The sequence below is a fragment of the Corvus hawaiiensis genome, chromosome 1, assembly GCF_020740725.1.
Source record: "Corvus hawaiiensis isolate bCorHaw1 chromosome 1, bCorHaw1.pri.cur, whole genome shotgun sequence".
Lineage (NCBI taxonomy): Eukaryota > Metazoa > Chordata > Aves > Passeriformes > Corvidae > Corvus > Corvus hawaiiensis.
Window position 1 is genome coordinate 25,670,623 of NC_063213.1, and position 1,015,832 is coordinate 26,686,454.

General features: G+C 39.2%; 8 protein-coding genes and 2 long non-coding RNA genes across 36 annotated transcripts in view; 6 read left to right on the top strand and 4 right to left on the bottom strand.

Annotated features, from left to right (window-relative positions):
• The window catches only part of POU6F2 (POU class 6 homeobox 2), a 331,080-nt gene extending 271,758 nt beyond the window's left edge, over nt 1-59,322 (top strand). For 2 of the 3 annotated variants that reach the window (XM_048297089.1, XM_048297101.1), the window contains exons 7-10: nt 29,567-29,773; nt 42,324-42,492; nt 50,867-51,035; nt 54,257-59,322. In XM_048297089.1, coding sequence (XP_048153046.1) covers nt 29,567-29,773; nt 42,324-42,492; nt 50,867-51,035; nt 54,257-54,761 — 1,050 coding nt within the window. In that variant the 3' untranslated portion in view covers nt 54,762-59,322. The remainder of the gene's footprint in view (nt 1-29,566; nt 29,774-42,323; nt 42,493-50,866; nt 51,036-54,256) is intronic. The other variant, XM_048297109.1, reaches the window with a different exon arrangement.
• A 45,890-nt stretch (nt 59,323-105,212) lies between these two features.
• Nucleotides 105,213-120,077, bottom strand: LOC125322889. Its single transcript, XR_007202268.1, has 3 exons — nt 119,749-120,077; nt 109,286-109,361; nt 105,213-107,853 (listed from the first exon to the last, which is right to left on the bottom strand). It is a non-coding gene; the product is annotated as an uncharacterized LOC125322889 (long non-coding RNA).
• Nucleotides 120,078-120,174: 97 nt separating this feature from the next.
• On the top strand, nt 120,175-152,083 carry YAE1 (YAE1 maturation factor of ABCE1). Of its 11 annotated transcripts, XR_007202254.1 has the most exons (11): nt 120,175-120,281; nt 121,127-121,432; nt 123,061-123,182; nt 123,649-123,911; nt 125,237-125,293; nt 130,223-130,260; nt 144,414-144,547; nt 145,925-146,118; nt 146,954-146,988; nt 149,893-150,969; nt 151,720-152,083. XR_007202254.1 is itself a non-coding variant. In XM_048297163.1 (6 exons), exons 2-6 carry the CDS (start codon nt 121,316-121,318, stop codon nt 136,449-136,451), a joined length of 597 nt encoding a protein of 198 aa, XP_048153120.1. In that variant the 5' UTR covers nt 120,175-120,281; nt 121,127-121,315; the 3' UTR covers nt 136,452-139,819. The 11 variants fall into 11 exon arrangements, 8 of the variants coding, with proteins under 8 accessions (XP_048153120.1, XP_048153129.1, XP_048153158.1 ...); XR_007202255.1 differs by lacking the exons at nt 125,237-125,293; nt 146,954-146,988; nt 149,893-150,969; nt 151,720-152,083 and having other exon boundaries at nt 123,649-123,916; nt 145,925-146,079; XR_007202267.1 differs by lacking the exons at nt 125,237-125,293; nt 146,954-146,988; nt 149,893-150,969; nt 151,720-152,083 and having other exon boundaries at nt 145,925-146,079.
• Nucleotides 126,325-152,605, bottom strand: LOC125322849 (mediator of RNA polymerase II transcription subunit 1-like). Of its 2 annotated transcripts, XM_048297123.1 has the most exons (17): nt 152,379-152,605; nt 139,784-139,887; nt 138,570-138,654; nt 138,153-138,207; nt 137,599-137,731; nt 136,474-136,502; nt 134,234-134,305; nt 134,066-134,140; nt 132,832-132,902; nt 132,430-132,495; nt 131,917-132,025; nt 131,091-131,215; nt 130,611-130,723; nt 128,727-128,922; nt 128,322-128,417; nt 127,776-127,884; nt 126,325-126,722 (listed from the first exon to the last, which is right to left on the bottom strand). In XM_048297123.1, the coding sequence occupies exons 1-17, from the start codon at nt 152,443-152,445 to the stop codon at nt 126,401-126,403; spliced, it is 1,827 nt and encodes a 608-aa protein (XP_048153080.1). In that variant the 5' UTR covers nt 152,446-152,605; the 3' UTR covers nt 126,325-126,400. The 2 variants fall into 2 exon arrangements, with proteins under 2 accessions (XP_048153080.1, XP_048153089.1); XM_048297132.1 differs by lacking the exon at nt 139,784-139,887 and having other exon boundaries at nt 152,379-152,462.
• A 300-nt stretch (nt 152,606-152,905) lies between these two features.
• On the top strand, nt 152,906-182,646 carry RALA (RAS like proto-oncogene A). 7 transcript variants are annotated; one of them, XM_048297272.1, is made up of 7 exons: nt 152,912-152,991; nt 161,797-161,883; nt 169,024-169,167; nt 171,775-171,931; nt 172,751-172,959; nt 176,788-176,962; nt 180,708-182,646. In XM_048297272.1, the coding sequence occupies exons 4-7, from the start codon at nt 171,818-171,820 to the stop codon at nt 180,828-180,830; spliced, it is 621 nt and encodes a 206-aa protein (XP_048153229.1). In that variant the 5' UTR covers nt 152,912-152,991; nt 161,797-161,883; nt 169,024-169,167; nt 171,775-171,817; the 3' UTR covers nt 180,831-182,646. The 7 variants fall into 7 exon arrangements, with proteins under 7 accessions (XP_048153218.1, XP_048153229.1, XP_048153189.1 ...); XM_048297232.1 differs by having other exon boundaries at nt 169,024-169,164; XM_048297280.1 differs by having other exon boundaries at nt 169,024-169,161.
• Nucleotides 182,647-200,738: 18,092 nt separating this feature from the next.
• Nucleotides 200,739-251,660, top strand: CDK13 (cyclin dependent kinase 13). Of its 4 annotated transcripts, none has more exons than XM_048297300.1 (14): nt 200,739-201,949; nt 214,259-214,864; nt 218,125-218,292; nt 218,565-218,704; nt 220,587-220,757; nt 229,215-229,404; nt 233,173-233,229; nt 235,883-235,984; nt 236,102-236,179; nt 238,274-238,390; nt 239,355-239,486; nt 241,812-242,017; nt 244,946-245,506; nt 246,581-251,660. In XM_048297300.1, exons 1-14 carry the CDS (start codon nt 200,739-200,741, stop codon nt 247,435-247,437), a joined length of 4,596 nt encoding a protein of 1,531 aa, XP_048153257.1. In that variant the 3' UTR covers nt 247,438-251,660. The 4 variants fall into 4 exon arrangements, with proteins under 4 accessions (XP_048153257.1, XP_048153282.1, XP_048153267.1 ...); XM_048297325.1 differs by having other exon boundaries at nt 245,126-245,506; XM_048297310.1 differs by having other exon boundaries at nt 241,812-241,963.
• Nucleotides 247,531-272,540, bottom strand: LOC125322926 (M-phase specific PLK1 interacting protein). Of its 2 annotated transcripts, XR_007202295.1 has the most exons (3): nt 271,883-272,332; nt 263,099-266,995; nt 247,531-259,036 (listed from the first exon to the last, which is right to left on the bottom strand). XR_007202295.1 is itself a non-coding variant. In XM_048297338.1 (2 exons), the coding sequence occupies exons 1-2, from the start codon at nt 272,234-272,236 to the stop codon at nt 266,792-266,794; spliced, it is 558 nt and encodes a 185-aa protein (XP_048153295.1). In that variant the 5' UTR covers nt 272,237-272,540; the 3' UTR covers nt 247,531-266,791. The 2 variants fall into 2 exon arrangements, 1 of the variants encoding a protein (XP_048153295.1); XM_048297338.1 differs by having other exon boundaries at nt 247,531-266,995; nt 271,883-272,540.
• A 2,425-nt stretch (nt 272,541-274,965) lies between these two features.
• Nucleotides 274,966-623,825, top strand: SUGCT (succinyl-CoA:glutarate-CoA transferase). Of its 4 annotated transcripts, none has more exons than XM_048297381.1 (14): nt 274,968-275,166; nt 278,815-278,866; nt 278,963-279,036; nt 283,088-283,173; nt 283,958-284,008; nt 288,519-288,639; nt 315,677-315,768; nt 323,595-323,738; nt 343,794-343,889; nt 408,651-408,722; nt 413,506-413,603; nt 424,856-424,958; nt 573,487-573,550; nt 585,839-585,966. In XM_048297381.1, the coding sequence occupies exons 1-14, from the start codon at nt 275,007-275,009 to the stop codon at nt 585,901-585,903; spliced, it is 1,278 nt and encodes a 425-aa protein (XP_048153338.1). In that variant the 5' UTR covers nt 274,968-275,006; the 3' UTR covers nt 585,904-585,966. The 4 variants fall into 4 exon arrangements, with proteins under 4 accessions (XP_048153356.1, XP_048153338.1, XP_048153346.1 ...); XM_048297372.1 differs by lacking the exon at nt 585,839-585,966 and adding an exon at nt 623,437-623,825 and having other exon boundaries at nt 274,969-275,166; XM_048297399.1 differs by lacking the exons at nt 573,487-573,550; nt 585,839-585,966 and adding an exon at nt 421,872-421,989 and having other exon boundaries at nt 274,966-275,166; nt 424,856-424,943.
• Nucleotides 623,826-884,138: 260,313 nt separating this feature from the next.
• Nucleotides 884,139-901,691, bottom strand: INHBA (inhibin subunit beta A). Its single transcript, XM_048297408.1, has 2 exons — nt 901,127-901,691; nt 884,139-890,105 (listed from the first exon to the last, which is right to left on the bottom strand). Exons 1-2 carry the CDS (start codon nt 901,512-901,514, stop codon nt 889,219-889,221), a joined length of 1,275 nt encoding a protein of 424 aa, XP_048153365.1. The 5' UTR covers nt 901,515-901,691; the 3' UTR covers nt 884,139-889,218.
• Nucleotides 901,692-1,009,678: 107,987 nt separating this feature from the next.
• Nucleotides 1,009,679-1,014,826, top strand: LOC125316826. Its single transcript, XR_007200586.1, has 3 exons — nt 1,009,679-1,009,873; nt 1,011,344-1,011,588; nt 1,014,665-1,014,826. It is a non-coding gene; the product is annotated as an uncharacterized LOC125316826 (long non-coding RNA).
• Nucleotides 1,014,827-1,015,832: the final 1,006 nt, after the last annotated feature.

Sequence of the window (1,015,832 nt, forward strand, 5' to 3'; positions counted from 1 at the left end):
ATTTTTGAGTGCTGTAGTCCACAAGTAGCTCAGGAAACTAAACGGAGAGAGAGGCATTGTTGATCCAGTTAGATAATAGGAGTACTTTGGTTCTCATTATTCTGATGAGAGGGTACACATTTGCTCTTTGAGCTTCTTGATGGTAAACGGTGCTAATGAGGCCTGATGGATTCCCTGCTCCTAACAAGCCTCTCAGCAGTGCAAGTGATTACAATGGAGATAGATTTGATGGGATGCACTCCCTTTTGTAGTGTCTCAGCTGCTGACACTCTGCGACATAATCAGGTCACAGAGCCGGTCACAGCCATCAGCAAAAGCCATAGCTCTATTCCTCATTATTAAAGTGCATTATTCAGTTCCAGGCCTTCACAATACTGCCAAAGGCCTTTTTTTCCTCTCCTTTTTTTGTTAAGCATCAGTTCTCAAATACAAGAGTTAATAAAATCATCAGCTAAAGAACTAGTAAATTAAAGAAATGGAAATAAAGTGCTCCCTTTCAAATTCATTGAAGGATCACAATTAAATAAGCAGAGAATTTCTCATCACCACACACTGTACAGTACAATGTAATATGTCATGTGCAATAACAACAGGGATAGGATTTTAAAAAATAACGTTGTCCTCATTTTGGACTGGCTTGGAAAGTGCTAAAGTATCTTTTATGGTGAAGGAAATTTCGGTCTTCTCAAATATTACATGTGTACCTGTAGGTACTATTATTTTCACTGTTTTCTGTAACTACATTTTTTCTGAAGTGAGAACAGTTATTTGCAAACTAAGTTTATGATTCTAAGCAGAACAGCTGTCTTGTCTAAGTTTAAGTGGCCAAGGCCACAATCTGGAAAATATACAATAGGCCACAGTACTAGGACCTCTTTGTTCCCATAGACAACGCCATTACCTTCTTTTGGAGAGTGAGGTAATTATAAAATGGTGTGGAAAGAGGTGTTTTAGCATTTTCTTTCTATTCTGATGATGTTCAGTTGGGGCTATCCCCATTCCAAAATAAAATCTCTTTTAAAATCTAAGGCAGATTTTAATGTAGGTTAGTTAAACAGGTGAGAAAAAAAAATAGTGGAAAGCCTGCATTTATTAGTTAATTAGTTATTAGCTTTTTGTTTCAGTTTTGTTTCAGGTAAATAAAAATAAGATATTCTAATACTGAAATGTATACCTTTACAGGGATTTAAACCATTTCTGTTAAATCCCTTTAGTATGTATTAAGTGACAACAGTATAATTTTGTGCATAGATAAAACCAAAGAGATTAATACATTGCAGGGCAGGGGGGTGGGGAGGGGTTGTTGGTGTTTGGGGGTTTTTTGTTTGGTTTTTTGGGCTTTTGGGGGGTTTTTTTGCTGTGGGTCTTGTTCAACTCCACAATTTTTCCTCCTTTTTCTTTCTGGTAGAGTATGCTATGGTAGCAAATGAGTATGTATACACAAAGTTGCTTATAAGTCTTTCAATTCTCTAGAACCACAGACGTAAGAACTTTTCAATATCCACAGGTTAAAGTTCAGAGTTAGTACTGTGGAATTAGCAGTCATCTCCAAGAAATGTGTAGAGACTGCTATGTGACCTAGTTTTCTTTTTAATACTAGCCAGGAAAATTGGTGGCTACCACTGGGAATGCAAGTTGTGACCACTCATACACTTTAAAGGAGGATGTTGATTGTTTGTTGGGGAATTTTTGTTGTTCACAGTTTTTTAGTTCTTCCAGAAGTTCTAGGAGGCTCAAAATCCTATAATGTGTAAGACTATTAGAGTCCTTCTGAATATGTGCAATTCATACTGTTCTTCAGGTGTTCAGTGTCCATTAGCCTTATCTCTTAACTTACTTTTCTCTTTCTTGTTATCATTTCTACATCTCTTTCAGCTATGCAGCTTTAATACATGGTAACCGCTAATATTTTATCCCTCACAACATCTGTATGTTCACAAAATTCTTAACAATAATTGCTTAAGTAGTGACTGCTAACAATATCTTCCTAGGGCTGAGACCTACAGAAATCTGAGTTGGTGGTATCAGAATGGCATATATTAAGGATATTTCATTAAAAGCCTGGAAAATTAAAAGGGACACATTTTGAGAGACAAGAGAGAGCGAGGGATTGTAACAGTCTAATACTACTAGCATTTAAGAACATTCCTTGGAAAACCCTTTACCAGGAGAATCTGTTTTGATAGGCCTTCATATTAATATATTGAATTTCTGCTGGGTGAAGTCTGACTCTCTATTTTCCCCCTCAAAATTTCACTGTGCTGAATACATGTGGTTTTGCCGTTTGCAGGAAGAAAAGGGAAAAGAAAAAAGATCAGTTGTAAGGGAAGATTTTTTTTTCCATTGGTTTCCCTCCCCACAGCTATACATGGAGGAGGGTGTTTGTCTAATTACCTCCCATGTGAATTTGAATCAAAAGACAAATAATTCTTTTAACATATTTTTGCTGACTGTGTCTTTATTTTGCTGCATTATTTATCTAATATCAGTTGTATCCACAGTGGCATAAATGTAAAAATGCATGGACCAAGCTGTTCGGTCATGCAGATTGGTAGTTTCATGAAGCAGAAATGGACTGAGGCAGAATGAGTCTAACTTAAACCAAGAGCTGACTAGTCTGTTTTGTCTATTTTAGGCAGTGATCACTGCAAAATGGAAAGGATAATTGTGTAATGAAACTTCTATCAGGCTTGGAAATGATCCGCATCTATCCAGAAAAGCCACTGAAATTTCTTTTATCTAACTTGCAGCAAATCTTACTTTTGGTACTAAACTTCACACTTCAGACTGTAGCCTCTTGCCTGGGTTTCTGCCTAAGGTACTGCGTCTTGGACATAGATCTTTTCAGAGGTGCCCAAGTCTTATTTTCAAAAGCAACTTTCATACCTGTAAAAGTCTGAGTTTCCTTCAATCAGAGTTACGAGTCTGAGTGCTTGAAGGCATGTCTATGCACTGTAACAGAGCATTGCAAGCAAATTGCCAGAGACAGTTCATTTATATGTCTCAGTGCTGTACTAGCACGGATTGATGAAGCCAAAACTCTCGGTAGTATGCTATTATGGCTGGACTAATTAATTCTGCTTCTCAACAAGGTGACACAGGATCTAGTTCATTAGTTATTAGCTCTGGGGTCTTGCTAACACACTGTATTATGTGGAGTAAATATACTTTGAAGAGACCCGTAAAAGCCTGAAGCATTTAGGCACTTTTGAAAATGTTACTATTCCACGTTAATTATTTCAAGTCAAAAGTACTGGAAATATCTGTCCTTTTGTCATTGCATTCTTAATCACTTTTGCAAAGAGGAGAAAACCAAACTTACTACTAGTTCAACCTTAATACCATTTTCATGAAAGCTAACCAATAACAAAAAGAAGAGCCTACCACTCCTATAATCTGTTCGTTTTAGCATGAGGTGGTTATAAGCATGAAAAATTTTCGTTGTTATCACCAGTGACATACATCACAGTCAATGAAATCTTTCTGCTCTACAGAGGTTCTTACACTGCTCTCCTTATCATCATATCTTATCACCTTCCAGTAAAGCATTAAGAAACATGACTAGTGATAGTCACAAATTGGTCTTCCTCTCAGCAGAAACTTTGTAGAATAGCGCATCGCGTGTTTGATAAGGGCATTTAGCTTTGTCTGTCTTTGTTACAAATTTTTTTGTTTGCTTGACTTCAAGTTTTGGTTTTGTTTGGATTTTAAAATCTTTATGAAGGGGTTTCTTAGAAATGCATATTGCTTATATTTGCATCAGAGAAAGGCAGACAACAGAAATGTATTAGCTTTTGAAGCAGAATGTGGTGAAGCCAAAGATGATAAACCCATGAATGTTCCTCAATTGCTGTTGGAATCCATTCCAAGTCCTTGACCTTCCCCTTAAAGCAAACTTTGCTGTGCACAGAGAAGGTTTGACTGTTTTTATCCTGGAAGACTGAATTTGGTAATTATAAATTTCATCCACGAGCTTTAGCTAGCCATTTAGATTCCTGGAAAGCAAACCACAGAAGAACTTGAAGGCAAAGACCGAAATTTTCCTAAGTACATTGAAAATTCTTTAAGATGACATAAGCAAAGCAATGGAGAGAGTTGATGCATGTAGGTGGTACCAGGAAAAGGGCTTTCTATGTTACTGATGTTTCCCAAACAGTGGAAATGTCATGCTCGGGAATTTGCATCACTTCAGGAGCTGACAAAGCTGAGAAAAATTTGAGGCCACATCATTGTCTGAACAGAGATGATGGAAATCCTCCTGTATGAGACTTGCATCAGAATGGAATCTAAGAGTACTCTTAATTTCGGACTTCTTCTTATGAGGTGTAGTGCTTTGGTCTAAAATACTCATTACTGCTTATCTTCTGTGAGATAAGAATTAGGAGAAACACAAAGCAGGCACCAAACTTGAAAGAATGTAAAGAAGTTTATTAACAGACCTAAAAGAAGAAAAAAAAAATATACCACACCTTCAGAACTCTTCTCCTCCCCCCACCTTTCTCCCTTCTCCCACTGACAATGTAAAAAGACAGCCCTTCAGATGTTCAGTCTGTTTACCACTTCCATAATAACCTTGTTCAGTCCATTTAGGAAGAGGAGTCTCTCTTGTCCATGCTATGAAAACATTATCACAATGAGACAGCTGCCTGGGTTGGTTCTCTGCTCATATGTGAGTCCCTTCCCCAACTTGCAGCTTTTCCCACAGCTGCTTTCGAGCGTCCACTCTTGAAGGTTTTTGGGGTACAATTTTAAGGTTGAGCTGTTCAGAAACAAAAGTTCTCTTCACCCATCTCTGGGAGCATTTCATCTCTAAGAACAGAGGCCCTTCTCCTTCCCTGGGAGCAAAGGGTCTTCCTCATCTTCATCTTTAGGACTATCTCTGGGAGCATCTGTAGGAACTGAAGTTTTCTCCTTTCCCATTTGGAGCAAAAGTCCTCATCGCTTCCATCTCCTCCCTGTTCAAACTTCTCATGAAATTACAGCTGCATCAGCATCTGCCTATTTCACGCAGGTGCTTTTGCTCACAAGTACAAGTTGAACACGCCACCCCCCATGCCTTCATGAACTTACAACGGGTACTCTGATATATCATAGCTTCACAACAGAATTTCAGCTTTAAGCATCTCCTCTTTCTTCTCCCTCAGGTTTTCAGCTCTTCATAGCACTAAAAAGGTTAATCTCACCTAGGCCTTGCAGCTGGAATGAAGCTTATCACTGTTGGTCACATGATCTCTGCCGGACAGCAGTGCAGCTTTAGCTGAAATCTTGGCCAAACTGGAGAGGGGGAGGAGCTGAGCCGCTCTGGCTGCCCACAGCCCTGCTGGGGGGAGGGGGGGCAGATCCGCGGGTGGAACGGAGCCCATCGGCTCCAGGATGGCCATGGCCCCACCTGGTCTGGCCCGAGCAGGGCCTGGGCCAGGCTCGCTGGCCCCCACATGGGGCCCGCAGCCACCAGAAATGAGACAGAGAGACTCTGCCTCAGGATTTTCTATTCTTAAGTGTGGATCACAGAGGCAGTCACAACTGTAAGTGGCTTAAAGAATTGTCCATATTCAAACTGGCCAGCTGATAGGTTCTGTGAGGTCATAGAGGAAGCTGTAAGCACCCCTTTGCAAGAACATAACTTCCGGGTCTATGCTTGCTAACCCATGACATGAGGGAATATGCACGGTGGATTATAGAGAGGCTGTAGGAAAGCGGAGGCAATAGTGGACTAAGTCTGAGAATTTGTTGTCGTTCTAAATGTGCCTCATAATTTCTGAAAAAACTCAGATCATTGTTCTTTGTGTAACATGGTGCTTAGTCTTATTTAGATTTTATCTAAATTATCCTGTATATAATATGTGCTTTATCCTAGTGTCAGAATTTTACAATCTGCTCAATTGGCATTGATCATCAAAATAAACAAAACCAAAAGTGCTTGTTTGGGCAAAGGGGAAAAGAAGCCAGATCGCTCTGTCAAAAGTGCAATTTAACGTCAAATGCTAGATCTTTTTGGTCCTTGATTCACTGATAGAGCGCTCCTGCTATTTTGGTGAGGTTTGGAATTTCTTAAAAGTTACAAGTCTTCATGCATAAATGAAGGCCATTGTCTCTTATTGAGCTACAGTCTCGACATTTGTATGTGTATGTCTTAGAGATACAGGTGAGGAAAGATTTGGCATTCCCATGTTTGTGGTGTAATCAGTATTTGTTTGGAATCTGAAAGGATGAGGAGTCCAGATAGTTTACCAATATCTTCTGAAGAATTTGAATATGAAGAAATATGTCTTCCCCAAGCAGTGTTCACATAATGAGGAGAAAATTGCAGAAACACTTGGTTGATTCATTTGGTAGTAACCTAACCACTGAAATATGTTCATGCAGCATTCATAGTAGTAACCAGCTAGATGCAGACCCATAGCTTCTGCATGTAGATCCACAAGCTTCCAAATAGCACACTGAACTGGAATGTCCTTTAAGAGGAAGGATTCTCTGTCTTCTGATTTGAATCTAAAGTATTGCAAAGAATTTTGTTATATCTTCTCATATATGTTGATCTGTGAACAGTGACAGCAAAAGTTCAAGCAGAAAAAAATCACAGTCTTAACCATGCATGGACACTTGATCTATTTTTCCCAAAGTATATCTCAGTTTGTCATTTTTTTCAGAGGTTGACAGTGGTAGGCTTCAGTGTGTATGTATGCAAATGGCCCAGATATCAAAAAGAAAAAAGGACTTTGAAATATCTATGCCAGTGTATTAAATATATATGATTTTAAAAGTACCTTTTCCACTTAAACTTCCTTCTTTGTACATTAATTAAATATTATCTCTAGGATAAGTATCTCTCATAGAAGATTAATGTATTATTGTCACATAATAATGGAAGAGAATGACAGAATCTCTTTCCTTAAGCGCAAAGATTAATTTATTAATATAAAGAAAACACGCATGGCCCTTTAGCAACTCTGTTTCTCCTTCATAGAGAACCTCTTCTAGGCTCCTGTCATGTCTAGCTTCGTGATGGAGATTCAAGGAAGCAATACATATATCCTGCCAGTTTAAAAATCAGTCTTCTTTTCAGGGGATAATTTAATATCAAGACATGATGTACTCAATATCCAAATATACATTCATTTTCATGTTTGACGCATCAAATGCTCTGACATAGCCAAGTTTCAAAATAAATGGTTTGTTTTAGAGGTTGGATATGTCATATTAGCATTCACCCAGCAGATAGAGAGATAGATCAGAGAGTGATCAGGACATAAGGGAGACAGTTTAGAGAGAGATGAGAGAGGCCAGGTACACCTTGTAATGTTAAAAAAAGCTAGCTAGCTAGCAAGAAAGAAATTGTATAAATAGGTCACTGCAGCCCAACTGAAAAAGAAGTGTAATTTTAACTTGTTAGTCATCATCTCCAGGGGCCTAATCCATTCCCTTCTTTGAGGGCTGTTCATTTGGCTGAGATATGTCTTATTTGATAGCACAAATACACAGCCTCAAAGAAAAAACATATCAGACTCATGCAGTGTACTAGCATTAAGGGGGAATCAGCACCACATGCCATGCTAAAATTTCCCTCTTCTTTCCTTCTCAATTCTTCCTATTAGCCTTAATTTGTTCTCATTTGTTCTGGTTTTGCTCTTTTGGTTTCTTCCATAAGTGGAAGCATAAACCCATGTGGAAACAAGAGTACAGGTGAACAGGTATCTGGTGCCAATGTCAGTGACACATCCTCAGACGCTCCAAAGTATTCAACTCTCTAGTTTCAGTTCTACTTCCCCTGTCTCTACCATTTTCTTCTCCTGACAGTTGTTCTTGGCCTCACTCTGTATCTGGGATTCAGTTAGTTAAACATAGGTCTTTTGTCCCATTTCGGACATGGCAAAATACTCCTTTAGGCATCCCATGGCCAATCCAGAAAAACGTTCTTTCCTCTGTGTCTTATTGCCATATTCTGACAAAATCCTAAAACAGTTCAAATAGAGCAGATACCCACATTCTTTTCAGCTGAATTGCTTCCCACTGATGTGAACACATGCATGTGTGCATGTATACACATACTTAGGTGAATGTATGCTTACCTGGAAATCCGTGTTCATCTCCTCAGAAGAGATACAAGTACCCACAGGGAAATGAAATAATAAATATTTTAACTACCCCTTGAGTCATAATTCTGTCTTTGGGGTCAGTTGAATCTTTATTCTGGTGACAAATGAAAATAAACTAAACCTTCTCATCTTGGCATGGAAGATGATGTGCTGCTCTGTTTCAGCTCAGATCTGTCTCGAGCATAATTTTAGATGTGTGTAATCATGACTGTGCACAGGCCATAACTGTCTGCCTTCTATTAATTAAATCCGCATATTAATATGAGGAATAAAACTAGGTCCGTATTTTTCTAGGGGTTTGATTTCCCACAAAAAATATAAGTACTATTGAATGACTGCAAAATGAGAGTTAAAAGATATCGGATGTTAACATGCTACCCTTTCACTACTAGCAGGTACTATGTAGACTGGTACTATTGCTAGCTCTGCACAAGAGATCAGAATGAAGTAATTAGAAGTTCAAGAAAATTGAGGTTTGTTAGTAGAACTGCGGGGAAAATATTTCCCAACATGTGCCCACAGGATGGCATGGTCTGTGTGTTGTGATAGACATTGGACATGTCTGTTATGTTGATGATCACCTCCACAGACCCCTCCAAAGTGCTGGGAGGTGGCTTCCATTTTTAGGTATTTAAATAACACCTTTTGGAATCTGCACTATAGTTCTCTTAATTTTAATCGTACAGACACTGATGTATGGGTTTTGTATTTACAGTCTCTTACAATTATTATTAGCAAATAGAGTGCACCACTCTGTACGCTTAAATCCATATGTTGCTCTCCTGGATAGTCTATTTATACCCAGGAGAATGTCTCTCATTTCTCTGATGCACCAAAATGTCCCAGCTGTCATACCTATTGTTCAGGTACAGACACCTGTAGGAGACAGTGACCTATCTTTGATGTCAAGTAGACACATGAATTTGAAAACAGTTGTTGTTTATGTTCATTGTTGAAAGATACTCCTTTACCTAAAGCAGAAAGTTTAAGAACCAATGCACACAGAGGTTAGATAAATTATAAAGTCAACACCTTTGAATAACGTTAGCATGTAATTGATATTAGCAAAAAGTACCACATTCTTCTCTACCACAGATGAGAATTTTTGCCACAACAGCCAAGACAAAAATCCGCCCAGAGATCGAGATGAAATTTAATGACTGCTTGGAAAAAATAAGAGTTTGAATTTAAATTTTTGTTCATGAAGGTCCAAAGAGAGTAAAACTACCTGATTCTCCGTTCACCAGATACAGAAAGGCATAGGAAGCCCTGATTCTCATCTGCAAAGTCTAAGAGCTGATTGAATATGTTCTGAAATTGCAGTCACAAACTGTGTTTTTATAAGAGTATAAGGGGGATATTGGAAATGAGTATAGAACAAAATCTTGACTAGCTTTTTACCAGCTTCTCAGGGTAATTATTTACAATCTTAACATTAGACTACTGACCTATAAATACTGTTAGTAATATACAGAAGCATTTGTCTGTTCAGATAGGGTCATGCTTCTGTATATACAGTGATGGATAATTAGACCTTTGCTTACATGGAAGTCCTTAAACAACAATGTATTACACCCCATATATTGAGAACAAAATGTCACAAGTAAGTATGCTGCAACAAAAGGCTTCTTTTCTGAATACAAATAAAAATATATATGTTAAATATTACTGAGCCGAGCTCAAATTCTCATAACCTGATCCATCAATGGAAAGGGCCCCTCCTAAGAAGCACTTACTGAGGCAAGTTGTACCCTTGGCTCTCTCTTGCCTTTTATTTCTCCTTAAAATCATATGCAGTGAAAAGAGGGAACAAACATGAATGATGCATTCCTGATTCACTAAATCACTGTGGTCTCTGGCAACAGCACAAATGTAAAAATGTTTAAATCGGCCTCATACTAGCCAACAAATGATGCAAAAGGAGACCTCAAAGAACACAGAGTGGGGGGAGATAAATGAGTACCATGTCAAGAAAGCAATTTCTCACTGAGTTTGCACAGAATGGAAATTTTACTTCCAAGGGATGGTTAGGGAATCTTTCTAATAAATCTTTAGTCCATAGTCATTGCTGTGTCCTTTTCTTAAACTTACTTTTTAAGAGCTGTGTAAGTTATACCCTCCCCAGTGAAATGTGTCAAGATATTACCAGTCAAGTTGAAGGAATTTAAGTGAATAATCTCTATCTCTGTGTTTATATTTGTAATAGACAAGGATGGTCAAATAGATTTCATTTTGTGCATGTGTTGCACATCTTTTCAAACAGCGAGGTCTTCTCAAAGCCTTGTTTTATTTTAATAGTAACTCACAAAAGAAAATATAAAGAAAAGTTCAGTGTCATTCCCAGAAAAAGTTTGTGTGATTTTATTTTAGTTTTTAGGGTGTTTTCAAAATTATTTTACCCTCCTTTTATGTACCGCTGAGATTCAGATGGTCAGTAAAAAGGGAACTTGTTTTTCCGAATGACCTAGAGACTGTAGGTCAATATTAGAATTGACTGCTCAGCAGAGTCCTACGTCTCTTTAGACTCCTGATTTGAATTCCTTTTCCCTAATTTTAACTACATGAAAGGCAACTTAGGCTGCATCCAATCTAAGCTAGTTGTAATTGTTTCCTGTCATCACTGAAACAAATAGACACTCTTAAAAAATAAAACATAGGACTGATCTAAGGCAGGCATTTTAAGCTTCGATAAATTATCTTGCAGAGATTTTTTACTCTCTACATTGAATAGAGAGAGTTTTGAATGGCAGTCTACGACTGGATTTCTAATGCTAGGTGTCTAACATTAAATTAAATCAATTCCATGCTTACAATACCACACAGTGGTTCTTTTTAATGATACTTGAGTCCTTTTGGTAATGTTGTCCTTAAGCTCACCATGGCAGTCACAGTAGTTTTAACTCAGTTCCTGGTAGCAGCTGAGGAAGGACATGCAGAACTTATCACTGGCTGACCTGCCTTATTTTTTGAATGAGTCTAGAGGCATTCTTCATTTTTTTTTGGTGAAAATTGTGTTCCTGTTTTGCTTGCTTGCTTCTTTGTGTTTCCCAAATAAATAGACACCAAGGTAATAGTATCTATCTGAATTATTTAAAGTGTACTTAACTTTACTGATAATACAACTAAGTGATGGTTTGCAATGTGAAGGGGAGGGTCTTTTCTATTGAGTGTCTTTTCTTTCAAGTAAGATTAAGTATTCCATCTGCAGGATGATGTTATTTAAAAATCTCTTGTGCATAATTGAAGACTTTACATCTCTGAGGTTCTCCTGGTTTAAAAAAACCTTTTGAACCTGTAGAAGGGGGGAAAATGTCTCTCCTTTTGACAGATTGCTTTTTACATTTCTCTGGCCATTTACCCTGTTGTTTTGGTTAGAACAGAAAAGGGATACACTAATTCTTCAGACCACAGATCAACATAAATGTATTTCCAGCACAGCTCCAACCATCAGATGTCACAAATGTAATGAAAGAGTCTTATAATGTAAGAATTTCTGTCCTGTACACCATCATAATTATTGTCACTTTTACCAAATATTTGTTTTTACTCCTAGATATTATGTATGCTTAGAAGGGGAGGCATATCTTCTAATTTGATTTCAAATGTTCTGCATTTGTTTAGAAATGAACCTTGAATGTTGTTCATGGAATTCTCCTGTTTTCTTACCATCAAAGAGTGTGCCCTATTCTGTATTGTGGATGGGGTCATACTATCAAAGAAACCCCATAAGAAAAAAGTGTCCTTTCTACCTGGGGCTTGACCCACTGGACTTCAACATCTCCCGCAGGATTTACACTGAGCCTATAGGATACAACATAAAGTTTTCTCTACAATAGTTAATAGCAACTCAGAGAAAGAAGTTGCCATCTTCACTTTCCACCTCTCCAGCCACTGTTTTGCATGACAGATGTACCATCTTGTCAATTAACTCTCTTAATTAGTTTCTGTTTCATCTCTAACTATGACCTTTTGGCCTTACCTGATGCACAGCATTGTTGATTCAAAGCATTTGGTTTATATGAACTTTCTATCAAAATCATCCCCTTGGAAGGGAAGATATGTGATAAGGAGTTTCAATACTTGTGCTTTTTTTTCTATGTTATCTCTTGTGGCTCACAGTAGAACCTGAATCATCATAAAATTGCACCAAAAGTTTGTGTTTTGTATGATGAACTTTAAAAGAAGAAAAAAAGACAGACCACTGTCAGATACTTGACTGTTTCTTTAAAAAAAAGAAAACAAACCAAAAAAAACCCCCAACAACCCAAACCCCATGATTATCATGGATAAGAACAAACTGTTCATCTCAAAAAAAAAAAAAAAAGGTGGTGCAAAATTTTAGGTATAAACTCATAAACATAATTCTAAAGCATTATGGTCTTTGTTGTTAGAAATGAGAAATCCTGTGGTCTCCCCCTAAAGAACATTAAAAAAACATTACTGACAGGAAATTGAAAAAGTAATATATGTCTGAGTGAATATGACAACTTTTTTCTGATAGAGCAGATAGATAAATGTCACATACAAGTTTCAAAATACATTTAATTTTGCCACCACAATGGATATTCTCTTCATAAAATATATATGAATAAGGTTTGAATCATAAAACTTGACTGTGATAAACAAATGCATATTTGATAACTTTCTTCTTTTTTTTTTTTTTTTTTTTTTTGAGATGCTAATTCCTTTTTTGAGGTTATTTGTTGTTTACACTTCTTTACATTTTCATTTCTGAGTGAAGCAGCCTGGGTGACAAATCTTGCACACATTTAGCCGGGATAAACTTTATTTTAATCTGAGAAACGGATTTTGGGTTTGGTTTTTGGTTTTGTTTGGAAGGGAGGAATGGGGTTTGTTTGGTTGGATTTGGGTTTTTTGCTGTGGGGTGGGGTTCTTTTGGTTGGTTTTTTGTTGTTGCTATGATTTGGTTTGTTTTGGTTTGGTTTTTTTGTGAGGTGATGGCAGAGGGGTGAAAATGAGGGAAAAAGGAGAAGCTGGTAGACTCACCAATTCAATTATCATCACAGAATCAGAGAATATGCTGAGTTGGGTGGGACCCACAAGGATCATCAACTCCAAGTCCTGGCCCTGTACAGGACAGCTCCAAGACTTACACCATGTTCCCAAGAGCATTGTCCAAATGCTTCTTGTACTCTGTCAGGCTTGGTGCTGTGACAGCTTCCGTGGGCAGCCTGTTCCAGTGCCCAACCACCCTCTGGGGGAAGAACCTTTTTCTAATATGTAACCTAAACCTCCCCTTACACAGCTTCAGGCCATTCCCTCGGATTCTGTCACTGGTCACCACAGAGAAGAGATCAGTGCCTGCCCCTCCTCATGAGGAAGTTGTAACTGCAATGAGGTCTCCCCTCAGTCTCCTCCAGGCTGAAAAGACAAGTGACCTCAGCCACTCCTCGTTCAGCTTCCCCTCCAGCCCCTTCACCATCTTGGTTGCCCTTCTTTAGATGTTTTCTAACAGCTTTGTATCTTTCTTATATTGTGGCACCCAAACTGCACACAGGACTCGAGGTAAGGCTGCACCAGTGCAGAGCAGAGCAGGACAATCCCCTTCCTTGCCTGGCTGCCGATGCTGTGCCTGATGCACCCAGGACACGGGTGGTCCTTGTGGCTGCCAGGGCACTGCATATATCCAACTTGCCATTGACCAGGAACCCCAGGTCCCTTTCCATGGCATTGCTTTCCAGCATCTCATTTCCCAGTATCGTGCTAGACATCACTGAGGGTTTTGAGCATCATTCAGGATAAGGTGATGAATGAGAAATCCATGCAAGTCTTTTCAGAACATGGACTGGAGGAAGAATGACAGTAGACAGGGCACTGTCTTTTACATTTTCCCCCACTGTGCAGCAACTCAACCTAGAGGCCAGATTGCCCATGTCCCAAGATGTTAAAAAAAGGCTTCCTGTTAAAAGCTACAGAATAAATGGAAGTTTTATGCTCTCAACAAATGTATATAGTTTGGGGAGAGAGAGAGTTAAGAAAGGAGTGTTCCTTTCTTTTTTTCAGGCACATATTCACTGGGAATGCAGGACTTTATTCTGTTCCATTGGAATATGGCAGCACATTACCTGTCCTGACAGCAAAAGGGCTTTCTCTGCCTTTTAAAAACAGGGTCTACTTCAACCTTTACTTTCTCCAGTACATAGCACACCAGGTTTCAACCCCATAGCTGAGGTCCTGGAGTCTTCCCTAGTGCAAGTGCTCTTGGAGACCTTATCAGCAGTGAAATCAGTGAGCTTTGAGGAAATCTATTATGTATCTAGAACCACCCCTCAGAATTCTAGTGTGACATTCGAATTTATGTTAAAGACTGAATTATAATTACATTTTACAACCTCATTTAACTATCTTTTACTATAAACTCCTGCAGCACTATGAGCAGAACTGAATGACATTTTTTTCATCACTGACTTCTGATGGAAAAATGGCATTGAATCTAAATATAAAATGTGTCATTTTGACAAATTTGTTCAGTAAAAATTTAAAGTACAGTGTCTGGATAAGATTTAAGTGTGTTATTTTTACATTTTCTGTTTGACAATTTAGTGGTGCTTTTTTCTGGTTTAACCTAGAAAGGTTAAAAAGAATATTAAAGATTTCAGATTAGAGCAGAATGGCTCCATCTACCCTGAACATTTTTTTCAGACTTTTATTTAATTTTAAATTGAAATTTAGTTTAAGTACCATTTTGAAGTGAAAACAAAAATGGACATCATTTCTCGCTTTCCTTTCAAAATTACTCATGTGTCATCCACTTGGTTTGCTTGGGGCTCCACTAGGCAAAAATGTGTGAAGGTTCTCGACCCCCACATGTCCTCCCCAGATGGGGGAGAAAGTCCTTGCCAGGAATAAGAGACAAACGGGTCTTTTGGATTTCCCCGTCTTCAGATTGTTTATTATATCATACCAGTAATTTACATGCCGATAGCATAGCATGAAGCAGGGCAAATACAAACGGCAAATGCAGGAAAACTCAGGGCTTTTTAAAGGTAAACTAACCAGTGGTCACAAAAAGCATACATTATTTTTACTTTTCTACCAATGCCTAATGAACTATCTATTCACGTAGCCTATACTGCGGCATTTTCTAACATATCATTCTGTACTACTAACACTGCAGAAAATGGAGTAGGTCAAGAAGAAGGAAGAGACCTGAAAAAACTACAAGGATCCTCCATCTTGCTTTCATCTACTTACTATACTAATAAACCTAAAAACTCTAAATTTTTCACTCTGTAACAAACTATATATTATACTACCACCTAACTCACACCCTTGTAGATTTTAATTCATCCCAGAGCCTTGGCAGCTTTCTCTATGGATGAAGGTCAAAAGCAGTGTTTTCCAGGCAGGATGGGTCCTTCAGAACAGGCAGAGAAACATTCTCTGCACTTTGGGTTCCAACAAAAATGGATTCTATATGAGCAGTGAAAAGGAGGAAGAACCCCTACAGTTTTCTAGTTTCAGCTGAAACCAAAGCTTGAGATAACCAGTCAAGGCCAGACCTAAGCTGCTCAGGGTACAAGTTAGCCTGACGCAATTCATAATTTTAAAAGAACTACAGGCTTCATCTGGACCCAGACACCAGTCTGTTCCATGTTTAAGTCCTGGGGGCCATTGCATTCAGGTCAGTGGATTACTTTTGATTTTTATAGGCAAAAGTCAAGTCAGAGCCTGATAGTGTTATGCAAACATAGCTCCAAACTAAAATGGAGTCCAGAGGTAATTGGCATCATCAATAAACAAGAAGTCAATAGATTAAATCTTCCTAGAAAATATCACCTGGCAATTGGCAGCAGAGCCATGGCAAACCATTGAGTGCAGCCGAACCACTGGACTATTGAAAGAAGCTCAATGGCTCTTGTAAATGACTTCTGGGATTCTGGTTATTCAGTCTGCTCCTGGCTCATAAGATCTACACTGTGATATAATCCAGATGCTTTTCTTTCCCTAATATTGGGGGCTAAAATGATAGAGCTATCGTGTATGTCAAGATCAAATCTGTTTTCATACTAATGACTTCACCTGAATGAAGTGGAGAAAAAAGGGGATAGAACTATGAACAATAAGTATTGCTGTAGTCCTTAGTACACTCAGTGCCACTATTTTGGGACATTGTGCTATCTTAGCAAACAATATTTCTTTTCTGTCTAGCCTCTTCCTCAAAATGTATTGGCACTGTTCTGGTATCTTTAAGCATGCAAGAGGATCAAAGAGCTTTCATCTTTTAGTGCATTTTACTATGCTGTGCTCTGCTCAGGAAGAAATATTGATATTGTTTCAAGGGCAGTTATTATACTCAATTCTGTCTCAGAAATGAGCACAATTCCTTGACTTAGAAATTTGAAAATCTGCCATTACCTGCAATTAAAATATTCCATATAGAATTATACTATGGCATTTGCACTTCACTCTTCTCTTCATTCTTCTGCTGTAATTCCCATATGCCAGGAAATCTTTTCCACTATTGCTCCAAGATTAAATAAGAAGTGCTTTTGGAGGTTTCATATTACTGAGACTGAGTTGGTTTTTTAAAAAATGTATTACAAGAACGTTTTTAACTACAATATGCATTTTGACAATATCTAAAACTAAATATTTTTTTGTGATTGCTTTTTTCTCCTGTTCACATCTGCTTTGTTCTCCTTATAGAAGATTCCACCATTTTTCATTCTATTTAATATCTTGCTCTTTGGGTTGTTAACAGGGAGAACTTAAATTAAGGTAAAGCCTGAGTGAAAGAAGCAACATCTGATGATCCTTACACTTTCATATGTTAAACATATCTGTGGCTAGATTCTCTGGTTCTTGAAAGCACTGAGGATATTACATCACTCCATGAGGAATCTTCTTGTTTCATTTCAATCTTTTCCACACTTAGGCATTACATACCAGGAGAGAGAGGTTGAATTAGGCTGGTGGACTTGGCAGTGTTAGGTTTATGGCTAGATTTGATGATCTCAAAGGTCTTTTCCAACCAGCATGATTCTGTGACTTTTAAGTGTGGATTGGCAAAGCTGAGCTGTGTAAGTGCTCTGAATGATAATGTGGAGGAACATCTGGGGTTCCTTACAAGAGGGCTGTAGCTGTAACTGTGAATTATGTCTTCTGAACTTCGTAAGGACCACTTTATTTAGTGCAAGTCATTGAGGTCCACTGACACCTCAGCTGCCATAGCTGCAGGAGTAATGTAGAAAACAATAGCTCTAGGGAAACATTTGAAATAAATTGTAAGCATAAGAGTCAGTTCTAGACTACCACTGCATTTTTTCCCCCAACTGTTTGCTATGATTTTCAACATTTTACACCATGTTTAAAATGGTATTAATGTGTTTTTCTTTGGTAAAGGAAACATTTCAGTACTGATGAAGGTAAAGTAGCGCCCCCTTTGTTCTTCCCTCAGGAGCCTGTAAACCAGTAAAAATTATCAGAAAGTGCAGCAGTAGCATCCCACTTGAAAGTCTTGATAGAGTGCATCACAGTCGTCAGTCATCTTAACTAAGGAAATGTGAGACTATTACGTAATATAACAATTTAATTCTTTAATGAAAAATAGGATTGTTGTTATTTATTTTCTACCGCAGCCCCATAATCATTAATGGAATGCATAATCACAGCGGAACACAGTGCTAAGGTCTTATTCTAACATATCAAAAAAACAACGGCTTGCGCAAAGTAACTGAAAATGTAAGTGTAAGACAAATGACAACTACACAGATGGAGAAGGGATTCTGGAAACAGCTGATTTTCTGCTCTTATCCTTCCCTTTCTTTAGAGTCAAAAAAGTAATGGAGCTCCTCACCTTTGGTGCTCTGCAGATAACAGTTGGAAAGGAAATCCTTTTAGGACTGCTACAGAGACAGTATGCAAGAGTAGAACATTGTCTGTGATCTGCCTTCCACAGAACAGACCTCATGGATATGGGCTCTGCTGACAGCAGAGTAGTTTGAATAAAGTAGTTTGAATTCATATAAAAATATATAAACAAATTTCAATTTGCCTGTCTGTATCAGGAACATGTTGCTTCCACACAGTAGCAATGTAGGTGTTGAAGACGGGATTACCTCAGGGCCACTGCTGCTTTAAATAAGAAAATCATAGTTATTTAACTCCTTTAAGCAGACCTATGGACCAGGCCTGAATGAAACTGGTAATTAAGCTGTATGTTCTCATCACAGGTTCATAAACACAGTCTCTTCCTATGTCTTCCCTACATTTGAGAATCATTTAGTTAGATTTAACTGTAATTTTTAAGTATTTGTTTCAGTAGGACCATCTTGAATGTACAAAAGTTAGTTGGTAGCTCTGAGAAGGACTCAAATGGCCAATGGAAAGCGAGCAATGACTGAATTCTGGATATTCATCTCCAGACCCACAGGCAGCTACCTCCTGAGTTAAGTGCCATTGCATCAGGAGAATGTTTTGTTCTGAGACAGATGTTAAGACTAGTCATTCGTGGTAGATACTAAGTTCTGTATTACAGAACTTAAAACCGTAATTCCTATAGGGTGGTGTTCAAAGTGGACAAATTTAAGCCAAGCTGTAAGATGTGAGCAGAGCAGCTTTCTTTCCCTTCCGACTGTCAGGTCAGGTGAAGTACATTAATGATGCATTTGATAATATGAGATAATGTGGTCACTATGCTTTCGAGCACTGAAGCATACAGTCCCGCTACTAATATTCAAGAAGAAAACCAGATGAGTGTATTTTCACCTTCAACATAAAAATACCCTACTTTTTTTGATATCTCTTCTTCATAACTCTTGGGTAGCCTTATGGAAATTACTTAATGCCTGTACAAGTACTGGTGGGGAGATAAATAGTATTTATACAGTACGTATTACAGGTGATTGAATGGAGGCCTGTAATTTAACAAACTTTTCAAAGGTGAGCTGATTGGCAGAGCAGTGTGCTGAACCAGGAGCCAGAACAAATTTCACAAGGTAAGAAGGACTAAGGTCTGGCTTGTATTTGGCTGGCAAATTTTCAATGGTACTTAAAAGAGTAATCACCTCTGTGATGAATGGATGACAAAAGGAAGCTATATGTGATCTCAGGAAGGATTTTTATTCCTAGACATTCAGATCTAGAAACTTGGAGTCATGACTATTTTCCATTCAAGAATTTACATGCGATCTATCTAAGTTTCTTCACCTTCTTTCGGTGAAATCAGTTTTTTCTTCTTGTCTTTAACTCCGACATAATTGTGGTGCATTATAGCAAAATTCCACTTTATAGGCTGGAACATTTGTTTCCACAGTGATATCCACTATAGTAGAGAGGTAATCCAGGATGGTTTGTTCCACCATAGTCATGCTGTGATAAGCATTGTGCCTTGTTCTCAGTAGTCAGAAAGCCACTTGTGGAAGAAATGCATGTCCTGCAAAACTGAAAAGTGTTTCAGTTGCACATTTGTGTACTACTGCACAGTTACTCATCTCAGCCTTGCCCTGAGCTTTCATACGCTATCACAGTAAAAGTTACAAGTCTTAATTAATAAGACCAACAGTTCTATATTTTATTTAGCTAAAGTCTAGGTCATCTAAAATTGTAGAAACCTCATCTGAAGTAGGGCATGACTTTGTATTTAGACAAATATTGTCTTGTACAGTGCTATGTTGAAGTTATGGGTTGAGAGACAACTACCGTATCATTCACAGTCATGGCATCTGTGCAGCAAGCTCAAGATCTATAACAGTATTTGGAGAAATGTGATTGTCTAACAACAGTGCTGAGTATCATTGATACTGGTTGATTACAATATATATTAACTTTCTTGCAATGAATTTTGGCTAAATCTGAAATGATTGAGTAAATCAGCATATGCAATTAATTTCACCCTTAAGAATTACAGACTGAGAAATCCAATGATCTCTGATAAATATTTTATATAGTGTAGGTAATTTTATAGTCAGAAGATGAGAGTAGATTGTTCAAGAATATATTGATGGCCTAGAACTTCTTTGACCTGTAATCTAGTTAAAGAACTCTGGTCCTAAAGATTACATCTGAAGATTATTTAATGGTTAGTGATTTCAGTCCAGTTTCTCCTGGAGTACCTAAGAAAACATCCATTGGTATTCTAAACAGATAAGTCAAGGATAGAATAAAACATCATTAGGCCTTCAAAGCCATTTTCCCAAAATATACTTCTGTTTCCTCAGAAAATTTCATCAATGAAAATGAAAAAGAAATCTAAGTCTTTGAGGTTGCCAAATTTAGCATACATTTGCAAGACCATAGCACTTCTAGTAGAATAACTTTTCAGGGATGGCATCACAAGATAAACCAGTGACAGTGGTGACCACCCACTCAAGGCAGTGAAGAGCATGCCATCTCCTTAATTGTCTATGTAAAACAAGTTGAAAGGAGCAATCAAGGGAAAGAAATAAAAATATAACACCAGAAATAATCCTCCTCATCCAGACACAGACGTTGCCAGTAGTGTGCCACAGCCCTTTTAAAAAAGGGTAATATTACATTTTGAAAAATTAAACCCACACTATTTCAGTGAGAACTGTTTGGCAGTAGAGGACATTATCTCATTCATATCTGTGCAGGGCTATGTCTCAACAGCAGTTCTTATGTAAAAACCACAGGATCACAGAGCAATCACTAAACCCTGCCTCACTCTGGCTCCTCACATCTCCATAGCATCTCTGCAGCAGGCCAGTACAGTGCAGTACAGCAAAGGTAGTTCCAAACAAGATGGTAATGTCACCATAGCGTGGAAGCAACCTAATCACATTGTACACATTGTGCTGGGCCTAGTTAGGCTTGCTAAGAAATGGGAATTTGTTCCCCAAGCTATCCTTGAATGGCTCAGCATGGCACGTATCACAAATTGTAGAGATGCCTACATTGTGATGTGTGTCCAGTATGTTAGATTCTGATATGTCTGGAAGCAAGTCCGCTCTTTATGCTCTGAGAGACAAGTAGCAGGAAGTAATGTTATCACTCAAAAGAGACAATCCTTGTTCTAAAGGAATCTAAATCCAGTTTTTATTCTAAAGACAGAAATTAATGGTTGGCTTAGGAGTTGCAGCCCAGATACAAAGCTTGAAAAGTTGAGAAATTTTGTTTCAGAGCAGGGATTTCTTGCCTCTCAAACTTTGATACTTAGTTGATATTGGAATCTTCAGAGAAGCCAAACAGCAATGATACTTCTGTAGGCAACTATGAAAATTACAGCCTCATGAAAAGGAAGTAGGGATGAATGAATATTTACCAAAATATTTTCATTGTATTTTATTCTAGAAATTCACACTGCTGGTCCAGTTGCTGTGTATTTAATTACTGAGAAAATGAATACCATTATTTTTGTCAAGAGGATTTACCAAAAAAAACCACAAAAAACAAAACCACACATACAAAAGTGTGTTTGCTTGTACACACCCTAGAAGGATCTGCACAGCAGTCAGGAAAGCTATTTGTGGCTTGAGAGACAAGCAGTAAAATACTAAAAACAGTTAGTTGTGAAATCTTTTTGTGATAATCAAATATTATTAGAAATTATGACTGTTTTGTCATAACAAATATTATAGTATTGGCTGTTCTGTCATAACATATCGTGGATCTCTTGTCAAAACAAACAAAAATATTGTTAAAATATTTTATACTATACATCCATCAAATAATTTTAAATAATAAATATTTTCATAAGAATCTCACTAGCTTATTTTCAGAAATGCTTAGGACCTGCAAATCTAATTAAAAACAACAGCTGCTTTGCTATACTCAGAAAACTATGACCTCTAAGGATCCTGATGCCTGATTTAATTCTTGTTTTTTAAAGGAAGTTAAATCTGATAAGCATATTGCTTAGAAGGAACAATTCAGCAGACACTCAACATAATTTTTAATCTTTAATTTGATAATTATATATCTTTAGATTTTTCTGAGAAAATATTGTGTTATTCAGAATGTTTGATAAAAAAGACATCCTTATTTATGACAGTACACATGCTCCTACTACCAGAACATAATAGTATTTGCTTACGAAAGGTTTCACCATGTAATTCCTACAGTGTTGACAGATAAACTCCTGTATGGTTTGATGTTAATACACAAACATTATTTTCGAAAAATAAAGCACTGAGAGAATCAGGCAGAATGTTGGACTCAATATTCCATTATGATACTTACAATCAATTATCTATCCAATACATTGAACAATATATGAACAATACTTAACCTTGAAAATTACAATTCCTTACATTAAATGGTGACCCAGGAGTACAGTTTCATAGGTGCCTGTTTCTAGTATCACTATTTGATACCTTTTTCTCCTAAAAGCATTTTGTTGTGCCATTTTTTTGAGTTGTCATTAGGAAATAAAATGCAGCAAAGGAAATTTTCAAGCTTTGCATGAATTAATACCACTTCTAATTTGAAAGACACAGTCAGCCTTACTCTCATCCTGTATGGGGTTCAACAATCATATTGTCATTACTCCAAAGAATGAGATGGAATAGCATTTTTTTCAAAAGAAGTCTGCAAATTGTATTCCTTGTATTCATGATTCCAATTTTTCAGTTTGTAGATTGGCAGCAGATTGCATATATGCAGTATAGTGCATATAACTAGCTGGGTTTATTGATATTGGTAGATAATAAATCATATGTACTTTTAAAAATATCTGTGTCTATGTGTTTATAATTTATATAGATACTGTATATATATACATATACATGTATGTGATTAAGAAAGGGGCAGAGAAATCTGCGCAGAGGCTAAAGAATCCTGTACAGATTCACATTAGTATATCTTTTCCTCAGTCATTTTCTCCTTAGATTATCTGCTTAAAGTAACTCATGCTGATAGTGACCATGCAACATGTCTGAACAGAAGCAGCTCCTGAATAAAGTTAGCAAAACTGTAGAAAATCATGGAATCATAGCATGATTTGGGTTGGAAGAGACCTTAAAGATATCTAGTTCCAACCCCCTGCCATGGCAGAGTCAGCTCTCACTAGACCGGGTTGCTCGAAGCCCCATTCAGCTGGCCTTGAACACTTTGAGGGATGGGGCATCCACAACTTCCCTGGGCAACTTACTCTCACCACGCTCACAGTGAAAAATTTCTTCCTAACATCTCATCTAAACCTCCCCTCCCTACTTTGAAGCCATTACCTCTTGTCCTATCATGGATCCCTTGTCCTACATGCCCTTGTAAAACAGTCCCTGGCCAGTGTTTAGGCCACCTTTATGTACTGGGAGGCTGCTGTAAATTGTCCCCAGAACTTTCTGTTCCTGAGACTGAACAGCCCCAACTCTCTCAGTGTGCCTTCATAGGAGAGATGCTCCAGCCCTCTGATCATCCTTGTGGCCTCATCTGGACCTGCTCGGTCCCTGTCTTTCTTGTGCTGAAGACTACAGAGCTGGAGTCAGCACTCCATGTGGGCTTGATGAGGGCAGAGTAGAGGGAGACAAACACTTTCCCCAAACTCTTCTGATACAGCTCAGGATGCAACTGCCTTTGGGGCTACAAGAACATGTTGCCAGGTCATCTGCTTATCCACCAACACCCTCATTTGTCTATGTGTATGTGATGGTTTGTCTCATTTGGCTGAACAATTTTTATGTTGCTTCTTACACTTTTCCCCTGTTTTTCTGTTTTCTTTTTATGTTGTTGTTCTGTTGTTCAAAACTGACTAATTAACCTTCAATATGTAAAGAGTTGTAACATTGATCAAATTGAAGAGATGTTCATTTTGATGGTACTACTAAAAATATTTAATATTTCCTTTTTACAGTTAAAGACATTTTTCAGATGAAATGTCACCATTTGCTTTATGTCAGCCCTGGCTGACAGTAAAACAAACTAGTGTAGTTGGTCTTTGATTTTACTTATACTTCAGAGCAGAAACAAAGGCAGCTGTTGAACCATCGATTTGGCTACAGTTTGTAATATTCCTTTGGTTGTGCTAGGAAAACAATGAAGCAGGGCACCATCCCTGTTTCTGATGAGCGGAGAGGGAGAAGAACTTAATACAAAACAGCGTTATGCTTCATTTTAGAGTATCATGGCAGCTTCACCTAATGTCAAGACACAGTAGGTTTATTAGGAGCCGCAAGGAAAGACTCACTACTAGGAAATCATCTATTAGTCTGTCACAGAGTTATGCAAAATCTGGTTTTGTATCTGCAGTGCTGCAGTTAGACATTTATCCCCAGAAGTTATGAGCAATCACTCATTTCTCCATGGTTTCAGCCTGTGTGTTACAGCAAAGTAAACCACAAAGGCAATTAAATATGAAGGAAGGATAAGAATGGATTTTTTTTTATGTTATTAATTCTTAAGAATCATTTGCTCAAAGGATCAGATTTTTAAGAGATCAGATATTTCTATTTCATTTTTAAGAGGAAATCTTTATTGAGCAAGGCCGAAATCTATTTAAAGGTACAATACTGACTAAACTTCAGTTAATCAGTGTTAGGACATTACTCTGCCATTGGGGGTAATATTCACAGAAATTATTGATATACTGAGGATTTGGGGGTTTTCCCCTCCATACACAGCTCCATTGCTCGGGATTTTACCTTCACTTTAATTGTGTGCTATTTCTTCATTGCAGATAAATTTACAGTTTGCAGGACTATGGAGGCAAAGACTACCGAGCCCATACCTGGTATGTAGGTGTAGGTCAACAAATTAATTTCATGTGCAAGCCAATCCTTACAACTTTATTGCAGACATCATCTTGGCAATGGTAGGTTCAAGTTGTAAGATCTGAGAGATCTGATGTCAGGTATCTTGAAACCCTAGGGTGCTAAAATCACACTAATAGATTAATCAGTAGAAAATATTCAGATGCTGTTAAAAATCACCCCAAATTTCTTTTGAAGTTAGAAACAAACAACTGACTTTTAAAATTTAGTTAAATTTGGGAAGCAGAAAAATACTAAGTTAAGTTCTGTATAAGCTGCTCTCTAAGCAGCTCAACACAATTGATGTATCCATTTATCCATGAACAAAAAGGAAAGAAACATACTGAATACTTGAAGTGATAATCTAAGTCCACCAAGGATTCTGGCAACACTGTCAATTGAACAGGGCCAGAATTGCAGTCTTTCTTTGTGCTTAGTAGAGGAGGACCAAAGCCCTGTCTCTATAAAGAAAGTTGAAGTCTGAATTTACATTAAATATCTCAGTACAGTTTCCACCTGCACTGCATTTTGTACCTATATGAGGAACCTGTACCTCAGATAGATACAACCTGGTGTAATTTATTTTAATCAACAGTGCTATGCAGATTACTGTGTCTGACTCCCTTAGAGAAGCATTGACAAGGGAGTCCCTTGAGTTAACCCTTGGGCTTTCAAAACTGGTTGTTGTTTTGCATACAACACCTGTTTTGCAGCTCCTTTTGAACAGTGCTTGCTTTCTGTTGTATGATGTATAAAAAGGACTTGTGAAAGACACACAAAAAACCCCAGAACTTTTAAGATTGTATTTTTGTAGCATGAGAACTTTTAGAGATTTGGGGGCTTTTTTCCTCAAGTACATCTTTGACAAGCAGGATTGTTTAGGAATTTGAGTCCAAACACTAGCAGAGTAAGAAGCCTATTCTGCTGTGTCTCAGAGAAGACATAGCATTGTGGATGTCTCACTGTGGAAGTGTTCAAGGCCAGGTTGGATGGGGCTTTAAGCAACATGGTCTAGTGAAATATATCACTGCTCACGGCTGAGGAGTTGAACTAGATGGTCTTTAAGAGGCCTTTTCCAACTCGTACTTTCTGTACGACTCTGTAAGTATTTTGTGGGATGAGTCCCTGTCACATGTTATTCTTGAACCATCTTTGAATGTAATCTGAAGTAGCAGCATTTCCTAGAAAGGAGCAATGCCTCCCGACTGGGGAAATCACTGGCAATTAAATAGTCTCTACTGTGGCATGCCAGTGCTTCAAGCCTGTGGCATGGCCTTGTTTTATTTCTTGACAAAATTCAAATGTATCAAACCCTTAATTGTCTTCAAATTTTACGATAATTTAAGAGGACAGATTAGCAAGACCCAGGGTGAAATTTCATACCAAAATTAGAAGAAAGAGGGATCTGGCTCAGCATCACGACAGTCACACGAGGTTTAAGGAAGGAATCCAGTTGTAGCACTTCTTATGTGTGAATCAGTGAGCAATTAAGATATTTAGGAGAGGGTACTTGGACAAGGGGGAACTTGAAAGGGGAAACCTGATTCTGATTTAGCCATACCAAAGCTGCATGCAATAAAGAGTAGCCTTGTTTTTTAAATAGAGACAAGTGGATATCTTTTTCTTAACCAGACAAGAATTTATTTTGGTAAAAAAGAAAATAAAATCTTCTGAAATCTCAGTAAGTTTCTGTTTCCCATTAAGATTTACCCTTGGGTCCTATGTTAACCCCCCTGAGGGCATTTGTTCATTTGTCCTTCTGGAACACTTCTCCCATCTGTGTTTTCCCTGCTCCATTTCTGGCTGTGTGCATGTACAGCACGCCATGTACAGTATGGTGTGTGACACACATTAATACATATAGATAGCCTTCTGCTTCTGACCTTACAAACTGTCCACTTCAGCATTGTTATTCTGTGAAATGTCCAACTGCAGTCCAAGAAATGCATTTTAAATGTGAATGCAAACATTTCTATTACTGATAACACCAACGCAGCATTTTTTGCTTTGCTGGGATTAGGACCTTGATAGTTAAAGTTACATTGGAGCAATGACAGTCCAAGGTTGTGTCCTTTACAGACATGGCAAAGGGAGGGGAGGCCTTTGATATGTCTCTGCTGATAAAATTAAGAAGGATTATTTCTTGTGTTAGGTGAGATTATATTAAAAGTGAAAGAATATATTTGTTACCTATAAATATGTTAGGTCACAGAAACTGGGAGATATTTACATGTTGCACTGCATTGCAGTTGTATTTCATTCATGTTGAAAGTCTGATTTTAGAAAACAATTTGAAATCTGATAATGATGAAAATAAATGCCTGTCTCCTCAGTGAACAGCCATCTTCTCACATGAACAGGAAAACAGTTGCCATTCAGCTAGGGATACCTTAAAAAAACCACAAAAAATAAAAGCGTTGTGATCTGCCAAGAGAACCTCTCAGGAAATTTCAGCTTAGAAGGCTAACTCTGAATATGCTTCACTGTGCTTCACTTTCATGCTCTGTAAAATGGGGGTAATAATCTTCATTGATCTGTCTACCTTTTAGCAATGCATTAAGAACTTAAATTGTATCTTTACAGTCTTTTGAACAGTCTTGATATATGCAGCTCTTACAATACAGCTTAGTAGCTAGGCTTGCCTTTTTATCAGGTTCTCCCACAGGAGAGCTGTCCTGCTTTCCTTTACCGTTCTCTGGCCTTCCCATGCTAAGTCCCTTCTAACTGGGCAAGTTTGGTAAATCAATGATAACTTCAGCACCTACCACTTGTTACCTGAGCTGCCATAGCTAACCAAGTGCACTCTTCTTGCTCCAGGAGTCAGTTTAGGTTGCCACCCAGTACTTCATGGTTGAGCTTACCTCGAGGCACATCATTGGGTGTGACTGCTGAAGGAGCAGTCACTCATTAGGACCCTGTCACTCAATAGAGTCATATCTTAGCCTAATAATGGAGAGGGTGACAACAGCCACCTGCCCCTCCACCTATGCCTGAATTATTTGGATATCTTTGCATGATGCTTTTTTAAGAATTAATTTTCTGGGGTTGTTGTGTATCACCTCTGATGATTTCAGTAGGCAGATATCTTCACATATCTCTGTTACTCTTCACCACACACTTCACACCTGTGTTCATTTTATATCCATAGCAAGAGATTCAGTGTTGTTCTACTTCGCACTTGCACAAAGCAACTTAGTCATCTGCCCAAAAAGCTAACTGATGTTTTCACTAAACAATTATTTTAGAGCTATTTTTACACTGTATTGTATGGGTTCCATTGATATAATATAAATTAATTGTTGAAATCAATAGAAATGTTACGTGTTTTGTTTTATAAGTTTGTTTGGGGAACAAACTTGCTTTTGAGTTTCAAATAGGAACACTTCAGCCTATTTTCATGAGGAAACTAGTCTGTGACTAGTACTATGTATACTTCTCTTTCTCTTTCCATCCATCCAGCCCTCCATACCTACTTAATGTCTTTGAATCAGCTGATTAATTTCTATAAAATTTTTCAGAAACAAAGAGGTCTAAAAAAAATAAGCTCCTAAATTGAATGAGAACCAGCAGACAGACTAAGGAAAACTACCCTGTTTCTATCTCCACTGAGGAAAAAGAAGGAAAACTCAGTCATAATCCACCCTCTGTCTCAGCAGCCCAGTAGGTCAATATGTGGTCGGGTACACAGGACAATTGGGATCATACTGATGGGAGTCAAAAGGGACAATGCAGTGGGGTGAATGCTGAGGATAAAGAGGAAGAAGCAAGGTTTCTGGAAAGGGAAGACGGGAAGTCTTATAATAGGGTAGATATTTTCTGGGAGGCTGTGATAAAGAGAGGGGAGATACGGTAAAGGAAATAGAGATGTGCTATGCTTTTTTTTATTTTTATTTTTCCTGTTGCAGCAGTCCTATGACTCCAGCTTCGTATGTTGCCGTTTGGAAAAAAAAGAAAAAGTTTGGGTTTAGGCCCAAGTTTCATCAGAAGTTTATTTCAGATTCTCTAATACTTGTAAAAAGAATCTTGCAACAGCATAACTTTTTTCAGCCTAGCAGCTTGTTGACTGACAAGCTTTCTTACGACATCTGTTTGACATTCATCCTAATATTAGTTTTACAGGCACATTCACACTCTAGGAAATCACTGTATTCTCAAGTCTGAGATGTCACAAGTGTCTCTTTCTGAAACTACTTGCCCCAGAAATGTTAGCTAATATATTTTATCTAACATCAGCCCCCTGTTGTGTCGTACTTCATAGCTGTCACCCAAAACCAGCTGCATTTTTATGGGCGTATCTTAATAAGACATTCCCTGAAAGGTACCAGTATCCCTTTGTATCTTCCTGAGATCTTATGGGAGTAATAGGTGGTCATCTAGAGTACCAGGTATCAGAAGATCAAGTAAAATTACACGAGCACCCCTAGTAACATTATATATGGATGATGTAGAAATCAAGACAAAAACACTGATACTTTATCTATTTCACGGTGTGTTAAAATGAATAGTGGAAACAAACTGTGATCCACGGCCCAGAGTGTGGCCCAGCACTTGTTTCATACGCTCTTAAGCCACAGCAGATTTGTTGCAGATGACAGTGGACAGTGGTAAAATGTACAGGTGATATGTGACATGGCAAATGAATTGGAAAGTCCTCATCACCCCAGTAGAGGAATTACTGTTTCCCACCCTCAGCCTGTCTTACCAGTCTCTCTGTGCTATTTTTACCTAAGTTTGATTCAACATGCAGCATACAAGGCAAGTATATGTGGCGTGCATGCATTCTCCCTGTGTTGTTTCTTCCAGATTATTGGAACAATCCCACTGATGCCTAATCCAGTCCCGTCCAACCAGGCGGCAGGTGGAGCTCAGGGACTTCAGGTGCAGCCGATCACTCCACAGTTATTGACCAATGCCCAGGGTCAGATCATCGCCACTGTCATCGGCAACCAGATACTCCCAGTGATCAATACCCAGGGAATAACACTATCGCCGCTCAAACCAGGCCAGCAGGTAAAGTGTCTGTAGCCTGAATGATTATCAAAACAGATACACAGAAATTTTCTGCTCCTCACAGACACTCTCATGGCCTCTCTAAATACCCCCACTTCTTTACCATTTTTAATAACAAAAATTAACTCAGTCCTGCCTGGTGTATTACTGCATACAATATATGTAGTAATTAATAATGTTGTATTACATAATTTATTTATACATTCAAGGATTATCCAGTTATTCTTTTTCTTTTCTTTTCAAGGTCAGTATAAGACCAACTGAGATGTTTTCTGCAGTCAAAATGCGATAGGAATATGAGCCAGAGGAGACCCATCTGGCCTATGTTCAGTCCCTTAGTGGTCACCTAGTGAACTGGGGCTTGAAATTATTTGGAACATGCAGGGAAAACAAGGAAAAATAGAAAATCCTATTAGATTTCCTCACTGGAAAAGCAGATATGATTGTGTATAATTGGGTAGACAGAAGGTATTCTGGGGAAATTATTACTCCGTATAAGGTAGCAGGTAGCTGACAGACTTAAGGATGGATCCAGTGAGGTCCAAAAACACTTCTGTAGTTCTTGTTATACTACTCTAGAGCCAAATCCATTAGTTTTGCCTACATCTGTAGAGCAAGAAACTGTAGTCCCACCTTTTTTCTCTGAAAGAGGGGAAACTGAGGGCAGAAAATACATCAAATGTGATTACCAAAGAGGTACTTACAAAAATGTCCCTCACTTAAATATTCGGCTTAGCATTCCTTCTGCTGGTAGTGTTTGTTTGACATTCCTGCTGACTCCTCCAGGCACAGGGAGCAGCTTCTTGTATGCTGCTGAGAATCCCAGGCCACCTGAACTCCAAACCAATGATTTTATCTTTTTTTTTTCTTCTTCTTACTTGGAAGTAGAAAATCAATGGATCTCTAAGGTCACTTTTTTTGTTTGTTCTGAAAACATTTCACATCCCATTGGTTACCTACTTTTTTCCCATCCTATCCTCTGTGGTATCTAGCATAGGCATTTTCCAAAGCACTTGTCATTTATCTAACTCTCTTTTCTTTAGTGGGAGTGTACTTGCACTACTGGCAAATGCTTTTGCAATGGTTGCATAAACGTGGTTTCAACAAAGCTGGATGGATCTGAGGGCAGGCTTCATGTTCTCCACCACAGGAAAGCCTCTCAATGGAATATGAAACTCAGCAGTTTACTTTTGGTTTCCTGGGGGTGTGTGGGATGGTGTATTTTTTTGCGCCAGTCCCCTGAAGGGATGGGACCTTTTCCTCCATTATGGGGGAAGCACTCAAAAATCATAGCAACCCTGAGATCCCATTTGAAACTCAAGAAATTTAGACGTAAAGAGGAGGATAAGGGACCTGTATTATTGCCTGAGACATTCTCACATGCAGAGCGACACACCTTCTGTGTTCAAAGCAACCTCTTCCAGGCAATGTCTGCCAGTAGTGTTAGTGGGCAGAGAGGGCACAGAGGTGTAACATTTTCTGCACAGCTCATGGCACTGGGGTCACATAAAGGGACAAACTCTGAAACCTGCAGTTTGCTGAATGAGCAGGGGTGCAAAGCAGAAAGCACTGTTTAGCCACATTGTACTTGTTCACCCAACTTGTGTGCTCATGTGCAGCAATCAGCTGGCAGAAATATCAGTCTGCAGAGAACTGGTTATGTCCAAGACCCAAAGATGCTCCTCATTAAGCTTGTCTGCCCAGCAGTGCTATGGAGGTAGAAAACATTATTTTGCCAATACTATTTTCACAGGGTTCAGCCTCTGCCTCTTTCTTACACAGAATCCGGAGGTCCTGGGGGTTGCAAGAAGGGCCACCAAACAACACAGTCTTCTTACCTTGGATCAGCCTTTCTTGAAGTTTAATCAAGACAGTATTTTTGATCGGAGGGGGGAAAAATGTAGTGCAAATACTATATGAAAAAATAGTACATTTTTATAGCAGCCACAGAAAATTATTTCTATGTATTTGTGCTCCCTCTACTGGCTCTTCTGGTTTTACTGAAAGAAGTCAGAGACAATTTTGCCATGAATTTCAGTGGGAGAACAAAAGGTATATGAGACCTAGATTCTTCATAGGAATAATGCTGATGGACCGTGAAAAACAATTGATCTAGTACTATACAAACTGTTGTATCATTTGAAAATTGAGAAGATTTGCTCGAAGTTTAAGGAGATCCCGGGTTTATTTTATTGCCTGGATAGAGACTTAGACTAACTGTAGCATTTGGCTAATGATAGCATATTAAGTTATATGGTTAAAAATATCATTTTCAACAGAACTGAGTGAGTGCTTCAAATCAGAGGGCTCAGCAGGAATTCAAAATGTTTTTTACAATAGTGTCACACAGCATTTGGTGTCTTGTAACTTGATGAAAGAAGCTTCAGCAGGGGGAAAGATTACAACACAAGTTATGGGAAAGATTTTAGCATGACATGAAGAAATAAATGCAGGAAATAAATAATGTAGCAAAAATGTTCCAGTTACAGATAATCCTAGTTTGACTTTCAATTTGTCACTCCCTTGGAAACTAAGTACTTCAGGAGTAAAAGAGGTGATTACAAGCAATGATAGTGAGCTGCTGCTTGTTAGCTGAGTCACAATAATTGAACCTTTGTAAACTGCTCCAGTTGCTAAGTAATGCATGCAAGTGCTTACTTTCTCCCAGATGACTGAAGACTTAAATGCCTCAGATATTGTTTTTAGTCAGCTTTACTTATGTAGACTACATGCGTTATTTATTCAAACAACTTTTTCAGATTTGGAAGACTAAAACCTCAATGTTTCCTCATGAAAATGAGTTCATAGAATACTTTCATGTAGTGTAAAACAGTGCTTCTTTTTCTGCGCTGTAAATAGGTTGCTTTGCAATGTACACAAGTGAGTCTGATGTAGTCCTGTTCTTCCTGTATTTAAGTATAAATAGATGGGTTTTTTATGTTCTTTAAACTACCCACAGGAGGGATTGTTCCTCTCCATATTGAACCAAGTAGGTAAAACTTCAGGTATTTTACTATTTTCCAAGATTTTGCTAATCTAAGCAGCATCTGTGCACACACCAAGAATTCTCCTAGAAATTGCAATGGCTTTCTAAAGCAGGCAGCTGTTTGCACTCCTGTTTTTGTCTGCGTCCATTTTATCTCTGCTCATAAAGAAGTTTTTCTTTGCCATTAATAACTTTTGCCATTCATCTCCCAGCCATTTTCACACTAATCTCTTCAAGATTTTTTGATCAGAACTGAATGCCATGGTCACAGTGAGGATGTATCCCTGTTTTACATAACATTATAATATTTTCAGCATTATTTTCTTTCTTTGTCTCAAAACAGCCTAACAGCCTTCTTTTTCTATCTCTGCTCATTGAACAGTTTTACTTAATAAGCAGATGTATCCACCATAATACATCTTTGCTTCCCTGATTATTATTATTATGTGTGTCACTAAAATGGTTCCTTTTGATGTGAATCACTTTGCACTGATCTACTACCTGTCATAATACTCCCCTGGCAGGTTCTAAACAGGATTTGTAAGTTTTTCATGCTATTCTGTACTAACTGAAGAAATTCATGTGTTCTTCCTGCAGATTCCACTTTGCCATTATTCACCCTATTTCCTTGCTGGTTGCTAAAATCATTCAAAAATTTGGTATAAATCCTTTGTTCTCTACCTGTAGTCTCCTTTCTTGAAAAAGAAATAATAAAATTGTTCTCTAATTTAGTGTTTCTTGCTTTATAAGCTCTTTGTGTCCCATAATAGAAGAGTACCTTGTAACTTTAACTTCTGCACTTCCTCCATGCCTCTCAAGAGGAATTTTGTCAAAATGTAGGTTGCATGGTTAAAGGGACATTGTTTTTGAGAACAGATGAATTTGTTGTAAAAGCTTGTTAGCATTATCATTTACTATCAGATTTGAAAAATTTGTTTCAAGGTGTTCTTTCATATCACTAACAACACAACCTTAACACCAGCACAGCTGACAGAAGATCTTGAACCGTGAACTGCAGTCTTACGAAATTTAGGAAAGGGTTCACCTTGCTTAAATTAGTCATAGGGGAGTTAGGTATCCGGTATCACAGAGGAGCTAGTTAACTGGATTTCCTGTATAGACATAGACAAGGAGACATATGCATGTCCAGTGGAAAACTCAAGATGTCAAAATAGAAAAAATTTTGGATAGGTTGATCTCTGGTAGGTATCTTAACATATCTATTGTTTCCACTGACATGAGAGAGGGCTAGGATAGCTATTTTAGAATTGTCAATTTGTTCTAAGGTGAGCGAAATTGACCAAGAAGAGTCCAGCTGCCAGTGATGACTGGGGTTCGAACACATTCTTCTTTATGAATTCCCTAAACAGCTTTCCTAATAATTGGTGTTTTCATAACTATTTTCTTGTCCATACAGTAGCAACTTCTGGACATTCTATTGTTCTCTGGCATACCTCATAAAGCAGGTTCCCTTCTCAGTCTTTCCTGGCTCTCTTTCTACATACTAGCTTCATTAAATCGGGACTGTAGTCCCAGTTGTCCTTAGTCTTATTTTATCTACAATGCCTGCCAGAACTTTTCATACTTCATCATGTCATCGAGCACTACCAGCTTTGGGCTTCTGCCAATTCTAACAGAGTAAAATGAGCTACTAGGCAGCATTTTACTACATTTTCAGTTCCCCATCTTTGTTGTCATTGGCTATCATGCTCCAGATTAACTGTTGAAAAGACATAGATAGCTCTCAGATGAGTCTGTGGTGATTCTTGTATATCTGCTTGCCAAATTTCTTGTTAGATGTTCTCTTTCTTCAATCTCAACCTGCCACAAACATCTGTCAGAGACTGAAATATTATGTTTTATGACTTAAACATTTTCTTAAAGGACTTTTTAAACTTTTTAAACTGTATTCCAAAAGCTGCAGAGAAGACTACCGCACCCTGAATGGGGCCCTGACTGAGGCCTTACACTGCTCCCTGATGAACATAAGATAAAGTAACAACTCAGGGCTGGGGACATTCACAAAGCACAGGCTTAACACCTCCAGGGTGGAGACCACAGCCCCAGGGCTATCAGCTGCCAGGCTCGAACACACCCTCCACCAAAGGGTGGGAGGGAGGAGAGGCTTTGGGTGTGTGTTGGAAACGCTTCTGGTGAGAGGTGCAGAGACTGTCCATCCTCCCCTGTGCAGAGGAGCCCAGCTGAGGGGTCCTCACCAGGGGGGAGGAAGTTTATCCACAGCAGAAGGGGGTGACATGGCCCATCACAGGGCCCCCCTCAAAGCGGTCCCCAGACCCTGCACCAGAGATGATGCAACAGACCCTCAGTGTTGCAAGGGACAGTGTCAAGCTGGCCCCTGCAAGAAAGACACGTGGGCATTCCCACCTGGCCCAAAGTGTATATTAATCCACGGAGTTCTGTACTCTTTGGCGTGTGGCGGTGTGTGGTGTGGCAGCATGTAGCGGCGTGGCCACAGTGGTGATGGGGGACCCTCACCACCAGAAGACCAGATGGAAGGGAGCAACGAGACGTCGTTGGGACCCTTGGATGGGTGATATGCTTCCACCTAACCCCTGTCACCTCTCCCTCTTCCCCCACCCCCCACCCACACTTCTTTTTTCTGTTTCTTTCTCTCTTTTCTCTTCCCTTCTCTTTACCTCTCTACTATTAAATAAAATACATCAATTTTTGGCAACAACATCTAACCTCGTTTGGTTTTAATCTTGTTTCTGGGGATATTTTGAACCTTCTAAGTTCTTTCCAGTTTATGCTCAGAGACTTAGCTTGCTTTGCTTTTCTGGGTTTAAATCGAATCGTAACAACACCCTACCATCTTGTTATCACAACTCCTTTGTTATTCTCTCCCATTAAAATCTAACCAGCTCTCAATCATTTCCTCTCTGCAATACTCCTATAGCTTTGATGATGTCTTGCTTTATGAAAAATGCACTCTTCTTTCTCTATGTTTCAATATAGTCACTAAACTGTGTTGTCTCAATCCAACTTTGTTTTTCTTTTGCTTTTTATATGACTTTCAGTGATGAGGGTGACAATTTTTCTCGCTTCTGTCTCTTTTCCTTTACCATCATCATTGCATAATTCTATGTCATCTATGGATAAATTACTAGATCTTTGAAAGTCAAGATTACTAGACTATTTACTAGTACAAGGGACTACATCAGACTTTCCATGCCACAGCACAACACTTGACTTGTAACTTCTGTCTCTTCCTGACCAGTTTTCTTTGTGGCATCAGCACTTGTAGGAGAAGGATATCTTTAAAAAAGTCCATATAACTGCACCAAACCTTTGGGAATAGGAAGACATTGCTACATTACCTGTGTCATTCTAAGCAACTGAGGCATAGGAAGCATAAAATGCTGTTCACTGTAGGAATATGCGGGTTACCTTTGAATTATGCACTTACACATTTAAAACTGTTACTATAATACTCTTGTAATATTTACATTATTAATAATATTAATTGATAAATAATTTATAATTAGTCATTAATGTATTGTCAATAATACTGTTCTTATATTGACATTATATCCTTCCTGAAAGGGGTAAAAAAAATTACTTCTGTGCCTGATTTGCATATAAAATTATATCTTTTACATAAGTCTAGCTATATTCTCAACCTCATTTAGCAAGTTTAAAGACCTTCAACTACAGTGTGTTTTGAAAGTAGCTGTGGTTCTATAGAAAGGCTTTGAAAGAACTTCAGCAGATGCTGTCAAAGTCCTGCCCCCAGTTATGTCCACAGTACACTCGTCATTTTGGGCGGAGTATGCGCACAGCCAGTGTGAATCTAAGGACCTTTTATATTAGTTTCCAAATGTACCTATTCTGTCAGTCTAAGCAGTGTGTATAGACATATTTTATACTATATGTACTATACTATATTGTACTATACTGAGAAAGAGGATGCTTATTAAGTATCAAATACCTTCCATATTTAGATTCATATATGCACTTACTTGAATTTATTTGAGTAATCTAAATTAGGGTGATGGGATGCAGTATTTGTGAAATACTCTGGCAGAGCTGACTGTGAAAGGGATTTGGCAAGAATGATGGGGATATGTGTATTAACTTGTTCTTTCCACTTGTTAGAAGATTTAAGGAAACCCGTTCGAAGCCCATGCCTGCTTGTGCAGTGTGAGTAGGTTTGAAAACAGACTTCATCTGCCATGGTGCTCTTGAATCCTGCAGTGTCCTCAGCACACCATTACTCTTTCTCAAAATCAAATGTATTCTAGGAAACATTTTAGGGAACGTATACAGAGCAGAGGACTCCATTCGCAGGAAAAATAGAAGAATGAAACACTTAAACTACTACTACATTGTCATGGAATTTCAAAGTGTTTGGGAGTGTCATTTTATATCAAGATATTTGTTTTTCAGACCTTCCATGGACTTTAATCTTTACTACAGTTAATGTCCGTATTTGCCAGGATGAACTAGGTGACATCAGAAAAAATTGAAAATCTTTATTTATAATATAAAGGGGGTTGCTTAAAATGTATTTCTTGCTCTTTGTACCATTCCTCTTAGTTTCATCTCTTCTGCCCTTTTTGTTATACTTGTCTTTTTCACCTCTGTCTTCTCTAATTTGTTGTGTTTCCTCATTTCTCAGATTTCCTTTTCACTGAATCATAGAAAAATAGGACTGGAAAGGACCTGAAGAGGTCATGTAGTCCATCTCCTCCCCCTAGGCAGGATCAGCTGTCCCTATATCATTCTTGACAGATGTTTGTCTAGCTTGTTCTTAAAAATCTTCCGTGATGGAGGTTCCCTGACATCCCTAGGCAACCTAGGCCCCTTTCCTTAGCATTCAAAAGGTCTTCCTGATGCCTGACCCTAGCTTCCCTTACTGCAATCTAAGCTCATTATTTTCTTCTCCTTTCCATTAAGTCCATATTTTCCCCTTGCTGTTTGTCCAGACTCTCTGTAAAACCAAGTAGCAGCTCTGTTATGATACAGGGCAATATTCTGTCAAAAGTTTTCTAGATTTCCTGTTAGTTTCTTCCTCTTCCCTATTTTATGCAAAATACTGTGTTACACTATCACTAATGCACAGCTTTCTGGATGCAGAGAACATCATCTCTGATCTCTTTAATACAGAACTCCAGTCAACCATCCCAGGCATAGGAATATCCTACATGTATAATTTAAGAAGAAAATTCAGTCTTACAGACCTAATTCATTCTTTACCTCTGCAATTATCAGTTAATACTACCTTCACCATTGACAGCAACATGTAAATCTCATGTAAAAGAAATATGAATAAGGCCCTTTGCAGTTTTCAGTTTATTCTTATAAAGTATTATGATGCACTTTCCACTTCTCATGTTCACTTCATTCCTCTAACTGCAGCGTGCATACACGTATTGCTGCCAGATACTGATCACTGTTGCATACAGTCATCATTCTGGCATTTCTACTATATCCACCTACACAGAATGGCACTTACAGCAACTGCTTCTGTAATTTCTGTGCCTCCTTCTGTCTTTAAATGGAAAATGCACAACAGTCATAAATATAATTCATATCATATATATGTGTCCAAAATTGGGAAAAGTCTGCTATTGCAAGTTCAAATTGATTCTGTCATCTAGAATCTAATTCATAATCTAATCGTTGCCTCTCCTCAAGGCTATTTCTGGAGTAGAAATTATAGTGGATGAAAAGAGAGAGTATTTTGATGCAATTTCATGCCATAGATAACTATAATTGTCTTTTAAGCAGGACATTTACAGCTCAACCATCATGTCTGTAAAGCAGAGGTGGTGCTGGAAATTACGTAGGGAGTTAAAGATGGAATCCTCCCTCAGTCTCTGGTCAGGCCTTAAGGTGACTCTTCTGCCTCTTCAACCCCATTGCTCGCTTATCCCTCACAAGCAGCGAGTTAGAAACCAACCTGTAAATATCCCTTATATGTTGCTGTCACATCTAGGGCTACTGTGAATCCAAACTTCACTAGCCATTTTCCTTCTGCCCAGCTAAATTTTGAGATTTCTTGTATTTGTTTAAATATTTCTGGACCTTCAGCAACAAAGTTGCCAAGCTTCTGGGTATTCCAGTTATTTTAAAAATACATGCATTGTACAAAACATGTGCAGAGACTCAAACACTTCCTAGACCCAACCATCATATTGTGCACGTGATCTGTTGTGCTGACTGAGTGCATGCCTTGCATGCAGAGCTGAAAAATGCAGTGTCTTCTCATTCTAGAGCTTCATGGAGGCTTTTGATTTATTGTGCACATGCTCAATAGTTGAAATGTTCAGTGACTGTATGTGTAACATAGCTGGAAAATGTTGTATTTGCTATCTCCCTGAGAAATGCTGATGGGAAATGGTGTAGAATCATAAAAAAAATTATGTGTGGAAGGTCAAGGTTCAAGAGATTATCCAGTCTAATCTGTTGGAGTATCTATTCCAGTTTTTAGCTAATTTGGTCCTGACCACACTGTCATAGAAACCCACAGATTCCACCAGTAATCTATGCCAGTGTTTCACTGCCATGTTAGATAGCTTTTCCCAACATCTAATTTGAACCTTCCAGATAACTAGGCCTCATTCTCTCCATTATAAAATGTAAGACAAAATAATTATCTCCTCTTTTCATTAGCTATGTCTGTATTCAAAGCAGGCATCACATCCCTCTTGGTCATCCCTCCTTTAGATTAAACATGACCAGTTCATTACAGGTGTCATCACAAGCCTCAGTTAACTCCCAAGCCTTCAGCCATTCTAATTATTTAACTCTACTTAGTTAAATAGATTTTTCTGAAGTCTGGAACCTAGCTGTGGACATGGCATCCCCCTCTGCAGAGGTCTTTCCAAGGCTCAGTAGAAAAGAAGGTGCACTTCACATGCACTACCAACATCTACTCCCACTCACATGGCTTGGCATGGGAACTGCCTTTACTTTTGCAACACCACAGGATTGCAGACAGCATGTTCAAATGCACAGAAACATTTTGATTCCTAATCCTGTAGTCCAAAACCTGTCAAAATTTCCTCCCAGCGTGTCATCAGCGCGTAAATTTAGTATTCTCTGTTCAATCAACCATGTCTTTAAGAAAATATTGAGTAGTGCAGAATGAGGACAGACTTCTGTGAAGCACCATGCATGCACACTTCTGTTTCCACAGATATCTCATCCTCAGTTTTGTTCTCCAAATACTTCGGCATTCATTCTGCAGCAATTTCACCTAAACTATGCTTCCTTAGGTTATAAAGAATGTCACATGAGGGAGTGTCGAGACACTTGTAAAGTCAAACCACCTACTGCTTTTTCCCTGTCTGCAAGGCCAATTACCCTGTCTTAGAGGGAGATCAGATTGGTTTGACACAGTTTGTTCCTAACAATCCATGTTGTCTGTTGCTACCTTGTTTTCTTGCGGGTGCTTACAAATTGTTTGATTATTTTCTTCAGTACTTTTCCATGGTTGAAGTTCAGTTGACTGGACTATAATTTTGCAGATCTTTCTCTTTAAAGATAGCTGCTGTATTTGCTCCTCCATCCTCACAGATAAGCTCTAACATCTCTTAGACTGTTCCAGATAGAGTGAAAGCATCTAACTGATCTAAATACAGTACTTATCTTCCCTTGCCTGTGCTGAAATCTTTAGTTTCACCAGAGATTCCCTCAGAAAACAGACCCAGACCCCAAACACCTGCTTGTTTCTGAAAGCTGCAGTCTGGATGTGATATGAGTATAATGGATGGGTAGGCAGTCCACTTCTGCAGTGCTCAGAAGAGGCCAACCATCACAGTGGGATGTTTCCCTAGGAGAAGATACTATAAAAGTAGACATTCTGGGTTGGGAATTCTCTGTCGATAAAATTCAGCCCTTAGAGAATTTTTTTAAAGATTCTCACTGCTTGCATGAGTCTGAAAACTGGAAGCCTTTTAATCAGCTTCTCAACTGTTATCCCCTTGATAAAGTGGCATGTTGTATTTTTTAAAATGTACTTGATAAAAAAAATCCTTGATATAAAAAGATGCTTTTTTTTATTAATCCACAAGGAAGTCAGAATACACTAAAAGTGGTCAGATAAATAATTATCATTATTATTATTACAGGTTAAATCAAAGTTTCTTCCTTCATTTTCTGTTATATTATGCCATGTAGAAGGTGGAAAAAGAAGTTGAAATTTTTTCCATTCTTAAACAGGCTCTAAAAGGAATATTGTCATTAAAATAGTTCATACATATTCCACAGAAAGTGTCATCTTGAATCTGAACAGATACCTTTATCTATAGTGTTATACAATTTGTTGTCTACTTAGCATCAGACATTTCTGTGTGTGCTGGGAGGATAATGCATATAATTTGAGTGTTACTAATGAATGTAGCTCCTTTTCGAAAGTAGTTTTTTCAGTTAGATATCAAAAGAGAAAAATTCATACTCCTTAGCAATCAAGAAGTAGATTTTAATTACCGACTTCAAGCAAGGCCAAATAGGTCTTTATCTTTTCCCCTTGTAGAAAATGCAGATAACAGCTGCAGTGAGGTGAAGCCTTTTTAGAATATTTATACTATCTTTTTTGATCAGTATCAAGAATCAACATAAAATAAAGGTATAATAAGCAGCAGTCACCAGAGTGTATCGGTACTGTATTATTGTATTCTTACGCTCTGAAAAGGCTGTACTGGATTACTAGAACACAATTCAAAACTGTAAAGTCCATTGTGTGCCTTCATTCTGTAGAGAGACTGCCCTTTGAATTTTCTGAGTTTTATGTGAAAATCAGTACCAAAGAATGTTCCTAGATTTCAACCCCACATGAAATCATACCATAGGCAGAATGGATTCATGGTTCTTTCCACTCCCCTAGTGAAAAAACAAAGAATACACTCTTGTAATATTTGTTTAAAAAACTTTTAGAAAGTCAGATTCATGTATCACAGTGTATCATTTGCATCTACCATACTCACTAGACTTTTTAGACGTGTCTTACTGGATACAATCCTGATGTGAATGGGGCCCAGAAGTTTCCCTGTGTGTTTTAGTATTGGATGACTTATCCGTTTGCATGATTCTTGTTTGTTTGCTAGATCTTCATAAAACAAATCATTGCTTCCTGTAGGAAAGGGATTTTGGCTCGGTTTATGTCCTTTTCCCCATTCCCACTCTTCCTGGCCCTGGTCCTGCAGTATGAAAGGATCTCTGTGAAACAATCCTGATTTCTATGAGAATCCATGTAGGGAATAAAAGTCTGGTTTCATGAGTCAGAAAACAGGTAAGGATATGTATTTACTAAATCAGAATCTTGCTGTGAATGTCATAGGTCTCTTATCACCCATTTCAAAAAAAGTATTTAGCTTCTAATTAGATTAAGTATCCAGTTAAACCAGGTAAAACTGGAAAGAAAATACTCAAAACAGCTCAGATTCCTCCTACTGTAACACTGTAACATGAACAAAGCCCATGGTGTTTAATGCTCCTATGTGATTTGTTCCCCAGAAGTAGATGGGTGAGATGGTGCATTGAAAGTTTTCTATTACTGCTTCACTTTCTAAATACCTATTTTTACATTTTAACATATAGCTCCATCAGCCCTCCCAGACGCAAGTGGGACAAGCAGCCTCACAATCCAATCTCCTGCATTTGGCTCACAGTCAAGCATCTATGTCTCAAAGCCCAGTGCGTCAGGCTTCCTCTTCTTCCTCCTCATCCTCCTCCTCTTCAGCTTTGAGTGTTGGCCAGTTAGTCAGCAGTAAGTATTGCTCCCTGGCTCTCCTTAGTTCTCCCCTCTGTTTGTTCTCCTCACTGCTGAGTTTCCCAATCTGCTCTCCCTCCTTTTGTTTTTTTTATTTATAGTAGATTGTATATTGCTAAATAGACTGACTCTCACCAGTGAGAATTACTAAGTGCTGTCATGGATGGGGCTTAAGGTAAACATGCCTTTAAAAATCTTAATCGATGCTGAAAATGGTCATTAAAATGCCATTAATTGACTCATGAGGGCAATTATTGTAACTGAAATGTAGTTTACATTTTTTGGAAATTACACATGTTTGAATCAGTCAGTATAATGAATTACATTTCTCAGAATTTGGTGGGCAAACAGGTACTCCTACTTTTGGTCAAGCTGCTTGTTTGTTTGCTTGGTTGATATAGCAAACCATTTTACAAACCCTAATACTATGCAAATCTAGAGTGAGAGACTTTTCTTGCCAGAAAAAGCTTGCAACATTTAAACAAGAATGAACTGGAACACGTAGGGGAGAAGAGAGAAGCACACTGCAGTGAAATAACTGAGTTCCAGTGTTAGGAATATAACAGCTGACCTGAACAGCCCTTTATCCAGATCTCACTGTTCAGAGTCTTTGCTATTACCTTTTCAGCACTAACTTGGTGTTCACATAGCAAAAACCACAGGCTGACAGTATACATAAGAAGCATTAACAGTTTTTGCACATCTGCAAAAATCCAAGTGATTTGGATGATCTTGTTCTATGATACTCCATGTATATATTCTAAGTAAACAAACACTATAGCTTATGCCATACTGGTAATGTAAAATATGCAACTGATGCAAGCTTATGAAGGGCTTAGAGAAACTGTCATGCAAGGAGAGATGTGAAAAAATCTTGGTTAGATTTTTTCAGAGATCTTTTACATGGGGAAATTACTAGTAGGGCTATAGTGGTAAAATTATGCTGATATAACTCCCAGCGGGAATACTTTTATTCTGGAATGAAAATATCTGCATATAGATACAGATATAATTATAGTGATATAAATATACTGCTATTGCTCTGTCAGTAGTAAATTTTCTCATGTAGACATGCTTGTAGGAGGAAGACAAAGAAGAGGTTTTACATTACAAATACATAAAATTTATCCTAGCCCATGTGGGAAAATTGGGTAACATAGCTGGTGCAGAATGAGTTATTTTTCAATAGCTAGTCCAGAACAGCTCCTCTTGTGGACATTCTAATTTAAAATAAATGCAACATAGAGGAAGCCCTTTTAAGTTTACAGGATAAATCCATCAAAAGTTAGGAGATGCTCGAAAAATAGTTATTTGTTCAACTGTATGCAATTCCTATTAGAACGTGTATTTCATTATACCAATATATTGTTGTGCGTAAAATCAAGCAATCATGATTTTTTTGCTCATCCTTCTTTAAATGCATTCCCAGTGTAATTGTCCTAGGGATGTATCAGAATTACTAGTGCAACAGGTGGGCTTTTGTCCCAGGGTTTATCTGATTCACTAATCTGTTCCCCAGTTTGCATAACATTTCAGGTAGGAAGCTGTAGAGGAGTGAAGGATGGTCTTGCCTGAGGCAATGGAGGACTGAGGAGCTGAAGCCTTCTGTCTGCTATGTAATTCCAGTGCAACAGCGGGCAAATCACTTAAAAGAGATTTTTCACAAGTGCTCCCTCAATATTCAGCTTGAGAATCTGGACTTTAATTTACAGAAGAATCTGGTAGTCACAGTTGCAATTTTAAGTGCACTTTCATTGTGGAACTGTATCAAGAACCATTTGAAGACACAGTCTAAAAAATCATTTCCTACTTGACCTAGACTGGGTAACCCAAAAATGCTTCTTCCCTTAATATCTGTCTACTTCTCTGTGAATGAGAAGGGGAATACCCTCATCTTGTAGAAACACAAGAAAATAAATTAAGGTTTTTAAAAAAACAGAAGAGCTCAAGAGGAGATGTCTTTAGTGAAGAACTTTAATAGAGGTCTGGGGCCACACACTGAACAAGTAAAAAGGCAATACATCAATCAGTTTGTCTGCAATGAAGGACAGTTCATCCTGTTCACTGAACAAGGCACATGAAAAAGAAATGATAATCCACGGCTCAAAGACTATGCTACACTGTGTTGTGGGCTGCTGTAATTCCAGCATTTTGTAGCTTCTGAGTGTTAATTTTTGCAGCTCTAAGGATGTTCTTTTAGCCCCTTTTTTTGCTTGGATAAATTTCAAGGTTTTTACAAAAGCAGAACAGTAATGTACATCAGTCATATGGTGAGATAATATTTATGTTCATAGCTGGAAATAGAATATGTGTTGAATGGATGGAAAAGCTGATAGTTCTGTTATCATCTTGTTGGTTCTGCTCTAAAATAAACATGCTGTGCTTATGGATTTGGCTGAGAGCAGAGCAGTATGAGGCACAGGAATATCAATTTGGGCACAACTGGGAGATACATTAACGAACATACGACTTTTATTTGATCCTCTCAGGCTTGACTCCATCCACTACTTGTCTTGTTCTAGTGCCATTAATTCTTCACACTGTTCTCCACGCAATCCGCTCTCCCTTTGCCTCCATGCTTTTGTTCCTTTAGTTTTCTCCCTTCAGTCCTTTCCTCACAGTCCATCATTACCCAACTTCTCTTTCCATTTCAGTTCTCACTCAGTCACTGTCTCCAGACCATATCTGTACTCTTTTACCAGCCTTTTTATTAGGTAGCTTCTATCCTCCTTTATCCTGTTTTATCACTAGTGCCACCTCTTCTTCCCTATTTTCTTTCCTCTACCACAGTGAGTGGTACTACTCTGCACAGTCAGGCCCTCTCTCCCTCCACTCCAAACTCTGATCCCTGCTCTTTAATAGTCTTCCAGTTTGGTTTTTTCCTTCTATCATCTTTTTCTTAAGACTCAAGATTAATTTTTGCCCCCTCTGAATCCAAATCCTGCTGACGCCACTCCCATGCTTCCCAGAAGCCATCAGAGGAGTGTGAAAAATAATCACAAAGAAGAGCGTCAAGTCAGTCTCCCTGTCCTTACTGCAGTTCTATCATAAAGCAGGCCAGAGCTACAGGCATAGGAAACTTTTCATACAGTCAGACCGACAAAGGAGTTGTACTAGGAAATTAACTCACTGGAATTCAGATCTTAAGAGTATTCCAAAAGAAAATGTTATTGATAGGATTTTCCTGGAAAAAATTACATGTTAAACATAGTTACACATAAATAAAAACTTGTGGAGTTGTTTTGAGTTTATGCTTCTAGCTTCATCCAGTGTCTGCTATTCAAGACTAACAGAATGAGTAGCGTGAGGAGCAGATCAACTCACTTCTGCCATTCATATAGCAACCTTACACAGATAGAAGCAAACCGATCATCTCAATTATCCTTAAAGATTGTCCAGCATGCTTCTGAGAGCATGTAGCCAACCATAAACTGGAGTTAATACTGCATGCCTAAGCCTGCTTGAGCTGCCACATCAGGGACGATGTTGCAGGGCACAAGAGAGCTACCTTCTGTTTTCTATTAATGTGGAAAGAGCCTACAAGAAAGAGGAAAATATGGGCAGTTCAGTAAGGAAAGATCAAACCACCTGTGTAATGAAACATGAAAATCAGACAAGATCCTTTATAGCTTTTCCTTCTCGGCAATACTGTTTCACCAAATAGTATTAAATGACCTTCATGAGTTTGACAATTGTTTCATGTGACTGAAAAGCCATTTGCACAAAACTGTGGCTGCACATGAGGATATAGACAGAAAGTCATCCTTGTTTTGCTTCTTTACAGAACATGTTCAGTTTCTAGATGCAGATCCCTGAAGGGCAGGAGCGCATCTTTGTCAAGCCTGTGGCCTTCTTAACATCCCAGCTCCCACACTGGCTGCAGAACTTTGTATGAAAAGCCTACAATTGAAATCCAGTGTCTGAAAGTCCATTTAAAGTCTTTCAGTGGGATGAGGCGGGAAATGGGTTAGTGTTTCTGAGAGAAATCCTGAGGCACGAGGGCAGCATGAAACAATTTGTGGCCTCCTGAACCTATCTTTGATTTTTTTATCCCTCCTGAGGTAGGAATATTCTTTCCTTTTCCTCATTCCTTACAAAGGAAGTCCAGACCTCTGGCAGAGGTTCTGGAGTTGAGTACCTTGGCAGAGATTTGCTATATTCCAGAAATAATTGCTAAATATAGCAAAGTTCATGTAAAACTAGTCAGACTTTTTCAGTTAATCAAATTGCATAGAGCATCCTAACTTCAGCAAATAATTATTTGGGGCAAGGTTCTGCACACTGGCTGCAAAGAGACTAACTCTTTTACAAGACATTGCCTCACATCAGAGAAATTATTAAAGTACAATGAGAATGTCATAGGAACTCTCTTTGTTAACTTTAGTGTTCCATGTTCCTTGGGTTTATTCCTTTTACTTTTCATTGTAGTAATATTTTCTGTCTGATTTTGCTTTTTTTTCTTTAATGTGTTTCTTAATTTCAAAAAAGTGCATTTCCTTACTTTTTAATTTCTCTTTCTTTTTTTTAATTTCCTGTCCTTTTTTTTCCTTTAGGTTATTGTCTTCTTTATAACTTTTCCCTTTTCTGTCATAATCACCCCTTCATCCCTAACCAGCAACAAGTGCTAATTATTTTAAAGACAAAATGTAACAGCTATTGCCAAATAAAAGATATTTTAAAGTAAGTTCTGTCTAAGCAAGGACTGCAAGATTCATCTCTATTCTTCCTGTCCCTTCTGTATGATTCCTTTGTATTGTCCAATCCTATTTGTATTCTCTTTTGTCTTCGTTTTCTCTTCATTCAATTCTACATCATTATTCCTCCCTTTTTCCATTTCATTTTCCTCTTCTGTAATGCATCGCTCTGCTCATTTCTTTAACTTTTCCGCCATATGTTCTCTTTGTGGAAATCACTGGCTTCCCCTTGTGCTCTGAGACTTGTGTCCCCATGAAGTTCCTTTCTTCCTTCCAAACTCATTTTACTTTCATCTGATACTATAAAATTAAAATGCCTCCCATAAACAAATTATTCTTCTTTTTTTTCCCACTGAGCTCCACTCCATTTTCCATTATCAATGTTTTGTCCTGCCTTTCTTATCCAATTTACTTTCCATTGGACTTCCTCAGCCAGCTATTTCTCCTCCTGTCTGACTGGGGAAATCATCCCCCTGTAATCCCTCCCGTGGCAGAACTCTGTGCAACAGAAATTTGGTTTCTCCTTCAGGGTGCACTGATTTCTCTGCAGCAGCTCTTTCCCCTAACTATTAAAACCACAGCATATTTTCACTCAACAACAAACTCACACAGGATTTTCAGAAGAGTTCAAAAGTGGGAGAAGTATTCCCTTCAGTAGGAAAAAACAGATTTCAATGCAGGAGAGCTTGTGGATTTAATTTCTTCCATACTGCTCATCTACCTTCAACATCCACCAGGACAGCTGATGGAATTTTAGCTGTCTTCCTTTTTGTTACATGTACCCATATCCTCTGAAATGGTCCCAGAAAACCCTCTTACCTTTCTCCAGTAGTTTCATAGACAGCCATTGTTTTCTCATGCAATAATATAAACTTGGAGTCTTGAAATGCTGTTACTGTAGATCCCAAATACTCAATGGGTTTGATATTCTCTATTTTCCTGTTTGCACTGGGTGGCCTTCCCTGGGATAGCCACTTAATTTAAAAAGCATAAGCTACTCTTCCTAAAATGTGAAATGCACTATATGTTCAACTGTTCTGAGAGCCCAGAACTTGTTAAAACAAAGTCCATAATCTATTTGAATATGTTTATGTGTGTGCATATATTAGACCACACAGTCTAAGACTGTACAGATGGCATTTTAATGCGGTAGAGTAAAACAGACCAATGATGATATCAATAGAGTGGTCTTCATAGCACTATTTGTGTTTTAGGGAGGTGACAGAAAACAAGATCTGTGGATTTCAAAGGGCTTTGAATCACACCCAAAGTAGAAGTGGTTCCAATTTTGTACAAATGCTATTTTCCCTAGAGTTCAAGATAAAACACTTCAGTGTTTCAGTCCATCTGTTAGTACTTTCCTGTTGCCAAAGAAGCTATGAAAGAATGAAGCCTTTTTCTCAACAGATATTCCACTATATACTACATTCTACTCCTGTATTACTGAAGAGCATCACAGTTTTTTCTCATCTCAAGTAGATAGAGCTCAGCCTAATATTTCCCTCATCCAAGTGCCACAGGCAGGAAAGGTCTTTCCATGGCGTTAACTGTTGCAACAGTGCCAGATCATTCTAGATCCAGCAGAACTTGACAGAATTTCTCTATAATCTCTCTAAGATCTCTGCAATTAGTTTTCTTACTTCTCTTTTTATTCCTAACAGGAGTTGGGGAGTATTACAGGTGCCAGGTGCCATAGTTTGCTACTTTTCGAGTTCTCTAGGAACACCTGAATTGTCCTTTGTCACATACCTAACAGCCTTAGTCAGAGGACTTAAAGTAACAGAAGGAAAGAGGTGAGGAAGGCCACAGTTTTAGTGCACTTCACTCAGGGGATTTTTTGAGGCCAGTATCATTTATGATATTTAGTACAGAGACGTAAAGAGTAGATAAGTCTTCAGCTCCCTTCTGTGTCTCCGAAATTCAGAACTGGTATGCTAGATAGACTATATGGCATAAGCAGGAAAATTACATGTTTCTAAAGACAATTACCTTATAAACCTGAGTGGCCACTGTCACAGCACTTAGTCCTAAAGCACACAATATGCACCCTAGCTTTGTACTGGATGAGTGCATAGGTGTACAGATGACCACAAGTACAGCAGTGAGAACAGCAGAGATGATTCTGAGTGTGAAGTATTGTTGAAACAAGTGCATGTTTATCTGTGCATAGTTCATGTGGTCCCTGGTTGCATACACACAAATTTTAAAAATATTACTGCCATGTGTGTTTCTTACACTCAAGCAACAGATAGATATAGGCTAAATTTATATATCAGAAAACCCTTTTCCCTCTGTCTATTATTGGACAAAAAGATTTTTTCATAGGATATTTCCATGATAAGGAAATTTTAAACCAGGCTTATAAACCCCTGAAAATAAAAGCTTTGCTACTGTAATGCTGATAAGCCCTCACTATAGCCATACTAGCAGGAGCCATTCTAATACAGGGTTCAGAATTGTAATGTAGTCTAGCATTGTCCTTGGACAACTGCTTGCATTTACAGAAATTGAGGGGTTATTGTGCTGCAAACTTTTCACCTCAGCGTCTGAGGAATGAGGTGAAGAACAATAGAGATGTCTCACTGGGAGAACGGCTTCACTACATGCAGGATTGCACAACACTTTGAAATCTTCTACCATCCCAGTCCCATGCTGTCTCTGACTTGGCAAACACTTTCATTTAGTCAGGGATCAGTAGCTTGGGAGGGGGGAAAGTTCCATTCTCCAGCTGTTGTGTCATTTCCCTTGATAAGTCCTAAATTGACCAAGTTATCCAGCTCCAAAGGAGCTTTTCTGTGGTAGACATGCTTTATTATGTGCCCTTTCAGGGACAAAGGCTTCTGTGTCAGTAAACTGCTATAGAGAGGAAGGACAAATTTATTCTCACAGCATCATAAGCATTATCTTCTGAGGGGCTAATGTAGAAGTAAAATAACTGTGCAGCATTACCATCCAAAATCAGTGTTGTTGCTCCTTGATTATCGACCTGATGGGAGGCAGAATAAAAAGCTTGAAAGGCTGCTTCTCAGAAGGGAATATTTTAAAAGATTATTTTTAAATTAAGGAGGTTTTAAAGGCAGAAATTTTTTTAGGCCTGTTCATTTGCTGGGTTATTTTGGACATTCATGTGTCAGTTTAAATTGGGTATTGTGTAAAAGGGAAGAAATAGTTGTGAATCTCCTTATTTGGCATTACCTTTAGATAAAGCAGAAAGACTTGATTTCAAGCTAAAAATCCAAGCAGCTCATACATATATATAGCCCTCCCCACAGGCTGGATATAAATATAGTAACACCAACCTTCTTTCGCTGCGTGATAAGAAGGGAAAACAGGGAACAAGACTTCTCAACCCAGAGAAGACTTTGCAAGGCATAAATGGCAGTGAGGAGCCCAGTCACACCCTCCCTCTGAGGTGAGCTGGCCTTTTTCAGGAGTTCAGCAACAGCATATCTTTGAAAATCTTCCACCAGCACCTGCAGCCCAGTCAGGATCTTAGCAATCTGAACATGCTTCATAACACACCTGACAAGGCCAGTCTGTTTCTGTTTGGGGAAGAAGAGAAAGGGATCAGTATTAAAAAAATTGAACTTGAAAGCCTTGACACTGAAAACAGCTGTAAGCCTGTCCCACCGATACGTGATGCAAAGAACTGACATGTTTAAAAAATATCTCAACAGATCCTCAGACAGCCTCTGGGGAGGTGGATGGGGTAAATCTGGAAGAAATACGAGAATTTGCCAAAGCTTTTAAAATCCGACGCCTGTCCCTTGGCCTGACACAGACTCAAGTTGGCCAAGCCCTAAGCGCCACCGAAGGCCCAGCCTATAGCCAGTCTGCCATCTGCAGGTAACAAGTTACATCATAAACTCTCCTCTTCTCTCTTTGTTCTTCATAATGATCCAGTTTGTTGTGATGAGCATGCTTGTGTTTGAGTCTCATGACTTTAGAGTATATTATTTAAACTGATGTTTAAATTAGCCAATAATGTTGTTACCTAACATATAAATTGTTTTTATTGTGTATATTTAGAGTGATTTTGGTCTCTTTTTTTTCCCCTCCTTTTTTAAACAAGTGAGAAACAATGTTCCTAGCATAGAGGCTTAATTCCATAGATGAGTGCGAAATCCCATACTGGATGAGCACCAGCTGACCCTCTTCATACTGTGCCATTTTCTACAGATAGGGTTACTGAACAAGTATTTCATGGCTGCATCCCTGCTAAGTTAAAACCTGTATTACTGTGGTTAGCACTTCACATAGAGGATGTTAATGATGATTTACCTAGGCAACACAGAAGGGAAAAAAATAGCCTTCCTGCTATCTTGCAAACCAGCAGCTATTCATCTTTTATCACCCAAATATTTACTGAAAAAAACTGGCAAATCCATGTGTGCAAAGCAGCAGCACTCTGTCCTAATCATAAGAAATAATAGTACAGTCTTGACAGAGTTAAAGTATAAGCAAACACCTTATATGCATGTATGTGTGTTACAGTAATCCCATGTTTATGCATGAGGTAACAAACACACTTAGGTAACAGCTTTTTCCTCTTGGGCAATGCCTTATAGTCCTTCTCCATCAGTGAAAGCCAAGAAACCAGCTCTAAGCTCATTTAAGTGGATTTTGGTTTTGGTGATCCATGAAATGCTCTGTCTTTTTATCTGCTCTTTATACTTTTAATGTATTCCCCATAGAACGGAAGTGTACTTTTCCTGCAGTTAAAGACTAAGGTTATAAATAACATCAGTATGGGGTAGTGTGCTTGCAGCTCACATTTTGCTCAATGATTTTCCATAAAACCCATTGATTGTTGTTAAATACAAAAAGCTCCATAGGATCCTCTCACTTCTATGGTCTCCCCTACTGTTTTTTTCTTATAAGATACCTCCCTGTAGAAAATAACCTTTATTCAGTCTATACAAGGATACTACTGCTGGGAAATTTGTTTCAAGACTTGTATGTCGTTATACCAAACATGTCCTGCAGTAACAACACTTAACAAGCAATGCCAACGATATGAATGCTATTGCTCCCTATTGCTAAGGATTAATTTTGATTTTGTATTTTTTTTTAATTTCTTTGTGGTCAGTTGGTAAAGAATGCCTAAAATGGGTGGAGTTTTTTAGCAACTGACAATTTTTTGTAGCCTTAAGTTACTGTTTATCATACTATACTTTAAAGGGACACTTTGCAGTTTCCTTTACTTTTGTCTCATTTGCTGTCTTCTCATTTCCTCCATCTTCCTCACACTTTGAGAAAGCGCTGGGGATGGTGAGACCTTTTACAGAGGGCTCCTTGGAGGGGCAAGTTGCTCAGAACATGAGATTGGGTGCAAGAGCTGGTCCCAAATACTTGCAAGGTTACAGTTTTTTTAGTTTTCTTTGCCCGCCTCAGACAGACACAATTTTGGGCTGTAATTACATGCTATGACTGTGCATGTTTTGTTAAGCACCAAGACAAGCTGCTTCAGTGGCAGCATGTGTTCCTCAGAAATAGTAGATTTAACTTTCTTTTAATTGTAACAAATTTCAGCATGAACTCCAGGTCAATGGAAGGGGCAGTAAGGCAAGCAATTTGAGCAACCAACTTGAAGACAAATGTAGAATCTCCTGATGGCCTGTGCAGGTCATATGAGCAATATACCACCTTGATATGTTCTGCATGCAAATAGCAGTATTTTCTTTAACTTGACACAATACGTTCTAAAACATATCCTTCAGTCTGAAATATCACTGGACACCAAGGAATGACACCTTGCAGTCAATACCACGTTAAGATGTCAGGCACCAGTTACAAATTCTTTGGAGTATTATTATCTGAAATTATTCTTCGTCTTATTCTTTGTTTGTGAGAAGTGCTTTGTTTCTTGCTGGAATATTTTTTGCTGCCTCCACATGCTGAATAGAGACACTAAAAATGGCCAGCTACGGTCACCAAGTTTCTTTGCATAAAGGCATTGATTCAGTCGGTCTCATCTCCAGAGCACTCTGCGATTAGTGGTGGTGGTGCTGCTTCAGCAGCACCTGGGCTGGAGAGCATAGCAGCGACATCCAATAATTGTTGCCTTTCTGCAGCATTAACTACCACAACATGCAGAGTGGACAGAGCAAAGTGGGAAAATACAAATGGGTGGCACCAGAGATTTGGGTTAAGATTTTTTAATGTGTAGCAAAACAGGATGAACTCAGTAAATGAAAAAAACAATTACTTATAAAACTTGAAACGTGAACTCAGCTCTTCTGCTTGTTTTTGAAACTATTAAAGCTTTGTGTGGCTGCTTTTCCAGATGTTTTATAATACTTGTAAAATCTGGTTTGGCAAAAGATTTTTGATGGCAAAATGATATATAGAAGACCTCATTTACAGGAAATGATATTCTGGTACAGTTTACAGAAATACCACAATAAACTCAGCTTGGTGCCACAGCATATTAGTAGACTGTTATGCTGGTTTTCATCTGGAAAACACGAGTCTGTCTTTGCACATTGTGGGGACAGCAAGATAATTGCAAAGTGTCCAGCTGTTTCAGCTGAACACCGCTGTGGCTATGGGAATTTTTTTTCCAACCCAGAAAAGTGATATAGCATTAACTTACAAACAGTGAAGATTGCTGAAAAATGGAAAGGAAACCTGATATTCAGAGACTAGTGTTTGCCATTGGTTTTTATTATTAAAGCTGTGGTGTTTGGATTGGGAGGGATAACAAAAGGAATAAGCACAAAGACAAGATGATAAAAGCAATTGCCTTGATATCATTTCCTGTAATTAGACTTAGTCTCAAGGGTTTTGAAGATCATCAGAAATATGAAAATGCGATTCTTAACCTGTATTATTTAGTGTACTTAGAATTTTGTTGTAGTGCTCATTTTGTGTTAGCTTAAATATCTAGCTATATATAAATATATATATATCTATATCTATGTATAGATATACTTATAGATATACCTATTTGACAGTTTTCATAATCTATTGTAAATTATCTCTGCCAGTCAATTAGTCAGGCAGGCAGGAAGTCCCACCCTGGCAGAGCATCAGTGTAAGACTCTTCTTTCTCAATTTTCCCTCAGACACACCATCCTGAGAAGCCACTTTTTCCTACCACAGGAAGCCCAAGAGAACACTATAGCTAGCAGTCTGACAGCCAAACTGAACCCTGGCCTTTTGTATCCTGCCAGGTTTGAAAAGCTGGACATCACCCCTAAAAGTGCCCAGAAGATAAAGCCGGTGCTTGAGCGGTGGATGGCTGAGGCTGAGGCCCGCCATCGAGCAGGGATGCAGAACCTTACCGAGTTTATTGGGAGCGAACCATCCAAAAAGCGCAAGAGGCGTACCTCGTTCACGCCACAAGCCCTTGAAATCTTGAATGCCCACTTTGAGAAGAACACGCATCCCTCTGGGCAAGAAATGACAGAGATTGCAGAGAAACTGAACTATGACCGGGAAGTAGTTAGAGTTTGGTTCTGCAATAAGAGGCAAGCACTGAAGAACACAATTAAACGTTTGAAACAACACGAGCCCGCAACGGCAGTTCCTATGGAGCCTTTAACAGACTCTCTGGAAGAAAACTCCTAAAAACAAAACCAAACCAAACCAAACCAAATCACACAGGAAAAAACCCCACACCAACTGAAACGTGTCCATTTGAACTCTGTGAAAATAACTATTCATCACCCTTGTAAGTAAAAGACTGAGAAAACTACAAGAAGGACAGAACAGTTTATAATTGTCCGTGGGTTTTCCTATTTAAAAAAAAAAACAAAAAAAAACCAAAAAAAAACCAAAACCAAAAAAAAAAATACACAACACTTAGTGTGTGTGCGGTAGAATTAGTTCCCAAAAAACCCGAAAAAGCCAGTTTTTTTAAATGGACTTCAAGTAAACCAAATAACGGCTTAATTTTTTCTGTATATTATGAAAATATGAACACATTTTAAGGAAAAACAAAACAAACAAAAAAAAGAAAGGAAAAAAGAAAAAAACTTTTATCTGTTTGAAAGAGAATACAAGCCTGCCACCTGGAGGAGTGATTGTAGCCTTTCAGGTATCAAGTGCTGATTCACTATGAAAACTATTAACCAAAGTCAGAAACATGGCATTGCAAACTAGATTGTTAGTCTACTCTTTTATGAGTGTAAAATTGTGTTACAAATTTTTACATTTGTATTTTGCAAAGAGGAAAACAACAGGATTAATTTCTCTCATCCTTGTTTTCACCCCCTGCAGGTGTGTACAAAGTCATTCCGTAGTTGTCACCTCATTTTCTTTTCTTTTCTTTAACAGTTTTGCAATCTCTTGGCGTTTGGATGCCAAAAATAATTACTTTTTATTGTGATTTGTGGGGTTTGTTATTTCTCTTCTAAGCGTGTAAGTCTTGGTTGCATTTCTTTTTCTGTTTTTTTTTCTGATTCTATTTGCTGCATCCTCCCTTCCAGCTCATTCTCCACCCCTTCCCCAACCCCCCCCCAAACCCAGTACTGTTTAAAGAATTTTAAAAAGAAAGGTGAAATATTTTATGTTGATATGCTGAAATACAATAGAGAACAAAGAAGGATTAGGATTATGTCTGATGGACTGTCAAGCCCACACTGAACATTGTGCTTTTTGTCAAATGTGTAGCTTGAGATTTCTCTGTCCTTTGGCCTGGCGAGGTTACCAAAATTCATTTTGTAGTATAAATATAAACTGCACACTTGGTACAGTGCTGCATCTATATTTTGGTTCCATTTGAAGCAATTTCTCTCCAAAGTCTGCTAGCCAAAGAAATTTCTTGAGGTTTTGATGAAAACAAATGGACAGGCTGAGAAGTTATGAGGTTGTTTTGATCATCACATCACTATGGACAGGCTGAGACGTTATGAGGATGTTTTGATCATTACATCACTATGGACAATTTTGATGGTAGTGCTCTGTTCCTTCTGGCTTTTTTTATGCCATATTGATGCTTGCCTTGTTGACTTCTTCAGTAGGAGGATGTGCTTCTGCAGGTGTTTGCTGCAGCCACTGTCTAGACTAAGCAATTGGGACATAGGAAAAACCACAGAATATCCCTTGATTATATAAGGTAGGTCACCTGCAATATGATTCAGGTGAACTGATTTTTCTTTAAAGACAGTATATCTCTGTGGCTTCCATTCTGATTGGACAAGCATCTGCTAAAATACTATGGTCATTGGACCTACAAGCATACCAAGGCTCAGAGGGAAAGAAAGGTGTTGCAAGTTCTTGATGGGGTGTGGGCTGACCTGTGAAGGTCATCTGCAATCTTCATCTTCTGCTCAGTTATGCTCAAGCCTTTGGGATTCTGCCCACTGTTAGGGTAGAAGCTGCATCTTGATCAGGTCTTCCCAAAAGATAACATCAGATATTTGGTTCAGCTCACTGTAGAGATGGTAGAGTAAAATTCTGCTGGTGTAACTCCTGATTGCATGCCTTGACCTAAGGATGGTTGTGCTGGATTTTTGGTGATCTACTTAAGATGTGGAAGGAAGTTCCTAACGTGCTGGTGTCTTCAAACAACACCTCTCTTATTAAAAAGTTTTCAAGAACTCCAGGAGATATCCAAAACTTAGTGAAGAAACAGGCTTTCATTGATTTCAGTAGGCTTTGAATCTGGCCCTCAGTATTTTATTAATGGGATTTGCCTTGTAAAGTGGGGTATTTATTGCACGATTAGTGGAGCTTTAAGATTTCAGAGACCATCATCTGGGCCAGAAGCTGCTTCTAAATGTGAGCACTCTCAAAGGTCAGTGTTGGAGCACACTGAGGATCCAGTACTCCAGGATGGGCTCATGTCCAGCAAATGCATTTTAGACTTAAAGCTTCAGCAGGGTATGTTTAAGGATATTTTCAGTATTCCTTTATGAGCATGAGAGTGACAATTGTTATTGACTCTTTTTCTGCTGTTGATATATAAATAACTGCTGATGGGAACAAACGCCTCAGTAACCACAGGCAAATTGTGAGGCACAAAAAGATGTTTTATCCAAGTTGAGCATGTGAAATAGAGAGTCTCACAGTAACATCTGCCCCTCTGGGTTTTCTTTTTACCCTCTCTCTCCAGAGATACCTATATCCACAAAAATATCTATGTTGTATATAACGAACAGCCCTAAAGTTGTGGCCACAGTTCAGTGTACGTAACGATCAGACCACCTTCCAGAAGCCAACAGGAAAGCAAGGATGAACAAATCATATTTGGAAGCAGTCATTCCTGAAATCCTACCCATGTCTCCAGAACACTCCTAATTGCCCAGTCATTAATGCCACATACACAATTACACGTTCAGTCATCCTTAAGGCCATACCTTCCCCCACTCCATCCCCACCATTAACAGCCTGGGAACAAAACCATCAACCATTCTTTGCCGAAAAACTAAATTTCCAGTTCTCCCAGGGACTGCTCTAAATTCTGTGAAGAAAAATCCCCCAAGAAGAAAAGTTAACTAAACACTGTATGAAAGATACTAAATGTTTAAAAATATGCTGGCAGCAGTTATATAAGCTCTTTTCTGTTCCAAGTACATATCAGAAGGATATAACTAGGACAGTGAAAATGTAAAATGAATATAAATTGCCAGCATGGAAGAAAAAATAATGTTCATCCCACAGTCTTAAAACCAGTCAAGTGCAGTGGTTTTTTTTACAGTTTTCTAATTTTGTATTATGTTTTGTAAATTATTTATAAAGTGTTGTAATGCTTCTCATATTAATTTTTTTATACACAAATCTTTGCTATGAGGCATAAATGGTGCCTGAACAGATTCTTAGGAAGATAAATTATGTGTGAGTAGTACATCTTTGGGGGGGGCATAAATATTTGGTTTTATTTTGTTACTGGCAACATTTCTGGTTCCCATTTGTAAACAATTTTCATGTATTGATAACATTTGAATACCTTTTAATTTTGCATGTGACTAAAAGATAGATTGCTACCAGCAAATGAAACAAAAGTCTCTTCGGTCATATGTGAAGGTTTAATGGTTTTCCAATTTGTTGATAATTGATTTTTAAAAAAAAAAAATATATAAAATATTATTTGAATAATGAACCAAGGGGTTCACTAACTGTTCTGATTTTGTCTTTTTATGTTTTTCACTAAAAAACTATTTTGGACAGTTGAAGAAATCAAATTAATTCAAAGGGTTCCAATTTCTTTACATTATTACTGGAAAAAAAAAAAGAAAAAAAAAAAAAAAGAAAAAAAAGAAAAAAAGAGGGAGAACAAGGAAGCAAAAAGGAGCTAGGAAGGAACAAGTAGAGGCGTATCAAAGAACTCAAGCTATAACCAAAAAGAAGTATGTAAAATGCCTTTGCTCGTCTTCTCAATGCTGGACCAAAGCTCAATGTATGTAGGTATATGCACATTGTATAGATATGGCTAAATGTTGCTGACAATCTCGCAATACTAAACTGTTACTATTAAAAAAATACAAAAATAAAACTGTTCATCAGTGTTTTACCTCAGCACTCTACTTGTACCCAGTTATTGACAAACATTCAAATAAGAAGATAAGAGAGGAAATTGATTTCCATGTCAATGTTTGACTGTAAAATCTGTTTGGAAAACATTTTGTAATGAGCTTTATGTCACGTGGTTTGCTTGTTTCCAACTTGAGACTATGTGGGGCACATTTGTTTATTTATCGTTAAAAAGTGATATTATTACTATTATTATTATTATTAATTATTATTATTACTATTATTATTATTATTATTTTTGTCCTATGTGCTATAATCTACAGAATGGTCACCAGGGTCACTTATGAAGCACTGCAAAGAGATCTGTTTTTCCATGCATGGAGCATGCAGGGGGAAAGATGGCAGTACAAAATGGACTGTATTGTGTTGTTAAAAAATATGAATAAATAAAAAAGGAGTGGATATGGTGGACTTGTGACCAAGAAAACAAAGTGGATATTTAAAAGCTCCTTACTACTCTGACTTTGAAACCAAAGCTGATTTATCTGCACAGGTTGCTTAACATGAAAAAAATAAAAAAACTGACAAAAACTGTACTTAATCTAGAGCAATATCTGTATGGTCAGTAAAGCTGCACTTTGTGTATTTCTTAACAGCTTCAGATCTGTCACTTTTAATTTGTACCATAAAAAATAAAGAATTGTTTGACATGAAACATAAGCTCCTTTCATGTGTTTGTCTTAAATCTCATGCATTATTCACATTATTCAAGCTCATGTAATTTCACATCAGTTCAATACAAAACCAGTTAAATTCTTGAAAAAAGGAAGAGAGAAAATCCATTTGCACTGTGGAGCATAACTTTATCTGCAAAACTAAACACTGTTTCTGTACCGAGAATGGGTGCATGCATTGGCGATGTCTTATTTTCTCTACAGGTATTGCAGAGTAGAGGATCTCCCTCAGGAGTACTCTGGAAGGCCCCAGGTGAGTGTGTGTTGTCCCCCAGGCCAGATGGAGCAAAGCACAGATGGACATGAAGGCCAGTGTATCCCCCCGTGCTTCCAACCACAGTCCCATAACAAAGCCCTGGTAAGTGATAGGAGTGTGTTAGAGAGGCTGGGCCAGCCATTTAAATTATTTCTCTTGCATTTTTGCAGAGCTCATGGGGTTCATTATTCAATTCTTCCTGTAATTATGATATTAGGTCACAGAAATGCCTGTTTTTCAGGCCACTTCTCTTGAGTCATATTGAGTTCTGTCAAAATACAGGATTCTGAAATATCAGCATATTTTAGAAATTAATTAGCTGTATTATAAAGGGGTTTTTTTGAAAAAAACAGCCTAGAAATAAAAGCTCTGACAATCTTAGAATACTGTGTTTGAGACTTGGGAGCAAAATTTTTACAAATACCTTTTTCTTTGATTTTGTTTAATATTGTTTTACTTTTCCAATATCATGTATTAAATAATCAAAACTAAAACAAAGTATTTATTTGCATGGAAAAGCAGAGACCATTTGGAATATTTATTTATTGTGATTTTTTTTCATGTCAGAATTTCCCTTTTATATGCAATTTTTCTGTATTTTATGAGGTACATAAGAAAGAGAACAAAAAAGGTAGCTTTTTTGTAGACATAATGATAGAAGCTTCATAAACAAGGCAAAGATTGCATCTTGTCCTCTAGGCACCATGTCTCCATACCATGGTCTAACAGCCACCTCAAGCACGTCATTCATCTACTTATACAATACAAGGGTGTGGAGAATGACCCTTTGTGCTGTCATATCAACTACTAAAAGGTGAACACATATTTTTTCATTCCATTGTGATAAAGCAGCAAGCAAACATTGATTAGTCTTTTTCCCCAAGTCTATTTAAAAAAGCAATATTTCCTCTTTTCATCATACTATATGTATTTTAGCTGCCTCATAGGCACATGACCCTACCTAGCCATTACATATCTAAATAACCTGGATCTATTAAGTTGCAAGAAATTCTGACTTTGCAAATTGAATCAATTAAGTTCCTATTGATCACTGAAATCTCAAAATAGATCCTACCTTAGAGCTACTGAATACTAACTATAAGACTTCACACTCCTTACTGACTGCTTAAAAATCAAGTTTCTACAAATTAACTATAACAGGACTTCAGAGCTCCTTAAGTGCATCATAAAGGACAAGGAGTTTTAGAAGCACATTGCTTTCCATGCCTCTCTTTTGTACTTCCAGAAAAAAAAGAGAAAAAACCACAAAACCCCTAAAACACAAAAACCCAAACATATTTGCGGTACTCTTCGTAAGCAATGAACTCGGTCTGTGTCCTGTCCCTCCCTTAAGACAGGTATCATGGGAGGAAAGCTGGCACTAAGGTCAGAGAACTACGCAGAAGTTGTAGAATACGTCTTTATGCAGTCTCTTCTCCTGTGTAGCTGCTTTAGGACTGATCACTGCCTAATCTATACCTGTTAAAAAACCTTTAAGTACTAGCAGGGCTTTGATAAGCAAAGATTCTCTTCTACTGGCTTAAATTTCAATCAAACCAGCACTAAGAAGCAAAACAGACTTGCCAAGAGGGAAGGTTCCAAGAGGGTTTGTTTTTTAATCTGAGAATCCAGATTTAATATTAATCAGTCCCACAGGAGATTGTGAAGTTCTTGAAAATATTTGATAACTAAAGACTTGAAAGATTTTTTTTTTCCTTCTCTCTCCATCTTCCCTACAGACCTGTAGGTGTGGTTTTTATTTCACTCACAGTCCTTTACTGCTGCACTTTGCCACACTATGGACAGACAACAGTGGTCAGGACTGAGACTGGTAGCCCACCAGCCATTACTGTGGTTTTCAATCCAGACCCCAATTGCCCTGGTTTCTCTAAAATGCCAGCAACAGCCTTGTATAATCCACCACAGCAGCTGCAGGGAGGGCATGTTGCAGCTCAAGTAATAACGAGCCTTTCATTTTATTGGACACTGAACTTCTTCTATAATCAGTGGCCTCATGTCAAAACATTTCTCAGCCCAAGAGCTGTGTGTGTGATCACAGGCACACTCAGTGTGGGTGGGTTGTGGGTCAGGCCACAAACTCATACACAAATCTAGGGACAGCAAAAAATGGATTTCTTTGGTGGTAATAAAACTGTGGTAGGGACTACCTGAATGGGCCAGTCCTAAAAGAACACAAGATTCTGGTTTTGTGGTGTGGCTTAAAATCCAGCCTCCACATCACAGCATCAACCAGCTTGTCAGGGATGGAGTCACTCCCTTCTTTTCAGACATCACATAATGTTGGTGTTCAGCTAATGAGATCCTGGCTTTCAATGAAGAAAAATCCATGCTCCATCCAATTTATCCATCAGTACCACCAACAGGAAGATATCCCACCCTGTATGTTCTCTGTCATTGGTGGCCCCAGAAGAGTTCTTCAAATGGTCCCAGAATACTCAAGGTCTTAGAAGACAGTAAGATGGTGACATTTACAAATCTGAATTGTGTGACAATTTGCAGTTGATCCTGGCAGAGCCAGAATTGTCCCAGAAGCATGGATTTCCTGGAGGCAGTGTGCAACCTCTGCCTCACTTATTTTTAAAATTCACTGAAGAATTGTGCTTACATTCAGTCATTTTGGTTAGTTTTTAGTCATAGAATCATAGAATGGTTTGCATTGGAAGAGACCTTAAAGATATCTAGTTCCAACCCCTTGCCATGGGAAGGATACCTATCGCTAGACCAAATTGCTCGGAGCCTCATCCAACCTGGGTCTTTTACACTTCCAGGGATGTGGCATCCACAGCTTGTCTGGGCTATTTGTTCCAGTGCCTCACCACCTTCACAATAAAGAGTTTCTTCCTAATATCTAATCTAACCCTACTCTCTTTCAATTTAAATCCATTGTCCCCCGTCCTGTAACCACATGCTCTTGTAAAAGGTCCCTCTCCATCTCTCTTTTAGGCTCACTTCAAATACTGGATGGGAGCAATTAAGTCACTCAAAAGCCTTCTCTTCTCCAGGCTAAACAACCCCAGTTGTCTCAGCCTTTCCCCATAGGAGAGGAGCTCCAACACTCTGACCAACTTGTTGGCCTCCTCTGCTCCAACAGGTTGATGTCCTTCCCGTGCTGGGGACATCAGAGCTGGATGCAGCACTCCAGGTGGGGTCTCACTAGAGAAGAGCAGAGGGACAGAACTGCCTCCCTTGACCTGCTGACAATGCTGTTTTTATGGTTGGCTCTCCGGGCTGTGAGTGCACATTGCTGGGTCATGTCCAGCCTCTCATCCACCAGCATCTCCAAGTCCTTCTCAGCAGGGCTGCTCTCAATCTGTTAATCCCTCAGCCTGTGTTGGTACTGGAGGTTGCCCCAACCCAGGTACAGCAACTGACACTTGGTCTTGTTAAACTTTATAAGATTCCCATGGGCCCACCTGAGCTTGCCCGGGTCCCTCTGGATGGCATTCCATCCTTCAGGTGTGGCAACTGCACCACTCAGCTTGATGTCATTGGCAAATTGCTGAGGGTGCACTTGATCCCTTTGTCTGTGTCATTAATGAAGGTATCAAATAACATTGGTCCCAATACCTACTAAAGGACACCACTTGTCACTGATGTCCATTGGGACTCTGAGCCATTGACCACTATCCTCTGGATGTGATCATCCAAGCAATTTCTTATTCATATAATAGTCCATTCATCAAACCACCTTTCTCCGGTTTAGAGAAAAGGATGTTGTGGCAGTGTCAGAGGCCTTACACAAGTCCAGATAGTTGACATCTGTAACCCTTCCCTTGTCCACTGATGCAGTCACTCCACCATGGAAGGTCACAAGGTTGGTCAGGCAGGACGTGCCCTTGGTGAAGCCATGCTGGCTGTCCTGAATCACCTCCCTGTCCTTCATGTGCCTTAACGCAGCTTCCAGGAGGATGTATTCCATGATCTTCCCAGGCACAGAGGTGAGGCTGACAGGTCAGTAGTTACCAGTGTTATCCTTTCTAACCTTTTTAAAGATGGGTACAATGTTTCCTCTTTTCTAGTCACCTGGGACTTCACCTGACTGCCACGACTATTCAAATGTCACGGAGAATGGCTTGGGAGCTACATCAGCCCGTTCCAAGTAATGCTATTAATTTTTAACACCCTGTGTCTTCATGAACTGTTGATACTTTTCTCTAAAATGTATTAACTTGTCTTTTAACTATTAACTGAAATGAAAAGAACACAAAACTCTCAAGATGCTTTAATTTATTTTTGCAAAGAAGGCACTATGGTGTTTTTTACCATTTTGCCTCTGTCCTTTTGACATTTTCAGCTCAATTATGTGTTCTTAAGCAGAGGAGCCTGAAAACTTTCTCCAAAATTACCGTTCAATTCATTCAGGTTGAAAGCAGCTGTAGAGAAGTGGCTATCTCTTGAACAGCAGCAGCTATTTTCAGTTGTGGAATCTAAAGAGACTGATCCTGAGAGAGTTCATGATGTGCATAACTTTGTTTGCCCAGCTAGTGTTACTGATACTTTGATGCTACCTTCATAGATACATTTAGTGACATGTGTAAGTCTTCACAGGATTGGACCTACCCTCGGCATTTGGGAATCAATACTCTTATTTATCACTTTTTCTGGCTCATTCATCAGTAAATCTTGATGTGCCCTTTATTATTTTGGAAACACAAACAACTCAGAAGGGACTGTATCTCAACAGGAAAGGTATGTGCGTGTTTCTTCTAAAATTAACACATCTGTTTCTGGCTCAGCAATTGACTGCCAAAAACACTGTCGAAGATAATCTGGAGGGGAACTTACTTACAAATACTTACTGCAGCCTTTTTCTCACCTGGGAGTCTGATCTACCTCTTTTTTCTCTAGGCTATTTTCATTAAACCCGTAGTTATCTATCTCCCTTATGTCAGATTTGTTTGAAACTGGCCAATCTTTTAAAGCATTGAGGTTAAAATTGTGTGAAATCTAAGTAGGTAAAGAAAGAAGCATGCAATGAGTTGTTTCTTTATGATATCAAGCTAACATGGCTATGTAAACATTTAAATACCTACGGGTTGCTTACCTGAGACATGATTGGACTAAACAGGAGATGCTTGCTTTGCATATAGGCACATTCATTTTTACATATTAAATAATTACATATAATTAAAATAGAAAAAACTAAATCTGCTCACAAACAATAAATAACTACATTATGTGATTCTTTGAAAATGGACATTACCTTCCTGCTCTCTAAAAACCATGAATGATTGCATATAAAATAATATTTAAATTAGATTTAAGGAAATTATTCCCCTTACTCCAGTAAAACAATCTCAATATTTATCTTTTAAAAAGTGTTAACTTGTTTAGAACAGTCAGGTTTCAATTTTAGTGTGAGATTCAACCCATTTCCAGATATAAATGTAACTTGTCATATTCTGATCTTCAGCTGATATCTAGGGCCACACATGTGTTTTTGATATCACACCTTTAGCCACAGCAGAGGAAAGTGTGTTGTAAATAATACAGACTTCTCAGAACCTTGATGTACAGTGAGTGTATGCTCAGCTGATACCAAGCAATTGATAGGCTTTTACTGCCATGTATGGCTGTTCCAACATATCTTAGGAAGAGACATGGACTGTCAGTTCTGCCTTTTTTCCTTTCCTTTTTTTTTTTTTTTTTTTTTTTTTTTAACAAATGAATTAGTGTTTTTTCCTTTTCAGATCTGGTCTTTATTACATATTGCCTGATGAATAATTTCTTTGAAGGTATCATGACCTGAAAAGTGCATATGCCAATGTGGATTTTGGATCCCTGCTCTTTGTGTTCCTCACTCTGGATGTATAGACCACCAGGTGAGTTTTGATCCCCAGATGAGCTGATTAAGTCTTAGGGTCAGGTTGCTGATGCACATGCTTAGGATTAGTTATACTTGTGCTGATGTTTCTCCTTATTAATGGTCAGTATGGAAATTTGTTAGGGCACCTACAGAAGGAAGGATCTTAAATGAAGTGAAACAATAGAGAGTATTTCGAAAATAACTAATGTCTCATGCTCTTGCACTTATTCCTCTCAATGTTCCCCTCAATGTTTCCCTCAGTGTTCCCCTCCAGATTATCTTCGACAGTGTTTTTGGCAGTCAATTGCTGAGCCAGAAACAGATGTGTTAATTTTAGAAGAAACACGCACATACCTTTCCTGTTGAGATACAGTCCCTTCTGAGTTGTTTGTGTTTCCAAAATAATAAAGGGCATATCAAGATTTACTGATGAATGAGCCAGAAAAAGTGATAAATAAGAGTATTGATTCCCAAATGCCGAGGGTAGGTCCAATCCTGTGAAGACTTACACATGTCACTAAATGTATCTATGAAGGTAGCATCAAAGTATCAGTAACACTAGCTGGGCAAACAAAGTTATGCACATTATGAACTTGAGTAAGTAACCCTTACTCCACACCAGAGAGAATCGACTTAGACAAGGAGAAAGATAGTCCTTCTAAAAACCCAGCTAGAGGAAGAAATATCACTGAGCTCACAAGCCACCAGGAGATGCATATCCTAGGAAACCAGATTTCATTTGTCTTGGTGCTCAAAGTTCTTCATAATTTTCATATGATTCACAAGAACAGCCACTGACGTCTTGGAACAGGCATACCAGAAAGTACCAGTGTTGGTCTCACATCCTTCCTTTCACAAAGCACACTCCTAAATTTTTCAGAGAAGTTAATTTTGCAGGGGTGCATTTAAATTACAATAAATGGGTACAAAGCTTTTCCCAGCACAACAGGTATATAGGCTGTGACTTCCTGTAAAACTGTTCCTTACTGTGGAGAGGTACTGTCTTTAAAAGAAAGCAGTCTGTCACTTCAATTTCAAATACAGCAGATATATTATTATAATTCAGGATGAAGAAAATATCTAGCTGAAAAAAGCCCTCCATTCCTCTTGCACTGGGAAGGTGATTAAAAGGAAGGGGGAGAGGATAATAGCATCTCTGTAGATACTGGTTATGAAGTATTGTATTACAAATTCTATTACTGTGGTTCAGGGTTTAACACAATAAAATAGGCTACTTTTGAACACAGGAGTGAAATAAACACAAGTTTTCACTCATTACTCTAACAAAATCTGTAGCAGGTTTAAGTATATTTGTGTTTCCTACCGTCATCAAGCAGCCTATTTAAACTGGGGGAGATGTGCAAGTGTACAAGAGTATAGGTTTACCTTAAGTAGCTTTGTTGCTTACCTGCTGGAGTGTCAATTCCAGAAGTGTAAAGGATTTGGACATTTTTTTTAAAAGTTTTCTGCTTTTTCAAATGCTTATCTGCTTTCAAAGGATCTCTGACGCTCACTGCACCACCTGTGCCATTAAATGGGTTAGAGGAGTCCAGAAAAGACTGGATCCAATTCAGTTTGTTGGAATGAAGGTTGATCGTGCTTGGCAATGAGGCTTATTTCTCTCTGAAAACACCCCTCCAAAGAGAAAAAGACATGTCCTACTACAAAACACTGTGCAAGCCAGAAGTTCTGCAAGGCTAAACCACACCAAGCTTAGAGCCATCTCTCTGCACTGGGGGTGCATCTTCAGGGGCTGTCTGGTGATAAATCCTGTGACTGGATAGGACTCCCTGCAATGCACACACCTGAAGCACGTGGTGCCTGTCTCCTGAGGCCTAAGGACATTTCAGGATGCCACCATGGGAGATATGAATAAGGAAGCAAGATCATTGCTCAGCCACAGACACTGAGGAACTGGAAAGTGCTGCAGAGGTGACCTACCAGTCTCCAAAATGGAAAATCTGATGAAAGAGTGGATTTAGCAATACAGCTAATTGGGCAAAAATGTAATCCTGAAGACCTTTTCTTACATAAAACAATTTTTAAGTATAGTCCAGATAATCAACATGTATTTTTTTCCCCCTCTCTTTAGTCAGTCCTAGTGACTTTCCTTCAGGCTTTCCAGTGTTTCAACCATTGCTTTTCTTTGCCTTTGATGTTTACAGCACAATCTGAACAGAGTCAAAGACTATAAATATAACTGTCAAGTGCAATTTACAGTCTTCCCCAAAATCCTCATACCCAGATCCACTAGGCAGCAAATTTCAGAAGATGATCATCCATAATTTTCTCTTGGCATAGGCAAATGTGCTCAGCAAACAGCAGGATGACCTGCTATGCCCCTTTTTCATCCCTACCCCCAAGGACTGAAAACTGTCTCTTTGTATCTTCCAGCAGATAATCTCTTCTTATAATTCATTATCTTATTATAGTTGGGACAACCTCAAGAAACACATAGTTTTCAAACTTTTTAAATCAACTCACTTCTCTATGCTGCAACTGGTTAAAAGGCAATCACACAAGCTGCTCCAATGGCAAAGGTGGAAGAAGAATGGAATAAGGAAAGGACTGAGCACAGAAATACTGTGCGTGAGCACAGGTGTATCCAAAACCCCTCCACATCCACAAAAAGCAGGTAATTTTTCCACTGCCTCAGAATTTCATCAGGTCCTTTAGAGAGATTTATACCACCTTATGATTGTGCTTTGAATTTTCTGCTTGCTCACACCATCCCAGTAATATTTAATCTTTTTTTTTCCTCCTTTAGCAACATGAAGAATATACTGTATCTGTTTGGAAGGAAAACTATTTGTTTGAGGACTGACTTGCTGGAAATATCTGTATTTTTGTTAATGAAACTCAGAGAATTTCCCTTAAATAAGGAATTCTGCAAGGAAAAAGGAACTGAAATGTGCTCTTTTTTTCATATCATTATTGAAGTAGTTTAGGCTTTTTCTTTGTTTTTTTTTAACATTATGACATGATCAAATCCCTTCTTTGCCTCTCTTAAATTCCAATTTAAGCTGCTGTTGTGATTAAGAAGAAAAATTACAATTAATTATTCTTATTTCATAAGGTAAGGTAGTGCTAGACGAAAGCATGCCTGAGTAAAGAACCAAGTGCTGACTTCCTAGTATACTCCCTGCTACCATGCTGGGAAGAGGTTTATTGCGTGTGAGAAGTATCAGGCTGGTGGAAAAAACCTAGACTCATCTTTCTCATTGATGCAGTGTAGCACATACAACAAGAGAGAAAAAAAAATAATCAAGCTCTATACCCCTACATAGACCTTGTCCTTCCTCTTGAGACTCCTGACAGTCAGGACAGAGTGCAAGCTACTACTGATGTAACAACAATTTTCCTGTTACAGATACCACTCTGCTTTGAGCCTGATTCATCATCAAAAATTCACCTCACATAGGACACCAAATGGCGTCCCTCATGTGAAAACAACTTGTAAACTAATAATAAGAGGAAGAGATATTTAATAATTGATAATGAAATGGAGTAAAATCAGTGACCTTGGCAAGGAAACATTCTATGTCTTATTAGCAATTGCAAGAGCCAGTCATCCATCCCCCTTAAATCCATTTCCTGAATGTATTGCATCTCTTGAATTTATACTGCTCTGGCATGAAACCATGAACATCACATTTCTGCAGTTCACTGTCTTGCAGTCTAAACCCAGCAGATTTTGCTCCTCCTACCAACAACAGCCTCTTTGTCTATTTTTCCTACATATAGATATGTATGCTTCTCTAACTTTTCACAGAACTATAGCTATAGAAAAATTTGTGGGTTCAATGATTTTATTGATCTTGGTAGCCTCAGGTTGCACAGTGCCTTAGCACAACTGGAGTTTATAGACTACTGGCATGAGGTATATATTTTAGAGTTCTCCTTAGAAGCTTGAGAAAAAATGAGGGCCATATTATTCCTTCTACAGGTTTTATGGTAGAAAAAAGTGCATTGTAGACAATGGTTACACAGTACGTTGTGCAAAAATCATTGCCAGGCACCAAAAAATCACCTCCTATACAGTGTTGTTGGCAGCACAACAAACATTCTACACCAGGCTTTTTATAAGCAATATTAATCTTTCCTGCTGGAGTTACCCACTGTTAATGAATGTACTGTCATAGTAAGGTTGTATGTTTAAGTCATTCAGAAGTCCTCATTTTTTAAATAAACTATTTTTCAAGTATATTCGGACCAAAAAAAATGCAAGTACATCTCCTTTCTGCATCTTCTAGAGCTTTCTTCAGCCTTTTGGAAGAGGTTCAAGATTAACCACATTTACCATGTATGTCCATGTGAATACACAGTCACACACAAATGCAAATGTTTATGTGATACATGTATTTCTGTATTTATATATGCACACACAAATGTGCCATAGATATGGATACATATGCATAAAACATTTCAGCTGTGGCTATTGTAGAGACATTTGAAGCCATTGCTGAATGAATGGTTGACCGATTTAATCTTCGTCTAAAGAAATGCCTTGCTATGTTATTTTTGGCTTCAGTTGCATTTTAAAGCACTCACTCCTAAATTAGAACTGGGGAGGTTTCAGGCTTCAGAAAAAGGCTAGCATTTACTTGTCTCCAGAACAAGAGCAGCCTGTTCTCCAAAATAAACCGTCCTAACTATTTCTTAATGCGTCTGGGTATTTTAAGGGCTCAGCAGCAGCAGTAGCAGCAGCAGCAGCTAGAGAAAAAGTCAAGTATTTTTGATGATTCCATTCCTTATACCACACAGCTAATTATTTTGGAAGAGGTTTTTTTCTTTTCATCTTTTCATTCCGCACAAATATGGATTGATTTTTTTTTTTCTCCTGCCATTGCCTGCAGCAAAGTGAAATGCACACATAAAATAACCATATAAAAGTCTAACAACTTTTTTCAAAGTGTTTTCTTACACATCCTCCTGGAAGAAAAATCACAGAGATTTGTTGTCAGGGGTGTGCAGGATGTTGAAAGAGGAGAGGAGATAGGATATTTGTACACCTGCCTAGATTCAGAAGAGTTTTAAATTAATAAATCTTCTTATATTCAGTGAGAATAGATTATAAGTAGATTCAATGGTAGGAAACAATGAGTGGGACTTGAATGAAAACTAAGAAAAAGTATTTCTTCGCGTATGTGTTGGAACTCATTCGTGAATTTTGTTTAGTGACCTTTCTATGTTTGCTTTCTAAAGACATTTGGGGATTTTTGCTGCAGTGCCATCTTTATTATCCAAGTCTAAAACTCAATCACTTACACTATCTTCAGTGGCAGATGCACTATCTTCACTAGCTGCTTTGAGTATTATGTTACATAAAGCACAAATAAGATAATTAGTGGAAGCATCTTTCTGGGATGTAAAAGAAGCCAGCTGCATATTCAGACTTTGAATTCGGAGGGGTCTGGGTTCCTTTCAGCTGTAGTGTGGAAATCTGCGCTGGTTCTGAGTGATACAGACCAATGGCTATTCTCCACTACCCAATACCATCTAAAATAATAGAGCTATTTACATGAAAGTACATAAATTACTTAGCTCTAGGAACACTGACATTTTTCATCATTTGGAAGGTTGTACAGAAGCATTAAAACTCTTTCTGTTTGCATTTTGGCAGGGTAACCCTGGAGATAAGCCCAGGTACCTGCTCTGCCTTTGCTTCCTAGAAGGGCAGATTGCCCTGTTATCCTTCCTCGAAAGCCTTTACAACAGCTTCCTTGCCACCTCTCTGAAAAGGCCAGTACAGGGCACACCTCTGCAGCACTCACACACCAACCTCCACCCAGAGCACCAGTGACTGCAGCCCCTTCAGATCATATTGAGGCATTTACAGTTTCCCCCCTCTCTTCCCAAGGGCAGAAGTCACTATAATATTGGGCCAGATGGCTCCTCTTGGCACCATGAATAACATTCAGATGAACACAAAGTGAGCTGGAACAGGTCTTCAGGGGCTGAACGTCTGACAAAACAAAGCATGCATCTACTGATTGTCTTTGTCAGCTCTCAGTAGACAATGTTTTAACATTTACAGGTAACTGAACGCTGCCATTTCCAATACATTTACAGCAAGAATCTCTCTCATCATTAATTCTACAGACTTCTATAGATGTTAAAATGGTGCTGACATTTAAAGCATGTCAACTCTAATATATGCAACCAACATAGATGTCTACATAGTAGAAAATTAAGTTCCACGCTGCTGACAATTACTCTGATATCTTGCAATTAGCATTTGCCTTGGTAAGTAACATGTATGTGTGCACACAGAAAACTGAAGAACCAATTTTAAAGTCACTTTGCCGCAATTTCTGAGTAACAAAGTGCTTTGAAAACCAGTAGCTGTCTCAGGAGGCATAGGTAGAGCAAGGAAGGACCATCCTGGAGAAAACCTATGGGGTTGTCAAAACGGCAGGGGGGTTTAGGCATCGCTGGGCTTTTTCCCTTCAAGGGGGAAAAATTCTTCTCAGCATTTTCAGGGTTTATCAGTTTGATTTGGGGGTTATTTTCTCAAGGATGTGGACTTGTGCAAAGACCAGTATAGTCAACGCCCCAACAGCACCAACAGACCTTACCATCCCTGCCCCTGCCTTCAAGAAGTCCATTTCAGCCCAGCTTGGACCATCAGTCCTTGTCTCAGGAGTGCTGACATCCAGCTCCCCACAGTCCTGCCCTGGCACTGAGCTGGGCAGTGTCCTGGCATGGCCTTATATCTCTTATCATCCTGAACCTGCCAGACAATCTGGTATGAACCCAACTTCCCAGCCTCCCCAAGCCCACCCTGCTCACACCTCCCAGGGATGGTGGGACCAGCTCCTGGCCAGAAAATTCCCCTTCCGATCTCTTAAGAACATGCTATTGCTGTCCCCTGACAGGTGCTATGCAATGTTAGCTTTGCTTTGGGAACCTTGATTTTTCTCTCCCTTGGAGAGAAGCAGTCTCCAAATATTTCACCTGGATCTTAGACACTGGAACAACCTGAATGCTGAGGTACTCATTCTACAGTCAGAACAAGAAAACTTTGCTTTCACAGGCTTGTCATGGCTGTATACTCAGACATACCTGTATTTTTATACCCAGAAACAGGCTTAATAATGGACCACATGCTGACAGAAGGGTAACTTTGGAGTCCATATTCCCAGTCTACTGCAAATATGAAATCAAGATGAGTAGCACAGCCCTCTGTTGTGGAGGTCATGGGCAGACCTCCAGCAGAAGGAATTGCAGCAGCTTAAGATCTTGATTGCCCAAGAGCTGATTCATACCACCTTTTGCTTGCTTTCTCTTTTGTGTTGCACTCACCACACCACCACCAAAGGAAAGAAAAAAGTGTTTCAGCAGTCAAATAGCCCATGACTTTCTCTAAGGCAATAGAAGCTGAGCACCTCTGAGAGCTTACAGCTTATAAAAAGGGCTCATTTCTGCTCCCACCTCTACTGCCTCCAGTACCTTTCCCTGGCTGTTCAGTCCTTCACTCTGTTACCAGCTCTGATGCTCATCTAACTGCACTCCAAACTCACCCAGCTCACTGATACAGGAGAAAATACAATGGATCGAGGGTACCTCAGTCAGTTTTCTGCTGAATTAGTAAATTGAATTTGGCTAACCATGCTACCAGAGAAGTATCACAGACAAAGCAAAGCACAAAGGAAATGGGACTAGTCTCTTTTTGTAACTTCTAGATAAGCTGCGATACATTGTCTAATTACACATAAAGGTGCCAGACCTACCACTGGTATGACTAAGGGGTAAGTTCATATTATATACTTGTAAGACATAGGAGATGGAAAATAGGCAGCTTGGTGCAATTAACTATTAAAATACCCCAACTGGCTTAATGGGATTTCAGCATACTGTGACCTTTCAATCATGCTAGGATGAAGCTAGTGTATTTTATTCCACCTTTGCTACAAAGTCAGGCCCAAGTCAGCAGTGCTGATGACATACAAGGATTTGTACCTGCATTCCTGAGCCACAGCTGTGGTGTATTGAGTAAAGATAAGCAATAGTTCTTACTCTGCAGAAAGAAGTCCTCAAGACAAGGGTATGACAGTGGACTGGGTTAATAAAAGAATGAAATGTGAGGTAAAAAGAGAATAGCAGGAGATATGAGAAGGGAGAGTAAATATTTGTAGCTATTTGGCAACATATTTTTGAAATTCTTTGTTTTGCTTACACTGTGAGGACTTACAGATTAGTAACGTTAATTAGCAATCAGAGTTACTAATAAGTTATCTTGAATTACTGGAGTGTGTATGAGTTAGGATAAATTGTAAGGTAATTGTAGACTTATGCCTTTACTAAACTGGCCATGACCACTTCATCTTTCCACAATATTTTCTTTAAATGTATCATGTCAATAATTATTCCATTGTGACTATTTCTTTCAGATAGGATGGCATGCCACAATACTCCAGCAATACTAGAACACCACAGTGCAATTCAGACTGCCTTTTAGCTGCAAGGTGATCTAAACTCATTAAATAGATATTCTTCTAAATAAATTACTCACCTTCAGTGTGACGCAAAGCAAGAAAAGAAAATTGAAAGGATGCACACAAAAAAGTGTACACTATTTTTTAATCTTTTCTTTTCCCTAACTGCCTACTGCATGGGATATGCCACATGGTATATGCTGTGCTCTTTGTATCCTTATGTAGAAGTGATTGATAATAAATTAATAATATAGTTTATCAAGTAGATCATCTGAAATTAAGCTCTGAAGTCCAAATGCAGATGTCTTACTGTGGCTTCTATGTGAAAGTGGAAAACACTTGGTCCTTCACTACTCATTTCAAAAGGAGTTTTTGGGGACTCAACCTGCTTTTAAAATTAGTTTAAAGCAACGGTCCTAAATGTGATTTAATTTTTTAGAAACACCTTGCTCCCCTTATCATAAAATTGCTGCCAGTTGAACATTCTAGGAGCTGTGCACAATACCCTGAATAAACACGTCTGCTTGAGATAAAGAATATTAGACTACTGACGCTGAGGTGTCAGAACTTTTTCAAAAGTGTCTGTACTCTGCACAGATACATTTCTACTTTTAGATCTGAAAACAAGTAAGAACTCTTCACATAATAGCTAATCGTGCCCACACTTCAAAGTGCAGCAGCAGGAGGCTAAGAAATTTACAGAGCTAGTCATTCTGTTGAAAAAGAAATAAACTTTTCACATTAAGCTCTATTTTAAATAGTTAGAGAAGATTTTGCTTTCTAGCTATTGATGGTATAGAGGTCAAGAAATTAGTAGTATTAGTCATATTTTGAGAATTGGGAGACTTCAGTTTTGATATTAGCTCTGCCTATAGCTGCAGCATCTCTTCTCTGTCAGCGACATAGACCCTCCTACTGTTGCTTCCAAGTTTATCTGGAGGAGACTTTGTCCACATGGAAGTATCATACACCATCAAGGCCATAGTACAGGCCTACTGTGGAAATTACATTAGGGGCTCATGTATAGCATGTTACTCTATGAAGGCTTCCAGCACTATTGCTACCCTTGTCAGTCAAAGCAAGACAATAACTAGCATATGCTGGTACCACATGGCTGGAGTCCTGACTCAGGCCTCTAGGCAAATGATAATACAAATAAATAATAATGCATGGGCAGCTTCTGAAAAAGCAGACTCACCCTTTAAGGGACAAGAAACCTGTAGAAAACAGGACGTCAAGTCCTGGAGAGATATTTAAAATTTTATTAGTATTTTTATGGTTGGGGATATGATTGATTTTTTATTTTATTTGTCCTCTTTCCATTAGCTTTTTATCAAAATGAAATCTAATCACAGTCAGTTACAAGAGCTTGGCTGACAGATGGTAACTTGTTAAGGCATGGTTGTGTGATTGTGTTCATCATTTGCCCCAGTCTGTACCAGAGCCAGTAGCCCTCATCTGGTCTCAAAAGCTTTATTAATGTAACTCAATTTGTCTCAGAAATCACTCTAGCCACTTCTTTACTCCCACTGCAAGACATCATCTTCTTTCAGGTTAAGTTAATAACTGACCAACTAAATATAGGACACTCCTCAAGCCATTTAAGTTTTGTCTTGAAGGATGAAAGATAAATTAGTTTAGAAATAGTTTTGTTACACCGACACTAAGCAAATCACTACACTTATCTGTGTATATAAAGTTTAAATACATTTGAAGAACTGTCAAGTTACAGTAGTTCAAAATTGTATTGTCCTTCTATCAAGCCACAGCAACAGGCTGAGTGCATGCTCCTGTAAAGTAAAACACAACAGCTTAAATCTCCCTTTGCTACTTAACCTTCAGATTAAACTGTTTCATTAAAATGTAAACCACTACGTGTTTCCTTGAAGTCAGACTGACCTGACTGTGGTCAGTTGGCACTTCTTAGCTGATGGGTATAATTGGTTAAACCCCTCACTGTTTCAAAGTGGCTTCACATGCTAAGTGCATTAACCATTTCCATATTTTAACCACTTGAAGGTTGAAAGGCATTTCAATTTGAAAATTTCTCATGGCTCTAATAAGCTTGATTCTTTTGCAGTCTGTCTAAAAGCACTAGAATTCACCTTTTGGAACAGATGCACAAATGGATGTGTCTTTGATGTGTTTAGAGCTACAAAAGTTTGATGTTTTCAATTAAAACAAGTGCTATTTACTTCTATACTTATGGGTAACAGAGCACTTTTGACTTTTACAAAGTGCGTGTTATTAAAGCACTTTGCTAATGTACAAAGGCACTTTCATAAAACAAGGAAGAAAAGAAGCAGTCCTCTTTCAAAATGTCTCTGGAAAATGAGAGGAAAGTAGAAAAAAACTTGCAAGAAAAGAGTTCTTTAACAATGAGAGAGCTATCTTCAACTGTTCCTGTGTATGATTTCAGTCATCATCTTTATGCCTAGAAGCACTTTTATAAACATTTGTAACAATTTAAACATATTCTATCACTGAAAACTTTTCACACAAGGGTTCTTCACCCTAACCTTTTTGATGAGGCCAGAAAACACTTACCTTGTGGTTTCCAAGGTATTCCTGAAATAGTACAATGGAGAAATAATATGTTATTGTTAGTGTTCAGGAACAACTATTACTGATTTGTTACTTAATGTCATTATTGAAACTGTATGTGGAGCTCTTATTTCTGTGTACCTCAGTTTATTTATTTTCAGCAAACATTTCCTGTATTATGCTCTGGAATTCCAGTTTTCAGGAATTTAGGTCCTGATTCAGCCAGGCACAGTCTCTTCCAAAGACATATTCCTCTTCTACACTTTTTGTCCTCTTTTGAATTAAGAACTGACAATGACAGAGATCCATCAATCATAAATTTGCGCAGTCAGATCTGAAACAGATTACTATCTGGAATTAAATGTCTAAAAATGCAATTATTATATTATGGTATTGGTAGCCAAACTGAAGGAAGTGTGTTTTTTCCAAACCTTTTCCTGTTAGGCCAAGAAACGTTTTTATATTTCTTCTATTCAAAGTAAAGCTGAAAGGCTATTTTATAGAGGGCAAAAATTATTTCCCACAAAATACCAATTGTGATTGTCTCTGAAATGGCAAAGAATAAAAAAGTATTATTCTTCAGGTCATATAGTAATGTTTTCATTAATGAAGCATTTCTAATGGAGAAATCATCATCAGAGATGTTGTTATTCTTCTGTAAAGATCTTTGTGCAAGATGCTTAAAATCTCTCCCATTTCAGTTTCAGAATAAGGCAAAAGGATGGGCACCTTACCCACTATCTCTTGAATATATGTATTACTTCTCATCTCAAAGAAGTTTTACCCTGGGAATGATGATTACACTGCATTATTTCACTTCTGCAGTGGTACCTTCAAAAACAAAAATGGCCCATCTTAGTTTTCTGTTAAAAAACAGCATCTTATGGCTTCTTCACCTCTTGTCCCATCAATCCTCCTGTCTCTAAATGATTTCTCACTTTTCACTGGGTTGTGTATTATCGTTTAATAATGATAGATTTTTCATTTTTTCTTGTTGGTGTAAGTAGTCAAATAAATAGAACAAACAGCTAGAACAGAATTTAGTACAGAGCATTTAGAGAAGCAGTTACAAAGAAGTTTGTCTTGTAGGAGAACTAAAAACCAAAGCCTAGCTATTGGCAACTGGATTTCTGAGGCCAGAGTCAAAAAACATCTTTTTAGTAAAAGATGCATTTTTATGATTCTATGTGTGCAATATTTATTTTTTTATTTTTTGTAGAGTAAAATGCTCATAAAAGCATCAGGTGCAATGAGAGATGCTATTATAGTTTTTCTGTTATTAGTATCCAAGAGTGCTGGGGGTGAGAAAAAGGTGCAAGAGCAGCAGGGGACTGTTGCCATAAACAGGATTTCACAGAGTCATGAGTCTTTCAGAGACATCTCCACTTACATTACTTCTAAAGTTAGCATTATTTCTCCATTTGAAATAATCAGAAATAAAACATCAGACAGTAAACACTCCCCCAGTGACTAACTGTGTTGTTTGGGTCTTTTTTTTCCCCCACTCCTCACTCCCCCCACCCTCCACTACTTTGCAGAAAGAAAAGACACTAAAAGTTCCTTCTGTGAGTTGCCAAGGTGCTCCCATCCCATTGTGCAGAATCATTGTCAGATTAAATTAGGGAGTACAGACTCCATGAGTGTAAAAAAATCAATACGTGATGGAAGATTGCTCCCCGGAAAATCTGTTTTGATTCCAGGATTAATTCGTGACCAAAGGCTTCTGCAAAATGACATGCCATTAGTCAGAAAATGAACACATTCTACCCTTGAAATTGGATGGAAATATGTCAGGTGATTGACCCATTCATTCTCTTCGCTCTCTGGGCAGAGAGAGTAGGTGTGGTAGCTGTGAATTAGGCCCCCAAACCAGGTCCATTTTCCAAGCAGTAAAAAAAAAAAGAGAAAAAACAGTCCAATGTGAATTGCAAGTATTCTCTAGGCCATTGTTGTAAAGCTATTGCAAATGCATTCCGTCAAGGTAAATGCATTTGTCTGGAAGGCCTGACTCTCTTGTGTTTTCTAAATCTCAGAATAAACCATACTAAAAATCTTAAAATAAAGCAGGGATTTTTTTCTTCTGAAATAAAGGCTTGCAATATTAATGACAGTGCAAATTGTTTGCCATATAGAAAGTAACATTCCACCCCCCTTCCTTTGCTTACCAGTTTCTTCCACAAAAACTTTCATGAGGCAAACCCAGTGCTTGAGCCATGCTGGCTAATCTGTGTTCAGGCCTCCTTAACAGTCTCAGTGGCAATCGCAGTGTTCAGCCAGGAGCCATGGAAGTGGCCCCTGCACTGGCTTCCCGGTGCTGTGCAGCCAGTGTGGTTCCTTGTCTCACAAGGTGCCACACTCTAGGACAAAAGGGCATTTTAATCTTTGTATTTATACATTCTAAGCCTGAACTATGTCTGCTTATGCTGTTAAAACATGCTGAATATGTGGAACAGAAAAGTCATGACATGAGATATTTGTATTTATTTATCTGGTGCAGAGTTGCCAAGGTGAATCTAACCTCTTGATAGACAGGGATAGTTTCCAGTGGAGAGAGAAGTTATGGCTAGCATCATTAGACCTTGTACTTGGAGCATGGGGAGGTGCTATATCACTCTTGGTGACCTGACTGGAGTACACTGAGATTGGAGAAGTTGCTCCCAAACACATTAATGAATGCAAAATTGCCATGGAGATGCAGCTGTTTTAGAAAGAAGTCACCACCAAAGTTTTATTTTTGTAACCACTCTAACAAACATCACCAGTATGTACATTGTACTAGGATTCAAGTGATCTGGAGCTTTGCTTGAAAATCTAGAAAACCATTTATCAGGAGGAAGTGCATGCCGGGATAGAATGGAAGCAACAAACAAAATCACCAAAAGATATGTTATCACTGACTGAATATTCATGAGCAGCCTAATCCATCAAACTTCCAACTGCTGACATACCAGAGAGCTCATTCTCTAAAATATGGACCCTCTATGTAATCTCCCACCAAAAATGGCTCTAAAGTAACTTTTGAGAATTTTTTACTTGAAATTCTGCACCTACGATCTTCCATTTTAATTGTGAATCAGTATCTCTTGACTTTCGCATAAAGATCTCACAATAAGGGTTGAACTTACAAAAAGCTGTAATTTTTCTGTCTAGTTCTGGTGTTTCTTTTGTTCAAACCTTGAATATAACATATGTTATGTGTATATATAGTAAGACGTTGATGGTCCATGTGTGATTACCCAGGCTGGAGTTAGTGAGTAGGTAATTCTTCTACATGAGGCCAATCTAAGCTTTTCAACATGACCATAACCATTAATATCTACAGGGGAAAAAATGCCTTTCCAAGCAGTATAGCAGGAGTGGCTAGGGATGATGATACCTGGAATGCCCAACTAATCCTTATTTCTCTAATGATTTCACAGTCTAAGCGTCTTCCAAGAAAACCATTTAGAATGCCAACACTGAGTTTAAAATCAGGAGGAGACATTTCTCTTCCCAGATTACCACGATCCTCACTGAAGACTGCCACATTTCTATTATAAATGTGCACCAGACCAATACTGTAACCTTCTGGGCAAGCATAGAGGATCCTATCAGGCATGTTACACAGAATTAACAGTTATTTCTACTTGGTGGGAACTCTGGAGATCTAAAAACATCAAAACAGCAAAAGAGAATGATGTCTTATGTTAATATTACAGAATAAGACCAATTGTTCCCTCCAGAATCTGTGTCCCAACCACACAAGCAGTCTTGTCTTTAATACAAAAGTCCATGTAGACACCACTTCATTTGAAGAAATAATATAATCTGTTTCTTCTGCCTTTTTGTCATTTAAAAGCAATGTGTCATGTTTCCTTCTCTCAGAAAGATAGTAACCTTGCTGAAAGAGTCATACCATGCTAAGACAGGAACAATGAACTGTTTTCCAAAGTTGCCTTCCCCTGCCTATTAGTTTCAGGAGGGGTCTTACAAGATTATCTCAGACTAGATGCCAAAGTGTTACTATTAGATAAAATTAATCCCATTCTTCAAGCCCATATCCACACACCTGCAGAAGAAATATAAAAATGACAATCTCTCAGATAAGACATTGAGAGGTTTTCCTAACTAAAGACAGTGTCCTGTTCTTAGATATAAGAGAAAATGAAAGAGAGTCAAAAGAGCCAAAATTCTGACTTCAGTGGAAACAGGAATGATCCATTAAGTGCTTTGAGCCCAGTGGATGTTAAACATGATGCAGGTAAAAAATGCCTCAGAGGAAATTTGATCACAGGTTTAACCTGCAGCAAACAGGTTAGATTGGATGTTCTGGGAAAAAAACTTTCAGGGCAAAGCATGTGGATATCTGTACATAAGAGCCTACCTAAGCAATCAGGAATGATTTCAATGCAAATGATTTTGTTTCCAAACAAGAACTGAATTTTTATAATTGTCACAGTTTTGCTACTCTCTCTTGCTCAATGTGGGAGTTGGGGTGTCATCTAGAAATTTACCATTGCAGAAGATATATCATTACAGGCATAGAAGGTGCACAAGATGATTACGAGTTTCAGTCGTACAAGCTGCAGATGTTATGAAGGTATCATAACTTTTGGGATGTTACTACATTGTGGGTGCACGTTTCCAAACATCTGCTTATACTCCAGGCTCTTAATTACTGTGCTCTTCTTCTCTCTAAAGCCATTTTTGCTTTCTCACTCATTTCCTGCTCTCAGTTCTCTCATCTGTATTGCTGGAATGTTTTACCCATTTGGTATTTTGGACACTTTGGGCATCTAGTCTCAACTCTAAGGACATCTGATATAGGCTGATAATCAACTAGTCTTCATGAACTATTATGTGAATAAAAGGTTGCAGGAATGAGGGGCTTTGCCCAAACATTTTCAAGTTCTTTTGAACTGTTCTTCAGTGAACAAAACATAATTCGAGTCCAATGAACTAAGGTTTTCATTTTTTCTTATGAGAAGGGGACCATGACTAGGTTGTATATGAAATAAAAAGGGAATAAAAGATTTTCATATGCAGTTCTGTGTCTGCCTGTATTCATCTCCCATGTTAATGTGCCAGTAGAGCAGCTCCTCCTATTTTCAATAGTTAGCCAAGTTTCACACTTAATGGATCTAGAACTTGAGATAAGTTGACAAGTTATTCTAAGACTGTTGGTTGAGTTTGTCCTTCAAACTGAAAATAAAAATTGCTCCTGACATCATGGAAAAACACATTCAAATTATGAGTCTAAACTGGCCTTGATTGATTATTTGATTAATACAGCAAATTCTGTAAATAAAGCCCTGTAGGTCTCCTAGACCTACAATATGTAAGTACGTACTCTAAAGAACTCTGCACTACCTCATTTTCCTGTGCACCCTAAATTTTGGTAATGGCTTGTGGTCCATCTTTTGATCATTCCTATACGTGGCCACAGCTATATACTCGTGTGGTCATCAACCCAAATTTTGTGATGTATTGTCATGCTTTAGGAATGGTACTCCCCAATTTAGTGCTCATACTGAGACTCTTCAAACCATGTGCCTCTCACTCACTTCCCTTCCCTCCCTTGCTGAGGGCTGGAGAGGAGAATTGGAGGCACAAGAGCTGAAAAATGATGGACTGAGGTAAGAACAGTTTACTGGAAACAGCACCACTCCACCACTCCCTCTACCAAGCTACCCCGACCAGAAGGAACCCCTTCTCCCTGGAAGAGACTCCCTTCCTCCCATCCTGGCAATGACATGAGGTGGTATAGAATAACCTTTGTGTCCTAGCCAGGCCTGTCCTGGCTAGTGCAAAAATTAACCCTGTCCTGGCCAGAACCAAGATATGTACAAATTCAAATAAACACTCCTGTTCTTCCACTGTGAACACCTTTGCTTCTTGTTCTCATATGGATCTGGCATCTTTTCCATAACACAGGAATAACCTTCCCTTAGGATTATTCCTGTCCATATTAGAGATGTGGTAACCACCTGCGTTTAGTCCTAAATACAAACTCGTCCCCACCAGGCACAATGAGCGGCCCTTCCATCTTCCTCAGCCCGTGTGTCTGCCTTGTGCCTGATCATGAAGTCTTGACTTCTCTGGACAACTACAGGTGAATATGTGACAGAATGAAATGTCAATCACAGGAAATTTAAGGGGGAAAAATTTAGCTTTTCTAATGAATAGGACTAAAAAGGGAGGTACAGTGCGATTGAGCCTGTCTAGGTATCACCTTATTAAAATACTGTTAAAGATGCAGACATTTTTTCCAAAAGACTGAAAATAGACCTTGATTCCAGTGATCAACAGAAGAGCAAAAATTCTGTAAAGCCAGAAAATTGACTGTATGGTGCAATCAAGGTTCTTTGTGAAGTTCTAAATGCTTTCTTAGAAAAACCCCTATATATTGGTGACTTAACAAGAAAACCTAGAGGAAGTTGAACTCTTGGTATGGCTTCCAATCACAGTTTGCACATATAGTTCATAATAGCTAATGACATTTTTCTTCTCTTCAATTTCACATAAGATGATAAAAAGGAAAACTGTGAGAATTTGTCTATAGCATGATGACTGTGGTCAATATCTTGCTATTTGCTCTGTCAATGCCATCAAAATATTGTTTAATAATTTAGAAGCAACCATGTAATTTTCTTCCCCAGTAGTAGCAAATTAGGCACTTACTAAATAATTGACAAAAATACTTAATTCTAGGGATGCTTTGAGGAACATACTACTAGCTGACAGTTTTTAACACTTTTCTTTGCATTAGTAATAGTATTTTTAAATTATTTTCATGTCAATTCTTACCCTTGTAGGAAACAGCAGAGCTGGATAGTTCAACCTTCTCATTTTTAATAGCTAAGAATATTCACTGACAAAAATAGAGAGGGAATCATGCAGAGGATTAATGACATGGGTGTAGAATTCACATAGGTGGGGGTATGTACTCTCAGGCTTCATATCACAATGTATTAAGTTTACATGTCTATTTCTATGAAGATATTTCAAAAATTAGAATTTCAAGGAGAAATTACAACAGTTTAAAATAACGACAAGTACAGTTTTCCAAGCAGCTTGAAAAAGACACTTTTAAATAAGGAAGCAAATGGTACTATTAAAAATCTTTGTAAGAAAAGCACATTCATAGTTTCATAGAGCTGCCTTCTTCAAAGAAGCTGAAATACTGGTATCAAAATGCCTTAAAAACACCTGTAACATGGAAATGTAAATTCCACATTTTGAAAAAACCAAAGGACAAATTCCATTATGAAGCAGTATCTGATAATTAAGTGAGAGTGGTTCACGTGGCATTCTTCTTTCAGGAAAGAAAAACATAACATTTAGCTGAATTCAGCTGTGTCCCACCAACAATACTGAAGAATTACCACCTCCTTCCAGTTTGGGTGACTGTTCATTCCGAGCAAACAGCAAGGGAAACTGTATACCATTGTCTTAATTGCACCAATGGTAGGCGTTTCAGTGAAAAGACTTGTGTAAATGAGTTAGGAAGAATTGCTCAGAAGTAGAAGGCTCATCAGTTATGTTGGACGAATATTTGATATTTTGCCCTTACTTATTTTGCAAAAACCTCTAGGAAGACAACTGGAGTAGAGCCTATGAACACTTTAACCGATATCTCTGTAACTGAGCTGATGATTCCCAGTAAGTCCATATTTCTTCCTTCAGGGAAAGAGATGTTGCTGAAGTATTTATTATATGGGCTCTAAGGATTGCCAAGAAGAGCAGCTGCGGTGCTGGCACAATCTGAAATGAAACACTCTAGTGTGGTGCACAGTTTGGGCGGTTTCCCAAACTGGGGAAAACTCGAGAGAGGATGAGAGAGCCACCAGGAGCCCACAGCATGCATGACAGCAACAGAAATTACCTGAGTGGGGCCAGGAGCAATGGCAGCCAAGCCTCCACACAGCTAAACCTGGCAGCCCTGCTATCCACCCAGCAGAAAGCCATGGTCTCTCTAAGCTCAGCACCCACCACAGCTGACCCAGCTTCCCAGACAGACCTCAGTGAGAACATGCTGCGACCCAAGTGTCAGCTGCTCTGACAGCAGTACTCTCCAGTAGCAGTGGGCACCTCTGTGGGAGGTGCACCCAGGTAGCGGGACTCCTGCACTTAGTGCAAGAGCTCTGAGAGGAAGTCAGTAAGTTGAGGAGTACCCGGGAACAATAGAGAGACAGATCACTGGAATCACACCCTACCTTCCCTGAGACAGGCTTGACAGCAGACAGGATGCATGACACAGAGGATTCCCTGTCCTCTTTCCACCCGGCCAAACACAGTGACTGAAGCTATAGGGGCAATGGCAACAAGCTCCTGCCCAGCACAGCAGGCACACCTCCTCTGACTGCCCTGGCATTACAGGCAAGAGGCTCTGCAAGTGCAACCAAACAATAATGAGGACAATGATTCACCAGGCATGGAGGTGTCGCTGAGGTTAAACTGGACTACATCCTGCATCAAGCTTGCTTCTGTAAAGAAAAACAGCTGGGTCATAGTCATAGAAGGCTCCCTTCTGAAGGGAAGAGAATGCCCAACATGCAGAGCGACTCACTTCTTAGGGGAGTCTGTTGCCTCCCCAGGGACCCAAGGTTAAAGATGAAAAGAGAAAGTTCCGCACCTTGGTACGGCACTCAGGTCATTACTGACTTTTCAGGTAGGCAGCAATGAAATTGCAGCAAGAAGCCCAAGGGAAATCAAGAGAGGCTTCAGGGCCTTGGGACATCTGGTTAAGGGATCAGGAACACAGGTAACATTCTCGGTTTCAGGGTATGATGAGGGAAGGAATAGGATGATCCAGCAGATCAATGCCTGGCTCTGAGCCTGGTGTCTCCGACAGAATTCTGGGGTTTTAGATCATGGGTCAGTCTACACAACATCAGGGCCTGCTGATGACACGTGGATCTCAATGGGGAAACACATCTTTGTGGAGGAGTTAGCAGAGCTCATTGAAAGAGCTTTTAACTGGGTCTGAAGGGGGAGAGGGATAAACCCAGGCTCACTAGAGATAAGCCTGGGGGCAGCACACCAAAGTTTGAGGGACAGTATGCTAGCAAGGTCCTTCAGTCTGCTGTCTCAGCGGAGGTAGGGTATGGTGATTCATGTAATAGCAAATTCACAAGGGTCACTGATGTATTCAAAACCACAGAAACACATGATAATTGTCACACAGGAATTAGAGTTTCTCCCACAAAAAAGGCAGCTAGCTCAATAGCCGAACTGGACTGCATCTACAACAATGCATGGATCATGGGCAAAAACCAGGAGCTGAAAGTGCAGCAGGAAAACTATGCAGGGAAGTGGTTGATTCACCATCTGTGGAGGTATTTAAAAGATGTGTGGGTGGTGCTTAGAGACATGTCTTAGTGGTGGACTTGGAAGTGCTGGGTTAATGGCTGGACCCCATGATCTTAAAGGTTTTGTCCTACCTAAATGATTCTATGATTCTATAACTGAACTATTCGCTTGGAAATTATTCATTTTCATTCTCATCATTCCATCATTCTGTTTCATTTTGTTTAGTGCATGTAGAATATTTTTTTTTTCTGGTCAACGAATATGTTTTATTAGAAACTGGTCAGTAGATAAGAAATTAATGTCATAGCTAAAGCCCTACAGTCTCTAGCTTCAAGTTCAAACACTGAAAAATATTTGAGGCAACTTTCTTCATAAAACTTGGCATCCAAGTGCCTTTGAGGATATTGACTGGGTACACTAATTATTTTTCCTAGTGATTATTTCTAAGCAATCTCTGAAAAGAACTGGTTATCTACTCTGCAGAGACACTAATAGGAAACCCAAAGAATTAGTGCTTGCTCAGAGTGGGAAAGAAACAGAGCAAGAACTCAGTTCCTTCCTGCTTTCAATTTCACCAGATTTTTTTCCAGTGTAATGCAACTGATTTTAATTCCACAGTCTTGTGGTTTAACTACAGCCAGCAGCCAAGCCCCACACTGCCACTCACTCACTTCCCACTGTTAGGATAAGGGAGAGAATTGGAAGGGTAAAAGCTGGAAAACTCACAAGCTGAGATAAAGACAGTTTAATAGGGAAATCAAAAGCCATGCACACAAACAAAGTGAAACAAGGAATTAATTCACTGCAGGCAGGTGTTCAGTCATGTCCAGGAGAGCAGGACCCCATCACATGCAACAGCTACTTTGGAAGACAAATGCAATCACTCCAAAGATTCCTCCCTCTTCCTTCTTCCTCCCAGTTTATATACTGAGCACAATGTCATATGGTCTGGAATACCCCTTTGGTCATTTGTGGTCACCTGTCCTGGCTGTGTCTCTTCCCAGCCTCCTATAGACCCCCAACTTCCTCACCAGTGTGGCAGTAAGAGAATCAGAAAAGGCCATGGCTCTGTGTAAGCCCTGCCCAGCAATAACAAAAACATCTCTGTATTATCAACCTTGTGTTCAGCACAAATCCAAAACACAGTGTCACACTAGCCACTGTGAAGAAAATTAACTCTACCCCAGCCCCAACCAGTACACACAGTACTGAAATTACTTCTCTACTCATGTCACAGAGCTGAGAGTCCTGCCTTACATACAGTATGAAACCCAGCTAACCTGTGAAACTCTATTGTTGAAAGCTCAGATATTTGTATTTCTTCTGTTCATGGCTTTAGCTGTTCTGACCAACTGTCATAGAAGTGAAGATGTGTTAGCTGTTACTACATTTTTTAAAAAGAAATTCCCTAGGCTTAAAACAATAGTATCTAAGTGGTACAAACTACCAGCCTTGCCATTCACACCTTACTGAGGTAATGAAGTGGAACCAGGGTAAGTTGCCTTCTGCTACAGTTTGGCTCTAGACAGTTTTCTGCAGGACTAAGTTAACTGGTCAGCAGCACACCTGTTTTTCTTGTGATCTATGATGCCTGTAATTGCCCACTGCAAAAATATAAAAGCATTATTTTAAGATGACAATTGAGAATTTTCAGCAGATTACTGGAGTCAGCGAAAGCTGGCAGGTCATCTCTGAGACAACAATTTCCAAGGCTTCCTTATATTCCACTTCTGATTGGTATCTTGGAAGAACCGAGTGTCCATGTTTCAGTAAGACATTGTGGTCTCAGCCTTATAGGCTGGAGAAAGAAAATTTGTAGTGATTCTACAGCTTAACAGGGATAAGACAGAGGCAGTATTTCTTAGGTTTGTGGTTTTCCAATAGGCTAATTAAAGTGCTGATGTTTGTCACAGCAGAGTTCAGTTTTAGCAGTGCGCTCATAGCAACTTATTATCATAAAACACTCTCAGGAAGAAGTCAGCACTATTTCTAAGATTTAGAAATCTAAGCAGAGTCAGAAGAAATTTTGATTCATCTGCTTTTAATGGTTTTTTTTAAGAAAAGGCTGTACCTTATTAATAAGGCATATTTTCATGTAATGTTTCAAAACCCATCCCTGCTGTAAAAAATTTCTACAGTTATAATAGGGAACTCATTTTGATATAGGATTGGGTTTGGGGGGAATATTTGCTTTTGTTTGCTGGTTTTGCCAGTATGGATCCTGGCAGGGGGAAAATACAGAAAATGAGAGGTTTAAAGTAGTGAATTTGCAGGGGTTTATGAGGTCCTCCTAGAGGAGAGATATTACCTTTCACACTTCCAGAATTTTTTTTCCAAAGGTAGGAAATGATCTTTCTCTTCAAAGACAAAATGTGTTTCCAGGAATCTCAGCAATGGCCTAATTTGAACAGGTAAAGCTGAAACTATAAGAAAATTTATACACATTGACAACACAACTTTGCCCTTGTCATCTACATATGTTAGGCGTCCACTTTTAGCAAAAAAATAAGTTGGACAAAAGCTGAGAATGAATTATTTCAGTATGGCTGTGTTACTAAAGAAAACATCATATAATAAATAAAATATCTGGTCTTACTCACTGCAAAAAGTATATGCTATATTATTCAGGTATCTGTGACTAATCCCCCTCTCTCAGACAAATATATAAGCAATGTTTGTCTTATTCACTGTAACAACTGAGAACCAAGTAAGTTTGAAAATGGAAATAACTATAACCATTCCCTTAGATGTGTTTCTTATAGGAAAGTAAAATGGGTAGCATATAAGTTTGACTTTCATGTACATGCATGAAAATTGCTATGGGAAGTTAAACTGAGGGGATCAAACCATAGTCATTTTTTATGTCTGCTTTAGACTGGTTTTCACAGGGTAGGTCCAGATAAGGTGTAAATTTCATCTGTCTCATAACTGGTGGAAATCAGAAATGACAGGTCATTGTCAGTCTGGGAAGCAGTGGATCTGTAAGGAGGCCTTTCTTAGAACACTGGGTTGAATAAGAAGGTAAAGCATGTGCTAAGTAAAAATTTTCTCAGTCAAATAAATTATTTAAGAAACTAGTAAAACACTTTTAAAAGACTTTCCATTAAAGTGCCAGTGAAAAGACTTTTCTAAAAAAGTGGGTTTCTTTTGACTTTTTAGAACAATAGCATACCTTTGGAATGAGGTAATCTGGTTCAATCACCCTGCACATCCCCAAAGCAAGGACAGCTTCTAACTTTAAGAAGCAAAATACACACCATTTTGTGGCATTTTTAGAAGTACATACATGTTGGGGAATAATTTTTGTCTGTAATTTATTATTGTACTGTCTGGTTCTCTTTTTGTCTCCATCCTCCTGACTTCAGTAGTAAAAAAAAAAAAAATGCAGAAAGGGAAAATCTAAGACTCTTCTCATTATAGTAACTGTAAAATTATACTTTTATTATTGTAGCATATACTTTTTATTTCATATTTTTGTTTTCCTCTGACTTTCTCTATCCCGAGGTTTTGTAGATAACTGAGATAGTGGTGGTTTCAGCTGTTACAGTGCATGGGCTGTAGGTCAAATTATATTGACCATATTGTCACTCCTTGTTTCCATCACTACATTCTCTCACCCCAAAAAATGGTAATAAACAAGATAGAAAAAAATTAAGTCTCCAACCTTTTAGGAATATAGCATGTAGCTTGTTAATTGCAGGGAAGTTATTTCAGAACAGAAGGCTAGAAGGCCTCAGAAGTTCTTCATGATAATAAATCCAGGAAAAGATAAGACCAGTGGCAAAGTCTTCAGGGACACTTGTAACAGGTAAGAGAGATGTAGCAGACAGTGAGAGAGACCTTACAAGTATGGTGGAAATAGCTAGATGAATATTATGACACACCAGAAGAAAACCCCAGTAATCTCTACCAAAAGCGGCCAAAATATTTTAGAAGAAAAGATAGACAAAAAGTTTTGGCATTTGGCCACGAGGAAGACCTGAGTGACCATTAGCAAGAACTAGCTCCTATTGGGTGCTGGACTCACAATTTAAAAGACAGCAGTGAGACAAAAAACAGGAAAAATATCAAGGATTTAAGTGACTGATTAAAGAGGAAGGGTTGTCTGAACAAGGCTTGCAAAAACATTGTATACTTTCAGGAAGGTAAAAACACGCATTTGTGAGATAGTTTCCGTACCAGAGTTGCCAAACCAGCATTCTTATTTTCCAGCACTAGCTTCCATGGCTCAATGAAAGTAGAGCTTGCAGGACAGGAATTGAATAGAAACCACTAGTTAAAGCAGACGTTAAATGACAAGGGAACAAAAAACTTCTGAGGATTATTTTAAACTTATGTAGAACATACACTGTATCATATATTTTGCAAATAGGCTTGCATGAGTACCACAGAAGGATTTGTCTGACCACAAAAGGGAGAAACAGCACACCCAATTTCTAAGCAGACACTGGTAGCATCAGAAGCCACACAGACTACATCATCTCGTTACAATATAAATCTTTGCCCCCCACCCGCTGATGCTCCTTGTTCCAGTAATCATTTGTAGTGAAATTCCAGGGAGAACAACTAATAGAGTCACAGCAGTACACCTGCATTATAACAGGAGGGGACTGTGATTACTGGAGGAGAATTTAAACAACTCAGGATTATGTGATGTCCTAGCTGTTCTAGTTCACAGAAAGACCTCAGTGGACTTAGGTAATTCTTTCAAAATCACCCACCACCCACAGCAGTCTTCAGTTCTCTGTGTGGAATAATGCACTGTTGGCTCATAAAAAAAAGGAAAAGGACTGGTACTGTCCCAATTAGAGGGTCTCGCTGTCAGTTTTGCCATCCACTGATATCCAGTATGACAAGAATATCAATATGACTTCAATTGAACTATCACACTGTGTATCTGGGCACATTAAGAAGTAATAAGAAGCAGACTGGATGACATCAGGTAGGGTTTGTTCTGCCTATGCTTTGGAATATTGGAAGGGGGCAGCTGTTCAATCAATACTTGTTCTTTGCAGAACCCGTTGATCGGGAACGTTGCAAGGGGGATTTATAAAGATATAAAATGTAAGGGCACAAGTGTCTACGCTTGCTACTCTTAATGCCGTGTTATCCATAGTGAAATTTGGACTACTAATGCTGCATATAAATGGATGTTTCCACCTCTTCTCATGAATGTAAACATAGGCTATCTCAGTAGGCTACAACTAAAAATTCCCCTTTTCACCTCTTACAAAAAAAACCCAAAACACCTCATTGGAATAGAAGATGAGTTGACTAATGTACCTAGCATGAAGACAGACATTAATAGGATTGTTCTCAGTACACTTCCCACAAGATCTGTTGAAATTTTTGTGAAAAACAGAAAATTTAAAAAATATTGCAGATATTCTTTTGAACTGAAACACTATCACCTGCTAATATGAGGTAAAATTGACATATTTATACTCTTGGCTGATTTTATATTTCAGCTTTATTCTTGAGTTCTTGAGTGTATATTAATGGAAAGATCATGACCTAATGCTGATCAATATATATAAAAATTGATTCATGTCTAATGTAAGTCTAGTGCAGTCTAAAAATCAAAGCTGGAGGGCAGAAAAGGGGGTTTTTTTAGGGGCAGAATGCAGAAGTTTAAATTTGTCATAGATAGAGCAAAGTTGTTTGAAAAATGTACCTATAAAGCAATGCGGGCAGAACAATGAGATAGAATTCAGAACAGGCAATACAAGCATACCTTTATTTTCCTTTTAAATTTGATATTGAAATGAATGTACAGCATAATAAGCAAATTCTTGTCATGTCTGACTAGATATACAGCTGTGCCATGCAAATTTTCCTACCAAGTTCTTATCCTGAGTAAGGCAAAGCTGGATTTCTGGCTGCTCGTTTGGTAGCTGTGAAAGGCCTTGACAGATTCCAGCTCCTTCCGAGGCAGTTTTCTGCCAAAAAACTGACAAAGGAAACAAAAGACAACTGATCCAACTTGCCAAGCCTCATAATTTCTCCATACATGTAAGACTTTCCAATTCAATGGCTTTATAATTTCTACAATGTCAGGGACATATCAGCACACTGTCTATACCCTGGAATTTTCTTCCTCCTCAGTAGCTTATCAAGAGCTACTGAAAGATCAATGAAACATTTCTGTGTAGAGCTAAGAATAAAATATGTATATAGAGGTGCCATGGCTTTCCAAATTCTCCAGTCTTTCTGTAGGGCTGTCAGATGAAAGGAGATTTGAAATCACTCCCCTTTAGATCCTTTTTCAAAACATACTTCTTGTTATTATTACTGAATTCTTAGAGATTTCCTGCCATTCCCAAAATTTAACATTGTAGTTTCTTAAGTAATACTGTTTTCAGCAGAGATTTGGACCCAAAGGAAAACAGAAGCAAAAATAATACCAATGTTTTCTTCAGGTCAGTCTACTCATAGCTGATCAAAGGAAATTATTATGTGATATACAAGCAGACAAGCCACCATGCAAGAAGAGACTCTTTGGCAGCTCAGGACTGAACTAGATGTTTATGGTTATACAGAGGTTGAAAAAAACCATCCTGGAACTGTTCCCTAGCCATTTTTCTACCCTTTCTCCTCTGTTTCTGTTTATGAAGTTAGGTGTTAGCATTATACATATTAAATGTGCTTTAGTTTGCTATTGACATGATGACAACTGAGAGCTCTTCTCTGATTAGCAAGATGGATTGGGAATGCACTCATGTGGCTGCTCTGTGCTGAAAGTGATAATCTCATTTTGCAAGATCTATTTCTGCGCTGCTGCTGACTTAATTTTTCCAACCCCTACTTAGGGCTCTATGTGTATCGTGCAGATTAGAGGCAATTCTCCCTCCATAATTCAGCATTTCAAGGAATATTTGTAACTTCTTATTTATCTCTCAGAGAGATGTTAGTGATACCTTCAGCTTCATTGTGATCTACATGTACATTTCTTCCACTGTCCAGGATTTAAGTTTTCTTTAGTTTAGTTCTGATTCTCTCTGTGCCTCCAGCTATGTTCAGCTAGTGTTTTTTCCCAGATCAAAACGTCATTCCATTAAACCTTCATGCCTTCCATCCCATCAAAATATTGATGAATTTTCCCAGAAAACACCCTAGGAGCCAAATACATGCCAGTTCTGCTTGCTGTTTTTGCTGGACTGAAACTTTGAGCTCTGCATGACTTTCTGCCTCAGGTAGCTCTTAGTGGTTTGGATTTTGTTATGTCTTCAAGTTCAGAGCACTGACCATCCTCCACAGTATTACTGTGGACTGGTTGATTTTCTTTGCCTGGTGAACTCAAAATGTTTCGTGAGGATTTAATTCTGATTTTTTCTGTAGTAGCTCCCAGAATTTTTTATTCTGCTCGCACACTTACCTCCAGCTGGGAACACATCTAGTCCTTAAAAATTGCTCTTAGGTCTCAGTTCTGTCACAGACTACTCTCTGGTTTCATCTTCAGTTTGTATTTTTCATTGTTTGCAGCTATGTGGTTACCATACTCTTCAAATTTCCTTATAACACTTGCAGCATTTCTTTCCTTTTGTCTGAATTACATCGAAATTATTAGGCACATAGAGCACTTCAAAGACAACTGTTCTAGAAATAGGGCAACATTCTAAATTATTTCCTCTGTTGCTGGCATCCTAATACAGATGCTTGCAAGCACAGCGTGACAGGCTATTTAAAACTTCCTGTGAGCTTTCCAAATCTCCAGAGAGTTTTGCCTCCAATGAAGCTTTTAGTTACTTTATTCTTTCACTCCAGCTCTTTACTTGTTCCATTTTACAAAGACCAGGAGGTGATCAGCAGTCATTCAGAGCCTACCACTCCCACTAGAATTCTGCTTTATTTGATTGTTCTTGCCAGCTGCTTTGTGCACAGTCAGAGGGAGCAAAGAAGCAAGTACTCTTACCATATGCCATGAAGGAACACACAATTGCTGGCATGAAGGAAGAGGTGCCAAAAAGTTACTGCAAACTCTGAAAGGAAGCAAGCAAGGAATGGCAGCTCCCAGTGGGCAATGGAGAGGGCAGGTGCTCAGCTCTGGCTCTGACACGTGCCCTCAAATCACTAAAGCACACAGATCTTGGTGTCTCTTGTTTCATGTACATCAGATCATTCCTTATTTGAAAGACACAAGATCTGCAGTTCATGCTCTCGTCAATCCCAAAAGAGCCAGACATTCAGCTGGCACCATGATGGTCCTGTGGGCTCTAATAGCCCTGATCAGCTACTCCCCACACCCTTTGACCACTGGTCCAGAAGCCTTAGTTCAGTTCGGCTCAGCACACTCACTTCTTGCTTAGACTGACTCACAGGAGTGCCTGTCTCTACTCTTGACTCTGGCTTTGTTTCCTGGATGAAGCTAGGATGTGTGTTGTGGGTAGCTGCCATCTAGCCCCATGTTCTGGATGGACCTGGGACCCTCAGTGCAGCCTTGTTTACAGCCCTATCTACAGTCAGACCCTGGACATGGCTGGTTTCCTCAGTATCCCAGAGGCTGTTGATAGACCCTGTTTCAAATCTCCAGCTTTGCTCCTTTAGTTTGAGCCCTGTGGGATGGTAGCTTGTCAGTGAGATGCTGCCCTACTCTGGGATCAGCCATTGCTCCTCGCTTGGCTCCTGTCATGGTGTAGCCCTGTTCATGTTGTTCCCCGACAGCTACAATCTCTTCTCTCCCTGCAAAGAAGAGCAACCTTACAACATGAAGGCTCCTCATGAAACAGGCTTAAGTTGTACAGGTAAGTCAATGCAAGGAGTTTTATCTCTTATTACATGACTTTATTTGTCCTGGATCTATGCAGGTGCCATTTCATGCAAATTTCATCTGTGCTTTTTCAATAAAAAGATCTAAACTTGCCACATTAAGTGACCCAGAGCCAGACTGGCTGGTCTGTACTTTCTGACAATTATATTGGAGGGGAATAGGTTCTAAACATGTTCAGCTCAAACACTTCCCAGATGATGTGTACTGAGCTGAGATATAACAAAAATCAAATTAGCAGAGGGCTTATTCAAGGGAATCAGGAAGGCAGGAGGAATTCTTTGACAATTTTCTCAAATCCAAAACTTTAGTCTGAAGTCCCTAGAGAAGACTGTCAAATCTCACTCCACAATCACGGAAAGGGAAGAAAGCAAGCTGTTGTCCCTAATGTAACAGCATCTGCAGAAGCCATGCTAACAGGTGAGAACAGTTGAGAGGAAAGACACATAATACATAATAGGTTCTTCTAAATGTAGTGGGGAACGACTGTAGTCTGCATAGTTGCAGTATACAGACTTCACCTGTAACAGTGTCGTGCGTAAGGCTCCTGCTGGGATGGGTGTTTGCCCAGCAGGGAGAAGTCACAAGCAGTTAAACAGCTGTACAGAAAGCAAGAAAATTATACTTCTCATTTCAAATATCACATCTGAACATTTAGTTACAGAGCTACCAGAAATAACAGCACACGTAGTAGCAGTGGAATTCTGCATTTAAACACATAATTTTCTGCTAATAGGGGTCTACAAGGAAGTTTCCTATGACATGTAATTAAAAGCAGTCAGCCAGATAGACTGCTCTTCCAATTAAGAAATCTTACATGAGGTTTACCTCAAAGCCATGTGAAAAACTTCAATGAATGCCAAAGGAATCCATAAAGATTTCCAGTTTCTAATGTAGGAATGTATTTGACTGATTACCTACAATATCATTGCATCAACATAGGGCACAGGAATTTTCATCTGATGATAAAATCTGTTAATATTTCTCTAAATCATTGGTTGATCCAGCCTTTTATCATAAACAACAAAACTTGATCAAAGAATGATATTGGTAGGGTTTTTTTGTGATATTTCTCTGTGCGTTTGTTCTCTAGTTGAGTGAGAAGTTTGTGAAATTCGAACTTTTCTGTTTCCTCTCTAAGGTAGTACTCATCTGAAAGAAACTCTTAATTCTGAGTTTGGAAAATAGACATTGAAATTTCTGTGCATGATTTCATTTAAGAACAGAATTATAAACAGTCATGTCTTAGGGCAAAAGCAGTGAAAATTTTGCTGTACCTGTTTTGATTTACTTTTTCAATACAGATAAAACCAGACAAAAAACACCCCAGCCACCACTAAAATAACTCATGGATTACTTTTTTTAGAGTCTACAGATATTAAATAACTGTAATCTATTAACACTGTTAATAGATGGGTCTGTGTTTTACAGTTCTGTTCTTATAGGGAAATAAATGGAAGACAAAGCAGTGTAACTGTTGCACTAACTGAATGCACTTCTGCATTATTCAAGTTGAGTGTGAGGTTTCATGCCTTTCCTTGTCACTGCTTATGCCAATGATCTATTGGGTGCTGCTAGCAAAAGAGGAAAACTATTGACTTTTAATAGATTTATTTATTGTAAGTTACTACAAAATAGCACTGGCTGATTGGGTGGTTTTGTCCCCTCCACTGCTTGCCCTCATAAAGACTCTCATCCTAATATTTTGGGTATAAATACACCAATTTTAGTATATAAAAGTATTTTTATGCATGTCTAAATGGTATTACATCTTTGGCAGTTACTAAAAGCTGCATTTTTTGTTACTGGGGTTTTTCTACACTGTAGTCCACAGAAATAATCTCTGCCTCCTAAAATGTAACACAACATTATTTCACCCCATGTAAAGGCTGAGGGCTAGCTTCATTCCATGGGAACTCAGTGAGGAGCTTGACATATGGTCCTCTGAAGTGCAAATGAAAACCTGATTTTTAATGTGGTCACACAAATTAAAAATCAAAGTATTACATTGTTTTGTGAAACTGAGTAAAGTGCAAAATTACACTTTGTATTACACTGGAAATCAGGTGCCTGAAGAGACAGCAAATAAGCTTCGTGCCAACAGTGGTGAAACAGCAATACTTTTTATGCCTGATTTGTTATTCTCCTATGTACCATGGATATAGACAGAAGAACATAAGAGTTAGTGCAGGAGACAGGGAGATCAAAATCCCGGTTGTTTTACACCAGATTTTAAGGCAAGAAACCTCTAATTCTTGTCCACTTCTTTAAGTTTCGATTTCCTAAGTAGAGTTCAGTGATTTTTTTTTTGTTTGCTTGTTTGTTTTATTTCTTTTTTTTTTTGCAGGTTAAAATTCACCTCACGACTGAGATTACTATTAGCCTCGGAATATCTCCGAGGTGAAATTTTAACACAAGCCCAAAATCAGGAAACAGAGGGATCTTCTCTGAATTGGTCTGACCCTGTTACCACATTTTTCTGGGGTATTAAATAGACCCATAAATTACTGGTTTAAAACAGCTTAGTATTTCTTCTGGTCTCTGAGTGCAACAATTTCAGTCATAGTCTCTCTATAATCTGAAATTATAGACCTTTCTTATGGAGATAAGAGGAAAAGCTCAGCATGTTTTCCTCACTCTTCAGCAGCAACTGTAGAGAACTGGAGTCAGGAGAGAACTTAATCCCAAGTCTTACAGCATCACCTGCTGTTCAAAAAATATATATCAAAAAAATAAATTCTGTTTAGTTTAGTAGGGGGAAAAGCCCATAGTCAAGGCCTATATGAACAGGAGCCTGCATTATTGAGAGGCTGGAGTGCACAAAGTTCAACACTATTGATAGTCCAGGGTTTTGCTCCTTAGGCCAGCCTTTAAGCCATGGTTTGGGTAAGGCTAATGCACTGTGTAAACAAAATTTCTTCATCCCTGAGCTGAAGGAACTGTAGCATCTGGTCTGTTCTCTGCCTCCTCCATCATGTTATTGTGAGGGATGATCGCACTGGGACCTTTCTGTCCATAAAGAAGTATTCAGTGGGACAAGCACTAGTCTAAGTATCAAAGTCTTGAGGTGGATTCTACTTGCTGTGGCTGACTGTCCTCTTGACCCAGACAAAAATCTTTGTTTCTTTTTTTTTTTTTTTTTTGGTGTTAATTCTCTCCTCTGTAAAATGTAAAGTAGGCAATGCTTGGACTTGGAAGATCTAAAGTTCCTAGCTCTGTCAGTTACCAGCTGCTTAATTTTGGGCACTGTCTAGTTCCCCAGTTTCCCTACCTGTAAGAAATGACCAACAGCTCCTAGTTTGCTACGAATAATTCAGCTATGCATTGGCCCTTTGCGAACTCTCTAGAAGATATGAGATGTCAAAAAGACCGAGATGCTCAGGTAGCCAGGTCCTGGAGAAATCTACCTGCATTTGATAGAAGAATCTATACAGTTGGTTGGTTGCCTTTCAGCTTTGCCCTCCCTATGCCCAGGATACATGAAAGACCCCAGACTACATTATGATCAGTGGCAGTCAAGGACAATGAACCCATGAGATGGGTGGGAAAGATCTGACCTAATGAACAGTGTTATATGTCACTATAGAGATTCTGTGGAAAATGTTAAATGCAATGGTTCTTATAATGTAATGAATTAATGTGTGTACTTAAGTGAATTTTCTCTTTTTAAGAGACATATAGGATAGATTTAGACAAATAAGAAATGCTATTTTTTCTGCTTTCAAAGGCTTTCTTTGCCCCATGTTACATGAATTATTGTATTTCATTAGGTTTCATTTCTTCATGGCATATTGTCAATGAGATCTTCCCATTAGTATCCCTGTTCAGTGTTTTTTAAAAAGAAAATAAGAGTCTTTGCATTTGTTGTTGTTGTTGTTATGCCACTAACTAGTGGTTAAACTACAAAATTAAATATTCTTGCTGGATCCTGCAAGTTAGTATCAAAAGACCTTAATGTTTTTAGTCTGTAGGTGCTACTTGATGTCAGTACTCTGTAGTCAATGCCCTTGAACAGTTGTACAGAATCAAAATGATTATGTCATCCATTTCCTTATGATGTCAGCAGTGCTGCTATTAGCTACAGTAAGAACTGCTGGAATGATCTTTGTGTAAGAAAGAAACTGTGAAGTCATTGTCTCTAATATGGCATACTTTCATTCTATACCAGTGTTGGAGGTCAGGTAAATGGTTGCAGAACAACATACTGCATTACTGATTTGAGGAGATGGGACCAAGACAACCTAAGCTACCAAACATCAGACCTTTATGGGGCATAAAAAAAAGACTAACCAATGATAGATTAAAGCATCTTATTTATCTTGGTGACCTTTATTTCTGAAACAGTATTCTGCTTTCATGAACACTGAAGGTATCGAATAAGACTATAATTTAGTCATGGCTACTTTAGTCAAAGGGGATTCACTTGAAAAGCTTCCTCACATTGCTTTTTCTTAAGGCCAGCTTATGAAATCCTACTGTTGGGTTGTTTGGGGGGTTTTTTGTTGACCCCCTTAAATTTTCACCTTAATACTGCATTTGCTACCATACAAATACAGTTATATAAATCTTTTCTTGGGTCTCTAAGTCCTGCATGGTACACTTGCATAGTCAAAGAGTTTAGCATTCTGTCATTGTCCCAAGTCCTTGTTTCTTGATTATCCTTAGTGCACTTGTGTTACATTGTTAAAACACAGGGCAGTCACTACTTCAGGTATATTGAAGGGGTGGGGAAAAAGAAAAAATTATTTTTAATAATCTTACAGCAAATATATTGGGACTCATGACAAACACTATGTATTGTGGCTGTTCTGCTGGGAAAAGGGACCCCTTGAGTAATGTTGATTCAGGCCACTCTCCTCTGCATGGCAGGCCAGGGATAGACCCCTGAGGCCAGGGCCCTGGGCAATGTAAAGCCACAGAGCTGCAGGTCCCTCTAGGCTACACGGATGAGCCCCATTTAGATACTCTGGGGAGATCGAACTCCTGACATTTGGTGACCTGCAACCAGAGGTCAGCCATTGTCTTAATGTCAGTCTAGTCCATTTTTGTGAGATTTAACCGGAACCATGAAAACACACTTCATTTCTTGCAGCTTCACAGGCTCCCTGGCATTGTGCCCATGTACCTATTACTATTTTCTAAGTCATTAAAGCAATCTTTGTTTCCTAAATGACAGCAGACTGATTCTCTCCTTCCACCTGTGCACATAAAAGAACACAAAATAGGCATGATTCTCTTCTTCTCTTGAAAATCATTATCTACAGACAATCACTCTTCAGTCATTCCCCACTCTTAATACAGCACTTGTCTTTATACAATTCAGCACCTGACCCCCAGCAGTACAGGATGCAATTTCATATTCCACACAGATTTCTTCTACTCTGCAAGTACATGTGCAGCACACACATGTGGTTCACTGGTGGTTTTGCATCAGGAATCTTCTCTTTTTTCAGCAGAAATGGGTTCAAGCAAGCTCCCAGATCCAAATAACACAAGGTTCTCCTTTTGTCCTCATGAATTTCACCTAGTGTGTTGTTGATTGGAACTTGAATAAAGAAACAGGGAAAACAGAGCCACACACCACCATAATTAAAACAGGCCTGTCCTTTTGCACCTAAAGCAACAAAACTTTATTAGGAATCTGTCAGATATAGACAGACAGATTCAGGAGACAACAGCTTCATAGGTCAGCAGGAGGGAGCAACATTAATAAAGAAGACAGACGACCTGTGGTACTCCTGATAGCCGCTGCTATATCAATAGAGGTGCAAGTCTTTGTACCACATCTGGACAGCTGATAACATTGTTCTGAAGGTGTTGCCTGAATGATGAGTGACACCACCCTAGACAATGCACTGTTGGGGTCCCTTCCCCCTGCCATGGAGCCCTGGGAGATGGACCTTGGGGGAGAGACACGGGGTTTCCCTGCCCCTGGTCACCTTTGTTTCCCATTGGTTGGTTTGTGTTCCCCGGGGTGGCCAAGGACCCTCGGGTCCCGTGACTGCAGAGTTCCTGAGCTGAGCCCCGGCCATGCGGCTGGAGAAATAAACATCTCTGAAACATCTACCACGAATCTGTCCATATATACTTCGTTTCCACGGGACTCCTGGTTTGAAATATACTTGTTGCAGTAATCCCCGCTGCAACAAACTGGTGGAGGAATGCGAGCAAGATACCAATCCCTGAGGAAAATTCGTGAGTAAAATAACCACTCTAGACCTCTCTCTTCTCATCTTGGTTTGGATATTCTCTCTGGACTATGGAAGAATCGTGGGAAATAGGGCTCTCTGAGCCACAGAAAGAAATGTACCTAGAAGTTAAAGGAATCCTTGAACAACAAAACAAAAAAGTTATGGAACCGGGAGATCTAGAACTTTTTTTTAACTGGCTTTTCAAAAATTTCTCCTATATTTCTCAAGAGTTACTTTTTGATATTGAACCTCCTGGATCTTGTCAGGGGTGTTTTTGGGACGAGATCTTGTGGGAGATGAAAGATCAAACAGAACATGTATTAGTGATTGAACCCTTGCGTAGATCCATGGTAGTCAGTGGAGCTATTCAAGAGCATTTATATGGTCCTATTAAAGCAAAGGATGGCCACAGTCCCGCGGCCGAGGCCGCGCGGCCGCCATCCCTGTGGCACATGCCAGCGGAGGTGCCTGCGCTGGATGTGCCCGGCCCCCTCGGGAGTGCGCGCCTTATCGCGGACCCCATCCCTGTCTTGGGGTCCCCGGCCACACGGCCGCGAGTGCGGGAGCAATGCCGCAGGCGCTGCGGGTGCCGTGGGCCACGAGCAGCCAGGAACCGGGCATCGGCGTGGCAGCCCGCTCTGAGCGACTGGCTCGGAGAGCCCTGTGGAGGGAGAAGCGGCGGTTTCCACAATGACACGAGAAGCCGCGCAGCGCAGCGCCGAGCCGAAACGGGGCCACTCTCAAAGCAGCGTGGAGTTTGCGGAGCGGAACCGCTCACAGGCCACAGAGCCAGCGGCGATGGCAACGCGGGGCCGTGCAGAGCCCAGACATGCACCAGAGCAGCGCCCCTCGGAGGGCGAGGAGCAGCCGCAACACGGGGGCCCAGCCGAGACGTCGGAGTCAGCGAGGCGGCGGCCACACAGGACCGGCAGCCACAACGAACACGCAAGCACGTGATAGGACAAGTTATAGCAACGAAAATCACAGGAACTGTGAAATGGTACAATGTAAAAAACAACTATGGATTTATAACATGAGATGATACAGGGGAAGATCTATTCATCCATAGAACTGCCATTAAAAGGAATAACCCTAAAAATTACCTGCAAAGTGCAGGAGATGGAGAAGTTGTACAATTTGATATAGTACAAGGAAAGAAGGGCTTACAAGCAGCAAATGTTACTGGGCCTGGGGGTATTCCAGTCAAAGGCAGCCGTTATGCACAAAATTATAAATAATATCCATCCCAGCAACTTCCCTACTCACAGCCTACTTCCCCCTTTTATCCTATACCCAATATGAACCCTTTCCTAAGTTTACCCTATCCCCAGTTTATTCCTAATTCGTTTTTCACCCCATGGCTTCCCTATACAATTCCATTTCCCTACAATTCCTCTCCGATGCCTAGGGGGGGATGAAAAGGGGGAGGGAAGAAATTAAACCCTCTCCTGCCTCAGTTTCCCCACAAAACATGCCCGGAGAGCTCTGTCTCCCTTCTGTCAGCCCTAAGACGTTCCACAGAATCTGATTGGACATTTAAAGACTCAGGAGGGTGGCTTGTTTTGTCTTGAAACTGTTCTTGTTATGTTTATCCAGTTGTTTTCATTCTCCTTTTATTAAAATAAAACGGGTGAGATGTTGGGGTCCCTCCCCCCTGCCATGGAGCCCTGGGAGATGGGCCCTGGGGGGGAGACACAGGGTTTCCCTGCCCCCGGTCAGCTTCATTCCCCATTGGTTGGTTTGTGTTCCCCGGGGTGGCCAAGGACCCTCGGGTCCCGTGACTGCAGAGTTCCTGAGCTGAGCCCCAGCCATGCGGCTGGAGAAATAAACATCTCTGAAACATCTACCACGAATCTGTCCATATATACTTCGTTTCCACGGGACTCCTGGTTTGAAATATACTTGTTGCAGTAATCCCCGCTGCAACAATGCATTGTGGGGCGTAGGTGGAGACAAATGTTCCCCCTAAAGTCTCTCTGTAATACACAGTGCTGCCTCATCCTTTGTGGTCCAGCAGGGACCTTTTTGCTGCTATAACCCTACATGTAAAAAAACATGTTACAGCAAACAATATGCAGTCACTTACTGGTAAGACTGGTCTCTTTCATGCTCAGTTAGAACACTTTTGTTATGCCAAGAGTTCTGAGAGACACACTGTAATCAAAGAGACTTGCAGGAAACTTCTCCTTTAATAATGATCTTGCTTCCTTTTTTCTGCTCTCCTACGATGAAAGAAGTGACATTTTTCCCTAATAAGGAGGACTGGAAGCACTGAACACCACAGTATGCTGCTGCTGTTTCAGTGTAAGCTTTGTCTCATTGACAGTTGCTGTCACAAGCATCAATAATTTAAAGCCACAGAAACTGTGAAGTTGTAAATAATTTAAAAAATGTAATTCATGTCCATCCTTATTGCTGCAGCTCAGTCAAGATCCAAATATTTTTATACCTGTATTTATACTAAGGAGCACACAGAATAGCCAGCTCACAGCAGCTCCCTCATAACAGCTCCTATTATTTTTATTTAGTTAACATTACAATATTATATACTTGAGAGCAGAAGCTCTGACATACCGTAGCACATTGAAACAGCAGATTCCCCAGAAGAATGGGAATATCACTAACTCATAGAAAACCCTTAAATAAATAATAATTTTACACACACATGCCAAAAACCCCACAATAAAAGCAAGCAAGAAAACAAACAAACAAAAAACCAAACCCAGAGTTCTCATTGCTTGCCAGAATGTGATACAAAAATATAACAAGTCAAAGGATGATTGAGATGTGCTGCAACTAATAATTCTTCCTCAAAGAAACATTAAAATAAACAAAACCCAGAAAAACTACCCAAAAAACCCCAACCCACAAACAACAACAACAAAAATCATTCTAAAGTTACCTGGGACTTGAAAGAGCTATACAGGCTTTTTTTCCTCTTCATAGAATTGAGAAATATTGGTTGCAAAGACACTTTGTAAAATTTTGCTTAAGGAAAACTTCTTGACAAGGACTCTTTTGAACAAATTCAGATTCCTTTCCTGATATGAAGTGTTAATAAATTAGATTCTATTTACTTATCAGAGTTAAAAGTGATGGGATTAGGCAAGTCGAAGTGACATGTGCCTCTGAACCACAGGCATTAAAGTATTATTGAGATATATTGAGGGGTTACTTCTTATTTTTAAAAGGAAACATCAGGAATAAGTGCAGTTATACTCATGAGAATAGTCCTGTCACCAATGTAATTTATATGCATTAATACTTTTGCCCATACAGGTAAAGTTACTGAGTAAGGCTGTGAACTTGTTCCTGATACATTTTTTTCTGAAGAAGATGATGGAAGTCTTATAATGTTAACCTCATATAGGGTTGGGGAAGGTTTTTCTTGTTTATTTTTTGTTTATTGTTTTCCTTGCCTTTAATAAAAGGAAGAAAAAGTTATGAATTTGTCTAAACATTGATACTATTGCTTTAATAAACTATCCTGGGGGCTGGGAAACCTTGTCTCTGTCAGAAAGTCTTTGGTGCATCTCTTTTTAGTTGTGATAGTTAAGTTTCTGTATCTCCAAAAGAAATAGTGACTTGTGTGCTGACTAGCTATAAAAAAGGTAAACTAAAGCAGTTACAAGGGCACAAGAAATCCCTAGATTCAGAAAGAAAGAAAAAAAATCTTCAAGGTTTCTAAAGAAGAAAAAAAAATTCAAGCTTTATTTTCTACAAGCTTTTTCCAAGCTCTTTTCATTCCACTTGTTCTCCCAGCACCTTGTGAAGAAAGCCTTCCCTTTTCACAAGTAACATCTCAATCCTAAAGAAGAATTTCCGTAAACCCCACTTAGTAGGATCTAATTAGATGATGGGGATGTTTTTCATCCTGATATAAATGATTGGTTTTGTTACATTTTTTAAGTAATCTGTCCTTGGTTGCTCTTACTGCAATTTAATCCGTTACCTGGCCTACTCTAACAAGGCTGTTGTAATTCTTGCAGAAGTCAGTTACACTTTTAAGTACACAAACATACAGTAAGATTCCCATCATCCAACTTTATTTTTTTATGCATTCAGACTTCCCTGAAGTAACTGTTCCTAGTTCTTTCATTGCTTGTGCTCAGACTTTTCCGTTCGGTTTATGTGAGCAAATGCAGGTTTACCTGTGAGTTAATAGTCTTGAGCACCTTTAGAGTCATGGAGGAAAAACAGACAAAATTTTGAAACAAATATCTGTGTCAAAAATCATGCCTTTAAATTGTCTTATTTATACCCAATATCTATAAGGGGAGCAGAGTATGACTTCTTCAGATGTGTAAATATCTATACAAAAGAAACATAAAGTTGTATGAAGTGAGCCGTATCGTGTCCCTGTCACTCTGAAAAACATGGAGATCTTCCGAAGGGCAGAATAAGAAACATGCCTTAGATGTAGCCTTCAAACATAGGCAGAGCATACTATGATTCCTAATGCCACTCACACTTCTAGTTTAGCCAGAGTGAAACTTTGCATAACAAAGTCAAACACACTTCTACAGCAGATGGACAGGCAGGACCTCTTTATTCAGCCAATATTAGTTTGAGCAATAAGAAAAATAAAACTCTCTACAAAACTCAGACTTGTGTATATCAGAACAATTTGCGAGCTTTGTGGGTATATCCAGAACTAACCCCAGATTTCCAAAACTTAAACTAATATTCTTTCCATTGTAAATGATGGGTAGTAGCCTTATGTCCCGCTCTTTCACAATTAAATAGCTGACTTTGAGCACCTTTACCTTCAACAGCAATTCAAGCACGGTGCCAGTGGCAAGGTACACAGTAAGTTTCAGCACCACTTTCTTACCAGACTGCCCACCAACAGACTGAAATAAGAGACCACAAGGCAACCCCCCTTCCAGTTTCCTCCTAATAGCATATAGTGTCTGGCAGACATATCTAGTGTCTGGGATGGAGGTGTCTTAGAAAACAAGCAAAACTCTCATAATCTCCCAGCACATGGTGCTCTATGTGTTAGAGCTGATTAATGGGTAACAGTCAGGAGTAAAGTGCATGGTGAAGTGGGGTCCCATGAGGGCAGAGTAGAGGGGGACAATCAACTACCTTGATTTGCTGGCCACCCCTCTTTTGATAATGCCCAGGATACCATTGGCCTTCTGGGCTGCAAGTGGATTCCTTGGCTTGTGTCCAGCTTTTCATCCACCAGAACCTCCAAGTCCTCAGCAGGGCTGCTCTCAGCAAGTTCTTCTCCCAGTCTGGACTCTTGTCTGGGATTGCCCCAACCCAGGGGCAGCACTTTGTACCTGGATTTGTTGAACTTAATGGGATTTCTATGGGCCCACTTATCAAGTTTGTCCATGTCCCATGGATGCCCATCTTTCTATTGTGCCAACTGCACTGCTCAGGTTCACAGATCTCTAAACTTGCTGAGGGTGCACTTGATCTCACTATTTCATTGATAAAGAGCACCATCCCAAGACAGAGCCCTGAGGGACACCACTGATCACTGACCTCTACCTGGACATAGAGCCATTGACCACAACTTTCTGGCTACGTCCATCCAGCCAATTCCTTATCCACTGGAGAGTCCATCCATCAAATCCATGTCCCTCCAATTTGGAGATAAGGATATCTTGTGGTACCATGTCAAAGGCCTTACAGAAGTCTTGATAGATGACATCTGTCGGTCTTCCATTGCTGTTGCCATCACTCCATCATGGAATTGGTCCTGACCACCATACTGGCCAGGCAGCTTTCCCAAGCATTCACTGGTGCTTCATCCTGTGGCTTTATTACACCTACAGTCCAACACTCTACTCCTAGCATAGGAACATGCTGCTCTTTAATATTTTCAGTCACTTCTCTGGGTCTTATCTGAGTTAGATATTAAGAAGCAAGGGTGAAAGGAAAAATGGACAAAGAGCGGGATCAAGACAGGCAAGTTCAGAGCTGGAGGCATCAAGTTAAGAATTTTGAGAAAAATGGTTTTTTACCCAAGAAACATGAGAACCTTCATCTTCGTAGATAGAGAATGTGCAGTGAAATCCATATATTGTCTACATACTAGAGTTGTTTCTCCACTTACAAAGTTTCAATAAATAACAGTGCTTATCTAACAACAACATTGCTTTTCAGAAAGTTATTTCATGTAAGTAGACTAATATTTATCTATTTCATCCATATTCTGACTATGACACCTACAGGCCAGAGGAGAGCTGTGCAAAAGAGTGAAGGTTATTTTTAGGAGAAAAAAAATTGTTGCCCACTCCAACACAAGAAAATATATTTATGACAAAGTATATACCACTCCTGTTATTGAGATAATAACAGTGCTGAATTCACGTCCTTTTCTTTATTTCTTTTAATTTGAAGTGGAGCAAACAATTGCTTTCCTAAATCTCTCCAAGGATACCTTTAATAGCAGAGCTGTAGATTAGTGAGAAAGAACTTTACAAAAGGATTGTGTAATTCCCCAAAAGTCTACGTTGTTCCATATAAGAAAGCACAGAACTTTAAATATAGTGCTTTTCACCAATGGCTATTGAAAAGTTACTGCCTGAAGAGAACTGTGACAGCTTTTATCTTCTTCAAACTGAAAGAGGTCAGGAAAAAAGGAGTGTTTTCAACAGGGTCAGGGATGCTGTAAATTATGTTTGCCACTGGGTCCCACGAAACAATGAATTTGAGTTGCCTTGGGCTGGTGAGGCATGGTGTTCAACCCAGCTGTGATTACAGCTTTGGTAGTAACTCTACAAAATCAAAATTCGTTCAGGAGAACTTGACCACATGGGGAGGCAAGCTGTCAATATAGAATAAAGAAATAGAAAAGGTATGATAAAATTTTTATCTGCTGAAGGACAGAAAGGTCACTAGTCTTTTTTTTCCTGTGGTCTCCTTAAACATGTGTCACATTATTGGGGAAACTGCTTGAATAACACATTACATGCAAAAGATCAACTTAACACCAGTCACTAATATATGGTTATCAGCTCTTTATAATGTACAGTATAGACATACAACAGCCTTAATCAGGCATCAGAGCTGCTGCCCAACCCTTTTGCTCTTTTTGTTGTGCATGGCAAATATCTGGTGTCTGTTTTCAGGGTTTCCAAATCTTCCAGTCTTTGCTTTGTCCTCCCTTCTTCCTTTCATAGAACAATTTCTGATCCTTCTTCAGTACCCCTAAATACTTCCCAATGGTAAGAGCCATATTCTGGGTGAGAAAATAAGAAGTTTATTTCAATCTACTCTGTGAAAGAAGTGAAGACTACAGTCAAAACTCTGTTTATTACAGTGAGAGACTTCTAAACATGATTGCTGTTAATATTGCCATTACCAAAAGACAGATTTAATTATTGGATATCTTTCACCACCAACTTCATCTACCATCTTCTCTGGTCACTCTGGATTTAATTTGGTTTACCAGAAAACAATTTTCCTCTTCTAGTCTACACCAAGTAATTGGTATCACAGCCTCCTTTTATTCACTGTTAAACTTTAACAAATTGCTATATATATAGATATAACTAATTCCTGTTCACATTGTGTCTTTTTGAGACAATGGTCTATGGTCTCAAACTCAATTTATTTTAGCTTTCCTCGCGCATCTTGTCTTGAGATTTACTGATTCACAGTTGAAGGAAAATAATTCAGTTAGCTTTAAGACAGAAACAAAGGACTTTTGGAGCTTGTATTTTTGTGTCCCGGGTTTATCTAAGGCTATTATTTGCTTTTATGCTCACTATATATATTTATGGAACTGTGTTCACTATATTTGGTTGACTTTGCATGAAGAGCATATCTCTGACTATTAGCTAAATTTTGCAAGATTAACAGACCCAGGAGTTTTCATGCCAGTTTCTATGTCTGTCCATGGAAGGATTATCACTTCTAGCAAGGTGTCCTTTTGCTGGAAATTTGCCAAAAGCTCTTCCAGTATCCTCTGTGGGAAAAATCTTTTTGAGGACATATGACCTAGCTTCTCTTCATAAAGCTTCAGCCATTAAAGACTGGAAAAGACTATTCCATTATCTGAATTGATGAAAGATTTCTCATGGATTCCAAAATTTTTGTGTGTCCTTGCTATTTCAGGAAGGGATTGGGAAAGGAAGGGGGAGGGGGTGGGGAGGAAAGATCAATATTGCCAAAGGAAACCATACTATAGACATCAGTGTCCCCTCCTGCAAATGAAGGGGTGGAATTTGTTTCCCATACAAGAAGCCCCCTTGCCTCAACCAGTCCTCACCTCAACAGTGAGCACCGAACCTTGGCTCAGTGGATCTGATACAAACCAGTCTACTCTTCTGAGGTGGAGAGACTGAAAGGGTTAGGCAGATATTGGTTCTTATACAGCTCCTGTATTATGCTTATAATCCAGTGTTAGGCACATAGGGCTTCTCTGTGTAAATGTCTTGGGCAATGAGATTTTAAAGGCTTGTGAAGAAGAAAAAAAGTTGTGCTACTAAAAAAAAATCTTAGAAAAGGATCTACTTTAGCTTTTTTTAACTTTAAATCCCCAAATTCAACACTAGGAACACCCTAAGATATACATTTTGCTTGAGAATCTTATCCCTAGAGCCAAAATACAGATCAGTTCAGGCTTTTCTCTTACACTATTATTTGTAATCATAATGTGCTTTCTTTACCCTTATCAATCTCATCTGTGATGTTCAATATCGCTCAGTTTCTTCTTTCACATCTTCATCATGCAGACACTCAAATCTGAGATAGAAAACAAAATCCTAAGAAATACTATGACAAATAAAGACCATCTGGTAGGCATAAACATAAAAGGAGATGCAAACCAAAAATATCAATAAACATTGAATCAATCCAATATACATGCAAAGTTCAAAACAACAGAATTATTTTGCAGTGAGTAATGCGTACCAGTTGGATACTATGCACAGTGTGATTAATTTTCACAGCCCAATGAATTCCCCCACCAAAAAAAAAACCAGTTCAAATTTATTTTGCAGTATCAGTCTTAAATTTCATTCGTTCATTTATTCTAAAGTACATTTGTTCTGATTTTTATTAATGACACTATACTAGGGAACATGTTTCATAAGCCTAAACATATTCTCATTATTTTAGGTTCAGAATCTGAAAAGCTCCTTGCTTTCTGTTAGAGTGGGAAAATGCATACAGCAAGAGGACAGTGATATATTTAAGGTCAGGCCACTACTTCTGACCCAGCAAAGAAGGAGTAACACATCAATTACCCATAAAAATTTGATGGAAGGGTTTTTTTTGTTGCAGACATAAAATGCTACTGAGCAATCTCCACCTTAACATCGAGGACTACCCCATGTCCAGCACTTGACTGGGTCACATGGGTTGAAATCCCACCTACTGAGTTAGTGTTCAATCAACATCAGCAAAGTTGCATCCAAAGCCCATGTCTCCCTACTACACCTTGCAGCTCAAAAACAGGGCAGGAGAGCTAGTGAAGGGATGACTGGACTTTTTGCAAGTCTGCTAACAGCTAGGTGAAGAGAGGACCTCATGTCACCCTCATGTGTACTCTTCTCTCAGAAATAAGATTTAGAAACCAGCAGCTAATCTGTCAAAGAAAGAGTTTATTCTCACTTTTAAAAATCTTTCTGGTTTCCATTCCTGATAATCATGTCAAATTATGGTCCATCCACTGATCTTCCATTTTCTCTTAAAGTTAATCAGCGCTAAGAAAAATTTTTACATCAAGAGTTTAAACCAAAGAAAGCCTATAAAACTATCCTTACAGGTGTATACAACAACAACAACAAAAAAAAAAAAACAAAAAAAAAACAAAAAACAACCAAACCAAAAAACAGGGGAATGGATATAATTTCAGGAGCATGCCAAATTGCAAAAAACTTTAAATTATTTCTTGATATTTAATGAATGAGTGATACACACTATTATATAATTTAGTAGCAGAGTGTTCTTTTGCACAGCTTTAGATTCTGTAGATATTTTCACCTAGTACCTCTACTTACTTTTTCCCCCCTCGAATACTTAGGAAATGTCCACTGAATGGAGTAGAAACAGAACATCTACGATATCCCTCACTTTTTTGATTGGGTTCAGCTACTTCGAATCTACTGACTTCTAGCCATATGGCAACATGGGATCCAAGTCCACAGTGGTGATTGAGACTGTTTTTCCTCTCAGCCAGTGGTAATGTGGGGAATTAGGCGTTTTCTAAGTTCTCAGCTACAGAAGTCACAATAAACGTTTTATCTTACAAATGGTTCTGCTCTCACCAGAAGTCCCCATGCTCTATAGCATCTGTCAAAGCCACATCATATGTGGCATCTGCTGTGAAAACCTGCTGGCAGAATCCCCTAGCTTTTACCACATTTTTGATGCATTTTAGAAATGTGGTAAGCTGCAACTGTGGAATAAATTACCGGTTTCTTAGTGTTTATCCTAGAGTTCATAATCATCTTATTCCACAATACCATCCGTACCTCAGCTGAGCTCTAAGGCTATGTGGTCCCCACAAGTAACAATTACTATCTTATAAATACCACAGATAGCTAAAGAAGAGGATGTGTCCTGTGAACAGGAGAGAGATACCAAAATGCCAGGTTTTGGGGGACCATTTTCCCACACAGTCTGCACTATGCTAAAAAGAGCCTTCCGTTGTGTATTCAATATTAAAAAATGCTGCCTGTACTACAGAAAAATGTTACCACATCCTTCTCCTAACACTTTTCCCCATAAAATTGCATTCATCTGGTGGCTACATTCCATGTTCCATGTGCCCTCCCATGCAATTCTTCATAATCTCTACAGGTAATATTTGCTGTTATTTCCCCAAGTGAAGCAAGATTTTTCCCAATCTGCCCTCTTTCTCTCTTTATTTTATGCCACACCAGCTCTTCTGTATTAATTTCAAACACTTTTTGGTCCCCATTCTTATGCAAGGACCAGTGGGTACCAGTGGCCCTTCATCATTTTCCTCTCATTGTTTCCCAGTCTCTGGTTAGAGCTCATTGCATCATTCTTGCAAATTATGCATTACAGGAATTCTCAGCCTTTAGTACTAAAATAAATTATTCATGTCCTCTATAAAAAGAGCATTTGTATTCCTGCTGATTAAATAATACACCAAAAATACATAATTTGCAATATTTTTTGCCCATCAATCATTCCATGAATTATTAAGAAATATTTGTATTAGGGTGTCTCTGGCACTGGTTCTTTGGGGTCAGAAAGAAAGATAAATATCCTCTTAACATAGAGTCTTGGACTGGGAGATGTGGGAGGTGGTGTTGGTTGCTTGCTGTAAGTATTACTGGAAATAACTAAGAGATAAAAAAAAGTAAAAGATGCTTTTCTTGTAATTACAGGGTGATTTCTTCTTTCCCCTTCCTTTTAGAGAGGGAAGGTGCTGCAGTTCAGTAATGAATTTGTAGTACACTGATATCACAGTGTCCCACAGTGATAGGGAGAAGAGACATCCAACAGGCAGGAATTGTGCAGCAAGATCCCTTTATTTAATTATTTTACAAACTCTTTTATAGACTTTTTTCTTCATAGTCTAATTGGTCAAAGGATCAGCCACCCCTTGGGGTGATTGGCTGAAATCCTAAAACATCCATTGTCAAAATATTTTTCTACTGTACCATTAACAAAGCTTTGCAAGGTCGCAGGTGTTCATAGCTTATAGAATTCTGCTAATATCTTCTATGAGAGAGAAAAATATCTCATGGGACTGCAAAGAAGCAGGAGAAATTCTTGCTAGCTGGCATATTGTATCCACACACTGAAACCAGACCGAATCTCCAGGAGAGGGAGACAATGAATAGGCCAGTAGAAAGGATTGAATGCTGATGTCAATTACACTGAAACCATGAAATAAATGAGGGGCTTCAGTAGTTGTTCTTCATAGCCACTTCAGTTTGTATGCAAGGGAATGCTTCTGTTTTATTGCAGTAGTAAATTTCAGAGCCCAGAGAAAGAGAGAATATTGGCGTTTCAATCAAGGCAGCTTCACACACATGCAGCCCACTCAACTCAATGTTGAAAGCTTTATGAAGGCAAGCCTGTAGGACATCCAAGAGATTACTTACAAGATTCTAAAGGACGGATTTTTACGAAATCCTTATAACAGTGCCTGGTGCCCTTGTTGAAGTGAATTTGAAATACACTTGTGAGCTCCTCAGAGTCTGCTGATATCAGTGTGTAGATGCCTACCTACATTTAACACAACAAACAGACAAATGCTTGTTTCAAATACAAAGATGAGGTGCTAGTATTTGAGGAGTTTTTTAAAAAAATCAATGGTGTTTGTAAGGCCTACTAATAATTTTCAGTACCCCATCAGTCAATCAGGACGCAAGCTTTGTCTCTGTTGTTTTAGCTTCTGAAAGGAAGCTGGAAGCATTGCACAGGAATATAGGAGTAGGAATGACAAACAAGACAAGGTTTTATGGTCTCAAGTAATCACAGCTATACCATCTTATGTCTTAATATATTCTGAGAACTTTCTTGAGAAGCTAATATTGCATGAGGATACAATGTAACTCTCAGCACTACGTACTCTCGCTTGCTAGGAAAAAAAAGGGAACTATTCCACCTGTGCTAAGATGTTTCTCAGAAGACCTGTAGATTTTCCTTGGCCAAATTACTAAATAACAATCTCTTTAATAAACTGAAATTTACTTTGCCAAACATTGTGATAAAGGGTGCTTCTCAATGGCATCCAGTAATACACAAAAAAAAAGTTCTAATTAGTAACTTTACTCAGAAAAATATTCTAAATGTGCAATTTTTATAGAGTTCTGGGAACAGAGCTGACAGTTAATTTAGGCTTATACCATGTTTATAAATAACAGGAATGGACCTTGATATTAGTGTTCCACAGACAGGTAATACTTTAAAGCCTTACAATACACAATGTGATCAGTTTGCAATTGCTATATAATTAAAATTATAACACAGTTCCCGTTTTGAGATGCATTTTTCACCTGAGTTGACGTATTTGAACAAAGTTTCTCAGAGAAATTGACGTCTGTATGTGAGTTAGAAAGAGAAATGACTGGAATCTGGGTTGAGGAAGAAATAAAATTTCTATAGAGGGCTTTTTGCCATCTCTGTGTACAAATTGCCTCAAATCAGTTTCCCTTACATTTCATCTCCTGTTACTCGGAGTTCCTGTCATGTTACAATGGAATTTGATTACTTGCCTTCACGTGGTGCTGAATTCATACTGGTTTTGCTTATGTAATGGCTGCATTACTTGTAAAATTGTTTAGTTGCAATTAGTCAATTGATGCATTGAGGCAGTAGTAAAATACAATACATAGTTTTGCAGATGTGACCTCATTTATTTCACAAAGGGTAAGTATAGTTCCTAATTCTTTTTTATAGTTCTTTGAAGAACTTTGAAGCTCTTTATTGCTATTTAAAATATGATCCAAGCCTGCATGGCATACCTCACTGACCCACTCATTGCTGCTTTTGCATGAGCAAAAAAAAGGCAGCTTCAGGCTTTGAATGTATCATACATTTACTCTAAACTCGGGCCCGAGCTTGCAACATGAGCACTGACATTTCAGTTTTCTTAAAGAGCTATCAAGTCTGCTGGTAGCTCTGTATTTGATGAGAAAGTTCACCTTCTCTGTGATTCTGCACACTAAGAACTCTTTTTGTTACCCTGAGTGCAAACCCACAGAAATCAGCAACTACCTCCCTAGCCTCAATAGTTCTTCTCATTGTAAGTCAGGGTGACAGACAGTGACTACAACAATTCAATGAAAAAAAGTACCAAATTTTATTTGTTTACATGGCAGTTGATTGTTGGGTCAAATTAACTGCACTTGTTTGTTCTTGAACAAGAGACTGTGGCAACGTTTAGGCACATAACTGCATGTAAATTCATATAGTTAAGTCCTGTGAAATAAATTTGGAGTAGCTGTGAGAAACCTTGCTCAGTCTCTTCCAGATTAGTGAGTAATGATCTTGTTTAATGACAAAGTCCCTGTCCAGTTGGCTGCATGGCACCTGCACTTGCTCTTCAAGATAGCACCTTCCACTGACACCAATGATAAGAGCATACCTGTACTTGCAGGTCTGAGAAAATAACCCACAGAAGTGGTAAAATCACATTCAAGGGAAGGTAGAAGAGTAAATCCCTGACTGTTTAGCTACTATTGGAATGCTATCACCTTCAGGTAGTTGAGCACAAGCCATAAGCATACTTGCTCTTCCAGCACTGGTTAAGACGATAGGACTAAGAATAGGAGAAGAAAAGGAGCTAGGAGAAGGAAAAAGTCACTGCCCAACTGCCCTGCCAGGGATGGTGCAGTAATGTCTAACATGCCACTTGGCTGCTGCAGCAGTTTTAAGGTAAAAATGGGCAAAAGGGGCATAAACATTTTCCATGCCCAGTATTATACTGTCCTGGACAATTGTTTTGTCTCAGCTAGCAGGGCTGCCCTCTGGGAGCTTAGGTAGCCATTTACAGGTGACAATGGCTCTGAAGGAAGCTGTAGCTCCTTGTGGAAGGGAGTCCCAAGAGGCCCAGCAATGCCAGCTCCCTTTTTTCCTCAGCTGAGAATATGAGTTGCCCAGCAGCCTTTGTGCAAGCACAGTCAGCTAACCAATTATACGCTGCAGATATGGCATACATGCTGTACTGGAATTGTTCACAATCCACATGTAACTCAAAAGCCACCATTTAACCACCCTTGTCATAACCTCAACCTTCCTGAAACTGTGCATTGCCACTGAAACAATTGTTTTCTCCTGGCTTCAGGGACCAAGAAAATCAGTGCACTCCACAAGTTCCATGCCTTCCAGCAGTTCTATTCACTTCAGACAATTGGATCAGCATTGTGCAGCTGCTATTTCCGCAGTTTGTCAGCATTTGCCTGAGTTTATACGAGGGATAACACAGAGAGAGCAATTCGTCTCTTTGCCAAAAGAAAAAAGCTGGCATTTCTCTCCTGTGGAAGAAATGCAAGTGTGATAAAAAGTCTGTAATTTGAATAGAGATGCAATTCGCTGGGGAAATCCATAAGCAGAATACAGCATTTTCCTTGGATCAATTTCATTTACAGTAAACATTTGCATATTATGATCAAGTATTACACAAACAAAAAAGGCAGCTCTGCATCAAAAAAATCTTATTTAAGCATATCTGAGTCAGAAAGCTTTGACGTCCTGATTTATTGATGATACAAACCCAGTGAGATTCATCTCTAATATTACAATTTCAGTAGACACATGATTCAGTTACACAACTAAAATGTAGAACTTATTACATTTTCTTGCCCTTATTGACATAACCTCTTTTTGTTCACATGGAATTTCACACTGTAAAAAGCTCATTGTCAACAGATTGAAGACAATCAGGAATATTCCTTCCTTGTTTCTCTGTTGTATATTCTAAAAATAGTAGTGTAGTCTCATACTACATTCTGTTCTGTCAACATTAATTTTGAGCTGGGATGTGTATGCAGCTCATTTTGATCTCAGCCATACCATCTTTTTTGTAATGTTAGAGTTGTTATCAAAGCTCCAGAATGAAAATATAGGTTACTTCTAGGGACAACAAATCCTTCTTATTTGCGGAGCAAACTAAAGAAAATGACAGAAGAGAATTGTTTTGGTGTTAATAAAGTGTACCTTTTGCTCTTAGTATGCAGCAGTGCAGAGTACAGTTTTCCAGACTGGAAGCCCTGAGGACATTCAAAGAAAGCCTGAGGAAAGCTGGGGGAAAAAATATTATTCCTTTGCTTAGCCACTTCCACTTACAATTCAGTTTAAGCCCAACTGCTGGCAGTTCATGAAATAGGAAAGGTTTCTTTGCCAGGGTCTGAAATGGTAATGATTCTGCAAATAAGAAAACTGTCCTGTTGTAATATTTAACCATCAAAGTTCTGTGCTTTGGTTATACGGGTGAAGGAAGAGGGAGAAAAAAGTATCCTCTGCCTTGAAAACACTTGTGTAAGAAGTAATGGCAAAAAGGCTATTAAGACTCCTGTGGTGCTTGGAAGTGAATGTTAGACATTTACCCTTAATATATTCATCAATTTCTAGCTCTTTTTCATATTCTTCCATTTTCTTCTCAGATTAAATGCGACATTTTGACCCAAAAAGTTGTTGTTGCAATATTGTTGTATGTTAAGAGAGAAATGAATTCACAAAAGCAGGGAAGTAATTCATATGTATTAGTTACCTTCATCAGAAGAGGGTGACAGGGCTTCACTAGTAAATTGTCTTAAAACCCTGTATGACAGATATTATAGGAAAATACAGAAATGTGTGTTTATTACCATGCCCTGGTAATAATCATTGATTCTAGAAGTCTATTTTAACTCTCTTGTTCAATTTAGGGTCATTATATTCTCCTGTGCTGTGAGCTGCAATATTTAAAACCTCATTAAGCCTATGACCTTGCACTTAACCTGTTTGCTCACTGTTTCCTTCTCTGTGGTAGCAAAGGATTTATGCACTGGAGGTCACTGTATTATTATTGAAATTCAGCCAGCAGTACACAACCCCGCCACCCTGTGCATGAGGAAAAGATACACAGATTGAAGATCAGGACAGAGACGTCAACTGCATGTGAGTATGTCTTTCTTGATGCTGTTTTAGGCAGTCCTAGCAATGCCCTGTTATTCATGATATTCATGGAAAACAGCCTGGAATCTGACCAGGCAGTAGAGCCACATGTCTTGAAAAACCTACAGACCTGACCATAGAATATGTACATATTTTGGGAGAGACTATGGTTTAAGGCTCTTTGGAAACACTGCACGATATTTGGTGACAATGCATATACCATCTTTATTAAACACTGATGGTTTCCATTCTCCTCACATTTTGATAGCTTGCTCTTTTTCATTATGTTTTTCTCTTGTTTACTATAGAAGACACGTAAACAGTGATTTAAATGTTGAAATTTATCCAAATACCATTTAAGAGCTGTGATCTCTTAAAAGGACTATATTACTCCCCAAGCTGGAGTCAATGAAACACAGTTTTGTCAGTCCATAAGCATTGCATGACTGGAGAACAACTTACAGTGTAAATAGTCCTCTGCCCTGGGTCTTTCACAAGGCTTAACTCAACTCTGCCAGAGACAACAGCACACAGCAACAGAAATTGCTGTAGTGAGAACGAAAGGAACCTGCCCCACAGAGTGGCCCATATACAAGTCCTGGCCATGGTAATCAACCACCCTTCAAAAAAGCTTGAAATCTTGAGGTGTCTGCATTATGACAAAATCCATTGGATGCTCCCATCCATTTTTGTTTGAGAGACAAAGTTGTGTTACAATGATCTGAATAGGAACAATGCTTTATCTGAAGCATTATATGTAGTAAAAATGGTCCCTATGACACTATGCTCATATATTAACTTTTGGAGATCACTCATGGCTGATTGCTTAATGGCAAACCTTACTGCTAAGATGAAGCTGACAGAATTCCTTTGTAATGATCTCCCAAAACTTGGGAGTACTTGGTAGTACTAAGCTCTGACTGTGTACCGACCCCTCTAGAACCTCTCCCCAGTACACCAGGAAAGCAGGGAGTAGCTGCTGAGATACGTATGTTCATGTTCCAGAAGTACCTTTGGTATATCAGATACCCTAAGCCTAAAATTAGCCCGGTTTTAAACTTAGATACGGCATTGGCAAACTTTACAACAGGTCACAAGTCAACTACTTTGTTTTTAACAATTTCAGGTAACTTTATTGTGCAAAAATATCAGAACTGTTTTTTAGCCAGTGAAATATTGCTCTCCTGTTTTGATCTTCTGGTATGTATCTTGACAGAGTGTCACTGTAATACACAGACACTGCCCCATTTAGAACACATGTAAGTGTGGAAAACATCCACACCCCGAAGCACCACACCCTCAATCCCAGCACTCCTGTCCAGGCCATCAACATAGAATCAACTTGTCTTCAAGTTGCAACTGTACTTCATATCCCAACAATGTTGCTCTATGTATACAATATGATTCACCTAGTTATCCACCCACAACTAAAAAGAGAAAGGGGTGGGAATATAAGATTTCTTCATTTTTTCTCAACATTATAAGGACTCATTCTTAAACATCTGTGTGGGATGATCAACTTTGTTTAATTTAAGACATTTAAACTGAGATAGTATGAATCTGGGAAACTCACAGCTTCCCTGAGCCATGACCTGTGTATCTTTTCCAGAAGAGCAAGAGGCTGAGGAGACAGAGTGGAAGTTGATAAGCAAAGGGTTAACCCAAGTTTAATAGTGTTGTTGCCAGATGAAGAATTGTTTGCACCTGGTGAATTTTTGCTAAGTGTCATTATGACCAGTTAAATTTTCTGTTGCCAGAAGGGTTTTTCATGACTGTGCATTTGTGCATGCAGGCTATATTCAGTATTGTTATCAGTTTTTGAAAAATGGCAGAGCTAGATTCTGCCAGACCAGAGTTGGAAGTGATAGAAGTGGGCTAGGAAATCAGCAGTCATTGACATGTATAGTAACCGCTGAGGAACAGATATGCAGTGGCCATCCAGAGGCATCAGTGTCATTTTGACCCCTGACACATGAATTTCTAGACAGATTTGTGTTACCTGGCTACTTGTACCTCTGCATTCAACCATCAGCGAGAATCCAAGATCGGCCAGAAACAGGACAGGCTGTCTGCAGAGCAGAAGGGAGGAGGGAAAGGGAGCTCAGTGGCTGCACAATTTGCAGCACACGCTCGTTCATCTCCTGGTACCTGCAGAGTACAGACAGGCTCTGCTGCTGCCCGTGCAGTGTCCCAAGCCCTGCTGTGAGGAATGTCACCCCTGGTACCGGAGACGGGACACCCGGCAGTGGCTGGGGGGACCATGTTCCGGCTGCCAGGGGCCCGCAGGGCACTCATCACACGGGGGCGTTTACTGTACAGGCTCTGGCAATTCTGAGAAACATGCAGCTTGAATTCAAGCTTGATGTATTGTGTGTTCATGAAGATTAATCAGCCTTAAATTTATGCCCATAAGCCAAATGCAGCATGCACCAACACTGTTGTATTTATGTCAGCAGGATATCCCTGTTTTCTCTAGTCAAAGTCAGCAATGAAACACTTGACTCCCACTGGCACCTTTCATATTAAAAAGGATTTATCATTGTAATACCTGGGTCTTGTAGAGGATAGCTTAAGGGCACGCTTCACATAAAGTGCTTGACGATTCTGAAGTCAACAAGGCAGAATTTTTTTTTTTTAATTCCACCGTTTATGACTGAAAAGAGGATGAAACCTTCGTGCCCCGAGGAACGCGTTTTCCCTGGGGTTGTCCTGAGGTCACTGCGTGAACCCGAGGCAGCCACATTCCACTACCTCCTGAGAAAGGGCGCGGGGATGACGAGACGAGGGGATCACGACTGCAGCAGCAGCTCCCGCCCCATTGGCGCCCGGCGTCCCCAGGGCGGGGCCGGGCCGCCCCTGGAGGGGGCTGCGCCCTCACTCAAGATGGCGCCTCCAGTGTCTCCGACGGGCTATGACGTCAGAGCGCTGCTGGTCAGGATGGCGGCTGTTTACCTGCGGAACTTGCCCTTGTCCAACATGGCTGCTGTTCCCCAAGCGCTTCCGCCGGCAGCGGCGTCTGTTTGCCCTCAGTGAAGATGGCCGAGCGCAGTGCGGAGAGGGCGCGGTGTGCCGGTGGCTGCGGTGAGGATCAGTGTGCGGGGCCGGGCTGGCGGCGGGGCTGTGCGAGCAGCGCGGAAAGGCGAGGCGAAGGGAGGCTGCGACCGTTGCCGGGCGGGGGAGAGGGAAGGCTCCTTCTGGGGGACTGGGCACGTGCGCGGCCGTGAAGTGGCGGGTCGGGGCCTGGCCGCTGCCTGCGGCCCGGGCCGGCTGTGGGGCCGGGGGATGTCCCGCTTGCCCGCCGCAGGTTGCAGGACCCCAGCCGGTTGCGTCTTAGCACCCTGGGTTCCCTGAGAGCCGCCAGTGCCTTCGCAAGGAACAGTGTCTGTGGGTTCTAACAGTTTACAGTGATGTAAACGAATTAGTTGTAAGATGCTTCTCAGAGTTTTCGTCATAGGAAAAGATTAAATAATCCGAAAATTTCTCCTTTCCACTGCACCAGCGCTTGTAATACTTTATTCAAATTACAATGGACTGTTTCTGTTGTATAAGATTCTTAAGTATTTGCCATAACCAGAAAATTGGAAGTCAAAGGTGAAAGTACTTTCCAGTAGTTAACTCTGCAGGTGTTAACCTGTGTGTAGTAAATTGTGTATATACAAATATACAAAATTGTGTGTATACATATAACCTGTGTGTATAACTTAGGGCACCGCATGGAGGCTGTGTGGGACTATTTGTCAGCTGCTGTTGGAATCAAGTCATAAAGTTGTTTCTGTCAGCTGTCCTTACAAGCAGTATTCAGAAGTGCTGCGTTGGCATCCATATGTGTGTCAGTGCCATAAGATGGGAAAGAGCTATCATAAATTGCCCTAATATATCTCAGAAGTTACTGTAAGAATGATGATCTGACTGCCTTTTCTTGACAGATGCACCCCAATGGCGAACAGCACCAAGTTCCCATGTACAGCTTGAATAATCAGCTCCATATCTGGCTTCTCTTCAGAACTCATGGTTTTTTGCCAATACTTCTAATCTTGACACTTCACCAGAGAAGAGTTTGAGAGTTTCTCAGTGTTTTTTTACCACGTGAACAGGGGTCATAGGCCACTGCTATTATGTCCTGGGTACAAGTTGCAGTCAGCCAATCCAGTGAGGATATATTTGATGAAGATGCAGATGAGATGTATCTATTAAAGAAGGAATGGAACAACACCATGAAAAAGAGATTGAAGGTATTTATATAAAAATGATTTAATACTCTTTTTAGCCATTTTAGATTTACTGACACATAGCTTGATATACATGTGAATGATTTATAGGGAAAAGTAAAAGTAGCTGCTTAAAAGTTATTGTGGTGTACTTTCTTCTGAATATCAGGAAAATGTGGCAGAAATTTACATAAACGTTTCTTAGTAGTCACCAGAGCAAACTACTGTTTTACCAAAAGACATTGGCTCCTTCTGCACAACCATGTGCATTTATAAAAGGTAGTGCTGAGTTGTGATGCAAATTACTTGCTATGTACTTGTAGGTGTACCCCTAGTAAATGTAGGGCAACAGAGCTGAACACTGCTAATAAAGAAATGTGAGCTGTTTGGGGTTTTGAATAGAGTTAATAGTCAGATTATAAGATGTGTGACTGAATGTGCAACCACAACTGGGCGTTGTGGTCTGTGTAGGTCTTTGGTTGGTTTATTCTCCTAGTGAAAAATATATTTTATGAAAGCTGCTTTCCACAGCCTTTGCCTCTCTGCAGTTCTACAGGGAACAAAACAAGTTCATAAACAGGTTAGTTTGACAGATACCATGTCAGAATGGGGCCGGTAGGGCTTGTCTGCTCACAGTTGAGCAGCTTTTGGCTGAAGAATGTGAATGGAAACTGATGTGTAGGCAGTTGACGAGGAAGGGTATTACAGCAGACCTGGTGTAGTTTCCTTCATCTGAGTTTCGTGAAAGGACTGGTTTTCTTAAGGAACTGTTTAGTGGTCTTACACAAATCCCTCTGATATTTATGAGTAGATACTGCAAAATTATGAAGTGTTATTGAAGTTAGAGTTGTATATTGGGCAAAATAAATATTTGTGTTCCAGACTATTTTTCTAGCAAGGCCACCCTGAGCAAATAGGAGTTTTCACTTTCACAACTTGAAATTTTGATGTGAAAAAAGTTAAGAATTATTCCACGTAATCTTTTAATGTGGTTATAATATAAAGAAAGTAATTTGCATTACAATCATTAGCTGTTTCTTAAAGAAAGCAGCCCCAATGTTAAGTGTATTTATATGTGACTCAGTCAATTACAGTCTCTTTTTCTGGTATAACTCTTGAATGGAGTGAGGTCCAGCAAATAAAGGAGGAATACTCAGCAGTTAGTTTTGTGAAAATAAAAAGATTCCATGTAGATGGATTACAGATAGGAGAGTACCTCTCCTAAAGGGGAAGCTTGGAAGCCTGCATATCTTTTTAGATAGAAATAAGAAGTCTATATGTGATATTCCTAAATCCATTTCTCACAAAGGAGTTGGTAATCATTAAAGGAAACACGCTTTCCTGCGTATTTGTCTTACTTTTTTGATCTTTCTAAAAGTAGTTTCCCTATTTTCTGACTTTCTGGGGATCCGTTTGGGAAAAGTAAAAAACTGCATCTTACAGGTCAGTAAATCATAATACACTGCAGCAAGCATGTTTTGGTTTGGCAGCGGGGGTGTAGCTGTGAAGGATGTTCAGATATAGAAGCTGTAACTTAAGAGATTGAGTACTTGTGATACTTGTTTAAACTTCTTTTTTTATTGTTGTTATGCATTTGTCATAGGTCCACTTTGTCATCTTGTGAACAACCTGTTTCACTGCTCTTGTTACAGGAAGGCTATAGGGATGGAATTGAGGCCGGAAAAGAACTTGCACTCCAGACAGGCTTTAATCAAGGTTACAGACATGGTGCCGAGCTGATGATTACATGTGGCCAGTTCAAAGGAACCCTGAAGTAGGTTACAAACTCCTTAGGGTCAAGTGTATGTGGAGGGTGTGTAACAAGGGAACATGCATGAAGTTTTTTGTTTGTTTTAATTAAAAAAACAACCAACCAAAAAACCCCAAAAACTACCAAAAAAACCCCCACAACCCCCCCCCCCCCCACCACCTTGTAAAACTGTACAAAGTGAGCAACCTGAGAATTCCCAGATCTTGAAAACAGGGAATGTCTATGTGGGTGTAGAAGTTAAAAAAAAATCTCTTTCAGTTGCTCTTCCAAAATTGTCTGAATCTACATCTTTAAGCTTAGTATTTAGTTCCACTGCCTGAATTTTCCATAAAACGTGAATGATACATAAATGATTCATATGTTTCATATGATTCATATGATTCATAGGTACCTTGTCACATTGCTATCTACCTCCACCAACTGGAGATGTAGATGCATATAATCACTTTTGTTGTTGTTCACTTTTCAGTGCTCTCTTATCCTGGTGTCATTTTAATGGACATGATTCTGCTTTAAGTACGATAAATAATCTTCTTGATGTGGTTGGAAAGTATGAAGATGATGTGCTTAAGTATCTGAATTCTACTGAAGAACAGCCACATCTTGGACACATTTTAGACTCTGTTCAGGACATGGACCTTAATCACACAGCTGGGACAGAGTACAAGGAAGTTAAAGATGGAAAACACGAAGACTGTGGCAGCTCCAGTGAAAACATTTGTAGGAATAATGGTGAGGTGGGTTCCTTGCAGTCTGAGTGCAGGAAGGCAAACCTCTGCACAGATCCTGAAAAGTCAACCCTTGCTTGGGTTAAAAGGCAGACTATTTGGTTAGTAGAACAACTGGGTTTATCACTGGATATACTCTATCATGTCCAGCAACTGGAACATTAGTTTTTCTGTCTCAGAGTGCTTAAAACTATCACAGCTGGTTTTGATTCTTAGTTTGTGGGCCATGTACAGGCTGATGCATCACTTTTCTTTTAGGAAAATCTGATTTTGATGCTTTACAGGAGAAGTAATTTTTGTAAATCTTCACCATGATTTTGGCTCATGGCAAAACCCCTCACTTTCAGTCTTTAAGGTAACATTCACAGAAAGGGGCAATGACCAAAGCTCTACAAAGAGTTACTAAACATGTTTCTGTTTTGTGTCAGGAGCTCCCATTCCACCCTCATTTTTTTCTTGGCAGCAGTCTGGAAATGAAGTGGGTCCCTCTAAATTGGTCCCATCTAATATCTAAAGAATAAATGCTCAGTGCTATGGAAATGGTCAGTGTTTTTGCAGAATAAGCTGCTGTTGATGATATGCTGTGTGTAAAATAGAACATGATTTGCTCCTGATTCCTAGAGTGCTGTGACTAGTCACCTTTTGTCAGATTCTTCATCTTATCTTTTGTAACCATGATGCAATGCACTTTCACTGTTAAAAGCTAATTTTTGCCTCCTTATATAGTTCTATTTGTCAATTTTGCTGAAAACACATAATTTTCCTCAAATGCAGAATTGCTGACAATTCCATTGGTTTACTTTTAGACATCTACTCTTACCATGTCAGACCACACTAGACATGTTTCCAGTCTAATGAACATCCTTGTGTTATTTTTGTACTTACTTTGGCAGTCCCTCTAGCCTGAATTCTTTCCCACATTCCAGTAATGTTTTTCTCAAACTCTTCAAGTAAACCAAGCTTATTCACCACCTCTTAGAAACACATCAGCCACACATGCCTATTTCTGATTACTTTGTATTTCTGTGCCAATATTCTATATTTGACTTGTTTTCTTGTAGCTTCCCTTAACTGTAGCTGTAAATTGCTCTGTTCACAAAGTTTGTTCTTTGTGAGTGCCTCTGTTTTACATTAATTAAACTGATTTATAGTAAGTTAGCAGTTTACTTGTTTGAAGTTTCTCCTAACTCCTTTATATTGGAGACAAAGGGAGTCTAGACATAGTAAGATTTTGAACAGTCAACTATAATTTAAAAAAAAAAAAATCACAAAACCTTTTCATACTTGGAGGCCAGAAAAAATCTAAGGCAAAAATTCCTTGTTTTTCAGAGCCTGAGTTTACCACATTCTTACTAAAGACTGTTGTCCTGTCAGAGTTGGCAGACTGTAAGTTTGGTTTCCTTTCAGTAGCATTTCTGCTTTAGGAGTAAGCAGTCTTGCAGTTCAGAGTCTTGCATTGAACATATTTATGAAATAGTGGACAAAGAGGGGTGTCTGCATTTATTGTGTATATACAAAAGTCATTCAAGGAGCTTTTTCTCAATTTAGTTCGCATAATGTTAACATGGATAAACAGTAATTTTCTTCAAATGCCTGTGTTCTGTTATAGACTGTATCATGTATGTTAGACACAGATTTTCTCTGTATGCTGGTAGAATATGGGGCAGACAGTGTTGGAAGTCATTTAACTTTCCTAACTAATTTTTAATTAGTTGTTTTAACTAATTGTAAGCACCACCCACTTTTAGCCAGCACTAGTTAAGTTTCTTCACAGACTACTTTGATTATTAAATCACTGAAACCTTAAGTTTGTTAAAATTAAGCCTGACAATCTTCACTAAACAAAGCCAAAGGGATTTGAAGGTTGGGCATCTGGGATCTTAAATTTATGGCCATTCAAGGATGCTGGAGTAACCAGAAGATATAGAGGAGATTAAGGCCTGGAAAGTTGGAGACTCTCTGTTTGAGAAAAAGATAAAAAAAGGAATAAAGGATGTGGACCAGATTAGCATGAAGAGAAAGAAGTCAATAACGAAAAGGAGATCGAACACTAATTAATGAAGAGAATTATGTAACTTAAAACCAATGAACATGAATGTCTTTGTTTGCAAAAACTGCATAAATAAGTTAAAAAGTTCTGTATCGGGGTCAGCATTGAGGCTGGAACTTTGTCAGCCACACACATCTCTTGAACAAAGTGATGTGTGTGGCTGACAAAGTAATGGCTTATCTTCTAACAATAAAAAGACAGTGTTAGAGGGAATCTTATTTGCCCCAATGATTTTGGAGGTTTTCAGTAACAAGACAAAATAAAGGTTAATAGAATACTGTTAGACTTTCCAGATTAGGATGTTTAAAAATGCAGATTCAAGTGAATTACTTTTCCATATTTAAAAGTCTGCAAAGAGGAGACACCATTCACAAATTACTAAGTAGACTTTATTTTTGCTTATAAAACCATCAGGTTTTTTGTCTATCATATCAGCTTCTATACTAACTATGGAATTGTCTTCCTCCACAAAGTTTCGGTGCATAGTGAGGGGTTACTTTTTTTTCCCTGTTATCACCCAGAGCTTCCAGTTTGGCTGTAGAGAGATTTTCTTTTGTGCTGTCTGTATTATTTGGCTTATCTGTCACTACCCAGTCTTGCTGACCAGCCCCAGAAAGGCTTTCTTTGAGACTGTTAGAATCTGTAGTTTGCTCCAGTTGTGGTTCAGGTTGTTGTTCCATGTCCATGTCTTGTGTTTCACTGTCAGCTTTCACCTTGGCAGCGTTCCTGAAAACAGCTCTCATGACAACTGGGACTGACATGCAACTGAAGAAAGAAATGACACATTAGTCACTACTACAGACTTTACCCGTTCTTTAAAGTACTTCTGTTTTTCAAACTGTGGCTGACACCTGAATGAAAACCAGCATTACCTCTTTATGTTTTTGTCTGGTACAACCTGGTGTTACATTGTAACCACAGTATAAACTACATGTGCTGTACCAGAAACATACATTGATACACTGAAATGTAGTGCTGAATCTTTGAACTTGGGTGTGCAAAGAAGCTTTGACTGAAAGTGTGGGAGGGTCTGGTCAAAAAAAAAATAGTCATAAGGGTGCTTCTAGTGAAAACCAAAACTAAGAATATTGAAATATATTCTTGTTGAGTTTTATAATTGTAACCTTCATGTTTTGTACAGGTACAGATCATATCTTTTCTAAAACACTATCTGTACTGGAGGAGTTTTTTTCCCACTCTTAACCTGGTTCCAAAAATAGTACCTACTTTGAAATCAGGTTCAAAATCCAACCTACGTTGATTTTGTTGTCCTCAAACAGCTAATAGTTGTATAATAGCTTATACCAAACCAATTAGTGCTCTCAGACTATGCTCTGAATCAGTTTGTCTAGCCTATGTTCATGTATTGCAACAACTTGCTCTCTTGGAATTTGTTCAGAAAACAAGCCAGAGACAGTTTTGGAGACATGCCATATACACCTCACTTTCTGAAGAGAAGCACAGATTACTATTAGGTAGATGTGTAAAAAAAGACCTTTCCATGCTATTCTAAGTTATGCTAGACATGAGACTGTCATCAGCTAGAGTCTTCAGAAAAACATCTTTTTATAAAAGGTAAAACTCTTCATTCAGTAGTCTTTCCCTGCTTCCACATGCTCTTCATCACTATTAATGTTTAAAATTTTTGAAAGACATACTTAATACACTGAAGTAACTTATTCCCACTATTGTATTACAGCATTTTACTAGGGTGAAGTTTTCCAGTTGCTGAGTTTACGGCATTATGAATGCACGTGATATTTCCATTAAATGGACATCTGATGTTTATTCCAACTGTTACAAAATAAAACTACTTACCGTTTCACAGCTCTTGCTATGAAGTCATCACTAGAATTTAGAGTTGGATCTTGAGGATTTAAATGAAGGTGACATTGGACTTCTCTAGAGGTTATAACATCAATTACCACTAAGAAGGAACGGAACAGAAAAATGTTTGTTATGAAATACTTACAAACACTGAAAACCATCCTTTCATTTTAATGCTTGAAGAGATGTAAAACTGAAGTCAGTGGAAAGAGGTTTGCAGCAATATATTTGCATGACTTGGTTTTTCTTAATATACTTAAATCAGAAATTGTAACTACTTCTATTTATTAATTAAATGCAGGGCAAGACAGAACAGGACTTGAATATTTGCATTTACTTTCTGTATTACTCTGCATACAAAACACATTTTAGTAAGTAGTTTATACACAATTGTTACTTCTGTGTTTTTCATGGGCTGCTTGCTGTTGAGTGGCCCGTAGAATGTTTGTAACTGAGAAGCATAGTGGAAGAGCCTAGATAGAACCAAGTCCCTTGTCAGCTCAGTAAAGAGGACAGTAGCAATTGTTCCAGACATACCACAGGCTAAATTCTCTTTCACAGGATGAAGGAAAAAGACAGAAAAGCTGCTGTTCTTGTGTGGTACCACTTCAAAGTAAAGCAGTTCGGAATCATCTAGAAATAAAATTACTGTTTAGTGATATCCACCATTGAAGTTGGACTCTGGCTGAATTACATGCCAGAATTTTTTAAATACTGATATGACAGTCTAATTATTCATTGCTTTGACAACTTAGTTTATGCTTATAGAAATGCCAGGCCTAGGAGATGTTAAAAAAAAATTCAATACAGTGTTAAGAATCTTTTATGATACTCCACAAGTAATGACAGTTTTGGCAAGGGAGCAATAAAATCTGTTAACACCCAACTTAGAAACTAGTTTGTCTCTAATACTTTGCCATCACTTCCAACCACACAATTTACCTTCATTTATATGCTTCTCAGAGACACAGCTGCTAATAAGAGTGTTATATGCCACTTGATGTCGAAGAATCTCTATTACGTCAGGCACGCACTTTGGGTGATTAAATGGGATTTTACTGACCAAGGCTCCTGCTAAATCAGATTTTTCTGAGCCCTTGTTTATGAAGTAACAGTGCTTTGGGCAATCTGGAAGAGACTAAGCAACAAATTCGGTGATATTTCAAGGACTGAAAACAGGAAAGTAAAGATTGATGTTATCAGGCAATTGTACAATCTGACAACAAAAATAATTTTGAAAGATGCATTTCTAGCATGTCCATCATATCTCTGCATTTCTAGTAGAAACATAATCCTTAGAGGAAGCTAAATGAGATCCACTCTCCCTCCCAAATGCATCCAAATTAGGCAAATATACCCAGAGCCACATGGTCAGGAGTTCAAGTATCACCAATTCTTCCAAATACTTTTAAGAGCCCTACAGGCTATAGAAATGTTAGTGACCAAGATAATAATATCATAGTAATGCTGCTTGACAGTTGCACAGACAGGATAGCAGTTTTGCCAGAAATCCCTTCTGGACATCAGATCACTACTACTTTCTTTGGAGAGGTATGTTTGGCTAGAGTATCTCCTGATGATTCACTTGAAGAGGAGGAGGAAATAGTAAGAAAAAGTTATCACCTGTCCATGGTGACAGTGAATCTGTGACAAAATTAGAAGTGCACTATTGTGTTATCTACTTCAGGATGCCAAATGGGAACTGTCCCCTTAAGAACAGGGCAGGGCAGTTAATTAGGAGGGTCTACATTAACAAAAGCTGGATAGCTTTTTCTTGCGTGTTCATGAACCAAAAGGATTTTCCCTACATTTATTTCAAGGTTAGAATGCAATTTAGTAATTCTAGAAGTAAAACCTTTAAACTCAGAAGTAAAACCTTTTCCCACCAAGTACAAATATTTTAGGGAATTGTTGAAAAATTACAGAGCCTTTCATGTGCATCTAATAGAACTGACAGTTTAATTCCATTTTACAGAAGAGCTTTGCCAAACATTATTTTAGCATGGTCTTAATTTACTACTACCTTCTGTACCACCACCTCAAGGACCAAGAACTAAGCAGGCAATGGGCTCTACAAACACTGATAGTAGAACAGAAAAAAGTGCCCTCTTCTTTTGCTGCCATGAATTGCAAAATTAATGTTTCCTACCAAAAACAAGTAGATCTTTGAAGCTTGTCTTGTAGTTGTCCTGTGCATAAGTCTGGCAGAAAGCATCTTAGCTACAATTTTATATTCTAAAACTTTACATCTAATGCAGGCTAAGTAACTGTATTTCAATAATGTGGTTATTAAAAGGAAAGCCTTCTTCAGTTAAACAACCTTGTCTCTAGATAGCAATTGGCATCACTGTTGTAACACTTTTTTTCCTGCCAGTCCCTTTGAAAGGAGTCAATAATCTCAGTGTTACCTAATTAAGAAATCTCTTTTGTTAAAACAGTGTGACATGCAGCATGATGAAGATCTTCAAAAATCTAGGTAAGTACCTTCTTGGGACTTGCTCCTCACACCAGTCATTAAGTTTCCTTCTTTTTGAGGCATTAATGGTAAAGTTCTGAGCAGTTTTTGGAAGAGTAAATATTTGTGTTACATACAGACCAATTAGTATGACTTCAGCAGCCAAGCACAGTGTTTCATTAATGAGGATGAGAAGCTCACTTACTTGAAAGGATCTAATAGTGCTTCGTAAATTGAACTATTTCCTAAAGAGCACTTAAATATTGTTGGGATTCTGGGAAACCTACATTGCTTGCTTATGGGGAAATGGTAATTCAGTATATATATCTTGCGCAACAGCATGGTGTGTGTCAAATGCACGCTATACTTACCACAAGGAAACAAGATTTATTTGTAGACAAGTCTTCACTGCATTTTTCTTTAAGAGTAGACTGAACAATTAGCTCATACAGTGGAGCTAGTTTCAAGCCAGAAATCTGAATTCCTGAAACCAGGTCATTATTTTTATTAGCACATTTTTATTAGCAATTCGGTTATGACAGTAGGTTATGAAAGCTACTATTAAACCCAGTGTTTCGAAAAGACAAAAATACTGATTTTCTTTCTTATTCCCCTTTTTTGCTATTGAGAATTTGAGGTAGAGTGTTTAACTTTGCCTGTAATTGTCATATCTTCTTAGAACTTTTGTTTTGCACTGGTTGTTAAATGTTACACTTGGACTGATAGAACAGAATTATGTTCTGCCCAGAAACAACTTTTTCCTCTTGCAACATTAACACTGGGAAGTAAAAAGCAAATAAGCAATGCATAATCACACAAGTACTTAGTCTTAAAAAACAATTATAACATGCCTGTGAGCCTCTGTATCTCTTCAATACTGGATAAGGACATTGGAACAGGCTTATGAAACTTCAGAACAAAAAGAGCTGGCAAATCCATGCTGAGTTCATCAGTCAGTTGCAAAAAAGCAGGATTGCTAGGAAAAAAAATTGTCAGAATGAAACCTTTTTACAGAAATTGCCATAACAAGGACTCTTAGTGCAAGGACACTATCAGGTCCCTAGCAGTTTATTATGTTCCATACATTTTCCGACTTGAAAAATTTTTTGCTTTATAAATGCAACTTTAACAGTTTAAAACATGGTTAATGTGAAAACTGACAGAAAGGAAAAGTGAGACGCAGAAACTGAGTGATGTTTTTTACAAATAATTCTAAAGTATTTTATTTTGGAAAGTTACTTCAGGCTTTCCCTCCAGACAGCACTGAGGTAGAGAGAGATGAGGTGTCAGTACCCATAGTAGGATGACAAACTATTTTGTGTATTTTAGGTGTAATATCTTTCAGTATATGCTTTCTTTACTGTGAATCTATGAAGGACTTGTTTGTTGAATACTAGGAAGTTACGTAATATTGTTCCAGTGGCTCTTTCTGGCTTCAAATCTATTAATAAATTCATAGTTCAATGCAACTGACACATTTAAATATGAACACAGTACCTTTGAAGTCCATTTGGGAAAACCATAAAAGCCAGAGATTATAGAGGGTGCAGCTATGGAGCATAAAGGCATAAATAAAACAGAGGTTCCTGTTGCAGCAGAGGCTAAATATGTTATGCTGAAGTTAGTGCCAGTGTTTTGTAAATTCATTTCTGTATTGACAAGTATCCAGAGCCTCACCTGTCCTCTCCAGCTCGAGGATCTACAATTAATGGAGAAAGAGGGAGTTTGTGGAGTGCATCTGTGCTTTCAATAGTTACAACTGTTTTTGTTCCACATACCTGGGAACCTGAGGGAGAATGAGAATGGCATTATTTTCCTTGTTTTAGTGTATATTAATCCATGCATGCAAAACATACAGTGGTAAGGACTTGGAAGGTCAGGTCCAACTGACAGCCACAGTGGTGTGGGCAGTGAGGAGAAGCTTGCACTGACCACATCCAAAATGCCAAAGTTGCCCAAAGATTATAGCAACAATAGCTGAATCAACAACAAAGAAATGGAAAGTAGTTTCCTGATGGACATTAAAACTGTGCTAAAGTGCATCACATAAACTGTTCTACTAAACTAGAATTTTAAACTTTATTTCTGAGCTTTCATTCATTAACTTTGCTTAATGAAATGGGTACTATTGAAAAACTTTTCATGTTAGTTATTTCTGCTGAAATAGCAGAATAGCTGAAATAGCTTTACCGTGATTTAGTTCTGCTTCCAAAACTTGATAGGGAGAAATGTAAAATTCAATGTTCATTGGGGTGCCTGAGGAATAAAAAAAATAATGGTTACTACACAGGTCAATAGAGGAAATATGTTGGGTACCCTGACACAAAGGTGAAAAAACCAACACTGTAGATGGGCAGAGGGGATTCCTTGTAAGAGTACATCTCTACTTACAATACATGTTCAATATATGTTTTGTATGTCTGTATGTTATCTGAGAATACAGGCAGAGTAAGTCCCTACAGCAGGTTTTATTTATAGTAGAGGATCTTTCCTGTACACAAAGATCAACTCAGTAGTGTTTTTTGATTACAATTCTTTGAATTCAGAAAAGGGAAAAGAAAAAAAAAGGGAGAAAAAGAAAAAAAAAATCACCTCCAGTTCTTGGCACCAGGTGTCCTACTTTTCCATTAAGTACTTCAGTAACTCTGTTTAGATCCTGTGTTCTAGTTCAAAACACATCTTAATTAGTGTTTCCTGCATTGCAGTGCTGGCTAGGCTAATGTAATTTGTAATTTTTATCCTTAATCAAAAGGAGACAATGCTTTCTTGGAAGTAGATTGTATGTCCAGTTTCCAAAACACCACAACTTCCACATGTGCATTACTCCTAGGACTTGGGTTTCCACTTCCCCTGTATCTGAGCTGTTTCATGTTGCATTTTGGTGTGCTATTTACCAGAAATTAAGGGGATCAAAAATATTAGAGTGGCAACTGGTTGTGCAAAGAATGAGGACGTAACCTGGATATACTAACTCGAACAGAACCAGTCTCTGACCTCAAATGTGTTCATAGCTGATTACATACAGCCATACATTTACATAGCTGTGTACTAACTCTGCAGTGCATTAACTTACAGCATAGATGGGACATATAATCTATTTAACTTATAAATAATATTTACTGATATATCAGTGACCAGCCAGGATACAGCATATTAGCTCATAGTGTTATTATGCTTCATAAGGGAAAACTGCAAAAATAATCCAAGAGTGTGTTTCAAGTTACAGAAGGCCATACCTGCCAAGGTATGTGTATGTAACTTAACAGGCATAATATCAGAGAAGATATTTCAAAAATCCAGAAGGAAAGCACTACCCTCAACTCTGATTTTCTGAAAATAATGAAAATCCTTGTACAATTACCAGAAGGTTTAGCAAACTCTGTTCCCCATCCGTTATCCTACTCTTTGAAAGGAGAAATGAGAAAAGGAAGGAGGAGAGCTGGCATCTACTACTCCTGATCTAAAACTTCAGGACAAAATGAGATACCTGAACAATAGAACCCCAAAAGTCTATTTTACTTCTGCCACAGGGAGATCTAAACATGACTGCTGACTTTCAGATGCACTGTTTGCTCCCAGTGGGTGGTCCTATGCACACACTCCCAAGCTCTCTAACCAACCAGTTTCCCAGGAAGTCCCTTAGATAAAGCACAGGAGGTCAGTAGATCGTCTCGTTTGGTATGTCTGGGGTTGACAAAGGCTTCAAGCTTCCCAGTGGGAGAAAACTTATTAGCCTTCCACATCCTGCTCTATAATTAGATCTGGTTTTTAGTGAAATGAAGGGGTGTGGGTAGAGGTAAAGGGACAAAGACATAGACTATGTTACCTGTCTAGAAGAGACATTGAATAAAGGTCTTTTTCAAGGGCCTGCAAAGCAAGATATCCCTTAGCTTTCATTTTGCTGGGAGAGAGAAGAGACAATTTGTTATTTTTGTAAGTGAACAAAAGTTAGGCTATGGATTTCAAAAGTTTTTCAGTAAAAAATAACTGCAACCTGTTTCCTGGAATTCGATACATATTTGAAAGGTCTTCTAGAATCTTTCCAAAGGCATCATAGTTCTTCATCCTAGCAAAAAGAAATAATGACTATCACACTACTAAATGAGATAGAAAATAACTCTTTTATATGTAACTTGCTAGAAAAGACACCATTTCAGAGTGACAGACGCCCCCTCCTTATCAGATCAAGTAGCAGTACTGATTTTAAATTTTCTTAGAAGATACCAAAAAATGTGAACCTTTGGTTTTGTTTCAAGAAGCACTGTAATTATAGCTGAAATTGGCACTGAAGTAGGCACTACTGAAAGCAATAAATGTACATGAAACACAAATTTGACAGCTCATCAGCTGCAAAATGCTTTTCTGGATGTTCCAATAAAGCTAGTCATATAGTACTACTTCCCTAATACCATCCATGTGTACATTGCTCTTTTCATTAAAATATCAAAACTGTATTAATGCTGCACTTCACAGCACCATGTGAGAGAGACAGACCTTAAATACAACTGATAGATACATCAATTAAAAAAAAAAAGAATGGTGGCTTGGTTTGTAAAGGAATGGTTCAGACTGCTCAAACCCCAGAATTCCTGTGGATTCTAACTTGCTGTGACAGCCTGGACCTCTGTTCAGACTAACCCACCAGGTATTTACTCACCTGCTTAAGTAGATTTTACATGAGGTTTACAAGTCTTACTAGACTCTGTGGTGCTGCAGTCACACAGACAAGACCTTCCTTCCCTTCCTATGCAGATGTGGCTGCAATGTGGATCAGCAGAGACAAAATAAGCCTGCCTGGACTTTGACATTGGGACAAACCCTTTCAAAACTGGAACGTAAACAAGTCACTCAGCTCTCCACTGTCTCTTTCCAGCTAGACTAGTGGGGAAGCAGGGAAAAAGGAGGGAAGCAGGCATGCATGGTGCAGAAACAGACACAGCACCAGCCTATGCATTAGCTGGCTGGTTCATCTTGATTTTATAGTTACTTTGAGACTCATGGGAAACATTACACATATAACAAACTGCCTTACAACCAAATAAAATACTACACCAAGAGGTGTAGAAGGGATACTTGTGCTTTGTGACAAATCTTAACAAAACCAGAAAAGCAGAGAAGTAGCACCCACAGTACCAATGGTAACTATATGCCAATGTTCAGAGCCAAACTGCTGGCATTAACATCACTGGAAGTCAAAAATATAGGAAAATACAAGTTCAAGCTTTAAGACATAGATGTTTACACCCATAAAGCTAATATAGCTTCCTTTCTGAGGAAAAAGGGCTGGAAAAACTGATGATGAATAATATAAAAGAGAGGTGAAACACTCAAGGTCAATGATTATTGTTTCTCTTTTTACCTTCCCTTTCTACTATTTTGCCACAGTATTTAAGTAAGAATCCAATTTCCTAAATACACTCATTATTATTAAAACCTGGAACCTTGATCATATTCACTGAAGAACTTCTAAATAGACTTTTAAAGTGATGGCCTGACCTGGAACAGCAACTATTCAGACAGAACAAAACATGGTAATAAATAAATAAATAAATAAATAAATAGTGCCCTACTGCTACGTGAGAAAATTGGGGTCACATCTCTCCCTATATATTTGCAAAGAAACTCAGGCCATGTGACACCACCTTGCTTTCACTGTTGTGAGAGAAGCCTGAAGGACATGTAGTTAAAGTATTTGCATAAGGACAGTACAAAGACTGTTTAGTATTTGATGGAAGGAGGAGAGGAAAAGTAATACCTAGTTCATATCTGTAAATCTGCCAGTTCTGAATTATCATCATCAGTCCATTACCAAAACTATGGGTCCAAGTAGTTCTATAATTCTTGCAATTAAGACAAAGGCCAGTATTACAAGGCTGTGTTTGGCAACTAGAGCCAGTGTATTGGGGATTACTCTCTACGGTTGCTCCACTGAAGCAGATGATTCAGTGGAATGACTTGAGAAATAAATAATCCTGGAGTATCTTTTCAAAATTATATTTGCTACAGTTTTAGCCTTGAATTTACAACTTGGAAGCAGGTAATAATAGTTACAACTTCCCACATGTAATGGAATCCAAAAAGGTGTCAATTCTTCTGTTTTCTGGATTCATATTATTTTTCCTGATTCTCTTTCCTTCTTTTTTTTTTTTTTCCTCTTCAGTTTTTACACTGGAATGGTTCTAGCATCAGGAATTCCTTTCCATTCAAAATGAAACCCTACACATGATTCTTTACCTTAGAAGCTGCACCAAGTCATCACAAACCTACAGGAATAAGAGACAGGAGTTTCATCTTTCTTGCCACCCTTTGTGACACATCTTTTATAAGCATTTCATTAGTAATGGTAAGCTTGATCCCCATTACTTTTAAGTAGCTGAATGGTTAGCATAAAAAACCCCCCAACACTCAAAAACAAGACTAACAGTGCAATAGTTAAAAAAAATATTACTATAATAATTGGAAGAACAAAGGCTCTGTGAAAGAGGATAAAATTAACAGAAATAGTTTGTTTTATAACAGTAACAATATAAAATAACAGAAATACTCTTTCCAGAAAAAAAAATTTGCATCTTGGCCAGTTTTCCTTTTGTTGGTAGTGCTAGAATTCTCTGAATATGCATTTCCATTCTAATGATATTTCCCAGCACTCACTGATCAACAGACCTGTGCTGGTTAGATGAACAATTTGAAATTCCAGGGTTGACTTCAGCTAAAAATAATGGACAAAATTAACTCCAAGGTAATGTAGTAATTTGGATACTTACTGATAAAAAACAGAGTTTATGTTCCCCAACCCCCCACAACAGCTTGTTGTTATATCTTTGATCTGAAGGATTGTCTGTAACCCTGTAACAACTGCAGAACATGATATGTGAACTTCAGGGTGATATTGTGTAAATAATTTAATATAAATTTTGCTAGGAAAACATCCCCACTAGTAGAAATACATATACTCCTAAAGAAGTCAGAAGAAAAAACAGAATAGCTCCAAGACATCCATTGAGAATATATATTGCACTACACCTTGGTAGGAAAATATTTTAAGCCCCTGTTATTTACTATATACTGGTAACATTGAAGTATGAAAATAAAAAATATTTATGCATGATACCACAACATACTTGGAAGGTGGGCCTGTCAGCTGACTTTTACTGTAATACTTAGCACTAGAGTATTTAGTACCTGTAACTGAGTTGTAAGTTTAGGTGAGAGATTCAGATGCCTAAAGAGGTAGCTAGTGTCATGCACAGGCTTGCAAGTGTGACAAGACCAAAAGGAAGTCAAATCCTTTCTGACATGGCAGCTGGAAGCCAGGTGGGAGACCGCAGGGTGGTGAGAGACAGAGAAAAATAATTTTACCACAGGAGCTTCTTCAAAGTGAGCCAACTTTACATCCATCACATCTCCATCTTTCTCCAGCTGAATTTCTACATAAAACATCATTGATGTTATGTAGCAGGCAGTCCCACTGGGGCTAACATGAACAGTAAGTCTGAGGAGAAAAAGGAAAAAAAAAAAGAAGCTTGTATATATAAAAATCCTGTCACTTAAGAAAGGAAATGAGTATAGTTCACTTGGTCGTGGGAAGAGACACCAGGGATGCTTCAAAAATAACTCTTCCTTGGCTCAGATTCTGAAAACTATCCAACTGGGCATGTATTTGTGCTCTGCTCTTTGCATTATCATGTTGGTCTGCTCAAAACTATTAACCTCAGCCTGCAGCTTTGGGATGTAGGCATTTATGCCCTCTCTTTACCCAACAACCTCCTCCACAAAGGGCTAATCAAAATAGGCAAATACACTCCATTAGAACACTGAGCTAAAAAATAACATTCTTGACAAGCCATCCAGGTATTCCTCTCTGGACTTGAGGCCATGCTTGCTCATTTGCATTTATACATAAACAAACTTACCCTTTTTGTCTGGATAAAAGTTCCAGTGTGTCCATCACAGAAAACATGGATTTAGCTGCAAAAAACAGAAATGCAATTTAATGAAACTGCAATGATCAAGAAGTAGAACCAGTATTATCTTGCTTTAAAGGATATGATTTACGTAATGAGAAAATAGTATCTCTTGAATGACTTGTTATTAATGACAACTATTAGTCTATGATTAATAAGTGCTGTTCTGGGTAGAGAATATTCTCAGGCTCTAAGAACAGCTATAGCCTGAAGGCTTAGCCCAAAGACAAGTCGCAAGTCTCTTGTCTCTTGTCCACCTCGGTGTTTGTACATTTGACCTCTTTGTGAAGAACATCAATAGAGAAGGATTGGTAGATTCCACAGAATATTAAAAAATATACTTTCAGTTATCCAACAGATCATTACCATTTAATGTCTTCTCTATCTTCTCCATGCAAGAAAGCAATGGACCATCTGGAGCATTACTGACAGGCCTCCGAAGTGGGTTATCCTAGCACATTTGTGAAAACAAGAGACAGAGAAGGATTCCTTAAATTACTAGCTAAGAGACACAGCACACAGGTGCCCTGTACAACAAAACACTGGCTATTTGTTTTTCTCAAACACAGAGGTCACCTACGATTGGAGCTATCTCTGAAATGGCAGCACTGAATGGATTTGTGAAGATGCTGTTGTGCAGTAATTACATACCAGATGCCTTTGGAGCAAGGAGCAGCTTTCCATTCCCTTTCCTTTTGAGCTGATCACTAAATGTGTCAGCTAATTTCACTGTGCAGCTAGAGATAAGCTAAGAAAATACTCGTGTTTTTATTTTAGAAAAAGTCTGCCTGAGCAAATAGATCAGTAAGTGCCACAGGAGTACTTTGTTAGATTGGGATACAAGTTTCAGCTGAAGATATTCACTTCAGTAGCAAGCCAACTCTCCCAGTTTCTCTTCAAGCTCTTGTCTGAAAACTTCTCATACTTCACACTTCAATTAATAAAGAACACTTACTGCTGAAGAGTTTTCACTTCGTTCAAATTCAGGACATTGTTTTCAAAGTAAGGCTTCAGTTAAGCATTAATAAAAAGAAGCATGAAAACAAATGGGAATTTTTATACTGAGCTCACAGCAGTTGTGCTAATCTACTCTTTACAAAGATGATTGTTAAATTAGCTACTGGAAGGGCAGGAAGCATGGTATATCACAGCAGCAGAAAGTCTAGATAGCAGATTTCAGACCAGTTTCTAAAAAACAGTGTTTTCACCCAGTCCTATAGGCAATAAGTTGTCTTTACATATCATGAATATGGTAACGATAATGAATGGAAGGTAACCTAAACTAGTAGACAATCAGTACTAACTCCTGAATAGTTAAAATAATGCATGAAACAACCCCTAAAGTGTTAAAATTAGGCAGGAAATTTCTAAAATACATTGTCCTAAGAAAAATGGGGAGCCAGGCTACACTAGACACCAAGTTTTGCTTGGGGTTATCTTTTGTTTGGTTTTGGATTGCATAGGGGTTTTTGTTTGGTTGGTTTCGCTTGTTGTTTTTGAAAGTCAAACAATTTTTTAACTATCTTGGAAACATACTCTTATACTACATATCCTTCTCTCACCTAACCTGTGATTCTTACCATGCAAAAATAAACAAGTTTCAGAGTTTCAGTCCATGGCCTTTGTTGGTATTTTAAACGTAACTGTTCCATTAAAGCATTTGTAGAAATAGCTGTCACAACACCTGAAAAACATGTCAAAATGTTCTAAATATAATGGCAGTTATTTACACTGGCAACAAGAAATGTTGGAAGAAGACAAATGTAAAACTTTGCTAAGGTCATAGATGTTATGCTTCAAAGAAGGAAGTAATGAAAAAATGTTTTACTTGAATTTTGCACATACAGACATCTAATTTTTGTAAGATTTGGACAGAAAAAGGGTAGGGGGAGATTTTTATAGGCAAGTATTCTCAATATTAAATACAGATATGCAGCCCGATCTTCAGTTTGTTAAACAATTAGGCTTTCTTTACCAATGCACAATTTCATATGTGTATTCTTAATAAATACCAAGGCTTTGCCATGGACTTAAGATATCCAGATACACCCACCCAGAGTTCATTAAAGTTCACTTTAGTTAGAGATAAAAAATTAGAGATCAATTTTTATGATGAGGGTGTTGAGACATTGGAACAAGTTGCTCAAAGAAGTGGTAGATGCCCCATCCCTACAAACATTCAAGGTCATGTTGGACAGGGCTCTGAACAACCTGATCTAGTTGAAGATGTCCCTGCTTATTGCAAGAAGGTTGGAGTAGATGGTCTTTAAGGATCCCTTCCAACCCAAACTATCCTGTGATTTTGCAGAGGATAATCTCAGTGCAGGGGTTTTTTGGTTTTTTGGTCATTGGGATGGCAAGGAATGAGAATGGGGCTGGGACAAGGAATACATTCAGTTCATCATCTGTCTCCTTATAAATATTCTTTCTGGCCTTACACAGAATCCAGATGTACAAAGAAAGTTTTTTGCTGACATGTGATACTTCCATCATCATTACTTCCATCAGGAAAAAAACAGGAGTGAATTTCCTAATACATCAGTCTGAGATGGGTAGGAAGACTCCAAAGTTATTAATGAGAAGAAATTGAGTCCCACAACATGCCACCCACTTTGCTCTGCCCCAGAAGCAGAAGAAATATTACAAAGGGCTTCTTTGACTTAGTGGGCACAACAGCCACAGAGATGTGTCCCCTTTGAGCCAGAGGCACTGCACGGGGAAAGAGAGATGGACTAGGAGAGGGACATCTATACCCTTTGCATACACCCAGGAGGTATAGTGAGTAGGAGCTGGCAGCAACTTCCTCCTGCAGGGAGGATGACAGAGCAGCAACCACAGTCCCCTATAGATCAGGCCACTTCAGCCAGCTGGAGGAAGGGGAAGCAGTGGACCCCAACCAGCTCTTGCAAGCACACTTGCTGGGAACATGCCCCGACTCACCCATGCCTTCATGCTGATAGAAGGACTGCAACCCACCCTGTATCTCCATTCACACTGCAAGAAACCAAGGCTCCTTTTGTAGCACCTGCAACACAGCACCCATATGTGCTGTGCAAGGCAAAAGTCTTGCTCCTTCAAAAAACTGGTCCCCAGGGGTTAGTATTTGAACTTGAGGCACAGCAACATCATCTCTGCTACTTTTTCCAAGGGGTACCCTGTTGGCCATGTTCTTCCACATCTAAGTCCTAAGGAGAAGGCATAATGTCTATCCCTATCTTTTCAAATGGTCTAGTATTCTGAGACTGAATTTAACTGGGGGACAAAGGCAGCGGGAAGTATGATAGCAACAATCACTCAGCAAAACAGGAAAGCACTCCAAAAGGGACTTTTTAGTGGTGCTTTTTAGTGTGGGGAATTAAAAAAAAGGTATCTATAATGTTTGCATTGTATATGTGCATCCTTTTGTGGCCACCTTAGGTTGCAGTCTGCTTGTACATAGGAATCAGTGCACAATGGCAGTGTGAGGTTCAAGGGTTAATCCTGAACCTTTGTACAGGCACTAGCTCAAAATGTGGTTACTGGGGAATGTCAAGGTCTACAGCAAGAAGAGCACATCTCCTACATAAACCCTGGGTGGCACTGTTTCAGGACACCTTACAGCAAACTTTCTGCTTTCAGCTGTTATCTGTCATGCTGTAGTACCTGAAAGTCTCATAGCATATAAAATAGATTATTTTTGACTTGTTTGTAGAAACCTGAGTAGAAACTAAATAGTTCATTGGCCTCACTAAGATTACAGAAAAAAACTAAGCATGGGCTTAGGAATCCCAGGAGAAGTGTATGTCAAGCATACTAGTTAGAGAAAGCCACTGCAGCTGAATGAGTTAAATATATTTGCATTTCAGCTTTTACAAAGGAGGTGAACTGTGATTTCAAAAGTAAATTGATGATGTAATTCAAGACTTGTGGCAGATCACATTTCTGTAAAATTATTAGTTTGGTATATGCTATTAAATATTAATTTGCTTTTTAACCTGACATTAGCAGCGACCATAGCTATAATCATGAGCTTTACCTGTGAATTGGTGCATGAATTTAAAACATGTTTTCAGCATTTCTAGGGGATCATTTTAGCTTAGGTTTGTTTTAATAATCTATCAAAATGTTTTCTGCTGAGCAAGAACATGTACTATGGCCCATGTAAAATAGGTTGCCTCAGGCCAGATCATAGGAACGGGTATGTGCAAATATGACGTACCACAGCTTGGTAGTGCTTAGTATTTTTGTGGCATTTTTCATAAATGTTTGTGCAGAGCTCTTTGGAGTCTCTGTGATCTTGATACTAACTCCAGTGGTTTGATCATGCCCTGAATAAGCAGAAAAGTAAATTATTTGCTGACTGTCTTGAAGAGAACACTTCCAAAACAATGGAAGAAAACATGCCACAGCGTACCTTGTCTGCATAATAGCTGTTCTGCAAATAAACAGAGGACTTCAAGTTTAATTAGTCACAGTACAGTATGGCTGATAAGCCTAAAATACAAAAAAATTAAAAAAGCCTTTTTCATTGTGCTCAAACATATGTATTTAGGTAAATGAATTTGCATCATTTTTCCAGGATAGAGACTGTGCCAAATTTTCATAACAACACAAATATTTCAAGACAATTATTAGCCTTCACTTAAAATTGCAGGATTGGCAAAAATCACATATAAGAAACAGAAGCTTAAGCATTATCAGAAAGTTCCTCAGAATAAGGTGCTGTTCCACTATTCAGAACTGTCGTATCAAATTACTGCACTCAAGAGATGAGTTAAGAGTAATGAATAATTAAAAATGTTCTAATTATAGCTTCTCAGGCATATTAAATAAACAAATGTTTAACTGGGTCAGTTCATGGGGAAAAAAAAAACCAAAACAACAAAACAACTGGACATGCATTATCATGAGTATAGAAAATAATCAGAATTAACGCATGAATCCTGCATGCCCATCCGCTCTGGATTAATCTCTCTTTGACTGTTCACCAAAAACTGCTGCTGAAAGAATCCTTCATGTGCCCAGTTACTAAATAAGTTGTCCCCAGAGTAAATCCTCTTTGGCTCTCAAATAATTGCAGGTTATCTTATTCCCTTTTAAAGGGCATGCTTCTTAAGGCACCTTTTGAGAAATTATTACTACTTGGTTTATTTTTGTCATGGTTGTCTGCATCTTGCTAAATTCCTGACTCTGTAATATGCTTCACAATGCATGGCCTGGGCACATGGTGTTTCATATGAAAATAACATTTTGTAATTTCATAGTTCTAACATTTCTGATGATTTTTCCATTTCATTGAATGGTAATTTGTTTTTCTGAGAAAGAGTCTGTTGGGGAAGATGAAACAGGAAAGCCTTATAAATATGATTGCCTGACAAAAGATTTTGGGAATATGAAAACTACAGGCAACATCAAAATGAAAGCCACTTTTGAAATACCAAGTCTTAGTTACTGAACAACTGGAAAACAATGGTATGGCCGACTGAAGGTAATCCCCTCTTGATGGAACAATACCCTCTGCTTGCAAGCAGGTCCAAGGGTCAGAGCAGACCCTACTAGCTCAGCAGAAGGGGTCCAAAGAGTAGTTTTTAGAAGTTAAGATGTAACACTCTATGGTAATATAAGAACTCTTATAGGCTGTATGTAAATGCTATAGGATTTGTATCTTGTATTAGATTGGTTAGTGACAATTAGAATATTCAGTACAGAAGATGATTTATTGTATTGTAACCAGGACTTCAGACACTCTTACTACACTCTCTCACAGACACTCTTATTCCTCTCTCTCTCTCTCTTTCTTTACTTACCCGCTTGCTCTCTTGGGCCTGCTCCAAGCTGCGTCTAGCAGCTCTGAGCAGTGCCCCTATACCCACGCCCTTTGCAATAAACCGCATGTTCCAAGATCTGACTTCAGAGATCTCTCGTCTCCGTCCGTCCCGACCGTCCGACCCACCCAAAGCTCCCGCAAGAGTCAACATATTTCTCATTCATATTATTGCATGAATTCAATTATTTTTTTCAGTGAAGATACTCTAGATTTATTATAGAACATAAGAAACCTTGGCTTACTGTTGATACATTTTAGTGACAGCATTTCAGAAAATATTCCAGGTATTTCATGATCAGTGCAACATTGGTAGGTTTTTTTTGTTTCTGGTTTCTTTTGGCATACTGAGGGTTGCTTTTTTTCTATTAATCCTATATCTAGTCTTGATTCTTTTTCATCTACAGAATAAAATCAAAATAAATCACCAGCAATATATCTTTACTGGCCTGCATCCAGCACTTTATTGGAATTGCATCTTTCCAGAAGCCCTCAGCTGAACTGCTGACCAGAGAAAACAGTGGCTACATAACAGCCCACAGTAAGTCTAAATACAGAATTGGGGCCTGGGGCAGTCTCTGAAAACCAGTGGTTCCAGCTAGAACTGCAGGATGTGTAAGAGATGTTGCTGTAAATATGAGGTCAGAGCTAAAAGTGTGTTCTTTCACAAAGTGCCATGGGATTTTAGAGTGATCAGCAGTGACAGAACTATAAAATGGGCACATAACTGGAACATGAATTGATGTTCACAAAAAATGATGAGCATTCAAACAATTCCTTTATCTATCCTAGGTGCTCTTCCATCTAAGGCAGAATAAACCCAGTGCTGCTTAACTTTTATCACCTATAGCTTAGTCTGATAGGGTCTATAGTTTATGGCTTTACAACCCATAAAAACTACAGTATGCTTTGTTATCTTTCCTTCAGTCTCTACATCATGTCCACAGTTACAGAGTGTGAATATTTAGCTCCTGAGAGTAACATCAGAATGTTGATGGGTGCATTTTATTTCACTACAGCCATATAGACTGAGCAAGTTTTACTTCACTACTTACTGAATAGCACTTCTGGCACTTAGTCTGAGACGCTTAGCATTGGCAGCTTTGACTATTTCCTCCTCCTTCACTGAAAGTGATTAAGATCCTTCAAAGCCAAAGGCTGTATAGACAAACATCAGAAAAATAGGTTCATAGCAAATGCCCATGGATGTAGAAACACATTGACACAGACAGGGCATATCTTTTCCTCATAGTCAAGATATGACTAACATTTGATTTCTGCTTGACATTAGCAATATAATCTCCAAGTAGTTCTTGTCTAAATATTTTCCCAAAGGCCCTGGATCCATGTGACCACAATTTAAATAACCTCATGAACAAACATGTGAGGGCTGCCTTCACGTGTGTGCATTTTCTCTTTAGACAGTTTCATAGGACACCATGATTGCTATTCATAACTGAACATTTGTTTCTTTTTCTACATCTCTTATCTTCCTAAGTGTCTTCTGATCATTTTTGTAACTAAAATCAGGTGTTGCACCATCCTTCATGTTCTTCACTGACATCAGTCAGCATGAAATCAATGGAACCCATCACTTGAGAGCTGCCACAGCTCTCCTTCAAGAGAGAGATAAAGTGAATGTAGCTGACACATAATCTGCACAACAGGGCAAAATTATGCTGAAGGTCTACATTGAAAATGTTACTGGTAGAAGATGGGGGGTGGAGGAGGAGGGAGGGAGAAAGGGGAGCTAAGAATTAGTTGAGGAGCTGAAAATAATGATAAGCACTGAGGAGATCACTGTTGTAGTGAAGAGGTGTAATACAGAAAGAGAATAATTGTGCTTAAAGGAGCTCTCCACCAGTATGTCTCAAAGCTAACCACACAGGAGCCAGCTTTAATTATCTTGTTTTTCCAGACTGGGATGCAGAGAGATGGGGAGAGAAAGTGACTCCTGAAAGGCTGGCCACAGAACTAGGAACCAGACTGCAATTTACCTGACTCTACTCTAGCACATCCCCATTAGAAGTAAGAATGAAACCAGCAATGAAAGAAAGAGGTGGAGAAAGTGACTAGAAAATCACAAGAAAAAGACATGGAAAAAAATGCGATGTAAGTATGAAACCGTATCAAATATGAAAAACAGAAGTAACAGAAAAAGAAGAACATGAAGAGCAGAAAATACATAAAAAGGAAAAGATTCAATAATTACATAGACAACACTAAAATTTGAAAATGATACAAAATTTTGTGTTATTTTAATAACAGAAAAATGAGATGAGTTTAGGTCTACTTGGAGCTATTTTAAACCAATATTGGTTTGGAGATGATTGTTCAGCTTAAGTGTTCTGGTTGAATATATATCAGGATATGGATTATATAACATGCAGAATAAAAAAAGAAACAGCACTCAGTGGCAAGTACTGATTTCAATAAAATAGCATGTGGAAAGGACACATTTTTCAGGAAAGGCAGTACCAAAGCTCAATCCCAACAAATGCCAGTTAAAGATATTACACCAGTGCCATGCAGATAGGTACTCCACATAAAGTACACATTTTACATCACTCTATGTTGGTTAAACAATTTGACACTGCTTTTCATATCTTATGTTTTAAAACTGAAGCTAATTTAACAATGAAGACTTGTTATAAATATATGCAATACACATTCAATTATACATTTTAATGCTTTTATATTTTTAGACACTTGGTAATTCCTTAATTCTGTTCTTAAAAATTTTTAAATGTTCTTAAATCTTTTTGTCCATTCTTATATATTATGAACCAACTTCGCTGTAACCCTCAACTTTCAGATTTTCAGGTTCCTAGTCACCTACTAGAATGATATAATTTGTCCTATTGAATGACAAGATGAATGACTGCAAACTCATCATTACTCATGAATTCCTTGTTATTCAAGTCACTTAACCTTACTTTCTTTATAGGGATGATGCATTTGGGGATGAATCTCTTCAAACTGGTAAGAAAGCTGTAAGTGTTAAGAACCATGACTAGCTCAGATGGAATACTGAGAATATTGTCATTTGGACAGCTAAAAGAGCTAAGGAAATTCAAGTATCTCATTACCCAACATCTTATTACAGTCATCCCACTATGGGTTTTTTAGAGTGTATGTGTTTGTTTGCAAGTGTAGGGATACACAGGTGACAGGTTTGCAGGCAGTCACAAATGATGTGAAGCTTCTGGGAAGCTGACAGATTAAGATGTCCTTGCACTGAACAAGAGTAGAAGGAACAACTGTCCACACAACCTTTGTGTGTGTTTGTTGATTTGTAGCGTTCAGAATCTGTACTGAATTGCATATTTATTTATCTGTGCACGTCACAAAAACATTCCCCAGGTTGTATGTGCTGAAAAAGCATAGAGAAAGAAAGACTGTGCCTACAGAGCTTAACCTTTAATTGTAAAAGGGAGATAAAAGCTGGGATGGGAAATGGAGGGACTGGCCAAGATCAGAGCAAATTAGTGACACTGTGAGGTTATTATGTAGTTCAACCCCAGCTGGCAACTAAGTACCTTGCAGCCCCTCACTTACTCCCTTGCAGTAGGGTGGGGGGGAGGGAGGGAGAACCAGAAGGTGAAAAGGCTCAAGGGTTGAGATAAAGACAGTTTAATAGGGAAAGCAAGAGCCACGCGTGCAAGCAAAGGAAAACAAGGAATTAATTCACCACTTCCCATGGGCAGGCAGGTGTTCAGCCACCTCCAGAACAGCAGAGCTCCACCATGTGTTACTTGGGAAGAAAAACGCCATCACTCCAAATGTCCCCACTCTTCCTTTTGCTTCTCCCACTTTTTATTGCTGAGCATGACACCGTATGGTATGGGTCATACAGCACATCCCTTTGGTCGGTTGTGGCCAGCTGTCCCAGCTGTGTCCTCTCCCAACTTCTTGTGCACCCCCAGTCTCCTCCCTGGTGAGGCAGTGTGAGAAGAGAAAAGGCCTTGAGGCTGTACAAGCGCTGCTCAGCAATAACTAAAACATTCCTGTGTTATCAACAGTGTTTCCAGCATAAATCCCAAGCATAGCCCCACACTATCTATTGTGAAGAAAATCAACTCTACCCCAGCCAATACCAGCACAGAGTAGAACTAAGATTACATGAATTCCAATCCAGTTGTCTGTCACCTAAGGCCTGGAGTTGTACTGCCTAACAGCAGGCACCAAAATAAGCTTTGTCACATCAGATTTTCCTGCTAGTTTTCAGAGAGAAACAGGCACACTTAGAAGGAGATCTGACCACCCCCCACGAGTAGATACATCACTGTCTCAAGGCAGCCATCACTCTTGGTTGTGTGAAGTGGGAGCTACATCCCAAGTCTGCTCTTGGGCATGCCAGTTATTTATCTCAAGAGTAGGATGTCCTTAAAACCTTACTATCCCTTACACAAAAGCACAGAAAAGCACACAAAGTTAAACTTGAGGAGTAGGAGTATGTTAATAATTAGCCAAGTAATTCTTCATTGTTACTTAGGTTTTCTCACAACTGGTACAAACTGAAGGTGGATAAAAGCTTCTAGCTCTTTCCTTTCATTGGGGGGTGATTCTCCTCAGAATACATGTGAATTTGGGCAGGGTAATTTCTTTTCAACTGTCCTGCTACTTAGGAACTCTATTAAATCACAAATACATTTTATGCATCCTTATGCATTGGTAATAAAATGTTGTCTAAAGAGTTTTAATACAGTTGTGCCACCAGCCTAAAAGAGAAGAAATTAACCATAATACCATGAAATCCTACTTCCATGTATCGGTTTCAGTTCAGCAATACTTCACAACACAAAGGCCCACACACCCACAGACCCAGCAGACAGCAGGGTAATCAATTCTGGGCTGAAATAGGAGGGTGCCCTCAAGAACCAGTAAGTGGTTTTGTTCCTCGTCTCTTTTGTCCCTTCGAAAAATTAAGTCTCTCTCACCCTGAAAGATTTATTGAGCACTTAAAGGAAGAATGGATGTTTTATGCATGATGAGATGGTTTTCCAAAGAATGTGGTTCATTTATTCATGTCAACAGAAATCTAAGATAAAATTACAGTGTTAAATTATGCATACTTTAAATATAAATTGTGTGCTACTAAATGTGTGCTAAAGTAGAGAGAACAAGTATTTTTTGTTCTGTGGGAATGAAAGTTGCACATCAATGTTTTTCCCAAAGATTCGGACATGTTTTGTCTGACATGTCCACTGTATCTTTAGCTTTTTAAAATAAATGAAATCTTTGTCAGTTGATTTCTTAGTTGTATTAAGGTACATAATGCAAGTACTACTAGCACACAATTAATTACATCTCTGCTTCATTATTCTACATAATTTTTCCCTTGAAGTATTTATTTGCAGAGCTGTACTGGCACATATGTTAATACATAACAAAGGACATTCATTACCTACACCCTTTGTAACCGCATTGCAAATGTCTACTACACTGCCTGTATGGTTTTAGGTACCTGTTGTAGCATTTAAACACCAGAGAGCAATTCAAACCTCTTGCTGCCTTGGGCTGTGAACCCTAAGTTTGTATACAGTCAATGGAGTGAAGTAGTTGCTCTCCTCTGACCAGGTGTGCTCTCACACTGAGGAGACAGAATCATGCCCTAAAATATTCCAGGTAATCCAGAGGTGCTCTCACTATGGTCACATGTTAGCAATTGAATAGGAATTATTAATGTAGTGCATTTTCATGGAAATACTTCTTTTAGTTTTGGGTTAAAGAGTTCATTTTTTTTCCACTAGGTTTAGGTAAGGTGCCAGGGGACACATCCAAGATAAAAATGAAGGGTATACTATAAACTGTTTTTAATTGCATTATAACATGCAGTTTGGACCACGAAACAAAAATTCAAAATAATTTTTTTTTTGTCTTAAGATAGCGCTAAAGAGAGATCAAAAGGACAAAGATCACGTTCATTAACAAGCAGCATGGTGCAAAATGGGGATGAAGCCCCTCCCACTGTAAGTGAAGAGCAGGTTCAAGACCATCTGATGAAACTGAATGGCCACAAGTCCATGGGGCCTGATGAGATGCATCCCAGGGTCCTGAGGGAACTGACTGATGTTGTTGCCAAGCTACTCTACACCGTATTTGGAAAGCCCTGGCAGTCAGGTGAAGTCCTCAGTGACTGGAAAAAGGGAAACATCATTCCTATTTTTAAAAAGGGGAGAAAGGAAGACCTAGGGAACTACATACCAGAGACCTTCCCTTGCCTGGGAAGACTGTGGAGCAGATACTCATGGAAACAATGTTAAGCCCATATAAGAGGATGAGATGATCCAAGACAGCCAGCATGGCTTCACTAAGGGCATATCATGCCTGACCAATCTGGTGGCCTTCCACGATGGAGTGACAGCAACAGTTGACAAGGGAAGACTAGGAAGTTGACAGATGTCAACTACCTAGACTTCTGTAAGTCCTTCGGTAAGGCAGTCCCACATGACATCCTTATCTCCAAATTGAAAAGACATGGATTTGATGGATGGACTATTCAGTGGATAAGGAATTGGCTGGATGGATGCAGCCAGAGTTGTGGTCAGTGCTCTTATGTCCAGGTGGAGGCTGGTGACAAGTTGTGTCCCTCAGGGGTCCATCTTGGTACCAGGGCTGTTTAATACCTTTATCAATGACACGTCAGTGGGATCGAGTGCACCTTCAACAAGTTTGCAGATCCATGAAGCTGAGTGGTGCAGTTGGCACAACAGAAGGAAGAGATCCTATCCAGGGGGACATGGACAAACTTGAGAAGTGGGCCCATAGGAACCTCAAGTTCAATAAATCCAGGTGCAAAGTGCTGCACCTGGGTTGGAGCAATGCCAGACATGAGTCCAGACTGGGAGAAGAACTTGCTGAGAGCAACTGTGCTGAGAAGGACTTGGACAGTTCACTTGCAGCCCAGAAGGCCAATGGTATCCTGGGCATTATCAAAAGAGGGGTGTCCAGCAAATCAAGGTAGGTGATTGTCCTCCTCTACTCTGCCCTCATGAGACCCCATGTGAAGTGCTGTGTCCTTAGCATAAGAAAGACGTGCACCTGTTAGAGAGAGCCCAGAAGAGGCCACAAAAATGGTCAGAAGACTGAAGCATCTCTCCCACAAAGACAGGCTGAGAGAGCTCAGGTTGTTCAGCCTGGAGAAGAGAAGGTTCTGGCAAGAGCTCATTGAGGCCTTGCAGTACCTAAAGGGTAAAAAGAGCAATGTCTTATATGGGCAGATTAGGGACAGGACAAGGGGAAAATGGTTATAAACTAAAAAATTAGATTTAGATTAGATCTTAGGAAGAAATTCTTTATTTTGAAGGTGGTGAGGCACTGGAACAGGTTGCCTAGAGATGTTGTGGATGCCCCATCCCTGGAAGTGTTCAAAGCCAGGTTGGATGGGGCTCTTAGCAACCTGGTCTAGTGGGTGTCATCCTTGCCCATGACAGGGGGGTTGGAACTAGACAATCTTTAAGGTCTCTTCCAACCCAAATCCCCCCCCGCACCATTTAACAGAATCCAACATTTCTTTGTGTAAATGGACGTATTTTGATATTTTAATCAGAATGAATTGCATCTGGATTGCTATCAGTTTCTCACACTCTATGGAATTTACAAAAACTAGCTCGTACTGGAATGTAAGGCCAACAAAATTAAATTCTAGAGGGATATGTATTAAACACTGGCTAAATGATGTCAAAAATGTCAAGATGTCAAAAATTTCAGAGAACAGAGCACAGAGAATAACAATGAAAATTTTAAAGTGCACCTGCTTTGCAAGCGAAGTGGAATGGCTCCATGAAGTGAACACCGATGTGAAAGTTTTTCATCTGAGGTGATGAAATCTGGAATTTGCAGACTTGGAAACTACCTTTGGCCAAGCAATATGTGGAAGAGGGGATCCTTCAAAACCATTTGTATTGTCTGTGAATGGTTACAGTGTGAAAAACAAAGATGCACACTGAGCAGTCAATTTTGATATTATGCTTAGGTTTCATTACATCACTTAGATAATGAGTTTAAATCATGTTTTGTTTGCAAAAGCTCCCCTTTATGTCCACAATGTAGCAGTAAAAGATACAGTTGTTAAGGCACTGTTGCTATTATTATTTGAATGATTGTAATTAACATGGAAACTCTCCTATCTCCCTGTTTGGCATCTATAAAATCCTCCATGCATGGAGTGGTCCATTACTATAAAAAAAAAACCCAACAAAACTCTTAAGAGTCTCACTGCTTCATGTTCCTTTCTGCCAGTGATAATTTTCCCTAAATTCAGTATATCAAATGCTTTCTCAGATTATACTTGTGGCCTAAGGAAAGCTCCACTGAAAATAATTGTGTTTATAAACCTAGCGACAGATGTCGGGAATTTATCTCCTTACCATGGCAGGACACGCCTCCTCTATTCTCCAGATCGGGGATTAGCTGGGGGAAAGGAGGGACGGACATCGAGCTACAATGTTTTCTCACCGTCTCCCTTAAGAGTTTCGCCTGAAACAAAGGAGGAGAAGCAGGAAAGGAAAGCAGGTGCCATTTGAGGCTCGGAATTACGGTGCCGTGGGACAAGCGGGACACGGCCCCACACCGGGACGACCCGCCCGGGGAAGGCGCCGACCCCACCCTGCCCATTACCCGCCCCCGCCGCGCCCCGCCTGGCCCGGCCCCGCACGCGCGTCAGGCGGAAGCAACCGCCCCCTTCCGGGACCGGCCCCTGCCGCGCCGCACCGCCCCGCTCAGCCTCGGCCGGCACTGCGCCGGCGCGCCTCGGCGCCTGACACCGCCCCCCGGTGACGGCACTCTGACCCCTGCGGCGGCGCTCCCCGCCCCGCCCCGCCCCGCCCCGCGCCAGCCGGGCCCGCCCTCCGCCCCGGGCCGCGCGCGCCGCCGGCCGTGCGCGCGGGGGCGGTGCCAGGGCCTCACCTCGCGCGCCCCGCCCCTCCCCGCGCGCTCCTCGGGCGGGCAGCGGAGCGCGCGCCGCCGGTACCGCCGCGGCAGGTGAGCCGGGGGCGCGCGGGCTGGGCCGGGGTGAGGCCGCCGCCGCTGCTGGGGCTGGGGCCGGAGGGAGCGTAGGGAACCGGCCTGGCCCGCGCCGGGGGAGCTCTCCGGTGTGGGGGAGGGTGGCGTGCGGGCGGGGGCTTCCGGCGGCTCCGCGCCCGCCGCTCTGCGCCGCCCGGGGACTGGTGTCGGGGTGCGGCTGCCGTCCCGCCGCCCCCGGCCGGCGGTGTGCGCCTGCCGGCCCCACCCCGGGGTGTGGGGACAAACGGGCGGCGCCCCGAACGTCCTGCGGGGGCCCGGCGGCCGCTCCCTGAAGGTTACGGGCGTCGACCTTGGCGACCTCCGGCCGCAGCCCGCCCGGGCGCGGGGAACAGCGGGGAGGGGGCAGTGGGGCCGCGGCGGGATCTGGCCGCCTGTTGCGGCGGGGGGCGGGTGCGGGTCCCCGAGGCGGCGGGGCGGCGGCCGGCGCCTCCCGTACCTGCGGAGGGCGGGGCGCAGCAGCGGCGGCACCCCGAACAAAGGGGCCGCGCCCCGGGGCTGGCGGGGAAGGGGGTCGGGGCGCTCATCCGCTGGCTCGGCGGGACCGAGCGGCGGCGGCTGCGGCGGCGACTCCTGCCCCGGCTGGGTGCCGGAGACCCTGTGCGTGTATGTGGGCGCTGCGGTTCTAGGGTGAGTAAGAGCAGGGTTTCTGTAACATTTAATTGCTGCCTGCTTCCCTGTGCTGGGCTTTTCTGTAGTTAGCAGTAACTAGAGCTTGTGTTTGCTTGTAACACAAGGGAGAAGTACGAAGTATGCTATTAATTTCCCCAAATAAAAAAAGAGCCTTTCGATGCTCACCTGTTTGGTTAGGTAAGCAATTTGGTGTTTGCTTTTGGGTTTCTTTTAAATGGAAGTTAATAGCTTCAGCTCCTTCGCCTTAATTGAGTCCTTAAAATGAAAATCTTAAGTGGGCCATACGTATCCCAAGAGTCACCTGAAGGGCGCTATGTGTGTTTGTTTTGTAGCACCCCCAAACCGTCCTGGCAGAAAGATTGCCAAAATGTATATTTTCAGGCTCAAAATGACCCTAATGTTTTGTTTCACGCTTGTATTTTCAGTTCTTGTTGGAAAGAGACTTGCCTTCTGCACTGCAAAACATTACACTTCCACAAGTGTAAGATACGTGCCTCTGCTGGCTTTTCAGTGTCTGGAGATAGTTTTACGCTCAGATCTCTCCATAACCTATCAGTTGTTCTTTGTCTTTTCCACTAAAAGTTAAACTGAAAAGAGAGGAGCTCCTGAGAGGGGGCTGGACTGGGAGAAGATACTGCTATTCTGCTAGTTTTCAGGATAATTAATAGTTATTATAACTGGATTCTTAATTAAAAATCCTCTTCTTTTCAGCTGATTTATTAATCTAATAGCATGTGCCTAAACATTTGAGTCCGGGGAAACTGTGATTCCTAATAGAATGAAGAACAACTGTTTGATATGTCAATATCTAATGTAGATTTAAATCTTTCAGGCTGTGCTTGCACAACAGTTTGTCAAACACTTGTAGTGGAAGCCTCTAAATGGTAGAAATTTTAGGGATTGATAGTGCTAGTCATGTTTACCCTTTATTCTTTTCTGTAGAAATACGAGAATATGATGTAGTGTTGCATAAAAAGATCAAAAAAAAGCCTTCAGTCCACTGCATGAGAGGTCAGCTGTAAGCTTAAATAAGCTGTGATGCTGAATAGTAAAAGTACTCCTTCACTTTTGCAAATTCCTTGATCTCAGTCTTCACTTTTTAGTGCTCTTCTGAATTTGAGGAAGGGAAAGATTACAAATTTTAAAGTGAAGGATTTTAGGTTGTGTGTTTTTTGATAATGTTGTAATAATGTTGTCTTTATGTTTTCTGGACCTTAAGGAGAGGATCTTTAGCCATGAAAGTGAAAACTGGAATGTGTCCTAGCTGTGCATTTGTCGTAATCTTGTCACCTGTGGTCATGTACCCTTTAGATAAATAACCCATGGAAATAGTAGGCTATTGAGGGGAAGGTATGGGCGTGGGGAAATGGGGCAGGGAGAGATGTGACTGTGAGGATAAGGCAGTGCTGGATAAAGGCAACCGAGGAGGAGCACAAGACTGTTAAATAAGTGTAGTTGGAGACATTGCAGTGGTCCATGTGTCTTCTGTATTCAGACTGACTTCTAGTTTCCGTAAGAACAGTTGTGTTCTTAACCTCAGATACTAAGTCACACACTGACATCCCTGTATCTACTTTTTTGAGGGATTACCCTGAAACAGAGGTGTTCCATCTAAGAAGTGGTTTTGCTCCTATTAAATTTCAAGTGTATCTCACTTGGAAAAAGACAACTGCTGAGGCAAAAGATGTTGCTGTCTTTGAAACTGATATATGGCAGTCTCCGATATCAAAGGATACTGTAGATATTGTGTCTTATGTAAAAAGTTGTTTAGGCATTGCATTTCAGCCAACTGACAATAGCATTATTTTTGCTGCAGTTTTACAACTGAAGAACAAATAATTATATGAGAAAAATCTTTTAACTTTTCTGATTAGATTTGGTTACTTTGCCACCCTAGTGAGTGCTATAGGATATAGTGGTCCTAGGAATCAGTGGTTGATAACATGTCTTCTAGACAGGGAACTCCCTGCCCCCTTGAGTGCTTATAGCCAGCTTCCTGTAAACTTCTAATGGCTCCAAGCTATTGAAATTACTTTGCCTCTAAATTGAAATCTATTTTATGTGAGCAAGGTAGTTTGGTAGGCTAGTGACAGCATTCTTGTGAACATATTGTAGCCTGCCTGCCTCAAACACGCAATTACAGGACAACTGTGTTAAGCCTCCATTCTACCTTAAAAAGAATTTATGTGAGGAACCAAGTAAATAGAACAGTTGGTATTATGTATGTCCACTAAATGTTCTGCAAAATATTTTACATTTTATAAATTGTTAAGTAGGGAAGAAATGGTTATATTTTATTAGTCCATTACAGTACTTAAAATCAGCTGTCAGAATAGTTATTAAAATGTTATTTTTAAGTCTTACTGTCTGCAGAATCTGAAATTGGTTATAGTCCTTGTGGATATAAATAACTTACAGTCACTTCATAGCAAATGTACCTTGCAGACCAGGGGATTATTAAATCCTGTTTTGCTTCTCATTCTGTTTTCTTAACTATAGTGAGTCAGAGTCAGCACCTAAGGCCGAAGGATTTATCAGTGGTTACAGCTGCTTGTTGAATGTTGAATTATGGGTTGTTGTGCAAGCCATAACCATCAGATTAGGCTTATGCTCTGGAGCCTTAGGAACTACTTACAGAAGAAAAAAAAAATCTGAAATTCCCACAGAAAAAACAGTATTGGATTGAAAGGTAGGAAAAAGTTGGAAAGGAATCTAGTATAGATTAAGTAATGCAGCCTTAGAATGCACCAATGAGAGAATTCATTGCCTTTGCCCAGAGGGGGGCTTAGTATTTACTAGTCATATTTTTTTTTAGAATTCGATTTGTCTCTATCAAAATTCCCAACACCTTTGGGAGAATAGATTGGTAACACTGAAGTACCCAGGCTTTGCACAGAAGGGGAATAATGGAGAAAGGTGTGCTGAAGGTGTTAGATGACATAGAGAGTTACTATAGAGAATTTGAAGTAAGCTATGCTGTAATCAGTTTATAATGGAGAGGAGCCAAGAATGCAAAGAAGGCAGAACAAGAGATGTAGAGTTGGTTGCACAGTAACTCTGCAATTGTTACTTTAGTGGAATTGATGATGCTTGTTTTGTGATACTGGCTCCTTAGTTGAAGTAATTATAATGTATGTTGAATTCCTACCAGTAAAGTTCGTTTAATGCATTGTATTTTTCTCTGTAACAGTAAGTTTACTACATCATTTGATACAAGAGTGTGCGAATGTCTGGTGCAGTGGCCCACAAGGTTTTATTAAAAATTGGCATGTGAATATACTGTATGACCAAACAAGTATTTCTGCAAATTATGGAAAATGCTATTTACGAAGGTGCTTTGCGCCTGTGCTTAGTAGGTGGGTAGCCATACATTCAGGCCTTGGTACCTGTTTCATCTTAGTCTCTGAAATACTAATTTAATAGCCTTCTGTGTTACTATTAGACTTGATCTTTAACTCTGATCCTTGTTTTGGGAGTCTGAGAATGCTCTACATATAGCACCCACATACAGACAGGCAGAAATGTTTCTGTCAACATTAAACAGATTGCAGTAAACATGGAAGTCTTGCAAAAATGAAACATCTGTGAAGAAAAAGAAAGCGAACTATGTGTGGTACAGTCCTTCTCTTTGCTAGTACTCCCATTCAAGCCTGTCAGACAGTGCAGAGTAAAGGAAGTCTGTCATTTCAAGATGTAGCAGTGTAGTCCTGTTGGTATAGCTTGTTGTTTCCTGACAAGGCTTTTAACATGGAAGTAGTTAATACCAGCAGCACTTTGCCCAGTGGGATTTATTTCAGACTTCAAAATAAAAGAAATTATACAGACAGGAAAACAGTGTTAGTGTGACAGATGTCTGCAGGCATGCTGTGTCGGTCACAAAACCCACAGGCAGTGTGTGAGGTCACACAATGGAAGATGCTTGAGTAGATGGACCCGAAGGCCCTACTCAAGGCAAGGCTGGTAGCAGCTCATCATCAGCCATCTGCCACTGTTACCCATGGAGATCAAAGTATGCAAAATCAGATACCGAATCCAAGTGACTGTTGTGTAGAAGAGCTATTTTGGAATGACACCACTTAATCATAAAGTTCTTGCACACTTTAACACCTAAATTAATTTCACTTATGTAGTGTAACATGCAAATAAGCTTCATTCCAATCCTCAGAACACTTATATTTTAAGAAATAACACTGCACACTCATAAGAACTGATTTTTGTAAGGTCAAAATTTATATTGTCCAAATTAATAGTTCACTGCAATGCTTCAGTGACTGATCCAGTAGAGTAATGACTGGTAGCTCAGTGCACCTTATCACAACTTGAATTCTGTGATTTCTAATAGGTTTACATTTTTGAAGTTGATTTGAAAATGAAAGTGAAATTTGTTTTACACTGATAGAGTTAATGGAAGTCAATGATACAGCACAGGCCTGTATGAGTATGATTTTTAAAGTGTCTTTCTTTACTGGTCCAGATTATGTATTTTTTGTCCGCTGCTGATTAGACTTGATGGCTTTGAGGTTCCAGTTAACCCATATTCAGTGCAAATAAAGTATGTAATAAACCAGGAAAGCTTAACCTAGAAAGGAAACTGGACTCCTTCTCTATACAGTCCAGCATTGTCATTCAGAATTTAAGGAGCAAATGCATTAGACTAAATGTCAGAAACTGCTTTCACAGCAAGTTTGCCATCTAAAATGTTATTAAATGGTTAGTGTCATAAGGAAGAAAATATAGTTACAGGTAACATTCATAATTAATTCCAGTTATTCTGCAACATCTCGGAGTACCCTGTAGGAAGAGACCCACTAAATTGAGATGTGTGAAATTCCAGTACTTGATTGTTTTTCCCTGTTTAATGAAGACTGTGATAAGAACAATAATGAGAAGTTAAGGTAATGATAAAGAACAAGAAGGCTGCTCATCTGACTTAATTTGGTTTGCATCAGTACTCGTTTTAGTGTATAGTGTAACATAAAGGACTGTTTTTAGAAAAAATAACTGAAGAAATACAGATGCATTTGTTTCAGAAATATTAAAGAGACTTAACCAAGTGTTCTTCTGGGTGCAGCATTCTTTCTGTGAGGAACTTGTCTCAGGTGTGGTTTTATAATTAAGCAGGAGGTGTTGCTGCCGTTTGGACTTAAAGGAGTTAAATTCTAAATCTTAATCCAAAATATGCCACTGTCCTCTTTCTCGCATCTTGTTTTGATAATAACTTGGATCTTAAGTCATGATTTCAACTTTTTACCCTTCTGCTTTTAGGGGAAAATACTCACTTTTGACCAATATATATTCCACATCTTAAATGCCTTTGTGCTTTGTTAAGAAATCCCATTGCAGGCATTGCCAGCTGGTTTTTGTTGTGTTGAGAGCGTGGGAGGTTATAATTTGTAGATTGATGGGGTTGAAGAGGCCAGTAGCTGATCCACAAAATATTTTAGGAAAGTCTGTATGTGTACACCCATGCAGCTGTCTCCCTGTCGATCACTAATTTTGGGCACATAGTTACTAGTTTACTGATAGGCTTACAGTTACAATTAAAGATTGTATAGTGCAGCTGCTCAAGAAAATGCTGGAGTTTCTCAGTTCGTCTTTGCCCAAGAACCAGAATGAGATATGAAATGTTTCGGTTTGGAATAATTCTGAAACCTTAGGAGGTCCTGATTTTTGAGAAACTAATGTCATGCCTCTTTAATGTTTTTCATTGGATCTTAATGAAAAAGTTGTTTCTTTTTGGGTAACTTGGTTTAGCACATGTTGAACTTTAGTAGAAGAGCATCTTTTTCTAAACCTTAAGTGACAGTTAAGCTATATCTGTTGCATTTTATGTCTTGCAGAGGTTGAATTTTATAGCCCTTGCAGTCAAAGCAGATAGAGGAATGAAGTAAACTAAGAAAAATATTCTCTGCAAGATGCACGAGTTAAAACTGAGACCATGTTTGTAACATGCAGAGTTTGTGAGTTTCTTCAGACTGGAGTATTTTGAAGAGCATTGCAAAAGCAGTCTTAAGGTCTAGTGATCTTAAGAGTAGTTTGGATAATTTGAGGAAAACAGTCTGTTGTTTGAGTAGTGAAGTTTTATATTATAATCTTTCTAGTAAGATTTACTACAGTTTTAGGAGAGAAGACTTTTTTTACAAATATGGGGGGAAATACATTTATCTGAGGGAAAACTGAAACAGAAACAATCTTGTAGTCAAGTACTAGGATTTAAGATAGTATGAACAATGAAATACAATATGATAAAGTAGTGAAACGGTCATAACTAGCCCACTCAGAATGGCATAGTTAGATAGTCAGGGGTTTGAAGGAGATATTTTCAGGAATGTAATTCTTGTTTTACAGCAAACTGAGACTGGTCATGCTATCATCTATCAGCAACAGGAATGGGTTTTAATAACACTAACTTTTCCATACTTTATGCAGGACTCTGACTGCATTAAGGTAAAAGAAATAAACCCCTCGAGGAGAAAAGCAGTAAAATTAGCTTCTGACTCTGTGGTGAACTGATGGTAATAGAAGTACTGCCACTGAATTGAAAGCTTGCAAGTGACCAGCTGAAAAGAAAATGTTTTCTTAAGTCAGAGGTAATGACGGTTTCTTAGGCCAGAGAAAACCATGCAACATTGTAAAGGTATTAGGTCACATACTTCTCACTGGAATTTAAAAGGTTGTGTGTACAGAAAGGAAAACAGCTCACACTTGGTACTGTTTAGTATTGCAATGTGTGTAGAATTGAATCAGTTAAATGTTGATAAAGATATTGGATTTCACCATAGACAGACTTCTGTAGTAGTTTTTCCATGGGGAGACTGGCCTTTAAAATAAACTGAGTTTGGTCTGTGACCACTGGTGGAATGCCTTTAGCTTTTGCATTGCGGGTCAGGTCAGAGGAAGAGAGACACACTTGCAACCCATCTAGTGATGTGCAATAGTACACCATCCTTAACGGTGCCTTTTCCAAGAGTTTTTGCCTTTGGAGTATGATTTAAAAATTAATTTTTAGGTTTTTTATCAGAAGTTTTTGATAACTGCTTCACTTGGTTCCCCAGATAGCCAGAAATTAATGTTATGCTTGCTTCTGTGTTCTGAAATTGATCTATGATTTTAACATAGGTTGCTTTGCAAAGAACTTTTCTTAGATAGTCTGTTCTGTTAAAACTTGGAACTTACACACTTACATTCTTGTAAAGTCATTTAACAGTTCCGAGTTACTTTGTGCATTGTAAGAGTTGTAAGAATTGAAACGAGCAAAAAGCAATTTTTAAAAGTTACTACTCTACAGTTTGAGAACATTCAATTTGAAAATGCCTTCTGTGGTACTTCAGGAAAAGTGTGATCAGTATTTTAAATAGGACAAGATGAAAACGACCTTTGACTGGCACTTACTGTGAAAATTGATGAATTTGTGTGAATATTAATAATTTCATATTAATTTAATGAACTGAATGCCCTCTGTTTCTAGCCATTGCAAGTTTAGTGCCCATTATATGTGAAACAGCCATGAAAGTCTATCATGTATCATATGATTGGCAAGCATATATTGAACTAAAAGACAATTCATTGCCTGATTGGGTCTTTTAGGTCTATTAGATTAACTCTATCAATTTTTCAAATCATATATCTAACAGTTTTAGAATAAATGGCATCTAAGAATGGGGAGGGATCCGCCTAACAGTGTTTCAGCTTTATGAGTCCTGTATTACTATGCAACATCGGGTCTATAACCACTTGTGTTCTTGAATCACCAATTCAAAAGATTTTTGTGTATTTGCAAACCAGTGTCATTCATTGAGTCGTGCATATGAAATCCATGTTCCCTAAATAAAACAGAAAAATTATTATGATTTTAGGAGAAGAAATTTGCACTGTATAGAATATAAACTGAAGGAGACATTACCAGAACAAAATATGGCTACAAAAGTAATGCTCTTGCAATAACACTACAAAAAAGTACTTGTGCATTTCTAATTAGGTGGTAAAACAGATGGCAAAGTCATAAAATGTATGAAGTAACTTACTTTGCCAAGTCAGATTTCACTAAAGAAATTTGCTGCAGCTGCATGATTCCTTAGAGGAATAAAAGGAACTTTTTGAAATGCAAAATCCAACATGCTCATATTTCATTAGGTTCCATTTGGCTGGTGTATTGATGCAGTCTGCCTGTGGGGAGAGAGAACGCTTGCCTGTGTTTGTGAAGAGGAGACGGAGAACTTGGTACCTGCTTCTTGGTATCTCTTGTTAAAGCCCTGCATTCAGTCCTGTGTGCTTGCATCATTTGTGCTGTGGCCTTTGATGTAAATGTGCTTGCAACTGCTGGAGAACTCGTTTCCTGCATCCTTCATTGTTAGAAGTCGTTTTATTAGCATGAGATGTGAAGGATAATGTATTGTGGTATTCCTGCTCTGCTTTTGCTGAAACTTCATTCAGCTAGGCACTGACTTTTGGAAGGAGGCAGTGCCTCCCTCAAAAATGCTTTATTTGAAAGCTTAGACTTTGTCAATAATTTCATAGGAGTGTTACTTAAACAAGGCTCCTGTGTTCATTCTGTCTGTACTAATGCTTGAAAGAATTTAAGGGTGTTCATGTGAGTTTTCACCATAGTACTATTATGACTGGCTAACAGGGAAAAATAGTTGTTTTGAGCAGGATAAATTCCGTGAGCTATCAGCATCAGAACTTGTGTGACAAGAGGTGCCTGCAAAACAGCAAGACTGCTTCTACCAGGCAGAGCCCTAAGCTATAGAAGAGATGCTGTCTGTATCCCTTCTATAAATTCCATAAGACTGTTGGGTGCAGCCTGCCATGAGTGTGATAACTGTTTTGCTTTGCAGATACCATTTATTTCTAGATTTCTCTGTCACAAGTTAACTTTCCTGCCTGTAGAGCAGTGAAACTATCTGGGTGCAGTTTTGGGTTTAGTCAATGTGGATCTTGATTGTCATTCTTTCTGGCTGTAAAAATGACCATGCAAATATTTGTGGCTTTTAGAAAACACACATCTGACATTCTGAACTTCTAAAGGAAGACTAGGGTTTTTAACAATTAAAAAGATATCTGTGTTAGAGGACAATCTATATTTTTTCAAGTATGTCTTTTGGAAGCCACCTTCAGACTTTGCTCAAAGAATTTACTTCATCAAGCCAAGTCAACATGCTTACATTTAAATCTTCCTGAAAGTTCTGTGGTGTATATTGAAGTTTTGAATGCAGTGCTCTTGAACTGCTTTTGAAAGTGCACTACTGAAGCTCATACTGCAAGCTGTGGCATAGTGCCTTCAAGAGAACTCCATTCTTGTTGCTTTCTAGAACAGCTGGAAGCAGCAGCTGTGTGCAAGTGTCAGTGAAGCCTAGCTTATCGTCAATCAAAAGTTAGCTTCCAGATGTGCTTTCTTGTACTTGAAACACAGGATAAAAATGGCTGTGTCTCGTATGTCTTAGGTGACACTAACTTAAATGTGTTCTTGAAATGTTTCAGTGAGTTCTTAGTAGAATAGCACTAGTTAAGACTCTGAGCTGTTGATTCTGCATTATTAAAATTCATCTTTGTAGGCTGTATGTTGACTCTTATATTTTTGGGGGAATGGGGGTTGGGAGACTGTCTTTGTTCTATACCAAATGCATCTCCCATGAATGTAACTTGACTTTTGATTATGGGTAACTGATGTGGGACGCTCTTCCACAGATATCCCCCTCATCTGTTTCAGCCTTTCATTAGTTTTGCTTATGGTAGAAAATCAGCTGTAGTACCATAGTACCTGTTTGTCTGCCTTCCCTCTGAATCCATGCAAGTCTGTGGATAGCTTTGACAGGCTAGTGGCATGTAATTGTAATTGTTCATTATTCTGTCGTGTCTGCTGTGACTGTTAATTCTCTCTTCATGATGTATAATCTTAAATCAATACAAAATGAATGCCTTCTGTAATATGCTAGATTACAGATCTTCATGTTTACTAATTGAATATGAAAGAAGACGTGACCCTTACACTTTGTGTTAAAGCACTTCAGCACCATCAGCCTCAGAAAGCTAAGTTCCCTCAATGATTAGAATAGACTGAGAGAGGGCACCAGCCATGTATTGAACTTGTAGAAGCAGGAACAGTATTCTAGACTCTCACGTAAATGTGTATATTACTAAAATTATTATACAGTGTAACTTTAGTCCATTGAACTATGAAAGCAAGCTTTAACCTTGTGTTAACCTTGGTGGTGGGCTTGAGGTGCTGCTCTTCCCACCGATCTCTGGATCGGTCCAGGTAAACCATTGCAAGTCTCTAGCATTCTTACCGATGTTTTGTAATAGCCATCACATAACTTGCAAAAAGTGAGGAATCTTCAACAGGTGTCAGATTACGGTTTAGAAACCCTAAAACACTTGCATTGTTTTGCCACAGTGTTTATAGGCTGGAAGTGCTGTAGTTTTGCTTTCCCCATGCTCAGCTCTGTGTTGTTCTGGGCTGTCTTTGGTACCAGCAGACTTGTGTAGGTAACTAATCTGTTCAAAAAACAATATAGGTTAATTTTTGTCCAGAGCAACTTCTTAAGTGCTTTGCCACATAATTGTTGCAAACACCAGTACTATTGGGAGAAAGGATATGGGGATATCAGACTGTTGCAGGTTCAGTTTATATCGGCCTTGCAGACACACACAGTTGGGCTCAAGCGTGTGTTTTGTCAGCCATTTATGTGGACAGTGATGTAGCTGTTTTGTTTTCTTTTCAGTACACTACAGGGTTTGAAATCTTAAGACCTTGATTTTGTTCTAGACTGTTTCTGTTGTTCAGTTTGTCAGGGTTTTCATGTGCTGTTCCATGTGGGTTTCAAGAAATTTCCTTATGGAAGTGCCTCTCCAGAAGTCATCTTGCAGGATGCCAAAGAGGCCTTTTGGTAAGAAAATGCTGAAATGATGACTTAAAACATATGAAATACGTATCTGTTCTCACTTCAGAAGGTGCTGTCTAGTTCATGGCCATGCCCAGCAGTTGGCACTAAGGTCTTGTGGAGCCTCTGGGAGACTGCTAGAACTCTGTGAACTTGTTTCCCTTGTTTTAGTGACTTCTTGTTGGAGGCATCTCAATTCTTCTGATGCTGTCTTAAGAGTATAAAGCTGTGGGCATGTGGGAACCACTATTCTTTATAACAACACAATGTAATTTACGGGGTGGATGGGCCTCTTACTGGGTGAAGAGTTCACTGGTTGACTTTTCCAGTTCAAGTGCCTAGATATGGTTTTGATTTGAAGTACTTGTCTCAAGGGGCTGGGAAATGTAGGTCTTTTGCCTGAGGAGATTTGCTTCTGTTGAGAGATAGAACTGAAGTCAGTCTTCTACCCTTTACTTTTGTTAGTATATGTGTAGTCAGTCACTGTAGTAAATTTGTTTTGTGGGTGTGGGAGGCACAAGCACCTTCTAAGGTGTGCCCTAGAAAGCTTTGGAAAGAAGGGTTCTTATGAAACCTTGAATGTAATTTAACTGCTTGTTAAACTCATGGGAAGCTCCAAATCCTAATTTGTAGTTAAACATGTTTGTCTCAAACGATTATTTTCAGGACATAGGGAAATACTTGCTGTGAAAGTTTCTAACTTGTTATGAGGCTGAGTTTCAGGAGGCATGTTTCATTATCTAATGAAATTAGTCATTTCTAAGATAGGTTTGAACATTTGGGTTCATTCTTCTCTTTCTCTAGTTTACTACTTAAAGTTTCTGGTGATTATTTAACATTTGAAATACTTGTTCTACCTTAATAAAATACTGATGTTACTTTGTGCAGTTCGGCAGATGTTGTGTATTTAAACTGTAATAAAACACCAGTCAAACTCAATGACACAACAATAATGCTGATCTAAGTTTTAAAACTTCCTTATTCTCCAGTTCTTAAAACAGCTGGTATCATGTCCCATGCTGTGTCCTCCTGTATCCTATCAATTTCTGGTCATGGGGTGTTTCTGCTGATCTGGTTTGAATGTTGTAATTGGAACCAGATGATGGGAGGGTTAGATTCTGCTTGCCTGGAGTTGCCTCCCTCCTTTTCCAGGAATGCTTTTATTGCAGAAATACCTGAATCATTTGTGAGGTGTCTTCCAGATGTTTGGCGCCTAGTATGCTAGTGCTATTTTCAAACAATACATTCTCAAGTATACTTTTGCTCTTGTTAACCAAACTGAAACTATGGGACTCGATAAACAATTAAGTAACTGGTTGAATCTGTGATGTTTTCATAACAGATAAGATTATATTGCTTCATGGTCCTTGGGGATGTGAAATATGTTGCCATTTTTCAAATTCTTGTTCCCATACTTTTTCTTAGAAAATTGAACTTGTAATTTGTAGGTCATGTGAGGCAACGGAGTTTTGATTCACTTTGGGGAATTACGAAACTTTGGAGAGTTTTTAAACTCACTTTAGAAAATACTGTCAAATAATTACCATACATTTTCACTTCAGCATGAAATAAGTTGTGGCTAATGTTTCTGGAGGTGATAGATTGTACTAAGTGTAAAGTGCAGAGTAGTGCAGGCATTAATTTCTTCAGGTAAAAAAAGGTTATTTGTTTAGAGCAATATGAGTTTCCATTGCTAAGTTTCCTTTAATTGTCCAGTAAGTGATAATTTTGCCTCTCTGGAAGTATTTTGGTCAAAGCATACTACCTAGTTCTTGATATTGTGCAGGCAGCTCACATACTGCAGTTAAATTATTCGTGTTCCTTCAAATGTATCAAGTTCTAGCTCTCTTAAACAGAGTAAAGGTGGGTGCTGTAATGTGTAAGCTAGCAGTTGTAATTGATGCTTATTATATAAAACAGTCTTCAGGGGAGGAAGTTACTCATCATAAAAGTGAGTGGGTAATGAGGTTAATATGACAAGACTTTCAAATCTTTATGTAATCTTCTCTTAAAGGAAAGGAAACAAAAGAACGAGGATTCAGTTTTGATGTATTAGTTTTATGTAGGCTATAAAATTGACAATAAAAAATTGTCTTGCAAATTGAAGAAGGGTACCACTATCTCTACTTATTAACTAGAATCAACTATACTAACTGTACCAGCTATCTGTAAATAAAAAATGTTGTTTAAACTAAACTAGTCCCTTTCAAACAAATGTCTTCAGCAAATCAAAGTCCTCCTGTTAAGGACAACTGCATATTCACAAGGCCTGCATTCAGCTTTATGTATAGTAGTGCAGAAAATGCCAGCTGAATTTTTGCTTGTAATGATGTGACTTTGGTGTAATGTTTTTTTTCTTCCTGGTTCTCATTTGTGTTGCATTTATGAGACTCTAAAGAATTAAAATGGGCGGAATAGCTTCTTGACTTCTTTTGGTCACCTTCTCTAAGAAAATGAGGGGCTGATCATATACTCTGTTCTTTGTTAGTTTTTGGCCAGCTTTGGGTACATTTTGACAGAGATGTAGATGTCAGATATGATTGTTTCTATAAATTTCTTCAATATTTGCTGCTGGCTAAATATGGGGAAGTCTGTACCCTGTGATCCACAGTGTTCCCTGTGAAGGCAAAGAAGTAATCTAAATTGGGTGTCTCTTGCCCTCTTTGGATGGTACACAGCTATTCTGTTGGCCACTTTTTTTGCTCTCCCTTAATGTATGAACCTTAGGATTATTGCATTGGGGAGGGATGTAGAAGGAAGAATGCTTTGATTGGTTTGGAGCAAGTTACTCTGTAAGAAAAAGCCAACTGAGGAACAGGACAGCTTAAGAAGAGTCATCTCAGTTTAATCAGGAGGATAAAATAAAGACTAATAAAGGGAGATCAAAGATTCCTGCTTTTTGTTTTTTTCTTTCCTAAGTTGTATTTGCAAAGATTTCTCCCTGGAAATATTGTCCCTGAAGATGAAAACTACTTTTTGTGCTGGCACTTGATTATCTGTCTTACTCTTCTGGATCTGGAGATAACCATTCTGTTATCAGACTTTATGCGGATGTTAACATGATACTGTGTCCAAGTTGTGTTACAGAAGCACTGTCCAGCTCACCCCTGTAGTGGGTGGAGTTGCATGTTATGTGTAAATCCACGGGGGACTAAAGGTAACATTGTAATTTTTGTGCAGATGACATATGCAGGCTGTAATGTGTGAAACTAATGATAAGTTTTGATACAGGTAGAAGCCAGTCACTCAAGACGAGCAACAGCTTTACAACTCCAGATAGAAGTTTCATGATGATCTTAACTTTTATGTTATTTTAACATTATTATTTAGCTACCTACTCTTCTTTGATCAGATTTCTAGATTGTTGGACAAGATGCTATTACTGATGCTAACTTGAATTATAATTCCTACCCCTGCAGTTATTAGTTAATCTAATTGCTCCCTAGCCTAGCTCAAAAAAAAGAAAAAGATCCTAGCTCCAACTGGAAGCCTGCCATTAAATGGAGCACAGAATCATGGGTGTGTTTATCTACAAGCAGGCACTAAAACAGCTGTAGGAGCTTTGAGAACTGCTTACTTTGTCTGAGCACTCAGAGATTCATTTGTTTGTGTCTTTATCTGCTCAAATATGTTGGAAAAGGGCAGCTTCTTAGGAGTTTATCTGCAGTGGAGGTGATGACTGATCTGTAGCATGGTGGTTAGACAATGCTCTTGCCCTTCTGAGTGAAGATACTGCAGTACATTGCTGAGCCAGTTAAGCTTTTCCTTCCCTTCCAGCTTGTTGAACTACATGAAAAACTGTTTAAGAATAAACTTCTGTATGTGTCGACAGCTGAATTGATGCTATGGGATTTCCAAATGGTGTGGTAAAAAGCTGACCTGTATAAATGGATGATATAGATATTGACAACACTGTGCTTGACTCTTTGTGAACATCTTTCTGCTGTAGGTGACGTCGGATTTGACTGTAGGGTAATCCAGTGTTTCTCTTCTGACCTGCAAATAATTTTGCACTGGGAAGATTAAAATAATAATAATAAATCCCATGGTATGCATAATAAGGAAGTATGCTTTTTGAGCTTCATACAACAGGGTTCTTGTCATATTCTCTGTCTGTTTTATCATAATTATGAAGTAGGACAGTTCAGTAACTAGATATGACCCAAATTAATACTTCTCATGAAACAGGCTACATAAATTACAGGCAGAAAGACTTTGCATGAGACTTCATCTCAGGTGCTTTACTGTTAAAATTGGAATCTAGGTTCCTCTTTGTTTTTCAAAACATACTGAAACAGGTAGGATTGTGGCAGTAGCTTAGAACTTACCACTTTCAAGGTCTGTCTTCTCTCTGGCAGAGTATTTGCTCTGAAGCAGTCTCTTTGGAATAAGTGTTGTTGGCACAGTATCATAATTGTATTGTACTTGCATTGTTAGTAACTTATTTCTCTCTCTTTCCACATTGTCTACTACTCAGCAGGCCTGAGTTTTGCCAGCATTATATCTTTATTGGATTGTGAAGAACTTGGGAGCAAACTGACATCCCTGAGCCGCCCTCCTCCTACAAAATGTGGCATAGTGTTTATGACAAGCTTATCTTGAAGATTTGAAGTCTGTGGTAGTATGAAGTTTTGCTGTTTTCAGTATCTTAATGGAATGTTGTTTACTGACAATTATTTGTCGGGATCAAATTGGAAATGTGTTGGGTTTTTTTATGGGTCAGCTGCTTCAGAGAGTACAAAAAGTGGCAACTTGTTTGTCACACTGGGACACTACTTTTTGAATTGCAAGTTGAAGTAAAATTTGAATTTTCACATTGCTCAATCTACTTAAAGACTGGAGATTAATTTACAACAAATATTACAGTGAAATACTGCTACTGTGTATTGAATTTTTTCATATTGTAGTATTGTTAGCCCAAACTCACCTGAGTGAGGTTCTGCTGAATTCATTTGGACTTGTATTGAAGTACTTACAGAAGAATAGTCTGTTTTCTTGCTCAGTAATCTTAGAGTAGGCCATATCCAGGTAGATGCTGTAATCTAAGCTTTGCAGACTGAGCTGTTGTCAATTGATAATGGAATTCAGATGAATTTTCTTTCTTACTTGTCTGACATACATACTAAGAAGCATGACTTTCAGTATATGTTTTTCCTTTAAGAGGAAAGTGTTCATAGACAAAACAGTGTAGTAGGTTGAAAGCATGCACATAGCTTGGAACTATTTTCATGTTCTCGTACTCCCTCTTGAGTAAAAAGAAAGCAGTGGTTCTTTTTAAGCCAAAACAGAAATGTGTGTTTGCTCTTTTCCATCTCATTTTTAAAATAACTTGTAGCATGATATTAGTTATATTTGTCTGTTATATCTCTGTAATGAGTGTAGCAGCTTACTTATGCTTATTTTGCTTAGATAATCTTTCTGGGGAAAATAATTTGACTTAATTTTCAGTTGCATTTTCAGAATTCTTTGACGGCAGAATGGGTAGTGGTGCTGATGTGATCTCAAGAGCTTTTCACATAAGTTGTGGGTTGATCTTGGTAGGCAGCTAAGTACCACTGCTTGCTTGCTCCCCCTGCCACTGGTGGGAGGGGGGAGAGAATTGAAAGGGTAAAATTAAGAAAAATTGTGGGTTGAGATAATGATAACTTCATAAGTCTTTTTTAAAAACTAAAGCAAACCCAAGAAGAGCGATTAAAAGAAAATTTGCTCACTGCTAGCTGACCAATGCCCAGCCAGTTCCTGAGCAATGGCAGTGCTGACAAATTTCAAACCTCTCTGCCAACATTTATTGCTAAACTATGGCATGGTGTTATCCCTTTGGTCAGCTGGTCCGGCTGCGTCTCTCCTAGCTGCTTGCTCATCCCCAGCCTGCTTGCTGGCATGGCAGTGTGAGAACCTTGATGGCATGTATTTATTTATTTTTACTTCTAGGAAAGATTGGCTTAATCTCCAATGAAGCTTTAGTCATTGTGCTTTTATACTACCTGCATCATTGCTAACAAATCCTTAGTGCATGGCCTCAACTGGGGATTTTGATACAAGTTTTAAGGAAGTTGTCATGCTTCACATTCTGCTTGTTTAATCTGCACAGAAGGATGATTCATTATGCAGTAGGGTGTAATTTTATTGTGACATTGTCAAATAATCATGATGGCTAAAGGTAATGAGGTAATCATGCCAAGTTACTATACTGTGTTATTATCTGATAGTTCTGTATATAACTGAGCTGTGCTGCCATGTGAACGTGCTCTTTTTGAGTTTTCTAATAAAAAAGATCTAAGTTACATTTGGTTTTTAATTGCTACCATAAATCTTTATTTATATATATAATGTAGATGTCACTGTCTCTTTTGGAGTTCAGACCTTGTTTTGACCTTAAGTCTCTGGAGGAGAGCGCATTCTGTCACTGTACAGGGACTTTCCTGTGTTTTAAGAATGGTGCAAGCATTCACAAATACAGTTTTATTACTATTGGGATAGGTAGGGAATGAAACAAAGGTGTGGGAAAATAGAGATCCACTAAAACTGTAGCATGGATGATTTTTTTTTAAAGTTAATGGAATTGTTACTTTTTGTGCTTGTGCACATGTTATAGAGGCCTTTGGTGTTGGTGAGATGCAGAGATTTGTGTTTAAACAAGCAGTCACAGGACTGAGACAAATACTCCAAATATACAAAATAAATACATTTGTAGGCAAGTTGAATCTTTCTACTCTGTGTAAACTAGATGGTTATTTTGGTTTCTGACTTACTGAAACTGGATATTTTTAGATGTTAAGTTTGCTTGCTTTTCCTGTAAAAGTACTCTAGCTAATCCTTGCTGCTGTGTCTTAGTGCATGCCATTTAAACTCGAAATCCCTTCAAAAGTTTGTTTTCTTCCCCTGCAGCTGTCATATCGTGTTTTCTTATATAGTGTTGACTCACTGTGGCTTCCTTTTTCAATTCTTGTGTAGTAAACAAGAAATCTTGACACCTACTGGGCCACTAAAAGAAAATACTACATACCAAAATGCTGTTTCCATATGGTGAAGGATTTCTTTGCTTAATTAAAAAAAAAGATGAGCTCAATATAATTTGTGGAATGATTTCCAGTGAAAGAGCAGCTAGATTTCACTAAAGCAGAACTGAAATTAAGTCATTAAATATGTAGAGATTTGAAAAAAATCTACTTTATCAGTTCATATGGGAGAAGGAAAAGAAACTAATGAAGAAATATTTTTCTTCTAGATTTTTTTTCATTTGATACCTGTGAATTTTCTGCAGTCCAAAGATGGCAGCAAATAAACCTAAAGGACAGAATTCATTGGCTTTACACAAAGTCATCATGGTGGGAAGCGGTGGTGTAGGAAAATCTGCTTTAACACTACAGTTTATGTATGATGAGGTAAGAGTCTGTAGTGGAAAGTATCTCAGGAGGTGCCTGCTACATGGTGTTGTTTAAGTTACATTTGTACAATTATTTTCTGAAAGGGTCAAAGTGTATGTGATGTGGTATGAAATTCAGCAGTTAAGTGGAACAAAAAAAATGTTTTGAGATTACTGATTTTCCCTTTAGAGGTACCTGTGAAGAGAATATTTGACCTTTTTCAGACTTCTCAGCTGTTAGATACTCTGTCATATTACTGGAATATTTTTTCATTGCTCACTAGACCTATCGGAACTTGGTTATAGCTCAAAGCTTCTTCACTTAGTTGAGTTGCATTATGCCTGAAACAATCAATTCCTTCCATGGTTTTTTTTTTGCCGCTGTTGAAGAGAGGAAAGAAAATCAGTTTCTCTTTTTGTGTTTTTTTTCCAGTGGAAGTCATCCTTTTTTATTAAAAGTCAGAAGTTAAGCATTCAGTGTACTTTAAAAGTTGATACCAAATATATCCAAAGTCAGGACTACCTGATTTCTTAATGGAACACAGCCAGATGTTGTGCTTGAACCAGAAGTAGAGGTTTGGGTAGTGCACAGACACTGATGTTTTGAAATTACCTCTATGTTTCCTTATAATGGCTGAGGAAAGCAAAAACCTGAAAACTGTTTGGGCTGATGAAGTCTGCTTTAACTACGAGTTGTTTGTGTACTTCACAGGGCCTAAATGCATAATGCTTTGTTATTAATTACAGTACCCATTTAAGATGTTTGCTATATCCTTATGTGCAAACAGAAGCCATTGCCTTGTACAGGCATTTTACATCATGAAGGTTTTTTTTCTAGTTTGTTGAAGACTATGAGCCCACCAAAGCAGATAGCTACAGGAAAAAGGTGGTTCTGGATGGGGAAGAAGTCCAAATTGATATATTGGATACAGCAGGGCAGGAGGACTATGCTGCAATTAGAGACAACTACTTCCGAAGTGGAGAAGGTTTTCTTTGTGTCTTCTCTATTACAGAGCTGGAATCCTTTGCAGCAACTGCAGACTTCAGGTAAGTTACAAGGCAAGATAATCATTCTAATTACACTGAGATGATTGAAAGTGATTTTTTTTGTGTGTGTTTTGTAATATCCTTTTGATGGTCCAGATTGGATGGCAGCTCTTACTGTTGTCACGTAATGTTTTGAACAGATGCCTAGCCAGGCCTTTGCTATCTGTACCACTTCAGATGTCTTAGCTGCTGTGTTTCTCTGAATACCAGAAAGGCTATTGCCACAGAGCAGATACACAGCAACATTCAGAAGACAGCTGGCTCACCACAGTCTCAATCACAGACTGAGTCATATTAAAACTCTTATGATAGTAATAGAATATTATACAGGCGGCAGCATATTATAGGTGTTTAATTTCAGTTGGGAGAGAAAACATTTAAATCACTCATTACTGTATTTTTAGAAAAAGACAAAAGATATCAGAAAACAGTTTTACCAGTTCAAAGTGTAGTGAAATAGGAAAGGCCGTAATATTTGAAAGAAAATTAAGTAAACAAATATAAGAAGGAGTTACCTGCATCCCATTGAAATTAGTCTTTTTGGAGATGCTGTCACAATTCAACTTAAATAGCACTAAGTAGAAGAATATGTTTAATATCTCTAAGGGAGAAGGAAGAGGTATGGAGAGGGGAGAAAGTGAATTTTTTATCTTCTGGTGGTTTTTTAAAAATTTATTTGTGTCTCTATATGTCTGTGTTTATATATTTTGAGAGAGGGAGGAGCAGGCCTTGTTTGTTTGCACGCTTATGCTGGGTACTGTCAATCATGGAGGACAGTTTAGTATAGTTCAGCTCCCCTGAACTGTAACTTTAGTATAGTTTGCTCCCAGTGCAAAATTACCTATTCAGATCTGTTTGAAATCATGCCATTGCTTCAAAGTACATGATCTTTGGCCTTAGAAAAAGTCCTACCTTCCAATAAAGATGTAAGTTAACAGTATACATGTTGATACAGGAAAAATGAAAGAAAAAATCCCTTCAAGTAAAGATATTAAAATTCTCCCCAATCCAAATATGAAAGTGAACCATAGAGGACTAAATGCTGAAATGTAACTCAGAAAAATATATTTTTCTGCTCTGTGTAAAAGTAATCTGGATCTCTTGAAGGTACAGTTAAAGTACCTTTATCACTGTTGAGTAGTCTAAGGGCATACTACTTAAGAGCCAAATATTAAAGAAAGTGAGAAGAAGAACTTGGATGTTTGTTTTCGTGGAGTTTCGTTCTGCTGGCATGGCAGACCTCCAATAGGAGCGCTCTTTACTGCTATTCAATGGGCTTCCTGGTATACTCTGAAATGCCATTGCTCCAAGTAATTTTTTTCAATAGCATACAGACCTGCAATGACTATCGGTAGTTTGATAAAATCTGGCCTTGCTTTGAGTAGAATTGGTCTGGCTCTCATGGCGTGGGGTTTTTTTAAGTTCTACATTTCAAGCTGGCACATCATTTCTTGTTTAGTCTTCAGAAGGGGCTCAAAGGAGAATATGAGTATCGTCATCTGGATTACTGTCAGATTAACTTTTTACATGGTGAAATTGTTTGGCATCTGTGGTGGTTTGATCTGGCATTTATCCCAGGTACCCATCAAAGCCCCTGTATCTCTTCCCTCCTCAGCTGGACAGGGAAGAGAAAATACAATGAAAGGCTGAGGAGTTTAGGACAAGAAAAGATCACTTACTGATTACCATCACAGGCAAAACAGACACAACTTGGGGAAACGAATTGAATTTATTGCCAATCAAAATCAGAGCAGGATAATGAGAAGTAAAACTAGCCTTAAAAATACCTTCCACCTCACCCCTCCCTACTTCCCAGGCTCTAACTTCTCCCTCCCAGTAGTGCAGGGAGACAGGGAATGGGGATTACAGTCAGTTCATCATTGTTCCTGCTGTTGCACCTTCCTCAGGGAGATGAGTCCTTCCCCTGCTCCACTGGGGAGTCCCTCCCATGGGAGACAGTTATCCATGAACTTTTCCAGTGTGAGTCCTTCCCACAAGCTGCAGCTCACTAACTGCTCAAGCATAGGTCCCTTTCCATGGGCTGCAGTCCTTCAGGAACAGACTGCTCCAGTATAGGTCCCCCACAGGGTCACAATTCCTGCCAGTAAACCTACTTTAGCATGGACCTGTCTCTCTAGTGTCCCACAGTTCCCTGCCAGGAGTGTACCCCAGCATGGGGTGTCCTCCATGGACTGAAGGGGAATCCCAGCTCTGGTGCCTGGAGCACTTCCTCCCCCTTCTTCACTGACCTTAGTACTATGTATATAGTTGTTCCTCTCACATATTCTCACTCCTTTCCTTTTTGAGTGCAATTGTATCTGTGCAGTAACTTCTTTCCTTTTTAAATAAGTTTTCACAGAGGTGTTACTACCATTGGCTTGGCCTTGGCCAGTGGTGGGTCTGTCCCAGAGCCGGCTGGCATTGGCTCTGCCAGTAACGGACATTGGAGATCTCCTGGCAGCTTCTCACAGAAGCCACACCTATAGACCCACCACAAACAAAGCCTTGTCACACTAACCCAGTATAGCATTGCCTGGATAACTAGTGTTGAAAACTACTAGTTTTTACCAGAAGTCTTATTTACACAGGTAGTTATTTACAGGTACTGCCATGATGCACTGAGTTTTCTTCTGGCCACCTTCCTAATCCCCTGGCTATTCAAACTACTTTTACTCTTTTAAAACATTTGCACTGATATTTGTGTGGAAGAGGAGAAATGTTGCTTTTTAATTCTACCTCCTACATAAATGTGGTGTCACAGTCTGCCTCAAATGTACAGTTTTTAAAAAAATTATGGACTATCTGCAGTTTCTCAGCTCTGTGAGTAGGCCTCCTCCAAAGACTACATGCTATTCAGAGCTTTTTATAATGTGAGCATCCTGCCATATACCAAATCAAGGCCCTTAAGAATAGCAATTACTTAACTGTCTTCAGCTTCTCTCCCTTCAACTTTAAATTTGGTTTCACCTCAGCCAGCAAAAGAAATCTATTTCTCTGTGCTTTTTGTCAATCTTTCAGAAATTGCTCCATGATAAAGAGCTACATTTCACAACTAACTTTATACTCACTTTTTCATAGACAAAATACAGAATAATCTTTCTGAGACAACTCTTCTTCCTGATAGTATTAATGCATTTTCAATTAGAAGAAAACTTCCATTATTTTTTAAAGTGTCGAGGACTTACATACCAAACTATTTGTAGTATTGAGTTTTATTTATAGTTTTAAACCTTTCATCCTAGGAGTAAGTACAGTAGAAGGGTCTATCCTTAAAAATCTGATGCATATACAGCTTGTGTCTGTATACTGACTTATAATTGAAGGAAGATCTCTGGAAAGACTGAATATAATTGACTTGAGAAAGATTCCTGAAAGGAAGAGATTTTCTCTTGATATGCTATGGACCATTTTATCAGCTTTAAATGGCACATTTTGTTAGGAAAGAATCAGCTGTAAAACTGAAGCTTGAATAACTTAAAAATGGCCATCAAAAATAGTAATGTAAAGACAAAGGTAAATGCTCTCAAGTAACACTGTTAAAGGGAATGAATTATTAATATAAATTCTCACCTAAACCAATCCTGTTCTATTTTTTTCATTTCTTACTGACTCAGCTCCTTCCTTCCTGGAGGACTAGTTGTCTGTCTCTGTCTTCATTCTGTATAATGTCATAATTAAGTTTAAGAATTTCCTGTTATATAAACTACATAAAAGAAATAAGTGGCTTTTCACTGGAAGATGTAAAAGTATTTCGTCTGAGTTCTTCTTTCTGTGTTCTAAGAATGGTACTCTATGCAAAGCTGCCCTTTTTTTTTTTTTCTTCTCCAGGGAACAAATCTTAAGAGTAAAAGAAGATGAGAATGTTCCTTTTTTGCTAGTTGGTAATAAATCAGATTTGGAAGATAAAAGGCAAGTTTCTGTAGAGGAAGCAAAAAACAGAGCTGATCAGTGGAATGTTAATTATGTGGAAACCTCTGCAAAAACACGAGCTAATGTTGACAAGGTAATAACTGGCCTCTTAAACAATCTGTCCATCAGTTTTTACTTTATCCCTCTTTTTCATGGGTCATACTCCTTATGTTCTTAATTTTAGCATTAATTTTGTGGAATTTTAATCAAATATTTTTCTTCCTTAGCTTGCAAGGAGTACATGACTTGGTGACTCCTTGTAGAACAGTGAAAATGTTAGGCATAACACATTTATTCCATTCTAAACTTCAAGGAATCATTATTATTATCCAAGACATGACACAAGACCTGATAAAATTTTCTTGGGTCAGCTTTTTTGGCCTGGACTTCATACTGCATTTTCTGTAACTAGAGGACAGTCTGCTTCTGAACAGTGAAGAATACTTTCTGATCCTCAGTCAGAATAAATCACCTTATAAAAGCAAATAAGGGAGAGATTTGAGCCTTCCCTACCCTCGTTTAACTATCTGCCTCTTTGTATGTTGTCTCAATGAAGAGTGGATGAACCCAAAAAGCCATGAAAAGCCTAGAAGTGCCTCATGAGTTTTCAGAGATAAGACCTGGTTCAGAAGCTCATAAGATAAAGAGAATATTTGTCTTCAAGAAAAGAAAATGCTGATTAGTTGTAAGTGCTTCAGCAAGAATGCGAGTTCTTGCAATTCAGAATAACTGTCAGCCTGGTAGACTGTAAGAGTAACAGATGTGTGGCAAAAGAAATAAGTAGGTTTAGTGCAACGTGCCAACCTTTCAGAGCTGTTGACAAAGTTGATCCCATATTGAATCACTGGTCTGAGTTGAAAGAGACTTTAAGGATCATCTAGTTCCAACCCCCGTGCCATGGGCAAGGATACTCACTACTCAGTCAGGTTGCTCAGGGCCCCATCCAACCAGGCTTTGAACACATCCAGAGCTCAGGCATCCACAACATCTCTGGAAGGGGCAGCCCTTTCCAGTGCCTCACTGCCTTCACAATAAAGAATTTTTTTACAGTTAATCATTTAAATCTCTCCCCTTTTAGATCAAAATTGTTACCCCAAGAACAATCACAAGCTGCCCATGTAAAAAGATGTATTTTTCTGTCTTTATTTTTTTATAAGCCTCCTTTAAAAACTGAAAGGCTGCAATAAGATCTCCCCGGAGCATTCTCCTCTTTAGTATGAATAATCCCAGCTTTCTTAGTTTGTCTTCATAGCAGAGCTGCTCCAGCCCACTGAGCATCTTTGTGGCATCCTCTGGACCCACTCCAAAAGGTCCGTGTTTTTTCTTGTGCTGAGGACCCCACACCTGGGCACAGCACTGCAGATGGGGTCTCATGTGATCAGGGTAGAAGGGGACAATCACCTACCTTGACCTGTTAGCCAATCTTCTTTTGCTGCAGCCCAGGATACTATTGGCCTTCTGGGCTGTGAGTGCACACTGCCAGGTCATGTCCAGCTTTTCACCCATGAAAGCCCCCAAGTCCTTGTCTACAGGGCTGTTCTCAACAAGTTCATCTCCCCGTCTGTACTCATGTCCGGGGTTGCCCTGATCCAGATGCTGCACCTGCACTTGGTGAAAAATTTTCTAATGTGAATCTGTATGTATGAGCTGTCAATTGCAGTATGAGAGCTGTAATGCAAGTTCTCTTCTGCAACAACTTAAACTCAACTGTTGGTTGAATCCTGTCAGTTATCTTACTGAAGAAACTGATGGTTCAGTACTACAGTAATTTACCCTACAGAACAGCACTGAGTTCTTAAGTCAGTCAAATACAGCAGAACTTATCCTCATTGTTGAATATAGCTCTGATTTTTTTGTTGTTGTAAGAACTAACACATCTTTTAGTTTTGGTTAGTAATTGCAGTTAACAGCTATCTATTATAGTTGTAAAAATTTGCAGCTCTTCAAATCCACTTCATTATTGTTTAGAAGCTGGGGAAAAAAGTGCATGTAATATATTTTTTCAATAGCTCTTGGGTCAATAGCCTTTGCACATACATGGTAAGCTACCAGAGAGCTCCAGGTTTCTTTTCGGAGCTGATGGCATAATGGATCCAGATTTGCATGTGTTGTATAGATTTAAGGTTTGACAGCCCATAAATGAGGCCTTGTTGGCACAAGTGAATACTGGGTATTCTTAGTTACTTGAAGCATATGAAGTTTTGGAGTTTGTTACACAAATTTGGGTTGCTATTGTATAAGAAATCTGGCCTCTCTGAATTCCAGAATAGTGATTTTACTCACTTGAGAAAACACAGCCAGCCTCCACTCAATTTGGCAGCAATGACCCACTAAACATTTTCTCAGAAGGTTATGTATCCCAGACAGCTACCGTTGTACCGTATCAGTTATAGCTGATATAACTTAAGCAAGTTGACAGTTGCATCTTGCCATTAGCACAGATTTAAATACAAGAAACTTAGCACACATTTAAAAATCTAGAGGCAAGTTCATTTCTTGATGGAAATGTTTAGTTCCATTGATTTTCTTTGGATTTCATGTGATGAAGGTTGATACTTTTCGTACAGTCAATATGAGATTAATGTCATAAAAACCTACTGAGCTCTGCAGAGGAGCTTTTCAGCCCCTGCACTGTCCATGTTTCACACAAATGGATCAAGTCCCTTGACATAGAGGTATTGCTTAGTTCAAATTTCAAAGTATCACAGAATATTCTGAGTTGGAAGGGACCCACAAGGATCATTGAGTGCAACTCTTAAGTGAATGGCCCATATAGGGATCAAACCCATGACCTTGGCATTATCAGCACCATGCTCTGACCAGCTGAGCTCATCTCAGGGCTGAAAAAAGAAGCCTAAAGCACCTGATATTCCCAGGGAGTCTCCCATTCAAAATTCAAGTACTAACCACGTGTGATCCTGCTTAGCTTCTGAGAGACTGGGCGTTCTCAGGGTGGTAGGGTATCTAGAGACTCTCTCCTGAGGGAGAAGTTATAGAATTGCTCAGCTGATTTCATACAGTAAAATTATAAAGATGTATATATATTATTTGCTGTAACCTTCTGTAAGTCAAGTCAAAATCTGCTGTTCAAATTAGTAAAGTAGCTTTAAGCAGTCCAATCATAAAGCCTTAACTGTCAGTACGATTGTCTCACGTAAGTCAGTGGTGTATCTCCAACTTTGTCACATTCGTTTCCTACTAAACCATTTGATGAAAGTGAACTTCATGTGTACTTTAAGATTGTAATATGGCAGCTGCAGCCAAGATTACCTGATATAAGGAATGGCTTATGTAGTTGTATGATTGAGAACTTGGCTTTAAAGGAAATGCTGGGTTGTTTTTTTTTCCTAGTCACTTTGTGCTTAGACTTGCATCATGCAGCATACGATACATACATTTCAGTGTATTGCTACTGCTCCATTAGTATGTTTCTAAAATTGGATGTTGCACTTCTTCAACCTTTGCAGTTCATCACTTAAAGTACTCAAGAGGTAAACTGATTTCCTTAAGTCTCCTCAGTAGTATGTACATACAACATCTGAAAATCTTTGCTGGTGATGAGACCCTTGTTTCAATTCTTGTTTAAAATTGTCTGACAGGATTCATAAGCAAATATCAGAAGACAGGGGAATGTTATGGTGCCATGAAACAAGCAGGATTGCATCATATCAACTTGGCCTTCAAAACCAGTGTCAGATTTGTTGGATTAATATTTGTTTGCTCAAACTGGTTGCATATAATTGATTCTATTCTAAACAACTGAAGTGGGTACCAGTAATAGCTTAAATTAACTCATGTCTGTGATTGTTTTTGCATTTATCTTCTTACATCTTTTTTAGGTGTTTTTTGATTTAATGAGAGAAATTAGAGCCAGAAAAATGGAAGACAGCAAAGAAAAGAATGGGAAGAAGAAAAGAAAAAGCCTAGCTAAGAGGATCAGAGAAAGATGTTGCATTTTATAAACAAAAGCTTGGATTCCTTTCCTACCCTGACCATACTAATAAAAACCATAATTTATAAGCATGCCATTGAAGGCTGAAGTGACTGAAATTACCCTAACATGTTGGAAAATGTAATGTACCACTAAAAGCATGATTTGGAGCTGCCCTGAAAGTCAAATTCACTGAAAACAAATTACGTGGCTTCAAGAGAAGCAAAGTTGAGTCCATTTCATAATTGCCTACCTTCTCACATTTCTTCTGAATGTAGTGTTTCATAGGTAGTCTTTTCTTTAATAGTGAACAGAGGAGCAAAGTATTACTTTGTGGATTCTTATAAAGCATACTTTTTTATCACTGGTATTTGTCAATTCATCTTGTCTTCTGTTGCCTTGAAAATTACAATTGTGAACACAATACCTAACAAAGCAGTACGCAGCTGTTTTGCCATGGAGTTATGCAAATTAGAAAAGAATAATGTATATGCGAACAGCTATGTTGAGGAAAACTATATGTGGTTCTGCATTACCTGATTAACTTAGAAGAGCGATGTAATCTTTTACATTGAAACATTTGAATATGCCTTAATTTTAAAACCCAAACATAGTAGGTTGCTTAATCAAGGGTGTATTTTCAACTCTGTTGCATGGAGACTGTCCCTGCGCATCAGTGCGAGACTGCCCTCTCTGTGGAGTGCAGTTACATGGATGATTTCACTCACTAGCTGTCTGCTAGCAGTGTCTGTTCTTTAAATGTGTGCCATACTCTGGTATTGTGAATGATACAGAGCATATTCTGTCATGTATAACTTGGTAGACAATATGGTATCTTGAAACTAGAAGGTCAGAACACACATTAAGACTGAAGTCATAAGCCTATGGCACATCTAAGCCTGGAATGGTTGTTTAAAATTTAACGTGCTGGTACCTTGAAACTTTTGCGCATAGATTTTTGTCTAGATGTTCCTTGGGTTTTAACTCCCTGGAATTGGGTGGAGTGGGGCTGATCTAGTAGCGCTTATGTGTTTTAAGATGTTGTCTGGGAAATTCTGGTTAATTTATTTTGTGTTCCTAATACTTAGCTATGGGAACATGGTGTTATGCTGAAGCTCTTTGCAGGTTTTGTATTGTTTAGTCTATGTTGATTTTCAAATGGGGAACAGTGTAGCTACTTTTTCTAGTTAAAGTTGATATCAAACAATCAAATGTGCTTTGCAATACAGAAACCTTTAACATGCACATCCAAAATCCCCAAACAAAGCATACTGCCTCAGTTGCTTCAGAACAACAAGAATACCTAGCACATGGTTAGTGTGCTACATCTTAACTAAAAATATACCAGAATGTTTGAGGGTTTTGGACTCCTCTGGGGTGAGACAGGCTAGATCAATTCCACAAAGTGTTACACTTTTTATACATGTATAAGCCTATAACTGACAATTTAAAATGTGCTCAAGCAAACTAGGTAACAAATACTTAACTTTCATGCTACCAGACATTTTAGGGACTCAAATCTTAGGAGTTGTATTTGTCATGTTAAATATTTATCAGTAGGAATTTTGTATGTGCATTTAGTACACTGCCAAGGGCAGAATAAAAGTTACTCATGTAACTGGCAAATATAAGCCAGTCTTCATCTTACTGTGTACTCATTTGGGTCTATTTAGCCAGGGAGTCTAACCACTAACATTGTGACTTTGCTTTGGAACCTGCATACTGGGAACCGAGGTGTTATGAAGCCACTGGACACACAAAACTTGTCTTGGCTGATGCCTTATCCTGTCCTTTTATTTGCTATTTGAGCCATTGAAAGATGAATAAACTTCCATTTTTCTAAAATACTTGTGCAGTGTTAATTGATAACAGCATTATTCATAAACATTGCTGATGCCAATTGTCTAGCAGTTAAACCTAAGTACTCTAGAAGGCTGGTTTGTGTGCATGAAGAAAATTGTACATTAAACACAATTAGTCTGATAAAAAGCCACTTTGTAAAAGCTGAGATTATGTATGTGCTACTTTTTATCCACTGGTAATGTGCTTAGTTGCTACAAGACTACCTCAAAACAAGCAATAAACTGAGGTAAGCTTGTTCCAGAATTATTTTTCCATAACAATGGAAAGTGAGATTTAAAAAACAAACAGATGAGCAACAACTAAAAACTCCAAACAAACAAAACCCCAAACCAAAGAAAGGACAAGCTACATAAGTTTTAATAAAATAAAAATACATTCTAAGTAATTTTCTGTTGGCACACTCAAGGAGAACCTAAGTGTGCTTCCTCAATCTGCAGGGAATATAGCTTGCATCATGTATTATAGGATTTGGGTATATCTTGAGTCATCCAAAGTGCATGTTACATTTGGATCATAGAGGAGTTTTTTGTTTAGCATACTTGAATATCTGAAATTCCTAGGTCTAGCTGCTCAGAATGCCTCTGTGCCTGAGGGCACTTTTTATCCCCTGTTTCTTCAAGAAGCTGGAGATACTCTCTTCACTGGCAAGATCAAAGCCTTCCATGGTAGTTCCCTCCAGGTTAGCCTAATGCTGGCAGTAGTGTTGCTCCCTTTTGTGAAATGCAATATATGGTAAAACTGCTGACCAGAGAGAGATACCTTAATTTGTAAAAAGCTATAAAGTTGAGTCTTCTGTCATGTATGAAACCAATGTTGAATTTCTGTTGAATTTTTATGCTAACTTCATTTTATTCTGCAGCTTTTCATAGCTTTAAAAACTCAGTTGACTTTCAACAATGTTGGCTAAAAAATCTGTGGTGTATTTGGTAGCCTCCTGGTGAATATACAGTAGCTTAACACTAGTGGTGTCTAGCAGTTCTCTGACTATTCCGCAACAGCATGACATTCCCAGTATGCAGGAAGTCTTTTCCCGTGCATAGAGACCTTGTTAACATCACAGTAGCATGCATAATGACCCTTCTGGCAATTCCAGTGGCAACCATGATGCAGTAAAATACACTCCATATCTGAGACTTATGCTCACTATATTAATAGGTAGGAGCCAAATATTTTATCTATTTATATGTGAAATGGGCTTGCTGAAAATCCTGGGCTCCATTTTGGGACACCAAAGGTTCGCAGTGCCTCTATGAAACTACGGAATCAGAATATCCTGAGTTGGACAGGACCCACAAGGATCATCGACTCCAACTCCTGGCCCTGCACAGGACATCCCAAGTCACACCATGTGCCTGAGAGCATTGTCCAAATACTTCTTGAACTCTGCTGGGCTTGGTGCTGTGACCACTTCCCTGGGGAGCCTGTTCCAGTGCCCAGCCACCTGGGCAGATTCTTCTGGGTGAAGAATCTTTTTCTAATGTCCAACCTCTGCCTCCCTGACACAACTTCATGCCATTTGCTTGGGTCCTGTCACTGATCATGAGAGAAGAACCAGTACCTCCCCTGCTTTCCCTCGTGAGGATGTTGAACAGTGCAATGAGGTCTTTAGAGGAGAGGTGTCTTCTACTTGATCATAGTTCAATGCAAACTGTGGAGCAGCAGAGCAATGGCCAGTATCACATGAGTGCATACAATACATTTAGCTGTGTCAGAACTGGATCAGAAGGTAAGACTGAGCCTATGATAACTGAGAATTGAAGAGGAAAAACTAATAACTCGCCTTAATTTCTAAACTTTCTCATTGCTGTTAGACATGTTGGCAGCCATGTGGATGCACAGTCAGTCACGTACATAAAATATTTCTATCCAGATTCACTCCTACCAATTTTTGGCTTTAACTGATTTAAATAAATGGGTATGTTTTTAAGAACTGAATCATGAAAGAAACTTCTCCTTGTATATTTTTGTGGTAACTTCAGCTTGTTACTAAAATTGAGTGGTAGGAAATGTGCCAGTGTTGCTATTACTGGAGCATAAGTTAATCTCTGATCTAAATACATTGACCAGACTGGAATATTTTGGTTGAAGCTTCATTGTCAAAGAAATGCTAAAATGCATACCGCTTGAGATCTGCCTGGGATTGGACATATGCCAAGGCTCTTCTCATTTTCGAAAGACCCTGAGTAGATCTAACCATCTGTTTAACTGGTACAATCCGTTTCGGATATAATTTGGTTTGTGTGTGCTAAGGTATTTTCTTTTTTTTACCTGGGCAACCCAAAAAATGTGTATTGTATTCCATTTTTCCTCTACATCAATCCATGCAGTTTGTGTTAATGTCCCTTTAAGACCTGGGGGCCAGAAGTGGACCTGGAGTGTTTTACCCTGGAGGGGTAGGTTCCTGTGGAGGAAGGAGGTTCAGAGGATCCCTTTAAGAGACAGGGAACATGCACACAGAGTCGTCTTTCTTGTTTCTTGCTGAGATGCCAAGGAAGTTGTTGAGCACAGGTCTCCAAGAAACTGCGTTTTTTCAATCCAAAAACTGTTTCAATGTACAGCCACAGCGCTGAGCTGGAGCTGTTGGGGCCAGGGCTGTGGGTTTCGGTGCCCAGCGAGTCGGTTTTCTTTCCCCACAAAGCAGCAGCAACTCAGAACTGCAGTGCCCAAAGCAACTGGGTCCAGCCAGCCAAAGAGAAGCAGAGGAATTGACACCGCAGGTTGGGAGCTGCCCCAGGCAGTGCCAGTCCCAGGGAACTGACACTTGGCTGAGCCAAGTGGGGCGTCTCCACCATCCTGTCTTTGTCCCCTGGGCCACGTGGTCTTCTTTGGAGGCTTCCATATTGGGATGGGGCTTCTCCACCATCTTGTTTTCTTTGTTCCTGGGGAGTCCACAGGATTCAGTACCTTTGTACCTTGTGCTTACTACTCTTATCTTGGTTGTGGCTATTGTATTTTTTAGTAAACTGTTATTTTTTCACTTATACCTTCTTGCATTCACCTCTCCTTATTGGTGAAAGGCAAGTGGTTAAAACTAAAAGGGAGGGAGCTCATTTCTCAGGCTCCACCCCATAATTTATCTTAAACTAAGACACATGCTGTGCAGAATGTTGATTTAAAAATACGTATTGATTCACACTTAATGAGCTTGGAAGCAATTACATTTTGTTCCTAGTCCATTCCTATTTGATTTGGCCATATTTATGGCAGAAGAGCAAGGGAGAGCTGGGGAAGCTGATATCTGCACCACCTGAGGGCAAGTGGCCATCATCCATGGGCAGATGTGGAAGCACAGAGTGGGCAAAGGGAGAAATCAAGAAGTGTCCAGCTCAGAGGAAAGCTCAGTGGGTCTTTACAATGCTTTGGGAGGTAAGATGAGGATCAGGAACTAAAACTCTGCGTACCAGGGAGAGGCACAAAGCACTGGCATGCTCCTGGTGCCAAAAGCAAGGTGGGACAAACAGCCAGTGAGGCCCATGAGGCTGACAGTTCCAAACTGCAAGCCAGATACATGCTTTCTCTTTGTTTCCTCTTCCTGGCAGTATTGGTACTGATTTTCAGGTATTTTTTTGCTATCTGAGTAACAGGTGAGATACCACCTGCAGCAGTGTTGGACCTACATTTGCTCCGCTCCTCTGCTGTCCTCTTCACAGACCACACTCTCATTCCTCTCTGAAAGGGAGTAGGCAATAAATGGTTACAGAGTGTTAGCCACTGATCTGGTTAATGTTGCCTCCCGTACTTGTGCTGTGAACATAGAGTAAAAGGAGGTTGGAGGCAGGTAGGAAGAAGCCTCATCCACAGACCACTGCAGCCATGACCACAGTTGTGACAGCAGTCTTGCACTCTTTTTTCCATGGCAAGTCTGAAGGAGGATCTGGGATTTTGAGGTAGCGTAGTGTTACTCTTCTCTCTGTGCTTCTTATGGGTTGTCCATTTTCCACCCTTTTGTTCTTGATTGGTGCTGTGACAGATTACTGTTTGTCAGTATCCTAGGCATGAAGGAGAGGATCTGGTAAGATTGAGCTTGTGCTTCGTGGATGTCCTTGCTAAGAGTGAAGGCATGATGATAATCAGCAGTTTAAATGCTGTATTTTAAACACTGGATGAGGTCCTGAAAGCAGTGAGTTGAGGTTTACTTTCAACTGAGCTCAGCATGCTTGGTATGTTTCTGTAAGAGTTAGTTTTGCGTTTTTGCTTCTTTTATGAAGGAAAACTTATAAGATAGGGTTGGGGTTTTTTTAGTGCAACAAAGCAGACCTATTAGCTAAAATGCTGCCAGACTAATGTGTTAAATATTAGTCATCTCTAAAGAATGAGTCTAGAACAATAATCCTTCTGTTTTATCTGATAACTGCCAAAATGCCTACTGAAATAGACCAGGGAAGTGTCAAAACAGGGGTTAAAAATAACGTACTGTGTCTATAGATAACACTTTGCTGTGGGTTATAACTCCTGTGAGTGTCAGAGCTGGCTTGAGGAGGTAGCTGCTAGATAGTGTGTAGTTGAGGAGCACAGCCTGCACCAGACTGAAGGCTTGATCTTTGAGCCTTGATAATGTTAGAGGTGTGGGGGTTTGTTGTCCTGTGGAAACCCAGCGAAACTGGATAAACCCAGCAAAATTTCAAAAAACACTTTTTGCAAATTAGTGCAGATGGTTCCATTATCTTGAGATGATCCACAGCTCTTCTTCCCCTCAGAAGGTACATGTCTTCTTCCCACAAGGTGACACAGCCAATGCCTAGGCTGGGAGATGGTTTTGGGTATTTAGTGCCTTCTGCTAGTCCAGTGCTGGGAAGAAATGTCATCAGAGGCAATCTCTCAGTGTGTACTGGTGTTCAATTTCTTCATGTGGTGGCCTTCCAAAAGTTTCCCAAAGAAGACCAGTGGAGCACCAGAAGCAACACATAGAAATTAAAAGACAGAAAAATTAAAACACAGAGAAAAGACCCTTTTGTTTCAGTAGACATCAGATGTGGGAGCCCAGGAGTCACAGAGGTCCAGCCAGGGACCTACAATGGTAGAGTCAAAAAGCACTGATAAACCCACAAAGGTGGGAATAGGCATTTCCCTTTCTCTGGGAAACACAGTCTACAAGGAATTGTTCATGGCCCAGAAGAGACAGCTAGTGCTGGCATTGGTGATGAGCTTGCTCTGGTGTCTCATCCCCGTGGGGAATAATGCCCTTGGAGACCCCAGCATGTGCACAGAAGAGTGCCCTGGTGCCAAGTGACAGAACTTGCTGGGGGGGCCCTGGGGAGCTGCCACAGAGTTCTTTCTAAACCCTGCACAGCACCATCCCTGGCCATCCCTTGCTATTGAGCTGGACTGATTTAGGACAGTGTTGAGAGTTGGGAAAGATGGGCAAGGTAGACTGGTACCGCCACTTTTGGGGCCCACCCAGGAAGTCTGGGAAGCCTCTTCCCTCCAGATGTGGGCCACAAGGGCCACCTTGTGGAGCATGAACAGCAGTATCTGGCCAAAATGGCCCAAAGGAGCCCTGACAACAGGTCATGCTCAGTGCTGTAGAGGAAGGTAAAAAAACACCTGAGGACACTTGATAGTCCACCATGGGGGAAAAAAAAAGCGATTCTCCCTCAAGCTGCAGGGTGTGAGAGGCCATCTTCATGGGGCATGAGCAGCAGGCAGCAACCCAGCCAAAAGAGACTGAAGAAGCCCTAAGCAGTGGTCAGGCTCAGTGCAGCAGAGGGAGGTAAAATAACCCTGGGTCCCATTACCAATCTGTCCCAGGAGAAAATTCCTTCCTGACCTCAGTGCTGGTGACCAGCTATTCCCTGAGCACTTGAGTGAGACCTTTCACTTCCTTGTCTCATAGGCTGGTAAACCATCCTGGAGATGTCCATATTCTGACTCAACATAGAGGCATCTCAGGGGCTTGTGAGAGTAGCTACAGGCCCCCAGCCTAACAGACCTTGCACACAACATTCCTTCCCATGTCTGGCAGGACACCACTGGGTGCTCCAAAGCACTGGAATCTCTTGTGGCATCTCTGCACCCTGTATTTTACAGCTGCTGCCCCATCTCTGCAGAGCATGAGAGCAGAAAGCTCTGCAATGCTCCTCCTGAAGGGATCCCTGTGGTCTTGCCAGTGCTCTTCAGCAGATAAGGGCTGAGAGCCTTGGGCGCCTTCAGATGTTCTAGATCTTTGCATCACCATCAGCCCTGTTCACCCCCCCATCTTCCCTTCCCTTCCCTTCCCTTCCCTTCCCTTCCCTTCCCTTCCCTTCCCTTCCCTTCCCTTCCCTTCCCTTCCCTTCCCTTCCCTTCCCTTCCCTTCCCTTCCCTTCCCTTCCCTTCCCTTCCCTTCCCCCAAATCCTGTTACTCCAAGTCTTGTCTCTGGCTCAGATGTCCCTGCTCATTTTCTGTGCCTCCCTGGCAGCCCTTCGGGGAGCGAGGGTGCGCTGGCTAACGTCGAGAAAGCAGAGCAGAAAGTGACGGTCGGTGGACAGGGAGGAGAACTGGGTGCAGGCTGAGGCCATCGTTCCTCTAATAAACCAGCGGTCCCTGCTGCCCCCTCTGCCCTCAGCTGCAGCGGGATTTCTTGGAGGAGAAGATGGCGCGGATATGGCCTTGCGACTCCAGAGGCCCATGGCCGTGCCCAAAAGCCCAAAACAAGGCAGTTACCACCCACAGTGGGGCGTGAGGGGAGAGGAAAAAGACACCAGGAGAAGGGGGAGAAAGTAACCCTCAGAGACTGTGTCAAAAAAACAACAATTTATTTCCTTCTTCTACAAACAAGGGTTCTTGGCTTGTGCCACCGCCGGCGGGACGGCCTCTTTGGGGGCTGGGGAGAGTCGTGAGGGCCAGAAGCCCTCCTCTTTGCAGTCCTGTCCCGGCCAGGAGAGGGAGGGCTGCGGCTGCAGCCCTGGGCAGAGGGGCCTGCTACTGCTGCTGCCCCGCCCGGCTCCTCCTGGGGCTGCTCCCGCTCTGCGGGGTCAGGCGCGGATGGAGAGCGGACGGGCCCCCCGTGGAGAGTGGCTTCCAACGTGCCGCTGTCCGCTTCCACGTTGGAGACTGCAGGGCTGCAGGAGGAGGCCAGCAGGATGGGGGTGGGAGTCCCCTGGCGGGAGGCAGAGGGACCAGGGATGGCTGTGCGACCCTCCTCTTCTCCCTCCTCCTCCTCCTCCTCCTCCTCATCAGCATGGGAGTTCAGGAGGTTCATCTGCCGCAGGATCACATCACTGCACCGGTCAGCGGCAATGTCGATGAGCCGGCGCACAAATGCCACCGTCTCCTCCTGCAGCAAGGGGTGCAGCTCCCGGACCAAGGCCTCCTCACTCAGCCCATAGCGGCATAAATTTACTACGACGGCGCTCTGGGCCAGAGCCACCTCCCACCAGCTGGCTCTGAACAGCTCCGATATTTCCTGGTTCAGCCAGGGCAGCAGGGGCTCGAGGATTTCTGAGCAGTCCTGGAAAAAGCCTGCCCAGACCTCAGGTGGGAAGCCAGCTACATAAGTCCTGGGCATCAGCTCCACAGCCCCATGCTCATCCTGGTGGCCAGCAGCTGATGAATCCGAGGGGCTTGGAAGAACTATCTCCAGAAAGTCTTCCTCTGACCGAACAGAGTAGATGATGCTGTTGATAGCCTGCCTGCACAGGGGGCACGATGGTTTCCTCTTGGCCCACCGCACAATGCAGCCCAGGCAGAACATATGGACACAGGGCGTTACAGAAGCGATTTCACCTTGAATGTCACGGCAGATGGGGCAGTTCCACTCTGTCTCCGTAGCCATGTTTGCGTGTTGCAGCAGAGCTGGGGACAGCAGCTGCTCCCTCTTGCTGGCGTGACACGCTGCAAAATGGTCACTTGCTGTCCCGGGGAGATGGGCGGGTAGAAGAAATGCCTAGGCCCCTCAAGAAGGACACACTCACAGCTCCCCAAATGCCATCGCCCACCCCAGGGCCGCCCCATGGGCACATTTCCTGCACTGCTCACCTGTGCTGCTGCAAGCACCACCCACAGTACTTGGCTTCCTGAACCAGGTAGGGTTGAGGAAACAGGCAACGTCTCGCAAATGAGAACTGAGAATTGCTGACAGCAGCTCCCAACAACCTTGCAGGAGTCCAGTCGTCCCAGGCACGCTTGCCAGAGGTCCAGGCGCGAGTGAGTCGGGGCCAGGCTCTGCCCATGCCCAAACATAAGCAGTGAGGGATGTGAGGTCACAGTGCATTGCTCACCGAGGTTGCCATCCATGGAGTCTTTGGACTGCTGATGTCACAGTCCGCTGTTCTGTGCAGACAGCCTTGACTGCCTTCCAAACCTGCCATAGCAGGCCTTTCTCCCCTGCAGGTACACGGCATCGGGAGAAAAAATGGGGTGCGTGGGCCATGCTGTGCCATCATTTGTTCATGCCTCTGGCTTTTATAATAATTTCAAGTCATTAGTCCAAGCACTTCTTCTTTAGAAACACGTTATCTGTTAGTTTTACACTTTTGTGACGGGAGGGTGCTGTGTACATCGGGCACATGGGTTGGCCTTTTTAAATCTTGTGAGATGACAGCCCATATTCTCTATTCACAGTACTGCTTGTCTCCACCACTGGCAGAGGCAAGCACAACCTGACATTTCATGCCAGTCTCCACAAACTTCTTGCATGGTTGTTTTTAAATTCAGATTTTTTTTCCTCCCTACAGCCCACTGGATTGTGGTTGATGGGCACAATGGTGTGGTCATTAGCTCAGTGACCATTAAAACCCTCTGTTGCTCTCATCCCATTCAAAAATGAAGTTGAAAATGGGCAGGTAACTGAAAAATAAGCATCAAGCACAATTTTGGGCAAACCAGTCAAAAATGTAGAGAAAATCTATACTGAGTTTTAATCTCTCCCCCTTGTGGTAGTGCTTGCCACAGATTGGGCCACCCAAGCAAGGGCAGGTCTGTCTGTTCTTGCTGTGCTTCCCAAGCTGCTTCGCCTGCAGCTTTCAGGGAGCTGTAAGTCACTCCAGCCAGCCTTGCAGCTGGGCATTTTCTGCCTCCTTAGGATGTTTTACTAAAACTAGTGGGAAGTGATCAAGTGAGTTACAGCTTAAAACCAGCCTGGGAAAGAAGGGGATTTTTAGAAGAGTTTTCCTGCCTCATCTTTACCATCTTCTCAGGAGTATCTTCTAGGGAAAAAGCCCTAGGCACAACACAGGATCCTCCCTACCTTCTTGAACCCTAAAAATACATAACCTCGATCAGTGCCAGCTGAGCAGGAATTTCGTTCCTGTTCAGTGTGAAGTGAAACTTCTACAAGCCAAGTTCCTGCTGCCTGGATGAATGAGGCCAGTATCCACGGTTCTCTGTTGGGGGAAGGTAGATGTGTGTGTTGGTCTGACCTTTTTCTTGGTTCTTTCCCTGCACTGACCCCCTTCAGTGCTGAGGACAGCACCAAACTGTCCCCTGGCCCCTCCCTGGGCCCAGGCCATTGTCATTTTTAAGGGCAGGATCTTTTAAGGATCCCTAGAAGAGTTCTGGTTTATTATGAGAGGGAAAGGTTAAAAAAACCCAACCAATCATCCATCTCTTTGGATCAGGGACTTACCTGAGCATCCTTGGAGACTCTATCTATTGTACCACTGGCAGTTGGCCTGGCTGACCCTGGGTTGTCCTGTCCAGGTGTCTCTGGTTAGCAAGCAGGATGGGATGTGGTTCTCTAAGGAGATTTGTGTTTCCACTGGGTCCGTTAATTACAGAGCCCATGCTCAGGATGGCCAATCAGTAGCACTGGGGTCAGGAAGGAATTTTTCCCCAGGGCAGATTGGCACTTCCTGGGGAGTTTTGCCTTCCTCTGCAGCACTGAGCATGACCCCTGTTCACAGCTCCTTCAGGCCCTTCTGGCTGGGTTGCTGCCTGCTGCTCATGCCCCATGAAGCTAGCCTTTCATGCCCTGCACTGGGCAGGAAGCTTTCCAGACTCCCAGGGTGGGCCCCAAGGGTGGCCTGGGGGTTGCTTCTTGTCCTCCATAGCACTGGGCACAGCCCCTTGTCAGGGCTCCTCTGGGCCCCTGCGGCTCCGTTCTTGCCTGCTGCCCTCACACCTCCAAGGCGCCAGTCATGCCCTGGCTCTCTCTGGCTCTCTTGCCCACTGCAAGTTTGGAGCGGGGCTGAGCTCTGCTCTTCCCTTGGCTCCATTTCCTATGGGGTTCTTGCATCCATCCAGAGCTGCCTTTTTCTGTTCTCCTGCCTGCAACACAAGCACAGGACAGACATGAGAGTGCTTTTCATGCATCCCTGGCCTGGGAGCACAGCAATGAAGCAAATCTTGGAAGGCAAAAAGTGTGTTTGTAATTGATATGTGTTACACTTTGGAACATGCCCATGGTAGTACACACCTTTTGTGTTGTTGCTTCTGATTCTCATTCTTCATGCTCTCACCCTCCAGGAGACAGGACCTGCTGGGCCTGTATTCCTGCTGCTGCATTCCGTAGCTCTGTCACTTGCCTTTTCCAGACTACAAAGGATTTTTCAAGCTAAACTGAAGAACACACCAGCCTGCTCCTGGCTACACATGCACATTGTGGTAGTGGTTGTGAGCATCAGTTCTGAAACTGATTCAGAAAAACAAACATTAAAATAATATCCTATTTCCAGTTGTAAACTGTTGTGCCGGTTTGGAGAAATTTGGAGGAAAATATCCTCTTATAGAAGGCAGGTTACAACCAGCCCTCCCCCACCAGGTTCAGGAAAAAAAGAAATTTTCTTTGAAGGAAAGTGAAAGAGATAAAAACTATTTATTTAACAAACACACAGGAAGAGGATAATAATGCTAAATAATAAAATCTCTCGCTGTGGAGAGAAACCTGGGAAAATTTCAGAGTCCTTCCGTAGTCTCTCTCCCCCTCCTTGGAGCTGGGTCATGGTGGGCCCACCTCCGGGCCTCGGTGGAGAACTCTCCTGATGTGTTCTGATGTTGAAACAGTCCGAAAAAGAGGAAGGGAAAAAACCAAAGTCCCAGGAAAAACAAAGTTCAACTCTCCGTCTCTCTCCGGAGGAAAAGGGCCGAAAGCTGGCTGAAAAGCAAGCCAGCTGCTTCCTCCGCTCTTGCTGCTGTTAGAAGAACGCAGAGGAGTGTGTATGTGTGTCCTTGAGCAACCGCTTGAAAAGTCTGCTCGGTTTTTTTTTTCCTCTCCCCCCTCTCAGGCTCAGTTTAAAGGCACAGAAAGGCACAAAATTAATTTCTGGGCATAGAGCAGTGATTGGGGATACACATCATAAAGTCACCCCAAGACACCTGTGTATCATGTGTTCTTGAATGTGTTTTTGGATCAAAAACTCCCTGGAACTTCACACAAATAGCAGACTCATCATTATTTGGCTCATGGTGAGTGCAGGGAATAGAATAGAACAGAGCAGTTATGCCGTGTTAAACCCAGAGCGTTGCACGACAAGGTTCGACCCAGGTCTGAGGGCTCCACCCCAGAGAGCAGCTCTGCAGTGCAGGTCCCAGGCCCACCCAGGAGAACGGAACAGAGATGGGCACACCTACAGCAGGGCTCAGGCAGAGACTGAAGGTCCCAGGCAGAGCTGGGACACCTCCCCTGGGCCCTTGGCAGGAGATGGTGGGGATGTGGGTCCCAGGAGAGGCCAGTCCCAGCCACTGAGGCCTGTGAGCACCCCCACGTCCTGGCAGGACTAGACTTCAGTGCTCATGTGCTCTTCTTCCGACACTGGTGGTTGGACACTTTGGAGACAGACTATTGGGCCAGATGGACCTTCCCTCTGAGGGAGCACTGCTGTTCTCAGGCTCTTGTGTTTTAGTATGTTCTTCCATAGAAAACAGACCAGACATTTCTAAAAGTGAGCACAAGAAGCAAAAAAGAATATTAATGGGGAAATGAACAGGTATTGCTCACTTCCAAATGGTTTGCAACCATTTAGATGAGAAGCACATCCTTCACCCAACTGAAGGCTTGATCTTTGAGCCTTGCTAGTGTCATTGATGTGGTGTTTTGCCATCCTGTGAAAACCTATCTTAGCTGAACACTGATGAGTTTAAAAAAAACACATCACACTGTGTTGTGTGCATCATCTTGAGATGATCCACAGCTCTGGCCCCCCTCAGACAGTACACACCTCCTTCCCACAAGGTGACAGAGCCAGTGCCTAGGCTGGGAGAGGTTTCTGGATATTCAGTGCCTTCTGCTAGTGCAGGGCTGGGAAGAATTGTCTTCAGAGATTTCCCCAGTGTGCAGTGGTAGGGAAAGAGGAAGAGAAAAGCAAAGAGGAAGAGAAAATGAAAGGGAGGGAAGGGAAGGGAAGGGAAGGGAAGGGAAGGGAAGGGAAGGGAAGGGAAGGGAAGGGAAGGGAAGGGAAGGGAAGGGAAGGGAAGGGAAGGGAAGGGAAGGGAAGGGAAGGGGTGTTGTTTTGTTGTTTGTTTTCTTTAATGGCTCTTGCTCATGTGAAACATTACATTGTTTCATGCACTTACTGGAAAAGCAGAGATAAAGCAGTGAGACAGTCTGTTGTACCTCATACAGGCTGTCTGCTGTTTGACACTTCTGAGAAGTTAACCCCCACAATTTCTGAGACAGAATTCTCTACTTGAGGTCTAGGGTTATTGTATCATCTTCCCAGGCAGTATCAAGTTGATAAAAATGTTAGCTTTCACCCCAAAGTTTGAGTGGGCAATGGCATGAATGATTTTAGTTTACTTTTAAAATTAAAAACTGCCCCAAGAGCAGCAGCTCGGAAGTAATGTCTGTGAGGGCAGCTGGGGGATGACAGATTTCTTGCAGCAGAAGCAGTGTGAATTTAGTTTCTGGTTTCTTCTTTGGTATGCTGACCTCTAGGGAAACTTTTCCTCAAAACGGTTTGCCAGAGCATTTGTGTAGGGAGCTACTGTGGCTTCAAACAAGTCACATACCTTTTTCTAGGGACAAGGCATTTGGTGGCAAATCCAAAGCAGGCCCTCACATGAAGCTGCTCCCTCAGGTGGTTCCAGCATGCTTGTGTGAGTAAAGGTCTTGGTACATTTAAGCAGGGCTCGGTCAGCAGAAGAAATGCATACTGAGTTGAGAAACAAGATGATTGTTCTGAATATTTGTGAACTTGGTAGTTAAAAATCTGGAAAGTCCTCTGTGCTCTGAGTTTGTGGAGGGCAGCATATACCTTTCCATCCGTGGCTAAAACTGCTTGAGTAATGGATGAAATTGCTAAGCAATTCAACCAGTTAAATTCTAGCCTGATGGCTTTGGGAAGCATAAATAGCCTTCCCAAAGGAGCTGGGGTGAGTGGCAACTGTCTCTCATCAATGGGCAATAAATCTGTTTCAGATTGGGCTTAAAAGCCATAAAGCTGTGCTTTGACTGTTTGTTTGTAACTGCCTGCACTAACTCTGTCTCTTAGGGCAAATATTCCTTCCTTCTAGGTGTTCATCTCCTTTCATAGAATCACAGAATGGCCTGGCTTGGAAGGGACCTTAAAGATCATGTAGTTCCAGCACCTCCACCATGGGCAGGGACACCTTTCCTACCCTCAAACTAAATTTACAGAACACTGTGATTTCCTGCCTTTGTCACGCTAGACAAATCACGCTCTGCCAGTCTCCTCTGAAACTGAGATTTCAGTTCACTGATGACCTTCATAGCCTTTTCTGCTCCTGTTGTGAATTCATTTTTCTCTGAATAAGAATGATCAGAACAGTGACCTAACAGTGACTTAAAGACAGCATTAATCTTTCTCAGCTCTTCAAGTGTATGGGTTGTATAAGTCCACTTGTGTCCTGATCAGCCAATACACAGGTCTTTATCCTTCTCTGTTTTTTCCAATAGCTGAGTTCCCAGATCATTGCAACATTCTTCTTGTTGAGAAAAACAAACATGAATATAGTTAATCTAGTCAGTTTTTCCACAGGGCCTTGGGACACATGAATTACTGCACTCTAGTCGATAAACAATCTTAGGGCAAGATACAAATACAATTGCAGCAAAGAAACAGAGGTAGTAACAAAAACTACAGTATATGTAGACATCAGACTATTTTTTGTAAAATGGTTAGAAGATATGTGAAAACCTACAGTACATCAGAGAGTAAAAATGTCTTCTAAGACTTCCATGTTTATTTAAAAAACCAACCAAACAACAGCAAAAAAAAAAAAAAAAACCCAAGCAAGCTAGAAATTTGAATTCCTCTGTGTGCTTGGGGAAAGTTGTTCTTTTAGGAGAAAAAACAGGTTGATGCTGGAAGATTGAAAACAAAACTTCAAAGAACTCTAGGTACATGTTACTGCTGAGGAGAAAGAGAAAACCAGACACCTCCCCCCCCGCCACTCCCCAAAAAAAAGGAACCCCAACCAACTAAAACCATCCTTAAGGAAAAATGCCTACCAAGTCAACAAACAAGCCCTGAGGAATTCTGCTGAAAAATAAAGATCCTCAAACTACGGAAGACTTTACCTATCTCTTTTTATCTTGGTAGATTGACAGTTTGTTCTGCACCAGAAGGTTGTTGCTAAGGTCTTTTTACACATGGTGGCAAAGACAGGACACAGAAACGTTAAAAAAAGGGAAGAAAGTACAAAAGCCTTAACAAAAAAAGAAGTGGTAACGTTGCCCATGACATGTAGCACAGCCTCCTCCTTACCCATGACCAGTTGCTCAGAACAGACTTAATGTGCCTAATGTGCAGATACAACAAAATATTTGAATAAAAAACAGCATATGAGTTGAGGGGTTTTTTTTCTTAAATAAAATTAAATTATGTAAGTCCAAGTTTCCTCCATGGGATGGTTGGTAGGGAAGTGCTTTTCCAAGGGCTCAGTTTCTAGAGCTGGCATGAAAATACTTTTGGAAATGATAGCATTTTGGCTGCAACTTTCTAGGTGTGTTTTTCTGTGTTTACTACTGTTTTCATGTGCTGACCATACAGTAATACCTTGCAAGATATGTGACACCTGCAACCAACATTCCTATAGCACAAGGTTTCAGCTTGTTGTGGAACAACCATCTTTACAGAGTAATGGTTCTCACACCACAGCAGGTGCCACTGCCAAAACCGAATCTGGTACTCCTCTCCCTGCTATTTGCTCTTCCAGACTAAGCCTTGTGGAAACAAGCTGTAATGCATCTTGAGTTTTCTGGCTTTTTGTGAATCCAAGAGTTGGCACCATGCCATCAATGTCTTCAATGCTTCTGAAGGATTTTATTCTCTGTAAGGAATCTGTTTCAGGTCTGCTTTGTTATGTCAGGAATCTATGGATAGGTTTCCACTGTCAAATCCTATGCTGCCATCACCTGTCAGCTGACATGATTGGTACTGGCATATCCCCCTACAACCTGGTGCAGCTCGTTTCCAGAGTAAACTTGCTGTCATTAGCAGCTTAGCTTCTAGTTAAGCTTCTTTGACAAGTCATGAGGCTCGCTCCAGATGCAGAAACACCAGCACTCCACTGCTAACGATGCAACTCTTTCAAATAACATATCCCTCCTCCAGAAATGCCAGGTAATGCTTGGGAGTAAATTAGAAGTTGCAGTCTGTGTTGCTTTGTCCAGATCTGCCCTGTATAATTAAACATGGTCTCTACAACTGCCTCTGTGATGTAGAGTTGTTGTCTTTCTGGGTTTTGTTTCTATTCTTTTTCCAATGTGCGAGATGCCTGATGGTGCACTGGCTTTGCTGAGTGTGCTGCCACAACCGTGGAGAACCTCTTCATAGTTGCTGAATATTCACATACAAGGTAAGCCACAAAGGATGTCAGCAAAGCCAAGAGCAGCCTCCAGACCACCATGGAAAGAAAAGCTATTCAGAATAGCAGGGAGATGCACAATATTTCCATAAGGCACAGCATGCTGATAAAAACCCACAATTTCACAAAGTATGAATGCAATCACTGCCTAGGTTAGAGTAATCCTTCTTGGACAGGGACCTTCGCTCCTGAAATGGCAGGTGGGCCAGCACATCAGGCTTCTTCCTTCACCATCCTATGGCACATTGTTAGAGAATACAAAAATAGTGACTTGGTTGTTCTCCAAGAAACTCACACCATAAGAGGAAGCCTGAAGGAAAGTGCACATGCCTCTGTGTGTGTGTACAACTAGAGAAATACGTAATGAATGCTTTGATGACAATGTTTAGAAGAAATGTGAGTTGGGTGAAGTACTGGAACACACTTGTGAAAGGAGATTTGCTGGATAGCAGATGACACACAGGACCTGGACAGGAGGAATATTTTTGCTTGGGTTTAGAAAAGGAGAGAAAACAATTAGAGTAATTCAAATAGCTGAAATACAACAGTGAAAAACAGGTGGGGTCCTTGGTTTTTTATTTTCGCATTGTGTTTTACAAAATAATGTAAACACTAGATAAGCTAGCTAACAACAATTAGATAGCAAGGTGGCCAGAAAACTATCAAATCCCTACGGAAAGACAATAGATCCTGTTTTTAAAGCCCTCACAACATTCAAGATGGTATAGCAGATGTACCTAATGGAAGATACTCAGCCCAAGAAGCCGAGATGAGGCACAGTCAGCAGTTGCAGCTCCAGTCATGAAATTCAATAAAACCATGAAAAGGCAAAAGGACAGAGTAGGCAGAAAAAGGAAAAAAAGAGCTTGAGTCTTTCATTAGAGTATGAAATCAGAAATCAGTAAGTTTGGAAGGAAACGTAAAATATCCTAAGTCGTACTTAGTTTCAGTAGTGTAAGACAGAAAAAAAAAAACAAAAAAAACTTTTCATGAAGCAGTGAAGTGGCTTCACTTCACTGTTTCAGAGTAACTCACGTGTTTTAACTGAAGCGGTTTTCTCTCAGGCCCCCCAGTCAGTAACCACGGCCTACGTACAATAAAAACAGGGAAAACCACCTGAGGACCGGCGGGCTTCCTACACCACTTCCCAGAGCCTGACGCGACGCCCGCATTGCTCCAGCTCCCAGAATGGGTGAGGTGCGCAGGGACCGCAGTGGGTCATCTGGTCCAACCTCCCTGCTCAAGCGGGGTCATCCTAGAGCACATTGCACAGGATTGCGTCCAGATAGTTCCGGAGCATCTCCAGTGAGGGACACTCCACACCCTCTCTGGGCAGCCTATTTTGCTGCTCGGTCACCCACACAGTAAAAAAGTTCTTCCGCGTATTCACGTGGAACTTCCTGTACCTCGGTTTCTGCCCGTTGCCTCCAGAGAGCGCTGGGCGAGAGACAAGGAGAGCGGCCGGCGAGCCAAGCACCTCTAGCTCGGGCCTCGTTCACGTTCCCCGCCTCTCGCCGAGCGCCGTCTTTGCTGCCCCCGCCCAGAACCGCCCCCTCCCGCCGGCCGCGGGGCCTCCGGCGCAGTTACCGCGAGAAGCGCAGTACCGCGAGAGCCGCCGCGGACGGGGGGAGGTAGAGAGGGGTGAAGTCCCGCGAGAGCAGGGCGGCTCTCGGGCATGCGGGCGAAGGCGGCGGCGCCGAGCCCGGTTGGCGGGGCGCGTCCTCCCTCCCCCCCCCCCCCCCCCCCCGCTTCCGGCGTCGCGCATGCGCCGCGCGCCGCCGGGCCGCGTCCGTGTCCCCCCCAGTGCGTGTGTCACCCGCGCGCGGCGGCGCTGAGGCCGCGAGAGCACTCCCGGGTACCGGTGGCGCGGGAGCGGCCCCGACACGTGCGGCCCCCGCCGGGCAGGAGAACAGGGATCGGAGCCGCGCAGGGCTCCGGACACCTCGCCCGGGGGCGGCCCGGCCTGGCCTGACCCAGCCGCCCTGCCGGGAGTGGCTGAAGAAAGAGGTGGAAGAGGCCCGTTCCCGGTGTCTGTGTCCCTGCGCGGCGGTGGCCGCGGCCCAGAATGAAGTGAGGAGGAGCCGCCGCCGGCGGGAGACACTTCCGTGTTGCGGGAGAGGCCGCGCCGGCCTGCAGGACGCTGCCGGTGCCGCTCCGCCGCCGCCGCCGCATCGGGCAGCGCGCCCAGCCCCGGCCCCAGCCCGACCCCGTATGTATCGGTGCGGCCCCATGTGAGGCGGGCGGGCGGTGCGGGAGCGAGCGAGGACCCGGCGCGGCCCGCGGGTGTCCGTCCCGGTGCGTGTGCACGGCGCCGCCGGGTCCCCATGGCGCCCTGAGCGCGGCGGTGGTGGCGGGTTCCCTGGGCCGCGCCCTCGGCCGTGAGCGAGCTCGATGCCGAGCACCTCGGACGCGGCGGCCGGCGGGAGCGGGGGCAGCCGGGGCTGGGGCAGCGGCGGCGGCGGCGGCGGCAGCGCGGCGGTGGAAGCGGCGGCCGACAAGAAGCGGCTGCACCACCGGAGACGGAAGCGCTTCGCGGCCCAGCCGCAGCCGCCCCCGCCGCCGCCGGCCCCGCACCCGCTGCTGTTCCCGCTGCTGCAGCCACCGCTCCTGCAGCCCCCGCTGCTGCAGCCGCCGCTGCCGCCACAGTCCCTGCTCTTCCTGGCGGCCACCGGCGCCTCCTCCTGTTGCGGGGACGGCGGGGAGCGGAAGCGACCGCGAGGCAAGCGGCGCTCAGGCTCCCGGCACAAGCGGCGGCGGGGCCGCGGCGGCGGCGGCGGGGGCACGCAGGAGGCGGAGAAGCGGCGCGGCAGCGGCGGGTTGAGCACGCTGGTGGAGGAGTACGACGACGTGAGCTCCCAGTCCGAGGGACTGTTGGGCGGCGGCGCGGCCGGCGGGGGCAGCGGGGGAGGCAGCCCGGGCTCCTCCTCGGGCGGTGGGACCCAGCGGCAGCGGGGCGAGGCGGAGCGAAGCGGCCGGTCCCGTCGGGAGCACCGCAGCAGCAGCGGGCGCTCCAAGGAGCGGCACCGAGAGCATCGCCGGCGGGGAGAGGAAAAGGCGCAGCAGGAGGGGGCGGCGGCACCGGGCCGCGGGGCATCCGAGCCCTCCTCGTCCTCCAAATCCCGCAGCCGCCACAACCACACTGGGAGCCAAGACCGGGAGGGACTGAAGAGCAGTAGCAGCAGCGGCGGTGGCAGCGATGGCCGTAGGAAGGGCTCCCTCGCCTCGCCCAGCAGCGGCAGAAAAGACCGGGAGAGCAAATCACACCGGAGCCGGACTAAAGCGGCCAAAGAGCCGCCGTCGGCTTATAAGGACCCTCCGAAAGCTTACCGGGACGACAAACCCGAGCCCAAGGCGTACCGGCGGCAGCGCTCGTCGCCCAGCCCCGGCCGGGATGACAGCCCTCCTCTGCACCGCTCCTCGCAGAGCCAGCGCAGCCGCAAGTCGCTCAGCCCGGTGGGTGCCCGCTCGCCACTCAGCCCGTACAGCCGCCGCCGATCCCCCAGCTACAGCCGGCACAGCTCGTACGAGCGCGGCGGGGATGTGTCGCCTAGCCCCTACAGCAGCTGGCGCCGGTCGCGGAGCCCCTACAGCCCCGTTATCCGGTGAGTCTGGGCCCGGGGCGAAGGTGGGATGGGGAGGGGGCATGGTGTGTGGAGGAGGGGGGTAATGGCTGGGGCAGGAAGGCAGGAGAGGCCGTAGAGGTTTGCATCCAGCAGCAATTCCTCCCTCTTGCTGTTTTGCTGCCAGAAGGCTTGGGGGTGGGGGGGAAGGGGAGAGGGACAAGTACAAAGATCTTCCTGCCCTGTCTCTATTTCCCTGGGGGGTAGAAAGGGAGGCAGAAAGGGAGGCGCGGGTGTTTAACACTTCTGCAGCTAGTTTTTCTCCGTGGGAGACCACCTGGCTGGAAAAAGGCCTTTAAATAGGCACGAGAACATTTTCAGATGAGAGTGACTGAAGGAGGATGCTCCTTGGAGGACAGATTTTCTGAAGGACCAATTTTGATTTTTAAATCTTTGCTTACAAAGTACAGACGTTCTGTGATAGATTTCTATGTATCCTGTTCCCGGGTAAAATAGGATGCATATTGAATATATTTGGGTTTGGTTTAACTTGTGCTAATCTAAAGAGAAAACAAGCTGGCAGGCAATTTGTGTTTGCAAATGTTTTCTTTTTAAAGGTGTATAGAAGGACTTGGGCTTTCTATTATCCTAGAAAATTGAGTCAGTGTCAAGTTTTGATACATTGTCTTGTGCTTTACATAACCTATTAAAAAGCATAGGCTCTTTTCCTAGTAAAGTTGTGCACGTGTATATAGTTAATGTGTGCTTGCAGATAATTTTTTTTCAGTGTTAGTGGGAGTGCAGGGTGTAAAGGTCAGCACTGTGTGACATTTTGCATTTTATATGGAGAGGAAGTGTGGGCTGTATCTTTCTAATCAGGCGCAAACCGTGTTGTGGAATTAAAGCTCTTCAGAATATTTTAATCTATGGAAAAGTACACTGGAAATTTAAATGTATTTGCTTAGTATGTGTTTATAACTGAAGATTTTTATTTTCTGTATTGGAATCTTACTATTGCCTCATTGTTTATAGACCTGCCTAAGTTCATGTCGGACTTTAATTTCAACTGTATCTAGCAATGTGCTGTTCCACTGGCAAGAATTTTGTGTACAAGGCATTAGCTGGTGGGTTGCCTGAGAACTATTCTCTGGTGTTTTTAATAAGCACTTTGTGTTGATCACCCTTTGGGATGTGCTGTAGCGTATCCAGGGAACATGATGAAGCTGTTCTGTGTGTCACTGGCTCTTGGTAGAGTCCGCTCTCCTGGGTGTGCATCAAATGCTGTTTAAAGAGGAAAGTAACAAAGCTGTGTCCTACTTTGTGCGGAGAGATAAAGCCAAAGTGCCTTGGGATAAAAATAGTGATTGTCTAGAGGTGTGGTTGTATGGAATAATTTTGTAAGCAGTAGGGTGTTTCAAGAGGAAAACACTGTAATTGCTCTGAAAACATCAAGCTGTTCTTCTGTGAGAGTCTGTTATAAGTGGTTAAAATATACTTTCAAAATTATTTGAATAATAGCATAGCAGGAATTATTATGTGCACAGTTTGATTTAAATGCCCTAGGAATCAGATTATTTTCTGTAGTGGCTTTTATCCTGGGATAAGAAAGCTAGTAATGATGCATAGAATTACGTATGTGAGGTTTGCAATTAGGAATAACTCAGTGTTTAGGAATAGTCAGATTGACAGCCCTGTTCAGGGTTCTGTCTTATGCACTGACTGATTGGGCTGTAGTAGAGTTTTGTAGGAGTGGGTTTTTTTTCTGTTGGTAGTGGACCTGTGATGTGAAGCATAAGAGTTTAAATCTCCTGATTTTGATATTCTCTCTGTGATAAGTCTTTCTTGAGCCTACTGGTCTGTTTCTAGGAGTTAGCTTTGTGACTCCCTGCCTTTCTTCCTCCCTACAGTTTAATTGTAATTTGCATTCAGTTTTTAACTGCTTACAGACAAATAAATGCAGACTATCAGGTTTACAGGAGGGGGATTGGAATGGCCGAGTGAAAAGGAGAGGTTTCTATAAGTAGAAAGAAGGGTCTGTCCTAATGGGACATTCATTGCAAAAATGCCACTTTCTTAGAAAACAAAAGAAACCTAAAGTGTGAAGATAAAATCAGTTGTTCATAATGTTTACCTGTTGTGGAGAAATGAAAGCCAGTGGTTTTTTCCTTCCATACAGCTGTTGATAATAATGTGTATTGCAATGGCAGTGGGGAAGTAGAAAGGGGTTTATACTTTTTTTTTTAACAATTCAAAACTATTTCATAATAACTTTTTGCTTGACTTTGTAGTACTGCAACCAAAATGTTGAACGTTTTTGCTGTCCTGTTTGATAATGATACAGTGGCCTTAGACTTGATAGACTATTACAGTTTCATGAAGGCAACAGCTTCTTACAGCACCTGTATTCTTCATCTGGATGATTTAAAGGCTTAATTCTGGGCTTATATCCAGCTGTAATGATGTTCAGACAGTAGGAACTTTGTATGTGACTGAGTATTTCAGCCTGCAGGTCTTTTTGCTCTTTTTGTTTTATGTCTCATATATATGTCTTCTGTAATGTTATGTGAATTACCCAGTTATTTGGGTATGTAGAAAATTATTACGAAGCAGTTCTAGCATGATTGGAAAGCCCATGTGTTTAGTGGTGATTTTTTAATCTAGGTGTCTGAGCTACTTAGGGAGAAACTTCTCGTAAGCAGCTGAAGAGAAACAAGTGAAGTCAGCTTTGCTCGTCTGAAGCAGCAACAGTGCACTGCTGTGAGATTTGAACTGCAGTACTGACTTTGCTGTTTTTAGGTGATGTTGTTTGGCTGTGGGTTCTGAGGGGAAGCAAAGACACTGGATATGTGTTCCATAGTTGGTGATTTCTCTTTGAATGGTAGACTAATTGCCTTTTCCATTATAATAGCAGGAAAAATTTGTGTTTTGGATAAACTGATTGAGCTGTATTCACTTGTTGGACAAATCATCTTCACTTGCTGCTGGTGGATTTGTATTACTCTATTTTCTTGTGTATAGGGTAACACAGCTGTTCCAAAGTAGTACATGCATATTTTAAAAATGGAAATTCTTCCAAAAGTACGAGGTATTTATTTCTCTACTGGTAAAATGACTGGATTAAAAAAAAAATTTCTCAACCAAACCCCATGGTTGACAAAATAAGCAGACACAGTCTCTTGCTTCCTACAATTTCATGCTAAACTAGTTTCCAGAGAACTATTTTTTGTAACTTGAATCAGGTCATATGTTATGTGATCACACATTTAATTCAGTTAGCAGTATAGATGAGTAATTGCATTTTTCCAAATATGGATACACCTACCCATCTGCTCATATAAAAGTGGGTAGGGCACTACTAGCATAGTACTACTATGTGCATGGATGTTGCTTATAGGAAAGATACAAGATTTCTTTTTTTTTGGTACTGTAGAGTCATCTCAGTCTGTATTGGCAGCTAGTCTGTATTAGTGAGGCTCTGCAAAATACAGATAATTTGTGTGCAAAATCACAACAAGCATAGGAAAACGGTAAAATATATATTCAGCTAGTAAATAGAGAAAGTACGGTACCATCAACTGATACGAAAAGAACTTTGATTCCAGTAATTCTACTGCTTTTGAATTTAAAGGATTAAGAGAGAGTTTGACTTTGCCCCCCATCCTGATTAGTGAAAATAGATTTTTTTTTTTTTTAAATTTAAAGCTCTCTAATTTTGTTTAGTAAAACTGTATTTTGTAGAATTTTAAGTGGACCACTCTAGGTTTTCATTGTTTGGAGTAGCTAATTTTTCCAGTGCACATTGCTGGCCTTTGTGTTTTGCTCATGTACCTTTCCCTTTCCTTGTTGCTGCTGCTCCTTTCCTTATTTGAAAAAGGAAATTTCATTTGAAAAAATTAACTTCAAATGTGTTAAGAATATGGATTTTGAGTTGACTTGACCTTTTGCTGGTTGATTTCTTTGTAGGCCAAGTTCTCATTTGAAAATAGAGGGTTATAAAGCAGGTTCAAGAAACAGATAAAAGCCAAGCTCAGAGCTTTCCAGTATGTATTTGAGATCCTTTTAAAGATTTGCAGTTTGAATCAGTAAGGCAGGTTATGTAGTTTTCATATACAAAGCAGCTGAGTAGGTGGTTGGTTGCAGAGTTGTGTAGAATGTAACCTTGAACTAGGGGCTAGAGGAAATAAATGAAATTAATGAATAAGGTATCAAGTGAAAGAGTACTACTACTGTAATGGCTTAAAGAAATGAACTATATGTTTGCCTGCTAGAGCAACATGGAAAAGCTGTACTATGAACGAAAATGTTTTGTCAAGGTGGTTTATGTTAGCAAGGGATTGTAACTGTCTTGGAAGGTTTGCAGTGAAGCCAGTTGATTCAATTTAGGTCTCTCTTTTCAAATACACTATGACCTTGCTGTGCAGGGAAGGATGTCAGTGCTTAGTCAGTAGTCCAGCATTACCTGCCAGTTAAAGAAAGAGCTGGGCTACAGTGTTTGTTTTAACCTCCTTTGGAGTGTTAGGTTTCTTGGTTTTGCCTTCGTGTTCTCTTTAATCTCTTTGTGTTATGCCTTATCAAAAAGTTACTGACAAAGTTTGCTTGTTCAGCTCACAGACACTTATGTATTTCAACTGTAAAATTGTTTACAGTTAGGTAATGTGTAGCTGGCCACCATCATGATGGATTTAGCTTGCTCTTAAAGCAGTTAAGAAGAAAAGAGGTTTTCAAGTTTAGAAACACGAGAAGGTAACACATGATCATTCTGGTTTGTCAATAGAATGTACCTTTTTTTTTGTATTAAGTGGGTATTGAAAGGGGACAGAAAGAAACACCTAGAAAAGTAGCATGGCAAGAAAAACTGTGTAAACTGAATGGAACATATTCCTGGAAATCTGACATGGGTAACAGTTTTCTTTCCTCTCTGGTTTCAAGTATCAAGGTAGTAAACGATAGCACTCTAAGCTACTATTTGAAGTTCTTCCATTCTCTGATCGAAAATGTAAGTGGTATTATATCAGTAGACTTTTTTCTTTGTTAAATAAATAAGTAAATTTACTGTTTGGTAATATATTAGTGAGCCATTGAAGTGCTGTAGAATGTTGCCTATCAGGAAGGAGAAATATTGTAACAGTTTTGAAACCTGTAATTCATAACATTTTGATCTCTTAAGTAGTTTTTTATAAAGTGACTAAGTACGTTGTATGAAGCAGAGAAACAATGTGTTGCAGTGGGGATCCTGCAACATGCATATACCAAACCAGGAGTCCCGTGGAAAGGAAATATATACGGACAGACAGATTCTTGATAGCTGTTTCAGAGATGTTTATTTCTCCAGCCGCATGGCCGGAGCTCTGCTCAGGAACTGTTCCAGTCACGGGACCAAGGGTCCTTCTGCCCGCGCAGGGAACACAAACCAACCAATGGGAACGAGGCTGAGCAGGGGCAGGAAACCCCGTGCCTGTGCCCTCAGGGCCCCTCTCCCAGGGCTACACGGCAGGGGAGGGACCCCAACACCTCACCCGTTTTATTTTAATAAAAGGAGAATGAAAACAACTGGATAAACATAACAAGAACAGTTTCAAAACAAAACAAGCCACCCTCCTGAGTCTTTAAATGTCCAAACAGATTCTGTGGAACATCTTAGGGCTGACAGAAGGGAGACAGAACTCTCTGAGCATGCTTTGTGGGGAAACTGAGGCAGGAGAGGGTTTAACTTCTTCCCTCCCCCTTTTCATCCCCCACTCGGCATTGGAAAGGGATTTTTGGGGAAATAATTGGCAAAAGCATGGTTTTGTGAGGGAAACCATGGGTGAAAAACGGATTGGGAATACACTGGGGGTAACAGGATATAGGGTAAAAGGGAACGGTGGGATTAGGAAAGGGAGACTGTAGGGAGGGCTTACAATGTCTAACATGACTACGATTTTTTGCATATATACTGCCTTTTACAGGAACACCATCAGGCCCAGTGACCTGCGATGCTTGTAACCCTTTTCTACCTAGCACAATTTTGAATTCCACCACCTCTCCATCTCCCAAGCTTGGGATGCATTTTTCAGGGTTATTCTTTTTAATAGCAGTTCTATGCACGAATATGTCTTGCTGGTTGTCACGCCTTGTTATAAAACCATAATTTTGCTTAACATTATACCATTTTACTATCCCTAAGGTCTTATGTACAGTGATTTTTTCCTTTTTTCGAGTGGCTGCTGTTTTCTGTCTCGCTGCGTCTTTGCTCTCTCCTTTGGTCGCTCCCGTGTTGGAATTGTCGGGGCTGCTCGTGCCTGCGCGCTCTTCCCGGGGTCGCGTTCGGGGCTGCGTGGGCCGGGCCGGGCCGGGCCGCGCCGCTCAGTTCTCCGTGCGTCGCCTCCTCTGGTCACAGCTTCGCTGCCGCTGCCAGGCGCTGTACCCACGTCTCGGCCGGGCCCCCGAGCGATGACCCCCCCATGCCCTGCTCCAGCGCGTGTTTCGGTTCGGCGCGGCTCCGTTCCACCGCCACTGCCGCCAGCCGCCGCCCGCGCACCACCCCTCTCAGTCGGGCGTTCACGGGGCTCGCTCCACCACGCGCTGCGTGGGGCCGGGTGGGCACCGCCGGGTCCCGCCGCTCCCGCCGCGCCTCGCTCCGCCACCGACACTGCGGCTCACGTGGCTCCGCCCGCGCGCGGGAGCTGCCTCGCTGCTGCTCGCAGAGCGCTCGGTGCACGTGGCCTGGGCCGCACGGTCCCTGCGCCAGGCTTCCCTTCGCCAGGACACAGCTGACATTGCTCAACAGTCTCGGTAACTAAATAATATTCACGAAAATATTCTTCCATCGACATATATTTTGACTCCAGTATTAACTGTGTCCAAACGGTTTTCCAAAAGCCCTTGGTAAGAATTAAATCCCAAGAAACATAGAAAAAGTTCTTAAACAACCATGCCAGGAAGTGTTTCAGTTCTTTTTGAGCTTGAATCAAGCTAAAATTTACAAATCGTTGTTCAAGAATCTTTTCAAGTTTAAGATAAATGTCCATATGCGGCTTTGAGAGCCAAGAGTCTTCCCACGGTTCCTCCATAGTTTAGATATGGAATAGCAAAGCAAAACCAAGAAGAGGCACCCAAAGTTTCCAGGGTTTACTCACACAAATCAGTCGCTTAGGGATCGGGGATCGTTCTGCTCACAATTCTCTACCATTATGTTGCAGTGGGGATACTGCAACATGCATATATCAAACCAGGAGTCCCGTGGAAAGGAAATATTTAGGACAGACAGGTTCTTGCTAGATGTTTCAGAGATGTTTATTTCTCCAGCCGCATGGCCGGAGCTCTGCTCAGGAACTGTTCCAGTCACGGGACCAAGGGTCCTTCTGCCCGCGCAGGGAACACAAACCAACCAATGGGAACGAGGCTGAGCAGGGGCAGGGAAACCCCGTGTCTGTGCCCTCAGGGCCCCTCTCCCAGGGCTACACGGCGGGGAGAGGAGACCCCAACAACAGTGAATACCTGTTTGTTTTAAGAAATGTTGGGTACTAGGCAAAACCAAAAAATGAAAAAGAAAGAACAGTGATGCCTAAACCAACTTTTTTTTTCTGTGCTCGAAGGGTGAAAAAAAAGGCATTATTTTTCTTGTTCTGAAAAGTAGAGTTTTGGTTTGGAAGGGTGACTTTCTTACTAGTGTTTTCTTCTTCTATCACCTTCTTTAAATCTGTCTACATGGTTTGTAGATAATGTCTTAACGGTTTGGGGTTTTTTTGCTTTTATTTTATACCTCTAGCTAAATTGTAATTTCTTCCATGTCCCTTTGCAGCTAATCTAGTTGTGCTCCCAGGCTTCTTTGTTGCCATATCTAGGGAAGAAACAAAGCAGCTTTAGAACTTATCCTGCTGATACTTACGGTCTTCAGGCACGTTAGTTTTCTTTTTTCTCCTCTCTGTATATAAAAACATACTGAAATCTGTATATGGCTCAGAAGGGATTTTAGAAGTATCATGAAGTGTGGCAGTTGTCCTCTCTGTAGGGATCTACACTTCTGTGAATTGAATTCAAGATGCTGATAGAAGACTCTTACTGCATTTAGTGGCAAAGGTGCTCATAAATGGGGCAGAACTTCAGGATGCAAACAGGGAAAAGAAGCATAGAAGGAAAGTTACCTTCTTAGTAACTTAGGCTTCTTAGTAGCCTCTCCCCTTGTGTGTTACCAGCACATGCTGGTGCTTTTGTTTAAGAGAGTGAAATGTGGCCTTTAGGTTTAGTAAACTTCCTGATCTTGCCTTACTTCAGGAAGAGAAATTTGAATTGCATTGTTCAGTGCATTTGCTGTTTGCAGTGCAGGTCTGTACAGTTGCAGCCACTGTTCTTTTGTTCCTTTTTACTGTGTTAAAAACAAGGTGCTGACTACATCTGAAATAGGTGTCAAATGTCAGATAATGTCACATTTTATATATATGTGTATGCATGCACACACATTTACTAGAGTCCTGCTGGAAGATTTAGACTGTGCACTTCAGATGTCTCTCCTGGTGTTTTTTCAGGTTCTCACTAAGTGGTCAGTGTCCTGTTAACTGGCAGACACTGGCTGTTGTGTGAGCCCATTTCTGTGCTGCTGTGACTTCATCTTTTATGTCAAATGTTAGGTCTGAACAGAGTGAGCTGGCTGGTTTTATTATGTATAAGGCAATTATTCTCCACTCTGAGTGCTGTATAAGCTTTTGAGGGAAAGCTTGTAAATGTCTCCATATTTTTGGGTTTGTGCTATTTTTATACGTGAAAACTTGTACATAAGTTGTCTGGTCTGTTGGGACTTCTGAACTACACAGATGAAAGAAAGGGATAGTTGAGTGTTTGAAAGGATTATTAGGCTGATGAAAACAGCAGATTTTATCATTGTAACTTGAATAACTAGCACTTCAACAAATCTGCTTTTTACTTAAAATTCAGGATTTGTCTGTTTAGCTGAAAATGTTAATGTTTTTGCTGTATTCTCTAGAGTCTAGCTCAGTGGTTCAGGTACAGCAAGGAATTCTTGCTAAGGCTTTTGGGATGCTAGAGGTACTATATATAGGTAATAGAATAGTTTTTTCTGACATATATAATGAAAAATTCCTGGAAAAATTAAACCAGTGCAGAGATTATAATCAGTCAATGTATTTCATAACTAGACTGCTATCATTTTGACCTGCTACTAGGGGCCGTAATAGATACTGGGACTGAAATATTTGCGTGCATGCGTATCTGCTGTCTCCCACATGAAAAAGTTATGCAGTTGTCATGTGGAGTATGAAACCCAGGATGGATGATGGTTGGGTTTGGGGTTTTTTTAGCTGAGCTTGCATAAATTCATGTTCATGTCCCAGACTCTCTTGACTGGTATTGGTAAAGTACAGACATCAATCCACTGTCAATTCTTGTTTGTTTCTGAAGAAAGTATAGAAAACTTTCTATAGGTTTTCAAAACTAGGTTTTCAAAACTACCTCTTCCTTACCTAGTTATGGCTGCTGATCAGATGATCAAATTTGCTGTCACTGACTTGAACAGATTTTTTTCATTTTATCCTTAGTAGTGAGCTAAATGAAGCTGTTTTATTTTGTACCAAAATGGAACAGAACCAGTCTTAAAATCAGGCCTGGTGTCTCACCAACTGTGTTGTTTTAAGCTGCTGCTTCTCTTTTGTAGTGCATCTGAAATTATGTCTGTATTTCTGTTAGTTATATGCTTACTGTCTTTGTTAGGTACTGATGAAAACAAACAAGAAACCCCAAATCATACTTATGAAAGAAACAGGGCTCATTTTGAGACCTTTAGGACATGTTTTAAGTTTAGTACCGGTTGCAGTGAAGTACTTGGGATGGAGGTTGTGTTCTACAGGTAATCGGAGGGAGTGTCAGTCTGAAATAGCTGATTTATGAACAAGATGTGCAAGGAAATTTTTTCCAAGACAGGTCAGTGACATCCTTGCAAATGATGCACCGTTTATAGAAGTCAGTTTAGGACTAATGGGGACTATTAGCTTCTGCCTGATGCTGGAGAAATGTCATTATACTGATTCCAGAGTGGGTGCAGATCTGCAGCAGTAACACCTCTGGTTTGAGATAGTAATTCCTCTCCGAAAGTGAGACAGCAGTGTGAGGAGAGCTCTAGTCTAGCATTTAAACTGTGTATTTTCTAGGTTTTTTCCCTTCCTGCTACTCCATCTTAACTCTGTATAATGGAACTTTGAACCTTTTTATTTTTACTCCTGTTTGGCCAAACCTCTGAAAAATTTCTGTGGGATTTAGTACTTAGATTTTCAAAATAATAATGGCAAAAGTTACTTCAGCAACAGGATTCATAGTGGAGCAGAAGTAAGTTTTTAATGCAGTTTTTGTGCCCAATATTATTTTATTTGGTGTTTACTAGACATGAGCATTCACTCTTTGCTGAGTGAACCAAACATTAGATTTCAGTTGAAAATTGTTAGAATTGTGAGGCTTTTTTTAAAATTAAAGGCTTTTGATTAAAGTGTAAAAAACTTTTAGGATTATTATTTTATTGTTGTTATTACTGTTACTGTCATTGTTACCCTGCTGTGCCAGAAAATCCTATAAAATCTGCTTCCTGGCATAGAATTGAACTGTGCTAGTTTCCAAGAGTTATCTTCATCTGAGATTTGATTTTTTTTTTTTTTTAATTTCATGAGTCTCTAGCCGTTTGGATCAATTTCACCTGTAGAATTTTGAAGCTTGTGCTGTACTATACAGTGTGCATACACATTGTTTTCAGCCACTTTTTGATTGACCTCAGTGACTTTTTATCGGGTAAGAGTTCCTGCATTATAAAAAGAAAAGAGTGTGAATTTAGAAATTAATCAATATTGCACGCAAAAGAAACGCTGTTGTACTAGATTAAATATTTGTTCAGTTGAAGCATTGAGATGTAATTTCTTGTGTTGATAATTAAAACTGAATTGATTTAATTGTCAGTAAAATTAAATTTGATGTGGGATGGGTAGTCCGATCATAGGGATTGTAGCTGGCATTCTTTTTGTCTGTTTATTGGGATTAGTTTTTTTTGTTGGTTTGGTCTGGGTTTTTTGTTTCTTTTGGTTTTGGCAACCTCTATACACTGTGTTATCTTTTGAACTCTGAAATTCTTGTATCTTCAGGAAGTCTTACGTTGGCTATTGCTTGATACAATTTTCTTTGTCCAGCTGATGAATACTGCGTGTTTTTAATCCTGAGTATGCTTTTCCTCCCCTTCAAACAATAAGCAAAATAGATTTTCATCAAATTTTAATCAAGAAAATACTTGTAAATCTGATGAATACCTTTGTTATTCTTGGTATGGTAAAATGGATTAAAACCCCTACATTTAATTTAATTTATTTCATAACATTACTATGTGGTAGCAGTGGATTAGGCTACTTTACTTACTCCATGCCTTTCAGCTCAATTAGTTTTTTTCCCTTCTTATTGAAGAACTGACTCAAAACTAGTACTAGGCAAATTAGAATATCCCTTTGAAATTTTGAATGAAAAGTCATTCATATTAAATGGTATTGTTGTACAGTAGTTGTTTAAGATTGCCCCTCCCCATCCTCATTCTAAGGTAATTTTCTTGATGTCATTTTGTAGATGGCTTAGATTTTTTCTTTTTCTTTCTATTAATGTTTGCATTCAGATGTAGTTATAGCATAGGCCCATTTGTGGGTTATGTTTGTCAATAGCTGTAACAAATACTGGGTACTTGGGCTATTTGGGAGGGGGGGAGGTTGTTTGTTTTGGATTTTTTTGAAGTTGTACAATTGGATTTCAAAAAAGGAAAGCTGTCTTTCAGCTGGCTACATTGCAGTCTTTATTATTCCCTTTTTTCTCAATTAACTTAATGATATTTATGAAAGTGAAAATTCAGAAGTTCCTACAATTAATGCTTCAGTGTTGTTTAGATTTCTCTTGTCTCTCTTGTAATTTTAATTTCATTTTGTTGAATTCTGACTATGTAGTCAATTGAGTTTTTCTCAAATACTGTACACGCTAAAGATGTTTGTACAAGTTGCATACGTTGAGATTTTCTTTTAAAGAGAAAAATCTCTTAAGTAGTGAGGAAAGCAGAACATTTCTTGCCTTATGTAAGTATTGTATTTTGCAGTTCTGTGAGATGAGAAACTACACCTAAGAGTTTTCATGTTTTCTAACAAAAAGGTGTAGAATCTTGATTGATTAATTGTAGATTTTTATGTTTTTAATGCAGGGTCTCTCCTATTTCATAGACTTCTGTTTATTCTGTGAGCATGGTGATAATAGTTGGTTTAAAATATGTAGTTTGTCAAAAAAGTAGATATGCCAGGAAAGCAACTAGAATTAATTTAACCTGGGTAAATCTTTACTTTTTTGAAACAGGAGATCAGCAAAATCTCGAAGCAGAAGTCCATATTCATCGAGGCACTCCAGGTCTCGTAGCAGACACAGATTGTCTAGATCCAGAAGTCGTCATTCAAGTATTTCTCCTAGTACATTGACTCTGAAGAGTAGCCTGGCTGCTGAGCTGAACAAAAACAAAAAGGCAAGAGCTGCTGAGGCAGCGAAAGCCAGTGCAAAAGCTTCCAATACTTCAACACCTACTAAGGGAAACACTGACACTGCTGTAAGCGCACCTCAAGTGAACAATGTTAAGGACCTGAAGAAAATCAAAACTGAGCATACACCTTCTCCTACCAGCAGTGCAAATCTGAAAAACGACAAGGCAAAAGCAAAGGTCTCGCTTCCTGAAACAAAAGCCGAAAATAATTTAATTGCAGACAAAATTACTAAACAGAAGCCTGCAGCAGTGAAAGAGAATAAATTGGCTGTTGTGAAACAGCCACCAGTCCCTGTAAAAGAGAAAAGCAAACCGAATACACCAAGTGTAGTAGCCAAGGAGAAAGATCGAATTGTTGCACTACCGACCTCCACACTGCCACCCTTGCCTTTGCCTCCCACACTGCCTGAAGATAAAGAAACTGATAGGTGAGTTGTGATGGAGATTTGCTTTTGGGGTTGTTTGTTCCTTTTTATATAGTGGTTGTTGTTATTTCCTTCGGAAAATAAATATAAAACTATATGCTGGATCAGGCCTATGCATTATTTAATTTGTTATTGCTCTTCAGTTGTTTAACTGGTGGTTATTAGTGAAGGAATTTGATCTTAAAAATAATTTAATTAGTTCTTGAAAAAAGAAGAATTTGGTCTAAGAGGAATCTTTCAATAAAAAGTCTACTAAAGAAATATTTTAAAAATTGCTGGGATATGATAGCTTTGGGACTAACGAAAGAATGCATTCAAGAATTCAAGATTTCAAGTTCGGTGTGAACATGTACTTCTGGGGAAAAGTTGAATTCAGTAGCAATATGTAAAAATTCTTTATTTAGCTGGGTTTTGAAGTAAAGATTCTCTTCTCTTTGAAAGGCAATTGTTTTATAGCTGGGCATTATTTTAGTGTATTTTATTTCAAAGATAAGTATTATTTTGAATATGTATGGTAGAAGTGAGGTTTATGGCTTGTCATTTGTATTAATTTTGAAGTGTAAAAATTGGTCTGTAGTGAAATTAATTTCTGTGTTCCAAGTGTCATCTGAATTTAGACTATGTTAAGTCTGTTCGTAGTCCTAGCAGAGAATATGTGCTGTGATTTGTATTGGAAAATGATGCTGTTAGAGAAATTGTTTTTTTGTTTTACTGACGGTGTTGCATGCCTCTCACATGTATGCAAGAAATCACCTCGCACGTAAGCCAGAAATTTTTAGCTAGAGGTGTAAACATTTCTCTTGTGTTTGCTAGTAATTTAAGTTTGTATTAGACATTGAGGGTGCATAGGAGGCCTTGGGAAATAAATACAACCTAACATAGTATTAGACAGTTACATTTTTTTTTTTTTTTACTAGTAAAAAAGAAATCATTTCTTGCCCTTCAGCATTAAACTCTAGCAAATGTAATAATGGTGTAGCAAAGGTATGATTGCATTTATGTTTGTGACAAAGCCATCTTCTCTAGGTAAATGAGAATCCTGATGCTGTGAACAAGATTTACTGTTTTAACTAAAAACTAGTCTTAACTAGTTTAACTAAATATGACTGGCATTGCAGTATTAATTGCAACAATATGAAGTGAGATTTCATATTGAAGCTGGCTGATTGCTTCTGATTATTATTATTATTATATTTTAATGGATCACATGTTTTAAGTTAGGTAAACTGAGGAGTTAAGCTACAATTAAGTTGTGGTTCTTTCAGCACTGGGCTCATTCTCCTTTCAAAACAAAATAACTACTGCTTGCAAACAGCTGCATTAGAAAGGTTAATGAGAAGTAATATAATGTCTTTCATGCTTTGCTTAGTTTTGCCTATAGGATGTTATAAACTTCGGATCAGAAAATACAAGTCATGATAAAGCTTAAGTCATCAAAGGAAGAAGATCAATGTTTTTAAGGGCAGAGGAGGGCAAAGGTATTTACCTTGGGCTCAGAGTTACTATGGGGAAATTTTGTCAACAAAGAAGGCTTGAGCTTGATGCTGTGCAGAACTCTCTGGTTCCTTCAGTAAGAATCTCATAAACCCACAAATAACCAACCTAAGGGAACATCAATGTTGCAACCTCACAGTATAGGTTAGCTGAAAGGGAAAATTGTCCTGGTTGTCAATGATGTGTGATTTAGCAGACCTGAAAAAAGAAGGCTGCTCTTGGCTGCCTCTATTTTCTTTTAAATCTGTTTCAGAACCTTTCATATGTTATGCTTTCATTCATATTGAAAATTTTGGGGAAAAATTATGAGAGAAATAATATGAACTTCAAAATAAGAGTTTCTTATTGCCATGACAGTTACATCCACTGCACGAAGGTGGCTTATTCTTTTTAGCATGTTAACCATTATGTTTGTGATGAGGGCAGTCTATGCTTCCTTGTGATGCTTCTTTAAAATGGGGCAGTGGCAGTTTGGGAAGTGGTAAAAGACATAAAAGTGTTCAGTTTTCACAGAGAAGCATAAACATAAGCAAAACTGGAATGCTTTGCATATGTAAGGATTACTAATTGCAAGAAAAGTAAGAAAAAAATGTATGCATTCTCCATTATGGGAGTTGGCAATATCTTTCCATTTAGAGAAGTTCCTGCTTTATCTATGAAACTAAGCGGGTAAGAAGTTGTAGAAAAACCTTCACAGAGAAGGATGAATAGTGTGATTTGGCAAATGCAGCTAACTTGGAAAATGTCCCCTCAAAGCATGACTTAAGTTTTATTGATACAGTGACAGAAATTAAGAGTGAATTCTGTATGAGAGTGCTGTAGGGGAGAAACAATTATGTAATTATATAAAGTTTAGAGATGGTCGTGGCTTTAAAATTAATGCAGTAGCTGAACAAATCTAGCTAAACTAAAGGAAGATCTGATAAAATGGAACCATGTACTTAAGAAAAAAAATCCTGCAGCAGTTATGCTTCCCCATTAGAATGGGAAGAGCATCTCTAAGATCATTGTGTAATTGTTGAAAGAATACATTGCTGTACATGTGTTTGGAGATTTTTCTCAAGACAGAGATGGACGGTTAGTATCTGTTACCTAATTATGGTTGGTTAAAAATCAGGTATCAGTAACCTGTGTCAGAAAAACATTGTCATTTTTTCATCTGATTTTTTTTTTCCCACTTGATATGCATGCTGATCACTAGAAATGTGTTGAATCTGGAGTGTTTCAACAGAAGTATGCAATTAGAATTTGTAAATGAGGTGATGTGGACAGCCTTGTAATGCCCTGCAGTGTTAATGTAAGCATGAAGCTCATTATCTACGGAGACCAGTTTTGGAGAGAACTGGATTAGTTAGATCTTCTCTCTTATATGAGAAGTCAGAGTACAGGTTTTACCACTATACTTCTGATATCTGGCAGCACCTGAGCTCTAAATGTTTTTAATAGTCTAGGCCATAAGCTTGGAAAGAAGCTTCTGTGGCAGAAGTCTGGCCTGGTAAGGCTCCCTGTGTCATCTGAGCTCAGCTTTCACCAAAAAGGTCTGATTTCACGGTTCTGTAGAATTGTGGTAGTTAACTGTGCATCTTCCAAAGAGCTATTTGTGAGTCATTTATCCAAGTCCTGCAAATTTTAAGTGGAGAGATTTCAAATGTTGGTGCATTGACAGTCTAGAATGTATTTTTTTAAAAAAATAATTCTGATAAGTTTTCCTTTTATGCTAATATTCCACTATCTTCAACTTACTAGCAAATTGTGGTTTTTTTAAATAGTTTGAGAGAGAATCTTTCAGTGAAGTCAGTTAAAGAAACGGAGAAGAAACTTCGCCATCTGCTTGCAGACTTGCCACTTCCACCTGAGTTGCCTGGAGGAGCTGAGGTACCCAAAAGTCCTGAAGAAAAGAAACCAGCAGTTCAGTTACATAGCAAGAGAAGACCAAAGTATGTTTATTAAACTTTTTTTAAAGCTTATCAAGCAAGTAGGAATGATAATAGTTTCTTTAAAATATATTCTTGTCAAAAGAGTTCTACTTTTTAATGATATTTTTAATATTTATGTGGCTTGACTCAAACGGCATGGTTTATTGCCACTTAATGGTAATAAGACATTTAACTAATAATGTCTCAAATAGTTAGTGTTGAGGGTGTCTTCAGAGTTAAGAAAATGCCTAGATATACTAGCTGTATTCTTAAAAATGTTTGTTGCTTTCTAGAATATGTGGACCACGACATGGTGAAACAAAAGAAAAAGAAATAGACTGGGGAAAGCGCTGTGTGGATAAATTTGATATCATTGGTATTATTGGTGAAGGCACTTATGGGCAAGTTTACAAAGCCAGAGATAAAGATACAGGTAAGTTCAAAAAAAGTAAATGTAATCCTGCAATTTTACATTACCAGGATGGTTTTGGTTTTTGTTTGAGTAAAATCTGTGGTATTCTGCCCTCTCATGTTTGGAAGGATTTTAGTTGTTGGTGTGTTTAGTTTTAAGTCTATCATTTGTCTAAATCAGAAATTACTGTTTGCTGCATTGGAAAATCGTTTATCTGTAAAGCTGTGGCTGAAATCAATCCAAGTAGTCTTAAATTCTAATTCTTATTTCTTGAGTTTTGATGCTCTGTATAAAGTTGAACTAGTAAAGAAGAGAGGCTAAATATCCTAGGGAAACTAAATGTCACCCTAGACAGGATGGCAAACAGTAATGAAGCTTGTAAAGGGATGTAACTGTGAAAGAAGCTATGCATAAAACTTGGTTGTTGTTTGTACTCCAGTAGTCAGTAGTTCATAGTACGAGGAGAATCTGCTGCTGTACAACACAGCCCTGAAGAGTTGCATGTGGGGGGTTCTTGCAGTATAACTGGCTTTACAACAGTGACATCATTTTTTAATTTCTTGTGAAACTACTGCTGAAATGAGCAAGCAGTCACCACTAGCATACATAGTATTGTCACTACATCTAAATAGATGATCCAAATTCTTTATATATGCAGTATGCTGTGTGATTGTTTTATGCTCAGTTAGTAGTTCTTTCTATGACTGCTTGCCCTTCTGACTTATTTGTGCATGCTTTGAATGCTGGACAGTTTTCTACTTCAGCAGTAACTGAATCCCATAGGACCACATACCAACCTCAGTTCCTTCTTTCTGATCTCCAGAAGAATAAGCAGTGTCATTATAATTCCTTCTTCATTCTTTACCTGTCTTTGTCTCAGTTTGCAAACTTTAGTTCTAGTTGAACTGTCACAGGTTTTTACCTCTACCTTGAGAACCTTTGCAAATCATTGTTAGGATCTCCTGGGATTCTCTTCTTTGCACATTTGCATTTTAATCCTGCCATAACCATATTGCCTCTTTGGCAAACTTCAGGTTATTTGTGCGTCACAGTCATCTCTTAACCTCCCACAGAAGTTGTTGCTTTCTGCATTGACTGGGTCTGTACAGATACAGCAAGCAAATCTGTTAGCTTTAGATTCAAATCCTGTGTGGAGAGTGGCGTTATGTCCTTTGAGATACCTTAGAAGAAGCTGTGTAATAGACTTTCAGAGCAAGTGGTTGTGTGTGCTGGAATGTGATCTACTGTGAGTGTATCATGTAAGTTAGTGTAGGGTAAGTAGTTTTGAGGACTAACAAAGATATCTGGGCTGTCAATAAACTTCCCAGACACACCAATAAACTTCCAAGAACAAAATGATTGAACTAGCATATATAATCTGTAGACATCCTCCATCATGCATAGATCATTTTCGTGCTGTTTTGTAGAATCCAGTTTGATACAGACCACCCTGCAGTAAAATAATAAGGGAAAAATCTCCTCACTGTAAAAATGGCAGTGCCACTTATGCTTGTAGAAGGTATGCTAATTAATTTGAGAACTCTTTAGTGATCTGCCTCATATCTTGAACTGCGTAGTATTTCTGGCTAGATATATGCGTTCTGATCTGTGCTGATGTAGTATTAAGAAATCCAGAGCAGTCACAGGCCTCTGCTGATGATCGCTCTTTACTGGTAGACATGGTGTAGAATGTCGGGATATGTGAGTTGTGCAGGAGGAAGAAGGATATAGTGTGTAGCTGAAAATTCTCATTTGTAGTTTTGCTTCTCTCTGTGGTGCTGATTTCTGTTCAGCATAGTGCTTGGTGCAAGCATCAGGGTTTTAAAAAACAAACATACAAGTCAATACTAAATCCCACGTTTTGGTTGCTAATCTTAATGGGTATATTTACATTTTCTCTTAGGGGAAATGGTAGCACTGAAGAAAGTACGTCTGGATAATGAAAAGGAAGGGTTTCCAATTACAGCTATTCGAGAGATTAAGATTCTTCGACAGCTTAATCATCAAAGCATTATCAACATGAAGGAAATAGTGACAGATAAGGAAGATGCTTTGGACTTCAAGAAGGACAAAGGTATGTATGCTAACAGGGTGGCTCTTTCTGGACTGTTTGTAATGTGATAGTCTGCTATGCTGGATTTGAAGTTACGCTTCATTAAAAAATACGTTTGCAAGTTGTGATGATGAGGGATTTTAATTTTGATTTAAATACTATAAGAAGTTGCTTATTTAACTCAGCTATGCCTTTTGCTTATAGAAACATTCTGTGCAAATATTTTGTGGGATAAAAAATGTATTGCTTGATTCTGGTTTTGCTGTAGAGGAACAGATGTTTGACTCCTTGACACCCATGGATTAGGGAGGTCAGCAATAATAGGAAGCTCTTAATTGTGAGCTTTGTTTAACCTTTTTTTTTTTTAGTACTTTCTCATACCATTTAGAGTATAATAGGCTGAATGCTGAAGAGATGTTTTTCATTTTAGGCCTTGGTTTTATTTGGATTGTTCTTCAGTTACTTTTTTAATGATTGAGCATGTGTGTTTTGAGGGCTAAGAGAAGAGTAAATTAAAAGAATGAAAAGCAAGACTTGTATAGTGGTAGTGTTCTTCCCCAAGTAGAAGACATGCAGACTTCTCTTCTGGTTCCTTCAGTTTTAAGTCTGTCTTGTTTGAATTGCTTCAACCTTCTTAGTCCAGAGAATCAAGCAGAGTGAAAATCGTGCTGTGTTGTTGCTTGGTACTTTTGATATTGGAATGGTATCTTGCCACTGGAGGCATTTCATTTTAGGTCTAGGTGTTGAAAACCTATCATTTTGGGGGTATTTTTGTGTGCTGTGGGCAGTTTGTTACATAGTTTGGCTTAGGAGAGTGCTTGGAATGTGGTACCTGTCCTTCTTCCCTGCTCTCCCTCCCTGAGTTTCTATACAGCATGCCCAGCAGCAGTGCAGGTAGAAAAGGCTGTATGTACTGCATGGCCAGCTGAAACACCAGGTGATGTGATGATTCAGAAGGTGGATATCAAGCAGGAATTAGTTTGGATTTTTTTCGTATCATCTTTAGAGAGTATAGTACTCAAGGGGTATACAGCACTGCCATGCTTTTTTTAAATTGTGTTTAAAAGTGGGAAGTATCTAGCAAGAGTTTCTTGAGAGTTATGCAGGTTCAGTGGTCAGGCCCCACTCAAAATCCTGGCAGTCTGCAACAGCCAGTTTAGTCTTTGTATGTGAACCTTGCACTAAGTTTTAATTAGGTCTAACCTACTTGGCTAATGAGACCACACTGAGTCTTGACTTAATACTTAATGACTCATTAATGAATTTTCTTTCTTTCTGTTTAGTGCCATGTTTAGAATTGAATAGTAAATTACTTTTTTTGTACTTCAAACTGTGTCTAATTTCAAATGGGGTTTTTTTGTCCAAGTCTGTATTTGTGCTTTTGATATTACTTTTGATTCAATTTCTTGTTCTTATTTAACAGCATATTAAAATAACTACATTTTCTGAAAATTTACAAGGGCACGGGCTTCTCTGGAGGTGCTAGAATAGAACTAATTTTTGATAGTTGAGTAAGTTCTGATAGTTTCTTGAAAACATTTGCGGGACAATGAGACTGCTGTTATATCTTGTCTGTGTAAAGATGGAAGTTGTGGGTTTTTTTAGGCACTGTATTCTGTATTTCTCTAATGAGTAGTTCATTGTGGGATAGGGATTTATAGCTGAGTTGCGGCCAAATGTAGTCTGTGCAGGGAACGAATGCAAGTGGGAGGATATTCAGTCATTTCCACAGTAAAGTGTTGCAAATGCAAAAGTAGGATGCTTAACAAGGAAGGGTTAGAAAAGTGGTAGTGATATCTTACAACGGGCAGAGCTTAAAAGCAGGGTGTTTTGCCCATATGATGGACATGCTTATGTTTAATATATGTTACATTCTTAGCATAGCTTTGAAATATGACTTGGAAAACCTTGCTGATATCCCACTTGTAAGAGTAGGGAATGAGAACATTTTTGCTATCACATGTTTTTCTAGTTAGTATGAATGAAGTTAATTTTGTTTCTAAGGCGGTGTATCATATCCTGACATAGTACTCATCTGCTTTTTCACTTAAGACAGTGTGGGGGTTTTTTTTTGGTTGGATCTCAGTAGTTTAATATACAGTACATTCATTTTTCTGACAGTAATGTAAGTGTTGGGCCCACTTTACAGCGCTTGATTTAAGGATGCTTTTTAAGATAGTAACATTGGACTGTAAGCCAGCAATGGCGTGGTTTGTGTGACTTTGTCCCAATATTTTGAGCTGCATTACATGTTTTTAAGTGACATACTCAAAAGTTTGGAAAAGAGAGGATTACTGGTTCCCCATGTTAAAGTCTGTCTCAGTATTTTCAACATCTTTTTATTTTCAAAGAAAATGGAAGAAATTATATCTGTGTTTTATCCTGGCCAGCTTGGACTATATATTTAAAGACAGGAACAGCTTTGATAGATAGTATTGGTTTTCTTCTTTCTGTACTAACCATTAGAAAAAGAAGTGTCACACACTGGAGCAGTGTTGCTACAAATTTTCTACGTGCATTTCTCTCCATCAGTGGAAGTCGGCACCTTAGGCAGCATAATCGTATGGGTTGGGCATATACAAAGCAGAGTGGGTGATACGTGGGTCTGTATACTGAAGATCAGAAGTTTTTAACTTTGCAATCTTCATTATGCATGAGACATGCTTGATGATAGTTGGAGAATGGCATTACTGATTACTAATTGGTAATGTAACATCTTGATTCTCAGGCACAATACTGACAGGCAAAACGTGTATGTTGGGTGTGGCCACAAGAGATATATCCATTTTATATGTTTCTTGTGTAGGCTTTTCTCACCTACCTATCATTCAGAAGGAGATAAGTGAACACACAAACTTAGGAATGGGAACTCATGACTCCGAGGTTGTATTCAGTCTTTCATGTGTTGAGCCACTTTATTAGTTATAAAATGAGTTACTGGGAAAACACCCTTCTCAATTTGGGCTGTTGTCAGTTCTGGCTTTTTTTGCTTAGTGAGTGTATCATTTATATGACTTTGGCGTATATCTTTTTACTTTGGGTACTTGAGATGGTTCTTCAGTTCTCAATTGCCTCTAACAGCTGTAAAATGTTTTGCAAGTGCTAAACAGTCTAGCTATGGGATTGACATGATCTCTTTTTACTAAACAAATGGAAAATGCCTTAGCTTTTGTTGCTGTGAATGTAAATACAGTAAGTGTACTGCCTGACATCCCTTCCTCCTTTTGATTGGGATAGGCACTTTTTGCTAACCTGAGGGAGGATGTAAAACTTGACATGGAGACCAGTAATAAAAGATCTGGTTAACATTGCAGCGTGGGTTTTTTTCTGAGTTTTGTGTGTGTGAATTACTTTTTATGTATGTGTATTTCTGTAATTAAATTTAAGATTTAAGTTTGCTTTAGATGAAATTTTGAATTGATTTGCAGTACAAATGAGCAAACTTTTTTAGGCATGAAGTTGGTATTTATATTGACAGTACTGTAGTACAGGAGAACACTGACTGTAGTACACAGTAACCTGTACATAGTAACATTCTCACAGCCATCAGGCAGTACTTATTCCAAAATCTTGTGGTTTGGAAGGAGCCTGTGACAGAAGTCATGTAGTCAGCATTACATGGTAGCTAGTTTTGTCTGTGTTTCCTAGGAAGTTGAGTAAAAGCAGAGATCCATATTTCAGAAACCTCTAATGCTCTACGATTTGCCTTGCTGCTCCCAAAATAGCTGATAGAAACTTACCCAAATAGTTTTCATGCTAGAGCTAAGTTACCAGCAATAGTATGTCTGCTTGAGTGGTGCTTCCCATTTATGTGTGCTGTACTGGACTTTGGTCTGGAATGAGTGCAGACCTAATTGTGTGGCTTTTCAACTTGATATATGTCAAAATGAGAACAATCTCTGATTATTAATCAAAGATTTTTGTTTGCTTTAAGTTTTTGTTTTTGGTTTAGTTGTTCGGGGGTTTTTTTCTTATTTCCCTATATTATGTGAGGAAACAAGGACACTATTTACTCCCAGGGATTCTGTATGCCCTTGGCTTGTATCCCTGCTTCAGAATATATGTGGAGTTCCTGCAAGAGGAAAATGCAGTTGAACTTGAAAGGGGAGAATAACATTGTCATTAAATAGAAACTTAATATTGGGTGAAAATGTAAAAAAATAGTATAGCAGCAATCTTTTCTTTAGTCTTAAGGTGATTAATTCAGTAGCTATGGCTGTATTTGTTGTTCTGGAAATTAGAAAATGGATTAATAAAACCTGAGTCAAAAGAAAAGGCAAATGTCTATTGAAGGAACTTTAAGGAACTTCAAGGAATTGGTGGACAATTTCTTCTTTAGTTTTCAAGTTGTGGTTGATAAAATCCTGCTTAAAACTCTTGAAATAGTATATTGTGAGTACTGGAAGAGAAATGTTAAGGAAATAGAAGAGTAAATGTAATCTCATTATATTTAATCAATCAAGGGGAAGAATAATCTATGTATTGCATAGAAGAAGCTGGGGGAGGCTTATTAGGAAAATGAAAATCTGATGGGGTCTCATTTTGAAAACTGAGTACAGAACAAATGTTGGAAACCTGTTTCACAACTCAGCATTGTATGTACTATGCACTGAATGAGGCAGGGATAGTGGGGTTTGTTTAAAGCATTTCTGTATTTCAAGATACTATTGTAATGAATTTATACCAGAATTGAATTTAAATTTGCATGTAATAAGGCATTTCTGGTCTCCTGGTTCCTCTAATCTCTATCTAATCAGATATTTTGAGAAACACTGAACACTTTTCCTATTAATTACATTTGGAAAACTTGCTTAAAAGCCATCATCTATGGAGGCTTTTGGATCATTTTTCCCTGCACCACCACCCTCCCCTTCCAGTCTGAAGCACTTTATCTGTGGGAACAAGTGATACCCTGTTTTGTTGGGTCTGTGTGATTTGAAGACAGTCCAAAGAAATCCAGAGCCTGCCTGTGTCACAAAAACGCGAAGTATGTTTTGTTAGGATTTTTTGGCCTCTCAGAAAATCCACTGTTTATTGCAGATCATTAGTGCCATGTGTTGTTGAGTTACCACTCTTGTATGCATACCTTTACTGCATTATACCCCAGCTCATTTTGTGTTAAGAAACTGCTTCTGTTAGAGCTCCATGACTTGAAACATATGACCAAGAGGAGCAGGTGTGTTAATCCTTTAATTATTCTAAATTGGTACCTCACTTGCTGAACCCCATCAGTCTTAACTGACAAAATGGTCAGAAAGGTGGATTTTTCTAAGTGCAAACAAAAGGAGTAAGGTGAAGGTTATTTCCATCCATGTGAATCTCCTTTATTTATTGTGTACCTCCCTAACAGATTCAGCTGCTCTCTCTTATCCCATATTCAGAAATAGGCAGTGTTCCTATTTTTCAACTGTTCCAGCTGCTGCTCTGTCAACATGTAGTGGCATTAAGGTTTCTGATTATCTCAGTAGATGAAGGAAAGTAGATGAGCTGTGTGGTGTTAGTAAAGGAAATGAGGCACCTAGGACACAACCCCTCTGTTAGTGCTTTGTTGCAGCATGTGGAAATGGACTGTAGGCTTTCTCCCACCCCACAGGTGGGAAGTGCAGGTCTTTAACACAACAGCAGTAAGATGAGGAACTTTAAAGTCAAGTAAGTAATTCTGAGTTCATTTGAATTGCATGTACTTTTCTGTGAGAGAGCTTTAGGTGTTTTTATGACACTACTTCCCAGAATGGGGACTGGGCAAAGCTAGCATCAAGCAAAATGTGATTTTAAAATGTAACCTCCAAGTTATGAAATGTTTTGCCCTCATAAAAGAAGAAACTGTTATTTTTTCTGTTATGTTCTCCTTTTTTGAGATACGGATATTTGTGCAGCACTTGTTTTGATAGAACTAAAGTATGGTGTAAACTTGAACTCATACTAAGCTGTAGTAAGCACACTTCTGCCTGTGCACAGTTCATTTGTGATGTCTTCCGTGACTGTTTTCTTCTTCCTGAATGACTAGCTGCTTTCCCTTTTATGGAGGATTAAATCCCCCAACGTGATGAAAAGAGATGAAGATCTGAAATTAGCAGGTGGAATAACGTAACCATTTTGTTGGTGGAAACAACAGATTTCTGTCAGAAAAGGGCAACATGTTTGTCTAGGAATAAATTAACAGGAGTTCCACTTCAGTTTGCTTGATAACTTTTTTGCAGGTACAGTCACTTCCAAATATAGCTTGAGTAATACTGAAAATCAGGTTTGAATGGTAAGATTGCCAAGGTTATTAGACTAATTTTCATAGTTTCTTGTAATGGATGAAGAAGACTGCCAGTTTTACTTAAAAAAAAAAAATTAATAACGTAGTTAGGAAATAGGCAAGAATGCACAAGTGTAACGAATCTGTGCATTTGCTCTTGATCTCATAAGGAAGGAATATTTAGCATTTATACTGTTTCAGTGTATGTTTCTTAATAAGAGTTGCAGAGAATGTAAATAATCAGATGTCACCTCCCAGGTGGTAGTCTACTTTGTTTATGAGTCTAGTCTATTGCTGTCAGCTTTCCTTCTTGCATAAGGGTACCAATTGTGATTGCTGGTTATAAATAGCAGTGAAAAAATCCTGGGAGTTAGTGACAGAGCAGGAAATTGCTCAAGGCACAGATCCTGCTTTGCATATAAACAAGAGGTCTCTGTTCAGCTGTTCTCACTAAACAGTTCTACAGTCAGTCTTTCTCCTTGTCATGTACACACATGCAGCCGGCTGCCATGACAGAGTTAACTTTCTCTTATACTCCGTAGCAAGAAGGTACCAAGATTCACTGGTATTCATTCAGTTTTGTTGAACTGACATCCTCTGAAGGATTATTCTGACGCTGCAGCATTAATATCAGGTGTTTTGTTTCGAGGCATTTTAAAATATGTCATGGTTCATACTTCAGCAGTCGTCGTTGAAGTAGATCTAACAACAGATTGCCAGCTATCTAGTTTGAAAAGACCAAGATTAGGAGCCTCTGTGCTGTTCTGTGTTGAATGGGTAAACTGGATTGGTGAACTCAGTTATGCAAATAGTAACACAGCAGACTTTTGATTATTCATAGCTCTTAATACTTCTTCTCTCCTTGTGAAGTGATGGGATTGTGTTGTACCTGCTTGATTCACCTCCTATTTCACCCCCTCTGTACACAACAGCAGCGCTATTCTATGATAAGTATTTTGCTTTCTCTGTATAACATACAACAGGACAAAAGGACCTAAATCAAAAACAGTGAGCTTCTTGCATGTCTTATGCAATGGCCTGTGGTTTAGCTGATGTATGCTGATCGTTGTTACAAGTTTAACACATACTGTATGAGTGATCTTATTCCTCAATAGCAGATGGACCTAGCATTCTTTTTTCCCTTTTCAGCTACTAAACAAGAAAAGGAGTCAGTTCATCCGAATGCGGCCATATGTGTATGACTTCTGTCAAGCTGGCTTCTCTTTATTGCTCCAAGACTTTGACTAGTTTCTGAGTTGAAACTTATTTAGGAGCAAGAACATGTAATGAGTTCTTGTTGGGCAGAAGCTATTTCTAGTGGTGGGTTTAAGGAAGTGCTTTTGGAAATGCAAGGTAGACAGACCCACTTGAATGTGGTTTCTGCATTGCTCCTTTCGCTCTGCAGGGGCTGCATTGTTCTGTGTGTCCCAGGGTGAAGAAAGGAAAGAATGAAGTATTAAAAAGTAGATTGTACTGGGAATGGTTGTTTTGGAGATTGGTTATTGCTGCTTCTGAAGCACTCAGCACTTTTCCTCTTTAAGAGTGCTTATATGTATCAAAGAGCCTTGGCTTTAATAGCTTTATTGGTAAAATTATACAGGCTAACATGAGATAACACCACATTCTCTTGTGCTTAATGTATGCATGTGGCAACTTAAAATATGAAGTCTGTCTTTGCAGAGCTGCTGTTACTAGTAGGTTAGTTCTGCTTTCTCATTTTGTCCTGTCTTACAGGTATTTTTAGTCTGAGAAGGGCAGTCCTATTTCTGACCCAGTTGCACAGAAATCTTAAAAAAAATTAATCACTGAGTCATGACAGATGAACAATAATGCACAATAATTCTTGTACATATTTTGTTTCTAGATTTCTCTCAAAACTTTACATAGGTAATATTAGCACAGTTAATTTTTTGTGAAATAAAATGGATGGAGATTGAGGGCTGTAGGGAGAATACATGTTTGTCTAGACTAAAGCACTGTGTGGTAACATTATACTTCTTTTCACAAACATTTGACTAGTATAATTGTTTATATGGAACAGCAATTTATTAAAACTTTTTACTGTACTATATTACATTTGACATGAGATACAGCTATAAATACTGCAGAAAATGTAAGCAGTTGTATGAAAAATGCTTCTGATTTTAAAAAGTAGGCAACAGCAATGCTTTGGACTGCTGTTAAATCAGTTTTTCTCTCTGTGTTTCTCCTACCTTTTCCTTTTCTTTTTGTAGGTGCATTTTACCTGGTATTTGAATATATGGACCATGACTTGATGGGACTGCTGGAATCTGGTTTGGTTCATTTTAATGAAAATCATATTAAATCTTTTATGAGACAGCTGATGGAGGGCTTGGCCTATTGCCACAAGAAGAACTTTTTGCACAGAGATATCAAATGTTCCAATATTCTACTAAATAACAGGTATGGATATTACTTAAAAGTACATAACAAAAATTGTATGTTAACATCTTTATATCATTCTTTTACTCTTCACAGTTCACCTGACTAGAGTCATTAGCAAAACTTACTTTTTAAATTGTCTAGTTTCTTTAAAATCAATTGCAAAATAATGTTCCTGCTTAACACTGGAGCCTGCAGCTGTGTGTTAAACTTAATCTGTGTTAAAAGAGAAGACTCAAGTTTAATCCTGTTAAGTCAGAGTATTGGGGGAAAATTATCTGCGTTCAAATATATTAAAATGGAATTGTAGGATGTAAGTGTTTGATGTGTATTCTTTCTGCCATCTCATTTCAAGATCGAAGTGTGGCTAGACTGTTTCTTCGTGACAGTTCTGAGGTCCTTGTTGTCATCAGTCAGGATAATGCTTTAAAAGAGTATTTGATCAGGCATGTTCAAACATGCCTTAACTTACAGTTATTGCTATAATCAAAGGGGGAGAATAATTTGTTTCTTACTACTTTAACGCATGGTAATTACAAATTTTATTAGTAAGTGTGGTGTTTTGGTGTGCAGCAGCAAATAAAAAGCCGGTGTGAAGATAGTGGATGACTTCATTACCAGCAGTTGTGCATCATAACCTGGAGTACTAAATCCAGGGAGCAACTGTAAGAGTAAGGTTTATAACAGCAAAAAAGGGTTTAGTTAAAAAAAAGAGCAGGTAGTCAGCTCCTGGGATTTGTTGCCACAGGAGATTTTCCGGGTAGTGTCAGGAGTTTCAAAAAAGATGAGACACATTAAAGGATAGGATCATTAACACCTGCTAATGGGAGTGGATGTTTTAGCATCCTAAACACAGTGTTTGTGGGTTGTGGTTTAGCATGAGGAAGATGGGCCCTAAAGGGAGTGGGTTCACATGTTCTCCCTAGAAATCTACTGCTGCTGTTGGAGAGCAAATACTGGGCAAAATGGATCAAGGGTCTATTTTGATAGGCCAAGCTTTCTCCAAATTAAATTTTCTGCTACCTCCTCCTTTTTCCTTTAGAGCAAACTAACACTAGACTGTTTTCATCTCTGTATCTTAACTGCAGCCTTGCCAGATTATGATATGGACTCCTAAACAGATGTACATGTTTCTCCCCATTACTCTCTGTGCCCACACACCTAATCTTATTGCCTGCTAATCTCCAGGGTTAGTGTTTCCCTGTGCACCTTTAGGAACTCAGAAGCTGGATGTAACCTGACAATGGAGAAGAGTGCATTATGGTGGAGGAGGAGCTTGTTATTTTACTGTGCTCTCCAATCCAGGTTACAGAGTTGGATATTCTCCCCATAGGATAGTGTCTGAGCATCCTTAGATTTTTCTACCAGTAGCAGAAAAACATGATAGTAGATCTGAATAATTTTAAGCCAGTGTTTCAAAAATCCTATTACCAGTTACAGCCTGAAGCCAAACACATGGATTACGTATCTTTTACATGGGCCACTTCAATGAATTTTGAGCAAATACATTGTAGCGGGTTGAGTTTGAAACCAGGCGGAAACACCAATTGAATGTAGTGGTTTTGATTCAAAATATTCATTACTTACTTATTTTCCTTCTGTGAGATAAGAATTAGGAGAAAAGCAAAGCAGGCACAAACCTTAAACAGTTGCAGTACAATGAAAGAGTTTTATTACTAATAGAATTAAAAGTAAAGATAAAATAACAAAACAAAATTAAAGCAAATCCCCCCCCCAGCACTTCTCTCCTTTTACCCAGCTCACACAAGGGATAACAGAACATGGGATGTTAGTCAGTGTTCCAGTTCTTGAAAAGTCTCTCTCTTATGCTTAAGGAAAAAAGGGTTTTCCTTCAGTTGCACGTGGTTCCCAAACTGCTACTAACAGCAGACCCGCCCGGAAACAAACAGTCTGCTGTGTGTAGAACATCTCTCCCATGAAAAATCTCACAGTTCCTTCACACTACAAAACATAGGCCATCACATGGGGTTATTAATCTTTTTAAGGATAAGTTATTTTGGCCTGCACACAAAGGCTTTTCTTCGCCACAAGTCTCTAACAGCCTCTTACTACTTCTATATAGCCTGGCATAGGCACTCTTCACAATCTTCACAGGCTCACGAAGATACTCCATCCCCCCATGTTCTTCAAATGGATTAAAGAGACAGTCTGTGGTATTACAGTTTCTTACCACGGCATGCAAGGAGGTTTTTAAGCTACGCGCCAGAATCGCGGCACCGCCCTCTTTTCTCCTGTCGCCATGCTCAGCTCCGTTCCACGTGACTCACTTCTCTTTCTCTCTGACTCTGACGCCGCCATGTTGAAGGGTGTTCTTGTTCAGGCTCTACGGTGGGGAAAGCCTCGCTCCCTCTGTGCTGCTGGCTGCATGGTGTCTTCTTCAGTTCAGCACGAAGTGTGCTGGCTGCAGACAGGAGGCTCTGCCGGCTCCCGTTGACTCCGCTGGCTCCGCATGGAGAGGAGAGGGACCCGCCTGTCCCCAGGAGCCACGCTGGATGGGTTTAGCTGTGAGCAGTCCATGGCTGGTTTTAGCTGCCTGCGGCTCTGGGACAGTCCCCCCCCAGCGACCCAGGGTCCGTGCCGCAGCGTTGGGAAAGGGGGAAAGGGGCAGTGGCCCCAGCCCGGCCCAGCGGGGCCGGGAGGCTCCGAGCCCCCCCCCACCTCCCAGCAGGCGACCTCCGACAAAAAAGGGGAAGTCCCGCCTTTCTGTGCGGTTTAAATATGTAAATTGTGAGAAGCGTAATTGGTCTTAAAGACTGTCCATCAACTCAGGATCAACCCAACACATATATTTATTTTCTAAATACCTTCTCAGAAATAAGCATGTAAATTTGAGGGGAACATTTCTTTGTTTATGCGCGTTCTCCAAGAAATCAGAGTAAAGGTCTGAGGAGAAAAGTGGATGGAAACTATGACCAGCATATTTGGTCATCACAAAATGGTCACGTATGTGCTATTACCACAAAATGGTCATGCTAGCAGCAAATCTTGCCATAATTTGAGAACATAACATTATTGGAAAGTGATGGGAGTTACAAAAGTTTATCAGTACAGAAAAGGAAAACCACATATAACAGTCCAACATTAATTTCGTGTGTTAGAAAAGCTTGCAGATAGCTTTCTGTTTGAATCATCCAGACTTTACAGATAGATAGAGATTCTAGTCATTGAGCAGTGCCTTTTAGCTGTGGGAACTGCCAGGCAAGAGCTCTGTATCTTCTACTCTTCCCCTTGTGTCTGGGAAAACTCAGGAATGAGTTAGGGGTTATGTCATTCAGCAAGTTGGCTGCTGACAAAACTGAAGCCCTTATCTGGTTGATCACCCTGATTTAAAGGCTGTATTTAAACTGTACAATAGCACAACGGGACTTTGATGGTTTCCTAGAAGGAAGTATGACTGCTGATAGTTGTTTGCTGTACAAATGCTCATGCTGGCAGCAAGGCCTGAGAAAATAGCAGTTTCTTCCCTCATTTTTTTCCTGCAGAGTTACTGACTTGAATATTTTATGGTATAGACTAAATTTGACTAACATCCAGTGATATAAATGCCATTGGATAAGCATACCTAATTTTGCTTACTTGTCTTTGCTATTTTGTTAAGTTAGCATACTGTTTACTGAAGTGATGCAGAGATAGCAAAGCATTGCCTCTTCATTAATGTAGTTTGGTGAAGATCAGTTGCAGCTGTTTCAGTCTTAAACTTTACCTGATTTTGGGGGAGGAAGGTTTAACAGGATTAACCACTAAATAATTCTTTGCTTTTTCCACCAGAGGGCAGATAAAGCTCGCAGATTTTGGGCTTGCTCGGCTGTACAACTCGGAAGAAAGGTAAGATTCAATTATACTATGAAAAATCATTCAGAAGTTTAATCTTGTTGCATAACTATTATGAGGGCCAGAAGACTACTGTTTAGAGGAAATGTTACTTTAATGTAATACAAGTAATTGCTTAGGAAATTGAGAGAAATACATGTTGTCTTACACTGCATAAAACCACAAAAGTCTGTGCAAGTGTATTGCTTTTCCAGGTGTTCTGGATAAATAATGATAGAGACTGGCTATATAGTGATGGGAAATTAAGTTACAGTCCTAAGTTTCTGATCCTGTAAACCTAAGGTATATTTCTTCTCTTGGTATACCGAAGACTTTAGGGAAAGCAATTTTTTTTTTTTTTCCTGACACAAAGTAGCATACAGTTTCTATTCAATAAGCATTACTTTTGTGTAAGATTTAACCTTACATTTCAAGAGGTTCGTTGTATTCTTTAGGCAGTCAGTGCTGTTGAATCTGCTGGAAACAGAGATACATGTTTAAATAAAAGTTATTCTGAAACTTCTTGTGACTTGTGCTTCTGTTGTTCTTGGCTTCATTATGCTCATACTCCAGGAAACAGGTGCACAGTTTTTTTACGATTAAGAACTTCAGTATTTACTTTGTAATGTTGTATTTGTCATGTGGAACTGACTTTTCAAAATTCAGGCTGAATGTTCACTTACAGTAGTATGTCCATGAGGTGGTTGGATACAGAGATGGTTGGATACCTGAGCTTACTTTGATTTCTGCATGTCTGTTTTGGGAAATAATATCCATAATGTTAGTTTTATGAGTTTATTGTTTTCTACAGAGCTCTTAGGTTGTTGATAAATGTGTTAGCATTAGTTTCACTGAGCTGTTGCCTCTGAACTGTTATTTCAGGTAAATATGTTCAGGTACAGTTATGAAAACTGCTGGGTATAATAGCAAAGTGAGATAATCTGAAGTAGCTGCTAGCTAATTACTTTTTGGTTTGGAAGTACTTAATAATAAAAGGATGTTATCCTACCTTCTTGTTTTTAAGAGTACCAAACTAGCCTAATGTTGTTTGGTTTTTTTTTCCTCTGGTTTACTGTGTTTTGCTTGGGGTTTTTTTAATGTCTGTTTTTAAATTAATTTAAATTTTGTTTGTAAAACTCACTGTTCATTAAGGATTAGAAGTTCAGCGTCCTTATAATGCCAGTAGGAGATTTTACTGTACATCAAACAGCAACATTATTATGCCATTATGCATAAATGAACCCAAGATTAAGATAGCTGATAGAATTGCCAGTTGAACATGGGAGAATAATTAGAATCTCAGTAGATTTTTGATAATTCTTTTTCTCATTCATTTTCCTTCCGACCTGCAGTAACAGGTGTAGTTAATGTATATCAACAAGTGTATAATAGCTGCTGTTTTAATTCATGTACTTTGCATGTGGTTTACTGTTGTTTAGAGTTTAATACTGTTTGAAAGGGTACACAATTTAGTAGGGGCATACGGGGGAGGAAATAAAAATTTAAGCAAATTCCCAGTAGTTGTTGTAGTTGTGCTCCTTTAAATGTTGTTCTGGTGGATTTAATATGTTTGGAGTAGGAGATATGACAGATTGCATGACAAGACAACTGTTCAAATAAAAACCACCATATCCTAATATATATGAGCAATGTATATGTAGAGGTACCCTTGCTTCAGAGATAAATAAGATAAATGATGGGATTGTTTCCAAAAACATACTACTTTTTAAAAATGAATCGGGGTTATGTGCGTTAATGAAAGAAAGACTCAGATGATTACAGTAATGATACCTGTATTACTGAGAATGCTATAAGAGCTTGTTAGGCTTTATTCTATGGTTAGTCATACTTAATGTTACTCTTTCTGTTCAGAGTTACCTAGTGTTGATAACAGTGAAAAATTGAAAAAAACCTGAAAGAATTCTGGGATCACTTTTAAAACATCCTGGTTGAAACAAAACCAAAATCGAACATATCTTTTCTGCTTTCCCATCTGAACTGTTGATGCTGTAGTTTAGCTTGTGCACAAGTAAAGTGTGTCTGCATTAGTAGAAATCTTTCCTTCAGTGGGAGGATGGAAAGGATTATTCACAGTGACCAAAATTTCTGGTTAGAGCTGTGGAGAATTAAAGATGTTGTGAAATATAGGAAGATACTAGAAGCATTCCAGGCTTTGGAATCAAAATTGTTGAACAATATAATTCCAGAAAAAGGCTTTTATCTCTTTTGCTCATACTTAAAGAGGGAAGAGTGACTTTTTTTCTTCTTTTTAAAATGCTTGTAGAGGTCCTGTATTCAGTATGGTAATAACCAACAGTTGCATGGAATTTACTAGTTTTATCTAAGCAGGTCCTGCTCCGGAAATTACTAGCAATGTAATAAATATACAGTATTGCTTTCTGAATGATAGTGGAGATACAGAATTCACGTAGCATCAAGGTGGCTGTGTGATTATTATCTATATGTTCAGTCTGACCTTTTGTAGCCTTCATCAGACAATTGCATTTGTTTTTGTGCAGTTACAGCTTTGCAGGGCTAAAATGAAAAGAGAGTGGGAGATTGTACTGTTCTTAAACAGTATCACAGAAGTAAAGTCCTTAAGGTATCATTTTGTCAGAGGTGTGATCATACCCAAATGATAGTCCTCTCTTCTTCCTCCTCCTAACAGCCGACCATATACGAACAAAGTTATTACGTTATGGTATCGGCCTCCTGAACTGCTGCTTGGGGAAGAAAGATACACACCAGCTATTGATGTCTGGAGCTGTGGGTAAGAGTTTGGACAGAAGCGTAGCAAGGATAAAAACAATCCAAAAATAAATCTGAAAGTTTCTATCAATCTGTAATGAAAGCCATAATGATGGAATTATGCAAAACTGTTTTACAGCTGTATCCTGGGTGAACTTTTTACAAAAAAGCCAATATTTCAAGCAAATCAAGAACTTGCTCAACTGGAACTCATAAGGTAACTTGCAAGCATTTCTACATAGTAGGTGCCTCATAAACAGATTTCTTAGTGTTAAAATCTGAGATAATGCACTGCAAACACCTGCAAGTGCTCAGTTTTTGCTCTAAGTGAGATGTTAGAGGTTTTGAGGGGCAAGTAACAAGTGACTTTGGCACCGACATGAAGGTTTTTTTGTGAATGTTCTGTATTCCTAGCAATGTACAGTTGATCAGTAAGATGGGTTTTTGTAGAGTAGGTGGAGTTGCCTGTTACTGAAATTGTAAAGAGAGCGTAATCAAAATGCCTGTAATTTTTAAGATGATGTTGCAAATTGCTTGCAGCAAATCAAAGTGAGAACATGGAAAATAGTAAGGACAAGTGGGATTTGGGTGGAATAGGTATTTGGGATGCTGCTGGCCATGAGTTCTTGTTTCAAACCTACAATGTACACACTTGGGCTTTATTACTTTTGCGGGAATATTTCTGTTCCCTTACAAACTGCCAGACATTTGATGGAGATAAAAATTCTTATTTCTTTCCTTGTTCTCAATAAATCATAGAATGAGAAGTATTTAATTCAGTAGTACCAGAGCATCTTTTTCTTTCTCTTTATTCAGTGAGCAAAATTTGCTCTTGATTCTGATGTCATAATTGACATTGTAAAGGAGGAGGGGTGCTCTTCCTAGAAACAAGGGGAAAAGAGGGTGGGTCCTACAGAACTTACAGAATGTGAACAGTAAATGGTCAAATTAACTTAATAAAAAATGTTATGAAGTTACATATTGAGATGTTTTTCAAAACAGATTGAACAGTAGCATGTTCCTGTGTAATGTGTTATTAGCTGGCCTGAAAAATTGAAGGGTTTAGGAGGTGCAAAGTGTATCAGTGGTTGTTTTTGGCATAAGAAGAGTTTTAACTCATGGGTTTGGGAATTCTTGGTTTTGAGCACTAGATGGCATGAATGCACATGAGAATGCAAAGTTATTCTTTCTTTGTGTTGTACCTCTGGTACAAAACCCTAAAAATTTGTGGTTTCCTTCTGCTGGAAGCTTCTGTTTGTAGCTCATTTTTCCTCTACACTGATGCTATGCATTTTTTGCTGTTTGAGCATAATAAATCAGTTCTGTTAACATCTCTGCTGTGATCATGTTGCAGTCAACAATTCTACATTTATCTTTTCAAACTTCATCAAAGATAAAGCTGAAGTAAATTCTGATAGTAAGAGATTTATTATTTTTATTCTCCCTCCTGAAAATACCCCAACTGGCATAAAGTCAGATTGGTTTGCATAGCACCTGGGCCATAACTAATAGATCATTAGGTCTCTTACACTAACCATTTAAATCTAATAAAAAGGAGGGCTGAACTAGGGAGAAATGTATTTGCAAAATGTCCTTTTATGACTGCCTGCATCAGAATTTGAAACTTTGCATATATGGAAATACGTTATTAGTTCTTCTGCTTAAAGTGTGGTGTTGATCTACCTGTGCTTAGCCGTCCTTGGTTGGAAAAAAGGATGGGGATGGAATGTGAGGCATAAGAGTGTGGGCAACTCCATTTGTGGAGATAGATGAGGCTTGAGACATGAAACTCATAACTGAAGTAAAAAATACAGAGGTTTTCTAGTGGTTTCTGCCTTTAGGACTTACTGAATTGTTTGGTGTTTTTCCCTTATGTCTTCAGTGTTAAATAAATTCTCAGTGAAAAGTGCTTTTTCAGCTATTTGGTATATCTTTCTTCAATGGCGTTGGGAGCTAAGGCCATAAAAGTTACTCTGAATGTGGGCTATCCAGTTCATCTAGTCAGATACCTGGAGTACTCTTCAGACATAGTCGGTTAAGTTTTTCAAAACATTTCTGTAGAGGATGTGTGGGCTGGGCTGAGGCAGAAACAGTAAGTTTGGTCTCTGTGGTGATTAGCCTTTGTAGACAATTCACCATTATGTAATGGTGTTGGACATTTTGACAGTGGAGAAATTTTAGCTAAAAATAACCCGAACATTAAAATTGAAAATTATTTTTGTTTTCACTGTACTTGCAAGAGTAAAAATGACAGCTGTGCTCGCTTGTGGTTTTGGAACTCATACCCTTTTTTCCCTTCTTTTTGGTGCAGCCGAATTTGCGGAAGTCCTTGTCCAGCAGTGTGGCCTGATGTTATAAAATTAGCTTATTTCAACACAATGAAACCAAAGAAGCAGTATCGTCGAAAACTGAGAGAAGAGTTTGCTTTGTAAGGATGAAGAATTAGTTTAGTCAACTGTAGTAGCATTAAGTTTTCTTGGAGATTTTATGAACTTCAGTATTTTTTGGAGAATGAACACAGATCGAGTGTAAAGAAAAATGGCTTTAGGTTCTTGCTCTTCCCATGATACCCACAGAGCTTGTATTAACCCTTATTTAATAGAAGTGTCAGGCAGAGGAAAGAAGGCTCTAAAATTTCAGCCACCTGTCAGCTTTCACCTAAGGAAACTATTTGTTTGGTATACCTGCTTGTTGCCCTGTCCAAAAAACAGGTCAGAGTATTTAATTGTTTTTTTATTAGTAAAACTGGCTACAGCTAAATACGTAGTCTGGTTGACATTACAGTCTTTTGGGTCATAAACTCATTCAACACAGAGGAGTTACGTGAACCGTATGTCTTAAAGTACTACCATTGGACTAGTTTTGTGCATATATCACAAGTGAAAGGTGTGGAAAACAGCTGTAAGTTTATTTTAAAGGGGTTGTTCCTCTCGTTCAGGTACAGTTCAGGTACAGTTCATTTCAAGAGAAATGCATCGTTCTGTTCATAGTAATGAGACTAATATCTTTGAAGCAATAGAATTATTTTCCATAAATCAATCAAAAGCCCAACTCCCTGGTGGTAAATTCCAAAATGTAAAGTAACAATATAGTCTTGACTTAAAAATGTGGGTGTGGGTTTTTTTAAGGACAAGGTTTCAAGCAATGAAGCAACACAAGGCAAAGAAAGCTTGGGTTTTTAATAGCACAGGTAGTAAAAGGTGAAGTTTATCTCTTCCTCTTGCTATCAAGCTCAGGTTGTGGGTGCGTTTTGTTAGTGTGTAAGTTACCTCAGGACTTAATGATCAGTCTCGGACTTAAAGTCTTGGAAGGAATGTGTTCATTAAAATTTTGTGCAGAAGTGTGTTACAAAATAAAGATATGACATTTCCCTCTATTTTGCACTTTTGTAGCATCCCACCAGCTGCTTTAGATTTATTCGATTATATGCTTGCCCTGGATCCCAGCAAGCGCTGCACAGCTGAACAAGCTCTTCAGTGCGAGTTTCTGCGAGACGTGGAACCATCTAAAATGCCTCCTCCAGAGTAAGTAATTTCCACTGGTAATGCTACCGACCTCTAGGAAGTGTGAACATGCACTGATTTCATTAAATTCATTGTGGTTCGGTAAAGGAGATGGTGGCAGAAATGTTGACGTACACAGTTGTTGAAAGGTGATTCTGCAGTAAAGTGCTTGTGTAGCTAAGATAACAGTGGTTATGAGGATCTGAGAATTGATTCATCATTCCTAGGACTAGTTATTGCATTACTACCTTTAAAGAAAATATTATTCTATGAATGTTACTAATATTTAAAAAACATAATTTCCCTTTTATCTCAGTTTACTAGTGTCTGCTTTTTCCAAGGATTTTGAGGTCCTCCATTAATCTGAATTGCCTTCTTTGATTATAGAATGACACTGGGTATAGAATTCTGCACAGGTACTTGAGAGTTAAAGTGAAATACAGTAAATTGTTTCATGAGCCAGATGAGAGTCTTGGTTTTACAGGCAGGAAAAGTGAAATTGTGCAGGGTTGTTCCTGTAAGTTTCTCTAGAGGAAATGTCCTGTCGGATTTTTGCAGTGACTTTACAGTCATTTTAATCAGTACAAATCATATTGGAGCATGTCCTGAGGAAAAGAGTGAAAAGGTACCAGAGAATCTGCAGGTCTCATTCTTTCCTCAGTGTAGCTGTCAGAACATAGAACCTATGATATTGTTTGAGTAAACTGAACCTTCAAGGCAGCCTGTACTGACTTATTTTAGTTAGTTACCAGCTGGGAAAAGTGTTTGAGTTTTATGTAAAGATTTTATTAAAATTCTTTCTAGACTTACCTGTTACATACACCAGGTTGTTACACAGAATCACAGAATCGATGAGGTTGGCAGGCACCACAGTGGGTCATATGGTCCAACCTCCCTGCTCAAGTAGGGTTTTCCCAGAGCACATGGTGCAAGATTGTGTCCAGATGGTTCTTGAGTATCTCCAGTGAGGGAGATGCCACATCCTCTCTGGGCAGACATTACTAATGTTCCTGAAACATGAGGTAAAGAGGTTTCATTGCCTGAATATGACTATATCACTGTGTGAAAATCAGAAATCAGCAATCTCAGGCTGTTTGCTGAAGTCTCAGAACCACTTTTGTACAGCATGTTGCTTATGTGCATTTTAAAGTAAGTGAATGGGAAGATCATCTTTTCTTCAAGGATGTGGTAATGCATCCATTCTAGAAGTTGATACATGGAAATCCAAAACAAACTAGTGATTGGTGTCCTTTTAAAAATTAAGAGGAACCACACTCACTTCCGGCGCAGCACAGGAAAGTGTCAACTGTTCTCTTCAAAGACTGAAGTTCTGTTTTGGGAAGGAGCAGCTGTTCATTAAAAAAAAGTGACATGCTGATTGCAAGAACCATGGGATACTTCTCACAATGAGTTCTTGCTTCCAGTTGTTTTTCAGAAAGTACTTGGCAGGTGGAGGGAGAGAATAAAGGAAACAGTTGTCATAATTGCATTTCCAGTGTCTCTTGTCATCTATCAGCTAATTTTATCATGTGCCTGGGTGACAGAACTGCTAAGACAGTTAATTTGTAATAGGAAAGTATAAACCACTATTTTTACTGCCCATCTCAGTATTTCTGTTATCTATGGATGGGTCTTTGTGTTGCTCAGGAAATCAGAATTGAGATGCCTGCAGGGAACTGTAATGGAAGGACAGAATTAGTGGCTGATAAGTTTCTTAAAAGAATTTTGCCTCTGCATTCATATGTTTCAAAGGATATTCCCTTGTTCTTCCTGGTATCCCAGCTTTGCTAGTGTCAAGTGCTATTTATTCATGTAACTTACTTCTGCAGCTTTTTCCTTTTTTCCCTCAGACTTTTTTGGTTGCCTGATCTGTACACTATAAATACTAGATAGCCATGTCTGTTACTGTGGACAAATATGTGACCTAATGACTCAACAGTACTTTTATAAGAGACAGAAGGACTGTGAAAAAACCACTTTCATATTGATAACTTAGTTATCTGGTAGTATGCAAGTTGTATTTCATAGCAACTGTGCAGCATTGATTTTGAAGTTTGAAGTACACAAATAATTCAGAAAATAATTCTCATTTTAAGATACTTTTTCCTCTTTTCTGCCAGAAGGACCTGTGCTTCTGAAAGAGGCACTCAGTAAAGAGATTTCAGCCAGAAAAAAGCAGGTCTGAGATTTTGCTGGCTTTTGAATGTTTCCTGATGTATTGCCGAGTTCTAGTCGGTTCACCTTTCAAAAGTTACATTAGGTATAATTTAAGTGTTTATTTTACCAGTATGGTTAAAAAAAATAAAAATAGGGATAAAACTGATTATCTCCAATCATTCTTTGCAGCCTTCCTTTGTGGCAGGATTGCCATGAGCTGTGGAGTAAGAAACGCAGAAGACAGAAGCAGATGGGCATGACTGATGACTCTACAGCAGCTAAAGTCCCTAGGAAGGATCTGTCTCTAGGCATGGATGAGAGCAGAACCAACACCCCACAAGGCATGCAAACTTCTTCCCAACTCAAAACTCAGGGCAGCTCTAGTGTAGCACTTGGTCAGTAATATTTTCAGTTCTTATGATTACCTACTACTTGGATTGCGCCTCTAGAAATTTTAGATGTTACTTGTAGAGTATTGACGTCTCCTGGATTCTTGAGGGAGGAACAATATTGTAAGTTTAATCTTTGTTACAAAAGATTTGCCTTTGCTTTTGGAAACATAAGTGTTCCTCTCCAATTTTACCAAACTTTTCAGCCTGGTCAGAGCAACTACCTTGCTTGCTCTGTATTTTGAGGGGATTTTAGCTCTTGCTCATCTATAATTCTTTTGTAATTTCACAAGCCAGTGACTGTTCAAAGTTTCTCACAATCTCCGTAGATTGGATAAGCTTTATTGGTATTGATAAACTGATCAGAAAGGCAGAGTTTAGAACAATCATCATTTCAAATGGAACAGATTCCGTCTTCATGTTACGGTAGTCTTCAGCTTTCCAGGTTGTTGGGGCTAAATCAAGTCGTAAAAAAAAAAAAAAAAAAAAAAACCAAAAAAACCAAAACACCAAAACCATCCCTCCCCCGCCCCCCAGAAGCTGGTATAACATGAAGTAGCTACCTCTGTGAATTGCACTGCCACTAATTCTGAAACTTAACAAAAGTATCTTGCTTCAGACAAGTTTTACAAATATAACAAAAGAAGTAATGGTTCTGATATGGAGACCATTTGAGATACTCAGCAGTTAAGTGACAGTTCTCAAAATGTAGAAATATAGAGAGTTACAACACCAGATGGATACCTGTACGTTTAATGTAAGACCATTTTTGATTGTGCGAAGTGACCATAAATCCTATGGCACTGATAGAAGAGTTCAGCTGAAAAACACAGTTTATGCATTCATAGTAGCTGACAATTCTTTAACACTAACCATCTTGAATCAACCCTTAATTTAACAGTAGAGCAGAGCTCCAAATATTCTCTGCGAAGATACACAGAAAATAGTTATTTTGATCATATTTTATTGCAATTTATTGCCTCTTGCTCCATTCATCTGGTTTCTCATTGTAAACCAGCTGTGAGATTCTGCTAATCTGTATGTTTAGGCTAAAGTTTTGGCAGCATTTTCAAGAACGACTTTCTGTAACTCTTTTTCCCCTATCAATGAAACTGTATTAGAAGTTTTTTAAAGAGTCCAAAGGATATCTTCTTTGTGCTTTTATAGCATAACAGCCTGATGACTACTGTTAGTCATTAATACTGACTATGCAAAATAAACTAAGCAAATAGAGAAGGAATCATTCAGACCTATATTTCTGTTTACCCATATGTATACAGAAAAATATGTCTAGATAGAAAAGAAGACAATTTAATTTTCAGTGAAACATAGAGGCATTTCCTGTATTAAACAAAGCACTTCCGGAAGCCGTAATGCACCTTAGATAATACTATTAATAAGACACATTATGTAACTCCATGACCAAATGCATGCTTTAGCCAAAACTCTTGCATTTGTTTCTAATTTCTCCTTTTCTCCCCAAAAGGAGAGGTTAAAAAGACAATTGCTAATGTTCTGATTCATGAATGGGACCCCTGGTTATTGCATTTTGCAATTTAACAGGAGCTGTTCAGAGCTCAATAATTTTGTTATGACAGATTTCCCAGAATACAGTTTCCTGTTAGAATGAACTTAAAGCTAGCCAAAGGGTATGGAATAGGTAGATTAGTTTCCGTTTGGCATTTTTCTGATGAATTTCCACTGAGAGTCTGAGAGAAGTTTTAATGTTGAGTATACCATCCTCATATGTGACAAAATCTTCTGTTAATTGCAGCATCTGAGTGAGAGTCAGCAGTACAAGGCATAAGAAATTGTGATTTATTTTTTTGTATTACCAGAGAGAAGGTGGTTTATATTCATATAAAAATATAAAAATTTTGAAATCCCTGGATCCCGCTTAAGTAGGTTCCAAGTGCTTGTATCCTGGTGCACATCCACAAGTAGAGTTGTGGGTTGTGGATTTTGCAGCACTTTGCAGATGTGCTACTCTTAAAACTTGAAAGGCAAATACTTAATATTTTTGTGTGTCATGCATAGCTTTTAATCTGCTATGAATTAATATATCGGTAAGATAGCACAATGGCAAGAATAGAAGAGGACTGAATGTGTTTTTGCTGACCTGGGTTAGAAAAAATTCAGAGTTCTGCCAGCTTGCTCACACACTCATTTTCTAATTTTTAACTGCTTTCTTCTCTAAGTCATGTACTCATGGGGCATGTTGCAACCCATGCTGCTTCACTTTCAAAATAAATCACCACAATGGGTGTTGGAAGCTAAGAAACTACTTTGATATTCAAACTTCCTTATTCATATATTCCCCTGCATCATCATAATCTGCTCTTATTTGTGGCAAGCTCCATTTAATTGAATTAACTGTATATCATCACATATTTCCTGCTACTGAGTGGTTGACTTCTTGTCCCTCAAAGTCAGCACTTCCTTTTGCATTTATACTGTGAGCTCCTGGGCTACCTAGAGCCAAGTCACTTGGGCAGGTGTTAAAACCCAGATGCTGAATTAGAATGGGCTGGAATATGACTGGAAATGGATTTTGCAGATGGCTACATTTTAACAAAGGGTCGTGATATGTCAAAGATAGGAAATTGGATTGGAAATCTTACAGCTGCCTAAAGCAGGGGGCCTTAAGCCCCAGCTTAGTTATATTGTGGAAAATTGAGCTCTAGCTTGGTGTTTTTCCATCTGTCCAAGTGCGTGTGTGCACCTCATGGAAGTCACTTTGGCTATATTGGATCTTACTGTTCCATTTCCTATAGATACTCTCCAAAGACAGTTAATATGTAACAGCGTTCCATTTCTGTGTTGTCCAAACCCATGCTTTGCCAGTCATGTCAACCATGCTAGATTAGTCTTCTTTTGAGTTTCTGAAATATGCCAGTTCTAAATAATACTTAAAACCACCTTTTTTGTCTTTAGCAAAAACAAGCACTGGACAGCAGTTAAACCAGAATGAAGTGGCAATCCTGCTAAACCTGCTACAGTCTAAAACAAGTGTTAGTTTGGCACAGTTTGCCCAAGTATTGAATATTAAAGTAAACCCAGAGACTCAGCAGCAACTAAATAAAATAAATCTTCCTGCTGGAATTTTGTCAGCAGGTGAAAAACAGTCAGAACAGCAGCAGCAGCCGCCGCCACCTCCGCCACCACCTCCAGAGCAGGAGTCTCTAAAACAGCCAACGGTCACGCAGCCCCCTGTGCCATCTGCTCAGCTGGGTCAGCCTAAAGTTGAGACTGATGCTGCCCAGGCAGCTGTGCAGAGTGCATTTGCTGTTCTGTTGTCTCAGTTAATAAAGGCTCAGCAAACAAAACAAAAAGATTTTGTGTTGGAGGAGAAGGAAAATGGATCAGGAAATGAAATGTCATTACAACTCAGGCAGCCTCCAGAGCCCACCACTCCTGTGTCTGTCAGCCGGGACGACGTGGAATCTCCAGCACCTGGCTACCCACATCTGATCAAGTCATTATACATGTCTGCAGGTACTGAAGGCCTTTATTGCTAACCAGCAAATACCTGGAGTACTGGAGATGTAATAGTTTGGGAGTAGAGAATTAACATGTTTGCCATATGAATCTGTGTGAGTATAGGAGATTAAACTGATTTGGTCACGTTTTATGTCTGTATCAGAGAATTTGTCTATTAGTGTAACAGGTGCTGTGCAGACAGAGTAAACAATGATACCCAGCCTAAGAGGCACACAAGTGTTACTGATGAAATATTGATCATTATTCGGGGGGGGGGCAGTTTCTTAATGGTGACTGTGGTGGAGAATGGTGGAGAAGACAGTTTTTTCTAGCAGATGCAGAGATGTAATTTGCCAGTTTTGACTGTGTGTTTAGGTAAAGCTTATTTTGGGTTTTAATGCTGACTAGAGCAGTTCCTTAGTGTCAAATTCAGTGGTGACTGGTAACTGTCACACACATGGTTAAAGGTTTCCATTGGGGTGTAGTAGTGGCTTCTGTTGTCTTCCCACAGTTTAAAGCTCTGTTCATCTTTTTGGATTGCAAATTCAGATTTATTGTGGTGGTTCATGTATTGTTTTGTGGTGTTTGCAGCTGTTGAAAGAAATATTCTGAAATGTTTTGGAGGGTTTTGGGGGTTTTTTGACAGGTGTGCTTTTTTGTTCATGTTTATTTTAAACCTTGAGTTTTGCTGTTCTTTGATAGGGTGGCCTTTTGTCCCTCGAGACTTCTATCCCTATCTACTAATCTTTCCTGATCCTTCTGTGAACTTCTAGTGTTTGTGTTGCTCGAGTTTTGTTCTGGTTGTTTGGTTTTGGTGGGGTTTTTTTTAAGGAGCTTGTACTGTTTTTCTTTAACTGACTGTCGTAATCTTACTTTAATGAGTAACCTGCATTATGCTCCTGAGGCAAATGAGCTGTTGCCAGATTTTGTCCAAAATAATCTATATAATTACTGATAAATTTAACTAATAAATTCATGAGAATTGAAGTTAACAAACCTCAGTGTTTTTCCAGGAGGGAGTCCTTTTCTTTCTGGTCCTGTTATTTGTATATTTTTATTCCAAAGGGGTTTTTTTTTTCATCTTCTTAGGTCAAGAGGATTTGGCTAGGCAGTCTGAGATGAGACTTCTGAACCGAACACCTGAGCAGGAGCGCCCTCGGATCTTGCCTCCAGACCAGCGTCCCCCCGAGCCACCGGAGCCTCCGCCGCTCACTGATGAAGACCTTGATTATCGGACAGAGAATCAGCATTTGCCTATAGGTAACTCTTCAGGAACAGATCCTCACGCAGGAGTGAAAGCAGCTCTTCTGCAGCTGCTGGCTCAGCATCAAGCTCAGGCGACAACAGAGGAGCCAGTACAAACGAGTGTGGATTATCAGGCTAGAGATTCCTATGTAACAGGCCCAGACTACAAGGATAACTTTGGATCATCGTCCTTCTCATCTGCCTGTTACAGCACTAGCGATGGAATAGGAAGCAGATCATCAGGAGTATTAGAAAGGAGGAGTTTCCTTGGAAACTCAGATATTCAGTCTTTGGATAACTACAGTACTGCTTCATCTCACTCTGGTGCTGCCCCTCCTCCATCAGCCTTTCCAGAATCCTTTCCCAGCTCAGTAACTGGTTATGGAGACATTTACCTCAACGCTGGCCCCATGCTGTTCAGTGGAGATAAAGACCATAGGTTTGAATACAGCCATGGCCCAATCCCAGTTTTGGGGAGCAGCAGTGATGCTTCCACAGGGCCAGAGAGTACGCACTCTTTGCCCACAAAGATGCACAACTATAGCTATGGAAGTAATTTACAGGAAAATCCCACTGGCATCAGCCACATGCATGGACAAACTTGGACTTCTCCTGCCCAAGGACCTGGCTATTCCCAAGGATACAGGGGACACATTAGCACATCTGCAGTGAGAGGGCGAGGCAGAGGATTACCATATTGAGTATCTGTTTTTCCTCAGGCACATCATTTTTATCTGGAAAAACTTTTTTCCCCCCCTAGCTGCAATTTAAAGCAGCAATTCAACAGACTTGAATAATGTTAATTCAACAGCTTTATTTTTATGTGGAAAAGGGTCTTGCATACAGTAGGAAAAATTAAAAAATGCTTACAACTCATGCTGTCTAAAAACTAGATGACTTGATTGTACATGTTCACAAACTCTAGTTCTGACTTTTATTTTGTATTTTGGCAGTTTTAAGTGGATGCTAAATTTAGGGACATCAGCTTTTTATGACAGTCTTTCAGATCTTCTGAACTATGCACATTTGTGCTTTTTTTGTAAGTTTGGACCAACTTTTATGTAAAAAAGAAATTTTACAACAATCAAAGCAGGGCACTGATTTATTTGGTATTTTTCTTTTACAAAACTACCTTTAGTCAAAGGTCACTGTCAGTCTTTGCACTGCTTTCAGTGTTATTGTGGAAGGTGTACTTCGTGCTCATTTCAGATAATAAAACACAACCTTTCTCTTGATGCAAAATTTTATAAATATTTGGTCAACGTTTTTTTTTTCTTTCAAGAAAAAAAAAAAAGGGTGTTCTGGTCAAATGTTCTCTCCATCTCCCACGCTTGTTTATATAAAAACTGTTTTACTTGAATGGTAAGTGCCTTAACATGTAAGCTTAAGGTCTGCAAAAATTTGGAAGTACTTCATAGATTGCTATGAACATGATGCCTAAACCTAGGTAATTAACAAGAGAATTCAGATAATAATAAGAAACTCGAACAGGTCATAACCTTGTGCTGTTTGCTTCACATGGGCCAGTTACTTAGAGACCTGATTTTACCTAGATAAAATTGTAATTTCCAAACTGAACTTCATGAGAAATGTTGAAAGTGAGGAGAAGAATGAAGAGTGTAGTTTTTCCTCAGCTCCCTGTTGGACTTGTAGTAAGTGTTTTAGTTCCTCTGCCAAATAAACTATACTTATTATGTCCTTACCAAGTGATGACATAGTTTTTTTTCTCTTAAATGTCAACAGCAGTAATTTCTTTACTTTGTGTGAAAAGCTGACACTGTTGTCTTTTTACCCCAAGTACTGCATTGTAGGAAGTAACCAAAGGAAAAAAGACCAGTGTTTAAAGCAATGGCAAAACGTTTGACACTAGTTGTAATTCGCTCTAAACTTGTGATTGTGCCAATTAATTGATTTTATATCTGCTATTCCACAGAACATTTTAATATTGGAATTGAGTGTCTCGGAACAGCTAAAATTTTTATAGTTAAAACTCTTACAAAGAGCCACTCCTCATACTAATTACAACTTCCAGCATGGTTTCTTTTTTGTTTCCTCTGATAACAAGTGGTCTCTCTCCTGCAGAGAGGAGGTATGGTTATATTTTGCCTGTACGTAATAGGATGTCTTGAAGCCCATATTGGAAACAATTTTCCAACTGATTATCCAGTTGACAAATCGGTACCTTATGTAACTGAGTGTTTAAGTACTACTTTTTAAAAAGTAAAATTTCTACTTACACTATTACAAATGTCTTGTCAATGACTTTTGGGATTTTCAGAATAGAAGCCAAAGCTGTTAGTGTTTTGTTTTAATTGAAAATCCTGGTTCATATATGGCTAATTCCCACACTGTAGAGCATGGCGAAACTCCCTTCGCTAACTGCGGAGTGTTTGAGGATCTGGCAGATGAGGAATGGAGAGTGTCCTGCTGCTTATGCTGTCCCCAAGTCTGGCAGTTGCCTTCACTAGACACAGCAGAAAATCCTGCTATCTGAAAATGAAAGTGGCCACGTCAGTAAAATACTTACAACCTGAATAGGCCGTGCTTAAGAAAGGCAAAAGCTTCACATGAATTACAGTTCACTGGACTGTTTTTCCCTTGAGTAAGGACACCCCTGTAGCATTTTTCTGCTAGTAAAATTATAAAGACAAAAATCATTAGTGTCATTTAGATATGGGCAATGCTGGCTAAAGCTCTTTGTTTACTATTCTTTAAAAAACCCAGACCCACAAATATACACACACATTGCTTTGTTTTTTTGTTTTTTTAGAATCAGGCAAAAGACTTTCAAAGCTTATATGCGCTTACTTTCACTAAAGATGTGCAGTCTGGGGTTACTCACCTGCACTTGAAGTGAAATTGCAAACAATAGTGGTCTAAAAACACAGGTAAGTTCAAATGGAAAGTAGATCTCGGAGGACTAAATTAATTGACTTCCAGTACAAAATGCAAGGAAAAAGTTGAGTCTCCTACATTCCCTTTTAGACATAAATTTTCAAGTCATTTAGTTCACTTCATTCAGTGCAGAGAAGTCAGTCCCCTCTGCATGTGTAAATGAATGTGCAGTTTCCTCATGGGCTGGCAGCACTCTCATACATTTTTCTACCAAAATGGATTTCAGTCCTTTGCCATGAAAAAAACTCCAGTAGCCCCAGCACAAGTAATCCTGACTGTGAGGAGAGCGGAGGTGCAATAAACAAGTTATTTCCAGATGAATCAGAAACAAGACTGTGGCATGCTGTAGCAGATGAATACTGTACAATGACTTTTCCCCAGCTTAAAGATTACTAGCCTGTGACTTTGAACACTGTATTTGCCTGGCACAGCAGTGTTGGGATAATTTGGAGGGAAAGTTAGTGTATTTCCGTATGTGATAACTCTGAAAAGATTGCCTTCTCTGCAACCCAGGGAATCTTCTTGGCTCTTTTGCTGACACCTTTCCTCCTGGGCTGGTGGGGGCTGGGTACAGGTGAGGAGCTCTGCCCTTGAGGGTGTGGCAGGAGGGTTACAGCCACACTCCCCTGGCCTGGAATTGTGTCTGGGCAGGTTAGCAGCCAGGGAACTGCCCGGATCTAAGGTCCACATTCATTTTTACTGGACCTGTGTATTACCTGTCAGCATTTCTTTTGAATTAAATCACATGACTAGGTGCTTATGGCAGCATTTTACCCTTATGAGTGAACTCCACTCAGCAGAGGCTGTACTAGTTTGGCATTTTATATCACGTGGCTCTTGCATTTTTGATGCAGTAGTAGGCATTCTGAAAACAGCATTATTTTTCTGTGGAGCTGTGGCTTTTGTTACTTTCTCCGTCATACCTTTGGGTTTATGTTTTCTGTGCTGCAATTCCAAAGTGAGCTACAGAGACCTGGATACTACATCGAAAAGTAAGTGTTGTGTGTTTGTGTTTCTAAATAAACGTAGTGAAATACTGTAATAATGGACTATCACATAGCAAGTAAATTATTTATATTAAGTGGTCTTTAGCCATACCAAGAGGAAGAAAGCAAGCACAACTGGACTGCTTATGACCATGACTTAAAACACAGACTATTAAAATGCTAAATTCAGCCAAAGGAAAAGGAAACCGCTTTTATGGATTGCTAGTTGTTGTTATCCTGAACAGAATGAACAGTGCTAGGGAAGAGGTATAAAAATACATGTATCCTTAAATGTTAATATAATTTCTTGGATAAATTTTAAATGGCAAACTTCTGTATTTTCTTATGCTTCCATAAAATGGGGTCTCTTACTAAAATTTCTCCATCCCACAGTAGTGTCAGGTGCTTTCTAGAAGCAGAGGCAGTAAGTGTCACGTTTTAAGTTCTTATGGGTTTGAGTGCTCTTCTCCTTTTGCTTGGTGTAGGACGCAGTTTCAGTTTTGGTGGAGTTTACAGTTGGATAGGTTTGATAATTGTGTGGTAAAAACTGAAGTACTGAAGTAACACAGGATACCTCTTGTCTGCAGGCAAATTAGGTCTTGGACCATGAATTCTGTTTCCGAGAGACGAAAATGTCAGATGTACTACTTGCATTCTTCTTTTCATTAATAAAACACTCAAGTGTTTTACATACAACATTTCTCCAGTCTGTTCTGTTATAGTGTTTTTTACATGAGGAAATTTTGGTTATTACCCTTCTTGAGAGTTTTGGGATGTTCTATATTTACAGAAGTGTGTCATGAAATTAAGGAATCGCCAGACAATTTATTTGAATTCTGTATTTAAAAATAAAATGACCTTGGGTTGACTTAAAATCAAATTAACTTGCTTATCAGGGTGAAGAAACTTTATTGCAGGAGTTCTTTCGAGACAACTTAATTTAAAATAAATTGTTATGCTTTAGCTTGCTTACTCTGTTATTTTAAGCCATTTGTATATAAAATGTATTGTGCAGCCTGTAAATAAAATACATGAAAATTGAAGTCTTTCGTTGTTTTCCCTCTCTGCTTGTCAAATAGCATTTCAAAAGAACATTGGGTTAAACTAAGAATGTTTTTAGTGTATTGAAATTCTGCAAGTTATTAATAAAACCCCTTTACTGCTCCAGTCCTGTTTCAAAGGAGCCCTCCAGGGACTGGCAGTGTGAGGCTTTGCTGGCAGAGTGGGTGATGCAGGAGCCAAGGTGCAGCAGAGCATCCCTTCGAGCACTGATGGTGCCCTGAGACCAGGCAGAGTGCTGGGAGGTGGGTGTGGGACAGGGGCTGAGAAGCTGCTGCTTCAGCACCTGTGAGCTGCTCAGGATGGTGGGCTATGGACAGCATCACATTTTTTCTTTGCAGTGTCCAAGCAGAGGTGTAGTTAATATTCCCCACCATTGTCTCTTTAAAGAGGATGGTGTGTGTGTTAGAAGCAATGGGAAATCAAACCCAAAGAGCCAGGTATTTTCAGTGTCTGGTGAGACACTGTGAATTGAGCCTGGCTTAAGCAACTGTGCTTTGAATGCCTGAGGCTTTTCTTGTCTTTTTCCTACTGTATTAGTTAATCTAATGAAACCTTTTGAATCTTTCAATAAATGCTATACCTCCATCCAAAAATATGTCACTTGCTGTTATCTTCAGTCCTCTTGAGGTTGGGCAGAGTGCTGCTTCATCACTTGCCATTGATAAAGCCAATAGATGGGCAGTGAAAATGCAGTTGGAAGTTACAGGGGCCAGCAGCAGTTACAGAGGTGTTGTTTGACATTAGGTTGACAAGATGTGTATCTGCAGCCCAAAACATCTCACTTTGGAAACAATACTTTGGTGACGGCTACAATTAAAGCCTGACCTTCAGTTCTGGCGACAAGCTCAGAGTGTATTTCATAGGGTGTTGACTTGCATGTAGCAGATCTGGCAGTTGTGTGTAACCAATTCCAGTTGTCTCCTGAGTTTTTTCTCGTGAAAGCTGCTATTGCAACTCATAACAAATGTTGGCTCTGATTATATTGCAGCACGAACCTGAAATGGTTTGAGAAGGGTGGTCATCCCTTTCACTGAGCTCTTACTGCCATAGGGGTAGCCAGCTGTGCAGTAGGGTACCAGTAATAATTCCGGTGGGATCTGTGTGTCAGTTGATATCCTCAGCTGCACGTAAAATAGCATCAAGTGAAAGAGGAGATACACGAATAACTGCAGAACAGCCTGTATCAACACAGAGCAAGGAATGGGTCTATGAAATCGGTGGCAAGAGAGGAAACCAGTCCGTTCATGTCAAAGCCACGAATTAATGCCTGTTAGCTTTGAAAGAACAATGCAGTTTTGCAGAATTTTCTTTTGAATTACCTGAACCAGGATTAGGTTGCTTCTATTTTTAAGGGATGCCTATAAAACCTGACAGGTCATCTGGATGAACAGGTTTAGAGCTACCAAACTCCCCCACCATATGGAAGAAAATGAAAGTTGGAGCACTTTGCAGTTGCAGTAAACATGGGCAGAAAGAACTTGGTTTGACAAATAAGGGCAACTGTTGCTTTTCCCAGTCAACTGCATTCATGTTGATGGACCTTGAGGGTTTTGCTTTTAAAGTCGTTTACGTGCTATGGCCGCTTATTTTGGCCTTTTTTTATTGCCTGTGGAGAGAAGGCACAGTCAGAGGAACTTTGAACCTTATGGTAATGCTTTTTCTTCATTTAGAGCAGCCCTCACCAATAGGCAGTACTCAGATCACGCAGCACAGCTTCAATTCTTCTTCAGCAGTTCCTCTGGGGGCACTTTGGGCATACTATTGATATGGCAAATTCTCGTAACACAGTGAATGTACCTTTAATAGGACTTTTTGCAAAGAGGCTTTGTGAAGATTTTTTTTCAGTATTAGAAAATACAGTGTAGAGGAGACATAGCTGGTTAGAAAAGGGAATACTCAAGGGTAAGCATTACAGAAACCAGTCTGGGAGCTTCTGGTACTCGCAAGAAGATCTGACAGCTGTTTGCCACCTGTAAGGGAACCTAGGGGAATAAGTGGTTACTATTTGACTTGTGCATCTGCTCAAGTCTCTCTGCTGTACTCCCTCCTGTGTGCTAGGGTGTGGTTGGTATTAGTTGCTAGAGGACATAGCTGGAAGCAAGTGTTCAGCGTGCAGCAACGCCGAACACAGGTCCCTTTTTACTTTCCTCCTGCACAAATGTGTAAAGCATGTCAACAGGTTCCACCATGGTGAACAGCACACTCCTCTACTGCCTTTCGAGGATCTTGGTTCTGCCCAGGTGGCAGTGGTTGGAGAGCACCGATGTCTGCTTGCCCTGCCTTTGGGCACCTCTCTGAGCATCAATGCCCTAGTGCTACTTTCTCTCACTGCTTTCTCCCCAGGTCACCCTGAGCAAAGAATGGGGCGTACAGAGAACTGAACAGGAGCCTGACTTTAGGAGGCAATTTTTCCCAAACAAGGAGCAAGGAAGAGATCATTACTTATTTTCATTCTCCTTCATCCTTACCACCTGCAGAAATGATCTGCAGGAATGATTTCAAAGCAGGAACTGGTTTGGTGGTGTTCTTTTGTTTTGGTTTGGTTTTTTAAATTTTCTGTTTTTCTTTACTGGTATTGCCCTTCAGAGAGCAGCATTTGGATGTTAGAAACCGCCTGCAAATCAATGTAGGATTGATGGATTGGGACTTCTGCTTTGCAGCTAACCCGGTGGCAAAAAATACATGGAAGTTACAGAAGAGGAGCAGGCCATTCCCTGCCTTCCTGCACTAGAGTTAAAATTAAAACACATCCCCACACTGGAAAATGAAGATGTGCACAGCAAACAAAAACAGCAGCCAAAGTTATCCATGTGCAGTCCTGTAACCTTTTCTGCCCCACAAATACTCTTGAAAGCTCGTGTCATCCCTGGGCTGGCATCCTTGCCCTCAAGACAAGGAAGGCCTTGGACCTTCTGACTGCTTTCTTTGCAGAACAAAGATTAATTGTGACCATTTTTAAATCCCTTTTTTTCTAAAAATTGTTCATGAGGGGGAGGGGGTAGGGAATGGAGTAAGAACTACAGATGACATGGGAAATGAAAAGGAATCTACTAATGCTGTATATGAGAATTGAAGTAGTAAATAATAGTTAAAAACTTACCTGCAGATGGTTTGGCAATTCCACATCAGGAAAGTATTACTCTAAACCTGGCAGATTTTAGAAGCTCTGTACATTTTTCCCCTCAGACTGCTTTGTGTTATGGATTGCAGATCCTGCTGTGAGACTTCCAAGCAAGCACATACGTTTATGCAGGACAGTGAAAGAAGACATGCAGGTAGTAATGATTTTTATTTGCAAACTGTACTTGCCATTACAATGTTGCCTTTTGGGAATTATGATAAAACAGCCAAAAAATTCCAGAGAACTTTGCAGACCTGTTCTATCAGAAATTCAAACCTATTTCAGCTTTTAGCATCAGGTGAATTGGAGATGACCTTCTCTTTCCACTGATCTCCTGGGAAGCTCCAGTTCAGTTTGAGTTTGGGTATTTCTTGTTAGTCTCAGCCATTAGAATGCAAATTGTTTCTTCACATCCAGGGAAACATTCTGCACACTTTATGTGAGTGCCTGTCATTTGTTGCTACCTTGCAGCCTCCTCCACTGCTTTTTTTTTTTTGTTTTTTCTTTTTCATTCCTCAGTCCTGTATTAAGGTTTCAGCATTATGGAGCTTTTGTAATGTAAAAACTATTAACAATGCCCTTCATTATGGGAAGCTGTAAATCAAAGCACCATCAAAGGACTGAAAAAGTATTTCCATCAAGTTCTAAAAATATTGGATTGTTTGAGATGCAGTCCCAATATGAGGCTTCCTCCTGTCTTGGCTAAAGTATGTTTCTGTCTAAATATTTAATCCATGTGACATGTTCGTGGTGGCAAGAGCAGAAGGGGAGTAAGGAGCATCTAACAGAACTAAATATGGTCACTGTGGTCCATAACAAAATAAGGAAGCTGGTAGTTTAAATTTAGGTGAGATCATCAATTTCCTTTACAGAATTGGGAAGAAAAATGCTATGAGAATGAGAGGGATCAGTTATATTGACTAAATAAAAATAAAAATGTTTAAAACCTTCTTTTGACAACAAAAGAGGCTGCAGTTAACAGGAAAAAGTCAGGATTTCATATGCAGAATAGAAAGAACATCAAATATAGATGCTTCACTGATGCTCAATTTGAGGGAATATATTTCTTCTAAGTGTGATTGATATTTAAAACAGCTCCTGCTATAGGAAATGGTGATAACTGACCAAACTTCTACACAATGCAGAGACAACAGTTTGACAAGACAAAATCAACATGAAAAACATACAGGCACTTGCTTTGCTGTGCAGTGTTTAATAGGACACGGGCTCTGCCCTTTCCAAGAGAGCACCATTTGGTTGTGTAACGCCTTGACGAGTCATGTAACTCTGTTGAAGGATTTCACAGGACAGGAGAGAGAACACATCCACAGCAGCATTATTAAATTCATCAGCACATAAACAGACCCAACAAATGGGATTAGATTTCTTATTGGTAGGATGCTCCGAAGTGCACCAGGGAAGCTGGCAGCTCCTACTGTTTTTCAGAACCGTTCTAAAACTGTTCCTAAATGGGAAGGCAAAAGCTGCCTCAAGTTGTTGTTAAACACTCTGTAGGTAGTCATAAAAAGCAAGGAATCAGGTTTGTAACACATGTATTGTATACCCTGTGTTTTGCAAAACATCATCTACACCATGTGAAGTATTACATATTGCTGGAATATAAATTCAACATTTGCACAGCTTGACCACTACCAGGAATGCATTAACATTTTTAGGCTTGATTTACTGTAGCTTTTAAAAAATAAAATGCATAAAAACCCCTTATAATTATGGTGACAGTTCTATGCTTTAGAAAGTGATTGTGTCACTTAAAGGTTCTGTCCAAAAAGAGTCCCCAACCAAAGAACAGTTCAGGATCTGAAATCTCAACTCTGGAAATCAATTTGTGGATTATTTTTCTGTTTTGAAGCATGGAAAGTTTATTACAATATTACATTTTACAATACTGTCACAATTGGCTTTCTGACTCATTAATCTGAAAAGCTGAACCACAGGAGATGAGAGAGCAGGTGCTGCACCAGATCAGGCATCAATCAGTTATGAAGATACTGGTCATTTAAAAAAAAAAAAAAAAAAAAAAAAATCTTGTTAAATTAATGCCTAGTGAGCTAAAGACTGGTTTGCTCCGTGACAATTGCTTGAGAATCTTCCACTGGAAGGCGCTAGGCTTCTGATTACAGCATAAATCATGTCCACATGCAGTGAAATTCAACAGTGCAAGTACTCCTTTTCTAAGGAGACTGTGACCTCCATTGCTATGGTGTTATGAATGAAAACTTAAAACTATTATCTTAGGTTGAAATTGTTCCTGCTGTCACTGTCACTGCAGATTTTAGTTCCGGCAAAGGGCGAAAACCAAAACCCCTGTTAACTTCAGCAGGGATTTCCATTTAATTCTCCAGTGTCAGAAGTTTCCTTTTGAATAGAATGTTGGTGTTTTTTAATAAAACCACCTTCCATTAGAAAAATCATGTATAATTTTGCATACATATTTGGCCACAGAAGACTCTCCTGGAGAGCTGTGAAACACACAAACCTGTAGATTATCAAAGAAATCATGGAAATTCTAATTTATTCAAAGTCCTTGAATGCTCATTCTTTTGTTAAGAGCAATGTTTCTGAGTCTATGGGTATTCTCTACACTAGATTTGAAAGGTGCTTGAGGAAATTAAGGGGTTCTTTTCAGAACTCTATCAGAATCTGGAACATGTAATGAACAGTTACAGCAGAGTGTGAGAGAGATGCTCACAGAATTAAACAGCTACCACGTATCATTAGCATGTGTTGGAAAGCATGGCTGACTTCCTGCTGGCATTCCTCCTCCCAGGAAGGCAATGCATTTGTAACTTGATCTGAAAGTGTTATTGATTACCCAGTTTCAGGGAATGTAATAGGGAGAGCAGAAATCTTTTTTTGTTAGATAGCAACTCTAGTTTAACAATCTTCTTACCATAAGTCTACTGTACTACGCAATTTCCCTTACACACTTTAGGTATATAAAAGGCGGACAATTTTGCCCATTTTCAGTATGAAAAATAAATTTGGTTTGATACTATTTTCAGATAGAACAAGCTGTATTATTAACTTCAAAGTTTATAGCCAGAATGTCCATGAAACAGATGTATGAGCCCCAGCACTTCATCTGCCTTTTTACTGGATAAAGGCATGGAGGGCTGGTGGCTGAAAGTGGCCTGGTCTGGAACTCTCTCTGGGATTCTTTCTATTCTTATGAATTTAAAGGAATTATGAAGTGACAGCAAGCAGATGTCTGTGTTTACACGACTCCAGAACAGTCCTCTCTGGAGAGGAGAGGGAAATTCCAAGAAAAAGCTGTGAACTGTTTTAACTCTTTCTGATTGGGATACCACAAAGGCAAATCTTTGAATATTAAGTGTCTTTGTTGTGGTTTAAACAAAACTGGTGGTTTTATGTGGGAGTTGCCAGGTGAGGTTCAGACATAACATTGTGCTGGATTTCATAAGATGTGCTTCTCTCTACCACCAAGTGATGGACAGTGAGATTTGGGATTTGACAAAATCTATGTAGCATTTCTTAGTAAAAAGAATATTTAACGTAATGCTTTAGTTTATGGCTACTGAAAAGGTCTGTATCCCGTACCTCTTCACAACTAGAATCATCAAAGTTATTAATTTTACTCACTCTATACACATGTATAGATATTACTTGGAATTTTAAAACCAATTTTTCTTTACCATTGTGAAAGATCCTTAAAACTTGCAACTAGTAAAAAGAAACAATAATAACCAAAGCACATTCAACAGGACCTCAGGACAAAAATAATTAAGCAGGAGTGTGAAAACTGCAGGCAGATGATTGCAACAACATTATTATTATAAAAAAGATGGTCACTGGCAGCTCCCATCCTGAGATTGACTGTCGGAAAAGCTCAATGGAATTAACTTTCTTGTTTCAGCCATCAGCAAGCTTAGTTTGAAACACATTTGAACTATGCAATCTTAACCTGTCTGATTTGAAAACATTTGTTTCTGCTTTGTCAGAACTAGGAAAGTGATAGTTCAGAATGGAAAAATCTTTTTGTGATACAGATAGCTCTGAATAATACATTGTTTATTTTATAATAAAATAAATAGATTAAAAAAAAATTATGGGTGGCTTAAGTCACAAAAGAGTGGAAGCCTTTTAAGAGAGAAATATCTAGTTCAAATGAAGTGTCAACCATAGAAAGTATATGGGAATAGCTGGTGGAAAGTGACTCCAGAGCAAATGCAAGGCTTCGTCACAAGGTTGTGGAACCTGTGAAGAAACAGAGTAAGGGAATGAATACAGGTCTTACCTTTCTTCAGCTTTCTACTCTTTTGTGTCCCTTATGGGGACACTTGTTACACGTTCTGGACTCCTGCCCATGGTCTGTGCTGATGCTTTGTGATATTACAAATGACTGAGAAAGACGCGTGCAAATGGTGTTTTTGAAGGTGCAGACCCTTTCACTAGATTGTCTCCTTGCCATGAGGTGCTGGAGGGGCAAGGCAGCTGTATTGATGACCCTCACCAGGCCCTAAATTGGATTATTTATTTTGGGATGCTTGCCTAGAAACACTGTTGCTGTTAAAGCCTTGACTAGATGTGTTTCTGCTGCTTTTCTCTGATACATCAATACAGCTAGAATGACACCAGAACCTTGCTTTTTCCTTCTGCTCATTGAAAGGTTTCAAGACGGAAAGCAGTTGTTCTGTAGCAGATCTTCTGGCTGTTTAAAAGCTTCTGAAGTAGGATTTAGCACTGAAGTAACTGGCACTAGACTGAAGTTGAACTACCTTTTTTAACTGGCAGTAAAAATTAAGCATATTGAATGAAAAAGATTCCTAGGCAGACAACCTTTTTATTTCTGCTGCTCACCAAACTCACTTCTCTCAGAATGCACATCTGCTTTCTTGTCATTCATGGATTTAAAAACAATAATACATCCTGTGGCTGCTGGAGCAAGAATACTTGATTTTATGCTTTCATGAGGTAGTTCTCCATCCAATTTGGTGTACTATCAACAAGGATCTCCTCAGTGGAAATCTAAGTATTTAAGAGATGGTTGTGTTGGGAAGCTACCAGAAAGAACTGGGATCAATGCAACCCTTTCCCTGTGCCTTCTTCTTACACACTTTTTCTGTTGTCTTTTTCGAGTGACTTTGCCTGGGGTTCTTCTTGCCTGTTGCTGAATTTGCAACGTTTAACACAGATCTGAGCACCACTTGTCTGCATGTTCAGTAGTGGCCTTTTTTTATTAATCTGTGCAGGGTGGCCACTATGGCAAGGGCATGTCTGTGTTGTACAGTATTCACTACACATCTGACAACAAAGTCCACCACTAAACCACTGCAGGCTCATTTAGATGAGTCGGGGGGATCTGTGTGACTTTACTTGTTGTCACAGTTTTGTCATCTCCAGCAATGTAAACTAACAGGACCTGTAGTGACTGTGGTGGGTGGTTGGATGACACCGATTCCATCAAACCCTCCAGCAGAGTCCTGCAGGGTGGAGTGAGCCTATTTCAACGGAAAGGGCAGTAAAGGTATGTTTATTTCCATGGAAAACCAATGCAGAAGAGCCTTAACTTACGGCTGCTGTATGGACAGTACTGAAAAAAAAACAGAGGGGGGAAAAAGAGACAGCAGAAAACTCTCTGGAGAGGAAAAATTTGGTTAAGACTGCCTAAGTTATCTTCTCTGGATAGAGTTGGGTGGGGGTGTGTGTGTTAAAGAAACACAACCCACTTTTGGTAGGTCCCTTTAAACTGTTTGCTTGAAATATAAAGTACACAAAGCCTTAGTAATGCACTAGAATCTACTTTTCAGGCTGTAAGAGGATAGAGACTTGGTTAATGTGTACTGGGATGATCTAATAGCAGAGATAAACTAAACTGGGCTACTACCAGTTATACATTCACAAAGTAGAGACAGTAACTATTTCTTCCTCACATCACAGCCCTGAGGATGACAGGCTACAGAGAGCCAATGTATAAAACATGCAGCAACTGTTGTGAGAGGAAATCAGTGTCAGAAAATGCAACCAGATGCAATAGACACCTTGAAAACAGGGATTCAAAGGTTCTTTGCACAAGCTTTCTGCATGCTTGGAATTTTATTTTAGAAGCTATTCTAAGTACAGGAACACTGCTGGTAGTGTAAGCTGCCTTCAGTTCCAACAGGGACACAATTTGGCAGTTCATTCATTTGCAAACAGACATCACAGTTTCTCAACCTGTTGCCCATAGTGCACAAACAGCTTTCTAACATCTGAAAATCAGAAACCCAGTAATTTTCCTTGGTGTAATTTGATTGCCACAGCAACCAGGAGGCTATTAAAAATTTACAGGCAAGGGCAACAGCCTTAGGAAAGTGCAATGGCAAGTAATCAATAGATTCTCAGTGCCTTCTTATACTTACTAACTCAAGTTGTACACTTGGACCATTTGCAGATGTGAATTCTCCCTTTTATCTTTGTGAAAATCCCTGAAATTTTCAAATCCTATTTTTTCTTAGCTTAAAAAAAAAAAAAAGGGACAAAGAAACTAGACTTCACAGACAAGTGGTGAAGACTGTCTCTTCTGCAAACTCAAACGTAGGAATAGTAACATGTTAGTTTCCAACATCTGTTACAGGAATACAGCTCAAAGCTTTCTTTTAAATTAAAAAAATCTTCATAAAGACACAGGAGACGGTAGTTTAAGAACACTGCAATTGCTACTTACAATTATCAATGATACTACTCCCTAGCTGGCAATTGGTACTTTTAAAAACCTGTGTTAGCTCTGTTATTTGTGCTTTATGCTGTGCAGTCATCCACAGAAGCTGTCAATTAGCTTGATTCCTCTTCCCTTAACATTAGCTCTGTGATGCTTGAAAAGAGAATGATTTGAATCAGAGTGAAAGAGGTTTTGTTCTTCCTTTTACTGGTATTTATACTAACAGTTGCATCAACATGTTCAGCAGTTTGAACTCATAGGAATTTCCTCATGCACGCAACAAAGATTTAAACCCATTGACTCTACACTAACAGCTTTTAACTACCTTGAATACACAGCAATTAGACTGTGGCAAAATACATACGGATACCAGAAGGTTTAAGTGTAGTTTAATACAGCATCAAACAGCATGATTACTGCTACACAGAAGCAGGGTAGTACATGCAGATTTTTGGTGCAGATTATAATAGCAGGAGTGTCAGCAGCATTAAAAATTTCACTCTGGAACTGTACTGGTATGACCCCTTTTAACTGCAGGAGTTACATTCTTGTATACAAATGTTTACATGAACAGTTCAGAACAGCAATGTGCAACAGCCACAGATCAGGGAACAAAGGGCAGTGGAATTCACCTGTGATTTTACTGCAGAAGATGCTGATGAAATTTAAAATCCCAGATGTGCACTAACCAACCCTGATAGAGTTTGAACCCCACACAGAGCTGGCGAAGCAAAGTGGATTACTATTTGTCTCAAAATACCTCCTGGGTCCTGCTGCACTGGAATGGCAAGTCTAGGGGTAACCTCTAGGACTGGAAGGGTAGCCACACACCAAATATCTGCCCAGCTGTCTATAGCCCAGGACGCAAAGGTTTCTTAGTGTCATCAACGAAGCAATGGGGATGAGATTCAAAAAGCCTTTTTTGCCAGATCTAAAATAGTTTAAAGGGGAGGCCTAGATTTGAGGTCTAACACTCAAGAGCTATTAATTTTGTAAAAGTAAATTCAGAAGTCCAAGTTGAGAAATTATTGTTAAATTTTAGGTCAACAAAGCACACATTTAAGTGAAAATGTCAGGAAATTAAACTGAATCAGTTTGTGCCTTGTGAGACATACAGACCAGAAGTTACTTTAGGCAAAAAAAATTTGGTTGTGAATTAATTACTGAATGCTGTATTACTGTCGAGTGTAAACACAACTTGATTTCTTTCATTTCTTGTGCTGTAAAAAGTTGTTTGAGCCATCTCAAATGATAAAGTTTATCTAGTTACCTATGTCAATTGGTAAGCAAGTTTCTGAAAGCTTGAGACATGAAAATCATTACATGACTCTTCACCAATCAGTGTGGGCAATCCTCCCTTTTCTCTATCGGTTCCAAGAAGATAGAAGGAAGGCAAACACCAAGATTTGGGGAAATGAGAACAAAGTCTTTACTCTTGAGGATTTTGGAAAATATTCTAAAAACTAATTTAATTCATTACGAGACAGTCGTATAAAAGCACTTGTATGAATTTGGATTCAGAACAATTGCTAGGCAGAGGAGTTAACTGCAGTGCTGGTAAAAAGCACTGACAGATAAATGCATGATAAAATTTTCAAGCTGTAACATTATATACTTACACATCCCAATTGGATGAGCAAATCCTCTGACTTCAGTGAGGTTACTCAGAAGGGCAGCTTGAAAACCAAACATACTATGAAAAACTTTTCTTTAGAAGGAAGGTGAACAGCTACTTGTAGAATTTCCATATCATGCATTTTTCAAATGCTCCCCCATCTGAAGTCTAATGAAATAATTTATATAAAGTTAAGAACACATAAAGAGATCCTTAAAAAGAAAAGCAACCTGACTGCAAAAGTAGTTATCCATTCTGCTGACCAGACACATTTTACCTAGTAAGTGTTCCCAGCTTTGACATTAGGGAAATACTACATCTCAATGCATTACTTCTAATTCTAAAGAGGAGGAGTTTGACATTAACTTTTAAAATTCCATTTTAATTAAAATTTTAATATTCTAACTTATTTAACAATTTCAGAGTGTGTACTGAGTGCCACAGAAGAATGAATATTCCACATTATAAAGCTGGAATGAAAACCCAAAAGTTTGAACTATTACAGTGCACATCTTGGGGTAACTACCCACCCAGTGTGTTGCTGCATTACACATGTACTCAGCTGATTTAAGTTCAGTTACTGTCACATCAGCAAAATTTAGTAAGTGATGCAGTTCACTCTTAAAGACAGAAGCAAACAGCAACAAATGAATTAATTTTTTGCTGGAAGAGTTAGTTACAAGTTATACTTCTTTACAACAACTAAAGAGAAAGTCAAATGGACTTCATAGACAAACACAAGGCAAACAAAACAGAACGGAAAAGTGTATGAACACAAACTTCTGAAAAATAAGCTAACTTACCTTAAAATTTAAGAAGTCTGTTGAAGAAAGAGCAATGCCCATATACTGTGTTCATTACAAAAGAATCTCTTCATTAACACAACAAGCACTACTTTGTTTCATGGGCTCATGAAGAAAGGATGTATTTTGTGCTCTATATTTTATCATCCAGAGTCATACTGTTACTATGAAGTGGCTTCATTAACAAATGAGGAAGTGATATATCCTCTCTCCATCAGAAACATGTGGGGAAAACAATGTTTGCCATATGGTAAAAAGAAAAAAAAACTGGTGAGGAGTTAAGTGTTTAAGCTTCCGGGATATCATGGCAAAAAAGGCAAAGCTTAAATTGGCTTTAAGTACATTATATTTATAGTTCTGAACATGTGTTCATGCACTTTACAACTCTTCAAGGACATATTTAAAAAATTACCATAATTGTAGAATTTCCCCCAGAAGCCAGAAAGGTGAATCATTTTTAAGTTTTTGGTGCTGATTCTTGACCAAATGATTAGAGTCTTTAGTAGTATAATGTACTTAAAATTGTTGGGTCATATCCTGAAGTGCACTGGAGCAGCAGCTTAACAGATGGCATTGTGGAAGGTCTGCATGGATTAAACACTGCTTCAAGATTATTTCCTCAGTTCTCTTTCTGGAACATTTACCTTCACTGATGTCTGACACCTGGTTCCAAGAGTTAAGAGTTATTACCAGAGGAGTCTGGCTTTGATGCCTGGGTCAACTGCAATCCCAAAGTGGAAAAATCCATCTTTGCAATGCGCAAGGGCAGCTCATACTGGCTACTGTGTAAGAAGTCCCACGTCTAACAGTCTCTTTTCTCTCAGGAATCCCTTACCTTTCCTTTCTCCCTTCCAAACCCAGACTCTTCTCATGTCCAGTTGAGAACACATCATGCCTTCACTCTCTTAAATAAAATCATATGTTTCCCCAAGATCACCAAATATTGCAAAAAAGAAATTGCATTCAATCACATAGGAAATGGCAACAAAAAAGGTGACTTGGTTAAGCACACAACAACTTTTTTTTTTTTTTTGTGAGCTTTACAGCACCTGGCAAGGTTTAAAAAAAAGGAAAGAAAATTTTACACTTCACTTTTCACAATGACATTGATTAACTTATGTATAAATTCTAAAGACTACAACTTGTCAAGTCATCTCAATTTTGCTGGTACCTATTGCAGATAACAATACTGATAGCTGCCATTTAAGGCACAGTTCTTTTGATTCTGGGATGAAGAGTTAACCATTCTTGATATCCAGCAGGCATTGTGTTCTCAGTTCTCTGCAGCAGCCTTTTTAGATGTAATACTAAAATAACAGGGTCAACTGAGGGAAGAGAGAAGTGACATACTTCAGATTCTGGTCCTAAGAGTACAAGAGACTTAGCACATTTCGACATATTAACCTCCCCTTACAGTTTGAAGTTGTTGCTGAAGGCAGTATTAACCTAACACATCTTATGCTGAAACAGATAGAGAGTACAGAGGACTATTCTACCTCAGCAGAAAACATGTTACTAAGAACAGTTTAATGGGATTCCCTGTGCTTTTCTACCTAACCATGCCTCAGGACTACAAAAATATGTTTTGAGTATGTAAGAAGCTTAAAAGAATACATGGATTTTGAAAATTCAACTAATGGCTTTATTTAACAAAGTTTTTACACTCTACCTTGGCTTAAAAGCCAAAATCAACAAACAAATAATGGTACGTTCAACAAAAATTTATCTACTGCTGCAGGTTTAACATGGCAAGTTAAGAACATGCCCTGCAGCTGGAACTAGTTCTTTTTTATTCTAGATTATGATATTCACTACTGGATTTAAGCATGGATCTTCCATGTAAAGACAAGCTCTAAAAAAACCCAACTCATTACTTTCCTCTTCAGTACAAAAATATAGCATGTACACACACAAAACAATTCTCCTGGCAAGAATGCCTGCTGTAAGTAAAAATAAAAAATAATTGAAAAATACAGAACAGATTAAAAAAAAGATGCTATGCATGTACTAATGTCAACTGTATAACAAAAACTGTCATTCATTCTGTACTATTCTAGGAGGTGGATCCAGAAAGAACATTTGCATTTATTTAAGCTTGATGTTTTATGTGCTCTTTAGACTTAAATTGCCATTGAACAGACTTGTTACTATAATCCAGAAATTTCTAATATTGATCCAAATATATCGATTCTAAACACAAAAGCAAATGACTTCAGAATTAAGTTTGTGACTCAAGAGTCGGTTCCACAAATTAGATTTTCCAAAACCAATACACTTGTTTCCTGAGATGCCTAAAAGTCATGTTTCAACTTCACATTACACTGCGATTAACAAAAATTACTATGCACAAAACCAGACATCAACTACAGCATACAAGCACATTTACAGAAGTCACCTAATTTCACTGTTACGAACTACTGTGTTAATGTGTACACCTTAACAAGCTCCTAAAATATTCTTTATACATTACAAAACAAGGATTTACAAAACTTTATTTTATTTCCAAGTTATTTCATTCTAAAAATGTTGAAACATAAAAAATACTTCCTAAGAGACCTTACAATAAGAGGCTAACAATCTGGCATGGGAGAGGTAATTATATGAAAACTTGTTTTAACAGTCACAAATCAGTCGCTGGTGATTAAAGAACATTTTGTTCTTCAGAGCTGGCAGGCACTTCCACATAGCCAGAAATATAAGTTTTTCTACCACTCCTTTTGCCTCCCATACATAAAAATATCCAATGCAATAAAAAAAAGGTAGGATAAAAGGGTGGACATGTGATGAAATAAAAGTATTATCTAAGGTCTTGATTACTGTTCATCTTGTTTAAGTGTAAAGATTCTGTCCCAAAGGTTTCCTGACAAGATGGAGTTATTTGGCATTTAAAAGTGTTAGCTGAAATACCTCCCTTTTTTACCAGTACATGTTGTTTGCTCACTGCTGTATTGCTGGTTTATGTCTGTAACAGAAACTGGCTCTAGGCCAGCCCATGGGTCCTCAAGCATTGAAGGTCTGTAATAGTTTTCCACATCATTAGACACTCTTTTCTCTCTGCCATGCGCTGTACCAAATGGAGTAGATGTCCTGGGTGATCCCTTTGGAAGAAAACCATCAGGTAAAGAAACATTTAATAGTCTAATTCAAACTAAAAAAAAAAAAAAAAAAAGAAAAAAAAATTTAAATCTTTCATTTTACTGTAGTAGAGCTCTGAAGCTGATTATTAATTGTAATTACTACACCTTGCTTGCATTTTCCCCAGGAAATATTAACTTTAATGTATTTTACTTATGAGTGATGATTTACCAGGATAAGAAAAAAGCACCACCACAGTCTTCTCCAAAATACTTGCTTACATCACTCTGGCACATAGGTGCAGAAAAGCAGCTCATACTATTTTTCATAATCTGTCACCATGTCTAACAAAAGCTGAACAACAAAACAGGGAGTTAGAGACTGAGGAAGAGCTGACAATATTAACAAGAGCAGAAGTCAAATATTAAGTACTTACAGATTGAACACAGTATTGTATAACTGAAATAGCTACAAAGAATTCACTGAAAAAAAATCCTCTTTCAACCAAACTAGTGTTCCGTGAAATTTGAGAACAGATGACTTTATTTTATACACAATCTCAATGGTAATCAGTGATTTAGTAGGTACTGACTTTTGCAGGGAGCTTTTCATATTTTTTTTTAAGATCAGGGATCACAACAATTGCTTCTGTAAAGCTGCTACGAGTCTGCAGCTTAAAGAGGGCTGTGACATAAAGGAACTCCTATAATAATTTTCTCCTGTTAGCATCATCCATTGTTCTCCTCAGATTCACTCCTCTAAAAAGTGAGGTTTTGTCTAAAGCTGTATTTATTTAAATTAATTTGTTTTAACCAAAGGTAAACAACCCATACTACAGATAGACAATAATCTCCAAGCATGTCCACTGCATGGTTAGAAGAACAGGATGCCTTGAGGCTGGTTATCAGATTTTGTAAAGCAGGGTAAAAGCACTTGATTAATGGCTGCTTTCCCTCACAACCTCAGATGAATTTTTGCATCAGCAGTGATGGTATTTGAATTTGACTAGTAAGCCCTAACAGCATCTATGTAAATAGATCACATGAAACAATTTCTGAGCAAAACTGAGAAATGATGCCATAAAGTGAAAGACCCAATGTTTAGCCAGAAGAGTAGATTTCACTCACACAGCTTGAACCTATTTCTGCTAATGTGCGGTGGCAGGAACATGTTGATGTGTTTCCAGCAAGAACTTTCCAGGAACTCCTAAAGTTTGATGATAATGGATACATGATCAAATGTGGGAACATCCATGTCTTATTTATAGGGCACTTGTTTCTAATGATTCTTGGCAGTTAGGTAATGTAGCTAAGACGATTTCAAAACAGAAGAATTTCTAAAAGGTGGTGATTTACTATACTGTATCAAACCCCATGAGTGTCAGAGAATCACCTCAGAATACATCTAAAAACTTTCTAAGAGACATGGAGTTTCCTAGAGTAAGCTGACATTCTCTAGCAAAAGTGACATTTATGTTAAGCACTCACATTTAGTAGTGAAACAGCAGTTCACAGTGCATTCTGTCCTAAATAAACACAAATCCCCACCATCTCTAAACCACTACATTTAATGAACACCTTTTAATGTTGACATTGTAAAATCGATTGAATGTGGAGCTTATTTATTGCTGTGTTTAATCTGCAGAGGGCAAAAGAAACCTGAGCTGATATAATGATCTGCAGTATTCAGTGAAGCAGCAAAATAATTCAATGGGAAGGCTCATTTGTACGGATTTATTTAATAACCTTAAATTTCACTACAATATGATGCAGGTCATCAGTCACACTGACATTTTAGCTTTTTTGAAACCTAGGAAATTTATTAGTATGTAATACTAGACTGACAGCCTTCAGTACATGTTAAATTTAAGCATGTAGATTATTTAAGTTTAGAATACTAGTCATCGTATGCTTTTTCCCCTCTGAATTTTTTTTAGGGAAGAAAATCAAAATGTGATTATTCACATTATAGGCAGGTGGAAAAGGAAAACAGCCCTACCTGTATAAGAGAAACCATTCAGTGCAAGAGGCACTATTTGGTACCAAAGATGCTTAAAAAAACCTTCTATTATTTGTCACTAATGTCAACAGGCTTTTTCAATGAATGTTGCTTAAAAAACCAGTCAATCTATTCTCAGTACTTTTTCCTCCAGATAACAAATCTCTCCTTAGAGTAAAAAACAACATCTTTTGGTGCTATTCATTAACATGTTACTGAGTGGAGTAATACTGCCTTGAAACTAGGAACAGTCACTCCCTTTATCAGCTTGCTTCACCTGATGTAATTATACCTGCTGGCATATTCACAAAACACAAAAATCACAACTGTACCATTTCAAAAGGGTGGTGTTTCTTTTACTTTCTGTAATAATTTTTGATCCACACCACTACACACCTGCTGCTTGTAGCTAGTTCATTAATTCCTGCTGAGTGTAGGAAACAAAACATTACCACTAAATGAATTCTAAGTGGAGATAAGAAACACAACAAAGATGAATCACAGAATGGTTTGGTTTGGAAGGAACCTTAAAGATATCTAGTTCCAACCTTCCTCCCAAAGGCATGGACACCTTCCACTAGTCCGGGCTGCTTAAAGCCTCATCCAGCCTGGCCTTGAACAATGTGGATGGTGCATCCACAACTTCTCTGGGCAACCTGTTCCAGTGCCTCACCACCCTCACAGTACAGAACTTCTCCCTTATATCCAATGTAAATTTACTCTCTTACAGTTTAAAGGCATTCTCCCTTGTCCTGTCACTACACACCCTTGTTTCCACAAACATGTTTTCATAAAATATAAAGCAGAAGCACCTCTGTGGAAAAACCAGAAAGTGCTGTTAACTACTGGCCACATAAACGCCAAGTTAGCCATTTCAGAAAAAACAAGCTCTGTATGCTTTTCTTCAAGTTTTCTGTTTGTTTCAAAGAACGAAAGTCTGCGAGCACAAAATGAGTACAGAATGCTAATGGCATGACATTAATAGAACACTAAAGTAAACAAACTGTCTTTTGGATTTTCCAATGCAAATTTTAAAAGGCCACTTAAGACTTTCATCTCAAAAGTGACTGTAGCGTCATAAATGTCAGAGGCATTGTAGTTCACTTAAGAGGATCTACAGAGGAGAGGGGACAATGCACATGCATCACAAGAAATCTGATGCTCAGAAAACGCATAAAGGCTTTCTACTTGAGTCTATTTACGGCCTCACAGGCAGAGATCCTTGTCCACACCAAAGCAAATGAGGACTCATGGTTTATCAGACTAACTCCCTCTGTGATTGCCTCTACTGCCCTCCCAGGCAGAACAGCTCATGTGTACCCATGTAAAAGCACAGACTCATGCATTTCTTCAGTCCTGGGCAAAGCTACAGAAATTCAACATCCTTTGAGTCTCTGAAGGAATTGCCATCAGGCCAGTGCTCCTAAACTACTCAAAAGGTCTAAAGAAGGAAATGGGAGAAGGGAAGATGTTGTGACAGTCTGAGACTGGATTCAAACTTGTGTATTCTTTACGTCATGTTTCTTACCTCAGAATGCAACCTGACTTTATGGCAGGTTTCTTACATCAAGAATGGAACCTACGAACCTATAGGTGGGTTCCTGTCCTCAGGTCCTGACATGAAACAGTTCTGACTAAAACTAAAGACAAAAGGATTCCTGCATACTCTTCTGCTCAAATAATTCTAAGGCAGGCTTTGAAAAAAAAGCTTAAAGAGTGATCTTTTGAAGGGAAATTAGACATCGATGACATAAATTATCCCTCCAGATTCTGCAGCAGAAATGCCACAAGCTTGGCTTTTTCAAAAGGCACTGAGGTTAAGCAATCTGTTGGCTTCCACACCAGGAGAGTCTCTGCTGTTGTGCTGAAGAAAATGTATAAATTTTATAATGATTCCCTTCCAGCAACTATGAGACTCCTGAGTTAACTGCATCATAAGAAAAGAACAAAATACTAGTTTTCAATGGACATATGACAATGCAGCGCAGGCACATTAAGATTTTACTAATCTCTATTAACATGTGACTTCATTATACTTCAAGCCCTATCAATAAGAGCACAAAAAAATTTTATCATTGTACTGCACGTGTCATTTGTTACACTTTGAAGGTTTCTCTAATATTGCATAAAGCCAGTCATATACATAAAGTTGTTATTCTGAAAACTGACGTCCCTGTGTGCATTGCCAGTCACATGTTACAAGTAACACAGCTAAAAAAAAGCTTAACTCACAGAACCTGTTGTTGATGGCTTTCAGGAAAACTATACAAACAGAAGCTTTCAGTGCAATGCAAAGACTTTAAAATGAGAGTCTATTATCGCAACAGATGCCCTCGGTTCTGCTTAAAGGATCCTCAGCTTAATTCTCTTTAACAGAACACTCCTTTTCTCCGTCCGTGTCCCTGAAAACTCCGAGTGTGGATAAGGCAGCTCCCATGATGGGAGGACAACACGGGCAAAGTAAAAACACACCGCGCTTCACCTCTGCATTAAAGAAAACTGACCAAAGGGAGGCACGTACAGGACAAAGAGGTTTCTGCTGCCGTTTTGGGCGATGCTTAATTCTCTACCTTCACACGGCAGAATATGAAAAAGAAAGCTGCAAAAAGAAAAAGCAAAAGAAAAGCTGCAAAAGAAAGCTCTTGTGTCTTCGCAACCCGTCAGGCCTGGGGCCCTCTTCCCTATCCTCATCTCACAGCTGCCTGTGCTCTGTCCGTCCTCTCCACCGCGGGGGAACAGGCGGCGGAAAAACTAACGTTGCTCAGTGCGGCTCAAGCCTCGCTCTCCCCCGAAAATCCTGCTGGCGGGTGGATGCTGCGCTGGCACAAGCCCTCTGCGGGCTACGGGCCCCGCTGTGAAGCAGAAACAGCACCTCCCTCCCTCCCCGTGTCCCTCTCCGCCTTCCCCCATACCTGGAAGTGCCTCTGGAAGCCGCCGGGCGAGCGCTTGTGCGGCGGCGGCGGGTGCAGAGGCGCTCCGGCCGGGGACGCGCCGCCGTACGGAGCCGGGTACCGGGGACTGACGCTCTGCGGCCTGCGCGGGGTCTGTGCCCCCGGCGAGGGGCTCCCGAAGCGCCCGTAGAACCCGGGGCCTCGGGGCGAGAGGCCGCTGCCGTACGGCCCGGGCCGGTGGCCGTAGGGCGGCGTGTGGTGGGGGCTTCCGTAGCCCCGCGGAGAGGGCGGCAGGGCCCCTCCGGCGGAGGGAGGGCTCCGGACGCCGCCGCCCGCGCAGGGAGGTGTCGGTGCGCGGAATCCCTGCCGGTACATGGCCGGGACAGGCCGGAAATGGCGGCGGGAGCGGGACCTGTGCAATGGCGGCGCCGCCGCGTCTTCTCTTTTCTCTTCCCCCGCCTCTTCCTCGCCAGGCGGCCGGCACGTTCCGGCCTCTAAACGTTCCGTGGCGGGGAGGGCGAGGCGCCGTCCATCCCGCCTGGAAGCGGGAGGGCGGGGAAGAGAGCCCGTCAGCTTCACACAGCGACCTGTGCGCCGACCCCCAGGGATTCTGCGCGTTTTTGAGCTGAAGGGGAGTAATCTGGAGTGAGAGTCTCCGAAGATGCCTGGTAACTGAGACGATGAGGCTCACGGCGTTCGTGGGCTCGGCGCGGCTGTCAGCGAATGCCCGCGGTTCTACAGCTGCTAAAAAACAACGAAATGAACTCCTGTAAAGCAAAGCGAGTGTTTACCTTACATTTCATGTCACTTCAGATAGGCTTATTGTGCGCCTTTGTTCTGGAGTCTTTTAAATGTCTGAGCCTGCAAATGCTACGTGTTACGGCAGTCCCGATTGAAAACACACAGTGACTTTTAAGGAGCACTTTAATGGACAGGGTTTTCGTCAAAATCAGTTTGAACTGTCAGCAATTAAGTAAGTGGTAGCTCAGGCAAAGACTTACTCATACAAACTCGTGGCAAAATGCTCTTTTGTAGGAGAACTTCATACTTAGCGCGAAGTAAATTTAAGAATGCTATTTATTACCATTCCTGCTCTGTTCTCGAGTACATATTAATGCAAATCCTCAAAAATTCTGTAAAAAATACTAAAGGGGTTTTTATTATTATTTATTTCTCTCTGTACAACAAAGCACTACTCGGTTTTAGGACATTGCAACATAGGAAAATTTAAAAGGGCTTTCAGAACAGCAGTGAACAAAACTTAACTATTAAAATAAACAGAATGTTTCTATGCTTTATACACCAGTTTTGCTTTTCTTTGGCTTTAAACAGGTTTTGGTTTGTTTTTTTTTTCAATGGCAACAACTAACTTTATATTCTCAGGGAATTCAGCTCCTCACTATGTTATACAATCTCTCTGTAAAAAAATGAGGCAATATCTTTTAAATTCTAAAACGGAAAGAGGCTAAACCTGGCCATTAAAATTTTTTGATAATCCTTTAGTCTGGAAGACTATCTGTTTTTATTGTGCACACAAGGAATGGCATGTCTACACAAGACAGTTTATCAATGTAAATAACCAAATGATCTGATCTATCTCATTCCAAAAAAGCACAGTTTAATTTAAACCCTTTTCACACCAAATGAATTAGAAATACATATTGTTGTGCACATGTTGAGTTATACTAGGGTAATTTTGCTGATAAATTTCTTCTTGTTCACAAATCTTTAAGCATCCATGTAATACTTTTGATTACACACAGCATGTCCAGTCAACAAATACGTCATGTAGGTTTTCTCTGTGTTCTTCCTCAGCATTCAGGGAGACTGACATGTGACATTTCTTAAGTCCGTGCTATTCGCAATGCTCGTTTTCAAGCAGTCAGAAGTTTCGGCTGCTTTTGAGATACAGCAGTTGTCTTATCGTCACATATTTCTCATGAATAAATGCCAAACCTCTGTGCAGGCTTTTTCATCCTATTAGAGAGGCAAGAGGACACCATGGTGTTCCTGTAACAAGCCTTCTGCTCTGTCCTGACACAGACTAAAAATAGTCTGAGGGTACTTCATTCAGCGAAGAGTTGCTCAAAGGTCAGTTCAAGCTAACCCTTCCATAGCTATGCCCAACTGAAAATACAGCTTACAGTGTAGGTAATATTGCACCTTCAGTGACGGAGAACTGAGGTGAAGGATCTACCTCATGCTGCTGAGCAGATGTACTGGCATCCAGTGCGGCTGCCCACCTTGGTAAGTGTGGAAAGCTCTTCGGGGTGGTGGTGGTGGGGGGGTGATATTCTACTTTTATTCCACCTTGGCAGTGTTGTATGTCACGGTCTGTACACCGAACTGGCAGTACAAATTTCCAGCCATCAAACAGCGGAATTCCTGCTGCAAACATCTTGTGAAAAACGAGGTTCACTCTTAGTAAAGTTTTAAGGAAAGTTTAATAAAAGGGACAATTAGGAGACAATAGCAAAAAAGGGTATTATGGCCGGGTGCTTTGGCAGAGCCAAAGGCACACCTCTACATCCAAAAGATGTTCTTTAAAAGTACATCACTTATTGCATATTCATCACAATCATGCATGATTCATAAATTCTTTGGAGTTTCTGTGTATCATCTCGTCAGCCTTACCTTCCTCCTTGGCTCCATTCCCTCTCTGCTCCCTCCTTAAATTCTTCTCTCTGGTTTTGGGTCTTCTTCTTCTCTGATAAGATACTCCAGGAATGTGAAGGCTTTCTCTGCCTATCTTTTCTAAATTGACTACAGAAACAATAGACATTCTGTATCATGTATTACATTACAGAACCTAGATAAAGTTTTCCTAACATTAAGGAACATGAAAAAAAGCCAACATCACAATACATTCATAACAATCTCCTGCTTTATGAAGTCCAGCCAGGAGTTCTTCATAGGACACGAGAGGCGCACCGTCCCGCCGCTGCCGCGGAGGGGGAACACGGCAGTCAGCCGGGACCGGGACCGGGACCGGGACCAGGACCGGGCTCGGGCTCGGGCTCGGGGCCGTCCGCGCGTGCGCGCCCCCCGTCCCGAGAGATCCAAGGCTGTCCCGGGAGCGCGAGGGGAAGGGGGCGGTGGCGGCGGCGCCTGCGCGGAGCGCTCGGTGCTGTCTCAAGTGGCGGGGATGCTGCGTGCCGGGCTGGGTAGAAGAAGCCGGTGTTGCGGAGGGCTCTGGAGGAGCCCCGCAGCTGCCGGCGGCAGCGCCAGAGCCCTGAGCGCTGCCTCCGCCTCCCCCTCCTCAGGCAGGGGCGGCGGGGCGCGGAGCGGAGGCGCTCCCCCGGCAGGTACCGAGCCGTGCCGCGCCCTCCTCTTCCTCCTCCTCTTCCTCCTCCTCCTCCTCCTCCTCCTTCTCCTCCTTCCCCCCCCCCTCCCCCCCCCCCCGGCCGCGTCGGGCCCCTCTGTCCTTGTGATCCCGCCGGGCTCGGAGTTGGTGCGGCTGGGGCGGGGGTCGGAGCCGCTTCGCTGGGGGGCGGGCGTGAAACACCTGCGGGAGGTTCCTGCGAGGGGGTGGCGAAGGGGTCCCTGCGCGGCCGTTCTGTGCGGAGCGCAGCCCCTGGGCAGCCTCGGGGGCCTCGGACTTTGCACCGCGGCCGTGCGCGCTGCCCGCGGGACCGCGTCGCTTGTGACACGGAGCGTGTCGGCACTCCAGGCAGCCTTGGCTAATGGCATGCCCTGTTCCTGGCCTGATTTTTTTTTAAGGTTACCAAAGTGTAACTGCGTACAGTTGTGCTTTTAAATTTTTTTTTAAAAATTGAAATTAAATAAACCCAAGCTGCAACAAAATGATCGTTCTCTGGTTTCAAGTTTCTCTGTTATTAAATAACAGAAAAATAGTAACAGTAGCGTTACTAGCGTCACTAGAATCGGAGGGAGTTTGCAGTTCTGCCTCCCGCTATGAACATACCAAGTGTGTCCTGGGCTGGAGTGTACCGACTGATTGTGAATTAGTCCGCGGTACTGATGGACTTGATTATAACTTACTGCATGGATAAAGTAAAAAAACTGTGCAAAGTAGAGACAACAGACTTGAGCAGTCATGTCTTCTGGAATTAAAAGTAATTGGAATGGGATCTGTTAATTTGCGTTGTTGCAAAAGTTAATTTGCTCTCTTCCAGGTGTCCTCTTCTGTCACTTACAAGTATAAAGGAAATATTTTTGGAATATGACACAAGAATTAATTTTTGTTTTGTGGAACAGAAATTCATATGGTTATTCATATGGTTAGGCTAGGTCAACCTTGGGACAAGCTATTGAACTTAACTAAAGTATGTAAATCATATTGAGAGTGACTGGGTCTATTTATTCTTAATCGAGTTATTTATGAAAGATACATATGACAGTCTAATTCACAATAAATTCAAGCATCATGGCAATTGAGAGTTTACACAGAGGATGTAGTCAGAGCTGGGAGAGTGATTTTTCATTCAGTCATCAAGTTACTGGTATAAATAAAAGCAAAAATACAAGAGAAAATGTGAGTTTGCATGTTAGAAAATTTAGACTGTTGAGTCAGAATTCTAACAAAGTCTAACTTTGGGTATGTGCCTGCTTAGGAAGCTAGTGATGAAAGGAAAAAACCCGGGAGATGTTTCTAGTTAATGCTGATCAATTCTGATCTCTTGTGTTTGTTTATGATGTGGTTTTGTTTCTTTTTGTTCCTACAATAGATAGCACTGCCTTATTCAGGGTTCATGTACTAGAACTGCTGTTTCTCTGATATCAAAAGGCTTTCTACTGCAGTTTTTTCAGCAAATTAGTGTTGCACTGGAATACAAATCTAGCTCCTACTTTTTTTTTTTTTATTGTGAATATCTGTGTTCTTCTATTCTGAAGAGACAAATAGGACTATTCATTTCCTCAATTTTCAAAAGCAAACTCTTGATCTCTCTTCTTTCTTGCATTTCTTCATCATTGTGGACATCTGTTATTGACTAGCATTAAAAGAACAAAAATCACAATGGTCTGTTTGTCTTCAGAGAAGCTGTTATGCTCTCCTATTCTGTTCCAGCTGTGGAGGAGTCCTAATCCCTGAATGGAGTTTTAGATGATACCATAATGTGAGTGATATGATAATTAGTAAGAGTTCATCAGTTTTAGTTATGCATAAATACATATTTACAGCCTAATCTTAACATTTTATAGGCTTTTTTGGGAAATATCTTTATGGATTCCTACAACTTGGCTGCAGGTAGAGAACCTGTTGGCTCTGAAAAGTTCCTAGTGTTCTGGTAGTGTATCTGTGAGTAGCCCTAAATATTGACTCAGGATGAGAATGGATGAGCTATTAAATAATAAAGTGCTCTAAAAGGTGTGGAAATAATAGAGAAAGGTGGGCATTTTTAAACTGAAATTATGTCTTTATAATTTTGGGGGAGCTTCAGTAAAGCTTTTTACATATTTTTGGTAAAAAGAGTAATGTTTTTGTGGAGCAAATGATGCACCCAGCTTGATAAGACTAAAGTTACACTGGAGGGTCTGTGGTGTTTTCCTGGCACGACATCTGGAACTAACGGAGGTGTGGAGCACTGAAGAGAAGTAGCAGCCTGAGATTTTCCTAAAGGCTTTGAAAGTGCAAAACACATGGCCATTCTCATTGTGCACGTTTTCAACATGCTGCTCGATCTCCATATTGTATTAAAGCCCAAAACCTGTTAAATGGAAATCTCCCTGGAGTATTTGGTAACAACGGAGGAAAATTTCTTAAAGATGAACAATGGGATGCAAGTGTCCTCATTGAGAGCAGTACAGTTAATGAAAATATTTTAGCAGAAGCCTTGAATTTCCAATTCTGCTTCAGTTCTCTGTAGGTTTTTTAAAACTCTCTCTTGATATACATCTCCTTCTTCCCATATGTAGGAAGGAGAGTTATGAAGGTGACTGAAGGGTGGTTCAGGTCTAATGGAGGGAACAAGGAGCAGGTGATACAGCCATGCACTGCTGCATGACATGGGAGATGCACCACACTGCCCTGCAGGCTTTGAATGAATGTGGTTTGTTTGATTCCCACCCTCTCACCCCCACCATGTTTTACATCTTTCTCTTACTGGGACAAGCGCCAAAAAGAGATGCTTGCCACAAGTTCGTATGTGTAATTTTAGTGGTGTTACTGGCCAGGTGCTTTTGTTTTGTGTGTGATATGAGACCACCTTCCAAATAGTAACCAAATGACAGTCCACACTGAGTGATGAAGTGTTTCTGTCTCCAGCCTACAATTAAAGACTGAGTGAGAGGAAGGTAACCCAAGGCCACCAAAGAAACAGTTGGGCAACCTGTGGTCTAGACTGCGAGATTACTTGCTCTGTCTGTGATGTTTATTGCCATTACTATTGTTTCTTAGACCTGGTCAGGTTGGAAAGGGTGAGGGAAAGGAAGAAAGCATTGTGATTTCCTAATAATTATCTTGCATGTGCAGCTGCCATTGAAAGAGTATTTCCTTGGCTTGTATATTCTGCCTTAAGTTTTGTAATGGGGATATTCCTTTTGTGCGTGTGTGATGCAAATGGATAGGTCTACACAGGTCAAAACACTTTGTGAGTTCTACTATGCTTCCCATTGGTCCACTATACTTACTTTTAGTTTGTGTCATTCTGATGTTGCTTGCTAAAACACTTTTGTTGTATCTTTCATCAGATTAGTCTTTAAAAACTGTTTGAGTGTTTGTGGAAGGCACATCTAAAGTATTGCTATAAAGTAGCCTTATTGTAGAATTGCTGGGGAGTTAGAATAGGTTGTGAAATGTCATCCATAAAGTTTTCCAACTTTGAAAGACTTTACTAATGTAGTATACTCCTGATAACCAGCTTGTTCAGAAAGCTTTATTATCATTTATTGGGGGAGGGAGATGAGGGAGGATGATGAGAGAGTGTCATAAAGACAATGTGTTTTGTTTTTTTTTTTTAAGATCTAAGTCACTGTTTTTTGTTTCCTGTCAGGTGCTAGTAATGTAAAGCCATTGGATGGTGTGAAAATTCTTGATTTAACAAGGTTTGTGTTTTGCCTGTCATTTGTAACAGCGTGTCTAAATGCAAATATTTTGACTTGAAAAACTAAGAAAACAATTTTTTTTTTTAAATATTAAAGGGTTCTTGCAGGGCCATTTGCCACAATGAATTTGGGAGATCTAGGGGCTGAAGTTATCAAAGTGGAAAGACCAGGTAAAATTTTTATTTGTTTATTCTAGATATAATAAAAACTAGGTATTATGTGTATGTGTGTGTATATATATGTATATAAAGTAAGGACTTTGGGTAATTAGCTTCTAATTTAATTTTGTGTATTTTTATCTTAACACAATGGTTTTCTTCTTCCACTCAGCACATGCGCTTCTTATCCAAATAGTTGCTAAGGATTGGGTAATGGTAAAAAATGCTTCATTCTTATGGTATATCTACACTTTTTAGTTTGTAAGACCATATAAGAAGAATAACAAATTGCATGGCATTTGGGTCTTTTTTAGAAATAGTCCCCTCACTTGCCTCTCAGTTTTATGCATCATTATGCATTTGAGGTGTGTAATTATGCCGTGGCAGCTGTGCATTATGTAATGTATTTTTTTCCTTTAAGTTTCTATATTTTAAGTTTCCCTCTTTTGGTATTACTAGTTTTGAAACTAGTTGGTGAAAATAATTGAGATACTAAACAATATTACACTCCCTATATTTTATAACATAACAGTCTATAATAATTTATAACATAAATTGAGATACTAAACATACTACATTCTCTATATTTTATTCATAATAGGAAATATTGAATGATTGAACATTTAATGAAACACTGAATGTCTGACAAAGGTTTTGCTATATCAATCTATAAGTCATCCTTATTTACTGACCATTATTATTAAGGTTTTCACTTTTGTGACCAGGCAAAGGTACATCAATTCTGTAATGTCAGATTAGACCGACACCGGTTGTATTCCAAACATCTAGGTAGTAAGAATGGAGCAACGCCAGCAATTAAGTATGAAGCAATGGGTTTGGAGCTTTGCATTTTTTGTGATCGAAGGAGAAGGGCAGCTTCAGAATTCTAAATGTCAAACATTTTAGAATGTGAGTAATCCTCTCTTTCTGTGCGAGGATGTCAACTTTCACAGGAGTATTCATCCAAACAGAACAGTAGCCCCACTAGAGACTGGGTTAGGGATTGGGTTAGGGCTGGGGTTAGGTGTAAGGTGTTGGGGTTGGGGTTGGGATTGGGTTAGGGTTAGGGGGTTAGGGTTAGGTTAGGGTCAGGGTTAGGATTAGAGTTACATTTTAGGTTGTGGTTTAGGGTTAGGGTCAGGGTTAGTGTTAGGGTCAGAGCCAGGGTCATGGTTATGGCCAGGGGTTAGGGTTCTGGTTAGGGTTAGGGTTCTGGTTAGGGTTTGGGTGTGTTTGGATTAGGGTTAGGATTAGGGTTAGGGTTATGGTTAGGGTTAGGGTTTAGGTTTAGGGTTTTGGTTAGGGTTGGGATTAGGGTTGGGGTTAGGGTTTTGGCTAGGGTTTGTGTTAGTGTCAGGGTCGGGGTTTCGATTACGGGTAGTGTTTGGGTTAGGGTTAGGGATTAGTGTTTAATATTAGGGGGTTTTTTGGGTTAGGATTACAGGTATGGGTTGTGTTAGTGTTAGGGTAAGGTTTAGCTAGAGTTAGGGTTATTGTTAGTGATAGGGCTTGGCCTGGATTTCTAGTTTGTGTTAAGTTTATACTTGGGGTTAGTCGTAGTTAAGGTTAGTATTAGGGTTAGGGTTTGGATTCGCGTTACGGTTGGAGTAAGGGTGAAGGTTATGGTTTGGGGTTTGAGTAAAGGTTAGGGTTAGGGATAGTTTTAGGGTTAGGGTTAAGGTATGGTTAGGGTTTGGGCTAGGGTTAGGGTTGGACTAGCCTGAGGGTTGGGGTTAGGATGAGGGGTTAGGTTTAGTGTAAGGTTTAAGGTTGTTAGAGTTATTGTTGGGGTTAGGGTTACGGGTAGGGTTTGGGTTAGAGTTAGGGTTTGGGTTTAGGGTTAGCATTAGGGTTAGGGTTACGGTTGGGTTAGGGTTAGGGTTTGGGTTACGGTTAGGTTTAGTGTCATGGTTGAGGTTTTGATTTCGGGTAGGGTTAGGGGTTAGGGTTAGGGGTTAGCGTTAGGGTTAAGGGATAGGGTTAGGTTTAGGGGTTAAGGTTAGGCTTAGGGTTAGGGTTAGGGCTAGGTTTATAGTTCGGGTTTGGGTTGGGTTAGTGCTCGGTTTAATTTTTTTGTTGGGTTACGCTTAGGGTTATTTTTAGTGTTAGGGTTAGGTTTGGGATTGAGTTTTGGTTAGGGTTGGGTTTTGCGTTAAGTTTAGTGTTAAGGTTGTTTTAGGGGCTGGGTTAATGTTAGGTTTAGGACTTGGATTATTTTTAGGTTTGAGGTTTTTTTAGGGGTAGGTTTAGGGTTAGGGGTTAGTGTTAGGGTTTGGGTTTGGATATGGTTAGGGTCAGGTTTGGGGTTAGGGTTATGGGTAGGGTTTGGGTTAGGGTTAGTGTTAGGGTTAGGTTTAGGGATTAGGGTTAGAGTAGTATTAGGGTTAGTTTTGTGTGTGAGGGTTAGGTTTTGTCTTAATGTAACTGTCTGGGTTTGGGTTTGGTTAGGGTAAGGATTAAGTTTAGTGTTTACGTTTAGGTTTAAGGTTAGGATTGGTGTTAGGTTTAGGTGTTAGGGTTAGTGTTAGTTTTGTTAGTTTTGGCTGAGCCTATTGGTCAGGTTTATGGTTTGGATGTTAGGGGGAGGCTTATGCTTAGGATTAGTGTGAGGTTTAGGGTGAGGGTTAGGGTATGGTGACTGGTAGGTTTAGGATTATGGTTTACCTTAGGGTTTCGGTTAGGATTATCGTTTGGGTGTTAGGGTTTGGGTTTACTGTTAGGGTTTGGTTTAGGGGTAGTGTTTGCAGTTAGTGTTAGGGTCAGGGTTAGCATTTGGTTCAGGGTGGGTTAGGATTTGGGCTGGGGTATCGTTTGTGGTATGGTTAAGGTTTGGGTTGAATTAGGGTTAGGGTTATGTTTAGGTTTATGGTTACAGTTAGGATTTTTAGTTAGGGTCCGGGATTTGGTACAGTTCTACCTAGAAATTATTACTGAAATGGTTTCTTTGAATCACTTATGGTACTCGCACCGAGAGGAAGTTACCTCTGCCCCCCTAAGGACCCTGCTTGAATCAAAATTGTGTTTTGAGATATTCAAGAGTACAAATGTTGATAAGTAATTTATATGTTTGCATAACTTCTGTCACTGTAGATCTTTAATGGGTTAGACTTTTTTTGTTACTATAGTGTATAGCATAATTATGGTAGCCGCTACGTCATATAACACTTAAGGTCCTTCAGCTTGTTTCTGTATCTCTGCCAGTATCAGTCTTTTGTGTTGCCTCACTAAAGAATGTTTTCAGTTATGTGAAGTTAACAAGTAGACAAAGTCTAGATATTGAAATAGATATAGGAATGCGCATGCTTCCTAACACTCAAGACAGTCATTGTATCTGAATTTGAATTTAGATTTAATTCTATTTCTAATAGATTGCTAGTTCTCATGATGTTTAAGAAAAGGTAAAAATTGGAAATTAAGCATAAATGATACAGTGCTATCAGTGTCTGCAGCCCATTTAAGGCAGGATTTCTGGAAGAGCTGGAGGTGGGACACTGCACCAGCTATAGTAAGTTCTTTTTGTTGGTATTGTGCAGCATGCAACTTAATCAGTTGTTGCCTATCAGTGGTATCTTGATGTTGTGTCTGGAGTGTTTTTGGAATAGCTTGGTGCAGGCAAGAGCCTCTACTAAATTCTTCTGGATTGACTAAAAGAATTGCATTGTATCTCTACTTTAAGTTAAAACAAATAAACTACCAAAAAAACCTCCAACTCCCCTTTCCCCAGCCTCCCCAACAAAACAACCAAAATTCCAACCCACAAGTAAAAAACAACCAAAAAACCCTGCAAATACGCTAGTCGTGTGTGGCTGTATTAGTATTTTAAAGACTAAATGGAATCCCAGTGCTAGTGAAAACTTTGTTCACTTATGCTTAACTGCATTCACTTTTAGGTGGTTTTTGATATAAATATCCTAAAATATATGTGTTAAACTAATATTTGTCCCGCCTGCCAGATGAAGCTTAGGTGACTTAAATGTGATATTGGAGGAAAGCCTTTTATTCTTTTTATTTGTTTGCTGTGTGATATTGGACAACTATGAATATGTGATGGTATTTCTTTCAGGAGCTGGTGATGACACAAGAGCCTGGGGTCCACCTTTTGCTGGGACAGAAAGTGTTTATTTTCTCAGTGTCAATAGAAATAAAAAGGTAAATGGGGTGTGAAACTGAACATGTTTTCTGTAATTACAACTGAATATATAACACTTCTTAGTTTGATTCTTAACATATATAATGGAGCAATACTTACATTGACCTAAAGTTATGATGAATACATTTCAGGAGAAAACCCATAAGTTTTTAGAACAAAAAAGGGTTGCAAATCTCTGGTATGGTGCTGTAGGCAGCTGAGGCAAAATGGAAAAGCGAGAGTGCTCCTGCTGGTCTTCAGTTGCTGGCGCAAATTAACTGAAAATGAAACCTGCTGAAAGTAAGGGTTATTTTATTTGAGTGATCAGGTTTTTTAGGTGCATCAGCTCAGTTGACCTGTGTCAGCTGGCAGCTGGAGCTGGAAGAGTGCTGCCATTATACCACAGTGAGGTTGGCTAAATCTAGCTTGTGAAACTTTGGGATTAATGTGAAGTTTCATGACATGCTTGAATTGTTTAATGGCTTGTTACCATTGAAAGAAATGCTTGTGGTGTTCCCCTGTGTACTTGCAGTAGTGGGTCCTGTGTAAATATATAGTGAACAGGCTGCACATCTGTCAGACTGGTTTTGGTGCTTGTCTGATCCATTAATGAGATATAGTTCAGCTTGCTTTCCTGAGAGAATTTTTTTTTTTTGCAGGAGGAGGTGGGCTATGTGTTAAAATTTATTTATCCAAATTAGCTCTAGTGTGAAATTTGACTGTTGGTTATGTTTAGAAGAGGCTGGTAATCCCTTTCACATGATTTTTCACATAAATTACTGTTGTATTTTTTTTAATCGCCAGAGTATAGCTATCAACATGAAGGATTCAAAAGGAGTAAAGCTCGTCAAAGAGGTAGGTTTTGATAACATGCGAGGTGTGCCATTTTGTATTGTTGTGATCCTGAGTAATAAGGATTAAACTCTGCATTTCAAATATTAATTTGATAATTTAAAAGATCTATGTATGCAGTACATTTTGTAAATTACAGTATATAGCTTCTGTACTCCATGCTTTTGGACTCAATGTTCAGTGTAACTTCTAATATAAATGTTCAGTGTAACTTTATATTTAAATTTACATGAAAATGTCATAAAAATCTTCAAATGAAATATTGTGAGGAAAAGCCTATTCCTTTCTTGTTATTGCTGCTGTGTTTGATCTTGCTGCACTACTGCATTAGAAAGATTTGAGATGGACTTATCTGTTGAAGTCAGTGAGCAGTTTAGAGGAGATGCAGTGCTCCAGTAAGTGCAGTTTTTTGAATGTTACAGTGTATTCATGACTTCAGTTGCTGTATATCTTTCTTAAAAACATTGTCCTGTAGGTGAAACTTAGTATTTGTTTCTTTTTCAGTATTTGACTTCAGGGTCTTTTAAGGTGATCCATTTCTCTATTTAAAAATAATAAAAGCATCAAATTTCACATTTTGTGAAACTTGTGTTTTCTTATCCCTTTATTTATTGCTTGTTGAGAAATGCAAGATCTGTTACTTGTGAGTGCTGCATTTTAAGCCCTGCAGTAGTAGCAGCTGACTTCTGTTACTCTTTGTTTCAATATCAGTTCTAGTCCCTTTTTCACAGTGAGACCGTGTATCATGCAGTAGGTGGGATTTGTCTGCGGTATTTTTTTTCTGGGAATATTGCATAAATTAAGTTTTATGATGCTTTTGATTTGTTAACTATGCAAAGGTACTTCATATGGAAATCTTTGGAGATTATAAGCCAAAGATTCTACAGTGCCTTTTCCTTTTGCAGAACAGAGCCATTTATTGTTGATTTGTTATGGAGCTGTATGTTTATCTTCTAAAAACTTTGGAAGCAGAAATTTTCATTTGGAAAAATTTTGCATGATATAACACAGACATCTTTTTGGATAAACTAGTCATGTTCTAATTAAGTGCTATAAAAATTTTTCCTCTCATGGAAGAAGACTAATTTGTTATTTGACCTTTAAAAATGGTGAAAGAAAAACTACTCAAAGTGTCCACTCATTCCACATGTGTGGGCTGAAGGTGTTTGAAGAGTTAAAGACAGCTGGGCCTATGAGTCAAGATGAGGTGGAGGAAAAAATGGCATCACCTGTTAAGTGTTTACCACACTAGCTGTAAAAATGAGGATACTTTCTGTGACAAAGTAATTTCTTATATTTTCTATCCTTTTTTAAAGTTGCTTTAATAGCTTTCTGTTCCTTAAATCGATGCCATCCCTATCTGTGATATAACAACACTGAAAACTGATGAGGCTCTGTTTGTCATGCTATTTGTAGAGTTGTTCATCATTCTGCTTGATATTGAGTGATGTATTTTGAAAGCATTTGGTGCAGAGGTCTTGACATTCCATTATTCATCTCAAATGGAACTTCTGTTTGGAGTTTTGTCAAAAAGTATGTGTAAAGGGAAGTTATTTATAACAGGCTTTTGTTTTCAGTTGTCTCATGCTATCATCTGGACAGATGTGTATAGGATTGAGCATTGTTCAGCATTGTATTTGTTACTATGATAAGTAGTGTCCATGTCTTTAAAGCAGCTGATGACAAGTATAATTGGTGTTTCTGACATTGCTTACTCATACATAAATACGAGTTGTGTTGCCAGCGTAAATGCTACAAAGAAATGTAATAAGGTTATAATTTTTTTACCTTTATTAACAAAGGTATTATGGTTAGAATAGATTTTATTTCCTCACATATATTGTATAGGTGGAAGAGGGCAAATCTCAGTTTAGAATCATGTTAAAAACAGGAGTAGAGTGTCTTCATGTATATGACAAAAGCACAGACTTGATAATTAGTCAGTAGTATCAACTAAGCTGAAGAAATCTGTTAGTCCGGAGTCCCAGCTGCTTTTCATCCTTTGGCACAGCACTACAAAATATTTTTTCAAGGGTCTATTCTTTCATACATGTTTACTTGATTTCCACAGAATTATTCTTGTGTCTTCTTTATTTCTTTATTCTATGTCACTAGTAGCTCTTTCTTCCCTTTTAATGTTTTTGTCTGACTGTTAACTACTTTCCAAATATTTGTCTGTCTTCCTGAATGAAAATTAATTTTTTCTCTTCAGTGATTGTATATGTGCCAGTCCCATGCTCTGACATCTTTTTGTAGTATCTCTTTAGAACATTATTTATCAGTTATTGTCAGAAACTCATTTTAAGAACCTTGAGCATACCTCTCTCCTGTGAATTACTCAGCCTTAACTAATGAACTTTTTTTTTTTTTTTATTCATGAAGAACTTGGGACTTTAATTGGCTGGGAGCTAATGGCACTTCTTCTCTTCCACTGTTTTTAGCTGATAGGTCAATGTGTCCCATGCATTGCTCTTTTACTTGATAAAGCAAACTACTCACATATATATACACACATATATATATATATTTGTTTATATGTATGTGTATGCAGATTCTCCTCTGTAGAGTTCTTGTAAAAACCAAAACACACAAAACAGAAAAAAATACCCAAACAAACAACAGCAAACCAAAAAAACACCAACCAAAACTTCCAAAAGGTATGCGTGGTTTCCTTTATGAAGTTATTAGCATCGTTATTTGTTATTCAATTTAATGACTACTTTGGCATGAACTGTGCTGTTTTTTATTTCCTGAGGCATAGATATTGAGCCTATCAGTGTCCTTTCTGGAATAGATAGTACTCCAACTCAGGTCTGTGTTGTATAGCTCTGTTAGATGTTAAAATACAGGCCATGTTTAGAGGAACTTTAGAGCATGAAGTATGAAATTTTAGTTGACAGTGGACTTAAAACCCCACTGAGGCTGAAAATCTCTGTGAGTTTTAAGAACATCTAGTTTATTTGGATCATACTCTGTATCTAGTTTTCCACAATGGCAGAACTGTTGTTCAGTGAGCATCAGTGCTATATATAGACTGCTGCCTTTATGCATTCAAAACTATTTCCAGTGAAAACTTTAGATGCAGAGCTAGCACAGCACTTGTAAGGTGTCTTGAAAACTCCTTTTTCTGAGAGTATATACCCTGCTAAACTGGGCCCAACTCATTATATTCTCACTTAGCACTGCTGTCATTCCACATGCATTGCCCAGTCCAGAAGTATGGTGCTTTTCATGTTACCGTACTGTGTGTCATGCTTTCGTCCTCAGTGGCTTGTAGGAGATGATAGCTCTTCAATATAACATGGACAGCAACTTTCAATTGTTTTAGCCCATCCAATCACTGTAATTTTCATAGATTATGAAATCACAGTGAAAGCAATACACAAGTTGTAACCAATTTCATCTCTTGCATGAATTAGGCTAAAGCTGTAGCATTACCAGTTTGAAAAGTATTTATGTATGAACTGTGATGGATCTAAATAGAAAATAAAACCTCCTTAACTTTATTTTTCATAAGGGCATTGTGGTTTCTGTTATGATGACACTAGTTTGTAGAAGCTTGGCTAATACACTCCATACTTAATTGGCTGCAAATAGCATTAAGCAATTAATATATCAGTTATGCTTAAAAATGGGTGCACAAATGTGTGTACCTGTCAGGGAACATTTCCTAGATTCCTGTGCACTCACACACACACCCCACACAATTTACCAGGCAAAAAGCCTACAAGTCCCTCAAGGCATACCTCTTTTTTTTTAACATGTAGTTCTCGTGCTTCAGGAGTTAACTTGTGTTAGTCTTATTGAAATTTGCATATGTATATCTGCTTATAACTTTTATAAGAGAGGATGGAATTTAAAGCTGCTCAAGGTTATATGTTAGTCAACATCAGGAGATTTTTGAACAAGGTCATTCATTTGAAAGCAGTGAAAAAAGTCATATTGCTGAGCTTGACAGCATGATTGTATTTGATGTGACTTTAAGATCTTAGTTTTAATTTTAACTTTTTAATTTTAAGTGTTGTTGGGCTCCCTATTCTAGTTCTACATGTAGGAAGTTGGATATATGGCCTTGTTATGGTAATTGTAGTAAATGATTTGAAAATGAAAAGCAATTGAAAAAATTATTTCTAATGTGGGGAAAATGTGAATGATGGAGATATATCACTTTCCTTGAGTAAAAGGAGGTAGAAAGAATGTATGTGAAGATTGTTCTGTAAACTATTGTCAAGCCTTAGGAAATTGATGTGATACTGATAATATCACAGTTTTGTCTAATCACTTTAGGATTTTGACAGTCTTCTTTCTAGATATGCAGCATCTCTAATATGTAGTTTGAAGAAGTGCACAGTCTAACAGGCGAAAAAATATCCCTATAGGCTTGTCAATTTTCTTTTATCAGGAAGATTGGAGCCATTTTGATTAGCAAGATTTTAAAATTAAGTTACATGGGAATTTATTCTACTTTTGGGAGCTAATTAACAGATTTTATTCATTCTTTTCTTTTCTAAAGCTTGCAGCAGCATCTGATGTTTTTGTGGAAAACTTTGTCCCTGGGAAGCTGGCTGAAATGGGTCTAGGTTATGAAGACATTAAAAAGATTGCTCCTCATATAGTGTACTGTTCAATAACAGGTACTTTATTTTCAATTCTTTTTGTTCATTATTTCCTTTATTTCAGTCAAAGTGTCATAAAAGTCATTTATCTGTCAGTTCAGATAAATTGAAAGTTTAAGTGAGTTCAATTCAAAAACAGGTATAGAAAAGCTGTGAGGAAGCAACCATGTCAACAGCTTAGTAGCTGTTCAGTGTCATTACCATGCCAGCCTGACATGTTCCTACTGATTTCAAAGGAGCCAGGGTGGGCTGGCCTCCTTGCATTCTGCTTTAAACTAGCTGAAAACTGAGATTTCTTTTTTTTTTCTCTCCCAGCAGTTTTACTGAATCAATTTACATATTGTGTGTTTTAAACCTAGTAATCTCAGTGTTTTTTAGTGCCCTGAAGTACCTCTCTCTTCAGAATTGTGCAGTTACCTGTTCATGGAAGCTTTATGTGACTTCTTTACAGTCTACTGCTTGGTAACTGAAACAGTAGAAGAGTTGTATGTACTTTATAAAAGCAGGGAAGAATGAAAAGAAAGTAGACATATGTGTGCAGCTCCTGATATTCATATAAATATAATTTTAAGTCTGAAAAACTGCTTAAAAAAATTCAAACAAAAAACCACCCCCCAAAATCTTAATCAAGCACTAAAATGAAAAGTCTAATATTAATATGCAATTAAATTACAGCAGAAGTTACAGATATTTTTAGTTGGGTTTAAAATCTTAGTTACAAACCTGTTTTGCCTCTAAATTTCTGAAGAATAAATGGCTTTGGCTTTTTAGTTACTGGGTATGGGCATCATTTAATAGAAATCAAATAGCTTTTTAGTCTCTTGTGATGTATTTATCATATTTGTGTGGCAAATGTCTGAAAATGTCAAGAGCAGAAAGACAATTCTATTCAGGACTTGCTGGGAATCTTTGTTTAAATACCTATTTAGGTTGGTCAGTGGCTAGTTACTACAATGTTTTTTACATTTGCTTGTGCATGTAATCTCACAACTGGAATTTGTCAAGTGGGTTTGCATTTTTTTTGTTTGCTTTTTTGTTTAGTTGCTGTACCCATAATGATAAAAAAATAATTAAAATTACATCCAAACAATCTGTGTGAGATACAACTCCCTCTCATTATGTGTCAGATGCTTTGGTCTCTTAATCAACTTTGTGACTCTGTGCTTGCCTCAATAAGTTCATGTCTGCCTTGTACTGGGTAGCCCAGAGCTGGGCACAGGACTACAGACATGGCCTCAACAGTGCTGAGAAGAGGGGAAGGATCTACCCCGTTGGCCTGCTTGACACTCTTCCCAGTGCACAACAAAATACTGTTGTCCTCTGCTAAAAGGATGCATGATTTTATATGTTTTAAGTGCTCCCTCAACTGAGTGTAACTCTTCCTTGCTGCAGACTTTCCCTCTAGTCTCAGGGACCTAGGACTCCTGAGAGCCATATTTTTTTGGTAAATACTGAGGCAAAAAACCATTAAATGCATCCACCTTCATGGCCTTTGTTCATTTTGCCGTAGGTTCATGTCTTCCCTAGTCTTCCTTCTGCTGCTCATTTGCTTGCAGAATCCTTTCGTGTTGCCTTTCGTGTCTTTTGCCAAATTCAACTCCAGGTCAGCCTGTGCTTTTCTAACCATATTCTTGTATGATCAAACAGCACCTCTATACTTCTAGGTCACTTGCCTCTGCTTTCACTGCTTGGAAGACAAGTTGGACAAAAATCACATAATCTTGCTGTTGAGAGCTTTGTGTAAACTTATAGTTATGTTCTATAATGGAAAACACATAAGCATTATTCATGGACTATGACAACTTGAAGTTGAAATTGTTTGGGATGTAAGGGCTAAGTGATGTTTGTCAGCCATCCATAAAGCAACTTGGAATCTTTAATTATGATTGTTTAAGTCGTGGATACTCAATAGGTGATAAGCAATATCTATTTAAGGATGATGCATCTTTTAGGAATAAAGACGTGAGCGCCAGTGCCCTTAAAAAAAAAGTCAGCTCATAAATCCATTGAGTTAAGACAGGAAATACTAAAGCCTCAATCTAAGCATATTAAAAGAAGCAACCAGACTAGGACCAAATATACGTCTGTGACAAAGGGAGCTTGATGGTGGTACACAAGAAGGGTTTTTTGACACTATCAGGCAGAAAACCAATTTAAGAAGAATTCCTGATTGATTTCTAAAATTTCTGTGATGTGCTTCTAGAGATTACAATTCCTAACTATTTTGTGCTCTGGTTGACTTTGCTGCATTCAAGCATGCTTGGGGACTTTTTGGTTTTTTTTTTTTTTTGGAAGAGAGATGGGAATAGGTATGAGGCTCTGGGACTCCAGGGTCAGGCAAATGATAATGAAGGTGAAGGTCTATCCAAGGCAAGTCAGTCAGCCAGACACATTACAACTACAGCTGTAAATAAAGGACAGGTGATTGTTGTAGGTGACTCCCTTCTGAGGGGAACTGAGGGTCCTGTATACTGACTGGCCCCATCCCACAGGGAAATCTGCTGCCTCCTTGGGACCTAAGTAAGAGAGATATTACTAGAAGCCTCCTTGGACTGATTCAGCCCTCTGATTATTACCTAATTCTGGGTGTGAAGGTCAGCAGTGACAACTCCTAGGGCAATCAAAAAGGACTTCGGGGCACTGGGATGACTGGTTGAAGTGACAAGGGCACAGGTGGTGTTTCGCGCAATGCTTTTGGTAGCAGGGAAGAATGATGAAAGAAACAGGAGAACCCTGATCAACACATGGGTTAAAGGCTGGTGCCATTGGTGCAATTTTGGCTTTTTCCATTATGGGATAGTTTATACAGCACTAGGCTGGCTGCAGGCAAATAAGGCTTGCCTGTCTAAAAGGGTGAAAAGGATTCTAGGCCCATGAGTTGGCAGGGATGATTGAGAGGGCTTTAAACTTGGTTGGAAGGGGGAAGCAGGTAAGACCAGACTTGCTAGACATAAGCCTGGGGGGGCATGCCTGTGTCGGGGGTGAAATTGATAGCCGAACTAAAGTGCATCTATATCAGTATCAGTAACAAGCAGGAGGAGCTGGAGGCCATTGTGCAGCAGGAAAGCTATGATATTGTTGCCATCATGGAAATGAAATGGGATGAGGCATGTAAGTGGAGTGCTGCAATAGGTGGCTACAAGCACTTCAGGAGGGACAAGTGAGGAGGGAGAGGTGATGGGGGGGCTCTGTACATTAGGGAGTGTTTCAACTGTGTAGAGCTCAAGGATAATGATGACAAGGTTGAGTATTACGGGTAAGAATCAGGGGGAAGGCCAACAAGGCAGACATCCTGATGAGAGTCCGTTATAGACAGCCCAACCAGGATGAAGGGATGGATGAACTATTCTGTAAGCACTTGGCTGATGTTTCACAATTGCTAGCCCTTGTTCTTGTGGGAGACATTAACTTGTGGGATGTCTGCCGGAAACTCAACACAGTGGAGAGGAGGCTGTCTAGGAGGTCCCTGGAGTGTGTGGAAGACAACTTTCTGACACAGCTGGTAAGTGAGCTTAACAAGGGGGGTGCCCTGCTGGACCTGCTGTTTACAGAGAAGGGCTGGTGGGAAATGTGGTGGTCAGATGACATCTTTGGCACAGTGACCATGAAATGATAGAGTAATCAATTCTTGGTGAAGTAAGGAAGGGGTAAGGAAAACCTCTGCCTTCGACTTTGGGAGGATGGACTTTGGCCTACTCAGGACACTTGTTCCGAGAGTTCCTTGGGAAACAGCCCTTAGAAACAAAGGGGTCCAGAAAGGCTGGACATACTTCAAGAAGGAAATCATAAAGGCACAGGAGCAGGCTGTCCTTATGTGCCAAAAGATGAGCTGGCAGGGAAGAAGACTGGCCTGACTGAATAAGGAGCTTTTGCTGGAACTTGGGGAAAAAAAGAGAGTTTAGGAAGAAGTGGCAGGCAACTCAGGAAGAGTACAAGGGTGTCATTAGGTCACATAGAAAGAAAATTAGAAAGACAAAAGCTCTTCTAGAACTCAATCTGGCCACCTCTGTGAAAGATAATAGAAAGTGTTTTTATAAATACATTAACAACAGAAGAATGGCTAAGGAAAATTTCCAACCTTTATTGTATGCAAAGGGGAACATTGTAACCAAGGATAAGGCTGAGCAGTTAATGCCTCTTTTGCCTCAGTCTTCAACAAGAAAAATGGGTTATCAACCAGCTCCCTGAGCTGGTAGACAGGGACAGGGAGCAGAATAGAACCCCTGTAATCCAGGAGTAATTAGTTTGTAACCTGCTGTTCCAGTTAGACACTCACAAGTCCATGGGGTGAGATGGGATTCACCCAAGGGTATTGAGAGAGCTGACAGAAGAGCTTGCCAAGCTGCTCTCCATCATTTATCATCAATCCTGGCTAACTGGGGAGGTCTCAGGTAAACAGGTTGATCGATGTGACGCCCATTCACAAGAAGGGCCAGCAGGAGGATTCAGAGAACTACAGGCCTGTCAGCCTGACCTTGGTGCCCAGGGAAGTTGTGGAACGCATTATCTTGAGTGCATTACATTACATGTACAGGATAGCCAGAGGATCAGGCCCAGCCAGCCCAGTTTGTGAAAGACAGGTCCTGTTTGACCAACCTGATCTCCTTTTATGACCAGGTGGCCCACCTAGTGGATGGGGGAAAGGCTGTGGATGTGTCTACCTGGACTTCAGCAAAGCCTTTGACACTGTCTCCCTCAGCATTCTCCCAGAGAAGCTGGCAGCCCACAACTTGGACAGATGCACACTTTCCTGGGTGAGGAACTGGCTGGACGTCTGGGCCCAGAGAGTGGTGGTGGATGGTGCCACATCCATTTTGTGGCTGGTTATAAGTGGGGCTCCCTAGGGCTCAATATTGGGGCCAGTCCTGTTTAATAAAGTTATTGATGATGTGGACAAGGGGATCAGGTGCACCTTCAGTAAGTTCGAGGATGACACCGAGTTGGGAGGGAGTGTTGGTCTGCTGGAGGGTAGAAATCTCTGCAGAGGGTTCTGGCCAGGCTGGATAGATGGGCCAAGGCCAGTGGTGCGAGGTTCAGTAAGGTGAAGTGCCAGGTTCTGCACTTAGGTTGCAACAACCCCCTGCAGCACTACAGGCTGGAGGAAGTGGCTGGAAAGCTGCACAGCAGAAAGGGAGCAGGGCATGCTGATTGACAGCAGCTGAACACAAGCCAGCAGTGTGCCCAGGTAGCCAAGAAGGCCAATAGCATCCTGGCCTGTATCAAAAAATAGTGATTGTTCCTCTGTACTCAGCGCTGACTGGTTCAGCACCTGCTGGCATTTTGTGTTTGTGGTTACAGTGATAGTAGCCATGGATCCTTGTCATGGATTAGGTTATTTGCCAGATCCTTGAAGTGGTTCAGATGCTGGAGGGCTGCACTCCTTGTGACACTGTTTTTGTGTATCCTGTTATATAGGAATTGCTATTTTGTACTGCTTGATGTGAGCCAGATCAGGCTGGGCTTGTCTTCAGAATATATCACATTGGTCATGTGCCATGAATGGTTCATATGTGCTGTCTGTAATATAACAACACTTGTATGTATTTCATTACTTCTCTTTCTGGATAGTACATAAATTATCATAGAGATGTTATCAGCTTACTTTTCATTTATTATTTACTTTGCCCTCCATGCTCTAAGCTATGGTATCACTGTGAAGTCTAATCAATCCCAGTTCTAGTAGTATATGTTCCTTCTGTCCTCCTTTTCTCATCAATTCTGATGGCCTACAAATAACAACACTAAGAAAAAGCAGAGCCATGATAAAAAGGTCTCTCACTCTTTCAAGTCTTCATTTAAAAGAACAGAAGTTCTTGGTGTTTTAAGAAAGAAACTGTAATTTGTAGTTTTTTTAATGTAGCAAAACAAACCTGCTTCCTTTTTTGGTTTTGTGTTTAAGAACAGCTGAAACATTCTGTGAGAAATTTTGAAAGCACTCAAACTTCTCATTCTTATGCAACTTAAAATTCAAGATTTGACTCCATTACATAAAGTACTTTTTGTTAATGAAACATATATGGAGGTGACTGGTTCAGGTGAAGAGTCACATATTGTAGCAGAATATAAAATCTAAGAGACACATCTCTTAAAATCAGAAAATATGCTACTTTATAACTTAAACAGTATTGAGCCATTTTTCTTTAATACAGGAATAATTTCTGTGTGTAGTTGCCTCTCTAAATTTTGGACAATTGAATATAGTACAATGATATACAGCGATAGTAAAATGAAATATAGTATAATTTTCTCAGAAAGTCCAGGGTCATATGTAGGTGAAGAGTTTAGACATAGGTAATGCCAGATGCTATCTTTTTTATGTCATTTTGGAAGCTGTGATTAGCAAACTGAGTTTCTTATCCAAACAGCTCTGATTGAATCTATACAGCTCTGCAGTGAGTGCTGCAGGGTTTTGAGGATTTCTGGGACATTTCCCAATGTTCCTGCTGCTTTGAGTGCACTTGAGCTCCAAATTGCCTGTTCTCACTCACAAGCTGGCTTTGCTTGGCTAGAACTAGTTTAAATATAATATATTTTGATAGTTCTGTGGTTGAGATTGGTTTAAGTTCTGGAAAATTGGATGGTTAAAGAAAATAATGTACAGGTCACAAGGGAGTGACCATTTCAACATGATCTGCGTAACGCTCTCACTAGGAAAGTCACAGTTTATTCCTGAACGGGAGGGGGCACTGTTTGAAAGGACAACATGGTTTCCAAACTAGAACACTTTTAGAATTTTTTCTTAAAGCCTCTGAAGGTAATATGTTTTCAAAGAATTTTGCAGTTTTTTTATAAATGGTGACTCCTCTCAGGTTCTCTACCCCAGCCCTTTGCTTTGCTAATCTACATGAATTGTGATTACTCTTCTATTTGTGCAGGTTTTTTTTACTCCTCCTTTTCTAGGAAGTATTACTTTATATCATACGCAGATTGTTTTGTATGTCACTGGTGGTATTAAAAAAATCTTGGTTTAGTATTTTATGTAATTTTATTTCTTAGAGTATAAATGTGATGCTAGTTTTCTGCCTTTTAAGGAAATCTGACTTCTGTAAAGACTTATTAGTGTATTTATGGATGAAAGAAATTGGATACAGAATTACAGAATCATAGAGTAAGTAAGGTTGAAAGTGTGTCATATGGTCCAATCTCCCTGCTCAAGAAGGGTCATCCTAGAGCGCATGGCACAGGATTGTGTCCAGATGGCTCTTGAATATCTCCAGTGAGGGAGACATGACAATCTCTCTGGGCAATCTGTTCCAGTGCTTGGTCACTTGGTGGATCTTCCAGTGCATCAGTCTCTGCCCATTGCTTCTTGTCCTATTCCTTTGCATCACTGAGAAGAGCCTGGCTCCATCCTCTCAGCAACCCCCATTAGATATTTATACACATTAATGAGGTCTCCACTCAGTTGTCTCTTCTCAAGGCTGAACAGACCCAGCTCTCCCAGCCTGTCCTCATAAAGGAGATGTTCCAGTCCCTTATTCCTCTCCATGGACCTCCAATGGGCCCACTCCAGGAGCTCCATGTCACTCTTTTGCTGAGGAGCCCAGAACTGGACACAGCACTCCAGATGTGGCCTCACCAGGGCTGAGTAGAGGGGCAGGATCACCTCTCTCCATGTGCTGGCAATGCTCTTCCTAAAGCACCTGAGGATACCATTGGCCTTCTTGGCCACAAGGGCTCACTGCTGGCTCATGGGCAGCTTGCTGTCCACCAGGACCCACAGGTCCTTCCCCACAGAGCTGCTTTCCAGCAGTTTGGCCTCCAGCCTGTACTGGTGCAGGGGATTATTCTTCCCCAGGCACAGGGCCCTGCAATTGCCTTTGTTGAACTTCAGGCAATGCTTTCTGCCCATCTCTCAGTCTTCCAGTTCTTCTCTCCCATCTCTCTCAAGGCCCTTTTGGAGACCATTTTGAAGGCCTCGGGGGTATCAGCCACTACTCCCAGCTTTGTGTCACCGGTGAACTTGCTGAGGAGGCATCTGCCCCTTCACCCAAGTCACTGATGAACAAGTTAAATGATACTGGGCCAAGTACTGAACCTTGGGGATACCACAAGTGACAGGCCTCCAGCTAGACCCTGTGCCACTGATCATGACTCTTTGGGATCTGTCACTACACATAGCCATGATGTAGAAAATCTGCCATGAAAACATATTTAATTTCAACCAAAAGTAACTATGAAGATAAGGTTTTGGAACTGGTATTTTTATTAACTTTGTGTTACTGTAACAGTTTATATTTCTTGGAGATTTGCACTTTCTACTCCACAAATCTTAGTCTTAACTCTGAATTGACATACACTTTGACTACACTAAACTGTTTGTTTGTTGGCAAACAGTATGTTGCTAAAAAGGCAAAAATTAGGTGGAAAGAGTAACAGAAGTTTTACAGGAGTGCTGTGGGTCACCTGAGTTTTCCATGGGTCTGAATCTGGAATTTTTGTATGTTTTGTATGTTTATTTAACGCACGTAAATTTGTAAAGATACATAAATGAGCACATTTCAAAACAGTAAGTCCTCTGTGTTTCTTGAGTGATCCTGCTTAACCTATGAGAAGGAAAATAGTTCTTCACTCCACCCACTTACATAAGGTTTTAGTAATAACAAGAATTTTGTACTTCTCAGTATCTTGTTTTCTACAGATAATTTGTAGTGGTTTCTCATGAGAAGATGTAATGTTACAGTTTTGATGCATATCCTACTTTGTCTCTAGTATTTTCACAACAGGAAAGAAAAGCCAACTGCAATGTGTTTTGCTGGGCAAAAGCTAGCCAAAGTGTTCTTCAGATCCTCTAATTTGTGAACTGTGGTAAGATGTGGAATTATCTTGGATTAGGTACAGTTTTTAGACTCCCTCTTACCAAATGTTTCTGGCCCATAAAATTACATATCACTTTGAATGTCTGTGTATTCATGCCCACACATTCTCATGATGATTGATGTTTCTGTGACTTTTATATGGTTTAAGTGGATATAGTTACCTGATACAAACTGATTGATTACCTGCCAAAAAAATTATAGCTCCAGTTTAAAAAAATCATTGGGCAAAACAGTTTCTTGATGGTGTAAATTATTTGTTGATAGCATACTTGTAAAAAATCAAGTTGTATTCAGAAGCTGACTCATGCAATGGTTGTAGTTGTAACTAAATAATAGCAGCTATATAAATGGTCTTGATCATTAATCTGTTCAACAGTTATTAAAATTTGTGATCCAAAATTGCTAAAAAAAAGTTTCGTGGGTTTTTTCTTTTTTTTTGTAATTGCAAGAAGGAAAACTGACCATAAAACTAGGGACAACAATTTGGGGGAAAGAAAAGAAAAAAATGAAAAAGAAGGTTAAAAAACCACCTGTATTGCAAAATGTCTGGTTGAGTCAAATAGCCAATTCAAGCAGAATGATGTACAGAATGAATTAGAAATTAGGACAATTAACCAATAATTACAGTTATAACTGACTTTAAAGTATATTAAAAGGAGCAAAAATTTGTAGAATGTGTTAATTAAGGAATTTGGAAAGCGCAAAAATGAGTATTGTGGTACCACTATTCAGTAAAAGATGTTCATGGAGAATTTTTCAATAAATATTGTTTTCTACTAATGGAAAATAATGCATGTGCAAAAGAGGCATTGTCAGAACAAACTAGGTATCATGCTTCCAGTAGTTCTTAATGTGTTTTAAGAATAAGGAGGGAGATCTGGAAATTTATGAACATTATACAGCTCTTAAGCAAACACAAAAATCACAGGTTTGCAATCCTTGAGGTATGAACTTAAGTGTTCACAATGATTGAATAAAGCATTTGGAGGGGAAAAATATGAAGCTCCTACCTGAGATTGATTTGATAAAAATAGAGCCTTCCAGCATTGGAAAGGAAAATCAAGCTCCTCTAGTCTGTTAGTTTTTGCATTATGTAGTTGGAAGATGCATGGATTAAAGAGTTAATCTGCCATTTTTTTGATAGCTTGAAGTTATCTGTGTGGGCAGTTAAGAGAAGTTAATCAGGGTCTAGAGATAAAATAATCTGAGACCATTTGTTAATTAGCAGATACACAAATTATTTTTAAGACAAGATAATCCATTGTCTGTATAATAGTAATAAAACTTGTGCTACATATTTTGACTGTAGTAAAGTTTTTGATGCTTTTGAGTAATGCTTTCATAGAAAAGCTAGGAAAATGTGATGTACAAGAAATAAAAAAAACTTGGTACAAGAGGGATCAGAAGCTCCCTCACAGTCTACTATAGATACTTCATGATTGAATGGAAGAAAATGCTTCAGACCTGATGTTGCTGGATATTTATTTTTTCGCTTAATGTAGGTAATGGATTACGATGTGGATGAGCCCAAAATTCTGATGCCATCATGTGCTACTGGGGGCTTGTGTGGTTTAGATTTGAGGGGCAGGAAGAACTTGGAGTTGATTTACAGGTAGAAAGCATCACTTACAGCCTCATACTGTCCTTTAGAATATCTTCTGGGTGTCTGGATAAATCTCAGAAGAGTCATGGAGGACTGGCCTCAGGAATTCTGCTCAGTTTTTCTTACTGAAGCCTGGAATTGGAACCCTTCCTAACAGTCTGTGTCAACACAGCCCCATGGACAGTCATGTGATGAAGTCCTAATGTAAAAGGTCCATTTTTAGTGGCCTGAGAGCTCTATGCAGCTCTGAAAGCTCACAAAGCTGAAGGGAGTCAACTTATACAGCAGGATTAGAATTAAAAATTACCTTGACCAAACCTTTTACATAAATGAAAGAGGAAGGGTAGATTTAAAGATTGGAACAAATACAATGTATTGTGCTTAATCAAAAATAGTAAAGTAATTTTAATACTAAATATGTATGTATGTATGGGGAACACTGGGTTAGAAAAGGGTTCTCAGAAGACTTGGTTGTAATGATGGGGAATGATCAAAGTTGAATGAGTCAGTGATGATATCATTAGATGAAGGACTAGTGTTATACTGGATTATATAAAGATGAATATGGCCCAAAGGACTGTTTCTCTACCCTGCTCCACACTGGTAAGGTTGAAAGGTGAAGTCTACTTCTGGGTACCACATTTCAAAAACTATGTGGAAAACCGAAAAGAGTTGAGAGAAGAACAATCTATAAGTAAAAACCATTGTATATGAAAGGTAGCTTGGAACATCAGGTTTTTTCTTTAAAAAAGACGCTGCTGTGATCAGAAGGAAGTACTGTGGTTGGCCATCTAACCATCTCTTCCTAAAGCATTCTGTACATTTTCACACAGCAGTTCTTAAATGAAGATTCTTATAGTATGTGAAAGCATGAAAAAACCTTTGTTTAATGCATAGAATTAGCCAAAATGCTACTTGGAATTCAAAGAATGGGTGTGTTAAGAAAAGAAAATCTCAAGAAAAATTTTGGGAGATAGAATTAAAATAAAAGTTCAGACCTAACAGTTGGAGAAGTAGATTGTGTCTGTTTTCAGAGATTTAAGTAATTGGGACTACAAGTGCGGCATACAAAATGAAAAACAGATATTTAATACTTTGGTGCTTTTCTGCCCTGCACCAATATGCTGCTTTGTAATTCTCAGTGTAAACTGCATATTTGTGCAGATTGGTAACTGGTTCCTTGTGCAGTAAAGAACTGGCTTTATGGCATACAGCAGGAGCTCTAAGAGTTTATTATGCATCTCGTGTGTAATTACCCTGATACCTGAGGTGGCTATCAATATATGAGCAAATAGACTGAAGCTTTTAAGACTATATTAATTCTAAATAGGAATTTCTGCAAGAATTGGGAACAGTTTTAACTTATATAGCACAAGTGTTAAATATTGTAACGCCATAGCCTCATAAAGAAGTTAATTGTCATGACAAAGTTTGCTTGATGTAAATCAAAGCCAAGGAGCTGGTTCCCCTATGCTTCCAGGCAGTAGAACAGTTGTTCAAACTATCATTCCTTTCTTCCCACCTTCACCATATGAATAAAGCAACTAAAGAAACTGATGAGACAATTTTAATCTCTATTTGTATTATACAGTGTTTGCAAGCAGAATTCCTACAATTTAATATTTAAAAAAAACCTTAATGTGGAAGAGGTAGAGTTTTGTATTTTCTCATAAGTTCAAGATGCCTGATTTCTTGGTAGACATCTAAATAGATTTGTGCCTTGGTCTGAAAAACTAGTCCCATGCCATTTGAGTATTTAAATTGTGTCAATTTTTCCCTTTGGCTGAGCCATCAAACTAGAAAACTTCAGTGTGAAGAGGCAAAGTGATTGCTTATGGGTGGAAATTAATTGGCAGAAATGTATATATCCAAATACCACTTCAATGATGTCAAAAAAGTACTTTTTCACTACAACTTAGAAAAAAAAGAAGTCACTTGTTCCTGTGAATGAAGAAACAATTTTTGTTTCTAAGAAAGGAATCAATCACCACAGCAGTGTATTGGTGTATCGGTGTAGGTTTTAGGTGGTACATAGTTCTGCTGGTAAATTCCCTGAGAGAACTGCATTGATCTGTTTATGTAGCTTCTTTCCTCTAAAAAAGACAACCTTTGAGGCCAGTCAGACTACATTTGCATCACTTAATAGTGTTGTGGAGAAAGAAAAACAAGAGCTCTCTAAACCAGCCTGGTAAATTGGACCTCAAGTATTATAGCTGCATTGCTTTTGTGGCCTAACTGGTTGAGCCATTTATCATGATATAGTAGTATGTACTGTTGATTTCTTCTCACTACTTTTTTAGGATCAAAAGATAACTTGTGAACCTGCAAAACATTAGGAAGGAAATTCTGGAAATAGATATCCATTGATTTAAAGTGCAGTGGTACTATAGCTGATGCTTCTGAAAATTGCCCTTAAGTATCATAGTTTAAGGACTTGCCTCATTTTGGCAGTAAGTGTTTAGATAGTTTTGTGTCCCTCCTTTACTCTGTCTTGTAGAAAGTAACCTGTGAAGTCCCAAACCTTGTGCTTGGCACAAGACCCATTCCAAAATAGTCTGCAGGTTTAGGATTGGTACTTTGTGGCCAGTATTTCTTCCCAGGATGAAGTACTTAGTATATGGAGTATAAACTGCAATCCTAAACACATGAAACTTAATTGTTGTAATGTTATTGATATATAAAATAAAGCAAATATTGTTATAACCTTCCACAGTGTACTAGTTTGAAAACAAACCAGTGGAAGGCACCAAGTCAGAATAACAATTTAATGGGGAAATTAAAGAAAAGGAAAAACTAAAAGAAAACACTGGTTCAAACTGACAGAGTCAAGATACAACCTGACACCCTGTTAGTCAGGGTGGTGGTAATAGTCTGGTAGAATGGTGGCTGCAGTCCTCTGAAGTGGTGATCCTGTAGAAAAAGGGTCTGCTCTTCCTCAGAAAGTCCAGTGGTGGCTGTGTAGCTCCTGTCCTCTGGAAATCCAGTGGAAGGGTAGTTTCTGGTGTTCAGAATCTCAGATTATATCCAGGATGGAATGCTTGGTTCCTCCCTCTGGGTGGAGCATCTCACAGTGGGGTAATAAGTCATGAGGCCAAGTGTTGATTAGGCTCATTAACAGAAGATAGTCCGGAGGGAGTTATCTCTGAGTCATGCGGCATGGCATTGATGGGCCATTAACAGAAAGATAGTCTGGAGGGAGGAGGCAAGGAAACACTGCCCCACCTGATTTTAACAGCTCATGAGGATGGTAATGGAATACACTGCAACCCAGGACACAGAGTTGACTGCTTTATTCAGAATTGAATGAGGAGGACCAATGGGAGCTTTTAATTTTTATTCTTAGCTCATGGCGCCAATTACTATTCTACTGAAACACAGCAACACAAACACCTTCTGATGGTGTATAAAGAATTTGTTCTTAATTTCTGCTGCTTTTGAAGATCTCCTAAATCTTTCCAGTTGTCTGTTTTGTATCAAAGGTGGTCCATCTGCAAGGAGGTGTTTACCTCATGCTTTTCTAGACAAAACCGAAAAGCATTAAATAGGTCTATTAGACCCAGGGTTATTTTTTCTCTTTACTGGGATTAGTAACGTATTTGGTGTTTTTTCTTAAAAAAGAGTTGGGTTATTTTGTGTTGATTTCTACTTCTACTGAAAAAAAAATCCCAATGATTCTGATGAAAACTGGGAAACAATGACTCTACTGCTAATCAGACTTCCAAACAGATGACAAATAATGGGACTACTTTGAATTACTTCTACTTTTATTGTTCACATATTTTTCATACTTTTATTAAGAACCATATGTTTTAAAAGCTTGATTCATAGGATTTGAATTTTTTGGCACTGTGTTTTAAAAGTATTGTAATGTTTTTTAAAATATTCAGGGTTTTTTTTGGTTTATTTTTTTGCTTATGTTGTGATTAGGTAAGTTTGAAGTGTCTGCTTACCTAAAATGCCTGAAAATGGTAAAGGTTTTCTGTGTATCTTACCCCTAAGAAGTTGATTTGGGAAATTTTGATTAACTTTATCTACTTAATCAGGAAGACTATCAGCTGCAAACTATTGGCATCTGGGGTAGTACTCAAGAGTAGTATTAAGCTTATCCTCTTCATATTGTCATCTATCTTTCTTTGTTTCTGGACACAGAATATGCAGCTAGCTGGTCTGTGAGTCTCCATTTGTTTTCATATTTCTCTGCTGCTCTATGCTTAAACCCCTTTAAATATGTTTTTACAGCCCCTTTGGACAACATGAGTTGCCAGGGGATTTCAGAGCAAAATGTGAACAAGCAAGTTTTGACTGAGGTGTGTTGCAGAGCAATTAAGCTTCATAGCTCTTATTGGAGGAAAACAAAATGGACTTGTGTTTGGAGTTTACGCTTTTCTAGTGGTGATGGCAACAATGTTTTTTAACCTGTATTATACACAAAAATGGGTATTCAGTTCCAGAGTGACTGAAATATAAGTATTACAAAGCTGCATTTTTAGGGTGTTTTACCATAAAACCAAACTTCAAGATACCTCATTCTACAGGATTAATGTAGTTGTGCTGTGTCAAGATGCAGAACCAAAGGTTAATTTTCCTACTTAAAGCACATTCCTGTTGCTGGTTGGTTTATATATTTTTCTCTACTGCTTCTGTCAGTACAGCTGTGCTGGACAAGATTGTGAAGAGGTGCTAACACTGACTGGTTTAGTTGTTTTGGCAGAAGCCATTAGCAAATACATTATTATATTGACAAAGCTTTTCTTTTTCTGGTAAAATTGTTCTGCTTGGAGACGTTTCTCTGTAAATGGTTTTGCATTTTAGTATGAAGTACAAGTTGGTCTGGAAAGGTGCATTTGCCCTATATTTGCAGGGTTTTGCCAGTACTTCTAAAATACTAAAGGGCTCTGGCATTGACACAGACCAAACTTTCAAAGTGTATCAGTAACACAAACAAGTATGAAAAGGATGGAGGCTGAGAGGTGGCACGTTGAAAAAAGGGTTACTGGGAAACATATGGGAGCTGAGAGAATCCCTTTTCTGTTGGATTGATATCCTTGCAGGAATCAGATCTGCTGGATACCTTCAGGAAGGTGGGCGTTTTAGCTGAGTGACACTAAGTCTTTGACTTTTTGCTGCTTCTGTCATCAACACACCAGCAGCAGCTAGAGTGCATAAATTTTTTTCCTGTAAATGGTTGAGCTACCCTTTTGCACTGACATTTAGCATAGCTGGAGGGCTTAGCTGTTTTTTCCACTATTATTTTTTCAGTCACACATAGCCTGAATGTCCAAAGTACTGTGAGTTTAGGAACAAGAAACAGTTGAAAATGAGTGCTATTCTGAAACACTGTGTTCCCATTCTTTGTTCAATATGAAGCATATACAAAGTTTAATGAACCAGTCATAATCCCTCCTTGCTTTAAAATTAAGTATTGACTTTCAGCAGTGCATGAAAGTAATGTTTTTCTTATGCCTTCTCACTCTATTTCTTGTTCTTCCATCTAAGTAGCAGTATTTTGTATAAAATAGAAAACTTCAGAATTTTGGACTGTCCTAATGAAGAATACCATATCAGACAGAGAGCCTGGGAGTTTAAGATTTAACATTGGGTTCATTTACAGTGAATGAAACCATATTAGACACTAAAAATCCTGGATATGAACAGCACAGTACAACTGTGAAGACACTTACTGATGGTTTAAAGTTTATTTTTCAGTAGCTATAATGCTTGGACTGGTGCCTAGCTAAGTTAACAGAAGTAAAGCTGGAAGACTTTAGGCATCTTCAGAAGCCATGCAGCACGCTTTTGTATAGCAGTATTTATTGTGTTTGAGTTGTAATAGTTTAAAAAGAAGACACAAGAAAAGATCATGCAATATTTTGTTTGTTATTACTAAAGATTTCTCTGCTTGTTTCCAAATGAATTATGTTTTGGGGAATCTCCTGTCTAATAGCATTCTTATTTGCTTTATCTTGTTTCATTAATCTTTTTTCCTTGCCTGATGGATTTCATGAAGGTTGCAGGAGTTTTTCTTTGTTTGGTTTGTTTCATTGCTTCAAATGGTGAGGTTTTGTGATTTCACCAAAGAAACAAGTATAACTAATTAAAATGGTGAAAAGATCCAGTGTCTTTGTTGTTCCCTTTCACAGTACTGTCTGTGGGTGTTGTTAGATTTTTAGGAAGACTGTAAGTAGCTGCTGTTGACCTGAAAATGTTTCCCAGTAAGCATATGGTTTTCATTACTTGTGTTTTTAGAATACCGTTACAAAATAAAACACTGTCAGTAGCTAGCAAACAGAAAGAAAACAGTTTTGGGCGTAGAAGACAAACTATTGAAAAATAGCCTGGTTTTTGTCATTTTTAGAAACCAAAATGGTGGCAGTATCTGACACTTTTCCATGTACCTGATCGTTAAAAGCATTCTGTATGCCAGTGTTTATGCTAACAGCTGAAACCCATTGATTTGCAAGTTGTCTTGCAGAGAAAACTTTGACATAGGAAGTAGTGAACGTTACTGTGAAGTAAGGGTGTAATGAGAATAGGTTTGTGGATAACTGTCTTCTTGTAAGTAAAAGGTCTTGTAAAGAGAAAAGAATAATCTGTTATACATAGGAAAAGAAGCAACTATTTATATTTCTGCAAAAAAAGATTCCTATTAAACACTTAGAAAAGCTTTCTAACAGAGAGGATAGCTTTCTTTTCCAGGAGTAGAGTTCTTGTGGGTATCGCAAAGTCAGGATGGGGTAATTAGTACCATTGTGATCATGTCTTACAGTGACCTGACCACCATTTCAAGAGGAAGATAGGAGGCCAAAATTTTGTAGCCTCTTTTACAAGACTACATCTTTCAAAATTATTTTATGGAACTGCAACTTAAGGTGCTTATTCATATAAAACTACATTCTTTGTACAATAATAAGGGGTGCTATATATAATGTACCTGCTCAGAACATATAGTATATGATTGTCAGTTTCTTTTATTTCTGTCAAATTAACGATCTTAAAATATATGGGAATTAATTTGTTAATGAATTGAACTTAAGATTAAAACTGAAAAGTGTAAATATCTTTACTTCCAGACCATGTATCTTATCATATCTCTTCTGTTTACGTATTTTGTGTGTATAGACTAAAGAAAACTAAAATCAGGCTCAAAAATTATCACTGAAGTTATTGAAAGGGTTGAAATGACAGCCTGGAATTCTAAGAATATGTTGCATTCCATATGACTTAATCCTCTTTGGGAATTAAACTTTATAGGTTTGTTTTGAAAATGTTTGAGAAATGTTTGGAAAGTTTAAAAAACAATTACATACTGATTTTGAGTTTATTTGATATGCTTTTCCAACTTCTGCCCGAGGGACTATGTATTTTATCTTAGAGGGAGAAGTCAGGGTCATAGTATGCATTCTCAGCCACGGACCTGCAACCCCGAGGGGAAGTGCTTGGTCAAGGTCAGCTCCTTCACTGGACACTGCTGCACATATTTGTCTGTCAATGTAACTATGTATAGTCGCAAAAAATGGATGTTTGTTTAGGTAATATTGACTTTAGAATGCACATCATCTGTTTCAGATGAGAAATAATTATGTAATTAAGTAATTACTTAACATTTCTGTCATGGGGTCATAGATAATCATGTCCTTTTCAGAAGAATTCTCTGAGGCTATCCTGGCACGACACTGCTTGGCCATAGTACCATAAATATTAATAGAAAATACATTTTGCATGTACTTCTTAATTTTACATGATTTTTTTCACTATTAGAAGTAGCAAGATTATTAATATCTGTTGAGCTGAAGTCTGGTGTCTTTCTGTTGACTCTTGACTGATTTCCAGATTAGCCAGATATTTCTCACAAATATTTGCTCCCTTACCTTAGTAGTAATAGTGTGGCAGAGTTGGATTGGTAGAACAATTCTAGCAAAGTAGATGAGGACACACAGAGGGTAGGATAGACAGCTTGCCTCAGTATTTAACTAATTTCTGTGCAAGTTTTGCAGCCTGGATGTTCTGGGGAAATGCCATTGCTACACTGCTGTGAGTAATTGACTTCACTATTTTAGTATTAGCTTTCACTATATAAATATTTGTAGTCCTAAGATCAGCTGTATCTGTACCAAGCATGGAACAAGGAGTGAGTCGTTATTTTTAAGAGTGTTCAGCTGGAAATATTTGTGTAAACCCAAAACAGCGATGGGGAATTTGGGTATTTATCAGCCTCCTTTAAGGTGGGGAATAAAGTTTGAGTACCTAATCTCAGTGTCATCTAAAAGCTTTTAATTGATTTTTTTTTTTTTTTTTGGAAAATGGTTGCCATGACACATTTCATTTCTTAGATCATGTAGAAGAGTGACCCCACTTAGACTGGGAAGCTGCTTCTGCCTTGAAATTCAGAGAGTGACAAGTTAAACTTTTGCTGATTTTGCAAAAGAAAGTGATAGCAACTTCTCCTGAGTAATTACAGTTTGAGCTATGGAGGGAAGGACTGCTTTCTTGTAACTTATATTTGTCATGTTATAAAGCTAGAAAATATGGCCTAGAAGTTTGCAGGCCTGATTAAAAGCCTTTTGAAAACCAAGCTTGTGTTGTTTGAAATGGTCTGTGGCTGTGTCCTAGAAATGTGGTTGGTGCTTTAAGAGTAGTTGTGTGAGGCTGGGTACCCAGATCACATGGAAATTGAATGGAGCTGCACAACTGGCAGAGGCTATTGTTTGTCCTCTTCTAGTCTTTCAGCAGCTAAACCTTAGCATAGAATTTTGTATTTGATTTAACAATTTTGTTTTATCTTTGCTTTCCACCTTATAACACCTGATTTTGTTCAAAAGACAGGGTTAGAATGTCTAAATCGACATGTGTAAAAGCAATAAATATTGTACACATTTGAAATCATCAATTGGGAAATGAAATGTTTTTATCAGATTGGTCAGATTTTATGCTTGCTGACCTAAGGCTTATTTTTTTTTTAATATCCTTTCATCTCTCTTGACAGTTTGCTCTGACTTCACCTTTCTTGTATCTGTTCTGATCTCCTGTAAGCCTGCCTATTCAGGAAGTTGTACTTCCTTTCCTTCTGACCAACACATGGCAAGCATTTTCCAAAAGTCATTACTCGTTTTGCTAACACATTTGGCAGCTCTGACACTGCAAAGTTTCATATAATGCGTCTGTTAGACTTTGGCTTTTGTCATCGCAGAGAATTGCTTGTGTTCTTCTGCTTGTTTCATTAATCTTTATTAAGTAAAGATGTAAGCTGTCTTTAATTGAATATTTTCTTTTGGCACTAGAACAAGCTAAAAGGTGTTTTTCATTAATTTGTTATTCAGCAGGGATAGCCATCTATCTCTGGATTGAATTTGTGACAATGTTTAGTTCGTATTTGTAGAAATGTCTATGTTGAACATATTTTTCTATGTTTTGCTCAGAATATCCTATACAGCCTGACTTTGTAATGTCATTTGTCATGTGGGAATTGAACTACAGGGAATTGGTCTGTGTTGACAACATGTCTCCATGTTGGTTTTTCCTGTCCTTTCAGTATAATGTGTTTTATATTTGACCTTATAAAGTTTTATCATGCTATCAAATCATGAAGAAGTGCAGAAATTATGGCTTTTGGTTTTCTCTAGCATGTGATACAAATATTTTGAACACAGGTCATAATGAGAAATGCTGACCTTTCTTTTTATGACACAGAAAGTCATACTCAGGCTGTCCTGTAGATTTAATTATGAGGCCATCATTAACTTGAAAGTACACTGTATTGAAAAAGCGAGAGTAGCAATTTCAGGCGTTGAATGAATTTTCATTCCATCTTTCCAGTTTCTGTACTTTTAGTAATTTTGTGAGATTTACTTCTTTCTCAGTTGTTTTTTTGAAGGTGCAAACTGTTTGTGACATACTATCCTGGGCTGTTAAATTTCATGAAATACAAATCAAATGTACAACAAGCTGAGAAATGTAGAAACATTTTTGTTAATCTTCATAAAAATCCCAAATGAATCTAAACTAACTTACGTAAAAATACTTCTTTTAGATTAATTGTCCTTAAAGTGATGGTATTGCAACATATTAGTGCCTGTTTATCCCAGATGCTTTCAGGCAGCTCCTAGCCAAAATGAGTTGTTTTTTATACACGTTAGGAATTCTGTTGTCATATCATCAGTAACTCCTAGGCAAGGAAATGGGGTGTCTAAATGTGTGTTCAGTATACATCTTGGAATAGCATAGAATCTACAGACACATGAAACTTTGTCTGGGACAAAGTTGTTTACTTGGTTTGTCTGCTTTCTTAAAATTTATGAAGAATGTCTGACATAAATGTATCTAAAAATCCCACTGTCATCTGGCAAAAATGAAATAAAGCTATGTTGTAGCTGACATGGTATTAGAAAGCTAAACCAGTAAGGCCACATTAGTCTGTTTTTCTAACAGACTTCTTTCTGGAAACAGATTTGGGTTGAGGTTTTCTTTACTAGCATTTTTAAATTTAGTTTGACATTTTTGAGCATTTGGAAGTTTGGGTAATAACACTTTTGTGCAGTCCAGCAACTTTTACTGCTATTACTTTCTTCGTAATCTTCAGCCTGACCTTTCTTACTTCATAATATTTATTTTCTGTGTCTCAGAACAGAATCACTTAGAGCGGATTGTAAAGCAAATTATGACTCTCTTATGTGATAAATATATTGACCATTTTAAAGTGGATAAACTGCCAGTAGTTTGTTATGACATGTTATTTTTTTCCCCAAACTTTTGTCCCATATGATGCCTGAAAATATTATAATTTTTCCTGTGCTATTTTCCAAACCTTGAGTGCCATCACATGGCTCCTGCACACTAAGCCCAGAACTATAAGATTTGTTGTGTTAGAAGTAACTTCCATGTTTCAGAAGAATTAGCCCCCTTTTGTCACGGAGGAATGTCACACCAACCCTAGAGAAGCAGCTAAGATTTATTTCCCATTGAAGAATGTCTTTTTGCTTTTTTTGGTTTTTTTTGTGTGTCTTATTTAACTAGAAAAATCTGGGAGAAATACTTCTAGTCTTTCCACTTGTCAGGAATTGTGGTGTATTAATACCAATATAATTTAATCAGATAATAGCAGCACTCTTAGATTTAATTGGAATGTGTATATATTGCCAATATTCACAGGAAGTTTATATGCTCCAATTCATTTTACCAAATGGATCTTCAGTCAGCTGCAATTAGTGTCTTGCAGAAAGTTACTTCTGTAATGCCCCCAGCCAGTAATGAGTATCTTAGTGCTATTATAATTTACTGTTTATCTTGACATGATTATTTTTCAGGTTTACTAGATAAGTATTTTTAGGTACCTTAAGTCTTCTCTTGTTGCTCCATATCAAAGGTTTGGCCATCAAACAGCTGGAGACTTTTTAGAACAGATGTGAGCTGCATTGTTACATATTAGCCACCTTATTTTATAAAACTTTAATTGTCATATTTATCCAAATATTTGAAGAACAGTGGATGCAGGAACAGAGAGATATCAATTTTTTTGTCACATTAAGCATGTCTCATTTTGAATATTCATACATTCTGTTATGCTGCAGAATAACAAAGAGTGATTGTGGAGATCTTGGTTAAGAAAATTCTTTAAAACTTTTCAGATGCAAGTTTATCTTTATTGGCTCATTTATCATCCTCTGTTTTTCAGAACTTTCCAAGTGGCTAAAGTCTCTTTCTTCATTCTTATTTGAGCTAAGGATGCAGGATTGCTGGTGGAAAGCTGTGGCATTTGCTTTGTAAATGCCTTCAATAAAGGCCCATGTTTCCCTTAAGCTGACAGAAAGTAGCCAGGGCCAGTTCTTTCATACTTCTCATACCTGGTTAATTTTTCTTGCTCACAAAAAGCTTCAAAGAGTAAAGGTTTCTACACTTTCTTATATAGAAGATAGACTTGGCTGCAGGGTCAGAACAGGAAGATTTAGGTGTGACTGTGCTGAATAAGCAAATAGTCCTTTAGTGGTTGTAATCAGTGGCACAGGGCTAGCTGGAGGCCTGTCACTTGTGGTGTCCCCAAAGTTCAGTACTTGGCCCAGTATCATTTAACTTGTTCATCAGTGACTTGGGTGAAGGGGCAGATGCCTCCTCAGCAAGTTCACCGGTGACACAAAGCTGGGAGTAGTGGCTGATACCCCCGAGGCCTTCAAAATGGTCTTCAAAAGGGCCTTGAGAGAGATGGGAGAGAAGAACTGGAAGACTGAGAGATGGGCAGAAAGCATTGCCTGAAGTTCAACAAAGGCAATTGCAGGGCCCTGTGCCTGGGGAAGAATAATCCCCTGCACCAGTACAGGCTGGAGGCCAAACTGCTGGAAAGCAGCTCTGTGGGGAAGGACCTGTGGGTCCTGGTGGACAGCAAGCTGCCCATGAGCCAGCAGTGAGCCCTTGTGGCCAAGAAGGCCAATGGTATCCTCAGGTGCTTTAGGAAGAGCATTGCCAGCACATGGAGAGAGGTGATCCTGCCCCTCTACTCAGCCCTGGTGAGGCCACATCTGGAGTGCTGTGTCCAGTTCTGGGCTCCTCAGCAAAAGAGTGACATGGAGCTCCTGGAGTGGGCCCATTGGATGGCTATGGAGGTGATTAAAGGACTGGAACCTCTCTCTTACGAGGACAGGCTGAGAGAGCTGGGCCTGTTCAGCCTGGAGAAGAGACAACTGAGAGGGGACTTCATCAATGTCTCTAAGCACCTGAAGGGGGTGCCGAGAAGATGGAGCCAGGCTCTTGATGGTGCCAAGCAACAGGGCAAGAGGCAATGGGAAGAAATTGATACACAGGCAGTTCCCTCTGAATATGAGGAACAAGTTCTTTACTGTGCTGGTAACCAAGCACTGGAAAAAATTGCCCAGAAAGGGTGTTGAGTCTCCCTCACTGCAGATATTCAAGAGCCATCTGGACACAATCCTGTGCCACATGCTGTTGGATGACCCTGCTTAAGCAGGGACGTTGAACAAGATGACCCACTGTGGTCCCATCCAACCCCACCCATTCTATGATTCTGTGTTATTCTCTGTTTCTGGCAATTTCAAAAGCTTGCTCCGCAGATTAAATAATGGTTTGACAATGACAATTTTTAGGAAGCACTTGGAGACCTAACTGGGGGTTATTGTCTTGTACTCAGTTTGATTGTACATTTTGCGGTAGAGAACACCGGCTCATACTGCAATGATTTTGAATTCTAGACACATGAGGTTGTGACAGGTATCAGAAGAAACCATGTCTTCCTACTGCAAGGTATAGAATGGGGATTTTGGGAGTTGAATAAGGGTTTAGTGTGGTGCAACTTTCTTTTGTTCCCTGCAGATTCTGTTTTACACAAATCTAAAGCTTTACATAAGATTTAGAATCTAGGCAGCTGCCTGTCAAGCTGAAATGATTTATAAAACACTTAGTTTTATTAAATTAAATTTAAAATTCTTTTGTCTCTCTGAAATATATTCCCCAAAATAAAAATACATTCATTGGACTTAAGGATCTAAAATAAATTCTTTACTGGTAGAGACTATTTGAATATTGACTGTAGGTTGTGGTGATAAACTCCACTAAAGGGGAGCAGGAGTGTGTGTAATCAGTTGCCTTATCTTACCTTCTGAGACCATCACTGTTAAATCTATTCTCTCTCTATTCAGACGGGATTATCTTTTTACCCTAAAGTATTTTCCATTGTATCTGAACTTTAAACCACTAACTACATTTTGTTTAATGGGAACCTATATTTAGGTTTGAGGGTGTAATTGCAAATCTACACTTTTCATACTGAATTATGAGAGAACACAGGGTATTTGGACAAACATAAGCTTTAGGTGGCATTTTTATCTTTAAGGAGTTATTTTATATATTTATATATGTATGTACATATGTATGTATGTGTATATATTACAGTTACTGTAAAATCTGGGTATCAGGCTGAATATTTTCTGAATGTAATTTTGGACTCTTCTTCAAGCTTTTTGTGTTTATGTTCATCGTTATTTCTAAAACATCTGCACTGGGTTGCTCCATTGACCTGTGTTGTTTACCAGAATAATAATGTTCAGCCTTTGATTTTTGTCTGGATTATGAGATCTTTCATTTTTAGCAATAGCTATTTCTCGCTTAACTCTACTTTTTCCTGTAGGAATCTTGTATATCCATAGTTTCTGGGGCAAACCATTTCCAGTGACAACAGATTTTGTCCCCACACTAGCGTTGTCCACCTAGAATTCAGATCCAAAGCAGAATTATGTATTTTTTTCTTTTTAATCTATTGTGAACTATGAAGACTAATTAAACACTCCATAGAAGTTCTAATTTTAACCAGAAAGCCATTAAATAATAGCTTTTATTTTGAAACCTGGCTGTTATAATGTGTGAAAAGGAGTTAAAAATTTTTTTTTTGGAAACTCCTCTAGAAAAATGAAGGTTTGATTGCTTGTCACCTTTCCTGAGTTCAGTGTTTGAGGGATGGATGCTTGTCCTTACCAGAAGAGCATTGCAAAGCATTGTATAGTCATTCTGTCTACATACGAAATGTTTAACTTTTAGATGTTTGCTGTTTATGAAAACATTTGTGTGAGTAGATATGTTGAGATGTCTTTTCTTTGTTAATAATTGAGGCCAGTACGTAGTTTCTCACTTATTTCAATATGCTTTTCACTATTCAATTAAAGTTGTTTTGAGTACTTTTTTTATTGAGCAAGATTTTGTTTTTGAAGTGGCCTCACACACTTAACTGGTTTTAATTCTACAGTTCATTCCAATGAGATAATGGTATATGCCTAGTTAGAGCTCTTTGGAACATTTTTGGGTGGATCCAGCATATTTTATTTGCTAGTCCTCTCATATTTGAATACACTGTTCTTTGCTGCAAACTTAAGAGTGTAAATGTGAAAGGAAATGCCACAAGTTTCTTTGGGACCTCAAAGTCAGCTGCTGTCAGATTTTGAGTAAAGCTGGGTAAACTGGTAGATTTTTTCATCTCTTGTGAGTAGTGACACAAATTTGATCATAAGAAAAGTGTTGACATTTTTCTTGGAAAAGGTTTGTTTTGAGGCTACATTGATAAAGTCATTGGGTTGGCTGTAGTATTCTGATATTCTCTGTGACACTGAGTGTAGAAGTTGAGTTCCCCCATAGCTTTTCACAACGTGGATCTCATGTTGCCAGAAAAAGATCAGGCAATTGAGATAGTTTGTGGTATAATGAGGAAATCTGTGTGGTAAGTGGATATTGTTTTGCTTGGTATGAATTATCAATTGGAGTAACAATGTGCTTTAACTCCAGTTTGCAGTGATCATAATTCTCTTGCACTATACATTGAGAGTAATTTATGGATTATGCACCTAACAGCATCAGTCCAAGTGGAGGAACTGAGGTAGATTACCTTAATGAAAAATGATTTTTAATTGTCCGCTTTAATTCACAAAGCCAATGTTTATACTGCCATGTCTACTGAATATAGACAGTATAGGACTGTCTGTATATAGAGAAGATTATTCCAGGAGAATAACAAAAAGAAATCTAGGAGATTCTAGGAATCTAGGAATTGTTATCTTGCAGTATATGTTGATATAATGTAATTCTAATACTGTCCTCACAGGTAAGAATAAAACATAAATGTTGCTTTAAAACTACAGTTAAATTAGGAATCTTGTCTGTGAAAAGTATCTCCCAATTGCTCCTGTAATCAAGGGATTTCTCTTAGAGATATCTGAAAAGAAAGCACGAGAATAGCTTAGAATGTGCTTCCTCTTTGAGAAGGACAAGTGCTTAAATCTGAATTTTGAGGAGTCTGCCATCGTTAGAACTAATAGAAACCATCAATCAAATATGTTGCTCCTTCCCTGTTGACTTCTACCCTCTGTGATGGTGGTCACTGGTTCCAGTGACCTCCACAGCTGCTGGTGCAAGACCTCCTCAATTGGAAAATTTTGTGGTTGTTGTTAGAAGAACATGATGACTATAGCAAAGAAAAGTAAGACAGCATCCTTCTGGCTACAGCTGTTTATTTTAAGTTAATTCTATGAATGAACAAAACTGTATTTACGTAGTTCTGTAAAAATTCTCAGTATGTTGAATTTCATTGGTGGTAACTCTTGGCAAACAGATTGTACATACTTGCTAAAGCCTTGCCATCTCTTGTAAACAATGTTTTGTTTTGAAGGTAGCTCTGTTAGATGTGGAATAAAGTAACAGAAATGAGGGGGGAACAACTCAAGTGTCTAAACCATAGTGTCATGATTTTAGTATTGTTTGGGTATTCAAGGTATCCTCATGGCAGAGTGGAGATAACACAGGCAAGATGGGCTCTGTTGGACAGCAATTGTAGGACTGTAGAGATACCATAGATTCTCTGAGATAACATCTGAGTCCAACCTCAGCTGACACAGTGAATTAAAAAGGCAATTTTATCTGAAAGGAATGAAACATAGCAGGGTACAAATCTGTCTAGAATTAAGATCAAACACATCCTCAACCCACAGAGTCTAAATCCAACTTTACTCTTAAAAATGTGCAGGAATAAATAGAATTCAATAGCATTCATTGGCTGGAAAACCTGGACAGCTTGTTAACCAAAACTGAGGAGAAATAACAGTTTATATTGTCATTGATTGAATTACTAATTGTTCTGTTTCTCTTTTAGGTTATGGTCAGACTGGTCCAGTCGTTCAGAGAGGTGGATATGACTCCATTGCAGCTGCTGTTTCTGGTCTCATGCATATCACAGGGCATGAGGTATAGTGCACAACTTACAAATTTCATAGACTCTTTGTGCCATATATCAAAACTGGCTGCTGCATGGAACAAGTCAGCCTATGCTAACATATCTGTTATACAAACCCTCCTGAGTCCAATAAGAGGTCTTATCTCTGGGAATCTAAGAAAATAATAGTGCTTATATACTTCAGGTATCTCACTCCAGGTAAAGAAAAATGCTCAAGAAACAGAAAATTAAAGAAAAAAAGAAAGATCCTAAATCTCCAGTGAATAAATTGACAATGTATGCTAACCTGTTAACAGCCACCTGCAGTCACTTCAAGAGCTGTAGTAGACACATTTTTGACAGCTGGATGATGGAACCATACCTATGTGTGTAAAGTCTCACTGATGTTTGGATATTGATATTCCCTTTTTAAAAGAGGGAGTTGTGAAGCTATCTAGATAACTCTGACCAAAGCTGGGTGTTTTTCAATCATTCTGCCTGCAAATAGGCAGAGAAATGCCATGCATTTCTAGAAAAGCTTTGTGTGCTGCTATTCCCACTGATGCCCAAGATCTGTGGTAGTTGTGGCAGTGCAGGAAGCATAACAGTAGTTTAGTATCTGGATTCTAGAGGTACACAGAACGTGTGTCTTCACCTCAGAAAAATGCTGGTCAAATAAGCATTTAATCAAGCTGTCTTGAATCACCTACAGATGCAGGGAATCTGGTCCCCAAATGTCCCTTCTTAAGTGAGGTAGTGTTGCAAGTCTGTTCTATGCATTATAAATGCTAGATACTGTTCTGTGGTGGTGCTCCTGATACTCTGGAAGCAGTGCTGCAGATCTTGCGAGTACGATACTTGCATGCTCTGGATAAACAAGGAATTAATAAAGTTTCTGTACTTAGTGCCAGATATTCATGTTTGAGTAGGTTGCTGAAAGCTAACCACACATGATCTGGACACAACTCTATTGTAGGGTTGATATTCTGCCAATAGACTTGTTTTCTATTGAAAACAATGGCAAACATCAGAAGTTTGTACTTCTGGCAGCTATTGTTACCAGAGTTGTCCTTTTTATTAGTGAGAAAAAACAAAATCAAGCATTTTTTGACTGAGTAAGCAGAAACATCTTGTGCCTAGTGTCCTGAGACTGTCAATTTCTTTTTTGTTTTTGGTACATACTTACAGTATGTCACATCTCAGAACATGAGAAGACATGGAATTGAGTGCAGTCTGTACAGGCACTTCCCTTCAAATACATAATGCACATATGTTCTAAGCAATGACTGGTCATAGTAACTACAGTCTAAGTAAATCTTGCATTGTGTCTTGTCATGTAGAATGGAGGTTAACACTTCCAATACAATGCCAGAAACTTCACGCACACCTCAAAATATACCAAACAAAATTAAAAGGGTATAAAGACTGTTAGAAAGGGGCAAATGTTGTTAGTACAACATGAATAAAGGAAAGTATATTGAAAAATTGAAAAATGCTGGACTCTTGTACAGCTTTTCAGTGATATGTGAATGCCAGAATAAATAACAGTTACAGTGAATAATTGCATGCAAGTTATATTATGAAAGTAATAGTTCTCAATGGCTGCTATGAAGATGGATTTTATTAAAAGATTGTGTTAAGATCTACCCTGGAAAACCAGATGTTCACATCACCTTACCAAGACTTGAAGCAATGTAATCATAGAAATAATTTAGTCATTGTGAGTAACAGCTTTGTCTGTAGGGGCTTCTAACAATTCATTCAAACTTAGTCACTCTTTTGCATGATCAAAATAAACATGCTAAAATTTGCTTATTTTTCTTTATTTGAAGTTGTTTATATAGTATTTCCTCAGTTTCTCAAAACCATTTTTTGATGTATAGAGGGACAGTTTTGTTTCAAAGACTTAAGTAGTCAATGACTCCAAAGAAACAAATGTGCTTTTTGTTGTTGTAGTGAAAACTTACCCAAGTGGCTGTAAAATCATATAATATGCTTGTTTGAAAGTTACTTTAAAATAGCAAAGTATTATTAATAGTAAAATCTTCCATGTTTTTCTTACATTTATGTTTGTGTGACTGAATTGTGTTTAAAATTTCACAAAACTAAGTCTGAACAAAAGTAGAAAACCTTGTTTCAGTCAACATGTAGAAAAGTGGCTAAAGAAGAAAAAAGAATCTTACTCTTTCATGCTGTTTTTTTTAAAATAAAGCTTAAATTATTTATTGACCAGATAACATGGAATTAATGTGCTAAAAGTAATAATTTGAATGGGTAGACTAGGGTCTGATTTATTTTTTAGAATAAAATAAAAAAGGCCACTCTTATGAACTGGAAATGAAAAAAAAAAAAAAAGGAAAAGTTATAACAGGTGGTGTTGGTTTTATATTTAATTGCAGTAGCTATAGATAAATCAGCATAACATCAGTGCAACAGTGCTCTTTGGAAACGTCCCTTTGGTAAACAAACCATTGAATGTTCTTGCAGGATGATCTTAGAGGCATCAGCTGATGCAGCAGACAAATTATAATGAATCTGTGCAGCAGCAACAAAGCATCTACATACCTGACTGAGGTGCTTAATGTTGAGGTATACATATTTATATCGAGGCATACATATTTACAGCTCCTTAGAAAGCATTTTAATAATAGGGTGAAATTTTGTCCTGTATCTGACATACTCAAAAATGTATAGATCCAAAAGCAGTATATATTTCTGCCTATAAAAAAAAAAAAAAAAGAACAGCTTTCTTTTTACTTTCTTTTTTCCTGGTATCACTTAATGGTAATAACTTTGAAATGCTTCTGAGTGATAGTCTGAACCTTGAAATCAAGCTACAACTTCTGCAATATTGCAAAATTATTGGCACAAACAACTGCATTTGTGCTAGTGTTGTTTTTGCTGATTGTACAAACCCAAACACAGTAGAATAGTGTCTTTAAATCATCTTTTTGTGTAAAGAAACCTGCATGGAATTCAAGCTCTTACACATGTACTTGATTACTTCTGTATTAGAAGTGTATCACACCTGTGGAATTTGAAATTCTAATGTGTTTATGAGGGTAATCTGTTTTGTGTAAATTGCTAACACAAACCCATTTTGAATTAAAGTAGTTGCTTCAGGACACATTCAGGTTTTCTTTATATAAATTAAAATATGCTAAAGGACAAAGTTTGCACTGATGACACGTTTATTGTCCTGGATGACATAATTTATAGATATTTCCTGGTTAAACATCACTTTCAACTTTCATATTTGATGAACAGAAAGCTCTTACTTAATATATTCAGATATATCAGTGCCAGATGAATATCCCTTTGATGAAAATTTCTGACTCATCAAGGCAATAACTTGAAATTAGTTAAATAAACCCCAGTTTAGTTACAAATCCCCTTCCATCTCCTAGTGGATTATTACATGTGGTCTTCAGTATTTGAAGTACCTTTATGGTGGTGTATTCTTTCTTGCGGAAAAACCATTTTGTTTTACTGAATATGAGACAGCATTTAATCTGCAATCCAGAGAGGCCATTCTTTGGTTTAAAACAAAACAAACTGTAACAAAAGAATACACATGGTATATATAGTTTAGAGCTATTGAAAAATACCAGCCATTGCTGGTTCATATTAGCTTCAGCAATTATTTCACATCTGTAAAGACTACTGGACTTAGAATGGTTTTATTAAGCATGTTATTTCAAAACAATTTTCATTTTAAAGGGATGAATTTTGTATTATTGATGTAAGTTTGGGAAGAGAAATTATGTCAAAGGGCAAAAAAAAAAGACCCAGGCAAAGAATCTTCTAAAACATGTTTTGGCTATATCCGGGCCAGAATAAGTCGTCGAATCTTAAGGAATTTGGCAAACAGCAAAAATTAGGAATAAAAGTGTGAAGTATAAGATTGAGCAATAGCAAAGCACAGTGATTTAAGAACAAAAGGTCTGCTCTACTGGTATGAATCTTTATCCTTTCAAATGAGGAAAAGGCAGGTCCTGATCCTGCACCTAATTTAGGGCTCAAGCCAGCCCCTGGGACTGGATGGCAGCTTTGTTTGCTTAAGGCATGTTCTCCCTGGCTATGGCTGCATTTGATCTTCCTACCAGAACAATAATATCATTTTTGTCTGGCAGGGGTGGTGGTGTTTGTCACTTTTGAAATAATTTGATTGAATAAAAGATACTGTATAGATCTTTACTTTGCCCAGGTAACTGGTATAATGTTAGCTACACAAAAGTACTGCTGTGCTGTCAGAAGCTCTGTCTAAAGGAAGGTACTTCTGTGTGTGTTTAGCTTTATCCTTCATGTAAAGCAGCTTCATGTCCCTTGTTCTGCAGGATAGTGACAAAAGCCTGAATGAATCCATTTCACAGTACTTACACCTGTGCATCCTGCCACAGAAAGACTGGTTTATTGCACAGGAGCTGATTGAAGCTGATTAAATGGTGAGGCATGGCAGCTAGTCATGAGTCTTGATAGAAAGACCAAGGAAGGCTAGAAATTGTGTGGACTGGTTCAGAATTATAGATTATGGAGTTTTAGGATAAAGCAAAGCCAACATGTTAAAAATAGCACAGCAGTATAGTGCTAGTAGTTTGTAGGAGTGTTCTGTAAGGGGAAATTGTGGAAGTTTTTTTAGAAATAAAGGTGAACTTTTTACTGAGGCAAAGGAAGTGTTTGCTTTTAAACATTAGGTAGTTTAGTACTTGATGAGGAAGGTTCTGGAATTCATATGTAATCACTTATTAAAATAATCCCAATTTCTCCATCTTCGAAATGTAGTGTTCTCCTTCAAGGGTGAAATTAATGACACTCTGAAAACAGTGGAAAGTGTTTTCAAACTAAGAATGTTGCAGCACATCCGTTTGGAAAATCTAAAGTCTTTTTGGTCTCTTCTCAACCCAGTGAATGTAATGAAGTGGCTATAATAAAGAAAGAACAATTCAACAAACTGATTGCTTGCAACAGATAGTATGGGTTAATTTCTTTTTGTTTTTGGTTGAGTTTTTTTGTGTCTGGGGGAGAGTGGTTTGCTTTTGGTTTTGTTTGTTTGTGGGTTTTTTTTGTTTGTTTTGTTTTTTCTTTTATTTCTCTGTGGTAGCTCTGAGGAGCAAAACCATTCTCGTGGGCTAATTAGTTTTCTCAGTAGGCCTGTGCGTATAAAAGTGAAGAATGAAATTTCCTGGTTTTCCCCAGAGCTGGGTACAATGAGAGTTGTAAATAGCTGAAACCTTCGAACTGCGTTTTCTATAGGGAGGCTGAAGTAGCTTAGTGTAGAGTCTGGAGAAGGAAGAAATAAGAGATTCTTCAAAAAAGTAGTACTTCCTAAAGCAGTCTTCACCTTAATATTTTGTAGTTTATATATCATCCTATAGATATCTAGGCTATAGATAGTCAAAGACTAATCCTTAATGCAGTTTGAAAGAGAGTAGCTAAGAATTTTTTTTTAAACTTTGTTATATTTTATACAGATTTTATAATTTTTAGTCAATTGCATGATATGAATAAAATAGCAGCCCTTTCCATCTTATGTAGAAAATATTGTCCTACTGTCTTTTATTTCAGAATTGCTCTATTAATGTAATTGATAATAAAATAAAAAAATTTAAAGAAAAATATAACTTATATATGACTTGATATCAGACTTACGTAAATCCTGTTGGAGTGCAAAAGAAAAATGATGGTGAAGATTAATTTTCTTACATGAAGCCAAGACACTTTTTTTTAATAATTATTAGTAAACAATTCTTGCATCTTATTTAGAAGATTATTATTACAATAATTATACTTAGGAGTTTAGACATGGCTAATTAAAATAATTCTGTAAATTCAATTTTATTGAATTTATGCTGCATTAGTTCAAATACATTTATGGTAACTTGACAAACAGTTATTATTTATCAATTATACTGATTTTAACTTGTCCTATGGTAGGCTTACTTGGGTGCCAGAGCTCTGGAGCAGTCTCATTAGCTTTGCACTGCTATTTTTCTTCAAAACTTGAAAACTTAAAAAAAAAAAGAATCAACAAAGAATAAGACTTCAAAATAAGGAACTGCTGTGACAATCTGATCACCTGACCTCCAACTTTTCAGAGTAGGAAATGGGAGAATATTTCAGAAGAAGCACTTCAAAGATCCTATGATAAAAGCCTAGCTGGGCTGAAATTATAAGTTCATTTTGCCATTGATTTCAGAGGGGACGTATATCATGCCAATGATTACAGAAGTTCTGAAACACATGATGTAAAATGAAGATTCTTCCCTTGATGCCAGAAAAGGGATGACATACAGAGAAAGGATATTTGAACAAACAACTTTTCAGTGACTTCAGTTAAAAGGTCATGAATTTGCATGTATTTGCATGTGTAATATTTACATGTGTAAACAAAAAGTTGTTTTTTGTTTTCTTATTAGAAGCCTGGAATGTGTATATTGGAAAATATAAAACTGAACTTTGGCTCGGGGAGGGACTGAAGAGGAGGGAGAAAAAGGAAGTGAGAAGAATGAAGCAATATGGTTCTGCATTTTAAACAGATAGGCACCTGTGTCAGCATACTGTGGAAGTTGTTTAGGCCTTTGGCTTCTAGACATAATAAAATTCAGTCTTCACTAGCTTCTCCTGTCTCTAATATTACCTCTTTTCTTTTTGCACTGGTGAGTTGAAGCATTATGTTATTAGGGACAAAAAGTTGCATAATAAATCCTTCATGATTTGCAGTATGCGACATCACAAAGTGGCAGTGTTGTGTACATGCTGCAAGAATATCTGTTTTTTAGTGGTGGTTTTCATACATCAGTTCACTCAAAGATACTGATTTCTTGCACTAACTGCAATTGAGTGCAACCATCCAACCAATTCCTTATCTACCAAGTGGCCGGTTTAGAGACAAGCATGTCGTGTGGGACAGTGTGAAATGCTTTGCACAAGTCCAAGTAGATGGCATCAGTCACTCTTCCCAGATCTGCTACTGCTGTAACCCCATCATAGAAGACCACTAAATTTGTCAGGCACAATTTGCCCATAGTGAAGCCATGTTGGCTGTCACAAATCACCTGCTTATTTTCCATGTGCCTCCATGTGCATAGCTTCCAGGAGAATCTGCTCCATAATCCTGCTGGATAGGAAGAGGAGACCAGGAGACTGGTGGGCCCATAGTTCCCTGGGTCTTCTTTTTTACCCTTTTAAAATATGGGGGTTATGTTTCCCTTTTTCCAGTCAGTGGGAACTTCTTTGGACTACCATGACTTCTCAAATAAGGTGGATAGTGGCTTAGCCATTCCCACTGCCAAATCCCTTGGGTCCTGCAGATGTATGTCATCAGGTCCAATGGATTATGCACCTTCAGGTTCCTTAGATGGTCTTAAACCTGATCTTTTCCTACAGCGTGTGGTTCTATGTTGTTGCCTCTCCAACAGATATTGGGATGGTTGAAGCCCCCCATGAGGACCAGGGCTTGTGAATGCGAGGCCACTGCAATCTGTCTATAGAGGGCCCCATCCACTCCATCTCCCTGGATGGGCACGTGCATCAGGACTGAAACGTTACCTGCAATTGCCCTCTCCGTGCTCTCATTCAGCCCTTCATCCATCCCCAGTGAAACTGTATGTGCTCCAGCTGGTCACTGACATAGAGGGAAACACTGCCTCCTGGTCTCCTCTGCCTGTCCTTCCTAAAGAGCCTATACACCTCCATTCCAACACTCCAGTCACAGGAGTCATTCCACCATGTCTCTGTCAAGCCAATAAGATCCCAGCCCTGCACAATCATATTGTCTCTGCTTGTTTTCCTGCTTTTAATTTTTTCTTTGTTTATTGTTTTGTCTTGTTTCATTTTGGGGTGTTTTCTTTTTCTTTAGGATGGTGAGCCAGTTAGACCAGGAGTAGCAATGACAGACCTTGCTACTGGGTTGTACACATATGGAGCAATTATGGCTGGTTTACTTCAGAGGTATAAGACGGGAAAAGGACTACACATTGACTGCAATCTCTTGTCAACTCAGGTAAGGGTTGTAAAAAAATTGCTTTTTGTTGTGTAGATGTTTGAACCTAATACTATTTGGTTATAAACTAATGTGCATTAGTTAATATAACTAATGACAACAATAATGACAGTAATGACATTAGTGATCATTCTCTTAACCTGCCACCCTGGTAGTGACCATTTTATATGACATGGTTATTGTTACTACTGCACTAAGTTTGGTTTTCGCTTTTTACAAAGGACTGCCATGCTCTTTCAAAGCACGGGTTAATCGAGGTTTATAATATCTCTGAGATTGTAACAGTTGTAGTGAGTAATTTGAGACAGACAAGCCTAAAGTGGTGAAACCAATGTTGAAAGGAAGGCTTTGGCACTGGGTAATGTTACTTTTAGAGCGACTGAATAACTTGTGCAAAATCACCCAGAGTAATAAAGTATCACCCAAGTTTCAAAGTAATGTAATCTGGGGGGAGCTGCCTTGTGGCTCTGGGAGTTAAAGAATGAGGTAGATTAGAAGATGCAGCATTTTTCCTAGACGTTAAAGGCAAAGTTGTTTTGATCATGAAAGATATACCATATACTACAAACAATGAGAATTTTAACTCTTCTTTGAATATTTAAACATCACTGGTGCAATGATTTATAATTTCTAAAAAGCAAGTGACATCGGTATGAGGTGCATATGATCAGATGGTATGTTGTCTTGCTGATGTAGGTACTTGCTGATATCAACTGGGTATATGATACAGAGGAATTTTTGTTTATGTTTTAAAATGTACGTAAAAATTGTATGCAGTCCTAATTAAAGTGACTACAGTGCTCCATTGTTTTCATCTTTATTCAATTGTATTTTTCTTCACATAATACCTGTCAGTACAGTTGAGAAATGACAGTGCCCATTGTGCTAAAAGTTGGCCCAGGTGTGAGCAAGAGGTTGGACACCTATACTCTTGTATTATAACAATGATTGAGACTAATGATTGAGGTTGCTCTTGTTTTAGTGCCTACTGCTTTTGTCTGAATAACTACTGAAATCAGAAAGGAGGGGAAATCCTTGCTTAAATAAATAAAGAACTTTTCATTTGTTTCAGAACAAGTGTTTGTAAGAACTGAAATTAATTATACTTAAATATATTCATAAATGTATCTGTATTGGAATAATATTTAGAAAAAAAGCAGTTTAGAAAAATATTTTAAATGTGTATTAAATGCTTATTAAGTATTTTATATATATATGGATGTAGTGGGGTTTTATGTTTAAGGTATTGTAGTGTTATATATTATGGCAACTGCTCCTTGATCTTTTAATTTCTAATTTTATTAAAAATACTTCTGAAAATTTTTATTAATTTCCAGAGTAATCTGGGGGGAGGAAGGGGGGTGTTTAACTCCTTGTTCCACTGGTTTTTGGCTTTTTTTTAAATGTAGTTTTCTTGATTATTATTAGGTATTTTATCAAATGCTGAAAGCAAGAAGAGTTGAAGTTAGGTGTTTCTGTAGCTCTCTTATTTCAGCCTGTTTTGTTACCTCATTTGCCTTCATAATCTTTTTCCTTAATTAGGGTAGATTTGTCTATGCACAGAACTGTTCTTATATTGCAAAATTTCCATCTGAACTTCCACATCATCGTCCTTTAGGCCGCTCACTGGCATAAACAAGAAAGAGATTGAAGACTTGGATAGATGTTAGTGAACAAAGCATGTGACATGGTGTTTGTCTTCTACATGATTCGTTGAAGCAGTGCTAAATGGTCAAGGAAAAGCTCAGTAGTTTTTCGGGTTTTTTTAAACATAAACCGCTTCCCTGCTTGTTATCAAAGTACAGTTATCTAAAAGTTATTAAGACGTAATTCCATAAATGCACACTCTCATTGAAAAATAAATGTTTTTATTTACTTCATTGTGGGGTAAATGAAATTCAAATAAGTTGGTATATTGGAACAGAGTATGGGTAAAAGATGTTATTCAGAAAAGAGCTCTTTTAGGGGTTTAGATAATCTGATTGCCTCAGTCCAAATTAATTTTAGGGTGTTGGCCCAAGACTGTAATGAGAACATCTATTAAATTGGAAGAAGTGTTTATGGATGAGGTTCTAAAGTACAAAAAATAAAAGCATGTGATCAATCCCATTAAAAAAATGTGTTAAAATGAATGAAGAAAAACCTAAGTTGCAGCTGAGTCTGTCTCAGACAGAACATGTAGTTTGTTGGTTCATTTTCTTTCCTTTTGTAAAACTGGTGGTTACTTTTAAGTTTTTAAGGATCAGTGCCTCTACTAAGAAACAGTAGTACAAAGCTGAAAATTAATGTAAATAAATAAATTATTCTTGCAATACTTCTGATGGTAGTGAGTTTTTTTAAACGAGTTTAGACAATTACTGTGATATGATCAGGGTCTTTAAAGATACATGTTTCCAAAGAGATTTTGGTTTTATGTCCCAACTAAATATCTAAAGCTAGCTTTTCCTCATGTGATGAATGTTCAAAAAGAAGACCTTTTGAAGTTTCTCATGGATGCTGCCAAAAAAATAAGGAACCTAAAGTTTTAGACTTTCAGTTTATTAGGTTCTTGTTGCTGTTGGTTAATGGTAGGATCTAGAGGTCAAACAGAGACATCGTGAAAACTTTTCCTTCAGCTTGAGATTCACTGAAGTGTAGTCATTTTTCATGAGAAAAAAAGGAATCTTCTATGTGTGCTGAACCATCCTATTTATAGTGTTGTGACAGCAGGGTCTTGTATGAAACTTCTTGGTTTTGCCAGCATTTCATGCACTGAGCTAATACAGCAGTGTGCTTGGACCTTTTGTCCATCCCTTCCTCTGAACGGAAAATTGCAAACCTGGCCAATACACGTCTTCATTGTTCAGTGTTGATGACTTTGACTATGTCAGAAAGGAATGAAAACTCCAGGGGTTAAGTCACTCAGGTAATTAGAAAATCTTGAAAACTGCTTGGTTTGTTTTATAGCAGAAAGCCCAGCATTTTAACGTCCATCTGTGTCCGTACTATCACTTTTCTGCATGCCTTGTAGAGGATTTAAATTTTTTTTTGCAGAGGGGAGGGCTGGAGAATGCTTTTGATACTAATTTCCTGCACAGACATGCAAATAACAAAGAGCATTGAAATGAATTCAACTGCCAACAAAACTGATCTGAAGCTTTTTAAAGAACTAACCCACTGACTGGCAAGTTAGTTTCGTATTTGTGATATGTGTAGAACCAAATTATAAGTGAGATCCTGTTCTCTGAAGAAATATTTTTTTGTGTTTTAAACACTTACTACTACCAAAGAAGATTTCTTTCCCCACAACAAAATAGGATTCTAGGATTTTTTTGAACAAGCAATATGGTAACTCTTAGGATGTGGTTTTGCAGTGAGCAGAAACTTTTTTATCTCTCATCTATAAACTTTTAACCCATGTCATATGATTCCTTTGAAATTTTTGACTTTTAGATGATTCACAGTTGTCAGCTCCAGACCTTTCAGCATCTAAATAGTGTCCTTTAGATGATACTGGTAAATAAGAAGGAAGTGGGGTTTGGATTTGGTTCCAATTACGCAATTGTGCCTTTTCTTCTGTTGTGGCTTAAAAAAATCTCTTGGAAGTTTTAGTATCCTTCCTGTATTTAATTACAACCAGGCTCCAACAAATACTGTAATAGGCTTGTTTCGTTTGGATTAAAAATCTGCAAGAAATGTTTTGCATTTAACATTTATGCAATTTTGAAGTATATTTTTTCCCAGATTCCATAGACAGAATAATGTGGTTAATATTGTTTGTATAACATGATTGTTCATCAGACACTTCTCTGCTTCTAATTACTATGTTTTAGTTTGTGTTTGCTGTAGCAAACACTTAATCTTCTGAAAATATTGAACTGACTCTAGAAAAACCTAGAAAATTGGTATAAATTATTTTTATTATTTCATTTTTGTGCTTAATTTAACTGTTAATTTACTGAGGGAATGATGAGGGTAAGAAGCTATTAGTTTTTGTTTCTGCATCACATTTTCCCAAGATCATTCTGTTTAAGGCTTATCTATTTAAGGTGCTTTCAGTGCTATCTATTCAGGGCTTTCATGGCATGTCTTTTAGCAATTATTGAGTATAGGTGAAACTGGTAGCCGTTGCATACTGCCTCTAGGACATACATGACATGATAGAATCCCTGAGCAGTAAGTTGTGTGGAAATATCAATCTTGGAACTTAAATACTGCTCAGGTGTCTTGACTGTATCTTGTTGCCTCTCCGCTTGCTGAGAGTCATGAGTTGACTGAATACCAAAAGAAAATCGTCTTTTTTAGAGGTTATTGCTTCTGGTGATTTTGGAGGCCAGCTATGAGGACTGTTACACAGTTGTCTTGTTTTTGGGTATGGTTTGAATAAGTGGGTTTTTTACAAGCTTATAAAGCATCATCTTTGAAAAACATTGTATTCTTAATCTCCATCATAATAAAAAATTGAGCATGTGATGTATAGAGATGTCATCTTTTTCACTGTATAGCTCTCATATGGAAAAATAACAAAATCTGAATTAAAGTGAACATTTCTTTAAACATATACTGCACTTTAAACACTTCTTGGCCTGTATTCTTGACAATTTCCATTGCGGACAGCCATATAACTAAGAACAGAACTTATCCCTCTGGGTTTTAAGCAGCCAAAATTTGATTGAATAGACCAGAAGACCATACTAACATGACAGTAACTCAATTTAATATTGGCCTCTGTGGAATGTGTGTTATAATTTCTAATGATTAGTTATGCAGTCATTGGTACAACATCCTCCAACTGGATCTTGGTTTTATTTAGTGGCTTTCTTTACTCTGTAAATAGAGTACATATTCAAATTGCAAGGGCATTTCTTCTTTCTGCTACCTGACTGTAAATTCTGTCTTTTTGTCTTTGTTACCATTGCTTGTGTGCTAAAGAAACCAAGCCTGAATGAGTTGCAGCTTCATTTTCCTGTGTTGATCTGCCTCTGTCATTAATTAGAGAAAGACTAGAAAGGAGATAGAAAAAATATGCCCTTTATTACTAAAAAAAACCAAAAATGGCTGCCTAGAGCGGGTAGGGGAGAGAGTTTGAAGACTAAGGAAGACATTTCTTTTAATGAGTTTTTAATTTAGATGACCTTTAAATAAGGGTATAATCTTGGAAATGGAATCAAGATGTTTATTACTAGCAGATCAGATTTCAGAATCATGCTGAGTACTAGGAGAAGGATAACCTGAGTAACTGAAAAGAAAGGGGAAAGATTTAAGCAACTGGTAGCAGAACAAATACATTTAGTGTACCCTAAAATCTCACCTGAATCTCACTTTCTAAACTCATAGAAGCTTTCAGAACTCATTCTATAAGTTCATCAAATTAGGATAGAGCCTTTCAACACATTATGCTCCATTTATTTATGTAAACAACAAGTAAAAGGGTTGTAACTTGATGGAAGAGGTTTCAATTTTATGTCATGGAAAATCTTATGTTAGCAAGACAGCGGATTTTTATGTGCTGTTGAACCTCTGGAAATCTAATAAACCTTAACAAGCGTGGCATTTTTGGGTATGCTGATAGAACTCTAACTAAGGTTTCAACACTGCTTAGTTTGATTACTTCTGATAACTCTCATTAAATTTTCTCCGTAGATTATAATTTATAAAAAAAAGGTGAAGTAAAGGATGATGCTAGAACACATTTGAAATAATGACTTCCTTTGGTCTGACAAGGTCCTGCTGCCAGAATTTCTCTTTGTATTCAGCACAGTATTGTTTCTGTATTCAGTATTGGTTTTGGCTAATCAGTTAGATTGCAAACTCTTTAGAGAAGTGACATGTGATCAGGCCAAAAGTAATAATTTATTACTTATTATGTTATAGTGAAAGCTATAAAAAATGTGTTCAGGCTCTAGTTTAGGACTTCAAAAACAGGTATCCATTAAACTGCTGGAAAATCATAGAACTATCAAGGTTGAAAGAGACCCTTAAGATCATGAAGTCCAGTTGTCAACCCAGAACTGCCACTGTAACTGCTAAACCCCTGAACCACATCACCCAGATCCAGACACCTCTTAGATGTCTCCAGGGATGGTGACTCCACCCTGGACAACTTATCTGAATGCCTACCCTGACCACCCTAATGCTAATTTTTTTTCCTAGTATCTTATCTGAATCTCCCTGTCTCAGCTTAAGGCCATTTCCTCTGGTCCGCTCACTGCAGGCACAGCAGAAGAGACCAGTCCCCACCTCACTACAGCCTCCTTTCAGGTAGTTGTAGAGGGCAATGAGGTCCCTCCTGAGCCTGCTCTTCTGGAGCATAAACAACCCCAGCCCCCTCAGCCATTCCTCATAAAACATGTGTTCCAGACCTTTCACAAGCCTTGTTGCCCTTCCTTGGACGTGCTCCAGCACCTCAATGTCCTTTCTAGAGTGAAAGGCCCAGAAAGGAGCACACTCAAGGTGTGGCCTCACCAGTGCCGAGTACACGAGGGTGATCACTGCCCTGGTGCTGCTGGCTGCACTGTTCTTCACAGAGGCCAGGATGCCATTGATCTTCTTGGCCACCTGGGCACACTGCTGGCTCATGTTGAGCCAACTGTTAACCAGAACCCCCAGGTCCCCTTCTGCTGAACAGCTCTTGAGCCTCTCCTCCCCAAGCTTGTAGGGCTGCATGGGGTTGCTGGGACCCGAGTGCAGGACCCTGCACTTCCCCTTTGTCCTCATGCTGTTGTCCTCAGCACATCAATCAAGCCTGCCCAGGTTTCTCTGCAAAGCCTTCCTACTCTTGAGCAGATCAATACTCCCACCCAGCTTAATGTCTTCTGTAAATTTACTGAGGGTGCCCTGAATCCCCAGGTCCGGATCACTAATAAAGATATCAAACAGGGACCAACCCCAAAACTGAGCCCCGGGGAACACTGCTAGTGACCCACCACCAGGTGGATTTAGTTCCATTCACCACAACTCTCTGGGCCTGGCCATCCAGCCAGGTTTCTACCTGCCGAAGAGTCCGCCCATCCAAGCCGTGAGCAGCCAGTTTTTCTAAGAAGATGCTGTGGGAGACTCTGTCAAATGCATTACTGAAGTCTAGCAAGAGTATATGCACAGCCTTTCCCTCATCTAGTAAGTGGGTCACTTGGTCATAGAAGATGAGATTGGTCAAGCAGGACTTGCCTTTCATAATGCATGTTGGCTGGGCTTGATCCCCTGATTGTCCTTCATGTGCCATGTAATGGCACTCAGGGTGATCTCTTCCATAACGTTGATTGGAACTGAGGTCAGGCTGACAGACCTGTAGTTCCCTAAATCATACTTCAGATGCTTCTTGTAGATTGGCTTTACATTTGCTAATGTTTACATTTGCTAATCAATGCAACCATCGATGTGAGTGTCTAGTCAGAGTTATTTTCAGTATATATTTATATATATATATATATATGCGTATTCAGTAAAAATGCCTTGCTTTGCTTTGAATGAATTTTGTAGTACTAGATTTCCCTGATAAATATATTTGAAGTTACTTTTATTCTAGTGTCCTCTGTGATAAAACACTTTGGGGCTTTTTTGGCACTACTTAAATATTTTTGTAGATTGATTAAAGAATAATTACCTTCTCCAGGGTATCATTTACAATGTTGCCACTATTTAAAAAGCATTATGTAGAAGTGCCAGATTTTGACTCCAGACTCACTGGTAATACTCAAGTGAAATAAAACTTTGGACCACTTTTCTCTGACTTGCATGCTGTGTAACAGCTTAGTAGATGAACTACATCTGCAATGTGGACAGCATTAAAGTACTCAAAAGAGCGTTATGGGCATTGCTTAATGCTGCAGAGGCACAGAAATTATAATCTTGAAACATCCTATTTCAAACATTTCATTCAATTGAATGGATTTATTTCTTGTGTCATCCCTGTAGTGCATTAGCACCTAATGGGTGGTGAATGGAGATTGTCAGTGTTAGAACTAAAGCCATTGTTGTTCTGCCAAGCCAATACTGTAATGAATGGGAGATTTTGCTGTGATAATGAGATAATATTTGCACATTTCTCACACAACCAAACAGACATGAGTTGTTTCTGTATGTGCTTCCCTATGTATCAAATAAAAAGTCTAAAAATCTACCTGTTTGCGCTGCTGCAGCACAAGCTGTTGAAATTACTATTATATTTTATTTTTGTATTTGTTCACTACAGATAAGATGAAAATGACATTGTCAGTAGACAAATACACCTAAAATTCTTTTTTCCATGCAAGTATTAATGCTGACAAATGTGGAGACAAAAAAGATGAGTGCTGTAAATGGTTAGACGTATGCATATTTTCATTGTAAATGGCGCTGTTCCTAATCCTAAGATCAAAAGTTAAAAGTGCCTTAATACAGCTTGTTTTGGATGTTGACAGCTTTCCATGACAAGTCCTTATTACTGATAAAATAAAAAAATAGTATCCTTCACAAAGTGTATGTAGCATCCAATTTGGAGTCTCTGGATACTACACTATTGCAAACAAGAAAAATTACTGTAGTTATTCTGATGGCTGTCTTCACAGGTAATTAAATTTTATATGAGCAAAATCTGTTTGTCTTTATCGTATTTTTATGCCTTCTTGTTTCCATTCTCAGCTGTCAAATATAGCTACTATTTTTAGAGCAGAAAAGAATCATTTAGGTTGGAAAAGAACTTTCAGATCATCAAGTAACTCAGCACTGCCAAGTCCACCACTAAAGCATGCCCCTAAGTGCCACATCTTCTAAATACCTCCAGATAGTGACTCCACCACTTCCCTGGGCAGCCTGGGTCAGTGGCTGACTGCCCTTTCTGTGAAAAAATGTTTCCTAGTATCTAATCTAAACCTCCTGGGTTTAGAGGTCTTTTTCTCTTTTCCTATCACTTGTTGCCTGGGAGAAGAGACTGGCCCCCTACTTCACTATAGCCTCCTTTCAGGAAGTTGTAGAGACCAATAAGGGTCATCTCTGAGCCTCCTTTTTTCCAGTCTGAGCAATGCAAGCTCCCACAGCTGCTTCTCATAAGACTCGTGCTCCAGATCTTTCACCAGCTTCATTGCCCTTCTCTGGATGCGCTTCAGCACGTCAATGTCTTTCTCGTAGTGAGGGACCCAAAACCGAACATAGGATTTGAGGCCGCACCAGTTCTGATTATAAAGCACTGCCCTGGTCCTGCTGGCCACACTATTCTTGATACAGGCCAGGATGCCATGGACCTTCTTGGCTGCCTGGGCACACACCGGCTCATGTTCAGCTGCTGTCAACTAAGGAGTTTTTGCAGCTTAGGATAAGGTGAAGGGGGTTTTCCCCTCGTGTGCTGAAAAAAGGAAGCCTGGAGGTCAAAGCTGCAACCACTCTTGGAAGGCAGCAATCCCTGCTGAGATACACAAAAAGAAGGGGTAGAGCTCCTCACCCAAGGGAGCTTTCCTCCTGTTGCTGGAATGAAGGCACGAAGGCAAAGGCAAAGAAGAAAGAGAGGAGACTCTCCGTATGTGTTCCACACAGGCTTATTGCGGTGGAAAGACAGGGATGAAAAGCCCAATTTTTCACAGGGTCCAGGGATTTTATACTGACTACAGAATAGGTGGGGAAAGGGATCTCAGCCAGTGGGGTAAACACAAGCAGTTGGGGTTGACAGCAAGGGAACCAAGGGGGACAACACATAGGAGGGACTTAGGGAAGGATCCAATGGGGCGTGGAGGAACAAAGAACTTTCTAGAACTGATACATATTAAACAAGGGATATGAATATGCACAACTTCATACATAAAACAGGGAGGGGAAAACCTTAACCAATCAGGGGAAAACATGCAAACAGCAGAACAAAGGAATTTTGGGTTCTCACCGTGACTGCAAAGTTATATACTAAACTTGGGTTGCTGACCACCACAGCTTCTTGTCTGAATTCTCCTCAGGAGGCAGTGGCTGGAGCCACTTGCACCACCACAATTGGCCAACACCCCCAGTTACTCTTCCACTGGACAGCTTTCCAGCCATTGTGCCCCCATCCTGTAGTGCTGCCTGAGGCTGTTTTGGCCCAAGTGCAGGATCCATCAGTTCTTGTTGAACATCATGCCAGCAGCTTTGGCCCATTGATCCAGCCTGTCCAGGTATCGCTGCAAAGCCTTCCTGCCCTCCAGAAGATCATCACTGCTGGTCAACTTGGTGTCACCTGAAAACTGACTGAGGGTGATTCAGTCACCTTGTCCAGTGTATTGCTAAGATGTTAAACAGAACTGGCCCAAATACTGAGCCCTGGGGAACTAGTGACTGGCTGGATGTAGCGCCATTCACCACTACTCTCTCGGCCCAGCCATCCAGCCAGTTTTTTTTCCAGTGAAGAGCGCGCCCATCGGAGCCATGAGCACAAGAAGGGTGTGCGAAAATGTCAAAGGCTTTACTAAAGTCCAGGTAGATAACATCCATAGCCTTTCCCTCATCCACTAAGTGAGTTGCCTTGCCATAGAAGATCAGGTTGGTCAAGTAGGACCTGCCTTTCATAAATCTATACTAGCTGGGCCTGATCCCCTGGTTGTCAGGCATGTGCGGCATGATGATCCTATGCCTGAACCTTTAGGTGCTCCTTCCTGTAGAATATACAGCCTTCCTAGACTCCTTTGTCCTACAGGACTTCTTCCCAAGGGAGTCTCTCAACCAGTCTCCTAAACAGGCCAAAGTCTGCCCTCTGGAATTCCAAGGTAACAGTTCTCCTGACTGCCCTCTCCTTCTGTCTGCAAGAATTAAAAATTCTATCATTTCATGATTGCTATGCTCAAGACAGCCTTCCACCCCCACACAGAAGTCCTTCTCTGTTCACAAACAACGGGTCCAGAGGACCCTTTCCCTAGTTGGCTCTCACCAAGTGCATCAGGAAGTCATCTTCCATACACTCCAGAGACCTCCTAGACTATTTCCTCTTTGTTGTGTTGTATTTTCAAGACATCTATTTAGTATGTTGAAGTCCCTCATGGGAACAAGGGATGGCAATTGTGAGACTACTCGCAGCTGCTCATAGAATATTCCATCTGCCTTTTATCCTGGTTGGTTGATGTCTGCCCTGTTGGCCTTGATTCTTACCCTTGAGTACTCAACCTTATCTTCACTATAATTCAGCTCTAGAAAATCAAGACACAAAATGTGTTATAGTGTTAGAGGAACCTGTATACGATGTAGCAGAATAAACTTTTTGTAAGTTGAATTTTGCCTGGACTTAGTAAAGCTGTACGAAATACAGAACACAATGCATTTAATATTTCAATGCATATATAGTCTTTCTTCAGAGATGTAGTGAGTTCAATCTTTAACCAGGCGAAAACACCAATTAAGTGTAGTGGTTTGGTTCAAAATATCCATTAATTAATTATTTTCCTTCTGTGAGATAAGAATTAGGAGAAAGCAAAGCAGGCACAAAACTTAAAAGAATATGAAGAAGTTTAACAGATCTAAAAGAAAGAAAAAAAAGTCAGACTAAACCTTCAGAACACTTCTCTTCACCCCACCTTTCTCCCTTCTCCCACTGACAACGTAAAAAAGACAACCCTTGAGATTTTCGGTTTACCACCTCTATAATAATCTTTTCCAGTTCACTTAGGGAGAGGAGTCTCTCTTGCTCATGCTATGGAGACATCTCCACAAGAAACAATTCTCTCATGGCTTCAATGTCACAGCATGACAGCTGCCCGGGTTGGTTCTCTGCTTGCATGTGAAGGACCCTTCCCTCGACTTACAGCTTTCCCCACAACTGTTTTTGAGGGTCCAATCTTGAGCTAATGAGGTACCATTTTAAGGTTGAGCTGTTCAGAAACAAAGGTTCTCTTCACCTATCTCTGGGAGCATCTTCAGCTCCAGGAACAGAGGCCCTCCTCCTCCCCTGGGAGCAAGGGTCTTCATCACTTTCATCTCTCTCTGTTCAAGCTTCTCATCAAATCACAGCTACTTCAACATTTGCTTATTTCAGCACAAGTACTTTTGCTCATCATTGCAGTTTGAACACTCCACCCCCCATGCTTCATGAAATTACAATGGCTACTCTGATGTATCATAGTCCATCACCATAGCTTTACAACAGAATTTCAGCTTCTAGACTTGAAGCATCTCCTCTTTCTCCTCTTTCGGGATTTCAGCTCTTCCTTCTTCACTGACTTTGGTGTCTTTATGGTGTTTTCTTCACATGCCTTCACCTTTCCCTTTCCTTTGACTTGGGAGGGGATTGATGTCTGCAGGCTTCATCTGCTCTGGAGGAATCTTATAGCACTAAAAGGGTTAATCTCCCCTGGGCCCCGCAGCTGGAATTCGCTTATCGCTTATCTTTGCTGAGTGGTGGCCTGAGATGAATTTTTGGCCGCACTGGAGGGGGGCGGCCGGCCTGGCCAAGCCACCCCGCAGGGCCGCCTGCATGGACCAGGGCTGCGGGTGGAACAGGCCCACACAGCCCTGGGGGCGGCCACCTTCCAGCCAGCCCAGCCCGCACTGAGTGGGCCGTGCCGGGTGTCCAGCCGCAGAAGCACCACGCGTCCCCAGTTACCTGTCCAAAAGCCAGAAGCAAGAGAAAGCTTTCCCAGGGCTTGTTGGTTCTTAAATGTGGATCACAGAGGAGTGTCAAGCTTCTTAAGTGGCTTAAAAAAGTTGCCAATATTCAAACTAACCAGTTGATTGGTTCTGTTGGGTCATAGAGGAAGCTGTAAGCACCTGTTTGCAAGAGAATCACTTCTGTGGCTGAAGCTCTCTTTACTAAAAACCCAAACTATGCTAAATCATGACAAGAGAGAATAAAGTCTTAAGGGAATAATTGTAGAAGTTTATGGCTAAAGTTGTCTTACATGTCTGTTATTGACGTGTGATTTCATTTGTTAGAACACTGCCAAAGTTTTAATTGTTTTGGCTGAATTATCCTTGTCATGGAAAAGGGATTGTTTTCAAAGTTACTTTTAAAATGATTCATCTGTTTCCAGGATCATGTTATGGGAAAACACACTGATAGGCTTTTAAATTTATTTATTTATTTTCTTCCTGAGAAACCCAGTGCCTTCAGTTTTTGAATTTTGCACAGGGTATACAGACTAACTTTGGAGTTCTTTGTATTTTTAGTGCTAATATTCTCCTTAGTAGTTTTTTTTTTTAAGTAAGAGGTTCCTTAGAGATATTCCTGTGTAATTATGAAGCTGAAACAAGATTTTTCAGTGATTTTCAGAAAAAAACAACCTAGTATTTTATTGCAATCAAGAAAATGAAATTTTTTCTTCCTTTTAGAATGTGTCTTTCTTCAACTGGGGTTCATTTAAAAGAATTTTTTTGTTTGTTTCCTTTTCCTCTTTAATGCTAGTGCTGTCTAATAGCTTCAATGGTCACGATTTTTATTTCTGATCCTCCGCCTAAAATTCATCTGAGTGTGTAGAAGTTTATTTGTTGTTTGTTTGTTTGCCAGTTTAATTGGGGACTGAGGAGAGATAGGAATCCATTTAATGTGTACTTACTCTTGAAACTGTGTGCTGAATAGTACATACTTTTAAAATTACAAGTCCTACTTCTGTTAGTTGTATCAATCTTTGCTATTGTTAATACTAATTGTATCTTAATCAGGAGCAGATCTCCATGCTGCGGGAAGCACAGAAGCATTCATTCTGGTGTTTTATAAGCTCTAAATATCTCATGAAAAATAATTCGTAGATCAGTTGTATTTTGTTGTTGCATTTCACTGAACGTAGCAGTTCTCTGTGATGCAAATGCATTGTGTTTTTGAAGATGCCTCAGTTTCTCTATTTATGTAGTCTAAACTTTTTTTTAATAAAGCAAAAGGTGTTATCAGCCATCATTTTCAGGCAAAAAAAGTATTTACACAACTGTGTACCTTAAAGTCTGTTTTGCTCTTGTTATCTGCCTTAACCTCTGAGAATTCATGTTCTAGGTAAGGTTTTCAAATACATTACGTTTTATTTTCTTATTGCATGGTTTGTGTTTTTTTATTGTTTCAATTAACATCTCCTAGCACATCTTCTGTGTGACTGTGATTTGCTGTGTGCTATTGGTCAGGTGGCTAACTCGAATCAGCAAATCCCCCATGCTGCATGTCTTTGCTGGCACGGATTTGGGTACCTGCCTGTGTCTGGTTGGAAGGCACTAAAACTATAGGAGACCTGTTTTAAAATTGTAGTTATTTGTCATTAAAGATTTGGCTATATCTTAACAAGATTGTACTTGTGGCTAGGATTATGCCATTTACTGATACTTCAGTGCCAGGAGTTTTCTTTTGTGAAGGGTGAATTCATGATAATTTCCTGGAGGTTTGCATTAAAAGAAACTGGTGTCACTGAGTAGAAAACACTTTTTAGCTGGAGCACAGTGTTCATAACATGACCACAGACATTCTTCTGAAATTGTCTTTAATAGTAAGCCTTGGCCTATGTGATAGTAGTCTTACTTTTTTTAGTTAAATTTGCAGGCCAGACCTGCTGCCTTGATGTAGGGACACTGATGAAGTAGTAAAATCTTTCTCCTTTGTGGGCAGTGGCTTTGCTGTGTATTTGTAGGTGGGAATGTCTGCCCTGCCTAGAGGTGTATGTCACTGTTGAACTGATTTTTAGCTTCTGCAGATCTCTCGGCTTCGGGCTAGATGGGTGGCCCTTACAAGCCTGAATAAGGTGATGTTTGTTGAGAGCTCCTGGGAATGCTGTGGTTTCCTGCTGGACCCTGTGTGATGGGCTGCCTTGAGTTGTGGCAGCTCTCTTGCCTCTGCACAAGACTGTGGTTCCTGCTGCCCAGTTCATTCTTGCAGGAGTTTGAAACACAATTCCCTGTCAAAAAACAGATAGAACACCATTGTTCACTGTGGTACAGTGCCACATCCTGAAACAGTTGGGTCAATGTTTAGGAATTGCATAATTATCTGGAAGAGTGGGGGTTTCCTTGTAGAGATAGGAGTTTTGGGTTTTGATGTGGATTTTTGGGTTTTTTTGGATAAGGCAAAAATGGCTCAAGGAGCAAGAGCTGAGTCACTTCATGCACATGTCCATGGAAGCAGCTTCAATAAGGGCAACAGGGAATAATTGCAAAAGTGAAATTAGTCAAACTTAAATGTTTGCAGTATCAAAATATTTGTTGCAGCATGGAAAAGGGAAAACATAAACCAGTAAAATCAGTCATTAGGTAAATACTAGCATAGGATCCATGATTTTAAGAGAGCTTTTTTACTGGGCACCAAATGTGGATTTTGATCTTATGTTCACATTTTTCTCATGTAAAGATTTTTTTAACATGTCACCAGAAGTATGGAAAAGGTGTAAGTGGAAGATTATTGGCCTCTGCACAACAGAAGGCAATGGAATTTTCTAGAATGATTTTTTCCTACAAAGCTGTAAATTAATAATTGTGTTATTACTTCTGTAGTATGGCATAAAATAAGTTACCTATGCCATTGTAAATTGCTTGAGTCTCAAAGTTCGTAAGAGTCTACACGCCTGCTTTAAGAAAAAGGAAACAAAGAACGAGACAGAAATAAATTAACTTGGCTTAGAGTCAAAGCATTGTTAATACATGTGGCAGGATAGCAGACACAAAATTGGAGGGAGAAGAAAAAAAGAATATAATTAAAATGTTATTTTCTCCTCTTTCCAGTTACCTGTCTTCTTTTGTTATTCATATACACTTGTTGAAATTGCACGTGAATGATTGATTGACTCAGCGACTTCATTGTAATAAATTATGTTTGATGTGCTCTCTTGAAAAAAATCTTTTGAAATTCTGTCTCTTTTCTTTGTCTGCTGACCTTGTGGCTTTTAATATCTTGTTTCCCATCTGCCTGATTCCGTCATAATCTGAGCATAACTTTTCAGACCTTAATGCAGCTCTCTTTTTGTTCTGATTTAAGTAAGTCTGTAACACAAGTATGGGATTTGGCCATCAACAGTAATATTAGAAAGGAATGTTGAAATGTGTGTTCCCTTTAATGATGTGAAATAAAGAAATGCTTATCTGTAGATATTTGATAATACATATTTACAGTGCATAGATCTGTCTCTACAAGCAAATGAATACAGAGATGTCTGTATCATTGTATTATATCTGCTTTAATGTTACAAGTTCAAAGGTTACTTTTAAGGATTATTTCTTAATTAAAGGAGAAAAGAAATGGGTCTATAAGGTTTCAGGAAAGCAGTTTAAAATCTAGATTTAAAATTACTTAGCTGAATATGTCATATGGATGTACCCAAACTCCAGTTTGAGAGATTTATTTTATTACAGATATTTCTACTGCAAGAAGTGTCTCTAGCAATGAGGCCCTGTGTCTTGAATTACAGGGGAATTTGGAGAAATCGATTTACATTGTTACAAACATTTTTTTTCTAAGGGATATAATGTCTGTAAAATGTTCATTTGGGATATCTTTTTTTTGCCAATAGTTCAGCAGTTTGCTTAACAGCTGTAAGATATAGGTAAATAAATTCTTTGTGTTCTTTATTAATGACATAAAGTGTATATGCCAAAAAGTTTTTTTGCACAGTGCCTTTTTAGGGGGATTAAATCTTCAGAGAAACTAAAGAGAATGAACTGAGCCAGGAAGAGAGGAAAGGGAAAAGTGTGGTAGTCCTGGGAAGTCTATGACGGTTTCATGGGACAGTAGAAACAGAATCATCTTCTAAGTTTGCTGAACTCATCAGAGAGTTATTATGAATGTGGCAAAAGGCCACAGAGTTCACTCAACTGTGTATTTTTACACAAAACACAAAACACTGATGTATTTACTTTGATGTAACCTATATAAGTTTATTTGTTTGGTGATGATACTACGGTTACTGCTAGTAATTCATTTTGTCTGGCTAATTCGTCTATGAATAAGGTACCTAAATCAGAGAAGGAAGTCAAAGAAAGCCAAAAGCTTTTTACCTTCATGATTTGTTGAAAAAACAGTAATAAGCAAACCAGTTTTGTAGGTTACATAGGCATATGCATTCAAGCAAGTGATCAGTACATTGACTGAAATGGAATTATTCTTCATACTAAGTATGAAGTATGAAGAGACCTTGATATAGTCTGCGCAACTGTTAGTTCCAACATTGCCATCTTTACTAAGCTCTGACTTCCCTGGCTTTTTCAGTCTCTTGCTACTGAAACAAGTCAGAAGCAGATGCCTTAGTGGTGAAATTTCAATATCTAGCAAGCATTATGTTTTAATCCCTTTTTCCCTAGTGTACTGTGAACAAGTGCTTTGGAGAAATCTAGATGTGTGGTTTTTTCTATTACTGAAAATACTACATTCTTCTTATCAGGGAAGCTGAAGCAATTTGCAACACTGTGTTAGGAAGATATATTTTTAGGGATAAAAGTTTTTTGTGAAGAATTTTGCTTATGAAACTCCAACCCCTATTTCTATAGCATAAAATGTAGAAACAAATGGATGGAATGAAATCTTGGCTTGATTACATTCAATATCAATATTTTGGGATTTCTGTCTCACTAGGTTTTAATTCACTGTGTGTAGGTTAAGGGGGTTCTGGGGTCCTGTCGGGACGGCCGGACGTAGACGGTGACGGATGGAGACGAGAGATCTCTATAGGCAGGTCTTGGGACACAGTCTGTTTATTGTAAAAGGCGTGGGTATTGGGGCACTGCTCAGAGCTGGTCGACTCAGCTCTGAGCAGGCCCAAGAGAGCAAGAGAGTAAACAGGTGAGAGTGTAAGAGCAAGAGTAAGAGCAAGAGTAGAAGTGGAAGAGAGAGAATGAATAGAAGAGAGAGAATGTCTGAAATCCTGGTTACAATACAATAAATCATCTTCTGTACTGAATATTCTAATTGTCACTAACCAATCTAATACAAGATACAAATCCTATAGCATTTACATACAGCCTATAAGAGTTCTTATATTACCATAGAGTGTTACATCTTAACTTCTAAAAACTACTCTTTGGACCCCTTCTGCTGAGCTAGTAGGGTCTGCTCTGACCCTTGGACCTGTTTGCAAGCAGAGGGTATTGTTCCATCAAGAGGGGATTACTTCAGTGGCCATACCATTGTTTTCTAGTTGTTCAGTAACTAAGACCTGGTATTTCAAAAGTGGCTTTCATTTCGATGTTGCCTGTAGTTTTCATATTCCCAAAATCTTTTGTCAGGCAATCATATTTCCAAGGCTTTCCTGTTTCATCTTCCCCAACAACTGTGTCCTTCCCAGGGTTAAGTTTGATATAGCATTTCCTGTACAGAAAATGGGGAAAGTTAAATGTATATTCATGGTCTTTAGAAGTAAAAGCTGGTTGTAATGGATGCATCTCACCTGTCGGTGAAATTTGTGTGTAGTGTGGCAGCTGTGTAGGGTTGCATACAAATACAGAAGAATATCTAATGAATAATATTTCATCATCACTGCAGAGCCATTTGGGGTGGTTGTGAGTGTGACCCCAAACTGAAAAATGGCAGGAATGATGGGTCAAGGCTATGTGTTACTAATAAATGACACACTCTTGTAACTCATTAACTCTCTCTCTCTAATCATGTTGTGTTTCATTCTATATTGCTGAGGGAAGTTGCAAACTAGGGAAAAAAAGTTCTTTCTACATACTCCTAGTTCCATTTCCTTAACTGCTGAGATTTTCCTGGGGACCAAAGGACAGACGTGATTCAATATTTTAGCCAAATTAAGTGACACTGGGCTATAGAAAGCTGGAGCTGAAATCCAGCTACAAAATGCTTTACAACAGTACTCAGGAATAAGGAATTTTATTTGTAGTTCGTATATACAAATATCATTTTTGTCAGTTAGTTAGACTCTTATTTGCTGTATATTTTCTTAGGTTTCCTGCTGTACTAAATCACTGCATCCATGATTTACAGTTAAATATTTTCTTTAAATGTTACAGTGACACATTCACATTGTCTTTTCAGAATATATGGAGAAAGAAGAAGAAAATGAAATTACTTTTGTTTCCTGGGAATTCTGATATAATTCACATATTGGAATATGAATGGTGGACTCTAAATTAATTGCGTGTTTTGTTGTAGATTAGTCTGATTAGTAGGTACAAAATAGTATACACTCTTTGATCATCAAAGCAAATTTCTTTCATCTAATGGGTGAAATATGGAGAAAATAATATTTTTGGAAAAAAATGTTCACATGGTCTACTGTTTAGGCAAGCACTTGCATCTTACTGGTGCAGCTAGTTAACAGAATAAAAGAAAAGTCTTGTGTCTGATGAAGTAGTGATAACCTTCCATGGTAATATAACGCTTGTTATATTGGTGTTACTTGGCTTCAGATATTGTCACACAGTGTATTATCTCAAAGAACTAAGAATAAAGAATCTGCCATAGATTATAACAGAACCACTGATTTCCATGCATTACTGCATCACAAATGTTCTTTTTGCTAAGATATAATCATACTTACAAAATATATATTAAGACTCTTACATTCTGGTTCCTAAGTTAGCATGCTGTATTTTCCTCAAAGTTAATATTTTTCCAGTTCTGTCTGACTAATAACTTGCTAAATCTCTCCTTATCTTCTAAAGACAGGTGATTTATCAAGGCCCACCACTTAATTAATATTACAGAACATGTGGGGAGCTGAAGAATTCAGAAATATTTTTCATAGCTTGGACATGTAAAATGAGAAGCATAGGAGAAAACAAAAAGATAATCTTGTAACTGAGAAAAAGTCTGTGATTTAAGCATGGAAATGAGGTTCAGGAAATGGTGAGTTCTCTCCCACAAATCCATCATGCTTCCCACTAGGCTTCAGACAAGACACTTCTGCTGCTAACCATTCTGCAAAATATTTAGGGTGACTCTCTCTTATCTCTCAGGGTAGTTTAATGCTACACGTGTCCAGCATTACTGGTGTTATGGGGAATGTATTAATTTTTGAGTTTATTGAGTTGTACTTAAATGAGCACTTCTGTGATATAGCTGTAGCTTGAGTTTTTCTCATAGTAACAAGTATACAAAACATATAATAACTAAAGGATACTTTTGTGACATAAATTTGTGAACTTATGTGTCTGAAGCACATAGAAAGAAATCTCAGAGAAGTTGTCAGTGAAGTTTCAGCTTTCCTCAATACTATACTTTTTTTCCATTTTCAGGTTGCATGTCTCACTCATGTAGCAGCTAATTACCTTAATTGCAAAATTGAAGCAAAACGCTGGGGTACTGCTCATGGGAGTATTGTTCCATATCAGGTAAGCAGAAAGCATTAGGGTTTTTTTCCCTTAGAATTAATTATTTTATGTATTATGAGATTGAGAACTGACTTTTCCCATGACCTGTAGTCTGTAATGTGTCTGTGTCTAGGTATGACAAGGTTCTGTTGTTCATTGTCATTTCTGCATTTTGCATATTTCTTCGTCAGCAGTAGATTAGTAACAGAACACTGAAATAGATCAAAGGTGTTTGCTGAAACTGGATGACTTTAAAGCTAGCATGATGACTTGATTAGTTTTCACCCAACAGAGAAACCTTTTTTTTTAAGGGTTACCTGACTTCCATTCCGTACCAGTTATAAACTGAGATATTTCAATCTTTTCCCTCTGAATTTTGGTGGTTTTGTCTTGTGGGTCTACAAGAGCAGCCTAAATGGCCAAGATAATCTGACAGTGCTACATATTTGTAATTGTCTATTGATTTTGCTACAAATCACTTCCTCAGTGAGACAACAGGTCGACAAAAGGAATTAACCAGAACTCAGATTTCCTCAGCAGAATTCATACTCTGCTACATCTAATGAAGGGTTGACATTCCTTAAAATAACATGACCTTCATCATATAAACAAGCACAGGAAAAAAAATCTCACTTCAAGTTTTATCTTACTTTTGACCAGTGTGGTAAACTCTTCTAGTAAACAAAAAATTTGTTCTTTTCTAGCTGTTCATTTTGTGTTCTTTGATGGAGGTCATGCCTTTATGGAGACTTGAGCATATATTTAAATTTTAAAAAATCTATTCTTTATTTCATATTTTTTGGCATTTCTTATCAAATAGTCATGTTTGAACCTAGCTAGGCAGAGCCTGTATTTCTTAATTTATGTCCAGAGTCCTTTGAGTCTTGAAAGAGACAGTTTCCAGAATTTGTCTGGGAGAACTGCACCTAAACATTGCTGAGTTTCTTTATTCTCTCCTTTTTTAGAGAAAAAGAGGGAAATTTAGTGTACAGTCTTTCCAGTGGTGACGATTGTGGTGATCATAATTGAAAGATTTTCTGCTTGTGACCATAAAATCTGAAGCAAAAATTTTCCACTATTATGCAGAACTCTCTCACTACCTAGTGACAACCAGGCCTCCTCAGGTCTAAAACCAAAATGAGTTGGTTTTGTAAGGACTAAGTCTACTTGATCTAGGAGACTTTTTCCAATACTCGTACTGCATCATCAACTGTCTTGTTACAAATTAGCTACAACAAATGGCAAATTGTCTCAGATCAATGGGGAGGTGTTGTGGCTCTTTCAGCAAGAATGGGTTTAGTCCTGCAGTATTCTTGTCTCCAGTGCTACTGGTGTAGCAATATGGGTGTGTTTTCTAGAACCAGCTCTGCATGACCCCAGTGTAACCAAGCATCCATTACACAAGTATTTACATTCTGCTGTGTTTCTGTGATACGACCTTTGGGTGCAAGCCTTTTTGAACTTTAGTACTTTGAAAGTGTAAAACAGATCTGAAGTATCTGAAGTTTGTATAAGCAAACCCAAAAACCTTACTAAACAAAATGTTTTATCTTCACCATACGGCATTTGGCTGAATAACTGAAACTTGCATTCTTTTATGTCCTTTTGGCCTTTGTTTTTCCACAGTCAAAATGAAAAGCATACATTGAGTATCCTTTGTTTCTTTTTTCATAGACAGCTATTTAGGTCTAGGAGATTGTTTTGGGTGTTTTTTTATTTACTCTAGATTAGTCATTATGAAAATAACTATTTTTTGGAAAAAAATCCTAATAAAACTATGGTTCCTGTGTTTCTGTATGCTGTTTCTGTAGTAGGTATTAGAAATATTACCTCAATATTATAAATGATTTTAATCTCAATTTTCTTGTTCATAAACCAATAATTAGGCTGGACTTTTTATGGGTGGAGTTGTGTGTGTATGTATTTATGGCTTAACATTGCATCAGCTTGCATGGTTGCAATTCTGATTGTAACCGTAAGAATATTTTGGGTTTTAGAGTTTTTTTTTCCTTTACTAACCTATACTTAGATTGAAAAGCTCTTCATAAACTTGAATTAACCCTCACTATTGCTATTGTACTAGTTTTACAGTTTCTCCCACAGCTCATTTGTAATATAGTAATTTGTAATATAGAACAGATCTCTGAAACCTGAACTTCATTCCTCATTCTAATATTGAATATACTGCCTTTTGCTTACTAAGCTAATGACTGTCACAACACTGATTTTTATAAATTTTTTTTTTTGTTTCAAGATATTTCATGCAAGTGAACTGCAGTTTGTTCAAATAATGAAAAACACATTTCAGAAAACTGAATTTCTATAAATTTCACAACAATTAGGTGGTAGCAAACTATTGGTTGTTTTTTCACATGTCCTTTCTTTTCTTTTCTTTTCTTTTCCTGTATTTTGAGTGTTTATACAGGTAATAAATTATGAAGTGATACAGAGTATACAATTCTGTAAAAAGTGTCAGATTATGTTAAATCATGGAAGATTGGGTAGACATGAGATCATCATATAGATATTAAAAAGGCAAAATCAAAATAACTTACATCATCGTTCAGTGTGAGAGATGTCTGATCAGAGTCACAATAGAGCACTGACCAAAACAATAAAAACCCTGTTAAAAGCATCGTAAATATGTACATAAAAAGTACTTTTTTTTACTTACAATTGTTACAATAAGTGTTCTGTATTGAATGCTATGGTAGCTTTTATTTCACTGAGCTTCAGCTGAATGAGTTTGTTCAAAATATCTTTGCAAATGGCTCTATTCTATTTACAAGGTCAAATTTACCTTTGACTGTATCTCTGTTATTTCACTGAATTTCCCTATTGCTTCTTGACTGAAAAACTAGCAACATAATTTGTCCCTGAATGTGTTCTCTAGATTGACCTTTATTACTTTTCTTTGTATTTTAGAACATAAAAATTAAGCATTAATGGGAAGATGGGTTTTCTCCTTCCTGAAACAATTAACATCATTGAAAATCTATTTATGGTTCGATCTGAGGTGTTACGTTTGGTATGCAAGGGCTTTCATATTCTTAAGGTTTTTCTCCTTTTCTGACAATGTGCTGACTTTGTGACATGATCATCTGAAATGTCTGAGTTTTCAGTTCTGTGCATTCATTACCAGAACCCAGAGGAAAGGATTCGAACGTCTTTTGAGTATGCAATGTCTCCCAGGGTTCCTGTAAAACTAACTGTAAAGATTTACCATGGATTTTTAATAGAGGTGAAATTTGCAATGTGCTACAGAGATGAAGTACTCTAGATTCTTATCAGCCTGTCCTGGGGTGACTTTATGATGCTGTGTCCCCTATAACCTGCTCTATGCCAGACATGAATCCTGTGCCTTCCTGTGTCTTTAAGCTGGGTCCAGGAGAGGGGGAGAGAAGAAGCCAAGTGAATTCTTCAGGACGATTTTGTGCTCAAGGACACATACACTCCCCTGTGTTCTTACAGCTGCGGAGCTGAGGAAGCACCTTCGTGCTTTTACCCAGTTTTCAGATCTGTTTCTCAGGAGAGAGACGGAGAGTTAAAATTCTTTGCTTTTTAGTTAGCCTGCTAGCTGAGGCAAGAAAGTTTTTTCCCTGGGAGTTTGGCTTCTTCTTCTTTTCTTCTGGACTGTTCAGCAACACCAGAACATCACCAGGAGGCCCTACACCACGGCCCAGGGAGGCAGGGGGCGCCAAGCTGCAGCCCAGCTCCAGAGAGAGCAAAGCCACACCCACAGAAAGGACTCAGGTTTTCTCCACAGTGAGAGGTTTTATTATTTGACATTATTCATTCTTTTTTTTTGGTGCCTGCATGCACTCTGCTTGTTAAATAAATAGGTTTTTTTCACTTTCCTCCTAGGAATTTCTTTCTGAACCTGGTGGGGGAGGGGCTGCTGAAATCTGCCTTCTATTAGAGGATACGTTCATTTCGAAGGTTTCCTCCAAATTTGTCTCAAACTGGGACACAGCCAAAATCAGAAATAGTTTTTTGAGTCCTGAAACCTTCATAAGAAATTACGTACTTTGAGCATATCTGCTGTTTAATCAGAGCAATGTAGCTTGAATAGGTCACTCCTGTGATAGTTCATGTAATCAAATCCCAATTTGTTTGGTTTCAAGTGTTAAAACACAAACCTCGAGTTCTGGGCTGTATCTCAAAAATAATTAGTACAATTTTTTAAAAACAGTTTCTATAATGAGACACCTTGTTTAGCAACAGCTGCTCCATGATTATCCAGAGGAAATCAGGGCTTAAAAGCATCCGGTTTACATAATTGTGCTGAAAAGTAAAGTTCTTACTGTCTTCCACTTGGGGTGATAAGGTCTTTCCTCATTCTAGAGGTTTCAGCAATGTAGCGCTCTTGCCTGTACCTTGCATGAGATCAGGACATTCACATTTTCATCTTTCAATTGGCCCACTTGGAATTCATTGTCCCAAGAAAGTCTATCTAATTGGAATGTTTACAGGATGTTTCCTGTGGCAGCTTATCACCCTTGCCATCAGACACCCTGGGCAACTAGACAGTACTTTCAGAGGCAAACTTTCAGAAAAAGGTATAGGGCTGTTTCCTCTCAGGCCATAATGACTGAAGCCTATTTAGAAAACTGAGAAACCATGTTCTTGCAGATATCTAATGAATATTATAGTATTTTTGTTACAGATTTGTTCCTAAGACTCACAGGGTTTTCTGAAGTATAGTTCACTATATTTTCAGAATGTGAAAAGGGCACAGCCATTCTGAATGGAAGTTGAAAACATGAGACAGAAAAGAAATTACTATTTTAACCAATTACCTTTTCTGTTGTCTGAACTATACATTGTAACAACTCATCAGACCCAACACTAATGGTTTTTTGTGTTAGAGCATCACTTAGATGCTTTAAGCATCAACTTCTGTTTGTGCTAGGCATAAGATTTCCTTCATATGAAGAAAATATCTCAGTGTCAAAGTCAATTGAAATGTGTTAGGAAAATCAAAGTATAAACTCACAAGGAAGTTAAAGGTATGAGGTATTAGGAAGATGAGTACAGTCTTAGATAAAATATCTCTGCATTATTTTTATCATCTGCATCTCATACTTTTTGGTCATAGAATTTCATACTGTCCAGGAGTCTTACAAAGAAAATTCCACACGTGTCACTTGTGTCTCATCACAGGAACAAAGAAATTCAGGTTTTGACCTGATTCATCTGTCAGAGATGCTTTTCACACGAAGGCACAATGTGCACCAATTTTTCTAAATCAGCTCTAGAGAATCTCTCAGAATTTCAGTCTCTTTTTTTTTTCTTTCAGTAGAGAGGACAGCAGAATAATGTCAATCATTTAGAAATTTCAAACTGCTTATTCCATGCAAAAATGGTGATATGTACTAATTTTCTTGTCTATCTTTATGTGGTTTTGTTGGATACTTCTGCAGTTAATGAATCTTGGAACCAAAAGCAACAAAGAACAGAACTTTGATTATTTGCAAAGTTTTGTTTTGTACATGAGACTGTCCTTAAATAAATTCAAAATGGAAAAAAATCTTTCTGCTCTATGTTAGCCCAGTCTAGGAGAACATGGAACTTATGCACAGGAAAGAAGTAAAATACAGATTTTTTAGGGGGGAGAGGGAAGTTTTAAATTCAGGCAAGGCAAGATGACCCTTCTTACTCTGTGAACATTATCTACATAACACTCACCTGGACTATTTAGACTGCCTTGGGGGCCCATTTTCCTATATTTTTCTTCTAGGCAATGAAGCATATATACCACTTAACATGAAAATTAAATGTATTCCCAGATCAACTGAATAGAAACTTTGTGTTCTCAAGCAGCAAAGCGTGTTCTCTCACACTATGTCGATAATATTTCCAAAGAACAGTTTGGTCATCCTCACGATAAATGTCTTTAATCATATGATGAATACCCAGTACTTTAGTAGCCTTGATCTACTTACCTATAGGTTTGTTTTTTAACTATCTGCTTCCTTTACGTCTTTATCTTACAAGGCACAAGAAAGAGTGAAACCAGAAAAGCATGTGTCATAATGGATTCTGTAAAACAAGAAAACAAGAATATCATTTGCAGGACTTTTTCCCTTTCTTTCTTTTTGAACAAGTTTATATTTGTAGATTTCCTTACTAGATTTTTTTCAGAAGTTTTCTACTATGGTATGATTAGATTAACCACTGGCTGCACAAATGTTTTGGTTTTGTTGTGATTATAGAGGACTAGAATTGTCACTCTGCTTGGTAAGAAGTGCTGGAGTACAGATGCTTTTCCTTGCCATTTTAGTAATTGAAAAAGTATAGTAATTGTCTGTGGCAATCTCTGTAGAAAGCTGCTCATTTATGAGCAATTAATTCTAGTTATTCAAACCTGACAACATTATCCTGATAATTTTGTGGGGATTGTCCTTCAGTGGATTGTCAAGCCTCTTTCCTGGCAGAGCAGCTGTCTGGAAACCAGTTCGGTAGGTTTGCCTTGGGCAGTTTTAGATATGCTCTCAGTATATGATACAAGATGTAGTTACAAATTCATTCATATATATCCTCTCCTGTCAGAGACAGCACATTAAAGAAACTGACCTTGTATGCACACAGACAGCTTCTACCTGTACACAGGGAATTTTCAGATTGAAATAAAATGCATTTTTAATTGAAAACCTGACACAGTTTTATTTCCTGAAGGAAATCCTCCTGCACTTCTCATTTTAAGCAATGCCTGCAAGATATTTTTTAATGTCTCTTATACTTTGAATTTTCAAAACAGGTATGGATAATCACAATTATTGTTAAGGAATGATAGTTGACAAATGAGATGGTCTCATTTTTGATCTCCTCCTGGGAAATGTCACAGACTATTCTTGTATATGCACTTGTATATTTGTTTGTACTGACATATTTATTTATACTTATTTAAAATGAATGTACATTAAGATGATTCATCTGTCACTTGTCTGTGGACACATGAGAAAAACTAATTAAACTAGGATAGGAATACAGGTGTACTGATGTTCAGTGTCATTTAGTGGATGTTTGTCTTTTATGTCTATGTCAATTGTTTCCTCCACATTTGCCCATTCCTGGGGGGAGGGATCTAGTTGGTATTATTTACAGCAAACAAGTTACAAGGTTACTGAATATTACAGATTTGCATATTCATGTCAAAGTTAGTTCTTAGGAAGAGCAGTTTAACAGAGCCCTGATCAGTAGAGGGCTCTTCAAATTGTAGCTGGTTGGAAAGTGATGAAAGTAGGATCTGTGGGATTGTAGAGGAGATATTGACTGCAGCTGGATCACTGCTTTCTTCTAATCTGCTTATTGTATCCAAGGCAGAAGAGTAAACTTTACTTTTCCTTTTCTGAACATATGTTTCATAGCCATTGTATTACTATACTGTGCAGCCACTCTTAAGCTGCAACATGTTTAAACAGTCTGAAAGAGAACTCAGAAATCTGTGTGCGGCAGGATTGCTAAATGACTCCTGTCATAATAACCTGCATATATATATATGTACATAAGCAGGGGCTTGTTCTTGCTGTGTGAAGCGTGTGTCAGTTTTGGTTGGGAGCAGTTGATATGAAAGGGTATGTCCACTAGATGTCATTCATGTAATCTAGTTTTTGTTGCAGCATTTATTTCTGAAGAGCCTTGTAGGATGGTGGATACAAATTACCAGCATTATTAGCTGTTTTTCTATATGCTGTGCTTTTGACTTTATATATGCGTGGCATGTTACAAAATAGTATTACAATTGTCTCTGTGATGGGTTTGGTGCACCACTTAGTCTAGAACTCCTGTCTTTGCCTATTTTTGCTTACAATAGCATTCACTGTTGCATGAGTAGATGTGTTATATAAGAGCACCCAGGTGAGCTGCATGTAGTTGGTAGCTCTCTGCAAGGAGAGGTATGAGTATAGAGGTCAAGGCATTATGCCCCAAAGGAAAACAAAAATATAATGTGATTAATAAAATTCCATCTCAAATGTGATCTTTTCTAAGCTCTTTGTAACTAAAAGAGCAGTCCTTTAGAAAAGTGTGTGTCTAATTAGGAAAGGGAACTCAAATTTCAGAAACTTACATAAGTGGATTTATATACTGACATATCTTTGCCATAAAACTATGCTTAAATATCTGAGGGACTTAAATTAGAATCACTTTAACCTATCTTAAATAAAATACCCTGTATGTGGACAAATCAGAAGTGCATCTGAGCATTCAGATGGATGGGCTGATACAATCTGTACTGACTGATATTAGCAAAGAGCTGTTTCACCCCCTGCCTCCCTCCACCCAGCTTTTGTAGTATGGCATGTGCTAGTAACTGCTAGCCAGCTTCTGGGAAGACATATCCATACTCTCATTGAAGAGCAACTGCTGCAGCATTGGCCTGTGCTATTTCCCACTTTCAGCTTGGAGCAGCTACAGTGAAAATGGAAGCTGGAGATCACAGCTTCCTCCAACCTCCCTTTCCCCTTCCATATGGAATAAAGAATTTCTCTGCCCTGTGTAGTCAGCCAGAGGGCAGGATGGGGAAGTGATAATCCTCTTGGAATGAGCACTTGCATGAAAAATGATAAATGCTATATTGCATGGGGATTAACACTTGCTTATGAACTTGCTTTCAATGGAGTGATGCTTCTCTTTCAGCAATGTGAAGGTTCATTGTACTCATAGACCTGATTAAGAACCTTTACCACCATTCAACCAAAAGGGAACCATCTGCCACCAGAGACATAAAGCTGTTCAAAGCTGTTTCACTCTTTTGCATATTGTCCTCAAGTGTGTAAACCACTTACTTTCACATAGCATTTACTTGCCTAAAGAAATGCTTGTTCCCCACATCTCATCACAACATTCTTCTTTATTCTTCTTTCTCCCAGCATGAGAACTGCATTTCTGCTCACATTTAATGCATATGTTTGAAGTCTGTACTTTATCTCCATGAAACTCTGGAACAGGACTACCCAGAGCTAGCTTAATGAATGGAGTGGCTATATAAATCACATCTATTTTAATTTCTTTGATGGGAGAGTTTGCAGTGAGGATGTTCACAGAGTGGGTCAATCCGTGAGTGGAGTTTGTGAAGCTTGTTTGGTATCTCTAGATATATTTGATATTAAGCACTGCTTCATAAAGATTTGATGCACAAACTGATTGCTGCTTTGCAGGATGACCCCTTCATGTCATCAAACCTGGTCATTAAGCTAATTTCCAAGCACTGATGTCTGTTAATAAATTTGGTATGGGCTATATTGTTTTCTCAAAAAATATTGCCTTACTGCTACAATAAGTTGAGCTCCACTGGAATCAAAACTGTGATACTCCAGTACACTCCTGAGAATTTAATGGGAAGGGTAGTGAGAGGGCTTTTGTTCCATTTTCAAAAATGACTTATGAAGTATCACTCCTGTTGTCTTTCTAAAGTATTGAAGATTTAAACGCTAAATCTACTTATGAACATAAGCTTTACCTATGCAGTGCTTTTTAATGTTTCTCATGCCCTTTGCTACATTCAGATATAATGTTGCACGATGCTAAACCAGGTATTTTTTACTAATGCTTTCACAAATAAAATTTGATGGCAAAAAAGTTTAAAAATTGTAATCTAAGGCTTTGTCTATTATTAAACCACTATTATTACCAAAATTCTTTTGTTTTCCTTACTTTTTAATAAGTAGTAATTCATTTGTATTGAGAGGGATAAGGGTCAAGGTGTGAGAAAAATTTTTTAAAAGTAGTTCTCTGTTTTGACAAAATCATACTTCCTGACCATCACCTAAAACACGCAATACTTGCTGTTGGAATCTGCTCTTCTAATACAAATTAAGCTAGAGAAATTGATCTACATCTGTATCCCCAAGGGAACCTCAACCAGTTTTATCCAGTCTACACCTTCACCTTTGTTCACTTATATCTAGGATAGTTTTGACTGATGTTTTTTCCAATTTCTATTCACCAGAAGTTTTGCAATACTTGCTACAGTCTTTATGTAGTTTTCCATGCCCTCTGAGAGGACTAAAATAAATAATTCTATTTTCGATAAGGAAGATCGAACCTGGATTTAGGGATAGCTTTTTGGTTATATAGTTAGTGATATGTTATAGCAGTTGATCACCATGTTGCATCTAGCAAGCTTTTACATATGTAAATAAATACATGTATAGCTCATCTACAATGCTCTTTTTCCTGGATTACATGAAGTCAGTTCATTCATGTTTCCCCCGAGGTTATATTTTTTAAACTTCTTTTATCTTTTTGATTTTATCTCTGGTATGATTTCCACTTCAAGTAGTTTGTCCAGATCTAGCCAGTGTCTTAAGTGGATTCTTCATGTTTCTGAGTAACATGAAGAGCTTTCATATGCATTTAAGGCACCTGAGAATAACTTGCTTTAGCTTTTTAACAGCAACACATTGCTGTGTCTCCTTCATCTCAGGTATTCTGTTGCCAGGGTAGAAGAACAGCATATAGTTCTATGCCTAAACTTTGCTGATTACTTACCAGCTGCAGCTTTCTTTTGATTTATTGTTAAAAGGTTCTTGTTCTTCCTTTGTCTCTGTTCCATGATTTTTGTTTTGTTTCACTATGGCTCATTTTGCACAATAGTTGTTAGTCATCCGTTACACTGATGACTCCAAATCCAGGGAAGCCTGCAGAAGTGAGGTCAATGCTGGAGTGACCTCTAAGTCTGAGGTAGCAGAAACCAAAGCAATTGTCTATGATCTTGGTTTATGTCAGCTATAGCAAGTTGAAGGTACTCAGATTTTGAATGAGGATGTCTCTGTGTGGTTTGATGAACTTTTTAATTTTTGTCATGTTAGTTTTACATCATTAGTCATCTGTCTGCTCCTGGGTGTTTCTAGGTAGACGAAGCTAGAGATTTCAAAAAGTTGCAACAATATGGAAGATCCAACTTGTGTTTCATATTTTGTAATTTATATTTTCTATATTTTATGCTTTTGAAAGCTACCAGGGTAAAGAGTGGAAGTTAAATTATCTTAGTGGAAAGGCCATTCTTTTCTAGATAAAATAAAAAGCAGATAAAAGGTTATCCTTTAATTTGCTGTCAGTTAATATTAGTTGTGCTTCATGTGGAATGGCCATAATAATAAACAAATAGGAAGTTGATGTGACTTCAAGTAGAGAAACAGTAGCTGAATCTATGTAACAGTTAAATCCTAACATAAAGACAAGGAATATAAAATACTACAAATACCGATGTTAGTCTGTATGATCATGTCTCTTCTAATCAGAGACAAGTTTTTAACCTTGTCAAATTTATCTTTGGCATATGTGGTTATGGTAGTGTCTAGTGAGTTTTGACCATGAATAATAGTTGTAACAATGCAACAAAGGCTTTTGTAGTATACTCAAGTTATTAACTTAGCTCATTGGGGCAGAGACTGAATTTTAATTTGGCTTGAGGCTTAGAACAATGGACCCTGAGTCTTATTTTAGTGCTTCCACAAAACCAAGAATAATTTTTTCCTCTTTTGTATACAAGCTTACAGTATTTTATTTAAGGATTTTAAATACAGGACTGAATGTCTTGAAGTAATTCTATGATATCACTTTTTTTTTCACGATGGTACCCATTTTTACATACCCAGTTGACATTCAGCACTTCGTCAAAGTTGGGACATAAATCGGAAATGTAAATGACCATCACATGACTGCTGAAATTAGGAAACAATATGAGATTTATTTAATACCTGCAGTGTTTAGTGATGTATTTAATCCATGAATGATGAGGAGGACCATGGGCAGGAATAGTATGTATATTTGTATTAAGAGTCTGATCAGGTAGCTCATTTAAGAGAATGTTATTAGTGAAACCTCTTAGCACTCCCGCATAATTATGCTATCTTTTCACTGTTACCTTTTCCAACTCCTTGGAGATTCTTAAGTAATTTATTTCCTGCCATTTAACAGTTTTGAGTAATAATGATGATGAGAAAACAGTTAAATAGTTTCTTTTTTCAAGTACCAGGTGCTGAAAGCAACTGAGAATGCCAGTGGTTTCCTGTACATCTTGTGCAAGCTTCTTCAAACTTGAGTTGTATAAGCCTTTTTCAGATTAAAAAAGATAAAATAAATGATTTGTAGTCGAGACATTGGACTGAAACAAAGAAATGTAGTTCTATGTTTGCTTGCAGAATAGCTGTGTTATTTCTGGTTGGGGTGTTAGTTGCAACCTCATTTAATGTGACACTGATTTTTAGGTGAGTGCTCCCAGTCCATTTTTAATACAAGGTAAAAAAGTTGACCTATTCCTTCTACTTTTCTCCTGTTTGGTCTCTATTTAAATAGTAGGCTGTTCATAAGATGTTGATTATTTGTGTCTTGCAGGCTGTGACTGCATGGCATTGAACAGTGCAATGTACAGGAGCTAGTTTCAATGCTGCAAGCAGGGAACAATCATAAACAGTCCTGGATGGGGCTATCCCTTCTCTATGTAAGATCATCTTTAACAATATTGCTTTACACAGATATTTGCCTGACTTGTTCTGGGACTCCACAACCGCTCAGGCAGTTCATTCTAGTGCTTCGCTATTCATTATCTCAGTGGCACACAAGGCAATATGTTAGGAATATTCAGATCAGACATTAAGAAAAGCTCTCTAATAGAGAAGACAGATTCCATCCTCTTTTTAGTAGTCTTTTATGATCTTATGGGCTTGTATGTCTCAGACTTCTCTAGGCTAAACGTTCTCAGCTTGCTTAGTCTTTCCCCTGAGATCGCACTTTCTAGAACTTACTGTTATTCTCTTTACTTTCCCTTTGGAACACATTATTTTTGTGACATCCAGAACTGAATGCATTACATTACTCCAGTTCCAGTTTTATCAGCTTGAAGTACAACAGAAAGAATATTTTGTGAATCTTCTGGGTTCTGCTGATGATCTAAAATGCCACTTTAATACTACCTTGCTGTTGCAAAGGAGTCTTTGTTTAATTCATATTCTGTTTGTGAAATGTAAATTCTGGATCCTTTTCTCTTGCATGCAAATTATTCATGTCAGTGAATTACTCATGCCTAATTGTAGAACCTCCCAGCTGTTTTTCATTGTAGAATTTTATGCTCTGCTTTCAGATTTCATCTCCCAGTTAGCTACAAACATTTTCAGTTCTATTTAGTCTGCCCAGTACTTGCAATTCCTTCTAGTTTTCTTGATCTTCAACTTTGATGTATGTCCTTTCCTCTCTCAATATCTGAGTTTTTAATGAGAATATTGAAATGATCTGTGAATAGTTGATAGTATTTTTTCACATTGACAAATAGTTCATAACCCATTTGGGTGATATCCAGCCAGTTGATAACTTGTTTTCTCCTGTGGTCTTACTTAAATTATACTGCCCTTCCCTGTAGTCTGGTGTGCAGAGACAGACACCTAAATCAATGTATTTGAACTTTGGAAGACAATATTGGCTGTTAGCCTTCCTCTGGTTGTTTGGTGGGGAATGTATGTGTGTCCTTCTGGGAAGGAAGTGCTGACATATAATTTGCTTGATTTTATTATTTTTTTAAAATCAATCACTGTGTTTGCATGTTTCTGATCTCTAGTATCTCACTTCTGTCCCCAAGATGCTAATGTGTAGCTTCCTCAGACTCTACTGCAAGGATTCTAGAAAAAATCCTAGCAGATAGTGACACTTGGAAACACTGTTTTCAGAAGAATGCTGTCAACACAGCTTTTTCATAATCTAGCTCAAGTTTCATTGTATGTTGCCATGTTGGTGTGCTACTGTGCCTTTTCTAATGAATTCACTGAGTATAGATTGTGTAGTGCAGAAAAGTCAGTAGGCATTCTTTTAATGCAAATACCAAGCACCTAAAATAGTTACATGTTACATACTGTAAACAGGAGGCAGATGGGTTGCTCTTGGAGATTGTGAATGTTCATAGGATTCAAGAGGATCATGAGTTAGTTTCAGATGGCATTGATTACTGTGCTGAGCATGTTAGACACCCAAACTTAGACACCCAAATTGATTACTGTGCCCAGCATGTTAGACACCCAGACTTTGTCACCCAAATCCAACTGAATCCTTTGAAAGTGCAAGTTTAGTATGGCTTCAAGGACATGTAAGACCTGTTGATTAATTTCTGTGTTATGGTTTATGAATTTCACTTGGAAACAGAAGTTAAAACAATATCCTCTTGAGGAATGTGCCAATTCCAGGTTTTATGTAAAATCCCAATCCATTATGTGAAGAATTTATGTAAAGAAACACTGGATAGACAGCAAGTTTACTATGAAATAAAACTTTGTGAAAATGAGGTTCCAAATATTTAAATATTGACAGATGTGCTGATTTTCTCCTTGTCTGGCATTAAATTAGTGTACCAGGCCCTGACAATTATGAGTGGCATAATAATAATAATAATGAAATTTGTAAAGAAATTATGTCTTCTATATTCATCTACAAGTCTTTTGATTCCACCCCTCCCTTTTTTAAAACCCCCTGTGTTATGAGTTCCAAAAACTGCTTTGGTGGAAAAAGAAGGAAGGCAGCTGACTCCTTCCCATAATTACCCAAGCTGACTTGGCAGCATGCTAGACTTGTCTGTCCTCCATTTCAATAAAAGCTTACTCAGTTATTTGGTTTTTGCATCTTTGATTTCAGTTCCTTGAGGAAATCAAGACCCTGTTCTTGAGGTAGCGAGACTTTAATGTCCAGATGTAAATGGTATTTTTTGGTAATGTGTATCAGACTCACCAGACTCATCAGTAATGTATCAACTCATCAGGACTTGGACAGAAAGGCAGCTTCTCCCTGAAGCTCCAGAAATACTGAAAGCAAAAAATGCTGATAGTTTTTGGTTTAGACCATCTCATGGCTTTTAAGCCAGCTTTATGATTTTTGGGAGATCTGAGTGATTCTGAATATGTGGCTTGGCATAATGTAATCATTCACTCTACCATCTGCTGTAATTCCATCAAGAGACACTCCCCTTGACATCCCTACCCCAAAACATTGATAACATTGCTTCCAAGCTCAGCACCCATGTTTTCTACTGGATAAACAGACCTTTAACATCTGAAAGGCTGCTAAGAGACAAACCTAGTAAATTTAAAATGCTGTTCAAATCCATTGTAGTTGTTCTGATGTCACACTCCAAGAATGTCTGAAATCATATATGTAAAAGAGTTGTAATGAGAATTAGAAATGCCACAGACTGAATGCCTCTGGAACCATTGTGAAAGTGGCTGCAGTGGAACTGGCAGCAGTTGGTGATTGAGTAATGGTGTGATGGCAGTTTCAGCTCAGGCAGGGAAGAGGCTGTGTTTACCGCATGTGAATTAATATAGTGCTGCTTTTTTACTGTTGAGGGATTAGCACAGCATTTTTAAAAACATTTGAAGTATAACAGAATAGGGGAATAGCTGAGCCCATATTGCAGACAGCTGCTTTTTTGATCCGATGAGCTAAGTATCTGCTATAGCTGGGAAGCATCAAATCAGAAATTAAATCACTGCCCATCCATATGATAGGACTTTTAAAATACCAGGTAAGAGCTATGCTCTTCAAGCAAGTAACCAGAAGAAGGATGAGAGACAAGGATATCTGCATGCCATTTGGACTAGGCTTTCCTGCTTGGCAGCAATTTGTATCATAGCCATTATTTTCAATATATTTCTGGGTCCATACTTTATGAATATCAGCCAGCAATAGAAAATAAAATTGGGAAAATGTATTAGAGAAAAAGGGCTGTGATAATTTGAGTTGTAAATGTTAAGAATTTATTTTTCATCATTCTAGTTCTCTGTTTTCTTTTAATATGAGTACTAAAAACTATGAATAAACTCAGACAAGCTAGATATTTTTTCTTTAATTTTGTAACATCCACGAGTCCAATATTTGATATTCACTTACAGAACATATCTTGCTGCAAATGCAGGTTAAGCATTAAAAACTAGTGGAATGATTGTAAAAGACTCTTCTCACTATGTAGAAAATTTACTTTACAAGAAATCAAGTTCTTGGTCATTGTTCATGTATCTACATATAACTGGGATTTAATCAATTGTTATCATACTGCATTGAGCTGTATCACATTAAATCACATATAATTAGTAAGGGAAACATTATAAGGCCAGTATTGCCCTTTCAGATTAATCTGTCAATAAAATTAAGAATACCAAGTTCCTAGAATGAGAAGGATTACATGGACTGCAGCATCATGCTCAGTTCCCTTGGAAATCAAGTGTGTGGAGAAGCAACCATAAAAATTTGCCAAGCTAGGACGTAACTCAAGCACATTGAGGCTACAGTGATTAGAAAAGGAATATTGTGTGGCTATAATCTATTGTTTGACATCCAGCGCCTGCTCCTGTGTAATTTACTTGCCTCTTTTGGTCACCTGACTGAAGACATTAACTGGGCCACAGGGTAAGCCAGGAAATTCAGCTCTTGGCTTTCCAAGTCCGCAGCTCAGTTGTTTCCCCTTTCCCCTTCCCCCTCTCTCTTTCTTCACAGCTGGTCAGCACATGCACAGTAATTGCTTAGGCCAGGTAGGGCAGATTTGGAAAGATACATATGGAGCACATGCAAATCTGCACAAAATTTTTGGAATGCAGCAACAGGGTGAAGTTAATGTAAAGCAAGATTTCTTTTATATTTAAAGTTTCTAAAACTTATAAAAAAGAGAGACAACAAATTCACTTAATAACCTTTCCTTTTCTCTACTACTACTAACTGAGAGGGTCTGGGACTTTGCCAAAATATTACACATTTCTCAAGAAGATTACAAAGAAATCCCAGACATGCACTGGAGAGTTATTAAATTTAATGTTTCTAAAAGATATTTTCAACAGCTAAATACTTGTTAGAGCATTGTTTTCCTCAACTTTCAAAAGTTGCCACAACTCAGTCACAGATAAGAACTTCCAGCTTTTTAATTGATATATAAATTGAGTTTAAAACCAAATCCACTACATTTCCTGTGGTAAAGGAAACACAGACTCTTCAGTTTGGTTTGTCCCTAATTTGAAAATCATGTTCTCAGGAAATCCTGCATTATTTTTTTACATAAACAGGAAAAGTATTTATTTGCTTGGGGCTCTGTTTGTGTGGGCATGGGGGTGAGCAGAAATAGTGTAGATTCTGGAACTCATGTATTAATGAATATATTTCAGAATAAAGAAAAATATATTCCAAATAAGGTGATTTTCTCTCTGATCATGGATAGGCTAGTAGGAAGGGGTTTAAAATGCTTTATTGTCTCCTTTACATGTTCTTACTGTTTCTCTGAATTTCAGTAATGAGGGCAATTAAAAATGAGAAGATAACGAATTTGTAGGGAAGGTGTCTTTTTATTCCTCTTCAGGTGTTCTTGCCTTGTCTGCAAAGTTGTTTTTTGTCATCTGGAAATGAATGATTTGTAAAAAGCAGTTGTAAAATTGCTGCAGGATTTCAGCCTTCACATCCTTCTCTGCTCTCACCCCCTCAAGGCCCTAAATTTACTTTTGCCGTTTGTAGCAGTTCAGTTGAGGGTTGAACTTCCCCTCCTGCTTCTTGTGAGCTTTCCTGATTTCACTTACTGTTTGAACAAGATATATTGGATTTTATTTTCTCTAGGTTAGTATGAACTCTACACTTCACACAATTGATTTTGTTTTCAGTTAGAAAATACTGTTATGCATTTTGAGTATAAATTGTGCAGTAAGTAGGCTGCTTTTTTTTTTGTGTGGGTGGAAACAATCTGTAGAGTTATTGTGGGAGCTGAACCCTGTTTAGTTATAAAACTTTTGAAAGAAAAGGCCAGAGATTTTTAAGGAACTATTTGTGGATTTTTTTTTTTAAACCAGGATGCGATTCAAGCTATTATTTAACAGGACTCAACAACCTCACCAAATGCAGAGAAAAATTAAGTATGGGAGCAGGTGCATGCTTGTTTTATTTGGATTTGTTTGTGGCATTTTCTTAAAAGTTTAAAGTTCAGTATATCACTCTAACAAACGGTGGTCATGAACAGTCATAGCTTCAGGGGAAAATTTGAAGCAGTGATAGTCTTAGCAGAAATTTTAACACTAAAGTTGCTCAGAGAACATAGTTTAAAGTGGAAAATCAGGTTAGTTTCCTTTTTTGTTTTCTCAAGGGTAAACTGTGAGTTAATGTAGGAACAATAAAATGATAGGTATTTCTTTATAGGTTTTTTTAATTCAGCGAAACAAACAGATTTTTCCAGTACTCATTCTAAGAGGTATTTTAAGAATGTTAACCCAAAATGGTAATTATTAAGTGACCGTATGTTGCCATGAGAAATACTTTGTGTGTTATGTTGCTGCACATAGCAGGACTTGCTGTGGAAGGGAATTCTCAGGAGCATTGAACAGAGTTTGCCATGTCCACTTGGTGAAGTCATACTTGTGCTAGATGAATTACAAACATACTTACCTCTTCTAGGCAATCTTGGAGGGGTAAGCAGGTTAAGCTACTACAGATTAGTTCTCCACCACACCTTTTTTTTCCCTGTTGTATTCATCTTATAAATACATGAATCTGAAAACTTTTACTGCATGTTCCCATTTCTCCTGTGTGACCCAGGAACAGGCCTTGAATTCTGATTGTGAATTCTTGAGACACCAGTTTGAAGGAAGTCACAGTCATTCCTTTTCATATATATGGGCAGTGCCAGGTTGCCTTTTTTTTCTCTTTCAAACAAATTTTTAAATGCTCCATAGTGTGATTTTTTGTAGCTATTTCTATTATTTTTGAAGTTGATAGTTATTTTCATGGATAATCTTGGTGGGAGCAGGATGCATGGTTTATATACAAATATGAATTTTATTCAGAACCCTTGGATATAAATCTGAAAGTAGAACTAGTTACCTTCTGCATGTATTTCACTTGTTTTTAAGCCTTGTGGGCAAATGTGGGCTATATCCATGTTGTCTTTATATAAAGAAATGTTAGGACTTGCAGGGAGAAAAGGAAAAAGCATATGTCCAAATAATTTGTTATGAAGAATTGAAAAGCCCTTATGATTCCTTTTATCAAAAATGTCAGAAGAGGGAAGAAACTTTCAGGCTACTGCTGCCATATGTGTTTGTAGTTTACAGGTGTGAGTCTAGTCTAGGTGTTATTAAAGGAAGTTTTCCAGAAAATAAGGGATATGATTCCCTCAAACTCTTCTCAGTTTAACCTTTTTAGTTTATACTTTGTGGGCATTTTTAACAACTTATCTATGCAGTTCTTTATCACCAACAGTATTGCTCTGCCAATAAAATCTGCTGTAGCGGGTTTGGTTTGTAACCAGGCAGAAACACCAATTTAGTGTAGTGGTTTGGCCCAAAATATTCATTACTGTTTACCTTCTGTGAGATAAGAATTAGGAGAAACGCAAAGCAGGCACTAAAAGAAGAAAAAAAAAAAAATCATGCCACACCTTCAGAACACTTCTCCTTCTCCCCCCACCCCTTCTCCCTTCTCCCGCTGACAATGTAAAAAGACAACCCTTGAGATGTTCAGCCTGTTTACCACTTCCATAATAACCTTGTTCAGTCCATTTAGGAAGAGGAGTCTCTCTTGTCCATGCTATGAAAACATTGAGACAGCTGCCTGGGTTGGTTCTCTGCTCACATGTGAGTCCCTTCCCTGACTTGCAGCTTTTCCCACAACTGCTTTCGAGGCTCCACTCTTGAATTACTGGGGTATAAATTTAAGGTTGAGCCATTCAGAAACAAAAGTTCTCTTCACCAATCTCTGGGAGCATTTCATCTCTAAGAACAGAGGCCCTTCTCCTTCCCTGGGAGCAAAGGGTCCTCCTCATCATCTCTAGGACTATCTCTGGGAGCATCTCTAGGAACTGAGGTTTTCTCCTTTCCCATTTGGAGCAAAAGTCCTCATCACTTCCATCTCTCCCTGTTCAAACTTCTCATGAAATTACAGCTGCATCAGCATCTGCCTATCTCAGCACAGGTGCTTTTGCTCGCAAGTACAAGTTGAACGCTCCACCCCCCATGCCTTCATGAACTTACAACGGGTACTCTGATATATCATAGCTTCACAACAGAATTTCAGCTTTAAGCATCTCCTCTCTCTTCTCCCTCAGGTTTTCAGCTCTTCACAGCACTAAAAGGGTTAATCTCACTTAAGCCTTGCAGCTGGAATTTCACTTATCGCTGTTGGTCACATGATATTTTGTCAGACAGCAGGGCAGCTTCAGCTGAATCTTGGCCGCACTGGAGAGGGGGAGCTGAGCCGCTCCATCTGCACAGAGCAGGGCTGTGGGGGGCTGTTCCGTGGGTGGAACAGGGCCCATCAGCTCCAGGATGGCCGTGGCCTGGCCCGGCCTGGCCCGAGCAGGGCCTGGGCTGGGCCCGCTGGCCCGCAGCCACCTGTCCCAGCACCGGAAACGAGACAGACCCTCTGCGTCAGGGTTTCTATTCTTAAGTGTGGATCACAGAGGCAGTCAGAACTTTAAGTGGCTTAAAGAATTGTCCATGTTCAAACTGGCCAGCTGATAGGTTCTGTCAGGTCACAGAGGAAGCTGTAAGCACCCCTTTGCAAGAACATCACTTCCGGGACTATGCTTGCTAGCCCATGACATCTGCTATTGGCAAATTTTTGAATACTGACTTTTTAGGCGGGATAACAAGCTGTGTTTGCTTCTCACCTTTTGGCCACTGATAATTATGTCTTTCTTGTGCAAATTAGTTAAGCTGTAGCCACAGAATAGCAGCCGTTTTCTGACTTAGCCTTAGATAGGGCAGGAAGTCTGTGAATTGTGGTCTTATAAACTGTTTAGAGTTGCTGTGTTTTTAATAGTATGTTTATAAAAGTCTTAATAGATCTAAAGAACATACTTTACAAGGATTTAATTCTCTTTATACATATATTTCTTTTTTTATATTCCTTCACCTTCACTTTTATTTCTAATCCTATCTTTTAGGAACCATTAAAAAATAATGACTTTTAGCAGATATTGCCAAGTATGTGGGCTCTTTTTTGAAACAAAGGGAAGATGATTGTTTGTGAGAAGTAAAAGTTTAATCCACCACTCAAAATTTGATGTAAATCTTCCCTTAGACTTCATGGGGTGCTGCAGTAAGACCACAACCGTTATTCTTTCAAGAACTGCAGAGCTTCCTATCTTGGGAAACTTCTGAAGTGAAACTCCTCTTTGTATTCATTTCATTCATCATCATGCTCTTCAGTTTATGACTCTGGCCAATGAATTCAATATTGTTGGAACCCAGAGTGCAGGGAATGTTTCTCTGCCTGTCCTGGGGGGATGGGCCCCTCAGGACAGGCAGAGAAACATTCCCTGCACTCTGGGTTCCAACACAGTATCAACTACTTGAACTAGCAAGTCTCCCATGTCCTTTTCAAGATTTATACTTCATACTTCAGCAGATTTTTTTTTCTAGAAATTAATAGAAGAGAAACCAAATCCTCATATTTATTTTACATTTAAAATGCCATTTTCTTTGTTGTATCTACTTTGATGACCTCTTTACCTAGAACCATGGTGGAAAAACAGACTTAAAAGAAAAAAATGTTAAATAAAATTAATTTCTTCAGTGATAAAAGCATTATAGTATCACATTTTCATTGGCAGAACTCTGGGGTTTTATTTGCAGCAAAATTGGCAGAAACAACTGCACACAATTACAGGCTTCTATTCATCAAGGTACCTAAGCATATGTCTAACTTTAATTGAGTGAATAGTCATTTGACTTCAGGGGATTATTCATGTTCATAAAATTAGACATATGCTTAAGTAACTTGGTGAATCAAGGCAATAGTGACTTAATAGAATAGTGAAGACAGAACAAGCAACTGTAACCTGCACTGTAGATGTTCTTTGCTCTGGTTGTTCAATAATAGTTCTTAGTGGGTGTATTTTTTGTTCCTTAGTAAATTATCCAGGCTTAGTAACTGTATAGTTTTGTGTTCATCTTCAATGGACTTTATACCTAAAGAGCAAACAGACTCTTACAAAAAAGTGAATTGAATCTGTGGAAGGCTGTTATGACTGCTCTCATGTATGTTAAATATATTTAATAAATCACTGTTTTATCTTACAGGACAGCAGCCCAGGGGCAAGAGTACTGTGCATTTCCTGCCAACTGTTGTTTGTTAAATTTGCTAATTTGATTTAGAGGCATGGTACATACCATGACCAGTTTGCATCAAGAGATGTACTGATTTTTCATCTAAAGAGTTTTCTTTGCTATGTGTTCTTGTAAGTGATTTTGTGTTTTAAGGATGCATTGCGTTAGATAATTCTGCCTCAGACTCTCCTTCAAGTGTTTTATGAGAAGGCTTAACAGACTTGTTTTTGAGGGACAATGTGCTGATATTCAACGTGTTGACCAGAAAGAAACATAGGGACATGCAGTGGAGAGCAACTGAGATTTGTCAACTCAGATTACTTGTGGTTTAAAAGAGGAACATCATTTTAGGCAATGGTTTGCAGTATGGACATTTATGTAGATCAAAAACCTAGGCTTTCATTTTGATGTGCAAGAAGGATGTAATTTTGCTTAATCAACTTTGTTGATACCAAATAAAAGAACTGATAAAGAAAAAACCTAAATTTAACTAACTGACGTAATCATTGATGCTGCACTGTTGAAGCAGAAGCACCTTTTGTCCTACAAAGAGAGCTGTGTACTCCTATATATAGTCAAAACAGAAGTGTTTTCAAAACTTTGATCAAATTAGCCCTTTTTTCATTCAAATTTGACTTATTCTCTTGTTTCTTTGTTTAGTACATTCTTTTTCCTCAATAAAATTGCAACCAAATATCTGGTATTAGTGCAGTTTATCAGTATAACTAAAAAGAATACCTAAACCACTTCAACTTGTATTTATTTTGTTACTTAAGGAACTGAATTGCAGGCTAGTGCTAGGAAACTTGTTCTTTGTTATGGGATTCTAGCATCTGGACTTACAAGTCAGTTCCTTTTTCTCCTCTTGTCAGACTAAAATACCTTCTCAGGCATTTGACTAAGTGCATGATTCCTTTTATCATTATGGGTAAGTTTTAAAGTAGGAAATTGTATTGCTGTGATTTGCCAGGTTTCTATGGCATTCTGCAAAAATCTGTGTATTTATAAAAACTAGGAAAACAGAGGAATTATGATTAATGCTTTTGAGAGCTTGCAGTAGTATTAATTAAATAAAACAGGCTTACGAAACAATGAAGATTGGCTATGGGAAAGGGACTTTTTGTTCTTCTAAAAAGTGCAAGCAGAAAGCAAGAAATATCTGTAAGTGGAAGGAAGTATATACAGCTTGTCAAATGACCTTTGATGAGCTCATCAAACTGAAGAATTTGGCACTTTCATTTCTGTTTATTGGATAATGGGAACATATAAAAATGATAATGAAGGTCATGTGATCCAGGTGTACAGGAAGGAGCAAATGAATAGAAAAAGGATGAGATTTACATATCTGATGTAGATAAAGTATGTATGATACCTCTTATTGCCTTGGTTCCTTTCACTTATCACATCTTGCTGTCATTCCAAAAAAAACCAACTGGACAGAGTGCTACGGAGGTCCATAATGGACATAAAATTAAGCAGCTGCAGTTTTTTGTGAGAAATAAAATCAAACAAAAGACATAATTTTATTGGTTAGAGCAAGCTTAAAATATTTATACTCTTTTAGGTATTGCCAAAATATTTTCTCCAAAGCCTCTGCATAATTAGGACAAATAGAAGTAACTGCTTGATTGGGAATTATTTTCTTATCCCACTGACATACCAGGACACGAATAAGAAGTGGTTAGTGAACATTTGATATGTAGCCTATTGGAACCTTGAAGCAGGTATGTGATTCTAAATACGTTTTTAAAACTGCTGCTTGCATGTATGGAAGAGACTGAAAAAATTTCTTCTTCCCCTGTGTCTCGGTTTTGAAAGACAGGTGTCTGCTAAGGAAGGCAGAAGTCCCTCCCTTGAAGTGGCAGATATAACCCCTTTTCCCTCTAAGTTATTATATTTTGAAATCAAGGGCCTTTAGGCAAAGATGTGGGAAATAGGAATAACAGTTCTTTACTATATATATATATGTATATAACCAGTCAAACAAAACAACAACAACTATGGCAGTAACAGCAAACAATCACAAACCCAGTCCCAGCCTTCTCGGCTGTCGGGCCCTTTCCCCTTGGGTGCAGTTCCGCTCGCAGCCGGCAGGGGCGCTGGCGGCTCCCGGTGAGCAGGGCAGGTGCGATGGTTCCCCCGCGGCTGCAAGGGGCGCTCCGGAGCGAGCTCGGGGAGCACGCGGCACCGGTGCCCTGGGATCCCGGGAGGGATGGAACAAAGGCTTCACAAACCGCTGGGCAGCCGATCCCGGACTCTCAGGAACAGCAGGCTGGAATGGCAGGCTGGAACGGCAGGCTGGAACGGCAGGCTAGAACGGCAGGGACGAACGCAAATCCCGGGTGGCAGGCGAGATGTATCCAGATGGGAGAACCCCACGGAGGCCCAGGCAGGCAGGGCGAGCAGGGCTACAGCGTAGCAAAAGCTCAAAGCAGCAGCAGGGCAGGGCAGCCACAGCCCGGTCGCCAGCAGGGCAGGGAAAGCGGCTTTTTGGGTCCCGGCGTTGTTTCCAGCAGGAAGAATGAACGGCCAAAAAGAAAGAAGCAGCAGCTCCTTTCTCTGCAGCTTCTCTCTCCGGACGCTCAGAACGAACTGACCCCACACCCAGGTGCAGACAAAGGAGTAGCCAGGCCCGCCCCACCCCCCTTTTTGTCTTTCTTAAGTACAGCTATTTGTCCCCTAGCAACATGCATATGGGAGAAAATTCCTTTAACAGAAAAAAAAAACTAAGACTAAACTGAAACCCCAACACCCTGCCGTACCTTATCCAATACCTTGTTCCATTTCAGATGAGGTGTTGCTGTCTCTCTGCTTTTGAAGTTCTTTTGCTTTAGTAAAGTGAAGGTTATGTAATATATCCTGTTACACTACTAATTTAAGATATTGAGGGATACATTGCAAGGCCAATAGTGCCTTGTTAAAAAAAGAACTGGGAAATTAGGCTCGCAAGTTGCGCTTTGAAGGATACTTGTGAAACCATATTGTTGACTATTTATAGTCATATCTAAACCAGAATTGCATGTAAAGAAAATTTTGCTGGAAAGTATCTTCGCTTTGTCAGCTCCTTGAGGAGCAAGGCTAAGTCAGGCTCATTTCTCCTCAAGTAGTATACGTGACAGCTGATGGAGATGAAGTCTTTCTTATATTCATAAATCCAGACCTGAACTGGGGCAAGCCTAGTTGGAATGATGTACTGAAATAACAAGCAAAATTATAGAAAGTGTAAGTGAGTTCTTACTCACTGGAGAAAGACTTAAAGGCTCTTCTGGAAGACATGAGCAAATAAATAACTTTCTCTGTTTTTAAATGTATTTTGTAACACAGTTATTTTTTGGATAAACAGAGAATGAAGAAAAAAACAACAAAAAGAAAGAAAGAATAGGCAAATCTGAATTACAAGAGTGCCATTTTTAACAGTATAATCAGAAAAGCAAACCCTCTGTACACAGAAAAAGAATTCCTTTATACATGAAGGGTCTCTTGAATCATTTATGGTTTTGCTATGTCTTTCATTATTTAACTTTCTATTGCTCTTGCAAGTAGTAATTTAAATGGTTCTAAATTATAATGTGTATCCCAGTGGGAAGAGAGCTGGGACTATGGAAGTGCCACAAATACTCAAGCTTTTTCTTTAAATGCTAGGAATCAAAAACTAGTATATTAGATAAATCCCATTGGAAACAGGTGCTTCCTCAAGTTTTATTAACTATATATGTAAAAGTAAAAAGAGCAGTTGAAGTTAAGCAGTACTGATAGATTCTCAACCATGAGAGATTTTTGAAGGAAAAGATTGTTTCTTTACGATATATAGTACATACTAATTTTTTTAACTGGCCAAAGAAGGAGGCTCATTGGTTAATGCTTTAGAGCATGATAGCATCTGCCAACTGGAGCATTCCACACAGTAATCCTGGGGTGCTTAGTCAGAACTGTGTGTCAAGTACAGAATAATGACTTTCGTAACTTCAGGTAAGATTCTTGAATTACATAAGAGTCGTAAGAAAATTCTCTGTCTAGGTGGAGCGGGACTGCAAGTTGTAAAGACTTTGATTCCTTAACAAAAAGTAAGTCTTGTGTGGCTTTAAGTTTTTTCTTAAGGCTTCAAAACTCATTTTTCATTATATCTCAGAGTAAAATAATGGTTTCAGACACTATGAATTTCTATGTTGGACTTGCTGACTGACCACATACAATATGGCAGAGGGATATGTGGATGTGATGTCAGGACAGAAACAACTGCTGTCTATTTAAATTGGAGTAGAAAATGGAGGCGACTGCTGAGATAAAGAGAAGTACATAGCTGGAGAAAATCAGAAATGTTGTTGGAATAATGTATCTATACACACTGAACCATTTCGGACATCTTTATAGAAGAGTAGCGGTTATATATCATGTATTTTCAACAGTATTAGTTTTTTAATCAACAAATATGTGTAGACTGAATTTGTCATTGATTTCTGTAGAATGGTTTCATTTCACAGATAGAGCTTGAGGTGTAAATTAACCAAGCACTTCACATTAAATTTTGTTCTATGCATTCACAAGTCAAATAGAATAGGGAAATTCAAAGCTATTTTTGAGAAACAAGAATATTTTTCTGAAAAGAAAAAACACAGAGCTTTTGGTTGTCAATTTTTCAACTTGAAAATTTAAAATTTAAACCAAATTAAACTGAAAGAAGGGTTGTGGACTAAAACTTCTGCATGTGGGGTGTCAGACCAGAGCCTACTTTTTCATGGTTGGATTACAGACTTCAGAAAAATGAGTTTTGAAGTAAGGTTACTGAAGTCCTTCAAGGCAGTGATAGTACAGTTTTTTATAAGACATGGTATCTGCTTGTGTGTATGGCTAATAAAAAAATAAGTATTGTATGGAACTGGTATTTATCAAAAGTTATTTGAAAACCATAAAATTCCTAAATTTATGATTAATGCTTTATATATTTTTTTTATTTAAAATCAATTTTCAAGTCTAATTTCTTTTTCTTAAACAGTGCTAACCAAAAGTTCTTTGGTCCTTGATTGTTTAGATACTGCTTGGTTCTTAAGCCAGGCTGAATTTGTTCAAAGTAGTGCAAACTTTTCTGGAAGTCCTTTACCCATGTTCTGGATGTCTGGTTGGTGCTGTCAGCCCTGGAAGTGTGCATACATCAGTTGTGGCAGTATTCATATTCTTATGCTTGCAGTTGTGGTGTACTGCCCTAATACTAGGAAGTTTTAACATGTGGCTAAGGTTATCCATATGTATGTTTGCTTGAATTACCAAAAGTTGAGTGTAACACTGACAGAGATGTGCTTTTTCTTCCACTGGAGTTAGTTTGTGCACTTGTATGAGCAATTCTAAGAGTGCTACTCTTATTTCAAGCACTACAAATTTTGGCCATGTGACCCTGAAAGTGAGTAACTGGAAAAAAATGGTTTAGTTTATTAAGTTTATGAACAGAAAGAAATTGCTTCTGGCCTCTTTTCCTAAGTATAAGGACTGTATCCCCTGCACTCAGTGCATAGAGACGTTACAAAAACTGATGGTGTAAAGATATAAAGGAAGATGTTTTTGCAATACGTTGGTGGTTGAAAAGGTACAATCAACAGTGATTTAAAAAAGCGTCCTTATGCATCTAAACTTTTGGACATACTTAAATTGATTCACATAAATTCTTACTGAAGAAAATGAGACAGAGTAATTTCAGCTGGAAGAGACCTACTTTGGTTTAAGTATTGCACAGAACAGAAATAGGTCTAAGAGTTCATTTAAGTGCTTTTTTTACTCTAGGTGGTGGGGTGGGATTCACACTCGTTAAGACAGATAACATACATGAGAATTCAGCAAAGATCTAAAGAATTGTTTTTGTAGGAATTCTTAAAGGCAAAGAAATCACATTTTGTTGTAAACACAATGTGAATACTCAAAATATAAGCCAGTTAGATGGTGTCGAACTAAATTAATCACAAGTTTGGAAAGCTCTAGAAACTGTTCACATGGATTCACCGGAAAATATTCCAATATCAGAAAACAGATATGAACGAAAAATCTATGTTAAGTTAAATAGTACTTATCAGCAAAGAAATAACTCTTGTTTATAAGGCCAAAGACATTTTCCTTTCCATGGGATCATTGTACTGACTATTTTTGGATTTTAAGACAGGTTGCTCCAATTTTTGGTATTGCTGTGTTACTAGGGAATGTTTCCGTAGTGGCAGCTAGACTACAGTCAGTACTTGTCCTGAAATCCATCTCAGGGTCTCTGTATTTAATCTCCAGTTTGTTCTGTAACTGCAATATCTTTCAATTCTCGTGGTTATAGTTCTTTAATTACAGGGAAAAGGACAAAATAAATTTAGACCTTAATAAGTGGAGGTTCACATTTTGCTGTGGTAACCATAATACACCTGCTTGCTCCCAAGAAACACTTGTCACAAGCTGTTCTAATTTTCCTTCTGTATCATTCTTCTTAGCTGATGTATATTCATCTCTTGTAGAAAGTTGATCTGATCATATGATACATTGTTCAGATTCTTATCTCAACTAGAACATAGTTTATGCTGGAGTTTTTGGAGTAGTTAGAATTACACAGTGGTGTTTGGAGAGTTCTCAGGAAGGATGACTCAGCTTCATTTACAACCTGGTCAACATCTCTTTGTTTTACTGTGTCATTTGCTTAGATATATGAAAAGTGTCACATCGTATTTAGATATGGTATCTCTAGTTTAAGTTTGGCATAGACCCAAAATGGCAACCTAATGACTGACAAAAGTTATTGTGAATTTTGCTTAAATATGGCATTTACAAGCTTAAAAAAAAAAAAAAAAAGAAAAAGGACAAATAAGACTATTCTAGATTACACTTACCACTTGTTTTTTATATAGATGGGATTAATTGCTGTACAATGTCTCTGAAGTTGAAAGCAAGTGCATTTCTGTAGTTCATTTTGTGCTGGAGAGACATAAATGGTTGTTAGTACCCTGTATTTATCTTTATTACCTAATACTGGATTGGAATCTGCTGTTGTACATATCATACTCAATCATGTCTACATCTCACAAAGTGGTACATAGGCAGCAGAACCAGAATAACCTGTGCATTTGAACACTAGAAGAAACAAAGGTGTATGTGGCATACTATGATATTTTGAGTACACTGGCAGGATACTTCAGTCTAGAGAGCTTCCTTTAAATCAACAACTTTTAACTCTTTTTTTTTAGCCTCTTTTGGTAACATCTGTGTTTAAAAACTGGAATTGTTCTTATGAAGTCGTTTTTGCAGAGTTCTCTGGAAGAGTGACTTGGCATCATTCACATCCTGGTCAGCATCTTTTTCCCGGCTATGACATTTGCCTAAGTGTGTGAAAAATTTCCCACTTTATTTGGTTGCATAACATGAGTCCTAATTTAGTGCTGACTTGAACTTTCTATGCATATGCCCTTTTGAGCTTGTTTTTCTTCCTGGAAAGCTAAAGCTTGGGCAAGGTATACCAGTCTTACAGTCTTTTGCAGCAACTCTTGCTCTAATATGTCGGTGCCAGTATAATTAAGTGCAGGTCACTCTTCTCTAGGCAATGGAAGCATTTTCCTTTGACACACGTACATCTTCCTCACTGCACCCTTAAAATGACCCACTTCCATCCTGTCAGGGAAGAGCTGCCTGCCTTGAAGATCTTTCTAGCATTTCATGTCTTCCATTGAATGGTCTTATGATCCACAAAAGATGCAGTGAATGAGTTAAGTCCAAAGACCATATTCATGTATGTATGTTTTTCACCTTGCTGTGGTTTTAAGGAATATGTTTCTACAAATGATGATTAGTCAAGAAAGTCTTTTGCCTTGTTTTTTTCATGGAGTGTCAGTTTGGATTGAGGATTTTCATAGGGAATTGATGGATAAGTAGAAATTAAGTGGGGCTCACAATTTTGCTATTTTGCATAGCCCCAGTTGAATGTAAATGAAATATTTATTGGGACCACTGAGCAACCCACAGATGCTTTTCAATCTTACTCTCATGAAATAAGGTATATACCTGGTATTGATCCACCCAGTCCATATGGGACATGTAAATTCGAGTAGGATTTGGTTCTTTTGCTTATTTTGTCACATTAAGGATGGGATTGTTTTTTAGTTATCATTTAGACATGTGATTTGTATTTGTTATCCTTTAAAGACAAAGAATTTTCTCATGATGGTTTTTATTATTTAGAGTAAGCAAATACAGTAAATTTGGCCTTGAAGTACATATTGCATTCTTTTGATGCTAAGAGTCTTTGGCTGCTTTTATTATAGAAGAGATTCCATTAAAATATATTTCTACAGTTTTTAAATTTATGAGTTCTAAGGTCACTTGCAGGCAAATGACAAAATTATTACAATGAGAAAATTCCATTCTTTTTATTTGTTTTGTAATCTCAGAAACACCCATGAGATGTATGAAAAGACATGATTTTTAATCCTTGTTAAAACTAGTGTTCACTGTGGAAAAATTACAACTGTGAACTCCAGACAAATAGTGACACACAACGAAAGTGCTGTAGGGTGACACTGAAAGCAGATTGTGGTTCTTGTAAACCTCTTTTTTTCATTTTTCCCCCCTCTATTTTCTTTCTCTCTTTTGTATAACCTGTCATCTTTATTTATACGAAGAAATGAGGGATATTTTTATCTCCCTAATAAAAAGTGTGTTATTGCTACACTGTTGAGATAAAATTCTTAGTGCAGGATGGTATATTATATTCTGCACCAAGACAGCACAGAGTGTGCAAGGGACACACTGCAAAGAATGTTCCATTTTACGATGTACACAGTGATGCTCTCAGTTGCTTGATTTTTTCAGGGCATAGTGTTGTAAATGTCAAGAGCCTTTGAAACATTTGAAGCAGATGTTCTACTGCCAAAGTGTAGCATTTGAACACAAAATGAAACAGTTCCCTTAAACCTTGACATTAAGTCTTAACAGTTTTACTTCCCAATTGGATGTGGTATGAAGAAGATAAATAATAGAACTGTAGAAAAATATTTCTTCTCCCATGAGATGGGGAAGAAAAACATGTTTAGCATTTACTTTGCAATTTTATTTGTTCTGGCTCATTTCCCTCTTATACTCACATATATACATTTCCAGGCACATGTTAAAAGCAGTAACTAGGGCTTGGCTCAGGCCCAGTGTCCTTCCTTTCCCCTTCCCTTTCAGTCTGAGTTTCTCTCACAGCTTCCCTTAAACTGCCTCTTTGTCCCCATGTTCCTTCTGGGAAGCATTCATCAAAATGTTTTCACTTGTCCAAACTCTGTTATGCTTAATCAAACTGATCAATTTCTATGGAAGGCAGTGTCAGCCTTTTCAAATAGGAGTGCCATATTTAAACACTCCAATAAAAAAGGCTTGAATTTCCCAGGTTCTCAGTACCTGCTGCTCCCACTGTCATTGGAAAGAGTGTGGGTGAGAAGAGGTGACTGCAATGAAAACATTTTAATTAGGTGTCCACCTTCACTTTGGAAATGTCAGTCTCAATTTTTTGTCTTGTGAACATATTCTCAGGATGAAAGTTTCTGTCTGACATGTTAGTTATTCTACCGGCTTAATCCGCATATCTCATCCTATTTACATTCGTGTTGTGTGCTTTGCTGCCTGACTGACAGCATCATGTTATACATACTCAGAAGCACATAACAAACTTTTTAGGTCCTGTCACTCATCCTCCTATTATGAAACTTATGGCACTAGTTTTGTGCCCTTCTCCACACACTGTACTCCTACTGCATTCTGTGCTTTCTGATCAGAGATGCTTTTTTCCCATGCCTCCCTCAAAGTGAGTCTATCCACAAATCCTATCTGCTTGAGCAATGTTGGAGGAAGATCTAGAACTGGGCTGCAATGCCTTTTCCCTAAGCTAACAGCAGTCATCCCTCCTGTGGCCACTTCTCTTTTTCTGTGAATCCATACAATGGGGAAGCATAGTGGCTTGCAAGAGTAGAAGGGAAATTTAGTGGATAGTGGGGTTTTTTGTTTTCTTTCAGTACTCAGAAAAAGTGGCATGGACAATGAGGATATTATTATTTCTGTAGTGATGAAGAAATAACCTCTAAGAAAAAAGTCGAATTTTGGTCAATAAGCACATTCTTACACACGCACACACACACACACACACACACACATATATATAAAATTTTAAATCTACACTGATAGATAAATTGATAAATTATCTGTTCTTACTAAACTTTCCCTGTCATTCCAATTAGACAGCAGAAAATACTCCTTGACTCTCTTGAGGAAGAGGTTGATAAAAGATACCAATTAAAGCATCCAATTTATTGTGTAAAGTAATGGTTAAAAGGGCGATCACTCTGTAAGCTTTATACAGATATGTGTGCTTGAAAGCAATGTGTACTCTTCTAAAGAAAACTTGTTATGAACATCATTAGTGTGGTACAGCATGTCTAATATTTGCTGATTATGGGTGTGATGTTTTTGTTCTATAATAGGTCTGTGTAGCAAAGTTGGCAAGAAATCTGTACCATGTACTTGGGTATATCTTGGAGCTGGAATGCACAAGTGCACTTTCAGTGGTAACCTTATAAAGCAATGCTTTTAAGTGAGGAGCAGTACTTAACATGGCCTCTATTAACAACTTGTACAGTGATTCTGTATTGCTTGTTGAATTAGGGTTTTGTCTGCACTGTTCTGACTTTTAATAATCTGTCTGCTTTCTTTGGCTTCCTACTGTAACCTTGTTTAGGAAGCAAATGATTTCTGTAGAAGCTGCAAAGTAACAAATGTTTTCTTCAGTTCATCCTCTGTTTAGCCCCTTATAGAATAAAATGCTTTATCTGTCACCCTTCTAAAGGCTTAGTTTGCTAAGCCTTTGCGATATTTCACAATCTGTCTAGGAAGGTCTTCCAAGGGGGTAAAAGATTATTCAACATACACATTATTCAACATACATAGGGATGGAGTAGTGCTGTGGAATTCTGATTAAACATCTTGGTTTCTATATTTTCAGTGGCCTTGGAAACAAAATAATAACAAGAATTATAGATCTTTTTTTTCCCCTGAGGGTGTAGAATGTAAAGAAATTTGATTTGTCTTATGGAAGGGCAACTTTGTTCTTAGGACCATCATAGTTTAAAGTTAAGTGAGGAGATGCATATGCACACACAAAGCAGAGTAATTTTTATGTAGTTTTTTATATATTTATGTATATGTATTTGTACATGCATACATAAATATATATATAACCTTGTACATTTGTAGGATTTAGATATTACCTATCTGGATGAGGTTAATTCAGAGGCAGTTACTGATAGGGTGGTTATAGCTATGCTAGGAGCTACATGTGTATGTATATAAATGTACATACACACACATATATATGTATAGTTTCATATTTTGCTTTAACAATAGTAATTATATCAGTATTGTAACTATCATTATCAAAGTTACCCTTTTTTCTATCACTTTCTATCTACATCAAAAGGTTCTACAGAATAAGTAGATCTCATTATATATTCTATGTAAATGAGGAAGCTGAGACAGAAGTTAAGTAACTTGTCCAAAGTCAGTCATCAGGTAACAAAAGTCCAGTTAGAAGTACCCTAAAAGTCACCAGTTTACTTTGTTTTTCTCCATTAAGCAGCACTGCATCTCATTTGGTAAGGTCAATATTTAAATAATAATTTTATATTCCTTATGCTTATTATGGGGATTGCTTAGCCTAAAAGTATGTTCCAGTAGGAGGATATTCAAATACAATCATATTTTCACTATGAGAATGGTCAGTGAAACAAGTTGTCTGGAGAAGTGTTGCAGGCTCCATCCTTGCAGTCTTCCAAAAATCCCCAAGCAACCCATTCTGATCTCATAGGTGTCCCTGCAGGAGGATAGGCTGGAGACTTTCTGAAGTTTCTTCTAGCCTGCCTTATCCAATGATCCTATGATCAGAGGTTTATATAAATACAGTGTTCCCCTCTCTTCAGTTCCGTTGGTCAGTTGGAACAGCAGGAGAAGGTAAAATCACTGCAGAGTTTCCCTGGTCATACCATTTCATACGGAAGGCAATGCCAGCAGCAGTGGCTGATTACAATAATGTTTTGCAAATTGGTGCTGAGTGGCAAAGGCAGCAAAATTACGTGCACCACCAAAGAGTTAGGAGTGAGGAGCAGGCAGGAATACTGAACAAATGGGGAAAAAGAAGGAGAAAGACCACAGTCTCCCCACCCTTCTTAGTATAAAGAGGGTCACCATTCATGTTTTTCTCTTGAAACAGTGATGTCTGCTATGGCTCTGCCTGAAAACATATAGCAGCTGTGGTCTGAGAAAAACTGCCCAAAACTCTTCAAGATTGTTTTTAAAGTAAAGTTTTAGCCTTTACTGTTTCCATGACAATGCTTCAGTCATACATTTTTGAATGGAGAATTTATAAGGAGCAAATGGGAAATAAGAATGTGGCTCCAGCCCTTTGGAAAAAATGGGACAATAAAGATCAGGAGTTACTTGAGGTGGGAGCCAAACCCCTGCACCAGCATAGTTGTGATTTAGTTGTGCATCTTGGCTCAGTGTACAATGGTGTGAAAGCCATTAGTGTAGCAGAGGTGAATGCTGCAGGCCTCCTGTGCTTCAGCTCTGCAGTGAGAAAAGGCTGCATGGTGTAATGCTGTAGGTTGTATGGGACAGAGCTCTACAGCTTTAAACAGCAAGTAGGGGAGCATGGTGGAGCAGAGATAAGAGAATTGCAACCCTATTTTTCACAAGCTAAAACTACTGAAGTAATATTTCTCTTTGATTCCACTTTTTCCATTACTTAGCACATTTTGCCATATGAATAAAATTGAAATGGTAGTTTGTTTCAAAAGGAAAACATTAACTCTGAAAAATTAAAAATCACAAATGTTTTAAATTACTGCAACTTTTGTCTAAAATGTATCGTATTCTTTGAGATTGTGTGTTATAGTGAGTGTTGCTGTTGACAAATAAACATTTTCTGCACTGAAAAGGATTTAGTCCTAGAAGTATCCTGATGGGTCTGCCTTTGAGTATATGTATCAGATGGCACCTAAGCATAGGTATCTGCTGTACCCCGAAGCATAGGTGCAGAAATAGAGAATAAACTAGGATTAGCAGAAAAAACCCTACCCAACTCAATCAACGTAACTCCTGATAGTGATGTTAAAAAAAAAAAAGCAAAAGTCAGCTGCTTTTCAGCCATTGCTGCACTTTTCTCTCAGCTTGATATATTATATGTTCAAATGTATTTTTTTTCTTTTCAGTTTAATTACTATTTTACAAGTGCAACCAACTTATCTACTATAGCTTAGTGTATTTCAAACAGAGTAACTATAGAACTATAGTAGTATAGATCCAGTTTCTGAATACTTATGGTAAACAGTTATGCAAAAGAAGGAAGGTAGAGTTTGAAAGCATAAGTACATTTTTTAAAAAAACCCTGACAGCTTTTAGGACTTGTCTAGAAGTTGTTGATTCACTGGAGCTCAATAGGATGCACCCATGTTGGGGCAGCAGGAAGTTCAGTTCCCAAACAGCTTAAGTCCTAGACTTCCCTGAACAGGAATGTCCAATTTTCTGAACTGTATATGTTTCTAATGTTGAGGACTACTATCCTTTAGGGACTGAGGTGAGAACACCACAAGCTTTCCTCTGGAGACATCAGATTGGACAGCAACTTTTCAATCTGTTAGGTGTGACTGTGTCCAGTTGCAACCTAAGCAATTACTGTTCTCAAAGCAGTTATCTTTTCTTTTTGTGTAGCTTGTTCAATTTTTTCCCAATATGCTTTATGATTTCCAGTAGACTTTGTGCTCTTGTTTCTCATAGCCTGCCCCTTTTCTTACATGCATTTTCCTACTTTTTTTGTCCTGTTTGGACTCCATTGTGTTTTGAAATATATTTAAGACACATTAATTTTCTCTTTGCTGTCATTTTCTGTAATTTTATTAGATTTTTGTACAAAAATTCAAGGCCTTCAGCTGCTGACTTGGTGGAAAATGCAGAGATGTGGAAGATCCAAACATTATTAAAGTCCTTCTGCCTCAAATTAAACAGCTACATGCAAGTTTTGTACTTTCATAAATAAAGACCTGTCAATTTGAAAAAAAAAAGCATATAGACTTCATCCAGACTGTGCAGCCTGGTGCAATTTATTAATGATACTGTATTGCAAGATGAAATAAAATGTGAACCTGAACTCTGAATTCATCTGACAGAGTTGTATGACCCAGGTGTTTTAGGAACAGCTAAATTTGTTAACAGTGAAGTCAGCAATGATGTCTAGTGACATCTGTGTAATTACAACAGAAAACAGAATGAAATTAAAAAGCACAGAAATGTTGGACGCTTGGGTATGAAAATGTTAAACCAGAATATTTATTGAAGAGTATAGAAACTATACTGTTTAAACAGGAAGGGAAGAGAGCCCAGGACAGATATTTATCAGGCTCTTCAGAGAGTAATATTTTGTGGGAGAACATTATATAACTGCATTGTAAAATCCTAAGGACTGCAGAGGGCTTGTCCAGGTCCTTGGAACTGGTTCCACATAATATCATAGCATAATTCTGTACGCTGAAAATGCTGCTAAGTCCTTTCTCTGCAATTCTAACAGAAAACAGTGAGGTTCACAGTTTTGGTAGTGGGTAGGAGTGACTGTTGCACTAGATTTTCAATTACTTTTGTAAGAGAGTACGCTTTTCTTGAAATACATCTTGTTACATATTTGTATTCTCAATAGCCAGGTAAACCTCTAAATACAACTCATAAACAATTCATTTCACCTGAAGTAGGAATTCCATTGTCACAGTCCTGATTGAATTGATTTAGACAGGCAATCAAGTCTGACTTTTTAATCTCAGCTTTATGTTCTACCAGGAGGGAAGTGTACAGTGGTGAAATCATTAATGATAACTCTTTTGAGCCTCATGGGAAGAGTATGTATTACTGTATCCCACAGCCATACGGAGGAGAGGAGAGAGATCCAACAGGCAGGAATTGTGCAGCAAGATTGATTTATTGAATTATTTTACAAACTCTTTTATAGACTTTTTTCTTCATAGTCTAATTGGACAAAGGATCAGCCGCCCCCCTGGGGTGATTGGCTAGAATCCTAAAACATCCATTGTCAAAATATTTTTCTACTGTACCATAAACATAGTTCTACAAGGTCGCAGGTGTTCATAATTTATAGAAGTTCTGCAAATATCTTCGTGAGAGAGAAAAGTATCTCACGGGCTTAGAAAGAAGCAAGAAAAATTCTTGCTAGCAGCAATATTTGTATCCACATTTCCCCCTTTTTGTTTGATATCAATTCTACTATTAATCCTAAACAGAAATTTACATCAGTTATTAATTCTAAATATATCCTTAAGGCTTTAACTATCTGACTCCATAACAAGAAATTTAAAGTTCAGTCTCTGCTTGTGGAAGGACCATCTGCCTGATGGTTGACATCCTGGTCATCATCAGAAGCATCGTTAGGCTGATGATCTACATTCTGGTCACCATTTGGATGGTTGGCATTCTGGTCACCATTTGGAGGTTGCCTGTTCTGCTTCTGGTGCCGTAGGTCAGGGCGAACACATTTTGCAGGTAGCCACCGTACCCCAGTATCTGTGGAAACGCAAGCATACTCATGACCCCAAATAATAAGCTCATGCGGGCCTTCCCAATGGTTAGTGAGTAAATTCCGTACCCAGACTTTTGCCCAGGGCAGTTGTGTCTTGCCTGAAGACTGCAATGAGAGAAAATGATTCAGAATGACAGGATTATTTGAATTTTGTAGTACTGTAAGGTGATTGATTGTATACAAAGCTTTTGCTAGTTGGCTCTGTGGGGTTTCTCCATGCATTCCCCCTTTTTTGTTTTTCCAAAACACGCTTCAAGGTACCATGAATGCTTTCAACAATGGCTTGGCCAGTAGGAGAATGTGGGATACCAAAGGTATGGTCTACACCCCATAGGTGTAAAAACTGCCGCGTCTTCTCCGAGGCGTAGGCAGGACCGTTATCGGTTTTCACAGAAGCTGGCATGCCCAGGACTGAGAAAGCCAATTTCCAATGGGCAATGACATCACGGCCCTTCTCTCCAGTGTGAGCAGAAGCCCACATAGCTGAGGAGAAAGTGTCAGTAGACACGTGCACATATTTCAGCCAGCCAAATTCAGGGAGTTACATCCGTTTGCCAGATCTGCAAGGCTTTTAGCCCTCTGGGGTTTACCCCCAGTGGCAAAGGTGCAGCGAGTCCGTGACAGTCGGCACAAGCACTGACAATGTCACGCACTTCGGTTGGCGTTAAATGAAACTGCTTCTGCAGGGTATGTGCACTTTGATGGAAGAAACCGTGTGATGCCTTGGCTTGTGCAATTTTGTCAGGCTGAGGCCTTACCCATGCAGGGTTGGCCAGCATGTCATCCCTGGCATTGCCTTCTGTTAGAAAACCTGGTAAATCAATGTGGCTTAGAATGTGCAGAATGTAATACGGGTGCACTCAAACCTGAATTGCAGACCACAAGGTTTGCAACAGTGAAAACAGACCCGCATTGTTCATCTCCTTCAGAAATGAACAATCTAAGCATTGGGTTATATCTGCTACGTAAGCAGAGTCAGTAACCAAATTCAAAGGTTCTTGTGAGAATCATTGAAAAGCCATGGTAACAGCCCTTAACTAACTGAGCAGAGCCTGACTCATGGCCCTTCAGCACCTGCCATTCAGATCCCTCCTTCCAGGATACTGTGTGCCCTTAAGAACAGTGACCCCTATTAAAAATTTGTCCCAATCCGTACCCCCCAAGCTGCCAACACATCCCGTCCCCAAAGGTTAAGGGAAGTGGTAGTAACATAAGGCCTAATTGTAGCTGTGTGTCCCTCTGGGTCCCTCACCACCACAGGCCGTTCGCTTAAATAGCTCTGTGTGGTTCCTCCTAATCCTGCGATGGCCGATCCCACAGGGGCTAAAGGCCATGAGGGAGGCCACGCAGAGAAGGAGATGATAGTTACATCAGCACCCGTATCAATCAAACCTTGAAGCAGAGTCCGGGATGAAGGGGTGTTCGGCGGGATCAGGGTACATGTGTGGCCTTTGGTCAGAGATGTCTGCAGTCCAGAAGGCCTGCAGAAGTCCTGTAGATCCACTGCCATTATCTCTGTGAGTTTGTTGTTCTATCCTGGGGACACAAGACTTAAAAGGCACTAATTTAGCAAGGCAGGTCTTTTCAGGAATAGTGACGGGGGTTTTTGTGTGGAGACCATAGCATGAATCTGACCTGTAAAGTCAGTGTCAATAACTCCTGAGTGCACTAAGATTCCTTGATGGGCAACATCAGGTTTTCCCACCAGCATCGCACTGGATCCCTGGGCTAAGGGTCCATATGCATCCAAGGGAACCTTATAAATACCTCTAGAGTTTAAGACGACTGCGGCTGCGGTGTGGACATCAAACCCGTCTGATCCCTGGGTGCCGTCTCCAGCGTGGCTGGGTAGGCCTGTGCCTGTACCTGTGCCACTCTCTGGGGGAGCGACTGCATTGGAGAGCAATTCCCTCTCCTTGCACCCCGGTGGAAGTTTCCTGACAAAGGCTGACCATCGGCATGAGTCAGAGATCTACAGTAGTCTGAGCAATGCCCTGGCCTGCCACACCTCTTGCACTGGGGGAACGCTGTGTTTTCTTTCTGGCTCGGCTTAGGCCGTTTCAGTTTTTTCGCGTGTTTGGGTTGCTTTGGTTCATGACCAGAAGATGTGTGAACAGGCTGCAGAAGTGCAGCCAAAGCAGACTTTTCTGGTTCTCAGATCCCACCTCAGAGCAGGCCTCAACCATGTCTGTGATTTCAGGTTCTCCTGGTAAGGTATCTGTGATTTTTCTGCACTCCTCGTTCGTGTTATCTCTCACTAACTGCTTTAACAACATCTGCCTTAACCTGTTATCGTCAACCTGCTTCTCGAGAGAAGCAGCACCTTTCTCTATGAAAGAGAGGTATGACTCTGATCTCCCTTGAATTATTTCAGTATATTGCTTTCTAGGCGCAGATATCTCTATGGTTTTCAACAGGGCCGCCATGACAACCTGTTGAGCTTGCTGCCGGACGCTAGAGGGAAGGGTACCCTGGTGATTGGGATCAAAGAAGGGACCAGTCCCCATAAGAGCATCCGTCTCCACTGCACGTCTAGCACTGCAGCAGGGAGCTGCATATTCCCTAATTATCTTGGTTTGAAAGACAGGTGTCTGCTAAGGAAGACAGGAGCCTCCCTTGGAATGGCAGATGCAACCCCCCCTTCCCTCTGAGTTATTATAATTTTTGAAATCAAGGGGCTTTTAGGCAAAGGTATGGGAAATAGGAATAACAGTTCTTTACTATTGTATATCTATATGTATATAACAAGTCAAGCAAACAACAATAACTATGGCAGTAACAGCAAACAATCACAAACCCAGTGCCAGCCTTCTCGGCTGTCAGGCCCTTTCCCCTCGGGTGCAGTTCCGCTCGCACCCGGCAGGGGCGCTGGCGGCTCCCGGTGAGCAGGGCAGGTGCGATGGTTCCCCCGCGGCTGCAGGGGGCGCTCCGGAGCGAGCTCGGGGAGCACGCGGCACTGGTGGCCTGGGATCCCGGGGAAGGGATGGGACAAAGGCTTCACAAACCGCTGGGCAGCTGATCCCAGTGTCCGGCTGGACCCTTGGGAACATCAGGCTGGAACAGTAGGGACAAGCACAAATCCCGGGTGGCAGACAAGATGTATCAAACTCAGGAGTTGCGGTGGGAACCCCCTGGAGGGCAGGCAGGATGCAACGGGGCTACAGAGTAGCAAAGGCTCAAAGCAACAGTGGGGGCAGAGTGGCTGCAGCCCGGCTCCCAATGGGGCAGGGAAAGCAGGCTTGGGATCCCGGGGTTTCTTCAGTTGAAGGAAGGCAGCCGAAGAAGCAGCCTCTCTCTCTGTCTAAATGCCGGGGACTGACTGCCCACAAACCTAGGTGAAAGAGATGCACCCTCCCTTTGTGGCCAGGTCCTTTGTTTTCCTTAAGAACCCAGTAATTAGTCCCCCTGGCAACATGTATGGGGAAAATTAAGAGAAAAAGAAAAACAGGAGGAGAACTAAAACCCCAACACTAATGCAGCCTTATCAGCCAGCTTTCTCCAGGTATTCTTGAAAACTACACATTGTACAGGTTGAAATAGGATTTGACCTAAGTGTCTGATATCAAATGGAGCAAGCAAATCTATATTTATCTCCCTTATTATTTGCATAACCTCAGCAAAACCGAGCCCATGTTGTGCAACCTTGGATTGCAGATCCTGTGCAACCTTCCAGGCAATTACCTCATGCTTATCATTCTGGCCTGAATTTGGGAGAGCCTTATACACTGGGAAAGCTTGGATCTCCCCTTTGAGGGAGTCACTGCCATCCTGAACCACTGGCACAGCCTGTGGATGCAGTGTAACAGCTTCCTGATTACTCTCAGAATCCTCAACTCTGCTTGGCATCCCCAGTGTTTCCAATAAATCCCAATCGCCTTCCTCCAGAGCCCGCATCTTAAGTGACTCCCAGAAACAGTTGTAGTGTCTTGGACACACTGTCACAGTGCAGTCCAGGAAGGTCCAGGGGTGAGACTGGAGCGGCCTTTTCTTTCGCCTCCCGGCTACAGCGGCTTTATGCCCTGGGGCCGAAGCCTCCTCTGCCTCACTGCCCAACGATGAATCATTGGTTAAAGGCAACTTTGAGGTGCCGTGAATAAACAAAGGTAGGCGAGGAGGATTGGACTGACCAGAAGAGAAACTGACAGCACAAGCTGCAGTTGGCTGTGCTGTGGTTTGAACTGCAGCCTCTTTCCGGGATGCGACCTCGGCCGGTTTCGACTGATCTGGCGCTGGAGCTGCTGCTGCCATCTCCGGTGCTGCTGTCATGCCTGGAGCCACTGCTGTCTCCTGTACTGCGGCAGCGCCCAGTACCGCCGCCGGCTGGGGCGCGGCTGCTGCGTCCGCTGCTTCTGTCACTGGTCTTGGCTCCATTGGCGGCTGGAGCACCGGTGCTGTGCCGGTGGATAATGCCAGAACTGCCACCACCGCTGCCGCGGGTTCTGGGTTTGGAGCTGCTGGCCGCGCCACTTCCGTGTTCGCCGTATCTCTCGCAGGGGGCGCGGGCGGTGCGGAAGGCGCAGGCGCAGTGCGGCCTGCATGGAGGGGCACCTCTGGCCTCTGCAACAGCTGCTTTTGCGAGCTGAGCAGCTCCTCCAGCTGCCGTGATATGTTCGGCAGCTCTGTTAGCAAAGGCAGATGCTGTATTAGAAGGTCGATTGCTTGGTTCTGCTTTTCCACAGCGGTGTCCGGCGCTGTGCCAGCCAAAGGCGTCCATCCGGGCATTCTCGACGTGGCAGGCACCTGAACAGACCGGCTAGGAGCGGCCATGGGCATCCAAGATGTGAGCCCACTAGACCATGGCCCTGAAAAAGCGGTGGCCGCCGCTGAGCCAAACGCTGCTGCATGCCCTCCTGCTGCCCCGACATCCCCACCAGTTTCTCTGCCAGCCCGGGGTCCTTGGGGGACACGGTGTAGGCTCCGGAGCATGCTCTGCCCATGGAGCCGGGATGGATTTTTCGGATCTCTCTCCTCCACATTCCACTTAGGCAGATGACCCAGATTTACTGCTACAGTCAAGGTCTATCAGCAGATTAACCAAGGACCACCAAGTGCGTAATAATTCTAGCACTGCTGAATCCCCAGATGGGAGCTTGTGTTGGATAGCACAGCCCAGCTCCTGCCACAGCCCAAAATCCAGGGCGGTGTCTGCATTTGGGGAGACGCCATGCAAATCACCTCAGTCTAACAATTCAGAGAGCGATTCCTCAGAGATGGAGGCATTCATTGAACTGATAACACCTTTCCAGACTGATAGCACAGCGTCACTTTTTAAACTGCTGTTCACCGTTTTCTCAGTCCCGGCGGACATCCCAGTCTGGGGGGGAAAGGGAGCAGCGTACCTCTAGAGAAATTCAGATTGGCTCGCAGTGTGCAGGACACATTTCAGGATGCAGATCACGTTGGCATGCACCAAATATTACTGTATCCCGCAGCCGAAGGGAGGAGAGGAGAGAGATCCAGCAGGCAGGAATTGTGCAGCAAGATTGATTTATTGAATTATTTTACAAACTCTTTTATAGACTTTTTTCTTCATAGTCTAATTGGACAAAGGATCAGCCGCCCCCCTGGGGTGATTGGCTAGAATCCTAAAACATCCATTGTCAAAATATTTTTCTACTGTACCATAAACATAGTTCTACAAGGTCGCAGGTGTTCATAGTTTATAGAACTTCTGCTAATATCTTCCGTGAGAGAGAAAAGTATCTCACAGGCTTAGAAAGAAGCAAGAAAAATTCTTGCTAGCAGCAATATTTGTATCCACAAGTACGCACATATATTTCCAGTCCATGATGAAGTTACAGTCATAAATAGTGTTTCATGATACACAAAAGAGTTCATAAAATGATGTTGATGTTTTTGTGATTGATGAAAAGTATGTATCAAAGCTAGTTCATTTTTAAATGTGACATGTAAACTTCTGTTAAGGTGGTGAGTATATAAATGTCATAATTTGATCCAGTAGCCTAATTAAATTTCAAAAAGCATTTGAGTCTTCACAAAAGTTTTGATAGCTGTACAAAAATCACTGTCATGGATGTACGTATCATCAAGATTTGATGATAACCTACAAATCTGAAGATAACTTGGGACATGAGATGTCTTGGCTTCTGTGGCAGTTCTGGGTCTTGCTTATGGGTCGTATCATGTGCTGATTGTGTGAGTTACTGGTCATCTGACCCATAGTGAATGAACTAACTTGTTTTTCAGAGCAAATAACGAGAAAAGAATGTGTAAAGGGTGTTTCAAATTCCAATTTGTATGTCTAGGCTTTTGTTTATTTAAGAACTGTAATATTTTACTTTGACAGATTTCATTTGATTCAATTAACTGCTGGCTTTTCTCCAGTGATACAAGAGCTAGCCTAAAAGAAGATCTGCCTTTGTCTTGAAATACAGTCATGAGACTATTTTGTAACAATGTTACTGGGAGCCATGGAAGCAGTATGTGTGAATAGAATTATGCAGAGGAAAGACTCATGCACATAGGTAAATTTTGCTACTCACTTTTGCTCGTCTGTGACTTTCTGTATTCAGAATCAGATAATCACAGAATCAACAAGGTTGGAAAAGACCTCTGAGATTGAGTCCAACCTTTGACCAAACACCACCTTGTCAACTAGACCATGGCACTAAGTGCCACATTCAGTTTTTTCTTAAACACCTCCAGGGATGGTGACTCCACCATCTCCCTGGGCAGCCCCTTCCAATGCCCAATCACTGCTTCTGTAAAGAAATTCCTCCTCATGTCCCTTGGCACAGCTTGAGACTATGTCTTCTCGTCTTACTCATTGCAGACTGCAGCTCCATAGAGCTCTTATTCTATGTCAAGCAACTGACACTTCCTCCATATCCTCCATATCTTCCATATCCTTTTCCTAGGAGAAAAAACCATTCAGTACGTTTTTCCATCAAGGTTGGTGTGTGTGTAAAATTTAGCGACCTCAAAGCTGGCTGGTACATCCGTCATGAATAAAGAGGATCAGAAAATCCTGCTCCAAGTCTCATCCCTTACTTTTTAAATTTTTGACTGTAGATCAAATTGATAAGCCTTTTGAATTCTGAAGGGTAGTTATTATATGAGAACAAAGTGTAATGGAAAACAGTCAAATGTAGCAGAATGAAGCTCTTAATTTACTAAGATTAAAACTGTCCCAATATGAAACACACATACACAAATGTGTTGTAAATTCAGGATAACTTGCATTATGAAATTAATCCAAGCCAGGAACAGTTGACTCAAATGTTTCTTGTAATTAATGCAAGCAAGACACTGGTAATTACAAAAAACTACTGCCCACCCCCTAATCCTCCTTCATATGATGAAAATGCAGCAACATTTTCCTTTGACTATTGTTCTGTGTATCTTTTGTGGTGTTTTCCTCCAGTTGACAAACAGGGCATTTGGGTTGATAGATTTTTAATAACTTTTCTCTCTCACACAAAATCAGATCACATGGAGACATGGAAAAAGATGATCTTTGCAATTGCTTCACGTGCTTAGCTTGGCTATACTTTAAAGTGCTGATGGCAGGATCCTATTGGTTAGATATGTGGGAAAACCAGTTCAACTGACACAGCCACACTGGCAGAAGCTGCACTGGAAACAGTTGTACTGGAAGTGGGGTTGCTTTTCTGGCATACAGCTATCTCAGGAACTCAAATAAACAATACCAGCAAAATAACTTTTCTTACACTGTAGCCTCTTGCTCCATCAGAAAAGTTGCTTGCATAGATCTACTGTAGCTCCACTGCCTGGAATGTCTTGGACTTGTTTCTTAAGCTGTTGATAGAAATAAAGTGTTAGGATATAGATAGCTTCTTTACCTTCTGAGGAAAAACAAACAAAGAAAAACAAAGGAAAACAAGAGAGTGATCAGGTGTGTTCTCAGTGGTACTGCTTGTTTATAATGTGGCAGTGCCAGAGGCTCCTTCTTTATATGGATAACAATACCTACCCCAAAGGAACAGAGATTCAAAGTTTAAACAAGAACAAGATATTATTTTCAAGAAAGTAACATTAAGTCTAATGAGACCTTTAATTAATTAGTACAACTCTAGGTATACGGTTAATTTCTTTAAATAATTATAGAAGTCTCCCTTTAACTAAGATGTATATTCTTGTACAAAATCTAAAAACATTAGCAGAAACAGATTTTAAAAGAATTTTGAAAGGAGCTTTCCTCTAGATTTTTCTTGTCTTCTTGACCACCAAGGGTTTGTAGCTCCATTTATCTTAATAAAAAGAAATAACTCTAGATTTTCTGCCAATTTGGATTGCCACATAAACTGTTGGTTGTGCTTGTTTAAAAAAAATGACTGTAAAAACTTAATCCTGACGCAGATGAGAGAAGCTGTGTTAGATTTTTTTTTGCATAGCTGTTCATCAGCCATTTGTTTAAACATCTTTTGTTTAACATAGCTTGAAAGGGTGATAAAAAATTTGTTTGTTTGTTTGCTTGTTTTTCCAGGAAGATTCCTAAATAGTGAGATTACATGAATCTCTAGGACTTCTGATATCCTCCATCCTGGAAATATAGTATCTCCAGAGCTGGGTTGACTCTACCAAGTCTGTGGGGCCTTGTCTTCTGAAGGCCTTATGTTACACTTCTGTAGAGAGAAAGCACACTTTAATGTTAATGCTAGATTTAGCTTCCTACATAAATAATTACTTAAAGAAATAGAAAGATTGTGTTTCACATTGCACAATAATGCATGCATTAAGAAAAGCAAATCTGTATTATTGTGTTCTTCTGTGTACTGAAAAGCAAGGTGCAGTCTCAAATTCATTAGTCTGTTTTTCCATGAAGAATGCAAATACAGTAGAACTTGCTTATGTGGATAACTTTATACCTTAGCCTATTCCTCCTGCATTATTAATTTACAGCAATTATATATTTAAAGCCAGCATATATGATCTATGCAGTAATAATCTATTCTTTCTTTGCTGTTTCCTCTGTTGGCTGTTTAGCCTTTTGTTTTAAACATTTATGATCAAGAGTAATATATTCAGAGCAATAAATAAAAATTAGAGAAGATGGAAAAAATCTAAAAAGCAAAAAATCTTCCAGGTCCTAATTTTTTTTTTAAATTATTTAAAGTTTAGACATCTTATTTTGCCATCTTATTTTTTAATATTTTGAAAAACTTTATGTCTGATTATTCCGGTAGTAGGATTATGCAAGATTATGGCATCTGTTTGGACCCTACACATGGTCAGACAACATTAATGGAACCAAGCAAAAGCCAAGCATGGCAAAAACAAGAGACAAGGTAGTCCTCTGCAGTGACAATGAATTTGATTTTGAGAGTCGCACAAAAAATGGAACATGGATTTATGGATTGTGTCTGGTCTGAATGCCAATCCAATGTTACTCTTATGCATGCAGATCACAGTGGAGCCTTCTCCTCCTGAAAGGGGAGAACAGAAAACACACACTGTAACTCACCTCCTTTTTGTGAAGACTAACACTGTGGGCACCTCTAGCATATGACAGGTTTTGTGTTCCTTGGGTAAAAATACTATTGTATTTCTCTGTGCATGCCATAGAAACAAGTTTAAGAAATGGGCACCTCCATTTTCTGCTTAAAAATGTAGGAATGTGTGTTGGAAACAACACACTCCAGAGATTTGCCTGTCTGCAAAACAAAGGAATGACAATCTAAGCAAAGAGTCTGGTTGTGCTGTTCTTAGTTATATTATAGAATGTATAATCTTAAATGAAATTTTGAAGGTTAAAGTACTACTCTATACTGTGGTTTCAGAACTGATCGAAAGCTATTTTAACCTGGCTTTCTGCAGTGGGTGCTTTTTTAGCTATCAGTAAAGTTTTAGCTGGAAAATAGAATAGAGAGAGAGCATGCTTTGAACAGCACCAGCATCACAGTTTTGAATCTGTAAGATTGAGTGGCATTGACGAAATTGAGGAAGTTTAATCCCTATGTAATGTACTTATATTTAATGTAGAATGAGGATCAGAAACAATTTATCTAATAGGAAGGTGAAACATTAGGTAAATATTTATACTTTTGAACAGTATGTTAACATTTACAACATAATGTTATGTTTTTAGAAGCCTGTTCCTTTGACTATCTGAGAGGAAAGGAGGTATGCTTGAAGAAGGGAGTAGTGTTGGTTTTCCTGCCCAATCAGCAAGAGAAGTCCCCCTTCTATGTTGCTCAATAAAAGCCAATAGTTTTGTTCAAGTTCCTCTGGAAAATGTGACATTCTAAACCATTTTTTTATTATAGCCTTTTTCACTAGTAACAGATGAGTTTAACTTTCTTCATCATCTTCTTTTTTATGCACCTATATTTTCTTCTTTATGCACCTATATTTTGCATGGCCAGTGTTGTAATAAAAAAGAAAATATTAGATTAAGGAGACAATTAGCTTGTGCAAATTGGTTTTATTTAATGAAATGATGTCTTGTTATTATTTGTTGACTGTAGTAAAGTCAAACCAGTTTTCAACGACTGAAGAGAATCTAGTGCAGAATTCCAGTCATGTAGTCTTTATAATATAAAAAGAACAAAGAGACTCGGTAATGTTGCTAAAGGTTCTTCCCAGATATCTTTTTCTTTTTCCATTTGAAAATAATTTAGAATAAGTTTGGTGAATCACAATATTACAGCCTTTAATCATAAGCATGCTGTCTGATGCAGACATGGGTGAATGACAATAAAAAAAAATCACTTCTTTGTAACGAATCCATTATCATTCCATGGGGAAAAAGACAAAGATTCGTTCAACTTTGAATGATATCATAGCATCTGTGGTAAACAGCTAGATTTGGATGATGTGTTACTTTGTGGCATCACTCAGGGCTGTATCATTGTACGTAAACACTTGCAAGAAGAGACCAAGAAAATTACAAAAGGCAAGATTAAAACACAGCCATTGTTCTCTGGCTTAAGATCATAAAAGGAAGGAAATTCATAGCTAAGGATCCAAACCTCAAGTATCTGGGCACAGTGCAGTGCCAGCCTTAATTTTACGTAACCGTACCCTGTTATGAGTAGACATTGGTGGTTTGATCCTGAATGATGAGTTATATTGCTCTTAGCAGGCTGAAACCAGAACAATAATTTTATTTTAATGCTTGGCTTTGTTCAGTGAATAGACCTGAATCAGTTATAATTGTTTTCTTTATATTTTCTTGCCAATTGAAATAAAACAAATCCCAATAAATAGTTTTTTTTTTTTCAAAAGTTATCCTTAAAACTCTGCTACATAACATTTTGCTAAAATGGAAATGTGAAATTGTGAAGAAAAGCCAGTATCACACTTGGATTTTAGGAATGTTGAAACTTTTGTGGCAAGTTATAATGTCTATAATCCTGCAGAAGCTCGATTAAAAAAAAAATCCCCAAACACTTAACTGATGAAGGAAGTAGTTGATAGTACTGTTAGCACAGAATAATGAAAGTAGTACAGAGTTTTAAAAGTATCTGCAATTAATTGGACTTCTGTCCTACTTCTCTCAAAAAGTTCTACTCCACCCTGGTTCTCAGAAATTGTAATGAGGGTAGCAGAAACTCCTTTAATGGATGTCAGACTGTGGATGAAAAATGGAGAGGAGAATAGGCAATAACACAAAATCTTACCTTGACATTTTAGCCTAAGGACATTGCTTCAAGGATACCAAAGGGGAAGACTAGAAATTTCCAGTCAAGACAGGGAAAGACCTTCAGCACTTCAAAAGCCGGAAGTGACCTGCCAAACAGTTAAAAAATAAAAGCTGGTATCTGACAAGGTGAGACTAACTTGAAAGAGGATGGTTGTAGTTTTCTCAGTCATTTTAGTTCTGTCACTGTAGCAAGAAACCTCAACAGTATTTAGGTGACTTGCACCCTTTCTGACTTTGTTTCAGATTTGGAGGGATTCATTGGAGAAGAGCTGGGAGTTGAAGAGCCAAAAGCTTAAAATACTGTAGCTTTCTTTCTCTAGTCAGTTTTGACTTCTCTTGAGTAGAAATTACTAAAGGTATGGGAAATTCACATAGCAGATAAACTAGTCTCTTGAGTGTTTCAGTGAAATGGAAACGGCCCTGATCCAGAGTCTGAAAAGTTACAGCCCATGAGATGAGAGAGCTGAAGTGTTCCGTGAGAAATCTTTTGCTCATCAGTATAACTGTGGATATTGCTAAAAAAGATTTACACATGAAAAAGAAAAGTATGGAGACAGAGGGATAAAGAAGACTGCTTTGTGAATATGAATGACAGTGCTGCACTGAACAGCATGGATAATAGCTATGTAGAATGATACTACCATGGTAGACCCACAGTGCAGTTCAACCATCAAAATGTTGCCTCAGAGAATTGCTGAATATTGGAATTTCATGTCTGGGATTTAGTAGTCCCTTCTCTCTTCTAGTTCTGTAATCTGTTTAATGCTGCATTGATTGGGATTGTCTCATATTGAAGGGAAACTTTTTCATCTCAATGCCCATCCTTGGATTCTTCAAATACTCTCTGACACATACATGTGATGCTTTATGAGAATGTCTCTGAGTTGCAGTACTGGGGATTTCCCTCTGATTTCTTGATGCAATCTCTTTCATTCATATTATTCTTTTTTCTGTTGTTGTGACAGACCTGTGCATTATGGAATCTCTTTCTCAGCTGCTCTCGCTGTTGGTTTTGTTTTGGTTTTTTTGGGGGTGGTGGAGGTTGGTTTTGTATTTTTTTGGCATAGTTACTGTAAGGTGCTTTTACCATGAAGCACCTGCTTGTAAATCCACGTGCATGTCAGACCAGAGTCCTGTGTCTACACTGGCACTGGGCTACACACATAAAGCTCTAAAGGTACTTCACTAAGATACGTCACCGTATTAATTTTTCTTCAGTGTAATGTGGGCAAACTTTTTATCCACAGGCCACTATACAAAAATGCTTTTAACTTAACTAATTAAACCACGTTCAAGGTTTTTGTAAAGGCAGTAGCAAGGCATGGATCCAAGTTTAGATGATGATGTTTTCCATCTGTTAGCATGAATGCAACTCTCATTTTAGGAAGAGCACATAATTCAGGGCATGACATGCAGTGAAAAAGCACTTTAAGAGTAGTCCATTACCTTTAGAAGTCAGCAGCATGTTTTTCCAGGTCTCTTGTGTAGATAACGGAGACGGTTGATGCTCCATATGATGAGTAGCTTCAGAATCCTTATGCATCTTCTTGCAGATCTGGCATGGCTTCTTCTCCAGCATGGAGGACATGCTCTTAGACCTTTGTAAAGAGCTTTGTGTGCCTGTGCATAACTAGGATATACAGATGAAGGGGGTACCTTCAATACCTAAACTTGCTGTGATGCTTTACTGCTGCTTTACTGTTACTTGTTTTTTGGGCAGTTATTTGCTGATACCCACAGTGTGTAATTATGTATTTCAGTGACTTCTTCTAAGACAGAGGGCTGAAAAATCTTGATTTCTCTGAAATTACGTCTGGTTTTTTAAGAGGAAGTGTGAGAGTTCTGTTGAAGCCACAGTTTTGCCCAGCCTTCATCCAGAAAGGATACTATTTGCCTGTTAGTCAAGTTGAGGTTATCCGGATGAAAGACCCCTGGATGGGAGTATGGGGGAAGAATGTGTGACAGAGAGATAATCTGGAGATCCCATATTTTCTATTATTTTTAAATTTACTAGCAGCTTACTTTATTTCTGCCTCACATGCAGAGTCACTAAGTCCATTTAGTTGTTTAATGGACCAGCAATTCTCAGCCACCCTGCCTCAAAAAAAAGCAAAATGTGAGAACACCTGGCAGCAGAAAACTTTTTGTGTTCTTAGCAGTATATAATTACGTGCTGTTGGTATGACTTGGCCAACTGAGGCAAAATGGCATGGTCAACCAATTTAATTGGCAATGAAGTTCCTGTGTGTCTGCTCACTTTAGACACATACTAGCTTTCTGACATACCTGAGGGGGAGCAAGGATGGATTTCATTAGGCGTAGGTTTGTGCCTGTAATCTGGCTACAGGCTGTTTATGACTCTGTCCATACTAAAAAATAAGCAGTTTTAGAGCTTGTATTTTTTTTCCATCTAAATTCCAGCTGGGCCAGGAAAACAAACTGATGTCCTGAACATTATTGTAACTTCTTATCCAAGTTTGTGTTTAGAGCCACATTTATCTCTGAATTGATGACACTTTTTCCTGTGCTCTTGTTTGGTTCTTGACACTCCTATGCTAATCTAGACAACAAAGACACTTGTAATCAAATTCTCCCCCAAAAGGTCAATATCCAGATCTAACTCTTAAATTAGCTGTCAGTTTTAGTATAAGTACATCATTTTTGAATCAGATGTTTGCTTATTTCTGTGTACCTAACAAAGTTTAGGAACTCCTGTGTCTGTCATTATTCAAGTTGATGCTGGTCTGTATCCACCAAATTCTTCCCTGCCAAACCTCTGTCTTGGACATCTGGCTGTGGACAATTGTGTGGAAGGTGCAGTTTGCAGAGCAGTTAGCAGAATGACTGACAGCTTGTTAGGGTTTGCAGAATTTCCATTCCAGAATTCCTGTGTCCTTCATTCCCTTTCCTATGCGAAGAGGCATTTTGTGTGGGAATGTTGTCCAGAAAAATGTTCCAGCCTTCTCACTTTTACGATTCACTGCTTCTGTTGTTGTCTGGATGGGAGCAAAGATGATCCCAAGTACATGATAATAATGCTTTTACTTTCCTTCTCCTGACATGTCTGTGCCTTCTACCACCTCATATGTGATTTGTGTTTTAACGCACTTTTGTGATGTAACTTCTTTGTGATGTCTAAGTTTACATTCTGCTAATTGACATGAGAAGAGAAAGGGAAAACTTAACTGTGCCCTCCAAAGGAAGCTGTCTGTTTCTGCAAACCGTTTCTTGGAGGTGGCATTTTAACAGTGTAAATGTACTAATGATCGGTGGAAATGTTCATTCCCTTCTCATTGCTGTTTAAGTTCATGATTCTTGATGTCAACAGCAGACTAGCAGCAGGATGTTTTCAGAAACATCCAAGTAGGAGATGAGCACTGCTGTTCAAAGTTGCATAGGTATTATTGAAATACCTGTGCATAGGTATTATTGAAATGCCCTTAGGTCCCAGCTTGCATACTATTAGCAGTGTATTCATTCTGGATTGCATTTTACAAGTACTTGTAGCAGCTCAAGAAGCTCAGGAAGATTCTTAGGGTTCACATTCGGTTCACATTCTGCAATCTGGTGAAAACCAGGACAAATGTGAAGTTATCATAGAATCATATAATGGCTTGTGTTGGAAGGAACCTTAAAGATCTTTAAGTTCCAACCCCTCTGCCATGGGCAGGGACACCTTCCACTAGAAGTGGAAGTTATCCTTATTCTGAGGTACTTCTGCAGAGTTTCTTATAAAGGAACAGAAATTGTCTCGTCTAAACCTTGAAATGCCCAAACTCTCAGGGCAGGCAATCATATGCCACCATAGACTTACTGTTATTTATTCTGTTTCATCAGGTTTTAAGTCCTAAAAGATTTTTAGTAGTTTTTAAACTTCTGTAAGGAAAGGCTGCCCTCCTGTTTTATACATTTGAAACCCAAAGTTTTCTTTGGAATACAAATCAAATCTTACTGTATAGGATCTTCATTTTCATTTGGAAGCTGAAGTCCAGTGCACAACCATATGCATCACTCATTTCAATTATTTTGGATTCTTTATGGCAGCCTAAGGTTGCTTTGATTGCTTACTTGGTGTATTTTGTTTTAACTTGTGCAGATTTTGAAAAGAAAAAGACAGATCAAGTAGCTGGAGAAACACATTCTTTGTCTACAAAATCTTATGCTTCAGTACATAACTTGATGTGAAAATTGGTATGCCTCCCTGCATAATTTTCTCTAGCAGCCATCCTTCCCACTTACAAGCACAGCTTTGTCAATGTCTATTAAAATGCCCAAGCTTTGTACCTGTGAAAGGAAATGTATATTGGAAGGAAATTAAATATACCAGAATCCCACTGTTACTGAAACTGTCTCTGTACTAATTAGTATAACCATTTAAATTCATTTTGTTACTCTTCTCTATGTTGTTATTTTTTGGTACTGTTGAAAGGAAGGTCTAAAACATCCCTATGCTTTCATCAGCCCCCCGTGGGGAAGAAGAGTGCCCTTATAAACCTATGCACCTCTTCTTACCAGCTTCTTCTTCCCCCTCCCCAAGTGAGGAAATCAGATATCAGCTTCATATAATTGAGGGACAAGAACCTTTTTTCTGTGAAAGGTCATTTCATAGCCAACTCCAGGGAAAAGTGGGCAGGCAGCACTTCAGGCTGTCATCAGGGGTGCAAGAACAGGCCAAGCTTCTGCCAGCAGCCCATTTTAGTCCTTCCCAGCACAATGGCAGGCCTGTGTGCTGGGCTTGATGCTGCCCATTTGATGCCAACCCCAGTGTCACCAGAAGGCCGTGTGGATCATTAGGAAGCCAGTCCTTTGACTTCGCCAACACAGCAAAGAGGGAGGCGAAAGCATGATGAAGGTCAGGTGCCAGGCTGCTCCTCCAGACTTTCTGGCACCATCCCTTCGCCATAGCCAGACTGGGGCCCTTGGGAGCTGGGATCATTTCTGTGACAAGACTCATTCACTCTTTAAGAGATGTTCACTCTTACAGGAGATCTTTGCTGTTTGCATGTAGACTGTAACATGACTGTGCTGTGGTGTATGGATTGCAGTGGCTGGATAGTGTTAAAGTTATTTGGCTGCACGTGACTAATTAATTAAACTAATTTAACATTATGCTATGTATATTTGCTGCGGGTTACTTTCTCTAAATAATTTATTACGAAAATATGTGAAACAATGGTGCTTTTTGCTAAAGACTCCAGCAGAAGCAGTGTGTGTTCACGCTCCTTGTCAGTTGATTGAGGTGCAGTGATGCTGTTACAGTGTCCTGTCCTGCTATAAAGAAGGCTCTTCAAAACACTGAGTGGAATAATAATTTGTGAGTTTCTTGACAGCCAGTCAACAGAGAAGAGCAAGGAATCAAATTAGCACTGATGCTGATGAAAATCAGCAGAAACATCAATGAGGACATAACAAATAAAAAGGGTGCAGAATTGGCTGTATAAAATTTAATGCTTTCATAACTTAAACAGTTTATGGCAATTATCTGGGGCAAAAAATGCAGTAATTTTGCATTTTTCCTGATGTCACAGTGTTTGGCAGAGGCACATATAGTCCTTAACCTTTGAATTCACCACTTTGGTTTACAATTGGGCTTTTCTTTAAGAAAGTGATAAGTAAATTTGCTGGTCATGCCAAGAAATTAAAACTTGTACTGGGTGGTCTTCAGAGTCAGAATCCTGCCCTAAATAAGCTCAGACTCCTATGAATCTCCCATGATTAAATCAAGATTGTCCTTTGGATGTTCATACCATCATGTATGGGAAGCAGGCTGCCCCTCAGCCATCCAGAGCAAAAAAAAGTGTTATGGCTGCCTAAGGCAAGATGAAACCTCAGTATAAGCCTAGCAATTCATAAGAATGAAGAGTTTGTTAAAGAGTAACATGAGTACCTGTGAGTGAAAACTTAAGGGTTTTTTCCTTTCAAGTCTGAAGGGGAAAAATGTGGGATCAATTTTGAAAACTGGAATTTTCGACTTCTCCTTTTGCCTCCTCCGATTGTCTTTTCTCACAGTTTTACTGGTATACCTATGTCCATCAGATTTTGGGGCTGCAAGGAGATGATTTTTTACAAAGGTGGATGTAGATTTTAGGGTGTGATAACGAAAGCACACTTATACTGCGTTAATTCTCCAGGACATGTTCTTTTGTAAAGGATAGTTATGTCTGTTATGCTAAAGTCCTCTTCAAGCCATAGACATGGAGATCTATGATAAAAACCAATATAGTAGCTACCACTATGCAGATTTCCTCAGCTCTTCATTGGTAGATAATTCGACAGATAGGTAATAAAATGAAAAATTGGTTAAATATTGGCCAGCAAGATAGTAAGTTGACAAAAGGCATAATATTTTGGTTTCTAATTATAGTGATTTTCAAACTTTAACAATTTAAATAATGCTAAATTTTAGGAAGATAGAATTTTAATTCCATTAATGTGATATTAAATTTTAATATTTCTCAGAATAAAGGAGATGGTTAAAAAAATACTGGAGAAAAACAGAAGTCTAAATTTTATAGTTTTAAGGAAACCTAATAGAAATTTACAGGAAAATTAAGAGGAAGTGTGGTTCTGACCTTTTTTTAGACATAAGTAAGCATTCCACTCATCAATTTTTTAATCTTTTTTTTTTTAATAGATCTCATCAGCACTATTCTTATGGCCTGGCAATGATTTTTTGGCATACATTCAGAACTTTAAATAACATGCATCCTAGATGTCTGGCCAGTTCAATATTTAAATCCTTGATTAGAGATAAATTAGTGTTTTAAACTAAAACAGACTACATGCAATGAACCTTAATGAGTCTGACTTGAAACCACAAATCAAGGATACTGAAGAGTAAAGGTTGAAATATTTGAAATCCATCCTTAGTTCACTATACGGTGTTTACTGAGGAGTAGGTGGGATCACACAATGTTTGAGAGACATATTCATTAAAAAAGTCTAAAATAGGGCAAAAGCACATTAGCAGAATGTAGTGTAATTTTGCTTTCTGCAGAAAAATGGCAATTTTCAAACATGACTGCTGTTTATTTTAAGTTATGGAAGTGCCAAATTGTGAAACCTGGCCAATTTTGCAGTGCTGTAATTGTCATCATTGGTGTTTTTTTTGATTGTCACCAGCATCATTGCTAATTTGATTCCTTGTTCTTCTCTATTGACTGGTTGTTGAGAAACAAATTATTCCACTCAGTTTTTTGAAGGGCCTTCCTTATAGCAGGACACAAAGTTATTGAGACCTTTAAGTTCATAGCACTGCCTGCCCAGTCTGAGTTCTAGTTTACTTGCACTGGGTCATCTGTCTGCAACTTGAAATCCCAGACTGATTGTAGGACTCAGTATGATCCCAGACTCATACTGAGTTACCAAAAAGGTAGTCAGTATTACAAAACTCATCTTTGGAAACTGTACCACTAAAAGACTTAATGTCAAAGAGTAGAGAGGGAAAAGGGACAGAAATAGTGACACAAATCCTGCTCTGATGATTTCTACTAAAAACAGAAATAAGACCTCATTTAGAATTACATTCTAAATAGTATTTTTAAAACCTCATATTTGAGTACTCAGATTTTCCAGACAGCTGTATCTTATGATTATTGGAAGGTGTAAGAAATATTTGTCATTTCTGCATCACTAAATCAGGATCAAACTGTGGTAATGTGTGTTGTTTTTCAAAAGAAATGTTTTCATTGCATTCTTTTCCTTTAAAAGTGAAACAAAAATAAAATGCTTACAATCCCAAAACTGCAAGAAATTGTGTGAACTATTGTGTGAGAAGGAAAAAGAATAAGGAAACATATCTTGGATCCAGGCTTTTGAGACATTATTATAAATGTTGAGAAAAATATTGTTTAAAAAATGGCTCTGCAGTGCTCTTTAAAATCAGTAAACGTCTATTTTAATTCCCATATAAGTAGTAACTGGCTGCTGTCTGTATATATACTCAAATGTTGCTTGCTGTATAAGACCTCGTTTGCTTAATTTCAACCTAACTGAATTTTTGTGGCTGTGCTATAAACCTCTTGAAAATAGTGGCTTAAATGGAAATGCTGACACAACACTAATTACACTGGCTCCAGTGTGATACTGTGATTAAAGTTTATTTATTTTGTGTGTGTGTCTGTGTGTGTGTAATTTCATTGTTGAAAAACTAATGGAAAACTAATGTGGCAATGGAGAATGTGATTCTGTGCCTGATATTTTTCAACAGCAAGAAACAGTTTAAATGCCAGTTTACAGTACCAGATAATTTATTTTTAATTGAGGTATAGTTTAGGTATTTAAATTTTTAGAAATTTGGGAAAGTGACAAGTTTCCCACTTTAAAGCTGTTCACTGTTCTTCCATGAGTTTTTAAATGTCTTTTTGGGTGGTGAAGCTAAATGTATATTGCATTAGAAAATGAAGAAAATAGTTTAATTTCCTTGGTAGCGTATGTTCTTTGAGATATTCTGGAAAAAAGCGTTGTCTTAAAGTATGAGGGTATGCAATCCAAAGTTAACATTCATTGCACTATTGAATATGAAGTAACAACTGTAAAAGTCTATTTGGTTAATAGTTTGCCCAACCGGTACTTTTAGATTACAGATCTATGTGTGGCATCTAGTCAATTGGGAAATGAACAGTGCAAATACTGTATGGCCAGATGAAGAGTAAGTGAGAGAGAGAGAGACAGAGATCCTGTCTCCAACCTGTTTCTTAAGGACAGTGAGCTGGGATTGGAGAAGCCTTGGATTCAGTCTGTTTCCAGCAGTTTATAATTCTCACATTAGGCAAGAACTAGATAAAAACATGCCATGGTCTGGAGAGCAGTTCTAAGCTGTTCTTTTTCCTGAAGGAGTGTTGAGAATAATACACTATAATGCCAAATACAAATATCCTTGTTTGATGCTGTGATTTTGTGTAAACTTTGCTGCCCCTTTCAGGAAGGGGCATTCAGAGCACTTTTAATGGTTAATCAGCTTTGATCATGGATCAGTTAGGCAACATCACTTTTTTTCTGGATTCACACATATACAGAACTTGAAGGCTGATCAGAAAAATTGTCTAATGAGTTGTAGGTTCTGTAGAAGGGAATCATATCCCTGGCTGGTAGTCTGTGGTGTGCCTTCCTTGACATCAGGGTCAGTGTTCTGCCTCATCTCAGAGGCCAAAGTAATCATTCCCACTCTTGCCATAAACACCTTTCCTAGAAACTCATGGCATCCAGTCAAACTTTTTTTTTTTCCCCAAGAGAATTATAGCTGATATAGTTAATGCTAATCTGTCTGGCAGACTGACAGCTGTGAAGTTGCAAGATAGCATGTCCTGCAACATAGTAGGGCAGCGAGACACAAGTAGTGTAGGTGGAAAAGATCAGAGAGGAAAAATGAAATCTTGGTGTGGAATGCCCTTCTCCAGTTTGCTCGGTGAGAACATTCAGCATTCATTAATCCAGTCCATGAAATTTACATTTTTTTATTTTTACTGTTTGCTTTCACTAAAAGAGAGTGCAAAGTAGGCAAATAGTTTCAAAGTGTGTGGTCTTTATGGTTTATGTGTATTGCTCAGAACTACCACTGACCAAACTTCTTGGTCTTGTTCCCATTTGTTACAGTAATTAAATATTAAGTTGTTATGAAAGGATTGTGCCGTTCCCTTGAAAGAAAAAAGAATATGACTCCTCCATGGTTCTGTGGCACAGCTGATGTTTTATTCAAACTAGTATGTAAAGTTAGAGAAATTATGTGCGAAGTTTATCCCATCTGGAAGGAATGTAATGATTCTGGATCTGAAGCAAAACTGAGGATCTCCTACACTGTAGTTCATTAGATCAGTTTGGAGAGAGAAAAATCAACATATACTGTAGATACACATGGTTGGAAGGACAAGGGAGCCTGTACATATCAGTCAAATCATGAATACATCACCTTCTTAATTGTAGCCTTTAATCTACATTAAGACTAGATGATGCTTGTCCTTAAATGACCTTTGCATGGAATTGAATATTGCACTGGAAAACTTCAAAGTCTAATTGAAGAAAAATTATGCAATAAAACTCTGTGGTTCCAAGCCTGCAAGAGATCAGCTCTTCTGTTTGACTACACCCATTAATAGCAAGGAAGTACTTCAAGCAAACAAAGACCTGTGTAGGGTCATCTCGTATCTCACTGATTCTGTAAATGAGAAAATGAAGGGGAGAGGAAGGAGTGACACTCGAAAAGCAATCTCTTAAAAAATTTTTGGTGATATGTTTCCAAGGTTTGTTTGAAAATACTGGTTTGGCTTTTCCTGGTGTTATGTTTAAGACTTCACAAGAAGGTGTCTTTGTTCTGCACTGATCCCAGCTGGTCCCAAGTTTCATTCAGCCTCCACATGAAGCTGCTTTCTCCTACTCCAGCCTTTGGAGGGAGACCAGAGGAGTGTTCTGCCATAATGCCATCTGAGAGAGCTGCCTGTTGTGCTGACAAACACAGAAATGTACAGAAATATTGTATCTAGCTTTTATATGAGGATAGCGTCATTCCAAAATCTTAAGCAAGCTGTTTGATGATGCCAGTTGAAGCAATCAGCCTCATGGCCTGTAAGACCAAGAGCAGTTAGAAGGCATGCAAAAATTTAAGTCCCTTTAAATCCTGCTCCAAAATTCACCAATACATACTGACTCTCCTAAAACCTTCAACTGTTCCCCTCATGATTCGTAGCTGGATGCTTTTAGGAATGCTACTATTCAAGTTTATGAATCAAAAGGCAGTGCTGTCTTGAAAGATACTTCAAATCCAAGGGTATCTAACATCAGGTATTCACAATGAAAAAGGATTTTAAGTATCTATACAGATCCTAATTGTTATTCACACAGGAACATGAGATAAGAAAACTCATAAATATGAGTAATACATCATTTTTACCATATCTGATGTAGTAGAATGTTCCTCCTAGAGGAGGTCTGGAAACTTTCAAATATTTCTACCATTGACTGCCATTATCAGTAAACAGGCCAATATGGTAACTGGTAATGAAAATAATCATATGTTCAGATAATTAACCTCTCCTTTTAACCTCTCCTAAATATGGAATAATCCTAAAATTTGAAAAACCCAATGCTTTGTTCTGTTGGTCTCTCCAAGTATTGTTTGGCCTCCAAAATCTGTGGAATGTACAAAATGGAGAATCATGGTTGATAGATGATCTACCAAGATATACACCACCAAGAATGTGGTTGTGCTGCCATTCAGAGGGATTGTGACAGGCTGGAGAGTCAGGCCATCAAGAACCTAATGGAATTCAACAAAGGGAAGTATGAAGTCCTGTACATGATAGGAAATAATCCCATGCATCAGTACAGACTGAGGCTGACCTGATGGAAAGCAGCTTTGCAGAAAAAGACATGGAGGTCTTGGTGAACAAAAAATGGAACATGAGCCAGCAATGTGCCCCTGTGAGAAAGAGATCGTTCTGGTCTGTATTAGGAGGAAAATTGCCAACAGGTCAAAAGAGGTGATCTTTCCCTCTGCTCAGCATCACTGAGGATGAATAACCACTCAATCCAGTTATGGTTCGACAACAGAGTCTAATTCTGGGGGTTTTGGGACAAGGACATGCTCATAGTGAATCAGGTCCAGTGAAGGGCCAAGCAAATAATTAAGGGCTTGAAGCATCTTTCATATAAGGAGAAATCTGTGACTGTTTAGCCTAAAGAGGCAGAGAGGAGGCTCAAGGAGATCTTATGAATGTGTATAAATACCTGATGAAGGGGAGTAGACCATTACCATACACAACTGCAAATGTTCTTGTTGTTTTGATTTCTGTGTTTTGGGCTCAAATATGGAAAACTCACCTAGACTTACAATCATTTTATTGGAATTGCCATATCTCTTGACTGGTCCCTTATATTTTAGTTTTTGTTTGTGGAATCAACATGCAAATTGAAACACATGCAAATATGTTTGTGTATGATTGATGATTGCCATGGCACATGCAGACTTAAAAATTCATAAAGCAGGCAATAAATACAAAGATTAATGGTCTTTCTTTAATGCCTTCAAAGCTGGCAAATCTTGAAAGGCTACTGACTTAGAGCAGTGGAAAAAAAGTCTCTTTAGGCCTCATTATCTCAGCAAGACTTTTCTTGCTCTGGTAATAACTTAGGTTAAGTTTGGCCTACGTCTTTATGGTGTAGTCTATGTAGCATATTTGGAGAATACTTGTAAACCACACAGAACATTCCTGAAGGTGGATAGAGTTTATATGCCATGTGTTTAGGGAGATTAAAATATTTCAATACACCAAGTATCTCAGGTATACACTGTGCTCTAGGATCAAAGCTGGAAAAGTGCTGAGTCTTAACGAGGTCCTGTAACATCCATTTGACAGTGTGAGGTGGTGATGCATGCACACTGGACCTTGAGATCTGCCTTTGAACATGCATGTGTTGATGTCATGTACTAGACATCATTCAATGTGAATTTACAGATTATTTTCTTAGAAACCCTCAAGTTTTTGCACCACACTGAAAAAGCTACACCTTTGAATGCTCACAATCTTTCTCTGCCTTTTCTATGAATAAGATGTCAAATAATTTTTTGCTTGGTATTTGTTTCTTGTCTTCACCAAATGATGTGCTGTTGCTCAGGATACCTCGTGGGAGTAGCAGGTTAACTCATGCCTGTGCTCTGAAGAATCTTATCAGAAGGCCTCATTCTTCAGAAAAAAGGGAAGGGAAAAAGGACTTTTGCCTTGTGTGTAGTGCCTTTTATTGCGCTAATGTGAAATGATTCGATGTGATGGACAGCAGTTTATCAAAACAAAATCTCATTAAAATCTGTCTGCACTTTGCCCTTACTCTCCTTTGTATAATAAGATTGTGAAGCTTTCTGTGACCAGACGGTAACCTGTGGTAACCTGTAGTGTGTGTACATTTATGGGTGATGAATAAAACCATTGTCACCCTTAAATGTTGGCATCAGTATTGTGCTAGTAACATTTGGAAGTTTCTGCTTTATCAGCAACAATGACTGGCAAATAATCAGCTGTTTTGTAATGGAAAGCTTAAAATAGCAGCTGAAGACATTTGAGTTAGCCTTCATGGAAAAAGACACTGCTGCATTTATTATGATACCATTTTTGTTGTGTAAGGATGACATGATTGTTATTTTAGCTTTTTAGACATACAGTGCAATTAAGAATAATCAGTTTTCCCACACATTCCACAAAGCAACTGAAGCACACATGCTAATAACCAGGCTCTTAAATTTAGAGTGACTTACGCTGTTGCATGGGCAGCCAGTGGGTACAGATGCATGTTTCACAGTGTATGCAGCTATTGTGTGATTGCAGCCTTCTTACAGAGATGTGTCTCAAAAGAAGTTGCTGATAAATAATAAACTCTCTAAGAGTTGCCCATACTACCAATATAAATACATTTTGAAGTGCTGAGGAAGGGGATCTGCACATACAACATTTGCTGTAAGCTTTGTAATCTGTACCAGGCATCCCGACTAGAAGTTTAAAAGAATGTACAAAAGAATTCTAATTTGTGTTTACAGGAAGTAGAAGGTGGTTGCACCAATAAAAATTATACTGTATTATATATGCACCCTGATACATAGAGTGTTTGACCCACAATTTGTGTGACATGCATGAGGCTGGTTTTAGAACTCTGAATATCAGCAAAGATAAATCAGGATTGGGGCAGGGTGTTCAGAAAACAGATTTTGCCTGTAACTAAAGGTAGTAAGTTTATACTGACAGTTTTAATTCATAACTATTCCCACTAAAAGCCATTTACTGGGAGGGAAAATCTTACATATTCTTTTACTAGGGTCTGCCATTATTTTTTTAGACAGAGGTCTTTTTGAACAGATTTATCTAAGGAATGTTTATGTGTTCACATACAAATCTTTTTTTGTATTCTTTTATCCAATTTTTTTCTGTGCTTACTGCTCTTCTCAGCCTGAGTATGTAGTACCTTTACGTTATGTATGTTACTAAATTTTCACTGTATGGGGGCCAAGTCAGTGGTACTTTATTGCATGCTTGGGACTAATTGTTTGCTGATTTTTATCTTTGCTTGCTAAGAATCTTAGACTGAAGTACGTAATTAAATGTGTGAAAAATAAATTGCTAAACTTTATAACTGGCCAATACTATTCACCATGAAATGAAATATAGAAAGAGCAAATGGGTGATATTATAACTACGATGTACAGTTACTTGCATTTCAGTGGACATGATTGTCCACATACAATTTTAAAACTTTGACTATACCAGATGGTAAAAGAGTCTTAGTGAACATATTTGTGTCTGTATGAAAGATTGGAAGTTGAGATGCTACTCTCAACATATTGCTCTCTGTGAAGAAGAATAAGCCACTGTGGCATGAGAAGAATTTTGATTATTAAAGTGTTTCCATTCCAGGACTTATATCTGTGTGTAAGTTTACCAAAATTTATTGTGTGAATTCCCACCTTTAAATCAGGACATGATAGCTTATCAAAAAAAAAGAAAAAAAAAAAAAAAAGGGTTTATAGGAATGGAAGATGAGTTTTGCTCTCCGCAAGAAAGTGTTGCAAGACCTTGCCACCATTAGTGCACCAGCCTATGCCGGCTTCTTACACTGAAGTCAAATTCATAGTGAAAGAATTTTTTCCCAAATGTTTGCAAAAATTGGGCTGGTAATATGTATGACTGAAACTGCACTTATACACTATGAGAAAGAGGTGTGGAGAAAAGAAGAATCTGTTCACATTATCCAGTTTTAGAGGACGCCCTAACACAATGGTAAAAATTGTTGCCAATTACAGATTTTCTTTTTTCCAGTGAAAGTCTAAGTGAGATGGTTTAGACTAAAATGAAAGCTGTTATGGTCTGCCCAGTTCGATGTTGTGTTCACCATGAAATGTGCCATTAAGGCCACTGTAATGAAGTAAAAAGTAAAAAATAAATCTTAAAAGCTGGAGAAGTCCCTTTTCCTCCAGGAGATCTGTCTTGAGACCAATGACCAAGGGGATAGCTTAATGTCCAGCAGCAGAGCTGTGAAGATGCAGTCTATCCCTTTCATTCCCATGGGAGTTCCTAATTTGTAGTTGCTATTTGGCAATTTTTTTGGTGTATTTGGTCAGGATCTGTTACATTTCAGTGCAGCTGTCTGCTCTGAGTCAAGCTAAGAGTGAAGCTGAATAAATACCTCCTGGAAAGTAAACATTATCATGGTAATCCTCAGTCCTGTGAATGTGGGACACATTAAGTTTCAGGGTGGCTCATGACACACTTTCAGTAAATAAACTATTAACCAAGATAACTTCTCAACTCTAGAAAAAAAATCAAAAGTGCCTTATCCATCTTTGAGGATGGATGACTTTGAGCTGCTTTTATAGAACTAGAGATTGGATCTGAATGGAAATGTTTAAGGATGTCATTTGAATGTTATTTACAAAGTTTCACTTCAAAGATGTGCTAATATGTTATAATTTAGTTTCAGCTTATCACCTGTCTTTGTTCTTCTAGGCGTTTAAGACCAAGGATGGCTACATCGTGGTGGGAGCTGGAAATGATCATCAGTTTGTCACTGTGTGCAAGGTGTGTTAGGCGAGAGTACAGAAATGTGTAACAGTTTCCATTCTCACTAGGAAAATTAAGATGCCGATTGCTTCTTTATTCTCCTTTTTTTTTTTTCTTTTTTGGTATGGGAATAAGTGGTGAGTATAAATTCTAATCCTGCAGCTCTGGCTGATCATCTAGGGGACTGATACGGGGTCTGTGTTTTGGCCCTGAATTCAGAACACACCAGTTCTGAAACTTGAAGTACTTTGCCCTTTTGCCCCTGTGCACATCTGATCAACTAAAAAAAAAAAAATGAACAACCTAACAACCTTCTGATTTTGGAAGAATGAATGTCATGTAAGTCACACTGGTGTCTCTTTCAGAAAGAAATGTGACACTGTTTCTCCATAAAATACATGATAAAGTATTAACAAGGCAACATTAGGGGACGGGTTGTTCTTGTGCTGCTTGAATCAGTACCCGAGCACATTGCCCTTTCGAGCACTACCATGTGCTGATCTGTGCTCACTGAGAAACTTGTGGACTTCTTAGAAAAGAACTGTTACAGGACTGTGGACTGATTTTGGAGTGGTGCAGAGATATGATGTTGAAGAACAATCTTTTTTAAAAAAAAAAGTTCTACATAAAATATGTCAACATTCCAAACAAACCACCCCAGTAACATATAAACTGGGACAAAAGAATTTTTGCATATAGCATTAGACAACATTTTTAAAAATTACAGGTCTACCTTTTTTGGCCATTGTGTTTTTTCTCTAGGAACTTGGATATTTAACATAAATTAATGACACTCAGGAAATTGAGCATTATTTTCCTCCATTTGTTCATGTCAGACATTTCACATTTCTGTGGAAGTTCACCACTAATAACTGGAATACATAGTAAGTGAACAGTGCTGTTTTGATTCTCTTTTAGTACAGTTTGGGGTATGTATCCCCACCTCACTATCTCGAGGGGTTCTCCTTTCACTTACTTGAGCTGGCTCTTAACCTCTTCAAAATTTGCTCAGTGGGTTTTCTTTGTAAAGGTGTCTGCCCACTACAGTGGTCATTATCTTCACATGAATGAAGACTAATAGCTGAGTAAGTGTCTACTTGCCACAACTCAATTTTATCAAAGACTCATTATCTCATAAAGGAAATCTTTCCAGAGTGTCCCAGGACATAGCTGTCTTCTTGGTGCTTTGTCATCTAAAATGAAGAATTATGTAGCAAATGCTTGTCATCCTGCCATCCTTGAGCAAGACAGAGCTGAAGATCCATCTCAGTAGGTTCTGACATCTTGATACGGGCACTAGTGGGCACTAAAATTTTAGACCATGCACTTTACCTGACTTTAGGGTGCAGCTGAGAGAATTATGGTGTGCCTTGTTCCTACATATTCCCTCTGTAATCATTAAGGGGTGAATGGAACCCCAGAAGATAAAGCAAGATTTTCATGGTTTGTGTTACCCCAGAATGTATAGGACAAAAATTAGGTGAGACGAATATTAGCCCTGGTCTGCAGGCTGATGGTTTTTTGTTTAATCATTATAAATGTGTACCCTTATCAAGATAATGTAGGTATGGATTTGGACTATTGTAGAGGGATTCCTTGTGGAACAGGGGCCTATGATACCCCAGGACAGTCTGGGCACCCCAGGGCTGTTGCTAGGGAAGAACCCCTGAAGGGGCCTCAGGCTGCAGACAGGCTTGAAAGGCACCTGGCAGCAGGCAGCCTTGAAAATCCTGACAAAGTTATACACTGGTCGGCTCCCCCGCTACTTAGGGGCTGTCTTGTGGGAATAGGGCGTGAATCTTTGCAAAGTAGATATAAGTTGGTGTAAGGAAAATTAAAGCGGAGCACGATGCTCAAATCGTATCGGTGTTTGTATCGTGACTCCAGTCGGCTCCCCTGCACTCGGAACCGGCCCCCCCCTGCTAAAGACTATTAAATTGCCCAGAAATGAAATGATGAGGAAGTCAGTGGAATGCTGGAATGAATACTCATTAGAGATATGGTCTGTACTAAGTCAAAGGTGATTTGGAATTTAAAACACTGTGAAGAGGGAAAGCCAATAAAGGAAAAGAACTTTATTACAGGAAGGCCTGCAACACCCTAGTGAACTTTAGGAAATACAGAGACAACTAATTCAAACATTGGAATTGCTTTTAGAGAATCTTTCTCAGCTGAGTTGGTGCTGAAAATACAGACTGTATGGAAGCTGTTGCCCCGAAGACACATGGTCTAGAGATGTAACAGCTGGATTAAGCTGTAAACAATTGCAAACATTCTGCTTCAACTGTATCTTTTTGGGCAAGCAGAAAGAAAAATCTGGAATAATTCACTGTGATATTTTCAAAATCAATGACAACTAACTGTAGCTTGTTTGAGGACTTGGATAATTGCAAAAAAACTTTGTAACACTGCTGGCTGGAATGCATTTCATTGTGGTCAAGTGTTACAACAGCACATCCTGACCTGTGGCTGATTTGGTCTGATTAGGAAGACTGAGCAAGAGTCTTCAGAAGACTGAAGTTTTGTGTACAGCAAAGGAGAGTACTTTGCTAGTGTTGCAGGACAAAACACAGAGAGCATAAGCTCTGAGTGTGCATCTTAGAGCTTGAACAAGGCTTCAAACAGAGAACACCATTTTCATTCCAAATGTTCACAGTAAAATAAAGAAAATAACATTGTCAATGTGATGCAGAAAGATGAATGGTACATTAATGAATAACTTCTCAAGTGTGAATTTTTTAGTCACAAAAAAACCTGAGAACATATATAGACATGCATCTTTATAACAGATGGATATTAAGTTAAAGCTGAAATCAGTAACATTAATTAAAACAGTAGAGTGAGCAACTCCATATGACCGTTTTTCATATAACTCATCAAATGGAACCATAGTTTTCTGATTAATTTCTTGTTTTTTTAAGCTCATGTAAGCATTCACTATCATTTGCTTAGAACAACCCTACAGGATTTTTTTCTAAAGTAGTGATGTGTAACTCCAAAATAACAGTACTAAAAAAAGGAAGTAATTTTAAGGGGTACCAATAGTATTGATAAATGTCCAGATAGGAAAATTTAGCTATTTTCTAACGCTAAATTATGATATATTGTGATTTCCATCAACTAGATGATATAAATGCAGAAGGAAAAGAAAATATGCTGTGAATTAAGTATTGATGGAAGATGCTAGATTGATATTTTATGTTACCTTGCAGATAAAAATCTGCAGAAGAGTTATGTAACATCACCATTGTTCTAGCATAACTTGCAGATACCTTGTTTCCAAGGTTTAGTTTTGTCACTCTAGGTGAAAATTATGTCAAAGATGACTATCTGTTTTGAGTATCTCTAAATAGCTGTTGAAAGAATATCTGTTTTGCTAATGGTTTTATGTCATCAGCTGCTATTCACTTGGAAAGGAAGCTGTATCCTTATTCACTCTAGCAAAGTCAGGAGTCATTAAATGATGACTTCATCTAAACCAGTGTCAGAGAAAATTAGTAGAATGTTATGCTTGAAGCAAGTATCAGAGAGATTGACACCAACTTATGTATCACTTAAATGTGGTAGTACATAGGCATATGGTTTCAAGAAGTGACTGAACATGTTAATAAAACATAAATCCATTGACTATTGCTAAATATATAGAAAATACATTCACTTCAGAAATGTCCTAATCAAAAGAGAACTGGAGTTTGGATGAAGATTAAGGAAGTGTTGTGTGTAGTGGCCCTGTTCTTAAACTCTGTTTGAGCATCAGCACTTAGACACAGCCAGAGATAGAATGATGGGCTATAGGAACTTCAGGTTTGAAGCACTGTGGTTTTTTTGTAAGCCATCTTAGAAATAGCCCTATATAAAATGTAGCATGATTAGAATGATTATAAGACTCATCATAAGAAAAATTGGTCTTTAGTATGTGTTACTGAGTAAAAATACATAAAGAATATGTGACAGCCTCTTTTTTTATAAGATTCTATGCTGCCTTTCTCTGCAGCTGATGTAATTGGGGTATTTTTAGAAATCACATTTAATTATGATTATTTATGTTCTATAGAAAGTCATTGTGGCACAAATAGGTAAATTATATTGATTTTCCACACAGCTGCTTTTTCTAATGAATGCCACTACAAAATTCTAAGACTCATTCTGCATATTTAATTTCCTTTATAGTGTAATACACATTGTCTTCACACATTGTTTAAATTTCTAATGTGGCAGGTGGGAGTTACACATCGAAGTTATATTTCTCCTTTCTTAGAGGTTATACTACCACTTTTCTTTATTAATTCTTTTGGAAAAAAATAGTAAAGAAAACCAATGATGTTTCAATAGAAAAAGACTTTTTTTTTTTCTTTTTGACAGAGATTACTGAAGTGGAAAGAAATAATCTTAGACATATTTTTTCTCAGTCTAGCATATGAAGTACAGACATACTTCTTATTCTGTGACATATAAGTTAGTGCAGAATAATCCCACAGATCTATCCAACCCCATGGTAATAACTTACTTTTTTAGTGTTCTATGCTAAGAATTTCTCCTGACTAGTCCTGAAAGTGTCAGCTAAGATATGGATCATCATATGGATTTCTCTCTTTTTCCTTTACTCGTTATGTAACATTAACCAGAAGGCTTTTTAAAAAAAGAAGTAATAATTAAGTTTTCGTTTATCTATATTAAATGATTGATGATAAGTAGCGATTATTGGAAATCAGTGATTTTTTAAAATCAGTAATTATTTTGTTAGCTATATATATAAAACTCCTGTCAAGCACATTTCTTACTTATCTTTAATTTTACTTAGATCCTGAATTTGCCTGAAGTTAGTAAAGATTCCAGATACAAAACTAATACACTCAGAGTCCAGAACAGAAAAGAGCTCATTGACATATTGTCAACCCGGTAAGTTAATTAAAAGGGAAGAATCTATATTTAATCTGTTAATGCAAATAATAATGTATAGCAAGCTCTCATCATGGGAAAATTCTATTTTATTCTTTTGAGATACTCTAGTTTTTAAAACAAGTACCACAAAAGCTTACTGATGTTAAATATTCTGCCTTTTGCACACAGACTGTAGTGTGGACTAAAGAAGCCAGACCACAGATCTAAGTTTTCAGAAGCTGTTTTAGCTTCTTTTTAACATTAACTTGAATTTTAGTGAAACCAGTGCTTTCTGCTTTCCTGGATGAATGTAGCACCTGGAAAAAAAATGCTTGAAGCACCATTTGCTTTTTCTGTGGGATTTTAAAGTTTTCTCTGAGTGTTTCTGTATCCAAGGGAGTTCCACTTGCTGCTACTCCCTTACTGCTGGTTCTGTATTGTGGTACTCGGTGCCACAAATTCTCCCTGGGCCATTCCTTTTGAAATCAAAAGGATATGTGTTTAGTTTTCTGTTTTGGAATCATCCTATTAAATACTTAATTAAAATTTCTTTTTAAGAGAAAGCTCAAAAAACCTTTTATTTGAGAGATTAAAATATCTTAGTCATCTTCCTCATTCTGTTTGAGAAGGCCTTATATCTGTGGAGTACTCTTCTGTTTAATGGAGAGGATGATAAATTGGTGTAATGGAAGAAAAACTAATCTGTGTAAACCTTCCCAAAGGTGGCTTCAGCAGCACCTCATAATTTGGGAGATGAGCAGAAGAGATGGCATATTTACTGTTGTCAATGATTCAAGAAAAGTCATACTGTCATGTTGACACTTGGTCAGTATTAGTCTTTGTCAACAAATGTGTAACAAATGAGGCAATTTTAATGGGGGGGTTTAGAAGCATTAAGTCAGATGCCTCTCTTTTCCATTCCACCCAAGAAAAAGAGTTTCAGTAGCACATCCACACCCCCCACTCTCAACCCCCCACATTTTTTGGATATTGAGAACCAGAATCATGAGTCATTAAAGAGTGTAGAGAGAGTTATTTTGCCTCTTCCAGTTGCACTTGTACTTTTGTCTCTCTCTTACCTGTCCATTTTCAGATATCCTGCCCCTGCTGAAAAACAGAAGTACCAAGTGACTGCATTTTTGAATAATTATGGTGCAACTGTCCTTGATTAACATTTGGAACTCTTCTTTTGCCTTCCTATAACAAATGGATTGTGATAGCACAGATGAGGCCACTCTTGCTATATGTTTTGAGCCCCTGAAAGGCCATAACTTATCTTTTGACCTACTTTTGAGCTCCTACACTCTTGATGCATAGTCTTAGTTTTGAAGTTGGGTCATGTTGACTTATTACTTGGACTTCATTTAGTATGGCATTTATCTGATGTACTCTGGTACCTTGTGAGAAGGCTGTTTTGCCATCCATAGATCAGTTATTTAATAGCTCGTTGCTTCTGGTTAATTTTGGATGTAGTAATATTTTTTTCCTATGGGCAATTTCTGAACAAGAAGATAAAGTTCAAGGAACAGCTGTTCTTTGGATTGCCAGAATTACAATTTGTTTTTATATCTGTAGCTATTAGTTAATCAGATTACATTATTGCTCTTCTAATTACTGCTTTATGTCTTCTTTTTTCTTTTTAGCTTGTGTTCTGTTTTATTGTTATAATTTAGGCTGAATTTCTGCACATTATGTGCAAATATGTAAATGTATACACATTTTTGGAGAAGACATTTCTAATGTATTCTGTTATATTATAGTGAGTTCATCTGGCAGTCAGTTATAAAACACAGATTTAACAAACACCTTCTTTATTCTAATTGAAGCTGAATATGTTTCCACACACATTCTATGGTAACTTTGCTTTTATTCACTAATGCACAGTTTTTTGTAAAATTATATGTGGTTTATTTTTGAAGTTACTTAGAGAGTTAAATTAATAGTTTCTCAGTGCTGAAAAATGTCAACCCTTGAGAAATGAAGGGAAATGACAAAATAGTAATGACAGAATTTCACTGAAAAATACCTTAATTTAATCACTGATTGCTTGATAGTATTACAGCTTCCAGCACATGGAAAATATAAACCTAAGGTGCATTACTTGGAAAAAACCACCTGCAGACCCTTCCATTCACTCACTGTATGTGTATTGCTGCCCACCTTAAAAAGAATTTGTGGAGATATGAGCTGGAGCAGCTTGGAAGACATATTCTTAGACACAGCTTTTCTCAGCCTAGCATATGAAGTACAGTTGTGTGAAGTACAGTACTTTTGTTAAGATGAGCCACTCCTTTTTTCCCCAAACTCTTCTGCTGCCATTTTCAGTTTATACATCCTTCCTGTTCCTCTAAGTCATTGGTATTTTAAGCAGATGCAGTATGGCAGATGCTTGGTACTCTGCAGTCACTTGCATATAGAACTGCTGTTGCACAGTAGATATAGGCATACATTTTTTTTTCAAGCCTTTGATGCTGTTATAATTCTAATAAACCAAGGTTCCACCAGAGCCTAGAGCAGGTTTCCATTGACCTATCTACCCTGTCCCCTTGCTCTTATCCCTTTTGAACTGTTTCTGGAGCTATGTTTCACCTTTTATTTTCCAACTTTTCTTAATTTTTGAAATGAACTACCTGCAATTAATTTCTAACTTCTGAGCATTTAGTAAGTGCAAAAAGAAGGATTTTTTACTTCCTCCTCTTAAGAAAAAGGGTTTGCTAGGCTTTTTATAGGAATAGAAGGAGGTGTTCAGACCTGCTCAAAGGGTCAATAAGTCCCTGAAGTCTTGAGCATTTAATTCACTTCATGTGTGGAGCTGAAATTTTTGAAAGCATCTGAACTCTGAGTACCAAGGAGACACTTGATGACTTTCTTTAGCTAGAGTAAAAAATTGAGCAACTGAGACTCTTTGGTCACAGTTTTATTCTAGATGTGTGAACAAAGGAAACATTGGGACAATTTGTCAATATTAAGGAATGCTGTTTTTTTTTTTAAAAAAGGCCCTGTCTTGGGAATTCTTGACTCAAGTGACCTCTAATTTAGATCAATAATTCTACTCACCACCTGATAATCATGCCAGATTTCAAGGCAGTTAGGTAACCATGGGGATCATGCAGCACTTAGAAGAAATTGACCTTTAAACAGAAGACTTCTCAGAAAGGTGTGAAATGATGTATTCATCAAAGTCAGACGTACTGAACTGAGTGAGATTACAAGATGGGGATGAATATGGCTTCAGACATATATGTAACTTGAAACAACTCTGAAAAGTGTGAATTGCACCATTCATTTCAGGAAGAATTTTCTCATCCTCTTTCTTCTATGACAGAAATGAAGAGTGAAGCATGCCTGTCCTTATCTCTTCAATCCAACTTGCTCTCTATACATCTCAATTCCCTCTGTAGGGCACAAATGAAAGGTAGAGAGGGACAGCAAGTAAGGAAGTTCACATATCTGCAGAGATTGTTGGATCCCAATAAAAGCGACTGGAAGTGGTGTGGAGTGGTGTGCTGCTTCTAAGACAGCCTGCTCTCACTCATACTGAAGCAAGAGGAGGGAATTACAGAAAACAGTTCCATATTGAGACATGGAGTGTTTTTCAGTTCCATAGTCTACGGGGAAATGAGTAAAATGCTACAAGGATCACTGGTTCATAGGATATTCACAGTGAAGAAGAATATAGATCTGTGGGGTATTTTGTATTTGTTTTGCTACTGGTGGTGTTGTCCCTTTCCCATCTCTACTCCTCTTTCTTCTATACTGGTTTTTTCATATCCCCATCATCTTCCTCCACTTCCCACAGGCCCTATTCCTCCTCTTTGTCTTATTTCCTCTTTCTCCTCCCACTGCTAACATTTACACATCTAGTCTTTGCTTAAAAAAAAAAAAAATTGTTGCCTTCTGTGTCTTCCTCTCTATTTAGGTTACATTTTCCCCAAATGACAAGAAAGCAGAACTCTGATACAAGCGAATTACCTCTGCCTTCCTTTCTTGTGTATGTGCCATCAATTTAAAATGACCCTGCCTGGGTGGAGGCCAGGTTCAATGGCTACCACTGAGGCCCCTGAGACTCACAGCTCATGTGAGAACTGACAGACTACAGAGCACTCTGTTTTTAAAGTTTCCAGTGGAAACCTCTGGTTTGTGAGTTAGATGTACATCTAACTCACAAACAGAAGAACCAAGTTTTAATTGTTGCTCTGTTCCCTCTTTACCTCCCTTCCACTTTTACTTCTGCTTCCACTAGAACACAATAGTATCAGACACAATGCAGATGATTTTGTATGTGTGTATATATGCATGCATATGTCAAGATACACATATATAGTGTGCACATGAAATTTGAGATGCATCTGTGCAAAAGCTAGCACAATACCAGTTTTAAAAGAAGCTGCTTTGAGAAAGGGGGCTTAATCTCTTGACCTTCTTCTTCAAATTACTCCATATTACCCATTAATCCTACTATGCACCTCAGTAATGTAGAGGCATTTTAAGACAGGACAGCTAAATGTGTACTCCAAGGTTTGGGAAATTAACCTGTAAATGGAACAGTGTGTGGGGGTGTATGAGTGTAGGGGGAAGGCCCTCAGCCCTTAAATTGAAGCAGTTCCACATAAAGAACACATAAATTCAGCATGATTAGTGCTCCTGCAGCTCTAACTAAATTATTGTAGACTCAGAGGTGTTAGGGCTGGAAATGATTCAGAGTAGAACTTCTATTCCTAGCGCTTACATTTTAAACCCCTTATTCTTGACTGTACACTACAGCTGCATGCTGCGCATATAAGTGTGAGGGGAAAAGGAATGAGCAGGAAGGAAACACAGAGGAACTTGATCCTCAGTTAATAAAGTCGTTGCTAAATTGTTTCTACCTAGTAACAGAAGAGGAGGGCTCCTAAAGGGGAAAGAGTACTGTAAGATGTTTAATTTGCTGGATCAGGAGCATTGTTAAATTCACCCTTGTTGAGACACACCCAGTCTCTGTAAATCTCCTTCCCTATCCCCACCATTTCCTTTTCTAAACCAAGGGCCTTGCTGACTGAAGTCACTGTTGATAACATTACAGGAATGAGGGTCTGGTTGTTTACAGCTTCAGCAAGACAGGTGTCTGAAGTTTGAAAGACAATTGACTTCAGTGTGGCACTGCTCGTAAGGTTTACTCTCCCCAGTCATCTACCTCACCATCAGTACGTAGAGGGTTGAGCTGTATGGATATCAGCTACCAAACTGCCACCGTTTGCTTTAAAATGCTTTGTTTTAAATTGTTATTAGTTTTATGCTGACTTCTGTGCATACAAATGAGAGAGATCCAAAATGTTTCAAGCATCTGATTTTTGGACCGGGTAAGCTAACGTGTGTTTTTTCTGTTCTTTTCTCACTGTTTAATAAACTTCTAAGCTTTTCATACCCTTGTGAAGTTCAACATCCTTTCTGAAAAGGAACTTGCCATCTTTTTTCTGATGATATACATTTCTAACTTCAGGCTGCTGAAATCAAGGCAGGTCTTTTTATTGATTTTAAATGAACTTTTTGACCTGGCCCTTGTTAGCTCTTTAATCCCCTTGAGTGAAAAGAAAAACAGCAACAAAATCAATGCAACTTTTCATCATTCTCAATGTGCTTTTACTGATACGTGTTTACCTAGCTGATTTCCAGTTAATTTGCAATTCTTTTGTCATAACTATAAAAGTTACATTCCTCTTTTATACTTGAGTAAAACAGAGGAAGGTTGGGAAAAAGTAGTATATTTCTAATGTGGATAGCTTATTATCTGACTACAAAAAGAACTAGTTCTGTTACATGCTGGATTAAGTCAGTAGCCGTAAGAAATACATTTTACAAGACAGATGTGTTTCCCTCTGTCTGGTATGCCATTCCTTAAAAATCATGTATGGTTTTAAGGCAGCATGCAACTCTTGATAGAGAAACGAGAAAGTCCATTAATCTCTAGCAGAAATTTTGTGCATAAAGATGAAGGTTTATTAACAGTTCTGTTAAACTGGTAGCAATATTTACAGTATGCAGAAGTATAAAAGAATTTTCAGGGTGGATTTGTGGTACCTACAAATCTCTGGATAGTATTTTATGTAGCTACCACTTAAAATCTACTGTATGTGGCATCTTTTAAAGTAGTTGAAATATCTGTCAGCAAAACCTGTCAGTACAATCATGTTGATCCCAAATATTTTAATATTCTGTCTGTTTTGGTTTTCCCAGTGATTCATCAGTAAGAGGAGACTAGATGCTAACAGAAATATATACAGACTATTGAGTAAATACTGCAGTATTCACTTTGAAAACACTAATTCTATATTCACTGTACACTAAAGGATAATGATCCATTCCTTGAATTTTCCAAACAAATATTTTCTAGAACGTTTATTTTGTATAGTGTCTTCCATAGATACTACTCTAAGAAACTACAAACTCTCTTAGTCATTTAACTACCATTAAAGAGGTGTTTGGCAGTGAAAAGAGAAAATATTGTAGATATTTGGGAGGGAAGAGACTGTTGATAGAACAAAATGAAGCAAAAACCATAATGCAGATTTGGGTTGTACTAGAAAACACAGGAAGGCTATTGTGGACTTTAGCAAGAACAGAGGAACTTTTTGTGATTGACCGCATGTAAAAAGCTCTTACTAATCCTAGATGTTGCTGTTCCATCTGTATTTGGTAGCTGTCCAAATTACTTCTCTAAATTAATTGCCATAAGTTTCCTATAGAAAAGAGCAGTATTTTGCTTCAGTAGTTCTTCTAAACTTACTTTGTGTGGAATTGGATGGTTTTATTCATTAGAGAAACATGGTTGCCCTTCCACATGGGATGTAGAGAGGATTGAAGGTTTCCTAGGAAACATAGAAAATGGAATACACAAAAAGTGGATTCATTCATGCTTTTGAAGTCTTTGTTTCATTGAAAGATAAAATATTGCTAAAAAAAAAGAAACAAATTTTACATTAATAATTATCAGGATGAGAAACTTAGAAACACACCCAAGTGCTGTTAAAATATACTAACTGATTAAAGCCATTTCATCTAACTTGCACAAGTCAAGCAGACTTTTTTTTCTGTTTTGTATGTAAAGATCCATTCATTTCTTCTTCTTTTTTTTTTTTTTTTTAAATTAGAATTTGTTAGAAAGCAGAAGGGAATGTATATCCTGCTTTTTAAGAAGTAAAACTACTCTTGTAGTTTATGTAAGAAAACGAGGTGCAAAACTTTTTTTATTTTATATTTAATTTTTTGCCTTTTGGAGGTTTTGTCTTATATTGTGCTGTAATGTTTTTTGATGAATTTGCTGAGTGTATAGTTTAAATTTAGATGTTTTCATTTAATGATGCCTGCTAGATTTACTAATTGAAGAAAAATATATTTAGTTGGATTTCTTCCAATTTCAATTAGTTCAGGTTATGCCACACTTTCTATTCTTAAAATATTTTAAAGCATGAGATGTATTTAATGTTAAATGTTCTGGAATCTGATGCCTCATTTCAATACTGCAACTTCAGTATCTTTGTGAGTGCTGTGTAATTCAGTGCAGAGGAGGCTTAGAGTACTGTTTAAAATGCAAATAAGACATCACGGAGACTTTGATTTCTTCAGGAAGTAAGCCTCAGTTCAGACTTTGCAGTAAATATCCTAGCAATGGCTTTGTTCTTCATTGGGGTACGTATCCTTCCTTTCTCAGAGGTGTTTTCAGAAAGAGCCTGCAACTGAGCTTCATACCACAAAGTAGTACAGTAAAAAGCAAATCCTTTTGAACTTCTAAAATTCTGGTAATAATTGCAGAAAGCTAAGCTACAGGTTTAAAACATTTCTACAAATAAATCATAGGTAATTTAGATGGCATTTATGTGATATTTTAAATATATATATGAATATAGCAGATGGAACATTTTATAGGAAAAGGGACTCATCTGAAAATATATGAAGCTGTAGTGTGAATTGCAGTGTTGAGCTCTCCTGAAATCACTGAGTAAAAGCAAGGTAAAGATTCTCTTGCAAGTGTCATGTTTCAGAGTTCGGATGCTCTACAGTCTTGGATTCCTAGCTCAGGTTTGGAAGATGGACCATTGTTTAGCCTTGTATGTGTTTCCATCAGTGGTTTTTTTTATGTATGTGTATATATAAAGAAAGTAAATTTTTTTTTCTTAACTGAAAAATATAAAAAGTAGGATATTTATTAAAAAACAATGAAAAAGCACAGAAATACATTTTGAAATGTGTTAAGAGAAAAAGGATTGCCCAGACCTTCTAAATTCCTGCTCACAGAGCTTTCATTTTCAGGAGAGAATGTCAGTCTTCTACTTCTTGGAAGTTTTTGTTGAGGGTCTTCTCTTGTTACTTTGGAGTGCTGAGCATGTTATTAATGGATACTTAGCAACCTGAATATCAGCCCTTCACTGTAAGTAAAGGTATTTATTTGTGTAAGTATTATCAAAAATTGTATTTAGTTGAGGGAATAATACATACAGGTTGATAAAAAAAAATCAACAGCTGACATCAGAGGGAAAAATGAACATTTTTTATCCAGGCCTTATCTTTTATCAGATTTTGAAACAGTATTTCTCCCTTAATGATGTACAGCAGATGCTTCAATATATAAAACATAGTTGAATTAGCAAAATAGTTGCATGCTGTTCCTCTCAAAATCTGAATACTAGACCTTTATTGTCAGTGGTGATGTTCTGTTTTGGTTTTAAACAGTTTAACAATATGCTCTCAACAGCCTCCCTTTAACACAAATAAAGGAAGCCATTCTACATCAGAGTTAGATACAGAGTTTCAATTTCAAGAGGAAAGTCTGTGTGTGTCCCTGAGGATAATAGAATGTGGGATCTTACCTCTTTGGGTTGAAAGCTTTTAGGAATTACCTCCAGCCATCAACAAATAAATTAACAAGTAAGATTAAGACAAATGTTAGATCCATTCAAAAGAGGTACTTTCAAAACCAGACAATCTCTTGTTTTCTACAAAATTGTGGCATGTTTTTTCTGTTACATAGGAAGGAAAACCTAAGCACAAGCTAAAATTGTAGAAATTAATATAGAATCACAGAAATTTTGCTTAACATACACATACGTTCTGCAACATACATATACAACTCCACTGTATATTGAGTCACTCACAATGATGTAACTGAAGAAGAATGTATGTCTTGAAAATTATTCAGATTTATCACAACACCAGGAAGCAGCATACTGGTTCTGCAGATATAGATTATAAACACTCCTGTTGAAAAGACTTCATTTTCAGGCTATTCTTTAAATGCAAAATTTTGGTTTTTTAGAGTCAGGAAGATATTTATAAACTCTTTCTTAAAAAGAAGTGCAGGGACATAACATAGCAAGACTTATTCATTAGCAACAGATCAATTGAATGCTGATACATACATTAAGAATTAAATAATTTCTTAGTGATGGTCTTCAGCACCATGGTTATAAAGTTGAGTCCAAGATTCCTCTTGCAGCTGTCCTGTCTTGTTAGAAATGAGATAGTAGAATTTGAGGTGTCAAAAAGTAGTAGCTGAAAAAAGCTTTCCATTTATAACAAGGGAGTTAGTGGGCCATGGAATATGAACCATCTCCGTTGCTAGCAGGGAACAGCAGAGTTTTATATAAACAGCGTCTATAACTGAAGTGAAACAGTTTTTCATGTGAATCTCATTTATATTACGCAGTAGTTTGAGCCCCAAACCTTAATAATAGAAGGCTATGAATAACAAGAATATATTGATTATGAGAATTGTTTTCAAACTGTACTTTAAACTAAAATCATGGCTTCTTAATAGCTCCAGTCACTGAGGAAGGAAGGTTATCTGCCTCTCTAGAGTTACCTTTTTCCCTAGTTTCAATGCAATGTACCTGGTTCTAGGTAAATTGGATGGACCCTAGATGTGTCCAACAGCAGCACTATCTTTATGGCTGGCTACATCTTCACAATGAAATAATTTTAATATTCACTGAAGTACATTACATATAATTAGACGTTGCAATATTCTTGTATCTGTTTTCTTTAGAAGCTATGCTGCATTATGCTTCATTTCTTATGAGTCATTCTTCATTTTATAATACATTTTGCACTTCTAAGGCCTTTTATTTTGATTTTTCTTTTTTATTGCTCCTTCCATTTCTTCTAGAATTATTTTTTTACTTCAGGAATAAAGCTTCTAGCTCTGAGGAAGGACCATCCATAACTTGTGCTAGAAGTAAAGCTGAATGTTACTGATATTGTTCCAAATTACACATAAGGAACAGCAAACTGGTAGCTATTGAGTACCAGTAATTGAGTGTCCCTTTCAAAGGTTTCTATTAATTTCATTTCGATCAGGTCTTTAAATTACATCTAATTTCTTTTTGGTGTTGGGTGTATCATGAAGTCAATCTTTGATTTCTAATAAGCTGGTACACCTCTGTGGTATTTATCTTCCTGAAATTTCAAATACTATATCCAAGAAAGTTCACCTTTGATTTGGGATCCCAGATGACTGCAGAAAATACCATCTCTCAGTGAATGACATTGTTTCAACAGTGTGTTTTCTTCATGTATGCAACTCTACTAGTCAGATTAGGAAAGAAAAACTATCTAGAAACACAGGGGAAATAGAATGGTGTTATCAGTTATGTAACTGAATGCTTAGAAAGAAATAAGATGAGCTTTTTGCATGTGATACAAAGACCTGCAGCAATGTGTTCACTAGCATATAGGCGCTGTGTATACATGCTGAACTGAATGTCCTTAGGATAGGTTTTGCGACCATACAACAAATAAATATGTAATCAGTCTTGTTATCTGACCTAAAAATGTGGTTTTTAATCCTGATGTATGTTTTTGATGGTGTTTTAGATCAGCTTTTAATGAGCAGTATTGTATGGTACTTGTACTCACACTGTATCTTTTTGTTGTTAAATATGTACATGATGGAAAACAGGTGTGAAACACATTAGTATAATTAAGAAATGGAGGAAACCCATTGATCCTTGTTTGAAACTGATGATAAATTTATGATGTATTCAATACATCATTCCTGGATTGCTTCAGATGATCGGATAGAAATAGAAGTCAGTTCAGAGGTGTTCTATCCCCAATGTCTTTGGGTTTTGCATTTCTGAAGAACATAGGTAGTACATTTTTGTTACTTTATTCACTGACTGGGAAGAAGTCAGTGAAGAGGAGTACAGAAGCAATGAGAGAGGGAGGAGACATGGTATACATTTCTTAGAATCTGAAAGTACAGCGTGGAAACCACATTCATTCTTATTTGCTCTCAGGTTTTCAGAAAAAGCGACGACTGAATGGTTGCAGCTCTTTGAAGGGCGTGGGGTTCCATACGGCCCAATCAACAACATGCAGCAAGTGTTCTCGGATCCTCAGGTTGGTCCTCACCAAGCCTCTTCTGTACATTATTACATGTGTTTTATGAGTGCTGAGTAATGATCACTTTGCCTGCCACTCAGACCTGATTTTGGCTACTTTAAAATGGGATTTGAGAGATTTATGATAGATTGAGTTTAAGCCAATAGTATGTCATATTAGGAAATAAATACAGATCCTTAAATGAATTATATGCTTGGGAACTCAGATTTTGTCATAACAAATTAAACCATAGGTATTCCACGTCTCACGTAGAGAGTCTATGTTTCAAAACTGGCTGGTAAAACAGAGAAAGAAACCATAGCATAGTATGTAACTGCATTTTATCACATAAATACACAGAAAAGTACCTTCTTGATGCCCCAAAAGAACTAATTTTCTGTATGGAGTATGGATAACCAAAATCAATTCTGTTTGAAAAAATGGACAACATTTTGACTGAAAAAAGAAAACTGAAGCACAAAATTTATATAAAGAAAGAATCGTAACCTTTTCTTGGCCTGGTAGTTTCACTGGCTGAAAACAGTTCATCTATGTATCTATTTTAAATGTTAAATATTACACTGAATTACACCTATGCTTAATTAAAAACAATATTTTTGTTTTTTAGTATCTGTAGAGTTATCTTATTTGCATATTCCCTGAAACCTCCCCTACTTTTTACCCTCTGGTTTAGGATGGGTTAAAAGGCCCAAGATAAACTGAATTATACTGTCTTGAGTACTGTGACTGAGCATTTTAAGGCTATTCTAATGTGTGATGAATCTCCTCTAAGTTGATTTTTACTAAAGAGAATCACAAGAAAAAATGATTGATCATTGACTATTTTTGTTTTTTCTTCCAGTTTTGTACATGTCCATGTCTGCTGTCTGAAGTGTTTGTCATGGTCGTGATTGTAGTGTTGGGAAAATAAGAGCAGGCAAAGAAATCTCTGTCATAAAAGAATATGTTTATAACAAATATGTTTGTTATAAATATTATTATATGTCAGAGGCATAAAATAATATTTGTAAGGTGACTGCAGGGAAAGAATCTTTTTTATTAAATAAATATGCTCTTTCTCCTTAAAATGATGTAGTATCATGCCGTAAAGTATGCATGGGCCAAATTTTTCACTTCATAACTTTCACAGGGATTAAGGTTGGGCTTTGAAGAACATACAGCAAGAATATTTTACTCAGACTTGGCTCTACTTGGGGCAACATTGGAAAAATATTCTGTGCTTTTTTTTGATGCTTTTTTGATGCTGTGAATTTTAAGAAGTTGAGTCTACTCTGAAAGAGACTGCCTTTAAAACATTATATGTCATGGGCTACTACCTCCCAAATTGAAAAGAGGTTATCTTGGCTGCCTTGCACTTGTTAGAATTCACCTAAATAATATTTCCACATACATTTTATTATAATTATATATATATGTCAGGTTATTACTTGACATAGTTAGCTTATCTATAAAAGGTATCATGGTGCTTTGCAGTTAGATATGGCATGTGTTTCAAAATATCTTCCTGTAAAGCAGCATGCTAATCTCTTCCTCATGAAACTGCTTGAAAAGCTTTATCTTTTCCACACCCTTCTCTGAAATACATGGCACCCAGACATTGCTATCGGAAATTAAACGCCAATATTTGTGCAGAGCTGCATGTTACACATTTATTTAATTTCTGAAAGAAGCATTTTCTCACAGGCATTTTCAGTTCAAAGGAAGCAGGGAAAAAAAGAAGACTGAGACTGTCTGACTGGCGAAGAAGTTTATCACCTGAGAGACTGTATTCTAGGCATCCTCTGTACTATGAAATCCAAGTTATAATAGGGGAAAACTGTTGCAGTGGGGATCCTGCAACATGCATATACCAAACCAGGCGTCCCGTGGAAAAGAAATATATATGGACAGACAGATTCTTGCTAGATGTTTCAGAGATGTTTATTTCTCCAGCCGCATGGCCGGAGCTCTGCCGAGGAACTGTTCCAGTCACGGGACCAAGGGTCCTTCTGCCCGCGCAGGGAACACAAACCAACCAATGGGAACGAGGCTGAGCAGGGACAGGGAAACCCCGTGTCTGTGCCCTCAGGGCCCCTCTCCCAGGGCTACACGGCAGGGGAGGGACCCCAACACCTCACCCGTTTTATTTTAATAAAAGGAGAATGAAAACAACTGGATAAACATAACAAGAACAGTTTCAAGACAAAACAAGCCACCCTCCTGAGTCTTTAAATGTCCAATCAGATTCTGTGGAACATCTTAGGGCTGACAGAAGGGAGACAGAACTCTCTGAGCATGCTTTGTGGGGAAACTGAGGCAGGAGAGGGTTTAACTTCTTCCCTCCCCCTTTTCATCCCCCACTCGGCATTGGAAAGGGATTTTTGGGGAAACAATTGGCAAAAGCATGGTTTTGTGAGGGAAACCATGGGTGAAAAAACGGATTGGGAATACACTGGGGGTAATAGGATATAGGGTAAAAGGGAAAGGTGGGATTAGGAAAGGGAGACTGTAGGGGGGGTTTACAAGGGAGATATTGTCTACCATGACTACGATTTTTAGCATATATACTGCCTTTCACAGAAACACCATCAGGCCCAGTGACCTGCGATGCTTGTAACCCTTTTCTCCCTAGTACAATTTTGAATTCCACCGCCTCTCCATCTCCCAAGCTTGGGATGCATTTTTCAGGGTTATTCTTTTTAATAGCAGTTCTATGCACGAATATGTCTTGCTGGTTGTCACACCTTGTTATAAAACCATAATTTTGCTTAACATTATACCATTTTACTATCCCTAAGGTCTTAGTTACTATGATCTTTTCCTTTTTCCGAGTGGCTGCTGTTTTCTGTCTCGCTGCATCTTTGCTCTCTCCTTCGGTCGCTCCCGTGTTGGAATTGTCGGGGCTGCTGGTGCCTGCGCGCTCTTCCCGGGGTCGTGTTCGGGGCTGCGCGGGCCGGGCCGGGCCGCGCCGCTCAGTTCTCCGTGCGTCGCCTCCTCTGGTCGCAGCTTCGCTGCTGCTGCCAGGCGCTGTACCCACATCTCGGCCGGGCCCCCGAGCGATGACCCCCCCGCGCTCCGCTCCAGCGCGCGTCTCGGCCGGGCGTGGCTCTGTTCTACCGCCACCGCCGCCAGGCACCGCCCGCGCGCCGCCCTTCTCGGTCGGGCGTTCCCGGGGCTCGCTCCACCATGCGCTGTGCGGGGCCGTGCGGGCACCGCCGGGTCCCGCCGCTCCCGCCGCGCCTCGCTCCGCCACCGACACTGCGGCTCGCGTGGCTCCGCCCGCGCACGGGAACTGCCTCGCTGCTGCTCGCAGAGCGCTCGGTGCACGTGGCCTGGGCCGAACGGTCCCTGCGCCAGGCTTCCCTTCGCCAGGACACAGCTGACATTGCTCAACAGTCTCGGTAACTAAATAATATTCACGAAAATATTCTTCCATCGGCATATATTTTGACTCCAGTATTAACTGTGTCCAAACGGTTTTCCAAAAGCCCTTGGTAAGAATTAAATCCCAAGAAACATAGAAAAAGTTCTTAAACAACCATGCCAGGAAGTGTTTCAGTTCTTTTTGAGCTTGAATCAAGCTAAAATTTACAAATCGTTGTTCAAGAATCATTTTAAGTTTAAGATAAATGTCCATATGCGGCTCTGAGAGCCAAGAGTCTTCCCACGGTTCCTCCATAGTTTAGATATGGAATAGCAAAGCAAAACCAAGAAGAGGAATCCAAAGTTTCCAGGGTTTACTCACACAAATCAGTCGCTTAGGGATCGGGGATCGTTCTGCTCACAATTCTCCACCATTATGTTGCAGTGGGGATACTGCAACACGCATACATCAAACCAGGAGTCCCGTGGAAAGGAAATACATATGGACAGACAGATTCTTGATAGCTGTTTCAGAGATGTTTATTTCTCCAGCCGCATGGCCGGAGCTCTGCCCAGGAACTGTTCCAGTCACGGGACCAAGGGTCCTTCTGCCCGCGCAGGGAACACAAACCAACCAATGGGAACGAGGCTGAGCAGGGGCAGGGAAACCCCGTGTCTGTGCCCTCAGGGCCCCTCTCCCAGGGCTACACGGCGGGGGAGGAGACCCCAACAGAAAACCAGCACCCACCAACAAGAACATACTCTAATCACAGCAAGATTTTTCATAGAATCATAGAATATTTTGAGTTGGAAAGGACCTTTCCAAGGTCATCTACTACAACAACCCTGCCATCTTCAGGTGTATCTTCAACAAGATCAGGTTGCTCAGGAGCCCCATGCAGCTTGATTTTGAATATTTTCAGGGATGGGGCATCTACCACCTATCTGGGCAATCTGTTCCAGTATTTTCCAAGCCTCATTGTAAAAAATTTTACTATAGTTAATCTAAATTGACCTTTTTCCCATTTAGAATCATTAACCCTTGTAGTATCACAACAGGTCCCGCCAACAATTTTCATAGTCCCATTTCAAGTACTGAAAGGCCACAACAGGGAATCCACAGAGCCTTCTCTTTTCTCGGATGAGCATTCCCAGTTCTCTCAGCCTTTCCTCATTGGAGAGGTGCTTCATCCAGCCCTCTGATCATCTTCACAGAACTCCTCTGGACTCCTCCAACTCACTCCTTCCTATACTGTGGACCCCAGAGCTGGACACAATACTCCAGGTGGGGTCTTATGAGAGCAGAGTAGGGGAGGATCTCTCTCTTGACAGGCTGGGCACACTTCCTTTGATGCAGCCTAGGACATGTTTCACTTTCTGGAATGCAATCACACACTTCTCATGTGTGATTGCATTCCAGATGAGAGGCAGGAATTGATGGATGAGAGGCTCCACCAATTCCCTGTATTTGTTCTTGGCAGGGCAGGGCTGCTCTCAATCTTCTCATGCCCCAGCCCATATTAATCCTGAGGGTTGCCTTAATCCAGGTATAGAACTTTGGACTTGGCTTTGTTGAACCTTGTGATGTTTCCGTGGGCCCACTTCTCGAGCTTGTGTGAGTCCCTCTGGATGGCATCCCATATTTCAGGTGTGTCAACTGTACCACTCAGCTTGGTATCATCTGTAAACTTGCTGAGGGTGCACTTGATCCCTTTGATGAAGATGTTAAATAGCACTGGTCCCAGTAAGTGCCCCTGAGGGTATGATACCACTTGTCACCAATATATTGTCTCACTGAGACATTGGGCCATACCTTCTGGATGTAACTATCCAATCAATTCTTCATCCACTTATTCATCAATCCACCCATTTTCTTATGTGTAAACCTGAACCCAGTCATCACATATGAAAACTTCATAATAATTCTTCCCAGTGCTCCCATTATAAGGTGGTTTTCTCAGACTCAGTTTAGATCAGAAAATAAAATTCTAAGAAAGATGTCACTCAACTTGCATTTGATAACCATGCATACTGGTACTGTATAACAACATGTTCAAACAGTGTTATGTAAAATTAAAGAGTTTATCATAACACAGTAATCTGCTTCTCATCACCATTTGCTTTCAACTGTTGCGAAGACTCCAGAAAAACATCAAACCCAATGATACTTCAATTTAGCCCAACTCTTATCTAATAGATAATACAGAGGCTTTGCTAACATCTTCCGTTTTGTGTGTTACCATCAGGATTGGATCTAAACATTTTATTTACTTCATTTATTGTCATTATCTTCCTCTTTGATCTTTGGATTTTTATATCCATAATGCAAACACCTTTCACAGTAAGTGTAGTCTTGCACCATTAGTGACCAAGATGCACTGCATGGATGTCAGCTCAGCTGTCAGTAATGCTCTAAAGGGTGCTCTAGGCTGGTACCAGATGAAGACAGAAATCCTGGAAGGGGGCTGGACTAATGCTAGGGATGGCTACAAGCACGTGTGAGGAAGCAGGGGGAAAGACAACTATAGGAGATGACTGAAATAGTCTAATGGAACTCAATTGGCTACAGGTGGGTTGTGTTTTCAAATTTTATTTTAACTGAAAGGACCACAGAGCACTGAAGGCTGAGAGTGGCTTGTATAACTCCTTCTATAAACTGAGATAAAACAACATATTTTTTGATCCCAGGACATTTTGTTAATATCATTAACAGTTTCAATTGTACTCCGTGAGCTGCCAAAAACCAGGAAATTTCTTACTAAGTTGGAGTGCCAGGTGATACTGTTTTTCCATGGATGGAGTGAAATGTCCACTTTTTCCACTGATTATAATCTTTTATTCATTTGTAAAGTTAAAATGAATACCACAGGCATTTGTACTGCTAAGTCAATCAGTCTGTGGATAGACATATGTGTGTACTTGTGCATATATGGATAAAACAGCTGAGAGAAAAAGGAGATTGACTAGTTAAGGGAACAAATTTCTTAAAAATGTGAGGGAGAAAGGAATGTTTGTGAAAGTTCTTACAAATGCTTGATAGTACAGTATAGACTATTTTAATGAAAATTTATATAGTGTAACTTTAAAAAACTATTAAAAAAAATGTGCTCTTTTAACCAGGCCAAGATAGTACAAACATTAAAAGAATTCTTAAAACATTTAAAAATCTTATGAGTGATCTCAGTATGGTCCCATTTAACATACCCTGGGGAATATGTGTATGAAATACAATGTGGTTTGAAGCTTTCCAAACAAAACAAACTTAAAAGAGAATACCATTTTTAATAGAAACTATTCAAATTCTCCCATAAGATAAAACAAAACAAAACCAGGTACGCACTGTACTGGAGCTAAGTATGCAAGAAAAAAGATCTTTGCTGATTAAGTGAGGCGACTGAAGGTTGGGTTTTTTTCTTTAGAACATTGCCCTCCCTTTTTTGCACTGTAATTTCTTTCAACATACTTTTTATACAGTGTTCTTACTTTAATTAAGCATATACAGGAAGCAACAAAACAACCCAGAAAAAATGGGCAGTTTAATAAATTGTAATCTGGTGTTTTACTATATTAAATCCATTCATGTTGATGAGTTTTACTATGTGAATGTTGTCAGCTGAAAATAAAATGAAAACCATGCAGTGGCACTTCCCCCATGCCCCCCCCAACAGTTACACTCATACCACACAAGTTGAGTACATCAGGTGTAAGACATCATCCTGATGCATCACTTCTGAGAAATATGGGGAGGGAAATATCAGAGCTGAAATATCACAGCTGGCCCTGATTTCAGCTCCTGCCAAACACCTGCAGACTCTAAAAGGATACCATAACAAAACTCCACCCTGTGGCAAGAGGCCATCCCTTAACAACCCTTCCCTGACTTTGCATCACTATAAAAATTAATTTAACATTTTTTACAGAAACCTTAGTCTTCCTGTCCCAGAAGGCCATTACAGTCCCTTTAGCCATTTCTCTGAATATGCCTCAGAAAAAAAAGTCATAATAAGTTGAGTATTGAAATATCTGATAGCTGGCAATTATTTGATGTTTTAAGTTTATTATTTGTGGAAACTTATGAAGGTGGTAGTTTGTTTGTTTTTTCATTAACCTTCAAGTTTTCTCTTATTTTGGAAGTCATTTCATATGTATCCTGGCAAAAATTTCCTAGCATCTGGTTAAAGCTTCTACGTTTGGTGTTGTGAACATATTAAACATCAGAAGTTATAAAATGTGCAGGGTGTTTTTGTTTTGGTGGTGGTTTTTTGTTGTGTTTTGGTTGGGTTTTTTTAATTTTGTGGGTTTTGGTGCAGGTTTGGGTTTGATTATGGTTGAGGGTTATTTTTGTTTGCTGTTGGGTTTGGTTTTTTAATATGACCATATTTTAGTTGTTATACTTTGTAGAAATAGACTTTTGTGGCATATTGAGGGCTGTCCCAAGACAAATGAAATTATATTCATGTCCATAATACTATAGGGAAGCTTTTTACATGTAGAAGTTTCTGCAGCTGAAAAGCAGCTGATTGAAGGCCTGAGGTAATATGGTACGTCTGGAAGTATCTCCTAACAGACAAAAGGAGGAATTAAATTTTGCATGTGTCTATTAAATAAGTACTAAAACTGGTTGGAAATCTTACGATGGAATGTTTTTACATTTAAAAATGCCAATTCATTGAAAGTGAAACATCTGGATGAACACGTCTAAAATTAAACTGTACTTTGAATCAGAAATTCAGCTGTATTCATGCCTCTCTTGCTAACTTGAAAACGTGCAATGCCTGGCTTTGGTGTTTCAAGACAAATCTTTACTTCAATTTTTAAGTTCTGTGCAATGGAAAAACACCACACCACCAGCCATACCCAACCCTTTAATTTTTTCAAGAGTAGCTCTTTTAAACTAAATTACAAATGTTTCCAAGCTTTTGGCCTGTAGGTATTTTATATAAGTAGATTCTGTTCTAAAGGGGAATGGATTAAGAAATAGAATGTATTTTGAAGAAGTAAAATGGAAAATCCAATTCCAATACTGTTTGTAGTATGTGATTTTCACATATACACAATTATGCAATATACATGCAGTATGAGAGAGTTCTATATTCTGATGTTATAGGAAAGTCTCAAAATGAAACAGCACTTGTATTTTGGTATGACGACTATTGTAATAGGAAATGTGTTTTAAATTTTGGCTGTAGTGAAATCTGGTCCGTGACTGTGCCATGTTTGTGCATGGCCTGCCTCTGTTACAATGACTCATGGAGAGCTTATAGTGGAGAAGTCTTGAAGAAAACCTGTATGTTTATGTTAATGACAAGATTTTGTCTGTACACTTATTTAATACACAACTACTGTCTAGATAAGAAAAATAATAGTGAAAGGATGTGGTGACTGATTGCACGGACTCAGGTTGGTGAAGATACTGAGACTTTTATTGAGAAAAGCAAACTGTTTTTATATACTTTTTCAAGACATGGTATTTCTTTCTTTGTATGGTATTTTTCAGTAAACGACCTATGACACATTGCCACGTCAGCAACACACTTTAATGTCCTTGTATGGGGGGTGATCACATGCAGTTCACTCCTCCAGCAGGCTTCTCTCCATAGGGCATCTGCCACGTGGCATTTTTTTCCCCCCAAGGTCAGGCAGAGACAAGCTTCTCTGTGCTGCCATGGTGTTCTGCAGGCACATCCCACAGCCTGTAGCTCAATTTCATTTTATCTCCCTCTACAAAGGGGTAGCTCAACAATTTCTGTTATGAGGTTTTGTTTTTGCTTGCCTTTAGCTGTACAGAATTTCCAGTGCTGGTTGTCTGCTTAAATCTCAAGTACATTGGAAACATTTCTGGTAAAATGACCCACTAATGGGGGATAACAAGCTTCCAGAAATATGGGTATTTTTACTATATCAACATATTCTGACAGCTAGTTTTTGCCTGGGAGCTCTTCTGCTCCATTTTAGAGAATTAGTTGTTTCTCCAAGAAACTTGAGCAGAAAGTCGATGGCAGTGTCATAGACATGCCCTTTTGTGTTCTGTGTTTTTAAGGTTAGTGGAAAGAAGCTGGCTATTAGTATAGAGGGCTGGAGTCCCACACAGTGCATGCTTTCACCTGCTGCCACATGTTCCACATGTCCTTTATGAATTTCTTGAGCCGAAAGGTGCCAGTTTTGCTTGAGACCTAGATAAGAAATTGTCTAACTACAATAGATCAAATGTTTAGGGTTTTTCCGTGCTTGAATTTTGATTTCTAAAAAATGCTACAATAAATAACACCAACATGAGAATTCACCACCAACTTTACAGTAGAACCTCTAATTCATACACATAGTGGTATTTTTAAAACAGGTAATGTCTTTCTGCTATACCGTCTTCCTGAAGCATGCAGGATGGACTTGACTGATCATTGACTGATTAGGAGGGCATTTAGTCTGCCTTCTGAACCAAGTTGTTGTCTGTCAAATTCTTAATTCATTTGATTCAGAGTATAAAAAGAAGTGAAAGAGGTAGGAAGTTGCACAAATATAGCTTCCTTTTTATAGAAGTTGAATGCCAGACAGGAATCTCTTCCTGCATCTGCCACACAGTTCCCATATGGTTTTGGGTTTTTGATAAGTCACTTCAATCAAAATATTAAAAGGTCATTTCATGTGTGTGCCTCATGTTTTGAGTACCTACCTTGTGATGCTGTATGCAAAATACGTAGCAGTTCTGAGTCCTCACAGATGTAAATGAAACTGTTTAAAGTATTTTTTGAGCGCCTGAAAAATGTCATATTGTTAAAATAGCTGAAAAACCTGACATGGTGGGTTATCCTTAATTTTCTATATTTTGGCTTCTTGGCCATGACATTGGAACTCTGAGAAGCAGAGTTAAGACGCAATAGTTATGCTTCTGGAAAGTATAACTTCTCATGTGAGAGTACCAGAGAAGTTGGCAAATTAAATTCTTTATCATGTGATTTAACTGATGTATATTAAAATAAGACCTTCTGAGAAATAAAACCACTTTTGAACATCTTTACTGATTGATGGAGGAGCCTGACGGGAAGTAAGTTGAGCATGCACTTAGATTGCACTGCATTTTCTCTGCGCAAGCAAGCAAGTAATGCTTAGGAGCAATGCTTTTACAGTGCCCTTTTAAGTGTGTATATATATGAATGGTATGTCTTTAGCTAATACTATTTTCACTGAGAAAAGCGTGATCTATGTTTGTTATGGAGAATATTAAGTTCTCAAAAAAGAGATTTACTCTCATAAAATACTCAGTTGTGTTTAAAAATTACATTGCAGTCATGGCTGTTCAAGGACATGAAGAGTCACCTAGCCTTTCTGGGCATTTCCTTCTAGAAGGACACCTGTCAAAAAGCCATGCTTGGGTATGAAGCAAAGAGCCTATTTTTGAAACCTCACAGTCTTTGTTAGGCCTCAGTGTTAGGAGCCTATAACATGTCCCTCGTGCCTCAAACTCTTGGATTAGTTTCTGTACTTGCAGGAGTTACACATTGGTTCCCTAATCTTGCAGCTCATCAAAGTGGCATCAGTTGGTTTCAAAGAATTTGTATTTGGTGTCTCACACTATTAAAAAATGCCCTAGGGTATATTACTGTGTCCCACAGCGGTAGGGAGGAGGAGAGAAGATCCAGGAGGCAGGACCTGTGCAGCAAGATTGATTTATTTAATTATTTTACAAACTCTTTTATAGACTTTTTTCTTCATAGTCTAATTGGACAAGGATCAGCCACCCCTTGGGGGTGATTGGCTAAAATCCTAAAACATCCATTATCAAAATATTTTTCTACTGTACCATAAACAAGGCTTCTCAAGGTTGCAGGTGTTTGGTTGTTTACAGAACTCTGCTACCTCTTCTGTGAGAGAGAAAAGTCTCTCATGGACTTAGAAAATAGCAAGAAAATCCTTGCTAGCAGCATTTTTGTATCCACATCACACTACCAGAGTATGCTCAGGATAAGGCCATCAAACTTTGATACACTGAGCTAGATGATGCATAAGTTCTAAGAAGTCCCCTACAGAGTGTAAGGCCAGCCCTCATTTCTGTTTGTATAAACTGTAACTGTGGGGTCAAAAAAGAATTTTTAATTAACCCAGTTTTTGCATTTATGTGAAGCTTGATGAGCGTTAAGACTGTTACATGTTTGGGAAAGAAGGGAATAGAAGTATATGTCTATCTCATCAAGTCTCTCAGTCTGAAGTCAGTTTATATGCTGAAGTAATTGATTCTTTAGAAGTTGATTTTACTTTTTTTTTAATCTGAGCATTCACTGAATCATCATCACAAAATAGTACTGAGTTTAAACAGGTGTTCTTTGCTTTCCCCACAGTATAGAAATTGTGAGACTATCTATGGCTATTGGTTGCCTGACTCAAATAAGTATATCAAATCAAGAAAGAAAACACCATTTTTTGTTTTAAAAATTTTTTCTTAAGTAGATGTGACTTCATTTACTAAGCAATTTTTTAGTAGAATCAATATTAAACACTGGGATTTCAGACTAAATTTTAGACATGCTTCAGTATAACTCCCTTGAACAAAGGGTTGTTTTTAATGTTTCTTATGGTATTTTTATTTTTTCAAAGTAAATGCCACCAAGTTTTCTTGGAGTTCATTTGAACACAGCCTGGAGATTTTTTTTGTCTCTCTCAGAGACCATAAGGGCTAGATTTTATCCTTGGTCTTTATTACTTAATTGTTTAAAAACTAATCTATTTATAAGTAGCATGGTGAAGCTTTGTAGCGTGAGTTAAGTTTTGTAGGCATGAAAATACTAATGATATTCTGGAGAATACATATTCCAGAATTATTCCTGTCTCTGTCTGGCTCTGTAGGGTACACGCATGCACGCACAAACGCACGGATAGCTTCAGTAATATTGTCGGCGGCAAAGAGGCAGGAAGGTTCTTTGCATGGTGTTCCACAGGAGCAGTTTGTTGCTTCACACTGTGAAAGATTCCAGAGGCAAGGACCAAAACAATGCTGAACTCAGGATTTTATCCGGGGGTGGGGAAAAGGCGGGACTAGGGAACGAGGACCAATGGGGAAGCTCTGGGGGAGTGACGAGGGGCAAGGAGTAACATCCAACCACGAACACAGAACTGGGATAGATTACCATAACAGAACATGGCATTCTGGGAGAGGCGTCTTTCCTTCCCTAGGACCGCTAAGTCTCTGCCACCAGAGACTGTCTTACCAAGAGCTCTCTCTGTCCCTTGTGCCACAGGCTAACCGGCCACCACACAGAATCTCTCAAATGGTAGTAGCTACAGATGATGATATATGTGTTCCAGCAAGGAAGAAAATAAAATGGAAAAGCCAATGACAACAACAAAAACTGTGCTGAAACTGCAGAAACTCTGCAAATCAGGCTTTACTTATCATTTGGTCTGCAGTTGCTTAACCTGAGTGCTCAACTGGATTTAAAAATCTTAGTTCAAGCTATGACCTGTCATACTGAAATTACAAGATTTCCTGCACTCATTAGCCTAAGTTCATCTTGGAGTCCCACTAATTGCTGAAAAAAAGGTGGTATTTTCAGATGAGATGCTGACATGTTTGTTTTACATTGTATTTATGCAATGACATTTAAAGAAAATGTACTGTTTAGTTTTATGCCTCTTACTAACAAGGAGAAATATCTGAGCCATGAGAAGACCAGTATATAGGCTGAGTAGGAGTGAGTAGTTGAAGATACAGAGTTCCAACCACCACAGAAAGGCATTAATCAGTCAGGTAAGCTTTCTCTGTCATTGCCATTTTCTCACTCATCTCTGAGTGGTTTCATGTAGGTTTCTAGTATGATTCAAGTAGACAGTTGATGAGGAAGCAGGAACTGTTTCCTCACTGTGCATGGCCAGCGAGGCCAGGAACATAACCATTGATTTAAAGAATTCATTCTAAGTTTAAAACTGCCTATAGCATTCAGATCTCAACACTCAGAGCAGCCAGCCACATGCTGAAATTTTCTTCACACAATTTTATTTGGCGAGTTAGCAGCCTTAGCATTTAATTATAACAATTTAAATAAAAAATGGTGTAATTTTGTAGTATATGTTTTAAGGGTAAAACTCCTGTTAAATTACATATAAATCTTGATTAATGTTGTTGAACTGGGATGATGATCTTCAAAACTTTTTTTAAGTCCTGAAAAACAATCCAGGTTTATTGTTAATTGAAAAACCCCAAACAACAACAAGCTAGATCTTGATCAGATTTACAGACAGAACTTTGGGATGATCCAGCTGAATTTTAATTGTTTATGGAGACACCTGAAACTCCTCATAGCTTACAGAATAAGAACATTAAAATGAAATGACATGAAAGGTCAGCGCAATGTGAAGGTAGTGTATTAAAGGTGATTAATGGTAGTATTCAATATGAGTTCCTGATTCACATGTGAGAGAAGACAGAAATCAGTAATTTGAAACCAAGTTTACAAATGATAAGAGAAAGACAAAAGAATAAATTGAGATGCCAAGAAGATGGTATTTACACTATGGATCCCAGTTTAATTTCTAAGAAAAAACAGTAAGTAAAAAAAATCCTCTTTAAAAACAAAAACTGCTAAGTTTCTCTCTTGTATTTGTCTACCAGTGTTGCAAACACCATATGCATCTGTGATCAACTGTATAGATTGATGATCAGAGAGTTTCAAGAGTCAGGCTGACAACCTGCGAGGGCCGTTTTGAGGGGTTGCTATGTGTTTCCATGAGCTGGGTTTTGAAGAGAACCTTCTCTTAAATGTAGTCTGATGCTCTCTTGGCATAGAACAGGAAATTGTAACGAATTTTCCTGCAGTCCTCAAGTCACACCCAAAGCAGACATGAGCAGAAATGCCATTTTTTATCTGCAAATCTTGTTCTTCCAGATACTGTATTTGCACAGGTTCACAAATGAGGAAGAGAAGTTGAGATTTTTCTACTCCTTCCTGTGATGCTCAATACACCTATTTCTCTAAAACAGTTGGTCTCTGTGCCAGTCATCAAGATACAGGCTTTGAGTTTGAGAAACTCTTTAAATCAGTTATGTAATAACAGATTTTGTGAAAATCTCCCTCTTTTTCCTGATTCCCCTGAAAAATTGTGAAGTGAGAAGAATATTTACTGACAATTTGAGTGTGCAAACATTACCTCCCTTTTCTCCCCCGCAATTCCTATGTTGTTATTGTCCCTTATGATTTAAAAGACTTAGGAATCCCCCATCTTTCCATGACTTTACTGAACTGGTTTTGGATATGTGATTTCTTTCATGTTGAAAACTAGAGTAGAAAATTGCACTGCCCATTTTTGATTCTTCTGTATACCCTGATACCAAGACATGTTAACAGAATACAGATACTTTCCTACTACTTTCATGGCATTGCTTTTCATCTTTAGGTATTTTTCTAACTATTGACTCTTTGTTTTTAACATTTCCCTTGTGAACTTAATACTAAATCTGAAACTTATGTTTAACTGTCTGTATAATATGTATTTTCTGGATGTAGCATTTATACCCAACTTACCCTATTGCATGGTATATCCTAGATGGAACTTAAGTTCTGTTGATATAGTATTCTGTATTGCTTACGCTCCACCATAAACTGTAATATTTGAAAAGAGTTATACTTTGCATGGCCAGCCCTATTGATTGTAAGAACCTGTTGGATTTTTCAGTGTTAAACATTCTTATTTTTAGGGTGTAAGAATATGCATTTAATAGGAGTGCATACTTGAGGATTTCTAAGGATTTGAAACACAATATATATTCTTGATATAGGCTGATATTTCTTTAATTGCCTTTTCTTTGTCTTAAGGCCTAACTTCAGTAAATACACTGCTAAAACTAGTGTCATTTATAAATACGTGTTATTAAAAGAAGGTGACATTTAGTGTCTCCACAGTGAAATTTCAAAATATTTGGAAATTTCTGTAACATGCTTTCACGTCTTTATCCTCTGAATATGCCCTTTCAGAATCTAAAAAATGACAATGATTCTCAGCCAAACAGCTATTGTAATTAAAATTAAAGGCACAGCAAGACTAGGGCAATTGCTAATCAAGTAGATATCTGACTTTATCGGAAGCAGGTTTATAAAAATAAAAGCAAATTATATGTTCTTGTGACATGTTTGGTCTTCTACAAGACTTTTCAATCCATGCATATTTCCTATTTTAGAGCAAAATGCAAATGCATTCATTCTCACTGTGTATGTTTTCCTTCACTTTTTAGATGAGTGATGGAAAAATAAGCATGAAATGAAAGCACATAGAGATAGTTTATATCTTCGCAAGTCATCTAAGAGAGGGTGTAGTAAGAACTGTCACTGTGATTTCACAATACAAAACAGTTTTTCCAAACTTCTTGGCAGTTGTAAGTGAATTTTTGTTTTGAACACACCAAATTCTGTGGATACTAGCCTTCTGCTGCTTCAAAAGCAACACATGCACTCCTCACACTGTAGTTGTACTCTCTTTGAGATTGTTGGCTTTGCATCAGTTTGGCCTTTGTCAAATCAAAGGAGCAAAAGCCAGTGCTGCAATCTTAATCAATGTAGCTGTCTAACTGACCATCTAAATAACCTCAGAACTCGGTGGGGTGATAGGTGAAACTGAAAAAGTGTTTACTTAAGTGTAACTATGGGTTGTATTTGGCTATGTTCTTAACTGAAAATTAATATGCTAGCCATGTGGATGTTAAAAAGACAGATTACATTAGATAGCCAGTGAGTTTGGTTTGTTAATTCACTGTTTCCTTTATTCTGATGAAAGTGCCAGTAGGTAGCAACCTTTGGGTGGTTGGAAAGAAACCTCAACATGAGTATTTAACATTAAATCACAAATTCATTTATAGAGGCTATTATTTTACTAGAGGGCATGTGGAGAATTTAGTGTTAATTACTCAGTCTTGACAAATCAGCAGGTCACAAGAGAAGTAACAGTATTCTTAGATAGATTTTAGGTTTTTGTAATAAAGGTGTTTTTTCTAGATTTGTGTCAGGAATGTTTTTTACTGCTTCTCATACACATTTTCCAATTAAATGAGAAGAAGTAGATGTTATACCAAAGTATAAAATCTATGCATAGCAATTAAAGGCATGAAATTTATATGTATATAGTGTAATTAAGAATTATTTTACCAATTCTAGAATAAGAGAACATAGTCCTGCTGCAGAGGACTCTTGCCTGCTGCTCTGTGTGGTTACTTAAAAAGACATCACATTTGCCTGAAGTTTTGAGTCAAAAATTGCATGTAAAATACATTGCAACTTGATTTAACTGGATTAGAAATGATGAAAGAGGATAATGTGAGATTTGTTCTTAGAAAACCTCCATCTTCTTATTTATGCTTATGAAGTAAATTATGATCTCCTCAAGGGTACTGTGCCCCAAATTCCTGTTTCATGTTTAATTTTAGGATTTGCTCAAAGTCTCCAGAGAGGTTACAGAAAGTAATAAAAGTGTGTAGGGAGATTGCAGTAGCTGATAATATATCCATCATGTTTTCTCTGTTTAGTGCCTGCATGTTTTAGTTGGAGGAGATAAACAGTGAAGTTCTCCCTTCTCAGTCCCCTATATTGTAGTCATTGCAGCTGTTCTCAGGAGAATAAAAGACTAAGCATATTTGCTGACCTAACAATGTTTTCTGTTACCAAAGAAAAGGATTTTTCCAAATGTGTGTAGCCTCGTGCTGATATGTACTTTTCCTAGTGGAGAAGTATTTGACAGGTAAACATTTCTTTACTGTTTTCTTAAAAAACTGATGTTATGGCCCGACTCTTGCTCCTGTTAGGAAAACATAGCTTAAAAGCAGGCTGTTGGGTTCCCCCTGCCCTTTTTTTTTTTTTTTTTTTTAATATTCTCTGTCTTAGGCTTTTGCTTCTTCAGGCAACAATTATACTAAATACAATGGAACTAACTTTTTTAGTGAATTAATCACTAGAAGTATGGTTCTGGGAGAGATAAAATTATTTGTAATTTATATCAAATTAATGAAATAATTTAAAATATTGTCAAAAGTTTAAATGTGAATAAAGTAGCAACGGGACAATCAAGCCTTTTTTAAAAATTTTTTTATTTTAATATACTGTATCCTGGATCAAAAGTGAGATCTTAAGAAATGTTTCTCTTCACTCAGAAGAATTCTCACTAGCATAAATGTTGTAATACTCTATTATGATTGTGGTACTATTAAGATGGGATTTTTTTTTCCCTTAAAGGGGAATGATGTCAGTACTGAGGTTAAATTAATCCTAGTCATCTATTTTTCTGATCCAGTGAGCTGCCTACCAAACAGCTGAAAACTGCAAGATCCCCAGCAGCTACTTTGGACAAGTGTAGCAGGAAGAAGGTCTGTCAAAGGAGTCTGGAAGTAGTTCATAGCAGAGATATATAAATGGTTGTGTTTAGTTCAATTAAAACATTTGCATCTCGTACAAACTAGATCTTTTTCTTCATACTGAGGAGATCTGAGGTTGGTTATCAATTATTCACCTGGCTTTGGTATTTAGAAACTTTAAAAATAACTTCATGCCAAATATAAAGTTCATCTTTTTAATAAAGTCTTGCTCACTTAGTGCCCCAAATATATTTATGAGCATTCTGACTTTCCATATTCCAGAAGGTTTATGCTAAATTCTAGATTTTTGGTAAAATGTTACTTTGAAAACACAAATTTGTAAGGAAATTTTGAGTTTTGGCTGGAAAACCCAACTTCACAGTCCCCTTTTTGTATTGTGGAAGTAATACATGCTTTTGGAACAGCTGAATTTTTTTTTTCTTTTAAAGCTGACTTAAACTCAGTTAAATGTATTATGCATTTGAAAACAGTTCTTTATTTTTTTTTTTAATTGGTACTGTTTTATACTGCCTTAAATCAAGATAAACATAATGATGAGTAACAGCAGAAGGAGGAATAGGAAAACTTTTATTTCATTTATATTCATTTTTAGGCAGAAACTTCTTAATAGATTGGGTGAAATTGGTTGTCTCCAGTAAGCTGACTATTTAAAGCTCCAGTTGAAAATGTGGCTAACTTCACAGGTTTGCATACAGTGGCAACAGATGAGTGTTGATCTGTGCATTTTCTTGCTTTTAAACACCTGAGAACCAGATATTTCTGCAAGGAGTGTTCTATGAGCAGTTTAGCATAGCAGGGCTTTGGAATATATTTTGTTGTTGCTAAGTAGATAAATACCAAGAAAAAGATAGTTACGTTAGAAACAGTTTATTTTTTCAGATGGAATCTTCACCTGCTTTCACTTACTTTGGCCTTTTTCTAAACTCAAACAGCTCCAGGGAGTTGAATCTGAAAGATGCTGAGCATTTTTGACCCCAATCCATCAACCAGCATGCTTCTCATGCAGTGTTGCATTCACAACAGTGTGATTATTCATGCCTTTTTTTTTTTACATCTTACTAGTTTACCCTTTACAATGTTTAACAGTTTCCATTTCATTATTGAATTTCATATATTCTTCCCCTGTAAAAGATTTTCTTTTAATATTTTTGTTTCTGTTGTGACTTCGTGACTCAAATGGTTTGCTTGTGTTCTGCATGGATGAAAAGCTAGGTGGTGTTGCTGGGTTGCCTTTATTTTGGAATTGTTTGCTATGATGTTCATCCCTATATGCCTAGTCTGTTTCCCTCTGCTGGAAATACTGTCTGTTCCTCTTGCTGCTCTTTGCAATGCAAATTCATTGGGCCTTTTTATATACATGTGTGTGTCTATAAGTATATATATTGCCTATTTTTTTTCCGGAAAATTGCAGTTTTAATATCTAGATGCACTCATTTAATTCTCTGATGTGATGGCTGATACACTGTCATTTTTTTCTAGTATATTTTTTTGAGATTTAAAAAATTCTTTGGATCAAGGAGTGTGCTTCCACCATTCATTTACATGCCACATTTTTCTGTAGCACTGAATACCTAGGAACAATACCAGCAATGTTAATTAAAGGATATGCATCAATGCAAAAATGCGTAAATGCCCTTATAATACAGTAAAAATTCTAGCCATTGTACTATGTTGACTAGTACAAAATTATTTGTCCAATTTAGTGAATTTACATATTTTTATTAATTGGAAACTTCTTTTATTTCATGCAGTGTTGCGTGGATCATACAATGTAATTTGTGAGTTCAGCCTTTGTATACCCAGTGGTATGTCAAATACTGTCTGTTTCCATGGGGTCCCTACTGGGGCCAATATTGTTTAAACTCATTAATGACTTGGATGGGGGACTGAGTGAACCTCAGTATGTTTGCAAGTGACACCAAACTGGGGAGAGAAGTTGATATGTTGGAGTGTAACTGCTGTTCAGAGGGACTTTCACAGGCTGGACAAGCGGTCTAGCAGGAACCTCATGAAGTCCAAGAAAAGCAAATATGGTGTCCTGCACCTGAGACTGAAAAGCCTCAAGCAGCATTACAGCTTAGGGATTGACTGGATAGAATGCAGATTTACACATAAAGACCCAAAGATCTTCATGGACAGCAGGCTGAACAAGAGTCAGCAGTGTGTCCTTGTGAGAAATACTAATTCCATGTTGCACTAAATAAGTCCATAGCACCAGAAGTCCATGTCGACATGATAACAGGCAATGGGCATAAGTTGCAGCAAAGAAAATTCTGATTAGCTATAAGGAAAAAAAGCTTTGCCGTGGTTTTAGTTAGTTTTAGATCAGACATGCTGTGAAATCCTCATCCTTAGAGACAGTCAATATGTGCCTGAACAAGACCCTGAAAACAGCCTCTGCTTTACAGGAAATTTGGACCAGAAGACTACCAGAGCTCTGCAATGATCTACTAATGATGTATTTACAGTATGATTGCATTCATTGTTTCAAAGACACAAGCAGTGGCCTCTGAGTAGGCATGAAAGCTAAATTGTATGACTATGCAAATGTTTCTTAACAGACGATTGTTAGAGTGCAAGCAACAGTTAAAATGGAGAAGGAGAAGACTGTCAATATTTCAGTAGTTTAGAGCAAAATTTCAGCAGGCCTGCTTTTAATTTTTTCTTTTTACTGGTATCACTTCTGCCTTTTTCTGCAGTGGATGATTTTTTTTTCTCTAAGAAATTGGATCAGTTTGCCAGCACCTGCAGAATAAGGAGAAAGAGATTTCCCTGCCCAAGAGATATATTTCTGAATAACTATTTTTTTCTTAAGTCTGAAGAAAAAAAAAAAAAAAGGAGGGAGGAAGTGATTTTAGGGTCCACTGTATTAGGGGAAAAAAGTTAAAGGGAAAAAAAAGGGTGCATAAACCAGACGGTTTTATTTAAAGCATCCAGAGCTGATAAGGGAAAAAAATGGAGATACAACACACAGGCTGCAAATGCAGTTCTCATGATTTAAATCTGGAAGGCTGTACAGTACATCTGTTTAACATCTTGCATTTTCAAGTACTGTGCCTCGAAAACCTTCTGTCACAGTGACACATGAAATAAAAGGTTATGTTATGACTTTCAGATGCAAACCTGTAAAAGTTTTATCTAATAGCATACCATCTTTTATTAACCCATTGCTGCTGCTCACCTATAATTCTCTTTTGCCAGTGATGTTGTGAGAGTTTCTATTGTATAATAAATGTTAACTCTGACTGCAACAGTAGTTTTGTAATTGCATTAAATTACTTATTTGCTGTATGTAAATGAAAAATTTACATCTCCGTATACCTTCTCATCTATTTTCCCTATTGCTCATATTATTCAGCTATATAATTTTTTTGATTAAAGAAATGGAAAAAATTATTCTATTTCTGTCATAACCTTTGAGAACAATCAGAGTGGCTCAGAATAATTTAAAGTTTCAAGATTTGTGATACCAAAAGGGATAAAATACTGGAGTGGCTTAAAGATAGTATTCTTTATTCAGAGCTCTGATTTTAAGGCTACAAAGTTAAAATAAATAAGAGTATAATGGTTGCCTGTCATTCATTTTTGGTACTTCTGCATCTCAGAATTTGAAAAAAAATATCAATCTCTGCTCACAGGACAAAGGTATTGCATAAAAGTGGTGCTGTCAAAATCTTGACAGAGCTGTGCTAGGAGGTGTTTATCAGGCTAGGCTGAAGTTTGCTTAGCTATAGAAAATGTGATTAGCACATGAGGGGTTCTTCGGTGTTCTACACAGCAATTACTCAGGAGCTGAAGGAGTGTTATGATACATTTACTGGAAAAATTCTTTTAACCTCTTAATATGGAATCTGGAGCAAATTGCTCTGGCTTGCCCACTCCTGGCATATTAGTACCAATATTGCACATTGAGTCAAAGAGAAAGGAGGGGCTTTATCCCTCAGAAATGCTTCATACCTTGCCAGATCAGATCTAAACACAATGAATGAAGTCTGGTGGTTCCAAAAGTAGAGCCTGGAGGTTGATCATAATGTTTGTCAGTTCCGTGTTTTTTCAGAGTGACCTTGGTTCAGTTATTCAGCTAGGCAGTGCTGTGTTTTCCATACTTACAAAATATGGAGAGTAATATTTACCTTGCTGAAACATGCTTTATTCACTGTCTGCCAAGCACTTTAGAGGTCTTTGGCTGAAATCTCAATGAGTGCTGCTATTTAATATGTTGAAGTGTGATTTGTTGGTTTTCTTTACAAGGCACAGATGGTCCCCCAGAAACAATGGTAATTTCTTTACCTCAAGGAGCTGATGCCATGCATACAGCAGAAACATCACAACAGTGAGCTCTGCTGTATGACCTACAGTGAGTGGGTGTGTGAAAGAGAGAGAGATAGCATTTCCTTCATAGACATACACACCCTCTGACCCAGACTAGGGAAGAATCTGCTTTGCAGAAGGTTTGCTTCAAGGGATTTTCCACATGTATTTTATTATGTTAAAGCTGATAGTGGTGACAAGTTGCACATTAAGTAACTGTTTCTTCAAAAATGTCCTGTTTATATTCTCTTTAGGAAAAGTGATGTAATACCGAGTTTCTCAGATAAACAAAGTAATTCGGTTATAGAGTATGTTACTATTGCATATGAACCTTGCTCTCATCTGCCCCGTACCTATTCATTTTAGGCCTCTGGCTTTATACGATGATTACTTGCATGTTTAGGGACAAATGTATTCATATTCACTAAGTTAGTAGCCAGGTTTTCACCAGGGAAATAAGTTTAGTTTGCTGTTAGTAATTTGGTTTCAAAAATATCGGCAAGGACTTCGACATAAGAGTCAGTGAAACATGTGGTCCTAATCATTCCTTAAGAAGGAGACATGGTCTATTTTCCATTAGCAATGGTGCTTACAGAAAATGAGTAAATAAGAATGAAATTTACACATGTATTATAACTTTAGTGTGTGTATATGCATTCAAACATGCATGTGCATGTGTATTCTTAGGCATACTCCCAGTGAGTATAACATGATGACTGCTGTAACAGACCCAGCCTTGGAGAACAAGGTGGTTGGTATGAATTGGAAAAATGCAGCTGTTTACAAATTAATTTTTCCTCCCCTTCCCAAGGCAGCAAAGTTCAAAATGTATGTTTGCATCAAGTACCTGGCATGAAAGAGCTACAGTCAAATTTCTTGTAGTGGTGTTAGTCTTTTAATATAGCCCTTACTCAGAATTCATAATGGCAGAATTGTAGCCCCCACCCCTTGCAACATGCTGTTCCAGTACACAGAGACCAGCCTTAGCTGGACTGGTCATATAGAGTATGGCACTGGGAAACTGAAGTATAGAGAACCATAGTTGGTAGGAGCTGTTTTATCCCATTGAATCATGAGGGCACCAAGAGTCTTTCTGTTGCTGCATTACCCACTTCCCTCTTAGAAGAATTGCCATAGGAGGATATATTGACTGTCAAAAATTAAGTCCTGTTTCTCCTTTGCCTTCTTGCAACCTTCCCACTGTTGTACCTGGAGCCTTCCAATGGCAGAGCAGCAAAGGAGAGCCCTATTCTGCGCTCCTCATTGTTAGGTTCCTGTGGGACATTGGAGCTGTGGCCTGGATATTATTTCCACTTTCTCTGGTTTTGGCTAACTTTGTCATGCTTGATGCTCTATAATGCACAAGATAAAAACCACGTGAGAAAGCAGTGCTTGGTTCTGCCTTGAGCATATTTTGAGTAGGCCAGGTGTGAAGCAGAATGTGAACTACAACTTTTTTAGTGAAGCATTCTGCCTCAGCTTTCTCCCCTAAATTTGCTTCTGAGGTAGCCTGTTGAAAGCTGACTGAAAATATTCCTCTTCCGATGCTGCTATGAGCAGCATATAACCTACAGTTGTATGTTGGGATATACAATAGATAGGGATGACAAAATAATTGGGATGACAAAATGCCTACGAAAGGACACAACACTCCATGATTTTCTTCTAGGCTTGGTAATGTCTGTGTTGTTACATCAATCTTGGTCATTTCTTTGTTTTTTAATTTGTATAGACCACTACATATGATCTTGCTAATTGCTAACTGGGAACTATCTTAATAGTATATTTCAAAGATAAGAATGCTAAAAGTTCATTCACAGAATTTTGGAAGTTTTTGAATAAAGGAAGCTTCCTTTCTTTCACAAGCACTGAAGCTGCTTCATATTTGACTAAAAGTAAATTCAAGAACTGAATTTACTTATTGTTTAATTTATTATTTTCATACACTGTTGTTTGGAGTTTTGTTTGGTTTTGGTTGGTTTTTTTTTTTTTGTGGTTGGAATAAAGAGTCAGGGGAAAACCTGTGCTTTTCTTTTTTCCTTTTTTTTCCCTTTTTTTTTTTAGAAATACAAGCTAACTAAAATTAAATTATGGTTTTCAAGAAGAGATCAATTTTTCAGGTACCACTGTAGATTTTTGTCATTTTCTCCTCTCTTGTGAGTTTTTTATTGGAGATTTAATGGCATGCTCAATCTGGTATCCTCAGAATGGGCAGGTTCAAGGCTGCAATAGAAAAAAATTTAGGTTCCACTGCTTAGGCAGTGACTCCCCACCTCAAATAGAGTTTTGTGGCACAGATTCCAAGCCATGTAATGGGCCTTGTTTTGCTGTGGCCTTTTCCCTTTCCTTCACGCATGTTATATTTTGCCTAAAGGGCAACTCAAGCATTTTTCACATTGAACTTGTTACTTGTGAATCTTTATTGCTGCAGTGTAGTGCATTTTAAATGTGAAAGGTGTTGCTCTGATAATAGGTCCTTACATTGGTGGCATATATAATACAGTCCCACAGCTGTCAACTCAATGTTTACCCCCTCCTCAATACTTGGGTTTCAGCTTCAAGGAAGCAATTTTAATGTACATCAGTTCCTATCTTAAATCAAACAAATTGTAGAGGCACCGTACACCCTGACCAGGTACTATGTGTGCCTGAGATAGTTTAAAGGTGAGATACGTTTAGCTGCACTGGGAGCTTCACTGTGGACATGCACTCCCTGTGTCACATTTTGGAGGCTGAAGTCATCAGTACCTTAAACATTCTATAATTTCTGTTGCATTTATGTAAAGTCCTGCATCTGTCACTTTTAGCACTGGTTAGAGTTATGCAGGTTTTCCTGCAGATTATCAAGATAAATCTCTCCCTTTTCCTCTTACACTTGCTGTATTGTCATCACTGATCCTTAGTCTTGTGTGTTATTCATGTTTTCAGATGAGGGAGAACATTAATTCACAATAAATGTGTTCATATAAGCTTCACTCAAGTCAACGTTTTCCTTTTATGAAAACTGCTGGGCAAGTCTGTAACTTCAACAGGACTTTGAGCATGTATTTAAAATACTTAAATATTTAACTGGAGAGGGATGGACAAAGTCTTTCCTGAATCAGAGCCATAATTTCTGAAGTGTCAGTTACACAACCTATTGCAGAATATGCTTTGACAGATGGATGTAGGTAATGTGAAAGCCATAGAAAGGCATCTTTGTGTGGAAGTTGTTATTTCTTCTTATATTTCATTTTTTTCCCCCATGTTCATCCTGGGAATAGCAATTACTCCTGCTTACTTTTTAAATATATTATGTGTACATATATATGTGTATGTATATGTCTACTTATCTGTGTATATATATATATATATAAAAATAAAAGTAGATTTCTCTATTTGCCTTTTGTTATTAGGACCTATTGTTGATAGGTGCTATAGCAGAATTTTTTTCCTTTGCTGCTGAGGATAAGAATGTACAATGTGTTAATGAAGCCATAATGTTTTTTAAAAATAAATTGCTATTGCATCGTCTTTCCAGAAAGAGTAAGACTTGATGTAGAAGCCTTACATGTTGGCCTACACAGCTGAACATTGATGCTAGTGTCTCATTTGAGTATCTGTCCAAGGTTATACTATCTGTCTCTGGACAAACTGGAGAAAAGGATCAATAAAAAGTTAAGGTATACAGGAGGAAATGTGAACTGTTATCAGTCCTAGGCACTTGGTAGAAATACCTCTTCATATATATTTGTCCCTGAAGTTTAGAAGATTCAGGTGGTAGGCAGTCTGTGGAAGAGCAAAAAGTTTTGCAGTCTTCATCTAAATATCCACTTGGTTAAGGTAGTTCAAAGGCATCTGAAAGAAGCTGAGTACTTTGCTTTCAGAGATGAGCTTTAGAAGGAAAGGTGATAGTTTTATTAGATGAACTAATAAAATTAGTTTGAGGAAAAAATACATTGGCAGTCCCTGCTAAAGTCAGTAGGAGCTGCCAACATTCTGTTTCTCAAAACTAGACCAGAGTGCTGGAGATTAAAAGAGAGACACATTCAGAGAACAGATGCTTTGGGGCAAATGCTCCCTGTGGGCAACTTGTTGCCCTTAAGATCCTTGCTATTGGTAACAAAAAATTTAAAAAGAGAGAAATGCTTATAGTAAAGTATATTACTCTTGTAATAAGACATATTTTATCCATGGTTCCAAAAAGATGCAGTTCCCTCCACCATTTCTCTGCTTTTGACATGTGGACAGTAAGCAATATTTCAATTTACTTTTTCTAGTTGATATTCAGATTACAGTTATTAAAGAGCATCAAAAGACAAGCGAATTTCTGATGTTGATCAGTGCCATTGGATAACACTTACCACATGGGAAGTGCAGCTGTCCCAGCTGGTGGTGAGAGCAGAACACGTGTTTGTACTCAGTGCCTCACTTTCCCCTCTGAGGAGTTTGACACTGACTGTTTTCTTGTATCTAGAATGGTATGTACAAAAGTCACAAAAAGAAGGAAAGATTACTTTGTACTGCAATTGCGTCAATCTTAAGTTTAAGAACACCTTTTTCTTGGTCATGGGTGTGAACTCAGAAACCAAATTTTTAAAGCTTCCAAGATGAAGTCATATCTAGAAGTCATACAGGATTGCTAAAGAACCAAAAATATGGTCAGTTACCGTAGACAATTTCAAGGATGAAGCTGAAAGTACATAGTGTACTAATTTTACTAGTGATCAAATGTTTTTCACAGTTTCCCACTTGACTGTTTTTATGCCTCTGTTTGATATAAGTATATACTTCAAAATGAAATAACCAACTCTGTAATTTATCCACTCCCTAGCATTTCTTATATGTGCATCTCAAAGGTTTTTTGCTGAAGAGATAAGTAAGTGTCAGTATCCCTATGTAACAGGAAATGGAAGCACTGGGGCACTGAACTGGCTTTACATCAATTGTATGGTAGTCAGAATAAGAGATGATATCTCTTGTGTTACAGGAAAATGTTACTTAATTTTTTCTGCAGTTTAAAGATAATGGGAGGATACAGGATATTTCAAAATTTTCTTTGCTGGTGTTGGTTTTTTGTTTTTGTTTGGTTGTGGTTTGTGAGATGTTTGTTTTTTTTCTACAATCTGACCGGTATTTAAACCAGCAAGCTTAAACTGCTGTGAACTAGAATTGTGCCAAGTATCACTGATTGATTGTTAATGTAGTAAAACATAGTGATTTCAAATTGGGGCTTACCATTTATTTTTAAGTTTTCTTGCATCTGAAGCTTGAAGTAAAACAAGAGAGTATAAAAAAATTGGCAGAAAGAGTGATTGGGGAATAAAAATACCCAAGCCTCACTCAACTTTATAGTATACCTTTCTGTTGGATAAAGAAAATGCAATCACTGTGCAAGTGAATCAAAACTATTCAGCAGAGAATTGTGTTCTTGGTTCATGTCATTAAGGAAATGAAGAGAGAGCGTGTGTTGTGATAACTCTGTCAAGCAGTGATTGATTTTGAACTGGTTTTTTACATTTTGTTTTATTCTTTTACTGTATTTGAATTTAGACTTTCAAATCTACTTTCCTATGAAAACCACTTTCTCAAACAGTGGAGTTGACTGTCTAACTCTGGACTGAAATGAGAAACCTCTGCTTGGCTTTTCACTAATACATCACACAGTGCAGAGATGACGCTCCTATCCAGCTGGAAGTATTCAGTTCATTGTTCATCCTTCGCGATCAGGATGTGTCATGGGGGTTGCCCTGTTTGTTCTATTTTTGTTTTGCTCCTTTTGCCTGCATGGTTTAATAATTTTAAATGCATAAATGGTAACCGGGACTTCATCCTAATACATACGTCTGTGCAATGTTTTTATCAGTAACACTCTTTTGGGACGAGGAGAGGAGAATGTACCTCATTTTGAATCACAGTCCAGCTTCCACTGGGTTTGCATCCTGCTCCCTTTTCTTCTCCCAGCCATATTTTTTTCCTTTCTTCAGGGGTTTATTTTCCAGCTTAACCCTGCAGACAGATCTTTACTGCATACTGTGTAGGGGACTGTGGTATCTGAGGGATTAAGCATAAATCTGTCCGGGAATATTATGGGTTCCAGTTCGGTTTTGAGGGTGATGTACTGTTTGGCTTTAGGAAATTCACTTAATAGTGCATCCCAAAAGGTAAAAAGGTGTGTCAGCTAACATAAGAAAGAACATATTGAAGTTAATGTATGATGAGATGCTAATTGAGGGTTTAGAAATTTTTGTCTTGTGATGGGAGGAAATGTAAAATAAATGCTAGGCATGATTCTAGTGTTGGCTCATATCATTAACCATGTACCACTGGTAGAAGATTCTTAGTCTTCACTGTGTTTTTTCCATGTTATGAGCAACTGGAATGCAATAACATTATTCTTTGTGATGAACAACTTCTGTGAAATACAGTTTTCTCTTTGGAAAATAGTTACAGTACTTCATGTTTATGTTATGTTTTTAGAATTTATACTTACATATTTATTCATATGTGTATATAATATTATAGTATTATATAAAATTTGTGTCAAAGAAGAAGATACTACTTTCTTGATGTTAAGGCCTCTCAAATTCACTAGAAATGGGATTAGTTGGTGTGGCTTTTTTTTTTTTTTCCAGGAATAGATATCTTTGTCTCATTTTCCTTATAATTTTTTTTTCATTTTAATGAAGTAAACACATTTTTAGGAAGTATGAAAAGGATTACTTTTCTTTTTATGCAAAAGCAGACGGATCAGAGAGCATGGAATGGTCTTACATAATTTGATTCCCAAATTTATTTCCTCTGCAAAGTACTGATGGGAAAAAAGAAAATTTATAACCAAAGTAAATGAGCAATTTCCTCTACAATGGATGTCTGTGATAAATACTGGCTTTTGGAAGGTACTCTATGAGATTTTGATATTAACAGTTTTAACAACGTCTTGCATGTGTTCACTAGTTGGATAATAGAAAAGAAAGGAAGCAGTGCACAGTTGCCTACTGAGTAAGAAAATAGAGGGAAAGAAAACTGCGCAAATTACAAATGTGTGGCTTGTGCCCATTTTTTTTATGAGAGTTTAAATGTATTATTGATCACTAGCACAGATTTATAACTTAGTTGCCAAACATTATATAGAATAATTATGTTAGCAAAAGTGCAAATTATTTAATGTTTCTAGCAATTTGTAGATATAGCACTTAAAAAACTTCAGCGGTAATCTTTTTGACCTTTTACTTTACTAATTGCTTTAAACCTTTAGACTGAGATTTGATGTACTTTCCTTGTGTTTTTGGAAGAGGAGCTTAATATACTGCCCTGGAGCACTTAATTAGTAGCAAATCAGCTTTTGTTATGCTTTGTAATATTACATAGAAATCCAACTGAAAGACGAGGGAGATTGTGGGTAAACATGAATAAATAAGGAAGTGATTAGATTATATGAAAATTGTTTAGATTCTGGTGGAAGTTTCTTTAATCTGCTAATAGCAGTAAGTACACTTTAATTACTAATGCCAAAAAAGGAGGCTGAACATGGAAGGGAGAGAATTTTTTGACTTGTTACCACTTACAATTTTCCAAAAGCTATCCATATGGGTCTACTTGGTCTGGACTTATAGGCGAGTTGGTCTCTAGCCAGATACTCCATCTCCTTGAGCTTGCACTTCTCTATAGAGCTCTAATGTTCCCCCGAAGAGTACTTTCTTTTTTTAAACTCTAATTTAGATTTGGCAGTTGAAGCATGATGGCTATTGAATGTTTTGGGAATGAGCAATAAATAAAGCTTTTAAACTTCCATTGTTTTGTCTCTCAGTTGCTCAGTGCTATGCAGTTGCATAAGCATCCGTAGGCTAATGTAGTGGAAATCAGATTGAATTGCATCTGCTAAGGTCACATTTTGGTTAAGATTTCTTTCCTTTCCCCCTCCTCCCCTCAAAATCTCCAACTATCCTCATTTGTATCATAAATCGAGAAATATAAAGGAGAAGTGCTTTATTTTATGAGCCAGTGTTCAACAAGAAATTAGTTGAATGAAGAAGGTAGATTGGCTAATTGGGACAACATACTTGTAATGAAACATGGTTTCCCCACTCTGTTCCCTCCTCCATATGAATATAGTGTAATCCTCCTCTCTTCCTGCAACATGGTAACCTGTTGCTGTGCCTCTGCCTGTTCACTGTTTTTTATACACATCAGATGGCTCTTCCAAGCTATGCAACCCCAATAAATCTCACAGATCTGTGCATTTTTATCAAACCAGTCTGACAAGGCAAAAAGCTACTATCTTGTGGAAAACACATCTCCAAGGTGATAGTGTGCTCTCCTGTGATGCTTTGAAGGCAGCAAAGGAGAGCGTGTGGGGGTTTTTTGACTGTATGGAGTAAAGGTAGTTGTATCACAGGCTCACACCCAATAGCCTGGTCCTGATACTGGGATTGTAACAATGACAGGAGTTTGCAGAGTATAGAGCCAGGGCTGAGAGAAATCAAACATAGATCACTGTACAGGATGTTGACTTTAAATGTCAACATGAAAAACTGGAAGTTTTGTGGTTTGTCTTCCATTCTCTTGTGCAGTGTAATTTTTTTATGTAGATATCCAAAACCTGAAAAATGCTGAAATGACATTAAATGTGCAAAGCAATACACACAAAACAGTGTTCAACGAAAATAAGATCACGAAATTGGGCACATGTAAAATAATTGATACTCTGCCAAGTAATCTCTAAACTGTTTATCTGTAGATCCACCTGAAGAAACCCAGAAATACCCCTTAAAATGTAAAAATACATTTTATCTGATTCAGACTCAAGATCAGAACTGGTAATCACCAGCTTCTATCTTTAATGTTCTCTGGAATACTCTAGTGTACTTATTCAACCCCCAAAAGAGGGTTAAGTATTGTTATTTTATTATTATTAAAGTTTGGATTATGTTACAAAATGTTTGGATTCTACAAAGTTTGTAAAATCATACTGGAAATTTCATAACATACTCTCTTGTAAATCATCTGACCTTTTCTTCTTCTGATTGTGCTGTAACAACCGTTCTTACAGTATTCTGGGAATGATCCTTGTTTTATTTAGAAGCAGGAAATGCATCTAATTTTGAAGGGGTAATGATTACATTTTTTGAAGTTTCAGAAACAGTCCAAATTAAGGTTTGACTGAGAATTTTTCTTTCTTTTTTTCTTCTTTTCAGGACTGTAGTTCATTGGAAACACAGTTTGTAGTTGTAACAAATTATGGCAGCAGAGGCATACAAACTGTCCTGCAATAGAGGGAGGATAGGTCAAATACATGCTACTGCATTCCCTCACATATTGTGCAGGCAAATGCAGCCTTCATCCTTCCCTATCTCTCAACAGATACTACCCAAGGGCAGCGTGTTTTCGATGCTTTGCTGTGTTTCTTTTTCAGCCAGCATTGCCTGTGCTTTCATGGCTGTGTTCTTCTAGAATATATTTGTAATTTGATTGTGGCATCTCTTCTGCTTTTAGTCACTGTGGACCGCAGAGTGTTCTGAGCCTCTTGAGGTTAATTAGATGTACAGTTACAAATCCTGCTAGGGACTAAAATTGCTTTAAGTTAAAAAATTTTGAATTTCTTTTTTTTTTCTGACAAAAAAAGCCACTGGCAAAAGAAGTGTCAGTAAAACTTTGTAAGTATTTCATTCTAGCATGCAATGTGGATGCTATTATTCTCAAAGGCAGCCATTTTGTGATTTTCCTTTCAAAGGGACTAAGTGGAACAATATAAAGATGTACTCTTTGAAGTAAGTGGAGGGAGCTACTGGTCAACAACTGCTTTTGGGTATTTTGCCACTTGCTGACCTTATTCCTCACGCCCTAAATCTTTGATAGCATACCATGCTCCATCTTTGTTCAGGAGAAATTTTCATTTCTTATTTCTATGTCATGGTATAGATTTGACCTCAGAAGGTTTTGCCACCTATGGGCTTCACTTGTGTTTCATTAGCACTATCGACTGGTACTGACCAAGTGGGTTGGGTGAAGGCTCCAGCTATCTCAGTGAAGGACATCTGATCACCTACATGTCACAAAAGTGTGTTTAGTCTTATTGCTGAAATAGTAGAGGTGAGGTGTAGGGCAGGAAAACAGGATTGGTAAGTGTGAAACATCTGCTATGCTGTCAGGTTGAATTGATTTTTCCTTTATTTCAAGACTAAAGGAAAATGGTATCCCCCGTAATTTTATCTTCTTTGTGCTTGATTATGTATTTAAGGAACGAATACCTCATTTTCCTAATAATTTCCACTGATTTTATATTCTTGTCTGTATGTGGAAGGACCTGTGATAAATCAAGAGACCAATTAATTTTCACTTTGTCGTTTTAAAATTGCTTAGGAAAGATGGATTGATGGATATAGGTGATCACTGTTGAACAGATGAGAAAAAAAGCCACATTTAAAAGTGATCCAAGGACTCAGAAGAGCTCCGGCTTTACTGTCTAAGCTCTGTGCACATATATAAGCTTTTGTTAAAGCTCCAAGGATGCTAGGCAAAAACTGAAAATCCTGATAGAATGGTTATATAGTTCTCAGAATAGATGACTATAGACTTGGAGCTGAAACATTTTATCAGTCCATTAGCCATGTTATTTTTCAGAGGAAAAGCAAGTAAGTGACAAAAAATGTGCTATGAATATTTCTTTAAATGTAAGAGGTTTTTTTTCACACTATGGCAATGGCTTTGAAGAATGCTAGTATCAGGTCTTACTTTATGGGTTGCCAGACTCTATACTATCCTCACAGGATTTTATTTTTTCATTACTGTATGTAAAATCTTCTACCTTCTTTTTTCTTAACTGAGAACCTCCCAGTCCAACATTAAGCAAAGTGATTAGCATACTTCACAAGTTTTTCATCCTTTATCTTCTGTTGAGGAAGTGATGGGTGCCTTAAGAATAATTTTTGATTTTGGATGTGTTTATTTTACTTTAGCTGTATCTTGGGACAGTAAGGACAAAGAATTTTGTTTCACATGCATTAGAAAGTGGTGAAAAGTGTTGAGTTCTGTGGGGTCACTAGCTTCCGTCAACTGACACTCTTGAAAACTTCAGGTTGTAACTCTAATTCTTCATGTCTTCTGTCCCTTTTAGTTTAGGGTCAAATAGTGCTGAATGCTGCTTCAATGCAAGAAATTTGTAGATCTTGGTGTAGACCTTGGGACAATCTAGAGCAATGGCTTTTGTGTTACAGATCCAAGTGAAAAATGTGGCATAAATAAAGTTCAAAATCTCATTTAGATGCTGCTTTAGGCTTATAGTTGTGGAGCTGACTTAACATCCAGTTGCTTGGAGGTGGTTCTGCTTCTCTAAACACCAATGCAGTTTTTTTAGCAAGCTTTACATAACAAGTGCCATGGGATTCTTCCAAGAAGGTCCCCAAAGAGGACAAAGTTGGTTCTCCTGTAGTCTGGGGTTGCACTTTTACTCATTACCCTGCTTCCTCCTTGCCGGATGCTGGACACCATGACCTCATAGTCACTGCAGCCAAGGCTGCCCCCTCGCTTCACATCTCCAACCAGGCCTTCCTTTTCCGTTTGAGCTGCACATCATCCCTTGATTCTTTTACCACCTGTATCAGAAAGCTATTAGGAGTGCTTTCCAGGAACCTCCTGGAGTGTTTGTACTTTGCTGTGTGGCTTCTCCAGCAGATGCCAGGGTGGCTGAAGTCCCCCATAAGAACCAGGGCCTGTATCTGAGGCTGCTTCCAGCTGTCTGTAAAAGGCCTTATCCACTTCCTGCTCAGGTGGCTTGTATACCCACTGTGTCACCCTCAATAGTCTGCACTTTTATGCTAATCCAGAAACTCTTGAGTAGTTCATTATCCTCCCCAAGGTGAAGCTCCATGCATTCCAGGATTTCCTTTATGGAAAGGGCAGCCCCACCACCATGTATTTCTGTCCTGTCTTTCCTAAAATCATGTAGCCTTTCATGACAACATTACAATCACACAAGCTGTCCCACCATGTCTTTGTAAATGTGATGAGATGAAGCCCTGTGGCTGCACACAGACCTCCAAATCTTCCTGTTTGTTTCCCATGCTGTGTGCACTGGTACACAGGCACTTCTGAGAGGTGTTCAAGCACGTTCATTTCCCAGGAGAGGTGCACAACTATTGTATAAGATGTTTCTTTGCAAACTGGGAGTGGATCATGGAGCTATTTGTTTCCCCTGAATTCCCACCGCCCTACTGGCTATTGCCAGAATCTTTTTAGTTCAGTGCTAGTATAGGATTCTAAATGGATTATTTTCAGTGATGGATTTGTACAGAAAATGGGGATGATCAGACCTTTCCCCCAATATGTTCCTGTGATATGAAGGTGTTATTTTCTTCAACACAAAACAGGAGGGTGAAGCTAAGCAATAGCAAAATTTTTCCTAAAAAAATGTGTATTTTCCAAGTATCTATGGATATGCAGCTTCATTTAACATAAGTTAACATCTTTGAGGTACAGGAACTGAAACCAGTAGATTTCAGGCTGTTGTTTTGCAAAGGTAAAGTTGGATCTAATTCAGATAGAGTCTGCTTTTAATTCTGTTTCAGTTTTGACTGAAACAAATTTTGTCAGTGAAAACTATATTTTTGATAATTTTTTAATTTTTCTAATGGAAAACATCTTTGATATGAGAAACTTCAGCCAGAAGTATGTAAGTTCCCCTGCTCTCTTTCCCAGTAAATTTTGGAACTTGGAAATTAAAAAACTTCCCCCAAAATCTGAGAATCAAAAGAGTCATCTATCCAAGATTATAGATTCTAATGCTCCACTCCCTCAGGTATGATAAACAAAGCATTCCTTCAGACAGTCATGATAAATCTGTATATCACCCTGCTATACAAGCCAACATCAGTGAAAGGTGATGGGATATTATTGTGTCCCACTTCATTCAAGTCAATGTTAAAGATTCAGTTGATCTATTTATGCTTTTTTGTGCCTTAAACTATGTTTCTATATCTGTTGCCCTCTGAAGAGTGAAGAATTTATGAAATAAATTTAGGGATAAAATAAAATCTAATCAACATTTTATTCAACACTATTAGCTAAGGGACAGAGTGCTAACAGTGGTCTTAAGTAGCTTTATTTAATGCCCCAGCAATACCAAGTGTAGCTTGGCTGGCAGGTGTGATACCACACCTCATGCTATGTATGATATTAAAAACTAGAAAATGCCTTTTAACAGATAAGGGGTTGGCCCTTCATGGTCATCTTAAACAACTCGATTTCAGAGGACCTGCCTCTGGTTTATATTGTATACTGTAAATATTTTGTAGATATTGTAAAATATGTTTATATTGTGGTCCAGAAATTTTTTTTTCTGAAATTCCCTATATCACTTCTCCAAATTCATCTCATAAAATACTGATCATCATCTCTATTTTATGTAAGCCCTTTTCAGCCTTGACTTCATTCTATTTTTGATAAATTACAGTAGTTAATCAGAGTTGGCATGACAGGCGGTGGGTTAGGAGCTGAGAATGAAATAGCATTCAAAACAAAGAGATTAAAGGGGAGAGTCAGGAGAATGGGGGAAGACATGTTCCTTACTAACTTTGTTGGCTATTTTGTAATATTGTGTTGGTGTAATAAAAATGGCTTCTGTGGATTTAAGAGTGGATCTTAAACCAACATGTACTCCTAGAGGAGAGGTGGATACTGTGAAATTTTGCCCTAAATTACTTGCAACTCAAGAATAAATATGAAGTGACCTATAAAGCTAAAAGTTTCTGTCTTACTTCTTTAAAGTGCTATACTGTTGCCAGTCAACCAGATTTATACTGTTGGAAACTACAGCTGTTCTGTTCTATTACTTCCATAACTGAAATTTGTTTATTTTAATCATAGTTTCAGTTAAACTGAGATTGTTTTTTGATAATATTAATGCATAAAGGTAAATAATTACCTTATTTTTTAAATAATAAAAAAATAATTTTCCTTCCTGTCCCCTGTGACCTGGAGGCAGGAGCAAAAGAATTTAAAAATCTTTTAGTTAAGTAGCAGAGAGACGGAACTTTGTTTACCTGCTTTTTTTAAACGTTAATTTTGCAGGCATTATGGCTATATCTGCGAACTGTACATGTTTGCCTTTTCAGAATGTGATTATTGCTCATAAAAGCAGTTTTAATTGAATACTTATGTCATTAATGGCTTGTAGCATGCTTAAAACTACATGCCTCTATTTATACAACTATAGTTTATTTTTTAGAGCTCCCTGTATAACAATACTGGGAAATTACTAAAGGATTTTTGCTATTCAGCTGGGTGATTTTAAAAGATATTGCAGTTATACTGGACTATTGACATTGTTACTTAGGAATAAAAAGTTAAGAAAACTATCCCTTCCCCCTTTCAAACAAAGCTGCATCTAAAAGGTCACAAAAGGAAACACACAATTCAAACCTCCTTGCTGTATCTGAGATTAACTTGGACACAGATGTTTCAATTTATAGTTTGATCTGGTATAATATACACATTTAACAAAATCCTGTTTTGTATTGCTTCTATAAACACTAACGTCTGATAAAAGCATGCTGGCCATCAACTTGAATCAGAAACCTCTGAGCCAGTGCTTAGAAAGCAGGAGTCTGATATTCAGAGACCTAAGTTAACTCTTTTAGCCTTTGGCTGCAACGTTTCGTAGCCTTTTCCCAGACTTTCAAAAGGCAAATCCATTTGTGGTTTTCTCAATTTAAGCTGCTGTGGATAATTATTAGGCTTTGTTCTTGCTACATTTAAAGATGAATTGATTCAATGCTGTTCATTACAACTCATTTCCGGGCCACACTGTAGTCATTAAATTTCTGAGATACTATCTGAGAAATCACTGACATTGTTCATATACCAAAACTAAAATGCTTCCCTCCCTCCCTGCTGTTCGCCGGGCGTTAGCCCACCTGTCTGTAAAGGCAAATGGCTTTGGCATGATCAGGATCTTTATGGAAGGTCATGAACAAGCAATCTTTGTCCTTTCTTTGTGGAAAGTTTCCCCTTCATACGCAAATAGCACTATCTAAAAAATTAATTGCTTCCCCAGAATCACAGATTTCACTCAGAGATCAGCTGACTTTTATATTCCACAGGTGGAGTTTTCTCACTGCTGATCATGTATTTCTCAGAAAATTCTGATCACAAGAAATGATATTGCATTTAGTTTGGAAAATAGTAAGTGTATTCTTTACTATTTTCAGTCAATTATCCTAAAGAAGCCGGGCACAATAACCAGAATACCTGACGGATACTCAGTGATTTCTGAGAATGTGGAGGATCATACCCAATGTCTTGAATTTATCTTCACAGTTTAGTTGGCACTGGTAATAAGGAGGTAAATAGTGCTGTACAAGGAGGTTTTTATATGTTTTGGTAAATATATGCCTGTCTGTGAACTGGCTTCTGTTATTTCCAAAGTTGGAGGATTTAATTTTTGCAAGCTTCTTACTCTTTGTAAGTCAGTTCACCTTGGTAATTATTACATGGGTAGTAAGTACAGAATTGCTCTTATATTCCCTCAGCTAGGGTATGACCATGGCATTTATGAAAATTTGAACAACAGTCATAGCTCTGAAGGGAAATGAAGGAAACAACAAATGAGTAACTAATGAAAGAATTATCATGGACTTAACTCAAAGATTAAAAGCTTGAATCTGTAAGTGACAGATTCATGGAGTGATATAATACCATGCTTGCTTAGATATACTTCTGGGGGGGCAGGGTGGGGAGTAAAAGAAGGAAAAACTCTTCCCATGCTTGGCAAAATGTAGAAGTGCTACTTTTAGTGCTACTCCATTACATTTCTATGAAGCTTGGTTGAAAGGCAAAACTAAAGGTAAAAAGTCCCATGACTTACTCCTGTATTGATAAGGCATGAGTTGAGTGAGATTTGCCCAGCTGGTTGAAGCATGGTGCTTATCACACCAAGGTTGTGTGATGTGGGTTCCACCCCTCTATTGGCCAGTCACTTAAGAGTTGGACTTGTGGGTCCTTTCAACTCAGAATATTCTGTGATTCTGCAAGTTCACTGTCTGTCCTCCTTTAAAACTCCATTTTAAGGATGAGCCTTCCAAATTTCCCACCCTCACACAGGCAGGGGTAGTGCAGGCAGCAGCCCAGGCCCCCTCAGTTCAAGGTTTTGAAGAAAGGTAGATGTTGGTAGTCTGCTATGTTGCTTGGAGGGCTTGGAATTATTCCATCTGTTCACCTGCCTCATCTGTTTGCTCTGCCAAAGTCCAGATCCAGCTGTGGATATGCACAACTGGTGTGGTTGGTCCAGGCCCTGCATATGAAGAGCTAAATTAACAGATATGCAGACAGCCATCAGCATGCCTGGCAAGCTGACCATGAGGAGGAAGGTCTTTGGAAGCTGAGGCTGGAGAAGATGGTCTAAGAATTCCAGGAGAGAATTTATTTTTTATTAATAAATTTTGCTGATTTTTCTATGTAGCCTTTGAAAAATGAGGGTGGCCTTATATCTGAAGTCACCTTATATTTGGATTAGTATGGTAGTTCTGGCTAGATCCATGAGAACGGGCAGAGTCTATAAGGATAAACCACAGTGAGGTGGAGAAGAAAGCATTCAAAATTTGTTTTGGCAGAAATTAGTTAATTAAGTCTGTTTAGCATTACACAAGACCTTAGCTTGGCTAACTTGCTATCTTTGTTATATATGTAGCTTCCCAGGAGTAAATCTGGATGAAATGTCATAGTATTGTGTAACTAATTTTTTCATAGTGAAAACACAAAAATTGTGCAACTGCATATGTTGGACTGAAGAAATATATAAGTTTGCATTTTCCCATGAAACTCTCTTTTCCAAAAAGAAGAAAATCTACAGATAGAGTTATAGGTTTTAGGTCCTATATTGAGGGAAATTGAACTACTTTCTTTGTTAGGCCCTGCCACTCCCAAAACTGGAACACAGATTCAAACAGGAAAATCTGAGAGTGATATATTAATGACAGTGTTTTATGAACATTGGTACAACAAGAACAGCAAGTCAAGGCCTGTTGGAGGTTAGGATTTTTCCTTTGTTTTTTTCTTTCTTGGAATTTTTTCCCATTTGTTGCCCAAGAGATGGGAATGACTGATACTTAAGAGACAAAGGATGTGGCTGGGAGGAGAAGGAGGGGAAAGGGTGCAGTTGGCTACCCTCTTAGCTGGGGGACTTTCTCTTGGGAAGTGCAGAGATACTGTGAGATTTTGGCTGGGGGCTCAGAGGGCTGGGCTCAGCTGCTCACTCTCTCTTGCTCTCAGGACCAGAGAGGAACAGTCGAGTTGCTGCTCCTGCGGAGTCCAGCCCTTTAGTGCTTCTCCTACCGTGGGTGAGCCTTTGCTTGTAAGAGTGGCCATTGAACTGGGACCTTTTTTTTGAACACCCGATCTCACTGGAATGGACCCTCACCATCTACTCGTGTGCTCCAGGAGAAAATCTGGGATCCCAACCCACTCCCCCCCAACTCTGAGGGAGCGTCTCCTGGCTGGTTGCGGGAGACCGGCTACCCCTGTCCAGCCCTGCTGTTTTTCTGCCACTGCTTCGGGGTTTTTGCTATACTTTAACCCAACACCCTATGCCCTCCGGGACACCCTGCGGCTCCTGTTATGGCTGCAGAGTTTCTGCTACATTTTGTTTGCCACCCTGGGGGGTGTGCTCACCTCTGCTGTTCCAGCTTGCTGCTCCGAGGTTCCAGCTACAGCCCATTTCACCATCCAGAGGGGCACTGGACCGGCTGCCCCCCGTGAGTTTGCAAAGGAAGAAGCCCCTTTTCAATCTCTGGTGCCGGCTGCGCCGCCATTACCCGTGTGGAGAGGTGGCTGAGCTCGCGCCACAGCGCCCCCTGCAGCCGCGGGGGAATCACCGCACCTGCCCTGCCCGGCCGGGAGCCACCAGCGCCCCTGCCGACTGTGGCCGTGACTGCAGCAAAGGGGAAAGGGCCTGACAGCCGAGAGAAGGCTGGTACTGGGTTTCTGGTTTCGTTCGTTGTTGCTGCTGTTATTGTTTGTTTGCCTTGTTATACATATATACAGACTAGTAAAGAACAGTTACTCCTTTTCCCATATCTTTGCGTGAAAGCCCCATTATTTCAAAGTTATAATACTTTGGAGGGAAGTGGGTTATATTTTCCATTCCATTCAAACCAAGACAAGGCCCTCTCCAGTGTCTCCAACAGATTACTTGTTGCAAATAGCCCACATATTCTTCCAACTGTAGCAGCTGTTGCTAGATTTACATTAACTAATATCTCTTCGGGCATGAGTTAGATGATAGAAATACACGTATAGAGGTTCATGGCAGTATTTTCTGTCTGTAAAAAGTCTTTCATGGGGAAGAATATGATTCTGAGCAGCCAAATGGGCTAAAAGTGTATATGGAAAACCTCAAAGATATAGGAGATTACAGGCTTAGAGATTTGACAATTTTCTTTTCATTAGTATATTTAATAGCTTAGCTTTGACACACAGTAGACTTAAATAGGTTCGAGGTCTATTCTTCCCAAATATAGGACTGAATCAATGAAAGCATAGAAATAATTTAAAGAAAGTTAATGGTACAAGGGGAAATTAACAGCAATTCTCTGTCTCAACACACAGTTCTAGAGGTAGTTTACCAAAATCATTCGGTCAACTCAGTTCATTTTTTAATGATGTCTGTTAAAAATAGAGATGCACTCTGTGACTAAAAAAAATAGAAAAAGTGGTTTTCAAGTAGTCTATGGGCTTTTCAAGGTAGAGAGTGTAATTAAGAGGTTATCAGAAAGTAATTCATTAGTTATTCAATTTAAAAGACATAACTAGGGTGTAATTCCTCTGGCCTGTCTTGTTACTGTAGCTATGTTGAGAAAACAAAGAGCTGTCCCTTGTCATAGATTTTTGTGGTATAAAGGAAAGTATTGTGTGGTAAAATTTTCAATTTCCAGGTCTATGGCAGTCAAGTGTTTTTCTGTTATTTTTCTAATGGACTTCTATACCTGCCCCCCACCCTCTCACACCCACTACCCATTGCACTGTGAACTTGTAAAGCTTAAACTTTGGATATGATTTTTACAAGCAGAAGCTGAGAAAGAAAGCAGTGCTGCTGATCAGCATTGTAAAGCTTTTAGCATTACCTTTTACAGTGAGTAGAAATTCAAGTAGCTGTGTAGTTTTGTATGTATTGTACATAGGCATCAATTATCAATCCACTGCTATCTTGCTATAAAGCTGACCAAAGTCTTCACCTAGATTATGCATGATTGACTCAGGTTTTTATAAAAAATGCTCAGTGTATTATAAAACACTTTCAGTAAAACTGAATGCAGTGATATAAGCATAGAATTCCTTGTACAAATGAACAAACTGTTCTGGCAATATTCACTCTTGGTTGCAAATGTAAAGGTAATGAATGGCCACCATAGTCTATTTCCCATCTGGTGTTAACAGTCTGTTTCTTCTTTATTTTCTAAAATGGGCCTCTATTTAGCAAGTTTTTACTTTGGTAATTAATGAAGAACTATCATTTCCTAGTATACATCTGTGGACCTTTTGGATTGTTATTGTGTCGCCATGCTTAGGACAGCATCTTGAGTCAAAGCCAAAGATAGCTTTGAATCATTTGGTATCAAGGTACTAATGAGCTCTGCAGACATTTCAGAAAAGTTTTTCCATTTTCAGCCAGGTGTGGCTTAATCCACTCTATTTTTCCCATAAGCAATATGATGTCCAGTACATAACTTTTTCCTCATACTCCAAAAAATGTTTCCAAAAGGCTAAAATCATGCTTTTTGCAATGTGGAAGAGACTTTGCTGACTTCTCTTTTCCTAATGTTAGATTACTGTCCATTTCCACCCTGAAATTTGATGGCCTGAGAATATTTTTTCCTCAAAATCTCAAATAATGAATTGTACTAGTTTGTAATTTGGATTTATGTGTATGTTTACTACCCTTAAAAACTGTTTATGAATCAAAGTAACAAAGCTATTTCTAGAACGTTAATACTCACGGATAATTTTTCTAAATTCTAGCTGCAACTGTGAACAAGTTACATTCAGATACCAAGGAAAGAAATTACAGATTTAATACCATAGGGAAAGCATTGAAGTAATTGTAAATGAATTTATCCGGAATTAATTCCTCTTGATTGATGTGGTAAATGGAAGTATGTAGGACATTAAAAAGGTCTTGTATAGATCTTGAAAGTATTTGATGCTGCTTCTTAAGAGAATGTGTACATGTTCTGCTATTGATTTGTTTGCAGCCAGATGTATTTAAACTGTAAATTTTCTGTCTGCTAACATCTCTGTGCACATATGTTGGGGTTTTAGTTTAGTCCTAGTTTGTTTTTCCTGTTAAAGGAATTTTTTCCCATATGCATGTTGCTAGGGGACAAATGGCTGTACTTAAGAGAAGACAAAAGGGCCTGGCTACTCTTTTGTTTCACCTGGGTGTGGGGTCAGTTCGCTCTTGGCATTCGGAGAGTGAAGCTGCAGAGAAAGGAGCTGCTGGTTCTTTTTTCTTCAGCCATTTTTCTTTCTGCTGGAAACAACGCCGGGATCCCAAAGCTGTTTTCCCTGCCCTACCCATTGCTGTGGCCGCCCTGCCCCGCTGCTGCTGCTCCAAGCCTTTGCTACACTGTAGCCGTGCTTGCCCTGCTGCCCGACCTCCGGGGGGTTCCCCGTTTGGATACGTCTCATCTCCTCTGGGATCCGTGCTCGTCCCTGCTGTTCCAGCCTGCTGCTCCAGCCTGCTGCTCCAGCCTGCTGTTCCCGAGAGTCCGGCCAGACACCGAGGCCAGCTGCCCAGGGGTTTGTGAAGCCCTTGTTCCATCCTTCCCCGGGATCCCAGGCCACCGGTGCCGCGTGCTCCCCGAGCTCGCTCCGGAGCGCCCCCTGCAGCCGCGGGGGAACCATCGCACCTGCCCTGCTCACCGGGAGCCGCCAGCGCCCCTGCCGGCTGCGAGCGGAACTGCACCCAAGGGGAAAGGGCCTGACAGCCGAGAAGGCTGGGACTGGGTTTGTGATTGTTTGCTGTTACTGCCATAGTTATTGTTGTTTGTTTGACTGGTTATATATATAGAATAGTAAAGAACAGTTATTCCTATTTTCCCACATCTTTGCCTAAAAGCCCTTGATTTCAAAATGATAATAACTCGGAGGGAAAGGGGTCACATCTGCCATTCCAAGGGAGGCTTCTGCCTTCCTTGGCAGACACCTGTCTTTCAGAACCAAGACAACATATCACAAAAGTTCTGTTCTTTGCCTCAGCACCAGGTGAGGAGCTTTTGCCTCAATATTTTTGACTCATTCCAAGAAACATTATTTTGTCAACCCCAATTGCCAGAAAGTGTTGGCTTTGCTATTTAAAGCAGTTAGCATGTTTTTTTCAAAATTGGTATATAGTCAGTATCTTCTATTAGTTCAGCATGCCCTTTGTAGCCAATCCATTTTCTTCAGAAAACATTTAAGCTACAGGTTTGCTTCCCTAAGATGTCACCCAAACTCATTCATGGGTTTTATTTCCTATGTGACAATTCTATGACATTCATCATGGTCATCAGTCCAAAGGCGATGAAATTTAGGATTCCATTTTTCTCTTGTGGAAGTCCATTGGTGTTGCTTCAGATCAAAATTGTGAGCCTCCACATGTCCTCTTGGTATAAACAGATAATCCCACAAAGCACCTGCATCTGCTAAAAATACCTCATTGAAGCAATCAAGACAACAAATCTTTTGATAATGCAGTAAAGAGGATGGCTGTCCCTTGGATATTTCCTTGCAGATGTTTCCTTTAGTGCAGTCATTAGAAGGATTAAATGTAACGGAGCAGTTTCTTTCATTCCTTTACTATCAGCCAAGATGTCTATCCAAAATGACAAATGCCCCATTAAAAGGACTGGTATCTTATCTACAGGTATCTTAAGGATACTTGAGAATCTTCTTAAGTACCTCCATATATCAAGAAATATATATTTTTTAAATCAACTACCTGTCTTGAATGAAAGGAATTCCCACCCAAGAAAAAATAACCTCACATGTTGATGATTTTCTGTTTCTGCCATCATTCATGGGGTTTTTCCCATAGATAAAAGGCACGCATATTGCAATTCAAGGTGACATGTTTTTCTATCTTTCTGGTTCCTATTATCAGTGATAATTCCACTGATAACAGAATAATATACTGTTTCTTTGGGTTTGGTTTTGTTTGGTTAACAGAAGCACAAGAAACTAAACCACAAAATCTAAAAAGGGAAGTTTAAATGTATTTTTTATAGGAGCGGATCTGTAATAAAAACAATAAAACCCAGTGTTTAAGCTTTATAGAAATAATTTAATGACCAGCTGCAGCAATAAACACCTTTCCGTTTTGATTGGGTCTTAACTCCACCATCCAGTGATTAATTGCTCCATGAAAGACAAACACATTACATTATACCTTAAGTGTAACATCCTGTTTTAAAGATTCCACTAGTGCAGTTTAAATGTTTTTGATCCTGTTCAGACTTTAAAAGGATATTTTGAGGATCCTCCATTTATTATTACTCCTTGCATATAATCATGACCAAGGCAATAACTGGCCAGTATTTTGTTTCTCATATACAACTTTGGCCTTACTTGCGTTTGTATTTGTCTTAGGTAGAGAGTAATATTGTGGCGCCACAACTTGTTTTTGTTTGAAACACCATGGAAACTAAAGGATGAAGATTGCATTTTATTTAAATTGAGGGGAAAATTAGAACTTCTTAATAAAGTTATGTCACTGGTTCCCATGCACGATGGAGCATGCATTAATGCACTATTATTAAAGCCATACTCATTACAGATAGCAAAAGAACCACTATCACAGTGATTTTAAAATGTTTTGGATGTAAGCTAGATTTTAGCTGATGATCTAAGAGGGAAATAATGATCAAATCTCTAATTTATCTACTCCCTTTCTTACACAATTAGGCTTCCTTTCCTGAGGAAGCATAAAAAAGGGACTGTGTGACACTAGCAGCAAGAACTCTGGAGTACATTTGCTGCAGCAGAGGTTGTGTCTGTATCAGAAATAAGAACTTCATTTGGGTTTTTTTGAATGGCATTTTATTTCATTTTGTTTTGCCACTTGCATTTGAGAGCATTAACTTGAAATCCTTTACAGAATCACAGAAGGGTTGATGTTGGAAAAGACTTTCTGAGGTCCTCTGGTCCAATTCCTGTGCTAAAGAAGGGTCACCTAGAGTCAGTTTCCCTGCAAAATGTCTTGGTGGATTTGAATCTATCCATCAGAGGTGGCAGATTCCATATCGTGTTTCAATGCTCAGTCACTGTCACAGTAAAAAAGTGTTTCTTGATGTTCAGACAGCACATCCTCTTTGTACCTGTTGCCTCTTTTCCTCTCACTGGGCACCACTGAAAAGAGCCCGTCATCCTCTTTACACCCTTCCTTCAGGGATTTATATCCACTCATAAAATTCACCCTGATATGACTCCCCTCCAGACTAAACAACAGCAACACTCTCAACCTCCCCTCATATGAGGGGTACTCCAGTCCCTTAATCATCATAGTGGTCCTTTGCTGGACCTGGTCTCAAATAGCTCCATATCAACCTTTATTTTATTTTATTACATTTTGCATTAAAACATTTGTTCTGGGATAGATATTTTATGAAAAATCAGCACAATCTAGCAATTATTCCTTTAATGGTTTCTCTGATGAGCCCATCCAGAGAAACAATAGATTCTTGAGTGGGAACAGGGTAGAGGCAAGTCTGGGGATCATTTCTTCCTTTTCATTTCCCAATGTGTTACCATAAAACAGCCTGGGTTGGAAGGGACCCTAAAGATCATCTAATTACAACCCCCCTGCTGTGCACAGGGATACCTTGCACTAGACCAACTTGATCTGAGCTCCATCCAGCCCGGTCTTGAACACCTCCAGGGATGGGCCATCATCAGCTTCTCCGGGCAACCTGTTTCAGTGCCTCACCACCCACACAGTAAAGAATTTTTTCCTAATATCTAACATGAACCTCAGTTTTAAGCCATTCTTCCTTGTTCTGTCACTATATGCTCTTGTGAAAAGTTCCTCTCCATCTTTTTTGTAGGTACTGGAAGGCAACATTTGCACGCAGAAGCTGCCTTCTCTTCTCCAGGCTGAACAAACCCAATTCTCTCAGCCTTTCCTCATAGGAGAGGTGCTCCAACGCTCTAATCATCTTGGTGATCCTCCTCTGGACTTGCTCCAACAGGTCAATGTCCTTCCTGTGCTGGGGACCCCAAAACTGGACCCAACACTCTGGGTGGGGTCTCACCAGAGAGGAGCAGAGAGGTAGAATCCCCTCCCTCACCCTGCTGGCCACACTGCTTCGGATACAGGCCAGGATATGTTTGGCTCTCTGGGCTGTGAGTGCACAGTGCTGGGTCATGTCCAGCCTCTCATCCACCAGCAGCCCCAGGTCTTTCTCAGCAGGGCTGCTCTCGATCTGTTCATCCCTTAGCCTGTGTTGGTACTGGGGATTGCCCCAACCCAGGTGCAGCACCTTGTACTTGGTCTTGTTAAACCTTATAAGATTCCCATGGGCCCACCTGAGCCCAGGTCCTTCTGAATGGCATCCCATCCTTCAGGTGTGGCAACTGCACCACTCAGCTTGGTGTCATTGGCAAATTTGCTGAGGGTGTACTCAATCCCTTTGTCTGTGTCATTAATGAAGATATCAAATAACACAGGTCCCAATGCCTGCTGAAGGACATCACTTGTCACTGATGTCCATTGGGACTCTGAGCCATTGACCACTACCCTCTGGATGTGACTGTTTCAAGTAAGTGACATGTCAATCATTAATGCACATTCCTTTGCTAAGCCAGTAGTCTCATTGCTTGCTGGGTTTTCTGATATCCACCCCAGAACCCAGAGTGAGTGGAACTTGGAATAAATGTTTATGAACTCAGAGAAATGAGGCACTACTATCAAGATCCATAGCAGCTGGCTGCCAGCATCCTGCTGGAAGCAAAAGGTGCCAGCTGTAAATCTCTATAGAAATCTAGAGCTTAAGGGTAGTGTTTAGTAACCATCCAGTTAAAAGATGGATATAGTTACTTTGGCCACTGGGAGAAATAGGTTAGGTTGAGATAAATCTTTCTACTCATTTAATGATCTAAAAGGAAAGACCTGACCAATCTAATTTAAATTGCAACTAGGTGAAATTTAAGGCTTGTGTAGTCTATAGTGAAGGTTATGTTATGTAAAGTAAAAACCAGATTCTTTATGCCTTGAGGTACAAGATTTTTAGAGCCAAAATCAAAAATTAGGTTGAATAATCTTTACTATTGGGCTTTAGAAATTGTAAATTTACAGTTGTTAGCACCTACTGACATAGGTATTGTGGTTTGTCTGCTTTATCCAGAAGAGCCAATTAGGCAATACAAACATGAATTGAGATGTTTAATTAGACTGTTCCTCTATGTATTCAAATAGGAAAGCCTCAATCAAGCATTTGAATGATGTTAAAGATAATGGGTCAAACTATTTCATGTCATTCTCTTGTACTTGGTGACAAATCTGGCTGCATTTGAGTCGAGTACAATAGTGAACTACTCAGCTTTAGTACTTCTCAAGGGAATAGCTGTCAGATATTTAGCTACTTCTTAAAAGCACAAACTCCTTGTTGTTAACAGCTGTTTATTGGTTCCCATCACAAGTGCAACATTATTTGACATTTCTAAAAAGGGGAGCAACCTGAAACTTCCAGTTACAACAGTGGAAAAGTGTAGTTTAAATATGCATACAAGAAGATAGAAAACAACCAAAAATACAATAAAAGTGATAAAAATTGAATAGAAAAATACTTGAAGTCAAACAAAAATAATTTGAAGTCAGGATATCAGGTAAAAAATTAATTCTTTCAAACTTTGTGTGGTAGAGGTTTGTTCAAATATTATTTAGATAAAATTTTTGCACAATTTCGTGGATGATATATAAAAATATGGTATCTCTTTGTGGTGGTAAAGACAGATTTTTTTTTAAAACTTGTGTCTTCCATTCCTTATGTGATAGTTTGTAGGTATCTTTATTTGTACTTCTCTATTTTCTGTAGACATCAAAGCAGTGAAACCAACCTAAAACTGTGTATGTGCAATCTTATCATATTATGAACTTTATAATCTGAATCCATGTAGTTAGAAATCAGCAAGAAATGCATGGGACAGCATGTATAGCAAGTGGGACTCCATGTGTTTCATTCTCTGATCACCTAATTTAGCTCTTGGTGTTCTAGGTATGAAAGTGTGTCTGTGCAGACAGTATACTGTTAGGAAACCAATTCACTGAGATTTGATATAAATTTGTATTACAAACATAAATGATCCTGCAGGATACATTGTCCTCTGTCAAAGAAGGGTTAAAATAGGTTTTTCATGCTCAGTTTTCATCATGTTATGTGTTAGATCCTAGACCTTTGGAAATACAACTTTTCAGAATTTTCCCTGAAAGTGTTCTGTTTCAGTCTGTTTGGTTTTTTATGTCTTTCCCATTTCAATGGAGTTATAATGTTAAAAATCAGCTGGTTTCAAATCAACAAAAAACATGAGGCCTATGTTAGAATTTGAACCATTACAGAGAAGACTTTAGATTTAAGATATGTTCATGTTTACATACACCATTAATATCTTGATCCTTGTTATTATTCTTTTCTTGGCTGTTAGTCATTTTTTTGCCTTATATATTTTGCACAGGATATTAAGGGCAATATACTGTTGATAAAGTGGTTTTTAAGTTCAAGTATTTCAGTAGTTCTTATTACCATAGACATGCCTGAACTTGTATCTATTGATTATTCCTGTGCAAGGTCATGGCAGAATCCTCCATTTAATAGTATGCAATGAGAGCAGTGCAAAAACAGTTGTAGCTTTTGAACTGATATGGAAGAACTGCTAAAATAAATGCTTATCACATCAAGAATTCTTTTAAGTAGTGTACAGAGAAGTTGAAAATATAAATTGACAACAATCAATTCAGAGAGCTTTCAGGATAACTTCCATTTGTCCATTTTAATATCAGCAACCACAGTGTATAGTGTGACAGGGCTGCATGTGAGCCGTCTTGTTGCCTGCCCCCAAAGCAACTGGTGAAGGACTGGCCCAGTCCCCTGAGGCTTTCCTGGGAATCCTCAGGAAGCGAGGAGGAAAAAAAACATCGCATCATCTTGCAGTTCCCAGCTTCCAGGGAAGTGGGGGCAGAAAAACAACACAACAAATGCCTGAAGATTTCTGACTTTGTCCAGGACTGTGGGTGTCCTTTTCCCTCCACTATTTATTTACATTCAGTAAAACTCAGATGTAGCCTAGGAAGTGGGCCAGTTACTGCTGTATTGAAGAATATTATTAGTCCATCTGATGGTTTGGAGGCAGACAACCCCCTCTACTCCTTCATTCTGTTCATAATGCACCTGGCCAGTTGTGCAATGCTAACCAATGAACAGCTGCTAACAATGAGGAAATTGTGCTCATAAGAAGTAGCACAGGATCTGATGGTTGTTATCTGGGGAGAAGTTGAAGCACTAGGGACTTTTTTCTTGCCAGGATTTTTTTTTTCCCCAATTGAAAAAGTTGACTCTGTGCTGAATTAAACACTTTTTATCTTCTCTGTTTTTGACTTTGTGGAACTGGTTTCTTTGGAGGTACTCCATTTCCCCATCATTTCCTCTTCCCTTTCCCCTTTTCCCTCTTCCCCTGCTCCCTCCTTCATAATCCATCTGGGAGGATTAAGGATTTTACAACTGAAAAATATCTATGAATAGGTATTTATAGTATGATGGGTGACTTTTCCTAGCAGTAATATTTGTCTGCATTAATGTTACCCACATATGTGTACATGAGTATATGGATGAGAATTAGCATTTGGAGTACATTTTATAGAGAGTGTGTGTATGTAACAAGTGTCTCATATAGCCTCTCAAGGCATTCCCATTTACTGAATGTCCATCCTACAAACATCTTGTAGTACTTTAAAAAAAAACCAAAAACCAAGAAACAAAAAACCACAAGAAAACCCAACACAAAATCAAAATGGAGAGGCAAGACTTTAGGAATTATTGAAGTTTATCTAATAACATAAACATTCTATTTATGAAAGGTAGTCAGTTCTTTGGGCTTGAAAAAATTAACAGAAACTTCTAAACTCTGCTGTTCTAATTAGAAAGTCTGCTATTTTTCACAGACTTCACATCTTTCACAGAGGCATATGCCTCTGGAAGAGCAGTCAAAAGAATCAATATAAATAATGAACATAGTGAATAATTTTCTTTGGTATCTATGAAATTCGTACGTTGAGTCATGTCTTCAGTCTGGTAGAGTCCTTTAAGTAGAAACAAATTCAATTCAGAGTGGCTAGGCAGGAGTTTTGGAAGTAACTAGCAGTAGTTTTACCACTGTATGTGAAAGTTGCTGGTTTTTTTCTTTAACAGCTTCAATTGATTTAGATGCTATCAAGGGACATATAGCAATCACTATTAATTTATAAACTCATTATTTTAGTACATATTTCTCTATCGGCCTTCCTGTTTCATATGAAAATGATCCAACTGGAATACTCTGTCACAGTTTTACTTTTCACATTGAAATAATTCTTACCAACTGACTACACTTCTATACTGGCATAAGAAAGTTAAAGCTGTTTCTGGCTTGGTAGTATGTCTGTTACAATACAAACAAGTGTGTGTGGTGGTCTGTATGGAAATATGCAGAAAGAGATTATCTCATAAAATCTGCTATAGCTGAAAGAGTTTTCAGGAATGGACTGAAAACAAGTGATCAGTAGCAGGCATGATTCATCATCTATTTAGCAATGGTCATGGTAAAAAAAATCAACTAGAATCACTTTAAACACAACTCATTTTCTCAGTTCATCTTGAACTAGCCTACAGACCCCTGGAAAGACAACAGAAAGCTGGAAAAAAATACAATGAAATTACCTCTCTTCTCACTCCTTTCTGCAATGAGGAAGAAAGGAGAGTACTTGTGATGTTCTGAAGCCAGTGGCTGGGGCACCACTGAATGGATGGATGTCAAGCATGTGGGCAGTCTTTTGTTGAAGATCTTGACATTGTGCTTACAGGCTGAATTTCAGTGAATTGGTTTGTTCTTGTGACTCGTGAACCTGAATGTGGCCAGTCCTGAAATAACTATGAACACTTGGAAATTTGCACTGAATCTGACATTTTTAGTCATAATTATGTCTGCTAGATCACTATATCTGAAAGTGTTCCTTACAAAAAGCAGACTTCCTTGGAATACCTCCAGATGCTTTAAAAATTGGAATTTCTGATCAGATCAGCAGAATCGAGGAGTATCCTCGATTAATCGAGCTGTGACCAAGGAAGCAAGAACTAAAACCTGAAACCAAGCATCCCAAGCCTTTCTCTGTTGACGTGATTTGGCCCAGTCACAGAGAAAGCATTTGAAGCCTTGAGGAAGTTCTGGCTTACCACACAGCTGATGAAAAGTAATGAGACCATCTGGCCTTCATAATAACTGAAATCATCTATGCCAGCTTCAGAGAAGACAGCATTCCATCATTCCTAAGCATGACTAGCTAATTTTGGAGAAGTCTACATTCCATGCCAATGCCCTCATAAATTGTACCTGTGCTTTTTCCTATCTAATCTCATGTTCTGTCTCTTTGTTTTAGTAAGATTGCAGAGGATTTGATGGGAAGTCATTCTCTGTAATATCCTGATTCTCTTAGAACATGTATACCATGAGGTGAAAAAAATTATGTAAGCTCCAGGTGAAATAACAAATGTTCAACATCTTGTTGTTAATGTCACTTCAGCCTTTGACAGTGTATGTACAGCCTATGCAAGGTAGAAATACAGTGTACATTCACTCTTCTAGGAGGTATAATGTAGCATTTCGAAGGCTATGCCCTTCACCTCACCTGGTTATCTTTATTCCTCTTTATTATCCAGGATTTCTGAGAACAGTTGAACTCCACAGAAGTGATGCTGTACAATTCAAGCTTGCAGTGGGACTTAAATGCAATGTGTTTTCCTTAAAATATTATTAATTAATGCTAATATGTTTGAATTTTAATTATTTCAAGATATGGAATTCCAGACTAGATTATTCCATTTGTTGTAATGGTGCATGCCTCGTCTAACTCCACTGAGATGGGTAGAAATACTTCGGAATTCTTCAGTCAGAATCCTATTTGCAAATACCACTAGCTGCTGAGGGAAATGCAGCTGTTATTTTTATCTGCATTCTGATAGAGATAGATAGATTTGGGTTTTTTTCTGAACAATGTTTATTTTGCTTACCAAAAATTGGAAGAGGCTTTTTTTTCTGTCACAGCAGAGCAAAACATATTTTAAGGAAAAGGGAGAAGGTTGCTATGAAAGACTTTAGCAGAACAGAGTTTTGGTTTTGCAAACAAACTGCTGCTTAAACAATTTTTAGGCACTTGTCAAGGCATGACATGGTCAGCATCCATGCTGAAGGATTAATCTCAAGATGGTAATTCTGTGATAAACATATGTCAATTTCCAAAGTTTCTTGCATGGAGAATGGAAATAATTTAGCCTTATCAAATAACAGCTTGTCCTCCCTTTGCATAAGTAATGATTTTCATGTTGATGTGGTGTTTTTCAAACATGAATCATTATTTTCTTTTGAGCATTCCTACCTAAAAATTTTTCTACTTCATGGTTCATTCCTATTGCTCTTAAGATTCTGTACCAGCCTTTCTGGTCTTAATTTCCTCAAGGACTCTTGTTAAGTATGTATTAGGGCTGCGCATATTTTATTATGTCTTTTAGAGGCACCTTTACATATGCAAGCTTACAAGCCATTGTTGCTCATGCAGTTAGACCCACTGCAGTCAAGAAGAACATTTGTCTGAATAGAGGCATGCAAAATGAACTCCCAAACAACCCAAGGTATGAAATTTAATCTTGTTAGCACAAATCTGGTTTGGGACTGTATGAGGGAACCTAAGTGCATCTGTTTAATCCCTGGAGTTTTTACATCATTTCTCTGAATTAAGTTAATATGATCCACACTTTCCCCCTCCCCCCTGTTTCTTTTGAATCATGGGAAAGTTTAAGGTTTTACTTGTGATAAATTTAAAAGATCAATCCACAGCAAGTCTTCTGAATGAAGTACATTGTACAGTATACTTCAGAACATAAATAATAACAATAAAAAAATAAATGAAAATAAATAATACAAACAAATCTATTCAAGTATGAGGAAAATACACAAAGCTATTCAAGTATCATTATTAGAACAACCTTATGTCATGGTCTCTTCAAAAAAATTGATGATTTTCAAAAAGTGAGAAGAACGAGTCTGGTAGGCCAGGAACCTGGTAGGACTACCCATCCCTTTCTTTCTTTGAAACTTTTTGGTATTAAAAATAATTCTTAATGAGATGTAACAGTCAGGAAGACAGAGCTCTAGCTGTGCAGTCTGTTGACTTCAGAATTATTCTAACAATGTATCCTTGATGGTCCTTTGTGTGTATTCAATCCCAGATTGCAAGGCTACAAAATTCCTTTTGCAAGGAAGCAGTTGAGGTGCCTCCCAGTGTGTACTGGTGGCACCTCACACACACACACACACACACACACACACACACACACACACACACGCAGCTGCCTAGGGGACCTCCCTGCCTCTTCTCCTTTCCACTCCCGGCTTTGTCCATCTGATCTGGCTGATGCCTGGAAACAAGCTGAATTCTCCCTATGAGGGGCAACAGCGAAGGAGAGGTACGAGATTAGATTTCAACAGGCTCCCTTGTGCTGCCCCCAGTATCTCCCTGCTCTCTTTAGAGCTGCTTTGGCCTCAGGGTCGTGATTTTGAAGGCAGCTCTGAGTAGCTGAGTAATGTGAATTGAATTCTACCCCTACCTTTCCCTTTGTAGCATGATCATCAAGCTAAAAGCAATGAATAATTTAAATTCTTCTGAGAGTCAATCTTTAAAATCACAGTTCTCACTCCTCCCTGATGTGTTCCTTCAAGAAAGAGAGCATAGGGAATTATACCTAAGAGGGAAAATTTAGATTTTATTTCATTACTTGTTACTTAGAAGTAATAGCACAGGCAGTGACATTCTGTTCAGTAGCTCAGAATGTTTTTGACACTTTTATTTCAAGCAAGACTGCAGAAAAAGTAAAGCATCATGCAAATCATTCAACACTATGAATTTGTAACAAAATTCAGAATGACATCTTATTCTTTATAGGCTTCCTTTTTATAATTTTTAGGATTCAGTATTGTGATATTTAAAAAGCATTTAAATACACAGAGAAGCATTTGTTTTGGCATGAGAGGACAATAAAAATGGTAATATATTGGCAAATAGATGAATACTAAATTACATAGAGACAAGAATTTGCCATTCAAAGGCAAATTTTTAAAATTAATTTTTAAAATTAATCACAGGATCACAGAATCACAGAATGAGTCAAGTTGGAAGGGACCACACTTGGTCATCTGGTCCAACCTCCCTGCTTAAGCAAGGTCATCCCAGAGGACATGGCACAGAAATGTGTCCAGACCATTCTCGAGTATCTCCAGTGAGGGAGACTCCACAATCTCTCTGGGCAATCTGTTCTAGTGCTCAGTCACCTGCACAGTGACATGGTTTAGAATAGTTTGGGTTTTTAGTTAAAGAGGGCTCCATCAGCCACGGAAGTGATTCTCTTGCAAAGAGGTGCTTACGGCTTCCTCTATGACCTGACAGAACCAATCAACTGGCTAGTTTGAATATTGGCAACTTTTTTAAGCCACTTAAGAAGCTTGACACTCCTCTGTGATCCACATTTAAGAACGAACAAAACCCGGGAAAGCTCTCTTGCTTCCAGCTTTTGGACAGGTAACTGGGAGGCCTGCGGCACAGCCCAGCCGGGCCGGGCCCTGCTTGGTGCAGCCGGGTTGGGCCTGCCACAGTGCAGCTTGGCTGAGATCTCAGTCTCTTCTGCTCGCTGGACACCTGGCGCAGCCCCCCTAGTGCAGGCCGGGCCGGCCGGGTGACAGCCACCCCAGAGCCGTGCGGCCCCGTTCCATCCACAGCCCTGCTCCGTGCAGGTGGCCTGGCGGCATGGCTCAGCCAGGCTGGCCCTCACCTAATGCGGCCGAAATTCATCTGAGGCCGCTGCCCGGCAAAGATCATGTGACCAACAGCGATAAGCAAATTCCAGCTGCAAGGCCCAGGTGACATTAACCCTTTTAGTGTTGTAAGATTCCTCCAGAGCAGATGAAGCCTGCAAACATCAATCCTCTCCCAAGTCAAAAGAAAAGGAAGGGTGAGGGCACGTGAAGAGAACACCATGAAGACACCAAAGTCAGTGAAGAAGGAAGAGCTGAAATCCCGAAAGAGGAGTAAGAGGAGATGCTTCAAGCCTAGAAGCTGAAATTCTGTTGTAAAGCTATGGTGATGGACTATGATACATCAGAGTACCCATTGTAATTTCATGAAGCATGGGGGGTGGAGTGTTCAAACTGCAATGGTGAGCAAAAGTACTTGTGCTGAAATAAGCAAATGTTGAAGTAGCTGTGATTTGATGAGAAGCTTGAACAGAGAGAGATGAAAGTGATGAAGACCCTTGCTCCCAGGGAAGAAGAAGACCTTTGTTCCTGGAGCTGAAGATGCTCCCAGAGATAGGTGAAGAGAACCTTTGCTTCTGAACAGCTCATCCTTAAAATGGTACCTCATTAGCTCAAGATTGAACCCTCAAAAACAGTTGTGGGGAAAGCTGTAAGTCGAGGGAAGGGACTTTCACATGCAAGCAGAGAACCAACCTGGGCAGCTGTCATGCTGTGACATTGAAGCCATGAGAGAATTGTTTCTTGTGGAGATGTCTCCATAGCATGAGCAAGAGAGACTCCTCTCCCTAAGTGAACTGGAAAAGATTATTATAGAGGTGGTAAACTGACTGAAAATCTCAAGGGTTGTCTTTTTACGTTGTCAGTGGGAGAAGGGAGAAAGGTGGGGTGAAGAGAAGTGTTCTGAAGGTTTAGTCTGACTTTTTTTTCTTTCTTTTAGATCTGTTAAACTTCTTTATATTCTTTTAAGTTTTGTGCCTGCTTTGCTTTCTCCTAATTCTTATCTCACAGAAGGAAAATAATTAATTAATGGATATTTTGAACCAAACCACTACACACAGTAAAGAAATTCTTCCTCATGTTCAGGTGGAATTTCCTATGCCTCAGTCTCTGCCTGTTGCCTCTTGTCTTGTTTCTTGGTACCATCAAGAAGAGCCTGGTTCCATCCTCTTGACATCTTCCCTTCAGGTGCTTATAGACATTAATGAGGTCCTGTTTCAGTTGTCTCTTCTCCAGGCTGAGAAGGCCTGGGTCCCTCATCCTGTCCTTGTTAGAGAGATGCTCCAGTCCCTCATTCATCTTTGTCGCTCTCCAATGGACCCACTCCAGGAGCTCCATGTCACTCTTTTGCTGAGGAGCCCAGAACTGGACACAGCACTCCAGATGTGGCCTCACCAGGGCTGAGTAGAGGGGCAGGATCACCTCTCTCCATGTGCTGGCAATGCTCTTCCTAAAGCACCTGAGGATACCATTGGCCTTCTTGGCCACAAGGGCTCACTGCTGGCTCATGGGCAGCTTGCTGTCCACCAGGACCCACAGGTCCTTCCCCACAGAGCTGCTTTCCAGCAGTTTGGCCCCCAGCCTGTACTGGTGCAGGGGATTATTATTCCCCAGGCACAGGGCCCTGCAATTACCTTTGTTGAATTCCAGGGAGAGAAGACAATTTACCAGTAGGTGTTCTATTACTGAGACTTCAAATTGTGGCAGTCTATCTCTTTACATTGTAATATAGGTCTGAATTGAAAATTATAGTCTTTAAAATAAAATTTGGTCTGCTTCAGCCTCTTAATTATCAGCTTATTTGTGATAACATACTTTTTTAATGTGTGGTCATCCCGAAGTTTTATACGCAGAATAGTTTTAGAACTCTGTGTGCTCATCTTTCAATGTATGTATGTATTTCATTTATTGAATCATATTCTGTCATACTGGAAGTGCCCGGAATTGTAGAACTATGGCAGCTTGAGGCTTGGCCCTTTATATTGTCTCTAACAGGCCACCCACTGAAAACCCACTGTCACACTGTATAAGTGTGACAATATAAAAAACATCAAACATTTATTTCCTGTCTGGTTTTTTCAGGGGCCAAGTATATAAATGTAGCTACAGCACTTTTTCCTGAGGTCAGTTATTGGATAGTCTTTAGTGACTCCAAGAAATGGCTGATGTTTTTTAAGATGAGTTTTAAATATCACTACTTGCTGCTATGAAAGACTTAATAATACACTCATCACTGCATTATTCTATGGGGAACTATGTATACAGAGGTTATTTGAGCAGTGTCAAATTTTCATGGATAATCCATGTATTCATTTTGAAGAGAAGATGCTCTCAGGCACAATTCTAAGGCATGAAGTATGTCAAAACAGACTTCATTTATTTGCTGAGTACCCAGAATCAGTGTTTAGAAGTATGGTTTCGTTACTCTCTTGTACATTGCATGGTCTTGCAGTCCTTGACTGGGTAAAAATATCAGTGAAGGCTCAAGATGTACAAACTTCAGGATATCATCAAAACCTGGAGGCAACCAAACATGTTCAAACAAGAAGAGTTTTACTGTGGACAAAATTCAAATGCTACATCAGCTGTAACGCTCTTGAGGCCAATAAATGTCATTTAAAAGTGAATTGGTATCTGATACTTTGGAGAGTTGTCCTGTCTCTCAGTATGTTCCTGTGCGGTGTGACCGTTTAGGGCTGTTCCCATGTATTAGTACTTGGCATTTGAATACATAGCTTTTATATTTGTATGAGTATTCACTAGATGTTCTTTTTCACATTATGAGATTCATACCTGATCTTAAATTGGCAAGCCATCTTAGGTGATTTTTTCAAACTGAGTTGCAAAACATCTACAAATGTTGCTTTTTCACATTCTTACCCAGGGCACAGATCATTCCTGTCACCATATCTTTTGACAGAAAAGGAAGCCACTTGCTCATGTTGTGAGAAAAGAACAGTTGTAGCATTTCCTTTGTTGCTGAAAGAAATAAATCCTCTCGTTTCATGAAATTGGACTGCTTCTGCAACTTTAAAATTTACAAAAAAAAAAATGCCTCTGGAGTTTTTCAGAGCAAAACAGTGATTTAGGTGGGATTTTGGAAGGATGCAGTAGTTTGTTTAACTCTCACAAGAAGTTCACATGCCTTTGTCCTGTAAGTCAAAAAAACTTCTCTCCAATCACTGCAGTAGCTTTGCCAGATGAAGTCTTCATTGACCAACACTGCTGGAAATGGGAATGAGGCTCATCTGCATAAAAAGTCAGAAGCTCAGTTTCATTTAGTTATTTCAGAAAGGTCTTTTCTCTTTTACCATCTCTTTTGGTTCCATTCTTGAATGTATTTCTTTTTCCCCAGCAATATTGCCTCCCTGTGGTTTCTCTGCTGAGTTTCTTTTCCACTGGATTTTAAGGTCCTAGTCTGCAGATTGATGATCCATGATGAAATGGATTTGTGGTTGTGAATCGTCTAATGCCCTAGCTTTTCTTTCATAAAAAAAAAAAGTAACTAGTTGTATTACAGGCTACAGTTTCATTGTATATTTTCCAAAATTTTGATTGCTAAGAATATAGCTAGGTAGTGTAGTACAGATGCAAGATGAAAAGTTTAAGAGTGAGGGGAGTTCTATAAAATGATCCATGAGATCAATACCACCTATTACCTGCTCTGCTGCTCTCCATATATTAGTGCATGTGACAGTGGTCTGGCTGGTCTGATTGTACAACATTTTCCTGATTTTGGTCCCATCTCCCAAGAGTGATGGGTCCTGCTCCTTTTCCTCTCTCTTCTCCATATGTTGCCTAAACAGTAATTGCTCTTCTTATATGCACCACTAGCTACATGAACTATTAGCTTTTTCTTGTTTAAAGCAATGGTGGCCATTCTTGCTCTGAAGTGACATCTCAGCATGCTCCTTCTCTGCTCTTTTCAGTCTGCTTGAAATGTTTTGTGTGTCTTGTGTGAAGTCAAACAATTCTTTTGATACTTGACCCCACAGATTACTGACAGCCCAGTTCTCCTTTACTTTCTGATGCTGTGTAAGACTATACTGCTCAAAAAAATTCTATTTAAAATAACATGATCCAGAAATTTAGCAAGAATCCTGCAACTCATAGCCATGCTAAGTAGTATTTTGTTTCACAAGTGGTCCCTTTGAAGTTGGTTGAGTGACACATGCTTACATCATGTCTGAACTTGCTCCACCGTGTTTACAACATGCGTATTTGATATTGCACAGTGGGTGTACATAACTTAAAAAATAATAAAACTTTTATTACTTTGCGTAGTGTGCACATTAAAGAACAGATTTTCATTTGCATCAAGGCTCTTTGTGCTTCTTTGGCTATGCAAAAACCCTTAAATCTGGCATAAATTCCATTAAAGACCAGTTGAAAAATCCCTTTTCACAGCCAACGCTGTGAAAATGGTGCTGCATGTAAACCAAAATGGAGCCCTTCCCAAAGGAGATTTTTTAATTTCAAGGGAATATTTTCACTTTTTTGTTCTATTTTCCTGTAATAAAAATATAATGGAATTAATCACTGCAACTTCTTTTTTGCTTATTTTTAGTGTACCATCTTGTAGTAAACCTTCTATGATTAGCAATTGACCTTTTATATCCTTCTGAGTTTCAATCAAATGTTAGCACTTTTTCTATTTACCTGCAATCAATGTTCATATAAACAGTAAAAAGGCTGCTTATTTCTTGAATTACCTCAAAGAAGTAAAACCAAAAAGGATTAATTCAAAAACATTATGTCAACTGGAATCTGATTTTTTTTTACTTTTATTTTTTATTTCTGGTTCCCAACTTGGAAAAGGAAGGAAATTCATAAAAACATGTTTTTGAAGAATGTTGAGATGGACTTTTATGTCTACACCTTCTCAAATCTATGCTTTGCTTTTAAGCTCCAGTTCTGGTCCATATGTATAAAATAAGCATTTAAGCAGCTACAAAAATAATCAACTGAAACTTCAGGAATCTAGACAGTCTGTGTTGTTGGGCCAAGGCTCAACAAGGTGAAGGGCCTTAGGTCACAACAACCTCTCATAGAGCTCCAGACTGGGAGAAGAGTGCCTGGAAAAGCTACCCAGTGGAAAAGGACCTGGTGGTTCTGGTTGACAGCAGCTGAACATGAGCCAGCTGTGCCCAGGTAGCCAAGAAGGTCAATGGCATCCTGGCCATCAGGAGTAGTGTGGCCAGCAGGACCAGGAAAGTGATTGTCCCCCTGTACTCAGTACTGGTGGGGCTGCACCTCAAATCCTGTGTTCAGTTTTGGGCCCCTCATTGCAAGAAAGACATGGAGGTGCCAGAGAAAGTCCAGAGAAGGGCAATGGAGGTGGGGAAGGGTCTGAAGCACAAGTCTGATGAGGAGTGGCTGGGGGAGCTGGTGTTTAGCCTGGAGAAAAGGAGACTGAAGGGGCACCTTACTGCTCTCTGCAACTACCTGAAAGGAGGTTCTAGTGAGGTGGGGGTCAACCACTTCTGCCAGGTAACAAGTGCCAGGATGAGAGAAAATGGTCTTAAATTGAACTAGGGAAGGTTTGGATTGGGTATTAGGAATAATTTCTTCACTGAATGGGTGTTCAGGTATTGGAACCGGCTTCCCAGAGAAGTGGTGGAAACACTGTCCCTGGAAGTGTTCAAAAAACATGTAGATGTGGTACTTGGGGATATGGTTTAGTGGTGAACCTGGTGGTGCTGGGATCAAGATTGGACTCAGTGATTTAAAGGTCTTTTCCAACCTTAACAACTCTATGATTCAGCTTCTGCAGAAAAAGTAATAAACAGCTAGAAGCAGTGCAAGTATATTAGTTGTTACCTTGTAAAGAAGTATCGCTTCTTGAAGATGACATTGTATTTGAAACACTAGACAAGAACTTGTGGTATCTGGATCCATTTCTTGACTGCAGAACATGCGTTGTTTGACTCTTGGTAATTCATTTCGTCTCTATTCACCTCTCTCTTGGTCTGTCAGCCTGCCTGTCCACTTGTCTGTTTATCTGCTGCCTTGTAGAGGTGATGTAAGGATAATGACAGTTAGGCTTTGTGTGCAGGATTCTACCTAATACCTGTAGGGAAATGCTGGAGTGGGAAAAAATACTTTCTGCTATTGTCAGTCTTCCTTGACTTTTCATGTTATTCTCCTCATCAGAGAAAAACAAAATGGCTGTTGCAAATCGCAGAGGAGAACCCATGCATGTGAAATCAGTATATATCTGTACAACCATGTTTGAAGACCTTTTAGTAGGGAGATTTCCTGTCTTGACATAGAATATTTTGTTTTTGCTGTATAGAATGTTAATCTATACACAGCTAGTTTACAGCTTTCCTATATGGTTCGCGAATGCATCCTTCTCATCTTCCTTTTTCTTTTTTTACTGGGAAATAAACAGTGTATTGGAAATTTTTCTTTATGTGTTGTAGGCTACACTTAAACATTGAGGTCTCAGTAATTCATGTTTTTAATGGATAGGGGTTTTTCCTTTTGGGTCATTTTCACAGAGAAACTTAGGTTGTCCAAACATATTCTGAAATACGTTGGGGGATTATGGTTTCAACACATGCATGCCTAGGGCCAAAGTATGAGTAACATGAAATTTTTGTTCCATTCCATGAACAAACCACTGTTTTGTGGTGTAATACAAAACATATCTAAGCAGTTTAGATCACTATCAGGCATTACAACGTTAGGTTTTCTATTTATGTAACTACCCAAAGCTCATTAGAAACTCATTTTGTAGCTCTAGGGAAGTAAGAATAAAAAGCAGTGAAAAATAGTACATTGTATTCTGTTCTAATTATACTCTATTTACTGTACTTACTAATACATATCAAGTGTATAATTTTATAGTTGCAGAGCCCAACTTCCAAAACTTGTGAAGTCCAGGATTGTTCATAAAACTGTTGTGCATGCAGCTTAACTGTGCAACTTTGATTAGACAAACTAGCTTTTTGTGCATGCAGGCAGACAATTAGTTGCTGGTGTCTTCATGTAATATGAATGTCCTTGAAGTGCAGTGTTCTCCAGTTCCTCCTCCTCACCTGCTCTTAGGGGCAGAAGAAAGCTGGTGGTTACCAGGCCCAAAGGGATCATCAAGAGTGGACAGATGTGAAATATAAGAAAACATTTGCAAATATAAGAGATCAGATTCTGGGTGTGGATTTTCACTATTCAGCTCTACACTCTGACTGCTGGTGTGAGTCTCTTTATAAAAATCACATCAGTGCTCTCCTTAGTCATGCAGGCAGAGGTTTTCCGTCTCCATCCGACTAAGCTTGTGCATGTGGGAGGAATCTGATATGTTGACATAAGATATTAATGTATGAGAATGTGATAGACAGTAGAGCAAGGAAGGGGGGCAGGACATCTCCTTTGTAAGGGACAGTATTTTTAATTGCTTCTTCTTGTATTGTCAAGTTTTTCTTTTAAACTACAGTTCTGTGCCCCCTCTGCCATATTAATCTCACCTTTTAATGAAAGGATAAATGCAGAATACAGCACAGACAAGTACTAAAGATTCCCCAGTTAAGGGCAGAGAGAGGGAAAATAAATCCACTAGCCAATAGAAAAAAACCAAGGTTTTGGGCAACCTAGTTAAAACCCAGTTATAATCTTCATGTTACCATGCTGTTGCCCCTCACCAGCAATGACTTTTTGTAATAAGAAGATAATCTGCATAAATCCAACCAAAAATGAGTGTTTACTTTTTTTTTTTAATGTAAAATGAACCATTCCCCGATAGTAAAAAGCTTATCCATATGTGCATTAGTGGATTAGAAGCACACTTCACAGGTGGTGTAATACACAGGTCTGAAGTACACTCAAGCATACACTGAATCCTAGTGAGGCACACTCAGTCATGGCTTATATTATAAGAGCATATTTAACAACATCCCAGGTTATATAACACTTGGTTTAAAATAAGACGTGTAAGCTTGTTGTTCTAACAGAACATGTGTTTTAAAAGGAAAGCTGTGCATGAAAATATTCCCTAAAATTTAGATAGCAGAATCCTTTCTTCATGCTCTCAGTGTAATATATTACAGCAATAAATGGAAAGGATGATGCTGTAGACTGAAAACAATATGCCTGCTACACAAAATGAACGCCTGTTTATTAGTCTGTCTTCTTGTGTATTTCAGTGCCCATACACCCGCTCATATAGCGAGAAGATGTCACTAAATTAAACCACAGATATTTGTCCCCAGATTAAGGTCACTTTCACTTCTAGGCCCTTTTCTTATTTTAATTAATGAAAGCTCTGTTCTTCTTCATCTTTAGCCTTCTTTCAGGCTTGCTGTTATGCACCTTGTTATAAATTCCTTGGCTTCCAATCAGGGTTTTATGAGCATGGAGGACTGTATTTAAAAATATTGATTCTGAACACCCATATGTTTTGAGGTACAATTCCTTTCCTCAGAGGGTATGTAAAACATAAACCAAAAAAGCCTATTTTATTATGGAAATCTGAAAACAATCAGTGAGCCTCTTGTTCAAAGTAACACCAGGTTTGCTTTAATTTTCAACAAATTCAATTTTCTTTAAAGTGCCATTTATGTGCCCATGTTGAATTATAATAGTTAGTAGTAATTTATTTGGGATATTATTCCAGGAATTTTTCTATCTTCTGCCTTTGACCCTAGGGATGCGATAGTGGAGTATAAAGAATGTATGGTGTAGTATGACACAATATATAGTGCAGGAGAAGGAGCATTACAGCAGAAAGCTTGTTTAGAAAAGACACACTGATTGCAGTATTTCAAGTTAAACAAACAAATCACTTTCATAGTGTTTATACATTATGAGGCTGCTATCTACTATTGATTGTTTTCTTTTCTTTCGTATTAAACTGTCTTCACAGCCAATGCATTTTCTTGTATGATTCTAGAAGAGAGTCATTGTAGCACAAACGTTAAGCACAGTTCGTCCCAACTCAAAGCTAGTGGTAATGAGTACAAAGTGTCTGCTGTGAGTTTTGGATGAAGGCAAGAATATTGTTCTTCTGCTAGTTTCTCTGTATAAACTAAAGGTTTTGTGACAGGGTTTGGGATTTTCTTAATGTTACTTGAATCTTGAACTCTTTTAAACTTGTCAAGCAGACACTTGTGATTATTTTCTTGCAAACTTTCTGTTTAAATATTGCAAGATACTGTTAATGTTTTCACAGAAACAGAATCCACTAATAGCAATTTCTAAGACTAAAAGTGTGAAAAGATTTTATTGGGGCTGTACTTTTTTTCTCTTGGGTTTTTTTGTTTGTTTGTTTGGTTTTTTGTAGTTGCCTCTTGTAGTATGAGCTCTGATTTAGAACTGCTGGGAAACTGGTATTTACAAACCATTTTGCATGCTTTATACCTGGCATCAGGACTTTGCCCCATTTCTTTGTAGGAAGTCTCAAGAGACCATTTGAATGAAGAAATAATGCATCGTCCTTCCCTAGCCTTCATCATGTGACTGGGATTGAGGCTGTTCAATTCTGCGAAGCTGAAATCTCATTCCTTGAGTTAATCTTGGTCCTTATGTAAGCAAGACTGACCAGGCAGAGCTATTTTTGCTCTTGTTTGGGGGATTTCTTTGCTCCTGATGATAGATTGCATTGATATTTGATGAACATGTTACCATACTAAATAGGGTTATTTGAGATCTGAGAAATATTTTAAAAACACTGAAAGTAACAAATTGTAGGATTTATACTAAAATGTTCTTTAGCTTCCTGCAGGGGTTCAGGGGATAATATATAATGTTTCCGGCTCTTATTCCCTCTTTACAAAGCACTGTTGTAGAAAAGGCCAGAAGCTCTAGGAGATAAGATTCTATTTTCTGTGGCCTCACAAAAATTTGATTATTCAACTTCTCTTTTGTCTCTCCTCAACTAGGAGACCCTTTGCCTAACCTATATCTTTGGGCAAGTAAGACTTGCCATTTTTGGTTGCCAGAAACAGTAGTGCCAATGCAGCTGATTTAGCAGTGTCATTCCTTCTAGGCCACCCAAAAGAGCAGCGAGTTGGCTGTTAGCCGGTAGTCAGGTGTGCTCTGCTTGTAGATGTGCTCTTCCTATACTGCTGCCATCTTTCTAGTAACACATCATCACTTCTGCACTGTTTTGATGATATAGCATGTTTACAGATTGCTGGAGCAGCAGCACTCTTTGACAATGTGTTATTGCAATACATCGTGAGAGACAGCTATTCTCAGTGTGATTTACTCCAAAGGTGCTTTATTCTCAAGCAGTACAGCTAATCTCAGGACTGCCTTTGGAAAATGTTGAGACAAATAAAACTCCATGTTTCATATTGACCCATAAATGATAGAAGTGTGAAGGTGCAATGTCTGAGTCACAGAGGACCTTGCAGTGACTCTGTCTTTAATGGGATTTTTTGTGCAGCGCTCTCATATCCTCCAGAATTCCTGAGCAACAGTAATTTGTGTTGTTTCTTATTTTACAGTATAACTAAAATATCACTGTTTGGTGAGAAGTATTCTTGTTTTGTTTTAATCGTTAGGTGGCTTTTAAGATGTGGGCAGAAGCAGGCATGGAAACAAAGGGCGTCTGAGCTCCGAAGACAGGGAGCATGGTAGCAAAGAATAGCACCTTGGCACAGCACATGGTGGTGCAGGATAACACTTTATGTAACAGGATACAGACCACACGGCAGGCAATTGGCACTGCAGGAGAACACTTTATGTAACAGGAGAGATAATCAGCATGTGGCTGGCATCATGGCTTAGTAACACATACAGTGAGATGGGGAACAGTTACATTCGCTCCCTCTCTCTCTCTCTCCAAGAGTTTACTGAGGGGAAATCCCTTCTTCCCACTCTGAATAGGCATGTGATATTAGATATATTTACCAGGAGAAGACAGGGATCCAATTCAATTGTGCTAAGCTTTTTATTTGTCTTAATTTATTTTTTAAAAACATGCCCTTTGCTCACTTGCTACTGTTGGGGGGACAGACTAAACAATTCAAAGCTTTTCTAAGAAAAAGAGTAACTTTTTAATCACTGCAGTGAGCAGTAATTTTTGGCAACACTACTATGCTACCAAGAGGCAATTTTAATAAAACAGTCCAGTGCTTCAGAAGCTTCTGAAGTAGTAGCAATTTTAAGGAAATATGAGGATATATTTCTTTCACTGCTTCCCTTTTTAAACCTTTAAAAGAAAACCACAGTGCCTCTTTGGTGCCTCTTAACTGGACACAACTGTTGATTTAAAAGAAAGATGAGCTGGTCTTTATGGTTAAGCATTTCAGTCCAACACCCTCTTTTAAAAAGCTAAGTACTTTAAGGTTTTGTTTAAGGTTGCTCACTCAAATCCAGAGGGACTGTAAAAGGTTGGCTGTGGAAAGCCAATTTCCCCACACCAAAGTTTCTTTGGTAGGACTCCAGGAAGGCTTTGGGGCATCCTGATTCCTGTCCACTCTTTGGCTTATAGTATTTCCTCCTTGTCTAGTGAATAGATGAACTATTTTCACTTGCTTATAAGCAAATGGCCTGACATATGTTTTGGAATAGTTTTTATGCTGGTGTAAATTCATGTATCCCACTGTCAGGGAAAGCAGAGCGAATTACACTGCAATATCCATAGTTTCTTATCACACTAATTATCTGTCTTATTTGGTATCATGTTCTGATGGAGTCTCATAATTCAGTGTGCCAGAACCTTTCAGATTAAGTTGCACTCTGTGTAGTATTGAAGATTGAAGGGGTAGTGTAGAAACAGGGAATAATTTGTAATTATCTCTGGTAGTTTGATGGCTGTCACTTGATTACCTGTTGGAACACATGATTTGTATACCTCATTTCCAAAATCTGGAACCTGTGCCTCTGCAGTTTTACACAGGCAGATACTTAAACATGTGCTTTTCTAAATTTACCAACTGATCATAAAATTGAGTGATTCCTGTAATTACAGCATTAAGAATATTGGTTAAAATATGTAAGTATACAGTGCAATACCTCAGTAATTCACAGAATTGCAGAATCACAATGGCTAAGGTTGGAAGGGTCCACAGGAGGTCATGTAGTCCAACCTATCTGCTCAAGCAAGTATCTAATGCTGATTCTAGTGAAAGAAATGTGTGAATGCCTGCTTGCAGCACTGTTCCTACTATTCATTGTAAAAATGAGTGCAAAAAAGTATTACAGTCAAAATTTAAATCAATAAAAGTTAGTAATGTAAGTGTATATTACATGCATGTAACATAATACTAATACACAGATGCAGCTGAAATCAGTCTTAAGATGGACTTAAATGTGGCCAATTGTAACAAGTACATGTGCTTAGAGATTGGTATCTGTAGCTCATTTTGGGTAGAATGCAACTTCTCTTAAAATCAAAGTGAAGATTGAATCAAATGTAGGTTGTACTCTAGGACTGAAATCCTTTCTTATCCCCTTCCTTGCAATCCATTTTTTGAGTCTCTATGCCCACAAATGTCCTCCAAACACAGTATGTACACATGCATATAATTTACCACATACAATTGACACATTCATTTCAAAGTTCTTTGTCAAAAAGTAGCCTCCATATGAGGAGGCTCATTGCCTTTTAAAGGCTACTTTGGTGAAAAAAAACCAACCTTATTCTTAATGACATGTATCCAGCTGACAGTTCTAAAAAGCTTGACAGTAAAATTTTTCCCTGTTCATAATGAGATCTGGTTTAGCCTCCTCAAAAATTGACCTACAGATGATGTCATTGCCCTAATAGATGAACTATCCTGGTTTTAAATCCAGCTATGTTTCTTGAACTATTCACCAGAGACAGAAATAGTAGGGAAAATATATATTATAAGTTTATTACACTTCAGTTACTTATGGCAATATCCCGTCTGTTCCTTTACTGGGAAGGGAAATTCCATCTCCTGCTTTAGGCTTCTGTCAGAGGTCTGATTAGGAAGTGGTCAGATGGATGGACTTTGCTGAGAGGGTTACAGAGAATAGAACCATTGTAGCAGAATGTTTTTGCACTAAGGATTTGTTCTATTTTTTTGCAAGGTACACAGTATTTTCTTCTCCTTCAGTCAAAAAAACTTCTAAATTAATAGATTTTCTGCATAAAATAGCAGTAGACAAGAATAGACAGTTCATTCACAGTTTTCAGTAATATAGCTCTTCTACCCCATATGCCTTGCTTCCATCTTGCTCTTCCTTTTCTTATTTGTTTTCCTGATTTTTTAAAACACATTAACATTTAGAACACATTTTCTTGACTTCATAGAGATCTTTATGGGAGTCAGCAAGTACTGCAAGTTACCATATTTACTTTTGAGCTCTGTTCTGCTTTAAATTAGGTTTTTTTCCCTAAATTCAGAAAAAATACTTTCATTTCATATTTTCTGTCTATTCTAATGGTGCAATGTCTGTAGATTGAAACCACAAAGAAGACAGGCATAAAGGACCATATATGGAAAGCATTTTCCAGTTTAAGAAATAGATATGTCCATGTACATTTTGTTTGGAGTTAAGCATGAGATTTATTTTAATTTCAATAGTTAAAACAACCTAAGTTGTTTGCAAATGTAATAAAGACAGCACTAGGCAGGCCTTGGGCTACTCAAGGCAACTATTCAGGGTTATTTCTGAGCAAAGTATTGTCTTCCACCTAGACTTAATATATCAGCTAATGCATAGGAAGTTCTCCCTCTTGAAGTGTGCAATAAAGAGGACCTTTTATACCTTTCTTTTTTAAAAAACAAAGCTTTGAGGTTTCAGGGAAAGTTGGGTTCCCTTTTACATGGTGAAAAATGCCCACTAGTGTATAGCTCCAAGGACCCTGGTGCTGATTCAGAAATGAAAATATTCCAAGATGAAGGAGAGACAGTGAAGCTTAAAAGAACAGTGATCAAGAGAGCTTTTTCTTAAAAAACCTAGTGAATGTTGTCTTCAAGTTGGATGTGTTGTTGAAATGTACTTGAAAATTTTCCCAGTTGTTTAGTTGTGTAGGAGATTGCAACTTCATAAACACTACAAGCAAAACATTTTAAGTGAAAAGGTTTTTTTTCAAGTTGCTAGCTTGTCCTACATTTTATTTCCAACTGTACCAATAGTATGGATCTAACTTGAAAATATAAAAAAATGCATTAAAACAGATTATGAAATTTATTTTTATTATGACATATATTTACAAGTAAAGGCAGGGGGTTTTTTTTCTCTTGAAATACTATTCGAAAACAGGATCTAATGGCAAATGATATTCTCTTCTATTGCTTCTTAACAGCTAAGGATTTCACTCAAGTCCTGCCCTCAACTGCACTTTTGCAGTCCTGCTCTTTATGGTGTATTTAAATGAGAGCACTGATTTTTTTATTTGTCAGTTAATTCTGTTATTGGAATTATCAAAATTTTGTTGATTGGAAGTTTCAGAATACACCTTTCACAGCCTATTGTTAGAGTCCTACACCTTAATTTAAAGGCATGTGGTTCCAAGTGAAGTAGTTAAGCTTAGATATCGAAGCCCTTGATGGAGGCTGTGACAAAAAGTTACGCTTAATAAACTTGTCTGTGAAAAACTAACAACAGTGAAATACAGTAAAAGCTAGTTTCTTACAAATCGATTTATTGCCAGTTATAAGGGATGATTAGCATTAACCAAGAAAGTAGGTCTTTTGAACTGGAATTGTCATCTCTTTGACTAATGAAGAGCCACATTTCTCACCTTGCAGTGAGGCAGAATTTCTTGTTATTTCTTTTTCATTTTCAAGTGAAGAAGGAAGTGTTAGTGCCAGCAGGATGAAAAGGTGTCTTAGTGTTAAGTTTGCTTAGAAGCATAATGGACAACACTTGCATTTTAGGTTTTGGAGCCCTGTTTTTTTATCTAAGAACCACCATGAAATTTAAGAGGTTTTTAAATTTTTTGAGTCCTTCAACATTGTATAGTGATTAAGTGTTTTTAAGGGGCTTTCTCCTTTTAATCTATTGCATTTATTTTGTTTTTTAAAACTTCTCTTTAGTCTGGATGTAATTTTTTGTAGAAAACTCCTAAAATTCCATTGGCAGATAAAACTTCTGTGAATTTGTTTTTTGTCTAACTTATGAGAATGATTAAGGTTTTAAGTGTGTAGAAGCATAGTCACCCAAAAGCTTAGGACAAAAAGAGCAAAACACTTTTCCTCTTCTGGGTCTGTTTGGTTTATGTCTCGCTTGGTGGAGAATATTGCATCTGACCAAAGGCTGTTAAAACACTTTTCTTTTAACCTGAATTCATCACTTATGCAAACACTTGATCAACCTGATGAATATTTATAGTAAGCACTTTAAAACTAGAAATACGTAATTTTAAATTGTTTTTATTATTTCTGTCAAATACGTTTTTGTATTAGAGTGACTAACTCCAAAGAAGTGTTTACAGTGTAAAAGACATGCTGGGGCTTCTTTCCTTTATTGTTGGAACTCCAAAGCACAGCACAAATTTTCTTGCTATCCATGTTTATGTGATTTCCTGTTTTTAACTCCTTCACTGTAGCACTGAAAAAGAAATCCCTTTGTTTTTCCTAACAGAAACTATTACTTCAGCATCATGACAACACTTTTATTTACAGTGACTCTAAGAAATACGAAATTTGTGGCAAAGCATCTTAAATAGTATATGGAAGGCACTCATCTTTCTTAAGTGACCTTCAGGCAAATCTGTTTATTCGATCAAACTTTACTTGTCCTTCCACAGCCAGTGCAACTTCTTTATTATGACAGGAGCTAGTTTGAAAAAAACCAAAAAAGCTTGTGCTTAGGCCTGATCTCGTTTCTGGTGTTTTTCTGGGTTTTAGGTTTTTTTGATGACCTAGTACTAATGAACATAGAGCTCTGAGTTTCATTCTCTCTGTGTAAAATGGGATAATCCTATGTTCCCTTTTCACTACTTATCCATTTTATCTACTGACATGGAGAGCTTTTTGGAGCAGTTATTTGTCTTATATTTGTATTTTAACTGTACCAAGCTCAAATATACTCCTGGCAGAAACCACCAGATACAGTGAAAATTATTTAAAAAACAAGAAGCAATATAGAGTCCACATAGCAGTGGAGCAGATTTGTACTGCTTAACCTCATATTATTTCCCCAAAAGATGCTGGGTTGTGTCTGTATAGTGCCTCAGATTTCCATGACATTAGGAGGAGGTTTCTGCCTAAGCTGACACTTGTAATGTTTAGATATTTCTTGGAGAAAAAAAATAGCAGTCACAGAAAAAGGAAATTGTGTTTCATCCTTACAAATACATCATGAAGACTGCATTGTGGGTCTATTCCACTGGTACTTACACTGCTGTGTCAATAATAATGCATTTTTATTGAATGATGATTGCCCCTCTTTTCCTATTCCACATTTAATATGCAAGGTCAGGGACCAGGTTGCACAAATCACTTTTTAAAAAATCTTTGATTTTCAAGCTTTTGAAATTTGGATACTGGTTGGGTGGAACTAGGCAGATATGAAAGCTCTGCAAACGATAGCAGTGTTTTCTCCTGCAAGGTCAGCTAGCCAGAGTCAGGAGTCCCACACCTGCAGAATTCCAAGAGCCCTGGATATTTGGTGCCCTTTGAACCTTACCTTTTGTTTTTTTCCTTTAGCTGTTTTAGTTCAACTGAATGTACAACCACAATCTGTGGAAATGGACAGATGCTGCATGTCTGACAATATGCTGCCAGAAATAGAAAAAAGACAAGAAAGGGCAGCCTTCGATGTTGTATCCAGCTGGCTGCTGTGATTTTTTCACTGAAGCACTAGAGGGATTAACCAAATGCATTGCCAGCTTTACATGATCTGAAACAGGCTTTAAAATCGATAGTTTTGCATTCTTCTGTCTCCATGCTCTCTTCCTTCCCCCTTTTTGGCATCCACTTCTATCAATGACGATGAAATAGCTAATTTCAGGTTTGTTGTTACTGTCTTTTAGGTGAAGCTAGAGGGAAAGAATCTCATAAATGAAAAACATTGGTTTCATTTATCCTTGTAATGCTTGTGTTCATTAACAACTGTACAAAATGACTTGGCTAGCAGGAATATTTATTCTAACAGTGAACATTAAGAGAATAAACTTGTGAAAACCAGAGAGATCTAGTTGTTAGTGCGACTATGGGTACAAGCTGAGGAGTGCAGTAGATGTGTGATACACTTCCAAATTAGTTTCACTAGTCCGTGTGTTAATTCAGGGGGTAAATAGGATCTGGACCTAATTTCTCCTTCTGATATGTAGGGTTGGGAAGAAATAAATGGGCTCCACATTTCTGAGAACAAGTTATTGTGAGCAGCATTTATACAGCTATATGGAGAGGGAGAAGACTTTTGCTTACCTTGCAGTGATCTAGTGACAGCTTAGAAACATGTCTGTAAGAGAGTGTCTCTGGATCATGAAGCCTGAAGAAATAAATGTCTTTTTGTGTGTGAGGCAGTGAGAATTATGCCCTTCAAATCAGGGAACTGACATATAATGCAATATTTGTGTCTGGTGTCAAATCACTAGACCATCTCAAGCACCAATGTTAGATTTGCTGTTTTTCCTTCAAGATGATTCCATAATTTCTGAAATGCTTACAGAAATTATTCAGTGAGGGATTGTAGAATCCTAAATAACCTGCATATAGTTACCAGACACTGAACAGTAAAGGAGTCTACTCTCAAATTTTTGTTCAGGGTTTATTTGATTCATTTACCATGCTAAGGGGGGGAGTGAGGGTGGTGAAAAGGAATTGATAGAGAAAGAGCAACCAAATCTGAAATTAAAAGTTTAGACAAAAATTGGTAAAGTGCTAAGTACGCACCATGAAATTGTGCTGTTTCTCCATGCTGAGGTTTTCCTTATGCGATTGCCCTTTTGAGATCCTCCTTGAGGCAGATCAGATCCTGAAGCACAACGCAGTGAGCATCAGCCTAATTGCCAAGGACCTTAGCAGGTCATTGAAGTGTCTTTGTATTAGAGAAGTTAATTGTATCCAACACTTGTTATAGGATGAAATTTTGTATGTGCCTTGCCGAATGTGAATGCAGCTGTCTGAGAAACAGAGGGTAGAAGCATGTAAGCTCCAGTGAGTGAAGACTGGGTATTTGAAGGTTTGTGCAATATGTAATCTCCTTTTCCCTTATATCCCATGCTTTTCTGCCTGGCTCTACCACCGTCCTTCAGAGAACACAGAGAGCAAGTGTCTTTTTGAAAATCTTATCAAATTTTTGCTTGGATGCAATAATATATAAAATCTTCCTGAATTCCAGTGCTTTGCTTTGAGTATAACATGAACAGTTCTTTTAAATTCCTCTTCTGTATTGTTAATAATTGCGCTATTGATTATCTATTTAGATTTTATACCAGTTGTATTGATACTATCATGTAGGATACGGTAAGAATAATTTGAGATTTTTTTTATTATTACCTGTCTCTCAGGGTAGTGCAAAAATATGATTTATATCAGACAAACCTAGGTAAAACTAAAGTTAATATTCTATTTTCATGAATGATCAGTGGGAGATTGCTTAGACATAAAGTAAAAGTGACTGGTACAGAGAGAACGGAACCAAGACATGGTTATGCTTTGAGACTTTTTATGTGGGGAATTTGGGAGGTGTCGCGGGTTCGGTTTGTAACCGGGCAGAAACACCAATTTAGTGTAGTGGTTTGGTCCAAAATACTCATTACTGTTTATCTGCTGTGAGATAAGAATTAGGAGAAATGCAAAACAGGCACCAAACTTGAAAGAATATAAAGAAGTTTATTAACAGACCTAAAAGAAGAAAAAAAATTATACCACCTTCAGAACTCTCCTCCTCCTCCCACCTTCCTCCCTTCTCCCACTGACAATGTGAAAAGACAACCCTTAAGATGTTCAGTCTGTTTACCACTTCCATAATAACCTTGTTCAGTCCATTTAGAAAGAGAAGTCTCTTCTTGCTCATGCTATGAAAACATTATCACAACGAGACAGCCGCCCACTTCCAAATATCGTTCAGTCCATTCAGGAAGAGGAGTCTCTCTGCCTGCATGTGAGTCCTTTCCCCTGACTTGCAGCTTTTCCCGCAACTGCTTTCGAGGGTCCACTCTTGAAGTTTTTTGGGGTATAATTTTAAGGTTGAGCCATTCAGAAACAAAAACAGAGGCCCTTCTCCTTCCCTGGGAGCAAAGGGTCTTCATCATCTTCATCTTTAGGACTATCTCTGGGAGCATCTCTAGGAACTGAGGTTTTCTCCTTTCCCATTTGGAGCAAAAGTCCTCATCTGGTTCATCTCTACGGACTGAGGTTTTCTCCTTTCCCGTTTGGAGCAAAAGTCCTCATCTGGTTCATCTCTCCCTGTCCAAACTTCTCATGAAATTACAGCTGCGTCAGCATCTGCCTATCTCAGCACAGGTGCTTTTGCTCACGAGTTGAACACTCCACCCCCCATATCTTCATGAAATTACAACGGGATACTCTGATATATCATAGCTTCACAACAAAATTTCCGCTTTAAACATCTCCTCTCTCTCTTCCCTCAGGTTTTCAGCTCTTCAGAGCAATAAAAGGGTTAATCTCACCTCAGCCTTGCAGCTTTGCAGCTGGAATGTTGAATTTTTCTTATCGCAGTGGAGAGGGGGGAGAGCCGAGCCGCTCCGGCTGCCCACGGCAAGGCAGTGGGGGGGGTTCCATGGCTGGAACAGGTCCATCGGCTCCAGGATGGCCGTGGCCTGGCCCGGCCTGGCCCAAGCAGGGCCTGGCCGGGCCCGCTGGCCCCCACACGGGGCCCGCAGCCACCTGTCCCAGCGCCGGAAACGAGAGAGAGCTTGGAGGGGAGTTTGCCTATTCTTAAATGTGGATAACAGAGGTGATCACAACTTTAAGTGGCTTAGAGAATTGTCCATATTCAAACTGGCCAGCTGATAGGTTCTATGAGTTCCCAGAGGAAACTGTAAGCACCCCTTAGCAAGGACATCCCTTCCGGGACTATGCTTGCTAACCTATGACAGGAGGGCAAGAGTACAAGTTAAAAAGTGTTCCCTGTCGGCTTACAATAAAATCTTTACTGGTGTTTGTCACTGCAGAACTAGTGGCAGAATCTTGGAACCTTGGGTAAGGCATGCTTGGTTCTAGCTTTGGGAAATCAGGCCATTTTTTGAAAACCACGTAAATTTGGAAGTATTGAGCTGGTGACCATTGCTGGTAGTCTCCCATTAGACATCTGCATAATAAACACATTTGTTTTGCTGTTAAAAGAAAGAAAAAGGGTTATTTGGCTAGTTTTGAAGGCTGAGTACTCTGCTTTTGGCTGACAGATTCTTCCATGTCATATCTGAAGCTTAGGGGCAAGAGAAAATAGTAAGTTAAGCTCTCCTTGCTGATATTTTGGGATGAACAGAAGTTTTCAGATTTTAGGGCTGTCAGGCTAATACTGTAATGAGAACTGGCTTGAAACAAAGGGAATTGAGAATAAAATCATGTTTCATTTTGCCAGCCTAACAATATTTGGGTTTTGTATTTTTTTTTTATTTTTTATTTTTGAACAACTTAAGTCCTGTGGAAATATGAGGCAAGAACAGATTGTTACAGATTGTTACAGCTGTTGAGCTTATTTTTTTTTTTCTCTTACTATATTTCCAACAGAAAGAAGAAGGAAATTTAAACTTTGTGTACAGACAAAAATTTATTCAAATGTCAGAGGGGATCAGAAATTAGGGAGGTCTTTGTTCTTCACCTTCTTTTGAACTACAAGCTGTCAACCATTGCTAAAGCTAAAGCTGGTACAGCAGATATATAAGAACTTGATGTATGTGGTAAGGTCTATGTACTTCATACTGTGAAGGTAGACAAGATGTACATGTTGGTGTAATATCTAGCCTATGTTTCTTCTGAGGTGCATCCCTGCCACACTAGAGCAGCAAGGACTTACTCTGCTTTTACTGTCCAGCTCCTTAGAGACATAGAAGAATACTACATGCCTCTGTCAGGCTAGCTGTTAGAGTGCATGGTGCACTGTTGATCCCCTAGATGGTGTGGCTAGTAATACTCTGAGTTCTGCAGAGTTATTTAGGAAAGATGGAGTAAAAGAGTAAAGTGCAGGAGATGTAAATATCAAAAATATGTCAAATTTTGTAGTGTATACCTCTCCTTTAAAGAAATAAACAATAGAAGAGCTATTACCTGGAATAACCATGTACTAGCCCTCCCAGCAGCTTCTAATATTTCTTAGCGATCATGATTACAAGGCTTATGCAAGATAAATTTTGACTTGTTCTGCTCAAATGAAGTAATTTTGATTTTTTCTTTTTTTCCTCAGTTTTGTATCCATTCTGCCCTTTTACTAAGTTAAAACTGATACAAGTAAGAATTAAGACAAGGTCTTTGCCATGATAGATTTGCTGGTATGTTTCTGGGCTGTTTCATCATACTACTGGGAGGGAATATGTGTGACTGGTTCTGTCAATACTGAAAAATATATTCAGCTTGCTTGGGCTTTTCTGTGCAAGTCAGATGAGAGGAAACTGTTGCTTTTGGATCTTATGAGTTTTGCTCTTAGTGCTACATCTTATGTTGTCAGACAATGAACACAGGATTATTTTGTGGTCAGAAAGAAAGGGAAATGGTTGGGGGTTTCTGCATGCGACCGTGTATAATAACTCCTGGAGCAATGATTATGGTACTTAAGAGATACTTAACATAAAAGAAGTTGGTTTCATTTAATCACCGGTATGGTAAAAAAGGAATTTCTGAACTGGAAAAGTACATCTGGACCAAGAAGGTTCTTCTTTAAGTTTATTATATCCCCTTCTGTCTGATTTATATCTATTGTATCCTTCAATACCCTTTTCTCTTGCTCACCATAAAAATGTCCAAGTGTTTTTAGGTTCATTTATATCATTTACTTTGATGAATAAACTTGTCAGCTCTCTCCATGTGCTCAGTACTTGTGGAGTGATATATTGTGTTGGAATTCTAACTGAATTCCCTTTTTATTCCTCTAGTCCTTTACTTATTTGCATTCCAGCCTGTCCCAGACAGCTTATTTCTTTTTACCTTATCAGGCTTTTAAGGAATTTTAAATAAGACTGACACTGTGTTACCTTGAGCCATGTCCTTGTTATTTACTTTTGTCTTATGTGTGTCAATTCCCTCAATTTGGAATTTTGCTTTATTTTATTTCACTTCCGAAGAAAAAACTCTGATGATTTCTAGAAGGAGTGCAATGAATTCACCTCTTGTCCTGTTGCTGTCAGAGGTCAGAATCATCTACATTCAGATCACATGCTTGTGGCCATTGTTTTTCTTTCCTTTTCTCCCCTGCGAATACCTACAGACTCATTGAGCTTGTGTACCTTCTTTTAACAGTATCTGCTACATTTCACACATACTTGCTAATAAAGGATTATTGTACATTTTGGTGTTTCCAAATACAGGTCTTGTTCCTTTCCCTAAAATATCACCCAGATGTAGCTTCTCCTCTTGCTCCTAGCAGGTTATCTACACTTGGCTAATCTGGAAGCCCTCATTCAGTTCCATCCCATGATTTTTCTTACTTTTTTGTTTTTGTCTTCCTTTGATTCATGTGGTGTTGCCTCCTGACGACAACCATGTGGTTAGTGCCCACTCCCATTATCCAGCTGTTAGTGGGATCCTCAATAACATATTCCCACTAGCACTTCTGAATGTGATGTGCGACAAGTGAAACCTTCAGCAGAACCTTTTGCGAAGGTACTGCTTCCTATTTTCCCCACTCCTGCACTCAGATATACTACTTCAGATAGTACAACAACCCTATGAATATTTGAAAAGCAGTAGATGCAACAGACCATATTCTGAGTTGATGAAGATGGACACAACCATAGAGGAGTAGCATTCCAGAAAAGCCCAAGAATAATATATGTAATAGACTCATTTTCTGCTTTTTTCTAATTATGTCACTCTATTTTGAAAGTGGATACTAGAATCTAGCTTACCTCACTTTCAATCTAGCCATAGCTGACTGAAATATTGTGAGTGAAAATGGAACTTTTAGAAAATGGATTGAAAAAGACAGTGGAAGCACATGTTCCATTTTCACATTGAGGTAAAAATACTAAGAAGTGTCACATGGTGATTGTGAAATCATATCTATATACATATAGGTATACATTAATATGCAGTCCTACTTTGCTTGTATCTTTGTGTCTTGGTTTGAAATACAGGTGTCTGCCAAGCAAGGTGAGAACCTCCCTTGGAATGGAGAATAGCATCCCCTTCCCTCCAAATTATTGTAGCTTTGAAATTAAGGGGCTCTCAGGCAAAGATATGGGAAAAGGAATAACTATTCTTTACTAATATGTGTATGTATAACAAGGCAAACAAATAACAACAATGGTAACAACATCAAACAAGAACAGAAAACCCAATAAACAGTCTCTTCCCGCTCTTTAAGCTCTTTCCTCTTTGCTGCAGTCACGGCCACAGCCGGCAGGGGCGCTGGTGGCTCCCGGCCGGGCAGGGCAGGTGCGATGATTCCCCCGCGGCTGCAGGGGGCGCTGTGGCGTGAGCGCAGTTGTGTCTCCTTCACGTGGTAATGGCGGACAGGCTGGATGGCAAAAATGGGCTGCAGCAGGAACCTCAGAGCAGCGGCTGGAAGGCAGGGCTCACCTGGGGCAGCAAGCAAGAGGCAGCAGAAACTGGGCAGCTGTGGCAGGAGCCGCGGGGTGTCCCGGCTGGCAGGGGGTGTGTGGCTACAGTGTAGCAAAAAACCCGGAGCAGTGGCAGAGAAACGGCCGGGCTGGGCAGCGGCAGCCCGGCTCCTGAACACGGCCAGGAGAGACTCCCTTGGAGGGGGAAGGGGCTCGGGGTCCCGGCGTTTTCACTGAGGCAAGATGGTGAAGGGTCCTTTTTTAGTGAGGTAGGGTGTCAATAAGGTTCCACTGCAACGGCCACTCCCACAAGCAGAGCTTCACTCTCTGTAGGAGAAGGCAATAGGAAATGGAGCCTTGCAGTGGTGGCAAACTCTCCCCACAGTGACCACAGACTGTTTCCCCCACCAATGCCGACAATGAGAGAGAGCTAGAAGCTATGCCCAGCCCATTCCCCCAGCCCAAATCTTGCAGTATCTCTGCCCCTCCAAGAGAAACCCCTTCAGCTAAGAGAGTAGCCAGGCTCACTCTTTCCCTGAACCATGGCAACTTCCTTTGTCTCTGTTAAGTACTGGTTGTTATTGTCTCTTAGCAACATATGGGAGAAAATTCAATGAGAGAAAGAAAACAGAAGGAGCAATCCTAACGTCCAGCACTTTGTCAAGCCTAATACATATTCAGCTTTAACTAATCACTTAGAATTGTCAATATGTATACAAACATAATTTCCCATTGTCATTAGCCTCTTTTTCTTCCATACTTCTCATCTGCTGAATACATGTGCTATTTTTTAAATTTCCCCTTCTGCTAACACTCTGCATTCCATTCCTTCATCTGTGTATTTTGGGTTTATGGTTAGGTTGATTTTTTTTCCCACAGTTCGTTTGATGCTGCAACACTAACAGTCTTTTTAAATGTCTTTTAAAGACAGTAACAACTAGAGTGGATGTTTTCATTTAATTCCTATCTCTGGTCTAGACAGAAGACATGTATTTTGACTTACTGCAGTTTATAGATAATTACTAAAAATATGGTTTGAAGGTAAGACAGACCTGTGAACACCAGTTTGTAACACAGGAGTCTAATAAATTCTGGAATGGTAGGGTGCACACCCTCAGAAAATGGTTGTGCACTTGTGCAGCAGGGTGCACTGGTGACAGTAAAAGCAGTTGTTTCTTCTTTGTGTTAAGAACACTGACTCCCAGAGCAAGGACAGTAAGAGTTTTCCATTCTTGACACATTTTATGTTTTTCCTTTATATTGCTGCTCAGTTAAGTCTGATTTAAGTCAAGGCTCAGATATAAGTTACACTAAAATACCACTAGAAACTAACAATAAAACTATTAAGCAGGTTACTTTGTCTCAGATTTGTATTAATGCTTCTGCATACACTAAGGGTCATTGGCAAACTGAAGAAGACATAAATTTTACTTTTTAAAGGATAGAAATCCCTAAGTATTTCTGAAAATATGTAGTTATTAAGGAGTTTCTCATGCTTTTCATAAAAACACAGGGTGATAGAATCTAACTTTTCTTTGCCACTGTAACTGTTGGATACGGGCTTCCCAGCAGAAAGGCCAGTGAAGTGCACAATATTCCCTTTTATCTGCCCTTAGGCTTTGACATAGGTTATATTCTCTTTTCACTTGTACATAGCCAAGTATAATGATACTGTAGGTATGATATGGTCACTGGAGCATTGCACAAATACATCTGCTGCAGGTTGTATTATGAGGTTCAGCTGCACATGTTCAGTTTCTGATGCTTCTCTACAAAGGTCTGGTTACAAAATTGTGCAAGTTAATTTCCTCTTTGCATATATTTTCTTACTGTCTGTTAGGGAATGAAGCAACTATGTTCTCTTCCTGTTCTCTTTAAATGATGTAGTGAAAATATAAGAATTTCTATTGAATTTTCACAGGTTCTCTGTGGACATCCAAACACCTCCTGTTATAGAAAGTTGATAAGATAGGAGGTTTTGTAGCTAAACTAGTTATTCTGTAAGAGGTTTTTCAGGAAAATGCTCAAAAATAATGTACATATTTTGCCTTTTGATATTGAGTTATGATCTTAGATATTTTGCTGTTTCATCTATCTTTTGTAGAAGCATTCAAATCAAATCATATTCCACATCTGTTTATTTTTGGCTTTGGAAAATCACCCGAGAAAGCTATCAATACTAAATTCTCCTTTATGAAATATTTAGAATAACCTAATTTTCTTTTAGGAGACCATTAAGTTGATTTTGATACTAGAATTGAGAATCAAAAGTTCTTTCTCTCCCCTTGTTCTATCTTTTGCAAGTCTCTAAGCCGTTAGTCTACTTAGCCTTCTAAACATTTCAGAAAAAGCTGTGTTCCTTCTTTTAAAGTGAAGTCACAGAGGAAGTTCAGTCTGGATCCACAGTGTTGTTTGGGCGCATGATTGGCTTTGAACAAAAGAAAAACTGTTTTCCCATGTAGTTAGTAAGTTTGGGTGGAAGTGACCTGTCCACAGCAGCCAGTGACAGCTCACAGTCATATATGCACATCTATCAGCTTCCAGGCTTCAACCAATCTACTCTTTACCCCACATACCATCTCCTAGCTGCTAGAACTTCATGTGTTTTCGCCTGAATTTCCTGCAGCATTGGGACCCAGTCCAGTGACCACTGAGACATACTTTCAGTAACTGAGGTTGCCTTGGTTTGAAAGACAGGTGTCTGCCAAGGAAGGCAGGAGTCTCCTTTGAAACAAAAAAAAAAAGAATGCAACCCCCTTCCCTCCGAATTATTATAATTTTGAAATTAGGGGGCTTTCAGGCAAAGATATGAGGAATAGGAATAACAGTTCTTTACTATTATATATTTATATGTGTATAACAAGGCAAACAAACAACAATAACTATGGCAGTAACAGAAAACAGAACCAGTAACCCAGTCCCGGCCTTCTCGGATGTCAGGCCCTTTCCCCTCGGGTGCAGTTCTGCTCGCAGCCAGCAGGGGCGCTGGCGGCTCCCGGTGAGCAGGGCAGGTGCGATGGTTCCCCCGCGGCTGCAGGGGGCGCTCCGGAGCGAGCTCGGGGAGCACGCGGCACTGATGCCCTGGGATCCCGGGAAGGGATGGGACAAAGGCTTCACAAACCCCTGGGCAGCCGATCCCGGTGTCCGGCCGGACCCTCGAGAACAGCAGGGACAAGCACAAATCCCGGGTGGCAGACGAGATGTATCAAACTCCGGAGCTGGGGTGGGACCCCCAGGAGGTCTCAGCAGGCAGGATGTGCAGGGATACAGAGTAGTGAATGCTCAAAGAAATGGCAGGGGCAGGGCGGCTGCAGCCCGGCTCCCAGCGGGGCAGGGAAGGCGGGCTTGGGAATCTTGGGGTTTCTCTGATAGAAGGAAGGAAGCCGAAAAAGCAGAAGCCTGCTGTGCTGACCAATTCTTTCCAGCCTCTCTCTCTGTCCAAATGCCGGGAACTAACAGCCCACAAGCCCAGGTGAAAGAGAGTAGCCAGATGGACCCCTCCCTCTGTGGCCAGGTCTTTTGTTTTTCTTAAGCACCCAGTAATTTGTCCCCTGGCAACATGTATGGGGGAAGTTCTTTAAGAGAAAAAGAAAACAGAAGGAGAACTAAAACCCCAACAGAGGTCAGGAGTTAGGTGGTTATCACTTAGTAGTCCAAGTGCTGAATTCACCACAGTGGTCCAAAGGAAGGACAAGCACTGGAGTTAAGTGTATTATTATGCCTCTTAACTGAATGTTATGAGACAAAACCAAGTGGAAATAAGTCATGGAAGAATGGCCATTTTTATAGAAATACACTATATAGAATGCCAAAAATATTATGCTTTTAGCAAAAAAAGTGACTATATTTTTATGATCTGCTGCATCTATGAGTTCATTTTCAAACTCGAAATCCATTTATTTAGGCATTGAATTCTGTCAGTACTGCTTTTGTACCTGCTGTTATCTAGATGGAATTTTCTTTCATGAGACTTTTGAATTATGATATCTGTTAAAAGATGTTATTTTAATGTGTATATTGCACTAGTTTTTACAGAACAGTAATATATAGGAATAAGGAATGAATGTGCCCAAGGATGCCAGATAAAAATGCTCTTATATGAACTGTTAGTATGTTGCTATGTGTTACTTAGAATTTTTGAAACTAGTTCCAGGCATTTTGATCAGAACAGAAAGATAAAACAAAGGTCTTCATTGCTCAGTGCTGTTTCCAGTGACATGAGTTCCAATAATTCTAATCTGACTGTTCTTTGTCCTGCAGAATCTGAAAAGTCCATAATTTTCCTAATGTTCACAACACTGCATATCCCATTACAGTAGTTTTTACAGAACTCAAAGAAACTGATTAAACTTTGGTTTTGTTTTTTGTTTGTTTCCTCTGGGCCAGCCTGAGGCCATCATTCAGCTGCACTAATTCTGTAAAGAGGTACTGAATAAAGGCTTATATTTTCTGTGCCATCGGTGCAGAAGTTGCCTCACTAACTTTCTGGTTTTACATAAAAGCATTTATATGTAGCCATGAAAGATGAAACTTTTTATTATGGTTGGCTTTATCACAAATGGAAAACATCCTTCTATATGTAACTGTTAGCTGTTAGATTCTAGTGAGGTTTATGTTGTGCTGGCTGCCTTTCCAAAGAGAAAAACATAGCATAATTTCTGTGTTGATATATTTACAGAGCTTAAAAATGATTTCTGTTTACACAGTCAGTGCCCACATAGTCTGTTTTAACTTCCTGTCATATGAAAGAAGAAACAAACCATTTTAAAATAATCTTTTTTTTTGGTACCTGAAAGAAAGAAACAGAACAAATAGAACCCTTTTCCTCTCAGCTTGAAATAGTTGTCTGAGTTGGTAAACATTATGGTTATCTTGAATTATTAGGTGGACCAAATCTGCATGCTGGATGTTTCACCTATAGATGTTATTTGGTTCTTGTTTCCAGGATATTGTATGGGTACTAGTACAACATTTGATAGTTCTAAAATATCCAAAACCTCTTGGTAACTGGAATTGATAGAAAAATTAGTCACTTTTTTATAATATGCACTTTTTTCTTACAATTCTTGTAACACTTTCCGGAAACATGTCTTTCAAGTTTCAATAAAATTCTGAAAGAATTGGAAAATTGGTCATACATAGCTATTTTTAAGTGAGACAAATTTATCTTTTGCCTACATGGACATTTAGTCCTTTTTTATATTCAGTTTTTTACCTTCCATCCTTCTTCCATTTCTCATATAATCTTCCACATGTAGACTTTCCTTTTTCAGTAGCAGTAACCTAACCAAGTGTTTATCTACACTGCTGCTACCATGCAATAAGAAGAAGCTAAACTTGCTTACATATCAGGAGAAAGAGCAACATGTCTTCAATAGCATGATAACTGGTACACCCAATTTCTACGTTTTACATTGTCAGCACATTGTTAAGGTCATTAAAGTTTGTGGGAATCTTTCACCTGCTTTCAGTAGTCTTAAATCAGATCATACCCTAATCCTAACTCTTTCCCAAACCATGTTTTTTCTGTAATCTTCAGATTGTTTCAGAAGCAGAACAACACAAAAACTGAAACCAAATTTTGAGCAATGGCTCTCTAAAACACTGTGTAGTTGCCCATTGGAAACAACAGATTATTATCTCCCTGTAATACTGATGATAACCAATCCATTTAACAGTATTCAGAAATAATGAACATTTTGGCAGCCAAGCAAGGAAATAAGGTATGCTGAATTGCAGAGGTGAAAGAAAACATTTATATGAGGTCTCTATTCTGTGTAAACTGTAGTACATTTTGAAAGAGAATAGAAATTGTAACAATTTCTTTTTACAAATAGAATTGTAACAATTTTTGACTATGTATAGTTTCCATCTGTTCAATGAACTTCCACCATTGCTGAGCAGAGATCTGTAATGAATTCTTGTTCTTGGTGACCAAAATTGCAATTAGCAGATTTTTCATGTGCATTTCATTGTGTGATTTGTTTCATGGTATACCACCTGCATATTTTGGTTTTAAAATCTATTTGTCTTAAGACAAACAGTTCATGACCGGAGGCTCTTGTTTGTAGTTCTGTCCAATAAGAAATTAGTTACTCCTTCAGTCTGCAAAGCAGGAGCTCAGTACTGAAGACCCTAGAGAGCACTGTGCAAAGTGGTGTGCTTGTTTAGATCCTGTTTTCCAGTTGAAAAGATTGGGTTCGACTGACATTTTGGCTTTTTCACAGAAACAAAATGTAGGTTCTAGGCTTGTGCAGAGGCTTTTAATGCACCATTCCAGTAAAGAAAATCTCCAAATCTTAAGGTGATACAGATCTTCCTGATTAATGATAGCCAGAGTATACCTTGGAGGTATGCATGGAGCATGGCCAGACCTGTGCCGGTATTCATTAATTTCTCAAAATTTTCCATTCTGAAGAGCAGCAATTCTCATTGACATGAGAGCTCTGAGATTCCTCTTAGGTACCCTTAGACCCCGAATCACTTCCAGCCATTGCTAGCATAGACAAATGCAAAGTCACTTGAATTGCCTTCCCTCCTTGGTGGTTATGTTTGCTGCATTTTATTTCTGCATATTTGTGACCTGTGCCTAGTTTGCTTTATGAGGTGCTATGAGATGCCATTCTGAGTTTTCAGGTGTGAAATACCCACACTCTACAGTTAAAAGTATTTCCCTTGTATATGCTTTTCACTGGTCTTATCTAACGTGTTTTTAAACTTGGGCTCTAGATACTTAGGCCATCTTTCAGCATCATATGAAAATGTTTGCCTAAGTACAGGTATGGAAGTACTTGCACTCAAGTTTCAGAAAGTACCAATTATTGTCATGTAGAAGTACAATGTGGAGACCTTGCAGTGTCTCCCAGCACAGGCTGTTTGGGCAACACATACACAAAACCCGTTCAGGTCTGGTGGTTAATGCAAAATGATGACTTATGAGGTGCAGCACAGCACTGGATTTTTTGGGTTTGGGCCAATTCCTGAAAAAATTCCCAAGGGCAGCTCTGCAACACATTTACCTTCAATACAGCAAATAGTCCTATTAGGATGTACATATCAGGTCTGTAATACTCATATCTGGACTCTGCATCTAGTCTAACGTGAAATGCAGGGCAAGAGGAAATGAGTCCAGGGCAGGTCAATATGCAGAAGAGCTAGAGCTTATAGGCTGAGATAAACCTATCCTGATGCAGTGTAGGAGCACAGGGGAGCAGTTGTAGCGAATTTCCTTGCGCTCTGGTTCTGAGGAAATGCTGCAGAAACATTTGGATTATGTATGCATGGAGCCAGATTTGGGTTGGCAGGTTATTGGTTTTGAGCTGGAACACAAATGATTGTACTCCTCTTGGAGCCAGCTTCGGATGAAACTAAGTAAGATTTGTTTGGAGTCCCACACCTAATAGGCTCTTTCAGCTTCTAGGTTTCTTGCATCCAGGTTTGGATAAGGTACCCATCCTAATGTGAAAGGTGAACAACCAGAAATGTTGGGAGAGCACGTGCATTCACGGCCAATAGCATTCAATAAATGAATGAACTAGTCAACGTGTATATTTTTTTCATCCAGAATGCTATCTCCACTCAACTGCTACTGCTGTAATAATGAAACTTAACAACATACTACTGATTTATATGAATTTTAGGATTTTTTCCTAGCACCTTCCTTCATTTCACATATATTATGTGGCCATAGAAACAAAGACTCAATTGAAATGAATATACACAATGGGATAGAGCTAAGGTTGCTGTGGGAATGTCAGCTCTGAATTTCCCACTTTTGTTGTGATCAAACTATGGAATGAAATCTTTCATTAATATTAGGTTTTAAACATTCTTTAACATAATTAAAATAATTTTTTAGACTTAACCCGTTAGATACAGGTGCCCTGTAACAGTCAACTTTTACATGTGCACAGTAGTATAAAGGGTTTTCTTCCTAACTAACTGTTCATAATAATATCATACTGAGCTCTAACTGAACCTGGACCCAAGAAATAGATTGTTACTTTTGCTGGAGAAAATCAATGGTCAGCTGTAACAGAATTTATGAATGCTTATGGACTATAAATATTTGCAATTTAAAATTACAGAGTGAAAAGATTATGAGTTGTTGTGAGAAACTTGTTTGGTTGGTTGGTTGTTGTTGTTTTGTTTTTTGTGGGTTTTTTTTGTTTTTGTTTTTTTTTGTATGGTACTGGTATTTCCTTGCCTGAAATACAAAAAGTGTGAAAATTGTCCAGCAAAGACCATATCAATTTCTTTGGATGTTGTAATTTTTTTGTTTCTATAGTGCCTTGCTGTACAGCAGGGTTCTGATGTGACTGATAAAATAGGTAATATAAATATTTATGGGCAATGCAACATTCCTCTTTAGTACTAATATAGTTTCTATTAAATTCTGTGGATCTTTCTTAGCCCTAATGAAATGTGTACATTGATGGCGTTTAGGACAAGAGATGTGCATCACATTCCATCAGAATGTAGAGGGAACAACAGTTTTCATGTATTAAATAGATGTCACTGGAAACATAGAGTTAAAACAGACAAAGCCAAAACTATCCCAAAGCAAAGCAAAGGGCCTATTTATTTAATGCAGACTGTATTATTTGTCTGTTGTTCTGTTTGGGCTCATATCTCCAGGTATTCAGGGTAGATTTTGGGCAATTTTGGCTCCTCCAAATACCAAGGATAAGATCTGGCCTCAGGAAAGTAGTCAGTAGTGACAGACTTTGGTAGGACTAAGGGTTTTACCCAAAACAGTTATTTTGAAAATCAGGTAGTGTGATTTTTGTATCAGTTATTATATATATAATATATAGTATCAGATATAATACATGAGTGTGCAGGTTTTGGCCCACAATAAATGAAATAAGAATAGTTACCAGTGAGTATTTTTTCAAGTTTCTCAATTGCTTTTATACTTTCATTTCTCACATAAGGAAATTTGACCCTGACTTGTGGAAGCAGGTTAACTTATCTGGCATAACCCCTTTTTTTGAAAAAGGGTAGTGAGTCTTCATATCGGAAAGGTAAGCTTCTGGTTCAAATCAGTTTAACAGTGCCTCTTCTGGAGAGCGATTGGTCTGCTCTCATTTGGTTGTATTTACGGCTGAAAGGGAGCCAAGTCCCAGCGTAGAGAGAGGCTCTGTCAGAGTGTGCAGTTACTGAAACTTTCCTTGAAACTGCTTCTACACTCACATCTTTCCACTATGTACAAAAGGTGTAGTGACCCCATGGAGAGTTGCTTGAGATCACATAATGGCTGAAGTTTTAAGTTTCTGGCCAACAAGGGAATACATTTAATTTTTGTCTCAGGGCAGTTAACAGCATTCATTTTTGCCTTTAAGTTTGGGAGATTGTGTGTTCTTCTTACCTTGAGATAAGACCTGAGCTGGTCTTGTTCACACACATGTACATTGGAAAGAATTTCTGGTTTTAATTCAGGAATGAATGCTAGCCCTGGCTTTGTGGACATCTATTGAAATCATCAAGTGTTTAATACTTTAGCTTTTATTTATGTATTTATTTATTTCCATCTCAGACACTTTTGTGTGTGCAGGTATGTGTCCTCTAGATCCTTCCCTTTGTAGGAGGTTCTATGTAGTGAATTACTAAAGGACAAATTTCAATTTCTCTGAAATACATACTGCTTGCATTTTGCGTCACATGGAGCCATGTTGGCAGCTGGCAAAACTGTGTGCGCTCAGGAACATGTTTTCAAAGATAATCTGCTTTCTTTGTTCAGTGGAAAGGGGTTAAAAGAGTTCTGTGTTGCACTGTCGGTGCTCATGACTTCTGCCTGTAGAGGAGGTGAGAAGCAGAACCCCAGGTTAAGTAGCATCTGTGGTTTCAGCTCATCTCCAAATAGCAGGACAAAATTTCAGGGGTAAGAAATGTTTTCTTTATCAGAATGTCTTTTTATCTGTACAGTCACATTTCTGAAAGTATTTGCAGGTTGGTTACTCAAGGCGAATGTACCATGTTATGTACAAAACACTTGTGCAATGGTTGAAACAGCCTGAGATCTAAGGCAGAACCTTCACCAGCCAAAGGGGATCACAGTAGAGTAGTGGGAAATATTCTTTTCCCTCACACAGTGAGAAAGGAGTCCTACTTCTTCTCACCTCTCTATATATAAACTGTGGTTATGCTCTGTCATAGTCACCTCATCCATGTAAGATCAGTTAAGAGCAGTTTGGTAGCTCATAACTCTGCATGGACTTTTAAGTATAAGGGACTGAATATTCTGTAGGTAAACTTCCCCTAAAGGAGCATAACCATTATAGTAACAGCCTGGGTGTAGCTAACAAGAGTGAAGCTGCGCTACAGAAGTTGCATACCAAATAATAGAAAGAACATTTTTTTCATACCCAAAATGATGGTCACACTTTCAGCTGTGGAAACCAGCAGAGATGGGGGTTGGACATATTATTTACGCATACTATGAGGAAGATATTTCCTTTGTACTGATATTTTATTTACTGTTCAATCAATTGCCTTGCATTTGGGAAGGCAACTAATACACACATATTTGTGTGACAGTTTCCTACGATGCAGAGTTCCAGCAGTTTGGACTGCTTTCAAGAGCATTTTGGGAGCTGGAATCTACTTTCAGGACTTGACTAAGACATCCTTCACTAGCCTTGTCTCTTGCATACAGGGCATTATATCATGATCAAGCTGTCTGTCCACCTGTCTATCTGTCTACCTGTCTAAATCAAATGTCTGCAAATGTAAATGTAGACCTAGCTGGGAAAACATCTTGCTTTCTTGGACAAAACCTTCAGGTTTGATTGGCTGCTGTATCAGTAGACTGGAATACTTACAGCTGTCCTTGGAGGCCTTCTATAAAACTGCAGGTGTTCAGCTTTAGCAAATAGTTCTTATTATATGGATAGACTTTTGGCAGCTAGTAATGATGTTTCCTGAAAATGAAAAATTATTTTCTACCTTACACGCTGGTTTTACATTACTGGAATGTTGGAGGGGAAACCAAATACCTCTCATCGAGTAGCATTGAGACTGTTTTTGTTAGGTGTATATATTTTCTGATTTGTATATTTTATACTGGAGTGCAAGTTTTTTCCTTGTCTGTTGTGGTCAGATTTGAAATCAGCAAAAATAAAATTTTGAGGAATTAAGGAAGTGTCTGTCAACAGAAGGTTTATCCTCCTTTATACAGAAGTAGCAACTGGGTTGCAATCAGTGTACCACCAACCCTGAGGTGAGGAGGCACTGTAAAGCATTTAAAAATATTGAACATTATAATAGAATACTTTTAGAAGCTTTCTTTTCCTTTTTATATCGCTGAGTGTTGGGGTCCCTTCCTCCCGCCATGTAGCCCTCAGAGAGGGGTCCTGGCGGGGGAGACATGGGGTTTCCCTAGCTCCTGGTCAGCCTCGTTCCCCATTGTTTGTTTTGTGTTCCCCTGCACGCACAAGGACCCTCGGTCCCGTGATTGCAGCAGTTCCTCGGCAAACCTCCGGCCATGTGGCTGGAGAAAATAAACATCTCTCTGAAACATCTATCAAGAATCGGTCCATATATATTTCTTTTCCACGGCCCTCCTTGTTTGATATGGGTGTTACAGTATCCACACTGTAACAAATGGTAGAGAAATGCTGGCAAGACATCGATCCCTAAGGACAGAAAATTTGTGAGTAAAAACCACTCTAGATCTCTCTATTCTCACCTTGGTTTGGATATTCTCTCTGGACTATGGAAGAATAGTGGGAAATGTGGCTCTCCGAGTCACAGAAAGAAATGTATCTAGAAATTAAAGGAATCCTTGAACAACAAAACAAGAAAGTATTTGTTCCGGGAGATCTAGAACATTTTTTTAACTGGCTTTTCAAAAATTTCTTTTATATTTCTTGAGACTTACTTTTTGATATTGATCCTCCTGGAACTAGTCTTGAATGTTTTTGGTCTGAGATCAAACAGAACATGCACTAGTGATCGAACCCCTCTGTGGATCCCTTGTAATCACTGAAGCTCTTCAGGAGCATTTCTATGGTCCCATTACCCCTAGAGCAGAGGATGGCCATAATCCCGTGGCCGAGACCGCGCGGCAGCCATCCCAGGAGCGCGTGACTGCGGCTGTGCCGGTGGAGGTGCCTGCGCTGGATGCGCCCGGCCCCCTCAGGGGCATGCGCCTTATTGTGGACCCATCCCTCTCTTGGGGGTCCCCGGCCGCTCGACCGCGAGTGAGGGAGCGCTGCTGCAGGCGCCGCAGGTGCTGTGGGCCACGAGCAGCCAGGAACTGGGGGTCGGTGTGGAAGCCCGCTCTGAGCACACGGCTCGGAGAGCCCTGTGGAGGGAGAAGTGGCGGTTTCCATAGCGACATGAGAAGCCGCGCAGTGCAGCGCCGAGCCGAAACGGGGCCGCTCTCAAAGCAGCGTGGAGTTGGCGGAGCGGAACCACTCACAGGGCACGGGGCCGGCGGCGATGGCAACGCGGGGGTGTGCAAAGCCCAAACGCGCTGAAGCAGAGCCGCTAGGAGGGCGCGGAGCAGCTGCAACGTAGGGGCCCAGCCGAGACATTGGAGTTGGCGAGGCAGCAACCACACGGGCCAAGCAGCCAAGACAAACACGCAAGCATGTGATAGGAGAAATTGTAGCAACGAAAATCACAGGAACTGTGAAATGGTACAATGTAAAAAACAACTATGGATTTATAACACGAGGTGATACAGGGGAAGATCGATTCATCCATAGAACTGCCATTAAAAGGCATAACCCTAAAAATTACCTGTGAAGTGTAGGAGATGGGGAAGTTGTACAATTTGATATAGTGCAAGGAAAGAAGGGTTTATAAAGAGCAAATGTTACAGGGCCTGGATGTATTCTAGTCAAAGGCAGCCATTATGCACAAAATTATAAACAATATCCATCCCAGCAACTTCCCTACCCACAGCCTACTTTCCCCTTTTACCCTATACCCGATATGAACCCTTTCCAAATTTACCCCATCCCCAGTTTATTCCTAATCCGTTTCTCACCCCATGGCTTCCCTATACAATTCCCTTTCCCTACAACTCCTCTCTGATGCCAAGGGGGGGATGAAAAGGGGGAGGGAAGAAATTAAACCCTCTCCTGCCTCAGTTTCCCCACAAAGCATGCCCGGAGAATCCTGTCTCCCTTCTGTCAGCCTTAAGATGTTCCAGAGAATCTGTTTGGACATTTAAAGACTCAGGAGGGTGGCTTGTATTGTTTTGAAACTGTTCTTGTCATGTTTATCCAGTTGTTCTCAATGTTAAGTTTAAAATCTCTTTTTGTTAAAAATAAATGGGTGAAATGTCGGGGTCCCTTTCCCCCTGCCATGTGGTCCTGGGAGAGGGACCCTGGGGGGGAGACGCAGGGTTTCCCTAGCCCCTGGTCAGCCTCGTTCCCCATTGGTTGTTTTGTGTTCCCCTGTGCGGGCAAGGACCCTCGGGTCCCGTGATTGCGACAGTTCCTTGGCAGAGCTCCAGCCATGCGGCTGGGAAAATAAACATCTCTCTGAAACATCTATCAAGAATCGGTCCATATAGATTTCTTTTTCACGGCCCTCCTTGTTTGATACATTGTGTTACAGTATCCACACTGTAACACTGAGTAAGACCTATACAAAGATTTTATGACTACGTATTTAACCCATTCTGTACCACAATCATATAGTGCTGGAAAAAAATGATGGATCATTGTGTTACAATCACTCTTTCAGACAGTGAGATTGATGGCATGCAATATGACACTTCTGGGGAACTCTAGTTTAATTGCAGGGAGTTAAACAACCTATTAGAATTGTATTTGTATTGTATTTAGTTTTCCAAATGCTTGACTGGATAACTTGGTGCTCGTGTTTTCTTTAATAAGCCTACTTGATGTTTACAGTGCTGAATCAGTATCTGAAGCCTGGTGGCTCAAGATTCTCCTCTCCTAATTTTTATATATTTCCAAAATAATACCTTGTTGAAGTAGGGTTGAGTGTTTTAAGTGTACAATATTGAGTCTCAATGTACAAAATTGAGTTCTTCTTGACACTGTAGGTATGCCTCAAGTCTATTAAATCAGAATTCTTCCTCAGGAAAAGCAATTGATCCTTTAAAAAGGAGTGCTGGGAGGTTGTCAGAATCCTCTCAAGGGTTTTGAGGACCCTAACCGTCACTGTCAGTTCTGTATGGATATCTTTGGATGTTATGTGAATTCTTATAATGAGGTTCTGAAACTATAGAACAGTTGGGCAGCAGTTCCTATTTTTTTTTTTTTAATATTATTTTTTGTATATATATATATAAATATATATATATATATATATATATATATATATATATATATATATTTTTTTTTTTTCTTTGGTAAAAATGCCCAAACTGAATACAAAGTAAATGAGAATTTCTGACTTCAATAAATAGGGGCTGTGCAAGCCAACTCAGTATGTCCAGGAGACCATCCAAGTTTTGGAAGGGAATACAAGGACTGAAGGTGCTTTTAATTAATTTTGTTTATTTTTATTGATTTGCTCAATCTTTGAATACATGGTTATTTTTTTTTATGAAAAAAACTCTGTGCTTTGCCTGCTGTATATTTGAAACCTTTACAGAAAGAAGACACCAGGTGTAGCTATTAAGTGTAAACCTCAAACTCTAATGTCATTTTATCTGATGCTAAGCCATGCTGCTACAGACATGAGTTACTGCTGATGGCACAAATATGGCCATATTTATCATGAAGGCTCCTCTTTGTCTCCTTACCTGCATTCCCTCTCATGTTTCTCACACCCATTTGCTCAGAGTTCTCCAGGTTTTTTTCATCATATGAAAGTATCATTTTCAAAGGTTTTTTCTTCTTGCATCCATGTCAGCATTGCAGATTAGAATGTGGCAGGGAATACATGGTTGCATACTTCCTTTAAACCTGAGCCACTAGCACTGCAAAATGTTAGGGAGAGTACCCTTTCATCTCACACCTTCCACCACTTAAAAGTGAAAGGTTTGTTGATGTAATCCTATTTTCAATCTGTAGAGGTCACCTGTAATGCACTGCTCTGCGGATAAATGCCCCAGTACTCTTTGATGTTAGAGGTTTCTCTTTTTTTAAGACATGTTTAATGATATTTTGTTTTGCCAGGATACTGTGTTGAAAATTTTGAAGACTTCAGCTGGTTTTAAACTGTTATTAACTTTTCATTCAATTGTTAACAATCCTTTCCAAACTGATATTTTCATTATTTCAATATGTTTCAAATTTTTTTTTTTTAAGAATTGAAAACTTTGAGGTAATCTATGATGCAAGATGGAGTAACTATCTGCTAGGTGAAAGTACACTAAACCAAATACATATTCCCTAGGTAATCAGTGACAAAGATATTACTGATTTCACTTGGAGAAGGATTGCATCCTGCCAGTACATCACAGAGGAATGAAATGGAAACCTTGTAGTTCTTAACCAGTTATGAAACTCACATTCAAGATCTCTTTTTTATCTCTTTAAATACACTACTGGTATGTATAGGCCATACAATTTTTCCCCAGTAAAAGGGTAGAATCATATTTCATAGATTAGCTGCACCTATTTTCACTAGGATGGGCTTTTTTCTTCATGATCCTGACTGATATCAGTAGATGCAGGTTGGCAAAGGCTTGCTGTAGCCCAGATGGGCTTTTGGGTATGCCTGTGGATTTGGCACATTATAGCAGGAATTTCTTATCTATAAGTCTGTCTGTTTTGGTAGCAGAATAAACCACTCCACCTGTAAATTGTTCAGCAGACAACTTTCACAGTGCTAGAGCTGCACATGAACGTTCAGCACTTTGGTGCACTTTTCAGAACTGGGCTCCCTGCTTGCCTAGTGTGCAGCAGTGGTTCTTTGCTTGTAATTGCTCTGTTTCCTGACCAAGTAGTCATGTGGGGAGTTCAAGTTAGGTTAACAAGAGCAGGCTGACATAGAAAAGACTTAATTTCACTAGATTCTACACTGAATCCTGTCTTTTTATTGTTAATGCCCTTTTGTTAATTTTTGTTTCTTTGTTTCATCTGCCAGAGAGTTCAGCTGGCAGCAGGGAAAGTTTCCTGAGCTGACTTGGCCTGGTAAAGGGTTTTTAAAGGCTGTTGCTGCCTCAGGAGGAACCCACTTTCCAGGGCTCTGTCACTTTCCTTCTCTTGATTTTTGTGTTCAGTCCCTTCCTTACCATTCCCCACGTATGGTACGCACAGTTGCAATGACTTGCATCTGTCCAGAAGTGTGACTTTCTTAGAGCTGATTTTCCTGTTCCTTTGTGCATGAGCCAAAAAAGGACTGTGTTTTACACAAGGCTGCCAGCACCCTTCTCCCAAGAGAACATGTGTGGTCCCTCACATTCATCTGAATTCCCACTAACCTCAAAGATCACGAATGTTTAGACTTCCTCCTGTCTCTGGTGGCCACCATTATCAAAATGACTTTGTCTGCCCAGAAAGTTAAAACTCGCTACTATTACACTTCCAGTTCTATCAATGATAAACTGTGGAAAACATCAGTGTCATATATTGTATTTAACATGAGAAGCTGTTTGACACAGTGTATCCTTGAAATGTTTATAGTGAGTAAGCAAAACGTTGAATTCATTTAATAAAACCTCCCTTTAACCTCAGAAATGGAGCCTGTACAATGAAGTTTTATCTCTCTCGATGTTCACTCATATTTGATGGGCCAAGCACTACATAATAAATGTAGGCAAGGGGACTCTCTGTATTTTATTATATCCTTTCATAGAATTCCCATAACATTGAGGTCAGTTGGTATTCCTGCCCTCTATGTTTCACTCCCAATGGCTCCTGTCTCTAAGGAGAGTACTGGGGACAGGAAGAAGAAAGTAGACTATATTGCAAACTGATTTTCCTTAGGAGGTGGTTTATTACCTGCTTAATTGCCATCCTAGTTGGCTATTCATGTTGTTTCTTTGAGAAAGAACTCTTATTTGATAGATCTTAACAATTCTCTTCTCTGTGAGCATCTTGAAGCTTGTTTAAAACACAAAGCAGTATAGGAGACAATGGGATGTGATGTCTTTGTGACTTGGAGACTGTGAGAAGGAGAGCTGCTCAGCAGCTCTGGAGGGAACTACTAGTTTGTTATGAGGGGAGCCAAAATGGTTTTAAGAGAATGTGGCAAAGCAGAACTTTCTTAGTCCTAATTTCACCTTACTGATACATGTCATTATATAACCTCCCTGAGCTTGTGCTAAAAGGGGAGGTGGGCCACTCGATGGCCAAAATTTCTATGACAAACATCCTTAGATGCAGCTGAAGTGATATTAGTAGTAGTTGCTTCAGTGCTCCTTTAAGCCTGCATTCCAACCGCAGGAAAAATAGCTTTAAATTAAATACTACTCAGAAACTCATAATTTTGATGTTTAGCAGTTCTCTATAATAATAGCTTAACAAAGCATGCCAAAGAACATTAAAAGACCTTAAAAGAGGTCCCTAATGTTCTCTAATAGGGAACATTAATGGACCTCTTCCTCTCACTTTATCCCAAGCCACCAGGAGAGGCAGCAAAGGAATACTTTAGCATGCTTTTGCATGGGGGTGTTACATGAAGTGGGTTTGGTTCACTTGCACTGAAGAAGTTCCAGATGGAAGTTGCAGGCTGAAAATTGGCATAAGAATATGCTGGAAAAGTATCTCCACATATTTGTCCTCTGTACAGCCAGATATTCTTCCACTGGCCACTGAACTGCGTGGACTTTTGATTTGACTTGGTCCAGCCATTCCTAGTTCTTAACATGCACTACATGTGAAAAAAGAAATGGGTCACTGAATAAGACACACAGCCTTGTCTTAGGTGAAAATTTGTTCTTCAGTTTAAACAAATTCGCTTGTGCCTTCCTCAAATTTTAGCCAGATAGGAGACTTTTTAGTGGAATCTTCTATGTAACACATGTATGATTTCATTTGCTCCTTACAGGCCTCCTCTCAGGCCATAATTCTTGATTTCTCCTAATTAGTTGCTGTGGAAATGATTATGTCATAAACACAAACAATGGGAATATAAGGAGCAGATGAATTCTTAAGAAGCAAAGATTTGTTTTCCTGTAAATGATGAAAAAAACTCCCAAAAACTAACAAGACAAAGGAGAGGCATCGTAATACTTTCTGCATTGTCTTTCATCTCAGGATTTTACAGTACTTCTCAAGTATTAATACATTAAAGACTTTTGAAAAGCTGCTGCAGAAATACTGTTGAAACCTTACATCTTAGTTGTCCTTGGTAACTCATGATCAAATCACTTTTGCAAACTGAGCCTTTGCTCTGAGAGCTGACCGGGTTCTTCCCAATGAAGAAGTTATCACTAGTTATAGAGATTCTGTTGACCAAGTTATTTACACCTGTGCAGTCCAATTTGCTTCAAGGCTCGTTTTATCCCTCTGCATTCAGATTCTTTCTCTTTGAGATTTGTAGGCAGTTCCAAGACTTTCAGTAGTGTTTCCTTACTGTTGCTGTGAAAGACCAGTAAATAATTGTATCAAAGGAGTACAGGGTGGAATGGAATCTGCAGCTGTATCAATCTCAGCTACGTTCTACATGACTATTGGGTTAAATATCAATAAAAATATATATTTTTTTGCCACTAAAGTCAGCACATATGGCTATGTTTCCTCTGGGGAATGAAATCCATCACTCTACTCAAGCCCGCTGTATGGCGATGTTCTCATTAAATGCTCAAAATGGGGCTTGTGTAGCGTGTAGGCCATGTGAATTCACATGTGGATTTCACCAAGGGAGAAGCTTGTTGAGTCAGAAGATGCCTTTTTGCATAGTCACTTTTCAGAGTTGTGCTATATTTTTGGCATTCACAACACCTCTGGTGCCTTTTAAAGATGGAAAATCCAAGGCACAGAGATATTATATGACTTGTCTAAAAGAGCACAGTTGGTTAATGGCAGAGTGAACACAGAACTCAGGATTTCCGACTTTGTCTCCTAGACTCCACAAAACATTTCTAGAGCAATATTGAAGTGATGTAATGTGTAAAAAGCATTGTTTCCAAACAAAAATATCTGTCAGGTTACGTTAAATATCTGCAACAGCTCTTTAAACATGAAAGAACAGATTGATTTTAAATGTATGTAGTCTTTAGTGACGAGAAGGAAGACATGCTTAAGTGTTAAAATATTTAGATGTCCCATTGATAAAAAAAAATGTAGATATTATCTTGCTCTCAACTGTGGAATAGGGAATCTACGTGGCTCTTAGGCTTCCAGCTAAAAAGTTTTTTGAAACTGAAGCTGTAAGCGCAAGTTAGTAAGTGGGACATTCTTGTCAGCTGGCAGCATCTGTTATTGGAACTATACACTAGTACATTTCCAGCATTGCCTTACAATATGCCAATGGCAACTTTATAGAACTCAAACATGCACAAGAAAGATATGTGAAGAAGGGCAAAATGCTTTTGCATAGTTTTTATATTATTCACACAACTGGAATGTGTACAGCATAGTACAGAGTGTAACAAGAGCAAATGCTGAACCACATCAAGCTGTTCCCTTGTTGTGCATGTCATTTAAATATCAAATCTATAAGGGCGTTTGCTGTGTCTTCACATACAGAAAGACCACAACTAAGTGACTTAAAAGTATCCCATGAGTTTTTAAAAATGCGGACAAACAACTCTCTTCTTTTTGATAATTGCAAATACATTGTTCTACTCTGTTGGTTCTGCAACATCTGGTGTTTTATAAAGCATTTTAAAATGTCATCTCCCTTCCCCATTTGCCCACACCCTTCCCACTGCACCTTAACCCCAGCATAACAAGAAACTTTAATTTGTAAGGAAATCTGTGGAAAATCTTGCAAAACAGAGTTAAGGAATTGTGTCTCTATAGATTTGAGCTATTCCTTGAATTAACAAGGAAGCTGAGTCAGCTATATTACTGTATAGAAAGATTTCCATGAGGAAGAGGAACAAGATTCTGGGCTGATTCAGTGGAAAGTTGTTATTAAATGACTCTTGGAGAAAAGATTACTTAGAACATTTTGCTTGGTAGTGTTAACTTGATAGTCTTGGCATTAAATCTTCATAAAAAGATCACAAGGCAGTTTCTCAAGAATGAAAGACTGTAATCCCCCTCATCAGTCCTGGTATGTGTCCAATGTTTGACTTGTAAATTGAGTGTAGTTGCTTCACAGTTAGCAAGTTAGTGAACTTTGTAGTTTGTGCTTCAGGATGAGCTAACAGGTTAAGGAATCAAAGTGGATGAATGATAAGGCCATTACTGTGTACCATTTGTCCATAATCAGAGTGTTTTAACATTTTTCATAGGCATTCTTGTCAGTCCATTACAGCATACAGTGAATAGAATATTTTGAGAAGTAGGATATGAATAAATGTACAAATCTAATAATATAGAAATAACTGCAGAAAAATCCCTAAGCAAGGCATCCCTATAAATGTCATGAGTTGTGGGAGGTCATCTTGCCTAGTTTTAGCTCTCAGTTAGGCGTATGGTCTCAGCAGGTTGTATAGCCCCCATTTTCAGTGAAGAGAAAAGGAGTGGGAACACCTCTAGATGGCAGTTCATCCCACATGTCTAGGTGAGACTGTATGCTTACTTTCAATCTGACTAAATTTGGATGAGTTGAATCTCACCTTTATTACTCAGCACAGAGGAAGATGCTTTACAATCCCATGCACTTAAGGTAAAACTTATTTCCTTAGCTCTTGAAGTCCATGGAGGAGAATATTTTTTCTGTATATAAATCATGAGGGTTGAAGAAGAGTGCTGTGAACAGTTTTCTCAGTGAAGTTGCCTTTTTCATAAATGCACTGTAAATGTGTGTCAAATCCTAAAATAAATTATATCTAGCTACAGTCAGAAGGCTATGTAAAGTGATTTGTGTTAGTTTCTTTTTACATAGCTGGAAAAAATTGGCAAAATTCTATTCATAGTGACAAAATATCATGTTAAAGTATGTTTTTAAAAGGAGACTGAAACACTATACAGATGATTTCTGATCATGTTCTTGGTGATTAGGGTATTCAGTGTTCTTGTCCTTGTGGCCACACTGGCACAGCACTTCTCCACCTACTGTAGATTAAAATTACTGAGTACTACTAGTGCCCTAGAAAAAAATTTCTTAAGAAGCTGAATAAAAGTGAAGTGTCTGAGAAATCTTATTCCAAGTTCTGTGTTGCCTTAGCTAGAATGTTACTAGTAGCCAAGGAGATGCACTGGGACCTTGTATCATTGAACTTTTTCATGTCTCTTTTGCCAGAGCTTGTGACTGTCAGATAAGTAGGGATGTCTGTACCTGCTTTTTTCTCACTTAAGCAAGTAATAAGCAATGAAAGTACAATACAGTAGCACTGTTTTCAGCATGGATTAGAAACCAGAACATCTGTTTTAAGCTCACAAATAAGCTTGTACCTGTGTGCTGTCATCTGCTCTCCTTTCTGTTACAGTTAATTCCTTAAGATTTTCCAGTTTGTACTGCATTCAGGCTTTCATTTTCCTAGCAACATATACTCTTTATAAACAGCACTTCTTGTTTAAATTAACAAAACAGAAATGAGAGGGATTGCTTTTACTCCCTGCAAATAAAATAAAGGGGAAAGTTTCAGACTGGAAGATGCATTTTTGTGAATAAAGGCATAGTAAAACTGTTCATGAGTATATTTATGCTGAAAGTTAGCGAGTGAGGTAGAACATTTCCATAGGGGTAGTGGACACAAGCATTCTGGCTACAACTGAGACTGATAGCTTTAAAAATGGGTTTATGGGAAAGTTATGGTCTTGAAGTACAAAGGCCCGGATATAGACACTAAGGTAGAAAAGAACATAGTGATTTTTTCTTCTGAGTAGCCTTGGTCTTCTAAATTCTTGGGTAAATCATGCTTTTTTTATAGTTTGGGGCTATAAACTTTGCTTGCTGCAGTCTTTAAGAACCTGACAGTTTCTACTCTTTAACCTTTATTCTTGTTTTTTGTGTTCTCTTCTCCACTGTGATGAGCCACTCAGGTGGTTGTGATACCAGCAGTGTACCATCAGTATTGTGAACTCAAATCCCATTACTGTGCAAACACTACTGCTGGAGCCCTAGAAGTTTGAGAAATAAAGGCAAATGGTGTTTCCCTTTCAACCATTAGCCACACGACCTTTTCTCCTCACATGGTTTAGTCCCTCTTCTGTACATGACTTCCACTTGGGACTTTTTTGGCTTTTTTCCATTTTATTTCATTTATTTCACACATCATTATTAGAAGCACTGGTTATGAAGATACGCAGCTCTTATCATAACAGACGTATTTTGTATGCACCTGCAATTTGGCATTTGTGTTTGGGGAATATTGCAGAGTGAATAAAAAGACTGAGATAATTTAGGGGATTTTGGTTCCACCTGCTATGGAATTGTATTTTTGGAGGAAGGACATTGAGGTGTTTTTTTGTTTGCTTGGTTTTTTAGAGGTTTACTTTTTGGTGATTTTCTTTTCCCAAAGAACAATCTGAAGGTGTGTTTATGGTGTTAGGGAAAAGGTACATTGTAGGTTACAATGCTATAAGCAGAGAAGAAAGGAAAATCTGTAAGACAGATGACTACTAACATGATGTAAACACCCTATTTTTAAGTGTAAGGGGAAAAAGGTGTTCCATTTATAGTCTTCAAGCTGGAAGATTCATGTTTGTGGTAGTACCATGGCAATGTAGAAGTATTAATCACTTCCTGTTTTCTATTTGTAACAGCAACCTCAAAAAACTCCTGTTCTCAAGAAGCTTTATATTCTTGTTACTTTTGATCCTCTTTCTTCAGATGCACCTATTCAGATACACTGAATTCCTTAAGCCCAACCTAGCCACCTTTGCTATGTGCATACAATTAAAAGGACCTGTAACCTGCTTATACATGACCCCTCAGAATCCCCCTGGTGCATGAAGCTGTTTGCCACTGTGCCCAGTTGTCCCACCACCCCTTCATCACATACTGGAAGCAAGAAAGGGGAGAGTGTCAGGGTGTGCTGCAGCTGTGTTTTGCTAGGTCTCAACCAGGTGCTCAAAGAATTAGGGAGCTATAAATGGCTTCCTGATAGTATTCCCCAGTCTGCCTTCTCTGAGTGAAACTGCACAGGAGAGTGTCTGGTCTGATAGCACTCAAAAAACAACACATTTGGCATGGAAACTCTTCTTGCTGCTCATTGCAGGCAAGTGGCTTTAGAATGAGAATGAGCTAATACTTTAGCAACTGCAGTGAAATTAAGAGTTCAGTCTCATGTATCCATGTTAAGCGGAAAGACAAACAATTTGAGTTATGTTAACAATGCCTCCATAATGGAAAATGTTGATACTTATGCTGATGGGAATTTTCTCTAATTGATCTTCTGCATCAAGGAACTGTTATTGGAAACTGATATTTCACACTTTCATACCATAGTGACTATTACTTATTAAGTGCTTTTATATCGTGATGTCTGGGAGTAAAGGGTTCCCAAATACATGTTAATGTTAATCCAACTTGTCAAATTTTTTCATTATGTGGTGTGACTGGAAAATGATTTGTTGTGAGCTTCGCTTTATAGTTTAATTCAAGGGAAATTTAAAAATTAGTTTCAATATTCCTTTTTATTAGTTTTACCATTTCATTCAGAGATTCTGATTTTTTGGGGGGAAGGGAAGGAGGTTGTTTTTGGGAGGAGGCTTGCTTGGCAAGTAGTCATGGTCTATTTTAGTTGAAAACTGAGTGTTGAGACAGGACTCAAGTTGCAGTAAAGTAGCTTATGGTACAAGGTAAACTGTATGTTTCCATGGAATATATCCTGTGATGAAAGCTTCTTTCTTAAGTAGTCCCTCTATAAATAATGCATTCTTTCCAGAAACTGTTGCTATTTTGTTCTTTGTCAGGTAATTACAAACTTGCTCCTCAGAAAGGAAAAAATTAAAGGAAAATAAGAAAAGAAAAAAAAGCCATACACCTACAGGAAGGCTTTTAAAATGTAGGTCCTGCTTAATCTGGTTTAATTTTGCATATATAAATTCATATATGTTTTGAGAGCTTGTTTTTCAAATTTGAAGCACCCTTCTGTATTTATTTCTCTGAAACTTTTTGCATCTCTTGTATTATGAGAACAAAACAATGCTGGCAGTGAATTTGTGTATATAAGTTAAAGACTTTTTGAAAAGCATGATTTTTTGCCAACTGTGGTTCCTGGTTTTAACTGACAAGCTATTACCACCCTCATAGAACAGTGCCCTGAAAAACCTAACAAGTTTGCAAATTATATTTGTAAATTCATTCCTGAGTTTGAATATAATGCTTTATCTCCAAATGTGCAGTTACAGAACAATGTAATTTTTCATGTACCATCCTTATTGCACAAGAGAGTTGTGAAACAGAAAAGGAGAGAAAGGAAGGGAAGATTTAGGGAGAGGATGTGACTCAGGGATTCAGGATCCTACCAGATCGATAGAGCAGCCCCAGAAAGAGAATGACATCCAGCTGCTGCAAGTGGGCAGATGGAGAAGAGGCCTAGGATGAAGAAAAAGAGTGAGCAGAGGAATAAATGTGGTCCAAGGTGGAGGGCAGAGTTAGTCCTTTATGCATTTCAAAAAAAGGAGAGACACAGTTGGATTTGGGAATGAGTAAGATCCTAGTGAAGGCAGATGAGGATTGCTTCCCAGAGTGAGAGGATTGTTTGCTGGGCCTGATTTTTTCATTTATTTTCAGTGAAAATACAATCCTTTTCTTTTGGTGATATGAAATGGTTTCCTGCAGTCAGATATGTTTATTGCTGTCACCCCAAATAATTTTTTAAAATGAGTTTTAAAATACTTTTAAAATTCCTTCATTCTCTTTAAAGGTGAATTTCAAAATGGAAATGTAATTTGGAAGCATCCACTCTGGAATTTGTCTAAGTGATATGTGTTAGGTTTTGTGGGATTTTTTCAGTCAAATATTGCTGATTTCAACCTGAAATCATTTTCAGGTGGGCTGAAAACCAATACATTACTCACTGAAAGCGCTACCCAGCTGTATAAATCGTGAAATACCTTGGGTCTTTTCTCAGAAGGAAAAGCTGTGTGCATTGCATAAATGCTTTCAAATCCTGTAGATACTGCCTAATCCAAGTGGTCTTGAATCCAAGCTGCAGTTCTCAGCCCCTAATTGCATGTCAAATAACTGTGTCATTTGAGAGTTCAGATTATTTGTTCATAGTCAAGAAAAGAGTGCCAGCTCATGCTGTGTCAAAGAGCATGGATTTTTTGATGTTTCCTTCTTCCGGAGTCAATTCTATTTGTTGTAAGTTCTGGGTCATATACCCTTTATTTGTTGTAAGTGCTGTTATAAGTAAGGTTCTTTGTAAAATGAGGCTCTTTAAAATGGAAGCATTCCTAGTTATTTATGAAAAATGTCTAAATTTCTTTGGCTTGATCACAGTGAGAAAATAGAAATAATCCTTTTGTTTTTTCTGTTTGTTTTGCTTAAAATCATGAAAGAAAATGAGTCTTCTAAACAAAAACAAAAAAAGAAGGTTTATTTTAGTGATAAACTGCATTCTGCTGACTGAGTGCTAGTAGCATCCTTCTCTGTTCTTATAATTGTCTCTTGGCACATTCATCACTGTGTGCTACTTAGAGGCCTGTCTGATAATCTTTAGCTAGTTTTAAATCATGAATTTCTCCATATGCAGGCCACATGTTACAGAAGATACTGAAAGTTCATGTGTCCACACACACTCTCAAAGGCTTTAAAACATCCGCAGGTATCCTTAAAAGGCACATGGTAAGAGAAAAAGTTAATAGGGTGTGATACAGGAAGGAGTGTCAGAGCAAAACCAAGTTGTCAGATATTCATAAAGGTTGTACAAAGTTAGGAGAGAATTCTGATTTCTCTATGGTGCGTTTCTTTGCCAAGACCATGTTGTCATTCAAAGGCAAATTGGAGCCACTTAGGAAAGAATGTTTGTCACTAAGACTATTGCCTGTAGGAATTATGGGAGGATATTTGTGATAGTTGTTGGAGTAGGACAAGTTTTTGGTGATATAGTGTGGAAGGTATCTTTTCAGCTTTATACCGGCTAGCGCTTGTATTTCAATGCCTTAGAAAGCCTCGAGCAGCCTTGAGAGGTAGCAAGGGCGATCTAGCACTTTAGTAGCTCTAGAATCGGTACCTGAATCAGCTGCAGAGCAAATACCATCAGCAGAAGCAAAGAGGGAGAAATATAGCTCCCTGCCCGCTCAATTCCCTGCAGTTGGAAGCTTTCAAATGAGACAAACAACCAGAGATGTTCACAGGAAAGTAGCTGAGCTGAGAGAGAGGGCGGAGCCTCCCCTCGACCATCTTTTATTAGGAGAAGGGGAAAGGGGAGGACTGGGGGCGGACCCGGGGTGAGTGGCCAATCAGACACTGCTGAAGAGTCTGAGTTACATTTGGCTTTGCCCGCGCTTGGAACAAAGGAGCTCGGAGCACCTGTCTTTGGGAGGGGGGAGGGGAAGCTCGGAACAGGCAGCAACAATATAGCATTGTATTTGCATTAAAATTTTGTGGCTACCTTGGACTTAATTCCTGTAATCTGAGAATGAAGAATCTGGTGTGAGTGAATGCCAGTGCTACTGAACACAGCAAGTTCTTTCCTGGATTCTCCACTGACTATCCTTGCTATGTCACATCACTTCTGAGGATTGCCATGGTATGAAACAGAGTAAAATTGGGTGGAAGTTGTGTTACTTGTGTGCACATATGCATGGTGTACTCACATGCACTGTGGACACTCTTACCAAATTTCAAGGTTTGCTTCCAGTTAAAATTTGAAGATGAATATAGAACCTGTTCTCCTGCTTCTGTGCTGGTGAAATAACTTATCCAAAATGTAGGCTTTTACCTGAACATAAAGTTTGTGTTTCTTTTGAAGCAGCCTTCAGGTAAAAATAAATTCTTGTGAAAATAATGAACTTTGATTCACATACTCACTCACTTACTAGTTAGCAGCATTAAAAAATTAAATTGAATTTACCTCAAGTAGGCAAACAAATCCGTAGCTTTTCAGTGACTAGAACAAGAACTATGTTATGGGTAAGTTTCTTCTAAACAACCTTATCTCTGACTTCAAACGATTTTTGTCTAGAAAATCTGACTCTGCAGAAGGGCTATGTTAGCATTTTGCAATTTTGTCGTCTTGCATTACTCAGGTAGTGAGGAAAATAAAAACCCTCACTATGTTTACAGTAGATTTTTCACCAACTGAAATAAAAGAGAATACTTGTGAGTTTATGTGATATTGTTCAGGTGTTTGGTATATCTTGCTCTTCTGTTGTCTCTGTAACACTCATTCAATGTGGTGATAGTGGGGCATGTGTCTCTGCTGTCCTTGTCCCAAGAACAAAAGATATATGAAAGGTTCAGCAACACCCTCTTGTTCAAAGGGAAAGCAAGAGTTAATTTTGGATACAGGGTGATGTCACATCCTTGGAATAAGTTGTTACTTTGTTATGATTGACCTAAAGATTTAAACCACCGGTTAGTCATGCAGGTTTGTTGGGGAGTTTTCTTTTCTTTTTTTTTTTTCATTATCGATCAGAAATAGATCTGAGTTTAAACAGGGGATTACTACATATAATGAAGGCAAGAAGTCCACTGTTGCTGAAATGAGCACGGCCATTATAAAATTATATGCTTTAAAATTTCTAACATCTTAAAATTGAGGAGGAAGAGTTTTCCCTTTCAGCTTTTGTTGGTCCTCTTCTGTGTGTAGGGAATGGGTTTGGTTCTTGTTACAGTAGGCTATAGTGACTCTGATCCAAGACTCCACTGATCATCAGCAGCATTAAATGTGGTGAGAAAGAAGTGATTGCAGGACCAAGTTTTAGTTTTTTGTATAACTGACAAAGCAGCGATGTCTTTTTACAGCATCCCTATGACTTTACTATAACTCTTAAGCACAGTCAGGACTCTCTATGAGCACAAGATGAAGGCATGACCTCACTCTAGATATATGAAGTATACTTGAGTGTTTGTAGTTTAGATGTGTAAAACTGTATCTGCTAAGGGATAACTGGGGGCAAACTGACCTATTCCAGGAAGAGATTTGGCAAGGAAAGATTTATCAACACCATCTTCACACTCAAGAAAAAGATGGGTTACATACTTACTGATGTATTATTTGTGTTGTGCACTGTGGATGGCACAAAGAAATTATATTTTAAACTGATTTCATATATTCTTCCAGTGAAGAGAGTCCATATGTTGGTGGATGTTCATGGGTATTCATTAATATACTTAGTCATCAGGAATTATGTCATGATGATCTTTTATAAAATACATAAACCAGCTTGTTTAGGAAAAGAAAATGTTGGATGGCTGAAAGATTATAACTGGCAGGCAGAGAAATGACGGATCACCATAGGAAGTTCTTACTGATGGAAGTGGGCACAATGAACAGCATTGGCATTGAATATGTTTGCCATAAGCCATTTTGGGAACATTCGTTTTCCATGCCGTTGGCTATTCCTGACTGCTAACAAAGATTTTGGTCACATTCCAATGTTTTTTTCATAGTAAAGGTCTCACAGTAGCAATAATTTCAAGTCTTCTGTGTATTAAACTGCAAAAAAACCCCACATAAAAATAGTCAATCTTTCAAATCCAATAAAGTGGAAAAGAACAGAAATGTAGTTGTTGCCTCCACAGAAGCTGTTGGCATTTTTGGTAGCTAGAAAAGTGGCCAGTGTGAACAGACCGATTTGTATTTGAAATGCAGATTTACAGTGTCAGATGGTATCTCATTCTGAGCAACCTTGTCAACACATCAGGGAACAACATATTCTGCCTGAAGTAATGTGTGGATTGAAAACGATACATTATCTCAAAAAGACCACACCCCTTTTTCTATTATTAACTTACTCAAATCTAATTTTTAAGTAATTATATTAGCAAGTACTTTCTGGAATGCCAAAGGTATAAAGTCCTAGGAATCCTACAGAGAAGGGTTTTGGTAAGAGGCCAGATATTCTGAGGACCTTGAATGTGTTTGTGTGTGTTTATATATGTATCTGTATATATATATATATATATATATATATAAAAATATGAGAAGGAAAAGGATCTACATCTGAATTAGACTGTTGCATCAAAACACATGATACTGCCAATGCAAGGCAACAACAGAGCAGGGCATAAGAGCTTAGCTAACAGGAAAAACAAAAGTTTTCTCTGAATCTCGGGATGTTTTTCATCTATTTTTTTCAGAGAACTATGTGACAGCTCTGTTCAGTTCCTCACCCAGTGGAAAAGTCTTGTCATTTAGTCGGATGTAAAAAGGAAAAGCCTTTAAAGAGATAGCCTGTCCTTAAAGTAGCCCAATACAGATATGGGCAGGGTTTGGACTTTTGACATCAGCTTTCTCATTTCTCCTCTTGACAGATAAATCAAGTAAATAATGTTTATTAACTTGGCATGGAGTTTATAAAAATAATTAAGAATCTTCATTTGCTCCCAGGGATTCTTAAATTTTAACTTATCTTTTAAAAGTTCTCATTGTAAGATTGTCATGTAAACAGAATATTTTCTGTCTTTACTTGGCAAGAGAATGATGATTTTTAATATGGAAGCAAATGGGGTCTTTAAAATAGAGGGGTTCAGTCCTTTGGTAGCCTTTTTCAGCCTCATGAATCGCTCATTTCACCAAATGAAATATGATCTATTTTTTTCATATGATAGAAGTATTGACTTCATTAACTGCTTTAAATCCTAACTTTAAGGGACCTGGGTAGAAACAGATATTTAGAAGATGTTTAACATAGATAAGCAAGGAAAAATTCCCCAGGCCCCAGGGTCAAAATTTTAGAGCCATGTTATTGAACAGTCAGTGTATTTCTGACATGATAGATGAGACAAAAGTTCTTTGAAAAAAGCTGCCATGAACAATTCAGCATGAACAATAGTAATGTTAAAATGTATTTTTTTTATATAGGATTTGTTTTATTCACATTTGGCAACCAGAAGGCCAAAAAAAAAAAAAAAAAAAGCTATTTTTATTCCATGATGCTGAGACCAAAATTCAAGTTTTCTTTAAAACTCATTGTAAATGGGGTATTTGGTAGCGGCCATGAACTACTTTAATACATATTCCATCATTCTGGGCTGTATTTTTTCCCTTGTTTTTATTCACTTTAGCATACTGAGTGATTGAAAATCCAGCTACAGCTAGCATAGGCTTCATTGTTGGAGCTGAAGCCTTAGATGTGCACTGAATGGCAAGTGGTGAACCCAGAAAACTTAATGCTGTCTAAAGGAAGAGAAGGGCCAGGGTAGTTGGATGAATACTTAATTCCTTATATCTGTTTTATGTCTCTAGTCAGCCTGGAAACACAAATTTCCGAGTGAAAGAGTTACATGGTCTTTCCAAGAACTCTGCTTTCTTGCAAAAGAAAAGTTTGGCTTCTATGAAAAGTGTCAGAAATGAAGGAAAAGTAGGAAATAAGAAAAAAGATATTGTGTAGGATTCTCAGCAGAAGAACTGCTTTTAAAAAATAACATTCTTACTGGCACAACCTCCTGGCCTATAATAAAGATTAAATCCTCAAATGACAGAACACTTAATTCCCTCGTGTTAGAAAAAGGGCACTGTCTAGAAAAGACTTTCAGTTGCCCAAAGCAGTAATTACGAGCACTCTGGAATGAGTCAAGAAATTCTTCCCTTCTCTTTGATAAATTCTGTGACAAGAATTTAGTATCCTTCACTAAAATCTTACATGACATGCCTGTGGAACTGTAAGAAAAAAACAAATCTAACCCTTCCCCAAAGAAATAAGCCTTTACAATTTTTGGATTAAATTTGCAGATTCTGTCAGTTTTTTTCCATCTGTCATTTATTGTATCCATATCTTTCCATATTTAAAAAATAGTCACTATAATTTACCACTTTACAGTAATAGTTGCTTTTGTCAGCAATCAAAATTTTTCCAATGAGAGAAGGAAATGAATCTTTTGCTTTATGTTTTCAAGAATTAATACATATGGTCACCATGTTAAATGACAGTTCCAATGTTTAATATTTTATTTAAATGTTTAATGAATAACTTTGTACTTCTGCTCATTTGGGATAGCTGTGGAAAAAGAAAAGAAACATTTTATTTGATCCGTTTGTGTTGAGGGATGGAAAGGCAAAAGCACCATAGCTTGGCATGGAAACCCATCTGGTTAATACAGTGGAATAATTTTCCCTTTTGGTCATCATTCTAATTATAATATTAAAACATATTGTGTTTCTTTTTCCAGTCTGGCCTCTTGTACATTCACAAAGATGCAACTGAAAAATTGAAAGATTCCGCTTAGGAAGAATTTGACCTCTTTCTACCAGTTTCTTTAGTCCTGGAGTTTAATATGGATTTTTCACACAGAAATATAAAAGTTTATTTGCTAATGCGTCTCCCCTCATTCTTCATTGTCTCTCTTCCTTGATCACATTTTTCATGTCTTTTCCTTATGTTACCAAAGTATTTTTATTAATGCAGCACACTTTTTATATGTGTTATAATGGAGCAGGCTATGCGCATTTGTCCTTGTGGAGAGGAGACCCGCATTGCTTTGACAAAAATGTCTCCCTTGTGTATGGGAGTTTATGCTCAAATTTAAGCTTTATGTTTTTTTGTAATTTATTTAGTACTTGAGAATTACCATGTCAGAGCTGTACTCTATACAAAAACATATGGCCATCCATAGCAGAAGACGTAGATCCAACCAGGTGAAGTTATAAACAATGCAGCTTTGTGAATCTCAAGCTGGCTATCATTTTTTTTTCCTGTTACAGTTTCCTCAGCAATGTCATTATAGATGAAAATGAACATGTAAATTATGTAGATTATGCAAATGTAAATTATTGTCAGAATAATAATTTAATATCTTTTAGAAGAGTTCCAAGCATAAACAGACACAATCTTTTATGTCTGCACTACATTATAGGTCCCATTTTAACTGGAACACTAAAGCTGGTCCTTTTGATTCTCAGTTTTGTCAGTCAGTCAAACCTTTTTACCTTAATTAATGTTTTGGGATTAAAAATTGTTTTAAATAAGGCAGAAGGGGAGTTTGAATCTGGATCTTTTGACATTACAACTTCATTATCAACATAAAAAAAATGCTTTACAACAGCCACTCCGAGACAACACAAAGAGAACATATATTTTCTTTTTTTTTTCATGATAAAGCTCAAATTTCAGTCAGACTGGGATCACAATATAGTTTTGACAAAAAAACACAAAAGATTTTGTACTCATTATAGTACAGAATAAAAGAATTTAATGAAACCTCAAAATTTACCATGAAATGGAGCTGTTGTCTTCACCGTTGTTACTTATGATCCTTCTAATCAGTTTTTCCCATTGACTTCAGGATAATATGGTAAAGGTCTATCATCAGTAGATTCATTCCATCCTCTTGACTTACATACCACACTACAGCATGAACAATATTTGACTATTCTTGGCTTTTATCTTTGGTGGTGGTAGACTTGCTACCCCTACAAAAATATTTGTATTAAAATATTGATGCCTTTAACTCTTGTGAACTTTGGTTGTATCTAGTATAAATAAACTGAGAATTAAACGAAAACCTTCCATTTTTAGGTAAGTTCAGCCATGTTATTTTTTTGAGGCACATGTCTTACACAACAGTTACGGTCTAAGAAAAGCTGGTAGCTCTCTGCTTTTTCCTAATTAACAGATATGAGATCAGAGCTGAGGCCTAGACGGACTGATGGCTTAATGTATTCAGGTTGTAAGAAATAAGATATTTTCACTTTGCTCAGATATTCGTATATAAAATCCTCCTTACTTATATGAAGGGTTAATGAAGATTGGGTTTCAGCAGGAAGAAGGAAGCCTTTCCATATAACACTAACAAGATTTTCTTTTGATACAAATACATTTAATCACCCAACATACAACAAGTATAAGCATTCAAATTAACGGTGTTCAGCCAAATGTAACATCACAAACACTGAAAGGCTTGAGTTACACATTCTTTCAGAAAGGATAAAACCATTTTTTTTGCTAACTTTACAATTGAAAATTGTTAGTGTCTGTGTTTAGGTGCCAACAAGTGCACTTGGGCGCCTCTTGTCTGATCAAGACTGTTGCCTTCTGTGTCCTTCAGGAAAAGAGAACCGCCAAACACCACAAAAGGTGACATTTGAGCAGACAGGGTGCTGAGCTGAGCCCATTAATCTCTTATTAATCACTCTGACATTTTAAAGGATGATTTTCTTGAGCAGGGGGAAAAGAAAAATTCTCCCAATAGCTTACTAGGTATTGTGAGGACTGGAAACAGGATGGGTAGTCAGAGGCCATTGATAGATTGAATTTTCTGTTACCCAGGAATACAATAAACAAATGTGTTTCATCCTGGGAATGTCTACCTGGAGAAGAGTTCCCAAGACCCAGTCATTCACTACGCCCTTTGGCTTCTTTGGATTGGGATCAAGCTCCCAAGATAATTCCAAATTTTGGACAGCTATCTGAACCATATTTCCTTATCACTTTTTGGTACATGCACTTTTTCTCATCACTAAGCTTTTTTAAATATGTCTGGACATATTGGTTAACTGTTTGCTCCTGCATTTCACATCAGCTTTAAGTTTATCGACCAAAACTGTTTATTGCTTGAATCTGTTGTGTAACCAGCCATTATTACTGTTTGACAATATTTTCTCATTATATTTACATTCACTTGCATTCACACCTGCACAGAATACATTCAGGTACACTTTCAGAAGTGATCATGATAGGGTGTTCCTGTGGGAGGAAGGTAGTACTGTCTTAACTGTCATCACATTTGTTCCTCAGGTACATTTATTTGTTGGCTTTTGTGTTTGGCACAGGAACAGGACTGCGACCTTACTGATCAGGAATCACATAAAACTTCTTTGTATCAATGCTTGGGAAGTAAATACATTAGTTCTGTCATAATTTTTTTTCTCTAGCTTACTTTTGAAAATTCTGTTTCTCCTAGTCACAGTCAAAATCACGTCAAAAGCTCCTCTTTTTTTTCTTCTTGTCTGTCACTACATAGCACCCTAAAAAAGGGTGTTTTACCACTTTGCTCTGCTGACAACAAATTGTATGGGGCCTAAGACAGAATTTAAACATGGACACTGGTGGATATAATCATTACAGACATCTCTGTAAATGTTTTCTGTGATTCTAATGGCTGTAAGGCAATCTTTTCTAGAGGCAATGGCAGGATTGTTTGATTAATTTAAAAATTATTATTATTATTATTTTATTTTCTGTAAGTCTTGAGCATTTACTTTTACTTCTAGCAACTATTGGAGCGATCCATAAATTGCTGATTTTAACAATATGATGATTTAAAGCCTTTTCTTTCCTTCCTTTGCAGTTCCAGAGAACTACAAACAAATAGTATCACATGTAAGATTACCTTTCTACCAGCCCTCAGGATTCATGCAGCTCTGCTATACTCATGATGTCTGCATCATTAGATATATATATATAGATATATATATATAATGTATAGGATAAGTTCTCCAGTAATTCCCAAATTCCCATACAAGTTCATCCAGTCCTGACAGCATTGCAGCTCCTCCTGTCAGGTTTTGTTCTCGGGAGGTGTTTCCAGATGTTACAAAATTCCAGTATAAATTCTTTATGTGTAGAAGTCATCTTTACAAAAAAAAAAAAAACCAAACAAATCAACAAACAAAAAACCCCCCCAAAAACCAACTTAAATATTTTCTCTAGCAGAGCAAAGAAAGTTTACATTTTGTCTGAGTCTACCTGATGTGTTTTGGAGTGTTCTTACAGTAGACACGTGTATGTAATGTTAAAAAAAATTCAACCACAAAAATGTTAATGTTTATGATATTTATTAATTTTTCTTTCCAGTATCTTCTGAAAATATAACCCATAGCAATTTAAAGCAAAGTGATTTGCTTAACATTTCAGATTCAAACAATATAAGGACTACGTAGACTCTGTAATGTTAGGAGGTTTTATCGCCAATAGTTTTGAATATTGTTATTGCTCTAAGTATCATATATCATATTAAGAGCTCTAAATATTTTGCATCATTTTGCCTTTCATCAACAACTGTTCCAAATTGGTCAGTTGAAGTTCATATTGTGTAACTCAGATGTTCCATATCTGTTGCCCATATTCCTTAGTTTTGTGGTATGTATTTGAAAAGGACAAACAATTCCTCACTCTGATTGCTGTATCTTCATGGTCATCCAGTCCCAAAGAAATTTAGTTTAGAAATGAGCTTTTAAATTTCCTGCAAATAATTGGTGAAGAAATTTTACAAATCTAGACATAATTAAGAGTTTTAAAAATTCTCAGGTTTATTCAAAAGTCAGCTGAAAAATACATGGTATTATCTTCCTTGGAAATAGCAGTGTGATTCTTTTCTAAACTAAGTATTAAATACAGAGTAAAGAAATGCATGTAAATTAGTGGATCAAAACTGAAATGAAATTTTACAACACAGTAGTAAAAACGCTTCTACTATACTATTGATAAAGATCCTGTCACTGCCTGTGTTCTCTTTTACAGTTTTTTTTCTTCACCTTCATGGATTCTTTGCACTACAGATCAGTACCTATGGTATCTAAACATCATTGTCATCATCATAATTATTATTATTATTATTAGTGAGAACAAAATTTGTATAATTGTGTTTTTTAATATATATACATATGTATATATATATATATATACATATATATGTAATAGATGTACATTCTTGTAAAGAAAGTGCTGAAGCAACTCAGGCCATAAAATGCCTTGAATATAAAACTGCAACCTGAACATGATTTGAAATGAAATGGAATCTACTGTAGCAGCTGTGATTCTAGGGAATATGCCACGTTCTACATCAGTCAGGATTCTTGAGTCTCTGAAATATCCATGTCTGGATAGATTGTCTTGCAGCTGGTTGAGTGAGGAGTTAAAGGGCCATTACATTGTTAGTTATTATAGAGCAGTCTTGTACCTTGTCCAGGCTGACAGAAGATTTATGGAGATTCTGGTCAAAACAGAGATGAGTTTAACAATGTATACTGTTCTAGTACTCACTGACTAACCCTTGACATGCAAAGAAGTGGTAAAGTGGCTTACAGGCTCCTGAATCTTTTTTCTCTATCTTTCTTTCAGTGTAGTTGGCTGTTGCTCATGCTGCTCTGTTGTGGCAGTGGTTATATGAGTGATATGGGGGGTTACTGATAAAGTTCTTTACTGTCTACATATTGCTGGGACTTGATTTAGCACTGTTTCAGCTTGTCGTTCTATGTAGATATTGAAAATAAACTGAGGAGAAATTAATAGTTTTTAAGCCCCACAAATAGCATTGTTATTAAGAGTATTTTTTAGGTTATGCAAAGGACTGCCACCAAAGTCCTTGTTTGTGCTAGATGCTGGATAAACAAAGAGGTGTCAATCATCAGTAGCCAAGGAGCTCACAATCCAAATAAAGCAGGGGTAGGGTGGGGTAGAGGTATGAGACAAAAGCTGTGTGAACAATGTGATATTTGGGATAAATGTCATTTCCACAGTTCTTGGCTTCTGTGACTGCCCACACAGTTTGAGGAGTCCATTGGTGGAGGTAGTTTCCTGTTGCTACTTACTGGGTGTACCTCTTCAGGAAGGACTCGTAATTTTAGAGGTCTACTCTCACTGCAGAGGTCCAAGACGTTGGGAACGGATATCAGTCCTTTGCCCACTGATGGGTGGAGGATATTCATCAGTCTCCTAGGTGGTGTCATTTGTGTGTCCTGGCTTGACTCCAGACTATGCTGTGCCTAAAAGGTTAATTTCTACCAGATGAGAATGTCCTTGGCCTTTGACTAGCTTCTCCGTGGACTTGCTCGTGGGAAATTTGATACTGGGCGGTAGTTGGCTAGAATCAACTTATCCAGGGTGGGTTTCCTTTCTGTGGATAAACAGAGCATGTGTATATCCAGGAATAGGAGCTTGGCATCTTCTGCCAGTGTTCAATTAACTTAGGGTGATCAAAGGTGATTTTTTTCATTACAGAGGTTCAGTACTCTACATAAGCAATATTTGTATTTTCCAGCCTATCAGTAACTAATGCATACCTTTGGCTGCAGTATTTCAGCTGACTTATCTAGTTGACTGTTTATATGAATTTGTACTATTCATTTTTCTATCAAGAAGCATGGGTTAAAGTGTTATGCAACCTATTTCTGCACCCTGCTTTGATCCTGCAATATCTGTGTATGATGAATTTAAGTTCATGAACGCTGATACTTCTACTGCAGTTGTACCTCTTTCAGTATCAGTGAAATCTCTTTTGTCTTCACTCATTCTCTTGTTGTAGAAGAATCTTTAGTTTTGTTTAACAAGTGTATTTGACAGTATATGCAGCTAAAATGCAGGTTCTGATTGGTTTTTTGTAACTGTTAAGGATGAGAATACCTGATCGCTGCTTCAGCCTGTTGACAACTGTACTTGCAGAATTGACTTAGTGTTAAGGATGCGGTTTAGTTTATCTATATGCTTGATTCATGTACATACTAATACCAAGAATTATAGAATTTTGGCTCTTAAAATGAGTTTCACTTAACTGTGATGAACAGTGAGTCTTGAACTTAGATTAAGTTTTCAGCACTAGCTTTCCCTAAACAATGGAACAGTTGAAACACAGGAAGCTGTACTGAAGGGACCACTACTGTACTAGTATAGTAATCTTGCTCTCACATCTTATATGTGTCAAAGCAAATTGAGCTGCTAAAAGCTGTAGCCTTTTATAGGCTTTCAACTTATAGCTTCTTATAGCTTCTTGTACTAGTGGTGCTTTACATCTGGCAATCCCCATTGTGAAAGATGATTATCTAGTATAAAGTTTACACTTCACTAGTCCTGCTGCTCTATACCAATCCTATACAGGGAGGTTTGGTAACATAAAGAGTTGATAACTCAAGGCAGAGAATTTATGTCTAGTGTTATCTATATTTTTATGGCCACAGATGTTTTAGTTGATAGTACCATTAGTTATGATGGTAAAATGTTATTTCTGTGCTACTATTATTGCACTATTGAATAACCTATTTAAGGGTAAATCAAAGAAACCATATTAAATTTTTCCAGCATTATAGAAGATTATCTTATCTCTCTGTGAAAAAGACTCATCATATATTAAAATTGTACTTTAAATGCTATTATATTTGAAAATTGAAAGGATCGAGATTCAAATAATGTTTTTTCATTACCCTGAGTCTGGAATTCTGAATCGTTTTTCCAAAAGGTTAGATCTGAGGTCAGTACCTGAGTTTTGTTCCCACATATGCTTTCTATTTGCTTTCAGTGGACATTTGCTTGAATAAGAAGTAAAAGCTGTGAACAGAGTTTAGTGGATATTGTCCACCACAACTCAATAGAAAATGTCTTATTTCTTTCTGAGATTTGAATCTCCTAAATACTTGTTAGAGCGCATGCTGCTAGGAGTCTTTTTTGTTTGCTTTCTCATAAACATGCTTTAAGGAATGGATTATTGTTGGAGTGTAAATTTCTGATTTACCAAAATATCAATTCTTATGTCCATCCTTCAAAAAGGATCCAAGTTTGAAGGATTCATACTTTTGCTTGCTTCCACTTTAATATTCATTATTATAACACTCCCTGTTTGACATACACTTTACATTATTTTAATCTTCACACTTGTGGTAGTTTCATTGTAAAAAAGAAGTTCCTAATGTCCCCCAAACATTTTTCAAACATTACCACCATAATGACAAACAAAACAAAACAACCTTTAAGCATTCTTTTGGTGCAGACACAGCCGTTCTGCCTATTACTTTTATTTCAGCCTCTAGGTAAATGTTGGCTTTAAAATCTATCATAGTCTGATTGATCACTTTCCAGGAAAACAGGATTCAAGTAATTTTTAAAGTAGATTCATAATGGATTAACCAGAGTTGCCACATAAAGAAGAAAGGTTTTATTCCTTTTTAATGTCAGAGGAGCTGATATGCTCTGTTTAGCAGCAAAACCTCCTGAATAGCTCAAGCATTCCCTAACTACACAATCACAAAAACTAGATGTAAAACAGAAAGGACAATTTCAGTCCAAGATGTAGTAATCTTTTGTTCTAAACTGCTGGATTAATACAAGTGAAATATTTTTAAAAACTAGGTCTCAGTAGACATCAGAAGTACAATCCTCTAGAAATGCAGCACGTAATATTAAGTAAAAATGAAGGTGAAAACCTGACTTCATTGAAGTCAGTGGAGATTTCACTGTTGACTTCCAGGGTCCGAAATATTGCACAGTTTTAGAAGTGTAATTTTTTGAGGTTACAGTTTAACCGAAGTGGGATTGATTCAATAGTTGGCAAGAAGATACCCTGATTTGGTGTTGAGGATTTTTTTTAACATCTAGAAAAAATAAATCTTGTCTGTCCTAAAAATAGTGTTGAAGACCATCAGTTTAGATATCTTGGTATTTATTTAATGTTTTTCCCTTAAAAAATGGCTGAATGTGGTTACTTCAGAACCATATGCTGTGAATCGTATGTATGTTTTCCTCTATAATTGCATCCTGCTAAGTGGTATCATAAATGTAAAGGAATTAATACTCTCAATAAATAAAAATAATGCTTTGAAAAAAGAAAGAAATGAAAGTATGACAACGTATGTTACTCCTGTTAAAAATACTAAGAAAATGCTAAGGAACTGCTTTCTGGAAAATGGTCCCCTTTATGGCACCTCATTTTGGATATCTCAGCTCTATAAGTAATATTTGAAAATGTTCTCCAATAACTTTTAATAAAACACTGAACTAAATCAGTTTGCAAAGAACCACTCAAACATTGAAGTTAACTTACAGAAAATAGTATTTTCTAGTAATGTCTACTGGTATTCCCATTGTACATTAAAGGGAAAGAGAGTTAATATTTTCTTTTAAGCCCCATGTATTTAGCCATTCTTCAAATAATTTAGAGTCTAAGATGCAGTGAGTGCTTGGTAAAAAGGCCCTGTTTGCATATAATATGATGTAGCGGCCAAATAAATGAGACAAACTTTTTCAGTGAGACTTGCTTCCAGAAGGAGTAAAGCCCATCTCAAGGACAACGTTATTCTCAGGAACCTAGCATCTCTGCTGTGACAGCTTACTGTACCAGTTTCTTAGTATGGCCTGTTTTCCTGAAGTTCATTGACATTGTTGGTAATTAATTGGAGACCAGTGTTTTTTCCAGGGATGAGATAGACACTTTCTGCTCCTTCACCTCAGCCTTACATTATAACCACATTTTAGCTTAAAATTAGCAGCTCCTCTTTGCTATTCAAAGTAGGATAACTCCTCTTATTATTCTATGTAAGTCTGCAATGTAAGAGTAAATTATTCTGCAAGTAATTCAATGGGATGTGTGGAGATACGTGCTGTCATCAGCTGAGGTAGGAGTGATTCCATCACTGCTTCAGTGACAACCTAGTGTCAGATAACTGTGCTGTAGGTTGACTTCCAGAAAAAAAAACCATTGATGTAGACAGATTTTGAAGATATTATCATATTCTTTTGCCAGGTTACTGTGCTCTGCAATTTAAATGTTGTATTTAGCCTTTAAAGAAAATACAGTATAAATAAATGATGTAGAGTCAGATAATGAAAACAGTTTATTGAAGCTCTATATGCTTTTGCAATATTACAATGCAGCAATATTCATATTTTGCAATGGTGCATTGCCATTATGTATCACTTACACTAATGTAGACAGTTGTAATTCCTTTTCTTTAGAACAAATATGAAAACAGAGCAGATGAATGACACTATATTTGTTCTTACCATTGTTGGATAGCCATCATTATAATCTTTAAAGTTATGATGTGGTTCTAAAAGTCAAAGAAAAATAGAGGTTATGACAATAGTTACATCTGATAATCTGAACACTTTTGTGCCTGCCACAAGTTAGGATTCCTATGCATTTACAGTTTGACTTCATTTTCTGTTTCATGAAGGAAATTATTTTAGTTGTGGATTTGCTGTTTCAACTTTTTGCTCAGGGTGTTCATAAGATAAAATAGAAATCTTCTATATGTTTAAGGTTTGTCATAAGAATGAAAACATTGTGGTGTTCTGGAGATTTGCAGTTGTGCACAAATTAAAATATGTTTCTCAACCTTTTCTGGTACTCAATGAAACCATGAATTTATTTTTTTTTTGGTGTGCTGTAAGGATTGTTTCTAAAAACTTGTTTTATAGGGACCCATAGTATCATCTGCCTGTTCAAAAGATAAAATCAAAAAGCTTATTCACAGTATTTTCCATGATCTGTTTCCCAGCCTTCAGTTTACGAAGAGAATTTCCTTTAAAAAATACTTTTCTGTCTTGCAGTTCAATTTCCTGTAGTACTGATCATGTTGAGAATCACAAGCAACGTATTCTCTGAAAGTTTGTGGATCGTGATATGCAACCTAAGCTGGGAGGGGTAGAGGAAAAGGAGGGAGGGTGAAGGTTCCTTCCGTTCCTAAAAGTAATTGTCCTGATGTGATGGAAATTGCAGTCACCTGCCTAGAAGTGGAAAATCTTGAGCTATAAGGAAATTCACAGCAGCATCACTTCATTATAGTTCCTAGCAACCTCATGCTGGACAGCAGCTTTGATGGGATTGATAAACACAGGGTTATTGAAACAACAGACGTGCTTGGGGGACCATAGTTACAAACTTTAAAGAGCTTCTTGGTAAAGCTACTGCATAAAAAATGTATGTTCTTTCAAATTGTACTTGGAGCAGAATTTTGGGACTTAGGAACATGTAGCTGTAAATTTTTTCAGAGATATCAAATGAGTTATTCTAGTGCTGTGTGAGTAGAAATGAGATCAGATTTCAACCCTGTGTTTTATTAAATTTTTATTTTCAATTTACCAAAAAATTTGTGTTAATCACTGCTGTTCTTGTGGTTACCATGGCTGAATATTTAAAGCAACTGGTCTTCATTACTCAGCACATTTCAAACTGAGCCATTAACTTGCCTCCATCTTAATTGCCCATTTAAAAAATTACTTGCCTTATAGTGCTGCAGTTCTACAGTTATTTTTATATGTTTTATCTGGGTCTCCTACATTCTTTTCCCTAAAATTGTATACATTATGCTGCAAATACAGTCTTTTGGTTTTTAAATGTAAAGAAGAATTCTTCTTACCATGTAAACATTCAAAATACCAGACAAGCAAAAATGATGGGTGTTTCTTTTTACCGATATCAGTGCATCTCTCTCCTTTGTTCTCCTAATTATTTCTCAGAAACATCTGGTAACTTTCTGCCTTACTGTCAAATTTCTATTTCTGTTTTATTAGCTGAACACCTGCATGCCAGCTGAGTATGTACAGACATTCCTGAATATCAGGAGTGTTATTGCCTGCCTGTCTTGTAACAAGCTTGCAGTATGATAGCAGAGTAAGATTATCATTACTCCCATGTTATTAATTTACAGATAAAAAAAAAAATCTCATAAATCCTACTACTTAAGGAACTAGCTTATTAAATCACTAGTTTATTAAATCCCTGATACTTTAGTGCACTACAAGTAAAATATGGTATTTACACTGATAAGTACAGCGTGTTCCTGCTTATCTTCTTTATTCTCTTAATATCACTTTGTGAAAAGCTATTTTGGCTGTTTTTCTGGATGATTAGGAGCCCAGGATAAGCTTCAGTCAAAAGCTGGCAATTTAAAGTGAGCTGAAAAATCCATATAGAAATAGAAAACTTAGTTCAAAATCATGTCCGGCCAGTGGCTTAAGATTTAGCCACAATGTGAACTAAAATCTACAAAGAGGATGAGTCAAACAACACTTTTATCAAGTTATGTACCATTTTAAAAATAATAACCGTAACACTAGAAAGAACTTTGTGCTAAAATGTTCATAAACCAATTTAAAAAGAGGTAGTAATTAAAAAAAAAATACTAGAAAAGGCCTTGTGTGCTTGTGAGATTTTGTGTTCTAGCTGTATCGGTTGAGCTAATAAAAGATATTGCCTCTCTTTCTGATTCCTGCTGCATGCAGTAATTACTGTTCCATGTTTTACATTGTTATTCTAAGAGCACCTAATAATGGAAGGCCTTTGAATCTCACTAGAATAATAGAAATCTCTTTTGTTACAGTCCTCTGGTTCGTCAAATGGGATTGATAGCATTTCCAGTTGAGCTTTACCTGGCTGACTGTTTCACGTGTGTGCTCAGTGAAAGTTTTTTATCATGCCACAGTCCTGCTATTTGACAGCAATCATCCAAGCTATTGCCTGCTCTCTCTGTTAGCTCTACCTTACATACCTCCTTCTGCATCTCTCGTGTCCCAGTTGCCTTTCTTCAAAATTCACAACCCATTCCCACACCTCTGACTATTTTCCTTTTTAATCACCTGTTGGTGATTAATCTGAACTGGGTTATTTATGGATGTGAATTCTGGCAGTCCCCTCTTGGCTGTCTTTGCTAATTCTAGTCTGAAATCTGAGTTCTGATTGTCAATGGGGGGGTTTCTCTCCCTTGATGTCATCTGAAGTCACCCAGCTAGAAGCTCTCTAGTGCCTTATTTGTCTTTTGTGTTTAATAATTTGCCTTTTGTGTCTTTTCTTTGTCTTACTTTCTCCTGCATTATTTGTCATCTTGGATTGCATGACTAGGGATGTTACAGAGTACAGCAAAACTCATTGGGCAGAAGCAGCCTAAGTGAGATGGGACATGGTCAAGTCATGGGTGATGAAGTAGGGTTTTTAAAGGGAGAATGTAAACCAAACAGCAAGAGAAGAGCTGCTGAATATCAGTCATTACCCTGCAGATGAAACCATAGGAGATTCAAATGAGACTGGAAAACTTCAGCATGAACATCTCTGTAAGAAAGAGGTGGGCCTAAGTAAGAGAATGGCCTTGATGGCTGACCAGATTTTTAATGTTTCTCATTCTTCTGATTCCAAGACACAGTGATGAAGAGGAAGGTGATAAGCCAGAAGGGCTGTTTTGTGCAGGGAATGAATGATAGAAAATACAGAACACTCAGCTGCTCAGAGTAATCAGAAACTCATATTGGAAAAATCTTATACACCAGAGGGTTAAGTCTGAGACTATAATTCTTAGAAAACATGTTAGAATTCATATGAAAAAGCTTTAAGGACTTCATTTTAATTGACCTTGGATACACACCAGGTCATGGCCTTTTAGGGAGTTAGAACCAGAGTGTTCATCAGGGAACAATACAAGTTTAGAAGGTCAAGAACTTATTCCTAACCATAAGTGCAAATGTTCTTGTGCATGTTTAATGTGAACCGGGAAATACTTTGCAACATGTTGGTCTGGAAGAAATTGGAGCAGAAGCTTTAATATGTATTTTTTATATTAAATATGATATTTTGAATATATTGTTTAGTACCTTTTAAAGTCATGAGAAAAAGTATAAAGTGCCAAACATAGCTATAACCACATGCTTTTCGTAATAATGAGATCAATAAAGAGCTGAGGCAAAGCCCTTCCTGATGTGTTGTTGAAAATTTAATTGTGAAGACATTGGTTCTAACTAACTTGTTTTACCAAAACAGGAAAGGGGAGTGGGTGCAAAGAGTTTCCCACGTTAAATTTAGGAACAGTCAAAATAAAACAAATGCTAAAATTATCCAATTTACTCCAGGCTTTGTTAGGAAGAATGGGCAAGTAATTGTCAATTATGGAGTGGGATTGGAATGCAGGTTGTAGAGCGATAATTAATTGAGAGATATTTCATTTTGATTAGCGTGGCTTGAAAAATTGCCATCTGAAGTGGTTTCAGGCCTGTAGGGCGGTCTGCTGATGAAGGACAAGGGACTGGCATGCAGCACTTTAATGGGCTTATGATGGAATTAGAATCTATTACTGAAAATAAAATAAAGGATTGAGGAGAAAGAAAGTATAGGTTTATGATCAAGAGTTAGAGCTCTTTACTGGGAAACCTGGGATTGTTCCCAGCTTGTGTCATGTAGTTCCTGTGTGGCCTCTGGCATGGAGTTGAGGGCTGGATTGCACTACATTACAGGGACGTTCTTGAAGAGTATAAAGCAGCTCCCCTACCAGGATGATTATATTAGTGTTCCCTTCATCACTGGTCCAGGTTGGCCATCGGGGGAAAGGGGTAGACAAGAGCATTAGTGGGTTTGCTGTTGGTACTTCTCTTTCAATTTCAGTAGGTGGAGTTGAGCTGGGAAGTGCTCAGGCTCATCTTTGCTGAGTTTTTCCATCCTGCATGCTGACCCCCACCTCAGTTAAAGGGCTGCCAGGAGGAGCTGTGATTCAGCTAGTGCTATAGCTCTTTTTCAGGTTTTCTGTAAAGCAGCACACATGGCAGTGCATTCTTCTGTTTCATATCCCTTCCTTTCACTGTCTTTTCATAACCCAATAGAATATTTGGAAAAGGTAATACTTAACATCATCTGAGGCTTGTTATCTAGTGCAAAAAATATTGAGATCTTTGGGAAAGAAAGACAAAGTATTATTAGTTTGCTTAAAATAAGCAATTACTAATTTAGCTGAGAGAGCCACTTTCATCTTGTTTTCATTTTGGTAAATAAATGAATTTGGGAACTGAGGCTTTGAGGAGAGGATATACCCTCTTTCCCCTATGTTCTCCCAGTGGAGGCTTCAGGATGACTTAGAGCAGGGCTCCAAAATGGAAAATGTGGTTGCTGTGAAGAGGCATCATTGGTGCAGTATGTGGAAGCCGGCTGCCTACCTTCCTGCACGAACCATTTTACCACAAACAGATTCTTGTTCTGACACACAGCTTTCAGCAAAATCAGCCAACAACTGTTAGCCAGACATGAACGTCTTTGGCATTCAGCAAATTACTTGCACATCAGACAGTGCTGATTACAACCAGAAAACAGTATAAATATCACATTTTATATTACACTTGTAAAATTGATTCTTTCCTCTTTGAGTTAGTATGCCAAAAAAATTGTTTATTGTGTATGGAGTTCAAGGGGATAATTCTGGTTTCAGAATTATAAATAAACAAATTAATACATGCGTCAGTATCATGTTCTTTGGCTGATGCCATTTTCACTTATCACCTGTTTGCATTGTACAACTCCTTTGTTCAAATAGAGTTTTAACTTCTGCTGGATTATGACATATGTATTGATTAAATATGAATAAAATTTTACATTTGTGTGTATTTTACATTTCTATAGCCTTTCATAGCCTTTCTAAAGACATCAATATATTTCTTGATCAAATGACATTAAGTCCCTAATCTTTATAAAGTATTTCATTTGAATAGTGCTTACAAGGAAAATCCTTTGAAAAGTTCAAATCAATACTTGATTTGCCTAGGTGATGGTATTTTTCAACCTGAACTGTTTGGTAAATCTTTAAATAAATTAATCTGAAAAAGAAGAATGAGGCACAGTATTGCTTTGCAGCCACTTGGAATAGGATGGTTTAGAACTTTTTTATCTTTAATTTCAAATAATGTTTTGAGATGAAATTCACATACATTATCAGAACATGAATACCAGTACTTAGTTTCCAATTGAACAACCACGTTTGACCTCAGAATTCCTTCTTTTTATCCTTTTGGCTTGAACCGTGGTTTGAAAAAGGAACTATTTGCAAAAGGACAATGTCAAAAACTCTTCCTTTCTTCTAGATGACTTCAAAATCTCCACAATATCTCATTAGAAAAAATAGAATTTAACTCTACTGATTTTAAAATTTCTGTTATGAAAATACAAACTCAGTTGCAATTGCACATGTGATTAGCATAACTAGTTTGAGTTTCCAGGAACATTGTGTATGGATAAAACTACTACGTTGTTAGTAGTGTTTGAATGGTTAAGTCTGTTAAGTTTTTGCATCTAGTTGGAATGGCAACACAGGTTTTGTGGCTGCACAGTGCCTGAAACAACATACTCTCTAAGCACAACTGTACAAAGTATCATTTATCGTTTTTATTTAAAATGCTTAGGAGCTAAATTTAGTTCAAAACAACATCAACAAATAAAACAAGGGAAGATAAATCTTGATGCTTCTTGTGTTCTTTTCCTCATAGCTACTACTTTTGCTGGATTGAGGCTTCTGAAAGTTCTTGAAGGTCAAAAAAGTAGAAAGAAAAGGAGGAACAGCCACTTTGATAAGTAAAGTAGCTTTCAGAAATGACCATTATTGATAATTTTTTTTCTGATCCCAGAACAGAAGGAAAAGCTTGAAAATTAAGAAAATTAAATGTAAACCGCATCAATTTATACATTCCATCCTTCCTGTTTTCCTTAGCAATTGTAGAGCTATTGGGAAAATTCACACTTTTTCAAAGGGCTGAGAGTTATGTAAATTAGCATATGAATAATCAGGTGAAAGATAATTGCAGCTGACAAGATCAACATCCTGCCATAGATTTTTTCATGCCTGTAGTTGAAAACACGAGAAATGGGAAAGTACATCTACCGCTTCAAAAGTCAAGACATCCTTTAAAGCTCTTCTCTGCCTTTGAAAGGAAAATCTTCTGAATTCCTGAAGTAAGACACGTCTTAAACCATATGAACCACTTTCCGTGCTGACAGAATTTAGTTAAAGCTCATTATGTAAAAAGGTGCTATAAGGAAACTTTATAGAGTGAATGCTCTTTATGAACTGGAAGCTAAGGTTCAGCCAGTTTTCATTTAATCTCCAATATTGCCTGCAGCAGTCAAGTAAATTTCATAACAGTCTCCCTCCACCCCAAATGAAAACCATGTGCCTGCTTCATTTTTTACTCCTTTCCTAGTCCTTCCATTCAAATCTCTCCTCAGTGCTTTAGAAAACCTTGCAAGTGTTGATGGAATCGAGATAGTAGAGTCAACTCTGGTTTTTGTTAATTAGGCCCCATTAGCACAAGTACTGTCCTTCATAAAGAAGTTGAATTGCAGTCAAATTGTCATGAGTGTATGGCAATGAGATGTTGGGGTCCCTCCCCTGCCGTGTAGCCCTGGCAGAGGGGCCCTGAGGGCACAGACACGGGGCTTCCCTGCCCCTGCTCAGCCTCGTTCCCATTGGTTGGTTTGTGTTCCCTGCGCGGGCAGAAGGACCCTTGGTCCCGTGACTGGAACAGTTCCTCGGCAGAGCTCCGGCCATGCGGCTGGAGAAATAAACATCTCTGAAACATCTAGCAAGAATCTGTCTGTCCATATATATTTCCTTTCCACGGGACTCCTGGTTTGATATATGCGTGTTGCAGGATCCCCACTGCAACAAATGGTGGAGATTTGTGAGCAGAACGATCCCCGATCCCTAAGCGACTGATTTGTGTGAGTAAACCCTGGAAACTTTGGATTCCTCTTCTTGGTTTTGCTTTGCTATTCCATATCTAAACTATGGAGGAACCGTGGGAAGACTCTTGGCTCTCAGAGCCGCATATGGACATTTATCTTAAACTTAAAATGATTCTTGAACAACGATTTGTAAATTTTAGCTTGATTCAAGCTCAAAAAGAACTGAAACACTTCCTGGCATGGTTGTTTAAGAACTTTTTCTATGTTTCTTGGGATTTAATTCTTACCAAGGGCTTTTGGAAAACCGTTTGGACACAGTTAATACTGGAGTCAAAATATATGCCGATGGAAGAATATTTTCGTGAATATTATTTAGTTACCGAGACTGTTGAGCAATGTCAGCTGTGTCCTGGCGAAGGGAAGCCTGGCGCAGGGACCGTGCGGCCCAGGCCACGTGCACCGAGCGCTCTGAGAGCAGCAGCGAGGCAGTTCCCGTGCGCGGGCGGAGCCACGCGAGCCGCAGTGTCAGTGGCGGAGCGGGGAGCGGCGGGAGCGGCGGGACCCGGCAGTGCCCGCCCGGTCCTGTGCAGCGCGTGGTGGAGCGAGCCCCGGGAACGCCCGACCAAGAGGGGCGGCACGCGGGCAGCGGCTGGTGGCAATGGCGGTGGAACGGAGCCGTGCCCAGCCGAGACGCGCGCTGGAGCAGGGCGCGGGGGGGTCGTCGCTCGGGGGCCCGGCCGAGACGTGGGTGCAGCGCCCGGCAGCGGCAGCGAAGCTGTGACCAGGGGAGGCGACACACGGAGAACTGAGCGGCGTGGCCCGGCCCGGCCCGCGCAGCCCCGAACGCGACCCCGGGAAGAGCGCGCAGGCACCAGCAGCCCCGACAATTCCAACACGGGAGCGACCGAAGGAGAGAGCAAAGACGCAGCGAGACAGAAAACAGCAGCCACTCGGAAAAAGGAAAAGATCATAGTAACTAAGACCTTAGGGATAGTAAAATGGTATAATGTTAAGCAAAATTATGGTTTTATAACAAGGTGTGACAACCAGCAAGACATATTCGTGCATAGAACTGCTATTAAAAAGAATAACCCTGAAAAATGCATCCCAAGCTTGGGAGATGGAGAGGTGGTGGAATTTAATATTGTACTAGGGAGAAAAGGGTTACAAGCATCGCAGGTCACTGGGCCTGATGGTGTTTCTGTAAAAGGCAGTATATATGCAAAAAATCGTAGTCATGTTAGACAGTATCTCCATTGTAAGCCCCCCCTACAGTCTCCCTTTCCTAATCCCACCTTTCCCTTTTACCCTATATCCTGTTACCCCCAGTGTATTCCCAATCCGTTTTTTCATCCATGGTTTCCCTCACAAAACCATGCTTTTGCCAATTGTGTCCCCAAAAATCCCTTTCCAATGCCGAGTGGGGGATGAAAAGGGGGAGGGAAGAAGTTAAACCCTCTCCTGCCTCAGTTTCCCCACAAAGCATGCTTGGAGAGTTCTGTCTCCCTTCTGTCAGCCCTAAGATGTTCCACAGAATCTGTTTGGACATTTAAAGACTCAGGAGGGTGGCTTGTTTTGTTTTGAAACTGTTCTTGTTATGTTTATCCAGTTGTTTTCATTCTCCTTTTATTAAAATAAAACGGGTGAGGTGTTGGGGTCCCTCCCCCGCTGTGTAGCCCTGGGAGAGGGGCCCTGAAGGCACAGACACGGGGCTTCCCTGCCCCTGCTCAGCCTCGTTCCCATTGGTTGGTTTGTGTTCCCTGCGCGGGCAGAAGGACCCTTGGTCCCGTGACTGGAACAGTTCCTCGGCAGAGCTCCGGCCATGCGGCTGGAGAAATAAACATCTCTGAAACATCTAGCAAGAATCTGTCTGTCCATATATATTTCCTTTCCACGGGACTCCTGGTTTGATATATGCGTGTTGCAGGATCCCCACTGCAACAATGAGAAGTGTTAAAAAGCATGTATGTACATTGTCTGTTCAGAAGTTTCCAAAATTAGGATTTTTATTCTCCATAGTGAAATTAACTTAAGCAGCAAAGCAAATAGGCAAAGCACTGTGATGTGATAAATACTTATTTTATTGAAATTGATCTTTTTCTCATAGAATATTTGAATGTCAACACATTTAGAAATAATGTATTCATTGCTTATTGTTCAAGTAATTTCATATTATTTTCCTCCTGATTTACGTCATTTGAGACTTCTCTTCTAAGAGGAAAGCATTTCCTGAACAACCATAGACTTTCTACATGACCTTATCATGTTAGCACATAAAACTATCAGCAGGCATAAGCATAATCAGAAGTTATGGGGATGTCTGCCCTTCTTCTAGATCCTCGTTCTGTCCCTCAGAGAGTGCCACCTTAGTTAGAATCATAGAATAACTTGAGTTGGAAGAGACCCACAAGGATCATCAAACTCCAAGTCCTGGCTCTGCACAGGACATCCCAAGAGTCACACCATGTGCCCAAGAGCATTGTCCAAACACTTCTTGAACTCTGTAAAGTTTGGTGCTCCCTGGGGAGCCTGTTCCAGTGCCCAACCACCCTCTGGGTGAAAAACCTTTTCCTAATATCCAACCTACACCTCCCTGACAAAACTTCTTGCCATTTCTTTGGGTTCACTACAGGTGCCTGCCTCTCTGCTTCTCCTCATGAGAAAGCTGTAGATTGCTATAAAGTCTCCCTTCAGCCTCCTCTTCTCCAAATTAAAAAGTATAAATGACCTCAGAAGCTCCTTTTATGGTTTTATGGTTTCCCCACTACACCATCCCCTATCTTCATATCCTCCTTTGGATACTCTCTAACAGCTTTGTATCTTTCTTATATTGTGGCACCCAAAACTCCCTCTAGCACTCAAGGTGAGGCTGCCCCAGTGCAGAGGAGAGCAGGACAAGCCCCTCCCTTTCCCAACTGGCAATACTGTGCCTGATGCACTCCAGGACAAAGATGGCTCTCCTGGCTGCCAGGCACTGCTGACTCATAACCAATTTGCCATCAACCAGGACCCCAGGTCCCTTTCCTTGGGGCCTCTCATTCCTCCCTTTCCTCTAGCCTCTCATTTCCCAGTCTGTCCATACATTCAGGGTTGCCCCATCTGAGGTGCAGAATCCAGCACTTGTGTTTGTTCATATGGTTGCAGTTTCCCAGCCCTCTAATTTGTCCAGGTCTCTCTTCAGGGTCAATAGCTCCTCCCAATTTAATATCATCAGCCAACTTACTTAGTATCCTTTCTAGTCCTGTGTCTGGGTCATTTATGAAGATGTTGAAGAGCACAGGGCCAAGGATGGAGCCCCACTAGTGGCAGGTCTCCAGTCTCATGTCACCCCATTCACTGTAACCCTTCGTGCCTGACCCATGAGCCAGCTGCTCACACACCGCATGTCATGGCCAACCACTGGCAGCGGACCTCATCATTTCAGTGCTGCAGAAGGACACAGATCTTTTATTGACTTTTCCAATTGCTGAGGGAACAAATACTGAGAATGATGGCTCCACTAATCCTTTTTTAAGGCTGAAATGCAACTTTAAAGCGCATTGTACATAAAACTACGTATCTGAAACACTGCATACAAGGATACACAGTTAGCTATATATAAAATCTCAAGTATATAAGAGAAAAAATATCAAGAAATTTTTAAGAGTATTCCAGAAACAATTTTATGTCTGCTAGGATCCATTAATCAACCAGTGTATTTAGAAATGGTGGAGTTGAACTCTTCCACTCAGATTGCCAACATCTTGATGAGAAAACAACATACATATTTGCCTTTCATTATGACCAGAGTTTAAAACAAGACACCAAAAAGCACTTCGTGCCATGAGGACCATGCACCTAATGCTATGTCTGCTGTCATATCTCTAGTGATGGGAGGAGGATTCTTCCATCATCATCAAGTAAAACTAAAAAGAATTCTTACTTTGAGATACCAGTGCATAGAAGCAGAAGATAGGATTGTGAAGCATTTAGGGTTTCTTTAGTGATATTCAAAGATTAAGAAAAATGTTAAAAATAGAAGCTCCTATTCTGAAGCTTCCATTCAGTATCACAATAAAGGGAAGTTAAAGTTAATAGGGATAATTTTTTAAAATTAGAATTATTTTTCTTAAGTGTTAAGTGTGAATTATGCTATTGCTTTTTGAGTTGAAGCTTGAGTACTTTTTTTTTTATCGCTTTTCTTCCTTGGTAGCATTATCGATAGTAATTTTAATTGCCGATTTCTAGACTTCTGTCTTTACATGTGATAGATGGTTTTGTTAATCCTTGTGATGATTTTGGGAAACACTTTGGAGACATATTTATGAAGTTAAAGGGAAAGCTAACTGATCTCTATTGTCATTTGATCACAAGCATCGAATTTTAACATACGGTTCTCCTGTTCTCAAATTAATTTGCGAATCTTGGCATTAAAGAGCAAAAGAAAAATACACTTCTAAAGTCATCTCAGTACTGCACAGTAGCATGAGGTTGCTGAACTATTGTGTGTTGTGTGTTTTACTCATAAATACCTGATTTCGAAATATAGCAATAACATTTTTCTGGACCATAATCCATCAAAACCAATAGTGTTTTGTAAATTTGTAAAATAAAACTGTCCATTTATACTGGTATAAAAAGAAGACTTTTATTGCTGTCGAGTTCCTTCAAGTAATTTACTATGAGAACAAGAACTGGACTAAGAAGAAGTTCTGGAGGGGTTTCTGTGTTCACTCTATTTGCATCTCGATTCTGTGGTTACACATATTTTCTAAGATACAATAGATGGTTTTAAAGCACTAAATATTTTCAAGCCTGTTATTTTATTTCAAATTTGAACTATCAGTTGTTTCTGAACTTAAAACCAGTTTCAAACTCTGACAGCTTTTGCAAACAGAAAAGTTTCAGGAGAAAGATTCAGGCAGCTAGCTTCCATGACTAAATCATATTGGTTCAACATCACTAGCATAGCAGTGCAAAGAACACATTCTACATGTCTAAAGGATGCATTTAGCCTGTCACTTAGAACTTACACCTAACTAGATGAATGATAATGAGATAAATGTATTTACTACTCCAATTTTGCAAGAGACAACTATAAATGTCCATCTGTTATTTGTCATTAACAGGCTAAAATGCAAAACCTGACTGAACAGTCTCCCAACATGTTTCAGGCTTTGCTGTGACTGCTGTCTGCATCAGTAGAAGCAGAATCTGTTTTCTTGCTATCTAATCAACATACAACCACAAGTAATGTTACACAGCTCCTTGCAAAGATCACCAGTAACACAGATCTCCTTGTAAAATTATACCTACTTACAGTAGGAATTAAGCATTTTAGGTCTTTAAAAGCCAATCTCCATTGACTATGCTGTGGTTCACAATGTGCAGCTAACTCAGAGAAAGCAGGCTAGATTTTAACTAATTTACTTTTTTTTCCTTAAAAGACTGCAATCAAAATTAAACACCTACAATTTAATAATCAAATACAAGGTAAGTATAACCTAAATATCTTGTACATTTGAGTGCCAGTTACATATATGCGACATTTCTAAATAATTTTTTGTAGTGGTACCATATTTCTTAAGTTTGAAAATGGTCCTAGCTTAGCATGATTTAGCTTCATGAAGTTCAGCCAAGACATCATTGCCTTGAATATCTCAGCAATAATAATAACAAAAAAGCAAGCATCAGATTTATGACAGCTCTGTTTTCTTTGATGTCTTCTTGAGTGATGTGTTTATGTAAGATGAATAAGTAAACTATATCTCCATGAGACCTACTTGAAAAAACTCCAGATTTCTTCTGGAGATGGAGTATCTCTTTTCTCTTCAAGTATGTGTTGATGGATTAAGGGAGAATGCAGGCAAGCCCCAACTGTAAACTGCCTGTAAGCAGAGCTTGACTGAAGATTGAGCATTTGTCAGTGCTGAAAGGGAAAACTGGATTGTACACACATCTGATCTGTCCTTTAACACTTTAGACACTTACCACTTACTCAGAGCACATTTTCTGAATGCATTACTGCTTTTTCCTTTAACCCACAGAGTATTGACTCTAAGCCTGTGAATATTCTACTATATGTAAAAAGGAAACAACTGATAAGGAACATCTGTCAGTGGTAGCAGTGACAGTGAATCCCAGAAATACTGAGGATTTTATTATATAGTGAGAATTCATTTTGGCAGCCTGTTCCACCTCTGCTGCTGTAAATCAGAAGGCAGATGACTAATGCCCACTGAACTGAAACCAGCCCAACATTGTATCCTTTCTGTATCCATTTGAGTCCTGTGTGTCTTTTATTCTCCTGAAAAATTGTGGAAATATTATTTTCTACATTTTGCAGGTGAAGAATCGATAAACACAATCCTGGATACATCTCAGTACGAAACCAAGCATTTACATGAGATATTTGAGGTAGTTACATTTTTATTGTAAGATCACTCCATTATTAATGGAGTCATGTCATAATTATGGTAATGATAATTGCAGTCAATTATCAGAGTCATAATCACCCTCTGGATGTGTCTTTCTCTGTTGCCTATATGAGGGAAATGTGTTTACCATCTTGCAATCCTCAGTCAAGTGTTTAATGGTAGGTGAATTGAATAGGGCTCATATGGTTCATTTCCAAAATCATCTTATACATGCGTAGCAGAGAAGAAATCCCACAATGTGAGTTCCTTTTTTAATGAGAAATCCTTCCTTTTACTGTCTTTGCTAATTCACCAGGCTACATATTCCATTGCAGTCCATATCAGTAGTAACTGTCAATTAATTTTATATGGCAACTGTGTTTTGATAATTTCTGGTTTTCTGTAATTGGAGGATGGGCTGAGTCAGGTCAACAGTAATCATCTTTCAAAACCAGCTTTCTGTTGAATACTGGCAGCTGTATTCAGGAAACTAAGGAATACACGAACAAAAGCCCAGAACTTTTAGTTTTTTCCAAAAGAATATTTCTTCAGATATACAATTGAAGTAAAGGATAAAAACATGTTGGAATAATTTTTTTCTTCTGTTTATCTAAACAAAATGGTGGTATTGGATGAGTGAGAAAATGTTTGCAGGTATACAGATCCAGTTCTGTAGAAAAAAGAAAAGTTTCTCTAAGTAAATCCAGTTTATTTATGTTTATGAAGAAATTATGCTACAAGTTTTATGGGAATGGATTTCCAGTAGGTCTCTGACATTATTGGGTCCTCAAGCGAAATGCTATGATATTGGGCTTTTACATAATCTCAGAACCTAGATACTAGAGGTGGATCATGCCACTGAAGAATTCTTCTGTACTGTGATAAGACAAAGTTGTTCTATGAAGTGCATTTTCTAATTTTTTATTTAGTTTTAGTCTTAAAATTTCTGTCCATCTAAAAACACAGGTAGATCTTAGCAGCAGAAAATTAAAATAGTTTTTGCTATTTAAATTTCATGGGTTTACATAACAGTGCATCTCCATAACTTATTGTTCCTTATCTCCAATTACTATTACTACTGCTTAAATATTTTAAATATTTAAATGTCTCTTCTGTGACTCTAATACATCCAGAGAAGGGCACTGATACTGGTAGGTATGTCCTCTGAGGAGCTGCTGAGGGCACTGGGCTTGTCTGGTCTGGAGAGGATGAGGCTGAGGGGTGACCTCACTGCTCCCTACAGCTTCCTGAGGAGGAGAAGTAGAGAGGGATGTGCTGAGCCCTTCCCTTCTCTCAGTGCCAGGTCACATGGGGAATGGCTCAAAGTTGCACCCATCAGGGGAGGTTTGGACTTGATATGAGGAAACACTTCTTTACCCAGTGTTGGGGTCCCTCCCCCGCCGTGTAGCCCTGGGAGAGGGGCCCTGAGGGCACAGGCACGGGGTTTCCTGCCCCTGCTCAGCCTCGTTCCCATTGGTTGGTTTGTGTTCCCTGCGCGGGCAGAAGGACCCTTGGTCCCGTGACTGGAACAGTTCCTCGGCAGAGCCCCGGCCATGCGGCTGGAGAAATAAACATCTCTCTGAAACAGCTAGCAAGAATCTGTCTGTCCGTATATATATATTTCCTTTCCACGGGACTCCTGGTTTGATATATGCGTGTTGCAGGATCCCCACTGCAACAAATGGTGGAGATTTGTGAGCAGAACGATCCCCGATCCCTAAGCGACTGATTTGTGTGAGTAAACCCTGGAAACTTTGGATTCCTCTTCTTGGTTTTGCTTTGCTATTCCATATCTAAACTATGGAGGAACCGTGGGAAGACTCTTGGCTCTCAGAGCCGCATATGGACATTTATCTTAAACTTAAAATGATTCTTGAACAACGATTTGTAAATTTTAGCTTGATTCAAGCTCAAAAAGAACTGAAACACTTCCTGGCATGGTTGTTTAAGAACTTTTTCTATGTTTCTTGGGATTTAATTCTTACCAAGGGCTTTTGGAAAACCGTTTGGACACAGTTAATATTGGAGTCAAAATATATGCCGATGGAAGAATATTTTCGTGAATATTATTTAGTTACTGAGACTGTTGAGCAATGTCAGCTGTGTCCTGGTGAAGGGAAGCGTGGCGCAGGGACCGTGCGGCCCAGGCCACGTGCACCGAGCGCCCTGCGAGCAGCAGCGAGGCAGTTCCCGCGCGCGGGCGGAGCCACGCAAGCCGCAGTGTCCGCAGCAGAGCGAGGAGCAGCGGGACCCGGCGGTGCCCGAATGGTCCCGTGCAGCGCGTGGTGGAGCGAGCCCCGTGAACGCCCGGCCGAGAGGGGCGGCACGCGGGCGGCGGCTGGCGGCGATGGCGGTGGAACGGAGCCGCGCCCAGCCGAGACGCGCGCTGGAGCAGGGCGCGGGGGAGTCATCGCTCGGGGGCCCGGCCGAGATGTGGGTGCAGCGCCCGGCATCGGCAGCGAAGCTGCGACCAGAGGAGGCGACGCACGGAGAACTGAGCGGCGTGGCCCGGCCCGGCCCGCACGGCCCCGAACGCGACCCCGGGAAGAGCGCGCAGGCACCAGCAGCCCCGACAATTCCAACACGGGAGCGACCGAAAGAGACAGCAAAGACGCAGCGAGACAGAAAACAGCAGCCACTCGGAAAAAGGAAAAGATCATAGCAACTAAGACCTTAGGGATAGTAAAATGGTATAATGTTAAGCAAAATTATGGTTTTATAACAAGGTGTGACAACCAGCAAGACATATTCGTGCATAGAACTGCTATTAAAAAGAATAACCCTGAAAAATGCATCCCAAGCTTGGGAGATGGAGAGGTGGTGGAATTTAATATTGTACTAGGGAGAAAAGGGTTACAAGCATCGCAGGTCACTGGGCCTGATGGTGTTCCTGTAAAAGGCAGTATATATGCAAAAAATCGTAGTCATGTTAGACAGTATCTCTATTGTAAGCCCCCCCTACAGTTTCCCTTTCCTAATCCCACCTTTCCCTTTTACTCTATGTCCTATTACCCCCAGTGTATTCCCAATCCGTTTTTTCATCCATGGTTTCCCTCACAAAACCATGCTTTTGCCAATTGTTTCCCCAAAAATCCCTTTCCAATGCCGAGTGGGGGATGAAAAGGGGGAGGGAAGAAGTTAAACCCTCTCCTGCCTCAGTTTCCCCACAAAGCATGCTCAGAGAATTCTGTCTCCCTTCTGTCAGCCCTAAGATGTTCCAGAGAATCTGTTTGGACATTTAAAGACTCAGGAGGGTGGCTTGTTTTGTTTTGAAACTGTTCTTGTTATGTTTATCCAGTTGTTTTCATTCTCCTTTTATTAAAATAAAACGGGTGAGGTGTTGGGGTCCCTCCCCCGCCGTGTAGCCCTGGGAGAGGGGCCCTGAGGGCACAGACACGGGGCTACCCTGCCCCTGCTCAGCCTCGTTCCCATTGGTTGGTTTGTGTTCCCTGCGCGGGCAGACGGACCCTTGGTCCGGTGACTGGAACAGTTCCTGGGCAGAGCTCCGGCCATGCGGCTGGAGAAATAAACATCTCTCTGAAACAGCTATCAAGAATCTGTCTGTCCGTATATATTTCCTTTCCACGGGACTCCTGGTTTGATATATGCGTGTTGCAGGATCCCCACTGCAACAACCCAGAGGGTGGCCAAAACCTGGAATAGGCTTCCTGGAGAGGTGGCTGATGCCTCCCCTGTCTATGCCCAGCCCCTGTCAGTCCTGAAGAGGCATTTGGACAGTACCCTTAAAGCCATGCTTTAACTTTGGTCAGCCCTGAAATGGTCAAGTTTGGTGGCCGGTGAGCATACATTAAAAGGAACAGAGAGTTCTCAGTAAGGCAAGTCCCTAGTACCACAGGAACCACTTCATGTTAGGGTGACCAAAAAGGCTTCTCCTGCGATGCATGTTTTGTTATGTTAATCTACCCCAGTTTGAATTCCCCGGCTGGCTGTCAGCCTCTACCCCTTGTCACTCCCCCAGAGCTTCCCCATTGGTCCCCGTTCCCTAGTCCTGCCTTTTCCCTGCCCAGGGATAAAACTGTGGGCTTTGGGATCGTGTTGGTATTTACCTCTGCAACCTTCGACAGTGTAGCAGCAGTAAATGCTCCTGCTGGAACGCACGCAAATGCCCTTCTTGACTGTTTGCTACCGACTATAATAGTGAACCCACCCGTGCATCTGTGGGTGCACGTGGGACCCCACGGAGCCGGGCAGGGACAGTATTAGTCAGGCAGTGGGACTTGGATGATCATTGTAGGTCTCTTCCAGCTGTTCTGTTCTGTTCTATCCTTACCGGTTGTATGGCTCTTATTTAGCATAGGTAGAAGTAGTCACCTCCTTTGATCTTCCCTTTAATGTAAGTCAATTTTTGTGACTTCTGATCCACATTCTTTGTTTGCTGCTTTGTTTTCTGGTTGGCACAAAACCAAATACTGCAAAATTGGAACTCACAATATTAAAGAAACACTTCTAACAGTTACTTAGACTCTTCTAGGTTTGGGACTTACAGCCTACATCAGTTATTATTTTTATCTCAACATTCATGTGCCTCAGTTAAGGAATAAAAAGCCTTTTATCACCTGCCTTTTAAATATCTCTTTTAAGCTCGGCATTTGGTTGACTTCAGATAAGCAGATTAGTGGGGGAAAAAACCTTCAGACTAATTAAATACCTGAGCAAACATGTGTTTCGAGCAATTAATTACAACAAAAAGAAACTCTAGTATTATGCACTCCTCTGTATGTAATGTTTAGATATATATAAATGAGATACAGAGAAATAATGCTTTCTTTTTTTTTAAAGTATCCTGTGATGTTCACCTAAAATATATGACTTACAGTTATGTGACACTTGATTTGTTGTACAATACTGTTTTCAAACTAGCTTAAAATATCAAACATTACGCTACTTTCTGTTTTGTTCTGAAACATTAAGCATTTTTCAATGTTAATCTCTCCCAACCATTTTCTTGAACAGCAGGTGATCAACTGGAAAAATGACAATAACTTCAGGATATCTCACACGGTGATAGTAATGGGCTGGTTTCATTCACCAGCAAAATTGTATTTAATTTTGTTGCTACAGGATTATTCAATGAATTTTTTTTTTTTCTGGAAAGTATGGAAGATACTTGCTTTGATACTCAAGTGGGATTATCTACACAAACTTCTTGTGACCTTCATGGAATAGTATGGTCTTGAAGACATTTGGTGTCCAAAAGTAGTTCTGGAAGAAGAGCCCTTTTGCAGGACTGGAGTTTATTAAATAATTTTTTCATTTGTAGGAAATACATACTGTATAATAAGCTAGTAGCATTTTAATCAGAAGAGTCAAAAAATAAAATTTTGATGCTTTTGTATTATACTTAAATTTAACCAAGCTTGGAGCTAGTCTCACAAAGCAGCTACAAGCTGATGAAAATTCCTTTTATTAAAATATTTTTATTTCATTTTATTAGATGTCACCCCTCTGTACATTTTTATAGTTTGATTGCCCTTCATTCTAATTGTCTGCTTGAATAGCCTTAGATAGAATATGAAGTCATATAAAGCAAATTTTCAGAATAGTGCTTATGGCTTGCCATGAGAGAGTTCTTCTGGTTGTTCAACTAAACTCAGATACAGTGACGTGTTGCAAATTGATGGTATTATGAAGGCCCTGAAATGGTTCAGAATGTAGACATGTATAAAATGCTTTTCCAATTACATTGCTCATCTGCTTACATTTGCATGTTTAGGAAAATGCTCTTCCCTCATTACTGTCAGTGCCACTTCTAATGCTTTCACATCCTAGCCTTATGTAATATTATGCAACAGGTGTCACTGCTGAGGTAGAGAAGAAATCCTCAACACAACGCTGAAGAGACAAAGTTGAATATAACTTCCAAAATATATTACAATGTTTGAAGATACAAATTTACCCAGGTGAACTATTTAGTGCCTGTGTTTGTGCAAATTTGTGTCAGATTTTAAGTGGAAAAATCTGTCCTTGGTATCGTCCTTTTTCCCTTTCCATCCTTGGTCCCTCAGCTTCTCTAGCAACTTGTATTGCGAAGTTCGTTGGAAGCATCATATTTTAAAACTAGAGTTGTATTTTTGCTCACAGTTGTACATATAGTATTCACACACTAATTGCTTTCCACGCTAAATTCTTACAGAGCATCTAATGCACATCAATGACTAAATAACTGTGAAATGTAGTATTTTCTAAACTATGTTTTGGTTTTTTTTTTAACGAGGATTGTTTCTGAAAGAAATCACCTCTTTTGGGTGAACACTCATAGCCCTGAAATATCTTCCTGGCTTTGCTTTCTTTTTGCTTTACTACAGCTTGGAGAGAAATATTATGGTTGTGTAATAAAATTCATAACTAAATGCTAATGATGGAAAAGTGGATAACAGTAGTTAAGCACTGAACTGCTGGAAAGGAGTTGAAGATACTGATATGAAGTGGGAACTTACTCTTCACCTTCTCCATATACATCTTGCATCTAGCACTCTTGAATCCCAATTTCTTGGTGTAGGCACAGTTAGTTTTCTATCTTAAATGGGTTTGTTGCAAAGGCTAATATTAACAGGGCAGAGTATAAATCAGGAAAAATCTCAATGTGCCAGAGTTTCTGTTGATGAAAGTTTCTTTGACTGCCCAGGACATCTAGCAACACTCAACAGCATCTATACAGTTTGTCAGTGTTTTCTGCACATGTTGCTATACAGAATTCCTTTGACTTAATTCAAAATGCTGTGTTTCAAACCATAGTCACAGTTCCTTTTCTAAAGGGCTACAAAGGTCAGTGCAAGAGTATGCAAGGAAAAACCACTTAGGAGAGGTGTGGTGAATTGCTGCCTGCAGTAGACTGAAGGTCTGCAGGGAGATGGTCTCATCTGAATGTACTTTACTATACCAATCAGGTGCCAATGTTAAGTGGCATTCCTCTGCAGATGAGCAAGTTTTGCAGTCCTGGGAAGGGTTAAGTACTCTGAGCTGACAGACCAGCTCTAATGAAACAATGATGTATAAATAAACCATAACACTTACATGGCAGGGGAAAGATGGATGGAGTACTTAAAAGAAGGCTCTTGGAAACTTAGTGTGGTGTGCAAGGTTAGAATATATATACTGATTATGTACATCGTATTTGGTGAAACAAGTGAGACTCCCAAAGACCATCAGAAATAAAGTGATATTTTAGCGTAGTGTACGATGCTGTTTTTTAATGGTTCCTATGCTCACTATTAGCCTGATATAAAATTTGTGAAGCTTTGAGGCCTTCTGACTATTGAGGTATCTTTTCTGTCTGTAAGTGTATTCTTGCCATAACATGCATACCTATCTGTGAAAACACATTATTTCTGTAACACCTCTTAGTAGTGTTCACTGTGCAGTTTGGTTGAAAATTGTACATTTTACAATAACAGTTCCCTTACATGATGGACAAACATCTCTGTCATTTTTCAATCCAGAGTTGCATTTGCATGTGACTTATTTCAATACCACACGGCAAAAAGTGACTTCTGAAAAATCTAAGTTGTCCAGTGCCCTATCAGAATTTTCTCTTCATCATCTCCAGCTCCATAGACAGGTCTGTATATGATCCCTGATGACGTAACAAACATCCTCAGAGTTGTTATGAAAACAATGGCAGTGGAAAGGTTCTTGGTATTTTTACCCCACCAGTCTCCCATTTATGGCACCCAGTGCTTGAAGGCTTGGCAGTCCTAGATTATTAACACTGTAATAAGTTAGGAAATACACTTGCATTTCATTAACAAGTCAGTTTCCACAAAGAAAACATCTGGAAACTTATTTTGTTGTTGTTTGATATAAGAGATAAATCACAACGAAATAAAATAGAATTAAAGCCATTAATGTGACATTGTGGACACCAAAATAATACAACCTATGTACAATCCAGAATACTCTTCTTAATTTTTACATTCAATTCAATCTTTTAAAATTATTTGTAATTAGGTTTGCTCATGCTTTTTGTTCAGAGAAACTACAAACATAATATTTAAATGTTGAATATAGTATTTGTAAAAATCCAAAGTAGAAAAATATTATCAAAAGCCAGTGATTTGTAACACTATTGCTGGCAGAAAATTACTGGCCATTCTGACTGAAAGAAGGAAAAAAACCAGTCAGTATTTCAGGCTGTTGCAATAATAAAATCAATCTGTTTCTGTAGCACCAGGTGATCAGCAAGGAGTTATCAGTGTTAGGAAAGCTATGCAGCAGCTGGAGACAGACTCTTTGATCCCAGAGCCAATGCTTTGAATACAGCCACACCCCATCTTGCTACCATCATGAGCCAGGTCTTGTATCCAAATAGCAGTACAGCCAACCATCTTTGCTAAAATATTTCTGTGAGTTTACACATTCAAACCCACCAAAATATGGTTTTACAATCACATCAGTTCTCGGGGAAAAAGCACAGCTGAAAAATATATGTATTTTTTACAAATTAGGACAGATTCTTTCCTCTGCCACGTCTCCAGACTGATGGTGCAAGAAGTTGTCAGGGAACTATAGTTCTGAGGGAAGCAACTTGATTTTTAAACACCCAGACAGCCTCTTGAAATCAAGGTCAGGTCTGCAACCTTGAAAATCAGAGTATTTATGAGATTAAATACAGACTTGTATCCATGCATTTTTGTATATTTTGGCCTGAGTTATAAATATTCTCTTAATCTCCATGCTATTCGTTACAAGTATTAAACATATCATATGCTAATAAACCCTTTGGGAATACTTCCTTATCCAAAAGAGTTAAAAACCTGATTCTTTACTGTAATATGGTCTGCTATTAGAAGAAAAGTACCTTCTTTTACTCTCATTAATTTTCAATACATCTGATGAAAACATAGGAGATTTATATAGACTTATTTAGCAGCTGTCTCATATTTACTTAGAATGTGAGGTATAAATCAAATTTAGTATTTTTTCTCAGAAATAAGTATGTGTTGATGATAAGACAATGGCAAAGGTGTTTCTGCTCTGTCAGAAATGGTTTTCATTGTTTAATACTTTTTGGATTGTTTAATGTCTCTTTTGTGCATTATACTGTGGCTGATTTAGCACTAAGGACTTTTTAATTTTGTAGCAGGAGGTGCTAGGGGAAGTAAAACATTAATATGAGAACTATTCTCAATATCAAGGTCATATCTTACTTTGATTATGAATTTGAAAGATGATTTAGGAAATTGAATTACTAAAAACATTAATTGCCTGGTCATATTGCCCCCAGAAACAGTCTACTGAGTAGATTCTCAGGTGGAAGAAGGTGAGTCTGTGAAGAACAGACTTTCATAGGGTGCCTGAGAAGAGGTCACTGTTATGGGTATATTCTGTGCCAGTATTACTAACCACTAAAAAATCCTGGAAACTTATCCAATTTCACCAACTTTATGCTCCCTTCTGAACTGAGGTCTAATTTTAGTGTAATGTGCAGGTGTCAAAATTTCAGACTTTTGGTATTTCAGTTAATGGATGACAAGTAGGATCTCCACTGGGATACTTACACAGAGCTTTGCAGAGAAAGAACCTCAGTGGAAGGAGTTGTCTAGAACAGTAGTAAGAATACATTGCTGGTGCAGGAAACTAATGAGTGTGGTCTCATGGAGGAGTTGAGAAAAAGCTGATATATGAGGGCTCACACCATTTTAAGACATCTGTTAGTGATGTTAGTCATACAAAAGGTGTAAAGGACAAGAATCAAATGTGCAGGAAAACTGAAAGAGGAGAAAATCTGGAAAGGTAATACAGTGTCAAATTTTAAAGTTAAATAAAAAATGACATGGCCAACTCTCTGCTTCCCCAAATGTATACAAAACCTGTACATATCTCTATACCAACATGAGCTGTGTAAGATTAAAAAAGGTTGCTTGAAATTCTTGGCAAAGAAGAAGGATCTTGACATAATAGCCATTACTGAAGAACGTTGGAATGACAAAAATCAATAGGAAAGTGTAGTACTTGCTATAAACTGAACAGGAAGGACAAATTAGGTCATAGAGCTGGGGCAACTATATTAGGGCTACACTGTTGAGCCTTCTGATCAGGAAACAGATATTGAGTCCAAAATGTTGAAGGAGATAAAAGAATCCTCTCAGCCTAATGAGGTAGCAATAATGGGTGAATTCAACTGCCTTCAGGCGGTCAAATGTCACATTGGGTTAGAGCATAAGCGGAGCAATTTCTTGTCACTCTCAGTGATTGCCTTTTGAAACACTTAGTTCTAGAGCATGCAAATGGAAATTCTTTACTTAAGTGACATAGCGGAATGCAGGTAAGAAGCTCTTAACTCCTGTGTCAGAATGCACCTTTTTGGATTAAAGTCATGGCTACTGTAAAACTTAAATTCAATGTTGAAGATCCAATAGCTAGTTTGTAGAACCAGTATTAGGCTAGAGGATATAAAAACTCTTTGGATAAAAGATAAAAAAGTAAGGAAAATAAATTCTGAGAATCAAGAGGGAATCTAGGTGAGGTGTTCTGTAGCAGAACAAGAGACGAAGCAGAAAAGCATGAAGTATTTGAATAATGTGACATGGATTAGGATAAAGATATATGCTTCAGGCCTCAAAACCCCATCCCCAGCGATGTCAATAAAAAGTAATTTTGTCTACAGCATACAGTAGCAAATAGCTATGTAGCTGTGACATAAGAAGGACTTTGTCAAAGCCATCAACTCACATGCACAAAAAAAAGAACAAGTTTGGTAAAGGAAACAGTCTGTAAGACACTGGCCTAGAAGAAAGCAGCAGCAGAGAATAGGGACATTCCAATGAACTGTGGTTTTCCTGTGTATATTCATACAGTATCACAGATGTGGTGCTAGGGACCTAAGAGAGTATAACATACAGCGTTCACTGTGTCAGAATAAGAGACTGGGAGAAAAGAGGCACATTTATAGGCAATCAGAAACACCAAAGCCAGATTTTATTCATTCAAAAATTTGTAACGAGAGCAACTTTTCTTTAAATTATGTCCTGTCTCATGAAATGGTGAGAAACTTCAAATATGAGAGGTAGATGCAGGTAAGTGGAGATATATGTGATTCATTAATGCAATACTTAGATACAGTAGAGAGCTAATGCCTTCTCCAAGTGATGCCTGCATATTATAAACTGTGTTTGGAAAGAAGAATAGTAAAATTATTAGTGATAAAAGACAAACTTTGCAACAGAACTTGAAAATATTGGGATTACTGCATTGGAGAAAAGGTGGAGGGGAAACATGCTGACAGGCAAACCATTCTGTTGTGCAACAACATTCTAGAAATACAAGACCAAGCAGAACCAGGCATCAGATGGGTATATGTTTAATATCTTTTCCAAATTTCAAATGACTTTACCCCTTTTCAAATAAAAATATGTTCTTTTAGGATGTGGGATGCAATTCCAATATGGCATTTTCTTCACAACAAGTGCTGTTACTTCTTCAGGGGGTGATTATGGCCTTTGCTCTATGTTCAGCATGTACAGGGAAAACTATTACTACTTTTCTGTGGTTTGGAGGCATGAGTAGTAATTACATTTACCAACAGCCAGCTGTCTTGTGGCTACAAAAATATGGAGAAAATGGTTACATCATTTCCTTTTTGGCCCTAAAAATCCTTTTCACTAATCTTTAGATCAATCTGCGAAAGAGTGGTACCTGTAAAAACGCAAATTTTGAGTGCATAGCTCCACATTAAATAGAACTTTTAAAATATGGATCAGGGAAGGAGGGAGGTGGGAGGTTTGATATGTTTCTGATTCCAGCATCTGCTTTGATAGGGATTGTCCCAGTTTGAGAAGCTTAGCTTGGGTAAAATGGACTTGAAACCTTGCTGGCAGTTCTACAGGCAACTGTATTGTCATGGGTGGTTAGTTACACGTGTCATCACAGTTGAAATTATGTCTGTATTTGGAATAAAATAAAATGGTATCACAGAATCAATCAATTAGGTTGGGAAAGACCTCTGAGATCATAAGTCCAATCTATGACTGAAGACCGCCATGTCAACTAGATCAGGTTCAGCCTTTCCTTACGCACCTCCAGGGACAGTGACTCCATCACCTCCCTGGGTAGCCCATTCCAATATCTAATCACCCTTTCTTTGAAGAAATTCCTCCTAATGTAAAACCTAAACCTCCACTGGAGCATCTCGAGACTGTCCTCTTTTCCTGTCACTGGTTGCCTGGGAGAAGAGGCCAACCCTCATCTGGCTGCAGCCTCCTTTCAGGCGGTTGTAGAGAATGACAAGGTCTCCCCTGAGCCTCCTTTTCTCCAGGGTTAACAACCTCAGCTCCCTCAGCTGCTCCTCACAAGGCTTGTGCTCCAGATCATTCACCAGCCTTGTTGCCCTTCTCTAGACTCATTCCAGTAACTCAATGTCCTTCCTAAATTGAGGGGCCCAGAACTGGACACAGTACTCAAGGTTTGACTTCACCAGTGCTGAGTACAGAGGAAGAATCACTTCCCTGGTCCTGCTGGCCACACTGTTCCTGATACATATTAAAAGATTTTTACTGAAAGACTGAAGACTGTGCTTCTGATTTTTTACAGTGATCTCACTGTAAAATTCCTCTCAAACATTATTTGATACAGAAAATCTCAAATGGTAACAGATAATATAATATTTCTACCCTGAAAAATAAGCCATATGGAAAAAAACCTAAAAATTTTATCTACTGATAGCCATCATCTTTTACACGATTCTCTTGGGTCATCAGTTCCTTATTATGAGCTCAGGTCAATACAGATGAAATAGACGGCTCTACCACATCAGAAAGATCATGACCATTTCAGGAGTACAAGACAATGGAGGAGAAAGCCTTTGAGTCATGTCTTAAATTTTCCTCTGATTTTCCTTGTCTTTGATGATAAAGGATGTGAATGTAGCATTCTCCCAAGGCTAGAATGCAGTAATCTTATATGTTTTCTTCATGGTTTTTAAGAATGCGCGTAAGAAATTGGTGAAGTTTTTTTTTTTCAATTTCTTTTTGGGAATCCTTTGGGAATGCATGGAATGGGAAATTTCACAGTTATTTTAAACAGTGTTGCTGATGCAGGGGAAAAAAAATCCACAGTTGTTGACCAGTCATTGCTTGGTAATTGTTTTCTTCAAAAGAAAAGTTAGAACTGAATATATCAATATAGTCTTAATTGCTGTAGAAAGTAAAAATAATAGATATTTGAGTGTTTTTGAGTAAAGAATACATCTGAGAGTTAAATTCAACTCTGTACAATAATGAAAATAGTAATGAAGCTTGACTGCATCTTAAGCAATTCTTTTAAAAGGAGTAGCAATGATCCTCAAACATATTTTGGGGGTTTTGTAGTTCATTCTGTAAAGAAAAGGGACCTGGAATTTGAGTCTAACAAAAAAAGATTTAAAAAAAAAAAATCTTTTAAAAGCAATTTAGGTCTGTCTTATGAGAATAAGAATTCAGAGACCCAGAACTGAGAAAAACATGATTTTTGTGGAGCCCTGAGTAGCTGCTAGATAATTTGTATGTTTTTCTTTAACCAAGTGGAGCCACTTTTAGGTACATCCTTTAATTTGCCGTCTAAAGAACTGCTTATTCACCTGAGCATGCTGTGGATTTCAAGTTCGAATTAGTGTGTTTTCTTGCATTCAGGCCTCAAATAACCAATTAAATGCATAAAGCAAGCTCGTGTAAGTTGTGGAGAAAGGAAACTTTCAATGCTGTTTGCCTAAGGGCATGGCTGGAAAGGTTCTAAATATGAACTAAAACAAGCAATTATATTTTCTAATTCTGTTATTTGGAAAAAAATTCTGGATGTCTCACTTGAAAGTCTACCAAAATTGCCTTTAACCTTCTGAAAGAGAAATAGAACTAATGACTTGGTATACTGCCAAACAATTAGACCAGTGAACAGACATTGTTCCACCAGCATCTATTATCGGAAGTATCTGGATTTCTAAATGTCAGCTAAATAGGTTTACCCCACAAGCTAAGAGCTGACCTTTTGACACCACCTGTTCAGGAATGGGAATTTTTAAAGCAGGCTATTCTACACAGATAAAGGGTTCACAAAATTTGACCTGGAAAGATTGGTTAAAGGAATTAGTTTTGTTTAGTCTAGAAAAGAGGAGACTGAGGGAGGATGTGATTACAATCTTCCAGTACATAAAAGAATGTTATAAAGATGCTAGTGATTGGTTTTCTGTGTCCAGTTGGGGAAAAGACAAGAATAAAGATGTTAAATAGACAGATACTTAGATTGTGTATCAGGAGAAAAATTTCTAATAATAAAAATAGAGAATAAGGTGCAGACTACATAAGAAAATTCTCATCTCATTAACTGGAAGTTTTAAAGATTAATTGGACCAACACTTGTCATTAATAGTCAAGGTTGCTAGTGTTGTTCGTGGTGTGAGGTGACTAGGTAGATGTATTACATGATCACTTAAAAGGCTTTTCCCGTGTTTCATTTTCTATAGCTGATACATTGGATACAAGACATTCTAGACTTGTTACATTGGATATGAAAATAATTGCCTAGTGGGTGGTTATTCTTTTTTTTTTTTTAATTCTGATTATATGATTAAAGTAACAGTGTTACAAGGATGGAAGAATAATAGGTAAGGAAATTACAAATATTGTTTATTGGCTTTGGGTGAAGAATTATGTAAACAAGAGCAGTGAGTTTGCTAGTATGAATATCTTTTTCTCTGTTACTTGACAATTTTCATATCGCACATTGTTTTCTGGCTGAGGTTAATAACAAGGACCTGAAAATTGTGATGAATAATCATCCCATATAGATATACACAGGGCTGAAGCATGGCATACCTGCTGAAAAGAACAGAAAAAACATCAAAATTATTTAATCTTTCCAAAATGTTTGTAAAAGCTCTTAAGACAGTATTGTCCAGTATGATCTGTTGCAAGCTCAATACTAACTAACAGAACAAACAAGAGAACATAGTTTATGTGTAGGCCTTTAGTACATATTGCAGGTTAATATGAAAGGGTGTGAAGGTTTTAATAGTCATTCTGTGTTGGTACCAGTTCTCTGTTGGTGGTTGAAAGTGTAACTTGCTTGCAGCTCAGTTTCTTATGTTTGATGACGACTATAAGAGCTTAAAGATATGTTAGGCATGTGCAGTCTTAGTGAAGCATTTATTTAGCTGCATAAATAAAAAGTAGTGTCAAACATCAGAGTTTTCATTTTACACATTAAGCAAACTACTTGTGTTGTAGCTCCTTGTATTTTCAGAGAATCTGTCAAAGAGCATGATAATGTTTATCTCTTTTTTTCCTCATGAGTTTAGGAACTGATTGTATTTTATATTACATGCATGGTTTGTTTTGTTTTGTTTTGTTTTCCTAGGTACTGCACAATGGACTTGTGATGGAAATGAATCATCCAACAGCTGGGAGAATAGCTGTTCCAGGTTAGATATTTAATCCTTTTTGCTAAATTAAATGCTACATGACATCCTGAGTGGTTCCGGAACTCAGCTGAGGACATGACACATCTTCACATTTCACTCAAATGAATAAAAGTTTAACCAGGCCGACATTTGTGCTTGTAGTGATTACAGTAGCAGAAAAATGGGTTAAAGCATGTGTCAGAATATCTTCTGGTTCCCATCGGTCAGTTGTCACAAAACATGAACCTGGATTTGATAATAGTTGCAAACTCCCACTGCTAGAAATGTTACTGCTGAATCATCTACATGAATATGTGAATCTGTTTTTGATTTCGTTCAATTTTGCAAGTTACCCAGGCTTCTTTTAGAGACATTTCTGTTTTAAAAACAAAAAAAATTCAAAAACTAAAAAAACCAAAACAAACAAAAAAAAAAGAAGACAAGAGAGGAAGGAAATTTGTACTGAAGACTTAATGAAGCTCTGCAATAATGAAGTCTTAAATAGATATTTTGTACTTCCAAAGAACACAGAAGTATATACAGAAGTAATAAACTAGTCTCTCCTCTTTAAAGCTCTGAATGGATCAGGAACTGGTGTAGCTTTCCTTCCATCAGAGTTAGTTATGTAATTGGGTTAGGTTCAACCAGAGCCATTATGAACATACAGATCCTTGCAGTTGTCTTGGTTTTGATAATTGATCCTTATCTGATAATCTATTAGCTATTGGGTCAATTTTTCTACTTCTCTCTGCTTATCTCTCTCCCAAGCCACAGTGAGAATTGCTTCCTCCTTCATTCAAAGTACTAAGTCCTGTCTATTTTTATAAGAACTTCTCCTTACATTGTCATTTTCTTTGCCAGTTCCACCCTCTGACACAGCATCCAGTTGTCATCAATTTTGGTCGCCTTGAGCATATGTAGTGTTAAGAAGAATTTGACCCATAAAATTTTTCTTAATTTGCACATCCCGGAATCACACTGGGATGCAAAAAGAATTATTTGAAAGAAACCAATCCTGTATTAGATCATGTTTTCTTCATGAACAGAGGGGGTTTTTGTGTGTGTGGATGTGTATGCTCCATATTTGCTCTTTATCACAGTTTGCGTTCCACATTTGGTCTCACTAGACTTGGATCTTTGGTTGACTGTATTAAAAAATGCATCTCTAATTTAGAGGCTCATATCTGGAAACAGCAATCCTTTTTTTTTTTTTTTTTTTTTTTTTTAAATTTTCTTAGAGAAAAGTAATCCTGGTTAATTTACCCAAAATGAAAATAAAAATAAAAGGTTTTGACTTATTTCTTTTTTAAGAAGTAGAAATAAAAGCCTTACAGATGGTAGAGGAAGTGTGTAAGGTTTTCATGTTGCATACAATTTATAATCTATCTTAGAGAAAGCAAATACTCCTTAAGGGGATAGCTTAAACTGCAAGAAGAGGAAAGAGATGAAAGGAATGTTCTAATGTCTGTCAGCAGCGATAGAATGTATTGGCAAGAGAGTGAGTTTTTACATAGGTAAGCCATAGTACTTCCCAAATCCTTAGTTATTTTTTATTTTATTAAACTAGTGACACTGCACTAAACTAAAATAAATCATCTTAGTCTCTAATGGTTTGCCATTTAGATGGACTTCTATGAAGAGTTTCTTGTATTGAAACAGATGGCTGAAATGATTATTGGATATTTGAGCAGGAAAAGTAGAATTCCTTCCTTTCCTGGCATGGAAGGATAAGGAGGGGAGAGACAGGGGAGGAAAGGGGGAAGAACACTCATTCACTGTGAGCAGAATGGACCTATTGATATCACTGGAAAGACAGTGCATTACTCTGTCCCAAAACTAAAGCGTGTTTGGCCACTGTTGATGATAGGTAACAGAAGTACCCTGGATTTGTCCTGCTCAATACTATATCTGAAGAGTAGAGGGAAGAGTGTGCAAAGAAAGCCTACAGTAGACAACTTCCTCTCAATGAAAGTTAAAAATAGAAGTTTGGGGTTTTTTTCCAATGTGGTTATATTTAGTATCTTGTATTTGGTAGAGAACAAGTTTACTAAGCTCTCAGTTTCTGTCTCAGGATTGCTTATTAGGAAAATTAAGGAAAATTAAGTTATTAATGTGAATGTTGAAACTGAATAGACTGAAAATGTTTTTCTTTAAAGAGACTGGGGAGATTCTGATCCCAAAATAAAAATAGGTTGCTGTTGTTTCTTAAGCATATAAGCCAGATTTTAATGTGTCCTTTAGTAATTGAATTGGACATCACACTTGAGGCTCTTGACAGAGGTGCAACTTTTGCGGCCAAGTAAAGCTGTGAGTGCAGTGATATGCATTTATTAAGTGAAGCATACTGGCAGATTTTAGCTCCAAGTATCACAGGTGGCCTCTGTGTCTAGCATATTGATTCGCAGTAGTCCTTCTCCATGCTTGTCCTCAGTTTGAGAGTTGGTTCAAATCTGTGTATGAATCCTCCATTGTAGATCTTGTAACTTGAAATTCTGAGAGATTTTGCCATTGACATTAGTGTAGGCTACATTTTTAATGTTGGACTTGGTAACTCATACTCCTCCTTTGCTTAAATATCTTTTGTTATGGTTATTGAATTTGGTTCTTTCCTCACCTAGTCAATGTTTCTCCCTTGCCATTTTTGTGATTTCCAGCCTAAGGTATACTGTGTGCTGATAAGTGTATTATAGGGCGGTGGTGAAAAGGGAGTGGGAGAAGTACTACAAAAAACATATTTCTAGTAATTTTTCTTTTCAGAATATATCTTTATGGTACAAAAGAAAGAGATCTTGCATTTTGATATCTCTTGTTTCAAGTATTCATGAAAAATGTCTATGCACATATACATTACACTGTTGTTACTAGTATCAAGATATCTCAGATTCAAGAACAGAGGTGAAAAAGAGAATTCATTGTGTCTGACTTAGAGTGACTCTATAAAAGATTGTGAGAACGTTCTGAAAAAAAAAGTGGTTCTGTGGTAGTTCAGTAGTTTCATTAGGATAATGTTTCACAAGATAATTCTGTATATTCATGTCATGATGTTATTCTAGAACTGACATACACATACACTTGACGTATCCTATATAGAATGTGCAACACTGTGAGAGAGCCCTGCTTGAGTCATTCTTGCCAGAACTGGTTCATCTGATTGTAGGGCTGAACTAATGAATCTCTTCTGTTTCTATACCTGAAGGCAACTCAATCATCTTTAGTTTAGGGCAGTGCTCCAAAGATGATCAGGAGCTGGAGCACCTCAGCTGGAGAGGTAGAGCCAGGGGAAAAGGCAGTCTTAGGGGGGGCCTGTCAGAAGCTCTCCAGCACCTATAGGAAGGTTATCAATGTGAAGAGCTGGGCTCTTCACAGCAGTGCATGGTGGGAGGATGACAGACAAGAGAAATTCAGCCTGTATATCACAAAAATCTTTTTCATCATGACAACAGCCAGGTGGTGGAGCAGGTTGCCCAGAGAGGTCATGCATACTCTGTTCTTAGAAGTTTTCAGAGAACAGCCAGCTAAAGCCAGGGACAACCTGATTTGACCTAAGACATGACTCTGATCCGACCCAAATAAGAGTGGAGTCCTCCTGAAGTCCTTTCCAACTTGGATTGTGCTCTAATTCTGTGATTAACATCAGTATCTCTTCCTCAGCTCTGTTGTGCTTAGCCATCCCCACAAAGATCTGAAGAAGATATGACACAATTTAATCAAATGGGAAATGTAGAGCACAGAAAGTACACTTGGGGACAAAAAAATCATGTTTTATACAGTGCCATATTGCAGATGGCACTGGATGGCACAGAGACGCTACAGGTAAGTGAAGGGACAAAATTTTGAGAAGTTTTAGCATCTGGGTTAGTCTTGAACTACTTTGCCAACGAGTAATGGACTTTTACAAGGCATGTGGGTTTCTGGAAGCCACTGAGTATTCTGAGTGCCAATATGGAGCATAATGGATGCTCCCAACCCACACTGATCACAAAGGAAAAAATAATGGATGCAATACAATCTTTCCCAAATCTTTTCAAACCTTTCAAACTTATATGGTTTAGGAAACTCAGATAATAATACGCCCAACTTCTGCATTATCTAGTCTCTAATGTTGACTTTTAAAGGCTGCCAGTTGTTTTTTAAAGTCAAAATGGTGTTTGTAATATTATTTTTATAATGAAGAGAACATGATGTGTTCAGCTGTCCCAAACAAACTAACGTTTTTAGAATTTATTAACTAGCAGGAACCTTTGTGAACTAAATTTAATTTCTGACCCCTTCTAAGCCTTAGTAAACTGGGGATTTGGATATAAGCCTAGACTCTGGAACCATCTCTGATCAAACAGGAAACAATATAACTGTAGAAATTGTGTAAATCACCTCTTTTGGACAAAACAACTATTCTTAGTTTTGATAATGTTTATGTTGTATGTTCTTCTCATCCCCATTTCCTGAGTTGATAAACACTATGTCTGTCCTTTGGTCCATGATCTGCATCAAGGATGACTTTATTGCTCAGAAAGGCCAATTTCATACCTGGCTTCATAATTTCCTTCTGTGGTCTTGAGATAAAGTGTTTGGGGGACTATTCCAAGCTCAGTTAGGAAAAATAGTGCAGGATTCCTCCTTGACATAGATTTCTTGGACTGAATTCAGGCAACTTATGTTAATTAATCAACCCACTCAGCAGAAATATCCCTTTTTCCGGTCTTCTCCTGTCACTGTGAATTACGAATATACTACTGAAACAGGAAAGAATTTTTTTTTCAGAGGTAGGCTTTTCCTGTTGTATGATTCATTAAATGGTGTCATGGTTCCATGGAGACTAATTGCTATCAATCTCTTAGAAGAAGAGGCAAAAAGTCTAATAGGACTTCCTTATTATGCCACAGATTTCTTCCTTAACCTTGGACAAACCACTTTGTGTCTTACCAAACTAATTGTTTGCAGTTTTTCAGATCTCTGTTAATAGCTGAAAACTACTTTGATTCCTCAGGGAAGGAATTTCTTGGGAAATTTGTTAATTTAAATATTTATTTCTATTTGTTATGCATGTATTTATACCTGTTTTCTTCATGTATGTGGAAGACTAGTTATAGTTAAGGAAACAATACTGGTGTGTCCATGTATTTGATCAGTGCATTTCAATACAGGGAGCAAATATGGCTGTTAGTGATACATACTATCTTTTTTTGACCATTTAATGTAAGTGTAGTAGAGGAAGTTTCAGTAGGACTAGATATAAAGCAGGGAATAGTGACTTCCACATGGAGGAAGTTTGCAGGAAATGAAGGAAGTCTGTACTCCAATCCATTGTTTCCTGCAGCTAGGAGATCCTTCAATATAAGAACAACAACAACATAAAAAATCCCAAAAATTTTTTCAAGATCCTTTGCTTGAACTTCTGATCCTGCCTGCTTCTCTTTGGGTGTTTTTTTAATATGTGTCTATGTGTGTCTGTATGTGTGTGTGCATGCATGCATGTGCATAACCAATGTTGATTGAAAAATTTTAATTTCACTTCACTACTTATGGTACATTGGAGACAAACAGCTTCACTAGCATTACCGTTACCTCATTCACCTTTTTTAGTCATCAGGGCTGACTGTTTATGTCTTTTACATTCACAGAGCTGATTTCAGTTTTGAGGTGTCCATGACCATTACAGGAACTTACACAAATAATGTATGACAGCTCACCTAGCTATCCTCAAAATAATTTAAAAAAAAATTAATAAATATACAAACAGTATATTCATACTGATTGCAAAAACAGAAAAGAGATGGTGGGAATGGCAAGGAATATGTTATTGGCTTCAGGATTAGGTAGAAAGGCGAGTACATCTTTTTAATGAATGATGCTTTAATTTGGAATCTTTCAAGATTCCTTTTAAAGTAAAACATAAATAAAAATTTTTAATATTTTTACTCCTCTGTCATATGTTTCCACAGTATTTCTCTACCACAGATTTTAAAATTTGTTATACCTCCCAGAATGATCTAAGTGCCACAGTTAATACTTTTAAAGTTGTTTCTAGAAAGAAAAGGCTGCTGTTTCTTACCTAGTTCTGGGACTTCAGTTGTTGAAGGGAATTAAGAAATAGTGGAAGTCTCAAACTAACTGAGTAGCAGTACTGACTGTCACTCAAGCAATGGCTCTCCAGGACTGCTGTTCAAAGTCTCTGAGCCAGACTCTTCTCTCATCAGACCCTAGGTTTCTCTGTCGGTCCTTAGGATCTGGCAATCAAAGTTGTTTTTCTTGCATCACGTATTTTTTCCCAGAATCTGGAACTTCCATATAGGGAGGAAAAATGAATATTTTTCAGAGGACAAGTGGGGCGATTTTCCTGCTCTGTACATAATAAGTCAAGTAAAGTTGTGATTGAAGTATTGCTGAATGTTGGTTGGTAAATATACTTCTAGTTACAGGAGAATATTTTCTTTATATTTTCCTCCATGTGTCCTAAGCTGTACTAGGATTTTCTTTTAACTGGACATAGTTGTGATGGAGAATTAACTCAAGAGTATCACCTTGCTGTCACATGATGGGGGGAGGGAGGGGGAGAAAGCTGCAGTATTGACTGAATAACCAAATAAACTAATGAGTTTCTCACCAATGTTATTGTGCTAGAATTCAACTTTGTTTAAAATGATGTGGTATTTTCTTCTGTTTGAATGTGTTTATCACTTCTTTCTTTATAAATAACAATAACTTTGAAAGTAGTTTCTTAACCCTCACTCTGTAACAAGCACAGCCAGGTGCTCACACAGTTCAAGGTGTGAGATTATAAAGATGAACTGTGAGATTATAAAGATACGTCTGCATGCCTCGGGTGTGTTGTAAAACAGCCAACTTACTCCAACGCCCATAAATTTTTCATATAACTTTATGATCTTTTATAGTTATTGGATAAGAAAAGGAATCTACTGTCAGTTAAAAAAATTTTGGTTTCATTAAATGTAAAAATATGTTTTAAACATTTAGACAATTTTACTTAATCCCTAGGACACTGAGTAGACTAATCCTCATTTGTGTTTCCTCCATATTGTCTTGACCCAAGCCCTACCTTCCCATCAACAGTAAGAGTGATTGGACTTATGCTGTTTTCTGTGAACCTAGAATGAACAATTTTGTGGTCAGCACTGGCCATTGAGTCATGTGCTTTGCCTTTTTATCACATTGACCATAGAATGTCATCAATTTAACTCTTTCACGTATGTTTGACTGTCGTTTTTCTTTTTCAAAAATCCTCAAGAGATGGAAAATTCCTCAAATATCCACATCTGTCTTTAAAGGCCTGATCAATTTAATTGTTAAAAAACTCATGGTCTCCAATTTAACAGAGAACCTTTTTTTTGTGTGTCTTTCATGAGGTTTAAGTACTTTTTGTGCCCATGAAAGTACTTACCTGACCAAAATTTCATCTAGATAACTTTTTGACAAACTATGTAGGGTGAATTGCCCAGATCTTTTCAGGTCCTTTGTGTAAGTACAGTGCAGTACAGTTTTGTAACTCTGTCTTTTTCATTGCAGTCTGTGTACTGTATGTATACAGGAAAAACTGGAGTTGAATAGAGTGCATCACAAACTTCCTGCCTGACACTGGGCAAGTCTCTTAGCCCACGAAGTTACATTTCTCACTTCTTCATGCAATAGATTGAGAAAATAGAACTCACAATTAGCTACATGTTTTTGCAAATAATGATTATAATAGGTGAAATTTGATGATATTTTTCCTTGTAGTTTATGAAAAGAATCATTGGATAGAAATAAGGGGCAAAATAGGGCTTATATAGTTAACTTATTTGTTCATTTGATTAAGAGCCAACCACCAGTAGATAGCATGCACCTGTTGTAGGCTAGTAAATTTATCTATAACTCCTGAAGTAGAGAATATTTAAGTTCTTTTAGTCACTGTGAACTTGAAATTATTTTTGTCCCTCTTTCTTGTACTTACCACTCTTTCTAGCAAAGCCCAGCCAAGAAAGTAATGCCATGTTGCATCAGAATCAAAAACCAGAATGGTGATTTTGACCCGAGTCTTGAATATTCTAAATGATGCCTTAATAATTGGGGCTATCAAAAATAAAGCATTGCTGCCACCTCTTTTGCCCTCTGCCATTTTGCTAACTATTCTAGAGCTCTTTTGTGATTCTGGGCAAGAAGGAAATTCCCAAGAATTTTTCCAAATGTTTTGTGACTAGACGTTCCTTTTATTCTTTTACCAGATTTTATTTATCTGCTATTGCTCACCAAATTTGATCCAAATGTTGAAATTTCTTTTGTTAAACATAAACTTCTTTTTAGGCAAGTAAAACTAGCTTGTTCATCCTAACACTGTGCAAAAGGTATAAAACAAGACAGAATAGATGTGAACTAGTTTAATCCAGGGTCTGTTGAAACATTAGGCATTGGGTCAAGACCTGATCAGAAAAATCCTCCTGATACAGAGTCTGTTAAGGTACAGAACAGAATTCCCTAAGAAAACACAGAATCCCTGTTTCTTTGGTTCTCTGAAACTAGACTGAACATAGAAAATTAAAGCAGGTTACCTGTATAAAAAGCAAATAAATGCTCTATTAAATGGAATTGATAATGAATTTTAAAATGTAATGTGAGTTCATTGCTTTAAATTAGTAATTTAGAGATTGTGCCTCTGGCAGGACAATAAAAAAAGTATTTTGATTTGTGTGTAAGTGCAGTGCTCCTCCTGGGTTTTGAAATAGATGCAGAGATGAAATGAGGCAGAAGTTCGCAGATTAGAAAAAGCTTTTTAATATTCTTTGCAGGCTGTTTTTAGAAACATCACAAGGAACAGAAAATCAGGCCCATTTGTGAAGAGAGGCAGTACAATCTATAAACGTGTAAGGCAAACAAAATTTTAAAGCTGATGATGCACAAATACCAAATTCCAGTCATCCAGTTTATACATATTGAAAGCACAACTTCATGCACACATCTGCTATTTCAAGCCCAGGAACACAGACATACAAGCTTGTACAGACTCATAGCAATTTAATAGTATTCTAAAGAAATCACAAGGTTAGTGCTAAAAAATTAAAGCTGCAGTGCTTTGATTATGAGATTTAGATCCCTATATGAGTGAATCTATGACAAAAACTCTCCTGTAATTTGAAACATTCTAGTTTTCACATTTGTTCATACAGAAGGGGGATAGAAAAGATAAAAAAAGGCCATAGATCTTTGTGTTGGTAGTATTTACCTTTGGTACCTTAAAAGGCTGGAATAAGGACTTGTGTTGTAGTTCCTGAGAGGGAAGTTTTACTTTCTGACTTCCTCACTACTCATAAATCAATATCCCCACTCTATGATTTAGTAGTTGTTGTATCTCAAAACTGAATGTCGAGTTTAATAGCTTACTTTTCTGCTCCTCATTTTTGCTTGGATTTCCTGAGAAAAAAACCCCATCAGAAAATGCTGACCTGTGCTTCTGCTTCTTTTAGATTCAGGTACCATGCTCTAGCTTTTACTGCCTCTAAAAGTGTTGTGAGAATACATGGGTAAAATGTAGATTTGATGTGGCTGCATGGCAATGTTAGATTGCAAGAGGACACTTTAACATATCCTTTAAGCACTTTTGTAAGAATGACAGTGTAGAGAAATCTACTGGAGGAAAACAAGATAAATTGGGGGAGTAGCTTAGAATTTAAAAGAAAACCCTTGGTGTCTTCCAGTTAAGCCATTCACTTTCTAAGGGTTATTATTCTGACAGATTTTAAGCTTTTCAACATGTTAGCTAGCGTGGTGATACCTTGGAATCTTCCTTTCAGTTGACTTCAAGAAAGAAAGCAATACCTTGTTTACTACTTTAATAAGTCTTTCAGATTCTCACTGCTAGAAAGCTCACCACTCAAAGCAACATCACCCATCAACAATGTCCATGAGGTGATGCTACCATTTCCACGAATTTGCCTTTACTTTTTTTACTTTTACATTTTTAATGTTTGTTGTTTTGGTTTTGGGTTTTTTTAATGTAGGAAATTTTCACTCAGTTGCTATATTTTGAGGCATAGCATATACAGGTATTTTCATAGATTGATATTCTTTTTCCCAAGCATACACAGACATGAATCAAGATCCTTCATTGATTGTGTTTAGAAGCTATAGATCTAAAATCTTATCTTACTCTTGGAATTTAATCTTGTACTGGGCACCAGTTACAATAAAATATAATCATATACTTCAATAACATAATTATCCATTACACTTGTATATCACATGTGACTATGTTATAAACTCTTCTACACTTGACAACCCAAGGAGGTTGTTTGGTGTTAATCTGTAGAGAGAGAAGGATTAGGTAATTATGGTGCATATAATTTATAAGTAGAGGTGATTCAGAAAATTCAGAAATATTTTTTTTGGATATAAATGTTTTTCTTTTTCCTTTTTTTTTTTTTAAACAAAATCTCGTGTAAGGAAAATTATTGTAATTGAAAACCAAGTTAATCCCTGATATCATACTGAATTTTTACCTGCTTGTCTTTGAACAGTATTAATGTGTAATTTCACTAATCTTTGATATCCAAGAAAAATAATTTAAAAGCCAGGAAAAAAAATTATTTATTTATAAACCAGATTTCAAATATTGGGTACACTCAGGGAATTTACATACCCTGATGATTTACTGTGAATTCACTGTTGATGTTAAATGCCTTAGTAAATTGTGGATAATTTTTAAACTCAGGATGAATGAATTAAACAAATGTTGTCTTATTTACAGTAAAACATGTCCTCAGTAAAGTTCTCTGCTATTTTTTGAAGACTCTATTTGGAGCTTTGCCATATGATTTTTTAAAACTTACTTTAAGTAGTCAACTAAAATGTTTTGTAAAATATGGAACCTAATATATGCAAAACAAAGCATTCCAATCCACAATACACTTTGTAATATACTGACTGATAATTACACAGAAATATTAAAAGGATCCATCTGTAGAGGCTCTTTAAAAAACCAAGAGACAAGATTGAAAGCTCAATCATAATTTAGTAAATCTGTGTCTTCTAGTGCTTAATGTCTTTACCAGAAGAGTTTTTAGTAGTTCAAGATTTAGTTTTATATTTGAATAATGTAACCATTACCAGAGCTTCTTCGGCCTCATTACCAGACCTCTTCTGGCCTGAAAGCCAGAATATGATATGGACAATGAAACCTACACTTCTTCATGGTTTTCTGCAATCTAAATTCAAAAGCTCTGACCGTGAACTTCCCCGTTTCCTACATTTGATGACAGCAAAGCAAGAAAGGTGGAGCCTAAGAGATGTTTTAATGAGGCTTCTACCCATCAGTAGCTTGCTGGAGTCAGCTCCAAGCAGTCACAACCAGCAGACCCAGCCCTCCACTAGACAGCTAAAGTGGTGAGGTGAGGCAGTTAGACTAGATGATACCTATAGGTCCCTTCCAACTCAATTATCCCGTTTTTTTCTATTCTGTTTTTAAAACCTCTTCATTTACATCTTCCTTAGATCTTCTGTCCCCCTGTGTGTCTACCCACCTCCCTCAAAACTTATTTTCTAGCAAGAAAGACCTTTTTATTTCATCAATTTAATTTTACCGTTCCCTTTCAGTCTAGCATTAGTATTATGGATCTGTTCCACAGGCCATATTAGATGGGCACCTGACAACAAGACAGCCTTTATGATGTTTCTGTTGTATATTTGTTCTCTGATGTACACTGGGAATGTCTCCCTGAATTATGGAAGGATCTATTCCAGGTTTTTTCATAGACAAAAAATGCATTATTCTCTCTCACAGTCACAGTGTGTCCAAGACCATCAGAGGTTAAGAAACTGGGTTTGTTTGGCAGATGTTTCTTGTTATTCTGCCAATTAAGTCAACAATAGGTATTCATAATCCTGGGGAGACTTGGAGGTCATAGAAATTACAGGGCAGGCAGAATAGCTCATGCACAAATAGCTAAAAAAGAAAGCGATCTTTTGGGGATTCCCACCCACCCCTTTCATTCTGCTTGTCCTAGGGGTGGTCATCAGTCAGTGACATTGTGCATTGGCTTCAACCCTTGGTTCTGGCTGAAGTGTTCAAGGTCCTGAATGGCACGATCTCTGTTTTATTCTTTCAAGGGATATATTCTTCTACACTCGGCTTCAGTGCTTTGTCTAAGTATTTAAATGTTCTTCTCAGCAACTAGTTTAAAATAAGTTGTTGGAATACTTGTTAAGAGAGAATGGGCAGCCGCCACGGAATAGATAGCAGTTATTGTGAGGCACCATGTAGTGTAGAGCAGTCATCTCTTACTTTACCAGTATAGAGAAACTCATTAGATTCTTATTTTCTAGTCTTCTCAAAAGTTTATCCTTGCCAAACAAGACATGGAGCTGGTGGAGAGAAGCACCGACCTTAAGAGGAAAAACGGATATGGAGAAGTCACCAGAGAGCTAGTTTGTGTGCTTTGTGGCTGGGATGTTAATGGCAATTGAATGATCTCTGCAGGTAATTTAATAGAGTATACTGGACTTTTCAGATGTGGGGCACTCTCTGCCCGCCTTATGCAGTAAAGAACAGTGTGATACAACAGTCAGTCAGGTGAGACTAACAAGAATAAAGCATTACTGAAAGACAAAGCAAGAGCTTTAAAGAGAGAAAAGAAGCAGCCATGAGGCAATGAACAGTCATGAGATTTCAAGTCCACTAACAAAGCTGAATTCCCATATAAAAAATCCTTACTTAAGCATAAAAGTACTAATACATAGTGAATAAAGCATTGGCTGGGGAGTGTAATGATGAGAAAAGTGTAATAAAACATTTATACTATCACTTATGGTGAAAAGAGAAGTGAAGGAGACAGAGTTGGTACAAATAATACCTAAAATATTGTAGCAGCAGCTAATTAAAGTGTTTGATATACTGTGACCCTAGAAGGAATGTGACTGTGTTTTTATCTGAACCCAAGAAACAGAAGGGCCAATATATGCCTGTCTCACAGTCACATAATCTGGCATCCACATGTACTTTTGGAGATATAAAAGATTATTTAATGAGAGACAGAAACATATATGGGGCAAATGATTCCAGCATATAGGAGATGATGCTGAAAGAAACAGAGAAATTTCTTCAAATGGCAAGGGCAGCTGAAGTGTCTAGCAAAATTACCAAAACAGTGTTATCAGTGCAGAACAGGGACAAATTAAAGGAAATTGGGAATCAGGATAAAGACAGACTGGATGGGAATGAAAGTGTTGTGTCGCACGGCATGTATTGAGTGAAACAATATGCAAGACACTAAAACCCTGTCTGGTTCCCAGCAAAAACATGTAAAAAAGTAGAGAGCATAACAAGACTTTCTGTCCAGTGTGTTGTGGCTCAGGAAATAGAGAAAGCGGTAAGATGTATGGAGGACATAGAGATTACAGTTAAAAGAAAGGTGTCCTCTGGTTGTCTTCCATAAGTCCAGATAAATCTGTTGCACAGAAGGATACAGAAGAACAATGTCAGCCTGTTTATTTTCAGAACTGTTCTTTCAGGTCTTAATCAGTTGACTCCAATTGGATAGTGAAGCCATCAGCAGCCTAATCCTACCAAGATGGTTAGTGACAACTTTAATCTGGAGAATTAGAATTCATGATGCAGGTATTTGAAGCCAAAGAGCAAATGCAGCCTGTGGAGAAGAAGTTTGACAATCAAGAGATGTTACATACACAAGGTATTAATTTCCTGAGCATGGTAGAGGAGAGAGTGTTCTCTGTGTGCGTTCTCCTTTTCAGAAAATGTAAGATCATACTTTAGGGAAGGAGACACACAAAAATGAAGTGGAAGTCAGAAATCAGCCTCAATACAGTGAGATGACTAAAATTCAGTTTTTCATAATGGCAGAGTAATAACAAATAGTTGATAACTCTACAAGAAATGACATTATTATGTCTATTGAATCTTTCAGAGAATGACTCAGATGCCTAATTGTTCCTGAGGAAAATTTGGAATAAACTGAGGATCTTCATTTAGCCAAACCTCAGAACATATTGTATATATGTATGTCAGCACTAATAGACAATAAATAGATTGTATAAACTATCATCGGTTTAACACCTCTGTTTGTCAGGCTAAGACTTTTACCACTCTGTGATTTGAGCCATGTGACAACAGCGTCTACACCTTTTCGAAGATAATGGCCTGGTGTAAATGCTTTTGACCTGCACCCAACTTCTAAGGTGTTGCAATGTAAAATGAAGCTGGGAAGGATTCCCAGACATGTGGCTTGAAGCTGATGACAGAACTATTAAAAGTTAATGGTCTGACAAAAGAGACAGTCAATGTCACTATGTAATAAGCAAAATATGAAGTTGAATGTAGACATGTAGAACTTGAGTAAAACTATGTTTTCTCTGTTAGTTGACATCTGGAGAGATGTCAGCAAGACCCTGGAAAAGTCAGTGCAATTAGGAAAGCACTCAAAATGAAAGCAGTCCAATGTCTATTAGACGTGGTGATTTTTTTCTGGAATTACCCAAGGTACTTAAAACAATGAGGAGATACTGCTCCTAAGATTCTATAGGGTAGCTAAAACAAAATTATTTTGTTCTGAAGAAGGTTAGGAGCAGTGCTAATGCACACCAAGCAGCCCAGAACATTTACTTAAAGACAGGAAATAAAAGGAAACAGAGCCGTGCTTTCTGAAATGCAGTTCCCTTAATTCACCTTTCAGCACTAGCTCAAAATCTGCTATACGGAACTCGGAAAAAACTGTGGGTTTGTACTGGGGTTTTTTCTTTGCAAAATTTTAGCAGTATAATATGAAAATAAGGTACTTCCCAAGAAAATCCCTGTATATGGTAGATGCACTTGACAGGACATGCTGTCCAGAATACTAGACATGATTTTATAAGACAAAAACTGCATCTCCAGTGGTGGGCTTCACACAGACCCCTGAAGAGTAGGCAGTAGTAAATCAGCTTTTGTACCAACCATGGCAGACTGAAGGGCCACTTACCACAGGAAGTTACCCTGTTTTAGTCTGTGAGAGATGAACTGTACATGCAAAATACTTTTTTTTGAAGGAGACCTAACAGCAGTCCTAGAAGACTTAGAAGGTGCCTACAGTGTGCCTGAAATATACTTCAGACCTACTGATATAGATCTGAATGAAATGTCAACCAAGAATGTGTGCCCAAATAGGAGCAAAGAAATAGCAATCTGAGGTGCTCCGACTTCTGACTGATTAGAGGAGATTGCAAAGCTTCATGAAATATCAGCCCTGGTAAAAATCCAAAGAAGAAAACAAAGAAAAATAAAAGAATAAAACCAATAGACAAGTTTTCTGCTGCAGCTGCTGTAAGGCTTGTTGGAGGACATGTGAACAAAGACGGTAACAGGAGCTAGGGCATATCTGAAAGCATATTTTGCAAAGTCTGAAGTACCAGAGTGTCTGAAAACTTAAGATGCCTAGCAGTAGACTTCAAACTTAGCACAAAATATGTCACGTTATCCTGGATGCTCAAAGGGCAACAGGAGAGTCAATCTGGCAATGAAGAGCTTGTAAACAAGAACAGTACTGGTGAGTTCTCACTTTGCATTGTTCAGTTTTCACATTCCTACCTCTCTTTCCCTTCCTTCTACCTTCTCCCTTTCTAATTTTTACCTTGACACAGATAAACCAAGTCTTCCTTGCAAAAAAGGAAACAATATACAGTGAAATGAACTAGTAAAAAATCAGTAAAAAAGTCGATGATTTGATACCATCATGTAGATGAACAGGTCTGGTTCAGCCATCAAAAATCCACTTGCAGCAGTAATAGAAACTAAGGGCTGATGTTACTAGCAGAGGGAAATCTGAAGATAGTACCCACACAAAATCAAAATCCAAATAAAAGTAAATAAGCATTATAAAGGGAAGTAAAAAAAAGAAGTTAGTATAAACTTGATGCCAACAGAAGCTCAAAATCTCATTTCTTTCAAAAATTGTTACAGTTTGCTTGAAGGAAAAGTAAAATAAAATTACATATGGCCATGGCAATGGCAGTATTGAGTTAGACTCTTGATTCATTGAGTTTCAGCAGAACTGTTCTGCAGGCTATTCTGAAGGTGTTCTGTGGTCAGAACTGGTGACTGTACAGCTGTAGCTGCATGAGAATGCAGCACTGGTGTAGGTGTTCCCACCATTCCATTACAGTGTACCTGTAAGCTGTTTATAGAGTCTTACATAACACTGCGAAAAAAATCTTTAAAAACACTGCAGATTTGTTTCTGCTTATCCCCTGTACCGTTTGCAACATCAGGATAAAACCCAAAAAGTGAAAAACATTGCTCCCTTTTGATGTCAAATCCTGGGGTTGAGAGAGGAGATGCAGCCTTCCAGGAAGGTGTCTGACCTGGCAGGTTTGTTCTGTTGCTCCTCAGTGCTCTGAGAAAGTGTGTGGTATGTGCTCTAGACAGGTTAAGTAAAGTTTTGTGTTCTGAACCTCACTCTGGAGAAAGAAGCATTTCATTAGGCAGCTGCCTGGAAACAACTCAATATGGAAAAGTGAGAAAGCTTGAGAGATTTTAGAGTCTCTGAGTACATAATTTCTTGCTGTTTCACACAGTTACACTTATGCAGAAATAAACTTTCCTGAAATTTCAGGCTACATTTTAACTTGCATATGTTTCTTGGAATGACAACTTTACCATGGCTAAAATCCTTCTCCCAGAGAAGAGAAACCATCCTTGCAAACCTTGCTAGAGAGTGGTTTAGTCACAGTCATCTCAGGACTGAAACTCCTTGTTGAACAAAGGCCTCGAAGTGTCATGGCTGTTAGTCCACTCTGGATTTAATAGTAGTTTTGGATACCTTTGGATATGTCATGGAGAATTTTTACTCTAGATCTGTCTGCCAGTGTGTGGGTTCAGCCCCAGAAGTGAGTTTGCACAGCACTCTCCTGCACTCAGGGTGATTTCCTCAGCTCTCCAGACCCTTTGCTGCCTTGTCAAATGGTAGGTAATGCAACATCTCACTAACAGCACCACAGCTGTACACTGACAAGAAGAGTGACATCAGACCTCTTGGGAGGCTGTTGGTGTGTATTCTTTTCCTATGCAACTTCACAAGACTTGTGGGACCTTTTATCTTCATCTGTACTTTATGTAGACTGCTTGTGTATTCATATTGTGTTAGACGTTGTATTTGGATATGAATGTTTAACTACATATATAACATATTGTTAGATGTGAAGAAATTGGCAGATGATACACAAAGTATGTGCAGATTAAATTATATTTAAAATATTCTGAAAATTGGAATAAAAAAAAAATTGAACTAGTCAAGCAGTCTGCAAGGGAGTGTGGGAAAACTATTGTTTGGGACTTGGAAGAATAGACTGGACAAAGCATTAACAATCAAATTTTTTTAAAAAAGGAATAACAATTGGAAGTAATTTTCAGTGGTGGGAGAGCGGAACATAAATGATTTCTTAGACTTTTTTTTTTAAACTTTATTATCTTAAATAATTTCTTTGAAAGGTTTTCTCCCTGCTCTAATGTAATGAATTCCATAGCAATGATGATTAAGTATTTAGGGGCTTTTACCGAGGATTCTTTAGAAGAGATGATGAATGATTATTGGCTACAGTTGCTGATTGACACAATAATCCATGCCAAGGGATTCCTCTCTAGTTTTGAAACTATATTTTAAAAAGAAAAGAGAATTGATTTTTTAGATAACACAGTGATGTTGAGATTAATTGAAGCATAATGGAGACTCATGCCTCTCATTTTTTCTTAAGTAATGGTATAATTCTTGTCTTTATGTGTTTGCTTCTTGTAATTTGTGATAAAAAAGATGTGCAATTTTACCTTACAACCTATGACAGTAACTTTAAGTTGGAGCTTCAGTATGCCAAAAAAGAGGAAGCTACAGAAATAGTACTATAGATAGTTTGAATGTGTTTATTTTTCTTAAAAAGGAGAAAATGCACAAATAGAACAGGTTTGCCCAGCTACCTTTTCTATAGAATCACTAATTTTCACCCTGAAGAGGTCAGGCAGATTTATGGAATAAAACAGGGCCTCAAGCCATGTAACATGATTGTGAGCTAGTCAACCACTCATTTGTGCCAAGTAAATTTTGGAAATGATTCTCCTTTGCTGACAGTACCCTCATTACCGATTGTGTAGAGTAATTTATCAGGCATTTCTTAAAATAAACCGTTCATTTATGCTAATAGGACTTGGCAGGGAGGAAAAACTGGCAGGACTTGAAGTTCCTAGTGTTTTCTTTTTTCAAACAAAAACTGCAAAGTCCTTAGTATTTTGAGCAACCGTTATCACAGCCATGCATATAGTTTATTAAAGTGACAACTAATTGCATAATAAATTTTCACAATGGGAGAAAATTATTCCTATGTTAAGTTTACAAAAGCAAATAGTTTGGTAGTATTGTAAAAGCACAGTCATTAGTTTCATACTTGTACATTCCTTATTGGCTAAGCTTCTGTTATTAATGAATCACTTACCATCTTTTCCATGACTCATCTATTCTCAGTGCAGTACCTCATCTTGAAATCTCTCTTTGTTCCTTATCCCTCATGTATTTTCTGTTTGGTAGCTCCCTCCAAGGAGATGTTTTCTTTCTGCTTTGTAGTGGGGCTTTGAGCCTGCAAACAGCCACACACATCAGTAACTCCTGAAGTGAGTAGTCTCACTGAACCTATGGGACTGGTCAATAGGTACAGTTAATAATTTCTACGTGTTTGTAGGACCCTACTGCAGCTACTGTACAGTTTAGCTGCTAATCTTTGCAGCTGAACTAACTTATATTTAGTTCAATACATTTCACATTCATTTGTCTTCTAAAAATAAATACATGAGTTCCTGAAAAAGCCATCCTTCCTAGCCCACAAGAAAACATCCAAAGCTCAAAATAAGAAAAAAGCATGCACTGAAACACACAAATAAGGTCCGCAACAACACTGATAAAATGACAGCTGTAGCAAATTGTGACTCACCAAAAAACAATGCTTTAATCCAATGCCTGCTGAAATGTAAGGGGAAGTCTTCTGTTAACTTCACTAGTGGTTAGATCTGGTCCTCATTTAATAAGACAAAGCTAGATGCATCTCCAATTGTACATAAATTATGTGATAAGGGTTTTTATTGTGTGTTCAGTTTCTCAGCAAATGGCAAAATCCGTTTCATCGTCGAGTAAAACTAAACAGTGATGTGGTTTTTGTTATTGCCTTTTAATGAAAGTAAATAAATATGGAAGTGAGTAAATGCAATTAGTGCAGAATATACTGTGCTTCTTATAACTACAAATTAAGCATGACACATTGACCCCATATTTTGATCATGCCTCAGACTTTAACTGCAGATGCCAGAAACTGAGACTGTTTTTTCAAAGACAAACAACTTAAACCAGCCAAGAGCACCTTAAATTGGAGACTAAATCCTAGATGTTTTTTTAATAATCAGACTTTCATGGAAGCTGTGTGATGATACAACTTAGATTATGGCTTTAAACTTTTACTGTCTCATGCTATTGTACTTTGTGGTTTGCAGAACTGAAGGGATCCATATTTAGTAAAATGAAGAACAAAGGTTCTCTAACATTTTGCAAGTCTTCAGCTTTTTAGACTTCAAACTTAAAATACAAAGGTCATTCCACAAACCCTTACTGTACCTGGCCATTTCTTCTACATGTCTATTACTCACCATCATAATTAGAAAGTCCTTGCAATGGGTCTAAATGTTTCTGCTGATGTTTTCCACTTCTGTCTGCATTCTTTTCATATTGTTTCCTGCCATTAATGCAATAAAAATGTCAACCACAAATACCAGATTCCTAATGGAAAAGCAAAACAAACTAAAACCACAGCCAGCACCACAGCTGAGAAATATTATTTTTCCTTCATATTCCAAATTTTTACTAGGCAAACAATTAATTGAGGTTGCATATAACAATATGGATTGTTAACTAAGTTACATACATTGTTCATACATGGAAATCAGAATTACTGACACTCTCTGTAACGGTTACAGAGTGGTTCCATGCATACATTTGGGTTGTCTGATCAGAGGAAGATGGTATCTTGTTTAAATGAGAGGACCATAATTGGTACTTTTGGCTTCTCCTGCTCTTGGAAAAACACCATAATATTTAGTTCAAGGTATAATGGGGCAAGCATTACTTCTTTAATGTACTGCAATGCATAGATGTTTAATGAATTTATACTTTTAATTTGCTATGAGTTCCTAAAAGGTAGAAGGCTCAGAAGAGAAGATCTAAGTATCTATTGTTAATGCAAAATAGATGGTTCTTGTAATGTGTCCGCTTATTTGTACAATGCAATAAGTAGCCTCTCTGATTATTTTTGGTCATTACTTAAACCCTTCAAAGTTTCTGGCTTTTCTTAAATACAATTAGATGAAACCTTTCTGTTTAATTTATTGATGTGAAATTGGTGAGGAAGTTAACATAGAAATCGGAATTCTGTATAGAACAAATTAGTGGTGGTAGTGAAGTTCCTAATCTATTTACTATAACATACATGTTTGGAGAACAGATCCCCATATGTGCTGTTCCCTCAGCATACATAAAATAAAATGAAAAAGTGGCCTCTTCCCCATGAAGTCTGTAATCTCAAATGAATGATCATGAAGAAATGTTGAAACAGTACAAGTCAGCATGCAGGAAAAGGTTGCAGCTGTTATGAACATTTTAGTTCCTCACTGAAGATTAGTTTTTTGAGAAACTCTTGAGTTGCTTCTGGTATTGAAGGTAAAAGGTACAGGAGAGATTACCTCATGGGTGATTTGACGATATATTTTTCTCCCATAAAACTATCTCCTAAAGAACAGTGTGAAGTGCAAAAGAGCATGTTGTCTGCTAGGAGTTTAACATAAACCTTGGATTATGCAGAAAACCTGAGCATTTTCTATCTATTTATTTCACCTTTCATTTTAATACATGTATTTTGATATCTCTTGCCATATTTTTGAGACTCTACTGCTGCCCAGTTCAGTAGTGTATGTTCCGTCTGCAAACTCTTTGGATTAAGGGTAGTTTTCTCCAATTGTCTGCACACTTCTTGGTTCAGCTGTGCCTCTGTCTAGTTTAAAAACAATAGCAATAACTCAAAATAAGTATGTACTCTGAAGATGCCTTCAAATGTTCCATTTTTTTAATGAGAAAGTGATGGAAAATGGCAGGAGGTTTAGAATACAATGGATCCACTATGCTTCCCTTATTTAACTTTTCTTCTTCCTGAACCCCTTGGTGGTGATTCTGGAAGCATTGCAGCATAGGAATAGACCGCTACTGGAGAGTAGCCCTGTTTGTTCATTAGAAGGGCTCCACTGCCTGTGGGGAAGCTTTGCAGAGACATGCTATGCAGTGGCTGGATTTCACCCAATGTAAGTGTCAGGTCAAAATGCAGGATTTTAAAAACAATTATAATTGTACAAACAGGTAGCTGAAATATCTCTCTGCCTTGTGCTCTCTGAGAAGAGCTATATGTGCAGGACCAACATGAGGAATGGTCTTTTGCCTAGTCCTAGCTGCCAGCTCCTCTCCACATGCCTCTGTACTGTCATTGCAGTCACTGAGACTGCAAAGGTACTTGGTGCACACAGTAGGACAGAAGTGAGACTGTAGAGGAAAATTTCAGAGTTACAGATTTACCTTTTTCCCACCAATCCCTCGTAAAAAAAAAAAACAACAACAACAAACAAACCAAAACAGAACAAAAACACCCCAAAACCTGCGAAGATGCTTTCTCAAGAGTCTGCTTAACAAGTTTTTGCACAGTGGTGTATAATTTGACATCACATGATTAAAAAAAATTAAGTGCCACTGAACGCTGTTTTAAAAGGCCCTGCATAGGCATTCCAACTACAGCAATACTTCAGTAGTTCCATCTGGATTCAGTCTCAGCACATCAGCAATAGCACTGAAACTTATTAACACTCGTGAAATTCCGTGTTCAAGACCTTTCATTTGAAAATATAAATGCAATGCCAAGCAAAGTAAAACTTGAAAAGGTTATCCTTTATCTTCTTAAACTAATGGCAAAAAAATCCAAATCTAATTTAGTTTGTATGAATGTATCATATTTTTTGGCCTCCCTAGAAAATGACTGTTCCTCATTTTTCTCCAGCTGTAAATAACATGACTTAAATAGCTCAGTGAAGCAGCTCTATTATTTACTGGTCAAAAACCATTACAAATGATTGAAGGGTTTTTATGAAAGAGGTGGCTGAGAATTGTTCTTCCAATTGAAATTTTAATGCTTGCGGCATATTGCAGGGTCAATGTATATCCATAGGCAGAGAGAAAATCTGAAAAAATATCATTTTTTAAGGGTTATGTGTTTCTGTTTTCTCTGGTTTGCAAGTATTTAGTATATATAAAACACGTGAGTTTTTAATAAGTGATTTTTGCATGCCATGGTTGAGGTGCTTCTAAGAAGTGTATTGATGTTTAGACGTTGCTTACTGGCCTGATTAAAACCAAGTCTGTTGGAGCAGGCCTAAACCATACAATGAAGGATGAGACAGGGACACCAAGGAGGTCTTCAGAATCACAGAGTTTGCTGCTAACAAGATGCTTCACCCACTCTGATTTCCCCCATGCAAAAGGTAAAGGACTGCAGGCCATAAGCCTTCTGAGATTCAATATACCAGCTTTGCGTGACACCTTGAAAAACCTTAAGCCATATTTCACATTTTCCCGCAGTGAAAGCAGGAAGAGCCTTATGAGAGATTTGATTGAAAAAATCAATTTGAAGCCTAGTCAGTTAATCTCATACATTGCAGGTTGTTGTGGTTTAGGAATGGTGCTTTAGTACTCCCACTAAAACCATGCTCTCTCCTTCCAATTTGAGGCACAAAAGGTAAAGACCACAGGTTGAGATTTAGAACAATTTTACTGGAAACAATGAGGTAAGAAAATGAACACTAACAGCAACAATAATAATGGCAGAGGGTATAAGAAAAGAAATTATTCACATATAAAAACCCCCCAATAATAGACAATACCAGACCGCTCCCTCTGCCACATTCTCTGACCTGGAAGGAACCCCTTCTCCCTGGAATATAGTCCCTTTCTCCTGCCCCTGGCAATGGCCTGAGGTGGTACAGAATAACCTCCAGGTCCTAGCCATGCCCTCTCCAGGCTACTGCAAAAATTAATTCTGTCCTGGCCAGAACCAGGACACAGATAGAACTGAATCTTATTAAAATGATGTAACACCATTTAAAAAATCTTTTATGTGAAAGACAAGTTCAGTACAGAGCAATACAGAAGACAACATTGATGGAGGCTACTTGTGATATTCCTACTATATTTTGGTCAGATTTATCATTTCCTTGTGTCAGATACTGAGTTTACCACTCTCATTCCCTCATCAGATGAAGGTGTTCAAATACCAGGTTTACCTCTGCATGTTCTTTAATCTTATTTGCTCAAGTGAATCATGAACACCCTACTTAACTAGGGGCCTATTACCAAGATGGACTGCCAGGAGATAAATACTGAAATTGTTCATACTGGATGTTCCCCATCCCAAAATCCTGCTGAACAGAGCAGGCTAAGTGCTGAATTCAGACCAGGTTGCTTGGGGTTTTGTCTGTTGAGCCTTGAAAACCTTGAGGATGGAGATTCCACAGTCCCATCTGAAAACTTTTGTGAAACCTGCTTTCTGGAGGCAGTTCATGTTGGAGCAGTAGGGAATAAATCCCTTGTTCTCTTTTAGTTATAGAATTGCCAAGTGTTATCTGACACAATAGTATTGAAAAAAATAAGAGATCTAGCATTATTTAAAACTTTACAGTATCACCTTAAAATGATTATGTTCTAAATGTTTATATGAGTACTGTAGAACAGTAACACATGCACATGCTCTTCCAGCTGGACTGTAAAATTTATGAACTTCACACTTCTGGCACCATTGGTATCACTGTAAGGACAATACTTTTTCAAGAACAGTATTTGTATTGTGGTAATTTGTGGTTCTATTATTAGAAGGGCAAGAAGACATGGAGTTTGTTTGGGGTTTTTTTTGAAACAGTACAAGCTTTTATTTTAACTTCATCTTTTTGTTTTTAGGCAAATAAGATCATACATACATACATACGATTTTTAAATGTTCCTAAAAGATATATATATTTTTCTGTATGCAGCTTTATCTTTAAGACAAATTCATTGCTAAAAGAACTTCTTGGACTACTGCAGAAGTTGAGAATGTATCTTGAAGTTGCTTTCCTTTTCTTTCTGTGTGAAGCTTAAGCCCATGCAGTTGACTTTTTTCAGACACAATCCATTCAAATTAGTTTTTTTCTTTTTGCTGTCTTTTGTCAAATCAGTTGGCCTCTACTACACCGTCCCTTAGCTCAGTTATTTCATTCCTGTTCCTAACTGCATTATTCACCGAGCCAACCACAGTTGGCTGAGCACATTATGAAAAATTCTTGTGATCATAAGAACTTCCTCAACTGCAGGTAATGACTCTGATTCATATCTCCTATCTTCTTGCTCCAGTATTTTTTCTGAATCTCAATGGTAAGCATCTCAGTTATATTTTCATAACTTTTAACATCAAACTCTCCTCTCCTCCTTCTGCTCTCTCTCATATTTTGGGCCCTAAATACTTCACTCCTTTTATTTTTTTTTTGTTTGCTCCATAGCTGTGTACTCTCTCCCCTTTTTGTGATTCCTTCCTCTATTTTATCTTCTTCTTCATAATTTTTCTAATCTGTAGCTCTTCCAAGATCAATTTTACAAATGGTTCATGCATACTCAAGAACTGGAGTTCTCAGTCTATGGCAGATGGAAGGTCTGCGTCTTGTCTTGTCTCTGACAATGACCAAAATTTTGGCTACCTTGTCAGAAAAAAAAAATAAAAAAAACCCCAAACAACCCCGAAGTTTTCTTTTCTGATTATTTCTGTCATCAGTTAAGTTCAAGGCTCCTTCAACACATCTTCAGAGCAACTACCTGAAGCTCCTCTTTTTGGTCCCCGTCTTTTTTTTCAGGAAAAAGCATCACAGAATCCTTGATGGTTAAACTTTGGGTTGCACTCTGTTCTTTCCAGAAGTATCAGAGGCTGCCCCTCCAGAAATGCATCATTCCTTGAGTTGAGGTATGGACCCTTGATGGTGTCAGGATTTTTTGTCCCTGCGATAACATATGACTTTTAGGTTTATGTTTTGGGAGCAAATATAAATGAAGAAGGTCCTCTTAGAAATAACATGAATTGAATTAAACGCCCCCTTTTAAAGGGCTGCAAACTCAAATTCTGCCCTTATGATGCACTATTGCATTTTTTTTTCTCTGAGTGACCCAGCTGGAGTTGTGCCTTTTCCTCACTACTTTGCCAAGGAACCTTTGTGCTGAATCACTGACTATTTCTACTGTGATTGGCTTGGACTTCTAGGGTGAGGATTTTACTGAATATGTCTCCTTTTTTTGCCCACTAATTGTTTTCTATGCCTCATGGGGCATTATCTTCAGTTTTCAGTGCTTCTGTAATATTTAATTTGGAGTTGGATGTGTAACAAAATGAAAATTATTTCACTTTGATTGATTCCTTAAATGTTGCTTGTCAATTTAAGAAATGTTGAGCAGTTTTTCTTCTTGCTGAAGAGGGAGTTTTAGACTATCTTAAGACTTCCTGAAGGTAACCGTCAAAAAAAACCTCAACCATTCTTTTACAGTTATTCCAGCCAAGATTTGTGTTTATCCCTTTATTGGTCCTTTCAGAATAAACAAGAAATAATGGAGTAGTTGTGCTTACAATGCCCTATTCCCCACTTCCCAGGCAAATCAAGGGTGTCTCTCAGCAGCAGAAGGATAAGGTAGAGTCGCGACTAGAGCCATTATATGGGGTAGCAGGAAGATGATACAAACTAGTGTGCTTTTTCCTGAAGAGCTGTATTTCAGACTGCTCTTTCTGTAGCAAAAAATCAGTTTTTTAGCAGATGGATCAATGCTATATTATACTTTGATTTCCGTTGTGTTGGCATTGTTTCCACAACATTACTTGACATCACATCGCTGTAGGCCTATGTGTGTGCCAACTAAAATTACAGAAGCCAAAGGATGGGGTCAGAGGCAGAGGTGCAGGCCTAGCTGCAGAAGACAAGCACGTAAGCATGGTTGTTCTCTGAATAGGGCAACACATTCTGTTACAGATGGAGTGGTGGGCATCACCCACATTTTGGAGAGGACTAGGAACAGGAAATATTAGGAGCCTATGTGACCTCACTGGCTCATCAACACTGAAAAATCAATCTATGCATGATTTCTAGCAACAAAAAAAAAGTCAAATCTTGTAGAGAGATAGAAGCATAAAAAGTTGCACTGAAATGCTTTCTGTGAGAGGGTTAGAAAGACTCCCTTGGTTGTCGGTCCCATCAGGTTTGGCTTCAGTTCTCTCACCAGTTGTACTGCCTTTAAAGTGTAGAACACCTCCTTCTTAGTCAAGTTTTACCTGTTTCCTTAGGAGTGTATCTTGTGAAAATATATCTGAGAACATCCAATTGTTTCAAAGTGTATTTCCTTGAAAAGAACTCACATAGGTAAAAAACCCAAAACAAACAAAAAGTCTTGTCTGATAAAGGAAATCCTTCACTATTCATAAAATATTTGGGTTATTTGGGAAAAGAGGAAATTGCTAAGGATTAGGTTTACCGCACATGAGCATGTCTCAGAAGTGCTACTCTGTAAAGCTTGTCAAGAAAAAAAAGCAAATAAATCCCAGTAGGCTTCCAGAGTTTTGCATCCTGTCATTTATTACATTTGTCAGTAAAAGCAGCAAGGATTATGGAAGTAGATTTATTAATTTTATGAAACCCTGGCACGAAGGATTGGTGGCCCTCTGATAGAAAATTAAGTGGAACTATTTTGTGAAAGAAAAACATTGTGTACTTGTAGTGAAAAGTTATTATCGCAGCAAACCTGTTGCAAATAAATCGCTCTAGCAAATCCCTTGGAAGTGACTTGCCTTAAAGTCTATGGGATTATGTTTTATGTCTCCTTGTGTAAAGGAAGATCCTTGGTTTCAATGGGTGTTCAAATTCCTGGGGTCGGTATACAGAATTAAAACAGCTAATCATAACCAGTTTGGAAAAGTTTCCTGTTGCTGTTTTAGCCTTTGTTATTAATGCCTTAAAGGCACACTGCTAAAATGAAGGTTCATTTTCTTTACTTTCAGTATCTCATCCTTTGTACAAGGGTGTCCTTTGGAAGACTTCGTAATATTTGATCCTTTCCAGAATCTGTCATCTGTATGTTGAGAGGAAACTGAGACAAGGACAGTGAGAGGTGTTAATTGAAACATGATGATTAGACCATTTTCATGTATGACAAAAATATGGCCATTGAGATCTGAATTGCTAAAAGCCTTTTCTCAAAGTTATTAAATAATATCCATCTAAAAGCAGTTGTAAGCTACTTGCATAAAATCACTCAAGGACTCCGTTCTAGTCTAGACAGCTGGTAGTAGGCAGGTTCCTGACTAGATACCTGCATCAAAAAGATAGCAGTTTCACTTGTCTCTAAATAATTTGGCACTTTCCATCAGTATTGGTAATAAAGATCTGTTTTTTCTTAGAACTGGTTCTCCACAGGAGAAGGCTAATGCCTGGGCATGAATGCTGAAAGCAATCTTGCTTTTCTCTTTGAAATAAGGAAGGAAGTGTCCATTCTGGTATTGCAGTATGCCCTTAGTAATCACAGCAGTCTATTTCATTTTTGTCACAAGTAGTTAATTACTTTTACTCATACAAAATTTAAAAATAAGTTTGGCTTTTCATTTGTACCAATGTTAACCTTTTTTTGCACAAACTTAATTGGAAAATACAGCTCCATTTTGCCTAAGATACTTTAATGCATCTATTATCATTGCATCAAAGCAATGGATAAAATCATAAACCTCATCTTGGGAACCACTTAAGAACAGTTATCCCCATTTCACAGGGACAAAGAGCAATTTCCCTAAGGTCACAATAAATGAGTTTCTTGTCCTTGAACAGCTACTCATCACTGAGCCATTCTTTCCTCACTGCAGAGGAGGAATGACATGTTAAAGGCTCTGGTCTATTGCTGCCTCTTCTCCTTCTTCTTCATGGCTGATCTCTAAGAGTCTGTTCTCTGCAACCCAGGGACATTCACAGCTTACAGATGCAGCTGGCTGAACAACCCCATTCTCTGTTGATCTGCACTCTCATTGTTCCTTGCTCTCACCTGCCCTAGTTTCTTTCGGAACAAAAAGAGGATATACCAGTGCAAATAAGACAATGGCATGCCTAGGCAGACAGTGGACAGTATGGAGATTAGAGCTAAGTGGGACATACACCTTGGAGGGAAGGTGCTCACTAAGTATAAAGTTCTAAAGCCTGTTGCAGCCAGGCAGATTGGCACAGATCATAGAAAAAGTTTATTGTGGTTCTAAGGAAAGTTTATTGGTCATAGTGCTTACAATGCTGTAGCTGCTCTAAAAACTTCCCCTCTCCATGCAAGTGTTACTGAGATCTTCACAATAACTGAAGAGTTAAGTCAGCAAATAGCATCATCACTCATTGCAGCTGAAAAGGACAGGTCATTTAAGCACATGCTGAAATGGTTTGCTGGATCACAACCACACAGAGTAACTACTTTATGTAAAGCTGTATAGCAAGTGAGCGCAAGTGCTAGAATTTTATGTTTCTATCCAGTAGTTGCTCCCCATCAGATTTGTACTGGGAATGTCAAAGATGTCATTTGATAAGGATCAGACTATTTTGAGAATGAAGCAATCTGAAACCATGCACGTCCTGTTGCTGGTAATATCCTCCATGTGGACAGTAAGCACCTGAAAATCTCAGCGTCTTAGCAATGGAAGTGACTGTATGTTTTTTGTGTAAGTATATATATACCCATATATATATATCTTGTAATCATCTTATTGTATGAATGCAAGTGTGCATGCATCTATATAATACCAGTACATCTGTGTATGTAAATAGGATGCTTATCTGCATGTGACCAGCTGAAATGGAAATCTAGATGTTCTGGTATGGAATTTATTTCTTCTCCAAACTCTTTATACCACTAATTAATGTAAATTACTCACAATTATACTGGAGTGTAAGATCAAGAACTTATACTGAATTCATCACATGAGGAACACTGGGTTTTTTTACGTGTATTCATTCTTATGCATAATGTATTACAACTCTACAGAGTTTCCCACCCTTTTTTACCTCTTTTTTAACAGTTCTGAAGAGCTTTTTCCTATATCACAGCCAGTATTTGCACTTAAGGGAAACACCACACTTTGTAGGTCAGTCTGCTAATAAACCTCAGACCTTCACTGTTTCTACCACTTAATTTAAAATTTCCAAATCTTGGAAAGATGTTGATTTCAATGTATTCCCATTCCTATGCTACAGTGCTATAGTGCAATCAAGGAATTTTTCCACATGGTCATGTTACTATTATTACCATTGATTTTGACATATCTGGATAAGGATTCAGATGTGAATGAACACAAGCAGTTCTCCTAAATCATAATAGCATTTTCTTCTATTATTTTCCCACATTCACGGTTGCTTTCTCTTTTCCCCCCTTCTTTTTCCTTCCTTTCTTAAGAACTTTCCTTTAACTGTAGTTTCTCCCTGAAAGGTTATTTGCAACTTGGTATTAGTTTGTAATGAAAATAGCATATTATTTGTATGTCTTCATTATAATTTTTTATCCAGAAATAACAAAATAAAGGATTTTAAGTCATCAGTGATTTACCTTCCGTACATTATCAGTTTGTGGCCTCTCAAAAAGGGATCTTATTTCTGTGCTCAGAAAATCTGAAAGACAGCCCAGATTTACCAAAAGTGGGTTGGTTCCTAAGTTATTTTTTACAATCCTTTCAACTGCCTTTACACCATACTTAAAAGACTAAATATTTCTTGAATCTTGGTTCTAAATATTTTTTTTCAAAGCATCACTATTTATGGTCTTTAAATGTGGTGGATAGTGAGAGTCAAAGCTTAATTTAAAACCTCAGATCTGAACACTATTAAAAACTGTTCAAGTTGTAAAATATAATTTAGTATGAGTGGGATTAAGGAAATCATCACTGCTTTCATTAAAAATAATGAAAAAAAATCAGGATATTCCTTTATGTCTTTCTCAGTCTAAAAACATCCACTGTGAGTAACTTCTGTGAAACTTGTGGGTTTGCTTGTATACAGGTTATTTGCATGCTATTATTTGCCATAGATTTCAACAGCAGTTTCCACATGTCATGGGAAGTATGCCATATAAATCAGATGTGTTCTCCATGTGTGTGGCACATACAGGTCTGTGTCTATAAACCAAGCAGAACATAGTTATTTTAATAGAATTTGGACTGATATTGTATAATATTTTCAAAAGGATTCATAACTCATTACAAAAGAGGACAGCTAGAGCACAAAAATACTAATTGAAACAAACTTTTCAGAGTTGATAAATGATTTGGTTTTTTGATTTTGGTTACCCAGCTGAAGCTATATTAAGGACTGAGCTTCAGAGAGTGCACTTTCTTTCAATTAGGGTTACCACAAGCAGCTCATATCTAATAGTAAAAGCATCTCTAGCTCCTACACAGTCGTTTATGAAAACTGTGGTCTTATTTCTCTCTAGTCATGTTATGAGTCAAAGCTAGTTGAGAATAAAGATGGAGAGGAAGCATTTGCTGTCCTGGATTAGCCTGTTGCAGTGCCATGCTTATGAAGTTGAGTATCTAGACTTTTTACATAAAAGAGTCCATTCCTGTTGGTTGACCTTGGAGAGTGACTAAAGATGTGATGGCCATGTCCTTCCTTTGAGTCGCTCAAGAAAACAGCATTTGGATTTCCCTGACAAGAAAGGCTGTTTCTCATATCTGATAGAGAAGTTTGTGGTATCCTAAGATTGCTGTTGCACGTACATAAATGATATAGTTTCCCTTAAAGTTCTAAATAATATAAAATGAAACAAGTCCACCCTATTTGATTTCTTGATCTGATTCTGGTTTAGTTTGGTTTGTGGTTGGCCTCTAAAGAAGACAGGATGACCCAGAGAGAATTACAAAAATTCTCTCTATGTATTAAATTGGCATTACATCTTTCAGCATGAATTGAGGTTCTGTTAGCACTTTTAGGAGTCAGTGTATTGCTGAATTTTCCCACAGCTGCTTAAAACATGTTGGTGCAGTGCATGCTGCAAAGTGGGGTTACTTGGCTTATCATTAAGGATAAATCCCAGCTGCAGAGATCTAACAAATCCAGAAGAAGAATTCAACAAATATGGTCATTTAGTCAGAAACACTTGCTAATCTTTCTGTATTAAGCATTGCTTTCACTGTACAATGTGCAACTGGTCAGCTTTATGGAATAGGTGAGGGAGTACATTGATTAATGAAGAAACTGGAAAAATGTAAATAGTGAGGAATATCAAGCATTCAGAGTATTCTATATTTAAGGTCAGTAGAACGTTTTGGAGAAGGAGTGGGAAAAGGAGTGAGTGAGAATAAGGTTTAGGCTTCAGTGGAAAATGCCGTGGGGAGCTGTGGGCTTTGGGAACAAAAAAGAGCATTAAAAGTTGATGAGGAATTGAGCTATGTGGGATAGATTATCTCATGATGTATTAAGTTCCTTGTGTTGATTAACCTCACGATGTTTAAGTAGGCGTTGGTTAATAGGAGACTAGGGAGAGGGATTTGGGAAGAACAGGGCAGTATGCATAAGAAGAGGGTGGGATACTGGAGCTAGATGGTGAATTGCTAGAGGCTGTAAAAATATCATGGGGAAATATCGGATGTTCCTCCTGTATTCTCATACATCTTCAAGAGCATCTACTTTTAACCATTGTCAGAGAGTGGTCTCATGTACTGAGCTACTATGAATGTTTTTCTGCTTTTATGTTAGCTTTTATGGTCTGTGAAAAGGGTGGAGGTTTGTCCACACGTGGTTATAGCTGTCAAATGAAGCCCAAAAGTAGTGCCAAGCAGAGAAAAACAGAAATGGCTTAGCTGGAAAGGCAGACCTCTCTGTAGTAACAGGTGATTGGTTAGGCCATCTTAGGATAAGGGCAAAGAGGAATTAGAAGATGTTGGGATTAGAAGCTAAGGATGGGAGTCATTACCTTCTCCTCTAGACCTCTTAATCCTATTCTCTAGAAGAATTGGGTTTTCCCAAACACAAATCTGTTTTGATGATCTCCTGAGCATAAAGAACATTTCTTGTCACAGCCCACTGCATACCTCATCCTACTCCATTCACCCACTTCACCCAGCTAACTTTGCTATTAAGTTTCCTAATGCTTTCTGGCAGGAGGATTGGCTTCAGTATCGCAAAATAGAGTAGAGAACTCTTGACTGAGTGAAACTACTTGTGTTGGCACTGCAACCACAACCATAAAAATTAGATTGAAACAATAAGTAACTTCATCAAACAATCTAGTTTTTTTGAAAAGTGTGGTGGCCTCCAGCATTTTCAGTACATTTTAACAATATGGGAATTTTAGTATTTTGTTAGCAAGATGTCTTTTGACTGGAGAGCTCTAAGAAGATGAGATGTACGCAGAGTGATTTCTGAAATATTTCCTCCACATTTCTGTTTGGCAGTCTGATATCTGCCTGCTGTACATACCCATGGGAAGAAAAGATGTTGGGGGCCAGCTGTTTCTAGAAGCTTGCCAGTGGGGTCTGTGTCATATCAGCAGTGTCAGTCATTCACCTTTGAGAATAGGATATAATGTGTACATCCACAGAAATGAGAAATATTACAGGAAAATATTATATGCAAAGATACACTTTAGATTTAAAAAAATTTTAATCTCTCTGTCTTTGTAAAGTTAAACTGATCCTAGGATATTTAGGAGAAATCACAGTTAATTTTTCAGCTCTAAGTTTGTGTGCTACTTATTTGAAGGAGGTGCAGAATTCATTACATTCAGCACAATTGCCTCTGCCTTCAAAGAGTAACTAAACCAGGCTAAGCTGTACTGGAGCCACTAAAATACTTTCTGATAGCTAGTTATTATTTAATTTTAATTGCATTATATTGCACAGACATAGTTCAATAGAGTACCTAAATATCCCAGTCAAGATCAGGGCTGTGATGTTCAAGAGTTTGCAGACAGAGGCCAACGTGTTTTCTACCACGTTATGGGAAACTGTTTCCATCCAAGAGTTAGCTAAGAGTTTAATCCTGCAATTAGTATGCTCTCTGCCCAGAAACTATCACTTGCAGCACGGCAAGACAGATGTATTTTGGATTAGAAAGAAATCTTTCCCACCACAGAGTCATGCACAATTTATCAGATATAACTTGTGACAGTGGTTCATACTGCTCTGAAGCATCTCATGGAGACAGAATATCAGAAAATTGTTATTTGTATTTCATTCAAATACAAAGTGGGGCCCATTCTGTCAGTCACTGTATAAACAAATAGTGAGCAGTGACCGGAGTTCCTAACATTTCATAATCTAAATAGACAAGTCTAACACAACTGTACAGGAAATACAGAGATATGACAATGAAACATGATTTGCCTGTGATCACAAAGTTGATTGGTTAAAATCCAATTGTTTGAATTCCCAGCTCAACAGTCTGTACTACGGTTGACCTTACTGTTAGATGACGATTAGTTTCTTCTGATGAGTTTCATATATTTTCATCCTTTTCCTTTGTATTTGGTGTTGTTTCTTTATCAAAATTGCTCTACAGAGAATAAGCTCTGGGAGGAGCAGGAAGCTAGTTGTACTACTTATGTGAAAAAGAACAAAGATGTAATAGATCTATAATCAAGGTAGATTTAAATCTTTGTATCTCATAGCAAGCAGTTCTTGTTACTGGAATGTAATACATGTATAGTATATATGTTTAAAAAGTGTGCCATGAAGGATTACTTTAAACAAAAATAGCATCTGGCTTTGAAATTAATAAATATAATCTGTAACAGGTACATGTATAAAGCATGAAGTAATTCCTGGCATTCTTCTGTTGATAGAGTATCTGAAAGTTGGGGAGAAAACATTAGAATCCAAGAAACCTACACAGATTATTTGATTTTATGATTGTTTTTCCCTGCAAGTAGATGAACAAGCATGACAAACATGCTCTACACCTGTAAGATCTAGTTATATGGCAGGTAACTAGGGAATTACTCTGGTTTAAAGTGAAATCTGCACATTGAATCAGTCTGCAAACAGCTGGCTTAAAAATCAGCCTGAGAATCAGAATAATCTATGAAAGGTATTTCTGTTAGCATTAAACATTTTTGTATGCTCAGTGCAGAAGATAGCCTCTGAGCTTTTTGGATTAAGGAAGTGGCGGCTATGGCTTTCTGAAATTGGGCTGCTTGTTAAGAATGGAGAGCTCAGTCAAAATTTAATAATGAGAAAGCTGTGTGAGCCCTTGTAATTTACTGCTGAACAATGCAAATTCATATTTTAAAAGGCAGAGTTTTCAGATTCATGTCAAAGTTATTAGCAAATAAGTTTCTGGTCGTTTCTACAGCATGTAATTTCTTTTTGGGCAAGAGCTATATACTGATATGTATCTGATAGACAATAGAAAGGCAAATGAAAAAAAAGAAACTGTAGAGTCAAATAAAAATACAATTGGAAGACTAACTAAAACACAAACTTTGGAAAGGTATTTCTGGATAAAAGGAATCAGTTCCTTATACTGGAATAGTAATCTGATGATTAGACGGATGATTAGACTTTGTTAAATTGTTCTGTGTTCAGGAGCAATCTACCAGCACCATGGCAGAGGAGGCATTCACTTACTTCAGCATCTCTAGTTCTAATGTTAGTATATGAATCCCATTTATTCAACAAACTGCCATTGACACAGCCACTTTTAATCCATGCTATTAAATATTGCAACCTGAGTATGGATGCTTTTTCCTTGGATCTTCCTTGAGATTAGGCCTTTTAAAAAATAATCTACATTACCTCAAGAAAAGTAAATTATAAGAGCAAATTGACTAAACGAAAATCAATCAAAAAGCTAAAATTAAACGGTAACTAAACCTGTTAGAATGGAACAAATGTGCCCACACACGGACTTGCTCAAAATAATTGTATGAAGTAAACCCAACTGTTATTTTGGTTCAGGTTGATTTTTTTGTTGGTCTTTTTGTTTCTTAGTTTGCTGGTTTTTTGGGTTTGGGGTTTTTGTGTTGGTTTTTTTTTTTTTTTTTTTTTTGTGTGGCTTGTGTGTGTGTGTGTGCAGAAAAGCCGTAGGACCTCTGGCAATTAAAATGTAATTGTTCCTGTGGTGCAAATATTTACAACCAATCTAAGGCCCTTTCAAATTGCCACTGCAGTGTAAAGGAGACAGCACTGCTGAAAATGCAGTCAGCGATAGCAAGACCAGGGGCAGCAAGGCCCTTCTTATTTTATATGGATTCTTAGGAGACAGCACTTGCCAATCGTATGAGGTAAAATAAAGAAGAGTGGTTGAAGGGTTTGCAGTGAAAAAGCAGATTGCCGAAAGAAGAAGAAATACATTAAATGAAAATCCACAAAAACAAATGGCAAAGGATAAAAGGTGAGACGCTGTGTAGGAGGGAGGTGCAACTGATGATCCCAGACATTTGGGGACTGAAAAATTCCGTTAAAACTAAGCATCTGCTGCTTAAGATTTGGGTTTCAAAATTACAAACCATGTCAGTAAAAGCATTTTCCTTTGCAGTTCAAGGGACAACTGAAGGAAATAGTCAAAGTAGTAAGAGAAGGAAAAGGAGAGAACGGGCAAATATTTTATGAGACTGATCTGCGCACATTTAAGGTGGGGTATTGGTTAGGCATGACTGGTTTCAATTTGATTTTAATTTTTATTCCCCAGCTTTTCAGTTGTCTTCTTGAGCACAAAGAGACTTTAGTTCAATTTAGTTTAGTAAGGGGGTAGGCAACCATTCTTTGGATGGCTTCCTAACCTTGTGCCTCATTCCTCTTCGTGGGTGTGTCTGATTTAAATTTCTGGTTGTTAATCCTACTCTAGTTTTTGCGGGGGAGGAGAGATGATTTCTGACTCTTTTCCCCACTGTAGGGTAGAACACAAAACTGAAATCCTTCTGATGGAGTAAAGGCTGGCAAACATTAGAAACCACAAGAACTTTGATAGAGAACCAGCCTATACTTTAGTGACATTCACATGCTCGCACTGGCACGCCCGCAGAACCAAAAACCATACTGAAGGCTGTTCGGTTTGACATGGTTGTTTCTCCTGCCCATACTCCTTTGATATTTGCAAGAAGATGAGTTGAATATCACATGTCAGGGATTGGCAGCAGACAATGGAAAGCAAGAAAAAGTGTTCCAAGCCCTCATCACTGAGACAGAATTGATCAAGTTGTCACTCACAAATTACAAATCAATGGAAAAACCCAGCATAATCTGCAGTGTGCTCTCTCTCTAGCCCCACTTACAGACTCCAATTTAAGCACACTGCTTCCCTTTAAAGAACTTAAGATTAACCTGATTATTTCTTTTAAATATGAAATTGCAAAAAAAAAAAAAAAAAAGAAATGGCTGAAAGGAGTTATATGTCTAGAGTTTTACTTTCTTCTGCTCAATGAAGGATACTCTCTCTTCTTGTCTACTTTGAATACCAGATGTCTCTGCACAGTCAAATTGAGGCATCCTGAAAGGGAAAGATTTTCAAATGTCCTCAGCTTTAATGAAAACTGGGCCCTTTTAAAGATGTCTCGAGTATGACGCTCGAAGAGTCATCTCAGATTGCAGAGAGCTTTTCAAAACTCAGCCAGCATTTTTAGTAGCCTATGCCTCAAAGAGTCTGGGCACCTTACCCAAAAAGAGCTAAAAATGCAATTTGCAGTTCTTCAAGTAATCCAAAACAAAGTATCAAATCCCTTCCCATCTTCCTTTGCCAGGGAAAGTCCCTGTGCACTAGAACTGGCCTCATTCTGCTACACAGGGGACAGCTGAAGTAAATGGAGGGTGGCGTGGGAGAGCTTTTGGAAGAGTGATCAGGCTGTGTAGAGTGCTCAGCCCTACTTAATCACAGATGCTTTGCTTGAAAATTGAGTTCCAAATATTTCCATGGTGCTCAAACACAGAGTTACCTGGCTCTTCTCTGTGCTGAAGAATTTCAACCAACAGAATTTCCTTGGCTGTGCTGCAGCTGATGGCTTTTCCCATTGTTTTAATACTCATTCTGAAGATACTTATTCTGTGTGGGTCACCAACCAGGCAAGAAAGTATCGACCGCCTGTTGAATTTTCTAAATGTGGAGGTTTATATGCCTATGTGTGGTGGCCACAGAGGAAAAATCTGAAGACATTTAGAATAAAGGAGCATGGCAATAACCATACAGCACATGACAGACACGCGATTTGACATCTAACTAAATGTCTAATCTTTGCTTTTTTAAAATAATATACTCCTTCTGAGAGTTAATCCTTTGGCTAAAACAAGGGATTGTTGAGGAAAAATTAATCAATGTAAAAGTCTTGAAGAATGCCTGAAAATAGTTCTGCTACAGATGGACTGAAGAAGGCTTTCATTGCTCAGTTTCTTTTGCTTGACAGGCTAAGATGGATGTTATAAGACATTAATCATCCTATATTAACGAATAAGTAGTCTGTACTAATATACAAGTGGGTTGTGGTGAGGTTAGGGAATTCAAACAAAGCAATTTGGTAGACTGCTCCTGCCACAAACCATTTGCCACCCAGTTCTCTTTCTATTCTGGCTACCAACCACTGCTGTTAAAGGAACTGTTACTGTGGGGTTTAATACTATCAGACAGGAATGCCAGAATAGACCTGTGGCACAAATACCTCTGGTTTTGAAAAGAGACTTAAAGAAGCATGATGGGAGCCATCAAAAATTATCATCTTAACATAAATTCCCGTTACAAGGTGTACTGAAGAGAGCTCGTCTTTTAGAGGCATAAAAAGAGGACATAGGAAAGTGATTTATTTTCTGTGCAATAATCTGTGCTGTGTTCACACACTGGCTTACAGAAGGATACAGAAATAACTAGAGAAATACTTAAAGGACAGGCCACAGAAAAATGTTCCCTAGGAGCTGTAAGATCAGGCTTGTGAACCTTGTCAGGGCGTTTGGGAGCAATAAATGCATTTTCAAAAGTTGCTTAGGAGAGCTTTTTGAGTATTCTTTTGAATTTGTGTTAATGAAAGGCCCAAATGTTTTTAATTTTTAGTCATTTTCACCAGTTGTTTGGAGAAAGCTTAAAGCCTCCTATCCTGAAAAAGTGCCCCTTGAGTAAGCAAGACAAAATATACCCAGACTTTGGATTAGGCTGTGCTTGTCCTTCAGTGTGCATTGTCTTGCATCCCTGAATTATCAACTTCATGTATCTGGGTTTCAGCTGGTTGCCTAAGGAAAAGCTCATCTGCAAGGAAGAGCTCATCTACTCCCACTCTTGATGATGCACAGCTGGCCAAGAGGATTACTTTTTGGGTCTCTGAAGAGCCAAAGAATCTAACTTACAGCTGGAGACAGGACACAGGAAAGGACAAATTGGTATACTGAGGAGATACAGACACTTTCTGGGTTGGCTGGCGTGTCTTACTCCAACATGCAGGCTCACACTAACCACAAGGCATGGGACTTGGAAATAGTTTTTACCAGGCTCAGTAGGAGAGCCTCCAGGAGCTGCTTGCCTTCCTGTTCAGCTGGGGGCATGATTCACCTTCCAGATCATGTGAGTGTGTTGCAACTAGGCAATGCTCTGTCCTTACAAGAAGCTCATTTCAGGTAGCATTTTGATTTTTCTTGTTCCATGCTGTAAGCATACTTCTCACTAATTACTCTCCATAAGATACAGTAGTTAAAGCCTTTGGGCTTACAGTAAAGATGCAACATGAAACAATATGTGGCTTGACCTTCTAAGTATCACAGGAGATTCAGATAGGCCATATTAATGTCAGCCCTGCTGTGTGGAAACAGTTTTGCTTATGGGCATTTCAGAAATTCATGTTTTTTGCTCGGAAATAACCGCTGTGATCATATTATTATCTGACCTCCTGTGTAGTACAAGTTCAGCCTCACTCTGTAATTTCTGCATTAGGTACACAACCTGTAGTTAACCAGCATCCTGTGGTGGGACCATGTATTGAGTTTTGTATTGATTAGGTGATGACTTGAGACAAATTATTTTTTTAGCTTGGATTTTCAGTAGTTTAGGCTTGTGCCTGCAGGATTTTCCTTTTAGAGTTTTGCAGGGATTCTCCCAGCAACTTGTCTTTGCCATGTAGTTCTTCAGCTCCTTCCTCCAAGAACAATGAAAAACCTCTAGAACACACCTTCTAGAAGACACAGACAGAACTGTAGAAAAATGTGGAGATACGTTCAGCTTTTTACCGGCTAGGCTCGTAGTTCAATGCCTTAGAAAGCCTCGGGCAGCCTAGAGAAGTAGCATGGGCAATCCAGCATTTCAGTAGCTCTAAAAGCAGCAAATAGCAGCTGCAAAACTGATACCACCAGTAGAAGCAAAGAGGGAGAAATATAGTCTTCAGCTTGCCTAATTCCCGCAATTAGAAGCTTTCAAACAGAGACAGAAACACACAGATGTTCGCAGAAGGATTGCAAAGCCAAAGAGCGTGGGCCCCCTCTCGGGCCCTTTCTTTTATTCAGAGAAGGGGAAAGGGGAGGACTGGGGGCGGACCCGGGGTGACTGGCCAATCAGACACTGCTAAAGAGTTTGAGTTATATTTGGTTTTTCCGAGGCTTGGAACAAAGGAGTTCAAAGCATATGGCAGAGGCAAGTGTCTTGGGGAGGGGGAAGGGAAGCTCGGAACAGGCAGCAACAGAAAAGATGCTTAGAAGAAGTTCTGTAACTAAATATTGTTTTCCTTCAGACTTATATCCTTGATAAACTCTATGTGTAATCCTTATGATGACCTGAACTATCCTCATGTCCTTTAAGCCTCATGTCCCCAGAGGAGCACAGTATGTGCTAGATGCATCTGAAAGAGCTGTATCTGTACTTACTGGTAAGCCATTTTCAGCCAAACAGAGTATTTAACGGCTGCATTCTTTGGGGGGTTTTTTGAATGTCATCAGGGCAGTAATTTGGGCACCTGTCCTTCAGCAGTTGCCATTTTTCACAACACTGTTAAGAACTTTATTTTCCTTGGGATTTCTGCAATTTTGTCAAGATTGAAGATTCAGAAGTTACTGTGTGTGATGGGGACAAGGCAGACAAACAGACGATTAGAAAGACAGCACAGACACATAAACTTGTTTCCTTAGGAAATGGAGTTACAGATTATTACCTAGGGAATTTATGGTTCTTTAAAATTGCTACCTCTGGGTATTCTTACTAGTCATCTTCCTTCCTGTCTTTCTTTGAATCTTCTCCTAAGGTGTTTGGGGGTTTCAGGAAGGAGTGGGACCATGCGAGTCTATACAAAAAGTTAGGCCAAATTTTCAGCATTGCGAGGCGATACATGTGGGAAGAAGTAGACACCACTGTACTGCAACTTGTTTTAAAGCTTTTTGGTGCCAAGAGTCTGTACTAGTTTGAAAACAAACCAGTGGGAGACACCAAGTCAGAATAACAATTTAATGGAAATTAAAGGAAAAAAAACGGTAAAAGAAAACACTGTCAAACTGACAGAGTCAAGGTACAACCTGACACCCTGTTAGGCAGGGTGGTGGTAGCAGTCTGGTAGAATGGTGGCTGCAGTCCTCTGAAGCAGTGATCCTGTAGTAAAACAGTCTGCTCTTCCTCAGGAAGTCCAGTGGTGGCTGTGTAGGTCCTGTCCTCTGGAAATTCAGTGGGAAGCCAGTGTCTCTGATGTTCAGCCTCAGATTATATCCACGATGGGATGCTTGGTTCCTCCCTCTGGGTGGAGCATCTCACAATGGGGTAATGAGTCATGAGGCAAAGTGTTGATTAGGCTCATTAACAGAAGATAGTCCGGAGGGAGTTATCTCTGAGTCAGGCGGCAGGACAATGATGGGCAATTAACAGAAAGATAGTCTGGGGGGAGGAGGCAAGGAAACACTGCCCCACCTGGTTTCAACAGCTCATGAGGATGGTAACAGAATACACTGCAACCCAGGACAGAGTCCTCTCACAAAATTGTGTTACTCGATAGCACAATTATGTGGGATTACTCTCAAATATGCAACCAGAGTGACTGATAAATTATTTCCTTTACTCTAGCAGTCATGTAATATTAATTAGGTACAATTAGTATTGTGACTCTTTGAAAATGTAAAGAGTTATATAAATTTTGGTTGGTATTTTCACTGTTTATATCCAGGATGTTGGTTGATAGGAAATACATAAAATGTTTTTTAATGCATTTCTTTACATGCAGCTTCAGGTGAGAAAGCACTTTTATAAATGTACTTGGCAGAGGGTTTTCAGAATTGTGTAGGGGATGCTTTGAATGCCTAAGTGTTGGTTTAATAGTGGTCTCATTTTTAAACACCCATCATGGCTATCACAGATAATATATGTGATAATACACTCTGCCTGTCAAGTCATTCTTCTCACAATGCTTCTGTTTTCACACTCTTGACTTTTGTGAAGTTGGACTGTCCTCATAGCTCTCCCACAGAAGTCAGAATTGTCAAAATGAGAAAAGGTGGCTTCTAGATATTTCTAGTACTGATGCTATTTACTGCCATACCAATTTTACTGTTTAATCAGTATTTACTGATTATTTATGTGTGTTTGTATGGCACCTAGAACAAGGTTTACTTTTTTTTACCATTTGTAAAAGTTTGTTCACCCTCTCCACTCTCAGTTACTGATTCCTACTAATCCTGCCAAAGTTTTCCACCCTCTCAGCTGTGCTGGGTGCCAAGTGAACACTTTGTGTGACTGTGCTCTAAGTGGGGGAGGAAGTGGAAGCAGCAATAAGGGAGGAGGAGCAAGATTTTGAATATTATTTCCTTAATTGCTTTTTTTCCAATCTATTATAATAAAGTTGTTCTTAAAAGGTAGATCACCTGCTCTACTGTAATGCAAAAAAAAATTTTTCCCAGCAATTAAATAGATTCCCAAAAAGTCTCCCAAGCTCCTAAACTTTCAGAGCTATGGTAAAAAAAAAAAAAAAGGGAATTTCCCAGTTAAGATGGAGCAGGTCATTAATTCTGGAGATTACTTTAAAGCCTATGTGCACTACTCATACTAGCAAGTACTTTTTAATGAGCTTTTTTGTGTACTTTTCTGCTTTGAGTTTCATCAAGGGGAAGAAGCCTGGTGTAAAGTGGTGTAGCCAAGCTGTGCTGTGTGCTTGGGTGTACCATCTTCTCAGCTGGGAATAACAGATTGACAGAAGTCATGGCTGGGACCAATGGGAAGAAACCATACACTCAAAATGCAGTTTCCCTGGTCTGCTCCTCATATCATATCCCTGCACACATCATTTCCAACACCCATATATTCTTCATAGTAGCCATGAAGCCCCCCTCATGGACTTATTTTGTCTCGCTTTCCTTTTCATTGCCTTAAAAGTCACTGCTTCTTTCCTGCTGATCTCCTTCAGGCCAGTTTCATAACCAGCTGATTGCATGCTCCAAACACTTGACCTGTAGCATATAAGGGATCTGCATGCAAATGTATTGGCTCTGGGCCATCATTCTTAACTGTTGATGATATTTCATTGGAATTGCAAAACTGTTGTGTAGCAACACCATGTTATTGAAAGAGGCATACATGTTTGGTTTGTGTGGTGGGTTGACCCTGGCTGCAACACCAGCTGCCCACCAAAGCTGCTCTAGCACTCACCTCCTCTGCTGGTCAGGGAAAGGGGTTGAGATGAGGACACAATAAAATCAGTGTCATGAGCAAAACAAACTCAACTTGGGGAATAATTAATCTATTTTATTTTCAATCAAGTCACACAGTAGGATAATGAGAAATAAAACTATACCTTAAGAGCACCTTCTTCCTACCCTTCCCTTCTTCCTGGCCTTAACTTCTCACCTTGTCTCCCACAGTGGTGCAGGGTGTGGGGAATGGGGGGTTGTGAACAGTTCATTACAAATTTCTGCTTCTCCTTCCTCCTTAGGGGGAGGACTCCTCACACTCTTCCCTGCTCCAGTGTGGGATTCTTCTCATGGGATACAGTCCTCTATGAACTTCTCCAACATGAGTCCTTCCCAGAGGCTGTAGTTCCTCATGAGCTACTCCAGGGTGGGTCCCTTCCATGGTTTACAGTCCTTCAAACAGTCTGCTACAGTGCGGATGTCCACAGGGTCACAGGTCCTGCCAGCAAACCTACGCCAGCATGGGCTCCTCTCTCCACCGGTCCACAGGTCCCACTGCGAGCTTGCTCCAGTGTGGGTTTCTGTAGGATATAAGAAGTCCTGTTCAGTTCTGTTCACTCTTGCTCAACAGAAAGCACTCTTGAGGAAGGTTCGGCTAACAGCGAGGTAAAAACAGGTCATATGACCAGAGATCGAGCTGTGTGGCTGGGGTGTGCTCACCTCGTGCGTGAGGCAGTGACTGGTTGGGGAGACGTGTGGACACCACATGACCAGAGAGCTGATGGGGTAAAAGGATGCGTGAACAGCGACACCGCAGTGGCAGGCTGCCAATGCGTGCTTTTTTTGGTTAAGTTTAGAACATAAAAAGGCTCAGTTTGTTACAATAAATGATCTTCTTCGGAGCAAGCAAGGAGGTCCATGTGTTTTGTTCCCCATTGCTATGGGTTTCCAATGGGGTCACAACCTCCTTCAGGCATCCACTTGCTCTGGCTTGGGGTCCTCCAGAGGCTGCAGGTTGGTCTCTGCTCCACCGTGGACCCCCATGGGCTGCAGGGGCACAGCTGCCTCACCATGGTCTTCACTACGGCCTGCAGGGGAATCTCTGCTCTGACACCTGGAGCACCTCCTCCCCCTCCTTCCTCAGTGACCTTGGCATCTGCAGAGCTATTTCTCTCACACATTATCACTTCTATCTTCTGCTTACTCTTCTGCAGGTTTTTTCCCCTTCTTAAATATGTAGCCCCAGAGTTGCTACTGCTGCCCCTGATTGGCTTGGCCTTGTTCAGTAGTGAGTCTATCTTGGAGCCGGCTGGCACTGGCTTCATCGGACATCGGGAAAATTTCTGGCAGCTGCCAGAAATTTTTGGCCCCTGTAGCCAAAACCTTGCAATGCAAACCAAATGCAGTTTGTTTTCATGTGATTCCTACATCTGTATAAAATACACTGTAAGCTAGGGTAGCACTAACAAGTGGTGCTGGGTTTCTCATTGCTCTTTTTTTGCAAAGGTAGATATGGTTCAAGCAGAATGTGTACACATCCATTAGCTCAAATTTTCCCTCTCTTTCTCTTGTCCCACTTGAATAATAACAAATAATCATGACTTTTCTCCTGAGCTTGGCTGTCCCCAGGCCTGATTCCATCTACATAGTTTGAGAGTTAGATTGCTTCAATATGCTCTGTGCTGTAGAAAATGTGTTATCCGGTGACTGCTGCACAATGCTGCAGGACTGCTATTTTTCAGGACAAAGCAAAGATTATTACCTTTATCCACTTTTATATGCTATGCTTTGCACATTTAATATAGTTCAAATTCAACTTTAATTTCTGCTACTTGTAGAGTGAAACTGACTTTGCTTCTGCAGCCACAGATCTCAGCAATGCCCAGAGAAACATTCCAAAGACTGCTGTGTGTTTCACCTGTTTAGTGTGAATTTTCAAAGGCATCTCATTCTTGAAGGATCCTTCCTCTGGACCTGTTTCGGTGGTTTTATCTCATTTTTCTCTTTTGTTTTAATGTGTTTGGTATGTCTTAAACTAGTAGCTCAGTATGATGCTTAGCAGTGCCGTACTAGATAGGCTCTAAAGAAAAAGAATTTATTATGATGAGGCTCAGTTCAAGTACTCAAGATGTCTTGGTACAATTGTCATTGTGGTTGCAACTGCTAAAAATTTTGATTTATTGTTGCACTATTAACTCTTGTAGGTTACGTGGTGTGCACAGCATGTATTTTAGCAATGTGTCAAAATCAAAATGATGGTAATAATAATAAAAGATTAGCCTAGAATTTAAATGTGGTGAAAGAGCTCTTGGTTTTACTGGCAGTGATAATCATAGCAAAAAGAGAAAGAGACTCCTTTTAATTTAATAGGACAAAGGTAAATTACAGCTGCCACTCATTCTTTCATTGTTTTTCTCAGGTGACAATATGTGCCCCCTTAACTTCATGCTTGAATGGCATATAGTGTCCTGCTGACAGCCAGGATGCACAGGTGACTACCGCCTTACACCCTCTCACCAGTCAGTCACCCTGCTTCTACCCCAGCAAAGGCCTGTTTTCATCTGCAAGGCTCCCTGTAACTCACCCACATGCAAATGCTTTTGACCTTAATTAAAGCAGTTCACCTCTCTCTGCCTCTAGGGATGGTTTCCTCATAAGGCAGTTGTGTTTAATTAGCATTTGCATAGCATTCTGCTGGTTGCTTTCCTGGAGCGTTGTTCAGTAGGAGCGTGGGATTGCTGAAGTCTGACTGGCAAGCTTTGCACCCTCCTAATTGACACAGAAGCCAAGTAAAAGTTACACAAGGAAAGAACAGAGAATCGTTAATGATGGATCATTAGCAAGTAGCTCCTTTGAATGAATGTAGATAACTTTATAACTCTATCAAAGTGAAAAGTAGCGTGATGAATTATGCATCAAACAATAAAAGCTCAAGGAAGACACCAGTTTTATAATTGCTGTGCAATTTTCTAGCATGCTCTAGTTTGTAAGATTAATTTTCTTTGGGAAGCATGAAGCATTCTGTCTGTTGCACACAATGTCAGTTTTGGTTTTCTCTCTGTAGAGATTTTATTCTGTGTCTTTCGATATCTCTGCAAAAACTCCCAGGGGTTGAGATCCAGAATTTCTATGCTAGCAAAAATTTGCGCAAGCAAATGAAAAGTCTATAGCTACTAAACCAGTTTCTTTAAGGGTTTGCTATTTCTCAGTGTAAAGAGTTCTCTGATACACACACCTGAAATAAGATTGCTTTGTATCTGTTTTTAAAAATAGAAATTGCATTGTAGTTTTGTGGCTATATTGAATTTCTAGACTAATAAATCTCTAAAGGGCATTTTCACTTTGAAATTATTGTCACAAGCATTTCAGTTGGCACAGAGATCATTCCTGTGGCTTGCACTAGTGCCAGTTCTGCCCTTCTAGGGCTCCTACTCACTCCTAAGAAAAGGAATTAATACAAATATTGTCTAGTGATGTCACCTTTCCCTTTAAAATGTACTTATCTCTCACTTGAGGTTTCCTCTGAAAAGTGTGAGCAAGTGTTTGAAGTGAGTAGAATTGGAGGAGTAAGTTAAGAGAAAACTTATCCCTGATGTGAGCTGTTTCTTAGCTTTCATATTATAGTGGATGAAAGGGACATATATTAGTGGGTGAAAGAGTCTGTGAGAGATCTAATCCATCAGAAAGCCCCAGGGATCAGCTGTGGGCTCAACTATCCTGGAATAAATCTCCTTCCTAAAGGCTGGATTGATATGAACTCCACAGCCTCCTCACATGGCTTGTTTCAGTATTTTGCTACCCCTACCATTAAAAAAGTTTATTATTTGTTTCCTACAGTTTCCTTTGTTGCAATTTATGTCAAATAGTTCTCATCATGGACATGAAAAAGGATTTCTTTCCTCCATCCAGGAAGTTGGCATGGATTTTGGGGGGGTTAGGGTTTATTTTAGTGGTGGTGGTGGTTATTTACATTTTTTGAAAACAGTTTTGAAGTTGTTTTTCTCTAGCCTTTCTCTTTAGGTCCATGATCCTACTTGGTTCAATCTGTCATGTCTCCTGTGAAAATTTCAGCTGCTGTCTTGTGGAAGCTCTCAGGTGTTTCAGATGGCTGTGCAGTGGGGGCCCCACACCAGACACTGCTCCAGCTGTGACTTGCCAGCTCTAGAGCAAAAAGATTATTTCATGTGTCCTGCAGGCATCTCTCTTGTTTGTACATCCCTGTATGATACTTACCTTTTTCGCAACAGCATGATGTTGTTGACTCATCTTCACTTCGTGATCTAGAATAACCCCTAACTATTCCTACTTTCCTGTTTGTCCCCTGCCCTGCATTTATGTAATGAAATGTAGTTCCTTCCCCTTGACAGTATTGAATTTCCCCCTCTTCTATCAGACCTTCTCTCCAGTGTAGCTAGGTCATTGTAAAATGTGCTTTACAGGAAGTTTTAGCTTTTGAAGTCCTCAGAAAGCTGAGCAGGTAAGATATGAGTTCCATCAGCCATCCAGGTAAAAATAAACTGATAAGTGCTTCATGCTGAACAGATTCCTCTGGAGCTCACTTGAAATATCCTGTTTTAGAAGATCCCAAGAAGCAATTCTCTGAATATGATTTCCCTCTCAGTATTGCACCTGGCTTTGGGTTTATCTAGACCTTGTTTCTTTACTCAGTTTATGGAAAATAACAGAGAATTTTCTTTTTGAAAGTCAAATTTTGATTTGGCATCCTACTGGTTGAAGGGTGTGCTGGTCTTGCCTGGGGTAGAGGCAATTTTCTTCACAGTGGCTGGTATGGGGCTGTGTTTCAGATTTGTGCTGAACACAGGGTTGATATTAAGGAGATTTTTTTTTATTGTTGAGCAGGGCTTTCAGAAAGCCTTCCCTGCTTCTCATATTGCCACATTGGTAAGACAGGTGGCACATGGGAAATTGAGAGGAGAAACAACAAGGACCGGTGACCCCAACTGACCAAAGGGACATTCCCGATTGTATGACATCAAGCTCAGTATGTAAAGTGGGGTAAAGAAGGAGGAAGGAGGGGAACTTCTGGAGTGTTGGCATTTGTCTTCCCAAGTCACTGTTATGTAGCCCTGCTCCAGTGGAGGTGGCTGAACACCTGCCTGCCCATAGGAAGTAGTGAATTCCTGTTGTTTGTGTGCAAGGCTTTTGCTTTTCTCATTAAACTATCTTTATCTCAGCCTGAGAGTTTTCTACCTTTACCTGTTCTGGTTGTCCCTCTGATTCCACTGGTGGGGGAGTGAGCAAGTGGCTGTGTGGGGCTTGACTGCTGGCCGGAGTTAAACCATGACAGAGGATCATCTCACCTGACTTGATGTCTGGGTGGTAAAGCTCCCCATCTAAGACACTTGTCTACCCTTTCCTTTATGGAGAAACACAGGTGATCACAATTCGTCTGACCAGGTTTACTGATTTACCAGTGTCTTAGAAGACACTGTAAGTGTGTACTTTCCTCTTCAGTGTCTCTAAAAAGTGTCTAAGGACCTAAACTTCTATATGTAGATTTTTGATGGGATGTATCTCACTTCCAGTCCATTTCCTGCTAGAAAGACAAGAGATCACATACACTAATTTTTCTTAAGAGGTACATACTGTCTGTTACTCATCTCCTGAGTATTTTCATTGTGATTAATTTTCCAATATTGAATGGAACTTGGAGTTAAATGATTTGCTCTGCAGTTCCCCAATTCTAACTCCTTCCCTTTTTAAACTCAGAAACCATACATAGAATCCTAGAATCATCTGTGTTGGAAAAGTCCTTTAAGATCATCAAGTCCAACTATTACTTCTTCCAGGAGCATACTTGTCAGAAATGTACCAAACCAGCTTGAAAAAACAGTTTTTCTAGGCACCTTTTATCTTATTTTGTTCTTCTTGAAAGTGGATACTTTACCGTATTAAACATTTGATTATAGTTCATGAAGACTGGCAAAAAGATTTAAAAATGGCATTTTTTGGCATCCTGAATGACCTTTGTCAGCATCTCTCCTCAAATAAGTAGTAGCTTTACATAGTAAATTTACCAATTCATGCTGTGGTTCAATTCCCTTGGTGGTCAATATTCTATTTCTTCAGAAATAAAACAAACACTGTTCTGGCTATTGAAATGCTCTTTATGTTTCTTTGCATTTTGAAGTAAAGCTGTAGTTTTGTAGACAAAGATATAATGAAATATAACCTTTTTTGTAAATTCTTTTTAATGATGTAATAAAAGCCATTACTGTGAATAGAGGAATCCTTTTGCCGATTGTATCAAAGGCTTTTCAGTTTTGTATTAAAGAAGAGTTTTCAATTAACAGTTAAGGAAACCATTGTCCTCTCTTTCTCCATGAAGCAGGTAATCTTTCTATGCATGTTCTGAGTGCATACCTCACTTCTGATCCCAGAGTAAACTTGTGGCTCATTCTCCTTTCTGAATCTGGTAGTAAGAGTGTAGCTACTTTTCTGCAGGAAACTACACTGAAATCTGTTCTTTTCACTACAGAGTATCACTAAAACTTGAGATCTGACTACCTGCAACAGAAGAAGACAGAGGAGTCTTCATATCATTTCCAGCTTCCAAATTTTCACCTTTGAAATTATTCCTGCAGGAACAAATAAATCATTGTTGATTTTCTTACTGCTACTGCTACCTGTATTTTTAATTAAAAATGTAAACCAAGCTGGGGAATATAATGTGCATGCTGTCAATTCTATGTCACTGCAGGATAATGGAGCACACTGCAGAGGTACTTGAGCTGCTGCCAACTGGAGATGGTGCTTCCCATTGTCCGTGCACTGCTCTGACATCAGTAAAAGTGTGTTAACATGACATTTCATTGTGCTTGTGCTGCCTCCTGTTGTAGAAATGTGGGGATTTCTGCACCACATCTTGAGCGGGCTGGACCTTGCTGTTCAGGTAGCAGAGAGTGGCAGACCTGTGACATAATATGACTCAAAGCATCCTGATATACATATCACTGGGAAAAATGGGAAGACAAGATTGGGAGAATATCCAGCAATTCTGCATTTGAGTGAACTATTTTAAATTGGCTTATTGGTATATTATTGCAAACTGGAATATTTTTTAGTCTGTAATTTCAGAATATAACATTTCTAGGGTAAGGACTGTGATTAGAACTGGTGTGAAAATCAGTTGCCTTTAAACTAACGTAGACACTTCAATATAAATATGGGTAGTAACTCTAAAAATTTCCCTCCTATGTGCTTTTTTTTTTTTACAGGACCAGGTGTCAGATACAGTGAATTTGCTGTGTCACATCCAAAACCACCTCCACTTGTTGGACAACACACAGTGGAGATACTGAAGAGCATGCTGGGGTATGAGGATGATGCTATAGAAGAACTGCTTCGCACTGGTGCTGTGGCTCAGCATGAGGTCAGATAAGGAACATTAGCTACATTCCTTCACACTGAGTTCACATTACTTTGTCCTCTTTTTGCTCCCTTCAGTTTCCCTAATGGGACTCAAAGAGAAGACATAATTTAATTCCTAATTTTCTTCCACGTGTGTTTGCATGATTTTAACACTGATGTATCAAATAAACAATCTCATGCTGTCTGAGTGAAAGATTTTCTTGGGGGGGTTGGGAATAAATGTAATTATACAGTCCTGTGTGACTACTCATTTTCTGTACTTCACATGGAAAATGGAGCCCTTATCATAATTACAGTAATTGCCTAAACATTTGTTCTCAGAAAGACGTGATGTTAGTGAAAAGAAGCAGAACCTTTAAAACCTGTATACTAGACTCTCCACTCACAGAAAGCTGCTTTGTATTTTAATAGAAAGTAATTTATTTACAAATTGGTGGTTGATCTGATTGATTTTGAACAGAATTATCCATCCTGAACACTTTGTTCTCTCTGTCTTAGATCAAGAGTAAAGTAACCATTACAAAGTTTGCTTCTATTCCCTGGTATTCCAAATTACTAATATGTTTTTGTATTACGTTGCATAGTCATGACAATCCCAACATGTTAGCAAAAAGAAGCTGAAATTGGCACAGTTCTTCAGTTATCAAAAAAACCTATTCCAAGACTAGTTGAGAGACCAACTGTCCCTGAATAGCCTTCTGTAATTTTATTCAGAAAGGCCCAGGGTACTCTTCATTAAACACTGATCCACAGAAAACCATATGCTGAATGTCAAATACCAAAACTTGCCAGATGTCCCAGTCTGGTTCTGTGGGTAGGTACTGATCCCTGTTTCTGACTCTAGTTGCCATCCAAACCACCTTCATTATGGAGAAAACACAGGTTGAAATCTGTACCAAACTTTTGACTAAGTCCTACCCCCATGATTAGAACATGGTGAGAGTTCACAGATCTTCCTCAAATTTCATAATACCATGTCATTCAGTAGACTTGCTCTTAAGAGTAAGGCACCATGCAGTGGAAGAAGGTGGAAGAATTCGATCCATGAGAAATAGTAAGGGAAAGATTAAAGGAGAGCCATTTCTTCTCTACAAACCAATTTGGCAGTTCTTCACTTCCAGAAGACATCCCAGGCTCCTCTGTGATAGTATATAATTTACAGCTAAAGTAAACTCAGGTGTATGGGAAGGGTTTAACCTTTGTTGTGTGCACACTGAGAGTGAGGCAAAGCCTTTCTATTCCTAGAACTGAATAAAACTAACTCAAATCGACACTCAACATACAATGTCCATGTTTCTCTCAAAGCATCAGAAACAGGACTGGCATTATAAATAGCTTGTCACTTTGTTTCCACTCTAACAAACAAGATCGTCTGTATTACATTTGAACTTCACAACTCTGCGTTACCTTCTGGGGGAAGAAAAGAGGTTATTACATAATCAAATTGCAGTGGAACCCCACTGTGGTTGCTCATTTTTGAAGCACAGTGTTTTGGTTCGTTTGTTTGCTTGTTTTCTCTGGTTTTTGTGCTCTAATTTTTTTTTCCTGCACTGCATTCCTGGCACCAAACACCATACTCTATCCATGTGCTAAAGACATCATGAGATCCTGGAAGCGTGGCTTCTAAAATAAATATAGAAATAAATCTGAACTGAGAATTGGGACACCATAGGGGAAGAATTGAAACTGGATTGGAAGAGGTTTTGATATAGTCCACCTTCCTTTTAATCTAAGGGGAACATCCTTTTTTAATGAGAAAAGCAGAAATTTGAATTCAGCTTCATATTAAATGGATAATCTGATATTGAACTAAAATTTGTTTACTAATGAAAAGCACTGTCAGATAACACTCAGAAACAAATTTTCCGGGTTTACTTTCTCAAGGGTTCTTTTCTTCACATTTCTAAGAATCACATACATAGGGTATAGTAAAATATTGCTCCGTTTTGTTCAAGGATTTCTGAAAAAATCAGGTTTTTTTCCTGTGCTTTTCCAAACAACGGAAATAGCTAATCACCACATCCTTAGCTACAGTAAATTGGCAGAGCTGCTTTGACTTTAACATAGTAATGCTGGTTTAAATAAGCTGAGTATTGGGCTTTAAACTCCATAAAGTATTTTGTGCAGAGTTCACACGCAAACAGTGTTTCCCTTTCTTTTTCTTTTTTTCATTAGTGTTTTTCCTTTTCAGTTTGCTGTGTCGACAGTCAAATGCTTAAAGGGATAATCAGAGACATTGTTTTGTCTCACCTCCAGTAGTTACTGCAACAGGAGAAATCCAGATACCATTTCTCAGTGTTTAAGTCAAACACTCACCCACAGACTGATGCTTACTCTTTAAGTCAGAAATAAATGGAAGCCTTTAAATAAGTGGGCATCTGGAAGCTAAAATGTCCTTTAGCTTCCAACATCTGATCATGAAGTTTTGCCCTTTTGTAAGGTTTGGTCTTTTGGTTTAGGATGATTTGGAAGACACTTAAATATTTACCATTATATTTAAGCTGTTATAATACCCTTTTCCTTTAAAAAAGAAAAAATAAATACAGAAAAAGAGTATTTAAAAAATTTATAGCAGTCTTCCCAAGAATCTTCAGGAATAGGTGTCTCTAGAGTTCGATTGCATTTTGACAATATTGTAATTTCAAAATGGTTTTCTCTTGTACCCCAAAACTTGAAATCAACCATCACATGGGATTCTGGAACTCATAAATGGAGATCCCTCTACTTTTGAGGTAGAAATGTAGTTTGTGATGACTGTATACAGCTGCCTCTGGCAATGAATATTTGTTTTTCTGTGCTTGCATTGGAAAAGAATCTTCTGGTGCTGCCATGATGTGAAAGTGTGTGTGGTATTTGCTTAAACTTGAATTGATTTACACATCACTATGTTAAAAAAACCCAAAGAAAAACCCCAAAAAGCAAAAGAGTGATACAGGACACACCTGTTGTCTAATTCCAAACTGAACCCACTTATAGCTGTTTGCCAGGAAGCTTTAGCTGCCATTGGAAAAGGAGATTTCCATTTTGGCATCTGTTCTTGATCCATGGCCCCTTTGGTTCCATTGTCTGCAGTGGGGGATCCCATTGTTCTTGTATTATCTTCATTATTAAAAATGTTTCCTCATCCCTCCTCGTGTAACTGTATTCCTTCCTTTTCCATGCAAGCTAGTAAAGCTCTACACCAAGTATAAATCACCCAGAAAACTGCAAAACTTGTCAGAGTCAGGAGGATTTTGCATAGCCTGAGGATCTCACTGAGGGATATTTTAATGCATGAAAAGAAAATTCCAATCAAACAGCAGTCAAATGGACAGTAATAGATTTTTCTTTCTCCTGAATGAATCTTGTTCCTGGCAACTCCTCCCCAGAATCTTCCTATGTACTTGGGAACTGCTGGCCCTGGAACTGGCATACAAAAGTAGGTCTTTTTTGATTAGTGGCCAGGAGAAGCAAGTTGCTAACTATCAAAAGCTCACCAGCCTCAGCAGTGATCCAGCTGATGTGCAATGGACAGGGAAGCCATATTGATGTGAAGAATGGTCTGTTAAAGAGGATCACTTAACTGTGATGAAGGGAAATACTCTTTTTCTTCTCAGGTGTATAAAATCAAAATAAAAATGTTATTTTGTCATTTTTACATCTTTTGATATAAAAAAAACCCCAAAACAGAGAAAGGGAAAATATCACTATTCTTGACTTGCATGCAAAATATGAAAATCCTCTTTTTAAAGTTCCTTGAAATAGATTGATTCCTGATGATATTAATCAGAGTTTTGGTCTTGCTTCTTCAGAGATTAAAGCTTGTCCCAGACATGTCTATTGAAAATATGTTGAGGTTAAAATAGCAGTCAGAAATAGTTCTTCCAGGGAGTATGCATGTGTACTCAAAATCTGGGGAGAGCAATTTCATTAAATTGCCATATAGCTCTGCCACTCACAGAGCACTGTAAATCCTCAGCCCTGGTGCATCTCTGTGATTAAAATGGTCTTGATTTCTTTTATTATCCAGATGACAAGACACAGTTAATCCTTTGACCTTCCTAACATTATAGCACTGTACTAAAATGTATTTATTTCCCCAAAACATATTAAAATGTATTTAATTTCCAAAAGACAGAGGAAAGGTAAAGTACTTTCAGAGTTCAAGAATGCTGGCACAGCTGCTCACATTTCATGTCAGTGACATTAAACAGTGCCAGATACAGTACTTTTCCTAACTGCTTGTACATTGAGTTTAATGTGGCCTGATGAAATGCTAAACACTATTAGCTGGTGAAAATAACCCAACCAACCTTAGAGCAGTTCCTTAGGATCAAGTAACTTCCCTGGACAGAGGCCTCTGTGATACTGGCCAATGTGATAAAAACACACTGATAAACAGTGATACAGTCACCGTTTTAAAGCTGACAACCAATCAATTCAATTACTGTATGTTTCTCTTGTGACTGGAATTTGGATCAGACATGAGAAAAATGCCTGGGAACACATATGCCAAGGGCCCATGAAACTTTTGTAAGAAGATGTCTTTTTTTGGCTCAGACTGTGTCAAACAATGAACAGGGATCAGGCAAGGGTTAAGGTGAAGACAAGATATTGACTTTCAGGTTTTTTTCTATTCCCTAGAGCTACAGATAAAAGTGAATTTGTAAGTATCAATTACTCCTTAGTTAGCAAAAAATTCTTAAAAATCATAGGGTGAAGAGTATACTAAACTGCTTGCCTTAAAAAACTTCAACATGGTTTAATTTATAGTGAGCAGCGTCACACTGCTTATTTACAAGGTACTCAGGGAAGCAGTCTGGGGAGGAGCTCACTTCATTGCAATTGCTTTTGTGCTTCAGCTATTTCAATATTTTTCTAATAACTACCCCAAACTAGCCAGAAGACCTTTAAAGTACAAAAAAAGATTTGAAGATATGTAACCTGGTAGAGGAATGCATATGTAGCTCCCATCCTTGGAGATCCATATTAGGAGAAGGTAAAGTTACACGTTAAAAAGTTGTGTATAAAAATGCAGAGTAGTGTGTACATTTCCCACTGGGACTCTCTTCTCCTGGTGGATTGAGCCTTTACTAAAGCAAACATGTGAGAAAAGTGACAGTTCTCTGGTAAATTTTTTTGGGTTTTTTCATCAAAACCTTCTCTCTCCCAAAGCCAACAGCAAGGACTTTTAGCAGAAAGACAGGAGTACTGATTCAAGAAAGTCACTGCAGAGTTTTCTACAAGTCACAGTTTAAGTGTCTCATGTCCCTTTCATCTTCAGGCCAGGTGGCCTTGGGACACCTGTGATATATGACGTGCTCCTCCTGTGAGTATACTGTGATGCTTACACCGTTTAGTCAGAGAAAAACCAGGGAAATACAGTTTAGTCAGAGAAAAATGGGATAATGAAGCAGTCACTCTACAAACCTTTATGGTGTTACTAGGGTACCATTTTTCTGAATTCTTCTGGAACAAACCCCGTTGTCCAACTGCCTGTACTCTCAGGCAGTTCTGCCCACTCATTGTATCATGTCCACTCTACCTCAACCTGTTCCCCATCAAATACGCATGGAGAGTTTATAGAGAAAGAACCTTATGAATAACGAAGATCAAAGGGAGAAAACACTGCTTGAGACTTAGTTGCATCCATGTTGACAGAAAACTCCAGATTCTGTTGTGTGGTAGTAGGGCTGATGCCCTTGAGTGCAGCCCAAGTCTCCCTGTACCTCTGTAGAACAGTTCTGGTTGTAACAGATCTGACAAAAGTTTACATGACCAAACTGAATGGACACAGATCCTGGTTGCAAAAAAATATTAACTACCTGAAGTTCATCTGAAGACCTGGTGAGGCCTGTTACTTTTAGTCAATGATGTTAAATTTGTAGAAGTATTAATTTGTTAACAAATTTGCAATTGTTAGTCCTTTTGAAGAGTCTGTCCTGCTTGCTGACTCATTTTGTGTGGTTTTATGGACTTGCTTTCTTCAAATTTCTCCTAATGCACTGTTTGTCCTCTCTCCTTTGCATTTACATCTGCTTTTGTGAAGTTTTAGAGCACAGATTTCAAAACATTGTACCTCTGACCATTGAATTCATTCTCCTAAAGTATGAAAATTGTTAGAATACATTACAGATCTATTTTGTGCCATAAATATTGGACAATTAAAAAACATAATCCACTGTCCTTTAAAGGCAATGAAGGGGCATTCACATTGATTTCAGTAGGGTTGGAACCTGAACCTCAGTACCATGAGCTTGTACATGCCAGGTACGCAAAGCCTCATTGCTTAAACTTCCTATGGGAAAAGCTCTCAGCATTTTCTGTGCTCTTGTCCAGAAGACTTAAATAATTCGGGTTTTTATTCCTTTGGTAGGGTCATTGCACTTTCACTTTAAATTATGGTATAAAAATTGAGCTGTTTCTTACCTCAAATGCCACATAAGGCTTTATATGGTATTTGTACTTGCCTTAATGACCATGCTATTAGCAATGTTAGTGACATCAGTTTACTGAACTGTTTGGAGAAGAGAGGAACACTGACCATTTCTTGTGTAGCTTTTTGTGAGAACTGTTGACTATTGCCAGCCTTAAATACTCAAAAAACTCCAGAATCAAACCTAAAATAATCAAGAACATAGTAAAAATTCAGGAGAGAATATTATGATAGAACAATATACCTAGATGAGATTTGAAAAGAAGCTAGAGCAAGATTTTTGCTAAAGAGCTGGCAACATCTGTTGTATGTATTTGTCCATGGAACAAAATGCAGGTCATTGCTAGCTCCCTTGCAGGCCTGGAATTTGTCCAGCTTGGTTCTCCTAGCTTTAGGGAGCTGATATTTTTAGAATTTATTTCTAAGGAAACATTGAAAGTGAATTATAATCATGATTTTGAAATATCTAGTTGTTGATAGCACCAGCTGGATGCTGGGATCAAGCTGATGTTATTAGCTAAGTTGAAACAGGTTATCTTTCATGTTATGCAGCATGTATTTGAATAGGTTGGCTGTGAACATTTGCAGTGGTACGAAAATAAGCATTGTTTGACTGCAAACAGTTTGAACTGGTCCAGTGCGTTCCCCACCTCTTTCTAAGAGTAAAATCAAAGGCAGTTCTTCAAATTCTTCACAGAAGAAGGAGATAGAAACAAAACTCTTAAGGGAGGATGAAGATTAGTATTAGCAGATATTGAAGTACCTCTTGAAAGGATGAAACTTATCATAGCTCTTTCAGCTCCCAAAGCTTTTAAGAATTTATTCTCACATGAAGAGGACTGGTCCAGTGGTTTTTGGACAAACTGAGGGCTATCAGAAAATCTGCACGCCACAGATTTCCTGTTTGATGCTGGGCAAGTCCCATTCCCTTCCTTTAAGTTATCTGTATGTAGTTTGGTACTTTCCATTCAGAAGGACAAAGTAAAGATTGCAAGCTGACCTGATAGCAGAGGCCATCTCTGTTTAGACAGATGGAATCCATTGTCTGTCTTGCAGAGCCATTGTGTTGATTTAAAAATGCATGTGTTGCAGCATAGCAGAGGAGTTGAATTCTTTTGCAAAGTGAGGACATTCTATTTTTCCCATAAAACCAATATGAACAACCGCAGTTTCCCAATCTCCCGTTACTGAAACAGAGAGAAGCCTCCCCAAAGGGCTTGTGAAAGACCTCCACAGATCATTTGGGTATAAACAGATAGTATCTTTGTACCTAGTGGTTGCTTACGTATAAAAATGAGATCACAAGCTTTTAGACTTTGGCCTTTCTGGCAGCAACTGCAAAAAGTTCAGGAAGTTAATCTCATTTTCTGACTGGGATAGTGAATTTAAGGTTAAGGAGATTAGGTGCAACATATATCCCCAGGAAGAACTACTGACATCTCTAGTAGAAGCTGAAAAGAAGAAGGTTATATATCTAAGGCAGAGAAAAAATAGAAGAAAGACAAGGCAAAAAAAACGAAAAAGAAAATAAAGAGAAGAGGGAAAAGAGAAAAGAAAAAAAGAAAGGAAAAGGAAGAAACAAGAAAATAAAGGAAAGATAGAAGAGAGAAGAACGGTAAAAGAGATGATAAAATAAAACATATGAGAAATTAGAAGAAATTAAAGTGGGAAAGGGATAGAATGGGAAGGAAAGGAATGGCCTTGGTATACCGAGGAAAATCTGTCACATACATGTTGCTGCGGTTGATCCTTGTGGTAGCTCGAATAGTGATACACAGCTTTAAAGGTGTGGTGAATGATCCCAGCCATGAAAAGGCAGAGAGCACTAGCCGTGACCTGGGCTAGACTAGTGGAGCAATTTTAGTAGGGTTGTAGGAAGGCCTTAGGTACTGCATGGTTTGGTCACTGGAGTGTGCCTGGTGGTTACCAAGCAGAGGGGTGAAATTACACAGGGGAGGAGAGACACATGGACAGACCACCAAGCATAGCTACCTCTACAACCAGGGCAGGGAGGAACCCAGGGACAACTAACTGTGAATGAAGCTCTTTGAATCTTGGAAAATTGCTCAAATTACCTAGGCAATTATTCCAGATCAGTTCTCTGATCTGGAGGTATGTGCTGACTGCTTTCTTGGTTAGAGAACTTCCTAGAAGGGTGGACAAGAGACTTTGCTTTTAAAAAGCAGAAGGTAATACTGTGTTCTTTTCCATATTCCTCACTCTACAAAATTTTAAATGAAGGGCCTGATCCCATGCCAAGTGGAGCACATGGAATTACTTCCTTTGCCTTTGATACATTCTGGCTCAGCATTTAATTAATAGTCCTGATTTTATAAAGTTTTTGGTTTTGAACTTTTCACTCCACCTTTCCCAGATAGAAGGATGGGACTCACACTTACCTCATTAATTTCAGATGGTTTGTTTCTGCTTTCAAGGTGTGCATGTGGAGCCCTCTGAACTTCCTGGACACAAATGAACATTAAATCTGCCTCCACTTAAAAGTAGGTCTCAATAATGCCAAACTTTTTGAAAGTGAGTTTCAATCTGATTGTATTTGTAATGCTCATATGCATTCCAGGAAATACTGACATATTTGAACTCCAGAAGAACAGAGAGCAATGAAAAGTGGATTGAAATTTTGCACTTTCAAATACAGAAGAAATTTAAAACTGCCGAAAATGTGCTAAGCCTGTCATTTGAGCCTTGCTGATTAGTTACTGAAATCAGCCATGCAGAACAAAACAAAACAAAAAGTCCATCTGATTTCAGCAAATATCCAGTTTTGCAATCTGCACTCAAAGTGGAAAATGAAGAGAAACTAAATGACCTACACAGTCACGTCAAACCATACAGTTTAAATGTTCGGCTTCCATGCAAGTCAAGGTGGAAGTGCAACGGCTTCCAAAGAAATAAAAATCAGGAACTCAGGGTGTTGTTCAAATTTAATGTCAATAACTTTAAGCCTGCTATGCTCAAATCTTAATTTTTCCCACTTAAAGTCCTAAAGAGACTTAAATATGTAAAAATGTATTTGGGCTCAAAAGCTACTTATTTTAGACATCACCATCTGAAAAATGTCCTTGCTTTTACATCTCCAGACTACGCTGCCAATGCAAAGGGGATTTGCTCGGGAAGAGCAGCTACCTGTGGGTGCACCAGCAATGGACTTGCAGTTTGACTCTTTTGAGAGCAACCCCAAAACAGAGCATTAAGACAGAGGTGAGGGGTATCTGTGGTGTCCTCCCCTCTCCTGCAAGGAAGGCGGTGGTGGGCACTGCAGGGGGGAGTGGCATACAGCAGGGTGTGTTGGGAGCCAGCTGGGGTCCCAGAGCTTACCCCTGGTGAGAAGTAGGTCTGCAGGGAGGATTCAGTGCAGGCCTGGGGTGGAGGAACAACAGTTTGGGGGACCCAATGGAGGGAGGCCTTGTAGAGTATTTGGAAATTGAAATTTGGGGTTCTCCCTCCCTTGGAAAAAAGAAGACTCCAATGTAGCCAAGATGCCTTTTAAAGCCAAGCAGGGAGGAAGGAAGGCTTCTAGGCTGCAAAGCAGGGTGGGTCCTGCTGGCTGTCAGCTGTATGATTTGGATCACTCTATCATGCCAAATCTGTGAGAGCCTGCCTATGGAAAAGAAAGCCAGCAAAAGTGCCAGAGCATTAACACCACTGCAGGTCTGTAAGTGTAAAAAGACCAGGGTGCAATGACATGTCTCACCTGACACTAATGCTCAGAAATTTATGGCAGGTAGTCTGAGGGCATAAAAGGGCATTTTATGCCCGGAGCTCTTTGCTGACTGGCTTCATCCAGGATTTCTCTTTATTACACTTCCTCCTCTTGTTCTCTGGTTGCTTTGCAATGTCTGGGCAAGGACTGCCCTTGAACAGACGTTCCTGGCTGTTTGATCAGAATAATGAGGTACTGATTTTACTTGGATGTTACAGTTATATGAATAACTAATCTTTTCTCACAGCTATAAATTCTGAGGAAAGTAGCTGTCTTTATTTTTGTGCTTTTGGAATTTGTCACCATGAAAGTATCTGATTTCTTCTATCACTCTGGGTTTGGGCTGCACTCAAAAGGCCTGGCTTTTCTTTATCTTTTTTTTTTTTTTTTTAGTTTGTTCCTATTTCAGATCATCAGCTCTTAAAACTGCCTTACATTTATCCCTTAGATTTCAGACTTTTCCCCCACCCCATGAATGTTTTCAGTTGTCAAAAGAAGAAATGTGATAATTTGGAAGGTTCACAGAAAGCATGTTTTTGTGATTATTGTTCTTGCGATCTGTCCAATGTAAACTGCTTTAGAAAAGCTCAGTTCCAGCCACTCTAATTCACTTTTTCAGAATACTGGATTTGAAGTTGGCTACAGAGAAGGACTTTTCTTTTAATGGGTACTCAGAGAGGAATGCAGCTTAACCGTTTGGTTTCTGTCCTGACTTTTAGCTCTGCCTCGTGGTGCTTGGAGGGAGTCCTATATGGTTAACTATAAACTAACCTTCCTTTGACTCTCTTTTACTGTTGAAAAGGAGCAAATATGCCCCTTCCAGTGCTTCAAGTGTTATGGTAGGGCAGTTTGGGGGTTCTCTATCTAAGTCTAGTTTCTCATCCCTAGTGCGATCTAGAGAAGTGACAAAGAATTGTGTGTCCTGCAGCTGCTGCAGTTGGGGAACCACTGCCTATGCAGGTTTGAGAGGGAGATTCTCACAGAGCCTCTGCATGCAGTTGTGTTGTAAAGCCCTGGAAGCACTGGTGGTACCTGGGAGCACCGTCCCAAGCTGAACCACGCAGCTCGGTGGAATGACACCAGTACACACCAGCTGGGAACACAGCCCAGTTTCATGTTCCGGCTCACTTCAGAGCCCTTACTCTCAGGGTTTACAAGGTACTGATGCTTGAAAAGGCAAGACTAGGTTCCCACAGCTGACTTTTTCTCACTGATCCTGGAGAACTGCTGAACAATCTCTGGGGTGTCTGCCAACTTGATAGGAAAGAATTGCCCTGACTCTCTCTCTTTCTGTTTGCTCTGTTGCTGTGGTCCCTCTGGCAGCCAGCATTCCAGGAATTAACTTTTCTAAAATAACGGGACATTTGTTTTCTCTAATCCTCTAATTTCTTTAACTTTTGCCAAATCAGAGCAGAGGTGGTGGGGAACTTAACAAAGTCTAGTTCTTCAAACTGATCACTGCAGTAGCTGGACTTGTGCTTTCCATTTTCTCCCCCAGGAAACTGCAGCGACCATGCTCACTTGGCACTTCCACTGTGTGTGAGGAACCAGGCTCACAGAGGGCCCATACACGGTACTGATGGGAGTGTGAAGCAGGGCATTTCTGTGCAGACAAATGATGACTAGAGAGCTACAAGTCATAGTTTGGTACCTGCAATGGCAGCACTCACCACTAGACAGTAATGTCCTACCTTTCAATACTGCCTCCTAGGTGTTGAAGGATGTAAACTTAATCTCTGTGTGAAACACAACCAAAGCCATATTGTTTAAGACCACACGTAGTCCCAATGTGGTGGAGCTTGGAGTGTGATCTCAACCACCATTCTTTCCACTCTAGTGTCATTGCTAGACAAGTATCCATCCACATCAGCGGGACACGGCTGGTGTAACAGTGATGCTAGAGTCGTGCTATTTCTCTTACTGTAGGACATACATTTCTGCTCTGAAAACAGATTCCTGGAAGATATCTAAAGATAAGCTGCTGTAACCTGTAGTGAACTTAAATCATGATGTTTACTCTTCTGAGTTTGATGTAGATGGCAGGAGTTTTCCTCAAAATGAGCGCTGGTTTTCTTTGGTTGCATGGCAGCTAACGGTGGTTTAACATAGCAATCAACCTTGAAAACCTTTCTGATTCAGTTCAGTTTCTTGTTACTCTCTCTGATGCATCTGTTAACCTTCAGTTAGCTACGTGGGTGTTTAGAAGAATAAGGTGCTCTACATTAAACACATTCTTTATCTGCCTCAGATAAAGAATGGATTTTGGCAAGACTTAGAGAGGCAGGAAAAAAAAATTGCATGCTAAAATAGGGGGTTGGTGTTTCCTGACCTTTCTCTGTAAAAAGCAGAAGAAAGACTTGGGGTTTTTGTGTTGGTTTTTTTGCTTTTCTTTGGTTTTTTGTTTTTTTTTTTTAATAATACTACTCAATGCATGTGGTGTAGTTGCCTTTTCAAACAAAATTTTTTTTTGGAAGAAAATGCTAATGCTTGAAGGAACTAAATTTGTATTTGTGGATTCTGGTGACACAAAAAATTCTTGAAACTAATTTCTTGTGGAAAAATCAAGAATTATCTTTTAAATCCATTTCTAAACATGATAGTTCTCTTCTTTCTCTTGTTTTTACTCAGAAATTGGATATAGATTTGGATGCTGTGACTTGACTCGTTTTTTCTTCTTTTTTTTCTTGTCATATGCTGTTATTCAAACATTTTGGTGCATGCAATTAATCTAGTTCTTCAAGATGAATAGTGGACTCTTGCTGACTTGAAAATTCTGGAGCTCAGGTTGACATTTAAGCTCTCTTCATTGATTATATAAGTATTATATCAGTAATTAACCTTCAATTTTTACTTACACATGTGGATTCCATATGCCCATTAATTTTAACTTGTTCTTTTTCATGGTATGTGATACATCAGGTATTCCTTTTATGTAGTGCAGGCTTTAGTATTTCCATCAATAAAAAGCTCTGGTCAAAGTTCTGCTCCTGTTTTGCAGATAGCTGGGCCTCACAGCTCTGACTGGGACTCAAATATATTTTATTCTGATCTGCATTTAACTAACATGTCTCTTTGTTTCACTGAAGCATTCTGAGTATCGACTCAATTTGTGATGTCTTTCTGCCATTAGTGTCCTTGGTGGGGCACTGTTGAGACCAAAGGTCACGTGTGGAGCAAGTGACTTATGTGCTATGATGCTCTGGGCTACAGAATGTAAGAAGAAGGTATGGGGTGTATCTAGACTGTAGGTACCTGACCTAAAAAGGTTAGATAAATCAACAGCTTTTTTGTTTGAATGCAGAGATGAGGCCTTTTTGCCAATGAAAAGCCATTAGGTGAAAACTTGGAGTGCTTAAAGGGTAAGTTATGTTCTTGCTGTGAATGTATAAAATCCATCTGAATGACTGAATTAACACATGAATGCTATTTCTCTTCTAATTTAATTACGTAGCACTTAAACATCACTGGTACTTGACATTTCAGTCCCAGTTTGTAGCAGCATCTGCTGTTAGGTTTGGGAATCTCAGAAGCTCTGAGTAGCTTATGGCCTGATTTTTATATATATCTTTAAATAAAAAAAAATATATAAAAGTGTACATGTGCACACATATAGAATATATATATATGTACGTACATACATACATATGTATATACATATATATGTTCTTAGGTATTTGTTTCCATAACTGTAAATATCAGCTTTACTCTAACTGGCCATCCAGAATTATCAGTCGCTTTTAGGAAAACACGGATTTGGGTCTCTGGCCCCGTCGCTCCCTGTCCGTGTGCACTGGAGAACTGCCCTGTAAACCGGCCCCGCAGTTGATTGTTCTGTCTCCATTTATGCCAGGTATGTAAGCACAAGCCTCTTGTTAAGCATGTTTAAGAGATCTTGTTGATTACAACGGGAGTGCTCCCACAGCTTATAGCTGTGCAAATGTTTACATACCTGGCCTTCTCTGGTCCTATATAAAGATCTGTCTCCTTTTCCCTGCAAAGCCTTTTCTGTCTTCTGCTTTGAAATTTCCCATGCTTCGCGCTTTCCCCTAGTTGGAGGGAGGCTGCCCAGATCCTTACTAGGAGAAGTCCTTGTGTTGGAGGTTTGAAGTCTGCAGCTCGCTGGGAATTTAAAGGCTGATTGAAACAACAATCCATGCCTCAGTAAACAAGCACATGCTGGTAATGAGCTTCATGTTACTGGAGAGGCTTTTGCCAGTGTCAAATCTGTCAGGGTTCCCCAAACTTCTTTTTTGAGTTTGTCCCTTTTTTCCCTGCTGTCCCAGAGAACAGCCTCACATATGGATCCGTTCCAGCTCCTGAATATTCTGTGATTATTTAATCACAGTAACTACATACTTAAAAAAGAAGACACAGACTTTCTGTGCATCACTGTGGTTCACGGAGAAGGTTGAATGTTGGGGTCATATGTATAAACACCTCCACTTGCAATGGACATTCATATATGTGAATATGAATATGAATGTATTGTGTATATATATAAAATGAATGTACGCATACAAAGGTATCATCCTTTCAAATAGGTTTTCTTTCCAGAAGCTATACTGACAGGAAGACCATGGAAAAGAATAACTTGCTGTTAGTTCCAGGGTGTGAATGCTTTTACATTGGTGAAAAACAAGCCCAGCCTTCAGTCAGTCATTTCTTCACTTGTTGTGTTTGCTTGATGATTACATTGTTTCTCCATAGAAGGAAAAATAACCTCTGAAAAGAGTATTTTCTGGGCTCAAAAGATTTATGCTCTGCTTTGTTGGTGTTTTCCACTAGCACTTATATCAGTCCTCTTCTTAGAGTGTGGTAATGGTCGTTTGATACATCTTAAAGTGACTTTTGTTAGCTCAGACTTCAAAAAAAAGAAGTACATATGTAATAGCTGTACAGGCTTAAAAAAAGTAACTTGCTTTTAATGTTCTGTAACAGAATGTTTGTATGCAGCCAGTGTTTACTTTCTATCAAGCAAATTTGGTGTGCAATAGACTTTTATGAACTCAAGCCTCATTTTAATGCCTGTGATACTGCCCGTGTGTATGATGAAGACCCTGATTCTGCTAAGCAGCTAGACAAGTGCTCACTTTGGCTCTTTAGTGCTTGTCAGAGTACTGAAATGCCAAGAGCTTGCACTCAGTGATTTTATGTCCCAGAATATATGTGGAAGTGGCAGACATATCCTTATTTCCAGAGTTCCCCTTGAAATATATTGTTGGGACTATATCTATTCTGGAAATGTCAGTGATAGTGGCTGCAAGCAGTGGTGTGATGGAAAGAAGATCCTGAGGATGATGCCAGGTGAGACCACGCATCCACAATGGATAATCAGGCCTTCCAGAGTGCCATGATTACTGTTAAGGATGTTCAGAGCTTTACCTTGTGCTTAATTAATGTTCATGTGGTGTTGTATTCTCCAAATCCCCAGTGCACTACTGAGAATGGTGGCTTCAGTAGTACAGGATTTCCTTAAAGGATTTGTATCACTGCAGCTATGTCAGCTGCCCTGGTGGATAGTTTTCCCTTCTATACACAGTAACTAGTCTGTGCTGGGAATTGAACTGTCTCTCAATTTATTTGTAAAATTACACTGGGTTCATGGTTAAAGGAATATCCATAGGCATTTAATGCAATTCTTATGCTTGCAATGGAAAACTGGCACCCTGGGTTTTGTGGTGGGAGACTGCTGTGGAGGATCTATCTTTTGAAGTGTTAGAAACACTTCCAGCATACAGGCGTGACTCAGCTTCACTGGGACCTAATGCTTTGGAGTAAGCCTGGGGCTGCACATGCATAGGGCTAACAGACAAACGCAAGTGAGCGTTACATGAACACCTAGTGACAGCTTCATTCTCTTTCAAAGGATGACACCAATCCTGTTGGTAGACAGCTACAGCAGCATCTAACCGGTCAGAGCTAAAAAAAAAAAATATAGTGCAGCTGTACTACAGGTATCCTATATGACCTTGAGCAAGCTTAAGTCACTCCCTGATTTGGGTCTGTATTACTAGAAGCAAGAAAAATATCTCCTGTATCTCCTATGTTTATATGGTGAGTGATTCGAGGTGGAACGCTCTCACTGTACCACTGTGCAGCACATAACACAGGGGAGTTTTAAGCAACTAATATAAATAATAGAAGTTCTTCTTCCAGCTCAAGGGATAACAAAACCTTTCGAAATCTAGCTTGTTTAAATGAAGATAAACAGATTTGATTTTGTATGATAACTATTGGTGTGGCAACTATCTGTCACTACTGCTGCAAAGCAGAGTCTTTCATCTGCGTGGAAAAACATAGAAATAAAGGGTTATTAAGAATATTAGTCAAGCCTTAGACTGCTTCTTTGGTATATTTCTTTTAAACCAGCAGCCATACCCTTTGACATACTATACAACCTTCTTGCCCCTTGCAAGACAAAGAACACTAGGAAATTGAGCCCACTTACAGTAAATTGGGCATCCCAAGAATCCCTGGTGGCTCCCTTCCCTTCCTGCTTTTGGCTTGTTCTATTGAGAAAAGGAACACCAATATTGTTTTATGAACTGTTATCAGACATGTACACTTACTTAAAAGGCATGGTCAATTTTTACTGAGCCTGTATTTATCATCTGAGCACATTTAGGTTCTTTATCGTAATGTCTTTTAAAACAAAATACATCCTCATAACAAAACACAACTTAGAAGCTTTCAATACAAAAACCAATTATGGTAGAATGGTTTGGGTTGGCAGGGACCTTTAAATGTCATCTAGTCCAACCCTCTCACAATGGGCAGAGGCATCCTTAACCTGATGAGGTTGCTCTGTCCAACCTGACCTTTGGTGTTTCCAGGGATGGGTTATCTACCATCTCTCTGGGCAATAGATGATGCAGTTGAAAGCATTTCTAACCACCTAGGAAGTTTGGGTCTTTTAACTATAACCTTGGTGCTGCAAAAACTCCACACTTCGTAGCAGTGAGCTGTGCCATAACTACCATTTTTGAGTTGCAATTGTGCTTTGGTAGAGGAGGAAGAAGTTGGGAAAGCTGTTTGGTGAGTCACAATAAGATAGAGTTGAACAAGTCCCAGAAATCAGATTAGCTCAGAATCTGAACCTTCTTCAGCAAGCACACTAAAATACTTCAGTAGAATTTTTATCTCTTAACAAAAATTTTATAAAGCTTGGCTGAGTATCAGTGGCAACTGCTTAGAGTGATTTAGAATCAGGACTTTTTGGCTTGTTGGTGTTTGTTGTTGTTGTTGTTTAGTATGGGGTTTTTTTATTATTTTGTTTGTTTGTTTTTGAGGGGAGGATGGTGTCCCCCTAAGATGAGAGAGGAAAGTTGAAGGACATCACAGTTGAAGTCTCACACAGGCCTTTTACTTTCACTGTCTAATCCAGGAAGGGTAAAGCATATATTCTCAGACACTTGACAATAAAAGACCCTAAAATCTTTTATTTTATTAACCCTAAGGAGATGAAAAAGCAAATAACTCTTTTTCCCAGATGGAAATATACGCTTCAAGCCATGATGGTAGGCAAGTTGCAGGTTTTTTGGGGTTTCTTTCATAAGGTTTTGTTTTCATGAATAAAGACTGTGCAAGAGATTCTCAGACTTTTTTTTTAAGAAGGATGAGTAAAAAAAAGGATGAATGAAAAAAATACCAATGTATACATTTTGAATTCTTGGATCTTATGACTTTAATCTTTTCTCAGGATTTTGTGGAAATTTCTCGTGTTGGAATGTTGAGTTTCCAAATTTTTATGAGTATTTTTTCAGAGGTTCTTTACAAGAGAACTGAGCATCCAGATTTGAAAGTATCTTTGAAATATCCATTCCTTCAGCATTTCTGGAGTGTTTCAACTTTCAATGTAGATGACTGCCAAGTATTTATGTTGTTAGAGAGTATCTTCAAAGAAATATCAGCTGCTGCTGGGACAATATAAAGTGAAATTCATGCGACTCAACTAACATTTCCCCAAATTTACTGAAACCAATAAAACAAGCAAGCAAACAAACAAAAACTCAAACCCTCCAAAAAGCTACACAGGGCATTTTAAGTAAAAAGGAGAATCTGTAAATTTGATATGCTGACTGTTTCTGAGAGAAGTTCTTATAGTGAAGATCACCTCTGGTTCAAGATTATGAGTTCTAATTTCATCCAAATCTGGGATGTTAACCATCTTATTTTACTGAAAGGTAAGAGTGGAAGCCCACCACATTTTAATTTTATTTAGTAACAGAATAAATATTCTCAGAAGTAGTGAGGAGGTTGAGCTATTTGACCTGAAAGGGCCCAAACAGGAGTTCTTAAATAAAGGTATCCTTTTCTATCACTACAAACTATTGGTCATTAAATTGAATTGTAAGGTTTCTGTTCACTACATATAAAAAAATACATGTAGATGAGCAGTTGTATGTAATCACTAAAAACATATCAAACAGTAATATTTTAGTGTACATATTGTATTTAGAAGATGGGAAAGCTGGTTGCTACCCTCAGCATCCATCCTGTGTGCAGCAGTTCTGCGTGCTGTGTTGTTATGAGAGCTACCAGATTAATATTTTCATTAATAATTTGTTGTTGCTGTTCTGTTGGTCACTGCTCTCTTAGGTGCTGTGTTCATGTGTATTTGTATGATATTGAGCCACCTTCTAGTGCTGTGGAAGTGCAAAGTTCCTGATAAGCTGCACTTACCGTCTACTGCTACCATCTACCACTTCCTTGAATGGATGAGTGAATCTAGGACGTGAACTTCAAGATGAACGATATCTGACATATATTGTTGGTGATTTGGTGATGCAGCAGCAAATTCTGTATTTCTTGTGTGATGGTTTCAAGTGTACTTTTCTTTTAAGAATAAAAAATTGGAAAGTTAAATATTTGCACTACTCAGTGACGTGTGGCTAAAATACTAAAGGAATATTGTAATTGAAAGTCAGACTAACACTTCAAAGAAGTCCAAGCATGTAAAGGTAGCAACAAGACAACCAAGGCCCAAATGGTGTTTTTAGCTCTACTTTAACCTGATATATTAATTTTTGTGCCATTATAATAGCTATAAATATCTGTTCTGCAGGCCACTGACAGTTCTTCTGGTACTATGAATTTGGCAATGTGAGAAACTGAGTGGGAATGTATGGGTTTGGGTTATTAAAATATTCAAATGCTTTCCAAATCTTAAGGACAGAGAGATGTGTTATGCTTTGAGGAAGTGACCTGTATATGTGAGTGAGGATGGTGACGTGCTTGTACAGGTAATTCAGTGGGAAGGACAAGGAAGGATTTTTGACTTGTAAACCCAGTCTAGCTCCAGCTGGTAGTACAGTATCCCTTTTTTTAGGGTAATGTGAGGATTGCACCCTTCATGAAAGGGAAAGGAAGGTGCTTCAGTACTTCTATAGCTCTTTCTCCTAAATCTGTGCCCAGCAAAAAGTAAGGATAATGATGGATGGGCATCTATGGAAAACTCAGAGCACAAATGTGGCAGAAGCCACAACTGCTTTCAGGGCAGGTGTCAAGGCAATATATGTGAGTTGAAATAGAGAGAAGGGAAAATGCACCACAGGTAGTTAGATCACATCAAGTAATGCTGATAACTTTTAACTTACAGTGCCTTACTACTGCTTGTTGTTGTGTTATCTCATCTACTCTTAGCTGTTTAATTTATCTATTCTCTTAGCACTGCAAGCTGATGTCATCTTATTGCCTAATGTATCCCCTGGTGAGCTCCTTAAGAAGCATCCTTGGTTGGCAGCGCAGGAAAAACAACAGTAAGAAGAAAAATCTTGAGGATGTTATTAATACATTTGTATTCTTAAAACATGTTCTGTAAAGGTTAGTGGCTGAGGATTCTTGAAGAAATACTAATTCAGGCTAAATGCTCATCATAGCTGTAGTGTGTGGGCAGCTACACTTTGTCACCAAGAGATTACCTCTTTGGGCAATGGCTTCAGGACTACTTCTGGAGAGGGGAAAGATAAAATTAAGAGCAAGACAAAATGCTTCAGGGCCTTGAGGAGCAGAGAGGAGAGAGGGGTGCACCCATCAATAGCACTCAGATTTATCCTGCTGCTGTAGCACTGCCATGTATGTGCACATGTTACCTGCTGCTCCACTCCTACTGCATGGCTGTCACAGCTGGTGAGAGCAACACAAGCAACACAATGCTGCCTACTGCTCTGGGATTTCTGTTCCATTTGACTGATTTTTATTTTGGCACAGAGTGGCTGAGAGTGAACGAGAATGGCTGTAGCTCAGCTGTGGTTTGAAGGGAAGCATTCTGGAAGGCTGGGCAGAACTAGTGCAGCCTTGGAAATATTGGTGTGACAGCAAAAGGTTCACCAGACTCCAGTCATGCTCTGCCGTGCAGGGGCAGCAGTGGTAGGAGGAGAGAGTGGGCCGAACTATTCCTGTCTAAATCTGTGGATGTGGATGGATACATCAAGACTAATATCTGCAGGCAGCTTTGTATTTCTCTGGTTTCAAAGTGTAAGCAGATGCCTGAACAGAGAGCCTCTTCCAGTTAGGGCTGGGGGAGGCTGGGGGAGGAGAAAAGAACAACCGTGGTGGAGCATCTCACTTTCTTGTTTCTTAATGGTCAGCATTCACCTTAAAAATGAGACATTGCACGCATGCCAGTGAAAATTCCCTCTTTAACCTATTAGGAAATTGGAGTGCTGAGGATTGGAAAGACCCCCTTAACTTAATGCTTACCTAACTGTGCTACTACTGTGTGCGGCTGAGTTTTGGACTACAACTTCATGGTTAACTCTGTCCATCCTATTCTAACTAGTGACATGATGATGATGTGACAGAGGTGAAACTGCAGAGAAGTTGAATATGTCAGGCAAGGCACTGGTACCCTTGTACAGGACACTGGAAAGCATGTTTAGAATATTGCATACTTACTTTAAAATAACTGTGTTAAAGTTGAAATAAAACTAGAACATATGGAAAGTCTAGTGTGGATATTAAAAGATTGAAAAGCCTATCTTATGGGAAGGAACTAGACGAGATTGGCTTGTTTAGTTTAGCAAAATAGAGTTGAGAGACTATTTGACAGCACTCTATAAATACATCCAGGGCTAAATGCCAGAGAGGGAAAAAGCTATTTAAACCCAAGAGCAATATTTGCATAAGAACAAGTGGGCATAAACTTGGCCCTGAGTAGGATTAAAATGGAAATCAGATGATTTCTACTCCTCAGTATAGTGAGGTCATAAAACTGCCTCCCAGTAGGAGCAACAAGGGCAAGCAGTACTTTTTGTATACAAAGAGATGGACTATGTTCTACTGTGCCCACAGGGACCCAAACTTCATGGCTACAGAGTTTCATTCTGGTCCTCTGTTCCTAAGCACTTGCACTAGTACAACAGTAACAGACACATTCTGCCATTGGTGATCATCCTCTGACATGAGAAGAACCTTCTCCTCCTGAAAATGAAGCACTGGTGACAAATTATAGCTATCTTAATAGTGTCTTTTTTAATGGTCTGGGGAAGTTTCCTGCACCTTTTGCACCTGTGCTTATAACTCTGTTTATGCCAAAATGCCTACTTATATCTTAGGAACTTCCATATCAATAAGATTCCTCCTGTAAGGAAGGGATGCAGGATTAGGCTTTTAATTGTGTAACCCTAAGGAGGAAAAGTAGCTTCCCTGACTGAAAATAACAGAAGTATCTGAAAAGTAACCCTACAGAAAAGCGTTTTTTGTTATAACTAAAATGACTGTTTTTCTTGTTGCTAAAAAATCATATGACCTTTAAAGCTGATGCTCACGATTAAACATTTCTTTCTATGCTATAGTTAGACTAACACTATAGTACACACATAACAGATGAAGAAACCAGAGCACAGAAGATTTTGGGATTTAGAGGTTGGCATGATGATGTCAAGATGCCAGGCTTTTGGTTTCAATTTCAGGGTCTGCCTTTTGCACCGTTCATCCTCTTGAATGACAGCACCCATGAAACTTAACTGTCTTTCTGTTTTTACCCACTATTTTCTGTCACTAATTTCATTTGGAATCTTAGGCTTTTGAGCTGAAATTTTCCAGGCTTGTTCCTTTATTTGTCAGTGATATTTTAGGCACTTCTCTCTTTCCTCAAACTCAAAAAGTAAATGCCTGCAACCTTGGTGGTGGACCTTTCTATTGCAGAAAGAGCTGAGGAGAAAAAGTTGAAGCAGGCACACAAATAGCCTCCTGGGAAGCAGATTGACACATAGTACTTTGGTAGCTTTGACTTGAGTCAGATGTAACTTGCTGAAATTTGTACTCTGTGCACAAAGGTACTTTCTGTACTGGGAGTTAATCTGGTAAAATGCATAGCTAAAGGCAACCTTAAAAAAGATCGCAGTGGTACTCAGTCAGCGGTGTGTCAATTATAGTAATTTTCCCTGGGCTTTTATTGCTTTTCCTTGCACATCATATATTTCTTCAATGTAGGATAGGGAATGTATCTTGTCTTCACATTGTCCATGGTGTGCTACTGTGTTGTGCCATCGATGGACCTCAGTAGGGAAAAGGTACAACCTTTCTGCTGGAGAACATTGCCCTGACAGAGTAAAAAAAATCATTTCTTGTACTGACCTTCATCATTAACCTTGCTTTTCATGCATTTCCCCCACAGCATGGTGTTAAGAAAAAGGGAAGCTGGAGCCAAATATTGTGCTCTTGAATGCTCCTTAGGAATCTGTGATGAAGGCTTTTCTACGTATATAAGGTTTTCCCAAAAATTAGTTTTGGAAGGTTTTAAGACTTCACATATTGGGCTGAATGCCAGTTGGGTTTTAATTAAAGAAAGAGAATTGAGTAAGCCTCTTTCAACATGTTTTAAATAAAAAGTGTTACTTGGGAAATGCAGAATTCCTTCAACATTTTTGAAAAATATTTTCTTATGCTTTGTTTAAAACAAGACTGTTAAAAAAAGAAACAGCAAACAAAACTCTGACAGACACATCTTAAATAACCAAAATAGTTTAAAAAGAAAAATAAATCCAAGTAAAACGGAATTACATTTGGGAGGAGAGGTATCAAACTAGTTTGAGAGGTGGTATCAACTTTTTTTTTTTAGTTAAGAAAGGCTGTTATTTGTCCAGCACTACTGCTTGATGATTCAGCTTCTATCATTCAGAGCAATCCATTTTCCTTCTTAGGACTTTAAATGATGTAAAATTACATGTATCCACACATTGACATTACAGCTGTCACCATGCTTTCTTGTCAGCATCATTTAGCATATTTGGAGGAGGAAAGGGAGTTTTTTTGTTTATGATTTCAGCAGAAAAGTATTTTGGCTTATGCCAAAATTCCAGGAAAGAAAAAAAGCCACAGAACCTTTAAATTCTTTCTGATGTTTAAAGAATCAAAAAGCTGTATCTTGGGAGAGTACAAACATACTTAATTTCCATTTTCCATTGGACCTATGTCTGATTCACAGCACCTAAATTCTTACAGTAATCCAACTTCCAAGTGGTTTTTTTCCCTATATAAGAACAGAAAACGAAATGAGATAAATTGCAGATTAGCAGATGGCAAATACTATGTGAAATAATTTTTTTGGTGTTAGTCCAGTTCCAGGCGGATGGATGTCCTCATCCCCAAACCTGCCATAACAAATTGCTAAGAAAGCTGAATACTGACTCATTTACCACCTACTTTGGGGAGTTGTTCCCAAAGTCAGAGATAAGAAAAGTTTTGGAGGGGTAGTCTGCGGATGTCCACAGACATCTTCGTTACCCATGTTTTCCCTTTCTGTAAATAAACAGAAGCCTGCGGTCTCTATGGCTGTCAGTGTAGCACCCCTCACAAGCCTAAAAATTCATCTTAAATAAAAATAAAATGCTACTATGTAGGCACAAAAAAATTTACTATAAACGGGTCTTAAGTACATAATTACATGATGGACCCAAATGGCTCCAAAAGAGTTGCTCCAGGCTATTGTGTAAGCAATACTCCTTTGAGAAATATATAAATACATGTAATTCAGTATATAATACACATGTTAAAAAACTACCTAATTACGTATTTTCCCAGGAGAATGAAAAGGCTCCAAAAGAGCTACTCCAGCCTCTCCAGTACACAATGTGTGTTTTATAACCTTTCATGAATCTCTTCCATTCTTTTTCCGTTAGGAGGGGAAAAAAACAGTAAGGAAATTAAGTACAAAACACCTACTGTACATTTAATTTAGAGGACAAAATGCAATGTTGAAATAACATTAAGGGTGTGACGCAAACCAAGGAAAGCCAGGAAATTGAGTGTAAAGGCTGTTACTCTATCCTTAACTCACGTCACTTATATAATGTTTCAGGCCACAGTTCTGTAATGGCAGATTTTAAATTTCATCACTTAGACCAGGGTTGTAGCCTATCTACACTTAGAGCCAATTAGGTGGTTTATACTGCTGGAATACCTGCCTACTCCTAATGTATTTATTTAGGTTCAGGCATGTACACATATGCTTTTAGGGCCTTTTTTTTCAAACCATCCTCTTTCTTTCCTTGTGCTGAAATTGCTGTGGCACTTTCATTTGCCTGAGAATATGTTAATGTCTACCAATGTGATGAAGGGAAAGAAAGAAATGAGTTTTGCCTTTGACTGGTGGTGGTGAGATGTGTGGTTATTCCGGGGATCTGTGCTGAAGTCTGAATCCAGTTTTGGAGGAAATCCTGCTGCCCAGATTTACAAGCTCCCTTTACTGGCTGGCAGTTTTGTTAGTGCAGGGGAGTGGATGTCCTGGAGAGAGAGACCACATCTCAAGTGCAATGCTGGGATCCCTATGGGGATGGTGAGAGCCTGCTGTGCAGGCTCTGAGCTGCATGCTGCCTCTGCAAAGAGGCAGCCTGGAGAGGGTAGTGGTGGTCTGATGTGTTCGTAGCAACCTGGGTTGCTAAGAAGATTATTATAAACACTGTTTTCCTTTAGAGCAAAAAATATAATTTGTTCCTTCTCTTTTGCGCCATTTCCGGAAAACAAACAAAATAGTACACACACATTTTATCATTAGAAGGACATGCTACATGCAAATGTATTTCATGGTATTGTATATTAATTTCACCACAGAACCTAATAGAATATGCTGCCATTTTCTTCATCTGTTCTGGATTTGTGAATACTGTTTGTAAAAATCATACTGTGGGATATCTATGTTTATCCCAACTGCTGGCCCAGGCAGAACAACAGGATTACAGAAGACAGATCAGTTTTCCATTCTTATTAAAACCTTCAGAGGTTTGTTTGTTTGTTGTTTCATTTGTTTGTTTATTTGTTTGGGGTTTTTTTTTGTTTTATTGTATTAAACAGATATTCTCTTCATGGGAGTGAATCCAAGGCCTTTCCAAACCACCTTTATTTATTTATTTATTTGTTTATTTATTTTTCCTACAAAGAGCAAGACAGTAGTCTCCTACTATAGATGTGGGGCTTTCACCTGGGTTGCAGGAGGCCCAGTGAGTGTGTTTGATTAGCAAAGCACCAGAGTTCCCATAGGACTAAGACAGAGAGTCTTGCCTGAGTATAGACAGGTGTCCAGACTAAGTGCTTGGTGTATAAAATCTGCCAGTATGTCTGTGGCCTGAAGGAGGCAAACAAGGCTTAGGCCAGGTCCCTGGTATCCCCATGAAGGGCTGTTTGGGGAGTCTGTAAAGTTAGTTTCTGATCAAAACCAGGAAGATTTCTGCTTAATCCAAAGCTGCCATTTTCCCATGTATTCTTGCTGATCCAGCAAATCAGTACAGTTTCTTGAAAACCTGTTTTACCAAATGCTCCCAATTAGCTCTAAACTTTCCTCAGATTTTTGACAAGTGACATACATAAAAAATAGTTATAGAAAACTTGATATTTCAGGTTCATGGGGATTTTTTAGGAGAAACTCTGAAAAGTTTCTTAGGTGTTTTTTTTCTAGCAGATCTGACCGTGGGACTGCCTTTGTGTTCATGAATCATGTTCCTTTGGATGGCAAGAAAAGGTGATTTTTAATAAAAGGGAATTTTGGTTTTCAGGGGTCACAAAATTGGATGGGCTCAGAGGAAGCTGCTGTATTATGCAAAACAGAAGGTGAGGTAAAAGAACATGAAAAAGCACCTACAGAGTGTAGTCTTTACACTACTGTGTCAATCTGCATCTGAAACTGGATTTAACAGTGTTTTCCAGCTGAGTGATGCAGTTGGTCATTAGGAGCCATTAGACTTGGAAATGCTTCTTATACATCAACAGACTCAGAGAATTAACTAGTTGGTATTTGCTTAATAGCTATACAGATGACAGAGGGAAATGACAGATAATGTCTCTTTCCTCCACTTTCCCTGATGGATATCCAGTGTTTGCACATTGGGTGTTTTTGTTTGGTTTGGCAGCAGGCATTTGTGTTAGAGAAGCACTGGCTTGCTGCTAGCACCGGGACTGCTGGTCTTGTTTGCAGGCACCTGAAAATGTTTGCATCCCAAGAAGGAAGCTGGAGCACAGTGATGGGGTCTGCTTAATGCAGCATAGAACACCAGCAGCCTGCATTAGCAGGGAACTTGCATGCTGGAGTGCAAGAGAGAGACAAGGAGAGAGCACTGTGGGAAAACATAGTAACCTGGCACAAACAGCAAGTAAGTTGGCATTGGGCACCTCGGTGAATTACTGGGTGCTGGCCACTCTGCAGTATCCCCCTGCCTGTGGTTTCCTACCCTGCAATCCCCTTGATCTGCCTCTCCTCTTCTGCTCCTAATGGCAGGGTGAAAGCACCCAGCATGGGCTCTCCAGTTCAGGTCTTGCTCTGACTGTGAGGTTTCCTGGTTTGGCATTGAAATGGAGCTGGCCTCAGGTTCTAAGTACACACACTTTGAAATCTGGATCTAAGCATTGGGATAGTGTGGATCCTTATTCCTATCATGTTTCACTTGCACCAGCAAGGGAATGATGAAGTCGATAACCACCTATAGCACACACAGTGGATGATTTTTTAGCTCTGGGCTTTGCCTGGCTCTAATTTTAATAAAAATGTATGTGCAAGTGAAAACTAGACGCTGTGCTGCCATCAGGCAATTTATAATTAGAGAGGCAGACAGTAATAGGACTAGAGTGGTTTTAGACTAAAAGATGAGAGATTTAGATTAGATGTTAGGAAGAAATCCTTTTCTCAGAGGGTGGCAAGGCACTGGAACAGAGAGCCTAGAGAAGCTGTGGACACCCCCTGGAAATGTTCAAGGCCAGGTTGAATGGGGCACAGAGCAATCTGATCTGGTGGGAAATGTCCCTGCCCATGGCAAGGCATGTTGGAACTAGATGATTTTTAAGGTCACTTCCAACCCAAACCATTTTATGATTCTATGATTTTATGATAATTAGTGAATTTTACCTTCATTTCCATAATGATATCTTAAGATGCAGCAAACAAGACTATGAACTGGGTTCTGGTTCCGGTTCTGCTTATAGAGCCCCAAAATATCTCCATTCATTTGTGCCAGCCTCATTATTCAGTTGTTAGAGCGGCTAACTGAGGATTTCATCTGGCTTTCCTGACTCCTTTTAAGAGGCAATAAGGGAAAAAGACCATGGTAAGGAAAAAACAACTGGAATTCTGACCCAAAATTCTAACTAGGCGAATAGAAAACTAGTTGTTTCAGAAGATGAGATATCCCCAGGTTGCTGTTAAGTGAGTTAGTGTCAAAATTTATAGTACACTGGTTAATCCTTGATAATTTTTTGTGTGCTTACTGTTTCAGAGCAGAAAATTTGAAGTATATTCCTATTCAGTAAAAAGTGCAGACAGTCTTACAGGGCTCTATAGGAAAGATGAATTTAATAAATGAATTTGCAGACATAGTATCTACCTTGCCCTATTTGAACTTATTCTGCCTTTTAGGGTTAGACCAGAAACCTCTGGCCCCACAATTCATAAGAGACCACAGTACTGTATGTGCAATCAGGAATGTTTGTGTTGAATACCAGAGTGCTCTTTGTTGCACTCAGAATAAAGCCCCACTTTGAAAGATCATATTCTACTCGTATGGCTGGTAAGCAAATCTGCTGGGACTGTCTCCTGAAGTAAATGCTTGAGTTTCATTGAACTTGAGGAGACGAAGAAGGTTCAATTGACAGGGCACTGGCCTTGGACAGGGGTGACAGAGGTTCAGGCTTCCAGACAACCACCTGAGCAGTGATCCTTGCATCGCTCCAACTACCTCACTCTGAAATAGGGTTTAAAAGCATGGAAAATTAATGCATCTGAGGTGTTAGGTCTGTGAGAGGAGATACATGAGTACTGCAGAAGAGCTGGAGTGCTATGGGCTGAAAAATGCATGTGAATATGACCTTGGAGACAACACTGGTCCTGAGCAAAGAGAACGAGAGCAAGAACGTGCAGAAGAGAAGTGTCTCCCAGTGCGGCGCTTGTTAAGGTTGCAGTCATGACAGGCACACTGCCAGTGCATGCAGTTGTCATCATGCTAGGGAAGCAAATAAGATGGCTTGCTCCAAATCTTATTACAGACTGGTAGCTTCTGCTGCCCCTCTTGTCAAATTACTTGCTTTCTTTGAGAGAAAAACCTCATTCATCCCCATGTGACTTGAGTCACTTAGGGAGAACAACATGGAAAGTCACTTCTGCCAATTCACTTGTATGTAAACAGTCATGGCTGCAAAATTGTTACCAAGAGTTATTTGGGACCACCGGGTTTCTTTGATGTCTCTGTGTGTTACAGTCACAAGGGAATATGTTCATTTTCTAAAAATAGGGTGCTGTCTGCATTTTTAGGTTTTCATTTTATTTTGCATTTTGCCCTCAAACTGCCTTCACAGTTCTTTAGCATCCTACTTCTTGGCCCATATTCACATCACTGTTTAGTTAACAGGGCTAGGAGCTAGAGAATTCACTATACAAACTCATCCATTTTAAAGATGCTGGCGAGTAGCTCTAAAATGTCAGGATACTTAGATTTTTCCTATCTGATAGCAGTCTAGCTGGATTGAGCCACCTCTAAAACACCGTGTCCTGTGCAAACATACATTTCTTTTTAGAAAGCTCCAAATGTCCTCTTCCCAATTTTATCTTTTCTCCTGGATTATCACCACCCTCTAACTTTGGCTCCAAGAGCTAGAGATTAAAAGAAAAGAGAAGGGTTGCATCCATGTAAGTTGTATTTGCCCTGTTCCTTCTCATCTGCCATGCCTGGGTCCCTGAAAAAGACTCATCTCCAGGCTCTCCTGGTGTGACCCAGCCACACCCTCACTTGGAATAGGGTAGCAGTGCTACACTGGTGTACTGGAGCAGCAGCAATTTATTTCAGTTAAGGACTGAGTTCTCTCCAGCACAGCAGAATTCATGCAAGTCCCTGAATTCAACTGGTTTTAGCCTTGCTGAATAAAGTTTGTTTTGTAAAGTGAGACCACTAATCCTTGCTGTGATAGGAGGAATTTTGGAACCATCCTACCCTGCACATACTCCTGAGTGAATGTGATGTATACGAGATCATACCAAAACTCAGAAGTACACCATGAATGTTCACTGTGACTTAATTCCCCATTAGTTCTAGTTATGCAATGACTATTTTTTTCATCCCTTTAAAAACACTCTTCCTCCTGACTGCATTCCAAGGTAGGTGTGAGATAACTGACTATACCACCATTTAATTTATAACTTTGTCAGTCATTCAGTGAGTCATGACTTTATTGTTGGAGGAATGCAACCCACAAACAGATTTTCCCCTCTGTCTCCTACCCCCCAGTTCAGTTTGTTTGGTCCCAAAGAAAGCCTTGGTGCCACATTGCCCAACAGACAATTACAGACCATGTTTCCACCCAGGGCTTCTGTTGCTGCACTCTCTGCCTCATGGGTTTTTTGTTTGGGGTTCCCCTCCCTTCCCTCCCCCTCCACCTCTTGCTTAATTTTCCTTTCCTCTCTTAGTGTACAAGTAGCTTCTCTGAGTTTTTTTTTTTGTATTCTGGTGCTTGCAGCCTGAGCATGCAGAGGCACCTTGGAATTAAGTGTTTCAAACCTACACCTGATCCGTGTTTTTGCTTTCAACCATTGTTTATGCAGCAGTCAAAAGACACAAAACGGTGTGAGCACAATCAGCAAGAGCACACTGGAAATTGCTCTTCCTCCTCTCTTCTTCCAGTCAAAACCAACAGTTTTTGTAACCAGAGAAAGCCTTATGCAACACAGAAGCATCTCAAGTATGGTAAATGACTTCCAATTATTCCATGTGTTTAAGTAATTCCTGGTTCCCCGCTTCTGATATATTTGGTAATTTTTATTAAAACAATCTTTTATTCCTATTCTATTAGTGTCTGGATGTTTTGTGTGGACAGTGTCTAGCACACTGCGGACACTTCCTCTATCCTGAAAACTTTTCAGCCTCTTTCAGTATTTAAAAATAAGAACACATGACGAAATTAGGGATGGGATATATGAGAAGTCCCAAAGGGGAAATAAATGTATTTGTTCTATATGTTTCCAGTCAGCAATATTGGGTGGGTTGCTGCACTGCAACAGGTTTCTGATGTTCAGTGTCTCCTGACTAACGAAAATCTTTCAAAAGGAAGCTCCTCTTCCATTTGGAGTTTTGTTGAGAAAGTACAAATCATGCCGTTGGAAGGACTTTTTTTTCAAGAAGTTGGATGAACCTTCCAGTCTGTCTGGAAGACCTCAAAGCACCTCTGGATGGACAGCCCACTTTGCAGGCTAAGATCTGGAGCCAGGTTTTACAAGAATTGACAGGTAATTTTGAAGTCCTTATTTAGGTCCTGAATCGGAGGCACTTGGATTTTGAGAGAAACATATTATTTAAGCACGTATTTTTGGGAAAAGTCTTCTCACCTCCCTGTTCAGAATTTAAAAAACCCAACCAAACAAGAAGCAACTACTTCTTCTGTTAATTTCTAAAATCTTAGACTTGAATGCTCCTATTTTTAATGAAATTAGATGTATATTAAAGCAGTGTCCATCTACTTATTTTTCATCACGTCCCCTGAATTTGCCCTTTTCTCTCATTTTTGTGTAGAAAAGACTTCTAGAAAAACTAATAAAGATAGACTTTTAAAATTTCTGACATAAGATAGTTTATTGGAGATTTGTTTATTTACTCATTCAGGTGACTGGATGGCTAGGGCTTTTCTTCTGCTAAAACCTGAATTGGTTTTCAATAGATCCTATGCTTTACACCACAGATGTGATGGCAGTATCACTGGGATATGTTTCAGGATCATGTGCTAAGATCTGTATTTTACTGCTTGTGATTAACCCATGTGCAGTGCAGTCAAGTCATCAATTTGCTGTCATAAACGTGTCTGTCAAAGCTTGGACGTCATGTATGTTACTTAGGATATAGGAAGGAAAATGGTCATGGGTCACTGTGGAAAGGCAGGAAAATAAAAGCATGAGCACCAAAGTATCTGTAGTTGACACATGGAATTGAGAGAACAAAGACTGGGACATGGGACATAGGGTTATATTAGAAGCACAAGACGACTTTCAGCCTATACTTACAAGGAGAACAAAATAGATTACCTACAGATATATAAAAGAAAGCTGTCTGACTGTTGAGAAGTCTCATTTTGCAAACCATTGACTGTCATTCAAGAAAGAATTGCTTATGACCTTATTCTGTCAAAGAATTATTGAAGCAAAAGTTTGCACGGGAGAGTCTGTAGAGCAGAGGAAGGAAAATCTTCAGGATCAGGATTACACTTTATGGCTTAAATAGGTGACAGTGGTGGACTCATCAGGCTGCCCCTTTGATAAGATACTGAAAAGTCAGAGAATTTTCTGCAGTAATATCAGCACGAAGAGTAAAAAACATCGCCAAGCCTGCAGATCTTGAAATGAGAAAATGCCAAAAGAAACAGAGGTTTTATTTCCTCAGCTGTTATCATGAGATCGCAATCCTGTTGAGCAGTAAAGCAATGCTGTTTTCTAAAATGAGCCGCAAATTAAGTGATCAGAGGCAAAATTTTTTCTGTTTTTTTATTTTCCTAATTTTTTTAAAGTGACTATTTGACCCTTGGTGTCATATCCCCGTTTTGGGGTTTCTAGTAAGATGCACATGCACTGGGTCTGATTTTTTTTCAGAATGTATTGGACACGTCCAATCCTTCCACCAAAGCCATACTTTGGGTTGTGTAAAAGCATCAGAAGTTCTATAGGGATTTCTTCTGGAGCTAATATACAAACAGCAGTCTGAGGGCTCCAGCACTTAAAAGTATAGAGAACCTTAAATGGATGGGCTGGGATAACTGGGATGGAAAGAGAGACATCTGTTGAGTTGCTGAAAAGACAAATGCTCCCAGCACTTCCTTTGTCATGCATTTTGGAAATCTTTTCTCTCTGAGTTTATTGCTAATATTTAATTTAAAACCAGATTTGGATTGTTGACAAAATTATAGCTTGTAAATGGACACTTCTCCCCTCCTCCTTCCCTGTTTTGTCTGGGCAGTGCTTGCTCCCCCATTTCCTCCTCCTGCTGGTCCCAGCCCATGTACCCTGGTTGTGCTGGAGATAGGGGGACCTCACCTTGGCTTTGGCCTTATGTGAGAGGACAAGGCTGGCAGGAGAGTAGGAAGGGGCAGTTTGCAAGTTGGTAACATCTTGCTCCTACTGTTCTCCTTCAGGATTGTAATCACATTTACATTGAATGGAAAACGTGACTTTATTTGTGTGTGTGTGTTTGTGTATGAGCACTTAATGACATTTCAAGGCATCCGACAAAAGTTTAATTCCTTGGATTGGTTTTGTCAAATAATAAAATGACTTGACATAAGTATAATTGAAAGCAGATGTGGAAATATGGACTTTTAGCAGTCATTCTGCCCCCACTCACTCCCCGCCTTTTTTCTCTTAACTCTCTGTTCATGCCAGAAATATTTTCATTTTTGTTTCCTACTTCCTATCTGCAGAACAAAGCCTGGGAAGGGTGAGTTCTGAGGCAAAGAACCAAAGAGTATTCATTTCGCATTTTAGTGTCTCCTTGTAAAATTTCCACCTTTTCTGAGTTCATTTTCCATTATGAAGGAAAGTTCCTCTCCCCTCATCCTGGACTCATCTGCTCTGTTATATAATCATTCCTGTCCACAATGGGTGTTTACTGCTATTGCTTGAATCTGAAATTGTACATCATGTGTTGGGCTCAGCTAAGCAAGCAGCCTCCATTATGTTTTCACCCCTCCCCCCTGGCTAGACTAAGTGTTTGGTGGAAGAAATTGTAAAGACGCAGAAATTAAATTGTAAAATTTGCACATGGGAAAAAGGTGGAAGGACTCCTTCCCCGAGTTTTACACTATAAAATATATAGTCTTTATGGCTACTCCATAGCCTGAAAGGAAGCAGATAAAAACATCAGTGGTAATCGTAGAATCATTGAATGCTTTGGGTTTGAAGTGACCTTAAAGACCAATCCCCTACGTTGCAGGGACACCATCCAGGTTGTTCAAAGCCCCATCCAACCTGGCATTAAACACTTCCAGGAATGAGGCATCCACAACTTTTCTGGGCAACCTGTTCCGGTGCCTCACAGTAAAGAATTCCTTCCTAATATCTAATCTGAATTTCTCCTCCTTCAGCTTAAAGCCATTACCCTTTTCCTATCACTACATGCCTTTGTAGAAAACGTCCTTGTCCAGCCTTCTTGTAATCCCCCTTTGGGTACTGGAAGGCTGCTGTAAGGTGTCCCCAGAGCCTGCTAAACAACCACCCCAACTCTCTCAGCCTGTCAGAAGCAAAAGTATTATAAGTATTATTATAAGAACAAAAGTATTATCAGCTGCTTAAATGTCAGCAGTGGCTTTGTCAGTGGAACAGCTCTTCCCAATGTATCAAACCAGTGTGACTGGAAAAATTAAGGGCTTGGAGTAACAACAATGGCAGTTTAAAGTTAACATTGATTTTCTTGAATCTTCAGCCATGCCAGCATCACGGTATCATTGTTCACACTGTTTTGGGAAGAAATGAGACTTATAAAAACTATTATCATCTTTGATTTTGTCACCTTTTGAAAAAGGGGCTTGTGTACTTTAGGAGAGTAAGATACTCTGTTCACATTTCAGTGGGATTCAAGCATAATATCCTGTCAAAATCCCAGCCTGGAGCTTTAACTGAGGTCTTTTAGTATCAAGATATTTGTGTCTGTCTATCTTCCCTGTGATTTTTGAACTTTTTGACCATTGGGGAAAAAGACAAATATAACCAAGATGGCTGAAAGTCTCTAAGTTGTTTATGGTGCCAAAAATTACATGCAAATGCGTGGTCAGTTAATGGAAAACCTAAGAGAGATGCATTGCATTACTGGCAGTAATAACATAGAGTCTGCCAGCACACAAAATGTTGCCATCTGAACTTGTCCTATCCTAGAATCCAAAGCGAGTCCCATGTCCACCAGAACTGAGGGTCAGTGCTTCCAGCTGCCATTGAGATTGCGATTTGATGCTTCCTTCCTTCAAAGCTGAGGTGAGTGGTCTATGTGTGAAGAGGACTCAAGTCTGCTTTTTGAATTCTGAACATTACTTTTACTTCTTCATCTGGGTCAGGGTGGGCCTGGTTCCCAAGAGCACTGAGACTACAGAGCTCCAACTGCAGGCACCAGTAGTCTCCATTAATAAGTTGTATTAGTAATACAATGCCAAGTTTAAAAGCAGCAGATAGTGAGATGAGATCCTCATTTGAATTATGGAAAGTGAAATACATGGGCTGAAGTGCTCAAAAATTAGTCTGACTGCAGGAAAACACCTGAATGTATTCAGAGTTTAGAAAAAAGAGATGGGGAAGGATGGTTGGTAAAGCCAGCCAAAAGAGGAACTGCCAGGAATATGTCAGGAGTATAATCTGACAAAAAGAGTTCAGCAGAGGTGTTAGTCCTGAAGAAAAGTGATGAAGAGGAGAGTGTAAGTTAAACAGCCTGCTCCTTTAGTGCACACTTGCATGTGACAGGCACACCTACCACTCCCAAAAAACACCCTTCTGTTTCAAACAGGACTGCAGCATGGAAAGAAAATCTAGTATTAGACCAAACACATTGAAAGCATTCTTCTAGCCCATCTTTTGCTGCCCTGTGAATCTTAGGGCTCCTCCAGGCTGCTGGCCAACCTGAAATAGGAGTGCTGAGGAGACATCAGAGTTTCTCTGTGTTGGGCATCTGTTGTGTCAGGTGTCTTGAGTTTACACAGGTTAGCATAAACCTCCTTGCAATGTACTGCACAGCTGGAATTACCAGTTTGAGTAATGGAGACAGTGTAAGTTCCAGAGAGCTGAAATCAAGAGTGTGCTTGGCAAGTGTAACCCCATGCTCAGTTTAGAATACTCATTTCAAGAAAGGAGATCTTCTCGTGAGTGTTTGTAGTATCTTAGAAGAGGTTAATGCTTCATTAAATGATCACTTATTTTTTAAAATTAGCAATAGTAATTTGTTAAATGATAGAAATAAAAATTTCTGAGCTACTGACTTTATTGCTGCTTATTCAGGTAAGTTTCATACTATCATTTTCAATACCAGTAGTGCTAAAGAGACAGATCTTACAGTCCTTCAGCATACTGCAACAGGATGTGAGTATTTATAAAGTTAATAATTATGCTTACCTGTGTAACCACAAAACATCTTGGGATTGGCCTAGAGAGACAAAAGTTTAAATCCCATGTCTCAAATTTATCTTCCAAATATGTCAGTAAAACCATCCACTTGTGAAACTCTGATTGCATGGTTCAGCTTGCAGCATTGCAATTTCTTTGCTGTGCACAAACTTATCAGATTTGTGTGGACAAAACAGAGATTTGCATGGTATTTATGGAAAGTTCATCTTTTTTTCCATATCAAAATGTCAAGAATGTCCATCAGCTTTTCACATGTACACACTCTTCTAAGGTTTGAAAACATAATCAGTGGAGGTATGTAGTCATCAGATCCATCAGTGTGTTTCATCTTCTGTGGGCTTCTCTGTAGTGCAGACCTTAGGAAAATTTTCTTCAAAGCATTGGTTAGACATGCAAAAGTCAAGTATGTGGCTCTGTTTCCTACACTGGGCTAATTTGGTATCCTAGACTAAATGTGTATTGTCAAACTGAATGTTGTCTCCTGCTAGGGAGTAAAAGAATGTTGGCCACAAATATTCTTGGTTCTTTGCTGAAGGTGGTAAGCTTATGGCTGAGAAGAAATTTATCCCACTGTTGAAAGAATCGTGCAAAGTCAAAACTCTCTGGATCAGGCTAAGTGTGGTTTAGCTGGAGTGACAATGGGAAAAAAAACCACCATGAACTGAAATGCTAGGTAGGTCTTCATATGATGCTTACTCTTTTTTTCCTTGCAAATAACATGAAAGTATAATTGTGTCCCTAAACTATTAATACTGGCCCTTGCTTCCAACATTTGACTGTCAAGTCCTCTAAGCTGTCAGTTTTGACCTGACTTTTGAATAAAGATTTCAGAACTCCTTACAGTATGTGTTTGTGTTATTTCCATTTTTACCTCCAGGTCTGGAGACTTTAATCCCAGAGTTACTCTTCTCTCCTAATCCTCCCCCACACTTCCCTTTTCCAGGTCTTTCCATCTCCGTTACATTACTAATCATGCTTCCATAGAGAGGTACGTACAGTGGGTGCTCATTCTACTACTTGTCTCCCACAGCCTCTTCCTGTGAAGGCCTTCATTTGTGTCTCTTCCCTTCCACATCCTTCCTCCCATTATTTGGGAAAGTATTTGTTGGGGGACTGCATAATAAGCTCCATTGGAAAGAATGGATGGAAAGAGTGGAGGGAGTGATACTGTTATTTCAGAAAGCATTAATGAATGTTGTCAGCCAAACCTTTGACCTGAGAGGGAGTGGTGGAAGCACAAAGCAGATGACGAAGGTTCTTTGTGTTCCCCACTACTGTGCTGGTTTTCCTTGGCTGGGAGCATCTGGAATAGTCTCTAACATTTTTAATTGAGCAAATGCAGCATTCCCAAGCTGTCGTGTGACAGACAAACAGACAGACAAACCTACAAAGAAACGCCATAAATTTGAGTGTGTGGGTTCACAAGACTGGTCAATTATTCACAACTAGAAAAATAAGGTTACATAAATGGTCAAGATTTTTTGGGAGTGACTAATTGTTTTAGATGTCTTATGCTTTGGATGATCCATTAAAAATACCTTAAAAGGGCTTGTGCTTTGGCAAACAAGTTTCCATAATTTAAAAATTGAGGGTCCTTACAGATATGATGGACAACAAGAAAACCCAGAGATTATCAAAATCAGCGTTCATCTAAAAGTGTTGACAACAAAGTTATGCATAGGAGCATTGTTTTCTGGTTTATATCAGTCTGTGAATCCTCTTCACATGTTTGTATACAGACTTTACAAGTAAATGTTAACAGTATGTTTTATAAGTGATGTTGTATGTGAAAGCACTTTACTAGAAGCAGACACAGTTGTAATGGTCTGAAAGGTTGGGAAAGGAGGCTTAGAAACAGCTCATCTGTTAGGTCTTGAATGCAGAGCTGTTTACTCCCCGGACACAAAGTATTTTAAGAGGGAATGGGACATTGCTGGTGTCTGAAGCATGGGAAAAGCTGGGTGGTGCAGGCCCTAGTAGGCCTTTTTAAGGGTAACTATAGAACAGGGGTTTCCTGAGGTAGGCAGGATTTCTGTGGACACAGCCACAAACTGGTCACTTGCAGCACCCTGGGAAGAGGCTGAAGAAAAGCAGCCGAAAGGTCACACAATCCAGCCAGCTAAACAGTCCTGGTGGGTGGCAGTCTGAAATAATTCCTGAGCTATTAATTAGGAAGATGCTCTTCCAGGTTCCGGCCGAAGTCATAAGACATGCTGAGGCAAGGAGCCAAAAGATCAAAAGGACACTAAATATTTTTTTTTTTTTTAAACCGTTCTGTGGAGAGAGAGAGGAGAGAGCTGTCCAGATCTGGTTCACACAGGACGTGCTGATGGGGCTGGGCTTTGGTGTAGGATGTGGGAAGGCAGAGTCTGCCTGGCCCTGCTCTCCTTGGTTTTCACCTAAATAAGACTGTGGATTCTTTTTTTTTTTTGACTTTATCTTTTGTCTTAGCTTCTCTTATAAAACTTTCATGCTGATAGTATTTTTTTCTCTCAGTGTTAGGGTAGACCAGTGTCTTGATTTGAAAAGGCTGTGTGATTACCTGTGTTAGCCATTTGTTACAAGCCCTTGATAAGGAGTATTACAAGTGTCGATTTAAGCAAATTCCTAGTCAAGCATACATAAGCCCACCCCATTTTTACTTGAGACTCACCTTTAACAGCACACAAAATATTGAGTTAATCCAAGAAAAGAGAAAGCAGTGATGCCCAGTGCTAAAGAACAGGGAAGGATCTACATTGCTTATATGGAAACAAGGGCCAGGTCAAATCCATGTTTCATAATACAAGTAGTTAATGAATAGCACAACCCAGAGACTCTTGCTTAGTACAGACTTCTCTCTAAAGGACTTCTCCTCTTGCTCTTCTCATTTCCGTGAGTCTACCCTTCATATACTATAATGTGTGGTAAAGGTATGTGCTGCAACCTTTACCACATGGACTCCACATGCCAGTTTTTACTCATCCCACTCACATCATTCTGTCATACCTGGCTGAAAATGAGCACAGAAGTTGAAATTCATTGGGAGGAAACTGATATGAAAAAATGACTGTTTGACAATCTTGAATCCTTATTACCAAGGGAACTTGTCTAAACAGGGTAAATTTGGGAAACTGAAAGAAGCATGGAATTGATTTTTGCAGCAGCAGACTGGTAGGAAGGACACCAAAGCATCTAAACTTGCTCTGAGTACATGGATTTGTTTCTTTTTTTCCCCACTTCAAAAAGCAAGGTAGGTCTTTAATGTGGAAGTAGAAGTTGGTCACTTTTTGCAGAAAAACAGAAAGCCAAAATTTTGCAACCCAAACAGGAAACATGACGGTAGGTCCTGATTGTACAAAATCTTTCTTCTGACATTGCTCTTGTGGTTGCACAAGGGAAAACCCCTTTTAGTGGAATGTTTTTGTAGGGTCCAAACTGAGATTCCAGTGGGGACTCTGTTGCAATTTTACACTTGGAGCAGTTGCCATCCCTCCTTAATTACATGAGTGACATTTTGATATAACAGAGCAAGTTCTCATAACTTTGGTGGAACTCACATAGTCATATAATACGAGACTAATCTTTTCTTTAAATGTCATGATTTTTTTTTACATAAGATCACTTTTTTTTTCAAATAGCATTGCAGAAAAGAGAGGTCAGAACAATAGATTGCAGTATGCCTCACCTGAAATTTTTGTGCCTATTTCTGATTGTATATGCATTTATACAAATATTGAGGAAAATAACCTTTTACAGTAAAATATTATTGAAAGGTTCATTAGCTCTTTTTTTTTTTCATGTACTTTAAGAGGAAAACACATAAAAAAGCAAACCTGCCAATTATTTAATGACATTTCTGCTAGTGAAAATGCACTTCTTTAAGATCTGGAAGAAACTAGTCTGTTTACACTTTTCAAAACCACCTGAAGGCCTTAGGAGGGCATGACTTCTTAATATGATTCAGATAAATGAAATCTGAGCTTCTAAATGACTCTGAGATTTGGAAATACCACTGGTTACTTTTTATGATGGGTAATGATATTAGATTCCTATAATGAACCAAATCATCTAGGATGGTATTAACTTTCAGTAAATATAAACTTTTATTCAGATTCAAAGAAGTGACAAGAGTCTTTCCCCTACAGTAATCAAACATTATTTACATTTCCACTGAACTTGCTGGAATTGCACGTGTAAGTAAAGCTGATTATATGTCTAATGCAGGATCTGTAGAATACCAGAAAGGAAAGGTCACAGTATCAAGCCATTTATTCTTCTCAGTAATTGACAGATGTGAAACTAGTCCTCTTAACATGAAATCTCATTTTTATAATTGATTTAACCACAGCCCTATCAGAAATATCCCAAAGTTAATATTTTTAAAATTTGATACAACCATCCTTTTCTTCACATAACTAAAACCACCATTTGTGTTTGGTGTTTGAATATTATGCTTTATTTCTCTAAGCAAGAAGTCTAAGTTCTGCTCCAGCAATTTTCTTCTACCTATGATGCTTAGCTGATAATATTTCCTTCATAAATTAATCATATTCTCCTATTGTTTCAGTTCTTATAAAAATGAAATTAGTCAAAATCAAAGGTGTACACCCTTTACTGAGCTGAGGGAGAGCTTGTTATTAATTTTCCATTCTCCATACAAATGCTGCCTTATAAGATGCCTGAGTGTGAGAAATTTATAGCATTGCTCTGCAAAATGATAAAATTTGGCACAATAGACGGACTCTGTAGTTCCTGAGATAGCAAAGAGGAGCAGCCCTTCCTTTTCCACTACTCAAACTCCTGATAGCTGTACATTTATAACATATTAAAGAAAAACATTTCCCTCCCACAGCAATAACAAATTGCAGAGCGTCTACCAAAGCATAAAGGACAGCACTCAAAAAGTGCCAAGGAAAAGAAAACATGTTTGGAGTCATTTTGTTTCATAGGTGTGGAATTGAGCCTGTTGCCTGTAGTTTCCAGGCATATGTGCAGTAGCTTGTTATAAAGATTGAACTTGATCCTCATTGACAGCTATAAGACTGAAAAATATATTGGGGCAGGATATAAATCTGTACAAATGTTGGAGATACAGCAATGAAAAAAAAGAAATCTTCCCACAGCAGCAGTGAGGAGGAAATACGTATTTTGAACTGAAAGGTTAATCTTGAGGATAAGCTCTTCATGGTGCTGTCATGAGGCATTGACAGAAATAAGTGCCAACCTGAAATTGCTTGGTGAGAGATACTCTATGGCCTTCGTGGAAACTGCAAGTCTAGATCACAGAATGAATGAAACTTTGTCAAATATGGGCTGGACAGTGGTAACCACGCAGCACAAATCCCACAGAAAGCCCACCCTTGTGACCTAAAGTGAGATTACCATTCAGAGCAACCTGGAGAGTGCAGATGACACCTGAAAACTTGTATTCCTGTGTGCGGGGGCAGACTGTGAGCTTCCAAACTTTCATGTGTCTTGAGTTGCAATGTGTCCAAACCACAGCTGTGCAGACTGAGTATCAGTGTGGTGCAGGGATTCTCTAGTGATTGTTTCTTTGCCAATGGAAGACCTTCATAAAGGTCTTGGGCTGGATAACGGGTTACAAGGCCAGATCTCTGTCACTGACATTGATAATATAAGGCTTGCCCTGCCATGGATTCCTTGCCCGTTTGGGGTTTAGAGGGGAAAGGTGATTCCATGGGGGGTTATTTGTACAGCTAAAAGCTGCTGTTTCATTGTTCTGTAGGCTGTCTTCCTCTGCCTGACACTGATGTGGCAGTATTCTTGATGCCCAGGAAGATTAAGTCACATTACTGTGTGATTTTTAGCAGACCAACCAATGTAGGTGTATCTGAGAGCAGATTTTTGTATTCTGTGTGCCAACTTTGTTGATGAAGCAGTCCCAGTTCCTTAGAGTCTGGGGTCTCAGTGCAAGCTAGGCTGCCCTCTCCCACTGAAGGGGAAGGGTAGCCATTGCATGATAAAGGTCAAGTGACAGGAATACCTCTCCCACTTATTTTTAGGTTTTTGCACTGTAATCTCCCAGATATAGGAAGGAGAACTTTTATCTCCCTGAATATTAATGAAAAGGAAAAAAAAAATTTCCTTGGCACCTCTTCTGTCTTTTCCTCTGAACTTCAGTTTCTCATATGCCTTTATACCCAACATCTGTTTGCTGGATCTGATTGTGAGCACATACTGGATGCCTTGTTATGGATAGATTGTAATCTCTCTGTACATAAATTAATCATTTTACCAGTCTGGCTTTGTTGTCAACTTGTTATGTTGGTGGCCTTTGAGATTTTATTTCATACTCTGTTGATGAAATAGAGAAAGATTTGCATTAGAAATTATAAACTCCAGAGCCAAGGGGAGGTACAAAGTATGTTTAAAGAGGTTATTTCAAAGTCTTACAGGAGAGAGGACAAGAAGAGCAGGTGACCAGAAGCTCTTCTGTCCCAGAGTCTGGTGGCAGTGAACAGAGAATATTTTGAAAAATAGATAAGGGGAGAGAAGTGTTTCCTGACATCCCTCTTGCTTCTGGCAAATTTTAGGAATGAGCTGAAGAATGTCCCCGAACCATTGTATTTAATAGCTAATGACTTTTGGTTAAAGAAATGTGATCCTCCCTTTGGTCAGTAATATGTGCTGAATAGTGTCTTCAGATTCCTGCCAGCCATGTCTTCCATGAACCTTTGAAGATCTGTGGAAATTTGTTTGGCTTATTTTTCAGTTTCTTGTTTTTCAGATCCGCAGAGCTGCTCCTGCTGAGGCCATCTAAGGATGTGACCTTTGGATTCATGTCTGCATTAGTGTGCTCTCTGCCATGGCTGTGGTAGCATTTTGCCGCTCTCCTTACTGTGAATAATTGAGTAACATAAAGAGTCTGTCTGTCTGACCAGCAAAATAAAAAGAAGCAGGAAGGGAGGGCTGTTTCTTCTTTCTGCATGGCCTTTGGGACTGAAAAGGCTTTTCATTAGTTGTTAGGTGTGTATATATATGTCTGTATATTTGAGGAATAATTTTCCAAAATTTTACGGTCTCATAAACACGCTGGGTTTCATCTTTTAAAAGCACGGCCCTGGTACATGATAGGAAAAAAGAGCTTTTGTTCTGAAAGAGTTTTCTCAGTCATAAACCATGCATTTAGCTACTGAAGTTGCCCACATTTTGTTACTGTTTTCCCTCCAAGTATACAATACAGTGTCAGATTAGACATTCTACAGTGTATTACAAGTCTTCCTTTTAGTTTCACATAAACAAAACTGATAAATATTGTCAGTCAGAGTTACTATTTTTTAACTGCATATGGTGAAGCTGTGGTTATGAGCAGTGTAAGCCCAGGCAGATTTTGTAGCTCCCTTTGCTGACACTAAAGGTTTTGTAATTTTCTCATTAATTTCATTGAACTATAGAAGGAACGTGCTGCAAAGCTTTATTCCCAATGACAGAATATACAAGTCCATATGCCTGAGTTTTGGCTCAGAATTGTCCAGATAGAGATGTTTGTAATTTTTTCATGAGCTATTGATGATTCGAGGGTTAGATAAATTTACTGTAGTGGGAGGTATTGGCAGAAGTAATACTTGTATAAACATGATCCTTTTAGTTATAAAACAAAAACTACCACTAAATCACTTTGCTCCCAGTTGCACACACCCAGAAGTTCTTTCTCGTCCCCTGGGACCAGATTTGGTAAGTCCTTTCTGGTTGTGGTTTGCTTTCAGAGGATAATTTAAAGTGTAGATAATGCTGTTGTATTCTGTTAGGAAGTGGGTTAGCAAACCAAATTAAACAGTATATTTTCATCCTGCTTCTTGGTGTCAAGAAGTGTAATGGAGATTTACAATGACGTTTGCTTTGGTTTCATATGTTAAGGTGGTCAATGGGTCACTTTCTGGTAGCTGGTATGTGGTGTATGTCCATGCCCATCCTTGCAAAGTTGGTAAACCCATATATAATAGTTGTCCGTTATTGACACTAAGGCTGCTGATTCATTTCCAGATGTAGTTCCCTGCCTGTAAGGTTTTCTGCAGTACAACACAAAAACCTTAATTGGAGTATTTTTTTGGTGTTTGTTTTCAATCTAGTTGCCCACTGATTTGGAAACTTCCTTCTGTGAATTGTGCTTAACTGTGTTATTCTAGCATCAAATTTTCGTGGCAGAGACAGAATTACTGCTTAATGCAGCATTTGTTAGGGTCCCCCAAATTCAGATCCAACTTGAACGTAGAATGAAAGATAATAATGCCTTTTAGTAACTGGGAATGACCTTGTAGGTCACTTGCTGGATTTTTTGATTCAGTGAATGCTTGACTTGTAACTTTTTTTATGTCCTACCATGAAAACCTTTGTAGGCCCACATGGTAAGGATTTTTCATAAAAGAGAAATGTTCAGTTGGCCATTTACATAAGTTTTTACTTTGTGTTGGTTTGACAAAAGTAAAAGATGCTAACTAGAGCTCCCAACTACAGAGCTGGAAGCACAACTTTAAGAACTATTTAAGAACTATGTACACCTAAATGCTACTTTGTATTATTATAGGTGTCTGTGGAAGAACATGTGGGTACTTGCGTATTTACTGATGAAAATGTGTATCTGTATGTATACATGCATGTACAACATCTGATATATGATATGCAGGCACATACAAAATACGAGAAAATAGCAATGCTTTGATTGAATTCAGGCTATGTTTTAACAGTTTCCTGCTGGGAAGGCAATACTATTGGTGGTGTCCTGGGAAATGCTTGCCACTTTCTTCAATGCATCTTTATCAATCTTCACATGATTCAATACATCTGGAGGCCCAACCATCACAGGACATATCAGAAAATTGCAGTGTTGAGATTATGGTACTTTGGGGTGATGGTCGCTGTCAGCCAAAGTAGCAATCCTGAAGAGTCAGCAAGAATTACTTGGTATTTCACAGCATGGGGTGCTCTGTTCTCTTAGGCCTGATGATTATATTTGGGGAAAGTTTGAGTTGAAAGGCATTATTTTATTGGATTGACTTCAAGAAGTATTATACAATTACGCACACAGCTTTCTCTGTATGATTTTGGAGTGTGGTTTTTCTAACTATGAAACGTGGTGTTATCTACAGCCCAGAAAGGTTTTGTTTGACAGTTCTGGTAATCCCTTATGAACATCACCAGATTACAATTGTGATTTTTCTCTTTAAGTTTTTTATCCCCACATCTGGCCACACATTTGTATATACTCTATATGTATACACAGTCAAACTGTTCGGTTATAGTGCCATGACTTACAAAAGACAACTTCAGGAAGAAACTGTAAGCAAAGTTTATTTGGAGAAGCAGTGGATGGCACTGTTGGATTATAATTATAAGGCAATAAAACATGCAAAACATAAATTGCAATATTTTTTGAAAATACATGAGCTACATGTAATGTAATATAATTCCTTGAAATGTATGAATTGAAGTTAAACCTCAATAGAACGCAATATTCAGGTGAGCGTTCTTGCTCTGTGGTGTATTATACAAATCATTGGGGTCAGTTGAAGGGAGACCAATCCAGTTTGGGTTCCAACATATTGTGGTGTTTCCCTCTTCCCAGAACTGCTGCTTATAGAGAACATTTTTTTCCTCAAGGACTCCAGCTCCTGAGGGGGAAGGAGCGCTCTGGTGGCAGCAAGAAGCTGGGTTAGAATGCTGGAGCAGAGCTGTTGCTTCAGCCTGTTTAGCTGAGCTCACATTTGCTCTCAGGAGTTGACAAGTCCTGGAGGGCACCAGCAGCCTGCAAATATTTAATGTAGAAATCAGGGGTATCTAGTCCCATGTGGTACAAAAACCTGTGTACACCTTGAATCACATGGATCTTGACCTATGCTAAGAAAAGCATAAATTTTGAAATAATTTTGTTCTGATTATATGTAGAGAGTTGAATTTTACCCTGCCTTAATATTCCTTTCTTGACATACTTGTTGTTTTCTGCTTTATTTGGTATGGGTTGTGAAGGGACATTTGTAACATAGTGGGCCTGGCTTTTCCCTTGTATTGTAAACATTTATTTCCTTTTTCACCACACTACTTCCAAGGATAGATTTGTGGAGTTGTGGATTACAAGGAACAAACATTTTCAAGTGTTTGTTCCTTTGCAGCAATCAAAATATCTCCCATTATTAATTACCACAACCAAATTGAAAAGAAAGCAACAGAAAAAAATAGGTGAGCTTATGTTAAACCACAGTCTGATGAAAAATCTCCATTTTTTTCTTTGCAGTCAGGCAGATGTTATGTTTTGGTTTTTTTTTTTTTAGGTCCTTCTTAGGTGCAGGTTCCTCCTTCACCTCTTATGCTCGGTGTGTTTCTATGTAATGTCAATGTTTCTATTTTGTGTCAATCTCTGGACACTGCCTGTTCACTTCTACTTTATACCATGTGCTTTTCTGGAAGAGAAAATACCTCTCCACTACGTTTATGATTGCCAGACTGCACAAAAGGGTGCTACAGACTGGGGGCCAGGGAAATACCCTTAGAGGTGATTTCTCTCTTCTTTTGGGGAGTGCCAGCCCACACAGGAGTGCGGTGGAAGCTGTTTAATCTGCAGCATAGAGTGTTCAAACCTTAAGTGTTTTTATGCCAGAGTCAGGCTGTCCCACTTCATTGTGCTAGTTCCTGGTGCCAGCCAAGTAAAGGGAAAGAAGTAAAGGAAGTTTAAAATAAAATCTAATATGGTATTAGAAAAATACCTGCTGAACTAGCCCTGAAAGGAAGCACGTACTTTCAGCCAACTGCTCAAAAAAGGGAAGAAATCTAGAGGTCCTGAAGAGAGGGAGAGTGGTAGGGAGGAGGGATTGAGAAGAGAGTAGCAGTTGAGACGATGGGATGGAGCATTGTGGGATCACTGACTACCTTCCCCTTAGCTACTGCCCTTACCACAGGTGTGGTGCACCCTCCTAGCTTTGCCAAAATGGGAACCCAGGCGGTATGCCTTATGGAGGGAGGGAGGGGGGAGAATAGAACCAGATGTCAGATGGGACAGGGGGAGGAGGAGGTTTGTTAGAAATACAAAGTACTGGGGGTTTGGGTTTTTCTTTTTTTGCTGTTGTTTTGGTTTGGATTTTTTTTTGGCTTGGTTTTTTTTTTTGGTTTTGTTTTGTTTTGGTTTTGTAAAATAAAAAATAGTAGGAAGTCTGATGAAGGAAGCTGAGTGTAGGTGGAGAGGAGTGCAGGAGGAAGAGAAAAGGAAAAGAAGAGGGAGAGGAGAGATCTGAGGAGAGGTGAAGGGGAGATCAGGGCAGTGCTCTCTCCTTTTACTTAGTGTACCATTTGAAATGGCTATATATAGTTAAGAAATGCTAACATATGGCACTCATATAGCATATGGCACTCAAAATAGTTAAGAAATACACTTGTCTTGCAGCCAAATGCTGCTTTCATTTGCATGGGTGTAAGTGAGGATAGGATTTATTTCATACAAGAATGTTTCTCAGATTCCTCTGACTGTTAAAATGAAGTGATGGGAGGGAGCTTCCCTTCTATTTTATCCTAAACCCTCTTTCCTTTGTGTGCAGAAACTGAATCCCAGGGCAGAGCTAGATATGTGTACAAAACAGGTTACCCCCAACTTCCCAGTCTCTCTCTCTCTGGCTTTGAGTCCATAAAGGTTCTTGCTGAGGGTTCACAGAAGTCGCTGGAGAGGCTTACATTCATTTCAACAGCCATTTAGTAGGCTCACAGTATCCACAAACTTGAGACAGTTTTATAGGTTTTATTTTTATTTTCTTGGTTGAACTTTGTCAAAATGCCTTTTTTTTTTATTATTTGGAGATTAAAGAATATGCTCAAAGCTGTACTGCCAAAAGACATCTTGCTCCTTTCCTTGGAAAGTGTATGAATCTGTGAATTAAATGAGAGTGGAAAATCCCAATTTCTGTTTCTCATTCTGTCCTGACTGGCCTTAGTAATCATTTGCATCTGCAGAGCAGCTCTAAAATTTCCTGTTGCTTAGTTGTATATAGAATTGGAGGTACTATTCGAAATGGGAGACACACTATGAGGGATGTTGCACACATATGTGGAAAAGAGTAGTCCCTCTTCTTTCAGAGTTTATAATACAAATAGACAAGAGACAATGGGGAGTGAATGGAAGGATTATCATCCCAGATGAAAAGCTAATTTTTTCTGTATGGATGAAGCACTTAAACACTTTGCTGCTTAAAGAAGTCCTTCCACTGGCATCTGAGCACTTATAAAAAAATCCAATGTTTTGCACCAGTAAATGAGAAAATAATATTTATCCTGTCCAAGGAAGGAGGTTTGTTTTCCTGCTGTTGTTTTGACTGAGTGACGTGACCCCGAGAATCCTCAGCTACTGCTCTCCTGTTCAACAACATGGTCAAAATAAGAATTACAGCTCCTCATATCAGGTCTCCCAATCCTGAGTCCTGAGCTGTGTGGTTTTAGATCACAGGGGCTTCTTCAGTCTAGCTGATTAACTTTTCTTTGCTCACTTAGACATGGCAATGGATATTTTTTGCCTGATTCTCAGTCCTGACTCCTGCTGTTCTACAGGGGTTAGTTGAGGCTATCTTTCAAAACATGTTCATTACTGAAGGGGTTAGTTGAGGCTATCCTTTAAAACATACTCATTACTTCCATCCCTCAATAAAAGGAACACTTTAAGTAGGCTTAAAAATTAAGGAGAAATGCAAATGTGAGACATCATACTCAGTTGTGCCAATTTCATGCTTGGCACAGATGATGAATTCGTGTACTAATAATTGCACAGTGACATTGGTGAGGAATGATAGATTAGGAATAACTTGCAGGAGGGAACCCACTTTTCTCAGCCTGAATTTTTTTTGTGACTCCCCAAACTCATGTCTCAAGTGGTACCTTTGCTATGTCTACAGGAAGCAAAGAGTACATCATCATCATCATCATTAGTAATAATAATAATAATAATAATAATAATAATAAACAACCCTCCTCATTCAACTAGCCAGTGGAGTTCTTAAAATGCTATTTGAAGTGCAATGTAATTTGGTTTACAAGATCACCTTTAGGCAATGTTTTGCACTGTTGTGTAAAGCCTAGGTCTGGTCCTTTCAAAATAAATGGACACATGAAAGAGAGTTCCAGTAATGATGGAGGTGTCAGGAAAATAATGTCCCCTTTCTAATGCATTTTCCTGCACAAAAGTATGCCATGAGAAAAAGTTGGGGGTCTGTGTTCCTGTTTCAGAGTCAGTCTTGGCTGTAAACCACTGAAATTATAGTCTTCATCTCCCTGTTGTATTAGGTTTAAACACACTGTAGACAAAGAACCATATGTATTACACATCCTATCAGTTTGGTTGAGATGAATGAAGAAATGCTATGGTAAATCCATAACTAAAAGCATATTTAGTTTGGTACTGAACTCATATAAACCGTGAGGACAATTGCCTTAGTGCAAGCCATCCCTTCAGATTCATAAATCAAGCACAACAGCCTGAAACATGAGCACACCATGTATTATCTCCCCCAGATCTGCCATGTCTTGTGAGAGTTCTGAATTTTATTGAAGTCTGCTATCCCTTCAGAGTATGTGAACTTCTTGCCTCTCTAGGACAGCAATGCATCATACAACCCAATTAGATTTATATCACCATCACTCCCTATCATTCTACTCCTGAACTTTTAGTGCTTCCTCCGCCTGCACATCCTTTGTTACCTTTGTAGTTTTCATGGAGATTTCCAAAGTGTGAGCCTACACACCACGAGCTGACCTGAAAAGCCATGCCATACAAAGTGCTTAGTGATGTGCATGTTAGTCATCGGCCTAACTAGAAGTTACACTTACGCCAATTGCTTGCAGATACCCCAAGATGCTCTTTTGCTTACTATAATTTCTCATTTAGAGCTCTTAGTCATTTCTTAGTCAGACCACCCCCAAGGGAAAAACTCTCCCTCAGATTTCTCATCTTTTTATATTTTTCTTCCTTTTTGTGTTTTTTTTGTTGTTGGTGGTGGTTTTTTAATGCAACCTCCAGAGTAAGCAGATTTCTTGAATGCACCTTGCAGCTTTAGATTAGTCAGAATTCTCTAATAAGACATGTCATGTTCCTTGCTCTCCCTAGCCTTGGAGCCAGTGGGAAGGGCTAAAGCATCAATTTTCAGTGTCAGCTTCTAGACAAAGAAAATGAACATTATTGAATTCTGCTAAGGAATTAGAAATGAATCTCCTTTGTTTGTGAAAATCCTTAGAGAAAGGAGATGAAAATGAATCTGTGATTAACAACTGATTGCCTCTTTTTTCTATTGAAAACATTCTTTTAAAGCAGCTATTTCAATAATATTAACATGCCTTCACTTTAAGACATGTAGCTCATCAAGCTTTTGATATCTTTTTCCCCCCAGTATGCAGACTAATTTTGCTGCAGGTCACCCTTCCCTTGCTCTGTTCTCAGCTTTGTGACAGCTGGTTCCCCTCTTGCCTCTCTCTGTGACACAGCCAGGCACTAATAGATCTGTCACTGAGTCATTACTGCCTTCTCCACCACTGCCTGTCTCCCATTACAGTCTTCCTTCTCTGAGTCTGTTATATCAGTTACATTAAAGAAACTGGAAATAAACGTGTGCCCACTCCAGAGCCTTAAACCTACACCACAGGGAGATTTTTCCTTTCAAGAAGAGGAAAGAATCTGAATAGCTTCTCCCATGAATATCTCACAGTCTTTATGTAACTTTTCTAAAATTAAATTCATCCATGTTATGTCTATTCCTTTCCAATGTTTTCCTGATCACATGATGCGATTCTTCCAGTGAAGACAACTGGTTTATATTCCCTTGTGAGCAAAGTGGAAACTTGTTAATGAAAATGTCATCACAGCAAATGCTTTTAATTCTCTCATAACCACAGGCAGCAGTATGTATAACATTCACTTGCCAGTCCCCTGTATGCATGTCCATTGCAGCTACTGCTAGCTCTGGGGCAACTGTGTGGTTCTCTCTCTACAGATGCTAGCAGAGGTTTTGGCTTCAAGGAAGTGTATTAATTTCATTGGCTAAATTTTGACCTGAAGGAAACTGTTTTCAGAATGGTACCCAGCCAAAGCCCTGGTTGCTTCTGATACCTGAGAGTAACTCCTTGAAGTTCCACAGGTGATATAAAAAATGAAAAATCTTAATTAGTAGGGTTTCTCTGTCCACATATTCTATTGAAATTATGTAAGTATTTAGATATGTTCCTACCCTTAAGAATTTGGGTCTACCTACCATACTTACAAATATCTGTATGACTCATCTCTGGGCCTGAAACACTGTTCATCAAAACTTAGAAGCACCTGACCAAGACGAAGTCATGCTTAACTCAGTCCCAGTGCCAGAGGAGACAGATTAATGCACAAAAGGTAGACACCAAGGTTGTCATAAGAACAGCATACATACATAGTTCCATGGCATGTACAGATTCCATATCTACCTGGTTTTGTGTGTGTGCGTTTGCTTATTTGTGTATCTACCCACATAGTTCCTCTTCAGGCAGAAGCCTGCTGGCCAGAAAACAGTTCTTTAACTGGCCTGGGAACAGAAAGAGAGTAGAAAGGCTAAAGAGGGTTGTTTACAAAAAAACCCCAACAAATCAACAAACCCAAGTAGAGCTCTAAGCAGCAAATGGAAATACTATACCAATATTTTTGTGCTCAGTAGGTTGTTGAAGGTGCAGCTGCCAGATTTTCACCTCATCATTTAGGTATTCTGCTGTTCAAATCTTTTTCCCAAGGCATGTACCTTGTGTTTACCACCAGATTAACCCCCGTCCTCCTGGTATGATATGGTGGCTGTTTTCTGGCAAACACAGTTTGAGTTGCCTTTTTCAATAATTCACACCTCATTTTACACCCTCATATAGATTGGTACCTTTTCAGTCCAGATACCATTTTTAGTAGAAAATGTTTTCCCTTATGGAGCCAAGGAGATGCGAAGCAACAGTATTTGCTAAAAAATCCATCTGTCCTTTCTTCCCCTCCTGAATTTTATCAACTTTTTTTCATGTGCCTTAATATAATCTTCCTACACACATATTCCTGCCTGTCACCATTCTCCTGATAACTCATATAATCAGTGCCTTAGAAGACCTGTTAGGGTACAGAGCAGCACTGGTTCTGTGAAGGTGAACAAACTAGGGCTTCAACACAGTCAGAGAAACTGGGGAAACCACCTTCAATGGGTTGACCAAAGCTGTGTACTTTGTATTGCATGGGAGACAGCCTGACAACACCATCTACACAGGATTGCAGTTAAACCATCTTTTATTCTTTTTGTTTTCAGGTGGTTGTTCAGCAGCTGCAGCAGCAGTCCAGCTTAGCACTGTATCATTCACCAAGGGCATGGACCTGAAAGGATTGTTCCAAATATGTTGCCATATCCTTAAGCTAAGGATAGAGAAGTGCATTAACTACTGAGGCACTACTGAAAGTGTTTTAAGTACTTTTCATTATTATGCAGAAGATATTTTGTGGCTGAAAAGGGGTTAGTGGTTTTTTTGAGACTGCTTTTATTTCATCAACTCTATCTGTTGTCTTGGAAGGACAACTCAAGTTTATATATAGGTATAAATGTTAACAGGATTGTGAACACTAAAACCTATACTTACAGATTTTCTTGCCCTTGTGACTGGATTAAGATCTAAGACAAATGTGTGTACTGTTGGTACATGGCAGATAGAAAAGCTCCATATGCAGTATGTGCTACTGATGAGTTCAATTACTATGTACATTACCAAGTGCAATCTGAGCACAATGATAACTGGAAAATTAGTTAGATTAAATACGTAGGAAAAACATACAGAAGGAGAAATTGCTCTGTATAGTTTAAGAGTCTCCAACACCCTATGTTTGAGCCAAGCTGCTTGTTTTCAGATCTATAGAGGTGTAATTCTTAGTATAAAGTGTTTAATAAGCAAATTTTGATTGCTTCTCATGTGGACTATCTGAGTACCTTCCAGACAATAACAGATTATTCTCAACTATCCTTAAGAACTTTTTAAAAACTCCTTTTTGCTGTATATATATCATCAGGGATGTCTAAATCCACATAGCTGCCAGGGTTTAACTGTACTTCTGAGTGCTATGAGCTAAAACCATCAAGGGACCTTTAATTTTTAGGCACCTTGGTACTATTGACTCACCCTAGAGTTAGGAGTCAAGGCTGTATGCACAATTAGTGGGAGCTATCCTCAAAGTGGGATTCACAACAGCTATGTTCAATGACACGGCAGTAAATAAAAAGGGAAAAAAATTATATGTTTTGTGACTGGAAGTGGGCTGATATTCATGTATGAGGGGAGCTGGTAAACTCAGCTTGTGTGAATTTATTCCTAGGTACAAGTGCAGCTTGAAGCTAACTGACTGGAGATAATGTGAACTGTCCCTCTTCAGGCTTTAATTAGGGGCTTCAATTTTGGTTTGTAATGAGGTACCTCCTTCCCTTTGGTTTTGAAGATATCTTAAGATCTTTTGGTGTTGGATACAGGCAAAGATCAGAATACAGCCTCCTGTGAATAGATGGAGTCTCCATTTCTTTATCAAGGTGGAAAGTGAATTAACTTGGATCTTCCCTATGCCCATTAGTTTCTTACTAGTTTCTGGTGCACAAAAGACAGTATTAGCAGAAAGAGTATCTTAAGAAATAAGGGAGTATGACAGGACTCAGGCTTGTGAGCAAAGAATCTACATCATGTGAAGTCAGAAAAATTTAAAAACTGTTCCCATTATTTAGCATTTCCCACTGATTAACATACTGGTAGCTTTTGCTGGCCATGGCTAGATCTCTTCCCAGCACTGACCTCACAAAGTGAACAAAGGACTTTTAATTAAAAAATACTTTAACTAACCAAAACTAAAAAATCAACCCTGAATTTGATTTTGATTGAAATAAAAGCCTTTTTTTTTTTTTTTTAATTAGAAAGAGAATAAAGTAATAATACCAGACAGAACAGAAAATTTTAAAAGTCTGTGCACCTCTCCTCTGAACAATGTCTTGCCAGGTTGATTGTTGCTTCTAGCCAACATGGTGATTTTCCTAGTAGCGGCAAGTGTTAGGTGGTCACAAGAAGGTACTTCTTCACACCTTGAGCCTGGTGTATCTCTCTCATCCTAAAGGCTCCCATGTCATTTGAGACCTTCTTGCTTGCTTATGCACTTCGCAGTCTCAGTGCCTTTCCAGGTAGGTCTTTACACTCCCCTTTATAAAGGCATATGCAACAAATAGCTGTCACAGCTAATTTTGGTGGCTTTTTTCTTACCATGCGGATTATGGTACCTGACACAAGTCTCTCCATCCATAAAATAGGAAGTTCAGGCAACTAACGGAGAGCTGCAGTTTGGATTGGATTGTGAGGGTCAGGTGCCTGAAATTAGGCTTCAGCTGTGCTCAGCATAGGGTTGTGCACTTAAGAGCTGGGGGACTAACCTACAGGAGACCCAGAAAAGGACTTTTTTATTTTTCATAAGACCAAGAGGAGATTTTCCACAGGCAGCCTGCCCTCCATTTCGAATTCAGCTTAGATACAAGCATTATTTTTACTGGAGAAGGTTACTAAAACCAGGTATGCTTTGAAACCAACTACATAAAAGAAATACAAGTATCAAAATGTAAGAAGAGTTGCAGAACTTTCACTAAGCTGCTTTTCTGTCTGTCAGAGAAAAAGAAGTTAAAGGGTGGTAGGAGAGAGCAGGCTAAGAGGAACTTGACTTTTCTCAAGTGTAGGAATATTGAAAAGTTGTATACCATAATTCTGATAGCACTAGTGCATATGATTTTGAAAGAGAGCAAACTCAATTTAAAATAACTGCTTGTAAGAAAATCTTTAGGTTCCTCTGAAAAGTTCAGTTATAACTAGGATATTCAGTAGAACATATTTGGGCTAGCTGAAAAATATTAGGCCTTTCCCATGAGAAGAAAACCCCCCACATTTTCTGTCTAATTTGACAGTAGTCTAGCGCCTTTTCTTTCCCTTCTTCTGTGAGCAGACTTAAAGTAAGGATGTGTGTGTGGAAGCAGGACAGGAGGAAGGGCTCCTGCTTCAAAGGCAAAGGAAGAGTCTTTCGGTTGTGAAGTAAAAGGGAGGGTAAAATCCCACTAATAGTAACCACATTCCTGGTATTGAGGTTAACATTACATTTTTTACACTGCCGTCTCTGTGACTACCACCCCCTGCAAGGGTCAGTGCAAAGGCAGGCATGTTTTGGGTTAGAGCTTTGGTGGTCCATTCAGACAACATGCAAGTAAGGGCCCTGAGTTTCCTGTGCTATGTTCTTAAGCCACGGCACATAAATAGGCACTTGGAGTGTGGGTGTGTAGTTGGCAGCCTAAGGAAGGATTTTAATGAGAAAGAGTCCCATTCCTCCTTCTCTTTCTCTCATTTTCCCCTTTTTAGAAGGAAATTAGAAGGACCTTCATTAGGGCGCAGCTGGGAAAAGCAGTTTCTTCATTTATCAGTCTTTGCTACTTCTCCAGTGTTTTTTGTTATCATGCACTCAACCTGTACCCTTGCTGGATTCCCTGCAACACAGCAGTGCTTCTCCAGTAGTGCCACACCCAGGGTAAGGTCATCAGCCACCATCAGCCAAACCCTATCTCCCCTTCAGATTACAACACTGCTTTTTAACTCACAATCACATTCCTTCTTTCCCCTTTCTCCCCATGGAAACATTCCATAGGTTGGAAAGTTGTCATGAATTGCCCCCAGCAGGACCTTGTATCTCCTGTTTTAAGCCAGCATGCTCTAGGAGCTCTGGCATTTCCAGACATTCCCTTGTGGCAGTAAATGGTACTTTACACTGTAGCTAAGGAAGCTTTCTTTTTTCCTGTGTAGCTGAGAGTGTTGTCGATAAGACTCAGTTCTCTAATGTTGTGGGACCATCTGTTACTGGAAGAGAAGAATACTTTGCATTTTTGAGCATAATTTGTTCTATGAGAAAAGGCAACTGCTGAAATGCATTGATGGTTCAGTCCTGTAAAAGCGACTTTAATGATAAGCTCTGTTACAACATTTAGTATTAAATGGCATTAAATGCCATGATAGTGAGAGTCACAATGACAAGGTCCAGGACTGAGTAGGCAGGGATCCCTTTTTTTGATTTGGTGAATTTTCTAGTAGCAAAAGGTCATTTGAGAACATGTATTTAATGGATTAGAGAAGCCTCTTAGGCATCAGTCCTGGGACTCACAACATTTTTGAGGCGGGTGCCAAAGTGTTGCCAGTTGACACACTGCTGTGGTTTATTTCTTTTTTTTTCCATCCACAGGGAGGGGTGTGAAGGTCAGCGCAGAACTACATCTGTGAGATCCTGTTAGAAAGCTTGCACTACCTGTTCTTGAATGGAATTAGCTCTGGAATCAACCAAGAACTGTGCTTTTCATACAAGCCCTGACGTTGTCAAGAACTGTCAAATGAAGAGGGGAAAAACTGGTACAGAGTTGGTAAATATTTAACTCCAAAGGCGGCTCTTCTTTTCCTATGGATGCTTGTGCAGTGTTTAGGCTTGCTGTCAATTCCAGTCACTGATGGAAAAAGCCCACCTCACAGAACTGCACAGAGGGAGGTGCTGAACTGAGGGAGGAACTGGCAAGTTAAGCAAGAACGGCAAGCAAAGATGACTTGTCCAAGTTAATTTGGTTTTGAATCAAAAGAGGAACTGAGGCTCCCAGTCTCTTAAAAAGCTGTATTTGTTAAACCAGCAATTTCCAAACACGGCCACCAGGGACTTCATGTGCAACCACCTTTAAAAGCTCACTTTTTATAACTCTGTTGTGTGTCTGGCAACCGTGACCACTGTGAATTTGCTGTGGCAAATGTGTGACCACAGCACAAATTAATATGAGAGCTCTTGAGTCAAAGGCTGTTTTCCTACCACTCTCCTTTGGAACTACTGTAGTTTATCATGTGCTGATGTGATCGAAGGTATTTTAAAGCACTACTGCTAAACAACAATTTTTGAAAGCTCAAAATTATATTGTAGCAGACCATATTGTAGCCCGATCCTTTGTCACATTTAGGATTATACTTGGAAATTGCCTGCAGTAACAGGTGGTTAAAGCCAATATTATAGGGACTCATTTTTAGCTGTTGTTCCTAAAGCTTTCTGTTTAAATAGCTGGCAGGAGAGGTTTTCTGTGAGTAAATGGAGCATTTATACATGCTTTTGGGTTACAGGCTTAAATTTCCATGGCTAGTCCAAAGGAAAATACCAACAGCTGAGCTGTAAGTACTGGAAATATGACATCTATAATAGGCATATTGATGCAGTCTTAACTGTGGTAAGCAACAGGGAGGGAGCTGTATTAGCACATTCTACAGGAATAGGAGCCAATGAGAATTAAACTTTCCTGTTTAAAAATCTTCTAATAAGTGAATTCCTGAAGATTCTGTTTTCCAACTTATCTTTAATGTTATTAACAGAAGTTCTTTGTGGTAGTGCTAGAAGGCAAAACACAGAGGCACATTCAAGATGAAAGGTTCTTTTATTGCTGTGATCTGTCTTTAAAAACTTAAGGTTTGGGATAGGTTGGGTATTCTGCTTAAGGTGAGGCTTACGGTACCTGCCAGTTCTGCGAAAGTCCTACAGGTAAAGAGTATTCAAACCTCTTTTACCAAGAACATTGTTGTGTATTCTAGTGCCTTTCAACATTTTTGGATTTTAACATTTTTCAGAACACTGTAATTACTATACAACATCGAACCACATTACCACCATATTATCTTTGATAGGAGCCACGAAGATTTAAGAAACCACACAGCTGATGCCACAGGTAACCAATAAAATAAAGTAGTGAGTTTTCTTTATCCCACTTGGAGTGGGCCAAGAAGATAATACTCCCATGAGTAGCTAAGAAGAGGGGCTAGTTGAGTGTGCACACATAAAACTATTAATACTAAATTTCTTTTTTCTTGAATCAAATTTGAACTTTTGCTTTCTCTTATTGATTTAAAATCTGTTAGTTGTGTTTTCCAAATAGAGAAGGCTTCCATAGGATAACAGACTACCACATACCCAGTGTGTAACTGCCCCTCTGTAAGTGATTGTGAGGTAATTCAAGGCTGAGGTGCTTACTACTAAGGGAAAGAAGAATATACTATAACACATCTATAAAGTGTTGATAGTGTTCTTGGGGGTGGTTACTAAGGAGAAGCTGACTGGAGATAATTTGGTTTTGCATCCATAATCCCTATCAGGATAATGCTAACAAAAGCATGTACAGTGCTAGTCTCCAGGATTTGACAGTGAGCATATGCTATACTGTCTTTCCCTAAATGAATCCTGAGAATTAGCATGATTGTCTTAGACTTGGTGCTGTTTGGATCTGGGTAGCTAAAGAAAGCAGAACATTTTAGCAGCCTCTCCTGCCCTTATTTGTCCCCATGTACACCACGAATCTACACAGGCTCTGACTCTGTGATCACATGCCACATGTTTCCTCCCACATTTCTGCCTTGTTTAGTGCAAGTGATTAGCTTGGAAAATTATATGACACTGGAAATATGATAGAAGGAAGTGTGCAGCATTTAAGGCTGTATAAGAGGCATACATTTCAGTATTCTTGTAAAATGCCAATGTTGAATTCCCAGTTATGGTGTAAGAAACACCACGGGCAATGGATATAAAGGAAAGAGTAGCGCTGCGCCTGCAGGTCATCATCTACGGCTTTAAAGGAAGATAAAATGTGATTTATTTGATCTGGTAGCAGTTTTCTACATGCTAAGTGTAGTAGCATGTTGGTAGCATGGTTTGCTACCTTTTATTTTGTACAGGACCTTTGGCAAACTACAGCGCTCTCTTACATAAGTTGGAATGAAAGACAATTGCTGATCTAGTCAGGAAAGAGAAAAGATTTGGTACAGGAGAGGATAAAAGAAACTAAATTAGAAGTACAGGCAAGGCTTTGAGTAGAAGCTAGCACAGCATCTGCTTCTACTATATTGACTTTAGTCAGTGATATCAGATTTTTCTCCTCATTGCTTCCATGAGAACTGAATTAATACACAAAAGTTAGAAGAAAAATGATAGGGGAATCTGTAGACATTGTCCCTGGGTATAACTAGTGTTAATAATCTATAAATTCAATAAGCATCAGATTTAATCCTGTATCTTCTCAGAAAGCAATGAGGGAAATATGATATGGGAGAGGGTCAGCTGATGTTTCATTTTGAAATGAGCTAGCAGCAGTAGAAAATCCCCTTCATCTCCAAGTGTTTCCAAGAGTTTTGAATTCAGGATAATAATATTTTTTGGGAAAAAAAGAAAAATATATACCTTGTGCAGTATGCTCTCAGTATCACTGATCAAAAATACTGTGTTATGGAGTCTACTTAATATATGCTCTACCCAATATAGCTGCTGTAAAACACAACGCTATGAATTTGAGAATGTTTTGAGAGTAATCCAGAATAGATAATTTAAAATAAAGACTGTAAATGTTTGAATATATTTAATTGTATGCAGTTGACTGCAGTAATAATACTGGATCTGACAGAACGATTCCTGGTGAATGATTTATTCTTTTATTTTACCAATACTCCTGCTGCAGAGCAGCCCTGACCAAAAGCAAACAAAGCACCTTTTTGACACAAATGCAGTATTTTCCATTCTCAGAGCACTGAAAAAATAATAATTACATTTCATTAAATTGTTGTTATAGATATGGTACAGTAGTACTGACTGAGATTGGAAGTTTTATTGTACCTGGCAACATACTTTGAGATACCAAGTCTCTGAAGAATTTATAAATGGACCAAACAGATAAAGGTCATCGATAAGATGTCTCAATCAGTGCTGGCTTGGAGAAGAGCTTCTCTCATGTATTTTACAGAGGGAGTCAAACTAGAGTGAAACATAATGTGCCTTGCCAAAGGTAGCGCAGAGTATTTAGTGGTATAGTTATGCTTTGCCGCTAACCATGGACTGAATGAGAGATATTCTGCTTCAAAATGAAAAAAATTGATATATAGCTAATTTTTAACAAGTTAGAAGAAATCTAAGACAGCATTTTAAATCTCAAAAGAAATGATGTTCAGATAATGTGTCTGTTATCAGAAAAATGACATAGCCTGCGAGCAGTCTAATATTTTACATATTAAATATACCTCTCTAAATAAGCATGACTTACATGGGCTGTTTCCAGGCTGATACACCTCCCAGAAGTAAGAGTGAGAAGGGGATAACCATTTGGTGCTTGGATAGATGGGAAACAGGTCCATATTGTCAAGAAGACTTTGACGGCAGGAACAATGTGTGAAAGACACCAGAAGGATCTTGGAGAGCAGTTTTAGGCAAGTGGGCAGGGAAAGCAAACACAGGAGAAGAGGGATATAGGAAGAAAATCAGATTATCATGGAAGTGTGAGAAAATACCTCAGAGTATAGAAAAACCGAAAGCAGAATTTGAAGAGAAGAATGTGATTAGACGGGTGGGGAAGGAATTTTTTTTTAGCAGCATAATTGGTACTATTGAATGAGAAGGAAGGAAGACAATAGTAGTTAATCGATTCTTGGCAGAATATATTACAGGAAATGACAGTAATTTGGAAAGAAAATGTTTAGAGGAAGGAGGATTTTTTGGACCTAAACAAACATCAAGGGAAGAACCCAAAATTTACAGGTGCTCCCAAATCTGCAAATCACAGATATTTCCTTTAAAACTTGCTGTACGGTAACAAAAATTGTAGAAAATAATCAGACTAAAAATTTTGAGCAGCTACTGAGTGATCAGCAGGATCTTCATGTTCTAAGGTCTGCTGCCATTTGTCCAGAGATCAAAATGGGAATAGCAAATGAATAGTTCAGCTGCCTTTCCTATTGAAGAATATAATTTACATTTGCTTAATAGTTTCTGAGTACCTTAGCAAGATTTATAGCCAAAGTATTGAGTCTTTGCTAGAAGGAGGTTGTGTTGCTCTTGTGAGTTAGCTAGCGGCATGTGGAACAGTCAGACCATGTTCTGTGGGTGTATCTGTTTAGAAGTTGCTAACCTAGGCATATAGCTGGCTCTCCATAGCCAGTCAATTCTCTGTGTTTTTTTAAGCAGGAACAAGGAGAAACGTGTCATTTAAAACACGTAGGCAAAAATCTCTGGCATATTGTACTGAGAATATCCATGCTATGTGTAGACCCCTGAACTGCTGCACCTGCATTTGACTGGTGGATGCTGCGGCGTCCAAGTACAACCCACAGGAACCTTACACCAACACACAGAGAGAGAACCACAAAACCATGGCGTGGTGCAGCTTGTAAAGGGATCTCTCAGCAGTCATCACCTGACAAGGGCTGCAGTTTGAGATTAGTGGGGTCACTCGGGTGGGGTGGGCTTTAGTAGTGCAACAGCCTTGAAACACATTTGTACAGTTAAAACAGCACCTCAGTGACAATGCACATAAATTTTAATCAGCTCACTTCATCTGAGCAATGGACAAAGATAATATGCTGGAAGGAGAGGGAGAGTGAGACAGAGGGGGCAAGGGAGCAAGAACTCTGCTGGAATAGATATTAAATTTCAAGTCTTAAGAGGGAAGTGTGAAAACTAAGAAAACATAGTATAAGGAGTCACAAAGGGTATGCCCTGGCAGTAAATCATCCCTAAATGACGAGTGCACACAGGGAGGTATTCTTTAATCATGTCCTTTAGCAGGCTGGCACCCTTACTAATTTGTGTTAGGGTGGGGGGCAGGGGGGGCAGGGGGGCCAGGCCCTGGCTGGGCCAGCAGAGCCTGGCTGCACACAGCACAGCTGCGTTTTCTCAAGGTTCTTGAGAACCGGAAAATGTCCTTTTGAGCCCTGGGCTGATATGTTGTACCATCTTTTGTGCAGCTGTAATTTTGACAGGGGGAGCCAATTTGAACTTCTGTAATCCTCAGCCCCAGACACCTCCAACGCCTGAGACTGTGTGTGTGTTTTTTTTTTCAAAGGTTTTTCAGCTGTGCTCTTGAGAAAGTCATTCCATCCAAAGAAAGGGAGGGAGGGGGGGAGAAAAAAACATCTGTCTGACTTTGTCCAGGAGATTGTTTCTATAGCTGTAACATTTTGAAAAGCAGGGGGGAAAAAAAGTTATTTTTCCAAGCCTGACTACCCATATTTTTCATTTTTTATATCCTCTGTGATGGACATCATTTCCTGCCCCTCCTTTCTTTCAACCACTGTTGAAAAAAAAATAAAAAGAAGGGGAAAAATAAACCCAAGAAACTGATTGAAACTTGACTTAAAATTGCACAATGATATTAAATTTTCCCAAGACTTATATTTTGGGAAGGAGCTGTTTTATGAATGGATATAAGGCTGACACATGAAACGCGTGGGATCTGTCTGAGTGCCTTGTCTGGGTCAGCTGTGACATCTGGCTCTTATGAATCTGGCGTATTGTGACTCACTAATACACAAATAGTAATCCTTGATAGTATCCACTTGTGATGCTTTGCGGGTGTTGTCACAAACAACATTGAATGCCAGAGAAGGGCCTTAATTCTGGCCTCCACCGCAGCTCCAGGCTGAGACGGCTGTGTGGGTTAAGTGCTGGGTGGGGTATCAGCAGGCTCACCCCATTCCCTCAGCAGCCTGGTGGGTCCCTGTGGTTCTGTTGGGCATGTGGGTGATCTCAACTCACCAGTCAAAGAATCACAGACTCATAGAACATACTGAGTGGGAAGGAACCCATCAGGATCATCGAGTCCAACTCCTTGCCCTGCACAGGATAGCCCAAAAATTACACTATGTGTCTGAGAGATTCATTCTGTAATAAGCAAGTAAACCTTAATGACCGAAGAAGATTCAGTCTCTGCATTCTCCTTTGTGTTTGCTACAGGGAAGAGCCTGCACTGGTGCAAGTCTGGTGGGTGCTGCTGTTGATGGAGAGCTGCTGTTGATGGTTTGTGATACAGGTCCTCTCTGATGTTCATTGTCGCCAAGGCTGTAAGGACAGAAAACCAACACTGATCAGCTGTAATGAGGTTTGGTATCAAAGGGAATTTTGTACCAAGACCTTGATCTGTGTATGGTATTGCTGCAACATGGTCATAGTCATGGTAGGGGAAAGGGTGCAGATTAATGTTCCCTTCCTGCCTGTGAAATTGCCTAGACCAACTTAAAGAATTTCTTATGGTGTGATAAGGCACTCAATGTTGTGACATGGTTCAGGATAAAGCACATCCAGAAATGCAGGAGTGAGTTGACGAGAGGAGAGCTTGCCTCATTTAACAGCTGCTTTTTTTCTAACGTGTTCCTGAAACTAAGGGACTCATGAATTCAGGGTAGTTCAAAAGGTGAGGCAAAAGCATGTATAAAGTCTGGCTTGTGTTTCCTGCACCTCTTCTAGCTGGAGAGACTCTTTAGGATGGGCTAGGTGTGAGCTCTGGTCTTATAGCTTTGGATGTTTGGCTGTGGAAAGCTTGATAACTGGTTTTCTGAAGTGCTGCATAACTAATTGATTAATTTTTGAAATTTGCTATCTTGAAGGGGGGCTAACTAGATGCAGAGCAGTGACCATGGCGAGGGCAAGTGGCAATGTGACAAGAGACCATTACAACCCCGGCTTCTACTGGATGACAGGAATATCATGTACAAGGTCAGAGGATAGGCACAACAAGATCATTTAATCCCTAGTGGCAGAAATATAGAGATGAGCATTACCTCTAGTTTTACATAGGGATGAATTTCAAGAGGTTAGGACTAAGGATCAGGGGTGTCAGGTCCTCCCTTCCCACATTTATTGTGGGAGTAATATATGCATTATGAAGTCAGACATCCTAATTTTTTAAGGTATTTTAGTGTCACTGCTTGTGCTTGCTGATCTGTCTCCCTGAACATTGACCTGAACTTGTGGAAGATGAGGAATTTCTGCCCGCTCTGGACACTGCAGTACCATACTTTAATGGTCCCAAGTGTAATCCCAGATTTGACTGGGCTCCTCAGAGGCTGCATTTTCATTCTCTCCTTAGTGGTGACCTGAACCTACATAAAAACCTGAGATCTGTGGGGAGCTCTGAGCTCCACATAGCTGCCTGGAGCCCCCATATCCTCTCCTTCCCTCACCTCTCCAGTACACTGTGAGGTAAAGGAGTCAGCTGTGTTGCAACAGTGAATATTTTTTCTGTCATTTTTGTTGTAGCAAGTGAGGATTATTTGTGGATTATAGCTATCTGGGGAAAACTCTGCTCTAAGTCATTTTTATATGAGGAGGGATAGGGAGTTGGGGGTTTTTTGCCTGTGGCTGGAGTTCACACATTGTCTCTGTAAAGTTTTAGAGTGGAGAGAAGGCAGTGATTTATTAGTGGTTTTGTATTATAGCAGTACCTAAGATGCCTAGTGATAGGTGAAGGCTCCTGCAGCCCTGCATGTTAATTGTGCTAAGCAGCCTTCAGACACATAACAACATGCAGCACAGAAAAACTGATCGTTCCAGTGCAAGACAAGTCATGTGCTTCAACGGGATGAGTGATAAATCTTGAAACAGGAGAAGAAATTAATTTCAGAAGCTTTTTTGTTGTTGTTTTGTTTCCTTGAAATTTCCCCACACTTGAACAAAAGCAAATCTAGAAGAGCCAAGAAACCTGTAATGGATGAAATGTTTTACACATATGTGATGGAAAACTCTACTCTGTTAAGTCAAAAAGCAGCTTCTGAAAAACTTAATGTGGCTAGAAAGTCACAGGTGCCTGACCCTTCTGGCCCTGTTACCTCACTGTTGCATATGCTTGGACTTCTTTCACCACTTTTTCAAACCTGCCATATGGGGAGATCATATTCTGCTAACCCGAATCTTCCAGAACACTTTGCAGGACCTTGTGCCAGAGAAGATTCCCCACATCTCACCCTTTTATCCTCACACAGGAGCATTAGCAAACTAAATAGCTCTCATTTCAACTTCCTCCCAGCCCCACTTTTTTGGCTCGTGGATCATATCTCTTTTCAGCAGCTGTTTTTCAGCTGACATTTAAACTAAGTTCATATCCTTAAGGTTGATTTTTTAATGTTTCCTTGGGAAGAAAAAAAAAGAACCTGCACACACACATATACAGACACACATCCTTACCATATGAATTCTTTGTTGAACCCAAATAATTCTGAGTACTTGGTAATACCTGCTTCTGGAGACTGCTGGCATCTGAAGCTCATCTTTATGGTGGGGAACCAACTGTTCACCAGAGCAATACCTAGCTCAAGGGACCAATAATGGGCTGTACTTGAGGCTTTTGCACCTCTAAGATGCTGGTTCAATTCCAGCTCAGGTCTGTTGTGATTGTAAAAGTTTACTACCATGAGATAGCTGTTTGGTGGTCCTCAACCAGCAAACAGGTGTCCAGCTTATAAAAGGGAGCAGAGGAAGAGCGCTGTGGTTACTGCACTGGACTGAAGCACCAGATTTCTTGGTCTCCTTCCCAGGTCTGCCACAGATTGTATAGCCACAGCCAAGGCCCCTGTAAATGGTGATAATATCCAGGCTCGTCACGGGAATGTTGTGAGGATATGTTCATTAATATCACTGAGATGCTCAAATGCATTGGGAACGAGGAGCTTGGTAGAACTAGAAAAGCAGCTATTGTGTATTGGCAACGCCAGGAAGAGGCTGTGAGATGGATGGGTGTAATAAATGGTCTGCAAATGAGCTGTATGCTCATAAATGACCTGTACCCTCTCAGTGCCTGTTCATAGCATCTCTAAATGGGAGATGAATTACTACCCCTGTATGACTTTTCCCATGGATATACAAATAGGAAACTGATGGTAGATGTTATCTGCATTTTTTAAATGAAGGTAATGCTTGGTACAAGTACTCTGAGTTCCCTGGCCAGCTGTAAGCAGAATGTATCAGCCTTCAACCCTGTCATTTTGGTATACCTCTGCAAATGACAGTCTAGGCTGCTGCTTGGTCCTCTGTAAGGAGTAAGCTTCAGTGTTACGGGTTACAGGGTACCCAAGGTGCTGCCTGGAGAAGATCTTGCTCCAGGTTTTTTTGACTAAACATTTGCTTTCACCCCAGCTCTGCATAAGGAGAAGTAGAATGGGACTTACCTACTCAGGAGCTACCTGAGTCACATTTCTTCTGCTTTCCCCAGGCTGGAGTGAGGGGACAGCGTTTACAATTTTCTGGGCACCACAATGTTCCTGCTCTTCAAGCCATTAGAGCAGGAGGGAGTAGAAGCCAGTATTACTTCTCCCTTTGCAAACTGATGCTTACCCCCCTGCCTGTCCAGGCCCCCTGTTAGAATACAAACACACTTGTGTTAAGAAGGAGTAAGAGGGATTAGGCTTCTGCTGCCAGGAAGGCTCCTGCCTCCAGGAAATTTTCAGTGGAAGAGATTTGCTCCACAGAGGATGGGTTATTGGGGTTGGCCTTACAGCTCTTGAGGGATGTAGGAGGTATTTTTTGAAGCGTAAAGTATTTTTGCTAGGTCCTTAAATCCCAAACTTCAGTTGTTTTGTAATAGCCCACCCCTGCTAACTTCTGAGCACCTGGGAACCAGTTTGTTTCTGCTGATAGTTTTGTTGAAATTAATGGAGAGATCTGTGTGAGTAAAAAGTAGGTATGTTTACAGAATTGGGCTCTGAGCTCATTCTGCTGCCTCTTACAGTGGTTTTGAAGCTCTTTCTTATCTTGTTTTATCTTAAAGTATTTTGCAAAAGGTACATTAAATGGTTGGGAGGGTTGTTTTTCTTTTTTGGTGGCAACAGAAGCAGAAGAGCAAATGTTGTGGTTTGACATTTGAGAGAAAAGGAGTTAATTATTGTTACCCAAATTAGCTTTGGTCAGGAGTAAACTTAAAACGTGGACCCACACGGAGAAGCATTTCATTTATGTTAGGGAGCAGTTACGGAAGTTGTTCCATTGATTCACCGGGGCGGCTCCAGCGAGCGCGATCGCATCTGCGTGAGCAAGCTCAGCGCAACCTGATCCTTCCAACTGAAAATCCTCCTGCTATGCCTGCATTTCAGACAGGCATGCTGAACTACTTCTATGCTCTCCCCAGCTTCTCAGAGTGCTTGCTTCACAGTATTTGCAAAGCCTCTAACTGGCACAGCTACACCTCTGTGGATAACGTATTTTCCAGTGAACTGGAGGTCTGACTGTAAATGTACTCCTTCTCTTTAGGCAATGTTTAGTTGCTTTAGGTTGGGGAGTATATTTTACATCAGAAACTCAGGACATGGGTTCACATTTATTAATTAATAGCAAAGTAAAAAGGAAACTGCTGATATGTTCCTAAAAGAAACAACCATAGATTGAATCAGAGTGTGATTCAGAGAGTCTCTCTTGATCTTTTGGCAAAATGCTGAGTGCTCCATGCTCTTGAGAATATGAGCTCACTATTATTTGAATATTGTGCCAGCTTAACAATTCTTAGTGTCCCTTGCATGAATAAGTAAAATTACTATATGTCATCTTGGATTTCCTTAAACTGTAAAAATTAATCATGGCATTAAGTGTTTTCAGGACTTGAACTTTTAATATTATTTCCAGTGATCGTAGCACTGGGGGAGAGGCAGGGAAGGAGTGAGACAGAGAACTGAAAAATCATATGTTGAAAATTTTATTATTTGACAGGAAAGTATCAGGTAAAACTGTTGCTGGAAAAGACCTGGTGGAAAAATGTGTTGAGATGTGGGTAAGTGCTGCCAACCTCCTGTTCCAAATTCTGCTTCTGTGCTGTCTAGCCTTGGTTTGGCCCTACAGAAGTCTGCGATTACACCAGCCTTGTGTTGCATTTCTGGAACAGAGATATATGCCTTCACTATTCTCAAACAAATGTTTCCTTTACCAAATAACCATAATTTTTGTCCCTTTCTGAACTTTTCCATGTTACAAGGTTTGAATTGAGCCATGACAGTAAGCAGCTAAGTATATATTTCCTGCAAAGTTTGAGGTGCTTTGGAAGTAAGATTTTCATTCAGTCTGTTCTCTAAATATGAACTTAATGTAACTAAGGGATTGAGAATTCTCCTATCGTTCTCCAAAAATGCTACGGAATGTTGGTAGAGAATGGAAGTGATGGAGCAGGAGAAGGAAAAAAAAAGAAAACCATATTCGATCTTGATCTTTACAGCCTTTGCAGAGAATTATATTTTAAGGGGTTGACCGATTCTGTGTTCTTGTTCCTGATCTGTGTTCTTTCTTGAAATAATTATGTTTATTACGCAATTTCTTTTTATATAATAAAGCCCATGAAGTTCCTGGGCAGTATCCAATAGCCATGACAGTTACTGCTTTTTGGAGTTCCTTCCTTTTCTCTTGTTTAGCTTTGACCAAGAAGGCTCATCCATTGTACCAACAGTGACCTCAGCACAGTGTCAACCAGGGGAGGGCTAATATCACTGAAGCACCATAACATTATTTATTTTGATCTATAAAGTTAATGACATGCCTGGTTGCTTTCTCATCCAAAATATTGAGCGTGATCTAAGCCAAATAGATAGGAAATAAATGAGAGACAGAAAGCCATCCAAAAGCCATTTGCAGACATAACAAAGTCACGCTGGCTCTCCAGCTGGCTAGGGTAATGTGGGAAATATATCTGTTTAGAACGCCGCTTCAATTTTTTTAAAAATCCAAATGTAGGGGTATAGAAGGCATTCAGTAGTTCTGTGTTATCTTGTCCACTGGATATATATAAAGTCTTGAAAGCTGTTTATTCATAAACTGATTCTGATCCTAACCTCCCCCACCATGGCAAATATACTAGTAGAAATCACTGACATATGTAAATGTCATGTACTATGTTTGTTGTGGCACTAACTTAAAATTTTGGTGAGTGATCTGCAAGGTTGCTGAAATTATAAATGTTGTAAGTTCTTCCAATTTTATAACTGCTAATTTTTGGACTCATGGGATAATAAGAAACCTCTGAAAAGAGGACAATATCTCACCTGTAAAGGAAAGAAAAGCTTGAAAACCTAAATCTTAATAAAAAGGCAAAAGGTGAAAGCTCTCAGCTCTCCATTATTGATGATTAGTTAGTTTTTCTGCATGTACAGAATTCAATAAGCTTTGTTCTTTCACACATACTATTTTCAGGATAGTAAAAATCCTAAAGTAGTGTAGTATTTTTTTCTGTTAAAATATGGGGCTTGTGTTAATAAATAGGAACTGAAATAAAGGGATGGCATGAAGAGACATGGTGCTCTCTGCTGCTTGGCTGTCTGCATGCCTGTCCCAGGACCACAGCTGAAGTTGTAAAGCCACTGGAATAGATCCATATTATGTTCTCCTGTGGCTCAAAATATGGAAAAGGATGCTAGAGAGGGTCCATACATCTGTGGTACTGTGATGATCAGCTTGGAAGTCAGTTGGGAAGATGTCAAGTGAGATGAAACCAATGTTTCAGCAATGGGCCTGACTTGATGCATGGAAGACCTTAAAGTGTCCCTTTACCACCCTCCATCATATTTCCCATCTCAAGAACCTTTTCCTCTTAGCCAGAGTACAACAGCTACCATAGGTAAACACTGACCAAAGAATTTCACATGAAAAAATGTGACAGCAGCAGGCATACATTAGAAAGGTTGAATGATTTTGATACATGAGCTTAACATTAACCATCCTCTCATTATCGATTTTGACAAGTTAAAACATAAAACCAACAAGTCACACATGATAATGATTAATATTAATCTGTGCACATTGTGAACATTAATTCATTAAAGCTTTAGTTGACTGGTTAACATTTAATTCTATGAGAGAGATAGGAAAATATGGGGTGAAAAATTCAAGTAGGATGTGACAGATATTCATTATGTACAGTGAGTGTGTGAGAATTAGAATACTGGAGCTCGTTATTACTACTTTTTTTTCCTGTCTGAAGTGATTCAGTGACCTAATACTGACCACAAGAATGCTTTTCCAATTTGCCAAATATCTGGGAGAAATTCTCTGACTTGAGCAAGATTATTGTGTTTGACAGAGAAATTTCTGAAGATGGTTTTAAGTTCTGTTACACAGGATTGGAAACCAGACTGACTGATCACACTTGCTGCTTCTGATCTGAAAATACACAGCCTTTCAAGAAATAGCCAAATGAATTCCTTCTTAGAGATGAAGAGAAAAATAATCTGATTAAAGGAATATTGCTGGCTGAATACATTTAGAGATACTTGCAATATTTTCATAAAAGCAGCTCTTGCACAAACCAGAATGTCAGTGAACTTCTGGTGCAAATAATTTAAGTTGTTAAAATGGTCTAATTTGGAAAACCCTGTATTTCTACAGGGCAAAAAGGGTTTTATGGGTGAGTTACTTTCAGGGCTCAGAAGTTGTAAAATTTTTTTTGTTTTTACAAAGTTCATTGAGGAGAAGTACCAGGGAGCTAACAGTGCAGATAAGATAGTGGGGGGGTGACACACACCTGATGCTCCTACCCTGCTCCTAGAGAACCCTGTAGCCATCCTATATACCCATGGCCTCTGCTTTCAGTTTATTAATTTCATCTGGAAGCTATTTCAGACTAGGTCTGCCTTCCTGTGCGTAATCTGAACGGGCTGTAATCTCAGGTGCACCTTGTAGGCACTGATACTTCAGCAGTTCTGAGGTTTTTGAGGGTTTTTTTGAGGGCTATTAGATGGTCTAATCTGACAATATATTCACACTGGCCATAGCATTTTGGAATGCCTTCAGGAAAGATACTCTTGGATGAAGAGCAGCTGGCTCAAGTTGAATGCAGGCTAGACCAAAGCAATTCTAGTCAGAAAGGGAGAATGCTTTGAAGAGTGGGCCAAGGCACTGTCTCCACCTTCCATTCATTGAAGACATATGGCCTCTATTTATCAAAGTTGTGCAAAGCCTGTGGGTCCTGCTTCTGGCTTCGATGGCCAGGTAGCTTTGCTTTCTAAAGATTTCACATTTACCTGGGAAAAGTCCCTTCCTTCCTCCCAGGCAATGATAACCTGAGGGCAGGAGTACACAGCCCTGAATTACTGGAACCTATTTGATCTGGATGTGTTTTATCTGACAAATGACACTTACACTGAGGATCAGGTTAATGTGACTACCTAGTGGTATATTTAATGTTTGTAGATGTTGCTGCCTCTTTCTGTGGTGCATGCTACCCTGGACATTCAAGTCCTCTCCTGATGCTTGGTGAGCTTCTGATGTAACCTTCAGTACTGAGAGTGGTGAGTGAATCAACACCAGCTAATCAAATCCAAATTTGGATGTGTGAACCACCATGAGAATTGTACTCCTACTAACTGAAGCAGAACACCGCCCAGAAGAAAGTATGTGAGAACCAGATGCAAGACTTTCTGAATTGGAGAATGTGGAATTGTCTTGCAGAGAAGATCAGACAAACCCTCAGTCTGACTGATCATCAGGAAAGAGGCTGTCTTTTTTTCCATCATATTTCATAGTTCAAACAGCTCTTAATTCCTTAACTTTGATATTTTTACTGCTCTAAGGTTCTTTTGCAATTTTGCATAACATTCTAAGATGAAAATTAGATTGAATTGAAAACCATGAACAATAATACTGGAAGCTTCTACTACTTTAAAAGTATCAATTCTCAAATAATAATACTAACAACAAGAAATTATCAAACTGTGTTTGATATTAAAAACTTCTGTGTATTTCTATGTAGCAAGGGGGAAAATGTTACTCGTGAAATAGAATGGCAACTTTAAATGCCTTTGTAAAGCATGCTGAATACAACAAAGAAGGTATAAGGCTTGTGATTGTCTTCCCCTAAATAATGGAACCATAAAATATTTAGGTTGGAAAAGACCTCTGAAATCATCAAGTCCAGCTGCAAATCTGACATGGCCAAGTTCACCAGTAAGCCATATCTTTAAATACCACATCTGCATGTCTTTTAAATCCCTCCAAGGATGGTGACTCAATTCCTTCTCTGGGCAGCCTGTACCACTCCTTGACAACACTTTCAGTGAAGAAATTTTTCCAAATATTGATTCTAAACTTTCCCTGGCACAACTTGAAGCCTTTTTCTCTTGTCCTAATACTTGTTACTTGGAAAAATGACCCCCACCTTGGTCCCTTCAGGTAGTCGTAGAAAGTGAAAAGAACTCCCCATGACTGTCTTTTGTCCAGACTAAACAATCTCAGTTCCCTCGGACAATTCTTGGAGTGCGGGGCCTAAAACTGAACACAATATTCAAGGTGTGGCCTCCCCAGTGCTCAGCACAGAGGTTCAATCAGTTTCCTGGTCCTACTGGCCACACTATTGCTGATACAGGCCAGAATGCCATTGACCTTCTTGGCCATCTGGGCACACACTGGCTCATGTTCAGCTGCTTTCAACCAGCATCCCCAGGTCATTTTCCACTGGGAAGATTACCAGCCACTCTGCCCCCAGCCTGTAAATCTATATGGGCTTGTTGTGGCCCAGGTGCACGACAGGGCCTTTCACCTTGTTAACCTTATACACTTGGCTTCAGCCTGTTGATCCAGCCCTGGCATATCCCTCTGTGAAGCCTTCCTACCTTCCAGCAGATCAACACTCCCACCAAGACTGGTGTTATCTGCAAACTGACTGAGGGTTACCCTCTACCCACTCATTGATATCACTAATAAAGATATTAAACAAGACTGGTCCCAATACTGAGCCCTGGGGATACCACAAGTGACCAGCCACCAGTTGGTTGTAACTCCATTCACCACCACTCTCTGGCGAACAGAGTGATGGATGGTCAGTGGGGAAAAGGGGCCAGCCAGCCAGTGTTCTACGCAGTGAAGGGAACACAATCCAAGCCATGAACAGTCAATTTCTCCAAGAGAATGCTGTGGGAAAGTGTGTCAAAGGCTTAACTAAAATCCAGGTAGACAGCATCCACAGCCTTCCTTCATCTACTAGGTGGGTGACCTTGCCATAGGAGACTAGGATGATCAAACAGGACCTGCCTTTCATAAACCTGTGCTAGCTGGGCCTGATCTCGTGGTTATCGTGCAAGTGCTGTGTGATGGCACTCAAGATGATCTGTTCCATAACCTTCCCTGGCAGTGAGGTCAGGCTGACAGGCCTATAGTTCCCCAAATGCTCCTTCTGGCCCTTCTTGTAGATGGGCAGTACATCTGCTAACTTCACTCAGCTGGGACCTTCCCAGTTAGTCAGAATTGCTGATAAATGATGGAACATATCTCAGTGAGCATGTCTGCCAATTTGCTTGGTACCCTTGGGTACCCAGCCAGACCCATAGACTTGTATGTGTCTAAGTGGTACAGCAAGTCACTGACTGTTTCATCCTGAGTTATGTGGGCTTCATTCTGCTCCACATCTCTCTCTTCCAGCTCAGGGGTCTGAGAACACCTGGTCTTGCTGAGGCAAAGAAGGTATTAAGTACCTCAGTCTTTTCCTCATTCTTTGTCACTATGTATCACCCTGCATCCAGTAAAGGATGGAGATTCTCCTTAGCGCTCCTTGTGTTGCTGATGTAATTGTAGAAAGATTTTTGTCTTTCATGGCAGAAGCCAGATTAAGTTCTAGTTGGGCTCTAGCCCTTGTAATTTTCTCCTTGCCTAATGTCAAAACATCGTTGTAGTCCTCCTGAGTTGCCTGCCCCTTCTTCCAAAGATCTTAAACTAAATAAAAGCAAATCAGTTTTTCCTTCAATTTTAGTAATATGCAATGAATTTGAATGAATTACTTGTATTAAAAGAGAGAATGTGATACATCATAATCAAGATTGTCCAGATTGGATTAGATTTATGATATTTTTTCAGATGCACATTTTTCCTGCGGGCTGTAACTGTCCCTCATCTATTCTGCTCATTGGTAAGACAGATCTTTAAGGTTCTGTTATGAGGAATGTGGAGTGAATTGAATACAAGAAGAAAGAATTTAGAATTATTCTGGTATCTCCAGCATGTCAGGTAAAAAGCTGAAAGTGTTAATATTAAAATAGGCATCTTGGTTTCCAAAATTTATTGGAGACCTGGCAACTGTGAAGTATTTCAGATTTTACAAGTACATTGGTTGTCCTCAAGCTGAATTGCTCCAAACCAAGTTAAAGACAGAGGCAAGCCCTCCTCTTTTCCTATATCCTGCATAAATACCAAGGCATTATGGTTTTGCTGTATACTTCTTCCAAAAATTCCTTTAATTGATGAGACAAGCTGTGCAAATGTTGGAGTTGAGGGCATGGCCGGATTAGACCTAAAGACCAGTAATTCTTTGTTCCAACAACATCCCACATGGGCAAATGATATAATGACATACAGAAATTAGGAGTATTTTGAGCCCTGAATCAGGCAAACTCCTAAATTGCTTCCTCACAGAGAAGGAATAAGTACTTTTTTTTCTGCCTTCCTACCCATCACTGTTATTATTCTCACTGTTATGAAGAATATCTGGATCAATTTTTCAGCTATAGCAGCAGTGGAAATGCATAACAGCAATATATAAGAGTCAGCTTTCCTTTGCCTCATCACTGGTTACTTTGGGCAATTTCCCCAATGATGCCAAGAGTATGGCAAAGAGCAACCATATTTCTTTCTATCTGACAAACTCTTGAGCTGTGAGAAGCATTTATTTGAAAATTGAAAAGAAATGTATCCATAAAAGAAAAAAATTAAGACTATGTATTGGAGCTCCAGTGATATGTTGGGGTTTTTTTTCAGTTGGGTTTCAGGATATGAAAAGCCTCCTGTCTCCTAGGTGCAGGGTCAGCAGGGGGTGCCCTGCTTCTTCAGGAGATGGGTGAGGATTTCCTGCCCTAGAGAGACAGAAGGGTTTGGTACATATGCTGAGGCACCACCCTCACTGACTTGTACTTGTGGGAGAGAATTAATCACCGTAGGCCACATCCTTTTCTCCTTACTGAGGTTTTGTTCAGTCCTCTTCTATCTAAGCAAGGACCAAGGAATAAAGTGAGTCAGGGCTGGTTGGTCTTTTCCTTGTATCTGAGTAACACCGAGTCTGATCACTCCATTAGGGAGGAGGTGTTGTTTTGGAAGAGGTATTGGTGAAATGAAGTTATGGATAGGACCAGCTTCCTAGCTTTGCTTCTCTCAACAAGGACAGGTGCCCCAGCAACAGGAATGGAGTTTTGTGTTACACAAGGCGGACAATCTTTGTGATTGCATCCTCATAAGACAGAGCTCTATGTGAAAGGCGTATGCAGCTGCGCTGGGGACATATTCCACTTCAACACAGGAAACCGTCTCTCCCCATTGTTAGGCAGGACACAAAGACAGAAATAGGATCCTGCTCCTTTTTCAGGCTATCTAGTCTTCATCAACATTGCATCGTAGCACAGAAAATAGCCATTCAATCACCAGAAAATAGCACATACACAGCAATATGCTATTAGGAAATTATTTCTCTTCATTTGCAGATGACTGGAGAAGGGAGCTAGGACTTTATTCTGCTTTTCTGTGGTCTCTTACAATCCATGGGAAAGTCCTTCATTTAAGACTCAATTTCCAAAGAACAGCTCTAAGTATCAGGAAATTCTTGTTAGATGATGTTCCTGAGAGTAGTTTAGCGATGGTCCATCCACTGGTTCCTTTCCCTGGCTCACTGCATTCTATGGAGACCATGAGAGGGATGTGGTATAGAACTGGTTCTATGTATGCTAGCTGTAACCTGCAGTGTAGCAGATGGTGCAGCCACTGAGGTGTTGGAGCAAAATGGGTACATAAAAGGTTTTTCAGGTTGATTTGCATTTCTGGAGTGGAGCAGAGGCATTAAAAGCAAGAAAAGGCTGTAGCCCACTAATCTAGCCTCAGAGCTGGATTCAGTGTGTACTCTTGCTTTCACATCTAGGCATCTGGGGGTGCACCTGCAAGTTCCAGGTTCTGGCATCATTTTGGTGTGAGGTAATTGAGCAGGAAGATTGGATGTGTGAGCAAGTAACAAAGAAAGGAACTGACCCTTGCCGTGTAGATCTCGAAAGCCTCCAGAGTATGGAGTTTGGCTCATGATGACTCAGATGTTATACTAAGGGATTAAGAAGTTTTTCTTCTTCCTGAAACAGTTACAAATACAAGCAGACATTTGACAAAATAAGCTGTCAATATCTGTCTTAGAGAAACACTTGTAGACAACTTTTGCCATAATGGAAAATCCATATATCAGAACATAGAGGTACTTCATCAGTTTTTGTTGTTGTCATTGTTATGGATTGCTACATTGTGACTCTTAAGTCGTCCTTGATCTATTCCAAATTCTAAGAGGGGAAGAAAAAACCTATAAAACATATTGGCCCTTTAAACAATTTTAAAAAAGAGTTCCTATGGTGCAGCTGAGGTCAGGAAGTAGCTGATCATAGCAGGAGTCTGGATCCATGCCCTACTATGTCTGAAACAAGTCTGGTTAGAGAGAGGGAGAGGATGTTTCCTCTGGACTGGAGTAATTGACACCTGAGCCATATAGGAGGATTTTTATTCTAGTCCAGGGAAGAATACTAGGAAAGCAACATCTTCACAGGAGAGGAACTGAGTGAATTCCTATGCCAAATGGAATAGTAAAAATTCACACTGAAAATGGAGGGACAGTTTTGCTGAACTATGAATTGCTGTTCCCTGCAATAAAACCATTTGACATGATCTTCCATTAATACATGAAAAATCATAAGAGAAGGAGGAAACAGCTCAGCAAACTTAACAAATTTCCATTTTGAAGAAATGGAGCAGCCTATGACCTGGCAGGGTGCCACAGTATGACGCAGGGCTTTGTGGAAATCAAGTTGCAACAGTGAACGACTTGAAACAGAGTGCTGAGCTGTCAGATAAGTCACAGTTGGTGAACGTTAACTTCTATTTGTTATGTTTGGAAGACAAATACCATACCCACGTACCAGACAGGGCAGGGTTAGACTGCGGGGGTGAAGAAGGGAGGAAGGCAGACCAGAGGAAGGAAGATATCTTCTGTAAATAAATAGAAATGTCAGTCTTCCCCGTTTACTTAGGCTGCATTGCTCATGACCCTGTTGTACCAGCAGCTAGCAGGGTGAGTTAGTGAAGGACCATTTCTGTCCTTCCAGAAGTAGGACAGAGGGTGCAAGTCATGTTAAATGGGACTTCCATTTTAATATATTTATTGACAAAACTTACAGTCTCAGTCAACCCTATCCATGAAAAATCCATGAAAAACATTTGGTCTTATCCTGTTACTTATTCTTTGCAGATACTATATAAAAATATACATAGCATCTCTGCAAATGACAACAATTGCCCATTACTAATTAATTATAGTTAATGTTCACGTTACAGTGGTGCACAAAGTTTTCAGTCAGAAAACTTTTTTTGTGATTAATATGTATAATAACAAACAGGAAAGGAACCTGTGGAATTATAATATAGGGCTCCATTTATATTTAGGTGCACTGGGAATACTGTGGTGATTACTGTGATATAAATAAAACAAGTATTTGGACATTTTACTCAGTACAGTTTGTCAGAGTAATTTTGTCTACATTTCCAATGGAAAGTAGTAATTGCTGCTGAGAATGATGCCCACCAATCTCTAAGCACATAAAAGACAAGAGGTTTTAAAATGTTTGAAGAGATGACTAAAAGTAATTAATAACATATTTGCAGTTAAAAAATAATATTTTTACAAAAACCTTTGTGTTTTCCTACTTTCACTTTTTTGACTGTGCTAGTGAAAATAGAGGAAAAAGAACAAGTCACCTCCTCTGTTTATTTTATTCTTGAAGGTTTTATCTAACAAGGCTTAAATTGCAAATAGGGGCATAATTAAGGCAACACAGGAGTATTTTACAGATGTGCAGTTATAGAAGTGAGGCAGAAAAAAAGCTTATTTCTAGGCATTGGCTGGTGTAGTCTGCCACAAGCAGTAGCGTACTCTATGCTCTCAGATGGTGTTCCAAAAGGTCCTAATACACCGTGTCAGGAAAAAGGGATACAATTGGGCCAGCAGTGTTACAGCTCCTTTCTTGTTTCTCTGGCAAATAAAAAGTTTTGCTAGGACTCGAATCTGATTCTGAGCCATTGGTCTTCCAGCCAACTGTCTAAGTAGCTTCTGAACAAGTTGAAGGCACCTGGCTTTGATGTTCAGTGGGATACAGAGCAGTGTCCCTTGCAAGTCTGCTAGGCAGGGATGACCCGTCACATGTCAGGGGATAGTCCCGAATTTTCTTCAGGTGAGGTATCCTCAAATGTTCTCCCCCTACTCTGTAATGTACTTTGTGCTGTTCAGCAAGATGGGGTTATTTGCTAGGGAGCAAAGACAGTATGGCCCTCCCCACCATAGACAATTTTCTGTTCCCATGAGCAAGCGGTGGAAGGGCTTCTGTTTAATTGTGTGCAGGAAAGTTAGCCAATGCATTTGAACATGTTACACGGTGTGCGTTTATCTTGTATTGCTCATTCACACTGAGTTGATATTGCCTGGTACAACCGACAGAGAAGCTCACTGGTTTTGGGCCCTCAAACAGAACCAAGTGCTTCACTTCCAACAGCAGCACCCTCTTGCTTGGTCCCATTGGGTTCTTTGTTCTTGTACAGTTAAACAAATCCTGTGGCCGAGTGCCAAGGACTTGAGCTGTCAGCAAGTAAGTTCCTGATTTGGCCAGACTAGCCAACTTTCTTCTCTTCCCAAGGGCAGTCAGAAGCTTCTCTTGCTCATCTCTCCTTTTTACAGCCAAGCAGACAAAGATGACAGTAATAAGAGCTTCTTATCTCCTTCCCTGGTCAACCCAAGGGGTAAGCTAATAGTTGATGCATAAATAACAGTGGTGTTGGTAAGGTCCTGTGAAGTGCTTGTTCTATTAGTTAACAGGGCTGTTCTCACTTTTCAGTGTTGCTATTTCAGCCCATCTGCAGATTTAGTCAGGCTTGTTACATTGGTTATATCTGACCAAGTTTTCAAAATTTTCTCTTTAATCAGCATAGGCTTGAAGTCCAGGTGCTTTAGTGCGTTTTTGTTTGATCACTAAATTTTTTATTTTGTTTTAGTAGAAGTTGAATATCCAATGTCTTCAAGTGTCTTTGAGTGTGACAACCATAGGCACAGATTTGTGATTCTTTTATCTCACCCTTATCATACCCATAAATTGATAAAGAAATTGCCTGCAGTCCATGGTTTTATTTCAGAGTGGAGTTGACAATACGCAGTAGAGATTCACAATCAAAGCCTAACTGTGAAGTATCAGAGGGAGCTAAGATGGCCTGGTGCTTTCTAGATGTGTCAAACGTGCTCTGTTTACCACCATTCTGCCTGCCACACTTATGCTAGTTTATGCCTGTTAATGAATGAGCTGCTTGGACATGGTCTATATCCTCTTGAGCAATTATTTTAGCCTTTGCTACTGCAGTCACAATTTGGCTAGAAATAACTATAGCTTCCTTCTCTAAAGTTAGTTCTGGTTCAAGCAGTAATTGCTCACATAGCCGTGGTATGGCTATTCTGTCCACAGGCTCCACAGAAATATCACTATGCTAGTAAATTGTGGGAGTCAGCATCATTAGTATTGGGTTTGTTCATTTTATGAAAATGATGGAATATATTAAGGACGAGTTCTTCATATTCAGTTGTAATAACTAGCTAAAGGCAGCAGAAAAAGTCAAAAGAATAAGAAATAGTCAAAAAACAGCAGACATTAGTAGAGACGCTTCCTTCCCAATATTTGGACATTTGTTCTCTTTAGTAGCAAGACTATATTTCTGGGAAATTAAAAAGAAATTTTTAATACTTTGTAGTTAAAGCATCATTTTTAATAATATGTCTGTGTTTAGAGTCCTAAACAGGTTCAGAATCCTGTAGTGATAAGGACAGGAGAAACACACAAAAGACCCTGGATCAAATGCAAGGCATCAAAAAGGCCTGATTAAACAGGTTATTGGAAAAAAAACCAAACAAACTAGAAGTAACAAAAGCTCTATGAGGTTAAGCAGAGACTAGCTACATGCCAAATTTATAGGAGTCAGATGGGGTAGTTTCTGTAGTTCCACTATTCTCATCTTCCTCAGAGGAAGAACACAGAAACAAGTGTTATGGAAGAGAGCCAGAGCGTATGTTTTATGGCAAAGTTTAGGACTACAATACAGGCTGCATTACTCTAGGACCTTCTGGCTAACAGCTAAGGTTTTATCTCAAAAATGCAAATAAGCAAGTTGTGGTGCCAGTTAACAAATGGTTGAGGTAACACTTCACCTAACATGATGGGAGGAAGCTGGGGACCTTCTGGGAGGGCTGACTAGAAACAGAGTGCCATGTAACAGAGACTTTGGAAAAAGTGTACTAGTGAGTGTCAAACAGTTGATATATATTCAAAAAGGTGTCCAGAAATCTGGGTGGTTATCTGAGCTAAACTGAACCCATCATTATTAAGTTCATTCCCAGGATTAATGGCCATGCAGTACAGTACGTGCGTGTTTAGTGAAGCCACAAATAAATTATGAAGGTTAATAAGTGTTTCTCTGCATAAGGAGAATTATTCCTTAGGGAACCGTAAAATATGCTATTAAGGCCTTAACAAAATAGGCGGCCTCTACCATTTTGAGATTGTGGCTTGTTTTGTTAAATAAGGCAGTAATTGTTTTTGTTTTAATGGTGTGACTGGCCAGGTATTCCTGCTTGAGCTCTTTCACTGTTTCTCAGGGTGAGAAGGTCAGATCCAACCCTTTAAAATTTGATTTGGAAAATAGAACCAAGGGGGGAAAAAGTCAAACAGAACGGGGTTATGTGTGTAGTTACCAGTCTATGGGAACACTCACTAACCAGATCCCGCTGCCCAAGCCAGCAACAGTCTTCTCCAGGGTGCCAGACTTCTCTGCCCTTCACATATACATGAATGCATGAATGAATCAATGCTGTGGATTTTCCATTCAAATGGATGGGGATTACCATCACATAACTACTAGGTGGGATGACACTACAGGAGCTCTTGTTTGAAATATATAAGGTGACGTTGCAACGTAACAGCCTTTGAGCACCATGTGCACATGAACTGACAAGTGGTGTCACTGGGAGGACAGTGCTGTCTTTGATTAGCACTGTGACACAGGGAGAAAGATTGATCAGAGAGTAAGGAGAACAGAAATTAGTAGATACTGAGAGTGACAAGGAAATAAGAACAACAAGGAATTAGCAAAAAATATATTGGTCACTACTTTGGTGCTTCTGGGAGACCTTTGGGATCATCTTGAGGATATATAGGCAGCAGTAATAAACTGGACATGCCAGCTGAGTTCTGGGCCCTCGCAGTAAGCTTCAGAGTTTCACTGGTTCCAATTTGAAATGTTTTTGGAAGGACACATGGGCTCTTTTACAGTAGTGACCACTGATTTTCAGAGACCCACAAATCAACATTGCTGTAAATGCTACTCTCTCAGTCTGGGCTAAGCTGCACAGTTAAGAGGAACTTCTCAGAGCTTCTGTTGTCCAATCTCAGATGGCATGAAGCTTTTATGATTCCAGCTTCTTAGAACACAACAGAAAAGAAAGCCCAACCCACCAATCTTTGGTTAGTGTAATGAATTTCAGACAAGCTGATCCAAAAATGGACCCTGTGGTCATCATGCAAAAGTCAATGCTTTCCAAGGGTGAAGACATTTTGTTATCATAATATTTCCTTAGGGTTAAAAGAGGAAATAAATGCTCCATCTCAGATACCACTGTGTGATAGCTGTTGGCAGGTATTCACCAATGTAAGTAGTTCCTGATGTTAGATAATTTGGTCCTGAAGCTAGGTGAAAGGAGCTCAGTTTTGCTGCAGATTTCTGGTTCTAAACCTAGCAATAAACCTCAAGGCATGAAAATGAAAGCATAATGACCTCATTCCAATTCAGATGCTGTACATGAACATTCTGTGGGCAGAATTTGAAATTTCTTTCTTGATCTGGGTCCAAATGCTGAAGCAAGAATAGCCTAATCAAATCAAAGAAGAAGCTTGCATGAATGCCTTGAAACAGAACCTGCCAATTTCTGTAGAGCTGTGCTCACAAGCAGTTATTTCTCTGGTGTTAATATCATTAGAGGAAAGTATTGGAACAAGAAAATAAACAAAAAGACACATTGATTTGAGGTTAACTGCAAGAATGAGGATAGCTGAAACTCAGTGAGAGTTTTGCCATGGATTTTACTGAATCCCAGGACTTCATGCATTCTGTTTTTCTGTAAATGTTTGAAGAGAATTGAGATGCTGAATATTGAAACCAATATCCAGGTGACAGTTCGTGTCAAGAAAATGTGTGTGTATGTCTGCAAGTGAGTGTGCACACATGTGCTTCATATTACGATATCCTTTCGCTGTTTCAAATTTAACTTCAAAACTATTTTTTAACATGTGGCACTGTCAGAAACACAGGGGCAGATCGATGCAAGCTGCCCTGAGCCAGTTTCAGTCTGACTGAAAACTAGCTTGCATTTTGCCCTTGGTTTACTCACAAATACTAGGGTCTGATCATGGCAAATCCACAGGTGTTACTTCGTCATGCTTTCGCATAGAGATCACCTTCCTCATTTCCCTTCAATAGGAAACTGTAATGAATTATTGTAGCTAGTAATGAAAGATTTAATGTACATATTTACTTAATTTCACAAAGGGAAATTGGCTTTTATTTTTAGAGAGAGCTGAATTTCAACTGTATCAATTTTGACTTCTCTTCCTAGGCAGAAGCAACAAGCAATGCATACAGTAAGGAATCAGGTATTGCAATGGATGATAAGAGAAGTTTTTGAAGAGGATAAAAATCAATTGCTCACCCTGTCAAATTTTTTGAGGGAAAAAATTCAAGAGGAGACTAGTGGGGAAAAAGACAACTTGTGAAAGTGATGGTTGTTGGTGGTAGAAGTTCAGAGAAGTCAACTAAAGACTGATTCTTGAAGAGATCTGTGGCATTTCTTAGTAGAAGCAAGCCAGAAAAAATAGTGGAATATAAAAAAGTCCCAGGGAAGAGTGACACTCAATGTTTTGAGTTGATGAGTAAAACATTCTTTTTGATACTTTCTAAGTTTGTGGCACTGGGAAGAAGTTGACTATAGGTTGCTTTTGTACTGTAATCTGGTGAGATGTATAGGTGCTTCCTATGTAAGGTCAGAGAAGTGTGGAGGACTCAGTGAACTTAGACAGATGCTTGTAAGCCTAATGGGAGGTCCAGGTGATCCTTAGTGACTTGGAAAAGTTGGCTAAACTTTTTCAAACGTCTTGCAAGGGCTAGTGTCAGCTTCTTAGCTCACCATCCAGCTTCTTAATTTCCTTCTATCCAAAAGCAATTGCGTGTCTGGCTTGAAGATACTTCAACTGTGAGAGTTTCAGTGATTACCAGTATATTTCCTCTTTCTAACTCACTGTTTGGTTTGTCTTCAGCAAATACCATCACTTCTGTTTAGAAGGAAGCATTGGTACAGAACTTATAAACAAACAGTATAGAAGGGAGTAATAGATAATTACTTTGACAAAGTAAACTACAATCTAGTCAGGATGGAAAATCCTCTTCTGGCCACTGTTGTAGTGAATGATGACATTCAGAACAGAAAACCCCATAATGGAGACTGCTCAGAATTTATTTCAGATGGCAAGCACTTGCCTAAAGGTAACAATGAGTAAACAAAGTAATTTGTTGAGACTTGACTCTGTGTTAATGGTATGCCATAGTGTAGCAGGTGTCTATGAATATAATGGTTTGTTTAATCTGTGTTTCTGAGTTCCTCTGAGTCTGCCAAGAGCAAATATTTAGTACTGGAAATTTAATCTTAAGAGATAATTTGGAAAACGCAATTAGCTGGTAGGCCTTGATGAGTTATAAAGAGTGGTTTGTGAGAATCTTCCTAAGTGAGAAGGTTCTCAGTCGAGGCCCAGGTGATCAAGAACTGTCATGGTTGTCCTGCTTATACCCACACACTGCAGACTTGATTTCAGTGAAGGAGAAGAGCTCCAGCTTTTCATGTGAAGTTATATATTTTATAAAGTGTAAATTTTCCCTTCTATTGTCTAAATATGCTTCTATTGTCTTCAGACTTGATGGCTTTTAAAGGTACAAGTTAGTTTAAGACACTCAAAAGAAGAATGTCTAAAATACATTCAAAGGGAGCTATTCCTAGCCTCACTCAGTGTGCTTCTGTGAGAATATGTATGTTTGTTCTCTGAAGGATCTGTTTATCCTTCTCTTTGAAACAGCCTTGTAGAGTCTAGACACAAACTGAATGAAATGAAGATTAAATGAAGACGGTAAAAAAATAAAGGAGATAATAAAGGTGGAATGATAATGAAGCATTTACTAAGGTCGCTTTTGTCTCTTGTTTCAGAGAAGGCTTTACTATTTATAGCTTTCTCTATTCCTCTGTGATACTTCCATGCCAGTTATTCGTGGGATTGGATTAATATATGAAATCATGTAGATAACCCAAAATTATACAAATTCTACTCTATACAGAGAAAATTATGAATACATTTAGATTACAATATTTTCTCTGTGGGACAATTTTCTTAATTAAGTGGCATAAGGCATTTTATTCTGCAAAGACATCAGTAAAAAATTGTATGGATCTCTTCAATGACTTAAAGATCTGATTTTTTTTTATGCTGGGTGTAGAATGTCATCATCATCTTCTTTTGATAGTACTTTACATGCGCATAAGTTGTCATTTGATGGGTAAAAGTGGAAAATTGAGTTTTGGTTGCATTTCTTACATATTTCAATTTTATCTTTCTTAGGATGTTTTCTTTCAAGGATGTCTTACTATAGTAGTGGTTTGTAAATAGGCACTGTTTAGGGAAGATAAAATAGTTCTAATAGTACACAATACAGTGAAAATACATCAATTCCAATTTAGCTTTACACAGAGAAGCATCAGTGAAATGAAAGTGCAGTCTTATAAATGTAGGAGATAAATCTTTGTCTTCACTTTGGAAAAGGAAGAACCACATCCTGTGAGGTGCTTAGCATCTGCTGTCCTAATCAATACAGCTGAGAGTTGGCTTTTCTTGATAGGTTTGTATTTCTAGCCAGCAACTGTCCAGCTATAAGAAAGCATCATTGTTTGGCGTGAGGAGGAAAAAAGAATTATATCTTTTATGGGAGATCTAAATCATCTTGTCATCATATAACTCAAAGATGGCCAAGCATGTTTTCCCTCAAATTTGTTTAAACAAACAAATGTAATTCTTAGGTTTGTGCCATGGAAGCCAAGTTTCCGTCCAGCATGAATTTAGGACATAAAGATTTGTTTGTGATGGAAACAATGCCAGACACTTTTGCATAGCAGCGTAATGGAGCGCCTCTAGAATGTAGCTTATAAAACCGGATTCGGGAAAACAGAGCTGCTCTGTCTAATTTGGCCTGCACTTTGTGATTACAATAGCATAATTGTGCAGCTTGGAAGCCTTTCCCTCTCTGCTGAAACGATGCAGTATTCAAACACGTGTGAGAGTGTTTCTTCGACAAAAGGGCAGAGCTGAAGCCTCTGCGTATCCCCAAGCCCTCCTCCGGGATTGGTCCTCCTCATGCCGCATGACTTCCTGTGATGACTCTGTGCTGTCACCTGCATGTGTCTCTCAGGGCATCCCAGTCTCCTAGTACAACCATACCATCTTGTTAGGGCATCTCATTTTTCCAGCAGTTTGTGGAGTAAATTGAAAAACTGAATGGGAGTGCTTACTCTTCTCCTTATGTTAGATAGTTGTACTTGGTCAGTGAAGATTATTTGTGTCAGGCTGTGTGGATACTTGGGACATGCATGAGGGGTGCTTACTGAGTGGAAAGCACTCACAATTTGAATTCTTGTGAAGCCTAGTCCAAAGTTTCATGGAAAGGATTTATAATATATGAAAAGGACTGAGTTCCATTTCCTAGACAAGGTGTGACTATACAACAATCTTTTTCCTACAGAAATACTATGAAAGGCAAGAAGGAAAAACAACATTTCAGTATCACAATATTTATCCCTTCACATTCATAGAGTCATGGAGTCACAGAATATCATGATTTGGAAGGGACTCACAAGGGTCCTCAAGCCCAACTCCTTACAACCCCAATGCTTCCTGAACTCTGTCAGGGTTGGTGCTGTGAGCACTTCCCTGGGGAGCCTGTTCCAGTGTCCAACCACCCTCTGGGGGAAGAACCTTTTCATAATATCCAACCTAAATCTCCCATAACACAGCTTCATGCTGCTCCCTTGGTCACCACACAGAAGAGATCAGGCCCCTCCACTTCCCTCATGTTCAGTGCTTCTGAATGTTTCTTCTGCATCTGTGCTAAGTAGTGCAGCCCTTTGTACATCACCAACAAAGAAATACACACCACATTTTGGTTAAAAAAGAAGAATTTCATTTGGAGGGGCGTGGGGGGGGAGTCCCGGCTGCAGGATAACCAGCCAGAGTCACGACATGAACACTGATACGATTTGAGCATCGTGCTCCAGTTTTATTGTTTACCTACACCAAGTTATACTTTACAAAGTTCATGCCCCTTTCCCACAAGAAAGCCTCTAAGCAGCGGGGGAGCTGACCAGTGTATACCTTTTCCCAAGGCTGTTCAAGGCTGCCAGCTAGCAGGTGCCTTGCAAGCCTATCTTCAGCCCGAGGCTCCGTCAGGGGTACTTCTGCAACAACCCTGGGATGCCCAAGCTCTCCTGGGGTATCCTATGCCCCCGCTCCACAAGGAATTCCTCTACAATTTCACTGAGCATTTCCTGTGAGAGAGAGTATAATGATTTTCCAACAATATATCATTTGGAAGAAAAAAGTTATAATACTTTTCTTGTGAAATCAAAATGATCTCCTTAAAATACTTAATTTTAGGTATTGAAATTTGAAAAAAACCAAAATATTAATTGAGGGTCAAAATATTCCTCTGCTTCATCCCAGATCAAAGTTTCCTTTCCTATTTGCTTGGGGAAAATATGAGGAAACTAATAATTTATTCTTTTATTGATGATACACGAGATGATGCAAACGAAATGTATTAAAATGTATTTGTACATACAGTTATATAGAACTCACATTAGCTATGACTTCCAGAAGCCAGCACATGCACCTAAATACCGAAATAGTAACTTTGGGTTATCTTTTGGTTCTTGGTTTCAAAATAACAGCTCCAGAGAAAACTTAATGAAATGTTTCTCAGGTACTTATGTGAGAGACTTCTCTGAACCCTCTTGTAACCTCAAGTTATTTGTGCTAAATATCTTTTTTCTTTCTTTTTTTTTTTTTTTTAAGAGGAGCTCTGAGGGCTTTTTTTCTCCTGAAAAACAGACATTTGATCTACTTTTAGAATATTTTGAGAGAGATCAGTTCAGTATCTTTTGATCCTGATAGCATTCAGGTCATGGCAGTCAGAGCAAAGGTTTTGGCCTGACACTGAAGTCCAGATCTTGCTCTACGTTCAGATATGGTTTTTTTAATTAGAAACGATTAATGAAATGTTAAGCCACTTGCAATTACAGCCTCTGGTCAAGAAAAAAGTTGGAAATACAGAAATCATGGGTGTTTTTTTTCAAATGGCAACTGGGGAGAGTAGAATTGGTGGTAGAACCTCATGGCTCATCCCTTGTCAAATTTTGAAGGTCAAAATAAAGCTCAAATAGATAAATAGATTTCAGATGCCTCATTGCCAGACTCTGTAGTGGGGTATAAAGTTTATGCCTCCACTCCAGGAATCATCCATCAGTCACAAAAAGAAGAGAAATTTTAATTCTGTGGCATGTGGTTAATTTGCTTTTAATGGTAGTGAGATCTGAAGAGAGACATGTGAGTTTATTCTTAGTCATTTCTACTGACCGCATTTAGCATACCCCTCCATGGGAGTTACTTCTGACTCATGACTAAGACCTACTGAATATCCTGCTGACAGACCTTCTCAAGACGCTGTAGAATTTACATTTTAAATTCTCTACTTGGTGAATCTTTTTGGGCACGAATCACCTTGGCCCTCCCATTCCAGGGGGTAACATTGTCTCCTGAGGAAAGGTAGACTAAATATTCCTCTGTCTGTGTCCGTGCACTTGTTTTTAATGAGTCCCATACTAATGTCACTACTGAGTGCTACTGTCAGCAACGGCAGCTCCTGGCTTTGGCATGGCTTGCACACTGGTGTGATCTGTATCACAGTTTGGAAGCTCAGGAATGATTGTATATTTCTTAGAGACACATCTAAGTCATGTTCAAACACAGAAAAGGACGAAGGAGTAGTTGCTCCAGTGGTGACAAGCTTTTCTTGTTAAATGTTTGTACATATTTCCAGTTTAAATTTCTTAAATTTCATCTTTTGACCATCTCCCTTCTTCTCTTCCCTTCCGAATTGAAAATTACTAAAATGAAGCTTGCTCTTATGCAAACTGTGAAGATACTTCTTTGAGTGATTTTAGGGCAAGAAAGGAAATAAGATCAGAAACCATAGACTAGTCTTGTCACCACATTTAGCCAGTGCCAAATGGAAATTGAACCACAGGTCTCAAATTATGCTTTTAAGTCCTAAAATGTGTTCTGCTCAGAAGAGCTATGCTGACTTTGGTGAAGCCAAGGCAGACGTACAAGCCTTCCTGAGAAAAGATTTTTGATTTCACAACAGAACTTAAAACCCACAGATTTCAAGGGGCACCCAAATATGGTAAAATAAGCAGAGAAATACTTCCCTTTTCATCATCTGAGAGCTATCATTCACAACACTAACATGAAGCTTTTAGTAAATTCTGGGAAGTTTCTTACTACTTGGAGGAAGGGAAAAATCCAGCATAATAAGGGTTGTAGCTGTCTTTTGTGTCTGCTGTTTCTACCCTGGAGGTAAACAGGAAAAGGATCTGATATACTTAAAATAACCAAGTTGGTTTAAAGAGGGAATGTGTTATCCTTGCTTCCTGTGTGTGAGACAGAGTTAATCACTGTCAGTAGCCAGCAGCATGGGTTTTCTTCCAGAGAAATCCCCCTGTGTCATTTCACAGTATGTACTTTGGTGGCTGTCTTGCTTCAATGACACAAGAGGTAGTTTCCTTTCTTCATCATCCAGGGATGTAATGGGGTTTTCTTGCCCTCTAAGAAGAAATTTTTTTTCAATTCCCCTTAGCAACAATGACTAGATAATGAAGCCAAACAAGGAGATACCCTGCAGTTCCTGTGATGACACACCTCCCTGCTGCTGACTCACCTGGTGATATAAGACTTTCTGTAGGTATTTCTATAAATGACAAAAATAAACATCTGCTAAGAAAATTACCTCATTTGTTATATGTGACTTGTGTGTTGAGCTCTTTTAAGAGCTCCAATTACTTAGTGTTAGGAAATAATACACCAGGGTTAGAGCTGCTCTGCACTGTGTTGAAAGAGTACAGTTTACCTGTTGCCTTTGTTTGCATTAAGGGTTTTTTAGAGTGAGTTAATGTGAGCCAAAGTGTTTAAATTCTGTTCTGGATCTGACTCCAGATTTCAGCAAGCTGAGGAATGCATATTTGCCATAGCAATTCAAGATCTGTCTTTGAAATGGGTAAAAGGAGAAAACTTATCATCAGGAGTTATAGTCACTAACAGTCCAAAACCCTCATTTATTTGTTTCATTTTGTTTGTGCCTTAATGTATCATCCTAGAGTATCTACGTAAATATGCCTAAGCCTGATGTGAATTAGAGTAGAAACAAGCCTGAATAATACTGTATTTTAGAGGTCTAAGAGAACAGGAATTAGTGATTACAAAACAACTGCTAGCATTTGTGTTCCTATCTAATGGACGACACAGTGGAGGTATAAGCATTTGGACCTCGTGAAAATCAGGCCAGATACCAGGAAGGATAAGTGAAATCTCTTAGATATAAATCTGTTAGATTTAAATTAATGTAAGCCTAGGTGTTCTTGTGAGAGCTTTTCTTTGTCTTCACTTGTTTTTCTGTTTTGCCAATGTGCACCCCAGTGTTCCACCTCAGATATCCAGATGATCTAAGTTGCCTTCTCTTTCCCAGGTAACTTCAGTCTCATTACTATGAGATATATCATTGGCAGCTAAGTGTGGGCCTTTCCAGTACAATTCCTGGATGTGGATATTCAGGGGCAGACTCCTCTACATGTAAAACCAGAGAATATAACTCTGAGTTTTCACAGTAAGAATCAACAGCAGTGATCCTAAATATGAGTATTATTTAGAAGAAATTTAGTTCCCTTGCCTGGTGTAAAGCTGCCCAAGTTTCTCTGGCACTGGTCAGTGCCTATCCACCTTTAGAAATCTTTAGTTACTCTTGACTCCCTATTGACTCCTTTAACATTCTATACAGAAAATAACTACAGAGACATTCAACATTTGCATAGATATTAGGATTTGGAACCTAAAGATGCATGAAAAGGAGTTCTTGTTTTCTCCATTTTCTAAGGACTAATAGAATTATACTGCTCTAGACTAAGGATTGATTAGATCTGATGCTCAGCTCTGAGATTTTAAACAACTGTATGGATTTTTTGTGCCTTTTCAAGATGAAACAATTAATTTATTGGCTTTGAGGTGACAGAGGCTGGGCAGTCCTGCAATCGCACGGTTGGCAGCAGCCCTCTGGGGAGGAAACAATACAGGCCAGGGTACAGGGATGGACCATTGCCAACTAGTAATGGTTAGTATATGCTCATAATCTATGGACCCTGATACATATATATATATTCCTTTATATATTTTTATATTTTTAAATATATATGTATGCCTTGCCTACATGCCTGGCTATGCCCTTAGTAGATGTAGATGGTCTTGCAGCTTAGACATGATGTTCTTGCGACCAGATGGCACATGTTCATGCTTCTTGCTTGTAAGCTGAATGAGCTCAGTATCACACAACCTCATGACACTGTTGTGTTGCTCTTTCTCCATGTGTCTTCTCTAGCACAAGGAGCCTGAGTTGTTTCTCTTTGCAAAAATGATGATCTTGTCATTTGAGTGGGAAAACATGCCACCAAAAGAAATACATATTCTAAATTGTATTTTTAAATCCCTAGAAAACATCTGGATAGTAAACACTAAAGACTCAATTCTCAACTACATTGGTCATAGAGATAAAGAAATTTGAGGAAAAAATCACTGTCACTGTGTCACAGTAGAAATCCTGGGTTCTTGGATTAGACTCCCAAAGGAGCAGATGTGGGATAAGGGTGGCTTGTTATGGCCTCCATCTAAGTTTCCAGGTCTTGTGATGATTACAGCGAAGTTGGCCAGTGCAAGTCTGCAGCTAAGTCTGCAGCTAAGATGTAGATCCATTAACAGAAATGTCAGTTTACTATAAAGAAGGCTCTTGTGAAATTTCCCACTGAATACAGGGAGGTGACAAAAACACAGTGAAACATTTTGAGATTCCCTATCTATTTTTGCAATTTCAGGAGGTTTGAACAACAGCTAGAAACCAAAGCCTTTAACTGAGCCAAAGCAAATAAATATTTTTGAAGTTCTTCTCCTATTAGTTACAAAGACACTTAAAACCTTTCAGGGACAGATGTGCTGCTGCTGGAAAAATAGAAAAGCAAAAGCCAACTTAAAAGAACTAAGGGGCTGGATTATTTTAGTTATTAGAATAGGTGGTTTGTCCAGAAGTTTTAAAGCAGAAAGGATAAGATGTAGATGACAAAAATTAGACAGAATTACAAGTGAATCATTAAAAAGACAATATTAGCCCAAGACTACAGCCTTACCTCATTACTTTGTACTGACAACTCTTTTGAACAAAGCTCATAATTAAACTAATAACTATGAAACCAAAACTTACTGTTCAGCCATGAGTTGTTATTAACACTTTTTATCAGAATGTTTCACAGTCATGTCATTTATACTGGGCAAAAACATGGTCATGGTAACTTTTCCTACATGTTTACTATTACTGGCATCTTGGTTAAACAGAAACATTATTTTAAATATTACAGAAATGTGGCACTTTGCTCAAAGAATGCATCTGTTCCAGGAAAATGTTATGTTTTGAACATTAAAAAGAAATTTTCTGGTTTCAAAGAAAGCATGTGGACATCAAGATGAGTCAGTTGGTTTGAGCGGTTACTGTACGTGAAATTTTATTGAATTGTGTAAATATTAAATATACTTTGAAATAAATTGATTTCCAGAAATATTAATTTAATTTATGTCTTTGCCTTTGTTTTACATTTATCTTTCCATTTTACCAACCACTCGGCAAGGGAGAATATAGCAAACTTTTATGACTGAAAAAGACCAGGAGATTACAAATGTAGTCGTGCAGTTTTGGGATTCTGAATGGAGAGTACAGATGAAACATTAGCTGCAACTGAATTCCCCTTAGAGTGTTAAGATATGCCAGTTAAAAGTTTAGGTTTTGTGTAAACACTAGGATTATATCTATGGCCTTGATAATTTGACAATTCTTAAAATAAGGGGAACTCAGGGGATATTCAAAACCTTATAAAATAGATCTTTCTGAGCAGTCATACTCCCAAAAGCTGTCTAGAACAAAATATGAGACAATGACAGCTGAAGGGGTATTTAATTCCAAGGAGCTTTGAAGACTCTTGTAAGACTTTCCAGGGAGGCAGGGATGTATTTGTCAATTTGCCTAAACATCTTCACTCCATATGTTCGCACATTTTGCTCCTAAGCTTTTAATGCATTTTACATTAAACAGTCATTGAATAAAAAGAAAATTGTCCTGGGAATAATTTCCAAAAGCAGTTTCCTTCCTCCCAGTGGTGTGTTCTGCCCATCAGGCTACAGATCTGGTGTCTTCCCTGATGTTGACCGGGCTGGGAGAGCCGTGACTTCCTGCTCACCTGTGGGAAATGTCCTTCCGGGGACAGAGTGGAATAACCCAAAGATTAGGGCATCCTAGAGCAAAAAAGGCAGAGGGTTTAGCTCTTTCATGCTGAGAGAAGACAACATTTAGGTCCAGGACTTCTGAGAGATGTGCTGGAGCTTTTGATATTCAAGGAGCTCTGCAGCACAAGCAGAGGAGCCTTCCTCAATGGCAGGAGCACCTGAAATCTCAGGGTATCCTCAAAGCACACAGGTCCCACAGGTGGGATTGCCCTGCAGACACAACTATCCCTGGCATGATTGGGTTTTACCCCAATGGATATTAATAAAACTTTATTTGGAGAAACTGTGCTTCAACATCTGTGAAGGAAATAGCTTTTTGGAGAGTGGGTTTACAATTACAGTTGTGGCACTCCAAAATCACTCAGTTGCCTACCCTGGTGGTAAGGTCCTGTCTGCCAGCGAAATGTGAGTTTGTAGTGTTACGGCTTTTCAGAGCATTCGGGTCTTTAACATCAGTGTTACTCTGATGCTGTTATGTGTGGACACCTGTGTATGCTTAAGCAGCTGACTCAATGGATGTTGATGAGGTACAGGAGAGAGAAAAGGCCAGATTTTTTGGTCTGAGTTTCTCAACTGCAAGAGGAAGCTGGAGGAGAAATTTTTGAAGAGGGGATAAAAAAAAAGAGTGTGGGAGCTGTTGATCCCTACTGTATGTGTGGATATGCTATGGATTGGAATGAAATGGGACAGTGATCCTCTTACAGGCTAAAAGAAAAGAAATTAAAATGGAAAAAACGTTCCCTGCCCAGTTCAGATTAATTCTAGAAAGTATTGTTTTGGCAGAAAAGTTACAGACCTCATCTAGAAACTAAAATAAGAGGACTCTGAAGCTAAGGCCTCTTACAAGGGTACATTCTGACATTCGTCCCATCTTTCCCTTCATCCTTAATGCCTGCAATGCTGAAAACTGTTTACGAAGGAAGAGATTTGCCCAGGTGCAACAGCAAGAAAACAGAAGCTATGTGCTCCTCTGGCAGGGAGGTCCAGAGCCTGCTGTAGAGAAGCTCTTATTCTCTGTGAAAGCTGTCCTCACGTGCTCTGGGAACACTGAAGACTCCTTGCCTGACTTTTATGTATCTATAAACACAATAAAAAAGGTAAAAAACACCCACAATCAAGACAGTTTAGCAGTGGCTAGTATGAATATGGCACATGACTACTGGGCAGAAAGATCCTGCTCCTTGCTGCTCTAGACAAAGTGATGCAGCAATGGCTGCTGTCCACTATGGCTGATGTCAGGCACTGCCATTCAGCTTCTGCCCACTTTTCTTCAACTCCTGAGCCGTTGATTGCCTTCTCCAACTGCTCCTGCCTGCACTCCAGCCAGCAAAAAAGGGTGAAACCCTTTGTAATCTAGTGAGACCAAAATACTGATGCACTGGCTTAAAGCTGAGCTTCTGAAGACTTTTGGAAGCTGTGAAATCTGGTCTGGAAATGTCACAATAAGATACTGAACACTCCTGATTAGTTCATGAGCACTCTAAAAAGTGGTTGGGAAATTCCCTTATTTAAGAAAATGTTGTAAAATTGAATTGAAAACTTCATGCAAAATGAATAGTCTGAGAAAAAAGAATGCATTTCCAGGATGCTTTAAATGTTTTCTATAAACAATTAAATCTGTTTTGACTTTCAAAATTAATTCTGTCTATTTGCATTCTATATATGTAGCATTTACATGGAAGTCAAAATGCAATATTTCCCCATAAATTTTTGGGTTTGGAGTTGATGCAATTCTGTAAAATGGCTTGCTTTTGGAAAACCAGATTTTTTTCTGATGGGAAATATTAATAATGACAATTTAATTAGCTTTATACAGAGTGTATTACCTCCTACTGTTTTGATACCTTCTCTTCTAAAACTGACATAAACCAGAACCCCCAGAATTACACAGAAAACATGAAAGCAATGCTCAGTTTGTTGATTTGAAAGTACGGTGGTGAAATCTTCATGGTACCCCATGGTATTTTATTCATTTTCCCTTCTATGGAAATTGTTGGTATATTTTCCTGAAGGCTGGTTTTGTCATACTGTTGTATCCCAGATGATTTTGGACACCACAGAAAAATCATGGTTAGAGGGAGTGTGCGAATTGTCTGGGCCTCTGAAAGGTTCAAGCATGCAATGAATGTACTTCATTATCCCAAATGTAGGATGCCTTCTGCATTCATAAAGCAGTACTTTTTTCAGTAGATGAGTTCTGGGAAAATAGCTAATGATTCATGAAAAAAATCCTACTTGCACACAGTTGGATGATCATCTTACTGCTACTTGCTTTTTTTCTAAGCACGAGTTTGGATGTGGGTGCACAGTGGCATGTGGATGGGGAAGGGGGGGACTGTGTGTGCATGTGAGTTTATATATGGAATTAATATATGGATTGGGATATTCTTTTAAAGTCTGTAAAGTGTGCGTGCTGCTTTTATTCATTAGCACCTACAAAGGACTAATTGCCATCAGGCATGTAGGTGGAATTTTTGGCAGTGAGCAAGAAACGCAATAGGTTTGATGACAACCAATGATCTGCCAAAGCCTTTTCAGAAGAAGAAGCTAGTTTTGCTGTCACTCACCCACCCTGTTAAATTCAAATGCAGATGCTTCCAGGGGGTGTGTGGCACCCATCCAAGTCAGCACTTGAAATGGAGGGCTCCTAACACTGTGTGTGCAGACCATGCTGTAGCTGTGACTGCTGCCTAATGCATGAGGTGAGAGGGACATGTGAAAGCTGAAATGGAGATGGGAGAATACAAGATGCTCTGGCCTTTCTGCCATAGTGACAAGAAGGTAACAAGGACCCTGCTTGGTGCAGGTGGTGGCTGCCCTGCCATGTCCAGTGGGACCTCTCAGTGGGGAAGCCAAGGACAAAAGCTGGCTTTAGGCTTGTAAACCCCATGAGAGCTGTCATGGGAAATTCAGGATTTACAAGGATGATTTTGCAGTGCCATAGTCGATTGTGCCAGGGTGGTACCCTCATGGCTAGGCGATGGCAGCAGATTTCTGGCATCACCAGTATCAGGTTCATGTCCGCTGCTGAAGGAGCAGAGAATGCTGACACCCCAGGAGGTCAGATAGGACTCGTCTGACATTTGGCCTGACTTCATAGGTGATGCTTTTGCCCTCTTTTCCACTCTTTCTTTCTTCAGAAATTAAATCTCTGATAGGAATTCTCAGAGAAGTGCAGCATAACAAAAATTATGCGGCCAGAAACTGCCAGTATGTTAAGTACTTGTACTCTTGTGAACAACACATCAGCTGAAAATTTGCCTACCCTATATGGAACCTGCAGAATGGATATCTGTCATGTGGTAAAGCACTACTGAATGCTGGTATAAGAAATATTACATAAACAATTAAAATTTTCATATTCCATCAAAATTAAGCAAGTTAAATGATTTGAAAAGAAAACTAAAAAAAAAGCTAAGACTATATTTGCTCTCAGCCTATGTTTTTGCAGTAATAAACTCTAAGAATATATTGCAGAGCAGCTATTAACTCCCTCTAAGAGGGCCTACGCGGTGGTTTGGTTGGTGGTTTGAGGTGATTGAGATGGGTCTCTTGAGTGTGGTTCAAGTTCCTTTTATACCCTTGAGTCGAGGGGGTTTCTGATTGCATTCCTCTCCTGTCACCTCAGATGACCTCCTTCTCTGCTCCCTTCCCCCACAGAAGGAGCAAGAGGTTCTAATTCTGCAGGAACATGGCATTTATCACCTACTGTTTTCCAGGGAGATTAGTAGGGTTGCTACTTCATACTGTGTTTGTTTCTATATGGGCCATACTCTTTGTTTCATACCCATAAACTTTTGTTCAGTTTGGAGTTAGCTGTAATAAGTCAGTACAGAAATACATGGACTCTGTGTAGTTGATCATGTAAAATAAATAAAAATCACTCCCAGAAAGGGAGAGTGAAGTGAAAAACAAAAATAATTTTACATATTGTACAGAAGTTCACACATTGGACAAGCTGTGACAGTGTAAAATTCTTTCCATAAAATAATATTTTATCTGAAGTGTTTCATAGGGCTGTTATGAGACTAATACATGCTTGCTAATCACTTTGACAGCTTCAAAAAAAGTGCTATGAAAGTAATAGTTATTTCTGTTCTGCTTTTTTCTGTATTTTCCATATTACAATTGTGATCAGGAATTGGAACATCTACTTTTATCAAATGGTGGGTGGTATCTACTTCTGTACTTATGCCTATTTCTCCAAGTCATAAACTGACATCAGAATAACAAATAAAGAGGAAACGTAATTGTGTGGTCCTATATTTCATTTCTCATAATGTCACAAAGAGAACTCATTCAAATAAAAATAATGCCTCATTTACTGCACATGTAATTAGTATGCTTAGGCAGCAAGTTCTTCAAGTTAGTGAGACAGTTGCTTCAGGGCCAAATTCTGCCACACTTTATCACATCTCATGTAACTCCTTGCCAAATAATTTAGTACTGGCCTTTCTACTGATGAATGCTATTCACTGTATCAGAAGTTACATGGTAAATTTATTTCAGAAGTGGATCCCTGATTTGTTGGGGTCTGATGGTCTGTGGAGCCTTGAAAAAGGTAGTTCATGCCTTCATAAACACTGCTTTCCTTATTTTCATTCTTTGAATTTCTTTGAAATTTCAGCTTTACAAACACAAGTCTAGTTGCTTCTGCTTTATATTTCATTGAACCTATTTATTATTTGTTACACAAGTGTTGCATTTTGTTTTTCAAGTCCAGGGTGACTACATTATCTTGTGATGCTTGTGAATGTTAAGCCACTGATGCTTGTAGGTGGAATTAAGATTGCCTTAGATATAAAGGCAAGGTTTCAGCCTGAGCATGGTACTGCTGAGGGATGGAGATATGTAACCCTTTTTATCCTTGGGGCGAACTACAGTGCTTCAGATGATTGTAATCCATATGACAATTAATAATTCATCAAATAATACTTTTTATGCAAATACTGGCCCATGATCCCAGGAGTTCGGGGCTCTCCATACAATTGCTCTGTTTCCCTGGTAATTTTCCTCTGAAGAACTTGGGAGATGTTGCTTTTGGTGAAGTAACCTTTACTACAGCTCCCTTTACTTTTGCTTTACTTTTTTTGGCTAGTGGGTTTGCATGATCAGGCCTGGTCTTGGCTTCTTTTTCTCCCTCAAAAGAGAGGCTCACTTGAGCAGTAGGATCAGTGTAACACAGAATTTCTTCTTGAAATTTCAGTAGCTCTTGTCCTTCTCTTCTTGGAATTGGAAATGTAGTAATTTGACCTGAGGTAATCCCTGCAGTGCTCATGAAGCATGGTCTGTGGCAGGATGTGTCTAACATAAAAAAAAAATATACACTGTTGCTTGGAATCAACATTTCTGGATCAGGTTATAAAAATTCCCAATAAATAATATTTTACAGCCCCTTTAGGTAGCTTTTCCAGTGCTTCATAACCATTATAAATAGATATTTAGAGAAAACTTGCTGCAAATTAAGCCCCATTTTCTCAAGTTACTTCGAGTGCATATGGAAAACCTCAGTCACCATCATCTCTGTAACTGCTTCTTTCTTATTTGCAGGCTGTCATCATGCTTTTGCTTCCCTGTATCCCCCTGAGTAAAAACAACCAATTCCTTCATCTTTTTCTCATGCTAGCCATTTTTCTGGTCTCACAAATTTGCCTTGATTGATCCTATGGCATGAGACTGAAAACCTGTCTCAATTCTCTGTTTTAGGCCTCACCAGAAACAAGTAGAGCAGCACAATTACTCTTGAAGCAAAAATAGTTGAACCAAAGCCAGTTTAAATAAACATTAATGTTTAGCTCAAAGAAATTATGAAGTATGGCTATATGGGTCTTTCAGAGGTCGAATGAAACAGGAGGATGTACTGTGTTTCCAAAGACAGGGGTACAAGAATGCAATTTCCTAATAGAGAGTTATACATTCCTAACGGAACTGGACTCCACAAGTTGCTGTGTTCTCTGTTTGGTGTTTGTTATAAACAGACCTTGCAATTTGCTAGACATTAAATACATCTAAGCATACCCACAAGCTAATTTGATGAAACATCTGTGTGCATATGTGTATAACAAACTATGAAAGGAATTTTTACTGTAAAAGATAAGAGCAACTCTGTAGGTTATTTTTTAAATCTTTTTTTTCAAAGTTATTGAAGTGTTTATGAAAGAAAAAAAGAGTAACAGAAGTGAAATAGATGATTATTTTTTAGACTGTTTAATAAAAAAGTAGGATTTTCCAGTTCTGCAAAGCACACCTTGATGAAAAGCCTGTCTGTTGGTCACCTAATTTAATGTCAGCGTCAACATTAGTTTACATTATTATTTAAGTGGAAATGATTTACAGCATGATGTCAAGTTTCTGTTCTTCTTTGAAAGTGGAGGGACACATTTTCAAACTTCAACGATAAAATTTATGCTTCTAAACCTAAGTTTGGCATTCTTAAATCTTGAGGGGTAAGGGCGTTTGGGGCTTGGTGTTTGTTGTGGGTATTTGGATTTTGAATTTTTAGGTTTTGTTTGGTGGTTTGTTTTGGGGTTTTTTGTTTGTTTGTTTGTTTGGGGTTTCCTTGGCAAGCTGAGACATCCAGTGACTTGGGTGTGGATGTTAGTGGAGCCTGTATGTTCTTTTTATGTCATTACACAAGGCCCCTTTTAAAGTGCATGAGGGTGGATTTTGGTCTGACAGACTTAAAACCTGAGTGCTAAGCTACAAAATAATAGGACCTGTTTTAAAAACCTCATTTACATGTAAAATTATTGTTGTGGCAAGTTCAACATCTTCACGAAGCAAAGGATTCAACATAGCATCTCAATCTTAACATCATCACATTTCAGGGAAGTGAGGTAGTATGTACCATCAGGCAAACACTAACACAAGTGTCTCTCCTGGGAAGGGATCCTCTCCTGAATTCAGGCCTAAAAAAAAAACTTTAGTAAATAAATAAAGCATACTTTAGAAAGGTCACCACCATTTTATGTTCAGTTGCTTCTATTTACATGAAACAGTGTGTTGCAAGGAGTTGATCCATTTTGCTTAAGCTTTTGAGTAGTGTGACATCAATCAGTGTGAAGCCGACCTGATGGAAATATCATCAGTATGTTTGTGACAAGTGACTTTAGGTGGAACTGGGGCGCCACAAAAGGGTGTGGGCCTTAGGTTTATCATCCCACAAAACACATGCAAACCCCAACATGTTATCCTGCTGTATCTCTGTATCACCTGTTGCTCATTAAAATCACCTTCTAGTGCTTTGATAACTCATTGAACACCAAGCCCCCCTTTTGTGAGTGTCATAGAGTTTAGAAGTGTAATACTGTCACCAGCCTACAGTCTTAATCTGTCCATCAGGAACAGCATGAAGGATGTTCTTCGGTACTGATTTCTTAATACTGAAATATTTTTGAGGAGCAACATAGGGTTTCTACTTTTTTTCCCACTCATGAGAAAAAGGTGAAGCCAAGAGATTTTTGGCACCTGATTTATTATCTCAGTGTGACAGGGGAAAAAAGTTTTATTGTTGCTTTTATTTTGTGATCATGGAGAAGTTTCATTCAGGAATGGAAAAGAGATTCTATGCAACTCTTGACCTTATACAGTTTTAAAAATGGTGCTGCAGAGGTACCAAGTGGATCTCTTTAGCTGCATAAATAACTGGGAATGGAAAAAAGAGGAATAACTGGGAATGGAAACAAGAGGAGAGGAGAGAGGGGAGGGGAGGGGAGGGGAATTTGGCAATTTGGACCTGTTGCAAAGGGGCCTGTACAAAGAAATTGGCTTTATGTTCATCATTTAGATGGCAACAATATCCTGATAGGCTGTGTATACAGTACTGATTCCAGCATTAGGAATGAATGCTGATGAGGATACTTGTGCTCCGGTTGGCCTCCTCCTGATGCTCTTTGTAATTAAAAGCACAGTGAGCTGTATAGAAGATGAATTTTTGAGAATTCTATTGACAACATATGAGCTGTCCCACCTAAATAGGAAAGCCACCCACCACCCTTAGCCAAAATTCAGGCTCCCTTGATCTATCTGAGGTCAGCATCAAAAGATCATTGAAAATTGCTTTTGAAAAATCTGAACTTAAGTGTGCTTGGCAGTTTCATCTTCTCAGTCAGAAGGACACAGGCCAGAACCAGAAATATCTTCCTTTTTAAGCATCAGGTAAAAAGGACAGAAAGTCTTTCTGTAGAACATCCTTTGGATCTTTCCTGAAAGAAAAGTCAGTCTCAGTTAAAAAGCTTATTTGTCCACATGCAATTTTCCATACCCCTCCTCTTCTCTTTCCCATGCACTATATTTACAAAATTCCTGGTATTTACAGTATTATCTAGAAATGCACACCTTTTGGTTTGCATAACAACAAAAATTAATATTGTGACAGTTGGTCTCTCTTTTTTCGTTTTTCTTTAAAGCCATTCCAGCACAATATTGCCGTCTCTTTGGGGAATGCCTCACCAGTGGTGAGTTTCTCTCTCAGGTTAGGCACTTGTGAAGGGGATTTGGCATGCATGGCATCAATTTGGTTCCCTAAATTACTCTTTGCTCATGAATTGGCTGCTAATGGCATTATGCACACATCACATAGCAGCATCTAGCCTCTCTGCTTTTATTTCTAGTGTAAATGCACATGTACACAGTGCCATTGCTTCCACCTCTTATATGGGCTAGAAGGAGGGATGTAGCAAAAAGATGTGCAGTCCTAATTCTGAAACATTTAAAATTTGGAGAAAAGTGACTAGCTGTATCTATTCTGTGTGTGCCCCTAATTTAGAAAGGCCATGAAATGCAAGATAATATATACATGCAAAATAATAAATACATTTATGTCATTATGAAGGTCATACAATTTTTTTTCTTCAAGAAGATAGATGCATGTAAAACATTGTGAGTTGATTGTGCTGGTTTAGTATCTGACATGTCATTTTCTATATCAGGAAATTTTTCCTCCTAGTCACTTGAAGCTAGACTATGGAGGTTGGAGGCCTCCTCTCCTGCAGCAGTTCTTCTTGCCTTGACCCTCACTGCTTTCAAGGAAGCAATAACAATTTAGAGCAACCAGGGATCTTCTTGCAGGGATGCAGAAGATGTCCTGCAAAAGCAGCACTGCCCAGCTCTCGCTACTAGTCCTAGATGCATCAGGCATATCCCAAAAAGCCATGGTCTGCAGGGAATAATGTGACTTCTGGCCACAGGAGAGGCACGTGCATCATGAATACCATATAACATAGCAAAGAGCTAATCCAAACTTCAGAAAGGCGCCCCTGGAGTGCCTATCTGGAGACTCTGTCAAGTTGTAGGTTCTGCTGCTTTAAACCATGTAGGCAAAAGTCAGGTTTTAAACCTATGGACTCTCCAAAGACAACCCCAGCTTTTGATTATCAAAGATCCTTATTCAAATATCTCCACCATGCTTTCTCAGTACATGATTTGTTCTTCATTGAGCTAGATTTGTCCTGACTTCCTATTATGGTATCCCACAGTGGATACAGGAGAGGAGAGGAGACCATGGCTGACAGCCCAGTTATATTCTATACCAAAGAACGTGTACGTGTTGAATGGATCTCTTTGTTTTGCATTTATCCTTAGAAATTGTTATTATTCCACGTCTCTGTTTCTATGAATCATTCAGAAATGTTAAACAAATTCCCAAAAGTGAGCAAATATTAGTCACCTATTTCCTGACTGATACAGGTAGCTGCGTGGGTGGACAGGTGGAGGCAGGTTAGACTGTAGCTATTGCTATACTTTCAATATATCCTTTTTTCCTAACTGAAGTTTTCTTTCTAATCCCTTGAACAGATCAACTGCATGGAGACAGGGGTAGAAGCATTATCCAGGCATTTACCATATGACTCAACATTAGCATTAATAATAATAATAATAGGAAAAATATCCTAATCATAATAGGCAACTTTTTTTGCATGGGGTAGTACACATTTCACATGAATAACTTACCTGGGTATAGGTTTACATTATTTCATTGAATTTCTCATGCTTCACATAATAGAATAAATGCATCAAAACTGAAAAGGTGTTTTCCTTCCCTCACCTCCAAAATGAAAAGTATTACTGTGCTTGTTTTAGCAAACAATATTAAAACCACTAGTAGTTTAGAGGTGCTGTGTCCATCCAGAAAATGGATCATCTTTGAATAAGAAGGAAGCCAGACCATATGTCATCCTTCACTCGTGATGCAACTCTCCTAAAATCCCAGCCTATTGTTAATATTCTGTCACATTAGGTCTGCCTTGCCCTCCAATTGCTGTTCTGTTCTCCATGAAAGTTATTTTCAACAAATCCGGTCCTGTGGTGTGGACTCTCTTAGTCAAATTCTCTTCTATGCTTAAAAATGTTTGTCCTTTCCCTGCCACTTCTGTTTCGTGTGGCTTTGTGCCATATTTCTCTATTGTAATGCTGGAACATCTAATTAACATAGCTTGAATAGCTACTTGAACAAAAATTTCATGAACTTTTATCATAGAGTGGTTTGGGTTTGGAGAGACCTTAAAGATCATCAGGTTCCAGCTCCCTGCCATGTGCAGACCAGGTTGCTCAAAGCCCAGTCGTGCCTGGCCTCAAATTCTTCTGGGGATGAGGTATCCACAGCTTCTTTTGGCAACCTGTTCCAGTGTCTCAACACCCTCACACTAAAGAATTTCTTCCTAATGTCTGAAGGGAATCTATCCTCTTTCAGTTTAGAGCCATTCCTTGTTGTTCTAGCTCTACATGCCCTTGTATAAAGTCCCTCTCCAGCTTTTTTTTAAGTTCCCTTTAGGTACTGAAAGGCTGCTAAAAGGGGAGCCTTCTCTTCTCCAGGATGAACAACCCCAGCTTTCTTGTCTTGTCCTCATGGGAGAGGTACTTCAGCCTTTAAGCATCTTTGTGGCCCTCCTCTGGACCCACTCCAGCAGCTTCACATCCTTCTTATGTTGGGGAACCCACAACTGGATGCCAGACTCCAGGTGGGGGTCTCACCAGAGCAGAGCAGAGGTGGATCATCACCTCTCTTTCCCTGCAAGCCACACTGCTTTTGATGTGGGCCAGGACACTGTTGGCTTTCTGGGCTGCCAGTGCACACTGGCAGGTCACATCCTGCTTTTTGTCAACCACTGTTCCCAAGTCCTTTTCCTCAGGGTTGCTCCCAAAACATTCTTCAACCATCCTATATTCATGTGTGGGATTAACTTGAGCCATGTGCAAGACCTTGTGCTTTGCTTTGTTGAACTTCATGAGGTCTCTGTTGGCTCACCACTCAAACCTGTCAATGACCCTCTGGATGGCATTTTCCCTTCCTCCAGTGTGCTGACCGCACCACACAGCCTGGTGTGGTCAGCACACCTGCTGAGGGTGCAATCAATCCCACTATCCATGTCACTGAGAGAGCTGTTAAATAGCACTGGTCTCAGTGTCAACCCCTCAACAACACTATTCAACCTATGTTTTGAGAGCATTCAGTGTGAAGTCCTCACTGTTTTAGGAGATTTCAGCTCTGTCAATTCAGCCTTCCAAAATTATCAAACCCAGTAGCAAAAATTAGACTTGGGTTTATGCTCTTGCTTCAAACATGAGATGTCAGGACTATAAAGATATATTAATTAGCCTAATACACACTCCTTAAGTGAAGACAGAACAGAAACAGAGGGTCATTTGCATTATGGGAGTGTATAGTTTGGCAAAACTAGCCTGACATCTCCCCCCTGAACATTCTCTTGGAAAGAATTTTTGGGTGCTTTTATGTGAGATGTGCTACAGTTTAACTAGCATTTACTAGCATGTCTAATAAACAAACTGTTATCAAATACTCTTTGGAGAACATTTGTTATAGTGGTTCTGCAGAACCCTTCTGTGTTTGCATTAGCTTCTTTCTTTAGGCCACCTGACAAAATCTGTTATAACTTACAGTCAGAATCAGTGTAAGACTTTAGTACCTCTTTAGATGGTACTTTTTAGCTTCAGCCTTTGGTTGAGATCTGTTGCACATCAGATCTGAGAAACAGACCTGTCTTGCTTCACAGTTCACACATAACCTGTTAACCCCACACTAACCACGAATAAAAACCATAACTGGCTGAAGTCAATACCTCCTATTTAAAAATTAATGGTAAGATGATGAAGCTCCATATTTCTTAGAGCTGCACTTTTGGGGAGCAAATTGTACATAAATCACATGAGAGTTCTTAGGCTATCCCTCTTTGCTTTTATAAATGTAGTTGATATTACATAAATGGACTCAGCAATTTATGTCAAATCACTGCGTCAAAACAATGTCAGTGTTGCCAATTCTTGACATATTAGACGACAATGCTTTCTTTACAAAGACACTCGTATAACAATCCCAAAAGGAAAGGGTAACAGAGCAATCCTAAAAATCCTAAATTTTGACTGTTTTATAAACTATAAATACATATATAAAAATACATAGACTACCTTAAGTTAATCATTAAGTCATTCATAACTTAAATGATTTGCAATTCATTAGGAGATGGGATGGGGAGAAAAGCATGTGAAAGATGGCTCTTGATTATTTTCCTTTTATATATAGCACAGTTCTCGTCAGTAATGAATACATTAGCCAAACAAATGAAACCCTGATTACTCTCTGAAGAATTCTGACACCATACTTCATGAATCCTGCTGTGGGGAAAGTAGCCACTCAACCACCAACCAGCCTTTTTGTGTGTGCCTTACTTTGGTTTTGTTTTAAGTACATCTTGGCTGGTATTAAAATTTAATATAGTTTACACAATTAAAAACTTGTGCAGTTTTTTACAATATGGTACAACTTTGATTGCATTTCATGTGGTTTAACATATTTAGAGAATTATTTTAAGAAGTTTTACCATTGTAATTAAATGCAGACATTTATAAATGTTTCGTGTCTGAAAGTTGTGTTTGGCTGATGGAAGATCTCAAGTTAATCAGCCTGACTATGCCATAGTAAAAAATAAAATTTCCTATTTATAGTATTCTACTTTTTTTTTTTTGTAAGGTCTTATCACTCAGTGATAGGGAGTATGTTCTCCTTGATGCCTGTAGTGATTATAGCTGCCAGCTGTAGCCCACCTCTTCCTGGAGAGTCATGAAATGAGCTGTTGCAGCATGAAAATTCAGCCTCTCTGTTGGAGAAACCTCATTGTGAGCTGTTCAGAGTCATTCTTCCTGGCACGGCTGCCTCAGCACTACTGTCTGCGTGGCTCATAGAGGAGCCAGATGGGTCGGCTCTCATTTCTGGCTGTTAGCCTTATGGAAAATTGAGGAGAAATCTATGACCTTTAAGGTGTCTCTTACGTACAGCAGAGGCCAGCAGCAGTTTTGCCTGATTTAACCGGCACAGTGAAACATGAGGAACAGTCTAGTGGACGTAGAAATAGTGACAATGGAGGTCACTCCTAGAAAGTTTTGTGATCCTCTGCTATGTGGTTGCTGGAGGAGTTTTTGTTGTCTTTAGAACCAGAAGTAGGTTTTAAAACCAGTTCAAGAATTGTTTCTGTTCCTTCTCTGGGGGTCCCTGAGTACCAACCTGTTGGGAAACCTATAGGAAATCCCAAGAAATTCTGATGTGCAGCGTAGACAGTGCTCCAGGAGGACTCTTACTCATAAGAAAGATGTTCTGTCTGTCTCTGATGGTTACACGAGGAAAAGGTGAAGACTACAGCTCTGAGAGGCCAGGGAAATGTGGAGGACAGGGTAGGGTATGTGATAATTTCTGAATCTGCCTTTGTAAATTTCATAACTTTGTAATAAGCAGAGATATCCCCAAAGCAAACAGCAGTTCTGAGTTGCAACTCCATGAGTTTGCAGGACGTTTTGTTTTGGGTGTTTTTAAAGAAAAAGAAAAGAAAGTTGTCAGATAATTGAAGGCATTTTCAGCAGTTGGTACATCACAGAATAACAGAATGGGTAAGGTTGGAAGAGAGGACAGCGGGTCATCTGGTTCAATGATGATTATTTTACTTTGAACAGTAGGGGGTAGGGAAAGAGTGTGTGAGGAAGCCTCTGGGATTGATTGGAGTTTTCATTGAAAAGGCAGAGAAAACACTTTCACATCCTCTTTTTTTTTTCCATTTTCTTTTTGAATTTTTATTCTTTCCTGAATGTACTGGGAACTTGCCATGTTCTGGGTCAGGAAAAAGACCACAGCCAGTTTGTTATTATTTTTCCTTTTAATGAAGCTGATTTCTTTTCCCAGTATGTGCACTTTGCAGTCCACTGGTTTGGACAGGAAAATCTGCCCTTGTTAAGAAAAATACTGAATAAAACAGAGCTGTTAGCCCATATCCAAAAATATTCTATGTTTTTGTTTTGGGTTCTGCTGGAAACGCTACATTAACTTTGCCTCAGGACACTAATTAACAAACTGGCCATTAATTGCTGGTAATAAGGAACTTGTCAGCAGTCATTGTTCCCTTAAACTGCCTAAATTTAAGAGGACAAGTTTGGAAGAAAGTACCCCTCTGAAAGATCCCTGTCTTTTCTCTCAAATGAGAGAAACTCTCAGTAAGTGAATGAAAAGGACGTTGGGACCTCAGATAATGTTATTTTCTGAAGTAACAGTGATTTGTCTAGAAATGGCCAGTAATGTGATGATAGAATAAGTTATTTCCTTGATAATGCTTCTTGCCTTTGATTGGAAACAAGCTTCACTAAAAATAGTCATGACAGAAACTGATTTCATTCTCAAGGATTGAAGTGGTAGTCATGTATGTATGTCTTGCCTGTCTTCACTTCTCTTGTTGGTATAAATAATGAAATGGTGACAGATACATGTGGTGACATTACAGTCAGTAATAACAATTGCTGCCATTTACTCTACAGGTGAAAAGTTGGCCTGAAATTGGAACAGGTATCTTGGGCCCCAGGGCATTAGGAAAGGGGTTATAGTGTTTGGAGTTAGGGATGGAAAAGCATTACATTAAACACAATTAATCATAATGTTCAGGGAATTCTCAGGCAGCTTCTGACTTTTTGTATTCCAGGGGATAAAATGCTTCTATTTTCATGGTTTCTGATTTTCAAAGAAGATGTGAAAAAGGACATAAAACCAGATAAAATTCTGATTCAGAGGAATTAGCAGTGGGCTCTTTGTTCTGTCAGGTATGAGAACACATGTCAAAAAAACCCCACACCCACAGAAGAAAAAACAACAAAACCGAAAACCAAAAAAAACCTAACCAAAAAAACCCAGATATTTTTATTTAGAACTCCAGAAATTTATTTAGAAATCCAGAACTCTTGATAGTAAGAGTTTATTGCTCTGCTAACGTTTGGCTTTTCTTTTCTGAGCTAAGGAGACCAGTTTCTCTGTGGACGAAACATGACAAAAGTTGCCATTCCTTTTTTTCCTCCATCATGTAACCTTTTTTTTCTTTCCCTAACTTTTTAAATAACCTTTTAAAAATCTGGTATTCAAGGAATTTTACCTTGAAATTACTGTGAGAAGGGGTAGATTTAGACTATCTACTATAGTATCTTTGTCTTTATTTTAATATCTCATCTTATTGTGGGAATGTTGAGGTTACTTCAATATACATTTGTGTTTGGATTATAAAAACTTGTCAGATAAACTTTGATGATTGCAAAATGGATCAATGGAGGAATAAAATTTTCTAACATTTGAAATTCAAATGTATGAATGAATAGAGGAGTGTTGTTTCATATCCCAACTGAAAAGGTTTTTTGAAGATTCATAGATCTTAATTCAAGAAAATAAATATCAGAATTAGATGCCACCCCTCTCTACTTTCTTCTATCTCCAATAACCTTGCAAAACTTGGGGAAAAGAATTTTAATTTCTGATAAGAAAAGAAAACATATAAATGCACATACCTTTGCCCCAAATCATTGTTAGTTTACTTATGCTTTTAGTTTGCATATAATTTTATGAGGCATTTTGGTATTGTGGAGAAGTTTGGGGGTTGAGAGCTTGAATAGATTTTTGATTAATTTCTGAATATTTTTGATTAATTTTGGCCTTTATTAAAGATATACAGTGGAAAGAAGTGTAGAAAAACAAGGTTTCCCAAACCCAGACATATATAAAAGAAAATACAAACAACAGGAAACAGAAGTTTAATGAGACTTCAAACCAAAAAAGATTTAGTGACCTTATCATGCCAAAATCAAGATCTATTAAACCTGAGAGACTTTTTTTTTTTTTTTAATGACTGTCTTCATCCCTATTAAGCCAGATTTGTTTAAATGAGTGTGTTTGGTTGGCCTTGGCTGGTTGCCGGATCTTCACCAAAGTCTCTCTATCACTCTGCTCTGCAGCTGGTCACGGGAGATAAACTATAACAAAGGTATGAGTCTTACCAAGGTTCAGCATAACAACAGGGCAAAATTGACTCGACTGGAGAAAATTAAGGAAATTTATTCAATTTATTGCCAATCAAAATCAGAGTAAGGTAATGAAAAATAAACTCAAATCTTAAAATCACTTCCCCCCATCCCCCCCTTATTTCTGGGCTCAGCTTTACTCCTGGTTTCACTGCCTCTTTCCTACCAGTAGCACAGTGGGATGGGGAATCAGGGTCACATTCAGTTCATCACACCTTGTCTCTGTCATTCTTTCATTCTCACTCACTTCCCCATGGAATTCCTCTCAAAGAAGACAGTCCTCCATGAACTTCTCCAGCATGAGTCCTTCCCATAGGCTACTGTTTTTCCCAAACTGCTCCAGCATATATCCTTTCCATGGGGTCACAAGTTCTGGCAGCAAATCTGCTGCAACATGGGCTCCTCTCTTCATGTGTCCACAGGTCCTGCCAACAAACCCACTTCAGTACAGGCTTCCCACAGGGCCACAGCCTCTCTCAGGCATCCACCTACTCCAACGTGAGGTCCTCCAGGGGCTACAGGTGGATATCTGCTCTCTGTGGTCCTCCATGGGCTGCAGGCACACAGCTTCTTCGCCACAGTCTGCACAACAGACTGCAGAGGAATCTCTGCTGTGATGCCTGGAGCACTTCTTTCCCCTCTTTCCTCATTGAACTTGGAGTCTGCCGAGCTGCTTCTCTCACATATCATCATTCCTCTCTTCCAGGTGCTGTAGGGCTGCAGTATTTTTCTCCTTCTCAAATATGTTGTCCCAGAGGCTCTACCTCTGTTGCTCATGGGCCCAGCCGTGCGCAGGGGCATTGGCTCCATTGGCTGTGGCCAGTAGCATTGGCTCCATTTTGGATGTAGAGAAAGCTTCTGGCAGCACCCTGTAGGATCCTATAGGCAACAGTCAGATGACTTCAGGCATTCCGAGTGGTGGACTATTGCCTTAATTTGGGCTTGTTTAATCTAAAGTAGAGAGGATGGCGTAAAAGTATGATGAAAGTCTTCAAATATTTAGAAGACTGATGCAAACTGCAAGGAATTCTTTTTTTAGCATGCCCATGTAGCAGAAATGAGAAATAAATATTGCACAGACGAGATGTTAGGAAAACTTTTCTAACAGTAAAGATACTGGTGAGTTTCTGTGGACTGCTGGAAAATCTGTGCTGTTCATTAGGCACTTTGGATGAGTTTTCACAGCTATGCTGGATGAACATCTGTCAATACGGATGTAACAATGGACTTTTGGAACTACTGTGGATTATTGGGTGTATTGTGGACTGGATCAGGGACTAGGGGAGCCCTTGGGATCATTTGCAGGCCTATGGTGGTTCTGTGCAGTTAAACGCCTTGCAGAGCCCAGTCAGCTGGGAGGAAAATTATTTCTCTATCAGCAGATGAAAAGATTTAAGAACAAGCAAACAAAAACCAAAACACCTATCAGTGAGATGAGGAGTCCATGAGAACGCATTTAAAGGCAGCAAAGAGAAGTACTAAGATTTGGTTATAATGGCATCATTTATTGTTTTTTTAAAATACATATTATTTATTTATAATAGGACAGTAACTTGTGGAGAACAAAGTAAGGGTTTATGTTGTAGGAGCACCCTTGACCCCCTTTCTGGAGCTGGGATTCTCATAGAGATAATACCAAGATATTGAAAAGAGCTTACTGTGTTTCCAGAAGATTAAAACCTAGATGAATTACAAGAAACAACATGTGGATGAAGAAATTGGTAGAGTTGGATAGTGGGAGGATGAGCTCATCTACAGAAGAATAGCTATCAACCAATGAATCTATCTTCTTGGCTGCGCGTTACTGTCTGGCAGTGTTTGGTAGGCCTTGTCGCAGAAGCAAGCCTTAAGATGGGATGAAATCCAAATTTAATAGCTCTATGAGTTAAACAGACTCTAATCTCAATAAATGCTTAGGGAAATTTCAGGGAATTTTAGAGGGAGAGGTGAAGGAGCAACGGGTAAGGCTCAGTAGCTGGATGAGTTTCTGCAGAAACCTGTTTCTACTGCAGAAAAGGAAGTGAGAGGTGGAGAGCAAATTCCTCCTTGTGCTGGCTGCAATGGTGGCACCCTTGTGTTGGTCAGTGAGAGGCTTAGATGTGCCCATGCAGTGTGTGTCCTCCTTGGGCATCCAGGGTGTTTAGAGAGGGAGGCTGGGGTGTGCACTGGTCAAGGTTAATCCACCGCCTTTCTCATGCACAATGAAAGAACCCAATGACTTCAGTGCTGGAGATGACTCTCAGAACCCTTGGGTTTCAGAACTGATTCTCACTGATTTCAAGTTCAGCCACAATGAAGTAGTTCACTGTATTATTTTTTTTTCTTTTTATCTTTCTAAAATAAAATTTTTTTGCTTATTACAGAAAGATTTTGAGGATTGGTGAATTACATGTAGGGTTTGGAAATTAAGTGCTGGTCACTGTTGTCAATAAAACTATGAAAACCTATATCTAAGTATTATAGAACAAACACTAATTTGGTGAAATATTTCAGGAATGTATGTGGGGAACAGTATTTTTCTTTCTACTTTTAGAATTTGCTTTATTTGCATTTCATTTTATTTGTGTTTTTCTTTGGGCTATTTAAAAATCATTGGGAGTTAAACATGACAGGTTGTATGTGTGCATTGGAATATGATTTACCACATTTTTCCCATGCCATGGGTATATGAATTCCTGCTTACATAAGAAAATATTTGAACATAAAAAGCAATAATTTGGAATCAGATTGTGCAGGATGAATCATGAGACAAAATCTCCTTAGAGATCCAAAAACATATTCTGGCATTCCTGCCAGAGTGTTTTCATAAAACATTTTTTTCTTAAAAGGAACTGCTCAGAAGGTAATAAATAAAAATCATAATAATAAAAGGAAACCAAAAGTTGCAACTTGATTTTGCAAAATGTATATGTTATATGTGTTTGCCTTTGCCTTCATATAGATTACTCTTCCAAGGCTCCTTCTGAATCACAGTTAAAGAAACAACTTCTATTTTGGTGTCTCACTTCTTTTGTTGATTTAATATAAATAGAATTATTGGATAGTGGAATAAAGTAATCTACAGTCTTCATGCTGATTTTTTTTTCTTTTTTTTTAAAGCCAAAGCTATGCAAATTCCCAGGTCCCCTATGGTCAGCGTGAACATCATGGGCTGCAAGTTATCAGCTTGTTTTCTTTGTTATGTTGTGCTCCTGTGCTAAAAGCATCAGCCTGTCTTCACCTGTCAGGCAGTTTCTGTGGGAAATGCTGCTTGAAGGTTCTGCTCCCACGTTAGTCTTACCAGGATCACAAGGGAGGTAAAGGATAATGAGTCTATCATGCGCCTCCAGGAAAACACAGCAGAAGAACCCCCATAAGGGTCTGAAGGGACTCTTGCTAAAACTGAGATGTGCTAAAAATGAATGTGGCTATTTTTCTGAGAAAAGAGAATACTTCTTTCTTTTCCTATCCCTTCAGAATGAGGTAAAGGATGCCACATTTAAAATGTGTTTTATGTACAAGATACAAGAAATGATTGCTGCTTTAAAAATTGTGCAAGATTGAAATATAAAATAGTAAGTCTGTGGCAGTTTTGAGTTGATAGAAGCATGATAGAAATGGTAACTCCAAAATTTCATGGGATTTGCCTTTGAAGTTATCTGAAAGAGTAGTTCTCTGTAACTGGACCTGTATTAGAGCCTCAATTTATGTATAAGATTTGATAAATATTCCAGTTAAAAAAATTGCCAAAACATTCAAATTTACATTTTAAAATCAGCTTTTAAAATTTAAAGCTATTATCCATGTGACACTGTTGGACAATTCATATTTTAAAAGAAAAAAATAATCTCAGAGTTGAGTATTTATTTTTAAAAATTGATAGTCCCAGTTAGGATACACAGGGTTATTTCTTGCTTATGGGAAAAGCTTTAATGCTTCAATTTTTCAGTTCAACTTTTTGAGATCGTAAACATTTTAGAAACACAGGAAATCTGTTTTCCACTCCTGCGTGCAGAGGCACAAACCTGTGGCCACACAACACATTATTTGTTAGAAAAAAAAAGGCACTATATTAGTATAGTATTGTTTTACCAATGTATGTGCAAATAGCTTCATGATATTAGGGAGTTAACTGTTAGTATGTAAGGGTTAGGAGCAAAGAAAAAGCTACTTAGCAAACATGCTGGGTTGTCAACTTAAATGGCAGTCCCTGTTGTTCACCTTCTTGTAGGGGTGCTACATATGGAGCACATGGGAAAGTTCTTAAACCTAATTGAGCTCAAAAGTCCTTTCAATTCCTCTTGCATGGTTTGTTTGTGTAGGTATTTTGGGTGGGGGTTGGAGGGTGGTGTCATGCAATAATTATATTGATCTTCAGCTCTATTATTTTCATTGCACTGTCCATGACCATATGTCCTTGTGTATTTCCCCCATACAAGTTTGGATCTACTGGCTTACTTCAGGTAAGTTTGATAGAGTAGTTAGGTAGCAGAAAGAGCAGAGATCTTGTCAATGTCCCCACACAGGAGAGGGCACTGGTGTGAGCTTTCCCATTGTACACATCAGAAAATTCACAGCGTACAGAAGCCACCAGAATCACTAAAACTGCAGGGAAAAGAAGGAAATGGAGTTAACATCTTCCTAAGCCACTATTTGAAATTTACACAAGAAAAAAAAATGTGTAGAAATTATCTCATAGCACTCACAAGCTACTTGTTTCAACCAACCCTTACTTCTTCTCATTTTTTTTTCTCCCCACTCCAATCTCCTGTAAGTATAAAACCTGTTTGCAAGCAAGCTGATTCCAAAGTAAAATGTTCCATTGACCTGGAAAGAACTGGGATGCCACATAGGGAATATAGTGGAAAAACTGATGTAGCAAAGTGCTGTGTGGTGGGAAGGTGGCTGCTTGGAGAGCACAGCAGAGGGCTGGCCATCATTCAGCGTTGCAGACTGCCCTGGGACACTGAGCTGGCTACAAGTGCCTTCATGCCAGCAGGCAGCCTAGAGCTGAATAAGTGGCCTGGGAATGGCTGTATCCGCTTTTAGGTACGTTTTCTTCATTTCAGAGATTGTATTATGAAGCCAGAGGGAGTGCTTCAGGCAGAATATATAAATTAACTGGTTACTGAACTGTGTAGGAGGGACTGAAGTCCTGAAAAGGGAAGCTTACAATAAAACCTCTGTCTGTGCGCTGCAGAAAGGCGTTCAAGTTGCCCAGGTCAAACCTCACACACGATTTCCAGCAGACGAAAGTGGTGGCCTAGAACAGCTCAGGAGACTGAGCTGGTGAAAACAGAATCTTGGCTCACCACACCGTTTTTCAACAATTGCGTTAATGTAAGATTTCCAGCAGACATGGGTGGAAGATTCAGGATGTGAATCAAAAGACAAACTATCCCAGAGTTTGGAAGTGGAGTTTGGCTAAAAGTCCATTATAAAAAAGCAATTTTGTAGAACTCAAATCCTGTTCAAGCTATCAAGTGTCCTCCAAAATTCAGAGGTATCTGGATCAAGCATTCTTATTATGGTCCATCTCTAATTTTCATCAAATATTCCTGAGTTCTAAATTCCCTTTCTGTCATACTTTTCTTTCCTGACTGTATTTTGACTCTATTTCATTTCTTATTCTTGTCTGTTTAAAAACGTCAGTTGGGGTTTTACCAGGGTGTTTTACTACTTTGGAATGCATTAAGTTTTGTTTATCTCTGGTCTTCTTTCTCCATGCCCCTTCCCCACCTTCCCCTCCCAACTTCTCCCTCCCTTCCCAATCTGTTCAACAAATTTATTTTGTTCTTCAATTGCAGTTCCAAGGAATAAGAGCAGTAGCTCATTACACTGTCTGCTCATAACTAGATACAGTGAAATACAGTTCGTGCTCTACACTACCAAGGAGTTTGGGTGTTTTTTAATATCCAAACACATAAGTGCATTCACGTTGCAGTTGAAGTAATTTTGAACTGTTTCTCTAGTTATTTTTTTAGTTCCAATTACAATATGGAATTATATATGGATATACATGGATGATGGAAAAAATACTATGACAAAAATATTCTAAAGCAGAATCCATGGCAAATGGCATTTTCAACAGTATTTAGTAGCTCACTTATGTGTGTGTACAGAACGTGTGTTTATAATGGAGCTTAGTTCATTAATTGATGATTTTATTATCTATAAAAGCAATGAGTCACCTCATCTGCGTGTTAGAAAAATACTAATTTATTTGATCCAGCACATAATTTTTAGCAGCAGTCTAAGCAGTGTGAAGGCACAGGTCAATAGGAATGTCAGGTGATATATTTTTACACTTTTACACAATGGCTCTGAACACAAAAAGCAATAGAGGAACATGTATAGCCTCTTTCAGACTTATCTACAGGTAACAAAAGGGGTTTCTGAACAACCCCAACTTCATGGGCACAACCGTAACAGTATAGAAGTAAAACTAGTTTGAAGTTGCTTTTATTTAGCCATACAACAGTGACAAATTCAATATTAATATGTTATTGTATATCTGTATGTGGAATGGACTCTTTCTCCTGGAAGAAGGTAAAAAACCTAGAGTACGTTTTGCCAAGATATTGAGATAGATATATTTATTTATTTAATTTAAAATTTAAATTTAAATTTAAATACACCTTCTTTTACTCTAGGTGCCAGAAAAAAGTTGAAAGTACGTTGATAGTATGTTCTTTGTCACAAATAAAGTGGTCACTGTTTAAACATAAAGAAATGAAAAATTGAAAAAAAAAGTCAGAGAAGGTGAAGAATGAAGAAAAATATGTATCTTTGTGGTCTTAGTATCACCTTTTTGCTTGCAATAGCATTTATCAGTACCAGGCCCTATTAGCATAGAGATTTTGATTATGCTTGTACAGTGCTTAACACAGTCATCCAAATTTGCTTGGGATCTTCCAAGTTCAGCAGCGTAAAGTATGTGCATAAAGCTTTCCTCTGCTTTCAGACGATTTTAGTAAGTTTGCATATTCAATTGCTCAAGTGGTAGAAAGTTGCATTCTGTAAGGCTGTCAGCATGAACTTGGGTCAGTGCCTTATCCATCTGTATTGAGAAAGGTTTACTCAATTACACAGTCCTGTGTTTCTCTTTTTCTGGATAAACTTTTCCGTATTTATTGATAGATACTATTCTTGGAGCTTCCAATTAATCACAATTAATACTTTTTGTTGTTGTTCAAAGTAATTTCATGTATTCAGACTGTGCTTCAAATATTGTTAATTTCCTCAAAAATGCATTTTTAAAAAATAATTCTTATCAGTGCATTTTCAAACTGTGTCAAGGATTCTTTCCTCACCATACCAGTAAAACAAAGGAAGTGTTTACATCCTGGAAACCAATGTGCAGAGAGATTAAGCTAAATGTATCCATTCATTTTTGGGAAATCTGAGATGTCTAGGACCTGATTTCTTTTCCAATACTATGAATTAGCTTGATCTATGCAACACAGAATGGCTGCAGTCACATGTGACCAGCACTTACATAATTCAAAAATGAGCTTTCAAAGTAGGCATCCAGAAAATGAGTTAAACAGAACTTGTGACTATCTCTGATCGGTTACATATAAAAAGCTTACATGATAATTCGAAGGCCATAATTTGAGTGTCTGTTCATGGAGATCAGAAAGCCTTGGAGCTATAGAAAGAAAGGTTACTAAATCTGTACCTTGTGAAACATGACTTAAACAATTTATTTCTGCTTCCCCCTAAAAATTGCAGTCTTGGAAATAGTCAAACCCATTTTATTGAAATTAGGGATAATATATAATCCAGTCCACAAAATAAAACAGTAAACAACTCAAGCAATAATAATTTATCAGTGTCAGAAGTGAAGAAAAGTGGGATTGTGCAAAAGGCTTCAGTGAACAGTTGTTAACAGAAGGGGAGCTGATTGCAATGCCTGCAATAATAGACATCTTGGAACTCACCTAACTCAATAGCAATAATGAGAGTAAAAAGACCAGTAAATTATGCTGCAAACACAAAAAGAAATAGAAGGGATGCTATACTTCTTTCTCTCCCCTGTGTTCAGATGGGAATGACTAGATTGACTATTGAGAAAGGTCCTGCATTTTTGTGTAGGCCTGTAAAGCTTCTCTGCCAGTGGATAATTGATCTGCTCACAGGGATTATAGGCACAGAGCCATTTGGGGATGGCAGGTCAGCAAGTTGATTCCTTGATGGCTACTCAAACTAAAAGTTTGCTTCAGGTCTGAGAAGATTGCTAGGAGGAAAATATCATGGCAAAACACTACATTTATTTGCTTCCTTTTATATAACATAGTCTTCATTCCTAAATATAGTTGCATTGAGCTTCAAGGGTTGGCAAATAGAAACAAAATGCCAAACTCCAAATAAAGCTGTCTTCTTTCCTCTTCATATCTCACCTGGCATTGACAAGAGTTCCTCAGGCTGACTCACACTTGTACAGAGTCTGTGCTTGAGAGGATGCACAAGGACATGCTATGGAAAGGTGGGTAGTAAATCCAGTTGTGGGTAGGAAGATTCAAATGTGTTTTATCCTCCCTTTCCTGCTTAGAAATTTGGGGAGGCAAAAGCAATGAAAACAATGTTAACTCAGGTTTGCTCTTCCATCTGCTGTCAAAGCTCACCCGTGAAGTGGACCTGATGCTTCTTTAATTCTTGGGCTTAAGTAATTTAATTGACCATTACAGAAAACTGGAAGGGGGAAGGGAGGCATTCCTGTTGCCTAGACTTTTGTTTCAGTGGAGAAATTGGGCTGATAAGCTTGCTGGTTTCCCTTTTCACACCCCTTGGCAGACATTCAAACAGCAAGGACACAGTTGGGTCTGTTTTGGCAATGTTCTCCATGTCTCCGTGTGTTTAGTTACAAACTTCACCGAAAACCTGCTGTCAACAGTAGTTTACCACACAACACTGAATTTCTAATGCAAAGACAGCTTTGGAAGAAAAATCACATTTTTCTTCTATGGACAAGGTACCCTTTGGGGAGAAATAAATGGATTCTAAAAGGCTAGGATTTGAGAATAATGACATCCTTAGAAAAGACTATCTAGGAACAAACTAATGTATGCTCCTGATCCAAAGGGGAAAAAAATGTAACTAAAAAGTCATTTGAAGAAAATACAGTGTTGGCTTGCTGAGGAGACAGATCTAAGAGTCAGATTGTTTCATTTAAAAGAGGTAGCTTGAAGGTAGGATTACTTTTGTTGTCTAAAGTCCTGAACTAGAAAGCCTTTAACAATATGAAGAACTTCAAGCATGTAATGTCAAGGTTCTAATTGCCTCTTACAAATTAAACTAAATTCCCCAGGCAAATGAGTAAAAAAGAAAACAAATCCCACAAAAGAGAATAACCTTTCTTTCTTTTCTTTTTTCTTGGTCTTTTTTAAATCCAGTGTGAACTTGTCTGTTATCATGACTTTGCATTCATGACAAAATTCATTACAAATTTTGAAAGTATTTTCCTAGAAGTCTCACAAATTATGATAATGCCATGGTATTAGAATTCTTGGAGTTGCTTAAATTCCTCTGGTCCCTAATTTTTTAAAGGGGTATTTAATGTGAAAGGAGACACAAGGAGAGCATCCCGTTCCAAGTATTGAAGAAAGACAGAACAGCAGTTCTCTTTGCTACAGGTATCTCATACAAGTAGCACCCTGTTGTTACACAGTGACAACCCAAATTAACACAGCTGAAAGTTGCCTTCCTGCACATTCTGTTACGTGGGACACTTTGTACAGCATATAGTTACAGAGGTGGACCCTTCAGACTCAGCGTTACCATCAACAGCTTGGTTCTGTGGTGCTAGACAGCAGTTTGCTAGAGCCTGTCAGAAAATGAAAAAGCTCTATTTAATTCAGTTTAAGTCCACCAAGTCATCCCTGGATATTTCTAGGCTTACACACCCAGGAGGCTGTAGTAACTGCCTGGAGTTTCTCAACAGCAGCTAACACACTCTGCCTCCAAAGTTGTACAGTAAGGTTTTTATCCTCTAAAAAGTGTTTGATCTTAGCTTCTATGAAGCTAAGACATAATTTCTGAGTTGAGGTATCATAACATAACTCACCCCAGCCAGGTTTGAGGTTCAGCTGCAGGTATAGGTGTGGGATGTATTTGGCAAGTGTGGCTACTGTGAAGGTCTGAATTTATAATGGACTTGAAGATAAATTTTTCTTTCTAAATTAAATGTATACTTTCTTCATATAGAGCAAATGCAACAACCTAAGATTAATGAGCAGCTTTTCACAAGAAGTAATATAATTCTGAAATTCTAACCATTAAGTATAATCATGAAGGAATGTCTGACTAAATAAACAAATAACATCTATGATTTTATATGCCTGACTCTGCATGTGGGTTTTGGCAGGTGTAGGATTACCTGTGACCATGATAAATGCTGATCAAAAAATAATTAGAAATTAATAAAAGTAAGTAGGGCATGTGGACATTATGTCACCTTCATTCAGTGCTCTCAGGAAAGACAAAAGTATGTCCAGCTTCTGGGGACTTTGTAAAATCTCTTTTCAACTCTGTCATGAAACACAGGAAGTTAAAATGTAGGGGAAAAACCCCATAGAATGTGAGATTTATTTGAAAACCTTATCACAAAGTCAACCTGAAATCTGGAGGTTTTCTTCCCAACACAAGATTTACATTATTGATGTCATTTTTATCTATATTCACTTCTATTGCTTTTTAATACACAGTCACTATAGTTGGCTGCTACAGGTTTGATCCTGCTGTGCATGCTACTGGATGTGTTTATTTACTATGAGAAGCAAACCTAAAAAGCTGTCAGGACACTGATTTATGGTAGTGATCAGCTTGATATTTTCATTTTCTTCGCACATGAGGAGGCACTGCCTGCACAACATCAGCTGCTTAAAAATTAATTCCTGCCTGCACCCTTTTGCCTAGGGCATAACTATTCCCTCCCACCCCTAACCTCAACCTAAAAGATTTCTTGTAAAGAGGGTTCAATTGCAGTGTGACTCCTGCTTCTCCAGTCCCACTTCAGTCATCTGAGAATCAGGGAGTGAGAGGACACGCTGTTAGAGAAGAGAAGAAAATAGATTCATCTGCCCTGACAGCAGATGAGTTGTGTGAGCTTTTGAAAAACATGTCAACTACTTGTGCTTCCCAAAGCTTGAGGGGAGAGTGAATTTGCAGCATTCAAAATACATATGCTGAACCCAAAGTTGGCTGTTTAGGAAAAGAAGTTGAGAAGTTGTACAAAACCAGCAAAATGAAGTTATTTTCCCCTTGGAAACATTTTTTACACTTGGAATAGAAGGTTATTGGGCATTTTAGATGGCTAAGAGCCTAGGCTTATAGGGTGTTCTTCTAACGTGTGCGTTTGTAGTTTTTGATTCATGTTTTGTGAATAGAAGTTGGTTTAGATAGAGACTCCAGAATATTTAACTGGCAAAAGAAGTTATACTTGCAAAGTTGCTTAGGGCTGTTGCCCGATCAGTTCAGGATGGATCTGATTCACCGTAAGTGGAAGAAGAACTGGTAAAAAGAGTTCAGGTTTCCTCAGTACTCTCATAAATGAAAGACTATTGGGTTGGTGAAGGGCTGTGTGAGGACCAAGGAAATAGTTCCTCATAACAGAGATGAGGAAAAATAATCAATTCCTTCTATTCATAGCTTTTCCCTTGAACTTTTAATGGTGTAGTTAAAGTGAGAACCTGTATTCATCAACTCTTCAAGAAAAAGCACACAGTCTCTTTCAATCATTCCTTAACTGTTTCACTGTTCTATACTTTAAGTCTCTGTAAGAAATTATTTGGTTTCCATTTGTGCTCCATCATAACTCATAGTTCAAGGTTTTTAAAAATAATTCTCCTGGCCAAGTGCAGGTTGTAAACTGTTACGTAATGCTCCAGTGACGTAGTAGTGGGATTTTTCCAGCATTGCTGAATGGGTCATTGTTAACATCTGGGGGGGCAATTTGCAGCAATTCTTGAATAGATGGGTTATAATATTGGCAAGACTACTTCAGTATGCCACCTTGATATTTCATGAGTTCAGCTGATTTTTTAAGTTGAATATCTTCTCTAGCCAGGTTATAAGTTTCTCCTTCATAATTTTCATTCCATGAATCACTGAAACAAGCCCTAACTCGGTATGAATGTTCTACCTGCCACTTGCTTACAAAGACATCATTGGCACTGTTTCAGCAGTTAAGCTCAAGGGTTTAGCTGGAACATTTCACCACACTCAACAAAACCCACCTGGCTTCCAAGTTTCAAAACTTGTTAGCCAGTGATTTTGGAAGGTCCTGAGTAAATGAGAATTCACTACAGCCTCTAACGATTCCTTGATCTGCCAGCTATAGCAGTCTGTATAAGTTTCTGGACTTTCCAGTTTTCTTTATGAAAATTTTACTCTTAAGTTAGGGGATCTTCAGCTTGACTTTATAAAAATGTCCTAGTTCAATTAAGATTTGTTTTACCTGTCATAACTGGTATCTCAGTTTACAACTTCTATCCTAACTCAGAAGATCTTTGACTAATCATTTTAATTCTCAATTCTTTCACTTCTCTTCTGTGGGTACTTTTTAAATTAGGTGGAAATAAAGTGAAAGTAAAATTTTTCACTCTGCTTCAAATCCATCTTTTTTTCCTGCAAGGGACTTATCCACCTGCAGACTTTCCTTTTACATTCAGAAAAACAAATGTAAGATGAACGAAGGACCACATGGATTGTAGCTGCGAAAATCTCAGCAGTGAAAGTCAAGCCAAATTATTACATTCTCTACTTGTTTGAACAACCATGGTTTGCCTACAGTGGACTACTTTTCTTTTTTCACTAATTGCCTTCAATTACCTGAATGCCAATTTACTCAAGGCAATTAACACATGTCTAAAACTAAGTTTGGGTAGATATATTTCAGCATAAGAATTCTTGTGTTCCAACTCAGTGAGGTCCAAGAAAAAAAAACATGAGTGTCTTGGAAATATCTAGTCTAGCTTAAAAATAAATTATTTTTTTATAAAGGAGTTGATAGTCAGTAGATTAAAACCTCCGCGAAGAAAAATAGGTTAAAGAAACCCCAAAGGTCAGCCCCTAGAGCATGTCTCATTTTAGACAAAGGGTTCATAGTTGGAGTGGGGGAGAAAGAAAGCCCAAAATTAATAAAAGTCACTGAAATGTAGCTGTAGTTAGATATAAAAACCTGGTTATATTCAGTATAGCATTGTGTAGGCTTATGAAGTGGGACCATGATTGGTGCATACAAAGGTTGTTGATATCAAAATTTATGAAAGGAGATCTGCCTGTTTGCTGGGGCTAGAGTCTGTCCTGTGCAGTGCAAGCCCAAAACAGTTTGTGAAGCAGGGCAAGAGATAAAAATGTTTGGTTTTTTTTAAATACAATTGGCAAGGTAAGGTTATTCCATACAGAAGGAACATGTTTCATATTTAAAGAAGTTGGAGAGTGACAATTTAAGGCTGAACTATGGAACTGAACTTTCCTTTACAAAAGCAGATTAAAAGTAGCAAACGGCTTAGTCAGCAAACCACAGTTACTTGTTCCACAAAGGGGAGCTGAGTATAATTTAGGCAAGTTAACCACAGCCTTGGACACCTCATCATAGGAGTCCAGCAACTGTAAAAATCACTGTTCCAAAACAGAATCATCAAGTTGTGATCACTGGAGCACTCTTCAAACCCTGTCTGATCTATCCCTGAAAATTCTAGCTGAAACAATGTCCTCTTATATTTTCAAACAGAGAAATTGAAGATACACTGTAGAGGACAGGCCTATAGGCAGTTTTTTGTGTCCTTTAGAGGAAGTATGCCTGCAATTTCTTTGCTCTGGATATCAGTTAACACAAGTATGTTAAAGGCTTTTTGGACTTCTGTTTCTTTTATGGTGCCTAAATTTCTGTGATTTTCTTTTTCCTTGGGCTATGGGTATTTTGCTTTATATCATTAAATTATGCAATCAGTAGGCAGGTTTCTCAGAAGGATGTCACAACACTTTCATTAAGCTCAATATGAGGCAGTTTAGACTTCAAGAATATCTGCTTCTCTCTGGGTCAGTTATGGATCTGGATATATCAATGTAGGTCTTGTGCCAGGTCCTTTGTACCTGATCTTGTAAAGTCAGAGGTAGATTTTCTTCTTAAGATTTCAGGGAAATTCCTGCCTTAAATCTACAGCATAAAAAAGTCAGAGCTCTAATAAAGTTGCTTCCTTCCCTCACCCCTCCATCTTTCCCCCCCTAATGGAAAGAAAGCATCCTTCTGCTGCTTGATTGACGTTGCAGCTCTGGAGGGCAGCCCACACTGCTTGAACATGATCCTCACAGTGCGGGGATACAGGCTAGATTTCTTCCCAGTTATGCAACATACTGACTGTGTACCAAAGCTGAATAATTGTCATTCACAGGGCCACAGAGGAAAACTGTGAAGTGTGAGGACTAATCTGGGGGCCACAGGGAGGCTAATTCAAGGCAGACACTAGGCCTCTGTGGAACACCCAGAAGGTGCCCAGGGAGACTAACAGAGACACCAGCTGAGTTCAGCCCTTCTTGTTTCTTTCCACAGGGTTTCCTTTTTCTCTGCTCTCCTCTCCTTGAAATGGGTGAAAATGATTTTACAGGTTAGACACCAAAGGTCATTTTGTTTGCATTCAGTCGTACTTTCTACAGCCTGTTCAGGCTCCTGTAAGGTGCTACTCATAGGGTGGTTTGTTTTCTTTCTTGAACCATTAACTGACTAATGACTTTATAGGTATTACATATAAGAACCATAAATACATCACTAAAATGATCAACATGTTTAGCATCATGTAAGAATTGAAGTGCAACTTACAGAAGGGTGGAATGATTTCTCCCTCTCATCAACCCTCCAGTGACAGACCCTGATTGAAAGCTCACTGAAGCCAAAAGAGGCTGTCCTCTCAGAAGTTGGGGATAGTCGCTCTGGACTACCAGGGTGATACAGGGGCAGATTGCTCTTGATCTGAAGGATGTATAACAGTTGTCATTCAGAAATCACTTAGATGCATTCTGCTCAGAAAAAAATTACACCCATCAGGCTAAAGTCCTTCAACAGATCTGGACCTTTTGCTGTAGACAAAGGAAGAAAGGGTCTTAAAAGCAACTGCAGACGTCTAGCACATCATTGAAGAACTCTTTACTGGCACACACATGTTGGCTCCCAGCACTGCATGTCTTGCCTCTCTTTCCAAACCCTCATCACCAGAGGGTGTATGCACTTGAGAAATTCAGCAGCTCCCAGGAAGACTTCATTATTTATGCCACTGTTTGAAAAAGTGCTAGGATAATAATAATAAGGATAAAAACATTCATAAAATTAGATAAGGAAGATATTTTTTATTTTCCATGTACGTAATGTAGAGATAAAAGAATACTTATGAGAAACCAAAAAAATAAAGAGTAGAAACTAACCTTTTGAAAAAAGGCTCAAAATAAATTCTCAAATGAACATTTGTAGCTGGAGAAAACATCATATTTCATTATTACTGGGATTTTGTGGGGTCTTTTCTCCTGCAGAAGGAGGAGGAGGAAGGCTAGAGTTATTTAAATACCCAAATGAAAGCACTAAATTGAATGTATCTCTCTTAGTATCAACTTTCTTGTGCCCCAGATCATGTCACTGATACCACCATTAATCCCCTCATCTGGTGATTTTTTGTTGGAATATGTCAAATGTCTGCATTATTTTATTGGTAAATGTCATGGGATTAGAACAAATTATGTAAGTCACCAGCTTTCTTAAAGATTCATTTTTGCCGATCTTCTTTGGTCACAAAATGAATTGAGTTACACTTTCTCTAAGACAAAACCTAGGATCTTTCTTTCAAACACAAAAAAGGGAATTACATTTTACTTACAGCATTCATTATGAGTAAGGCCACGGGGTGTTTCTCTATGAAACCAAGGGTAAAATTAGTTACCTCCTTTCCTGTATTCATTTGGGTTGACTACATATATCTGTGACAATATGTGAAGACAGGTTTTTTGACCTGCATATGAAAGACAAACACGAATTTACCTGAGGGAAACTCACAACTGTTTCCTCTGCAACCCCTTACCTATTAGGTCATTAGCAAGTTCTGACATCCCAGCTGCTCTTTGATACCATAGTTTGCTCTAGCTGGTCTAGCACCATGCTATTACCTTTGGCTGTGGGTGTGTCCCCACTCACATCCTGACCCTGAAAAGAGATTAATATTGTCAGCTCCTTCAGCTTTCTTGGTTTTGAGACTGTCTCAGCAAATTTATGCTGTCAGCTTGGTCACTTGCTTGTTGTGAGGCATGCTCTTTAAAGAGCAGGACAACATAATGCAATCGGAAAAGGAAAAGTATCTTATGGGATTTTTGACAATTGGCTATTGTTCTTTTAGAAATCAGAGAAGTACTTTAATTATTTTCATCACATATCCTACACGTCATATCTCAACTGAGGAATGAGAAAGCTTTTATTTTTTACAGGTCTCTCTCAAGAAAATGTCTTTTTTCATCTTTTGGTTTTCCTAATGAGATGGTATCAAAAACAAGTTATTTTTGGTCTGTGAATTCTTGGAGATGATAGAAATACACTTTCTGTTTCAGGAGCAGAATTCAGCACCTACATATTGATATGTTCTTCTTGCTTATCTGGCCTGTCCAGAGATAGATGCTCTGGGTTTTCCTCTGCTTTTCTGGAATTTGCCTCATTGCTAAGAAAGATGAGGTTCACTTAAGATGGCCTGCAAGACCAGGGAAGTTTACATTCTTTTCTCACAAAGTTACCAGAGGGAAATCATAAAAGTGTAAACATTCAAATTTTTGTGAAACTGTGCATTTATTTTCCACAGAAAGGGAAATTTCCAAGCAATTGTCCCTGATTTATTTCTGCCTCAATTTCTATTGAATTTTGGCCTAAGTCAAAGAACTTACTTTTGTTCCCTTGATGTTATCCAGCCATGGACATCCTCAACAGCCACCAAGAGAACTGATGATGTCCATTTCATGGCAATTTGTTCCCATTGAAGATATATTGCTGTTTTTGTTTTGCTAAGGAGGTAGTGCCTCTTCTTGTGTTCTCACATACTGGCTGATGCAAATTACAGTAACCAAAGGAAGAATCCTGCTGTCCATGTTCAATACATGGATAAGATGCTGCGTTTCACGCTCAAGAGTTTTGTAGGGAATAAAGATAAGTTGTCACCAGTTGAAATGAGTTGATGCACATTTGTCTTCTGTACCCTGACAGCATGAGGAATTCACTGTGCCTTGGCAGTAATCAGGCCCAAAAAAATAAAGTTATACTTGCTGGATTGTTTTTGACCCTGTCCAATTGTACTTTTGCTCCAGGAACTTCAGTGGTATTGTTCTACCCATTGTTTTTTTTTCCATCTGACAACTTTGTGCAGTTGGAAGATAGCATTACTCAGATTGGAAAGAAACGTATTTTAATTCCTGCATTTCTACAGGAAAAGAAAAATAGCCTATTCTGACTGTGAGGTGCAGGGGGTTGGATGAGCACATTCAGTCAGTTCCCAAACTCAGCTGGAGGCAACCCTAGTAATCCAAACTTTCTGGGATGCATGAACACTCTCCTCTGCAGTAACCCTTCATTTTACCTTCCCATCTTTTTGGCCCATCTGTCTTTGAAAAGCTCCTGGACTCCTTGTTCATTTTCTGTGCTACTCAGTTTTTAAACTTGCACATTTTTCTTCATGTTCTTTCCTCCTTACTTGTTCTCAGAGTCCCATCTGTGGAAGGGAAACTGTGCACAGTCCACTCTGTCCTCCCTGCTGAACTGCCTGGTGTCTTCTCGTGAGTGAAAGACGAGCTTTTGTTTCCTAAGCTTTATGCTGATGGATTCATGCCACTGCACAGAAATGAAATGCCATTCTTGTCGTCTCTGTTCTTTTACCCAAATTTAAATAGGATGTATTTCTTTCTTCACTGTCTAATGACGAATTCTTCACACTCCTTGCTTGCTTCATGCAGAGAGTAGAGAAGATCTCTCACTTTGTTCCTCTTTTCAGAACCCCAAGGTTTATTGGAAGGTTTCAATCTTCTGGTTCAAGTCTCTGCTTTCTTACACACTGTGATGAATATCTCCATGTATTGTAAGGTTTTTGCTTGCTTTATCTTAGGGAAGTTATCTGTCTAAGGCTTTCTGATTGCTGATTTCTTTTGAAAAATAATGGAAAGAAATTGTTACTTTCTCTTGAACTGTAACGAGCACTCTTTCTTAGTTCTTATTTCATGGATCCTTTATGCACAACTGAATGATTCCAAACTTCTGTCCAGAGACGTAAAGCAATTACAAATACAGTGCCATGCCCTCTTACTGATTTTTCCTGTGCATGTTACAGTTTCCTCTCTTGAACCCATACCATATAACAGACCAGAAATGAAGAATCTTTCTCATAGAGCTCAAGGATTCATTCCTCCTCTTCTTATCACTGTTTCAGTTAGCATTAGCAACTGTTGTAAAAGGTTAAAGGTGGGGGTTTTTATGTTTTCTTTGCCTGTTTTTAAAACATTTTACTGTGCATACTGTTTGCTTTTCCACATTGTGGAAAACACTGTGATGTTCCAGTTTTGACCTACAAGGGTGATCTTGTGCTATAGTTTCAGATGCCTTGCATACAAGCTGAAAAAAATAGACCATTTTAGGTTCATCTCTGTAACAGAGCAGACAGTGCAAATGTGGGGTGTGGTGTGGTGTTTTGGTTTAGTGTTTGGGGTGAGTTTCTTGGTGAAGAATTTGTATGTATGAGAAAGTAAAATTGTGGTAAGGTAGAAAATGCCACTGTGGTAGTGTATCTGTATCTAGCTTGGCAGAAAAAAAGTATTATCTCAGTATTGCTGTGACACTGGGGCAAAGCTATTGCAGGATAAAGTTTGAATTATTCTGGGGAGTGTAAAAACAGCTGGCAAGATATCCAAAGTTAATATCTTTATATAAATAACTGCTCTGACAGAGTAAGACTTTCAATAATGTTAAACATAAGCCCTTGGGAAATGAGACACTGAATTTCAAAGCAGGTGAAAAATTTAAAAATGCCTTTTGTTACATTCATTGCTATATTTATATGAACTACTCAAATGGCCATGACTGACACAACTGCCTCCTACTTTCCAAAAACCACTTGAACTTGTTTATTGCTGTCTGGCTGAACAAGGAAATAAAGATTATGTTGGGAAAGATAGAGAAAATCCACTCCATTTGTTTAATTTTTCCTGAATCTATTGAAATAAATAGTACTTGCTGACCCAAGCATTTCTTCCAGATCTGTACATGTGAATCCTGTCAGAGATGATAGTTATGGTAAAGTGAAGGAATAGAGTTTTTAATATGTCTTTGATTGCTACATTTTCTGACAAGTCAACTTTACATCTATGATGGTATTCCTTTCTTGACACGTAGTGTTTATAGGTAGTTTTGATTGGTAATTCCACTTCCACGGCCTTCTTGAGATAAGTTGGTTCTAAGCTACTTTGGCCAAGTTGCTGTTTTCATATGGTTTAGGGCCTGGGAGCAGAATATCCAGCACCAATTTAGATCCAGACAAGGTGGTAGCAGATTAACCTATTGTTTCAGAGACACTTAACATTATTTCCTGCCCAAATACATAATTCAGGTAAGCCCTGTCACAAGCAGCCTTTAATATTTTTTCTTTGATTGCAATAAAAAACTAACGTTTCTATTCCAAGCAGCTACCTAGCTGTGAAAAGAAAAACCTTCTGGCGGTGACTCTCTGGGGCATAAGGATTCCCAGAAGCTGTTTTATCCACAGCAGACCTCCTCTTGATGTATATGTTCAGAGTCACAGAATTATGTGAGTCAGCAGTCACACTCCTCAGAACTGTCCAGCCAGGTTTTGGATATTTCTACAGACGGAGACTCAATCTGGGCAGCCTGGACCAGTGCTCCATCACTCCCCTTACAGTGAAAAAGTGGTTCCTGATGTTCAGACAGTCTCCCATGTTTCAGTTTGTGCATGTTGTCTCTTCTTCCGTCATGGAACGCCACTGAAAAAAGCCTCACTCTGTCTTCTGAGGTACACTGCTTGCTACTGACCTCCAGCCACACTTCACACCACTGATCACCACCCTTTGGTTCAGCGAGTTCTGAGCCCAGTTTATTGTCTGCTCATCCGGACTATTCTTCATGAGTTTCCATATGAAGATCTTATGGGATATTATGTCAAAAGGCTCTCCTGACAGATTGACAATGTCTACTGCTCTCCCCTCAACTACCAACCTATTCAGTTTATTGGAGAAGGTTATCAGGTTGGTCAAATATGATTTCCCCTTTGTAAATCTGTGCTGACTACTCCCAATCGCCTTCTTGTTCTCCATATGCCTGAAAAGCATTTCCAGCATTCATTGTTCCATGACCTTACCAGGGATTGAGGTGAGGCTGAACAGCCTGTAGTTCCCTGGGTCTCCCTTCTTGTCCTTTTTAAAAATAGGACTGACATTTTCTTTCCACCAGTCACCAGGCACTTTTCTCAGTTGCCATATTGCTCAAAGGTAATCAGGAGCATCCTTAAATCTCATGACAAAAGATGTCATTACATCCACCAGCTCCCTCAGCACTTGTGGGTGCATCACATTGAGGCCCATGGATTTACATATGTCCAATATGCTTAACTGTTCTCCGACCCGATCTTCATCCACCAATAGTACATCTTCCTTGCTCCAGACTTTCTCCCTGTTTTCTGGGGCCTGGGATCCCTGACTGCAAAGTCTTTGATGAAGACTAAGGCAAAGGTGGCATTCAGTACCTCAATTTTTTCTAAGTCCTGTGTCTCTTTCCCATTCAGCATCAGGTCCGTATTCTCCCTAACCTTTTGCTGTTTGTGGACTTAAGAGAAGCAAGGGGTTTGTTTTAACATCCCCTGTCCACTTCAGGTGGGCTCTGGCTTTCCTAACACTGTCTCTGCATGATTGGATACTGTCTCTATGTCGTCTCAGGTGGCTTGTCTCTACTTCCACCCTTTGTATACTTCCTTTTTATATCTGATCTTTGCCAAGAACATCTTGTTCATCCATGCAGGTGTTCTGGCATTTCTGCCAGGTTTGCTGCATGTTCAGATAGACCACTCTTGAGCTTGAAAAGGGTGATCCTTCAATATCAGTGTTTGCTTGGATCTGTCTCCCCTCCAGAGCCTTATGTGAAGAGGTCAAAGACTACTCTTTTCTTGACGCACTACATGATCCCTAAGACACAGTATATGCGAGTGGGTCTCAGAGTTGTCTCTCATTTTGGTTCTCCCAAGGCTGATCCAGCATGGTGTGAAGCCAGAATCTAAGACTTCTACCTTTCTGCCTTGAAAAGATGGGCCTGATACACCATGAGGTTGTCAGCCTTGCTGTCTCTTCTGATGCTGCTCAGGTCAAACAAGGACATGGGGTCACACAAGGATGTTGGGAGTTATTAAAGGATCAGGGACATGGATCATTCATAGAATTATGGGATCAATAAAAGAACTGTAGCAAGAGCCTGAAAGCAAAAGGCCTGTGTGAGAACGACTCTCCATGAGAAAATTCTTGTGTGAGAACCAAGCCTGAGAAACAAAGAGGGAGTTCTGAAACGATGCAGCTGTACTGATAAGATTGCTAACCGGGAGAGAAGGGAGGTGGACTCTGAATTCTTTTAATCATAACATAACTGTAGAAGCTTGCCAATGTAAGTCCAATTATGCAGAAGTAGAAATGTGCTTTGATAAGCTTTAAGCCACTTAAGAGTTAACAAGCTGGTATACTATATAAGTGCCTTTGGATTGCTAATAAACGGAGTCGTGCTCTTATCAACCACATTGGTTTGGACTGCAAGTTTCCTCCCTCCGCCGGAGTCCCCAGGCCTCTCTTCTTTTTACAATTCCAACACAAGGACACTGATTTGAATAGATCCATGCCTCCATGAACTAACCAGCTGTGTGGGCTGACCTGTATGAGCTGGATGAAGGGAAGGAGAAGAAAGGGGAAAGAGGAAATGAGCAGTAGAATGGTGGTATAAGTAATCCCTTACACGGGTATTGGCATTCCCAAAGTCAAATAAAAAACAACTGTTATCTTAAAGTTGGAGTATTTGGTGCCTTTTTTTTTTTCTTTTCTTTTTTCTTCCCTCCTTCTTTTAATTGGCTTGACTACTCACATTCATTTTTAAGTACCACCCCTTTCTTTTTGGAACCACCCTGCTAAAACTTTTTAATTTGTCAAAAGTCTGTCTGGACTTTGCTCACAAATCAGAATCACAATGTTTTTCTTTTCATTTTTTTCTGACTATTTTCTGAACCAGAACTAATGAAAGTCATCTTATGTGATCTGTTTTTCTGGAACTTTAACAGTTGGACAGAAATAGCTAAAAACTGAGAAGAAAATTTTCATAAGTACTAGCCCATATATAAAGATACATAATTTATGTTAGAAAATACACTAAACAAAGGTACTAGGACTCCTGCTATCCTGACTCATTCGATTTCTTGTAATGGCTCTCAATGACAGGATTCAGATTTTAGATCTAAAAGCAAAGTTTAGCTCAAAGATTCTAAAGAGCATAATTTTAGAAACTTCAGGGAAAACTCTGAATTCTTTCTTTGACTTAAAGGACTTACTTGATTTGAATAATATTCCTATTGTCATCTAAACAGTTGTAGGCTTACCTGAATCTAGCATCTGTCCCTTCAATGTTCATAGCAGAGCTGGAAAATAATGGCTCTTTCTATTGGAAATGTCTACAGTATTAACAACAGCGTAGGTTTATGCTTATTTAAATCTATTCAGTGTTAAATTTGGATTTTTTTCCTTTAGTGATTTAACACACATGAATTCTGCCTGATTTGGAAAGAAAATTGTCATTGAATTAAATTAAATTACCCAGATAATTAATTTTTAGGGAAAAGAATAGGATTTTATTAGTGTGAGACATTCCAGTGCTTTGAAACTGTTGGTGAAAATTTTGTTTCAACTCGACAGTGTACATTAGTTGGGTTCTAAGTGCTTACTAACATACATTCAAAACAAATTTTAATGATTTCAATGGATAGGTACTCAAAAAACAACTTCCTGCTCCACAGAGTAGGGACTGTCACAGAGCGCTCTGTTGTTAATGGTTAATAAAGGAGAGGCTGGAAGTACTGAATTCAGACCTCCTCCAAGACATCTTGCTTTGCTTAGATTTGACCTGCTTTGGTCAAATCTAAGCTTCCCTTGAATGAAGACTGTGTCAAGCAAGTAGAACCAAAGTTTTCCTCTTTGGCCTACTGTCCTTTAACAACCTACAAGAGCGGACACTGTCTAACTCAATTATGTGTGACCTGGGACTGCTTTAATTCAATTCCACAATGGCAGAGAACCAAGTGTTGGACACCAGCAAACCATTATTCCCACTGAAAAAATACCCTTGTGTGGTATTATTAGTTGAGGAAGAGCAGCATCTGATTTTGTGCTTATGTAGCAAAGTCTGGCATGAATTTGGTCTGGATTCATCCAATCAATGACGTTGGCAAACTACAGAAGTTGTTGCCATTTGAGTCTTATGAAGTGAAATGTAAAGGGTAGTTAGTTTTGTATACAGGACTCAAAATCTTCTTTGTTCTCTTTTAAGGATGCACATGGGTTGTTCCAGGGTAAAGAGAATTTCTTCCTGAGAGTGGCATAGATAAATAATGTATTGATAGTGGAAAAACAGTAACAGTAAAAATTTAATGGATTTTATGCACTGTATCATCTAACTGTGGGAGAAATTTTGCACCAAATGAAAATGGAATTACATTAGGAAAAAATAACACAGAACATGCTTACTGCAATAAACTTGCCATTGATTATTACAGCATGTTTCATTTTAAATAGGAAGTGGCATGGGAGAAGTAAAACAAAGCAGTGGGAACACATCTAAGCCATAAATTTTTTAATCAGTGGCTGGTCAGATTATATAGTGGCTAGTCAAATTCATGAAAAATTGTGGATGATCAAACATCAGGTGTGTTTGCATTACTAAATTCAAAATCGTAGATATACTAATGCAAATTTTTAACATCTACTTAACAAATGAAAAGGAGAGGAAGGTTCACAGTCTTTTTAAAAGTGTTTGTACTTTCCTGGTTTTTTGTGCATTTTGGTGAAAAACTTTGAACAACTTCTTGATGCTGTTTGCTTGAGATTGAAAACTAATGCAGAGTTAAGTAGTAGAGGCTGTTAGTCTTGGAGGTTCCCTCAGCTAAGGAGAAAGTGGTAGGTATATGTGATACAGGGCAGGCCTCCTGGGGGGAACATTGCTGTGCCCAAGACTTCCAGTTCTACAATACAACAATCTGAGCACAATCCTAGATCTGCTCACTCAGAAAAGCATTTTAAGGATGTTCTGTCATTGATTTTGTATATGGAGTTGGATGTTTTATCAAGTACAAGCAGACTGAAACAGAGCTCAGGATTTTATCCTGCATTCATTGAAATAATCACTACTTCTCCTGAATTCATTTGTGCACAAGCTAGTTCTAAAATATGTATTGAGGGAATGAATGCATTTATAATCTTTATTTAAGAAAAGGAAAAAAACCAAACCAGATAAAAATTATTTTCTAGGGTTTCTTTCAAGCTACTTCTGCAAAGTGCTTCTCCAAGATGCTACTCTTTCTATACATGAGCTTAAACCAGTGGTTAACCCTCAACATTTGAACACTGAAATGTGAGTATTAAGGGCTGATAAATGTGACTTTCATCATTCATTGCTTTGCACTTTCTCCTTGCGTAACATTTTGAGAAGTTCTGAATTATCCAGTGACTTATTCTTTGGCTGAACAAGACCACCCACTACTGTGATATGATAGCTTCAAAGAGATTTAGTGGAAGTTGCTGCACACCAGTGAAAAGTAAATGAAATATCGATGTCGCCTAAAGAAACAATGCATTTAATTTGTGAAATACTTTCATCACTATGATAATAGTAAATAAATAGTAAGTGATAATAGTAAAAATAATGAACTTTAGAAATATTAGATTCTTAAATAATCAATCCCACTACATTGGGCAGTGTGAGAGTTAGTGGTTATGTGGTTTGATCCTCATATGGTACATCAATCATGGCAATGCTCTTTCCCTTTGCGTCCAAGTAAAACCACTACCTCCCACGCAACATGTCATTACCATCACAATAGGATCTGCTTGGTAATAGCATTTGGAAGGGATCCTTCACTTTAAAGCACTGTTTGAAATCAAAGCTCCCTTCCTGTTGCAACTTAGCTTTAAAACAGACTTCTAGTGATCCTGGCAAATACAATGCTCTTTTTCTTTACCCTCCTCAGTTCTGATTCCATTCATTGCCTTTTGGCTATTTTTTTTTAATGGAAAACCAGAAAAGAGGTTTTCCAGATCTTGAAATGGTATTAAATTCTAAATTTTTGAGGGGGAAAAAAGAAAAATTTTCCAGTTGACATTTGCCTATGTAATTTTGAAACCTCCATAGTATGTCCTTTAATTGAAACCATCCAACAAACTGCAGAAATCTCCAACCTTTTCTTCAATTGACTAACTCTAAAAAGAATTAAACTGCAAAATTCTACTTTAATACAGTTGCATTAAACAGAAGTAAGCTGCAAAAAGGAAAAATCCAGAAAACACACTAACTCCACCTGTTGTGGTAAACAGTAGCAAATGGTATTCACTTACAGCCTTCACTGTTTGCCAACAAATTGTGCAAGAATTCCATCTCTTTTCCTTAATTTTAAATACTGAGTCATTAGCTGCTAAGATTTTTACCCTCTCACATATTCAAGGGCTAATGTTGCAAAAGAAGATAGTTTGCTATTATGTTTTGATCTTTCAGTACACATGGCTGCTGTTTTTTGACTATTATCTAACCAAGAGTATTAGAAGTGAACCCAGCACTACGCTATGTGGGAGGTCCACAAACATAATGGAAATAGTTATCTTTCTTAATTAAAAAGGATAAATATTTTCCTCCTTTCTCATGTTACAGCTGTTCTCCTAAATAGGATAAAATCCCAACTGGGCTTTTGGGACAACCTAGCTGGAGGGAATCATTTGTCTCTTTGGAGAGAGAGACCCTGCCTGAGGACATTCACTTTATGCCGTGTCTTAAAGCTGTGTCAATCTGATTCCCAGCTGGAGTTGGATGCTACAGGTCAGTGACCTCTTCTGAGGATATCCAACCACTGTGCATTCACATAAAGCTTCCCCACGAACTTAGCTGCTGGTCAGGGAAGAGAGAAATGGCTTAGGATAGTAGGAGCTGCTATAATTTTCACAGCTACGTATTAGAACTCCACAGTCAGCTTGCAAATGGAATTTGAATTTGTCTGGTCCCCTGCCACTGGCCTGTCTTCTCCACTTGGTGACTACTGAATTTTCATGGTTTTGTGTGTTTTATTTTTGTTGTGGGTGCCATTTTTTTGTTTGAGTCCTTTACATCGTTACCCAGGTAAGTGGGTGCTGCAGTAGGCTAATAAAGTAGGTGAAAGAACATACTTCTATACCTAGACCAATAACAGACAAATTTGTGCACCAGGACAAGAGTCTGTACCTACAGACTGAAAGGGATACAAGCACAAAAGTCATATCAAGTTGTGTTTAGTGCTACAGTCATAACTACTGCTGCTTCCGTAACTACATGTTAATGGGCCTGTCTTCATGATGGGGTATTTTGAGGGTATTTTTTGTTTATTTGTTTGGTTTTTTTCTTGTTAGGTCTTTATGGACAGCAGAACATGTCTGCATGTGACATGTCTAAGGACTGAAGAGAAGGCAACAACTGTCTATCACCAAAAAACTGTGAATGGAACAACTGCATTACTGCATTCTCATATTTGTAATCGTATTAAAAACAATGGTTTTCTATAGATTCTAATAAAGAGAAATGCCATATATTTCCTGATTATTATCCAAAATTACTTGGACTCTTTGAGGTAATTATTTCCTCTAACAAAGGAATGAAAGGGAAGCTTACTTAGGAATTTGTTTTTAGCTATGAGTGTCTTTTCTATGACAGAAAACCTTTCTATGAATACTTAACATGAGCCTAAGAATAGGGGAGCACTGCCTGGCTAGTGGGTGCTGATGGAGAGTGCACTTACCAGACTCTTAGGAAACATGGTATAAACCAATATTGGTGGAGGACTTGACCCTCAGAGGAGCTGGTCTAAGGGATATACTCATAGAGAGTTCAGGAGCAAAGCACTCTCTCTGTAAAACTGTGTGAGGGCATAGCACCTGGGAAAAAAGGATGTGCTGTTAGGGACATTAGACTAATCTGCCCATTCATTGCAGTCTTGGATAGGAAATAGTGAGTGCTGCAACTGGACAGGGAGTTATTTCAGCAGTTTTAGCATAGATGCTATTACTGGCATATTCTGGGGAAAAGGCAGTATTGCCTATGGGATTGTTTAGGTTTTCCTAATCCATTTCAAAAATGCTTTGTTCCTCTTCCAGTGCACTTCTCCTTATTTAAACCTATTTATTTGACTTGCTGCTTATAAATGGGGAAGTATGGCTCATTGAGTACCTTAGCAATATAATTTGATTGCCAGACTGCTGGATAATGGCTTGAGTGTTTTATTTTGCACCTTTCAAAACTCTGTTGCTTTTGCCTTAGCCCTGCTGCTTGCTGATCAGTGTCTGGCTGAAAGGTTAGGTTTGTGAAAAGAGAGGTCAACAGTGAAGAGTGAATTGGGTAGTTTGCACCTCTTGTGGTTTTTCATGAAATTTGCCTTGTGTGGATGACTTGGCAGGGAAAAATTAACTGACCTGAAACAGGGGTGAGCAGGGAGATGATAGGCTGCTGACAGTTAATTGGGGTATGCAGGGCAAGGCTGACAGAAGAATTTCAGAAGGATCCAACAATACTGAATGACTGGTCAATAAAACGGCAGATTAAATTCAGTGTGGACAGAAATAAAGTGATTCACAGAGCAGAGAAAAAATAATCCTCTCTCTACCTCAATTTAAGGACACTGTCAGAAGAAGGACACTGGCCTAGTCAGATCTTTGCTCCAACCTAGTCAATCTTCTCTGTTTTTCCTTTTCCTGGCAAGAGTAGGTCTACAAAGACTGCCCCTTTTTACTCTGTAAACTGTGGGAACTCACAGTAATTTAAAAAAGTAAAAAAGGAAGGAAAAATAAAGTTCCTGGTCCTGGGTCCATAAAGAGTCTTGCAGGCTTCAGTTAAAATTCACAGAAAAACTTGCGCAAATCAATTTCTTCTTGCATAACCTTTACTTTTCTCTTCTTTGTGTGCATCTTTGTGGAAGAGGGAAAGTGGAGCAGAGGGTGGCTTTTCTATGTCATGTATCTCAGCATCTGACTCTAGGAATTTATATCATTCTTTCTCCTCTATTCAGAGGAGAGGAGAAAGAAGGGAGTGTTTAAACCACAATGACATCCTCTGGTATACAGACTAGCTAATTGTCTTCGGGTCTTTGTTTGAAAGCAAGAGTACTCGTGTACAACTGGAGTAGGGATAGAGTGATGTCTACAAGAACAGGCAAGGCAAAAACTATGTCAGCCCAAAGAGCATGCAGTGCTCTTGGTTTAGGAGGTTTATAAGCTGAGAGTCAGAATACATTAGCTAACCCAGAGAGTACCATTTACACTGGCTTGTCTGGCCTGCTCAAAGAGGAGTTTGTACAGTCTGTGATTCTCTGTGCTTATATTTTAGGACTCTGAGTTTAGTCTGGGTTGGAAAACTTGGGCTGGACTCTGAACTCTCAAAAACAGAACTCCAAACATTTCAAATGTTCAATCTTGAGTGTCATTTCCTTTCTCTAGAGAATGTGGTTTTCCTAGATACAAAGTTTAGCATGAGCCTCATTGAGGCAGACCACTAAGGTTAGGATCATGACTTTTATCTTTAAAAAACCATTTTATAGCATTCTTAGCAGCAATCAATGCTACAGGACAGCATGCTTTATGATTTATTGCAGTCACGAAGTACTTACATGCAAGAGACTGAGTACACCCTCAGTCGGTTTGCAGATGACACCAAGCTCGGTGGGAGTGTTGATCTGCTGGAGGGTAGGAGGGCTCTGCAGAGGGATCTGGACAGGTTGATTGATGGGCTGAGGGCAATTGGATGAGATTCAACAAGACCAATTGCCAAGTCCTGCACTTGGGTCACAACACCATGCAGAGCTACAGGCTTGGGACAGAGTAGCTAGAAAGGTGACTGGTGGAAAAGAGCTGGGGATGCTGGTCAAGAGCAGCTGAACATGAGCCACCAGTGTGCCCAGGTGGCCAAGAAGGCCAATGGCATCCTGGCCTGTATCAGCAACAGCACAGCCAGGAAGTCCGGGGTACTTATCATCCCTCTGTACTTGATGCTGATGAGGCCACACCTTGAATCCTGTGTTCAGTTTTTACCCCGTACTTCAAAAAGCATCTGAGGGAGTTGGGATTGTATAGTCTGGAGAAAAGGTGTCTCATGGGAGACCTTATCACTCTCTACAACTACCTGAAAGGAGGGTATAGCCAGTGGGGTTCAGTCACTTCTCCCAAGCAACAAGTAATAGGACAGGAGGAAACATCCTCAAATTGTACCAGATGAAGTTTAGATTGGATATTAGCAAAAAATCCTTCATTGAAAAGGTTTTCAAACAGTGGAATAGGCTGCTTAGGGAAATGATTGAGTCACTGTCCCTAGAGGTATCTAAAAGATGTGTAGATGTGTCACTGAGGGACTTGATCCAGTGGTGGACTTGGCAGTGATGGATTAACAGTTGGACTCAATGACCTTAAAGGCCTTTTTCAACATAAAACAATTCTATGATTCTAACTTAATGTACGACAGAATTTCCCAGTCACTTTTGTGTAGGGCTCCAAAGCATAACAACCATTAGTAGGATATGCTAATTTGCTTCACAGTTCTCTTAAATAGGTATGATTTTTTTTTTTTACATTCACCTACTGGTTTTTTTTTCGAGGGGAGTGTGGGAATTGTTTTATGCAGAGAACCAAAATTAATTTAATATTTAATCGAAAGTAGTTGTTGTTCCTTTGTAATATAAGTTTTCATTGATGTGTTCATAATAGATATACTAGATAACCAATATATATCTGATGTAGACAAATAGAAAAAAATGATGACAAGTGGAAGTGTGTTTCTAATTGTAGCGGGAGTTTGAATTGGCTTCAAGTTCTAATGTTTATGCAATATAAATTATTAGAGAGGCTAAAGCATTGCCAGTAGCTGAACTTTCTATTATTGGATAGAGAGTTAGCTATAGCACAGGCCAAGTTGAGTCTTTTCTGTGTGCTCACACACACGTACACACAGAACTACTGGCATAAAGTAGTCTCTGAACCTAAAAAGTTAGTCCAGATACTGTTAAAGAGGTGTTGGAGTAAGTGGCACTTGAGAAGTTCATACTTTTTGTGGTTCATTTCTACCTCTTCACGGAAGTACTCTGCCTCTCAAGTTGCATCAATTCATGTGCTTGGTTTTTAACTTGAAAATTTTCGGTGATCCATATTCAGGCCAGTCCCACATTCTCCCTCACTTTAGTGAGCTTTGGATGTAAGCAAGATAAGGAAAAAATAGAGTCAGTGATTTGTGTGGTATATCACAGGCAATAAAGTTATGCACAAATTTTTCCTGAACTGAGTACTATGACAACAAGAGAATACTGGTACTAAATCACCTGTGAATGTTAGACTCTATTCTAAGAGTTTTGGTACACTATAGAAACGTTTCAGGCTGTGAAAGGACAGTTTTGTACATAGAGTATATAGGACCTATGCTCTGAAGGGCATTCAATGTTACCCTGAAGAGCCTGTCTAATTTCTGAGTGAAAATCAGGTCTGGGAACATTAATTTCAGAGAGATGTTGTAAGGTCTAATATTACTTTCTGTAGAATCCTTTCCTGTTTGTTGCTGAGGGCATACCTGGTGGGAAACTAATTGATTTTTAAATGCATAACATTTGCCTTAAGTCATAAATCCATCCCCTACAGATACTGGTTTCTCAGATACTTGATCAGAGAAACAAAATAAGCTTTACTCAAAGGGTTTTTATTGATCAATTTGAAGAATAATTGGGTTTTAAAAGTTACCATTAATTAAAATCTGCTAGACCAGTTTATTGTATTGCATTTCTTTGTAAATATATCCATATGCTTTCTAGTTTGTACGTACTTATACTTATTTCCTATGATTTTGCATTTAAGACAACTTAAACAACTTTTTCTTATGCCTTCTGAGAAGAGACTACATTTTGAAACAGTTCCTGTATAGAAATGGAGAAATAGTGGTTGAATTTAAACACCAGTTGTGGTTTTAAGGTCTTATACTGTCTAAGACATGCTGCTGCTGAAAAAATTCCAATTACAAACTTAACTGCACTTACTATGTTGGTGTTGCTAACATATTGCTATTCTGTGCAAAACTAGCAGGGAAAAAAAAAGAAATTGTCCTAAGATTTTGATTTTGAAATTTGACTGTGAAGAAAGAACAGGTGGTTGAATTCTTCTCTTAGTGGCAACAAATCAGTTAGAAATAGCAGTTGAAAAGGAAAAATGAAAGTCTGAAAAAGAAATATATCCAGTAAGCTAAAAAGTCTTTGGTGTACTGTAATGAATATGTGTGCCATCATACATATGCTTCGTGAGTATCAATGTTTGCAGTGTGTCAGCCCAGTATAGCAGACAAGCCTGAAGGAAGAGAACCAGTTTTCCATAAGGCTCTTTCAGATATGTTACTGTATAGACATTGAATTGCCCAGCTGTGCAGAGCTCCCTGTGCACTGCTCAGTTTAACCTGTGTAGCTCTTGTCATAGGTGATGGCAATATACTCCATTCCCTTCAAGAGCTAAGAATTTAGACAGACTTGGAAGAAACTAGAGTTTTTAACTAATTGCTATGTTGAATGTTCATTAGGAATTCTCCATTAAGAACAGGTAATACCTAAATACCAGTTTCTCATTCTTGCACATAATCACAAATAAGAAAAATTATTAACCCTTAATCGTAACTTACTGCTATAGGAATGCTAGAGGCAAAGCAAACCTTTGTTGTTTCATATCAAGGAGTCGAGGAAGTACTGTAAAAAAAAATTAAACAAAACCCTGAAACTATTGTAATGAATGTTGTTATACTCTCATGTGCTAACATGGTGATATCATTTATACACATTTAATTGTGTGAGTTGTTTTAAAGAGAGAAATACTGAGAAAGTACTTTTAGGATTGACTGTTAGGATTTTAATGCATTACCCATTAAAATTTGGGTTTGTTTTTACTTCTGCCACTCTTAAATTGGGTAACTCGGTGCAAATCAGGGCGTCACTTGGAATCTGAGATTTCCCGTTGGACAATGGAGATAACCTTGCTTACTCCTACCTTTCTTCTATTTTCTTCTGACCTTTTTGTTAATGTTTTGCTTTCACTAGCCTCTTATGGGACGTATTTTCTTGCACTGTGAATATGTAGAACTTGCACAGAGGTTCTAATGAAGACTGACACTTCTAAGTATTAATGCAGTGTTAAAAACAAACACTAATTATTTGGATCTTTCACATCTCGTTTCTACTCCAGTGGATCTTTTCTTTAGTAGGCTTGTTTGCAATCTAAAGGGTTAAGTAACGTAACAGAGTTTTGCCTTCTGCGGTTTGGTTTTCTCTACTGTGTTTCTTGCTGTGGTGTTAAGGGAGCTGGTCAAGAGAACATAGAGCAAAACAGTAGATACTTATACATATATTGAAGACTTTCAGGATGGTATTCAGGTCCCTTTGAACTCAGTGAGAATTCAATGGCAATGCTCTCTCTCTCTGTTTAAATGGAGTAAGGATTTCGTCTTCTTTATGGTCTTACAGAAAAGTTCTGGATTTCAGAAAAGAGCAATACTTCTGTTAAATGTTTCAGCAATGTTTCTCTCAATCCAGCTGCACTCGAAGCCTTAATTTTTCGGTTTGATGTGAGGTTGAGTAAATGCTCAGAAAAGAATAAAAGTTTAACTTTCCAGCTCAACTGTGACAAGGAAAGCCATTTAAAAAATCATTCAGGAATGAGGGGGAAGGGGAATTTCACATGCATTTTTTCTTAATTTATAACAAGCGACAATATTTTTACATTTTAAATATTTTTTTCCTTGTTCAGGAACACTTAGTAAGAATATGTGCAGTTTTTGGCTGCGTTTTGAGAGATAATTCACTGAGATGAGCTATTGTTGTGTAGTGTAGTGAGATAACTGCTGATAAGATAGGGGATTAATATCTATTATCTAGCCCTAATCAGGGTTTTATGTATGTTCCCTTGTTTGAAGGGAGTGGGGGTGGGACTTTCTGCCTCTGTAGCACTTCCAGAGCAGTGTGCTCTTCATGAAACAGCAGGCAGCAGGTACACCCACAAGAACCATTAAACACAGTTAGCCCAAAACTATCAAGTTTGTCCTGTGTTCTTCACCATGGTGTTAAAAATCGGTCATTAAATGGACATCCAGAGAACACAAGGATCATCTGAACAGATGTTGCATTCTCTTTTCAACTCAGTAACCCAAGGGATCTCCTGTCTCCATACTTGACTTGCCACTTATTATTGCCAAGGCATGAGCAGAGATCTTTGTAGCATATAGAAAGAGGTCAATATATCCTTTGGACTAAGACAAGGTGTATTATTATCATAACATCTCATATAGGGTTATATCCTATACATACATACGTACACATGAATAAATCCCCAGAAGTTCACATAGTCACAGATACTTTTGCTACCTCTTTATTGTGTATAGCTTTAGTTTTAATACAGCAAACATTTGATATCTAGTATTCCAGAGAATTTCTACCATAAAGTGTGGGGGGTGTGGGGTGGAACTTTAGTTCTAACAGCAAGTAACAGCTAAATTCATATCTGAATTCAGTTTCAAGCTTAGAAAAAAAGTAGAGAGAATCAAGGATGTTTTCATGTGTGTCAGACTTTTAAGCTAAAGTCTCCTACACTTTCTTTATGCAAGTACTAAATAACTCTGTATTTTATAAATTAAGTAGGTGGACATGATGTTAAGAAATTATTAACTGGCAGTTGGCAGGTGTACCTTAAAAAGATGATGGAGAAGTACAGTCAATATAAGGCTTCTGCTGAATTTCACAACTCAAGCACGTAGGTGTGCATATGAACAAAATTAGTTGTTGAGTAGAAAAGTAGTAAGAAATTATAACGTTATAAAATATGTTGACTGCTTAACTTGTTTCCCATTCCTTTTTATTCTCTGGGTTGCAAAGCAAAAATTTGCCCACACTTTAAGAAGTTAATGATCACTGAATGACACAAACAATATAAGTGGGACAAGGGCAAAAGTGCAGTTAAGATTTTTTTCAGTACTTGATCAATTATGTGTTGCTTGATGGGATAATTCATGGTGACAAAACACAAGCAACACGTTAGCTTTTAGGCAGCTGGAAAACAGCATGAGATGGTGCCCTTCTTGCAGTGCAACTAGCATGGAAAAAAGGTTAGAGATGCAAGAAAAATACAAATGACTACTCCAAGAGTTTTTCCTGCTTTCTTGCTTTTCTTGCCCAAAAAGAAGGAAGGAAGGAAGGAAGGAAGGAAGGAAGGAAGGACAGAAGGGAGGAAGAAAAGAAAGAAAGAAAGAAAAGAAAGAAAGAAAGAAAGAAAGAAAGAAAGAAAGAAAGAAAAGAAAGAAAGAAAGAAAGAAAGAAAGAAAGAAAGAAAGAAAGAAAGTAAGTTTTTAATAATTAGTTTTTAAATTTTTACCTTGTATTTGATTTATTTGATGCAGTTCTGTCTTGTTTTCAGTTTTTTAGCCAAACTGGGGAAATGTTTTGTTTCAAACTAATTTGGGTGGACTTTTTTCTAAATTGTGGAAGAAGAATCAGGGAGGCAAGGAAGAACCAAAACTTTTTATCTGCTCAGGCCTTTAAAATATTTTTTTTTATTTGAACATTGGCAATTTTCTAAACAAAGTTGTCACTTCAAAATAAAAACAAATGATTTCTTTTAGAAAAAAAGTTTAAACTTTTCTGAAATTAAAAAATCCACAAAAAGAAATTTACTACAACCACAATAAAACTTGTCTAATGATAAAACCTCTTTTATTTTTATTTTAATTTTTTTCTTCTTTAGCAAAACATATAATAAAGCCCTCAAAAACTGCTCCTCTTCTGTTAGGTTTTAGTTTCAACTCCTGGCTGACAACGTCTTTTTTGCTAACCTTACTGTTGTTAGAAGTTTCCTTGTCTTTTTCTTTCCCCCCTTTCACCTTTCTTTCCTCTTTAACCTTTTTCCATGCTGCTTCTTATACATGCAAGTTCTCAAAGAAAAATTAATGAAGACATCAAAGAAGCCACAGAAGGTCTGTCAACACTGTAGAGCAGCACAACAGACATGGCTCTGTGTTAGGTTTTTCCTTCAGCTCGACTCATCCATTAGCTGCAGTAAGAAGAATATGGTGACTCAGAAAGGACTCCTGGAGGGCTGCTTGCAGGATAAACCAAAGGGGAAAGCTAGTGAGCAAGTAATATCTTTATTGAAATGTTCTCAGTCACATTGTTTCCATTGTATTCAGCAGAGTACTGTCGTCTTTGTCTTCTGTACAATATCACATTGTCCTTTCACACCATATCAGGTTTACACCCTGCCAGGCAGCACAGAGCTGTCATCCATCCTCTTCCTGCATAAGCAAAAGAGGCTTTAAATTTGGAAATATTGCTGTACTACAGTATCTGTTATTTTGAGAAAATCCAAATATAACTGATTCTAAGAGAGGACCCCTCATAACAGTCTGTTTTCCCCACATTTTCTCTTGAGCTGCACTACTCTGTAGCTCAGGTCTTTGCTGGGCTGCATTCCTACAGCTCATTAAACCTGAGTCTAGCAAGGGGTTCCTGTGAGGCTTGATGTGTCCAAGAATGTCACATGGAAATAAATGGAGTTCAGGTATGGTGTTTAGAAGAGCTTCAGTGCAAAGCCAAAGCAACAGACTTCAGAGCAAGATTATCCCTCACTGCCTTTTCATTTTATTTTTTTTTTCCACTCCCTCCTTGGTACAATGACCTAATTCAGATGCTAGACACATTACAGTAGAGACGTCATAAACTACAGAAATCTCACCTCTCATTTCCTGTCCTTTTTCAAGCTTGCAGAAAGTCTGTAAATTATGGCAACATCTATGAAAAATAAAGATGTTTTCAATATTAAAAGAAATTTAATATTAAAATTCAAGATACCGTTATTCATTTTGGTTTTGCAGTAAAGATTGTGTAAAATGGGGGTGCAACATTATTGTTTCCTTTTAAAATTTATCATAACCCACCCAGCAAGTTCAATTCAATTTGGGATCTATTTATGTATTTACCAGTTTTGGACTTCTTGGCTGTCCAAATGGAGTTTCAGGAGCCTACACTTAAGCTTCTGTTCATTTATAGCTTGGTCTTAATTACAGTATTATTGAATTGTTGCAATCAAAAACTCCATTGTTATGACTAGGATGGAGGTGGGGATCAAAAAGCAACCTTAGGAAAGAAACTAGAGAGTTTGCTGTTTAACGTCATAAACTGAAGGCTGGGGGAAAATGTGTAATGGACCTGTATAAAAGCATGGCAGCGATGAATTCTAGGGTCAGAGAAGGCATGCTTAAGCTCAAGGACAGTGTTGGCCCAGAAAAAAAAAGATATTAACTGCCTAAATTTAGGCTGGAAAATGTTCCTCTGATGGTAAGAATATTCTGCTAATAGTGTTCTGGAATTGTCTTTTAATGTTAGCAGCAAGACTCAAGCCAAACCCAACTCATTAGTTTGAATTGCCTTCTGAATGGGATTAAACAATCAGCTTGCAATAGCAGAGGTCTTCTTTGGAGGCATTTTCTTTTCCTGTATTCAATTTAGTTATTTTTTTATAACAAAAATTGTAAAAGTTTTTAAATGGAGAGCTTAAAACATTTTTCTTTAAGACACAGTATTCAGAGATTTATGTAAGAGTAATGTGAATGAAATAATTTGCTGAAAGAATGCATGATTGTTTGGAGTTTGTTTCTGGCATTATATAAAATAAATTTTGATTGTATGATATACTTTGTATCACTACATTCTTGTGGCATTGCTCTAGATATAACTGGTAAGCCACTGAAAGACATACTTGGAAAATACAAAGGACATTTATGCTCCTTTCAATACATCATGTACTTAATTCAAAAATAGACTCTTGCTATGACACAATCTCCTAGATGTGCTGTGGTTTGTGGTCACAGTTTAGTAGCTTTGGATTGCAGCCCAAGGTGCATTGAAACAGTTTAGGTGTCACAAATGCTACCCTGTTTCCAAATAAAGATCAGCTTCCCTGTGCTTCTCACCTTGAAACCTTCCGAGATGTGACCTTTTTGAACCTGTTTGTGTACAAGGATGATTTTTCTGGTACACCACATAATTTAACATAGGACTTGCTTTTTGATTTTAACTAGTAAAGTCTGAAATACCCTATGCATTGCTTGACAGTCCATTATTCCTGAGTGAAACATTTGGTTTTCTCTGGACTTTGTTGTGCCTTTTTCCAGGTTCTGATATGTAACAGTTCACTTTTGGAGGTCTTTGTTGTATGCAAAGCTTGCTTAGACTGGGGTAAAACTTCCTTTCTTGTGGTTTTTTGGGGTTTTTTTGCTACTCCTTTATCTCAACTGAAGTGGCAATATTTTATGTAAACTGCAATATGTGGCCTGCAAAACTCCATGAATATATGTGGAAAGTCAGGTTTTCTGAATTTGGAAGAACCGATGAGAACCAGCACTTGAAAGCCCAAAGATATTGAAAAGAAGCATTTGTGCCTGGGTCAGGGGAGAATTTTAGTAATGTACAGATGGTAGCTATGGAAACAATATCTGAGTTTGCCTAGATGGACATGAGAAATGTAAATAATGAACAAACCATACCAAATAAATGTACATGCTGTGCTGAACGGAGGTAAAACAAATTCACTAAGAAATCATAGAACTGGCAGCTGCACATTTATTTCTGTTCAGTGTGTGTGCAGTGAATAAAATCTTAGCCAAGGGCTGGGTTGCACATCTGCCCTGACCCTAATGCTACAGGCTCCAATATAAACATTAAAAAAAAATTAAAACCTATTTCATGTCTTCCAGCATAGTACACAAAGACCATTGCTCTCTGGAGTGATTTTAGTGAGTACAACTGTCCTTGCTTACAATGTTTTCAGCTTTTAGTTTTCAATGGCTCAACTCTGACCTAGCAGATAAAAGCAATTTTGTATGTGTGTTTTTAGGTAAATGGAGCTAGATCAAAAGATTTTCAGGCTGGTCCCTCTTTATTTGTCTGCTTCATGTTACTTTCACAGGAAGATGTCTGCTGAGAAATCCCACTGCAAACTCTGCCTCATCCTACCAGCAGAGGTGTCCAGACTCAATGACTTTCAAGGGCTAAGTCAGTGCAAAGTATAAAGTAACAGGCAAGACCATTACTGCAACCTTTCATCTTTTCAGTTTAGCTTTGGTTGGACAAAAATAACTAGGTTTCTATATTAAGCTTTTCACTGTCTGTTTTTGAACTGCTTTTTCCATTATTGCATATTCAGGCATGGAGAGATTGATCTGTATTCTGTAAATAATCTCATTGCCATACCTTATTTGATCAACTACATGATCAAAATAGTTGATAAACTATTTCAAAGGCTTTAATTTGGGGGGTTAAGGGTGTATTTGTCTCACTGAGCAGAAAATAAAGAAGATGTTCAGCAAGTGTTAACAAAAATGTGTTGCTTGTAAAATAAAGTGTTTTCTTTCCACATATGCAAATTATTCAAAAATATAGAGAAGCAAAAAATAAAAAAATTTAAAGTTGGGACACTTTACTCAGGAAGTGGCATCACATGAGTTACTGTGTCTAGTCTGTTTTTTATGCATATGTACATATTCCTACAATGTGCAAAGGGATGAATAAAGGAGATTGAAGCACCCATGTAACACTAGAATATCCAGATAGCTGTGCTGGAGATGGTGGCCTCATGTGTCATTTGGCAAACAAAAACTGCTTGTATTTCATTGTAGGTGACTGCGTTAAACCACTTTCCTCCATTTTAAAACAGCCAAATCAAACTTATTTCTGAACAAATCTTTCCTAGTTTGGCTTGAATTTGTAAAAGTTTCAAGCTGAAACTTTTATGAAATGTTTTATGGAAATTTTGTCATTTGTAAGTTTTTCCCAGCTCTCATCTGTGTCCAGGTCAAAGCACACCTTAATATTCTTGACTCAAGCATTATCCTGCACACGTAAGTATAAAGAATTGTCTTTTTAATACGGGTGGACAAGTCAGCCTCTAAAAAATGTTCTATGTGCAGTCATTCTCTAACACTAATATTTCCTGGATGATCTCTGACAAAATAGAAATCTGTGGAGAGAAAATTTTATAGTTCACTGGTAATCATAATAGCAGGGCTCTTGTTCCAAGAATGGGGACCTAATTATCTTCTGAAAGTCAAAAAAATCAGACTGACTATAGTATATTTTACATCATGTGCTAAAGTTATTTTAAGATATGAGCAATTACAATCTTTTTTTAATAAAAGCTTTTTGCATGGCACTTTAGCAAATCTGTGTATAAGTGGGTTTCCAGAATCACTTACTTTCTTGGCATTTATTCAGGAAGATTCAAGTTCTGTTAACTGGCAGCTATATATAGATGTCATAAATGCACAGACATAATTTAATTAACTGTTGGGTTGTGGTTTTTTTCTTTTTAGAAACATCTTTAAAATAAACTAAAATTCTGTGCATCATCTTTGAGGTAATTTTAAATAAAGGTAACTTACAATTCCTGGGAAAATGCCTGCCTAGACCGGCCTTTAAAAGTTTGATCCGTATGAATTATTGTTCTCTATTTAACAACAAAATCAATCAAAAAAAAATACATCCTTAATTTTTGTTCCTTTCACTCATGAGAACATTGAGAAATAATTAACAGAATGGTAGTGCTGGAGACACTAAAAAAAAGTCAGAATAAATAATTGAATACTGCAATAATTTTCACTGCTTGCAATGCTTCAAAAACAATTGCTTTCTCAACGGTCTGATCCTGGTCCCTTTCAAGCTAATGGAATTTCTTCAATTAATTAAATGAAAAACAGTTCAGACACAAAGTTAAAATGAACTTGTTAGCTGGAGCGTCACTGCATATTCTGCCTCTGCAGAGCTTAAATTTGTTGCCTACCAAAGGAAATCCTCTTAATTTGCTTGCGACATTTTAACTGCAAAGTATGTGAAAAGCAGTATTTTATGTTTTAGTGAGAAACATCCTAGTCTTGTGCTTACTTGGGTTTAATCTTCATATCTCTGTGCCACTGTGGGAGGTAAACTCACAGGTTTTCCAGATGAATTCAGTCTCTTACCTGTGACTTGCTGCTAACTATTAAGCTTTGGGTCACCAGACTTCTGGCTTGTCTAAAGTCACTATCTCCATCATACTACATAGGTTGCATGCTTTCTGAACATTTTGGCTTTAATTTTCTAGTGTTCAGCACACCTTTAAAAAGACAGCTATCAAATATCTTATAGTGACGCAGTGTAGAAATGGATTTAAGACCATTCCAGGCAGTGCAAGTACACAGCATTTCTCAGTGTGGTGGGCTGCCTGCTAGAGGCTCACCCAGCTGCGCTCCCACTCCTCCTCTTCCACCGGATGGAAGGGACAGTAAAATGAGAGGGGGAAAAAAAAGAGCTTGAGGGTGAAGATAAAGACAGGGAGATCATTTACCGAGGGGTGTAGGGGCTGGGGTGCTGCGGGCAGTCCGTACCATCCCCTCTAGGCCGCTCCTGCTCTCTCTCGCTGTTCCCCTGCGCTGGCGGGGATTCTCCAGGGGAATCTGGCCGCCGGAGCCCCTCCTGTTCCTCCTCTTGCTCTCCCTTCGGGGCTGGCGGGACCTTTCCTCTCCCTTTTCCCCTCACGCCTCCCATCTTGGCTGTGGCCGGCACGGGGCAGCCCGGCCTCACGTCACCCCGTGGACACCCCTACGGCCCCCGCCAGCACCTGGACACTTGCACCTCACACACTCATCGAGAGACGCGCAGGAGACACCCTGCAGACGCGGCAGAAAGCCGTGCTGCTGCTCAGGTAATTTCCTTCTGATGGAGGAGCACAGCGGCCTCGGCAGCTCTGAATGCTGCACGCACGAGGCGCAGCGTTGTAATTGATTTGTGACAAAAGTGACACGGTGAAATGTCGATTTACAGAGGTAACTGCACGCTGTAAATAGTCCAAAGATTTTTAATAACCGTGACGATTACCACAAGGAAAAGCTAAACAAATGTTAGCAGTTGGAAAAGTAAACCTGTGGGCGCCGCTGGGTTGTGAAGAGGCATTTGGGAAGAGGGGGTCACCTGTCCATGGTAGCAGCGTGCCCCTGGTGCCAGCACCTGGGCCCACGGACTTCGGTGTTTGTCAGTGGAAATGTGCTGCTGCTTCCCGAAATGCAGCATGGCAGCAAAGTTGCGTGTGGGCGGTGGCACAGAGTAAGTACTGTGGAGCCATAGAAATATTAAGTATATATTAAAACACTCCGGTGTAGAGGCAGGCTAGCAGTGGTAAATTATAGGGATTTATAGTTAGGTGGTGCTTGTTGTGGTGAAGGAAATCTTATATATTTCAATATTTTTATAAAATTTATCGAAGGTTTCTGTCTTTATAGCCGTGATACAGAGATCTGTGCCCGTGGCTGTGTACAATGCTGACTTATGCAGTGTAAGGTTTTGGGGGCCAAAGAGGCTTTGCTAATGATCTTGTTTAAGGTGTGGGGAAGAAAATGCTTTGACCTTAATGATATTAATCCAAGGGATTAGCACAACGAAGTCCTGAAGTTTGTTAAGATACCTACTATGCTACATATTGAAGAACAAGAGATAAATAATGGGGGATAATGGGGGACAGGACAGGATACAACAAAACCTACATGTAAACAAATTCCATTAGGACTTTCAAAAAGCCTTTAAAAACATGCCTCCTTCCCTCAGAAGCACAGAGAAGCCAAGTAGCCCTGCTATGGAAAACAAAATGTTATTTTTGAATCTGCAAATGATTAGGTCAAATAACAAAAAAATGAAGTGATCAGTGTTTATCCCACTAAAAAGCTACTATCAGAAGTACACAACTTACCCTAGAACTATTATACTTTGTTCCAGATTTTATTTTTATGCAGAGAAAACAGAACTAAGCAAGAGTTCATATGAAAAAATTTCCAAAAGTTATGAAAGATCTGTCTGTGTCTACACTAAAATGTAAATGTTGAAGTACCTGAGTTAGCTTAAAATAAGCACTGGAACACTTCAGTGGTGATAAAATGGCAGCTTACCAACAACAGTGAGTTTTCCTTCCCATGTTTCTCAGTCAGAAACAACCAGGGATGGTAGATGAGTATGGGCTTCAGAGTAGAACAGCTGAGACCTTTGCTCTGAATATCTTGGCTCTGAGTATCTTGAAAGAAGCTGGGATGTCTCCCTACTTCAGTGAAAATTGCAGCAATTTAGTGGGTACCATGGCTTGGAAAATAAAGCAATAAAACAGCCAAATAGGAAAAGAAAACCCCAAAGAACCAGACCAAACCAAACCAAACCCCCCCAACCCAAAAACACACGCAGCCCCCACCCCCAAACTCCACTGTTTGCAACATTTGTACATTTAAAAGATGACAATCCAAAACGCATGAGCTATTTATGTGCTTTGCGAGAGTATATAAAGTTGCAATAATAAGTTAGAAAAACAGTTTTGAAAGGGATCCTTATCGCTGTATCAGTTGTGTTTAGAGGATAAGCCAGTCTTTACTGTCTGAGGTCACGAGGAAGCTTTTCATGTTGTGGCAGCTCTTCCTATGACCACCTACTGAGTAGACTTTGCTGCACCTCTTACTAAGTCAGCTGGGACTGCCCACAGTTGAAGAGAGGATACCAGGGTATATGAACCACTGGTACCTATTAGTATGGGAGCTTTTTTCCCATAAAGCTCAACCAGGGAAACAGAAAGAAGTGTGGTTTGGGGAGCTCAAGTTGAGGTAAGAGACAAGGTTGGTACTGCAGAGGGATTCTTCCATCGCATCAGCTTCTGGATCGAAAATGTCTGCTAAGATGTTGGGGTTTGTTTGGTTTTTGTTTGGGATTTCTGTTTGTTCAGTTTTTTTTCAGTTGGGTTTGGTTTTTAAAATCTTTTCCTGTATGTTACTGTCTCTTTGCTACCTATATCTTTTATTTATTTTTTAAAATTTTTATAATAAAGAATCTTTTTATTAGTAGATTGCTGTGCCAACTACAGAATTTTAATATGCCTTCAAGATAAGGCCCTGACAAGGTCCTATGTAAATCAAATACAGCTGTTTCCTAAATCCAGTCATTCCTGCCTTGTTGTTTTCTAGTAATTACCTCATCTACGAGAAATACTGTATTCCTGTATTGTGCCCTTGAGTATACTAAATCTTTCTATTAGCTTGCCTGCTGCTGAGACATCTCAGAGTTTTTGGTGTGGGATTGTTTTTTTTTTTTTTTAATAATATATTTTGTTCATCTAAGTCATATGGGTGTTGTGCTTTGCATCACCAGTATTCCCACTGGTTTAAGAAAGGTTTTGGTGTACGCACTCCTTGCCTCCCTTGAGGTCTGCCTCTGGATATTTGAGATTAGGGCTTGCTTGCATACTCTGGAGTTTTATCAGTCATAAGATGAGATGCCCAAAGTTGGCATTCTGGCTGATTGTAATTTTTTCACAGCATTTCCTGGGAGATGTATATCTATTTCTGTCATTTAGTCCCTGGATTTTCAAGCAATTACTCTAAGAATTAATGAAATGTCAGCAAATTACCCCAGTCTCTCTTGGAGGCCTTTTTGCTTCCAGCTGCAACATAGTTCCAGAGGGTTTTTTAAAATGTCCCCGTCTCTGAAGATGTGGGGCTTGATTTTTTGTATTTGTTCTATGTCAGTTAAGTATGTTATAATTTTCAGGGTCATCTTGTCCTATTTGTGCCCCCGCTACAAAAAACTCCTAAGCATTCATTTATCTTTAGGTATTTAAGTATTTCTATTGTCTTTCACATTGTTTTGATGCCTTCACATGAAAAGGAATCTACTTCCTGGATAAAATCTGGTTTATTTCTCAGATTCAGTGATATGCTGCCTTCCCCTTGCAAATATAGGGTCTTTGTCATGCTTTAAGGAAAACAAAGTTAAATACATTTTCTGTAAAAACTCGTTTTGACATGGTTTGCTTTCTTCTCTGAGTAGAACAGATCAAACCATGCAGAAATCAGATTGAAAGCCTGATGGGACATACTTCTGCTTGCAGTAGTAGTAACCTCTTGTCCCATCAGCCACTTAGTTCTTTCACACTGTGCACTCCATGTCCTTCTGTTCATTTGGGATAACTTCTTTTTCTTCTCTTTTTCCTTGTAAATATTTCATCCCAAGGATAACATTGGCATAATATTGAAAGTGAGAGATACTGTGCAATTTCAGATGTGTAATGTCACCTAAATTTTTCAGGTTTTATATCATAGCTTTCCCTTGACTTTACTCATATTCACAGTCAGTCCTATATGAGACTTCTTGAATGAAAAATTTTTTGAAAGAAAAATTCCTGATTCTATTCCTGATCCTTTTCCAAACCTTTTGGCATGCAGTGATTGCTGCTTTCCATACTGCAGGGGTGAAAAAGCAGCTTCTGTGCACTGTCTTCTACCAATTTTTCATTGCAAAGATGACTAAAGAAATGCCAAATATTGTAAGAGTAATTAGTTTTAAAAGCCCAACAACCTCTGTGTCAATTAAATATTAGTTTTTCACCAAGTATGTTATAGTTCAAAGACTTATATACGTCTCTCTATCTTGTATTTCTAAAATGGTGAAGCATGAAACAACCCATTCTGAATGAAGGTGGATGACAAAATACCATTTGCATTTATAGCATGACTATTTTTACGATTTCCTATTAGCTTATGGGTTTTAATTTTTCTTTAAAAGCCTGTGAAAGATACATTGCCAGCTACATTACTTTCCAGCTAAGCAAAAATGTAAATGTGGGATATCCTCTGGACAGCTAGATTAAGATCTCTGTTAGTCTTCTACTTTTCAATATAGGCATTTTTAGTTCTGCTGTTCATTTCTGCTAGCGCTGGAGGTAGCTGTTCCAAAGCTGTAAAAGTCTAAAGAAAGTGCAAGGAAAGAAGAAACTGGTTCCAGAAAGGGAAGAAAAGAATGTGGCAGAATTTTTTTTCATGATATTACTCTGTTTGAATAATAGCATTGCTTCATTGCAGTAATTTGAAATTTAAAAGTTCATTACAAGAAATAAATGTTTTGATACTGCAGCATTATGTGCTCTGATGACATAATGATTGCTAGCAATTCCTAATAGAGTGACTTGTTCCTAACATATTGACCCTTTATACCTCTTTTGAAAACAGGTTAATGGGATACCAGCTGTATTTGTGAACCTCTTAGAAAAATTGAGATTAACCCACAGTAAACACAGCTTCTATCATAGCATTTGAACATCTGTCAGGGGTTCTGGTTGGAAGTCACACACAAAAATACTCCATATTGACTCATGAACATTTCCACAATCCAGGACACTGTAAGAATGTTGTGTCACTTGGAGTGATAAAGAATGCCAACTGTATTTATTTTCTGAGGGCACTCCTTGCCAGACTGTGAGTAATGCCTTGTTATACATTCTGCATTTTGTGTTCCAAAGTCCACATGGTGTTCCTTGTTCCAAGTCCTGAATCCTGGACATGTTGCAGGCAGAACAAATTTTTATTACCCCTTGGTGTGATCCTTAGCTAAAAGAACAGGGTAGTTTAGATGACAGAGACAACCACTTCAGTGCAATTGAAAAGGAAATTGTGTTTCTTTGTGTTTCTTTGCCTGTTTCATAATTCAGTCTTTGTTTCTGGTGCAGGATAAAGGTGAGCCTTTAACATCTTTGAATGAACATCAGTGCAAAGCTTATCATAAAATCTGACCTGAGTATAGCTCTGATAAGACACCATCTGATCTTCAGTAAACACCCAAGTGTAAGTAGCATAAATTAGTCTTTGAAGTTTCTAAAGTAATTTCCTTCATCTTCTTCTTAAATAACTTGGCTGTGGATGGCCCATCAGTTTAAATGATAGAACAAAAGATCCTACAGCTACAAAACAAACTATTTTGGCTTGCTTCTTGGGTGGTTGCTTATTGTTTTAAAAGACAATGGGAATTGTCATAGTGTTTTGGATTATTTTCATAAATTTATTGAATATTTATTGTCAGGAATACTTCAGTTTTTTATTTTGCAGTTTGATACTAACATTTTAAAGAAATCCTCTGGTACTTTCCCAATTTTCCGTGACTTTTTCTAACCGCTTGCTCTCAAAATCGTTTTAATTTTTATTTGTGAACTGAGTAAACAATCTGGAAGTCATTGATAGACAATAAAAATGGCACCCCACAATACTATTAAAAAAAAAAAAAAAGGGCGACAGACACTATTATCTTGTCTATGTTTGACATACTTTCCTAAAATTTCCCACAATTACTGGCTCAATTTCAGCTCCACTGGTGGTAAAAAATGTAGAAATGTTAGTATACACAGGGCACTGATGTGAGGTGGTGTTTCGGATCATCCATTGTTATTTATTGCTATTTATTACTTCTGTATTACAGTTTCTGGGTTCTAGCCTCATGGATCAAGTATTCCATTGAGCTTGGCACCAGGCCAGCTCTAGAGAGCAAGACTGTCCCTGCCACATTAGGTTAAAACACCGTAGTTAAACTGCTGGTGAGCCGTGCATGTCGAAATATCTCCTTGGTTAGCAGAAATGCAGAGGCAGACCAACACAGCTCCCAGGAAATTACAATACTAGTTTGTGCTTTCACAACAACAACTTCCATGTGGAGGTTATGCATTCTTTACCACTGTATGATCAAGGCACTTATGGATATTTGATTCTACTCAATACTACAGTATAAGTATTTTAGGAATAAACATAAAAATTGTGGTGGGGGATGAAGGACACTTACCATGAAAGACTTAGTAGTATTAGGTTTTATTCCCTACTGGCAGATGCAGCAATAACTTGTCTTTCCTGTATGTTTATGTAGGTAGCTGGAGAGCAGGGGAAAATAAATTTCAAATAGGTTCTATCTTTCTTGTGAAAATTGCTCTTAGACAAATATATCACTGTATACACTGCTATAGTCTCTGATTTGGCAGGTCAAGTTCACCCCTAAGCAGAGGCGACCAGATTCAGTAGACACATAACATGTAAGGACCTGTGGAAGTAATTTTTTAAACTATACGTGTTACTATGTTCACAGTAGCATAGAGTCTGCTATTACTGGAGAACTGAACATATTTTGACTGATCTGAGATCAAGTTGTAGACTTAAAACCTCTTTCTTGTTCTGATTAGTTTTGACCAGAGGAAGTTTATTTCATTTATTTGTTTAAATGAGCCTTTCTTTCAGAGGAAGGTGTTTCATTACCCTTTGAGAACAGGCACATGTGCCAGAATAAATATGTTTTCACCTCTGTAGATTTTTCCTAGGGGGGAAAGGTACTGTCTTTTCTTTGTTTTTGGGAATAGATGAGATTTCCATAACTGTAAGAAGACAATAATTTGTGGACACCTTGAACTACTGGTTTGTCTATAAACTTAGCTGGTAAAAAACTGGAGTGGCATACTGAATTAAGTTAGTACAGTATAACATATTAGCCTGGAGCATTTTTACTTACCCTGAATTACATTAGTTCTTGATAATGATTGGATTGTTTCTTCTTCAGCACCAAATGCAGCATTGCTGGGAATTCACCATGTTGTGTAACGAGATTAACATTTATTTATGGATTTCATTCATCAGTACTGAAGTAATTTCCCAAAGGCATTTTTGAATGCTTTATTATTATTATTGTATCAACTTTCCATTGTATCATCATGATATTTTTGGTAGGGAGGTGGCAAGTATGCAGGCATTTCAAAAGAATGCAGGAACTTGGAGCCCCACTGGAAGGCTTTCATTTGTCATTTTTTAAAATTTCCAGTCTGCTCTAGGTATTAATATTTCTTGTTATCAATTATAATGGGTAAATAAACTGCTTTTAATTAATTTCTAATTGTTTCATAGTTTAGACAAAAGAGAGAAAGGGCTCTTTCTGGATTTCTTGAGAGTAGGACAATGATTGGGATCTTCATATGATCTCTATAGCAGTAACATTTATAAATTCTAAACTGGTAGAGGTTACAGGGGTGTACATTCCCTGCCCTAAAGTCCTTTGTGGATCTTTAAGATTTAGGCAAGCTCCCCCCCCCGTCCTTAAGAAACATTCCCCCTTTGTTTTCTCTTGTGCTATCCAGAAATAAAAGCCAACTTGCCTTTTATTTATTTATTTATTTAAATGTCTCTGGAAGGTTTATTCTCTGAGATCACAGTTCTCTGGAACACCTCCCATGGAGAGAGGAAGATACTTCTTTTGCTTCTTTACAAAGCACTTTGATGTAATATTTCCATTGTGTAGCTTATTTAGCATGTTTCTGGCTACATATTTACTTTGCTATAGCCTTCTGAGAATATCATTATTAAAACCTCACATATCATACTATGAGAAGCATTGATTTATAGTAATCTTACTGGGATTATTTTTGGGTTGGCTAAAAGATCACTGGGTAAGGCTATCACTATAGATGCTAAAATTGGACCTGAGACCACTAGGTAAAGACCTACTTTTCTCCCTCACAAATCCAACCTGTTGAAGATGCACAGCTATCAAGTCTTTGAGATCATTTTTTCCACTTAAAACTTTGCAGTACAACAGGAAAAGAGCTGTGCAGCTGCGTGCCCCATCTAATCCATGTAACGAATGTAAGAGATCACAGAAATAAAGCCTAGCTCAATCAAGTGACATCACATTAGGAATTGCAAAGAAAAGACTTAAGAGTTTAGTAATCCACTGATGGAGGTGTTTAATATTTCTTGTCTAGAAGTTAGACCTTTTTAAGAGCTATAGGGAATGAGCGTTAACCCTGCTTTAAAACAAATAGAAAGAAACCTAATATGAAAACATTTTGAAACAGTTCCAGGAAGTCAAGTGTCATTATCCTTGCCTGTAGTGATGAAGCATTTTAGAGACAGGTCAAATTCCTTCCAAGAGTAAATTGCATTAGTGGGCACAGAACATCTGGAAAAATATGGTATGTCTAGAAACACCCTAAATGGCCTGTTTTCAGAAGACTTGTCTGTATAGAATGGCTTGATGTTTTTCCTGTGTGTGGCTTAGTTGGTTGGTTTTTTGTTTTTTTTTTCCAAAGTAGAATATGGGCTAGGAGATGAGATATAAAAAAGTATTTGGAAGACTATGGTCTATTTATGTAGCATTGACTATTGGAAAAAAATAATGGTTTTGAATGGAGAAATGAAGTCATATGTGATTGCGGGTAATTTGTAGTGGGAAAGGATATAGAGTGAAGATAGGTCAAAGAAAAAAAATCTGAAGATCTACATTGTGGGTTTTGCCTTGAATGGTTTACATTTTGCAGATGGGCCATAAGTAGATCAGTTTGGAAGTTTTTTTAATCTGGGAAATTCTTGTTCACAATTCACGAATCAGTTGTTTTGTTTCCCTTAGGGAGAACATGACTAAAGTCTTTTAAAATTATAATGAAACACTTGGCTTAGCTTTACTGTAGAAGTCAACTCAAAATTTTACATAGCATCTCACACTTTACATTGTTCTTCAAAGTGAACAGGAACAAAGAATTTGTCCCTGAAATTACGTCTGTTATGTTTTGTTGTGAAAAGTACTTTGATTCTAATTGGTCACAGATAAAGTTGTGTATTGTAAATGCAGTGTTTACATTAAATTAGTATTGAATTTTCATTGAGCATTTGGTGGGAAAAGTGGTAAGAGTTTGGAGCAAGGGTACCAAATTTTGCAAGGATTTAAGTTCTTGCATATTGAACATATTATTGAGTATAAGCACAGTCCTCACTTGCTCAAAAGGTTGACTCGGACTTATTTTTGTCCTGATACTGTGGAGTGGAAAGAAGTAGGCTTGTGTTGAAATCTTCTTATGATGAAGCTTCAGTTCCACAGAGGCAAATACCCAGGATAGAATTTAGCATTAACCAGCTTCTTTCAAACCATTATTCCAAATTGGAGTGCTTGTAACTTCCCTTTTAATGTTGGTTTGCACCCTTGTCCTCTGCCACTCTAGGTCAGGGAAGTTTTAAAAAGTGTGCTGAATGCTGTGGGTACACTTATGTTTGATTTTTGTTGCTTAAGACTATAAAGGAAATGTTAGGAGAAAAGGCTTCAATTTAAAATTTCCAGATATATCTTGCAAATACAGCCAGGACTGGTTTTAGAATTGTCTGCCTCCTGTTTAATTTGTACCTCATCAAGTCAAAGAAGAAAGAACAAGTGTGGCATATAAAAATTGTACTAAGGTGCATTTAGATGAGAAATTCTGTTTCCTCAGTTTCTAAGGCGCATTTGAATAGCTATTTTTGAATAGCCTTTAAGGCAATTTCAGGCATAGAGCAAGAACAAGGCCAGAGGCCAGCTGGAGAATGTGTTTCAATCAGTGAAACACTTTATTTTCAAAATATTTTCTCACATATACTTTTGGTAAATAGGAAATGTTTTAGAAACATGATAGTGTAAAGGAATAGTCATGGACTACATGCTGAATCAAATCACTACTGGTATCAAATGGTTCCTTTAGCTCGAGTGGACAATTTGTTGGCAGTACTGTTGAAATATCTCTGCTTTATTGCCTTGCAACTATTAAATAATAGTTTCAGATATTTAAGGCTCTACTCTGTGTCTTACAGGGGCAAGAAATACCTGTCTATTTTCTGTTGAATGCCCCTTTTGTTTCACTCATTTTGCTGTACTCCTTGTATTAGTTTCTTTGCAAATAGGGATAGTTCAGGATGCACTCTGTTGCTACTTACGATGGAGACAGAAACCACAGCACCATCTTCACTGTAAGCAAAACTCTTTTCATGTCTATCGAGTGTCTGAACAGACAAAAGAGCTTTGATCACTTTCAGCCTCTTCGAACAAGGGACTTGTTTTAATTATAGAATGCTTTAGCTATTACTAAACATTTGCCTGGCACAGTTGGCATATGACATCATTTTACAAAAGCTTGGGTTTCTTTAGTGCATTCCAGCCTTAGGCTGCTCTTCTTAGAACTAAAGAAGGAACATTATTTTTCCACCAACTGAGGAAGGTATCTTTAAATTACAGCCAATAAAAATAAGATGATAATCCAGAACCATTCCCAAGTAATGACCACAATGCAGCAGTCACCTAACAAAGACTTATTTATATTCACTACTGCAGTATTTCTGGTGACCTCATGACAATACCAAAAATTTTCCCATTCCCGCATGCAGAAAAAAAATAAAAAAGGATAGAATTTCTGGTAGTCTCCCCACCAGTTTTCATTTTATAAAGTTGTATTGCTCTCTAAAAAGAATTCCCAAAAATGATGGAGAATGATTTTCTATCATTGTATATGCTGTATACAATGTATATTATAGATGAAATGCCATGTAGGGTGAGTATAATGTAAGAAGAATCTGTCAGGTCTGTAAATGAATAATGAAAACAGTAAATAATATTTAATGTTTGAGTTTGACTACATTGCAATATGCATTGTTCATATAGAGTACTAATATTTGTTGTCACTGGTAACAACATTTTCTTTATTTCTTAAAGTGGAGTAAGATACGATGAAATGGGTCTTGTTAATTACATTTTAGTAATTCTTCGGTAGAGCAGAATATGAAGACTATTCTCAATGTCATTTTTGTAACCAGTGTAAACTCTATACATATCCCATCATTTGGGCTTATTTGTACTTGTCTTCATTCAGCTTTAAGACTTAAGTCAAGATTATTTTTTCCCCTAATGAGATGTAAACTATTCATATTTTTCACACAACACAGTATGTTTAAAACTTAGCATAGTGTAGCTACAATATTATGACAGTGGCTGTCTGAAATAAAAGTTTTATAAAAGCCTCTCAAGTTCATTGAATGATTTCTCAGAAATAAAGACTGCTGAACTAAAATTTTACAGTCTGGAGTTCATGCAGGTTCAGTCTTTTCCTCTAGTTTTGGGAAATTGATTTGGTTTTGGATATCTCAGCATCACCAGTGTAAAGTACTGCTTCTAGATAAAGCAAAAAAAAAAAAAAAATTCTCACTGAATCTTGGTATTTATGCTTTCCCGTAGGTCTCAGTTCTGATTTGATTAACTACAGAAGTGCAGGGTGAATTAGGGAGAATCAGTAACCAAGGCAGAGGAATTTTTAACACTATTGTAAGTATTTCAGTCATATTTTTGTATAAACTAAAATTTCTTACTTTTCTAATTACACACCTGAAGGAATTTATTTAGGATTTGTTTGTATTTTCAGCAGTAGAAATCCTATTCCAGTTGTATGTTGCATATGTTTATCATTACCGAGTAGCTCTTTGGTCATCTCTAAATTTATGTTTTTAACAATTTCAGTGTAAGTAGGGCTATATCTGCAATGTATGGTAAATCCAATGGAAATTAATATGCCTGGGCTATATTTATGTGAATTTTCTTTAAAAAGCTTGTCAGTTTACCATCTGGTGATTTTTCTCATGCTAAGTCTCAGAGATTGTTTAGTTTACTAGTTGGTATTACTAAATATTTGACATAAGAAATCTTGTTTTCTCAGGACCATTACCAGAATACTCTTATCTGACTTAACTAAATTTCAAAAATCTTAATATATCTATTTATATATCCTCATTCTGATGGCTTTTGGGCCAGTTTTTAGAACACACGACTTTGCTTACCAGTGTAAAGAAGTCTTTGCATTACTGTGTTTTTGATGCACATGATTCAAAAAGCTACAATTATTTACCTATATTAAACACATTACAGAAATTATAGCTTATGGTTTTGTAATTCAGTGCATAGGTTGTGCATTACCACTCAAGGCACTACAGTTGACATCAAGAATCCAAAACCTCATTAAATTGGATAAGTGCAAATGCTATTCAATACCATTTTACATTTGGCAGTTTTAGCCTTCTGTTTTCTCAAGGTTGAGTAAGATCTTGTTTTCTTAAGCTTTGGATTTGCCTGCCTTTGAAAGAGAACTTAATTTTCTATTTTAGAAAAATTATCTCTCTGCAGTGTCTACAGGGAGCATCTACATGACAAAATTAAGCAGTGGAGCTGTAGTCATCTTTATCACACGAATCCTTCCCCAGAGATTAGACTGTATTTATTCAAGTATCTGAAGTATTTCAGTATATTTAACATGAATAGATTCATATTATCATTAATTATGCTATTTAAACCCTGTTCAACTTAATGCTCAGATAAGTCATGTTCTTCAGGAGCCATTTATATGTCTAGGGTGAGAAGTTATTAGGATAACGTCATTGACAGTTGTAGTAGCTCTGATTTATCTCTATTAGCGTGACATATTGAAACCTCATTAAATTTCTCTGTTACATCAAGGGATGCCAGCCTTGTCAGTTGGTGAAAGTTGTACACTATAACCAGCTGTGTTTTCAATTTAGGAAGGTCTTAGCACAGGCGTGAGACAAAAATGTGAGCCTCCCTTGTTTGTGTTCACATCATACCTCTAAGCAGTGGGTGGAGGGTTAATGTGCTGACGTTTTGTGAAGGCTACCTGCATTTCAGGAGGATGCCCTTTGTCTTCTAAGGTGTTGATAGGTCTTTATTCCTCCAGTAAATCTGATACAGTGCTGGAGCCCAGCTGCTGGTCCTGTGTTTTCACATAGATAGCAGCCTTTTAAAATATTTTTGCAAAATATAATAATTCAAAAAGCAACTGTGTGCCCTAAGTAGTGTTATTAATGCATAGGTAGAACTTGTAAACATGAACTGTTTGATTATATAGATCTAAAATAAGCTTTGTATCCAACATTATTTTATTCTACTGATTCTGGAATGGTGCAGGGTCTCTGCAAGCATTTGTCCTGAGTTAACCACTTCCTGTACTTCCCCTGAGAAGCAGTGGTGCAGTCCTAGAGGGGAATGAGAAGGAAGAGAAATTATTTTGGGACTATTTGGGGTAAGTTTTCAGGAGTTCTGAGCTAATCCAAATGCCCACTAATTGACCTGGATGCATTCTCCTCATGCAGTTTTACAAGGAATAAATTTGGAGAGGGAGAACTGGAGAGGGAAGAGAACACAAAGCAAAAAAACCTACAAACCGCATTTCTGTGTTTCTCTTGAGCTCTCTGCCTTTCCTTTGGGTTGGCACAAGTTTTCTGTCTCTCTCACTCATTTTAACTGCTCTTCTTCCTGGAGGATGAGGAGCCAGAGTAGGCTTTGCTGCTTTTCATTTGCACCCGCCCTGGAATGCCTTTGAACACTGGCAGGGAATTCTTACAGGGCACTGTGAAGAAGAGGGGCAGCAGGACTGCCAGTCTAGTCTGGCACTTGTGAAAGACTTCAAAACACATCTCCTCATAATAGGTGTTATTTTTATGCTGCATAGAAAGGGAACCAAACCAGAAATTTTGTGTAATGTGACAGAAATATTTAGATATGAATCTGACTTAATGCTGATTTTTCAAAGCTTCACTTAATGGAAGCATACATTTCAAAGGATGCTGAGCTGGAAAATGTTTCTGCTTTCTGTGAGGGCATTAGAAGTTTTGATTTAAGAGAAACAGCTATTTGAATAAAAGGTAGCTGGTGCAACATGAGAAGTAAGTGTTTAGAATACAGGAAGTTTAAATCACATCTCTGCAATGTTATCAGGGGAGTCACCACACTGTTATACCCTTGACTTTCCTTGGGTGGAACTATTCCACTTTATAGAAAAGAAGAAAATAAAAATTAAAGGGAATTTAAGTCTTAGTATTGCACAGGACTTTGTAAAGTCATTCCCTAACTCAAATACTGCTTTATGATGACCTGAAATTGAACATGTATAACAAGGTAGAAAAATAGCTGGGAGTAGCAAATCTGATGTAAGCCTCTTTCCATCACTTTTTTTCCTTACCTCAGTAGAGTTGAGAGCCAAGGGAATCCTGAGCCAGCACTGATTTAGGCAGGTATGCACACCAGGTGCAGGATGATGCATTCACAGTCTCCCTCCTGGTTAGCTTGTGCAGTGCAGTTTCTGCAGTGAAATACCTGCTTCTTAGTCCATGAGAATGTGGTTGTACAGCTTCTGGTCACAGATCTCATGCAGTTCATGGTATGATCTCTGCACAGGAGTCATTTGCACAGTGAAGATCAGCACTTAAAGAACTGAGTCTCATCAGTTGTAGCATGGCCCCCTCCTTATAAGTGTTCCACACCCTGTGAAAATCCTTCTTTAGTTAGCTTTCAGACTCCATTCTCAAGAAAATGAGGTTTAGAGGATGACTCTCTTTCTCTTTCTCCCTGAGGAACTTAGTTTATTTGCATAAACTAGAAACCTGAAAACATAACAAAAGCAGATATTTCTTCTTTGAGACTGAAGAATATGAATGTGTTGAAACATTTGTTTTTCAGCATTATTAAAAAATTACCATCTTCATTCCGGGGTAGACCAGTGCTTTTTTTTAATCACTGTCCTTGGTTTCCTAGTGAACTAAGATGTTCTCTGACTACTACCGTGGAATTATGTGGCTTTTTCCTAATAATGATAGAATTTTAGGGTTAAAAGGGAGCACAAGAGAGCATCTAGTTCATCACCCTGCCCCAAGGCAGCATGAGCTAATCCTGACAGATGTTTGTCTAACCTGTTCCAGAGCTTTACAGATATTCTTTAAGGCCCCCAGGCAACTTATTACAGAGCTGCACTCCATTTACTCTTGGGTATTTTCTGCTAATGTTTAAAAAAACTTCTGGTGTTAAGCTTGTCCCTTCTTGTCACTGTGGATATGGGAAGCAGATTGCTAACTTGCCCTTTGCAGTAGTTTGGGGCTGTTTGTGTTTTGTGCTTGGTTGGTTGGTTTGTGGGCTTTTTTTAGCTTAAAAATCATATAATGTCTTTGCTATTTTACTTTGCTTCCTAGAGTTCCAGTCCTTTCAGTCTTCTCATGCGGCTGATGTTTCTGTAGACCATGCATATTGCTATCCTGTATACCTGTAAGCTCCAATCAGACAATTCCTGCATTTCTTTTTTACCATTACCCAGAATATATTCTACCAATCAGTTTGACTGCATTTTTCTTTACTAGAAACTTAGCTCTTCATAAACCCCTCTTCATTTGTAGTCTACTATTGAAATGATACATAGCAGCAGGACAGAGATAGCTGATGTATTTTTTGTGTTAAGAGATTACCACTGCAGGCAGTAGTTACATCTATATCCTTACTTAGTAGTTACTCTTTTCTCAGTATGTGCTTAAGACCAGTGTTGGAGACTAGATACTGAACTGGATTATATTACCAAGAGTGGCTGTATGCTCGAATAATCCATGGTTTTCAGTGATGTTTTACTGCTGAGTATATGAAACTTCTAGGCAATGTTTCTTTAATGCTTTAAAAATCAGTGTAATAATTGGACATGTTAAAAGACATATTGAATGTTCATTTTATACTAAGCTTATAGACAGTTATCTGCACCGTAGGCTATCTTGCTGATGGTCCTGTCATTTGCTGTTCCACAGAAGAGCCAGCAAATGCTGTGGGTCAGGGGAAGCCCCTGGCCTATGGGAACTCTATGGAAATAATTTTATCCCAGCTTAAAATGGAGGGACTTGTGGCCAATCCATGTGCATCCATGGAAGCTAGGCATTTATAGATATCAGAGGCACTATGAATGACTTGTAATCTTCAGGGAAATCTTTAACGAGCATTAACCCTAGCCATAGTCTTGAATTTCCATGGCTGTCTCTACAAAAATGAGTCTCTTGGGGAAAACAGTGTTTTGGTTTGATTGTTAAATTCAGAGTGAAGAGTTCAGTTATTTGTGTAAGACTGTTATTAAGTCATCATGTCTTAAGAGTTAAATGATTTAAAGGACTTTGCTATACAAGAACTTTCATTTTCACCAACCCTGTCTTACTTGAAAGCAAACCTTCAGGGTGGGAATACAGCTTCTGAGAAAATTTTCCTCAATAAAGAAAATTCTTTTTTGCTATTACTTTATGTAAAAAAAAAAAAACCAACCCAGTTTCTTTTCTTTTTCTTTCTTTCTTGTTTTCTTTTTAAGCATTCATGTATTATCATAGTCATGTCTCTGTCACTGTCCCCATTTTTTCTTGAATGTTCTGTTTTAAGATTTGTGCACCTTGTCTAAAAAGCCAGCTGGGATGCCACAAATAGTGTGCTCTATTTATGGCTGCAGAGTAATTACAATGGAATTTAAAGACTTGGTTTATAGATCCAAGACGAGGATCTTCTGTGTACACTAAAAGGATGAATCCTTTCCAGACCACTTCTTATTTGGCTGAAGATGAACTTGAGGAAGCATTTTGGAGTGTCAGCCAAGGCTGCTTTTAGAAAGACCTGGGTGGGATTCATACTGTTGATATCCAAATATAAAGAGGCCCTGATTTTAATCTCTGCATGGTTACTTTATTGTAGTTATGAAACCATGAATTAACTTTAAGGCTTTCAGGGATGAAAGGAGAGATATAAGCAAGTGCCTGTTATCTTTTTTAGATTCATGGGAAAATATTTCATCTAGTGTCCTAGCAGCTTTCTCTTGTGGACTTGTCTTTTGTTTATTCTGTTTCTGTGGTCTATGCATTTTAGTTTGTTTCCTGTGAGAGCAAAATCTCTGTGACTGAGACGTTACAGGAACAGGAGAAGAAGATGGGCAATTTGGGAAGGAGAGAGGGGCTAATCTGCTATATATAAATGAAAGTGTACTAAGTATTCTCTGCTTAAGGTGAAGCTGAATATGGTTCTTTCGGGTAAATGTCACTGAAAATCGCACAGTTTCAGTATTCCTTAGCAAAAGAGTTTATTTCAGAATTCAGTAAGGAGCAACAGTTTCAGAATATAGGCCTAATCATATGAGGGATATAAATATAATCATTCAAAGGAATATATTTTAGATTATCCAGAAACCTTTTAGAGTTTAAATACTGTTCTCTCTCCAGTTTCTTTAGACACCTCAGGTCATGAGGTGTCCATAAATCATACGGATGTCAGGGTATAATTTGTAGGACAAATACTCTGCATAAAATTTTAACACTTAAACATAAATGAAAGTAACTTTGGGACAGGAGAGAAATATACATTTATAGTGTGTGTGACATAGAAAAATGCATTCTCTAAACACTAAATGATTTTGAGGTAGAGAGGTCTCTTTGCTGTCAAACTAAGACTTACTTTGTCCTCAACACAAAGGATATTTGGCTGCATGACTGTATTCCTAAGCAAATGTTTATATTTTGGTTAAAGAATAAGATATGCTGGTATTCTCAATATATAGACACAGTCTCTTTCTGCTTTGCTTCTTGAGATGTAGTCAAATGGGATTTCCATGTCTAACTTGAAGGCAAAACTGGACTCATCTGGCGATAATGACATTAGTTAATGAGCCATGGCCTATAATGTACAGGCGGTACAGAAAACAGCAGTGATACCACTTTGAATGTAGCCACTGAGTGAACATACAGTTAAAAACAGGCTTGCTTCTCCTCATTAGCATGAAAAATCAGATGCTTCAAAGTCCATTATGCATTCTTTTATTATGAAGTTATACCCCTTGAGCCGACCTGCATGATAATGATGTTATTAAAAAATGCCTTCCAAAAATGAAATTCCCTGCTTCATTTATCTTTCTTCATGGAGTAGGAACATTTTCTTTTTTCCTCCATCTGCTCCACTCTGCATTTCAGCTTTTCTTTTTTTCCTACAATGTCATTTAACAGCTGTAATAATGTATTAGGGTTCCTATATATAGTTAAACTTGTGGTCTTAGCACAGTTAGAGTAAGACAACAGAAAATGCAAAATTAAAATTTTGGTGTGCCAAAAAGGTGGCCTAAATGGAGTGATGTGGTTGTCCTTGGCAGTCTGCTCAGCAGATACTTGTCAGCGTCACTTGGGGGGGAGAGGGAGCAGGAGATGAGCAAAAAAAGACCATCTGCTGTGTGGTTTTTTACACTGGGATTTTACAGTTTTCCTAGTCCCTGTTCCAAAAGTGGCAGATCTTGAATGTCTGTGTGGGTTTTTTTAGTGGTTACATATAGCTGCAGTGCATGTTGGCAAACAGAACTGACACCATCTTTATCAGGAAGCAAACAATTGTGTCCATAGTTAGTCCAAGTTTAGCAAGTACTCCTGTTCAACCTGACCATCTCTGCATGCCCAACCTACAGCATTTTGCCTTTTTACCCTTCTCAAAGAGGAACCAGCATAACGAAATTCCTGGTATTTTAGTGATCCTCTACAAATATTATTGCAACTATATTGGCATAAGTGAGAATGTCTCTTTGGGGCAAAGGCTGCTAGTTAAATGAATATGCTTATGCCACGCAGACTGCCTATCAGTTACTGGAGCACTGTCAATATTTTTACATTTTTAAATTTTTTTAATGAGTGGATATGAGGACACAACAAAATTAATACATCCAAAGATTAGAAATTATTTATAACTTTGTAGAATGTAAAAATATGTGGAATAAAGTACACTTGTGTACCTGTGCCATGTGAAACTTGTTCTTTTCCACACATTAGTGGGAATTTAGGTTTACAAACTTGGCATACCTTTTCCTTCTCCTAGGTCTATATTGCAGGAATCAGCTCCAATATCCTGCTCTGTCAGCATGGGCAAAATGCCTAGTGAAATCAGCAAATTCATGAACTGGACTTTAAAAGGGTAACAAGATCTGAATATAGGAAGTACAATGTCACCCCTTTTTGACAGAAAAAAAATTGCCCTTAAAAGCTTAGCTGAGCCTAAATCATCATTTAGGTAATTCAGCTGACAGTTATTTAATGTTGGCAGCAGTATGTGTGTATGTACCACTGCCTGCTAGTCAATGGAAGATGTCATAACCATTCAAGTGATTTATCAGTTTATAATTGTTATGCTCTGTAGTAGCTAGAGGCCAAGAGGAAGATAGTAGAGATTCTGCTTTAGCTCAGATTTTCCCTGTGGAAACATCCTACAGAATTGTAGTAAGAATGAAATAAGTGCTTTAGTATGGAAGCTAAATAGAATTATCTCATCCAAAATCCTATATAATTTACTGGCCATAATTATAATTCTTTGCTCTGTTGACCATAACACAGAATTGCTCTTACTGTGGGATGTTTGAGAAAACAAACTACAAAAATTTTTTATGAGGTTATCATTCTCCATTAAATTTGGTAGTATTCTTCCAAAATGATCTAAATAAAGTGTCCAAAATTAGCACATTCTTCAAGAGGTTTTATAAAGGCAGTTGTGCTACCATAATCCATTTCTACCAAAGAAAAGATTAGGTATAAAGAATAGGACAATCTAAAGCAATCAGTGCTCAATTTACCAAGCCACAAGCACAAAAAAAAAAAAGATTAGGTGGGCTTACTCCCTAGTAGAGTAGTTTCTCCATGCTTTCCTTTTTATTCCAAAGTTGATACCAGAATGATCAAAGACTTCTGTAATTTAAATCTTTTAAAGCCACATGCAGTTTCTTGGGTTGTAAATATTACCTTCCAACTATGAACAGTGTTAAGTGATTGAGGTTTGCCTGAGTCCACAGATGTCCTGAATCAAATCTCAAAGCTGCTTCTGTCCTGCCACTTAGAAAAAAAAAGATGATGCACATCATTGTTCCTATTATTAAATGTTTCCATAATGGCCTTTTTAGCAAGTGGTTTGCATACTTCCCCAGGAATTCACATGTTCTCTCATTACTGTGAGTGCAGAAAGCTTTGAACTTCTGCCATCCAACCATACTACCCTTAGCCCTCTCAAATTTTGCACATTCTTAAAACAAAAGTCTGCCTTGAGCACTTAGATACTTTGTTTTTGTACATTTTCTTTAGTAGAAATGGATGTAAGCATTATGGTAAAAGAGCTGCCTTTACAGAGTAAAATGTGAAACTTTCAATCAGTACTATTTTTAGAGACTATTTGGACAATTACAGAAAAATCTTACAGAATTTATTTTAGAATGCTAGCTATCATATGATTAATTTATAGCTTTTTTTTTAATATTCATAATAGTCATATCAAGAATTGCTTATTGTACAAGACTGTTTAAAGGGTAAACATTACAGAAGAAAAGAAGCCATGGGAACACTGGAGACAAGTGACTTGAAAACTTTAGCACGGCAGTAACAAGGTGATATTCATAAGAAATAAAAGAGAAAAATAATCTGGGTTTTCCAAATGCATGGGATTACAGTAGCTAGAAAATTAGAGCTAGATTTTCATATTTAGCTCAGCACAGCTCCATTTTTTGTGTTTAGCATAACATGCTGAATAATTGCCTCTCTCTGGCACTGAGACATACTGGGATATGGGTGTGCTGCATGTAATCAGGATGGATCAGTACTGTGCCTTTTTCCTACCTGATACAGTTTCTGTTAGGTGTATCTGCAGCTTTTGCACAGTTAGGCATTCTGAGCTTTTAACAAAACTAGCAAATTTGTTTCCAAAACTCAGCTTTGAAATATGGACAACTAGTCGCACTGTTTTCATGACTCAGATGGGAGATCTGTGACAGAGGGGTTAATATGGTTTCAGGTCACCATTACACAGCCAGTCTGATGCCCTGCTTTAACTCAGCGCTGTACTTGGACAGGAAATAGAAGGGACAGGAGTATCTCTGAGCCAGTTTTAGATCCTTCTGAAGTCTGAGACTGTCCTCAGATGTACCTAGTTCTTACAAAAAACCAGAGCAACCTCAGAAATCCACTGTCATTGCTGTGAATGGAGTGCAGCAGTGGTCAGGAAATTCAGTCCCTTGTTCTGTGTGGAGAGTTTTGTACAAGTGATCAGAGATACCACTGTTACCTGCATAATTTTTTTTTAATACCTTGAGAAATTCCTTTCAGGGATGCAGGTTATATTTTAAGTTGTCCTTCTTCTGCTTGTGTGTTGTAAAAGGGCTGAGGCGTTCAAAGCCGAGTTAGGCCCAACACACATTGGGACCATTATATGTACTTTCACACACAGGATGGGAGATCTTCATAATCTTATAAGGTCTAGATTAAAAAGGAATAGATTGCTTTACATCTGTGTATAGACTATATTTAAATCATGTATCTGGTTTTGCTGTCTGAATTTTTTATTAACGTACCTTCACTTTTATTTAAATGCCAGTATAGAAAATGCAGTACTCTAGGCCACCAGATCTATGTAAGCAGCAAAGAGTTAAGAAACAAAGACAGTCCAAACATGAAAAAAAATGTAAAGACATGTTGCAGTCTGATGAAGATTATCAGACCATCACAGAGAAGCCCAAAAGCATCCTTCAAACCTCAGGGAAAAGTGCACTAAAGAGTTACCATGGGAACAACTAATTTAAAGAACAAATAAAAATCAACAGCTATTTACACCCCAACAAAATTATACAAACAAACAATAAAAACAGAATTGTAAATCAGCTGAACTCAATAACTAAGCAGAATGTGGAAAAAAAAATTAAACATGGGAATAAAGCAGGGGGAGAGGGGGAATGCAGGAGAGGAACCACCCAACAATCCAGTGCTAACTAAGACATAAAACAGAAAATAAAAATGCTATATTGAAAACAAAACTCATCATTATCACAAGACAAAATATAAAGCTAAGCAAATGCTTCAATCTAGATAAATGTTAGCATTTTTTGTGTGATTTCTGCTAATTTCTTTACTGTATCGTCAGTGAGTTTTTTCAACATTGATCACAGGCAGCCTGTACTGAAATCAGTGTGTTATGCTGATTTAATGAGAACAGCTTTTGTCCCTCATACCAGTATTCATGAAGAATATATTAGATATTGATACCTTGAAAATATAGAAGACATGGTATTTTGATTAAAGGGATGTCAACTTGTATTTCCTTAGACATTCGAGTCCCTTTAAACTCAGACTGCTACAGTACATGCCTCTCTGTATTTAAAAGCCAACTATGGGAAACTATAATGTAGTGTTATAAGGTGACATTTATTTGGCATGAGGAGGAAAGGCTATTAACCTGTAACTGGAATAATTTTTAATGAAGAACTCAGATGTGATAAAGAGATGAGTGAGAATAGGCCCCCTAAGATTAATTTGTGTGTTGAGAGTATCTTGAAAATGTTCTGTCTTCCTGAACCAAATAGTTGATTTATGGATGTGATGCCAATAAAAATTTATACTGCAAGAAAAGAAAAAAACCCAACCCAAACCTAAAAACTTATCATACTTCAGTGTTTTTGAAGCATCCTTCTTTATATTTTACTTCTGAGATAAAATGTAATTTCACAAATTACTGGAGTCCATTAAGGAAGAACAAGACTGTGTGGTCCAAAGTCTCACAGGGATTCTGGTCTATGTTCGGGAAGCAGCGTATTCATTTTCTCCCAGACAAATATTTGTTACTTAGCCATTAAATCAAAGATGAGTCCATGCTGCCAAATAGATTTGAGTTCAAACCATCAGAGGATTTTAGGTCACTCCCTTCCAGAGCTTTGATTTGTGCCCATCTCTTTATGTGGTGATGCTTTTAAACTTCTGATTGCTTTACCAGCATTAGTTAACAAATGAAACTGTTTGAACATTGAACGGAGGGTGGGGGGAATGGTGCATTTTGAAAGATTCTATTAATTTTCTTTGGCCAGACTTTGAGTTTGCCTCTTTCCCCTTTTTGGCAAGGTCATGGTTCTCATGAATATTTGACTAAGCAGTTGAATTTGCATATGGGAGAACTTATCATGGAAGTGGGTATTTTGACTTGGTGCTAAGGACAAGTAACGAACACAATACACATTATATATTTGTACACTGTACTAGTAGAAGATAATCATCTGCACATAAAAGTTGCAAACACATTTGCTGGGTGAATTTGAGTAACTGAATTTGTTCCTGATCATTCTTCTTACAGAGGAAGGGAACATGTTTGTCAGATAAATAATTAATTAAAAATAGATTTTGGTTCTATGGATGACCATTTTAAAAAAGAGAAACCCCACCTCTTGCTGGTTGGAGGAAAGTCCTTCCCTTGTTTGAAGGTAATCATCAATTTAAAATCTAACCGGTCACGTACAGTCAGAGAAGTTAGTTGTTTGCTTCAGATACCAGTTAGTGTTTGTGCCACAGCTGGGAATCTCAACATTTCTTGGGATCTCATCCTATGATAACATTCTGAGTTATTCCAAGCAGGTCAGTGCCTCCCAGAATAGCCATTGAATACGGGGATCTGTGCAAAAGTTGAGCTTTAACAGCAAATTGAGAAAGTTATAACAATGCTATATTAGCAGCTTGAAGCAAATTAATTGCACTTCTATTGTAGAGATATCACTCCTGAGGTTAATCAAAAGAGAGTTAAGAGGAAACCACATCCTTCCCACCTTGAAAAATGTGATGTAATCAATAGCAAAAAATAAATGGGTGATCAGTGAAGATCTGTTTCGTTTACTGTTTACTGCATGGTTGCTAAGGAATGTCTTGGAAGATGGGGGCCAGGTTTGTGAAATTAAAGTTTTTTATCCATTACAGATTTTGTTCCCTGTGTGAGTCTGCGTCAGTAGCACATAGTGAAATTCAAAGTTATTCCAGACTCCTTCATTACATGTGTGCTGACTGCTACTGAAAACCTCATATGATTTTAGAATACATTCTACACTATAGAACTCAAAAATTAATGCAATTTTTAAAATAATGTCAATTTTTTGATGGGAAGAATAAACCAAAACAACCCAAGCCAAACACCATGGATTTGTTCCTTTTTGTTTACAAGGATATGATTGTGAAACATTACTAATAAACTTTTATTAACAATAATAAATGACAGCTGTGTGTAACATGTACCAAAAGCCTGTTCCAAGATTCATTTCTAGGTTGCATGTCATGTTTAAAGCTATAAAGTATAATGACCTTTTCAGAGATCAAAGCCCTGTCTTTTTTTTTTTCCAAAAGAGATGTTTGAGGTTGTAAGAGCAGTGAACCCACTAAGTGAAGTTTCAGTTTCTACCAGAAGTTGATTAATAGAGAAGCTGAGAGTGATGGTGCCATGCAGGAATAAGGGGGACAAGCCAGGTGGATAAGCAGTTGATCACATGCACTTTTCCTCATTCACCATCCAGTAGATTGATTTGCTACCTATGGATCCTCCCTCTAACAGAGGACTCTGTGATGAACCTGCTGTAGGTGGATTTCCTTGTGTGCATTGTGTGGCACAGAGCAAGGCTTTGCTGTTAGTTAGCTTACTATGCTTCATCACTCATAACAGTGCAGTCTCTCATGCCTGCACAGAAGCATGGCTAATGTGGTAGCTTTGATGGTCTTAGTCTTGTGGAAAGATTTCTAGGCTGGCTCCATTCAGCTGGTGTAAGCCTGCCAAAGGACAGCTGCATCATCTGGATGCACATTCCTGTATCTCCGTCAGTATCACCACAGGCCTTGATAGCACTCCCTGTCTGTAAGGAATCTTTACTGATGCCTGCTTCGGAAGTAGCACGTGTTCTTCCTATGGCATGTACTATGCACTTTGCTTTTATTTAAACTAGTGGTTGTTCAGAAAGGTATTAAAAGGCTATCATTGTCCTCAAACTTGGCTTGAAGTTTATAAAGTATAAAGCAGCAAACTGGTATGTGAAGGAGCAATGATGTTTGGAACCAGCTACCAGGACTTTGCCACAAGTAGGAAAAAGGATATTTAGTTGGCTACTTTTTGCCTGGAATCTTGTCTGGAAAGGTCAGGCAGTCTCCCTACAACTGAAGCTTGCAGGTTGTCTTGTTCTGCTGTAACATAGAACAAGTAGCATAAATCATATAACACAACACTGCTTGCCAGTACTTGCCATTGTAAAATTCAGATGTAATTCTTCCAGGCTTTTCTCTGTTGTGTGAAGGACCATGAACCCTGTTATGAGTATTTTAACCAGAAAATTCCAAATTCCAGATAAAATCATTTTGTTGAAGTCTTCTGAGAAGTAAGTAAAAATTTATGATGAATGCAAAATATTTTTTCAGCATTTTTTCTGAATGAAATTTTGTATAAACCGTTTCATGTTTTACGGGAAGATCAGTATGGTCTTTGCAGAACTTCTGTGGTAGAAGCTGTGACTAAGAAGATCCTTCTTGTCAATTTTAATCGACCTGGTAAGGTAAGATTTCCCTTTCTGCTCTCTTTCATTAATTTTGCAGCATCACTGACTTTGTCTGTAATTGGAAGTTACTGAGTAAAGATAGGCTTCTCAAGGAATGTATTCAAACTCCCCACTGTTGTTAACTGTGCTGACACTGAGCAGATGTTGAAGAGGGTAGTTCCAGTGCTGACTTGTGCTTTCACAATCTTTGGTCAATGTTCTTACCATCTATGCTCATAGGCAGCATTTTTCTGTGCTGTATTCATCCTTAAAATTCTTTAGCTGAGCAGAAACAGCACAGGTGGGTTTTACCATCAGAAGTACCTGGTATTTCACCACCTTACTTTCACTGAGCATTATTTTAACTTCCTGGCAAACCTTTCCATAAGCCAGCTTTCCAGCTTCTTGGTTTGCTTACAAGTGCTGTAGAGAATCACAGGGAGTTTGCCCTTCTGTGCTTAGGCTGGCATCACCAAGAGTTTCAGCAGTGATATCTTGGCAGCCAGGTTTGAAGAGCTGCAGCTCAGAATGAGGGAAGGAGCTATTTTGGGTGGTATTACTCCATTGCAGACACGGAAACTGTGGATAAGCACATATATTTATAAGGGCTGAATTTTGGAAGACACCAGATACTGCAGTGATAAGTGCCATACAAGTACCTAGATAAACTCTTTTCTGGGAAGCTGCCAATATAACATCAAATGAAATATAAAGTTAACACCTTGTGTTGTGTGGTGGCTGTAAACCAGGGCATTTCCTCCTGAAGAGGAGAAATTGATTACACTGTGCTATCAGTAACTTCAAGTTTTACTACAGCCTAATAGAAAATTAAGTCTCCATAATAATGGCACAAGAAAAATTTTGAGATGGCATTTTGTAAAATGACGTTAAGATAGGAGTCAATAGCAAGTACAAGTTGAACAGTAAATAACACATTTAGCTATGGCAATACATTGTACAGAATTATTCTCCCATCAATAGCAATCCATTGGGTTGGGATCAGACTGACAAGGCATTCCAGTTCATAGCTAAGCAAACAGATGGATACATAAGTGAGTTTTCAGAATCAAAGAAGCAATTAAGCTAACCAGTATACATTTGGTACAGACATAAAATGACCATGCAGCACCCTTATCTCTTGGTTTGGTTGTAATATTGTGCATATATATTTGTGGTGCCTTTCTCTGTCTCTCTCTCTTTCTCCCCCTTTGGTAACATTGTCCAGATCTTCTTTCCTGCCTGTGGGGCCTCACATTAGGGTATCATATTTTTTCCTATCTGGTGGCCTGCGGTTTGTCTGTTCGCCTATCACTTGAGTGTTTCTATTTTGGTGCCAACTTATAACATCCCAGGCTTCAGATCAAGGGTTTCTAACAGAGATATTGTGCCATGGACCTGCCTCCTTCCCATTTGTGATCATAAAACTACCCCTTTTGTTCACTCAAAGCTCCTGCAATATGCTGCTCAGGGAACCAAGACCTGCCCTAACAAGGCAGAATTTCTCCTAGTGAAAATGGAATGATTCCAGTGGAGTCATCTATATGCTCCACACTTTTCTCATCCAGGCGTGTAGGAGTAGTGTCTGGGCAGACTGGGTACAGTTTCATTCTGTACCAGAATTAGGAGAGCAGATGGGTGATTTAGAGTCATATTTCCCTCCTATCTCTGATCCTGCACTGAATCCAGATCAAAATCACTATTTTCCATCTCATCACTCTCATTCTTTTCTTCTAGCTGGGCTAATTCTTTTCTCTCTTTCCCAGCCTCCACAAGGAGATGTTGTCTTTATTTCAACAAGAGACAGTTACCAAAAGTTTCCTCTAGGCATTGTGAAAAAGGATGAGTGCTGATCCAAAGCTAGAAGAGGGCAGGGAGTATCTTCTTCCCCACCCCACTCTCCAATTCAAGTAGAATGAAAGTAAACTTGTGCTAAAAGCAGAGTTTAATATTTTTGTTACCTATTTTAAAAGCTGGAGAGATGGCTTTCTGGAGTAATCTTATATCCCAAGGATAACAATACTGTCTTAATAGGGGAAAGATGTTCTTTGAGCAGGGAATTCAGCCTTCAATGTGCCTGCATTAAGAGTTCCCTCAAAACTGTTGCTGCTGTTGCATTTCTGAATGCCTTTGAAATGTGGGCAGGTTTCTGGCCATAACAGCTTTGATTCCAAATTATTCTTCATGAGGAGCCAAAAAATATTTCTATTTTCACCTTTTCACAACACATTTTTCACCTTTTTGGTGCTACAGTGCTGTAAGGAGAACTGGGGTTGTTTTATTCTTGGCTGTAGCTCTTTATTCCATAAAGCATATGGAAAGCCAAAAGGACAAAATGGAAATACAGAGCCTACCAGTTATCTATGTGTTAGCCGTGGAGACTGTTCCTTGCATCTTTCTATTGAGTGCTTTTTTTTGTCTACATTTATCTTTAAAATTTAATTTTATAAAATTTTAAATTACTCTTTTTACTATGCTGTCCAATCTTCCATCCAGTTATTTAAATCAGGTGCACTAGAGTGCAACTCTTTACTCGGAATTGGTCTAGAAATGAAATCTCTTAAGACCTAGGTTAAATTTAACATTAAAGTTATGGCTAAACAATTTAACAAGCTATCAAAAGTTAGTGAGACTCTTCACAGGCATTCCAGCATTCTCTAACTTCTTTTTCATGCAAAGCAATCTGTGCCATGTAACCAGTCCTATAGAAATGCAGCTGCTGTTTAAGGCTAATGCGTTGCATAAGAGTACGCACTTCTGCTATCAAAACTGGCTTTTATAGCCTTAAGCCCAGTCCTTAAAAGTAAGGCTAAGCAAGATTATGCTATCTGGGATATTGATGCTGTTGTTTTGCTCTGGATGTTAAGTCATATCTCTTACCCCTTAGATTTCATTCCTCTATCAGCCTTACTATGTGATAGTTTATTGTTTCTGAGTCTTGTTGTGTCTTACATACTTTGAAGCATGACCACAACCCTGAACTTCCCTTTTTAGGACACTCATGTCAAGGGTGTATCAAATATTCCTGTGTCATAGGGGGACACCAGCACTGTATAAAGTAAAGCAAACTGAGTGTAGAAAGGATCCCACTGACAGAAATCAGAGCTTTCTCCCCAACCCCCAACCCTGGTTATTTCAGAGCAGAATACAAGAGCATATGCACAGACAAAGTGGTGTCCCATACAATCCTCCAGGGTAAATAATTTATCAGGTGTGATGCTGATTAAGTATAAATGTGAAGAGTGTCAGGAATCCAGGTGACACAGTAGTGAGTGCTGGCTTTTGCCTCCAAGGAGTGCAAGTCACATTTCTCCCTTTACATCCACATCCTCTTTCAGGGAATATTTGTGATTCTAGTGTGCTATTTTACTTTTGGGAAAAAGAGCTCTTTTAGAAGAAAACAAAATATATTTACTCAGGCTAGTGTCATAGCACACATTTAGTCCTAGAGCGTGTCCTCATTAGGAGATAATTACATTTGGTTAGATCTTCAACTCACTGATTTTATTCAATCCTCTATATAAATCCTTCTATTTCAGTCCTCTCTCCTGAGTACATTTTACTCCTGAAGTTTTATCTGTCTGTTTTTAAAATGCTCCAGTTTGCTTCTGTCCCAAGGCCATAACCTTGAGGCAGGTTAAAAGCTGTGTGCATCTACCTTTTATCAGATGGCAATCCCCACTGCACTGTATTGTTGTAATACAGGCACTGAGACAGGCCTCGGGACTCTAGTAGTTCACAGGACATCCAAATGCTAGAGTTTGTAACACCTGTGGGGGTGTTGATGTGGAGGTTGTCATAGTATCCAAGCCACTTTTCCATGGATCTAATCCAAAATATTCATTTGGTTCTTTTACTCCTGAAACAGCAAATGTCAACTGCTGTTTAAAATTCTAGGCCTAAAATACTGCACACTGATTCAGAGTGCCTGAACTCTGCTGATAGCAGCTACTTAGGAGATAATTGTCGAATACACAGTTTACCTAGATCAAAAGTGTATCCCCTACAGAGAGGGCAAAAAGTCAGGATGGGAAATTGAAGGAGTGCTCTCCTCCAGAGAGAGCACAGGCTGCAGCAGAAGCTTGAGCCACTAGTGAGTGGCCAGAGAGATGAGAGCTTTGACTAGATGTAAATCAGCAATGAGTGCAGCTGGAATGCACATCTGGGGCAATTAATGGGAAGAAGGCTAAACCTCTTTTTAGACTCTGCTAGTCAAGGAACTTGAGCCTAGTACTGCCAGGCTTGCTTTTGATATACTTCATGGTGTGGCTTGGGTCATCCTTCAGTCAGCCCTACTGTGGACAGGAAGGCAAGTGCTTCTAATGCACTGGAGTATTCTCTGTTATCAGATGGAGGGATGAACACAGTGATTTTTCATAGCTGATATTTGCTAGATGGTGTGCCAGAAATGCACACCAGTGGAATCTCAGCGGAACTGGCCCTTTGTAAAAGCAAGAAAACTAGCAGGAGATGACACATGAGATGGAAAAATTTATAGGGCCATTACAATATTTTTGTGTCCACTAAAAAATGACTACTTGGGCTCTCAGCTGTAAACTGCATCCCCAGATTTGATAGATAAGGAATTGGCTGGACAGACACAGCCAGAGAGTTGTGGTCAATGTCTCTGTGTCCAGGTGGAGTCTGGTGATGGGTGATCTCCTTCAGGGCTCTTGTCTTGGGACTGGTGCTCTTTAGTATCAGTGACACAGACAATGTGATGGAGTGCACCCTCAGCAAGTTTGTAGGTGACACGAAACTGAGTGTTGTGGTTGGCACAACAGAAGGACAGGATGACATCCAGGTGGCCTGGAGAAACCTGAGAAGTGGGCCCACAAGAACCTCATGAGCTTTAACAATATCAAGTGCAAGGTGCTGCACCTGAGAGAAGTACTGGGGGTTCTGGTGGATGAAAAGCTGGACACGACAACAGAGTTTACTTGCAGCCCAGGCAGCCAGTGGTATCCTGGACTACATCAAAAGAGAGGTGGCCAGAGGGTAGAAAGAGGGTGATTCTCCCTCTCTATTCTTCTCTTATGAGACTGCATCTAGAGTGCTGCTTCCAGATCTGGAGTCCTCAGCACACGAAAGACGTGGACCTGTTAGAGGGGGTCCAGAGGAGGCGACAAAGGTGAGCAGAGGGCTGGAGCAGCTCTCCTATTAAGACAGACTAGAGAGTGGTGTTGTTCTGCCTGGAGGAGAGAAGGCTTCAAGGAGACCTCATTGTGGTCTGCCAGTACTTAAAGGGGACTTGTAAAAAAAGAGGGGAGAATTACTTTTTACATGGGAAGACATTGACAAAATAAAGGGAAACAACTCTGAATTTGAAGAGAAGAAATTTAGATTAGATGATCGAAAGGTATCCTTCAAGAAATCCTTCACTGTGAGAGTGGTGAGGCACTGGAACAGGTTTTCCAGAGTAGTTACGGATTCCCCTTCCCTGGAAATGTTTAAGGCCAGGTTGGATGGAGCTTTGAGCAGTCTGATCTAGTGGGTGGCATCCCTGCCCATAGCAAGGGGATTAGAACACTAGATGATTATTAAGGTCCCTTCCAGTCGAAACCATTCTATGACTCTATGAAATCAAAAACAGATATCCAAAACAGCCCAGCATTTTCTTACAGAAAAAGAGGGACATCCCTTTCCTTATACTTACAGTCCTAGCATTCTCAAAGTCCATGCCTTTTGGAATCCAAGACAGTAATCTCTTGAGTTACCCTTCTCTATTTCCCATATAGCTCCTTGTAAGTGCATTAGCAGGAAATCCAGTGGCATGTGCAGACATAACTTCCGGACTCATGGAAGACAAACCAATCAGTTGTCCTTTGACATGGAATATTTAGAGTTAGGCAAAACAAAGTCTTTAAATTAATGAAAAATCTACCAATGGTTAAGGAAAAAAAAAAAAAATTAAAAATCATGTTACCTAACTAATATAAGACTAGTCATTATAGAGTAGAAATACATAACTCTTGCAGTAGTTTGATTAGATTTACTAATATTTTTAATCAGATGGTGTCTGCTCTGTTCCATTTTCTTGTTGTGTTAAACTGTGTTGACAGCTATGCTAGTGAAAGTATTCCAGTGCACTGAAAAGATGGGGAAAGACATAAAAGCTTCCCAAAGAATAACTGAGAATAAATCCTATAAACAAATACAGAAATGAGCTTAAAACTACAAAAATTTATTGGACCTAGTCTTGACTTTTCCAAAATATTAGGCATATTCAAATCTAAAGTCCTAGCCTTTCTCTGTTTGCAAAAATTGACTTTGAAAAAAAAAGTCATCTGAGAGGTTTAAAATTTTCAAAATGTGTTGATGAAAACGTTTGTTTTTCTAGTTTTGTTTTAATTTAACTTATCAAATCAAATATAATTCCACTTAGGTTTCTTTAAATCTGAATGCCAAAACAGTATTTTATATAAACAGCAACATTATTGTTTGAAACAATTTTTCCTCATGAAAACTGTTGGTACTGTGCAAGATGGTTTTCTTTTTTTCTGGACAGTCTTACAACGCTAGTAATTTTGTCCAGCCTCTGAATTACACAGCTGCTGGATTTTACTGTCAGTCCCCTTAATTCAGGTTTTCTTGCTTCACAGGACTTGATTAATCAAAATAATTATTCTAAGTTTATTGTGAAATGTCTGTAAAGTCTGGCAAAGGCTGTAGCCTAAGTGAAGAGTAACGCTATCTAAACTTAGAAGACTCTACGAAACATCTCGATGAAGGAAAAAATAGACTCAGAGTTTGCTTCTGAAATATATTCTCATTTTGGTGTTTATATATAGCAGTCATGTTCCCCAGAGACAATTTAGAGGATGAGGAGAATACTGGCTCCACTGTACATGTCATCTCGACAAGGTGTAAAGAGAGTGTCATTTCAAGCCAGTTGTGAAAAGAGCACGGAGCCCTCTTGGAAGTGGTACAAGGAAAGTCCACATGCTGCACAGAAGTCAGTCTTCTTTAGAAACCTTTTATTAGTAGCAAGCAATAAACTAACTCCTGTGTGTTCAACATCATGAACAGTTTGAGTGTTCCTCCCCCTGCTCAGAGCCTCACCAGTAGGAGTAACAATTGTAAGCAGCATGCGGCTGCAGAGCTATTCAGGCCTGACCCTGCAAGGTCTGCTGTTGACTGCAGCCTGTTACTCATCTCACATAATGTGTAAGGCAGCTCGGGCTGATGCAGCCAATTTACCTGATTTACCCTTTCTGTAGGTGGGAGGAGTGAGCAGTCAGCACCTTGCCAGTGAGACACAGCAACCTTCCAGTGTTTTGTGAGTACTTTGCTGGAGCTTGTGGCTGGTTAAGTTGGCCTCGGATAACAGTCACCCAATTGACTGTATATGCTACTGGCATTCTGTCAGAAGCCAAATCAGATACCTGCTCCTTGTGAAGGTCTTGGGTTGCAAAACCAGAGCTGTGTTGAATTCAGCATTTCAGTGGATTTGGAATGCTGTTTGGCGAAAAAAATAGAAAATAACATGACTCATTCTAAGACAGCCATAAAATACAGCAGTGTCAGAATCATAAATTGTTGTCCGTGAATGTATCACCCACCTATCAGAGACAGACTGTTGCAGTGGGGATCCTGCAACACGCATATATCAAACCAGGAGTCCCGTGGAAAGGAAACATATATACGGACAGACAGATTCTTGCTAGCTGTTTCAGAGAGATGTTTATTTCTCCAGCCGCATGGCCGGAGCTCTGCCCAGGAACCGTTCCAGTCACGGGACCAGGGGTCCTTCAGCCCGCGCAGGGAACACAAACCAACCAATGGGAACGAGGCTGAGCAGGGACATGGAAACCCCGTGTCTGTGCCCTCAGGGCCCCTCTCCCAGGGCTACACGGCAGGGGAGGGACCCCAACACCTCACCCGTTTTATTTTAATAAAAGGAGAATGAAAACAACTGGATAAACATAACAAGAACAGTTTCAAAACAAAACAAGCCACCCTCCTGAGTCTTTAAATGTCCAAACAGATTCTGTGGAACATCTTAGGGCTGACAGAAGGGAGACAGAATTCTCTGAGCATGCTTTGTGGGGAAACTGAGGCAGGAGAGGGTTTAACTTCTTCCCTCCCCCTTTTCATCCCCCACTCGGCATTGGAAAGGGATTTTTGGGGAAACAATTGGCAAAAGCATGGTTTTGTGAGGGAAACCATGGATGAAAAAACGGATTGGGAATACACTGGGGGTAATAGGACATAGGGTAAAAGGGAAAGGTGGGATTAGGAAAGGGAAACTGTAGGGGGGGCTTACAATGGAGATATTGTCTAACATGACTACGATTTTTTGCATATATACTGCCTTTTACAGAAACACCATCAGGCCCAGTGACCTGCGATGCTTGTAACCCTTTTCTCCCTAGTACAATATTAAATTCCACCACCTCTCCATCTCCCAAGCTTGGGATCCATTTTTCAGGGTTATTCTTTTTAATAGCAGTTCTATGCACAAATATGTCTTGCTGGTTGTCATACCTTGTTATAAAACCATAATTTTGCTTAACATTATACCATTTTACTATCCCTAAGATCTTAGTTACTATGATCTTTTCCTTTTTCCGAGTGGCTGCTGTTTTCTGTCTCGCTGCGTCTTTGCTCTCTCTTTCAGTCGCTCCCGTGTTGGAATTGTCGGGGCTGCTGGTGCCTGCGCGCTCTTCCCGGGGTCGCGTTCGGGGCCGCGCGGGCCGGGCCGGGCCACGCCGCTCAGTTCTCCGTGCGTTGCCTCCTCTGGTCGCAGCTTCGCTGCCGATGTCGGGCGCTGCACCCACGTCTCGGCCGGGCCCCCGAGCGAAGACTCCCCCGCGCCCTGCTCCAGCGCGCGTCTCGGCTGGGCGCGGCTCCGTTCCATCGCCACCGCCGCCAGCCGCCGCCCGCGCGCCGCCCCTCTCAGTCGGGCGTTCACGGGGCTCGCTCCACCACGCGCTGCACGCGGCCGTGCGGGTCCTGCCGGGTCCCGCCGCTCCCCGCTCCGCCACCGACACTGCGGCTCGCGTGGCTCCGCCCGCGCGCGGGAACTGCCTCGCCGCCGCTCGCAGAGCGCTCGGTGCACGTGGCCTGGGCCGCACGGTCCCTGCGCCACGCTTCCCTTCGCCAGGACACAGCTGACATTGCTCAACAGTCTCAGTAACTAAATAATATTCACGAAAATATTCTTCCATCGGCATATATTTTGACTCTAGTATTAACTGTGTCCAAACGGTTTTCCAAAAGCCCTTGGTAATAATTAAATCCCAAGAAACATAGAAAAAGTTCTTAAACAACCATGCCAGGAAGTGTTTCAGTTCTTTTTGAGCTTGAATCAAGCTAAAATTTACAAATCGTTGTTCAAGAATCATTTTAAGTTTAAGATAAATGTCCATATGCGGCTCTGAGAGCCAAGAGTCTTCCCACGGTTCCTCCATAGTTTAGATATGGAATAGCAAAGCAAAACCAAGAAGAGGAATCCAAAGTTTCCAGGGTTTACTCACACAAATCAGTCGCTTAGGGATCGGGGATCGTTCTGCTCACAAATCTCCACCATTTGTTGCAGTGGGGATCCTGCAACACGCATATATCAAACCAGGAGTCCCGTGGAAAGGAAACATATATACGGACAGACAGATTCTTGATAGCTGTTTCAGAGATGTTTATTTCTCCAGCCGCATGGCCGGAGCTCTGCCCAGGAACCGTTCCAGTCACGGGACCAGGGGTCCTTCAGCCCGCGCAGGGAACACAAACCAACCAATGGGAACGAGGCTGAGCAGGGACATGGAAACCCCGTGTCTGTGCCCTCAGGGCCCCTCTCCCAGGGCTACACGGCAGGGGAGGGACCCCAACACCTCAACAGACTTCTGCCAACTAGGCTTTGCCAATAAGAGATGGACTTTTGCATAATTTTTAAGGTGGAACATGCTGGATTTAATTACAGAACTAAAGTTTGTGACTCAAAAAACATCATGGCGTTGTTTTCGATTATTTCCTCTTCCATTCTCAGCAGCTCTACTGTGGAGCTTCTTAAATATGTTTTGTGGACATTAGGAGCAATAAAGGAAATCCTGACAACAGTTTCCAAAGTTACCCAGAGGTCATTACTAAAATGGGACCACCAGCAAAGAGGCAACATAGAAAAAATAAATCCATGCTTCAAAAAAAGTCACGTCTTGACTTCACTCATACAGGATGTTCTGATAAACCCAGAAAAATAATCTTATTTGTCCGTATATGCTTAGTTGTCCCCTTTACTGTTTAAAAGTCAATAGATTCATACAACTGATCTCTAACTGAATCGCCCTAGTTACTAGAAGGAACCTGTATTTTGGCTGAGGTGGGTGCAAAATATAAGCAGTTAAGGACTGAATGGGATAGATTGTTTTAAGGCGCTCACACAGAAGAAGGAAAAAACCCCACATCCTATTCCAACCTTCGCTAGTCTTCATGAGGCATGCTAGGGAATGAAGACTGTGATCATTTAGAGCAGCTTAAACTCAACCGTATTTTCTTAGTGCTTGTGTTGGTTATCATAGTCTCTTAAAAAATATGGTAATTCTGGGAATAACAAGTGATAACTGTAGAAGGGACAATAAAGCAAGCCTGAGAGCTGATGTAAAGATTGCCAGCTTCTTAACTTTAAGGATGACATAATTGCTGTCACCACAATCCATCGATGCAAAGAGGCTGGAAGTAAGCTGGCAGAAATACAAATTTTTCGGAGAGTTGACTGGTGGAGTAATTTATTTAACTGTCCTTTTGAGCAATGTTAGGACTCATGTAGGCTCCCCATAGAGCACATACTGTATATCGTCCCTATGAAATATGATGAAGCACAGATCTTTTTGAGCACATTAGCAACTAGATCCAAAACAACAGGGCTATAATTTTACAGTTACTGTGCATGATCCATTCCCCTCCATCCCCCCATCCCTTTTTTGGCTGTTATTTTTTAAAGCATGAAAAATATCCTGTAGTGCAACCCTTCCTGAAAGAATATATTATCAGTGCTTCTGTGTAGCGGATGGAACTGTCTAAAGATTTCTTTTATGTTTCTAATTTTCCCAGTGTTTTTCAAATTGTTTTGAGAATGAGACAACTCAAAATAACTTGAACTAGGAAATGGAAAAGGAGGAGCCACAGTTAAGAGCACTAGTATATAATAAGATTTAAATGACTGTTAGGATTTTCAGTGTCTTAAAAATTGTAATGGGATACTGACTGAAGTGCTTTGGATGCCAGGAAGACTGTAAATACTTTAGTTGCCAAAGTTAAGCTTCTTCACTGCTCTTGTCTGTAATACAAAATCACCTAAGGGAAGTTCTGATGACCGGACCGGTGCCTCCTCAAGTATATCATTTAAGAAGCATTGAATAAGATGTGGTGCTATCATCTTGCTGTATCACCACTGACATGGCTTAGAGAATTTGCATATTCTAACACAGTGAGGTGAAGTATTATTTTATACAATATATGGGACTGGCAGGGTGCAGTTAAACAGACTTTTTGTATTCCCTTTTTTCCCCCATTTATTCAGGGGAGAAAAAAAAAAAATTAAAACTGTAGCAAATACCTTAGGAAAATATCATAGGAAAAAAGTTACCTTTTTCTTATGTAGAAATGCTTAAGTTCCTGTAAGCAGCCTGAGAAAGTGGGAAGAACTTCTTTCTCTAGATCTCCAGAGACTGCCAGTTCTATTCTACTCCTGACAGAGTTTTCAGAAGGTCATAAGCAATACAATGGATTTTTAACATTTTAAGAAAGTATTAAAAGAATTCTCTATGAACCTTGCTGCCTTAGACAGAACCTGCTTCCTTTGGCTGGGATTGTGGTTCCATTTTCTTGGCAGTAAGTATGAAGACCATGGAGCTTGTGGAGCATGGAGGAAACTACAGCCTTATTCCAAGAGCTGCAGAGATGGTCTGGCAAAGCTATAAATTCTCATGTCCCTTGGAGAAATGGATTGTTGAACAGACCTGACATTGATGCATCTGGGAAAGGAGTCTGACAAGGAGCCTGCATGACAATACATGGGATTTGTTGTTTGAAATGACAGATGGCCCTCTGACTCAAGCTCCTCCATGTCACAGGCAATGGGGACACTGCCTCACACAGTTCAGTAGTTAAAATTTAAAAAACAAGCCTATGTGATTCAAAAGAAGCCAAGATTCAGGAGGTATTCTGATTTGTTGAGTATATTGCAAAAATGATCTAGTAGGACCTGGCCTGAAATTGGCTCATCTATCATTCAATACGTAGCATGTTTTTTGCATTATGATTCATGCTGTCATCGTAATTGCTGTAACTATCAACTGATAGCTGACAGTGGGAGCCAACCTAAATCTCAGGCTAAACAGGGAGGGTAAACATTACTTTCAAAGGAGTTGTGCCTGCTCCATTCCACCAATTAATTTAATTAACTTCATGAAATGCCACACGCTATTCTTTGTTTTGTTGTGTTTTGTTGTTGAGGGAGGATGGGGATTTTAAAGGATGTGCAAGTCTTTCCTCCTGTTATGTGGCATAAATCAACAAGTCCTGTGCTCCAAGGGAGAAAATAGACTCCTACAGTGAAATCCTGGTTAGTGCTAGGATCTCCGCTTTGATGAGCTTAAGACTCACCCCCTAACTTTCATAATTAGCAACCAAAGTATGAATGAATTTCTAAGTTGACAGTAAGGATAATCTGTTACACCTAAGAGCTACTGAATCTTTGCACTTCTGCTGAATAAACTGAGATAATTGCTTCATCAAAAAAAAGGTAAAATGACACTTCTCAAGGGTCCGCTATTTGAACATATATCTAGTGTTTACTGTGTTTTCTTACTGTGCTCCCTTTTTGCACGCAAAACCCCTGTTCTCTGTGGGAAGAATTTTTGAAAGCCCAAAGAATGCAGGATCAGGTAGAAGTTAGGCATGGACATACTGATTGTGTTTTCAGAATATGATATATCATTCCCTTGCTAGTTTCTCATAATTCCTGGCTCAGAGAGTACACTTCATTCAGAGAAAGCAGTGTAGCTGGTCTGTGTTGTTGGGACATAGCCCAGATGTGTGTCGGGGACAAGCAGCACACAGCACTCTGCTATTTGTTTTCTGAGTGCTTGTATGTCATTGTACTGCCCATACATAATTCAGATGTAAGTGAAAGCCACTTTCCTGAGCTCCCTTGTTGATCCATAGGGTCTTTTTAACTTTGTAGAAGCTTGCAGTGGCAAAGGGCAGACGTAGTTAGAAATGCCCTTGTCTGTTCTGTAGGTTGCATCTGTTTAAATTTCAGTTCCTAATCTGACACAATGTTCTCACAGCCATATCTATTAAAACTTTCCAGTAATATTAATAGGCAACGAGGCTAACCTGTGTCAATTTTACAAAGCAAAGGATTTTCTTAGCTGAACTTTTAAGTATATACAGCACCATTTTCTATTACTTATCTCTGTAGCATATTTGTTTTATGAGAATGATGTCTTTTCATTCCTCCCACTACTTTTTATTCTTTGCCAGTCTACATAATGATTTTGGAGGGTGAATGAAGAAGCTCTGTCTGAGATCTTAATGAAAACTCCCTTTTTATCTTATCTTCCACTCTTAAGGTAACTTTCTGATAACTTTGTTAGAGAGGTTAAACTGTTTGCTTCACCTTTGGTTTAATTACGATACTGAACTGTAAAAAAAAAAAAAAAAAAAAAAGGAGAAAGTGCTTGGGATTGCTTTTTGCATAAAATCTAGGAAAAGGTTTATGGGCAGAATATCTGCAAAAAAGAAAGTTGGGACAAACTACTTCCATTTGGTTCTGGTTTTAAATAGCCAATCTTATTTATGGTTTCCTTTTTTGCTTGCTTGTTTGTGAAGTTGGACATAAGAAATCCAGTCACAAAGCAGTGCTCCGGTGTGCTTGGTGCATATGTGCGAAATCACAGAATCACAGATGAATCTGAGTTGGAAGAGACCCAAAAAGATCATCAAGTACAACTCTGAAGTGAGTTGCCAATAGTGGGATTGAAGCCCAACCTCGGTGTTACTAGCACAATGTTCTAACCTAGATGATGATGGTCCCTGCCACTACCAGTCAAAATTTAAACCTATCTTCTGTCTGGATATCTCTCAGTATTGTGTCATTTTTCAACAGAAACCTTGTTGAAAGTGAAAGACTTTGGACATTTGTTCAGGGTGTCTGAAGGTCCCAGCTGCAGTATGTGTGATCAGTCCATGGGGTGTGTAGAGAGCACAGGCAGGTACAGGCTGCTGGTCTGCATTTGTCTGGTAAACTGAGCTCAAACTGATGCAGTGCATTAGGGGTAGGTATTTTGGAAGTCTTGTGCATGCACCACTAAGTGCAAAAATAAACATCCGAACCTATGGAGCTGACATTTAAGATACCACATCAACAACTGAAGCACAAAGAGTGACTTGCAACAGGCAGTTCAGAAAGAATCTTCATCTAGTTAAATGTTGAAATTCATTCATGAGCTGAGAAACAACATAGTGTTTTGAGAATTGTTTGAACACTATTCAGAGGACTGAAGTGATGCATATGCCTTATGTTGGTCCTCCACAGAGGAATTATATTCATCCAGTGTGAATACTTTTGAATAGAGAATGAATATTTAAACCACATGGAGACAACTGATGAATAGAAAAAGAAGATAAATGATCAAATTAATTAATATTAGTAGTGAGTGCTTACAAATAGTGCTCATCAAGGACTAGACCTTTTATTGCTCTGACTGGGTGGGCCCTTGCTGGTTTGAATTATCTTTGTAAGAAATTGATCATCAAAGAAGGCAAAACATATTTTAAGAAACTCTTTTAATACAGCGTAACTCAGAACAAAATATACTATTGTTTAATAAAGCTATCACAGGCACCAATTCAGAATTTATAAAAGTTAGCCTCTTGGCTTGAAAGCAGAACAATATCCTGCAACAGATAAAGCTTTCTCAAACAGTTATAGAAATCTTCTTTAATACATTTCTTTTACTTATTATGAGGAGTTTTATTCAAATATAATGTATTTGTTTGTAATAACCTGGAACATAAGTGGCCTATAAAAGTGGAAGAGAGAGCAGCAAGCCAAACACTAATGCTTAAATTCTGTGAAGAAGTACTGAACAACGTATTTCTTTGGTTTTTATCAGAACCATTATTAACTCTTAGATGTAAAACATACAGAAAACAATTTAGAAGTTCTACACTGTTTCTAGAAGATTTTGATACTCTCATGTGTACTCTTTCTGAATGTTATGCAACCCTCTCAATTTTTTTCACTTTCAACTTCTTCAATGTATGACATTCTCACTTTTAAATTTTGAGATTTAGTGTAATGCCTGAAGTCAATAAAGAGGAGCTTTTGGGATATTCTAAATAATTGTAAATATTTTAAAATTTGTTGATGAAAAACTTAAAAAATATGTATGCATTTTAAGAACAAAGCATATATAATTTTTCAACCATAACCAAAAGCTTCTACAGTGAAATATTTAACCATTAACTCTAATAATTTGAATTTCAAGATCTGTGTTGTTTCTTTGAAAAAAATCTTGCACTTGCAGATTGTAAATTTTTACATTTTAGCAAAGATTTTTAAGTATGTAAGTGTCCTCAGATAATTGGAACATTGCATAAAAAAGAAGCCTGCAATCTTTGGTTTTATGAACCTCGCCCAAAAAAAAGTATTTCCAGATGGAAGTATTATGCTTATTTGACTTAATTTTTCACTAAATTAAGTTATTGCCCCTGTCCTTGTCTCTTCTCTAGGTTTCCCAGCTTTAGTTTTGGTCTGTCTTCCTTAGCTGACACCTTGTTGAGTATAACTTTGTTTCAATGTATTGTTTAACTTATACTTACATGTTCTATACTAACATCACAGTTTTCAGGTGCATCTGCTACTGTCCCAGCTTTATTCTCATTGAAGTCACTGATTCCCCTTCCTCCCAGCCCTGACGTCAATGGCAGCAGTTAGGCCATTATCAAATATGATGAGAAAATTAGGTGTCTATCAGCTCTACACAGTCAGAATAGTGATCCTATCTGTGTTATATCCTAAAGTAGTCTTATTTGAGTTCAGTATAAATTAAAACTCTTAATTTATGTATCTGCTTTCTTCCCAGTCACAGGCCAAGTGGCTGGGATCTTGCCTCTTAATAATTTTATTTTTCTAAACCAATTTCCTTGCACCTAGATTTTGAGTTTTAATACAACCTTCAAAATATATCAGTGTTATCATGGTAGCTATTGGCATCATTAGCACTTTGGATTTCTTTGCAATAGAAAGAAAATCTGTGCAAAATGTATCTTCTCAATTACAGAAGAGACTCTGACCTGTGCACTAGGTAAAGTTCACATGCTGTGTTCTAGAGGATGGAGAGTACGTATATAGTGCAAATAACAGTGTCAGAGAGAAAAAATGTGCTCTGAAGCAGCTGTAGCCCCTCCAGTAGTCTGGAAGGTGAAGGAGCAGAACTGAAGAGGCTGGAAATGTTTGCTTTTAACTTTCTCAGGGAAGAAAGCCTGGGAGCTAGCAGGGAAGTAACAGCTAGTGTGTGGATCCAAAGCTCCTGAAGGGACCATTATACATAAGAGCAGTAACTAGAACCAGAGGGTAGTGAAGGTTGGCATCCTCTCCTCTACTTCCCTCCCACTGGCTGGGGGTAGGCCTGCCCCAAAGGCCCCCTGCAACCTCCTCACCCAGCTCAGGGATGTGGCAGCATCCAGCTCTCCTTGAGAGATAGGTTGTCCTCTCTTCACTTAACATGATTTTTTTTTTTAAACCTGCTTCTGTGTTGCTCTTTTCCATCTTACTTGCTGACTTTATTCTTCAAATTTTTTTTTAATGTTCTACATTTTAATGCATTGATCTTCTGCATGTCGTAAGTCACATGCTTTTTTGTCTCTTCTTCCTTATTTGGAAAAGGCAGCATAGTAGGTCTCTGATAAGCTGATAGCCATCTGCCCTGAGTCAGTGATGTGGTATTAATTAACCTGCATTATGCAATGATTACCTATATCAGTACAACAAAAGTCACTCTTCCACAAATAGTGCAGACTTTCACCTGGTTCTTACCTTAGAGCTTTCTGTCATTTCATACTCTCGTTTGGGGTTTTGGCTGGTTTTCGTTTTGACACATCATATTGTGAGACTCTCTCAGATACACCTTTTAATTGTCTTCCTAATCATTCCACTCCTTGGAAGAGTAGAAAGCAAAAGCTTATACAGCTAAACTTCTAAATGTCCATGATGCAACAGATAAAGCTTTCTCAAACAGTTATAGAAATCTTCTTTTCTTGTAAATTGCATTATGACTGCTTTGAAATCCAATGGAAATAATTAAAAAGTGGTGAGAGCATTTGTTGCAAGACCATCTTTAACATATTAAAATCACTCCTGAAACAATACTGGCTATGGACAAAAGGTAGTGTTTCAAGAAGAAAATACAGAAGAAAATAAAGAGTTGGCCTGCCGCTCCCAACACATGCATGCACATCCTGCCAGAACATTTTTGTAGATTATCCCATTTTTAAATCACCAGGATGCAAAATAGACACTTGTTTTATTTTCCACATTTGAAGCAGCTAGATGATGTCAGAGACTGCCATGTTAAAAATTATTCTAATATGAAGTGGACTCAGCAAAAAGGTAAATTCAACTTTGGGCATCACTAATTCATAGATCAGTTTACAGATGGTGGATATCCCGAGCTTTTCTATTAGTATAGGAACATATATGTGAATGTGTGTGTGGCAAGAAAGCTTTTCTCCCTATGTGCAGAGCAGGCACACTTTCCTAATGCAGTGCGCTACTATCCTTGCTCAGAGGTGTAGGACTTTCATAGATGGGCTTATTAGCTGGAAGCTAATAGTGCCATAGCTGGAAGCCAGTCTATGGCACTGAAATACAGAAAAAGAAAAAATCTCTTCCAGTGTAAGAGCAAACCTATTCTTAATGACTTTTCTATTAGTATCTGTGTCCAGTGAGATATCTTCATGGCCTGATTTAAAGATCAAAGAGGTTCTGACAAGGCGAGAAAAAATATTTGTAGATACAGAATACTAACTGTGGACAGTAGTTTGATACTTCAGTCCTGACAGGAGAATTATAAAGTTTTGTAACTCACAAGTTGAAGCAAGAAGTACTGTAAATTACAAAAATCCTATTATGCATATTTGAGCAGAAAAGTGCTTTATTAACAGCTCCCATAAATTTCTGGACTCCATCTCTTAATGCTTTAAGTGCGTGAATTAATTGTTACTTTTTTTTATGTGGTTTTGTATATTTGACTGGTATTGAAGGCAAGGTAAGGAAAAAAAATAGCTATGCCTCAGTGAGGCGTATCACTCTGTGTTAATGTTTGGCTTTTTCTGTGATTTGCAGAAGAAAGATTATCTGTTTTCTCTATTTTCTCATCTCGAGTTGTCAGAGAGGTTTTTGTTTGTTTGTGGGGTTGGTTTTTTGCCTTTTACCCTGTGGGGGCATGAGATCACAGATCTCTAATCCATATTAAAGAACTGAGCTTCTTAACGATATTTTCCTCTGACTCCTAAAGAGTCTGCAGATTAAGAAAACCCTTGAGTTGCCTGAGAAGGAGGAAATTTTTATTTTTGTCTTAATGCAGCCATGTACTCTCTAACTGAGCCTTTATCTCTTTATATGATGCCATTTCAAAGACACGAACAAGGTCTGCAGTTGTGATCCTGTTGCCTTTAGGTGCACTTGCAGCTCTGAATGGGGTGGCCTCTCCCCACAGATACAGACCTGGTCTGTGCTGGAGTTTGCAATTGCCTTCATTTCTGAAGGCAACCTGTATCTGCACCTCCAGATGCATAGAATATTTTTGATGTTTTAAGTAAAAAAAAAAAAAAGAAAAAATGTGAAGAAGAAAAATCCTGGAATCTTAGGTTATGTGTTTAAAACTAACAATCAACTATCCTCTTCTTTCCCTCTCCTTCACCCTTCCTCAGTCAATAGTTTTGGATCCCATGTAAATGCAACAGACATGACTGATTTAGACAGGAAAAAATGTGGAGGACTTGCTCTATAATTAAAGCAAAAAAAAAGTGCCAAAAATAATATTACGGTCTCCAAGATACTTTCTCAAAAGGATTTGCTTTCATATTAATTAATGCATGGCTGGGAAAAAAGGGGATTTTTTACAGAACTGGCTGATAGTTTAGCATATTTCATACATAATGAGTTCTTAAAGAATACAGTATAGGTCACATTACACCGCTAAAAACATGCATGTGAACTTTACTAAGGCATTTGTTGAGACTCTATCTCATATCATCTCACAGTTTCAAGTTATGTTGTTGATTCTGGCTGTAAAAGCTCATATATTGTTGTGAACACAATTTCAATTTCACATGCTACTCATTGTAATCATACCCAACTGCAAACAGGAAAACTCACCTGCCAGGTACACAATGGAATATATTAGAGTTTCTATATAGATTCTATATAGAAACTATTCTGTAGATTCCTGCAATTAATGTTAGAGTTTTTTTGCTCATGACTATCTTTTCTGTGCTATACTGCTGTGGTAATCCCCAAGCAATGGGATAAACACAGAAAGGATCTTACAGTCATGAAATATGGCTCTCCAATAACCATTTATGGATAATTAATCACATTAACAGACAATACTGTGTTTCATTACCTTCTGCATGTATTCAGTTGGGTAGAGTCTAAATTGAGACTTTACAATATTAAAAAGCAACAAAACAAAACAAAACAAAAACCCCAAACAAAACCAAATCACCAAAACCAAACCAAACCAAAGCCCCAAAACTGCCAACCAACCAAAAAAATAAAACCCCAAAACCAAATGCAAGAGGAATATTCACTTCTCAGACCAATACTGATGTGAGAGGGCTTCATGACTTCACAAGATGAGATAGACTGCACATATCAAGTGCTGCATTATAGAAAATCAAATCTTATTTTCTGTTGGAGGATATATCCTGATTAGAGATCATCATACATAATCTCTATTGTTTTGAGATTTTGGACAATGATCTCAGACACGTATGATTTTTGTGGGTTAGCATGTGCATGGCCTAGGAGTTGGCTTTGATGATCCTTGTGGGCCCCTTCTGTCTCAGGTGTTCTATTATTCTATGATTCTGTGATAATGAAGCCCATAACTGAGATGGACTGAGAAAGACACTATAGCTTTTGCTGCTGTACACAAAAAGAGATTCAGATTTTGTGGAGACAGGAGAATAGAATGGACAAATTGGGGTAACGGTGTCTGTGGACAGATAGCAAGTCAGAAAAATTTCAAGGAGGGTCAACATGTGCTCCCCTTTGCTACCTAAAGGAATTTTGTTTCACCAGCAATGATGTCCAAGGATTGTTGTCATTGTGGGTAGTGTTAGCTATAATCCTGATTTGTTTCTCTCCTCTTCGCTGTCCCAATGTTGGGAAATAAGTAAAATACTAAAGGAAACTGTTGGTGAGAGCATTGTTACAGGCAGGATACAGCTTTGGACACCCTTTCTTGAGAGTTTTTCATTGCTAAATGCAGGTTTCTGATTAGATGTTTGTCTGAAAGAAAAGACATCTCTTTAGATATTTCCGACTGTTTTGTTATTTTGCCTTTTAAAATTTGTCTGAGTTGAAGAAAAGATTGTACTAATGGACCTTAATCCATTTCCCCAATCCCCCAAAAAAGGTGGTGCATAGAGGAATTGCAAAATATTGGCATTATCCATTTATCTTTAAATTCCATGTTTCTACAAAATGTATCCATTTTTCTAGAAGACTAAAAATGTATTGTGTAGGTAAATAAACAGAGTTTTGATTGAACTTCTTCAATTTCCTGTGTATTTGAGAGTGGCTTAGTAGATTTCTTATTTGATTTCCGCTGCTACTTGAGATTTTTGACGGTACAGAATCTGGGAACATGTTTTTCTCAGTTAGGAATAAGCAACTGTGACAAGAATAAATACATCTATATCTTACATCAAGGAATTGGTGGGCTATTTTCTGTGACTATTTTTACTGTGATATTTTCTTCTATAAGTTTGCTGACAAGTTATTTTTCCCCACAGGAGTAGTAGACTCAGGGAAATTAGAGATGGAAAAGTCCTATTGGGTCATATTGTCAATTTTCCTGTCAACACAAGAATGCTCCTTGCAAAGACATTTTCTTTAGTATTTCTGTCTGCTGATCCATATGAAAAGAGTCAAGAGTACACATTTTCTGATCTAATAACAGCAGTGAGAAATGAGGAGCTGCTATGTATATTCTTTTTTGAGGCAAGGTGTTCAGAACAAGCTGGAAAAATATTCAAGGCATTTCTTTACAAAGTAAAGAATCTTAAAGGTGAAGTAGAAGTAAAGAGTGAATTCTACTAACTTAATCAGAAATTGGACATTTTGGTAATGATACTTTGTTATTTTTGTTATTTTTGTTTGCAAAAAGTGCTGCACATACAAAATGTCCACATTGGGCCCCATTCCTCTGGCCATTGTTCATAAAAACTGTCCTTACTTAGGACATACCACATATTGCATTGAGGCTTGCCATAGGAGTTTTTACAAGTAACAGTTTTCAACAATGGTTATATAAGCTGTGGGGGGGAAAATGCAGTATGGAGAGGTGGGTAGCAAATATATTTTCTATTCTGGGAAAACCGTCATGTCATAAAAAAATGTTCCTGTTGCATGGGGGGGAGCAGGAAACATCTTTAAAAGTTTTCAATCTTGCAAAGAAGGTGTGGGTGTACTTGTTCACTGGCACAAACATGCAGATCAGCCAACTCCCCTGTGCTTGGGGGCACATATCCAGTTCTGTGCTGTCTTTCACCAGCTTCATGATAGCTCTTCCGGGGTAGAGATCTCCTAGGCTCCTTCTTGCAGCTATGGGAGCTCTTTCTTGGCTCGGTTTTATTTTTTTAATGTTAAATGGGGCAGCTGCAGTGAGAATGCCGATACTATGGTCCAGTTTTAAGAGTTTTACATAGTATGTGAGCAGCTATCTTAAAAAGAGCTCTGAAGTCAGGTCTCACATCCCCAGAAACCACCTATGAGCTGTTGGCTGTCCTTGATCTTCACAGTTTCACACTGGGACTCAAGGCTGTTTTTCCTTAGAAAATCCAATGAGAACTGGTATGCTCCCACAGTGTTTCAGCTTCAATGAACTTACTCCATTTTTTTCCATTATAATTACATTAAAACATTTGCCACTACCTCTACTTCTCCAGACTGCCAAGCCATACTGTCTTATAATACAATAAAAGGGCTTTCTAAAAAGGAAGAAAAACTACATACTGCTATTTTCAATACAGAAACTCTGGTTTGTTCAAAAATACCAAGCAGGTCTTTCCTGACACTGTCCCTTTCCTCAGGTGGTTATTTCTGGGTTACAATATGTCAGTTTATATTATCTATTAGGAGGAAAAGGAGTATTAAATCTGCAGTGACTAGCTGTGCTCTCATTGCAAAAAGTAAAAAAAACTATGGATCTGGTTGCTTCAGAGAGTTGTCTCTGAATGTATGCTGAGAGCAGTGTTATAGATAATCATGTCATAACAGGCTTTTTCCTTACATATTTACTACTACGTGGTACTTCTAAAACAGATTAGGTAAAAAATACATATATCAGACTGAAACCAATTGCTGTACTTCTTCACTACTATAACCTTATTCCTGAGTGTAAATACCTTTGGTTGCATCCTGTATACAACCCATTGAATAAATACTAAATTGCTTTGATTTGCTGACCTTATTTAGTCAAGAAGACCAGTGTATTATGACATCATTCACAATCCCATTTTTTTCAAGCCCTTTTAATAAAATACATAAATTTTTGTTATTGGTTATATTTCTTAGTATTAACTTCTATTGTTTGCAATGGATTTTGCATCATAATGTTCACCGTGGCATTGAAATACGTGTGGGATAACTCTTGTTTGTCAGGGGATGGTTTGGTTTTGGTTTTAAAATTTGTAAGTACATGACAACATTTATGATAATATAACATACAGAGTGAAGTTCTGTCCAAGTTCCAAATGAATGAGTATTAAAAGACATAGTGCATAAAAGAGATTGTAATCTTTTTCTAAAACTAGCAGCTGGCTTGGTATGTAAAACATTCAGGAAACAGTGCAAATATTTGACATATTTATTTCTTGAGTATAGTGCGTCGCAGAACTGATACCTTATAAAGAAGACTGTTGAAAAGCAAGAATTACTAAGTTTTGCCTATGACTTTAACAATAAGATTTCATTTTGGAGTGGGGTTTTTTAGCTTTCACTTGGGGCTTTTAACCACTTTCTGGTTTTGAAAGAAATTTTAAATTCTTGTTCTTGTCTTGCCATGCTGCTTTATCAACAAATACGCATTATCTGTCTCTGACTGCATATATATTATTCAGTTGCTTTGCCTCTGGGATCTCTTAAAAAGATGTCCATAGAAATACAGCTAGAAAAGTGGCCTCTCTGCTTGTCTCACTGGTTAGTTTTTCATGCAGGGTCATTTTGAACTCAGTGGGAATTTCTTACACTTTCATAAAGAAGCAGTAGCTTCTTTCTTCTAAATAGCAATGCTTGAAGATGTGCATAGTCATACTCTGGGCATAATTGAAGTCTTTCAGCATTCCAGAGTACTGAATAACCTAAAATAAATGTGAATCCAGATTTTTTTTCTTTTTTTTTTTTAAGGAACTGCTAAGATAGACTTTGGTAAAGAAGCTAAGATTTGGTGAAAGGAAAATAGAGAAAAGGGCAGCCCTGAGTCTAGTGAATTAAAAGTGCTAGAACCTGGCATACTAATGCTGAAGGTTTCATGGCTGGTTTTTCAGCCAAAAAAAGAAACAAAAAAAAGGAGGATCTCAGAGAGCAAAGTGGAAGGTCATGCAAAGAAAAGAAATGTAGGCTCAAATGTCCCTGATGGGCTGACTATGAGGTACCACTGGTAGTGCAGTAACAAAAATAAAGTGTGAGGTCTGTGTTCATTGAAAGAAGCATTTCTAGAACAAATGGTGATGGTGCCATGCTATCCAGCATGTGCTAGTTTTGTCCTTGTTGTAAAGCTATGTAAACAGCTGCAAAGCCTGTTACAGTGTTTGAGGGAGATGGCTCGAAATTAGAACAAGAGCAGAAAAAGATCTCTTTTTCCAGTCTGAAAAATTGTAAACTAATCAGAAGCTTTTTGCTAAAAATGCATGCAGTAGATAAATGAAGTGGAATATAAAGAATCATGCAAAATTGAGATGGGCCAGAGAATCAATCATTACTGAGTTATGATAAATTTAGGCAGGGAATTAAGTCAAGTTTCCTGACCATTATAGCACTAAGTCTTCCAGTTGGGAGAGAAGGTGCAGCTACAAAGGTTTGTTAATATGTAACTACAAAAGTTTGTTGTCATATCTCTAAGAGTGGAGGACTAGGCATGATGGTGCAGGAAACTGCTTTTTACCTTGTCTTCTCCTCCTTTTCTCCTGTAAGAGGAGAGTAAGGTGGAGTTGCGAAGAGGGCAGGAACCTCTTGAGATCATCTGGTCAAACCGCCCTGCTCACAGAGGGTCACTTAGTCACCCAGCTTTGTGTCCAGTCAGGTTTTTAATGTCTCCATAGATAAAAACTCCACTACTTCTCTGAGCAACCAATGGCAGTGCTTGGTCAAGAGGTAGAAAAGAAGTACCAGGTAGAACACTCATGCAGGTGGAACCAGACAGGGAAAGCTCCATCAAGGGACATTTCAAAGTCTCTTGTCAAACGTGTTTATTACTTCCAGGCTTTGCATAGACTGAGTCCAGCTCTTTAAAATCTGACCCACATAGATGTTTGTGTAAGACGAAAAGATTGCTGGATCTCTTTTATACTTCACAACACAGATTTGGGGGTTGGATGTGGATGTTAGGATTCATGATCCTACATTGTTTCAGGATTGACAGTGTTTTAGCAGATCTTTAATTTTCTATTGGTCATCTATTATATATAAGAGATATGCTCAAAACTCCATACTTAAATTAGCAAGACTCCAATTCAATGTAAAGCTAAGAAGAAAAGAAGGGGGGAAAATAGTTTTTTACAACAGTTTTTCCCCCTGAAAAGTTCCCAAGCATGTAAAGACCAGCAGTTGTGTAGTAGTGACATTTTTGTGGTCCATGTTTCTGACATGTGAAAGAGCCTCTGTTGAAACAACACTGCTGTAGTGACCAACTTGAATTTCATGTAGAATTTAGGTTGATAGCATGGAGTTAAGTGGAGTCATTCAGGGCCAAATCCGGATTTCCTTGCTAATGCAGGTGGTTCCTATGGCTTCATGTGACTGTGAATTTAAAAAAATATTTTTGAAGGTATTTCTTTCATCCACAAAATTCCAAAGAGATGTTTAAATAATATATATCACCATAATTTTCTTCAAAGCTTTTTGATCAGTAGGAGTGGTTCCTTAATTTACTCCTAAATCATCTTGTAAATAATACATTCACCTCAAAACTCTAGAATCTAAAGTGCAGTTCTGATGAGAATACATTTCCAAACTGAAAAGACAAACTGAATGCTTGATCATGTGATGTGCTGAGAAAGCTAAGTAGATGTCTTGGTTTGAAATACAGGTGTCTGCCAAGGAACGCAGGAGTCTCCCTTGAAATGAAAAAAAATTGCAACCCCCTTCCCTCCGAGTTATTATAATTTTGAAATTAAGGGGCTTTCAGGCAAAGATATGAGGAACAGGAATAACAGTTCTTTACTATTATATATTTATATGTGTACAACAAGGCAAACAAACAACAATAACTATGGCAGTAACAGCAAACAATCACAAACCCAGTGCCAGCCTTCTCGGCTGTCAGGCCCTTTCCCCTCGGGTGCAGTTCCGCTCGCAGCCGGCAGGGGCGCTGGCGGCTCCCGGTGAGCAGGGCAGGTGCGATGGTTCCCCCGCGGCTGCAGGGGGCGCTCCGGAGCGAGCTCGGGGAGCACGCGGCACTGGTGCCCTGGGATCCCGGGAAGGGATGGGACAAAGGCTTCACAAACCCCTGGGCAGCTGATCCCGGTGTCCGGCCAGACCCTTGGGAACAGCAGGCTGGAGCAGCAGGCTGGAATGGCAGGGACGAGCACAAATCCCGGGTGGCAGACGAGATGTATCAAACTCCAGAGCTGCAGCGGGAACTCCAGGAGGTCTCAGCAGGCAGGATGTGCAAGGCTACAGAGTAGTGAATGCTCAAAGAAATGGCAGGGGCAGGGCAGCCGCAGCCCGGCTCCCAGCGGGGCAGGGAAGGCAGGCTTGGGAATCCCAGGGTTTCTCCGGTAGAAGGCAGGCAGCTGAAAAAGCAGAAGCCTCCAGTGCTGGCGAATTCCTTCCAGCCTCTCTCTCCGTCCAAACGCTGGGAACTAACAGCCCACCAGCCCAGGTGAAAAAGAGTAGCCAGATGGACCCCTCCCTCTATGGCCAGGTCTTTTGTTTTTCTTAAGCACCCAGTAATTTGTTACCCTGGCAACATGTATGGGGAAAATTCTTTAAGAGAAAAACAGAAGGAGAACTCCTAAAACGCCAACAGTAGAGGTGATTTTTTTTCAAATTATTTCATTCAGGGTGAATATGCCATACTGACCTTAATGCCTCTTCGTGCCCAGCACTTCAGAGCAGGACCAATTCTTGCAACCTCACACATTTCATACTGAGATCCAGAGAAAAGCTTTCTTAAGGTGCCATTGCAAAGTTGGGTCAAGTATTTACTTTCCAGAAAACTTCTGTCTTATGAGAGGGAAAACCTGCTGATAACTTACCCAAACAAGCTGGATAGGTATTCCCTTACCACTGTCCTAGTAAGTGTATTTACAAGGTCAGGTTTCTAGCAGAGAAGAGGAAGTTATCTGGTGTTGATAGTACAGTAAGTTTTTACAGGGAGGTATTGGATTTCAGTATTCCCCTATCCACCTGCATTATCTTTTACAGATACTAAATGACAATTGTTTGCTGACATTTTACTGAAGACTGACTGGAAGAGTAAACAGCTGAGGGGAAAATCCTTGTCTTGGGCAGCCAAAGTGAAAAGAAGAAGAAAAAAAAATCATTTGGAGGGGGGAGGTGCTAGAAAACAAACATGAAAATCATTATTGCAACTGAATGTTTTCATTCGTATTTTAAAAATGTTAATCATTGTAATTTTGCCTCATACCTCATACTTTGATCCCAATCTTCTGTTCTTTTGCTTGTTTGGTCTTTTGTTGTCATTGTTCCTTTAAAACTTGAGATTTGAGGCCTTATCATGTCTCAGGGGCTTATGAGAGAGTATTTTATTGGCTGTGTAGAGGTCTTTCCAGCAGGACAGGGCCAGCTGAAAAGGCCCTGAAATACAAAGTCATTGCTGAGGGTGCAAAAGGCTTCCAGAAGATAAACTTTTAAACTTTGTTTTTGTTTTTGTTTTGTTCTGCTAGTTTACTTTACCATGGCAGGCTCTTCTTCACTAGATGTTCAAGTAAAACTAACCTTGCATTTGCAGGCTGTTTTAAATGTTGGTCTCTGTTTATTGGCTACTAGATACCTTACCAGGGCAATGAGCTTAAAGAGACAAAGCGAGTGAAATTGCAAAGGCTAGCTACAGAGGAAAACATTTATTCCATCACAACAGCCCTTTGTTTTTTTGCATTTGGACTGGGTTAAATGTCTGCATACACTAGTTCTTCTTAAATGTCTGCATACACTAGACTTTGTCAAGGACAAAATTTGGTGAAATGCAAAGGTGTGTTTAAAGCTCTGGCTTGATGAAATAGCAAAGCCATGACTGGCTGCTGCTAGTTAAATCTGTGAAATCCATAGGCTAAACCCCTAGTCAGAGAAAGCTTCCTCTCTCGTAAGACTACTTCATCTCCCCTTCCAACACTCTAGAAACTAACATGTTTGCCTATACACTGTACTGTATCCTGACATACAGTAACAGTCGGAATAGCTGATTTCCAAGAGCAGCTTCTTGAAAAGGTGCATTGTATTTTAAAAGAAGTCAGAAATCAGGAAAGAAGATTTAGTCAGAGTAGCCAGGGGATAGAGGTCATCTGCATCTTTCTCCATATTACCCTTCCCTGGCAAAGGCAAACAAGCACAACTGAAAAAACTGTGCACCACCTGTTTTTTATATTAATATTGCTCTTCATGCCATTCTGTAGCTGTGAGCCCACCGAGGTCTGCACAGCTCCCTGACACCTGAGGCCCAACCCCTCTGCGGCAGTTTTGTTCTGCTGCTCCAACAGGATGAATCCGAGTCTGCAGAAGAGACTGCAGTGTATTGCTGCCAGTGGATGCTGGGTTTCTGCCTTGCTTTCCTGGGAAACAATGAGATTCATGTGGAGTGTAGAGGGGACTCTATTGCAGGCACTGGGTTATGCTTCCAAACAATGCTGTGGAGACAGCAATCCATGATCTTGGGGCTGCAGGGACAAGAGATCCCTAAGCACTGCAGCTTCGGAGAAGCATTGTACAGCCACACTGGGCAGTGAAAACTGTTTCATCCTGCTACATGTGGCATTATTACAGGGCCAGGTATCTCCGTTCTTTAGGATTTAAGTTTTTGCCATATCACTGCCTGGTTTGTTACTTGAGGTGACCCCCAGGATTACAGAAAAGAATACTTTCCTGCATGGGATGTCTGCTATTGATTTTGGATGTCCTATAATCTTCCTTCCTCACCATTCCGTTGCTCTTACAAAAATGTTTCTTGGGGGAGAAGGGGAATCCAGTATGAAGACAATTTTTTCTGTAAACTGTGGCACTAAGGAAGCTTTGTCCATAGCAAAAACCTGTCTCCCTTTCCCTGTAGTTCTGAAGGGCTCTCCCACAGTATATCAAATACTCTTTTCACACCCCTTGGAGCTGACCACTATGTATCCATTACCCTCTCCTTCCCCTATGTCTTAAGCATCCCTGAGTGTTTCACAGTGGGATGCAAGGCATCAGATGCTGCAGGATCCTCTGGGCATGAAGGAAGAAGCTTCTGGGAGCTGCTGTGGGTGTCCTTGCTGTGCAGGCATGACCAGACTCTTGTCCTGCTGTCCTTCCCTCCTTGGATTTCCAGAAATTTATGAGAATCTGATATCTTTTCAAGTCCCGTCTTTGTCAAAACATAATTCAGACTAGCATAAAAGTTCAAAACTGGGAGGAGAGGCAGATGCACAGAGAGCATAATAATTCAAGCCTATTTTTGTGCAGAACTCAAGCTTGCAATGCTGAATTTGTAGCTTAACTGGTGTTACATTTGTGGGTAAGGGGTTGGGTTAACCATTAATAGGGGAATGGGGGTTCTTGTTCTTCCACCCAGGTTATTTTGCTCAGCTGTGAACATTGCTTCTCAGGGACTGCTCTCAGATGATTGCAGACAGCAGCACTGTGCGGAGCCCTTGGAAAGAACTTGTGAGGCTGCAATAGGGCTCCCCTTGGCATTTTTCCAGTTTTGTTTCTGCAAAACTGGATACCTATGAAATTTCCATTACATCAATATAGTCGTTGTTGCAGCAAAACACAAATCATTCAGCAGTGTTACAGAATTTGTTTGCACTGCTTTTTTTTTTTTTTTTTTTTAGTTGAATTGAGTTGAGTTGAGTTGAAAAAATAAGCAAGCTGCATGGAAAGGGTGAACATATACCCAGGAAATATTTTGCTGATAACATAGGAGCCTTCATGTCTGCTGGGTGGTGCCTTAAGTTTTCTTAACAAAGAAGTGAGTGTTAGTTCTTCAAATAAAAGTTACTTTTTGCACTCACATAACTGAGGCTGAGAATTTTCAAGATGAAGACTTGGTCTTTTATTTATTTTTCTTTTTTTATTTTTTTAAATGGAACATAATTTGAGTGGGATCTCCTCTCCCTCCAGCAAACCCCTACCCCCCACATTGCCCTCCCCCTATTATTAGGATTACAGTATCCCAAAAACTCTTCAGTGCTGTGAGCAAAGGAAACAGAAATGGCTTTGCATTATGAACGGAACAGATTAAGTTATTGGAGGCCTTGAAATAGCTCTTTCTCAATTTCCATTCCCATGAGGTTATCCACATAAAGTTGCTGTTTAGTACAGGGTCAGTGTGATGAAATTTATTTGTTGAGTCTCTTCGGTGCCAAAGCTTTTGCCAATAATCTGATCTACCTGATAGTGGTACTATTTCAAAAATGTCCGGTCAGTAACAGAAATGCAGTTATCTGTAGAGTTTCAAAGACAGCAGTAGTAAGTGGGATCGGAGCAAAGAACTCAAAACAAAAACGTCTCTCCTTTTAATAAAATAAATGCATATAATGATTACTTAAACCATTTAAAAGCTATGAAAAAGTAGACATTACTTTTTCATTTCACATACTACCCCTGCCCCTAAGCATGTGGAATGCTTTTTTTATATGGCTCCATCAGTGCACTGTATTGGATGTGCTTGTGTCAGCTGCTATACAAAATAATTAACTCCTAGCTGGCCCTTTCAGATAAAAACTCCTAGCTGGCCCTTTTTGATTGCAGGGAGAGGGTACAGGAACAAAGAGTTAAGACGGCACAGACTGTGGATTTTGCATATGGTGTCCGTTTTTTTTCCTTTTGCTTTATTACATTTAAAGAGTTCTCTGCCTAACCATTTGCTATACTAAAATACCCACAGTACTGTATATCTACATAAATTATACATAAAATAAAGGCTTAGGAAATGAAATCTTGCCATTTTAAGTACATATGTTGTAAAACTATATATGCTTCTATTTAGTCTTCAAACTGCAAGGGAGCGTTGTCTTTCATTTTATTTTTCAAAACCTTTAATTACCCACATCAAATGAAATTATGATAATCTTCTCTTTGTTTAGTCACCTGTGAAATGAGTTTATGGCAATGGTTTCCTCTAAGTCAGTACCACATCAAAACCCCAGAGTGTATGGGAGTAGTGTGACTGTGTTAGCTATGGGAAATTCAATTTCCCATTTTGCATTTTATAAGGAATATATATATACAGGTATAGGAATACCACAAGAAGCTTTCCACTCAGCAGTCTGCCTTTATCTTGTTGAAGACTAATATGAAACCTTGAGAAAAGTCCGTCATACCTTTGCCCACCTTTGAAGCTTAGCATGGATCAACTTGAGATGACTAAAAAACACCCTTTTCAAAAGCCTCACTGCTCTGACCTCTGCTGTCCTACTGCTGCTCTAAGGTAATGTGATTTGACCATCATGCTTTCTGCTTACATGCGGATATTGGCCAAAACTGTTAAAAAAAAAGTGAGGAAATTGCTTTTGTGTTCTCAGTTTCATGAAATAGGGCATTTGTAATGCAAAGGCCTGTTTTCATATGTTGCATTGCAAAATAAATGTCTGGCAGGAAGCAAAGTTAGCCATCTGTAGTTTCAAATTTCTACATGCCCAGCATAGTATTCTAGCTGATAACATTATGGCAGCTTCTTGGCCACCTCAGCTGGTCAATGTGCTCTGACCTATTCAGAGGGTGTGTTTTACCTGTTGGTCCACCTTCGCACCAAGGGCTGCTTCTTCATGATTGCCTGTTGCATCTAGGCTGCTGCAGCAATCCTGCAAGACAGAGCCATCCTTCTGTAGGAGTCTCACAGCAGTAGCAGGGAACATAATTGTATTTATTAAAGCTTAGGATTGACTCTGACTTGGTAAGCATGGATCCCGCCTGGTAGGCATGCCTCTCCGCTTTTCCCCTGGTCCTCAGGTTTTGGCTGTAGGAGATTTTCTTACATTTGATGGTTTCAGAATGGTCATGGAGGCTTTTTTGCTCTGAGATGGTGTTTCCTAAATACAATATACAGAACACTTTCAACTACCAGTACCTCTTGGAAAGAGCAACTCTGTGGCAGAACTCTTTTCAGGCTCAAGCAAGGCAGGCTCTAGTTTAAAGGAAAGCAGACTCATGAAGGCAAAATCACAGTGGTAATGGGTTGCTCTCTGTCCTTATTGAAGGATATAGGTCTGTGCAAGAGACCAATCTCCCTTGCCTGGGTCTTGGGTAGCCATATTTCCCAAGCTGCTGGTGTATCCTAGTTAGTGCCTTGGAATATTTTGGTCCTGATTTTTTCCTCACCCACAGAATGGCAAAATTTGGTGTTGCCTACATGGCTGAGAAGCTTGAAGCTTGCCTTTTGTAAAGCTGCACATGTTCAGACAGCAGATTTTGAAAATAAGGTGGAGAATGTGTCAAGTGCCTGCAAGGTGTACTGTAATATTGTTTAAGACAGGTTAGGGTTGAGGGTGGGCCTCATAGTCATGGTTCATGCCAGGACTACTTGTCATAGTAGCAGTATGAGGAACAAGTACAGTGTTGTCAGTATTATTTTAGGAATTTAATCAAGGGCCATATGCTGACTCAGTCACAGTGGATGATACAAATCTCTTTTGAGTTCTACTCTCCCAGAACTTCTCACTCTTTCCTCCTAGCCTATATTCCTTTTATATGCTAACCACTGATTTTCTTCTCTTTCTGTGATGTCTTGATTGTCCCATTCTTTGCATGTTCTTCTGATTGCAATTAGAAACCGGTAACACTTAATTCGAACTAGTGGTGTCAGAGGGTTTGAAAAACCCACATGATGAATAAATTCACACATCCTTTATTAAGGTAAAGAGATGTCAAGTGCCAAAATTAAAAAAAAAAACCCTAAAAATCAGTATTTCAGGCTTTCAAGTTTCTGTATTTTACCAATTAACATCAGAACAAGACAGTAATAAATGATTATAAATCTTCAGTTTGTCAGTCTCGATATGGACACTGGTAGTTCAAATGCATGTCATCCAACCCTTCACCCCTTTGTCTTAATGACAGACTGTTTGGTATTTTCTCCTAAAGCTTTATTTATCCTATTGTGTGTTAAGTTTCCTGTGCCAAATTCTCCAGGTCTATTTTCATAATTTACATGATAAAATAAACAGTATTTGTCTGCTGAGGAAGGTTAAATTGCCTGCCACTTGCTTTATGTTTAATGTATTGCTTTAAATAAGATAGAGCAGATACAGCACATGAACACTATCAGAAATTTATTTTTGTGGAATGCATAGTTGATGGAGTTTTAAAACAAGTAAGCATTAAATAGTCTTGAGCAAAGGCTACTGATTTTAGCTGTTTAGTTCCCCAACTTCTACTGTCCTTGTAAAGGCTTCTGCAAACAGGCCCACATTGATCAGCATCCTAGGCTAGTGCTGAGCCAGTGCTCCAGTCCACTGTAAGGTGAAGCATGTTGGAGGGGCTGGGGATTTCCTGGTGATCTCCTTGCCTGCCCTGCATGATGACGCCCAGGCAAACAGCAGTAGACCTGAGGCAGCCCTGGGCAATACAGGGGCAAAGGTGATCTCTTCTGTAACTTGGCTGTAGGCTTCAAAGACAGCCCAGGCACAAACAACCTGGCACCATGGGGCCAGGCATGCTTGTGGATTCACAGCCACCCCACCTGCAGAGGCAGGAGGTCAGCAGCTACTGACTCCTGGACCTGCTCCAGCTTGTCAGATTCCTCTGAGGCTGACAGAGAGCAGCTGCAGTCTCACTACAGGGAACGGGGATCCAGGCAGAACCAATGCCACCTTAGAGAGCTGGACAGAGAGGCCATACAAGGCCAATCTTTGAGAGTCTGAAAGATGAGTTGAGGCTGTTGGCAGACAGGTTGTTCTTTGGTCAATTCGGGGTTGTAGTTTCCCAGAGGTGGAAAGACAGAGACAGTGTACACCACCAGATGGATAAGTGTTGGTATTAAGCACCAGCTATACAGCTGGAGTATGCTTGTCAGTAGAGATTCAAACTCTGTGAAACTGCAGCCCTCCAGCAGGGAAAGCGTGAGGTGGAGGGTGACTTGTTATGTTATACTTCAGTGCACTTTGACGGGCAGCAAACCAGCGTGGAGAACTGTGCCACTAACATGCAAAAGAGCAATAAGCTGGAAAAACAAATGTAGGTAACTCTTAAAGGATTGTGTTCCTCCCCCTCTACATGCCCCCACAGCCCACCTCCCTGCATTCTCGAGCACCTCCCCAAAATGATACTACATTTAAAAAAAAAGTTGAATACTCAAAGTCCAGGTATTTTGGTGTGAGGTTCTCATATGAATGGGCTAAAGAGTTTTGTATCCAGTACAAAAAAACCACAAGACACACATGGAATTTTGTATTCATAGGACAGTATATAGCATAATTTGGATTTTTCAGTCTTCATAAAACTGATGCACAGAATTAGTTCTGGAGGATATTGTGCACTTTTCCTGTTGAAAGGTTTGGCGTGAGTACTAGGAGGAAGTGAAAATTGGGCAATGGAACAGGATGAGAATTTGAAAACTGGAAAGTAACGTTGGCTTATTCAAGTCAGAACCAAACAAATGGTAGTTACCAACTCCAAGTACAGCAATGAAGGACTAAATTTCATTAAAAACAAACCAAAAAACCTCCATACAGCTGTCTGTTGATAATTGATCATTTCAAGACTGCAGTTTCAAAATATTTAAGAGAGTTTTGCCCTTGTCCTGGCAAAATCAGGTTTTTACTTCATTAGTATATATCTCACACTGATTTGTTGCATTGCAATAGAATTATAGTGTTTAAATGTTTTTGTTTTAATTAATTTTGTGTTAAAATCTTTTAGAGCTACTTGACCCAGATACCTTCACAATAGAAGACTTCATTTGTCCATGTGATATTTTCTGGTAAAAGAATGGTTAGATAAATAAGCAACAACATTAAAAAAAAAAAAAAAAAACAAAAAAAAAACAAGGAAAAAAAAGTGCCAAACACCAGGCAAGTTTTCATACTGGCATTCCTTTCTAAGTTATCATCAGCATCACACATCCCCTCAAGTCTTGCCATGGTATTGTTGATTTTGTATTATGAGAACAAGACAAGTGCCTGGAGGTGCTGATGATAGCATAGCTGGATTAAAGAAGCCTGCAAATTGTGGCAGCAATTTCCATTAAAATTTTTTTAATTACCGCATGGATCATGCCAAGGAACTATTGCAAAATATGGAGAGTTTGATTTATTTCATGTCTCCAGGGTGTGTTGTAAAATGAGAATCTGTGACTATTACCTTTAAAATAGAGTAACTGTCGTAGATAGACTAACATATGATGCTTGCTATGCCAGTGGTATTCTGCTAGGTTAAGGAAAATGAATGGTGAACCAAACAGTCTCTTGTTTTTTAGCAGGTGGAGGGACTTATTTCTCATTTGCTAATTTCTTTCTCCTGCAGAAGCCCCTTTTTGGCATATTTGTTTTAGCAAGATGCAGCCATCTTCTGAGGTGTCCCATGTTCCACTGCCTCCCTTCGTAAGAGAGGTATAATATGTGACACTTTCAAGGGGAGGCAGACTCCACCCTGAACTGAAGACTCAAGAAACATGCATATCAGCAGGAAGGCAGCTGAAATTTCCCAGAAACCAAACCCCGTATGTTGTCTCTTCCTCTACTATATTGTGGTGGGCAAATACAGCTGGGAAGCTGAGGTATTTTTTAAATTGCACCTTTAAAACTTACAATGTTCAAAACAGACTACATGCCTCGCTTACCATTCAATGAGTCATGACTCGCTGTTGTTTTGGTTTTTTCAGTGTGAGAATTTTGATTTATCAGGATTTTTGACCCTGTCACAGAACATTAAAAATTCCAAGGATACAAATTTAAGGATTATTTTGTCAGGGTTTTGTCATTTAGCTATGGATTGGGTCCTGTTAGAAGATTTTAAACGCTTCACATCTGCTGTGCCACAGCAGAGAAAAACAGAACTTTGTCTGGAGTTTAAAGTGTGGTTACAGTCAGAAAAGTGACTGTGAAAATGGCATGTCCTTAGTCAACAGATCCGTTCCCTATGTGTGTTACCACTTTCATATGCATGCTTGACTTGTGAGAGTAAGTTTGTCATTACATTTCAATCCCTTGGCCGTGGAGTGCCTGCAGGCCTCTGCAGAGCAAACTATGGAATGCTTTCTTGCACATCACAATTGGATTTCTTAGTGTAATCCCAGCATCAAAATCTTTTGCCATAGAGAGGGTGCATGAGACAACCTAACTTTCAGAGATATGGCTGACAGCATAATACCGGTTAACCTTGCTTTCGTTTCCATTCCCCCTCACATGCCTAAAAAGAAACAAACCAAAACAAACCCCAGCCCAAAACCAAGTACACGTACCATCTCTTTGGTTTCAAACCAAATAAATTTGATCTGGAAGTCATTGAGAAACAGTAAACATGAAACCCTACCATGACATATTTACGGAGTGATATATTCAGAAAATGACCACACTTAAATAAAAAAAGTTCAAAGACCAGTAATCAAAACCAAATATGGTCAGCCCATCTTCCAAAAAAAAAAAGACACAGAAAACTCAAAAAACCAAAAGACCCTGAAACTAGCATTTCTTGAGTTGGGTTGGTATTTGTATATAAGTGGTAGTGAGCAGATGATAAACTGGTAGGATTTGAAGTAGAAAAATTAGCATTAGAAAAACAAAAAACTTAGGTGAACAAAAAGCCTGGAGCAAAATTTATGTATTGGCTTTTATCGTTTATGTTATTACTGTTCTAGAAAAACTAAGCAGAGACTATCCCCTCTCTTCTCCTCCTTGGACTGCGTTCAGAGTTTGTAACACAGAAGTGAGCAAATCAGTGCCATAATTCAATCCTAGCACTTTTCCTCTACGACTGGCCAGCCCAGCTGAGGTTGCAAACTCATTGTTCATAAGTCATTTTTCTCAAGTCATTTTTCTCATCTGCATTCTCCTGAACTGCTCTGTCTCACAGGGGTAGGGTGAGTGGGCATGGGTTTCTGCAATCCCAGAGGTAAGTAGATGTGCTCTGCATTGGGCTGTCTGCAGTTACCGATGTCAGGTAACGTTTTAGTCCCTCACATTCTTGCAAACTGTAAACTGTATGAGAGGTGACGTGTAGGAGGGTGAAAATTATATCTCTGGAACTTTCCAAGTGAAATTCCACATGTGGAAAGGCTGGAAGAAGCTGTAAATTGGAGAAACTTACATTCACTTAAGCCCTTTTAAACTTTCTTCTGAATTCATTTCTATATCCTATTAGGTGATCAAATTTGAAAGCCTCTTTTCTACGCTGACATGCTGCTGATTTATCAACTTATGTATTTTGAAGTGAGTGGGGGAGAAGGAAGAGACTAACAATTTTGATTAATAACTTTCATCTTTCTTGATTTAGGAATTATTACTCTTCAGCTGCCATGTGTTCTTTCCTACAATATTTCACTTGCACTTGTTCTGTTTTCTTCCTGTGATGGAAGTCTCAGTGGAAAGTACTATGTCATGTAAATAATATACACATGACAGTCTATTATTTTGTGAGGTTATTAATCCCCATAGAGTTGAGAGCTTTCTGGTTTGCCTTAATGTAAAATCCATAAGCATGTTCCCACACAGAAAAACTTTCAGACTTATATTTCATAAGGCTTAGAAAAGATCTTTTGTGAGATTTCCTGAGAAATTTTAAGAAAGTTAAAAACCTGCTGATAAACTTTGGGATGCAGATTGGGATTCAGACAGGCTTCACTTTTAGCTCTGGATAACTACTCACAGATATTTAAAAATTACTAAAGCCCCTGCTGTTTCTAAGGTTGGTGTGCATTAATGAAGCCTTGAAGAAATCAATTTTAATTGAAGATGGCACCAAAACAAGTTGTCCCTCTCAGGAACAGTGAAATATTAATGGAGGGAATTGGAATCAAGCCATCATGGAGTACAAAAGAGGTGCTCCCAAGGCCTCATATCTATACATAAGTAATGTCTAATTCCTGCCTCCTTTACCATGTATCCTTACTAAATTCTTCACAAAGCTGCTAAGATAGAAATGCATGTGTGCTTGTACAGAGTTTTTCTTGACTTGGAATTTTCCTGAGAGAAGGCCTAAGTTACACCTATTTTACTGTAAATGCACAAAATTGGAGTTTCAAGGTATTTTAATTAGACAGAATACAAAATAAAGTGAGATCCTCTTGCTGGGGACTGTTTCCACCCCAGGTTTCTACTTTCTAGCTGCTTCTAGAAAGTCTCGCTGTTCTAAAATGGAAAAGAGCCTTTTTCTTTTTCCTAAGGTGGAATTTTCCTCTTTCCCTATACTTCTTCTCCCTTTATTTTTACAATCACTGAACTGTTCACCCTTTAAAAAAAATTAAAAGTAATCACCTGCAGCCAGAGGCTCAGAAAATATAATCCTAGTGATAGCTGTCTGAGAAATCTATCATTGTCTGGAAGCAAGAGTTGTGCTATTGACTTCTGTTATCATTTCTGAAGCAATTCCTTTTTCTGCAGGATCTATATGTTAAGAATCATAAAGTTTGTTACAACCATTATTAGATAAAGCTTACAGTATCTCCCTGAAGGAAATAGCTCAGGAGAAGTAAAATGAAAAGTCTGTAAAGCAGAAAACTGAACAACCCATTAATGGACACTTGGAAAAAACCCCAAAATTCTTTGAATGAGGTTGAATAGAAGGAACCAGTAAATATGCAGGGTGTCAAATATTTTTACTTCAAATACATTTGATGCCTCATAACCTCTTAATAATTCTTTGGCATGCAAATAGTTGATTGTCAAAAGGCCTGGATTGCCCTCTGTCTCTCCTGTCCCGTGCATTTCCAAGCTCTACAATCCTTGCAGCGGGGAAGGTCAGGCAAAGTGGTGCAAAACCTACGGTGTTCTCCTTGGAGCTCAGCAGGCTCATCCTGTTAACCACAGAGAAGTAGTTAATGTAGACAGTGAAATAGGTTCCAATGACTCAGAAAAATTCTCCTGTTTCCCTGCAGGCTGTCCCTGAGGCAGTGGCAGTCTCATTTGCCATGTTCTCCTGTGTCCAACACACAGGTAAACCAGCTTAGGGCTATGGTAGCATCATGACTTGAAAGCCTGTTCTGAACACACCAAGCAATCTCTTCAATACCTTATCTACACCATGCTGAATTCAACTTGAGAAAGTAAATTGGGAAGCTGAGCAACAAACACCTTTTCAAGACTACTGAACCAAAGGGCAAATGCCTGAGTACAGGAAGCATCACAGAAATAACAGTGAGAAAGTCATGTCCAAGCTACTGGAAGTGATCTTTGTAAACACTGAACCTTGCATCCCTGTGTTTTACAAAGATCACACAGAAGCCAATCCCACAGTGAATCTTAAAAAGCAACTACATGTGTGGTTTACCTCCCAAGGTCTTCCCCTAGTATTATTATCTCTGACGAAGGGGCCAGTGTTATAAAAACAGTCAGTGTTGGCTAAAGCACTTGAATGCTGTTAAGAAAAGTGTCTTCCTCCCTGGATTACAATCTAAAAGGTTTGACTGTATTTATTAAAATTGTAGTAAAATTATAAATGGCCCTTATAGTAGCAGTATCTCCTATGCGTAAGTTGTATGCCATTAGCTATGGACAAAACAAAAGAAAATTTTTAAAAATTTTAGTAAGAGTATTTACAGTTCATATCAACCAAGCTTTTAAATGTCGTGTTGTTTCGGTTATGTTAGGTTTGGGCTTTTTTTTGCTTTCACGTTTTAACCTCTCTCATGAGGAGGAAGATGGTGCTGGAAATACTGGCGTTAACACCTGCTCTGTGTGTAAATGCCCTGCTCCTGGACACGTGTTCACATTTCTGTTGGCAGAAACAGTATGAATTCTGCACTGACCTTCTGGAATTTTGCAATTTTCTTCTTCTTAGCAGCATGAGATCTTCAGGAAAGCCCCGCTGGGGAATATTTTTCCATGTTCTTCCCTCCTTTTTCTAATTCTGACACCATCTGGTAAATTGCATTTTGGTACTTTTGCATAGCCACTCCTGTCATACTCTTACTTCATACTCTCAATTTTTTAATTCCAACATTCCCATACTCAGTGCTCTCCAATGCTCATGCAAGCAGACTGGAATTAAGCATGCCACTGAGGATGTTTACTAAGGAAGGAAAGCCCGACATGAACCTGATAGATTATTTAATAGAGAACTGGTCCCAGATTTTTTAAGAGAGTCTGGAGGGGTTTATATTCCAGAATTTCATCTCTGGTGAATAATGCACTGAACTTTAATTGATTCCTGCACAGTGTCTTTGACTGATGAAAAGGACACTTCTCAAAGAAAAGCAGCTGTAAAAATTTTCACATATGTATGTGCAAATGGCCTTGGAATGGTTGCAGTAAGACTTCAGATCCTGCCCCATTTCCATGCTGACCTCCAATTAAATGTTTCACCAAATACAATCAGCCAGTTACACCCTGATTAATATTCCTTATCTCAGACTATATCTGAAACAAGTTTTGATGATACAGGGAGAAAGTCCAGTCTCATTCTCAAGTAACATTGAAATCCTTTATTCATGAGTTAAAACAAATTCATGGAAAGCTAACTTGTGGGCTTACAGAGAATACCTTTTTATTGAACTAGATAGAAAGAAATAACCTTTTATTCACAGTTGGGTTTTTTCTATATGAGAGACAAAGGTTTAATAAATGTGTTCATCTCTGCTGTGTTACAGCTGGGTACCCTTAAGACTACTGTCTTGTATTATAGCCTCTTCTGATACATCCCATCACTGGGTTAGATATCTAATTTTTATTTTAGTTTCCTTATCCTTGTAAGGAGACAAGAATTAAGTAACTGGTCTGTCTGTACCTTGGATCTCTTTGCTTTCTGTTCCTCCCCATCCTTCACTCTTCCTGCCACAAATTTTGTCATATAACTCATGGTCATGTCCAGCCAGGCTTGGCAGGCAAATAGACATCTCAAAGATGGGTCTGTCTGTGCAGGTTTCTGGACGTGATCAGTTGAGTTGGGTAACAAGCCCCGAAGGAAGGTGCAGTGAGGATGAAGCAGGAAGAACAGGTGCTGTGATCTCTGTCTGACAAGGCTTTCAGACCCCACTTCCTCTTGATAAGTGACATGTTCTCTCTAGTTCTCTCTAGGATAAGAAACACCATGTAGGGTGTTAGCAACAAAATAGGAGAGAAGTGGGTTAATGCAAGGGGAAATTTTTCAGGAGACAAAAGGGACACATATGTAAGGATGCAGGTTTCATTAGTTCAGTTGTACCAGAATGACTTTAGTACCTCCTAAATCGACATGGGTCCTAAGTTCTTCAAAGTGTTCTTTTTTTCCCCCCAAGATACTTAATTGCTGTTTTTGTCTTTGTGCAGACATATATTTCTTTTAATTACTTTTCCTTTACCCATATGAAAGCTATTAAAACAATCAAATACTTTGACTCAGTAGTTCCATCTCAGAGGCATGTATTTTTCTGTCAACAAGAAAACCAGTAGAATTCAAAACAGATCAGTTCTTCAGGATTACATTTTTTAAAAGATACCATGCTTTTGATTTTATGAATGAAAGACACATGCTAAAATGACATTTTTAAAGCAGCTAGTGTAAGGTTTAGGAAACGAGTTAGGATGATGATTTGGAAAAATAACATCAAGCTGTAAGCAAGCCATTTTCACCATGGTGATATACCAGTGCTTCTCAATGAGTGAAAATCCAAGAGGTAGCACATCCACTGGGATTCACTGAAACTCTCCCCTTTCTGGTAATATCACAAGAAAAAAACGAAACAAAATCATGTAGCACTGTTAGCCTTGTGATGTCAGGAGTGGTGCCATATGTCATCTTAGGAAGAACTGCCAGCCAGTAATTGCACCCTGGCTATTATTTTTGTTAAAATTGATTTAAACTCATTCCCTACAGACAGAAGTGTTCGCAAGAGATTGTTACTACTTTGTTGTTTTCTAGATGTTTTTATTCTTCAAACCTACAATATAATGAAGAGATTTTCACCCAAGACAAATTTTCATGATGCTGTTATACTTAATTTAGTGATTTTACATTCTGGACGTGAGATAGTTACTGTCAGTTGTGAACATGCATCTCATACCAATGAGCAGTTATTCACCTGATGAATGGCTGGACTGATGGAGTAATGTCTAAGAAGTCAAAAGTCTGGTGTACAATTTGCTGTAGAAATTTGTTTCTCCATCTGAAACTTTCAGAACCTCCTGGCATTTCTACTAATGATAAAATGGTGAATCTTTTCTTCTTTCCTTTTTGGCAGAAGTCTTTATGATTTTCTGTATTTGTATGATATGAAGTATTTTATGCAGTGAATTATTTTTTTTTTTAATACCTCAAACTGCATCTTTGCTGTATTTCCTAATTTAGCCATGGTAAAAGTTACTTAACTTGTTAAAAAAGAAACTCCCTGCCTGCAAGTGACTTTTTATTTACTGTCTGATAGTACTATCTTAAGATTTAGTTCTGACTATACTTAAAAATCTCAGTGTTCTAATTGGCAACCAGAAAACAGCCTAAGTTTTAAAAAGAGACTAGTTATGTAAAGTTGGGTCATACTTGGGATATGCAGTTCAAAGCATTCTCAAAGAAGCAGGCTTTTTGGAAGGTATTTTCCCTTAGGAATTTTCCATCCTCTTCAAATCAAGCATAAGACGCTAGCTGTTTTTGAAAATTAAACCAATGGTCCCAGTGGCAACTAGAGGCAGACTTCCCAAAAATTTCACAAGGATCTGGTACTTGTGAGGGGTTTTTTTTCTGGATGCTATAGATTAGGATATTCTGTCTCCTCATAAGCATCTGGGCATTGGAAGTTTTTCCAGAGTAAGGAATGAATGCCAAGCTTTTTAAAATTTTTTTAAATCTTTCTACGAGGTGATTGAGAGATGAGACCACAAGGAAAAAAAAGGGCATCATTCATAAAATAGTTACTTTTGGAGCAGATATGTCATCCTTACTGCTGAAGTCCTATTTTAATGTAGTGGAGTTCTGTTTTATTCTGTGCAGTGTGATTTTATGGTGTTGATTCAATCCCTGTGTCCACTTGAGTTTGACGCTAATCAGCTGTAATTGCATAATTTACAGATGATTACTGAGAAATCCTCTACTGGTCGAGCAAAGCCCTTCTGCATTGCTGGGCTCTGTAGTATCAGGCCATCATTCTTGCAGTCCTCAGTCTTTCACAATCACATTAGTTTGGCAAATGCCCAAAAATGTATTTAGTCATGAACTCATTACTGATACAACAGGCAACACAGGGCATGAAACACAATGCTGCCCACAGCATTCCTTAATAATGTGTTCTGGAATGCTTATCTTAGATTCCAACTTATTACTTTGGCACACTCAAATAAATGGACTTGTCAACAAATAACAATCAGAAGCAACAGGCAGTGTTTCATTCAAGTTATGCCACTGCCCTTCAGATTTCATTGTCCATATGTGAAATACATTTTGTTCTTGGGAAATAAGAAACGGGAAAAAACAGTGAATTTTTATTAGTATTTGACAGTAGTTCATGTGTTTGATGAGCAAAGGAGGCAGTGATACCAATCTAACACAGGAGCATTATGGTAGCCAAGACCAGTAGCTTCTACTCCATATAATACCAGTGAGTCAGTGCTTCATTTAACTGCAGCTTGCCACCAAGAGAATCCTTTGACCCCAGCTTTTGTGCAAAACCAGCAAGAGGTGGCCATCCAGAATTTCAGAGGCAGAATTAAGAAAGTAGTCATAAAAAGTATGCTTACGATGTCTCTGTGCTTCCTTGCATCCTTTTGTAAATTATAGGGGGAAAAAAATCTTCATTTTTTGTAAGCATTTTGGAACCTGCTTTATTCCAAGTTACTGAAGTGCATGTTAGTAATAAGAACCAGTATGGTCTCCACATCTATTGCAAAAGAAGTAGAGTACAGAAAGAGGGCTAATTTTCTTTTTCAGACAGTTTAGAGATTTAAAGGTTTTGGTGAGATTAACAGTCTGAGATTTAAAGTGAGCCTTCACAATATTTCATGCTTTAGGAAGAAACTATTCCAGTCATAGGATCTGTGTGTGGGAAGAGTGTGGGAAGGGGTGTGTGCTAACTGAGGGCCGTCTGAAAAGAGCAAGAGCAGTTCTTTCTTGGTTTACACTATTTTAAAGAATACAGTGTGGTTTTAGGGTTTTCTTTTAAAATCCATGTAAGTACTTCTACTCTGGGCACTGGGAAAGGCACATAGAAGGGTTAAGACATGGAAAATGGTATGGTCAAAGAGAAGGCATAAGCAGGCAGTAGATAAGGCAGAGGCAGTACTGCTGATCATGAGTGGTGTGGAGTGTCATCAGTTATAAGACAAACCAATAAAATGGGCAATCTGTGAGCTATCCCTATTTTTCTGTCACTAGAAGTTATCTCCAAGTGCAAAAAATATTAGAAGCAAGAACTATTCTGGTATATCCAGATAGATGCTATATCCCAATACATCCAGACACATTCTTCCAAAATAAAAGACAGTGTAATTAAGTATTTTATTGTTAGTATGGTGCTAATGCTACTCAGCAAGGCAGTCCCTTCCTTTGTTTTGTATTCTAAGTGTTCCTGCATTGCTGTACTTCCCTTACTTGAGGCTTTGCTTCCAAGTGATACCAATTTTGCTGCACTGAATCTCTTTTTATGGCCAGTCCATTGCTGAAAGGAAGATTGACATTTTCAGCTATGCTGGGTATTTCCCATTGTAACAACCTACTGTTTCCATAGAAATCCTTCAAAGTGTTTTAGTAGAACGTGATTAAGAAAGGAGTTTTGTTGACACATTTATTCTGCCAGGTTTTTAACAACTTGATTAATGTCTCCTCAATATTCACTTCTTTTAAAAAACAAAAGCAAAAATGCTGAAAACATACATGATGCTGCCACAGAACTTTCACTGTCAATTTCCAGGACCCTTGAATTTGTCTCCTTTCTCTTTTTTTCCTCCCCATCACCCCTGAACCCTATCATCATTTTGTCCCTGAAAGCCCTTTTCTACATAAAATTAGCACTAGAAAATCTACAGTGGTGACAAAACCCCCTTAAATCAGACATTGAGCATTTTATGATTCATCAGAAACTCTCTATGCCTCTGAATCAAGTTGCTTACTAAATGGTGGCTGCATTATGGGCAGAGCAAGATTTTAATAACCCATGGCACGCATTGTCAGAACTTTTGGAGCCTGTTGGAGATACCCACGTTGAGCTGAATACATTTTGTTTTAAGGGGGTGTTGATTTAAATGTTGGATGATTCACTGCCTCCTGCTGTCTCCTGCAGTGTGGGCATAATAATCGTACATTTGAATGCAATGCTTTTTAATTGCTTTCATTTAATGTCCATCCTCCTCATCTATGCCACAGCATGATGCCAGTTACCTTGTGAAATGTTCCAGCTACTCCGTTCCACACTCACTCCTTATCAGGCTCCAAAGTTGTACTCCAAACTTCCTAAGAGTCATAAATCTAGCTTTCAGCATAGTTGTTATTCCTGCAAGGCATTATTATGTATAGCCATGCGAATCCTTCTCATGCCTCTCCTGCGTTTGCTCTGTTCACATTAAAATAAGAATTAGCTGTCTCTTGGTTTTAAGTATGAACAGAAATAGATAATGCTGGCAATGACACATATTAATTTGTTTTTTAATTAGACGTTCTGACATCTGGAAATGAGGTTTTGGTGAGTCTGATGATGATCAATAGACCTTTTATGTGATCAGCTGACCTGTTCGTTCATGACAGCAATGGAATTATTATGAGCAACTTCTAAGTGCTTGCTCATGAACCTGAAGGATAATTTGAGTAATTTAGCATAAAGTAAGTGGGTTCTCATTTTTTGTACCCATTATGTAATTTCAAAGATTTCAAGCATAAATCCCTCAATCTGCCAGGCCCTACAATGCCCTCAGCCAGTGAAGCAAGAGGAAACTCCTTAACTGAGCACCTGTCTGTTTATTCATCTTAAAATGTTTTTCTCATTTCCTACTGCCTCCAATTACTCTGCATTTTACACATTTTGAGATAAATTTCTGGGTGTTTCAGTATAGGTATTTAGTGTCTGTTCAGATGTCTCTAAGTATTTTGAAAATGTCTCAGACAGAAGGGTGTATCTAAAATGGCACTGGATGGCTATACTTAAGCACCTGAATCTCATCCCATATTACTTTTTGGCCAACATTTCCCTCACTAAACACTCTATAAATCAGATAAATATAGGGCTCCTTAAGTGCATCTTCAAATCACTTGTGATAGGTAATAAGCTACCTCGGCTACTTGGATGCCATTTCCATGGGAGTGAAAGAGACCCTTTTTATAGCTTGCATGTCACTGAATCACACTTCTTTGACTATCCTGTATTTTCAATGTTATCAGAATGAATTGGTGTAATTTGAACATAAACCCTTCTGTCTGTGGAGATTGGCTTCTGCCTATCAGTTACTAAATTCTGTTCAGTATACGTCAGAGACCAAAACTGCAGCTGACACCCATGATGAGGAGTGTTCTGTGCATGTCCCTGGAAAGGCAGGATTTTAATTTCTTTCTGTCACTTGAATAAAGTGTCACTATTGCCAGGGGACTTCCACAAGAGTAAGAAGCCTACCAGATACCGTGCAATCACTCTCTAAATAGCACCTTCATAGCACTCATTTGGGGTTTTCTCTGTATGTCTTGCTTTGAAGGCTCAGCAGCAGTGATTAAATATACAGACTGCTTTTTAGTTGCACGTAAACTAAAAAATTTATGAGGAAACTAAGTGAGAGAAAGCACAAAGTAGGAAAGCCTAAAAAACTTGGAGGAAAATTGAGAGTGTAACATCAGTGGAGGACACTGACAGCAGATGCAGATCTGAAGGAAGGCCAATCCATTGTGGTTTCTTAGCAAACCAGGTCAGCAAATTTATGGAGCCATTAAGTTTAGAAAACCAGAGAACAAATAAGTAGGTGAAAGATAAGATATTGCACCTCCATTCCTATTAAACCAGTGTTGCCCATTTAAATATTAAGCAATACAATCTTGTCTTGTACATGAAACCAAGCATGAATCCTTTTAAAGCTCTGATATCATAAACAAATGCTCAATGAATGGCAGAGAGTGAATGGTATTGTACAATGTAGTGGTTATGAGAGCTTTCAGAAACCACCTTAGGGTCTTCTGTGTTGTCTTACAGTTATGCTGCTGCTAAAATTCTTTATTTAGGGGATAGAAACATCTCATTAAATTAAATGCAGCTTCTTCAAGATGTGACAGAACATAATGAAGTTAATAGTGATTTGGATTAAGGAAATTTTGATACTGATATTTTTGCTCTGACTGTTGGCATATATTGAATGACTGGATAATTTCTTTGCAATGAATAATGGATAATTTTGTCTAGCATACTGTAACATTATGCAAATTCATCACGCACAGCAGCAGTACAAACTTGGCTCTTCCCTCTTATTACATCTGGCCTATGCTGAAATATGAAAGAATGAATGCAGAGAAGAGGAGTAGGGTTGTCCAGGGCTGCTGGGGTTTGTAACAGCTTTGCCATAAAGACCATGTTTAAATACGGAAGTTGTATGACTTTTTGTCAGGTTTTCTGCACTCAGATCAGAATGGCACGCAAGTTTTGCCTGCCTTTTGTTATTTAAGCAAAATTAAGGTCATGTTTAGCATCAGTACACAAACTTGCTTCAGCTGAACTACAAGGACAGTGTTAGTTAAAGCCTAATATCTCCTAACACAGCCTGTGAATCTGAATGTGCCATGAATTTTGCTATGCCTCGATTCATATTGCTGCAGAACTTACAAGAAGTATAATGCTTACCAGTGGCATCATTACTGAAAAGTGTTTTTATGTTGGTGAAAACACACAATAGAAGTGTGGAGGATTGTTGAATTGTACAAAAATATTGTGAGTGGAGACCATATTGATTTATTTTTGTTGCCTGGGGAAAGATGATACTGCACAATTTCAAATGATCTATCCAGAAATGAATAGAAAGAAAAAAAAGCTTATCCCCAAAAAGCCTTCACATGAAGGCTGTAACTCGGAAGCTCTGAGGAATGTCAGTAGTGAGTATACTGTGAGAGTGCAAAATTTTCAGGCCTCTTCTCCTGTGGGAACTCAAGCTTAGTGGAAGCTATTCCCTACAGAAAGGGAGAAGAATGGATCCAGCCACTAACTGGGATAATTAGATCCTTTCCTACACTACTTCATGGACTTACACATTTGACTGACCACATAAATGTTTCACCAAATATATAAAAATGGCTTTGTAAATTTGATGGTTAGATAAACCCTTGGTGACTTCAAGCTAAAAGCAGGATATGCTTTTATGCATTTTCATATGTGGATTGCCACAAAGTTCTCTGATGGTCTCACATGGAACAACTGCTTTCTGGAGTGTGCAGCACCCTGCCACAGAAATCCAAGTATGCACTGGAAGTGCAACATCTTCAAATATAGATAGGTGTGTTAAGTATTTAATCTTTGCACAGTGCTGAGAATGCTGATGCTACAGCTCTATTAGCTGACTTGTAGTCTCAGCAACTAGGAGGAATACAGAAAAGAAATCATCTGGAGAGGGAAGAACAAAAGAGAGAAGATGGGAGCTGGGCAATTGTACTGTTTTCTGAAGGAAAGGATACTTGCGTTTGCACAGAACAGGTAGATAGACCTGTCCTGGTGCTAGCACTGCTTTCTTCGAGGAGAGTCAATTACTGCTAGGGACTTACTGGGTAGTCAAGGACCAAGGGTGGCTGCCAGGAGCTAAGTGGAAGGAAAGAGTTTGAGAATTGACTGGTAGACTTTGTTCTTGAAAGATTACATAAATGAGAGCTGTTCATTGAATTGTAAGCCCTCCAGCCTCTCTGGGAATTACGTGTGTCTCCTCCTACACAGTGCAGTGCTTAAAAGGCTTCTGGGGAGGGGGAAAAGGCTGTCTCTTTAAAGTTTCCTCATACATCCCCTCAATGGATTTATTGCTTTCAGATGCTATTTCTCACTCAGTGTGTGTAATCCCACTCTTCAGCACAGCTCTGTCCTTTACTCAATACGATTCAGTTCTTGTCAAGCCTTGTGTCCTACAATGGGCCAAGACTGTTTTAGGAACCTTTTCTCTTGGGTTGAATCACAGGCTCTACGTAAGCCTCAAAGGAGCACAGGAACTCTTTTCTATAGCCTTTTAGGACTACAAACCAGTTTTATACTCTTGTTACTGTATCTCTTTCCTTCTGAGATGCCTATAAAGTCATTTCTGTAAGGAGGATAAAATGGTATAAAGAGTAGCATGAGGTACAGCAGATTATATTCTTCACATTTATTGTTATGTTACTGCAGATACATTAGCTTTCTGTACAATGTGTTTTACTTGCACCTCCTTTTTTTTGCTTTGCTTGCCCTGAAGTTACTGATTTATGTGTTCTTAAATACTTGGTGTAAACAAATGAGTACATGAGACCTTTTGCAGTACTTGTGAAACCCCTCCCAAGTCCATCTGTCCTTTGCAGTTGTTCCAAGCCACAGAAAGGGGTGTGTACATGTGCTTGTGTGTGTATGTAACTATATATATATGGCTTAATAATAATCAAGCCTATACTTTTTCCATTAAATTGTACTGAAAAATACTCAGTTTCAAATACATCATGGTTTCAATAGAGGATTTTTTTTACCTTTTCACTAAAAATTAAAAATAAAAAAAGAAGGTGTCATGCTAAGTTGCACAGTTTGCTGAAGAAATCGGAAGTGGATGTCATGCAGGAAAGCACTGCTTTTTGAACTGAGTAATGAGAAGGAAAGGAAAATAAACAAGGACTGAAAATGGGCAGTACCTCCTTTTTCTTTTGCAGTAACTTGTGATGCCAGAATTTCTTCTTAACATCCCATTCTTCTCATCCTCCCCCTCCAGATGTACACCCCACCCCAGAAATAGTACATAAAGGAAGGGTTTTAGTTATATATAAATCAGAAAGTGAGCAAACTTCTCTTTATAGTGTGGCAGTTAGACATGTCTGGAAAACTGAAAAATTTTCATTCAGATATTTCCTGGTCCCTCTGTGAAATCCATAATTTAAATAGCAAAGCCTCTCCAATGTTTCAAATATTTAAAGCAGAGAGTTGCAACTGTGCTGAAATGTTTATTGAAAACACAAACCATTTTCCCACTGAAATTTTACTGCCGATGAAAAGTATTGCCGCTTTTTTTCATCAGACCTAATGCCATTTTATTTAAAATTAAATTAAACAGCATTCTAATGACTATTTGATGTATTTTTAAACATTATTTAATAGGTTATTGTAGCTGGTTGAGATTTTGAAGTTTTGGGGTCTTTCCTTGTGTGTGTGTATGTGTGTGTATTTTAGTAAGATGATTGTAAACCCCTGTTGAGGCCATGCTCTAATACAACTAGTGGCATTTTGGGGATAAGATCTGAGCATCATTTACATTAATACCCATTTTGTCATTGTTGCGTGTGAGACAACATGTCTAAATAAATTCTTCCACCACTAAGCTACACTGTTCTGAAGCTGGTGTTTAATGTCACTCTGTGATTCTATGGTATTACTGGTTCTTTATCATCTAAGGAGTGCCATTTCAGTACTTGTATATGAACTCGTGCAGTTTTATTTTCTGTATGTTCAAAGATGTGATGTGCAAGGTCTGTGTGAGCCCCAGTTATGGACAGCAATTTAGGTTAGCTCCACTGAAGTATTCTGATGTATTTGTGGAAAGAGTTTCTTGACATTTCTTTATGTCTGAATAGTATGCAATGAACTACAGTCAGTTTTCCCTCCAGATAAATGATGGAAGTGCAAATAAAAATTTTGGGAATTGTTTTAATCAAGTATTTAAAATAACCTCTGTTTTCAGTTCTGTTGTTATTGTGATTTTAATGGTGATACTTCTTGTTTCAGTTTTCCTCCCATAAAGCTAAAATTGAAAGAAGCTTGGAAATGCAGAGAGACCTTAACAAGAATTATATAAACAACTAAAGAGGTGAGGAGAGAAAAGGGAAAGAACACTTTAAAGAATCCAAAGAGAAAAGAAATCCATGTGCAGTTTGTTTTTTAAGGTGAGTTATTCATCTGTTCTTAATTTATCCACACTAATACAATCTTCCCTATCCAGCTCATCATCTCCTGATGAATAATGCATGGATAAATATTTCTACCTATGAATGCAAAAGTAGTTTATAATTCCCCAGAAAGGATTTATTAATAGTACAGTGTTAACCACCTTGGTCTGAGTCATAACTAACTGTTACTGTATATGTGTGAAACCCAAGGAAATGAAGACAAGAGGAGGCAGAAGACAGGAAAAAATCGAACTCTGTAGTTAGTTGTATTAAAAGAATAAACTCTTTTTAGTCTGAGCAGGAAGCTGGTAATACTTGTTAATGTAGTCATTCTTTAAAATAGTCTTTCAGATTATTAAGTTAGAAATATTCACTATGCTCTAGCTATTAATAGAAACCACCTGAATTTTTGGAAGGAAGTCCAATGGAAATAGAGTTATAATATCCAGAAGCCTCTGCAATGGCATGCTAAGTTTTCCTTTGAATGGTTTCAGCCCTCATATTCCCTTCTCACTTTTAAAACATACTATTAAGGAGAGGTTGAGAGGTGAGCACGTTTGACATCCATTTGTTGCTTCACAACCTATTAAAGAGAATTATATCACTTAGTTTAAAAAGAAATACATCTAATTAGTAACATTAAGTTACATGATACACACACCACTAACCTTGTGCTTCACACTTTCTCCAAGAAACTCACACTGAAAGGTGTCACAGCAGATCACGAGCAGGATCGGGAATAAAACCTGAATGTGCAAAATATTACTCAAAGTCCCTGTATTCCTTCATCAGTGTGCAAACTTCATAGAAGATAAAGTCCAAGAGAGCTCCGGCAGCAAAACAATTCTTCTCTGAGTATAGCTGAATGGATCGGGCAGGAGAGAAATCCTGGTAAACAGTGAAAAGCACCAGTAAATAAATATAAATTTAATGCTCTGAACTCCTCTGAACCCTGATAGTGGCAATTCATTCCCAAAGAATACCTATTTGTCATTCCACCCACTGCTGTGCTATAGCTGACACTGAAAACATATTAGGAAAGTGTATGTAATGTTCAAGGCATCTTCAGACTCTTTCAGATGTAGGAAAATCCAGACTGGTTGCTCAACCACCTTTTCTACCAAAACACCAGCTGGAGAGAAGCTCCTAATTATTTGGAACTTAATGTGCTAGTATGAGCTTGAACAGATGAAGACTAGAGAGAGACAAATTGCCCTTTCACACCACCTTTATATTGGTATAACATCACCAATTTAAACACCATTAAGTGATAGATGAGTGGGTCTGCATATCTGCATATAGTGTACAGAAGAAAATGAAAACTTTTTCTTTAAAATGATCTTAGGAACTGCTATGGGCACAGGAGGGAAGAGGAAACAAAAAATAAAAAGTTTAAAAACAAACCAAAACAAACCAAAAAAACCCCAACAAATTCAATCAGTTCACAGGAGAGGAGGCAGGCAGCTCACAAGGGGAACAGAATTCCCATGTTGAGATACCTCTGTTCATGGTGTGCTTTTCTTACTGTCATACCTGCAGTATTCATCAAACATGGAAAAATGCTGTGAGTATTTGTGATCAGGGATTTTTCGTTCCTGTGCAGTGGAATGTCCGGGTTAAGCTGCATGAGCACTGGACATGCATACCGTAAGTAATAACAGTTTGTTCAGGAAGCTGCAGAGGTTTTGGCAGCTACTTCAAAATTAGCACAGATACTTGGAGATTTACAGGATCATTTTGTTCTCTGTGAGAACAACATTTCATGCTGTTATCACTTGATGTGAATTGGTTCTTGCAAGAATTTCCATTGCATCTATTTAAGGAAATAGGAATTTAGAAAATGAATCTTTCATGACTTGTAATGCTGCTGGTTTCACTTTTCCTTTAGCCCATTCTAGAATGCAATTGTCTGGATTTTATTACTTGAATATTTAGATTAATATAGCTCTAGGCAAAATCTCAGGCAGAGAATATGTATGCCATCCCTGAGCCACTGATAATAGCATTGTTAACATGACCTATCAGTCTTCATATTTTTTAGCAAGAAAAGCTAACAGAGTCAGACCATTTCATTACAACACAATCGTGAGCCTCTGAAGTGTAAATTAAATCTCTTCTTGCTGCCTTTATCTGGCTCTCCAAGCTAAGAGGGAGTGTTATCAAACCATTTCTTTACACTGCAGAGTAGCATTACTCTTTGGAAGATCTCCAGCAGATGCTGCAATAAGCCTTTTAGGGGCAGCTTTCCACAGTTCATGCTGCTTTCTTCTTAGTGGCATGCAGTCAGGAGAGGGGACTGTGCACACACAAAATTTTGTTATCCTTCATTAAAGAGCCTTAAAGCTCCCCAAGTAGTCCTCTCTCCTTTAAGACACCCAAGAATGAAGGACCTAGTAAGTTGAATGAAATTGCCTACTAATAATAGAATCATAAAATATCCTGAGTTGAAAGGAACCCACAAAGATCATCAAAGTCCAACTTCTGGCCCTGCAGAGGACACCCCAAAAGTCACACCATGTGCCTGAGAGTATTGTCTCAACACAGTTCCTGAGCTCTGTCAGGCTTGGTGCTGTGACTGCTTCCCTGGGGAGACTGTTCCAGTGCCCAAACACTCTCTGGGTGAAAAATCTTTTCCTAATATCCAACATAAACCTCCCCTGACAGAGCTTCATAATGTTCCCTTGGTGTCCTATCACTGGGTACCATAGAGTAGAAATCAGTGCCTGCCCCTCATGAGTTAGTTGTAGACTGCAGTGAGGTCTCCCCTCAGGCTCTTCTCCAGGCTGAATAGACCAAGTGACCTCAGACACTCCTCATGTGGCTTCCACTCAATGGCCCTTCACATCTTCATAGCCCTCCTTTGGACACTCTAACAGCTCAATATCCTTCTTAAATTGTGGCACCCAAACTGCACACAGCACTCGAGGTAAGGCTGCACCAGTGCAGAGCAGAGCGGGACAATCCCCTCCCTTGCCCGGCTGCCAATGCTGTGCCTGATGTACCCAGGACATGGTTGGCCCTCCTGGCTGTGTGGGCACTGCTGACTCACATTTAACTTTTTGTCAACCAGGACCCCCAGGTCCCTTTCTGTGGTGCTGCTCTCCAGCATCTTGTTCCCCAGTCTGTCCATACATCCAGGGTTGTCCCATCCCAGGTGCAGAATCTGGCATTTGTCATTGTTCATATGGTTGGTGGTTGCCCAGCCCCCTAATTTGTCCAGGTCTCTCTGCAGGGCATCCATACCTTTGAGGGACTCAACGATTTCTCCCAATTTGCTCTAACTGGCAAATTTGCTTAGTGTACCTTTGAGCCCTGCATTCAAGTCATTTATGAAGATGTTGAAGAGCACAGGGCTGAGGATGGAGTCCTGCAGAACCCCACTAGTAACAGGTTGTCAGTCTGATATCACCCCATTCACTGTAACCCTTTGTGTCTGACCCGTGAGCCAGTTGCTCACGCACTGCATGATGTGTTCATCCAACTGTGTGCTGGACATTTCGTCCAGAAGGATCCTGTGAGAGACAGTATGGAAAGCTTTATTGAAATCCAAAAAGATTATATCAACTTGCTTCCCTTGATCAAGTAGGTGGATTACCTTGTCATAAAAGGAAACTAAATTTGACAAGTAGGACTTTCCCCTCATGGAGCCATGCTGGCTGTGACCAATGACTGCATTGTCCTTAGGTATTTCCCTCCCAGGATAGTCTTCTCCATAATTTTACTGATCACTGCAGAGACACAAACAGGCCTATAATTTCCAGGGTCATCCTTCTTGCCCTTCTCGAAAACTGGAACAATGTTAAGTCTCTACCTGATCAGCTGGAACATAAAAGAATAGGCAAAAGGCTATTGTTTTTTTAAGGCACTGTAAACAGGTAGGAATGCAGCAATCTCTACTTTAGCATACCATCTTACCACCATAATCCTGCTACAATATACTTGTTGATTTACATAGAAACAGTCTAGGTAGTGCACCGAATACACTATTCAGGACACAAGAGTTTGACATGTGGAGAACTTACAGCCCCCGTGTATGCCAAGAAAAAATGTTGTTATTATACATAGAACTACAAGGAAACTTACATTATCAATCAGGCAATAGCATGTCATGTATTTCAGTTCATAAAATTGACATTTTTAATAAAAGGTGTTAGTTTAATTTAGAGCATAAGCAGAGAACATAGGCAAATATTTTCCAATTCATTAGGCTACAGGCCCATAGCATGGAAATAAATTCTTCTGATGAGTCCTGTCACCACACTGTAATTCCAACACTGCCATTTTCTGAAATTAAGCAGACCAATGCCACCCTTTGCTCTGCTGATGTAGCTCCAAATGTTTCACATGAGTTTCCCAGGGCTGGCTGTGATGCTGCATCATAGTGGGAGCCATCTCACAGAATGCACATGGGGAATGGAAGGAGTGTTTTGTCCTGAGTAACTGGTTAAAGATTAAGTTTTGAGCTCATGAATCAGGAAAACAAGCTATTTTCAGTCTGTCCTCTCTTCCAAGTTATCGTCTTGATGCCCACTCACACAAGCATAATTGTTCTGCATTTGTAGCACTATAACAAGAGCAGGGTTATGAGGATCTGACTATAAACTGTGGAAGCTGCCTCAGTGTAAGGAAGAGAAAAGAAGAAAGTCCCAAGTAAGCCCTGCAGCTCCTGTGTTTGGGAGGGAAGAGTTCTATCATGTGCGGCCTGTTGGAGGGGTTTCCCTTCTTTATTGTGCCAACTGGCAAATCTCTTACTGCAACTTCTGTCAGTTTTCAGTATTAACTACCAAAAATCAGTTGGCAGTTGTAATCCTTTTCTTTAGATAATTGCAATCCACTGTAGAACAAAAGATTTACGTCATCTGCAAAAGTACCCCAGTTTGTAGAAAGTGCATGGAATTTTTTGTTATTGTTGACATTTTCCTTTCAGCCATTCATACTTATAAAGGACTAAAATCTCTTGGCACAGCTTTCCTGGTGATTGCATTCAGGATAGACATTTGGAAACAAATATTGCTAAGCTATAGCACTGTTGATATTGGTAGGTGAAGGTTGTCTCATTGGATGTGAATTGGTCAGAGGGGTAGGTACATCCCTTCTGCATTTCCCCTCTTTTTATGAAACAATCCATCATGAATTGTAGAACACCTCGTTTAGCATTAATTATACAAAAACAGCTCACTTAAGGGAAATGGAGCGCACGCAGCTTAACCACAAAGATAAAAATGTACTTTTGTTTTCAGATCTGACTAATAATTGCACAGTGAATGATGTCTTTGTCAGACTCTTATAGATACAATATCTGCATGCTGGTGTTTAGGAAAATACCTTTGCTCTCCTGAGAACCCAGTTGGAGTGCTGCATCCAAGTCTAGGGTACCCAGCAAAAGCAAGATGTGGACCTTTTAGAGAGAGTCCAGAGTAGAACATGAAGATGATCCGAGGGATCTCTCCTGCAAAGACAGGCTGAGAGAGCTGGGGTTGTTCAGCCTGGAGAAGAGAAAGGCACTACGGAGACCTTACTGGGGTATTTTCAATATTTAAAGGGGACTTATAAGAAAATTTTTACCAAGGCCTGTAGTGACAGGACAATGGGCAATGGTTTTAAACCGAAAGAGGGTAGACTTAGTCTGGACATCAGGAAGAAATTTTTTTTTTATTGGGAGGTAGGTGAGAAACTGGAAGAGGTTGCCCAGAGAAATTGTGGATGACCCATCCCTGGAGGTGTTCAAGGACAGGTTGGATGGGGCTTTGAGAGCCTGGTCAAGGAAAGGTATCTCTGCCCATTACAGGGAGTTTGGAACTAGATGATTTTTAAGGTCCCGTCCAACCCAAATCATTCTAATAATTCAAATAATTTTGTCATTCTTTGGTTCCATGAAAATTAGACTTTTCTTCCATTTATATCTGCAAGATATTGGGTCCAAAGGGAAAACCATCTGATCCAGCACTGGGCACAGTTGTCCTCCCTTCTGCAGCCCAACTTCCTTGGCCTCAGTGTGAGAGCAGTCATTTTCTAGTGATTATTAGACAAATGGTCTTAATTTAATATTAAGAAAGGAACTTGAATTGAGTGGAAACAAGAAATCAAGATGCAACAATGAAAGTTTCCTGGAGAGTGAATTTAGAATTAATCTTCCAGACGTTTATACTGTGTCTACAAAAAATAGCACCATATACACAAATTTTTCAGTTACTGTGATTTAGCAACTAATAATACAAGAAGATTTTGCAAAAATCAGACAATTTGAGTATATGTTTCATGTAATTCTCTCCTGTGGTTAGGAAATGAAAGAAAGTTTATGTGTGAAAGTATTGTTTCCCACTATCTTTTAATGCAAAAAACCTTGGATTTGGTTGCTGAACAAAATTTTCTGATTCAACAGTGCTAAGTACTATGCTCATACTTTTTTCTAAAGTGCTAAAAGGAAATACTGCACTTGAGGTAGATTTTTTCCTAAAGGTTTGTCACGAGAGCTTTTTAATTTGCTCCATGATTTCAGTGCTATGGTAACAGAAACATAAAGGTAACGCGTCTGTGGTTCCAGTATTTACCAGTGCTATGTTAAATAATACAGTTATAATCCTTTTAAGCACTTCTTGCATAAATCTAAATAGCATTACACACATAGATTCTCCAGAAAGTATTGAAAATACATTAAGTAGGCTTACATTAGCTAGCCCACAATAGAATAGCCACTGAATTTTAAACTACTCAGCCTAATATGAGTATTATTTACATTCTTTTGTTAAAGAAATAATTCACTATGGCTCCTGGTTAGCAGGATTCTTATGTGGAAGCCTAATGCTTGTCATAGATTCTCACTAAAATCAGTGAAAGTACACAAATTTTTAAAGCTCCATACTTTAAAATATTTTCCAGATTCATATTTATATACCTTAAAGCAGTGGAAGTCTTTTCACTGATACTAGCAATAACTGGGTAGGAATACGAAGTGCAGTAATAACCGTATTTTTACCATAAGTGATGTGTAGGAGACCCTACACTTGCCTTACATGCCTATGTTTTGCTGTTCTATTCGACTTTTTTTGCAAACAAGTTGGTGTAGCTGTGCTAATACTTTTTTTTTTTGTGGGAACAGTTTCAAGGAAGGCAATCTTTAATTGTTCCCTCTTAAGGCAGTAATAGGTACTTCCATCTTGAAGCAAGGAATGTCTGGTTTTTGTTGGTTATATTTTTCTATCCCCTGGACGACATAAAACCTCAAATATGCATAGGCATTACATATAGTGATTAAGGTTTACATAGTAGAAAGCATGAGTTATATATTCAGTTTTGCCACAAAATATAAGTCCTTTTTTGCAAAGGAATGTCTGCATTTCCCCTATGCCAGTCTGGTTGAAGAGCACATGATTTTCTGTAATTTATGTGTTTTTGTGTTTTTTTTAATTTCATCTTTCTGGGTTTGTTTTTAGAGAAGCTTTTCTATTTTCTAGTTTTAAATACTTTCTGGGAGAAACTAATAGGATGCAAGAAGGAAGTTTTTCTTATTCGGTAGCCAAAAATAAACATAATTGGAAATTTGTGGAAGGGCATCTTATTGGTCTGGGTCTGGATCCAGATTTGTAGTTGTTGTTGATGTGGTGGTGTCTCCTGTAGCGTCAGGCAAGTAGGTGGAATAGGGCAGGTGGTCCAGCTAATTGCCTTAGTGTTTATCATGTCTTGCATGAGGATTTTTACATCAAGACAGAGGATGAATGGATCATTAGGAGTTTGGCAAGAGTGTTTTGTTGGAAGAGTAGCCTAGGGAGGAATACCACTGTAATAAGCATAGCATAAAATATAAAGATAAGCAGAAGAGAGTGCTTACAATGGCAAAACACACTCTTTTGTATCAGCTTAAACTTCTGAACTCATAGTTTGAAGAAATTAGAGCAGTAGTTGTTATCTGAGGTCTGCTTGGGTCACTTTTACTACAGTCTGTATGCAGACAGAATTGTCATTGCTTTTCATCTAATTGACAACAGAAAGGAAATTTTGGGCCACTGTCAGGACATTTAGCTTGAGCTTGCTGGACTGTGCTCACTGAGGTGATTTCCCAATACGTGATGTGAAGTGGTTGGTCATTTCAAATACCTTTAACCTCTCACTATCACTACTAATTAAGAGGTGATTCAGTCATTTTGAGGACTTCAAAAGATTTTGCATATTTCATAGTAAATTCTCAGCTCTGATTTTATCTCTTTAGTCAAACAGTGTAGAGGGACCCAACCCAGATGTCTGCTAGAAATCTTCTGTGGGATGTTACAGATGCATGTAGGACTCTCCAGCTTAGCAAGATCTGGCAAAATTTAACTACAATCTCCACCCATCTCCTAGGTGCCCATGCGTGCGCCTCCACAAAACATCTGCTTGCGCCACAGCTTGGCAGCACATATTCATTCCAAACTCCTGCTACCAATGTACTGTTTAAGCATTATTCTCATGGTTGGTCAATGGCAGTTTTATGCAATGTATGTCCATGATTCTAAAGAAGGGCACTGCTTAGTTCAGACTTATTTTTCCCAGAAGAACATTCCAATAAGTGCTGAAAAAGAGCTTCACTAGCAAGTCTTTCCTTTATCGGGATATCTCAAATTGTGCTGCCATGAATGTTGTTTTGTTTGGGGAGATCTGGAGTTGGTTTTTTTAAAATCTTTTTAGCTACCTATTACTTTTGGTGAGCATTCTTGCTCTGTTATTATACACAGTAGAATTTTGAACAGTGCATGCTGTCATTCTCAATATTTATAAAAACCTGCTTCTCAAATAGTTCCTCATTCAGTTTTGAGGTTACATGGGCAAAACATAAAGTATCATACAGCTGGGCCGAATATCCACTGGACTGCTGGTGATTCCATCTATTTAGGAAGTACATTGTCTGTGTAATCTCTAAATCTCTACTCTTTCTTCCTCTTTCGTCTTTTTGCAGCCACCAAATCACCTCTCCTAGTTTTGGATTTGATTAATCATTTCTATAATTTCTCTTGAAGACTTAAGTTTGGACTTTCTTTTCCCTTTTTTGATGTCTTTTTCCCAGTTTTTTTGCTTTTGACACAGATCCTCTATTTATAGCCATCAACTTAATTTCATATGATTTTAATGAAACCCATCTTGTACAGCTACATAGGAGTATACAGCATTTATGACATTTTGACTTACTGAGATCATGAACAGTAACAGAGGTAGTAGAAATATCAATGCCCCAATGAAAACAACTGGAAATAGGAGGAAAAACATGCAACAAACTGAACAACTGACTGCACTCCCCATCCCCTGTCCCTGGCCTGAGCTTAAGGAGAGGCAGAGCTAGTTCAAAACTGCAGTTGAACAAATAATCTGTGGAAGATAAAAGCAGTCCTTTGAAGTTATAAAATACAACTTATGCTCTCTTGTTTTCCTTTCTGGCTGTCTTTGCAGTTCTCTCAGTTCATTGGAAATTGCTAATCTGCATGTTTTGGTATATGAATTTCTGGCAACTATATTTTGCATGGTTATTTAAATGGAGAAAAAGGTTAACTGAGTAACTGAATGTAATAAAACTCTCCAGTGATAGTAAACACTAGGCCCAAGCTGAGAGGAAGAATTGAGCTTAGAAAGCAGTTTTACATTGCTGGCATTAACATGTAGTCTAGAAAACACTGACTGGACTCTGCTTCTGATATTCAGAGCAAGAGAAACAATGAAGCATCATGTTATCTGGTATAAAAATACTACAATTTAGTTTTGAGTAGTATGATCCTAGTGAACGGAAGTCAGGTTCAATTTGAGACCAAAAATTGTTTCACAAGCCCACCTCAAAATCTTAAAGCTGCCTTTGCCCTCACAAGGGTATTTTGGGGATTAATGTCCTGTCAGCACTTTGAAAATGTAAAGTGCTAAGTATATATTATTATAACCCTTTCCATTTATTACTTTTATTGATGGTCTCGTGGTTTCCATGACGCTATGTTGATTTGCACGGGATTTTCCTGCAGTGTGCATTTCATCTCATGAACAGTAAAAAAAACGAATAGTTCTTTTTAGGCTTTGTGCCTTGTTGGATAATATCCACTTCTGGGGGACTTGTTTATGACCCACTATCTCTGCTGTGAAAGCCTTACTCCAATACATTATGCAGCTGTTTGTTTTCAACTTTGTTTTCTCAACTGTATAAGCCTCTGCTGCTACTGAGACCCATGTGCTGCTCCTAACTGACTCCTAAGGGTTTCCTGAGTGAAAAGCAGACTTACCACCCACTGAACTCCTATATTTTTTAGTAGTAGGTGCCTTTTTCTCACAGCTCTTCTGTTGTGTTCAAGGACTGGGACTGAAGCCAGGCTTGTCAATCACTGGCAATCAGGGAATATCTTGCTTGTTGAAGTTCAGTCCAGTTTTTTTCTGTCTCTTCTGGCATTGGCATTACAGCCAGACCTCCTGGTGGCCAAGCATTTCTGAGGAAAATTCCAAACTCTATTTCAAAATTTTAGATTTATACTTTGGCTCTGCAACGTGTCTGTCTAACTCCCAGCCAAGTCCCCAGGCGGCATTTACTTTTGGAGCAGTTTGCCTCCTCAGCTCTGCTTTCCTGCAGACTTCAGGGATCAAGTTAGGCCAAGAAAAGCCAAAAGCATATGAACCATGTGTGCCTTTTGCTTCCTCCTCTGTTGAGAGTCTCAGCATGGAGATTGGCCCTGATCTGTCAAGTGTTCCCTCAGCTGACAGCCTCAACTAGGTGGGTTTTCCTTGGCCCTCATCTCCCCTCAAGACATAAAGAGCTGTGGAAGCCACAGCTGCAGGTCAGCCAGCCCTGCTTGCAAAAGGTCATGTGACAGGGCAAAAGTGCAGCAGGTTGTGCCCAAATGCATGGATGAATTGCCACACAATGCAGATACCAAAGCTATCCAAGTCTGTGTTCTTGTGACACCTCTGATATCTTTAGGCCCTGTATCAACTGCTTTGCCTTTAACTATATCTCTCCACATCTTTTTCTCCAGGAGTCCAGCGTGCTTGGGGGTGGAAAAAGCCAGAAGGTATTACAAAGGGCATTGGACCTGCTACCTCTTATAACCTTTCAGGTCCCTTGCTGAATCATTTTACAGACTGTTGTCTCCAGACAGAACTACCTTACTTCTGTGAAATACAGGGGGCTTTGTATCACATAGAACAGCAGACTAATGTAGTTGCAAAGGACCTCAGAAGATCATCTAGTCCATTCTCCTGCTCAAATCCAAGCTAGGCCCATTATGTAATAATCAGCCATGTGGAGCATGCAATATGGATTCTTTGCCAAAAATCTATACTGAATATTTTCTGGAGCATTTTCTTAGCTTAGTTTTCCTCTCTTGTTCAATTTAGTGAGAGAATAGAGTGCAGAGAGAAGAGGTAAGAGGAGGAAGAATCTAATGATGCAATCAATGTTTTTTTTAGCACCTTCGTGGACTAGAGCAAGAGTGATCAATATTAAAAGAACAAAACCTCAAATCTGATGATTCCTCTAGACAGACAGCACTCCAATTCTGTCAAAGCAATTCCTTCTTTTAGTGAGAGAAATCCTAGCTGTCCAAGCTGGAGAAAAGAGTAAAATACTCTAGCTCCTTAGGATGTTGATTAAAAATAATCAAACAGCTAAAGGCTTGAACTTTATCCAACACAACTTAGAAGGCTGTAGTTCCTTACTCTTTATGGGGGAGAACAGCAGGGTTTTCCTGATGCACCTAAAAGATGCAATTAATGTATTTGATGTGCCTAGTACCTGCTGTGTGTTCTTCTCAAGGTGTTAACTGCAGACTGCTATGGCCTCATGCTCACAGTATTGGTCCAAAAATACTGCCAAGTATCTGCTTGGAATAGCTTATCTCCCTCCTTTTGTGTCCACTCCTCATGCCTGTGATGTGGAGAAGGACAAAAGCCCAGACACTAGGCAAAAAAAATGGGCAAAAAGGAGCCTCTTTGGCAGACTGTTTTTGGCATCGAAAAGGAGTGGGAAATCAGCAAGGCAATGACTGCCTAGGACACAATTTATTAAGATCTTTGGGCACTGCCCCTTCCACAGGCATCAAATGTCCCATCACAGTACTCAAAAGTGTCTGACATTGTTCCCACCCAAGTCAGACAAGAACAATCAGCTTTATCTCCAAAGGGAACTGTGCTGCTTCTGATGGAGAATATATCCTATCTCTGTGTGTACTGTCTGCTGAGAGAGAAGAAAAACACTAAGCATATACAGAAAAATTGCATTCAGAGGTAGGTTTCTTGCATAGCTTTGTGGACAGGCAACTGACCTCTTTGCCTGTCAGAATAGTCAACAAGAAACATCATGCAACCTGTCTGTATCTTATGACCTCACAGGTGAGTTGATAAATGATATAAAGTTCAGAAAGTTCCTTGGTCTATCTGTTCATAGTCCCATGTTTTCCATTGTTCCTCAAGGTGATACTGAAATAGCGAAGAAATCGAGAGGTGATGCTGTTTATGCCATGCTGTCTCTGGGGTTATGACTGTCAGGTCAGATAAACAAAACAGATCTTTAATCTTAGAAGTGCCAAAGAAGAGAAAAGGACCCAAATTCCCTCTGGCACCAGGTAGACTTAAAATAATGAGTAAATGAAGTAATATTGCTCTGTAGATCCCAATAGAAGAAAAAAAAAAAAAAAAAAGGAAAAATAAAGTAGAAGATGTTGAGGAGTTTGAGGTTTTTGTTTCGTTTTAGGCATACTTTTAAGGCCATTGTTTAACTAATATATTCTAACCAGGGGGATGAATCCTCCACAAACAAACACAAATGCCTAAACAGAACGCTCAAATCTCTTTCAAGAAAAGGAAATTCTCTACATCTTGGAACATTAAAGATGATATCCTTAGGATATTGTTCACATGTATCAAATCCTGAAATGCAAAAAGACATTTAACCTTCTTTACTACCTAGAGTAAACCTTACAGCAGATAACTATATTTCATGTGCTGTAAGAACACCTTCTCTAACAGGACTCTGCCATGTACTGTTAGTTCTGGCACCTAATCTTCACAACTGTAATTGTATTCATTCTTAAACTACAGGAGGACTATTTCTTGAATTACTGAAATATCCAACTACAGTGTTTTACAGTATTATGGGGCTTGGGATCCATGGTACTAGAACCATGTCGCCTTACCTCTGCTAAGCAGTCAGCTGGCCATCAACACATTAAATGCTTCTGACACCACGAGGTAGTCAAAACCATCTCCCATTTTTTACAGTTTCTTTTTTCTTGTCCTCATATTTTTTCTTCTTTTTTTCCCCTGAGAGATTTTCATAAAATCTGCTTGGATATCCATACATAAAAACTTTTCCACACTTCCACATCTTTAGATGTGTGTATGAATTCAGTTGTTAAAAACTGTACCTCCTAATGCAAAGGAAAATAGGGATATTTATCCATGTGCAATTAAGTATTTCGTTCTTCTGAAAAATAAGATTCTAAAATCTAACTTTTCACTGAAAAGAAGCATAATCCTAAATAGAAATGAACACTGATGTCCACGGATTGAAGTTTATCCTGGAGCAGAAGTCCTTCATGCTTTTTCCTCTTAGTGCTGAATTATATTTAACAAGATTGGTGGTCTGGGAAAATATATCGGAGTTAGCCCAACTGTGCACATTACATGAATTAGAGAGAATGTTGGAAGGCAGGGGGTCCTCTGGTGTTAATGCCTTGAACAGTCAAATTTTGTGCCTATGCACAAAATCTATCAGGTTGAAAAAACACCCCATGGAATGGACTTTTATGTTGTGTTACCTAATTGCAATACATTTGCAGCTGACCAAAGATTAATTGTCCTATATTCTTGTTTTTCAGAAAAGCTGAGACCACATTTATGTTGCCCAAAAATCACTCAGAAACAATCACTGTAACCATGTAAAGCCCTTTGAGTTTATTTCTGTAAAATATGTCTCTGCTAAATGTTAGTAAAAGTACTGAGTCTGAGAAAGTTTGGCCACACACTGGACTTTCAATTAAATAGAAAGCTTTGAAGGGGCCAGATTTCTGTGTATTTTCAAGTTAGTGCAGTAGCAGAGGAGTGACTGTAGGTTTCTGTCTTACCCCTCATGTATAGCATAAAGCAAAGTAATAAACGAAAATCTGACTTTCTGCTTTATGGCTATGTAAAAACATTGGATACAGAGAATGAAAGTGACATATGACAAATGCGAGGAAGATTACAAAATCATCACGAGGAATGCAACTTACTTTGCTGTTTCTTTTTCAAGGAAATCCAAGCAGGGCAGCAAGACTGTTAAGTCTGGATGATAAAATACATAGCATTAAAGGGAGAAGGTAACACTTGCCATTATTTCTCCATTCACTATATTTTTCCAGTCTCTGGAGAATGATCAAATCTCCTTCCAAATAATAAAATATTTAAAACGAAATAGCTTCAATATATATGCCTGTATACGCCAAGACAGGTCAAGTGCTTTATGAAAGGGATGCAGAAGTTCACTATATTTTTCCTTTTACTTTACACATTGGAACAACCCCAAGCTACAGTATCATAGAAATGGAAAAGACCTATTAAATGATACATTTCCTTGCCAGTGAAAGTGTACTCTCAATATATAGAACTTTCCATCAGAGGCTAATAGGCACCTACCCCTTCATTTGAGGACTCTATTCCACAGCAAAATAAAATCAGTGTTGGAAATTTTCCCTACATCTCAGCCTAAAAATGGATTCTTTCTCTTGTGTTGCCCTACTCACACATGTGAGCCACCCTTTTCTGTGCTTGCTTCTTAAGAGTTCAGCTATCAACCTCTTGTAAATTGTGATGATATATACTTCAAACTCTGTGCAGTCAAACAAATGCAAAAGGAAAATAGGAAATCTGTTTCTAAGCTAAAAATCTGGACAAACTGTTTCCATTTACTACAGGTGAAATATCTGCCTCCTCTTTGACAAAATTTCTCAGTTTTATCAGTTCAAAGCTCTTTGGACATTTCTCAATGTCCTCCTGAACATTTAGATGACTCAGAGATAAGGGCAATATCACTGGTACAGTTCTACACTTGAATTTATTTAAATAGTATTGCAGATTTGACTTTAGAAACTGCTCAAGAAGAGTGTTTCTTTCATGGAAGTCTGCTACCTCATTTAACATGGGCTCCACTTCCTCTGTTCACAGAAGGAGTTAACTTAGCAAGCAAAAGCCCTACTGAGCATGTTGTGTGTTGAGCTAGAACAGGTTCCCCCATAACTCCACAGAGTAAATGTAGTTTCATGGGCTTTAGAACTTGTCTGTTAACTCGTGCCTTCAATCACTGCCTTATTATTTCTTTTCATATTTCAATTTAATTTATCTGAGTGTTTCCCTTAAGCTCTTCATGGTAGGTAATGTGGACTGTATACAAATGGTTAAAAAAGACATTTGAAAGGTGTAAAGAAGATAAGAAGGTAACAGGAAAACACTCTAAATCTTCTTGTTGAAGAAGGGCTGTGTAGTTAGTGTAAAAAAAAAAAAAAGGAAAAAAGGAAGAAGCTACCACTGGTTTGCATGGGAATTTGTGGGACAGCTGCCCATTGTTAAATTAACTTCATCTATTCACTTCCAAGTGTTTTCACCACACTACTTACTGTACTTTTTGCAGTGGATACAAGCCAGGTTGAGGATTTACAGCCTTCTATGGCTACTCTTGCCAACACATAGATCTTGAGAAGGTGTTCAGTGTGTATGAAGAATCTTTAAAATAAAATGTGTTTGCTGTAGGCATTCACTGCTCCCTCTCTTTCCTTTCTTTTTCTCTGCCTCTCCACCACCTTAATTTGTCTATGGACTTGGCTTCTTTGTTCTTTCATGACTAATATTACCATCTGTGACATTACATATCAAGATAGCAATGCAACGTATTAAGCACAGGAAAACCCGGAATGTTTGAGCTCATCCAAGCATTTGCTGCTTAAAGCTCCAGCACTACTTGTAGCCACCTGAAGCATCCCAAAGTTTCTAAAAACACACTGCAATAAATCAGCAGGTTTCCATGTTGTTACTGAAATTGAGATATCTTACTGGAGCTACCTTGCAAACAATCTTGGCAACTTACTTGCAGTTTTATTTCTCACTAAAGGATCATAAAAAGAACTTTCATTTTTATGGCGTTAGCCTACCTACCACCTAGAGCAGCTCACTTTGAGAACTCCCCAATTCACTTTTGTCAAGATCTTCTGTTCCACAAGGGAAGCACCACTCCCAGGTCCGACCTATGATCACAGCCTATGTGAACTATGCCCTCATGCAGCAGGGGCCCAGCAACCAGGCAGGACCACAAACAAGTGCTTATCTCTGCCACCTTTTGCCCTTACAAGGATGAGGAGGGGGCAGCAGGTGTGAAGGGAAATGTATCAAGTAAAAGAATCTTGAAATGGACACGTCTCAAGACGCAAGATCAAAATCAGAATGGAAGTCTCTTCTCCTCCTGCTTCTTGTATAGTTCTAGACAGATCTAAATCTTACTTACCTAATAGGGATTGCAGTAACCACCAAGATCTGATATTCTGAGAGACAGACCTTTCCCTCCCATTGCTGATTTTTCAGACAATGAGTTGCTTCACTGTTTATCTCAAAACCTGTACTTATCTGCAGACATCAACCTGTCCAGTTTTTCTCTGCATTAATAATTTTCCACTTCAAGTTCTAGTACCTTCATGTAGAATTCAATATTGAATAACTCTATATTTCAGACTGTATCTTGTTTGCATGATTGCATTCTCCATTTTAAGAGAAAAGAGCTATATCTATAGCACATAATAATAAAATAGTGAATAATAAAGGTCCGTGTAAGGTTAGGGCAGTTTCTTCATGTCCACATTTGAAGTCTGTTATCTCCTTTCTAATTTATCCAGATTGCCACTAGCACAAGTGGGGTGGGAGCAAGCTTCCTCCCCTTATCTGCTCCACCCATAGCACCCACAGCTCCTAAGAGCTGAGGAGTTTATGAATCTACTCCTCATAATGCCATATACAGAATATGTGTGAATATGTATAACACAATATTTCTATACTATTTTTAATTCTCCTCTATCTGAACATTTACAGGTCTTTCCTGTCTGACAAATAATCTAGTAGTTTCCTGTTGAAAAAAACCCCAAACAAATAAATATAATTATTCTTTCTCTGTAAGTCATAGAAATGAGAGGAATATTACACAAGAGAGATACAAAAAGGACTATGGTAATGGACTATGGTCATGAGATGAATCTGTTACTTTGGTTTGGCATGATAGACTTAGAAAAATTGGCAATAGTTGTATTATTCAGAGGAAGGAAAAGTGAGCCGGAGAAAGGAGGAAACTGGAAGGGCAAAAAAAGGGGAATGACAGCTGAGAAAGAGGAAAAGTGTGCTTCAACAGAAATCCCCTCATCTTTTGCCCTGGGCCTGCAATCAGCCTTGCAGGGCCAAAATATTTGCTAGTGGTGTCACTAGCCTGTGTTTTGTATGGATACTGGGTCATTTATGACCACTGTGTTGACATGTTAAGTGGTATGTGATTTATCACTACGGTAGGGTAAATGATCTTCCTCTGAACAGGAATTTAAGGATATCCAATGTGCACATGAGATAAATGTGTGCAGACTCATACGTGTGCTCAAGAGTGCACAAGTAACACTATAGATGAAAACCTGTCTGCATAGAAATTGCCAGAAGTGCAGGTGTTGCCCCAAGTGTGGATATATTTTTAGTCCATAGAACACACCTATTGAAATATGTGTGTAACTTACTGTAGTTCTCTGACCTACAGTGAGCAATACAGTGTGATACAGAAAGTATTCAATATTCATTTGTGTATGTTGTTCAGCTCCTGTCTGTTTCTGTAGCTGACGGCTTTAAACATTAAGTGTAAGGGAAATACTGATGGTATGGGCACAGATGACTGCATTAGACATGCGGTTAACTTCTGCTGGCCACCTGTGTGACCCCAAAACACCTTGGGGCACGGGCCATAGTTAAAGTTGACAGTGGCTTCTTGTTGTGAGCTCTGGACTTTGGGTCCATGGAACCCCATCAGCCGAGATCTTACTCAAGGAGGTGGGGCTGGGTGCTTTGCTCAGCGGGGTTGTAGAAAAATCTTCAACAATGAACCACATTGCTCACCATCCCTCAGAAGGTTTTCACGCCACTGATACCCTCTCCCTGTGGCTCCAAAACAGGGTCGATGAAGCACAGGAGGCTTTCCCCTTGCTGTGGTTGTTCCTGGCCCCAGGCGTCCATGGGGAGGCAGCAGCCCCTGTGGAGATGGGGATGGGGAAGGCAGGTGTTGTTCCCACGACCAGAGCCCAGCTCCCAGGGGGCAGAAGTGGCGGTCAGGAAGTTAGCTAGGGTCAGCCAAGTCCCGCTGGCTCTTCTTAATCCTCTTTTCCACCCACAGCCCCTTGAAACTCCCCTGTTTTCTCCCAGTGCGATGTCTGGGGGAGTTGCTCTACTGCTGCAGGATTCAATTTATTTTTCTCGCTTCCAAACTATTCTTCTGCAGAGTCTCAAGTCAGTTTTGTTTCAGCTGGTGTCGAGCAACACACAGGAGAGATGCAGCTCTATTACACTGGCTTGTTTTTCTTTTCCTTCCCTTTTTTTAACCTTTTTTTTTTTTTTTTTTTTTACTATTTTGACAGGAAATCTTGCTCCTTTTTCTCTCTTGCATAAGTATGAAGTAACTCCGTCAAAACAAGTAGGCTTACTTCTTGTTTATGTGTGTAAAAATAAAAGGACAGTTTTGCTGATCAAGTTATATCTGAACAATATAGGATTGCATAAAGGATTTATTTATTTGTATTTGTATGCTAGCCAAATAAAAAAATTAACAACAATAAAAAAATTCTTTTATTCCACCCAGAATTAAAATTTGTCAGTTTTACTGCCAAACAGCAACACACAAATTTGAAAGAAATGTCATTTCAGGTCAGAAGACATTTCATGTAGTCTTTTTAACATTGATTAAAGGTAAATAGAGGTAAATTTCAAAAGAAACCCTTAATGCAAAATGAGAACCGTAAAGTTTCTGTTTGAAAACATCAATATGATAATATTTTGACATTTCAAAATGTTTCTTTTGACCCAAGAGTTTCATTCTGCTGTAATAAAGATTGTTCCTTGTAAGGAAATTAGAGCAAGCTTTTTGAGACTGATGATGCCTCCTTACATAGAACTGGAAAGGTTAAAAAGTGGTTAACTAGCAATCTTCTTAGGTATAGCTGGAGAATGTACTTTTGGGTTTGGCTTTATACAAAGCATCCAGGCACTAAACCAAATTAAAATATATAGACTATAGTGTCAAGGGAAAGTTTTAAACAAACAAAATTTAAATAAATTCATGCATTTCACTAGGTTAAAAAATCAAATAACTAATTTTGTACATATGTAATGGTCTCAAGATTTTGTAATTTCTCTTCCACTTTTACAACAATAAGATCCAAATATGGATAAAATCATTTCATTCTTCCCACTCAAAGTGAAGAACTTTTCCAAGTTCTTATGCTGAAAAAATGTATTTCTTAGAAATTGATGATTAAAACTATATAGAGTAAGAGTTTTAGTGCTCTAGTTAAGGAAAAATAAACATCTGCATTAGCTAATCTGAGTTCAAATAAACAGATGCATAAGCTGGGCTATCTTAAAGCAATACAGAACTGAACAGAGACCATTAACACTCAAAAGACTTCATGAGGTTCAGAGATTAACCTCTTCAAAGCAAAATATGGCTAGGTCTTGTATGGCTGCACTGAGGAAGTGTGTAATAACACCCCTATACAGTGGCAAGCTGTAACTGCATATTTGCTGAGCACGTATGCTGGTACACAGTGAAGCTCATATGAACTTAATTTTAAAGATGAAGAGAACAAAAAATGTGGTCTCATTTACTGTTTATCACAGCCAGCAAAGCTGACCAGACATAGCAGTGTCCAATGCGCTTTTGAGTCTTAGCAAAAAAATCTAAATTTTCAGGAACTTTAACTCCTATGTACCAGAAGAAAGCCCCTCTGAGATATTACCCATATGCTGTAACATGGTATTGACCCTTGCTTATTCAGCTCTGTGTACAAATGATTGGTGGCTCATGGAAAAAATTTCATGATTTTTAAGAAAATCTTGGCTATCTGTGCAGCTGGGTAACAGAGATGGAAAGCGCAAAATCTGTGCTTTGGTGCAATGTGGATTTTCAAACAGATCTTCCCAGCTTCCCAAGTCTACAGAGTATTTAAAAAAACCAAACCAACCAACCAACCAAAAAAAAAAAAAAAGAAAAAAACCCCCAAAACAACACGAAAAAACCCCACAACAAAACACCTACCATCAAACAAAAAACAGAGCCATTTGAACTAGCAGAAGACTATTGTATATAGGTCTCAGAACACAAGAAATGAGGGCCCATGCAATAGTGTTGATATCCTGATAGAAAATACAACACCTGCCAAAGTATTTTTCTAAGCATTGTTTTGCAAATGCTTTAAATTCAAATCAGTATGGATTGCTTCGTATGAATTTTTGATTCAATCAGACATCTTCCTACTTATATAAAGTAATTCAGAATCATGGTTCAACTTCCAGTATTTCAGTTTATTGAGGGAAAAGAGGAAACATTTAACATTTTTTGAGAAGCACCCAAACACGATTTTTTTCCTCAGGAGTCCAGTCCAGGTTTTACATAGACTTTGGTACAAGCCAGGCTAGGATTTTGGTGTTTTAGCCAGCATTATGTGATTATACATACAGAAATGTTCAATAAGGTTTCTACTTGCAGAGGTCACTATTAAAACCTTTACAATTGCCATTTGCACATAATTAGCATTACCGCACGGTTTACTGTATTCCCCACACTATGAATGCTGCTGTAAAGATAATTAGGGAAAAGTTAGAATTGTAAAGATTTGAATTTGTGTATTCCTTAATACAGAGTCTCAATGCTGTGATTTAAGGAACTCCCAATAACTGCAGAAGCTGCAGGGGGCTTTGCATGGGAAAGGAAGAACGGTATTTCTTTTAAGAGCTTCTTAAAACTTTGTTCCACCTATAGTCTGTACTACTATAACCTAAATAATCTATACTATAACTCCAAATTTACATATTTTAATTACTTAGTTTTTTCTCTTATAGAAACGACTGTTTCTTCTGTTGCAAGAATTCCACTTGGAAATTTCATTTTCAGGATTCAATAAAAATAGCTGTAAGAACTCCTGATGGGTTTGAGGTCAGAGCTTTTAAACAGGTTTTCACATGTGCCAGGTTTTACAGCCCATTTAAAAAATATCTGCTAGTGTCAAAGAAGCCCAGCTGCACTGAAATGATAAACATGACATGGGATGCTTCAGACTGTGGATGACCTCTTCAACACACAGGAATGAGGCTTGACTTCTCAGGCAAGAAAAAGCAGCAATTCTAACACCCTAGCATCTTCCTCCATTGTTCTAGGTGGGTACTTACCTTCTTCCAAAATGTGGGTCCAGGGAATGTTCATTTTGCAGTAGGAAGCCATAAGCTATTTCAGCTGAGATGTGGTATCTCTGTGTCACCCCACAGCCTGCAGTGTAGACAAGTCCTGAGTGTGTTTGAGCTGTATAAACATAACCACAAACTAAACAGTTTCATTGTTCAATACAGTTTTGTGCTGTGCTTGGAAACTGAATTATGAATGCCTTTCCATAAAAGCACCCTAAGGGTAACAGATGCCTAAAATACACCGGATCCATTATCAAGAAGTAGATTATCCAAGCTGAATACACAGTATCAGAGTTTACTTATTTGTATATAATCTACATTCTTAACATTTTCCTGGAGTGCTGTTAGTTTGGGTTAGTAGGACTTACTGTACTCTCAGTGTTGAAAGATGAATAGGCCTATCAACTGAACAGCATAATAAATTTGTTAGGCTGCACATGTCGTGCTCCACCTCTCAGTCTTTCTTCATTGTGCATAATGTAGCCTAATGCAATATGGCAGCTGTTAGCAGAAAAATGGTGCAGCAGCCATAAAAAAGTGATTTATGTCTTATTACCAAAGCAGCTAATATTACGAAGCTGGTGTTTGGGAAGGCAGCAAACAAGTGAAATGTGAAACACAGCATATATATATTCATGAAACATAGGAAGCTGTGAAATGTTAGACTGACAGTGAAATTCTCCCAGGGTATCTACTGTAAGGTCAGATTAATAAAGGGGGTAATTGGTGGTGATGGTTGTGGATGTTCAGAGTTGCCCACATGTCACAGCTGCTTATGCTGGAGTATCAGAAGTATGTTAAATGCATCTCCTGACATGAACCCAAAGATCCTTACTACCAAATGACATAAGAAAGGCTAATTTAAGGAGGCAGCTGGCAGAAAGAAAAACATATCAAGCAGGAAAGTTGTTCTTAGCATCCATAATGTACAGAGGAAACAATGGGATGGGAGAAATAACGTGGGCCTCATTCTTCTGCTACATTTTTCTACTGGTGTAAATTCACCAGTTTAAGGCTACAGTCATAGATTGGGGATTTCTCCCTGGATGCTGAAAGTGCATCAGAGAAAATTCTGTATTTGGTTTATAATACACCTAATGTGACTAAACATGACCATGTAACATCTTGTCAGTTGTGCCACTGAATGATGTAACAGACACTGTGAATTGTAACTATCACATCAGATTACTCCTTGGTTTCTGTTCAAGAATATACACTGTGTATATATACTAAAAACACACATATGTCTATGTACGTATATACTCATGCTGCTGCTAAGTGTGATGTTTTTGGTTCAGTGGGTGGCACTCTTCCTTCTCAGTCAGTACTAAATTAGTTCTTCCTCCCATGGTGCTTAATGAATAGTGGAATATGGTCGGGTCAGGGAGGTTAATAGCCCTACTTTTGTGAAAAGTGCCATGGAACCTTTCTTAGCAAGCAGTGAGAACCTCACATTAAATACCCTCTGAAAGAGAGCTTGTGACTTGCTCAGAGTTACAGACTGGGGTGTTGCTGTAATGCAGAAATAGGGGAAACCATGCTACATATTTAAGTGACGGAGTCATCCTGCCCCCACAGACATTTACCAGATGCAGTGAAACTTTGCTTGTGTGGAGTTACAAAATAATAATGAAAGGTAGTATGGCTGGAAAATACCGGAGCGTCTCTTTGGCATTTTTTAAAAAATAAATATGAGAGAAGTTTTCACCTGATTGTGTATAGTCATGTTGTAAATAATCTGGATGGAGATTTCTCAGACCCTTTGCTGTCATACTCTGGGTTCAGCAAGTACTGAGTAAGGTGAAGCAAGTGAGACCTGTGTCAAAATGGCCACATTTTGAGTTGTTGCTAGGGGCCTTATCTTTGAGAAAATTTGAGTCCTTTTAGGAAAGGGCTATGGACTTCCTAGTTCCTATGCTTTAGACGTCCTAAATGACTTTCTAGCCACTGGTTAACCAGGATAAAGATTATTCTAACAGAATATTTTATGCTTTGAAGTTTTAATCATATCCACAGCAAAATGAAACAGCTAGGAGGGCTCTATTATGTGAAGCCCTGTTGAGCTCTTGCCCTTTGCAACTCAGTGTGGCTAGAAACTTCACACTGGCAGCTATGTGGGCTCCCTGGACAGCCACCGAAATTTAGCCATCAAAGTTTGTGTGGCTCCAGGACTGGGTACTGGTTTTGCAAATGCCAGCCGTGCCCCAATACTGCACTATAGAGGCTTATGTAACCACAGAGCATTTCTGTACCTAACTCCACAGAGACCTAATAGGTCACAGCTACCACACTGAACTTTTCCATTGTGATTCAAATCACATCGAGGTCCTCAAATAACCATCCTCCAACGGCATGAATCCTGTTGTCCTCTAGCATACTGACAGCCAGTTTCCTGAGGGTTCAACTGCATGTATGGCTTCTCTCCCCTTCCTAGATTTTCTGTCCAGTGCCAAGGAAACCCTCCTACATGTTCAGAAACCCTCCTACATGTTAGCCCATTGATATTGACTTCTGCCTCCACAAGCCACTTGGGGATTAAAATACCAATCGTCGATCCATGCTATCATCTCTTTTTTTTTCAGCACTGATTTAGGCCAGAGGGAAGGAGCGTGCCCTGTATTGCCATCACTAGAATTGACTGGCTTGCTGCAGCAACATGCCAAGGAACTCATGCTGCCTCTGCACCCATGACTGGCTTTGTCTTTGCCCTGAGCACCATGTGTAGGGAACCTGTAGCTGCTAAACATGGCAAAACGTCTTAGGAACCATCCTGTCCCATTGAAGCAAGGGGACAGAGAAACATGTACCTAGCTCTATAGGAATTCCTAGGAAAAATACTTGGCAAGGGCAGCAGGACTCATCCCACTATCTCTGGGATTGAGACAACTCATAATTGTGTCTCTTTGCCATAAATGTTTTCACAACCTATATGATTCAATTCTACTGTGTAATTAACAATACCATGATATTAAACATAATTTTTTTCACCAGTTTCTCTGCAATCTCTTTATTAGAGGATATGAAATAATATCTTTACATTTCCGGTTTAAAAAAAAATCATAAATCCCTATGTTAAACAATACTGAAATATTATTTTTATATTTATTATAAATGTTGTTCAGTCATTACTTATCCCTTGAAAATTGTGATTGTTTCAGAAGTCCAAATCAGATATTCAGACTTATTCCAAGCACCCAACAATTTGTCAGATAATAACATCCCTGCAATGGTATGGCCTGATACCTGAATAGATTCCAAAAACTAAGTACAAACCATGTTAGAAATTACTTCAGCTGTCATTACTTAGTGGTATTCAAGGTGAAATAAGGTAATTTTTAAATAGCGTGAAGTAAGACTGCATAATAATTTAGGTCAAAAAGAGAGTAACAAGTCACATAGCTGAGATGAGCAGAATATAGAAAGTATAGAACTGCAAATATCAGGCATCCCTATCATAATTCTAGGTCCTCTTAGACTAGACATTTCTTTAAGTCCGACTAAGGAAAAATGTTAACATTGCTGCCAGGAACAGTTCTTATGAAATTTGATGACAAAGGATGATTTTTATTTTTATGGGGACTGATTAAAACATATTTAGAGATATAAGGTACAAGCAGTATACAATTATTGTAAAGCTAAAGAACTTACCCTCTCATGAAGTGTAGCAGTTATTAAAACTGCAATAGAAAGACGTAATTCCTGCTCACTACAGAAAGATCTTTTTACCCAGTTATAAAAGGGCGATACTGGAAGCTAAAGCAATGCAGGCAAATTAAAGCAGGCTCTGCTTCTTTGCCTTTCATTTTTGGAATGGATGTGCAACACACATGGATCAAAGCAAAGGGCTTTGTTTGTGGCTGCAGTCTCTACAATTTCTCCTTTTTTTGCCAAATCACACAAAGGCATTCCAAAACAAGTTTTGCCAAATACTCCTAATCTTAAAGGATTATGATTAGATGGACTTGTTATTCTATATAACTATTTTACTGAATCATCATTTTTATTATTTATATGTTATATTTCAGCTTGGTCAGGTATGGTGTTGAAAAGAGTGTGTTTGTACCTAAGAGCACGTTTTCTATCTTTCAGTGGCAACCTATGCATTGGTTTTGTGTCCTTCTCCCTTTGCATGAGTCACTAAAGCAAGAAATCCTTTACTTTTCAACAACTACCTTAGCAGATTAAAATCCTCCTTTGACGGAAGCACCATAGCCACCTTGTTTACAAGACAAGGAATAGAGTCACATGTAGTCTTCCAAGTAAGTCTATATGCAGCTTTACTTCCAGATCAGAACTTGTCTTGTTCTGCTTGCCGTATCTTAGAATAGTTCTCTGACTTCCTCCCTATTCACTTTCTTGCCCGATAAAGTACATACAAGCATTGCCAGGATGAGCATTATAAGTAGCTTTAGATGCTCCTTCCACCCCAGAGTTTTCTTCAAGAACACACTGAACATGCTTGCAGGAATTCAAAATTAGGGAATTTATTCAACAGACAGAACTGGGTTGCTGTGCCTCTCTTCACATCGGCTGAATGTACCTGAGCTTGGGTCAGACATCAGCTTTTCAAGGAGCTCTGTGCTATGTTTATGTACCTTTTTACTTTATGAACCTTTTTTATATCTTTTTTTTTTTTTCTGACTGTGTTTAAGTGTTCCATAATGAAGGATATTTCTGACCTTGTTTATTCCAGAGTTTGTTGGATCCTGATTTCAGTCATACTGGATTACATCAGAAGTAATCGGAATGCAGTAACTCCAAATCTGTTCTGGTGTCGCTAAGATCAGGTCTGACTCACTTCTCCTGTACCTAGTCTTTAAAATCAAATCTGTTTTTTTCTCTTTAAAACTGTCATTTTGTTCTGCTGTACTTTAAATTGTAGTATTACTTCGAAAAAAAAAAGAGCATAAAAATGACATTTCAGGGTTCTATATTTGTCTGACAGTTGTTTCTGTTGCAGAAGTGCTCATTTTGTAAGTTTAAAAGCTGCCTTTCCTCATACTTAGCCCAGAATGCACAGGGTGTTATGATTCGAGTTATTGACACACCGTCATCATATTCTGCAACCAGTGAAGGTCATTTTACGTTGTAAAGCCTCTGTTTGCTTCCACCACCCTGTCTTCTTCAAATCATGCCCCTGGTAACACTGCCAGACCTTTTGCATTGCATAAGCATGTTACAGGTCTAAAGGATCACATTATGCAAGGCAAATATACACCTCCGAAAAAAAAGCAGCTCAGACTTCATGTTTGAATGGCAGGAATCACAATTATTAGTAACAGTAAAACTTCCTTTTTTTATCAGAAACAAATAAGGATCTATTCAAGGTTGTTCTTTGGGCACCAGGTTTGAGGCATAGAACTTTTAGCACAGAGATCTGGTCACCATTTTGCTAAATGTACCAGGAAAGCCTTAATTTGATCTCAGAGGAGAGTCTAAGAAAATGAAAACAGTACTCTTCAGTTTTGCAGAAGTGGTGGTGTGTTCAGCTGTTTTGGCAGGGAATGTGCTGCTAAGGGTGTACACGCAGGAATTGGCAGAGAAAGGGGTTAACTGAAAATTATGGATGTCGCACATTATGGCACCAAGCAAACTTCCACATCTCCTTGCAGTCAAAGGTCTGTCTTTCATTTTCTTTTATAAAATATATCAAGCAATTTGGCATTAAAAGTACAACTTTTGTCATATTGAGAATAACAACGTGTTATAACACAAAGGAACAAAGGCTGGAAGTTGAGGCAAATTTTAAAAAATGGAAGAAACAAAGAAAAAATGAAGACATGAAACAGTTGTGTTTAGTTTGGGGGGAAAAAAATAAACCAAAACAAAACCACCATCTTTCCCTTCCCTCCTTGGCTTTTTAAAAATATACTTGAAAATGCAACATTTGGAAAAATCTACACATGTCTAAATTTAGCGTCTGTGTTACTTTGCATTTCTTTATCACACTTTAGTCATCCATATATCATTTTGCAGAAAGCGTATGTGACAGGCTGATGCATGTCTTATTTTATAAATATTTATTACCCACTGGTGTGTCCCTATCTTTGAAGTTACAACCACTTCTCCTTTTCAGTCCATGTTCCCTCCTTTTTCTTATTAAAAAAAGAATCATGTCAAACAATTTTGTTTATGTGGAAATGCTGTGAAGACTAGTTTAGTTTTGGTTTTAGCCTCATCTTTATTTTAGTTTGCCTTGCTTCCCCCCTCACTTTTCTTTTTAGAAAGTGTAGGCCTGGAATAATAATGTAAACAGCATGATCTCTGCTGCTGTTGCATGAATGCAGCAAGGCAAACCTGGCCATTCATAGGCTCATATGCCCATGGGTCTGCCTTCACAGGGATTCACTGGAACAGCTAGGAGGACTCGAGCTTGAAGGAAATATGATTGGCCTTGAAAGAAAGCTCAGAGACAATCAACACAGGCTTTAGCTGCTCAAAATGAGGCTAATACAGTTTTGTGGTTTAACAGGAAGGGATCTTAAAAACATATTTAAAAACAAAAACAAAACACAAACAAACAAAAACAACAACAACAAAACCCAAAACCACCAAGCAGTTGGCTGCATTAGAAGGATAACCAAACTGTCTGGTTTGCTGCAGCATAAATGTATTCTTGCCTTGTGATGTACAGTGAATTCTCTCTGTCCACACAGGATCAGTGTTTTCTAATAACCTGATCCACCATGTTATTCTACCAGAGAAAGTGTGGTTATTTTACTGAGGTAAAAGTGACATAACTAACTGAGAATCAGCAATTAGCTTTTCCAATCAGAAACATGATGACCTAAAATTTATGCCTTATTTTTCTTCCCTCTCTCTGTCCCTCTAAAAAAATTGCATGTGAAGAGTTTGAGTAAGCTGGACTCAGAGAGAGCAAAAGAAAGGCCTAATTGCTGTCTTGACCGACTGTTACACCCCAGTCACTTAAATCCAGGGTTAAACCAAGGTTCTTTTGCTCTGGGTAAATGCAAAGGACAAATACTGACCAGATATTCCCAAGAGGTAACAATCACAAAAAAGTTTACTGGCAAACTATGGAAAATCAAGGATCTTTGGCAAATGATTTAGTACAACATAAAACACTTATCACAGCATAGACTAAGCCCATTCAACGTGAAAACCTTTAAACCAATTCGACATTACATACTGGGAAAAGAGAGTTGAAGAAGAAGAAAGGGAGAAAAACAGAAAGGACAGATACAGAAAGACAGACATAGCTACCAATTCCTGGGTTCCAGCAATGTAATGGATAGAAAACTCCAAGATGAAGGTAAGGTTAAGGAACAACATGCTTGCCTCATGATCAGGCTTCTTACAGCCTTGGCCCATCCTGGGCCTTTTTCCCAGATGGGACTTATGGTCTCTCGGCCACTCGGGGACTGGGACTGCCTCCAGTGTGCATGACTGACAGACACTGCGGGGCCAGGGGGTATGGGGGCAGGGCACTACCTCACCAGGGCAAGGTCTCAGCCACCCCCTACCAGACACTTCAAGCATCCCAAGATGTCTTGAGAGAAATTGTTCTGTTCAGTCTCTGACACCAAATAAGAGTTTCTGTTTTACCCTAATGTCTGCCATTCTCTTTTGATACCCAAAACCATGTCTGCATCTTCCAGCTATACCAACCAGTCTAATAAAATGTTCAGCTTGCTTTTCTTACTGATGATGCACATTTAGCTCACACTGGTCGTTATAATGCTCAACTCCCTTTCCTGAGGAACAGTTCATTTCTATGCATGCAGCTCATTTCTATGCAAGTGTTCAAGGCCAGGCTGGATGGGGCTTTGAATAAGCTGGTCTAGTGAATGGCATTCCTGCCTATGGCAGCATCTAGGACCTAGATGATTTTTAAGGTCCCTTCCAACATGAACCATTCCTTGATTCTATGATTACTGACATTCAGCTGCTCTTTCACTATTTTGTAAAGTTCTTCAACAACTCCATGCCACCACCCTTTTTTTCATTCCCTTTTTCAGATTTTCATGCTCACAGCAGAGTCCCTAATGCAGAGCCAGCCACTAATGACATCTCTCCTTTTCTTTCATCTGTTTTAATTAAAAATATTACTTGGGTGTGTCCTGTCTTTATTCTATGATGGGTTGATTTCTTTAGGAAGAGTGGGGTATCTGTAAATTCCTCCTGGAAAATCCAAGCTGACTATATCAGTGGGGGGGGGGGGGGGGGTGGGGTGGGGTGGGATTCCACAAATTTGTTTATTCCTTCATAGAAATGAAACACGTTTTCCACATAGTGAGCACACATTGACCCTTATTGTCGTTTTTTTATTTGATCTTTTAGCTCCTTCTTAGATATTATGGATTTTGCAGGCTGCTCTCATTCTTTTACAATTTTATCTAGTATGTTTTTAGAATTATTTACTGACATTTCTGTTCTTTTCAAATTTTTCTCAAATATGACTTTTTTCTACTGCCACATCATACTGACTTCTGGGCTGTTTTTCAGTACTGTGACTCTACTGCAGTGTCCCTAAATAGTCTGCAAGCTGCTTTGTAATAGCCAATACAAATACATCCCTTTTAGCTTCTTGAAGTCTTCATAAGATTTTGCAGTTTATTTTTCTGCTGTAAGAGAGAAAGGTAGCATGATGGACAAGTACAACTTACCTTCTTTATTTCAGAACAATATTATGATAACAGATTATTGAGCTGGGTTATGCATAGAAGTTTCTTCTTTTCTTCTTGTTTAGATGCTCCCTGAAGATGCCATTTATGGCAGCAAAAAAATTAATCTCTGCATCACGACCTGATGTGATTGTTACTGCATGGGAGTAATTGAAAACTCTCCCCTGTTGCTGCATTTTCGCTCTCTGCAGTCCCTCTACTTTTCCTTGGATGCTACAGACCCTCTCAGTACCTGGGTGGGTCACTGGCAGGGCAGGTCTGGTACTGGGCTGCTCTTGTTTGGACTTGGAGTTTCTATTCGTAGAGAATGTCTCTTATTTGTTGACATAATTAATTTATTTATCTGATCTCTCTTCTTCCTGTCCAGACATGTGGGGGTGGCATAAAGCTCCTATGCCTGAGGGTACTTTCTTAAGCTATAGAAATAGGCAAAGAGGAGCAAAGCCTGAAGCCTAAACCTAGAGACAATTTCACCACAACAGCTGTGTACATATGACCAGGCTGCCCACTGAAAGCGTGAGAAAGGAGTAGGATTTGCATGAAAAGGTATGCATCTGAAAGCATGCCAAATTTGAACCTGATTCATACTAAGGTAGTTTGCCATTGCTGAGAAGGGTCTGAATTGCTTCTGAGGGTTGTGTCATCTGCTAGAAATTAAAAAAAAAGAAGTAGTATGATATGTCACTTGTTAACCAGTCTGTCTGCCCAGTCTCAGATTTGTGGCCTCTGTATATTCTCCTGGTGGCAAAAGCAATGAGTGTCTGATGTCTCAAAGTGGTGCTGTATCTTTTTCTTGAATTGTGCCATCTTTGAGAATGGCATGACCCTTTGTCAGTGAAGAAGACACACCACTCAGCTGAGAACTAAGATTTAGACTTTTGAATGGGCTCCTTCAGTAGAAAGACCCTGTGAAATTGCATTCTGTAACTGGAATTTTTTTACCTCTACCCTGATTTCAGTTATCTTCACATTTTTCAAAGGTATTCAACTCTGATCACTCTCACATGCAGTTCAATGAAGTGCATGTTTCGTACCACCTTACTTACTATCTGCTCTTTTATACTCAGTGATCTTTCTTGGAAAATAGGACTTCATTTTGCTTTCAGTAAGCCGCCCAGGTCTGTAACACCCATCTGCCTTCATTAAGATCAAGCCAACAGCATCCTAACTCAGCCATAAGAGGTATTCTTCTGTGTGTCTAAGTTGTGGAGGAGCAGTCTGTTCAAGAGCCCTCTAGGGATCTCTACTAGTATCTCTTGCCAACTTTCCTCTGAATGTTTTTCTTGTTTGAATAAAGCTGCTGTGTTGATTTTGTCTGCTGTTATATGACATTCTGGAAGCCATAACTCTGTTGATATACATTTCTATCTTCTCAGAAACAGTAATTTTCTCATGTAATAGAAATTGTATGAGTGAAATATATTAAATAATGCATAGAATTGTAGAATGGCCTGGGTTTGAAGGAATCCTAAAGATCATCTAGTTCCCTGTCATGGGCAGGAACACCTTTAAGTAGACCAGGGTGCTCAGAGCCCCATCCAGCCTGGCCTTGAACACTTCCAGGGATGGAACATCCACAGCTTTTCTGGGCATCCTGTGCCAGTGTCTCACCACCCTCAAAATGAAGAATTTATTTCTGTCATCTGATCTAAATCAACCCTGTTTAGTTTGAAGCCATTGCCCCTTGTCTTGTCACTACAGGCTCTTGTATAAAGTCCTCTCCAGCTCTCTTGTAGCCCCTTTTATGTACTGGAAGGCTGCTCTAAGGTCTCCCAGGAGCTTTCTTTTCTCCAGGTTGAAAAACTCCAGCTCTCTCAGCCTGTCTTTATAGGAGAGGTGCTCCATCTGTGATCATCTTTGCGACCCTCCACTGCACTTAACTCCAGCAGGTCCATGTCTTTCTTATGCTGAAGCCCCCAGAGTTGAACAAAGCACTCCAGGTGGGGTCTCACAAGAATGGATTGAATTTGCCCATGTCCATTGTTCAAAGACAAAATAAACCCATTCCCTCTCACAGTCCTCATAAGACAAAGACACATAGATACTGTCTAGTTATGTGGACCTTTATCCCAGCCCTTTCACTTTGGGTGCTCAGTGTCACTGGCTGTTGGAGGGGAAAGGGAAACCTCATCGTTCACTTAACTCTGTCTTGCAGAGAGTATTTGGGATTCTCTAGCAGACAATGACTTTCTGCACTATTTTCCCAGTCAATGCAATTCTAGCAAAGCTGATGAGAAACAATAGTAGACAGAAGAGATGAGATCATACTGTGACATTGTGTGATACAGCTGTTTTGAAACCGTGAACCACCCAGAGGTCATAGAAGTTGGGCAGCAGGTATTTGCAAGCCATGGATTTGATCACTGTGCTATATTTCTATCAGCAGCATAAGGGAGGACAGTCACTCTGACCCCTAGGCAGTACTTAAAATCAGTCTCTGTTTGTATTTCCAGGAGACAGACAATCAGTCACTGAGGGCAGCTATAGAACTACCAAAACTTTGACTCTGTTAGCCCGGTGACAAGCACAGAAAGAATTGTGATATGCACTGAAACTAACCCAGTGACTCAATAGCCCAAGTAGTAGTGTGAAGATGCTCCTCTAAGGTAAGAAATCCACACTGAGTAAAAACTATCCATGTATCTGTTTACCAGAATAATTTGGTGTTATCCACCTTTGTATATTACTTACTTGGTCTAATTTGTTTAGGATAGTTTTTTTCAGTATAAGCAGATTGTTCCACCTGTGCAAAAGGCAGCTCTTAGTTCTCCACTGTTCTTTTCAGATGGAGCATTTCAACAAGCTTGTACAATAGCAACAGTTCTCAACAGCATTCTTAAAGGAAAAAGGAAATGTCTGGAGAAAATGGAAAACATCTGGATTGCACTATCTAGTACTGCACTCTGTGTCATGACAGAGAAAGGATAGCTCCCTGTTTTACACCTTAAGTGTAAGCTTCAGTTGTACCAGGTTAATACACTAGCAGTTGGAATCAAGTAACCCCTATGTTTTTTTTTCTCTTAGAGCAACTTCCAAATCCAGTTGGATTTGTCTTTGCTGGCAATAATAACCATAGAATCATCTACGTTGGAAAGACCTTTAAGATCATTGAGTCCAGCTGTATGAATAATGATCGTAATGAAGGGAAGAAAGCAAATATTCAAATATGTCTCAGTTCTATCCGAAACAAAGGCTTCCTCTAGCATTGATTTTTTTTAAAAAATATATTTTCAGTAAGAGGAAACCAACTCAGTTCTCCAGCCTTTGTAGAAAGGCTTTCAGTGCCTAATTATTTAAAGGCCTGCTGATAGCCATGGTAGCCCATGCTTGAGTACCGTGCAAACAATCTGTTTAACGATCAACTTTAGAATGCGTGTTTCCCAATTCTCGCCCCACTGGAATGTAGCAGAAGTCCATTTATCACCATAGGAATGCAATGACTGGTGAAAACCCTTCATAAATTCACTCTACTTTTAAATATGAGGGTATTCAGATAATTTCTCACTCAGAGCAGGAATCAGATGCTTGTAATCAGGCCTCTGATCATTTCATCTGACTACCAATCAATTTATAAACTAACCCATATGAACTGACAGACTTCCAATTTTTCATTTTTTTTCCTCAGTAATGAATATTCTCCTTTTATCTGTGTAAGCATCTAGTTCTGGATTATTTCAAGGGAACTATGGTGATAGTAGCTGAAGACCTAACGGTCTGCAGGCAAAGGAAAGTTGCAGTAGTTGGCTTTAGCTTTTGTACTCCATGTGTCTCACAAGGAGAAATGAACAACCTAAAATTCCATTACTTTTTGGGCCATGAATTCAAATGTCCATTTAACATATTCACACTGAAGAGAAAGATGTAACACTGTTCAGTCCAAAGAGGCATTATTTCCCAAGTTCCCATGAATTTCTCAACAAGGAATGCATACTAAGGAATGATCACACAAGACTTGGTGAAACTCCCTTTATTTATTTCACTTGTGTTGTTGCTGCTGTTGTATAAGAAAGAGCAAAATAACAAAAAGAACAAAGTAAAATAAAGTAATAGCTGATCCAAACATTTTTGACATGTTGAAATCCCATTCCAAATGCAAAGACTCTTTCTTTCTGCCTTTTCTTTGCATTGATTTGCACAAGCATTTTCTCTGTGAGCCAAATACATCTCTGGTATAACTTCACTGAAGTCACTGGACTTACACCAGAGGTGATTTTGGTCCTCTGTCCTGGGTAAATACAGTAGGAATAAATTGGTCACGCAGGCAGAGTGTCTGGCAATAAGTGCACTGAATGGTCCTGGCAAACCAATAGGAAAGATCTAAAATAAAAAGCCCAAATAGGTCTTTTACTTAATATAGGGCCTAAAAATCTACTGGGAGCTGCTGAATACTGCCCACTAACTGTACAAAGTATAGGTAGCATGCCTTCCAAATATCAAAATACCAGACGGAATGCCGTGAAAATAAATAACTTCTAATATAAACAAATGAGAACATATCAAACTGTTACCTCTTTAAACATAATGTAAATAAAAAAAATACCAGTCCTTCTACACAATAAATATTAAGAAACCATTGACATAGTTGAAATGTACTCATATAAATTAACAACTTTAATTACATTAGCCGAACAGACGTTGGTTAAAGCACTGCATGTAGTATGCAAAATAATAATAATAACAATAATAATAATATCAACAACAAAACACAAAATGATAAAAACAAAATAGGCTTCATAATATCTTGGCTTTCATAATTTATATATATGTATATACATATATATATAGTTGTGTGTGTATATATATATACTGTAGACATATATATAATATGTATATATATTAGATTATATATATACATATTACTATGAAGATATACATATATACATTATATGTAAAATATATATATAATGTATATATATATCTTCAACCCATTGTCAATGTATTGTTTTTGAAAGTATTTAAATACAAAGAAACCCACTGAGAAGTAACACAGATTCATTATATCTCAAAAAATAAATAGCTATAAAACCCAGAAGTGCTGCTTGTTTCTGCCCATGAAAACCTTGCTTTGAGTTGTTCACAAAAGATCAAATTATGATTTTATTTACTCATGCTGAAAATGTTTTACTCCACATGTAATCAGTGAGAGCATATGGGGGAGTAAAACTTTTTTCAGTGTAAGGAAGGGGATTAGCATCTGGTTCTTATACTGATGCACACTATTGACATGAGGTTTAACTTAAAGAACTTAATAATTTCCATCATATCTACCTACACTTCAGAAATAGAATTTTGCTCAATTTATTGATGCTGACTGGTAGCTTTCTAGGAAAGGAGACCCTCTGAAAATCAATGGCATTGCTTACAGAGTAAGGCACAATTCCACATAAGCAACTGTAGTCCATAAATTTTTAATTTTGCACGTAGACTTTACAGATGCCTGAACTTCTCTACCTAAGAGATATTGCTGCTAATCTCTACATGATCTTGTGGTGTCACTGTTAAATGAACTTGACCACTTAATTCTCAACTAAATACAAAAAAGGAGGTATATATAGTGGAGCCCTACTTTGCAGTGATTTGATAAGAGACTGCTTCTATTGAAGTCAATGGCAAAACTCCCATTTCATTCAGTTCAACAGTTTTGGGCACTAGACTATATGAGTGCACAATAATTACAAGCATCTGTAAAGCATTTCCTTTTGCTAAATCTGAAAAATACAAATACATTCAGCCCTCCCAAAGAAACATCTTAGCATGCACTTATGCCAGTTTCTTAGGCTTTGTATCCAGTGAGCATCTGACATGGAGATGGGGAAAGACAACCAAATGTGGTCAACTCTCAAGCAAGAAGATATGGAAGTACTAAACAAATACATTTCTGTGATTAAGTATATGTATTTTCAATATAAACAGTAAGTAGGTTATATGGAAAGGAATGTGTTAGTAGTTAAGAGCCTTTCTTTTTTTTTTTGGTACAATCATACCTGAAAGGAGAAGTAATTTTTTAGGCTGCATGCCCTAGAAAACTGCTTAAATATGGTAACAATTTCTAATGCTATTTTAAGTACATGCAGATTTAATTAAATCAAATTATCAGGGATGGGGTGTTTTGCTGGAATCAGTCAGTCTTGATTAACATCCCAATTTCTTATTTTACTTTATCATACATTTTTTTCATTTCCCCTTACTTTAAATAACTCTGACCACAAATCCAAACCCCATGACTGATTCTAGAGACTGGAGGGAGAAATCTTTAAAATTTGTGACCAGTATACACACACAAGTGAAAGCTAAAAAGTAGGGCTTGGGAACAGTTACTTCTTGATTTGAAAACTTTTTCTGTTTTTGGTGTAGCTATCATGAAACATGCTCACAATATCTAAAATCCTATTTTCTTTCCCTACTTGGAAGTTGTCTCAAGCTATTTTCATGTTTTTCAGGCCAGTCCCTCTTCACCACATTAAATATTCTATCAAACACAGGATCAGAATTATTTTTTAAAGGCTCTTTCTCCTTTAGCCAGAAAAACCATGAGCCTAACCTGCTTTGCTAGCAGCCAGTGGGAGTTTTGCCATTGTCATCTAGGGGAAGGTTCTGGGATTTCAGGTCTCCAGTACTAACTAATCACTGTTGAGAATAATTTTTATCAGTGTGAGCCATCTCATCTATTTCCCTTACCACTGTACTCAGCGATTCACCATGATGCAAACAGCCTCATTTAAATGATTGGATTAAACAGTGTTGGCTGTGGTGCCACTCATTCTGAATCCTTTCTCACCCTTGACAATGCCTATGGCAGAAGGAACCTGTGATCTGCCCTGGCACACCTTTACTCATGTAAGTAGTTTTACTGATCTTGTAAGGAGACCAGTAGACATCAAAGGGCCCATTGACCTGAGTAACCATTCTGGGACATCTGGTAATATGAATAGGAGTTCTGGGGCATCCAATTTTAAGGCCAAGTACAAAGACCAGTGAACTAAATGGTACTATCCTCAACAACTCTCACAGACTGTGTCCCTGCTCCTGCTGTTCCAAAGGCTGGCTCTGCTTCTAGAAAAATCAACAGAAATTCTGCCACATGCTTCAAACAAGCAGGGCCAGGAACTTCATTTAAGTTATAAAGATAAATTAGTTGTGCATCTTTTTTTTTTTTTTTTTATAATTTTCCTACTAGCATTTGGTATCCCTCCCTTTCCCCAGGAAGAAAATACAAAAACCCCAGGAATCTTCTGCAAATAATTTAGATCAGAAAGCCTTGATATTTTACAGAGCACTTTAGTGACAAATTTAGTGTTTAACCAATTATATTTTTTGAATCTTTTTTTTTGCAAATTGCAAACAAGTCTGTAAAAAATGCATTGTATAAAAAGTACATAAATGTATAACCCATTAGCTGTACTATGCAATCTAAATATTGTGGAATAAATTAGATAGAAAACTTAGCTATAAGCATGTATGCTGATATCTATTCAACAGAGGAAAGGGCTTCTTTTCTTTCTTTCTTTCTATTTTCTTTTTTTTTTATTTTCTTTTTTATCTCTATAGATACATACAAATACAGACATGCGCCCATGCGCACATACATATGCACACGCAAAGAACACACACGCACACATGCACACACAAACAGTTTTGGCTGACAAAAAATGAAGGCCCTGATTACACTGTTTAAACATGGTTCTCGCCATGAAGGTGCTAACACACTATCCCTAGCCAGTGTGACTGGGTTATATTGTGCTATATTTTTTTTTTTTTTTCTTTTTCTTTTTTTTTTTTTTTTTAACAGACTGTGCTCTCAACAAGACGGGGAGCCATGTTAGTGCTTCTTTCCAGGAGAGGCATTTAGAAGCCTGTCCCATCAGAAGGTGGCTAACTGGGGCTTGGTTTGGCAAACCTGTGAGAGTCTGAAGCTTCAGGCTCAGGGTTATCAAACTCAGTGTAAACAGGGCCTAAAGGTTTCTCCCATTCCCTCTTATCATCTCCCCCTACCCAAAGACAAATGTTGTAAGTTTAACATTCTTTTAAATATGACAGTGAAAAATTTTAAAAAAACAACAACTATCTACCTATGCCCTACGGGTTGGACCCTTCAGGTTAGGTGTTGACACTGAAAATTAGGTCTTACAGGTAATGCGCAAACCCATTAAAAGAGTTATCATGCTAGAGGGTGGTGGTTGAGAAAGCCAGTATCTCAGCAAAGACTGTATTCCAAACAGAAATCCAACCAGAAGTGCTATTTTCTGTATATTTGCAGGAGCAATGGTGGACAGGGCACAAGACTGCTTGCAATTTTATGTCAGCACTTTTTAAGTGTATACCAGCACTTTAGGTTTCTCTTGCACAAATACCATTTTGAACATGTAGACTCCCACTTGGCAGTAAGAAACAATCAATCTTTTAACATACTGTGCTTTGCACACAAACATTCATAGTTTTAAGAACAGTAAAATGAAGCCAGAAGTGCTTATACCTTGTGTACATATATATATACATACAGAAATATATACATATATATGTATATCCCTTGGACAAAGTTGTTTCCCTACAATGCACATTTGCTGTGCATCAGGGCCAAGTTTCGTTTTGTACATACAAAACAGTACGATTATGCTCAGATGGACCTCAGATCCAAGCACCTTGGATCCAAATCCCAGGGATTTTCTGGGCTTACTTCAAATGGCAATTTTATGTTGAGGGCACTATTTGAATTTAACTGGTTAACAGATATTCTAGCCTGAATATAATCAACCCACTGACTCTTAATTCAAACCCTAACTCATTACAGCTGAATGGTACCAACCACAAACAAGACTTTTTAGAGGCTTGCACAAATGTCTTTGGTGTATGTGTCTATTCATTTTAAGGTACAAAATAATAATAATTATTATAATAATAAAAATAGCTATTTTGTGTGCTGTAGCAGTTCTTGTATAGCTCACAATAAGTGCAGCTCTCAAACCCTCCCACACCCAACCACCCTCCCTTGCAAATATTTGTTAAATAAGGATTAGACAGGTCAGACACCATTGTAGTGCAAATAGTAAACGATTAAAAATTTTTTTTACAAAATATAGAAATGTTTGAATCCAGTAACTGGACAAACATGTTCCTTTCAAGTATCTCTCACTGAAGATTTTTTTAAAACAAGTTACTTCCATTTTAAAAAAAAGTCTCTCTGGTTTTTTTTTTCTTTCTCTCACAGGTAAACAGTTTCAAACCATCTAGGTTGCATAGTTCTAACAATGTAAGCACCTTTACAGAATGTAACTTTTATTCTTTCATTCATTTTTGTTCTGTTTTTTTCTTCATTTTTCCTTTTTCCTTTTTTCTTTTTTTTTTTTTTTTGTAAATGTAGTGCAGAAGATGAAGGTGTATACACCTGCACACTACTGTCCCTTGATCAATGTTATGTATGTGTATGTGTATCGTGTCTGTATGTATAGAGACATGTATATAAATACATAGCCATATATATACAAACACAAATGCTACACACCTACTCAGTTGCTCTCTAAATGTGGGGGGTAAGCGCCAGTGACTGTAGTGATCATACACATGGTTTTTCAATGGCATTTTGGACTTTGTCCAAATTTCTTCAGGTTAGATGAGCTGCTACCATGGCTCAAACTAAGGGAGAGAACAGAACTTCCTTCCCCTAGTAGTAACTAGTGTTTAGTGTACTATGTAACAGATAAGGAGCATACTGAAAGGAAGGGGAAATCCCCAACCCATACCACCATGCAGACCTATCTTATTCAAGCCCAGCTTCATGAAGTTTTCTTCCTTTTTTATAGCTGAAGTCTTCTCTGAGCCTCCTTAAGTCTTTTTTTTTCTTTTTCTTTTTCTCTCTCTCTCTTTTCTCTCTCTCTCTTCTGTTTTTGCTTATATTTCTGATGATTGATTCACTCAAGAAGGGTTATATCATGTCTGGTCTTTCCTCTTCTTGGGCTTTGGATACATTTTCTTCTCAACAGGAAGGGTCTTGCTCACACCAGCATCTACGAACAGCCACACTCCTCCACAATCATATTCTGTATGTCTTTTTTAATGATGTTCTGGCCATCATCGTAGTAGAGCATGGACATAGGCCGGAGCTTGGTGGGCACACAACATGATTTGAGGTTGGCAAAGGGGCTATGGCCCCGCATGCGGTAGTGGTTGATGACGGTGGAGTGGAAAGATAATGATGAACCAGATGTGCCTGCTATGTGGCTGGGACACTCTCCTTCGCAGTAGTTGGCATGATAACCTGTAGGAGCAATGATCCAGTCACTCCATCCTATGTCCTTGAAGCTGACAAAGAACTGCTTCTTGCAGCAGATGTTGACTTTGCCATCACACTCCAGGCCTCGTCTCCGCCTCCTGTGCTGGCGGTCCTCTGAGTGCCGGGCAAGCATCATCAAGAAGGGCCGATGTGATTGCTCCTTCTCCTCTTCTCCTGTGAATTCTCCAGCTTCCTTTTCTTTCCCTTCCCCATCATCTTCCTTTTTCTTCTTCTTGCCCAGTAGCACCAGGTTGGCTCCAGTCTCTTGACACAGGTCACAGGCAATCCGCACATCCAAAGAGCTCTTGCCTTGGTCCAGGAGTCTCTGGACACTGCTGGAGACAGGGAAAATGTGCCAAGTGCTCTTACGGGTGTCCACTGCCTTCTCTGAAATCAAAATCTCACTCTTTTCACCTTTCAGTCCCCCATCCTCCATATCTTCTGCTCCTTCGGAATTGCCTTTTGGCTGCCGCTGCTGTTGAAACAGGCGGATGGTGACTTTTGTCCTGCTCCGGTTGGCTTTGGAGACCTTCAGGAAGAGCCACACTTCAGCATGCTCCACTACCGATAATTCACTGCCTTCCTTGGAAATCTCAAAGTGCAACATTTTCTTGGCTGTGCCTGATTTGATAAATGGAAATAGACAGGAAGAACTTGTTAGTATGTCTGCTTGCATTCTATTAAAGAGACTCTGTTACTTTTTCCTCAGGCATAAAGTGCCCTACGTTACCTATTTAGCTCTTTAAATTTTATGGTTCTTCTGTTCTAACCTGCCTTTACCCCCTCCTTAGTTTGTATTTTGTGAAAATTCTCTTTTCAGAAAAGTATGTATTTTTTTCCTGCCTGTTTTCCAGCATAATATTTTAACCAGGGCATTTTTCATACTAACAATACAGTCATTAATGTAAAGCATCTCACGGCAAATAAGCATCAGTGGCTGCTAAGAGTTCATTTGCTTAAGCTGTCTTTGTGATCACTGTTAGCTGAAAGGCAAAAGTGCTTTATGATGGAAATCCATATGTACCATATGCATAAAAATCTGCACCTAATAGCTCGTTAGGGAATGAGGTCCACTCCTGCCAATTCTTTAGCCATACTTTGGAAATTATGTGGGAAAGAGGTTTACCCTTTCTCCCTCTGTAAAAAGACATCCTTCATTTGCATCTTAAAATGAGTCGTAAATGTCAATTGTTTCAAAAACAAACACATGCTAAAATATGAACCTCAGCTTTAAGAAGTTTGCAGAGTTATATTGTAAAGAATTCAGGAATTCTTTACGGATTGCAGCAGGCAGACTTTTCATCCTGTGAGATGTTAGCTGTAGATCCTGTTCCTAATTTAACACACTGTACTTGCTGTGATTATAGTAATGGTGAATACACTGAGAAATGAGCTAAAGAACTGTATAATTATGGGGATGGTTCTCTGGCATAATTGTATCAACTTGCTGAGATGTCATGATGATGATTGTGATGGTGAGGAGGTGTTTCTCGGATACAGAGCTCATATCCCTGGCAGAAGCTGGAATGAATAATGACGGCTGTTTAATGATTTGATCACTAGAGCATGAAGAAGTTAAGAGAGAATGAATTAGTTGGGGGGTGGTGGTGATATTATTTTTTCAAGAGAGGTACTTTTCTATTCTCTTGACAAAGAAAAGAGCCCTGATGATGTCTTTTGTTCCTTCTCAGCATGGAGGCCAGGATGGACTGGGGTCACAGATTTGCAATGTACAGATATCTGGCCGTAGTGAGAAAGAAACAGTATTCATAATTATCAATTTGTCATTAATATTGTTCTTGAGCTACCCATAGTTGTTTACCAGATTTTCTGTGCAGTAATTCTTCTTATCAGTGAGCCAGAACTTTGCACCCTAAAAACAGCAAGTGGTGATCAAAACAGAAGTACTCAGACACATACAGGAAGAATTGCCCTCATTGTAGCAAGGCTCTTCTCCTTGCTTCCTACTACAACTGAATTCACAAGTACGGGCTTCCTGACCATTTCCCTGCTCACCCATTCTCAGGTGAGACAGAAGTAGAGCAAAATCATGAGAGACATCTACCTTGTGTTCACTTGCAAATTCAAGGGTTGCTGATTTCTGAAGTTTGTAGGCAGGCTGTGCTGCACTTTGAGCTACCTGTAGCTTTTATTCTCTCTGAAGTACTGGCACTGACACATTCAGCTTTCCCTCGTGGCATTCCCAGGTCCAAGAGAGACACATTTCAGAATTACAGTGTCCAAAGGGCACAGTGTTTTGTTTTTGTTTTCCCTCTAAGTGAGGGTGTGAAACTGTAGACTTTAACTGTCACTGAGATATGGAAACACATGGTTTGTGTTAACTGCTTCTCACAGATGGCTGATGCCAGTCTCCAGAGTGAGTTACATTTACTTCTCAGGGAGCTACGTGAACCAGCGGGACTGTGCTTTAGAAAAGGAAGTAGCTTATAAAAAAGACAGAGCAAGCTGACCAGTACCATGAGGCATGATGGAGTTACACTTTTTCTATTATTTTTTAATTGATTCATTCAATAATGACTGAATGGATAATGCTGGGTTTTTTCCATTCTGGAAATCAAACGATGTCAAATCTGCCAGCTGTGTTGGGGCAGAGGTCAGGTTATAGACACTAATCTCACTCCTGACTCAGTTTCAGAGCATGAAGAGCTGTACAATGATGTTCCTCCAGTCCGAAGAAGTCTGGTCCAAAAGGCTGGTTGCCTTGTATGCGGCAATATTAGAAATAGCGTTCTCTATGAGAATTGATATGTCTTAGGCCTGTGAGGACCAGCCAGCCTGTGGCTTTATTCCTCCTGACTCTTTCTTCTAAAGCAAGCTTCTAACTTGTGGTTATCCCTTTTCAGTCCTGATAAATCCTTTCTGAGGGGGACCTGGGCTTCAAGGGAACCTGAAGGCAGGTGGTGTGCCAAGGATGGGTTGCTGCCAACCAAGACTCTCCATCCAGCCCATTCTGCTTGCTCTCTCTACCCAAGCAAACCTTGGTGGAAAAAAGGTGGGTTAGATCAAGTTGCAGAAGGTGTTCTGGCAACCAGCAGCCTCTTCCCAGCTGCTCTCTTTCCCCCAAGCTCACAGACTGGTGTGTGGAATAAGCATGTATTGCTGGGAATTACCGTACTTATTTTCTATTCTTGAGAAACCAAGCTGGGCACAGACAGCAGTTCTGAACTAGCAGGGGTCCTGTGCATGAGCAAATCAACTGTGCTGGGTGCATGAGCAGATCAGCTGTGATGGATATGGACAAAAAACCCTAATCTGGTAATCTGCTCTGGAGAAAGCAGGCAAGGTGTGCAGATGTGGCTCAACAGTGGAAGAAGCTGTATGACCCATCTAATCCGAAAAGCCAGGCAGCCCTGCATTACAGAATAACCTAATGCTGTTAAGTGATAGTGCATGGTATTTCACATTCTGCTATTTCCATGCTAGTGAGAGTTGAAAATAGTTACGAAGTGACATATCTGCAACAGCAAATATTCATATTACCTTATGCACTGGCCAGAAGCACAGTGATGCAAGCACTCTTTTTGACAAATATTACATGAAAGAAACAGGACCTCAAGAGCCCTCTTAAATAGCTTTTCAAATGCTCCTCTATGTGTGAAAGTAGAATTCGTCCTCATTACTAAAAATATTTGAACAGTATGGTAAAAGTACATGAGTACTTTAATTTTCTTTACTTGAGGGAAGTGAGCTTGAGCAAGGTAGCCTAAAAGATGTCCTTATACAGGAATAACAGCCTCCTTGTAGGTTGTTAGCTACAATAACAGCCTCTCTGGATGTGTTTAGCTACATTTTCAGAAACAAATGGTAGATTAAGATTTTAAAGAAAAAAGATGCAGGAAGCTTATCTGGGCCTAATATTTCTGAATGAAACAAAATCCTGAAACCTGCATAGCTAATAAAAGGTTTTATAGCAATTAAAAAACACTTTCCCTTTCATAGGTCTTTTTAGAAGGAGACTGGGAATGGTGCAAGGTTGAGGATAAAAAGCATGCTTTCACATTAGGAAAAAATGAAGCTTTTCTGAATTCTCTCCACATTCACAACTAGTTTGTTACGATCACACAGCACAAATGGTATGAATCCTGCAGTTTTTAAGAGGTCACTGTTCTCAGACAAGCTCATTTTGAAATTAGAGTTTGGCCTGTGCTAAAACCAATTGAGACCCTAGGATCTGGCTTATTGTGGTTATACATTCACTTTATAACAGCATCTTTGTTTCCAAATGGTTCAGTGCTACAATAAAATAAATTCTTCAAGTGTTCTGAGACAAAAAAAAAAAAAAAAAAAAAATCTGTATTTAGTTTTCTCCAGATATTTCTTAGGGATGTAGCAGTCTTTCCTTTTAGGTCTGAATTAATGGTCAGGATCAAAGCTTTGGAAATATATACTGTTCATCAAACTGAAGGTAAAAGGGAGATTCCTGAAATATGGGGGTGGTATCACTTTCATAATTACATTTCATTTACCCTTCTGTCCTGCCTTTACATTTGCCACAGCTGATTTGCAAGGGTCTTTTTCCATTTCTAATCATCCTGCTCCTCCTGCCTGACTACTGTGGAAAGACCCACAGCCCGACAGTGATAATACCTTCATCACTTCCATGCTCATATAAACAGCAATGTCAACAGTCTGGATTGTTATCATAGCAGAAAGCAGCTGAAAAAGGAGACAAGGGATTACTTTGGGCCCCTTTTGATTGCTTTTCCGCGTTTCCTTTTCCCAAAACTTTGGAGAGGCCACCTCTCTGCTTTACCGCTGAGCAAATTCCCTTCCAGGAGGAGGGCTGTGATGCCAAAGGAGCAGTCTAGCAGGGCGAGTGACACCAGCAAATGATGTGAGAAATGGTTAAAAATACAAGCTCTAAGAAGTAGTGCATATATGGTAAAAGGTTTAATGGAAGGAGTTACTGAATGGAAAGAAAGTGTAGCAGTATATATAGCATGGGAGTTTGCTCATATCTGGTTTTCTCTTCACTAGTGCTCGCGCACCTTTTTAGGAGAGAAACCTGAACATGCAAGCAGAGGGGAGCCTGCACAGGTACCCTCCTCTCCACCTCTGGAAGGGCTGGCCAGGGCTCATGCACAGGACTCTGCGGTCAGCACCTGCTCCCAAGCAGCACATGGGTGACGACCATGGCACAGGAGCCGGTGGAGAGACTGGCAGAACCCTTGAGGGCCCAGGCACAGGGGGACTGGAGGGACAGCCCTGCATGAGGTAGCTCATGCTGTGCTCAAGCAGGAATCTGCAGCTCCAGCGTGCTCTTCCTCTGAGGCTAAGGATCCTTCCTTCAGTATGGCTGGCTTTAACTATGCAGTTGAAGTTCCTTTATTTTCAATTTGCAGCAGGATTCAAGATCAAGCCCTGTTAGTTCAAGCTGTATATGTATACTAGGTAGGGTTGAAGCTGTACAATTGAGAGTATCTTTTTTTGAGTAAAATGCAAAGATATTAAAATTTTTTTAACCATATTAACCTGTAAAATTATTAAGGCTTTTTTTTCCATAATGAAAGTGATTATCCTTTCTGACATTATAACGTGGCTTATTCTTAATTTCTCTTAATACACAGGATTTATTTTCCTTTGAAAAATGCTCATTGTGTAAGAAGGTGCTGTCTCTTTAAATTTCTATGCTTCACCGGTGCTTAATTTTGAAACATTTTTACATTATACTGTAAGTGAACTGTTTTTCCATACAAAGCAAGCTTTTTTTTCCTTTTTTAGTTGCTAACTTTACTACTGCCTATGTTTAGATTTGGGGGAATTTGTACTGCGTGCCAATCTGTAATTACATTCAAAAGCATCCTTCCCTTCACTTCTCATTTCCGTTCCCCAGGAGACAGAAAAAAATAGGTTACTAGAAAGGTTCCTCTAAAGAGAGTGAAGAGAAGAGCATGGTTATTGAGAGATAATTGCTCAAAATGTTTACTAATGAGTGACCACTGGAGTTAGATGAATTCTTTGCAGCGTAGAATTTATTCAGTGAATTTAGTGTTATTGTCTGGCAATTATCCCCTAGGCAGACTGATTATTACAAATGTCCTATTGCCACAATTAGACAGTGGCCATTTCTGTGAATGCATTTCAGCCTATGGATTACTGGCGAATGATTTATTCTGATTATTCATTACCCAGCATATGTGACTGTTCATCCAGGTTGCATACTTTCATTACTGCTCCCCTACTCTTATCTCTTACAGTGGGAGGAGAAATTATGGCACAATTAACAAATACCTTATCTTTATGCTCACCTACCATTAGCTGCCAGAAAAGGGAGATTTTGTTGTAAGAGAAAAATAAACCGAAAAAGAAAATCAGGAGAAGAACTATTCCCCAAGCATTCGTGGGGGGAAGAAAGCAGCAGTGGCTTTATTTAAATACTTTTTCTTGAAAAGTTAACCCAAAGAGGCATTGACAAGGTCATTCAGAATGTGAAATAATTCAGTTCTGGTGAACCTTGACTCTTCTCTGCTATTTTGTTAGGAGGGAAGCACTTTACATCCACAGCTTTGAGTTCTTTCCAAATTGAAAGCCCTTCCCCCACATGGCTTTAAATATTTAGAAACAAAAAAGGTGTTTGTTTGGTTGAAGGTTTTTTTTTTTTTCCACTTGATTTCTTCATTTACGTCTAAAATAACTCAAGCGAAGTTTAGGGTCATTTGCACCAGTAAAATATTCAAAGGTAAAAACAATACCAAGTCTTTGTCTTTTTTTGAGAGGGCAATTTTTTTGTGCATACTTGTAATAATTTGCTGTAAATTCTAAAATTAAGTGGATCAGAGGCTGCCAGTCTGTTTTCATTAAAATATTTAATTTCTGTGCATTAAGGCCCAAATCCCAAGCCCACTGAAATGAGTAACAGAACTTCCAGTTGCTTCCAGTAAACTAAGCTTCAATCCTAAATCAATGTTGCAAAGCTCTGCTGTATTAAATGAGATTGCCTTCTTATAGGCATACCTCTATATATAGATATAGATATAGATAAAAGAACTCCTCAGATGAATCACTTACATGTATGAAAGGTAGATATATCCTGCACAGAGGAAAATACATGAATGCACATTCTTATCTGCAGGAATAGTATGGGTACCGGCACAGGTATATAAGCATGTCTGCTCTGGCACACCTGTATGTAAGGACATAACTGTGCTTATACACACATACAGGCAAATACATATTCAGATATTCCCTACTGTACTTGCATACAAAACTGTGGGCCTGGCTACACACAGAGATGGACACATACAGTATTTTCCGTCTCTCAGGTATGTTTTTCTAAATGGTTTCCACCTTCCTAGATTAATCTGTGCTTTCTCAGGTTCTTCTTTAAACCAACCTACCCCCCTGAATTCTCACATTTTCATACAATGAAACAGATTAATACCGAATGGCTTTCCTCTTCTGGAAGTAACTTGCTTTGATTTGCAAAACTTGAAATCTTTGATTTGGTATGCCAAAGGGAAATAAAGAAAAGAACAACAAGAAAAAACAGGCTTGTTTTCTAAAAGCTGAGGAGACTGTATTTTAAAAAAAAGATGTGAACAAATCATCTCAGATGATGATTCACGGTCACATTTCTCAGTATCTTGTAAAAAAATAATATAATTTCTGGTCTCTCTATATTTCCAGCACTTCTAGCATTCCTCAGTTTATCTTTTATCCCTCTGCCTATTTCCTTCCTGCATTATTTTCCTTGCAGATTTTCACTCCAGTGAATCCCTGCCTTTTAAATAAACTAGAAGAGAGAAACCAGCCCCACTCAGAGCAGCTACAGATAAGCATAAAGATCTCTGGGATTCAGAATCCAATTAGGTAAAATAAGAGTTTGCAGGAAGGTTGCCTCGTGTGCAGCAAAAAGCCTTTGGAGTGTGCCCTCTCGTGGCCATTCTTTATTCAGCATGAATACCTGTACCCTTAAATACAATTATTTTCAAAAGACAATTGTTGACATTATTCAAAATATATAAACAATACATCCTTTGTTTTTTTCTCCTGAACTGCCAGCTTGGTTGTATAGGGTAGGTATCTTCTGGGAAAAGACATGAATATGTACATACATGTATCCATCTGCACATGCATGTAGGCATCACATGATCAAGTCAGTTCACCTTGAATTCTGTATGAAGTGGTACAAAACAGTAGAAGTAGTCTAAATAGCTGGCAGATGTCTCTTTTTCTTTTTTTTTCCTGGCTTTTCTCCTGATGATAAACCTTTAGATTTCAGTATTTCCATCCCGTAATTCCTATCACCTTCTCAGAGGCTGATGTTAGCAACCCATTTCATTGGTAGTTTAGTTGCCAGGATCAAATTCAGTTGGCAAAATCCCAGATTTGCCTAATAAGCTGTCTACATAAAATAATGAATAAGTTAGTAGCCAATCATATTTATAAGTAATGAGTATCTCTGTTATTGAACCTGTTGGATTTGCTTGTCACAAAATTATATGACCCCTCTCCTCAAAAAACTGGTTTTAAGACCTTGAAGTAACACAGAGAACTCTGGCACAGCTACCCTCACAGCAGAACTAATCAAGGTTAGTAACTTAGTTTGATATGCAAGTAGAAAGTAATTTTCATGTTTTACTTGTAAAAGTGCCAAAGAACAGTAGGGTGCATTTGTAACTTTTGCCCAATACTCACAGTCATTAGTTTTGCAGAGATCTGTCTGGATTTGTTAGCTGTGAAAACTACCTGGCAACTATTTTGCTGATTTCCTGGACATAACTACACCTGTGCTTCAGACAAGTTTACTGCATTTATTTCCCCTCTAACTGTCTGAAGTCTGTGCTTGTTTGAATTTTGGTCTATTTTAGAAAATAGCAGTCTCAAGCCAGAGCCACATGCACAGGGCACTGTTTGTTCATTCACTCCATTTCTTTGTGTCTTTGACAATATGGCTGATGAAAGATGGAAATACTAATTTTTTACAAAGGCTAGTAGTAAATGTGGCTTCTGAAAGGCATGGGGAAAGGCTGGTTTATGTCAAGCCATACCCAAAGAAACAAGAAGCCTAAAGTCTTATTTTGCTTTTTATAGACATTTATTTGATACAATATGAGATGTTTTCATTAATTTTCATTGATTTCTTATTGCCCTCTATCGAGGCAGAGTGAGTTTGACTTTAAAAGCAGGAAACCTGGCTGTGAGTGGAACATGTTTGTTCTCCTGCTTGGTGTTTAAACTTCTTCATGCTATTCCCAGTTCCCACAGAATGAGTGGAGACTGTCCCTGTGGCTATATTCTATTCCTGTCTTTTTAATTCATACTTCCTATATGACACACTTGCCTTTGTTTTGGCCTCACTTTCCTTTTCAGGAAAAGATCAGTTTAATATTTGACAGGCAAAACTACCAGTGCATGAGAGCACAGGATCTCAGGTAGAGTTTACTTAAGTTGTTGCAGCATTGGCACCTGTAAAATGTGGTAGATCCTCTGATGTTAGCAAGTCACCAGATATGAATGGCTGTAGATGAAGAATACGCTTAAGTTATCTGAAATTACTCCACAGAGTGGATTTATCATTTCCATTATAAGCCCAAACCAGAGCTTGGTTTCTAGGTTGCTAATTGTCCCTCCCTTGTCCCAAATCAAAGACTAGCAGGTATGGAAAAAAGGAACAGAGCAGCCCTCCCGCCTGGGCTTTCAGGATCATCTTAGTATGAAGGAAGAGAACTGCAGCAGGGAGGAGAAGGCATGAGAACACAGCGGATGCCCTTGTCCTGCAGCTCCATAGTGTAAGTCCTCTTCAAGTAATTTGTCTAGCAGCAGTAGGACAACGCTATGTAAATCATGCCGAGTGACGTGTCAGTGTTGGTTGCTGGTGGCGGGGATCCGTGGCAGGATGATTGGCCAGTGTGTGGGCAATGGCATGATTTTTGCTGCTCACATGACCCTAAGAGCCAATGGCTTTGGGAGCTGCTGTTGGAGGGTGTTGTACAGAGTAGGCATATATCAAATTCCAAATTCCTTTGTGTCAGAGCTCAGGAGAGACAATAATGTGTTTACAAATGATTGCAACTCACACAGTGAAGAGAAACCACTGTTCATGCCATATGTGTTCCACTGTGCTCAGAGCGAGCTGCTGAAAACCAGGTGGGGAATCTGACTCATAGACAGCTTAGAGGTTTCCTTGCTTTTATAAATTCATTTCTAAACTAATGTTGAGCTACCCCTGCTTCTAATGACCTCTGGCATTGACACCTTCTCCCTGCTTTCTGAAGAGGAGGGGATGGAAAAAGTGAAAAGCCTGAGCTCTCATGCTGAAAGAACTGATAGTGTGTATATTGACAAGGATTCCAAAGGGAAGGGCTCCTTGTACAGTTGGAAATCAGACAGCCAGCAGGAATGTCTGCACTTAAAAGCATGCACACTTCTTGTGCATGGCTTCCCTGCAATCAGAACGTCTGAGTCAACAGGTTTTCAGGACTGGAAACTCTGAGTGTTGTCTTAATTGTTTATACTGCTGCAGCAAACTTTTAAACAAAAATGCTTGGAGTTCCTTTGCATACTTTGCCTACCATATGCTGTACCAAACAAAACAATGACATTCTTTTAAAACCGTCTTGGCAACAGGAAAAATGCTTTGGCTAGACAGCATCATAAAAAGTTGCTGTTAGTTAGATGATAGACTTATTGCAAGTAACTGCTATTGATGCATGCATTAACATACTCATGTACACTAACAGATATATATGCAGATATATATACATTGAATTAAGATGGGTTCTGGTCCTATTCATGGAGGAACAAGATAGCAAAGTACAACTTTAGAGCTGTTTCCTATAGGCAGTTGATGTGAGTCTTAAGACTTTACTTAGTAAATATACATATATTCTGAGCTCCTACTGCCTAAGAGTTAGGGGAAAAGAACTGTGAGAGAGTTCAAAATACACCCTACCAAGGTTGCATTTTTTGGCACAAGTGTTTTTAGGAGCAGAATCTTTTTTCCAGTATGCAGAAGTCTGCATTACAAATTGGATCAGCTACAGCAACTTGTCCAGTTCTATTGAAGTCATCTGACAGTCTCTGCAACTCTTTATTGCCGAAGATGCTGTGTTAAATTTAAAAAAAAAAAAAAAAAGACAAAAAAAAAGAAGGAAAAAACCCACAAAAAAACCCCTCTCACTTCTAAAACTTAAAGCTGCTTCATCTGATTTTATAACTTCCGCTATAATTTTTACATGAAAGGGTTGTTTCTGAAGTAGTTTTCAGTTCACTTTCTGTCTTGATAACTCCCCAAAAGGCTACAGCCTTTTTTCTTTCACCATCAACTCTGCAATCCAGCCCTTAACTGCAAGTACTCTGGATTTACAGGCACAGTTTGGAGGACCCTGCTGCAGCCTGACTTTATGTTCAAGGTTGGTTGAGAGCTTCCTCCCTGTGTGACTGACTGTGCTTAGCAAGTGTAATCTGTAGCCAAGACTGTCAGAAAAATCAAATTCCTTCAGAGTCCTACCCCCCCATCCCATTCCTCCTTCTCCCTTCCCCCAAGTCTCATCCTACAACCTTGCAGAAAACATTACTGCTGAGGAGAAGAAAATAAGTTAATTGCAGTTTTTGCACAAAGAATATTTTTCAGTTTGGGCACAAAAGATATTTTACAGTTTTGTTTTTCAAGCACTCACCTGATTCTGCAAAAGTGATGATTTCTGAGGTTTGCTCCACAACTTCATTCATTTCAGCTCTTCTTCCAACATCATCCTCTATTTCCACATAACCATCCTCTCCCACCTTTCCCACGTGGAGTTTTTTGATGGCATTTAAAAGTGCTGCCTTGGGCACTGGCTGGGTGATATTAGGTCTGTCCCTCAAGTGCAACATGTTCAGTATGTGCTTCTTTACTGCTTCCACCATCTCAGGCTGTGAGCTGGGCACATCCTTTGAGAGCGTGGCGAGGGCACATGATGGACAGTCAGTGACTGAACTGTGCCCCTCGGATCCTGGGGTTGGGGAACTCCTCACTATAATCCAGCAAAGCACCAACAGAAATCCTCTCTTCCAAAGCAAAGGCATCCTGGCAGCAAAAGTTGTTGTGATTCCCTTTTTAAAAGGCCCTGCTTTTCCTCCCCCTTCACGAACAGTTTTTTGGGGGCTGGTTTAGTTTGTTTGTTTGTTTGTTTGTTTTTCCTTCTCTTCAGCAAATTCTCTGGAACAAGAACCAAAAGTTTTCTGTGAAGTTTTGTTTGCAGGTTCCCTCTCTGAATGCAGTAAGTGCTGTAGATGTTTGTGGCTGTCAGGGAGAAGAGTTCTGACTCTGTCTCAGAGTAGGAGAGAGACACAGAGAGAGGGAGAGAGAGAGAGAGGACGGATTGGCCTAAAGTGAGTGAGTGAATGAGAGAGGGAGGGAGTTTTGTCTGTGAGTAAAGGCTATGATTAGGAAGGGGGAGGAACAGGCAGGCTGGCTTCCTTATGCTCATTGCTCCCCTAACACACACCTCTCTTCAAATATCACTACTCGTGGTTCCTTCCCTCCCCCCTTTCTAAAATATCTTCTCATTTCTGTAAATTTACTCTTTTTTTTCCCCTTTTTTTCCCTCTCTGTTTGACCCTCCTCCCCCTCCCCCCCCCAGCTGTCATTCCCCCCTTTTTTTCCCTTTCTTTTTGTTTTGTTTTGTTTGTTTTATTCCTTCAACAGTATCACTGGCTTAACTAAACAGAGGAAACATGAATGAATGAAAAGAGTGAAATCTCTAACGAGCACCTTGCTCTTGGTCCTGCCTGGTATTGTTAGGGATAGCAGGAGATGTTAAATAGCTTGTGAATGAGACGGGAATGAGGGCAGGGGCTCTGAATATTTTGGACAGAACATTATTTTGCCTGGAGTAGAAGAAAAAAATCTTTTCTGCTCATTTCTGAGTGCTGGGGGTTATCAACACTGGCAAGAGATCTGACAGGCACAAAATAACACTGTTGTTTGGAGGGCTCTGTAATACATGATACACTCCCCAGCTGCAATATGCAGTCAGGCACTGAAAGCCTAAGCAGGAGCTGGTACAGCACATATATGTGACATGCTATGGTAGTGCCATGTAATATCCCTACTTCTATGCTAGTCTGTGCCTGGAAGTTCTCGGGTAGATATATTTAGGTTTGGGGTTAATCAAGCAATGCCTGAAAAATGCTTTGAAGGTGAAAAGTGTTACATGTCATCTGGCCAAATCATACTTGCTTCTGACTCAGGCAAATCCCTCATCGATGCCAATAATAATTCTGTCTGAGTGAAGGCTGAGTAAGATCTTCTACATTTGGCCCATTGTTATTAGAAGGTACTTATTACTTCATTCATTTAAATCACACAGAGCAATCATAATATTAGAATAAGACACTGGAAATCAAAAGAAATCTAAAGCACTACAAGAAGCAGAAGTTTCAACCAGTGTTGGTAGCCCCTTGTCATTTTATGTCTAGGAGGACTTTGCTCTGCAGTGAAAATGCATTCCCTGTGCCACTGCCATGGCTTCAGGTTGCCCTTACATTCTGTATCCTCTCTGTTCTGTTCCTTACCCAGCAAAGTTGAAGTTTGCAAACTCACATTTGAATTTGGTAATGGAAAAATGACAGCTGTAACTATAACTTTTGAGATTCTTCCCCTCCAGGCATTAACTTGTACAGATTTTCTTAGAGCAGCTTCTTCTTTTTTAGTGTTTACCCTCTTTCATTTAATTCCTTTCATTCTCTCTCTCACACACCTCTGTCTTCTCAGATGGGCTTACCTCCTACCCAGCAAATATTCCACTCCCAGTATATTACTGTCAACCATTGTATTTCGCTGTGGAAAGGAGTAATTTATAAATATAAGCATTGAAAGGTCTGTAATTTCCATGAGATGACTACAGGCACATGGGCTAAGAGACAGGCAAGGAATTATAGTTAGAGCAAATGAAACATACAGAAGTAATTGAACAACAAACCAAAGTCTTACAAATGTTATATATTGCAAGTCCTTTTCAATTAAGCTCTTTTATAAGTCTTTTACTGTTATAAGGCATCCACAGTACCCCCTCATCTGTGTTTTACTGACCTCAGTTGCTATACTGTTATATACTGTTACACTTACAGGTCTGTCAGCATTATAAACCCTGCAGCCATTCTTATAAACACATCTTTGTAACACAAACCTCACTATAATACATCGAATTTTCTTGGATCTTGTGAACAGCCCAAAGTCTGTTGTAATTATACGAAGTCTGAAAGTCAGCTTGAAATAGAACTAAAAGTTTAATTGGATGAAAAAATAATTTCAGATGAAAATATGCATTCATGATTAGATGTACTAACAGATGACATAATTAAAGGAGTTATATATAGTTCTAATATAGCACCTATCCCAACAGTGTCTGATGAAAAGTAAGGGATAGGCATAAATCAAAATAAAATACAGATAAGTATGTCTGGGTTATTGCTGTGGGGTATACGTTGCTTGCCATATACTACAGGTACAGTTATCGCATACAATCTCTATTACATAGGGGTACAGCATATTTTACTTGCATGCCATGATGATGACAGATTTCATGTTAAAGCATAACTTTCTAAAAACCACTGTTTTCTAAAAGCGAGTCTTCCAATACCGCTAATATATAGTTCATTTGTACTTACATGGATATACATATATGTACAAAAATACATACAGAAATGTGTTTGAATACATACAGAAATGGTGGTTCAGACTCTTTCTACAAATTACCTGAGCTGCAAAGCTCTGTATATGCATTCATTCAATATAACCCTAACAGTATGCAACAGCATGCACAGGAATTAAAAGTTTAGTTTTTAAAAGAAAAAAGCTGATTGAAAGTTTTACCTCTCTAGTCCTGACTCTTAGAAGGAGACTGCTGTATTGTGCTTTAAGAACTGCTGAAGTTCCTCTTGGTGGTATTTATAATGCGAAGCTTTATACTGTACTTCAGAGATGTGTACACTCACATATAACGTCTGTCAAAAGTAAGTGGGCCGGATCACTGTGCTGGATTGGTTAATCCTGTTACATCAGCAATTGACTGTTTTTCCTGTATGAGACATACTTCTGGTAATTATCTAATGGAAATTCCTAATTGTCTAGCATGACAAAATATCGTGGATTCAACTTGTGGTGGTGATTTCTGTATCCATTTAAAGAATAGAACTTAAAATCAGACAAAGCAAACATTATGAGTCAGGAAGACACACTCCAACTTGTTGTATTGCATAGCTAGATATAGATATTATTAGATGTAGATAACACTGATTTAGTTCAAATACAGTATTTGCCAGATACTTAATAACTACTTTGCAAATTGTTTTCTTCTTCTTACATACTTAAGGATATACCAGATAATCTTTCTGCAAATTTGGATTCTTTTCAAATTCAGGAAAATGCAGTAAGAATCCTTTTGCTTTGGGTGATTTTTTTTTTTTAATTCAATCTCTGAATAAATATGTCCTTCTGTTTAAATTAGGGATCCCTTTAAAGCTCTTTAAAAAATGAATCATATTGCTCCTGTCCAAGTATCCTGGCTCCTTGACGTGCAGATTGCATCACACTATTAAAAACTGTTTAGACATCTAAAAATAAATTACAATGAATGACAGGTCACATTTTTTGCAAGTGTGGTATTAACACTCGCGGAATAAAATAAAAAGCAATTTTCATTTCAATTTACATTAATGAAAATCAGAAATAACTATGCCAATTAGGCAGTACAGAAGGAATACATAAAAGGTCAAAAGTAAATCCAAAATCCATCTCCTTTCTTAAACACATATAATAACTGGCTTTATGTGGTACCGTTTATGACAAATGGCATGATCATGCAGTCTTTACTCATTCATAACACCCACTGATTACCAGAAAATCCCCATCCTTCAGATTTTTTTTTTTGGCCTGAATCGTACTTATAATTGTATTTTTATGTCCTGTTGGTAATATGTCTTGGAATATGGCTGATCTGGATCAGAGAAGAAAGGTTTTAAACTTTCATTTTACAGTGATACCAGGGAGTCCTTATAGCAGTGTTGATCCTAACTGGTGTGTGTGCTGTATTCACACAACAGCTTTGGTAGAATGAGAAAAAAATCAGAGGTTAATAGGAAACATGACCAGATAGGTTGTTTTGTTTGTTCCCCATTTTTAATACGCATATAATAGTGAAACAGGTTTCAGTAGCTTTCCTGCAATTTGAGTTTGGTGGTTCCAGCTGTTACAAAGAATAGCGCTTTTTTTGTGGTTTCTTTTTTTTTTTTGTGTGTGTGTGTGTGGTGTTTTTTACTTTTTTTGCTTTTTTTTCCCCCCTCATTTTTTTCCTTCAGGGACAGTGAGACACTTGCTTCAAAAAACAGATAATGAGCATGTATATACCTAGTTAGTCGCAGGACCCTATTTTTAGTGGGGATCCTAAACCCAAGTTTTGCCAAACGGCTTTTCCACCTTGAAATCCTGTTTTTCTCAGGACCAGGCTGAGTTTGGTTTTAACTGACATCCTAAAAATCTTTGAAATTGGTTGCATACTGGTAGTGCAGTGCCTGCTGCAATTTGGCAGCAGACATATTCTCAGCAAGAGACCTTACATAGCATTGGTTTTACGGAGAATAGAAAACTTGCCCTGGGAGTAGCGGAGCTATCTTCTCCTTGGAATCAGAGCGGTGCAGTGCCGGCTGTGACCGTCATACCCCTCTCCTAGGGCAGCACCCAGCCGGGACGGGGCTTCTCCCACTGCGGCGGCAGGGCAGAGGATTCCCGGTGCGGAAGTGTGTGGTCTGTGACAAAATGAGAAAGCCACCGAGTGAAGCACAGCAAGCATGTATCTGATTTATAGTGCAGGATAACTTCTGAAAGGAGTTTAGGAGAAGTGAAAAGCATTATTCATTTCAGAGCATGCTCCTTATTGCCTCGGGGAGTTTGTGTATAGCTTTACCAAAGGCCTAATGAAAGCTTTACTCGGTGACTAATTTTTTTTCACACCTATTTCTCTCTTTATAAATATTTTTCTCCCCATCCCCCCCGCACTCCTTTTCATTTTGTTGAACACAGCAACACCTGCTGGCAGTGGTCCGGGAGTACTGCTGGAAAGACCCACTGATCTAACTCTTCAGACCAGCTGCCATTAAGCACTGCCAAGCCATATTAATGAGCTGCCTCTATTTTTACCCCTTCCTGCCAGAAAGGGCAATTGCTCTTGGGAAAGACTGTAGCTGGGTTTGGTTTTTTTTCTGATTTTTTTTTTCTGTCAGCCTCAGCACCCAGATAATCATTGTTCATTTAGTGAAGTTGGGATTTCTAATTTAAATTCTGATACCACCAACTGACACCACATAAAACATTGGAGTGATGCTGAGCCTATCTTGCTGGCTCACAGGCATATTTTAGTTCCCTGCTGGATCGGAAATAACTAAAGGAATGGAATTGAGAAAGAAAGGTTAGTACTCCAGCAACCTGTCTCCCTCTTTTTTTTTTTTCCTAATTGTGGATTTTATCTTAAAAAACAATTTTTAAAAATGACCCAATGCCAATTTACTGACTATTTTGGAATCCCGAATTGCATACAACAGTATCTGTACATCTCCATCCCTGCTTTGAAGAGCAGCCACTAGAAAACACATTGGCACAGATTTCTGTGCAAAGCAGCTGGAATTTCACTCTGTTGTACCTTATTTTCCTGTAACAATAAGAAAAGATATGCCATAAACTTATATTTAGAAGTTTTCTATTTCTACTTTTATGTAAGTGGACCAATTAAGGCTGGTCTTGCTGTTGCTACTAACATGAATGCTTATGTGCTGTTTAGAGGGGTCAGTGATTTCAGTAATAATTAGTGAGCTGGTCAAAAAATAAAGTTCATCTGAGGATAAGAACTTGGTCTAGAGGGTAGGATAAATAATAGCTTTCAAGTTCTTGTCTTTTTTTTTAAATATTGATGGATGGCACTTTTTACAGGCGGGCAGGGTAAGTGTAAGTTCTGTTTTACAAGACCCTTATGTAAAGTCAATCTGACTAACAGAAGCAAGTATGTTAATTTTCTTTTTAAACTATACCTATGTCTTCTGACATGTCACTCATTGATATTTTTTCTTGCCAGCTAGTGGAACAGTGAGCTTTAACAAAGATATTTCATGTCCATGTTACTTTAGCATATGTGTTGCCTTGTTACACTTAAAAATAAAAGCCAAGATATATGAATAAATAAGCCAGGTGATACAGATGATGTTGTTAGTGTGATGTGATATGACACAAATATGTGTTATGATCAGAGCTTGTTCAAAACTTTTCATTTTGGGAAAAACCTATTTACAAAGAGAATTTTCTTGAATTTATAGAGCGAGTATGGAGTTAAGTTGTAACTGGAGAGAGTAGTCCAATGAACCAAAGTTGTTCACACAGCTTGTTCATTTGACAGGTGACTTTTCAGTACATTACTGCAAAAGTAATCTTTTTCCTTGAGAAACAGTTCTGTAATGTGTAAAGTATCTTGAGTGATGCTGTCTTCAAAGATATTTTGAGGTTATGATTAGAGTCACATCAATGATTTAAACCCCAAAGGGAAGGACCACCAGGTGACAGATCCTATTTGGCTCCAAGCAGGGTGAAAAATTTATGGCTAAAGTTGGAGCAGCATGTAACATTTATAGGTGAATTAAAGCTATTATTGAAAGTCCACTAAATTAATTTGCATGCTGTTGAAAACTCTGACTGCTGCTCAAAGCATACATCAAAATAATTTCTTATGTAATTGTACTTCAGTCAGCGGAGTTTTATCAAGGATATCTTTGGACCAACTTCAGAATAATAGGAAATGGTCTTATTTCTCTGACAAGTCCTGAATTCTCTGTTCTGTGTTCCTTTTACTACAGTTAATCAAATCACAACACACACAACCGTGTAAGTTACAGACTCCTGTTAGCTTTTAGGGCCAACTCTTGATGCCACTGAAGTTAGTGCTGACTTTGGGAGCAGAAGTCAGTTGAATCAAGCTTTGACTCTAAGTATAAACCATTGGTGGATGGGAAGAGAAACAAAAAGTTGTATCTTAAGTAAAAGCTGTTCAGATGATTATTCACTGATGTACTTCCCAAAGTAATATTGCCTGTGGATTTTAGAAATATTTACAACTGTTTGCAAGAGGAACACTGGACCCTTAGTTAATATGAACTGGGGTAGCTCTTCTGACTTCAGAGATTGAGTTACATCAGTAGAAGATCTGATGTAAAGTCTACTTGCCTAATTTAACTTCTACATATTAAGGTTTAGGTTTTGGCTTTTCCTTTTAAAAACAGATCCCAGTTTTTTGTTTTGTTTGAAAGGTCCAATTTCATCTTGGTTTAGCTTCCTCAATGACGGAGATACATTTTGCGTATTAAGTTTTGATTACTTATAAATCTGCTGATGTGTGGGAGGGAATTGAATGAAGCTCATAAGCTTTCCCCTTTTGTTGAGCTGAACTCAACAATACACTGGCAAATCTTCCAAGGTAGTCATCACGTACAGGCCATTGGGAAAAGCTGCAGTGTCACACATCAGCAGATAGTCCCATCTCTGAGAGTAACCAGCAGAGAACTGACATAAGTTGCATACTGAGGACACCAGCAAGTGAATTAAAAAGTATATATTGGTCTTATATTGGTCTTCTGCATGGTTGCTGCTTTGTCATTGTGAATCCCCTGTGGAGCAAATCACTGTGGATGAAGTAAATACATTCTGCAGTGAAAATATTGTTAAGAGGAAACCTGACTACTTACAACTGTTTACTGAATAGAGTGTTAAATGGGGGCCCAGGAAATCTGGCTTCTATGGCTCTACCATCAACTGCTGAGGACAAATACCTCATGTCCCCATCTGTAAAGTTGAAAGAATCAGTATTTCTTCTGAGATCTGTGGGTCAAAAATGACAAACAAGTCCTTGCTGCTGTTTTGTTTCTCATGGTCCCTCGTTTTCATGTGGGTTATTTAAAGTAATATTTATTGACATAATGCATACACCCCCCTGCCCCAACACTGTTTTAACAAGCATTGGAGATTACCCTGAGATTCCAGGTTCAAATGTAAACTTACCTACATTTTGAGAATTTATCTCAGATTTTTCCACATATCTGGTGTTATAGCACTTGAGATTTGACTTGGTAGCATGAAGTTGAACTTTTGGAATGGGTATGAGATCCTCAGATCTGGATTTAATTTCAGTTGTTAAATTTTCTCATGTGACTTCACATTTTATGGTTGAAATTTTATGCTTGTAGTTCAGTGCAGGTGGGACATGTAACACGTAGACAATTAAATACCTACTTGCCTGATGTCTGCTTACAGACTACAATGTGCAGGAACAACTAGGTTTAAGCCTGTTTATCGGTAAGGACAAAATAGTACCTGCCAAGGTCATAGGTTTTGGGGAAGTGCTTTTAAAATGAGCTTTATAATACCCAGTAACAGTTGGGGGAACAGAGGGTTGATAGGCAGCAGCGATGGCCAGTTGCCTAGAATATCAGTTCCTCTTCAATAACTTTTGTATGCCAACTATGAACTTATAAACAGTTATTTTCTTTATTCATTGTCTGCTTATTGGTGTCATGCCCTCATGATGACTCCTCTGAAAGGGGTGACATAAGGTAGCTCAGAATAAAGTTTTTGTGTGCAAACAGGGCTCAACTGTGCATCTATGCACACATTTTTTAATTGCTCCTTTGAAGCTGCCCATTCAGGGACAGTAACCAAGCATCTAGGAAGTATAAAAACAACAAAGAAGTGTTCAGATGTTTCTCATAAAGCAGATTCTTTTTTGAGGGGGTAGTTCTGGTTCTTTTTTTGCCTCTTAAACTGAATTTATCTCACGTGATCAGAGTCAAATTGACAGGTTTGAACAATAATTTAATCTGCTCTCTCACAGGAGAGAACAGCAGGGACAGCCACGGGACAATCTTCCTCACCCTCATTCCTAGGTACACAGAGACTTGCTCATGCCCTCGGTTCAACAAGTTCTGGAGACGTTCAGCAGAGCTGCCTGTTGTAGCGTCTTGCTTTGAGTGGGAGCTGAGCTGAAAGAAGTGAATCCTTTTATACAAATCAGCAAATAGCCAATGTAGAAGTGACATTCAGTAAGTATTCATGAGGGGTATCTGCAGACTAGGGAGAGATTAGTCTTGGATGTATCATTTAGACGTCTCCAAACTTAAAAATGTAATGTGCAGTCACAGTTCAAAAAGCTAATAAAAAATTGGGTGTTGTTAGGAATAGTGTGAGAGCAAGACAGAAGGCACCATTTTGCCATTATATATTTGGTGCAGCCACAAAGGGGATGTTGTCTGCAGTTCTGGCCTCTGCATCTCAAGCAGGACATAGCAGAGTTAGAGAAGAGGCACTAAAACTACTAAGGTTTTGGAGCAGCTGATTAATCAAGAAACTGAAAGGCAGCTTGGAGAAGGGCAGGCTGAAAGAGCATGTGCTTGGGGATTAGAAAACCATGAAGATGGTAGATAAGGTGAATGCCAAACTGTTATCCACCAAATCCTGCAGTACTAGGGGGAATGCGTTGAAACTAGTAGAAGATTTAAAACAGATACAGTGCTTACACAATGGAGACTAAGCTTCTGGGATTTGTTGCCACAGGACGCTGTGGAGGCAGACAGTATCAGAAGACTCAAGAAGGTCCATTAAAACCTACCAGAGGGAATAGGCAGGTACATATCCTTTAACATCCTTAATACAACAATTGCGTATGCTGGGGATCTTGAAGGGTTAAGCCTGCAGAGAGCGGCCAGGCTCACATTCTCTCTCCAAATAGCATCTACTGTTGCCAGTGTTGGAATGAGAAAAGGAGTTAGATGGACCACCAGTGGGACTATTCAGGAAGTGTCCTTACGTGGTAGCGAGGCACTGCTGTCTCCGTGCTGTGGAAAGAACAAGAAAGCTCCTGAAGGTGATTCAGAGCAAGATATAACTGTTCCTGCCCTGAGTCACCTTCAGAAAAGCCCCTCTTTTGCCACCAATTTCAAAGGAAACCTACCATAGACAAAAGGAAGTCTTGTGAATAACCATGTTTAAACACAACTGACACAGGTTGGGTTTGAACTGCTGCTCTAGAATGGAGAAAAGTGTCAGATACAAAAACTCAATCCAGACACCTCACAGTCATTTTGGTGAGTGATTTTAAGACCAAAAACACTGTATCAGATTATTGGTTAACTTTGATCATAGGCAATTGGAAACATTTCCTCAGCCAGTGATGTTGAAGTAGCACGTCAAGCTCTGGTTAAGATGAAAAGTTAAGAAAACATCTTCTGTATACATTAGACTGCTCTCTCACAGTCTCAAAGCTGAATCACTGGGAAAGACTGCCTCTGCTGTCTAGTTGCAAAGCTGGTCTGAATTGCCCAGGTATGGCCGGATGTCCTAATGCTTATGGGAAGTCTGCAGCATGTCAGCATCTGTAAATGGAAACAGGCTGTGAGGCTGGAATTGCAGAACGACATCTGACTCAGAAAGAGGGGTGAAAGTCAGGAGGTGATTCTTTTGTGTAAAAGCCACCCCAGTAGATTCATTTGAGCTCTCCAGCTCACAGACATGAAATAACTGCTTAAGGAACAGTTAGGTATTTGAATACCTGATCTCTACATACAATGAGCTATTTGGACATGCAAATATAGACATACTTGGACATAAATTACAAGAATTACAGATGTAAGACATTTTTTATGCATGTGCTGAAAATCTGGTCATCCCAGAAAAAAAATTAGTTGTTCCCAAGCATATTCTGAGATTCAGTAATAGGCTAACATGCAGTATGAACTGCACAAAGTCTAAAATTGTCTTTTAAATGTGTTCTAACTGAAAAATGAAGCTAAGTATAAGGGATAAAAATCACTGATCTCTGGTAGCATGAATACTTGGTATAAATATTTTTTTAAAGAAATCAGCTGATCAATCCTTTGAAATAGGTATGTCACTTTTTAAACTTTGAAGATAAGAGGTGGGAGTTTGCTGTTCAGGGCTACCAAAGAAGTCTGTGGTCAGGATTAAAATGGGAACCTACGGTGGTTCCCAAACTTTTCTTCCTACTTGCTAAAATATGTTGCTACCTACTTATGAACTGTAAAAACAAACCAAGATGCACAAAGCCTAAGACAGAAAATGGTTAGAATACAGTTAACTGGTCTGTGGTTGGCCATTTCAGTATCTGTAGTACTTCTCAGCTCATCTTCTGCATGAGTTTCTAGATACTACTCCTGGGATCATTTATTCACTGATTCAGTTTAGAAAATTCTGTTTGTTTCCCTCTCAAGAAGTCTTCGTGAAAATGAGAAGTACTACATTAGTACTGTTTGGACAAGAAAATGGTTAGCTTTCATACTTTATCTTTTGTTTAATAACGTTCAGAACATTTGGGGATGAAATGCTTGCGGAACATTTTGGTAATGTAATGTCTAGCCTCTGCAGCTCCCCCTTGGAACTGTTGTCTTAGTGTCTGTGGGACAGAGAAGCTGAAAGTAATGTCATATGCCCTTTACATTATCAGAGTAAAAGCTGTACACTTCACACAAGAAAGTTAGTTTGAGGTAAAGAGCTCAAAGTATCTGACCGTCTCCCAGAGCACCTTGTAGTTACATCCTGGGCTGCACTGCGTAAGTGCTGTTACTCCATAAGGGTAAGAATTCAATTTACACTGGTAGTCTTTTCACATGAGCATTTCAGTTCCATTGGTAAATATTTCCAGCTGGCCAAGTATAATTTTAGTGAGGGCAAATTTGCAGAGGTTAAATAGCAAACAGGACTGTTATAAGTCTCTATCAGTGTGAAAAAAAAAAATTTAATTAAACACAGCACTCTCCCACAGATGAACCAGAGGCTCAGCGTTCTCCATAATATATCTAACTTTCTTGTGTTGTTGCTGGTAAAATCCATGCCCCAAAGATGCATAAGCTGATTGTAAAGATTGTTCTGTAATTTGCAATGAAGAAAAAAGTTATCATAATACCAGGAGATGAGGCAGAAAATGTGGACCATGCAGCTTTATGTTGGAAAGACCATTGGGTAGCTTTTCACCAGTTTTGAGTCTTTGTGCACTGAATTAACAGAGAAAGGGAAGAGCTTGCTGCAGGCCAAAAGAAACATGTTGCTACTATAAAATGAGGCAGAAGAGTTAAAAGGGTGGCTCCTATTCAGAAGTTCCACCAGAAGTGTCCTTCATTTCAAGGGCCCTTTGTGCTGTCAGACGCTGTTAGCCCCTTGTTAGTCATTGCTAGAGAAAAAATCCCTCAGCAACACACAACGAAGTTTGGTCAGTTTGCTCAGCTGCTGTTGATGTCACCCTTGCCCACTAAGAGTAAGTTACTGTAATAATCCTCCCCTTTTATTAATCATAACTTTATAGAAAGCAAGAACAGAGTGACATCATTGTTGAAGAGGACTGCTCAGCTTTAGTCAGCTTTGCTATAACATCTCTTGTGTGTCACATGAAAATAATTACCAGCTCTCACTTTCCATGTCTGACCAATCATCCCCCTTTTCCCCCTTTATGAGGCTACAAGTCTCTGCCTATTTCAAACACCTGCTGAAGGTGTAATCTATTTAGAGATGAAAGAGAATATCTTTAACTGGAAGTTGGGACATTCCAGGGGATCCATATAAGATGAAGTCACTTGCCATATAAAATGTTAGTGGTATTTATTATAGTAAAACATCATCATCCATAGAACAATATATTAAAGTGTTTCAGATACAGGCTATCTCATACTCTTTATGTGATTTCAGCATTGGTAAGTTCCAGTATATATTTTCTACACACTTTTGTTTAGGATAACATAAAATATTTGTCTGCTTGTACATCTAGCTATATAAAAAAGACAAATAAGCTAAATTTCAAGGGCATTTTTTTCATTGTTGATTTTTTGAAGGATACTGAATTAGTTATTTGCTAAGAGGTCAGTGTTCGCTGATCTACTGCCTAAGACCAAGGAAGAGACAGATTCTACCCTTCACTTTTGTCTCCATATTTCAGTCATTTTCAAGCCAAAAATGCCTTCAAGAGAAGTGCAGCTGAGAAGAGGAATTTAGACAGTAAGCAAGGGTTATTTCACTAGGGCAAGTGATTCTTTCACACCAGAGAAGGAAACGCACCAGGACTTTGAGTTAGACAGCACGTCATGTTTGTCTGTTAGTTAGAGATGTTTTTACTATCTGATGCCTTCTCTTAATGTAGAGACTTGGAAAACATGATTAAAATTGCATATTAACATTCTTTTTGGAAGGTTAATCGTTTGAGTTTCGTAAGTTTTTCACCAACGAAGAGTCTCTCTAGGTTAAATTATTCTTGTATTTTTCCCGAAACCTTTATGATTTTGTGTTCCTGCTTGAAAACCTTCAAAAAAACCCCCCAAAAACCAAAATACAACAAACACCCCCCCCAGCCCAACAAACAAAAAGGGATAGTTTGATAGACAGAAAAAGCACCAGTTTGTTAGTCTTTTGCAATACAATACAAAGAGCTTTACTCATTTTGTTAATTAATGGGACCTCTTAATTTTTCCCCTGGGGCAAAATGCCACATACTGTGAGTATTGACAAATATTCTCTGTTGAAAGGTGTATTGCGTTGGTCTCCACGGTGCAAAGACACCTGTAATGCACTTGAGCAGAACTTACATAGTTCGGGCAGCAATTAAGACAGATCACTTGCACAGTTCATTGTCAATTGGGCACTCTGCCTAAGTAATCTATATTATTACTATTACTTCTATTGATACCTTTTCCTGGTCTTAAAATCAAGAGTCAAACATGGTTAGAAGGGAAAAAGAGATTTTACCTTTCTATTTATTTTAAGGATCCTCAGGTGCACTACGTCCAGGTCGAATCCACCACAATGCACACCACAATGCACACCCACAAAAGATCTGGTATAACATTATAGGTCTTACTAATTAGCATATGCATCAAAAAATTCCCCAACGAGAGGCTCGAGTGACACCCTCTCGCCAAGAACTTTCCCCCAGCTTGCCGTGGCGCCGTTGCCAGCTAGCACGCTGCCCCGGGCACTGGGCATCTTCTGCCTGCCCTGAAGGGGAGGACGGAGGCCAATCACAGCGCAGGAGGGCAGGCGATGCTCCGGGTCGGGTTCGCCTTGCCCACCCATGGCGAGGGTGAGCGACGGAGGCAGGAAAAAAGCCGAGGGACTTCTACGTGGGGGAAAGAGCTAATTGGAGTACTCAGGAAAACCACAGAGAAACTGAAAAAATGAGACTGACATGGGTTCTTACACCCCTACAGAGTGGGTGTGGGGAACACGCAGTAACCAATAACACTTCAGTTAGGGGACGCTACAAAGGCAGGGTAGCAAGTGGGAGAAGGAGTAGGCGGGGGGGAGTAGCAAGGGCCAATCAACTACCGAAGAACATAGAACTCTCTGGAAAGACAACCAAATATGAGAAATAAGGGGAGGGGAGGGCAGCGGCCAATGGTAAGGCACGGATGTACATATTTTTCACAGCCTTTTGGGTGCTGCCTTGTGACTTCAAGGCTTTTGGGCTGTGGAGGCCTCAAACCAATGGTCCACTTGATCCGGCTGACCCTGGGGTTAGCTGTGGTTCACCGCGACACTGGGTGGTTCTATCTTAGTTTACAAAATGTGTTCTGGAGAGGACCTTGGTGTCTGGGGCATATTGATCCCTAACTACAAAGCTTCTAAAATGTTTCATCTGCTATCTTGACTAAAGTCCAAGAATGTAGGCAAAAAGCACTAAGAATACAGAAGTTGTAAAAGGGTATAAAAGAAAAGGCAAAAAATCATCACGGCATCACTATGACACCAAACTTTCACTGCCTTTAGCAGTTACCATAATGATTAAAATTTATATTCCATGTAATGTATTCAGATTTTAATAGTGAGACACTGGAAGGTTTGGTGGAATTAAAAAGGTTTGCACTGTTCTGAGCAGTTCCCAATGTGCAATAAATTCTTATCTTCTGTACCTGTTTTCAGCTTAGGAAAGGTTGTTTGGCATAACTGAATCTTTAGGAATTGGAGTGTAACAAAACTAAGTGGGTTTTTTCTAATAGTCTGATTTTTCTCTTTATCTCATGAATATTAAAAACCAGCACTTGAGTGATAACAGAGCACTGAAGTCAGCTCCTTTAAAATGTTTGAAAAAATGCATTTGACCTGGGTTTTTTTAACATAAGTACATAATGGCAAGTGACATTTGTAGTTACTGCCAAACTTGAAAGTAATCCATTATAAAGCATGTGTACAGTCTCCCATTTTCTTTCTTACAGAAAAAATACAGAACAGAAGTAGCTATAATGCATGTTTGCTCTTTTTCTTTCATTATTGCTGACATAAAAATTCCAAATAGAATTTGACCTGATGTATTGCTGGTGTTCCTTTTATACCTGATTTATAAGCTAATTGGGACAAGAAGTATTTATTTCTGCAATTAACACCTATTGATCATGGAATTTCATTAATACTTTTTGCTTCCCTTACCAATTATTTGCACTTCTCTGCTTCTAATTTATATTCGTTGAAATAGCATGCTGTTCAATATTTCAGCAGAGTCTCAAGTTTTAACAGGTAGTAAGGGCTTTAGGAAAAATGGAAAAATCATATCACCCATAAAAAAAGATGATTTGGAGAAATACACATTACTATAGATAAGGGCCACTAAACCTTATGTCAGCTGATCATGCTTAATCTTCCAGTTAACTTAGGTTAACTGTAAGTTGCCATAATGTTTAAAATACCCATCTTTCTCAAAGGTATTTGATTAATATTTAACATCATAATATTTGTCATATATACCACTTTGCCTGATTCACTCCAGTCTGTCTTGAAATGATTCTGTGTGATTCTGTGAAATATGCTATAACCCTCAAAAAGCAGTTGACCATGTTTGAACAGTGTTACTGGAAGAATGAAGAGAACTTGCACTGCTTCTGCCTGTAACATACTATGTTCTGTGCATAAAGGGGATTTTGGCCTCCAGGCCACCAATCTGGCATCTTTCATGAGAGTAAAATTCACAGCCAGAAAGGTTTAGCCTAGGAAATAAAGAACTCTGCATCCGTTTCAAATCTCAAGGAAAATATAGGCAGTTGGAAGAGAATTAGCCAGCTTCTAATTTGGCTGGAATTACTTCATGTGCTTATTCATAAAATTCAATGTGCCTAGATTTGATAACTTGCTCTGTATGACCTCACTTCAGTATTTGCATTTTCACATTATAGTATACTTGAATCTGCACTAGCATCATGATGCAAAGCATAATGCACTACCCAGCAACATTATAAGAAATTTTATGTTCTTTAGGATTTGCTTGAGTTTCTGTATGTCCATTTATGAGTACATCTGCATACATATATACATAAATCAATAGGTGAGCATGATTTTTTTGTGTGTGTGAATCCATGTGCTTCACTAGCCAATTGTTAGGAAGTAACAGAAAGGAGGTGGACTTTTCAAGCATGTCTGTATGGATTGTCCTGACTGTTTACACTTTTTAAGCACAATTTCCTTGTTCTGTATATGCACCACAGATATCATGTCTCATTCTCTCCAACCACATAGCAGGGGCAAATTTAGGGAGATAGCACTCTACATCTTCCTAATGGTTGTGATAGTAGAGCAAAGCAGTAAGAAACATTGCATTATAGTATTCAAGTAGATGAGACCCAGTGTTGATGTCTTAACTTCCTTTAATTATCTTACAGAGTTAATAGATGACTGAGGCTGACTTTTTTCACATTAAGGTGCACCAGGCCAGTCTAGTAGCCCTCAGCTCATATGGTGTCTTGCTAAATGTTTTCTTGTCACTTTTCTTGTGAAAGCTCTCTTGTCAAGGGCTTTGCATCTTATTTTGATTTCTGACTGACATTCATTTTTTATTTTTGAGCCCTTGTGGAGTCTTCTGTCCAGAGACGCTTGTTTGAAAATAGGTGTCTGCTCTTCTTGAAACTAATCTCTCTTCTAGTGCTACAAGGCAGATTGCACAGGAGGAATATCATACTTCTTAGAGCTTACAGGGTGACCCAGCCTGTTGCAGCTCCTGAGACACTAGAGAGAAAAGTGCACCAACCACTGGGATGACTGGATGCTGGTCCCCATCTCTCATGCCAGGGGTCAAGGGATTTCTGAATTTGTCTGAAGGATTGACGGTGTCACCATAGATCTGTGAGATCCACCAGCTGTGGTCATACGTCACGTATTTCCATTTCAGGGGCTGTGTGCTCATTGCCATCAGACCTGGCATGTTTGGTACTGTGCAATAGATACATAACTCCTCCACCTGTTGCACTTACCTATCAGGACAGAGTTTTTCAACTCTGGTGCATTTGTAATGTTTGCCAAGCTGGGTATCACTCCTGATTGGCATCTTTGTTCCTGGATATTTCTTCTTTGTACTCAGGATTTAAAGTCTCTTCTGATGATAGGTTAGATTGCCAGTAATATAAATATCATTGCAACCATCATCTCTGGTCTTTGTAGCTGTCTTTCAAAGTTTTTTTTCTAAAAGTCATATTAGTCCTAACTTATCACAGGTCCCATTTTCAACCATCTCTGCACTATATTCTCTTGGATATCCTGAAAATTTATTTAAAATATCCAGATTTTGTTTCTGAGTAAATCACTGGGAAAGAAGTCCTGCTCACCACAGAGGAGAATATTTGAAAATATCAAAAGTTCTCCGTACTCTGTTCTGGGACATGACCGAGCTTTAAAGTATGATTCCTCTTAAAATTCCTAATAATTTCTGTTGTAGCATCATAACAAATGTTTTCTTGAATACAAACTGCCTTACTTTGCTAAGAAATTGTTGTCAAAATCAAAGAAAGATTTGTGGATGTTCTGTCACACAGTACCTCTGAAGAAAGTGTTCCCTTTTTATTACTCAGCTGCATGTAGCTGCATGCCCTCAATTACTCTTTAAAGTCCTTATGAGATCACTCAAATGTCCTTTTTTTGCCTGGATCACACTTCCCCCTGTTATCTCTGGCAGCCACATTCAAACTTTGCCAGTAATTCAGTGCTCCCACAGCTTGACAGATTGATTAACAGATTGTTACCAGGCTTACTGTTTAACAGGCCAATTTAAAAAAAAAAAAAAATTGGGGTGGCAGTTACCCTGCGATTTGAGCATGCTTGTATGTTTCAGTTTTGGTTTTGCTTCAGAGGTGTCCGTTACAAAATCTCATTTGCATTCACTCTATAACCTTGCCATTTAGGCTCTACATCTGCATCTTTGCTTGAAAACTGAAGTAACACATTCAGATCATTGTTGAAGCCACGTCTGGACTCCTGTCCCACCCTTTCTCCACAGCAGTAATTCTTGTTATTTTATTATTTGTATCGAACAAAGGACCTTTTGCTGTTTTCTTCAAAAAGAGTCAGGAAAGTCTGCATGACTCAATATAACTTCACACTTCTTTATCTCCAAAAGGCAGTCTTGTTCGTGCATACTTAGTTCCTTTTCTATGAAAGCTTCTCTACATAATCCTAGTTTTCGTCTCGTATCCTTGTCTGCCCAGTTAGATCTGGACCTTTTTTCAAATTACTTTTTGTCTTTTATGGTGTATAAGTCCCTGGTAAAAGAAAAGCATCATTTGGGTCTATGGAAGTCCTCAGGACTAGCAGAAAAGAATAAAGAATGAAAGCTGTTAGAATATTTTAAAATTTCCCCAGCAGCAACAGAATAAAAAAATCAAAATCTAAGTAAAGAAAAAAACCCACAAACCTGGATAAAATATTCAAGACATATTTATGAAATTTTCTATTACTTCAACCATTTTTATTTTTTCTATATGTTCATACTATGATTATGAATGTAATTTGAAAAATATTTTCAAACCCCATTTGTCAATTTCTGAATGATTGGCACTTCTACTGGTGCAGAAATTGCAGGTACTTTTTCTGTCTTTATTTCCTAGGGAAGGTATAAAGAAAAGCTGTCCTTTTCTACGAAGCTTCAGAACAGCCAAGGCAACATTTTTTCTGGAAAAGAACTTGCATATGATCGAACATTTTCCATCCAAATAAATTCAATTGAATTTTATTCTCCAGAACTGCATTATAATGCAGTGTCATATTAAGCCACTGCCTTCTGTCACTTGGCTGTCCCTTTCATTTTACAAGATGCAAGTTCATTATATGCTGTAGTATTCTGATTCTGAGAGATTTAATCATACAAGCTAAGCTATAAAAAGTTCTGGCAGTGCCACCATTCTTTACTGCATCCAGTTGAAGTGATATGGATGGGTCAGCATTAGATGAAAGGTATCTCTGTGAATGGGGGAGGCTGGTGGAAAAGAGGTTCTTTCTCTTGACAGGACATGTACCAGTGTGTCAGAAGCTGAAATGATTAATACTGGGATAGGCATAATGCCTTTGGGAGAAAAAGCAAGGCCAAATTTCTGCCCAGTTGCAGTCATTATGGTTCCCAGCCTAAGCATACTTTCAACAAACTGTTTTCTTCAGTCTTGCCTCTTTGATCAGTTCTCGCTTGACAGTTACATCCTGCTGATCTAACTTTCCATCACAGCTCTACCTGCATAGTATTCTTCCCAAAGTCCTTCTGCACAGCAGAGATGTGACGTTTAGAAGTTGTCACCCTTCAATTCTGAGCTATTTGTGTCCAACTAGAAAAGGGAGATCATAGATGATCCTGATGCATCCCAGGACACAGTTGGCCCTCCTGGCTGCCAGGGTACTGCTGACTGATAATTCAGCTTTCCACCAAGCAGGACGCATTCCAGCATCTCATTCCCTAGTCTGTCTATACATCCAGTTTTGCCCTGTCCAAGGTGCAGAGTCTGTCACTTGTCTTTGTTCAACTTCATACAGTTGCTGTTTCCCAGCCCTCTGATTTGTTCAGGTGTCTCTGCAGGGCCTCTCTGCCTTACAGGGAGTCAACAGCTCCTGCCAATTTAGTATCATTGTCAAACTTGTTTGGTATTCCTTCCAATCCTGTGTCCAAGTCATTTATGAAGATGTTGAAGAGCACAGGGCTGAGGATGGAGCCCTGCAGACCCCCACTAGTAACAGTTTGTCAGTCTGATATCACCCCATTCACTGTAACCCTTTGTGTCTGACCCGTGAGCCAGTTGCTCACGCACTGCATGATGTATTTATCCAGATGTGGCCTGGACATTTTGTCCAGAATGATCCTATGAGAGATGGTATCAAAAGAGGTCCAGAAAGATTACAAGTGGCTTGCCTTGGTCAGCTCAGTGGGTAACCTTGTCATAAAAAGAAATTAAGTTTGACAAGCAAGACTTTGCCTTCATGAAGCCATGCTGGCTGTGACCACTTACTTCAAGTGTTTTTCAATAACTTCCAGAATTATTTTCTCCATAATTTTACCAGGCACTGAAGTGAGACTGACAGGTCTATAGTTACCAGGATCATCCCTCTTGCTCTTCTTGAAAATCGGAGCACTTAGCAGCTTCCAGTTGACTGAGACCTCTCCAGATTCCCAAGACCACTGAAAAACCATTGAGAGAGGTCTTGTGATGGCACCAGCCAGCTCTTTGAGCACCCTGGGATTAATACCATCAGGCCACACAGTCTATAAAGGATCAGGTTAGTGCATAATGGTGCACTAGGATCTAGTGCATAAAGGATCAGGAAGTGCATAATGCTGGGTTTCATTTGTGATTTTAGAAGGATCAGATAGCTTCAAAACTGTCTTCCTAACTTCCACAAATTTGAGTTGATTTCTACAACTTGTGTGCTTAGTTTCACCTTTAGCTCTATATACAAAAAGTGAAATTTCAGTGAAATTTAAGATGTCTCTATTCTTTGCATGCTCCACAGATCAGTGATTAATTCAATGCAAAAGTTCTAGTATAGTGTGGAGTCAATGTAACTAGGTTCTTCTTTTCCAGACTTTCTCAATTGGAGCTGGAAGTCTCCTGAGAACAGTGGCACAGCAGATAGAGTATCCTTTTTCTTTTACCATAGTTAACTCCAAATAAAATTCATTTATAACTCTTTCTTCCTAACAGACAGTAATTTGTATCTTGAAACCTGACCACTAGCTTGTAATTTGCAGAAATTGACCATTTCTAGTCAGGAAAGTCTCAAGTGTGAACTCACACAGAGGCTGAATTATCTCTGGCCTCTGTCCCTCCAGGTCATCGCTGAGGTCATTTATTAGAGTGTTTTCTAAAGGCTTGTCAGTATTCTTGCGGGACTTAACTCTGCAAAGTGCTGAGCAGCTCTGATAGATACTGAGCACCATCAGCTTTCATTTGGATTCAAATAAAACTGAGAACACTCAATCTTGTCTTGAAAATGTTTAGTATTTTGTAAGATTGAAACTTGACCAATTTTTTTTTTCACTTTACAGTCCCTAAAGAATCTTAAATTTAATTACAAAAATTCTGCTGAAGCTCAAGCAGAATGGACACTAGTACATGCCAATGGTATTTGAAACTGTCTGTCAGTGGAGTATTGAATTGCTCTGTCTGGGTTTTAATAGCTTTTTCTAAAGGAGTACAAAAATATTATTTAAATCCCATGTAATGTGAAAGTAATTAAGACGTACCTTTAATGCAAGTACAGTACTTGTAGAAATTTTTGGATATGTCTCCTTTACTTAGGAGAGAAAAGAGATGTTGGGCTTTGGAGCACTTTTTAGAAATCTGGTGAAGGCTTAACATTTCTCCATTAACTCCTTGAAATCAGAAATAACCAAATGATAAGTGAATAGCTCCTTTTTTGGTTTTTTTTTTGTTTTTTCTTAATTTGGTGAAGGCCTCTCAGTGCATATTCTGTTGGAGTTGATGAATAGCCCCTTTGGGATACTGTAAGCTCCACTCAATGTATTTATGGAACGTCTTCCATTTACACAGACAACATATTTCTTCATCGGCCCATAGGATGAGGGGAGAGAAAAAGAAGCTAAGAAGCTGTAGACTGCTTTTTCTTTTTTCTTTTTTTTTTTTTCAATTTCTCATCAGTCGTCTTAAGCTCTGTTTTATGATTGTGGCAAACTGAAACTGCTGGAATTCAGTCTGGCCTTAACCCTAGAAGATACCCTCCCAAACCTGAAAGCCATCCAGCTAAAGAATCCATTAGTCATTACTTTTCGTTTTTAGACTAAAAAGTGACACTCTCTGAGGAAGACTTACTGGGAATGAATGTGAAGAAAGGCCTTTTCTCAGCCCAGCCCACAAAACAGCAGCATTTCTGATGCACTGTCTTTTTAAGCTATACCTTTAAGACAGCCTCAAATACTTCTTGTATTTGCCTTACAATGCCACTGGCAGCAGATCAGTGCACTCCAACAACACCCTTAGATCTTTGTAGTACAGGTGCAGGTCCGGTGAATTGGCGCAGGGTTGCAGTTCTGCTGCATGGGCTTCTCTAGCTTTTACAGACACTCCTGATGGCTAAAATACAGTGACTGTAGTTCTCTTGATGGGGGAAATGAAAAGGAGATGAATTACATGCAGTAACACATGCTTCCATCACAAACTCCTCTCTTGTAAGTGAGTGGGAGGTGAATCTGATTCACAGACTCCAAGCTAAATGGATGTCTTGGGGTGACTGCAATAGGGGATATAGCATCATAAAGTCACCCCAAGACAATAGATTGCAGAGTTTTGAAGTAAAGAAAAAATAGTCCTCTGGGTCAGTGTAGTGGATGCTGGGATGTTTTTGGGTTTCCCTTCTTACAGCAGAATTCATGCTTTATTTCTCAAAATCATTTTACCCTAAAATGATGATATCTCCCAGGAGTTAGATGCTGATGATGCTTGATGCTGTATTCTTTCTATGGCACATTATAGTTCTGGATGCTCATTATTATTCATCATCTTTCTTAATTGTGTTACATAGGAACTGTTTCATGGCCTGTGACATGTGCAATAGATGTTCTATGCACTGTTTGTAATTAAACATCTAATTCATAGTAGCCTACAGTGCGAGGAAGAGTTCACAGATGGTTCCAGATGGTCCTTTCCAGTTCTGTGTTCTCACATTTTTATTACAGTTAAAGGGTACCAGCAGCAAAAGGTAACTGGCAATCTGTAACAGAGATTCTCTGGATTTACAATGCTCTTTGATCTCCATTTCCTTTGAAAGAAAGAAGGAAAAATATGTTACTTGAAATCAAATGCAGAAATGAAGAGTGAAATACGAGGTTAAAAATTAATAGCATGAGAAATTATTTTGTCATGCTTGCTTAGAAGGTTTTCACAACTATATTTTATTCATTTTAAGTTGAATAGCAGTGCTCTGCTGCAGCTACCAAACCAAGCACTCACCAACTGTTTTCATCCCTCAAACACCATCTAAGAACAATGTCTTGCCTCATCTCTGGTATTAGTAGATTTAAAATGCATTACCCGCTGCGGAGGAAGGTGTCAACATTTTCCAAAACTATACAGATGCTTATCTATATCTACGTCTTTATCCATATCTGTATCTTGCTGATAACTTGCATATGAAGCACTCCATATCTTGAAAAACAGACATATGACACTTTTGCTGCTGCATGAAGTCTCCACACTAGTGTTCCCACATGCTTTACGTAACACACACATGCACCCTGACGCAGAGGAATGAAGCAACCTGGTAAGGGGAAGCCCCAGACCAAAGGGGTTCACTGAAGTGCAGAAGTGGGAGAACAACAAATCTGCTACAGGAAAGGTCTCAGATCTCCTCTGCAGCAAGTAGCTCATGTAGAATTGCCTCAGTAATCCATTTCACTGAGTGTACAGCTTGCCCACATCAGACAGGCACACACACAAAATATTCCCTAGTTAGCATGGCTGAGGCAGTACTGAAGAGCTCATTTTACACAGAGTGCAACACTGAGTTTCATGCTCCTTCAGTCATTAGTTATGGGGATAAGGATCCAATTAAGCCCATATATGTTTGAAAGTTCCCACTCGGAGAAGTGCATATCTCTATGTTTCTGTGACTGTGTCTGTGACTCTTTGTATTAGAACTGTGGCTGAACAAAATTCTAAATCCAGAATTAGGGAGACATGGGGTAGACTTTGGATTCAGACCAGAATCTTGTTGTTCAGGCCCATCCTTGTTGTAAGAGGCTGTGGATGAGTGGTAGTGCTTATTGGTGTCTGTACAAGCAGCTGCATTTCTAAAACTGGCACAGGAGAATGAGTTGGCAATAGGACCAGTATTGCACTTCTGCTGGATCAAAATTTCCTTGTGATTGAAAGGCTCTGCTAGTGTCACTTCAGCATATTTTAAAACAAGAATTTCCTGTGGGCCAACACTTGGGAGGAAAATCTCTAGCCAGGGGTTAAAAGTTAGCCAATCTTGTAATTTATCAGTTTGTACTAGACCAAGATCTGAGAACTGAGAAGGAGAGAGTAAATCATGAGACGGTTGTCTCCTGACACTCCAGCAGTTTATGGCAGTGCTTGTTAACTGATTTTTACCCAAAGAGTAAGTATTCTGGACCAAATATATGCCCCAGACCTGTTCCTTAAGGCATTATACAAAAGATAAATTTGGCCTGTTATGTACAAACTCATTAGTGTTTCGACCTGCAGGAGAATTCAGCTGGAGATAAACCACTGGATTTACCTCTGCATTTGAATAAGTAATGGGAAAAGAAGCTTTAAACTGATGTCTTTTTTACAGTCATGGATTTCATACGCTTGATTTTTTTTGTTGTTTTCTCCTCAGTCTGTCAAAAGTCTCAAAAGTGACCTTGACAAATGATTTCTCTCACTTCTTTTGAGTGTGAATAATCCAAATTATTTCAGTGCTGATGGTTTGTTTTTATTATGGATTTCCTTGAGACTAAGAAGCTTGAAATAGCATCTTTTATCTTAAAATGTTTAGACTTGTTTGAGTCACAGTAAGTCTGTAGCTGTCTGAATATATAGATAGATATCTGTTCTTGGCACCTATATGGCCTTCACTGATGTAGTCTTGCTCATCTTGCAATCCTAGCAGGGTTTTAGTCCCACTGCCCCTGACAAGCAGAGAACTGTTAGCTGCATTTTACAGATGGAAAACCAAAGTGTAGCACACAGCCTACCCAGGGACTCCTGGGAAGTCCAAGTGCAAGTTCACAGCAGCCTCCACTAGGTCAAGCCTATCTTCTCACCATATTATCAGAGCAATTGCTGGAACAAAGTAAAACCAACCTTCTTTATCATATGCTAACGCACTTTTGAGTTAAATTTGGCCCCTCAAAATAGTCACAATAATTAAAAATAAGTTTAAGCACGGAGAATGTACTTTTTAAAATATATACTTATATAATCAAACCAAATTGATAGCTATGGGCAAGTTCTCTTACCAGGCTGCAATAAAAGCAAACTGATTAAGACTCAGGAACTTCAATTAAACCAGTTCTGGCTTTGTGGTGGTGGAATGTGAAAGAGTGAGTGAGCCAGCAGACTCACTAGTGAGCAGCTGTAATGACAAAATGTGACAATCCTTTGCCTGCTAGCATTGAAAGAATCTTCTTGATGATTACAAATTAGACATTTTTCAGTTGGCCCATCAGTTAATGTCCTATCTTCCTACAGGATGAATATCCACCATCAATTAAGTTGATGTTCATATGCACAGTGAATCCAGGAGTGTAACCCATATGTAATCTAATGTAACCCATCCCACACACTGTTTACAGAGTTTGTAAAAGAAATGTGAACAGGACAGTGTAGAGAGGAAAGCAGTGATGTGCTGAGGCAATCACCTGACAGGGTTTGCTATGGCTGAAGCTTTCCTAGTCCTTGTATGACCAGGTCAAAATTGATTTACCCATCTCTATATTTTGCTTCTGCAGCGTCAAATGGGAATAAGGATAATTTAGCTGTACTTATCCAGCTCTGACAATCACAGAACCATTTGATTTGGGAGGGACCTTTGGAGGTCACCGCCCAGCTTCCTATGGAAAGCAAGGGCAGCTTTGGAGTTATACCTGGCTGCGGGGTTAGACCAGGGGGGCAAAGGATGTCACCATTTCTGTCTGGTATGTGAGACCTCATGGAACAGATGAGGGGGTTAAGAGGGAAGAAGAACCTTGTGGGGCAGGGTCTTCTGCACATTAGGTCCTGATGCGGGCATTAGAGGGATGGTTCTGGCATCCTGAGCATCATGGGCGGCCAAAGCTTGACACAACAGGTGGGTGGGATGTGGGTTCTGTACTCCAGAAGCCCCATGGCTGCTTCATCACCGTTTAGGATACATGCCAGGCCTAATGAATAGGTGGGATGTGAGAGGGTAGTAAGAGGACAGAAGCCAGCATGCAGGAGCAGCTCTGGCTTCACAGTGTGTCCGTCCGTGTAGCTACTGCACGCTGGGAAAGGAGCAGCAGTGGATTCCATGAGGAATCGCACAGCCCCTAGGAATATCACAGAGTAAGGAATGGCCTTACTGCTCCCCTGCCTTGGGGAACAATTTGGCGAGCATAGTGAAAAAGGAAAGCAAAAAGAGAAGCTTCTGCAGATGGACTGCAGTCTCTGCAGTCCAGCACGCCTGTGACCCGCGCCCTGGCCACTGCGGTCCTGCTTGCGGCCGGCTGTGCGTACGAGCAAGCTAATCCCGCGGAACGGGAGCCGGCACCGCAGCGCTAATTAGCCGGAAGCGCTCGTTAGAGCAACTCCCGCGTTTGGTTGGTGTCCGAGCGCCCTCTCCTGGTGCGGGCCGGCCGTGCGGGGGCAACGTCCCGGGAAGGCGGGGAAGGGAGAAGGGGAAGGGAAGCTACCTTTACCCTACGCCTTGGTGTATGTAGGTAGAATCTTGTACTGCCTGCGGGATGTTGCTGAGCACTCAAAACTTGGCCTGGTCAAGTTTCCCAGACTCTCTCCCTCCCCACTTCCCCACCCACTAAAATTCTTCCGTTTTTTAGCTATGTTATTTAGTGTACAGGAGAAATACTGGATTATCTAGCATCTTTTCCATCGACGGCTTCTCTGATGGTCTGTGGAGATAGGCATTAGCACAGGTTTGCCTCTTAGTTCTTGTTCTGCTTCTGTGAAGAAAGAATCGTTTCAAACTATCATCTCTTCCAAGCACCTGATTCTAACAGTCTGTGTTGCTGCAGAGAGGCCCCAGATCAGTTAATCTGAGGAATTTAATGCAGGTTGCATATTGGTATATACGGAAGATTGTTCAAGAGCAGCTTTATAACTGATTGCGTGTATCTCACTGTTCGGGTACCGTGACCATCATTAGAGGACACATAACTTACAACAGCACAGTAGCTAGATTAATGATCTTGCAGTGAAAATAATTATCTTGCAGAAAAGTCTGGATTTAAGTATAATTTTCATTCATTTAAATAACTTCTGCTACATTCAATGAGCTTTAATCCAATGGAGACATTTTTTCTCCCTTCAAACTGTTCCACAAGGAATTTTTCAGCCTCTTGTAAGGGATGAATTCCAGTAAAAAAGGAACTGCATGAACAACCACAGTCATTTGACACAGGGACCAGGAAAGACCAAGAACATGAGTAAAAAGGAACAAATTCTACATAGCTGTGAAAAAGTACCTGGATTGCCAGAAAAGGGAATTGCTCTGTTCTTGGACACAGCTTGCTGTCACGTGTGCAGGAGGTTCAAGGAAGCTGGTTTGAATGAGGCAGAAGCATTCTTCAGAGTCAGAGAAGCTCACAGACTGAATGTTTAACATACTGTCTGCTCCTATCTGTAGTCTGCCCTCAACTTCATTTCTTTCACCCAAAGATCCAGGGAGAAGTCGGTAATTGTGTAAGGCTGGAGATGCCATGTGGTATGCAAGGGAGTGGGAAAAAAAGCAAACCTTTGGCTTACAGGCCACAGAGTTGACATAGACTGAGGTTGTGGGCCAGCCACAATTGTCTCGGGACTGCTGTTCTCTTCTGCTGGCACGTCATCTGCCTGCAACAATGTGCTGACTGAGCCTGCTTGTCTGTTGTAGCGCTTATCCTACCACTCCTTTGCCCTGTAGAGCATTTCTGTATTTCAGTTGCAGATCATAGCAACTAGTCTCTTGTTCTGTCCCTCTTCACAAAAGACAGGAGCAGAAGCAGGAAATTTTCTTGTGAGCACAGATACCTCCCTAGGATGTGGGAATAGGCTCCTCAGATTTGTTTTTGCTTTTACCAACCTGTGAATCTCTCTTTTGTTTTCATGAAGTTCATGTCAGCACTTTGAACTTTAGATGTGGTATAATAGCACAGAAGAATGTCACAGAGACAGCCCTCCTCTCTCAAGAGCTGGACTACACAACGTGTGCTGTGATGCTGTGGGTAGTACCCCACATACCCTCATAGCCTGCAGAAGGTAGGAGTAATATGTATTCCTAGAAAAGACCATAAGGAGAATTTAGAGATAATCATGTTTTATTCAGCAAGCTCTCTGCAAACAGAGATTTCAGAAGAAGCATCCTTAGAGAAGTGTTCCAAAGTGCTTGTGGAACTAGCAAGTGCAGCCAGCAACCAAGATGCCTGTGGGTAAAATGTGTATCAAAAGAAAAATAAAAATAATGGCTTAGAAGAGTTAAAACTTTGGCTCGCCTTTCTGTCCTTCCTCAGGAAAGGATATAAACTAGCAGCAAAATGTTCTCAGCATCAGCAAAAATTCTAGTGCTGTCAAAAAGATCTGAGATGTGTTAAACTTCTGCAGATGCGAATTGAAGTCGTATCAGATGTGATCGCTGAAGGAACTGTGTGCCCTGAAATTTCATAAGAAGTCATGCCCAGCAGCTCTTTGAATGCCCATTGGGACACAAGGTTCTACTTATGGTCTAAAATGCAGGGGGGTCTTAAGCATTCTTCTTTCAGAAGTAATTTTCTTGCCGTTGTAGGGAATATGGACGGTTGTATTGACAGCATGGGATGAAGAAGTTTAACAGTGCATGTGGCCCCTAGAAGGACCTGTGGGAATAGCTGGTGCCGCTGTTTAACAAGACAGTACCCAAATACTGGAAATTAGCTGAGAGCTACGATTCCCAGCTGACAGCCCAAAAGGAACAGACAGGACTAGAGGCACCTCTTTTGGAGGGATAGACTTTCAGAAGGGTCGAGGGACTAAGTGACTGTTGCTAAGTGAAAGAGTTTTTATTCCCCCCTAGATTAATTTTAAAGGGCATTTCTGTCCAGCTTGCTCAAAGAAATGTTTATCACATAGCTATGGCTTTTGTTATCCTTGGCTAACAGAAAGCAAAACCAACTTCAAATGTGTATTCAGAAAGAAAATTGTGCTAAACATACACTTTCCCTCATTATCCCTCTGCCGTTTCTCTAACCTGCTTTGGAGGAGGATTATCTGGAGGTGACCTTAGATAATGTTGTTGGTTTTTAAATACTTGACCTCCCTACCAGGTGTAGCCAGAGGGTTTCAGTGGTGCTTTTCATGGAGATTTCTGTGCTGTGTGAACAGGACTGCAATCACTAAACTTATTTTAGTCAGATCAGGGACACAGAAAATAGATGGCAACAACTTCAAGTCATTAATGCAATGTTTGACACATGACTTTTTTTCTGTTTCACTGTCACAGATGTTGCTTATTGCAACACTTGAGTCTGAATTTTCATCGAAACGATGCTTGTAAGAGGAACAGATTTTACCTGGAAAATCCAAAAAACACAACTACATCACAACAGATAATCCCATTCCTCCTGGCATTTTCCCACTTCCACACAGAATTTATTCCAGAGCATTCAAGCAGAGAATTTAACAAAACTTTTTGAAATAAATGAAAATGATGGTTCAGATCTCAGCATTTCTGTCCGAGTGGTAAAGACAGGAACTTACTTATATGAGCTGTTTTCTCCATTGCTAGTAAAACTTAGGCTCCTGATAGTTGCCAGCACCTCTTGAGATTCAGCTGGGTGTGGGAAACAGGTATGTGCAGGAGAATGCAGATGTGTCCATGGCGCTCTTCTCACACCCTCTTACCTATTAGATCTTCTATTAGAGCTGCTATTACCTGTTTTATAGTAGCAAATCTAGGTTTCAGCAAACTCAGTATTGTATTATGCTTCTGCTTAAATAGGAATTAACTCCTTTCTATCTGCTCAATTGTACTTTACTGTCCTCATTATATATGATCCCCTCAAACTGCTATGAGAGACCAGTTTCACCTCTTGCTTTGCACTGCTGTCTATTTGTGATGCCACAAGTACCCCACACTGGCAGCTGGGACAGCCATGCCCACTGTCTGTGGCTGAAAGCCTAACCCCGTCGTGACATTTCTTTCTGACTTGAGACATATTTGGTCTGTTCTCAGGTGGATAGTCTGGCTTGGCATTGTGGCTGTGGCCATCAAGCTGGGGAATAGTTTTCTATGTGTCCTTCCTCACAGGTGTTTTTTTTCCTTTGCTCTTTAACGCAACTGTAAATACACTATTGTACTTACGTATTTATGACCTTCTGAGCAGCAATGCCCATATTCATACTTTCGGTGTTATCAACAGTCCTGTTCAGGGGGTGCACTCCAAAGATCCAGTTGGACCCAGTTACACATCTTTACTGGCCTTTTGTGCTGTGTTTAAGAGAGTGAGTTTGCTGCAGCCTTTCTCACCCATCTCATTGCCCCATTAATGTTTTGAGCAACTGATACACCTCATTGGGTGTTCACTTAGTAACTTGAACTGCTGATATTCTTCGCCTCACACATCATGATTTAATATGCATAAGCATTGACACTGTATAATTGTTTATTAGTTTTGGCTTGTCTTTGAATTTTAGAGTAGGAATCATTCTAAGAAATAGGTTTTTAGGTCAAATTCTCTCTTGCTTTTCCCATAGTCTGTCATTTCACGAACTTGAATCACATTTTTTTTCATTTGTGTTCTTTGGAACTATCATGTCATTTATCTAAGCATATATCCCAGGCCATAACAAAACTTGTCTTGCCCTTTGCTAACTTTTTTCAATACCTATAATACTGTGTTTTTCTTAAACTGCTGAAATCATCATATTTCTCCCTCTGACACTACAGGGTTCTGCTCATTCTTTTCTTTCTCAAATGCCAAGGTTGTGGCAAATGCCCTTTGTTTACTCCGTCCTTATAAAACAGTGGATTTTAATTAGTGCAAAGCTAAAGGGGAGAAATATATCTCTGTGTTGGGGTCCCTCCCCTGCCGTGTAGCCCTGGGAGAGGGGCCCTGAGGGCACAGACACGGGGTTTCCTGCCCCTGCTCAGCCTCGTTCCCATTGGTTGGTTTGTGTTCCCTGCGCGGGCAGAAGGACCCTTGGTCCCGTGACTGGAACAGTTCCTCGGCAGAGCCCCGGCCATGCGGCTGGAGAAATAAACATCTCTCTGAAACAGCTAGCAAGAATCTGTCTGTCCGTATATATTTCCTTTCCACGGGACTCCTGGTTTGATATATGCGTGTTGCAGGATCCCCACTGCAACAAATGGTGGAGATTTGTGAGCAGAACGATCCCCGATCCCTAAGCGACTGATTTGTGTGAGTAAACCCTGGAAACTTTGGATTCCTCTTCTTGGTTTTGCTTTGCTATTCCATATCTAAACTATGGAGGAACGGTGGGAAGACTCTTGGCTCTCAGAGCCGCATATGGACATTTATCTTAAACTTAAAATGATTCTTGAACAACGATTTGTAAATTTTAGCTTGATTCAAGCTCAAAAAGAACTGAAACACTTCCTGGCATGGTTGTTTAAGAACTTTTTCTATGTTTCTTGGGATTTAATTCTTACCAAGGGCTTTTGGAAAACCGTTTGGACACAGTTAATATTGGAGTCAAAATATATGCCGATGGAAGAATATTTTCGTGAATATTATTTAGTTACTGAGACTGTTGAGCAATGTCAGCTGTGTCCTGGTGAAGGGAAGCCTGGCGCAGGGACCGTGCGGCCCAGGCCACGTGCACCGAGCGCTCTGAGAGCAGCAGCGAGGCAGTTCCCGCGCGCGGGCGGAGCCACGCGAGCCGCAGTGTCGGCAGAGGAGCGGGGAGCGGCGGGACCCGGCGGGACCCGCACGGCCGCGTGCAGCGCGTGGTGGAGCGAGCCCCGTGAACGCCCGGCCGAGAGGGGCGGCGCGCGGGCGGCGGCTGGCGGCGATGGCGGTGGAACGGAGCCGCGCCCAGCTGAGACGCGCGCTGGAGCGGGGCGCGGGGGAGTCATCGCTCGGGGGCCCGGCCGAGACGTGGGTGCAGCGCCCGGCATCGGCAGCGAAGCTGCGACCAGAGGAGGCGACGCACGGAGAACTGAGCGGCGTGGCCCGGCCCGGCCCGCGCAGCCCCGAACGCGACCCCGGGAAGAGCGCGCAGGCACCAGCAGCCCTGACAATTCCAACACGGGAGCGACCGAAAGAGACAGCAAAGACGCAGCGAGACAGAAAACAGCAGCCACTCGGAAAAAGGAAAAAATCATAGTAACTAAGACCTTAGGGATAGTAAAATGGTATAATGTTAAGCAAAATTATGGTTTTATAACAAGGTGTGACAACCAGCAAGACATATTCGTGCATAGAACTGCTATTAAAAAGAATAACCCTGAAAAATGCATCCCAAGCTTGGGAGATGGAGAGGTGGTGGAATTTAATATTGTATTAGGGAGAAAAGGGTTACAAGCATCGCAGGTCACTGGGCCTGATGGTGTTCCTGTAAAAGGCAGTATATATGCAAAAAATCGTAGTCATGTTAGACAGTATCTCCATTGTAAGCCCCCCCTACAGTTTCCCTTTCCTAATCCCACCTTTCCCTTTTACCCTATATCCTATTACCCCCAGTGTACTCCCAATCCGTTTTTTCATCCATGGTTTCCCTCACAAAACCATGCTTTTGCCAATTGTTTCCCCAAAAATCCCTTTCCAATGCCGAGTGGGGGATGAAAAGGGGGAGGGAAGAAGTTAAACCCTCTCCTGCCTCAGTTTCCCCACAAAGCATGCTCAGAGAATTCTGTCTCCCTTCTGTCAGCCCTAAGATGTTCCAGAGAATCTGTTTGGACATTTAAAGACTCAGGAGGGTGGCTTGTTTTGTTTTGAAACTGTTCTTGTTATGTTTATCCAGTTGTTTTCATTCTCCTTTTATTAAAATAAAACGGGTGAGGTGTTGGGGTCCCTCCCCTGCCGTGTAGCCCTGGGAGAGGGGCCCTGAGGGCACAGACACGGGGTTTCCTGCCCCTGCTCAGCCTCGTTCCCATTGGTTGGTTTGTGTTCCCTGCGCGGGCAGAAGGACCCTTGGTCCCGTGACTGGAACAGTTCCTCGGCAGAGCCCCGGCCATGCGGCTGGAGAAATAAACATCTCTCTGAAACAGCTATCAAGAATCTGTCTGTCCGTATATATTTCCTTTCCACGGGACTCCTGGTTTGATATATGCGTGTTGCAGGATCCCCACTGCAACATCTCTGTGATAATTTTCTTGCTCTGTGGAATGAAAAGGAATGTGTTTTAGCTGGTGTAGATCTGTTTAGTGACTTGTGAAGCACAGGAATTCTGAAGTTGAATTGTTTTCCATATCTGTGTTGCATTTGCAGCTCAGGGCAAAAAAAAGTTCATAAAATACATTTTTCAGTTGGAAAGTCATTAATTTATATAAGTAAAGTATTATCCTGCTTCAATAAATCTTGAAACAACTTGCCAAAATTCTCTGTATCAATACAGGTATAGTATTTGCATTCCAGTTAGGAGCAAAAGGTGGCTACAGAGTTGTTGAGAGATGTTGGAATAAATAAATCACTGCCTTTTCTGCAATAAGTACCTGTTATTTTGATAGATGCATAAATAACAAGGTAGATTGGTCAAACAAAAATATTTTAAAATAAATGAACAGAATTCTTAGTGGTTGAATTGTTTGTCTGTAAGTGTCCCTTAATGCAATACAATTACTTTTTACAAGAATATCTTCAGTAAGGTGCAGAACGTTCTTCTGTACCTTACCATGGTGGAAGTCACCCACAGACGTTAGTGAGAATTACAGTCATTCTCAAAGTGGTGTATTTGCTTCAGCTTTTCTCCTCATCATAGCAGATGCTGCAGGGCAGTGCCAGCCATTGACTTGAGAGCTTTTCAAGCATGGCTTGCATGAATGACCTCATTCACATGATCCCAGGATGTGAGCACAGACCAGGGAACGGCAGACTGGGCAATTGTGACTGTGGGAAGAGGTACTCCAGCAGCGATTGTTGAGGCTGGAGTCAGCATACTCCCATAGGAATGAGATATGGGCATTATAAAGAGCATGCTGAAACAAGAAGATGCCTGAACTCGTAAAAAAAATGGCTGTTGTACATCAACTCTTTCTGCTTGGTTTTGACTCCTGGGTAGTTGGTGTGTATTCAACCAGCATATGTTTCTCTGTCTGCGTCTTTCAGTATGATCTAACTAAAAACTCTTTTGTAAGCTAAATCATCAGCTATTATAAATCCATCACTTCATTACTGAGGGATCTCTGATACTGATTTTGAGGGTGCTTAGAGGAGGATTAATACTGACTTAACTCAGCAGACTTTATTTTAAATACCTTATAATTTCTATGAGTGTACATAATTCTTTCTTGAAGAAAGTGCATGAATGAGTTTTTTAAATGTCTCTGCAGCAGATCAGTCAGAAGATATGAATGATCTGGTTGACATTGGGTATGGCACATGTGTGGTTTTGCTCCTCTTCCATAATATGCACAAGTATTGCTGTGCTATGGTCCAGACTGTAAGAAGAAGTTTATGAATCTGCAAATATTCTTGGTGTTGGGCTTCATCCATATTACCAGGCTGAATTTTTATAGAAGTGCTTAGCCAGTGGAATTTCTTTTGGCAGATGGATCATTATTGATTTGCATCTCTTTGTGAGACTTTTTTTTCCATATCACATAGATCTGAGGGTTGTGCTGGTTAGCCTCACTGTACGTGATCCACAGCAAGAATCTTTTAAACTAATGTCAAAGCTGAGCAAGTATTATCCTAACATCAGAGATACAGCTGTATTTCTGACCTAGAGGATCATTGTTTCATTAGGCCTGGTTAACTACAGCATTATTCCAGTTTGCTCTGTGTGGATTTTTATCAGTGTACAACTTCAGTAATGTAATAAATTAAAACCATTGTGCCAAACCCTGATTCAGCTAAAGTCAATACCAGTAGTACTGCTGACCTCACATAGCAGAGTGGCCTGTTTGAAAGCAGTTGTAATGTCCTTGTATCTCAACTTTCTCGTGGCTTTTTATGGCTGAAAGTAAAAAAGAGCCAGAATTTTTGTTTGTTTGTTTTAGTTTTCTGTATGCTCTCTGCAGCATGCTATTGTGCTGCTTTTGCAAAACACAGTATATATCTGTTACAGTGTCGAGTTCAAAGGATGCAGCTCTGCTGCCGTTGTCTATTTAGTTATTGTTTGCCCTGCATTCACTAGGCCTACAAAGAGATCTGATTTACAGCCTTACTGTTACCCAACCAAGTGACATTCTTGTAGCTTTAACTGCTTCATGTATCCTTAAGAATGGTTTTAATTTGATTTTTAAAACATAATTGATCAAATAAAGGGAAGTTTACTGTCCATACGCTTGACCCTTACTTAATAAATAGGAGCTTTTCCTGCTCTGCAAACCAATTGTTCTTCTTGAGCTTCCTATCTGCATTGTTATACTTTAAAGTCTTTTTTTGATAATGTAACGTGCGCTGTCCCATTTGATAGTGGGGATTTAACACCATTTACTTCAGTGCTGCTGTGACAGTTTTACCAGCTGAGGATTTGGTCCTGATCTCTGCTGCCTTAATTCACACAAGCTCCCTTCCATCATCTCTGGTCAAGGTTAAATCAGCTTTTCACAGCAGTGAATCAACGTCATTGATTCATTCTATGTTCTACAAATGAGCCTTGATATTATTCCTGTCCGTTTCAAGATGTCTGTGTCAAGTCCAAGCAGCTATCTAAACATTGAATATCTCCTTGTAATAGAGTTACATGGTTCCCTTAAAATCATGTTTTGAATTCCAAGTTTTTAAGGCAGTCACATGAATCAGCCATACCACAGTGCCCATGGTGACAAATGAAAGAAGATGTGTCAGATATGTGACATGGTTCTTAAAATTACTTTGCTGCTTACGTGGTCTTAATTCTTTTCTTGTGTGAAAGTGCTGTGTATGTACCAGGAGAAGTGCCATCACGTGAAGAAATGTCACTATGTACATGGGAGGAGCCTTCTGTGTGAGGAAGGGTATATAAACTGCCACATTAAATCCTGCTTTCCTGCTCTAGTTTCTTCCAACTGTAGTGAACTTTGACTAGATTGATAGCTCCACCCTTGCCAGAATAAAATATCTGCCCCCTCAAAAGAGTCAGGAGTGCTGTACCTCATAGAAGGTACATCATATTTATTTAAGGGAAAAGCACTCAGCTTAAATGTATTCTGTCTAGCTTCTGGAAACCTGCAGCTTATGCTGGGCACTCTTATTAACTTACTTTGAACTTCTTGTCACTGATTTAATAGCATAAAAATTCTGTTCTAGTATCATGGTACCTATATTTACAGAGTTCACACCATGTCATATATATCATCTTCAGAGGCATCCGCTGAATATGGGAAAGTCAGATAACTCCAGCTGTTGTTACTGCATTTAACCCTGTGAGCTTTTGGTAATTCCTTCTGTTGTCTCTTACGTTGTAATAGTGCAGTGCAATGCACTATCTTTATTTTATTATAACTAATACAGAGTCCATAATCTAGCAAAAGAAAGTTTGGATCTGACATATAAAAGAGTAAGAGACAAGTGGAGAAAGAATGTTAAAAATTTTAGAGATTTTTGTATTCTTTGGCAATGGTGGTTGTAGATCTGTTCTACTCAGACTAACCCCGCATGAAAATGAGATTGGCCTCATGCATACCCTAGCTTGTCTTGAAACGGATGTCCATCTCACTCCCATTGGTAGATCCATGATAGGGAAATATTTGGATATGCTGCTAAACTAGTTTTGCAGCCACAGCCTGGACCAAGATCTGGACTTACTTTCCAGTTTCCCATATGAGAAACTCTATAGTATGTGAAAAATAGAGCAGACACCTGCTTCCGTACAAATTACGTGAAACTTCTGCTAGGTTATGTGAAAAACAAAATGTTCAGTACTCCATCCTGGACCAGTCTAGAGGTTGTGTTTTTGTGTCCTATTGCACAGCAGGAATGATAATCCAGCCACATCATTTTCAAATGCTGTTTCATTTTCCACCTGCCTTAAATCTATTTTGCTGCACACCAGCATCTCAGCAAAGACCAATTTGCAAGAACCGTGTCTGCCAGTTTCCTGCCATAACCACCAAACCACACATGAAGAATTCTTCCCAGTACATGGTGTATTCATTTGGCCTTCCAAACATAGCCCTGTTGCTGGATCATTTTATGACAAAGTCTCTCAACTCACAAAGAGACAGATAAATTTGTCATGAAGAAAACTGTAGTGTTCCTCTGTTTAAATCTTATGGGCAGATCAGGAGTATATTATTCCTATGCAGAGCAGCAAGGGAATGACATTTTCTTTGCTGTTGCAAATGGAGAGTTCTTTACACTGGAAGGGCAGGAGGGAAAAACCTCAGATAAGTCTCTTTTCAAACATCTTTATCTTACAGTTTAGGTTTTCTTCTTCCTTTGAAAACCTGTTATTTTTACCTTGCCAAACTTCTCAGACTAACTATAGTGGTTCCAAAGTGTTGTATCCATACCTCTGCATAGGCACCTGGTTCTTGAAGGGGGAAGCTATGGTGTGTGGCCTGCAGCTTTCCCTGGTTACAGGTTTCAGGCAGGAGGGTGGGTAGTTCTGTGAGGCTGAGGCAGCGTAGCTAATCCTGAAAGAACCAAATCAGCAGCAGGAAAGATTTTGTATGCCCAGCATGGAGTTGGGCAATTGCTGTCCCAGCAATGTATGTGGGATACCTCATAGCTGAAATATTTTGCTCTAACAGTATTTTTTTCTCTTCATCTTAATAACAATTTTCTGCCTGCAGCTGTTTGCACTGCAGAATGCCTAGATCAATGCAACTTAATCTGAAACAACCAGTAAAAATCTGAATAATGAAAATGATTGGGGCTTCTGGAAGGATAATTAGTTTTAAGATAATTTCGTATGTTTAATGTGTTTGCTTCTTGATGTTTTATTTCCATATCAAACCTCCCACTTTTCCATTTTGCTCTGCAACAGAACATGGGGAAAATTTGTTCTGTGAATCTGAATACCCTCAGTTCTTGAGTTCCTGAACTTTAGTTGCTAGGAGTATCAAAGTCTAAGCCAAGCTGAAATGCAGCCCATTTCTGCAGTGGTCAGAATAAAACCCTTGATCTCAAACTGAAAATGTTTGAGATCCGAGAACCAAACCCTGGCCCAAGCTTCACAGCTTTAGCCCATCTCTCATCGTGACACTAACATTCTGCTTTTACCCAGAGGGTGCTACCAAAAAACCACTTGTAATGTCATTAATCCCAAGATGTGTTTGTAATTGTAACAAAAACTAAGCGTTGCTGGAGCTAAATAGAAGATACCACACGGAATATTCTGGGAGACTTTGTGGTTTTGCTAGACTCGTCTCTAAGGCTCAGCTCCTCACCTCAGCTCCAGACAGAGGCTGCACATCTGGTTTCTAGCAGAGAAGGGACATGCTGCACTAGCTTGCTGCTGAATGAAGAAAGTGGTTAACTTTGTCTGTGCCTGCACTGCCATGTCTATACTGTGTGCTTGCTGTTGAACTGGACAGCTATCATGGAAAAACCAAAGATTTTCTTCCCGTGTTCTTTAACTGTAGTCACATGTGGCCAAGCTAAACCCCTTCAGTGCAACTGTTTTTTCCTATTTACACGTGTTACTAAGAAACATCAGCTAAGGATATGTTATTACAAGTTTGTGAATGACCCCATTCTTGGCACAGGGCCAAGCCAAACATTTTAGTTCATTTGGAAAAGCAAAATGTGATAGAGTCAGTAGTTATGATTGACAAGCAGAGGTGGAGTGCTACTATGAAACAGAGAGACAGGAAATTCCAATAATCGAAATTAATAAGCATAGTCATTAATTCCATCAGTGGGGTTATAAAACAGAAATGTCGTTCTGTCTTAAGAGCAGTTTAGCCAGGAAAGAGCACAGGAGAAAAACTGTGAAAAAAAGACTGATTCACTGATCAAGGCACCTTGGTATGATAAAGATGTTAACATTGAGATATTTTTTAAAGCTTGTTTTTGTTAGATTCATTAAGCTTCAAGTCTATAATAAAAAAAAATCAACAAAACAAAACAAAAAAACCCAACTCAACCGAAAAAAACAAACAAACAAACAAAAATAACCAACCCAGAAATATAATTTAAATAGCAATGAAACAGACAGGGGTAAAAAATGATGGGATGGTCTAATGAAACCGACAAAGAAGAATCTAAAAAACGTTTCATTGTCTCTAAGTGCAACACAGAATGCTTTCTCTTTGTCACAGCAGTACTGTTGTAAGCAATTTCTTACTCCTCTTCTCCTGTTTTCATATACCAGAAGGAATATGTTGCTTTCTCTTTGACAGTCTTGTTAGAACATATGACCCACTAATAACATTCTAGTAACAAAATTACCCTGTTTCTGTGGTTATTTTCTGAAGAAGGACAGTAATTCAGAAATTACTATTTTCCCCTCTTTGTACTGGTTATTTCGTTGTGGACTCTAAATGCTGGCATAAGACACACTGCACTGGAGTAGAATTTAGAGGCGATGTTACTGGCACACCCACCTGCACCACTCTTCTTGAGAGTTTTTCAGTTTTTCAATTGCAAACTGCTCCTTGCACAGATTTATAACTAGGTCATAAAAGTTTCCTCCCAGCTAAAATTTGCACTTCTTTTAAGTTTTATGGCACAAGCACAAAATAGAAGTTGGATTTTTTTCATGGGATATATTTCATCATAAGGCATAAAGATTTACATACTTAAATCCCATTCTTTTTTGGGAGAGTTACACATCTGACTCTCTCTGCAGGCATCAGCATAGGGTTCTAGAGGCAAATCATCACCTGGTTGTCCCTAACCTCAGTGAATCCCACAGAACAAAGCCAATTAACACCAGCCAATCCAGCTCATAGTCAGTGTTCTTCACCTGCTGGCTGTGGCCAAATTGTTTTTGTCAGTCCTTTGATCAATGTAATTTCAGTATGCTTTCTGAACTATTGGTGTAGGAGAGGGAGACTCCATTTCAATGTACCTTATCAAGCTGGAGTCAGAACGAAACCGAATGGACATTAGAGAAAAAAATACATTTTTTCCTTCTATCAGAACTAACAGCCTGAATCCAAGCTAATTGAACCTAATGATGTCCATTGGCCCCATTGTCTGTTGTCAAAAACTACAGAAAGCAACAGCTGGAAAAGCATCCACAATATCCACAGCCCCCTTTCACAGGAGGAGCTCCACTGTTGTGCCAGGTACAAGGTATATTACAAACTCTGAAAAAATGACCATTTATTTGTTTAGGAGTTATATTTCATGTCAGATATAAGAATTGAGGCACTGTTTTCCTGTCTGTTACTAGTTGTGCACAAGAACTATGTATGCTTCAGTTCATGAGCGCTATTCACCAACTTTGCATGGAGCTGGCTGCAAGAGAAGCATAAGGGCTGTTGTATCAAAGGTTCACTTCCTTCCTGAAGCTTTAACAGACCTACCAGAGTTTTATGTATCTTTCCCTAGAGTACTGACTGTTCTTCCACAGTCCTTCCACAGGAAGATTGGATTCCACAGGAACAGTGGATTCTTGGAAGATCTTCCCATTCATCCAAAAGACAAATCTTCAGGTAGTTTTGATGAAAGCTGTGGGCTAGACAAATAAAGGACAGTGCAGTTGAAATGGCACCAAATCCATCCTAAGTGCAGGCTTTTTGCAAAAACACCACAAAAATACTTAGGCTGTCATTTCACATTAAACTTTTTCTAATACTGTTGCTATTTTACCAATCCAGTTTTCAGGGATTTAGTTCTCTTTTGTAGACACTGCCATACTGTATTTCCTTATCCAATAACTAGGACCATGTGATATACTCTGTCAAATCCCAAACCACCAAGCACTGTCTTGGTTTCAGCTTTCACTATGACCTCAAAATTCAGACCAGGATAGTCTATTGGGAAAATGGTTTGTTAAGGTTCACAAACCTTGCAAACACACTTTGGGCCTATTTTGATTAACTGTACTTCTAATGGTTGGAGGCATGTTTGAAAACCAGGCTGAAGATGGCTCCTCGTGATGCATTTCCCAGGTCTTTTGGCTAAGCCAACCAGACAAACTGAGCCCCCACTTAGCCACTGCTTCTGAACAAAATCTGTAGTGCAGTCTGGCACTCTTTACCTCTCAGGTGGTTAACCTATGTTGGAACACAGCATTGAAAGGGCCATTTCAAATTATTATGAAACTTGCCTTATTCTCAGTGCAGGCATGGAACTAGCTAATCAGAGCTGCATGGATATGGTGTTCAGGCTTCTTGGTCTTCATCCAAAGCTATGCAGAGCTCAAGGTTTTAAGTTACTCAGTTAGTTATACATTCCGAATAGAATGACAATTTAAACTCCTAAATAAAGTCATTAGAAAAGAAAGCCCCCCTTCACCCTCAGTTTTAACTCCCTGAAACAACTCCCACCACTACAACAGGGGTGTGTAATCATGACAGAGACATTCAACTTTTGCATTTTTGTCTTTCCTGGTGTTATATTCCTGAAAGACTGTTTTATCATCAGATGAAAGTGTTGGAATTGAAATAGCGGCCTGTGGCTTACATTAGTGATAGTAATAGTCTGCTCCAAAATTACCCACCCCGCATGCCTTTGAATTTGTTTGATTGAATTGACCCACCAAGGGCTCAGACATGGCTAATCTTTGTTCTCTGGCAGATTTTCTTCATTAGGACATTGCAGGATTCTGCAGAAGCAGCATTCTACTGGAATAGTGTCATTTCACAGTATGCAGAGCCTATGGAGAGTAGGTTTATTACCTCACACTTAAATCAGTATTGGGTTTTTTGTGGTTTATGTTTTTTGTTTTTTCCCTATGCATACTAGCTTCAAAGCTGGGGTTCCTCATACCAACTCCTACTAAAAGAGATGCCAAAATAGGCAGATTGTACATAAAGGGAAACCCTGTGTCTGGGAGAGGCACTAAATCAAGTATAGGTTGTGGCACTGTTGAAACTAATTCTGGATAGCAAGTATGAATGAGGCTGAGTAATGCTGCAATCTATCACATCTCACCCTAGCTAGTGTGACAGCACTTGCAAGGCACCCCATGTAAAAATAAAGCATTTCTTAAAAAGTGTTAGAAACTGGTATGAGGTGACCTATTTGATATGAAACATGGAGTTATCAAATAAAACAGCTGTTTGTCAGATCAGGTGTAACCATGGAACAGCAGTCACTTTGAGGAGTGCTGTGGGTTTGTAAACTGTCCATTTAAAATATTTTCCTCCCTTTCTCTTGCAATACCTTAGTTTCTCTCTATATTTAGATGTCCAACTTTCCATTCTTGATGTTCTGTTTATTTCACTGTATTCACATAAGAGAAGTAAAAAAAAAAACTTCCTGTGTGGCTAAGAGGCTGAGCTATTTCCATCTCAGTGAATAGGGGGAGAAAGGAAGGGGAGATGCATTTAAAGGAAAGTAGAGGATTTCATGCACATTTGTCTAACACCAAGTATTACAAGATTATCTGAAGATTGGGACATATACTGAGCATAAAAAGAAAACCTCTAAAATTTATAAAAAGAAAAATTTTGATCTTGGATGTGTAAATTGATCTGTCATAATCACTGCCACAAGCTGTTCTTGAAATTAAGAAGAAAATGTCAAAGTATCTGGGGAAAGGGACAGTGCTTCAGGCAGAAGAATGATGAGGAGACTGCAAGAACCAACAGGAGGAAGAAGGAAAGTGATAGCAGATGAGAAAATGGATGAACCTACTGCTGGCTGGAAAATGAAAATAGAATTAGAATATACCTGGGCAGGGGGAGGGAGAGAGTGAGGGAGCAGTGTGCTGAAGAGGAGTCTAGATCATGAAGCAGAGAAAACAAGAACTAGCTGACTGGGTAAAGATTTGAGGGCAAACAGTTAATTACAAGGTAATTACAAAGACTGTGTATGTACTATGTGTTGGAACAGGGGAAAGAGAGACAAAGAAAGGTAGGTGGTATGGGGCAGTTGACACAGAGCAGCAAAAATGAATAGATGAATTTAAATTGTAAACCTACTATTTAAAATGGGAGTTGAGATTTTCTGAACAGTAAGACTAGGATTGGGAGAATAAAAGGGACTGTGCACAAGCACCCAGGGGACTCAGACTTGTTAGACAAGGGGAGAGATGTGCTGAGAGCAGCGACTGGAAAGGTTTCATGAGAAAGATGAAATTTGGATCCTGAGGCAGAGATTTGGATCCCTGAGGGAAGGGATTAATGAAGGCAAAGCTGTGTCAGAGAAGGTGAGACAGGAGGGGTAATGCTGACATGGCATAGACAAATAGCTGAGGAACATGGAATAGTACATGTGATATTTAGGTCTGCTCCTAGTTTCTCTGCTGTCAGCAAAAGTCTGTTTAAATGCTAGCAGGGTGTGTGTCATCCCACTTCAGTGTTGCCAGTAAAGAGATCAACAACCTATTGCTATAAACTACTCCATTAAATTAAATTACCTAGACCTGTGTGGAAAATTCATACAGTTGACAGTGCAGCGCTTACAAGTAGTTTCATGATGGAACTTCTGTTTTTTCACTTTTCTTTCAAAAAACATAAAAATAAGAAAAAAAAAAAAAACAAAAAAACCCAACCACATGTTGATAGTACTGTTAAAGTTTAATTTAAGCATCTGGAATTTTTTTAATTTCCAAAGCACTCTGAACTTTGCCATCATGATTATGTTTCCCTGCCCATTGCCATTAATTTGCTCTCTGATACCATCTTTAATTGCAAGCACACTGGGGATTTTTTGTTATGTTGGGTATTTTTTCTCCACAGGCCATTTACACACTGACCTGCTTTGGGTGTGAATCAGGAATGAGTACTGGGGCAAGATAATGTCTTTAGTACTCTTTCTTCATTTGTTACAAAAACCTGTGAGATGTACAGTGATGTAAGGTGGCTGTAGGAAGAAAAAGAACAAGTCATACGGCTGCGCTAATTGACTACTGGCTCACAAAGTTGGATTCTCTTCCTTTCCTGTTACCATTCGGTCCCTGTGCTTTGCCAGGCATCACACTTTTCCACAGGTGGTCACTAATTGTGTTTTCCTCATTTCTGGGGTCCTGACAGGAGACTCCAGGGTCTGGTTTGCAAAAGTGCTGAGCATTCACAGCTGCAACTGAAGTTCGTGGTACTTGTATTTTTAACACATAAAGGACTATGTAACATTAGATACTCTGAAATATCCATATGACAAATTTTAAGTGAACTGGTTAGTGAAGTCAACTGGCATGAAAAATACAGGGATTTAAATGTGGGAGAAGTTTGGGATTTCTCAAGTCAAAAGTAAAAAACTTTCTGTAATTTGGATCCCAACAAAGTGGGTGGAAACGACTTACCTAGAGGGCCCCAGCTCCAACTGAATGCATAACCATCTCGAAAGGGATATTAAGACTAAGCAGGGAGCTTACCAGGGATGGAAAAAAGAATCAACCAGCAAAGAAAGCTATGTCTTCAATGTCAGAAAGTATACAAAGTGAGAACTGCCAGGAATCAGAGAGTTGAACCTTGAAAAGAAAATTAAAGCAATCAACAAGAAGTTCTTTGGCTGTAGAAATAAAAAGAGAACAAGAGAAGAAAGGAGATGAAATTGGAATGCTCTATAAACGAAGGATATGGCAGGGATTTGATTCTCAAAGTATAACCAAAAAAAGTGAGTAAATACCTCAGTTTTCAAGTATGGGTGATGGTGGGCAGGTTTACATGAAGGATGACCTGGAGAAACCAAAATGATGTGACGCAAAATTCAAAATCATTGCTACAATCAAGTGAGGAAAGTGGATAATCTCCATTTCTGAATGCTGGCACATGAAATTACAGGTCACAGGCAAAGTAATTCAATAAATCTATAAAAAGAAAAGTACCAGGTAACTAACAAGAGTAAATTACACTGCACTGTAAAATTATATTTAATATTTCTAGTAAAATAAAAGTTTAGTCCTACTGAAAGGAAGGAAATCTGATTTGGAGAATTTACATGCCTTCTAGACTAACCTCCCCCATATGCAGCATTTTAGTCTATATTTTAAAGATATGAACAATTAGAAATGGTGTGGGAAAGAACTAAATTGCATCCAGGTGTATCATGCCAGGATAACATTATATCTGTGTTTGGTATTTTGTATTGTATTGCATTTCACTGAAAATCTCTCCTCCATTATGTATGGATTAAGAAGAAACAGACAGGGTTTAACAAGGTGGTAAAGGGGTACACAGGAATGGCTGGTGAAAGACTGCTGGCAAGAGAACACACATAAATATTTGCAAAGATGATTTTGGTCCTTAGTTATTTGAATACTTTCATTAATGATGCTGGCTCAGAATTAATTGTATGCTAATAAAATCTGCTCTTGACTTGATGCAAAGCACTGTCAAAAAAAGGAGAGATCCAAATATCTTATGCAAAGAATCATATGACACTCAGGACTGGACTGTTTGTGAGATCATGCACATAAAGAGCTAAAGCCAGAAATTTCTGCTCTAGGCTGAGAACTCATCAATTTCCCTATGCATGAGGAGGAAAAAGGCCTGGTGACTTGGGTTTCATGGTGACAACAAATTTTCATGTCATTTGAAGGAGCCCAGGAAGGAGCAAATTAAAGCCTTGAACTATGTCAAAGATAACTTCAGTAAAATGGAGAAGAATTAAAACTATGTTACAAGTCACAGGTGAGATCCAAGAAGAGTATACCATGTACAGTTCTGGCCTTGTATGGTAAAGAAGGATGTTTTTAAACTGGAACCTTTGTCTGTCTTATGGGAGAAAATAAAAACAGCTTTGCCTGCTTTTTCTGGTAGAAAAAAAAGGCTGCAGCAGGAAATTGTTAATCTCTATAAATACATGTGAAGAGATGGAGCTGGTTTGAAGGTATGGGGGCAGTGAAAAATGAGAGCAGACAATACTGGATTTCAAGGAAGTGTTCTCTAAGCTAAAGAAAATTAAGGACAAAAGAATTCACTGATAAGAAGTACGTGTATGTATTAGCCTAGGAACTGGGATGAGCTTTTTGAGCATCAGAAGTCTACTGAAAAGCTTCTGGCAGAAGAGAGATGAGCATAAAGGCTGTACCAAAGCTGTAGCTAGCATCCCTCCTGTGCACACTGACTTTCCCATTGCTTTCTCTCCCTCTGACCGGCAGCAGTCTGGATTTCTCCTTCCAAGCTCCATGCGGGTTGCTACATGTTCCCTTTTAAATACGTTTGTTGTTGCCATGTTCTTTGTGCCAGTACTTGCTGATTTTCTGAGGTCAGACATTACAAGCACATAAGTCACAGAAGAGACAAGGAATCTTGTCTTGCCAGCCCATTACAGCGTCATAAGTCTCACAGATGTTCAAATATATTGGTTTTGAAATGAAACTCCCACTATGTGGTTGAATTATTGCTTCTAGTGAAGGACCTGCTTCCATCCAATCTGACCTCCGTTTGTTGTTTGGTGGTGTTTTGATGGTTGTTTGCATGTACTGGCATATCTTATTTCCAGTGATGGCTAAAGCTCTGCATTTCCAAATACTGGGCTTTGTTCCAATTATTGTAACACATAGACCTTCTGCTTTTATCCCATAGCACTATTGTTGTTTTTCTCTAGCTCTTGCATTTTGCCCACAGAAATGGGCTGGTTAAGCTTGAAGGTATCCCTAACTCAGTATTTCATTTCTGAGGATGGTCAAGGCCAGATGTCTGAAGAAGGCTGTGGGAAGAGGGAAACATAGTGAGACTTCCTCAAAATACTCTTCAGGCTCCAGGAATTTGTGGCTCGGGTAATTCCGGAGCCAGAGATGGGGCCTTTGTTTTTAATAGCTCTGATGGATTTTTCTTCTGTGAACTCGTTCACGAACTTTTAAATGCAAGTTAACTTGTGGTATCCCACAACATCCTGTGGCAAGGGGTTAGCTGGCTTTACTGTGAGTTAAAAGCTACCTTTTTATTTGTTTGAAAAATGCTTCCTGCTTTTCATTTGATGCCCTCTGGCTTGTATACTATAAGTAGTGTGTAGTTATTACCTATTTACCATGCTTATGCCACTTGTGATTTTACAGACATCTATCATATTGTCTCCTAGGCTGTAGGGTCTTACCATATTTAATCATTCCTTAGATGGAAGCCAGTCCACAACTTCTGTCAGCCTGCTCTGTATGTTTACCAGATTTCCTGTTTGGGCATAGTGGACAGTAGTTCCTCTTGCGGCAATTTGTACTGGGATTTCATATCCAGCAAGTATTGAATGGTGAACTGATAGCATCCTTTAATTCCAAGGAGCTCATTCAGATGGTGTTTTGGTTTTGAGCCTTTAATGTGGCTCTGTCCAGTGCTTAGAGCAATGCTCTGAGATGGCAGCTCTGCAGACTTCTTCAAGGTATGTAACATTGTCCCTGTTCCTCCTGTACTAATTTCTGCCACTCCTTTGTCATTGTCAGTATGCATACAGCCTCTCTCGTCTTCTGCAGACCCTTTCACCCCATCTTGAGTGGCCCCATCTCAAGAATAACATAGCTCTAAAAAGTAAATATCTTCTGCTGTACAACTTCAATTGCCAGCTGATCAGTGCCTGTCCAGTTTACCTCTCCCCCACCTTCCTAACCTGGTTGCTTGCCAGCTCCTGCTATCACTTCCTACCTATTTCTCTGTATTTCTATTCCCAAAGCCATAGGGTGTCTCTTCCTCACTGTCTCCTGCCCTTCTATCCCCTACCTATGCTAAATCCTCTGGCATAGCCATCATAGCTATTCCCCAAAGCAGCCTTCTTTGAGCTATCTTTGAAAACATTCCAAAAGAAGAAATTTAGACCTAACCATGCTGTCAAACCAAGAGCCAGAGCTTATCCCCACAGCCCCACTCAGCTTACCATTGCACAGGGAAAAGCAGGCATGGGAAGGAGCAGGCAGCCATCTGGTATCCGCACGCACAAGAGAGACCTTCAGCCTGCCCACAGCCTTTGGTCCTGTCAGCTGCTTATCCCCATGCCACCACTGGATCAAACTGAATGCCCTCATTTCAAGTGCCTGTAAGAGAAGGAGAGAAAACTTTCAGGAAGGAAGAAAAACTGCAAGAAAATGAGAGAAAAATTTAAATTGCCCCTTTCCCTCCTTTCTTGCAATTGTCCTGAAGCCATACAGGTGAGATGCTCCCATCTCAAAGCTGCTGCCTTCTCTGCCTCACAGACTGAGGCATTTCAGGATATTCTTACTATTTTTCCAGGTCCATATGGGACCTGGTATCTTTGTATGTTAGTTGTCTAAGGCAGAGCTTGGAGGAAGCAAGAGCCAGAAACCCAAAGGGCCATGCGTGTAAATCAGTGGATTTCCCCCTTCATCTCCTGGTGTAGGCGTGGCTTTTATCTCTCTCTTTGTCAGGTCTGACCAGTATCTCTCAGAGATCAGAAGATGTCTGGCTTCCTCTTGTCTGCATTCAGATACATTAAACTCTTGGTACTTCCTTGGGAACTGGCTGTGACTGCTATCGTGTAATTCACTAAAGATCCTGTTCTTGTTACCTTTGGCTACTGCAGCAAGACTGTGGTGAACTACACGCTTGATGCTCCTCAGTCTCTCTAGTTAGTGACAGGTTTAGTTCTTGTCAGAAAACTTGGGTAGCTACATTTGAGCCAATGAAATTGAGACTAATGATAAATGCCAAATGTGATGGCAAATAATCAGGTGATGGGCAATATGTTCAGCAGCTCAAGCCAACACTGACATCAAGGACACTGAGCCCTTTTGCCCAAAGCAATTTTGGTAATAACCCCATACCTTAGTGGGGTAGTGGAAATCTTTTCAGGATTCTACTGTGTAGCACCCTTACACATTCCTTTGAAGGCTTTCTCTTGATTACTAGATCACTGGTTTATTTTTTACTGGGTTTTGGCTATAATGGGTAATGTCATTCGTAGAACTACTGTTAGTGACTTTATCATGGCTAGTTTTTGAGCTGCACAGGGAGGAGTAATTTCTGGCTTCAGCAGGTCTTGTGTCTTCTGGAAATGTGGCTTTCTATGCTGGAGAATATTGAACAAGGTGATTATTCTTGTTCTTGTCTCAAACTGAGAAAAAAAGCCTGATTTAATTGCATGATTTTTGCTGACCTGCTGTTAGTGGGTTGGCCTGTCGGTGACACCAAGCTTTGCATTCTAAAATGTTCCTATTTATATGGCTGTATTTTTTTCTTCCTGATTATTTGCACTGAATAAGAATTAGTAAACTGGTAAATTAATTGTATTATATTACTTACTTAACAGTGTTGTATTTCCGACAGACTGGAAGTCTGATAAGTTTTTTAATCTAATACATTCATAAAAACCTTTTTTGGTGATAGGTTAATTAAATGTAAAAGACACTTTAACTTATGATTTGCTTGCTACCAGTCCAAATCTTCGCTGAGGCCAGAACTGGCATCTGTGCGAACCGTTTGCTACATTATTCCCATGGCCTACTCATGCCTAACTGCCCCAAACCACAAATCATTTTCTCATTCTTGTTCAAGCCATCAGTCTAGCCCTCTGGGCTTTGCAGAATCCAGCAATAAATCTAGCTCTGATGACCCAGATCTTCTGAACCCTAACCTTAAAATTAGAGTTAATAGGCCAGAGACCCCTAAAAGTAAGAGAATTAATCACAAGCCATTTGTCTCTGTTAGTCTAGCTGCTAGTCCTACAGGTCATGCAGTATCCAACAATAAAACTACCCCTTAAGTCCTCGCTGTCCCAAAAGTAATCTGAACCCTAACTTTTAACATAACCCAAAAATCTAGTCCTGAATTAACAAAGGATCTTTAGTCTGTGGTACAAGTAAGAGATATCATTGGTTAGAGTTGATGTAGATGGCATCAGAAAGTGAAAAATAATTACTTACAGTTACCTGCCATAAATTTCCATGCTAGCCCACAGACAGCAAGTCTGAATGCGTAAGGATAATTTCTGATGTTATTAAGGTTAGAAGTGCAACTGAAACTAGCTGGCAGGAATGCTTAATCTTGTGGCTGTAATAAATTGGTAGGTTACAGTTAGGAGTAGATCTGGGTATAGAAAATGAGGAACTTATGAATTAGCTTTTGAACTGAATCATTTCCTCTTCAATGAGGCAAAGAAAAGATCTGGAGCAAGAATCATCCAGGGCTGGAAACAAAGAAAAGATGTAGAGGCAGCCTGGGCAGATGCTGCCATATTCTTTAGATCTGAAAGTACTGGCCTGAAAAATCTAATCTGAAATACCTAATGTTTACATTAACCTTATTCTAGTACCTACATAGAAACAATCCTCTTCAGCCTTGCAATATACAGAAAAACAGTTTGTCTTCAAAACCCTAGACCTAATCTACACTATTTCTAAGTGTCCAAGAACACTGAACTACATGCTCTTGCTAAGCTTCCACCATCTTTTGTCTGGAGCACTTGCAAGCTAATAATAAAAAGATTCTCTCATAGTGTCTCCTGCTTGGAAACTTTCCCTATTCCAAATGCTACTGTTGTCTTAGTGTTAGTATGGAGGCCAAGAACAGGTAAAGACTCTCCTGGTACTTTCTCTAGTATTTTGTCTTTGAGCATGGCAAATCTTCCATCCTGTAATAGGACCTGCTAGATAATAGCAACGTAAAATACTCATCCATGCTACTGTCAATGCCAAATCTAACCCAGCAGTTTCCCTATGCTGGCAAGGGGAAAGGACACCTTCTCATTTGGGTTTGAACATAAGTAGTCCTGAATGCTGGAAATCAGTTAATCTTACAAGTAACTGCAGAAAGTGAGGAAATCTGTGGCTAAACTCTACATAGAAATTCTACTTGCCTAGAATTAAGAGAATGCTTTGCTATCTGTCAGGTTGAATATTGAACAAACGAAAAAACGTAAGTTCCAGAATATTAAATTTTTTCCTCCTTATAAAACATGAAGATAAATACCAGTCTTCATACAGGGGAGGTTAAAATCTCATGTGCTGGAAGGCTTACAGGCAGACATCTGGCACTGAGGAGGGAGTGGAAGCTCTTCAGCTATGGTCGGTTCTCATTATCACTCTTTATATCCCTTCCAGTTTGAAGAAAGGCAACCAAGGAAGGGACTGTCAACAAAGTACACTGAATATTTTTCAGCTTAGCTGAGATCTTGCACCTTGGAAGCTGGGAACTGAGACAACAAAGGAAAGGTGCATGCAGTGTTGATTTTTTTGGAGGAAAAGCCTATGGGTTTGGGATGTTTTGAGCCTCTCTTTCCTGATGGGGAGCACAGCTTCAGGGAGATCTCACCAAAAATGAACTTGTGTATCAGTGACACTCTGAACAAGCAAATCAGCTGACTTCGGCTGGCAGCAGAGGAATGGGCACTTCGTGGTCTGCTGCAGTGGTGGCCTTGGGTGATCATGGACGACACTGCAGGTGCAGCTTGTTCTCAGTTCACAGGAAGCCTGCTTTTAATTTAATCACACATACTATGCTGGGAACAGCTGCAGAGAAAAACAGATATTTTATCTATTGCATGTGCTTAAAAAAAGTTTGCCATCCTCTATATCCTCTTCAGTACTGACTCCCATTTTGTCCATTATTGTTTAACTTGTTCGTCAGTGACTTGGATGAAGGGGCAGCAAGTTCAGTGATGACACAAAACTGGGATAAGTGGCTGGTACCACAGAGGACTGTGCTGACATTCATCAAGACCTGGACAGGCTGGAGAGCTGGGCAGAGAAACCTAGTGAAGTTCAGCAAAGGACGATGCAGGGTCCTGCACCTGGGGAAGAATAATCCCCTGCACCAGTACAGTCTGGGGGCCAAACTGCTGGAAAGCAGCTCTGTGGGGAAGGACCTGTGGGTCCATGAGCCAGCAGTGCCCTTCTGGACAAGAAGGCCAATGGTATCTGGGGTGCATTAGGAAGAACATTGCCAGCAGGTGGAGGGAGGTGATCCTGCCCCTCTACTGAGCTCTGGTGAGGCCACATCTGGAGAGCTGTGTCCAGTTCTGGGCTCCTCAGGACAAGAGAGACATGGAGTTCCTGGAGTGAATCCATCAGAGGGGTATGAATATTAAGGGACTGGAGCATCTCTCTTATGAACAAAGGCTGAGGGAGCTGGACCTGTTCGGTTGCAAGAAAAGATGACTGAGAGGGAACCTTATCAATGTCTATCAGTACTGAAGTGGAGGTGTCAAGAGGATGGATTCAGGGTCTTCTTGGAAGTGCCAAGCAGTAGGGTAGGAGGCAACGGGCAGAAACTGATGCACAGGGAGTTCCACCTGAACATGAGGGAAAACTTCTTTACTGTGCAGTGACCATGCACTGGAACAGATTTCCCAGAGAGGTTGTGGAGTCCTCTGTGTTGGAGATATTCAAGAACCATCTGGACACAATCCTGTGCTATGTGCTCTAGGATGATGACCCTGCTTGAGCAGGAAGTTTGGACCAGATGACCCGCTGTGATCCCTTCCACCTTTATCCTGTGATTCTGTGATTCTGTGATGAATGTGATTCTTGTCATGGGCTTCAGGACTCTCCATTAGGGTGAGGTTTAGGCAGTGAAAACAGCCACTAAGAGGGTAAGATGTTGCATGAAGTTAGTAGGGGGAAAGATGTTATGACAAATTTCTTATGCCTCATCAGATGGGACTAGATTAAAACAGACTAGGACTAAACAATCTGCAACTCATGTGAGCCATAAAATTAATCATAAACTATTTGACCTGGAGGCTATTTACCTCATGTTGGTCCCGTTGGCTAGTTCCCAGAAGAAAGTCCCTGAAGTTCTAGACTTCCTCTTCCCCACCTTACTTCTGCTCCAAAAGACAGGTTCTTGAAGTGCTGAAATTACTCATTACTTATTTTTTCTCTGCTATCTGTGTCCTTCATCTTACTTGTTACGATTTTCAGGGCAGGAGCATAAAAATATTTAGAGACTTTCTTCCCCTCAGCTTCAACCTTGAAAGGGAGGTTTGCCTCCTTGCAGAGAGAAAACTTATATAATTTCTGTCAAATGAACACATGACTCTGGCACAATTTGTAAGATTCTAGATTAATATTTTCACTTCTTTTCTGAAAGAAATTCTATCAATATACCTAAACTTACGTCCTGAAACAGAAATCACAAACCATTAGAGAAAAAAGGAGTTAGTTGTGAACTAATTTTTCCTGCTAACTGCATCACTCCAGCTTTATCATAGCAAGACTTGCAAGACTGAGAAATTAACCTCGATGTATATTTTTCTTGTCTTGTCCTACAAATCCTAAGCAGCTGAAAGAGATGCTGACAGCTCAAAAGAAGTTATTTGAAAATTCAAGGGTTTACATTAAGAACTAGCTCGATTGGTTTTGTTTTCTTTGTGTTCCTAACTATAGTATTAATGCTGAGCTCAGTCAGAGGTGAGGCAGAAAAACTCAATCACACATCCTTTCTCCACAGCAACGACTGCTGTCTTTATACTTCTTTACCAGCACCTGCAAGACTGAGGCTTGTGTTTCATTCTAGTTTTCCTTGTACTAAATTGCAACCCTTGAGCTAACCTAAACCCTAGCCTGACGGCAGTAATCCAAGACAGCTTACAATGGAAGCATATTATATTTTACATGGCAAACTCACATTTTTAAGCTGTATCCTTCACATATTTTTTGAAAATCCAAGATTCAAGAAGGAAAGCAGAATCTTGGTTCCTAATCCCAACTCTTGCCAGAAACACACTGGCTGTGCTGCTACTCTGTGCCTTGTTGTCCCTAGGCATCCCCACAAGTGCTTGGGCAAGGCAGCGGGAGAGCAGACGGGAGAAGAAGTTTACTAAAGCAACCCATAGGCACATGTCTGGCTAAGTAGAAATAACCGCCAGGGCTGATTTTTATAGGGAGAAACATATAACTGGCTGCTGCAGCTGCTCCTTCAGCATACAGTAGGGAGTAAAGATATCCTTCCTAGCTAGTTCCTAGTTTGATCTGTTGTCATGGGAGACCATTTTTTCAGGCAGTAACAAATTAATTCCTTCTCCAGGGCACACCATCTTATTCTTGTTATTGTCCTTTGCTGTAAGATGCCCAAACACACCTCTGTTTCCCCTGTCCCCTGGCAGCAGGAAGCGTGGAAACTCATTAGAGGTTTGGCTTTGAGATTTAGGTTTGCGAAGTTCACAGGGACAGAGGTTGTCATGGCCAAGGATTTTCTTGGTCTCTGTACCTCAGGTCTCGGGGTGGCATGAGGGCTGAAGTAGCACATTATCCTCTTATTCCAGAGCAGACTCAGCCTAACTCTTCCTTTCTTTTTGGAAAGCTAAAGAGCTCTTACCTAATTTGATACTGCATGTTGGCTCATGAATAAAAATGTAAAAGAACTGTGCCATACAAGGTCCAGTCATAAGTAAGTTAGGCATTTCTATTCTGGAAAGGAGAAAGGATAGGGACAGTATGATAAGGATTTATAAAATCTTTGGCAGAATGGAAAGGATCAATAGTGATTGTTTGTTCACTGTCTCATTCAATACAAACCTAGGGTAATCAAATGAAATCAGAAAAATGCATGTTTCAGAATGCTGAGGGAGTTGGTTATTTTCAGCTCAGATAACTAAGGCATCTAATCCTTCACTGGATGAGCTGTGGATACCGTTTACGTGTGCTCACAATGAGGTGTGATCATGAAAATTAAATTAATGGCTGAATATTGAAGGTGTATTATTAGGCTTACTCTGGTTTATGCTCTAGGCATCTCCCTATGATCATTCTCAGAGCCATGAGGACTGTTGATTTGATCTTCTAAGGCCAATTCATGTTCCTAAATCCAAGCTCTGCATGTCTTTATCAACTGTGATCACTGATCTGAAACAGCCACAGATCCAGCCATAGCCACAAGCCACTTTTACTTGTCATATCGAATCAATTTCCTTGCCAAGCTGAGCTCACAGTCAAGGAGCAAATAAAACTGGCCAGTCCCTGCTGTCCCAGTCCCTAATCCTGAGCTTAATATTACCTTTGAACCTGGGACACTAACTACAATTCACTTTCCTTTGAAGGACATGCAATAAAGGATTGAGCACAGCTTCTCAGACACTGTCATTTTGAAGTTTAAGCTGATACTGTAGTTGAAGCCAAAACTAAAGGGGCCTCAGAAATAATCTTCATCTTTCACCCTTCTTTGCTCTATTCCTGCAAGTCTTGAAGGCTGTAGCAATAATGACACTCTTTTGCATCTCTTCTTGTCACATCTCTAACACTCTCCTGAAGCTGTACTGTAGCTTTTGACCCATTAACTCCCAAGCAATAAGCCTTTTGCCAGTGCTCGTGGTGCAAGCTCCCACTAGTTCTATGAGTCTTGTAAGATGTGGCAATGAAACTCACCACTTTTACAAATCCTAATCCTTTTACAAATTCAAAGCTGTCACCAACTTTAATGCTAGTTTTCCCAGTCTTTCCTTAAATCCCACCACTTCCAGTGCCCTTACAATCTCTTTATCTGCTGAAAGCTGTTCTTCCTTCTCAGCTGTCTGTATGCTGGGTAAGATTTGTTACACCCTACACTTGTATTCAGTGGCTGAGAATGTTAATTTCTGCCTTTCATATTCTTCCCACAGTATGTACACTGAGCCATGATTTTCAGTCTGGCTATGTCCTGAGTCATTGGCTTCTTTATCTTGCATCTACATACTTGTTCTGCACACTAATGGCTGTCACAGTTCTGATTTTTCCCTTGGACAGCTCCTGTGCTATTGACATTTGTATGCATTTCCCCAGGGTTGAAATTACTCTCTTGACGTTTTCTCCTGCAAACTGAAGTCGCATGTCTCACCAATAATGCTGTTTCTGATTAGAGAATCTTTTTGGTCTCCAGAGTTACATGTGGATACCAGAACTTTCCATTGTGTAACTCACATATCTAACTTACACTCTGAATTCCAGGCAAAATACTTTCCCAACCTTCATCACAAACCCAACACCTGTCCACAGTATCCTTCTGCCTAAAATCATGACAATTATTATTCCTCTATTTCCCAGCCAAAGCATGGGATATGAGAAAGAGACAAGTCTTTCCCTTATTAATCCTTACAGTCAGTTCAGTATTTTGGATCCATTTTTCCTTTGTACTGCTTTAATGATTATGCAATTCTATTTGTCTAGAAGTCCAGCTTTCCTGTGGAGTGAGTCATATTGCTTCTCTTCAGAAACACTGCCTTGCTCTCTTCTAAAACATGCACCTTTCTCCAGTGTGAGCATCACTTCCCCATCACTTCTATCCTAGCTAATAAAATGGCAGAATTTCATTATCCTTTTATTAAAGAGTCTCTGTATTAGGAGAAGCCTGTTCACAGATGCTGCAAGTCAACTCCAGCTATGACTACATAATGCAAACAGACTGGTGCCTCCTCCGGACTTTCTTCTCTAGCTCACACTCCATCTACATTGCTGCATCACTAAAGAAAGATTCAAGCAATTTACACATTTATTGGTATGATTTGCACCGTTTTCAGATCGTGTTAAGACCTCAGATAGGAGAATTTTGCTTCCAAATGCCCTGATTGTTACTTGGTTTTCATGGCTATGTTCCCATGGTTAATCCAGCTCAGCAGAAGCCATTTTCAGCTATTTTCTTCAGTGACAAGATACCATTCATCTGAGTTCTCTGATTCAGCCCAGGACAGTGGGGGAGGGCAGAGGGAAAAGAAAAGAAAGCAAAACAGAGCGGTGGAGGGTGTATGTCTAGAATTTAGTTCTGACTTGTATTTCATTTCGGCTGACATGAGATCATTGACTCAAACACCACTACACCCAATTTGTACAAATTCAAGTAAAATTCAGACTGGCAGACTCCAACATATACTCTCTGATAAATGCATCTTTCAGTTCCTTTGAAAACAACAATACTATAGTGATGTACTTGGCCTGGTGTTTCAGGGGACTATGCTCAATTCACTGGTCCCTGAGCTGCATTGTATGACAGAGAGAGGTTTCGTTTCATGCAATCTGTGCAGAGCTCATGTAATGTGCCCTCCAATCACTCCTTCTTCCAATCAGCTCCAGTAATTTGGCATTACTAAGAAGAGGTGGACATATTTTGTTTCATTTCAAACCCACTCACACACTTTTGAAATGAGGAACAGAACTCCAAAAGGATTAGATTTGTTTTCCCTTTAAAGGGGGCAAAATGCCAATTTGGGCTGCTGTGAAGAGAAGGAAGTCCTGAATTAACAATGTATGAATTCCTAGCGGTGGCCAAACACTCTTCTCTCTGGCTGAGTTATGAAGAGGGATAAAATACCATATTATCAGTGGATCCCACTTCTTACAATTGCACCCTACAACTTTTGCAAAGGTCTTCCATTCTTTTCATTCTCTCAGGAACCAATTCTGCAATTCTTCATTTCTGAGTGGAAGAAGTAATGGCAGCTTGTCCTCACCATAACAAGACAGTTGCTACATTCATCTGCTTTGAGAGGTCTGTTTTCAGGAGTCATTAACTCCTAGTAATTTCATTTTTGGGTAGTGTAGCAGAGCAAGGCCAGTGAAAATGAGGGAAGTGGAGTGAAAGTATTATGCCCGTGTCCTGGCTGCTGTTGCTACTGCCACTGTAGCCATTGCTGCCCAGGAATATAAACTGCATGCAGTGTAAATGAAGGATGTTTACTGCTGAAAGGAGTACAGATGCCAAAATACTCAGCTGCAGCTCTGAGCTGCATGGACAGGCCAATAGTATGAAACTCTCTTGTTAGGCTCTTTGAGAAAGCAGTCTCCTTCAAAAATAGGGGCTTGGTTGCTTCAGAGCAAAGCCAGTCTGCATTTGTTTGTGGTGGTGTGTACACCTTGAGTTTTGCTGTCTTATGACACCTTGCCTTTGTGCCGTTGCTGAGGCTGAATTTCAGCAAAGTCTTCTATGACAAAGGGTGGCAAAGTCTTCTATGTAGCACAGCAAGCCTGAGTTTTTTCATTTTCTTCTCTCTGAAGAGACAAAAAATAAAGCATCCACTTGCAGAACTAGGCTGCTTTTTTTTTTCCACAGCAAATGAAGAAGAGATTTTGGAAGGATAAAGGCCTATTTATCTCCCCACGTGACAATTTACATAACTTATTTTTTGCAGCTATCCAAATTACCTCTTAAAAATGTGCATTTTTGCAATAGCCCTACACACCATTTCCCCCCTCAGTTAAAGGCCACTGCCTCTTGCCACTGTGCAGTGAAGCTGCACTAACAGCAGTGAGGTTTGCAGGTGTGACCTCAAATGAGGAGAGGTGAAGCTAGGTAACAGTGGGTGAGGGCAAAGCAGCTGGCATGGTGGAGCTGTCTGCTTAGACAGCTGGATATCTCTGTACAGCAGTAACTCCCTGCCCCCAGCTGCTGCTGCTGCCAGCACAACTTCTGTGCTTCTACTCTTGTTTTTTTCTTCTTCTGCGTGGGGCTCAAAAAGCCAAGCAAGAGCTCACAGATTTTCTGATGTGCTTATAGGTAGCATCATAATTTTATGCAGATTTGTGGTACAATCGCCATTGCAAACCTCTTGAGTGGAGAAGGCATGACTCAGGACAGCTCCTTTCAGAAGGCATGGCATCTAGATTTTGGTTTAATTTCTTTATCTCTTCTTTCTTTTTTTCTAAAAGAATAAAAAGATTCCTAGGTAATAAGCCAGTTGCAGAAGGTAAGACCTTGAGAAAGAAATACCAACTATCATGATGGATGCAATAAAAACTGATGCAAAAACCTTGAGGTTTTCTTGTTATTCTCCACTCTCAGTTGAGGGAGGAGCACTCCCTCCGAGCTGCTTGGATGTGCAAGAGGCAGTGTATCAGCCTCAGTGTCCTGCAAGGTGCCCAGGATTTAGAGGCTGGAGGTGAACACCCGTATTTTTATTCTCCTTGTCAGACCTACATGAGCATTGCTGTTATTCCAACAGAAGCAGTGGAGTAGGAACAGATAAAAGGAAAGTTATGAGTTTTTCAATTCTCTCCAATTTTTTTTTTCCTAAGCCTAGGATTTTATAGATCTCTAACTCCAAAACACATTAAAAGCCTGAGCTGCTTACAAAACCCCTGGCTCCATAGGGTTTGCTTATCCTTAGTAATTATCACTTAATATTTGGCCCAGCACAGCTATCTTTCAGTCTTATAAGGATAAATGTATTTGTTTCACTGCTATCTGAGCTCTTTTTCACCATCAGACTGAAACCTATAGTTTATTATTCCTGGAAAGAGGCCTACACACACTATACGTTACTTCTGTTGTTCCCTCAGTCAGTGGGAAATGTTTTAGTATTATTATCATTAAATATTTTGCCAGACACTGTGGTCTTTCAGCTTTCACATAGATAGGGAGGGAAAAGTGCAGGCTAAAGAGATGGGAGACAGGAGAGTTTTTTCCTTATCTGTGCCAAAATGCTTAGAGAGAAAATTCCTCTGGTAACTAGAAAGACTAAAATGCCCCTAAGTAGCTACTATCTCCTTGTACTTAGGCTTTTAAAACCATCAAGTTAAATGAAGCATTTTGTGACCAGAGGTGCATTTAGCAGTAAGGTTCAGGCTTAATAATCTATGCAATACTTCTTTTCATCATCTTTTTTGGTATATGTAGTACAGTACAGGCTTAGTTCATATTTTTAAAGGAGAAATTAAAGGATCCTCATTGCGAAGTTGATTATTTCAGTGGGGTTTGTACCTTCTCAACAATTGGGGTTTGTTGTTGTTGTTGTTGTTGTTTCTACATATTTAATCTAAAGGTTTAAACTGGAGCTGTGAATAATGGAGTTTAAATGCATAAGAGCCAATACCAATTTAATAATGCTCCAAAAATATAAAGTAACTAATAAATTTTAAGGTTACATCTTTCAGTGTCCTGTGGTTCTGTGTCAGAGTGGAAATGATAAGTGTTAGTTGTTTTAATACCTATGAAGACTTTAATTGATGCAGCTTTCACTATTTTAATTATATGAATATTATGTAGCATAGGGTGTTAATCTGAGAGGGCAGTGTCAGAGCTGGGTGAGGCACAATACCATGGGAAAGTATATTTGCAGTAGGAAATACACTAATTTTGGACTTCTGAATCCTCCTGTGCCAACTGCCCTCCTAATCTGTCATTCCACAACAAGGACCCAGAAGTTTGTAATATTGTTTATGAGAGTTCCCTTAGACACTACCTGAAAACTCTGTGGGCCAGTCATCTCATCTGTGCTGGTGTGTCTATAGTTTCACCAGATAGTCTCCACTGCTCAAAAAAGAGAGCTTAAAGGCAAGAACCAGTGCTGTTGTATGGGAAAAAGAGCGAGAGGAAACATTAGCAAAGACCTGACTCCACAGAGAATCAGGGATCCCCAGTTCCCACAGCAGTGGTCTTACTGTGAAAGGAGGAGGGTTGAACCCACATGCTCAGAGATTCACATCCCAAAGTTTCTGTTGGACTGACTTTCAGTCCCCTGACCTCAGCCAGAGTTGCTCAACTTGGAAAATCTGGCCCCTTTAGGTACAACTGGAGCATATTGATTTCAGGGCTGAACTTGAGGAAATTCCAGTCTACTATATTACCCATCCACCTGCACTTTGGGAGACGTAACTGGACCAGGAAAAAATAGGACTCATAGTTTGGCAGAAAGACTTAATGCAGGTGGATGTAGAAGAGACATATTGCCAAATGCAATAGGATGCTGATCCTTTTCACCCGCCCCAGGAGCTGCCTGCTTTTCCCCCAGCAGCAGAGGCCATAAGGACCAGAAACTCCTGCAGTGGCAAGCAAGTTAATAGTTCTCCTAATGGCCTACATGCGCTACATGCATCAAATGAAATGAGTATGAAAATGGTTCATTAGCTTCCTGCGTTCCAAGATCAGGTTTTTCAAAGGAATTCAGGTACATAAAGTTGCAGGTGGACAGCTAGTAATGTTTTCAAAAGCACTCATGTGCCAGATTCCCATGGATTTCAGTACAGGTTATACCCATGAAGATAGAGTATGTTTAGGCATCCAAGTCTTTTGAGAGGTGAAGTATTTTGCATTTATTGCAGTGTCCTTCAGGGTGAATAAGGATTATTACTACAGAGCAGCTTGTGTGCTGTCAGTCCAGCATACTGGCTTACTCTGCAGTGGCTTGTTCATCTTCCCATACCCAGTGGTATAAAATCTGTTGCATACATCCCATGTATCTACCATCCAGGGAACCATTCTTATTTGTGTTCTGGAAGCCTTCTCTTGAGTTCACTTTTCCTATTAAGAAGTGAAAAGTATGGTGGGGGGGGGGGGAAGGTGGGAGGTGGAGAGAGAGAGACAGGCATCAGTGTCCAGCACACAGCACATTACCAGCTACCCTGCCAATTAATGTGCCAGGATTCCCTCGCTCGCACATGTTATGTTGTTTTGATGTAACTAAATGACAGTTGCATTCAGCTGCTTCTTTCTATGGAAAAAACATCTTCAAGAGAGCAGATGAGCGTGACCCCATTACTCATTTTGTTTCCCATTACTTTAATTGTATATATATTGAATATATCATCTATCATGGAAAATTGCTTTCGTCTCTGTAACATCTGCAGGACACTATTATAGCAAACACTAATGCATCTGCTGATGCAGCTTTTGCTCTCCCTATTTTTTATTCCATTTCATATTCACAAATTTCAAACCTGTGCTACTAGAGCTATACTATTAAACCCGCTGATTTCACTGGGAACAGCAGGTGCTCAGTGACACAGCCGATCTGGTCACTTTTGTTTAGGTGTCTAAATATGCCTTCACTAGCTTAGACATTTGGACTCAATGTTTTTGCTCTGGGAACATTAATCTTGCATCTCAAGTGTACACTTAATTCCAGTTTACTTCCTCTGTCTCAGTCTGTTAAAAATTTGGTTCCATGTTTTTATTAATACCATTCAGCAGAGGGTTTTTTCTTTGTTTCACCACACTGTCAACCTGCTGCTTGCTCATTGGTAACCCCAGAATGATCTACAAGTAATGTCCCATGTATGCATACAACTTTTATTGTTAGAAGATGAATGTAACCCTTCTGCTGAGGCCAATACTTATAATTTCTTTGCATGCCAGGTTTGTGTGATTAACACTGAGGCTAATTTATTCTGTGAGTGGCTCTGCTTAATCCCGTGACTGTCTGTGTGCGGTGCATGCATATCGTCCCCGAATGCCTTGATACACATGTTAACAATGGGAAAAGTACTTGGTGGAAGAATGTAACTTTCAAACTCAGCTGCTGCAGTTGGCACAGGCTGTTCGTCCCTTCATCCACAATTTGTCTTACTTGATCTTGTGACTGCCTGTGGAAATGCCCCAAATTGTTTTTCTTGCATTTTTCACCTGCAGGACTTTAAATTAGAGACAGGAAAAGCATTTCAGCACTATTGAAATAAATGTTTTTCTAAGTGAATGCTTTACTTCTTTTTTTCTACTGAATTTTTCAAAGCATTGCTTTAAAGACAAAAATACTCTAGTTGGGAAAAAGAAGGAGGTAGGAAACTGCAAAGTTCCACATGCTGAGTTCTTTTTAATCTTATTTTTAGGGGACTAAAGACAGTTTGCTTCCCTTCAAATGAGTTGTCAGTTTACTCTCCAAAGTGAGTGGAAGTCTTTCTGAGAGCCACAGAGATACTGGGATATCTGCCAGGGATAAGGACATTCGTGACAAAGTTCAGTACCTGATCTTACTTCCTGCCTTCTTCTCTTCCACTTGGTAATATCACCACACCCCAAAGGCTGAATGCCACTTGTGAATTCAGAGCCAAGAAGCATATTCGGGACTGGGCCTACAAATCATTTTTACCCACTCCTCACAGTACCAGCAGTTTCTTCTCAAATCCCATTTGTAAGAGAACCAGCCCAGCAACAAGACCTTGCAAGACAATACTTTAGAAACATCTCAAATTTCTGTGCATGTGCATGTGTGTGTGTGAAGGCCAGTTTTTGTGATAAATTTTTTTATGTCTATATATATATAGATATATAAAGCACCTTATATATACTTTAAAAATTAAGCATGATTTACTCTGGTTTGCTTAAATCCCAGAACACCCTAGGCAAAACAGAACCCAGGTTAGAGACAGTGAGAACATTTTCAGAAGCACTGAGCCCTGTCTTGCAGCTCCCATTCCATTGTATCCAGTTCCAGAGGCACTATAACAGTGCATGCATAAATCCTTGCAGTGTTTTGAATCACCCCTATATTGTACCTTTGATCAGATTAATTGAGATTCTTGAAAAAAAATGAGTATTTTGTAGTGTGTTTGGTAAGTAATAATTATCAGGGAATTTATTAAAGAATAAATCTGGTTTTGACAAGGAATTACCCAGAATCATAAGTAAAGCTTATAGCCGAATTTTTAAAAGAACTGAACAGGTAACTTACTTTAAATGTATAAACGCTGACATGTAATGTGTTCAGAAAACTTTGAGTCTTTTTACAAGAGATGCACAAGTTCCTAAGTTCCTGCAACTTTCAGTGGGAATTAGGCTTGCTAAATTTTCATCGCAAAAAACTCAGAGAAAACCCAACAAAGATTCCTGCTTCTAAGTCACTTCTGGTTCTTCGCAAACATTACATTACATTCAGCTCAGTCCTTGTTTTAAGCACAAAAGCTGATATTTTCACATGAAAGCAGGTGTTCTGTTCTCTTGCTGGTCTCTTCCTTGCTTGATAGAACTGGCTTCCTCTTCTGTTTTTGAGTCACAACAGAATAGCTTTACAGTGGCCAGTAAACTATTTTTGTTTTTAAACAGACTAACACACAACTCTTGTAAATTCACCACAAGCTATAGATAAGAAAGCAGGAGCTTACATTAGAGCAAATGTAAAAACATGCATTTGGTGTTTGTTTGTATTTAAGCCATTTACACATCTATGCTTCATTCCTGTGTGCAAACTAGGAGAATAATAATATGTGCTGAAAGCTGTGGAAATAGAATTGAAAGAATCCTAGCACATTTATTAGGAAAAAACCCTACCACATTTCCTAATGTTTCCATCCCTGGATCTAGACAGTCTGCCAGGTCAGTCTTCTGTTGCAGTCAGTGGGAGTTTGCCACTAATTTCAATGGAAATAGGTTTTGGTTCTTTTACTGTATAATCCCCTCCTAAGAGAATCCTACTGATCAGTAGTGATGCATTCAGAAGCAGAGCTGTTTGAAAAAGCCCTTTTCTGTATTTAGCATTGCTTAAAATTTATTATTTAAAAATTCGTATAATGAATTAGCTCAGGAAATACAATTGAAACATTTCCTTTTAAAACCAGCCTCTTCCTCTCTTTACCCAGCTCCTCCTCCTAAAAAAGAAAAAAACAGTGAAGTATACAATAATGCCAGTAATTATGTGTTATGTGATTTTTATTGCTTTGCAATTTATTACAAATGTTTTTGTGGGTGGTACAAAGTATTCGAACAGGTTTTAAAACTAGTTAGAAATTTATTAAATATTTGTGATTGTTATTACAGGTTGTGTTTTATCATCTAAGGTTGATTTATATGCACAAAAACTGAAAGGCAATGCAGTGTAACTCTTTCAGTATTCTTCTTCAGTAATGCTCCACAATGCACAGTGAGCCTCACCAAGCTAAAGGGGCTCTACGTATGCTCAAGAGCAAAAAGTGACCATTACTGAAACAGAAACAAAAACCAGAATATTCTGCATATCCTGTTGCTTCCACTAACTTAGGAAAGGTTTCTAGATAGTATTTACAAAGAGCTTTTTGCAAATTTTAAGAAACTTGAACTTCAGATGTTGAATTAAGAACATTTTGCTAAACTAAATGTTCAAGATCACTTGAAATGCATATGTAGAAATACTTTCCAAAGGAGGAGTAAAATAATTGCCGTTATGATGTACGTATGATTAAAAATCTATATGATTGATTCAAGGAAAGGCACAAGGCACATCATGTATAACAGCTAGACTGTAAGTTTACCCAGATTATTTCATGATGCACACATTTTAAACTGTGCAGTAATGAATAACAGTCGAAAAAAGGACACATGGATGTATTTGGACAGCAGATGTCCTGCTATTTAGCTGACTTTCTCAAAAGTGCTGGTAGACCTTCCATATCCTATCCCATTTCAAATACAGATCATAACATCAACCACACCATGCAAGGATTCCCCATACATCTTCTCATTTGTTTTATTTTCCGTGTTGGTCACCCATCAGAAATGGTTTCCATCCTGACTGGTTTGAGAACAGATAATAATGAACAGCAACTAACCACAGAAAATCTTAAATCTGAACAGGATGTTTTCAGATAAATAAAAAACATGCTTCTGCCTGGGGAAAAAAAAAAAAAAAGAAAAAAGAAGAGGAAATTCAAATGCAATGGCTGTTTGTATACATAGAGGCTTTCCCTTCTTTCCCCCTAGCCGCTAGAAAACTATAGATTGCTGATAAATTTAGAAGTGGATATTTGTTCCACCTTACTTTATGATGGAAAATCTTGAGGGAAAAGAGCATGGCTCTTGCAAGGACTGAGGTGGCTTCACGTTTTCTCCACAAGCCTGGCATATAAGAGCTTAGAGACAAGTATCTTGCTGGCTCAGAACCTGGGCAGTAATTTGTCTTCAACTGTCAGAGGTAGTGATGGTTGGGAAATGTCATATCTCCCTCTGCTTCTGTTGTTGAAGCAGAGGGACTGCCAAACTAATGACCTGCAAGACTGTCCAGGTTTCTCAAATTGTAAGGTCACAAAGGAAAAAAAAGCATGGCTTGTGCTTTGTTTGGGCCATCTCTATGTACTTGCATTGCAGCCAGCAGGAATAGGTTTCTGCTTCATTTCAGCCTTCAAAACCCATGGGATTTTTTTCTTACATCCTTGAAGGCAGTGCAAAAAGATTGGTATTCCTGAGCATAGAAAGAAGTTGTCCAAGTGACCCTCTGGACTGACAGCAGAGGGGAAAAATCCCAAGAAGACATATATTCAAATCCATGGTGGGCTGCTGAAGAATAGTCTACATTTTGATCCAAGTTCATTCTGGCCTTGAAAGCAAATCCTGTCTAAATCAAGCAATGATCCACATGAACACTTTCTCTTCAGCTCTTTCCCCCCACCATACGGTGACTGTCAGCATACTCCCAAACCTTGCGTAAATTAAAACATGACACTGCACACTCAGCTCTCCCGTAAATAGCAGATGAAAGAAATGTTGTATAGCTTAAGCCACCTTTGGAAAGCATAAAAGTGTTATACTGATGTAAATAGAAGTGTCATGCTGAATGACAGTAGAAGCTTTTATTTATTCATTGGCTGTTGGAGATTTTGATTGAAAATTTCTGTAAGCTCTTAATCTTTGGTGCAAGTTTTACGTCTCTGTTGAATCCATTAAAACACTAGGTTGTAGCAAAGAGGCACATCATTCCTTCTTTAGGCACTTTACTCCTATTTATATCAATGGAAATTAGATAATTCACACATCTGGTCCTTCGTCTAACTTTTCCAACTGTGTCCTTGGGGTAATGAACTTGAGACACTGAATAGGGCCTATTTTTAATGCTAAGAAAGTCGCTTGCAGCATTCTAGGTACTGTTACAGTGAGTAAAGCTTGGCATTCCAGAGTGGAGGCACCTAAAGTCCCCAATTACTTTTAATCTATTTGATACCTTTATTTGCTTTTATGTAAAGGCAGGCAAAACAATATACAGCTTCTCTAGCTATATTTGTATCTTCCTTCTTTAATTTCACAGTAACATCAAGGTCATGGGTTCAATCCCCATAGAGAATGACTTTAAGAGTTGGACTCGATGAACCTTGTGGGTCAATTCCAACTCAGAATACTCTGTGAAATCTGTCAATTTAACATACATTGATAAGTATGCCTCTTCTTAACTTTGAGGAAGGTTTTTCTTCACTATTCCTAGCTATTCCTTGATCCATCATAAATGTTACCTTTCATATTTATTATTCTGACTTTTCAAATTTCTTACTAAAAATGCACACATGCACATGTGCCAGTACACATACATTTACATCCATAATTACTATTTAGGTGATTGCACATAAGGGCTGTGCATTTTGCTTGATATAGTAAAAAACCTCATTAAAACACAGTTTTTATTGTGCAGTATTCATAATGTCCATTTAAGCATCATTCTCATTTATGTAATATGTGCATTTCAGATGTATGTTTAAATTCAACACAGCTTAAAAGGCAAGCAATTGCTTTCCTCTAAAGAATTTATTTTTCTCTAGGTAGGTGAGACACTTGCTTTTAATTTCTCATCACAGAGCATTCTTTCGAGTCTCATGATAATTTCATTGTTTTTTGCCTAGAACACTTCCAGGCAGATAATTGGTTTCAGAAAGAAATACAAAAATTCAGATGATGTCAAAACCAGCATGAAGATCCACATGCTGATCTTACAAAGTAAAAGTACCCTGAATGCAATCCAGAAAATATATTTATCTGTAGGCATGCCCTTGTAGTATTTGTAGCCCGTGACTGAAACTTTCAATACAGCCAAATCAAAGTGAGATCTTCCTTTCAGCTCTGTAATGCTGGGGCTCTGCCCTGCCAATCTTTAATCCCTGGGTTGTGAGCACATTGCTGTACAGCTTGGGATCCTTATATTCAGTGACCCCTGCTCTGTGACACCACACCTCATAGCAGTGCCTCACAGCGATCCTTCTCCTAGAGCACTAAGTGTGTATTTGGGTCAGATAGAATGACTTTACTTTGTGTCTTCCTGGACACACATCTAAACATCATGTAGGCAGCTTGCTGGGTTGTCTCTGCCTCAGAAATATGCTTGGTGGCCTTTCTTGGCAGTACCTGTAAGAAGCCATCATGATGCAAAATTGGGGCTAAGTATGCTAATCATATTCTAGGTACTGGTCTTTGCAAGGGACTTTTTCTTTTTTAACACAGAAGAGTGCAGACAAAAGGGCCAAGGATTCCTGGTAGGGACACTGCAGCAGACAGCAGCTGAACATGGGTAAGTCTTGTGTGAGAGTGTATAAAAACAAGGGTGGGCTCATCCCAGCCCTTGCATTCACAAGAAGCCAGACTAAGCCAGACTTTGCCCTTTTTCAGAAGTCTATGATTTTCGAATCCTTTTAAGAGTACCATGTCTGTGGTTCAGACATTCTTCTGCTTTAACTTTGATCCTTGCTTTCGCATCACGTTGTCCTGGTGGGGAGGTTAAACTGGAAGTGTGGAAACGCTCCCCTGAAGCCCTAGATCAGTTTCCAAGAAGTGTGCATGAGCCTTGGGCAGCACAGAGTGGACTGGCTGTCCACTGAAAGGAGTTGTATGAACTCTGGGGCCCCAGGGAGCACAAGGGGAGGGCATTTGCCTCAGAAATGTCTGGGTTTGAAGCAGGTGGGACCCCATGGATTGAGCCCACTCACAGCAGACTGGTGACCTTACACAATGGGACTGAGCCAGGTTGTGACAGATGGTGTCCCTGGATCTGAGACTGGGTCCTGGCTCTTACTGTTTTGTTAATTAATTGGGAGGAACATAAAAATTAACTTGGTAAATTGTGTATACGGTATAAACCCTCTGATTTTGTAGACAGCGAATCCTGTGCTGGAGTAAAAGGATAAGTATAATCAAAGTTGTTGGTAGATTCTGATGTTTTTCTCATAGCTCTTGTCAATTGATTCCCAGAAGTAAATTTGGAAGGACATTGCTAAAAGACCTATGATCTGATGAGGTTTATTGGATAGGCAGGACTGATGGGATAGAGCCATTCCTGGTGCTCATACATACCTCAGTAGAGTTTATCTTTAGTTAAGTCCTCATAGAAAAGCCGACTTGGTGGAGTGTATTTTTCCACAGCTAACAAAATCACCTAAGTGATGTATCTTACAGCAGCTACGTGTTGAAGTCTGATTTCTGAGACTATTGCCTGAAATGTTTTACTACCTAGTTAAGAAGGAAAGAAAAAGAGACGAAAATATCCACCCTCTGTTGACACTGACTGGCACGCCTGTGCCAGTGGGAGAAATGAGTAGATTGGGTTCCTTGCTGTGCTTTGGGATGCAGGCTGCTGCCTGGGGAAGGGCTGTGCCTATCAGATGCAAACCATCATTTTGTGTATCCAGAATGTCACAGGAAATCAGAAATGGCAAGGCAAGGGTGAGCATTGGCATGAAGCCTTTTCTTGCAGGCACGCCATCCATGCCAGCAGCTTGAGGGGAGTCAATTGTCCCAGCTAAACCCTCAGAGGAATATCTTTCCCTTTGGTGAGATTCCAGATAACACACACACACTTTAAAGCATTTTTCTATCCCAGCGATGCCAGTCTCAGGGCAAGAGACCCATCCTCTTTAGTCAGTCCTTTTGAGATGTGGGTGATGCCTCTGTGCCAAGATAGTCGTTTACCTCCAGAGTGGCTTTTTCCAGCAGGTTTCCAGGAATGAGAAGAACAGCTGGAGAAACTGAATGCTATGCTTCATTGTTGGGGGAAATTCTCTGTACTGCAATATTAGTACTCACTGCCTGTTGTGGTCACCAAGCACTGTCATCAAGGAGCTTTCAAGGGGCTGGTAAGGAAGTGGGATGTACTGAAGCTCTCACGCTTGAGCTATTCAAGTCCAGAAGGGTAATGCAGGGAGTATGTTTATCATGTAAACAGTGAACCGTCTGTAAAAAGGGAAGTTTTATGCAGTGATGGAGTTGTGGGAAATGAGAAACCACAAATTAATGAGAAACCCTACTGATGTTGAAGTTATTTACTGATTAGTTTTGATTTCACTTTGTTTGGTCAGAGTGGAAGGGGGACAAGATGTAGCATTGCATGATAAATCTTTTATTGGCACAGATCTGAGATTATTCATAAGTGAGACTAACCCACATCAGTACTGATAGCTTATGCTGTACCATTCTGCCAGCTGGATGTGCCAGCTGAACAGCTGTTTCTGGCAAATTTTCTTAAACTTACTAGAAATTGTCTCTTCTCTGTTTACCTGTAGAGGTCCAGTAGGGTTTTCTGGTATTTATTCTTTAGGGGGATTTTGAAGAAATAAATAAATCACTAAAAATACCACTGTAGTTATATTGTGGCTAGAAGCAACCCAACTTCCCAGTCTGACTTCTTGGGACCTTCCAAGTATAGTTACCAAGTTGTGTAGAAGATCAGGAATCTCCCCTTTCTATTCCGGCCATGCCTTGTCCTCAAGGTCATGCAGCAAGTTACTTCTGTCCAATATCAGGATTTAATCTGATTGCTCTTTTTGGCTACGGCAATATATTTGGGGAGTGTTTCTCCAGTTTGAGGAAAGACCGAGAATGGTGGGATGGTAGAGGATAATTTCATTTCTAGGAGCAGAGATGAGGCACAATTTTAAAGGTTGGATACTTTTTTGTTGATGCGACTTATGACAAAATGCCAGTGTCTGATTATATAGAAATCAGAGTAATAACTTGTAGCCCAGGACAGTGACATTTGAGGTGAAGGAGAGGGTTGTTTACTAAGATAGAGACAATGGTAGAAACTTACTTTGCAGCAGAGTTTCAACTGTTTATTAAACCTTTGCCTGCCAGGAAGGAAGGAATTCGGAAGGAATTCGGAAGGAATTCGGAAGGAAGGAATTCGGAAGGAAGGAAGGAATTCAGAAGGAATTCGGAAGGAAAGAAAGAAGGAAGGAATTCGGAAGGAAGGAAGGAATTCGGAAGGAAGGGAGGGAGGGAGGGAGGGAGGGAGGAAGGAAGGAAGGAAGGAAGGAAGGAAGGAAGGAAGGAAGGAAGGAAGGAAGGAAGGAAGGAAGGAAGGAAGGAAGGAAGGAAGGAAGGAAGGAAGGAAGGTCGGTCTAAATTCTAAAGCTGGTTAGTCCTAAAGAATTCAGGACATACTTATCTCACACATAATTGCCATGCATCCATTGCTTCTAGCATGCAGCTGGCTTGCATTTGACCAGCTCAACACATGGCAAAAAGTTGCTTGTTGCATCTCTCCTTTGGGTTTGGCTCAATTGCTCTTGTTTGTTGCAAAGTAAGGTAGTTTATGCAATATTGCTGTAAAAGTGTGCTTGAAAGAAATAATAAATCTTCAGGAATGTTTTTCCTGTACTGTGGTCATGTTTCACTTGTACTTTATGACCAAATTGTTAATTCCTTGAAGTTACTATATCACTGTGATCTGAATGTACGAAATTATTTATTAACGAAGTAAAAGCATGTGAGAAAGAGACAATATTCCCCTCCAGGTTGCATCATATGAGAAAAAAATAGCCATTTGGGAAATTACTGTCTCCTACACACAAGAAGTAACAGAGGGGAATTTTAAAAATGAAGTGTCTGCACAGATTGAGAGCAAAGCTTTTGAAATTATTCAGAACTCTAACAGATGAGACATGCCTACAATGCTCACAACTATCAAACTCTACATGAAAATATTTTAACTTTCCAGGTGATACAGATGTGAGTATCACTGTTTCAGAGCATCAGAATTCACAGTGTTCCATGCCTAGAACTACAGCTTTGACTTTTCGTGTATAAGCCAAAAGAATAATTTCTGAATGTAAATGCAGCTTAGGACAAGGTCAGGTCTGAGTTCAAAAAAGTCTAAGGTTTCAGTTCAGATTTGTTTGCTCTGAAATCTTGCCAGACCTCTATTGTCCGTTATGTCCTCTGTGTCTTTTAACATAGCAGTTCAGTGATGGTGATTAATACACAGGAGCCTACAAAGAGCTTCTTTGTCATGTTTTACCACCTAATTGAAAATAAAGTTGAGTCTTCTTTTTTTCTCATGATGCTGATGGAGAAGTGGTATCCCTGGGACTCATAAAAATATTCCTATCTGTATCACATTTTGCAACAATAAAACTTCTGACGGATAAAATCCATCTCCGCATTCCAACTTCTCACCACTAATAACACCTATTGTGTAATGCTGTCATAGTTACTGGGTCTTATTAACGTAAAACCTCTGATAATCCTCGTATCTAGACCAAGAAAGAGCAAGATACTTCCTGAGATTTCTGAAAAGAAGTTCAGAAGACCTAAATAAAAAGTTTTGATTTGTGAAAATATATAACCATTTTTTCGTAAGGCAGGTCTCTCTTAGACCACTTGATAAATGACTGACAAGTCAGCAATGTGGAGGCTGCAATGCTAAAGTCACACTTCTACTGATATTTCTACCATCAGGTCTCAGTATTTCACTTGATATCAAATTTGAAGCAGACTCAGTTTCCACTGAAAATTCACAGTGCCTGAATCCAATGGCCCCACTCACCTTTGGCATTTTGCATATGACTCCCTCATTATGGAGTGCTTGTGGGTTTTGATTCAGTTATCCCCCTAAGACCCCATGCACAGAAGTGCATCATGGTGTTGTATATTTGGAGTGCTGTTCTCAGCATGAGCAGTTTGTCAGAGTCAGGGCCTTTCACTCTAGTTCAAATGTTCCTGAAATCCAGAAGGGCTCTGATTTCATAGGTCTAGTAGAGGTTTCTCACAAAACCAGAGGTATTTTCAAGATACCCAGAACCACAAATTCAGCCCCCACTGAATTTCAGTTTCCCTTACAGGTCATTATTATTTTCACCACTTTATAGCAGTACTGGCCAAAATCAATCTTTTACAACTCCACTTCCTACTCATACTAAAAGAAAAAGGTTGGGGCTTTTAATCAGAGCTATTTATATTTTCAAAATGAGGAAGACATTCTGAAAAAGGAATTGTTTCTGCGGCCAATTCAGGGACCTTCTGTCTATAAAATCTGCTCTAGACACTTTCCCACCACAACTTTCTTTCCATTATTAGGAACTTACACCACTTTGTATTTAGCTTGGTATTTTGCCAAAAAAATGTTCTTTAGGTCTCTATAGTACAAAATCTGACAGAAAGCATAACACAGGGAAAAAAAGGTATTTGTAAGTCCCTACTTTTTTCCATTTTCCCATCAGAAAAAAATTTCTAAAATATTAGTAATATAAATCCATCTCTGTTCCAATTTTTACTCTGGTTATTTATACCCTTTAAATGTGATCCATGTAGAAAATTCAAAAGTTATTAAATCCATTCAGATAGTTCTTCAATCTATTCAGAAGCTGAGTGTACCTGGCACAGGCACCAAATATTTCCTTTTTGTTTCTAAGCTAGAAAAAATACTTGAAGTAAATTATTTTCTGCTATGATAATGATGATACTACCAGACGTCCTGAGTGGAAAAGGCCAGGGAGGTTCTGATCCTGACTCTCATTCTGATATTGTGTCTTACTTTTTTCCCTGAGAAAACTAATTTCAGACTCTGTCTGTGGTTTTCAGTAAGAACAGTCCTTTTCCCTTCTTCCTGCACAATTTTTCAGCCAGATTGACTGGACTTCGGAAAGGTCAAATGACTTACTTGAAGGGTAAAACATGAGTCAGTAGCACAGCTAGCACTGAATCAAATCCTTTCCTGTCTTCCCATCCAACCACTAGACAACACACAATTGCTTTCATTGACCAGAGCTTTAATGAAGTCAGCATTAGCTGTGGTATGTGCTAGCATGAGTCTCTGAACAGTTTTAGTATACATTAGTATGAGTCTGTGAAAATCAGTCACCTTCTACCAGCAATTCATAGGGTATGTGGCAGAGAGCAGACCTTAGGTCCCTTTCTATGCATGCCTTGTGTCCTGTCTGTGCGTTTCGCTGCTTGCACACTCAAGCCATGCAGCTGTGCTCCCGTCTGCACTGGGAGCTGTTGTGTATGGTCCTGGTCAGGGGCTGAACTACAGCCTTGATTCTCAATCCTCAGTTCAGCTGCCCTTCCTTTACAGTCAAGAAGAGGGGAGAGGGACTGTTATTTTTTGCTGTAGTTATATGAGATCATGGTTTGGAAAATGTTCAGAAACACTGGAAAAGATAAACTCAACAATCTATTTTGACCTTAGAGTCTACCGATGTTTGTTTAGCTGACCTATATGCATCTGCACATATTTTTGGCAGATAGATGTCCGGAAACTCTGTAGAGAGGCTGATGGAAAATACTGTAAAAAAAAAAAGAAAATAGGAAAGGAGCTTTAGCAGGCATCTAATCTCTCCTCATCTAAAGCAAGATGGGCTTTGTCTGCATTACTTGTAGCAGCTGACTCAACTGCTACCCTCTACCTCTCCAGGCAGTCTGTGGTGTCACTTCACAACTCAAATTCTTAAGTTAAACATTCAGGGAATATTTACTGCCCTCCCTTATTGAAATGAGAGTGTCACTTATGTATATGATGTAAAACAATCAAAAAAATAGAGCTCATGCAATACAGAATGGTATGTATTACAAAGTCAACAGTACAGAAGTATCCTCAGTGAGGATTTCTTTTCTCTTATTCTACCTTTTGCAGTACAGAGAGCCTTCCCCCACCTCCTCTTTTTACTGAATAATGCCCAGTACTGCCTTTCACCTAATAAGACTCTATTTGCAAAGATTTTCCAAATGTTATTCTACACAGTTGCCTGAGTATGTGAAGAAAAGGTAATAGGAAAAAGAAATGGTTTTAAAATGACACTGAAGATTTGACTTTTCGGTTCTTCAAAGCCAGGAAATTAACACTGAATCATCTGACTGTGCTGCGCTGCGATGTTATAGCTCAGATGCCACACAAGATAACCACTGTTCAGAGACCCTGCAGTAACTCAGCAAAATGTGATGACTGGAGGATGACATTTCTGCTATAAATCATCAGGTCTGTAGTGTATATGTGTAATAGACAGGAGTTGGGAAGTAAGGAAAAATGGGACTGTTACAGAATGCCAGAAGGACTTTTAGCATATTTCTTTTACTGATGACTGGTTGGCAGCTCAAAAAAAGCTCTCTAGTATAAGGTCATCATATAAATTAAAATGGGAAGAGCTACTATTAGATCCTCTTTTCCATCCCGTCACTGTGGAATTGTTCCCTGCAGTGTGTTCTTGAGTGTTTTGTCCAGTCTTCTCTGAAATAACTTAAGCAACAGGGTTTTCATTGCTTCTCCTTGGAATCCTACCCCACACTGCAGTAGATCTCATTAATAGGAAATGTTACTCTAAAGCATAAATCTTCCTGCTCTCCATTTCATCTCATTAATTCCACTTACACTCCCTTCTCTGGTCCTAATCAATCCCTTTGCCTCTTAAGTGTTTATATCCTCCTAAGACTTATGGGGAATTATCCTAGCCCAATTAGATATCATTCAGCCAAGATATGTGCAAAGCCCATTCCCTTCATTTTCCTTCAGCCCACATCTAAGCCCTGGCTCATTTTTTCCTCTCTCTGAAGTCCCTTCAGTTTGTCATCAAGTTGCCCTCAATTTAAGTGGAGGAGAGTTCTGGTCCCTACACTGCAGCCGGAGATGTGGTTCAGGTTTCCAGAACACCAGCGATCCCCAACTCACCACAAAGTCAGATGGAGTGGCCACAGAGACCACTCAGGAAGAGGAAAATAAAGGAGAGTAGCAGTTTGCAGGGAAAGAGCAAAGTAAAATGGCAACCAAACAGCACAAGCAGTGGCCCTGCAGGGAGAGGAGCCACAGCAAAGCTTTGCAGGAGTCCTGGGAGTTACACCATCTCAATGAGGCATGGCACCAATGGCTTACACCTGGCTGGCAGCCCTGAGGAGCACTGGTGGGGTAGAAATGCCCCCAGATCACTCCATGTCCACCCCACACCAGTTGTGGCAGGCAGGGCTGGCGTCACCACTTCACAAACCACTCCGCACTGTCCTGCGCCATGACCTCAGGAATGGCAGCGACCTGGGTGAGCGTGTGTTTCGCAGATGGACAAAGCCCACTCTGTGTACAGGTTTTTTCCTTGTGGCCGTAAAACTAAGGAGTGGGAGAGAAACCCGGGCTATATCATAGTCTCCTGGTGGTCCACTCCCTCCACCTAGCCCTGCAGACCATCCAAAACGTTGTCATTTTACCCCAGAAGGCAAGCAGGCCTGGGGTAGATCCAGAATGGCTTACAACATCCAATTCACAAGGAGGGGTATTTTTGAAAGAGGGTTTGTTTTTTTTTTTTTTCCTCTGGCTGACTGCCAAAAATAAATAAATGCTGTAAGTATAATGTAATGTTTTTAGAGAGCACGGTGATGGAAAGAGAAAGCTCGTTTCCATATCCACATTAAAGGGAGGGAGAGGGTAATTTGATTTTTTGCAGCACTGTACAAAGCAATCTGAGGGTATGTAAGGTATAAATGCCAGTATTTCACAGTGGAATTTCAAACACAGTTGTAGTCTGAAGAAAGCGGTGCTTCGTTTCTAATCAGAACAATGTACTGTGGCTGTTTGGTCTGCATTTCAGCATCAAAAAGCCTCTGCCTGAACCTTTTGTGACCTTCAGAGAGTTTTGCATAATTAGCTTGATTAAAGACACAGCACAGTTTTAGCACCAGAGACCAAAAACCACAAATTACTGAGGATCACATGTTTTGCAAAATAATACCATTCATGTGATTATTTGTTTTGCTCTCATCATTTTTGAAATATTACTCCATTGCTTTGACTTGAATTTCTGGTTGTAACAGATAGCCAGTTCCCAAATAAAATGTAATTCTCTAAAAAAATGTTTCCGTTGCATAAAAAACTGTTACTGGGTTTCTGTAATGTCATAGAGTTGAGTTTGATATTTATATTAGGGATATGACTGAAAAACACCAGCAGTACAAAGACTTTCAGCTATGTAGAGTGTAATTTCATAGGGCTTTCCTTAGACTTTGCTTTTACCATTTTGATCTTAGTATGTTAATCTCAAATTTTAAAGTGTGACAAAGCCAATAAAAGACTAGATCAAGAATGTATGATAGATAATACATCAATCAACTTTCACATCCAGGGAGCATTGGGTCATCTTATGGAGAGCAATTTGGGGACTGCTTTTATCAAAGAATCCACAAGATAGCTGTGGGGGCTTGCAACAGAGGGGAGTACTGCCACAGTGTTTTCTTAGACCGTGCATACACAGCACATGCCCAAAGAATTGCCAGAATGGACACACCTGGCAGTGGCACCCACCTACCTCCTGCATTCTGAAATGGAGACCGCCTAGTTCTTTTCCTCTCCACTCACACAAGAGATAGTAATTTCCCACTGCCTAAGGGTGGTGGAAAGAAAAGTTCTCAGACTGTCCCAAGCATTCCAGATGGAGAACTCTTTTATAGGATCCTCATCCTCTGCCAAACACCATTTTTCCTTGCTGCTTTGGTGCAGAGTGGCTATGAATCCCTGCCCATCCGCTTGCCTTTTCTAACAGGTTTCCTGACATACTCCCTATTCCTCTAACTATGGATAAAAAGGACTTGGGCAAGTGCACTTGGGCTCATACAATCTGTGTTCGTGTGCCTATGCAGCTATGTAAGGTCAAGTTTACACCTCCTTCTCCTCTGTCCTGTTTCCAGCAGCTAACAGGCTAAAGAAAATGGTCAGCTACATTACGGGGCTTGCAAGCTGTTTAAAGTAACCCTGTCCTTGTCCACACTGTACCTACAGCCTTCAGAGTCTGCTGGAAAGGCTGCACAGATTTATGCAACCCTCTGCTGTTAGCACACCCTCATTGCTGCAAAAGATCTCAGCTTGAGACCTTCATGCGTTAAAAGAAATTAAGGAAGTTGCAAAATCTGTTGGTACAATAATAACAGTGGGTGTTCTTACAGAAACCAGTATAAGCTGGTTGAGTGGCACATCTGGGATGGTTTTAAGAAGAAACTTGATTAATACCACAGATGACTGCTATTTAAAGCCATTCATTTTGATGCATAGTCTGGGAGAGGTTCAGTTTACCCCTAAGGAAAAAGCAGGAGTTAACACAGACAGTGAGTGTTTGTGCTCCACTGGATAGTATTGATCACTGGCAATTTAGGTTTGATATTTTAAAAGTGGGGAACTTGATTACAATAAATAGAAGGACATTTCAGTGAGGCAAAAAATGCAAGAAAAACAGTAGCAAATCCCTCTGCCCATTAGATCAGACATTTAAACTGGAGTTTGGGTGTGACAATCTTATTGGGAAAATAAATGCATTTGCATTTATTCATTCAAAGATTCCTGTTTCAAACACTCTTCTTTCAGGGATTTATGATCAGGGTTGAAGACTCTTGGATTGGAGGAACTTGGGAGAAACTTGTATTCAGTACAATAATGGGACACCAGAGCACTCATCCAAAGGAAGTGAAGTGTGAAAAACTAGGTGAGATACTGGCACAGGTATATATCCTAAGTAATTAGATATAGCTGTTGTTAACCAGGACTAGAAAGTCCACACACTGACTATTTGTAATAGATGAGAGGAGGAAGCTGGAAACCTTTTACTTCAAAGGATTAAGCTTCACATGCATCCTTGAGAAGGTAATGAGTGAGTTAGCAAAAGTGAAGGACCATATTTGCAGTGTACAGCTTATAAAGGGCCAAGGCCACACAGACTCTGCTAAGGAAATTCAGCTCTGCTCTTTGCCAGAGAGCCTGATCTGAGCATCTGTGTTCAGAAGTAGGTGGAGATGGGTGGTGAATCCTCTGTTACCACACTGGAACTCTTCAGAAGACATATGATAATGACTGTATCTTTGTGGGATGCAGGGAAGTGCTTCTCTTGGTATAAGAGAGCCTAAGATGGATACAGCTTTTGGGATGAACAGATTTTAGGCAACATTCAGTTCAGCATACGGACTAGTTGTGGCACCATATGGAAGGTGATGATATTATAGCAATAGATGTAATGGATCTGATTGTGATCTGGCTTGCACCAGTTCTAGGCAGATGCAGCTCCTTCAGCTTTGATGGACTTACCACAGCTTCAGACTAAATGAAGTGAAACAAGTTTTGGGTACAATACATCTACATTAAGCAATGAAAGACTGGTGATTTGTGTGATATCTTTTTTAATTTCTCTCTCTTTTTTTTTTTTTTAACTAAAGTGCTAGCATATTGTGTGGGGAGGCATATTTTATTCTTATTAACAGTTGGCATTCTGTTTGTTGTAAGCTCTGTGTGGGTTTCTGTGCAAGACAAAGGCATGGCACTGCTCTGGCTAGGGAGTTTTGTGCGAGCTCTTCACTGAGGAACTTCACAGCAGTTTTGGACATATTTTTCTACATTGGGAGTGGAGGGAAGAAAACAGAGCATGTGTGCACAGCAAAGGCGAACTTTCCAAACCTGGTTAATCTCACCGTACCCATGCTGTGCAAACTTCGTCTACTCTAAATTAAATGTAGCTGGAGGAAGCAAAAGCACAAGGACTATAAGAGAGAAAACAAAGGAGAGAAGCAGTGAAGAACATGAGGAGGTAACAAGATAGGGAGAGATCATTGAACATAAGGCAGGCTGTGATAGTAGTGCTGTTCTTGGAAAAGAAGCACACACAGAGAAATATTTTTTGCAGACAAAAAAGACCTAGAGATTTGGAGCTGTGCTGCCTTTCCTCTCTGTCAGAACTTACCTCCTGACAATCCGTTTTGCACCACTATTTATCAGCCTTTCCTGAGAATAGGTGGCTGGAGAAAATGGGCAAATACTCTTCTAAAAGAAAAGCTCCCAGCTTGGTTTAGGACATATATAAAATTCTCCTTCAGCTCTTGATCAGCCCTCAGCTCTTGATCAGCCCTCAGCTCTTCCCATAGCTGCATAAATTAATATTGCCTCTTACAGGCAACCCTGCATTTGGAAGGACAGGGAGTAAAATGGGGGAAGGTTAACAGGGTAGGGAAGATGGGAAGCAGCAGAGAAGGTCAGGGCTGAAGAAAACAGCAAGAAATTAATTCCATGGCCCTCTTCCTCCTCTTCTAGCCTCCTGCTTGGCTGTGGCTGGAGCACATCTGATGTGTAGGCAGCACCCGGGGCCCAGGAATTTGTACGGCCTTGACATTCACAGGAATAGGCTTCCACAGTTGTTAGAGATGCTTTTGTCTTTTCAACATGGAAAACAGCCTGGTTAAGTTCAGGCCTGGGAGGGAGTTGCAAATTAGGGAAATTGTCTTTAGAGTTGCTTGTATGGGCCAATGTAAATTTGAAAAGGACAGTATGCTATTGCTTTACTTTTTTTGGCCACAACTAAATAAAGAAAATGTGTTGTAAATATAAGAGGTATCTACTTTCAGCTTTGGAGGCTTAAGAAGACTGATGATCTGGATTATAATCAAAGTTTGGGATTTCATTTTCCTATAGGCTGCTTTGATGAAACATGAAGAAAAATTGGCTTTTCAAATGTTATCCTCTGTGCAGAAAGACACTGCCGATTGTTCCAGCTGATCTGTTGCCTTTGCAATCGCTATCTGGCTGTCAAGTAGAAGTCAATAGAGGAATGTGCTGCAACAGCATGGTGGAGGGACTGGAAAGGCATCCCACAGGCTGACAGCATGTGATATTCACCTACCTCCACTACAGCTGTCCGTGCCATGATACGGAACAAGGGTAACCCCACAAACTACATTTGTGTAAGACCAGGGCTTCAGCTGCACAAACAAGGAGTTAGAGTCATGATGTGACCACAGACAGCTGAGCAAGATGCACCATGAGAGCAGCTCCTTTACCACTCTGTCTCTTCACACACAATCATTCTGCCCAAGCTCATTGAGTGAGAGTTGGGCCAGCCAGCAGAAGTGGCCCTGCATCATTTCTCTTTCATATTTATCTGTTGGACCACATGACCTGTTAGAAAAAGCAGACAAAGAGAAACTCATTTGCAGTGCTTGAAAAGGGGAAAATAATTGTTGAAGTTCCCATGGTTTCTGGGGAAGTGATGAGGTGGAAATGCAACACAAGACACACCATGTGAGTGCATCAGCCATCCTTGCACTCATTTAGGTTGCCACAACAGCTGTGCAATGCCAAGGGCCAGGGTATGCACTTCTGCAAAGTTGCAGAAGGGAAAATACAGCATTAGTTCTGCTTTTAACTCAGCTGATGTCATAATCAACTCATGTGAAAAGACAGGCTTTTCTCTTTTGGTGTTTGAATGTTTTAATCTGTTCCATACTTCTATCACCAATAACCTGCCTTTGAATGTTGGAACAATCTGCATTATCCTTAACCCAGAGCAATCCTTATTAATGTAATTTTTTCTAATATGTCAAGTGCTGCTAGGAAGCTACTCCTCAGTAAGGACTAGCTGTGTGGAAGATTTCAGCTCTTGGAGCTCAGCTGGTTTTAATTACCCACACAGATAAGTGTAGCCATTTATTTTCTTTGAACTGGAAAAGGTTGCTTTTCTATTTTTAACCCCTGAAGACAGCTGAGTAATTCAAATGAAAGTCCTCAGTCCAGAAATAACCTTTTTTTTCTTTTTGCCCTATGAGGATCAAATTGTTTCTCATGAGCCAAGGTTTAACCCGTAGCTGTTCAGTTCAGTTTGATTATATTCAGGCCACGTTTTCATAGACTGGTAATAACCAGAGTCTCTGGTGCTCATCCAGCACAGCACTGAGCAACATGGCTTGCAATTTTCTTTTGAGAGAGAGTACTTTTGCAGCAATACTCACATGGAGAGGTACTGCTTAGTAGGATTCCTCACTGAGTAAGATGCTACTCAACATGTATAAGTGTGGCAAGGTTTGGTCCAAAACAAACATGTATGACCAATTTTCTAAAAGAGCTCAGCATGTTGCCATTAGTGCCACAGTGGGGAGAAACTTCGTGCTAAGCACTTACAAAAATCTGGCCCTTGTTTGAATGTGAATGGGGGCTTGAGCTCTTTAGAAAATCTGGCTGCAATTGTGGGTGCTGAGTACTGAGGAAGATGTGGTGGTCTTGAACCAGGACTGCCATTACTGATTTACACCCTTGTCAGCTGTTGATTTTCAACAGAGTTACACTCTTCTGGAATTGGAGCATCACAGTCAGACTGCCATCATTTATAAATTAAAGCACATATAGATATTTATTTAATTTTTATTTTTTATTTTTTCAAGAAAATTCTTTTGAAATATTACCCTGTTGCCTGAATCCAGACTGCTCCTGACTGTCTGCCAGTTCCCAGATTAAATGTAAGTCATTACGGAATGTTTTCCTCACATGGGAAAGACTGGAGTGGCCCGGTGTTAGTTTTGCCCTCCGACATTAATTCTAATTACCTCAAAATGCAAACATGTTTGAATTTCCAGCAGATGACATTATTTTTTCTTTGACATCAGACATCAAAGAAAGAAAAATAAACATGGGACAGTGACAGCATTAGGCCTCTAGTCATTTTTCAGAAGGTTTTTCATGTCCTGTTCCAGACTGGTTCTTCTTTAAGTCTTGTCTTGGATATTAGGGAGGGGAAAGGTTTACAGACTCCAAGACTGATGGAGTCTTTTCCCTTCCAGTTCTCTGAGACAGATGGGGGGAAGGAGAGAAGCAGTCTGGTTTAGATCAGGGTTGGAGTCTTGGTTCTTAGAGACACACACATGCTCCCTATAGTTTGGTTATTTTCTTAAATTTTTTTTAGCTTTTCTTCTGAATGTTAATGGATGATACTGCTGCATTTAAAAATTTCAATAATTCAAAGAGATCAGAAATTTGATAAATGTGGGTGAGCAAACACAAGAGCAGAACCTCAGAATTTTGCAGATGTTTAGTACTTTTGAGAGATCACTGTTCGGACAGGTGTCACTGCAGCTGAAAGCTGATGTTGCCAAATATTCCCTCTACAGAGCACTGACCTTTCAGACCTTTCAAGTCCACAGAATTTAAAAATGGACCAATCAAGGGAGCTGCCTCTACTTCTGTGTGTCAGGGTTTGGGATGTGCTAGCTTGCACCCACATGGCTTTTATGAAGTTGTGGCAGTGGCAACTCCCAGTCAACCTTCATGGATCCTGACACACTGTCAGGATCCTCTCAACTGCACCCCTGTTTGCACCTAGAGCCCACTTCTCCCCAGTTTTTCCCAGGCTCCTGGGCTGGCCCTGGAGCAGAGCATCTCTGCATCTGAAAAACAGAAATAAATGGAAATACCCCTGCTCAATCTGAGAGACACCATGGAGAGATGTAAAGGCTCCATGATTAGAGACCCTGACTGTGCTTTGGTGAGGTATGCTGTAGAAAAATCCATGCAAGAAATCAAATTATGAGAAAATTACAGAAGTCTCTTCCCAGGGCCTGGGAGAACAAGGTTATTGCAGGACATGGCAAAGATGCACTATGCTGGCAGAGTTGTGCAGGGAGGCTCAAACAACATGTCTGCGCTACTTGCTCCTCACTTTTTGAGCACTAAACCTGACTCCTGAGCTTTAAAAAGGGTCAGCTTGGGATGGACCCAGCCTGCAGGAGCTGCTGTGGTGGCTTTGCAATGCATCAGTTCAGGATGCTTCTTACTTTCGCTGATGGAAAAATAACTCCTTCCACTACATGGGGCAAGTAGTAGCTTTTTAGACCACGAGCCCTCCCTCCTCCACACTCCCAGACCTACCTCCATTTAAAAATTGTAGAAACAAATTCATTTTCAGTCAATAAATAACAATAAATAAATAAATAAATAAATAAGCAAGCCCTGTGCTCTGCAGTTGTTGCCTGCAGTGTGAGCTGTGGTGTTTTGAAGTGTTCTCATTGGGACCCACAAATGTTTGTAATAAAACTGACTAGCAAAATCTTGGGCCAGAGCCTCTGGGCTGCTCAGCCAGCTTGACACCCATCCTCCTGATCCATTTTCCCTTGATGCGTGCCCAGGGCAGGCAGCAGTTCCCCAGAAGCCCTGCAAGGGCTGTGTGCTGGAGTGACTGGGCTAAAGGGCATCAGCCAGCTCACCTCAGGCTCCCTGGAGAATGTTAATCCTCATGCTGAGGGAGCTGAAGACGGTGGAAAGATGCACTAAAATAATTTCTGCTTTTCTGCCCTCTTCTTGCAGTTTGACAGCATAGCCTAGAGGCTGATGCTGTCAAACTGGGTTTTTTTCCATTCTCTGCAATACCTGGAAACTACACCATGACACTATTTCTCCCAGGAAGCATTGTAAGAAGGAACATGGTAGAGAGAAAATATTTGATTGAGGTTACCTTTCCAAAACTGCCTACAGACTCTGAGAGAGGTCTAGCAGGAGATATCCTGAAGGGCTCATTTGAAAACGAGAGTACTGAAAATCAGCCCTACAAAAGTCAGTGTTTCCATTTGAGTACTCAGAAATGAACGTACTTAAAATCAAGCTTTGTACGGAAATTTGAACCAGCCCGAATACTAATATTGGCAACAGCTCTGCATGTTGGTAGAGCATTCCTCTTCAGGCAGAGTGTATCGTTTAGGGGTATGTTTTCAAAATTAGATAACCCAAATGTTCTTACAAATGGCTTTCATTATTTTCTGTCACTACAAGACCAGGTTTTTGTAAGGGAATGGACAACTGCCTGAGGAGAAATGGTGGTGGAGTATGTGAGTATCCTTTTTCTCACACATCAGTGCATATTTGGTATATGAGGTGGTGCTTACACAGTTTCCCTCTCACTGTTCAGGCAGCCAGTTTTTAAAAATGTGGCCTCTGGTGTTTCTGTTTCTCTGATGTTTTCAAATGGGATCTAGTTATTTTAATATGTCTATTATATCTAATTCTCTGCTAAGGCCACCTCAAGGCTCTAGAGGAAATCAGAATTTATGTTGTCCGAGCTATTTCACCCATCTCTAAATTAAAAGAAAAGGGAGCTGTATCCTCTGCTAAAATGGCATTCATACTGCTTGTTTATGATGTGAGAAATTCTCTTGGTTCAGAAATGCGCAGTCCTTCCTTTCCACTTAACAGAGCATCCATTAGCTGCTGGAAACATTGGGCCAATGAAGAGTGGGTGACTTCTCACGTCTTCCTGGTGCTGTGTGATGGATGATAGCTGTAGTTACATGCACACATTCAGAATCAGCCTGATGCTTCACCCAAGGTCATAAAATGAGACCAATTATACTGGAGCAGGATTACATCTTCAGCAAAATCTGAACCAGGCAGGCACTTCTAGGACTCCACCAAGAGAGCAAGCCTTACCCAAATCAGTTTGTGCTCAAGCTGTTGCTATAAACCAGCTGAATGTTTTGCAGGATGTAGGACAACTGGTACAGCACGGGCTTTTTCATGAGTGATACTGGGCATCCCCAGCCCTTTGCTGGGATCATTACATGTACAGAGACAGCTCAATCATTCCTCAGGTCAAATCCTGGCTAAATTGTATCACTAGCAGCAGTGTAAGTGTACAAAGCTGTACAAAATTATGTACATGTGTGATAAGTAGCAATGTGTTCATTAATATTCCGTGACTTGTTGGAAGAGAGATTTTCTAGTGCAACTTCAGAAGTGCTTAGGACAACAAGATATTCTCTGTGGGAGCCGTCTACTTTCCATGTGGAAAATGCATGATGGGGTTTTGGGTAGGATTGGATATATTTTGCTGCTTTGAATTACTGTCTGGATGAGTCAAGCTATTTTTTGTCCTGTTGGATCTCTGCGGTGTTGGTGAATAGCTATTTCTGCATGGACGGTGCATTAAAATTCCCGCTAACAGTCAGGTTCTCTTCAGCAGCAGATGTTAATCTTTTTATATAAAAATAAGCATTTGAAAACAATTCCTCTGTTATCAATACCTGCTTGGCAGTTTCACCCTTTGGGAAGCATATGTCTGGATAGGAGTCAGAGCTTGTTTTGGAAGAGATGGCCTGTTGCCATACCCCCTTGCTGTTTCTTTTAAATCTGGCTGTAGTGCATCTTTAAATGTTGTGGAGGTTTTTGCTTCTCTCTCTGTTTCATGCCTAGCAGTGGGGCTTTATACAGTCGCTAAGAAGGAGTCCAAAGATAAAGATAAGAAATTTAGGAAACTGTAAATGTTCTTATCTCTATTGCTGGTGTAGGTAGAATGAGTGCCCAAGAGAAAAGTATAGTTTTGTATGAGGTAACAGCTGCTGTTTCTGTAGGTATTGAGTGAGGCTGTGATGCAGTCATTAATCTTGTACTGCTCCTGTAGCCTTTCACTAATGAGAAATAAAAGCAAGACCATCACTGTTTGGGGATTAGAAATGGAGACTGTACCATTCAGGAAGGAAGACCCAAATCCACTAATGATAGTATCTGGGCATCTTTTCAGAAGCAGCTTGGACTTCTGAGCTAATACTGCTTAGCTAGGAGCATATCTTAGAGTGAAATAGTGTCTAGGTGCTGTCAGTAGTTGCTGTGTGGACAGGAGGCAACCTTCACATGCGTGTTCATATTAACTGGGTGGGAACTGTACAGAAGTATACCGTTCCTTGCTGAACATACCAACAGCCAGAACCTCTTCACAACTGTGTGAGTGCCAGTAGAGAGCTCCCATCACAAACTGATTTATTATTCATTATCACCATGCACCTAGTACACCAAGGAATCATTGTAAAGAAAAAGTCATTAAGATTTAGATTTTTAAAACCAGCATGTTTTGTACTTGCTTGAAATTTTAAGAACTATTTGAAAGAAAAAGATACCTCCCAAACCCTCTCCAAAATATAGGAGAAACATGAACAGTGTGTACTGTGCTGTCCTGAACTACTGATGTTTGGATAGTAGTTGCTTGTTCTTCTCTGCTAGAGATTAACCTGGCAATATATCAGCAGCAACACCTACAGAAGTTCTTCGTAGCATGTTCAAGATTAACTCTTTCAAAAATGCCACAGAAAAAAAAAAAAAAGAAAAGCAACGGGCAGTCAGGATATTCTAGCGATTTACCATGTGCTTTGTGGGAGGAAAGCAAGTGCCTTGGATTGCTAACAAGTCTCTTGTGTGTGCAGTGGTGATGCACCATGAAAACTGGGCAGCTTTTTTACTCTGAAGTTTTCAGGAGAAACTGGTTAAGGAAGGTTCTAGATACTGGACCATGTCACATGTTATGTGACATTCATAGGGCTGCAGTTATCCTACATGGCCTCTTGGCAGTCCCACTTCAGAAGGTACCTTTTGCACATGCCTTTCTCAGCACATCTGTGAACTCCTCAGTGTGCTGTGGGAAATACATTCTGTGATGGTGTGACTACATCAGTGGACAAGAGAAGGGCTGCAGATGTCATTTATCTGGACTTCTGTAATGCCTTTGACATCATTCCCCAGAGCATCCTTCTCTCCAAATTGGAGAGAGATGGATTTGATGGATGGACTATATGGTGGATAAGGAATGTGGTTGGACAGTAGCATCCATAGAGTAGTGGTCAATGCCTCTTCTGGATGGAGATCAGTGACAAGTGGTGTCCCTCAGGGGGATACTGGGACCAGTGCTGTTTAATAGCTTCATCAATTACAAACAAAGGGATGGAGTACACCCTCAGCAAGTTTGCTGATTACACCAAGCTGAATAGTACTGTTGCTTGAGAGATAGGATGCAATCCAGAGGAACCAGGATAAACTTGGGAAGTAAGTCAAACACAGGAGTTTATCTACCGACTTCCTACTTCACGGCTAGGAGAAAAGCAGTGTGTTTAGCAGTTGTGGCAATTGCTTAACTTATTTTATGCATTTACATTGGTATAGGAGTGTAAATACCATTACCTTTAAATTACCTAAATTACCTTTAAAATGGTTAATTTGCAGTGCAAGGAAGGTGAGGCCAAAGTTTATGAAGTTGGATAAAATAAGGCTTCTACAGCTAATGCTGTTAGTGGTGTCTTTTGATTTCTAATGCCTCTGAAAGTTGGTGTCTACTTCCATATTGTGGCACCAAAGCAGTCTAGTTTTCAAATGTCATTAGCACTAAATAGCCCAGTTGAAACCGGAAACTGAGACCTCTCCATCAGACTGTTTATGCAAGATATCAACAAAGAGCTTCCTTCAGTACCTGAAAAGTTCCTGTTTGTCATTCCAGAGCTGCCTGTAGCCTTTTCACGGCACACATATACTGCATGTATACCTCAATATGAAGTGTGTGCAAGGACTAATGCTTCTAGCACAGTCCAACACCCACAGCTTGAAACAGTGCTCATTTTTCAGAATATCAGCTAGTAAGAGACCAAAAGAGAGACATATCGTCCTCTCGGGATTACTGGGTTCAGCCTTGAACCATGGGAAGAAACCCTTCAGTTTGTAAATACAGAGACTGGGGCTGAGTCTGAGGAGATGGAATGGAAGAAAAAGAAGTATTTTTAGGATCATAAAATGGTACCAGTTGGAAGCAGGATACACCAACTACCTGGTTGTTGGAGAGGGGTCAGCATTTTACAGCAGAGATATGTTATAATAAGAAGTTCAAGGAATCCACTCTTATTCAACAGCTGGTTCAATCAAACCAGATGAAACTGCCTTCAATACCATCCTGGACCAGATTTTTCAGAAGAATTCAGCAGCTTGGTAGCTAAGCCCTTTTGCAAAACATCTTCCACTTATTGTCACAATAGAAGCTGCTGGATGCTGACCACTTCAGAGAATCTGGACCAAATGCGAGATGCCAGGCACTTGAAACTCTGGCACTGGACCCTGTAGAGAATTCTATCCATTATGTGCTGCTCCGCTTCAAAGTGGTTAGCAGCTTGTGACAACCGTACAGCATCACAGCAAATGTCACTTTTTGTGCAAACATTTAACCAACATAAAGCGGCTTTTTAGCATGGTAGTAAATTTCACCCAAATCTCAATTTGCTTTGATTTTTTTTTTTTTTTGTTTTTTTTTTTGTTTTTTTTTTAATTTTCACTGAATGGAAAAGAATTACTGAGTTTGGGCCTTTCTGATGGAATCATTTACAAAAATTTTCAGGATATCTTAGGGTGCAAGGATGACACAGGAGTGTTTCCTTAATCTTTAATTCCTTAAAGTGTAACCAATCTTGTTTACCATTTTCTGATACAACAAAAAACATTATTAGCACAAGTTTAAAAACAGAAAGAGAGCTGAAACATATTCTCCTGAGATTTTTTGTTGTTTTCAGCAGTTTCTTGTTTTAATTTTAAAAGAAGAGAAAGGACACACACACCTTCTTGAAGGAAAAGAGGAAGACAGTTTAGCACAGACTAAGAGCTGAGTTTCAACTCTGCAATCTGGGTTCATACCCATTTTCAGCTTTCAGTATAATCTTTCTTTGCATATTCTTTTTTTTTTTTTAATCAAACCCAGGAATTATACAGCTGCTGAGATAAGAATAATTAAGAACAATGCATTTCCTTTTAAAGCTCCTCAAAGGATAACTTCTAATAAGATGAATTGAGCTCTCATGCAGGCCACACACAAATGATTGCTCATATTTAGTAAAAGCATTTTTTGGGGTAAAGATAAGCTGATTTTGCTCAAGAGCAGAGGGTGGTCTTTAAGCCTTGCATTTGTCAAAGAAACAAGCAGTTTTTTATCTATTTCCTATAATCTTCTAGAGCTCAAGAGGAGTACTGTAGGGGGAGGGAAATTCAGTCAGTGTATTTATGTTGGAGCACAAGCCTGAGCATCTGAACAGACCATAAAGTTAAAGAGACAATGGGCTGGATTGTGGAAACCTCACTTGCAATCCAAGATTTATATGTGCTGATGCTGTTGCTCCTGTAGGTACTCAGCCTTGCAAACAAGTGCTGGGTGCTGATGTGCCACAGAGCTCATTTGGCAGTATAAGGCAACTGGAAATCAGTTTCTCATAGCTTTCATGCCTGTTGCTTTTTTAAATGCCCTCTTCTTTCTATGGAAAAGTTTCACTACTGATCTACATGGAACATCAGCAACATCATCACAGTGGAAGTGAGCCTGCAGGGTGCAGGGGGATCCCTGTGGTCCTCTGTTCCTTCCCAAAATCTGCTGTGATCTATGCCCTCTGGATGCTTAGCATTAGATAAATGGTTCTGTTCTGGCAGTATCCAGAAAGACACAATCAGGTCAGGCATTAGGACCCACATCTATGTGGTCCCTAGAGCCCACAGAGAGACTTACTCACAGTTTGCTCTCATGCAGACTGGTGTGAATCCAGAAAAGCACAGTGACAATGCTCCTTGGAAGCTTTGTGCAGGGTGTTGGAGAGCAGACCAAACTAGTGCTGGTTCTTTGTGCTCATGAAACTGGCCTCATTTGAATAGTTCATGGGGGAAAGCCTAAATATGAAGAAAAGGCAAGACATAGTGCAAAACATGCCACTGACAGGTTCTCCTCCTCCCCTCAAGACATTTCACCTGAAAAAAGAGAAGTACCAGCTGGAGTTGTAAATTATTTCAGCTCCTAGTTGCCAAATGTTTCCACTCTCCCCTTTGTATCTGTTACAGATGCATCATCCACATATGAATGTTTCCTGGAATTTGGTTCCAGAGATTTGAGCCTGTGAAGTTTTGGGGCCAGACTCACTCAAATGGAACTCCCAGGGAGCAGAAATTGCTTCTCTGTTTAAATCAAGAGGCTTATCAGAGAATGTTAAATGGTTTTTTTACAGCTTAAAGTCAAAAGACCTAACCAGTCTTCTTCTTGCTATTTGCTGCATAGCTTTCAAATTAAAAAAAAACAACAACAACAAAAACCCCAAAAACAAGCAAAAAACCCCCCCAAAAAACCGACCCAAAACCCAAGAAAATAAAAACAACAACAAAAAATCCCCAAACTATTTCCAGTCCCCCTTGTCCTCCAGACGGCTAAGTCTGCGCCTGTCACCACCTTTCTAATTACTGGAAAGACCACACTTGGCTGGAGAGATCAATGCAGGATTGTTTTACACCAGCACAGATATTTTGCCTGCTTAAGCAGAATCTAAAAGAGTAACAGAGTGATCCATTAGCCAATGAAAGAGCATTCAATCAAGTAGTGCTCTGCATTTCTCCAGCATTTTTCACGGGAAGCAATTAAGCATTCATTGATTACAAGCATTAATTAGGTCTAATCACATGCCTGCATATGAGGCATTATGAAAACATGAAAATGAGTGCTGTGTTTTAAAATGGATTTTGGTGGTGAAGAAGGACATAGCAATCTTATGGGATTCCCAGAAGCTCTTCATGCACAAAATTCATAAAGACAAGGTACTGATCACCTCCCAAAAATCAGACCCTGCTGGTCCATCCCAGGCAGAGCTGTCAAACATTGAAGCTTCTGATTTTCTTTTTAGCTGAACTTCAACCACTACTCCATATTACTCCATTATAATGAAACAGAGCACAACAGGGGAGAACAGGCAAGTGAGCCGGAGGCCTGGCAGCACTGAGATCAGTGGCACAGCCGTCCCAGCCAAGGACCACACACTGAACTGCTGAGGACAAGAGTAACTCAAAGCAGTTGCAGAGTTTGCCAGACTCCCTAGGACTACCTGGTGTGATTATGCTGTCATTTTTAATCCAAGGGTTGCTTTTCTACTTTTTTTTTTGGCAATTCAATTTACACATATGCCCACGTGTATTTAGTGCTTTTCGCTAAAGGTGAAGTCACCTGGTTTGTTCCTGAGGTTGAATAGCAACTTAGAAAAGCTCTGTTAGCAACTCTATACCTGTCTGTTCTTTCTCTGTCTACTGAGTTGGTACTTGGTGCATTCATAGCACAGCTATAAGACAATGTCTTACCACTTAAAAGGGCTGTTCTCTCCCAAGCCTGGTCCTGCTTTCCATAAACTCAACCTTCTTGTTTTACACACTCCTTCATTCCACTCTAATTTCCATTGTTTAACCTCACCCAGCTCTTTCTGTCCCTCCCCTCAGCAGGACACAAAAAAAAAAAATCGGCAATGCCTTCATTTTGCAATGTTGCGGAGTTGGGTGGGTTCGTAGGAAAATATCAAAACAACAAAGAGGAAACCCAATATTTTCTCCCAGCACCCATGGCTTGATTCCAAGGCCAAGAAAAGAAAAGACTGCAAGGCTGCATTCACAAGGGCTAGCATGGGCACCATGCTGCATGGCTGCAAGGCTGCCAAATTGCTCCTTGGGAACAGCATAAATCATGAGTGAAGCCTGGATCCTCCTCGCAGTGTGCACACACTTAGCTTTTTATGCATCCCTACTCCTTTTATGCAACCTACTCTTTTTCTAAAAGTTCATCAAGTGCAAGGACATGGGGAGACCCAATGCAGTTGCATAGGTAAACATCAGTCGGTGTGTAAAACCCTCAGCATCACGACACAGACTGCTTTCCTATCCCAGTGTAGCCCGCTCCGCCTTCCTCTATGCCTGGGGCACAAAGTAGATGCTCAGACTTCCATTTGCTCAAAGGCTGCTCTTGGCATTGAAGGTGGTTTGCACCCAGCATAATGCCTGACTTCTCGTGCATGGTGCAGCAATCCTTGTACACGCAGAGGAGGGATGCTCATAGCCCTCATGTCTCCAGTCCCTACACATTCAGAAGGGCCTATGTAAAGAATGTTGCTTTGACTTTGACTCTTCTCTTGACAGCAAAAATGAGGAGGAAGATCAGAGGTGTAGCACCACTGTAAACCAGAACATATGGCCTAGCACGTGGTGAAAAGGCAATCCCACAATGGGGATGATAATGATTACGAAGGGGTATATTGCAATTAGGATACTGGAAGCAGAGCCTTTCAGCAGAGAAGGTGCTGTATTAGCTCCAGCATTAAAGTGGTTGCAGTATATGAGAGTCATTTCAGAGGGAAGAGAAATCTGGGAGCCAAATGGTACAGCAAAGGACCCTTACAAAGCCTGCGAGCTGGGATGATGTGCAAATGGCAGAACGCAGATGTTGACCTCCTTGTAATACTGCAAGGAGGTCCAAACCAGAACAGGTCTAGATAAACTACTGACCTCTTACTCCTGGAGGTGGTCCCCCGTGGACTCAAGGGTAAGGCTATGCGCAAAGCCAATCACAGAAGCCCTTGTAAGTGCCACTGCTATTGCTCAATGGATGAAGTGTTTGGGAAATGCCTGCCGTTTCTTGGCATGGCAAGTAGGGTGGCAGCATCTGAGTCTCCGCTTTCTTCTGTTAGTGTTTAATGACTCCACATGTCTCAGTGGAGTTGCCTCCATGTAAAACTGGCACATCAACAAGCCAAATCAGGCCTCAACATCTGTAAAACTGGATAGGTTCACAAGGATTTAATTCCCTCTTAAGTATGTACAAATCACATGGGATGACACTGCCTAATTCCCTGCATTTCTGCATAGCATGGTACTGTTACTATTCACTGGGAAAGAATTTCATATTTGCATTTTTTCAAATGCGGTAATACTGACATTGCTCATCTTCTCCTAACATTCAATAGCAATAATTTTTTCTCTGTCTCTGAAGAAAAAGGCACAGATTTTCCATATTACATCATACTGCCTATGGGGGTCCTTGTCCTGATTCAATCACCTCTGCAGTGAAGTGGAGAATAAGCACATCTAACTATGCATGCTTAAAAATCAGAAATAGAAGCAAACACAGGTTTTTACCTATGCCACTTTTAAAGCTGCAGATCTAGCTGAAGTTCTGCCTGCAGCTATCTGGTAAGTGCCAACAACTAGTACAGGCATTGGAGAGCAGATGAACATCATGCAATGCTTGTGTCAGTTGCTAACTCCAGCTCCAAATCTGGGAGTTCTACAGAGCCATTGGGAACCAGAACTTCTTGTCTCAGGTGCGATACTAATAACCTGACTCTTCTTTCAAGAGTCACACTTCTCTTTTCCCATGGATTAGTGAGCAGTTGAACTAGCTCAATTGTCTGCACTGTGCACTACTAAGAGTGGTAGGGCTTGCTCTGAGGGTGCAAGCAGGGTTTTCTCCTTGAAGAGACATAAGTTTTTTGGGTTTTACTTAGAGGACTGTATGTCCAGGCAGCCTCAGGAAAGGAGGTTATGTCCAGGAAAAGTCACAGACTTTGCTCTTTACTTAGATGACAGTCTAGCTCAAGTGCAAGAATACAGCCCCAGTTTAAATGCCCTAGTCACCTAATACCCTTCTGAGTGCCAGCAGAGGGCATGTCCCAGTCCCTGAAGCCTGAGGTCCTGCCAGGTACCCCAGGAGTGCTTCATGCTCATGCTAAGGCAGCTAGATCTGTGCATGTGGTACAATCAGATCATTTCAGAGTGGGTATGTCTGTGATTTAAGGACCTGACCCTGCCCTATGGGTTTCTTTCAGTGCAAGAAACAGTCTTACAGGACACCATCTGACAGTTACCTGTGAAGGGGTGACATTCCTACCCCTTCTGAAAGGGTTGTCTCACTAGACAGAGACATGAAGCTGCACAGGTGTTACCCATTTCATACATGTTACATACATTTCAGCTTGGCCCATCCTCTAACCAGGCTTCTCACACCCAGGAAAGCCAGTCTTAGGATTTGTCTTGAAGGAGAACTTTCTTCTCAGCACAGAGACCCCAGTCTATCAGTGCAGGCAGTGGCAGATTCATTGTCCTGTTTGGAGCCCTGGTGAGGGGACACAGTGTCATGTGGAGGTGCATCATCAGTGGGACTGCTGTGTGATGCCATCAGCCCAGCTGCTTAAAGGCTGCATTGAAGCTACCACACCACATTCTGTCCAAACATATTTAGTGTAAGAAATCACACCTCCAGGCCTGTGTTCACCACAGCATGCTGGGGCTGTGTTTCATTTCACCCAGGAGTAAAAGGCTGCGCTGATCTGCAGCAGGGTCATTCCCAACTGTCAGGAGCAGTAGAGGAGGGAAAGTTGGCTGTGGTTTTTGCTCTGGGTCCAGCTCCCAGAGGCTGTGCAGATCCTGTACCATTAAACAAAGCTAAGCTCATGAGCTATACTTGTGTAGCTATTGTCTTTGCTGCTGTTTTTGTTGTTAATACCTTGGCTGCTGCTAGTATGTCTGGTGTTTTTAGCATGGGAGCCAAGAAAACAGCATTAACTGAACAACCTCAACGCAGCAGAGGTTGCCAGGTTGAGAAACTCTCTGATGCTGGGAAACAAAGCAAATGTCTCTCCCTACTTCAAGTCTGTGACCTGCGTTCACTTACGACCATGGAAACCCAGAGAGCCCTGTGGCTGAGTGATGAGCGTGGTAAATACAAGTGTAAATGGCAGGTGATTGGGTTTGGTTATATTGTTTTGTAAATTACACCTGTCAAAGGTGAGAGTGAAAGCATTGAACAAACAGGCTACTTGAAAACATAGCAGCTACAATAGGAGAAAACCAGTTGGTTATACTGGGTATTTTTTTGATTGCTCTGAATTATTCACAATTATCAGTGGTTTCCTGTGACATCAAACTTCTGAACATTGCTTGATTGCCATAAACTGTGGTGTATCCAATTTTCCATTCCCGACTACACCCAAGCCACAGTTCATCTGAGAAGCTGCTTCTGCAGAAGGCATGTACAGGCTGGCAGCTGAATAACTCATAGATGGGGGTAACACAGAGGCACGTGGTACGGGGCACTCAGCACTGGCATGGATGGATCCATGTGATTTTTTTCATTGTATTTCCAGAGAAATTATGGTAAAACAACTAATGAGTCAAAGGGAGGAAATGAGAGCAGAGGCTAACTAAGTGTGTGAAAGACAGAGCTCTGTGGACTGCTCTGCCTGTGCCAAGAACTGGGGAGTTTCTGTCAGCTGGTTGGGAAAGTCGAGCAGAGTATAAACTACTGCCTTAACTGTGTCCGTGTGTCCGTAAGCACTACTGCCCTCTTTTGGGTGGAATTAGACCTGTGCGGCTGCTTCATCCACCAGCACACGCTGCTGCGGCGCCGGAGTGCAAGGAAGGGGTCCTGCGGCAATGCTGGCAGCGGTGCTCCCGTGAGGAGAGCTGAGCAGCGGGATGCCAATGTGCAAAGGCTCTGCTCAGCAAGGATGATGTCCGAAAGCACAGTGGCCATGGCATTACAGGTGTAGCACAGCAGCCTGTCACCATGCTCTAGTCCAGCTGTGACAGGCTCCTCAGACAGGCTCCAGTTCCTTGGGTGAATCGTGACATCCAAGCTGCAGTTCCTTCAGGTGGTGCCTTTCCCCACGTCTGGCACTGTTCCACTCCATCATCTGCTGTGCAACAGGAAGAGAATGACTGAGCAGATTTGGCTCCAGACTTGCTGCAGGCAGGTAATTATGTCAGGTGTTGTGCACCAATGCCAAGTTCTGCTGGAAACAGTACATCTGAGACCTTCACTGTGGAGGCACCAAAACGTGCTTTATTGGGGCAACATGCACCTTGAACTGAGCTCCCCCCTCCTTTGTCCAAGTGTTTTGCTGGAGAATCTCTCATTAAGATGCAAGGGCTGTTGTTAGCAGCAGCATAGATTCAGGATATGGGTCAACCGAATGGTTCAGCATATTTGGTGACCTATGTCCAGCAACAGTCAGATCTTGTGGCAATGCTATTTGTCTCAAACAAGAGAACACATCCCTCTGAGAGCCCGCTCATGCCCCCAGACATATCCGATTACACTTAATTCAGCTTCCTCAGCTACGACCATGCCCGGTCACAATCTGACAAAGTCCTTACAGTGACCTAGACATAAAATTTGAATTGATGAGTGACACTTTTTATAAGAACAACTGTTTCATTATGAAACTTTTGAGGTTGGAAAAAAAAAATCCCAAATAAATAAGAACATGTCCCTATTAAAAGACTGTCGGAGCATTTTAATGTATCCTCCTTGTAGCAATTGTGGCTGCGTGTAAAAAGCAAGCATGCCTTCTGATCGTGAGAGAGTGGCTAAAAAACATGAGTCACACAGTCGAACCTTGTGACTTGGTAGAAATAAGGAGGTCTCCTTAAAGGCAATTTGCGGAAGAATTGGAGAGAAACGCAATTTTTCAAGGTCAGCCAAAGGCTAATGAGCACTCTTTCATAGTGCGATTGTATTGCCTGAATTTCTGTATTTCAAAGCCAGTCTAACTACTTTATTGCTAAAGCACTGTAACTGAAGAGGCTGTAATAATATTGACAAGTAATCCTGCCAGAATCTGAGATGGTATTCAGCATAATATGAAACATTTTCTCTTTGCCTGGACAAGTACAGAACAAAGAGTTATGTGGTTCCCCAGAGTACCACTTATCTTTCTTCCCAAAGGGTATGTGTACAGATGCTTTGTAAGTTGGGTTGTCAACAGTTGGGGCTTGTGGCCAGATTCACATGTTCTCCACCTTTTGCTTGTGAGCTGCAGGAGAGTCATCTCCAGAGGGACAGTTTTTCATAACTTAATTAGATTGGCGCCATTTGCACAGCTACAGTTTCAGGTTGGCTCAGCTTTACTTCTGCTCCAGCTCTCCAGTTCAGGGGATTACAGTAGCACTGAAATTGGTTCTGAACGAAACATTTGGCAGCTACCTCGGGTCAAGGAGGCAATTTGTGTTACTGCTGTTGCTAAATTAGAAATAAATAAATAATCAATGTGGGGCCCTTAATGAGAGACTGAGAGACAAAATGTTTTTGCAGCTCTCCAATGTGAATGTACTTAGGAATATGTTGCCTTTTTTTTTCCCCATGAATGAACAACTCTAGTCTAGTAAACCACTTTAGCTGAAGAAAAGCAAGCTCCAAGTGCATTCTCTTAGCATGGTTTTGCACTATGCTTAATTTAGTGTAGCTTTAATCAGCTGAGAATCTGGATGGGCTAACCAAAAATCAGCCAAAGTGTTCCCACTGGAGTTTCAGTAGTTTAACTGCATCAGTTTAGAAATGGATAGGAGTGAAATCACTGAGATTTTTAGCATGGAGACAAAGACCTTAGCCTTGACTAGCTTCATACTACTAAACTGCAACTCAAGAAAAAGATTTGCAAGCAGTGAGTGTAGACTGGAGGAAAAGTAAGAGTGGGGCCACCTTTCCAAGCAGCACACATAAAATGGGCACGTCCTGCCTGCGATGTGCAGTGTTCATAAGGGACAATCTATGAGAATGAGTATCTAGGCTCACTTCCATGCACTGTGAGCCACAGAGACTCACAGCCCACACTTCCCCCTGGAGGCTCCTCAGTGTGGCTCATGGTGCATGTGGGTCTGCTGAGGTTTTAAAGTTTTGTCTGGGCAGCCGGTAGCTGGAAAGCTGCACAGTTGTGACTTCTTCACCAGATTCAGTGATGGATGATAGCCCATTCCTATCATGCAGTTTTGAAGATGTCAGCTGATAAATAGCACTTTAGCAGGTGACAGATGTAATAAATTAAAAGGCGTCTGGCAAACCTGCTGTAAAAGAAGTAATATAGATGTTTGTAGGGATGGAGAAAAATAACCACTACTCACAGAGAGCAAATAAGAGAGGAAAAAGTGTCTTCATGTCCCTCCTGAAAGCAAAGAAAAACACAGACAAATCCACAGTCTAGATTTTCTCACAGAATCACAGAACTTGGGGGGTTGGAAGGGACCTCTGGAGATTATCTAGTCCAACCCCCCTGCCTAGGTGGGGTTATATCACTTGAATATGAGGAAATGCAATTAGACCTTGTTCTGTCTAACTCAAGATTTTTGTTGCAAAAGGTTTTCCTGCCTCAGTGCTTGCAAGAGTGGGTTTGCCTGTTTACTGAAGGAACTGATTGTTTTATGAGTTTTCACTTTCTCTGTGATATGAGCCATTTGTGAACTGGAAGTAACCTGTGAAAGCCAGCTAGTTGATTCTCTGCAATACTGAACAAATACTTTATCGATAGAGTCAAGTCTGTTGGGGGAGGATTGTAACCTGTTTGGGGCAAGTGTTTTATTCAGGGTCTGAATTTTATAGGTCATTTGCTGGATCTTCAGAAATGTCCACATGCATCATTTTCACCAGTGCCTGAATTCTGACCTTTGAAAAGAGCCTGTTGCACTGATTTTCCTGTAGAGGATTTTCCCCAAAAGTAAAAAGAAGTTTGGTGCTATCCAATTGCTTACCTGGCACACACCTGGCCTCCCTAAGATCCATTGATAATCAGAGGGTAGGAAGCAGGGCAGGGGGAAGGTGTTTTCCTCCAGAAGTCATTTCAAAGCAGATGCTGAATTTAGGTGCACTGAATCATCCCCTGTAGGAGTTTTTATCTTTCTCCATGGACCAGGGAGAGGCTAGAGAGACTGGCTGAATGACTTTGCTGACCGCAGTTGGTGGTGTGAAACCTCTCCTTGCTGAAGCCAATGAAAACATCAAGAAACAGAGACATCCGCAACTTCTTTAAGTAATTTATTCGCCCTCATTCTTAACACTTGGTGCCAGCTCTCCATTTGGTCAGGTTTGAGTTCTCCTGCTCGAACTGTTGAGATGGCTTTCTCTGCTTGATGGAGAAAGATTTAGTGGGGACTGTTTCTGTCCTTCATTCAGAAATCAAGACGCCTCTGAATCTTCTTTGTGATTGCATGAATAAACCGCCCTCCCAAAGTGTCTCACTTAGATGCAGTTTTGCCATTTATTCTGTGGCTTTTGGCAGGTTTTTAACACTCCTTTGGCAGTCATGCCTTGCAGCTGCAGCCAGCACTCCAGGGCCAGAGAGCAAGGCTGCAGTGCCCTGTTTGTCCCCTGCCCCCGCCTTCTGCTCCATTCCACCTCCCACTCCCAGCCCAGAGGAGAGGTATATTGACCTTTCCACTTACCTACAGCCCAACCGGGTATTACGTGGTGTTTCTGAAGCAGAGCCCTGTGCAGGATGTCTCTTGAGACCCTTCTGGCACAGCTCTCAGGCAGAAGATGCTGCTGAATTTTAATAGTTATTTATTTCTTAATGGACTGGTAGATAATTTGCCTTTGCATATAAAATAATTTCCTTGCCACTCATTTCCAATACTGAAGTAATAGGTAACTATTTCAGCCTTTTCTGCATCAACTTTGCCAGTTTTGCTAATATAATTTTTATTCTTAACATATTTTTAAGCTTTTTGTTTTACCTAAATATAGAAAGTCTGGATATTGGAGCACCATTTCCATCAAGGCTCGCGGCTTCCCTTACTGCATTTCTGCATTTCACAATGTCATCAATATTCTTTACTTTTTCCTCCTTTTTTGTTACTGATTTAGTTAGTAGTTTCCAGTTGCTGATGAATTTGAATTAGTTTTTTAGCTGAATTGTGGAGGGAGGAGGATTAACTCTTTCTCTTTTTATTATGCCTGCACAATTTTCATTCTTTTTTTTTCTATTTAGATTTTTCATCCTAATTAATTTGAATGTAGTTTACAGGAACTTTTGGAAATCTTTTTGATACAACAGCTGGGTATATTAATCACTACTTGCAAATTTCTCCTTGCCCATAGAGACTGTAATCACATCACAATGAATGGTCCTGACACAACCGGCCTAAATGAGGTCCACAATAAAGTCATCTTCTGTATGTAATTGCTGTGTAAGTATTATCTGCTAGTTTTAGAAACTCTAGGCTGTTTCTCAGTGGTATCAATAGAACCTCGAAAATATTTCAAACTCAAGTCACGTGTAACAACCAATATATTTTTTTTCTTTCCTGCATAAAAAAACCCCAACTGCTGAAGGAGTAAATCAATCTTCCTTTTCCTTGGCCAAGTGGTCATGAGAGCTCCCTGTATTTCTTCTTGGGTTTTCTCTGTGCAGTCACTCAAGTTCAAGATTTTCTGGTCTGAGTCCCTAGAAGGTGGTGACACGCAGAACACATTTGTCTTATTGCTTCTTCCATTCCTGATGAGATTACAACATCCTGGTGTTGGAGGTTTTTCAGCCAGCCTAATGTCATTTTTTATCTCATTTCCCCTTGCCAGCTATACCAACTTGCAGAATTCCTATGTAGGCATTTGAAAGAAATTGTTCATTCTTTGAGTTAATTATCAGCTTCGTTCATTTTTTTATGCCCAATTTGAGATTCATACAATGAAATTAATACAGTTGAGAATAAGAGTTTATATTGCATTTATCTTTTAACAAATATTTCTAATCAAATAAAACTATGACTTAATTGCATAAGCTTTTAAGTGAAAAAAACCAAATACATGCTTTGTTTAAGAATAGCATAATCAAGTATTTTACTGATTTTTAGACCTACATGGGCATTTCTCTCATTATTTGTACTTTAAAGTAACAACAAAAATTACTGTTGTTCTTTTCTTTTACTAATTAGCAGTTCCCTGCAGTTGTTTCCATGCAAACAGTGCTTGATGTGAATAGGAAAACCCAACTTAAAAACTGTCTAGAAAGGGAAACAAGAAACTGTATGTTTCTTGTGGAGGCTGTGTCTGTGAAAGTTTCATCAGCCATCTCCCAAAATTGTATGTTTCTAGTGAGGGCTGAATTTTTTGGTAAGTAATGTGTTTTGTGTCTCTTCTGTTCTCTCAGACTTGTGTCTTATAGAGAACCTGATTTTCTGAAGGCATTAACTGTCTGTCTTGTCTTGGGTTTGTCTTGTCTTAAAGTGTTTCAAGTTGATTCCATAGAACTGAAGGAACCAGTAACTTATAATTGTTCCATTGTTGTTTTTAATCAGGCTCCCATTAGAAGCATGAGAATGTTTTTGTTTTCGATTCTTTTTTAAAATCAAGTCAGATACCAAAACCTAGAAGTACCTTGCAAGATAGGGCTTCCCTCTTCATGCAGTTCTCTGGTTACTTCATCATGAATGCCCAAGATGGAGCCATGAAAAGAAGACAAAAGTGCAAATGCTGCAAAATGAATTGTGCTTCTCATTGTTCTTGTGGTGCTTTAACCATGGGCAAGTTAAGCCTATAGGTAGTGGATTTATAGTGATTTACCTTTAGCCTGGCTTTGGCCCCCTTTGCCATAGTACCTGGCAAGGGCCTGAGCACCTGGGCTCTTCAATGAATCATCCACACTGGCTTCGGAAGTAAACCTTCCCAGTGAAATAGCAGCAATATCCGGACTGGCCATAGGTTCCTATTCTGTTCAGCCTCAGCTGATACATTTCATATGTTCATATGTAGCTGAAGCTGGGCCAGGACTTCTCTAGCTTTGACAGGAGGACTAAATGAGAGCAGGGAATTTTATGTGCCTCTTCCCACAGCATTCCAGTGACCATGCAGGAAGTCATTGATCAATGGGATTTAGGCAACGTGCACAAGAAAGGTATGTGTGTGTGGCCTGTTGGCCTCTGCAGCGTGTGCTGTGACGCCACCAGCCTCTGATTCAGTAAACGGAGGGATAAGAGCCTAGGTGGTGAGCCACATGCCACGGCTGGGATGCATCTCTGGCTGAGCGAATGCAGTGTGGACTGTTTAAAGCCTGCTCTGTAAGGCTGTATGTTTCCTGCTAGTGCTACGGTTTAGATGTAGTCATAGGAGGATGATTTTCCTGGGAAATAGCTTAATGTTCTGTCACAAACAGAGGGCGAGTTCCCTGACCTGCTAGCTCATCCTACAGGAACAGGATCTGACCTCTGGTAGATCACTTAGTATTGTTTGATTGTCCTGATCTGTATGGCTTCTCTGTGCCATAGCCCAGGAGAAGAGCTGAAAAGCCATGTCATCTTTTCAGATATCTGATATTCAGGCTATGCAGCACTGGGAGGGTGAAGGAGCTGGTGTGCCTGCACACTGAGACAGAGCTGTTAGCAGTAATGGTTTTGCAGGGTATTTCTGATGCAGATGTATTAAACTCATTCCTAGGATAAGTTTGTTGACCTTACTGGAGTTGCATGGAAAGAATACTTATCCTGTTGTCAGATATGTTGTGGACATAGAGAGGATTAAAAAAAAAGTATTTATCCAATAAATGTATGTAATTTCTGTGTAACTGCTTTAAAGCATTAGAATTGCTATGGAGAGGTCTTCCAGACCTCTACCTTCCTACATTGTACCAGGAGCTGTAAAGGAAACCTCATTGCAGCAGTTTGTGTGCATTAGCATGGAAGGTGACAATTAGATTTTTCATCTTTCCTATGCCACAGTTTCTCTATTTGGCCACATTACATGGCTTGGGGCAGGATTCAGCTGTGGTGGGGTGGACAGGAAAGGGGTTGATGTCAGTTCAGTGGCTCTGTCATTGCATGACTCGGAGCATAAATTAATGGAGTAAATCTGTTTTCCTTCTCTCTCTCTTTCTTATCTGTGATTTTCCATATACAAAGGAAATGAAGAGAGGGAGGCAATGAGAGGTTATCATTCAATGATGAGACAGGCTGTGGAGAAAAACATGCTGCTCCTTCAGCAATCCCAAATGTGCTCCCAAATCTCAGAAGAGCTGAGTATTTCAGCTGAAAGAGTCAGTCATGAAATAATCTTCTCCCCGGACACCAAAATGGTTGTCACTATTGTACAGCATCAACAGCTCACTGAGCTGAATGGGGGCAGCCTGTGCAGAGCTAGTGTTTCAGTCTGTCCACCTGCAGCCCAGTAAATAATGGCAAGGATAGTTTACAGTTACAGAGGGATCGGAATTGCTGGCTGAATGGTCACAATCCAAGAAAATGTGTTTTAATTTAGCTAAATGAAAAGTAATACATCTGGGAACAAAGTTTAGGCTGTACCTACAGTAGAGGAGACTCCACTTGGAAAACAGGATTATGGGGTCATTGTGGTAACTGCCTGCACTATAGCCACTGGTTCAATGGGGCTAAGAGGCCTCAGCTGACTCTGGGAACCTAGAAGCAAATAATAGGACTTGGGGATGGCAGAAACATTGGCAGGAGCATCCCTGGGCTGCAGCACCAGGTGGTCTCACTGTGTCCACACCGCAGTGAGAAAGAGGAAACATTGTGGAGGACCACTGATATAGTGGCTGAGAATTCCTGCATGGTCACTGGAATGCTGTGGAAAGAGGCTGGGAATATAAAAGCCTTTATTAGGGTTAAAGTGTGCGATCCAGACAACTTTTCTAAGGCAAGGTTTGTTATGTCTTTGTAATGCTGGATCACAGCAGTGCAATAAGGGTCCACTGAAGTGACTCTAATTCAGCTGAGACGTGAAACCGTCTATCCTAATGGTGGGTAATGCTGAACAGGCAGGAGATGGTAAAATCACCTCAGGGGGTTTCCTTTACAGACATGCCTGAGTCCACCGCAGGACAGAAACTCAGAAACTCTCCAGAATGAGTGTGTAAAATTCGACTGAAATTATTACCTCTCAGTTCTTATTCCAGTTCCTTTCTGTCAGGGTGGTGAAAAAAAAAAATCTACATTTCCCTCAATTTGCTCATTGATGCAGCTCTGCACTGAGACAGTGATGGTGCCCAACCACCAGCTTTCAGGGTTTGGGCCACAGGTAGTGCATTGTTGGGTGTCTCTGGAAGCACTGGACATAGATGTGGGTAAATGCTTTGGAGTTGTGAGATGATGCAGCATATCTCTGTCCCCTTGGGACCTGCCTATGGCCCTGTCTGTGGCTGCCACTTCTGTGAGGATTTGCTGAGCATTGCCCTGCCTCAGAATTGAAAATTCCTTGGTAACATTGCATGAGCCAGTTCTCTGCTTTGGTCTTTTCTAGTTTTTTTATGTGGCACCAAGCAGCTTTGCTTTCAGAGAACTGGGGTGTCTTGGTCTGTCTGAAGCCTTCTGGCTCAGTGCTGACACTGCTGACTGCCCTGAGCAGCACGGGAGCTCTTGCCAGTTGTTCACAACAGGCTCGATTTGAACCGTGAGAGCTGGGGGTCAAAACATGATTTTGTAGAAAGCATCAGGTCATATCAAACAACAGGTCCAAGTATGCAGTTTCTTCTGCAAATAAAGGTCATGAGATCTTAAAATATATGGAGAGAGATTAAGGGCACCTAGGGACAGAAGTCCTATGTTATCATCATCATCATCATCACCATTATTACTGACATTAACTTTTATCTCTCTGTTGTCTTATTTGCTGCTTCTGGAAGGCAAGGCAGCAGTTGGCTTTCCCAGCCTTCCTTAATTGCTTTCTTTCCATCAAGGAGTGCAGAAAGCACATGCTAAGGTAGAATTTAAGTCTTTTCACATTTCTTTATCCCACTACAACTACAGACTGGGCTCACCTACAGAGTTTGCACTGCAACCTGTATTTGAACTTCTCCAGCTTGACCTTGGGTTTTGGATCTGTACTTTAGTAAGAGGAAGGCCAGCTGAGCTGAAGGGATCTGACTCTTGCTTCAGATCTTCCCAAACCATGGGAGTGTGCCTCTTGCACAGCTCTGGTCTGAGCCCATCTCTAAATATAACCATAATGCAATAAAATGCACAAAAAAACCCCCCAAAAAACAAAACCAAAAACAAAATAAAAAACAAAACCAAAAAAAAAAAAACAACCCCAAACCAAGAAACATGTCCAACAGTGGTTATTACCACAGTTACATCACAGCAGAAACAGGTGCAAGGAAATAAGCCTCCCAAAAGTTTATATTCAGGAGGGAGATGACTGAAGAAAGCAGAAGGAAAAGAGGAAGGCGGAGGTAAGGGTAGGAGCCAGGGGACAAAGCAGAAGTTGTTTCTCTTGGGATGTGGCCAACTTAGTAGCTGTCCAAACCCAGGAGATGTCTTGGATGCTCCTTCTGTTACTGTCTTTGCTTTTTCCATTTTAAGGCTGCCTGCCAGCAGAGTGCGTGATAACGCCAGTGTTGCGTTGCCCTCTGAGTGCCCTGTTGCCTGGAACCTCCACAGTCTGCTGAACTGTATTCAGGCCTGATGCAAGAAGACACACATCCTTCTGAGCAGATTGTGTGTAAATTCCAAGGAATCCTTCAAGGACTCATAAGCTGAAATAATTCTCTCTGCCCCAAAACTATGGGGAAGGAAGAGAAGTGATTTTGGGAAAGCTCACATTCCTCCAGCAGCTGCAGTCACTTTGGGTGGGATTCATCTGACTGAACATAGATGCCTCCATCTAAGCTAGTCACATTAGACTCCCTTTATGGGGGAGAATATAGGGAAGCATAGGCACAGCTATGAGTCACCCCTCCTCATTTCAGTGTCTAGAACAGGTCAGGCAAATCATGCCCATTTCTCTTTGCTTTTAAAAGGAGCTGCAATGAAGGGGCCAAGTGTAGGTCTGTAAGTTAGAGAAAGCTTATCCTTTATCAATTATTTGATCTGGGACCAAAGGGCCAAGCTGTGATGAGGGCATTGCCAGCAAATGCTGAGTAACCACAGCAGAGTGGGGTAAATTGTCTCACCCACAGCTTATTTCACTGTGTGAAAGGATGCAGGGAGCGCAGTGCTGGAGAAGAAATGGCCTAAGAAAAATGCCTATAAAACTTACTGTGGGATGTTGCCCTAGTGCCAAGACTATGTTTATTTTGAGCCAGATCAGGTACCTCTGCTTTTCTGTTTGCAGGAAAAAGTTACTGCCCTCCTGACCCCACTGCAACTTGCTGTGTGACCAGTTACTTCCCCACTCCCAGCCCCGCTTTCCTTCCCAGTTGTCCTTTCCAGACTTCAGTACAGCAGGCCCATCTTCAGATCCCTGTAGAGCACCAGGGGAGTCTGGCTCAGCTCTGCTGTGTCCTTTTCCTGGCCGCCTGGTTTCGTGCTGAGCTGTCTGTCAAAACAGGAGCATTTCCAATGCAATGTGTGCTTCAGGGACACATAGGGAAAGGAAGTGTAGAGATAGCCAGAAGCAGCAATGAAGTTATGTTGTTATCTGATGAGAAAAGTAATGAAACAAGAATGCTTTTGAGCATGTCATGAACCAGCTCCTCTCTTGAGGGATTTGTGCTGAGGACCCTGAAGATCTTATGTGCCCCCATGGCTGTAACCCATGAGTAAGAGTGTGAGGCCTGCACACAAGGTGAATAAATGGTTAGATGAAGCTACTTCAAGTCAATTCCCCCTCCCATTCTTTTCTTTTCGCACCATTGAAAGATAAACAGAAGCTTAAGTGATGCCATGGGGAGCTGCATTTGTGAAGTTCCTTACCACTGCATCCCAATGTGCAACAAACCTATTTACTAACACTGGTTTTGCATTTGCCAGAGGTGATGTGCAGAAATTATGGCGGAGCCTGGCAGAACAAAGTAAAGCGCGGAGGAGGCATGAGGCTGTTCAGATCTACTGCAACTGGTTCTGCTCAGCACTAACCTGCAGCCAAATGCCAAGTTTCCAACTCCCTGCTGCAGTTTGTTGGCTACAGAGGGGGGCTGGCGCCCTAGGGGATTTTAGTTTCCCTCCCAGGAAAAAAGCAGAAAAGTGAGTTAATTTGCTTAAAAATAGACAAACAAATGAACATGTGTGTATATGTATATACCTGCACTTGCACATTATGTTCTTTGGAAAGACCTAAAGAGGGGAAGTCTTCAGAAGCTGATGTTAGAGAATTTAGTACCTCTCCTGAACTCAGGACTTAGGCTCCTCAGTCTCAGCAAGATGCTCATGGACAATTTGTGCTGCAACTTTTCAGATATCTTTAGCTGACAGGCAGAACTGTCGTTCTGGTGCCTTTAAACCTGCCAAAGGATTTGGTATCAAGGCAGATCCTTCCTCTGTGCTCTGATACTTCTGGGAAAGCTGGCTGGTAAGGAAGGAGAAGTATGTTCATTAAGTGCCCTCACTTGGAGTTAAAGGGCCAAACACACTCCTGTTCCTGCTCCTTCACCCTTCTACAAGAGGCTCACTGGGTAAAAATAAAATGATTAAAGGTACATGATGAGAAAATAGCCTGGTAATTGCATTACCCCCATGGTGGAGTGGCTGCCGGTACAGCCCTGGGTGAATGCCGGTTCCTGTTCCCTCCCACCAGCCACAATCCCTCTCTGGGACAAAGAGCTATCTTTTCTTCTCATTCATTAACTCCCTGGCTGTGTGACTTGTGTGTTTGAGCCAAGAGGCACAATCTGACCTGCTCCAGGATCAAAACAAGCTGTCCCAGATCATCACCTCCCTCACCAGAGATGCTAATGCATGGGATGGGTTTCCCAGAGATCCTGTGTGCCTGCACCCCATGGCTGCATTGGTCCTAATGCCTATTAATAGAAGTAGAGGAAAAGATTGGAAGGGGAGAAAATCCCAGTTCTTTTCTGACAGTGCCTAGCTCTGCTTGGGTGGAAACTCTTCCTCACTGTAGTGCATCACCCCAGTCCTTGTACACCTTGTTTTCTAACTATCATCTCTACCAGGACATGGATATTTTTATTTTTTGCTTCAGAGAGCTAAGAATCCACCCCACACACAGTTGAGCCCTCTGTGGCACCTGTATGGTGTGTTTGCCTCACATTGAAGCAACCAGCTCCTACAATTTTGCTCTCAGGTTCATCCTCTCATCCCTTGCTCTCAGTAGTATGGATTAGAAGCTTTAAGCTTTCCTGAGGGTGATGAAGGAGAAACAGCTGAAACCATGGATTTGCCTTCTCCACCAAGAAATATATCCAAAAATGTTTCACTATTTCAGTGCATGGAAAAAGGGAGCTGGACTGGACCCTGTGCAGCTCTGGGCTTGCAGTGCTCCAAGAGCCAAACAGGCATGTGGGCACTCTAGCTTTAAGAATTGATTTCCTAAGTGAACTGTCAGCTCCCCGTGGCTGGAAAAATCTGCAAACAATTTCTAGTCACTGAACAAAGCAAATCTTTGTACTGTGCTGTAATACTTCATTATTAAATAAAAGCTCCTTTGTTAGGCTATAAGAAATGGTGTATACTCACTCCACCACTCTTCACAATGTGCCTTGGTGTGACTTTGCAATGCATATGAAATTCTGTTTCATGTCCTGTGAAAAGATGACATGGTATGTTATTTTAATTTTGGTAGGAAAAGCTCAGGGTGAAGCAAGCTCACAGCACAGCTCTGGTGATTGAACTTCATTGCTGATGCATTTGATTCACAACCATACAAGAGAACATGGAGACCGGACTTTATCTCATTTGCAAAAGAGTAAATGAGGAACAACATGGGGAAAATGACTAGTGATGACACTGAAGGAAAACTTTAGCAGCTGCAATTCTTACAAGGTATGTTACTTACTGGGCTGTCTTATTGCAGTTCCAGGCTTAAATGAGTCAAAACAGGAATCCAAGGGCGTCAGTGTTTTCCCATCCAGAAACATAAATATGTTTCCAGCTCCCTCTTTTCTTTCTTTTGCTCTGCACCCAGTGAGTTCCCAGTAATCTGCCAGTTTGGGCCCTACAGCCACAGAGCCCTGTTACCCTGCTCAGCATCTGTTTGTGTTGCGCATTGATGTCGCTTTGCAGCAGACCAGGCTGAGGCACAGGCACGGCAGCTGTAAGCCCTGCACCTGTACATTTCGTCAGGCTGTGACCTTTTAACCAACCCCATCAGATCATGATTTAAGATTGTATCCCCCATAGTTTTTCTTCTCTTGCTAAATTTTGCGTGGGGTTGGCAGTGCACGAACAGGGATCTTTGATCCTTCCTTTCCCCTGGCCATCAGGGCCATGGGAGACCCCCAGAGCTGGTGCTTCCTTCTCAGCTGGTAGAGGTGGCAGCCAGGGCTGAAGTGGGCATTGGGAAGTGATTTCTCTGAGCCCTGTCCACTTTTGTCTCTTGGCTGGGCTTAAATGAGCCTTTTCCAATAAGTGCCCAGCTCGGCTCGGGCTGAGGCTGCTAATTCCAGTCGTGTGTGGGTGATTCATATGCCATCTAATAATAGCAGCTTCTGGCCATGCCAGCACAATAACTGACCATGGAAAACTCCACACTGCTTTGGGCTGCTGGCCCATCAGCCTTCCCAAGCTTAGCTGGCCATGGCTGGTGGTTTTTCTTTGAGGGCAGCACTGTGCAGCTCAGCAAGAGGCTGCAGATTGTGCTGTGGGCATTGCTGTGAGCAGTGCTGGTGCTCTAGCCATGGGCCGTCTGTCCCAATGGCAGTGCCACCACGGGGTCAGTTTAGGAGCTGTGGAAAATGGACTGATCCTCCTGCTGCTTTACATAAAGCAGTTGCTATTAATTACCTGCACCAGCAGCCACATCAGATAGTTTGCTTCCAAGGGCAAAGCTGTGTTTGTCCTTACTTGCCATCCAAGTACTGTTTAGAGCATATGCAAAAATCTTTTACATGGCTGCCAAATTCATCTTTGAGGCAGGGTCACTGCTGTTCCTGCTACTGAAAGGCAGCAGGGGGCTTGCTTGGTATGCCTCATTCACTTGTTTGGATGCTTCCAGGGAGGAAGGGTGATGGCAGGGCAAAATGACACACGTGTTCCTCAGCCAGACTTCTACACCACCTTTTTCCATGCTTCAGTGGGATTTACTCTACCTGGTGTTTGACCATCCAAAAAGGAAGGCAGGAAAGTGGTGGTGGAAGCTGGAGAGGTCTCAGCCCTAGGAACATGACTGAAGCCTCGACAGGTGATGGCTCTATGTCTTGGCTGCAGACCAGAAGCCAGTCCAGGGTGGGGGCAAGAAGCTCATCACTACTGTGCATTACAGCCTGTCAGTCAATTAAGAATCTCCCTTCATAGGGGTACAGTGGTCCCAGCAGAGCCAGTGGATGGAGTGGCATGCCCAAAGTGGGATATCTCTGCAGCCAGGCCAGTCCGACACATGAGCCATGATTCCCACGGTGTGGCAGCGCTGGACTGCTGATACAGCATCGGGACCTCAGACATAAATATGGTTCCTGCCCTGCTGCTTCCAACCATGTGAGCTGTGGCCCAGGGGAAAACACACATCCAGGGCAGACAGTGTCACTGCTGAGTCCTCGGAGGTAAGCATTAAATACTGGAAGAGGATTATTAGAAGCTAGAAAGCCAAAGTGATGGAGCCAAGGAGGCGTGGGAGACTGAACAAGATGTGACAGCACGATAAGCAGTACTGCAGTGCAAGCCAGGCACCCAGCCCCACTCCTGGGTGGAAGGACGGGGCAAGGTGAACCCCTTCCCTCCTGCTGTCAAATCCTGTGGCTGCTTCCTACATGGGTTCTGCACAGGTATCCCAGAACTCTGCTGCCTTTAACTCGCAGGGATGGCAACTGGTTGGGCAGGCCAGGCTGTGCAGGACATGTGCTCCTTGGACACCATCACTGCAATGCCCCTGGCTCCCACAGCTGTCCAGAAGGGCCCCAACTTCCCAGCAGTCATGGGGCTGTGCTCCCACACCACCCACACAGCAGCTGGGGGGTTTTCCTTGTAAGCAACTGGCTCATTGTTTCACTTTTGCCATCTGTTTGCCTTTCAGGAAGGATTTTCCTTTGTTCCTCCCCTGACCTAAGCTAGAGTTGGGGTTTTCCAGACCCAGGGTCAGGGTGGCACAGGTCAGCTCCCTATCCCAGCTGTGCTACCTGGGGAAGGACCTAAAAGCCAGGCACCAAGGTCCAGCTTTCCTTGTACCAGTGGTGAGCAGCGGTGGTGCTCAACTCCTGAGGGCTTCAGATGTGCTTTTTGGAGCCCTGCTGTATTGCAAAACATATGAAATGGTCCCTGGGCAGAGGAGGAAGAGCTGGCCCTAGAGCCAGCCCTGAAGTGCTCATGTATGGCTACAGCTTTCAAGGACACCCCCAGTCTGAAACGGGGCTGGTTCCACTTTTGCTGAGTGCATGTGGTGTCTCTAAAATTACTAAATGCTGTCTTTTTCCTTTGTTTTTCTTCCTCTAAATCTGATGTTTTCATTGCAGTGGACCAGCACTTACCAGTTAAAAGACTGACCAAATACTTATGCTCAGCAAACACAGTGGCACCAGCAAATCTAAGCAATGTCGCTATCTAGGGCACGCCGGAAACAACATTCGGGGTTTTGAGGCTCTCCATTTTTAAGTTTAGCACAAGACCAGCCAAGCATGGGATGACTTAAGCCAGGACAATGTTGTCATAAAACTCATCATCTGGTGTAGGACAGAAGAGAAAGCCTGCCAGTCTGCAGCCTGTTCTCTTGAAGAAAAATACTTTGTCTGAGAATATGCACAAAGAGAGGAGGATCCAGTTCACCAGGGCTCATATTTAACTGAGTAGATCAAAGCCTGCACTATTTGCTTCAGGACTGTTGATTTTGGTTTTGACCAGCTTCTCCTCCACAATGAAAAGTCCTAGGGGATTTTGTATTCTCGTGGGCTTTCTGCAGAATGGGGCTCTTTGCACCAGAGCTTCTAAGCAAAGCTTGGCACACAAGCTGCTGAAACTATGGAAGCTGCTAAAGGCAGAGCCGACCCTGCAGCAGGCGACCCCAGCCCCCACACCTGTTTCAAACAGGAAAGCCAGGCCCTAGCCTCGGCATCAGCAGAGATGGGGGCAAGAGGATTCCCTATAACATTTTGTTGGCTGGTGCTCCAGCTTTCCCTTTCTCTGCTAATGCTCCAGCTAAACTGGAGCCCAGCATTTTCCAGCTGCCCATGCCAAGCAGAGCTCAGGTGAAGAGCAGTTGAAACCTAAGACTGAAACCTAAGATGTCTCAGGGCACAAGGGTAAGCAAGAAGTGCTACAGTGGTTCAAGACTGCACTCCACAGAGCTAAGAAAGGCACTGCTGCCTCCCTGGCTGTGTGACTAAGCCTCTGCACAGCTTCAAGCATTTTCTGTAATTGGGAGAAAACAGCAGCAATCTCCAAGGGACCAGCCAAGGAGAGGAAAAAATAGCATGCAGTATTCTTGGTTTTCCCCTATGCTACAGCCCAGCCTTGAGAAAAGGAGGAAAGGGCAGGGAGAGGCATCCAAGCCAAGGAAAGGACTGGATACAGGGCAGGTGTAGGAGCTGTGCCACTGGGCTTGCTCACTCTGTGCCAGCCTGCAGTGAGGCCACATGGTGGGCCTGGACTGGGACACCGCACCACAAACTTCAAAGTGACATGAATTGTTTGAATTCCCTACCACAAAAGCTAAGCATGGCATGGTGTGTCCTAGTAATGGTGTCCAATGGAGAGCTCTTGCCAGCTGGATCAGCAGCTTGCCTGCTCCAAAGGTGATCTGAAGAAGAGACAGCAGCCCTTTGGGGAACCAACCACGCTGTTTCTCCCTGGATGGCTGCAAAGAGAAGCTTGATTTACTGCTTCTGGAAGGGAACAAAGCCCAGTGCCCACACATGCTGCAGCACACTTTGCCACTTACTGCAGCCCTGCAGCCCTGCAGCCCTTGGCTTCTGCTGCACCACCCCCCAGCCTCACCATGGGCACTGGGACCTTTGCCACTGAACTACACAACTCTAAGGGTTCAGTGCCTGATGACTGTTTTCACAGAAGGTATCACCTGGGGGTTTTTAGCCCTCTTTTACATCTGTAAACTTCTGATGAGAGCTCAAGTTCATCTTCTGAAGCAGGATGATGCAGACCATTTTTTCTTCTTTGAAGCTCCATCCAAAAAGCCATATTTAAGCAATGCCATGCCATGGGGTCCCACAGACAAAGCTGAAGGAGTTTACTGAAAGCTGGAGGCTTTTCAGTAAAGACTGGAGGCTGAAGTGGTCAGCAATGACAGGGATGAGATATATCTGCCTTTTCCCAGAAAAGCCGTCCAGATAAAAAAATTTGCTAGTGAAAACATTGCCACAATTCCTTGGCACTGTGAGATGTGCTGTAGGTCTTCAAAACAAAATGGCCTCAAGGCAAAACAGGCAAAGTGAACTTTTCCTATGTCTTGGGAGGGCTGGCTGCTCATATATGGAAACAGGAAGTCTTCAAGCAGCAAAGGTGCAGCAGGAACCATGCTCAGGATGAGGAAGCACACATTTCTCATGGTTCTCCCTTGGGGGATGCTGCCTGGAGCCACAACCCTTTTTCTACCCAGCCCTATAGGTGCCTCTGCTTTGGGATTTTTTATGAAGCGTTGCTATAGGAACTTAATTGCTTCTGTTCATCCAGGTCTGAGCAGCTTCCTGCTCCCACTCCTCCTCTCCCAGGGCTGGCAGCGTCAGGGCTCTGAGGACAGCGAAGGATGCTCAGGTACAGCAGGAGTGGGGTCGTTCAGCTCAGCTCATTAGTGCTACTATTTCTGTCTCTAGCCTTTTCTCTGTTCGTATCCATCTGGGGCTCTTTCAGTCATTATAGAGCTTTCCACCCTCTTCTTTTTTTCCTTTCTCCTCCTCTGTCTTCCAGATTTTTGCCACTGTTTCATGTTGCTGTCCAAGTTATTTGTCTCTTCTCTCTTGCTCCGGTCGTGGGAACATTAGTAATGTTTTTCTGCAGAGCAGGGTGGCTTAGAGACCGCCTCGCAGACCTGACAACCATCCTAGTGCTGCTGGCAAAGGCTGGAGCAGCTCAGCCAGCCCATGGGAAACGATCCTGTTTATGGTTCATCACCATCTGATCTACCCACTGCTTCTCGCTCCCGCCTGGGCCCAACTGTGCCTCTGCTGTGCGTGGCCATGCGCGGGGTGCAGTCCCGCTCTCTGCTCCCCGCTCTCCTGCCACAGCCACCCCGCGTGTGGGGCGAAGGGAAGCGTGACTCACATGGGCCTCCCACCCATGAGTAACAGTGTTGGTCTATCACGTCTCAGCCAGCTGGGGCAGCTCAGAGGGAGGGCGGCTGCTTCCTTGGCAAGGCATGAAATAGGTCACTACATCCCCAGAACACGGGTGAAAACAGGGGACCAAGACTGCAAGACATGGCAGCAATGAGCAGCCTCACATCAGATGCAGGAGCAGTACCCCATGACAGCGGGGGGGTGGGCAAGGAGGTACACAGACATGGGATGCAGGGATTCCTGTCAAACACCATCAGTTCTTCCTTCTTCCTTGCCCAAACCTGCTCCTTTTTTTCCTGGGAAATGCGCAGGGAGAGTCCAAAGCCAGTGAGGGAAGAACGGGTGGAGATGGTGGGAACACAAAGCAGTTATGTGCTTCTCGGGGTGGAAAGAGGCCCAGGTTATTAAATAGCAGGCAATTTTAACATGAGTTATTAATACTAGTTGTTTGTACTGGGAAGTGGTGCCTAGGGGCTCCCATTGCACTAATCATATAACAAAGCCATGTTCCTAACACAAATAGCTTGTGTTTCAGCCTGAAGAGAACAAGTCGTCTCCTTCCCATT

Bases quoted from the DNA above. Each gene is read 5' to 3' on its own strand.
- YAE1 (XM_048297146.1), top strand. From the start codon at position 121,316: ATGTCCTGGGTACAAGTTGCAGTCAGCCAATCCAGTGAGGATATATTT. The intron at 121,433-123,060 runs GTATTTATATAA...CTCTTGTTACAG, and splicing joins CCATGAAAAAGAGATTGAAG to GAAGGCTATAGGGATGGAAT. The intron at 123,183-123,648 runs GTAGGTTACAAA...TTCACTTTTCAG, and splicing joins CAGTTCAAAGGAACCCTGAA to TGCTCTCTTATCCTGGTGTC.
- LOC125322849 (XM_048297123.1), bottom strand. From the start codon at position 152,445: ATGTCCGTCCCTCCTTTCCCCCAGCTAATCCCCGATCTGGAGAATAGA. The intron at 139,888-152,378 runs GTAAGGAGATAA...CATGTTTTTCAG, and splicing joins AGGAGGCGTGTCCTGCCATG to GTGTTGTGACAGCTATTTCT. The intron at 132,903-134,065 runs GTAACATAGTCT...GTTTTGAACTAG, and splicing joins TCAATGTCTCTTCTAGACAG to AACACAGGATCTAAACAGAG.
- RALA (XM_048297261.1), top strand. From the start codon at position 171,818: ATGGCAGCAAATAAACCTAAAGGACAGAATTCATTGGCTTTACACAAA. The intron at 171,932-172,750 runs GTAAGAGTCTGT...TTTTTTTTCTAG, and splicing joins TACAGTTTATGTATGATGAG to TTTGTTGAAGACTATGAGCC. The intron at 172,960-176,787 runs GTAAGTTACAAG...TTTCTTCTCCAG, and splicing joins GCAGCAACTGCAGACTTCAG to GGAACAAATCTTAAGAGTAA.
- CDK13 (XM_048297300.1), top strand. From the start codon at position 200,739: ATGCCGAGCACCTCGGACGCGGCGGCCGGCGGGAGCGGGGGCAGCCGG. The intron at 233,230-235,882 runs GTAAGATTCAAT...TCCTCCTAACAG, and splicing joins CTGTACAACTCGGAAGAAAG to CCGACCATATACGAACAAAG. The intron at 245,507-246,580 runs GTACTGAAGGCC...TCATCTTCTTAG, and splicing joins GTCATTATACATGTCTGCAG to GTCAAGAGGATTTGGCTAGG.
- LOC125322926 (XM_048297338.1), bottom strand. From the start codon at position 272,236: ATGTACCGGCAGGGATTCCGCGCACCGACACCTCCCTGCGCGGGCGGC. The intron at 266,996-271,882 runs GTATGGGGGAAG...TTTCTTCCAAAG, and splicing joins GCTTCCAGAGGCACTTCCAG to GGATCACCCAGGACATCTAC.
- SUGCT (XM_048297372.1), top strand. From the start codon at position 275,007: ATGCTGCGTGCCGGGCTGGGTAGAAGAAGCCGGTGTTGCGGAGGGCTC. The intron at 283,174-283,957 runs GTAAATGGGGTG...TTTAATCGCCAG, and splicing joins GTGTCAATAGAAATAAAAAG to AGTATAGCTATCAACATGAA. The intron at 424,959-573,486 runs GTTGGTCCTCAC...TTGTTTTCCTAG, and splicing joins AAGTGTTCTCGGATCCTCAG to GTACTGCACAATGGACTTGT.
- INHBA (XM_048297408.1), bottom strand. From the start codon at position 901,514: ATGCCTTTGCTTTGGAAGAGAGGATTTCTGTTGGTGCTTTGCTGGATT. The intron at 890,106-901,126 runs GTGAGTGCTTGA...TTATCAAATCAG, and splicing joins CATCACTTTTGCAGAATCAG to GCACAGCCAAGAAAATGTTG.